The sequence below is a fragment of the Pseudorca crassidens genome, chromosome 16, assembly GCF_039906515.1.
Source record: "Pseudorca crassidens isolate mPseCra1 chromosome 16, mPseCra1.hap1, whole genome shotgun sequence".
In the NCBI taxonomy this organism is placed as follows: Eukaryota; Metazoa; Chordata; class Mammalia; order Artiodactyla; family Delphinidae; genus Pseudorca; species Pseudorca crassidens.
In genome coordinates, this window is record NC_090311.1 from 15,287,212 (window position 1) to 16,344,234 (window position 1,057,023).

The window sequence follows — 1,057,023 nt, forward strand, 5'->3', positions numbered from 1 at the left end:
GGCAACATACCAGAAAAAGAATTCATAGTGATAGTATAGATGATCCAAATTCTCAGAAACAGAATGGAGAAAATACAAGAAACATTTAACAAGGATCTAGAAGAACTAAATAGCAAATAGTGATGAACAACACAATAACTGAAATTAAAAATACTCTAGAAGGAATCAATAGCAGAATAACTGAGGCAGAAGAACGGATGAGTGAGCTGGAAGATAAAATGGAGGAAATAGCTGCCAGGGAGCAGAATAAGGAAAAAAGAATGAAAAGAACTGAGGACAGACTCAGAGACCTCGGGGACAACACTAAACACACCAACATTCGAATTATAGGGGTCCCAGAGGAAGAAGAGAAAAAGAAAGGGTCTGAGAAAATATTTGAAGAGATTACAGTCGAAAACTTCCCTAACATGGGAAAGGAAATAGTCAATCAAGTCCAGGAAGCGCAGAGAGTCCCATACAGGATAAACCCAAAGACAAACATGCTGAGACACATATTAATCAAACTATCAAAAATTAAATACAAAGAAAAAATATTAAAAGCAGCAAGAGAAAAGCAACAAATAACATACAAGGGAATCCCCATAAGGTTAACAGCTAATCTTTCAGCAGAAACTCTGAAAGCCAGAAGGGGGTGGCAGGACATATTTAAAGTGATGAAAGGGAAAAACCTACAACCAAGATTACTCTACCCAGCAAGGATCTCATTCAGATTTGATGGAGAAGTCAAAAGCTTTTCAGACAAGCAAAAGCTAAGAGAATTCAGCACCACCAAACCAGCTTTACAACAAATGCTACGGAAACTTCTCTAGGCAGGAAACACAGGATAAGGGAAAGACCTACAAAAACAAAAAGAAAACAATTAAGAAAATGGTAACAGGAACATACATATCGATAATTACCTTAAATGTAAATGGATCAAATGCTCCAACCAAAAGACACAGACTGGCTGAATGGATACAAAAACAACACCTGTATATATGCTATCCACAAGAGACCCACTTCAGACCTAGGGACACATACAGACTGAAAGTGAGGGGATGGAAAAAGATATTCCATGCAAATGGAAACCAAAAGAGAGCTGAAGTAGCAATTCTCCTATCAGACAAAATAGACTTTAAAATAAAGGCTATTACAAGAGACAAAGAAGGACACTACATAATGATCAAGGGATCAATCCAAGAAAAAGATATAACAATGGTAAATATTTATGCACCCAACATAGGAGCACCTTAATACATAAGGCAAATGCTAACAGCCATAAAAGGGGAAATCGGAAGGAACACAATTATAGTAGGGGAATTTAACACCCCACTTTCACCAATGGACAGACCATCCAAAATGAAATAAATAAGGAAACACAAGCTTTAAATGACAAATTAAACAAAATGGACTTAATTGATATTTATAGGACATTCCATCCAAAAACAACAGAATACACTTTCTTCTCAAGTGCTCATGGAACATTCTCCAGGATAGACCATATCTTGGGTCACAGATGAAGCCTTGGTAAATTTAATAAAATTGAAATTGTACCAAGTATCTTTTCCGACCACAACACTATGAGACTAGATATCAATTACAGGAAAAAACTGTAAAAAATACAAACACATGGAGGCTACACAATACGCTACAAAATAACCAAGAGATCACTGAAGAAATCAAAGAGGAAATCAAAAAATACTTAGAAACAAATGACAAAGAAAACACGACAACCCAAAACCTATGGGATGCAGCAAAAGCAGTTCTAAAAGGGAACTTTATAGCAATACAATCCTACTTCCAGAAACAAGAAAAACCTCAAATAAACAACTTAACCTTACACCTAAAGCAATTAGAGAAAGAAGAACCAAAAACACTCCAAAGTTAGCAGAAGGAAAGAAATCATAAAGATCAGATCATAAATAAATGAAAAAGAAATGAAGGAAATAATAGCAAAGATCAATAAAACTAAAAGCTGGTTCTTTGAGAAGATAAACAAAATTCATAAACCATTAGTCAGACTCATCAAGAAAAAAAGGGAGAAGGCTCAAATCAACAGAATTAGAAATGAAAAAGGAGAAATAACAACTGACACTGCAGAAATACAAAGGATCATGAGAGACTACTACAAGCAACTATATGCCAATAAAATGGACAATCTGGAAGAAATGGACAAATTCTTAGAAAAGCACAACCTTCCGAGACTGAACCAGGAAGAAATAGAAAATATAAACAGACCAATCACAAGCACTGAAATTGAAACTGTGATTAAAAATCTTCCAACAAACAAAAGTACAGGACCAGATGGCTTCACAGGCAAATTCTACCAAACATTTAGAGAAGAACTAACACCTATACTTCTCAAACTATTCCAAACTATAGCAGAAGGAGGAACACTCCCAAACTCATTCTACAAGGACACCATCACCCTGATACCAAAACCAGACAAAGATGTCACAACAAAGAAAACTACAGGCCAATATCACTGATCAACATAGATGCAAAAATACTCAACAAAGTACTAGCAAACAGAATCCAACAGCACACTAAAAGGATCATACAACATGATCAAGTGGGGTTTATCCCAGGAATGGAAGGATTCTTCAATATACGCAAATCAATCAATGTAATACACCATATTAACAAAATGAAGGATAAAAACCATATGATAATCTCAATAGATGCAGAAAAATCTTTCGACAAAATTCAACACCCATTTATGATAAAAACTCCCCAGAAAGTAGGCAGAGAGGAAATATGCTTCCTCTTAGAGGAAAACGTAGGCAGAACACTCTATGACATAAATCACAGCAAGATCCTTTTTGACCCACCTCCTAGAGAAATGGAAATAAAAACAAAAATAAACAAATGGGACCTAATGAAACTTAAAAGCTTTTGCACAGCAAAGGAAACCATAAACAAGACGAAAAGACAACACTCAGAATGGGAGAACATATTTGCAAACGAAGCAACTGAGAAAGGATTAATCTCCAAAATATACAAGCAGTTCATGCAGCTCAATATCAAAAAAAACAAACAACCCAATCCAAAAATGGGCAGAAGACCTAAACAGACATTTCTTCAAAGAAGAAATACAGATTGCCAACAAACTGATGAAAGGATGCTCAACATCACTAATCATTAGAGAAATGCAAACCAAAATTATAATCAGGTATCACCTCACAATGGCCATCATCAAAAAATTTACAAACAATAAATGCTGCAGAGGGTGTGGAGAGGCACTGTTGGTGAGAATGTAAATTGATACAGCCACTATGGAGAACAGTACAGAGGTTCCTTAAAAAACTAAAAATAGAACTACCATATGACCCAGCAATCCCATGACTGGGCATATACACTGAGAAAACCATAATTCAAAAAGAATCATGTACCACAATGTTCACTGCAGCACTATTTACAGTAGACAGGACATGGTAGCAACCTAAGTGTCCATCAACAGATGAATGGATAAAGAAGATGTTACACCTATATACAGTGGAATATTATTCAGCCATAGAAAGAAACGAAATTGAGTTATTTGTAATGAGGTGGATGGACCTAAGTCTGTCATACAGAGTGAAGTAAGTCAGAAAGAGAAGAACAAATACCATATGCCAACACATATATATGTAATCTAAAAAAAAATGGTTCTGATGAACCTAGGGGCAGGACAGGAATAAAGACACAGACATAGAGAATGGCCTTGAGGACACAGGGAGGGGCAAGGGTGACAGCTGAAGGGTACAGGACTTCTTTACAAGGTGATGAAAATATTCTAAAATTGACTACGCAACACTGCAATTTTGACAAGCATGCAAGAGATAATTGCACAACTCTGAAGATACTAAAAAGCATTCAGTTGTACATTTTAAACACATGAATTGTATCGTATGCCAATTATATCTCAATAAAGCTGTTACAAGAAAATGAAATAAATCAAAAAACTGAAAGAAAACAAAGAAACATATATCCACATACATATGTACACAGAGAGATTTTTATTTAATTTCTTAAACATGTATATGCATAGAACAAAACAGTGGTAGTTTATTCTTTACATTGCTCCCGTGTTTTCCAAATTTTCTTAAACAAGCACAGAAAATATATAAATTCTGATTTGAAGAGTGTAGTCACAGTCCACAAAATACATGAATTTTTGTTGATTCAAAATAAAAACCAATTAAATAGCCTGATTTTAATCATGCTAAATTCATGAACCCCACAAATACATAAAAATAACTGATTAAAAGCAATCCCTATCAAAATCCCAATGACATTTTGCATAAGTAGAAAAATCCATCCTAAACTATTATGGAATCTTAAGGGACCCTGAATAAATAAAACAAACTTGAAAAACAAGACTGAAGTTGGAGGTCTCACATTTCTACATTTCAAAACTTACTACAAAACTACACTAATCAAAACAGTGTGGTACTGGAATAAACACAGATCTAGATCAAAGGACTAGAGAGCTCAGAAATAAATCTTTGCATATATGATCAAATGCTTTCAACAAGAGTGCCAAGACCATTTAATGCGGGAAAAGTCTTTTCAACAAATAGTGCAGGGAAAACTGAATATCCATATGTAAGAGAAAATAATTGGACCCTTACTTTATATCCTAAACAAAAATTAACTCAAAACAGATTAAAGACCTAAGAACTAAAACTTCACAATTCTTAAAAGAAAACATAGGGAAAAGGCTTCATAATATTGGATTTGGCAATGATTTATTGGATATGACACCAAAAGCACTGACAACAAAAGAAAAAACAGATAAATTGGACTGTGTCAAAATTAAAAACCTGCCCATCAAAGGACACTATCAATAGAGTGAAAAAGCCCACAGGATGAGAGAAAATATTTGCAAATAATATATCCAATTAGGGGATAAAATCCAGAATATATAAAGAACTCCTACAACTCAACACCAAAAAAAAGTTAAAAATGGGCAAAAGACTTGAATATATGTTTATCCAGAGAAAGCATACAAATAGCCAATAAGCACTTGAAAAGATGTTACATACCACAAATCATTAAGGAAATACAAATCAAAATCACAATGAGATACTGCTTTACATCCATCAGGATGGCTACTATAGGAAGGAGGGAAGGAAGGAAGGAAGGTAGGAAGGAAGGAAGGAAGGAAGGAAGGAAGGAAGGAAGGAAGGAAGGAAAGAAGAAAGGAAGGAAGAGGAAAATAAGAAGTGTTGACAAGGATATGGAGGAATTGAAACCTTTGTGCACTGCTGGCAGGAATGTAAAATTGTTACAGCTGCTGTGGAAAACAATATAGCAGTTCCTCAAAAATTTAAAAATAGAATTACCATACAATCCAGCAATTCCACTTCTGGCTATCTATCCAAAAGAATTGAAATCAGGGACTTGAAAAGACAGTTGTATACCCATGTTCATAATAGCATTATTCATAATAGCCAAAAAGGTGGAAGCAACCCAAGTATCTATCGATGGATGAATGGATAAACAAAATGCAGTGCAATATATACATACAACAGAACATTATTCAGACGTAAAAAGGAAGGAAATTCTGACACATGCTACAAGATGGATGAATCTTGAGGACACCAAGCCAAGTGAAATAAGCCAGTCATTAAAGGACAAACACTGTATGATTTCACTTATATGAGGTACCTAGAATAGTCAAATTCACAGAGACAGAAAGCAGAATGGTAGTTTGCAAGGTCTGGGGAAAGGGGGAAATGAGGAGCTACTGTATGGGTATAGAGTTTCAGTTTTGTAAGATGAAAAGAAGTCTGAAAATAACAGTAATGGCTGTACAACAACTTGAATATACTTAATGCCACTGAATGAATTCTACTCTTAAAAATGGTTAATATGGTAAATTTTTGTTATGTATATCATGGACAAAAACTCAACCTTCATTTCTTCTCATGTTCAATGGAGGACTGTATTAAAATCTTTTTATTTTTACTAAAATAGTATAAAAGTCTTTGACATCTCAAGTTATTGTGATTCATATGATCTACTGTTCTTACTAAATGTTTGAAATAAATCTGAGATTTAGTATTTCTTCCTATAAAGTCTAAAAAAAGAAAAAAAAAGATTAAAATTTAAAGCAGGATTCATACCTGATATAAAGCAAGAGAATGCCCATATCTCTGGAGAGGTCCCCTTGATACAGTTCCTACATTCCATATACTGCTTTCTAAATTGTAACTAAAAACAAGAAAAAAAAAGTAACTTCATAAGCTAAGATTCATTTTCAGTTTTGTAATTTGCATATGCTTTCTTGTATTTAAATATTCATTAATTCAAAAACAATTAGAATAAACTCATAATTTCATATACCATATTAGAAATTTCTAATAGAGACTCATTCAAGATATACCTAGTCTAAATTAGGATTCAATCATCCGAATGTATAATATACAATAACTTGACTAGGCTATTTATTACCGGAGTTAATTTTTTCTGAACCAGCCGATTAACCTAAACAATAGTGAGCTCTTCTACACTTTTAAAGTCACCTGGGCCTCCTTGAAGCTCCTACCTTAAGGCTTTTGTCTGGCTTTCTTCTCTGCCAATGTCTGACCCCTTCAAGTCTTTGCTCAGCTCTCACCTTTCCCATGAAGCCTACACCACTACATTTGTGAGTGCAACTCCCTCCTCTTTGGCATTCCTGATTTGCTTACCCCTGCTACCTATCTTGCTATCTATCTATATCTGTATATGAATATATGTACATATAATTTATTTATAATATACATATTTATCATGCTAATTACATTTTTTTCTAATTGCCTGTCCTTCCTCACTAACTTCACAAAGATGGGATATTCATTATGTGCACTGACAGATCCCAAGTACTAAGCACAAAGTAAGTGTTCAAAACAATTTGCTATGCCCATGAATACATATTAATTCTAATGTCGATGTATAAATGTTCCGTAAAATACTCTCTAATTTAATAGACACTAATACAAAACTTTTATATTATTTACTGAATAATTTGTCTTAAGCATAACATCTACACCTCAATTAAATTCTACTACAGAAGATAAATCAACTTATAACTGACACCATCACTTCTAAAAGCTTTTAAACATCCTTACCTACAGCTAAACCACATTCAGAAAAATGAAAAAATATTCTCTTACCTGTGAAAACAGCAACAAAGTTGCTGATTACTTCTAAGCTGATACCTCTAGTTTACTATAAAACTAAATAAACACTGTAACTAGAAGAACCAGATTTCAGACAAAAAAAAAAAAATTAAACTATCTGGTTCAAATAGACAATATATGTTTAGGAGAATATCAAGTAAAATTCATCACTTAATTTAAAATATGCTATTTAACTTGTACAGAACACAAACTTTTAGGATCTCCATGTTTCCTTGACAACTATACTCTGTCTTCACAACTCTACTTTGCAAATACCACAGTTTAATCCAAAGTTCTACTTTATTTTCACAACCTTTTCATTTTCATGAATCATAGTTAATTTCCTTTTCTTTTCCACATTTAACTCTCGGTTCCTCAGGTTCTTTGCATATCTTAACAATTCATTTTAATCCTACCAACTCTCTTTCAATTCTTTCTACTATATTTTATCCTTCATTTATTGTGTTACAGAATTCTACTAATTGTTCACTTAAATATTTACCTAAAATTCTTCCCCCCTCTCTCCGGAATTTATTTTATTTTATTTCATACTTTAATTCCAGTCTTATTCAGTCATAGTTTTAAAGCAATCTCCTAACACAGAATTTTTTTGATCCCCAAAATTAATAGGACGAGTATTTTCAGAAATTAGAGTTTACAGATAAAATACAGAATGCCCAGTTAAACCTGAATTTCAGATAAACAACAATTTTTTAGTATAAGTATGATCCATGCAATATTTGGGACAAAACCAAAAAATAAAATAAAATTATGAGGCCTATGCATACTAAAAAAGTATTCACTGTTGATCTAAAATTCAAATTTAACTGTGTGTCCTGTATATTTATCTACTAAATATGGCAACCCTTTTGGGTACACACCATTATGGTACACTGTCCAGGGTCAGTTCCAACTGGTTGATGCCCAAGTTGCATCAGTTATTACATATTATAAATATCACCCCTGAAAACAACATTGCTAATCAAATTATTCTTATTTCCTCTTTTATTCTATTATTGAATAGTATTGAATAGTTCATAAAATAAAATTATCAGCTGAAAAAATCAGATAAAGCTAGCATCCATGCAGTTCTCCTTGTCATCTAATCACGCAAAGGACAATCTCTATTGAGTCAACAGTAAATGCATAACCTATCTTATAATACTGGCACTGTTCTCCCAACAAAAGCTTGTAAAGTAAATGCAAAGTAAAAGTTTAGGTAAATTAAAATTTGCAGAAAAACTGAAAGTACTTTTATATAAGCAATTATACTTCATTCTGAAAAAATAAAAGGTAGCAGTATTCATAATGCCCAATATAGGCTTGGCCCGGCCTGGGCTTATTTAAAATTAATATTTTCTTATTCAGAATTTATTAAAAGCACTCTAGAAAGTTAATGAAATATCTATATAGAACAAACCTATATGCCCAATGACAAATAACTTATTGATACACTGAGTTTATATATTCTCAAATCAGTCCTATGCGGCAAACAGATATATTACAAAAATAATCATTCATAAATTTGTATATCAATAACATAGGACATTTAGGATAGTCTTATTACTGAAAAATATCCAGCCTAAAAATTAGACTGTGAAAATCTGAAAAACAAAAAGAAAACTTACTTCAGGACCATTTGAAAAGAACTGTAGTTAAAAGTATATCCACCAATCACCCACATAAATTTCCCATGTAAAACAGCTTTATGGGAAGCCCGACCTACAGAAGGACTGAAGGGTTTAACATTTGGCAGAATCCAGTAAGACTCAGTGGAAGGAACATTCAAAGAACAATCAGGACCTATTTAAAAAAATCAAACAACACAATGCATTAAACAAAGACCTTAGATTGTAGAAACAGAATACATGGATTAAGAGAATTTAAGAATCCAATGCTCATCTTATTAATAATATAATGTACATAAATGGTCTGAAATATAACTTACAGGAAAAACTCTAAAAGCAAATGTAATGCTTACAGAGGAAAAAAATCATACACTCAAATCAGACTTGGATACGTTCAAATAAATAATACAATCTGAAAGAATTACTTAAATGATATAAATTTCAGATTTATTTCAGTATGCTAATAGGATATTAGAACAGTAAACAATGTACTCAAAATCCCAGTTCTGTCTCTTACTAAAAGTGTGACCTTGGGAAAGTCTGCTTACCTTTGCCATCATCACGCCTTCATCTATAGAACAGAAATAACAATCTATCTCCTAAGGATTATTATAAATATTTAATTTTTTTAAAGACAGTGGAAATTAAAGCATTCATAAATTGTAAACTATTAAAGAAATATAAAAATAAAATTACATTTTTTCTTAGCATCATTCTTATTAAGAACAACCAAAATTTGCATCAGTAGAGAGGCTTATTATCCTCAAACAGAAAAAATTATTATGCATAATCAAATAAAAACTATTAATGAGTGCAGGATAACATAAATACTCTAAGTTAAAAACACTGCCTTTTCCTATCCATGTTCATGATGTTACTCATGAGTCTTGGTTCCTCACCTGTAAAATGTAGCAGGCTAGGCTAGATCAGTGTTTCTCAAACTTAAGTTATGGAAGGAATGCTCCTAAAGGAAATGTATTTTCATCAAATTTAAGGGCTCACAGATTATTTTAATTCTAATGAAACTAATATGCTTAAACAAAAACTAGAAATAAATTCCTTATGTTTAAAGTTCTTCTATAAATATAAAACCAACATAAACTTATAAATTATGTATATAAACAAACTTATAAAATCATTAAAATTAATTTTTGCTTAAAATGATGAATGGTGTTGTTCTGCTCAAAGTAAATCATTGGTCCTAAGTGGAAAATGATATCAATTCCATAGCACCTTTTTTATGCAACTTTAAGATACTTATATTATTTTGACAACATAATTCTCCCAGCACTTTTCTTTCATTTATCTTTTACAAACCTTTTTTATCCATATAATATGCCATAACATCTGTTGACCTTCACTTATCACAAAAGTATCAGTACTCTTCAATATTCTTTTTAGCCTGCAATAAGGATACTACTTGGTCCTAACTAAACAGTCAACACAAATGCTGGCACTGCAATCTAGTGGCATTTTTATACAATTATGAGATCAATCACTTGATGTTAAATTTTCTTATATCAAAAAGTTTTAGATTATCACTGAATCACAAAATTTTAAAGCTTCCAAACAGACCCTAATTTCAGAAATATTAGCCTTTACAGTTTTTATTTTCTCATTTGTTCACTCACCCATGCATTCATTCATTCATCTTCCAAGTCCTTTTCAACGCTTACATTCTATGAGTCTGTATTTTTCAGGTACAAATTAGATAGCACCCTAGATTATCTCTTTGATAACAACACAATCTTTTAAATCAAATATAGAAAACTTTATAATTTCTGAGTGAAAAGACTGTGAACTATTCCTTGGTAACCAAAGAAATTAAAGGAACACACTGATTTTTTTAAAAATAAGTTAAACTACAATTCTAAACCACTTAGAACGCATTTAACTCAGGTTGGCAAACAACAGCCCATGAGCAAAATCCAACCCACTACCTGCTTTTGTAATAAAGTTTCTTAAGAACACAGTATGCTCATCCATTTAAGTATTATCTATGGCTACTTCTGCAGTACTCAGCAGAGTTGAGTAGTTGCAACAGATATCATGCAATTCCCAAAGCCGAAAATAGTTACTATGTGGCCTTCTACAGAAAAGTTTACCAACCTCTAACTTAACTGAAGAGAAGTAAGATCATATGGACAATTACACATGAGCGGTATACCTAATTGGTCTAAATGCTATATCTTGTTTTCTTAAAAAGAAAAATGTAGATTTATTTTAAATCAGGAATAATAAAGCAAAAAGAGTAAAATGTTAATAATAGGTTAATCTGGGTAAAGGACATTTGTATATTCTTTGTACTTTTTTTTTCAATTTTAGGTATTTTAGGTATCTATTCTTTTTTAAATTTATTTATTTTATTTACGTATTATTTTTGGCTGCATTGGGCCTTCATTGCTGCACACAGGTTTTCTCTAGTTGCTGTGAGCAGGGGCTGCTCTTTGTTGCAGTCCGCGGGCTTCTCATTGTTGCGGAGCACGGGCTCTAGGTACGCAGGCGTCAATAGTTGTGGCATGCAGGCTCAGTAGCTGTGGCTCGCAGGCTCTAGAGCGCAGGGCTCTACATGTAATCACAAGTGTCCTTGTAAGAGAGATTTGACTACAGAAGGAGAAATCAATATTACCACTGAAGCAGGATGCTGTGCTCCATGCTTTGGAGATGGAGTACGGGAAAAGAGCTAATGAATGTAGGGACTGAAACTCTATTCCTGGAAAAGTCAAGGATGCAGATTCTTTCTTAGAGCCTCGGAAGGAGTGTGACCCTGCAAACACCTTGATTTGGGCTCAGTGAAACATATTTCAGACTTCTAACTTCCAGAATGGTAAGAGAATAATGAATGTGTGTTAAGACACCAAGTTTGTGGTAATTTGTTACAGCAATTATAGGAAACTAATGCTAATAACTAAATTTATAACTTCAGATAAATACGGTTATTTACTACAAGAAATTGGATTTTAGGGCTTCCCTGGTGGTGCAGTGGTTGGGAGTCCACCTGCCAATGCAGGGGACACGGGTTCGTGCCCCGGTCCGGGAGGATCCCACATGCTGCGGAGCGGCTGGGCCCGTGAGCCATGGCCGCTGAGCCTGCGCGTCCGGAGCCTGTGCTCCGCAATGGGAGAGGCCACAGCAGTGAGAGGCCCGCGTACAACACAAAAAAAAAAAAAGAAATTGGATTTTAGAGATTTTTAAATTTTTACTCTATAATCTAAAATATCTACTTTTCTATGCAAACCAGCAGTCAAATTCTTCCTCTTTGTTACTACCTTATTTTATGTAACTTCTAGCAGTTATTAGAAGGAATGGTCTATAGCCAAACTCTACAGATTGTCTTTATTTTACTCTAAATTAATAAGTTTATAAATAGAAAGATTTATGAATATGACTTAAAAGTGTAAGGAAAATTAGATGTCTTAATTTGTAGTTTTCTGCACTCGTAACTAAAATGATTAAAAATGTAAATTTATAAACTGAATATTAATTTAAAACACAAATAACTATAGAGAACACTTTATACACACAAAGGCTTCACCACCCATTAAGTATCATTTAAAGCCATCCAAGACTCCCTTTTTATAAAAACACATCCATGAAAAGTCTACCACTTCATTATCTGTCCTGTTATGGAACATCTCTGCATAATTCTCCCTGCATAACTTTTATCAATCAATATGGGAATCTCCTCAAGGTAAGCAGATCACAGCTGTCTTGAAAAAGATGTAATAAACTAATTCATATTACAGTGGGTTTTCATAAAGATTTAATATGCTACCTTTTCCATGGGTTAATCCAAAGAGCATAAATGAATTTCTAATGATGTAATTTTCGGCATTAGTGACAGGCTACTGTGAGACAAATTTTTGACACTGTTCTACAATCCAAAGTGGAATTATACTCATCCCTCTTAAATTTATACCTCCTTCCTCACAATCTCTCTTGAATTTCAGACTCAAAGTGAAACTACCTACATGACATTTCCACTTGGATGTCTCATAATCATCTCAAACTTAACATGTCCAAAACTAAAATCTTGATTTCTTTCCCTCCCAAATCTGCTCCTTCACCAGTGTTTACCATCTCAGTCAACGGCACTTCCATTTACCCAGTTGCTCAGGGCAAAGATCTTGGAGCTATTCTTGAGTTCTCTTTTTCTCCCACACCCATATCCAACAAATCCTGGACTGACATTCATTACGTATGCAGGAATACAGCCTTTCCAACTGTTAAAACATGGAAATGCTTCACTGATTGTTAAGTAGATGCTGCTGCGGGTACCAGGCCTTCCCCTTCCCAGTTCCCCTGGCCCCTCTGAGATAATCCAGACTCTCCGCAAAAGACAACTAAAGGGGTAATGCCTGGCACAGCATGGCTCATCCAGGAGCCTGCCCCAGTGCTAAAGTCAGATCAGTTTTGATTGGTTGGTGTCTAAGTGTCTGTACCTTACCAATTATAAACATTTTTAAATTCGATCACCTCTACCAGGCTCTAAACACTGATCCTTCCCTTTCCAACTACCATCCTAGTACAAGTCACCATCCAATCTCACCTGGACTACGCAATAGTCTCCAAACTGGTCTCCTTATTTCCATTCTCGCTGCCTTCCTATCACATTCAACTCTCCACAATGCAACCAGAATGATTAAAAATATAAATTTCCCTACTCAAAATCTTTCAATGATTTCCCATCACACTAAAAATAAAAATCCTTAACACGGCCCACAACTCTTACATGACTGGCCTCAGTATTCACTTACTGCATGAATGAATGAATGAATGAATGAAAATAACCTTAGAGCCATAAAAGATCAAGAGCAAGAGCTATGAAGTCAAACCTCGCTTTCCAACTTATTAGCTATGAAACCTTGGACGAATTAACTTCTCTAAACTTCAGTTTAATCATGGAGATTATACGCAGAAGAACATAGGATTCTGTGAAAATAAGATTGAATGAGATTGTACTTAATATTAAATACTATAATGAAACCTTCATAATAGTAACATTATTACTATTATGAAGTCCATCCTCATTTTAATATGCAAGGAAACTAAGTATAATCAAGTCTACAGGCAAAATATGTTAATGAAGCCTAGCATTATTAGGTACAGTAAATATACATGCCAAAAGAAAACAGTAAAATTACAACTAAAAATTTCTATAATCAGAGATAAATACAATTGAGAAATAATTGCAAAGGACAAAACCTAGAATAAAGAAAGTACTACAAAGTTTTGAAAGTTTCTCCAAAGCAATTCCAGAACTACTGAATTATATTCTTTCTTCCTTCCCAAAGTAGTCTATTTTGCACTGGAAAAGTTTTTCTAAGGGACTCTATCTCTGTTTTGATACTGGAAATCAGTACAAAAATTTTATTTGCTTTATACAAATTAGTTTTATAAAATAACTTTTCTTCCATAAAGAAGGATAAAAATGTGAAGTCTTCAAGTGAGTTTAACAACAATTCCCTGAATAGTACCTCTAGTGTAGTATATCAGCTAGATTGCTTTGGTTGTAAGCTACAGAAACTACTTTTGGCTAGGTTAAGGAAAAATCGGTATTTGTTGAAAAAAACATGGGGAAATTCAAAGAATTTTTAAAAAGAGGCTGAAAACCAAGCTTAAAATAGACAGGTATCTGGATTTATCGTCCCATCAAGACTACTCTCAATGAGTGAAAGGCAATTTCCCACAAAGAAACTGGACTGCTAATAGGAAAGGAAAAGTATTCTGAGAAGGAACATTTGAAGAGAGGTACATGTAACATACTGTAATCACCCCAGAAATAGTCTTATGATCGTATTGAATCTGAAGTTCTCCATAATAAAAGGCAAAATGAGATAACATCATTGCAAGAGTCCTATCTTCTAACATCATCAGAAAATTTTGATTTTGTTTTAGTTTCCAAAGTATTCTAAACATTTTCTAGGCCCATAAAACCAATCTCCAAAGGACAGTTATCAACTTTAGTGTATTTTAAATGTCCACAGCTGTTCTGACAATATCCTAATTTTACAGAACAATGAATTTGTGAATGGTAATCACTACACCAGATCTGTTCCAAGAATACTTGGTTCTCACAGTTTAGGTCAATGATGTGATTACAGTATGGAAAGGAACTGCCCTTCTGTTAGCAAAGATCAGTGTTTTCCAATTACTATTTTTGAGTGGTGAAAGGCTTGCAAACAAAGCTTTATAGACTGGTTCTGATTAGTTGAAAATGACAAATACAGAGATAGCTGGGATTGAAAGCAGGATTTGTTTATCCCACCTATCTAAGTCAGAGGCAATAAAGTATGTGGTTGTAAATATTTCAACATTAGGTAACCTTCCACAAGGAAGGAACCTATGTCTAGCACAGAATTTTCTGTGAATTTTATTGTAACCCACAGTCCTTTGTTCTATTCTCTCTCTCTACACTCCCTTCCCTCATGATCTCATCTGATCTCATGGCTTTAAGTATCATCAACCATTTCCAATTTAACATTTTTAAGCCAATCAGCCCCAAACAGTACAGACCTCTCTCCACTAAACTCCAACTGCCTTTTCAACATCTCCTCTTAGATGTCTAAAAGACATCTCAAACGTAACATACCAAATTCAAACTGATCTTCCTCCTAAAATCTTCCTCATGTCAACTGATGACAACTCTATCTTACTCTAAGGTCAAAAAAATCTTCAAGTCATCCTTGACTTTTTTCTTTCTCCCATCCCCCATATCCAATGCATCAACAAATCCTATTAACCCTGTTTTAAAATCACATTCAGTATTAAGCAATTCTTACCTTCCTTGCTGCCTGCCCACACTACTATCATTTCTCATCTAGATTATAATTACAGTAGTAGTCTCTTAACTGGTACTCTGCTTTCATAGTCTATTCTCAATATAGAAGTCAACAGGAACCTTTTAAAACTAAGTCAGATTATATCAATCGTCTGCTCAAAATTCTACAATGGCTCCCCATTTAACTTAGGGTAAAAGTCAAAATCCTTCCAATAGCCTACAACACTAAAGCTTAGCTCATCTAGCTCCATTCCTCACAAACCTCCATCACTCCAGCACCTTACCTCCATATCCTCGATCATCTCCTTGCTCTGCAACTTCTCTGAGCTCACATCCGACAACCTGCCCCTCAGTCATTCAATTTCAGGCACACTGGCCTTTTGCTGGCCCTCACACACACCAGGCATGTTCCTGCCTTAGGGCCTTTGCCAATGGCTATTCCCTCTGCCTGAAATGCCCTTCTCCTAAATATCTATAGAGCTAACTCCCTCACTTGCTTCAAGTCTTTACTCAAATGTCACCTTCTCAATAAGGCCTAACCTGATCATTTTATTTAAAATTGTTAACTCCCATCCCTAGATCTACCTATCCCTCCTTCTCAGCTCCACCTTATTTTTCCATTACACTTATCCCTTTCTAAAATATTATATGTATAATATATATGTTATGTTGATTATCTATGGTCTGTCTCTCTTAGCTTGAATGTAAGATCCACAAGGATCTTTACTTTCTTTTTTCTGTGATGTATTCAAAGGTCCTAGAATAGTACCTAGCACTTGGAAGAAGCTCTAAAATTTTTGTTACATAAAATGAACAAAAATAAATGAATTAGTAAATGAAGCGTGTTATATATACACCCTCAATACTATTTTTAAACAACTTTTCAAGTAGCTGAGGAATAAAAACTTATTTTATTGGCTCTTGCAAAAAGTTGGATTTGCTGTTTTTGCTGGTTGGGGAAAATGAACAAAAAGAGAAGAATTTAATCTAGCACATTATCTGTTGCTTGTCTCTCCACAAAGTTAAATAGAGAGATCACGTTCATTATTATTAAATTTCTAAAGGGAAACGTAAGCTATGTTGTGAATTTCTTTAAAGCAACCTATAGTCTCGTGTACTTATACACACTACCCTAAAGTAACTAATTCTGTCCTAATATGTTACGTGACTAACCCAGAAAAAACATAATGTATGATAAAATATTCATGGATCTGAGCTAAAAGATTTTATATTTTTCTAAAACAAACAAAATCATCAAGTTTTTACAACTTAAATAATGCCATGGAATCTAAGTGTGTGCTCTGGTAGTCAATACTGCCACCCAATGGCAAATGCTAAAATCTAAAACCAAAGGACTGAAAGAAAATAACTGACCAGATGCTCAAATTCAAATGTTTCCCTCAATATTTAAAATTATGCTTTATATATCAAGTAAATTGCATAAGTTATTGGAGTACTAGTCTTCTAAAACATCTATACTTGAATGTCCACATATCACTAAACCAGCAACTAATACATTTCTAATTCATTTATTCAACAACAACAACAAAATTTGAGCGCCTACTACACAACAGGCACTACAGAAGATGCTGTAGGCACAAAGGTGATCAAAACATAGTCATTCTTAACTTCATGGAGTTTGTATTCCAGTAGGAAAGATAATAAAGAATCACACAAACATAAATGTGATAAAAGCTATAAATTTAAAAGATAGGGTCCTATGAAAGTACGTGGGGGGATGTGACCCAGTCTTAGAATGTTAAGGGGTGAGGGTGTTGTAGCGGGAAGTGCAGAAATAAGAAAGGCCTTGAAATATTTAGGGACAACGAACATTCAAGGAACTGAGATAAATCCAAAGTGTAACTTTCAATAAAGAATCGGAAACACTATAAAAAACTATCAAATTACCTGATTTACATATTAAGATACTGTATTTTAATCAATCATCTAAAGGCTGAAAACAACCAACTTCAATCCTTACATGAGAACAGTGTCTGAACCGCACTGAAAATGAACACTGAAGATCTATAAAGAATATCCTGAAGACATGTAAAAGGACTGAACGATAGGATTGAACAGGGCATTCTGGAATAGGAAAGGACCAGGGACAAATTTTAAATGGCTAAGCAATGCTCTTGTATATAAAACCTGTTTTTCATCTCTATAAAACAGGTGGAAAATGTTTTGTTGCAATAGATTAAGGAAAGAATTGTACCCTGAAGACTGCTTGTTTATCTTTTCAACCTGTCTACTCCTACCATCTATTCCACATTGCAAAGCTTTTCTGAGTAGGCATGAGAGAACTATTCAGCCCATTCCTTGTCAATTATGGCAACAATCTACACTTTAAAATACTTTATTTGGATTTTTTAATTTATTTAGAAGATTCCAATCATGTGAACCCCCTTCCTAGTTTGGGAAAATCTCTCACTGTGTGAATTTTGTTCAGAAACAGAATCCTTTCCCACTACACAATTCAGAAAAGTTAAATTCTCTATTTCTATATCTCAAGGCAGCAATTGAGAAAAGTTAAATTCTCTATTTCTATATCTCAAGGCAGCCAAGCAAGTCATGGATAAGACCTAAGTTTAGCCAAGTAGATTTTACTAAGCAGGCCTTCAAATCTTCAAAAGTGATACAAAGATGTGGGGAGAATTTAGAATTTTTTCTACCCAAGCCTGTAGCATACAGTATCCACAGTAAAGACACCAGTGGTGGTACCCCAGGGTCCAGTGGCAGTAACAGGAATATCCTAATCAAACTTCCCTGTGGCTTCATCTTTGCTGGGAACCAATCCACCTAGCCTTCTGTTACACCTACCCCTTTCTAACCAAGGTTTTTCCAGCCTTCCCATCTCCTTTGTGAGCTACCCAATATCCTTTTGTACAGGTTTAGAGAACAAAAAATTAGTTGCTTAAAAAAACTAAAAGTTAATTCCTCTCTCATAAAACATTCTAGAGGCAAATGGGCAAGTGCTACTGCTTACTACAGTTACTGCCATTTACCAGCCATTGGAAAAGATCTCAATGATGTAAAATTCCCACACAGCACTTCCACTCACATCCTACTTCCCTAAACTTAGCACAATAACCATACTAGACGCAAGGAAGGCAGAAAAATGTGGTATGTAGCTGAAGACCATGTGCTGAGCTAAAAACTCAGTCAATTCTATCACCAAAAAGGGAAGAATGAATGCTGGTAGACAGTGGTCCCTGACATACTTTCCAATAACTGCCTTTTCTGCTCAGATAAGCCAGAACTGTTTCTGTTGCTTACAATCAAATCAAAGACTTATAGTGGTTCCGATTTTTTAAAGTTATGTAAGAGAGAAACCTGGAGCCACTCTGATTAGGCAGTTGACGGGAGTCGGGGGGTGGGAACACACCGTATCTAAGAGTCTGCTTTGAAAATTAATGTTCTACTGTATTATTTACATATGAACATAAATCCAATTTATTATATCTTGATTTTCATGCCTTTTAAAAATTCCTCAGGACTTCCCTGGTGGCCCAGTAGTTGAGAATCCGTGCTTCCACTGGAGGGGGCACAGGTTCAATCCCTGATAGGGGAACTAGGATCCCGCATGCCACATGGTGTGGCCAAAAAAAAAAAAGAAATCCTCATCTATCCCAATGTTTGGAAGCCATCTTAAAAGAAAAAATGCTCTTCAAAGTTGTCTTTTTCCCTCTTGTGACTTATTAAGACTTAAATTTTATTAAGTGAAAGATGTCACAGAAGCAGATGAATCCACACAGGTCTCTAGCCTTTAAGTAATCTATTTGATATGTATATATCATTGTCTTTGAAAACTATACATTATAACAAAATTAAACATTATACAATCAACTTGTATGCTTTTCAAAATGTTGCACTAACATTTTCTATATTCTTTACTATTTCAGCTTTTGGTTGTTACAAGTGCTTTCCACAGAAAAAGGGGGACAGTTGACTTTAATGGTGCCATCTAGTCTTAGAACATACTCCTATTGCCTAAAACAGTAAAAAGGTGAAAGCAGATGGTTAAGGAAGAAAGACTTAGATGAGCAAGTTAAGGGGGGAAAAAGTATAGTAATGGCTAAGCAAAACTCTTAGGAGATGCTACATAGAAAAACTAAACTTGGAAAACAAGGAGATGTGAAGCCTAGGTGGGACAAGCACTAGAGAAATGTGAGGAAGGGGACTCAAGACTTAACAAAAATCTAGGCTTTTCCTCTGTATTCTCTTAATAAAATCTCAGTTTCTAGAAAACAACATTTATTTTCTTTTTATATACTAGCACAGAACCAAACAGAGTAAGTAAAATTAACCAACATAAATGGATAAAATATAATGAAGGTAGCAACAATCTGTTATTCTTAACCCAAAGAATCCAGTTCCAAATAACACATTAAAAACTGCCAGACTCTGAATCTCATAAAGATTGCCTCCTCAGCTCTCATTTCAAATATCTCCAGCTCTCTGATCATTCCTCAGATGCCCTAGATATAAATGTCTCTCCGTTTCCCCTCAATGGTTTCTCCCATTCCATATATCTAAAATTAAAACCTAGTGATATAGTCAACAATCCCACCTACTTTAAGATATGCTTCCTTAGATATAGAATCAGGAGTCAGTTTGGAGGCTCAAAGAAATCAACCTGCACATCATCTGTCTTGAAAGACGCACAATATCCATTTCACCAAACACTACCCATAAAACATTCATATCAATTTAGAGGTGAATTATTTAATTACAAAGAATTAATAGTGGTATAAAAGTGTATCTGATTTCTGTGTATTTTATAATAAATCACTTTAACATTATTCTCATTTTTTTAAAATATATGTGTACATGCATATGTGTATATGTTAATACATATATATATATATAAAGTTATTCATATTATCACTTTGCTTCAAAATAAACAAACCCAGCATTTGCTTCCCCATTTTTATTTGCTTATAGACATTTAAGAGCCAGGAATTTTTATGATTTCAGGCACTCCTGACAAGAATAATAAAATGTGAAATGCTGATAAACAAAAGCCAGAAAAACAAAAGCTAATATTTTCAACCAGATACATATTACAAAACCTCCAGAAAATAAAGCATTTTAAAGAAGAACTACTAAAAGGAAGTAAAGAACAAAAAAGGACAGAGCTGTTCATAGAGAATATTATACAAACATATCCCTCTTTTGCTTTCAAGACTGTTAAAATGAGATGAGGACTAATAGCAGATGAAGACCAGTCAGAAAAACACCAAGCATACAAGCTATACTTCTATTTCTCAGGCCTTAATTTAAATATATTCTTGGTGTACTATTCTCTCCATAGAAAAGGACGTTATTTTAGTTTCAAGACTGAAACGGAAAAAAAAGATAACTCAAGGCACTTTTTAAGGGAAGAAAGGTCATGATTTATTAAAATAGCCACTCAACAAAATATATGCCTTATATGTATAATTAAAAACACTGAGAAATTTGTATCTGTCATAATCATAGTAGGAAATCAAATTCAATTCAATAAGAAATCACTGGTATTTCATATGGTTGGAGCAACTAATTTTTTAATGAAATAACATGGGTTTAAAATGGGCATAATTTACAGAAAGCCTAAAATAATTCCTCTAAATAAGTACTCAGCACACTCAGTAACATTTTTTCTAACTTGTCTCAAGAATGTTGAATGTGAAACCATTCTCTTTGGTTTTTACTTTTAGACAGCTCTGGTAGGAACTATTGCTACTACTGTTACACTGTGTCATAATAACACATGATCATGTAACTTTGGATTATGTATTTCTTGAGTCAAAGTTCCCCCATCAACAGGATTAATACATTGGCACAAAGTAAGCTCTCAATATATAAATATAATCTGCACAAAGCAAGTTCTGGGTGGGTAAGTATATAGATAACTAGGACCTATCTCTTCATTAAATTCCACAATGACAAGATTTATGATTTTATACCCAAATACTTAAGTAAGCTAAAACTCTTCAATGCAGTCTAAAATTAATCTTTAATAATAGATATTTATAAAAATTGTTTAGAAATTCTTCCCCAATTCTTCTCATTGCTTTTGCAATAAGCAGCTGTAAAACTTCTAAACTTTTAAAAATACTCTATGTTCTTTTAAAACATAGCCACAAGAGGTCAGTCTTTCCCAAGAAACAAGTTTAATATAGTCCAGTACCTTCCCAGATGAGCATCTATTTTTGCAATATACTATTTATATTACCCATTACAAATCAAATTTGAATGTACCATGTGTTAATCTCAGCCACGTCACCAAATCTTTGAGAACTCAACAAAAAGTTAAAGAAGATCAGAATGATCACACGTCTACAATTTAAAGAGTTTCATATATAACTTCACTTGATTCCCAAAATAGCACATAGACAAAATCTTTACTAATTTTATTTGTGAAGAAGCAAGCTATTAAGAAGTTGACTGTTACTGAAATTCTAAAAGTAAAACAAATACATGAGATTTGGGTGTGTAAACTACAGCAAAACAAATGAGTGTAGAATTTGTATTAATATATTAGATACATAAATCAATGTTTCAAAAGCCACTTACCTTGCCAACTATCATTGCAGACGCACAGCTTTTCACCTGTTAGGTCGCAGTAACCATGATCTGGACTGCCGCAATTGGCTTTACAGTAAGGAATGTCACAAGCTTCACCCTTCCAGTATTTATCACACTCACAATATACTCTACTTGGAACAGAGACACTAGTTGTACACTTCCCATGACCAGAGCAATTGTTAGGACAAGAATTGATTCTGTAAAATATAATTCATACATACTCAAATTCAAGACAACTGAAAAAGAACTTCGGCTGATATTCTGTTAACTTTATAGTTTTTATGTTGTGTCTACGTGCTTCATTTAACGCAATTTTACAATGCGACTTCAATTCTTTACTCTGTACCTTTTAAACCCTAAAGCAATTCGGTTACACATATTTGCAATTGGCCTCAGTTCATTCACTGAGTTTACTCTGTTACCAAGACTACATACTCAACACCTGCAGGATCTATACAGTTCCAAGCACACTGTTTTGTAAAGACTTAAGTACTCAGCTGCTTTGAATATATATTTCACAGAAAAAAATTAAATTCATGAATACCTGAAACAATATGAGAAGCCATGATTTAAACTGGTTATATAATACTTAAACAGCATGCTATCACTTATACACTGTTATGGAAGTAAAAGGATATTTACCAAGTTTTATTATAAAGCTGATTATATTCTACTATATATTTATTCTCCCTTGTGTAAATTCTTGATATAAATAAATCCTATAATAAATTGCTGATTCAAGGATATTTAGAATATTTTATTCCTCGCGAAAAATTCTCTGGTATCATTCTCTACGTTTTTGAAGAAAACAAACAAAAAAAATGTATCAAGTTCCTCTGTGGCCATTCCTAATGAAAGCAACTGAAAGCATCTCTGGCTAATTCACTTCACCCTTGGACTTCCAGATACAAAAATGTATACAGAGTCTACACAATAGATGCTCAATAAATACTACTTTCTAATTTTAGAGGAGACAGTGGTATATAGCCACTTACCTTATCTCCTAAGCCTCAATTTCCTCATGTGTAAAATGGGAAAAATACCCATTTGACAGACTGATGAGAAGAGAATTAAAGAATATAATATATATAAAGCATCCAGTACAGTCTTTAGAATACAGAAGGACTATGAAAACTCAGCTCTCATTCACTCTCCAAATTAGGTATAAAATACCTGGGAGCACAGCAGGGCAGATGAGGGCTCCCTGCAATCCTACACATCCGTTATTACCAGGAAAGTGACACTGTTTGTATAATATGTTTACTTAATCATTTTCCAAAAATTTTTAATTTTGTAATTAATTTTTAACCAAACTTAACTTGTTACCATAGTGTCCTAAGACTTAGAAACTATCCTATACAAGCTTGGACAGTATTTTGGGATATTATTAAAATTTTATGTCACTTAGAAAGAGATGCTATATATTTTGGAATTTAACACACTAGCCTGTTCCTGGTATATAAGACATTTATAAAAACAAACAATAAACTCTTTTAAGTCAAATTATAAGAATCGTTACAATATGAATTTTTTTGAAAAAATACTTACGAGTAAAAAATGTTGAAGCCAGTTAGATTATATGCAGCATCACTAAAAAAATGTAACAGTGCATAGCCAGACGTTGTAACAACTTCAGGCACAGTTTCATTTCCCCTTATTTCAGGGACTATCAAACCACTGTAAGAGAGCAAAATTGAACACTCTGTATATTAATGTACATATGACAGTTAATCACAAAATTTACTCAAAATATTCTTGTCAGAATCACTAAGTATCTATATTAGAATGGGCAACTAGAAAAATAAATCTAAAATGAGTTCCTAGCCATTTCTCACCAATTAGCTCTGCTACTGCTGCCAACAGACTAACATCTACTCTCATGCCACCATACTCCTTTTTCTCTTCTCACCATTTGGACTGCTATGTCCCATTTCTCCCTTTTGTCCTGCCATCCATCCTGCCCTAATACTATAGGGTGATCATTAACTTAAGTCATATGTAAACCTTCATTTAAAGCCACCTTGGAGAAGAATTAATATGGTTAAAATGTCCATACTACCCAAAGCAATCTACAGATTCAATGCAATCCTTATCAGAACACCCATGACATTTTTCAAAGAACTAAAACAAATAATCCTAAAATTTGTATGGAACCACAAAAGACCCTGCATAGCCAAAGCAATCTTGAGAAAAAAGAACAAAGCTGGAGGTATCACCCTCCCTGACTTCAGACGATACTACAAAGCTACAGTAATCAAAACAGTAAAGAGTACTAGCACAAAAACAGACACACAGATCAATGGAACAGAATAGAGAACTGAGAAATAAACCCATGCACTTATGGTCAATTAATCTATGACAAAGAAGGCAAGAATATACAATGGAGAACAACTAGACTCTTCAACAAATAGTGCTGAGAAAACTGGACAGCTCCATGTAAAACAATGAGATTAGAACATGCCTTCACACCATATACAAAAATAAACTCAAAATGGATTAAAGACCTAAATGTAAGACCAGAAACCATACAACTCCTGGAAGAAAACATAGGCAGAACACTCTGACATAAGTTGTAGCATTATTTTTTTGGATCTTGTCTCCTCAAGCAAGGGAGACAAAAGCAAAACTAAACAAATGGAACCTAATCAAACTTAAAAGCTTTGCCACAGCAAAGGAAACAATCAACAAAATGGAAAGACAACATTGCTGTATGGGAGGAGATATTTGCAAATGATATGTCTGATAAGGGGTTAATGTCCAAAATATATACAGAGCTCATACAACTCAACATCAAAAAAAAAAAAAAAAAAAAAAAACCTTGTTTAAAAAATGGGCAGAAGACATGGAGAGACATTTTTCCCAAGAAGACATACAGATGGCCAACAGGCACGTGAAAAGATGCTCAACGTCACTAATTATTAGGGAAATGCAAATCAAAACCACAATTAGACATCAACCCCCACCTGTCAGAATGGCAATCATCAAAAAGACAACATAATGAATGTTGGGGAGGATGTGAAGAAAAGGGAACCCTAGTGCATTCTTGATGGGAATATAAATTGGTGCAGCCACTATGGAAAACAGTACAGAGGTTTCTCAAAAAATTAAAAACAGAACTACCATATGATCTAGCAATTCTACTCCTGGGTATATATCCAAAGAAAATGAAAACACTAACTCAAAAAGATATATGCACCCCAGTGTTCTTAGCAGCATTATTTACAAAGCCAAGATATGGAAGCAACCTAAGTGTCCACCAAGAAATGAATGGATAAAGAAGATATGCTACACACACACACACATACACACACACACAGAAATGGAATATTAGCCATAAAAAGAATGAAATTTTGCCATGTGCAGCAACATGGATGGACCTGGGGGGTATTATGCTTAGTGAATTAAGTCAGACAGAGAAGGACATATATGTTTTCACTTACATGTGGAATCTAAAAAATAAAACAAACAAATGAATATAACAAGACAGAAACTGAGTCATAGATACAGGGAACAAATTAGTGGTTACCAGTGGGGAGAGGGGTGGCGGAGGGAACAAGATAGGGGAAGAGGATCAAGAGGTACAAAATACTAGATATAAATAAGATACAAGGATGTAATTACAGCACAGAGAATATAGCCAATATTTCATAATAACTTTAAATGGAGTATAATCTATATAAAAATATCAAATCACTATGTTGTATACCTGAAACTACTATAATATTGTAAATCAACTATACTCCAATTAAATAAATAAAATAAAATAAAACCACCTTGGTACTCTAACAAGTGACCTTATAGCCTTACTTTTCCCCACAAGTTGCAAATTCTCATGAAGCTAGATAGAACGTTCCACATCAGCTAAGTGACTACAATGCTACTCTAGTTAAAGTTGTACATTTCCAATACACTAATCTAAATATTTTAGGACATGTTAAAATACACACTTTTTATATTTCTTTAGAAGTTTGCATACTTATTCAAATTACATTAATATATAATTATTCCAAAAGACAATATTACTCATACACACACAAAAGAAAGTGAAGTTTATGGGGAGAAATATAAATGTGTAAAAGCAGTAGTTCTAAATTAATAACTGGAACTTCTCCCTTTTTAACCCTACTTGTTCATGGGGGAAAACTATATATCTTCATTTATTTATACATACTATCCTCTCTAAATCTATGAAAGCATAAAATCTGAGAAAGAAAAGAAGCTGCTAACAACAAATTACATTACTCAAAACAGTCAATGCCTTTAGACACTGTTAAACTTATGTTTAGGCACCACCAGGAACTGAATTCCCTCATTCAAATCATATTTGACAGAACAAAATGAAATATTACAGTCAAACAATTTATTTTGTAAACACATTTTGAAAAGCAAACAAATTAAAAAGTAATCAATGCTTGATGTTGTAATAATTATTATAACATCGACTAGCTTATGTTTGTGAAAGAAAAGATTTTAAAAGGAGGCTGTCAACACAATTAAAATTCTGTAAGACCAGTTTTAGTTACACATATATATTTTTCATTGCAGTGAGATTATATCAAATGATTACTAAAAATAATATTCCCAGATGTTTATAACAGATATGATTAATCCCTCTGAAACAGATGAAAAGAGCAGATTTGTTTGCTTGGTTGTTTGTTTATAAGTGTTTTGAAAGCAGTAAATGAAAGAGGACTCACACTTCTCACATAACATACCAATTTGGACCAACCAACCCTCCCACTGAAATCAACCAGAAAAAATGACAGTTAAAAAAAATCAGCCTGAAGGTACTGGGAGAACTAAGAAAAGGGTAAGCCCATGAATTAGAGCCATTTCTCCTTATGGGCATTCACTGATTTCAAAGTTGGAGATGAGGTCTGAAAGGCTAAGAAACTGGGCTGTTTTACATAGCTAGGAAACCAAAAAGTGGAACACAGGGCCCTCACTTTGACCTGAGACCCCAAAAACTAGGTGTAAAAGTGAACTAGTAGAAGACAGGCCCTTCAGGGGACTGAATTTCAGTTTGGGTGTGAATTACCTCAACACCTGAATTAGAATTCAGTTGGTTGTGGATTTCTGGTGTCCCCAGGCACTCTTTGGGAATATAATAACTTTCTAGGCCTCAAATTATCACTACCTATGACTTTACAAACACGGTGTCCAGCACATGATCGTCTAGCACACAATAAAAAATAGCAGGTCTCCATTCCAATCCATTCTCCATATTCTAAAAAGTCTTTCCTACAGAATAAAGTCCAATTTCTTTAGTGCGGTAACAAGAAAGCAACACTACAGTGATTACAGCATTATAAAATCAGGCTCATATTCTGACTCTATCACCAACCAGTTAAGCAACTTTGGGCCACTCACAGAATCTCTCTGTGCCTTAATCCTCCATTTACAAAATGGCAATAATAATACCTACCTAAAAGGTTATTGTGGGGATTAAATGACTTGATATATATAAAGAACTCTTGCACACTGCCCCTCACATAGTAAGTATTCAGTAGATGTTACTGATTACCATTTATTGGGTAATCTGGCACCTACCTATCCCTTCACATTTCCTATGATCAAGTTACTCATAACTACTTACTACTGATGCAAAATATAATGTTCTTTAGTGTGTACACGCCTTGGTACGTATGTTTTTCTCTACCTAGAATGTCCTATCTGACCCCCACAATTTGTCTATCATTCTTCTACTCATGATGAAACTCACCATGACGAATTCATTACTTCTGAAATCATATAGCACTCTTTTCATAACCTGATTATAACACTTACTGTGCTGTATAAAAAATCAGTTTACATACCACCACCAGTGCCCAACTACTGTGTGGTGATGTAGCCCCCAAATCCTTGGAATTTCCCAAGTGATAGGAATGTCTCTGTTATTCATAGTGGGCTCAGAGTTTATGCTAATGAGGTGACTCAGATGGGAGCTGGCCCCACCAGAAAAACCAACCATGTGATTGGCTGGGGCTTTAAGCCATAAGAAATCAATCTGACTTCCAGAGTCAGAATGGGGCTAAAGATTGCGTTCAGCCTTATGGCCAATGATTAGATCAATAATGCCTACAAAAGGAAACCCCAAAAAATACTCTGTACACCTGTAAATCAGGTGAGCATCCTAAGTGGCAATACACACTGATATGTTGGGGGGGTAACATATGTCCTGAGTACCCAGCTTTGAGATGCTCCCAGATCTCACCCTATGTGTCTCTTCATTTGACTGGTCCTGATTTTTATCCTTTATAATAAAACTATAATCATAAGTATAGTGCTTTCCTGAGTTCTGTGAGTTATTCTAGCAAATTATTGAACCTGAGGGGGCCACAGGCACCTCTAAATTTGTAGCCAGCTGGTCAGAAGTGCAGGTAGCCTGGAGACCCCTGAACTTGCAGCTGTTATCTGAAGTGAGGTCAGTTTTGTGAAGGACTGTGCACTTCACCTATAAAGTTGGGCGCAACTTCAGGTAGCTGGTGTCTGCAATAGCCTGTATCTTACTCCTTACTGCATCCTCCAGGCTTATGACAGTCTCTTGAATTGAGGAGGTTATCAAATGTTTGTTGAATAATAAATTCTTATACAGCTGGAATAATTCAAACATTTAGATTCTGAATTCTTAGTAAAATGAAGTACAAACAGTATAGGCTTTTAAGTCCGGAGATTGTCAAGTCCTAATCCTGGCTCTACCATCTATTAGAAGTAAAACTTTCTCTGAGTCTCAATTTTCTCAACAATAAATGGGGGATTATAGTACTTCTTCCACAATATCCTAACAAGGACTGATGACATTTAAACTGCCTAGTACAGTGTTTACAATCAAGTGTGTATTCAATAAATATGAGTTTTCCATCTCTCTCAGGATAGTTAACAGGAACACTTGCTGATGAAAAGTCACTGGTTCCACCTTCACAGTCATATACTAAATCCCATCCTGCTAATTATCTTACAAAAGCTTCCTTTAGTATCAAGAAATGGCTGGTAAGAGTGTTCGTGAATCACTGTTAATTAATGCAGTCATCACAACTACTAGAAAAACAAATGAAAAGGCACACATCTAAATGATGGTCAGTCAATAATGTCATAAAAATAGAGGAATGGTAACGGTTATATCTAAATTGCTAAAAATAAATGTTTGAACCTAGTATCTTATCTAATTGTTGCAATAAATTATCTTACAATGTAATTATTCACAAGGCTCTGCTCCATTTTCTATCTATTGGTGTTAGATGAAAGGTTACTCCAGAATACCCTTTCTATAATTTTCAAACAACTCAAAAATTAAGTTCTACAAGTATCTTGAGCAATAGCAATATCACAGAATAAGCATCTAAGTTCTCAAGGAGTCATTTTCAAACAGTCATTTGGAAATACAGCCCTTACGTGTTTGCCCAAAAAAATAATAGTTTACATTCCTGTTAAAACAGAATATTTACAACATAAATAGTAAAAAGAAAAATAAAATTTAAAATGTTGAAGGGAACAATAAGCTTTTATCCATATTTAAATTTTTAACAATGACAGGACATATAAGAGATACTGTGTAAGTAACAAAAGTAAGGAATAATGTAATGAATAACTCTGGTCAACAATCATGGCAGTTAAATTGTACACTAAATCTACACTATATGCTCAAAAAATTTTCAATCTAATATATTCTCTCCTGTTCATAAAACATTTCATAATAATTTGTACATACATAATAAAGAGTTTTAAATTGATACTGAAAATGCTGTGATTTTAAAATTTTTAAATTAAATCTTACTACCTGACTACTAACAATAAAATATTTGGAAACAACCAAAATTCCCAAACTGTGAGAACTGATAGAAACACCTTCTTTATTAAACCACTAAATAAAGCATAACTTAACCTTTTTTACAGAATTTAAAATTTTATAATTTCTCTAAAATAAAAAGATAACTATAAAATATATATCTGTTAATTCCTTTGTCAGCTAGAACTCACAATAATCTATCCAAATACAGATAGTTCTGAAAACAGATTCAATTCACTTTAAAAGAATGAAATATGTACAGCAAGAATAAGGGGTATTTATTAATAAATCTACATTTCTGAAACAGTAACTACTTATCTCTGCTATATCAATGTTTACATTATTATATATACCCCTAAGTTGACAGTCACAGTATCATCATAGTCTTATACCATCTTTGAAGTTTAGCCATCAATGCCTATGCTAAATTTATTTTTGCAGTAAAGATGAGTATATATTTAAAATTAATAAATTATACAGTTACTTTTCTACAACTGACTATAAATTCATCAATTAAACATAACTACTCACCTAAGTACAGCTATTAAAGGTGCATATATTGAATCTCCATCATAAACATACATATGATCCCAGCTACATTCTGTAGCAAAATGATTGAATCTTAATCTTAACACTGCATTTGGACTGAAAAAAAATTAAAATATTTTAAAATTAATATGTAATATGTAAAGCACGGTCTAAAGAAATCTTAGAGTATTTTATTAAAAACCTATTTACAGATAATTTAGCTATAAATCCACACATCAGTATAAAAGATTGATAACCAGTTATATCTAATTTGTAAAAATGATATACAACTCCAAAATCTATTAACCAGCCATATGTATGTATCATCCTTTTCTAAAAATTTAGTCAAGAGGAAATGTTCTGTCTTATAAAAATTTAGTCAACAGGAAATGTTCTATGTCTTGACTAAGGTGGAGGTACATAAATTGTATACATTACTGAAACCTTACTGAACTGTACACTTAATATGGGTGTATTTCATTGTATGCAAATTGTACTTGAATAAAGTTGATTTTTAAATTCAACACTCAAGACTGTTCTTATTTCTATGAACTCTTAACTAGAGGTACTAATAAGGTCTTCAAATTTTAATCAAAAGGTCTCAATACGATATACTCTTATTTGTTAACAAATGAATGAGACCACAGGTACACAGGGAATTAATAACCTTGAAGTTTTAAAAAACCTTTAAAGTAACAAAAATAAAAACCCAGTTTTCCAAATAAACTCTTTAAAATCATAAAATAGTTCAAAAACAACTCATATCATTTATGATCCAGTCATAATATGTTTAAATAGATAAATTCAGTCTCAAGCCCTAATTACTGAAAATGCCTCTAAAAGGACAATTAACTCTCTCTTTTACAAAATGTTCTTTTTTTAACACCCTTAGAACTAAAATGCTGAATAGTATGAACCAATGGCATAATTCAGCATGGAATATTTTTATCCTTTCTATGCAGTCTTCAAATTCCATAATAAGCGATTTAAAAGAAACCAAAAATGCATACTTGACTTAATGCCATAGTAACATAACTTAAAAATAAATATATGTAAAAATCAAACTATTATCACAAGTAAAAGGGTATTGTAATTTACATTAAACATTATATCTAAAATTTATCAATCCCATTTTAAAACATCATGAATAATGTTTTCCAATAATAAGCAACAGAATAAACTATATAACTATGAAGTTGTTATATTTTAATGCTTTAACACTGATATAATCACCTTCTTTATCATTTCAGAATAAATAATTTAATGCAAATTGTATACTTACTAGCCTTCAATTAGCCATGTACATTTAGTTTTATACTTATAGTTAATTGGACCATCTGTTAAATATCCAGAAGGTTCTGTTAACCTAGAAAACAAAATCATGAAAATGATTACCTTAAAGTAACTTTAAGACACACAGTAGCACAAAAAATTTAAAAAGACACTAAACCAAACTTCCAAACAGGAGAATTTATTTACAACTTAAGAAAATTTTCAGATTGCCATATATCATCTCTCTAAATCTCAAAGGAAACTTATTTTGAATTTCTTTAGATTTTTATGTATTATGATTGTTTCATTTTGCAAAGTGGAAAAACACATTGAAAGACAACATTATACAGATGGGTTCTATGCTGATGCAAAATAGATTGTTAAACTTACTCTGCCCAAAAATTAGATAGATGCAAAAGAAAGAAGATCAAATGCACTCTGAAAGATGCAGATCTATGGACTAGAGAAATAGTATATGTACCTAGCACTTCTGGAGGTTACATTGTTAGCTATGTTTGCTTTTCATGCAGCAAGACTGCTAAAGTAGCTGTCACCAGACTTTATTGAATTCAGCTACCTGATTTTAGAATCATTTTCTTTCATCAACTTTATATCTAGTCCAAGAACTCAGTCAATTTTAAAAATAGGGTAAATCAAGGGTTTTGTAATTATCCTCTATTTTAAACACAGAAAAGAAAAAGATATTTAGAAAAGCTTCAAATTTTCAGAATTTTAAAATATTTAAACAATAACCCAATTCTACTTCATTTTGTTCTCCTTAGCTCCAGCCCAATTATATTTTATCAACAAAATACAATATTTTAAATAAGTAAGATATCTTCCCAGTTAGCCTTTATGTATTTATGTAGACATACACACACACACATACTGGCTTATCAGTCTTTATATATTCCCATATACATACACACACATATATTTATACATACATACATACATACATACATGTCTACACAGACATCAGGGTAATTATCTAGTTTTAGACAAAAATTAAATTTTCCTTATAGCGTAGAGTCTCAAAAACATTCAAGGAAAAGAGTTTCACTTGCCTAAATCAGGGATAACCGAAAGGTCAATTAATGTAAATGTTATTTGAAAGTCTTTCGTAATCCCTGCAAATTAGTTTGGGTTTAAAAAAGGGCTAATTCATGCTTGGAAAAGTGTTTAAACATTCCAATGTTCTCAAAGTAATATAATAATAAATTGAGCATTTTACAGTATCAGGTATCACTGTAAGCTCATAATGTGTTACCTCACTTAAAAATCTCAAAAGCCCCACAAGATAGTAATTATTAATTCCATATTACAGATGAGAAAACTGAAGCACATTTTAAATTACAAGTTAAATAGCTTGTCCTGATTTTTCACTTCCAATAATAGCTCCAGATGAGCTAATTCAGACAAACCTCCACTGAAGATAACTTAAAAAGCTAAAGAACAATGTTTAAATCTTATAAGTAACAAAATGGTAAGACCTACTAAGCCAAGATCCAGAAGTTGCAAATTCTTTAAAGAGGAACCAGGCATCCAGAGCTACTTCTGTTATGGAGAATTTTATCTATTTATTAGAGACTGCCAAAAAGCTGAGAGTACTTTTGATAGCCTCAAGGAAGAAGGGGGACAAAAGCTGGATGCAACAACCTACAAAAGGTAGGGGCTCAAATAAACAACACGGCACTCTGAACTGGGACACAAAAATTTTCTATAAGGGTAAAGGTGTACCAGAAACCAGCCATTACGTGGACTGCAACCCAGCTACAAGTCATCAGGATGACAGAAAACCCCAAGACCTACCACTGGCTTAAGGTGATACTAGAACTATCATGCCAAGGCTCCTAACTGGAAGATACAAAAATATTCTCTGAAGAAAGATAACATTATCCTAGTCCTCAAATTATTTCTACCAATAATTTTCCAAATAAGATGTCTACTATGATCAAAGATAGTAAGACACATAAAGATAGATGACAACAAAACAAGAACCAACAGAATATCTTCAGGAAGAGACCTGAAGATATTCCAATTGTGGAGATTATCAGATGTGCCCTATAAAACAAATATGACGTACTAAGTTCAAAAAGACAAAAGACATGATTTAAAATTTCGGCAGTTAACTGAAAACTGTAAAAAGTAACAGTATATTTGAAAAAAATAATGGAAATTCTAATACTGAAAACTACATTAATCAAAATTAAGAATTCAGTGGACGGGTTTAACAACACATTAAACACAGCTAAAAGAGGATGAGAGATCTAGAAGACAGGTCCATAAAAAATATCCAAACTACAGCAGGATGATTGAGGGTTCAACCCATTGGGTGTGGGTCACTCCACCAAGTAAAACTCCAAGGAGCCAAGATTCTAGTTGAGGGCAGGGGAAATACGGTATGGGGAGTGGAAGAACAGAACCATACGCATCAATTATGGTCTTTTAACAAATTAAATAGGTAAGTATCCTAACAACTTTACATAGTTTCTATTTGATACACACACACACACACACACACACACACACACACATATCCTCTCTCCTTCACATTTTTATTTTATTTACAAGCTGTAACTTTACAATTTAGACTTTAGATAATGGAATATTTAGTGCGACTATGACTGAATATGAAGAGCAATTAACATAACCAGTGATAGACACAATGACTCTCGAAACCTGCGTTTCCTCCTTTTGGACAGAGGATGAGAACTTCACTTGGAAAAAGTGTATCTTCTTAGGTAGAAATACAGCTTTGTTGGTTGCTGGGGAGTTCCCGTGTGTTTAGAAAGATGCATACAGAAGACGCTGAATAATTAAAGGGCAGACTGTGCCAGTTATCCATTGCCTCCCACCTCAAAATTCAGACTTTTTGCCTACTTTATGAAAATGGATCTGGGCCCTTTAAATATTTTTTTTTTCCAGATGGCAGGATGCTAAGCCTGCAGGCTTTGTCAATAGAGCAAGCTGGAGAGACTGCAGGAGGAAACAGATTTGCTGCCAAGTTCCAATGTACTCACTCAACAAGCTCCTGCAGCACTAGGTACTAGGCTCCTACGTACCTGATGGCCACCAGCACCCAGCCACCAACAGTTTCCCCCAGCACTTCCCCTCAGGCAGTTCTGCAGCAGAGGCCTCCAGTGAGACACCACTCTGTGAACAGCTTTCCCCAGCATCCCATAAGTAACCATGGCAAGTTCCAAAGGGCAGATGTTAAGCAAGTGGCAGGTACAGCTTTACAGTGACTTTTCTGCCATTCAGTAAGCCACAGCCTGCTCTCCCAACAAGGTCTGGATCTCAGGCCAGGTCACAGGGACTCTCACTTAAGTGTTCTATCTCAGCCATAACAGTAGTAGTGGCTGCTCCTTGTATCTACTACTTCTATATTTTGCAGAGTTCTCTTTACTTCTTACTAGCCAATTTCTCATTGTTCCAATCTGTGCTACAGTCAATAATCCTTTACATTAAACTTTTCCTATTAAAATTACTGTGTGATTCTCTTTCCTAATTGGACCCAAACCAACCAATAATAATAAAGGATATGCAAAATAAAATCACAATAGCGTACCACTATGGACCCAACAGAATGGCTAAAATTAAAGAGATTAATAATACCAAATATTGGCAAGGATGTGGAGATAATTCTCATAGGATAAATCAGTACAACTTTAGAAAGTAATCTCATATTATCTTGCATAGCTGAAAATAGACAGTTGCCAACAGTGTCAGCATTACACCATATCCTCTCAGACCCTCTGACCATTTCCATACACTCCAGCCTGACTTTCTCGGGCCAGCACCTGCATCTATGTTCAAGGGCTCCCTCTATCTACTAGAACCCACTCTTCCTATGCATGTGGTGGGCTGAAAGTGCCTGTGAATCAACATCCTCCCAGGGCAGCCCTTAGCCAATGAATGATTTGGAAAAACTCCAAACTTGCTTATCTCTTTGCTGCAATAATAATGAAGTGCACTTCCTTGTGGGATTTGGCTCCAGTCACCCAGTGTGGTACCTGACTTGATAACATACCTCCCTTATTGGCTCCTTCTCTTCTATCACTTCTGTCAGTGTCCCTGAATCTCCCAAATATACTACATGTGCTCAATTCTTGTCTCAGGATCTGCTTCAAGGTGGTGGAGGGGAGTGTGACCAATCTAACAGTACCAGGAACTTCAAGATGGGCTCTGGGGCTGGATCACTCACTGGCCAGATGGCAACAAGAGTCACACTGAGGGTGGTAGAGAGAGTGGCAATAACCTGTGGCATGCTATAGCTCACAATGACAAAGGCTTTCACTTTTGCTGAATTGAGAGAGGATACCAGAGGAAGGTGATGCACTGACTAATGCAAGAGACTTATGTGATATCTCTAATATTTGAGAAATAAAATAGCAAGGGTAGTTACAAGGACTGTGGAATTAGTTGACTGATGTTAAAAGCCATTGATATGCTAAAGGCAGAAAACTGCAGCAGAGTGCCTGTACTAAGACACCGACCCATAAGCAGCTTGCCCCAAGATCCTATAAGACTCAATTCACCAACCACCAATTTTAGATACAGTGTAAATGCCAGGGGACTCTGTAACATTTAAAGAGACTATTTCTGAGGCCAGAGGGTTGACCAAACTGGAAAACCAGCCCAGGACCAGATTATGAAAGGAGCAGAATTACAGAAAAAGTTTAGTTCACAGCCCTGGCAAGACTTCAGTGCTAAAGATAGTGCCCCGATACCTAGGAGGGTGCCACCTGGTAGATGTACTTGAGAACCTTGAACCTCTAGATTTATTTAACCCTTTGGGCCTGCAAAAGTCTTTTAGAAACCAGGGCTGACAGTGAGAAAAATAAATTCTCACCCTCTTTAAATGACTACAGGCATATCTTCTTTTCTTGTACTCCACTTTATTGTGCTTCACAGATATTGCATTTTTTACAAATTGAAGGTTTGTGGCAACCCTTCATGGAGCAAGTCTATCAGTGCCATTTTTCTAATAGCATTTGCTCAATTTGTATCTCTTTGTTACATTTTGATAATTCCCACAGTAGTTCAAACCCTCCACCAGCAAAAAGATTGAGACTTGCTGAAGGCTCGGATGATAGCATTTTTTAGCAACAGAGTATTTTTTAATTAAGGTACATACATTGTTTTTTTAGACATAATGCTATTGCACACTTAATAGACTACAATATAATGTAAACATAACTCTTATGTGCAACTACATTATTGGGAAAACCAAAAAATTCATGTGATGCTTTACTGCAATATTGGCTTTACTGTGGTGGTCTGGAACTGAAACAGCAATATCTCTGCGGTCTGCCTGTACCTGTTCTTAAGCCACAACAAGAAGTAACACCAGAATTGAATTAAATCAATGTAATCAATCAATGACAACTGGCTACAGGAACCATGTATTCAAAAGCCATGTAATTAGTGGCAGCCCCATATACAGTGACCATTCAAAAATAAATAAACTTAAAATCCCCAAAAGTCTGACAACTAAGCAATAGACTAATAAGTCTCAAGGACAATTAGAAAATATTTTTAATTGTTAATACTAAAACCACACCATATCAAAATTTATGAGATGAAGCTCAATCATTGTTTAGAGAGAAATATATAGCTCTAAATGTATATATTAAAAAGTTGAAAATCAATTATTTTGATATGGGAATTTGAGAAGCCACATGCATGCCCAGGGAGACTTTTCTTGGACTACAAGCTCAGAAAAGACCTGAGAAGACTCTACACTTCCACCTCTAGCTAATTTTCAGACTCAGAGCAAGAAGGAAGTGAAGGGTAAGGCAGAGTCATAAACAATGTGGCTAAGCTCTGAAGCAGTGTCCCAACAAAGTCAATGTGCACAGAATGGGAGAATTCTTTATTTTTTCTTGACTCCAAGCATTTGAGGAAATCTATGTCAAAACACTAGCTTACCATAAACTATAGGAACAGAGACTTTAGAAACCACACAAAACAAAGAATACAGTCATTACAAAAAATAGTTTAGAAAAGTCATTAAACAAATACACAACTACAATAAACCCTGAAGAGGGGGAAGAACTTGATTTCTAGAGTTATCACATTATAATAATCAAATGCCCAGTCTCCAACAAAAAAATTACAAAGCATACAAAGAAACAAGAAAGTATAGCCCATTCAAAGGAGAAATGAACAGATACTGTCTTTCAGGAAACAGAAATTGAGCTTGTTGGACAAACACTTTAAATCAACTGTTTTAAATATACTCAAAAATTCTAAAGGAAATCATGGACAACAGCTACAGGAAACCAGGAAAATGATGTCTCAACAAATAGAAAATATCAATTAAGATTTAGAAATGTTATGATCACAACCTCATATAAAGTCTGTATAAAGTTCCTCTTGATCTAAACAAGGCTTAGATCCATCAGTAGGGTCCACTAAACAATCCTTCTCCCTAGTTTCTAACTGACAGTTGTAACAAACCCTTAAAGTCAAAATATTGCTATAATTTAAATTACAAAAACCCCAAATCAGGGCTGAATCAAATGATACAAATTATCAGACATAAATTAAGCCTGTATGATAACAGTTTAGAGCCTCAGAGACTTAATTTTAAAGAAAATTCTAATTTGTTCCATGACCTTACACCACCACTTCTATTTCAATTTCTTCTCTAATGGAAGAAGAGAAGTGTAACATATTCAAAAAGTACCTTAATATATAGTCAAGAAATATATAGCTCTTTTAATAAGAAAATAAAGCCGGAAATTTAAGAACAGGAGGCTTTGCAACTATCACCTACAATATAATCTATCTTCCTAATTAGGAATATACCTCCCAAACTGCGTATGAGGAAATCTAACACTACTGGGGATTTCTTTCCCCAAAACCCCTCTATTTCTCTACCACCCCACCTACTCGAACTGACCCAGTCCTGTGCTATGTTGGGAAATTCCTTACCCTTAGTTTAAAATACATTTCCCCTCCTCTAAAGAAACATATACTCTAGGAGCTACAACTATAATCTGTATCTCCCACCTATAAGAGGTGATGTGAAAGAACTGTTATGTTTCCCCACCTAGGCTACACAACAGGAGTACATGAAAGCCACCCACTCTGTCCCATCCGCTTCACCTTCAGAGGCACAATTACACAGACTTAAAAGAAAACTCTACTCACCACAGCCCCTGAAATCCTTCTGTACCTTCATCACCCATTCCTAGCAAAAGCCCCTACCAAGAGCCTACCTTTGCCTCTACTTACTGCAAAGAGGTTTCCTCTTTGCCACTTTCACTCTACTAGAAACATGGAGGGGCTGACACCAACCAAGATAAAAGGATGGAAAATCCTTTCTCACCATTAAGAGATAGGAGTAAGGGGGGAAAACTCCTACCACTTCCACAATAAGGAAGGAGCAATTCCCCTTTGTAGTTTCCTGATCTCTTCTTCAGCTTGAAGAATGTTCACCTCCATGCCACTTGAGCAAAGAACTCCCATTACACACTTTGGACATCTTCACAACCTGGTACTGTTCTAAAATTCAGAAGTCTTACACTCCAAGATTACACTCTGACCACAAACACCTAGTTTCCAATCTATTTCTTTACTTCTTACTCTTAACATCATCTGTACATTCCAGCTGGGTAGAGATTTTCAAAAATTAGGTAGCATATAATTCAGCTACATAAAAGGTAAAACAGGCTTCTTCTATTTCTAATGCCGTTTCTACAATGCATTCTAAGTTTCAAGTAATTAACTTATTTTTAATTTGTAGCAATCATGTTCTTGGATTGAGAACCATATTGACATGGTTAATCTAGATCAGGGCTCCATAAACTACTGGCCTATTGCCGATTTGTGTAAATGAAGTTTTATTGGAACACAGCTACACCCATTTGTTTACATATATCTAAGATTGTTAACATGCTACAAGAACAGAGTTGAGTATTGGCAACAGAGACCATCTGGTGTACAAAGCCTAAAATATCTACTATCTGGCCCTTTACAGAAAAAGTTTTGCCAATCCCTGTCTAGATGCCTGCACATGCCCATATGCCTTGCCAATGTCTCATCTTGCTGAAACTGCCCAGTCTAGAGCCCTTAATCAAATAAGCATGCTGAGCTGTTTATAACACAGGAATGGCCACTACTAAATGCAGGAAAACGAGCACAAACATGAAACAGAACTAAAATTAAATCAATTAAAGTTTTATTCTCTATCCTAGCCATGAATACAAAATTTGATTAAGACATTTTAAACATAAGAAAAATGCAATAGTTTTAACATTATAAAGTATTACAGGAAACAATAAATCCTGTTTATCAAAGTATCTGGTTTTACTGCCAGCATAACCACTCTACAAAGAAGAATCAGATCCACTCAGGGCTAGTCTTTACACAGAGTTGCCTTTGGAAGCCAACCTCACATGCAAGTCTTTTGTTAAATAGTGTTTTTATTTAAAATATTATTTAATATTTATTGATTTCTTTTTAAACAATATGAAGAGAACCTCTAGATTATATTATGGGTATTTTTTTCCTCTCTGCACTACGATACATTATTGTATTACACCGTGCTGAGCTTGCATTTCTTGTTTTCTTTATAGTGCATTCTGCATCCCTCACTCCCAAGTCTGCATTGTCTGTCCACCTGATCCCTAATAAAAGTTTAGGTGACCTTGACTGCTAGAGCAGAAGTCTCCAAACCTTAATCATCATGCTCTCTTATCAGTAAGAATTTTTATTATGTAACTCAAGTAAATGTATATTTACATGTTAATAAACATATACTACTTTAAATATTGTGCACTCTAAAGTATAAATTTTAAAAATCAAAATTAAAAATAATAGTAGTATAAGCCCTAATGCTTTCTTCCCACACTCCAGTAAGTCACCTTGGGTATCATCCCACTTTTTTTTTTTTTTTTTTTTTTTTGCGGTGCGCGGGCCTCTCACTGTTGTGGCCTCTCCCGTTGCGGAGCACAGGCTCCGGATGCGCATGCCCAGTGGCCATGGCTCACGGGCCCAGCCGCTCCACGGCATGTGGGATCTCCCCAGACCGGGGCACGAACCCGTGTCCCCTGCATCGGCAGGCGGACTCTCAACCACTGTGCCACCAGGGAAGCCCTGTCCCACTTTGAATGATCACTAATTTGTACAAATCATATCCTGGCCACAAAGGTACTGACTTTATTAGTTAATATTTTCCCCCATGTAAGTACACTAACGAAGCTGGCTATACCAGTTGGACTGGCCATCAGCACACTAACTAAAATGTCTACAGACTGGCCACAGTGACAGCAAACAGTATGTGCTTAGTTAGCTATCAAGTCTAATATCAAAGGAAGGAGCTAATTATACCTCACCCTCCAGGATTTGTGGTGGAAAATCACTGTGATAACCTCCCTTTTGCCATACAACATAAAATCATGAGAGGAACACCAGGGGGCAAAGGTCATGAGGGCCATCATAAAATAAATGGCAAGCAATATTCTTGGCATGGGAGATAAAACTGTGAATCATGGAAGGTCTCTAGAAAGCAGATTAGTAGTGACCTGGGGGACAGGGAGAGAATGGAGAGTGAATGCTCTTGAATACAAGGTTTACTTTATGGAATGATAAAATGTTCTAAAATTATGTTTACAGTTGCACAACTCTCTAAGTGCATCTTAAAAACCATTAAATTGTGTACTTGAAACTAGTGAGATTTATGTTATGTAAATTACATCTCAATAAAGCTATTAAAATAAAAAACAAGAAAAACTAAGTAAAAAAAGTCTCTGCCCTCCTGGACCTTACATTCCAGAACAATGTTGTCCAACAGAACTTCCTGCAATGATAGAAATGTTCTATACATGTCCCGTACGGTAGCCTCTAAGCACACGTGGCTACTGAGCACTTGAAATGTGGTCAGTGCAAAAAAATGAACGGAACTTTTAAAATTTAATTTTAATAAATTTTAACAGCCACATGTGGATAGTGACTGACACATTGGACAACTTAGTGCTAGAAAGAGGGAAGACAATATACGAACAGCAAATAAATGTAGAGCATATAAAGTAATGATACATGTCAAATAGAGGGCATGATGGAGCACTCCCCATCATACAGATAGATATCTATAGAAATATGTCAGGTGTGTGTGTGCACATATATACACATACATATATGTATACATATAAATACATAGAGATATTCATTGTATCTATATGTACCTACATGTAATATAGATATTCAGATTATTTGAATACTATAATATTTCAATTAATAGGAAATTTTTTTATCCTTGTTGTATAATCTTCCTAAGCTTTTTTGAAAAAATAAATTAAAAAACTACTTTTGAAATCATTCCATGTGTTGAAAAAATGTTTTTTAATTCTACATACACAGTGACCATTATTTGGGTTCCTTTTCTACAGTACAGTGATGCTCACCATTTTGAGATCCGAGATCACTTTTGAGAATCTTGTAAAAGCTACTACCTCCTGCCTAGAAAAATTCGTATAAATAATATTTTATATACATATCTGAGGATTCACCAACCACTCACAGCCTATCCAGGAACGTGACATTAAAAGTTCCTGTTATAATATACATTTAAATAATCAACAAGCTTGGAGATAAATAAAATATTGCTATATCACAGAAAATTATTTAATGAGCTTAGACTTTTCTTATGGCATCTCTGTGTACTGTAAAACGCACTCATTCATACTAACTTCACAAAGGACACGTAAGAACTCTGTAGAACAATACTCTCTTTTCACTGAAGAATAAATAAGACATGACTGAGAAACTAGAAGAAACAGGCAAAACTTTAGAAGAGCTACAAGAATCTCAGCCTGGTCACCTAACGGGTATGTTACTCAAACTCCCTAAGCCTCAAGTTTCCTTGTGTGCAAAACAGTTATAACAATAATGCTTATTTCACAAGATTGTTTTAAAACCGTAATGCCATAAAACTTATCAAGTGTTCAGTAAAGCAGCAAACTAAATCCATGCAACATTCATGGCACATTGGCAGAAATAGATCTCAATCCCATGTCAGTTTGGTATCAAAACTCATGATCCTAAGTACCCCTATGCTATCTGGAAATCCAGAAGATTATGAATTTATAACTGAGGAGAAACTTCTTATTGAAGAGTAGAAGATGGCTTGCTATAGAAAATGAGCCAGAAAGACATGTTTGGCAACTCAGCTATCACTTAGTAGCTATCAGACTTTGCATAAATAATTGCTTCAGGTCTTTCACTCTCTATTCCCACTGTAAAATGAGAATAACAACATCTACCTCACAGGATTTTCATCAGCAATAAAAAAGGCAATACAGGTAAAAGCTTTTTCCACCACATAATATCATTTCTCCTCTAAACTCATAATTTAACGTGTGAAATGTTAGTTTTAATGCTATTAATATTAGTCTTACATGAAATAGTTAGAATAATAAATTCTACTTTCTGGAAAAAATTCATTATTAGCATAATTATATTGTCATAAAATACAAATGAAGCCTGGCATAATACTTAATACATCAAAACGTGAAAAATGATCTTAAATCTTCTATTTTTTTATGAGACAGAGAATCAACTTGAAAATTCCTAATTTATACAGTGCTTTTATTTTTTAAACGCTTATTTTACTTACCAAAAAAAAAAAAAAAAAAGAATCTCTCCCTCCCCACTGGAGGAGACAAATGACAATAGAGTCAGCTCCCCTTATCCTCCTAACAAGAGAAGGGAAACAAATTACAAAGATGAGGAAGGTGAAAAAGGGGATTCTTTAAATCTGTGTATGAAGTCCTGGGCATGCCCTCGGGTGCAATATGTGAAACTGAGCAGAATCAACACAGCAAAACTAAATTGTAACTAAGTGGGCAGTCTAATCTCAGCACAGAAGAGAGCCAGCACACTCCTAGGATATGGCCAAGAGAAATTAAAGCGTATGTCCATGCCAAAACCTGTACACAAAAAATTCATAGCAGCATTATTCACAGTAGCCAAAAGGTAGAAGAAACAACCCAAATGTCCATCAGCTGATAAAGAGAAAAACAAATGTGGAATACCAATACAATGAAACTTGACAACATGCTAAGTAAGTGAAAGAAATCAGTGACAAAGAACATATAATTATATGATTCCATTTCTATGAAATGTCCATAATAAACAAGCTCATAGAGAAAGTAGATTAGCAGCGCCTAGACTGGTGAAATTGGTGGGTAGGGAAAATGGAAAGTGACTGCAAATGGGTGTGGGTTTGCCTTATGGGGTGATGAAAAAGTTCTAAAACTAGAGAGTGGTGACGGTTGCACCACTCTCTGAATATACTAAAGACCACTGAATCATACACTTTAAAATGGTATTATGACATGTATGAATATTATGGTATATAAATTATAACTCAATAAAGCTGTACTTTTAAAAAGTGAGCTAGGTCATACATGCCAAAACGAGCTAACTGCCTCCTAGAACAGAATATTTAAATAGGAACAAGAGTCTCATACATAATACTCAAAATATCCAGGATACAATCCAAAATTACTTGCCATACAAAATCTCAACGCATTTGAGAAGAGATAATCAGCAGGTACCAGCACTGACATGACAAGGATCCTGGAATTATCTGTGAAGAATCTTAGAGCAGCTCTCAGAAAAATGGCCCAATAAGCAGCTTCAGACACTTTTGGAACAAATACAAAAATATAAGTTTCAGCAAAGAAACAGAAGATGTAAAGAAGAACAAAATGGAAAAATATAACAAATGAAACGTTTTATAAAACTCACAAGAGGGGTCCAAGAGCAGAACAGAGAAGATAAAGAATCAGTGAATATAGAGATACGTAAATAAAAATCATCCAGTCTGAAGAGAGAGAAAACAGATTGAAGGAAATGAACAGAGCTTTAGTGACTTAAAAGTTAGTAACAAAAGATCTAACATTTGTCTCATTGGAGTCACAGAAGGAGAGGAAAAAGTGTGGAGCTGAAAACAATATCTGAAGAAATGATAACAGAAATTTTTGCAAATTTTGAAAAAGATGTAAACTTACAGAACAAGAAGCTGAGCAAAAAATAAGCAAGGTAAACAAAGAATTCCACACCCACACATATCATAACCAAATTTCTGAAAACCTAAGAGAAAAAAAAAAGAAAGAAAGAAAGAGGAGGATGACACACTACCTAGAGGAGAACAACAATTTGAATGACAACAGATCCCTCATCAGAAACCTTGGCACCACTCACTACCTTAAATACTCCAGTTCTTAGGCAAAGGAAGATATGATCAAATTTGTGTTCTTTCAAGCAAACTCTGGCAGCAATAAAGGACAGATGAGCAAGAGAAAAAAACAGAAACAGAAAGATCAATTAAAGGGCTACTGCACAAAAAAAAAAAAGGGGGGGGGGGGGCTACTGCAACAACCCAAGAAAGAAAACTTCAGGACTTGACAAAAACGATGGCCGGAGAGATGGCAAGGGTGGCAAACCTTGAGAGAACGGCAGCAGCACGTGCATATGCCGATCAAATCCTAAGAGAAATTCTGTCTCTTCAAAAGCAAGAATAACTGGGGAAAAGTGCCCCTTCAAGCCAAAGAGTGTGGGGGGAATCCTAAGGAAGAGGGAGCTGAAGATGCAGATACCCTAATTCTGTGTATGAACCCACATAAGACTCAAGCTCAATCTGAGCTGCTCACGTGTGGGACAGACCAAAAAGCAGCTTATCACAGGCTCTGAGAAGTGAATTAAAATTTAAAACACCACAAAGTCTCAGACTAATCCCTGAGTGGCATGTGTGCATTTAGATCCAAAGCTCTGAAAATGGAACGAAGATTAGAACCACTGCCCTCCGAAAGCAAGATAGAGAATTTGCTACTTGTACCTAACCGGTTAGTTGCCTACTAAATAAAAATAAATAAGTAAATAAATAAATCAGCATTCTCCAGGGAATAACAGGACCAAGAACCTACATAACATTCAGAACATCCAGAATAAATCCAAAATCACTCAACATACAAAGAACCAGGAATATGTAACAGATTCTCAATGGAAAAGATAATCAATAGATGTCACTCCTGAGAAAATCCAGAAATTGGAATCATCAGACAAAGACGTTAGGTATTAAAACTGTACTCCATGGTATAAAGGTAAAGACACTTAAATGAAATGGGAGAAGTTTTCAACAGGGAAATAGAAATCATAAAAAAGAACACGACAGAAATGTGGGGACTGAAAACTATATCTTAACTTTGAAAATGACTGGATGGGTTCGAAAGCATAGTGGAGATTGCAGAGGCAACCGTCAGTGAAGTTGATGACAGTTCAATCTAAAGAAAGAAAAAAAAGAGTTAAAAAAAAAAGAGAGAGAACAGAGCCTCAAGAATTTTGTTTAAGCCTAACATTAGTATCACCGAAGTCCCAGAAAGAGAAGGGAAAAAGACCGGTGCAGAAAAAATATATTTGAAGAAATAACGGTTTTTAGAAAAATCCTGTATTTGTGAAAGACATAAATATAAATTCAAGATGCTCAGCAAACCCTAACCACGGTAAATTCAAAGAAAGCTACACACAGATACATCAGAATCTGAACTGCTAAAAACAAAAGTTGCATAAAAAGCTTGGAAGTAGCTAGAAAAAAAAATGAAATGATACATACGGGGGAAAATCATTAGAATGACTGCGGATTTCAGAAACTATGCAGGCCAGAAGAGAGTCAAGCAACATCTTTAAAACACTGAAAGAAAGGAACTGTCAACCCAGAATTCTGTACCTGGGAAAATATCTTTCAGTAAAAAAGGCAAAATATTCTCAAAACAAGGAAAACTAAGAAAGTCCATCAGCAGCAGTTGTGCTCAAAAAGAAATCCAAAAGAAAGTGATTCAGACAAAAGGGAAATGACACTAAGAGTTAATTTATAACTTGAGAAATAAACAAAGAGCAAAAGGAAGAGCAGATATCTGAGAAAATATAAAGGACTATTTTCCTCCTCTTAGGTTCTTTAAAGTATGTATGATTGTTGAAAGCAAAATTTATAACTTTATCAGATGAGATTTGCCATACATGTAGATGTGATTATATGACAATTATAGCAAAGGTCAGCAGGTGAAGATAAATGGACCTATATGGTTCCAAAATTTCTTAATTTTCCTGAAGTAATATATTACTAACTCTAAATAGACTATAAAAAGTTAGCTATTCATAGTGTAATCACTAGCACACTAGCATAACCCCTAAAAAATAATACAAAGACATATACCAAAAGGGCCAACAGAAAATTAAAATGGAATGCTAAAAAAATATCCAAATACATTAAATGTAAATAGTCTCAACAAACCAATATAAAGACAGATTATTAGACTGGATTTTATATATATATATATATACACATACACATACATATACACACACACACACATCATTCTTTCCAAGTCAAAAAAGATACATCATGCAAACAATAAGCAGAAGAAAGCTAGTGTGGCTATTAATGTCAAAGTAGATTTCAAAGTAAAAAGAATTACCAAAGAAAAAGAGATGGGAAACTATATTATGATGAATGGGTCTGTTCACCAAAAGACATAACAATTCTAACTGTATATGCATCTCAAAAAAAGCTTCAAAATACAAGAAGCAAAACTGACAGAAATGAAAGGAAACAAACAGATAAATTCATAAATACAGTGGGAGACTTCAACACTCCTCTTTCAGTAATCAACAGAACAAGCAGATAGAATATCATTAGGGATACAGAAGATCTAAACAACATAAACAACCAACTGACCTTCTTGACATTTCTGTAACACTCCATTCAACAGCAGAATATATATTCTTTGAACTGCACATGTAACATTCACCACGATAGACCATATTCTGTCCAAAAAACAAGTCTTAACAAATTTATAAAAACTAGAATCATAAAAGGTATGTTCTTTGAACATAATGCAATTTAACTAGAAATAAATAAAAGAAAAAGCTCTGGTAAATTCCCAAATATTTGGAAATTAAACAAAACAGTTCTACATAAGCCAAAGAGAATGTCTCAAGATAAATCATAATTTAGTTCAATTACACTGAATGAAAATCAAAGTACTACACCCCATAATATGTGAGATTCAGCTAATGCAGTGCTTAGAAGAACATGTATAGCATTCAAATGCTTTTATTAAAAGGAAGAAACAACTCAAATTAATGATCTAAGCTTTTCATCTTAAGAAACTAGAATAAATAAAAGTAAGTTAAAACCAAAGGAAGCAGGGATTCCCTGGCGATCCAGTGGTTAAGACTCGGGGCTTTCACTTCCACGGACCTGGGTTCAATCCCTGCTCAGGAACTAAGATCCGGCAAGCTGCGTGGCATGGCAAAAATAAAACAAAATAAAATAAAATAAAGAAGCAGCAATCAATGAAACTGAAAAAACAAGAAAAGAAAAAATAGCAGGAATCAATGAAACGAAACACATATTCTTTGAAAAGATTGATAACATTAATGTCTAGCCAGACTAAGCAAGAAAAAAGAAAACATAAACTACCGATATCAGAAATGGAAGAAGAAATATCACTAAAGACCCCACAGACTTTAAAAGGATGATAAGGAAATATTATGAACAACTTTATGCCCATAAATTTGAAAACTCAGATGAAATGGACCCATTCTCTGTAAGATACAATCTGCCAAAACTCACGCAAGAAATAGATAAAATGAATATCCCTGCATCTATTTAAAAAATTGAGTTCACAGCTGCAAGCCTTCCACAAAGAAATTCCAGGCCCAAATGGCATCAAACATTTACCAAACATTTAAGAAAAACATTTACCAAACATTTAAGAAAAACATTTACCAAACATTTAAGAAAAAAGTAATACCAAGTCTACATAAATCCTTCCAGAAAACATAAGAAGAGGGAGCATTTCCTAACCCATTTTATAAGGTTAGCATTACACCATAAGGAAACCAAAGACATTTCAAGAGAAGAAAATTACAGAACAATATCTCTCAAAAGCAAAAATCCTCAACGAAATATTAGCAAATTAAATCCAGCAATATATAAAAAGTATAATATATTGGGACCAAGTGGAGTTTACCCCAGGAATGTAAGGCTGATTAAACATTTGAAAATCAATCAATTTAATTCACCAATATTAACAAACAAAAAGAAGAAAAACCAAACGACTGTCTCAATAGATATAGAAGAAACGTGACAAAATTCAACATCCATACACGACTGTAAATGGAAACATTCTCAGCTTTTTTTCCTCCTGTGTAGGAAAAAATCCAGTTCTTCTCTACTGTGTGCTTCTTCCCCATAAGTCTCCTTTACTATTCACACAACCTTCGCTTCCGGTCACCAAATGTATGGAGGTTTTTCCCCACCACCAAGGAATTCACAGGCAACAAGCAGAGTGTCCAAGAATTCAACTCAGTTCTGACACTATATAACAGGAAACAGCATCAGATCGCACAGGTTAAGGTTTCAGTCCCACAAGACTGCCCCCCCACTGAACCCTGCCCCACTTCAGAAACCAGTTGCAAGCCCAGATACCACCTATGCTTCTGACCAACTGGCCATAGACTAGGGGATCCAAGGACCCCTTCCTTGGGTTTAATTAATTTGCTAGAGAGGCTCACAGAACTCAGACAAACATTTTATTTACTAGATCACTAGTTTATTATAAAAGGATATAATTCAGGAACAGCCAGATAGAAGAGCTACATAGGGTAATACATGGGCGAAGGGGTTCAGTGTTTCCCTGCCCTGTTAAGGTGCGTCACTCTCCCAGCACCTTCGTGTGTTCACTAGAAGCTCTCTGAACCCCAAACTTTGGGGATTTTATGGAGGCTTTATCATGTAGGCATGATTCAGCATATCTCTACTTTCAGCCATTCTCCCTTCTCAACAGAACGGGGCCCAGGGCTGAAGATTCCAAGCTTCAAACCATGACTTGGCCTTTCTGGTAACTAGCCCTCATCCAGAAGCCATCCAGGAGCTACTACTATCACCAGGGAAATTACAAGGGTTTCAGCAGCCCTGTGTTAGGAACAAAGGTAAAAGATGAACATTAGAACAAGAGATGCTTCTAGTGCTCTTATCACTTAGGAAATTATAACGGTTTTAGGAACTCTGTGCCAGGAACCAGGGGCAGAGACCAATATACATTTTTCCGTTATCTCAACTCTCAAAATTAGGAATAGTAGGGAACTTCTTGAACCTAATAAAGGGCATTTATTTTTAAAAAGCCTGACATGCAACTAACATGATACTTCATGTTTAAAGACTGAATGTTTTCCACCTAAGATTGGAAACAAGGCAAGGATATCCACTCTTGTACTCATATTCAACATCAGGTTGAAGTCCTAGCGAGTACAACAGAACAAGAAGAAAAATAAGGGCATATAATGGGAAAGGAAGAAGTAAAACAGATGCTATGATCGTCTGTATAGAAAGCCCCAAAGAATCTACAAAAAAAAAAGCTACTGAAACTGAGTTTAGCAACATTGCAGGATACAAGGTCAATATACAAAAATCAATTGCATTTCTGCATAATGAAAAAGAACAATTAGAAACTGAAATTAAAGGAAACTATCAATTACAATAGCATCAAAGAATACAAACTATTTAGGTATAAATCTAACAAAATGTATGCAGTATCTGTATCTGAAAAAAGAAATCAATGAAAACCTAAATAAATGAAGAAATATATCATGTTGATGGACAAGAAAGTTCAATATTGTCTAGAAGTCAATTCTTCCCAAAATGATCTCTTGAATCAACACAATCTCAATCAAAATCCCAGCTTTTTTTTTTAAGAAATTGACAAACTGATTCTAAAATTTATGTGGAAAAGCAAATGAACTAGAAAAACCAAATGAATTTTCAAAAACAGAAGCAGAGTTGGAGGAATCTCACTATCTAATTTTAAGTCTTACTATAAAGGGACTTTCCTGGTGGTACAGTGATTAAGAACCTGCCTGCCAATGCAGGGGACACGGGTTCAAGCCTTGGTCCGGGAAGATCCCACATGCCACGAAGCAACTAACCCCCTGTGCCACAACTACTGAGCCTGCACTCTAGAGCCCGTGAGCCACAACTACTGAGCTCATGTGCTGCAACTACTGAAGCCTGCACACCTAGAGTCCATGCCCCACAACAAGAGAAGCCACCACAATGAGAGGCCCGCACACCACAATGAAGAGGCAACCACTCGACACAACTAGAGAAAGCCCTCATGCAGTAACAAAGACCCAACATGGCCAAAAATAAATTTAAAAAGGAAAAAGACTTACTATAAAGATCCAGTAGTCAAAAGAAATGCATTTCCCAAAGTAAAGATACATGAATCAATAGAACAGAACAGAATCAAGAAATAGATACAGAGAGAGAGACATCCACCTCATTTTCAACAAAGGGGCAAAAACATCAATGAAAAAAGGATAGTCTTTTCAGGAACTAGTCATTCCATAATGAAAAAAGGATCAATTTACCAATAGGATATAATAGAAAATTTCATGCACCTAATAACAGAGCTTCAAAATACATGAAGCAAAAATAGATGTGACTGCAGAGAAATAATAGTTACAAAATTATAATTGAAAATTTCAATACCCCCTCTCAATAACTGACAGAAACAGAAAATCAGAAAGGTTTTATAAATCTTACACATAACATCATACTTAATGGTTAAAGATTGAATATTTTTCCTTTAAATCAAAAAACAAGACACAGCCAACCACTCTTATCACCTGTATACATCACTGTAATGGAGGTTCTAGCCAGTGAAATAAGGCAAGAAAAAGAAATGAAAGCCATCCAGATTGCACAGAAAAGGCTTATAGTATTTTTACTTGCAGACAACATAATCATCTATGTAGAAAATCATAAGGAATCTACAAAAACTACTACTACTACAACTAATAAATGAGGTTAGCAAAATTGAAGGATACAAGACCAAATACAAAAATCAGTTGTATTTTCATATTTTACACACACACACACACACACACACACACACGTATATATAATTTACAATAACAGCAAAATATATTAAATACTTAGGGGAAAATCTGACAGAAGAGTTGTAAGACCTGTTCACTGAAAACTTTTAAATATTTTTGAGAGATTAAAGAAGACTTAAATAAATGGAGAGATATACCATGTTCACAGGTAAGAAAACTCAATATCGATAAGGTGTCAACTGTCCCCCAGACTGATGTATAGATTCAATACAGTCCCAAATAAAATCCCAGCAGGTTTTTTTGTAGAAACTGACAAGCTGATTCTGAAATTCATGTGGAAATGCCAAGGACATAGAGTAGCCAAAATAACTGAAAAAGAACAAAATTGAAGGACTTAAACTCCCTGAATTCAAGACTTATAAAGCTATAATAATCTTGACATACAAATAGATCAGGGAACAGAGTCCAGAAACAGACACACAAATATACGAATAACTGGTTTCAACAAAGATGCCAAACCACTTTAGTAGAGAAAGGATAGTTTTTTTCAACAAATGGTCCTAGAATAATTGGATATCTATACACACAAAAAAAAAAATTGAGATCCATACCTCTCACTAGATGTGGAATTAACTCAAAATGGACTATAAACCTAATTGTAAAATCTAAAACTACAAAACTTCTAGGAAAAAAAAATAATCAAAGAAAATCTTTGGTTTAGGCAAAGGCTTCTTAGATATTGTGCCTAAAGCACAATCCATAAAAGGAAAAAAATGATAAACTGGAATTGAAATTTAAAACTTCTGTTCTTTTTTTTTTTTTAAACTTCTGTTCTTTGAAATCACCGTTAAGAGAATGAAAAGACAAGCCCCAACATGGGAGAAAATATTTGCCAATGATATATCTGATAAGGAGCTAGTATCCAGAATATATAAAGAACTCATAAAAATCAATAATAAGAAAAAACAATTTTAAAAATGTGCAAAAGATATGAACAGATACCTCACCAAAGAAGATCTACAGATGGCAAGTAAGCACATAAGATGCTCTCATTAGTCATTAGGGAAATGCAAAATAAAATCACAATGAGATACCACTACACACCTATTAGAACCGCTAAAATTTAAGACTGACCATACCAAGGGTTGATGAGGGTGTAAATTAACTGGAACATTCATACCCTGCTGGTGGGAATGTAAAAGATACAACTACTTTGAAAAAGAGTTTTGTCATTTTGTTAGAAATCTATACTGAAGGAAAGTGGCTCAGTTAGTTGCCTGGGGACAGGGAGAGGCAGCGGAAAGGAGAGGGAGGGAATACAAAGGGGCACATGAAACTTTTGAGTGTGATTGATACTTTTATGATCTTGATTGTGGTGATAGTTTAAGAGGTGCATATATATGTCCAAACTTTTTAAATTGTACAGTTTATTGCATGTCAATTATACCCCAATAAAGCTCTTAAAAATAATTTTTAAGAAAAAATTACAATTGTAATAATTCATTATGAAAGTGCTAAAAAGTAAAAATAGTGCTATAAGAGTACATAACGAGGGGTCACATAGTCTGAGGAGTCAGAAAAGCTTCCTTTAGACACTAGTATAAGTATAAAATTCAAAGGATGCTTAGTAATAAGTCAAGCAAAGACCACATAGGAAAGACGGTTCAGAGAGATGTATGCATATGTGTAAAATGCCCTGAGTCCAAAAGGAATGTGACACTTTCAAGGAACTTTAAAAGACCCAGGCAGGAAAACAGGAAGGGTGAGTCTGATCTGCTAAAGGAACCAAATTATGTAGACACATGGTCTTGAAAACCATGCTAGTACAAGCAATTTATCAATTTAGGATCCTAGAAACACTCAATTTAAATTATTTTAAAATCTATTGTGTGATTTTATGGTTTAATAATGTAAAAAGAACCCATGGATATAAATTACATATTATAATCTTAGTTTGAAATAAAGAAGACCTGGGGACAGGGAATATTCAATTTAACTTTATAGTTACTGATAGCTTCCCTATTATTATTAAAAAGGATTCCAAATATGTGCATGTGTGTATATGTGTGTGTGTGTGTGTGCGCGTGTGTGTGTGTGTGTGTGTATACACACATATGTTGGGGTTGTTTTATTTTTAATAATAACTTAGGGAATGGGGGCTTCCCTGGTGGCGCAGTGGTTGAGAGTTCGCCTGCCAATGCAGGGGACACGGGTTCGTGCCCCGGTCCGGGAAGATCCCACATGCCGCGGAGCAGCTGGGCCCGTGAGCCATGGCCGCTGAGCCTGCGCGTCTGGAGCCTGTGCTCCGCAACGGGAGAGGCCACAACAGTAAGAGGCCCGCGTACTGCAAAAAATAATAACTTAGGGAAAATATTGACACATTTAACCCTGCCACTTTCTGTTTACAATAGCAACCTCACTCCTGATATTATATCTTCATTTTGCTGTCAAAATAGAAATAGACTACTTCCATTATAAATCTGTGAAATTCATTATCCATACTTGACTGACTTAAGAGATTTTAAAAATATCTATATACATTAAACACACAATAAGATTTAATAGATGATTTTAGAGAAACAGTCAATAAATCTGTTTTAATAATAAATATACATTTATAAAATATTCACAATATAATGAGTTATTTTCCAATCTCAGAACGTTAATATCAGCTACTTTGTTTACCTAAGAGAAATTAGAAGTCTTAGGTTTCTAAGTCACATAAGCAAGAAAATGTCTGAGTTTGAACTCAAATTATTAATTTATATAAACATAAATCTCAACTACTCTACAAAAATAATTCTAAAGAACTGGCTTCTAATAGAGAATGTTATTCATTCAAATAGGTTATAGTAAAACATTTTCTACTCCAATGTGATACTAAGCTACCCACGTAAATGTAATTCAAATTTGCATATATCATATCCTTGATTATTATATTTCAAATTGGCACTGTCCTCTCTGATTCTCAGTCCTAAGTCTTTTAGTCCAGCTTTAGCTGATGATCGGTGTTCGTTCTGTTTTACCTATGAGAGGAATGGCTTGTAATTCTGAGAGTTTTATTCTCTTCAAATGGAAACAGAAGACTGAAATCAATCCTAAGAGAACTGAAGTACCACTCTTGATACCATATTTGCTTCTGCATTTCTCCCTCCAACCATCAATCTTCTGTTCTAAAGAAGCATTTGAAGGATACTCATTCCCTAGTGAAATCCCTACAGTAGGAAAAAGCTATGTTACCATGGAACCAGCCAATTAATTTTGACACCTGCTTACCAAGATTGATCATTTTTGATGTCTGTTTGTTAGGTGGCTATCCTTCAGTTAAGTAAAAGATTTTCAAGATAATTAATGAAGTGAAAATTTCCAGTTAAAGTCTTTCCCACTGTGCTATTACTTCAAATGCTGGATAAAACAAGCCACCATCCTCAAATAAACCTTTCTTAGCTTAGCATGTACTTTACCAGGAAGAAATCTTTTCTTCTAAATTGATTCTTCCGTTTAACATTAAATACCACTTTTTTCTTGACGCTAAGAGAATACATAACAAAACACAGAGTTGTACCAGTTATATTTACTCTAACTAATAGCTTGTATTCCACAGAGAAATGAAAAAGTACTTACTAATAGGGTACAATGAATCATAGGAAACAGCTTCCAAGGAAATGAATATTCAATGATTAGTCCAGGGTTTATTGTTATTTAACTATATCTATATAAAAAAAAAAACTAGTCCTCTTTTACTCACTAATGTATCTTTCACAAACACCAACCATCTCTCTATATTATTTAAGCTGATTTTAACTTGATCTGTGATCTTTCCTACTAACTGAGACAACCTCTGCTAGTGAGGTTACAGGCTGCTGATCTGGCTGATTAGCAATTCCACTACTATAAAATGTAGACAGAAGCTTCTCAGGACTGCAGCAATTTCTGTCCTCTTTAGAGAAATGGAGCAATTCCACCCACCCAAAGGCCAATGTCCCTAACTTACACATGAATCAGGCAATCTTCCTATTTATGTACCAAAGGATATAAAAAATGGATGTGGCTTTTTTCATTGTTGACTATCAGTTCATATGTTCAAAATCCTCTCTTGCTAGGTAAAGAGGCTGGCTGTTATGATCAAAGCAAAAGTTTAAAAACATTTAATTTATAAAGACTGCTAACACAAGCACAGTTCGATAAGATATCTTTGCAGACCTTGAAACACTTTTTTAAACTTTTAATTAGTACCTCCACCAAATTTTTTTTAAATATAAAACTACAGTACTATGGCTACTTTGTGAAATTATGAAGCTAGGAAACATTTTAACTTATTGCTACAGATGAATTTCATAAAACTTCATTCTGAGATTTCACTTCCAAAAATCTCCTGTCAATTAATTTAAACAGTAAGATCTACTTAAATTAAAAAGTCCCATTTTTAAAAATACATTTTTACAATGAGTTTTCAGGGGCACTGTCTTAACTGGCAAGTTTTTTTTCAAAAAGAGGAAAATATGCTGTTTAAAACTCCCAGGAAATTTTCCTATAATACATTATTAGCAGGTGAACCATATTCCTATCTTTGCCTTAGAGCCCAAGAGACAGTTCAGTTAGATTTTGCTATCACCCTGACAACAAGTAATCTACATAGTGCAATTTCAGAGCTACTAACCCAGCCAGCAAACTTCATGTGAAGTACCTAGAAAACCAAGAAGCTGAGGTACTTAGTGACTGTTATGTGCAAGTTGTCAGATGGACACCCTACTGGCCTCAACTATCTTATCTGCTGCTCCCCCCACATTCACCCATTTCTTTTCATATCAGACAGCAACGCAACAAACATCAACCAATGGAGGAAAGTATCTTTACTGTTGTAAAGCAAGCTGCTTAGGGCCTTGAGCTTCAAAAAAACGAAAGTGCTGCTCCCACACAACAGCTGATAGTCAAAGAACCAGTTAGAAAAATCTTTTATCTCCACCACATTAAAAAGTCCAGGTATTTCATCCTCTTATCTAACCCAAAGTCACTCTTGTATTTCTCAATTCAAGACTGTCCTCGCAAATTCAACATAGTATATTGGCTTAAAGTAAATGTTCTAGAGTTAGACTGGCTGATTTGGACTGCCTCGATTTCCCTCTGTAAAACCGGTATAGTAATTCTAGTAACTCAGAGTTGGTGTGAGAAACAAACGAGGTAACCCACGTAATGGGCTCAGAACAGTGTTTGGCACATAGTAAGGCCATCATAAACTCTACTTATGATCACTATTACTAAATACACTAACATGTTAGCAGTGCTTACCTCTAGAGAGGGGAGTAGGATGGGGAAAAGGGAGGTACTGGTAGACCAGAACTTTTAACCTTTAAACTTCCGTATTGTTTGAATGCTTCACAATGCGCAAGTATTTCACGAGTTACGTGCATAATTTTTGATTAAAAAATAGTGTCCTAACAAAATGGTGTTTGGCACCGTAACTGAATGTGAAAATTTTGACGATCAGGGGACCAGAGTCGCTGCGGACAGGTGGACCATCGGGAAAGGCTTCGCATCCACGGCGGTCGGTGCGAGACGCAGGGCCCGAAGTCCCCGAGGCGCGAGGGCTGGAGGGGGACAGCGCGGGCCCCGCTCCCGCAGCGCTGCGGGTCGCTCCCAGTCGGGGGACCCGGGGCCGAGAGAAGGGGGGAGGCCGCGACGGATGCGGGGCAGGGCTGAGGTTCGGGGTCCGGCGAAGGCACTTACTTGAACCTGCCCTGGCAGTGCTGGCACTGGTCCCCCACCCAGCCCGGGTCGCAGAGGCAGGTGGAGTTGACACAGCGGCCCGAGAAGCAGGAGCCGGTCCTCTCGCAGAGCTTGGACTGGGACACCTGCGCGTAGAGCGCCAGGTAGAGGAAGCCATAGCACAGCAGCCAGCTGTTCCCGTCCAGCAGCCAGAAGGAGGCGCCGCCGCCACCGCCGCCCGCCGGCCGAGCTTTCCACGGCCCCGGGGCCGCCGGCTGCGGGTGACCAGTGCGGGCCCGGCCCCCCGGTTCCATCTTTCCCAGCGCCCCTGCCCGGCCGGGATGCGCTCTCGGGCGCCTACAGGGATGCTTCGGAGGGGAAATCTAGCCGGAGAGGAGAACACCGCGCCGCTGCCGCCGCCGCTTCTCCTCCTCACCGGCGCCTGCTCCAGTCCCGCTCCCTGGTCAGGAGGGACAGATCCCAGACGCTGTCGCCTCCGCTCGGCTCCCTCCAGTCGCACTCGGGCATCGCCTCTCCGTCTCCTGACCTTGTCCGCGGCAGGCCGAGCCCACCGCCACGGCGCCCCGGGCCGGGCCGGAGGCGGGGAGCAGGAGATGCAGGCTGCGCGGGGCGCTCCGGAGGGGACCTGCGGGAGGGGGAGGGGGACCCAGCGCGCAGCCCCGCCTCGCCCACGGCTCGCGCCAACCTCCTCAGCTCCCAGCCCGGCGCGCCCGGGAGGGCGGGGGCCACGGGAGCCCCGAGGTGGGCGCGCCCAACGCGGGAGGGGGGACTAGGGAAGCGGGGTTCAGCCTCGCCCGCCCCGGCCGGCCGCCGGCGGCCCCCCAGAAGCCATTTTCTCTCCGGTAACGTTAGCCAGATGCCGGTGCTGCCTTTAGAGCCCGCGGGGTGCTGCGCCGCCTCCCCCACTCGCGCGTGTCTCCGCTCCTCCCCACACAGGCCCTGCGCGTGGTCTCGCCCCGCCCCTACCGGGACCAGGGACTCCTACGCGCGTCCGCACAACCCGGCCCGCCGGCTGAGGGGAGAGCGGCCCGCCAGGTGTGGCACGCGGGCCCGCCGTACCCTTCCCCTCGGCGTGCCTGGGAAGTCGGCCCCGCTCGCAGCGGGCCTCCTGAGCCCCCCCAGACGAAAGATCAGATCGGGACCGGCTTCGCAGCTTCAGCAGAAAATAAGCCCTTCCCGTCCGCTGTCTACAGCTGCAAAAGTGCAGCACTTTTCCCCCAGCGCTCCCCGCTTCCTCCGTCCCATCCTCCAGCCTATTTCTTTTTTTCTGAAAAGAGAAAAACTCCAACAACACACAAAGAGCTGAGCATGTGCAGCAGGCAAAAGTCTTAAAGGCACCGCACTCGGACCACTTTGTGGGGTCCGCAAGAACGGAGAGGGGCGGGGGCTAGGGCCTGCGGGGGTCGCGGAGCCGGTTCCGCAGAGGGGCCGCTCCCAGGGGGAGCCATTTCTTGCGCGGAAACAGTGACTCCCCGCCCCCAACAAAGAGCTGCGAGGTTCTGAGCCCCGGGCGCGCCGCCCCTCTCCGACGCTGCCTCGGTACCCCAGGTATCTCCTTTTCTGCTTGTCAGTGTTTCCTCCTCCATCTGGGACAATATTCTGCCTTGAAAAATAATGCAACATCGGGGCTTTTTTCAGAAGAGCAGAAATGATGCCCAGAAAAGAGCCGTTTTTCCTTCCTCGGTAGCAAGCTTTCCTCTTTTAGATGACTTTCCAAGATTTGATGGCATATGCTGAAATTTTTGCTTTGTACTTTTGTGCCTTCACTAAACAGGCTGTTTGAACCCTTGAGAAAGGAAGCCGAACACAAATTGCAGCCTCGTACACTCGAGTCACAGCAATATTTTTGGATCCCCACCAAAGAAGAGCAGGCAGTATGAAAAAGAATTTGAAATCTACCAAAAGCATTTCTGACAGCAAAAGGAGAAAAAGTTTTTGTTGTAACCACACAGTCATAATATTATTATTAAGATTCAATTCATGTATATTTGGGGCATAATGTACCCATGTCATCTCTTTTAATCTGTTATCCCCACTTTGCAGATGAAATCCTCCATTAACCCCATTTTGCAGATGAAGACAGAAAGACTCAAAAAGGTTGAAAGATTTGTCAGACAGGTTAGAAGAAAGCAATGAACCGAGCGTTAAACACAAGTCTGTGCTTTTTCCACTACTTACTAGGCTGTTTCTATTGGCTTTGTTCTAGTTTGGGGAAAAAAATTAAGTGTTGGCTTGGTTTGCAAACACCTCGGCGATGACTTAAGGAGGAAAAAAAGGTCCAGAAAGACGTGGCTCCTTCGGAAGTAAAAAAGAAAAAGGAAAATCATGATTTTCATTTATGGAACAAACAAATCACAATTCCCCCAAAATATCAGTACCAGAAATGTCAGTCTCAAACCTAAAAAGGACAGCTCCTTCTTTTCACATCTTTTCGATATCAGTATGCCCCTTAGAGACTGCTTGGGATGGGGGAGAAGGAGAGGAGAACATTTTGGAACGATAATTAAAAGGAGGAAATTGTTCTGGATCACACCTTTTAATTTCCATGACTAAAATCCGGAACTCTTTCTAGTATTAACCATGCATGAACAAGCCCTGTTGCCTTCTCCATTCTTCTCACGCCAACCAAAGTTTAAAGTCAGCCACATCTTTCTCACATCTAATGTAGAGTTGCTTTCAGACATGTGGAAGGTGGCCAAACTCTTAAAACCATCACTGAGTGTGAAGGTAACTCGATACACAGGAGCCACTTTCACAAGAGAGATCACTGCTCAGCCACATTACTGACGGTAGGCTATATTTAAGCAAAGCGTTTGCCCATTAAAAATATATATCTTTTAATCTTCTAACCACTATAATCAGCTCAGTACTTTAGGTTACACTGAAGAACATGCAGCCCCACAGCCCTCCTCTCAACGTTGCCTTTAGAATCAAGCTGAATATATTAAATTTATATAAAATTATTCTCATAAGGATCTCACAGGATTTGCACTTGCCCTATATCCTGTTTTTCAGTCAGCATTTACTGAGTAACTATTATGAATTTAAGCAGGAGAAAACAAAGATGAATAAAACATGATTTCTACCCCTGGATAAGCTTATCTTTTATTAGGCTTACTAGATTGGGAGTTCCTTGTACAGCTGAGTGGCACATATTTTACAGATGTAGACCCAGAAAACTTAAATGACTTACAATGGTTGCACAAAATAGTGATAAAGCTTGCCCAGACTCTTGACTGATGTTTCAGTATTTTCTTTGATCAAGAAATTGTAAAACTCCAACATGATGTTATCTTTTTTCCAAAGAAGGAGAGTCAGCATCCTAGCTGTGTACACGACACTACAATAATTCATAGTATTGGTAATAGCAGTCATAAATCCAGCAGAAAGGTGAAAATTTACTCCAAAGAGGTGGTAGGGAAAAAGTCAGTTTTACTGAAGTAGGATGAAACTGTTAAGATTGGAATTATCTATTAAAATTGCTCCAAGGGGAAAGATAAGTATATTTTCTCAACAATTAGCCTTATATCAGGACCTTGAGATATTTGGGTGAGTGTGTTTCATTTCCATTCATACCATCTAACAATGGTACTATAAAAGGCAAAAATCTAAGACTTCACGTTGCCAAATTGAAGGAAATGCAATTTTTTTTTTTTTTTAAGAACTAGAAAAATGATAGATCCACTGCTCTGTTGATCGCCATTCACAAAGTCAAAGATCCTATTTGGGCTAATGAACCAAAGGAGCCCCTTCTCAGTTGCTCGACTGAAGAATGATCTTTACTCTGGTTTTTATTCATCATTTGCCTCACAGGAGGCTCCTCAAAGCAGCTAAGGTAATGAGAGCTGTAGATAGCCTGGCCCCAAGAGCCAGAAATGCATTCATTCAAAGGGACCCTTAGTGCAATTGGGGCAGTATTTTTAAGACACTGATAGAGCATTAATGGTCTGTGAGATTAGACAGTAAAAAAAAAAAAAAAAAAAAAAAATCACCTTTAGGTACTCATTAAAACATTATTGATCATATTGAAAATGTTGATATGACTTTGACCTGAAACCCCCCTCCCCGTACCACCAAAATCTAACACTCTGCTTTCGCTTGGATTCATTCTTTTATTCCATCAGTTTCTCTTGCTGTCACACTTGCAAAGACACACGTACAGTCTGATCCTGCCAATTTTTCAACTTAACACATTTCAAGCATATTGTCATAAGTAAATCCAAGGGAATAAATCCAAAGATTCTAAATTTACTATGCTGGGCTAATACATTTTTTTTTAACTGGGAAATAAAATTTAAAAACTAAACTTTTTATCCTAAATATTCAGACTTGCTACCAAAAAAAGTTGATTGCAGCAGTCAATTGCAAAAATTTGTCTTTTGTGAAACCTAATTCAATAAAATTATGGGCTAGGACTTCCTATTAAGCATAGTGGACTAAGTATGTGTATTTACCTCTGCTCTGAACTCTACCAACATGGCAGAAAATGTTGTTTAATTTTTAAAGGTATAGACTCACAATGACAAAGAAAATGAGAACATAACCAACTAGCAGATGAACGATATCAATGTATTTGGAAGAGTCGATTCATTGGAAGGAGGAAAGTGAATGGGGAACTGGTACATGCCTGCAAAGATGAATTATAATAAGGAACAAGCCTGTTTCTCCTGAAGAGCCCAGGAAAGCCTCAGGATTCAGAAGCAAGAGTTACCATGGAAGGTAAAAATGGGGCTTTAGGATGAAAACTGGGGGGAATGGATGAGGGCAATATAAGGACCCACAGTACCCTTCCTCACCCTAAGCAGCTAAAACTAACCCAGACCCAACTCTGACAGGAGGTTAAATCTCTTGAGAAATTGAATCAGAGAGTTTCTAGACTTGGGGCACCAGGGATTATAGAAGGAGGGAGTGAGGTACACAGCTGAAAATGGAGAGATTAAGTGAAAATCTATATATTGAATGGTATCATTTTGCTGCCTCCTTTGCCTACCTGTTCCCAGAACACTATAGCCAACTGAATAACCCCAGGCAGAAACCTGATACCTATCTGCAAAAATTGAATAGTCCAAGAGAAAAGATAATGTCTTTCAGGGTCTCCCAACCAAATGGCAAACCTACAACGACTGAAGCCAAATGGATCACCCTACAATGAAGCCTCTAGTCAATAAGCCCCACTCAATAATGTTTTTCATGACTCCCTCTTAAATATAGACAGCAAAAGTTCATTAGACATAAAATACAGAAACCAAAACAGAGAAAAGGAAATTAGAGAAAACATAGTCAAAGTAATAAGGGAAGGTTTTGCAACCATGAAACAAGTACTGGATACTCTTTAAAAATATAAAAGGACACTCAGGAAACAGAAAAATAAAAAATAGGACAGCCAAAATTAAAATGCAATAGAAAGTTTGGAAGGTGAAGTGTAGGAAATCATCTAGAAATTAGAATACAAGACAAAGAAGGTGTCTCCACTTATAGAGAAGGGAAAAACTAAGAAAATTAGAAGCTTTGTTAAGATTATGTATGATTATAAATTATTTATCATATGAGTACATTTATTAATGTGATAGTACATTAATGCACAACTCCTATGTAGGAGCAGAAAAAAATTGTCTAGATTAATTTATTCAACATAAGAATATTTCCCAGAACTAGACTGAGCCTCCAGTTGCCTAAAACACTGAGTTTAACAAGACTCACATATTGGGGGGCAGGAGGAGAGGGAAGAAGGAGACAGGCAAATGCAATGGTATCCTCAAGTATGAGGATAAAGACATTTTCAGACACACAAACCTTCATAAATTTTGTCTACTAAGGGACCCTTCTTTAGGAAACTCCTGGAGAATGAAACAAAGGGACAAGAGGCTGAACATAAGAGAACTGTGAAGGGATATCCTAGAATGATGGACAGCTGTGCCCCAGCAGCCAGTCCAACCTGGAAACAGAGGCTGGGGAGGGAGGTATCTAGGAAAGTAATGCATATGAGTGCTTGAAACTGTTGGAGCTTTGGGGGAAAATATTAACAATATGTGACAGATCTTGGAGTATTTGGGTAGAAAACAGAATAAGCCCACAGAGACCTGAGTAAATGAACAAAATGAAGTGATTGTTGGCTAGAAGGAAGGAAGGAAGGAAGGAAGGAAGGAAGGGAGGCAGGGAGGGAGGGAAGGGAAGGTATTTGGGTAGAAAACGGAATAAGCCCACAGAGACCTAAGTAAATGAAGAAAATGAAGTGATTGTTGCCTAGAAGAAAGGAAGGAAGGGAGGGAGGAAGAGAAAGAAAGGAAGGAAACCTATACAAGACTGTTCAGCAGGAAACGATAATTACATAGTCGTGATAAATGCTCACTATTTATTTAACCAAAAATATATAAAATGTCTCTATTAAAAAGATGGGAGGGGATAAAGAAGGATAGTGCTAAATCTTAATTCCTTAATAAGAAGTAATTGCAAGTCCAAAACTGATAAATCCAGAAATAGCAGTATAAGTATACTACACTGAAGAAAAGTTGAAAGCTGCTTTCCCTTAGGGGATAGGGAAGAGGAGAAGGAGATGCAGCATTTTATTATAAAGCTTTCAGTACTCTTTGATTAAAAATTAGGGCTTCCCTGGTGGCACAGTGGTTGGGAGTCCGCCTGCCGATGTAGGGGACACGGGTTCGTGCCTCGGTCCGGGAAGATCCCACATGCCGCGGGGCGGCTGGGCCCGTGAGCCATGGCCGCTGAGCCTGCGCGTCCGGAGCCTGTGCTCCGCAACGGGAGAGGCCACAGCAGTGAGAGGCCCGCGTACCGCAAAAAAAAAAAAAAAAAAAAATTAAAAATTACTTCTAAAATATACAGAAATAATAAATAAATAAACAAAAATATGCGCCCCTAAGAAAATAAAAAAGATGGCATGGAGCCTAAGACTCATAGACACTTGAGTTTGATTTCTAATTCTTCCACCTGTATATTGGTTACCCTTTCATGATCCATTAACTTCTGTGATTCAGTTTTCTCACCTATAAGATGGGTATAATCAAACTACCTGTCAATGCCCATTTCAGAGCTGAGATGAGGGACCAAACAGAATAGTATATGAAAGAGCCTACTAAATGGTAAAGTACTATACAAATTAATACTGTATATTAATATAGTATATACTATATTTTGTATTATAATATATTAAGATATATTAATAATACTGACATTTAATGTTCAAAAATTACTCTTAGGAACAGAATTAATCCTAATCCCATGTGATGGAAAGGATTATTGAAAGAGATTTGGGCAATACAAAAACACAAAGAATGAGACAGAGCTGTAAGAAAACTGTGTTAAAGATGAATCTAGTCCAAGATCTTCATTTTGCAGATGAGATGCTGGGGCCCAGAAAAGTGAAGTTTTATGCAAACTCACACAGTGGCAGAGCTAAGTCTGAAACCCTAGTTCTCCTGAAATGCAGTCCAGTTTTCTTTATCCTATACCTTAACAATTCAGGCTAATAGGAGAAATTTTCAGGTTGGTCATCCATACCTAGCTCCAGAAAGGCCTTCCAAGGCTCAATAAAGTTAAGTGACTTGCCCAACATCCATAATAAGTTAGCGACAGCAGAGGCAAAACTAAACCAAAGGACAGACCGTCAAAGATTGAACCCTGTATCAAACACTTGGAACAGAGTGAAAAGTTGCCAGCAGAGCTAAAGGCAGACATTGAAAGCCCAGCTCAGAGTCTGCAACATACAGATTATCAATTAATATCAATTAACTGGCTAACTAAAGTTCCTGCCTAAGTATGGAGAGAAAAGGCAGAGAGGAAATAGACATACTTTAAAAAAAAAAAAAAAAGACAAATAGAATAAGCCAAGTCAGCAACAAAATTTCTCTTGAAAATGAAGGTATAAGAATTTGACTTAATGGGGACTTGCTTGGTGGTGCAGTGGTTAAGAATCTGCCTGCCAATGCAGGGGACACTGGTTCGATCCCTGGTTGGGGAAATGACACAGAGCAACTAAGTCCATGAGCCACAGCTACTTAGCCTACGTGCCGCAACTACTGAAGCCCAAGCGCCTAGAGCCCATGCTCTGCAACAAGAGAAGGCACCACAATGAGAAGCCTGCACACCACAACGAAGAGTAGCCCTGCTCGCCGCAAGTAGAGAAAGCCCACGCACAGCAACGAAGACCCAACGCAGCCAAAAATAAAAAAAATAATAAATGTATTAAAAAAATAAAAAAGAATTTGACTTACTGAATGGGAGAAGGAGAAACAGAGAAGGAAACAAAGGAGGAAAGGGTATGGCCCAGTGATTGACAAAAAATGTCAAGAAAGGGTGACTAAATTTAGAAATCTCCAAAGTATTCCAAGACAACTAATAGGCCTCCCTATCTTCTCCCTGTTGGGACAGTGCTGAAAGGAATTAGGCATGGGGGAGATAAAAATGTCAAGGACCTTTTCTCTATTCCATCCCCAGGATGTCATTTGCTAGTACCTTCCTTCTTGCAAAAGGAGAACAAAACCCTTTTTTAAAAAAAATTCAGTTCTATCAATAGAAATGTACAAAATTTCAATTTGAATCAGGTAACAAAAAAGAAAATATTGTACTCTTTTGTTTCCAGAAGTCATCATTTTTCCCCGATAGATAATTCTAATTTCTCCAGATGACTCATTAGTTATCACTGCATTATGCTGTATCACCTTACTTCCAAATAAACCAACTTTAAGAAAGGTCATACACTGAAAAAATAGTGTCATTGAACACAAAGGTACTTGTAATTTTGAGCAACAGAAAGAACTGCTTTAGTTGTGAGAAAACCCAATAACTGCTACACACTCTTAAGACACTGCCCATATGCAGATAAAATAGGTAGAATTTCTATAAACCTCAGTTGAGTTGAGGTTTGCTTCATGTTCCCTCTGTTTTAAGAAAAAGTGAGTCACAGTAAGAAAAACAGGAAGTACTTAAAAAACAAAAACTCCCAAGCGAAATAAACAATTCATATGAACAATAACATACTGGCTTTTAGAAAGCTGCTTGGGGTCCTGACCTAGGAAAATATGTTTATGTTTAGTGGAAAAGAACATGAAAGAGAATTATGGACTCTCTGATCAGAAGAGACTAAGCCATCAGGGTGCAGCAAGGTTTCCTTGAACAGAGCTCAGACACAGAGAAGAACCACAAAACAGCACACATATAAAAAAAGAAAAATATCTGACAAATGATAGCCAGGCCCCACAAATCCTGATAACACGACATTCTACTTATTAAAAACATCAGTCTTGGACGACTCCAGGCACAGTAATTTTGAAAATGTACACAAGTAAATTAAAACCAGCCTTATGATTCTTCTTATTGTAAGTCCCTCACCCGTATTCCTCTGCAAAGCTGATGTGAAATTTAAAATTAAATTTAAAAAAGGTCAACATGAACATTGCTGATTTTAAGCAAAAACCCCAAGTTTTCTATTTTTAAATTAGAATGTAGTCGGAAAGTCTTTCTGCACATGAAGAGGACGTATATTTTTCTAAGATAATTGCTTCTACAGTAAACAGAGAAAATGTTATATCCACAACTAGGAAGCATGTGCAAGAGTTGTATTTATTAAATTATCTAAACCACTTGGTAACAGACATTTTCTAACATGCTTTATGGCCATGCTCTTCATCACTGGACACAGTCCTTTAGTTTATGGAGGTAGCACAAGATAGTGCCAAGAGGACTAGACAAACAGCCACTAGACCCAAACTCTACAACCAAACAGTATGTGCCTCACTCGCTCTCAGTTCTTGCATTTGTAAAACAGCAAAAAATATTAGCCCTCCCTTAATGTTATAGGGAGAATCAAAATTACAAATGAGATAAAATGTCAAAGTTTTTGAAAAACTGTGAAGCCCTTTTTGTGCCTCCTTTTATTCTTTCTGGGAGAACACTGCACTGGGCCCCACTGGGGCCATGTGACACTAAAGAGCCATGAAGCAAGGTCAGTAATTCCTCAGCATCTTGATCCCCCGTTGCAGCAGCCCAGTGCATTGCCTTATGCCGAGGTGAGATAAGGAGCCACACGTGTGGGTGACTGCAGTGACCACTGGAAAGGCCCAGAGAACAAAACACACTATCCCCACACTATAGCTAAAACTTGGAACTCAAGTTCAATGCTTTTGTCTTTTAGCTTAAGGTTTTTGGGGCACTTGCTCTATTGCAAACGCCTTCGAAGGGCTAATGTGCTTAGTTTGTACCAGTCAATAACATGTGAGTATGAATGACTTTGTACCTATTCCTGAGAATAGTTTTCATAAGGAATATAAGAAAAGTATAAAAATGTATCACCTCCCCATCTACCCCTCCCCGCTACCCAGAACACACAGCACACACGTATGTAATGTGAACATTCTTTGACTACTACCTGGCCTGTTCGAAAGTAAATGAATCTGAGATGCCAGTAACATCCTTCAGTGATTTAGTATAATATGGTGTCAATGGAAGGAATATTTCTATGTCTTAAAAGAAGTCCAGGGAATTCGCTGGTGGTCCAGTGGTTAGGGCTCCACACTTCCATTGCAGGGGGCACGAGTTCGATCCCTGGTCGGGGAACTAAGATCTCACAAGCTGTGTGGCGGAGCCAATAATAATAAAATAATAATAATAATAATTAAAGAAGTCCAACAAGAGAACAGACACAAAAGAATTAAATAGTAATGGTGGGATTTTAGACAGTGGCACCTGGTGAAAAATTTGACATGTACCTCATGGTGAATAGCTACCTACTTTAGGTGGAGATTGGACTAGCAGTAGGATTTTGGCATCTCTGACTACACAATGAATGAGTTTAAAGAAAGAATCAGAATAAGAGGTTAGGTATTTACTTGGAAACACCCTCCGCAAGCTCGATTCTGGTAGGAATCATCAGCAAAAATCCTGACTATTTTTAACAGCTAGGAGGATGATTAAGGAAATGTCAATCTCTAAGATTACCCCAAGTCTCCTCTGCATAAATAATAACATCATTGCCGAAAGATTCTTGGCCCAACTGATCTTCTTTTAAACATGCAGACTAGTCAAAACGAAATACTTATTAGAGAAAGACTGGAAAGGATGAAACTGGAAATGATCACTCAAAATAAGAAAAAAATCAACCTCATTAATAAGAAAAAAATATGGGCATTCTGAGCTAGCCAGACACCAAAAATATGTAGGAATAAACAGCAAAGCAGCAATACTGTGCAATAACTCAAGGGAAACCACTGAAAAAGCCAGTGCCAGCACCCCAGCACATGCTCAGAAGGCTTGTAGATGCCCGACAGTCCCAGTGGGTGGACAATATTACATCAGGTGGAATATTTCCTCTGGCTTATGATCAGTGTATATGCCCTAAAGCCTCAGGACTTGCTAGTACTCATGATTTTTATTCTAACATTAACACTAACATTGTGGCTGCAAACACTATCCTCATTCACATGAATGCTTGATCTTTCTAAATCATCCCAAACTACCTGCAGCAATTATCCCATGATTTAATTCCTAAAGTTAATTGTTAAATTAAAAATAGACTCTTTTATTAGCTTAAAATTTTTCTGCTTTTTCATTTTATCAAGTGTCCTTTTAGTTCTTAATTATTAGAAAATATAAATAAAAGTGTTCAATTATCCTTCTCTTTAACATTTATCATTTTATAGCTCTTATCAGATTTCTACCATATTTCCCGTAACTAAAAAGTCCTAGCCATTCATCTCCGGGTTCTGTCTTGCTATATGTGCTGTAATTATTTTAGCTGACCTTGTCTAATTTATTTCTTATCTATCTCAGTCATTTTTGAGATAAAGAAGAGAAACTGAAACAGACCATTCAAAATTAGGATGTGCATTTTGTAAAATGAACATAAATTTAGTACAATATTTCCTATAACCCTTTTTAACTAGAATAGCTTCTTATTACTTATCTGACTACCACTACTCTTTTTTTTTTTTTTTTTTGGCATTGAGTCTTCGTTGCTGCGCACAGGCTTTCTAGCAGGGGCTACTCTTCGTAGTGGTGTGCGTGCTTCTCATTGTGGTGGCTTCTCTTGTTGTGGAGCACGGGCTCTAGGCACCCGGGCTTCAGTAGTTGCAGCACGCAGGCTCAGTAGGTGTGGCTCGCGGGCTCCGGAGCGCAGACTCAGTAGCTGTGCCGTATGGGCTTAGTTGCTCCCCAGCACGTGGGATTTTCTCAGACCAGGGCTCGAACCCGTGTCCCCTGCATTGGTAGGCGGATTCTTAACCACTGCACCACCAGGGAAGTCCTTACCACTACCCTTTAAAATGTATTCTTTGAACTATTCTTGATGATGTCTGCATGCTTTTCCAACAGGGTTAGAACAAATTCAATACCCATGAGGATATTATTTAAATTATTCCTTTCTGAGATGTATTAGAATCAAAGAATCTCAAGTTAATTTCCATCTTTGGTGTGATCATTTACTTAGTTAAGTAAAATATCTAGGTACTTCTAGATTTCCATGATTGTGGGTTTTGAGTAATCCACTATTCCTTTCCCATCTGCACTAGATAATTATGATTAGAGATAAGCCCTCAACTTCTTTTGAGGAAAACTGTCCTTCCCATATCCTCTACTGCTAAAGCCTACTTAGGCAGCCATGTTTTGTACACATGATTCTGCTCTCCTTAAATACTGATAATTAGCACAGATGCATGCGCCGGCCTGGGGGCAGCCAATCTTTAGGCTCACCAGCAGTTTTACAAGGTAACCTGATACAAAAGCACTAATCAAACAGAAATGAACTGGATCAATCAAATTCTCACATTTGAGAATTTGAATTAGGAAATATAGAAAGAATTAAGTAATTGAGAGCAGCAACTCAGGTTGAAAATTTGTGCAGAAAAAGGCAGAGAGACCATTGGGTAGAGGAGGGGCAAAAAGGGTGTAACTCAAGACATGAGAAGGTAGAAATTATGAGAAAGAAGAAATTATAGATAAGTAGCAACTCTGACATAGAGAAATGATAAAGTAGACGATAAGGAGATGTTTCTCTATTAGTAATTAGACAAAGAATCAGACACATGGAGAGTTGTTGAATCGTATTGCTAGCTAAGCAGTAGAATGATGAGCCATGAATTCCTGCTGCTGAGAATTCTAGAGCTGCCTTGGATTCAAAATGGCCACTGAGTTCCCATTTCCATGGCTCCCATTCATGGATTTTCACGAGATTCTACCTTGTATACATATTTATCCAGTAACTCCATTACTTGAGCTGGCTTGAGTGAGTTTCTTATCCTAGAAATCCCAAGAGCCTAACTATGAGTATCACTCCAATCCAAATCTTAGCTCAAGTCACCTTCCATTACAAGCACTTTTCCCAGTTTATGTCACCTGTCCTTGCCTTGTGCTCCCACTCTGAACTCCCATGATGTCTTCTACATACCTCTACGATAACATCTACATCATTTCATGTTATATAGTCTCCTTTATAGACAGTGAGCCTACCGGAGGAAGAGACTGCCTTGTTCCAGTGCTGGAAAATAGTTGGTACTTGATTAATAGCTGTAAAACTAAGTGAATAAGTGAATGACTCTATAACTATACTTTAATTTATTCTCTCCTCCAGATTATTAATAAATATATTAAACTTAGAAGTGAGCATTGGAAACATAAACAATCCAATTAAAAAGTGGGCAAAAACTTGAATAGATAGTTCATAAATGAGAGTATCCAAATGGCCAATAAATATATGAAAAAATGCCTAACATCAATAGTGATCAGGGAAATGCAAATTAAAACCACAATAAGATACCACAACACAATGATCAAAATAGCTAAAATTAAAAAGACCAATGACATCAAACATTTCCAAGGATGTGGAGCAACCAGAATTTCATACATTGCTGATGAGAGTGTAAGGTGATACAACAGTAGTTTAAATACCTACCTACTTACGTGCATACATACATATACACACACATACATTTATTAATCATGATATACTCATGTCATGGAACATTATAAAGCAAAGAAAAAAAAGAACTACAGATATATGAAACACCATGGCTGACTCTCACAGATACGATATTGAGTAAAAGAAGCCAGGTGCAGCCAACTACATAAGGTATTATTCCTTTTAAATAAAGTTAAAGAATGGGCAAAACTGATGCGTGTGTATACAGACATCAAAATCATTGTAACCTCGGGGGGGGATTACCAAGTGCTGGAAATATTCTATAACTTGGTCTGAGTGGGGGTTACACAGAAGCATAGAAATGTACAAATTCATTGAGCTATATATATTTAATATTTGAGCACTAAACTGTATGTATGTTATAACTCAATAAAAGGAGAAAAGTGAGCCCTGGGAAGCTGAAAATACACTCTTTCCTAGAAATGTACTCTTTGCTGGTATGTTTTGTAGATTTACTACATATATTAGCATTTAAACCTCATGGAGTATGTTTTGCTCAACAGCAGCACGAATCCTTATAGCCAATAGCATGGTGTATCGGGAAAGATTGGGGATTAGAAGACCTGTGTTCCCCTAGGTACATAAACGGACCAAGTTAATGAATCTGAACTTCAATTTTCTCCACTCTTACTTCCCTGCTCTAATGGGAGAAGATAACAAACAAGTAAGATAAACAGGGTGCTAACAAGAAAAAGAAGTCAGGAAAGGGCAACGGAGAGGGCAGGAGCAGGAGAGAATCGTGGTTTTAAATAGAGTCGTCAGGGAAGTGCCCCCCGATAAAGTGACATTTGAGCAGGGGTGACAGTTAGAAGAAGAGGGTCCCAGATGAAAATACAGCAAATGACAACACTCTGAGAAAGGACTGTGTGTGGTATGTTTGAGGAGAAGGCCAGAGTCCCTGGAGCAGAATGAACTGAGAGACTGCACAGCAGGAGATGAGATCAGAAGGGTGGAGGGTGTGGGCAGATGACATAGGGTCTTATAGACCAAATGTAGGGACTTTGACTTTCATGAGAAGCCACTGGGAGGTTTTTAATAAACCTGTAACATGACCTGGTTTAGGATTTTAAAGTTTTTTAGGCAGCCATTCAACCCACTTCATTAAGATTATACTGTAGGGGCACAAGGATGGAAGAAGGGAGGTAAATTAAGGAGACTATTACAGTAATCCAGGTAAGAGATAACGGGCCAAAATAGTGACAGCAGAGGTGGAGAAAAGTGGCCAAATTCTGGATATTTGTTTTTGTTTTTGTTTTTTTGCGGTACGCAGGCCTCTCACTGTTGTGGCCTCTCCCACTGCGGAGCACAGGCTCCGGACGCGCAGGCTCAGCGGCCATGGCTCACGGGCCCAGCCGCTCCGCGGCATGTGGGATCTTCCCGGACCGGGGCGTGTCCCGTGCATCGGCAGGCGGACTCTCAACCACTGCGCCACCAGGGAAGCCCTGAATATGTTTTGAAGTTAGAGGCTTCACAGTATGCTAAAGGATGGAATGCCGGGCTCGAGAAAGAGAGGAGTCAAGAGTAACCCCAAGGTTTCTGAGCAACCCTGGAAGGATGGAATTTCCATTTACTGAGATGAGGAAAACTGTGGGAAAGGCAGGTTTGGGAGGAAAGATTAGAACTTCACTTCTGGACATGACAAGTTTGAGATGCCTATTAGATATCCAAGTGAAGATTATTGAACAGGCAGCTGGATACTAGAGGTTGGAATTTAGGAGAATGATCAGGAATGAAGATATACATTTGAGAACTATAAGTATAGCGATATAGTATATATCCATTATTAAATACATATACAGCATAGTATATAGTATAGTATTTACATTTAAAGTTTTTTAAAAGATGACACTGAATGAGATCACCCAAGAGTGAAAATAAATGGAGAAGTGGTCCAAAGATTATAGAAAATAATACGTGTAGAATATGAACACAGTAAGTGTAGACTCCTGGGGATTCGACACACTTCCCGACTCCCTTTTAAAAAATCAGGAATTGTAATCTGATTGGTCAGATTCCAGGACACTGATGGATTGTTTATACTAGTGTTCAGGATCACTGTGTGTATAAAAAAACTGCATATGTGGATGTGGCAGTTTTTTGTTTTGTTTTATTTTTTCCTGCTTCATGTGATCAGGTAGCTAGAGCAACAGGAAGATGGCCTCGTTCCTCCCCACAAGAAGAAGTCATCATCTCCCTCTCCTCTCTGACCAAGTGTGCTTGGATTCTCTCGTTTTTTATCTCAGTGGAGTGGCTGTAATATTTAGATTTGGGCTTAGAAGGAAAGAGAGATTTCCTTCTCTACCTCTCATGCCACCCCCTTAGATCTTGTCTCTAAGCCCTGTAATCCAGTCCATTTTACCAGCAAGTGCTGCACTGATATGTGGGGCACAAACCCCGATAATAACAAAGTGGCGCTTTGATCTTCTACTGTCCGTTAGTCCTTGTACATATATCTATCGCACCTCAGGAACTTCAAGGCAGAGGGGTGGCTGTAGGTTAAGGTAGGATTTTAGCATTCCCGGATCCCAGGCCATAATGTCATCAAACTAGTATTAACCCCTATCTATCAGTAGGCACTTAATATGTATTCATTCTTTTCCTTTAACATTCCAATAATTCCTATTACATAGACACTGACCTAGAAATAAAAGGGAAAGCTTGTTAGTAAATAGAAGACTTACTATTCCTTTAGTCCTTCATTCTTAGAGCAGCCCCATTTCCAATTTGCCTCCAGGATAAGACACCAGAGACAAGAGGGAAGGAGTGGAGTGATGGGCACAAGTGAAAAAATTATAGGAAAAATAGGGAGGTGAATAGATACAGGTCAGCCAGCTCGTCTGATAAGTACTTCTCGTTACTAATACATACCAATGTGGCAAAATCTAGAAAAAGAGGTGCAAGAATCAGGGAGGAGGGTGTAAGGAAGGCTCTGAGGCACTCTTCTAGGAAAAGTCTCCCATCAAGGGCCATGATGGTGTGAGCACTGGCGGGGAGCAGAGGGAGGGCTGGCCCCCGCTGCCCCTGCTGGCCACTTCCAGGCTGCAACTCCCAGGACAGGTATCTTGCCACCTTCTAAGGTTGTCTCACCAAACACTGAACTGTCTTAATTCTGTGCGAGCAGAATACATAGAGTCCTCACCATGGTGCCCAGCACTGGTGCAGAGCTATCTGGGCCATTTTCAGACCTGGTTCAATTTTCCATCGTTCTGTAAAGTCACTGAGTCTATGTTTTCATCCTCAATGGGCTACCAGAAAGCAAAACAGTTTAATATGATTTATAAACATGTCCTGTACGTGGAGCCACTCCAATGACCCTTCATTCATGGAATATACTCATCATTTACGTAGCCCCCGTGCCTCGATCCATCTCCTAGGCCTGAATTTCCCTGCCATGGACTCAGCCCTGCCCCCGAATGCTAGACAGAAAGTGGTGGAGTAGCTTCATCCTCGTCCTAGGAAGGTTACACAAGTTAATCTAGAAAGCAGTGTCCCAGCAGTGATCTTTGGGTTCTGGCATTTAGGTGGGCTTAAGTGCCACCTATCTTGTCCTGCTGAGATAAGACCTAACCAGACTAAACCAGCTCATCCTAAGTTGTGGTCACCTGATAGATGGGATAACTGCAATGTCCAGTTGGCTCACAGAACATTTGTATTTCACATTCAGTGCCAAGGTCATGTATAGCTGAGCTTGCTGAGACCCTACCTACCTCTCAACCTGAAATCCCACAAATTCCAACATCTTGGGAATGTTCCACCAATGTAACTACCTAGGATCTGTGGCAAAGATGTTTCTGTCAAAGAAAATTGACCTGTTTGCTCTTGAGCCTAGATTTAAATGTCTATCCCAGGCAGCTTTCTGAATGCTCCCTCCATCTGTGCCTCTGTGTACTAACTCTAACTCTTCACGATGACAGGTTTTAGTCCTCCAAAGTGCTCCTACTCTCATCTTTACTATTGATGACAATAATAATAAATAATAATAATTTAAGACTGTGTTTGTCTATTTTTTCCTGTTTTAAAAGACAAATAAAAATCTGCTATATGCCGAGAATAAGAAATAATGAAGGGGCTTCCCTGGTGATGCAGTGGTTAAGAATCTGCCTGCCAATGCAGGGCACACGGGTTCGAGCCCTGGTCCGCAAAGATCCCACATGCTGTGGAGCAACTGAGCCCGTGTGCCACAACTACTGAACCTGCGCTCTAGAGCCCGCGAGCCACAACTACTGAAGCCTGCACACCTAGAGCCCATGCTCCACAACAAGAGAAGCCAGTGCAATGAGAAGCCCGCACACTGCAATGAAGAGTAGCCCCGACTCGCCGCAACTAGAGAAAGCCCACGTGCAGCAGCAAAGACCCAACTCAGCCAAAAATAAATAAGCAAATTTGTAAAAGAAAAAAAATCTTAAAAAAAAAAAAAGCAACACACACACAAAGAAATAATGAAGATATGATTGGGCAATCCCACTCCTGGGCTTATGTCTGCGGAAAATGATAATTCAAAAAGATACGTGCACCCCAATGTTCATTGCAGCACTATTAACAATAGCCAAGACATAGAAAGAGCCTAAATGTTCATCGACAGAAGAGCATTTAGAAGAAGATGTGGTATATATATATACAATGGAACACTACTCAGCCATAAAAAGAATGAAATTATGCCATTTGCAGCAACATTGATAGACCTAGAGATTATCCTACTTGATAGACCTAGAGATTATCCTACTAAGTGAAGTAAGTCAAAAAGAGAAAGGCAAATGTCATTGATAGCACTCATGTGTGGAATCTAAAATATGACACAAATGAACTTATCTATGAAACAGAAACAGACTCACAGACATAGAAAACAGTCTTGTGGTTGCCAAGGGTGGGGGGGGGTTGGGAAAGGATGGATTAGGAGTTTGGGATTAGCAGATGCAAACTGGCATATGTAGAATGGATAAACAACAAGGTCCTACTGTATAGCACAGGGAACTATATTCAGTATCCTGTGATAAACCATAATGGAAAAGAATATGAAAAAAATGTATATGTATGTATAACTGAATCACTTTGCTGTACAGTAGAAATTAACATGACATTTAAATCAACTATCCTTCAATAAAATAAATTTAAAGAAAAAAGGAATAATGAAGAAAAATTTTTCTTCTTTATGAAAAAAATGTGAATGTTTTCAATGTTGGCCAAAATGTCAATATATTAATCTTAGACTTAGGGGGCTGGATGGGGATGGTTACTTGCCTTTTCTCTAAAAAAAGAAAAAAGTGATTTACTTGTGAAATATGGATTTTAACTCATATTCATTAATTTTTAAAAAATAAAAATTTAGCACGTAAACTCCTATATGACCAACAGTTAGCTTGCAGTTAGAAAGAACATTTCAATCATTTAAACTTAGAATTTTGCATGGATGAGAATTCCATGTTCTTTTAAATAAATAAATTCTATTTATTTATTTAAATAAATTCTATTTAGATTTCTATCATCTGATGCCATAGTTAATAATATTTTTTACAAAAATTCCCAGAATAAGTAGCATTCTTTAAATGCAAATAAAGATCATGTATTTAAAGAGCATTAATAAACACAGTGTACTTACCAGATAGTCTTTAAGTTTGCGATTTGCTGTCAGCTCTTTGCTTGTTGATCAAACCTGTGGTGAAGGGCATTAGACATAATTTAGAAAGAATGTTTAAGAGTGCCCAGCTGATTGATGGTCCATTTTGGCTTCAGTATCTAAGATCTTTGTTTCTTTGTCAACACAGAGAATATTTTCCAGCCATGGTAGGAGCTGTGTCAGGACTTGTCTAAAAGTAACATGTTAGATCAAATTCAACCAAGAATAAGAATCTTTTGGTTTGCTAAAAAATAAAGGTAACCAAACATAAATAAATAAATAGAAATAAAGGTAACCAGAACTGTTCCGATAAATTTTATAAAAATCTCTAGATGTAAACTTGACTTCAGACTACATTTGATTTGTTTTGCTTGTTTTACTGCAGAAACAAATTTCCCCTGGCAATCAGAGTTGATACTTTCTTAAATTATTTTTTTCTTAATTTTTCCTATGAAGGGAAGACTATTTAAATTGACATTTATCACAAGACAGAATAAGAATCATTTCAGTTCTAAAATTTTGGAAGAAACATTTCCCATCTGTTTCAATAACCCAACCGGCTAATTACATTGCCAAGAATAATTTGTCACAAACAGAAAGACCATTCTTTGGAGGAAAATGCTTACTGCTTTATCTTATATTACATACTGATTGATGAGCAATTTATAGAAAACGCATGATGCTAACTTATGCCATGAATTTATTTCATGAATTAGACTCCAAAAAGAATCTCAGAATGCTGGTTAATAATTTACATTGCTTTAAAAACAGGGGATGGAGTCTCTTGGTTAGATCAAATTATATCAGAGAAGTTGCATATATATTAGCCAATTCTGCTTTTAAAGTGTAGCCCACTGGAGTGTGAATGGATCGGCCTAACAAGGAGGAGATAAAATGCCAGCAGTGTGTCTGCAGTATGATCACCACTCTCTGTGATCTCAGTAGTGGAGGATGGGCACTAATGCTAGACTGGGTTTGGATCCCAGCTTGAGCGCTCACTTGCTTGGCAAGTTATCTAAATTTTTGGTGCTTTGGATTCCTCACCTGTAAAATGAGTGTATTAATAATAATAGTAACTATCTCATAGAGTCGTTGAAAATTAAATTGGCTAACACAGTTTAACGTCAATGAATATTAGTTATTCATATTAGTAACAGTATTACTATTATTACTGTTATTGTTAATATTATGTTTATATTCCCCTGGGTGTTAACAGTTCTCTGGTCTTCCGAATCTCCAAGAAAAGCAAACTCTCCCTGGGAAGGGCCACCCCTTGAGCTTTAATTATCAGTGTGGTTCTCAACTCTGGCTGAACATTAGAATCACCTAGAAAGTAGTGGGAGGTGGGGGAGGGAGGGAGGGGAAGCAATGCCCAGGATCCACAGGAGGAGATTCTAAATTAAAAGGTCTTGGGTAGGGCCCAGACACCCCGTTTTTAAAAAAATTTCCCCAGGAGTTTGCTAATGCACAGTCAGAGTTGAGAACCACTGACAGCTGGATCTTAGCAAGGACAGCTGGACGTGAGCCGGGGGAAAACCTTAGGAACAAGCACACTAGCACCAGAAAGGCAGATAGAAACAAAGCGCTGAAGTCCAGGAGAGTAAGTGAAATTGCCGGGAGGACCTCTCTTTTTGCGGAGGAAGAGCCATGCTGATGTGCCTGCATCTCAGGGCTCATTCTAGCATAATTAGTTCTTGATGTGGCCCTAAGATTAGGCTTGACAACCAAGTCTCCTGGTGACCTCTGCCTTTTCCTCTGGTTCCAACCAGGCGTCTTACTGTTACCTTTTGGCGCCCCCATTTAAAGAGCACCAGAACCCTTCTTTGGGTGTTCAATTTGTAAATTCCAACAAGGAGCCTCATTTCTTTAGTGATAAGTGAAATTTCAGACAGATGGAGTATAGTTACCATGATGAATGGTTTCAGCTCAAGGGACTCTTAACCACTAAATAGATGTGCTTGTTCTTTTGAAGGAACGAGAGACTCCAAACCTTGAAGGATGAACTAGGTTATTGTTCTTATTTTGTAATAGCTTCAACAGCTCACTTTACTCTTAACTAAAAAGAGAGGCAGGAGGAGAGGATGATAAGCATTAATATCCACATTCAAAGAGTCAGAGAAATGGGCCACGTGGAAGAAGCAAAGTCTTACATTTCTGAAGTTTTAAAAATCTGAAATTCTGAGTGATCCTATCCTTTCATTTCTGTCTTCACTCCACACATTCATTATAGGAAAATTTCAAAAAGTAGCGCAAAGCACAAAAAGGATGTTAAAAAGTGACTCATAATCCCAATACTTTTTTCTTTCCTTTATTTTTAGAATATAAAGTCAAGAGTGAAAGTCTGCCCTTCTCCATTTCTCCAAAGGTAAACACTTCCCCAAATGTTTTATATTGATGTGTTTCATAGAGACATCTTAGCATTCTTATGTTTCAGTCATGTGATAAGGGAATTATCTCACTTAATCCCCACAATAACCCTCAAAGGTAGTTACTATTACTATCTCCTTCCCCCAACCTCCATTTTAGGGGTGAGGAAACAGAGCTTTAGAGAAGTTACCTTTACACGTATTCATCTCTCATTTATTCATTCACTCAACAAATATTTACTGTGTCCCTACTATGTGCCAAGTACTATGCCTAGACATAAAGTGTATAAGAGTGAATCAGCTAGACATGCCCATCATCCAACTCCTACCTCCTCTACCGCTCTCATCCAAGCCTAAACCACCATCATCTCTCACCTAGATTGTTGTAATAGCTCCTAACTTGTCTTCCCACCTCCACGCTTGTTCCCCGGCCGTCTACTCTAAACAAAAGGAAACCTCAGGTTCAGAACTGTAAATGTTTATGTTTCACGTCTGATGTAAAAAGTACAGCATTAGGCCTCAATAGTTGACTTTGCAATGAAGTTTAAAACATTGTTTAATGATATGGGGCAGGAACAGGAAATTAAATTTAATGCCCAAGAACTGAGTGAAGTGTTACAATGATAGTACAGATTGTTCTGAGAACTTTCTATTTAAATGACATGACACTGTGCAAGGGATACAGATTGAATCATAGTTTACTTCCAATATTTTGAGATGAGCCAAGGCTAATGAGCATATAAATCAGGTTTAGGTCCTTCAGCTCTGAAGTCTTTTAGCTCTGATACCTTTCTTTTACTGTTTTCTTTTTTATAGAGGATTTTCAGTTGCTGATTGTAATAAAAAATACATTTAAGAAATATACTGTAAGTAGGCAGCACAAGAGAAATTGGATATTCTGCTCTTCTGCCAAATTTTTATTTGTTCTAGAAACCAGATGAACATATGTAAAAAGAAACTGTTCAAATAAGAAGCACAATCCATACCATACTATCAAAGCACAGTAGTTCTTCTCATTTTTCTCTGTATCTGTCTAATCTCTGTCTATAGGCTCACTCTTAAAAAATACATAATTTCTGTTTAAAGAAGAACTGGGTCACACACAGAGTTGAGCTAAGTTGCTGCCACATTCTTTCTAGAAACCCCTCTAAATAGAAACTACTTGATATGCTGAAATCACAGCATTGTAGGGCCGGAAGGGACCTTAGAGATTATCTGGTTCAACTTTTGCATCTCAGCAGTAGCTGCATTGTCAGACGGTCAGCCTTAGTAGTTAGTTATAACAGTTGCTGCCATTCATTTGTCAGGAATATGTGCTAGATACTCCCTATGTATTACTTCTAATTTTCCTGGCAATTCTGCAAAGAAGTGAGTACAAATGACCTGGGTTTAAGTCCTATAACATGGGGACAACAATAGCACCAACTTCCTAGGTTTATAGAAAGGATTAATTGAAGTGACATGTGTAAGTCACTCAGCATCATGCCTAGCTATTTTTATTATCATTAACCATTTTTCAGTTGAAGAAACTAAGGCTCAGAAAGGTTAAAAAACTTGGTCACAGGGCTTCTCTGGTAGTGCAGTGGTTAAGAATCCACCTGCCTATGCAGGGGACAAGGGTTCCAGCCCTGGTCCGGGAAGATCCTACATACCACGGAGCAACTAAGCTTGCGTGCCAAACTACTGAGCCTGTGCTCTAGAGCCCACGAGCCACAACTACTGAGCCCATGCACTACAACTACTGAAGCGCATGCACCTAGAGCCCGTGCTCTGCAACGAGAGAAGCCACCGCAATGAGACGCGCACGCATCGCAACCAAGAGTAGCCCCCGCTCACCGCAACTAGAGAAAGCCCGCGCGCAGCAACGACGACCCAATGCAGCCAAAAATAAATAAATAAAATAAATTTTTTTTTAAAAAGGGTAGGGGGTGGGGCTTCCCTGGTGGCGCAGTGGTTGAGAGTCCGCCTGCCGATGCGGGGACACGGGTTCGTGCCCCGGTCCGGGAGGATCCCACATGCCGCAGAGCGGCTGGGCCCATGAGCCATGGCCGCTGAGCCTGCGTGTCCGGAGCCTGTGCTCCGCAACGGGAGAGGCCACAACAGTGAGAGGCCCGCATACCGCAAAAAAAAAAAAACACCTTGGTCACATAATTTGTGTGCTTCAGTTTCTCATACAGTCACCTGAGTTAGTGTCTAGGGCAAAGTCTCACAAGTATATCCAGTGGACCACAAGCTTTCAAATCACCTAGGGTACATGATAAAAATTGAGTGTCCTTGGCCCTTCCCAAACAGACACTCAATCAGACACTCTGGAAGTCAAGAACGGGAACATCCATTTTAGAAGCTTTGTAGGTGCTTCTGTGCACTAAAATTAAGAACCACTGGTGCTCAGCTTTCCAAACTCACCAGCCAAGGGCTCTAGTCCAAGTTTCCCCCTCTGTGAAATGGGAATAACATTACTGCCCGTCAAACTAGTTGGGAAGATTAAACTAGCATATTCTTTAGGAAAGTGCTTTGTAAACTGTACAAATGTGATGGTTTCTCTTCACCTCACTCAGGCCCTTGCCAAATAGGAAAGGACAATGTCCAACATCTCCAAATTAACAGTGCCATTGCAGACACAGCTCATGTTGGGCCCAATCAGATAGCCAATGAAATTGTACTTCATTTGTTTTTCTCTCATTATTTAACCTTGCCTCTAAACCTATAAACACTGTTCTAAAGGCTGTATGTCATTCCCTTCTATCCCCCACTGCCATGGTCTTCCCAGACAAAATTGGACATTGCTACAATTGCTGTTAAATACCGTTCCTCACTATGTTCTTTCCTTGCCTGTTTCATGTGTCTGTTGGCAATGAGAAAGTCTACAGTTTGCTTTGTACTCCATGTTTTATATACTGAGCTATTAAAGTGTGTCTGACATTTTCTTTTCCAGGTATATGATTATGAGTTAAATCAACACATACTCAAACCAGCCCACTTGACTGATCTCCCTCTTAAGAGAGTCACTTTTAGGGAAGGGAATATGAGCAGTATGCAAAGAAAAGAGAAAACCCAGAAGTCACAAGAGTGAGGAATGACCTGTGAGCTGTGGGAAGGACAGGACTAACCTAGAAGTAGGATGTGCCCCAATAAGAAACAGCATGAAAAAAAACAAAAAAAAGAAACAGCATGAGTTGTCTTCTTCCTACTCTCCCACGGAGGAAGCCTCTCCATGGAAACTCCTCACAAAGAGAATGGAAACATTTTAGCTGGAAGAATGTGGATTTTCATCTGCCTCAAAGAAAATGTTTAGGCCACCTCCGCTCTGGATATCTGCTTTCCTAGAACCAAGTACTATAAACTCCGGGGAGATCTGTTGTTTTCTGTTTGACTAGTTCCTACTTTGCTCTGTTCTTGTAAGTCTTGTGGAACTACCAATGCTGGTTGAATTCCCCGACTCAAAGGGGAATTGGACACGTATACCAGGCCGAGTCAGTCAATAAATATTCTTCCCTGGGGTTCTTTTCAAAATTTGAAGCCGGAAGGAAAGAAGCCTCGCATTTTTGGTCACAAAGCTGGAAAGATACATTGTTGCTTGTCATCACCATCGTGGATAAAAGTCTGTTTGCAGAAAGAGAGAGTAAAGCCTTGCAGAATTCAAGAGAACTGGGAGTGAGAGGAGGCACCTGCTTCCTGGTCTCTGCAGTTACTCTTCTGAGAAGTTCTCTACGGCTTAAACTAGTCTGAATTAGCTGTCACTTGGAACCAAAGAGTTCTCACTAGACACTGCTGTGTCCTGCCCAGGTCTCTCCTGTCTCCTCACACTGCACCTAGATACACAGCGTTCCTCATTTCCAGACTCCAAAGCTGCAGTAAGTCATCTCTACCTGTTTCTCATCTTGACGAACCATCCTTTGGGGACACAGCATGAAAAGGCTAGTAAACTAATCCTCTTGAGGCAGCTCATGACGAATCCTGGCTTAATGTGCTACTTTTCCCAGGTTATGGCGCATCTTAATACTACAGTTGCTAATGATAATAATAACTGCAACAACAACCATAGCTACTATCTATTGAGTGGCAGGTACCGTGCGAAGCACATATATGTATTAACTCATTTAATACTTACAACAACCCTAATATTATCTCTCTTAGGAGATGTGAGGGGGTGGCAGGGGAGAGAGAGGAGCCTCTTAACCCAAAGGAATAATCCCCAGCAGTGTTATTTCAGGGACTGTAGCTAGGGTTATCTGCCTACCCATCCTTAAACCTATGTCAGCACCCATATTCTACAGGTTCCATGGATAACTGGTCAGGGGCAGGGCTGGGCAGGCAACCCCATCTTTTTCTTTTGATTTGGAGACTTGATGGCTAAGAGAGGCCAAAGTTCTGCATTTGTCAGCAGAAAGGAAGGCCATGTACTGTCTGTTTAAAGCAGGCAGGGCGCAGGCTGGAAGCCAAGGAACCCTGGCCAAAGAGACCAGGGCAAGAGAGTATTTATTATCAACTATCACCCACACAGTGAACACATGATAGAATAACTCCCCAGAGGAAAGGGATCAATGAACATTGGGAATGTGGTTCAGAAAGATGAGCTGAAGTTTTCTAGCCAAGCCCCCTGCAAGATTGAATCTTGCCAAGTTTAGGAACAGGACAAGCTCTACCCCAAAGTTTCTTCTCCCCTAGTTGCTTTATCTTTCCTTTCTTTAATAGATTTTTAGTGAGCCTCTACCACATACTAAGACAAGATTCCTGCCTCTGCGGAAGTTATAATTCACAGAAAAACCAGGCAAGAAAGCTAGCAATAACAACAGAGTATGAAGTGTGTGGTGATAGAGTATAAAGAACATTAGGTTTAAGAGCCAAATAGATTTAGCTCAGAATCATTACTCTGCCTCCTACTGATATGATCTTGGGCAAGTTATTTAACTGTATGTGCCTGCATTTCTTCATTTGTAAAAGAAGGATAATAATCATGTCTATTGGATAGGGTTGTTGGAATGATTAAATGAGATATACAATCCATGTGCGACACTTGGAGTGGTATCTGGAAAATACTTAGTATTCAATAAATTTTTCTGCTACTTCTCTACAAGTGTTTGTCCTGAAGAGGCAAGCTGGTAAAGCAGCCCTTTGTTGTTTCTGATTTAATTCAACAAGCATTATTAAGAGCCTACCAAGGGAACGGTATCCTGGTAGATAATTTAGGAAAAAATCAAACAATTTAAGGCTCAGTCCCTACCATCAAACAATTTGCAGACAAACAAAGGAACAGGATAGAGGCATAGGAAACTGTGCGTATTTAAGTGCTAAGAAGTGTGATTCTAATAATACATGTCCTTGGGGAAATAGAGTGATCAGAAAATGTTTCATGGAAGAGGTGGGCGTGGAACTGGGCTTTGAAAGAGGATAAGATGTGGTCAGCAGAAGGAAGGTATCCAAGGTGGAGAAATGGTTTGAGTAAGTACTATTCTGGGGATGAGGTAGAACAACCTGACTAGCGTTTGCTTCCTATTGGGGATGAGTAGATCAGAAGGTTGGAAAGGTCCCATAGGTCCTGTGTACCAGGCTGGGGAGTGAAACTTGATCCTGAATTCAATGGGTAGCCATGAATGTTTGTATATTGGAGAAAGGCACAATTTGAGTGCAGGCTTAGGAATATGAATTGTTCCATGCAAGCAGGGTAGATTGCTGGGGATCAGCTTCAAGGGGGTGGGGTAAGGGAGACTAAACTGGTAGCTATCATTGTCCATACCTGGGGCAGTGGAACCTGAATAGGACTGTGGCAGTGAGGAGGAAAAGGAAGCTGACTATAACATATATTTTAAAACTGTTTTTTTAAAAATTGTGAAAAAGGGCTTCCCCGGTGGCGCAGTGGTTGAGAGTCCGCCTGCCGATGCAGGGGACACGGGTTCGTGCCCCGGTCTGGGAAGATCCCACATGCCGCGGAGCGGCTGGGCCCGCGAGCCATGGCCGCTGAGCCTGCGCGTCGGAGCCTGTGCTCCGCAACGGGAGAGGCCACAACAGTGAGAGGCCTGTGTACCACAAAAAAAAAAAAAAAAAAAAATTGTGAAAAAAATACACATAACATAAATTTACCTTCCTAATCATTTTTAAGCATACAGTTCAGTAGTCTTAAGTATATTCCCATTGTTGTGCAACCCATCTCCAGAACTTTTTCATCTTGCAGAACAGAAACTATACCCATCAACTCCCCATTTTCCCCTCCCCACAGCCTCTAGTAACCGCCATTCTACTTTCTGTATAACAGACATTTTTATATCATTTAGAACTCTTGATTTCAAGAGCAAAAGAACTTTAACATGCAAAGGGGATGGGAAAGGATGTATTATAGATTTATGCAAGTGCACCATAATGCTCCCAGACAGGAATGCATCTGGGCCTCTGAAGTGGCTAGCGTGTAACCAGAAAGGTATCAGGCTTCTTTGAATTCATGTCTGCTTCTCTTTGCCACTTCATTCTCTCTATGCAGGCTGGCTTCCTCTGCCTCTCTCTCCACTTCTTAGAATACTGCATCCCTCCATCTCTGAGTTCATATATTTCAGTTCTACCCACATGTAGAGACTAAATGGCTGTTTCTGAATCTCAATTCAAAATCCAAGAGAGAGAGAGAGAGAATTTGATTGGTTCAGTTTGTGGCAACTGTCCATCACTTTTCCAATCAGCTACTGCCTCCAAAAGAGTCATATAGTACAAACATGGCTGGTAAGGCTGATTTCAAGAGAAGACAGTGGTCTTTGGAAACTGGCAGACATTCTAAATAAAAGGAAGCTAAGACACACTTCAGAAAAAGGATTAAGATGGCTTGGTAACAGATTGTTGAAATCCTGTGGCATGGGAGTGGCTGAGAAGATCCGGGAGGAGTAAAGGATATAGCTGCTCTCTTAAGGAGTTCACAACCTAATTGGGAAGACAAGTTATACAAGGAGCCCTCAACTCAGAGTTGACTGCAAAGAACTCCCCCATTTTCTAAAGTAGCCATCGTTGCTGCACCTTCCCGAAGTGCTGCTGTGTTCCCATAAATTTAGCAAGATATCACAGGACTGGGAAAGAAGACTATTAATAACGCTTATATTCCTTTGTGAGAAACGGAAGCGAGAACCCCTTCACCTCTAGGATCATTGCAAAGGAGAGCTGACAGATCTCGGGCTGTAGCCTAAGGGGTGAGAATTATTGTCCTGATTTATGAAACCACCTCCAAGTTCAGGGTAGTTTCAGTGGCCTTTTTTGTAGCCAAGCTCCTGGGGAGATTTCTGCAAAGGCACAGTTTGTTTCTACTGCTGAGGTTAAAGAGACAAAAGAGAGAAGGCGGAGTTGAGAGAGAACCCAAAATTAAAAACAAAATTCAAATTAAATCAGTCTTTGATACATCCTGAGAACCTCCCACAAATGATTCCAGACTTTGTTATCAACAGATCGGTGACTCTAGCTGCACTTAAAATGCAATAAACAGAATTAAATACAGGATTCCAAAGGATAAAATGATATAATCACAAAGCTACTGGAGGTTTCCTTTCTTCAAAATACTTAAGCTCTAGCTTCTTTAAATTTAATTTCACCTAAAAATTTCAAGAGACCAGTTGACTTCTTTGAGATTACATAGTCTGTTTCAGATGAAAGCTGAGTAGCTCAGTGAATTATATTTCAACTCATTTCTCTAGACATCAGTTACCAGAAACCTTTTTAGTGAAAGCTTTGAGGACTGTCTGTCCATTACGCTGCTAAGGAGCCTGAGTCAGCAAGTTCATTCAGATTTTAAAATTTAACTGGCCCTCACCCAATCTTTAATCAAAAGCTAATGTACTTTTCCAACCTAAGTCCTTTGCATTCACTGTCTATGGAGGATATTGGATAAAACATTCTTAGGAAACAGCTGGTTCAGTATGTAAACTGTCATCACCATTGTTTTGCAGCAATATTGTGTGTGCACGTGTGTATTTTTTTTTTTAAAGAAAGGACCTATAGAAGGTCCTCCATGTCATCCAGCATTAATGCACTTTTGTAAGGTCAGCTTTGCCACAAATGCTTTTTCCAGTACAGAAAATGGAGCAGGATAGGGACATTTTCTTCTTGTCTGTCTTCCAGAACTTGTGGACAGAATAAACAAGTAAATGGGTTTGAGTAATGGATGGGATGATAGAGCTTCTGCAGAAATCTAAGTTTCTTCCCTAGATCTTTGCAGTAAGGCTGAGTATATCCTGGAAGGCAAGTTGAACTTTTGTTTACAAATATTGAACTATAAGGCTGTACACATGAAACTCATATAATGAAAAGAAAAAAATAAGTTGAACACTTAATTCCCTGTGTTTAAATTGATCACAAACGAGAGAAAAATTAGCAGTGTCAGGGCCTGGGACAACATTTAATGAATTAGAAAAAGTAACTACTAGATAGAACTCTGGCAGAATGACTTCCCCAAGGATGGGAGAGGTGTTCTCACAGAGAGATTTGTTTATTCTCTTTCATTCACTGAAAGACTAAAATATAATCCAGAGCGCTTTTAAAAGCAGGCCAGGGCACTTATCTCAGTATTCATGCTAGGTGAGACTTTATGGCAAAGCCACCATTCTAGGTAAATACAAAAGGCCAGAGAGGTTATCACTTACCACTTGATTCAAGATAGTTCTCATCATAAAGAAAAAAATATTTTAATAGATTCTCAATGATCTCATTTAAAAAATACTGTCTTTCATGCAGTTTCTTTTGTCTTATTTTTACATCAGGCAAAGTCAGTCTGTTCTTTTAATTGCATGGATTTTCCTTTTTTGTTCCTGAGCTAATGATGCCTTTGTTACAAGTGAGCAGAGAAATGGACAAATCAGTCTACCTCAGCAATCCAATGAATTCTTTACATATGTAGAGAAAAGATCTTGGTATCATAGTACTCAATATCCTTTGTATGTAAGCCAAGAGCCATAACACATGTAAAACATTTACACTTAAGAAGTAGCTCTCATTAATACATATGTATTAGCAAAGCCAAGCATCGCATGAGAGAGATTTATGTATGAATGACTTACAGGAAAATTGTACAAATTATCAGTGGATTCAGAATAATTATGCAATAAAATGAGGGGGCCTGTAAAAAGCAAGGTTTATCTGAAGAGCTCAGCTTTCTCATTTCACTCCCATAATCTATCACAGGCTTTGGAGCTCCCGCAGTGGATGCTTTCTGGTAGTCAGGAGTACTTACTACTCCAGGTGATGATTTTGAGGATTCAGGCACTGCCTTTCCATGGAGAGTCAGCAGAAAACACAGCTGACTTCTGAAGGAAGGCAGGCTGGCCACACAAGAGATTGGCTCCACCTCTGAAGCTGCATTGCATGAGAACAACTCTATGAATATGACAGACTTAAGTGGTGTTAATTTCAGTGCTGTGCCCTAAGCACACCTTTTGGAGAATATGCTAAGTGCCCAAAATACTGCTCTCTAGAACATTCCACATTTAGCCCTCACTACAGTTCAGGGGCAGCCTGGTTGATGTTGCTTTTAGTGGGGTAATGCTTTAGTTCCAAAGTGTGGATAACTTTCACAGCATGTCAAAAACAATCAAAAAAAAAAAAAAAATCAGATTCTGGAATGTCTACTGTGAACTAGGTTTTTCACTAATCAGGAATGCTTGACCTAAGCTAGGGTGACGGGTACTGGGAGCATGGCCCAGTTGGAGCAGGGGGAGACTGTAGCCCAGTGGCTATAGTTTATTTGGTTTAGGGTAATCTGAAGACTTTGTCCTCCAGGATGAAAACAAAAGCAAAGTTAGGCAGTTCATGCAAACAAGTCATCAGTCCCAGGGGTCAGGAAATGAGGGAACTCACCGGTGTGAATCAACAGGGAAGGGACAGAACCATATGAGGAGCCCAGCTCGAGAACAACTTTGTAGAAGCTTTTTACAGGGAACCTACAGCCTCAGGCAAGGCAGTGGATGAGCTGTTCAAGGCCAGCACCAGGCTCATGACACAAGCACAGCACACGCCAGTAAAGCCCTTGCGTTCTTTTCCCTGCGTGCTACTTTGTTGGAAGTATTTGCAAAATTTAAGAAGACATCAAAAGAAACCATTTTTTAAAATGGTTTGGAGGCCCTTGTCCTTGTGTGCTTACCGCCACCCTACCATACACCCCCTCCTCTAATAGGACTCCACTCTCACCACTTCCACCTCTGGGGCAGGTGGGCAACCTACCCTGGATTAATCCTAGTATCCCATTCCCTTGTCCCTGAGGCCTTATCCACTCTGACCTCTCTGTGACAAGCTTATATGAACCGACATATTTTCCTTTTTGACTCAGGTTGGTTTGAACTGAGTATATGTCACATGCAATCAAAGAGTTCTGAATAATCCATGACAGTCTAGTTTTCACTTTTTCTGTTTCTCTCATACAAAGAAAGATGGGCTTATCATAAACACACACCAGACAACTCAGTATTTATACTGTTAGGATAAAATAAAATAATGATTTTCTCTATATCTGGCCCCTTTACTCTAGGGACTTAATCCCCACAGAGAGTCCAGAGTGAGTCCACAGGATGAGCAGAAGAGGAGATGATCAAAAATAGATCCCACGGGCTTCCCCGGTGGCGCAGTGGTTGAGAGTCCGCCTGCCGATGCAGGGGACACGGGTTCGTGCCCCAGTCTGGGAAGATCCCACATGCTGCGGAGCGGCTAGGCCCATGAGCCATGGCCGCTGAGCCTGTGCATCTGGAGCCTGTGCTCCGCAACGGGAGAGGCCACAACAGTGAGAAGCCCGCGTACCACAAAAAAAAAAAAAAAAGATCCCACAAACTCTGCTATTTGCCATGGGGCCTCAGAAGACCGAGGGCCTGATGCCAGGGCAGGATTATATTTGCCTTCCTTGGTTACCATTTAGCTGCTGTGGGGATGGAACCATAGCTGCAGGTAAAGCTAAGTGCTTTCTCCGGTACTCCGTGGAGATGTTTGATATGAGTGGGGAGTTGCTGAAGATAAAAGAGAAAGTGGAACAATCAATCAATAAATGTCTGTTGTATACTTCCTTTGTGAGAGGCACTGCCAGGTGCTGTATGACATCTACAGATGGATGGAACGTGGTCCAGCACCCTTGAGAAGACCCCATTCTATCTGAGGAGAAAAGACATGCACACAAACATACACAAACAGAGATTTGACAAGAAAAGCTGCATCAGTTCAGCAGTGACATAGCTCGCTGCAAACTGGTGTTCGGTTGCAAGGAGACTCTGGCTAACTTAGGCCAAAATAGGAATATAGTGAAGGGGCAGCTCATAGAACCAGCAAAAAGGTTGAACAACAGACTTCTGGATGGACAGGAACTAGGGTGGCCCTAGAAGACCTCCTTAGTGGTCATCATGATGGTGTAGTTGGAGAGAAGGGACTGACTGGCAGAGAGGCAGTAAGAAAGAAAAGGGAGCAAAGAGAAAGACATTTAGAAGCTCTCCTGTCCGCTAAACCTGGTAGAATACGCACTCTTGGAGACTGGAAAGAGACAGTTGATCAGATATAACTGATTCAGGGAGCTAAGAAACTGGGGACAGATCTGTGTATACTAAGGGCAAAAATATCTTAGGAGAATCTCAGCCATAAGTAAGAATTCTCCACACCCAGATTAAAGACCAGCTAGGGATTTTAACCACTTAAGAACCAAGACTAATATTCTAAAACTGACTGCATGGGAAGTGCTTCTGCACTGAGAAATCTGATCCAGCAATTAGTATGCAGAAGGGAACACTTGGCCTTGTGGCTTTACTGAGTACTATTGACAGGACCAGGCAACCATGACAGCTAATCACAAAGTTCCCATCAGCTCTTGTCTCCCAGTGTCCTTCCACGGGGCTTCTGCTGCCCAGATGCGGCTGGCGCACACTTGGACCTGAAGGGGACCCCACAGAGAAAGAAAGCAGCCCAAACGCTGTGAAAGGGTTACATCAGAGAGCGAACAATGCAAGCATTCTGACAATGGTCTGTATTTCATAGGAGAGGAAACACATTTCATTTTTTAAACGAACAATTTGAAGGCCACATGGTGGGGAGTTAAGGAGTGGGTGTGGAATTACAAAGTTGACAAAATCATATGCAGCAGCCACAGATGTCTCCCTTCAGCTCAGCCACATGGGAGGCAGAAAGAGTTGAGGAAAGACACCCTCTGATCCTCGTTTTCCTGTTACTAATAAGGATGGTGATTCTTCACTGTTAAGAGGGAAACTGTCTTCTCCCAAACCTCATATTTCCACGTCCCCATAAAGATTCCCAGGTGGGTAAAACTTGGGAGGAATTCTTGCTCTCTCTGTCTCTGCACCACCTCACGGGCTTTGTCCAGAATGAATGATGTGATTGTTTACTCGGGAAGGAGGACCTGACCAGCTGTGGCTCAGTGCCATTCACGCTCTGCTTTTTGGAGTAGGCTGTCCTCGGCCAATTTTCTCCTCCATTGCCGTGCAGTAAGGGGTTGCCCTGTGGGAGAGACACAAAGTGTCCAGATCTGCCAGTGGCAGGTCAGTAATCTGTCTCCTTGTTCAGTCATGAAGTATTAGGAAGCCCGTCATGGCCCCACACTTAAACCCCACCCCAGTCCAGTTGATAGCTCATTCTCATCTCTTGGACTTGTGTATGTATCTCAACTGCTTCAAAACTCAAGGCAGAAAAAGAGGAGTGGGTATCCCAAGGCCCCAGTATTCTTTATGACCTCTCACAGAGGTCAGAGATATTTCTCCATGGTGTTCACTACTCTAAGTAATCATGCTAATACTTTACATTTGTAGAGCACTTTCCCACATTATCTCTATGTGTTTCACAAAGTCCTATGAGGTAGGTAGAGTAGGTATTATTGTTTTAGTTTTATAGATTAGAAAACTAAGATTCAAAGAAGTGGAGTGAATTCCCCAAGGCTATCCAATTACTATGTGGTGGAGTCAGGAGTCCAAACTGGCTTTCTGACCCCAGGTTCTATAGGAAGAGATGGTTGAGATGCAGTTTTATAGTAGGGTTAAAAGCCCCATGGATTTGGGTTCTGGCCCCAGTACAAGCTGTGGGAAAGTTAATCAAGTTCTCTAAGTCTTCCTTTCCTTACCTATAAGTTAGGGATAATAACAGGGTCATTTTGAGAAGTTCATGGAATGATGCAAAGCCATTTGCAAAGTGTACATCAAATATTCAGTAAGTGTCAGTTTTTTATTACAGATTTAAGTTTGCTGAACAAGCAATCTGTTTATTATCCTACGTTTGGTATAGATCAACCTATAAATGCCTGTTTGGCCAAAACGGTGTAATATCTCATAAACAACACAATTAAATGGTTTAAAAGTTAAACTGAAAGCACTCTATGTTCCTACATCAAGTACTTTCAACATAGTATCTATTATAAGGTCCTCTGAACAGAGAAGAAAATTTTTGTAATATTTTTCGATAGTACTTTCTGTAACATGTATTATAAAATGTAAATTGTTATAATCCTCTTAAGAAACCTTTGAGTAATTTATATTAAGAATCAGAAAAATATTCATATCTTTTGACTGAGTAATTCCACCTCTGGGAAATTATTTAAAATGTATAAAAAGCCATTATACATACATATGAGCATACACGCAAAGATGTTGATCACAGAAGTATTCAAAATAGTAAAAATAACTAAAGATGCCTAGCAAGTTTACCATTTGGAATTCCTTGGTTGCACAGAACAGAAAACAACTCTAACAATCTTCAGCAAAAAAATATATTGGAAAGTTCAGGTAGTTCCTCAAATCAATGGCATCAGGAAGGATGGGAACCAGGGTAACTCCAGGAATCTCAGTATGATGGACAGTATTTCTTAGGGATACTGCTGTTAGAATGACCCAACTTCAGTCACCTGCTGCTCACTAACCAAACTTTGAGTGGGGTAATGCCTTACTCAAGACTATCTGCAGATCATATCTAACTGGCCTGGCCTGGCTTGCGTCATCTGCTTACCTGCTTATAAAATGTAAATTGCTATAATCCTCTTAAGAGGATTATAGGGAAAATGAGGAGTTGAAAACATTGTGATCAACAATCTTATTCAGATCACATGCAACGGGGGAGAGGCATTTCCCGAAAGAAAAGAGAGATGCTGAGAAGAAAGAACAACAGATGTTCACTACTGTGGCAGAATGACCCAATAAATTATTATGTATCATTTGGAGAGTAATTTCTTACCTTAAAAATGACATTATATAGATGATATTAAATGTTTATAATGTAACTTTAAAGAAAAAGACAGGATATTCAGATATGTGTGTGGGTGTACTATTGTAACTATGAAGGAAGAAAGATACTGGAAAAAGACTAGAAGGAAATTCACTAAAGATCCTTGTGAATGGCTGTGTTTCTGTCTGACTTAGGCCCACCCAAAAGGGATGCCTGCCTCATGGACTAAAGCCAGAGGGAGGTCTAGGGCTTAGCATTGGTTCTGAAGGAGTGGTCCCTACTTACCAGAAGAGGCTAGAGGCAGAGGGCTAGACCAACCAGAGGGAAGGAGGAGCATTAACCATCAATAAGCCAATCAGGTCCTAGGACTTGAACTGAAAAAAAGCCAAAAGTCAACTGTTGAGAACGTGTTGGAGAAGAGGAAATGGGAGGGTCAGTGGCTTTGGTCTGATCAGGACTGAGTTGCCCAGACATCCGTCTTGTGGGACATGGGCTGCACACTAAGTAGGGGCTATGGCCTGAGGAAAAGGCATAGCTTTGAAGGAGATAGTTGGGGAGAGAGAAAGTGGGCTATCTTTTGCTCCCTCCTTCTTTCAAACTTTTTGTGATGTTTTAAAATTTTTATGTAAATAAAGAGCATGAAAAAAAGACACATTATAGTTTTAACTTGTTTATTCATTCTATTTATTTTCTTCTTAAGGGCAGACATCTATTAGCACAGTAAAGGAAGCTTTAAATTTAGAATGTCAGAAGTCTATTAAACTCAACTGCTGCTAATACCCCTGAAATGTAAAACTTTACTTGTTTGACTGACGTTACATAGCTTTATCTGGATCTCAAAATGCAATCTTTCTATTCTTCTATAACTTAATGATCCAAGAGGAAATTTTGCTTATGCTTAAATGTAATGACTTCACGATTGTTTCTCTTGTAGATTCAGTCATCTGTTTGTTTTTATAACTCCCCAAAGATTCAGGAATGAAAACATTGCCTAGAGCTTTCTTTAAAATATCTATAATTTTTCCCTTAATAATATGAGGACAAGGAAACTGTGAATAACAAATTACCTTTCCCAAAGAGAAGGGCCTTTTTGCAAAACAAAGTAAAAAATGAGTTTCTGGAAAGGAAAAAAACAATCGGTGAAGAAAAATATATTCATGATTAGGTACAGGTTTTTCAGTACATTGAAAAATAAGTTTTATATATGTATATGTATATATATATGGCTTTCTAACTGCTGATATGCACACTTTGAAATACACATTGTTTTAGAACAGGAGGAAAAATACCTGTATTTTACAGAAAGAGTGCCAGCCTTATTGTACAGAGCTATTTAATGATTCCATGAGGAAAGATGGGCCATAAGTCAAATGAGCTTCTAAAGTCATACCATGAAACTTCTTTTGATCTAGAACTGTATCCTCAGGACTTCACTGATGGTACAATGATTAAGAATCCGCCTGCCAATGCAGTGCACACTGGTTCGAGCCCTGGTCCGCGAAGATCCCACATGATGTGGAGCAACTAAGCCTGTGTGCCGCAACTACTGAGCCTGCCCTCTAGAGCCACCAAGCCACAACTACCGAGCCTGCATGCCATAACTACTGAAGCCTGTGCACCTACAGCCCATGCTCTGCAACAAGAGATGCCACCGCAATGAGAAGCCCGTGCACCACAACAAAGAGTAGCCCTTGCTCCCGACAACTAGAGAAAGCCCGCATGCAGCAACGAAGACCCAACGCAACCAAAAATAAATAAATAAAATAAATTTATAGAAAAAAAAGAACTGTATCCTCTATTCTTTGACATGTCCTTCAACCACAGAAGATTTTTTTCTTTTGAAAAAATCCTACAGAATATAAAGAGAATATCGAGAAACACAGGTGATTAGAGAGAGGAAAGAAGCTCGAATATGCACAGAATCCTTTGCAGGGTTTGAGAATATCTTTTTTTTTTAACATCTTTATTGGAGTATAATTGCTTTACAATGGTGTGTTAGTTTCTGCTTTATAACAAAGTGAATCAGTTATACATATCCATATGTTCCCATATCTCTTCCCTCTTGCATCTCCCTCCGTCCCACGCTCCCTTTCCCAACCCTCTAGGTGGTCACAAAGCACCAAGCTGATATCCCTGTGCCATGCAGCTGCTTCCCACTAGCTATCTATTTTATGTTTGGTAGTGTATATATGTCCATGACACTCTCTCACTTTGTCACAGCTTACTCTTACCCTTCCCCATATCCTCAAGTCCATTCTCTAGTAGGTCTGTGTCTTTATTCCTGTCTTACCCCTAGTTTCTTCATGACCTTTTTTTTTTTTCTTAGATTCCATATATGTGTGTTAGCATACGGTATTTGTCTTTCTCTTTCTGACTTACTTCACTCTGTATGACAGACTCTAGGTCCACCCACCTCACTACAAATAACTCAATTTAGTTTCTTTTTATGGCTGAGTAATATTCCATTGTATATATGTACCACACCTTCTTTATCCATTCATCTGTTGATGGACACTTAGGTTGCTTCCATCTCCTGGCTATTGTAAATAGAGCTGCAATGAACATTTTGGTACATGACTATTTTTGAATTATGGTTTTCTCAGGGTATATGCCCACTAGTGGGATTGCTGGGTCATATGGTAGTTCTATTTGTAGTTTTTTAAGGACCCTCCACACTCTTCTCCCTAGTGGCTGTATCAATTTACATTCCCACCAGCAGTGCAAGAGTGTTCTCTTTTCTCCACACCCTCTCCAGCATTTATTGTTTGTAGATTTTTTGATGATGGCCATTCTGACCGGTGTGAGATGATATCTCATTGTAGTTTTGATTTGCATTTCTCTAATGATTAATGAGGTTGAGCATTCTTTCATGTGTTTGTTGGCAATTTGTATATCTTCTTTGGAGAAATGTCTATTTTGGTCTTCTGCCCATTTTTGGATTGGGTTGTTTTTCTTTTTGATATTGAGCTGCATGAGCTGCTTGTAAATTTTGGAGATTAATCCTTTGTCAGTTGCTTCATTTGCAAATATTTTCTCTCATTCTGAGGGTTGCATTTTCATCTTGTTTATGGTTTCCTTTGCTGTGCAAAAGCTTTGAAGTTTCATTAGGTCCCATTTGTTTATTTTTGTTTTTATTTCCATTTCTCTAGGAGGTGGGTCAAAAAAGATCTTGCTGTGATTTATGTCGCAGCGTGTTCTGCCTATGTTTTCCTCTAAGAGTAGTGTCTGGCCTTACATTTAGTCTTTAATCCATTTTGAGTTTATTTTTGTATATGGTGTTAGGGAGTGTTGTAATTTCATTCTTTTACATGTAGCTGTCCAGTCTTCCCAGCACCACTTACTGAAGAGGCTGTCTCTTCTCCACTGTATATTCTTGCCTCCTTTATCAAAGGTAAGGTGACCATATGTGTGTGGGTTTCTCTCTGGGCTTTCTATCCTGTTCCATTGATCTATCGTTCTGTTTTTGTTCCAGTACCATATCGTCTTGATTACTGTAGCTTTGTAGTATAGTCTGAAGTCAGGGAGCCTGATTCCTCCAGCTCCGTTTTTCTTCCTCAAGATTGCTTTGGCTATTCAGGGTCTTTTGTGTTTCCATACAAATTGTGAAAGTTTTTGTTCTAGTTCTGTGAAAAATGCCAGTGGTAGTTTGATAGGGATTGCATTGAATCTGTAGATTGCTTTGGGTAGTAGAGTCATTTTCACAATGTTGATTCTTCCAATCCAAGAACATGGTATACCTCTCTATCTATTTGTATCATCTTTAATTTCTATCATCAGTGTCTTATAATTTTCTGCATACAGGTCTTTTGTCTCCTTAGGTAGGTTTATTCCTAGATATTTTATTCTTTTTGTTGCAGTGGTAAATGGGAGTGTTTTCTAAATTTCACTTTCAGATTTTTCATCATTAGTGTATAGGAATGCAAGAGATTTCTGTGCATTAATTTTGTATCCTGCTACTTTACCAAATTCACTGATTAGCTCTAGCAGTTTTCTTGTAGCATCTTTGGGATTCTCTACGTATAGTATCATGTCAGCTGGAAACAGTGACAGCTTTACTTCTTCTTTTCCGATTTGGATTCCTTTTATTTCTTTTTCTTCTCTGATTGCCGTGGCTAAAACTTCCAAAACTATGTTGAATAATAGTGGTGAGAGTGGACAACCTTGTCTTGTTCCTGATCTTAGAGGAAATGGTTTCAGTTTTTCACCATTGAGAATGATGTTGGCTGTGGGTTTGTCATATATGGCCTTTATTATGTTGAGGAAAGTTCCCTCTATGCCCACTTTCTGGAGGGTTTTTATCATAAATGGGTGTTTTGCTGAAAACTTTCTCTGCATCTATTGAGACGATCATATGGTTTTTCTCCTTCAATTTGTTAATATGGTGTATCACGTTGATTGATTTGCATATATTGAAGAATCCTTCCATTCCTGGGATAAACCCCACTTGATCATGGTGTATGATCCTTTTAATGTGCTGTTGGATTCTGTTTGCTAGTATTTTGTTGAGTATTTTTGCATCTATGTTCATCAGTGATATTGGTCTGTAGTTTTCTTTCTTTGTGACATCCTTGTCTGGTTTTGGTATCAGGGCGATGGTGGCCTCATAGAATGAGTTTGGGAGTGTTCCTCCTTCTGCTATATTTTGGAAGAGTTTGAGAAGGATAGGTGTTAGCTCTTCTCTAAATGTTTGATAGAATTCGCCTGTGAAGCCATCTGGTCCTGGGCTTTTGTTTGTTGGAAGATGTTTAATCACAGTTTCAATTTCAGTGCTTATGATTGGTCTGTTCATATTTTCTATTTCTTCCTGGTTCAGTCTTGGAAGGTTGTGCATTTCTAAGAATTTGTCCATTTCTTCCAGGTTGTCCATTTTATTGGCATAGAGTTGCTTGTAGTAATCTCTCATGATCCTTTGTATTTCTGCAGTGCCAGGTTGAGAACATCTTGAGAAGAATCACACACTTTAATCTTCAGTGCTGTCTTCTTTTCATGATGAAAGCTTAAAACCTTAAAATCCAAACTAAAGTTTCCAAGGAAAATTAATTTGTTAAATTAGAAGGGAACCCACCCCCACAGCTTGTCATTTGAAATAATGAATGTCATAATTCAGTGCTTACATGGTATGTCTTAGACTTAAACATGCAAATATAGCTGTTGGGTTTTGAATTGGACGTTTATGCTAGTTGAGCTTTCTTCTCTAAAAAGGAATAGGAAAGATAGAAAATGTTTATTTCTATGGTTCACAAGTCTGCATGTGTAACCATTACATTCATGGAGTTTACAGAGGCTCTCACTGCCCTTTTTATCTGCTCTAGGACCTCATTCTTCCCCTGCCCCTTCATGAACACTCAGTCAGGACCCCGACTTTTCTGGATGCTCTTTTATCACTACAAGCTTCAAAACATGGTCTTGGTTTAATAATTAAAATATCCAATCCCACCATAGTCAAGCTATAAAATGCTTTTAAATTAAATGATAACATTAAGTTTTTCAGTTTAAAAGTAACATTTCTTTCCCTCCCCCAGCCCAAACCTGTGGCAAGGGAGAATCCTGCAGTTGAAGAAGGAGGAAAGCTTCTGGTCTTTTTTTCCCACCCAGGGTTTCTCCTCCTCCTCTCCCCTTCTTGCTAACCCTACCAATTAGAGAAAACAAAGGAGAAAGAGATAAGGGAACAGCAAAGTTCTTACTTGTCAGGTATCCTGGTGGTGATTTAGTATCTGAGTTTTTCAAGGCTTGGCCTGAGTTTACAGCTGACTGGTTGACTGGCTCTGTGTGTGTGTGTGTGTGTGTGTGTGTGTGTGTGTGTGTGTGTGGTGAGGGGTTGTAATTGTCAGAGGTATCCCCACTCCCCATTACCGGGGGTCTTTCCCATGTCACTCTCTCCACAGGGTGAATGAATTCAGGTCCTCATTGGGGGCTTACTCTTCCTTCAACACTGAAGGTACCTCAAGCTTCTCTCTGCTGCTGTGTGCTGGTTCCTCCAGGGGCATCTCTTGGACAAGACCCAAGGCAACATTTCAGACGCCCCGTGGGGGCGATCTTGACTCTACCATCAAAGCAACTGGCAAATCGGTCTCCCCGGCTTTTGCTGAGAGTCAGAAACCAGAGCACTTTGTTCCCTAAGCCACAGTTTCCCCAGAGTAGGTTCTTGAAGAGGCCCTGTCGAGGGCCCTGTCCAACCGGACTGGAAGGGAAGGACCAGCCTCCTCTATCCTAGCTCCATGAGGGGAGAGGGGGTGGGACTCATTCACAGCAAACCAACACTTCTCTCCAAAAATGTTCACTTCCTGATTTCCAACTTCCACCCTTGCATCCTCTTATCAAGGGTGAAATACTTAGGAGCTGTAAAACTGATTTTCTGCCATCTCTCCCCACCCCCAACACACTTAAAAAAAAAAAAATTCTGTATGGTGATCTGGCGTTCATTTTGGAATCTGGTATTTTTATTGTGGTCAGTCTTAGACGAAACTTCCATTTTGATATCTGATATTGATGTTCACAAGAATGTTCTAGTTCAGTCCTAAGACTTCAGAGGCTGCAGATGTATGTCAGGGATTGGATGCTCCAGATTTTTCTAAAAGTTACAGATCCTCCGTGTAACCCAAAGGTAATATAAATGTGAGTGATTATAGATTCAATCGTGCAAAAGCAATATATCAGAAAGGCGATGCCTACAAGCTACGTCTGCTTCTGCTATTGTCCTAGTAAGCAAGCCCAGGATCAAAGAAAATATGTCGAGAGCATGTTAGCTGCAGAAATTATTTACTTTTATCAAACAGCCATTGTTTTCATGCCTGTTCATATTCTTAACACTATATTTGCTGTCTCCCCAGAGACAGCCTAGTCAATTACATGGTCTTCCTCTCTCACTTACATCAAGGCCAAGAGTAAACTGTTCCAAGCACAATGCAACAGACTGTTTCTTTTGAAGCAAACAAAACAGGGCCATGGTTTTCAATCTTTTTTTTTTTTCTTCTGAAAAGTGACAGGATAAGAATTAGGCTAAAGAGAGAAGCATAAAGAAACATTTTCTTCCAGTAGGCTGAACAGGCTATATTAACAATATACTTCCTGATGGGTAAGCAGTGAATTCTTTAGTTTACTAAAAATACCTCAATCAATTTTTCTTTAATGACTTTCATCACCACTACCTACATAGTGCTGAAGGACACTTTGGTCCTCTTATCTTTCCTCCTGTTCTTTATTGTTCAGAACAAGTACACACACTGTGGTCACGTGATATTCCTTATTAGCTGTAACTGAAGCTTAACGGATATAATTAACGGATTATTCCAACCCTCTTTTTAGTTCCTCGGTTCCTTTTATTCTTAAAGAGGTGAATTCTAATAGTGGTATTATCAGATTCTACATACAGTAGAGACATATTAGAAGAATAAAATGCCCCTTAGGACTTACCATGTGGCTTATTGTAGTTAACAGAATAAATGTCCATCCAGAGGGATATTGTTAGCTTTTTAGCACTTCACTCTTGACTATTTCTTGGAGACTAGAAATCTGTGTTCCAGTATTCTCCCCTGTCCCTTACTAGCTGTGTGAGGTTGGCAAGTCACTTACCCTCTCAGTTACATCATCTGCAAAATAACCCCAGCAAGAAAATGCCTAGCCTAGATAATTTCTTAAGTCAAATATGCTTCTCCAAACTTCAACCCCTTCAATGCTACACTGTATTCCTAGCATTTACTTAGGGCTTAAAAAAAAAATCAGAATGTATGGTACAATTATGGGTAATGTTTATTTTATTCCTTTATTTATCTACTATTTTTAAGGTTGCCACAATGAACAGGAATTATTTTTATAATAAGACAAAAAGTTATCTAAAATTAAAATAAAAATTAACAAAAATATATTTTGGTATCTTACACATCCCCAAGCCTCACCCAGCTACATTTTAAAATTTAAAACAACTTGATGTATAGAGATCACTATGATACATTTGAGGAATCTAACCACGGGAGTTTAAATGTAGCATTGTAGGGCTTCCCTGGTGGCGCAGTGGTTGAGAGTCCGCCTGCCGATGCAGGGGACACGGGTTCGTGCCTCGGTCCGGGAAGATCCCACATGCCGCAGAGCGGCTGGGCCCTTGAGCCATGGCCGCTGAGCCTGCGCGTCCGGAGCCTGTGCTCCGCAACGGGAGAGGCCACAACAGTGAGAGGCCAGCGTACCGCAAAAACAAAAATTAAAAAAAAAATAAATAAATAAATGTAGCATTGTATCAGATTTTAATAACAATTGTAGAACATCTATACATGGAAAAAGTATATGAGCAAAAAAAAAGAAAAAAAGCTTAAGGACAAATCACATGTGATCCTAGTTCCCAGTGCACCAGACTATGATCTATGATCAAGAAATCTGGGCTCAACTCAGTTTGGTTTAACCAATATTTATTGAGGCCAAAGCATTGGAAAATGAAAATGAATGAGAAGAGTACGGTATAGTAGAGGGGACAGATATTTAAACAACTCCAAAACTACTCAGACTGGCAACTGTGCTAAACCGAGGCAGAAATGAGACCCTGTCAAGTATGAGCTAATTCTGACTGGGAAGATCAAAGGCCTTGCATGTTTATGTTAAGGGGTTTGCATTGTAGGGTGATCTGTGCTTTGTGTCCTTAGACCACTTATTTAGCCTCTCTGGCCATCCATTTTCCCAGCTGAAAACTAAAGAAATTGGGTTGTTAAAATGTCTAATCGTATCAGTTGTTTTTTAAGGGTCCATGATTTTATGTTATGACAATGACAAGATCCTTTATCTAGTGCTTCTTTTAACTTCTTTTTCTAGTCCCCCTAATCACTCATGACTGTTGTAATTCTCTATAACTAAATCCAGTTTGCAGTTATACCTCTGCCTCTATTCCCGTTTCTTTGTGACTATTAAACTACGGAAGCACCCAATTTGCAGATGGAAAACTCAATGTTTTGCGTGTACACAATAAAGCAAATTTGGTTCAGAGCTTCCCTTTCTTCATTATTTTTCTTTAAGGCTTATTGATTAAATGCTAGGTAGGGCAGGAGGCAAATACAAAAACCTTTTAAATTAGCTGTTTTTATAATTAACTGGTTTTGGCTGTCATTCTAATTTAAAGGCATGCAGAGAGATCATACTTCCTTTTTAGTCATAGTGATTTTTCCAGTTTCTGTAAATCTTACAAATTAACCTTGAAGCCACATGCTTTTCTGACATTCTTTGAATTCTTTAAATAGATCTGGGGAGTTGGATTCACGGCTGGCTTTTATTAGCACCACACTCTCAGCAAATAATAGCCACTTGGCTTTCTTTTTTAAAGAGCATTATTATTGGATCCATTCAAAGTGAAATGCATGTAGCCTACGTTTAACGATCCACTCAAGACAAATACAAGAACAAGTTAAACATATAAGAAGTCATCCTCCTGTTATTTATTAAAATACATATAAAAGTAATGTTTTAATTTATTCATCCATTTAATTAAAAAAATACTTATCGAGCTCCTGCTATGTGAAAGGCAAAAACATCATTAAGCGAAATGACCCATCCTTTCATGGGAATTTATTCTTTTCTTGTGATATTAAAATAATTCAAACCTTTAAAAATTCTTCAGAAACTGCTGGGGCAAGAGATTGTTGGATGGATCCTAATGCTGAAACAATTGACTAGAATGTAATAAAAGGGAAAAGGAAGCTAGAATAGGGTTTCTTAACTTAGGAACTATTGACATTTTGGGCTGGATAATTGTTTGTTGTGTGAGACTGTCCTGTGCATGTAGGATGTTTAACAGCATCCCTGGTGTCTACCCACCAGATGCCAGTAGCAACCCCCAGTGACAACCAAAAATGTCTCCAAACATTGCCAACTGTTCCCTGGAGACAAATTCACCCCTAGTTAACAACCACTGAGCTAGAATGACTCTCCCTCTGATAAAATGCCAGTCTCTACTCACAAGTTTATTCTTTTCATTCTTAGAGATGATAGCAAAAGCTATGCACTTCAACTTGTGTACACTGAGATTTCATGTAAAGCAAATTCCACTCCTGTGTTTCTACCTCCATCACCAGGGGTAACAATCGTAATGGGTGGACCCTTCTTGGAAATGACTGAAAAGGTGACTACTGACCTGGAGTCAGGGTTAGAACTTCATTTTCCTAAATTGGGGTAAATTTTTACGACTATATGTATACTTGTAATAGGGAAAATCCTTTGTATTCCATTACAAGTTAATCGCTAACAGTGTGTTGGCAAATTTTAACAGACAGCACTCCAGAAGAAAAAAAAAAAAAAAAAGCACCAGTCTCCATGGTGCAAATATTCACATTTCCACCAGGGTCAATGTCAAGCTACTAGCCCAATGGCAGTTTATGTGGAGTTAGGGAGCGAGCATCTCATTGTAAAGTATTGTCACCATATGTATACAATAAATATAAATAATCTTGAGGCATAGATAGTAAAATAATTACGAAGGGAAGAATATGGAGTAACTATTGCCTTGGTTTTAATTTGTTTTATTTAATAGTATAATAAGTTTATTCATATGTTAATTTAAAATAGTAACTGTTTTTAACAGCCAGTTTACAAAATTCCTGAAAATTGAACAATTGGCTCTCGTGGGCTGCTACAAGCTGGCTCCGGCACACCACTGGAGGACTAACTTCTATGGACTAGTTTGGGTGAGCAGATCCCCTTCCCCAGATGGCCCCTCTGTTCCAAATGTGCATATTTTTTAGAGTTTCTATGTGGACATAGAACAGGGTCAATCTTACTACCCACTTGAGCTTAAAAATCATCAACCTGGTCTCATTAATCCCTTCTTTTTATAGTGTACAAAGATCTGTCATGCATATAATTTCAACTGATTTTTATAACCATTTCATGCATGGAGAGTAACAGTTATTTCCCTCACTTACAGATGAAGAAACTAAACTGAGAACAGCTAAATTACTTGCTCACAGTTAACCAGCTAGGATACGGCAGAGCAGAGAAACAAGGAAACTACCATTTATTGAATGTCAACTGTAGACTAAACATTAACATCTTGGCTAACCCTTAAAACAATCCTATGAAATAAATATACTTGGGCCTATTTTAAATACGAGGAAACTGAACTCAGTGTGATTATGTAATTTTTTCAAGATCATGTCCCTGGTGTGTCTAAGTGAGGATCAACTACACAGCGCTTCTTAAACTCTAATGCTCCTCAGAAGCACAGGAGAGCCTGTGAAAATACAGATTTCAGGGCTCACACCTAGAGATGCTGATTCACTGGGTTTAGGGTCAGACCCAAGAATTTGTATTTCTAACAAGCTCCCTGGGGAGACTCTGATGCTTGTCTGAGCACCACTCTTTGAATAGCCCTAAGTGTACCATGCAGCCTATTAATTCCTGGGGACCCAGGTGTCCTGACTTCTAGTTCTGTACTCTGTCCACTGCAGTAACGTCCACTGTATATTGCAATAGTTTATTCTAACCTCTAAATTGACCAGACAAAAGGTGATATTGTGTATATATTTGTAAATATTTATTACATATAATAAATTAATGTTCTCATTAATATAGACATATATTTAATCAATCTAACATGTGGTAGTTCTGAGCATTTGTATGAACTGATATTATATAGAAAATTTAATTGTCATGAAAACCATTAGATAAAAACATTTTAAAAACCTCTCATTGGGGTTTATTATTAAGGTTCTGAACATTCCTGGAAATAAAACATTTTAAGTCAAATTTTGTTGTCAATAGTCCATGTAGAATACAGATTGCCAACAAACACATGAAAGGATGCTCAACATCACTAATTATTAGAGAAATGCAAGTCAAAACCACAATGAGGTATCACTTCATACCAGTCGGCATGGCCATCATCAAAAAATCTACAAACAATAAATGCTGGAGAGGGTGTGGAGAAAAGGGAACCCCCTTGCACTGTTGGTGGGAATGTAAGTTGATACAGCCACTATGGAGAACAGTATGGAGGTTCCTCAGAAAACTAAAAATAGAACTACCATATGACCCAGAAATCCCACTACTGGCCATATACCCTGAGAAAACCATAATTCAAAAAGAGACATGTACCACAATGTTTATTGTAGCACTATTTACAATAGCCAGGACATGGAAGCAACCTAAATGTCCATCGACACATGAATGGATAAAGAAGGTGTGGTATATATATACAATGGAATATTACTCAGCCATAAAAAGAAACGAAATTGAGTTATTTGTAGTGAAGTGGATGGACCTAGAGTCTGTCATACAGAGTGAAGTAAGTCACAAAGAGAAAAACAAATACCATATGCTAACATATATATACGGAATCTAAAAAAAAAAAAAAATGGTTCTGATGAACCAAGGGGCAGGACAGGAATAAAGACACAGACATAGAGAATGGACTTGAGGACACGGGGAGGAGGAAGGGTAAGCTGGGACGAAATGAGAGAGTGGCATGGACATATATACACTACCAAACATAAAATAGATAGCTAGTGGGAAGCAGCCGCATAGCACAAGGAGATCAGCTCGGTGCTTTGTGACCATCTAGAGGGGTGAGATCAGGAGGGTGGGAGGGAGACGCAAGAGGGAGGGGATAGGGGGATATATGTATACATATAGCCGATTCACTTTGTTATACAGCAGAAACTAACACAACATTGTAAAGCAATTATACTCCAATAAAGATGTTAAAGAAATAGTCCATGTAGAAAAAAATTACGTATGTGTTGCAGAACACTTGTAATCATATAAGGCAAAATCAGCTCCCCAAATTTGCATTTTCAAATTTCATTTTTGCTTCAGGGAAAACTGACTTCTTACTCAGCTGATATTTATACTTGGAAGATCTGCATTGAAGCAACACTTAAGGATAACATTAATTACAATATTTATAAGACATCTTTCCATGAGGCCCTGCAATAACTACATACAGTCATGTAATCTTTTTCTCAGTGTGGGCTCAAGATAGGTAGAGAATTTTCAATGCCATCTTAGAGATGACAAGTCTGCAGTTCTGCACACACCTCAGATGTCTTGCTGAAGGTCATTCACAGACTTAGCAGTAAAGGGCAAACCAGAACCCAGACCTTCGAAATCCTAACTCAGGAGAGCCCACTCACATAACCATTCTTTAACAGATGACAAGCCTCTGCACAGGAGGGTCGGGAGACTGTGAACACAAAGGTGAGACTCAAGCCAGCCAGCGTGGTTACTTGGTAATGGCTTAGGGAAGGACAGGAGAGGCGGAGAGTCAAGCTACTGGCTAAAGTTAAACCACTGGTTTGAATTACCCATTTCTCTTTATTTCCCATTATCATGGAAAAAAATATGAGTTGATATTTGTTCTTTATGGCTTATCAAATCTGACCTGGGAGAACCTAGTATAGCTTCTGAAAACTGATGCTTTATTAAAAGAGCTTAAGTCGAATGTATCGGATTCGCACACGAACAATTAGGAGGCAATTCATTCTCAAATAATAATGGCTCCATGAGTGCTTAATTAAAATTATAACTTAATTATCTTCAATTGCAATATATGATTGGGGGAAACCTATTTAAAGTGTTTGCCTAGCCTCCGCTCTTCTTCCCTTGGCCATCCTTTGAAAATACTATGTATTCCTGGTGAGGAATTCATAGTGAGGAATTCATAGGAATTCCTGGTGAGGAATTCATTCCTGGTGAGGAATTCCTCATTTTTCCCTACTTGAGGGTGATGCAGCAACTCACTGTATCTCCCAGAATGTTCACTTCACGGATGACTGAAAATAATGACGTGCATTGTACTGCGGGTGCTTTACCACTTCCAAGTGATGAGCGGCTTTATGAGTTGAGGAACTTGGATTCTTTTTATGAGCGACATCCAGGGAGTTCCAGAGCCCAGGCATTACACTGCTGGCAAGGCTCCCCATTTGTTAGGACGTTGGGCCAGTCCCTGGAGGCCCAGAAAGAGCCTGGAAGCACATCCATAGGTACAGCGCTGAGTGTGAATTTCGGAGGAGGCTGAGTTGTCAGGATTCAATCTCTCTCAGTTCAGCCCCTCCTTTCACCCCACTGACACTGAACTAGTTCAGGCTTCCACCGGGTCTAACACCTAGCTCATTCCCTGGCCCATCATAAGTGCTCAGATGTTAACTGTTGTTGCTATTGCTTTCCAGTCTTTTAAGACCACATCTTATCGTTTCCTCTGCTCCAACCTGTATGTCCTCTGGTTTCCACCCTGCTTAAAAGCCTTCAATGTCTCTCTAACACTTTGAGTGTTTCTCAAAGTGCATCAGCATCAGTTTGGGCTGCTTTTTATACAATTGCAGACTTGCATATTTCATCTAAAAATTACTGTATCAGACACTTTGGGAGTCGAGCCTGGGAATGTGAATGTATAACAAGCTCAACAGGTGTTTCTTATACACTATATTAATAATATATTATATATTATATATATTATATATATTATATATATATTATATATATAATATAATATATATATTATATATATTATAATAATATTAATATTAATAATTAATAATTTGAGACTCACCGACCTGTAGGATAGTGTCCACAAACCTTTGTGTGCCTTTTTCTCCTTAAAACTTGGCCTATTTTCCCAGTCTTACTTCCCGCCACACAAAATCACTGCTACAACTGAAAAATTGTGAAAGACTTTGGAATGAGAGAAAAAATACTGGGTGTCCTGTCTAGCATACCCTTCTGTGTTATCTCAGCCTTTCACCGGTTTCAAGCTATTCTACAGCTCTGTCAGGTGTAGAAAATTGATAACGATGCAAACTATCCCTGTCCGTAGAAATGCAACAGAGTCACGTCTGGTGGAAAATAATTGATTACCGCTCTATGGATAAACCTACTGCGCATCCATTTGCAAGTTCACTTCAGCTCTCCTCATTGCCTATATATGCATAGTCCTTTGAATTCTCCTTTGAACTGGGTGTAACATCTTACTGGTTCCCTTGTTAATAAATGAATAAATAAAATCTTTGGCATGTGTTCATTTTATATTTGTATGAGGTCATGATTTGACCTTTAAAAAGTATGCTTTAACCCCCTGAACATGCTCTAGTATCTTCAGTGTCTCCGTTGTGGGATGGTTTCCTCTGCCTCCTTGCCTCCTCCACCCCCTCTCCCCGCTGCCCACCAGTTTCTGTGGTGAAGTCCCTCTCACTCTTCAAGGCCCCACAGAAGTCAAGCATCAGCTTCTCCATCAAACTTTAAGCCCAACCCATCCATCCATCCATCCATCCATCCATCCATCCATCCATCCATCCATCCCCAACTGCCCAACTTAGTTCTCTTCAGCCTCTTGCTCACACCTTGTTAGAGCATTTCTCACCCCAGATTCCAGATGATATTGTAGGAACTGCTCAAAAACTGAGAGTACAAATATGGCCTCTTCTCTCCTAACCTCTCTGCACTTCAGTCTCCTCATCTATGAAATGGGGATCATGACAGCACTGACTTTATAGGTTTGGTGTAAGGATTAAATGAGTTAATCCATGCCTGTTACAGATGATCCTTGAACAACGTCGAGGTTAGGGGCACAGACCCTCTTCACAGTCAAAAATTTGCCCGTAATTTATGGTCCATTGGTCCAGTTCTTCTGTATCCGCGTTTCCTGCACATCCATGATTCCCAATTCACATCGGAATTCACATCGGTTGGATTCAACCAACCTTGGATCGTGTAGTAATGTAGTATTTGCTATTGAAAACAATCCGCCTGTAAGTAGACCTGTGCGGTTCAAACCCATGTTGTTCAAGGGTCAACTGTATATAGTAAGTTTTGAATAAATGTTAGCTATCACCATTTTTCATTATATTTTTCTAATTAATTGCTTGAGATCCCCATATCTTAGGTAGCAGTAACTACTAGCTGTCCACAAAATCTGTCTTCTGTGGACCACATTTCCAAACTTCCCTCCCAGCTAAGGATGATCAGAACAGTGTATGTGCATTTCAAGTCTGGCCCATAGAAATTCCCACATTTGCTCCTCCAAGCCATCTTCTCTTTCATCTGGGCTGCAGTAGGGGCGTCAATGACCAGAGTAACCTTGAAACCAAATGTCAAAAATGGCAGGTTTGCTGTCAGCCTGGGTTCCTGAATGACATCCTGAAGCAGCACACACCCTTTCTCTCCCACCACCAACATCCCAGAGAATGCAATATATTCCTCATAGGCTTCCTTCTCCCAAGAGTTGTTGGGATTTGCTGAGCACAGAGATGGGTCAGTCTTCTTCCAACACCAAAAGAAAATGGAGGTTCTTTGGGACACCACTTCTATAAGATGTCACAGTCCCTTTACTAGTCTTTTTACTAGTCTGATCATGCCCTTTCTAGCCTAGACGAAAGCACAAATGCAATGGTTCTCTGCAGGACAGCCCTCTCTGCCAGGGCTCACCTTAGCCAGCAATGTGCGCGCTCGTCCTGAAAGTTACAGCTGCTTGTGATTAGCTCTTACAGTTCAGAGTCAGGGGCTTATGGGCTCCAAGTGTGGACCTCATGTCAGTGTCTGCCACTTCACAGAACCAGATGTAGTGGGCCCCCTTTACCTGGACGACTGTTACCTGGCCACACTTCACCCAAAGAGTGAGGCAGCTTTTTGAGTACAAAGATCTCTTTACACTTTTCTTGAAGGCTGCTTATCCAACATTTATATAACGAGGAGCAGCCACTTACCTGGCTTTTCCTTGAGTCAGGCAATCTGCACTCTGGGATAATGGAGAAGCTGGAACTTTTAGCCCAGCCTTCAACGAGCACCACGTTTGATCATTTGATCACTGACTGTCTTGACTAGCACCCTGATACATGATTACTTTCTAAGTCTCCATTCTACAATGAATACCTCAGAGATAGAAGCAATAGGTGGGGTTTGGAGAAGAGAATACATATTCCTACTTTTGTAGGGGTCCGAAGAGGGTAGCTATTCTAGAACCTCCTGATTGCTTTTTGCTCCATGCCCACTCCCTTCTGATAGCTGTGAGGACTAGATGTGATTATACAGTAAAGCACTTAGCACAGCGGTTGGCACACAATGAACACCCAGGAGATGTAACCTTCTATTATAATTCTGGGAGGATAGCCATGTCCTTCAGTCTTTCCCTTCACCATTGTCAGAGCAAGAATGCTGACCAATACACAAGGTACGTTCCGTGTGTCTATGCAGAAATAAATACCTCGGCCTTAAGAATTTCCTCTAATAGCTGCAATAGGTCCTTGTGAATTTTGCCAAGTTCTTTCACAGCAGTTACCAAAGTGATAAAGTTACTAGAGGGGTAGATCCTTTATTTCATGGTCAGCACCGCCAGCCCGACCTACACACACATTTCATCACCCATCTTCTCTTCAAGTGGCCCTGCCCACGAGTGACCCTCACCCAAATTCCCTCCGCTTCAGAAGCCATGAGTGTGGGGTGAGGGGAGAGAAGACTGCAGCTTTGCCAACTCTTGGCAGCAATCCTTCTATTTTATATCATATAGAGGACCTGCTACCAGGTCTTTTAGCTGTGCAAAGATAAAGGCGTAAAGCATTGTTTCCTCGATTAAGAGCAAAGTTAGTGAGCACAGTTTTCATCCGAATAAGGTTTCTTTCCAAGAGGTAGAGAAGCAACTCTATTACTGTTGGCAATGAATAAGTGTGTGTGTGACAGAGAGACAGAGACAGGCAGGTGGGAGGGGAGGGGAGGGAGGGGATAAGTGCGTTCCCTGCCCTGCATATAGAAAATGTAAGCGTCTTTTCACAATGCAGTTCCACATTGAAATACCGTGTCATGAGAAGTTAGACTTTCTGTGTTTTTCTCCTCTGTGGGCATTTCACTTCCTCAGTCTGCTGGGCAGTTACTTGAAGAGCATTTTCCAAAAAGGATGATGCAGCACAGTAAATGGCCCAGGGGACTGCTCTGTTCAAACCTAAATCAAAAGTCTCTAACACTGTCTGATGGCTACTTGGCAGTCCTGGCGAAAGCAGTTCACAGAAACAGCTACGCACCCCTTGGTCTCCTGACAGCTCCGGCCCACTGACCAAGTCAGGACTGAGCTGGCCACTGTGCAATGGGCAGCAAAGGTGACCAGGCAAGTCCCGATCCACACGGCCACCCCTGCAGAGCCACAGCTTCCGAGACCACACAGTCTGAACAGGACCCATGGCCTGACGCGCCTAGGCTGTAGTGTGTGCCACAGAGTTGGATATTCCGGAATATCAGACTGCCCGGTCATCACATATATCAGGCCCCCAAAATGTGTACTCTGCATCATTTAGATGCATCAATAGGTAAGAATAGGTGAACAAATACTCTTGCTCTCTTCATACCGTAATACAATTAAAATAAATGTATCAACTCAGGATGGACCAAAAGTTATATACAATTATTTGCAGGAACGTGTCAGATAAATATTAACTGACTTTAAATTACTGGCTTAACAAAGACATACGGTGAACAAGGAAGACACGGAGAGTCAGTAAACAAATAACCAAGCAATATACTTTAAAAGTTAAAATAAATATAAGTTATGGTGGGTGCTAGAAGGAGATTTACAGGGTAAAAAGAGGGAGAGTGCCTGGAAGGGGGTCACTTGAGGCAGGGCGAGAAGACATCTGAGCTGAGTCCTGCAGGATGAGAGGAAGGCAGCTTTGGGAGGAGGTGGGACAGCAGTGGAGGCAGGGAACTGCTTGGTCTGTTAAGGACCAGAGAAGAGGCCCCAGTGTGGCTGGCACGCAGTGACCAGGGGGAGGGAGGTAAGACATGAAGGTAACACAAACTAAGACTGGGAGGGAGAGGGAGAGGAGCAGGGCATGCAAGCCTTCCAGACCACGGCAAGAATGGATGCCACGGGACGTCCCTGGTGGCGCAGTGGTTAAGAATCCTCCTGCCAGTGCAGGGGACACAGGTTCGAGCCCTGGTCCGGGAAGATTCCAAATGCCGTGGAGCAACTAAGCCCATGCACCACAACTACTGAGCCTGCGTTCTAGAGCCCGCGAGCCACAACTACTGAAGCCGCACGCCTAGAGCCCATGCTCCGCAACAAGACAACACCGCAATGAAAAGCCCGCGCACCGCAACGAAGACCTGATGCAGCCAAAATTTTAAAAAAGGAATGGATGCCAGATAAGTGCCTTGTGAAGAACTTTCCAGGTGAGTGCTTTGTGAAGAACTTCCCAACACTTCTAGCTGTCTAAATGGAGTGGGCTGCTTTAGCAGGAAAAGTTCCCATCAACCAAAGCTCAACTCTGCTGTTCTCAAAAGTATGATGCTAGCTTTTGTGGGTCTGGAGTTTGGTTTCACAGTTATCCATATCACATATCATCTTATTAGGTTCAATCCCCCACTCCAGCCTGAGGAGCTCTTTTCAGATAACTATGCCCCCAGTGTTCTCATTTAAAAACCATGGATAGAAATTGAGTAGGATCAGACTGAGGACGTGGTCATCCCCAGCTGGCTGCTAAACCTGCCTGCCAGCAGTGGCTAGAAGCCATTCTTAGGAATTTAATGTAGGGGATACCCCTTAGATGGGGAGTAGATGACCTTTACTATCTCTGTTATTCCTGAGAGCTTATGGGATCTGTGTGAATACATTACAAAGCATAGCACACTTTCTCGTGTTACTGGGTATTTAGGGGAACTTGGCTTCATGAAAATTTAGGATGTAGATCTGGGGAAAGCAAATTTCGTTTTTTGATAGTATGTAAGTACAATTCTTATTATAACTGATCAATGCTTCTTTTAATGCCAACAAAATGCTTCCAAAGGTGTCAAGCACGCACCGTATCTTTTCAGCAATTGCTTCATCATTTGGACCCTGGGAGATATTATGAAATACATGAGGCCCTCAATCCACTCGTCATCCTCATCATCTAAGGGGAAAGGTGTGTGACAACCTTCCTGCACTGAGTCCCTTTTTAACCTAGGTGCAGTTTTTATTTTTGCCACTATTAGAGTGTTCCTACTTAAGGAAGCTAGGCTTAGAAATCTAGCGTTTTGGTGAACTACTTACCTTAAGCATTGAAGCACAAAGGCAGAACCAATTCTTTTTGGAAAATGCAGAGCATCCAACAACTGACCAATATTTCTCCACTGTGACTGCAGTCCACCTCCATCTCCACTACTGTGAATCCCCTGGAGCTGAAAACGTTCAGCTTTGGTAACTTGTTCCTCTAAGCGCAGCGTTCAGAATTTCTTATTTTCAGAATTAGTGAAATGGGATTCATCTCATAATAAAAATGTTAGTGTTAAAAAAAAAAAATCATCTCCTGAGAATACAGAAGAGTTGGAGAAGGAAACTGCTAAGTGTGCCCAACACAAGATCCACATCTGACCATGACAGTGAGACACAGCTCTGCCTAGGAGGAGACTGCTAGTACTTCTCAAGATTCTCACTGCCTGTCACAGAAGAGGCCCAACTAAAAGAGCAGAAATTACAGAAGAAGACCTTTGACAAAAGGCCTTAGACCCTCCTTGTCTCCTGTTATAGATATGCCAGGTAAGAAATGGGATGCTTCCATGTAATTCTGTTTCTCAAAGCCTAGTGCTCAGAATCACGTGGGTGGGGGTCGGGAGATGCTTGTTTAGAGCGAAGATTCCTGGGCTCTAGTCCAACCTAGTGGATGAGAATCTCTCAGGATGGAACCCAGGAATTTGCTTTATTTGAGGTGTTATCCATGTGACTGTTAGATTTACTAAAGTTTGAGAACCACTGGTATTGTTTTCTGGATGGACTTTTTGGTCTATTTTCAGTCAAGTAATAAAAATAATGGCAATCAGTGCTTACTCTGTGCTAGTCATCATTCTAAATACTTCTATTTATATATTTACTAATTCGACCCTTATAACAACTTTATGACACAAGTATTTTATAAGCCCCATTTTATAGAAGAGTGGACAAAAGCACAGAGAGGTTAAGGAACCTGTCCAACATCACACAGCCAGGATTCAAATTCAGGCACAGTCTGGTTTCAGAGTCCACACTCTTAATCCTAGATGAGACTACTTCATACCTTGGCTTTCTATAATGTGACCACAGCCTTCACGTCCCATTCATTTAGCAAACACCTCTTCTTTCAAGGCTAGCTTAGCATTCCTGCTTCCATGAACCCTTTCCTTACCCCCATGAAGTACAATGCCTCCTTTCACTGTGTGTGAGAGGAGAGACAGGGGCACAGGCAAGTGGCAAAGCTGTAGTCTTGCCTCTTGGCTGTCCCCCCCGACCCCGACACCGTTGTTAGGGAACCATTGACCGAAACTCCCTGCCTTGGCCAGGCACGATAATAGCCACTTGCATGAGTTGTCTCACAACAGAAGGTCCTGATGAGGAGTACAGTGCTGCCACAGAAAACTAACTGGGAGAATTCGAGAGCGGCCAAAAGGAGGGGAGAGATGCCAGCCCATAATATGTCCTGCCAACCTGCCAGAAACCCTCACACTGGAATCCATGTTGGCTGAAAGCTTCGCGTGCTGCCAGGAAGGGCCTTGACTTGGACCAGATATTGGCACAAGCAAGATGGTTGTCTAGAGACAACCGAGAAACTAACCCCATTACCATAAAACCCTAGACTGTGAGCCACGTGGCAGAGCAGTCCTCCTGGGTTCCCTTACCCTGCTGCTCTCCGCCCGGGTGCCCCTTCATAATAAAGTCTTTTCCTTTGTCAGTATCTGTGTCTCCTCAGACAATTCATTTCCAAGTGTTAGAAAAGAGCCCACTTTAGGGCCCTGGAAGGTGTCCCCCTTCCAGTAACACTGTGACATCTACTACTTGTTAGCATTGGCATTAAAACCACAGTTCTTAGGTTAATAAAAGTAACCATACCCAATAAGATTCACTGGCATTGAGTTTACTCGTTAATCAGACCATGAAAATCCATGCCAGATTTCCAGATGTGAGGTGAAAGTCCCCCTCATTTACTAATCAGAGCAGCATTTACTAAAAGGCTGACACAGGCTAACATACCAGTGACCTCCTAAGGCAGGACCAAGGCTTACATCATGTTTTCAAATGCCCAGGACAGTGCAAGACTTCTATAGGTGTCTGTTAAATGAATGAATGAATTCAGTATGACCACGTATCACTTTCTGTTATCTCATCAGTAGAAATATCAGTGCCCAGGGAACATTTCCTGTCCTTATCAAACCTTACCCTCTCCAACCCAGTGACCCTGCTTTACTATGGAGGACCCTTACCTTTCTGTAGCAATTGGAAATGAGCTTATTTGACAGGAGAATGCCCCATATTTATGTAGTACATTTACACAAAAATAGATTGCAAATCCTTTTGGATTGTCTGGTCCGTCCTACAGTAGTGCTGGGAATTGGGCTTTATTATCATCTTCACTGTGTGTGCAGAATCAGAAGAACTAAAGGAAGGTTAATGACTAGCCCAAGATCACCACATGTGAGAAGCTCAGCCAACCTCAGAAGTAGGTTTCCTAACTCACAGGCTGGCCCTGTTCCGTCCTGGGGTCCTTCAGGCTCTTTGACTCCTAACGCCATTTGTTTCAGTGCACATCTGCGAGCTCTGGTCACTTAGGCGCCTCCTGGGATCTGATACTCTTTCACTACCCACCAAGTACATTTTCAGTGTGACGATTACTCCATCAGCCTTTCCAAGCAGGAGGATTTGAAAGGAGGGCTGCTATTTTCCATGAGTACAATTATTTATGTGCACAAATAATAGTGCCCATAATTGGCTAATGGAGAGTGCAATCGGCCACATGTGGGCATAATTAGCCACTTGCCCCTCAATTGGAGGGTGTAATTATCAAAGCAGGCAATTTTATATCTGCAGATAATTGTACATGCAGAACAGAATGACGGGTAGGAAATCCGGTCCTTCATTACTTTTCATGTCGTTTTTTCCAGAAAAGCGTTTTAAGGTAAAGGTCACTTTCTGTTTTCGATTGCCTGCTTGGATCAACCATCAGATCTAGTTGTGGGGAGAAGGAAGGCAGCAAGACGTAGCAGAGAATGAGCCAGGACCCGTGCACCAAGCTGAAGTCTGAATCGCCCTCGCCAGAAAAACCCCAGCAGCCAATTACCCTGGACGTTACACCGAGGCCCACCTAGTGGTCAGCCATCTGTCTATGCAGACAATGGAGCTCAATTTTTATCCTTCTCCACTACTGTGTATCATTTTTGATTTAGCAGTTTTAATGTTTTCCTCACTTTGTGGTTTTATAATCTCAGAAACGCCAGTTGGCTTGGTACGGTAAGTGATTTTGTTCACTGCTGGAAGTGGGTCATTCAAAACGCTTTAACAGTACCTTTAGCTAGTCATTCATCTGGGGATGTACATAGAATAATAAATTGAGAACACGTCTCTCCTTGATTTTTCCGAGACCTTAGGTGGTAGAGATTTTACAGTCTCTGCTGTGCCCCCTGCATTCTGGCTTAAACAGCTCTGCAAAACTTTTCCCACCCTCCCACTCAATCACACAAAAATACACTTGCTCACAGCAGATCCTAAAAATACATGTCACATGCGAGCACAAGGGAAATTATTTCTTAACATGAATCGACTCTTTAGGAATATGCAAGCTGAGGAATTTTTTAAAAAGAAATTCCAAATCTCCTATTACACCATCCTTCCTCTCCATCAGAGTATTATCTTTAAGGGTGGGGAAGGGCAGTATGCTCAGTGGTTGTGGGACAGACTTTTGGGCGTTAGAAAGACCTGTGTTCCAGGCTTGGTTCTGCCACTTGCCAAAAATGTGTGACCTTGGACTCAATTTCCTCATCTATGAAATGGGTTGTTCTAAAGATTAAATGGAATGCAGGGAAACTTAACACAATGCTAGGCACATTCTAAAGGCTCTGATAAGTAGCATCTATCATTAATATGAAGAGCCTCATCTTTTAACCTATAGCATACCTTATCTGTACCAGTCTCAAGATACTCCATAATACCGGTGTACTGGCCTCATTTCCCTAGTAAATGGACAGGGCTATTGTCATCTGCATCTTTATAATCCACACGGTGTCAGGCCCATAGAAGAGGCTCAATAATGGGTGATGAATGACAGCCCACAACATCACATGAGATCTGACTCCAATGTCTGCTGGCCTCGAGCACAATGTCACACTTCCTTCTGTGGCTTCTGGACCTGGATCAAAAATGCCACCCTCCACCCCACCTATGCTCATCCTCATAGATTTCGGGTGCTTCCTAACCTCTGTTTCCAGCTCTTCAGCTTCATGACCCCTGCAGTCACTCCTACAGCCACCCTCAGTACAGCCGCTCTTTAGTGGCTTATCACCCCTCAGACCTGAGGCACCTCAAGATCTCGAGTTTTCTTTGACCTTGTTGATTTCACATTCCTTACTTTCCTCCTTGGCTGGGGACCAGTCGTGCACATCTCTTCCCAACTCTGCTTTCAGTAACTTCACGTTGATAGCTTGAAACCAGTCATAGCGGGAATATTTACATGGCAAAAATAAGCAAATGCTACAAGTTAGGACTTCCCTCCACCCCTAGGAGAGCCAGGTGCTAACCATCTTCCAGTATAACACTGTGTGCGTTTACATATGTTTACGTTATTATCCAGAATCCCTTCACACCTAACTATTCTCCATCATCCCCTATTGATTTCATTTACCTTCCTACTTTGTACCCAAAGTCAGCTCTCACAATAATATATGTAACACTACCCTTCAATCCCATGCCCTTTGATGCTCTGCTGATTCTACTTTTCTAGTCTCTGTTTATGGGCATCTGGACCGTTCTCTTCCTCTGATTCCTTTCATTCCTCCTGTTACCCATCTCTCACTGACTCCTAATGTGCTCCCCACAGTGGATTCTTAACCATCACCACCTAATGCCTGTATAATAGGCAATATTTTAAATACAATAGACAACTGTCTGTATGTACTTATTTGTTCTTACAGTCCCATTATCTCTTAGAGAGAGAGAGAGAGAGAGAGGAGAAAGGTCACACGCAGGTCTTTTAATGGCTGGCCCATAATGGCTGGCCCATCGGTCCCTTTAGAATTTTTTAAACTCAGTTTTAATACTAATGTAACCCTTCAGGCAGTGAGTTTCATGTGACATTTGATGTTTTTTTCACTCATATCAAAATGGGATTCGTTACCGTGCATCCCTGCACAACTCTCTCAAGGCGTCTCAGCCTCGAAGTGTTTACCAAAACTGATAGAGCTCTTCCCTGAAAGAAGCAAATCATCAATATTACCCTTTATAAAATTAAAAACCTACAGCACGGTGCTTACCACAAGAGTAATGGATCTCAACGTTGTTTATACCGCATCCGCAGTTGACACCCAGTGTTCCTCTCTGGAATGTTCACTGCACCTGGGCCTGGGGCCCCAAGGGGGCTGCAGGGAGAAGAAAGGCTACAGGAAGGCAGGAAGGAGGAAGGAAAAAGAACCATTACAAGGGCTTTGCTCACGGCTCTCTGTGACCGTCCTGCACGTGGCTAAGTGAGAGGCTGCAAACTGAGCGGGGTACATTTGGCCTGTACAGTCCTTTTGGAAATCTGAGAGATTTTACACAAAAATCGAGATTTCTGGCTTTTCCTGAGAAAGCTTCAGTACTGGCCATACTCAGCCTGCATTTCTACATGGGAACACAATTGGCTGGAAAATGAGGAGCAGCTGCCCCTTTAAAACAAGTGTGAGCTCTCCAGCTGGCAGCAGCCCTCGCTCCCACCCACTCGGCCATAATTGTTTTACATCCAGCCAAAATCATTCACTTATGTTGTCAGCTAGGCCTCTGCAGGCGTGTGAGTTTGTGACTTCTAGCCTAAAGGAAGCCCTGGAACTTATGCACATGTAAAAAATTTCCCAAAGTGTTGGTTTACAGGATATGGTGGAATATCAGAATTTCATTCATCTCGGATGAATCTTCATGCACCTCCATAGCGCCTTATAGACAAAGTAGGTGTTCAGGTAACTACAATGAAGTGCCCAGTGAATTAGATGGATGGAACATCTGAGCGAGACAGACCCCAGGTGGCCTTGCTGAAGCTCAGGCACATGAGTGCTACTAGGACAGGAGCCTCAGAATGTCACTCACAACATTTTAGGCTTAGCTCTCTCAGCTGTGGAAGTGAAGTCCCCTCCAGATGTGTGTATAGGATGTGCAGGCCCTTTGGAGAACACCAGTTAGAACCAGCATGTTAGGGATACTCCTTTCATTGGACAAATTTATTACTGAGTCAAGATTTCAGTGCTTAATAAAAGAACCAGAGCACTAATTAGTCATTTAATCCACAGTTTACCATTGTGGGCCTGCTTCCTCATTAGAGAAGCAAAGATTTGATGGTGGAGTGAACATTCGACATGGTTCCATTTCTGGCTTCCTCCAGAAGAGGGGTTGGTGAACTAGAGTTAATCCCAGCGCTTTCACAGTAAATGTCTTTATAATTAAGCTTGTTACTGACTTTAAAATAGTTTTTTTTTTTAATTTCTAAATTCCAATTAAAATAATCAACTTTGTCTTTCTGATGTATAAGAAAGTGGGAGGTTATAAGAATTCTATTTTCTAACCCTCTTGACTTGTTCTTTATAAATCTTGGCTTGGGTTGGTTAAGGCTCTGTGATTGCTTGTCTTCCTGATCTGTTACCTCCAGTCTCGACAGTTTGCAGCAAAAATCCTGCACAGAGATTAACGAAGACCTGTGTCACACCGCCTTCAAAGCATCTGCCTGCTCTCAAAAGTCATGCACTAGCTCTCATACTAATTAGAGCAGAACAAAATGGGTGCCTTTCCTTTTCGGTAGAAAATTAAAAACCAAGAAACTGTTCCCCCCTGTTTTGATGTAACCTGACACCACTGTGCATGTGAAGCATCTCTGCTACTGAAATGAAGGATAAAGAAAACACCAAGGTGCTAATTGAATTCATATCTCTTCCTCTCCCAGAAGCCAGAAAAACAGAACTAACAAAGCAGTTTCAGTTCTCAGAATCTAAATAACCCTGCTCAAGTGGACCCCTGCTCAAATTAAAAATCCTTTGAAAACATCTGAAACTGTTGCCAATCAGATTTGACGCTTAATATTGCTGTGTCCAAACTGTTTCAATGGAGGAAATTCCCCAAAAGGAAGCAAGAATATTATTTTATTAAATAATGTGTTTATCACATAACCAATGATATAAAATCTGTGAGAGCTTAAGAGCTGCCAGAAGCACTCATATCAAGTCAGAATAAATGAACAAAGATGAATTTCTTAAATGAAAACACATTTAGATCAGAGCAGAGCTTTTGAATCATTAAGAATATTTACGAGTTTTAGTTTTTAATTTTTTTTTTTTTTTTGGCGGTATGCGGGCCTCTCACTGTTGTGGCCTCTCCCGTTGCGGAGCACAGGCTCCGGACGCGCAGGCTCAGCGGCCATGGCTCACGGGCCCAGCCGCTCCGCGGCATGTGGGATCTTCCCGGACCGGGGCACGAACCCGTGTCCCCTGCATCGGCAGGCGGACTCTCAACCACTGTGCCACCAGGGAAGCCCTTAAATTTTTATTTAATAATTTGTAGTACAAAACTATAACGCAAATAAATCTTCAGTAGCAGCTACTACTTGTTAAGTACCTATTTCATATTAGACACTATTCTTGACACTTCATAAGTTTATTCCTTAATGCAAGCCATTATTATTCTGTCTTATATGTGGAGAAACAGAGGCTGAGAGAGGCAAAGTCATTTGAGGTCATCCAATAAGTGACATTACTGGGATTTGCATCCAGGTCTAACTAAGCCTAACACCTATGCTTTACATTATAAAAGCATTTAAGATTATGAATTTGACAATAAGCACAGCTTTGACCACACCCCATAAGTTTAAAACTTCACTGTTCTCGTTATTTTCTAAATTGTTTATGACAGTTTTTGTTTCTTCCTTTTCAGACACATCTCTTGATGTCGTAAAATGTTTTTAAACGTATGGCTAGAAGTTGTTATACTATAAAATTATTAGCTTTTTGTTGTTGTTCATCAAATCTGTCTTAACTATTTCCTTCTACTTCTGAATACTGCCTATCAAAAATCTACTGTCGGGACTTCCCTAGTGGTCCAGTGGGTAAGACTCCACACTCCCAACGCAGGGGGCTCGGGTTCGATCCCTGGTCAGGGAACTAGAACCCGCATGCATGCTGCAACTAAGACCCAGCACAACCAAAATAAATAAATTAATTTAAATAAATTAAAAAAAAAAACTACTCTCCCTAATTAGACATTCTACCATTTTTGTCTCATTCTGGTCAGGAGAATTAATGGATGGGAATGAATAATTAAGAGATGATGGAAGGATGTGAGGTTTAAAAAGACTAAGCAGTAAGACAACAGTGGTGTTTGTATAGGTAAAGAAATGTGCAAAATAAAATAAAAGGTCTTAGAGGAAGTAGCGTGGCAAGATTTTGAGTTCCCAGGTTTCTAGTAGCTCTTAACAGCTATTTATAAAAATACCAATGCATTTAATTTATTTATTCGTGTGTTTAACTATGAAAACCAATAAATATCATACTTCTCCAATAAAATACTCAACAAGTCCCATATCAAACCCTCGAGTGAGCATCTGATTAAAAAAAGTTAATAATGTTTACCTCCATGGGCATATATATTTTTTTGCACTTGCCTGCTCACTTTTCTGTCTCTTTACTTCCCCTGTTCTGTTAGCAACTTTGGGACAGTTACTGTGTTTACTTATCCTAGCATCCCCTGTGCCTAGCACAATGCCTAATACAGAATAGACACATGGCAAATTCTCATTGAATGAATAGAGGTATTGCCTGGAAATCCCTACTGAACACTGACTGGATTGGACCCTAAGAATTAGTACTGGTCCAGGCCTAGCACAAGTTTTCCAAGCCCTTTTGAATACCAAGTGTTACGCTGCCAGGTCCCCCACCTGGAGATGGGTCAATTTCCCTAGCTTTGGTTTGACCTACTTCCAGCTTCCTCCTCTTCTCCATCAATGTCTTAGCAAGCCCGTGTACAAGAATACACACACTACGATACTAACTGTGCAACTGATCTGAAGACATCCTAGATGAGGGGATGCTCAAGCACTGAGGAGAGTGCAAAGTGAGAAGCATGAAGTAAAAACTGGAAATGTAGACAGGGGACACTCAATTAAAAAGAAAACTTGAACTCAAAATGGATTAAAGACCTAAATGTAAGGCCAGACACTATAAAACTCTTAGAGGAAAACATAGGCAGAACACTCTATGACATAAATCACAGCAAGATCCTTTTTGACCTACCTCCTAGAGAAATGGAAGTAAAAACAAAAATAAACAAATGGGACCTAATGAAACTTCAAAGCTTTTGCAAAGGAAACCATAAACAAGACGAAAAGACAACCCTCAGAATGGGAGAAAGTATTTGCAAACGAAGCAGCTGACAAAGGATTAATCTCCAAAATTTACAAGCAGCTCATGCAGATCAATATCAAAAAAACAAACAACCCAATCCAAAAATGGGCAGAAGACCTAAACAGACATTTCTCCAAAGAAGATATACAGATTGCCAACAAACACATGAAAGGATGCCCAACATCACTAATCATTAGAGAAATGCAAATCAAAACTACAATGAGGTATCATCTCACACCAGTCAGAACGGCCATCATCAAAAAATCTACAAACGATAAATGCTGGAGAGGGTGTGGAGAAAAGGGAACCTTCTTGCACTGTTGGGGTGAATGTAAATTGATACAGCCACTATGGAGAACAGTATGGAGGTTCCTTAAAAAATAGAAGTACCATACAACCCAGCAATCCACTACTGGGCATATACACTGAGAAAACCATAATTCAAAAAGAGTCATGTACCACAATGTTCATGGCAGCTCTATTTGCAATAGCCAGGACATGGACACAACCTAAGTGTCCATCGACAGATAATGGATAAAGAAGGTGTGGTGCATATATGCAATGGAATATTACTCAGCCATGAAAAGAAACGAAATTGAGTTATTTGTAGTGAGGTGGATGGACCTAGAGTCTGTCATACAGAGTGAAGTAAGTCAGAAGGAGAAAAACAAATACTGTACACTAACACATATATATGGAATCTAAAAAAAAAAAAAGGTTCTGAAGAACCTAGGGGCAGGATAGGAATAAAGATGCAGATGGAGAGAATGGACTTGAGGACATGGGAAGGGGGAAGGGTAAGCTGGGATGAAGTGAGAGAGTGGCATGGACATATATACACTACCAAAAGTAAAACTGATAGCCAGTGGGAAGCAGCCGCATAGCACAGGGAGATCAGCTGGGTGCTTTGTGACCACCTAGAGGGTTGGGAAAGGGAGGGTAGGAGGGAGACGCAAGAGGGAGGGGATATGGGGAGATATATATATATATATATATATATGCATATAGCTGATTCACTTTGTTATACAGCAGAAACTAACACACCATTGTAAAGCAATTATACTCAATAAAGATGTTAAAAAAATAAAAAAAGAAAGAAAACTTGAAAAATTCTTTTAAATTTGCCAATGAGATTGGAGGTCATCGGCAAATCTTTGCCATATAATTTAGGAGATGAGAAAATGGAGACAGACTTGCTAAAAACCTTTAGTGCCAAGGAAAAGAGAAATAGGATGGTTAGATAGTGGGAAAATCGGGACGGAGGAAGATTTTGTTTGTTTTTGGCTTTTGTTTTAACTGCTTGGAAACAGTGCAATAGACAAAATCTGGAGCAAAGGGAAGATAGAACTCCTCACCCTCAGAACTCACACTGAAAGGAGGTCATAATAATTTAGAAAGTGATCTGAAGTCAGCCATGACATAACCTTCAAAGATTACAGGAAATCAGGAGGAGAAGAAAAGGCCTTAGAGAATGTGACTGTACAGCTAAATGTCATTTTGACAGCTTTTTTCTTGGAGGTACATTTAAGATTATTTGAGTTGTCATTTCTCTAAGAAGACTTAACTTTAATTATAAAAATATTGAATATTTTTCAAGACAAAAATGGTAAAGAATTTGCTTTGAAGTCTTTAGCCTTCAAACACTATTATGTGAAATCCTTGTTGGAGAAACAGTGAGGAATATGGAAATAAGTGCAATTCGGCCTCATAAATGAGGAACTGTGAATGTTAATGGTGCAGTTTTACCACAAACCTTTTAAAGGGCCAATGGAGAGCCTTTATTATCTCAAATATCACAGATCTGAGGGCTCCCTAAGGGAAATAGTGATAGATATTGGTAAAATGCCTATAAAGACAGCAAGGCAAAACATAAGCCAAAAGTTTGAGTTGGCTATTTAAAAAGCCTCCTAACCTTTCATTTAATTGCCTTTTTGCAGCAAACCAGACACAAGAGTTGAACGCAAAATGTGCTGGTTACCCCGAACACGCTCCAAAATATCTGCTATAAGGGGATTTAAAGTGCAATTGCTTTGCTCTCAGCTTGAGAGCACCCAACTGGGGACAAACTGAATTTCAGTGGTGGACTGCGGCCGTGTGTCTCCTGCAGGGGTGGGGGTAGAGGGTGGAGGGGAGTCCAAAGAGATGCCATTATGTGATGGGCAGCCTGGAACAGTTGAAAGAGCAAGACATCATTTAAATGCCAGCTCTTCCCTTTTGTAGCTGAGTGAACCTGTAGAAGTTACTGAACCTGCCTGACCTTCATTTCCCTCATCTGTAAAATGGTTGCATTAACATCTAATTTAGACACCTACTGTTAGGATTGGTAGACATAATTCATTCATTCGATAAGCACTTATTGAGTACTGTGTGCCAGGCTCTGTTCTTGGCTCTGGGGCTAGAGCTGTGAACAAAACAGGCTGGCATTTTAGTGTAGGAAGACAGGCAACATAGAAGACAAGTCAATTAAATAGCTGTTAGGTGAGAAAAAGAAAGTAAAAGAGGTGTGGCTGGTTGAATTGTTCACAGGTGGCGTCAACAATATCTCCCATCCTACAGGCTCTAATTACAATGTGACTTTGACCCCTCTCCAATTAAGAGATGGGTTCTTTGTTTCCTCCCCTTGAAACTGGATGGGGTTTTGTGCCTTTTCAACCAATAGAATATGTGGCAGTGATGCCATGTGAATTCCAAGGCTACAGGCTAGATCATGAGACAATGTAGCTCCCACCTTACTTGCTGGAATGCTCACCTACAAAGCCTCCACCCCCATATAAACAGCTCACTGCCCTGAGGTCACCATGTTGCAAGGTCGTTCAAACTAGCCTAAGTGGAGAGACTGAATGGAGGGACCCTGAGTCTGTATGAAGAGACAGAGACAGACATATGCAGATGGCCCCAGCTACTTGAACCCTGCTTTGTTCCAGTTCTAGCCACCATTTGACTACAACTATATAAGAGATCCAAAAACCAGAACCTCCCAGCTGAGCCCTTCCAGAATTCCTAACCCTCAGAAACCATGAGAATAAAATGTGTGTTGACATTTTAACCTACTAAATTTTGGGGAGACTTGTTACATGGCAAAAGATAACTGGAGTGGTGGAGAAAGGAATAGAGTACATTTTCACTTAGGGGTGAGAGAGAAGACTTCACTGAGACATTTGATCCATGAATTGGGAGTTAGGGAATGAACTAAGATATCTGAGGGGAAGTATCCCAGGCAAAGAAAGCACGTGGTGTCTTCAAGGAACACAAAGGAGACCCAAATGTGACTGGAACAAGTAAGGGAGGGAACTAGAAAGAGCAGGTGAGGTCAAAGACCAGATAGACCAGGATCTTGCAGGCCATGGTAAAGACCAGTTTTTACTCTGAGTTGAGAAGCTACTGGATGGTTTTGAGCAGAGCAATGACAGGATGTGATTTATATTTTAATAGAAGCACTACAGGTGCTCTGCTAAAACTGGTACCTTGATTATTACTTTCATTACAGCATCTCTATAGAAAGCTAAGGTCAGTCCGGTTAGTTTAAGTAATTTATCCTGTCACTAAGCTACTAATAGCAGAGACGGGATGCAAACCCATGTTATCCTTTCAAGTCCTAAGGAATAAGTTTTACAGACACTTAACACCCTATCATAATTTTAGGGCTGGTCATTGCCATCACCTCAGTTCTTCTTGTGCTGACCCCTTTTGTAGAGGATGTAAAGCACAGTAGTCACAAGCTTGGACTCTGGAGTCAAATAGAGTTCAAATCCTGGCTTTATCCCTTACGAGCTCTGTAATATTGGGTGAGTTATTTAACCTCTCTGTGCCTCAATTTCCTCATCTGAAAAATGAGGATAACTGTACCTGCCTCAGAGGGATCTGGCAAGGGGTAATAGACAAGCATCTCAGGCACTTAGCCCAGTAACTGGCTAATAACTGACATAAAACGGTGTCACACTGATCATAAGCACAGGCATCCAGTGACTCCTCGAATTCTGCCTTCTTCTAACTCTGCTTTCAAAAAAGTACCATCCTACCTTCAACCCCCTCTCCCCGCCCCCTCCAGCTACATTCTCCTTCCTTTGGGGCTCAACAGCACCTTTCCTCGTGCTCTCCTAGTTAGAGCTTCTAATCTTATACTCTATGTCCTGAGATTTTCCCTCTCTATGTTTCTAACTCCTCTCTATGACCACTTTGTCAGTAACTCCTTAGGAGACCTCAGGGGACCTAGCTTCCCACCACCCCTTCCAGGCTGTCCTCCCACCTCTGTTTTGCAATAATGGCTGCTCTTAGGTAGCCCTCATTGTTTGCACACTCCACCCATTCTCCATTCTCTTCTACGTCTGGAACACTTTCTCAGCTTCCTGGATGATTCTAGAACACGGCTCATGGTCTTTATCTCTGCTGTTATTCTGGAAGACTTTCCAACATCCCTGCTAATCGTGTTCCCCACACGCTGGGCTCACAGCTCGTCAAACTCTTATTTTTCAGCACCTTTGTCTTGGCCTCCTCTCAGTCACATCACAGGCATGACTGGGGCATTGCTCTCGTGATTTCTCACAGTTGCTTCACCTCTGTGATTTTGTTAGTCCGCTTGGGCTGCTATAACAGGATACCATAGGCTTATAAACAACAGAAATTTATTTCTCACAGTTCTGGAAGCTCAGAAGTCTAAGATCAAAGCACCTGCAGATTTGGTGTCTGATGAGAGCCCATCCCCTGGTTCATAGACGACTAAGACCTCACAGTCCTCATGTGGCAGAAGGGGTGAAGGAACACTCTGGGGTCTCTCTTACAAAGGCCCAGATCCACTCATGATGGCTGTGCCCTCATGACCTAATCATCTCCCAAAGGCCCAGCCTCCAAATGCCATCACCCTGAGGATTAGGTTTACTGGGGGGATGCACTCAGTCTATAGCACTGAGCTATGGGGTGGAGGAAAGAGCACCGGGCTAAGAACCCAAAAGTGCTGCTAATGGACTGGGTGACTGGAGCAAGTCATTCTCTTTTTCTGAGTCTTAGTTTTCTTCACTGGGGAGACAGGAGCTCGGACATTAATCTGGGAGCTTTAGTCCTAGCTTATCTGTGTGACCTTGAGCAAACCATCTAAGCTTTCTGGGCTTTATTTAACTGTAAATTGAGGTGGCTGGAGGAGAACGGCCTTTGATGGTTCCTATAAGCATGAAAACTTTATGTTCTCTAAGACTGAAATTCTATTATTTATTTATTTATTTATTTTTGTGTGGTACGCGGGCCTCTCACTGTTGTGGCCTCTCCCATTGCGGAGCACAGGCTCCGGACGCGCAGGTCCAGCGGCCATGGCTCACGGGTTCAGCCGCTCCGCGGCATGTGGGATCTTCCTGGACCGGGGCACGAACCCGTGTCCCCTGCATCAGCAGGCAGACTCTCAACCGCTGCGCCACCAGGGAAGCCCTGAAATTCTATTTTTGATGATCCCCTCTCTTCCTTCCTGGTCTTCCACTTCCTCACTTGGTCTGGAGCCATTTCTGTTCTCACTGTGGTCCAGTCTTCACCTTGGCCTTTGTACCCTCCCAATCCCCTCACTGGCCCACCTGCAGTTTCCCAGGTATCCGTCCCCTCTGCGTCTCTGCTTTTGCTCTGGCTATGACCTCAGTGTAGAAAACCCTCACTCACTCCTCCTCCAACACAGCTCTGAGTCCTCCTTTACAACCTGGCTCAGGGTCACCTCCCTGGAAGCCTCTATGGACACCCTTGTCCCACACCTTCTATCCATCTCCGTAGCTCCCACTGTTCATCTCTAGCAGAGCCCTTATGCCATGAGATCATCTATTCAACTTTGAGACCTAGAATGGTACCAGTCATTTTCATATCCCCAGCTCCTATAACAGGGCATAGCACATGATAGTTGGTGAACTGCTACTCGGTGAGTGAAGAGATCCCAGCACAACAAGGGTGTATGTGCCTTTGGACATGGGCTGTGGGATGTGCCTACTAAAGAAAGACCAAAATTAGAATCTCTATCCCCTCATTTTAAAAGGCATATACTTTCAGTGGGACATCTCTTTAGAGCACATAATCAGGACATCATGCCCTGTATCCCCAGTGTTGAATTCACCTTCCCTCCCAGGTCAGCCACTTTTGTGTTCCCTATTTTTTTTTTTTTTTTTTTTGCAGTACGTGGGCCTGTCACTGTTGTGGCCTCTCCCACCGCAGAGCACAGGCTCTGGACGCGCAGGCTCAGCGGCCATGGCTCACAGGCCCAGCCGCTCCGCGGCACGTGGGATCTTCCCGGACCGGGGCAAGAACCCGCGTCCCCTGCATCGGCAGGCGGCCTCTCAACCACTGCGCCACCAGGGAAGCCCTGTGTTCCCTATCTTTAAAGAAGCTCTGTCTCCGAAAGGCTCAAACCTTGGAACCATCTTTGACTTCTGCCAATGCCCTTATCTCATTGTGTACTTACTCTTTCCTGAACTTTCTTACTGGTTTTCTAATGCGCCCCCTTGATTCTCCTCTATCATACTTGAATATACCCTACAGATTAATCTTCCAAAACTTCAATCCCAATCATGTCATTCTTCTCTTTAAAAAAGTCTTCACTTCCTGCTAAATAAGATCTAAACTCCTCTGGCTCTCATTCAAGCCTTTTATGATCTCATGCTAACCTCACTTTCCTAGATCAATGATCCATCAATGGAAGCAAAAAATACTGTCTTCAAAGTTGAGGGTCTTCAGCTGGGTTTTGGAAAAGATGGACGGAATTTAGCATGGTCTGGTGTTCAGAGCTATGAAGATGTGAAGATTCTTAATCACAGTTCTGTCACTTACCATTTGAGTGACCTGGACAGCCACTTCACTTCTCTGAATCTTAATTTTCTTAATTAAAACAAGAGTTCTGACAATTTCCCTAGATTCTATTGGGGCAGAAAAGCAGAGGAAAGCTTCCACTTGGTATGGGAGTCCTTGCATTCATGTAGCTAATTTCTTTGACCAACCAAGTCTAATATGATACATAGCAGGGTAAAATTTACTTTGATTTTTTTCTCCCAAGAGAAATTCACTGGACAGGCAGTAACAGAAAGTCTCCTTGGAGAGGACCTTCTTTGTCTTAATACTGAGTTTCCTGGGTGGTTCTGAGGCTTATGAAAGTGCAGGCAAGCAGGGACCTATTATCCTAGGTGACGCTTACATAACATGGTATTTTGTTTCTTGGTATAAGAGTTGCTTTCAGCTGTGAAGAACTTTGGGAAGGGGAGGTGTATGTATTTGCAAAATAGCACAGGGGCTGTTATGGGTTGAATTGTGTCTCCCCAAAAGATATGCTGAAGTCCTAACTCCAGTACCTCAGAATGTGACCTTATTTGGAAATAGGGTCATTGCAGATGGAATTAGTTAAAATGAAGTCAAACGGGGGTAAGGCGGGGCCCTTAATCCAAAATAACTGTTGTTCTTATAAGAAGTTTAGGAGAGACACAGAGACACAGGAGGGGAGAACACAAGAAATTCCAAGGATTGCCAGCAAACTGCCAGGCGCCAGGAAGGATCCTCCTCTACGTGTCTCAGACGGAGCATGGCCCTGCCGACACCTTGACTTTAGACTTCTAGCCTCCAGAACCGTGAGAGAATAAATGTCAGTTGTTTTAAGCCACCTAGTGGTACTTTGTTATGGCAGCCCTAGGACACTAATACGGGGGCATTCTGGAAGTAAAGGCACTCTACTCCTGTGCCCCAAGAGTCTAAATAATCCCTGTGGCTGTTAAAAGTAAAAATATCCCCGAAATAAAATACCTTGAAGAAAGGGTGTCAAGAATGGTGATCCAGGGGCTTCCTTGGTGGCGCAGTGGTTGGGAGTCCACCTGCCGATGCAGGGGACGTGGGTTCGTGCCCCGGTCCGGGAGGATCCCACATGCCGTGGAGCGGCTGGGCCCGTGAGCCATGGCTGCTGAGCCTGCGCGTCCGGAGCCTGTGCTCCGCAACGGGAGAGGCCGCAACAGCGAGAGGCCCGCGTACTGCAAAAAAAAAAAAAAAAAAAAAAAAAAATAGAATGGTGATCTAGCTCTTCCACAGCTCTGGAGGTAGGCTGGTTCTAGTACAGCATGTGGTCCAGGCTGGAGACACCCCCAGATTCAGCCACTTCAGCATGGTGGGAGTTCTCTGGTGGAAAAGGGCTGACCATCTGCAGAGGAACTGAAAAGGACTATTACCAGGACTAATAACCAGCTGGTAGGCTCTACTGCTCTACCAGCTGTGTATAGTTGATTACTCAGTACCTGCTGTAACTTACAAGTTAAACATGGAACACGATTGCAGCCTGAACAGGAAGCTGGCCTGGCCAGTGTACCATTACCAAGTGGACAAGGGTCTAAAGATCTACATAGGACCAGTTTTCCAAAGTGATACTTTGCAGATGACAATAGCTACAGTTCTTTTTTTCTCTGATATTAAGAAAGAAGACTGACCGCTTACAGACCAAGTAAGTTCCTGGACTGAGAAAAGGAAATTTTCAAGAAGATATTGGGCTTCCTGCTGATGAAGGAAAGTGGGAATTCAAGTAATTAGTCAGAAAAATAAAAGAAATTTTATTCTTTATCCCAAGTTGAAAATGTAGGTCATAACAGCAAACAGTGAACAACAAAGCTATCCACATGCTTGGCTGTGAAGGATAAAGTGTTCCAGGAATAATAGATGAAAAAGTCTATTATTGGAAGGTTCAAAAGAGATTTTCTGAAACCTGTAGTCCAGTTTGTTGAACCAAATCTCTGAATGGACTTCAAATAAAATCTCTTTGCTACACAAGTGAAGCTATTACTCAAACTCAACCAAGAGCAAAAGAGCTACATTGCAGCAATGAAAATTGGTCAGCTGTTTCCATGCAGAACTGAATTCAGAAAAATTTTCATTTTCTCAGCAATAGCTTGTCATCAGCTATAAGTTCTGCTTGGAAAAAGCCAAGTGATGCTCACCGTCCAACATTACATGGATATAACATGGATGCAATAGCCACTCCCCCATGGGCAAAATAAATAAGCCCGCAAAAAGTGATGAAAGACATCATTTGCATCCCCTGAGTACTCAAGGTCAGCATGGCGGCGCTTAGCTATTTATGCCACCTGCTTCAGCAGGGTCTTGGTGGGACCTGCTGAGAGTACAGTGCTGCGGACTTTCTGTGTTAAAGTGGGAACCGTGTGTGTACATAATGATATACAGTCAGTGTCTCAAAGAACACTGACTGGTGATGTTACTGAATGTATAAAGGAGGCTTTAAAGGGGCTGTTGTAATCCTAAGGATGGTGAGAAAAAACATGATTTTCCTATGCACAAGAAAAGATCAGAACTCTGGGGAGAGAGACGAAAGGTGAAGAGTCACAAGCTGGGAATCCAAATTCTATAACCCGCACCTGGAGGTTTATGCTTCATTTCTATGCCATGTGTCCTTGTTTAAGTCACTGATAATTTGAGCTTCCCTATCTATCTAATGAACATAGCAGCCCTTCTTATCTGCAGGGATACTGAAAACTTTAATAATTTAATGTCTCCTATGTGAATTCATCAAAACTAAGGTGAAAAAAAAGTGAACTAAATACAAAGTGAAGAAAGATTATTGCTTACCCAATTTACCTTCATGGATGATTCTCAATAAGAAAATGTGGTTTTTCTACATATTATTCTTACTTGCCCCTCGATTTCATGGTTCCTCATTTTCTTTTCTCTTGCTCTCCTTTACACGAATACACACAAAAGACTGACTGTACAAATTTTTTTTTTTCTTTTTGACAGGATCTTTCATGGCAAGACCATAGGGAAACAGATTTGTTCATTCAACAAATGTCTATCCCTTGCTTTTGACAGATGAGGTACTATGTTAGCTACTATGGAAGATAGAAAGTTATTTAGAACATCACTTTTGCCTTCAAGCAGCCTAAAACGCTTTGAGATCATCTAAGGGCATATAAGGAATGAACTTACAAATAACAAAATCAAGTATTGTAATAAGTGCCAAAAAGATTTGTGAAACCAAGTTCATAGACTTTCAGAAAAAGGAACACTCTTCTTGGAATTTGAGCTAGCATTTAAAAGTTAGGGTATGGGGCTTCCCTGGTGGCGCAGTGGTAGAGAGTCCGCCTGCTGATGCAGGGGACACGGGTTCGTGCCCCGGTCCGGAAAGATCCCACATGCCGCGGAGCGGCTGGGCCCGTGAGCCATGGCCGCTGAGCCTGCGCATCCGGAGCCTGTGCTCCGCAACGGGAGAGGCCACAACAGTGAGAGGCCCGCGTACCACAAAAAAAATTAATTAATTAAAAAAATAAAAAATAAAATAAAAGTTAGGGTATGGAATTCAACACGGTTAGATGAGCACAGGACATTCCAGGAAAAGGTGATGGTGGAGCGAAGGCTTGAAGGGGTGGTGGATTACTTGATTTCCATAGGTGACAACCAGTAGTCTCATTTGGTTAAAAAGTGGATTGTCTGTCTGGAAAGTCATTTAGAGTTTGATTGAAGACGGCATTAAGTATTAGGCTAAGGCTAAAACAGTAGTGTTGAAAACATTTTTTTAGCTTTTAAAGACAATTATTAAATGGGAGCAGACAGAGCTGCTGTAGCTGAAGTGCTTCCTCCCATTAATCTCACATAGTTTGGTACCTCTAAGGAGCTCCACGGAACCCTTAGGACTCTGCAGAGTGCTTCTGTATTTTGCAGTAGGCAAAGGGCAGCCGTTGCATGTTTCTAAGCATGGAGATGACATAATCAGAATAGAATATTCTGAATATACACCTGGCAGTACTTTTGAATTGATTGGCAGGGGACCAACTAGAGACAGGAAAATAAAACAAAAATGTTTGGTGTATAGTAAGCACTCAATAAATATTTGCTGAATGAATGAATGAATTATAATAGCAGAAAAGGAAGTATAGAAAGATTTTATCCAGGAAAAATTGATAGCAGTTGCTGATTAATTATGGGAGACAAGAGGGAAGTTGTGAAAAAATTCAAGGTTTCAAGTCTGGGCTCCTGGGAGAAGTGTGGTATCACCAAGAGGAAACAGGAAAAGCTGAAGCAGAACTGATTTGGTGGGGAAGACTATCTGTTAGATATTCAGCAGGTTAAATACATTAGAGAGATATTCAATTGGAAATGTCTACGGACTTTTGTAAATGGGAAACTGGGGCTTTAGAGAAAGACGGGAGTTATTGACATAGATATAACAATGTCATAAACACGTGTGTGGACAGGATGGCCTGGGGAAGGCAAAGAGGTGAGGCCAATCCTGGGAAATGACATCGAGGACACGAGAGGGGAAGGGAAGCTGAAAAGATAACGGCATGGTTGGAAAGGGAAAAGAAAACCTCATCACTTCATGTTCTGAAAACCAAATGAGAGACGCTCTAAAGGAGGAAATAAACAACACAGTCAGATGCTCTAAGAGCATAAGAAGGAAGAGAAGCAAGAAAAGGTGACTAGATTTGGAGCTTATGAGTCACCCTCAGGGAGAAGTTTCAAGCAGTGAAGGAGGCCTGACTATCCTGGATTAAGAAATTAAAAGATGGAAACGAAACAGAAATAATGATACATAGGCCAGACTTTCAAGAATTCCAGCAATGAATGGAACAAGGGAATCACACAGTAACTGGATACTAAGAAACTTTTACTTTGCTTTTTAAAGCTTGGGGAATCCTGAGTGTGTTTATAAGCAAATTGGCAAAAGGGAAAGAGTTGATGGAGGGGAAGCTGATGGCGAAAATATAATTACAGTCATGTTAAATTTTCTGAGTGATTAAAACCATACTTTTCAGAGTTGGAGATATAGTGAAAATAGAATGGATGAAATGTGAACATAAGTCTTGTAATTGGACAATTATTGCATATAAGCCTGCATTTTAAGAAATCCCAGGAAAGATACTTTACCTGGAAAAATGCTCTTGCATACCCAACCAGTCATCTGGCAGGACACTAAGCAGCAGATTTTTCGGTTGGCACAGAAAACAGAGATGTTCACCACCTTGAAACACTGTTACGAGCCATCATAACATTAGGCTGTTTGTACAGCGCTTGAAAATATGGAGCTGTGATGCTTCAAAGGAACGGAGCTAACATCCTCATTTTCTGCCTAAGGCAGATGAAAACTCAGTCCTAGCCAAGAGGAGCCTACGGGGCCATGAAAATCAAACGTCACGTGGATTCCTGGAAGAAAATAAGGACATTAGGTAAAAAGTAAGGAAATCTGAATGAAGGATGGACCTGAGTTAATAATAATGTATTAGTATTGGTTCATCCATCGTAACAAATGTACCATACTAACGTAAAATGGTAATAATCATGGACTCTGGGTGTGGGGTATACGGGAACTCTGTACTGTTTTCTCAATTTTTCTGTAACCCAAAGCTGTTCTAAAAAATAAAGTCTACAAGGAAAAATAAAAACAAAAGCTCAGTCCAAACCTCAGGGCCTAGAAACCACACCTGAACTCTGGCCATTTTTATTCTGTAAGACATTAGAGCACAAATACGTGGGCCACCTGGAAAGTATCAGTGAGGCTGGTATATACACAAACACACACAGCAGGGTGTGTTCATCAAGACACTATTTCTCTGCCTTGAGATTTTTTTTTTTTTATTAAAGTGAGATCTGATCACACTTTCTGTTTTGGCTACTGGAAAACACAGAGGCAGATGTGGGGCCCACTTCTGCCAACGTTGATATTCACTTCGTGCAGCGACTGAGAACATGGATCAGAGTCAATTTCAGGTTCAAATTCTACCTCCACCACGTGTCAGCTATGAACCTGGGCCAGTTGCTCAGTCTCTTTGGGTGTGTTCCTCATCTGTAAAATGGGGATGATAACGTCTGCCTCAGAGGGCTGCTGTGTGGATGAAATGAGTTAATGTATGTCAAGTGATTAGAACAGTTACATCATAAGAGCTCAGCTATCAATTTGTGGTACTTCTGCGTGTTAGTCTTACCTTTTGCTTTCATTCAAAAGCAAGTTCATTTCCCAGCCCTCATGGTGCCTGTGCCCTAATGTCCTCATTTATTACTCTTCATTCCTTTTTTCCGTCCTTTTGGGTATATTTCATTATGCCATTTTGAGTCTTTAACCACATTAATTTTCCCTCAGGTAACTGAGGGTTGATTGTGGAACTACTGATATTTTGCTTACTAGAAAATTTTTAAAATAATTTTAAAAATTGTAAAATACACATAACATAAAATATACTATCTTGATGGGTTTTAAGTGTCCAGTTCAATGGTATTAAGTACATTCATATGTTGTGCAATCATTACCACCATCCATCTTCAGAACTTTTTTCATCTTGTAAAACTGAAACTCTGTACCCATTAAACAATAATTTCCCCTTTTCCCCTCCCTGCAGCCCCGGGTGACCACCATGCACTTTCTGTCTCTTATGATTTCAACTACTCCAAGTCCCTCAAGTAAGTGGAATCATATGGTACTTGTATTTTGTGACTGGCTTATTTCACTTAGCATAATGTCCTCAAGGCTCATCCATGTGGTAGCATATATCAGAATTTCCTTACTTTTTATTTTCTGAAAAATGTTCCCTTGTACGTATAACCACATTTTCCTTATCTGTTCATCTGTCGACACTTGGATTGCTTCCACGTTTTAGCTATGATTGTGAATCATGCTGTTATGAACATGGGTATACAGATATCTCTTCAAGACTCTGTTTTCAATTCTTTTGAGTATATACCTAGATGTGGCATTGCTGGATCATATAGTAGCTCTAGTTTCAATTTTTTGAGGAATCACCACACTTTTCCACAGCAGCTGTACCATTTTACATTTTACATTCCCATCCAGCAGTGCACAAGGGATGCAATTTCTCCATATCCTGGCCAACACTTGCTGTTTTCTGTTTTGTTTTGTTTTGTTTTAATTGTGTCTATCCTAATGGGCATGAGATGGCATTCCATTGTAGTTCTGATTTGCATTTCCCTTATGATTAGTGATGCTGAGCATCTTTTTCATGCACTTATTGGTCATTTGTGTGTCTTCTTTGGAGAAATGTCTATTCAAGTCCTTTGCCCATTTTTGAATTGGGTTATTTGTTTTTGTTGTTGTTGAGTTTTAGGAGTTCTTTATATATTCTGGATATTAGTTCCCTATCAAGTGTATGATTTTCAAATATTCTTTCCCATTCTGTGGGATGACTTTTTATTCTGTTGAAAGTGTATTGTTGCACAAAATTTAAAAATTTTATGAAGTCCTACTTGCCTTCTTATTTCTTCTGTTGCCTGTGCCTTTGGTATCATATCCAAGAAATCATTATCAAATTCCTATGAGTAATTTCTGAAACACAAAAATACAAATTTTATATGCATCTCTGTTGTTAGGATGTAGTTCTGCGCCCTGACATTTAGGACTGAATTTTGATATTATATAATTTCTAAATGTATGTGTTTGTGTGTATGTCTTTTCTTCAAGCAGCTAAAATCAGCCTGTTGAGGAAAACAGTTAACAAAAACAAAATATATTATTTTGCTAGGCTAAGCCAAGATCATGTTGATATGTTAAAAATTCCCAATATAAACTGCATCTGTTGGTTCAATAAACAAATTTAACCATAAAAGTGTCCAAGCAGGGATACTCTACTAATTTTGCTTCGTGTTAATAGATGTCAGAATTACCTCAACTTTAACTCTGACCCTCTATGCAAAGAACTACCAATCTCCTGGTCCTTCAGGTATAACGTTTAGCTCTCACCGGGCCTAAAAAAAAACTGGTCCAGTTATTTTTTAAATATTAGAGGTTCCTACATTGAATGGGAAGATTGAGTTCATCATTGGAAAAGGCAACTTCCATATTAATGCTCATTCAGCGAGTCAGTGCAGAATGTTAAAAATAAAATGCTTTTTAGGGAGAGGGAAGGGAGGAAAGGCAAGATAGGGGTAGGGGATTAAGAGATACAATCTACTATGTATAAAATAAATAAGCTACAAGGATATATTGTACAGCACAGAAAATATAGCTAATATTTTATAATAACTATAAATGGAGTATAAGCTTTAAAAATTGTGAATTACTATGTTGTATACCTGAAACCTATATAATATTGTAAATCAACTATACCTCAATAAATTTTTTAAAAAGTAAACAAACTTTTTAAATAAAATGCTTTGATAAACTGGGTCTGTTTTACAGTTCTGCATCTTTATTTGATCAGTGGCATGGCTGGTTCCAGCAGATATTCTAAAAAATATATTTTCAATGTATTTAGCACACACAGATGTCTTTTATCCATCTCCAATTCATTTAGGGTAGGGAATAAGCTTACTTCTCTCCCAGTGACAAGCCAATTACCTCAATATCAATTATTACGTGATCAATTTTCTTCCACTGGTTCACCATGTTACCTTTATTTTATATTAAATTACTTGATGCATTTGAGTCTATTCCTGGACTTGATTTCTGCCTCACTGATCTGTTGATTTATTCCTGCACCAGTTCAGATTTAGTAACTGTTGCTTCACAGTACTTTTTGATATTTTGTATTTTATGTTACAGAAATTCAATTTAACACTTCCTAGGATTGGGATCCTTTGCTGTGCAACACTGGGGAGGATTTCAATGGTGGAGTTGGGTCAGGAGTACATTTTAAACCTTACAGCACCAAGCTTTTCTTTCACAGAGTTGCTTTTTTCCTCTTTTGTCTGAGACACTTGTGATTTTGGAGACTGAGAAGTAAGAAATCCTGAGTGTTCTCCTGCCTCGTTCTCTCATTCTCTCTTTATAGTCTCCTTTTTTTCCGTTTTATGGAGATCGAATCGACATTTAACATTGTATTCATTTAAGGTGTACAACATAATGATTCGATATTTGTATATTTTGCAAGATAATTACAACAGTAAGTTAACACCCATCACCTCACACAGTTACAAATGTTTCTTCTTGTGATGAGAACTTTTAAGATTTACTCACTTAGTGACATTCAAATATACAGTACAGTATTGTTAACTACAGTCACCATGCTGCATATTACATCCCCAGAACTTATCTTCTAACTAGAATTTTGTACCTTTTGATTACCTTCACCCATCTCTTCTGCCTTTCACACCTGCTTCTGGCAACCACTAATCCTTTCTCTGTTTGTATATTTCGGTTTTTTAAGGTTCCACATATAAGTGAGGTCATACAGTATTTGTCTTTCTCTGTCTTATTTCACTTAGCCTAATGTTCTCAGAGTCCATCCATGTTGTTGCAAAAGGCAGGATTTTCTTCTTTCTATGGCTGAATAATACTTCATTGTATACATACCACATCTTCTTTGTCCATTCACCCATCCATGGACACTTGGGTTGTTTCCATGGCTTGAATATTATAAATAATGTTGCAGTAAACATGGGGGTGCAGATATCTCTTTGAGATAGAGATTTAATTTCCTTTGGGTACACACACCAAAGTGGGATTGCTGGATCATATGGCAGTTCTATTTTTAATTTTTTGAGGAACCTCCCTACTGTTTTCCATAGAGGCTGTACCAATTTACATTTTACAATTTACATAGTGTACAAACTTACATGTAAATACAGTTTATGTATCTTAATTACATTAAAGCTGAGTCTTAAACACTTCATAGTTTAGAGCAGATGAGTAACCATTCCAGGTAGACATAGCATGTGCTAGGGTTTTACATTTCTTTGAATCTCTTCTTAATTCTACCTGCAGCTCTCTTTACTCAGAAAGGATCAGATATGATATCTATAAATTTTGCTCTATAGAAATATACATGAGTATAAACAATATCTACTTTCTCTGATGTTATTTTTCTAACAAATAGGTCATTCAGGTTATTATTTTGGTCCTCTCTTCCCTCTTTTCTTTTTTCCTTCCTGTCAGTTTTTAATTGAGTCAACTATCTTCTCATTCCTGTTAGTATACTGCCTAATTTATATTTTCATTTTTCCTATCAATTTTTATTTCTTTAACTAATTCTTCATTCAGTAAAAGGCAAGTGGCTTCCATGTCTTTCCATTTCTAACAGAGAAGAGGGAGAGGCAGACATCATAGGATAATCAGAATAGGCTCTGAAGGCATAGAGCTCAGAGTAAGGAAGAAGGGACTTCCCTGGTGATGCAGTGGTTAAGAATCCGCCTGCCAATGCAGGGGACACGGGTTCAAGCCCTGGTCCAGGAAGATGCCACATGCTGCGAAGCAACAAAGCCCGCAAGCCACAACTACTGAGCCTATACGCCACAACTACTGAAGCCTGCGCACCTAGAGCCTGTGCTCCGCAGCAAGAGAAGCCACCACAATGAGAAGCCCCGCGCCGCAACAAAGACCTAACACAAAGACCCAAATTTTTTTTCAATTTTTGAATTTTATTTATTTTTTATACAGCAGGTTCTTATTAATTATCCATTTTATACATATTAGTGTATACATGTCAATCCCAATCTCCCAATTCATCCCACCACCACCCCGCCCCACCACTTTGGGCTGCCTGCCAGGTTGGTGTCAAATTTTTCCAGGCTGGGAATTCCCTGGCAGTCCAATGGTTAGGACACGGTGATTTCACTGCCACGGCCCAGGTTCACTCCCTGGTCGGGGAACTAAGGTCCCGAAAGCCCTGGGGTGTGGCAAAAAAAAAACCCAAGTAATTAAAATTTTCTGGGCTGTCAGAGAGCCTATCCACCACAGGAAGAAGAGGAAACTTGCATCCACTCTTATTCCTGCTGGGAAAGGCCCTTAGGTCTTGCCCTGCAAGGAAGGCATGACTTTCTGGCACATTGTGTTCTCTAAATTCTGATTCTAAGGAAGAGAAGGAGAAAAGGAGACCCAGCAATGGAAATGTCCATGGGCTTCTGCAGTCAGAAAGTGAGTGGCCCATAGGTCCTTCCAGTGAACTAGTTTCTGAGTAGGATATGGTGACAGCCCTTTCCTAGGGCCTGGTTCCATGTTAGTGTTACTACTCTGCAGAGAAGAGGACCCAGCAGACTTGTGGGTCCCTGAAGGTGGTCACACTCCAATGCCAATGAGTGGATGTGAAAAAGCAGCTCTGGGAAGTCAGAAGAGCTCACCTAGAGTTTCCCCATCACCTGGCAGCTCCGAGGCTGCTCCCTATGGGAGGCTCTCCCTGACCCCTGGGCTGCACAGGGCAGCTCTGAGTTCCTTCCTGGTGTGTATCAAGCTTCATCAGGCATGACTCTTCCATCCCTCCTCTGTACTTCATGGGCACAGACTATGTCTGTTTCACCTGGGGACCTTTCAGAGCCTAGATTCAGTGAGCCTATCATCTATGGCTCAAGCCCAGAGAGGTTCCTTTCCTTCCAATTTTTCCTATGTCCATGCTGGGTTCACATTATCTTATTGCATCATACTTTGGCATTACTCTCAGAAGAGGGAAGTAGTCAGTGCGCTCTGGGAAATATTGCAAAGAATCCTAACAGTTAAGTTTGTTACTGGCATTCAGTCAAAAGATAAGACATACTGGAAAAAAGAATCTGTTAGAAGCTCTTTATTAGATTAGCCAGTTGGATTTACAGGGTAATAAGAGAACAGAAGCTTGATGACCAGAAGTGAAAACTAGTCGATACAAATTAGACATATCCTTTAAATCCTTAGAGAAATAAACAATTTGAAAGAAATGTAATATCAGCATTATTTTTTACAGAAATATGAAAGGAACCAGAGAATTTTCCAAAGATACTCGATCATTGAAAGTTTTACTTAAATGCATTACTTCCAAAATGAATAAGATAGAAATGAAGGCTTGAGAAACAAAATACAAGATCTGAGAGAACATAATTAAATACTTCTCTGAAGAATTTCAACACTGAAGTAAGCTCTCTTTTGTCACACATGGTTAAAAATCTCCCTATACTGGGTTTTGAAGCATTTTCGTGGAGTTTGATTTGGGAGTTACACTGGATATAGTGCAATTGTTGACAAAAAGTTTTTAAGGGGTATATGTTATTCTACCAGATTCAGGTGGGAATCAAGACATAAAGGACAACCCTTTAACTATATCCATACAAGAGTTCATATTCTGCATAAAGAGTCTATTAATTTTTCCATACTTATGATCTGCAGTCACAGTTTCCAGCCTCTTGCATGAGATTGTTAGGCAACACTCAAGTGACACATCCCACCATCTCTCCATTCCACCGGAGAAAAGGAGGCAACTGAGATCACAGGCAATTGTCTCTTTACCCAACTGGTTGTGCCACTGAAGATGTAGATCCTGCTATGAAGCTCAAAATTTCTGTAATTTCCTATTGGAACCACTAGGCTTGAGCCTGGGCTGAGCACACTATGTTCAAGGGGCACTAAGGCCACCTTAGCTTCTATAAAATTATTCTTTCGAGAGAATTTACATGGATCCCAATGCTTGCTGCAGCTCCTTTGTCTTTGGGTATTAGGTGATTCCCAAGAATCATTTGCTGAACTTATGAGTCGAAATCAGCAGTGTTTAGAGTCCAAGAGAAGAAATGAAGCAGGAAGGGGCTGCTAGAGCAGCCCCTGAGTTATGCTGAGCAAACAGTACCTGGCTCCTGGCACACTGGTTTCACTCTGTTGAATCCCCTATCATGATTCTGATTTGTTTCACTCGGTTTGGGAATCCGGCCAAAATTACAGTACCCTGCTCCTGGGTTGTCGGTAAGATCAAGTGAGATCACGCACCTAAAGCACTTTAATATAGAACCTAGCATATACTAAGCACCCAATGAAGAGATAAGAATTGTGGAATAGTCTGCGGCACTTAGAATCAATAGACTTGATACGCACATAGCAACAAGGATAAATCTTAAAAACCTAGTTGAGTGAAAAGAGAAAGATACGTAACACAGTAAGCAGCATTATGTAGGTTGATAGTACACAATTTGTAAGAATGCACACAAATAAACAAATACACAGTAAACACATTAGAGCAAATCACCTACGGGGTAAGGGGGCGTGGTCAGTGAGAGAACAGGAATGGGGAATAAATACATGAAAGAAGAGCAGGCATTGTAAGGCATGGCAATAAAAGTGTGCCGTGAACTGAGCAGTATAGCTGACTCCACTCCCTGCCTCTGAGGTTAAAAATAAAAAGATAGGGGCTTCTCTGGTGGCGCAGTGGTTAAGAATCCACCTGCCAATGCAGGGGACACAGGTTCGAGCCCTGGTCCAGGAGGATCCCACATGCCGCGGAGCAACTAAGCCCGCGAGCCACAACTACTGAAGCCCACGTGCCTAGAGCCCATGCTCCGCAACTAGAGAAGCCACCGCAATGAGAAGCCCGCTCACCAAAATGAAGAGTAGCCCTCGCTCGCTGCAGTTAGAGAAAGCCCGCACGCAGCAACGAAGACCCAATGTAGCCAAAAATAAATAAATTTATTTAAAAAAATAAAAAGTAATAGTTATTATTAATACTCCCAGACCTTCCACATCCTTTCAACTGTAAAATGTCGGAATATCCTTCAGAGAGCACCCTTCTTGCACCTGCTCAAGCAGGAAAGCATCTTCCTCCAGCTTTCTGGGTGATTTAACACATAAGGGAATAAGTATCTGAAAAGGCACGGCACTCCCATGTAGCCATTCTGGACTTCAGAGCTAAACTGCAAAGTTGGTTCTACACATGTGATTTCATCTATGAAATGAGGGAAAGGTAGGAAACTGACACAGAAAAAAAAATGATTTCTTATAGTGTTGCTATCCCTTACAGTGGAGGGTCAGCTGCCTCTTTTCGTCCATTAGTTCAAGGCAAGATTGACTGAACGTGGCTGTTACCATATCCCTTCAGAAGCACAGCCTGTGAATAATGCTTCAGTAAATATGGGAGTGCACATTCACATGAGCCAAAACATGGAAACAACTCAAATGCCCATCAACAGATGAATGGAAAAACAACCACATGGTACATATACATAACAGAATATTATTTAGTCATGAGAAGGGAGGATATCCTGCCATTTGTGACAACATGGATGGACTTTGAGTATATTATGCTAAGCAAGATAAGTCAGACAAAGACAAGTACTGTATGTCACTTATACATGGAATCTAAAAAAGTCAACCTGTAAAAAGTAGAGAGTAAAAATGCTGGTGACCAGGGAGATGGGGTGTGGATAAGATTTATGGTGTTTAAGGGTACAAATGTGTAACAAGTAGTAAATAAGCCATAGAGATCTAATGCACAGTATAATGAATACAGACAATAATATTGTACTATAATTATGTAATGTGATAAATATCGCTAAAACATATTACAATATTACAATGCATAAATGTATCAAAGTAACATACTGTATACCTTAATCTTACACAACGTTACATGTTGAATTAATTCAATAAAACAATTTTTTTAATAAAAGAAAAGACAGCCTATGGAATGGGAGAAAATAATTGCAAACCATATATTTGACAAGGGGTTAACAATGCAAATATGTAAAGAACTTCTACCAAAAAAAAAAAAAAAGCACAGCCTGATCCAGCAGCTGCAGGAGGTGGGCCGTCCGCATCTGCATGTCCAGTGACATAGTGAGTAATCTTGGTATCTTGATGTTGCAAATGCTCGCACTTAGCTTGATCAGTGCTGGCACAGCAGAAAAGAACGGATGGAAAAATGTTTGGATTTTAAAGGTAACAGAGAGAAGTTGGAAAACAACTACTGGCTGGCCAAGACTGAGAGCTTTGCTGGAGGCTGGTACGGGATTGTATTTTTCCGCTGACAGCTGAAAATGAGCCCAGCTCCAGTGGAGCTTTTTTTCTTCCTTTCTCAAGGTTACCCGCAATTCTAATGATCAGTTCTCTCAGGAAAGCAAGAAAATGGATTGGAGGGTTTCAGCTTGTTGTTCTATTATCCATTATAGGTCTGCAAATATGTTTTCGCACACGTTGTCTGCTTGTAAACAAAATATCCATTTCCTTACACTACTGCATATGCACCAGTGTTATTACCAAGGTGAACAGATCTCAGCAGCCCCCGAAGGAACCCTGCCCTGCGCATCCAGCGGCGCTGCCATTCTCTTCTTAGATGAGAGGTCTCATCCCCTGGGCTTCACTACGAAACCCTGTCCCGGTCTCCTCTCTTGGCTTCTGACTGACCCTCTCTCAAACGGCTCATCCTGTTCAACTTTCTCCTCCCACCTGCCAAGCCAGGGCTGCTCCTGTGCGTGTGTATGTGTGTGTGTTGTCAGCCCCCGTATAGACACATATCAGAATCTGGGAGTAAGGGTTGAGTTCAAAAACAAAGTGGCGTTTTGTCCATTGCTTTGATTTCCTTCACAGCATTTAATGTGACTTGCATTATAAATAACATTATAGGAGGATATGAAATTCTTGCGCTCATCAAAGGCGATGTGAGTTCTTCAGAGTCTAAGAAACCTGGGTCTATCAGTAGATATTTTCAAGGGTCTAATCCTCAGCTAGTGATCAGCTCACTGTCCCTGTGATTACTGGGTGTCTCTCTCTTCCACACACTTAATTTCACTCTCCTCACTGATCTCATTCACAACTACAGCTTTAATTTTTACTTCTGTGTAAACAACTCCTAATTCTCTAGTCCAGAGGTGCTCCTTCCCCTCCCCGCCTCTCCCCGCCTCTCCCCTCTCCTCCCCTTCTCCCCCTAGCCCCCACACAATCTTCTGTGAGTATCAGCCTAGTAATTAAGAGCATGGGCTCTGGGGTCACGGTGCCTGGGTTCAAATCTTCGCTCTGCACTAATCAGCTGGTGTAACCTTAGGCAAACTACTTAATTTCTCTGTGCCTCAGTGTTGTCATCTGTAAGATGGGGATATGGTACTTATCTTAGAGGGCTGCTGGGAGACCTCAGTGGGAATAATACAGAGCGGGGCATGCAGTAACTGCTCAGTAAGTATTGGTTGTTTTTCTGGTCATTTGGCCCAGAATAATGCAATTACAAATAATTTCAAATGGTCTCTGAACCTACTCTTTTCAAGATGACCAACAAACTCAAGTTCTCCAGGTTCGGTGATCACTGGCTCCGACCTGACCAGTTCTCTCATTAGCACTGGCCAGTACCCCCTTCATTCTCCCCAGGCTTCCTCCTACCACATCGGCCTGATTTGGGATGACTAAGGACTCAGAAGTCATTCAGCTTCTCCATCTACACTCTGCCTAGAAGGATGGCCTGATCCTAGCCCACGAACATCCATCACACATTGAAGAATCTCAGCTCTTCAGCCTCCATCTCTCCTTTGAGACCAACCCAACCGCAACTCCTGAATATAAAACTTCTCAAGCCAGCACAGGCACTTCTCAATATCCTCTGGATTTCCACACCTGCTTCTCCCCCAGTCTCACCTCCTTCAGGTGCTCAGAGAACAAGACCTGTGCGGGGAGACAAAGGAATCCACTGCAGAGTCCTGTCAAGAGCTGTGTGTGGCTTGGATTGGAGCTGTGCTCTGGGGAAGGTGAGTAGTGGGCATATACCAGATTGCCTTGGCAAGGGATGGGGTGAGGAGAGAGGCAGTCTTGGGGGCAGGTGCCAACACACAGTGTATGTGAGATGGGCAAGGTTAAGAGAGAAAGACAGAGTGAACCTCACATCAAAGACTCTTAGCGGCAAACCATGGGGGATGTTCTGGGCACCCGAAAGAATGTGTGTTGTGCTGCCTACCACTGCATAGGTGTGGGAGAAAGAAGACTCTTTTCATGAGAGAGTTTTTAGGGAAGCTAAGTGACAATTAAAGGAAATGGAATGTTGCAGAAAAGGGTAGATAAACCCAACACAGATCCTCATAACCGGATGTAACTGCCCAGTTCCCTGAATTCTCCTGGTACTATACAGATATGGCGATATACAGCTTTAAAATTTTTTTAAGTGATATTTCAAACATGCAGAAAATTATAGACTTGTGCTATAAATATCCTTATACCCACCACCCCGCTGTAACGTATGTATCTTTTTAATGGCAACTGCCTCTGTAGTATTGTATTGCTATGCATTCACTTTATTTTCTTGTATTATAGAAAATGCCTTGAGGGCAGAGACTCACCCTCCTCTTTGTATCTCAGAGGCATCTAACACACAGAGTAGGTCCCCTAATATTTGCTAAGTTAAACTGCATTCTTGAAAGACCTTGAAGAGATCTTCAGGAGAAAAGAAATTGTGGCAGGCAACATATACTATTCTTACAGATTTGAGAATCCGCAGCTATTTTTAAGGTATATTAATTCAGAAGGAAGACTGTAAGTGAAAATAGGGCAGTAGCTGCATCTCATGACATGTGACAAAGAAAACGTATTTCATTTGCTGACATCCTTGGCTAATATTTCTGATTCTGGAATCAAAGCCACAGGCAACCCAAATCACAACTTTCCCCTGTAGGCTATCAATTTCTGTGCCCTCCTACAAGTGCTAAATATATTTGATTTACTAAGAAAGATGTTTAGCCAATAACAATTAACCATTAGCTATAGCAGGTTTTTCATTAGGCAGCGTTCAAGCCTTTGTCAAGTCCCAGTTGCTCTGTCTTCTGCCCTAACACGCCTTTTACCTACTAGAAATCCAGGAAAGTGTTATACTGCCTGATATATTAGAATGCCTACCACATCACTCCTTGACACAGCTACATCAATGACGTACGAGAATTCCCAGAACTTGCTATATACCATGGTAAATGAGACTTTAAATAGTAGTTGCAAGTAGTTAGGGTGACAACGGCATCTGCTTGTCCTGGATAACCCCAGTTTAGACCTGCTGTGGATCAATAATGTCTCAATTATTTTAGGACTCCCATTTCACTCTCACAAGCATCGGGGTTGAGATACTAAATTATATGGTCACCCTATCAATCCCCTTACCTAAACTTTTTATATCACATGACTGCCTTATGTGAATGAGACTTCCATTTTTTTATTTGTGTAGTGTCCTGACAAATGAATTAAGTAAGACTCTTTGCTATGTTTTAGGAAGCCACACTAGACATCACAAACAAGTCTCTATTTTTGGCAAGCTTTCTGAACAGAACACAAACTGAAATAAATCCATTCACCCAGATGTTACCATCACAAATTGTGCTGACACGGCACAACTGCCTTTCCACAGGGAAAGAGTAAACCATCAAAAAACAATAGGAACTAAAATTTAAATTACACAATAAAAATGTTCAACATTTAAAGTCTAGAACTGTGTTTACTGAATTTAAGTCAAAACGAGCTTAAATTTCAAGACAACAAAAATCGAGGATGGCTTTTTATTATAGATAGGATCTCTCCCTCTCTCTTTTATTTCTTCTGCATCAACTTCAGGAAAGGAAAAAGAGGACTTCCCTGACGGCGCAGCGGTTAAGAACCCGCCTGCCAATGTAGGGGACTCGGGTTCGAGTCCTGCACCGGCAAGATCCCACATGCCGCGGAGCGATGAAGCCCGTGCACCACAACTACTGAGCCTGCGCTCTAGAGCCCGCGAGCCACAACTACTGAAGTCCGCGCTCCTAGAGCTGGTGCTCCACAAGAGAAGGCACCGCAATGAGAAGCCCGCCCACAGCAACGAAGAGTAGCCCCCACTCGCTGCAACTAGAGAAAACCCGCATGCAGCAACGGAGACCCGACGCAGCCAAAAATAAATAAATAAATAAATAAAATTTTTTTAAAAGAAAGAAAAATAAAACAACACTTGAATAACAGTAGTTATAACTATATTTTCAGCCTAGAAATTTCAGCCCAATTTTCAGCAGCAATGTTCCGTCAGAATCAAACATTTCCTATATGGTTTAAAAACACAATGAAAATCTGGCACTTTGGGAGCTTATGTGAATACAGCTTTAACTTCTTATTTTCAGAGAAAAATGAGATTTAACTTAAAAACAAAAAAACTAAGGCAATGTCCCAAAGGTCCTTATAAAAAAAAAAAAAAGAAACTCAACCTGCTGTTCACATTCAATAATTCAAATCAATGATCCTTTTAAGCCCTTAGCAATGCATGAACCAATGGGGGAAAGCAATCTAACACTTCGTGCATTTAGGGGATTGCATTAGAAAAACTTTTAGGCTGCTTCTGCTTTTATAAATGCAAATATATGCAGAGCAGACAGATTGGGATCTGTACAGTTTAGCAATGATCGAAACTTGTAATTTTTGAAAATGGGACAGATGTCCAGACTAGTTATATTAAGATGCTTCTTATTGAAGAAGAAACCAAACAAACAATCCAATTCCACCTCCTCCTTAAGAAGGAAACAAATAGGAGCTTCGCTGGTGGCGCAGTGGTTAAGAATCCGCCTGCCAGTGCAGGGGACACAGGTTCGAGCCTTGACCCGGGAAGATCCCACATGCCACGGAGCAACTAAGCCCATGCGCCACAACTACTGAGCCTGCGCTCTAGAGCCCGCGGGCCACAACTACTGAGCCCATGTGCTGTAACTACTGAAGCCCGTGCACCTAGAGCCTGTGCTCTGCCACAAGAGAAGCCACCGCAATGAGAAGCCCACACACCGACCGCAACCAAGAGTAGCCCCCGCTCGCCACAACTAGAGAAAGCCCGCCTGCAGCAACAAAGACCCGACGCATCAAAAATAAATAAATATTTTAAAAAAGGAAACAAATAAACTATGTTACCACAAATTAGAATAAGCTATATATCATCTTGTTTCTTTCATAGAATCTGAAAGTTGAAAGACAGCTTAGTGTAGAGGAATAAATATTTCTAGACTGTATCATTCACTGCATTACTCATATTCCTGTCCCAACTACACCGGAAATGGGGGGAAACGCTTCCGCCTTCAAGGACCACTGATAGGCTAAAGGTTAATTGAGAGATCAGCTAGATCTCTGGTCAATAAATAAGGGCTGAATGAATGTCCTTTATTCAGGACATTTTTATTTATAAAAATGTATTTTTAAATATTTATTTTATTAAATATAAAAAATAAAATATACTTTATATTTATTTTAAAATATAAAAAATAAAATGTATTTTATTTATAAAATAAATATTTATTTTATACTTTATTCATGCCCTTCAAATTGTTGAGTGTCCACTGTCTTCCTATACTTGGCATATTCTGGCTCCTAAGGCTTATCTGATGACACGGAGTGCCTAGAATGCGCCAGGCACTGGGGAAATTAGATGAAAACATAGTAATTGCCCTCAAAGAGCCCTCAGTCTGGTGGGGAAGACAAGTAAAGATATGATTAAAATGGGGTGCTAAGTATGGTAATGAACGTGTATACGAGGTACCATGGCAACTGAGATGAGGACGGATTGATTCTGACTGAGCCCTGATGAAAGATTTCATTACTATACACTTGGAGTCTTGAAAAATCGCTGGGTATAGGTGCTAAGAGTTTAAACAGAGGCATGACATGATCGATCAGCTGTGTTGCAGAACAGCCACGCTGGAGGCAAAGTGGAGGATAATGGCAGAGGGAAGAGGCTAGCGGTGAGGAAGTCTAAATACGGTGACTGCAATAGCCCAGGTGAGAGATGATAAGGGCCTGAGCTAATCGAGTGATGTTGGGGCTGGAGGAAGGACGTCTGGACACGAGAGAGACTCAGACAAACCTGTCCACCATTCAGCCTCTGCGACATTTCCAGACAGCTCCAGTGGCTCCCGGATCCATTCTTACACTGAGCTGGAATCCGCCTCATGTTTGCTGGCCTAGTGGTGCACTCTGGAGAAATTCAGACACGACAGGTCCTCAAATGCTGGGTCTGTATTCATGCTGGATTGCCATTAGTGAAATTCAGACAAAATATTTATACTCCTCTAACAAACAAAAGAGCAAAGTTGGGATACACATTTCAAATGTTCCCTAAATCTCTTGCCCTAAACATTCACCTGCAAGGTAAGGTGAGATCTGCCCTGAGAGGCTAAAGGAGGGACGATGGTTTTGTAAGAAGTTTTTAAAAGCTTCAGCTTCATAGATGTTTGCTGGGTTTTGAAATCATTCACTTCGTGAGTTACCCAGCTTCTTGCTTCACAAACTCTACAAACAAGGGGGCAATGTTTCTTCATTCAAGAGAATAGGATATGGCCATTCTGAAGGCACCTGGTTCTCTGCTCAATGGTCAGTACTTTCCATGAACAAGGGACAGGAGAGCAGGAGAGGTCAGTTAATGGTTCAACAACCCTGCTCTCTGCTCTTTCACTAGAAATTCAACCTCCTGAAGCTACCACTAGAGGCCTACAATTCTAAGAATTTCCTTGGATATCCCTCTACAGTTTTAGAAAGAGTCCTTCAGCCCAGCCCCATCTATCTCTCAGATTAAGGCAGTGAGCAGAGGCCCGGGTCAACCAGAAGTCTGTGTGTGGGGCCGTAAGGCTTTTCTATTCAGGAAGGCCAGCGAGTAATAAGACACTACTGAGTTTTGTTCAGGAAAATTTAGATTTTTTATTATGAAAGTTTTCAAATAGACATAAAAGAGTAAAACGAACTCACATATGTCCTCCCTTCAGATTCAACATTATCAACATTCTATCACTCTTGCTTCATCTGTCCCTTTCTTTCATCCTTTTTCTTTCTCCCTCCCTCTCTTCCTTCTTTGCCTTTCCTTTTTTCTTTCTTTCTTTCCTCCCTTCCTCCCTCCTTTCTTTTGTGTCGTAGTACTTTTAAGCAAATCTTTTACATCATGTTGTTCTACCTCTAGATTTCAGAGTAACACTAAAAAATGACATTTTCTTATATAAACACGGTATCACTATCACACCTGACCATGTTAATAAGAAGTCTCTAACGTCGTCTAATACCTAGCTCACAGGAAAGTTTTAGAAGTCAGAAGGCTTGCAATCTCTATTGCTTCTCTAGGGAAAGACTATGCCACAGAGCGCTTTCCTAGATTATCAGGAAATTTCTCCTTGCGTTCAGCTTAAATTCACATCCTATTACTGCACATTACAGCCCCTGTATCACGCTAAATAATTAATCTACCTGTTCAATGTCTACACATTTCAGATATTTGTACATAGTTAGCTTCTCCTTCCATAGTCTGTACCTAACTGAACTATACATATTTAATTCTTTTAATCTTCCCTTACTCATCAGTGCCCTCAGCTCCTAATCATTTTGGTGCTTTGCTTTGAACCTTGTCCAGCTGGTTTCCATAAGCCCAGCGATGAGGCGGCCAGAACCAGATGCAGTGTTCCCAGGGTAGTCGCACCCAAATTCAGCTGCTCCCCATTTCTCCTCTGAATGCTCAATCCCAAACCACAAGAGCCTTGCTTTCTGTCACATTATAACAGAAACAAATGTCTTGTTATCTGCTTTTATTCCCAGTTATTTTTTGGCATTACGGCATGTGTTTCATTCTTCCCACAAAATATCTGTGCTTCAGATCACTTTTCTCCAGATGTAATATGACAGCATTTGGGAATCAAAAGAGTACAGGCACCCAGCTCTGCCACTCTGGCGATGTGACCCTGCAAGTCCCCTAGCACTCAGAGCCACTTCGAGTCCTTCACCTAAATAACAGATAAAGACTAATTCTTCCTACTTCACTGGATTGTTGGAGGGTCAAATGAGGGGATGTAAATGAAAAAGGTTCACTAACTTTAATGGCACGTATGTTTATATGTGTGTGTGTATATATCTACATTAGTACACTAAATATACAAAAGGTGAACATCTACGTTCTCTGAAGATTTTTCTACTTGCACCAATAGCCTACTGTACCATTTAATAATCTTTGCTGTCAGGAAATTCTTTATTTCAGCTCAGTTCTTCCCACCAAAGCAATATCTTAGAAAGCCTCTTAGACATATATACCTGGAATCCATAAGCCGTGAGAATTTCAGATTTATCCTTCACTTAAATGTAAATCAGGTATATGGCATTTGCTTCTGTTTACTATTTACTGAGGTCTAAGAAGTATGCTAACCACTTTACCTGAATGTCCTAATTTAGACTTCCTAATTTCATGAAGTAGTCGCTATTAATATCCCCAATTTACAAATGAGGAAACTGGGGCTCAAGAAAGTTAATTAACTTTCTTAAGGTTACTAGCTGAGTAAGCAGTAGAACTTGGAAAACCTAACAACTCCAGAGCCCATGCTTTCAACCACGGTCATGATTTATATAATATTTCAAATAATAATCAGGAACCCCTAATTACAGATTAAATTCAACAAACCTACTATAAGCCAGACGCTTAGAGGAGAAGTGAAACGGCGTAGTTCTCTCCAGGAGGCTCACCGTTTGGCCACGGGACACGTGGCTATTAAAAAGGAATAAGCAAGTGGTCATCGTTATCATAGGCAGCTGTACCAACTATCCGATGCATAAGAAAATGCTTACGCCTATGCAAAAACTCAGATTTGTTTCTTTTAAGAAAAACTATTTGATGACTATTGCTAATCATTTTTCCTCCAATTCCCTGGCTGTCAATTATCTAATAAATCACTGAATAGCATCTATTTTCCTTTAAACTGTCCATTCAAAGATCTATTATCTGAGAATACTCTAGTTCAGAGTTTTTTCATTACCTCAGTCCTGGATTACTGTACTAGATTCAGTTCCAGCTGGACTTTTCTGCCTCCTGTTCCCACCTCTTTAGCTCTTGCCATGCACCACTGCCAGATTAACCTCCTTAAAACAAAGCTTCCATATGAACTAGTCCCTCCTCTGAAGCTTTACTCAATTCTGCCTTTCAAGGCTCCGAACGATGTGATGCCAATCTGCTTTTCCAACCACATATCAGCATAAATCCTCCTCTCCACCCAGACCATTCTCCTCCTTCCTGACTGAATATGCCTTGTACACTGCCATCTTCACTGGAACTATTCTCCCCTCTGTCTGACTTTTCTCTTCTTTGAATAGTATCTATTGTTCAAGGCTCAAATCAGGTCTTCCTTCTCAATGTAGCTGTACTGAACATCCATGTTCTCCTTCCTCTGTTCTCAGTAGGAGCTCAACAAATGTTTGCAGAAATTATTGCTCCATTAAACATCAACAGCATTTTTTGGCAATATCACTCACTGATACTTATGCATTGTCTTATGGCGCTACTTACATTCTTATATGTACATTTCTTGAGTTCCTATTTGAAGTAAAGTGAAAGCTTCTTAAAGGCCTCAACCATGTCTTCAAGACTTCTTTTGTATGCCATACATTGTTTCCCCATGCAAAGGCACTGGTGAATATTTGACTATTGACATATTTAAATAATATGGAATAAAATCACCTAGTCAACACCTTTAGATAATATAGTCAATTCTACAAGCCAAAAGAATAGTCATGACTTAAGATATCTGGCCTCTAAGTCCTATCCTTACTAATGCCTTAATCTGGAGTTGGGAAAAGTTATTTTTCTATGTCCTAATTTTCTCACCTATAATAGAAGAATTAAAAGTCAAATAATTTCAAAGCACCCTGAATAGATGAATGCTAACTTATTAAATGCTTTGCCATTTGTCAAGGGCTTGACAGATTATTTTCTGAGGATATAAAATTAACTACAATGTAATGGTGTTGCAAGTCATTAACTTTATCTGTCTTAATCGCTCTTTGGATATGGAGAGTTTCATTTCTAGCAAAAACAAAAGATAAAATAACCTCAAAATCCTCACGACTATAAATCCTGGGGAAATTACATGTAAGCAATTTTGAAGGTTCTTCTTTCACTTAGACATAAAAAGCTTTAAGAGAATGTCAATCACACCCTAACAGCAAGAAAAAACTGCGTAACTTCTTGAGCCCACCAGGGAGCTACGGTTGGGAGGTAAAACGAGTTCAAATGGGTGACACACTCCTCAGAGGAGAGATGGGAAACGAACTGTCTCACTTTGGGCATAATACAGAAGGAAGAGCCAGTCATCATAAAAGCAGGTGAGACAACAGCTGAAATTTGAAATGAATTCTTAAAGGCCAAGGGTGACAGTTTAGAAACTTTGGGAGCCCCACACATAAAAGAAGTCACTTCCTAGTTCTTTTCCAAGGGTTTCCAGTAGTTGCTCGTAAGAAAGATTGGGGCAGGACAGGAGACCTGAGAAAGACCCTGTAGGTGGCACCAAGTCATGAAACCCACCTGCTACATGAACCTTTCTCTTATATGAAGCAAAAGCTACAAGTGCTGGGGGAGAGGAGAGATCCAAGCAAAGATGCACTGCCTCTGGTGAAAGGGTGGAAGAAAAAACTGCCCATTACTGGAGGAAGGGGAGAAAGTAAGTTCAGCTCAGGATCCTGCACTGATACAAAGCAGTGATCTGCTACCACTGGGGAAGGGGCAGAATTGCTCAGAGACTCCACCCCTGAAGTCCAGGGCTGCAGGGCCTAAGACTGAGGCTGGAGTGAGAGAACTGAAGAAACATCCCCTTGAACCTCACTATTGTAACAAGCAATAGCAGTTTACCACCGGGAGAGGTGAAAAAGCATGGGTCAGATTCCTTCCATTCCATAGGTATGATGGACTTGCTGAAATCTGAGCATGGAGAGGAACACTGCGAAAAATCCTTCCACAATCCAGACTCCCACTGAACACAAAGTAGCAGCAGACCACTCCTACAGTGATTGGAAGTCTGGTACACTGACAGTAAATATAACAACAATAAACCCAAACCTTTTTCAACTACTGACTAGACTGCCCCAATCCCCACACTAATGGCCCGACAGAAGATGTGTGCCCATCTCTGAATTTATTTATTTCAATGTATATTTATACACAATATTTGGCATTCAATCAAGAAATATGAAACATACACGTAAGTAATAAAAAAGACTGTATGTAACAAAGCAATCAACAGAAATAGGCATGACCCAGGTGTCAGAAATATCAAAGACTTTAAAATAACTTTGATTAATATAACGGACCTATATAGTGGAAAAGGTAGACAACATGCATGAAGAAATAGGGAATTTCAGTAGAGAGATGGAAACCGGAAAAAAACACTGAATTAAAAACGTGATATCAGAGATGAAGAATTTTTTTAGCAAGTGTATCAGCACACTAGATATGGCTGAGAAAAGAATCAGTGAACTTGAAGACAGGTCAACAGAAATTGTCCAAACTGAAATACAAGTTTTTAAAAAAAGAGCAGAGCATCCAAGAGATATGCACCAATATCAAAAGGCTGAACATAATAATTTGAGTCTCAGGAGAAAAGCGAGAGCAAGGAGTAGAATAAATATTTGAAAAGATAACGGCTGAGAATTTCTCAAAATTGATGAAAATAAACTGAAAATGCAAGAAATTGAGAAGCCCTCACAAGGATAAATACAAAGGAAAACACACCTAGACACATCAGAGTCAAACAGCCAAAAACCACAGATAAAAACCTTGAACCAAAGATAAAACCTTGAAGGTAGCTAGAGAAACTAAACAAGCCAGAAGATAATTAACAACATTAAAGTGCTGAATGGAAAGAAAAAAAAAAAGTTAACAATCCAGATTTATATATCCAGCAAAAATATCTTTCAAAAGGCAAAGGTAAAAAAAAAAACACTTTTCAGACAAACAAAAGCTGAGAAAATTCATTGCTCTCAGACTTGTGTTACAAGAAATGTTAAAGGAAATTACTCAGAAAGGAGTATGATACCAGATAGAAATTTGGATCTACATTAAAAAATGAAGAACAGCAGAATGTACATAAATATAAAAGTTTTAGAAATCTTTTTAGGAGATAACTGACAGTCAGGGGCCAGCAAGCTACAACATGAAGGTAAATACAGTTTTATTGGAACATAACCACATCCACTCATTTATGTGTATTGTCAAGGGCTACTTTCACAAAACAATGAAAATGTTTGCTGACCCCTGGTCTAAAGCAATAAAGTAAAAATAAAGATCATCAACAACAGAAAAAACCCAATATATTATAGAGTTTATAATATATGTAAAAGTAAAAAGTATGAAAACAGCACAAACAATAGAAGATATGGAAATATACTCTTGTAAGATTTCTACAATATACATGAGGTGGTACAGTATTATTTGAAGGTAATCTGTGATAAGTTAAAGACATGTATCATAAATTCTACAGAAAACAGTAAGAAAAAATTTTAAAGAGGTAACATTAACAAGCCAATAGTGAGAAATAATGAGTAAGATGTAATAGAATGCTAAAAGTACTCAAAATTGAAAAGCTAATCAAGTGCCCATCATTCAGTAAAATGGACAAATGTAGGTATATTCACACAATGGAATACTAAACAATAATGAGAATGAATGACCTATGAACGTGTGCAACAACATGGAAGAACCTCACTAACATAATTTTGGACAAATATAGGTATATTCACACAATGGAATACTAAACAATAATGAGAATGAATGGCCTATGAACGTGTGCAACAACATGGAAGAACCTCACTAACATAATTTTGAGCAAAAGAAGCCGAACGTGAAAGAGTATATACTGTATGCTTTATTTATATAAAGCACAAAAGCAGACAAAATTAACAATCTATAATGTTAGATATGGTTACCCTTGGCAGTGGGGTGGGGCTGGGAGCTAGTGACTGGAGGGGAACCTCTAGAGGGCCTCTAGTGGACTAGTAATGATCTGTTGTTGTTTTTTTTATTTGGTTGTTGGTTGCACATGTTTGCTTTGTAAAAATTCAGATGATACATTTATGATATGTGCAAGTTTCTGTATAGATATTAAATATCAGTAAAAATTATATACACACACATATAAAACTTTTACTGATACTTATATATATATATGATATATATTTAAACTAAAGCCCTGATGAAAGACAACACACACAAAAAGAAGGATTTTGAAAAAAAAAAGTTGATGTTCTATAAACTTTAAGAAACCACAGTAGGGCTTCCCTGGTGGCGCAGAGATTGGGAATCCGCCTGCCGATGCAGGGGACGCGGGTTCGTGCCCCGGTCCGGGAGGATCCCACGTGCCGCGGAGCCGCTGGGCCTGTGAGCCATGGCCGCTGGGCCTGCGTGTCTGGAGACTGTGCTCTGCGCGGGAGAGGCCACAACAGTGAGAGGCCCGCGTGCCGCAAAAAAAACAAAAAAAAAAACCACAGTAATCGCTGAAACAAATACATGCATAAACAGTAAATTAAAATAGCAGAAGAATGAATTCATATCTGGGAAAAAGGTTCAAGGAAATTCCCCAAGAAGAAGCACTGAGATAAAGCACTGGAAAATATGAAAGAGTAATTAGACACAATAAAATGAGAAGACATAAATCTAACAGAAGTACTAGATGGAAAAGATGTGATATTCAAAGAGATAAGGGATGAGACTTTTCCAAAACTGATGAACGTGAAAATTCAGCCTTAAAAAGAACAAGCTCTGAACAGAATAAATACAAATCACCTACACTCACCAGCCTATTTTAGTTCTGCAAAAGTTCTTAGAGATAGACTAGTCTGTCTCCTTTGTTTTAAATATAAGAAAGCTGAGGTCTAAAAAGATTAAGTGATTTGCCTGGATCCAAAAACTGACTGTCAGCGGAGACGGAAATCATCTTAATATGTTATATTGTAAGAGTTACGAATAAGAGGAGCAAAATATAGTTTCTGACTTCAACTTTCCTACTGGTATGATTATGTAACACAGCAAGATGAACATGAACAGCAATATGAACAGCAATATTCCTGTTCAAAGAGAGAATTTTAACTCAAGTTGAAACTATGAAGGCACTACTGATTCAAGTGCCATGTAATAAGTGTTTAACAAGTGACATTTAATAAATGATTAGGCCAGGCTACAGCTGCCCACACATACCTTAAAGAAACAGTTTCAAGACAAGTCTTCTATTTCAATTTAATTACAAGGCCATTACAATCATTTCAAGCCATAAAGCTTATATTTATCATATTCCTCTATTTAAATGTTTCAATATTTTAGAGTGCTTTTTGAATTATAATTTTTCTATTATATACATCATGATATGAGGTAAATTACTTTCTTCTTTTGAAATAGAACTAATTAAACCTCTAAATGTTCATTGTAAGTCTGATACAAATTTCTAACTGATCAGAGAGGCATAAAATGTACCGAAGACCTTTTAACGTACTGAAGCATTCTTTTCTTATGTAGTACAATGAATCATTTCTGATGATGGATCAGTAGCTTGTATTAATTCAAGTATTTAAGAAGAAAAGACCTAGTCAGTATAGAAAAATGTGAGTTTAACCCTTATTCAAATTTTATAATTTTGAATTATCAAAGAAAAAAATTATATTATTTTAATGCTCATGGATCTTAAAACTGTAAATAAAATAATTCTATGACCACTTTTGATGACTTTTAAGACAACATTTTCCAGAAATATAAAAAACTAAGTGTCAAAATGAAGTCATTTGTATGTTCCAGGTTGAAACATTTCCAGAAATTTCTAACACGTTTTCTTAAAAGTAAAACAACTTTATTATTACATAAAGAATTAGGCCTAGAAATATATAAGGCACAGATATTTCTTTAATATTTTGATTAAAATGAAAAAAACAAAGCAGTTGGTATTCAAATACTAGACTCAAAAGAAAACTAATTTGTTTATGGATGAGTCTTAAACTTTTTAGAGAATCTTGATCAGTTACAGCTGCTTATGAAAGTTAAGAATAATATCTTTAGTTTTCAATAAATATTAACTATTCATACTCATAAATCTGGTGACTCTAAAAGGGGAAGAATTCTTAATATTAGCAAATGTGGTTAGTAAAAATGGAAAATGAAACTAAAATAAGAAAGAACAGGCCATGAAAATGCTTCTACAAGTATTTACTGCACAAATAACTCACACAAATGTATAAAGAAACCATTAAGACATTTATTTACATAAGTGAACAAAGTATGTGAAAAAGTCACACAAAGGCAAATCAGAGCAACTCTGAACCCGTATAAGTTACTAAATGAGCAACGACATATAAATCCCCCACCCAAAGCTGTCGACTTTTAGTGAACTGACATACTCAAATGATGACACTGTAAAATGTTACAACTCTTTGGGAAAGCAATAAGGCAAACTCATTAAGGAAAATTAAATTGTTCATATTATTCCATCTAATAATCCCACTCCCAGGAACTTACCCTAATAAAATTGAAAATAACCTAAGTATTCAGCAATAGAGAAATGGTTTAAACAAACTGAAGTAATATGATTAAGATAATCATTATCAAAACTAAATACAAATAGTAAAAGAATATGAAATTTAAAAAATAGTCAATAAAAAGTATAGGTGTCTTCAGACTGTAATTATGTGAACAAAAGAAGGGAAAAGAATAATACGAACAAAAAAAAAAAAAAGAATAATACGAAATTCAAGTTCTGAAGTCACTGTATCAGGATGGTGAGGATTTGGTAATTTTTCCATTTGGCAACATTTTCTTCAATGTTTTCGATAAAAGAAAAAGATTGGTTACCATTTTAAAAAGTCACTTGTCTTTTCAAAAAATTTATACTCTTCTCCATTAGTAAATTATACATTTTAAATTTTAAGTTGAGAAATAGAGCAGAGAGGCCCTAGTTGTTTTATATTCCTCTATTTGGACCTTAGCTGGCAGTGTATGAAGACATACTGTAACCTGTACCACTCCAACAGAAAGAGGCAGCCACTGCCACCTTTGGTTACACAAACTGCAGGGCACTAGATATGAATATGTAAAACTGTAAAAGCTTCAATTTACAACTTTGTGTGTTTGGTGTTTTATTTAAGGCATTATGATAATTAAATCTTCCTTATAATTTTCTGTGTCATACTAAGAATGTTTTAATATTTCCATTTCCACTTGAAAAATGTTGCCAATACGCTGAAAGTGTTCTATTGAAGCATATAACTCTTTATATTGAGTTTATATTAGGTTAACCACAAATAAGATCACGTTTGTTTACATATTTAAAATTTATAAGTTAGAGGTTGCAAAGCAACCGCCTTTAAAAGAAAGACAATCCATAAAAATGTAAAAACTCTTATATGATGAAAAATTTAACAAGTCTTCCTTTTGAAACTATTTATTTGGATAAACGCAGGGGGATTTGAAAATTTCTACAGATGCTGCATTATATATTGCTTTCCTATAACAAAAATATGACGTACTCATTACATATGAAATTTACTATTTCAGAATGTGACTGTTTTCAAAACTATGGCAGAGAGGGACAGGGAACTTTCAGTAGGCTACCTGAATGAAAACGTTTGAGAATAACTGTTTTTAAACATTTAGAGCAGAAGGGATTAACTGGAAATGCAGGGCAGCAATCTCAGCATCTATAAACATCACTTGAAAGAGCAAATTGAAAGCAAAGTATCATGGGAATTAATACCCTATAAAGATGTATGAACAAGTACTAAAGAATAAAGAAAAGAAGTTTTTCATTGAAGGCATTCTTTAGCTTAATTTTTTTTAATTAGGTTATTTAGTAAACTGGTACAGGGTGGTCGACTGTACTGATTAAATTACCAGGAAACTATCTCATAGCTGCCAAAACATAAGCCATAGGAGATGTTCTGTGCTAATGGGAGAGTAGAGGTGAATTTAATTAAACATTTAGTCTTCTATTTACATTCCATTAGTGGTAGCAGCAATAATTTGGTTCTTCTACAAATATTTATGATAGAAGTTTATTAGCTTCCAAGATCTAAACAAACACAGCTATTACCAAGATAAGTGCAGCCTTATCAAAGAAATGTTCTTAATAATCATAAACTCTCCAAAACATGAGTTAAATAATGGCTTTTTCAAACATAGTTAAGGAATTTCAATAACCAGAGTCACGAGGAAGCCAAAATAAAGTCAAAGAAACTAATATACATTCACTTTGTCACACCAAAGAAACATTTAGCTCATATTTTTTTTCCCTCTGATTAGAAAATGTGGTCAACTTTTTCACAGGAAAAGACTTTGATGAGAGATCAAAATCAGAAAGTTGATTTTCCTGAATCCAATCTAACAACATAATAACATCCTAGAAGAACATTCTATAGTACAGCAAGAACTGAACAACTGCAGGGCTATTTATAACGTACAGCAGATAAATTGTGCACCGTAGAAACCATAAATGATGGACATTTTTCCTCATGCAAAAAAAAAAAAAGAATCGTTTGTCTTGGCACACACACAGCTTGTCATTCTGCACACAGGATGCAAATGTCAACCAGGAAATGAAGACAACCCCAAGCCAAACTTAAAATGTCTTAATCACATCATCTTCTCCCTTTATCTCATTTAGAGTTATGTACTCACAGCTCAAAACTGGCTCATTAGACTCCTCAGGTTTTGATTTTTTAAGTGCCGTCTCTGCTGGGAGAAGGGATGAGCACTGCTCAAGAGACTGTGCAATGTCGTCAATTGTCCATTTGTCTTCGGGAAGGGCGTGCTCCTCCAGTGTAAAGGGTCCCTGTTTGGTGCGGGTCAGCTCTAGCACATTGGCACAGGAAGACAGTTCTATGGCAACAAAAGGTGAAAGGAAAACAAAAGATAAATGATTCAGCATTTCATTCAAATACTGAAGCAACATAAATGATCCAGTAATTCAGTATTTCATCGGCTATAATTTTGCAAATGACAGAACTCGATTCAGACCTCTCAAAACCACCTGAAACGTAAAACTGTAATTATCCATTATAATAGCCAAGAGCCTTGAGATTAAGAAATGATTAAGGAGCAAAATAACATTTAATAACTGACCTAATAAACTGCTTTAAAGTCTACAAGGAAGTTGCACACTCTTCTTATTTAACCCATGAAACAACCCCATGAGGTTACTATTCGTCTCACTTTGCGGATGAGGTAATGTGACCTGTCCAGTGTCACGACTGCCAGAAAATGGCAGGGCCAGAACTGCAACTTCCTGGCTGTTTCTAAGACTATGGCTTCCAGTTTTCAAAAAAAATTTGACTTGTAGCGATAAAAATAACTTTTAGCAGGCTTAATCTTTTCTTCTTATCCTTACTTTGAGTTAAAATATTTTATACTTGAAAAAAATGTTGGTCCTGAGATTCATTATTCACATCTTCATTTTCTATTCCTCTTTTTCTCCTCTCTCCCATTACAAGCATTTCACTGCAGCTGCTTACGCTGATAACTGTCTTCCATAAACCTATAACACTTCGAAGGTGGAAGGGCAGCAAGAATCCAGTTCCTAAGGCCAGTACTCAGAGACATGGAAAACGGAAAATTCCTTCTTCCCATCAAAAAGGAATATTATTCTCTAAATGATAATTCAAAATTCATCTTTATGCTTACCTTTGCCAATGTCACTGACCAAGCTTCTGATATAAAAACCTCCTCCACATTCAACATCTGGAATGTTAACAGTGACATGGTAAATTGCTAACCGCCTATGAAATCCACTTTACATAGAAATGATGCCCCTAAACAAATGTAAAAATGCACTATGCAAACAATCGAGTGATAAAACATTTATGCGCTAAAATATAAATTATTCATCCAGTAGCATATGTGTTTGTGAGACTGCAAAGTCAGAGTGTGGAGAAAGCAAACAGCAGAAACTCTTGAACACATTTTAAATTACATGGCAAGTCATACCACTTTAATACTTCAGCCTTGTTCATTTAATAGATTTTAAATAGTTAGAAATCTCAGCTTTGCTATTATGAGCTGCAGATTTAAAAAACTATTTTCAGATTTGTACATCTTTTTCATTTAATAGGCTTTAAATGCTTAGACATCTCAGCCTTGCTATCATGAGCTGCAGATTTTTAAAATATTTTCAGATTTGTACGCTCAAAAAAACACAACAAACAAAAAAACCCTTTTCAGTGACAGGAATTATGTTTGGGGTGATATACTACATGGAGAACTCCGCATATTTAAATGTTCTCTTGGAAATATTCCTGAAAAAATCATGAAATAACTTAAAATTACACAATGTACCAGAACTGAATGCATAACTAAACATCTTCTTAACGCAGTATAATACAAGTTTATTGGTTAAGAGCAGGGCTCTGGATTATTTTTATTCATCCAGAAGACATCCTGAAAAGAACCGTATTTTCACACAAACGGACTACTTTCTGTTTCTAGCTTAGCATACAAATAAAGCTATTTGAGGGAATTTCTACATCCTTGCACTATATTTGACTTTGGTGAAAAGAGTCAAATTTGGACTACTACAAATTCCAGTGAACAAATGCAACTGGAAAAATTTGAGGTTTTTTTTAGTTTCATAGATAATATCTATTGTGCCAACACAGAGGCCGCATTTTCATGGAATGGAGTGAAACATTTTTTAGTATGTTTGTTTCATTGTTCGCCTAATATTTTAGAATCAGGAAACTTAAGGAGTGACTTTTTAAGAAAATTGTACAAAACCCACAATCTACAGGAACTTAATACACACTAAATAATAATGTCAATGGGAAAAAAAGCAATGAAGTTCAGGAAAAAAGGTTTTGGGAAATTATGTCTACAAGGAATCCCATTCAGTATGCACCATGAAATTGGGAGCAGGGTCCATCTCAGGGAGCCTGAGGATTAATAACAGCTACAGCTTGTGATTCTCCACAGCTCTTATACGTTCAGGGCTTTAGCTAGGAGATCATAAAATTTCCAAACAATAGAAAAAAACTTTTTCGGTTTTAAATTTATTTCAAATATGGATTATAGATAAATTCAAATCGATAACTTGAGTTAAAATTTACCACACGTCTAGGAATACACTTCTGCCTTACCCATTACTCCTATATTTTCATGATCTTTAGCAGTGATTTATTGGTGACAAAGAAGGGGGGGTGTCACTCCACTCTTAGAATTTCTTGTCCAAAAACTGAAAATGCATCGTTTTAAAAGGACAAATTAATGTCAATAAAAAACTGAGTGTAAACTATCAGGTACTAGCCAAAATGGGGAACAAGTATCCATAAGATAATAAAATACAAAATTTTGAAAACAGGTACTCCTTACCTATTCTTCCCCATAGAGATCCAAAGTATGTTACTTCCAACTTTATAGTAAGATAATATAATATATGAAAAACTCACACTATTTAGGACATTTCTGAACCTCCATATAGCTATAGGTATTCTCATTATTTGTGCTGTCAAAAAGGTATTAACAAATTCTAACCTTCTTTAAACTCAAATTTTAAAAAATCTCCAATATCCTAGGGATCCATTAACATTACACAAAAGTAGCCAAATATAAAATAAAGGCACATGTAAATACAAATGTTCTCAAATTTCTCCATCTTACCTAATGTGAAAAATGGTGGCTGGAATTTTTGAAGGGAAAGACTGTACACGGTAACTGGCCTGGCAGGTTTTGCTTCTACTACTTCACCTCTCTTCATCAAAGTTGAAAGTCTCTGTCCATCTTTCTTTAATGCAGAATAGCTTGCAAGGTACAAGAGGGAGACAGGAAGAGAAGGAGGGAGGAAGAATAGAGAGAGATTGAGAAAGAAAGAGAGAATAATTCCAGATTACAGCATGGAAAGACAGGATGATTAGCAGCTCTTTAAACTGAAAATCCTTCTAAGAATGAACTAATTTTTTCTTCTAATCTACTTCACAATGGTGTCACATATAGAGTTCCTAAATATCTTTGAGGCTAATACAGCTCATTCTGGCACTCAGTGAGCAATGTTGTCAATATTTCTCTTTAACCATCTTCCTGGAGATGGTCTATTCATGTCTTCACTAGTCCTCATTCTGGGTTAAGGGTCTCCAGTCGCAATGATCTCAGCTATATTTCCTTGAAACAATATATTTCCATTATAATAATATTCATTTTCAAATATGTTACCAGAATGTTTACAAAGAGCAAATAAACAAATAACAGATCTTATCTTTGTGTGATTAAATTTTACTAGACCACAAAATCCTTGGAACAATCACAGAGAAGAAAATTCTAAAACGATTCTTATAAATGTTTACTCTATCTTAACAATAATGATCCAAAATAATGTTTATTCAGATCCTGCTACAATTTTTAAGTCTTCACATTTGAGCCAAAATTATGAAGAAACATTTCTCCATAGGTATTTCAGTGTTCTTGAAAAAACTTAAGATGTTTTTAAAACACAAAATATATTCTAAATTCTAAAAGAACTGTTAGTAACATATCCTGACACATCCTATAAGCCATTAAAAAAAAAAGAAGCAATTTGCTTGAAATGGTAACATACACAAAAATATGGCGAAATGGTAAATCAATATCATTATACTTTTAATAAGTTATAATTCTCATCTGTTTCATTTATTGCCGAGAATTGTGAAGTATAAGATTCTGGGTCCAAAAGGAATGGGCCCAACACCTGACAGGAAGTGCCAACTGGACTCTGAATCACAGCTCTGATGCCTGTACCAGACTGGACTGGTCCCTTCACAGCAATTCTGGGAAAAGTGACATCTCTGCTCTCCAGAACTGCCCTGATGTCTACAGATGGAATCAGAAGAACCAATAAATCCTGGAAGAGCACAGATGTCAGGCTGTGGCAATATCCAGAGACAGAGGAGACTACATCCCACTACCTCTTAGAGAGTGTCAGAAGCTCTGCATCCTGTCTGAATCAGGTTCACCTTACTTGATCAAACCTGCCTCACCATATAGTAAAAGGAAGCCCCTCCTCTTTTCTTTTTTCATTAAAGTGATGTTAGCCACTGGAAAATAAAATTAAACATTTATTCAAATTCATTAATTGAACTTACAGAGGAGGTACTTGCATTATATTCCCAGTAAATTTCTGTAGAATGCCTTCAATATCTTCCTGTGTTATTTTATCTGCCAAAAATGAACCAAAAAAGTGACACTAAAACAACCACAGAAGTACATGTGCTATTTTTACAGCACTGACAACTCTGAAAATTAAAAAAAAGTTTCCAACAAAGCATTTATTACAATGTACGTTTTGCAGGTCAAATTCTACCTTGTTGAGATGGATAAAATACATGCTAATGAGATAAAAGGGGGAAAGTCTTATATCGTCCAATATTAAGACTAAATTTAATTTCCTTTGCTTCATTTTTTTCTCCATTAAAAATGATCCAATCATCTTATATGCATTTACTACATACTTACTATGGCCTTCAGAAGACCTGAGAAAAATGTTGCATAAAGCTATCAGAATGGTCCTGCAGTGATCAGAAAGTAAGCAGAAAAATACCTGTAAAGTTCATTTCTAAGGTTTTCCAGGCATCAAATATTATAAATAACTGAATAAATTATTGAAGATTATCAAGTACTAACAACATTTAAAATTTTACCTGATAGATTTCAAAACTGTTGTATGGTATGGTATACATTTTCCACACTCACATTAACTTTGTCCCTAAGTAAAGTTGTATTTATGTCTCCTTCACTGCTCTTGGAATTGCAGTCAGGAGTCTGATTTTTGCCTCCAAAATAAGCCAGTGCAAAAAGAGAATATACATAGCAAAGATGTTATCTGTCTTAGTCAGATAAAGCTTTTCAGCTTGTATCTGATACTCTTTCAAACAAAATGATGCAATATTAAAGCACTGTTCTATAATTTTAACAACTGAAAACTATAACACACTGAAATTCAATATTTGGGATTTTCACATATAGATAGATGACTATCCGTATTTCATATTCACTAATAAACTAAGTTACAGAAATATTCTATAACTTGTTTAGGTCATAGCAATGGAAAGAAATTACAGTCTTCTTTTTCACTTTGTAGGAAATTTATTTAAACTTTTTTATTCTGGTGTATACATGTCAAAGGATTTGATTTTATTTGAACAATATTAAACAAAAACTAACTAATGTGCTTTGAATTACTGTTCGAACACCAGAATAAAAATTAAAAGACAGCATGGAACATGTCCAGATTTCAACATCAATGCAGCAAGAGAGTCTTAACTTCAGTGTGACCTTGATCCTTACAAGCTAAACATGAACAAAAGACCAGAATCTACTAGACTCAGAGGAGAGCTACGGAACTCAAAAGAATTTCTCTAACACCTAGCTCCAAAAAGGCAGATCTGAAAAGCCTATTCTGTTCAAACTGCTTTTCAAACAGATGTATCTCATGATATGAATGGATTTTTCCATGAAAATTTTTTACTCTACTGAAACATTAAAACATAATTACTGGTGGCACCTTAGTTATGCAAAACTTCCAAATCTGGACAGCCAACATTACCACCATGCTGGCAACTGATGAAAGAAATGCCACTGTTGATAAAATTGCTATAGTTCACAATCTAGTCTGCCACACATTTTAAAAATAAGACCAAACAGCTTTCTACTTCCGCCAAATTGGTCTCTTTACTGACATTCCTGCCAACGTGTGCTCCTTTGTCCTGCTTCAGTGGCTCTCTTTTACTGATATTCCCTCCCTCAAGGTGACAAGATGTACTCTTTCTCATTCTACTTCTGCCATGCATCCTAGGCATTTATGGTTTTGCTGTTCATTCTGAAATTAATCATTCACAATTTTTAACTGTTACCTACTATATATATGTAGGTATTACCTCACCAATGGAATTCTTATCTCCTTAAAGGCAAAGATAGCTTTTCCTCTTATATAATGCACACAATTAAGATGGTACTAAAGACATTCTTGCTGAATTTAATTTGCTGATGAATAACAGAATCTCAAGGTTAAAAGAGCATTTAAAAGTCACCAAGGAATCATTCATTTGATGTTCAAATCACCAGACAGAAAGCCTGTGCAGCAAGTTATTTTACAATAAAGGCAAATATAATATTTTAGATATTTTTAATATGTAGTGAAGCATGCTGGCTATATCTGAAACATGATACTAGTCTGATCCAAATAATAATAATTGTCCCTGTAAGAATAAAGACTCTACCTCCAAAGGATTTAAAAAGAAATCAAGAATAAAATCTCTAAAGCAAGTATATCCAATAACTGGCCAAAAGAAGGACCTTTGGTAGAAGATGATAGGTACGACAGAAGTACCATAGAACTTGAGTAATTATTCTTTATTTAGCAAATTAATAAATCTTCAATGTGATAGTATTCATTTGAAATTAATTTTTTTAAAAGTCACTCCCATAAAATTAATATATACAAGACCATGTTACATGTTATTATTTGCTTAAAATTTATTGGCTCTTCCAGTGAACTTCCAACATGAAAGCTGGTACTTAACTGAACTATGGAGTTAAAAGCAGGATGACGGATTTAAAAACGATATTCAGGGACTCCCCTGGCAGTCCAGTGGTTGAGACTTTGCCTCCCGATGCAGGGGGTGTGGGTTCGATCCCTGGTCGGGGAACTGAGATCCCACATGCCTCATGACCAAAAAACCAGAACATAAACAACAAAAGCGATACTGTAAACAAATTCAGTAAAGACTTAAAAAAAAAAATTCACCCAGGATAGAGTTAAATGGTTACTGGACAAGCCTTGTCACCAAAAGCAGCTGTTAAACTGGAAAAAATACAGCAAACAATTGTTTTCAAACATTAGACAACACATAGCAAGGACTATCATCCCTGAGAGAAGAGGAAAAAAACAAGGTAAGGCCCACAATCACTTGCTTTTGCTTGGGGGTGCTTTCTGAACTGTACTGCAGGGAGGGGAATAACAAACAAAGCTCTGAGCAAAGATCAGAATTTGGGGAAGCGGCAGCAGCTGGAATTTGAGAGCATTACACAGAGAAAGTGATGTCTATAGGGGTCCACTTGAAACTGGCTAAATTCCAAGCTGTGCATATATATAGTGAGTCTTAACGAAGTTAAAAAAAGAGCTACTACCAAACCTCTTACAAGGCTGGAAGATGTCCAAATTCCAACCCCTCAGAATGAAGAAACTTTGCTGAATACCCCAGCACTCGATAGACACCCAAGAAAAGCCATGCCTTTGGAGTAGGGCTAATGCAGACCTGAAAAAAAGTCTACTTTAGACCCATCCTAACAAGGAATCTATACAAAAGCGACTAGAATTAATAAGTGAGTTTAGCAAGGCTGAAAGGCATAAGATTAATACACAAAAGTTATCTCCATCTATGTATATCTAGCAATGAACTATCAGAAATTGATATTTTAAAAATCCAATTTATAATAGCGTTAAAAAAACGAAGTACTTAGAGATTTCATATACAAAAGAAGTGAAAGATCTGTACATTGAAATCTATAAAAATATGGCTTTATTTTTGCAACTTTTCTCTAAGTTTGATATTATTTCAAAATAAAAAGAAAAATAATAAAAAATAAATAAGTAAATAAAAAGAAAAAGAAAAATCTTAAAGGAATACAATGAACAACTTTATACCAATAACTTGGAAATTTGAGATGCAATGGACAAATTCCTAGGGGAAAAATTATCTAGAATGACACAAGAAATAAAAAATATTAAGTTTGATAGCTAGTAAAGGAATCTAATCCATGACTAAAAGCCTTCCTAATAAAGAAAACTCCAGAATCAGATGTCTACCAGTAAATTCTACCAAACAGTAGAAAAAGAAATAATGCCAATCTCACATAAATTCTTCCAGAGAATAAAAAAAAGAGAGAGAGAATACTCCCCATCCCATTTTATGAGGTTGGTATAACCTTGATATCAAAACCAGTCAAGGACATTAAGAGAAAGGAAAAATACAGGGTAATCTCACTCATAGACAAAAATGCAAAAATTCTAAACTAAATATTAGCAAACTAAATCCAACAATTTATGTAAAGGATAGCATATTATGATCAGGTTGGGATTATTCTGGAAATGTAAAGTTAGTTTAATATTTGACTAAGGAGGAAAATCAACAGATACAAAAGAATTTTGATAAAATTCAATGGCTGCTCATGATTAAAAAAACAAACAAATGGCAAATTAGGAATAGAAAACAACTTCCTTAGTTTGATAAGAAAGCTATAAAAAAACCTATAAAAGAAAATCTATAAAAGTAAGGTAGCAGGGCCTCCCTGGGGCGCAGTGGTTAAGAATCCACCTGCCAATGCAGGGGACACGGGTTCAAGCCCTGGACTGGGAAGATACCACATGCTGCAGAGCAACTAAGCCCACGTGCCACAACTATTGAGCCTGCACTCTAGAGCCCGTGAGCCACAGCTACTGAGCCCGTGTCCCACAACTACTGAAGCCCAAGCACCTAGAGCCCGTGATCCACAATAAGAGAAGCCACTGCAATGAGGAGCCCGCACACCGCAACAAGAGCAGCCCCCGCTCACCGAACTAGAGGAAGCCTGCATGCAGCAACGAAGACCCAACGCAGCCAAAAATAAATAAATAAATAGAAAAGGTAGGAAAACTTGCTCTTTCAGATAACAAGACTCATTCTAAAACTATAGCAATTAAGATAGTTTGGTATTAGCACAAAGATTGATTTTTAATAAATGGTGAAAAACACTGTTTAGAAATAACAGAAGGTGTCAGGATAGAGAATAAAAGAAAGGGTCCTATTAATATGGTTTGAACGTTGCGTCTACTGAGCTACACACTCATTTTCTATGGCTAAAAATATTATTTGTCTAGATAGGATAAAATGACCTAAGATCATTCACTTGCCATTTACTGCATACTGCCTTACTTTAACCAGATGTCAGTTGTTCTCAACAGGTTAATTAAGAACCGTACTTTTGATTGTTATAATGATTGGGTAGGGTGGCGACATCAGCAGCACTTAATAGGCAAGGACCAGGGATGCTGGATTTCCTGCAATGTGCAGTGGTACAGCACAGTGAAGAACTGTCCTATGCCCTTCATGACTTCTGGAGGTCTGCCAGATGTTCATGTGGGTGAAAGTCTGTTTATAATTACCTTAGGCTAGAACATAACTCCATTTCCCATTTAAACGCAGAATTTTTTGTACAGTCTTACATATACTGAACTTTCCAGTACTGAGTCATCAATACCACATTCCTGTCAGTCCGCATTTGACTTGTGGCATTCACAGTGATTTATGTATAAGTATCTGTTATATATAATATATATATGACTACTTCATGAAGACTTTCCATGTAGTAATATCTGTGTATTTACATAATGATATGTCTATTTTACTATAAATTACCTTTATTTCTTCTTTATAGTCCACTTACTGTATTAACATTGATTTTTTTTTTAACGTGTAGGTAGTGGAGAATACCTCTGACTTTTATTTCAGGATAATAAAGAAGCCATTAGAAAATATAAGTTATAGGTCTTAGTATTAGTTCACAGAGGGTTGAGAACATAGGTCCTAGTTCTCTATATGACACAAGTTCCTTAAGGAAACAGGGTAGGTCTTGTATTTATCTTCCCCCTGGTACCCTGCTGTACAGCTTAAACAGATGACAAACATTTACTGATTTACAGAAATCATACAGAAAAATCATGTCAATCAGCAAAATTCTCTGAGCTCTCATTTTCTGGGCCTACAAATACTATTCAATAAACTATAGGGAGCTCTTCCTTTCAGGGCCTAAAGAAAGTTGCTTTTCAAGATTATAATGAGACGATTTTAACAAACTAATATGCTTTCTTTAAGGTAAGTAAATAAGGTTATAAATGATACAATACAAAGTAGAGTTTGTAAAAATTCCAAAATGCTTAAGGGCAGGAAGGAAGAGTATGTTTAAGTAGTTTCATCACCCTGGTCCTCTTTTAATACCACCTACTCAACAAACTGCACCATCATGTAACCAGTTTTACAACCCAGAAAACTAGGTCGTGGTTAACAACCTCCTCTCTGTCATTACCTCATCCAACCAAGTCTCACCAATTTCACTTCCTCACCATTCTTCTAATTATATGTGTACTGACATATACTGTAGGATACTCTGGAAATCGCTGACATTCTCCTAGGCCGCCTGAATCTTAAAAGCACTCTGGCTGAAGATTGCAGTTGGGTTTCCATTAAGTGAGCATCTGCTATTATTCCATAATAATAATAATTTCAAGGCTAATTCAACATCTTTTTTAAAAGATTCGAAATAAATCAGTGATTTTTCTTTTCATTTTGGTGCTTGATTGATCATGCAAGATACTAAGCCACATATAAATGTTAACAGGACAAGTGAAGCTATTATGAACAAGAAGGTTGGTCTCACTACTAGGGTAATATGTAATATATATTAAGACCACTCAACACAAAAACATAGGGAAGCAGATGCTAGACTGCCTATAGGTACATTAAAAAAAGATAACATTAAGCCCAGGCAGAAAAGAAACCCAGGAAGCTTACAAATAATTCACAATTGATGACACAATAATGTGGGTGAACTGACTGTACAAAAACCACAACTGCTGCATTATAAATAGCATAAGCACTATGAGAATTGCTAGGAAACCATTTATCTATCCTTTCTTAAAGTAGCGCAGGAAGGAATGGTAGAAAAATTAAGGTGGGCCCCAATGAGTTCTGCTTTACTGCTAGAGAAACAGCTTTCCTTTTGTCTTATCTTTTTACATACTCCAAAAGCATAGAAATATGATCAATTTAAAAGTACTAAACCTAGTACATTTATCTCAACAGCTAAGAGATAATTATAAAAAACAAAACCAAAACAACAACAATGGCAAGATGCAGGTAAAATCTAGCAAGAGAGTTTCTCTGCTTTGTTTCACATTCATTAGGAAAAATGTCCTAAATCCCAGCTATAAATGGTTTTTGGCAAGGGAGTTAGTTGGAAGAATTCTGCACATTAAAGAAAAACTGATTATAGGAAAAGAGGTAATTATTATAAATCTTTATTAACAGACATACCAAATAAGCAAATATGTTTTTCCAACCTTCTTAACCCAAAGAAATGTACTGACAATTAAAATCACTGGGAATATGAGATTTATTTTAAATTCTGAATTCAGAGAAACTTTCTCTAAATATTAAAAACAAGGACTACCTAAGATGAACTTCATACCGTAAGGTTTTTCTTCTGTTACTTTCCCTGTAGAATCTAGCGTGTCAGTAGCTTTCCCCAGTTCACCAGTGGCAATATACCTCTAGAGGAAGAGAAACAAGGGAGAAAAATAGGCCATAAGGTAAAGAAGAACTGTTATGCATGTCTTAAAGTTTATACAGAACCTTACTAATACTACCTGATACAAAATAAAGGCAAAAATCAATAGACTGCAATTGCTTTGTTAGTTTTTTTATAAATTTATTTATTTATCTATTTATTTTTGGCTGCATTGGGTCTCCGTACGTGCTTTTTTCTCTAGTTGCAGTGAGTGGGCTTCTCATTGTGGTGGATTCTTTTGTTGGGAGCACGGGCTCTAGGCGGGCGGGCTTCAGTAGTTGTGGCACACGGGCTCAGTAGCTGTGGCTCGCGGGCTCTAGAGCGCAAGATCAGCCGTTGTGGTGCACAGGCTTAGTTGCTCCGCGACATGTGGGATCTTCCCGGACCAGGGCTCGAACCCGTGTCTCCTGCGTTGGCAGGCGGGTTTTTAACCACTGCGCCACCAGGGAAGCCCCGCTTTGTTAGTTTCTGATATGTGGGAAGTATTGTACAGATTGAGGAACATTCACAAACTTCCCACACCAGCCAACATGACAAGGAAAAGCCTGATTTTATTGATAATCATGGCTTATAAATATACTGTTACTGTAAAAAAAATTTTTTTAAACCAGTTTTCTACTGGGCAGTTTTGATTTTGAAGGAAAATTTTCAAATACACCTATGAGTAGAGAGAATGGTACAATAATCCCCTACCTAGTCATCTCAAGATTCAATGATTTTACCATACTTAAAAGTAAAATTAATTTTTAATTAATCAATTTATTACTTCTTACATGAAATACCAAGAGTAATCTTAGTAACTTGTTTATGCATTTAAACAAAAGCTAAATATGTAGAAAATAAGACAAAACTAGTATAGCATAAGTAATGTACATATGTGTTTCTTAATAAAGAGAAATTGCTACTTCTTAAGCTCTCTGAAAGGATAAAAGTCACTTCTCAGAACTGCTCATTATTCACAAATGAAGAAGTAGATCACTGAGTTAACTGAGGATTGTTCTGCTTCCCATCTCAGGCCACACTTATACTACATATTCTTTGTATTCCTCTCTTTTGATCAAATTCAAATTTTATTTGGAGGTTCACATGAAGTAGTGAGAAAAATGCAAGGAATATAATTCCCACTGAAAAGAATATGTAGTTACGCTGAGTAATTTAAGCTGGAGAACTTTGCAGAATTATGTTTATTAATGATAAGCTTATTACGCTACCACACCGAAAACATGTGGTTTTGAATATCTTCATTAAAAAGCAATAGCTCTATACAGTTCATAAATGTAAGTCCTTCAAAATTTTCAATATAGTACTTATGAAATGTATGAATATTAATAGAGTGTAAAGAAAAGGTACAAATTAGACTACCTCTGGAGAAAGTAGATTAGAGATGCTCTAATCTCCGAGAGTTGCTAAGTTTCAGAGGAACATTATTCAAGTCACACTTCAGAATTGACATTGACTGGTTAACCTAAAAATGCTACTGTATACCTGGGGGAGATTACTGCCCTCTGAAATATCCCAGGGGAAAAGTTTGTATATCCCAATGATAACACTTGTTCAAGGGTTGGAGGGGGATACAAAGCAGCGTTCTGACGAAATGTTGGCTTTGCCTACAGGTACTATTATGGTTTATCTCTGCATATATATATATATATATATATATATATATATATATATATATACCTTATATACCTGTAAATTGCTAGGTAAGAGTCTTTATATGGCATCAATGATTTCCTAATAGAACATCAACCCTTCCATCGCTCACTGGTTTCAAAAGCACATATAAGTAACCAACTTTTAATCAGCAATATAGAAAGCTAATAAAGATAATACTCCAAAACCTCATCAAAGTCTGTTACTTCAAAGTACATCTGCCATCCAGATTCTGCTGAATGACTGGTTCAAAGAAAGTATAATTTAGGGAAGAGAGTAAAGGGACTATGCATCTATTGCCTTCTTCTAGGTAATCTATATTCCATAATTAGATCAAGTTAGGTCAAAGGGATGTATTAGCCTAACCCCCTTAGAATCCTTTTACCAAAGTTATATTTCATGCAGATCCACTTCTTCACCTGTTGTAAACTATTTTGAGATCCACTATCTGTCACTCAATATTCCTTACTGTAAGAAATTTCTTTCTGACTATAATGCCCAGGGTAAAGTCTCTTCATTAAAAAACTGGCATGCTTTCTCTTTCTAATGAATGTCATATTTTTGCCTAGGCCACCAAAAATCACAGACAGAAATAAAAGCAACGAAATTAACTGTATTCAAGATTTCCAACAGAAATCGCTTGAATAAAATTAATGTCTATGGAACATGTAGCCAGAGGGACCCAAGAGGCCTGAAACTCAGGAGAGAGAGATTTGGGGATAGTGAAACACTTGAGAATAGTAATAACAGTATCTATTGAGCAACTTTTGTTTAACAGGCACTGTACAGAAAACCTACATGCTTTATGCACACATTACACTCATAATCCCAAAAGAGAATGCAGTGAGAAAAAAATGGCTCAAGAGAAAGTTGATCATTGGCAGAGCAAGGCTTACCATATGACAAAGAGAAAGCTAATGACGAAGACAAGGAAGGGCTCTTTTCTTAAATCTTACTCCAATCTGATTGGGAAGGAATGCATGAAAGGAGTGGGGTGGTCTAAATAATCTGTGGTCTTCACAAAATGGAGGCAAATTAATCTCATGGCCTAAAGATTTTAGGTAAAGGTCAGCACTCCACCCATTAATTGGTAGTGTTGTATGAACTGGTATTTATTACATTGAATAGGATTCTGAGGATATTTCTTGGTTCAGCAGAAAAGAGTGTTAGGTCACATTCAATCAACAATGTCTCTCCTTAGGACTGGATGGTGAGGCAACGGTGTATTACGATATGGCTATAACATGAACAGCGAGTATCTGCCATCCTAGAACTAAGTATTTCTACTCTTGAGGTAACCCCACTCTACACATACTAAAAGGCTAATTTTTCTAGTAGCACTGTGATGCAAATAAAAATTCATCTGTAGGGCTTCCCTGGTGGCGCAGTGGTTGAGAGTCCGCCTGCCGATGCAGCGGACACAGGTTCGTGCCCCGGTCCGGGAAGATCCCACATGCCGCGGAGCGGCTGGGCCCGTGAGCCATGGCCGCTGAGCCTGCGTGTCCGGAGCCTGTGCTCCGCAACGGGAGAGGCCACAACAGTGAGAGGCCCACGTACCGCAAAAAAAAAAAAAAAAATTCATCTGTAAAAGTGGAAAAAGTAAATATGAGGTCAAACAGCAGGCCTGTGCCCCATTAGAAGGCTGCAGACAATTTTTTAAATGAAAGAAAGATATCAAGACTACACTGTACATAGGGTTAAAGTTGTTTGATAAAATTTTTGGTTCTTATACATGAATGGATATATAGAGTCATGTGTAAAATGAAATTCTTATTATGGGTCTTCCTCAAAAAATTTTTGTAAGTCACTGCATAAGATCTCCAAGATTACAGCCAGTGCTAAAAACAAAATCTATTTTTAAAAATTCATTAACAGGGCTTCCCTAGTGGCACAGTGGTTGGGAATCCACCAGCCAATGCAGGGGGCACGGGTTCGATCCCTGGTCCGGGAAGATCCCACATGCAGAGCAACTCAGCCCATGTGCCAAAACTACTGAGCCTGCACTCTAGAGTTCGTAAGCCACAACTACTGAGCCCATGTGCTGTAACTACTGAAGCCCGCGCACCTAGAGCCCGTGCTCCGCAACAAGAGAAGCCACCGCAGTGAGAAGCCCGCACACTGGAACGAAGAGTAGCGCCCGCTCGCCGCAACGAGAGAAAGCCCAAGCGCAGCAACGAAGACCCAACACAGCCAAAAATAAATAAAATAAATAAATTTTTAAAAAATTCATTAACAGCTTTTAACTACTTCTGATAAAAGTGTAATGTCCAACATACTTAAAGGTAAAATTTAAAAGATTTAATTTTTCAACAAGTACATAATCTAAAATTAAAAGTATAAGAAACACAAATAGCTAACAAGATGATAACGCTTATTTTTTACTTACTTTGTGGTACGCGGGCCTCTCACTGTTGGGGCCTCTCCCGTTGCGGAGCACAGGCTCCGGACGCGCAGGCCCAGCGGCCATGGCTCACGGGCCCAGCCGCTCTGCGGCATGTGGGATTTTCCCGGGGCGGGGCACGAACCCGTGTCCCCTGCATCAGCAGGCGAACTCTCTACCACTGCGCCACCAGGGAAGCCCAATAACGCTTATTTTTGAAACATGAAACACCCAAGAACTAGGTCTCTATAATAAGATGCACCTGGGATTTTCTATTTACTTTACAGTCTTCTGAGGATCGGTGATTTCACTGTATGACATTCAGCTTTCCTAGCTGAATACCAAAATGGTTTGTGATAAATAAACTTAAGCCAGAGCCAATGATGTATTTATATTTCCAGTCATCATATTTCTGGAAATATGCCTGGAATTTACATGTAAAACCTTTCAACGACATATAGTGTGTTACATGTACTTGTGGTTTTGGAGGGGAGGGCTGGATAATGAATATTCCAGTGAACTTCACGTATTTTATCTTGGGAGGAAAAAGAAAACAAACACATTCCTTAATGTAAATATATCTTTTTGCTATTATTATAAAAGTGACTTTTCATTGTAAAGATTTTGGAGAACACCAAATAATGTGGAAAAAGAAAATAAAATCATCCATAATTCTGTATCAAGGTAACCACTGTTTATATTTTAGAATTAAGGAACATATATCAAGCAACTGGCAAATCCTGTAACAGAAACAGATTCTAAACTCCATGGGTCAGTACAATGTTCAAATTTACTGTAAAACTGTCAAACTCCTCCACTCTAACACAATTTTTATACTCTGTGATTTTTCAACACCAATATTTTGAAGACTGCAGAGCAAGCTGCATGGAAATTTTTCCATTTATCTAAGGTATTAAGATCCTTCCCAACTGAAAGACACAGGTTTTTAATGCCAGTTAATAACTAAAATGGGATGTCAAAGGCAACAGGCTCTCCAGGGCTTTTTATTTTAAGAAAAGCTTACTTAGACCCCTGGCACTCAGAGTATGGCCCAAGGGCCGGTATCCACCATGAGATAAGTTCAGAAAATGAAGGTGCTTAGAAACTTCTTTAGCAATTTGACATTGCCATAACAGTTTAACTGTATTTTATAAAAGTCATCAATCAGTCTGCAATGAAATGGGAAGTTTTTTAAATGGTCTTTGACCACTTTTTTTTTTTTTTAAAGAAACAATTTAGACAAAACCACTTTATCCAAACTATTTATATCCTGCTTGGAGCAAGGGTTTTAAAACAAATAAAAAGTTTAGTCCAGGAAATTGCTGAAATTCTTCCCTAACTAGTGGCATATTAATCTTCCTTCCACAGGCATTTTCACTGGCCCCTGGCCCCAACTATCATAACCAGCACCTATTTGCTAATTAGAATACAGATACTATTATCTCTTTTAATGCTAGAAGAGACCCTTGAGAGAATCAAAACCATTTTTCCTAAGGAAAAACTGAGAGGCCCGGAGAGGTCAAACACTGACATCTAGACTTGTCTTAGGGCTCCCCTGCTACTTCGATGAGGGTTCTCACTCAACAGGTTTAGAGCCTCTCCTGCCTCTTCCTAACTCCTCCTCCCTCTCCTAGCAAATACCTCGAAAGATGCTTTCGGATTTAGTCAAGGAATGATGTAACATCATCTTAAAGAGGCCCAATTCTTTTATTTAGTAAACATTTCATAACCATTGAAAAAAGCATATCTTTTGTTGGAAACTGCATGGTTTACAAAATAGTATTGCTTCTACAAAAATTCCAAGGTTTAAAAAAATCTTCTGGTCGGGCTTCCCTGGTGGCACAGTGGTTGAGAGTCCGCCTGCCGATGCAGCGGACACGGGTTCGTGCCCCGGTCCGGGAGGATCCCACGTGCCGCGGAGTGGCTGGGCCCGTGAGCCATGGCCGCTGAGCCTGCGCATCCGGAGCCTGTGCTCCACAACGGGAGAGGCCACGGCAGTGAGAGGCCTGCGCACCACAAAAAAAAAAAAAAAAATCTTCTGGTAGAATTTATGATCTGTAAGTTCCCTTTCACTTAAGAAATACGATTATACAAAACAAAAAAACCCAAAAGAACCTAAATACATATATGTTTAAATTATGGGCATCACAAAAGTTTTGCTTCTATGAGTCAAATTTGTTTTTAAATCACTAATTTATAGTCTCAATACTTTGAATCTCAGATATCATGATTATAGACATTGTGTTTAATACTCAGTGTTGACATTCATGCAATTTATACAGCTTATTTTTGAATTGATAAAATCCAACACATAGGTCATTAAGAAAACATTGAAGAAAAACAGAACCATTCCAGTATTCTTACCTTGGACCCTGACAACATACTGGTCAACAGTTTTGTTCCCCTTCCAATTCCAACCACTACAAATCAAAGAAAGAAATATCATGACACTCTATTGTAAACCTAGGTTTTAAAAATGTTTTATGACATACATTGGTCATAATTTCTTGGCATATGTAATGTAAAGTTGGAAAACCATTTATTTAGCATAATGTGAGGGCTCCTATTACTCCAATCGGTTGAACTTGTCCTGCAAGTAAGAAATTCTGAAGCGCAGGTGGGAGACTTTTTTTCCTTTTCCGAAGTGTGAAACATACTAGAAACCTCAATCCAGACAATTAGATAACAAAAAGTTCTGGAAAAACCTCAAAGGACTCACTGGAATTTTATATGGGCATCAGTGAAAATACATGGTACAATTAATCTTGGTATGATAAAATATTTGACAGAGTTCATTATTAAACAAAGCAAAAGCCATCATCATAACTAATGAACCATTTAAAGATGACTAGTGCCCAGTAGCATACAATCAAGAAAATAAAAACACAAATCAACCCAACACAAAAAAGAATACAGGGTAAAATGAGAGCCTGGAGAGTGTATGTTCGTGTAGGCCATACACAAAGTACAATAGCTCACGTCTCCTCAATTTCAAACATTATCCTTATGACAACACATTTCACCAGCCGAGGATGAGAGGACATAATCATTTCTTCACCTAATAGCACGCAAATTTTTGTAAGAATTGAAGTATTTCTCATTAATGGATACAATTTTGTAAAAGAACACAATATAACCACCACAATTCAGAATTATAAGCAACAAGGAGAAACGATTGGCAAGCTAAAAGGATTATCATGAATATTTATAGCAGATTCACTGAGTTTACTATGAATCAAATTCTACTCTAGATGTTTTCCATTCATTAGTTCATTTAATCCTTATAACAACCCTGAAAGATAATACAATTATCCCTATTTGATAGGTGAGGAAACTGAGGCATAGAGAGACTAAGAACTTTGCCCAGCATCTCACAACTAGTAAATGGTGGAGTTAAAGTTCAAACCAGACTAACAGCAGACCCCCTTCCTCTCATCCTCCCTGCCACCTTACTCATCTAGGCATTCTTCCCACTGCCGCCACCCTAAAGCAGCCTATATACTGTAAACCTAGCTATTCTACATCTTATCCCTTCCGCTCCCAATTCATACCATTTCTGAAAACCTATACTGCACAAAGCCCCCAAACAATCCTCAATAGGGTCCCAATGCCTACAGTACCAACTCCTTAGTAAAGTATTCAAAGTCCATCCTTTGCAACACAGCTCACATCCCAACTCCTTCATCAAGTCCATCCCAAACCCCCACCCCTCTCGGCTTCTCTGACAGGCATATTGGTTCAAGGACCAACATATGCCTGTTGGTCCTTCAGGATCCTCTGTTGAGCATAGCACCCTTCAAATAACAGCAGCTGCTGCTGAGGCAAAAACTTTGTACAATAATAAAAGATTCAATTCAATTTTATTCCATTCAAGAATCCCCAATCAATATTTTGCAAGGAGCTACCATGCACTCAATGCCAAGAAGAACACTTTTAATGGAACAGCACATTTCCTGACTTTGAAAGAGCTTATAATCTCATGGGGAAAATACAATACAGATAAGGGAAACTGCAAGTGCTCAAAAACCTGTTGCCTGAATTAATGAGTGAATAACTCTAAATAACAATACAACGGTACATGATTGTGTCAAAATGAACACAGAGAGAATAACTGCTGTAGGAGGTCAAAGGAGGGAGCACTCTAAATGGCTACAGAGGCCAGAGAATGCTTCATTCAAACATTTAGTGTGAGTTAGGGATTAAAGGATGTACAGGATATGAAGATGCAGACAAGAGAGAAGCATGTTCTAAAGAAGGAACAAACTGACAAATTCTCAGATACAAGGATGAGCACAGTGGGTTTCTCAACCAGAGTGCAGGGCGTCTTAAGAGCAGGCTGATGTGTTTGATTCTATCATGGTATAAATGCTGGACTGATGATGATTTCTCTGCTAGTTCAGTGATCCAGAATGAAACAACAAGGCATCTTAGAGTTACCCAGCTTAACGCTCTCATTTTATACCCAAGAAGACCAAGGTCCATTGAAGTTAGGTGATTAGTGAAAGCAGAATTTTAGGAAGACTAATACAGAAGTGGTATATAGAAAAATTAACTGGAGTTGAGACCTAGCCAACCAGCAGCTTTTCATTCAAGGGACAGTTTATGGGACAGAATTTTTATTCAGCTTTTTCCCATTCAACCATTCAAAATTTTGTTGTATAGGTACAGAAATAAATAAGACCTTGTTTTAGCCCTCAGTGAGTTAACAAAAACAAAGAATACCGTGAAGTTTTACATTGGCAATATAAAAAAGCAAGTGGGCAGGATTCACATGTAGGAGACAGCATTTTAACCAAATCAGGAAAGGTTAGTAGGATTTCTACAACTAAAGAAGACAGAGATGAGCAGTTTATCTGAGAGGAAAAGCATAAGCAAATACGCAACAGTTTGAAAAAGTGTAAAGAATTAGAAGAATGAATGAAAACCAGGATTTTCCAAGTACTGTCTCGCAATTACTACTCTATGATCTCCCAAGTTTTCTGTGCTCAGATGTTTCTCTATAAAAAAATAAAGCCACTGTCTCCAAACCTATACAAATGTCTTAATACTCTATTCTCAAATCATTGAACTTATTTATGATGAGAGTCACTTTAGGGCCGGCAAGTCTATTACACATGTAATTCCAAAGCATTTTGCAGTTGGAAGTTTCTACTGCCATTTATCTAACTCTCCAAGACCCTTGCAATCACTTGAAAAGACCAGTATCTTTCCACTTCCAGGAATCTATCTTAATAATCCAAAACAAAGAGGAAGTTTTATTCATAAAGATGATCCTTACAAAATCAGTCCTACTAACAAAACTGGTAATAATCTCCAATGACCTCAAATAAGGAAATGGTTAAATCAATATGACATCACATGATATTGCCATTAAAAATAATGTTTATTTCCCTCTTAGAACTGCTTTTGCCACATCCCATAAATTTTAATATGTTGTATTTGCATTTCATTTGTCTCAAGATATTTTTTGACTTCCCTTTTGATTTCTTCCTTGACCCACTGATTATTCAGAAGTGTGTTATTTAATATCATTTTCCTCCTGTAATTGATTTCTAGTTTCATATCATTGTGGTTGGAGAAGATACTTGATATGATTTCAACACTTTAAACATACACAATTATATTGGTCAATTATTCCTCAATAAAGTCTAAAAAAAGAAAAAATCATGTTTACAAATATTTTTAATTAACATGAAAAAAATGCTATGTTACGATGTTAAGTAAAAAAAGGATACAATGTACATACATACAGTAAAACAGCTCAACTTAAAAATTCTGCATAGACAAAAAGCTAGGAAGAAATATAACAAAAATGTTAACAGTGATTATTGCTGCAAGGTAGAAAATGTATAAGTTTTATTTTCAACTTTTTTTGTATTTTCTAAATTTTTTCACTGTAATTTTCTAACCTCTAAAGTTAAAAAATAACTTCTAAAATGGTGTATAGGGCTTCCCTAGTGGCGCAGTGGTTGAGAGTCCGCCTGCCAATGCAGGGGACACGGGTTCATGCCCCAGTCCGGGAAGATCCCACATGCTGCGGAGTGGCTGGGCCCGTGAGCCATGGCCGCTGAGCCTGCGCATCCGGAGCCTGTGCTCCGCAACGGGAGAGGCCACAACAGTGAGAGGCCCGCGTACCACAAAAACACAAAAAACAAATAAAATGGTGTATAAAAACTCAATTTCCATTTTAAGCAATTTATAATAGATGGGTATATTAGTTTCCTATTGCTGCTGTAATAAATTACCAACCTAGTGGTTTAAAACAAAACAAACTTATTATCCTACAGTTCTAGGGGTCAGGAGTCTGAGGTGGGTTTTACTATGGTAAAAATCAAGGTGTCAGCACAACTGCATTCTTTTCTGGAGGCCCTAGGGGAGAATCTTTCTCTGGAGCCTTCTTAGAGGAGTTTTCTTGCCTTTTCCAGCTTCTAGAAGTTGTTCATCTTCCTTGGTTCATGGCCCCCTTCCTCATCAAGGCCAGCAATCTCATCACTACAAACTCTGCTTCCACTGCCACATCTTTTTTGACACTTTTCTGCCTCCTCTTCCACTTTTAAAGACCCTTCTGATTACGCTGGATCCACCAGGATATTTCAGGATATCTCTTAAAGTCAACTAATGAACATTAATTCCACATGCAACTTTAATGCCCCCTCGTCACATAACCTAACATACTCATAGGTTCTGGAGATTAGGACACGGACATCTTCAGGGGGCCATTATTCTGCCTATCACAGCAGCACATTTTATCCTCTTTCTTCTTGGATTTATGGTGCTGTGCCTTAGAAAACAGAAGGTTATAATAAATAGGCTTCAACTCTAGAAGAGCTGAACTGATAAGAATCCTGAAGCCACTTCTAGAACCAATGGCAAAGAGTGCTGTGATTGATTGGTAATTTCTGCTATGGACATGGAGAGCAGGGAAAAAAGGCAGGACTGCCAGGTATTTGCCATCCCAGGTTAGGACAGAGACTTTAAAACTGAGCAGGTCCAGGTTCAGCTCCTGACCTTGCCACTAACCATGGGACGGACCTCACATACAATAAGTGCTCAATAATGATTATTATTAGTTATGGTAAGAAACAGTAATTAAGGTATCAGAATTTGCCTATTCAAGTTCTCTAATTCAGGAAAATGAATTTCCATGTGTTTTTTTTCTATTTTAACCTCAGGTAAAGATGTTTTTGTCAACATGCATCAAATAAAATCTGTAATTTCAGAAAATGCAAAATCATAAACTGCTTCTAATTTTCTTGAAAAATACAATTTTATTCACCAATTTTATCCTTTTCTTCTAAGTAAGCATTCATTTCCTTTGGCTAGCTTAGATCAGGTTTGTTTTTATTTGTATCTAATTTTAGCTCTAATAAAATGGACTGGATCATGTAGCACAGTATTTTTTAAAGCATGAGTCACAATCCATTAGGGCAGCATGAAATCAATTTACTGGATTATGATCAACATTTTTAAAAAATGGAATACAATAAAATATAAAACACCAGGGCATGTAAAAAGGTAAGGATTGTTCCAAAAAAGTTTTTTTCTAGTATGTGGGGAAGGGGGAGATAGGGAGAATCCCAACATATGTATTTCTGTGACTGTGGATACAGTTACAAAAAATTTCTAAGAACATACCCTGTCCTGTGGATACACACTTTAGCAGTCTATAAAGATAAGACTTCAGAACCTCTACTAGATGCAAAAAAAAAAAAAAAGGATGGAAGAAAAAAGGATAAATCACTCCTCTCCCCTCAATCAATTCTATCAACTTTCCTCCACATGCAATAAGACATTCAACTAATGTCCCCAAGACAGAGTGACTGCCTCTGAAGAACTATAAGGTTCGCCTTCTCAAGAGAGCTAATGTCAGAGTTAGATTCGATACAGGCAGAACAAAGAGCCATATACCTTGTCAGGAGTCCCCAAGACCACCCCACCCTGGAAGATTCATCCATGGCTAAGATTTACCTACCGTGACACCCTAAGGTTACACAGCTGTATCCTAAGGGTAAAGACACTGGAGAAAATCCATGCTCAGGTTCCTTATTCTCTCTCCCTCTATAAGGGGGGACACTTGAGCACGTTCCTTCCTCCAACAATCCAACAAGGAATAACATGTGTACAATGTTCCTGCTCAAGGGAGCCCATTAGAAACTCAGCACCCAAAGTTTTTATTGGAGGGGACGAGAGGAATGGTCACCCAGACACCCTCTGCCTGCATGGTGGGACAAAATCCCAGATTCCAAGATAGAAAGCAGGCGTTTAGCATAAACCACACTGTTCACACAAACAGTCAAGGGACAGTAAACCCATCCTTATTGGATGGGGAAGGATGGGAACACAACCAAATCCAAGTCCCCAGATGCAAGCAGGCCTTTCTAAAGACAGTGATTTCAGGCCTGTTGTGTTAACTCTTTTCTGCACAGATACAAACCCTTTCTCAAAGTCCATCCAGACATAAAAGTGGCTATTTCTAACAGCCTTCGATACCTCGTGCCAAATGATACAAGGGCTTCTTGAGAAGATGGCACTATAAATCCATCCTAAGGTTGGATATTTTGAAATATTCCAAAGTAGACTGAAAATGGCATGGCCTTAGTTAATTTTATCTGTCCTTAATCAATATTTCTTTCTGATGTAAGTGGCAGTTACATCAAACTTCCATTCGTATCTCTTACCCAGGACTCCTCGGGCTGCACTGTCTAGAGTCCCTCCATGCCCAATTTTCAAAGTCTGCTTTTTCCTCTTGGTCCATTCTGGAGAAGGCATTCCAGCTTCTGTAAGAGTAATTGGGATGAAAAAAAGGTAAGTACTGAGACAAACGAAGCAGAATCTCCATAAATACGGGATGAGGCAGTGTGGATGGAGTACTCAAGACAAATAAAAAGTACTGTACAAACCTAATATGTTAAGATTAGGACGATATTACTAACAAAGAACAGACTTTAAAATGTACAGACGCTCCCTAAATTACAAAGAAATAGTATTCCCAAATTAGTTGTCTAGAAACTAGAATTCATTTTCCAAGGGAAAAAAAATTTTTTTTTAAAGTGGGTCAATATCCACACGAACCCACAGAGATCTAGTAAATTCCCGGTAGCAGTGGGCTGGGAGACAGAGAATGATGAGAAGAAGTTGGTTTTTACATAGGCAGCTAGTTTTCAAAGTCCTCAATTTCATTTCTAAAATCTCTTTTGTTCCCTGGTGCTCTTTGCTGGTCTCTCCAGCTACCTAAATGTTGGGAGTACATCTCATACAGGGTTACTTCTGAGAACACTAAGTACCCAAACTATCTGTAGGTCTGTCCTCCTCTCCTAATCAAAACTCTCAATTCCTTAAAGAAGCTAATCTCAACAAAAGGTTATGTGGGAAGAGGGTAACAGTTTAAGTTGCCAGTTATACTCCAAAGCATTTAGATATTAAAAAAGAAAGAAAAAAAAAAGCCAACCTGGCCTATCTCATATTCCTATTGTAAAAAATAAAATGAAATAATGCGATCTGAATGTGCTTTGGAAACTCAAAGCACTATAACAATATGCTGTTATCATCATCATCCTCATCATCATGGCATATAACATTGTAATGAGAGAATATTGGCTACTAGGCTTCAAATGGGAAAGGAGAGAACAGCAGGAAGAACTCTATTGATCTGTACCCCTCCAAACCCATCAAACCTTCCTTATTACCACTGACACAGAGAAGATGGAAAATAGAGTAAAAGAAAATGAAAAGAGAAGACAGAGACAGGAAAGGAGGGAAGGCAGAGTAACAGTGAAGAAGCCAGGTTAAATGGCCCAAAGGATAAGTTGGGTTGTAATTACCGTCTTACTGAGTCAGAACTCAGTCTGGAACACAGTCCTATTGTCACTCTGTGATTACAACATCACCCTCCTTGGAAGGACATGACCATATGCTTTAACATAAATCTGTGAGGCGAGGCCTAGGCTTCAAACCCTTCACTTTCACTTGCAACCCATTATGGATCTCGTCCTGTATTCATAGAAATATTTTGGGGAACTCTTTGTATTTTTAACTTGATGGTCCTTGGAGTGTGGAGACCCTAAAATTTACTGTCTTCCCTTTGTGTCCAAATTTACTTCTTTCAAGTCTGAAGACACACCGTCTCTACTATATTGGAATTTGGTTCACCCCATTGGTACCATTCATGGATGAATATTTATTAAGACCTTTTCTAGCTATAAAATTCTGATATGTTTTAGTCCTTGAAGGATTCAAAAAGACGAAAGAGCAGAGATTTTAGTACGACATGAATCAATGTAAGGAAAGGCAAGGAATGTTAGTAGAGAGCATGACAACTGACTGTGGCCTAAATCAGCGGTTGTCACACCTGGCTGGCATTAGAATGTCTTGCCCTGGAATCTGTAACTTTAAGAGAACCTTCCCAGACAATTCTGCCAGCCAGTTAGAATGGCATTTGGGAAGCCCTGGTCTGGCTAACATAAATATAGAATAGGCCAATCACAAGCAATATAGAAATGGAGAGTAATGAGAATGTCTACTTCTGAGTGAGTGGCTTCCAGAAGATGGTCCAGCAATAGCCTTGAAACAATCAATTTTAACTAAGTTTCAAGAGAAATTTCAGTTCTTGATAGGCAGATTAACCAGAAGGCCAGGATATGGCTTTAATCCTATCAGAAACTTGTCTGAAAGAAAGAATGATAATCATTATCTTGAGGATCAAAAAAGCCTTAGCTTAGCTAACAAATCAGGCCAAATGAAAGCAATTCTATGAAGGAAACAACTCCATGATGACACCACAAAGCTTGTCCTTGATGTAATTCCTTCCTTCAGCATCCCGTATATGACCCATCCTTACAGGTAACAAAGTATAATGAAAGTATAACAAAAGAATAAGCAGATATAACATAGGTATTAAACATCTTCAGGAATGTACCTTTACCAATAAACATTTGAATCTGTATTGTGTCAGTTTTAATTAACAAATTCCTACCAGAATATTTGCTTTTGCAGTAAAAAGGGCGGGGGAGGTGGTAACATTTGCCAGGGGACACTAAACAAATAAGAAACTTCCTGTACTGATTTCATGGAAAAATAAGCCAGGGCCAAACTCTGGAGGGCCTTGAAAACCCAGTTAAATAGTTTTATCACCAAAGTTTGCAGAAATTACTGCTATGAGCTTAGCAAGACACAGTGTCTTTCACCCTCACCTCTCCATAGGTTAGTACAGGTCTGGCTTATTGCAAGATCCAAAAAAATCCAAGGTTCCTTGATTCCATTGTCTGAAATGATCTACTGGACTGATGAACTGAGAGATCCTTCAGGCTTTTCTAATATTCTCCCAGTGTATATGAGGAAACAAACAAACAAATATATTTAGCACTATATTTAGTGCTCGTCAAAATGTGGTCCATTAACTACTTACACCAGAATCACCCGGAGCAACAGTTTAAAAATGCAGTTTCCTAAAAATACCCCCATATCCTCAGAATCACAGTCTCTGAGGAGGGCAAGGATTAGGAATCTGCATTTGTACAAGGGACTCTTGCCCACTCTATGAAAACCACTGTGTTGAGTCTTGGTTAACATCCGCATTTCCAACATATTTTTAGGAATGCAACTTTGGGGTGTAGAAAGCCAGTGATTCCGTTGGGTAGAGTTTATCTACGTGAGCCAAACAAAAGGCTTCTGAGGGATCAGATTGTAGAAAACTCGTCTGCAGGCCCAAGAGCAGAGGTTTATTATGTGGATGTGTGGGTTTTGCTTTTCGTTTTTTTTTCCCTTGAGAACGACAACTGCCAACTAGGCTACAGGAGTTCACGTGAGGACAAGTCCAAGCCGGAGATGCCCCAGATTTCTGTCCAGAGCTTACACTGTGGCCGTTCTCCCTTTCCCTTCCTCTTATCTCTTGAGCCACGAGAGCGCGAAAAGCCCAGTGTGCTCTGTGCGGCTTCCGCTCTCACGGCGACCGCCTCGCCTCGGCCTGGTCCCCACCCGGCTGCAGTACCTGCCAGCAGCTTCTCCTTCAGCCGATTCAGCAGCTCGGCTGAAGTGGGCCCTTTGGGCTTGTGCACGGCGAACACGCCGCTCAGAGACAGCAGCTTAGTAGCCAACGCGGGCTTGGAGACCCTGGCTTCGGATCCGGTCCTGGCCGCAACCGCCGCGGCTGCAGCCATCGCTGAGGATGTGGCGGCCGTGGCTGCAGCCATTCCTGCACTTTCGGGGACTGGGGTTGTATCTGGTTTCAAGGATGACGACGATACCACCGCCGCCTCAGCAGCTGCCATAGTTTTGCAGCCCAGACCTGTTTTGTTTCGTGGAGTCGCACGCTAATGACGCAAAAGGAGTGCACCCAACAACCCCCAATCTTTCCCCTTGCTTCGAAGCTGCCCGGGCGGGGTGGGATCGCAAGGGCTTGTGGGGATTGTAGTCCATGGCTTTCACGTGCTGGCCGAAAGTCGCTGAGTCTTCCGAGGGCTCTGACGGAGTAGTTTTTCCCGTATAATACTGCCTGCTTCTTAGGTGGGGTTAGTTCGGTGCCGCAGGTGTAATTTGGGGTTGCCGAACCCAAACACCAAGTCTGTGTATATTTTCGGCGAGAAATCTCTTCACATCTCTCCCCCCGCCCCCTTCAAGAATTAAGCAGAAGTCAGCAACCAAGAATAGAAAACTTAAGATGCTGACTTCCGCTGCAGCTTGTGAAGAACCACGGCTCCCGTGGTTCACTGCTTTATTCAATTTATTGTGCTCTTGGATTCATCGTTCAGAATTAAAATACACCTGAATGTAATCTCAGAGCAAAGAACATGTTTACCTTGTTCACTGCTGTATTCCAGTGCCTCACACATAGCAGGCACTTAAATATTTGGGAACAGATAAATGGATACGAGTTCTTCAAATTCCTGAAAGAAACCTCTAGGCCAAGCCAGTGCTAAATCACGTAGGCTTATTTTGATGCCCTTCATGCACTCCTTTCCACCCCCCAAACCACACAACTCACATGTAATTCTTAAGGATTCTAAGATATTTAATACTAAGTCTTCTGTGGATTGCATCCTTTAGTAACACATTGCTTAGGCATTATTGCAGTTCATAAAATTAAACTTTACTTTAGATTTGAGACCTCTCTGGAAGTTATTTGTTTTGTTCCCAACAAAATTCAGGAACACTGTTCTGATCCTGGCACAAGGCAAAGTGGAGAAAAATTCTTCATCTTACTTCTGCATCAGATATATTAAATGGTATTACAAGTGTTGTGAGACAGATAAAGTTTGTCTTCATTGTTCCTACAAATTTCCTTACAGCCACCCTTTCTCCTCATCATCCTTTTTCACGTTTATATCTATTATCCTAATGATGCCTCTTAGCTACTCACAATCACCAATTATGGTATCCCATTTGAACTTGCCCCATGCATTCAAGAAAAACGAAAAAACCTTTTAAATACAATAATTATTTCTTCCTATATTTCCACCCTTCTCTGCCTCAGTCAGATCACCGGACTCTTATGAAATCTATGGTGTGCACAACAACGTAAATGTACTTAATGCAACATAACTGTACACTTTAAAATGGTTAAAATTTTATGTGATGTATAATATACCACAAAAAGAAAGAAAACAAAAAACAAAAAACCCAGCATCTGTGGAGGAGTGAGAAAGGGAGGGAGAGTTTTTGTAGGGTGGAAAGCTGAAATTCCTAGAAGCAGTTTACTTACTCTTGTGGTCTATTATAAAAACCTAAGCTAACTGAAAACATTATGCACAGGATGCCTTGGAGGCCAGAAGAGAAGAGAATTGTTTTGAGAATCAGGAGAGAGAAACTGAAAGATTGACAGGTCCCATGATTAGTGAATACCTGAGCCTGCTTCAGGATTTTCCCTTCTCCAGGAAGGTGGCTCGGCTTCAGAGGGGATGGCTACACCCTAGGGAGCAAAGCGTCCATTAGCCTCGGTAAGATTTCTGTGCTCTCCTCTTGGCAGAGAAAGTTTAAAGCAGGCTTGAACAGTGATGACTTGGAAATTAGAGAGCCTTTTCCCAGTTGTCCAGACATCAGTAAGCTTCCCTAATTCTGCTGTGACTCCGATGGGGGAGTGGAGGGAGGGCATAGCTAGGGGTGAAAAAATAACGCTTTCATTTGAATTTTCCACAAGCCCATTGCAGAATCAGAGCTCATCTGATTAATAGAAAACAAAGAAATAAGTATTTCTTGTACATTTTATTTCCTGGATGCTAGGGAACAGCAAAATTAATTCAACTCTGCTATCAAATCTATATTATTGGCATCAGAAGCATCAAGTTCTAATTTTCTGAGGTAACCAACATCTCCCACATTGGGCAAGCCTTGCATTTATAAGTTATCTTAATATATGTGTGAGTTAGGATTCTTTGGTTGGGAGTGACCAAAACTGATCCATATCAGCTTAGAATTTATCAGAAGGATTCTTTTTAAAAAGGGTTTATCAGAAGTGTACTGGAATATTATGCAGAACCTGGGAAGTTCTCTCTTTTTCTCCCTCTCTCCCCACATCCTCCTTTCATGCTACTCTCTTGTGTTTTTTTCATTTTTCTCTTTTGCTTCTAACAGGCTTTTTTTCTACTTACTCCTTACTCCACATTCTTGGTTTAGACCATTCTGTTTTGATCCAATTCCAAAAATATCCTGGATGAAGCCACTCCTGGCCACCTAATGAACATAGCACTTCACTAATTTCATTCCTCAACCACAGCACTTTCCTTGATTATTTTCCTGCTTGATTTTTCTCCATAGCGTGTTTCATGTGACATACCAAATATTTACTTATTTTGCTTAATGTCTTATTTCCTCCATCAGAATGTAAGCTCTGTGAGGAACTTTTGTATGCTTTAGTCGCTGCTATATCTCCAGGACCTGGAATGGTGTCAGGTATAGCACTCAATAAATAGTAGTTGAATAAAGGAATGAATAAACATGGCAGCTCCAGCAGAAACCACGTAGATAGAGGGGAATAGCGCCAGTTCCCAGAAAAGTAGAGTGCTGGACACGTAAAATATGTATATTCCCAGTGTAGCTTATCTCATGTGGCCTCAAATGTTTTTATCTCCATTTTATTTGTATGGAACTGAAGCAAAGAAAAAATAAGACTACCTACTGCTATGTAAAACTTCAGCTTTCTAGACTAGCTTCCATGCTGTCCTCAACTACCCATGTGCCTCCAAAGATTGTTAATTAATGGGAATCAAAAATTGATAAGACTTTCAGGTTTTATTCCAAATCTGTCACTGGCTCCCCCATGGTTGTATCACTGGGGCACTTCTCTGGTCCTTGCTATAGGTATGTGTGCCTGGGAGAGCTTACTCTTTACAAAGGCTTCTCCAACTTTTGCTCATCTGTGCAACTTTCTATAGATGACAGAATCATAGAAAATAGTGCTTGATGCGGACTTCTCTGGTGGCACAGTAGTTAAGAATCCACGTGCCAATGCAGGGGACACAGGTTCGAGCCCTGGTCCGGGAAGATCCCACATGCCACGGAGCAACTAAGCCCGTGCACCACAACTACTGAGCGTGCACTCTAGAGCCTGCAAGCCACAACTACTGAAGTCCAGGCACCTAGAGCTTGTGCTCCACAACAGGAGAAGCCACCGAAATGAGAAGCCTGTGCACCACAACCAAGAGTAGTCCCCTACTCACCACAACTAGAGAAAGCCTGCGTGCAGCAACAAAGACCCATTGCAGCCAAAAATAAATTAATTAATTAAAACAAAATAACAAGGCAATCTGATAAACTATCCCTATGAAGGTATGATGTTGAATCAAATAAAACTACTACTTGTGTAGGTCAAAATGTTTGAATATCAGCAATTTCAATCTAATATTAACACCTGATAATAATTTTACGTGTCATTTCTCTAGGGGTATTTCCATTTTAGTGGAGGAATCCAAGAGACAAGAGACAACATTTCAGATCAGGAAAGGCAGATACTTGTGAACATGGAAACATTCAGATGCTTGCCGAATTACACCATACCCAACCTACACTTTCTTGACAGTTTGTTCCATTAAGCTGTACCAATATCTCTTTATGGCATTGTCAACTCGTACCCATTCAAATAAATTAATGTTCCCATCTCAGCTGACTCATTTGGCAGTAAAAGCTAGTTCACATGCCAATGCATTAGCTGGCTCACATGACCTCTCTATGAAAAAAAGCACATTTTCACAGTAATAAGCAGAAAGGAGCAGTATGCCCTCCCTTGCCCAATGTAGTAGCTCAGGTTAAACAAATGTGAAAAGTTTTAAGGGGCAAAGAGATGGAAAAGAGGAGATACAATGAAGAAAGACCTGGAACAATACAGACGTTTTACAATGTATAAAATAAGAGTGCTTGACATTTTGTGTTTTTAGGTCTATAAAGAGATGATTGTAATTACTCCTGAGCTCTCAGAATGTTTATTCAAAGAGCACAATTGATTCCCTACAATGTACACAATGTTGTCGAGATACATTAAGGACATTTAATAAACTCTGAAATTAAATCAATATATACAAGTATAAATATTAAATTTGTATTAAAGGGCATGAATAATATAAATATTGATAGTTTAATACAAACTACATAGACGTGATTATATATATTAGGTAAATTACAAATACAAAAGAACAGATTACTCTGTGATTGGTCAAATGTTGCCTTTAATGCTGCCAAAGCGACACAGTAGATCTGATTGCTTTCATTTTATTTAGCATTCATTTGTACAACAAATATTTATCATGCACATGCTCTGTGATAGGCACGTGAAATAACTTTCATATTGACCACTGCTGCAAATAAAGTCATTTATAAACAGCCTGGAGAAAGTGTTATCAGTATCTGTTTTTAAGTAGGCTCTGAGGATTTGGAATATTTAAAACCGTTCTATATTCACATTCCAAAGATAATGTACAAATTGTCTTCATTGATTAATCTATGCTATCATAAGCGGGGGAAATGTCATTCTGTGACTTCAGTTTTCTTTAAACGTTTAATAATGTTCTCCACTTGAGGAAGGGTTTAAGGCTGGACTCAGAGACAGAGGTGATGGATGTTTCCCATTACCAGGTTGAAAGAAAAGCTTCTTACTTAGCGTGGACTATGCCTAGAGGCTAGCAGAAGAAGAAAGCTTTGCCCGGTCATCAGTTATCTCAAAACTCCTGAAGATTTCAACCTATTCTATTACTACTTAATTGAATTTAGAAAATTATGATCTTCCTTTTGAATATTTTACAGGTTTTTAAATGTACGATTGATTTTTTTCTTTTTTTTTTTGGGCTGGAGAATGTTTGGGTGTGTTCATTCTAATCTGTGATTTGCTATCTATTCCACAATTTGAAAAACATCTGAATGTTTTGGCTACGTTAGAAAATAAAAGTATGCTCTCATATTTTGGAGCCAAGGCACATCTGCATAAGTTCTTGATTATGTAGATATACCTTGGCTCCAAAAATGTCTGATTCTTGCGGTTAGCCTTAAGTAGGAAAAGCTATTTTGGAAAAAGCAAAGCTTGAGTATGAAATTCCAAAATTACTTTTTACTACTTCACATTGGATAACATATAGTATATTATACATTTATTATTGTGAAATAAAATTCATATTTTATGACAAGACAAGAAAAATTTAAACATGAAAAAATGTTCTCTTCCTTTTGACCTCTTTTCCCACTATTGTACATTGTGTATCTGCGTTATGTATTGACCAACCTTCTAATCAGCAAAAATGCTTGGTCCACCATAAAGAGAAATATATTCCTAGCATCAACAAGGCAACTCCTTAAAAGAGAACATTCCTTCTTGATCTTGTAAGGGGCCATGATGACCCATGACCCACTACTCACTAGACTGTGTAAACAGTCAATAATACATCATTTAACGTACAGCCCTCTGTCTCAAAAACTTATATAACTGTGCCTTGGCCCCTAACCGGTGGAAATGTTCTCAGAACTGTCTGAGAGACTGTTCCCGGGTTATAGTCCTCAATTTGGCTCAAATAAAATATTCCGGGCTTCCCTGGTGGCGCAGTGGTTGAGAGTACGCCTTCCGATGCAGGGGACACGGGTTTGTGCCCTGGTCCGGGAAGATCCCACATGCCGCGGAGCGGCTGGGCCCGTGAGCCATGGCCGCTGAGCCTGCGCGTCCGGAGCCTGTGCTCCGCAACGCTCCGCAACGAGAGAGGCCACAGCAGTGAGAGGCCCGCGTACCGCAAAAAAAAAAAAAAATCCGTTTCATGAACTTATTTTCAAAACAGAAACAGGCTCACAGACATAGAAAACAAACTTGGGGTTACCAAAGGGAAAAGGTCGGGGGGAGGGATAAATTAGGAATTTGGGAGTAACATATATACACTATCGCACATAAAATAGACAACCTACAAAGACCTACTGCGAAACACAGGGAAGTATACTTAATATTTTGTAATAACCTATATGGGAAAGAATCTGAAAAAGTATATATATATTCATATATATATATATATGGATCACTTAGCTGTACACCTGAAACTAACACAACATTGTAAATCAACTATACTTCAATAAAAATAAATAAAAGACAGTAAATCCTAAGAGCTCTTATCACAAGGAGAAAATTTTTTTCTTTATTCTTCTCTTCTTTTTTTATTGTGTCTATATGAGAAGATATATGCCAGCTGAAACTATTGTGGTAATCATTTCACAGTATATATAAATCAAACCATCATGCTGTATGCCTTGACCTTATACAGTGATGGAAGTCGACTATTTTTCAATAAAACTGGAAAAATTTGCACTTCTAAAAAGTTTTTTTCCATTTCTTTCTAAGATCGACTGATTAATTTTTCATTGACAATACCCTACAGACTTTATGGTAGGGATCACAAAAATAAGCTCTGACATGCATCTAAATCCATAATGAACATAATTTTTTTTTCTTTTCTCTGTTTTCTATTCTACTCTCCCACTTTGAGTAAGCACTAATTCACCATGAATACTCTGGTCATTTTCCCCAGAAATAAAATTAATGTCTACTTCACAGAGTTTCTGAAAGTGTCACTGGCAAAGCCCACTGGGGTGGAGAATAAGATGGAATCTAGGTTATAAGATAAGGTCTAACCTCTTCTTTTGTGCTTAGTCTAGTTTCACTTGCCTACCGGGGGCACGTGCAGAGGCCTTGCACCTAACACGTGGAATCAGCCTTCTCAACGCAGAACCGCTGCACCTGGCACGTGACTTGGTGGGCCGTGTGCAGAAGCGGTGCACCCGACACCTCAATTCACCATGACAACAGCATGCGGTGTGCAGAGATGCTGCCCCTGGCGTGCAACCTGGAGCCCTAAGCAACATACCTGCTCCTACCAACAAGAGCCCTGTCCCTTACTCCACAGGTGAGATCCCCAAAAAGCAGCCCCACCCAAGGCCTGTCCAGGAGAGGGTGTGCTCTGGAACTAGGGCTTGCATCTCTCCATTTTTTGATCAAAGAATAAAACTTTCCTTTGCTTCTGGTACTACTTGGTCTTGTTCTGAGCTGAACGACACCGGGTAGCAGGACTGTTCCTGGAGGCTGACTCTGGAGGGTCAGTAACAAAAGGGAAGAAAACAATTTTCTCTCAGTTTAGTTAAGATCATACTCAAACTCAATGCTGCTGGGCCTTGATCTGTTTCTTAAACTATAGGATGGGAACTTCAAGTTTATAAATGGCTTGTGAATTAACCCTGACATCTCAGGTAATGGTCGAACTGACTTATTTTAGCCTATCTTGCTAAAGGTTATATCTCCCCTGTAGGGGAGGAAAAAGTTTTTCTTCACTCTCTTAGGTTCCCTGGATGACCCTGGAAATTAAACTGACAAAGACAGATTAACAGGTGAAAAGCGTACAAATTTTATTAAATTTTTACATGTATGTGGGAGGCTTCACAAGAGAGTGAAGACCTGAAGAAGTGACCAGAGCAGGAAGATTTTATACATTTTAGACAAAGAAGCAATGAATTTATGAAGAATTGACAAGGCAAAGGGATTTGGGCTTGGGGTGGCAAATGGTGAAGAGGTAACTAGTAAGGATTAGTTTAACCAGGTTTGTTTTGTACAGATTTCTAGGCCCCAAATTCTAGGATCTAGCGATAAGAAAGTCTTCCTTCCTCCTGATACAGGGAGGGTACCTTTCACCTGGGAGATTTTATCTCCTGCTTTCAGGGAAGAAAAACAAGGCAGGAAGGTCAGAGTGACCTTCCTGCTTCTGCTGTTTTCTCCAATTCCTTCAGCTTAAGATATTCAATATGCCAAGGGGGCATATTTTGGAGTAGCATGTCCTGAATCCCATTACACCCAACAAATTTATCTTTGATAATAAATAACTCTTCCAGGGGAACATCTCTCTCTATCTTTCTCTTTCTCTCTAATATATATAGTTTTTAGAATAATATTGAGATCCTGCTCTCTATCTTACAAAATAAATATTCCATATTATATCAGAAAGCTGGGGCACTTACGGTATTCATAAAGCTGCCAGTCTGTGTAATTCATCAAATAGATGAGCAACCACATATATGAAATTTTAATTTTGATTCATTTTAGCGTTTAGAACAAGCCAGCTTGTTTTATTAAACATATGTATCTAATATTTATGTATTTCATGTGCCTAAATTCTATTTTCTTATTACTATGAAGGAATACATTTTTTTAAAGACTTTTTTATTTTACTTATTTATTTGGTTGTGCTGCATCTTAGTTGCGGCAGGCAGGCTCCTTAGTTGCGGCTCGCAGTCTCCTTTGCTGTGGCATGCAAACTCTTAGTTGCGGCATGCATGTGGGATCTAGTCCCCTCACCAGGGATCGAACCTGGGTCCCCTGCTTTGGTAGTGCAGAGTCTTAACCACTGGACCACCAGGGAAGTCCCTATGAAGGCATATTTCATTCACACTCCAACATATAACAGATAGGGATGCCAGGCAAGAATTTTTAGACATGGTGTCATTTTATTGAGAGATACTTTCTTTCCTGATAAATGGCTTTGAAAGCAGCTGTGAGCCTCCCCCTTCCCTCATCTCCCCCACCTCACAGAGTTTGTCGGTGCACCTTTATAACCTGCCTGAAGAGAATTATAATCTGCAGTGTGACTTTGCCAGCCATTAATCTTTCTCCCGTTTTAGGGTCTGAAAGGAGAGATCCCTAGAGCATGTTTTCCCCTGGCCTCCCAGACATCCTGTTAGCTTCTGCAGTCACAGATAAAAGAGCAGTCTTGTGCTCTCACAGCAAATCTCTGGGGGCAGAGAAAGCCACAGAGCTCTATTCTTTAGATTTTTCCATGAAGGATTCATGCTTGCCACCAACCAGCAAAAAACCAACCCTATCAACTTCAGTTAAGGTGTCACTATAAGCAGAAGATGTTTTCATGGCCAGGACACAGCTCTGAAAATAAGGAAATGACACATGCAGTTGAAATCTTAAATATATTTTCATTCAGGGTGTGGGGAAAGATATCTTTTAAAAGCTTTCATAAAATAACATTTTCTGCCACCAGCAGCATTTTATCACCAGTTGCAATAACCAGTTCCTTAAATGCATGTCTTCCCTTGGAAGTCATGAATAAGCCAATTCTGATTCCTGGGTACATAAATTGTCCAGGATGTTTCTTCCAAGTACCAAATTATATGTCTATCTTCTGCCCACAGAAGAGCCCTGAGCTTATCTTACAGCCTTGTATTATTCACTGAAATGCTCCAGCGAGGTAGGGTAAAGAGCACCACTCTCAATCAACACAGTCTGTAAATCGCACCATTTAAAAGCATCTTCGACATCTGTCACTAAGTCCTGTGATCAAAATTACTGGAAGGTTCACTGATATATCCACACTTAATTCTTTTTTCACCAAGCACTATGAATTAAAACTCAGGAGAAACTTTACCTCATGGGTCACTGGTCACTAATTGTTCCATTTAACATTCATCAAGCACCTCCTGAAACTCCCTTTGTTCCAGGCACCAAGCCAGAGAAGCTCGGAGCAGATGTGCTCCCTCGAGTGGCCCAGTGCTCCCATATCCCCCAGAAACAGATCCAGTAATCAGTTAGCAGTCTATCGGTGCAGGAAGGAGAAAAAATCTATTTCTGGGTGTCCTAGTGGCGTTTCCAGAAAAATCATATTGATAGCCAGCTAACATGACTTAAATTTTACATATTCAGAATGACCTACAGCAGTGCTTCTCAAACTATTTGTGGACTAGTTTTTTTAAATGCCCAATTCATGTGGACTGATATTTTTGTAAAATATAATAAAAAGGAACTACTAGAAAAATTAAATTTTAAAAATCCCCCAATATAATGCCATGTGGTTTATTATTTTTTATTATAATTATTATATGTTATTGTGTATTATTATATTATTTAATTACTCTGTCAAATTGCTATAAAAGTTCCTAAATGCTTAGTTTCAATTTCTGTATTTAGCTCATCACAGACTGATAATATTTACATCACCTGCTTGCACTGGTCTGTGAATCAGGCTTGAAGTATCAGTGACCTAAATCATAGCCTTTGTGCTTTAAATATCCTTACGAGTTTTAAGTGTGAGACTTTATGAATTATAATCAAATGAGACGTAAGCATTTTCAGAGAAACCTCAGAAGAGTAGAAATCGCTCTTCAGTGCAGTGGTAAATATCTTCCAATGTGGAGCTTATCTTTTGTTTTCTAGGAACAGATTATTATTATGGAATAAAGATTGGTTTTGGATCCAAATGGGTCTGGGTTTGAATCCCAAATCTATCATTTACTAGCTGTGTGACCTTTGGAAAACTAATTAACTGTTCTAAGCTTCTTTTCTATCTGTCAAATGGGGTGGGCAAATGACTTCCTCTCGAGATTGTTGTAAAGATTAAATAAAACAATGGATAGAATGCATCTGGAAGGAAGCAAATGTGCAATAAACGAAGCTAACATTATTATAAATGGTTGCTCACTAAACTGGGAGCTCCTTTGAAGCAGGTTGGAGGAAAAAGCACAGCTCCTAGCTCCGTAGCCAGCAATAAATGCTTCTGGGTGTGAATAGAAAGGGAAAGGAAAGGAAAGTGAGCTCAAGGGAAAGAAGGAAAAGGGAAGAAACAAGAAAGCAAAGGAGGACGGGAATGCTAGTAGCGGTAAATCAAAGATTTTCTTCCTTTAATGCGTTTCAGAAAGTGCTTCCTTATAATTTGCAGAAATTGGAATGGATGAGACGTAAATTCCTTGGTTAGCTGCCAATGAGGGTTCAAAGTAGGGTCACTATTTTTAATCCGGCATTGGACACGCACTTGGGCTAATCCACATGCAGCCCTGGAACAATCCATCAGTCAGTGGTATTTATTGAGCAAGGTACCCAGCATTCTGCTAGGCATACAGAGCATGAGGTTGGATGACCTTGGGACACACCTATTTAATTGGGGGTGGGGGGACAATTACATAACTCGATATCATATTGAAAATTAGAAATTGCCCATAGCTCCAAAAAGACATATGTAGCAGTTTTTTATGAACAAATAAAGTGTCTCAGTGGTTTTTAATGTAAGTGAAATTGGGTATCATTATTCAGAAGGTTGATCTAGTGGAGCAGAGTGTGCTTCACAGACAGAAGTGGCAGTGTAGGCTGAGGTTATTTATAACCTGCCACCATTTCAGCGCTGCTGATGGAAGCTGCAGAGTACTATTTCGTTTTGCAGATGACGTCAATTATTTGGGTGTGTGTTCTTGGAACGTGGTCTTTTCTAAAAGGTTGTAACTGGCCTCAGCTGTGACAGGAATGATATTGGTCTTTGGTCTTTCGCGATTACAGTAATAAAACCTGCAACTGGGTATTAGTGTTCAATGATTCATTTTAAGACTACAGCCTTTTCTTCGCTCTTCTTTTGTAGGGAAGAGTTGCCTTTGGAGAAACTACATTTTGTTCCTCCAAAGAAAGAGTCACCGTTTTCAGTATTTCACTAGAAGTCTATAACACAATGTACATTTTCTTGTACATACAAGACAAGCTTTTCTGTGATTCAGTACTTAACTTGGTACTTCTGGTAAGAGAAAGATTTTAGTTTTTACTGAGGCTAAACTAAAATATTCACTTATCAGTAATACTGCAATGCTCTATGCTGTGAGAATATTTAGTATGGTAATTACTTCTGATAGAATTGATAATGGCTGCTTTGTTCTGAAATAATGCTCTTTTATTTCTAGGGATGAGTAAAGGAAAATATGTAGGCCTTCCAGGGCACTAAGGAATCAGTCTCCATTCCTACAAGGAATTCTAAGTTTCATCATATTGAGTTTACAAAGTTCGTTAGTTTCCTTTAAATTTATTTTTTTAAAAATAATTCTTCAATTGGATAAATCCTTCCAAACTAAATCCAAAATTATAAGCTCTAGAAGCTGATAAACAGCAAGGTCTTTAATAAAGGCCTTTTTCCCTTAAATGCATTAAACATTTGTGAGCATCAGGGTCTATGTATATAATTAGTAATGTACAATGTAATATCTCATCTTGAATTTCTGCATAGCTCAGCCTATTATGAAAAGATAGCAGGCAGATCCTGACATTGGAAGAATCAGACTGCTCAGGGAAAAATGAATGAAATATATTTTACAGTCCTTTGATTTCTTCCTAACTCAGGGGGGGCATTCATTCCTGGTTTAAATTTATAAGATTTATGATCATTCTACTTGCAATAAAGATATGCTCATTTTTCAAATAGTAATACTTTAAGAGTTGAGGAAGAAATTACTGTAACACAATGGAATATAGAGCTTTAAGAGCTCTATATTTATTTAGAGCTTTATAGAGCTTCAATATAAACAACTGGTTAGGGCTTCCCTGGTGGCGCAGTGGTTGAGAGTCCGCCTGCCGATGCAGAGGATACGGGTTCGTGCCCCGGTCTGGGAAGATCCCACATGCCGCGGAGCGGCTGGGCCCGTGAGCCATGGCCGCTGAGCATGTGTGTCCGGAGCCTGTGCTCCGCAACGGGAGAGGCCACAACAGTGAGAGGCCCGCGTACCACAAAAAAAAAAAAAAAACAACTGGTTATTTAGGGCCGATGACGGATCTTCTTTTGTTCTGGCAAGATATGAGAGAAAAATTATTTCTATAGTTTTCATCCTTTGTCAGTGATAAATAAAGATGAAGATTAGGACCCATCCTGGCATGCATACACACCAGTCATTTACGAAAAGAGTCATTTACAAAAACCATGGAGCAGAATGTGGCTCTGTATTGAAACTGTGGTGAACCCCAGCTAGGTCCCTTAAATAGCCTGAGGAAGCAGTGTCCTGTGTTAAACATCATCTCCCAATTTTTAGTGATATCTGGAGATACCCAGATCACACCCTCCCTCTCAATGTGTCTCCAGTGACCCTCTCCTGATCTTTGGTACTGATTTAAGCTTTCAAAACTGAGACACAGTAGAGATGATTTCGTATTGTTCATCAGAAGATCCAAACTGTTTCTCTCTTCCTCTTTATTGCATCCTACCTCTCTAAGCCTGGCTGTTTCATTGTTGCAATAAGCTGAAATACTATAGAGCGTATATTTTCATACATTTTGTTCCTTTATAATCGCTGCATGCAGGGTCCTGGGAGAATGGTGAGGTTGCAGGCTTTTGCGCTCTCCCCAATGCTGACTGCCTCACATCCACTCAGTTTTAGGCGCCACTATCCTTTTATGCCCCCTCATTCCCTATCAAACTTTTCTTTGGATTCTCATTTATACTAAGGTTCAAATAACAGATAACAACCTAAAGCAATGGTTCTCAACCCAGAGTGCCCATCAGAATCACATGGGAAGTAAAGTTTCACGTGGTTTGGTTCTACTCGAGGCTTAGTGAGTCAGAATCACTAGGAATGGGAACCAGGAATTTTTATTTTGTAAAAGCTCTAAGCATTCCTGATTAAGAAATACTGGCCTCCCATTGGACCTTCCCTTTAATAAGTTCAAAACCTGCAGCTAAAGTCACTATGATCAACTGAAGAATTTTAAGCAGCTGTGGAAGTGAACTGCAGAAAGCCAAGAATTCCCAGGACACAATGAGTGGAGGGCTTTGCCTCCAAATTCCTTGCCTGTAACAACTACATCTTTTTTTTAAGAATAAAATTTTTTAATAAAGTTTTTTTTCTGACTAAAACCTGCATATTCTTTACAGGAAACATGAAAAATATATAAAGGAGAAAAAGCTATATGCATAAGATATAAACTGTTAATATTTTAGCTTATTTCCTTCTATTCCTTAGGCAATTATTTTTATTTTTCTATTTTTGCTTTTTATGAAATTGGCATTATCTTTTTCATATTGTTTCCTGCCAGGAAACAGTCATTTTGTTTGATGAATGTAGGATCTATATCTGATATTCCCTCTCTCTCTCACACACACACACACACACACACACACACACGCACGGTGCCTAATGTATACTGCCTCTAATACCTTATGTTCTCAATAAGTATGTGCAGAATGAATGAATTCAGAGACCCAATCTTGGACTCCTTTCTTGGCATTCACAGGAAGATAGTAACAAATTATAATGATTTCTATTCCTTGCTTTCTCAATCAGCTTCAAAAGATAATTTTTAGGATGATTGTGTAAAAAATGCAAAATAGAATTATTAAATACAATTTGAGTAGCTCCTTGCTCTTTCAGAATAACTCAATGACAATATTTAAATTTGAAAAGAATCTGTCTCCTAAGAAATAAGGCTTCTGCTCCTAACTTAATTTCTTCCAAAAAGTATCACTTTTAATGCCATTCAGCAGCTGCAACAGTCAGAATAAGGTTCGGTTGCATGCATCAGTAATGCCAAATAATAGTGGTTTAAACAAGAGAAAGCCAAGGGATAGATAGTCCAGTGCTGGCATGGTGGTTCCATGGTCAATCAGAGACTGAAGCTCCTTCTTTCTTTCTGCTCTACCATCTTTGTGAGTGGCTTCCATCCTTAAAGTCTACTCACAGTCAAATATGGCCTTCGGAGTACCACGATTTACATCTATATTCCAGGCAAGTAATGAGAAGAAAGAGGGAAGGGGAAAGAGAGCATTTTAGCCAAATTAGAGCCCTTTAGGGAGCAAGCCCAAAAGACACACCCATCAATTTTTGTTGACTCTCAGTTAAGCCCTCAAGAGAAGCTGGAAAATGTATGCAGTTGTTACTAAGAATATAATCAGGGGTCTCTTAACAAGAAAAAAAATGGACAACAGATCCCGTACAAGGCAGCTAGCAGTCTCTCTTCCACAGCATAGTCTCTTATGTCATTTAACAGTTATGCTTGTGGCTACAAATAACAAAATATCTAACAATAAGTGGCTTAAACAGTAAATTTTATCCTACAGACTAAGTCAGGGTGGTTGAGAAGCTCAAGGATGTTGTCAAGACCCAGGTACCTTCCATCTTTCTGCTATGCCATTCATAATATATCAACAGTATCTTTCTTTTTCTTCAAAAGATGGCTGCATCATGCCTTCACATTACAACATCCAAACATTGGAAGGGTAAATTCTCGTTTGTGTCCCTTCAGGGTAGAAACCGCCCAACTGACTCATGGGATGTCATGTGTCCATGCTTAAACCAATCATTAGCAAGGGTAATGGAATTACAACAATTGGTTTAAAGTGATGAATCAGCGATTCCCTCCTGGGGCTGAGTGTGTGGGAAGGTAATTACCTGAACAAGATCAGGGCTCCCCTACCAAGGAAGAAAGGAGGTAGGCAGTGGGGAAATCGGCTATTGGATAGATAAAGGTTTATGTCTGTCACACTTCATCTGTTTTACAAAACACAGTGATTTACAACTGCTCTCCTGAGTTGTGAACACTTAGGAAATGCCATGATACCTTGCTCATTACTTAAATAGCATTTTCTTTCTAAAGGGCAAAAGACAAGCCTGAGATCAGACAGTGAATCATCAAGCATTAACACACAGATTTCTATTTCTACAGCTGTAGAAATATTAAAGGATAGTTACCTTTTTTTTTTTTTTTTTGGCTACATTGGTTCTTCGTTGCTGCGTGCGGGCTCTCTCTAGTTGCGGTGAGCGGGGGCTACTCTTCGTTGCGGTGCGCAGGCTTCTCATTGCAGTGACTTCTCTTGTTGCGGAGCACGGCCTCTAGGTGCGTGGGCTTCAGTAGTTGTGGCACGTGGGCTCAGAAGTTGTGGCTCACAGGCTCTAGGGCACAGGCTCAGTAGTTGGGGCACACGGGCTTAGTTGCTCCGTGGCATGCGGGATCTTCCTGGATCAGGGCTCAAACCCATTTCCCCTGCATTGGCAGGTGGATTCTTAACCGCTGAGCCACCAGGGAAGCCCAAGAATAGTTACCTTTTGATGAATAGTATCAGTACTCTTTAAGTGTTAGACTTTTCGCATTACAATTGGCGTACATTACAAAGGACCAAAAATCCCAATTATTCTAAAATTCAAATAATCGTAAAATAATTTGCATTTCTCCCACATAGATGAAAATACATTTTTATTGGTTGTTCCATTTAAACTGCTAAGGACATTAATGGGTCAATGTAAAATTATCCTTTATTTTTCCCCCAATCATAAAATCTGTGTGCCCTATTGTATGCATCCTCCCTCTCTTGCCCCAAATAAAGCAATTAAGCCTTCTGTGTTGAAGATTTGAATTTCCTTAGCTTCAAGAAGAAATATTTGACCTGGATTCTCAAAATCTAAGCTGAATTCTCAAAACCTAAGCTTATAGGGGTTTCAGACAGATTATCCCGGATTGGGGAAAGAGGGGTTTCTGGGGGTTCAGGGAGAGACACGTGAACCTACATGGGAGCGTTAAATTCCGTCAGACTGAGTAGGGTGGTAGGACATTTGGCAAGTTCTACAAGGTATGACATCCAGTCCTACCCAGCACTCTGAGGGTGACTGGTCATCTGATGGATGCCCCTACGGAGACTGAACTTCTAGCACTGTGGTCTAGAGGACAACCTATGGCCAATGGATTTCTGTGACAGCATTCTTGGATTCCATCCAAAACACTGGTGCTTGGTAACAGAGAATGTAGTTAAAGAAGCATCAGGAAAGATGGCAATTATCATAAAATCAGGGCCCTGATTGTGTTCCCAGAGTCAAATAAGTTCTTGGACTCTTATGACCCAATGGAGAGAGGGAGAGAGTCTGAGTGTCACAGTATGACCATGTCTACCCAATATGCATTCTTTCTCACTAGCAAAACTGCTAAGTTGTTGGAGGCAACTGTACTTGCCTTAAAAAAATACATTACCTAGTCTTTCTCCCTCGTATGTGGCTGATGAAAATAAAAAGAAGTTGAGAAGCACTTCTGAAGAAGGTCCTTTGCTCTTTGGAGTTTTCTTTCCTCCTTCTGGGAATGAAGAAAACATGTCTGGAAATCCAACAGCTATCTTTTGACCCAGAAGGTTACTAAAGGTTGCAGCGCAGAAATACAGGAAGCAGCTTGGTTCCTGGCAACTTCCTGGAGCATCCATGCCATCTCAGGCTGCCTCCATCAGAATTCTACATGACAACCCTTACCTACTTTAACACTGTAGTCGGGTCTCTTATTGGCAGAAGCATTGACCTCCTAATCAATTTATGTAACTGTCACAACAACCTTGGAATTATTATTATGACTGATCCCAGTTTTTACATGATGAGGGACTGACAAATCATGGAGTCAGAATTCAAACACGGTTTTGTGTGGCTCTAAAGCGCATACTTTCAATTTTCATGCTATTTGGTAATTCAAGCTGGGATAGACAAGGTTGGGAAGGAGTGGGGTTTGGGGAGGGACAGTAAGAACCAGGTGACCAGAAGCCAGGGGGAGGAACTCTTGGATGGGTATGTAATAGTATCATGCTGATGAGTACTGCTCTGTTTGCTTTTTAGCCCTGATCGTTGCACTTGAAGTATTTCTGAGCTTGAAACCTGAAGCCCAAATAAAAAATATGCCGAGCCATTAGTCCACTAATTGAATTAATGTAGAGGCCAATACTGATAAGTCAGATCCCGAAGAAGAAATTTTGATCTGAATTAACTAGTTTAATTGTCTGCGAAATCCAAATTGACCAAATAATTGCAAGTTAATCCTTTCATTTAATGCTGTATAGGTCCTCCCACTCTGATTGGGAATGTGGTATTTGTCTTCTTAGAGTTCTCAGCCTCTAACAGGTATGACTCCCTTGACCAGCCTGGAATACGAATGCCAGGGGACATTTGGCAATCTCTGGGGACATTTTTGGTTATCACATCGGGTGTTGTTATTGGCATCTAGTGGATAGAAGCCAGGATGCTGCTGAACATCCTGCAATGCACAGGACAGCTCTCCACAGCAAAGAATTATCCAGACCAAATGTCAATTGTGTTGCTGTTGAGGAACCATGCTCTAGTCAAACAGTACTTAGTGAAGGGAGAATTGGGCACTTTAAACAGTTGATGACAGTCCAATCAGTTATTTCAGGCTCCAAAGTAATAGTTAAACCTGGCCTCTTGATTCATCAAATTTAGCAGGTAATTGATCACGCTCTATTTCCCTTTTTCCGTTGTAGATTCAGCCGGAAAGCATAGCGGATAGGTTTCTAAAATCCTTCATCCTTTCTGTTTCAGGTCTCTGTGTTTACTGGAAGGTCATTAAGTTGCTTTGCTTTTGAAGTCCATTTATTACTTCTAAACCTAGTGCAGTCTATTTAGTCTTTCTTAATGCTGTCTAGTGAAACATTAATGAGAAGCTCAGCATAGTCATAGAATTTGTCTGATTACCTCATTAATTTTTAATGAGCTTTTTGCTGCTTACACTTCAGGGTAACATAACAGATATTGGGTAATGTAATTCTTTCCGGGTGGAGTGCCCCTAAATTTGGCTCTAAATTATTAATCATGTAGGCTGGGGACATTAAAGAGTCTTTTGCCAATTAATTTACATAAACATTTGGCTACATGATTTCTATAATATATTCTCTTCCCAGAAATTTCTTTTGATCAGTTATTGTGGCTGAAAACATACAATTTTCTCTGGAGTGAAATCCTCAGAATTCAAAATCTGAGAAATTGAGCTTCATTGTAAGATTCAAACTTGAGCCTACCATTAAGAAACATTGTAATCACATCAGTTTCTTAGAAAGGAAAGGGAATTGTTATTTTAAATATCAATCTGTGGCTTCTAGAATCCAGGTAGTAATTTCAACTCAATCTGTTTCTGTACCTAGAGCATCTAAGTTTATTATACATTGTTTTAAAATTCTTGTCTTATGGATTTGGGGCACAAAGTTTTATTAATATTCTACTAGTTTTGCAGCTATGAGCAATGTAAGTCCCATGGTAGCAATGATTATAAGATTACTTGGCCAGTAAAAGTTTATTCTACAATTGCAAACATCTCAGTACGAAAAATGTTAAATTAGTTGTTCTAGTCAGTCAATCTAAAATTTCTGTATCCCAGCCCTTTTCTAAGAATGGTAGCAATTATTTCTTTCCAATAGAGCAAGAATAATAATGAAAGTCAGACCATAAAAGTTATGAAGACTCCTATATAATCCTCACTCTACCAGTTCTAACTACCCCATGCCAAAAAAACAACAGCAAACTATTCTGTCAATTCGTGGGAGCTATAAATCAATTCAGGCTGTGTTGATGTATTCAGTCTAGAATCATTACAAAACATTGAAAAAGAAACATTCCACTGAATTAATCAACCCCAGGTCATCAGCACAGGAGTACAATGTGGGTGACCAATACTTCCCAGCCTCTACTAATCCAGCCATCATTTCTCTCAGCCACAACTAACTGGTTTGACTGCAAGCTGGAGTAATAAATTTGCAGCAAGTGCTTTGCAGTGCCACTTCACAGCATGGCTTTCGTGGAAACACAGCCAATAAGGCTGTCGAACAGGTCATTTTGGTCATGTAGATGAAACTGTTAGGATTCAAGGGGGCTAATTAGTCACATCCTTTTGCTGAATTAGTTCAGCAGTAGACCCAGAAGCCAAATGAAGATCATGATATGAAATTTATTGCTAGTAAAGCTGGACTAGAATAAGCTGCTGGAACCTATGACAAAACCAGACTCCCTGGTCTTCCTTCCTGAGATGCAAACCGATGCTCTCTGCAGGGTAGGGCTTGCCCTTACACTTGTCATCTGAAGTGAAGAACATGTGTGTCCAGCAGACAGGCTCATTGAGAAAAGATGGATGCCAACAGCTCAGTACTCTTCTAGAAATCCCACCGTGGGAAGGAGCCAGCAAAAGAAGGAAGGCAGGACTTCCCTGGTGGCGCAGTGGTTGAGAGTCCGCCTGCCGATGCAGGGGACACGGGTTCGTGCCCCGGTCCGGGAGGATCCCACATGCCGCGGAGCGGCTGGGCCTGTGAGCCATGGCCGCTGAGCCTGCGCGTCTGGAGCCTGTGCTCCGCAACGGGAGAGGCCACAACAGTGAGAGGCCCGCGTACCACAAAAAAAAAAAAAAAAAGAAGGAAGGCAGAAGCTTCTATCTAATAACTCCAAGAACCTGGAAGTTCCCACTTTGTCAGTCAAGACTGGGAAGCTGGGAGAAGGAGAACACGAGCCCTCGTACCCAAAAGTCTGATTGCTTTTCAAAACAAGGGACTTAATATTTCAGTTTTCAGTCTTTAGGTATAAAAATAGAAACCGTCCTTATGCTTAAAACAGACCTTACTTTTAAGATCCTTTCAAATACACTATTGATTTGATGGCTCAGACAGGATTGCATGAAATATTTAACTTCATCAACCAGTGCTTTTTTTTGTGGCGATCACCAGATTATACTAACTTGACTTATTGAGTAAATCTCCAGTGTCTCTTGCCTTTGATGACAAGGTCAAGATTAGACACTTAAAAAATAGTGTGGTAAAGGAAGCTTGGAAATCATTTTGGACAGTGGTTCTCAACTCTGGCTGCACATTAGAATCACCTGATGAGCTGTAAATACTACATATGTGACTGGTGGTCCCCATTTCCAGAGGTTTTGATCTAATGGTCTAAGGTGTGGCTCAGACATCGGTATTTGAAGAGGCACCAGCAAGGCCTCCAAATGTGTAAAAGGGTCTTTCCTTCGGGCAGATGCAGCCTCAAGCCAGGGGTCAGGGCTCAGCTCAGGTTGTGCTGTGCTCCCGGGGCCTTTGCAGGGCCTTTCTGGCTCAGTACAGAACTGTATGCGTGTTCACAGTGGCCCTGCTCCACAGACATAGAAATTAAGCCCTGAGGTGTCAAGTCTGGAAATAGAAGGGGAACTGGATTGAGTAGAGCTATGAAAGTACTCAATTAGAAGCAGCAGCCCCAGGAGCTAGTCTGAGGTCTGTCACTTAGAAGCTGTGTGATCTCAGAGACTTGGGCTCTCTGAGTCTCCATGTCCTCCTTTGTTAAGAAGCATAATGGGAGCATGTTGAGTCTCTGTTTCAGCTCTGGGGAGCTCTAGACCTGGTTTTGTTCAATTTAATCCAAGTACGTGTGTAGAGTACGTGTTAGATTAAGAACTTGTTTTCTAATTCCAGAAGAGGTGCTAAAAGTAGACTTTCCCCCTTAATAAGTGTCTTTTTACTCAGAGACACAGATTCGCAGAGCAAGGATAAAGCAAAGCTAGCTTCATTGCTAAGTCTCATCCTCCTAAGACCCAGGGGGGAAGAAAGAAGTGGATCCCTGGCTAAAGAGGGGGTTTAAGGGGTACAGAATCTTCCCACTCTTGGTGGACTTGGGGCATGCCCAAGGTGAAGGGCTCTTGGGGCTGTTCTACTCATCCAGGGTCCACAGGGAAACTGGCCCGTTCTTTGCTCAAGAACAGAACTTCACTCCTTTGTCAGACCTCAGTAAACAGAGAATTGGTAATTAGACTGATGCTTAAGCAGTGGTTCTCAAATTTTAGCAGGTATCAGAATGACTTGGAGGGAATGTGTGAAAGGGGGCCTGACAATTTACTCTTTCTGCTGGTCTGGGGACCACTCTGAGAATGCACCTCGTGGGGAACCACGAGGCTCTCCCTCTTATAAACCAGTTGTAATGACTTTGTGCCTCTGTATCGTTTGAAAACTTCTGAACTCACTTGTATTTTTTGTGAGAGACATGTCCACTCTTTAGGTTTCATCAGGATTAATGAACAATATTGTTGTTAACCAACAGCAAATTTGTTATATTCTATTAAGCTATAAATATTAAAAAAACCCCACAAAACTTGACCTTTTATTTGACAAATTAATATCATAAATAAAGATCACATTGAGATTTGCTTCTATATATCTTCTTTGATAGTTTTAAAAGTTCCATATGGTGACTATTAGTAAATATGCCCTTTTCTACACTGTAGCCAAGAGACTATTTAACTTTTTGCTATAATAAATAATGCCTCAATGAATATATTTAGGTATAATATTTTTTTCCAGAATTTTGGACTGCAAATATAGTTATTGTCACATTGAGTGAAATTACATTTCATGCACTTTATTAGCCTGGGTTCTCCAGAGGAACAGAACCAATAGGATGTAAAGGAGATTTATTAAGAGGAATTGGCTCATGCAGTTACAGAGGCTGAAAAGTCCCAAGATCTGCCGTCTGCAAGCTGGGCCCAGGAAAGCCAGCGGAGTAATTCAATCTGAGTCTGAAGGCTTGAGAACCAGGGGAGCTGATGATGTAAATTCCAGTCTGAGGGTAGGAGATTCTAGCTCAAGCAATGAGGCAGAAAAAAGGGACAAATTCTTCTTTCCTTCAACGTTTATTCTATTCAGGTCTTCAACAGATTGGACGGATGATACCCAGCCACACAAGGGAGGGTCATCTGCTTGACTCAGTCTACTGATTCAAATGCCAATCTCATCCAGAAACACCCTCATAAACACACCCAGAAATAATATTTAACCAGATATCTGGGCATTCTCTGATCCAGTCAAATTGACATATAAAATTAATTATCACATGCACATGGTAAAAAAATCCTCTTCCCAGCAGATGGTTCTAACCATCCCCTTCCCACCTCACTTTCACCCTCCAGTCTGTGAGCACCTACTATAGCTCTGTGCTAGGCAATGGGAATACAGTGGTGGACAAAAAAAATCATAATCCCTAATTTTAGGGAGTTTACATTTTTTGAGAGAGACAAAGAAGAGAGAGAAGGAGAGAGAGAGAGAGAAAGTAATTACAAGTTATAACACCTACTATGAAGGAACAGAGGGGATGCTGAGACAGATAAAGATCAATAGACATGGGTGATCACCAAGGAAAGCCTCTCCAAGGAGACATTTAAGCTAAAACTGAGGATAGGGGGTAGCTAGCCATGCTGCTGTGGTAGAACATTCCAGCTAAAGGAAATTGCCTGTGCAAAGGCCCTGGGGTGGAAAAGAGTTTCAGGAAGAGAAACTGAAGAAAGAACAGTACAGCTAGAACCAAGGGAACAGTGGCTAGAAAGGCAGGATTCAATAGTAAAATGCTTTGTAATCCATTGTAAAAAGGTGGAATTTTATTCTCAATTAAATGGATAGTTTTAAGCAGGGGAGTTATATAACCAGATTTTTGTTTTAAGCAGATCGCTTTTGCTGCTGAGTGCAGAAGGAATTAGAGGAGGAAGACTAGAAAAGGGGAGAAGGTCATCATGGTGTCCAGGCAAATGATGTTACAAAATTAGACTACAGTGGGGTTATGGAGATGGTGATTAAAGGACAGATGATAAGTAAAGGGAACACATTTGGAGGTAAACTTTCTGGGATTTCCTGATAAATGGGGATGAGAGAGGGAAGGAAAGGGAAGAATCAAGGATCAAGAATCAAGAATCAAGACTCCTAGATTTCTGAGCAATGGAGGGAATAGTTATATAATTTACAGGCCTGAGTAAGATCTGTGAAGTAAAGGAAAGATTGCCTATGAGGCAAATGAAGTGGTGATTCCTGAGTGGTTTTCCAGGATCCCCCTCTAAGGAAGCTGGTCAAGGGGGAGACTGTGAGACTGATACCCGATTTTCTGTTTCTATTTCCATGATCTCTTTCGTTTGGAATTCTTCTCCCCACACCAGGCTACAGGGTGCAATCTTCTTTCCAGTTACCTAACTCTCAAGACCACAGCCCCTCCTTCTACTTTTCTTGCTACTTCTGTAGCCCTTAAGGATTTTACTGATAATCATATAGGGAAAATAGACAGATATTAAGGACTTCTAAAGTTTCCATTCCTGGTTCCCTTCTTGTATTCAGTCATGGTAAATGGAAGCCCAGATGAATTCCATGCTTTGAGATTATACTTCTAAGAGGGGACTTCACCCACTTCTCTATCTCAAACCCTCTTGTTCTCAAACTTCCTCTTGGACCCAGCTCTAGGTCTCATAGACTCTTTCCTCCTTGAACACGTTACTTCTGGCACCTCGGGCTTGTGAGACCGTTAGGTGTCCTCCCCTCTTCAACAGGTGTATTATTTCCTAGGGCTGCCATAACAAGTGACCACAAACTGGGTGGCTTTACATACAAAGAAACTTTTTCTCTCACAGTTCTGAAGTCTAGACATCTGAAATCAAGGGCCGTGTTTCCTCCAAAGTCTCCGGGGCAGAATCCTTCCTTGCTTCTTCAGCTTCCGATAGCCCCAGGTGTTTTTTGGCTTATGTTAGCATCACTCCAATCTTGCCTCCAGTCATGTTGGATTAAAGGCCAGCCCTATTCCTCATTTTAACTTAATTCCATCTGCAATGACCCTCTTTCAAATAAGATCACATTTTGAGGTACTGGGGGGCTAGGGCTTCAACATATTTTTTTTGGGGACACAATTCAACCTGTAACAGTGTGCAATCTGGATTTCTTTTAACTCCAGACCATGTGACCATGTGGACATGTCCCGTTGGGGCATCCCTTCCATATTAGCCTGGTAGCGTCAGAAACCTCATGGGGTTCCCTAGGTGATGCACCTGGATAGCTCACCCTGCATTGTCATATAATCAGGGTCCCTGCTTATAATTTTTAATATGAAAAATAATCATTAGACATGCTGAATGTTTGTGTAAGCCTGATCAATGCTTTTTCTCCATGTAGGCAAGCCACGTGGGGAAACAATTTATCAGACACTGTTTGGGAAGGATGGAATAAGCTGGAGGTGTAGGAGTAGGAGGCAGGAGTTTTGCAATTTGGACATCTGGTGGCATCCACACAGGACCACCGTAAGAAGACAACCGGAAGGGCCCCCATCTGCGACCAGTGCTTAGATGGGCACTCATAGCCTTGTCTCTGACAAGTGATTTCTACCTCCTTGGCTGGCCAATTCCTCCCCTGTCCTCATTATTTAGATGTGTATTACTGGTTTCAATCTGATTAATGTCCATTCTTACTGCCTTGGGAACCATTTGGTCCCATTAAGGTACTTAGTAATCTCTGCTCCCATCCATTAGGAATTCATTTTTAGTTTAACTCTGAGACGGCAACTTCATATCCAAGGTTTTGAGGAACACAGTGACAGCCACACTGAAGAGATTTTGTTTTTCTTCAGTTTCTCTGCTTTTCTCAAAAAGAACAGAGCTTGACATTTTTGGACCAGATAATTTTTTGTTGTATAGATTTATTGTGTGCCTTATAGTATATTTAGCAACATCCCTGGCCAATGGGAGAGTGGGGGCAGAATCACCCCCAGTTAGGAATCACTGGTACTTTGTATCTATCTATTTATCTATCTATCTATCAATCATATATCCATATCATATTTATACCTATATCATATATCTACATCATATGTCATAAAAACATAGATACCAAAAAACACACATACACATATACATGTATATGTGTAAGATTATATACATATATATCTAAGATGTTATATATGCAAATTACGATTATATATAGACAGATATAGATAGGACCATAGACAAACAGATGATAGCTAGCTAGCTAGGAGCTCCTGACATCCAGGTGGCCTGGTATTACGAGATGTCTTCTTGTTGCTAAGAGGTGGCCTGGTACTCATTGCGAAGCCTTGGTTTCTCCTGCTGAACATTAGCAATTTAAGAAAAAAACAAAAAAAATATCAGAGAGCATATTCTGATGGAAGGAGGGAGAGAAGGAAGATAGAGGTCCCAGCAAGGGGGCTCCCTTTTTAAGGCAATACACTGCAAACTCTCAGGAATGGGGGGTTGGGGGGAAATAAACGGACGACTCTGAGGAAATGAGAGTGAAAGCCAACCTCAACTTTGCAATTTTCCCCCAGAGCCAGTTCTGACAGTATCCTCCTATGTCTTTACAGAAGGCAGCCAGTGAAAACGAAGATGACAAGTGTTTTTTTCCTTGTAAAGCCGGGCTCAATTTGAAACAGAATATTAACAGCAAAAGGTTCAATATCTCATTACCAATCCCCGTGAGCACAGAGTCCCCAGAAAAGGTAAATATTTGAATAGAGAATGACAATATATATGATAATTTGTAGTCAGCATTCCACATGCATTTTCATTGTGTCTTGTATTTTGAACTCGTGCTTCTGAGTAAGATTTGCAATAATTACATACATATAAATTTTGAATTCTGAACTCAGGATTTGAGGATCATTAAGTCTACACAAGCCTTCAAAAAAAGAGCAGCCTCCTTATTGATTTACCTAGGACAGGCGAGACAATGTCTAGATTCTTTCCCTTTTTCTTTCAGTTCACTGAGTAAAAAAGATTGAGGCTTATATCTGTTTCCTCAAAATTTTGCTTGAAGGTGAACTTGAGGTCACCTTAATAGCTGTCAAAACTCTTCTTATTATCAAGCTTGGAAAACTTTCCCCAATTTTCTCTTTGAAAGTCTGTCTTTGGGGGAACTTTAACCTCCTCTGACTTCTAATTAGCTTTTTCTCAATAACAAGAGTTCAGTGGGAAGTGAAAAATCACAGAGGTTACCTGGGGCCACAGGTTACAAAAGTAATACAACTCTTTCATCTCTTCCTCTGAAGCAATTTCAGGAATTAATACTGTTGTTTTTAAAGCATGCTTTGGAACCAAGCCTCCCAAAGAAGGTATTGATATATACAAGCAGATACAATTCCCACATGGGCCATTGGTTGACTTATACTGATCTATGCACCTACACTGTCACAGAATCATCTTCAATGGCAGCTCTTACTAGATGAGTCATTCTTACATGGACTCTTCATAGACAGTTTGAGATCCTTCCAAATCCCTGCAGTCAGTACATTCTGGAGTCAAGCACTTTCCCATTAGGTGGGGAAATGTTCCTCAAGTGGAAAGGGAAGCTTCCATTTATTTGGATGTGGGGTAAGGATAACTGGCAGAAGATTCATTGTCTCAAAAGTCTTCATTCCAAAAGAAGTTCTTTGCTCTATTTTCACATTGCTAAAAGACCCAGTCAAGTGATTTCTTTTTTTAAATAAAAAAGAGGTGTGTTCTCAAAGATAAATTTATTTATCCTCTGATTTATTCAACAAACATTTACATTGTGCCTACTCTGTGTGTCAGGAGAAGATGCTTGGTTTAAAGTATAACTTTAATTCTCATAGAGCTTACATTCTAGAGAGGAAGATCGATAATAAGCATGCAAAGACAAGAGAAGGAGACAGTCATGAGAAGAGTCTTCCAGGCAGAGGGACTATTGAGAGCAAAGGTCACAAAGCCAGAAAGAGCAGAAGTAGAATTTTAGAACAAAAAGCAGCCAACATGACTAATTGAAGTTAGATGAGAACAGAAAAGTAGGCAGGAGCTTTACTATGAGAGACCTGGTACATCAAGGTCAAGAGTTTGGGTTTTTGTAACACAATGAGGAGCCATCTGGGATTTCAATTATGTGTCATGTGGTCCAACTGAAAGGTGACCTGTTCAATAAATTTACCCATTAACAAAAATCTTGTTTTTATAATCATTTATAATCATTATGATTACTTAGAATTGAATGCAACAGTTTTAACAGCATTTGAATATTCCTGTGATGTTTTAGTTGACTGATTCTCTTTTGTCTCCATAACAGCACTTTAAGGAACAATCAGGTAGCCAACCACTCCGGACTGTAGAGTGGTTCAGTCTTCTATGTATATATTTTATATCAAAATTCAACTGTAACTGACACCTTAACATTTCAGTTAGGAATTTTTATGTTTACATTGATTTCTAATTCTTTAAATGTCATTTTAAAAGTATGATTTTCTGTTTTTCTAATATTTTATTTTTATTTTTAATTTTTTTGGCCTGCCTTGCGGCTTGTGGGATCCTAGTTCCCCGACCTCGGACCTCAACAGTGAAAGCTTAGAGTCCTAACCACTGGACCTCCAGGGAATTACCTGTGTTTTTCTAATATTTTAGCACTTTTAAGACACTTTATTTTTCCAAGTAACAAATCAATGTTTGTTACTTTTAGCTATTTGTAGCTTGAATTTATTATGTGATGTGATTGTCCTTGTCACTTTCTGGTTCATTTCTTGACTTAAACTTTTAAGGATTTTTAAAACTTTAAAAAAAATTCTTTGGGAGGGAGACGCAAGAGGGAAGAGATATGGGAACATATGTATATGTATAACTGATTCACTTTGTTATAAAGCAGAAACTAACACACCATTGTAAACCAATTATACTCCAATAAAGATGTAAAAAAAAAATTATTCCTTTACAATTTCATGTTTATTGTCAAGGTAACCTAAGTTTGAAGTATTAATCCTATAGTACATTATGCTAACCCCTCCCAGGCATTCTTTCCACTCAGTGTAATAATTTCCCTTTTTCACGTTAAGTCTTTCTGCAAACTGCTACAGTCTATGTATAGAATTTCTCCTGGTTAGAAATAAATTTTTTAGCGTTTAATACATGACAGGATTGTATAATGTACTTCTCGTCTGTTTGGGATACTCTTTAATGTTTGAAAAGTCAGAAATAATATTAAAATAATTTTTTAAAGTTTTTTTAATAAATCAGTACATTCAATAAATTTGGAGACTTGTTCATTTGGTAAATTGTCACTGGATGAATTGAATTTCTGTAAACTGGCATTAGGCAAATTGATTTTCAGATAATTCACCCAGAAGTGATTCAATTTCCATTAGAGAATAAAGAACACTGACATAACTGTGGAAAATGTATGTTGAATTCAAGCCTCTACCTTTTGAGAGAAACACAACCTGCTTAGAGAAATGAATTGGTACTTTTTAAATATTACAAACATCAAAGTTGCAGAAAATATTTTAACCCACTCTCAGCCAGGCATCTCTTTACATACGATTTTTATGAAACTTATAAAATGTCATATTTTCTGCTAGACTTTCAGGACAGACTGTTCCAATGCTCACCTTTCATAAATAATTCTTCTCTAGGATGAAAACTCAACTGCTAAGAAGAATAGACAGCTTCAGTAAAACAGAGACATGCATTTATTAGTGCTTCTCATTAAATGTCTTCCTGGATTTTCTTCTCCAACAAAGTTCCTGGTATACTGCTGGATGACTACCCAAAATGCTTTACAATCGTGGGATTTTATGATTTAAAAGCAATTTAGAAATCAATCCCTTCTGCCATTTTCTCTAAGAGACACTCATTTGTTCTGTATTGTTTTGAAGTATGGTCAAATGAAAGAAGATTTTCCCCTGGCCTTCAGCGTCCTCCAAGTCAGAGTTTATACCTTCCTCTCACTTGAGTTCCATTTCATGAGAATGGCAAATATTTCTGGTATGCTTTGCTTTTTTCTTTCTTTTATTTTTCTCCCTTTCTGAAGTGGTGCTAAGAAGTTGCTTCTGAGTTTTTGTCTACCTTCTACTCTGCATCTTGCTCAAACCTTTTTTTTCTTTTCTTTTCCTCATCTTTATTTTTCTCATTTAAAAATTAAAATGAGTATATTTTAAGAAAACTAAGAGCAGTATCATTTCTGCAGAGGAAGCAAGAGTTCTTGAAACCCCACTGCTCTTCACCCAAAGGTAAAGCAGATGACAAACATCTGAATTAGAGATACTTTTGCTTAGAAGACAAACATTTCCTTTAAATGGGTGACTTCAAAATTCTCATTATTGTTATTACAAGATTATTTGGGCAACACAGGTTGGGTTTTTTGTTTTTTTGTTTTAATGAATGAATACACTGGTTCAACTGTAGGCTAAATAATGGCCTCCCTAAAGATGCCTATGTCCTAAACCCTGGAATCTGTGAACTTGCTACCTTACGTGGGAAAGGGATTTTGCAGGTGTGACTAAACTAAGGAGTTTGAGATGGGGAGATTATTTTGGATTATCTGGGTGGGAACAATGTAATTACAAAGGTCCTTGTAAGAGGAAAGTCAGTGTCTAAAAAGATGATAGATGATGAAAGCAGAGGTTGGAGTGATGACATTTCTGGAAGGTGGCCATGAGTCAACGAATACCCATAGTTTTTAGTAATTGGAAAAGGCAAGGGAGCAGATTCTCCCCTAGAACCTCCAGAAGGAATGCTGCCCTGCTGACCATTGGTGAGATGACCCAAACTTTCATTCCCCAAGGTTCTGAGTCCTCCGTCATCCTGCTTTTCGTGTTTTTGCTTCTACAGTTTTCTATTAACCTTTACTATTGGCAGGAAAGTACTAAGAGGAACTCTGGAGAATCCTCTGTGTTCCAGACATAGTCTTTCCTACCTCTAATGTGTAGCAGGAACTTAATTTCTCCTGGGTGATTGGGATCAGTCATTCTAGCCATTAGCTTAACATCTTTATCTGCTTATTGACCCAGTGGCATAAGAAGCCCAAAATGGCCAGATGGCAGTCTCATCTTCCAGTAAGCTGCAGGATCACAAATCACGGCCGTGAAGGGTGGATGTGAAGCTGAGAGATAATAATAAATTGATAACTGGCATAATTATCTCTGTTTTTCCAACGAGAAAACTATGGTTCAGAGAGGTTGATTGGTGTGCCTCATGTCACCTGTTAACAAGAGGCAGTGTCCCAGATCCTCGGACCTCAGATCTGAATGTTCCTTTCTGCTCTTTTAAACGTGGTGGTTCAGGTAGACTGGATCAAGTCCCAGACCTGGGTCTGAACTCTAGCATTTACTCACTGAGAGACCTTGGGCAAATCACTTAACTATTCTAAGCCTCAGTTTTCTCAGCTGTAAAGCTGGGATAATAATAGTCCCCAAATCACAGGATTAGAACGAGAATTGAATGAGTTAACAGTCTGTGAAAGCACTATGTATACTCAGCTGACTTCATGAAGGTATCATTATTAAGGATTGTACAGACTCTCCATTTACTGCTTACCCACTGAAAAGTTTGATTCATTCCTTAGCACCTCATAGTTTATGAAGAATGGTCTCTATTAAGGGGAGTTGCTGCTATCTGGGCAGCAAATGGAGTAAATTCTAAAATCAGCAGGAAACACAGAGCAAGTGAGCATAGTCTGGTGGAAGAAATTGATAGAGCTCTTTGTACCAGTAATCTCTGAATCTCCATTATTTTTGCCAAATATTTCTTTCAAGTCATTTTGGGAAATGGCTCACTGCCTTTTTCTATTTTATTAAATCTAAGAACCTCATTAAGTCCAACTATCAGCGATGCACTGTCAGCAGGCAGAAAATGGGGAAAATCCTCATTCAGTGTTTGATCATGAAAACCTTTCTAACAAACCCAAGACAAACACATTCCCCTCCTACTGCCTATTCATACAAGATTAACTATTGTGCCGGTTCACAATATTCAATCATCATTTCTTACCCATTTAAGAGCTGCTTGCATGAATTAGGAAGTGGAGACCCAGCAGGCTCCAGTGCTTCTTTCCATATTTTCAGCACGAGAAATACAGCTTAATTAAATGTAATTAGAACATGACACAACTTTTATTAAGAAAAGGAGAAGTTAAAGCTTCTCTCCCTCCAAAATAAAGAAAAAGATAGTAGGAGATGTAAAATGTATTTTCTGCTCTCTAATACCCAGTCCTGGCTGCGTCTATGTTTTAATTGTCCTGCATTTCATAGATCATTATTCACAGTCCTGCCACAAACACCAATACTTTGCTTCTCGCCTTTACTTCCTATATTGATGGTCCCCACTAATCATAAGAACGTGAATGTGTTTGAAGGGAAAAGCATAACTTCAGAAGCTCAGTGCAATTTATGAAAATGTCCTTTTCCACCTGGTTTTCAGGGAATTGTTACATCAGTAAAGTGGGACCACTCTCTTATACCTGTCTGAGAACCTAATTTAGTGTCTGGTTCATAGAAGCACACAATAAATATGTGTTGAATGTAGGCCTTTGGATTTCTATCATGGCCTACTTCATCAATGAAAGGATCTTATGAGACTCACAGGAGGTCTCAGATAGCGTTTAAAATTAACTGGTTTAGGGCTTCCCTGGTGGCGCAGTGGTTGGGGGTCCGCCTGCCGATACAGGGGACAGGGGTTCGTGCCCCGGTCTGGGAAGATCCCACATGCTGCGGAGCGGCTGGGCCCGTGAGCCATGGCCGTTGGATCTGTGCGTCCCGAGCCTGTGCTCTGCGGCAGGAGAGGCCACAACAGTGAGAGGCCCACGTATGGAAAAAAAAAAAAAAAAAAATTAACCGGTTTAGTTCTATAATGCTAAATTAAGGTTTTGTTTAGAAACAGTCTTCCCCCGTCATTATTGAAGTGGTAACTGGTCATTGTAGGTTTTTTTGAAAATAAAATAACAAAATAAAGAAGATAAAAATCACCCATCGTCTCAAAATCCAGATGGAACTACTTTCAACATTTTCTTTCCAGCTTCTCTGTCTCTCTTAGCCCCCTTTCCTCCCTCTATCTCTCTGTCTCTCTGATTAGGATTATATAATACACAGTTCAGTATTCAGCTTTCTCACATTATGTATTTTGAACATCTTACTTGCCATTATATAGTCTTTGAAAATAAAAATTTTAATAAATGCATGTTATTTCATAATAGGTTTGTACACATGTGTTTATGTGTGCTCCCTCAGTGTGTACACAGATACACACACAAATACTGCTCACAGCGAAGCTGAATGTATTGGTGATTGTAGTAAGGGAGCAGTATGCTGGTCAACCAATCTCACCAAGAGAACAGACTGATCACTGCACGCACAGTTTGGGAGAGTGTGGAGTTCAGGGATTGGCAGACTTTCAAGGGCAAAAGTAGGTTGACAGCAACTCTAGAAATGCGGTTATTCTAGTGAGACTTCTGTTGATTGGTTGGCATTGAGAAGCATATTTATTGGACTAACGTCATTCCTGATTGGCTGACTTTGGGATGTAAGACTGTCACTTATTGGTTGGTTTGCCAAAGTATGTTCACCGAAGCAAGTTGCACTGATGGGTAGAAAGGGTTTAAAACCAGGTTATAGTGGTACTTGTTACCATGATTACAGAACAATCAGCATTTTCCTAGGAATATGAGAAATTTTTGTCATCTCAATACCATAATTTATTTAATCATTCTCTTACTGTGGGATAATTGGATTATTTATAATTTTTCTACTATTATAAATAATGCTGCAGTGACTGTCCTAAGCAGTCTTTGAGCATATATCTGGTTATTTTCTTAAAAAAGATTCCTGAATGGATTGTTGATTCAACAGAGGATTCAAAAAAATTTTATAATAGTAATACAGGTTCATTATAGAACATTTAGGAAATATAGATGCATAAAAGGAAGAAAATTAAAATCATCTATAAGCCACCCTCTCCCCACCATATAATCACTGTTTAATCTTTATCTTTCTCATCCATTTTCTGTGTTTGTTTAGATCTACACAAATAAACACAAATAAGAAATATCGATAGTACTTGTTTTCAGCTTGCTTTCTTCACCTAATGAATTGTTATGGATATCTTTCCCTGTCATCATATAGTGTCATTTAAGGGCTGAATAATAATGTGTGTATCTATATCCATATATAATACAATTTATTTAGCTTTTTTCTATTGTTGGATCTTCAAGTCTCCTTTCCTCCTTCTTTTTGTTCATGCCTGCCTGCCTGCCCGCCTAGCTTCCTGCTTTCTTTTTCCTTTTATTATTTTATTATAATTATTATTTTATTATTTTAAATGCTATTATAAGCAATAGAATACTTTATATAAAATATATCCACCCTTGTGGTATTTCAGCCGTCTTATGATTTGCTTTAAATTTTGTTTTTAGCGTTTTAAAAATCTCTTCATTATGGACAATTTCAAATTTATCATATTCTGTATTCAACACTAGACAGAATAGTATAAGGAACTTCTATGAACTCACTACTCAGTTTCAATGATTGTCACGGTCCATTTTATGTTTTCTGTACTCCCCATTCTCCCTCTCAAACTCTTGATTATTTTAAAGTGAATCCCAGACATCAAATGATTTCATCTGTAAATATTTCTGTATGTGTATTTATTTTAAAGCATAACAAAACCACTACCACATCAAAAAGTACTACAGTGTTTCCTTAATATTTTTAAATATCCAGTCAGTATTCATATTTTACGTGCATAACACTATATATATATATAGATAGATATAGATATGAATGTATGTATGTACATAAAACACCACAAAGCATTGGATTGTCAAGTTAGACTCACACAATCAAAGGTCTTACCCAGTATTCAAACTCCACAAATAACTACAAGAATAATTACAAGAGACTCAGACAAAGGTACAGCAGGGGAAGCTTCCTTAGGTCCTTCACTCCTAGAATAGACACGTTCTCTGGCCTAGAGAGAACAAAGTCTCAAAGCTAAGCATAAAGATTTGCACCCCAGGGAGTGTTTAGAATATGAAACATCCGTTTTCAGTTTACATGACATTGTCCAGGAAGCCATACCCCATAAATCCATGGATTCTAGGTTTATTTACTATAAGCAATACTTAAACCAGGGACAGTTAAGAACATTCCATAGATAAAGGCCACCTTCCCCATATGTGGTCTACTTCCAGCCAATGACTGAGTACAGCAGGAATACCAAGGCAGGCCTGTTCCTAAGAGTCATGGGACTCCTCTGATGGGCAACTTTGGACACTACATTGGGCGTGTCAAACTTTCTTAGAACTGCACTGCAGTCTTAGGCTCTTTCACCCAACCTCCTTCCTTTCGGTTCTCCTTCCACCAGCGTGAGACCTGCGTCATGGCCTGATGTCTCTTCCAGCTTCCCTTGGCTCTCTCCTCATTTTCCTTCATAGACATTCCCCCTAATAAATACTTGCATATCTAATCCCATTTTGGCATATGCTTCTTGGAGGACCTGTACTAACACAAGTGCTAATGGAAGTGATCTGAGAAAACAGTCACCCAAGAGACAAAGAAAATGTCATCCTCACTGGTAAGTGGGGCATGGACAGTCTATTGCACAGGTGGCAGCTCAGTTACTAAAGATTTCACTTGGAAAAATGTCCTGGTAAAAGAAATGAATTTTGAGGGTGATTGATGAAAGGGACAGAAATGTTTGACTGAAAAAACAAGAATTCATTGGTTTAGGGGCATTTTCTCAGGAGGTAGGATTTAACACCTCTATTGGGAAACAACTCTGTTTTCCTTTCCTTTCATACTATTACATGCTCACAACACTTTTGACACCAGGTATGTAGGTTTTCCACACAAAGCAATTCTGTGACACCCGCTGGGTGTCCTACGATTCAATTCAGTTATGACACTATCTAGCTGGAGTTAACATCAGATGTCACAAGTTAAGGGCTCAGTCCCTCAGAATTGCTTCTCTTCTGATACCAATCACCAAGTCTCAGAATGTCACATATACTTCTGACCAGTGGAGCAAAAACTGAGGTTCCCTGGATCCCCTCCTTGGGTTTGGTAATTTTCTAGAATGGCTCACAGAACTCAGGGCAACACTTACTTACATTTATTGGCTTATTATGTAATAAAGGACGATAAGGATATAGATGAACAGACAGATGAAGAGATGCATAGGGTTAGGTCCGGAAGGATCCCGAGCGTAGGAGCTTCTGTCCCTGTGGAGTTGGGGTATATGCCAACTTTCAGGAACATAGAAGTGTTCACCAACCTGGAAGATCTTTGAACCCAGTGCTTTTGGGATTTTATGGAAGCTTCCTCATGTAGGCATGATCAATCATTAACTCAATCTCCAGACTTTCTGCCCTCCCTGGAAGATTGGGGTAGGGCTGAGAGTTCTAAGCTTCTAATCATGGCTTGAGCTTTCTGATGACCAGGACCCACCTGAAGCCATCCAGGAGCCCACCAAGCATCACCTCATTAGAACAGAAGATGCTCCTATCACCCAGGAAATTCCAAGAGATTTAAGAGCTCTATATTCAGAACCAGAGTCAAACACCAAATATTAGAACAAAAGGTGCTCCTAATGCTCTTATCACTTAGGAAATTACAAGGGTTTGAGAAGCTCTCTGCCAGGGAATGGGGGCAGAGACTAAGTTTATATATATTTTCAATTATTTCACAATACCTAGCAAAAACCTTAGGGAGTAGAACAAAATCACTGCCAGAGTGGCTCTCGGAAGCCTGGCAAAAGCAACAGCCAACTCTCAGGAGAGTAGAAATGCCTGAGGGGCCCTGACAGATGCTGGAGGAAGGACTGTTGAGGGGCAGAGGCTAAGGGGGGTAGGCATGCTGGAATGGATTTTTAATATAAGGCTGGAAGACCCGTCAGAGCTTTCTGATCCTCGGAGAGCCCAGTGACATGCCATTTACTGAGGCCTTTAGGCATGTGCTGGTGAGAGGATGCCAGCATTGCTAGCAAGTTCCGGGATGGTCCTTCTCTGATGGTCGAAAGATGGTCTCAAAGTGGGGCTCGTTAATATCCACAGGGATGATGGGGCCTCAAAGAAGCCAGGCCATAATTACTGTAATGACTAGCACTATAGAAGGGGCAGCAAAGGGGGCTTGACCCACAAGGAGATATGGAGATAACAGATAGAGAATGGCATCTCTTGGTACAAAATAGACAGGAAGCCAGCAAGGGTGGTGCTTAACATCTGTAACCACAAAAGGGGCAGGAATAGAGACACAGTATAAGAAAGTGTGTGGCTCTCATCAGTATTGAGTGTTATTTTTTATGCATTTTATTTTTTTAAACTTTTTATTTTATGTTGGAGTATAGTTGATTAACAATGTTGTATTACTTTCTGGTGTACAACAAAGTGATTCAGTTATACATATACATGTATCTATTCTTTTTCAAATTCTTTTCCCAATTAGGTTGTTGCAGAATATTGAGCAGAGTTCCCTGTGTTATACAGTAGGTCCTTGTTCGCTATCCATTTTACTTTTTTTTTTAACTTTTTTGAAATTGAAACATAAGTTTTGTATCTCTATCCAGGGGATATGAAGACAGATTTTTGGTCATCACATCAGCTATCCATTTTAAATATAGCAGTGAGTACATGTCAATCCCAAACTCCCTAAATATCCCTCCCCCCGCTTCCCCCTGGTGACCATAAGTTTGTTCTCTAAGTCTATGAGTCTGTTTTTGTTTTGTACATAATTTTTAAAATAGTATTTTAAATAATTAAATAATAGTATTATTTATTTATTATAAATAATAGTATTATTTAAAATAGTATTTTAAATAATTAAATAATTCAGGTGTATTTTACTAAGAAGTATGCAAGCAGAGGCAGAGAGCAAGCTTTCTTTTAGAGCATGTGAGCACTAGCTGCTCTGTTTTCCTTTGAGCTTTCCCTTGACGATTCTCCATCACCAAATTATTTGTCCTAAATGAACCTTGCTGGCCTCATCTATTCTCCCCCCACCACAGCTGCACATTAGCAATGGTATGTGTGGCCTCATCAATTTCAAAACCTGACAGAGCAATCTAAACTCTACTGCCAGATCACTCCCATGCTCTCCTTGAAACCAGACTCAGCACTTTGTCTCACTCAGCTCCCTCAAAGCCCATTTCCAGCACTTATAGTAAGTCACATAGATTTTGCCAAATGCTTCATAAGGAAATGGAAAGGAAGTTACATGACAAACTACACAGCAAAGCTATGTCAGAATCCCCACCTTCTGGAATCTGCTTTCTTGGGCTCCCTCTTCACTACTCTCCACCTTGAACAGCATGTGGTAGCACCTGCGGTTCTTAGAAGTTTCTATGCTCTAGATTTCTTATCTTGTCACTTGCTATTTTTTCTTTCTAGAATATTCTCCCTATATCCCCTTTCCCAATCTGGATAATTCCTACTCGTCCTTTGGAAGTCATCTTAGATTTCACTTCCTTTGTGGAGCCTCCCCTGTCCCTGCAAGTCTAGGTGAGGCACCCTTCCTGATGCTACTCTCACAACCTACTCTGCTTACACCTTATATCAGTCAGGCTCCCTGCAGGAAACGAACATACACTCAAGAGTCAAGAGAACCCACAAGGGATGATGAAGCATCTGGGGACCACTCCGGCTCCTAAACCTAAAGAAGCAAAGGGAGGGAATGGTGTTTACGACACCCTTGCAAGAGCTGGGCAACAGAAGAGGGGTCACCTGACAGAAATTATAGCCATAGAAGAATCATCACCTCTGCTAGAACTGAGACTAGGCAAGGCTGGGGGGCTGGCGAATAATACACTGACTTCTCTCTCCTTCCTCCCTCACTCCAATGTCTGCCCAGAGGCATTACCTAACCAGAAGTCAAAGGGCAAGAAAGCCCGGGTCAGTCTCCTGGACATAGGTTTGACAGAGTCGTGTAGAGAATAGATGGAAAATGGACAACAGCTACTATAGTCCTATTGTAGTCCTTTAACACATAGTGTATATTTGCTGATTTGTTTATTTCAAATCCTTGCAGGCAGGTGCTACATTCTCAGGGCCTAGCACTATGGCTCGTATATGTAAATGCTCAATAAATAAATATTTAGCAAATTCAGCACACATATTAGGTCATGCAATACACATGATTAATTCTCCTATTAACCCCATTGCTTAACGTAGGAAGAGAGGAATGGAACTACCATTTCTGAAATAATTAATTAACGAGAGGGAGGGCCCAGGCTTCGAAGCCCCACTACCGAGGTCTAGGTCTGGTTCCATCACTTCCTAACTGGGTGACTTTCGGCAAGTGGTTTGACTTTCTGTGCCTCAGTTTCCCATTATAAAACAGAGGTAATAGCAGACCTACTTCATAGGGTTTTGGTGAGGATTAAACAATTTTATACATGTGAAATGCTTAGAATAATATCAGATGCATAGTAAGCATCGTAAAATTGTAAGGTGCTTATTATTAATGAAATTTTAACGTAAAAATGTAAAATATTGCAATTATTGGTCTTGTTACTTATGGCTACAGTTGTGGTCCATCTTGCAAAGGAGCTGCTTTTCTAGTATTGTGGTACCCCTGGGTCTTTTGGACAATATTCATACAATAGAGTAATTGTGGCAAATGTGCACATACATAAAAGTTTCTACTTAATCTGTTAAATATACGTCAAAAGGACAGTGCGGTGGGAAAATGTACAGAAAATGCCTCCGTGGCTTCCATCTGTGGTGCAAAGCTGGCAGCTATAGGAAATGCACGGAATTATGGCCTTCGGGTCAGACAGATTTATGAGGACTCAAGTCCCATCTTCCCCACTTACTAACTGTATAATCTTAAGACAATTCTTTACTTTTCTCATCCTTGGAGTCCTCACGTGTAAAAACAGAGAAAATAGCATCTACTTTGCAGGATTATTCGAAAATTGAATGAGATAATACACGTGATAGCACCTAATGCTGTATCTGGCACACTGCAGACATTCAATAAATGTTTCTTTTCTTTCTGAGAAAACTTTAAAGGACACTTTACTGATAAAAACAAAATAAAAAATAAAAGTAATTAGTCAGTAAGTGTTTACTGAGCATTTACTATCACAAACTCTAAAGTGTTCTGCTGATGTTCAAGAACCAGGACCACCCCGTAATAGTCGGGTTACCATCCGTGAGTTACTTAACCTCTTTGTGTTTCAGTCTCCTCATCTGTAAAGTGGGAAGAATAATAATAACCATCCCTCTGAGTCGTTTTGAAAATTAAATAACTGATAATGTGTGAAGTGCTTAGAAGAATGCCTCTCATCCGTAAGCACTTAATAAGCGTTGGCTATTCCTTCCGTTATCGTTGTTGTTATTATTGGATCATTAGAAGAGATACTAAGAAGCTTTACACAATGCCACTGCCGTCAAGAAGACTGTGGTCTTCAACCCGAGAAGCCTCTTTCATGGAACCATGTCCCTGCCGTCCTTTTATGTTGCTAGGAAGCCTTCCTTCAACAACAAATAATGAAGGGTAAACTATGAGGATAGACGAAACTCTGAGATGTCTAATGCAGCATGATAGCAAAACCTGGTGCTTCCTCTATACCCTCTTTGCCACAGGTTATACTCTGGCCCCAGCTGAGAGAGAGACTGGTCTTGTAGTACCCACAGCTACAGAAGAGAAAAATGAGGGAGGATTATTCCTGAAGGGGCTTCTGAAGCTACGTCAATACAATCAGTAAAGCCAACAAAACTTGACTAATTAAGTGGCATAAACAGCATGGGAAATATGAACAAAGCAAATGGTGATTACATCTGAGACAAGCTTGCAGCACAGCTGCTTAATTCTACCTTAGCTTGGTTGGCACAAAAATTTTTAGTGTCAACGAGCTGGCACACCAAACACCAACATTATGAATTAATATTGACTAAGTGTCCAAAGTCTGTTGGGTACTGCAGAGCAAGAACAACGGCTAGCATTAAGATAAAAAGAGCACAGAGAAAAAAAGTAACTATCTTTTCATGTTTATTTCCCCCAGGAAGGTAAGCAGTACTGGGAAGCCACTGGACTCATTTAGGGATATTCTTATAGGGAAATGGAAACAATAATCAAAATGATGATAATTGCAGCTATACTTACTGAGCTCTTGCTACGCATCAGGTGCTGTCCTAGTACTTTACACATACTGGGTCATTTAATGCAGGTGGTTAATCCTCATTCCCTAATGAATGGAGAGAGAATAGGTCTACCATCTGTTAAGTGCTTCGTTAAGTGTCTGGCACCGTGCTATATTCTTTTATACACATTCTCATTAAATCCTTAAATGGTCATTTTTTTCAGCTGAAGAAAAACAAGTTCAGAGAGTTTATGTTATCTGCTAACGTCTCAGCACTGATAAGTTGCAGATTAGTGGTTCAATTCAGTTTTTCCTGACCCCAAAATGTCATGCTTTTTTTTTTTTTTACCACAATAACTGTATTCTTATAATATTATAGAACAAGTTTCAAAGTTCAAACAGTAGATGTCTTTCGTTAACATTAACTTTTTGTCCAGGAAACATCTCCTTTCTCCTGGGAGGGGATCATTCTACTTGCATGGGAGGTACCATCTTTATTCAGATCCTACTCATTTGGCTCTCCTCATTGTATCATGAACCTTCTCATAAATCGGCTTTTTTTGTAAGCTAATTCAAGTTGAGTGCCTGACACTTGCAACCCAATGTATCCAATTCAATCCCCACTGCAATTTTAATGACATAGCAGGGCATTAATTCATTTTTGGTAGATTACATAGTGAGATGGATGTATTACTCTGTACATGTTGTAACTGAAATCAAATGGATCTTTCCGTGTGAAGGATGGCAACCAGACTCTTTACTATCAGTCACACCTTTTCTGAGGGAAGCATGATTTGGTCTGTAGTATAAGAAAATCTATTGTGCACTGCAAAGTAAAGGAGCTGTTGCAGTGGAGGATTCCTGGACTGAATGTCAATATCATGACATAGTATGAGTGTGTTTCATGTTCGGTAATTGCAATCATTGCTGCTTTTGTTGCGATCATCCATTTACAATGCTTGGTGTCAGTTTATTTATCTCTTGTAAAAATAAAATACAGTGTGTGTGTGTGTGTGTGTGTGTGTGTGAAAAAAATAAAAATAAAGTTTACCCAAAATAACAAAAAATAAACATAAAAAAAAGAAAATCTATTGTGTACTATGTTAAGCTGGGATGGAATATTGCATTTATGTTCGTCCAGTACAAACCAACTGGATTCTTAATTGTTTTTACTCTCAAATAAAGGCAGAATCAAAAGTTGTTTCTTCTAACAGCCAATAATTAGGGTTGTAGGGGTATGTGTTGGGGTGAGGGTGTTCTAAAAAGCATGATATCTTTGAATTCAAGAAATTTACGATGTAGATAAGAAGATACACAGATATGAAAAAAATGAGAATTAAAACAATCAGTAGAGCCCCACCATATCTTATCAGTTAGTTGGATGTGTTCCTAAAGTCCCTTGGAAAACTGACTTGTGAAACCTGGAATATTTCCCCATAGGAAGAATGTGATATAAGGTCCTGCAATTCCAGGGGTCATCTATAAATACTATTTAACCCTGTACTATCACAAAATGACCCCAAATCCTTAGCCTCCAAGGCCTTTCCCAGTCTGGCTCCTGCTCTCCTTCCCAGTCTCTCAACTCTCCTCCTTACTTTGTCCACTGGCCTTCTTTAAGTGCCTCCCATGCTCCACTCTGTCGCAAGCCTTTCACACTACCTCGTCCTCCTGGACTGCTCTTTCATCTTACCCCCACCTCACACCTTCACTACCCCTTTATCCTTCAGGACCCGGCTTAAGTACAACTTCGGAGGTGTCTCCTGACCCGCAGACCAAATCTTCCTTCTACACCCTGACGCTACCACAGCTCCTCCTGGGAGATCCTTTGTAGTCCTTACTGTATTCGTAGGAGTTTATTTAATGTCCGTCTGCTCTCTCTGAGCCTGTGTCCTCATCTGCATGATGGGGTATGCACCATGTGGGGTCATTAGGAGGATGGAGCTAATGCCAGCAAAGCCCATGGCACAGACTAGGTTCTTCAACCACTAGAGCTCCTCCTGTCGTGTAAAAGAAACCGAAATGCCAGGGGCCAGGTTCTGCTTCATCCTTCACTTAGAGGTGCCTGCCTGAGGTTCCTGCTGGAGGTTTGCAGGCTCCTGGAAGGTGATGAGCAGTTGCCGCCTGGCTGAGGCTGCTCAGAAAAAGCCCATGAGCGTCTGTTCTGTTCCCTGGTGATCAGACACGTACACGTGGCCGCACACAGTGCTGATTCGGGTCAGCAAGCCCGAGCCCACTGCTCATGTCAGGCCAAACAGGAAGAACCGTACGCGGCCTCATTAAAGGAAAGACATGACAAATAAGCAAATTACATGTGCAGACACACACACACGCACATGCCTGTGCTCAAAAATATGATTTAATGACTAGGTCTCGACTGTCTTTGAAATAGATTGGCCACCTGGGCTAAGTAAAGCTACAAATAAACCAGGTCAGGTTTGGTTTTTCCAGGAGGGAGGGAGAGAAAGAGACACTGTGTGCGTGTGTGTGTGTGTGTGTGTGGTGTGTGTGTGTGTGTGTGGTGTGTGTGTGTGGTGTGTGTGGTGTGTGTGTGTGTGCGTGTGTGTGTGTGTGGTGCGTGCGTGTGGTGTGTGTGTGTGTGTGGTGTGTGTGGTGTGTGGTGTGTGTGTGTGTGTGGTGTGTGTGGTGTGTGTGGTGTGTGTGTGTGTGGTGTGTGTGTGTGTGTGGTGTGTGTGTGTGTGTGTGTGTGTGTGTGTGTGTGTGTGTGTGTGTGAGATACCCTAGAATGGGTACTGGGCTAGACATCCTTGAAATGTGCAGATCTTCCTCATTCTTCTGAGGCTTTGCAGACAAGGAACTGTCAGGCTGAATTAGTGGCTCTGTAAACCCAGCCTCTGTGGCTAAACAGCTGGGACAAAATTCTCTGAAGTCTCTTCCATCCTTTAGTCTTCTCTAAAATATTTATGGCCGGGAGGCAACATGGTAAAGCCCCGAGGCCTGGAAATCTACCACGAGGGCCCAGAACGAAGCCAGCTGGATAATGTTGGGCAAACCCCTTAACTTCTCTGAATCTGCTCTCTTTACCTGCAAAAAGTTAAGCTTCAAAATCCCTGTCTACCCCACAGGTTACCGTGAGGAGGCATGACATAAGCAGGGTCTCAGCCCCTAGTAAAATGATAAACAAGCCACAGGGATTCTTCTCCAAATATTGTTCCAGTTTCACTGCCTTACCTTGGAAGGCTTTTGGGAAGCTCTCCAGAGGTTGTGACCTAGGAATCAACTCGTATTTATTTGCTGGGAAGCTTCTGTAAATCAAAGTTAGAAAGAGGGACTCAGATAAGGAAGTACTTCCTCTCACTGAGAAAATGAGTTTCAGACCCAGGAAGGGGAACTGGGAGGCTGAGGAGAGATTTCAGGCGTGTTTACCTCACTAACACCCATGCTGGTTCAGGCACAGTGATTGTCTGAAGTCCCGGAGCCATCCTCCTCCAGGTCAGCAATGTCCAGCGGGTCAGCAGTTTGCAATTGTTTCCAGGCAAACAGTTATACTTGGAAGTTATTTTTATACTTGAAAGTTTTATACTTGAATATTTCCCCTGGTCTCTGGAAGAATGGAATTTCCATATAATAACTGAACTGGCCTTGTGCAGAAGCAAAGTCCCTGTTGCAGCTACTGCAAAGAAAGGAAGATGGATAAAAAGGTGTATGAGCAGAGGGAGCTTTTGTCTGCAGAGGAAGCAGGGCCTTTTAGAGGGATTCCTGAATGCCTGTCTGATGCCCTCCATATAGAATCACCAGAGCACTTCCTTAAAATACAGATACCCGGGCCTCACCCAGAACACATTAATCCCAGAGAAGGGGTCCTGGATTCTGTGTTTTAAACAAGCCCTTTAGGTGCTTCAGTTGCCCAGCTGGGCCCGAGAAACAGTGGGCAGAAGCTTTCCCCCCTGTTCAGTGCACGGACGGCCCTGGCGACTGCTTGCTGTGATCCAGGGCTGACCCTGCAGGGGTCCCGGGAAGACTGACTCTTTGACCTCCTTCAAGCCAATGTTCGTTCTTTCTTTCTTAATAAATTTATTTATTTTTGGCTGCGTTTTTAAATTTTATTTTGGTCTTTGTTGCTGCACACAGGCTTTCTCTAGTTGTGGTGAGCAGGGGCTGCTCTTTGTTGCAGTGCCTGGGCTTCTCATTGCAGTGGCTTCACTTGTTGCAGAGCACGGGCTCTAGGCGCGCGGGCTTCAGTCGTTGTGCCACATGGGCTCTAGAGCGCAGACTCAGTAGTTGTGGCGCACAGTCTTAGTTGCTCCGCGGCATGTGGGATCTTCCCGGACCAGGGCTCGAACCCGTGTCCCCTGCATTGGCAGGTGGATTCTTAACCACTGCACCACCAGGGGAGTCCGCCAGTGTTCTTTAAATGTGTACTCGACACCTATTTAGAGGAGAGACACCTGGTGTTAAGTGGGGACGAATCTTCTGCTGTCTGCAGCGAATCTGCTCTTGCCCCAAACTTGCCAACTTCGCACGGTAACCACATGCCGTATGATTCCACTTACACGAAACGTCCAGAATAGACAAATCCATCGAGCCAGGAAGCAGATTTGTGGCTGTCTAGGGCTGGGAGTTGGGGTGGGGGAATTGGGGTGATGGCTAAGGCAAGGAGGGTTTCTTTGGGGGATCAGCAAAAATGTTCTAAAATTGACTGGGGAGGTGGAAGCACAGCTCTGTGAACATACTGAAAACTGCTGAACTGTACGCTTTAAATGAGTAAATTGTACGGTATGTGAATTACATCTTAAGAAAACTGTTTAAAAACAAACAAAAGTTTACTAGGAAAAACCAAAACCCTGCAGTGAACCATGCCCACTTCTCCTTATCCGGTAGTTGAGTAACCATCTGTTGATATTTGGGGGAGAGGAAAGGCCCCTTCCCAAAGATTCAGTAAATCATATGTGGGGCTCCAATACCTGTATTTTAAACGAGTGCCTCTGGTGACTCTGATACAGTGAGAATACACACAGGTATTTGGGAACTGCTATAAAAGGCGCTATTGCAGAGACAATTTTTCCTGTATCACTGCCTTTCTTGAAAAAAAGTGCCCCAGTATGTGTATATGTGTGTGTGTGTGTGTGTGTGTGTGTGTGTTAGCATTCCATATGGGTTTATTCACATGTGCTTTAGTCTGGCTCTGGTATAACTCTGCATTTTATATATGAGATCAGTTCCTTTCTCTAATCCAATTTTGGGGCTTGCCTAAGCCAAGTCCCAAGGGAAGGAGGTAAAATGCGGATTAAAGGGCTTGCTGGAGGGTTTTTTGAGACATTTTAAAACAATATCCAACTTTATAAGAGTCCTTCAGTAGTCTGATCCTACATTAAGATCACATCACTACATAATTATGGGCTACTCGAGACTGCCTGGCATTGTGGAAATAGGGCTGTGGCTGCCCTGCTCTACCTTTAATACCTGTTACTTTATCCCTTTCAGCCTGTAGATTTGTACTATTGGTACCTTGCTCACAGAATGATTCTGAAGAGTAAATGACATAATAAACGTATACAAGATGGTACAAAATATCTGCTCAGTAAAAAGTAACAAATATTACTGTTATGTTACTTCTCATTTCATGCTTCCTGTGTTTCCTCATTTGGATTCTAAGCTTATTTGAGGACAGTCCTTTGGTTCCCACATAACTCCTATCGTAGCATCTCATATGCAAGAGCCAAGAGAGGGTTAAGGAAGGACAGGTTGTGGAAAACATCCATGGGCTACCAGCCCAGGCTCCGCTCTCCTAGGGTTATCCTGACCCCGCCACCCACAAGGTTATAGCCGTGAGCTCCCAGCAGCTTCTGTAACAGTGTGAACTCACCCCCATTCCTTCTATGCCATAACTGATTGCATTAGGTAAGGACTCCCAACCCAAGCTTGGCCAATGAGTCTCTTTCCTGGGAATTTGTAATTGGGTCCACGAGATTCCAGCAGGTGTCTCCAGGTCTCTTTGAAACAGACTATGTAAACCTACAACAATATGTAGCAGCTATTTTCTACTAGAAGCATAATTCCAAGGCCTACAGTGGGGTGTGGGCATAAAACAGATGCTCTCCCGTTCCACCGTCACTGTGCGATTTGAAGTATATTCATAAGGTTTATTCTAGGAGGCAGCTATTCATAAGGCTTCTAAAGCATGTTTTAAAGCACGGGAAATGTACATATTATAAAGGTAAGGTAAGGCAAAAAGGATGAAACAAAATTATGTAGACCTCACAGATTAAAAACTATACATATATTCATAAAACACTGGAAATATATAAAAATATCAATAGCAATAGAGAGGTTGTAGATGATTTTATTTTTTAATACTTTCTGACTTTTTAAGAAAAGCCTATATACAGGGGTAAGAAAAGCCAGTGTAAGTTTTCTTCCCCCTTCTCTTTAAAAAATTAAACTCCTCTGGCCTCAGTTTTGTCAGAATCCTAGATATTTTGATCTCAGAGGAAGTCATTTGCACCTGGGTGTTAGCTCTGGAAAGGTGTTATTGAAAATGGACTTCCATAGGCAGGATGCAGAAGTTCTCAACCACTGATCCCTTCCAGAGGATCCCTTCTGTGAGAGGTAAGCAGTTCTACCTCTAAAAGCAAATATCAACAGTGATTTCCTAGTTTGTAGGAGAAAACATGATAGAATTTTCCAAAAATAAAATTCTCTCCCGTAAATTTTCCTTCGATGCCTGCCACTGATGTTCCAACTAGAATCTTACAAAGTGAACATTAGAATCATTGGGGAGCTTTAAAAATATGCAAATACCACTGCTCCATCTTCCAGAAACTTTGACTTAATTGGTCTTTTCTGGGGTCCAGACAGCGATAGTTTTTAAATCTCTTTAAGTGATTCTAATCTTCAGGCAGAATTGAGAACCACTGACCTAGTCTATCTGGTTGAATGAAAAATTCTACATTCATTTATTTCGTTGTCTGAAGCTATATATATACATATTTGTTAGGATTTCAGAAAGAGCTTCACAATTTCCAGACGCCCTATTGATTGAGGGAATTGGAAATTCAGGCTGGAACTCCCCCCCCCCGCCCCGCCGCCCACCACCCCGCACTGCCATGCCAGGTGGCCAGAGAGACTGTTTGGAGACATCGCCCTCCTGTGGCGACACTTGGTAACTGTTTAGCCAGGCCTGGGTTCACTCTTCCCCTTGTTTCTCTAGAAACGGTCCCAAATGGGGCTCTGAACCTTGCCTGACCGAGCCTCCCATGGAGTCTGCCTCCATTTCAGCCACCGACCGGCTGGGCGTGGGCCTGCCTTTGAAAGTTCCCTTGAATTAGTAATAGGTTTTCCCTTTCCTGACATGTCAGCAACAGACTTGGAGTCATAAACCTGGGACAAAGTTTCCAGACTGGTTCTTAATTGTCAGGAGTAACAGTTGGTGATAAGAGCTGCAGAGTTGCTTATTGACACCGGGAACGCTAAACTGAGCCAGAATTGTTCCTGTCAGTTTACTGGGGGGAAAAAAATATCACATCAACAGTCATACGGTCTGGGAAAGAGGAAAAGTGTAAATATTTAGCAAAACAAACTCTTTAGAAGGTTCAAAACAAACTGTCCCTTGTGTGGGGGGCAAAAGTCCAAGGTAGTGGGGTACACTGGCAGGTTGGGGGGACAGTTGAGGAGAGGAAGTGTCACCAGGGTGAACAGGGACAACGGGCCGTAGTGCCCACCTAGATCCTGGAGCGGGCCTGGGGGGAAAGATTAATCTCAGTGAAGAAAACTTTATCGCACATCCAAACCACCTGGGAAGCTTGTTCAGCAAGCTTCTGTGAAGGCCTTTTCCACCAGTTTGATTCAATCGGTCTAGGAATCTGAAGGCATTGAGAAGCAGTGCAGGGACCCACCATTTGTCTGGTGCCTACTTGGTCCCAGGCACAGCATTACCGCATTATTCCCTTATCGAGTCCTTACAACATCTCTTAGATCTCTTCCCATTTTACAGATGAGGAAACTGAGGCTCAGGGAGGTGGCAATAGGTGCCTGAAGCCTCACAGCTGGGCAGTGATGGGGCCTGGATGGCAATGGCAGGTAGCGGGGAGTTGGTGGCAGGGAGCTGCTCACAGGAACAAGACACGAGAACAAGTCAAATCCTTCATTACTAGGCCTGGTGCCAAATGTCAGAGCAGGACCAGAGATATGACAGACCACAGGTGTGGTTCCAGAGCTGGGATGGTGTCAAACCTATGCTCGGTAGTGAAGGAAATCTTGGGGTGAGGTAGGGATGTAAGGAGGGAGGACCAAAAGGTAGAGAGAGGAAGAGGAGGCCGGGCCCAGAAACCAGTCAGACCAGAGGCTGCAGAAAGCACAGGGGGAGGTGGTGTGATGGAGGCCAAGCACTGGTCCGCTGGAGGAGGGGGCTGGGGACTCCTCTGCACCCCTGCCCTCCTGCAGTCCTTTCTCCTTGAGCTTCTTTCTTCCTCTGGATCTTTTCATGTTTCTTTCGTACTTCTACTTTCTTCTTACTTCTCCTTTCTTCCTGTTTCTTGTCTTCCCCGTTAGAGGAAGGTTTTTAGCTTCCCTCAGAGATCCAAGGCGTGTCCTCCCAGCATGTCACATACTCCTCACAGGATGTCAAAGAGAACAATCAATTGCTTAAGTAAAGGAAAACATCAAAATCCGATCTCTTTGCAATCAAAATCCCCACCCGTCTTCTTCCCACAGCGCGTACATCCTCAGCTGGCCCAAAGCCCTCCTCGGTGGCGCCTTCCCACAGAGCTGAGATCATCCAGGGCTGAGAAGAGCTGCCTGCAGTTCCCTGTGGCAACAGCACTTAGCAGCATCTCATGTTTAATGCAAGTGAGCTTCTGAGACAGGAAGGCTTTCAAGATACAGCTTGAGATACCTAAATGCTGCCCTTTACAGAGCAAACAGAAGTATACACAACCAGTGTGGGTTTTCCTAGTTTAGAATAATTGTGTTCTCATCTGTACAGATTTAAGCAAACCAGTTCTGTCAGAAAAAAGGAAAATCAATATGCCCAAGGGCCTCTGTGGGCCAGAGAGGTCTAGGTCCCCTCCACTCTTTGAGTCTCCCAAGTACTTTTAAAATGAAGAAATGCCCAAGTTGGGTTTTAAAAATTACAGTGGATTGTAAATGCTTCATTAGCAAGTTAATATTTTTAACGCAAAAGATATAATGCAATGTAATTGTTCTAGTTACAAGCTAATTACTGGATTTGTAGAAAGTAATAATTCATAGTGCACCTTAGGTAACAGGACATGGGGTAAAGCTGTATGTTGAAAAACTTCTTTCAATCCTGTCAGTGTATCATTCCTTTGGAAATAACATAAAAAGTCTAAAATGGAAAACTTTTGCGTGGCCATGTTCAAGCTAACAATATTGGTGACTGTGGAGGTTTCCCTTCTGTTAACACGGACACTCTTGTCTTTGAGTAAGTCCTACCGCTCTTCCTACTGTGTCACCCATTCGGAATCGTTCTGTTACTATATTAGCGTCCTCTAGCCTGTCTTAAGAATGCTCAAATTGGAAGGGCTTTATAAATACCATATATTTAGTCCAACAGCCTTTCTTAGCCTATTTGAATCCAAAGCAGCACGCCAACTCAATGCATTGCTGCAGAACTCTTTTTTTTTAATGGCCCTGGTGCTCCTTGATGAAACTGCTGATTCTAGGATTAGGGTAGGAAATACAGGAGATGAGCCTGGAGCATCTTGCAGTGCCAGAAAGTAAGGAAATGATCAAAAACCAACCAAAAGAAACCCCCTACATTGATTGGACTGTCAACAGGACATAGGAACCAACTGAAAGAGCTCCCAATGGCCAAAGCTGGAGCAATCTGAGCAGTAAAATCAAGGAAGCAGTATAGGCTTATAACCCAAAGTAGAAAACAAATATCCATGAGTCTATATTGATACCAATGATCGAATAAATAAAGGGGGAGGGGGACATACATTTTCCTTGGAGAATTGCAAATAATGTATGTAGACACTCCACCCTCAACAAGATAGCATGCAACTCCCAGTTCTTAAGTGTGGGCTATGCATTGCAACTTGGTTCCAAAGAGGGCAGTGTGGAAGGAGGTGGGGAGTAACTTCATTGTGGGAATGCAGTCAAGGGAAGATAAAATATAATATTAAACCAGGCCAAATGTATGCACTTGGGTGCGTTTATCTGAGTCTAGATTTAATGTGTCAGCTCACCCAGCTGGACGTGGCTCTAGCAGTCTTCGTGGTTGATTTAATGATGTGTGTACTCATTGGTGCCTACATCCGATGAGGTGAGATGCTAGAACTTCCTAGTGTGATGTAGAAAACTCATCCAAAGACTTAGGGAGACAGGAACGTAGATTTACGTAGGCCATGAATACCCAACCGTATCTCCGGGTGGAATCCATTTGGCAATGTCCTCACCAAGGTATGAAGAAATATATCAGTATCCTTGGAAAGTTCTGTGGGGCTATGCTCCCTAGGCTGAGGTTCATGGGGGAAGATGCCGCCATTGAGATAGGTCCTGTCAGGACAATAGAAACCATATCGTAGAGATTTCAGCAGAGGGAATTTAATACGGGAATTAGTTGGAGGGCTGAGTGAGGAAGAGGATCATTCTCTGTGGTCATCTGGAAGTAATAACCCAGGATGGGCCCTGGGAAGCTGGGGCTCAGGCCTCTGACAGGGGGTGCCGCATGCTGCAGTTGCTGCCTCTGGAAGGACTGATGCTGTTTCTGGGAGAGCTTAAGTAATATAGAGGCCAAAACCAACTGCTGAGAACCCATTGCTGAGCTGGTATGTCAGGAACAGCAAGTAAACTCAGAGAAGTTCCTTTTCTCCTCTGGTTTCCCCTTCTCCTCTGGAACCCCTTATTGCCAAAAGCTAGAAAGCTAGCTAGTAAAGAAGAAATCTAACGTGTGGAATCCCAGCCCTACATCATAAAGAACAGAGAAGAGTGGATTTGGAACAGAAGGACAAGAACTTCATAACCTGCAAGAGACTCCCCTCATCCCCTCTACTTTAAAAAGCAAACCTCTCAAAGACACACACCTTCTTGGACTGCCCTCCCCTTGCCATAGCCAGACAGGGTTTTGGTAAATATTGGTTGAGCATCACGGACGATATGACTATAATCCTGCAACACAGCACAATCCATTCAGGATCTCAGATCTCAATACTTATGGACACAGCACTCAATGACAGTGTTTTATGTATTTAGCGAGAAAGGTTTTTTCCACTCTATTCAGGATCATTTTGGAAAGTCACATCAGGAGAGCAGAGCCCTGCCTTTTTGATAAGTGGCACAGCCTCTTGATGTCAGTGGTCTTTATGCACAGAGATGCTGAAAGTAGTTTAACTACTCCTGTAAAATACCTTTTTCTTCTTTTTTTTTTTTTTTTAAATCATTGTAAGGGACAGGGATCAGCTCAGCTTCCATGGTGATGTGGGGATTTCTGAAGAGTTTGCATATTAAAAAAAAATGTAATGCAGGGTCTGAGAAACTTGTAAGGTCTTTCTACATATAATCCTAGAACCAGCAGAAAAGCTCAGCATCTACATCTACCCAACATCTTTCTTATCCAAAAAAGGCTGAGAGTGAGGATTTCTGTTTTAAGGCATTATGGCATCAGTTGAGTGATTGATCACACAGATCAATGGAGGAAGGGCCAAAATACAATAGTCTTGGATCAGAAAGTATAGCAAAGGCAGGCTGCATCATGAGGACAAAGAACTTTTCATAATGGCCTTAAAATGGTGTTGATATTGAAATGCTCAGCCCAGAATTATCTACGTCAAATTAATTACACTTCTCTAGTCTTTTTCTTTCTATTGAAATAAAAATGATAATAAATGAGCAAAACACTACTTGGCAAGATATATATCAGCTTTTTCTTTGAAAGACTCAGAACTCAATGAATATCAATTATATTATAAGCTATGCATATAAAGATTCCAACCATTAAGAACTGTGCAGAAGACGGCGGAAGAGTAAGATGTGGAGATCACCTTCCTCCCCACAGATATATCAGAAATACATCTGCATGTGGAACAACTCCTACAGAACACCCACTGAACGCTGGCAGAAGACCTTAGACCTGCCAAAAGGCAAGAAACTTCCCATGTACCTGGTCATGTGGATGAAAGGCTCTTGGTGCTACAGCCAGGAGTCAGTGCTGTGCCTCTGAGGTGGGAGAGCCAACTTCAGGACACTGGTCCACAAGAGACGTCCCAGCTCCATGTAATATCAAATGGCGAAAATCTCCCAGAGATCTCCATCTCAACACCAACACCCAGCTTCACTCAACAACCAGCAAGCTACAGTGCTGGACATCCTACGCCAAACAACTAGCAAGACAGGAACACAACCTCACCCATTAGCAGAGAGGCTGCCTAAAATCATAACAAGGCCACAGACACCCCAAAACACACCACCAGATGTGGACCTGCCCACCAGAAAGACAAGATCCAGCCTCATCCACTAGAACACAGGCACTAGTCCCCTCCACCAGGAAGCCTACACAACCCACTGAACCAACCTTAGCCACTGGGGACAGACACCAAAAACAACGGGAACTACGAACCTGCAGCCTGCAAAAAGGAGACCCCAAACACAGTAAGATAAGCAAAATGAGAAGACAGAAAAACACACAGCAGATGGAGCAAGATAAAAACCCACCAGACCTAACAAATGAAGAGGAAATAGGCAGTCTACCTGAAAAAGAATTCAGAATAATGATAGTAAAGATGATCCAAAATCTTGAAATAGAATAGAGAAAATTCAAGAAACATTTAACAAGGACCTAGAAGAACTAAAGAGGAAACAAGCAATGATGAACAACACAATAAATGAAATTAAAAATACTCTAGATGGGATCAATAGCAGAATAACTGGGGCAGAAGAATGGATAAGTGACCTGGAAGATAAAATAGTGGAAATAACTACTGCAGAGCAGAATAAAGAAAAAAGAATGAAAAGAACTGAGGACAGTCTCAGAGACCTCTGGGACAACATTAAACTCACCAACATTCGAATTATAGGGGTCCCAGAAGAAGAAGAGAAAAAGAAAGGGACTGAGAAAATATTTGAAGAGATTATAGTTGAAAACTTCCCTAATATGGAAAAGGAAATAGTCAATCAAGTCCAGGAAGCACAGAGAGTCCCATACAGGATAAATCCAAGGAGAAACACGCCAAGACACATATTAATCAAACTGTCAAAAATTAAATACAAAGAAAACATATTAAAAGCAGCAAGGGAAAAACAACAAATAACACACAAGGGAATCCCCATAAGGCTAACAGCTGATCTTTCAGCAGAAATTCTGCAAGGCAGAAGGGACCGGTGGACATATTTAAAGTGATGAAGGAGGAAAACCTATATCCAAGATTATTCTACCCGGCAAGGATCTCATTCAGATTTGACAGAGAAATTAAAACCTTTACAGATAAGAAAAAGCTGAGAGAGTTCAGAACCACCAAACCAGCTTTGCAACAAATGCTAAAGGAACTTCTCTAGGCAAGAAACACAAGACAAGGAAAAGACCTACAATAACAAACCCAAAACAATTAAGAAAATGGGAATGGGAACATACATATCAATAATTACCTAAATGTAAATGGATTAAATGCTCCCACCAAAAGACACAGACTGGCTGAATGGATATATGCTATCTCCAAGAGACCCACTTCCGACCTAGGGACACAAACAGACTGAAAGTGAGGGGATGGAAAAAGATATTCCATGCAAATGGAAACCAAAAGAAAGCTGGAGCAGCAATTCTCGTATCATACAAAATAGATTTTAAAATAAAGACTATTACAAGAGACAAAGAAGGACACTACATAATGATCAAGGGATCGATCCAAGAAGAAGATATAACAATTGTAAATATTTATGCACCCAACGTAGCAGCATCTCAATACATAAGGCAAATACTAACAGCCATAAAAGGGGAAATCGACAGTAACACATTCATAGTAGGGGACTTTAACACCCCACTTCCACTGATGGACAGATCGTCCAAAATGAAAATAAATAAGGAAACACAAGCTTTAAATGATACATTAAACAAGATGGACTTAATTGATATTTATAGGACATTCCACCCAAAAACAACAGAATACACATTTTTCTCAAGTGCTCATGGAACATTCTCCAGGACAGATCACATCTTGGGTCACAAATCAAGCCTTGGTATATTTAAGAAAATTGAAATCGTATCAAGTATCTTTTCCGACCACAACGCTCTGAGACTAGATATCAATCACAGGAAACAAACTAAAAAATACAAAGATATGGAGGGTAAACAGTATGCTACTAAATAACCAAGAAGTCACTGGAGAAATCAAAGAGAACATCAAAAATACCTAGAAACAAATGACAATGAAAATACGATGACACAAAACCTACAGGATGCAGCAAGAGCAGTTCTAAGAGGGAAGTTTATAGCAATACAATCCTACCTTAAGAAACAGGAAACATCTCGAACAAACAACCTAACCTTGCACCTAAAGCAATTAGAGAAAGAAGAACAAAAAACCCTCCAATGTTAGCAGAAGGAAAGAAATCATAAAGATCAGATCAGAAATAAATGAAAAAGAAATGAAGGAAATGATAGCAAAGATCAATAAAACTAAAGGCTGGTTCTTTGAGAAGATAAACAAAATTGATAAACCATTAGCCAGACTCATCAAGAAAAAAAGGGAGAAGACTCAAATCAATAGAATTAGAAATGAAAAAGGATAAGTAACAAGTGACACTGCAGAAATACAAAAGATCATGAGAGATTACTACAAGCAACTCTATGCCAATAAAATGGACAACCTGGAAGAAATGGACATATTCTTAGAAAAGCACAACCTGCCAAGACTGAATCAGGAAGAAACAGAAAATATGAACAGACCAATCACAAGCACTGAAATTGAAACTGTGATTAAAAATCTTCCAACAAACAAAAGCCCAGGACCAGATGGCTTCACAGGCGAATTCTATCAAACATTTAGAGAACAGCTAACACCTATCCTTCTCAAACTCTTCCAAAATACAGCAGAGGGAGGAACGCTCCCAAACTCATTCTACGAGGCCATCATCACCCTGATACCAAAACCAGACAAGGATGTCACAAAGAAAGAAAACTACAGACCAGTATCACTGACGAACATAGATGCAAAAATCCTCAACAAAATACTAGCAAACAGAATCCAACAGCACATTAAAAGGATCATACACCATGATCAAGTGGGGTTTATCCCAGGAACACAAGGATTCTTCAATATACGCAAATCAATCAACGTGATACACCATATTAACAAATTGAAGGAGAAAAACCATATGAACATCTCAATAGATGCAGAGAAAGCTTTCGACAAAATTCAACACCCATTTATGCTAAAAACTTGAGAGAAAGTAGGCATAGAGGGAACTTACCTCACCATAATAAAGGCCATATATAACAAACCCACAGCCAACATCGTCCTCAATGGTGAAAAACTGAAACCATTTACACTAAAATCAGGAACAAGACAAGGTTGCCCACTCTCACCACTCTTATTCAACATAGTTTTGGAAGTTTTAGCCACAACAATCAGAGAAGAAAAGGAAATAAAAGGAATCCAAATTGGAAAAGAAGAAGTAAAGCTGTCACTGTTTGCAGATGACATGATAGTATACATAGAGAATCCTAAAGATGCTAGCAGAAAACTACTAGAGCTAATCAATGAATTTGGTAAAGTAGCAGGTACAAAATTAATGCACAGAAATCTCTGGCATTCCTATACACTAATGATGAAAAATCTGAAAGTGAAATTAAGAAAACACTCCCATTTACCACTGCAACAAAAATAATAAAATATCTAGGAATAAACTTACCTAAGGAGACAAAAGACCTGTATGCAGAAAATTATAAGACACTGATGAAAGAAATTAAAGATGATACAAATAGATGGAGAGGTATACCATGTTCTTGGATTGAAAGAATCAACATCGTGAAAATGACTCTACCACCCAAAGCAATCTACAGATTCAATGCAATCCCTATCAAACTACCACTGGCATTTTTCACAGAACTAGAACCAAAAATTTCACAATTTGTATGGAAACACAAAAGACCCCAAATAGCCAAAGCAATCTTGAGAAAGAAAAACGGAGCTGGAGGAATCAGGCTCTCTGACTTCAGAGTATACTACAAAGCTACAGTAATCAAGACAGTATGGTACTGGCACAAAAACAGAAAGATAGATCAATGGAACAGGATAGAAAGCCCAGAGATAAACCCATGCACATATGGTCACCTTATCTTTAATAAAGGAGGCAGGAATGTAGAGTGGAGAAAGGACAGCCTCTTCAATAAGTGGTGCTGGGAAAACAGGACAGGTACATGTAAAAGTATGAGATTAGAACACTCCCTAACACCATACACAGAAATAAGCTCAAAATGGATTAAAGACCTAAGTGTAAGGCCAGAAACTATCATTAGAGGAAAACATAGGCAGAACACTCTATGACATACATCACAGCCATATCCTTTTTTGACCCACTTCTTAAAGAAATGGAAATAAAAACAAAAATAAACAAATGGGACCTAATGAAACTTAAATGCTTTTGCACAGCAAAGGAAACCATAAACAAGACGAAAAGACAACCCTCAGAATGGGAGAAAATATTTGCAAATGAAGCAACTGACAAAGGATTAATGTCCAAAATTTACAAGCAGTTCACGCAGCTCAATAACAAAAGAACAAACAACCCAATCCAAAAATGGGCAGAAGACCTAAACAGACATTTCTCCAAAGAAGATATACAGATTGCCAACAAACACATGAAAGAATGCTCAACATCATTAATCGTTAGAGAAATGCAAATCAAAACTACAAGGAGATATCATCTCACACTGGTCAGAATGGCCATCGTCAAAAAATCTAGAAACGGGCTTCCCTGGTGGCGCAGTGGTTGAGAGTCCACCTGCCGATGCAGGGGACACAGGTTCGTGCCCTGGTCCGGAAAGATGCCACGTGCTGTGAAGCAGCTGGGCCCGTAAGCCATGGCCGCTGGGCCTGCGCGTCCGGAGCCTGTGCTCCGCAATGGGAGAGGCCACAACAGTGAAAGGCCTGCGTACCGCAAAAAGAAAAAAAAAAAAATCTAGAAACAATAAATGCTGGAGAGGGTGTGGAGAAAAGGGAACACTCTTGCACTGCTGGTGGGAATGTGAATTGGTACAGCCACTATGGAGAACAGTATGGAGGTTCCTTAAAAAACTACAAATAGAACTACCATATGACCCAGCAATCCCACTAGTGGGTATACACCCTGAGAAAACCATTATTCAAAAATAGTCATGTACCAGAATTTCACTGCAGCTCTATTTACAATAGCCAGGACATGGAAGCAACCTAAGTGTCCATCATCGGATGAATGGATAAAGAAGATGTGGCACATATATACAATGGAATATTACTCAGCCATAAAAAGAAACGAAATTGAGTTATTTGTAGTGAGGTGGATGGATCTAGAGTCTGTCATACAGAGTGAAGTAAGTCACAAAGAGAAAGACAAATACCGTATGCTAACACATATATATGGAATCTAAGAAAAAAAAAATGTCATGAAGAACCTAGGGTAAGATGGGAATAAAGACGCAGACCTACTAGAGAATGGACTTGAGGACACGGGGAGCGGGAAGGGTAAGCTGTGACAAAGTGAGAGAGTGGCATGGACATATATATATACACTACTAAATGTAAAATAGCTAGCTAGCGGGAAGCAGCCGCATAGCACAGGGAGATCAGCTCCGTTGTTTGTGACCGCCTAGAGGGGTGGGATAGGGAGGGTGGGAGGGAGGGAGACGCAAGAGGGAAGAGATATGGGAACATATGTATATGTATAACTGATTCACTTTGTTATAAAGCAGAAACTAACACACCATTGTAAAGCAATTATACTCCAATAAAGATGTAAAAAAAAGAAAAAAGAAAAACTGTGCAAATTTTATTTCAGTGTCAAATTCCAAAGAAAAACACCTAGAAATTGCTATGCACATTTGCACTTACAGCTTTTCTTTTTATGATGTGGTTTTGAACCCAGACTCCAATGAGTCATGTGCTCTTGCCGACAGTATTTTCAGGGAAAGGCTTTCCTGAAGCTGCATCACACTGACTCATTTTAAGGAAAATGCACGTCTTCGTAAAACAGAACCTATTGTCAAGGAGTCCAGGGTATACAGACTATTGGGATAATATTTATATCCTAAAAGTAGTTGTTACCTTCCCGACTTCCATTTCTGTTGGAGCCCAAAAGCAATTCGACTTAAGAAAAAGATGTTCTATTCCTAATCATTTCTAAAACGGAACTGAAATAATGATCGCAGGACACCCAAATAATTGAAGCGGCCAACAAAGATTACAGAACCATAAAATGCTCTGTGACTTGCTACACTGTTGATAATAGCAACAGGATAAAGAGATTTAAGAAGGAAAGCATATTTTAAACATGGAAGAATAATGTTTAAGGAATGGCCAATTTGTTTCCCTCTAGAAATCTTGTACATGGTTCTCTTGGGAAGTCTGATCAATTAAAGCCCTACGTGCTATTCTATTTATGAGTGGAATGAGGAATACATTTCTCGTGTTATTACATAAATGAATCTCATCTTCAGGGCTTTGAAATATAACTTTACCCAGACTATAGCGAATTTGGGTGCCATCTCATCTTTCCGCATAACAGTGAAATTGATTTTATGATTCCTTACTCATAAATTACAGGACTGAGGCAGTAACAGACTTGGAGATGCTTTTGCTTTGTCTCCTCGAGTCTCAGAGGCTGCGCATGCCACTTGCTCTTTTTTTCTTCTTTTTTTTTTTTTCTGAGCCACAGATAGCTCCTCAAGCTTGCAATTCTGGATATAGTTCTCAACCGAAAAATGTGTTTTGAGAAAGACTGATCTGTTAGACCCAGAATGTGTTCTTGGCTTATTCAGATCTTCCAACCTGGATATCTCCCCTGAAAACTTTAGCACATCATTGGTATTAAATATTTTGTTAAGAATTAATGGAATGATCACCATGCAAATGAATGTATATAACATGGGTACCATTATGAAACTAAGCTACAAAACTCAAAGGATGTCTTTTCTCCTCACCTTTGCAATGAGAGCAAAGTAACCCATGGTAGTATTTGAATTCCTGATGCTCCTACTGGGTCCTACATTCGTGTCAGGATTTGGCTACTTAGTCAAGAGAATCAATACCTTAAGGCCCTTTATAAGAGGATCTCTGTTAATTCCTTCATATACTGATTAGTCTAACTAGAGGGAAGAGTAAGGTCATATAAAATTATAAGGCACGCTGCATTTCCTTTAATTCCTCAGACTCACTCCTGGGAGATCAGGTAATTCCTTGAGTTACCTCAAGAAGGCTGAGGTTAGGAAAGGAAACAGAAGTCAGGTTTCCTCATCTTGTCCTGGCAGGTGTGACCCCCAGCCTGTCCACCTGCCTTCTAGCCTGACCCCTGCCTTCAATTTCAGGAACGGATGGAGTTATGAGAAACAGTGGAAGTTTACACATTCCATCTTCACACACATCCAGCATGTGGCTTCCAAATTCACCTTTTCTGTCTCCATCAGCCCATTTCGTTCTCTCTTAATTGGATGCGCAGCGACCTGTGCCCCAATCCGGCAGAGAATAAAGAATGCGGTCAAAGGAGCATTGAGTTCAAGCCGGGAGCAAGGTTGGTTCTGCAGATTCACTAAACCAAATCTTACCCTCATGTTCCGATCATTTTTTTAAGCCTTCTTAAATCTTTTGGTTTTAATATTTCAATTGACTTTTTGCCTTCTCTCTATATAATAGTTCTAGAAAGAGATCATTTAAATCAGAACAGCTAATTACTTCTCAGCAATTGAGAAAATGTGGGCCCAAAGGCACAATTATTTAGGCTGGTGCTTTATACCAATCTCAGAATGAAGAAGTTGAAAGGCAACGGTTAATCATGGTAAATATAACAGAACAATTGTCTATTTATCGCTGAGTTGACTTTATCATTACGACTTCTCAGAGTATCTGGCCTATCTGCACTCACAAGTAAGGATATAATTCAGTCAAGACTTGAGTCTTAGATTTTCTCTTTTGATGACCTGCAACGCGACTTCTCTCCCTGTGCTCTCACAATGCTTCGGCGCTGTCTCTCTAACAGTATTCCGGTGTGCAGCGTTCCTTATTTTTGTCAGCACACTGAACCGAGACTGTGACTTGGTGAGGGCAGAAAAGCTTCTTCTTATTTGTTTTCCTAGCATCTTAAAACTTGCTTCATAAGAAGTCCCCAATATTTGTCGAGGAAACCAAATTATTGTTTTGGTTTGGTTTTAGATGACATGTTAGTATCCTATTTCTGATACATTTTTAGAAATGCTATTATAACACAAATGAAACCCCGAATGCGCCCAACAGTCAAACCGTAAGAGTATGTCAGACAGGCTTAGATGCAATCTTTCTAATGTGGGTGGTAGGGTGTAGATCAAGTAAATTTAAAAACCGGTCTCCTATGAGGCGAGGCCCATAGGCAATAACTTTCCTAACTGGCTTTAGACCAACTAAAACCTATTTCTTCCATGGAAACTTCAGCATCAAACAGTCACAGAGTGTTTTTGTCTTTTTTTTGATAAAGAGGTACAGCTTTTACCTGAAAGACTTTAACAAAATTTCAACCTTAACAACTTTATTCTTTAAATTCCCTTGAGATAACTAGTTTTCTAGATGGAAGAGTGCAGAATTCTGAACCAGGTTATTGGACTGGGGATCTGATTATGCATTCCTAAAATGCAGTTTTCTTTCGAAGGAGCTCAAGATAAGGAGGTAATTTTAACTCTTCAATGCCTAAACCTTACCTCCCTTGCATCCTTAAACCTGTTACCTTCTTTATTTCCTTCTAAAACTATTTTGAGGAACACTGGCTGAAAAGAATCATGGGTAGGAGGGATTAGTAACTAGATTTTTCTCTTTCTCGTTGTGCCATGCAGTACATGTTTCTTTCAGTTTCCAACTAAGGGACTTTGGCAAATATTCAAGTGAATGGAATAAGCCTAGAGTCAAATTGTTTTAAATGTCAGTTAAAGAGAGAAGTTTTTATGTGTTATAAATCTATTAAGAAATAATGCTTAGGGCTTCCCTGGTTGTGCAGTGGTTGGGAATACGCCTGACGATACAGGGGACATGGGTTCGAGCCCTGGTCCGGGAATATCCCACATGCCGCGGAGCAATAAAGCCCGTGCACCACAACTACTGAGCCTGCGCTCTAGAGCCCGTGAACCACAACTCCTGAAGCCCGCGTGCCTGGAGCCCGTGCTCCGCAACAAGAGAAGCCACCACAATGAGAAGCCTACGCACCACAACAAAGAGTAGCCCCCGCTCGCTGCAACTAGAGAAAGCCCGCACACAGCAGCAAAGACCCAAATGCAGCCAAAAATAAATAAATAAATTACATAAACTTATATAAAAAAAAGAAATAATGCTTACAGTGAATTATATTTCTATGACTTATATAACCATTCCTTCCTTTAGGGAAATGGTTATTATGGTAGGGTGGAAAATATCAATACATGTAAGGCTCACCCAGAGGGATTTTTCAAGCTATACATTCCCCCTCCACAAATATTCTGATATATTCCTTTTTGTTCTCTCTCTGGAATCAATGCTATAATGAACCACTGACTGCTGTGTGTCATATCCTTTTGTATGTTATGAATTATTATTTTAGATTTATCAGGGAATGAAATGTTTCCAATTACAATTCTACAAAAATACAAGACAACATTTTGTTTAAATTACGTTATTTATTTTTAGATCATCCCTCTTAGTCCTGCATGCATTGTTAGCACAAAAAGTTGAACTTGATCACAACCTCCTTTGAAGAGATATTAGGTACATAATCACCATCTGAAGAGTTTCTTCACAGATGGCCCAAGATTTCCAGGCCTTGGTAACACTGTCAGTAACCTATACAATGTACAATAGAAAAATTTACCAAATATCCTTTGTTTAATGTAAACAAGGCAGGAGGCAAAACAGAGTATTATAGTAACACTATTTTACAGGGCCCAGAAATATGATTATCTATCATGTTTCAACACAACAAGTGTCACAATGACATGCATATTTTCATTAACTGTACAACCCAAAATATAATTATCATATAAACTGTGATTTCAGCACTTCACTGTAACTTCTGTCAATACCTATAAACTCCATAATTAAATGGTAATTGTATATTAATGCAATAATTTATGGAAATATGTTACCATGAATTATGAAGTAATTCCATAACTTGTGCCCCGTAAAATTAAGTGTAATAATCTTTACACTAGCAACAGTGTAAGCAAGCTAAGGATTTTGGTCCTTACAGATATATACACATATATATACACACATGTACACACACAATAATGTACAATTAAACCAAAAAGCTATGAATCCACTCATAGCTTATATATTGCACAGACAGATACATTATGAGAACCTTACATAGTCAATGTGAGTACTACAATGATAATTGGCTGGCTAAGGACACATTTTGAGTTCTATCACGTAAAGAATGTGGCTCATTACTAAAAAAAATAAACCCAAAGACTATACTGTTAGAAAGTTAAAAAAAAGAATGTGCATGCCCATTTACACCAATGTGAAGCAAGGCTAAAATTCAGTTTGGAATTTGTCATGGCAATCGATTGCTAGGGTGGTACTGCCCACTCAACACAGTGCACATCAGTCACTGTTTTGCAAATACTGAGGAACAGAAATAGCTTCTGAAAGACAGTACACAAATGGCTAGTCATGGAGGACAATGTTTCACCAACAAATCCAACTCACTGTGAGAACTTGTGCTGGCTCTAGGTCTGAACTAAATACGAAGAAGAAAGGAAGGAAAGACAGTAGCAAACTTAGAAGAGAAACAAATTATATCTTAAGCTTTAGCTGATTACAAATCAAAGTCATTACAATAACTTAGGAAAATAATTATCTTTTAAGAAGCAGCATACAAACACACAAATATGAATTAAAGCTTCTCTGAGCTTGGTTTCATGGATTAGCCAAAAGGTCCTACGGTGAAAGCAAGAATAAAATCGTATTTGGTTCGAGAGGTAACATCATTGCCATTACACCTATCGAATGCTGCAAAAACATTAAGAAATATCTAATCTCTTAATGGTCTATTTTAAGTACACCTACATCAAAGTAGACGACAACTACATCTAAAAATGAAGATGTTGCAGCATTCCTTCATCAATAAATACAGCAAACAGAATAATGCTTTCCTATCGTTAAAAATCATTTAAAGAAAATCATGCACAAAGTAACTATCTCCCACCTGTTTTTTCATTGTTTCGCTCAATAAATTTCCTAGAGTGAGCTAACAGAGATTTGCATTAAATTAGAAATTTAGTTTTTTTGTTGCTGTTTTAACAGTGGTAAGCATTCTAGAGCCAAGAATATTCATAATTTTCAACATTTTGTTGTTAATAAATAGCAACAACTAACTATAAAATAAATCAGAAAACGAATACAACAAAATTAGCAGTAGGTGTAAAACATGCTTCCATACACACGCTACACGATGTATAGATACAAACATGCTACACAAAACAACTTCTTAGAACGGGCAGCTCCTTTCAGGCTGCAAGGTTTGCCTAGTCTGCTCCCCCGAATATCAGTAAATGAAAAGGTAAAGAGGAAAGTGCTGCTGCTTAACATTCCAACTGAAAAAATAAAACAAAAACCCAAGGAAGCTTAAGAGCAATATTTGAGTGATAAGTATCACTTAAAGAAGAGAAAGTGGATTAGCAAACGCCATTTTGTAAATCAAGTACCAGCATGCGGTGCACAGTGCAGCTCTGCCAGCTACCCACATCACACGTTCCTACACACGCACCCATCCACACATAGACCAATTTACCCAAGTCCTTTCATAGGTAAACAGTCAGACTTGCTGGTTTGTTGTAAAATCTCTTCAGAATGATTTAAAACAAAAGACTGAACAAAATGGAAAACAAAATGTAAACATTCAGGAGGCCACTGGCATTTTGATTGCTGCCACCTACACGCTACCATGCATTTCAAAAGAAAATCAAATGATAAAGCAATTTTCAGAGAGGGAGGGAGGGAGAGAAAAAAAGGGTCTCAACCCAATACATGTTAATTAGCTTAAAAAATACTATTTTAGTAAACACTACCAACAGTGGGCACATATCCAACATTGTTGCAAAAATGACAAAGTTTAAATAAACTGGGACCCATACATGAAAATCAATCACTAACGAGGCTATGTGCACAAGAGAGTAAAAGAAGGTTTCTTTAAAAAATATATATATTATATTAATCAAGAATTTCATTATCATATTAAATTGTTTTTCTTAGAAAAGCTGAAGGAAGTTAATGGTGCCCTACACATTTTTATCTTCTATTATTAATTCATTTGATGGTTCCTAAATTGTATTTTTTTCTCACTTACAGTTTTTTTCAATATTTTGTTTGATAAGAATTGACCTTAAAAAGTTATAAAATTAGGTGTTTTTTTTTTTTCTGCTACTTATTAATCCAAAAGAATATAAGCATTTGAGTCCCAGAGAATGTCAAAATGCCTTGCTACCTAAAAGGATGTTAAATTAACAGAAATATCATCAAAGTCATGACATCAGAAATTTTGCAGCTTTTCACACAGGCATTAGAAATGCTTATTTCCTGAAGTTCCTTTGATTGTATCCTGGACTCAAGGATGTGCAACTTTATATCTAGAACCATTACGATAAAGTCAACATCACACAACATTGCACTGAGTGTCCACTCAGTGGGCTCTGAATGGTTCTGTCCAGTTTACAGCAATGCTTCATTTAAAAAGGCTTTTTATCCTCTTGTGGCTGGGTGGAACTGAGGCTTTTTTGATGAAATGCATACAACAGTTCTGTTCCCTTGGTTACTTGCAAGATGCCGTTTATGGTGTGGAGGCAGCATGGTATTTCACAAAGGCGATGGCCGCCAGCTCCTTACAGAACTCTTCCAGCACAATCACACCCTCCAGCAACGTGATGTGCTCGATACTGGGAAGGGAAAGCAGGCAATCAATCAATCGATGCAGGGTATTAGCAGATCATCAAGTTTTGGCAAAAGTTTTAGATAAACAACATGTAAAACGCTGACTTACATAGGGCCTTCAGGTTCCAGACCAAGTAATCGCTTTCTGACTAATAGAAGCTTGGGAGTAAAATCTTGAATACGCTGGATTCGAACCATGAGGTCTCCAACAACCTGTGTCACAGGGACAAAAGGAGCTCAGTCCCTAAACACCTCCATGGGAATTTTCAGGATAAAAAAATACTCCATTTCCTATTACTAAATGAAGACTGTCACTTTTCACTATTCACATAACAATCTTTGACAAAGGACTCATAGCTATACCTTAAAATACAGAAGTTATATATACCACTTAAAAGAATGAATCTTTATTCTCCACATTCTGTAGTAAGATAATTATTTCTAAACAGTAAATATGTAACATTTTTTATTATGTGACACTAATTACACACAATGATATTAAGATGTTAATTGGTCGGATTTATCAATCCTAGAGAACATAACAAAACTGGTAACTCACCCTGACGATTACAGAGAAGAGAGATCTACAGCCAGAAGCAAGGTTCACGTAAGGGTCCAAAAGGTACTCGTGTATGTGTGGATGAGGGAAGAGAGAAAGTCTAGATAACACTGATGTTACTTGTAAATTGACATCATATGGCTACGGAGAGGGAAAAACCAAAAAGATATTTGACATTATGTATAATGTATATACCTGAGCACTTAATTTACCATTTCCATTTGTCTTCTTAAGAAAAAGGAAAATCTACCATCTCATTCCTCCTGCTACATGCTCTTCTACAATGAAAATATCTATAACTACATTAGCTCTAGCTCGCACCACCTTAGTCAAAGTGCATATATCACAATCCTAAAACTTAAAATAAAAGGTATGCACATAAACATACAGAATAAAATAAATGCATAACAAAGTCAGAATGTCTCCGTTTTATGCAGGTGGTTTTATGTAGTAAAATAGTTCAAGAGGTCATCAAAACTCACCAAAGAGTCATATGTAATATTAATTACAAACAATAGAAGACATTACATGTAAGACCAAAGATAGAAGGGAAGGTATTAAAATCTTTTATAGTGGTCTAGTTTTAGAAATGATAATCCTCGTCTCTTAAATTATTCAACTACTGCCAATTACCAAAAGCATGTATACAACAAAGTCATATACGTCACAGAACCCTGTCAACAGAATGAAAGTACTTGGGGGTGGAAATAACTACCATATGCCTCAAAAGTGAACGAGAAGATTCAAAATCATGATTACAGACAGGGATCACCTCCTTTACTGTGCAAGAGCATTAACTCTTCCAAAACAATGTCTGTGTACATCTGTGTATACTTTTTTGTATGTATCACAATTTTACTTGAATTCTGTTTTTTTAATATTTAATCTGTTTATTCTTCGTAGGAAGCAGCTTGGAGGTGCTTTACGGAGTATGTGTCAAAATCCAAGCAAAAGGCATAATGTACAAAAAGAGTTGCTATTATTGTGCCTAGAACTTTCAACAGAAATCTCTCATCCCTTCCAGTTTTCTTCTTCTAAGCAGTCAAAGGCAACTGAGTGGCTGAAACAAAACCGACTTCAGTGAGAAGGTTGGAAAGAACCTAGGTGACTGGATGAGTGAGAAACAGATGCTGCAGCAGGAGCAAGGGAAAAGTGATTCAGGACCAAGTTGATACTGACAACAGAATCTGAATGTTTTACCCTCATTCACTGAGCAGCTTTTAAGCCCTTGATCATAATGAATACCAATCCAGAAGTGAATATTTGACATTTAAAGGACAGCAAATGCTTGAGCACGTGCCAGAAGATATCAAAGATACTGTTATTTGAACAAAAACTCCAGTCCTGTGCTAAGGTCCAATTTTAGTCTTTTTTGCTTACTGCTAGATACATGAACACAGATTTTCTGAAAGAAGAAAAACTACCCCTAAGTCACTCTTATTCACAATCTAGCCTTAAGCAAGATAAATGAAAGGAGATACGATTCACATTAAACGTTGTCTGAAGGGCATCTTTTCCTACTTGATAATATTTGCAAGAGAATAGCCTTCTCCAAGACTCAGTTCAAAACAATGAATTCACATTAAATTGTATTTTAGGCACAAAGGAAAACATTTAAAAAAATCTTTAAGAAGAATGCAATTGGTAAAATGTGGACAAAATCATTTAAAATACAACGTAAGTACAGTATTGTATGTGACTTCATTTCAGATGGTTCAGAGTTTTAGGTCACTGAATTCTGCCATTTACAGGTACTTAAATAAATTGAGAAAATTTGGCTTCAAACAACTACATATTGCCACTTAAACTCTGTATTTTCTCTATATGGTGTTTGTTAGTTTGGTTTTAAGCTTTTTTTGAACAAGAATCTATATCTTTGGTTGTTTAAGAAACTTAAGGCTGACTCAGATTATATTTTAAAAAATTTGTTTTAGAGCCTTTATTGAACTTGTTACAATACTGCTTCTGTTTTATGTTTTGTTTTTTTTGGCCCGGAGGCATGTGGGATCTTAGCTCCCCAACCAGGGATCAAACCAGCACCACCTGCGCTGCAAGGCAAAGTCTTAACCACTGGACAACCAGGGAAGTCCCAGATTATATTTTAATGTTGTGAAAATGAAGATAAATTTCAGCTAGATAGAAACTGTTCCACCATACTCTGAACTGGTCTTTACTTCACTAGTCTCTTTCTCCTACTTTAAAGTAGTAACTTTAAAACAAGCTGGCCTTTTAGAGGGTTGTAAACAGCAACTGTTTGTATCTATTATTTTGAATCCCTCCCATTTGTACTTCATACAGTATTCACCTGAAATAAAAGTTAACCAGATTTTTCTGACACGTTAAAGTGCACTTGGCCCATTTTTGATTGAGCTCACCCTAAATACAAGATCTGAATTTTGGAACAATAAACTTTGACTTAAAAGCATACTGAGGGCTTTCCTGGTGGTCCAGTGATTAAGAATCCGCCTGCCAATGCAGGCGACATGGGTGCGAGCCCTGGTCCGGGAAGATCCCACATGCCGTGGAGCAACTAAGCCCGTGTGCCACAACTACTGAAGCCCACGTGCATAGAGCCCGTGCTCCACTACAAGAGAAGCCACCGCAATGAGAAGCCTGAGCACCACAACGAAGACAACAGCAACTAGAGAGAAGTCCACGTGCAGCAACGAAGACCCAACGCAGCCAAAAATAAATAAAATTTAAAAAAAAGAAAAAGCATACTGATGTCGGACTTCCCTGGTGGCGCAGTCGTTAAGAACCCGCCTGCCAACGCAGGGGACACGGGTTCGAGCCCTGGTCCAGGAAGATCCCACATGCCACGGAGCAACTAAGCCCGTGCACCACAACTACTGAGGCTGTGCTCTAGAGCCCATGCGCCACAACTACTAAGCCTGTGTGCCTAGAGCCCATGCTCCGCAAAAAGAGGAGCCCCCGCTTGCCACAACTAGAGAAAGCCCACGCGCAGCAATGAAGACCCAATGCAGCCAAAAAAAAAAAAAGCATACGGATGTCACCTGCAAACTCAGTCGCAACCCTTTTATTAAAGGCCAAGTACGTAGATGGTCAAAATAATAAGAAATAAGTCAAATTTTTAAAAATCTCAACAACTTGATAGTCTCGGAATTTCTTATAACACCTGCATTTAACAAGATTTTATATTTTTTAAAGTATTTTAAGTTGCTTTTTTTCAGATAATTCTTACAAGCAAATCAAGTAATATCAACTTCACTTTAACAATAAGAAAATGTGACAAACAGCTAAGTTTAGTTGCCCAAATTCAGATTTTTCACCGTCAGAACAGGGACAAGAACTTGGGCTTCCCTATATTCTCCCTGGTATTCCTTACATTCTGCTATGGACTTTCGTTTTTACTGTCTTTTTAAAATCACTAAGGTTAAAAACAATACTAAACACACTATATTTTTCAAAAATTAACATTGTGACAACACAATAGTATCATGAATACCTGATGTCATAACTTCTCAATTATACATGCAGAAATTAGCTACTTTATTAATTATCCATAGTAATGTTTAATCCCAGCCTGGTTACCCTGATCCTATTAGGGGTATATATGTACTAAGAAAATACAAGCAAACATCACCTTCAGCAAAAACATTTAGAAAAGAAAGAAAATGAAATTAAACCAAGCACGCTAGGCACACCAGGACTCATGATTATCTTTGAGATCTGATTATAATGTCCTTATCCAAAAAGGCTTAGAAAATCAAGGGTTTTAAAGACAGAAGGTTTGAGGCTAGGCTCCACAGCTCACTAAGTCACATGAACTGAAACTAAGGATTCCTCATTTATACAATAATACAAGGAACTGTCTTGCCTATCATTCAGGATTCTAGGAAGAATAAGTGAGACACTGTGTATGAATCGCTTCTGCCCTGTGAAGAGCTATCTGGTGAACGAAAAAGAACTGTAAGCATTTCGGGATATTCTGTCTCCGACAGAATCCTTTTGTGTCAGCACTCTACAGGCTGAAGGGAAAAATGCTCAAGTGTGATGAGGATTCAGAGAGGATCTTTCCACTCAATTCAGAAACTACTTTTTAGGACTTCCCTGGTGGCGCAGTGGTGGAGAGTCCGCCTGCCGATGCAGGGGACACAGGTCCGTGCCCCGGTCCGGGAGGATCCCACATGCCGCGGAGCGGCTGGGCCCGTGGGCCGTGGCCGCTGGGCCTGCGCGTCCAGAGCCTGTGCTCCGCGGCGGGAGAGGCCGCAGCAGTGACAAGCCCGCGTACCGCAAGAAAAAAAAAGAAACTACTTTTTAAAATTTAGATTCCTTGTTAGTGCTTTCGGTCAAAATTTCTAAAGATTACTGACTTAATACTGATTGTTAATGTCTCTTCTGTGTTAATCAGATCCAAACTATGCCAAGAGAACCAGCACAAAAACACAACATACTGATGAGCCCCATTACCTGGGAGGTTTACACAGCCGTGATGTATTACAGCATAATACATTCAGTACCTGGATTTAAATACTTTGGTTGTTAAGTATTAAAAACCAACCAACAAATCAGCAAACAATGAAACACTAGAAATTCAGCACATGTTGTTAGGAGGTTAAAAGAAAAAAAGGACTTTACTCTGTGTCTTTATTGATTACTATCAGAAACAGTGCTGACTGAAGTCCAACCCAGTGAAACACTTCTTATCATTTCTTTATTTGGCTTTCTGGTTATTGAAGGCAGCCTGCTTGTGGAGTAAATTTCGTTTATAACTCCCTACAGTCACATAAATATTTAACTAAAATGCTAAAATGAACAAGTACTTTAATATACAGTTTTAAATTAATTCTAAATTGGCTAACTCAGTTTCCATGTTGAGGCAAGTTTAATGCCAGATTGTTTTATTTCAAGTGTCCATCCCAGTGCATAAAACATTTCAAAACTCTATCGTCACTTTGTATGTCAAGGAGAGACGGAGAGAGGGATTCTAGTGATATAATCCCAAATTCAGTTCTCCTGACAATCAATGGAGACAGAGCAACATACCGGCCAATGGTGATTTTTATTTACCTTGGAATAAGTAAATTAACCTTTTTTAAATTGCATCTCCCCATTTGAAAATGAGTATATTCACAAGTTCTTTGTCTGAAGAAGCAGGTTCCTCTGATACTGTTCCATAATTTTAGTGAGACCAGAGCTCTCAAGATTCGATTTGAAATGACATTTAAGGTCTTCTGAATTAAACCTAACAAGTTTCACTCTACCTGTATCTGTACTAACTGTACTAACTAAAAGGCTTTCTAAGAAAGCACTCTAGGCACTGCCGAAAGGCGTTAAGGTTATTAAGACAATGACCTACAATGAGAAGTAAACATACAACTCTGTAACAGCTGTCAGGCCAAATAAAAGTTTTAACATAATGAATGCATCAGAAACCCACCAGCTGTTGGCAATCTAGCTTTATGAAAAAGTCATCTAGTGGAAAAAGAAAACAAACTACTTGACTGAAGATGTAAACTAAGATGTGAGTAGAATTCATGGTGAATGGTAACAAAATAATATGGAAATTAATATTTTAAAACTTATTACTAGGCTTCCCTAGTGGCACAGTGGTTGAGAATCTGCCTGCCAATGCAGGGGACACGGGTTCAAGCCCTGGTCTGGGAAGATCCCACATGCCGCGGAGCAACTAGGCCTGTGAGCCACAACTACTGAGCCTGCGCGTCTGGAGCCTGTGCTCCGCAACAAGAGAGGCCGCGACAGTGAGAGGCCCGTGCACCGCGATGAAGAGTGGCCCCCGCTTGCCGCAACTAGAGAAAGCCCTCGCACAGAAACGAAGACCAAACACAGCCAAAAATAAATAAATTTTAAAACAAACAAAAAAAAACTTATTACCTGATCAAGAATTCTTCCCATTCTGTCAAATAAAACTTTCAAAAAATGACCTTCAAAGAAAGCTGCTTCTAAATTGCACTTTTCCAATGCTTTTGGAGACCCAGGCCACTCCCATCTTAAGCAGATAGCACAGTAGTCCCGGAACTAGGGAGAAATATTTGGATCATTAAAAAAGAACTGAACAAAAACAAATGGAGATTAAATAGAAATAATTTTCCCAAACAGGCATAGAAATCCGCTTGAATGCTAAGTGTCTGCTAGTGTGAGGTGCCGTGGAAGAGGGGAAAAGGATGACTCGGATAACACACTGACTGGAGAGAGGCACAAGGTCAGGTCACAACCACCAGTCCCAGCACCTTGATGCGAAAGCAGGCAGATTTTAACTTTACCAAAGTACCCCCTTCACTGCTGAGCTTATGCTCTTTCCTTTAGAGGAGTTCAAACTTTTACTTATTCTTGTCACAGATTTAGCGAGTATTTAAAAAGCAAAGCAAGTCTTAGCCACATTTTCAAATCTATTCTAAAATATATATCATATATAAAATAGGTGAACAGATACACAGCACCTGAGACGGCAAACTTGACTTTGCTACGATGTGTTTAACCCAGGCACGTTGCCATGACTGCCAGGAGGAAACAGGGCTGCTCTAAGTGTGATCCGAAAACTGTCCCCTACCACTGCTCTTGAGACGAGTACAAAAACTAAGAGCAAGTTTAGAAACTTCTCTTGCAATTTCACTGAGTAAATTTTACATCTGTTCAATCTATAAAATAATCAGGGCTTGTATTTTTTCTTTTCATTTTTTTATATTTTACAAAAGCATTGGTCAGTGACAGATTGGAAATAAGTGGAAACTGGTCCTCACTACACAGTTTATCAGCAGGATACACAATATGGATTTTTATAAGCACAAGAATATCTCTTATAATAAAAAGAAAAATTTAAAGTCTTCCCTGACATGTAATTTACTTGAATTTAAACAAAAGAAATTTAGAGCATAGTTTTCTTCCATATTTTCTCCCTTTTCAGATTTTCCTTATTCAATAAAGCAAAATTACCTTATCATCTCTAGTTTACAAATTAACTGAGATTAAAACATATTCAATAAAGCAAAATTACCTTATCACCTCTAGTTTACAAATTAACTGAGATTAAAACATATTCTTACACAAAGCACTAACTTCAACTTTTAAAAGAAAAACATATTAAAAATGATTAAAAAACAAACTTCTTCAATATTTTGTGAGTTTTAAACTATTTGTCTTTCAATAGAAAATTTTCTTTATAAAACCACACCCCAATATTTAATAAAGCATTTTTATATTAACACTTCCGAAATTCTGAGCTAGAAAGTAATAGTGTAAATTTTTTCTATTCTTTTTGTGTCTTGTCAAATATTTCTGAAACAATCATAACTGTAATCAGAATATGCAAATGAAACATTACAGAAAGAATCAAAGCAGTTTAAAAATCCAATCAGTACTACTGAGGTTGGTACTACTTTTATTGCCTCTATTTTATTGTTACATGAATGTATTTGCATTACTCTAGTTATTCACATAGTAATGTGGACTTGAATTCAGGCTTAAAGCATCATGAATTAACGATAAGCGCATGCAAGTTAATTATCAATAAGAGCACACTTCAACCCAAAGGATTTAAATGAAAATTAAATGTATATTTTTCTGACTTGAGACATTTCAAAATTTGGAATTTGGTAAAAATGTAAAATGCTACAGAGGGGAAAGATGACTGAGAGAAGGCCATTTAATTTAATAACTAAGAGGAGACCTTTGAGAAAGTACTTTCAGTGAGGTGGAAAGCTGGGATGCAGGGGATGAAGAGCCAGCACTTGTGAATTACTGATGAGTATGAACAGTGAAGAGGAAAGGGTATAGCCTGTGGGCTGGGGGCCATGGTGGGCGATGGGTAGAATTATTTAAAAATCATGTTTTAGATTAGCAGGGGGAAGGATGTGGGGGACATATAATTTCAAGGGCAGGAAGAAAGGGAAGAAAAGGAGTGGGGTGGTGGGGAAGGGACCATAAAGAAATCTTGAGATAGAGACACACAGTTAATGAAATGCGAAGTCAGGTCACTGGCAAAAAGTTCAAGTGGTGAGAGTGGAGTTCAGGTCTTGCAGAGAAAGGGAAACCTTTGGAGAAACGACTGTGGGCAATGTGACAATGTGTGTGCATTCCTATTAGACTGCATGTCAAAAACTAGTTACTTCTCTTACCTGCCTATGAGCATCTCGGAGGTAGGTGTCATATCCAGTGCCCTCAACATGGTAGGATGATTTTGCTTCATCCGGTACCAGACAGAGGAAACTTAAATGAAAAAATGCCATAATCAATAATACGAATACTCTCACAATTCAACATCTCTATATGTGTTAAAATACCTAGGAATATCTTCAGTTTAGCCAAGTATTAATGCAAATGGAAACTTGAAAAGTAAAATTGTATATTCGTAAGTACTTAATCTTGAATCAGCACTACAATGCACTGATTAAATACTCTGTCATTATTTTAAAGGTTTTATCTAAAAATTACTCATTCCACTAAAAGTAGAATCAAGCACAAGAAGACTCGACTCCTTTTACATTACAGGACAATGATCGATTGCCGTGAAATTTGTTAGTCTCAGGAACCTGGCTTTTAAGTAACTGAACCTTCGATTTTCATGCACCCTGAACCGTGCATCTTACACCACATGCAGTCTTCTCTAAAGTCACCTCCCAGCACCAGGCATATCAGCGACAGGATTGCAAAGGAAGGAAAGGAAGAAAATTGCCGGGAAAGGGCACTTAAAAAGAAACAACAACATAAAAACGCTAAAAAAGAAAAAAAAAAAAAGGAATAGCCCTCGGCTTAACACATGTGAGTACACGGCTGATAAGTTCAATCTACCAAACTGGAAATTCTCAGTGCTGTTCCAACTGGGAATTACTTAAAATATTTTACATTAAAAGTAAGTAGAGGACCTTGAAGATTTATTTAACCACTACTACCCAGGAGCTTTTCTCTTTTGTATGGATCGTTGCCCCTAGGCCGTCACTAGCTACATAAGCATTTCAAAAAGCTGACATTAAAGATTTTAAAGAAGGGAAGACTGAATTCATAACATATCTCTATAATGATCAAGGAGCAGAGCTATTACATTGTTATAAAAATAAGTAAAAGAGATGTAAGTCAAACTAATATAGCAACTCACCTATTTACAATTTTATGGACTTCAGTTTTCCCATCATTTTTGGGGTGGTCTGGAGAAGCAGGAGGTGAAGAACTAAGCCACTCTTGGTTTGACAAAGTGTTATCTGGTGAAATGTCAGTAAACAAAGGATCTTCTTCCAGATCTCTAAGTTTAATTTAACGATGTATAAAAAAAAATTTTATTATAGTTTCTAAACCAAAAGATTCTCTGCTATGTTCTTAGAAAACATTACATGATTTTGCTAATACAAGAATTAAGGAATGAATGTATTTACATTTCTTCGAGAAATTAACATTTTATACTAACATCAAACTCAAGGCTATATGATTTTGTTAGGTTTAATGACTATATACTGCCACTTGTAATTTAAAGGGACAATAAAATCAGGACATCTAAATTTTATTTTTAAAAAACTTTTAAACTGTTAGAGGTATTTTTTTTAAGAATAAGGAAGGGAAATAAGAGGGGAGAAAATTATGATTCTATATGAAATGCTAAACTCACAGAGTTGGATGAAACTTACACTGCTCCTGCTATTAACCCATTCTCCACTACATCTTTATCTTCTGGGCACACAGGTTTATATTCTGTATAGTTTCTTTCTTCAAGATTTCTTAGGACCAAGTTGTAAAGAATGTGCTCATTGGGTTTTTGCAAAAGATGTTCAAACATTCTTAATGTCATTATGCTTATCTGAAACCCAAAATGATAAAGGGTAACTGAAAAATAGTTTAAACAAACTATTCTTCTTCACGCTTGCGATTTTCAAAATAAAAAGCCACATAAAAAAAAGAGGCTATATTCAAAACATCACAAGTACATCAAAGTCAGTATGTCAAAGAATCTAAGTCCAATTCTAAATCCTTACATAGCTTACCTCATCAGATATGTGATCACAATGTTCAATTAACCTATGTCTTAAAGGATGTCTGCTGATTTCTGCCAGAGTTTCTGGTTCCCTCTGTTCTCCAAGGATGAAAAACACCATTTCTCGAAGCAAAATGTCAGAGGTTACTTGCCGAACAATGCGATGAAGCAGAGCAGTTGATGTCAGAATACCCATCTCAGAACTGGCAAAACAAACAAGTAATTAGTGGGCAAAAATAACATGAACACAGTGATTTTTTTTTTAAGTAAAGAGGCCACTCACGTTTGCATTAATTGAGGTTCCATAACACCAATAAAAAATCTTTCATGAACAGCTTTGGCAAGAGCAACAGCAGCAGTCTAGAACATAGTATAAGTATCATTATCTTTTTTTAAAATGGGAAAGAGATTAATTTATAACATCAGTTAAGCCAGTTTGCACTCTCCATCTGAATTAATGTGAAAAAAAAAAACCTGCCTACTGACCATCTTGTTGATGGCATATAAACCTAGATTAGACATTAGCTATTGGGTCCTTTACATGTTATCTAAATTTCCAAGAACAAAGACAAACAGGATAAAAATATTATCCCAGTCACTTATTGTATTAACATCTCCCCAAAGAGGAGAAATGGAGGGAGGCCAAAGTTACCTTGTGAAGGGTTATGCTATAATACTTAAAGAAACATATGGGCAGAACTTGAACTTCGATTTATTTCAGAGCTGTAATACACACACACACACACACACACACACACACACGCACGCACGCACACACAGACGTATATATACACTTTTTGGGGGTTTATTTCATTTTATTTATTTAACTGTGCTATCCTAAGACAATTAAGATAATACTTAGGGATATAAACTACTAACTGTGCTATCCTAAGACAATTAAGACGTATTCAAAAATATAAATTGAGGATTCAAATTTTACTTAGTTGATATTTACAGTTTTAAGTTATCAGTAAAAAACAACAAATATTCAAACCTTTTGTGCTTCCTTTATGAGTTGATCACAATAATCAAACCAGGAGAGAAATGAAATTAAGGCTCGTTTTCCTGGAAATGCGGAAGCATCTTCTTTATGACTATATGAGTCCAAGCTACAGGACACAGAAGAAATTTGAAGTCCAAAGTTATCCGAAAGCATTAATCCAGTTCAGTACAAAAGGGGAGATGAAGGCGTGTGAATGAACACACAGTATATGATACATTTACACAGGCGACGCTGGATGTCAATCAGAAGAGGGTTTTATAAATAAAAGCCACAGATAAGAGAAAACCTTTTAAATGAAAGTTGTGAATAATTTTCACTCATTAAGTGGAGAGAGACTGAAGCAGAATGGAGCTGCAGCAGAAAAACCATTGAGATAGGTCCTCATATTTCCACCATAAATTTGACCAAGTAACAGAAATGAAAAGTTGGAGGTTCTCAGCCACTAGGATGGAAGGAAAGAAACATAAAGAAGGGACTGCAAGAAGAAATAAATGGTTTGCTTCTCTTCCTGCCTTAAAGTACCACCCAGTAGTACAGTTAACACGTGAGTCTGGCAGATGTTAACAGAATACAGGGTGGAAAAAAACAAGTAAGAACAAAAGCACGGTTAAAAATGCACAGAGAAACAATAATAGGTTATTATGTCAAAATGTTAGACTGCTTACAGGTGGTGGGATTATGGGTAATTTTATTTATGCTGCTTTACAGTTTTTAATAACTTATAAATGTTCCTCAATAACCATATTTTCATATGAGAATCAAGGGGGGAGCCCTAAAAGCTGGGGGGAAGGGGTGAAACAAAGAGGTAGGAGGCAAGGTTCCACACAGGCAGGCCATGAACTATGAGACTGCCCCAGGGGCAGTGGAGCTGATTTATAAAAGAGAAGATTCCTTCTCTCAGGGTTTTTTGTTTTTTAAAAAATATAGTCAGATGGGCTTCCCTGGTGGCGCAGTGGTTGAGAGTCTGCCTGCCGATGCAGGGGACACGGGTTCGTGCCCCGGTCCGGGAGGATCCCACTTGCCGCGGAGCGGCTGGGCCCGTTAGCCATGGCCGCTGAGCCTGCGCGTCTGGAGCCTGTGCTCCACAATGGGAAAGGCCACAGCAGTGAGAGGCCCGCGTACCCCAAAAAAAAAAAAAAAAAAAAAAAAAAAAAATATATATATATATATATACATATATATATATAGTCAGATAAAGTTACTGATCTTAACACAGTTAAGGTCGTAATTGATCACTATTAACAGACAGAGGGAAAATAGCTTAACTATGTAACAGATGGACTGTTCCCATGCCAATTCATTCCTGATAACAAATTTTAAAACAAGCCTCAAAACACAATCTTGTTTAATGTTCACTAACAATGCTGTATTTTTCAAAACTAAAGATTTCTATCATTGCAAAATGGAAATGGATTTAAAAGCGTAGGTTTAAGAAGTCACTTTTATGGGAAAACAGAAATAGCAGCTCTTACCCCCAGTTAATTGCTTCCACTGTTTCAATATCTAAGGGGTCCACTGCCTGAGGTAGGGCCTTGTACAGGGAGGCCAGCCTGTCTGTGAGCAGTTCGCACAAGCAGGTGCTCTGCGTGAGGCACTTGACGGCCGCTGGCTCTGGCAAACTCACTAACAGCATCAAGCCCTCGCAGGCTTTCACAGCTATTCGGCCATCCTGAGGGGAAAGACACATACCTCTTCAATGCTTGAATTAGACATACATCAGTTTGTTTGGAAAAATTCAACTTAAACGGATTTAAAGTTTTACACCAAAATGAAAATAGATTTTTTTCTCTATGCAAATAACTGAGATTATGTTAGAGGGAAAGAAGGTAAAGCAGATGACTCACAGGACTTCTAGTAAGATTTAACAAAGAATTCACTAAGTTGTAATCCTGGTTAGGACGAACAACCGTGGCCTCTGGCAGTGCAGCGATGCTGAGGCTGTCCAAGCCTGTGGACAGATCATCCATCTGAGCGTGAGGCTCGTCTTCTAACTCCGTGTGCTCCATTCCAGAAGCACCAGACGGTTCCTCTGGCCGACAGGACTGTCCTGTATCTGTTGACAAGGAATCTTGACCTTTTAATGCATCTTCTGAAGTTGCGTTTGGTGCTCCTTTAGAAGCCAGTGATTTAAACTTGTTCTGAAAAGGAATACATGTTTTGTAAGATTCACGTCAAAAGCCTCATGGAACAGAAATCATATTTTAATGAGTTTTTCTATAATTAACATTCAATACCTAGCCACTGTAGCAATGGATACGTGTTGTGACAAATGAATATACCCAGACTTAAACAAACTGTGTTTTAGATATCTTAAAATTACACAGGTGTTTCAGACGAGACAATGGACTTGAGGACGTGGGGAGGGGGAAGGGGAGGCCGGGACGAAGTGAGAGAGAGGCATGGACATATACACATTACCAAACGTAAAATAGATAGCTAGTGGGAAGCAGCCTCATAGCACAGGGAGATCAGCTCGGTGCTTTGTGACCACCTAGAGGGGTGGGATAGGGAGGGTGGGACGGAGGGAGACGCAAGAGGGAGGGGCTACAGGGATATATGTATATGTATAGCTGATTCACTTTGTTGTACAGCAGAAACTAACACACCAGTGTAAAGCAATTATACCCCAATAAAGATGTTAAAAAAAAAATTACATAGGCGTTTCTGATACTCTTCAGAACACGATCTACAAACTGTTTTACACCGACGATAAACAACTGTTTTACACCGACTATAAACAATGAACAATATTAGCGATAACTATTTGACTACTACTGAAAACAACTGATGTTAGTGAGGAAAAAAAAGATTCAAGAAGTTTCAATTGCAGTTAACTGTTTTCTAATCACTGGGCTACTAAAAATACATTGCCCCAATGTTGACTCTTCTAAAACCAGTTTTCTAAGATGATTTTTCTGTTTTTTCCTTATACTTCTGCTCTGTAAATATAAATCAACACTCTGACGGCATTCTTACTCGTGTTTTTGAGGATAAAACTAAGATTTGCTTGAAATATTGTGACCCTTCCCCCCACCACATACACCCAAACACAAAAAGAATCTAAACTGAAGCAAATCTTTAGTTTCCAGGTAAAAGTATCTTGCTTTGCATTTAAACGTAAGAGCAAAAGTCAAATCACCCACACAAGTTAGAATGCATCATAAACCCGCTTCTCTGCAGGGCCTATCAGTGTTGCACCCATCACAGAAGTGCATTAAATGCTGAATGAACTCAAAGTTCTACTTCCAAAGTTATATGACAGTTACTATAAATCACTTTTACTACTATTAAAAGTAGAGTTTAGACCAATCTTGAGAAATTGAGCTCAGAGCACATATATTAAAAGGAAACAATGCTGAGGAACTCCATGAATATCCCAAACAACTTCCGTATTTCCTATAAAGTCAATTGCATATCATAGTCTTTATGAATGTAAAATATTTTATTCCGTCTAAAATGTTAATACTATTGTTGGGAGTGGCATCTGGGATGAGAATGGCAAGAGGAAGAATAACCCTAGAACAGCACTCACTCCCTAGTGTTCCTCAAAGTGTGACTCAGGACTGTCGGCCTTGTGGTCTTCTGTGGGGCTTGATAAAAATGCAGATTCCTGGGTCTCATCTAGACCTGCAGAATGCGAATATCTGGAGGTGGAACCTCCAAGGAATCTGCATTTTTGAAGAAGCTCTGCAAGCAAGTACAAACTCTTCATCCTGCCATTCAAAGCCTCTGACGATTCCAACCTATCTGTCTAGGCCCTTTTCTTACCACATGGCCTAATTAAACTATGTGAACACACCACAAACTTTCATATCCTCACTCCTTTACTTATGCTCACCCCTTCCTATCTAAACAACTGTCAAGGCTCATTTCAAAGACAACCTCTTCCATGCCGCCTTTCCTAATGACCAGGGCCGATGTAATCTCTTCATCCTATGAACATTTAGGGAGCATTAGGGGGTATCTTTCTTATGATACTCACCTTACTCTACCTTAGATTACAGTATCTGAACATTAGTCTTACCCTCATCACCAGACTACAAACTCCTTTAGGGCAAAAATGTTTCTAACTTATCTACTATCTGCACTTAATTCACAGCAAATGTATCTATTAGCTGATATAAATGAACAGAGAGATTAGATTTCAGGGGATACATGCTCAAGAACTGCAAAGTACTTCTATTACCATCTGTTACTTACCAGTAATAAAGCTGCATTTCTCTAAAGATTCATTCATTCAATAAGAGTTAATTAAAGTTACTATGCATTGTGCTAGATACCAGAGCAGCTGTGGGGACCTAAAGATTAATGAGATAGAGTCCCTGTCCTCAAGGAGCTTACTGACAAGGAAGAAAAAATAAAATGCATATAAATAACTCTAATGCGAGGGAGATTGTAATAACTGACATTAAAAGCGTATAAGTAGTCCGATCAGTTCAGAAAATGGAGATACCTACCACCTCATGCTTTGGAGAAGTATGTGCTATAAACACGCTGCATTACAGCAGTCATGACACTATCAGAAAGGTGTTCTTGGTATTGAGGTCTAAATGTAAATGTTCCTCTGAAAACAGGCAGGCATACATATGCTTGCAAATTTTCTCTGCTTCTGATCTATGGCTGTGTACTTCTGAAACAAGTTTCAGAGATTCTGAGAAAAACTCCTTAAAGCTTAAGCTTGGAAAAAAATCTACTGCATCTAAAGTAACTCAGGTATCAGGACTTCCTTGGTAGCTCAGTGGTTAAGAATCCGCCTGCCAGTGCGGGGGACACGGGTTGGAGCCCTGGTCCGGGAGGATCCCACATGCCGCAGGAGCAACTAAGCCTGTGCAGCACCGCAACCATTGAGCCTGCACTCTAGAGCCCGCGTGCCATAACTACTGACACCCACATGCCTAGAGCCTGTGCTCTGCAACAAGAGAAGCCACCGCGATGAGAAGCCTGCGTACCACAACGAAGAGTAGCCCCCGCTTGCCACAACTAGAGAAAGACCGCATGCAGTGATGAAGACCCAATGCAGCCAAAATATAATAAATGAAAATTTAAAAAAAAAATAAAGTAACTTAGGTATCTAAGAAAACTTTAGTAAAAAACTTTGAGAAGAAAAATCTCACACTTAGCCAAATCAAGATATTTGATACATTTATATCATAAGGCTATTCCAGCCATGTTGAAGCAAACTTTCAAAATATGATGCATACCATGAAAATCAGGCATTCAGAGTCCTTAACACTAACCTAGAAATTTAAATTTATGCAATTTTGCAGCTTCATTGCTTACCTACCTCCAATAAGAATGCAGAATAAGATCCTGAATTACTTATTAAATAAAGTGAATTAAAAATGAGCCCATCTATTAAACGGCTAAAAGTTTTAAAAACAAAACAAAAAAACTTGACAACACCCACTCTGACAAGAACACGGAACAACAGAACTCTCATACAGTGTCCATGGGATGCAAAATGAAAAACCCACTTGGGACGAGTTTTGCAAATATACACTTACTACACGATACGGAAATCCTACTCTGAGGTATTTACTCAAGTGAAATGAAAATCTAAATCATACAAAAATCTGTGAATGTTTACAGTGGCCTCAACCATAATTGCCCCAAACTGGAAACAACCCATAAGTCCTTCAACTGGTGAATGGATAAACAACTGTGGTACATCCATACAGTGGAATACTACTCAGCAGTGTAAAGCACCAAACTCATGGATGCCTCTCAAATGCATTATATGAAGTAAAAAAAAGCCAGACTCAAAAGGCTGATTATATTTTTATGACTTTCTGGAACAGAGAAAACTTGGGACAGAAAACAGATCAATGACTGCTTGGGGCAGAGGTGGAAACAGGATGACCAGGAAAGGACATATGGTAAGATGATGGAGATACTGCATATCTTGATTGTGTTGGTGGTTACACGACTGTGTTTGTCAAACTCATAGAATGGTGGATCAGAAAGACTGAATTGTACTCTAACTTATACCTCAATCTGAAAAAACAAAAAAAAGAAGAAAAAACTTTTTTTTTTAACTAAAAAAACACATTTTTTCTAATATATTCCTAAATGACTTCACTGCTGAAAAAAATTAAATGAAAGCAGGAAATACATAAAAGTTATTTTCTAATTTAAAACTGGAAATAAAATCTAAATGTCAATTGATTTACATAAACTATGATTCGGTGACTACAGCTATGAAAAGATAGTACAAGATAGTAGAGCAATTCCAACTGCTACACAAGGGTGGGGAGGTAACTCATGACGCTTCGCATCATGTCCAAATCTGCACACACCATCCTTACCCCAGGTCAAGTTACCCACACTCTGCACTTGAGCAAGCCTGGCTGAAAATATGATAGCTTATAAATTCCCGTGACTTCTCTCTCCCTGATTTGCCCTTCAAGCTGTACTAAGCCTTGGCTTTGTATTTGTCCCGCCCCTAAACCACCCCATACATCTGGCTCAATCACATTCTTTGAGAATTGTTTTTCTCAGGAGATTTCAGGTTAAAATAAGGCAGTGCTCTTAAATGAAAATTCTGGGAAGTAAAACAAGCTATCTGATTCCCAAAGAAGTAATTTCTTCTAATATTATTCACAGAATTCAATTCTCATAATAATTTTAATACACACATACTTTGAAGGTTGATAAGAAGGATACCATACCTCCAGAAAAAAATTAACCAAGTAGGGATCTTGTTTCAGCTTTGCACACACGATGCAGAGAAACTGAATTTCTTCATTTTCTGTTGGCGTTGCAAGAACTTCACCACACAGTCGAATTAATTTCTGTCAAAAAATTTAAAACAAATGTTTAAACTTAGGTTACTTTTTATAAACATGTAAACAGCCACTCATTCACCTTCAGGATATTTAAAATTTTCAAATAATGCAAATAGCTTGCATTTTTCAGAAAGAACACTATTTACAATCACCTCTATCAAAATACATTTGCTAGTCGTAGGTCTTTCAAATATGTTACTCTAAAAATTAAGGGGTTATATAATAAACTCTCCTTGAGATGTCATGGAAATAGGTAAATGGTAAAATTAATGTATAAAATTTTAAAAGAGAAATATAAAGACATGAAGTGCATTTAATACATCGTCATGCATAAAGAAAGCTCGAGTATTTGCTAATTTGCATGTTATTTTAGAAAAACCATATAAAATTATTTCTATACGAAAAGAAGCAAACTAAAAAGTTTTGTGTAAAGGCAACAAAATACCTGCACTGGCCTATGCACGTTAATATGTGGAAGTAGTGGCTGCCGGATTTTCCCCAGAAGTTTGGTATAGAACACCAAAACCTGCTGTTTCATCCCCGGAGGACACTAGGGGTAGGAGAAAAGAAAAGCAAACAAGAAAAAAACAGACAACGCAAACATACTTACTCAAAAGCTTAAAAAATAGGAGAGGCAATGTACGTGAAAATATTCCACCTTCAAAAATCAATGCAATTAGCCAGTTAATGACTTTATCAGAATAAAATTCTCCATCATATTATTACTGACTGGTATTGTATAAATAAAACCACATCTGGGACTATAATATAGCGTATGAGACCACAGGCTGATGTAATTACAAATAGCCTGGTGATAATGTGCCATGGAGACTGGAGTTTGGTTCAGGCAATGCCAACCTGTTTGTAGTCTAAACGCTAGGGTAACAGGAAACTCCCCAGCCAAAGCAAAGGCAGAATCTTACCGCTTATGCTAATGACAGGTAATCAATAACCTTCCATCATACACGTGTAGCAGTAATTAAGCCTTCTAACACATATGATGTAAATAAAGGAATCCTATGTATAAACTGCTGTGATTTATTCTAACAATGCTGTTCTAAATTAGTTGCAAAATTATTTACATTATGATTATTATAGGCAATGAATATTTAATAAATAAGTTTTGATAACATGCCAATTGTTTTAAATATTTGCTGAAAAGTAGGTAAACATGATTACTCATGTTGTAGATTAAGAGAATATGAGTTAACAAGGTTATACATTCTATAGTTAACCTGCTTATTCTGCCTCAGATTTAAAATATAGTCACAAAAGAAGTATTTCTAAAACATCATCATAGACACATTATCTGGAAATAGCATAAGCTATAATCTTAAGCACAATAATATCTTAAGATAGCAAATACCTTCAATTACTCAGGTGAAACACAATACTTACAATCACCAACATCAAACTAAATTTCCTAGTAGTATAATTACTAATATTTGCTCAAAAGTCAATTAATATTTGTTCAATATAATGTTGCATAACCCCTCTCTCCACAGAACAGGAAAAAGAAGGCAGCAGGGGAATGAATCGGAAGATGTTAGGGAGCAAACACGTTGCCTAGAAAATATAAATAGAATGAATTTAACCTAGAAATAAAATGGAGTATTACAGATTTAGTTAAAAGGAAACTGTCTTCAATACTACTTCATAATTCTATTTGGTGTTTAAACATGTCTATTAGTTTGGGGTTTTTCTAGTTTGATTTTCACATCATGTATTACAATAATTCACAGAACAGAACCACAGATTTTTAGAGCTGGGGGAGGCCCCTTGGTGATCACCTCCTAGTTTTTAAAGAGGAGGAAGATTATCCAAAGAGACTTACTTGAAACTGGCTCCACTCGTCAGTAGAGTTAATGTCAGAATAATCAGTGACATTTTCTTTCAGGATTATGAAAAATACTTCCTATTTTTGTAACCCAATTTGCACTGGGTTCCTACTCATTTCCTTTGATTCTGAGCGTCTGCACTTGAGTTTATTTTCACAAATGTTTACACTGTAATTCTAAGCAGCCTAAGTACCAGTTGTTGTCGAGAGCATTTGGGAGCTTCGCTATATCTATGCAAAGTCATGTTCACAGAGGCCATACAATTTTCTTTTTTTTCCACATACTGACTTGAATCCTGCCATACTTAACACACAACTCTACAATTAAATTTAGTGCTTGGCAGCTTCCTTATCTCTAAGACATGAACACATATATTACATGCCCAAGAACGCCACGTGGATTAGGAACTTACATCAGCTTTCCCTAAGGTATATAATGTTTCCAAGATCTTGTGATGAAGTAAATATTCCATACATGGCCCCGTCTCTCCAAATTCCCGTTCACTTTCTTCTTGTATCAAGATAACCAACATCTGTTCCAGATGAGATGGAATATTTGTATCTGTCACCGGGGCTTTATCATCTAAACAATAAAAACATTCATCAAATTTTCAAACATTTTTATCTGCACATTTGCACGTAAAATACTCTTTATATTTCCCTGTTCCCATTCAAACAGAAAAATCGGAACTACACATACTTAAGTGAGGCTTATATCTTACTCAAAAACAATCTATATTCTGAAAGATGGTCTATAAGCTAATATTCATGCAAAGTAATTCAGAAAAGGAGCCATTTATATGCGGAATGGGAACACGATCAGAAAAAATATAAGTAACATCAGAATTTTGTACCCACTTATAATTAAAGAAATTTTTTTTTCAATTAGCCAGTTCAGAAGATCTAAACTTTAGGTCTCTTTATATAGAAACAGGTTGGCCGTGAATGTTAAGCTGAATAACGTAGGATATGAGGAGAGGAAACGTTCTGTTTTTGATCAATGCTACACTGCTTTGTAACAATGCACTTACTGTCCCCAATTCATCTCCAGATTTGAAAACATGAGGACCCCAAAGAAAATCCCTCTATTAAAAATTTCTGACATCTCCTCTCATTAGCAGATACCTACTCCCAAAGTAAAAGCTGCTTCTCAGGAGAATTCTTATAAAATATTGATTTTTCAAAATAAAAATTCATGAATACTTTTTATATATCGAAAACACATGGTTTTATTAACCTATCTTTATTACATAAGGGTTAAATTACTCAATAAAATGTGAAGTTTTATAGAATGTCTAAAAACAAAATATATTAGGGAGTGACAAGTTCTTTTTTACGTCTCTATTTACGTCTCTATTCTCCTTCACTTAGTACTGCTACAGTTTATACTACACAATCCTGGTATACTATGTATCTGATGATTTAAAGCTTTGTCTGTGCATATGCACATGTATGTATTATATATACACACACAGACCAAACGATAATACTAAAGCCTTATGGAGAAAACAATGGAAAGAGAAGAGTCACTCTTGTTCCCCAGGACATATAAGTACCAAATTTGATATAGTACGGGACAGTTGTTAAGAGCATGAGACCTGGAGTTGGACAACTTGAATTCAAATCTTGGTTCTGTCACTTTTAGCTGGATGACCTGGGCAAACTGTTTAAGCCTCAGCACCAACATCTATAAAATGGAGTTAATCAACACCAGTAAGTGCTGTCGTATGATTTCAACGAAATACTCTGTGTAAAGCCCAGTGCCTTAGAACATAGTAAGAATTCAAGAAATGTTAACTTATGATGTCTTAACTTCATATTCTTCTAAAATGAGTAGCCTAGGATTAATAAAAAATAGTGTGTGATTTTATTTGAAATCTGCTTTTCAAAAATGTTTTTTCACCTGTTTTACTGCAGACTTTATATAAACATTCCAGGAAAGAATGAATATTTAAGCATGGTCTGATTACATTTATTTATGGAGAAAAATAATCAAAAAGACTGTTTTTTTTTTGAGAAATAAATAAACTGTAAATTCAATTTGACAGGATTAAAATCCTAGCTCTCAAGAAGATCTAGTTTCTGCCGTCCACTCTCATCCCAAACCATGTTTAGATCCCTGTGCCTTTGCATAAGCTATTCCTTCTATCTGAAATGCCTTTGCCCTCCTTATCTACCTCAAAACCTACTGCTCATCCTTTAAAGCCCAGGTCAGACACTGCCTCCTATTTCTCCCTTCTTCCTTCTCCCTCTGTGCCTGATGCACCTTTTTGTCCATACTTTATTGTAGTGTACACACTTGTTTTTGCTACGAGACTGCAAAAAAAATCATTTAAAGCAAGAACTCACAGGCTTTCCTGTAAAGCATATCCTTAAGACCGTGGAGGGGTGAGAAATTCACAAGGGCTAAGAATAGTCATTTGAAAAGGCAGCTCCTCTCAAAAAACTTTTCTGTAGATCTGCTGTCTAAACATCCAAATTAAGGTAGAAATTATATTTTACACTTAAAGGTGTATATATAGATATAGATAGTCTGATTTTCACTTACTATACAAATATGAAGAATTCCTTTCTTTTAAAGAAGAATTATCTATGACCCCATCAGCTTACCAGATCAACTATTTTTTTTTCATGTTTCCTTTCAGTTAAAAAACATGTGTCCAACCTGCACATCCACTAGCATTTACCTATACATTCCTCAAAGGAGCCCATAGTGCTATGTAGCAAGGCTACTGTTTCCTTACTTCAGAGGTTGCCAAACTTCAGCTCATGGGACAAACCCAGGCTTGCCATCTGTTTTAATAAAGTTGTACTGGAACAAAAGAATGCCATTCTTTTATTTATTGTTGATAGCTGCTTTGGCACGATAACAGCAGAATTGAATAGTTGCGACAGAGACTGCATGGACTACAAAGCCTAAAATATTTACTATCTGACACGTCACAGAAAAATTTTGCCAACCTTTGACTTAATTTATTCACATTTCCCCATATTCACTCCTCAGTCTACTCACTAAGAAAAACTGAAGCAACTGGAAAATAACTTCCAAAGACTCCCTATACCATGTCTACCCCTTTCCTGAATTTACACCCGTATGTTCTTCTTTCTGCCTTAATGCTATGGATGAACTGTCCACAAGTCGATGAAGGCTAAGCCTCCACTAATGCACTAGGATCCCACACCCCACTTGCCAACTTAAGGATATGGCTCAGAGATGATCTCATATGACTCTCGTACCCACCTGTCCTTCTCCACTACATCGTTCTAGTATGTTCCATCTTTACAAAAACTTTAAAACCCCCTCAATGCCACATCTCCCCCGTGGCTGCTGCTCCATTTCTCGGCCCCCCTTTCCACTAACACTCCTCAAGACAGCAGTCTTCACACACTGTCTCTATATGCCCTCTGTCCATTTTCTCTGAAACTTCTTCCAATCAGGTCTCCTCTCTCTTCCTTGCTATTAAAAGAGCTCTTATCAAGACCACTAATGAGCTCCTCATGGCTGAATCCAATGACCGGTTCCCAGCCTTCATCAGTGTGACATCATTTGACACTTGGTTCCTTCTCTCCTCCTCCAGCTTCTAGGACACCATTCTCTCTTGGCTGTCTGCTACCGAACTGGCAAAAGCAAAATCTCCTTTGCTATCATTCTCATTTTCCCAATCTCTAAACATTGAGTTGCAGGGCCTTAGTTCCTGAACACTTTCCCTCTTCCATCTATCCTTAGCTAACCCTAGATAATCTCACCCAGTCTCAAGGCTTTAAATCCTACTTACATGCCGATGAGTCTCAATTCCCTATGTCTAGTTTAGGCCTCTACCCTAAATTCCAGATTCCTATTTCCTACTGTCTACTTGACATATCCAATTGCATATATAATGGGCGTCTCAGACTAAACATGTCCACAGTGCCTCACAAACCTGCTCCTCCAGCAGTCTCCCCATTCTCAGTGAGTGGCCCTCCTAGTTTTCCAACTGCCTAAGCCCCAACATTTGGAGTTATCCATGACTCTTACTCTCATACCCAATATTCAATGCACCAACAAAGCTTTCTTCAAAGTATACCCAGAGGACAGTCGCTTCTTACACCTCCACCCTAGTCTGAGCCACCGCCATCTCTCAGACCACTGCAATAGTCCCGTAACTGTTCTGCCAGCTTCACCTCTGCATACTTCCCATCTAATTTTCTCACAGAAGCCAAAGTGATAGATTATGTTACACCTCCGCTCAAAACCCTCTGACGGCTTCCCGTCTTAGAGTAAAAGCCAAAGCCCTTAAGATGGCTTACAAGGCCTTGTGTGAATCTGCACCCTCACCTGTCTTTTGTCACCTCCTCCCATTTCCCTCCTCGTCCACTTGCTCTAGCCACACTTCCTTGTGGTTCCTAGTACAAGCCAAGTGCTGCACGCTCCAGCTTCAGGGTTTGTGCGCTGGGCGCTCTCCTGGAACTTCTGCCCCAGGTGCCCCCAGGCTTGCTTCCTCCTCCTTCAGACTTCAGCTCAGCAGTCACCTGGGGCAACAAGGCTTTCTCTAATCTTAAAGAGCCATCTGCCCCTGACCCCCACCTCTATCCCTTTTAGCCTGCTTCATCGTCTCCTTAGCACTTACCATCTGACACACTATGTATACTTGTCTATTTATTGTCCGCTTCCTCCCAATCAATACATAAGCTCTGCTAGGACAGATTTTTGTCTGTTTGATTGTTATATTTCCCAGTGCCTAGAACAATGCTTACACGTAGTAGGTGTTCAACAGATACACTTTTGAATGAATCTATGAGAGTAATTAAAAGTAAAATAAACTGTTTGTAAGTTTAATATAAAATAATTTTGAAAACTAGTTTGAAATGTATTTTAGCATTTCACAAATTTTCTTTTTAATTAATATTAGCATTGTTTCTTACCCGAAGTCTCTATGTAGTAATGGGTAATTGCCTTCCAGTGATAAACAAAATCTTCTTGTAAAGGAAGAGAAGGTGCAAGCTACACAAACAAACAAAAAAGACCACAGCAATTAAGAAAATGGCATTAAAAGTTTCCCATTAAGTATAACTCTGTATTTGTCTACTAATGATGCAAAAGCAGCATAAGAATAAGGGGTGAGCTTTAATTTGATTCTTTATGTCAATATCAAAGAGAAACAAAATGAGTCAAATCCAAGAAAGTAAAAATGATTTATTAAGAAATAGGACAAACACATTTATCAGCATTATTATTATATTATAGTATTGGGTATTTTTTCTACTCCCCGACACTAGTTACTATATATATGGCTTCAAAAGTAACAGCGTTACATGACAACACAATATTCTATTACTAAAGTATCTGTAAAATGGAATTATCGATAACCAGGGATCTTTGTACCTAGGACTTTGAAATGCAAGCCAGTAAAAAGGTTGCTATGTAATTAGTTACACATCACCAAAGTCAACCCTGTAATCAGATTAAAACTGTTCTGTATTTTCAATGACATACAGAAGTGAATCTTTTCTTTTTAAGCCTAGATTAGGCAGTGCATATTTTTAGCAAAATAACTACATGAACAAGACACTACCAATTTAAATTCCACAAAGTCAAAAATGTTTTACATTTTAATTTTGAAATTTACTTCAGAAGTTTTAAGACCAAAATTATATCCCTTCAGCCATCTCATAGCAAATTTACAAGTATTTCAAATGGGTGATAAATGGATAGAAAAAGATTGATGTACCTTCTAAAACATTTTCTTGTCCTTAAAAAGAGTGAAAGAAAGAGAGAGAGAACTCTCTCTCAGTCCTAGTATCATCAATAAATTCTGGTCAGAAAGTGCAGAGTTGACCCAGTTTTCTTAAGAACAAATAGGTTTCAGGCTTCCCTGGTGGCGCAGTGGTTAAGAATCTGCCTGCCAAAGCAGGGGACACGGGTTTGAGCCCTGGTCAGGGAAGATCCCACATGCCGCAGAGCAATTAAGCCCGTGCGCCACAACTACTGAGCCTGCACTCTAGAGCCTGCGAGCCACAACTACTGAAGCCCATGCGTCTAGAGCCTATGCTCCGCAACAAGAGAAGCCACCACAACGAGAAGCCTGCGCAATGCAACGAAGATTAGCCCCTGCTTGCCACAATAAGAGAAAGCCCACGTGCAGCAAAGAAGACCCAACACAGCCAAAAATAAAATAAATAAAATAAATAAATTTATTTAAAAAAAAAAGAACAAATAGGTTTCTATTTCGGGAACCTAAACCATGGCAGCGTAATCGTCCATTTTCATATATTCATCTAAACAGATGACCTAAGAGGCCATGTCAATCCTATACTCTACTTGTTCCATTTTGATTTCTTGGAGTCTCCTGCAGGGACCTCAAAGTTCGAAACCCTGTCAAAACAATTTCCAAACTCTTGACCAAATTATAAACATTGGTCATGACGTCTTAAGTGTTTCAATCCAGAAGATGAACTGTACTTAGGAAGAAAATGGACCTGAAAAATTTTCAGCAACCATCAACATCGTAATGCTAGCTTTTTCATATGTGCATATTCATACCACTCTGAAGAGTACTGAATTAAGAAAATATAAATATTCATCTCATTTCCAAATAGAATGCTATGAAAAATTTTAAAAGACTTTAAGATCTTTAACAAAGGAGTTAAAACCTTTGGGATTATACACTTCAAGAACATGGGGAAAGAAATAACTTGTAGGAGATTGAGAAAACAATTAAAAAGAAAAATAGGAAAGAAAGAATTAACTTGGGAAAATAATCTTCCTGAAATTTTTAGATTAAAAAGTCTGTTTTAATCAGCTACTTATTTTTAGAATCTTCCTCAAAACACATAAAATTTCTCTTGTTTTTTGGGCCTGGTTTTTTACACACCAACTTTATGTAGTGTTGACAATTATTATTAATTAATTATGTATTAACAATTGGGACAAACCCAAATGAAATTTGGTGTTTCAAAAAATGTACCTACTTTCTTATGTGTAAATATTATGACTTGTTAAATTTTTCCAAGGGAATTTCCAGGGCATATATGGAATTAAAGCATCCTTGTTCCACATTATTTCACCCACGGGATTTAACTCTATTTACAAGGAAAGTTACTAAATCAGAGGTCTTAAATGATTTGTGTCGGGGCCTTTGCTGTTACAGTCAAATTCAAAGCAGGATGGTGTTGCTTACTTGTGAATCTCTTGCAGAAATTTGCTTTAAATAAGAAACCTATTTACGGAGACAGTGAAACAGTTCTAAGTTGCTAATAATTTAGTAACAATCTTGTTCAAACATGAATAAATTTTCTTATTTAAGTAAAACTTCCTAGTAAACTTGCCTCTTTCATTTCAAATTATAACATGCAAAATATATGCTTTATCATTACATAAAAACATTTACGCTCTGGGTTAAAAAAAAAAAGATGTGTGAATCAGCATGAGGGGATTCTAATTTGAGTTAACTTCTTACAATACAGAGATTAAATTTTTGAAAATTCATGAGATCGATCACTATCTCAACCAAAAACTGACCTGAATATCTAACTTGGATATTACTTTCTCTGAGAAGTCTTGCCAGACTTCCTGCCGAGGTTATAGTCCTTTCCAAACACTTTGTGGCACCCACTCCCTGACTGACTGCTCACTCTCTCCCAGCCCTTATCCCATGTTTGTAATTGTCGAGTTACCCATCTTCTCCACTAGATTGTAAACTCAATGAGTTTACAAAGATTATATCATCTTGCTCATCACTGAATCCCCAGTTTCCAAGTCAATGATGGCAAATAGTAAGCATTCAGTACCATTTATTGAGTGAACAAACAGCAGTTGCTACCATTTAATGAGTAGTTATGTGCCAGGCACAGTGCTACAAAGTTTACACTTACCATGTGCTCTTAAATTCTCACAATAAACTCTAACACCCTGAGTCATTAACTGACCTGCCCAAAGAAACACTACTTGTAATTAGAAACCTGGACTCTCTTTCTCCAAAATGCCTACCACACAAAAGGACCTACCTACATTGATAACTCAGATGAGAACTAGTGTTCTCAAAGCCACATCTGCAGTCTCACATGTATCACGAACATTCCATGCCCAGATCTTTTAAAATGCTTCTTCTCTGTAGCACTTTCCAGACGCCCATCCTATCTTCTCTTCCTCTCCAAAGTCCAGCTCAAGTCTCACTTCCTCCAGGGAGCCTTCTGCAACTACTCCAACCCTAAGTGCTTACTCCCCTCCTCCTATAGAACTCACTGGCTGAACAATCATCCAGATAATAATAATAATAATGATTCACATTTATTAAGCACTTACTATGTGCCAGGAACTGCATTAAGCACTTCATATATACAATCTCATTCTAATTTTCACAACAATTCTATCAGATAGATACAATTATTTCCATTTTACAGTGAGAAATTGAAATGTAGAAAGACTAAGTAACTTGTCTAGTGAAAAAGCAAGGGACACAGGCAAGCCTGGAACCCTGCTCTGACTGGCTCTAGGGGCTAGGCCACACTCTTGTGCACTGCTTGTACTTTAACCAGTGTTTTGTTTTGTCTCCCAATGTATTCTCACTGTGAACTCACACTGTGCCATGCTTTCTTGGTGGGCTCATAAAATATTTACTGAATGACTAAAGGACTAAAGTTAAAGATCACTTGTTGGAAAAGAATACACTTAAGAAAACACTACATATGTTCCATCTGATGTTTTGTTTTTTTGCTTTTTTTTTTTTGCGGTACGCGGGCCTCTCACTGTTGTGGCCTCTCCCATTGCGGAGCACAGGCTCTGGACGCGCAGGCTCAGCGGCCACGGCTCACGGGCCCAGCCGCTCCGCGGCATGTGGGATCTTCCCAGACTGGGGCATGAACCCGTGTCCCCTGCATCGGCAGGCGGACTCTCAACCACTGTGCCACCAGGGAAGCCCTCATCTTATGTTTTAATTCCTAGTGCAGAGTAGATTTTTAAGGAATTGCTGGTCCCAACAATCATCATTAACTCAAACTATAATTTAAAAAGAAAAATATTGCATTCAAATTCTGAAAGATGACTTCCATTGAATTAATTAGTTAAGGTAGATGAAACTTTCTTTCCTGACACTGCCCTTTATCCTCTTGGAATAAATCTGCCCTCAAGGATGGAACTGACTGGAATTTAAAAGGTATTAGTCCCTGGCAGATAACCTCACATAGACAAAGGCCCTTAACAAATGTTGAATTGTATGGAAGGTGTTTTATTTATCCTTTGGAGAAGTTGTACTAAAATAATCCACCTCAGAACTACATGGGAGGCCTGATTTCAGACGTGTGACATGTGGCAACTGGCTAAAAGAACAGATTCATTTCATAACTCTTACTGGCCAATCATTTGTATGCTGAGGGAAAACTGTCATTTCTGAAACAGGAGGCAAGAGTTACATTACAGTTTTTGTTTTTGATCAAGGTGTGAATTTCTCTCCTAAATTCAAAATGCAGTCTATCAGCTTAATAACACATCTTCAAATACTGATCTTTGAAAACATCTTAGTTGTATTTCATCCTTGTTAAGTAGTTAACAGGAAATGTGAAGAAACCATTAATTAAACAATAAGGAAAACTCTACACTTAAACCCCATTTAAATGAATATGTACCTGGTTGACCCTAAAAAACCATTTGAAGGCTGATCCAATTGAATCAAGAAACCTAGGGAGGGACTTCCCTGGTGACACAGTGGGTAAGAATCCACCTGCCAATGCAGGGGACACGGGTTCGATCCCTGGTCCAGGATGATCCCACATGCTGCAGAGCAACTAAGCCCGTGTGCCACAATTACTGAGCCTGCGCGCTCTAGAGCCCACGAGCCACAACTACTGAAGCCCCTGTGCCTAGAGCCCGTGCTCCACAGCAAGAGAAGCCACGGCAATGAGAAGCCCGCGCACCACAACAAAGAGTAGCTCCTGCTCCTGCAACTAGAGAAAGCCCGCACGCAGCATCGAAGACCCGAGGCAACCAAAAATAAATTAATTAATTTTAAAAAAAGAAAGAAAGAAACCTAGGAAGTAATAATACCAAAACGGTTGAGAAAACATTAGAGATTCACATAATGACACAATTGAAAAAAGGTCATGTCAGCATCTGCATATAGGATTATCTCCCATCTCTGTAGAATCCTGATAATTATGATAATTGCAATACTGTATCAGAAAATGCTAATTGGGCATACGAACTAAAAGGAGTACAGAGAAAAGCCAATGAAATAAACTGAGGAATGGTAAGATTAGTACACAGAAAAAAATGTCAAGCAAATAAAGAAGGAGAACTGAATAAATGTAAACCAATCTTGGGCTAGGAAAAAAAAATATTCTTCAGATACCACAAAGGTGGCTTATTCAGCATTACATATGAGTTCATTCCCAAGAGAATGTTAAAAGGCGGAAAAAAAAGTATGCCAAAATTTTTTCATAAGATTTAACCTCTTATCAAGGTAAACTGGGAAGTATCACAGCTGAAAACATTAATGCTAAGCAAATAAAAACATTACTTTTCTAAATGCAGTGCATTAACTCCTAAGACCAGGTGAATATAATCCATTCTTAACTTTTGCTCACTAACCTCAGCAAAGTAGAGAACCTGGATATTACAGAGTCAGACAATTTACATGGATAATCTGGTAGATGCTAACACACAGTTATAAAAAGATAACGCAGACAGAGAACACAGGCCTCTGGACAAAAATGAGTCTTTACCGGGAGAGCATGAAAGCCATCTTTCTTTCTCTCACTACTTATTTCTGTAAATATCAGCCTGAATTAGTAAAGAATATAAATAATGTAATAAACTTTTATTTCCAATTATCTCAGTATTTAGCTGTAGTGAGTGTTAAAAATTAAATGATTCTTGGTACTTTAAGTTAAGGAATAATATAAAATGTAAATATCGCTGTTTTTTATAAATTTCAGTTAAATTCTTACAATAAGGTGCCGTAGATTGATTGTGTAGAAGCCAAGAAAGGAAAATTAAAAGTTGCCTTAAAGTCTAAAACTGTCATCTCCCTCATGAGTAATACTGCTCTTCATCTATGAAAAACCCTGTCTTGCTTGATTTGATACACTCATTTTCTCAAGAACTTGTAGTAGAGCTAAAATGACTCTTAAACATTTCCCACACAGCACTTAAAATAAAAATTGTATCGAAGTTTTGTTTCCATTACTGAGTTTTAAAAATCCATTTTATTTCTATCTGGCCATAAAAACTGTTCTATTGTAATTGGGTTTTGTTTTGTTTTTTCCTTAAAGTTGTGTAGATTTGAATGTGCTGTATCACTCAAACTGAACATAGAAAGAGAATGACATTTTTCAAACTAGCAAAGTAACACTAGCAAAACTGCACTTGTTATGAACTTCACAGGGTGCATTTTTCAATTTGGGCAATTCTGCCAGCGTAAAGCAAAACAACCAGAGTAAAGCAACTCGACCCCTTTCACTGAAACAGCAGGAAGACATTCTCCTGTTAGTTACTTCTCTTTTATTAGTGTTAGGATATTTGAGTAATGTCTCCCTATACTTGTGTCTAAAATCCTCAAAGGAGGGTACAATTGCAGGAAAAACGACGAGCGTCCAGGAAAGGAAGAGGTGAAAGGAAACAGATGGTCCCGGTGCTGTGTGAGGGCTTGGAAGCTGTCTAAAGCGCCCTCGACGAGACCCTCCAAACGCCTATTTCACATCAATCAGTAAGGTCCAGCTGAGTTTGGCCGCAAGGCCTGTGAAAGCAAGAGCTGGCCAGACTACGAAACTGGGTCGGGTGGGCTGCTTCCTCGCCAGAGCCGCGCCCCCGGCAAGAGCACTCCTTCCTGCCTCCCCACCCCCCAAAACAAAACAAACCCAAGCAGTGTTAGGCCGTTTCTTTTGTCTTGGTCAACGCTGACCACTTGAGGTTAACGGCCAGGGAGTCCGGGGGAGAGCCCTGTGGCCCTGTCAGGTGCTCCCCGACTCCCCTGTCCCCACCGGAGGAATCGGGCGACCCCCGACCCGGGCCGGGGGGCTGGTCCTGCCGGGGACCCCCGCCCACACTCGTGAGCGAAGGAAAGGGCTCCACGCCGGCCCGGAGCAGGAAGGAGGGCAGAGGGTCCGCTCGGAGCCAGGCCCGAGGCCCCGGCGCCGCACGACCCCGCGGCGCCCGCCCCGGGCCTCGCCCCTCCGCGGGGCCGGGGACGCCGAGGGCCGGGCCGAGGCCGCCGGGCTCTCCTGGGGCCGGCGGGGGAGCGTAGGCCGGCCGCCATCCCCGGCCTGTCGTGCGCCCGCAGCCCGAGGCCTTACCGCCTCCACGGCGTGCTGCAGGATGGAGGTGAACTTGGAGAACATCCTGTCCCGGGACTGCAGCAGCCTCTCCCGGGACGACCTGGAGAGCTCCTCGATCCGCCGCCGCCGCCCCTGCTGCGGCTGCCGGGGCCGCTCCAGAGTGAAGGCCGGTGCGGGGCGGGGAGGACGAGCAGAGGGCCGAGGCGGGCCCGGCCCGGCCGCTTCGGGTGTGCGCGGGCGGCGAGGCGGCTCCGGCGGGCGCTGCGACGTGGCGGGCGGTGAGAAGGGCGTTCCAGGTGGACTCCGGGCCCGCGACACTCCGGCGGCGGCTGCGGCGGCGGCTGCGGCGGCGGCTCCCGCTCGGACACGGTGGCAGATCGGCTCGGGTTCCTTCCGCCCGCTCTGCCCGCCGCGGCCTCCAGGGGGCGCCGCCGCGGCCCGGGGGTGGGGCGCCCAGCCAGGCCAGGCCGGCCCTGCGCCACGGGGGCCACACGCCGCGGGGGCGGGAGAGGCACAGAGAGGCCGCGGCCTGCCTGGGGCGGGAGTCGGGCCTGGGCGCAGCCGCCTCCCTCTTACGGCGACGCGGTCATTCTTACGTCTTAAAAATTCGGCCGTTCTCGTTCACTTTGTTTCTCCGATGGAAGTTAACATGCCGATTTTGTATGAAACCGTAGACATGTATGTATATAAAATTCAGAGGTTCTTCTTTTAAGGGCAGATTTGCAAGACCGGTAAGAAAAAGCACAGTATTCCCAAGGCAAACAGGAACCGTGGGTTTAAATGCTAAGAATTAGAACAAATCCACTAATGCAGATGAAATGGCTTTGCTAACTGTAAATCTTTATTATTATTTTTATTGTTGTTGTCGTTGTTATTATTTTATTTAGTTATTTATTTATTCAACATTAAAACAGGAAGCCCCAGATGGACAAGTGGTAAGATGATTCAGTTATTAATTTGTAACATGTTTGATAGTTAGAAAATGCATTCAGTATAGCATTTTCTATTCAGCTTATCAGTTGATACTGGGAAACATCAGTGAGGGAAAAGAATCAGAAGGGTTTCTAGGAAATGCACAGGACAGATAAGTGGAGCTACAATGTAAGCGCTCGGATGGAGGCTTCTTAAAATACGGTGCAACAGTATATTTGTCAAGCCTTGAAGAAACAAGATTCGGGCTGGTAAAGTTTAGGTTGGGTTGATACAAATTATGAAAATGTTCATATCCTGGAGAACTTTGTTTTTGCTTGTATTGGCATTTTATCAAAAGAACCACTAAATTCTTGATAAGATGAGGGTGAAGTAAGTGTTACATAACTGGTGATGAAAATATGTATTTGTAACTGAATTAGTTGAACAGAGGAAAAAGGCAGAAAAAGTAGCATCAGTGCAGAGTGGTATTTAGGGCCAGTCTCTGGAGCTGGGTAGCCTAGATTTAAATCCCAGTTCTGCCACTCACTGTGGCAAGTTGTTTAACCTCTTTGTGCTTTTAGTTTCCTCATCTGTAAAATGGGAGTAGCACCTACCTCATGAAGTTGTATGTAAATTCCTTAATATACGTAAAATACTTTAACATGCCCAGTCCATAGTAAGCGATGCATGGACAATTATTATTATTGTTGTTATTAGTAATAGTAGTATTTAACAAAATAATAGGGCCAGAAATCAAGATTTAAGGAGGAGACTTTAACTAGTCTTGTGTTCTTTTCTCTCCTGTTTTTGCTACCTCTGTCCTTGGATAGCAGGTAAATTTGACCTTAATTCCCTGTATAGTAGCCCCCAGAATGCTGGAGGCAAATTCTGTCGTTTGCTAAAGATCGAAATGTGCTCCTTATCAAAGTGTAGGTAGTTGTGTCTGCTTCAACCAAGAGTACATACTGTTTATTATCATTATTATTATTCAGCAGTTTAAGATGGTTAGTCATATTATTAACTAATTATTTTCCTGACCTAATTGACATACATTTACATGGTGTTTTGTATTTTCATAATACCTTACAACCACTAATTGTATGAGGAGGTTTGTTTAAAGCAGGCTTACTTAGAGTTGTTTGTATTTGACAATGCCTGTCTTTTGTATACTTAATATAAGCACAATAAGATATATGTTTTGCTCTAGATTAATATCAATATTTAGGATGACGATTCATCTATTCGATATATAGGTTCCAAGACATGCAAGTTGGAGTAGAATTATAATAGAGCGGATACTCTTACGTATTCTCATCCTAGAATGACACTAACATTATCACCAGCCTTATGCATGGGCAGAGTTGAACCTACCTCAACAAAGTAGCTTATGACTTAAGAAAGCATAACAAAGGCTTTCCTGGGTCTCCAAAACACTTAGATATAGGTGCCTGAAATTCCTCAATTAGAACTTTATTTCTTCAATCCTTTGGCTTAAGGCGAATAAGAAATTTAGTCCCTGCTTAACTTAAAATACTTTGGGGAGAGATAACACATTAAACTCTTATCATTCATTACACCTGAGGGTGAATGAATTTGTTAAGTTCTTTTCTGAATAAAGTTTAATCAGCAAGGACACAGAAAAATCTATAAAACTGAAACTCGGTCGGGAGGGAGTTGAAGAAGAAATAGAGTTAGAGGAAACCCACTTTCAAGATGTGGCAGACTTCTGGAGATTTTCTATATATATTCCCTCTCTATATAGAATTCAGCAACATTCCCTTTCCAAATGTCACTAAAAATTACAGTAAAGAGATTTTTCAAAGTACACACCAAGAAAGTACAAATAAATTAAGAGAGAGCAATAAAATTTTGAGAATTGGAAAGTAACTGTAAAGGAGGTAACTGATATGACTGACATAAGAAAGCTGAATCCCAAGGTAACAATTAAGGAAACCAAGAACAAAAGTGATATGTCAATACATTCACAGAACCTCTCAATGGCTCAGGAATTGGTAGCATTAAGTACCTCTGGAAGTAGAGGTAAAAGTGGGACTGAAAATAGCAGGATGGATTGAAAGTTTGTTTAGAACTGGATTAGATGCATCCCCCCCACTCTACAAGATTGGCTGACTTCCCCTTTCCCACCCTGGAATAACATTAGAGACTTTTTCCCAGAAAGAGAGAGGTTCCATACTGAGAGAAGAAAAAAAGAAGGAGAAGAAGAAGATAAAGTGAAAATAAACCTTGTGAATGTTGAAGACACACGTCCCCAACTCTCATCCTGCACTTGGCTCAAAATGTAATCATCAGGCTGATCCTTCCAGGTAGAAGGATCCTCTCTGGAGAATCCGTTTAGCCCAAGAGAAAAGACCCAGAGGTCCTGCAGAGGGAACCCAGACAAGTCTTCAGTGCAGCCCCCAGTTGACAAGCTCTGTCCACATGCTCAGAGCTTCAGTTTCTTCATGCACCTCTTTTAAATAGGATCACACAGCGCCGGGGTCATCAACAACTTGAGGAAAGCTTACAACATTAAAGATAGAACCCAAAGGAAAAACAGGACAAAAAAGAAACTGGGAAGAAACAGAGTGGCTTACATTGAACAGATAGGGAAAGATGGGAAGAAAACTTAAAAAAAACAACTATTTTAATATCCTCAGAGAGATAGAAAAAGATGTTGCATCTGTAAAATAAGAATGGTATGGTATTTTTATTGTTTTTGTTTTTGTTTTTGCGGTACGCGGGCCTTTCACTGTTGTGGCCTCTCCCGTTGCGGAGCACAGGCTCCGGACTTGCAGGCTCAGTGGCCATGGCTCACGGGCCCAGCCGCTCCGCTGCATGTGGGATCTTCCCAGACCGGGGCACGAACCCGTGTCCCCTGCATTGGCAGGCGGACTCTCAACCACTGCTCCACCAGGGAAGCCCTGGTATGGTATTTTTAAAAAGCAGCATTTTGGAAACAAAAAAGAAACTCTTAGAAATCAAGAATATGATAACAGACATTTTTTTAAAAAATAAGCGTGGAAAATAAGCTTGAAAAAATTTAGCAAGCTTAGACTAGAGCAAAAAAGAATGGAAAATGGCAGGGAAATTTTTTTTTAATTAGAAGGCCAGTCCAATGGATCCAACATCTGAATAATTGGAGAGAATAGAGGGAGGAAATAATTGAATATATTAATTAATAATTCGATATAATTTTATAGATCTGAAAGACATGAGTTTCCAAATTGAGAGGGTTCATTAAACACCAGAACAATGAATGAAAATAGACTCACTCTAGAGGGCATTATTGTGAAATTTCAGAACAGTGGGTTCAAAGAAAGCTCTTACAATGCGGGAAATGAGCTCACTTCTAATGAGGGAAAAAAGGAAAACAAGTTTATGCAAAGAAACAAAAATTACAATGGCAGCATACTTTTCAACAACAAAATGGGATGTCAGAAGGCTTTGGGGCAATGCCTTCAAAATTCTGAGGTAAAAATAATTTCAATCTAGAATTCTATACTAAGAAACTATCAATCAAGTATAAGGATAAAATGAGTCATTTCAGATGTGCAAGGTGTTGAAAATTTTTCCTAACTTGCAGTCTTTCTCAGGAAGCTGTCAGAAGATGTGCTCCATCAAAACTCAGGAAGTAAACCAAAGGAAAAAAGATAAAGGAATCAGCTAACAGAATCCACCATAAGAAGGAGGTAAAGGAAATTCCTAGGATGATAGTAAAGCAGAATCCCAGGAAGACAGCTATGGGATAGCAAACAACCAGTCCAAATTGGAGCAAGTCAGAAGAGAGTCCCTACAGAAACAGACTTGCTGATATAAAAGACTGATATAAAAGACAAACTAGTGGTTACCAAAGGGGAGAGGGAAGGGGGAAGGGGCAAAGTAGGAGTGTGGGATTAAGAAGTACAAACTACTATGTCTAAGATAAATAAGCAACAAAGGTATATTGTATGGCATAGGAAATTATAGCCATTATCTTGTAATAACTTTTATTGGAGTATGATCTGAAAATACTGAATCACTATGATGTACATGAAAAACTAATAAAATATTGTAAATCAACTATACTTCAATTTAAAAACAAAAGAAGAGATTTCCTCAAGAAGATGGAACTGGTGGATGGCCTATCTTTGTTTGAGCAGATTTATCAGATAGGAGCAGAGTGATATTGAATTAGTGATAAATACAAAGAAAACTAAGAAAAGGAAAAAAAAAAAAGCTAGATCATTGTTAACACCAGGAAAAATATTGTGTAGAAATGTGTAATCATAGTATACACATGGCTCAACTGTAAATAGTGCTTACATAACCATAGTAATGTAAATACTGATCTAATTTAAAATTATGGTATTGCTGCTGTACTTAGGGAAGATGAAAGGATGGATGTGTGATGGGTGGGGGTGGGGTGTGTGTGTGAGTGTGAAAGAAAGCTAAATCTTTTCATCTGTAGTCAGGAAACATTAGGTATTGTTTAAAGCCAAAATATCAAGAAGTAACACTATAAGCATATTATTTAAGGAAAGGAAGTATTTAACAAAAGAGCCCACCCAAAGCATTGAAAGAGGTTGCCTCTGTGAAGCAGGAAGTTGGGAGTTTTGGAGGAAGGACAGGGGATTTCATAACAAACCTTGTAAAAACCTCTTGACAAACTGTATGCTAGTATAACTGATATGACCAAAGTTTGTTTGGCAAAGGGAGAAACTAAAGGCAAGAAACCATTTTTGGTGCAGACAAGAGATTGTAAGGGTTCATAACTGGAAAATAGGAAGGAGATGGTAGACTTGAAAGATGAGGTAAGATCAACCATATTGTGCAAGTGATTAAATACAAAAAGTGAAGAAGAAAAAGTAGTCAAAGATATTGCTAGAGTTTCTAGCTTGGATGAAGTTAGGTGAAGATGCCATTAATTGAAATGGGGACTACGGCAATGTAGAAAGATAGGTTTCTTTTAACATGTTAGGTTTGATTGCTTGTATGACATCTGTGTGAGGATGTTGATTATGGGATGATAAATTTGGATTAGAAAGTTAAGAGAGAGATCTGGGTTGGAAATAAAGATCTGAGAGTCATCTCTTAGAGATGAGATGCTAGAATAAATGAGGTAGTTCAGTGAGATGGTATAGTGATCAAAAAAAGACAGAATGTATGTAAACTTCAGGAGTCACTGAATTTAAGGATTGGGAGATGGAAGAGGAATTCACTGAAAAAAACAGTTAAAGGGATAGGAAAATACATTATGAAGTTCAGGAAGAAGTGAGTTTCGAAATTAGGAGGCTGGTTCAAGATAAAAGTAACATAGGCTTCATCTCCTGAACTCAACCCTACAGCTGCCACAGAAACACAGAAACAAGAGAGAAGCTGATAGATCCCAGAACCTTATATAAAAACTGTGAAAACTCCTTAGCAAGTATAGCAGATACCTCTAGTGTCCAGTGTCACGTTCCTTTGGTCCACTTCTGATTGCAGCTGCAGCTGATTGCAGTTCTGTGCAAGCTCAGACTCACCTCATGGTGACAGCATCTCACCTCAGTCTCATTCAACCCTCTTCAGAACTTCTGCCACTGAAATCTCTGTGTAGGAGAGGCTGCTCCTTGCAAACGTGTGATGGAGTTAGAACCCGTGGGGACAACTCTTAGCCAATGGGGGATGGAAACTGGTGGATAAAGACTCCAGTGTCCTGTCTGATTCTGGGAAGCAATTCTAGGAAGTATTCTGCGCACTTCTCAGGATGTCCTGGTGGGATCAAGTACCCACTGACCAGAGTGGTGACCTCAGTAGCCCTCTTATGCTTTTCCTTCTTCATTCTTATCCTCCCCACTTCCTCACTTCCTGTGATCTGAAGTAAATTACAGTCAAGTCTTTGTCTCAGGGTCTACTTTTGAGGAAACCCACTGTGTGAGTGAGTTAGAGTGGAAGAAGCCTGAGGGGAAGACCAAGTGCCACAAATTGGGTCCAGACTAAGGGAAATATACCTTTACCCCATAGGCTAGGGAATTACAACAAAGGAAGCAATTCCTAGAGGTGATCAGTGCCTATTAGGTCCAGCTGCATATGACCAAAAAAAAAAAATTTTTTTTCAAATAATAGTTCCTTAAAAACAGTTCTCTCAAGTAAAAGTTTGCCTGGAACGCTGTCAGGACTCTTAACTTTCCACCCTCCATCCAGTGCTGCCATACTCAAGATCAATTCATGGTCTCATAGTGATACTGGAGCTCCAGTTACCCTTTTGAGGGCAGTAGCAGGAAGAAGCAAGGAGAAAAGTGATTACCTCCTCCCTTTTAACAAATTCTTTCTGAAAGTTCCACACTTCTTACATTTCATTGGCCAGAACTTACATAACCACACCTAGTTTTGGGGAAAGAAAGTTGGGAAATGTAGTGTTTAATTCAGAGTAAACAGCAGAAAAATAAAAGGTGTAACTTTCAAATTCAGTACAAAAAGTTTGCTCAATCCAATGAAACGTGGGAAAGAAAAAATACATAAAAAAGAAGCATGAAAAATAGAAAACTTAAAATAGGTCTATTAATTATAATAAATGTAAATGGGCTAAACCCACCAATTGAAAGCCAGAAAGTCATACACTGGATTTTTGAAAATATCTATAATTGACTCTTGAACAACATGGGTTTGAACTTCAAGGATCCACTTATACGCAGATTTTTTTCAATAAGTATGCACTACGGTACTACGTGATCCACAGTTGGTTGACTTCACAGATACAGAAACGCAGATACAGAGGGATGACTGTAAAGTTATACACAGATGTTCCACTGCGCAGAGGATTAGCGCCCCTAAACTGCCACATTGTCAAAGGGTCAACGGTAGTACCATACTTTCTAGGAGAGGCACATTTAAAACAAAAGGGAAGAGAAAGGCTGAAATAAGGAACAGAAAAGACATACCAGGGAAATATGAATCAAAGAAAAAAAAAGAGTAGCAATTGTATCAGACAAAAGAATTGAAAAATGTCACAAGAGCTAAAACATATAACAATATTGGTAAAATAATAATAGACCAATAATATAAATATACCTGATATTGACAAAAAATATGGTATAGACACAAAATATATAAAGCAATAACTCACAGCACTACAGAAAGAGATAAACTATTGTACTTAGAGGTTTTAATTCACCTCTCACATACGCAGATAGATCAAGCTCTGAAAATAAGCAAAGATATAGGGTATTTGAATAACATGATTAATAAGCTCAAGCTAAAAGTTATATAGAAATGTATACCCATGAAAGAAATCATACTTTCAAGCATACCTGGAACATCCACAAAATTTGATTACATACCCAGCCACAAAAGAAGCATAAGGAAATTCCAAAGACTCAATATTCATTCTTTAACCAAATATTTATTGAGCAACACACACACATGCATGCACACATACACAGAGGTTATATCCTAATGGGAAAAACTAATAACAAACAAATATATAATAAAATTTCAAGTAGTGGTAAAAGCTTTGAAGAGAATAAACTAGAATAAGGGGAGAGAAGATGATTTGGTGAAGTCTTATTTTAAATAAAGTGGAAGTCTTTTCTGTGGAGGTGTCATATGAACAAAGCATGGGAACTAGCTATGCAAATAAAAGAGTGGTTCTGGCAGAGAAAACATCGTGTGCAAATGTCTTCTGATATGAGAAAGAGTTTGGCGTCTCTGAGGAAGGCCGGTGTGGCTGGAATAGGTAGGTGTTTGAGGAGAAAAAAAGAAAAAGTTGAATATGCAATTAGGGAGGTGGCCAGGAGTCAGATCACAGAAAGCAGTAATTCTCAGTGCTGTCAAATTCAAAGGGCCCCTTTTCGTAACGGAAAAATGTTAATGAAAGTATTACACATACAGAAAAGTCCTATGTGTACACCTTAATGAATTTTCACATAGTGAACCACCTGGGCAATCCGTACGCAGATCAAGAAAGTGAGCATTACCACTACTTCCGAAGGCTCTGAATGCCCATCCAGTCATTAACCCTTGCCATGAGCCACCACTGTTATGACTTCTAACACCGTGGACTAGTTTTGCCTCATTCGGAACTGTATATAAAGTGGAATCATGTAACATGTATTCTGTCACTGTCGGGTGCAGTGTTGTAAAAGCCAAACTTGTTAATAGTGTGTTTCTGATCTTCTATATCCGTAGTGATTATTTGTTTGCTTTGTTCTGTCAGCTTTTGAGAGATGTAAGTCTCCCACTATGACTGTGGCTTCTTCTACTTTTAGTTATGCCAATTTTGCTTTATATATTTTGAAGCTGTGTTATATGTATATTCAAATTTTGACTTTCAGTCACTTCCTGATGGATTGACCTCTTTGTCCTGATGTAAGTACCTTTTATGATAATAATGCTTCTTGCCTTAAAGTCTGCTATGATTGATTATAAGTATAACTGGTTAATGTTTGCATACTGAGTATATAGTTCCATTTTTTACTTGCAGACTTTCTGTGTGCTTAAAAAATAAGATCTGTCTGTTGACAACATAGGTTTTTCTTTCATCTACTGAGACAGTCCTTTACTTGGAATTTTATTCTGTTTAATATAGTTGCTGATAATTTGGGTTTATGTCTACCATTCTCACTATTTATTTTCTATTTTACCAGTTTTTTGTTTCCTTTTCATTCATATCTTACCTTCCTTGAATTAATCAAGATTTTTTATTTCCATTAATATTAATATTTTAATATTGTTACATTTATATAACAATTTAACAAAATTTGTTAATTAGACATTATATTTCTTTTAATGTTGATAGATTAGAAATTATAACATATATCCTTGACATATTCTATTTTAAAACAAATTATTACTTTCATAACTTCCATAATAATGCTGGAACCTTAAAATACTTTATTTCTATTTATTAACTTTTACCCTTTAGGGTTGTTTTATTCCATAAAACATTACTATTATTATTTGAACAGTATATATCCACTTGTATTTACTATATATTTTCTTGTTCTGTTCTTTATTTCTCCTTTCAATTCCCTCTGGTTTCCCTCTAGGGTTACTTTCTTTCTGCCCTGAAGAACTCTCATGATTGGTTTTCGTTTTTGTTTTTTTTCTTTTAGTTTTGCAGTGGGGCGTTGCCTAAAAATATCTTTATTTCATCTTTATCTGTTTATTCACTTATTTCACTCTCAATGTTGAAGGATATTCTTTTTTTTTTTAATTATTTATTTTTGGCTGCATTGGGTCTTCGTTGCTGCGTACAGGCTTTCTCTAGTTGCAGCAAGCGGGGGCTACTCTTTGTTGCGGTGCACGGGCTTCTCATTGCAGTGGCTTCTGTTGTTGCGGAGCACGGGCTCTAGGCACGTGGGCTTCAGTAGTTGTGGCACATGGACTCAGTAGTTGTGGCTCGCGGGCTCTAGAGCACAGGCTCAGTAGTTGTGACGCACAGGCTTAGGTGTTCCACGGCACGTGGGATCTTCCTGGACCAGGGCTCAAACCCACGTCCCCTGCATTGGCAGGCGGATTCCTAACCACTGCTCCACCAGGGAAGCCCAGTATATTCTTACTGTTGGTTGGAACTTATTTTTCTTTCAGCACCCTAAATGTATCATTCCATTTTTCTGGCCTCCATTACTTTTTTAAAGAAGTCATCTATCAGTCTTATCATGTTTTTGAGGGTAATGTATCATGATTTTCCCAATTTATATAGATAGAAACCTAGAGAATAGGTGTGGGAATAAATCTTAAGGATGGAAGGAATATAAAGTTCGATCAGGCCAATGATGGCTCAGTAATCAGAGAGTCTAGATTCAGCATGTTAGCCAACGAACATGGAAATAGATCTGATAGTTTTCTTGTTTGGTTGACCCAAATTCTGGACCCAAAAGTGGCTTCCATTAAATGAAGTAGAAGTGCCAGAACTTCTTTCGTATGTTGTAGAGAAAGGTGTTTAGGAAATTGTAAAGTTTAAGGAAACTGGAATATTAGTGGATTTATCATGTAAGACCTGCTCATCCACCCTCCCACCACGTCCCCCTAGAGGGTTCTCAGGATATGCTTTTCATCAAAGTAGTGAGAAATAGATTCATGAGGGGATCCCCAGAATCCTTGAAGAGTTCTGTGCTGGCTCTTCTTTAGGTAAGTAATTGAAGTTGGGAACTACTACCATTGAACTGGGACCCCTAAATTAAATGGGGATGATAGGATCGTGGGATAGCAGGGGCCAAGTGGCAGCACTTAATTACCAAAGTCAAGGTAGACATACTGACTGTAATGGACAACAGAGTCAAAGCGATAATTAGACCTCTAACCTGCAGAGGTCTTTGGCATTGGCTAATTGATCATGGTATCCCTAGAATTGAAATAGATGGGCATCCTTATTAAAGTCTTACTTCATCTCTTACTCTAGTTCTAATGAACAGAAGTCTGGCTTGTATCACCAAAACAGAGAGCCTCAAGTACTCTGTCATTTCCCAGGATTGAGTCATGTCACAAACCTGGAGTTCCTTGAATGGAGAGAAAGCCAGGTCCCCTTGAGAAAGGACCATGCCATACTGCCAAATATTTACAGTGTTCATCTTCTTTCTAGCCATCTCCCAAGGACATGTAATCATTTACCAATGTGACTGTGTATTGAGGAAAGAGAAAGAGTCAGATTATTTTAGGAATTACTAAATACTAGCTCTGACACTAATTTTTAGAGACCTCAAATGTTGCTGTAGTCCAACAGTGAGGGTAGGGCCTTAGGAAATTAAAGTCGGGTGGTCAATGGAGTTTTGTCACAGGTTCTTATATAGTGGTCCCAGTGGGTATCTGAATCTACCTTGCGGTTATTTGCCCAGTTCTGTAATACATAAGTGGAATAGACATATTCAGCAACTGGCAGAATCTCCACATTGATTCCCTGACTCATGGAGTGAGTACTGTTATGTCAGGAAAGGCTAAGTGGGAGCCACTAGAATTGCCTCTGTTTATGAAAATAGTAAGACAATATCATATTTATGGATGGATTGCAGAGATAAGTACCACCATCAAGGATTGAAAAGATGCAGGGATGGTGATTCCTACCACATCTCTATTCAACTTGCCTATGTAGCCTTGCAGAAGACAGATGTGTCTTGCATAACCACACTGGTTTATTGTAAACTTAATCAGGTGGTGACTCCTACTGCAGCTGTTGTTCCAGATGTGCTTTCATTGCTGGAGCAAATCAACACATCCTCTTGCAACTGGCTTGCAGCTATTTTGAGATTTTTTTTCCCCTCTATACCTGTTAGTAAAGACCAGGGATCAGCAAACTTTTTTGTCAGTGACCGGATGGAAAATATTTTAGGATTTATGGGCCGTAGGTCCCTGTCACAACTACTCAACTCTGACATTGTAGTGCAAAAGCATCGGTAGACAATATATAAATTAACGGGCGTGGTTGTGATCCAGTAAAACTTTATGTAAAACAGCTGGGAGGCCAGATTGGCCTTCAGGCCATGGTTTGCTGACCTTTTGCATCATTAAATATCATCACATGGAGTCTTCTTTCAGCAGGCAGGGCCAACAATACACCTCAATGTCCTAGCTCAGAGACATATCAACTCTCCACCCCTATTCCATAATCCAGTGTTCAGAGACTGATCACCCTTCCTTCCACATGACATCATGCTAGTCTGATACATTGATGACATTATGCTGATTGCTGAGCAGGAAGTAATAACTCTTCCTGCTACACATGTGCCAGAAGGTACAAAATAAATCCCACAAAAGTTTAGAGGCTTGTTGCCATTTTGGTGACACTTCTAGGGAGTTCAGTGGTCTGGGGCATGTCAAGATATGTCTCCCGTGTGAAGGATAATTTGCTCCATCTGGCCCCCACTACCACTAAGAGAGAGGTACAATACCTAGTAAGCCTCTTTGGAATTTGGAGGCAATATATACCCCATTCTTGCATGCTGCTCTGACCCATATAAGAAGTGACCCCCAAAGCTTCCAGTTTTGAGTGGGACCCAAAACAGGACTGGGCTGCAGCATAAGCTGCTCTGTCACTTGGCCATATGACCCAGCAGATCCAATGGTGCCTGAAATGTCAGCGGCAGATAGGGACGCTGTATGGAGCATTTGGCAGGCTGCTATATGTGAATCACAGTACAGACGCTCAGGATATTGAAGCAAAGCCATGTCAAACTCTATGTATAACTATGCTTTAAAAAACAAACAAACAAAAAATCTCCCCATATAATTCTGGTCCCCCAAATAAATGAAACCTTAAGTGGTTTTTTTTTTCCTGGAAATTTCTCACTCCCTAACAAAAACAACCAACTTCATCCTTGAGTTTTGTAGTGCTGATGCCTGAAAAAAATGTCATGGTCTTTGTGGATATGATAATAATATGAGAAAATTGCTATTTTCCATCATGTACAAATGAAATATAAACTCAGTAACATTGGTAACTTTGTGGGATTAAAAAAACGTATTGTATTTTTTTGGTAATGTTATTTCTAAAAATCTCCTTTGCAAGCTATTTTTCTTTTCTGAGTGCTTTTGTCTTTGAGTTTTCTTTTGACAGGATGTTGTATTCAAACTGGTGGTGTAACTGAGTCTTCAGGAAAACACTGTTCTCTCAGGAGTATGCTGAGATCTGAGTCTAGAGTCATTAGGGGTGGTCAGGGTGGGTCTCGAGAAGGATATGCAAGGCAACTTCCCTAGGTGATCTTACACAGGATCTTTAATCTAGTCTCCTTGGACACAGGAGGACAGGCTGTCTGTGTTGGCAGGAGAGGCTCACAGAGACTTGGAGTTAAGTTCTCATCTTTGTTCAATTCCACCAGAGGTCCCTATTCCAAGTCTCAGGTCCACTTCCTCTCAATGCCATAACTTTAATGTAAGAGACATGGCCAAGTCTATGAATTCAACTCAAGTTGTTTTTTTTTTTTGTTTTTGCAACCCAAGCAGCTAAATTTGGGGTATGATTTTCAGTGAGTTTGACCCTGCAGCTATAAGAAATTGCAAACTATCTTAGGGTCACCATAGACTCTCTCTAGTTCTTTGTGACTTGAAATGTCTCAAAGTTTAAAATCACATTTTAAAACCTTGATCTTGTTGTTTTCTTTCTGTAAGCTCTCCAGTGCAGTCAGAAGCAGCCAATGACCCCCTAGTTCTCATACTTTTCAGTATTATCATAGCAACCCAGTGCATCAACCACTTGGTCCTCCAGGCTACTTGTTTCAGTACACACTTCTTCACAGTCAACTACAGATGATATTTTAGTTAATCATGATGACCTGCATGACCACAGACAACTAGATTCCTATTTTCTATTAGCAAAAGATCTCGGCACTGCTTTCAAAGTTAAGGACATAACCAGACAATCCCAAATCCCATCTTTGAGGGTCTGTTTCCCAGAACCACTCTGGCACTGAGTACTGTACCTGTTAGGGTACCGTCAGGAAGACAGAGACCACACCAGTCATTTCAGCAGAGAGAATTTAATGTAAGAAATGTGTTACATGGGGCAAACATTGAGGCCCAGAGATAATGACCTGCCACTGGAACAAAGGGAAGAGGTTGGTATTTTCAGGGCTTCCCTGGTGGCGCAGTGGTTAAGAATCCACCTGCCAATGCAGGGGACACGGGTTCAAGCCCTGGTCTGGGAAGATCCCACATGCCGTGCAGCAACCAAGCCCGTGCGCCACACTACTGAGCCTGCAACTACTGAAGCCTGCACGCCTAGAGCCTGTGCTGCACAACAAGAGAAGCCTGCGCACCGCAACGAAGACCCAACACAGCCATAAATAACTAACTAAAAAAAAAAAGTTGGTATTTTCAAAAACCAGAGGCTTGGAAGAGGAGCCCCACAGAGCTAGGACTTAGACCCCTGAGAAGGAGGTGCTGCCCTGCTGGTACCAGTACCTCATAGGGAGCACCATAAAGATAATTTTGGAAGCGTCAAAAGAAGCTAAAGACTGGAAGTAACTGCTGGTGCCAGAGGGAAATGCTGCTGTGTAGGTAACAATGACAGGAACTGCACGCAACCGGAAGAGGCAGTTCTGCTGCTTTTCTTCCACCTCATACTCTCCCTCCAGCACCTCCTGCTGGCAGAACTGAACAGTTATCCAGCAAAAGAGAAACTAGTTTGTAGACCTAGACCCAGACCACAAAGCAGAGTTCAGGAGGGTGGATTTGGACCTGATTTAATAGGATTATGTGTGTTTTAACACATAAATGCAGAGACTCAGTTCCAGAGAGGACATGATAAAATAGATGTTTACATCCATATGAGGGATCAGCACGAAGGTGACAGCTCTAAATCTATTCAGGCATGTCACACTAGTGATGCAAATAATAAATGGTGTTGCCAAGAATAATGTGATTCTTCAACATGGTGAGCAACTTTTGGTAACGTTCCAAAAAAAATAATGTACCACTCTCCCTTGATTTACAAATTAGTGCATTCCTGGAAATTTTATTTTATACTAAATATTCAACTAACGGTAAATAGGTTTTTCATCTACATGAATATCCAGCCAGAAATTCAAAAGTCCTTCTTTTATGGGAATAGCCCGTATATTGCAGGATGTCTAGAACTGTTCCTTGAATTTCATAGTCCTCCACTAATTTCCAAAACACCTGCTAGCATATGCTAGTACTGTCTCCATTAAGACTGACTACCATGGGATCTTACCATAGGGCTAGGGCTTAGGGATTCAGGATTTTATTCTGAGTCAACCTGGAAGCCATTTGAGGGTTTTTGTTTTTCTTTTTAAGATGTTGGGGGTAGGAGTTTATTAATTAATTAATTTATTTTTGCTGTGTTGGGTCTTCGTTTCTGTGCGACGGCTTTCTCCAGTTGTGGCAAGCAGGGGCCACTCTTCATCGCGGTGCGTGGGCCTCTCACTATCGCGGCCTCTCTTGTTGCGGAGCACAGGCTTCAGACGCGCAGGCTCAGTAGTTGCGGCTCACGGGCCCAGTTGCTCCGCGGCATGTGGGATCTTCCCGGACCAGGGCTCAAACCCGCGTCCCCTGCATTAGCAGGCAGGTTCTTAACCACTGCGCCACCAGGGAAGCCCCTAAAATGGTTAATTTTATATTATGTGAATTTCACCTCAATTTAAAAAACCCAGTTGTAAAGCCAGGGCAATAAAATAGCACAGTGATAATGGAGGGAGAGACTAATAAACCAATGTAACAATGCAGACTGCTCTTGGAAACCTCTATTGCTATAAAAGAATGTATGCTAGATCTGTCCATCACAACATATTTATATTAAAAAAAACACCAAATGGTTTAAAGTCATAAACATGAAAGGTAAATCTGTAGTTTCAATAATCAAAGAAAATGTAGGAGAATATAGAGTAGGAAGATTTTCTTATTAAGACCACAAAAAGAAAACTATAAAGGGAAAGATTGAGAGATGTTATCATATCAAAATTAACTATTTCTGTTCAGCAATAGATATCATGTACAAGCTAACAACAACAGTCAAAAGACTTCAGAGTCTAAAACTGGTATATAAGTTTCCTATTGCTGCTGTAACAAGTACCACAAATTTAGTGGCTTAAAACAACAAAAATGGATTATCCTATAGTACTGAAGGTCAGAGGTCTGGAATGAGTTTCACTGTGCTAAAATCCAAAAAAGCCCTATATTTAAATATGAATAACATTATTAATAATAGTATCAGCACTATTAATTTCATTTATAAATACTATACATACTATGATATTTGTTAATGATATATGTTATTTATACTGTATGGTATGTGAGAGTATATTAATGTATAAAAGAGAAAATAGTCACATTTAATTTCTGCAGCTTAAACAATAGTAATTACACAATTACCTACTTTATGACCACAGTTAATATTGAAATAGAAGATAATCATTTCTTTTATTCACAAATAAAGATGGAATTTTTTTTTTGGCTGCTCCACACAGCACGCAGGATCTTAGTTCCCCAACCAGGGATCAAACCCCTGCCCCCTGCATGGAAGCGTGGAGTCTTAACCGTGGGACCGCCAGGGAAGTCCCAAAGATAGCTTTTATTTATTTATTTATTTTCTGGTACGCGGGCCTCTCACTGTTGTGGCCTCTCCCTCTGCGGAGCACAGGCTCCGGACGCGCGGGCTCAGCGGCCATGGCTCATGGGCCCAGCCACTCCGCGGCGTGTGGGATCTTCCCGGGCCGGGGCACGAACCCGTGTCCCCTGCATCAGCAGGCGGACTCTCAACCACTGTGCCACCAGGGAGGCCCAAAGATAGCATTTTTTATAATGGGTTTAACTATGTGAGAAATTTAACCTTGAATATATACAGAGGGAAATGTGTTGTATCTAACTTCATAATGGCAGATGACAGAATATTTAGGTATTAGAGGCCAATCTAATTACCCTGTTCCACCCAACATCCCTCCCCCGAGAAAGTCATACATTCAACATGTAATCAATATAAAATTAATCAATTAGATAAATTATTTTCATTTTTAAAAATACTAAGTCTTTGAGGCCTAGATTTATCAGTTGGGACTATATATGTCAAGTGCTCATAGCCACACGTGGCCAATGGCTACCAGGTTCGGCAGCACAGTTTTAGACAAAGGAAGAAGCTAACAAAATAAAGTAAGAAAGCGACTACTTCAGGGAAGACAGGAAGGTGGGAGTGAGATTGCACCTGGTTAAAAAATATCAGGGTTGCTGAGAAGTTGAGAGGGAATGAAATTTGAAGCACAGGTGGAGGGACTGACTTCAGATCAGAGGCAAAACTCCTCTTTCATTGTAACAAGAGGAAAGGAGGAGAGGATGGGTCCAGACACAAAGAGTCCCCAGCTAATAGATTCTATTTCCTTTGGGAACTAAAAAAGCAAATGAGAATGACGGGAGAGGTGGAGGGTGGCAGTGGTGGTGGATTTGAAGTTTTGAGGAAAGTGGAGAATATTTGAAGTAGCCTCTGCGGGGCCTGGGGAGAGAGAGAGCTGGCCAAGGAAACACTGATGGTGGAACTGTTGAACCACTTCGGAAGCCAGTGTGAATGTGATGACCATGTATCTGAAATAGCCTCTGTGGGGACTGGGGAGAGAGAGAGCTGGCCAAGGGGACACTGACGGTGGAACTGTTGAACCACTTCGGAAGCCAGTGTGAATGTGATGACCATGTATCTGGTCTATACTGTTGTGTGATTTTCTCCAGCAGCCTTCCTTAACCTGGTCGTAGGTGGTAGAAAAGGTGTAAGATTGTCAGTTGAAATCAGTCAAAACTAAGGCGCTTCCAGGCAGATGTGAGTGAGAGCCTATGAGACAAAGGAGGTGAGGAATCTATGCAGAGAGGGGTTCAAGTGATGGACTTTAAAATCTAATCTGAAGTGGAAATGAAGACAAGAGAGATCTGATACAGAAAAAGTAGATGTGACAGTTTCCTGGAAGTTCCAATCAGGTCTGGGGACCCATCTCAGGACTCGCTGATTAGCGAACTGGAAAAATAGAAAGTTACAGTGAGACAATGAGATGATTGAATTTATTGTTTACAAAGTTGAACACTTTTGGTGTTGACAGATCCAGGGTGTTGGTGTGGAGTGGGGTCTGACTTGGGGTGGACGGGAAGGACACTGGAGATGAGGAGGTTAAGGAACTGAAGGCCACGGTGACAGATGGGTCACCCGTGAGGATATGGATATCTTGTGATGATGGCAGGACTTGGAGTGAGAAGGACAACCGTAAGCCGGGTACCAAGTCACAGTGATGGGGGATGGGGCAGTGACCAGGATGTCTATAAATGACGGCAACGTGGAGGGATGGAGCTTGGTATAGCCATATGGCTTAAGGCTAAAAGGAGTAGGCATTTCTACATGAGAGTGAAAAGCAAAGTCTGGAGGTGACATTTGGGAGGCACTGAGGAACGAGGAGGTCATCAACTTTAAGGCTCATCTAGTTAAAAGATCTCATTCCGTAGATAAAGAAACTGAGGCCAGAGTGTGTGGTAGTCAGCCTCCAAGATGTTCCCCAGTGAGCCCCACCTTTTGGTATTCATACCCTTCTGTTGTCCTCTCCCACAGAGCACCAGGGTTAGTGCTCATGAACAGTACAACACAGCAGAAGGGATGGTTTGTTGCTTCTGAGGTTAGGTTAGAAAGGATATTGCAGCCCCTGTCTAGCTACTCTCTCCCTCTTGCATCACGCACTTTGGGGGAAGCCAGTTGCCCTATCATGAGCAACCCTATGGAGACACCCACATGGTGTGGACCAACACCTCTTGCCGGTAGCCACGTGAGCAAGCTTAGAAGCAAATCCTCTAGCCCCTGTCAAGCCTTAGATGACTGCAGCTCTAGCTGACATCTGATTGCGACCTCATGAAAAATCCCTGAGCCAGAACCAGTTAAGTCACTCCTGAATCCCTAACCTACAGAAACTGGGAGATAATACATGTTGGTTGTTTTAAGCCACTAAGTTTGGGATACTTGGTCAAGCAGCAAGAGATAAATAATACTGAGAATTTGGGTAACTTACCCAAAAGCACAAGGCTAGGTAGTGGCCAATTCAAAATGAGAACACAGGGCTTCTCACTCTCAATTCATTGTTCTTTACGGTCATGCTGTATTCTGGTGTATCTTGTGCTTTTTTTGTACTGAAACACATGCACTCGGGAGGTGTTAATACCTATCTAAAAATGTTTAATGGATCATAGTTCTGCTTCTTCTTAGGCAAAATAAAATAAAAACTCATGGAATACAGAATAAGATTCAGTAAGGCAAATTTTTCTTTGTCATCAACATAGAGTATAACACATAAGCATTTCCAAAGCACGCTTATATGTTTTTGCCATAATTCATGGAAAGATTTGAAAGGACTAATGAAAGTTTGTGCAAAAGCTTGGTGGTAAAACCAGAAATATAATTTCTCCTTGGCTTCTTTTAACCACTTGACAGGAATGACATAGAGTAACTGGTATTAGTTATATCATTTAAATACTTCAGTAATTCTGCCCTTCCTGTGCAGTGAATCAGTGACAGGGTCTAGTGTCTGCATTTTTCTTTGTTGTCTCTAAATGTAATATTCATAAAAGGGCATGTTGCCAGAAAGTCACTTTGTGGCATCTACTTCCATGCCATAGAGTCTGCCATTTGTATGCACAGGATTGTTATGTCAGAGAGATTTTGTGTGACCATTTGACTTACAGTTTGGGACTCAGTTTTCAAAAATATGATTCTATAATTACTTTATGTTTTCCTTCCTTAAGAATATAGCTAGGAAAGAAGGCAGCAGAGTAGAAAATTAGATTTGGGTTTCACTAGAACATGGATTTAAAGCAAATTAATCTCAAGTGTGTTCAAGGCTCCAATTTCATTAAATCTCACAAAAATTCAGATGTATTTCCAATTACTCCTCATTACAGTCAGCAAGTTAATTTGCTGTCATATATTCTCAGCATTATGGAGATTCTTGAATGTTTTCCTGTGTTTTTTTCTACTGTGCTTGAAAAAAATAGATTTGCCAACTATTTCCTACAATCACTTATTCTCTTGGGAGTCACAGAAAGACAATTTTTACTCCCTTGACATTTTAGCACTTTCCCGGTTACAATTCAGGTAATTAAGTGTGGTTTGAGCTTGCTTGAGCAAAAATACTATTTCATATTTTATAGTAAATAGGTTAGTGATTAATGTGTAGTTTGAATTTTGTAAAAATTTAGCATTGTTTTTATAATTCGCAAAAATAAGGAAACAGAAATATGTGTCCTTAATCACTGATGGTACTAATTTTTCTAGTTGTATTCTTGTTCTTCAGAAAACTCAGATGTTCCTAATCAAACTTATGTTTGTAAATTCCTTTGATTTTTAAGATCTTATACACGGTTTTTAGTAAGAACTCATTCATTCAACAAAATTTATTGAGTACCTATTATGTGCCAGGTACTTTTATTTGTGTTGAGGATATGGGAGTGACTGAAACATACGAAGTGTCTGGTTTTGTAGTGGGGGAAGAGCTAATAAGCAAATAAACAAAATAGATATATGTCAAATGGTGATTAAATGCTATGAAAAAAAAACAAAGCAAGATAAGAGGATAGAAAGTGATAGACCTAGATGAGGACAGGGGTCAAGATATGTATTTGTCAGGGACAAAAGCATTCCAGAGGGGAACACAGGTGCAAAGGCAGGCAAACCATACCTAATGGGTCAAGAAATGGCCCGGAGACATGTTTGGCCGTAGCAGAGTGAGCAAAGAGGAGATGAGATCCGTGGGGAAGCAAGGGCCAGAGCTTGTGAAGTCCACAGGCCAAAGTGAAGAGTTTGATTTTAATGTAATCACTTCTGGCTGCTGTGTCAAGAGACTGTAGTATGAATTTTCATTGTAATTGTGGAAACAGGAAGACCAGTTAGTGTAGGTCCCCTGAGAAGCCTGAGAAGTTGGGATTACATGTGTAGGAGATTTATTAAGGGAACACCTGTGAAGGGAAATGGAAGGGGGTGTCAGAACAGGCTTTGAGGACCTTCAGAATGCAATGCAGTTCTGACCCAGGTCAAGGAGGCAGGAAGGTTAGATGGAAGAGTCTGAAACTGCAGTGCAGGTCTATGAAAGTTTGGCAAGGCCAATAAGGAGCCCTCGAGTCAAAGTCACCCATCGTAGAAGTCCCTCATCTCCCAGGATTGGGCCTGCCCCTGTGTTCCTGCCATGCTGTCAGTAGCTAGAAGCAGTCCTTAGGAAACACGGCCTCAGGGTGAACACTGATGGATTTCAGAGTGCAGCAGCTGGGGCCATCAGTCAGACAGGGAGCTTTCAGATGGCCATCACGGAGACTTTTGCCATAATCTAGGTATGAGAGATCTGGTGGCTTGGGTTCAGGAAGTAGATGGATTTTGGCTGTATATTCATCTGGACATATTTGAAGGTTAGGTTGACCTCTTTTGCCAGTAGCTTTGATATGGAGTGTGAAGGAGGGAGAAGAGACAAAGACGCCTCCAAGGTTTTTTGTTCTGAGTATCAGGAGAAGGGGGTTGCCATTTACTGAGATGGGGAAGACTGAGGGGGTCTTGAAGGAGGGGAATCAGGAGTTCATTTTGGCCATGTAGTCTGAGATGTTGAATTGACCCCCAAGTGGAGATGTTGAAAAGGCAGCTGAATAGATGAATCTAGATTTCCAAGGAGTGTTCCAAACCGGAAATGTAACTTTGAAAATCACCAGTGTATGGATAGCAGTTAAAAGCATGAGACCAGATTGGTTTACCTAAGTAATATATATAGATGGAGAGAAGAAGAGGTTCAAGGCCTAACAGGGAGAAGAGGACAATCCCAGAAAAAGACAGAAGAAGGAGCAGCTGTAGCAGGTAGGAGGAGACGCAGAGAAGGGTGGTGTCCAGGGAGCCAAGTGAGAAAATGTTCTGGAAGGATAAAATTTCAGTTTTCTACTTCTTTAATCTTGATATCTATTAAATGAAAGTTCTATGAAGTATTAATATCTTGCTAAGTGGACCTACTAAATAATAAAGAAAATAAAGCTTATAAGCATTTTGGCTTTGTGGCCAATTCGAAACCTGTCTCTGCCTTTCCTGTGTGTCCTTGGGCAAGATTCTCAGTCTTCTGATTTCTCACTTCTACACTGGGGATTATAGGGTTGTTGAGAGGATTGAGTGAGGTAATAGTTGTAAATGATTATTGGGACAGCGCCTGACACACGATAAGTATTCAATAAATGTTATATATCATTACATAAGAAATATTGCCATTAACAATAGCTTTTACTCTCTCTCTCAAGTTTTCTGATGGTAGCAGCTAGGATTTTAGGGTTTAATGTCGATCCTTTCAGATTTCATTTCTCTGACTGGGATCCTTATGTACTTGTTTTCTCCTCATATTTCGTTTCTTATTTCTTTTCTATATTTTGAAATAAAACTGTTTTTAAAATCTTCACAACTCCTTGTATTTAAAGTTTTAAACCAGTTGCCAACAGAGGCTTCTTTAAGTATTGGCTGGACAGAGAAAGTCAAAATAAGGAGAAATAGTTTCATAGAACAGTAGTTTTAAGCCCTTTAGGGTTATTGATCCCTCTGAGAATAAGGTGAACGCTCTCCTCTGAAAAATGCATACTCAGATACACACACACACACACACACACAATTTTGATTATAATTTGAGCGAGTCTGTGGATTCCTAAAGCCAACCCATGAACTCTTTAGGCAGCCATGAAGCCAGGTCTTGAATTGGCTGCAAAGTCCATATTCCTATAAGCTTGATTTCCTTCTCGATTGTTTAGGGTCCACTAAGTAGGATGTCAAAACATCATGAATTTTAAGTCACTCATATACTTCTATTTTTAACAAAAAGGACCTTCCCTCAGAGAAATTTAAATTCTAAGTCAATTCAGTTGGTGAAAAAGCCAAAAAACAAAAATCATATATACAGGGCATGTGACCTGTGCAGTCAGAGCCCTGTTCTTAAGAGTTTCCCATGCTTGAGTTAATGCTGTGCTGCTACCACCCTGAAATTCTTAATAATTTTTTGAATAAGAAGTTCCACGTTTTCGTAATGCATGCTGCCCTGCAAATTATATAGCCAGATACACACACACACACACACGCACACGCACACACACACACACGCACACACAAACATACAATTTAAGTTCACTAGAATTTTTCTTTCATTACATTTAAATAAGAACACAAAATTTGCTGGAAATAAAGTGTTTTCCAATGTGCCTTTCCACAGGAATGTTCTCACTCATCTTTTCTCCTTGAGGTAATGTATTATTTAATTATAATCTGCGATTATAATTTTTACCTTCACTTAAGTCCAGAGGTAAGATGTAACTACATAATAAAATTATCATAAACAATATTAAAAGACACGCAAACCAGGAACTTCTGTATCCTAGGCCAACCGAGCTGTCTAAGCAAAGGGAAGATTCTGATATTGACGGGAAGCTGGTGCTAAGGCAGGGAGGATCAAGACAGGAGTAGAGACGTGATTGTTCTTATGATGCCATGTTAAGGCGCTCCTACGTTCTCCTGAAGCCAGTGAGACACTGTTGAAAGGTTTTAAGCAGCACAGTACAGTCAACATTATTATCTCCATTTTTAAGGGTTGCCAGATTTAGCAGGTATAACTGCAGGATGCCCGATTAAATTTGCATTTCAGATAAATAATTAATCATTTTTTAGCATAGGTATGTCATATGCAATATTTTGGACATACTTATACTACAAAAGTATTGAAATCAGATTTAGGTGAGCATCCTGTATTTTGTCTGGCAACCCTAGCATTTTTCTTAATACAATGTCTGATACATGGTAGGTGATACATTTTAGTGCCACCCTGCTTTTTTTTTTACCACCTGTAGGTGGCAGTGTGATCAAGTAATTTTATGGGAGCTGCTTGGCAAATCCAAGTTTAATAATTTATTATTTAACTGTCTACTAAAAAGGCTTTTAAAAAAGATAGATAAATGAAGTTCTCAAAAATATAGTTTTTAAGGTACTCAAAAATAAATATAATTCAGTCCTCATCTTTCCCACACTCATCATCAAAGGGGTTGAAACCCATATGTGGTCCAGTTCTAGTGGACTATGGTGCCTTCATACTTCTAGGGCTATTTTGAGAATTTTGTAGCTTTTCATGATATTGTAAATAGAATTTTTTCCCTATATTTTCTAACAGACTACTTCTGATGTGTAAGATTGATTTTTGTATGTTTATTTTTGTTTTAGACCATACTCTGTAGTTCAAGTAGTGTTAATATGAATGTTCTTGAGTTTTCTAATATACAGTTAAACTATCTGCAAATAATGTACTTTTCTCTCTCTTTCAAAACAGCGATTAATCTCTCTTTTATACTTAAACTAAATATAATTCTATTAAATGTAGGCAGAAGAAAAATATATTAATTGTATTGTGCTCTTAAAAAATCTATTTCCATGAGCACGAGGTTTTGTATTCACACAAAACTATTATCATCATAATAGTTTAATACCGCAATCCAAAGATACAGCCATAATCTTAAAATTGTATTTACACATAAATGATATAATATAGAATTATGTAAAAATGGAACCTCAATTATCTATTGTATCTACACCCATACCTCTACCCTCCACCCATTCTACTAAGAATGCTTATTCTTATCACAGATATCTGTCTTCTTACAAAGCCAAAGGAAAACATCCTCATGAACTCCAATAAAGTCCCTAATTTATTTAAATTTCAATACAACAGCCAATGATTTCTTTACAGAAAAGTTACACCACTGTTTCCTAAAACTACTTATTATCTTTTGAGCTGTGACAGTGTACTTAGCACCACACAGAACAGGACATGGTCCCTTCCTGTATCTAATGTTGCGAAACCACCTAAGAGTTAGAGTCTATGAAATCATGAGTTTTGAAGATAGCACCTTTAGGTGTTTTAGTTCACAGGTATCTAAATGTGTGTTGACTTATAAGCTGTCAAATAGAATGGAAGTTTAAATATTTATCTCAAAATAAACTTTACACTAGGTGGCACTGTTTGGTAATATGCTATTTATGTTGAACTAGACTAGTTAATGATTTTCATATACTTTGCTGTATCCCAGTAGGTACTTGGGAAATATAAAATCTATTATATATTTATAAGTATTTTTATGATTATGAAAGTAATTTATTCTCTTTTTAAAATTCTTCTAATGAAAAAATGGAAAAATCCAGAAAAATATAAAAAGTATAAAAAGAAAAATCATCTATAATTTTGTGTTTAGATGGCTTATAAAATTTTTTTTCTCTGTGGTCCAGGAAGCTCTGAATAAAGCATAAGCATTTGGGTCAAACTAACCTGGGTTCAAATCCTATCCATGCCATTTATACTTATTTAATGTATCTTAGGGCAAAAATCTTAATTTCATTGTTTTATTATTTTTTTTTTAATCTTGACTCCTCTTCTGCCTGCAGCTACAATCTATTTCTTCAGGAGAGTTGTATATCGTCTTTCCTTTCTTACATTTATTGCACTACTCTATCCACTTCAATTTGGCTTCTGCTCCCATAGTCCAAAAATGACCCTGATTAAGGTCACTAATGACCTGCATGTTGTCAGATTCAATGCACATTTTCCTGTCTTCATCTCACGCTCTCTCTCAGCAGCACTGTTGTCCTGGAGCCTGATGGTAACGGTGCCCAGCAGCTAATTATGTGCATCTTTTTCCACCTCCAAGTTCAGTGAAGACATGCTGGTAGCTTGAAATTAGCCATGGTGAGAATATTTACATCATGGAAATCAGCAAATGCTACAAATCAGAGCTCTCCAACCCCGCCAGTAGCCATTTTTCAAACATTTATCAGCACAGTGCTGGATATAGGTGATCATTTTTCCCTTTAGAGAACTCCCTTTTTTGTTTGTTTGTTTGTTTACGCAGTCCCACTCTCTCCTGGTTTTCCTCCCATCTTAGTTCCTCTGTCTTCTCCTTTGCTGGCTCTTCCTCTATTCCACCACTACATGTTAGCACTCGTTAGTCCTGAGTCCTCTCTTCCTTTCATATAGTAGCTTCAAAAAATAATCTCACTAATTTCCAGGTATTTCAATGCTACCATATGCTGATCGATTTCAGATTTGTGTCTGCAGCCCGGACCTCCCCTCTAGGATCCAAAATCAAAACACTTATTTAAACTTGTACTGGATGTCTCACAGGTATCTCAAACTCATGGGCAAAACAAAGTTCCAGATTTAAGTCCACAAACCTTTCCTTTTCTTACCTTCTCTAGCCCAACATTCTCCATTTCAGTAAATGGAACCGTCATCTACTTGATTACTGAAGCCAAAAGCTTCAGCATCATCCATGGTTCTCCCCTGTCCTCCATCCCCATGTCTAATCTAGCAGCAAATCCTGTCAATTATATTCCAAAATATCTTTTGACTCTTATTCTCCACTTCTACTGTCATCACATTTTGTGCTGACATGGTCTCTCAACTCAATTACTATGGTAGCCCCCAAACTGATCTCTGAAGGTCAATACATCCTCCCCTCCAATCCATCTCCATGTAGCCACAAGAAGTGCTACAGTGTAAATCAGATCACAGCATTTCCATGCTTACAATCCTTAAACGATCTTTCACTATATTTAGCTTAAAAATCAAATATCAGGGTTTTGATCTGGTCCCTGCTAATCTGTCCAACTTGAAGTGTGGTCATTCAAGTTCGTTTATGTTCTGCTCAAGCCCACAGTGGTTGGCTTTCTAGTCCTGAACATGCTAAGATTTCCCCCCCCCATATAGAGCTTTTGTACAGGCACCCCCTCTCTGAAATGACCTTTTCCTTCTCTTTTTGTGGTTAGCTTCTTCTGTTCCTTAATTATCAAATCAATTTAAATCTACCTTTTCATTGTTCTTTGTCTCAGTCCCCTGTTTATCTCCTGGTTGCATGAATGAATTAATCTATAAATAAGGATTTACTTTATAGGAACAAATAATGAAAAAAGTATGAAAAAGTTCTCAGTATAAGGCCTGGTACAGAGTATGTGTTAAATAAATGGCAATTTTGGGGGGAGTAAGGAGCAACTATTTAAAAATTTAATTCAATTTAATTTTTAACCTTGCAGAGTTCCAGAATAAAGACTTGTGTCCTGAAGGTGGCAGTACAAAAACTCAGGATATTCTCATTTCCTAGTTTCACAGATGGGTAGTTTTACTTCAGCAGAACATCTCTAGTATTTATGATTTGAATTACTAAGTATGTACTAGTAAGACGAAGAGCTAGAATTGCTCATAGGAATTGAAATATTTCTGGTAATCCAAATAAAATAAGAGAGAAAAGCACCAATAAAACTATCAGGCCATAGTTTTGTTTTTCCCTGATCAAATACATACGGAAAGAGTGTCTTTGGACTTTGGCAATTTAATAAGTTAGACTGTGATGCTAAAAATGTTCTAGCTATATGATTATAGATTTGTCACTGAGTTTGATATCAGAGAGTTCTGCAACTTTGATCTTATATTAAAAATGCAGCTTGTTTATCATTAGAACTTCCAATGAAACACAAAGGGTGGAGCTGCATTTATTATTTAAAAAAAAGAAAAAGTCAGGGGCTCAGAGAGTAACATCAACTTGCTGTACTAAGGGTACATCAAGTAAGATAAAATTGAAAAGAACATTATAAATAACACATAAATAACATTTAAATAATATAAATAACTGATACGAAATAACACTAGTACTCGCATCAAATTTTAAAACCACTTAAGGAAAGACATTTATTCAAATGCTGGTTGGTTGTGTCTCATGAGAAGTGGTTCTGTTGCCACTAGCAACCACTAGCCGCCACCACTGTGACTCTCCTGGAGTGAGGGGGGGTGTATGTCCAAGGGACCCTCCAGGCAATTGCGTACGACTTCTACCTAAATCTTTAGTCCTCATCCTCTCTCATCCCTGACCCTCATCTTCCTGAAAGGATTAAAGCAGAATTTTCGTGGACTCTTCACTATACAGTGTCCTAACCCTGAATCTTACTCTATCCAGTGTGACCTTTCAGGGATAAAGGGACACTCCCAGCCCTGGTATTACCAGCTGGGTCACAAAATACAGAAAAGAGAGGCTCCAGAGGGAAAGAAAGCTTTGACCCACTTCATTTTTTTCCCCACAGTAAGTGTCACTTCCTTCTGACCTGCCACCTCCTTTGTTGGGCATCCCATTGTGTGTTCTTAAGGACACTGTTTGTTCTACTAATTATACCAAAACTCTCCTTTCTGAAGATGAAGTGGTGAAGAGAGAAGATCTTGGCTTTCCTTCATGTGTTCAAATGTGAGAGTGCTTATACACAAAGTTGATTTCCTGGAAACACAGCAGCCTCAACCTTTTTAATCTGTGAATGACAAAGGAAAAAAGTTACAGCCCTAGCTTGTGAGTCACTGTTAAAAAAAAAAAAATCGACACAACTTTCATCCCCAGCAATTTTATTTCTAAGGGTCTTTCCTAGACATACATTTGCAAATAATCATAGAGACATGTTCAAGGATTCTCAGTGTAGCATCATTTGTAACAGTGAAACGAAAGACAATATAAATGACCAGCAAAGGAAAAATGGTTAACTAAACTATAATGCACTGATTCAATGCAATATACCCATACTATGCACCATCCAAAGAATAAAATGGATCTATATATACTGCTGGAAAGATCCTTAAGATAAATTGTTAAATGAAAATAGTAATCTGTAGAAAAATGTTTCTCTGTATGTACACACATATACATGATAGTATATATGTAAGTAAACAAAGAAAAAAGGTTCAGAAGGCTACCCATAAAACAAATAGAAGTGATTACTTCTGGGGAAGAAAGTTGGACTTGGGTGGAAGTTGGCTTAAAGTAGGCTTTTGCTTTGTTTCCGAATTTTTTACAATGTGTATCAATGTACTATTACTTACACAGTTAAACATTTAAGAGAAAGGGACGAGGAAAGCAAGAAGACGTACAGTATAGTATAGTGGTTAATTTCATGGTCCCTGGAACAAGACGACCTATATCCAGGCTGTAGCTTGTCACTTATTTTACCTCTCTGTGCTTCAGCTTCCTCCCCTGTAAAATGGGGGTAACAATAGTACCCACCTCAGAAGGTGGCTGTAAAGATGAATGAAGATGATACATGTAAAGTGCGTGGCACCTACAATGTGTTATGTAAGAGTTAGCTAGTATTATTGATTAAGGGAAGAATAAATCATTTGTGTTTCCACTTTAGTCAGAAAAATTATTACTTTTCTTCATATTTTGGCACTAGTGGGACCTCAGGAAATGTACCTTTAAAATATCAATATAAAAAAGCCCTGGAGATGAGGCTTGGAATGGTCTTGCTATTATCTAGTCATCCTGGGACAAAATGCAGGATGGGAAGTTGGAGTGTACAGTCCAACCAACATTAATATCAAACACTGATCTGGGTGTTGGAGACAAAAAGACCAATGAGGCAAATTTTCTGCTCTTAAGGAACTCATTTTGTGTAATGGGAGGTGTGGTGGAGGGAAGAATCAAACCAGTTTACAGATCATTTCAGCACAGCGTGGTGCTCTATCACAGTGTGATAGGAGCGATAAATGTAGGTAGAGAGAAAAGGAATAGGTGGGGACAAGGAAAGCTTCCGGTAAGAGGTGAAAACTCTGGAAAGATGGGGATGAGTTAGCTAATGACAAGAACGAAGGAATGGGCATTCCAGGCAGAGGAAACATCATGATTTATGTGAGGGAACTACTAGTAGTTTGGTACTGCTGAAATGTAGTATGTATATTTTTTATGTGTGTGTGTGTGTGTGTGTGTGTGTGTGTGTGTGTTTGGCAGCAAGTAGAGAGGAAGGGGAAGAATGGTGGGAGGAAGTAAAGAGTAACCTTACTTTGGAAAGATAGCGACAACCAAAGATGACCTTAGTCATGTAGTATCAGTGTTGTAATAAGAGCAGAAATCCAGACTGTAGTGGAAAGATTACTGAAGATAGCCTGCCTTGACAGGTCAAGGGATTCTATGTAATAGGTCTCAACTTTGAGAAATAACCTTTTGAAAAAATATTACTGGACAATTTCTGTTTCTGCTTCTATGTAGAATGTAATAGGTCATTGCTGCAACACCTACGGAAAAAAAGGATAAGTTACAAAATTCCTAGTTTAAAAGATATCAGAGAATTGACAGGGAAGAGCCCTTCCTAGGTAAGTTGACAATCTCTGGCCATTTCCTTCCCTGGGGATATTTGCCAGTTCTGGGTGAGGACTAAGAATCAGGCTTGGCCTAGGAAGAGGGACCTGACCCCTCTAGGGAAACTAGGTACAAGTAGAGCTTTTGGTGGTTGTGTGGGGCTGGCTTGACAGATTGTAAGCTCGTATAGAACCAATCACAAAGGACCATTTGCTGATTCCTGGGAGATGCAGGACACTAGGAGACTCAGCTAGAAGCTTTTAAAAGGCATTGTGAAATATCTCAGTTTCATAATACTTAGGAGACAAAGTCCCACTATAAGGAGAGGTCCTGACACAAATATATAGCCAGTTACTTCCTCAAGACATTTGCTAACTATTGAAACTGCATGGGGTCAGAGGCAAAGAGCTAAACTCAAAACCTCTAAAGGGAGCTTCCCTGGTGGTGCAGCTTCCCTGGTGGAGCATCTGCCTGCCGATGCAGGGGACATGGGTTCATGTCCCGGTCTGGGAAAATCCCACATGCCGTGGAGCGTCTGGGCCCGTGAGCCATGGCTGCTGAGCCTGTGCGTCCGAAGCCTGTGCTCCCCAACGGCAGAGGCCACAACAGTGAGAGGCCTGCGTACCATAAAAAAAAATAAAAATAAAAAATTTAACATCTCCACACTGCTCAACCAAACCCTGCCACTAGCCCTAATGTATTAGAGACCCTTCAAATTTCACATTACGACCTGGATCTGGACTCAATTACTCATTCCTCTGTTTTTGACTTTTTCTCTCCTTTTTCAGTACAATTTTTCTGTTTCCCCAAGTTACTGCCAACTTCTATGGAGTTTTCCAGTATGCTGCATGACCAGCCTCTAACCCTCTGCTTCAAATTAAGTTTCATTATGTTAGGGCCTCCATATAATGATAATAAAGCATTTACTATTTACTACAGGATAGCATAGAAACCATTCAGAACATAATTCCCAAGAAGTTGATTGATATTAAATGCCCCAAGTGATGTCAATGCTCCACCTCCAAATGGCCATTTTAAATGTGAAATCTTAGATGTGGGCACAATTAGGAGGCTGAGAAAAACTGAATAGAGGTTTCAGAATGGTGGACAATTAGATTGGTGCCTTTATACATTAGCTCAGAAGCTCCCTAGATGAAAAATATGACCCTAGTGGTGATATAGAGGGGTATGAACCACAAAATACACACATTATTAACCAAGTAAATAATTACCATTCATTAATGGTCTAATTAAAACATTCTTTTATATACATTATTGCATTTGTAGTCCACAGTAACCTTGCTAGGTGGATATTTCTTTTATTATGTGCATTTGAACCCAGCAAATAATAACAAATTTTATTGATTATTTACCATATGCCAGATTATGGTAATATATTTAACATTCATTTTCTCATTGAATCCATAAAAGATCTCTAAGAGGAAGCAACTCTTTGTTAGATGAGGAAACTTCAGGCTTATAGGGGCTGTGCCTAAGGATGCAGGAGTAGCAAGTGAGAGAGCCAGGTTTTAAAGACCGAAGCTTTTAATCATGAAGTTTGGAAGTTAAATGACTTGCCTAAGTTCTCCCAGCCAGGAAATTGGAGACCGGAATTGAGCTCAGGATACATGACGATTTATTGTTCATTTTCTAAAATTTTATTCACACACTATACAAATCTACCCATTTAAAATACACAGTTCGATGGCTTTTAAAAAATGTTATATTGGAGTATAGTTGATTAACAATGTTGTGTTAGTTTCAGGTGTACAGCAAAGTGATTCAGTTATACATATACTTGTATCTATTCTTTTTCAAATTCTTTTCCCATTTAGGTTATTACAGAATATTGAGCAGAGTTCCCTGTGCTATACAGTAAGTCCTTGTTGGTTATCTATTTTAAATCTAGCAGTGTGTACATGTCAACCCCACACTCCCGAACTATCCCTCTCTGCACCCTTCCCCCTGGTACCCATAAGTTCATTCTCTAAGTCTGTGAGTCTTCTGTTTTGTAACTGATGGCTTTTAGTCTATTCACAGAGTTGTCTGTCTTGCTCAGGCTGCCATAACAAAACACCATAGACTGAGTGGCTTAAACAACAGAAATTAATTTTCTCATAATTCTGGAGATTTGATGTCCAAGATCAAGGTGTCAGCATGGTCAGTTTCTGCTGAGGGCTCTCTTCTTGGCTGATGGATGGCAGTCTTCTTGCTGTGCTGTCATGTCGTAGTGGGGGAGAAGACAACAAGCTCTCTGGTGTCTCTTCTTATAAGGGACATCATGAAGGTCCCGCCTTCATGACCTCATCTAAATTAAATTATCTCCCGAAGATCCCATCTCCAAAGACCATCACATTGTGGGGTAGGAATTTAGCATTAATTTGGCGGGATACAGTTAAGTGCATAGCAACTCACTTCAGGTCAAAGGCCCAATAGTGACTAATAAAGGTCCTCTGTCCCAATCCAATTCTCTAGAGAGAGAACTGGATTGTCCCAGCTTGGGTCAGGTCCTCACTGCAGTCTCGTCAGCTGTGGCCATAGCAGAGACTGCTATGTCTTTGAGTTGTAGCGTGGTTTAAGGAATTCTCTTGCTTTAAAAAATAACTTACCAGACAAGTATGTATCCCTAAATGATGTATTTTCCAGTTTGGCTAGTGTTAAATATATTATGCTTCTATAATTCAATCATGTTGGATATAGCTGTGGTGCATCCATTATTGCAAATGTGTATTATTTCAATATGTGACTACACTATACTTTGTTTTACTTATCTTCAAATTTGCTGCTTCTTCCTTCAGATGTATCTAGTCTACTGACGTGCTCATTGAAGGAATTCTCATATCTGGCCTTTCCATTTGACTTTTCTTATCATTTCCATCTTTTTGCTGAAATTCCCCACCATTCTGTATGTGTTGTCTTTCTTTTCCACCAGATCCAGATACATAGTTATTTTCAAGTCCTTGCTTTTAGTTCCCAAACCTGGGTCATATCTGAGTCTAGTTCTGTTGATTCTATTCGGTATCACTTTCTCTCCTCCCAAAGAAAGTTCTTTAACATTCTTGTAGTACAGGTCTGCTGGTGATGCATTTTCTCATCTTTCACTTGTTTAAAAAAGTTTTTGATGTTATTGAAGAATGCTTTGTCTGATATAGATTTCTAGTTTGACAGCTTTTTTTCCTTTGGCTCCTTAAAGAGTATTTCCAGTGTCTTCTGGTTTGCTTAGTTTCTGTCAAGAAGTCTGCTCTCCTTATCTTTGTTGCTTTGTATTTAGTTTGTCTTTTTACTCCAGGAGCTTTTATGATTTTCTCTTTATCACTGGTTTTCAGCAATTTGCTTATAATACACCTGGGTGTATTTTGTTTTGTATGTGGGTAGATGTTTACCCTGCCCGAGAACCATGGAGTTCTTTGAAATGTGAAATTATTGTTTTCCTCAAATTTGGAATATTTTCTGCTCCTCTCCTTTCTAAGATTCAAATATTCATATGTTAGACTATTATTGTTCCACTGGTCACTGAAACTCTGTTTATGATTTTTTCAATGTTTTTTCCTCTGGGTATCACTTTGAATAGCTTTCATTGATTACTTCATGTTCACTGATCTTTTCTTCTGAAGAGTCTTATTTGCTATTCATTCCACTTGGTGAAATTTTTGCTTAAGATGTTGTATTTTCCTCTCTAGAACTTCAATTTGGTTTATTTGTTCTTTAAACTTTCATTTTCTTCCTCACTATCTTCATGTCTTCCTTTAAATACTTGAATGTAGTTAATTGATAGTTCCATCATCTCTATCATTCTAAGTCTGTTTTAATGATTGGTTTTTCTCTGAGTTATGGGCTATATTCTCCTGCTTTGTGGCATGTTTAGTAATTTTTGACTGGATGCTGACCATTGTAACCATTACTTTGTTGAGTGCTGAATTTGTTGTCTTCCTTTAAGATTGTTGTTTTCTATTCTACAGGCAGTTAAGTTATTTATAGACCAGTTTGATCTCTTCAAGGCCTGTTTTAAGTTTTGCTGGGGTAGATGGCATGTACCTTTACTTCAGCAGTATTTTAGCCTCCCTACTAAGGTGTGACTCTGATGAAGTTTCCACTGAGTGCCTTAGATTATCACCAATGAATCTCTGCTGTGCCTGGCCAGAACTCAGATGTCTCCTAGCCTTGTGTGAGCCCTACAAATTGTTCCTCTTTCAACAATTTGTTCATTTTGCCTACCGTTTGTAGCTTCATCTTACATGTGTACAGCCTAGTACACAGTAAAGTTTCAAGGGGATTCTTGTGTAGATTCTTGGAGCTCTTTTTCTACATAGTTTGTTCTTCTAGGTATTCTGTCCCACAGCTTCCAGCCACTTCAGTCTCCCAGGACTGTGATCTGGTTTCCTAAAAGCAATGAGACCACTGAGCTCTGTTTGAGTTTCTCCTCCTTCCGCCTGTGGTCTGCAAATCTACTTTAGTCAGAAGCTAGAGCATTCACAGGACTCGTCTTATTTGCTTGCCTTTTTTTAAAGGATCACTGTCCTGAGTTGTCTGTTGTCCATGCCCTTAAAAATAGTTGTTTCATGTATTTTATTCAGTTTTTCACCTATTTGTTGTGGGAAAGCAAGCCTAATTCATTTTACTTCATCATGTCCAGAAGTGAATTTTAGTCTGTAACATTTTTTAAACATCTGCTCCGTATGTAAATAAGTGTCTCTTTCTATTTTTAATATTATTCACTTTTGCCTTCTCTTTTTTTCCTTAATCAATTTCATTAAAGGTGATCCATTTTATTAATCTTCTCAAAGAAATAATTTTTATCCTAGTCTATCATTTCAAATGTATCAATGTTTAGTCAGATTTATCTACATGTAAACAAAATTTTTTCCCTCATTCTTCCATCTCACACCTTTTTTTTTTTTTTGCGGTACGTGGGCCTCTCACTGTTGTGGCCTCTCCCGTTGCGGAGCGCAAGCTCAGGACGCGCAGGCTCAGCGGCCATGGCTCACGGGCCCAGCCGCTCCGCGGCATGTGGGACCTTCCCGGACTGGGGCACGAACCAGTGTCCCCTGCATCGGCAGGCCGACTCTCAACCACTGCGCCACCAGGGAAGCCTCATCTCACACCTTTTAACAGAGGTCATTTTTTGCTATATAAATATATTTATATATTATATATAAATAATGTAGAAATGCCTTTAGTGGAAAACAATATTTGTTTATCTTAAAATATCTTTATTTTGCTCTCATTGTTGAAAGATTTTTTGCTGTTTACATAGTTTAATGGGCTACTTATAGTCTAGTCACAATTCCATTGTCTTCTGGCTTTCACCATTCCATTTAAGAAGTCTATGGTTAGTCTGTTGTTTCTTTGTAGACTGTGTCTTTTCCCTTTGTTTTTAGTGTTGTTTGGTTTCAGTACAATGTGTCTAGGTCTGGATTTCTGTTTATTCATCCTGTTTGATATAAGTTATATTTCCTTTATCTGTGGATTTGTTTTTTTGTAAAGTTCTCAGCTGTTATTTCTTTAAATGCTGTCTCTCCTCCATGTTTTCTATTCTCTCTTAGGACTCCTATTATTTATGCATTACACCATATCATTCTGCCCTCTATATATCTTAACCTCTTTTTTAATATTTCCATCTCCTAATATTTCACAGCTGTATTCTTAGCAATTTTTTAAACATCTACTTTCCATTTCACTAATTATTTGGTTCCAAATAATTTTCTGTATCACCTATTCATTGAATTAAAAATTTTTTTAACACTTGATATTTAAAATTTTGATTTTTTAAAATTTACTTGGTCATTTTTGGTAGTTTCTTGTTGGTTCATTTTTTTGTGATGTGTACCTTTTATTACTTTATTGTATTATTTATATATTTCATCTCTTATTTTATATTTGTTATCTGGGAATTACGAGATCTGAAGTACTTACTATCCGAATCTGCTATTTATTATTTCTGATAACTCGCATTCAGAGTGGCATGTTTTCTTCTGTATTTAGTAATCTTTGATTGTGACCTCATTTTTGGTGGCTCATCTGTCAAATTTTATCAGAATAGAATTTTTGTTTGCTTCTCTTGGGAGCCAGGGATACTACTGACCTGGAATCATTTCAGCCCCCTTTAGTGACCTGGCTTCATGACAAGTCTCAAGTTTAGCTTCTCCACCTTGTACATTGTCTAACTTTCTCGTACTTGAACATAAATGTCATGAGGACAAGGAACTAATCTAACTGGTTTGCCATGTCTTCTTCATTGCCTCTTACATGGTAGGTATTACAAACGTATTTGCTGAAAAATCATTGAGTAGTCAGATTGCCCTTTTTTTAAAAAAAACAACTTGAAGTTATACAGAAAGCCAAACTGAAGTGGTGGTGAATCAACAGTTGAAAAGCTGTGTGAATATGAATCCATATTCAATCACTTTAAAAGTCAATGAAGAATAGAAAACACTAATAATGTATGCTAACTTCATTAGAAGTTGAAAGAGTATTTTTGGTAAGAGTCAAGTAGTAACATCTTTTTTCAAACACAGACTGGAATGTTTCTTCCCATTGGTCTATATAAAACTGCTATTTATAGTTTCAACCAACAGCCTATACTTTATTACCTGACTTTAAAAAGTGGCATTTAACGTTTCTCTTAAAATTCCTTGCATCTTACAGTTTGCTTTCACGATGATTTCAAAAGTATTCTCAGTTATCTTAGATGAGAAATTTGTTAGGATGTTCAAGCTACTAACAGGAACTTGGTTGCTGTGTGGTTGGAAGAATTAGTTTCAGATTTGTAAGATTATAGGAACAGATTCTGGAATGATGCGTTTGACTCTAACAGGCATTTCAATCATAACTGCAAAATATAAGCAAATCATATATATTTTAAAATCTGAACTGATACTTAACCCGAAGAAGGCCAAAGTTAAATTCATAAGGAAACCTTTCTTTAGCCAAAGATAATCTTTGATGATAGCTTACCATTTTCCAACCTGCCGGTCAATCAGGTACTGAGTACCAGCATGTGCCTAACAGTTTTGTGTAAGATGTCTTATTTCAGACTTACAGTTATATATAGGAGTGTATTTTAGAAGCAGCTGTGTAGTCTGTTATAAACATGTTAAGGACAAGAGTAAGCTCTGTTCATTATTAGGCTTTTGCGCTGTACCTATAATTTTGGTGTGAAGTTATAAGGACCAGAACTATTGTGACAGTTAGAGAAAAGGGCTGGATATTAATTACAAGAATAAAAGTGAAAGTTACACAATTTTGGGGCCTCCCTATCTTACTAGTCTGGGGTCTGATATAATATATGCCCTGTGATATACTTCCAGAACAAATTCAATTCAACAAGACGATCCAAGTCTCTCATTTCTAGGAACTTACAGTCAGCTGGAGAGACAGGAAACACGTACAACAAAACCATTGAATGGCAACACAAAGCAGTGTATTAAGTAAAAATAGGTGGTTCTGAAAGTACAAGTTGAAAGAATGAGGAGATCAATGTGGGTTGAGGTAGCTGGAGGACTTTACGTGAGGAGACAGTGTATAAATTAATTTGGGTGAGATGGGGGGCATTTGGGAGGCACACTACAGGGAAACTATTCTGGCTACAACAGAGCGCTTGCTTAGAGGAGTAGCTAGAGAGGTAAGAGAGCATAGGTTGTGGAAAGCCTCAAAATCTTCATAGTCCTTAAGCTCCACATAGACACAGATAATGTCCATGTTGTTTACCATTGTAACTCTGGTACCTACCATAGAGACTGGCATATAGTATATATTCAATAAAATTCTGTTGAAGGATTAACTGCATGGATGAAGACACTGAAATGTTGAGGCTTTATCTGAAGATTTGTGGGGATTCACTGGAAGTTTTGGAGTATGAAGATGTCATACTATAAACAGTGTTTTAAGAAAACTATTCTCAAGGCAAGAGGCAAAATAAACTGGAGCGGGTGGAGGTTGGATGTAGGGAGAGCAGTGGCTTTCGTGTCATCATCCTTTGGGTGAGAAGGGTTAACAGTAGACTGAGGATAGTGGGAAAGAAGAGTTGTTTTGTTTTTTTTTTTTTTTTTTTGCGGTACGCGGGCCTCTCACTGTTGTGGCCTCTCCCGTTGCGGAGCACAGGCTCCGGACGCGCAGGCTCAGCGGCCATGGCTCACGGGCCCAGCCGCTCCGCAGCACGATGGGATCTTCCCGGACCGGGGCACGAATCTGCGTCCCCCGCATCAGCTGGCGGACTCTCAACCACTGCGCCACCAGGGAAGCCCAGAAGAGTTGTTTTGAAATGGAAGCAACCAGATTGTGATTTATTGTCAAGTTTGCCTCCTAGAAGATAGCAAAAGGGATGTTGTCAAGATGGATAAATAATGAGTTAATTTTTGTAGTTGGTAGTTGAATATGAGAAATTCTACTCTCATTACTTACCTTTTTCCTAGTATTTCTCTCCCCACATGGTTAGATTGGGCTTTTTTTTCAATGATGCTCAGTTATCCACCGGTTATTTTTTTCTAGAGATAGTTTGTTCACCTATTCTTTGAAGATTTCTGAATTATCAGACCTATTATACAATTCCCATTATATCAGGATAGATTTGGGAAGTGCCTACATAAATAATAACTAGAATATCTGTTGTGAGAGTGGATATAGGAATAGACACGGAGAAGGGAGTGAGTGTGAATTCCTGAAACTTGCAATTCTTTCATCAGTCTTAGAGGTTTAATAAGCTGCTGTGCCCGTTCTCCTCAAACCTTAGAATCTCACCTCTTCAGTTTAGAACTTCTGGATCTGGTGGTGGTGTAAGGTTGCTTACTAGCCTCAAGCTCTAGATGATAAAACCTCCAGGCAGTAGGAGATTGTTCTTGTATTTTGTTCTTTTTTACTCTGATAAATAGAAAAGGTGGATTTGCTTAGAACGTTTGCCCTACTCTCCAGCCCTGCCCAGCCCTGATACTCCAGAGTTGATACAATAAACCAGATGTGTTTACAGACCTTCCTTGAGTGTCAGTTGACTCAAGACCCTGAGCTGGGTCAGCCCTGTTCTGCATGACCTTAAGGGTGCCAGGAAGAAAAGTCCGCCCATCCCACTCAGCCGACTTCGAAGGGGCTCACTGGTCGCTAATTTTGTTTTGACCAGCGGGCGGGCGCCCAAGGTCTTCCTCCCACTGAAGTCCAAGCCCCTCCGGCGACCGTGGTCTTCCCCTCCTGTCCAGGGCATCACTTAGGGGAGGGAACAGAACAGCTCTTTCCTCCTTTCTTTCTCTGAGACCAAAGCGGGAGGCTGGAAGGCCACTCATAGCGGCAGCACTTTTCTTATTACTACTGTTATTTTCAGTAAGGACTCGGGTCGGGGGAGGGGAGACGCAGCCCTCACCGCACGCCGCACCACGCTCGCTCGGGGACAAAAGCTCGGGCTGGCGCCGCAGCCGAGCTGACGGCGCGTCCCCGCCGCTGCTGGACCCTGTGGGCCGGGCGGCCGGGCGGCCGGGCGGGCGGGGGAGGCGGGGAGGCGGGCCCCGCCCAGCTCGGGCCGCGGGCTGTCAGCGCTGCTGCGCCCGGCCGGTCCCCGCCCGCCGGCCGTGCTGCGCCCAGCGGCGCTCAGGTGTCTTGAGGGAGGCGTCCCCGCGCGGCCAGCCGCCTCCCCACGCGGGCAGGCTCGGGTGCGCCTTGTGCGTTTCGGCGAGATTTTCCTCCCCACGCCCTGCCGGGTGACTCCGCCGCCCTCACTGCTTCGACTCCTGCTGCCTGAACCATGTCCGCGAGGGGTGAGTGGGGACCAAGTGGGCGCCGTCCCCGGACCACGCGCCGGGCCCGGCGGGAAAGGCGCGGACCAGGGCGGGCCGGGCAGGTGCCGGAGGCCGGGGGCCGGGGGCCGCGAGAACCTTGCCGGCCCCAACCCGGCCTGAAACTTTGGCATCGGATCCTTGGGCTCTGGGCGACCGAGAGGGGAGCGGGGGGAGTGTGCGGGGTGTGTATGTGTGTGTGTGTGTGTTTGTGTGTGTGTGTGTGTGTGTGTAAGGAAGCCCTCGCCCTTGACCTTGATCCCCCGGATGTGGGCGAAGCCAGAGGGCCAAGGTCGGTGTCCGGCTCACCTGTGCCAGCCGCACGTCTGGGCTGGGAGGGCGTGGGGGATGGGCTCGCCGCTGCCAGTCCTGCTGGGCAGTGGCCTGAAGGGCTGGCCGGGAGGGAGGAAGAGGTTTTTTTTTCCTCCATTCTTGTTACCATTTTGCAGCTTGGTTACGGAAGGAATCCAGGGCTTGATGCAGTAACATTTAAAGCTGCAGTGCTTACATCTCATTTAAAAAAGTAAATTCCCTACCTGTACTCCTCTTTGCATTAATCGCCCCTCACCCCCAGCGGTTTTCTTCCTGGAGTGAAACGATTAAACTGCAGGTGAAACTGGACTAAAGAAAGAAAAAAAAAATCGGAATTGCTTTTCAGCCAAGAGTGAAGGGAATGTATTTCTTGCCATCTGGAGCCAGTGGTGATGCTGGGAGAGTGGGTTAGTCATAGCTCAGTGGCTGCTACTATGAGTGAAATATTAAAGCGATCAAGTCACTGTGCAGCTTGCCAGCAATGAAAACGAAGTGACTTGGTGGCTTTACCATAAGCTTTTAAGGAAAATAGTGATTATTTTTAGAAAGTATATTTGCCAAGCAGTAAGTACCACCCCTTTGATACCCCGAAGCTGTAAGAGGAGTTGCAGCGTAATTTTTTTTTTTTTTTAACTCTGAAGGGTTAACCCTGCTTTTTAAGGGGAGTTTAGGAATTTAACAATGTGTTGGATAATTTAGTGATGCTTTTCAACGTTCATTCTGGGGCATGTAAATTCTATCCAGAATGTTTAAACTCCCTTTTAAGGAAACTGGTCTTTGTTGTTTTGGCAATATGGTTGGTTGGTTCCGTACCTGGAAATGGGGTGGTACAGGCAGGGTGGAATGACAGAATTTACGTTTGTAGATATCGGGCTACAGAGGTGATATGCGACCCTGAGATACTACCTGCCCAATGATGCCTAAAAATTTGTGTGTATTAGAGAAAGAAAAAAGAGGGTGTGACTACAGGGGGCTGGGTGTGTGTACGGAAGCTTCTGAGCGACTCCAGCTGTATAATCTCTGAACTGTGTTCTAAGACGGAGGCTTTTGGTCCCGACTCCTGTCCTAAGTATTAAAAGGAACATGGGGCGACTAGTTCTCATAGGTTGTAAAGCTCTCTGTGGTCAGAGTCCACCTCTGATGCAGCTTTATGCCACCCAAACCCCTTAGTACACAAAACATTGCCCACCGTAGGAGCCAACTAACTACTGGGAGCTTTGGTAGGTCCTAGAAAGCATCAAGTTCATTAGGTAACCCCCCAGTTTCACCTTGTCTCTGGCCCGTTCTACTACAAGGTCTCTGTGGTTTATCCGAGGATATGAAATGAAGATGCCCCAGTGATTCAGAGGCTAGAGCCCTGGCTTGGGACCTGGTTCTTGAGTATTTCTTCTCGAACCTGGTTTCAAGCAGGATGATTTCGAGTCGGACACAGATCTTTCACTTAGCGTTCTTGTTTCCCCTTCAAACTCCATGTTGATAATCTTGCATTTAACAGTTTGAAGTCTGACTAATATTGCAAGGGGAGTAAAAACATGATAAATATCAGTTACTGCATACTTACTACATGTCAGGCGCTTTACATGTATTGCATCAGTTGGTCCTCACAATAACTGACTCAAGTAGATGCTGTTATTACCTCTCCATTTCACAGATGAAGGAACTGAGGTTTTGAGAGATTGTGTAACTTAACGTGAGCTCAAACATTTGGTAGGTGGCAAATCCTGATTTCTACCCAGGACTGTCTGACTTCTGATCACATCCACTTTGTTTTAGTGCTTCTCTATTACTTGTGCTTTGAGTATTATAGTAAACATCACAATCATTGATTTGCTGAGAGAGAAAAATGCCCTATACTTGAGATTGAAAGGAAATGGCCTTGGTAAGTAATTTGGAATTCCCAGTACATTTAGGAACTTCTTCATGGACATTTGGTAAAAGACCAAGTGAGGGAAACAAGGCCCTTGATCCTTGATGTTATTAATTTGATATCCCTACTCTGTTTCTTCCTCTTTCACTTTTGAGGACCAGAACTTCCTAGATATTACCAATGACTGAAGATTTTTCTTATGTTTCTATGAAGTACTTTTATCTTTATGAATTTGTAAACAACAATTCTAAATGATTAGTAGAATGCCTAGTACAGTAGCTACTGAATTAAGCTCGTGTGGAAAGATGTCTGTTTGCCATTTATTTTTTATAAAAGATGTTTTCAGAACTGAGCTTCACAATGCTTTTCTAATTTAGTGTCTGCTCTCATCTCTACTCCTGAAAGTAGAGATAAACTTTTATGGTCAGAAGGTTAATGTGTCTACCTAAATACCTGACTTATCATTAGGAAGGTCTTTAGATACTTGGAAAGATAAATCTCATTAATTTAAAACATGAACTCTTCTTATTTCTAATATCTAGACTTGTAAGTTATGGTAGGGGTAGACGTATTTTTTAAAAATTGAAAATGCTGAAACATTGAACCCCATAGAAAAGTAATTTTATTAAAATATTTTAGAGAAAAAAAAATATATATATATATTTTTTGCCGTATGCGGGCCTCTCACTGTTGTGGCCTCTCCCGTTGCGGAGCACAGGCTCCGGACGCGCAGGCTCAGCGGCCATGGCTCACGGGCCTAGCCCTCCGCGGCATGTGGGATCCTCCTGGACCGGGGCACGAACCCGCGTCCCCTGCATCAGCACGTGGACTCCCAACCACTGCGCCACCAGGGAAGCCCGAGAAAAATATTTTTGAATTCATCTTCTCTTTAAGATATAAAGAGAGTACTAAAATTTAATTCATTATTCAAACTAACAATAAAAGATATTCTTAAATTTCATGATAGTCCAGCTAAGACATTCCTCATCTTGTGGTCTTTTAGAATACTATCATCAAAGACTTTTAACTTGGTGTTGTATTTTTACTGCTAGAGACCAAAATGGAGCTATCATGTCTTGATTTTGAATTGACAAAGTGAGGGAAATTATAACACTTAGAATAGAGTTTCCAAACCTGGGAAGAATCATCTAGGTAGCCTTTTTAAAATGTAGATTCTCAGGTCTCATTCCAGGTCTAATGGCTCATAACCTCTAAAGGTAGTGCCCAAACATCCACATACTATGTGAAAAGCTCCCCAGGTAATTCTAAAAATCATTAGATTAGAGCAGGATTAAAGAATCATCTGGAGCATTTATTAAATATGCTGATACCGGGCTCTGCTTCAGATCTACTGAATCGGAATATTCATGGAAAGCCCTGGGAATCTGAATTTGTAGCAAATTTCAGTTGATTCTTATGTACAGCCAGACTTTGGAGTTATTGAATTAGAGCTTGTTTCTTTTAACTCAGGGGTTCTGTATCGTCCAGAAAGTTTTGGGAAAAAGCTGTTTTTGAGTTATAAAAATAATGTGCTAAATTTTATTATCAATATATTCATATAATCAAAATATATTAATGTATAAATGGATATATTAAATATTGAAGTTATAGAGTATTATATTAAAAATTCAAACAGAAGTGTATTAAGTTAAAAATGAAAATGTTCTATTTTTACACCCTTCCTACCAAATCCTCGAAATTAAGCATGGCAAGCAGTGCGTCCTGTGTATCCTTCCTGGCAGTTTCTATCTGGTTAGCTTTTGGTTCAGTTCAATAAATATTAAATACCTATTCAGTATAAGATGCGTGGCAGCAACTGGCGCTGTATGCAGAAGAGATCGCTTATGAGCTTATTAGGTTTTCAGAGCTCGAGTCTTGAGAAAATAGGTCCAGGTATGTGAGGATAGAGTCCACAGCACTGGCAGAGAAATAACTCAGTACGTATGCTCTAGAAATGTTAGATCAGTCTTGCTATCTTTGTTTTCAGAACTTCCATAAAACTAGGAGCAACCTGAATGCTTATCCATTGGAGTATGAGTGGCTAAATCATGGTTCATCCATACTATAGACTGTTATGCAACTATTAGAAAGAATGACTTAGGTCCCTATGTGTTGGTCTGGAGTGATGGCCATGATACATTATTAAGGGGAAAGAGCAAGTGTTATGATAAAATATATATGTGCGATCCTAGTTCTACAAATTGAGAAAAATCTCTAAGTGTGCATATGGGTGTGCCATGAGCATAGAGAAAGTCATAGAACAGTACACACCAAGCATTCAACAGTGGTTAAAAAAAGTCAAGGGTAAAAAAAGGTCGAGGATAAAAAAAGTTAAAGTCAAGGGTAGGGAGGGGAGAGAGTTGGCTTTTCTTTGAACACATCTTTGTGTTGTCTGATAGCAAGTAGATATAGCTTTAAAAGATTGAGAGAAAAATTGAATAAATAAGAAAAATGTCCACTTCATCCCCAGTATTCATTTCACTTATTCAAGTCAGGACTGTAGATTTTCATTCATTTATTCAACAAACATTTACTGAACACCTGTTACATGCCAGCAGTCAGTGACTAGGACACAGCATATACCCTCAAGGAACTCATAGTTCTGTGCGGGAGACAAATACATAAAACTATTTATAAAAGGATATGCTGAGTGCAGAGAGAAGGAGAGAGATAATGTGGGCTAGAGAAAGAGTTATGATGATACAAAGGAGTGGCACCGAATATAGCCGTCGGGGTTGAGGACCAGGAGATCAGGTGAGGTTTCCTGAAGAAAGCAGGGATGTTTTCTTGGAGAATGAGTTGGATTTAGCCAAGTGAAAAAGGATGGGGTAGAGGGAAAGGCTTTCCAGGGAGACTTGGGCATGAAAGAAACAGTTGTGTGTATGTCAACCTGGAAAGCATGTAGGTTCAGGAGGGTGTGTTTGCCAGGGAGAGGGGAGCCAGATCTCCGCTGAGTGAGAAGGTGCGGCGGGCACTTTGTGGAACGGCTGGGGATGTAGGGATTTTCATTTACAAGGAAGGGTGGTTCCAGGGAGCACAGTGGAAGGTCATCAGTGGTGGGTGGGAGTTGTGCAGCAGGAGGGAAGCAGCACAGGGCAGGGAGGATGAGGGGGAGAGGAAATGAGCGAGGCTGGGCCCTCTCAGTCCTTTCCGTGACTGAGACTGCAGGAATGAGGGACACGGTTGGGCATGGTCGGCCTCAAATATCTTAACTTTGGCATGAGGAGTTCTGGTGGCAGGCCGAGCTGAGTCCCAGGCAGTACTGGCTAAAGGCAGCGAGGAGGTGAGGGCTGCCATCAGATTTGTAGAGCAGCAGCTAAGACCTGTGCTGGACAGTGGTTCTTCCATAGGGCTGAGGTGCAGAGGGACTCTAGGAATCAGAGCCACACTCACTTGTGCTGACGTCTTCTGCTTCCATGCTTACAGTAGGGCTCAACAAATACACACCTGCTAAATGATAAGTGGAGGCTTCCACTCTGTTTCTTCTCTCTCTTACTTCCTCCTGTAACTCCATGTCTGTTATACCTCTAGTTGCATCACTCTACCTTTATCAACTTCTTTCATGGTGATGTTGCAAAGATTAATGCGCTAAGACTTTACGTGGGCCTCTCCCGTTGCAAAGCACAGGCTCCAGACGCGCAGGCTCAGCGGCCATGGCTCACGGGCCCAGCTGCTCCGCGGCATGTGGGATTTTCCCAGACTCGGGCACGAACCCACGTCGCCTGCATTGGCAGGCGGACTCTCAACCACTGCACCACCAGGGAAGCCCGTTCTAAGACTTCTTATTTGGTGTTATGGGGGGCTGTTTTTCTGGCCTGTATTTTCTGGCCTCTGGCTAGAGTTTTTCTTCTCTTTGAGTTACAGAACTCTCAAGCAATTTACCGAACTGAACAAAAAGGACAATGTATTTGAAAGCCAACTCTAGCCATTATAAGTTTTAGTATTAAAAGAAAAATAAAGCAGCAAAACACCACACTTCCTAGAAGTCCTTTTTTGCACTTAAAATATATGGGTTCCAATTAAATAGATTTTTTTTTTTTACATGAGAGAAGTAGCTTTTGACATCAGTTTCTCACAGGTGGGAGAATCATGTTTCAGAAAAGAGTTTCAGAAGGTTGAATTGTTCATGAATTGTATCTCTGAACAGCATTTTATATATATGTGTATATATATATATATATTTTTTTAAATTTGAGACCTCATGTAGAGAAGGTTGAGTTAATCATACTTCTCAGGTTATGGCTTACTGTCATCAACAGTTCATCAGACCCCTCCCTTGTCCAGTTTATTTATTGATATATTTTTATCCCTATCCCTCAATCCCATTCCTTTTCCCAATGGCAACGATTCTAATACATTTGATATGTGTGTCCTAGAATTTACAGTAAAACCAATTCTTAGAACAGTTCTTATATTTAAAGCTGTAAGTACCAAGTTATTTTACTTTATGTGTGTGTCTGTGTGTCTTTGTGTTTGAAAGATTAACCAAATTCTTATTTGGATACCTGATTTTGTGAACAGATATGTATTTCTGATCTTATTTGGAAGTTTACATCACTTAATGCAACAGCAAGCCTTTTTCTGTTAGAGACTAGATATACAATATGAAAAAAGGTTATTCTCAATCCCAAAGGAATACAAACTAAGGGGTGTGTGTGTGTGTGTGTGTGTGTGTGTAAAGTTATGTACACGTACACAGCTGACAAGAATAGATCATTAAGATTATCAAATAAGAATCATCAAACTGCTATGGGAGGTTCAACTAATTTGTGACTGGAGATAACATGAAGCCTTCACTTCACAGAGGACATGGAAATTGAGTTGAATCTTGAAGGATGAGTAGGGATTTGGCAGGCAGAATACTGAAAGATGTGCTTCCTTTCAGAAGGAACAGGAATCGCATAGGTAAAAACACAGAGGAGGGAAAGTGCAGGACATATGGGGAGGAAGGAGTCTGTGACATGTGAGGGGGTTACAGGATTGGTGGTGGGGAGGAGAGGAAGAATAAGGAAGACAAGGGAATGATGCATTGAACTAGTAAGCCTTTCCATCAAAGGCTTTTCCTAAACAGAGAAGTGCAGATGTAAAGAAGGGAAGTGAGAGGTCTGTCCTTGGTACATTCAGATAACTCATTCCTGGTTGTTCAGCTGCCCACAATGGTATTGATGGTATTTTATTGCCAATTTATGCTGCAGTGAGTTACATTTTATCCTGACCACAATTCCCATTTAGGTAAAAACTTTGCCCAAAGCCCGCTCTCGTGTTTTCTTTTTTATTGCAGATTAGGAGTCTTATCTTTAGTTTTGTACCTGACCTCAGAATATTCCAGGACAAAGAATGCTGGCATACAGGAGGGCTGAATGCAGAATAGCCAAGCAACATGTTTGACTCTAGCCAGGGGAAGGAGCAAGGCCATTCCCCCAGAAGTGTGCATTCTTAACCAATCCTACTTTTACACGCACATTAACAGTTCCCTCAGTTCTAGAGAGGAACAAAACAGCACTAATTCATAGAGCCCTTTAAAATGAAAGATGACATTTTGTAAAATTTATGGAACAATCTCTTTGAGATGGTAAATTAGTCTTCATAATCTTTTAGGGGCGAAATGTTTCTTTTTTTTTATGAGCCTGTGGTTTCAGGTTCTCTAACTCAATCCATATTAGTGTTCATTGACATAGATAGTACTGATCACTTGATACAATTTAACATTTTGTTGCTCCATTCCCAAGGTGCTACTTATTAAGTCCTGAACTTGTGGTGCCATTATCTGCTTAATCACTGGTTTCTAATTACATGGTAGTGAAATGAAAAGGAATGTAAGTGGTCAGCATTTCACCCTGGTTAAAGCAGCAGACTCTGAATACCATCCATCCATCCACCCATTCCATACATATCTACGTAGCCTTCCTAGAGTTCCTAATAAACGTCATCAAAGAGCCGGCTGTCTGTCTATATGTATTACATTTTATAATGTCACTAGGAGTTGACAGCTCATGTTGCCTTTCACTATCCTATTATGGTAGGGTTGTTCTCTCTCTAAATGTGCTGTGCGTGCCAAAAAGAACCGATTTTGTTCATTTGCCCTGAGGACTTCTCGAGAAGTATTTTGAAGCTTTGTGGTCCTCTCCTGCAGCCCATCTTGTCCACCCATTTTGGTGACAGTGTAGCAAGGCTAAAAATGAACCTACGACTCCACTCCATGGATAGAGCAATCCATGTGTTTCTTTGGGTTCTCCTGGGGCACTTCCATTTTTAGGTCTTGTTTTCTCCCCCACAAGTTAGGGTATACTCTTTGCTACCTTAGTAAATACCTCACGATCTAGAGCACAAACAACTTCATTCTGTCACAGACAACAGCCTGAGGAGAAAAACCAATTCACTTGCAAACTGGAGAGGAAATTGTTATGAGAGTGAAGTGTGAGGGAGAGGGAGAAGGAGAGAGAGGGAGGGAGAATACGAGAACAATAGGGGATTGAGGTAGATTAAACAAGACTATTACAAATTGAAAATAGAGATATCAGATTTGAGTCTAACTTAGATATTTGCTAGTATAAATTGAATTATCACATTTTTCTTTACTGAAAATGGAATAGAAGCTAGTGGAGTTGAAATTTATGTTAGATATACACAGGATTCCAGAACGAAGAAAATGCATACTTTTTCTCTCCCTTCCCCTAAGAACAGAAATGCCAACTATTTATCTGAAAATTTCTTGACAGCAAGCAAGAAGACAGTGTGGTGGACAGGGGTTAACTCTTTTGCTCTTTCGACCTTCCTCACTGATATTCAATCAGCTAATATTTATCGAACCTCTTTTCTAGAGCAGCCAGATTTATTCCAAATCTATATATTAATTAATAAAGTCATTTAACAAATATTTATTGAGCACTCTGGAGTGAGGATTGTCATGATTTTTGGGTGCAGAAATATTAAAAGGTGTTAGAATTTGTGATTGAATGAGGCTGGAGCAAATAGGGCTGATCAACATTTATTGTTGGCATTTAATCTAACTTACATGTATTGTATAAGTTAACATCCAAATGGGATACTTCTATCTAGGACAAATGCTAAACCTGATGGGATGCTGGAACATAGGTGTAGAGTGGGGCTATCCCAGGGAAATTGGGATTGTGGGCTTCCTACCTAGTAGAGTTTCTAGCCAGCCTGTGTTTTGGTGTCAGTGTATTCCTTGGTCTCAAAGGATAGAATTTTTGTGAATATCTGAATATTTGCCTGTAATGTTAGCTACATTGTATATTATCTACATCAAAATTTAACTTAAATCCTAAACTGGCCATCTCCTCCCCATCAATCCAGCACATTTCTGGGCTATTTTCTCTCATGGGAAGTTGGTCTGCTCAGGTGTAATTACCATTAGAGACCAACAATAACATTTGATTATGAAGTCAAACCCAAATGAATTTTTAGCATTTTTTTTGGAGTAATTCACACAATAATTTTCTTCTGTCGGGGTCGTTACCTAGAGAAAAACTGTTGTGGGAAGGAAATGTGCCTTTGGTCTTCCATAGTCATTTAAAATGAGTGGCTCTGTTTCTTCTAGTTAGTGAAATTTCAAAGCAGCTTTAAAATGTGTGGTTCAGTCTACCTGTGTCTGTTCTTGGACTCACTATCTATTTGATGTCTCTCTGCCAATGTATTTAAGGTTTATTTCCCCAGTACATTGTATTATTTTATTGGAAAATTTATCTAATATGTATTTACCAGTATAAGAAAATTGTCCGTGTTTTGTTTTATAATTACTGGGTGGGCAAGTTCTTATTGAGTAGATGTACCCATAAAATCCTTTGTATTATTCAGCCCTACATTAGGATAAAAATGAAAGCAGAAATTGTGGGTCAAGCACCCCCAAATTACTTGCTGCTTCATTAGAGGTCATGTGATTTTGGTCCTTTGTGAGAGAATTTCTTTTTTAGGCTTGTGTGAGAAAGAGCTCTACATGCGTAATTATTGTTATTCACATTTTAATAAATTAAAGTTCTTTATTCTGTACTGTGTGTTCTCTCTCCAGCTCTTTAACTTTATTACATATGTGAATAATATTTGATGGTGTATATGTAATCATGTTAGAGTCAATTTATAAATAGTTTGTCCTAAAGAAAATATCCTATAATATGTTTTGCTTAAAACTGTGTCTGAGGTCTTTCCCCGTGCTTTTCTTTCTCAACTTACTGAGAATTCATTTAAAAAACACATCCAGGGCTTCCCTGGTGGCACAGTGGTTGAGAGTCCGCCTGCCGATGCAGGGGACATGGGTCCGTGCCCCGGTCCGGGAGGATCCCACATGCCGCGGAGCGGCTGGGCCCGTGAGCCATGGCCGCTGAGCGTGCGCGTCCGGAGCCTGTGCTCCGCAATGGGAGAGGCCACAGCAGTGAGAGGCCCGCGTAAGGCAAAAAAAAAAAAAAAAAAACACATCCACAAGAGGGTAGCCACCAGAGAACTGAATGGTAACAATGAAGGGAAATGAGGACAACGAAGTAAACAGCTATTTCTGGCTTATACTCCAAATAAGAATGAACAGAAGGATAGGAGTCCCAGAGTCTGGGGGAAGGAGAGAGGGGAGGGGAAGCCATCATTTTTAAATGTTAAAAAAACTGTAGAAAAGAAGTTGAGGTTGGCAGTCTCTAATGGCTTCTAGGGAGATTTTTTTGTTGCTCCTGTTCTTTGTAAAACAAGAGAATCTTTATTTTGATTCATTTAAGCATTCGGGTGAGCAATAAACATGAACACCAGCGATAGTGTAGTTTTCTCACCAGTTCCTTAGCTCCTTTTTATTTTAGAAGGATCTGTTCAGTGGTTAGACACTTTATATAAACTGTAGAATTAGAGTTGTAAACAATGTGTTCATTTATCCGGTCATTCAATAAGTATTAGTTGAACACCTACTAAGGGCTCAAATTATTCGAGGTGTTGAAATGAGACAGCCATTTACCAAATAAACATATAATGTGACAAGGGGTGATAAAGTGCTAGGAAGAAATATAAAGAAGAGCAAAGAGAAGAGAGAGAGTTGGGGAGATGAGAGGGCAGGGCAGGTGCTAATTTATACCTACGGGATGATAATGGAAGGCCTCTTCGATAAAGTGACGGGTGAGCAGAGACCCGAAGGAAGTGAGAGGTCATGCAGATTCTGGCAGAAGGGTTTTCTAGGCAGTGAGATGAGCAGTGCAAAGGGGTTGAGGTCTATCCTGCGTGTGTGTCCTGGGACCAGCAGGAGGCCAGTGTGGCTGGATCAGAGAGTGTAGGGGAGAGGGAGGGAGGTGAAGTCAGAGAGGTAGTTGGGGAAGGGGTGGCTATGTCAAATTGGTCCTTACAGGCCACTGTGAGAACCCAAGTTTTCCTCTGAGTGAGACTGAGTGAGATAGGAGGCCCTTGATAGTTCTGAGCAGAGTTGTGACATGATTTGATATAGTTTAAAAGGATCACTTGGTCAACAATATAGAGAATAGATTGTAGTGAATAAGGGTAGATGCATGAAGACCATTTAGGAGGTTACTGCAATGGTCAAAACAGAAGATGGTGGCTTGGACCAGATGGTAGGAAAGCAGCTGGTGAAAAGTCAATGGATTCTGGAAATATTTCTAAGGAAGTGCTTATAGGACTTGTGGATGGGTGGGAAACATGGAGCAAAAGAAGGGGGAGAACTGTGGATACCTCCATTTTCTCAGCAGCTGGAAGGGTAGCATGTCGTTTCCTAGAATGGGGAAGCATGTTGAACAAGCAGGTTTGGGGAGTAGGGGAATCAAGCATTTTGGACATTTAAATTTGAGATGTCTCTTAGGTATTCTATTATGAGAATCTTTATTATGCCCATTTTACAGATAGAGAAAATGAGGCACAGAGAAGTGAAGACACTTGCCTGATATCACCTAGATAATAAGTGGTTGATACAGGATTTAAATTCAGGTCTTGTTCGTGCCAGAGTATATGTTATCCATCACAATGCTGCCTCTTTACATGAGGCTGAAATACATGCCAGAAAAATAATGCATCTAGTTTTCACTTCTTAATTATGATTTCTCATTATATGAGATAATTTTCTGCATTTTAAAACATGGCTTGTGTTTAAGGGGAAAATAAAACCCTGTCAGTCACATTATTCCAAATTCTACTATTTATCAGTGTTATCACTGTTAGCATTGCAAAAACGCTACCGAAATATGAAGAGGCATAGTATGGCATTCATTCATGCATTCCATTGGATTGTTGAGTGCTCGCTATAAACCAGGCTTGGGGGGTGCTAACTGGCTCCTCTACTAGCAGAGCTGCCAGACTAATGAGGTGAGAAGCGTGTGTACAGAAGGTGCAGCACAGTGTGACCAGTGGTGATGGTGGGACGTAAAACGTGCTGCAGGAGCACAGAGGAAGGACCCGCACCATCTTGACTGGACATGGGGCCAAAGAAGACTTGACGAAGCAAGTGATACCAGAATGGGACCTTAACAAATGAGTGCCAAATGAGAGAAGTGGTGGAAAAGCGTTGCAAACACAGCATGCTTTTAGAATTTTAAAAATGCTAATTAAGCATATGAAACAGTAAGACATTTGAAGTGAAATGTAACATACAGGAGCAAAATCAGGAAAATTTTAAAATTACCCTGAGGAGAAACATGAAAAATTTAAGTCATTGAAGAGACCTACTAGGCTCTTGGATAACAAGACACTATATTGTAAAAATGTTCATTTCCCCTAAATCTCTCTACAAAAGAAATGAAATCTCGATTAAAATGCCAACAGAATCTTTTTTTAGAGGCATGGCAAAATGATACTATTATTTGTTTTGCAAAATGAAATTTATGAAATTCTGAGAAAGAGGTGTAGTTAAGTGAGGGTTAGCTGTATCAGGTATTAAAATGTAATATGAAACTGCAATAATTAAAACAGTTAAGTATTGGAGAGAAATGAGAGTAGTGGGAAAAGATTACAGAGTACAGCAAACAAGTGTGTATGGAATTTAATTATAGAAAAGTGGCCTTTTTGTGTGTGTGTGTGTGATATGCGGACCTCTCACTGTTGTGGCCTCTCCCGCTGCGGAGCACAGCCTCCGGATGCGCAGGCCCAGCGGCCATGGCTCACGGGCCCAGCTGCTCCGCGGCGTGTGGGATCTTCCCGGACCGTGGCACGAACCCGTGTCCCCTGCATCGGCAGGCGGACTCCCAACCACTGCGCCACCAGGGAAGCCCGAAAAGTGGCTTTTTAAGGTCAGTGTGAGAAGAGAGATTCAATAAATGGTACGGGTACAGCCGGCTACTTAGAACAAAGAAATCTGGACCCCTTATTTCTTACACACAGGCACACAATTCCTAGTGTAGTAAGTCATTAACTGTAAAATAAATGAACCAATAGTGGTCCTAGAAGAAAACACAGGTAAATTTATAACCTGAGGATGTTAGAAGATTCCTGACCTTTCATACAGGCTACAAAGCTCAGAAGTCATAAAAGAAAATGTAGATACACTTAACTACGTAAAAATATGGAAAGAATTCTGTATGGTTAAAAATACCCCACCCTGCCTTCTGGCTTGCATCACAAGACCCCAGCAGAGCTGACTCGACCTGGCCACCTGCACCAGGAAGGTCCAGCCAGCAGGTAGCCGGAGAAGAGGCAAAGATGGACTGGGTTAGCGGGGGCACTACCGGGGCCTTTTAGAGAGCATGGCAAATGCTTTGACAGTGTTAGTGTTAGGGTTCCCCTGAGAACCTCACTGAAGTTTCACTCTCTGTACAAAGCAGGCCAGACAAATTCTGAGGACAGCCTTCACCCCTCATTTCACAAACACAGAGGGAGGATTTTCACTACCAAATGCAAGGGGTACAGCATAGTCCCTGCCTCGGAGAGGCCTCGTTGGACCTAGGTTTGATATCTGAAATTGGAAGGCCACCATCACTCCCATTCTTCCCTGTCTTCCAGAACATTCACATTCCTTAGGATAGTGTGGTCAGAGGCTTTATCCCTTTTCTTGACAGTTGTAGGAATGGCACTAAGTGGTCGTCTACTTTAAGGTTAATATTAGGCTACCCAGTGACACTGGCACACATTTACCATGGAAAAACAGGTGACATGGTTGGGATGCTCTATTCCTGCTGAAAAAGGGGACAAAGGAACACTTGAAGGTGGGCTAGAAGGGGCAGTCTAATGAACTCATTGATCTCAGCCTTTTCTCCTCCCAGAGCCAAGCTGCCTAAAGTGATAAAGGATATTTGCTTGCTGGTGCTCAGATCATTTGACTTAAGTGAGCCTCCTATTAATGGTTCTTGGAGATTAGCCTGCCTGATTCTCTGAATCCCTTTGATTAAATCTGGGCTTGCTTTGGAGGCATCCTTTTGCCCTGATTTGTCTGCTAATAAATACATTTTGAACTTGGTGGTGAACTCTGCTCTTCCTCTAACGGTTACACTTCCTCTACCCAGACTTTTTCATTTTAGTGTCTAGTCAGTGACACTAAACTGTGCAGAGTTGTGTAAGTGGCTCTATCCTCTCCTAGACTGTGGATTCTGAGAAGCCGGAGACCGAGTGTTATAAGTGCATCCCCAGATCCTAGCCCACCCCAGAGCCTGAAGCTGAGTACCGTTCAATGAACAGTTATTGAGAGATTGGGAGAAGAAAGGTTGCTGTGCATGAAATCCACAGTCTGGTGGGATGCACAAACATACGAAGGGGGGTAGAAGGAGAAGCTGCTGTCCTAGAGTTTCTCAGTCCTTTTGGTTGAACTCAAGTTGGATGTGACTTGAAAGTTCATTTCCTCATATGCCTTTGCTCTTAAACCTGATCAAGGACACAGTTTTTCCTACTTGGGCAAGGAGTGTTTGACATGCAGATTCTAACCCCATCCATTGTGTTCTTCAGTAGGCTGGGTTCTGGAAGGATTGAAGCTAGACACTCTGACGTGGTTGCTCTGATGCGTGATTTCACCCCTCTTGCCCCTGCGTTTTGTTTTCCTACAAGGTGATGTGTACCCCAGGGACCCTGACCCTCTCCTCCCTTTATCCTCCTCACACCCACACTCCTCATTCCCACCTGTCACGGGGTTCTGGAATGTGTCAAGGATACTGGGGTGCATATTGGGTATGTTGTTGTGTTGCCCACTGCATTTGCAGCTACAAATTAATCCCCTTCAAAGTGTCCTTCAGCAATTTCCAAGAGTTCCCTAAGGTATTGTCTCACGTGTCTTATGTCTGGACATCCAGCTTGGCTGCAACCCTGCTGCCTTGGTGTAGACAACATCCTTGAGCACTGCTCTTTTGCTGGGGCTTCTGGTCACCTCTCCCACCCCCACCCAGTCTGGCCATAGTCTCCCTGAGCTGGTTTGAGCTAAGCATGGCCAGAGGCTCTTCCCCAGAGCACAACTGAGACCAAGGTGTAACTTAGAAAATTAAATGAAAACTCAAAAGGTAAAAGCTTCTTTTTTAATTCTAAGAGCTATAATATAACTGTCCAGAGAAACTCTTTTGATGTAAAAGAGGGATATACACATATACTTAGATTTAAAAGAATAATTTAAATAACATGGGACGTGAAAGGTCCTCATCCTCTGAAGTAACCACTATTACCAGTTTCTTGAGATTCTTTTCTAGAGAAAAGTTATGTGTGTACTAGGACACTAAAATCAATCTATTACCTATAAAATGAAGATCTACCTACCTGCTTACTTAAAAACACACTTGGCCTTTTTCACGTAATATATCTTGATGTTGTTCCCTCTTAGTACCTGCAGATATAGCTCATTTTTAAAAATGACTTCATAGTGTTCAAGCAGATGGTTTCACCACACCTGACTTAATAATCCTTTTTGATAGATACTTTGCTTGATGGCTTTTATAGACAATGCTGCATTGAACATCGTTGTGCATGTATCTTGTTGAGATTTTTAGAGCATAGCAATAGGTATTAGCTGTAACTTTTTGTTTTTTTGTTGTTTTTTTTTTTTGCGGTACGCGGGCCTCTCACTGTTGTGGCCTCTCCCGTTGCGGAGCACAGGCTCCGGACGCGCAGGCTCAGCGGCCATGGCTCACGGGCCCAGCTGCTCCGCGGCATGTGGGATCTTCCCGGACCGGGGCACGAACCCGTGTCCCCTGCATCGGCAGGCGGACTCTCAACCACTGCGCCACCAGGGAAGACCTAGCTGTAACTTTTAATGAGGCTTTACTGATGGTTCAGAGAAAATGGCAAGGGAGCATGGTCCCCTCTGTGGTTGACTTGCTTTAGGCTCTCTCCTGTGGTGTCTCCTGCCCCCATTCAGTCTCTGCCCAGCTAGGAACAGCTTATTTCTCAGCACTAAAAAATGTTACAGACGTCTCCTTTATATATACCAAGGGACAGACCACTTCTAGCCCAGAGGGAAAAAAAAAGAATATTTATTTTCCCTTACTTCATCTAAAGCCAACCTCATTACAGGACTGTTACAGGACCTGTATACCAACCTGTTACAGGACTAATTTTCTCCAGAATGATCCACTGCTTTTAGGACAAGTTACTCTCAAAATAGTCTGGTGTTGATATATTTCCCAAAGGCTGGATTATTTATCCTTATTCATGGTCACTCATTACCCTCAGTTAAAAAATAAAACCTGAAAATTAATTATGTTTAAGATTGAGTCCAAATCTCCCCACTTACAAATAATCAAATTGGCCATTCCTCCACAGAAGGTCATACATTCTAGTGGGAAGAGCTGGATGAGGAGTTGGGAGGCTGGAGTTCTACCTATAACTCTGCTCCTCCAGCTGTGTGATTGTGGGTACACCATACAACAGACTCTCACCTTGGAGCCCCAGTCCCTATTCCCAAGATGACCTCAGAAGACTCTTCCACCTCCAAGTTTTGAAACTAAAAATGAATTTCCAGATCCGATGACTCAATTTTACTTTGATTAAATTCCTGTAATGCTTCACTCCTGGCTGGAGTTTCAGCAGACAGGAGCTACTTGGGCAGAGGGGTTTGGGAAGGGGCCATCTCAAGTCATGGAATTAAAATTTTAAGCTGCTTTTGCCTTTGCAAGATGTGACTCCTGATTTACTAGGAGAGCTGATAAAATTTCCAAGAAGCCTGTGATGGGTTTGATGTTCTGAAGCCAATGAAAAAGAAGATTTTGCTAGTGAAAGCAGAGCCTCCTTTTTGAGTCTGGTTGTTGTATACCATTTTTAATGATGCGTGTAACATATTCTGGTCAAGGAGCCCAAACCTAAAACTAACAGAGGGCCTGCTTTGTTCTTAGAAAGGGTCATATGATGTTTATTAGGTTGGTTGCATGAATTTATTTGGAAGCTTTGACTGATAAGGCTTAATATAAAAATATCGTACCTAACTTATAAAAGAATTTAAAATGCCAACTTTTGTATGGAATAGAAAGAACTAGAAAAATGCCATATCTTCTTTGTTCTTTCCATGCCTCTTCCTGTTGTTTCTGGTACCAAACAAACAATACCAAATATTTATTGGTAAAGAGGAAGTGCAAATTTAAGAAATGAGTATTATTACCTATTAGAGTATGTATTCAGAGCAGCTCCTGTTTCCCTCATATGGTTCTTTGACGTTGCAGTGAAGTATCGGTGACTGAACTCTTTTCATTCTCTTCCTTCTGATGAATCTGGTAGTTAAGGCAGCTTCTCCATCAATCACTTCAGTCTTTAGAATCATGATGGTAAGATTATGCAACATCTTTCTCAATTAAGAAAAGAAGCAGAAGTCAGGAGGAAAGGCACTTATTAGCTGTTTTTAAACAGAATGATTTCTACTTTTGTATTATTCATTGCACAAGAAAGTATTCCACATGAAATTGATGCTGGGAGGCTAAATACAATCAATATGACTTTAAGGTCAGTTAGGAAAAGTTTTTCTGAAAAATTATTTTTACTACCTTATTGTCTAAGTCATAAAAAAGGATGACATTGAGTGGAAATATATTTCATTAATAGAATGCTAAAAGAAAGATATTTTACAGGAAATTGTTGTCATATGTAATATACGTTTAAAATGCAGCAGAATGCTTTTGGAGGTTATGAATATTGACGCTGTAAAGCTTTGGCGGAAGGGATGTACTCTACCTGGCTTCAGCTTGGTTGAGAATATTATCAACAACATTTTTATTTTCCCACCTTTTTCAAATCTATTTCCTAGACTTCATTTGAGTTTTGTATTCTGCTTAAAGTAGCCTCTAGGTATATGTGCACTTCCTATGGAGGGTGTTTAAATTTGCTTCTCTAAAGAAGTTTTGGTCTGTGTTGGAGAGGGTGTGGAGAAAAGGGAACCCTTGTGCACTGTTGGTGGGAATGTAAACTGGTGCAGCCGCTATGGAAAACAGTACAGAGGTTCCTCAAAAAACTAAAAATAGCACTACCATATGATCCAGCAATCCCACTATATCCATTTCCAATATATGCAGAAAAAAATGAAAACACTAATTTGGAAAGATACATGCACCCCGATGTTCATAGCAGCACTATTTACAATAACCAAGATGTGGAGCGACTCAAGTGTCCATCAACAGATGAATGGATAAAGAAGACGTGGTGTATATATTATATAAAATGGATTATTACTCAGCCATGAAAACAGAATGAAATTCTGCCATTTGCAACAACATGGATGGAGCTACAAAATATTATGCTTACTGAAATAAGTCAGAGAAAGACAAATACTGTATGATATCATTTATATGTGGAATCTAAAAAATAATACAAATGAATGTATAAAGCAAAACAGAAACAGACTCACAGATATAGAAAACAAACTAGTGATTACCAGAGGGGTGAGGGAAGGGGGGAAGGGCACAATAGGGGTACGGCTTTAAGAGATACAAATGACTATGTATAAAATAGATAAGCAACAAGTATATGTTGGATAGCACAGGGGACTATAGTCATTATCTTGTAATAACATTTAGTGGGGTATAATCCGTAAAAATACTGAATCACTATGCCATACACCTGAAACTAATATGTTCTAAATCAATTATACTTCAATTTAAAAAATAAAGAAGTTTTGGAAATGATTTAATAAGGTTGACTACGTCACCACACTGACAAAAACCCTAATGTAGACAATTTGATGAGCTTGATTTTCCCTGAGGAGCAATAATCATGGACACTGTTACCATCTGAATAGGAGGAACAATATTGTAGTCAAGTCTGTCTGCCTAGCGCTTGGTACAGTCATTCTACAGATACTTATTAAGCACCTGCTGTCTTAGGAGCAGTAGATGCGGCAGTACACAAAACAGATTAAAAAAAAGTCCTTGCCAGTGGGAGCTTACTAGAGAGCTTACACTCTGTTATTTTATTTATGTAAAAATTATATTTATAAAATATAAGTAAAATATATAGCATATCAGATGGTGATGAATGCTCTGGAGAAGATGAAGCAGGGGCAGGGAATGGAGAGGGAGGGTTGAGCTTGATCAGGGAAGGCTTCTCTGAGATGACATTTAAACAGAAGGAGGAGAAAGCAAGCTATGTGACCGTCTGGAGTAAGAGAATTCTAGGTGGAGGGACCAGCGATTGTAACCCTGAGTCAGGAACATGTTTGGAGTGTTTCAGACACAGTGAGGCTAGTAGGAGGGGGAGGTCAGAGAGCAGCTTGGGGGACGGGTCATGTGCTGTCTTGTGAACCAACATAAGGACTTTGAGTGAGATGGGAACCACTGGAGGGTTTTGAGCAGACAAACAAACAGTTAAATGTTGACCTGACCTGAACATACCTTTAAAGAAAACATGAAACCCTGATCTGTGGCTTTGGCTTGTTTATTTATACAGTATTTGGTCATCTTTGGGTTTTGTGCTGTGTGTGTGTGCGTGTGTGTGCGTGCATGTGTATGCACAGCGCCAGGACTAGGGTGAAGGGAGTAAGACTCTACCCCGAGCGTGATGCCTCCTAACTTTTACACCCTAAGCACCTCACTCCCCTCACCCTAGTCCTGACCTGTGTGTGCGTTTATTGTTTTAATTTGTGAATAACTATATGAATAAAACTTACCTCTGGCTACTGTTACCACTGTAGCAAGCAAACAAAGCGTGTATCCTGCACCACAGATCGCTGACATTGTTGGAACCAGAAAGAAGCACATGTAGTCAATGGGTAATGGGCAGTCGTTGCCTAACATTTGGCTTAGAGTACTTGACGTAGTCTAGAAGAGTAACTAGTAGAGGAAGGCAAACTGCTTCCTTCTGTGGTTTCAGAAAGGAAATGCTGTAATACCAGATAACCTCCTGGTAAAGGGTGTGACCAAGCTTAGAAGTCAAGATGTCCAATGATAAATCATTATACTTTCAGTACACCCATGACACGTAATTTCAATTAAACTGTTAGGCATCGTAAGGGAGCACACTGTTTGAGCTAGAGACAAGTCCCGTGGGATGGAGATTATGTGCAGGTGTGACTGATATTAAAACTCTCAGCTGCCATCCTTGCCTGGTCTTTCATGTTATGCACCAGGTTATTTTAGTTTAGTTTAGTTTAATTTTAGTTTAGTTTTTGGAAAGCAGACAAAATGGAGGGAAGAGATGAATTTATTGGACACACATGCACATTGAACAGAATGAGAGACAGGCACACACAGCAGGTACGACTTCTGAAGGCCTGGGGCTGTATTAAAACACACAGATAACATTTTCATTGTCGTTTTGCGTCTGTCTCTGCATACCTGACAGTAGAAACGTAATTTCAGAATTGAACTGTGATCCCTTTTGTATAGATTGCATATTGTAAGCTGGCCAACCAGAGACAGTATCTAATTTCATGTCTGTTTACTACTATGTATGCTTTTTAAGAACTGAAAAATAATAAAGATTAATGATAGCTAAAAATATGGTCAGCCCAATTTCCCAAACTTAGTTCATGGTTTCCATTAAAATGAGAATTACTGGGACTTCCCTGGTGGCACAGTGGTTAAGAATCTGCCTGCCAATGCAGGGGACACGGGTTCGAGCCCTGGTCCAGGAAGATCCCACATGCCATGGAGCACCTAAGCCTGTGCACCACAATTACTGAGCCAGCGCTCTAGAGCCCATGAGCCACAACTACTGAGCCCACGTGCTTAGAGCCCGTGCTCTGCAACAAGAGAAGCCATTGCAAAGAGAAGCCTGTGCACAACAATGAAGAGCAGCACCTGCTGGCCACAACTAGAGAAAGCCTGTGCACAGCAAGGAAGACCCAACGCAGCCAAAAATAAATAAATAAATTAAAAAAAAATGAGAATTACTTAAGCACAGGACTTCATGTGGTTTGTAATTTTTTCCCCATCGTTTTGGCAGTTCAGCCATTCAAGTGTGATCATGTTGTGGTTTTCAATGTCTAATACAGCCTTTTAAGTAATTAATTTCAGGTAAGCCTCTTCTTAAATTTCAAGAATATATTAAAGCAATAGGGGGTGGGGGAGGGAAGGATTGGGAGTTTGGGATTAGCAGATGCAAACTATTGTATATAGGATGGATAAACAGCAAGGTCCTACTGTATAGCACAGGCAACTATATTCAATATCCTGTGATAAACCATAATGGAAAAGAATATGAAAAAAGAATACATATGTATGTGTGTATGTATGTATGTATAAGTGAGTCACCTTGCTGTATACCTGAAATTAAACACAACATTGTAAATCAACTATACTAAAACACAATTTTTCAAAAAAGAAAGCAATTAGAACCGTAAACTAGGTCAATTTGTACTTATAGACAACTGTTGTCAATCTCACTCACATCCCCTTTCAACTTCATTCTGTGCATCACTACTAAATTAATTTTCTACAGCTTGACTGTGATTGTGTGGCTCCCTTCTCGAAAAGCTGCCGTGACCCCACACACACACACACTGTCTCTTGAATTACCTTCAGATTCCTCTGCCACTTCATTCAAGGCTCCTTTGTGACAAGTACCAGGATGTTTTAATTTTTTTGGAGAGAAGAGATGAATTCGTTGGACATGCGTACACATTGAGCAGAGTGAAAAGACGGGCACACACAGCAGAAATGACTTCCAAATTAATTAACTTTTTGTAGCCTGACTGCATGATTGCAATGACTTCCCTCTGCCAAAAGCTTTCGTAATTCCCCCGCTCCCCATCCCACCCACCACTGTTGCCTCTTGAATTGCCTTTAGCTTACTTTAATTTGGCATTCAAGGCTCCTCATGACCTGGATGACTCACTTCACTTTGCTGGTCTTTGAAACCTTTGCTTAGGTCAAGCTAGACTTTTCATCTTTTTCAACACAACTATACTTTTTATTTATTTATTTATTTTGCGGTACGCGGGCCTGTCACTGTTGTGGCCTCTCCTGTTGCGGAGCACAGGCTCCGGACGCACAGGCTCAGTGGCCATGGCTCACAGGCCCAGCCGCTCCACGGCATGTGGGATCCTCCCGGACCGGGGCACAAACCCGTGTCCCCCGCATCGGCAGGCGGACTCTCAACCACTGCGCCACCAGGGAAGCCCCACAACTATACTTTTGACTCTGTTTCCACCTGGAATACCTTCTTCTTCACCAGGTTCTGATAAAATTGGGTCAGTTTTTTAAAGACCCATCTTATATGCTATGAAGACTTTTCTGTGTGAGAGAGAGAGCTCTTCTGCTTTTTTGGAGTCTCTTGAGTAACAATCCCTTTGCATTGTGGAGACTGACGTGCTTGTTTTCATTGCATTTCTCGTACTTAGAAAGGAAACATTTTTAAAGCTGCCATTTATTGAGTCCTTACTTTGTGCCAGGCAGTGAGAGGCATATAGCATTGTAACTGAGAGATGAGTCTAGAAGCAGACTGCCTGGGTTCAAAGCCCAGCACTGCCACTTACTGTCGTGTAACCCTGGACAAGGGCCCTCACCTCTCTGTGCCTATTTCCTCATAATTGGCAAGTTTCTTATAGGGTTGTTAAGAGAATTTCATGCGTTCATACAGAAAACAAGATTTCAGACAGTGCTTGGCACATGGTAAACACTCAATAGTAGCAATTACTGTTTGCAAACATCATAATATTTCATCCTAACAAAAACTCTATGAGGTTTATATTAAGCCCTATTTGAAAGACGAGGAGAATGAAACTCAGGGAAATTAACCAACTTGCCCAAGATCGTGCGACTGATAATGGGAGAGCCAAGGTTTGGACCTTGGTCTGTTTGATTTCACTATGTGTCTTGCTCATTTAAAAAAAATTTTAGCATGGTGCCACGTACCCAGTAGGGGCTTCATACATATTTCTTGAATTGAAATGCTGAGTATAAAAAAAAGCATGCATTTATGAGTTCAGATTTTGCGTCTGCTTTTTACTGGCTATGTGAATTTCAGAACATACTTAAATCTTCCTAGCTTCAGGTTCTCCTTCTTTGTAAGAGGAGGATAGTAATAACCATGCCAGAGAGCTAGGGGAGTAAATAAATGTATAGATTGAGTGAGATCACCTATGCCAACTGCCTAACGTAGGGAACGTGCTTGATGAGTATGAGTTTCTTCTCTCATTTCCCTTATTATTTAAAAATTATTATCATTGTATTAGTCAGTGTTAGTCAAGTTAAAATACTGTGAGAGATGTGATTCTGATCAGAGTAGTCACATCAACCCTTCAAAAAACAAAATGCTGGTCATTGTTATTCCAGTAATGCCACGAGGGTGGCAGCCTCCTGTTAGCGGGCTTGATTTAGAAGTTTGAAAATATCCCTTCTTCGTTTCTCCTTGCTGTGTTGCCTGAAGTTATACTGATCCCAGACTGGGTTGAGTTAACCAATATCCTCTTTCAAAATGCAATGTGATGGGAGATCTTATAAATGAGTTAGCTTAATCTGATTGTTTTTCTCTTGACTTAGTTTAAATCAGCCAGCGTTTAGGTGAAAGGAGCTTTGGTTTGGAGGAGGAAACATGAGGGAAAAGTAGTTTTTAAGCTATAAGGATAGGCTTAAACAGAAGCTAAGTAGCATAAGGGACCATGGGTAACCAGTGACCTATAAGAGAGGTGAGAGATTATTTACACTCGAACAACCCCCAGATTGGATAATTAACCCTTAAGGAACATTTGACTGCAACACCGGGCTTCTTCCCTGACCTGATCTCATGGGACAAATCCATCTAACAGAAAACATTCCTTCCTATAATAGGATCATAAAGTATTTGCGATTAAAATATGCTGCTTTCTAAAAACTCCTAACAACGTGAAGCCAATGATAAATTGATGCCGTGGTCTGGACTTCCGTTTTATTTTCAGGAAACCAATAGATAGCAGTGGAAGCGTTTGGATAATTTCTTCTTCCTTCTCCTGGAATCCACCTATTTTGTAACAATTCTATTGTACTATACCCGTCTTCAAATTTCATAAAATATCTTCTGATTTAAAATGTCAAGTGCTAACCTTTTGTGAACCACTGGAGTCAGTGTTTCCCTCTTTCTGATGTGCCTGTAGGTTGAACAGTAGGAAGGCCAGTGCCTGGCTCTCTTTGAGCATTCGATATAGTGGAACTGGTCATGTTGAACTGCCAGGATTGGGAGGCCGAAATGCAGTTTGTTGAAATAATAAGCCCTGCAGTGACAGTTTTTACAAATGCTCATAATTTAACATTCTGTTTTCTTTGGGCATGAAAAAAAAAAATAAACCAGCTTGTACAAGTGCACGCCTATTTCCTTGAGTGGTCTGGTGCTACTGTAACTCCCTAGTTATCAAACAAGGGGGTAGATAGGAGGAGCTTCAGCACTTCAGGGAGTTTTTGGATTATAATCATCATCCCTTGTCTAATAACCTTGATGTATTCTTAGGAACTAGGGACTTCTAATCTAGTCTAACGCCCTATTCATTCAAAAAAATTGGTGATAAACACAGATTTACAGGAGGAAAATATATCAAAGTACAAAAGAAAAACATCCTTTTAAGGGTGGGATGTCACTGATTCAAGCTGGCCTGTGGTCACATTTACTCTTAAAGGTCAGGTGGGTTGAGGAGGAAAACATTAGTTAGGAATAAAGCTAGAGAGTGAAATTTATTACTCTCGGTTTAGATGTAGTGATGCTGAGCGTGGAGTACACATGTTCTATTTTCTCCACAATTTAGTACAATTTGGATGTTACACAAAAGAGCATGATTGTTTATCACCCGTTTTCTCTGAAAACGATTCTAAAACTGGAGTCATAGTTCTGTACAGATATTTCAGAAAAATGCTGGGTTGTCAAGTAAGGTTCCCTCTAAATATAAAATTAAATGAAATTTCCATGTTGCATTCTGACATCGGCAAGCCTAGGTTGGTATTTTAGTGCCAGAGCTGTGTAAATGCAAATGCACACCAGGTTCCCCCAGGGCCGACCAGCCAGTGGGTACAGATGGGGCATATCCCTGTAAATAGCCACATTTTGCTGGCTCAGTGCCCTTCACCTAAAAAACTGGAAGAACTCAGCGTTTTCCTCCCTGAAAGTTTCTCCCCACTTTTCCGGCATGGCCCGGGAGGGATCTCATATGTGCTACGAAAGAGCTTACCACATTCTAGTGAAGCTCCTTATTACTGGCCACTGCGCACAATTTACTTTTTAACCACCATTCATAGATTGCTACTGCCAGGCCCTGTATCCAGTGCTTTATGTGCATTTCCTCATTTATGAATGAATGAATTCTCCCAGCCACCTGATGGGTCATGCATGAACACTTCAGTTTTATGGATGAAGAAACAGAGGCACAGAGATTAAAGACTCACAGGGATCTCCAGTGGCATTTCTCAGAATCACTCATTAATTGATTCAACAAATATATATATATATATATACATATTTGCAAACCAACCAAGGCACAGTTCAAGTACTGGGCTGCAGCGGTGAACAGTGCAGTTAGGGCCCCCTGTTCTCAGATTTATAATCTGTCGGGGAGGTGGAGACAGACAATAAACAAAACAAGAAACAAAAAAAGATAATTTCAAATGTCCATAAGTGCTGTCATGGTGTTAGTAAACCAGGGTTATGTGAAAGAGAATGACTGGTATGTGGGTGGGCATCTTGGAGGGTGTCGGGGAAGCCGTTTAGAGAAGGAACCTTTGAGCTGAGATCAGAGTGAGAAGAAAGAGGCAGCCACCTGAAGAGCTTGAGCACGAGTGTCAGAGGCACAGGAAACAGCAAATGTAAAAGTCGCGAAGTAGAAAGGAGCTTGGTGTGTTTCAGGAACAGAAGGAAGGTCTGTGTAGATGGCATATAGTCATCAGCGGGAACAAAATCAGAGAGAAAGCTGGAGGGGAGGCAGAGCTCTAGCCAGGTAGGGTCTTGTGTACCATAGAGTTTGATTTTATTCCGACAGTCATGAACACCCACTGGAGGATTCTAAGCAGGGTCGTGATGGGATCAGATTCACATGTTAAAGCCTCGCGTTTGCTGTTTTGTGGATTGTCAGTTACAGGTTGGCAGGAGAGAAATCAGAAAGAGCAGCTGGGATGCCCTTTCAGGGATGTAGGGAAGAAAGGATGGTGGCTTGAAGGAGGGTGGGGCAGTGGAGGGGGCACAAGCAAGCAGATTCGTGGACTATTTTAGAGGAGGGATTGGCAGGAATTCCTGATAGAGTGGAGTGAGACAGTGAGGGAGGGAGAGCACCTGGGGGAGTGTGAGGGCTGTGGTTCTGTTTAGAGAGATAGGGGGATGGAGGGAACAGGTGTTGGGAGTGGGAATAACGTCATGGGTTCTGTTAGCATGTATTAATTTGAGATGCCTCTGAGACATTCGAGAGGGGCGGTCAGGCAGTCAGCTGGACATCTGAGTCTGTTCTAGGGGACAGGTCAAGACGAGAGCTTTCAATTGGGAATTTGTCAGTGTAAAGCTTAGGGATATCACCTAGGAAGAGATGTAGGTGGCGAAGCAATGCTACTCAAAGGTGGTCCACCTTTGAGCGTGGTTCCCACCCACGCCATGTTACTGGTCCCAGTGAGATAAAAACAGAATTCAGAGTAAGTTTTAGAAACGTTTATAGCAATTATAACAAATGCCTGATCAGTTCCTTGTATTCTGTATGCCTTTGGTCTCATTGTTTCGGTAATACGTTTTTATTGCACTTTACAATAATACTGTTTTGCAGGGTTTGGAAATTAAAACAAAAACACCTAACTCTTTTCCCTAGACAGTTGAGGAACACTGCTCTGAAGTTTAGAGGTTAAGCAGGAAGGAAGAGATAGAAACAGAGCCTGAGAATAAATGGCTGGTGAGGTAGAAGGAAAACTTTGATTTTCCTTTGGTTGGAACCTCGTCTGACTCCAAGGCACAGGTGCTTCACTGTGATTTTTTATTGCATTCTTTCCTAGGGAGTGACCATAACAAGGCCCATGATATAACACCAACAGAGCTGTGATCCCACCATGAAGCTTCTGCTTCTGTGCCCAAGTGATGTTTCTTGGTCTCCTAAGAGGTCAACCTAGGTTGCCAGGAGGGGCTGCATCCCCATCGGTTTTTATAGAAATGAGAAGTGTTTTTCCCTCAACTTCTTGTCTCACTTTGTCACTTGGGTCCCCAGAGAAATCCTATTTATATGTTAGGGTTTTTAAAAATATTTTATGAAGTCCCTACAGAAAGCTGCCTTTTCCTTTTAACATCAGCTCCTCTTTTTATAGATGTTAGACCTTGCCCGTGGGCAGAGCTAAAAAACAGGGCCATTCTGTCTCCCGTTTCCCAGGATCCGTCCTCTCTCTTGCACATCAGCCCACGCAAATAAGGGTCCATGATGGGGGAACAGGAGGCAGAAGCAGCTGCAGCCTCGATCTGCCAGCCCTGATCTTAAACACAAACTTTAGGGTTTCTGTTTTTTAAGTGTATTATAGACGAACGGTTACTTCCCTTGAATAGTTTTGAAAAGTAGTAATTTGATTTTTAGAGGTTTAAAATTTCCTCATGCTTTGGAAAAGGAAAAATGTCAAGAGAAGACAAAGAACTAAACATTTATTATCTTACTGCTTGGACTGATTTAAAACTGAGTTTAAAAATTATTATTTCACAGCAAGATCCAAGATGGTTATATCTAATTTATGCAAGAAATCTGTCAGTGTATCTGAGTTTGGCAATTTGAACTTCAAAAAGTACAAGTGGTTCTACTATTGACCTTTAGTGTTTCTGAGTTCTAAAATATATGACACCTTTAATAGCTAATTGAGTCACTACTCTGAGCATGTTTAGACACAGACACTCAGGACACGTGGTATAACCCTACTGCTCTCTAGTTTTCATTGCCCCTGAATCAACACCAATGGAGTAGAAATTTTTAATTCTAGAAGCTATTCTAAAGCTTCATTTATAGGCAAAATTACCTTGAAGTTGCTTTTCATAGTTGCTTTAATTATGCTTTAACCACATTAGCGCTACTACTTGGATCCTTACATATAATAATGATAATAATAGTAATGATAGCAATAATAATAAATTAAAAGTACATTACTTAGTAGTAGTAATGCTAATAATTGCAAAAACTAAAATCTATTGAGGTACTATGTGCCAAGCAATATTCTAAGATTTTTACACAGATTAATGAATTTATAATCTTTGAGGTGTTGAATATGTCTCAGTTTGTTCGAGCTGCTATAACAAAATACTACAGTCTGAGTGGCTTATAAACATCCAAAATTTATTGCTCATGGTTCTGGAGGCTGGGAAGTCCAAGATCAAGATTGCCACCACAGTCACGTTTTGGGAAGGCCCCTCTTCCTTATTCATAGCTGACACTTTCTCGCTGTGTCTTTACGTGGTGGAAGGGAGCTCGGTGCCGTCTCTTTTTTTTTTTTGCAATTTAAATTTTATTTTTTCTCTCTTTTTTTTACATCTTTATTGGAGTATAATTGCTTTACAATGGTATGTTAGTTTCTGCTTTATAACAAAGTGAGTCAGCTATACATATACATATATCCCCATATCTCCTCCCTCTTGCATCTCCCTCTCACCCTCCCTGTCCCACCCCTCTAGGTGGTCACAAAACACCGAGCTGATCTCCCTGTGCTATGTGGCTGCTTCCTACTAGCCATCTATTTTACATTTGGTAGTGGATGTATGTCCATTGTGCAGTCCCTTTTACACTGATTCTGTTCATGAAGCCTCCACCTTCATGATCTAATCACCTCTCCAAAACCCCACGTAAGAATACCATCACCTTTGAAGGCTAGGATTTTAACGTATGAATTGGCGGGGGGGAAACAAAAATTCAGACCATAGCAAGGTAAATAATATTATGACCCCATTCAACAGGTGAGGAAACTGAGGCACAGTGAAGTTAAGTTACTGGTTCAAAGTCATTGACTCAGGAAGAGATTTTTTTTCATATTTAACTTGCTGGTCTGGATGTTTTACTTGCAGATGCAGGTGACAGGTAGAATGTAGATAATGGTATTTTGTTTTGTTTTGCTTACTTACAGATGGCTGGAAATAAACTCAAATAATGCAGTGATGGAACACAAAGATAAATTGTATCTCTCCATACTTTTTTGTGGAACCAAAGTGTGCTTCCGACAGTTGTTAGTCATTAGAGATAATTATTTTGCAATTAACTGATATTATAATACTTAAACACAGCAATAAAAATTTTCAAGGGCTTTCAAAGAACACTTAGTAGAGCCTTTTAAAAATAATGCCAAATATAAAAGTTAAGTACTTTTTAATTTGTCTTAGAGCATTCATATTTCATAAGACGGGAATCAGCTTGAGATAGGCTAGCTTTCTACCAAAGTTAGCTAAATCTATGAGAATTAAGGGAGAAGCAATCTGCTTTGCCCTACTAGTAACCCTAAACATTCTTGTTAAATATAGGAAGTCCACAAGTTATGAATAGGTTGTGTTTCATGTGTTTGACAAAAAGGTAATTTTTCTGTACTTATGTTTTGTTATAGTTTGCCATAAATAACTTTCTATGTCTATAAAAACTTCTCTGGGGTTCTTTTCATGGCATCATAATATTTCAGTGAATGAATTTGACAACATATTGACATATGGTTTCCTGAAAGACTGTATTATTATTATTATTTTTGGCCACGCCTCGCATCATGTGGGATCTTAGTTCCCTGACCAGGGATCGAACCTGCACCCCCTGCACTGAAAGCACGGAGTCTTAACCACTGGACCACTGGGGCAGTCCCTAGGCTGTATCATTTTAAACTTCCGCTAGCAGCTGTAATAGTGTCCTCACAGTTTCTGAATTTTAACTGAAAATAATCTCTGTCAGTTATTTGTGGGGAACAAAGAGAATCTATTTGAACTTACATGCCTTTGATTAGGAACAATTCTGACCTTTTCCCATATACTTCATCTTGTGAATTGCCTGCTCTTTTTTTATGGTGGGAGGTTGAGGAGTAGAGACAGGAGGATGTCCCTCCATTTCTCTTCCTAAAGATATTAACCATTTCCCTGATATATGTTGTACATATACCTTCCCAGTTATTGGCAGGTGTTTTGATTTTAAACCTAGTGCACTTCCATTATTTTAAAGGGTTCATATTAAGGACAAGTCTGTCAAAGCTGTTACCTAGTAGAATTCTTTAAGGTGACTTGAAAGTAGTGAACCACTGTTGTTAAGTGGTTTCCAAAGTGCTAAGACCACATCTTCCCTGATTTGCAGTCTATATATTACCTCAGAAAAGCAGACTTTTTTTCTTATTTCAAAGATCCATTTCCATATCAGCTCTGTCCAAGTAACTACTTCCAATCGCTATAGTATTAATTTTCCTGTAAATTTAGATTTGTGGCTGCATCCACTCCTTTCCATACCTGCAATTTTCCATTTTCATACTCCCTCATAGGAGAATGTGTAGGGTTGGGATTTAGTCATGCCCAGATTTCCTCCTCGGCAGAATAAGAAAGACTTCAAAGGCAAGTGGTGCAAGTCCCCTAGGATTACTTCTTTCTATACAGTCCCAAGCAAAGAGGCAACAAATTTCCCTAAGAGAATGTAGGCAAGGGGTAAAGCTTCTGCTAAAAATCTGTAACTGTCCATTTGTGTTAATATTCCTGTTTTTCTTTCTTTTTTTTTTTTTTTTTTTTTGTGGTACGCGGGCCTCTCACTGTTGTGGCCTCTCCCGGTGCGGAGCACAGGCTCCAGACGCGCCGGCCCAGCGGCCATGGCTCACGGGCCCAGCCGCTCCGCGGCATGTGGGATCGTCCGGGACCGGGGCACGAACCCGTGTCCCCTGCATCGGCAGGCGGACTCTCAACCACTGCGCCACCAGGGAAGCCCCCTGTTTTTCTTATACGCAGTACATGTATGTACTACATGTATGAAAAGCTCAAAACGTCTATTTTTAAAAGTTCTTACTAATAACTGACAGAATGGGTATTATTAACATTTTGAGGCACCCACAATAACATTTGTTAGACTTAGTGAAGAACCATATAAATGTGTATTCAACTATCTACTACATTGTAGGAGACTCCATTGATTGTCTAGAAACATTGTTAAATCATTTTGGTGACAATTCTTTCTCTGTGTCCTATAATTGTGTATTGTATATTCAGATTGAGATTTTAAAAAATTGGTGCGATGGGTATGTTGTTATTTTAGAAATGGCTATCCTTATCCTAGCTGGAAATAGGGAGTTCATCCACTGGACTCAACGCCAGTGCGTTTTTGGCTTCTTATTATTTGATAAGTTGCCAATAGAATTATGCCCTAACAAGATAAGATCTCGGTTGAGCTTCCTTTAAGCCTGTTAGGCTGTATTCAGTTGATTTTCTAGTGTCGAAGCAAGGACCTAACAGAGCCCGAATGCCAGCTGAGTTGGCATTTGACCATCTGAAGTGGGAAACTGCCAATCCAGTGGATTCGTGTTTTTGATGGCAAAACTGTCTTTACTGTGCCTATTTGTTATGCAGATTATTTCCCCCTTGACTCTGTGATTTAAAGAATCAAGAAGGTATGGTGAAAGCAATGCATGTATAATGTAAAAAGAAAAAAAATCAATCAGTACTGAATGGTATTACATTGTATATATGTATATATAATATAAATACATATATAAAATATATATGTAAAAACTACATTTCTCTCTATTCATCCATTCATGTTAGACTCCTCACTATAAAAGATAAAGATTTAGTATCCCTACTGTATCTCTGCCGTTCTTCATCCTACCTAGTGTTTTATTATTTTTATGATAACATAAATTAAAAAATAATAATTAATTATTTTTGGCTGTGTTGGGTCTTCGTTGCTGCGCACAGGCTTTCTCTAGTTGCGGTGAGCAGGGGCTACTCTTTGTTGCAGTGCGCAGGCTTCTCATTGTGGTGGCCTCTCTGGTTGAGGAGCACAGGCTCTAGGTGTGCAGGCTTCAGTAGTTGTGGCATGCAGGCTCAGTAGTTGTGGCTCGTGGGCTCTAGAGCGCAGGCTCAGTAGTTGTTGCGCATGGGCTTAGTTGCTCCGCGGCATGTGGGATCTTCCCGGACGAGGGCTCAAACCCATGTCCCCTGCATTGGCAGGCGGATTCTTAACCACTGTGCCACCAGGGAAGTCCCATATAACATACATTTTTTTAATTTTAAAAATTATATTTTTATCCCAATTTCTTGTTCTGTCAACTCTGGACTCTATAGACTCTCTAGGATGTAAGTTGAGGAACTAGGGTTCCTAATTACTCTCAACCTCTCCTTCACTACAAGCCCTGAGCTCCATCAGCTCTACCACTATTTTTATGTTATCAAAAATTGACACATTTTGATGTTATTGTAAACTTGCCCTGCTTTGTGTATAGGCTTATTCTAAACACTGGAAACCAGAGAAAGGGTTGCAATGCCATGGCACCACACTTGTGCTTCTTTAAGGAGAACGTTCAAAGCATTAAGGTCAAATGGATTCTTTTTTCTTACATTCCTCAATTACTCAAAATCACATCACCTTTAAATTGGTTTCTATTCAGATAATGACTTTGTTGTAGCTTCTCTGCCTATTCTGAAGGTTTTAGGTGCCTTTCTCTTTTGTAATTAGAGAAGAGATATTGTTTTCCCCATGTTACTAAGATCTTTTAGCATCTTAATCATACTTTCATTTGAAGAGAATTGTTTCCCTTGTTTATCTTAAACAGTTTATTCTTGCTCATCCAGACCACCACAAGTGTACCATCCTCCCCTCTGTCACCCAGAAATGCCCATTTTCCTGGCTGTGCTTCAGTTTCTGTCCCTTCTAGATCCAACTAGGAGTTTATTCATGAAGTTGTCATTTGCTTCTTTTCAGTTTTGAGGTAAAACACAGCTAGTAAAGGATAAACGGACTAACGAAGACCTATATCTATTCATGTAAAGTCACCGAAAGCTGTTGGCTATTAACTCTGCCATTTTCCTTTTTAAGCCAAGAGAGTAAAAGGATTTTGTAATAATTCTCTCTTTAATTTAATGACTGGAGGGGATAAAGTGCTGCATTAGCTTGTGCCCACATTTGTATGTTTTTCCAAGGATATCTTATTTGGCTTTGAACAAATGACTGTTTCTCTAGCTGTTTCAAATTTCTCTCATCTCCAGTTTGGAAAGCATAATGCTTACATATTTTTTCTTATTGGGATATAATTCATATACCATAAAATTCACCTTTTAAAGAGTACAATTTAGTTGTTTTTAGTAAAATCAAAAGATTATGCAACCTCATTTTTTTAGTAAACTATTTTAATATTCACAAAGTGGATAAAATGATAGAGTGAACACCCACATATCCGTTACCCAGAATGTATAGCTGTAATGGCACCTTTAAAAATTTTTATTTTTTATTTTTAAATTGAAGTATAGTTGATTTACAATGTTGTGTTAGTTTCAGGTGTACAGCAAAGTGATTCAGTTATACATATATCTACTCATTTTTATTATTTTTTTAAAAATTTATTTCTTTGGCTGTGTTGGGTCTTTGTTGCTGCACAGCGGGCTTTCTCTAGTTGCAGTGAGCGAGGGCTACCCTTCGTTGTGGTGTGTGGACTTCTCTTTGTGGTGGCAGAGCACAGGCTCTAGGGGCACGGGCTTAAGTAGTTGCAGCACGTGGGCTCAGAAGTTTTGGCTCGTGGGCTTTAGAGCGCAGGCTCAGTAGTTGTGGCTCATGGGCTCAGTTGCTCCGCAGCATGGGGGATCCTCCCGCACCAGGGGTCAAACCCGTGTCCCCTGCATTGATAGGCGGACTCCCAACTACTGCACCACCAGGGAAGTCCTCCACTCTTTTTTAGATTCTTTTCCCATATAAGTCATTACAGAGTATTGAGTAGAGTTCCCTGTGCTATATCATAGGTCCTTGTTAGTTATCTATTTTATATATAGTAGTGTGTATCTGTTAATCCCATACTCCTAATTTATCCCTCTCCCCCTCCTTTCCCCTTTGGTGACCATAAATTTGTTCTCTATGTCTGTGAGTCTATTTTTTTTTTTGTAAGTAAGTTCATTTGTATCATTTTCTCAGATTCCACATATAAGTGATATCATATGATATTTGTCTTCCTTTGTCTGACTTACTTCACTTAATATGATAATCTCCAGGTCCATCCATGTTGCTGCAAATGGTATTATTTTATTCTATTTTTATGGCTGAGTAATATTCCATTGTATACACACCACATCTTCTTTATCCAATGGCACCCTTTTTACTAGAATGCTTCTGAGGCTGAACTAACGTTGAGGAAACATTAGATTTTGAGAAGTGCATGAACTTTAAAAATGCAACGTATTTTATTGCACGGATATGCAAGTGCAAAATCATTCAATATTGGCCACTATCTCTGAAGACCATAATCGTTCAGACCTATCTGAGTGTCCTCTGTGTTGTGTCACAATAGGTTTAGAGGTTTCTTTACTGGGTAGCTTTGAACTTTATTTTAGTGTTTTAGTACATCATATTGAAGTGTGAGATAAAAATTCTTAAAACAAATTTTTTTTAGTGATATTTGTACCTGTTGATAATACAAGGTTCGAATCTTCCTTCAATTAGGATAAGGATGCAGCAGGATATGAACAGGCCCATTTACGGGGCAGGATTTGGGGTTGGGGGATAACACGATTCAGGTTTGGAGGGATTTGGAATTATAATTGTCGTTGTGTTGAAACCAGGAAGTCAGGAAGCACTAAGGATGATGCAAGTGTCAGGGAGCACTAAGGATGATGCAAGTTTCAAAGACCAAAGTAGAATAGAGCCTAGAGTTCAACAGGTCAGAAGATTTGAAAAAGTGCTTTCCCAAATTGAGCAGGGACTGTTTATTTTATGCACCGTTTTATTTCTTGCTAATGCTAATAGCTGCCACGGTCTCACAGATGAATCTGGGACATGCTAATGCACCTTCTTTTTTTGGTGTTACTAGAATTTTTACCAACATGTAGTTTGAAGCTATTTCAGATAGATATATTTTAAGCATCACTGCATTAAGTTGGCTTTTCAAAAGCCCAAAGTGGTAAAGTAATATTTCTATCTACATGTTGGTCACTAGATTTAAGAGCATTTTACGTTTTTATCGGCTACCCTGCCGTGTGTACTGCTCAGTGCTGTTCCTGGTTTCATGTTTAGATAGCTGTCACTGGATGTACTATTTATATTTTTCCCAGCACAAATATCTCCTTTATTATTTTAAAAAATGGTTAAGGAATATGTGTAATTGTCAGTTTTTTATGGAAGCATAATTGACTTATTGTATTAGTTACAGATGTACAACATAGTGATTCAATATTTCTATACATTACAAAACAATGACCACAGTAAGTCTAGTTACCATCTGTCACCATCCAAAGTTATTACAATATGTAATTGTCAGTTTTATTACTTTTTAAGCAGGGACTGAAATGTACCTTAGGGTTGTTGTTTTTTAATATACAATCCAGTCAGCCAACACACTCATCGAATTCTTTGTCTCTGTTTGGCTTGGCTTGATAATCAAACCCCAAATGGCAATGAGGATTAAATCACTATGGCCCGTTTATTGCATTCTTATTTACGAGGTCGTTGCTTAATACAAGTGGTATCTGAGTTTTATCTCATATCCCAGGGCCAGGCTCTTCTTCACATACGACAGATGGTATAATAGTGGACTTCAAAACCAGTGCCTTCTGGTTCCTGGGGGGCACTTTAGGATTATGGAAATGGTTCTAGAAAAACATCGCCACCTGTCAAAATCTCTTTTGCAGAAACTCTGGCTCTCTTTGTAGGTACATTATCTAAAAACATTCCTTTGTCAACAAGCTTAGACGTCACACTGCTCCACAAATGGTACCACAGGGAGATCTACTGGCATTCCATTGGTAAAGGATGTGTGGTTAGATATTTTGAGAGTAATACAGAGATTTGTGATTATTCATCCATCTTCCTACACCTAGTCTCCTTAGGGACAGAGGCACACATACTGTGTTGTAATATTTGACTACTGGACTCCTGTTCCCACTTTGCAAATACAACTTTGACTTGACCACAGCACCAGTTTTACTAAAACATCTTCCGTTCTAAGACCAATTATTTACATTTACTAATATAATAAAAATATAAATGAAAAAACATAAATGGAATTTCAATTGGCTCCCAAATCCCTGGAACATACTGAAAGTGGAAATTTTTTTGTTTATCTGTGTTCAAAAGAAATTAAGGAGAGTGCTTTATTGGCTCTACCGATAACAAAATAAATAATCTTAGATCCCTGGATTAATTCAAGAGCAAATAAATCATTGCTCTTTAGACAAGACCCTTCAGCATTACTCTAGGTAGGAGCCTGCTTTCCTCTCTTCATGCCATTCCCTCTACCTGAAACCTTATAGGAAGTAACTGGAGGACTTGAGTGAGCCTCCTAGATTTTGAACTTCTTGAGGGCAGGGACTCAAGGATCTATCTTATCTTTGTAAACCTCTGCAGTACCTACAACTGCATTGTATACATGGTAGGGAAAAAAAATTCCAAAGTTGTACTTGCTAACTTGCTTCATTTTAGGCAGTCTTGTGAACTGATTGAAATCCCGTCTGGAACCTGTATAGGTAGCATGTCCTCACTTAAAAACTATTCCAGGCAAGAACTTTCTTAACCTCTTGAGTATATTTCATAATTATTAGATATTTACTGTTTTTACTTGATGGAAAACATACTAAAGAGACCTTACCCTCAGGAAACTTACCCACTAGTAGTAAAGAGTAGACTTAACCCTTTTGAAAACTCAACAATCCATGTAAAATAATCTATTGAGAATTTTTTTTTTTTTGTGGTACGCGGGCCTCTCTCACTGTTGTGGCCTCTCCCGTTGCGGAGCACAGGCTCCGGACGCGCAGGCTCAGCGGCCATGGCTCACAGCATCGGCAGGCGGACTCTCAACCACTGCGCCACCAGGGAAGCCCTCTATTGAGAATTTGATGCCATGATAAGTCAAGTCATGGACCGGAAAGCACATCACCCTATTGTGTGGCTAGTGGTCTGGGAAGACTTCCTCCCATGGGGAGGTGAGCTGAATCTCAATGGATTGGTTGGATTTGGAAAACTGAGGTGTGAGGAGAGCCTTTCAGAGAAGGAGGATGAGGGGAGCAGGGTGTGATAGTTGGGGAGACTAGACGGAACTTTGGGGAGAAACTGAAGACCACTTTGATTAGAATGGCGACTTTGGGAGAGTGAGTCATTATAGATAAGGCTGGAAAGTGAGCATATTATGGAGAACCATGAATGTAAGGTTATGCTGTTTGGACTTTGCTGTGTAAACAGAAAACCATTTGGAAGGTTTTTGAGCAAGGGAATGACACAGTCTCAGTGGTATATTTGGGAGATTTGGTGGGGAGCCAGGTAGAGGATGAATTAAATTAGCTGGCAGGAGGTTGGGCAAAGATCAGAGGCAGGAAGATAGGGCTTCTGAATCCACCTATGAAGTCTCGAGGTCCTGAAACAGGGAGTTAGTGATGAAAATACAAAGGAAGAATGAGATGCGAAACACTTTTTACTTGAATATGACAGCAACAGGGTGTCTTTTTCTGATACAGGTGGTATTGGGCAGAAATAACTGGTTGTTACTTACTGGGAACAAACGAGTCCTTTATCTAATTATAAGGAGACTGAATTTGGATGTTGTAAATCAGTTTTCCCATGCATCACCTGTGTTCTTTGGGTACCGAAGAAAATGGGGTGTGACATCACTAAGTTTTTCTCAGCAGGGTTCAATTCACCACATAAATAAATAACGTCAGCCCAGCATGCTACAGGAAGGCTGACTTTTAAATTGTTTAGTATGGCTGATTAAATTAATTCCAGAGACTAAACTTCAGATCTTCAATGAGCATGTTTTCGCTTGGGGTACACAGCATTACAGTGGCTGAATTACATGTGATCAAGCTACATGAGAAGTGAGTTGCAATATTCTTTTCCTAAAGGGCAGTTTTTTTGGACCAGGTTAGTGTTGCTAGACAATTCAGTCAAAGAATTCAGAATAGTTACAATTTTCCCTGTAGCCCTTATTTAGGGCTCTCTTTCCTCTATTCCCCATCCCAGTCCCATCACCTATCTAATTCACACACTACCTGGCACCCCACCAAATCTTCCTAAAACACCACTGAGATTGTGTCACTCCCTTGCTCAAAAACCTTCTCAATGGTTTTGTTTATGTAGCAAAGTCCAAACTCTATAACCTTACACTCGTGGTCCTCCACGCTATGATCCTAATCCACTTTTAGTATTCATAATATGCAATCAATGATTCTAGTATATTCTTAATTATTATATTTATACTAAATGAACACAATAATATGGACTAGAGAATCTGAACATTAAACTAGGTTATATAACCTGAATTTCAGTTGGAGCCCAAGTAAATGTAAACATTTCACTTTCGTATTTTGAGTTTTAAATTTTTAGATTTTGTTTACATATTTGTCATAGGATTTCCGTATATGAAAGGAACCAACATAGTTGTCCTTATCAGTGACTATGACTTTTTAAAAAATTAATTCATTAATATCTAGCTCTTTTTCTAGAGGTAATTTATGGCAGTTTATAGTGATATATAAAATATGCCAAGGCAGCATCATTTAAAGTAGGTGAGCTAGAAGAAAACATAGGTGTACCTCTTCATGACCTTTGGATTAGGCAATGATTTCCTAGGTATGACACCAACAGCATAAGCAACCAAGGACAAAGAGATACAATGGACTTCACCAAAATTAAAATTTTCTGTGTTTCCAAGGCCTTTATCAAGAAAGTGACAATACCACCAATAAAATGGGAGAAAATATACACAAATCATATATCTGATAAGGGTCTATTAGTCAGAATAAAGAACTCTTACAACTGAAACAAAACTACACAACCTAATTTAAAAATGTACAAAGGGTTTGAATAGACCTTGCTCCAAAGAAGGTATATAAATGGCCAATAAGTGCATGAAAAGATGCTCAGTATCATTAGTCATTAGGGAAATGCAAATCAAAATAACAAGACACCACTTCGCACCCACTAGGATGGTTATAATAAAAAAGATAGCACGTGTTGGTGAGGATGTGGAAAAATTGGAACTCTAATACATTGCTAGTGAGAATGTAGAATGGTACAGTCCTTTGGAGGACAGTTTGTCAGTTTATCAAAAAGTTAAGTACGGAATTACCATATGACCTAGCAATTTCACTCTGAGCTATATAACCGAGAGGATTGAAAACGTATGTCCATGCAAAAACCTGTACATGAATGTTTATAGCAACATTATTCATAATAGTCAAAAATTGCAAACAACTCAAATATACATCAACTGGTGAACTGATAAATGAAACGTAGTATATCTATACAATGGGATATTCGTCAGCAATAAGTAGAGTGAAGTACTGAATGGGATATTCGTCAGCAATAAGTAGAGTGAAGTACTGAATGGGATATTCGTCAGCAATAAGTAGAGTGAAGTACTGAATGGGATATTCGTCAGCAATAAAAAGAATGAAGGACTGATGTATGCTACAACATGGCTGAACCATGAAAACATGCTGAGCGAAAGAAACCAGGCACAAAGGGCCACATTTTGTATGATTCCATAAGTATGAAATGTCCAGAATAGGTAAATTCACAGAGACAGAAAGTAGATTAGGGGTTGCCAGGGAGGTGGTGGCAGGGAGGAAATGGGGAGTGACTGCTAGTTTCTTTTTGGGTGATGAACATGTTTTGGAATTAGTGATGATGGTTGTAGAAATTTTTGAATGTACTAAAACCCAATGAATTGTATAGGTTAAAAGGGTGAATTATGGTATGTATATTTCAAAAGCAAAGTGGATGAGAAAACTGAAACAAGCATGTAACGTGGATCTAGTATTAACCTATAACGGTCCATATACTTGCTGTTGGTTGGTCATGAACCTAACTCCAGTTAACTTATGGTTCAGTTACATAAGTCATCATGTCATTAGTCCAGGGGCTCAGGATTTTATCATGGTGACTGATCATAGCCTACTCAGCCGTTTCACTCTAGGTGGAATTTTGTCCTGTAGCAGAGGAAACAGCACTCTAGCTATTTGTATTCCACATTTTCCTTTAAGGAATACATTCTTTGTGTACATGTTATTTGGGAAAAGAAACATAACCCAGCCATATGAACAGTAAAGCAGTTTTTGAATGAAGAATGAAAAGCCACTGAATTAGGCTGATTTATTTGTATGAATGTTTACTGATATAATAATACCTCTGTTCTCAAAGTGTTCATATTCTAGTGAAGTGGCTGAAAGAATGAGGAAATTGTTATTTTTTAATTGGCTTACAGTTTTACCCAATAACTGTACTGACCAAGCCAAATAACTTGGCTTTTTACTAGCAGAACAGTAGACCATAAGGCAAAATGATCAGAAAGGAGTTTTGCATAGAAAATTTCTGTTTCATCAAAATGTTGACTTTTCTCTATTTCTCATAACACTGTAGTACAGTATCATTTTCTCAGGACTGGGTTTAAGAAACTCCCTGGATGTATGTACAGACTCCTTTCCTTAGCCATGCCACACAGTTTCCTGTGCTCTATGTCCTGAGAGGAATTGTGGACAGTCACAGTCAGACGACTTAACAACTCATTCACAGTTTCTGTTTCAATTTGAGACTCAGACTGTGAAAACTGCTTCAAGGTTTGGTCTTTGGGGTATTTTTATACCATAGATAATTAGCTTTGGGCACGTTGGACCAGCAGCTCTTAATCTTTTTAAAAAGGTGCTCATTTCCCTGGGACTTTGATATCATCCCAAAGTTTGATGGTGATCAGCTTTGGAACCAGGTTGGTGGCACCATGTGGAATGGACCGTGCCTGCATGTTTTGGTGCTCAGGGTATACCCATACATTGGAACCTCTGGAGGCAGACAGTGAGTACCCTGGGAAGAACACTGGCTTTGGAGTCATCCTGGGTTCGTACTTAACCCTGATAGCTGCAAGAACTTGGTCAAGTACTTTCCCTAAGCCTCAGTTTTCTCATTGGCAAAATAAGGTCCTAAGAGCATGGGAGTGAAGTGATGATTAAAGAGGCTAAAACATCAAAGGTGCTGAGCACAGTGCCTGGTACATGGTTACACAGAGTAAACAACTGTTGCAGCACCTAGAACCAGTGCTTGCGTGGGCTCAGTAAATAATTGTTGAATGAATGAATGGACTCCTAACTGCAGGTTGCAAAAACATTACTTTATGAACACTTTAAAAAGTGAAAAGAGGGTTTCCCTGGTGGCGCAGTGGTTGAGAGTCCGCCTGCCGACGCAGGAGACGCGGGTTCGTGCCCCGGTCCGGGAGGATCCCATATGCCGCAGAGCGGCTGGGTCCGTGAGCCACGGCCGCTGAGCCTGCGCGTCCGGAGCCTGTGCTCCGCAACGGGAGAGGCCACAGCAGTGAGAGGGCCACGTACCGCAAAAAAAAAAAAAAAGTGAAAAGAATAGAGAAAAACACAATATGGACACTGATGTATAGACTTCTACAATTTTGCTATACTTGCTTCAGATTTTTAAAGAAATAAAATGTCATAAATACAACTGACTTCCCCTGTGCGCCCCTCCCAAATCTCTTTCATCTCCTCTCCCCAGAGGCAATTGCTATCATGAATTGTTGTAATTACTGCTTCGAGAGTATTCCCACATATATATGTAAACGAACAACATACAGCACAGCTTTGCTTATTTTCACTCTTTATATGAAAGCATTATGTACTACTCTCTAGCTTTTTTTTTTTTTTTGGCTCACCATTATGTCTTTGAGATTAATTCATGTTGATACATGTTGCTATAGTTCATTCATTTTTTCCCCTGCCTTATAAGGCAAGTATTTTATGACTAAATCATAATTTATCTATCCATGGTATTGGTGGATATTTAGGTTCCCCTCAATCCCCCCAATTTCTTGCTGTTATAACAATTATGCAATAAACATTTTTTTTAACAATCTCATTGGAGTATAATTGCTTTTCAATGTTGTGTTAGATTCTGCTGTATAACAAAGTGAATCAGCTATACTTATACATATGTCCCCATATCCCCTTCCTCTTGCGTCTCCCTCCCACTCTCCTTATCCCACCCCTCTAGAGTGGTCACAGAGCACCGAACTGATCTCCCTGTGCTATGCAGCTGCTTCCCACTAGCTATCTATTTTACATTTGGTAGTGTATGTATGTCCACGTCACTCTCTCACTTTGTCCCAGCTTACCTTTCCCCCTCCCTGTGTCCTCAAGTCCATTCTCTACGTCTGCGTCTTTATTCCTGTCCTGCCCCTAGGTTTTTCAGAAACGTTTTTTGTTTCTTTTTAGATTCCGTATATATGTGTTACCATACGGTATTTGTTTTTCTCTTTCTGACTTACTTCACTCTGTATGACACACTCTGGGTCCACCCACCTCACTCTGGGCCCATCCACCTCCACTACAAATAACTCAATTTCATTTCTTTTTTATGGCTGAGTAATATTCCATTGTACGTATGTGCCACATCTTCTTTATCCATTCATCTGTCAGTGGACACTTAGGTTGCTTCCACGTCTGGCTATTGTAAATAGAGCTGCAATGAACACTGTGGTACATGACTCTTTTTGAATTATGGTTTTCTCAGGGTATATGCCCAGTAGTGGGATTGCTGGGTCATATGGTAGTTATATTTGTAGTTTTTTAAGGAACCTCCTTACTGTTCTCCATAGTGGCTGTATCAATTTACATTCCCACCAACAGTGCAAGAGGGTTCTCTTTTCACCACACCCTCTCCAGCATTTATGGTTTCTAGATTTTTTAATGATGACCATTCTGACCGGTGTGAGGTGATACCTCATTGTGGTTTTGATTTGCATTTCTCTAATGATTGGTGATGTTGAGCATCCTTTCATGTGTTTGTTGGGAATCTGTATATCTTCTTTGGAGAAATGTCTATTTAGGTCTTCTGCCCATTTTTGGATTGGGTTGTTTGTTTTTTTGATATTGAGCTGCATGAGCTGCTTGTAAATTTGGGAGATTAATCCTTTGGCACTTGCTTCATTCGAAAATATTTTCTCCCATTCTGAGGGTTGTCTTTTCATCTTGTTAATGTTTTCCTTTGCTGTGCAAAAGATTTTTTTTTTTCTTTTTCGGTATGCGGGCCTCTCACTGCTGTGGCCTCTCCCATTGCAGAGCACAGGCTCCGGATGCGCAGGCTCAGCGGCCATGGCTCATGGGCTCAGCTGCTCCACGGGATGTGGGATCTTCCCAGACCGGGGCACAAACCTGTATCCCCTGCATCGGCAGGCGGACTCTCAACCACTGCGCCACCAGGGAAGCCCTGTAGAAAAGCTTTTAAGTTTCATTAGGTCCCGTTTGTTTATTTTTGTTTTTATTTCCATTCCTCTAGGAGGTGGGTCAAAAAGGATCTTGCTGTGATTTATGTCATAGAGTGTTCTGCGTATGTTTTCCTCTAAGAGTTTTATAGTGCCTGGCCTTACGTTTAGGTCTTTAATCCATTTTGAGTTTATTTTGTGTATGGTGTTAGGGAGGGTCCTGGTGTTTTCATTGTTATTTGTTTCTAGGTATTTTTTGATTTCCTCTTTGATTTCTTCAGTGATCTCTTGGTTATTTAGTAGTGTATTGTTTAGCCTCCATGTTTTGTATTTTTTACAGATTTTTTCCTGTAACTGATATCTAGTCTCATAACGTTGTGGTCAGAAAAGATACTTGATACGATTTCAATTTTCTTAAATTTACCAAGGCTTGTTTTGTGAACCAAGATATGATCTATTCGTGGAGAATGTTCCATGAGCACTTGAGAAGAATGTATATTTTGTTGTTTTTGGATGGAATGTCCTATAAATATCAATCAAGTCCATCTTGTTTAATGTATCATTTAAAGCTTGTGTTTCCTTATTTATTTTCATTTTGGATGATCTGTCCATTGGTGAAAGTGGGGTGTTAAAGTCCCCTACTATGACTGTGTTACTGTCGATTTCCCCTTTTATGGCTGTTAGCATTTGCCTTATATATTGAGGTACTCCTATGTTGGATACATAAATATTTACCATTGTTATATCTTCTTTTTGGATTGATCCCTTGATCATTATATAGTGTCCTTCTTTTTCTCTTGTAATAGTCTTTATTTTAAAGGCTATTTGGTTTGATATGAGAATTGCTACAGCAGCTTTCTTTTGATTTCTATTTGCATGGAATATCTTTTTCTATCCCCTCACTTTCAGTCTGTATGTGTCCCTAGGTCTGAAGTGGGTCTCTTGGAGACAGCATATATATGGGTCTTGTTTTTGTATCCGTTCAGCCAGTCTGTGTCTCTTGGTTGGAGCATTTAATCCATTTACATTTAAGGTAGTTATCAGTATGTATGTTCCTATTACCCTTTTCTTGATTCTTTTCGGTTTGTTATTGTAGGTCTTCTCTTGTGTTTCCAGCCTAGAGAAGTTCCTTTAGCATTTGTTGTAAAGCTGGTTTGGTGGTGCTGAATTCTCTTAGCTTTTTCTTGTCTGTAAAGGTTTTAATTTCTCTGTCGACTCTGAATGAGATCCTTGCTGGGTAGAGTAATCTTGGTTGTAGGTTTTTCCCTTTCATCACTTTAAATATGTCCTGCCACTTCCTTCTGCCTTGCAGAGTTTCTGCTGAAAGATTAGCTGTTAACCTTATGGGGATTCCCTTGTATGTTATATGTTGTGTTTCCCGTGCTGCTTTTAATATTTTTTCTTTGTATTTAATTTTTGATAGTTTGATTAATATGTGTCTTGGTGTGTTTCTCCTTGAATTTATCCTATATGGGACACTCTGTGCTTCCTAGACTTGATTGACTATTTCCTTTCCCATATTAGGGAAGTTTTCAACGATAATCTCTTCAAATATTTTCTCAGTCCCTTTCTTTTTCTCTTCTTCTTCTGGGACCCATATACTTTGAATGTTGGTGCGTTTAATGTTGCCCCAGAGGTCTCTGAGACTGTCATCAATTCTTTTCATTCTTTTTTCTTTATTCTTCTCTGTGGTAGTTATTTCCACTATTTTATCTTCCAGGTCACTTATCCGTTCTTCTGCCTCAGTTATTCTGCTGTTGATTCCTTCTAGAGAATTTTAAATTTTATTAATTGTGTTGTTCATCATTGTTTCTTTGCTCTTTAGTTCTTCTAGATCCCTGTTAATCGTTTCTTTTATTTTCTCAGTTCTATTTCCAAGATTTTGGATCATCTTTACTATCATTACTCTGAAATCTTTTTCAGGTAGACTGCCTATTTCCTCTTCATTTGTTTGGTCTGGTGTTTTTACCTTGCTTCTTCATCTGCTGTGTTTTTCTCTGTCTTCTCATTTTGCTTAGTTTACTGTGTTTGGGGTCTCCTTTACACAGGCTGCAGGTGAGTAGTTCCCGTTGTTTTTGGTGTCTGTCCCCAGTGGCTAAGGTTGGTTCAGTGGGTTGTGTAGGCTTCCTGGTGGAGGGGACTGGTGCCTGTGTTTTGGTGGATGAGGCTGGATCTTGGCTGTCTGGTGGGCAGGTCCACGTCCGGTGGTGTGTTTTGGGGTTTCTGTGACCCCATTATGATTTTAGGCAGCCTCTCTGCTAATGGGTGGGGTTGTGTTCCTTTCTTGCTAGTTGTTTGGCATAGGGTGTCCAGCACTGTAGCTTGCTGGTCATTGAGTGGAGCTGGTTCTTAGCGTTGACATGGACATCTCTGGGAGAGCGTTTGCCCATTTTTTATTACATGGAGCTGGGAGGTCTCTGGTGGACCAGTGTCCTGAACTCAACTCTCCCACCTCAGAGGCACAGGCCTGACACCCGGCCGGAGCACCGAGACCCTGTCAGCCACACGGCTCAGAAGAAAAGGGAGAAAAAAAGAAAGAAAATAAATAGAATAAAATAATTAAAATAAAAAACAAAAAAATATTAAAAAGTAATAAAAAAAAGAGAAAAAAAGGACAGACAGAACACTGGGACAAATGGTAAAAGCAAAGCTATACAGACAAAATCACACAAAGGATACCCATACACACTCACAAAAAGAGAAAAAGGAAAAATATATGTATATTTATTTATACAAAAAAAAGAGAGCAACCAAATCAATAAACAAATCTACCAATGATAATAAACTCTAAATACTAAACTAAGATAAACATAAAACCAGAAACAAACTAGATTCAGAAAGCAAACCACAAGTCTACAGTTTCTCCCAAAGTCCACCGCCTCAATTTTGGGATGATTCGTTGTCTATTCAGGTATTCCACAGATGCCAGGTACATGATGTTGCCTGTGGATTTAATCCGCTGCTCCTGAGGCTGCTGGGAGAGATTTCCCTTTCTCGTCTTTGTTGGCCCAGCTCCCAGGGGCTCAGCTTTGGATTTGGCCCTGCCTCTGCGTGTAGGTCGCCTGAGGGCGTATGTTCTTCGCTCAGACAGGATGGGGTTAAAGGAGCCGCTGATTCGGGGGCTCTGGCTCACTCAGGCCGGAGGGAGGGAGGGGCACGGAGCGCAGGGCGAGCCTGCGGCGGCAGAGACCGGCGTGACGTTGCACCAGCCTGAGGCGCGCCGTGCGTTCTCCCGGGGGAGTTGTCCTGGATCCCGAGGCCCTGGCAGTGGCGGGCTGCACAGGCTCCTGGGAAAGGAGGTGTGGATAGTGACCTGTGCTCGCACACAGGCTTCTTGGTGGCGGCAGCAGCAGCCTTAGCGTCTCCTGCCCGTCTCTGGGGTCCGCGCTTTTAGCCGCGTCTCGCGCCCCTCTTGGAGCTCGTTTGGAGCTCGTTTAGGCGGTGCTCTGAATCCCCTCTCCTCGCGCACCCTGAACAATGGTCTCTTTCCTCTTAGGCAGCTCCAGACTTTTCCCCAGACTCCCTCCCGGCTAGCCAAGGCGCATTAACCCCTTCAGGCTGTGTTCACGCCGCCAACCCCAGTCCTCTCCCTGCGCTCCGACCGAAGCCGGAGCCTCAGCTCGCAGCCCCGCCCGCCCTGGTGGGTGAGCTGACAGGCCTCTCGGGCTGGTGAGTGCCGGTCAGCACCGATCCTCTGTGCGGGAATCTCTCCGCTTTGCCCTCCGCATCCCTGTTGCTGCGCTCTCCTCCGTGGCTCCGGAGCTTCCCCCCGCCCACCGCCACCTGCAGTCTCCACCAGTGAAGGGGCTTCCTTGTGTGTGGGAACTTTTCCTCCTTCCCAGCTCCCTCCCCAAGGTGCAGGTCCCGTCCCTATCCTTTTTTCTCTGTTTTTCCTTTTGCCTGTACAGGTACATGGGGAGTTTCTTGCCTTTTGGGAAGTCTGAGGTCTTCTGCCAGCGTTCAGTAGGTGTCCTGTAGGAGTTGTTCCACATGTAGATGTATTTCTCATGTATTTGTGGGAGGAAGGTGATCTCCACGTCTTTCTCCTCCGCCATCTTGAAGGTCTCCACAGTAAACATTCTTACCTGTCCTTCTGATGCAGGGTACAAAAACAGAAGTGGAACTATTTGGGCTTTGGGCATGTGCATCTTCCATTTACTAGATATTAAAATTTTGCTCTCCAAGGTGCTTGTATGTGTTTCTATTACCAGCAGAAGAGCATTCCCATTTCTCCACAAATTTGCCAACACTTGCATTGTCAGGTTTGAGTATGAAGTGATAACTCACTTCCGTTTTAATTTGTATTTTCGTGATTACTGACAAATCTGAACAGCACCTTTTCATACATTTATGTAAGATCATTTGTTTTTCCTCAATTGTGAGTCGCCTGTTAGTATCTTTACCTTTTTCCAGTGGATTACTATGTCTTTTTTTTTTAACATCTTTATTGGAGTAATAATTGCTTTACAGTGTTTTGTTAGTTTCTGGTGTATAACAAAGTGAATCAGCTATATTATTATTATTGATTTATAGATGTTTATAAATTCTGGGTACAAATTCTTTGTCACATTTTTACAAATCTCCCAGTTTCCCACAATTAGTTCACACTCTTTGTCCTATCCCATTTTCTCACAACTTTCCACTCTTTATTAAAGCTAGCAAAAACACCAAACTCATAGATACAGAGAACACGTAGGTGGGTGCCAGAGGTTGGGGTTGGGGGGTAGCAGGTATGTAAAATGGGTGAAGGGGATCAAAAGGTGCAAACTTCCAGTTATAAAAAAATAAGTCCTGGGGATGTGATGTACAGCATGGCGACTGTAGTTAACAATACTTCCTGTGTGTTTGAAAGTTGCTGAGAGTATATCATATATGTTCTTATCACAAGAAAAATTTGTGACTGTTTGTGGGTGATGGATATTAACTAGACTTATTGTGCTGATCATTTCATAGTACATATGAATATTGATTCATTATGTTGTACACCTGAAACCTATAATGTTATATGTCAATTATATCTCAATTTAAAAAAACTAGCATAAAAAACACCCAGGTTTAAACAACAGGGTCCTACTGTACAGCACAGGGAACTGTATGCAATATCCTCTGATAAATTATAATGGAAAAGAATATGAAAAAGAATGTATATATTTTTATAACTGAATCACTTTGCTGTACAGCAGAAATCAACACAACATTGTACATGAGCTGTACTTCAATAAAATAAATGGAAACAAACAAACAAACCATGCTCAGGTTTAACCATTTCTTTAGGTCTTCATTTTCTTATGATGGCTTCTGTGTCACGTAAACTTATGTTAAATAAATTTGTATGCTTTTCCTCTTGTTAATCTGTCTTTTGTTACAGAGACCTAATCAAGAGCCTGAGATGAGTAAAGATATTTTTCCTCCCCTATGTATTCTAAAATTCTGTATTCTACTTTTTTGATCTTGTATCAAAACACAGAGAAACTTCTAAATTGTCACCTGGAATTTTATCTTGTTCCTAAGGTGAAACTATTCTTTCCTAGTGAAAGCTTTTAAAATATTTGTTAGCTCATTGTCTCAGGTGGTGCCATACATTTATCTTACTATGCTAGCCGATTCACTGCAGAAAAATGGCAAGGAGATGAAATGGGCCTATTGATTTGTCTACGTCCTGAGGCGTGACAGCCTCGGAAAGGGAGGTAAATGTCTTTGATGATGACATTTTGAGATTCTGTAGAATTTGGGGGGTTACTTTATTGCTGTTATTTATATGAATTCACATTTAACATTGTTTCTGCAAGCTAGACAGTGTTGCTATAAGTCACAAAACCTTTTTGCCCACTGGCAAAATGAAGCGGTTTTGTGAAAACTGCAGAAAATAGCTTTCCCACATACTCACAACAGCTGTTTCGTTTTATTTTGTAACAGCAACAAATCTCTAAACCTATTCCCTAACACTTTTTACAAATCACACACTCATATTCTTTGGAGCTATAAAACATAGCAGTTAAATATAGAAATGCACAAAAAGAAAATGAATTCAAGTCTTACAATCCAGATAGTGCCTTTGGACATTTAAAGACAGAAAAGTGATACACGTACAAGGCTTACATCTGCACAGTACATGCCGAGACTTCTTCTTTTCCAGACACTCAGTGCATTTCCCCCAAGAGAGTTTCTTTGTATTCTTCCAGAAGAAATGCACTTCATTTCTAATAAGGGATCATACTCTACACACCATTTTGTCCGTTAGTTTTTTACACCTGATAATCTACGTCGAGGCTGTGTCACACGTGAGCATACAGGTATGTGGAGTGCCCATTAATGTCAGTATCCCATTTACTGTATGGATGGTCTGCACTTTTTTAAAAAAAAACAGTGCCATCGTCTCTATTAATGAGTATTTAGATGTTTCTAGGCTTTTTGTTTGTTTCTGCTTTGGTTTTGCTTTTTCCATGCCATGCTGCGGGAGACATCCTCATCCATGTAATTTTGGCCCATTCGTTCTGGTATATCTGTAGGGTAACTTGCTAGTGGGGGAATTTGTTAGTTCACCAATTATGTGCTTTTTAAGTTCTTCAGTTTTCATCCTGGAGATTTAAAAAAATACATTCTCAAATGCTAATTTTGGAGTAAAGGCCTGATGCTAGTTGAGGAAGCCTTCTTTTTTAAAAAATAGCATTGAGTTATTTTGTGTGGCTGGGGGTGGAGGGAGAAAAGAGAAACATCATTTTACTCATGGTGCATCTAAATATATGAAAATGTGGGGCATGTTTTTAACAGAATATGCTTCACTTTGCACTAAGGGAACACATAGGCTCGTTTACTGGCAGGCGTTGGGTATCTGGTGGCTGATACCTGGTGGAGGTCTGGAGCTTGCTGAGACCCACTCACCTATCTCCCTGTGAGGTGACTGCCCTTGCTGCTGCCTTGAGTCACTCCTTAGAGTTGGACAGTCCAGGAGAGGGCCTGGCCCTAGAAGGTCTTTGTAAAATGTGCCTGCTGTGCTCAGGGGAGGAAGGCAGGACTTCTTAGAGGCCCCCACCCCAGCCCTGTTCTACTAATAGGGTGGGAATGCTCTTCACTTTGGAAGGCCTTGAAAAGGCCAGTACAAAATAGATGCCTTTCAGTGTAGCCTCTAGAAAAGGATGGGAAAGAGAAGGGATAGGCAAGAGAGAAGGTCAGGCCTGGTGCTAGGGAGTGTCTATTGCCAAGACAACTTTGCCTGTTTGGTCTTTAGGCAAAAGCAGGAGGAGACGATACATAGAAAATCCTAAAGATGCCACCAGAAAACTAGTAGAGCTAATCAATGAATTTGGTAAAGTAGCAGGATACAAAATTAATTCACAGAAATCTCTTGCATTCCTATACACTAACAACGAAAAATCAGGAAGAGAAATTAAGGAAACACTCCCATTTACCACTGCAACTAAAAGAATAAAGTACCTAGGAATAAACCTACCTAAGGAAATGAAAGACCTATATGCAGAAAACTATAAGACACTGATGAAAGAAATAAAAGACGATACAAACAGATGGAGAGATATACCATGTTCTTGGATTGGAAGAATCAACATTGTGAAAATGACTACACTACCCAAAGCAATCTATAGATTCAGTGCAATCCCCATCAAATTACCAATGGCATTTTTCACAGAACTAGAACAAAAAATTTTACAATTTTTATGGAAACACAAAAGACCCCGAATAGGCAAAGCAATCTTGAGAAAAAAAAACAGAGCTGGAGGAATCAGGCTCCTGGACTTCAGACTATACTACAAAGCTACAGTAATTAAGACAGCATGGTACTGGCACAAAAACAGAAATATAGATCAATGGAACAGGATAGAAAGCCCAGAGATAAACCCACACACATATGGTCACCTTACCTTTGACAAAGGAGGCAAGAATATACAATGGAGAAAAGACAGCCTCTTTAATAAGTGGTGCTGGGAAAACTGTACAACTACATGTAAAAGAATGAAATTAGAACACTCCCTAACACCATACACAAAAATAAACTCAAAATGGATTAAAGACCTAAATGTAAGACCAGACACTATAAAACTCTTAGAGGAAAACGTAGGAAAAACACTCTTTGACATAAACCACAGCAAGATCTTTTTTGACCCACCTCCTAGAGTAATGGAAGTAAAAACAAAAATAAACAAATGGGACCTAATGAAACTTAAAAGCTTTTGCATAGCAAAGGAAAACATAAGACGAAAAGACAACCCTTAGAATGGGAGAAAATATTTTCAAATGAAGCAACTGACAAAGGATTCATCTCCAAAATATACAAGCAGCCCATGCAGCACAGTATTACAAAAGCAAACAACCCAATCCAAAAATGGGCAGAAGACCTAAATAGACATTTCTCCAAAGAAGATATACTGATTGCCAACAAACACATGAAAGGATGCTCAACATCACTAATCATTAGAGAAATATAACTCAAAACTACAATGAGGTATTACCTCATGCTGGTCAGAATCGCCATCACCAAAAAATCTAGAAACCATAAATGCTGGAGAGGGTGTGGAGAAAAGGAAACCCTCTTGCACTGTTGGTGGGAATGTAAATTGATACAGCCACTATGGAGAACAGTATGGAGGTTCCTTAAAAAAACGAAAAATAGAACTACCATATGACCCAGCAGTTCCACTACTGGGCATATACCCTGAGAAAACCATAATTCAAAAAGAGTCATGTACCACAATGTTCACTGCAGCACTATTTACAATAGCCAGGACATGGAAGCAACCTAAATGTCCATCAATAGATGAATGGATAAAGAAGATGTGACACATACATACAATGGAGCATTATTACTCAGCCATAAAAAGGAATGAAATTGAGTTATTTGTAATAAGGTGGATGGACCTCACATTTTCATATATTTAGATGCACCGTGAGTAAAATGATGTTTCTCTTTTCTCCCTCCACCCCCAGCCACACAAAATAACTCAATGCTATTTCTTAAAAAAGAAGGCTTCCTCAACTAACATCAGGCCTTTACTCCAAAATTAGCATTTGAGAATGTATTTTTTTAAATCTCCAGGATGAAAACTGAAGAACTTAAAAAGCACATAATTGGTGAACTAACAAATTCCCCCACTAGCAAGTTACCCTACAGATATACCAGAACGAATGGGCCAAAATTACATGGATGAGGATGTCTCCCGCAGCATGGCATGGAAAAAGCAAAACCAAAGCAGAAACAAACAAAAAGCCTAGAAACATCTAGGCTTTTTGTTTGGAATGAAATTGAGTTATTTGTAATGAGGTGGATGGAACTAGAGTCTGTCATACAGAGGAAAGAAAGTCAGAAAGAGAAAAACAAATATGTATGCTAACCCACATATATGGAATCAAAAAACGGTACTGATGAACCTAGTGGCAGGGCAGGAATAACGACGCAGCCATAGAGAATGGACTTGAGGACACGGGGCGGGGGAAGGGGAAGCAGGGACGAAGTGAGAGAGTAGCACTGACATATATACACTACCTAATGTAAAATGGATGTGACGACCTATAGGGGTGGGATAGGGAGGGTGAGAGGGAGGCTCAAGAGGGAGGAGATACGGGGATATATGTATACATATAGCTGATTCACTTTGTTGTACAGCAGAAACTAACACAACATTGTAAAGCAATTATACTCCAATAAAGACATAAAAAAAAAAGCAGGAGGAGAGCTGAGTTTCTCCACTTTTAAGAATTCCTGGCTCAAAGACTTAAATATAAGACATGATACCATGAAACTTCTAGAAGACAACATAGACAAAACTCTCTAACATAAATTGTAGCAATGTTTTCTTAGGTCAGTCTCCCAAGGCAAGAGAAATAAAAGCAAACAAAACAAAGCAGAAACAAACAAACAAACAAAACCAAATGGGACCAAATCAAACCTATAAGCTTTTGCACAGCAAAGGAAACCATCAACAAAATGAAAAGACAACCTACAGAATGGGAGAAAATATTTGCAAATGGTGCAACTGACAAGGGCTTAATTCCCAAAATATATAAACAGCTTATACAACTCAATATCAAAAAACCAAACAACCCAATCAAAAAATAGGCAGAAGACCTAAATAGACATTTCTTCAGAGAAGACATACAGATGGCCAAGAGGCACATGAAAAGATGCTCAACATTGCTAATTAATAGAGAAATGCAAATCAAACCTACAATGAAGTATCACTTCACACCGGTCAGAATGACCATCATCAAAAAATCTATAAACAATAAATGCTGGACAGGGTGTGGAGAAAAGGGAACCTTCCTACACTGTTGGTGGGAATGTAAATTGGTGCAGCCACTATGAAGAACAGTATGGAAGTTCCTTAAAAAATTAAAGATAGAGTTACCATATGATCCAGCAATTCCTGGTCATATATCTACAAAAGACAAAAACTCTAATTCAAAAAGATACATTCACCCCAGTGTTCATAGCAGCACTATTTACAACCTAAGTGTCCATCGACAGATGAACGGATAAAGATGTGGTGTGTGTATACACACACACACACACACACACACACACACACACACAATGGAGTATTACTCAACCATAAAGAAGAATGAAATAATGCCATTTGCAGCAACATGGATGGACCTAGTGAGTATCATACTAAGTAAAGTTTAAGTCAGACAGAGAAAGACAAATATGATATCACTTATATGTGGAATCTAAAAAAAATGATAAAAATAAACTTATTTACAAAACAGAAATAGACTCATGGACATAGAAAACAAACTTGTGGTTACCAAAGGGGAAAGGGGCTGGAGGGATAAATTAAGAGCTTGGGATTAACAGACACACACACACACACACACACACACACACAGACACACGCACGCACGACACAAAAGAATCCCTTCCTTCCGTAAAGATGGTAATGACAGTGGTGATAGCTCCTATTTGCGGTGCTTTACCTGCAGGTTTGTACTTTCACGTACATTCTCCTTGGATCTTCACAGTGATTCTATTTTACAGATGAAGAAACTGAAGCCCAAAGAAATCAAGTAACTTAGACTCAAGGACACACAACCAATAAGTGGCAGAACTGGGAGCCACGAGGAGTCCCTTGTTAAGGGCTCTTTCGGTTGCACGCTAATAAGGAACATGCAACTTAAATATCATGAATAGCCTTCCAGATGTGAAATGAGGGGTCTTCCTTTTAAAAAGCGATTGAAAGTTTGGAGTTGAGGTAATAGCAATTGTTAAAAGATGCTTTTCAGAAAAAGGTAAAACCATGGCTCTCCTACAGATACCAAAATGAGCACATGTCAGAGGTTTTGTTTTACTCATTCATCAACAAAGGAACCATGCAGATGTTGTAACAAGTTCGAAAGAGAATGGAAAACCAGATACATTTCTAGATCAGGAATACCGAAACAAATATGTAAACGGAGTCAGACTGATTTTTGCACAGAGCAAGAGAGAAGGCAGTTGAACCTCTACCAGGCATGACCATGATGGCATGTCTTTCAGTTTAACCTGTAAACAGAGGTGCAAACAACTCAAAGACAATGGGCAGGGCTAGAATCAGATAACCCTTAAGTGTGTATTGTATATAGACAATGCATAGTTTTCCACTAAAACACAAATTCATCTCTGCACAATTTATGTAGGCGTGTCAAACAGGCTGAAAGGACAGAGAGGCTGCCCCCACGATAGCTTGGTGGTAAGGAGGAGGGTGGGCAAGAGTCCTGCCGGTGTTTCTCAAGGTTTTGAAAAGGTCAAGATGCACGCTGACCTTTCCCTGCAGTCCTTTCGTGCTGGCCTGGCTCGGCCCTCCAGGGTAATCCTAGACAGCTTGCCCTCCAGGTAGCAGCCTGTGCTCTCATTTATTCCTGTTTCAGCCGTTAAAATTTACCTGCCCCGTGTTCCATTTCCCGAGACCCCCGCGTTCGGCCAGGTTACAGCTTGCTGTCTTAGGTAACCTGAGTATTTCTGTAGGGGCCCGTCCTCATCATTGTGTGTCCCTCCTGGCTTCCATAGCCGGCCCCTGCCCACTGCAGCTCTGGTCCTCTCCTGAGCCTGCCTCCCCCTGTCCTTTGCATCTGTCACTTTCTCTTCCTCACCAAAATCTGGTCAGACACTTAGAAAGGCTTGAATAAGCAAATCTCATTAGGGTAAGTTTTCATTTATCACCACTGCTCTGGGGCTGAGCCCTGTGTTAGGTGCTGGAGGCATAGTAGCTCAGGTAGGAGTTCGTGCTCTACTGGTGAGACAGCCGTGTAGATAATCATTACAACACAATGTGCTCAGTGCTTTGGCCAAGGTATGTGCACCTCAAGCTGTGATTACAGAAGAGGGAGGGATTAGCTCAGCTTGAGCTGGGTCTGGAAGCATGAGTGGGCTTTTGCTGGGAGAAAAGGACCTACCCAGAAGCTGAGGCCCCCTCCACTGCCTCTCCTGGTCAGCCAGAGACAGGCCGTTCTCTGCTCCCTTGGCTCCGCACCTGTTTAGACAAGGACAAAGCATCTTCTGCTCAGAGAGGCCTCTTCGGGCACCAGTGGGATCCCTGTAAGCAAAATCATTTGGGGTAAAGGAGATGCCAGGGAAGCAAAATTCCCTCTTACCTTGAAGTGTGTGTATGTGTGTGGAGAAATATGAGTTGTAAATGATGACTGCTTTTAATTTCTTAATTGAGGCTATTGGATTGATTTAGAAGTTTAGATCTCTGGAATTTTATTAGAAAAAGACTGTGACTGGACCTTGAGATCTGATTATAAGGCTTAAAAATGATCTTCTAAGGGCACTTAGTTATCCTCCAGGCCCACCTGCCCATTCACCGAGGACGTCCTCCAGACTGATCTGTCTGTATAAAGCCGGGAGCCCTCACTTGGGCATCTCCTTAGGAGTAAGTGCTCAGTGGGGCCCTGCTGGCTGGGAGGAGTCCACAAGACATCCTCCGCAGAGTGTAAAAGAGCTTATTCCTGAGGTCCAGGAGATTCATTGTGCCGCCTCTACTCCTGAGAGGCGAAGGTTACCTGTGAGGGAGTTACTGCTAACTAAGGAAGCTGTCCCAGAAGGGATCAGGCCAGGAACGTGATTGGAGAAGAACACAGTTAATCCCCATTGCCACCAAATCAGACTTTGAAAAGCTACTTGATCTATTAATAAAGAGTATGGCAACCCTCCTTATCTTAGCTGAACGCAATTTCCAGTCACTTCCCAGGGCAGCCTCTCACAGAGTAACTGACATTCAGTGTGAGCCAGGTTTATCGGGTGGGCTGACCCTGGCTCAGGGCCTCGAGGAGCAGAGCAGGGACTGGGGTCTCAGACCCTCTGTGTTTGGTTTTTAGCCACTGCTGGGAAGGGTTTTTATTTAGACACACTATTGATTATCCTTGTTGGATAATTATCCACGGCTGAAGTTGTGAAGATTGAAGGTGAATGCTAGGCAAATGCCCGACAGGGGGTGGGAAGGACCACGTTTCATGGTTCATGTCGTGTGGAAAATAGATTTGGTTCCTTGTTTTCTTTAAGATTGAAGTTTTCATGCTTGCTGTTTTTATTTGAATTTTCCCTAGTCTTGCTACATCCATAAGGACCCTGGGAGAAAGGGGTTAACGAAGAGGTTTCAGGTTGGGTGAGTACTGTGATTCAAAGGCTTCTAGAAACCATTCTTTCCTTAAGATGTCTCTCTGTACTCATTCACTGAACAGAATGCCCTTTGAGGCTCCCAGAAGCCCTGTGAAAACACATTACTGAAGAAAGGACCCTTCATAGACCCTTCTTCACAGCTAAGTTTATAGGAATAATTATTGAGAATTATTCTGAAGGAATGGAAGAAAAGGCAGGTATGTTTGGTTAAAGAGTGGAGATTTGGGGAGTTCCCTGGTGGCCTAGTGGTTAGGATTCCGGGCTTTCACTGCTGTGGCCTGGGTTCAGTCCCTGGTCTGGGAACAGAGAATCCAACAAGCCGTGCAGCATGGCCAAAAAAAAAAAAATGGAGATTCTGAAAATGTTTAACCATTGGAAGATGAGTTAGTTGTTCAGACCACCAGAAGGCTAAAGCAGGGAGCCCAGGCTTCAGCCAGAGCAGCCAACCCAGCGCTGCTGGGATCATCCCCCAGAAGATAAGCATGACAGACACAGATGTCACCTTTCTGTTTCCTGTGACCTGTCCTACAACATACAAAATCTGACACAAGAATGGGCATCCTTATTACTGCAGTACCTAGAATTATATTGTGAGCCTGACACCAGCCATGAGAGGGCCACTGATCTCTCACGATACTCCAAGCAGTGGTGAGGTTAGTGGCCTTGAGAGGTCACTTCACCCAGTGCTCTGAAGATGGGTGGTGAAGTAGAAGGACAGGACTGGGCTTCAAGCTCAAGCCTCGTGTGGCCCTTTCCGCACCTCAGTGACCTTGGGCAAGGTCCTGAGGTTCAGATGAGAGTAGAGATTCTACTTCTTAGGGTTGTTTAGGGGTCACCTGAGCTCTTTTATGTGAACTGCCCTTACAGTATCTTGGGCATCGTAGGTAGTCAAAAAATGTTTATTGGACTTTTATGGAGAAAGCCTATGTAGTTAATTTTCAGACTCTGTGAAACTATGGCCAACATAAATCCTGTCAGGGAGATCAGTGGCCTTTGGGGGAGGTGTGGAATCTCTTGGCTTCTCACTATGTTTCCTACTTTTCATTATATTCCACACCTGTCTTGCCAAGTTTGCCCCGTGATGGTTGGTCATTATTATATAATAACATACACAAGTGAACAAAAGTTCAAGCAGGATGCAAAGCTGTTCAGTGAAATGAGCTTCTTGTGACCCCATTTACACTCCTCAGAGGTAGCCAATGTTGTTTCTCTTGTTTCCTTCCAGAAATTTTTCCTGCATGTACACTCCTAAGTGTCTTGTTCTTTACACAAATGAGAGCAGCCCAGACACACTCTTCTGTACCTTGTTTTTGTTTTTTTTTTCAGTAACTTTACATCACATCAATATTGACTAATACAATACAAAAGCTAGATTATTTGGAAGATCATGGGCAACCCGGGTGGAGAACTCGTGCTTCCAGACAAAGAATGGATCTGGTTAAGAATCTAGGACTTGAGCACCTTTAAAGCTGCAAAAGGGATTTAATTATATTCCTTTGGCTTCTTGTCTGATTCCCCCTGGAGGACCTTCTGGGTTAATTATGGGTCCCAGGGACACTGGCAGACACAGCTGCTGCATTGCTGTTCCACAGAGGTAATTAATCATCCAGCCTGAGCCAGGAGAGAATGCCCCATTCTCTGTCCTCATTACCAATAGCTTCTGGAGAAGGAAAATTTTCTTACAAAACGGAACCACATGTGATTCTTTTTAGAATTAGAGTGTTTCCATACTGGGTTTTCTGTCGTAAAATAAAGGGGAAAAATTGTGTTTGTATGTACTGGGGGTGGGGTGTAAATCACTTGACTCTGGGGTCATCTATTGATAATTTGGAAGTCTTATTCAAAGGGACACTATGTGCCTACTTATTTCCCCTCTTTCCATCTTCCTACCCTTTTTTTTTTTTTTTGCGGTACGCGGGCCTCTCACTGCTGTGGCCTCTCCCGTTGCGGAGCACAGGCTCCGGACGCGCAGGCCCAGCGGCCATGGCCCAGGGGCCCAACCGCTCCGCGGCACGTGGGATCCTCCCGGACCGGGGCACGAACCCGCGTCCCCTGCATCGGCAGGCAGACTCCCAACCACTGCGCCACCAGGGAAGCCCTCTTGCCTTTTTTAATACCATAAAATCCTAGTTTGAAGTCAATTCATTATGCTGTATGCCTTAAACGTATACAGTGCTATATATCAATTATATCTCCATAAAACTGGAAGGAAAAATTCCTAGTTTGAAGCCTATTTGTGGCATCTGTTTCAGTGGTACTCAGTTGGAGGCAGTTTTGTCCCCCAGGGAATGTTTGACGATGTCTGAAGACATTTTTGGTTGTCACACCTGGGGGGCTGGTGCTCCTGGCATCCGGCAGGCAGAGGCCAGGGATGCTGCTTAACACCCTCTAAGGCACAGACATCCCCACGACAAAGAATTATCGGGCCCCAAATGTCAAAGATGCTGCGGTTGAGGAATCCTAGCCGATTCATCTAGAGTTCAGTGCTCTCCCTACATGGTATCAATGTTGTTGTTTTTGTATATTTCTTAGGACCTCAGCCATCCCTTCCAGCTGTTAGATTCTCAGAGTCTCTTCAGATCAGTAGATAAAGGTATCCACACGGAGCAGTTCACTTGCTCCTAACAAATGCTAATGGTACGAATTACCCCACTGCTGAGGCATTTACAGATGAGGCCTCTCGCTTGCAATGGTATCCTCAGCCCCAGTGAATAGTAGGAGCTCAGCAGACATTGGTTGAATGAGTGAGATAATGGGGTGCTTTGGCATCCGCTGGTGGGCTTGCAGCAGTGATGTGAGCAGACATCTGGCACCAGCATACACTTTGCTGCATGGTGACTGTGACAGCTGTGACAGCTCTGTGTCCGTGTGGAAGCTTCCATTAACAGAGCTTACCATTTCCCCTGTATTTTCCTGCTGCTCCTGTGGATGAGCAGTTCCAAGCAGTGCAAGCAATTACGGAAGAAATTTATACATATCTGGCATCCGCAAAAGCAGCTAGTGTGTAATGAACTCAGTGTTGGAGACCTGCATAGAAACCACTCAGGGATTTTTTGGTGATGGCCATTGGGGAAGGGTAAGCTGGGACGAAGTGAGAGAGTAACATTGACATATATACCAAATATTTTGGTATATATGTCAATTACATTTTTGACCAAACGTAAAATAGCTAGCTAGTGGGAAGCAGCTGCATAGCACAGGGAGATCAGCTGGGTGCTTTGTGACCACCTAGAGGGGTGGGATAGGGAGGGTGGGAGGGATACGCAAGAGGGAGGAGATATGGGGATATACATATGCATATAGCTGATTCACTTTGGTATCCAGCAGAAACTAACACACCATTGTAAAGCATTTATACTCCAATAAAGATGTTACAAAAAAAAAAAAAAAACCACTCAGGGAGGGGATCATTGGTTCTCGGAGTTTTAAAGGACTTAATTTTACCTTGGATTCCCAAATCATTGATATCGTTTAGACAGGAGGATTTCTAGCATGGAAAGTTTACATGATCTTAATAGCATATATGTTAAAGATGAAGTACATCAGTTGGAAGACAAGTGATTATCCTTAAGAAAGTGTCCCTTATAAGTTCAGGAGGTGGTGGTCCCTGCATAAGAAAATCAGAAAAACATATTTACAATGACTTTGTTTCTTTTTTCTTTGGGGGGCTGTGGAGAAATGTTTTCATTTTCTTCTCTCTTTCTCTCTACCTATTTTAGACGCCCTATCTGTGACAAACCATTAGAACTTGCATATATGTACTTACCCTCCTTAGTTACCGCAGCTAAAGAGTGCCCGCTGGAGCTGGAGAAACGGTTCTAACACTGGCCGTAGAGGATCTAGGGTCACCTTTTCCTTACATGGAGGGACATGGCAAATGATGATGAAAAGTTCTCTGTTTTCTCCACTTTTTGTTGGATAGCTACTCTCCTGGCCAAGAGGACTCCATAACACAGTCTGAGACAGAAAATAGTGACTCTAGGGGTGGATGGAACATGCATTTCTAATAGCACCAGAGAGGTTTTCTGCTTTATCCTCACACTATCCTTTTGTAGAAACACTTGACTGTTTTGGTTGATAAATGGGGGGAAGTAGGAACTTCCATGATGACGGCTCCATATCATGATGGGAGTCGAATGTGATCGCTCCAACGTGGGTACCTAACTCTTAAGACTAATTTCAGGGGCAATCTGTAACATGCTCTTTGTATTTATGTTTCTTTCCACATTGTATTTCTGTTCACGTTTTCCTTGTTAATGCAAATGAAAGAATTCAGAAGTATATTTGGTTGAAAATTAAAAATTAGGGTTCAGAAGAAATGTATGGACTTCAATTTTAAGCTTAAATAGCCCCCAAACTCAAAGGTTTCACTATGTTACAGTAGATTTCTTATAGAAAGGAAAGGTCACTGTGAAAGCTGAGGTCAGGAAGGACGCCTCCGCACTTTGTCCTCCTTGGAGAACTGACGTGTGTGTGAGCACCAGGCAGTTTTACCCACTGGGCTGAGCGAGAGCAAGTCAGCCTCAGTGTCAGCCTGGGTCACTTCTCAGGCAGGAGGCATTGTTAGGAAACACGTGTCTTTTAAGGAATGTAATTTGGTTTTTGTTTTGTTTTACTAAATGTGTTCTTACTAGGAAAAGAGCAGAAGATTCCCAAATTCCCAGGCTTGTCCTTTTCTTGCAGCTGCTTTTACTTGGAAAGAATTGAAGGAAGAGGGTTGAATACTAATCCTAGGTGTGTTTGTGAAAATTAATGGTGTTTGGCTAGCGAATTAGGAGGAAAGGGCAATGTTCCCTAAGTAGAGCAACTAAGATGACTGGAATTTTCTTTCTTGGCTCTCTCTTCCAACTCCCTTGGCCCTCAGCCTTTCTGGGAAATCTTTGTGCCTTTTTTTCCTGCATCAAATAAGAAAGTCCATGCTTCTGTGAAAGCTAGTAATTTTATTAAGAACAATATTATATTAAACATAAGTAACTTCAAAGTGTTGAAATTTTAGATGTGGATCAGCTTTGGGTTTTGTGTTTTTCTTTCCTTTCCTTTCCTTTTCTTTACTTCTCTTCTCTTCTCTTTTCTTCTCCTTCTTTCTTTAAGAATATGCAAAAGTCCACATTGGAATCACTTCTGCCTTCATGGCATAAAAGGGGAACAGAGAGGGTGGGAAGGAAGGAGGAAGAGAGAAAGAAATCTGAAGTGTTTTTTTTTTTGAAATCAGAAGGATAACAATCCTTCTGTATATATTACAAGGACATAATGTGGGGTTAATTTATTTATTCCTTATTACAGTGAATGGATAATTGTCTTCTTAAGGTTTTTCCTTAGTTTTCTGGATCTGTAAATAGTTTACATAAAAATAATCTGCTACTGACTTCTGTGCAGGCCACAGCAAAACAAAACAAACCAAACCCTCTGAGTGTGTGTGATCCCAAGATACGTGGAGGGAGTGTTTTACATTCTTCTGTGGAGCTGCGTGCTCAGTTACAGTTGGAGGACAGCTCAGCATCAGCAGTTCCAGCTCTGACTTGGGGAGGTTTTGGTAACATTAGTCACAAGGACGTCAACCCTCCAGGGTTTCCAAATCCTTTTCAAGTGCAGCTTTCAGCTTGAGGTGCCAGAATCACTGGCTTCTTTCAGTGCTGGTGGTTGACAGCCCAGTTTTGAAAGGCCGCCTTTGGCTGGGGACCCAGTAAGTGCTATAGTAGAAAAAGCCCTAGGCTTCATGTCCAAAGACCTTCAGGTTGGGCTCAGTTTGATGAGCTGTCTGATCTGCAGCAAGTCACTTAGCCTCAGTGAACTTTAGTTTTTCTCATCTGTGAAATGAGATGTGAAGTCCGAGGTCCCAAATGGATGGTTTTATGATCTAGATGAAGTTAATTAGAAAACCAGCTCCAGCCCTGTGATTAATAAACAGGAAGAGAAGGCACTCAATCCTAGGCTAAACAGCATCAGAGGGCCACTTCAGAGGGAAAGAATGTTCCATAAAGTAAAATGTTTGTGAGGGCTGATTACGACGTATTTATCGAGGTTCCTCTCTAGGCATTTCCGGGAGATGATTTCCAAGTCCAAGTTGGTATGTAGACCCTGTGAATGCAGCACCTTCCCAGTACAGAATGCAGTTAACACAGTAGGTACAAGTCAGTTTCCTTTTTTTTTTTTTTCTTTGCGGTATGGGGTCCTCTCACTGTTGTGGCCTCTCCCGTTGCAGAGCACAGGCTCCGGACGCGCAGGCTCGGCGGCCATGGCTCACTGGCCCAGCCGCTCCGCGGCATGTGAGATCTTCCCGGACCGGGTCACGAACCCGTGTCCCCTGCATCGGCAGGCGGACTCTCAACCACTGCACCACCAGGGAAGCCCCAGTTTCCCATTTTTGTCTCGTTTGAGCCCCTTTTAAGCTGTCACTCTATCCATTGTGTGTATTTTGTAAGCAGGGAGACACATTTTCTCTGCAAGAGTGATATTTATCACTTACTCTCTTTGCATTTAGAGAAAGATGGGTGTGAATTCCTCACTTCTTTTATTATTCTTTTATTGAAAGGAGTGAAGTTTTCCTAAAAGCTGCCCCTTGAAGGGAAACAATCCTGTTGAATGAAGCTGGCTGGTTGAAACTGAAAGTTCTTTAGTGTTACCAAAAAGAGACTAACACAAATGAAAAGTCTATACTTTCTCTAAGTAAATGCCAGTGGTAGGAAATGTGAGGTTAGAAGCCTTTCTTACCCTTCATTGGTTAAGAAAAACATTGAGGGATGGCTTCTTGACAAGGCCTGTTTTTCTTTTTTTTTTTTGCGGTACGCGGGCCTCTCACTGTTGTGGCCTCTCCCGTTGCGGAGCACAGGCTCCGGATGCGCGGGCTCAGCGGCCATGGCTCACGGGCCCAGCCACTCCGCGGCATGTGGGATATTCCCAGACCGCGGCACGAACCCGTATACCCTGCATCGGCAGGCGGACGCTCAACCACTGCGCCACCAGGGAAGCCCCGACAAGGCCTGTTTTTTATTTTCCCTTTCTCTTCATCTTGCACTTTGTTTTCCTTTCCCTTGGATGTGTAGTTTATTGCCAGATCTTATTACTGTGTACTTAAAAAACACTCTCCTTTGGGGACATAGCTCCCTTGTTCCTTCCTAACAGAATAACAGTTGTGTAACACCCCCCCCCCCCCAAAATGCAGGGATTTTAGTGGGATCTTGGGCATTCCATCTGAAGGGGATTATCCTGTATTCGTCACGGAAACCTGCCCTTCTGCCATCCTTGGCAAGTAACACACGTGCCCCAGAAAGAGGCCAGCACAGTAGGAATTGGCTTCCACCTTCCCAGGCATTTTCTTATACCAGTGTCTCCTCTTCCTTATTAAAACCTGAGTCAGGTATCAAAATGCTCTGTCAGCTACATCATGGAAATAGCAGGGTGAGAAGATGTGTATTTCATTAGCAGATGGAACTGTAGGGAAAGGAGGCGGTCCATTGCCCTACGGTTTGATGTGTAATAAATAAGAAGTACTCACATAAAATCAATGACAGTTTTGTTGAGCAGATTCAACTTTGCCCTAAAAAGCCCCAAATAGTCCTGTGTCATAGACTAACCTGTACCAGGTTGTTCCACATATCACTAAAATTTTTCACTAGTGGCATCAGAGTGTGAACTGTCATCTCCTTAGCTTTTATCCACGTAGCATGTGTGTCTCAACCATATGATGACAGCAAAGTGGAAAACCCAAACTAAGAAAGCCAGCGTGACGCTGGGGAGCCTGGCAAATAGAAGGTAGCCTTGATTAAGGGTGGTCAGTCTGACTGAGTGTAGCTCCTAATAGGCTGCAGCCGTTTTGCTTTTGAATTTCCTATATTATGCATTTATGGTTTGAAAACCATTGTATGCCTCTACACTGTAATTTTTAGGTCTTGTGAAGGAACCACTATAACTTTTAACTATGGCATCAGTACACTTTGTAATGAAAAGATTTTCCCTCTCATTCTCAAGGATACACTGAAGATCTTCCCGATGTTCCTTGGACTCCACTCTCTCTGCCCTTTGCTCTGCTCTGTGCTCCAGGCTCACCTCTACAGCTGCATCAGTGGCTCCCTTGACTTCTGCTGGAGTTGGGTCCAGCCTGTGGGGGGCTCTGGCAGGAGATCTGAGAGTGGGAGGAGAATGTAGTTGGGGTGTTTGTTCCCCTGACTCCTTCCCTGCCAGGTCACCATTGGCTGTCTGTCCTTCTGTTAAAGGCCATAGCTCCTGTCAGGTAGCCCTCTCCATTTGGCTACCCCACTTTGGATTCTAGCATCTACTCTACCCCTCACCTCTGCAGGCCTAGGAGTAGTAACAGCTCTCCACTGTAGCTAGGCTCATGTAGGGGAGGTTCCTTGTCGGTTTACCTAAACCCTTCCCATACCTTTGCAAATATCCGCTTTGTTCAAGTCTTTTCAAATGATGCAGTTTGAATGTTCTATCTGTTTCCTGCCAAGACCCTGACTGATACAGAAGTTAAGCATGAGGGCTGGCCATTCCTGGTCCCAAGAGTGGTATGTGTGACTGTGAGACTTGTGTCAGTCATAAGCTTTACACGTGGCTTCTTCAGTGGTCTCAACATTGTCACCATGTAAATTGAACATCAAAAGATAGGGAATATACCCAGTTCCTATAAAAAGCCATTGTATAGCAACAGAAGAGCTCATGGTAAGTTGAAGTGGGATGACTGCAAACAAGACAATCAGCAGAAGAAAATTTTACAAAACCCTGGTGAAACCAATTGCTAATGAGATGCTGGACAGCAATATTCATTTGCCTTCCTTGTGACAACCAGAGTAACTTCTGTTACTGTTGCTCTTGTGACAGTAAAACTTCACTTGTGACAAGTGAATATATAGTGCCTTGTGACAGAGATACCTTACAGGGACTACAGACCCCAAATAGAACAGGAATACTTTGAATATTATCATAATCATTGACTAGTCTTTTTCAGACCTACTTACACACAAGTATGAGCTTATAGGTCAACTTTAAGTAGGGTGTATCAGAATGTCTTTAGAATTTTAAAGAATGAGTAAAAGACAAGCAAATGTTTCAGAGGCTCACCTTTTCTAGTGAAATAGTGGAATTCAGACACTTAGTATGCAAATATGGACCCATGCATTTCTTTCTGGAAAGCCAAATCTGTCAAGATTACATGTTAATACAATTCTGATAGTTGCCAAAGCCCTACTGAGTCACTTCATCTCTGGATCTGTTGGGCAGTTGAACCTGTGAGAGGAGTGGATGGGAAGTCCAGTGGGTATCCTTGACCTGGGTCAACATGGCAGTTCTTGCCCAAGTAAATGTGTGCGTGTGTGTGTGTGCGTGTGCACACGTGCATCCGTGTGTACGTGTGTATGCACATGGTGGGGATGGTGGTATGTGTAGTTATTTTTTGCTAAGGTTTTATGGAGCCTTACATGCAATATGAAGATTGTATTATTTGAGGAGCCCCCTTTAGGCAAAATAATGAAAAATTACGAATACAAAAATTAGGTATAGGGGGCTTCCCTGGTGGCGCAGTGGTTGAGAGTCTGCCTGCCGATGCAGGAGACACGGGTTCGTGCCCCGGTCCGGGAGGATCCCACGTGCCGCGGAGCGGCTGGGCCCTTGAGCCATGGACGCTGGGCCTGCACGTCCGGAGCCAAAAAATTAGGTATAAAGATGAATGTTTATTTAGGAAGAGGAAAAAATCATAAGAAATGTCAAATTTCTTTCTTAAACACGACAGTTATCAAATATCATGCCATACAGAGCAACAGGCAGTTAAGTAATAAACATATTGACATATCTTTGTAATACTTCTCCCTCTACATTTTTAAAATTATTTATTTATTTATTTATTTTTGTCTGCATCAGGCCTTCATTGTTGGGTCTTTGATGCTGGACTTGGGCTTTCTCTAGTTGCGGCGAGCGGGAGCTACTCTTTGTTGCAGTGCACGGACTTCTCATTGCAGTGGCTTCTCTTGTTTCGGAGCTCGGGCTCTAGGTGCGTGGACTTCAGTACTTGTGGCACATGGGCTCAGTAGTTGTGGCTTGTGGGCTTAGTTGCTCCATGGCATGTGGGATCTTCCCAGACCAGGGCTCGAACCTGTGTCCCCTGCATTGGCAGGCGGATTCTTAACCACTGTGCCACCAGGGAAGCCCCTCCCTCTACATTTTAGATGGCATACTCTTTGATTGCCTCTTCACATGACAACAATTTTGTAATATTTTCTATATAGAGAAAAGAAAAATACTTTAATCTTTCTTTTAGCATAGTTTATTAAAATTTATTTTTTGTATTGCTAGCTGGAACACATAAAACAAGCAATTTCGCACAGTTACACTCACTGCTATAGTTTTGGGTCTATAAATACCAGAATTTTGATAGTTTTGATTTCTCATAGTGCCTACGTAAAAATGTGTGGTGAATTTATAATTATACCTGTTTCATTACCAAGTATATTTATGGTAGGAGAGAACTTCGGTTTCGACTAGATGTTGATGAGGACTGAATCCTCTGCTTCTGATTTTACATGTCTGATGGTTGGAAGATTTTTTCCATAGACCTCTGTACATTTCAAACCTTGTTTCTCTTCTAGGGCCCACACAGTTCTTGTGCTGGATGCCATGGGACACATTCTTATCACATGACCTCTGTTCTCACATCTTCATGTCATGACACTGAGTCAGCATCGTACGTGGTAGGAGTGTCCCTGGAAGTCATTTTTACACTGCAGTGATAGCTAACAATAATGTAACAATACACAGAGGTGGCAATGAACCCCATAAATATATTCCACAAAACCCCAAACTAAATGTATTCCTGACTCAACTTCTTCTTAGCCAGATTCTTAAAATATACTCTGTGCCACTTCAACACTGACCTTCTCTGGAGGGAAGTCAAAGGAAAAGAGAGAGTCTTAAGATTCTGATTGAAATATCTTTGTGTGTGTGTGTGTGTGTGTGTGTGTGTTTATGCGTGCACGCGTGTGTGCAAATTTTACAGACACATGACCATGTGAATAATATTAGGGCTCTTCCCAGGACTTTGAAAGCGTCCCTGCAAGTGAGAGTCCGTGCAGCTCAAGCATCTTTAACTTCATGGTAAATCCACTTCTGTTAATTATATTGGAAAGCTTGTCTGCTGCCTCACTCAAGCATTAAGACACTGACCCTGGATTTTATTATTAACTGGAGTTGACTTTCAGGATAAGTAGGTTTTACTACTTCATTTCCTTCCTTCTTCCCTCCCTTCCTTCCTCCCTTCCTTCCTTCCTTCCTTCCTTCCTCCCTCCTTCTCTCCCTCCCTCCCTCCCTCCCTTTTTCCCTCCTTTCCTCAAATGTAGGGGGAGAATAAGTACTTCTTTTTTAAATTACTTAACTCATTCACTTTTCTTTCATTCTTTTTTTGCATTCTCTCCAAGTTTTCCTCTACCCTCTCTGGACCTCCTCCTTCACCAGAAGTACACTATTTATTTTCATGTGTGTCACTGCTGCCTCCAGTTACCAGTCCTATGTGGTTTTGGGGTCCCATGAAAGGAGGGTCTCTTAGCATCGCCTCATGCTTGGCAAGGAGACGTTTGTGGCAGAGGGTACCTGGAGAGAGGACTTGACAGGTAGGAGGAAGCACTTTCAGGGAAACACTGACTGTCTATTAGACCAAGAGGTTTCCTGATGGCTTCAGGGGGCATAGCTGCTTCATGGTCACATGACAGCGCTGGACCGGTGCCTACTGAGGTTGTTTTGTTTCAGAATGTGCCAGTAGCTGGATCACTTTATCTAGAGAGAGCTCAGCATGCATTTCACACTTGCCATCCTTCTCATGGCGGTTCCTTTTTAAAAGTGCCCTTTTCCTTATGGCTAAGAAGGTTTTAGTAAGGTTTCCCATCACCAAGACTGTTGGGTTGTACATATTTTGTATTCATCACCACGTGTGAACAAATAAAAGACCTGCCACCAAAACAGACTTTGAAAAACAGTGATTAGCAAAATAGCTTTAGTAAAGCCGTGAGAACTCTGCAGGATATCGTGGCCTCTGACTGCATCATCCAGGTGGTGGTCACTAACCACACGTGGCTATTGAGCTCTTGTTGAAGGGATACTGTATCAGGTTAAATATATCTTGATATATTGTCTTAAATAAAATAATTGTTATAATTCATTTCACCTGTTTTCTTTTACTTTTTTTATGCAGTTACTGGAAAAATTTAAATGATGGTGTTGGTCTCTAATAGGCCATTCTGTGTGTCTGAGAGTCTATTACTGGTGTCTTACTGGCTTACTGGAAGTCTGGGGAGGGGCCGCTTTGGTTTCCCACAGGATTGGGCAGGGTTTTTAATTTTTTTAAGTTGAACAAAACTCTGAAACATAATGAATCAGAGTAGCAGGCCATTCTCTTTATAGTAAGTGGAATAATAGGGTAATGAACTCCTCTGGGGACATAACAGGTTAAGCAACAGAACAAGTTCTCTGCTTTTAGCAAAATATTTCCCCCAAAGGTTATCTCTCATAACCCTACCTCTCCCCATCATAATTGGGCAACTGCCTTGGACGTCTTTAGCCTCAGGCTTCGTCACGCTGGCGTGTAGAAAGAGAATTAGTTTGCTCTCCTCCTTGAGACTGCAAGCCACACTTGGTGTACTCCTCCAGGGAAAAGTAGCTGCTTGGGTCTTAACTGCCTGTTGTTTATGCCTCCAGCATGTGGGAACGTGCATTGACCTGTCGACTTTGGTGTCATCATTACCAGTGAACATTTGTGAGAATAACTCATAGTGAGGGTTATTTATTGATAAGGGTATCCCACAAAACTCTGACAATCAGTTGGTACTGATGCTGTTAATATAGTTTATGTAACTCGGATGACAGAATGAACCTGGGAAAGAAAAAAGATAGTCTTTCCGAGAAAAGGGGCTTGTGCCTAAATCGATTCAATTCCCAAAGGTTTCCTAATCCTTTGAACTTTGCTTTGCTGAATTTACTTGTATGTAGTTTTCCATCCCCTTATCTAATTATATATTGTTATTTTATACATAGTAAATGCTTGATTCCGATTGATTGATTTTCTGATTCCGAGTGTGACATCAAGAAAGAGTGTAGTCTTGTACTTGAGATTCAGGTTTGAAGGTTTGAGTTTGACTTGGTGGTTTTTAAATGGATCCAATTCTTTTTTTTTTAACGTCTTTTTTGGAGTATAATTGCTTTACAATGTTGTGTTAGTTTCTGCTGTATAACAAAGTGAATCAGCTATATGTGTACATATATCCTCATATCCCCTCCCTCTTGCGTCTCCCTCTCACCCTTCCTATCCTACCCCTCCAGGCGGTCACAAAGCACCAAGATGATCTCCCTGTGCTATGCAGCTGCTTCCCACTAGCTATCTATTTTACATTTGGTAGTGTATATATGTCAATACTACTCTCTCACTTTATCCCACCTTACCCTTCCCCCTCCCCGTGTCCTCAAGTCCCTTCTCTACGTCTGTGTCTTTATTCCTGTCCTGCCCCTAGGTTCGTTAGAACCTTTTTTTTTTTTTTTAGATTCCATATATATGTGTTAGCATACAGTATTTGTTTTTCTCTTTCTGACTTACTTCACTCTGTATGACAGACTCTAGGTCCATCCACCTCACTACAAGTAACTCAATGTCATTTCTTTTTATGACTAATATTCCACTGTATATATGTGCCACATCTTCTTTATTCAATGGATCCAATTATTTATGGTAAGAATGATGACTGCCTTGTACGAGAGGTTTCAGGGTAAACCGGACCTGTTGGCTATTTGTCTTGGAAAATAACCCAATGAAATGTATTATCAAATAATTTGATCCACACCCCCATCCCACTACCTGCAGCCCTGCCCTTGCACTGCAATCTTCTGCACACAAAACAAAATATTTCATAAAATTTCAAACTTTTTATCATGATTTCTGGTGAGGCTACCTGCATAAATTACAATATCTTAAGTAACCATCTTTGGAAGATACAGTGGCTTCATTTCTGCTTTACCATGGCACTAAGTTTTAGAGACATTACTTTTGCTTTTGTGCCTATCTTGGTGACCAGACTTTCTCACCAAGGGTCTGAGTAAACTTTTGTGAGCTGAATGACTTCTTATGTTTTCTGTCAGTCTCCTGTGTTTGCTTATCCCAAACCATCTACAGTTCTCTTTTCCTTCATCCTTATTCATTAGGTTCAACCTCTGCAAAAAAAAAAAAAAAAAGTTTTTCAGACTATTTCCTCCAGTTTCAACTATTCAAGGTCTTTGCCTTACCCTCCTAATTCGTACCCTGCCCAGTGGTGACCCATCTGCTCAGGGACCACGGGCATTGACATCTGACTTCGGTATACAGGATGATGTCCAGCGGGTACACTTGTTGGCTTTGTATCCTAATCTCAAGTCACTTTATTTGTCAATAAGTCACATCCTTTTTTTTTTTTTTTTTTTTTTTTGCGGTACGCGGGGCTCTCACTGTTGTGGCCTCTCCCACTGCGGAGCACAGGCTCCAGACGCGCAGGCTCAGCGGCCATGGCTCACGGGCCCACCCGCTCCACGGCATGTGGGATCTTCCCGGACTGGGGCACGAACCCATGTCCCCTACATCGGCAGGCGGACTCTCAACCACCGCGCCACCAGGGAAGCCCCATTTTATTTTATAATTTGTGTGATAACTGCTTTAAAACATGGCTCAGGCTAGTTGGTTCTAGTCAAGTCAGAATTCTGCCTGCTATCTTGTTTTAGCATTTAAAAAATCCCTGTGTTCTTGCCTAGAAGTTTTAAGCATACACACACCCTGTATCTGCGATGGTGTAAGTACATGTCTGCCTGGAGGTCATGGCATGAACCAGATATTTCTCAGCTGATTTTGAGCTAATTCTGCACGTGTTTAGTTTAAGAACTAGACCTGACACTAATTAAAAAAAAGGAGATATCAAACTTTTATTTCTTATTACCTCATTTGTTTGGGTACTCATATTGTTTAAAGTACTTCAGTGAGCATGGAAATTTTGGGCACAATTATCCAGTCCTTTGAAAAAGTCTTAAAACTGGTATACATGAAAGGAATTATAAGGCAGCTCTTCCACTTCAGCTGATGAACTATTCATGAGTTTGTCTTTGAGAACCAGAATTCTCTGAAATTGGGCTTGACTCCTTATTAGGGTCAATGATCCACTAAATCGTTATACTTGGAAACAATCTGTGGATTCTCTTTGTGGAAAGAGCCTAAAACAAAGTGTACTTTCACATTCCCAGGCATGCCAGAAAAAAAGACATTGGACCCCACTCAGGAAGGGAGAGACTGATTTGCCCTGCCCATTAAGTTACTCTTTTTTCTTCTCAGAATGACCAAAGGCAGGCTTTGCCTGTGAATCACTTTATTGAAAATGGTATGAAAAATAAATAAGCTATAAGCAATTTAAGGGAAGCTTGAAACTGGGCATTAGAACATCTCTGCTAATATGTAATGCACATTCTAAATTCCAGTTTAGTAGCTGGCCAAAGCAGATTTACAGATAATCCCCATTTATGAAAATATTCTCCTGGGAAGTACTATAAGGTACATTTTTATAGTTTATGTGGTAACAATTTAAGCTCTTGTTACTCCAAGATACCTCAGAGATGTAATGTTATGAGAGAGTGTGTGTGGCAGGGAGAGACAGAGGGAAAGAGAGAGAGAGAGAGGAGAGAGAGACAGAGACAGAGAAAGAGAGAGTTGTTCAAATCACTGAGTAGCTAGAAAAGCCAAACCACAGTGCCACTTAAAGTGTTTTTATTCTTATTCATATATTGTTCAATGTATAGTCATGAAAGACCTTTGGTTAAAGATAAGAAACATTAAAAAGATTGATGATAAAATACAAGTGAATCATTTTTATCATTAACATTTTTAAAAATTCTGCAAACTCTTATTCTCAAGTTGATCTTCACCGTATTCATAAGTTTCACTCTTCTAAGTAAAATTCTTCTTTAAGTCATGGGAAGAACTATGGTATTTCAAAAGCCAGTGTTTTAGAAGGATAATATATTAATGATTATCTGCAATTTGTTTTTTGATTATTAGCAGTAAAGATTTTCCTCACTTATAATATGGTATTTAGAGAGAAAAGGTTGGAAATAGCAGGCTGAAATCTTTTTTTAGCTTACCGTTAAGAAAAGCAATAAAAGTAATAAAAATCAGTCAGTTGAATGTTTAAGCTTAAATATTAGAATTCTAAGCATCTATATGATCATGTTGCAATAATACAAAGTTAAAATTCAGTGTACATTTTTTCCTTGGCATGTGTTTGAAGATTACTATAATAAAAAATAAGCAAACTAGTATAATGAACCTCACATATCCATCACCCAGTTTCAGTTAACAACACCCTGCCATCCTTGTTAGATGTAAACTTCCACTCCCTCTATTACTTATTAATTTATTTTTTAAAGATGTAATTGGCATACATTGATGTACAGATCTTAGCTCTAAGATTTTTAAAAATGGATATATCCACATAACTTCTATCACAATATTGAACATTTCCACATCCCCAGATATTCCCTTGTGTCCCTTGTCAGTGCATTCTCTTAGTCCACAGTTCTAAATAGATTTGCCTGTTCTAGAACTTCATATAAAGGATTCATACTCTTTTTGCATAAGCGTCTTTTGCTCAGCATAAGGTCTGTGTGATTCATCCACGTCCTTGTATATAGAAGTAGTCATTCCTTTTTATTGCTGAGTGGTATTCCATTGTACAGCTATACCACAATTTGTTTTTTCATACTATTGATGAACATTTGACTTGTTTATAATTTTTTGCTAATATGAATAAATCTGCTATGAAAATACTCGAAAAAGTCTTTTTGTGGATTTGTGTTTTCATTTCCTTTGAATAAACATCTAGATGTGGAATTGCTAGGCCAAGGGGAGGTGTACGCTTAACTTTATAAGAAAATAGCAAATCTTTTTTAAGTCATTGTACCTTGTTATATTCTCACTAGCCACGTATGAGAGGTTTAGCTGTTTTACATCCTCATCAACATTTAGTATTGTCATTTGGTAGACGGGCATCTAAGTGTGATTTTAGTTTGCATTTCCCTGATAACTAATTATTTAAGTATTTTTTCATGTGCTTAGTGGGTATTTGCATATCTTTCTTTGTGAAGTGCGTGTTCAAGTCTTTGTTTCCCCACTATTAAATTGTGTTGTTTATCTTCTTATTGAGCTGTAGGACTTCTCAAAAATATATTCTGAATACAAGTTCTTTGTCTACTTTATGTTTTACAAGTTTTTTATCCCAGCCTGAGATTTGCCTATTTATTTTCTTAATAGTCTCTTTTAATGAATAGAAGTTTTAATTTCAATGAAGTTTAACGTATCAGTTATTATGGTTTGTGTTTTTTGTATCCTATCTATTCAAGAAATCTGTGCCTAATCCCAGGGAACAAAGGTATTTTATGTATTCTTCTAAAAGCTTTATAGGTTTGGACTTTAGGTTTACATCTGTCATCCCTCTCAAAATAATTTTCATATGTACTGCGAGGGAGGGGTTGAGGTTCATTTTTTTCCCACGTGGATATCCAGTTGTTCCGGTTGTTGAAAAGACTCCTTTCCTGGTTGAATTGCATTGGGACCTTTGTAGAAAATCTACTGATCATGAAAGTGTGGCTCTCTTTCTGGAATTTCTAATCCATTTATTGATCAACTTGTCTTTCACTATGCCAGTACCACACTGTCTTGATTACTGTAGCTTTATAGAAAGTCTTTTTAGTCATATAAGTCTTCCATCTTTGTTCTTTTTCAAGATTGTTTTGGTATTCCTAGGCTCTTATGTTCCCACGTCTATTGGAACATCAGTTTACCAATTTCTATACACCTGCTGAGAATATTATTGGGGTTGCATTGAATCCATAAATTAATTTCAGGGAAATGAACATCTTAATATTGTATCTTAAAATCCATAGACAGGTTATATATCTCCATTTATTTAGGTTTTCTTTAATTTATCTCAGCAATTATTTGCAGTGTTTTGTGTAGAGCAGCCTTTTTCAATGAGATTTCACTAGAGAATTAGCCCTAATGCCCTAATGCATTCTTCATATATAATGAATTAACTTACTGTGTATCCATCTAGAGATGCATTAGGGTATTACTTACATGTGGAATCTAAAAAAAGTGAAATTCATAGAAACAGTGAGTAGAATAGTAGTTGCCAGGGGTGGGGGAAATAGGGAGAGGTTGGTAAAAAGGTATAAGTTCCCAGTTACAAGATGGATAGGTTCTGAGTATCTAATGTATAACATGGTGAATATAGTTGGCAATACTGTATTGTGTAAGTGAAATTTGCTAAGAGAGTAAATCTTAAGCTCACTCCCTCTCTCTTTCTCTCTGTCTCCCTCTCTCTGTCTCTGTCTCTGTCTGTCTCTCTCTCTCACACACACAAACACACACACTCACACAAAGGTAACTATGTGAGGTGATGGATGTATTAATTAACTTCAGGGTGGGAATCCTTTCACAATGTGCATGTATATCAAATCATCACGTTGTACACTTTAAACATCTTACAATTTTATTTGTCAATTATACCTCAGGAAAGGTGAAAAAGAAAATAAATATATTAGCTTGGTAGAATCTTTGGTAGAATTAATATAACTGGGCAACGCCTTGCAATTCTGCAGTACAATATCACAAGCAGTGTATTGACATTGATTCAACCAAGACATAAAGCAGCTGCGTCACCACAGGGATACCTTGTGTTGCCCTTTTATAGCAGATATGACTGTTTTAAAAGTTTATTTTTTACTTCTGGTAGGTACTACTATAAATTCTAAATAATATGTTTGTACTTGCATTTCTTTCAACAATTGCTCTTAAACTAGGAACTTTAATACTCACTTCCAGAGTTTTGTTAGTTTTAAATCTACTGTCGGTAGTCTTTATAACTCGAAATAATATACTGCTATATTTTATCTGATTTTAGGTAATACCTCCTGACTCCCTATAATGTGAAAGGAGGAAATTACCACTCCTTCACCTCACTTTTCTTCTCCTACCCACGTTTTTTGCCTTCTTACTGTTCTCCTCTATACCCTACTTTTACATTGTCAAGGTTTACAATATTGTACATCTTCTAACTTTCAGGCTTTCTTGTTTATTATAGGTTGATTTTGAGATCTGAAAACCAATAGAATGTATTTATAACATTAAAGTTATATAAACGTTCTTAACTGCAAAGCAGGTATGTGATTGGACCTGTAGAGAAAAGGAATTATTTTGAGCATTGATGCTGTTTTGCTCTAAGAGAATGTTCAAGCATTATCAAAGCATCATCATCAAAGGGCCCTTTTCCAAAATCCTTACTTTTTTTTGCTTAAAATTATGTTACTTTATGTTAGTTTTTAGTTTGCATCATAGTTGCACCATGATTTTCTCATACAGAGTTTTAGTTTACACAAAGCTTTTAATCCCAATTCTTTTTTTTTTTTTTTTTTTTGCTAAGCAAAATGAATATATTAATGGCATCACTAAGATCTTCTGTCCTCTTAATCATGCTAACTTGCTGAATGAACTCTTTTCTTGAAGATGCGTTCTTGGAACCCTCTGACCATGTTCTAACCATATTTCTAGATCTGTTGCATAGCTGTCACTGTGGGACAAACACCACTACTGTTTTATTCTTAAACTAATTCTACATTTTCTTGGAATCTATAGTTTTATGTTTGAGGATTAATTTTTCCTTCTGTTTGAGTCAAACTTTTTTCAGTAAGGATGCATGGGAGGTCAATGGAATCCTTGCAAGTCTGAAAATGTCTTATTTTGCCCACATGCTTGATTGACCTGGTATAGATATCCAGATTCAATGGTATGTTTTCCCTAAAACTTGAAAGGCTTTGTTCTACTGTTTTCTGAAATTCAGAATGTCTGCCAAGTCTGAGGGCAGCTTGAGTCCTTTTCCTTTCTTGGTAACCTGATTGGGTCTCTGATAGCTTTAAAGATCTTCTCTGTATCTTCAGAGGTCTGAAATTCCACCAGGATATGTCTTGCTGGTTGTTTTTGTTTGTTTGTTTGTTTTCTTCATCCTATTCAGCACCTGGTTTGCCCTTTAATGAAGGCATAAGAAGACCTGTTTCTTTCATTGGGTCTGGGGAGTTTTCTCTTATTATTTTCTCCCCTCTTCTCTGTATTCTCTTTCTGAGATTCCTACCAAATGGGTGCTGGGTGTCCTCCATCTCTCTTAATTCTTCTTTCATATTTTCCATCTCTTTTTTATTTTGTTCTATGTTCTTGGCAATCTCCTTGACATTTTCTTCTAGCTTACCAATTGAATTTCTTTTTATTTTCACAATCATTTTTAATTTCCCCAAACCCTCTTTTTCTCTGCTTGCTCCTTTAATCTTTTAACATTTTTATTTCATGGATACAGTGTGTTCTCAAACACCTTAGAGGATGTGAATTGAATTTGAATTTTTATTTAGGTCCTCTTCTGTTGTATGAATTATTTGTATTCTCTAGAATCATGTGGTTATATTTTCATCTTGATCCCATTTTGTGTTGTTTGTTTTCCTCAAATGTCTAGTGATTCTTAACTTGTTTCTTCACATGTATTAATAAATTAATAGGGAAATTAATAAGGAAATTTCTAGTGGGGGAATTAATTTTTCCTTCTGTTTCCTTGCTGGTGTAATTTTCCTCTATAGCTGCAGTGTTCTGCATTGTCTCTGTACAAGAGATCTCTAAAATATAATCAATACATTTAGTAATATATTGATCTAAAATAAGCTTTACTTTAAAGTCCGTATCATACACCAAATGAAAATGGCAAAATAATCTTTTAAAACCCCAAGGAAGATTATGGAATTTTATATCAATATGGAAAGGTTTGGAGATCGAAGTTTAAAAATTAATGATGTAAAGAATTAGCTGAATTACTAAAACTGAAAATTAGGGCAGTCTAAATTAATGAACTTTATTAGACTAAATGATGTATGGGTTTTCATTTTAATAGCAAATTCTCACTCTCACTTTAGTCTTGTTCTGTTCCTATGGTATCATGGTTTAGATACCCAGGAACCTAATGTCTAGTTCATCGTTAGAAGCCGTTTGCACACATCCTGTGTGAAGCCGGCACCTCCTGACATGTTCGCTCCGTGCTGGTTTTCCTCGCTCCTACTTGCTGACATTTGCTGGTGCTGCCTGGGGAGCTGCGAGGGCTGGCCCGGGGCTGGCTGTCCTCCTGCACAGGACAGCTGTCTGCGAAGCCCAGCGCCAGCTCCCAGGACTGAGCCCCTCACCACTCAGGAGCATGTGCCTCAGGGCACGAGAGGCCTTCCAGGCTGCCGGATGCCAGTTCTTTCCAGTTTGTACTTTTTAGAAGTAGTTGTTCGTGTCTCTGACTCAGACTGTTCTAGAAGTGCCGTTTACATTTTGTTAAAAACCCTCTGTAGGGTGACCTCCCCTGCACTCGTGATGCATAGGGGCAGGGAAGAAGCTCGGCCCGGTAAACAGAAAAGAAAAGTTCTGATCTGGAAATCCCTCCTCTTCCTTCTCCCCCCAGAGTGCTCTGAGTCATGGGTCTGAGAGACTCAGATTATTGCAAATTCTTGTTCTTACCGAACCCACGCTGCATGAGAAGGCCTCAGCATAGCCCTAGGACTTAGTGACAATGGAGGAAAAGATCCATTCAGCATCCGCTGTGAGTTGAGTTGTGTCCTCCCCAAATTCCTCTGTTGAAGCCCTACCTCAAGTGTATTTGGAGATAGGACCTTGAAAGATGTCATTAAATTAAAATGAGGTCATTAAGGTGGGCCCTCATCTAATACGACTGGTATCCTTATAAGAAGAGGACATTTGGACACAGAGGAAGAGAGAAAGAGACATGAGACATATGCACACACAGAAGGCTGACCCTGTGAGGTCACAGCAAGAAAGTGGCCCTCTGCAAGCCAAGGTGAGAGGCCTCAGAAGCCAAACCTGCCAACACCTTGACCTTGGACTTCCAGCCTCTGGAACTGTGAGAAAATAAATTTCTGTTGTTGAAGCCACCCCAGTCTGTGGTATTTTGCAGTGACAGCCCGCACAAACTGATTCAGAATTCTTAGTCAACAAATCCTGTTTCTTTCCCTGCTGCCCTCAAGGACAGAGGAAGAAGGCATTCACTGGGGCCTGGGTAAGTAGTCTGATCACTTGATTCTAAACCTGTGTCTTTGATTGACGACATTGGTGCTATCAAGGAATGATTTTGACAAGCCTTGCTGAGTTCTAAACTCTTTGGATATCAAACTTGGATGGAGAGCTAGTGAGGGAAATCAGAAAGGCTGTAATTAGGAGAATTTCGCAGGTGTGCAAGCATAACGTTGTGTAGGATGTTAGCTGAGATATACTGATAAGGGCCAGTTGCCACAGGCGATGGCGATAAAAATCTGGAAGTTCTGGTTTGCCAAAGAGGCTGACACCCCAATAAGACCCTGACTTCAGAGATTAAAATTGGAAGTCCCTTGGTTTAGTTGTCCAAAGCTTCATGAATGGAAACCTTTCTTTTCATTTGATTTATTTTCCCCCCATCTCTTCAATGCCATTATATTATCATTGGTGTTTCTAGCAGCAGGATTATTCAATCTGAAAAACTTGAATCCTGGGCTTCCCTGGTGGCGCAGTGGTTGAGAGTCCGCCTGCCGATGCAGGGGTCGCGGGTTCGTGCCCCGGTCCGGGAAGATCCCACATGCCGCGGAGCGGCTGGGCCCGTGAGCCATGGCCGCTGAGCCTGCGCGTCCGGAGCCTGTGCTCCGCGACGGGAGAGGCCACAACAGTGAGAGGCCCGCGTGCCGCAAAAAAAAAAAAAAAACCTCGAATCCTGATGGACTTAGACCTGACTTCAGTCTCAGGTTGTGGACTCTACATCATGCATTCACCCACTCTGTGTCTCAGTTTTCTTTACCTAAAAAGAGATAATTCCTGCTCCCTACTTCACAAAGATATGATTTTGATGTCGTAGGCATCAATTTTGAGAAAGAGAGTGGACTTCAGAAAGGCCTTTTTTCCCATTCAACTTGGATGTGAGAAAGTGATGTAGCCTCTTTGAGCCTCAGTTCCCTCATCTATAAAATGGGCACAGTATTACCTCCTTGAAAGGGTATTGTGCGTATTCATTGAGAACATATGGAAAGCACCTTGCATTAATCCTTGCATATTTTAAGAGCTCAATAAATGTTAGTCATTGATGATGACTGTGATGATGACATTACTAACAAGAGGTGATTTCACTGCTCTTGATGCCCTCCTAACATATTGTTCTGTCTCATGCAAGGAACATCTGCTTTAAGACTCAGGTTGGTTGAAACCATCTAATATGAGGGGTGTAGGATTTAGGAGAATGTGTGGAGGTATAACTACAGAGCGAGGTCTTATTCCTTTAACCTACAAGCGCTAAAACCTCAGTATATGCCATAAAGCAGCCTCTCTCTAACTTTAATATGCACATGAATTCCCTGGAGATATTGTTAAAAGGCAGGTTCTGATCCGGTAGGTGGGAGTGGGGTTGGGTGCTGAGATTCTGCATTTTTAACGAGTTCCCAGGCGATGGCAAAGCTGCTGCTCCAGGTTAGCTGTGAGCAGCAAGGTGGTGGAGCTGTGGCCACAGCTTGTCTGTCAATTCCACTTTTACCCATCGATTATTATTTTCTATTGCTTTACATTCAAATTCATAACAATTTCATTTTCATTTTTCATCTTAAATTGGCAGGGCTCTTCTTTCCCATCCTTAGCCTCTCTAACACTTTATTTTATTTTTTTAACAAAATAAGGATAACAACAATGACAATGACTAATATTTATATAGAGATTACTATGTACCAGGAGCTGTTTACTTAAATTGTTATGATACCCCGTAAGGTAGGTACTTTAATCATCCCCATCTTATAGATGAGAAAACTGAGGCCCATATAGGTAAGAGAACTTGCTTAGATACTCATCTAGTGCATGGCAACTAAGATTATTTTAGGAGTCTGTTTAAAGGAGCCTGTTGTAAATCAGAGACCCTAGGGATAGCTGGAGTAGTCCAGTTTAATTTATCAGTTTTTGTTGCTCACAGTTTGGTTTCATCACGTTTTACAAAACGTGGAGCCCACCTTCCTGGAGCCAGCGACAGTGGTATTTATCCAGAATGCACTCCCAGACTAATTGCAGAGGCTAGGTATCCTGATGAGTACTAGAGTGACCCTGGGACTAGACCCCATGCAGTGAGCTCAGCTGTGGTTTGCTAAGTAACAAGACTTTAAGAATGAACAAATGTAAAATAGATAGCTAGTGGGAAGTAGCCGCATAGCACAGGGAGATTAGCTCGGTGCTTTGTGACCACCTAGAGGGGTGGGATAGAGAGAGTTGGAGGGACGGAGACGCGAGAGGGAAGAGATGTGGGAACATATGTATATATATAACTGATTCACTTTGTTATAAAGCAGAAACTAACACGCCATTGTAAAGCAATTATACTCCAATAAAGATGTAAAAAAAAAAAAGAATGAAGATCACAGCAAGCAGGACAGATCCTGCTTCCATCCTAATTTGAATGTAAATTCAACTTTATCAAGCAAATATTATTTTCTATTGGTTTACATTCAACCTCAGAAAGTTTTTATTTTTCATCTTAAATTGGCAGGGCTCTTGCTACTTTCCTGTCCCTGGCCTCTCAATCTAGTACTTTAAAAATGTTGAGAATAAGAATAAGAATAAAAATAAGAATAGGAATGAGACCACTGCTGTACCTGCAAGCCTGCCCTGTAGGGTTGTGGGCAGTTCCAGGAAGAACTGTAATAGACAGACCTGAGCACTGCAACTTGGGGAAAGTGCTTACACTGGAGCACATTGCTCAGAGCCCATGGTTGGCCATAACCCTGCCTTGGCCACTCACTTATTCTGGGACCTGGGACCAGACACTGACTCTCATGGTCTTCATTTTCCTCCTTCCTAAAGTGAAAGGATTGGACAGGATGGGAATTTTTCAAAGTGTGTGTTTGTTTTTAGCTATGGAACCCTGTTTTCAAATAAAGGCTCATCCGGAAGCCCAGAAAATAAGATAGATGAGCTGAAATTTCTCTGGTGGAAGTTGGGGTGGAGCCAGAGTCAGCCCTTCTCATCCCTCTCCAGTCCACGAGAAGCCTCATTATTCTGTGTATGAGCTTGAAAACAACTGGACTAGTTGATCCAAAGGCTCCCTCTAGCTTCTGTACAGTCTGTCTGTGCCTGTGTGAGAGGGACAGAGATTGGAGTATCAGAAGGCTACTGCTGGGGAGAAGTATTTGACCGCTAAAGGCAATTTTATCCTTGACCCCAGTAGTTGGTTATTAGGAACCCTAAAAAGGTTTAGCAAGGCATCCTCAGTGTTGACTTGTTTTGAAAGATTTAAATGCATGTTGGGTTTTTTTTCTTCCTCTATCATTAAACATACCTTAAACTAGACTTATCCTCTTGAATTTGGGACAGAGTAGAAAGATTTTTGTTTTGTTTTGTTTTTTTGATTTTTGACTAGGTTTATAAAGGTGTGATGTATATAGTTACAGGCTAGCCCAACTCCCTTTGCTAAAGTAAACAAATGATCTTGGAAGAGATGAAAGTTAAACCATTAAGATTTTCAGAAGTCAGTAGGAAAGTCTTTGGAATAATTAGTTTGCATGAGACCACAAATAAAGGATTGCTTTCATTAAAGACTAGATATGAATGTTTTGCTGTCCGTAAATTGTTAACTAGGCAGGGTAATACAGAATGTTAAATTAAATTTAAAGTTTCCCAAATTACACTGGGTTGAATCAGAGTCAGTGGTTTGAAGTAGCATTCTCATTCTCGTTAAAATGTGGCATATTTTCTCTTCCCACTAACTTTGAATAAAGCTTCCAAAGAGAATACAGCTTCCAAACTGGTTGCTAGTGGTACACACTGAGTGAAAGATATAGGTGAGACAGAATGATGTAGTAACATTTCCAGGGGAAGTATTTTCTAGATGTTTATTCTATTTTCCTACCCCCTAACAACAAAAAAATTCCATATAAAATGTAGCCGCTGTGTATAGCGCAGTCAATAAATATCCTCCTTCCTTCTCTAGGGGTGAAGCTACGTGTGGAATATTTTGCAGTTGCTATGATCATACGTCACTTGTGAGCAAAATGGTAATTAATGTGGAAATTATAAAAATCCAGACTATAGTCAATCATGATTTAACTTAATGTTTGATCCTCATACAATGAGAGAAAGGTAGAATCTTCTCATTCTGCAGTAATTTTTTTTTGTTTTAAGACTTCATCGTCGCAAATTTTCAAAGGCACAGAAAGATTGGAATCCCCCAGTTCCTAAAGTTTATTTGTGTCATATGAGCATGAAAGAGAAATGGCCTGGTTTTTTTTGCAGGGAGTATAGAAAACATTTTAATCCCCACTAGCCTAGCCCAGCAGGTTGGGTAGGAGAGAAGGGTCAGGGCAGATGAAATAGGTGAAAGTGGGAGAGGAGGGAAATAGCAAATCCATGACTGTCCACTTCTTAGCTGTGGATGGGCGATGTAGAAGCCGTCTGATGGCAACCACTAAGTACGTTCTGCTTCGAATTAGTCCCTCTTTATTAGAAAATGTTCACACAAATAACAGCCTTGATGTTGGTTGATTGCACGCAGAGCAATGTGAAGAAGGCTCGAGGATGTTGTGGTTGAGCCATTTGATCACATCTCACTCTAGCACAGTGATGAACATGTACAGACCTGAGTTCAAGTTCCTGCTCCCCTGACCACAAGCTCTGACTTTAAGAAAAAGTACTTTCTCTCTAGGCTTAGTCTTCTCATCTGTTAAATAAGGATTAATAATACCCTTCTTCCAAGTACTTACCTTCTAAGATTGTTATGAGGAAAAATTGAGAGATGCAGGTGAGAAATGCTTATCTTAGTTCCTGGGACAGAATAACTGCTTGAAAAATATTAGCCCCATTTTGGGGTGCTGGCGGCAAGTATTAGGGGGCAGCATCAAGTAGTGATTAGGGTAAGCATAAATTCAGGTGATGGATTCCAATGTACTAGCTATACTGTTTCCATGCAGCTAATTGTTTGATGTGGGGAGTCTAGTTTCTTGAGATTTCATCTCAAGTCCTTTTTGACAAATAGTGGCCAAAAAAAGAAGAAAGGAAAAGAAAGGGAGGGAAGGAAGGAAGGAAAGAAGGAAGGAAAGAAGGAAGGAAGGAAAAAAGAAGAGAAAGTAAAAGAAAAAGAGTTGATAGAAATTTTGGGTGGCACTGTTATCTCTAACCTTTTCTGATACAGATAGAGCAGGTATTATTGGACCATTTAACAGATTTAGAAGTCAGTTTGGTGACTGACCTAGGATCACTGGTGAGTTAGCAATAGGACCAGGTCAAGAAGTTGGATCTAGTAAGTGTCAGATGGCAACTCCAATCAGTGGGCATGAGGTTTGGGGAACAGTCTGCCATGACGGTGGTCCCCTCACTGCAGCCTTTGCAGAGACAGGTACTACCCATCAACTAGGTCTCTTTGTGAAGGAGATTAATTCAGGAGAATCTCATGAAAACAGTATGTGACTCAGAAAAATGATTCTTTTGACGTCAACAGAAAGAACTCCTTCCTTCTCCCATGGAGTCTTTAGTATTTAGACCTTTTGCAAAAAGCATTAGCAGCCTTCGATATACTCTTACTTTTTGTACTGCTAAATTCATATTTTGGATCACCCCACCATTATCTCAGGCATGGAGATAGCTTTGGCATCTTCTCTGATGTAATGATTTGCCTTGAGCTGTTTATTCTGGAGAGAGTTTTAGCATCCTGGGCATGGGTCTCTGACTCAGACCGCTTGTGTCCAAGTCCCCAAGTCCCAGCTGTATCTCTTGTTAGTGGAGTGGCCTTGGGCAATTTCTTCAACTTTCTCTCTGTTCAGTTGCCTCATCTTTCTGATGGAGATGATAATGGTACCTGCCTCAGAGGGTTATAAGAAATCAATGAGAGAATCTGTTCAAAACCTGGAGAGAGTGAGCCCTCAGTAAATGTGAGCTATGAATAATAATAATGCTATTCTATTTGCAGTTTATGAATCTGAGATACACAATGACCATACGTAATAGGCGTTGATATTATCTTAGTAAAGTCCATAAAATTTCCTCTCCAGTCACAAAAATAATGACGTGGGATCCACGTGGAAATCATTAGCAGAAACTGGGTCTAGCAGCACAGAGATCGTTGTGTGCCAAAAAGACCATATCGAGATGAAGACACATCAGAGTGCTTTGTGTTTAAGTGGGTGGTGAACTACTAGTTCTTTCAGTTCCTGAAACTGATCTTTCCCATGGAGTCACATAGCTGAGCTTGGATTGAGGCCAATCACCTGGGCTTATAATTGGACATCATCAGAACACAAGTTCAAGGGAAATGACAAATCAGTACTTAACTTTTTTTTTTCCTGTGCCTTTCTAGTTAGGGTCTAGAGGGGTCTTCTTTCTTACTGAATACGACCTTTTAAGAAATTTAGTTTCCATCTTTCCCAATAGAATCATTCTTCTTATGGGATTAAATTTGCTTCAAGTTTCTGTCTCTTCTGCTTAGTTTAAAAGATGAGACCAGGGCCCTGTGCGTGTTTTGTTATTGATACACGCTATTTTTCACTCTTAGCTCTGTCATAAATTATATTATGGTAGGCTTCATCTCCTAAGCCCAGTCTTTTAATACAATCTGCTGTAAGATGTGCTGTTTGCCTAGGAACACGCAGCATCTACGTTTCCAGGTTAGCCTCACTGGGGACCAGACCGGACTTGCAAACAGACCCAGGCGCTGAGGCCTATTGTAGCCATCTGAATAGCAGGATGGAATGTTGCTGGTCAGAAGTCTCCTCCTTATACATGGTGTGTGGCCTTGGCAAGTTCCTGAGTTCCTCTGGCTCTAAGATTTCTCTTTGACACTATGAAGTAAATTATCTCTAAATTCCCTTCTTGCCCTCTGCTTCCTTAGAGAAGTATTTCCAAATTCTGTTTTGGGGTCAGTTAATATTTGTGCTGGGGTTGGGCGTTCTCTGGTCCAATAAATTTAGGAAATGCCTCTTACCTTATTTTTGTCTTAAAGAGTTACAAGGCACACATGTCTCTGAGAAGTCCATGATTAATAAACCTGTTTAACAATGTTGAATGAAGCATTTCTCAAGTATAGGTGAATATGCAATTTAAGGCATGTTTTATTTATTAATTTTACTGACTGACAGTCGCTCTCCTGGGAAGACTTCTGAGGAGCATCATTTGGGAAAGATTTCTGCTCCAGCTTCCTCAGGTGACTGAGTTATGTAAGGTAAAGAACACATAGCAGTACCTCTGATTTTAGAATGACATCGTAGGGAGTACCATTGCCATTTAATTGGAAAACGGTTATATAAACAGTTTTTAAGCAACTGGCTTTTGGATTCTAATAAATTGCCCACGTATCTCTGGCTCAACTAACGGAAGTAAGATTTGGAGGAACATGGTCAGGAAGGAACTACTTTATTGGCTAACACTTCAAAAAGTCGAAGTTTCCATGTTGGATCGTGCCCCTACTCGCTCGCCGTGCTGTCCTGCCTCATAACAGGCAAGGAACCCATCCATGCAGGCTGCTTTGAAACTAGAATCCTGTTTTGGTCCCAGAAAAGAGCTACAGCACTACATGTGGTTTCTTCTCCCCCACTTTCATTTAAAATCAGTTAGGGATCATATTCTGTGATTTCAAGGGAGTGGGAAAAACTAGCTTCCATCACAATCAGAATGAGGACTAATGAGAAAAAAAAATGCAATGATAAAAGACTTCTGTTCCATCCTTAAGGTAAGAATGCTGAGACACTAATAAAAAAACATTAGGGCTGAACTATGAAATCACTGTCATGAGAATGCTAGGCATTGGGCGTAATCAGAAGATTTCAATAAATGCGACTGGCCTTTTAGCAGCAGCTAACATATGACAGCTCCGCAAATGCCAAGCATTTTATCAACGAGTGGTCCAGTTGTGATCCTTTGTCTGGCGCCTGGTGCTTCGGCCAAGTCAGGAGGACGTTATCGGAGGCACAGAGTTCCAGATGGTGGCCTGGACTCAAGGAAGGGAGGGTGGGGCGACCCAGGAGTATGACCCAGAGCCATTTCAAAACAAATCAAAAAAGCCACCTGGACGGAGAAGAGAGTAAGCTGAGAATGTTCAACGACATAAGCTTAATGTTTAAACAATGTGATCATGTAGTCTTTCCTTTCAATGGGTAGATTATGGGCCTTATATTGAATTAACTATCTCAGAATTGGGTGCTGGGGCTTAAGTCTTTATTGCAGGAATTAGATGAACTGCCCTCACGCTGAAAACAATTATGCCAGTTTCCTTCTACCTCTTAGCCTCTAAATGTGTCTGACGCTGGAGATATTTGTCCTAAGTGTCTTCTCCCATTAAAACTGCCTTCATAATGTTTCCAATTTGCAAAAGCCCTGGTGTCCAAAAATAACTGGGGGAAAAGTTGGACTGTGGGTGGTAGGTAATCCAACCCAGCATCAGGGCATTACTGACTAAAGGAAAAAATGCCTCTTCCTGAGCCTTACCGGAGGAGGCCATTGTTTTCAGACAGCCTGTACCTAATACAAAAGGGCTCCAAGTCCATGACTGGCCTCAGACCAGCGTTTTGTCAGGAAACAACATCCAAAGCCATGATGAACAGCCAGGCTGATAGTGAAAGGAGTCTCCCCAAGTTGGAGTATTTTTGTTAAATCCTCGCACACACGAAAAAAGTGCTAAAAGCCCATCTGGCGAGATGATCACTCATTAAGTGAAGAGAGGATGCAGCAGCCTTAGGGAAATCGATCCTTTTCTTTCTTTGTCTCACGTGTTTGAGTTATTGTGCAGTCACAGTGATCAAAATCTGGATTCTGAATTGCGCAGATTGGAGGAAAACCGGCGGAACGTTCTGGGCGTGTTTTAATAGTATCTTCCCAGAAAGGGCAGTTTTCTGCAGCTGTGGTGTCAGTGAACTGATGTGTTGTTCAGAGTAGTCTTTAGAATTGGTGGGAGACAGAGCACAGAGGGCCGGGAGATGAGGACTCTGTGCTTGAGGAAGGAGCTAGAATCCTGCCGGAAACTGCTCATTCTTCCAGAGCTGGCTGTGACACACCCTCTGGGTGGCACGCCCCTCCCTCGGGTCCAACTCAGCCCACAGATTCGTGGGAGGAAAGCCAGGGCCTTCCTGAGGAGTGGATGCAGTCCTTCTGTGTGTCAGCCACCTCAGGAAGAAAAGCTGAAACCTTAGAGCTTTGTGCGTGTTAATGACCTGGGAACCCGTTGAGCCCATGGACCCTCATCACATCCTCGAAGACAACCAAGGTTTGACTGTCCATTTTTGTAAACTCGACATACGTGCTGTCTGGGGTAGACTGTGTGTTTAAAGATGAGGAGAGATGCAGTGACTTTTCTACTGGTTAAAATAGTTGTACGCTTATTATCTTAACCCTCTATGTGCATAACATGTTTGTATAAAATGCATATGTTATATATTAACATATTTATAGATGTCATTAATATAATGGGATTTAAAAATGGACAACCTGTCTAAATTTAGATAGGTTGGTCTGTTGGAGCACTTTAGAAGGAGTCCTCAGTGACTGTAGGTGAACATCTGTGACCCCATTTCTGCTCACATGCTCTTTTCCTTTCACCCGCCCTCTCCATGCCAGTACCTCTGTGTTAACATAGCTTCGAGATGAATTCTTTCATCCCCTTACGTTACAATGTAGTTTTTCTCTCCTTGGATCAGGCGCTCTGGGTGTTTTGAGTTAGGGATGCCGTCCCTAGGGTGCTCCCCCTACAGTTGTGCTTCGTCAGACAGTTCATACCCAGGTGAGGCTGGCTTCAAGAGGGAGCCCACCCTGCTCAGCACTTCAGGCACCGACAGCCGATGCCACAGCCTCAGAGGCATCCCAAGGTGATTTTGCCGGCTGCTCCATTGAAACCAGCAGACCTTGTCGATTCACGCTGATTCTTTTGATCCTAGACTGCTTAGGGTAAGTGATTGGAACATTTTGGCTTCTGGAGAGTAGACTCTCCAGTAGTCTCATGTAAGGCAGATACGCTTTGTACCTCCCACCATCACTTTTGAACGCCCTGCTCTTCTCGGTTTACCAGGACCTCCGGTGAGCTCTGGTTTGCCTTCCTGTAGGACTGGGGAGCCTTGGCGTGCTACACTTCACATGTACACACTGTTGAGAGGTACAAAGGAACTGAATGTTGGCATACTCTGTAACTGATGAATAATTCATGGAGGCTTTCTGTGCCATAAAATTTTCTTCTATAAATGAACATTACTCTGAAAGACAATGCTGACTGAAAACTCTGGAAATGTGGTGTCATATTCTTTATTGATCTGCCTTCAACATTTGCTGGGAAGGCAAAAGTTGACAAACATCAGAATAATTAAATTTAAAGCTGACAGGTGGGCAGTAAGCCAAAACTTCAGCTGCAACTTTTTCTTACCAGGTTCTTTCTAAAGTGTAACCACCTGATGTTTACAAAAGGCCTCTGGATTCTTTGACACTCTCTGGGCTTTCTTTGAAGATAGAATCTGAATGTTAATGATAACACTGTACATATTAATTAGTATCAACACACTACTGATATTTATAGTTGGAAACTATGATTCTATGGCTTTTCCTAACTGAAAGGGGTCTTAGAGATAAAACTAGAATATCTCAAGATGTCTAAGTGTCACTATTTGAATAACTTTGAAGTCCTCTGATTCCTTGCACTGTAAAAAGAGTAAAATTTTTTTTTTTTTTTTTTTTGGCCGCGTTGGATCTTCATTGCTGCGCGCGGGCTTTCTCTAGTTGCGACGAGTGGGGGCTACTCTTCGGTGCGGTGCACAGGCTTCTCATTGTGATGGCTTCTTTTGTTGCGGAGCACGGGCTCTAGGCGTGGGCTTCAGCAGTTGTGGCACGTGGGCTCAGTAGTTGTGGCTCGCGGGCTCTAGAGTGCAGGCTCAGTAGTTGTGGCGCACGGGCTTAGTTGCTCCGTGGCATGTGGGATCTTCCCGGACCAGGGATCAAACCTGTGTCCCCTGCATTGACAGGCAGATTCTTAACCACTGTGCCACCAGGGAAGTCCCAAAAAGAGTAAGTTTTCATTTCAATTTCTAGGAAAGATAGGGCAGGTTTTGGAAAATCTTACATGAAAGGGAGATTATAAATTAACAGAGTAAGTCATATCTGATTATATTTTTAGTGGTCACTGGAAAGAAAAATTCTTTCAAAAGAATTTCATTTCTTTTCTCCGTTTTTTTCCTACTCCCCTCCTTTCCACTCCATGGCGGATTTTTAATGTATTTGGAATCTTTCCACTTGCTGCCAGCTGGAATCCACAGAAAGTATATCCCTAGAACACTAAACAGTTGACTTGAATCTCAGTCATAATTAAATTGGAAGTTGGCAAATTATTCTGAGACTTAAAAAGAGGCACACCTTATGTCTGTAACATAAGGAGTTTCACTACTCTGCATTGTTTTAAAAGTACTCTCTCCATAGGGAATATTGACCATATTTTTTAATGACCTTTTTTTTTTTTAAATAGAAGGATGTTTTGAAAGGATGTCTAATAAACATGTTTGACCATGCTTGAATTTGGTGTCTTAACTGGTAGTTGGGTCCCAGATACTTTAAAACAACCAGGTTTTCGCCTGCCCACCCACCCGTCTTTAATGAGTGCATCACCCTGTCTTCTTCTCCTGGCAGAGCTTGAAAGCATTAACTACTTAGAGGACGGGTGATGTAAGACTTTGATGCAGCAATTTATTATCTTCTTCTCTAAAGGATCTGCTTAGAGCTAGTGTTTGCATACAATTAACATTAGTTATTTAGGCATATGAGCTACCCAACCTTCTATTTTATACTAAAACCTGACTGCTGACACGTACTTCTCCATCACTAACATACTTTAAAGGTTGGGGTCATAGACAGGATATTAATTCAGAATATCGAGATTTAACAAGACATCTCTAAATGCCATTCATTTCCAAAAAGGGGCAAAAATGCCATGTGCTCATTGGCACCCCGTCTAGGTTCCACGTGAGAGAATGGAGTGTTGGGCAGGTTTTTCTGCTTTAAGAGGCAGTCACAGCTGCCATGGAAAATGCGCTCCGTCAAGGCCGGTGGCCAGTGGGTCAATTAGAACACGACCCTGCTAGAGACATGTGTGAACGGTGGGAGCCCACCCAGAAGCAGGTTTGCGCAAAGCAGTCAAGCATCGAAGGGGCCTTGGGAGCTCCTGTCTGAGTCCTGCCTCCCCCACAGACGCTGTTCGCAGGCTCCCCAGGCTTGTGACCTACCACGTGCCTCGAAGATCCTAGTGCAATAGAAACTCCCTGAGCCTGGTATTACTCATCTTTATAACGCTTTGCATGGAAACCATACCTCATGTGACGCGTGAATGAAGTGGTAGAGACTTAGAAGGTGAAGTGGGGTACACAGTGCTCTTGGGGAAAGGTCTGCGTGTTAGCGGAGTGGTATTATTTTATGGCAAGTCCATCTCTATGGTCTATTTTTAAATGATTTAAGTGGTCCGTTCTGTTTATTTTTCACATACAGTGTGTTGCTGGCTATGTGAACACTCAAATGCACATGCAGATTCGTGGATTTAAGTAGCCACTTCACTTTTGAGGCTCCTGCCATGTCTTTCCTTACTTTTTTAACTTTAGAGGCACTCTCACGGTAATAGTCTGTCTCTAATTGGTAGCTTCATCGGGGAGGATCTGCGGATGTGTCATAGAGCCCTCCCCCGACTTGGCGTTAGAGCGGCTCATTAACGTTCTGTTTGTTCTCGTTAATTTACTAAGCATCTTTCAGCAGGTGGCAGGTACTGTGCTATGTATTGTTCAGAATAAATCTCTGTCACTTAGAGTCTATAGTCTTGGAAGGACTGCTGGCATGTGTGTGCCAAAGATGTGCCGGGCAGCTAACCAACATGAGAAATTAGTAAGCACCTGAGCTGGGTGAAGAATGCCAGTATTGGAATATAAGATGTAAGAACATGTAGTCACCTAAGGAATGTAAATTGGTGCAGCCAGTATGAAAAACAGTATGGAGGTTCCTTAAAAGCTAAAAATACAGCTACCATATGATCCAGCAATCCCATTCCTGGGATATCCGGAAAAGATGAAAACTCTAATTTGAAAAGATACATGCACCCCTATGTTCATAGCACCACTATTTACAATAGCCAAGACATGGAAGCAACCTAAGTGTCCAACAGATGAATGGATAAAGAAGATGTGGTATATATACACAATGGAATATTACTCAGCCATAAAAAAGAATGAAATTTTGCCATTTGTGGCAACATGGATTGCCCTAAAGATCATACTAAGTGAAGTCAGAAAGAGGAAGACAAATACCATATGATATCAGTTATATGTGGAATCTAAAGACTAATACAGATGAATTTGTATACAAAACAGAAACAGACTCACAGACATTGAAAACAAACTTATGGTTACCAAAGGAGAAAGGGTAGGGAGGGATAAATTAGGAGTATGGGATTAACAGATACACAGTACTATATATAAAATAGATAAATGACAAGGATTTACTGTATAGCACAGGGAACTATATTCAATATTTTAACCTATAATCGAAAAGAATCTGAAAAATATATATATTTATAACTGAATCACTTTGCTGTACACCTGAAATGAACACATCATTATAAATCAACTATACTTCAATTTTAAAAAAGATGTGGTCACCTGAAGAGGTTAGGATGCTAGCTAGGGAAGCCCTGAGGGCTCCTTGGGATATAAATGACCCCACTGATTTCAGTGGGGCACAATCTGACCACAGGTCACTTCTCACCGTGGCTGCAGCATGGGATCAGGGTGCCTCTGGTCCTCAGGAACCATTTCTTCCACTGCTTATTGCCGGGACCACAAGGATTTGGGATTTATTTTCCTCTTGCTAAAATGCCTATTCTTTGGTGAATTTCAGAGTTATTTTTTTCTAATGGAAGTATATGATTTTGGACTTGTAGAAGGAAAAGGATGTTCCTCTGGACACAACGTTAAGTTCTTGAGCTCTAGAGACAAGAGATTTGGTTCACATCATGGCTTTGGTACCTACTAGCCAGGTAACCTTGGGCAAGTGTCTGAATTTCTCTAAGCCTCAGTTTCTGCTTCTATAAAATGGAGCTAATAGTAGGGCTACCTGCTTTATAAGACTGTGAGGATTAAATGAGGATGTCTATAAAACCCATGGCATGGTGCCTCACGTGTAATAATGAATGGGTTCTAGCATTGGCAATTATAGTTCCACCTGAGAAATTCAGCTGCTTCCAAATTATTTATATTGTTAAATAGTGACTTGGAATCCATAGGCTTTGATTCTAGTTTGGTTATTTTATTTTTATGTGTGTGTTTATTTATTTTAAATTATACAAATCATACAAGAGTAAGCTCTCACTGTAAAACTTTCAAATACTATATGAAAGGCAAAAGCTTCTCTTGACCACCATCCAAACCTAGGTGGTAACTACTATTATCAGTGTTATTTATTCATTTTATTTTCATCAAAGTAATGCATGTTCCTAGTTTTAGAAGCCAAATAGTGTCTTCTTCCATGAACAGGAGACAAGGGAGTAAGACCCAAGGATTCTGGAGTTTTTCTGGCCTGACTTTCTAAGATCATCAAAACTATGGCATTTCTGTTACACAATGTGGCCTTTCTAGGTGGGACTTTTTACTTTTTTATTTTTCATCTTTGGCTGGTATCAGTGAGGGTCAGTCTCCTGGCAGAGAGAAGAAAGGGAGGGGAAATGGAGGTTTGATGCTTTTCCATAAAGACGTCATCCCATCCTCCTGTTCATCCTTCATCCCTGCCTTCAGTGGTACTTTGTGCCTCCAATAACGGGCCTTCCCTGGCTTGCCCCCGCGGTTGTTTCCCCTCCAGGTTAAGTTTCAGCTTCTCCCTTTCTGCTTATGTCATCCATTCACTTTCCAGCTTCCAAAATCGTGTCGACATGTCTACCGCTGTTGTTCCTTTCATGATCTTTTTGGGGTTTTGTGAAGACACAGAGATAAACAGTGTTCACAGCACCATGTTTAACCAGAAGCTCAAAGTTTCTGTAGATTTTCCCACTTAATTACAGTCTTATACTCGCATTTTATTTAATCTCCTCCAACAGAATTATAAGTTCATTAATATTAAAACTGTGATTTTTATATCTTTCAGAAATCTCATATCTTTCAGTAATGAGCACATGGTGGATGTGCACTAAATTCTTTTTTAAAATTGAGCTAACATTGATTCATAACATTGTATAAGTTTCACATATACACTATTATAATTCGACTTTCAAATACACTACAGCATGGTATATATACCACATCTTCTTTATCCATTCATCTACTGACGGGCACTTAAGTTGTTTTCTTATCTTGGCTATTAAAAATAATGCTGTGATGAACATAGGGGTGCCTATAGCATTTTGAATTAGTGTTTTCATATTTTTTGGACAAACACCCAGAAGTGGAACAGTTGGGTCCTATGATAGTTCTATTTTAAATTTTTTGAGGGATCTCCATACTGTTCTCCATAGTGGCTACACTAATTTACACTCCCACCAACAGTGCAGGAGGGTTCCCTTTTCTCCACACCCTCTCCAGCACTTGTTATTTTTTGTCTTTTGATAATAGCCATTCTAATGAATGTGAGTTGATATTTGTATTTGATTTCTCTGATGATTAGCAATGTTGAACATCTTTTCATTTGCCTGTTGGCCATTTGTATGTCTTCTTTGGAAAAATGCCTTTCAGATCCTCTGGTTTTTGGGGGGTTTTTTTGCGGTACGCGGACCTCTCACTGTTGTGGCCTCTCCCGTTGCGGAGCACAGGCTCCAGACACGCAGGCTCAGTGGCCATGGCTCACGGGCCTAGCCGCTCCGTGGCAAGTGGGATCTTCCCGGACCGGGGCACAAACCCGTGTCCCCTGCATCGGCAGGCGGACTCTCAACCACTGCGCCACCAGGGAAGCCCCAGATCCTCTGTTTATTTTTTAATCGGGTTGTTTGTTTTTTTGTTGTTGTTGAGTTCTTGAGTTCTTTAGTCACTAAATTCTTATTGATTGGTTGATTGCTTTTCATATTTGGGTGAAAAAGGACATCATATATATTACCTTTAAGAGTTTGGTCCCATAAAAACCATGTCACTAAAAAATATTACACCGGGACTTCCCTGGCGGTCCATTGTTTAAGACTCCGCGAGTCCACTGCAGGGGCATGGGTTCTATCCCTGGTCGGGGAACTAAGATCCCAAAAGCCATGTGGTGTGGCCAAAAAAAAATTGCACCTTTTTCATTTTTGCCTTTAAGATTCCAAAGGAATATAAGTATTAGCAGTAATTATTATCAGACAAGGTACTCTTATATCAATTAGTTATTCCTGCTCCATAAGCCATTCCAAAATTTGGAAGCTTAAAGCAACGATCATCTACCATTTTTCATGAGTCTGCAGGGTTGGCCGGGGGTCAGCTGCTTTCTGCTGCATCAGTGGGCAGTTTGGCAGGCTCACCACATGTTTGGAGGTAACTCTGCTCCACGCATCTCTCATCCTCCTCTTGGGACCAGCAGGTTATCCCAGCCATGTCCCCATCACAGTGAAGCAGAAGGGCAAAGAGCAAACAGAGATATGCACGACCTCTTTGAGGCCTAGCTCAGAACCGCACAGTTACTTTCTTCCTCCTTATTCTACAGGCCAGAGCAAGTTACATGGTCAAAGTGGTGGGCATTGTAAAGTTACGTGGCAAAGGGCTTGGGTACAAGGAGGGAAGATGAAGTAGGGCCACGAAGGCAACCTATCTTGCCTTCTGTGCAGTAACAGGAGCCCTGGCATGAACGGACACTTATTGAGACTCACTTAAGTAAAAGTCTTATGTCCAGCTAACCTTGCCAGACTTTCATTTTTTTATTTAAAAAACAAGGGGACTTCCCTGGTGGCGCAGTGGTTAAGAATCCGCCTGCCAATGCAGGGGACACGGGTTCGAGCCCTGGTCCGGGAAGATCCCACATGCTGCGGAGCAAATAAGCCTGTGCACCACAACTACTGAGCCTGCACTCTAGAGCCTGCGAGTCACAACTACTGAGCCCACGTGCCACAACTACTGAAGCCCGCACGCCTAGAGCCCGGGCTCTGCAACAGGAGAAGCCACCGCAATGAGAAAACCCGTACACCACAACAAAGAGAAGACCCCACTCGCCGCAACTAGAGAAAGCCTGCATGCAGCAACGAAGACCCAGTGCAACCAAAAATAAATAAATAAAAATAAAATAAAATAAAATTTAAAAAATAAAATAAAATAGAGAGACAATTCTAACCCTCAAGGACTTTACTAATCATACTTGAGGAAATGATGTACAGATGAAACTAGTGAATAAGATGATTATAGAGCAAAAAGCTAAGAAATAGAAGATTTGAACACTTTGCATGTGACTAGCCTAAAGCAAACTTTTGCTGTAAAGGACAAAATAGTAAATATTTTAACCTTTGTGAGCTGAGTGGTCTCTGTTGCAATTATTCAGCTATGGTTTCAGCACAGAAGTAGCCATGGATAATACACAAATGGATGGCCATGACTGTGTTCTGATAAATCTTTATTTGTAAAACAGGACAGCAAGCATTAGTTTATAGACCACTGGCCTAGAATATTGAAAGAAATAAGACAGGGTCAGTTATGGAAGACTTGCTGAAAAAGGAGCAATGGTTTCCAAGGCAATAAAGATTAATTTAGCTCAACAAGATATGTTTTAGATATGAAGTCAGAAAAAACTTATGGTCATTCAATAGGTAAATTTTCCAACAGGCTAGTGTGGTTCAGTCAGAATAAAAACTCATTTCTCTTCAGGAGTATTACTTGCTGCAAATGATTTCTGCTTCTGATTGCCTGTTTGAAAACATGTTTAAGAATGTTAATATTTTTGCTTAGTTGGAGGATGAGGAAGGAAAGATTTGAAAATAAAAGAAAAGAAATACCTAATTAAAGAGATTTGATTTTATGCCACTTTAAAATTTGTGTTTGACTGATGTGACCTAGATTTGTATAAAGGAACCAGAGGGATTAATAGGAATGATTTATTTTTAACTATTAAGAAACAATATGCAGAATTTAAGTGGGTATTTTTCCACCTAAATTGTATTTCACTTAGATTTTCCTTAGTAATCTTCATGCTCCCCCTATATTTGAAGAAAAAAAAGCCCAGAATACTGTTAGAAAGTAAAGTTTTTGGTTCAAAATCTTTAATACCTGTTTACTCATTTGTAGTCAGCTTGTCGTCAATAGCCTGTATCTTGACAGATTTCTGCTGATTAAATCCAGATAAAGAAGAGTTTGGACCGTAGCTCTAGGAAAGGCGGGAAGGAGGGATGCCCCCTTGGATAAGATTCTTAATTTTATATACACTACCAAATGTAAACTAGATAGCTAGTGGGAAGCAGCCGCATAGCACAGGGAGATCAGCTTCGTTCTTTGTGACCACCTAGAGGGGTAGGATAGGGAGGGTAGGAGGGAGACACGAGAGGGAGGAGATTTGGGGATATATGTATATGTATAGATGATTCACTTTGTTATACAGCAAAACTAACACACCATTGTAAAGCAATTATACTCCAATAAAATTGTTAAAAAAAAAGAAGACAATAGTTTAGAGGCTGTAGAAGATGAAAATGGAGAAAGTTTAGGTCAGTGTGCTTTAATTTAGTATTGAAAATCCTCATATTTTAAAAAAGCAAACCCATTCTAATATTCTTATAATTATCACACTGTTCACTTTGTCATTTTTATTTATTACTACTTCATATCTGTGTAGTAAAATAGTTGATCTAAAAAAAAAAGAGTTTTCTAAAGCTTCATGTTTTTCTCAGATATCTTAGTTTTTCCCTCCTGGTGGAAATGTCAAAATGTACACAGAAGAAGGGGTCTGAAAGGTATTACTTTATTTCACTCATTTGATTTATTATTTATTGAGCTCCTGCTTTGTGCCAATCGCTGCCTTAGGACCTGGGGATGCAACAATGAGGAAGATCAGCTCTGATTCTTCCCTTGGGGTGCTCAGGGGCCAGCAATGGCCATGGACGGGTGACCACAGTGCATCAATGTATCGGGGGATCCCAGAGGGAGGGAACCAGTCTCAAAAGTAAGGAGGATTTTTCCCAAGGTAAATGAACTCCCTCCTGATTTTACATACATATGATTAAAATAAAACTGCTAAAGTACAGTGCGTGTCACATGACAAGCACTAAAAATTCTTTTAGCCATCTTAATTATTGTTATTCTTAATGTTACTGTGGAGGCAACACGCTGTTAAAATCTTCAAAATCAGACATTTATATGAATGCTCTGAGAGTTTCACAAAGAGACTAAAAATAAATTTTCTTCTTCATAACGAGATAGAATATCTGTAAGTTTATTGGAAGGCTGGATCTTAGGAAGTTTCCCAGCAGATCCTTTACCTAATCCTTTTTCTCATAGCTTGTCTGTGGCTCTCTCTCTCTCTGTGAACACACAGTAAGAAAGGAAATTATTGAGAGAAAAGAGAATGTCTCAAGAAAACATAATGTGTGTAACAAATTAAAAGAAAATGTAAGGTAATAATCAGTAACAGTGAGAGTGGATTTATACGATTATTTTACCTGGGAAAAATGGTATTTTTCCAAGAAACTCAGGGGATTTCAAATGATGTTCTTAAAACCTACCAGGAATTTCTTTTAATTTTATTGCTAACCTCAGGTATGATGACTAGGAATGGCAAATTCTAAGTTCTTTCACGGTGCAGTTTTATTTTAATAAATACATTAAAATAATAACTTTCTCCATTTTCATCTTCTACAGCTTCTAAACTATTGTCTTCTTTTTTTTTTAACATCTTTATTGGAGTATAATTGCTTTACAATGGTGTGTTAGTTTCTGTTTTATAACAATGTGAATCAGCTATACATATATCCCTATATACGTATGAAATATATATGAAAACTAACACACCATTGTAAAGCAATTATACTCCAACAAAGATGTTAAAAAATTAATTTGAGATGGAACATAAAAGCTAAAACCAATTTCTGGGATAAAACAGACGAGAAAATGTTCATAAGCGTGCATTAAACAAAGATTTCTTTAAAAAAACACCAAAAGCAAGCACTAGCCAAAAAAGAAAAAGTCGCTAAATTAAAATTTTATTAAAATTAGGAATGGTTCATCAAAGGATATCATTAAGAAAATGAATGGGCAAGCTACCATCTAGGAGAAGGTAGTTGCATTGTGTTTGCAAAAGGACTCATATCCAAGGTATATAAAGAACTCCTACAAATGAATAAGGAAAAGGCAGAGAATCCATATTTCACAAAAACATCTACTTCACAAAAGAAGATGTCCAAAATGGCCGATAAACATATGAAAAAAGTCTCACCATCATTAGTCATCACCCCAGTGAGACACCATTATTCATCTGGCAGAATGGCTAAAATTAAAAGGGCTGATAATACTAAACGTTAGCAAGAATGTGGAACAACTAAAATTATCCTGCATTGCTGGTGGGAATATAAACTGAACCAGTCATTTTGGAAAAATGTTTGAGAGTACCTTCAAAAATTAACATACATCCACTCTATCCTAGGTACATAATCAAGAGAAATCAGCATGTATGTCCACTAATGGACATCTATAATAATGTTCATAGCAGTTTTATTTATAATAGCCCCCCACCCAAAAGCCAAATGTCCCAAAACAGGAGAATGGATAAATTAGTTGTGTAGTTGAGGTGTATTTTTCCAACGGAATATTACCCAACAATAAAACGAAACTACTGATACACACAACATCATGGATGAATTGAACAAGCATTATGCTGAGTAAAAGGAGCCAAACATGGATAAGTACATGCTATACATACATCTTGAAGTTCAGATTCAAGCAAAGCTAATCTATTATAAGTCAGAATAGTGGTTTCCTAGAGGGAGAGGAGATGTAGCATTGACCGGGTACTAAGAAACCTTCTGGGATGTCAGGAACGTTTTAGATCTTGATCTGAGAGGTGGTTACATGTTGTACACATGAAAAAACTCACTGAGCTGTGTACTTGAGATCTGTGAACTACTGCATGTAAGATATAGTTCCATTAAAATTTTAACATTAAAGTCATAACGATAGATTCGAATGACACGGGGAAAAGTTTCAGTGAGCCAAAGTTATAAATTGCATATGTAATGTGATGTGAAATAAAGATTTTCATAGAAAATCACTGAAAGAAAATATACTGAAGAATTAACAGTGATTTCTGGATGGTAGGACTGTGTTGTTTCCATTTGTTAATAGTTTTCAGCATCTCCTAACTTTTCTCTAATGAAGTATATTACTTCTATAACAGAAAAGCTGAAATGGGAACAACTGTAACTAAGAAGGTATTTGACGTAACTTGATCCTCAATTGTAAATCCATTTTGATACTTTGGGGGTGGGAAGTAGCAGTTTAGGACAGGCAGATTCATAGAGCTGTAGGGTTAGCGAAAGCTTCATGGGGAAAACCTCAGGGGAACTGAGACAGCATGTAGGGAAGATGTGGTTAGAAGCAGGAGCGGGGCTGGACAGCTAACCTTGTGTGATGTTGTCTTTGACCTGTGATCCTCAATCTATGTTCGTTGACTGTGTTTCTATCCACTTCATGGATTCTGTGGTCCTTCAAATGTATAATTGCTTTTTCACTTAACATGTTGATCTTTTAAGCCATTTGTAATTCTTATCCCTAAAAAACTCTTTTCCTATCCTTTTACCTCTTCAGGCATTACCGTTTGCTCTGTTCTCTATTTTGCAGCATCCTTCCCCTACCACCCTGCTTCTCCATATGCCAATGTGAGTTTAAAAATGAATAGTCTCAAGGCATTCTCTCCTCCTGAGAAATAAATAAATAAAACAATACCAGAAACACACACACACACAGAGCTCCAAATGATCCATCTGTTGAAGACATCCACCATCCACTTCATCCTGGTTCAGGCTATTTTTGTTTGCTTTGTCTTGAGAGCTCCTATATTGAAAGCCTTTAAAGAGTACTTAGGTTTTCATCAGAAAATGAAAAGCAAATCACTTTGTTTTTCCATTTTATACCTATTACAGAACTGTGCACAAAGAAATGCTCAATAAATGCTGATTGAATTTCCCTTCTACGGATCACGGTCTATGCCACATTCAGATTTTTCTGTGCACATTTTTACTGATGCGTGCACATTTATAATTATGAAGCGGATTGTGGAAGGGGTCATATTCTTTAGAATCCAGTATTTTTCTGAATCTGTTCTCTGCAAACCTGTATCCTCTTAGGTAAGTTTAATTACTACATTTAAAGGATGAATTGAATTGAAGGATGAATTGAAGTCTTTTGAAAGTGTTTTTTTTTTTTAACTGCTTTTCTTCTTTTTTTGGCAGGGTAAGCAATAGCGTTATGCTGTTACTGGAAATTTTAGTCAATAAGATGTATGCTTCCTTAATTAGAATGCTAGGAAGTACTGCTGAGTTGAATCATTTAGTTAGTGCAATGAGCTGAGAGGTTTGAGCATTTGTGTGCAGAGGGTCAATTTCAGTAAATTGAGTATATATGGGCAATTTTAATATATTTTCCCAGATAACTTACATCTAGTATTCGTTTTAAGGTCCAATGTTCATAAATATTTGTGAAGTATCTCCCCAGAAACAGACACAGAAATGAGAGAGACCACCTTTGCTTTCAAGGAGTTCCTGGTCCAGTGAGTTCTTTTCTCCTTCATCCATTCCCACGGCCCCAACCCTCACTTTGGTGGGTGCTGCCAAAGTTACACCTCCAGCTGTGACTTCTCCCCTGGGAGCTAGAGCAGCATGCCCCATTTCCTGCTGGTTACCACGCCATGGATGTTCTGATGACATCTTAAACTCATATTACATCTGCAATGATCACCTTCTCCACCCTAACTCATTCTCTTTCCTACGTCTCTTTTCTCAATGGCTCTACTTTTTTCCAGTCACTCAAGCTCTAACCTTTGGGAGTTCTAACAAAACCCCTTACATTACAAATTTATTTCCCCTTTGCTAAGCATCCACCTCCTTTTATTCTGGCCACTTGTCTACTGGAGTCACCTCCTATAACCACTGCCCATCCTCAGAGCGGCTGGGTGTATGAGTCCATGCAAGAAAGCGGTGGCTCAGCAGGATACCCTAGATTTGTGGGAAGATCTTAGAACGATCTTGTGTTCCTTATCTACTAATAACCCTGTCTCACTCCACTTGCCCCTTGGTTGTCAAACTTACCCACCTCTCTTCCCATCTCAACCTAGGCTGGGTGCTTTCCCTTCCCTTCTTCCTCCGAAATGATCACGCATAATTGGTTGCTTCCCCATTTCCACTTCTCTTTCTGACTCAGTATTTGCAGACAGGCAACTCTTCCATTGGATTATCTCCCTCAGGCACTTGCGCCTTCCAATATGACACAGCCTGAAGTTCTCCCAACCCCCAATACTGCCTGCCTAGGCAGCTCCCAAATCGTGGCCTGCCCCAACCAATGACATGGTGTCAAAAGTGGTATGCTTTGAGACTCCAAAAGTAGGTTTTGCGTGTGTTCCCATTCCCAAAGTTCATGATATGGTGTTTACCATGGGATAAGAACATACAGTTTATGATTTATAGCATATTGGAGAGAAGCTATGATTTTTGCATTGGGGGAAACGTGAGAGGCAAAACGTAATGGAGAAACATGGATGGATCTCGAAAACATGCTGAACAAAAGAAGCTGGGGGCGAAAGGGTACATACTAGATAGTTCTATTTATGTGAAGTTCTAGAATGAGAAAAATGGTGGGAGAAATCAGAATAGTGGTTGCCTCTGATGTGGAGGTGGAGAGCGACTGGGAAAGATCACAAGGGAACTTTCTGAGGTGACGGATGTGTTCTATACCTTGAGAGCGGTGTGGGTTACGTGGGCGAATGAATTTGTCTAAACTCATTGAAGTGTACGCCTAAGATCTATGCTTTTCACCGTAGGTAAAAATTGTATAAAAGAAACAAAAAATTAAGGGGAAACATACAGAGTAGAATTCATAATAGTATCCTCGTGATTAGAGATAAAGGATTATATAATGTAGGTATAAAGAAAATAATGTAATGGAGAAAGGACATGCTTTTGCATTCGTGGCAAGGAAAAAAGGTGATAAAATTTGCTCTGGAAGTAAGTGCTGCTGGTATCATACACTCAGCTGTTTGGGAATAATGGCCACTTTTGTGGTGGTTCATAGCAGATATGTCATAATTAAAATCCAATTCTGCAAGTAAGAAAATATCTTGTATGTGAAACCTTGCAATGCTTCTAAAATTCTTCCACCCCTTTGCCTTCCTCCAGTACCTGAAATAAACCACAACTGTTTGGTTCAAGCATGGTGAGTAGGAGAGTTTACATGATAGGTTTGCAATAACAGATACATAGATCTTACTTAGGCTGGTAACCCACAGGCCATGATAGGCCTGTGAACATGTGTTGCTTTCTTTCTCTTTTTTGCGGGGGAGGGGAGGATGTGGATCGTGTTTTTTGTTTGTTTGTTTTGTTTTGTTTTGAATTACTTGCAAATGTTTGAATCTTGGGATATTTCACATGAAAATCTGAACACCTGGTAACCCTTGGCTGGCGTTCCAAAACAGCAATAACTGGCTGGATCTGAATAGTGGCTCCTTCTTTAGGTGGGGAACGTACTTTACACCCATCTTACTACAAGTATCACAGGTATCTTAGGACCAAACTACTGCCTCAATTGTTTTCATTTCTATTTTCAGTCCCGTAAGTATTTGAATATGCAGCCTTTGAATTAACATTTATAGAGCGCCTCATATGTTCTAGGAATTATTAGGGGCTTTAGCAGGTACATACGGTAGATACTATTACTATATCCATTTTACAGACAAGGCAACCAAGGTTTAAATAAGTGAAGAGCTTCCCTGAGGTTGCCCAGCAGTAAGTAGCAAAGCCAGAATCTGAAGGACGTTTTCTTACTCCAGAGCCCATGCATTTACCCACCACATTGTTGTTCTCCTTTGTTTATTTTTAGCTTTGGTTTCATCCATTATTTAGTACTAACCTCTGGTTGAGTTCTTGTTGGTTTCCTTATGATTTATTTTGATAGAATAACCCCTGGTCTCCAAACTCTCTTGATTTTGCATCCTTAGCAGTAAAAAAAACCATGCCTATTTATGTTTATTATTTACTAATAAATAATACTCTTGTATATTAATATTATATACATTCTAAAGCATACATATATTCTAAAATGTTAAAGAATAAGATAGTATGTATATATTTATATACATAATATCTCATATATATATATATATAAAATTTTCTTTCTACACTGCAATTAATTATCTTTTACGTATTGCATACCCTATTTTGACAACCAGTACATGAAACAATGCCTGGACGATGATTCTGCCTGAAAGCATCTTTCATGTCAGAGACTCCCAATTTTGTATCCAATAAATTGTCCCTTCCAGATAAAGGGTGCAGTGGAAAGTCACCAGCTCAGCCCAGATTATGGAAAGAACAAAATTCTCCTTCGTTAGAAAAATAGTTGTTCATCTGTAACCACATTGACAACACTGTGCTCTAACCTTTTACAGCCCTGAACTTCAAAATGGCTAAGAGCATCTTTTATTGATATTAAGGTCTCATATTTGCCTTTGGGTAGTGTAGGTTCTCTTCAAACCTCTAATTCTGACTGTGAGTTTAGTTTCAAGGGATGGAGTATCCTCCCGGTCTCAGTTTCTCAGTTGGAGCTGCAGGGGATCCGTGTAGAGGTTGTACCCTCTCACCTCACAGGGCTGCCATGATTAACAAAACTGGACAAAAACAAGTGCTGAGAGAGGCTGTTAATAATGAATCACTGTGAAAGGCATCTGTGGGCACGTGCCAAGAGTTTTCCCGGAGTTCTGACACTGTAAAGAATGGCTGTGAGGGCTTCCCTGGTGGCGCAGTGGTTGAGAGTCCGCCTGCCGATACAGGGGACACGGGTTCGTGCCCTGGTCCGGGAGGATCCCACATGTCGCGGAGCGGCTGGGCCCGTGAGCCATGGCCGCTGGAGCCTGTGCTCCGCAACGGGAGAGGCCACGGCAGTGAGAGGCCCATGTACCGCAAAAAAAAAAGAATGGTTGTGAGCAGCATTTGGGGGGCGTGTCTTGTGCGTGTGTTATTCTCTGACTAGAGTTGTTTATATGTGGATGGATAGGTTCTGCGTTCTAAGACCTGAGCTTTCCCTGATCTTCCTTCCCGTCATCTTGTGTGATCTGAATAAAGCTTTCTTCTGGAGCATTCTGTTTGGATTGTTCTTTTCTGTCTTACCCTAGTCCCCTTCTTTTCTTAATAAGTTTTTTCTTCAAGATCCAGATCCAACACCCTATTCTCCAGAATCCCACCAGCCCCAGGCTGACCCATCCTTTCTCTCCCAGGCACTTTCATAACCTCAGAGCATGGCACTGAGAGCATGGCAAGGGAACACACTTGACACACACGCCCCATGGACTCCCTCGAGGGAAAGCCTTCTTTTGTGTGCTATTGTTGGAAATGTAACAGAAATGCATAAAACTGTCCACGTAAAATCTGAAACATAAACCACGTCTCTTTCTGAAACACATTTTTTAAGACAAAATTAAAAGGTACCACTAACTATATTTCAAATATCTAAACCAAACCCCTCTCCCATCTTCTATTGCACTAACTATACACTGGGGTGGATTCACCAAGTTGCACTATAGTTAGGCATGTACATGCCCATGTCTCCGGCTAATTTCCGTGCTCGCTGAAGGCCCTTGTCTTATTCCTCATTAAAGCAGATAACGCCTGGACTGTCCTATTGTGACACTCAGTATATCTTTGTGGAATGAAGAGAGCTCCCTTCAGCAAAGGATGCAGAAAAGCCTGACGCTGATTTCCATCAGCAGATCTCCTGTTATATTCCTTGTCTCCCTTACATATGTCTTGTGACCACAGACTCCAGGGAGTTCCTCTTTGAAGTCAAAGTTTAAGTGCAGAGGTGAGTGATCTGCAGAAAAGATGCGGTGAGCAAAAGGCCCTGGTTATGGCATAGTCAGGAAGTAGGCTGTTCGGGGTGGAATAGATTATTTGACATTTTCTAATAAATTGACAGTGAACATGAGATTTGCCAGAGTGAGTCGGAGCTATTCTGTGTCGAGATAGATAAATTATGAATACCTCAAACCATGCCACTGGAAACGCTCCCCTCTGCAGTCTCCCTCCTGGGAGGGCCCTGGAGGGGAGGCCGGAGCAGGCAGGCACCACGCACCTGCTCCGGGTCCAGCGCCTCCATCAGTGGTGGTGCAGAAAAGTGCTGACGCCGGGCTTTCTCTTTCCTATGCTCAGCTTTTTATCCCACCAGCAAGAACAACCTGTCTCCTAATGACCAACCACTGGGACAGCTTTCTGTGGCCACAGCTGGCCTGGGCCACTCAGGCATGTGCGTGTCACCGAGTGCCTTCCAGTCCAGTGGCACTTAGGTGAGCTCTGACCAGCAGGAGGATAACCACATCCTGAAGCTGCATATGTGGGAACAGGAGTTCTCAGACCCTTAAAGCAGTTTTTAATGACCAAAGCGTGTCTTGTCTTTGCCTTTTTTTTGTTGTTGTTGTTGTTTTTTGTTTTTTTTCTTTAGCGGTACGCGGGCCTCTCACTGTTGTGGCCTCTCCTGTTGCGGAGCAGAGGCTCCGGACGCGCAGGCTCAGCAGCCATGGCTCAGGGGCCCAGCCGCTCCACGGCATGTGGGATCTTCCCAGACTGGGGCACGAACCCGTGTCTTCTGCATCGGCAGGCAGACTCTCAACCACTGCACCACCAGGGAAGCCCCTGATATCTGCCTTTTATCCAAGTACTGTGTCCTCGTATTTTACAGTGACTTATCAAGAGTTGTCAAATTCTGTTTACAAGGCCCTGAGCAGCTAGTGTGTGTAGAGTCCTACGTGAAGGAGACAGGATGACAGAGGCAAGACTCCTGACCTCTAGAAACTTAGCACCAGTGGGGAAAATAAGGCCGTCTACAGGTAACCGTGTTACAAGGCAGGGTATAATAAATCCCACGGCAGAGCTGCTTTTGAAGACAAGACAGGAAGAAATTAATTCTAGCTGGAGGGATTCTGGAAGTCTTGATGGAGAAGGTAGCAGCTGAGCTGCATTTTTAAGCACAGATGGAATTTCAGAAAGATCAGGTGGGAGAAGGTTGAGGTATTTCAGGAAAAGAGAAAGAAGCACAGAAAGAATTAAGGGTTGGGGAACATGGGGTGTGTTCAGGGCAGGAGAAGTTTCGGCAACGGAAGGAGACCCCAGCCTTGTGGGTTGTGATCTGTGGTAAGTGACGTTAGTGCTCTGACTCCGTGGAACAGATTCGTGAGGCAGCCTTGTCTAACGCACGGGGTTCGAGCTCCAGGGATGCCTGTGACCATCCCCGAGCTGATCCCTGTCTGCGGCTGCTTCCTTGAAGGCATTCCAAGCCTGCCTTTCATTGCTATTTGGAAATCTTGCCTGCGGAGAGTTATCGTTAGAGGGTAATCTGAGACACTTGCTGTCTGTTAAACTAATTACGCTTCAGTCCTCCGAGTGCCTTGGTGCCCTCAATCCTAAATGCTTAGCAGATTTAATGTAGCGTCTGAATTATTAATGGAGATGATATGGAAGAGGGGGCTTGGCTGCTGGTCCCGTTTTGAGCAGGTCTTGGACGGGTGGCATTACGGGAAGAGAGGCAGCTGCTTGCAGAGTGATGGACGAAGCAGGCCTTCCAGAGGAGCCCTACCCAGACAGGAGCCTGTGCCAGTATGCTCAGAAAATCACAGCCTGCCTTGGAGGGATGGGTAAGACCCCTTAAACATTGGGCTTCGTGGAGGAGATGCCCAGGTTAATGTTGCAGGCGAACAGAAGGACTAAACTTAAGACTTGCTGGTGGCAGGGAGCAGGTGTAGCTGCTGGAGTGGGAGAACCTCCAGCGAACTGAGGTGTAATCGTCTGGAAGTCCGGTCGATGGTGCCCCTTCCTCTGAACCCTCCCACTTAAAAAACTGCTGTTTCTCTGCTTACTCTGCCCTGCTCAGCAGCAAAGATCATCCTGATTATTGTGAACTACTGCAGGTGTTTTCAATGGCCTTGCTAAGCTCTTCTGTTTGCTCACTTCTGATTAAAACAAAATCCAAAACTGAAAAACAAGTAGTGCTATTTGTCACTGATAAAGCCACAGGCTGTAAATTCAAACTATTTCCTTATAAAACTAAATCCCATAAAAATTGGCATCTTAAAGGTGGTAATATTCTCTCAAAAAATTTTTTCTTAGCAAAAAGCAGGTAAATCTTAGCAGGTGATTTAAAGGGGGAGGAGGGACATTTGTCTGAAAAAAAAAAGACCTAAATAGTTACATGGGGGCTTCCCTGGTGGCGCAGTGGTTGAGAGTCCGCCTGCCGATGCAGGGGACACGGGTTCGTGCCCCGGTCCGGGAGGATCCTATATGCCGCGGAGCGGCTGGGCCCATGAGCCATGGCCGCTGAGCCTGCACGTCCAGAGCCTGTGCTCCGCAACGGGAGAGGCCACAACAGTGAGAGGCCCGCATACCGCAAAAAAAAAAAAAGTTACATGGGATAAATTAAAGTCAGAATTCACTTGCGGAGAATTGCTGCAGGGACTGACCTGTGACTGGCACACTAAGAGCAGTACTTAAGGCATCTGTCCCCTGAGCACTGTGCAACCCCCAAATCCTTGGTTCTGAGGTTGGGGTTCATCTCATTATTGAGCTCCTACAGTATGCACAGGCAGAGTGCTCAGGGCCTCTCAGTGCTGGTTGAAGCTCTTGGTTCATTTTTCCACTGACAGTTTCTTTTCATCTTTTATCATAGAAGAAAAGCTTGTTCAGGTGCCGTGGAACTGTTGCTAGCAGCATTAGGAAAGTCCTATTAGATAAGATATGCAGGCCACACAAACAAATCACACATTCGTAATTAGCATTAGCTTTGTAGTGTAATGCATTGTGATACCTTGTTTTATAACCACGTGAACTGTCACAGAAACCACTTTACTGCTTTGTAAATGCTGTGACTGTAATTTTACATGAGCTGCGGCAAGAGGCTGATGTTGGTGCAGCAGTGGAAGAAATGGGTGCACTGGTGCTTCTTTAAGGATCTCCTCCATACGGTGCTTTCATGGCTGAAGAGGTTGCTGTCAGGCAGATACCACTGAAAGTTTATTTTTAAGACTGGAGGTGTGGCCTCTGCTGGGTGTTTACAATGAGCTATGTGGAAGAGGTTAAGCTAAGAACTCTGGGCGCTCTGGAAAGTGGAATGTAGCTCAAGGGTGCCCAATGTCACTGCTGACTCTAGCTCCCAAGCAGCCAGCATCTGAATTCTTAACTCTCTCCACCACCTGAGAAAGAACTCAGTACCTCAGTACCTCTCACTTATATGCAATGAGATTGTCTTTAAAAGAAAACCAACCTCTCATCAGCCTTCTTTATGGTTCATATTTACTTTCCATCCTGACCTAAAATTCATAAAATAGATAGAACTTCTTATATATAATCCTTTTATTGAAGAATTTAATTTTTTTTCCTTTTACAGTCTATCAGTATATAACTGCTTTTTAACTACATATATGGATCTATAAACTTGTCCAGAAATTTAGGTGTGGCCTGAATATGTTCTGCTGAAACAACAGCTGAGTCAGTGCTGTAGAATTCGTTTTAGTGGGCAATGCTTGACAAGTTTAGGGACCGAGAAGGCAGGATAACTTTGTCATGGAATAGTTATACTTTTGCTTGGTCAGGAAGATGCTGGATTTGAAAAAAAGTCATCTTATCTGTCCAAAGTCTATGTTTGTGTATCGTTAGTATATACTAGAGCCTATGTTTAAAGCGGCTGCGTCCAGCTTCTCTACATAGAAACATATATATGTTTCACAAACAGGCCATGTGGACACACACATAAGCAGATAGACCTTTTCACTTTCTCAGTTTGCAAAGGACAGGTCTATAGGAAACTAACCACAGGAAGAAGGAATTCACGGTTTAGGGAGGAGGTTCCCATATTACAATGTTTATTAGAAAAACACTTTAGAAGAACCAGTAGGTCTACAATGGGCCTCTGGCATCTGTGTTTTAAACAGACTGGTCCAGGAACCATACCTTGGGAAACACTTGATAAAATATCTCACATTGTACATCCTAAGGCTCTTCAAAATAGACAAGCAAGAAATAGAACACATACAGCTTGTTTCACTCGCTTTGAAAACTGTTTTCAGAGGAAGTCCTTGGAAGGATCTTTTCTGGAGGCAATGCTGGTATAGGGCTTAATTTCCAAACTTTGATGACAAAAATTTCACCGTGTGACTGTGGTGTGCAGAAGCTTCCATACTTGCACCCTCTGCAGCTCCAGCCCAATCTGGATGGCCTTTGGGGCAGAGTCGATCTCCATTCCCACTGTGCTTCCCATTGGCCTAGAATCATTCTAGCAAATTTGAATTCTCTGGTTCTTGAACTCTGTTACTAAATCCTGCATTAAAGATTAGGAGCTAATAATAAAAGAAGCAAAGATTTGCTTTCTCTGCTTCATCTCTCTATAGCTTTTGTGGAAGGACCTGTCGACTGTGGTAGAAACAGTCATGGTTTAGGAGTCAGGAGACCTGGCTTCACCCTGGGCTTGCTGTGTTGTCCTGGGAAAGTCACTTAGCATCTCTAAGGCTTACTTCCTCATCTTAAAATTAAAGGGCTGGAGTAGATCAATGCTTCCTGGATGTTGGTCCTGGTATGGGGAACTTTGAAAAATATAAGTTCCTGGGACTCACCTCCAAAGAATCCCATTCAGTGGTCTGGGCTAGTGCCCCAGATTTTGTATTTCTCAAAAACTCTACACAAGATTCTTCTGCACAGTGATATTTGGGAACCACTGGACTAGACTATCTCTGAAGACGTTTCTAGCTCTATAATTCAATTCTGTTTAAAGTGTGTAAGGGCTTTATTGAAAAGAAAAGGCTATTAGAATATAATAGCCCAATGACAGGAGAAGAAGCATGGTTTTATTCACTCTGACTTGTGACTATTGTGTGTTTATAGACGGTCACATATTGTGCTTAACCTTACTGAGTGGATATCAGAGGGTAAATACTCATTACCAGGGTTGTCCTTTGTACATCAGCAGCCCTAACTGTGTGACGGTCCTGCTAGCTTATAACTTTATTAATACACGCAGCTACCTTCATGATAATTGTCTCCAATGTGTGATTCTTCTAGGGATTCTGCAATAACAGAAAACACATGAAACAACATTAAGAATATTATTAGCTTTCGGATTAATGGAATGAGGCAGAAAGATTTTCATGACACTAGGGGGAGGGGTTTTCCCTCTAGAAAATGAAAAGGATTATTTACTGTGGCCTGGAGCTAGATATGTCGCTAGTTGAAGCTGAAGAACTTTAATTGAGCTCTCCCTTCCATGAGATCTGAAATACTAGAGAACTTGGAATTATTATCCTGAGTTGTTTCTGTTATGCATTTTTAGATTCTATTCGATAGATATGGCTATTCACAGTACTCTTACCAGATGATATTGAATATCCTAGGAATAGCCGCGGGTGAATTCTTTCAGCTGTTGCAGCTCTGTCCTTCCTCTTGCTCTGGATATTAATCTGATTTTTAAATATGCATTCATGTCTCTGACTGACATAGTCTTGAGTTCCTGGTAGCGGTTGTTTTTATACCTGATCATCTGTGTATATGGAGCCCTACCTAAGCTCTTGAGGGTAATCACTTAAATACATCTTCCTTAATCTTCTTTTCTGGGCAGTGAGACAAAAACAATAAGGAGTCAGGAGAGTTGCGGAGAAGCACAGCTTCTTGGCAGCCTGGTATCTATTTCTAACTTCTTTGTAATCAGTGCCAAGATGCCTTGCTTCCTTGGTTTAAAGTCTCTGGGGAAATTGTTCAACTCGGTGAAAAGCAAAGTCACCTCATCTGAAAAAACCAGCACCAGGGGCTCATACAGAAGGATACTGGTTGTCGAGGATGTGTATGCCCCTGGGAGCCCCTACCCTGCTCACAGGCGGGCCACCATCACTCATTTGTTGTGTCTACATCCTGAGGTCTATTGCATGTTTGAGCACTTGTTGAACAACCTTGATCTTCTTGGTAAGTAAAAGAGCCCACTCTGGACACGGCTTTGTGTTTCGTGATTGGCATAAGTAATAAAGTGTTATCTAGAACCATTCTTCCATTATGTATTCTTCAAAGGAAACACTATCCTTGATATATAATTAATGGGGTGAGGGTGGGAGCAATGGAGAATGTAACATAAGTACAGCTATGGAGCTATATTCTGACGGTAATTTTGTCCATGATTTTATGATCTCAGTAACAAATACGTCTCTTTCCATACTTAGTACTAATAATGGTCTGTAATAGGAAGTATGATGGAAAAGAAAGATCTCTGTCGATAGATGTTTTTCTTTCATATGATATAAGGTGAATGGAAAAGAAATATTCAAGGCAGCAGACTGCCACTAGTAAAACGAGACCTAAGTGAAGTTGAGGTCTAAATTGTCACTGCCTCAGGTGTGCTGATCTTGTGAAATATTTTAAAAGAAATGAAAAAGAAAGGATTTATAATATTTAGAGAACTTGTTGAGGCTTCTTTTCAGTGAAATTTATTAGAATGTGGTCACTCATCCATCTGCCTGGGAAAGAAGTTGAGAAAGCCCAGATGAGGACAAGAGTCATTGCACTTAAGAGTTCTCAGACTTGGAAATTACAGGGATTTCTTTATTAATGAAGATGACATCCACCCAGCTGCTTACTCCTTTGTCAAAACCAGTGCTAGGATTTGTACAGGAGGCAGAGGGCTATTAGACATGGTCCCTATAAACATGTGAAGATGAACCGAAAGAGCCAGAAAACAGAATATATACCTGATAATTCTTTGCTAGAGAGGACGGCAGGGTTGAATTAAAGCCAGGTAAGGTAAGGGAGTTAACCTATACTGGGGTGTTTTGTTTTCAATTAAGTTTTAAATAGCTTTGTTGAGATATAATTCATATATCATACAATTCACACATTCAAAGTGTACAGCTCAATAGTTTTTAGTATATTTGCTGTTATGTGCAACCATCATCACAGTGAATTTTGGAAATATTTTATTGTCTCAAAAAGAAGCCCTGCGCCCTTTTACCGTTACCCTGCCCTCACCCCAACCTCTCCATACCCACCCTCCAGCTGTAAGAAGCCCCTAATCTACTTTCTGTCTTCATAGAGTTCCCTATTTTGGACATTTCATATGAGTGGAATCATACTATCTGGTCTTTTGTGTCTGGCTTCTTTACTTAGCATATTTTCTAGGTTCATTCATATTATGATATGAACGTATCAGTACGCCATTCCTTGTTATGGTTAAATAATATTCCATTGTATGGATATATATATATATATATATATATACCACATTTTGTTGTATATATATACCACATTTATATATATATATATATACCACATTTTGTTTATCCATTCATCAGTTAATGGACATTTGGGTTGTTTCCACCTTTGGCTATTATGAATAATGCTGCTGTGAACATTCATGTACAAGTTTTTGTGTGGCCATATGTTTTCATTTCTCTTGGGTATATACCTAAGAGTGACATTGCTGGGTCATACGGTAGTTGTATGTTTAACCTTCTGAGGAATTCCCAGACTCTTATCCAAAGTGGCTGCACCATTTTACATTCCCACCAGCAGCACGTGAAGATTCCAATTTCACCACATCCTTGGCAACACTTGTTATTATCTGACGTTTTGCTTCTAGCTTTCCTAGTAGGTATAAGGTAGTATATCATTATGGTTATACTGAGCTTTGACTGGGACAGAGGGAGGCTGGCTAGCAGGTCAGTGTCAAGGCAGGACAGGATACTGATCCGACAGGTGCTGACGGTTCCTGATGTTCACACTTCCTTGGTTCTCTTACTCCTCAACAGTCTCCACTTCACTACTCCAGCCTCATCCTTTTCAGGGGAGTAAGGAGTGGGGATAGAGAAACCGTGACCGCTGCCCCCAGGCCTCCTATAAGCCACCCTAGAAAAACTTGGTTCAGAGCCAGCTGACCATGCCTATTATAGTTTAGGGCGCCTCTCTCAACCGTCGGATTCACATGCTGGCAGATACCTAACATCCCTTTATTGAGGAAAAAAAGTTAATTCATCAATTAGGGATAAAAACCAAACAGGTAGCTTTCTGCTGGAGCCAACAGTTAATTATGAATGAGTTCAGTGCTTCTACATATACGGTTTTACTCAGCCATAAAAAGAAACGAAATTGAGTTATGTGTCGTGAGGTGGATGGACCTAGAGTCTGTCATACAGAGTGAAGTAAGTCAGAAAGAGAAAGACAAATACTGTATGCTAACACATATATATGAATCTAAAAAAAAAAAAGGTTCTGATGAACCTAGGGGCAGAACAGGAGTAAAGACGCAGACGTAGAGAATGGACTTGAGGACACGGGGAGGGGGAAGGGTAAGCTGAGAGTAGCATTGACATATATACACTACCAAACGTAAGGTAGATAGCTAGTGGGAAGAAGCTGCATAGCACAGGGAGATCAGCTCGGTGCTTTGTGACCACCTAGAGGGGTGGGATAGGGAGGGTGGGAGGGAGATGCAAGAGGGAGGGGATATATGTATACATATAGCTGATTCACTTTGTTATACAGCAGAAACTAATACAACATTGTAAAGCAATTATATTCCAATAAAGATGTTAAATAAAAATAAATAAAATAAATAAAAGTGATTCAAGGTACATGTTTTTGGAATGAGCTGTTGATGCTCAGGAAAGAGGTAAGGTCTGCCAGTAGAGAAGGCAGGAAGTCAAGGGGAGACCAGGTAAACTGTGGTTGATGGAGCGTGTGCTGGACAATGGCTTGTCAGTAGTTTCAATCACAAGAGACTAAGAGAATAAACAGTACCAAAGAGAGCCTGGGTAAAGGAAAGCGTAACCATCACTGGGGTATCAGTATCTTAGTGGAGGCAGATAAGGAAACCTGGGGGATTAGTTCAGTGTGTGGCTTTGGGGTTGGACATTTCAGAATTTGAGTCCCAGCTCTTCTACTTACTAAATGTGTTATTTTGGGAAATTAGTGTCTCCAAGTGAGAGTTTCCCAATCTGTAAGGTATGCTGAAGAACGCACACCTTACGTGATTGCTATGAGCAGGTCTGCCCCTAGGGCATATGGTTTCCTGGGCAAATATTTTTTGTGGGGCCCCTGTTTACATAAACAATTTGAGTCACCCCAAATCAGTGTGTCAACAGTCCAATCCTGCTCAATCATGGTAAAGAAATACCATGCCAGCCTCAGGGAGTGATTATTCACCAAACTCCCCTCCAGGAATTGAGCTAGTTTCAGGGCCTTGGTTGGCTAGAGCTCCTCCAGGCATCTGGTCAACCCCCTGCACAGCAAGGGAGAGACATAGAGGATCATTAGAGAGTGCTCCAAACAGGAGGCCGGACTGCCCTGCCCAGATAGCACTGCTGGCCCCAGCTGGTCTCAGGCAACAGGAAGGGACTTAGACGTCTATTTTTGAGGAAGGTTTGGTTTAGGGGTGGGGTCCCTGTTTGCCTGAGTCTAAGGACAGCATTGATTATAAGGATTAAATGAGAACATGCACGTCAGAGGTGTTTGATATGGTGGCACACACAAGCATCTGCTAAATTTAAAAAATAATGATTTTGTCTTCCACTGCTGTGAAGCAATAGAGGTCCAGTTTTTGTGCTGCTGGGGCCCAGGAGTATAAACACAGCACAGGAAGTGGGGTTCCCAGGAAGCTACTAAGTGTGCTTGAAGTATCCCGTTTAGGACAGGTGCGTGAAGGAAGCTCACCCTCCTGCAGTCGTGTGTGTTCCTGCGCTAGCAAAGCCTCCCAGTGCTCAGGAGCAGCTCCTGGCAGGATGCTCAGGGATATTTGGCAAAGGCCTCCTGCAGCTGCCAGAAAGACCTCAAGATGTTGCAGCTTCCTGTTTTTGTCTGGTGCTCGCTCCTGCTTTGAGCTGTGCAGAGCTCCACGCTTGTCAAAGTGCCCCTATGTGTCTTTCTCTTTTGTCATGCTCAAAACAACCCCCAGAAGTCACTAGAGAAGGAACTGTTTTCCCCATTTAAGAACAGGAAAGGATGGGCTTCCCTGGTGGCGCAGTGGTTGAGAGTCCGCCTGCCGATGCAGGGGACACGGGTTCGTGCCCCGGTCCGGGAAGATCCCACATGCCGTGGAGTGGCTGGGCCCGTGAGCCATGGCCGCTGAGCCTGTGCGTCCGGAGCCTGTGCTCCGCAACGGGAGAGGCCACAACAGTGAGAGGCCCGCGTGCCACAATAAAAAAATTTTAAAAATTTAAAAAAAGAACAGGAAAGGAATTGGCAAGAAGCTGGGACGTGTAGACACAGCAAAGATATATCAGTGAACGTAAAAAATAGCTTCTACATGTGGATCTGATTGTATCTCTGATTGTGGATGCAATACCACTCTAGACCCACTGCCATTCATTGAGGGACTGCTATGTCTCCAACATTGTGCCAAGTGCTTTATAATTTTTCCGCATTTAATATTCCTAATAACTCAACAAAGCCAGCACTACTTTAATCTTTGTTTTACAGATGAGGCGTCTGAGGCATATGCAGTTAAGAAACCTGCCAGAAGTTATATAGGTAGAAAGTGGAAGAGCTGGATTTGGACCCAGGTTGGCCTGACACCCAAGTTCATGGTCTTAACCGTGATGTGGTAAGGCCTTAGCCCTAGGAGCTTAAGGACAGGTCATCCATGAGATCTGCTGAGCACTGGCAAACTTAAAATTTGTAACTAGTAGTTCTAAAGAAGTACTTTAACAACTCAAATTTGAAGATTCTCTTATAAAATAAATTGGTTTTGCCAGGAAACTTAGCAAATATTTCTTTTTCCTAGTTCATAATTACAAGCTATCTGCATGGGGTTTTCTCCTCACCTTACTGTTGGAACTTAGAGTAAGTTTGTGAACCTGTGTTGTTCTCTGACCTTCTGAGCTTTTGGGTCTAGTACAAATGAAAGAGGCATATTTAGGGCAATTACCTTCTCAACTAACAAGCAAGAAGAGACTGGTGCTGCTATCAGAAGCCCTAAGGTCATCTGAAAGGGTTCAATGATTATGTTGTCAGCTGAGTCCAAATCCCAAAGCAAAATGTTCTGGACTGGAGACCAGGGACCAAAGTAGAGTTGGCAGTCCCCTCTCTGGTGATTAATACATTGTTGCTTCTTCAAGTGGTAGCAACCTGTTTTGTTATATTGTTCATGGCATGTGACACTGTGGTTCTCTAACTTTCTGTGTCCCTTTTCATCTCATTTGCTGTTACTAATCCCAACCCCATAGATCAGACATTTCTGTCAAAGGGCTAGGGGGAGGTCTTGGACATTGTGGCCCAAAGGCTAGAAGGGACTTTTTCTTGTCCACAGTTTGAAGAGCACACCTTCCAAGACTCTGTGGGGCTTTTCTATCGCATCTTCCTGGTAGTGTTGAGATGCTGTGTTGGAAAAATGTTTTAAATACTTTGCAAATCTCAGACTCAATGGTGAAGACCCCTACCCACCCCACCTTAAATTTGAGAGGGGTGTTTGACTTCTAGCCATGAAAAAATGTTTCCCAGAAGATGTGACAAGAAGGAATATCTGGTTCCTCCCCTCAGCCCTGCTGTCCTCGCCGATGGCTACACAAGTGGCTGTCTGGACACAAAGTGGTGACAGGAATCTGGTGTTGGCAAGGAGATGTGCTCAGTCGTGGCCTCAGTTCCTCCACCACACCAGGCCACCAGGGCCACGTCCAGTTTGTTGATGGGATGTGGTTCCCTCAAAACAGTAGTCTTACTTTGACTTTTATTCTGTTGAGGTGGGAAATGATCGGCAGTAAACGACCTCTGACCCTGCCTTTCTATCACATTTTCAATCATTAACCCCCCTCTGCCCCAACACTCACACCAGAGGTCTTTGTCACAGATGTTTGAAGGGCCCTTTCACCTTCTCTCTCCGTGCTGTTCTGCTTCTTGCCATAGCCTTCCCGGTTGCTCTCACTCTCAGGCAGGATTTGCTTTAAGCTTTTCCTCCTCTGGGCAGGCTTGTCTTACCTCTTCCCTCATCCTCCTGTTGCTCTACAGCATCCCATGCATCTCTGTTAGAAGTACCTGTTTGTAAGCGTCTCTCGCTTAGCACACTGCAAGGTCCTCTCTGAGGGTGTGGAGGGAGCCACATTTCTATTTTCACTGTATTATAGTACCTAGTATGGAAAGAGGCTGTAAGTGTATGAGTAGATGAATGAACAGATGTTTGTAGAAATCAAATCGCTATGTTAGAATACAGTGGGTGTAAAATTATCCCCCTGCTTTCAAGTAGCTGAGGCCGGAAGAAGCAGTTTGGTGCAGTGGCCACAAGTTCTGGGCTGTGGGGTCAGGCAGCACTACTCATTTTAGATGTTGTGACTTGGACACCATACTTAATATCTTTTTTTTTTAATTTATTTATTTATTCATTTATTTAATTTTTTGGCTGCATTGGGTCTTCACTGCTGCACGCAGGTTTTCTCTAGTTGCTGAGAGCGGGGGCTAATCTTTGTTGTGGTGCACAGGCCTCTCATTGTGGTGGCTTCTCTTGTTGCAGAGCACAGGCTCTAGGCGTGCGGGCTTCAGTAGTTGCAGCACGTGGGCTCAGTAGTTGCAGCTCTCAGGCTCTAGAGCACAGGCTCAGTAGTTGTGGCTCACAGGCTTAGCTGCTCCACAGCATATGGGATCTTCCCGGACCAGGGCTCGAACCCCTGTCCCCTGTATTGGCAGGCGGACTCTCAACCACTGCGCCACCAGGGAAGTCCCCATACTTAATATCTTTGAGCCTCAGTTTTATCACTTATCAAATGTGGATAATACTACCTACACTGCAGTAATAATATGAGGACTAAAATAAAATATAAATATAAAAGAAGAAAATAAACTAACCTTAGTAGCTTTTCAATAACTATTTCCCCCTTTCTTCTTCTCTCCACCCCAAATGTGGGAGGAGTGAAATAAATTCTTAGGTAATACATACAATTAGTTTTCCAAGCAAGGAAAGATAACTTGGACCTGGGATGGCCAGGGAAATAGAAAGTAGGATTTGAGCTGGAAAATAGAGGAGACATACCCAGAATAGGAGTAGAAAGAAAATATCTCAGTGAAATGAGATTAGAAAGAAAAAAATAGAAGACATTTTTCACTTAGTTCCACTGCCTCTCTCTTCTTGGTCCAGCCTTATTGCTTTGATGTGTTTCTTTGTTTTTATTTATTTTTTTTTTAGGCCTAGGAATGTGGACAAGTAACTTATTTTCACAGGAAATGTTCCCATCTAATTTACTTCCTTAAGTAACTGAATATGCTGAAATGCTCCATTAGTTTTAATTATATGTATTAATACTTAAAAACGAATCTTATTTAAAGTCAGAAGGTAAGGCAATCTGTTTACATTTATTGTTTGGTGTTGGTATTTTTCCCTGGCTTTAAAAATATTTTTATTCTTACTAAGAGTGGACTACCTTCACAGAAACCCCTGATTTAGCATCATGTGATCCTAATGAATCTGGGGTATGACCCAGTGCTTATCATCATAGATGCCTGTTAACTTAGTAAATCAGCCATGAGTCTGGACTGGCTCTGGGACGCAAGATGAAGGCTGCCGACAGGAAAGCAGCATAGTCTATTTGTGACGCTATTTGTGATGTAGCCAGGAGAGCGGATGATTCCTTTCTCAACCTCCAGAAGACACCACACTCAGAATGCAAAATCAGAATTCACGGGACCTTCAAATCTAAATAGGCCAGAACTCTAGAAGAACTATAGTATGCCTTGGAATTCTAGATGTTTCTTAAGGATGGAAATAAAACTTTGATATCAACACCTTTCTCCAGGGAGTGGGAGACTGAGGCCCAGAGAAGTGAAGTGACTTTCCCCAGATCTGTTGGATAAATTAGAGGTGAAATTAGATGAAGAACTGGTCTCCTTTCTCCCTGCTTAACATCGTAGAAGAGAAGACCAAAGGACTACCAAAAATTGTTTTAATTTAGTTTGAGATTCAGCTCAGGTGAAACTTTCCTTTGAATCTTCTCCAGATGTCCCCTGTTTGGGGAATACCACACAAATGCCCATTTATGGATAAGTATTTCCACCTTTATGCACTTTTATGCTTGGTTATATCTGTTTGTCTGCATGTCTCTCTTTGCCAGGTAGTAAGGTTCTTATTTGCAGCAAAGTGGTTTTAGCGGGCTTTGTTTCTCCAGTGTATAATAAATGCTGTGCTTGGTAAATAAACATATTTCACACATTTAAAAAATTAAGATTATAATTCACATGCCATAAAAATATGCCATTTTAACATGTACAATTTTGTGGGTTTTAGTGTATTCACAAAGTTGTGCAAACATCACCACTATCTAATTCCAGAGCATTTTTATCACCGCTAAAAGCGACCCTGTATCTGTTAGCAGTCACTCCCTGTTACCACCGCTCCCCAGCCCCTGGGAACTCCTGATCTATTGATACTTTCTGTCTCTATGAATGTACCTGTTCTGGACATTTCATATAATTGGAATTACACAACACATGACCTTTAGTGTCTGGCTTCTTTCACTTAGCATAATGTTTTCATGGTTCATCGATGTTGCAGCATGTTATCAGTATTTCGTTCCTTTATATGGCTATTTGGATATGCCACATTTTGTTTATCTATTCATCAGCTGATGGACATTTGGGTTGTTTCTGTTCTAGGGTATTATGAATAATGCTGGTAGGAACACCTGTATACAAATTTTTGTGTGGACAGAAGACATATGTTTTCAATTCTCTTGGGAATATACCTAAGAGTGGGATTGCTGGGTCATATGTTAACCCTATGTTTAACTTTTTGAGGAACTGTCAAACTGTTTTCCCCAGGGACTACACAATTTTGCATTAAAATTGCCCTTAATACAATTTTAAATTAAGTCAAAACTATTCCCCTAATATGAAATAACCGGTTTTCATTAAAGTGAAAAATCCCATGTGTACATTCATGCCTGTTTATACCCTGTATCTTAATCTTCAAAACCTCGTATATCCCTACAACTTAAAGGTTTGCAAACATATTGCACAAAGGAAGGTAGGCTCTTTACTTGGTGACTTTAGTCAGCTGGTTTTGTTGTTCTGCTACAGGTGCCTGAGGACAGCCCCCAAGCTTTGTTCGGTTGCTGTTTAAAGATTTTTCCTCATCCAAGTTCTGTAGCCATAGATAGCAACTGAAATGAATCAGAGGATGTCAGAGATGTTCTGACTCACAGTGCCCAGGAAAATCCAGCTCACAGAGGTTTGCATGTGGGCCAGTGGAGAGGGAGCATTCTCATGACATAAAATAGGTCCCCAGTGGATAAAGGTGGGCTTGGGAAGAAAAGTCACATAGTTGGAGCCACTGCCAGCACCCAGCTTTCTCTCTTTATGTCTGTCACGCCCCGGATCATGTTGTAATGTCATTTTTGACATCACTAGAATATTCTAGGGTGTTTAACATTTGCTCTTTGTGTGGGACAATTCCCAGTTCTGTTTCCTATCACTCTTTTCCCTGAAGGGCTATCATGTGGTTCTAATATGTAGCTGGATACGTTCATCTGTTATCTTTTCCTCAGGCCAGACTTGTCCTTGAAGTGACACTCAAACTCTGTAACCAGTTGGTAGCCAGCCCTGTTGCAGGAGTACTGGCTGCTTAATAATTAACTGCTCCATCACTGAAGTCATCAATTGCTACAATATTATCATTGATGGAAATACTATGTGATGTTACTTTGTTTAGTAATACTTCAACTGAACTTGATCTTGCATAGATCATGGTCCAGTTGGTCTATTTTAAGATTTTGAAGAGGACACGAGAAGCTGCTTTCAACACGTTTCTTGGTTAGCTCTTTTATCTGGATACCAGGAGTGGTCTAGTTCATTTCCTGTCTGTAGCAACTGGTGAAAAGATGCTGAGCCCAACCAACTTTCTGTAACTCTTCCTGTATTGGGGGAGGACCATATTCTACTTGAAGCTTTCCTCTATCTCTTTTGCTAAACGGCAAGCATTCCTTTCTTCAAACCTTTATAGCATTTTCTTAGTACTTCTGATTCCAATCCCTTTCTACTTCCCCTTGAAGTTATTTAAGTACTTGTGCTACTTGCCCTACTAGAATGTAAGCTCACTGAGGGCTTAATCTAGGCATCTTCGATCTATATATCAGTCAGCTTTATGAAGTTTTATGTATTATAGATGTTCAGTAAATGCATAATTAATGAATCAGTGGTAATTTCTTTTCATTCTTTCCTGAATTTTGCCCACTTTGCTTTCAATTGTGTGATGCTATGGCTTAAAGCTGTTTTTATGGCTTTGTTGCTTTTTTCGGTGTGTAAATTTAATGGCCAATGAAGCATATTGATAAATGCCCAGCACTCTTAGTATATTTTATTCAGGAAGGGAAAAATATAGTGTATAATTCAGATCCAAAACCAAGAAGAATTTAAGTTCTAAATATTTCCCTTCCTGTCCTCCCTCCAATCTCCCCAAACCTCAACAAATCCAATACATATGCAGAGTGTTTTCTGTCTTGCTGGGGAATGGTGAGAAGGGAAGAAAGGAATAAAACTACCTTTTATACCTCTTTCAAAAATACAGCCATACGGCATATAGTACTAGCACAATCTTTGGTGCAATTGTAGCAATGTGAAACTGTTTAAATTTTTAAAATGAAAGCCCATGTATATATGTAAATGGAATATTATTATAAAAGGATTCATTTCTACAGAGCTTGATCAATGTCATAAATCACATCCTTCCCCCCAAAACACAACTACAGTCTTAAAAGGCTTTTGGGGGCATATTGGTTTATGAGGCAGTTGTTTGTGCTGACCCCTGTGACCAGAGTTAAACCAAGTAGCCTTATTGACATATTTTAAAGGAAGAAGCACTTAGCAGCTTTCAGGGGCGTTAACTCACTCATTTGATGTTTCTAGGAACCAGGTTTGACTTTTAGAGGTGAATGCCAAGGAGATACGAGCATTCAAAAGACGGAGGAATGTATATGTGTGAGAACATAGAGAGGTCTCATAGGAACCCAGGAAATGCTGAGCAGTCAGGCTTCAGGAAGCATAGAATTCCAGGCTGTTCCAGGACCATCTGTTCAGTTTTGGGGAATGTCCTATTCTCTTCCCTCCCAACTGGCTTCCTCTGACACGTTACCCCTTGGAATTGTGGTATCCACATGTCTCTATGAAGCCTGCCCCTGGCCTGGCCTTACTTGATCTTTTAATACATGTACCAGCCCCTGACTAGGACTTTTCTATATGACTCTTAGTTCAGAGTCCCAGAAGTGAAAACCTAATTGACCCAGCTCCTCTTTCTCAAGGCAGGATATACATCGTAAGTGCTTGGCCAGCTGAGATATGGGTCCCCCGTCCCCATCCAGTGTCTACTTAGGATCCAGTCAGCCACAGCCAGAGCGTGAAGTCATGTTGTTCAGTGCCCGCTCAGAAGAGGGATTGAATGGGGGCAGAAGAGGAATGATTAGCATCCCCCAAGGCATGTCATTACCTCTGGGCAGTGACTCTGTGTTGATAATGAAAGTCTTGTCATGAGAAATTCCATGGCATTTTCATAAATATGCAGGCTCAATAACTGGAAAGAAAACTAAAACTCTATGTGGGTATCCTTGGAACCAGTGTGTCATCTCTTTTTCATTCCTCAACCTCTCTGGAGGAAAGATACTGTGGAAATCCTAGATAGAAATAAATGAGAAACAATTTTGGATCTTGAACCAAGAATCTGGAAAAAAAAGAAAAAAATGAATCAGTAAAACGGTAAAGGTGTATTAACTCCCTTTTAGAACCGTGAAGATACGTTTGCCTTGTGATACCCTTTGCCTTACCAAGTCCAAGTGATGGGAGATGAAGTAGACAAATAGGGGTTAGGTTTTGCATAATCTCTAAGCAAAGATGAAGCAATCAGGTGATTCTGTGAGATGCCTAGATCAAGAATCTTGGACTGTCTGGTGCAAGTCATCTCTTCCTGCTGTGAAGACAAGGACAGTATCTCTCTCATACGTCTCTCCTACCCACCTCCTGGTATTTGTTAGTTATAATATTGTTTTCATGTTGTTCTTGGCTTTCTTTGCTCACAAGAGCATTCCCATTCTCTTTCATAACCATAATCCAGTAATTGGGGTATCAGTTTCATATTTAATAGAATTCACTGCTCACTGCTAGTCCTTTTACTACAATATTTGCATTCCTGAGTTTATTTTGACTCATCTCACTCATGTCTTCATTGACTAGATGTTGATGTGAAGCTATTTTCCAAAGAAGTGTTCGTGGTGTTGTATTTCCTGACCACCTCTGTGGTTGTGGTTGGTTTGTCCATTGCCTTTATGTCTGAACAACATTTGGGCTGAGTGAAAGGCTCTTGCGACGCACACTTTCTTTCCCTCGAGATTTTCAGGTATTGCTCCGCTGTCTTCTGTGCATTAGCATTGCCCCTGAGAAGTCTGAGATTAGCCTGAGTTTTTCTCTTTTGATGAGTGATGGGCTTTTTCTGTCTGGATATATGGAGAATGATATCCTTTGAAGTTCAAAAGCTTAGGTTAAGACCTGGAGTGAGCATTCTGTATCAAACTTTGTTAAAATAGTATCTCTACACTCTTTAAATCTGCAAGTTCAGATCTATCTCTATTTCAGGGAAATTCTTGTGTATTAGATCTCTGAATATATCTTCTGCTTCTTAAATTCTCTACTTCTGGGATGTAAGTTTTTTCATTTTCCTTTATTTTGCACATCTATTGATTGTCTCTCATTGTTTTAGGGTCTTTCTTCTGCATTCATTGAGATCATCTCAAACTTTTTTCTGTCCTAGGAATTAGATATTTATCAGTGTCTGCTCTCTTCTTTGATGTCTCATTCATTCCTGTTGATCCTGTCTTGGTCCTCAGTTTCCACTTCTTATTTGTGTAATCTTTTTCTTCATCTCCTTCTGTTGTGTCATCATCACACAACATGAGCTCTTTTTAAATTTCATGCACTAATTCAACATTTTGTGCCCGTTCCCCTTCACTCTTGTCTCACGCAGAAGCCAGAAGGATCCTGTGGAAATGACAATCAGATCACGCAACTGTCTCTGCTCAGAGCCTCCAATGGCTTCCCACCTCACTCACTGTAAAGCCAAGGTCCTCACATGACTGATAGGGAGGGGCCTAACTCTTCCTCTTCTCTAACCTCACTCCGGCTCTCACTCCTTGAACACACCAGGTCACCTCCCTCCTTCAGACCTTCGCTCTTATTGTTCACTTGTCTGGGATGCTCTTTCCTCAAATATCCGTATGGCTACTCCCCCACCTCCTTCAGGTTTGCGCAAATGACACTTTCTCAAATAGGCCTTCCTTGGCCACTCACTTCAAACCACATCTCCTTCCCCCCAACTCTCTTTCTCCAGCCTTGATTTTTCTCCAGCCTTGATTTTTCTCCGTAATACTTATCACTTCTATCATCTATATCATATGATATATATATATGTATATTTTATTATATCAACCACACACACACACAACTAGAATGTAAGCTCCATCACAGCAAGGATTTTTGTCTGTTGCCCTTACAGCCATATCCCAGCACCTAGAACAGTTCCTGACACTTAGTAAGCACTCAATAAGTATTTCCTGAATGAATGAGTGGGCTGAGGTTAACTGTCTTCCTGGGGAGGTTTCCTAACCTTGAAGTCCAGTGTTTCTTGCAGCACCTAGAACAGTTCCTGACACTTAGTAAGCACTCAGTAAGTATTTCCTGAATGAGTGAGTGGGCTGAGGTTAACTGTGTCTTCCTGGGGAGGTTTCCTAACCTTGGAGTCCAGTGTTTCTTGGGTGGTTGGCATCACACTGCCTTTTTCATATGGCAGCAAAGGTCATGTGTCAAGGTATCAGGAGGGGGTCTAAATTCTTCAAGGCATTGTAAGTAAGATTCCCCACATTTGATAAGAAAAGGCTCCCTGTAGCCCAGAATGGTTTTGAAAACTTGAGCTTTACAGTTTTCCATTATCCTCTTTTTGTTGTAAATTGATGAAGCAGTGAGAAACTAAGAAATAACAATCGTTATTACCTTCCTTGAGCTCCTTCTGGATGCCAGGCCCTTTCATTTCATAGAGAGCCTCTTTCAGCCTCACCCAGTACCAGGTACATAATATGCAGGGTCCAGTGCAAAAGGAAAATGTGAGACCCCTGGTTCAAAGTGCAGGAGTAAAGTGCCTTTAAAGGTACTACAATATAAAGCTTTTTTTCTTTATTCCACAGACTCTTTCTCACCTTGTCATAATGTTTTTATTTGCTATTTAATGTTGTCCTAAATAAAGTAAAATTTTAAATTGTTGACATGAAGTTTGACCTTTCATGTTTACACTGTGCACCGCTCATTTTAAACTCAAATATAAGAGCACTGAACTCGTTTGTGAAATTGCGCAATTTATATTTCATAGATCGTAGATGCATATGTATTTCATTCTTTCCAGAAGCGTGGGAATTCTGAACCCAAATAGCTCAACTGTTTTTATTTCACTTCTTGGATGCGTGTGCGTTCTTGCGACACTCTCTACCTTTGGCTTACTGATGGGTAAGGAAGGACGGAAGGGAAAGGGGGCAGTAGGTTGCCCTATCTTTCCTTTTGCTTCTATGTCATCATTTTCAGTGTAAGTGGTTGGCTCAATAGGGAAGTTACATGAGTCAGAAAGGATATGATAGGGTCCCTTGGTCGTTTGTGTTTCCTTGAACCCCTTGCCTTCTTTTTTGCATTGTGGTTTGGATGGAAAGTGACCTCTCAGTGCTGCTGTTTGTTCAGTCGTAGATGTGACACACTTCCCTTGCACTCCCTGAATTCCCACGCATCACGAGTCCACTGGAATTGGGAGCTCAGGGGGCATCGCAAATACCACCTGTGAAGGGGGCAGCAGGAATGCAGACACACATCCTGTACCTCTCTCGTCTGCGCACACGCATGCTCCATTGTCCCATCCAACCTCACTTATAAAACACAAGCTCAAAGTAAAATTCTTACAAATCTCAATATAACAAGAGCAGAGCATTAAATCAAATGGAGGGCCCATCTGAGCACAGGTTCCTACACAGCTTCCCAGGTCGCTCGCCCAGGAAGCCAGCCCTGTCCTCACCACAACCTCACAAGTGGAGCATGTTACTACCGTCCACAGATGAGACTGCTGAAACCCAGAGAGAAAATAACATGCCCGAGGCCCCTGAGCCTGTGGCAGAGCTGGAACTCAAATCCTGGCTGTTTGATCAGGTTGCTTGTGTGGCCAGTTAGCATGACAAAATAACCACAGGTAGGAGGTAAGACCCCAGGGGTTTTGGCCATTTCCAAGTAATTGTGTAACCTTGGACAAGTCTGCCTTAGGACTTTTGTTTTCATCTCAATGTGAAGCTAATGCCTATTTTTTTTTCATACAAGTTATAGTTTTTCACAAACCAGAGGGTCGGTTGCATGGTCCCTTCTCTCTCTGTCCTGAGAGCTGGAGGAGCTCACAGAGATGTGTGTTGGGTGACAGTGCTGTTTTTCCTGTGACAGCACATGCACTAGTGGCCATGCACTTTGCATGCTTTATTCGGCCTGTCCCTCAGACGATGGCTGAAATGTCCCAGGAGAATGTGAGAGAGGTTATTTTCTGGGAGTGTGCCAGGGCCTAATCAGCGTGAAGGGGGCAAATGGAGGCTTTGTCAACTTTGCAAAAATTCTGTGACCACCCCCCATAAAATGTTTTTAGTTTTCTCTCTATGTAGACCACAGGAATGCTATTCCTTGAGGATGATTAGACAGGGTAGATGATTGAATTGCAACTTCAAAGACTCGAGAATGTGGATCTGGGCAAACCATCTTCCCCTGTCCAGCCAAGGATGAGCCCAACAGGCCAAGGGGATGCGATTCACCTGGCAGGTCCTATCATAAGACGTTCAAGAGCCAATGAAGGATAAGGTATCAGGAGAGAAGATCATTTTCTACAGACAAGGCAAAATGGAACATCATTTCCATCGTGTCAAGTCTTCTGGAAACGCCAAGGAAGTTGATGTACATTGAGTGCATCTTGACTCAAAAAATGTCTCTCTGTGTGTGTGTGTGTGTGTGTGTGTGTGTGTGTGTGTGTGTGTGTGTGTAGTTAGGAACAGGGGAATGGAGACTCTTTCATGACCTCTGTGGAATGAAGACCCAGCAAAGCAAAAGACCCAACAAAGCAAGAGACCCAACAAAGCAAAGGGAGGGCCCATGGCTTTGGATTCTGACAAGCCTCTTCCCTCAAGTGTAAAGATAATAACATTATCTTATCCAGTTGTTAGGAGGATTAAATGAGGTGATAAATGAATGTAAAGAGAGTAGAATGGTAGCTGACACATAATAAGCCCTCTGTAAATGGCAACAAAAGTGGTACTTAGGATTAGTTATTAAGGAGACTTTGTAAGATGCTACCTGGTTAAGTTCCTTTCAACTCATTTCTCCCACGGTGAATTATTGGTTTGCATCTTGGCAAATACTTTCAAGCAACCACTAAATTGATTTATATATAAGAGACTGAATTTACTTTTAATTTACTTGAGTAAGATTTTTAAATCAGCCTTTTTGATATAAAAATGAATACTTAGCATTTTGACTTACTATGGTAAGCCAGTGACATTTATTCCTTAGAATTCATCAAATGTCACATTCCTACTTTGTGCCTATCACTATGTGAATACAGATATTCACGTGTGATCCCTTCCCTCAGAGAGCCCACAATCTTTTGCAAAAATAGACATATAAGTCCTTCATTGCAGTGTAGTAAAATTCAGAGCACTGGTGACATTAAGTACCAGAAAGAAGGGGGTGTTGCTAGGAAAGGCATCACAGCTCCAGATGATAGGAAATGACCGTTTTTCTTTCCCAATAGCTGTATTTCTACCTAGAAAATATTAGGGGAAAAGATAAAGCCAAGAGTAAATTGTTAGGGGGAAAAAAAGCCTTTTTTCCCAAGTAATTCAAAGGTATTTCTGTACTTCTTGTGTGAACTTCTCGTGTGCCTGAAATTAGGCTAAAATTCATGAAACTCTCTGTACTATCAAAAGATCCTTTGAATTCCAGTAATAGATTCCAGTACACTTTCAGGAAAAAGGCTTGTTTTGTGCTCCCTCTGCAGTTTATATCTTTAGTGGATTATTTATAGAGAGCTTTAAATATACCTTAGTAATTTTTCCTAAGCTGCAACCTGTTGTTTAGGTCCAAACTCAGAACTGGCTTCTGAGAAGGACCATAGGGAAGTTTTGGATACAAATGTAAAATAATTCTACTTGAAGAACTCATGGAAAAGAAGTTTGCTGGGCATTGATTCTGTGAGATTCACATGGAAAAAATCCTAAGAATTCCCGTTGAAAACATGAGAGTGGGATCAAGAGAGATCAGACATTTAGGAGTTTGTGTCAGACTGTAGGAAACTTTGGAATCATCACTACTAATAAATTTTCATGAAGATTGCAGTGAATGTCAGGATGATTGTTATTTCAGCCAACTGAGAAGATGGAGGTTGTTTTTTAGATGTGGCAGCATGGGCTATAGCTATGTTTGTAAATTTCATGTTCATTTACTTCCTGTGATGCAGGCCCATGTGCTAGGCCAGTCAGTGGTCCTTCAACACTTAAGGAGCTGGTGCAGCTCAAGCCCCATCCCTGAAAATCTGAATCATCAGACTTTGGATGGGACCAGGTGTATGCATTTAAAGCATCCCTCGTATTTTTTTTATCCCTGGAGGTCTGCAGGCTGCACTCTTGGGAGTCTAGCAAAGCATGAAAACCTCCTTCCCTTCATGGAGCTCACAGCCTCATTGTGGACATGAAGCCATTACTACAGGAGGATAAGCCAATCCCAAATGCTTTGTGCTACTTAAAGTGCTATGTGTGGGATGTGCCTGGCTGTCATTTTATTCTATTTCTCAGGGAAATATTTAAGTACACTAATAAACATAGACACTTTCTGGGCATGTCTGCTAAACACGGGACATGCACACACCAACACAATCCAATTTGGAGGAAGGAGGCAGTATGGTTGGAAACACATCGTGGCAGACTTTGAAATGCACCCAAAGTATTTTGAACTTAATTGGTAAAGAAATAGGTAGCTCAGGTTTGAGACTCTCATCACATCACTTCTAATGTCCATCGTCCTTAGTGTGGCATTCAGAGCCCTCCATGATCTGCCACCCTGGCCTTAGTTTGAACCTCTCCCCATTCCTCTTGAACAGTGAGCTTGATACCTCGTCCCAAGGGGAGGCCATGGAATGATCTTTCCCCCTTTCTTCATTTGTCACCCCTCTCTTACTTCTTTACTCCTCCTAGAAGCCTCTCCTGACTCCCCAGATTGGGCTCAGTACTGCTCTGCACCCTGTGCACCCACTTCTGTCTTTTTTTTTTTTTGGCTGCATCGGGTCTTCATTGCTGTGCGCGGGCTTTCTCTAGTTGCGGCGAGCTGGGGCTACTCTTTGTTGCAGTGTGCGGGCTTCTCATTGTGGTGGCTTCTCTCGTTGTGGAGCATGGGCTCTAGGCGCCCGGGCTTCAGTAGTTGCAGCACGTGGGCTCAGTAGTTGTGGCTCGTGGGCTCTAGAGCGCAGGCTCAGTAGTTGTGGCGCATGGGTTTAGTTGCTCCATGGCATGTGGGATCTTCCCGGACCAGGGATCGAACCTGTGTCCCCTGCATTGGCAGGTGGATTCTTAACCACTGCACCACCAGGGAAGTCCCCCCACTTCTGTCTTACCACCTTCCTAACTGGGTTGAGAGTTTTTGTGTGTGAGCATCTCCTCCACTAGATGGTAAGCAACTCCAGAGCAGTGATTTCTCTCTTCCTGTTTTGGTATTGCCAGCCCAGTACTTGACGTACCGTAGATGCCCCATAAATATCTGCAGTGAGGTTGGTAGATGTAAACATTAAATGGAAAGCAAATAACAAACTCATTCTCAAGTTTTCCTTCAGCTGGATTCTGCTAGAGAGGATTTTGAGCACTCTTCTGCCAATGAGTCCAAAGGAGTTGAAGGATGGGTGGCCATGGAGGGGTCCTGAAATTCCTGCCCTGTGGATGCACAGGCCATAGACAATCTGCGGCTCTGTAGGAGAGAGCAGTGAGGACGTGGACTCCATCAGGTTGCTTGTTTTCTGGTTTTCACATTTCCCTCTTAATTGGCATGGCTTCTTTGGAAGTGATGTACTCTTGATTTTTTGCCAAGAGTGGCTGTGTGCTCACAAAGCTTTTCTCTGCAACAAAATGGTTTCTGTCCTTTGGTCACTTGTGGACAACCCTGGCTTCATTTTGTGAGTGAATGACAAGGCAGCAGTGAGTCAGTTTGGGGGAATAAAACAACAAATGAACCCACGGGTTGGTGTCTGTATTATGAAGTCTTATCTCATCTGAGTGGAATGAGATTGAGATAAGTTCTTTGGAAATCTTCTCTAGAAATAACAATAAAAAGTCCTGCTGTCTTATGAACTGTACATTTTTTATTTTTTCCTTCATTTATGTTGCTGCACTTCTCGTAGCTTTAACTAACTGTAAAGTAGAAAATATCTATGCTTTACTTCTGTTCTCAAAGCTCTTAATTATTTGGCCCTGAGGCTGGAGACAAAAACAATTTGGTCTTACTCTGCCACATTCCAAAAATAACTTTAGTAATACCCTCTTTGGTTATCTTAAAAGTGTAGGGTGGATGCTTTTATCCTAAAGTAGCAGTGTCTGACTGTTGGGGGGGCTTTAGCTGTATGACTGTTGTTTAGCAACTAAATGCTGGTGACTCATTCCCTCTGACTGTGGTACAGGAAAATTCTTTCCATGGAAAACACAGGAGGGGGGCAATCTCTCTGAACCACTATGTAGTATTTTCCTTTGGAAAAGGCTTCTCTGGAAATGAATAGGCACCAGCTGTTACTCTGCTGGCGTAGTCTCCAAAGCGGCCAGTGAGCCTTCCTCAACCAGGGTTTCTGCGCAGTTTACCCACAAAGGTATACAGGTAGGTTCAGAGCTGTAATAAATCAGTTTGGTTAATAAACTGAAATCTCAGGATTAAAAATGGTCACCCTGAATAAAAGACATTGAACTAATTGCATTTACAGTATCCAGAATATTTATGTATGATTTGGTTTGGACTAGAAACACAATGGTGTTTTAGTGTCACATTCCATGGGATGTGGGGCGGGAAGGGAGAGAGAGAGGGTGAGAGAGGGAGTGCCTCCGTGAGGGGCTAATCTATTGATGCAGCAAAAATATAATAAAATAAATTCACCTGCTAGGCTCACAGCACCAAACTAATTCCAGTTCTCCGAGTTTAATTTTGCTTGTCCGCATCTCCTTGCAGGCTCTGAGGGTGTTAGGGATGGGAGAAGTAGACCGTGCAGTGCTAGCCGTGAACTTTCGGGGATAGAAAGGGCTTGTCCCTCCTGCTCTTGAGCCCTGCCCATCCCTCTCGACCTGAGGTCGTGCTGCTCTCATGCTTGGCTCTTATTTATGAATGGAGGTTAGAGAAGCCGCTTAAAGGCTCTATAGAGCTCACACTCCAGCTGGCTGCTGACTTAGGAAAAACATGACCCTATGGGGCTGCAGTGGGGTCAGGGAGGACCGTGGGAGAAGTTTGTGTCATAGAAATGACGACCCATGGGTTGGAGGGGCCTTATTAGCCCTTTCTTACAGGCAGAGATGCCCAGGCTATTAATAGTAAAGCCCTGAATCACAGATGTAGGAATGTCACAGCTGCTTGAGCTCTGCCACTGTTACCCGGCAGAAAACCAGCCCCACCCAACGTCATTTCAGCTATAAACAACCTCGGAGGCAAAGATGAGGCACGTTGATTGACTTCATTCCTTTCTGTCACCCCAGCTCTCTTAGACCCAACACGGTACAATATTTGCAGTAAAACAGTCGAATCCTGGCTGTGCGTTCGGGTTTTGCAGGGCGGCTTGTCCATCTGCTGCTCTCTCCGAGCCACGGCATCTGCCTTTGTGTCTATTGCTCATCACATCTCTCCCACGTGGTGGGGAGAGCAAGCAAACAATCTGGATTTCGGAGACAGGTGCTCGAATGGGGTGGGCGTCGGCTTAGTGACCCCAGCCTCCACCACCACCCCCGGAAGTCACCTACTCCCGTGAGACCAGCGTGTGCTCCTGCGGGTCAGAAATCGAAAGCCTTGTCACTTGTCAGGTTTCACTGCCACTGCCGGAGCAGACTTAGGCTGGTGAGCGGTGCAGGGGTGACTGCCCTGCACTTTGTGGCTGGGAGGGTTCCTCCCTCACATAGACACAGCCCAAGAGGGGCTTGTCTAGAAAACTCTAAAGAAGGGGGAAGTCAGAATCCTACCTGGATAACTCAGATTTTTACTTTGATCCTGGATGAGGAATGGAATCCTGAAAGAGCCTCTTCCCAGACTCCCTCTCATTGTCCGGTTGGTCCCCCGCTCCTCCCATTTCAGGAAAGGGGTCGGGGAGCAGCAGGGCAAATCACAAATCAAATGTCATTATTCATTTTTCATTATAACTCAGCCTCCAGGACCTTAAAAGTTGAAGAAAATGAGCTTGAAGGCACCCTAGCATTATTTTTCTACCAAGCCTAATTTTATTTATTTATTTATTTTGGGGGGTAGGAATTGAACACATATTTACTTGCATAGATTTAAATCGCAGTTTCTACAATAAAAATAGAAAGGTTACCCTTTCACTTTTTTTTTTTAACATCTTTACTGGAGTATAATTGCTTTACAATGGTGTGTTAGTTTCTGCTGTATAACAAAGTGAATCAGCTATACATATACATATATCCCCATATCTCCTCCCTCTTGCATCTCCTTCCTACTGTCCCTATCCCACCCCTCTAGGTGGTCACAAAGCACCGAGCTGATCTCCCTGTGCTATGCAGCTGCTTCCCACTAGCTATCTGTTTTACATTTGGTAGTGTATATATGTCCATGCCTCTCTCTCACTTGATCCCAGCTTACCCTTCCCCCTCCCCGTGTCCTCAAGTCCCTTCTCTACGTCTGCGTCTTTATTCCTGTCCTGCCCCTAGGTTCTTCAGAACCTTTTTTTTTTTAGATTCCATATATATGTGTTAGCATACGGTATTTGTTTTTCCCTTTCTGACTTACTTCACTCTGTATGACAGACTCTAGGTCCATCCACCTCACTACAAATAACTCAATTTCTTTTCTTTTTATGGCTGAGTAATATTCCATTGTATGTATGTGCCACATCTTCTTTATCCATTCATCCGATGATGTACACTTAGGTTGTTTCCATCTCCGGACTATTGTAAATAGAGCTGCAATGAACATTTTGGTACATGACTCTTTGAATTATGGTTTTCTCAGGGTATATGCCCAGTAGTGGGATTACTGGGTCATATGGTAGTTCTATTTTTAGTTTTTTAAGGACCCTCCATACTGTTCTCCATAGTGGCTGTATCAATTTACATTCCCACCAACAGTGCAAGAGGGTTCCCTTTTTTCCACACCCTCTCCAGCATTTATTGTTTGTAGATTTTTTGATGATGGCCATTCTGACCGGTGTGAGGTGATACCTCATTGTGGTTTTGATTTGCATTTCTCTAATGATTAGTGATGTTGAGCATTCTTTCATGTGTTTGTTGGCAGTCTGTATATCTTCTTTGGAGAAATGTCTGTTTAGGTCTTCTGCCCATTTTGGGATTGGGTTGTTTGTTTTTTTGATATTGAGCTGCGTGAGCTGCCAAGGCTAATTTTATCTATTCAGTTGGTCTGAAAGAAGCTGAATTGACAGCAGCAGTAATAGGAGACTAATAAGCTAACAATTGACTAGTTTTCCTTATTGGAACAGTCCCTGGCTTGCCCCTCGGCCCCCCTCTTCTGGCAATCATTTATCAGACCCCAGGAGGGGGCCAGGGCTCCAGCGCATTTTGGTGCCCGTTTTCCCGGCACGAGGAATGCTACGTGGTGTCAGTGACCAGAGATTAGGACACTGGAATTTTGCATTTGTTACAGCAGCAGCTGTAGTGAGTGGCTGAGGCCGAAGGGCAGCGTCCCCCCCCAGGCCCCCCCCGCAGCAGGGCGCGGCCACCACTCGGCTGCGATCAGCTGGGGCGGGCACCGGAGCTCGGCCTTCCAGACGGGGGGCGGGATTTTAGAAAGAAGCCCCGGACTTGGCAAGTGGATGCCCCGGCTCTTCCTCGCTGCCTCTGCCGCAGCCGAGCTGCCTGCCTAGGGGCGCTCCCACTCCTAGACTTTGTTCCTGTTTCCTTCGGCGGTGCTCTCCAAAGGCCCTGGTTGCCATGGTGAAGGAGAAAGGTAATTATAAATATCGATCACTGTGCATGGTTGCAGAAGTTGGACAGGTGCTTCAGGGCTCGGCCACCTAATGGGGGATGATCAATGGAAAGCCGGGCAGACATGTTCCTGGTTTAAGAATCTGTATTGTGATGTCTGGGTTTCCACAGAAGGGAGACTTACTTCATCAAGAACCTGTCATTTAGCCACGGCGTCGTCAGAAGCACATCCTATTTCTGGAGTGTTTGCACAGCCGAGCTCCCGGGCGTGCGTCTCTTTTGCCTGACATTGCATTTTGAATTTTTGGTTGTGTTTGAGCCTTGCCTTCCTGCCCTCATCCTAGCCTCCATTCTTCCTCACTTACCCCCACCCAAATCAATAAATTAATGAAGATGTGTAATGAAAGGACCCTTCTACCACGTCTGTGCTGTTTGGGCATCTGCCCAAGCCTAGCTGGACTGGCTGGAAGTTCGAAGCGGGCTGTCTTAAAGGTTCCAGGTGTGCCACTCTAATAACCTGTCATTTCAGCAGCATCCCTAATCACTCCTCCAAACACCTTAAAGGATGCTTAACATGTCAAAGGTGACAGATTATGTCTTAAGAAGAAAGTAAAAAGGGAGAGGGCAATCAGGCTCTGCACAGGTGTGCAGTATTTATGCACTGGGTGTGGTCCTGAAATGGAAGTTAAATCTTTCAGAATTGACTTGTAGTTTAAATTATTTGTTTATCTGGGAAATATAAAAGAGCACAACAGTGTTTGATTTTAATTATCCATGTCATATATAAATATGTCTTACGTTAAGAAAAGTGAAATGTCACAGGAGACTAGAGAATGAAACATGAAATCTCCTTGCCCCTACCCTGTACACCTCAACTCCCCTTTCTCTCTTGAGGCAAAATTGTTAATAGTTACTGTGCCTCCTTTTAGACCTAGATAGGAATAAGATAGATAGATGAGAGATAGATAGATAGATAGGTAGATAGTATTTTAAAAGAATCATTCTTTGATCATTTTCTGTGACTTGATTTTTTCCCTTAATATGTCTTCGGGACCTTTACAACATGATTTGATAGTGTGAGTAACCACCGTTTAATTTTGCTTTTTTGGTAAGCTTGGATTTATTCTACCACATTTTCTGACTGTGGACGTACTTTTCTCCATAAACACAGATGTCTGCTCTTCGGGGGCTGTCTTGAACATTTCAGTGATTTATCTTTATGTACTTTCTCGTAAAGCCCCTACAGGGAATAAATATTAGGTGAATGTGCTGAACTCAAATTGATCCCTATTGCTGGAAACTCAGTTCAGGTTTATTATGCTAATGGATGGATGGAGAAATAGGATCATGACAGCTAACTGTATTAAGACCACACCTTAGGACAAAGAGAAACAGCTTCTGCTCCATCCATTCTGCTCCTGTGTATCTTTCATAAATCACGTTGTTTTGCTTTGGTTTTTCATGGACTAAGGGGTAATTGAGTGAAATGATTTGGTGTGACTATAGGTGCCTCTAATAATGTTTCCTCTCTTTTTGGGGTGATACCAGGAACCCTCAGAGTAACAGATAAATATGTTGACATTTAATCAAGGTCAGGTCCCTTCATTTTTACCTCTCCCACAGAGGAGAGAAACAACCTGGCTCTAATCTCTATTGCTAATGGATTTGAGTTTGTTTCCCCAACAGGAGTAATTTATGAGTGATGGGAAAGGGGATTGTAAAAGCCACTTCCCGATTCCATCCCCCAGGGGTCCGTGGAAGCTCCAGACTTGCTGTATGTGGTGAATGTATTGTAGATCAGTGGTCTCCGAATAGCAGCTCTTTTTAAGTCATTGCAGACTTCCCAAAGCTCGGATTGCCTGGGTTCACATTTGCTTTACAAGTCAGTAGCCACTTTCTGACTGGAACACTTTGGACAGGGCACCGAGAGGTCACATACTAGTATTATCTTAGCCCTTAGCCACTGATTAAAGGCTGTTCCTTTTTTATTTTGAGGTCTGTGTCCGTCTCCACTTCTGTCTCCCAGCTTCCTGATTGCATTGACCTCAGCCAACAGCAGGGGAAGGCAGGGTTTTTGGTGGGTACACAAGCTTTCTTCCGTGGGAAGAAAGGAATTTCATTATAGCTTTTAAAGCGAGAAGGGCACAGGAAAGCATGCAGTCCAGACATTCATCCTAGAGTGAGAAAATGGGGCTTCAGAAAGGGTAGGTAAATTGCTCAAAATCACACAGCGGGTAATTGGACCAAGCGCTCATCCTCTGTGTTCCATCAAAGCAGAACATGGCTCAGTGTCTGCATTTACTACAGCGTGTGGACACCCATTGGCTCCGTCACTAGACAGCGAGCGTCTCAGCAGCAGCCCTGTGTCTCTCTCTTTAATCTTCCAGTTCATAGCTTGGTGCCTGCCCATCGTAGATTCTTACAGTTGAAACAGGTTGGCCTGTTGTCAGAGCTGGATCCAGAACCTGTGTCTTCCTGATTCTGAGACCTTTCTAGTACTCTCCATTTTCTCTTGCTGCCAGAGAGGCCTAGCTTCTTCCTTTCTCCTGGAGCGGACACGAATCAGCCTTGAGCGAGCTTGGATCACGGCAGCGTCCATCCTGAGGAACGTGGGAAGCCCTCTGAAGGAGTGACGTAGATTGCCTGTTGCTCACCACTTAGAGATGGTTTAGCTCCCACCGGTTTGCACCACCATTCTCTCTCCTAGGTAAAGTTTCCAAGTATCTCTCGGCCTGGGGTTGACACTGACTGGAAAGAAAGCATGCTAGCAGATCACACCTCTACAGGTGTGGACTGACATTTACCAGCACGCTTTGACCCTCCTTCTCTTCTCTTCTCCTAACCAGGCGCCCACCCATTTCCAGTTGCAGAGACTTATTGATCTGGGAATCTTGATGAAGTGGTTATTTCTCTGACGCGTTCAACGGCGTCTTACCCTTGCTGTGTCCTATAACAAAGAAGCAGGAGAGATTTTGTGGGTTTATCAGTCAGTATCTGTCTTCCTGAATACACTTTCATCAGCCTCAACTCCAGAGCCCACTCTACTCATTTAAAAACTGTCATTGCCTAGCTTACGTGTGTTCTAGTACAAGTTTTAAAAATGAACACAAAAGGGATTTATTATTCCTTTTTGTTAGAGAAAACAAGAATAAGCAAATACTAGAGATTACGTTGTGTAAACACTCATTTATTTAAACAATAAGGGGGGGCCTTATGGGGTTTGGAAATCATGTAAGAGGATAAAAGTTTAGCAGCAAGGGAGTCACATCAAGGACAGAGCTCTACATTTGAGCAAATCATTTTTTGTTTATTTTGTTTCTCAGAAGTTTTCTGTCACCGTTAGATGACCCAACTTGCTTTTATTTATTTTTTAAATAAATTTATTTATTTATTTTGGCTGCATTGGGTCTTCATTGCTGCACGTGGGCTTTCTCTAGTTGCGGCGAGCAGGGGCTACTTTCTCTTCGTTGCGGTGTGCGGGCTTCTCATTGTGGTGTCTTCTCTTGTTGTGGAGCACGGGCTCTAGGCGCACGGGCTTCAGTAGTTGTGGCAAGTGGGCTCAGTAGTTGTGGCGCACGGGCTTAGTTGCTCCATGGCATGTGGGATCTTCCCGGACCAGGGATCGAACCCGTGTCCCCTGTGTTGGCAGGCAGATTCTTAACCACTGCGCCACCAGGGAAGTCCCCCAACTTGCTTTTAAGGTCGAGCAGGACCCAGTGAAACTCACTGTAGTTCACCCTCAGTGGAGAGACGTTCACCCTCCACCTGACATTCAGGTATATGAGACGCACACACACAAACACACACACACATGGAGCAGTCTTGTTTCTTAGCAACTTCTGAGAACAGTGTACTGAGTCTCAGATGTGTCCTACAGACTGGCACCAACGTAATCCTCTTGGGACGCTGATGTCATCATATTTCCAGCTCAGAAACCTAAATGAGTGACAAGGTAAAGTTCAAGGCTTCCTGCTAATCATTGAGGGTTCTCCTCAAGTCCTGAAATTACCTCCTCCCCACCGCTATCTAAGACAATCTTGTTTTTTTTGTGTGTGCTTTTATTTCTTTCTTTATTTATTTACGTCTTTATTGGAGTATAAGTGCTTTACAATGGTGTGTTAGTTTCTGCTTTATAACAAAGTGAATCAGCTATACATAAACATATGTTCCCATATCTCTTCCCTCTTGCGTCTCCCTCCCACCCTCCCTATCCCATCCCTCTAGGTGGTCACAGAGCACCGAGCTGATCTCCCTGTGCTATGCGGCTGCTTCCCACTAGCTATCTATTTTACATTTTTTAGTGTATATATGTCCATGCCACTCTCTCACTTCGTCCCAGCCTCCCCTACCCTCCCTGTGTCCTCAAGTCGGTTCTCAACGTCTGCATCTTTATTCCTGCCCTGCCACTAGGTTCTGTTTTTGTTTTTAATGTTACTATTAAATCTGCCAGTTATTGAAAATATACTAACTGGCAGGCTTTGTGTTGAAAGCCTTACGTACATTGTCTCTAATCTTTGAAACCATCAAGGTCAGTGGTACTCCTCCCCTTGAATAGATGAGGAAGAGGGGGTTCACAGGAGTTTAGAAACTTGCCAGAGGTCACTTAGCGAGAAAGTAGAAGAGCTGATTTTCTACCCAGGCCTATCTGCCTCCAGAATCTGTGCTAATTGTACTTATGGTACCTCCCCCCACACTTTTCCTATTTGAATAATCATGGCGGTATCTTCCTTCTCCATCCTGGGTCATTCTGCCCCTCCTGTCCTGGTAAGAAATATATATAGTCTCCTTTTCTGTATCCGCCCAAGACCTAACTCAAGTTCTGCTTCCTAACAGTGCTTTACAAAGGCCCACCCCTTCTGTATGTTCTTCTAGAGTTACTCTGAACACTGAAGTAAACACCAGAGAAATTATACAACAATTTAATCATCACCTGTATGACTTAAGGAAGAGTGTCTGTCTCTCCCTAAGGAGTTGTTGACTTCATATATTGTCTTAACAAACAACATTTAGAGTTGCCACGTGTTGTTGCCTCTAATGGTATCTGTTCTTCCCCCCCATCGCACTCCTTCCAAAACCCACTCTTTCCAAAACCCACACCCACACAGACACTACCCACTCAGGCGCGTGCACGCTGCCTAATGTAATCAAAATCCATTTCTGTTCCATCCTTGGGGAAGTCTGAGAACAGATCGTTCTCTGCAGTATAATAATTCATTATCCATCCAAGTTGCCTTCCAGGCCCCCTGTTGGTGTAAAATAGCTTCTCCTAGATTCAGTTTTCCAACCCTGCTTGCCAGGTTGAGGCTTCCTACCCCACCCCTACCTGTGCCTGGAATTGTCTAGGCTCTTCATTTTTCCTTAACTCGAAAAGCCCCAAGTTTTTCAAGGGACACCAATGACAGGGATATTTCCTAAGTAAGGTCTAAAGGGAAGCTATTGATTTAGGGAGACACCACGATGCTATAAGCTTCAGAACACATTGTCTTGATCTGTGACTTATGCACACAGCTCAGTTGTGAACTTTGAATCTTTGGAGGGAGAGGAGATCCAGTTTTGTCATCATATTCCACTCGAAAGGAAAAAAAAAACTAGTGTGAATTTCTCTTACTGTTTTGTAAACGAAATAGTACTACTCTCACTAGGAAGTACGGCTCTGCTCTGGTTTTCTTCACAACTGAAGGGCTGTCTGGGTGATGGGATTTCTAACGCTAAGGGAAAGAACTTCACATTAAAAAACAAAAAAAATCACAACAGATCCCTGCCCTCTGCCACCTACTCACTGACGTCTAAAAATGTTTATCCAGAGAGAAAAAAAAAAAGACTTTGTTTGCACAATTCGACTTAAGGCTGAATGTGGAAAGAAATCTGAGAGAAGGAACACATTGACTTAAATGTACCCTCTCTTGAGAACGTCTCAGCTGGTTGGGCCACTGAGATGGGTGGTCTTCTTTATCCATTCATCTGTCGATGGACATTTAGGAGAAACCCTTTTTTAAAGAACAAGAACTTGACTTTCCAAAGTCCTGCAGAAAAGACATCCTCAGTGAGACTCACCCTACCAAGAGCAAAATCTTGTGCACCGATTCTCTGTGAGGAGGGGGCTTCTCTGCGTCATCATCATATTCACAGCTCCTGGGAGGCAGGCAGGAGGGCCCTCATAGTGTTTGCATCTCGTATGCCAAAGCCGAAATGCTGAGTATTTTCCTGGGCCAGCATTAGAGTCAGAGGACCTTTCAGAAGGTTCAGTGATGGGTGAGCGGTGCAGGATTTCTTCCCATTGTGGTTGAGCCTGATCTGGGCACACCACAGTAGAATCCAGCCCAGCTTCCTATTCCATTGTGTGTTGGTGTGATGGTGACTCATACGGAGAGGTATGTTTATCCCAAACTGGCAGGAGCTGTGTATTCAAGGGCAAATTTCGTTAACAGTGGGGAGGGTGAATATTTGTATGCATGACCTCTTTTCTCTGAAACGTTGTATTTGTGTTCACACTGACATGATTAATGCTATTATGGTCCAGTGTGCCCTGAGGGGCCCCAGGGTTGAGTTTCTGTGTCCCACTGCAATCCAATAGGCTGACTTCTTTGAATACTTGGACTTAACTGTGAAGATGCTGGTTTTCTTAAGACTTCCAGGGAAATTACTATCTAGGGCAGTGGTTCTCAACTGTTAGCAGGCATCAGAACCACCTGGAAGGCTTGTAAGAACAGGGGTTTCTAGGTCCTCTTCCCAGAGTTCTGATTCAGTAAGTCTGAGGAAGGGCCTGGGGTTTTGCATTTCTAGCAATTCCCAGGTGATGTTGACGCCTGTGGTCCGGGGATCATACTCTGAGACTGTCTAGGTAATCCATGGTTTCTGTGGGTAAAATGATCAGCCTTCCAGGCAGAGAAGTCAGAACTTTTATATAAGTAGCCTCTCCATTCTCTTTTGCTAATTTATCTTGCTTACAACGCAGACAGCAAAGAGAAGGCCGAGAGCATTGTTCTCACTCTGACTCTCCTGCGTCGCAGAATAAAGCTATAGTTCATTAAAAAAAAATATCTTCTGGGAGATCTGAGTGGCCAGGAGACTGCTGTCAGTATATGACACTGGATGGGCAGAGAGTGGGCATGGGAGGAAGTTACAAGGTGCCTTTCCCTGGGAGTGAGTTGGCGTTCAGCTTGACTTGGGGAAGGCAGGGAGTCATGGCACAGGAGTGCCATTCTGTAACCATCATTCCTAATCTAGAAGGGTTAGGTGAACATTTTTACTGGGGTTCATACACCTTTTTGGAATCCTTTGTAAAAGATAGTTTCAAAGGAGCCAGGATAGTCTCTGAGGAGCTAAAACATAGTATTAAAACCTGGAGCTTTTCACCCACCTCCACTATATCGGTCTGTATTCTAGATGTCTGGATTCTGTCTTGTCATTCAACAACATTGATTGTTCAGCAGTCTGTATTCACAATGCTATTTGAAACATTGTGCAGGTAGAAACAAGAAAAATTAAGACAAATAGAGAATGGTAGAGAAAGGTAGCACGGTTATTTCACTGTGGAGTATCTGATGGGAAATGAGAGAGAGGGCTGAGTACCCCTCAGAAAAATGGCAGGAGCTGCGGGTTCCCGGGTCCGTGGAGGGTCCCCTAAGTGACACGTGGAGCTAGATGAGTGTCTGCTGGATTGCTGTGTGCCACTCGTGGGAGCCCTGTCTGGACAGCCGTCGAGGACCACCCATCTCAGTGGGAATGGTAGCTGCTGGACTGGTTTCAGTGGTGCTGTACCTGCTCAACTGGAAGACACTGCCAGTCCTGCCATGTGTGAAGAGCCCAGCCTGAAGCAATGAACCATAGCAACGGGCTTCTTGAGCGCATCACAAATTTATTGAGGTCTACTCTCCACAAGGCATATCGGGGGTAACCTGATACACTGAAAAGGTCCTATCTTCAGTAGGTTAATGAATTAGCCAGTGTGGGGAGGGGTGCTGATTGAAAAGAGAGGCAACATAAGGTGATCAGAAGGGGTATAAATGGTATTCTCTTGGGGTTCAAAGGAAGGAAGAGTTAGTGTTTCAAATGAATCACAAAAGGCTTTACAGAAAAGGAAGCATTTAAGATTGACCTTGAAGGGTTCTGTTAATTTCTTCCTGTTAGGGATGGTGTTTAATTCAATTCGCACTCAGTATACAGTGTCTGCTCCATAGTAAGTGCTCAGTGAATGTTGAACGAACTAACAAGTGGATGAAGGATGCGTATGGGTGCCGGAGGTGGTTATCCTTGTTTAAATGTTTATTCAGAACCTAATAAGAGATGAGCAGTCTAGGTATAGAAACAAATAAAATGTAGTTCTTGACCTGAAAGCACTCACATTCTAGCGAGGAACATAAACACAGAAATGATTATGATATAACGTGAAATGTATGCAGCAGAGAACTCAAAGTAATACGGGGCTGCAGTGCAGGGAGTGACTAACTCTCCTGGGAGGTCATGGCAAGCAAGCCTTTGAAGGTTGAACAGGAGTGCAACAAGTGGATAAAGGGGAAATGGGAGAAAGGGTTCCAGCTGGCAAAACAGAAGCAATGCAGGAAACGCAGCCAGCTGAGTTTGGCAGGAACTACTATTGGTCACGTGACTGCAGTGAACGTGAGGAAGGGTAAATGGAGGGCTTTGCAGGTCAGGTTGAGTTGAGGATGGTTAGAACCAAAGGCTGTACATACAGATGCCTCCAAGAATCAGGCAGGTGACCCAAATGAATGGAGATTAGGACAAACTGGACAGCAGGGACCCCCCTACAGCAAAAAGCCACTCTGTTGCTCTATCCTGGTTCCCACGAAACTAGGAATGGAGGCATGTAGGCCACATGGCCAGGCCTTCCAATTTCCAAGAGTGACTAGAAATAGGGGTTTTTATGTAAAATCTCCAGATGCTTAAATGTTGGCAAATGATTCAACTTTCTCTTCAAAAAAACTCTGTGTAGGCCAAACAAAACATGTCTGTGGGCAGGACTCGGCCAAAGGGCCTTCCAGTTGTGGTCTGGGGCTTAACACAGCGCTCACCAAACCTACCCACAGTAAGAAATCCATTTTGACACATCAAGACTCAAGACTTGTGCACTTATGCATATAAATAGCTACAGAAGAAGTCACATGAAGCAATCCTTAACCTTTACTCTCCGCTCTCTTCTAGCCTCTCCTATTTTTTTTAACTAAGCTGGTCATGATCTCTTGAACCGATAGCCTGTTTCATGGGTCAAGACCTGAAGTTTGAAAACCACTGGTTTAGAACATCTATACTAACTAAAGTTTTATTGGATGGAAACAGAGCAAGGTACTTTCTTGGACAACCATGTTTCTATCCTGGACACTTACAATAGTGCTTAATATGTACATTTTGGTCATTTTGGTTAAGTTGGATTTATTCACTTGCAACTGGAAAAGTTTTGACAGAATAATTTTGGAATCTTTTCGTGATCATTTTATCCTAAACAGAAGTTGGCCAGAATTTGGTGTCCTCTTTTGGGGTGCTTGTCATCTTTTGGGTCAATTAAGGACTGACCCAGCTGTTCAATTCAGAGTAAAGTGCTACGTGGTTGAATTTCAGCAGAAAGTCCAAAGGAAACCCCCATTCAGGCCTCATTAGCATCTAAGCCTGATATTTCTGGAACGACTTTTTCATTTAGAAGAATTTCCCCGTATGCTTCCACATCACCTCTCTGCTCGCCTGGTCCCCTTGTTTTTGCATCACAACCAGGGAGAGTAGAACAATTTCAGGGCTTGGGCAGTCTGTCAGGTACCACGTCACCCATCATCAGTGCAACAGCTCTTCACCTCCATTGGTTGGGCACCATGTGCTATATAGCATTCAGTTTTGACATATCAGAGTATTTCAAGAAATATTGTAACGTAGGGGCTTTGGAGAGAGTTCACCCCTCCCTTGGAATGTCTGAGAGGTGAGTTGTCATAGCAAGCCTCCCGTGCAGCAGGAAAAGCATAACCTTTCTTTGGGTCCTGGGTGTGTCTGCCATCACTCCTATCTTGAGTTGGAGGCACTCCTGCAAGATGCAACAGGACTCAAAAAGAGCTTGGACTAGGAAACAAGAGCACCAGAGTGGCTTCTTGCCATTGGCAGGTGCGGCAGTGATGGAGAGACCCCCCTAGGGAAAGGCCGTGCTTAACATGAGAGCCCAGGGACCACGGTGAGGTGGCACTGATATGGTGGCTTTGCTTAATAGGTAGGCAGAGAAGCCAGGTGCTAAACGTGAATCAAACAAACAAGGCCAGACAGAGAGTGGCAACCTACAAGGACAGAGAGTGTCCCATACGATACTACCGGGGGTGGGGAACCAGTGCAGTGCAAGACCATGAGGAACAGTATTTGAAGATGAGGTGGGAAGCCTCCCTTTCTTTACAGGATCTGTGTGTCACCTCCCTCCAGGGCCCCATTCTCATCCTCGTGCGGGGGAGCGGCCCCCTCTGGAGTTGTGCAGCCACAGCCCGCACATCTTCTTTCCCCAGAGGCAGTGCTGCCAGGGAGTGAATGCTGGGGTTGCTATCAGATGAATCATGTCTCCAGAGGACGTAGAGCCAAGCTCTTCACCTGTGTGAGATTTGATTTTTTCTTCAGTGAAAATAGCACTGAAAACACCCACTTTTCTCTCCGGGTGTGGAGGTTTGGTAAGTTATCTGATAAGTTTGAGCGCTGGAAAGAATTACTGGTTAGATCTACAACAAAAACCGTTAAAAAAAAATAAACATGATGGATTGTTCATCGGAAACCAGGCTAGTGGGAGAAAAGGAAATGATGACATCTAGGAGAAAAAAAGAAAGTTGTACAAGAAAGGGGCTGTATTCACAGATTGCGCTGCAGGTTCTAGTCGAACGATAATTACATTCTCAAAGTGTAAGCGCTGACCACCGTTAATTGAAAATGTGGTTTAGCCATATTAGTAAGAACAAGATGTTAATAAGTAGTGACTGAGTTGGTATGAGAATGTAGCAATAAGAGTAGCAGTAAGAATTTCTTAAGACTAAGAAACAGAGCGATGAAGACCAGGAAAAACACCAAAAGTCGAACGCATCTACTTATGGTGAGCACAGAGCAGTGAGGGTGGGGAGGCAGGCAGTTGCCATCGTGCCTTATAAGTATGCGTGGTTTTGGTTTTTTTTTTTTTTTTTTGGCGGTATGTGGGCCTCTCACGGTTGTGGCCTCTCCCTTTGCAGAGCACAGGCTCCGGACGCGCAGGCTCAGCGGCCATGGCTCACGGGCCCAGCCGCTCCGCGGCATGTGGGATCTTCCCGGACCGGGGCACGAACCCGCGTCCCCTGCATCGGCAGGTGGACTCTCAACCACTGCGCCACCAGGGAAGCCCAGTGTATGTGGTTTTTATGCATATAAGCCTTTTTAGTTTCTTAAACTTTGATAAAAATTAAAACATACGGGAGAAAACCCATACTACCCTCTTCATATCTTTATTGTCAGGATTCATTTCAATGACAGAACTTGTATAAAAAGCTCAGAAACGTTGCCCAAACGTCCGTTGATCTCTAAAGTTTATTTAAATAGCAGGGTAGGTGCCCAGCCCGGAGCCAGAGGGAATGACCCAAGATCCCTTGCAGAGAAAATAAAATGAAAATATAGGCGGTGAGAATAATTAAATTTGTAGCTGGATGGAGAGGCAGTCAAACTGCCTTCAGCTGGGATTTTCAGGAGAGACAGGTCCAGAGCCTGAACGTGTGAAACGCTTCCCTGTATGTGTTCATCTCTTTCTCATTTGTCCCTCGTGGTGCAATTGTTCCATTTACCTTGGTAACTTTGTATGATTATCCCCGAAGCCTTCGGGATGTTATAGGTTTGCCTGGAAACGAGTAGCATTTATGAGCGGGAGCTCTGCAGCCAGACTGCCTGGGTTAAAATCCCAGCTCCACTGTTACTAATTGTGTGACCTCAGGCAAGTCACTTAACCCCGCCTGTGCCTCGGTTTCCTCATCAGAAAATAAGGATATCAGTTGTACCAACTTCATAGGGTTGTTGTGAGGGTTGAATCGATACTATAAGGCATTTAAAATAACCTAGCAAGAGCTCAGTAATTGTTTGCTTTTGCAGCTATTGTTATCACTGTACCTCTGGACTGAGTAAAATTGGTGGGACAACGTTTTCATTGGGATGGAGTTCAATAATCAGATTAGTTTCAGCACCTGGGCAGGTAAACAGAGCTAGACAGGTGAGTTAAGGAGCCACCCATTTCTGCTGGCCAGTGTCTTCCCAGTTCACCGTAAGCAGAGCAAGACCTTGGAAACTTTTGTCGTGCCACCCTGCTCCGGGACCACGCGAGTGGCTTCCTGTGGCCAGTAGTTCCTACTGTCCTGTGATAGAACGTCATCAAGGAGCTCTACTGGCTGGGTTCTTGAAGCCCACGTCCCCTGGGCAAGCAAGCTGATGATAGTAGTTCATCTTTCTGCTGTGGAATGAAATGAGATGGCTGATAATGATTTGGTGCAGGAACCTGTGGACCTTATAAGAACAGTTGTTTTAAAATGTTTGAGGCCGGAAGCCAGGTGTGCCCAGGATTCTTGCCGAGGAAACTGTCCACCCACGGTGCAGCAGCCCCTGCTGGCTTCCTCCCCATCATCATGTGATGTCCTGCTCTGGGAACACTGCGTTTCCATTTTCCAAGGCTCTGGTGCCGCCTCTGCTCCTGGCCCTAGGTCAGTTCGACTGGAAGTGGTACTCCTTTGTTCAGTTCTCATTCAGAGAGAAGCTTAGCCAGAGTTGATTTGAAACTGGTCCACCAGTAAGCTCATCCCTTCAGCTTTTGGTTTTTTGTCTGAGTCAGAAATTTAAGCAAGTCTTAGTCATTATGTCATTAGTTGAGTTTATTGACATCATCAAAATTACCTAACTGATACATCCGATTGGTGACGCCAAGGCATTTAACCAACTTTCGATTTCACCCAAAGGCTGTTACTATGGAAGAGAGACAGAAAATCAGGCTAGTGTTAAGTGAATGAACACGCTGAACATACATCTACAGAGCATAGACCTGGTGTCAGAAACCGTGCTAGACCCTGGGAATACAGTGGCAGTAACCTTGTAGTAAGAAGACAGAAAAGAAGGAAACAGAATGTTTAGACTGTGGTAAGTATAAAGCAAGTAAACAGAGATGGGGGCAGCAGGGAAGCAGGGAAACTGAGTTGACTTGGGTGGTCCCGAGGGAGCTCTCAGAGGGTTGATGTGAGAGGTGCTTCAGGATGAGACCAGAAGAGGAGGAGCCAGCCTTGCAAATACCAGAGGGACCAGCCTTCTGGAAGGGAAGGGGCATGTGGAGATTTTTTTTTTTTTAAAGGAGATGTCGGGGGTAGGAGTTTATTAATTAATTTATTTATTTTTGCTGTGTTGGGTCTTCGTTTCTGTGCGAGGGCTTTCTCTAGCTGTGGCGAGCGGGGGCCGCTCTTCATCGCGGTGCGTGGGCCTCTCACTATCGCAGCCTCTCTTGTGGCGGAGCACAGGCTCCAGATGCACAGGCTCAGTAGTTGTGGCTCACAGGCCTAGTTGCTCCGAGGCATGTGGGATCCTCCCAGACCAGGGCCCAAACCCGTGTCCCCTGCATTAGCAGGCAGATTCTCAACCACTGCGCCACCAGGGAAGCCCGCATGTGGAGATCTTGAAGCGTCAGGAACAGGAGCTTGGGAGCGATGTGGAGAGGACATGAGAACAGACCAGGGAGGTGGGCAAGCTCCGTGGGCTACCATAGGGTGCCTTGGATAATGCGGCAGAAGCTACTTAGAGGCCTTAGCTGGTGGTATGATCTGCTCAAATAATGCCCTTAAAAGATCATTCTGGTTGCTCTGTAGCAAAGGGATTGAACATGAGTCAAAAGCCCACGCTATTTGAAGACAGACCCTGTGCATTCTTCCCAACTGTCTCCTAAACCCCTCCTAGCACCCTACTTGTTGAGGAACCAATTACTCAGAGGAGACTAATGGACACTAGTCAAACCTGCTACTTAAAATCAATAGAGACAGAAAATAGATTAGTGGTTGCCCAGGGCTGAGCAGGGGAGGGATGGGGGCGTGACTGCTCATGGGTATGGGGTCTCTTCTGGGGGTGATAAAAACGTAAAAAATACCAGAATTACTACTTGTGGTGATGGTCACACAATTCTGTGAATATACCTAAAAACATTGAATTGTACACTTTAAATGGGTAAAATTTAGGATGTGTGAACTATATGCTGATAAAACAAGATCTGCCCTTTAGAGTCTTACGGGTTAGACTGAAATGATGACACCGAAAACTGTGAGATTCATTGGGTGCACTGAACATTCACTGGGTGTTACCCAGCAGAAGAGTAGGTGTCCATTGCTAAAAGCCACAGAAGACAGCAGAGCTGGAAATTCAACGTATTTGTGTTTCAGGCGGAGCACATGGTCATTTATTTATGATCAAGGACCTTAAACTACAGTTCACCGTATCCCCACACTCAAACAGCATGGGAACCATCATGGCTTCCATTTGATGGACACTCATTATCTGTCAGGAAAAGTGCTGAGCACCTTACATACATTTATCCTTGTAAGTGTCAGAATAGGTTTCGTACCCATTTTTCAGAAGAGGAAATTGAGGCCTGGGAAGAAAAGTAACTTGTTCCATGATCACAGAGCTAAGAGGAGTGGAGCCCGGATTCGCACCAGGCCTGGCTGACCAGAATCAGGACTGTGACCACGTCACCGCTGGAGGGGACCCCTCGCTGAAAGCCATCATGTCATAGTGCGTGGCTCCCAATTTGCCTGCACTGTGAGCTGAAAACCAGTCCTAACTCAGCTCCTAAGAAATAGGCCAATTATACTCTGATTATATCACTCATCTCAAGACCTCCACCTGGGAGAGAGAAGGAACCTTTAGAGTCTGTTCCTTAGCTTGTCCTTCAAGGATGCGCAGGTCAAACTTTGTTCACTGTCTTCTATTCCATGTTGCCCTTTGCGCACTGCGTGCTTCCGCCAAACCAGGTGTCCTGACGGTCCCCAGATATACCCCGTCCCACCCCTCCATCATCTAAGATGCCTTCCTCTTCCTTCCTACTCATTTAAATCCTGCCCTCCTACCCTGCCTTAAAGACCCAGCTGGAAGGATGCTTCCTTCTTGAAAATTTTTTTGGTTTCTCTCTCCTCAGTTTACACTTTTACTTCAGCACACGATTTACTCTCTACCTTTTATTCCCATTCATATTCCTTCTCTTTCTTTCTCTCTCCGTCTCTCTTTATCTCCTTATCTGTCTGTTTATCCTTTCCTCCACCTCCTTCCATCTAACCTACGCCATAAAAGTGTAAACTCTTTGAGGGCAGGATCTGGGACTTACACAAATGTCACGGGAGAAACTCTGCCGCTTTCGCCTTCCGTTGCTCTTGCCCACGAAGCCTCTGGGTCAGAGGGCTGCCCGACTAACCATAGCTCTCCCACCTTCAGACCCTGGCTCACGCTGTCCCTGCTCCCTGAACTATCCTCCCCTTGTCACCATTTACATTCTGCCCATACCACGGTCTCAAATCCCAGTCCTTCCTCCCTGGAACTTTCTCCAGCTGTTCATCCCAACCTACTGCATGCTTCTCCCTGCAGAAGTCCTAACATATCGTCTGTGCCTCTCCTACAGTCTTAAACCTCCCAGGACAGCTCCCAAGTGGTTTTCTCTCAGCACTGACCAGCTCCCCAGGGAGACACTCCTGTGTGCTGTGCACAGAACTGGGTAGGGCACGGGAGGTCTGTCTCCAGAGTTCCCCATAGGGCCTGGAACAACACAGGACACACAGCAGCTCTTAATGTGGTCAGTATTTGTTGACTCTTGTTGCTAAGAAGTTATTTCTCAAGCGTTGGAAGGTTGCATTTAGGAGTTTTAATGGAGACATTTATGTAATGTCTCTGTCCTCTTCCCCCACCGGTCGCGTGTTGAACTTCAAACGTATTTTTTCTTTTCCAGTGATAGACTTCACTAAGTCTGAACTTCGCTAAACTTTAGGAAATAATCTCTTTTCCCCCACTCCAGCAGATGAATCCCTGAAGTTAAATGAGAGAATGATCGAACCACCCAGGGTCAGGCTCTCTGTCGCCCGGATGATGAGGAAAATACCTGGCAAGGTGACAAGTATAGATGATGTGTGCTTGCCTTTTCTTGCAAAGGTAACACGGGGCAGAGTTATGTCATACAGAAAGCTTGAACAAGCCAGACTGAAGTTCTGAAAGGAGACTAAATACCTAAAGTGTAGTTCCAGCGTTTGTAAGATCATGTCTGATTCTGCACGTTGGATACTGTGAACTCAAGTCCTTTGCTTTCATCTTCCCCATAGGCCTGCGGACGCTGGAGAGACCCAGGGGAAGGTGACTGTGCGTGTTTATTCAGAGTGCGAGTGGGAGGGCCACTTCAGAAAGGGTTCAAAGTCTTGTTTTTGAAATTTACTACCACCTGAATTAAAATCCTCATGTTGCTTTTTACCAGCAGGTGACCTCGGGCACGGTGGTGTGCTAGTAAACGTGTCACAACCGTCTCTGGGAGCGGGCACAAGGCAAAGCCCTGATTTGTAAAGTTTGCCGATTTCCGTGGTGTAAATACCCGCCCCGTGGCTGATTTCAGGCTACTAAGGTGAAGTCACTGAGCGCACAGTTGGGCAGAGCTGTGCAAGGCCAGCTCTCTGCAGCAGGCAAGAGCCCTACCAGCTCACCACTCTTGGAGGGAAGGTCCTTAACATTGCTAATGCTCAGTGAGGTCAATCTGAGGTTGATAGGATCGAGGGAGATATTATATTTGAACACCTTTTGTAAATTGTGAAGTACCATACGCATATTAACAATTTTCATTCGTTTGTCTTAAGTGCTATTTTTAACTAGTTAGTAATTCCCAGTGTGTCCTGGGCAGTAAGTAGAAGCAGAAAAAAAAAAAAAAAAAAGGCGAAGACAGCTGGGAAGCTTCCTGTGCTGATATCAGACTTCAGTGTGTACCTCACAGGGACACTACAGTTAACATCTTGGTTTTCTGTTTTTTTTAAACCCCTCTCATGTGTCTGGGTTTGGAATTAGCGGGGGAGAAGGCAGTGGTGGTGCTACCAGGCCTAAGTGAAACCCCATCCCAGGACCCTAGGCCTAAATGCTGTTAGACTGCGACCCTGTCCCTCGGTGGTCTGCCAGCAGGGTCCAGGCTGTGGCCACAGCCCAAGTGTTTGACTTGATCCAATTCTAAGTAGAATTGCTGGGGCAGGGACAATTTGAGATCCCTGGGTGACTTTCAAAGGCTGTGTCACATTTCAGAAGGTATTGTTGTTAAACTTTAGAAATTCCTGCTCATCAGGGTTAGTGACGGTCTTTCCCAACATTCAGATGACTCGGGCATCTGTGTGCCAGGCCGGTGCTGTGGGCGCTGGCCCACGAGGAGATGACCTCGTGTTGTCCCCACTTCAACCTGTGAGGCATTCTTAGCCCTTCTTTTTTTAAATAAATTTATTTATTTATTTATTATTTATTTTTGGCTGTGTTTGGTCTTCGTTGCTGCGCACGGGCTTTTCTCCAGTTGCGGTGCGTGGGTTTCTCATTGTGGTGGCTTCTCTCGTTGTGGAGCACAGGCTTTAGGCACGCGGGCTTCAGTAGTTGCGGCACACGGGCCCAGTAGTTGTGGCTCACGGGCTTAGTTGCTCCGCGGCATGTGGGATCTTCCTGGACCAGGGCTCGAACCCGTGTCCCCTGCATCGGCAGGCAGATTCTTAACCACCGCGCCGCCAGGGAAGCCCCTCTTAGCCCTTCTGTATGGTCTCGGGGAAGCGGAGGCTCGTGTCAGGAGAGGCAGGGCTAGGAGTCAGGTCTCCTGCAGGGTCCTTTTGAGTTACTGTTCGGGGGGAGCGGTGTGGCTTTCTACCGGTGACTGTGCTCCAAAGTTAAATTACTAAGTGCTGTCAGAGAAGGGCTAGGGGAGGCCAAAGAAGGGAGTGGCCTCAGTGAGTCATCTCAACGAAACGGTGTGTCAAGGGAGACACCCTTTTAGAAGCAGGAGGAGAAGACACCGAACTGATGGTAAATCCCTTTCTAAGATTAACCTTCCGACCCAGAAGGCAGGTGTAGCACACACAGCAGGGCAAAAGCGTCATGATTTACACGGAGGAAATTTCCTGGCTGAATTATTATAATCCTAGTACCTCTTTGCCTTGGGGGAATCAGATTAACTGGATTAAAGCCTGGGCTGTTGCTATAATCAGGATCCCAGCTGACCCATTGGTGACGGTGTCTTTTATGTTTGGAGGAATAGCAGAGACAAACTGCGTTGCCTCAGAAAAGGCAAATCAGATATTGGGATCTGTTACAAGCGGAAAGCCACCAGTGGCAGGATGCTAGAACACAGCCGTCCTACTGCTCGCCGGGAGTGTTTGTGCCAAGGCGGCCGTGTGCTTTGTGCTAAGCAGTAATCCTGACCACCAGACTAACATGGTATAAGGAAATTAGGTCATGGAAGCCAATTTAAGAGAAGGGTCATTTTGGACAACTACTGACATGGTAACAGTGGGTAGCTTCCCGTAACTACCACTTGCCACAGCAGGAAATGGACTTCTGGGTAAACTGCAAATTAAGCCCTCTGTGCATTTATTTAAACTCCTGAGTTGCTCGATTCCTAGGCTCAGTACTAGTACCATTTGAGCATAAAGAAAGGGAGGAGGTGGAGAGAAGCGGTGGAAGGGCGGGAGAACACATCTCTGTGATGTGTGTTTACAATTAAATGGGAGCTAATGGGGTAGAAGCATAGAAAGCTTTCTCAGTAGTGAAGCAGTTCCTCTGAAATGTAGGCTCCCAGGATAATAGGATTCCTATCTTTAGACAGAAACCAAACTTACCAGCAGAAAATCATTTTGTGATTGCAAATCCAGACCAGTCCTAACCAGACAGTTTTCCAACCCAGGCCCCTCTGCTCAGGGTGGAGGCTGAATGCATCCCCTTGCTCTATTACCCTTCCCCTGTAAGTGTTCTTTCCCCATAAATTGCCGCAGCCTGGAATAACTTCTTTTATATTTGAAGTGTTATTTCCCATCTGCTTGTTTACTAGCAGGTGTTACCTTTGGGATTACGATGCAGCTGGGTGTTTACTGCTTCTGAGGTGTGTAATCAGAATTTAGTACATTGTACTAGCTTGGTTTCGTTCTATGCTGTATAATACTTTCCTGTGGAAATCCCCTACCCAGTGCTTCTGAGTGTGGGCTTTGTAGTCAGACAACTTCCTAGTTGTGTAATCTTTTTTTTTTTAACTTTTTATTTTATATTGGAGTATAGTTGATTAGCAATGTTGTGATAGTTTCGGATGTACAGCAAAGTGATTCAGTGATATATATACATGTATCTGTTCTTTTTCAAATTCTTTTCCCATTTGTTACATAATATTGAGCAGAGTTCCCTGTGTTATATAGTAGGTCCTTGTTGGTTATCCATTTTATACAATTTTTTTTTTTTTGCGGTACGCGGGCCTCTCACTGCTGTGGCCTCTCCCATTGCGGAGCACAGGCTCCGGACGCACAGGCTCAGTGGCCATGGTCCACAGGCCCAGCCGCTCCGCGGCACGTGAGATCTTCCCGGACCGGGGCACGAACCCGTGTCCCCTGCATCGGCAGGCGGACTCTCAACCACTGCGCCACCAGGGAAGCCCTTATCCATTTTAAATACAGCAGTGTGTACCTGTCAATCCCAAACTCTCTAACTATCCCTTCCCCCCACCCATCCCACCTGATAGCCATAAGTTCATTCTCTAAGTCTGTGAGTCTGTTTCTGTTTCATAAATAAGTCTTGAACAAGGTATTTGACTCCTAGCCTTGGTGTCTTCCTCTGCACAACAGGAATAATAAAACAGCACCCCCGAAAGGCAGTTGTGATGATTATCTGTGATTGCGAGTGTAAATTAGTTAACACAGGGCCTAGAACATAGTAAGTATTCAATAAATTGTACTTGTTACAATAATAGAATGGTGTTACAGAGTTACATATTGAGATGTCATAAGTTCAAGAATCTGTAGCTTCATATGGGAGATGCTCCAATAGTGGTATTGGATGGTAACTGTATTTTCCCTGATCCAATAATTGAACTGAGAAGTACAGAGAGAACAACTCAGATTATTTGAAATCAGAAGTATCCCAGAAACCTGGAGGAATTGACCATTGAGCTTGCAATTTTGTAGGGTCAGGATTGATGCACTGTGAAACAGAAGCAAAATAAACACAAAACAAGAGAAAATTAAGTGCTGGGTGACAGTGCAGGTATTTAGTGCTTTAGGACTTGGAGGAGAATGAAATAATTTATTACTATAAGCTACAGTGAGAGCTTCAGAGAAGCTTCAGATGACTGACCAGGAAGTGGTCAGGAGGCCTCACTTGTATATTTATATGAATGGACCGCAGAGGATTTTAGTGTCTATCTTTGGGGTTGGCCTCCCAGAGTTCAAAACCACTCAGCACAGTGAGAAGTACTCAGCAATGTAGTTTCTTCTTAAATATCTAAATAGCTGTTGTGGGTCATGTTATTGAAGATCTCTGAAATGAGACCAAGAACTTTAGACTTGATGGATTGGGACTGAGAGAGATAATGGAAGTTATTTGGTTTTATTTTAATAGACTTTATTTTTTAGAGCAGTCTTAGATTTAAAGAAAATTCAGCAAGATAGTACAGAGAGTTTCCGTATACTAGTTTTCCATATGAGTAGCATCTTACATTAATATAATTCTTTTGTTACAGTTAATGACAAAACTGACACACTGTTAACTTAAGACTATACTTTGTTTGTATTTTCTTGGTTTTATATGATGTCTTTTTTCTGTTCTGGGATCCCATCCAGGATACCACACTACATTTAGTCATCAAGGCTCCTCTTGGCTGTGACGATATGACTTTCCTCCTTGTTTTTGATGATCTTGACGATTTTGACGAGTACTGGTCTGGTACTTTGGGGATTTTCTCATGATTAGATTCGGATTGTGAGGTTTGGGGAGGAAGGAAGGTCACAGGGGCAAAGTACTAGTTTTCATCACATCATATCAAAGGTACATGCTATCAACACGACTTGTTGATGTTGACCTTGACCACCTGGGTGAGGTAGTGCTTGTCAGAGTTGTCCACTGTAAAGTTTCTCTCCCACTCCCCCTTCCATACTGTCCCCTCTGGAAGGAGGTCACCAAGCACAGCCCAAACTTAAGGAGTGGGGAGTGATGCCCCACTCCTTTGAGTTGCCTACTCTTCGCAGGTCACATTGAAGAAGAAGGAGCCAGGGAGCAGGGAACTCTCAGCAATCTGAGAAAAAGGGGTTGAAGACTGGATTCATGTGGTGAGAGAAGAGATGACTAAGGGATGTGAGATTGGACAGAATTTCGTGGGAGATGAAAGAGAGGGTGGGATCAGGATGGCTGCACGTCTCCAAGCGTCAGTGATCAGGGGATCGTTTGGGTGTAAAGAGCACTGCATTGGTTTATTGGCAACTCTTTGTTTCATGGCTGTGTCACCTTGGGTGAGTCACTCTGTTCCTCCGAGTCTCAGTTTGCCCATTTGTAAAACGTTCTTGACAGTTTCTGCTCTTCCTACCTTGTTGGGCTCTCATGAGAGTAATGAGATATCTCTCATGAGATAATGCAGATGGAAGGGCTTTGAAAGCCATTAAGCCTGTGTGGTTTCAAAGGCTGGCGAAGGGAGTGACGGTACTAATGACAGGGACGCGTACTTGGGAGGGGGGTTTATTACCTGAGAGATTCTGAATAACTCAGATAACCCGGGGCAAGGTATAACTCATCCTGAGGAGGCTGTCATGGGCTGTGATAGTCACCTGCTAAGGAGATTTTTATTTCAAATATGTTTTCTCAGATATTCTGATTCTGCTGGTCTAGTTGCATGGTCTGTCCCTCAGAAGGAAAGAACTTGGGTAAGACGAGGCTGGTTCTGGAATATTAGGAGGGGCTCCACCTAATCTTTTCAGCTTTCCTCTTACAGCCTTTAATGTCCTCTGCTTGGGGGCACTGAAGGTAACAGGTTTCCTTAATGATCTCAACCCACCCCCACCCCCACACACACACAGTCTCATCACCTGCGATCTCTAATACGCATTTCCAAAGTAACACATCCAAAATGGAACTTTGGTTCTGTTCTGTGCTGGAGTCCCAGGGATGAGGCTAACCTGCTTTACTTGACTGTGAAACTCCTCAGTTAGCCTTGCAATAGCCTGTTTTAACTGAGTCTCCAGAATCCCTCCAAACTGGATATTGTGCAGTGGACGAATCCCTTTACCTTTTCAGGCAAATACATTCTTGGCTCTTCATATACATTTCCTCGCCATTCAGGAGATACGCAACCATGCTTTTGGTTTCTCATCGTATTATTCTTATCTTAGCGACAAACTGATGAGCCATGGAAGATTTTAACCATGTCTGCCCAAATTCCGGGGTAAATCACTGACGACTTGGTACAGCAGAAGAAACTTGGGAAGCCCGAGTGCTGAGTGTACCTCTGTCCATAATTTGCTGCTGACTTTGGGCACAAGGAGCGTAAGCTCTCTGCCCCTCATTTTCCCTGTCAGTAGAATACGGAGGGACCACCCAGGCTCTGAAGGATGGAGCAATGAAGTAAAAATTAGCAGCAGAGCTAGTTGGCAAATAAGAGGAGTACAGAGTTAATGTCATCTTTTATGTTGCAAGGGGCTAAGCACATTTCAAAAATGTAGGCTTGAGCCAAAGGATATACATGTGGTATTAACCAAACTGCCAAAGGAAGTTATGTAAAGGAAACCTCTTTATTGATCTTTAAAAAGCGGAGAGATTCTTTTGTCTCTACTGATTTGAGTTGGGATGAAATAAATACTGAGTCTCTTTTGGTCTTTGGATTCTGTCCTCCAACAAGCAGAGCCCATTTCTTCACAAGTAGGTGGTTCTGATAAGCGTCTGCCTGGGCTGATGTATGATGGAAAGGCAAGTAAACGTGGTGTAGTCTCTGCTCATCTCTGGGTGAAAATAAAGGTCATCTCTGGGCATGGAGGATTGCGCAGTGTAATACATATTTCCAAAGGGAAATGCCTGCAAAATGCAGATGCTGAGCCCAGTTCTGACGTCTGTGACTGGTGCCAGCATGGGCATTGGCACCTGCGTTGAGGGCAAAGGGAAGAGCCAAGAAGTGAAAGGATATCTTCCTTCCCTCATCGTTACTCAGCATAGCTGGCTTGCCTAGCTATAAAAAATGCAAGTGTCCAGAGAAACCGCAGTGCAATTTCTCATCCAAAAATGCCTTCTCCCTCACAGTCAAGAGATCCACTGTGTTCTAATATTGTTTCTGAGGTGGATGGTCTCGTGGGTTACTTCTCTTCACTCTAACTCTTCTCTGTAACTTGCTTAACAGTATTGTCTGAATTCTAAGGGGACAGTAGTTCTTAAACTGTAGTATGCATAAGAATCACCTGAGGAGCTTACGAAAATAACAGGTCCCCAACTCGCACCCCTGGTTCAGTGGGCTGAGGAATCTGCGTATTCAGTACATGGCACAGGGAGTTCTGATATAGGGGATCAGCAGAGCCACCTTGAGGATTACCACCTGGGTGCCATGCTTAGCTAGCAATATATTACTGTACACAGTGCATAAGCCTTTATAAACCAAGTCCTAGTTGCTGCTTCTAGAGCAGTACTTGAGCCTGGCTAAATAAATTATTGCCTGACTTAACAACAATCATCGCTGGACTTATAATAATTTCTGATTTCTAAATTTCTGATTTAGACAAGAGGATCATGAGCTTGGGAGTCAGAAAGCCCTGGGTGTAGATCTTTGAGCCTCCACTTACCGTTACCTGAGAAGGCTGCTCAGCTTCTCTGAGGCTTGATTTGCTCACCTGTCAAGGGGGAACAGTATTCCCCAAGTCACTGAGGGAGGGGTGGTGAGGATGAAATAAAATGACTTATATGTGAGCACCTAGCACCATGCCTGGCACTTAGCAGACAGATGCTCCGTAAATGTTATTTTCCTCCATTCTTATAGGAAGCAGGAGGTTGAAACAAACAAACGAAAAACCTTACATAAAGCAGATATTGTTAAGGGAGACTTTTTTTTTAATGCCCAGGTGAATAGATTTTTGGCCTTGTTACACATCATTTTAAAAGTCAGTGGTTGTTTAGAGATCTTGGAAGGAAGCCCCTTCTTAATTCCTTTAGATAGTACTGACTTCTGTTGTGAATACGGGTTTCCAAGAGAGATCCCAGCAGGCAGATAAGGAAATGCAGGGGTATCACGATGTTCATACCTTTGCCGAACACTTTGGGGTCCAGTGCAGGAATTTCAGGTCAGGAGTTTAACCCGAAACTACACCTGCTCCTGGTCTAAATCTCACAAGGAGAACCTTGTTTCTGAGAATTTAACTAGTAATGGATTAATTGGACTGTCTTATTCAAACTCTTTCCAGGCGAAATGAGAACATTACAGTGGTCTGAGGGAAACAATGCACTATTATACTCGTGGTATACAGAGAGCTCCTTGCTGTGAGGTGCTTTCTAAATTCAATTTCAGCAATACCTGCCCACACCCCCCTCCCCCGGTCCAACCTGGTTTTACCGTTTGAAAAAAGAAATCATCTTTGTTCTTTGTGTTGGTTGATTAATTTTAGGTTCACTGTTCTTATCCCATATCACGCTCATGTAGGTACTTATGTAATACATTTCTGTATATCACACGGTTCCTCCTTCTGAGGACCCAAATCAGAAAAGGAATTTAATAGCACCGAACGCCTCGCTGCATTCTCTGGCTGGACAAACGGCAGGTTCAGTGAAGATCCTTGGGTAGCGTCAAGCAGGTGTCCCCTTGCTGCCTCTACTCTCCTGGTTCTTCGTAAGAGGAGCCTGTAATCCTATTCCTGGGGCACGGCCGTCACAATAACTTCTGTTCTCTGAAGGCCACACTCTGGAAACTGGGAGAATAATCCCTGTAAGCCCCATCATATGATTTTAGAGCCTGGAAAGATCTTCGAAATCCGCTGATCCAATTCCCTTTGTTTTACAGGAGAGGAAACTGAGGTTCAGAGAAATCCACGTAGTTACTAATTTATTTATTTTTTATTATTATTTTTTTTTTGCGGTACGCTGGCCTCACTGTTGCGGCCTCTCCTGTTGTGGAGCACAGGCTCCGGACGCGCAGGCTCAGCGGCCATGGCTCACGGGCCCAGCCGCTCCGCGGCATGTGGGATCTTCCCAGACCGGGGCACGAACCTGTGTCCCCTGCATCGGCAGGCGGACTCTCAACCACTCAGGAACTGTGCACACAACAGGAGGCTCGTAATAGACATCCAACGGGTTGAGTTGCCAAATGAGGATCAGGCATGACTCTTTGGAGACGAGGAACTAGCCAGTGCCTGCTAACTAAGAAGGAAATAAATGCTAACTGAGCCCCTTTGGTGCACGAGTGTTCTGCTGTGTTCAGAGGAGCTGGGGAAAGAAGGAGAAGTAAAAACGGGGAGAAACACAAAAATACGAACTTTAATAAACGGTCCTCGTTGTCAAGGATTACAGTCTGCAGTGAACTCCTGGCTGGAAGGCACTTTCTAAATCAAGATAGGGACGTACCGTACACTAGTGAACCAAATAAGATCATATACTTAATGACCCAATTACCTAGTCCTGGAGAAGTCTGGGAGGAAGAGACAAGACTTCTGGCTGCCAGAGGAGCAAGCCCAGTGTTTTCCCCACCGGACTGTTAAAGCCACAGCTCTCTTATTGATCTGTGTGTCCCCGTAATTATGACATGGGGGCAGAGGCTCCACCAGTGCTTATTGAATCAATATGTGGCTCACTTGATACTGAAATTCTGGGTATATTTATGCGTGCCCACAATGACTGCTTTTGTAGCAATGCTTTCTACTCACGTGGATCTTTTTTTGTTTTTCTTTCAGTGGCCCACCCTCAGGACCCTCACCACCCGTCAGAGAAACCTGTCATTCACTGCCATAAATGTGGGGAGCCGTGCAAGGGTGAAGTGCTTCGGGTCCAGACCAAACATTTCCACATCAGATGTTTCACCTGCAAAGGTATGGACCCTCCAGCTTCCTGGCTGTGTGCCATGTCCTTGCCTTGGAGGCTGCCCCATCCCCTTAACTCCACACCAGTTCACCAGATGGTAAATGAATGTGCTCCCAGACCCTGGAATTGCTCACCTTCTCTAATTTGGGAATGGATTAAACTTAAGGGGGAGACTGAGCTCCCCCCACCCCCAAGACCAGCAGTACACTGCCTTTGGGTGTTCACTGAGGTGCCTGATCCTAGGAGAGGAGCCTAATTGTGGAAGAGCAATGAAAATGGAGTTTTGTGTTTTGTTTTCTTTTGTTTTTCTTTTTGGCTGTGCCACGCGGCATATGGGGTCGTAGTTCCCCAACCAGGGATCAAACCCGTGACCCCTGCTATGGAAGCATGGAGTCTTAACCACTGGACTGCCAGAGAAGTCCCAAGTTTATATTTCTTTCTAAAAATATTAAAAAAAAATTTTTTATTTTGTTGAAGTATAGTTGATTTACAATGTTGTGTTAGTTTCTAGTGTACAGCAAAGTGATTCAGTTATACATATATGTACGTATTCTTTTTCATATTCTTTTCCATTCTGGTTTGTCACAGGCTATTGAATGTGGTTCCCTGTGCTATACTGTAGGACCTTGCTGTTTATCTGTACTTTATATTTCTTTTTCCCTGAGATGAGGGACTCCTACTTCAAAGTAACCATGTCCCAAAGCCATTTTTTAAAGGAGGACTGGAAAACTTTAAGATTGGGGTGCTAGGACACTGGCTTCTGTGCGTGCTTGTGTGTGTGTGTGTGTGTGTGTGTGTGTGTGTGTGTGTGTTGAGAAGTGAGAATTAAGCAAGAACGCTTGGAAGGCCTTCAAGCAGGAAAACACTTCCCACTTAAGAAGTGACCCATCTGTGGTTGATTTCTGTTAACAAGCCCCCCTTCTGGGGATGCAGCTCTTGGCATCTACGTATGAAATGTGCTGTCCTGTTATCCTGGAGCCAGGGCGTGGCCAAGTGGCCAAGGAAGAAGCGAGTAGTTTCTGTGTGTTTCTGTGAGAAATATGTTACTTGAGCTAAGGGCGTGTCTGGATAGCTCAGGCTGGGGTTCAGTGATGTTGGAAGAGGCGGAAGAGGGGCAAGGCTATGAGCCTGCTCTGCAGCTTTCCTCTGGGCTCTGCACGTGGTACCCACTCTCATTCCTGGAAACCGTGTTTCATTTTGAGCCCCTTAGGCTACAAAGGGTCAGCATTGCCATCTTAACCAGCTGTCCCCGGGGTCTCTCAAGTAAGCTCCAGGCTGCCTAGAGACCCTCAAATACATGATCAAAGGCGGCGGGCAAAAGCTTTTCTGGAGTCCACAGCTGTTTCTTTTACTGAGTGTAACCTTTTCAGGAAAAAGAGCACTGGCGTATAGCTCGGGTAAAAAGGTGGAGGGGAAGGAAGGGCGTGAGTTTGGCTCCCATTGAGCGTGACAGAGATGACAAAGGCTATAATGCGCATCATATAGAGAGAGAGTCTTTGATCCTCCTGGAAATCCCTATGAGCAAGTATGATAAATCCCCAGTTTTCAAATGACCCAAGTTGGTTATCAGGAAGCATCAGGTCACACCCAGGGTACTGACTGTGTCCGCACTCTGTGTGCCTTAAGTCCTGCCATTGCCACTAAAGCAGCTCTATGGTCTCAGGCAAGTGACCTCTCTGTGGCTTTGTGTCCTTATCTGTAAAAGAAAGAGACTAGATCACGTGATATTTAAATCACCCCAGGTCTGAGGTTTGCCAATTCTATATACACATAACCATATCTCTACATAATACAGAACCCAGAGGTACTGAATTAGAGCCTTTTAGGTAGCATGTCAGAAAAAAATATAACTTCTGCTTACATCCAGATTGGCTAACTTGGGGTCAGGCATTATATTTTGTTTTATTTTGTGCTCATAGATTTCCTGAGACATGGCTTAAGGAGTAGGTTTGATATGAAATAAACAGAAAAAAGTAAACAAGGGCAGCCCTGTATGTAGTTTATATTTCTAGTTGAAAGTACAAAGTGTTAGTCTCCGGGTGGTCACTGTTCAACACATCAAGATATTAGAAGACACATTCGTTTATCCCCCGGGAGGTAGAAGTTTCCATGCTTTTCTTCTAGTTTAAATCGAAGGACTGAATGTAAGTTATTTATGTTGGAAAGTTGTACCATATATACTTTGTTTCATGCTATCAATATGTTCCTGAAAAGTTGAATTTTTTTATAAATTACATCATATTTTGAGAACACGTCATTCATAGGAATTATTTTTAGTTTAAACAAAATTTTACTAAAAAAATTGTCATCGGTTCTTGTAAATTTGTATTTTCCCATACTTTATCTGTCAAGTCTGCTGTCTTATGTCTCCAACTTACTGGGATCATCCCTTTTTTTACTATCCAAAGAAAGTGTTTAAGCTCCCCATGTCTTATACTCTAGCAAGTTTATGGCTTTTCCCCAAGATTCTAGAGTAGCGTTGTCTAGTAGAAACATGATGCAAGCCACATACATGATTCTGAATTTTCTAATAGCTATATTAAAAAGGTATAACGGGATAGGTGCAGTTAACTTTCATAATATATTTTTTATTTGTCCTTACAGACCCCAAATAGTATCATTTCAACAAGTAATTAAAATAAAAATTATTGAGATATTTGACATTCTTTTTTTTTCATACTAGCTTACAGTGCATCTCAATTTGGACTAGTCAGTCACATTTCAACCATTCGATAGCCACAGGTAGTTAGTAGCTATAGTATTGGACAACACAGTTCTAGAGATTCCTCGAGGTTTACATTCTTGTGGTCCCCTTTTGCTCTAAATTCTTGCCACTCCCAACTTCTTGGTCTCCCCTTTATGAGTGCTGTGCCTTTCGCATGGCTTCACCCCATACTGGACACCATTTCTCTTCCTCCTTTTCCCAAAGCAGCTGTTTTCAGCAGAGTTTACTGAATGTCTGGGATAATGGAGGGAGTTATAGCACAGAATATACAACTGCCTAGTATTCTCAGGCTTTCTCTTTCCTTCCATCCTTCCTTCTTCCCTCCCTCCCTCCCTCCCTCCCTCCGTTCTTTCTTTCTTTCCTTCCTTCCTTCTTTCTATTAACTGGAAAAGTCTATTAATAGACTTTAATTTTTAGAGCAATTTTACATTTACAGAAAAATTGAGCAGACAGTACAGATGAGGGCCATTTCTCATACTTATTCAGAACCTCATCTGCTACCATCTTGGTAAGGCTTCCTCTCTCTACAAAGGCCCTTCTCCCCTCCATCCCAGGGACCCCAACTTCCTTCTCCCTCATTGTCAGATCAGGAGTCTAAATTACCTTAGGGTCTCTACGTTTTATAAGCTCATTAGGAGGGTTTCCCAGAGGAAACAAAAATCCCCTTGAAGAATGCTGTCTTCGTCCTAACCTAAGTGGCCCAGACTGCAGCTAAGTCTTAAAACAACCGTTTTGTTTTCTTTCTGTTACATATAAAGCAGAGGTGTCATTTTTACACAAATAACAAGTGTTGGCGAGGATGTGGAGAAAAGGGAACCCTCATGCACTGTTGGTGGGAATGTAAATTGGTGTAGCCACTATGGAGAACAGTATGGAGGTTCCTCAGAAAATAAAATATAGAACTACCATATGATTAAACTATTCCATTTCTGGGTATTTATCCAAAAAAAATGAAGACACTAATTCAAAATGATATATGCACCCCTATGTTCATTGCAGTGTTATTTACAATAACCAAGATATGGAAGCAACCTAAGTGCCCATCAATAGATGACTGGATAAAGAAGATGTGATATACAATGGATATTACCCAGTCACAGAAAAAGAATAAAATCTTGCCACCTGCAAAAGAATAGATGAATGGATCCAGAGGGTATTATACTAAGTGAAATAAGTCAGACAGCAACAAATACTGTATGATTTCACTTATATGTGTAATCTAAAAAACAGAACAAATGAATAACCATAACAAAGCAGAAACAAGAGTCATAGATATAGAGAACAAACAGGTGGATGCCAGAGGGGAGGAGGAAGGTGTGGGAGAGAAATAGGTGAGGGAGATTAAGAGGCGCAAACTTCCAGCTGCAAAATAAATGAACCACTGGTGTGAAATGTACAGCATGGGGACTACAGTCAATATTTATGTGATACCTTTGTGTGGTGGCAGATTGTAACCAGACTTGTCGTGGTGATCGTTTTGAAATGTATAGAAATGTTAAATCACTGTGTTGTGTACCAGGAACCAACATAGTGTTGCAGGTCAATTATACTTCAAAAACAAACTCACAGAGAAACAGATCAGAACTGCGGTCCCCAGAGGCGGAGGTGGGAATTGGATGAAGGTGGTCAAAAGGTACAAACTCCCAGTTATATGATAAATAAGTACCAGAGATGTAATGTACGAAGTGATAAATATAATCAACACTGTTGTATGTTACATGTGAAAGTTAAGAGAGTAAAGCTTAAGTTTTCTTCACAAGGAAAAAGAAATCTTTTTTTCTATTTCTTTAATTCTGCATCTGTATGAGATGATGGATGTTCACTAAACTTACTGAGGTCATAATTTCATGGTGTATGTGAGTCAAATCGTTATGCTGTGCATCTTCAACTTATACAGAGCTGTATGTCAGTTATGTCTCAATAAAACTGGAAGGAAAAACAAAATAGAGATGTCATGTTCCGATTGTGAGCTAATGTCCCAGGATGGAGGATTTTGGGTGGAGGGCATTTGCTAAAACAAGCCTGGGCTTTTGGTTAAGACCTGGCTGAGTGCGGGAGGAGGAACATTCAGGTTCTGACCACGAGGTGAGTCAGGATCTCTGGGTGATTCTCTCTCCTCCCTCCTACCAGCTCTCCTTCATACATATACCATGGTGCCAAAGCCTCGTAGTTCTTGAGTGGGACCTGAGGGGGCTTTCCGCAATTAGAAAGAAAACCCTAAGATGCAAATACCCGTGGAAATAAAAAGCAGAGATGAACTCTTACTAAGAATGGATTTTGAAGGAGGAGGGACAAAGAGCACACTGAACGTCTTACATGAGAGCTAGACAAGTACGAAGGTGGGACAGGGTTGCAGTGGAGGAATTAGACTTCATAACACAAACTTAAACCCATAAGCAGTCCACGACTTCATAGGTTTAGCTGGAACAGGGTCAGGGTTGGTGAGCACGAATTTTGTTGGTGAACCTATATCACTTCCTGAAACGTCTGATATCTTGGGATCTGATGGTCCAAGAGTTATGTATCCAATTAGTACATGTTAATGGAACACATACTCCATGCAAGATATTATGCTAAATGCTGAGAAAAGAAAGAGCACAGCCTGTTTGTGTGCTGACACACATACGTGTTTGTGTGTCAGAGAACTCATGGGGTATTTGAAGAGGTATCTACATAAGCAACATGTATTATATTGAGTAATAAGTGCTGTGATGGAGAGAAATATAGCATGTGGACTGGGGGCAGGGAGATAGATGCAGAAGGGGGATAGAATGGTAGTCAGGTGGAAATAATGCAAGGTGGCACCAGGTGTGATAGGGACTCAGGGACAGATTTAAAAGACATTTAAAGTTAAGGTTGCTAGGATTTTATGACTGATGGAATATGAGGAATGAAGAAGGATCCAGGTTTCCAGTTGGACTGCCTGGGTGGACAGATGGTTGCCACCAACTAAGGATATACAGCAGCACTGGATAGGCTAGTGCGGGGAGAGAGTTCAGTTTGGGATACATTGTGGCTGAGCCCACATGGTCCATACAGAGTCTCATAGGCTTAGCACTCGAGAGGTACTGGTCTGTGTTGGGAAGAAGGATTCGAAAGTGTTTGGCATCCAGGTAATGGCTGAAGCTCTGTAATTGTGTGTGGAATTCCCCTGGGAAAGGGCAAAAGGCAGGAACTGAATAATAACGATGCCAGCGTCTCAAGGAAGTAGAACCTAATTTCCATTTGTAACCTTGGAAAATGTGCCCATCTGGTAATGAGATGGGGAAAGTGATTTAATTAATGGATGGATTCTATAATTAAAAGAAAAGGAGATCCCCAAAGCTTCTGTTATTCTCTATAATAACCCAATGGAAATAAAATATGGCTGCAGGCTTCTGGATGGAGCTATTCTATATCTTAAGTAGTCAGTGGCTTTGTTTTTCATGCTTGCCCATTAGCAGCAGCCATCCCACTAACTTAAAAGAGGTGTTTTTTTTTTAATGCTATCCAATCATTCTGATACTGTTCCAGTGATATGATCTTTTTTTTTTTTTTTTTTTCCCTGTACGCGGGCCTCTCACTGCTATGGCCTCTCCCCTTGCGGAGCACAGGCTCCGAACGCGCAGGCTCAGCGGCCATGGCTCACGGGCCCAGCCACTCCGCGGCATGTGCGATCTTCCCGGACCAGGGCGCGAACCCGTGTCCCCTGCATCGGTAGGCGGACTCTCAACCACTGAACCACCAGGGAAGCCCCAATGATCTTTTTTTTTTTTTTTTTTTTTTTTTTTTTGCGGTACACGGGCCTCTCATGTTGTGGCCTCTCCCGTTGCGGGGCACAGGCTCCGGACGCGCAGGCTCAGCAGCCATGGCTCACGGGCCCAGCCGCTCCGCGGCATGTGGGATCTTCCGGGGCCGGGGCGCGAACCCATGTCCCCTGCATCGGCAGGCGGACTCTCAACCACTGTGCCACCAGGGAAGCCCCAATGATCATTTTTTAATGTAGCACCTTGTCTGCATCATGATTGTAATACATGCTCTATAAGAGAATAAGAAACCTGTTTAAATAGTATAAATTTAATATTTAATAATTACATATTTAATATTTGATTAAATTTAAGTTAATTATACACACAGTTCATCATATACATTGTTGATACATTATATTGTTCATTATAATTATTGTTGTCTATCTTGAGCATTTTTTTTCAGGATAATGCCCTAGATCCAGTTTTCTTCCAGAAAGTTCTAGAGCATTTAGAAACGATCAGGGACCAGAGGATTGAGAAGGGCTATCTAGCTAAATGTTCTGTTTTCAGTGAGCCTTTCCTGGACTATACTGTATAAGATTTCAGCTGCTCCCTATACCATATCTCTTTCTAATGTATCTTTTTTCCTTAATATTTATCATTATTTAGTATATTTTATTCATGTATCTTTACCTCCTACTAAAGAGTAAGCTCCCCTCGAGGGCAGAGATTTTTGTCTGTTTTTTTTTTTTTTTTTTTGCGGTACGCGGGCCTCTCACTGCCGTGGCCTCTCCATTTGCGGAGCGCAGGCTCCCGATGCGCAGGCTCAGCGGCCACGGCTCACGGGCCCAGCCGCTCCGCGGCACGTGGGATCCTCCCGGACAGGGGCACGAACCCGTGTCCCCTGAATCGGCAGGCGGACCCCCAACCACTGTGCCACCAGGGAAGCCCTTTTGCCTGTTTTGTTTACTACTGTGTACCTGGTACCTAAAACAATGCCCGATGTATTAGGTGCCCAATAAGGGGAAAGCTGACTGAATGACCAGTAACCGTGTATTTCTTTGTCACTTGAATATTTGTAAGTGTTTCTAATGGCATAGCTAGTCAACAAGATTTATTGAGTGCTTACTATGATATATGCCCTCAAATGCTTACTAGACAGCAACATTATCTTTTGAAAAGAACGAGTGTAAGTAAAGCTATCTGTCATCGATTACAGAGCTACACGTTTGCCTGGCAGATGGAACAGATAAGAGAACTTGTGCTGAAGGCTACTGTCAGGCAGCGCTTGGGTGAGATGTTGCTGCTGTTTAGTTCTTTATGCTGGTTTAGACCCTTAGCTTTCATTTAACCCACTGGATGTAACCCACTGCATGTGGGTTATTTTCTGACTCAAGTGGACATTGATATAGCTCTAGTAAAATGGAAGCAATTTCTTATATTCCCTAAGTGCTGAGCTCGGGCTTTTAATACCTATTTAGAGAATCTGACTCTTTTGGAAATTGATTAAATGGAAGAATTAATCCGGATGCAAGAAAAATAAGTCTGATGCAAATGTGCTCCCTTCGCACAGCAAATCAGAAACCACTTTCATGCCATCTTTTGTTGATAAAAGAATAATCCTGTGTAGCTTATCTTTTGAATTTTGCACCATATTAAAGTGTTACCTAGTCAAATAAATATAATTTAGGTTATAAGGTTTTGAATTCCAAAGTGAAATAGGATAAAGGCTCAGAACTTCTCCAGAATACGCTGCTCAACAATTTTGACTCTTGCTGGGAGTTAATTATCCATGGGTCTCTTGTGAGCATAGGCGCCGGTAGCTTGTTGTTCTGAATTATCTTTCCAAGGATGTTTGTATAGTGAACATTCTTGGAAGATAGAGATAGTGCTTCCCTCTGGAATAGGGGATGGATTTGTTTGCTGTCTAGTATAATAAAGATAATGTCTGCCTCTAGAAGATTTGCTTGCAGCTTATTATGAAAGATTGGGGCTTCCTAAGCTCGGGGTTCCTCAGTGACACAAACCCCCTGCACGAGCAGCATCCTGGTGACCTGCTTCTCTTGCCTCTGAGGGATTTGGGGGGTCATGGGGAATGGGTAACAAATATGAAGCTCATGTTACTCGCCCTGAGTCATAAAGTCTTTCGCTTCTTTTTTTTTGCGGTACACGGGCCTCTCACTGTTGAGGCCTCTCCCGTTGTGGAGCACAGGCTCCAGACGCGTAGGCTCAGCGGCCATGGCTCACAGGCCCAGCCGCTCCACGGCATGTGGGATCCTCCCGGACCGGGGCGCGAACCCGTGTCCCCTGCATCGGCAGGCGGACTCTCAACCACTGCGCCACCAGGGAAGTCCTATCTTCTTTAAAAAAAAAAAAAAAAAAAAAAAAAAGTCTTTTGCTTCTGACCCAGGAGTGTCATGTCTTCTGCCAGCATCCGTGAAATCAGGGCAGGCTAACTTGTTAGCTTGCAGGTAAAAATCTCAGATTCTTTATAGTTCCTGAGAGCTCTGTTTTGTGTCCATGGAAGCTTACTTTTTGAGAAAGGGAACGCTGAAGTTCACCCAGCTTGATCAAAGAAGAACACATTTTCTAAGAAGATGATTTGTACAACAAAGGTTATGGGAGTGTTTATATCATAGAGGAGGGAGGAAAATGGAAATGTTCCTCAAGCATTTTTAAAGCAAGCACTGAACTCATCCTGTTGCTGTTTCTTTTCACGTCCTGACCCTGAACCCTTGGAGTACCCCGTGGTCAGACCTCATCTCTATGTCCACTTTCTAGTGAGCTCATCTAGTCTCATGGTTTACAAGTACCATCTGTACCCTGACAAATACCAACTCGATTACTCTACCCTGCAATCCAGCCTGGTATCTTCAAAGGCCTTCTCAGCATCTCCGGTAGGCCTCTCAAACCTAATTCCTGGTTACTGGCACCATCCCTACCCCCTAACCTTCTTCTCCAGTCTTTTAATTTCAGCAGTTGTCAAGACCTTCCTCCCAGTTGCTCAGGCTAGAAACGTTGGAGTCATTTTCACTCCTCTTTTTCTTTCACATGAAGCAAGTATTCCACCAAAAATCCCTTTGGCCCTATCTTCATAGTATATACAAAAATCTGACTGTTCACACTATCCCAAAGATAATGATCCTACTCCAAGCTGCCATCATGTTTTGCCTGGATTAATAATGGTATTGGGTCTCCCTGCATCTGCCGTTGCCCCCCTTCCCCAGATTACTCGTAATGCAGTAGCCAAGGGGATCCTTAAAAATAAAGCCAGATGCTGTCACCTTTCCAAAGCATTCCCGCATCTTTCAGAATGAAAGCCAAAGACCTTAATTTGACCTTCAGGGCCCCTCCTCACTGTTAGTCGTCATGTCCCAGCACTTTCTGGCTCCCTCTGCCAAGCTACACTGACCTGTTTGATTGCTCTTAAACAAACCAAGCTTTGAAGAGCCTCAGGACCTTTGCACTTACAGTTCCTTTTGCTTGACAAACTGTTTATCCAGATATGTGCCTGGCGCCCTCCGTCACTTCCTTTGGGTCCCTTCTCAAATGACATTTATCAATGAGATCATCTTTGACACCAACTGATATGGATACACGTGTATATGTGTATCTGCGTGTGTTTACATATATATGTATTTATATACGATTTAAGTTATGTGTGGTTTGTTGGTTGCCTGTCTCCCCCTGCTAGAATGTAGGCACCAACGGGTTTGTACAGCAGTCCTTAGGAAAAAACCTAGCTTACATTAGGCACTCAATAATAATGGCTGAATGAATGAAAGAAATGTTTATCATTGATTGATACTAATTATAGATTATTATTTCCAAATTATTAAATCCAGGTCACCCAGGCTTGATTTCAATCAATGTCTTCTTAAGTGCGGGAAGGAGAAAATTATTTTTGTAGTTCCCAGATACAACATTTCTCACACAGGGAAAAAATATTCTCTCTTCAATATTTTTTTCAACCCTTCTAATTTCATGAAGCAGAAGATCTTTATAACAAAGAGAGAATAGCTGTCAGGCACAGGGCCTTAATCAGGCAATGATATCAAAGCTCAAACTGAATCACATTATTTAATTATTTATTTCTACAGATACTTTATATAGAGGGCAAGTGGCCCTGGAAGTTTTGATTTACAGTAATGGTATACATTTGCCTTTTAAAATAATTGTACTTCATAAAAATGAGATTTATTTGTCTCTATCCTGCCTAAGGAGAGTGCAGGCCTGACTGAGAGCAGAGACCGAGGCCAGGGCCAGCTGAAGGCTTGGGTGGGACTCAGAATACCAAAGCAGGCTCTTCAGCTGCCTTTTTCAGAATGCACTTCCATGATTACAGACCATGTAATGAACAACAAAGCCGTGTGGCTGACAGGGTCTTGGTACTCCAGCCGGGTGTCAGGCCTGAGCCTCTGAGGTGGGAGAGCTGAGTTCAGGACATTGGTCCACCAGAGACCTCCCAGCCCCACATAATATCAACTGGTGAGAGCTCTCCCAGAGACCTCTGTCTCAATGCTAAGACGCAACTCCATTCAACAAGAGCAAGCTCCGCTGCTGAACACCCCATGCCAGGCAACTACCAAGACAAGAACACAACCGTACCAATTAGCAGAGAGGCTACCTAAAATCATAACAAGTTCACAGACACCCCAAAACACACCACTGGACGCAGTCCTGCCCACCAGAAAGACAAGATCCAGCCTCATCCACCAGAACACAGCCACCAGTCCCCTCCACCAGGAAGCCTACACAACCCACTGAACCAACCTTACCCACTGGAGGCAGACACCAAAAACAGCAGGAACTACGAACCTGCAGCCTGCAAAAAAGAGACCCCAAACACAGTAAGTTAAGCAATATGAGAAGACAGAGAAATACGCAGCAGATGAAGGAGCAAGGTAAAAACCCACCAGATCAAACAAATGAAGAGGAAATAGGCAGTCTACCTGAAAAAGAATTCAGAGTAATGATAGTAAAGATGATCCAAAATCTTGGAAACAGAATGGAGAAAATACAAGAAACGTTTAACAAGGACCTAGAGGAACTAGAGAGCAAACACACTGTGATGAACAGCACAATAAATGAAATTTAAAATTCTCTAGAAGGAATCAATAGCAGAATAACTGAGGCAGAAGAATGGATAAGTGACCTGGAAGATAAAATAGTGGAAATAACTCCCACAGAGCAGAATAAAGAAAAAAGAATGAAAAGAATTGAGGACAGTCTCAGAGATCTCTGAGACAACATTAAACACACCAGCATTCGAATTATAGGGGTCTCAGAAGAAGAGAAAAAGAAAGGGACTGAGAAAATATTTGAAGAGATTTTAGTTGAAAACTTCCCTAATATGGGAAAGGAAATAGTCAATCAGGTCCAGGAAGTGCAGAAAGTCCCATACAGGATAAATCCAAGGAGAAACATGCCAAGACGCATATTAATCAAATTATCAAAAATTAAATACAAAGGAAAAATATTAAAAGCAGCAAGGGAAAAGCAACAAATAACATACAAGGGAATCCCCATAAGGTTAACAGCTGATCTTTCAGCAGAAACTCTGCAAACCAGAAGGCTGTGGCAGGACATATTTAAAGTGATGAAAGGGAAAAACCTACAACCAAGATTACTCTATCCAGCAAGGATCTCATTCAGATTTGACAGAGAAATTAAAACCTTAACAGACAAGCAAAAGCTAAGGGAATTCAGCACCACCAGACCAGCTTTACAACAAATGCTAAAGCAACTTCTCTAGGCAGGAAACACAAGACAAGGAATAGACCTACAATAACAAACCCAAAACAATTAAGAGAATGGTAATAGGAACATACATATCGGTAATTACCGTAAATGTAAATGGATTAAATGCTTCAACCAAAAGACATAGACTGGCTGAACGGATACAAAAATGAGACCTGTATATATGCTGTCTACAAGAGACCTACTTCAGACCTAGGGACACAAACAGACTAAAAGTGAGGGGATGGAAAAAGATATTCCATGCAAATGGAAATCAAAAGAAAGCTGGAGTAGCAATTCTCATATCAGACAAAATAAACTTTAAAATAAAGACTATTACAGGAGACAAAGAAGGACACTACATAATGATCAAGGGATCAATCCAAGAAGAAGATATAACAATGGTAAATAGTTATGCACCCAACATGGGAGCACCTCTCTACATAAGGCAAATGCCAACAACCATAAAAGGAGAAGTCGAAAGTAACACAATCATAGTAGGGGACTTTAACACCCCACTTTCACCAATGGACAGATCATCCAAAATGAAAATAAATAAGGAAACACAAGCTTTAAATGATACATTAAACAAGATGGACTTAATTGATATTTATAGGACATTCCATCCAAAAACAACAGAATACACTTTCTTCTCAAGTGCTCATAGAACATGCTCCAGGATAGATCATATCTTGGTTCACAAATCAAGCCTTGGTAAATTTAAGAAAATTGAAGTCATATCAGGTATCTTTTCTGACCACAATGCTATGAGACTAGATATCAATTACAGGAAACAGATTGTAAAAAATACAAACACATGGAGGCTAAACAATATACTACTAAATAACCAAGAGATCACTGAAGAAATCAAAGAGGAAATCAAAAGATACCTGGAAACAAATGAAAATGAAAACACCATGACCTAAAACCTATCGGATGCAGCAAAAGCATTTCTAAGAGGGAAGTTTATAGCAATACAATCCTACCTCAAGAAACAAGAAACATCTCAAATAAACAACCTAACCTTACACCTAAAGCAAGTAGAGAAAGAAAAACAAAAAACCCCCAAAGTTAGCAGAAGGAAAGAAATCATAAAGATCAGATCAGAAATAAATGAAAAAGAAATGAAGGAAATGATAGCAAAGATCAATAAAACTAAAAGATGGTTCTTTGAGAAGGTAAACAAAAGTGATAAACCAGTAGCCAGACTCATCAAGAAAAAAAGGGAAAAGATTCAAATCAATAGAATTAGAAATGAAGAAGGAGAAGTAACAACTGACAGTGCAGAAATACAAAGGATCATGAGAGATTACTACAAGAAACTCTATGCCAATAAAATGGACAACTTGGAAGAAACAGACAAATACTTAGAAAAGCACAACCTTCCAACACTGAACCAGGAAGAAATAGAAAATGTTAACAGACCAATCACAAGCACTGAAATTGAAACTGTGATTAAAAACCTTCTAACAAACAAAAGCCCAGGACCAGATGGCTTCACAGGCGAATTCTATCAAACAATTAGAGAAGAGCTAACACCTGTCCTTCTCAAACTCTTCCAAAATATAGCAGAGGGAGGAACACTCCCAAACTCATTCTACAAGGCCACCATCACCCTGATACCAAAACCAGACAAAGGTGTCACAAAAAAAAGAAAACTACAGGCCAATATCACTGATGAATATAGATGCAAAAATCCTCAACAAAATACTAGCAAACAGAATCCAACAGCACATTAAAAGGATCATATACCATGATCAAGTGGGATTTATCCCAGGAATGCAAGGATTCTTCAATATACAGAAATCAATCAATGTGATACACCATATTAACAAATGGAAGGAGAAAAACCTTATGATCATCTCAATAGTTGCAGAAAAACTTTCAAAACAATTCAACACCAATTTATGATAAAAACCCTCCAGAAAGTAGGCATAGAGGGAACTTACCTCAACATAATAAAGGCCATATATGAAAAACCCACAACCAACATCGTTCTCAATGGTGAAAAACTGAAACCATTTCCACTAAGATCAGGAACAAGACAGGGTTGCCCACTCTCACCACCACTATTCAACATAGTTTTGGAAGTTTTGGCCACAACAATCAGAGAAGGAAAAGAAATAAAAGGAATCCAAATCGGAAAAGAAGTAAAACTGTCACTGTTTGCAGATGACATGATACTACATAGAGAATCCTGAAGATGCTACCAGAAACTACTAGGACTAATCAATGAATTTGGTAAAGTGGCAGGATACAAAATTAATACACAGAATTCTCTTGCATTCCTATATACTAATGATGAAAAATCTGAAAGAGAAATTAAGGAAAAACTCCCATTTACCATTGCAACAAAAAGAATAAAATATGTAGGAATAAAACTACCTAAGGAGACAAAAGACCTAGAAAACTATAAGACACTGATGAAAGAAATTAAAGATGATATAAACAGATGGAGAGATATACCATGTCCTTGGATTGGAAGAATCAACATTGTGAAAATGACTATGCTACTCAAAGCAATCTACAGATTCAATGCAATCCCTATCAAACTACCAATGGCATTTTTCACAGAACTAGAACACAAAATTTCACAATTTGTATGGAAACACAAAAGACCCCGAATAACCAAAGCAATCTTGAGAAAGAAAAATGGAGCTGGAGGAACCAGGCTACCTGACTTCCGACTATACTACAAAGCTACAGTAATCAAGACAATATGGTACTGGCACAAAAACAGAAATATAGATCAATGGAACAGGATAGAAAGCCCAGAGATAAATCCACACACATATGGTCACCTTATCTTTGACAAAGGAGGCAAGAATATACAATGGAGAAAATACAGCCTCTTCAATAAGTGGTGCTGGGAAAACTGGACAGCTACATGGAAAAGAATGAAATTAGAACACTTTCTAACACCATACACAAAATTAAACTCAAAATGGATTAAAGACCTAAATGTAAGGTCAGACACTTTAAAACTCTTAGAGGAAAACATAGGCAGAACATTCTATGACATAAATCACAGCAAGATCCTTTTTGACCCACCTCCTAGAGTAATGGAAGTAAAAACAAAAATAAACAAATGGGACCTAATGAAACTTAAAAGCTTTTGCACAGCAAAGGAAACCATAAACGATGAAATAACAACCCTCAGAATGGGGGAAAATATTTTCAAATGAAGCAACTGACAAAGGATTCATCTCCAAAATATATAAGCAGCCCATGCAGCTCAATATGAAAAAAACAAACAATCCAATCCAAAAATGGGCAGAAGACCTAAATAGACATTTCTCCAAAGAAGATATACTGATTGCCAACAAACACATGAAAGGATGCTCAACATCACTAATCATTAGAGAAATGCAAATCAAAACTACAACAAGGGGGCTTCCCTGGTGGCGCAGTGGTTGAGAGTCCGCCTGCCAATGCAGGGGACACGGGTTCGTGCCCCGGTCTGCAAAGATCCCACATGCCGCGGAGCGGCTGGGCCCGTGAGCCATGGCCGCTGAGCCTGCGCGTCCGGAGCCTGTGCTCCGCAACGGGAGAGGCCACAACAATGAGGGGCCCGCGTACCGCAAAAAAAAAAAAAAAACTACACCAAGGTATCATCTCACACTGGTCAGAATGACCATCATCAAAAATTCTAGAAACAGTAAATGCTGGAGAGGGTGTGGAGAAAAGGGAATCCTCCTGCACTGTTGGTGGGAATGTAAATTGATACAACCACTATGGAGAACAGTACGGAGATTCCTTAAAAAACTAAAAATAGAAGTACCATATGGTGCAGCAACCCCACTATGAGCATATACCCTGAGAAAACCATAATTCAAAAAGAGTCATGTACCACAATGTTCATTGCAGCTCTATTTACAATAGCCAGGACATGGAAGCAACCTAAGTGTCCATCGACAGATGAATGGATAAAGGAGATGTGGCACATATATACAATGGAATGTTACTCAGCCATAAAAGGCAACGAAATTGAGTTATTTGTAGTGAGTTGGATGGACCTAGAGTCTGTTATATAGAGTGAAGTAAGTCAGAAAGAGAAAAACAAATACCGTATTCTAACACATATATATATGGAATCTAAAAAAATGGTTCTGAAAAACCTAGGAGCCGGACAGGAATAAAAATACAGACATAGAGAATGGACTTGAGGACACGGGATGGGGAAGGGTAAGCTGGGACGAAGTTAGAGAGTGGCATGGACTTATGTAAAACAGATAGCTAGTAGGAAGCAGCTGCAAAGCACAGGGAGATCAGCTCGGTGCTTTGTGACCACCTAGAGGGCTGGGATAGGGAGGTTGGGAGGGAGACACAGGTGGGAGGGGATATGGGGATATATGTATACATTTAGCTGATTCACTTTGTTCTAAAGCAGAAAATAACACACCATTGTAAAGCAATTATACTCCAATAAAGATGTTAAAAAAAAGACTATAATATCAACTCATTACATCTAATGAATAAAAATGTCTGCTTTACCTAAAAAAAAGTGAGCTGATTTTTTAAAAGGCATTTAGGAAACAAAAACTATGTCAAAAAATAGTGAAGGTGGTACGTGAGTGAAATTGGGAAAGTATGGGAAGCAGTGATTCTGATAGTAGACTTGGATTTGCATCTGAAATGATGAGGCTGTTTTTAGTGTGGTCTTGGGACTCAAATGTTTTACCATATTATAATCATGACATCTACTGAAAAGAAGAAAAACTGCACTTATGTAAATGTAGTCCAACTTTTAAACTGCTATGGTGAGGTTTGCCTGCCGCTAATGAGATTGAATTAGTGAATTTTGATTGCAATTTGAAAAGTATCCTGTAAGAATTGACTCTACCATGGTCATTTCTTTCTTTCTTTCTTTCTTTCTTTCTTTCTTTATTTATTTTTAAAAATAAATTTATTATTTTATTTATTTTTGGCTGTGTTGGGTCTTCGTCGCTGCGCGCAGGCTTTCTCTAGTTGCGGCAAGTTGGGACTAGTCTTCGCTGTGGTGCACGGGCCTCTCATTGCAGTGGCCTCTCTTGTTGCGGAGCATGGACTCTAGGCACACAGGCCTCAGTAGTTGTGGCACGTGGGCTCAGTAGTTGTGGCTCACGGGCTCTGGAACACAGACTCAGTAGTTGTGGTGCATGGGCTTAATTGCTCCACGGCATGTGCGATCCTCCTGGACCAGGGCTCAAACCCGTGTCCCCTGCATTGGCAGGCGGATTCTCAAGCACTGTGCCACCAGGAAAGTCCCTCATTTCTTTTTCTTTGATTTAATCTGAGAAGGGATTTGATAGCCTCTAGAGTGGTATTATCTACTGAGTGACAGCTACAGGGCAAAAGTAGGATTTCTTTTGGAATTCTTCCTTGGTTGATAAGATCAACCAATTCCCAAATGAGGTAAGCACCCTAAAACCCTCTTATCCACATTAAACCCAAGAGGAGAGACTTGAGTCACCTTTCTCCATGATTGAAAGGCATTTGTGAGGTAACTTCAAGGGTCCTTCTGTGACTCAAACAAATTCCCCTTAGCCTTTTGCTCTAGGTCCCCCCAGGGTCCCATCATCTGCCTCCAGTGGGCTGTGCAGTGCCACTGAGTCAGTCCTACTTTCCCGCCAGGAAAGAGTGTTTACAGCATACCTAAGAGCCAGTGATCACCTTTCTGCTGTGTCTCAAAACTTCTAAAACTCTGAGCTTCTCTTTATTCATTGAACATTTCATGAGAAGTGGGAGAACCTCAATAGATGTGATGTATCAGGATATATGTATATGGTGTGAGAGCTACCTGGAGAAGCTTAAACTTATAAAACCATTTAGTGCAGAGATGATAAAGTGTGATCCAAGAAGCACCTACCCCAGAGTAATCCTGATGCTGGTTAACGATTCAGATTCCTGGTCTCACCCCAGTCTCCCTGATCAGCATCTCGGTGGTCAGGGTCTAGCATTTCCAACCAGTTCACCAAATTTGAGGACCACTGCTTTGTTGGACATGGGCTTTGAATTGGTAGTGGGATATTGGCATGAGGGAGAGTATATAAGTAGCCTGTTCAGAAACATCCAGATAAGGATTCCCTGGTCATGGCCCTTCATGGCGTATGAAATTCACAGGAATTGGGCTTTTCTTTAGAACAGCATCATTAAACATAGAATTCAGGAAATGTTCAGCTAAAAAGTAGATATGAAAATTTATGCTCTAGGGACTTCCCTGGCAGTCTAGTGGTAAAGAATCCGCCTTCCAATGCAGGGGACGAGGGTTCGGTCCTTGGTGGGGAAACTAAGATCCCCCATACCTCAATGAAGATCCAACACAGCCAAATAAATAAATAAAATAAAATAAATATTTTTTAAAATTTATGCTCTAAACATACCGACTAGTAATATGGAGATGGAAAAAGTCACAGCATCAAGATATGTCCTGTGAAATTCTGAATGGGGCAAAAGAAACAAGGGTATAGAACTCCTTGATATATAATTTATCTGCACCCATAAGTTCAAAGCTGAAGACTGCAGTCAAATGACTATCAATGATGAAAACCATGGCTAACCTATAGGGTATACAATAAATTCCGAGGATAAACAGTAACATTTGTTTATTCAACAAATATGTATTTTTTAATTTATTTATTTTATTTTTGGCTGTGTTGGGTCTTCGTTGCTGCGTGCAGGCTTTCTCTAGTTGTGGTGAGCGGAGGCTACTCTTTGTTGCAGTGCGCAGGCTTCTCATTGCAGTGGCTTCTCTTGTTGCAGAGCATAGGCTCTAGGCACGCAGGTTTCAGTAGTTGTGGCACATGGGTTCAGTAGTTGCGGCTCATGGGCTCTAGAGTGCAGGCTCGGTTGTTGTGGCACACAGGCTTAGTTGCTCCGCAGCATGTGGGATCTTGCCAGACCAGGGCTCGAACCCATGTCCCCAGCATTGGCAGGTGGATTCTTAACCACTGCACCACCAGGGAAGTCCCTCAACAAATTTTTTTTTTTCAAGTGCTGAGGCACTCAAGAATAAGTCATACACAATCAGGTTATACATATAAGTTAGACATGACCTCTGCCTTCATAGTGGTATTCCATAGACTGAATGTTTGTGTTCCTCCCAAACTCATATGTTGAAATCCAGTCCCCAATGGTGTTAGGAAGTATGGCCTCTGGGAGGTGATTAGGTCATGAGGATGAGCCCTCATGAATGGGATTAGTGCCCTTATGAAAGAGACCCCAAAGAGCTCCCTCATCCCTTCTGCCACATGAGGACCTAATGAGAAGACTGCTCTCTGAACCAAGAAGTGGGCTCTCACCAGACACTGAATCAGCTGTCAACTTGATCTTGGACTTCACAGTCTCCAGAACTGTGAAAAATAAATTTCAATTGTTTATTAACCACCCAGTCTGTGGTATTTCGTTAGAGCAGCCTGAATGGACTAAGACAAGGTATTAATCAGATATTGAAATAATCATAAAGCTATGACTTAATAACTGTCATTGGTGCAATAAAGGGAAAATGAAAAGATCTGCCTGGGCAAAAATGTGAGCTTGTAACAGGAGGATCTCAGTGTGTTTGTGGTGGGGGGATGGGCAGGTGGTCAGGAAAGGCTTTCCTACCCCACTCCCACCTCTTCTGGAAGAGAAATTTGAGCTGCCGTGTGAAGGATGAAACTACAGTAGCCACTTAATTTTTCCTTGTAATAAAAGTCCACTAAATGGACTTCATTATTCCAAAGAGCAGATTTGCATTCTTTTCTTACTAGAAGTCACTTAATTTGTGGCATAAATCAATCTGGGAATATTTACACTTGATGGCCTTCAAATGTTTACCATGTAAAATGTTTATAGAGCATCTATCATCTGTCCATTCACCATCCTAGGCTATGGAGGTCTGAAACGTATTTATAACATGATGCCTACCCCTAAAGAGCATGTGATCTGGTGGCAAGTGGTGTGCTTACTAGAGGAACCATGGCTGGTAGCAGGACAGGTACAGGTGAGTGGTCCAGAGCACAGGTGCAATGAGTCCCAAGACTGCAGAGACCACCTAGAGCTGAATGGTCCAGGGATGTTGCCAAGAAGGGGACAAGATATGATAAAACACGGATGCTCCAGAAAACATAATAACCTTCCCAGGACTGGAAAGGGGGAGCATGCTAGTTGTGGTCAGGGGTAGGGACTGCTTTGTTCAAGGTGGTGGAGACAGGGGTGTATCTGGAGTTGACGCTGGCCTTCATTTGGGGAAGCAAGCTTCCTGCCGGAAATGAATGGAGCCATAACCCTCCTACTGTCATTTGAAAGATGGCATTTTAAACATTAATTAGAGTCACTTTATTCCATTTCAAAAATGGAACTAGTGTTGTATGTTATTTATAGCCACATAGTTTTAAAAAGACTTCTGAACATTGGACGTCTGTGGAAATTTTTAAAAATCAGATCACATGAGCTCATCTCTCAAGATAGCGTTGGCAGAAGTCTGCATACAGAATATGTCTTAATAGAGACTGTTGCCACTTCGCAATGAGAGTCTTAACTGTGTGTTAGAGGGTGTGGGAAATGCTACCTTTTGATGTTCATAGCCCATGAACATCAAAATTATTTTTAAAGTGTTTATCTAAAACTATTAGAAAATCTGGGTAACAACTTCTACTTATGTCAATGAATTGCAATATAATTTTCAAGAATTAGTCTTTAAAGACAGGGTTCTGTGAAAGGGCTTGGGAAAAGCATCCCATCTCCAATAGCACTTTCCATTTTTGCCATATTCAGGTTTATAAGATGTTTACCAGACAAGGATCATTCCATGTAGAATATGTGTATTTATAAGTGCAAGGATTTCATGGAGTAAAGTGGATGAAAACCGAGGGGTGTGTGGGTTGAATACACAGATGAAGAGTTTTCTGTGTTTAGTTTTTTTTTAAGTAAAATTATATTATCTAATTTATATGCTATAAGAACTAACTCTTCATGTTTATATCTCATTTCCAAAATGGTACTTTAGGTGCTGATAAAATGATAAATTTGATGCTTTTTTCATTGTAATGTAATCTCTGTGATTTGATCTAGCTGTATGGGTCAAGAAAGTAACATTATCACATTGTCCATACCGAAAAGTGTAAGTGCTCTTCTATCCTGAATGGAAAGCCCATTTATTCTGTCATAAATATTTTCTAACCATAGATATAGTATAGCCTCTTTCAAGAGCCTGTTCTCATTTGTAATCACCTCTATGGTTATAGCTATAAGCTTATCTAACCTAGATCTCTTGGTACATGTAAAGCAAATGTTTCCCCAGTTTGTCCTTTAGATGGAAAAGAGCTGATTATTGATTTCCTTAAAATAACCCACCATACACTTAAAGACCATAATTACCCTGACCTCTTTTCTTTGGTCTAATCCCAATTCCATTTACCTTTTTTTTTTCCTTAGCTGTTCTCTCCCAGCCCTTTAATTACTCCTGTTGCTACTCTGTGATCCCATTCTCGTTTCTTTTCATGCACCTTAAATTATGGAGCACATAACCAGTCACAGTCTTATTCTCTGTAATCAGGACCTTCTTGGTATTGTGAGCACAAAGCAGAGCTGTAGTGTGACCCTACACATAGCACATGTGAATTGAAATGGTCTCTTGAGTTGTTGAGTTACAGTCAATTTCAGTTGTGAAGGAAGTTCAGAGTCAAAAGACTCAAGAATTTGAGAGAGGGTGGAATTACTACCTTGGCGCCACTATTTTGATGCCAATTTGGTACTTGCAGAAGCAAAGACAGGATTACTGGCTCTTTCTTTATGCTGTGCCAGGGCAACTTGGTTCTGCCCACACTGTCCTGGTTTAAAGCAATATGAAATAGGAGGAAAGGGACAATAAGTTTCCATCCCTCTAAGTATCATGGAAGATATAAAACAGCATAAGAAGTGGTATTTGCCTTCAGTAAGCTTGCAACTGAGATAAGGAGAAAATCTCAATGGCAGTATAAGGTACAAGAGAACATATATTAAGAGTCAAATGTTAATAATTGTTCTGAGCCCAGAGAAAGCAGAGCCAGAGGGGACTGGAAGAAGCCATCAGCTTCATCACAAGGTCAAACCTGAGTGGGGCCTGGGAGGCTGGCTGGGCTTGGTATGGGTGTTGGCAGGAGGTGGAGGAGGTGTCTATCCGGCAGGGGGATGGGAGGGTCAGTTTGACTGGAATAAAGCCCTGATGATCAAGAAGAGTCAGATGAATGTTTGGTAGATGCCAGGGCCTTAGATGCAAGGTCAGCATGTTTGCAGAGTGAAGCAGGAGGTCTTTTACCATAATACTTGGGAGAAGGTGTGCAGGGTAGATTGGGCGGGAGAAACCAGAGAAAAAGAGCCCATTAAGAGGGTTAACAGACCCCATGCTAACTGCTTTTTTGTGGTTGCTGGTAAAAATGGCTATGCATCTGTGCCTTTATCTGTCTTCTGCAGGGTCAGCTTATAGATACACATATGATTCTCATGGAGGCTCTGTCCTTAGTGTCTGGGAGTTCATAAAAGGCAAAGATACATGACTGAGCTCTTTCTGGGGACTGAAAAAGGGAAAGGGAGAGGAGAGAATATAGATCTTAAAATTTACCTGTGGGCCCAAAATTCCAGTGGGTGGCCTAGTCTGAGGTGGGCTTACCTGGGATAAGCAAGGTCCTATTAAGTCTGGCCAGCCTTTCATTTCTTCCTTGTGCACATTTGCAGCATTTATGCATGATCTTTCCTAATTATTAAGTAATCTATGCTATCAGAGAAGACTTTAATACTTGTTTTGGGTTATGGGCCAAAACCAAAACAAAACAGTACACTGAGTGAGAGATATTCTGGGTGATATCTTTGTTATTTGAGCTGGTTATAATTAATGTGGATTAACATAATTAATCCACAACAAGCATTAAAAACAAACTTACTTTGTAGTTGAAGATTTTATTAATAAAAGAGGTTCCTAAATGTTTCCTTTTCAGCCAAGTCTCTGCAGTTATTATTGTAAATTCAAACTTGGAATTAATACGGCCCCTCAAATGCCTGGCTTTGGGGTCTCATTTTGCCATCTGGTTGGACTTCTAACTACCTTCTTTCCCAGAAATGATCATTGATTTCGATGCGCATTTAGAAGTTAAGGTGAAAACTATTTAAATATGTTTTTGAGGCTTAGTGTTTGCTTCCAGGGTGATGCATTAGCTAATGGTTATTTTTAGTGGAAGCTGCCCCCTCTTATTATTGTTTATGAGTCTCTGTTCAGCTATTTTGAACTCTGGGCGACAGCATGTAGTACTTTGGAGCTACAGTGTATGGTAATTTCAAACACACTGCTCTGGATTTCAGAGCAGATTCTGATTCAGTGAGACCCCACCCTGTAATAGAATTGGGAGTGGTTTGGGAAGATGCTATGTCAAAGTCTACCTTTGTATTTTCTGTGAAAAAAGGGTTTGAGGAAATGAATAGAATAACATCTTGGATGAATAAAGTTCTTTTTTTTTTTTTTTTTTGCATTACGTGGGCCTCTCACTGTTGTGGCCTCTCCCGTTGCGGAGCACAGGCTCAGCGGCCATGGCTCACGGGCCCAGCCGCTCCACGGCATGTGGGATCTTCCCGGACCGGGGCACGAACCCGCGTCCCCTGCATCGGCAGGCGGACTCTCAACCACTGCGCCACCAGGGAAGCCCTAAAGTTCTTTTAAAATTTAGTTGGAGTAGAGGATGGATGAAGAGGATGGGAAGTATGTGATATTCACAGGGCAGATCCACCCATGAAGTGTTTGAGAGTTGCGTACCCTGCGTCCATCCCAGCCCTGCTTCTGCACATGACAGCCTAAGAGGAGGCGGGGCTAGTGCTGGCCCAGGCCAGGTAGAACAGGGTTTCACCTGTAAAGCAGAACTTCTATAGCACATAGCCCTTTTAGGGTGTGGAAAAAAGGGAACCCTCATATGCTGTTGACGGGAATGTAAATTGGTGTGGCCACTATGGAAAACAGTATGGAGGTTCCTCAGAAAACTAAAAACAGATCTACCATATGATCCAGCAATCCCACTCCTGGATATTTATCTGAAGGAAACAAAAACACTAATTAGAAAAGATACCTGCACCCATAACTGAATCACTTTGCTGTACAGCAACAATTAACACAACACTGTAAATCAACTATACTTCAATTTAAAAAAAGAAAGGACACATGCACCCCTATGCTCATTGCAGCATTATTTACAGTAGCCAAAGTACAGGCGCAACCGAAATGCCCATCAATGGGTGAATGGATAAAAAAGATGTGATGTACATACACAATGGAATGTTACTCAGCCATAAAGAGAATGAAATCTTGCCATTTGCGACAACATGGATGGGACTGGAGGACATTATGCTAAGTGAAATAAGTCAGACAGAGAAAGACAAATACTGTATGATTTCACTTTTGTGTGGAATCTAAAAACAAAACAAATGAACAAATAGCAAATAACAAAACAGAAACAGAGTCATAGATACAGAGAACAAACAGGTGGATGCTTGGGGGAGGGTTGAAGGGGGAGAAGATAAATAGGTGATGGAGATTAAGAGGTGCAAACTTCCAGCTGCAAAATAAATGAGTCACCAGTATGAAATGTACAGTGTGGGGAATATAGTCAATAATTATGTAATATCTTCCTGTGGTGACAGATTGTAACTGGACTTATTGTGGTGGTCATTTTGAAATGTATAGAAATATCAAATCACTAAGTTGAGTTACAAGAACTAGCATAGTGGGCTTCCCTGGTGGTGCAGTGGTTAAGAATCCACCTGCCGATGCAGGGGACACGGGTTTGATCCCTGGTCTGGGAAGATCCCACATTCTGGAGCAACTAAGCCCGTGGGCCACAGCTATTGAGCCTGCGCTCTAGAGTGTGCAAGCCACAACTGCTGAGCCCATGTGCCACAACTACTGAAGCCTGCGTGCCTAGAGCCCGTGCTCTGCAAGAAGAGAAGCCACGGCAATGAGAAGCCTGCGTGCAGCAGCGAAGACCCAGTGCAGCCAAAAATAAAATAAATAAAATAAATTTATTTTAGAAAATAAATGACTAGAATAATGTTGTAGGTCAATTTTACTTCTAAAACAAACACACATATTCATAGAGAAAGAGATCAGATTTGTGGTTACCAGAGGTGGGGGTGGGGTGAGGGGGAGTTGGATGAAGGCAATAAAAAGGTACAAACTCCCAGTTATAAGATAAATAAGTGCTAGTGATGTAATGTACAACCTGATAAATATAGTTAACACTGCTGTGTGTTGTATGTGAAAGTTATTAAAAGAGTGAATCCTAAGAGTTCTCATCACAAGAAAAAAAAATTCTATTTCTTTCATTTTGTATCTATATGAGGTAATGGATGTTTACTAAACTTATTGTGATAATAATTTCATGATGTATGTAAATCAGATCACTATGCCGTACACCTTAAATTTGTACAGCGCCGTATGTCAATTATATCTCAATAAAACTGGAAGAAAAAATAAAAGTAATGTAAAAAATAAGAAAGAAAGAAGGAAAGAAAATAAGAAGGAAAGAAAGGAAGAAAGGAAAAGAAAGAAAGAAAGAAGGAAAGCAAGCACATGGCCCTTATCGCCAGAAATGAGCGGGTGTAACCCAGATCCTGCCATGAAAAGCCTTCATTTCCCTGGGGCAAGTTCAGAAGGGCTCTTCATGACCTGTGATGGGCTGACCAGCTGGCAGAGTGCCAGACCACAAAACCAGCACCTGCCCTAGAAAAGAGAAGAAAGAACCCACCTAAGGCTCCAGGCCCCCAATTAGAATTCTTATGTTGCTCAAAACTAAACTGATCATGTTTGCTTGACATCCCTCCCTCTCTCACTAGGATGAAATGATTAAAACACCAGTGAGACCAGCAGAGATGTTCAATCTCTTGATCTAGATGAAGAAAATTGTCTCTTGCATTTTACCTCCAAGCAACCTTTGGGCAGAGTTTTAAATATTACCTATTCTCCTAAGTTTCTGGCAGTATGAACTAGTTGACAGATGGAATGTCTCTGAAATGAATTTGTTGCAACATAAAAAGTAACTGCTGTTTTTAGAAAGTTGAAGAAATAGTTGCTACTACAACCCTGTTCATGCCGCTAGAATACTATGCTGTTTTCACCCTTATTTGACACCTCCATACTTTGTTCCCCTCCTGTTCTGTGGTATTTTTACAACACAAGCAGCTCCTGTTAACTTTTTTTAAAAGATGTAAGATTTTTAAATGTGCTGTTACTATTTTCACAACTTTTATATAAAATTGCTTCAATGTACATATTCCTTCTTAACTAGTTAATGGAATTCCTTGGTTTGCAGAGAATTAATTCAAGGGTGTAACATCTACAAGACATATGACTGTTTGTGGCCATGCTTTAGTGATAGCAAAGCAGGCAAGATTCAGGGGGGCCTTGAGTGGGACATGTTTTAAATAATTGATCATGAGAACAAAGCAATTGATTAATCTCTTTCACTGGCAGCTCTATTTTTTTTAACGTCTTTATTGGAGTATAATTGCTTTACAGTGGTGTGTTCGTTTCTGCTTTCTAACGAAGTGAATCAGCTATACATATACATATATCCCCATATCTCCTCCCTCTTGCGTCTCCCTCCCACCCTCCCTATCCCACCCCTCTAGGTGGTCACAAAGCACTGAGCTGATCTCCCTGTGCTATGCGGCTGCTTCCCACCAGCTATCTATTTTACATTTGTTAGTTTATATATGTCCATGCCACTCTCTCACTTTGTCCCAGCTTACCCTTCCCCCTCCCCATGTCCTCAAGTAGCAGCTCTATTTTTTTATGAAAGGAATCTATGCTTTTCCCTGGGCATATGTTAACTTTCAACCAAAGCAAAGACAAATGGAGCATCCAGAGTTAAAAACCTAAATAGAGCCTCTACTGAATTTCGACCTTAAATTGGGATTGTGTGATCATTTGGATGGGAAAGTTTTACTTTGCGCCACCAGTGAAAAGGATTCTCAGAAAAGCTGTTAATATAAAATAGACCAAAAGTTTTTTTTAATTTTTAAAATGTTCACCTTTAGATATTTTTGGTTAAAAAGAGTAACTCCTTTGTCAAAGTGTAGTTTTCAAAAAGTTAAATACATGAGTCTCATACAAATATGGAATGAACATGTACCAGAGACTTAGTCAATTCATTAATGAAGGAACTAGCAGAATGTAAAGCTAGTTCAAAGGAGAACCAAAGGAATGGGTTTAAAGGCATTCAAGAAAAGATGTTGGGATAAGATGCCAGGGTTAGATATAAAACTGGTTAGCAGTCTAACAGGAGAGTAAATCTGGACAGAAATCATCTGCACAGCTACCGAACAAGAATCTACAAGTTATGGTTAACTTTCAAAGTCCAGGCTTTTAATTAGTAGTAAAGAGCTTGTCAAACACAGATCCAGTGCCCTGGGTCATGAAATAATTCTGTGTGAGCTGTTAATACTCCGGCATGACACTGGAGGAACACGCTTCTCTCCTTCACCTTGTTTACAAGGTTTGGATAATTTTCCTTAACATCTTATTATTAAAGTGAGCTTCTACCTGTATAGGCACCAAGAACAGTCAGATTCTTAGAGACAGCAAGTAGAGTGGCGGTTGCCAGGGGCTGGGGGGAGGGAGGGAGAATGAGGAGTTATTGTTTTATGGGTCCAGAGTTTCAGTTTTGCAAGATGAAAGATGTCCTGTGGATGCATGGGAGTGGTGACTGCACAACTGTGTGAATGTGCTGAATGTCACTGAACTATACACTTAAAAATGGTTAAGATGGTCCATTTTATGTTATGTGTGTATGAGCAAAATTAAATAATTTTAAAAAGTGAGCTGACACATAGTTATGTGAAGAAAAATTTAACAATTCTTCATCCTACTGAGCTAACCCATTTAATAACCCTATGTTTGTCTTAACTCACTTTTCCTCGTTCATAAAAACATAAGTAGACTTTTTAAAAAAGGGATTATTAAAATTCTTTGTGAAATTTTCTCTTTTAATAATATGTCCCGGACGGGCCTCTAGGTTACAGATATTGATCTAACCCATTCTTTTTAATACAAACTCCATAGACTGGATATAGCGTAACTTATCCAACTATTGCTCTGCTGATGGAAATTTGAGTTGTTCCCAGGTTTGGGTTTTTTTTTTTTTTGCCAGTACACAAACTGTTATAATAAGGCTGTTTTAATACAAGAAAGTGATGCTGAAGGCCAGGACCTGAGTAAAGATGGCAAGAAGGCAGAGGAGGGAAATGGATCAAAGAAATGTTTTCTTGGGAAAATGTATTGGATTTAGTGGACAGTTGAAAATTTTGGTGTAAGAGTGGGAGAATGCATAGCGCTGCCATTTTATTAAAAGTGGGAATAGCAGAATGTTTCAGAAGAGATGGCAGAGAAGCTGAGAAGGTAGAGTTTGTTTTGACAATGCTGTGTTTGAGTTAGGTGTGCCGTCTCTGCCCAGCTTGGGGAAGGTATCACAGATAAAGACATAGATTTGAGAATCCTTCACATAAAGTCATAGTTGAAGCTCTGAGAGTGGATGAGACCTGTTCCCAGGGAGGCCTTGTATTCTAGAGGAAGGAGGTGACATCCATGGGAGTTACTTGCATTTAGGGGTCTGGCCAAGGAGACTGAGAAGTTGTGGTCAGAGGAGGAACAGGCAAGTAAAGCCTGGAGAGGGAAGAGTCTGAGATTACATCCCAACTAGTCCAGTCTTAGGAAATGTAATAATGTTAAGTACTCTTAGGTCTGAGCAGTACAGACGTTCCTTCTCACTGCTTGCTGTGTGTGCCCTTCATGACCCCTGCCTCTGTGAGTCCGTTTTCAAACACTGGTTTCCTTGTGTATAAACCACCGGAAACAGTGGTGCAGTTTGGTAAGCCAATTTGGGCCACTGCTTTGAATTTAAGGACTAAGCCAAGGCTTCCCTTGTGGCGCAGTGGTTGGGAGTCCGCCTGCCGATGCAGGGGACACGGGTTCATGCCCCAGTCCGGGAGGATCCCACATGCCGCCGAGCGGCTGGGCCCGTGAGCCATGGCCGCTGAGCCTGCGCGTCCGGAGCCTGTGCTCCACAACGGGAAAGGCCACAACAGTGAGAGGCGTACCGCCAAAAAAAAAAAAAAGGACTAAGCCAAATGAAATAATCAAACTGCGAAGAGGCACAGTTTGCTTTTAGTTTGGCATCTCTCAACAGTAATTAAAAAGTCATTTTTTAAGGCTATATTAGGTTCATATAAACTAAGACTTTATTATTAAAGGACAGGATGTGTCGACTTCACAAAACCCTGTGAACTAGAGAGGCTGCAGAGGTTCCCTAAGGAAGCGGTGAACACAGGGATTTCTAAAATATTTAGAATTAGCTTTGGAGCTGTCTCAACAATCTGTATTACCATAATTACCCTATTGCTACCAGATCTTTTTATAAAGGATCTGTGAATTTTTACATTCTGTCTACCTTAGGTGATTGGAAGAGAGACTGAAGGGAATTACTAGCAGTCCAAATGCCTTATTTTGTTACCTTTCATGGTTTTGAGAAATACCCAGGCTTGGAAGAGCAACTGAGTCATTGGAACTGCTTGATGCCGCTGAGGAGTGAAACCAGTGGGAATTTGCCAAGTTTGAGGCTGGATTCAATTTATAATAATTCAAAAATTGGTTCCCGGTGTTATATCAGATACCATGGTTGGAGGTCCCTAAAGACAAATCAAAAGAAGTGAAGCTGAGGACTCTTACCCATGAAGTGCTTTGTCATCTTGTGGGAAAATAAAAAAGAATACATAGGAAAATATTGAAGAAAGAACTCTAAGGTGTCCTGTGGCCTCAGGATTGTGTTTATTGTTGTTGAAGGAATTTGCAGGTAGAGTAGGCTTAGTGCATACTTGAGTTCTCTCGACCCACAGGACCATTTGGTAAGGAAAAGGCAGGTGTGGGAGCAGTGGGGGACTGGCAGGTTAGGGAGGCGGCAGGTGATGAACAAGCTGGTTTCCAGGTAATGTGATCACAGTAGGGTTATATGGTGGTCATTTTCAGGCATGACGGACTCAGGCCATCATCTTGGGTTACTTGATTATAAATTGCAAAGAAGGAGGTCATAGCTGTGGAGTGTTGATCTAAACAAAGACAGATGAACCCACAGTGGAAAGCTTGTTGTAGGTTCTGCGTCACCTTGAGTATCTTTAGTAGTTTGCCGTTAGTAGAGACTGCTAACTGAGGGTGGGGCGGTAAGATTCCGTCAGAATCTTACTGTGCTCAACACTAGTTCCTCTAGATGTGTTCATGTGTCATGGGAACTTACCATGTGTTCTAGTAGGTCCTTAGGAAAGCAATTTAGTGACTGAACTCACCTCTCCCTACCCCAGCTGAGTGCCCATACCAACTGCTTGCAGGAATAATCAGGACAAATCCTGGATTCTTTGCCCGAGGCCCTGAAGTGTCATCCAAACTTGGGGATAGAGAGGTTAAGAATGGAGATTTCCAGCTTTGGTGTTGCTTCCCAGTCACTTGGCAGTGGAAAATCTTTACTCGCAGAGGCTGCCTTTGGCTTTATTTTTGGACCAGTTGCTGAGTCCTGCTCTGGTCTTGCCTGAACATGCACACCTGGAATCCCAGGACCTGCTTTTTTTTGCACCATCTCCGTAATTCACAGCTGCACAGTTTTGAAAGAGACGCCAAAATCCAGACACAGCAAAGCAGCCTCTTTTGCGTGTGCTGAGGTCCTGAATGACAGTTTTATCTTGGACATGTTCCCTTTTCTTTCCTCTTCTGCTTGTTCATTTTTATCTCTCTCTGTAATATATAAATAATGGACTTATCCTATTTACTGCACAAAGAGAAAATTAACCGTCTGAATTGTTTAGAACTATGGGAAAGTATTTCCAGAGTGTGAAAAAATAGACACTGGACATTTCAGCTTTTGCTGTAGTGGGAATTTATTACTCAGCTCAGTAACAGTTTTTGGTCCAAACCAAGCAGTTGTGTGGGCAAGCCGTGCTTTCCTGAATAGCACTGCAAGAGACAGTTTTGTTCATATTTGAGACCGCGTGAACCAAAGGTATCTTTCCATCAAAGACTGATTATCTCTGAATCTTAGACATATCACAGAAGCTGTGGAGCCCTAGCCAATGGATTTTACTTGCATGAGACATTGCATAGCTCCCAAAGGGGAGGGAAGCAAAAGGGGAGGGAGGCAAGAGAGAATCAGAGCCCAACAATAAATAGCTCTTTGTACCAGTCCCCCCTCCCAAACCCCATACTGCTGAGATCATAGAGTAAGTTAGCAGCACGCAGTAGAAGGCACTGCTGCCCAGCAGCTTGGCACATGATGACCAGATGTGAACTTGTCTGTCCACAGTGTGTGGCTGTGACCTGGCCCAAGGGGGCTTCTTCATAAAGAACGGAGAGTATCTCTGCACCCTGGACTACCAGAGGATGTATGGCACACGCTGCCATGGCTGCGGGGAGTTTGTGGAAGGAGAGGTGGTGACCGCCCTGGGCAAGACCTACCATCCCAACTGCTTTGCTTGTACGATCTGCAAGTAAGTGTGGCTTTCCCCAACAGAGAAGCGCTGGGTTCTGCTGTCAAAGCTTGGAACGTGCGCTTTGGTCTTGAGTTGTACTTAGTCTCTTTTTTTTTTTTTTTTTTTTTTTTAGTATTTATTTATTTTGGCTGTGCCTGGTCTTAGCTGTGGCATATAGGATCTTTTAGTTGCCACATGTGGGATCTAGTTCCCCGAACAGGGATTGAACCCGGGCCCCCTGCATTGGGAGTGTTGAGTCTTAACTACTGGACCACCAGGGAAGTCCCTTGAGTTGTACTTAGTCTTAAAATATCTTTTCTTTAAAAAAAAATTTTTTTATTGAAGTACAGTTTGATTTACAGTGTTGTGTTAGTTCCAGGTGTACAGCAAGGTGATTCAGTTATACAAATATACACATATATCTTTTTCATATTCTTTTCCATTATAGATTATTACACGATATTGAATATAGTTCCCTGTGCTATACAGTAGGACCTTGTTGTTTATCTATTTTATATATAGTAGTTTATATCTGTTAATTCCTAATTTATCCCTCCCCCTTGGTAACCATAAATTTTTTTTCTATGTCTGTGAGTCTGTTTCTGTTTTGTAAATAAATTCATTTGTATCATTTTTTTTAGATTCCACATAAAAGTGATATCATACATTTGTCTTAAAATATTTTTTTCTGATGCACCTTTAGATGTTTTTATTTTCCTAGTGTGTTATCAGGCTTAGTCAAAAAGTAATTTACTTAGGAAACTTTATATGTGATATCCTCCACTAAATAATGTGACTGATTTTAAGTGCCTTGAAACCAAATCTGAAAGCAGCTCTAGATCTTGAGACACTTTGAGCAATGGAAACATGGGAGGAAATGGCATAAATACTTGGAAAGATGAAGCTTATTTGGAAGTATCAGTGTGTGGGAGTGGGTGTGTAAAATAGTTGCATTTGCTCTATAACCAGGGAGAGCAAACTGCCCCATGGGCCAAATTAGACCCAATACCTGTTTTGTAAATAAAGTTTTATTGGAACACAGCCACGCCCGTTTGTTTATGTATTGTCTATGGCTGGTTCCAAGTGACAGTGGCAGAGTTGAGCAGTTGTGACAGAAACCTTATGATCTGCACAGTCTAAAAATATATTTACAATTTGATCTTTCAGGGGAAAAGTTGCCAACCCCTCCTCTCTATCATCCACCAAGGTTAGATCTTTACTGCACAAAGCAGCTTGATTAAAATGATCAGTCAGAGAGAAGAAGGAAACTGTGTGAAGTGTGAGTGGAAAATGTGGTTCATTGTTGTTGTGTTTTGAGTGCTACACATTACAGAATTTACAATGGGTTCGATTCCTATAATGAGGAGACTCACCAATAAAGGATCAGCTACTTAATGGACCCATACTAATCAGGCAATCCCATGCCTTTGGAATGGTGTTGATTCTGTGTGCTCCATTTTGCTATGCCTTTGTAAAAACTACAGTTCAGTTTGTTTTGTTTTTCAGCATTTCATGTTTCTAGGCCAGAGAGATGTAAACTCTAGAAGGGTAAATATGATTTTGTATAATTAATTAACAAGATAATACACATGGATAGATTGTAATAAGATTTAGATGAAATATTCATAATCAAATTATTTTAATAACTTTATATAACTATTAGCCCATTTTAAAATTATATATATTTTTAAATCATAATTTAAAAATTCTGGGTTAATGAGCTGAATTTTTTTCTGTATTTAATCAAAAGCAAAGCTTCCTCTTGACCTCTCCTTTTTCAGGCTGTGGCTCACAGCCTGGTTAAGAGCCTGGACTGGCATTCGGGAGACCTGAGTCCTGGTCCTGCTTCCTGGGCTGATTTGAGACCTATGTGAGCTAACTTTTCCACAGCAGTTGTCTCATCTGTAAGGTGAGAGGCTGTGAACTGCATACAAGTGATTCCCCAAACCTGGATGGTCACTGGAATCCCCTAGGGAGGGTTTCTTTAAAATATCCGTTTCTAGCCTTTCTCCTTCCTAACTCTCATGATAATTTAGTGGTTTCTGAAGGGCCACCAAGGAGGAGGAGACTCAGTCAGGTTGGAGGGCGCTGGCCCAGGTAAACTCCAAGAGGCTTCCTGATCTTGGCCCTGAGAGATCATTGCTTCAAGTTGGTAACGGACAAACATTTATCAGCTGTAGTCCTGTCCCTGCATGTTTGAGCCAGCAGAGAGCTGCCCACTGTTGCTGCTGCTGAATGATGTCAGTTTCCTCTGAGGAGGCCACCTTTACAGTTTACAAATTGCGTTCATGTAGAAATTAATTTAACCCTCTGAGCAATTCTGCGGAGTCAGTCAGGAATTCGTATCCCTACTTATGAGTGACTTTGAGACTCAGAGTGTAAGGGATTTTCCCAGTCCCTCACATCGCAAGGCCAAGATTTGAACTCAGGTGTTCTGACTGTAAATCCAGTTCTCCTATTACAAACATTTGGGCAAATGTCAGGAGGAAGTGAACCCATATGGGCAGAGGACGTAGGGAAATGAAGGGGGGTCATTCATGAAATAACAAAATTCAAAATTCAGAAGACCTGGTCGCATTGTTGAGAACTGGACTCTGGTTTGTCCCATGGTGGATCTGTGTGGGGTTCAAGTTTAAAAATAGAAGCTTAAAAAAAAAAAAAATAGAAGCTTAGATCAGATGCAGGGCCTGGACTAGGGTGAAGCCAGGGAGGCTCCTGGGCGCACAGTTTAAAGGGGTGCTTACTCCTGGGTCATGCAGCACTTCTGACAGCGGGGGCCTCCTTAGATGCTTTGCCTCGGTTGCCTCGCTTCCCTCACCCTGGTCCTGGCCCTGATCAGAGGCAAAGAACCTGAGCTTATTGTGTCTGCGGACTCTTCACCCCCTGAGGGCCTCCTTACAGAGCAGTTTGGAGGCTTGCTTGGTTTTACTTAATAAGTGTGAAGCATAGGCCTGTTGGTATCCACCAGAGTGTGACTTTGATTATTAAAGACAGAGCAAGTTCTGAGTTGGTGGATACCACCTGCACCTGCCTGTGGCTTGGTCTCCCTAGCTGGTCAATCCACACAAGTTGCTTAACCTCTCTGGGCCTTAGCTGAGCAACGGAAAGTAACACGGCACCAGGAGAGAAGAGGAGAGGAGAGACCACCTCAACTCAGCGCTTCTAAAATTTGGCGGTGTGAGAGTTTAAAACTCTCCTTGATGACTGGCAGCAAGCACGTTTGTGGAGTTAAGTCCAAATTTACTATCTGTGCGTGCATTATGGTTAATCAACAACTGTTAGGCGGCCGAAGGGCAACTTAAGGCAGCTGTGAGCGTAAAACATGTCCAGAAGCTTGAATTTGTTCTTAAGAAATTGCTTCTGACTCAGATGTGTGGGGATGTTTGGCTTATGAGTTTCAAATTTCCTGATTGACAGAATCACACATTTGAAAACTCATGATGAAGATCATTGGCAAATTGGTCAGTTGCAAGAAAGTAGGCGTGGAAACTGTCATATGGCTATTAATTAATGACTTTTTTTAAAGCTATCTGCCTGCTGAAGTGGGAGCAGAAGAAACTGATAACGTACCTGAAGAAGGCAATATTTTTGCAACGTGTGCTGTTATTGATGAATATCTAATGTGAAAGGAAAATATCTTTCTGAAAAGAAGCTAATACTAATTTTTAAACAGATATTTATTGCATCTTCGTATTTCTCCAAGTTTATAAGGGACTGGGCCCCTAGCACTGTGAGATATTTAGTTCGCCCATTCAGACGTCCAGGACCAAGTCTAATTCAGCATAATTATCACGTTGGTCCAGGGAACTTAAAGAGTTAATGCTTGACCTGCAACCAGTTCTCTTGGGGAAGGGCCTTAAGCTTGAATAGGAATCCATGGCATTTAAAATATTTCTTCCTGGAGGTGTTTCCATTTGGAAAAGGAAAATTGTACTGTGTGTGCCCTGCTAGGTGACTTGTTGGAACATCCCTCCGCTAATGAGTGGAGGTAAATGGTATCATTTTACTATCCTGTTGCCCGCAGAAGCTGCGCATTCTCCTTTCCTCTCAAAATGAGGCACGTTTGTGTGTTTGTTTGGACTGGATCCAGCTGGCTGGCTGGCTTCAGGCTGCATTTCAAATGGTTTGGCTCCTCTTCGAAGCAGTGAATTGGCACCGGAGGCCAGCCAAGCAGGGGTGAGGAAGAGGAATGAAATTGCTGCAGTAACCTTGAGGGCAATGTCTTTCTGTCTCCAGGCGCCCGTTTCCACCCGGTGACCGAGTCACGTTCAATGGGAGAGACTGCCTTTGCCAACTGTGTGCACAGCCGATGTCTTCCAGCCCTAAAGAAGCCTCCTGCTCTGGCAGTAAGTGCCCCAGCCACCTGTTGACATGAATTCCTTCATTCCTCAAAGGTAGCTTAGGCAGGTACCTTCCTTTTTGAGAAACTCCGGTAGCCGGAGCCAAGAGTAGGCCTATATCTAAGGCGTTTTCAATTGTAAAACGTGATGCGTGGAGAAACCTTCACTAAAACCCATGCAGTGAGAAGCATCTCCCTTATTTCAAAAGGACAGAAGTAGAATTGGACATCACACTGTGTATTTTGATAGTAAATGAAGGAAAAAGAATTATAAACTATTACATCAGAAACGCCCCTCTCTGGTCATGGAGGTTAAGCTGTGAGAGCGTTTGGTGGTGATGTGATTGATGTCTCTGTGTATTAGAAAAGCTATCCCCGCAGTGCCTTCGGCAAATGTGGTGGTTATTATTTACTCTTAAATAATTCTTTATCACCCTTAAGTATTCTTTATTCACCTGGAGGATTTCTGACATTTTTTCACTAAACAGATAATTTGCTGAGCACGTACAATGTGTGTGTCACTCACACTAGAGATACAGGCGTGGACAGAACATACTCAGAATCCTCAGGAAGCTTCTTTTTTAGTAGGAGCAGGTAGACAATGAATGCATGTACAAAAATATCTAATACGTGAAGAAAATTAAAGTAGGAAGAAAAAGCAGGTCAATGGGTCTGTGTTTGTATGGGGCAATCAGGGAGACCACTCTTAAAAAGTGTCACCCAAGACGAGATCGGAAGGAAGTATGGGACAAGCTATCCATACATCATGGGATTGGTAATTCTTGATGACAAGGCTTGTCTGACCTGTATAAATCCAAAGAAAACCAACTTCCTTCCAAATAAAAATAGTGGCAAATTGCAGTATTTCTTGTAGTAAATAACATTGGGTAGGTCAGTTCACTCTGAAGTGAGAGGGATTCTGAACTCAGGACAGCAAGCAAGGAAGCTCTCCTTCCCTCTGTTTCCTGGGGCTTTAGGACATGGACTAGATAGAGGTTTGCCTCGGTTTCTGTGTATTGTGCCCATCCTCAGAGAACAAATGCCTTTAAACCCTGCCAGCCTCAGCACATAAGAATGAGATAAGCCCCTTCTGCTCCGGAGGAATTTCTTGTAATTTTTAACAGCACTTCCAAATCCTCCTGTTAAAGTAGAAGAGTTATACCTGTTAAAAATAAGAATGTTATGACCAAACGTATTTACATAGAAATTGGATTTTGACCATTGGGAGAAAAGAAGAAAATAAATGTGTTAGTGCATCTTATTCAACACACATGATCAGATCCTTAGCATGTGGATTTATATGCCCTACTAATAAATAACAGCAGCCTGGGTAGGATAAGGGCTACAAAACAGGACACTATCCAAGACCCCTAATATGGTTTCAAGTCCCTCCCTGTGCTTACCTACTCTGCCCCCTGCAGGTCATTGGGAAGGTGACCTAGGTTGAGAATAGGTACCCCTTGCTTGAGAGGGCTTGCTTTGAAAGTATGTTACCAAAAAACTTTGCAGGAATTCTTCAGTCTAGTTAAGAAAAAGAGGATGTTATGAGTCCCAGGATAGGATGACAATCTATAACAGAAGATCATGTCCATAGGCCTATTATAGGACTGGCTGCATCCTCAAATTCAGTGGAGTCCTTTAGTCCAACTATCTTTCTTGATAGGTGAGGATATTGCAGCCCATGAGGATATTCAAGGTCACACAAGCTATCCACTAATAAGGTAGGGTTAGAGGCAGGGCTTCTGACTGCGAGTTTGGGGCTGTATTTTTGTTTCATCTAATGCTCCTCATTGGTTGGTTTAAGAAACAGAAGGAGGATATTTTTAAAGGCTTCCAGTCCTCTTCCTCCATGTAATTTGGAAGCATATTTCCTAATCATAGCTCCACCAAAATGGTTATTCCAATTTTTATTAAACATTGTTTTGCTTTATCTATATTTTCTTTTTCTATATGACATAGTTGTTATGCACATAAAAAAGAAATTAAAATTCTAAGTATAAAAATGTATCAGACTCAAATTCATTACATTTCTAATGCTAGATTTAACAGTTATTGCGTGTGTGCAAATTGTTGGACCAAATCGTATTTTCTCCTTTGCTCCCAATGGATGAAATCCCTTTTCTCTGTGCAATTGCTTTGGTCAGAACATTTTTATTTTCAACAAGTACTTGTCTGTTTAGATAAGTACTCAAATAGCATTTCTGGGGCGCGTGGGTGTGGGTGTCTGTCAAAAAGAGAGCTCTTATATATGGATACACACATGCAAAGTACCCAAAGGAGGCAGGCACACAAGTACAAGAGCAAGTGAATTTTCAGCAAGTTTCTGAAATTCGTTGGCGCATAATTAGAAAACACTTGGTTATTCTTTGTAATTCTTTAAGAAATGCCCTATATTTTAAAACTATACTGATGTTACTTTGATTCTTATTTTTTAAAAAATAATGTAACTTGGCAAAGCTTCCTAAAGAAAGGCAAATCATGAAACTTTTCTTTGCTAATGTTCACAGTGTTGGTGACATAGATCAGAGAGCCAAGGTCCTCTCTTTCCTTTGAAATGTTCTTTCACAAATGAGTTTGCTCTTCTGAACCGAAATTTTATTTCACGTTCTGTGGCTGGTTTTCCATAATCACTGAATAGGAGGTGAAGACAGTGTGAGAGGGAGAGAAGAAGTGAAGAGTGGCCAATGGAAGCAAGTCAATGATGTGATGAGAATTAACACAAAATAGGCTCTGTTAGAGCTTACTCAGTAGAGGTGCAATTTCAGCTACTCAGGGGCCACCATGTCTGTGTTGCTCTAATTTAGGGAGACGTCCCAGTGGAGTGCCTGTGATGTCTTGGGTACTCTGCTTGGCGCTTTCTTCCACATTACAGTAACTCTTCTCACCTTTATTTTATTTTCTTCTTAAAACATTTGCACAGTACTCACTGTGATCAGGCACTGTGTAGCTGGTGTACAAATTTTAACTCATTTAATCCTCAAAACCACCCTATAGGTTGGTACTAAAACTATCCCCTTTTCACAGATGAAGAAACAAAGGGCCATAGATGTTAAATTATTTGCCCAAGGTTACACAGTGGTAGAGTCGGGATACAAACCCAGGCTCCAGATGCCATGTTACTGTCCCGGATATTTATTGCATAATGTAGGTATCACTCTCTGATTTCCAAAGATGCGGGGTGCTGAGCCTTGGAGCGGTGACCTGACTTGTCTGCGGATTTACTCGAGTGTCTGCCTGCAAGGGCTGTGTGCTTTCTATGCGCCACAGTTGCCTCCCTGGTGTAGCAAGGTTTGGTGAATAGAAACCGTCAGGAAGTTATTCATAGAAACAAACTACTTCAATTAAAGATTATTGCCCTTGAATTAGTAAAAACTGTTGCTGCACCCAGTCTAATGCAATTTGAATTCAATAAGCAACAAACATTATATAGCATGGAGATAATAGTAAACATTGCCTCACAGGGTTACAATGAACATCAATTAAACTGCTTTTATAATTGATAAAAAAAAATCAATTGCCCATGTCTAGCTGATTCATTCTTTAGAAATAAAAATGTATGTCCAGAAAACATGATGCTCTCCCAGAAGTTTACTGACACTCCTTTAAGGCCTAACTTCACTCCATTCCATGTATCTGCCAGTAATTGAGGGACTGGTTCTTGTGGCGTAAGGAGCCACGTGAGGGGGAGTCTGTGTGTGACAACCTAGAGGGCAGGGAATCGGCTTTGGATGTTGCTTCCTGCACGGCTCTGGTCTATTTCAGGCATCTGAACAGAAGTGGGTTGCTGTCTACGATCACCCTTTCCATTTCAAAGGGTGTCTGACTAGTGTCTGATTGTGTGTGGGTTTGGCAGATTGATGCGATGAACACCCCCCACACACATATACATCCAAACCCATCTTCCTCTCCTTTACCCCCTCTGTACAGCATTGCCATTGTTCCAACTGCAATTGGAACTCCTAACGTATTGGGGCAAATGCTCTGCTTGGACTGAATTTAAATCATTTCAGATAAACAGTCCTGTGCATGTTTTCAAAGGGGAGGAAGAATTTTTCAATTATTTTACTTTTCTATTTGGTGCAATAGCTTTTAATAGTTGCAAGATGTTTTTTTTTTTTTTTATCTATGTTCTCTCTCAAAAAAACATTTGCAGGTTGAGTGGGATTGTCTGCTGAGGCCCCTACAATAGGTGGAGTGGTGACGATCTGATGCTGGCATCTGACTGCCTGGGGCAGGCTCTGGCTCTAGCCATCTCCTGACCTCTCCATCCTCCAGGTCCTCTTCCGTAAAATGGGATGGCAATAGGTACCTACCTCGTAGGATTAAATAAGTAAATAGATAAAAGTACTGACTACTTATAAAACAAAAACTTACTGTTCACGCATTGACTTCTGAATTTTTGGGTAGGACAATCTTTGCTTTTTGTGACTGTGCGTTTTTCACTCTGCCGTTCACGGTGGCTGTCTTTTCTGTTCATTTGATATTTCCACCAATATGTAAAACCATTGAAGGCAGGAACACATGCACACATACAACCCATGGACTGTTGGGTTTTGACTCATGGTGACGGGTTTTGCGGAAGGGCTCCAAAACAGATCAGCCCCACCTTCTTGAGACACTTTCTTCCAGTAGGATAGGATGGCAGAGGAGGCTTGGCAGGCTTCTGCTAAAGAGTGTGGGTTCTGGACAGGTTGATGGCTGGTTTTTATCCCAGTTCTACCACATACAGGCTGTGTGGCCTTGAGAACTCAATCTCTGCCAGCGTTTCTTTGCCTATAAAATAGGAAACAATAATAGTTCCTTTCTTGGGCTTCCCTCGTGGTGCAATGGTTGGGAATCCGCCTGCCAGTGCAGGGGACATGGGTTCGAGCCCTGGTCCGGGAGTATCCCACATGCCGCAGAGCGGCTGGGCCCGTGTGCCATGACTACTGAGCCCGTGTGCCACAACTACTGAAGCCCATGCTCCGCGACAAGAGAAGCCACCACAATGAGGAGCCCACACACAGCAATGGGGACCCAAGGCAGCCAAAAATAAATAAATGAAATTGAAACAAATAATAATAGTTCCTTTCTCATTGGGTTGTTCTGGGGTCATATAAGTAAAGTACTTAAAAGATTCATGATACCTAATAAGCTCATCCAAATGTTAACCATTGTTCTTTAAGGAAGTTACAAGACTAGAACTTGAGCTTAGAGATAACTCAGAATCAGAAAGGAACAGAAGAGAGCGTAGCATGCTGGTTTCAAATGTGGGCTCTACCTTTCAGAGGGCTTGGGTTTCACTCCTGGTCCTGCTTCTTCCTAGCCATGAAGTCATGGACAACCTATTGGATGTCTCAGAACCTTCATGCTCTCATCTGAAAATCGGAAGATAGCTACTCCCAAGGGTTGTTACGGGAATTAAATAAGATACTACTACGTGGGAGGACAGTCTAAATGTGGGGAGGGTACTTGTAAAAACAGCACAGGGGGAACCCAGACAGAGCAAAGGCTTTGTTCTTCCACGTCCTGAGAAGAAAATCTGGAAAGTTAGAGCAAGGGCGCCAGGTCTCTGGAGGCTTTGAGGGGTTTGGCAATGTGGAGCTTGGCTTAACCTGGAGGACAACCAGATGAAAACAATGTTCTAGAAAGATTAAGGTGGTAATGGCAATGGTGGTGTGCAAAATCAGTGATTTGACATCAGTGATCAGAGCTGGGGATACCATTGGTTGTGGGTACAGGTAATGGCCGTGAGAAAAGGTGAGGAAGATGAATGAAAGGACTAAGTCAAAGAAAGATATGGATGTCATTCATTCATTCAATGAGCATTTCTTTGAGCACCTACTGTGTTCCTGGCACCAGCCAAATTCTTTACTGCACAGTTATCATCATGTATTACGGTGATACATCTGTCACAATTAAAAAACCAACATTGGTACATAACCTGTTGCATTTTAATTGTTTAAATGTGTGCCCACCTCCACCACCAAGTTCATGAACTCATTAAAGATAAGGACCCTGCTGTCTTTCTCTCTTACACAAGGTCTAGCACATAAAGCCCTAGATAAACACTCCAGGAATTGAATCAAAGCCATCTTTATCTCTAAACAGAGCTAATAACAATCTTCTCTTTTTAAATGGGTTTAAGTGTTCATTGTAAAACAATACAAATTTTACAGAAAAGTACAAAGAAGGAGATGAAAATCGCCCGAAATCCCATCACAATGAGATTACCTCTGTTAACATGTTGGTGGATATGCTTCTGGATTTTGCTCTAAGTGCTATAGACACATGTACAACTTCGCATAAATTCTTCCCATAGCATTTTGGTCATGTGTCTTCTCATCAAACATCATTTGTTCTTTTGAGTGTCACACAAAAGATTGAAAGCTTTGAATTTGCTTAGGCTCCCTGGCTACAGGGCCAGCTCACAGGTGTCCCGGCCAAAGCTGTGCTTTGCACTTCTATTGTGACAGTTATTACCACATAGCTCCCCTAGCTCTTTGCATCTTTTTCTCTCCAACCAGACTATGAGCTACCTAATGACAAGCTCTTTTATTTATTTTTTCCCTAAGAATAGCACTGTGCACACAGCAAGTACATGAATGTTCATTTAGTGGGTAAATTGATGCCATCCCAGGAGAGCCTTTCAGGTAATAAATCTCAGCTCCCAGGTCTGGAATGTTGAGTTCTGAATACTACTTGAATGACGATGGTGACAATGGCTTTTGTGGTTTTGTATAATTACATAGTACAGCTTGGGTGCATGAGGGCAAGGTGTACCGGCATGTTTAAATGTTCATTTTCTCATCTTATTTACAAGTCTTTCCTCTTATTTAATAAAAGGGGAAGGAGCTATTGCTTTAGAGAATTCGGCTGATGACAGCATCACAAGGTTTTTTTGATTTGGGGTTTTTTTTTTCAGTAGAAGTGTCAGGGAATGTATTTCCCAACTTTGAGTGTGAGGTTAGAGAGGCCTCACCTGTCTGGGCACTTAGGGTGCCAGCCCCTGGCCTGGAAGGACAGGGTCTAACCTGACATGGCAGTTCCAGTATTGCTCTACTGGGTATGGATTAGACTGTTGAGAGACTTTGGAATTGACATAGTAGCCAAAGATTCATTGCGGGAGGACAAGGTATGTTGCAAAAAGGAATTTAGATTTTTCAGACTGAAACCTGTTACAATTATGAGTCAGACATAAAGATCCCAGAGTGACATATCTTTTCACTTAACCAGAACCTGGATTATCTCGGTTGCAAGAAAGGAAGAAAAGTTCCCGCCTTATAGGGAATGGGTCCAACTAAGGGGCAAAAAGGGAAAATGGGTACAAAAAGATATTTCAGTGGTTGGCAAGTTAATGGTATTTTGTTCTTTGCTGTTTTCATTTCACTAGGTACGTCTTTTATGTAATAAGACCCGCACCTTCTGACAACTTATCAGTAAAACTAGAATTTTAATGATTGGAAGCGTGGTTATTCCCCAGTTTAATTTTTCAGCAGCAGTAAAGACTTAGCTGTTCAAAGGACTGCTGTGTATGTCTATAGTTGTATATTCCTATAGACTGTCCTCAGAGGGATACTGAGAAATTACTCTTAGTGCTTATCTCCAGAAGAAAGGAAGCAGTAGCAGGGAGATAGGGAAGGAAAGGAATTATTTTTACTACATGAAAAAAAAAGTTTAACTATGTGTATGTATTACCTATTTAAAACCAAAGCACATCAAAAATAAAAATAATGTTAAATTTAAAAAAAGGGACTTCCCTGGTGGTGCAGTGGTTAAGAATCCACCTGCCAATGCAGGGGACATGGGCTCGAGTCCTGGTCCGGGAGGATCCCACATGCTGTGGAGCAGCTAAGCCCGTACGCCACAACTACTGAGCCTGCGCTCTACAGCCTGTGAGCCACAGCTACTGAGCCCGTGTGCCACAACTACTGAAGCCCACACGCCTAGAGCCCGTGCTCTGCAACAAGAGAAGCCACCACAATGAGATGCCCACGTAGCGCAACGAAGAGTAGCCCCTGCTCGCTGCAACTAGAGAAAGCCCATGCGTAGCAACGAAGACCCAGTGCAGCCAAAAATAAATAATATAAATAAAAATAAATTTATAAAAAATATAAGTAAATAAATAAAAGGCCCATTCCAGACTGAAGTCTCACTGCAGTTTGCCCTTGCTGTGACCTTCAGTTGTGTATGTATTAAGTGACTGGTCACATGAGGAAAGTACTGAAACTGACATTCTACCCTTTCTTTTCTTCTTTCTATCTTTGGAATAGAGTCAATGAGCTGATATTGGCTAATGAGTACTGGATCTGAGAAACTGACGTAAAACTCAAGTATGATTTCCTCTTTGGTAAGAGCCCAGTTTGCTGGGTGACCATAGCCAGTTAAAGATTTATCATGAAATTCCTCACCAGGTTAAAGTTTACAACTTAATTAAGGAAATCAGTATAAGGGCAAACCTTCTTGGTACAGATTTTTCTGACTGAAATTCACATAACATAAAATTAACCATTTTAAAGTGAATGTTTAAGTACAGTCACAACATTGTCCAACCACCACTTCTATTTCCAAAACATTTTCATCACCCCCAAAGAAAACTCTGTACCCATTAAACAGTTACTCCCAGTTCACCCCTTCTCCCTGCCCCTAGGAACTACCAATCTGCTTTCTGTTTCTGTGTATTCACCTATTTTGGACATTGCACATAAATGACATCATACAAGTGTGGCCTTTTGTTTCTGGCTTCTTCCACTTAGCATAATGTTTTCAAGCTCATCCATGTCATAGCATGTGTCAGAATTCCTTCCATTCAACTCCTGCTTAATAGATTCATAACCAATTAATGGAGAGGAAAGGCAAGCAATCTGGCTCCTTTTAATAAAATTTCCTGTTCAGATCCTGATCATGAATATGAGTAAAAACATACCCAATGCTAATTAAAAGAGGGGGCTTCTTGACCTTGAGAATTCGTAATACTCCTATCGGAATTCTGTGAGCACTGGCTCAGGGGTTAGAATTGGAAGTTTCAGATGTGTAAATGGTCTGTATTTATAAAAATTATGACCAAAGCTATAAGTATATATGATACACACTTTAAAAGAAGGACAGATGGGATTGACTGCCAAATATTAGATAATAGAGGGCTCAGAAGATGACTGTTCCTGGTCCTGCCTACAGCTTTCCTGATGAGGCTGATAATCTGCTGCTGCTATGGCCCATGAAAACTTGTTTGTTGTGCAGTATTGTTTTCCCAAGACAACAAGAACCTTCACCTAAAATAGCAGGTCAGAGGCTGCTCTGGCTTGTGATGTTTCCATCATGGCCGTCAAGATAGCAAAGGGAGCAGCTAACCTAGGCAAGGACATGGTGATTGTGCAAAGTCTGGTTCAAGATTACATATTCAGGCAGCCCATAACCTTTTAAAATAATTCTGCATCATTTTTAGTGAATTTAGATATAAATTATTGAGAGCCATAAGATGGCAAATACACTGCACCTATTTGAATATAAATAAATATAAATGTTCCAATTCCCCTCAGCCCCAGCTAGTATTTGTCTCGTGACCCCATGTATTGCTTTCTGGCAAATGGCAGCGTAGAATTTCAGAAGTTAAAAAGTACTTAAAAAACTAATTCTTGAAAAGTGCTTAGCCTAACACATTTGCATTTTGCCCTCTATCTGTCTTTTCTTTTGGTGACCTCATACCCATGGAATTTGCCATGACATGCTAGAAAAGAAAATTGCAGACTCATGTCAGTAACTCGACACGGATTGTGGCCAGTCAGTAGTTGTCAACTCAGATGTCTGGTTGGAACTTGACAACACTGAGCAGCACAGCTGAAGATCAGACATTCAACGGTGTACACTTGCTAGATGGACGCTCTTATCGCTACTAAATGATGTGGCCTTTTTAGTCAAGGAAGGGTTTTCAAATACCCAAACCCCAAACCCCTTATACCTTAATGATGTTAAAACTGTAAGCCAAGTCTTATTAAAAAAAAAAAAATAGGGCTTCCCTGGTGGTGCAGTGGTTGAGAGTCTGCCTGCCGATGCAGGGGACACGGGTTTGTGCCCCGGTCCGGGAAGATCCCACGTGCCGCGGAGTGGCTGGGCCCGTGAGCCATGGCCGCTGAGCCTGCGCGTCCAGAGCCTGTGCTCCACAACGGGAGAGGCCATAGCAGTGAGAGGCCCGCAAAAAAAAAAAAAGAAAAAAATAGCATAGGGAATGTCTGGATTTTTTTAAATTGATGGGTTACAGATTCAAGGGCCTACAAAAAAGGGCCAGGCTGGTAACATAGGTGCATATGCTCAGTTCAAGCGTGAAAACAGGTGGCAGTGGACATTTAGACCCTAGGGAGGGATGCGAACCTTAGCAAACTGAAAACATCTGTCCTGTCTAGGGTGGGCAGCCACTACGTGCCTCCCACAGTTATTCACACAGAGGAATCCACGTGCCAGAGGCTGATCAGATGTGTTGAAAGCTTGTGTCAAAGGCGGCTTGTTGACCTCACAGAATCTGACCCATGTTCAGGTCACACTTCTCTCGTCTCCACTTTCTCTCCTTTGGGTAGAACAGCTGTTCTCCGGTATTCTGCATTCACCATTTTATTACACAAGGTCAGGGAAATCCACATCCTGTGGGAGACGTTGAATGACAAGATATGATGTCATTAAATTCAGGATTCAAGTTAGCCAAACCCTGGAGCTTAAATTGGGGGGTTTTGTTTGTTTGTTGTCCTTAAAGCTCCTTGTATTGACACCTGGCCAGGGATAAAGTGCCTCTAGTTAACTGTCTATTAAAAGGATGCCACTTGAATATTTTATAAGGTCTCCAAAATCTTATTCTACTTTCTATTAATAACAACCTATGTCTGTTTTCAGTATTTGTTGCTTTGTTTGCCTGGTGTGTCTTCTTTCTGCTGAAATAGATGTGTCTGGGACAGATCTTGTAGGCTTTTTTAAAATTTTTTCTTTCCTTCTGCCACATCTCCTAGGCTAGAATGAGGAAAACTCAAAGTTGATGACTAATGATGTGCAGTTTTTGACATGGAGTGGTGTCTCAGACACATTGTTCCTTTCTAAGAATGTGTACATTCAACATGCAAAAGGTATATATAACATGCATCCATAATAGATTTAAATTAACAACAACAAAACACCCGGCTCGCTACTGTTCGTTCCCAGAAGGCGGTGAGGTGTCTTATGGAGAAAATATGTGTGCGGCAAAAGCTTCCTTCAGGTATGAGTTATAGTGCTGTTGGTTATGAGTTCAGTGTGAAAGACTCAACAGTATATAGTAAGTGAAGTGTCTTGAAACAGAAACAAACAAACAAAAACCCTGTATCTGAAATGATTTCGTGTCTATTTTTCATCCACATGTATAGCCATGAACTTACGTGCTAATCTCGGTTGATGACAACTAGAGTTTCTTTTTTTATTCTCTCTTTTTTTTTTTTTTTTTTGCGGTACGCGGGCCTCTCACTGTTGTGGCCTCTCCCGTTGTGGAACACAGGCTCCAGACGCGCAGGCTCAGCGGCCATGGCTCACGGGCCCAGCCGCTCCGCGGCACATGGGATCTTCCTGGACCGGGGCATGAACCCGCGTCCCATGCATCGGCAGGCGGACCCCCAACCACTGCACCAACAGGGAAGCCCTAGGGAGAATTTTTAATAGGACCCATTTTGAGTTCCTTGACAAAAGTGTGCAATTTCTGGCTAACCTGTTTCAACAAACCCCCTCCATCCTCCCCAGCCTCAGGTCTGCTCCTCATAAGCTCTTACTAATGCCTGGCAGGCAGCTTTCTCAGGTGGGTTCATTCAAGATGCTTGGGCGTGGGTACCAGCCACAGGACACAAGTGCATCCCCGGTGAGCCAGATGGTGGCCATGCACACCTCTCCTACTTCTGCCTTCTCCTTAGCCTGCCATCAAGAGGAGGGGCTCCAGCCGGCTTCCTGCCTTCCAAATCTTCCAGACTTAGCAGGCTCCAGACTTTTTGTTCATGAACGCTACCAAGCTCCAGGACAGTCCAGTCAATTTGTCCCAAGAACTCTTAACATCAAGCTTCTCATGGATCCACAGGAGCACCAGGGCCTGAGCGTCCCCACTCAGTAAACATGTAGGTGGGGAGTGGGGGGCTGGTCCCCCCGCTCTCCCAGGGTCCTCTAATCCCTCTCACAGCAGAGGGGAGGGAACACCCCATTCCTGCTGTGTGGACAGCTCCCTGCCCACTCTCCTCTATGCCTCTGTGAATTTCTGATTTCAGAGGTAGGGAGGCAGTAAGCGTTGAGAGTCATCAGGTAGATTCTACTATCTTTTGGTAAATCCGGCAAGGATATTCCTAGCAACCTTCTCTGGAAGACGGAAAATTTATCATCATTGTTTTCAGCTCTAAGATGATACATAACCCAAAATTTCAGGACACTAGGAAAAGTCCCATTCCATATTCTAGAAGCTTTGGTCGCAGATGGGTGGCTACTGTGAATGGCAGCTTCCACCTCCACTGATGGTTCTAGGCATGACAGAAGCCTGAGAAGGCAGGGGTGATTGGGAATTCAGTTACCACGAAGTTCCCTCTTCTGTAGCTCCGTTCCGCAGCCTTCTGTTCCAGAAAATCATCTTCACAGAGTAAGACATCTTTTTGGCTCTTACCCTTACCAAATGGGAAATCTAGGAAGGCAGAAATCGTTCTTAAAAGGAACATAGGGGGCTTCCCTGGTGGCGCAGTGGTTGGGAGTCTGCCTGCCAATGCAGGGGACGCGGGTTCGTGCCCCAGTCCGGGAAGATCCCACATGTCGCGGAGCGGCTGGGCCCGTGAGCCATGGCCGCTGAGCCTGCGCGTCCGGAGCCTGTGCTCCGCAACGGGAGAGGCCACAACAGCTAGAGGCCCGCGTACCGCAAAAAAAAAAAAAAAAAAGAACATAGGTATCCAGGCTCCAGGCTGACAGGACCTTAAAGGCAGCCCAAGTGATGACATCTTTCTTAGCATCATGAGAACACAGGTTTCCTTTCAGAGAGCCATTTGTCACCTTCTTCAACTTAAGTACTTTAGAAGCCCAGGTGTCCATGGCCCTATGCCAAAAAAGAAAACAAAAAGAGAGAGGTTAAAGGAGACAGACAGGATCCCTATTCTCAAGAATATTCATTAACTTTGAACAAAATGATATAAACATGGAACCAGGTGTGTACATGGATATTAGTTTAACTTGGACATAAGTAGCCAAATTCCTGCTTTTCCCTTGGCTCCTGGTGCCAAGAATGAAAGGCTTGGGGGCAGAGTGTTTAAGGCTGTTGTAGTTTGCGTTTGTTTTCACATTTGGTCGTTGTGTATCCCCGAAAGAAGACCAGCGAGTTGCTAGAGGGTTTGATTTCCTTGGTGCTGCTCCATATTCACCTATTTCTGACTTTGGCAGTAATTCCAGTGCCAATCACCAGCTTTCTATATTTACCAGCAGCTGCTTCAGTGATGTGGAAACAATTTTCTCAACAGCTGAAAAACATGAAGATAGAGACGAGGACATTTTGTTCTTTATAAAAGAGCTTAGTTGGAATGAGCATAGGAGACACAAACCATCAGCACAAACCTTTTTATCTCAGCATCTTTTCTACTTTCCCCAGCATGACATCAGGCTTAAGGAGAGTATAACGTTTTGTCCAGAGAGAAACGAATGGGTAACCTCTGTGGAATACACTGGAATACTTTGAATCAGCTGGGCCAGTATCCTACTTTCCAGGAGGCCATCTTTGCAGATTTGCTTGATTTATGTCTTAAGGTTTGGGATGAAGGCGCCTCATCCCCAGCCTCTACTTCCAGCCCAGTTTCACCAGCTGGCTGGCTCTAGGTGGTCACACTCAGTGAATGCTTCTTCATGAAACATAACCAAGATCAGCTGTAGAATGTGTGCCGTCCGTGGAACAGTACAGGGCATGGAGGATCTGAGAGGTTCAGGACACCCCCTGTGAGGTCAGAGGCTTCCAGACTGCAAGGCACTTTGACTCCATGACTGTGAGGGATAATAAAGATTGTGAAAAACAACTACTGAAGAGTATATGCCATGTCTATAAAACGCTCACACGATGCCTGGTTCACCAAAGCCCTCAGTGCCGAATGATCAGAGAGGTCATTATTGCACTCAAATTGTCTCAGCTGCTGTCAGAGCTCTGCGGTATCTGGGCATGAATGTGCTTATAAAAACAGCAAGACAGAATCAAGAAACCTGGTTTCTAGTCCCATCGGCCCCTACCAAGGAAAGGGGAGCGCCCTTTCCTTGGCGCTCCCCATGTGGAGCACCCAACAGATACCAAGCATTCTAAGTGTTATACGAAGCACTTCACGACACAGAGTTTCTCTTCTTCCTCGCAGCAACCTGAGAAGTGGGTCAGCATTTCCCAGATGAAGAAATGAGGGGTCAGAGAGAATAACTTTTCCGAGTTAGTGCCCAAGTCTTCCTAATCCTAAAGCCAGCCCTCTCGCTGTCCCCACACCTTTGATCTCCCTCAACCCCAGTGCAGGGGAGATACCAAACAGCTCCACTGACCTTCTTGAGCCTGACTGTCTTCAGTTGTAGAACTGAAAACCCATCTCTAAGGTTTATTTTCTGCTTTAAAAATTCTATCAACCAGCATCTTCCGTATTATTTTAAATCCTTATTGCCACCTAGTGGGCATAATCTAATCAGAAGAATGAAGAAAATATTCAGTTCGCTTGGATTAAAACCTGCCAATTCATCTTAAATCCATACTGTGCTCCTGACCTTTAAAAATTGTATTTATGAGCAAATATCATGGCCTTCCATTTTTATCTTTATAGTAAACTACCAGATGAGTGGTCCCCTTTGAAAGACTTTTGGTGAATTGCTGGGAATCGTATAAACCCCAGCTCTTAAAAAACTATGTAACGCTTTGTGACCGTATAATACACTCTCAGCTTATAATGGGCTATACTTAAAGAAATTCTCATCTGCAATATTCATAACTTGTATTGCAGATATACTTTTAACTTTATAAATATTTTGCTCAGCAATTTTTTACATTCTCCTGATAAAAAAATATCAGCTTATGGGGCTTCCCTGGTGGCGCAGTGGTTGAGAGTCCGCCTGCCGATGCAGGGGACACGGGTTCGTGCCCCGGTCCGGGAAGATCCCACGTGCCGCGGAGCGGCTGGGCCCATGAGCCATGACCGCTGAGCCTGCGCTCCGCAACGGGAGAGGCCACAACAGTGAGAGGCCCGCGTACCGCAAAAAAAAAAAAAAAAAAAAAAGAGTTTCTGTTATGCATAGTGTTTTACAGCTTCCTTTTTTTTTTTAACTCCATCTACTTTGGACATCTCTCCATGTCAGCACACAAATCTACCTCCTTCGTTTCAACGGTATGTACTATTCCATATTGACCATACCGTAATCAATGTAACCAGTTTCTCATTAATGTCCACATAGGCTATTTTCAGTTTTATTGTTACAAAAATGCGGTAGAGGATGAATATATATTCTTCAGGGGATAGACATACACTCACAGGCACATTCTTTTGCAAGTTTATTTGTAGAATAAAATCTTAGACATGAAATTGCTGCATATAAAGGTTATGTAAATACCCACTGACCAGAGGTCACCAGAAGCACACCTGTAGTCAATAAAAAAAAAGTCAAGTGTACTTAACGAACCACAGCAAGGGAGAAAAGGAGAAAAATTGTGAGTTATGTCTGGATGACATTTAGAGGAACTTTTTATAGGATTTGGGCTTGTGCTGGGTACTGTTAGGGAAGTTTTTCTAGAAGAGAGAATTCAAGTTAGGCTAGAAATGTCATTCTTAGTACAGGAGCAGCAGTCACAGATGTGGTCACAAAAGGGGCGTGTGTAATCACTTTGTGTACCGAGAGGCCTTGTCTGCACATTTCTTTATTCCGTGAGTGTTTTTTATGATCAGTTGGGGACATCATGAGCAATGTGCCAACAGTGCTTTCTTTCACTTTCTCAGGTACGTTGATTTTACAGAAATTGCTTTACAGAAAGGTTGTACCAATTTACAGGCAGACCTCGGAGATACTGCCTATGCGGCGGGATCAGTTCTAGACCACCACAATAAAGCAAATACAGCAATAAAATGAGTCACATGAATTTTTTTTGGTTCCCCAGTGCATATGGAAGTTATATTTACATCATTCTGTAGTCTGTTAAGTGTGCAAAACATGATGTGTAAAAAAGCAATGTACATACCTGAATTAGAAAGTACCTTATTCCTGAAAAATGCTAACCATCATCTGAGCCTTCAGCGAGACTTAGCAGGAATATCAAAGATCATTGATCACAGATCACCATAACAAACACAATAATAATGAAAAAATTTGGGAAATTGGGAGAATTACGAAAATGACACAGAGACACAAGTGAGCAAATGTTTTTGAAAAGATGGCGCCAGTAGACTTGATTGAGGTAAGGTTGCCACAAACCTTCAATTCGCATTATATTTGAAGCACAATAAAGTGAAACACGATAAAATGGGGTACGCCTGTACATTCTTCTGGGTTCTCTTAAATATTCCATTTCCCTAACGACTATGTTTTTAATAATCAGAATAAGGGCAATTGTAACAATAGCAAATGTTTACAGAGCTCTAAGTCCTTTATTTCATTGATTCCTCATCAGAGAACTTGAGACAGGCACTAATAGCATCCTGGCTTTCATATGAGGAAACCAAGACTTAGAAAAGGCGAGAACCAACCTGGGTCACGTGACTAGCCAACATGAGCTGGGGTTCAGAACCAGGTCGTCTCATTGCAGGGTCCACACTCGCTACCATGGAGAAACACTTTCTCCTCTATCTGCTTCACAGGAGCCTGTCAGGGAGAATTGAAGGCTAAGGAATTAAAAGCCATTGAATTGATGATCACAAATGTTTGAGAGTCTGGTTTAGGCTGATAAGGAAGTAGAGTCCTGTTTACAAAAATGAGACTTAACGGGCAGCCTTCCAAGAGTCCCATACCTAGTGTTAGAGAGGCATCCAGCATGGTATGCTCAGCTACTCACATGTGCCCTCAATTAATAAAGGCCGATGAGAGCTTTCTTAAAATCACAGCCAAGACACTATAATTAAATATTCTCTGGGCCAGCTGGAGCTCAGAGGGTAGTTACATCACCCCCAAGGAAATAAACTGATGAAGGACATCCATGCCCTTGGACCCACGGAGGTTTATGACGTTCCCATCCTGTGTGAGGATGGGGCCTGCGAGTCCGCCGGGGCAGGTTTCGTGCAGGGAGAGAACGCGGAATGAAATTGTGCTTGAGTAAATATTTATTGAGTGTGTGATGGGTACACACTGGGGTTCAGAGCAGGCCTGCGTGCTTGGATTTAGCAAAACAAACGTGGAGTAACCACTGGTGGCTGCTTTTTTTCCAGATTGTGCTGGCTGTGGACGAGATATCAAGAACGGGCAGGCGCTCCTGGCCCTGGAAAAGCAGTGGCACTTGGGTTGCTTTAAATGCAAGTCCTGCGGCAAAGTCCTCACCGGGGAGTACATCAGCAAGTAAGACTGGGGCCTGGGGCGTGGATCATTTCAGCGGGGATGGGGCCGTGTTGGGCCCCTCTGTAGGCCCTGCTCTCCGGGACTCCACCCCATCCCATCAGACATAATGAAAGACATTCACATCCCAAAATCAATATGAACTTTTTGCCATAAAACTTTTGAAGAGAATTTTATTCTTCTGTTGTTGCCTACTATAAGTTTAATGAAATATTCATCATTGCCTAATGTAACAATTAATGAAGCTGACATAAGGATAGGCTGTATGTTGTAACCAATTAAGCATTTAGTAATTTCGCTAATTTTTTTTCCTATTTGGAACTAGTAAACCTTTACCCTCCTTCCAGGTCTCAGACATATTTGTAGACACCCCCCCCCCAAAAAAAACACTCAGGGTCTAGGCACAGAGCCCATTAGGACCACCAGGGAATAGGTTCATTAGAGTCAGATGCTGGTATAGATAATAGAGCAGGTGAAGTTTTTGTTTTTGTTTAATGTAACCTGCAAAAACTAGTTACAGTGGTTACCTTTCAAATTAAGGAGGAGGGACTTCCTTGGTGGTCCAGTGGTTAAGACTCCACACTTCTACTGCAGTGGGCGCGGGGTTTGATCCCTGGTCAGGGAATTAAGATTCCACATGCCGTGCAACCAGGCCAAAAAAAAAAAAAAATTAAGGAGGGAAGAATGAGCATGGAGCGGGGGGAGGGTCCACTGGCAGTGAGGGAAAATTTTCCCCCATCCACTTTAAAAAATGGTCTCCAACCAGCACCTATTCAGAACAATTTTAATGAATTTAACTCCTGAATATAGTGAAACAAACAAAAGAAGTAGCTTAGGCCCCACCCCCTAGAAATCCAATTCTGCAGGTCTGGGGTGAAGCAAACACCAGTATTAGAAAGGGAGAAACTGCACAGGTGATTCTGATGCACAGCCCAAGTAAGAAGAGAGAAATGCTCGGCCTTTGACACTGACGGCTGTGCGGCGCTAGGTAACTGGGCTGTCTGAAGTGGCACGTTTTAACTCTTCCACGTGATGGCACATAGAACATGGTATTCTTCACTGTGTCCCGAGGGAAATGAAGGAGGTTGCAGGAGGCTGAGTGAGAGGCCCTGGACCCCTAGGGCCCCTGAGGGCTAAGGGGATGGCGTCTCCATGCTGTTGGGACGCATATGAGTCAGTGAGCTGGTGGGGGTTGAGGAAGAGGGACCCTGGGACCACAGCTGAAGCCCATCTGGCCTGGTGCTGCGAGAGAGAGCGACTCCAGGTTTTCGCTAGTTAGGTCTGAGGCAGTCCAGGAATCAGCAGCCGTAACCATTTGGCTGTTACTTCCACGCAGCTTGGAGAACCTCAGCGTTCTCTCTGGATCGTTTGGTTTTGTGGGCTTTGACCCTGTCTGACCAGGTCTCCAGACATGTGAGTGCTGGGTGGGAGAGAAACAGCTTCTGCTACCGTTCTGTGCAGGAGGGCGGAGAGAAATGGGGTCTGGGTGTCTTTCCTGCCCTCGGCCTTCTCGGGAGCTGACGCTCTCTGTCCTGCAGGGATGGCGCTCCGTATTGCGAAAAGGACTACCAGGGTCTCTTCGGGGTGAAATGTGAAGCCTGCCACCAGTTTATCACTGGCAAGGTCCTGGAGGTAAGTGACAGATGGGCTTCCCTCGAAGCTACTGTCATCTTCCGCGAGGCCCTGGAAAATACACGAGGGCCTCTTTTTCCATTTTTTTCCATCTTTTTCTCACATGTGGAGGAAAGAGTAGTTGTAGATGACGAGTCGCTTAGAGAACTACTGTGTGGTACTGTCTTCTCAGGCAGTGCCTACTGAGTGCTCGTGTGGAAATTGGAACGATGGGGAATTTGAGGGAGCAAAAGAATGAAAAAGAGTCTGTTAGGAATTATGTAGTAGGAAAGGTTATATTAAACTGTTCTTTTGTTTAGAAGTTAGAAAAGAGGAAATGAAGAGCGTGCTAGAGCCGTGTGTGTGGGTGGTACACCTGTGCGTATGTGTGCCCGCATGTCCGTGTGTGCGTGTACACGTGTGCGCTCTTGTGTGTATACGTGGGAGTGTACAGACTCACGGAGCAGAGGCTCCAAATTGAAGCTAAGAGAAGAAAGAGTCATTAGAGGTGAGGGCGTAGACTTCCCCACCCTTAGAAAACCACATCCTGTGTGACCCAGAACGCCCTGTGGTCCAGGCTGAGCCGAAGCCTGTCAAGTTCAGGTGTGACTGCCTCGCACCAGGGAGCTTGGTTCCTGCTTTCTCAGCAGCGGCCCCACCAGCTTCTGCCTCTGGGCTGAGCCGAGCTCCTCCTGGGCCGGGGCCACCTGTGGACATGAGGTCAGAGGTCAGAGAGTCACTGCCTGGCTTCTCATAGGCCTGTGGGGTGCTAACACACTCCCATGGAAAAAGCAGGGATTGCCTCACACCCATCCCGCGCCTCAGGGCGGAGAATGTGCACTGAGCACTGAGTCAGGATGCCTGGTGGAGTCCTTGGAAGGCAGCTGAACAACTTGTCACATGGCTTCAGCAGACACCAGGGCACTGAAGCCACTTCACCTCATTCAAACTTCCCAACAGGCTATGTTTCAGGGACCCAGGACTGAATCGGAGGTTCCCCCAAGGTGTCACTGGGCAGCTTCTGTGGGATTTCACCAAGTTCAGGGTAGCCTTCCTAATCCCACAGCAAGCTCTGCAATGCCTTCCTGTCCGTGAAGTGCAGAGGGGGGCTGACGTTGGCTCTGTGCTGAGATCTAGTCCAGCTAATTGGATTTGGGAGATAAGGAAGTGCGTGTTGTCTGTGCAGTTGCCTCTGACTCAGGGGAAGGGTGTTTCAGGAAGAAGGAACAGTGGTTGCCTCTGACTCAGGGGAAGGGTGTTTCAGGAAGAAGGAACAGCAATGGCAGAGGCTCAGAGGCAAGCACAAGCACAGCATACCGAAGAAACAAAGTCATTTGGGCAGGAGCACAGCTGAGAGAGATGATGCTGGAGGAATGGGAGGGGCCCGAGCATGAGGACCTCGAAAGTCACATTCAGGAGTTTGGCTTTATCCTAAGAGTGGTGCGAAGCGTTGAAGTGATTGTGGCTAGAGTGTCATGTGGCTGGATCAGACTGTTGTGTGAAGAATAGGTGGGTGTCCTCAAATGCATGCGTGTGCCCCCATGTTCACGGCAGCTCTGCTCCCACCAGGCAGAAGGGAAAACAGCCCACGAGTCCATGAATGGATGGATAAACACAATGTAGTATATATAGACAATGGGATATCATTCAGCCTTTAAAAGGAAGGAGTTCTGACACAGGCTACAACGTGCATGAACCTTGAAAACATTATGCCAAGTGGTAGAAGCCGGTCATGAACGACCACACACACTGTATGCTTCCATTTAGATGAAATATCCAGAGGAGATCGATCCATAGGGAGAGGAAGCAGATTGGTGGTTGCCCGGAGTTGGGGGTAGGGACGGGGGACAGGGAGTGTCTGCTTATTGGTACCCCCTTGGGGCGATGAAAATGTTTTGGAACTAGATAGAGATGGTGGTTGCACAACCTTGTGAACGTCCTAAACGTCACGGAATTGTTCCCTTTAAAATGGTTAATTTTATGTTATGTGAATTTCACCTCAATTTTAAAAAGAAACGGTGGAGGGCTTCCCTGGTGGCGCAGTGGTTGGGAGTCTGCCTGCCGATGCAGGGGACACCGTTTCGTGGCCCGGTCCGGGAAGATCCCACATGCCGCGGAGCGGCTGTGCCCGTGAGCCATGGCCGCTGAGCCTGTGCGTCGGGAGCCTGTGCTCCGCAACGGGAGAGGCCACAGCAGTGAGAGGCCTGCGTACTGCAAAAAAAAAAAAAAAAAGAAATGGTGGAGACAGGGAGGCCAGTTTGGAGAGCTTTGGACACCAAACAGTGGTGGCACTAGCTGGAGTGACACCTGAGAAGTAGATGCCCACCACCACACACACACAGCTGGGGGGCAAGGAGGAGTTTTCATGGCCTTTCCAATAAGGCTTTTATTGGCAGCCCAAGGATACTTCAAGGCTGGGTTTGGGGCCCAGGGTGATGCACATCCCTAGGAAAGCTATTGGAGAAGATGCGTGTGATCCATCCAGGGGGTGGCTTAAAGTCCAGCCGTCTCATCCCAAGACACAAAGTACAGTAGTCCTCGCCTGTCCTCTGAATGTGCCCCTCGTCCCTCCACAGAGCGAGGAGCCCTGAGTGGGGCCTTACAGCATTTCCTTGGCTTCCCAAGTTTGATCTGCTGCACAGGTCTGAAATAAACCCATAGAGTTGGGAACAATTAGGAAATTTCATCTTAAAACAAGATGGAATGTAGACTTACTGTGACGAACCATGTGTAAAAATACCGAATCACTATATTGTACTAAAACTAATAGAATATTGTATGTCGATTCTAATTCAATAATAAATAACTAAAACACCAGAACTTATTTCCAAGATGTTTAGCTATAGCAAGAGAGGCGGGAAGACAGTGAACGCAGCCCCCAGCTTGAGCACCACATTTGTAGACAGCGTGGATGGAAGCAGCTGTCTCCTCAGGCCACATGTGGGACTGTGATCCCCCAAAAGAGTTGGGGAGGCAGAAGGGCTGGTGAGGGTGTTGATTATCTTCAGATTTAGTTCAACAGCTGTAGGAAGGAATCTCTACAGTAGAACTAGACGCAAGAGCATGCTGTTTTGAGGACACATCTGCTTACTCTGGTTTCTCCCTGGAGACCCGAGTATTCCAGCGTTTGCAGGGGCTGCAAGGGCCCCTCACCCCATTGACTTCAGGCCTCCATGAGGGCCATGGATGAGGACGAAGCCTGGGACGCTTTCCACACAGACCCGCCGAGGTGGGGCTTCTGGGAGCAGGTTGCAGTGGGGTTCCGGGCAGATTCAAGACCCACCCAGTGGGTGTGCCCTCCCCCTCAGATGGGTGTGTGATCTAGAAAAATGTCCTGTACGGTGAGCAGCTGACATGTGACAGCTCGTGAGTCAACCTGGCTGGGTTCCCAGCACAAAACTCTGCCCTCCTCCCTCTGCCTTTTATTCTCTGACCCACTGTAGGTAAAGCATGATGATTCTGGATTTGTTGTAAATACTGTAATCCTTGCTTTTGGGGGTTTGGTTTCTTTTTTTTCTGTTTTTAAAATTATGGTAAAATCCACATAACATAAAATGTACCATCTTAACCATTTTTAAGTGTATAGTTCAGAGTATTACATAGATTCCTAACGTTGTGCAACCGTCACCACCATCCATCTCCATAACGCTTTATGACTTTGAAATCTGTTCTTATTAAACAGTGACTCCCCGTTCCCCTCTCCCCACAGTCCTTGGCGGTGGCCACTCTACTTTCTGTCTCTATGAATTTGACTACTCTGAGTATCTCATATAGGTGGAATCATACAGTATTTGTGTTTTCCACCGATGGGCTTATTTCACTTAGTATAATGTCCTCGAGGTTCATCCGTGTTGCAGCATGTGACAGTATTTCCTTCCTTTTTCAGGCTGAATAATATTCCATTGTATGGATGTACCACAGTTTGCCTATCCATTCTGTGATCTTTGATTTTTTGTGGTTATGTTTCTGATTGATTTTATCCATAGAGATTATAAATGTATTATTAGTTCCCTGTGTCTTCTGTAACAGTGGTGGCTTAAAACCGCAGAAACTTATTGTCTCACAGTTCTGGAGGCCAGAAGTCCCAAACTGAGGTGCTGGCAGGGGCTGTGCTCCCTCCAAAGGCTAGGGGAGGATCCTTCCCTGCCTCTTCCAGCTCCTAGTGGCTGTGGCTACATAACCCTCATCCCTGTCTCCATCTCCACAGAGCCTTCCCCTCTGTGTCCTCTCCTCTCTGTGTCAAACCTCCCTCTGCCTTTCTTTTAGAAGGTCACTTGTCATTGGATTTGAGGTCCCCCTGGATCATTCAGGATGATTCCCTCCTCTCAAGATCCTTAGCTTAATTACATCTGTAAAGACCCTTTTTCCAAACATTCACAGGTTCCAGAGATTTGATGTGGATATATCTTTGGGGGGGCCACCAGTCCAGTAAACCTGGGAAATTATGCAAGTGTCATCCTGGTGAAGGCCGGAGCTCTGGTGTGGTTTTAATTGAACTCTTGCTGAGCATCGGAGGTGTCCTAAGGCCACTTCTCTGGGTGTGGTTTTACCTGAGATACCACCAGACACTGGAGGGAGCTTTGAGAAGGAGAAGGGTCCCAGACAATGGTCAAGAAGCTCCAGGCTCAGCTACGTCACTGATTCCTGAGTAATTTTGAACAGATCATTTAGCCTCTTTGAGACTATCTTCATTTCACAGGTAAAAAGGAGTGGCATGTAACCTCTGAAACTCTACCCTGTTCTAAACTTCTCTCTCCGTTATTCCTTAATATCATAAACTCTACCCATTACATTGGCTTGAGGGAGTGGGGAGGAGAGCTTCATGTGTTTTAGTGAAAAGGGCTCCAGGGGATGGGAAATCGGGGATTTACTCTTGGATCTGGAACTCACAGCTTGTGACCTTGGGCAACTCACTCAATTTCTTTGAGCCTCAGTTTTTTCTTTAAATACAAGCATTAAAAATATATATGTAAATCCAAGACTTGGACCACTTGACTCCTAAAGTTACTTTGGTTCTAAGGATCTGAGTTCTGTAATTCTCATGTCTTAGACCTAAGGGGTCGGAGCCAGCAGTTCTTTTTTTTCTGGAGAGATTTTCTGGAAACTGGCCTATAACACTCAGCATATGGCCTACACTCGGATTGTAGTTTTATTTGTCATTAGCTTGCTTTCAGTTTTTTTGGGTTTTTTTTGCGGTACGCGGGCCTCTCACTGCTGTGGCCTCTCCCGTTGCGGAGCACAGGCTCCGGACGCGCAGGCCCAGCAGCCATGGCTCACGGGCCCAGCCGCTCCACGGCATGTGGGATCTTCCCAGACCAGGGCACGAACCCGTGTCCCCTGCATTGGCAGGCAGACTCTCAACCACTGCGCCGTCAGGGAAGCCCCAGTTTTGTTTTTGAGAGATCTTGCTATAAGTGGCACATATTTTAGAGCTTATGCTAATTAACCTAGAAATTCAGGAGCATTCTGAAGATGTTTACAACCTCCCTCCTAACTAAGAAGTCCAGAAGCAGATTCGTGTGAGATACTGGAGTTTGCCAGTAGCCTTCTATCTCCATCTCCACCTCTAAACTCTTCTCGGAAGCAGCCTTCCTGCTCCTGGTACTTACTTCCCTTCCCTCCCCCTACCCTGCTCCCTTCTGCTTTAGCAGCTTAGTGGTAACAGGACATGACGTGAGACTTCAGACTTAGGTCACAGATGTCAGTACATGCTGGGGACATCCCTTTGGTATGAATTTCCTTCCGTCTTTGGTGGATGGTCCCAGGAGATCTCTGACTCCAACAAACTTCCTTTCCTGGGTTCAGGTTGTTACCTTCCAACTTTCCCAAGAAAGAGAGCAACAATAAAATAGCTGCAAAATGAATGCAGTACAGAAAAAAAAAAAAAAGCCAATGTCAAACTAGACACAGAAGTCTGGAGGGTAAAGGAGAGGGGCCCGCCCCACGTCGGCCCCCTTCCCTGTCCTGGTCTGTCCCATCTGCAGACCGAGGCTGGACTTGACTTCTCTTAGTCTGTTCTCTTGCACAACTCCCTTTCCCCAGGGAGCTCAGTGTTCACAGAGCACTCCCGGATTCCTTCAAGACCAGGGCTCTCTACCAAACGTAAAATAGAGAGCTAGTGGGAAGCAGCCGCATAGCACAGGGAGATCAGCTCGGTGGTTTGTGACCACCTAGAGGGGTGGGATAGGGAGGGTGGGAGGGAGGGAGACGCAAGAGGGAAGAGATGTGGGAACATATGTATATGTGTAACTGATTCACTTTGTTATAAAGCAGAAACTAACACACCATTTGTAAAGTAATTATACTCCAATAAAGATGTAAAAAAAATAATAACATGAGTATAAAAGTTGAAGAAACAAGCAAACAAAAAAGACCAGGGCTCTTAGGGTTGGCTGGCTCTGCAGACAGTGCCGCCCTCAGCAGGCACCTGGCCGGCTGTGTGCCCAGCCTCCTGTGTGCTCTGGCCCCAGAGACAAAGGCCCGTGGTGTGTCTGCATTCCTCCCAGCGGAGGGCGGGGCTGCTAGTCTTTCCCTGGCCTTCCTCAGGTCGCCACACCCAGGAAATCAATCCTCCTGTCTTTCCAGAAGGGCTGGTAGCCCACGTCTTTCTGTGGTGGGGTGTTTACTGTGCCACTTGTGCTCTCCTGGGAAGAATGTATGACAGGGTCTGTTATAATTTGAATGCCTCGCGATGTAAGAGAGAGACCCTCAAATGTGGCCCAGGGCCAATCCTCCAGCCTCCTTAGTGCCATTCCATTCATTACCTATGGCAACACTGTCCTGTCTTTATCTATTAACTTGGAAGCCTTGGATGAAAAGACAGGACTTAGACTGGCTTTAGACCCCTCCTGCTCTACCCCTGCAGTGTAGGAAATGGAATCACAACATGAGTCAGCAAATCCTTTCCCTTGATTCTCCGAGGGATTAAAACCGATGGCTTTGTTTTGTTTTACCTTGTTTTGTTTTTACTTTTTGATTACAACTCCTTTTCCATAAAGCCCAAGGACAAATGTTTATGATGTTCCTGTGAAACTAATTCATGTTATAAATTAGAGGCCCTTGTCCCCTTCCTTCCTTTTGCTGTAGGTATTTTAAGCGTGTTCTGCTGTAACAGCCACAAGCAATGAGTAGATCTTGTTCTGGGCTAAACTGTTACCTAGTGAGAGGGAACATAGGCTGTCCCAGGGCACTTGCATGGCAGATAATCTTTCTGTCACCATTGAAGATGTAATTTGCAAAGACAGACTGAATGGTGAAGTCCCCCCTTTCTTGTTCTGTGTATGTCATATAAATGCAAGCAAGACTAATAAGCTGTGTTCGTGCAGAAAAATAATTTCATTCTTCTCATTCTCACTGCACTCCCAGGAATTCATGCCTCCTTCCACTTAATTGTGGACCCAAATATATTTGAGGATGAGGGAAAGGAGAAGAATCAAGTAATATTTGAAGTCTTGGTTGAGATGGTCTCTGCCCCAGTGGACAGTGAACCACCACAATAGCCTGCTTTTGTATGATATATTTAACATTTACAAAGGATCTCATAAATATTTGATCCTCACAACAGGCCTGTAAAGTGATGAAAGCAGTTACTACTGACCTCCACCTACAGATGAGCACCAGAGACCTGGGGGCTGATTGGGAACAGAACCCAATTAGAAGCCAGGTCTCTCAGTCCTCAGAAGATAGGAACACACACGTACACACATGCTGCTTCGTGATCTATCTGGCAATAATCATTGCAGAAAACAAGTAATTGATTTGCCTCCCAAAATAACTTACAGAAGGACCAAAATTTACCATTCCTGGTGAAATGGGGAAAGTACCTCCTTAGTGGCCCTGTTATATCTATTTTCAGGACAGTAAACATTTGCTGCTTGTTTGGGTTCCTCTTTACCCATGTAAAATGTCTCCGAAGGTCAGGGACCCTGCTCCTAGAGTCTGTTGTATTTCCACACCGTCATGCCTCATTCTCCCTTGTCTCCTTTACTCAGCTGGAGGCTCTACAGGGGCACCTGGCATGGCCCGTGGAGAATACTGTGGATGGATGGTGCCGTCTCGAGTGAGGGAGCATGCTTTCTTCACCGAGCTCTGGTCTAGGACTCCCCAAAGCTCAGTGGAGAGTCAAGAAGAGCCTGGGAGGCAGTTCCAATATAGGGACACCGGTCACCTTTCCTCATTTAAAATACAGCTTAACGATAAACTGCAAAAATGGCCTCATCTTAAATATGAGTTAAGCAAGATGTGCGCTATCCATACAATGGAATATTATTCAGGAGTAAAAAGGAGTAAGTCCCTGATACCTGCTACAGCATGGATGAACCTTGAATATATTATGCTAAGTGAAAGAAGCTAGTCACAAAAGACCACCTATTATATGATTCCTACAATAGGCAAATCTGTAGAGATAGAAAGTCTATTGGTGGTTTCCAGTGTCTGTGGGGGTGAGGGAAATGACTGTTAATGGGTATGGAGTTTCTTTTGGGGGTGATGAAATGTTCTTGAATTAGATAGTGGTGATGGTTGCACAAGTCTGTGAATATACTAAAAACTACTGAATGGTACCCTTTTTTTAGAAGGGTGAATTTTATGGCATGTGGATTATATCTCAGTGGTGTTGGTTGCAACGTCTTATTTGCAAAGAATAACTTAGTGCTAATATTTGTCCCCTCCATCATGAATAGATCAGGAACTGGCCCAGTAGAGCATAAGAAGCACATTGACATGACAAATGATTGGAGGAAAATCTATCTGATTCACCCAAAATTATCCACTTTGTCCTACATTAATGGTAAGAGGAAGTGTGTTGCCAGGGTAGCAGAAGACTGTTCACAGGCAGCAAAGATTCGATATTTATTTTTAAAAAGCACCCATTTCTGCCAGCACAGACGGAAGGGCTTTCTTCTCTGGAAATGACATTCTGAAAAGACTTTGTATTTTAAGTTAAAAAAGATGTTTTGTTTTTCAGTGTTATTCTACTTCAGAGAGCTTAGCTTCTTGCTGGTGCAATGTGGCAGTGGGGTGACAGCTGAACCAAGTGGGGTAATGTGACTCTTCCAGAGAAATTAGCAAGAAGTACTGAGCATGTGCTTATGACCCAGCACTGGGGGCCACAGAAGAAGGTGTGAGACTTAGGACTTCTTCTCAGGTAGATGAGGCGTGCATTTCTAAAAGTAACAGGGTGTCTGAGTCCAAAATTACACCCCCTGTAGTGTCCCAGGGACGCCCAGAGCTCATGAGTACCCGAAGTTGTTGCAGCATCTTCAGTCCGAGGGTGATTCTCAGTGATGGTATTGAACTTTGGGAGTAGCTAGGACCCAACAGCTGAGAGGCAGCCTGCGAAGACACGTGACCAACAAGTACAGAGAAGGGATGGGTCTCTGGTCTGGCCACTGTTCTGAGCACAGAAGTGATGACCCCTCAGAGTTGTCCTTTCTCCTCTCCTGGACCCAACACTATGTGAGCCTCAGAAGGCTCATGTGTCTGCATTCTCATGGACCTAAAGCGTCCATCCTTTCCCTTCCTCCTGTTCCCCACGTGCTCCCATCCCTGGCTCTGTTCATGTCTCCTTCACCACTATAACCCGAAAAGGGACGATTATACCCCTTATTCTAAGGGATCGATTCCAAGGTGCCTCACCTGCCCTGCAGAGGTGACCTTCACTGAAGTTCAAGGTAATTGTCATGACCATTTCTTGGTGGAGCAGTAAAAGAGTTCAATCTTTGACTGTATCTCAGTACACAAAAGATAACTGGGGCTGCACAGTTGTGTGAGGGCCAAGTGAGATGCACACACAATAAATGCCCTGGGGTTGAAAAGATTCTTGTCAATTCTTAGAAGTCAGCTTTGGATCTTGAGAAATGGGTAGGTACAGGCAGGTGAGAGTGAGAAATTTGTCTCCATTTGCCCTTGTGACTGACGTCTTAGGTCACTTTTTTCCAACTTTGTCTGTTTCTTTGGTTTTCATTTGACTGTTTGGTTTAATTGCGTGCTTATAATGTGCTGTTTTCCACTTTAAATCATTTTTGTAAGTAGGTTGTAAACTTTAAAAATTAAGAAAAATATATTTTCCATTGCTGACTAGCATAATTTTAATTTAATTATGAGGTTAATTGGCTCTTGTGGGTTCACCTGGATCCATTTCTCCATCTGAAAGGTCATGCATATTAGAAAACGCCCGCCACCCTCTTGGATCTGCCCATCTGGTGGATGGTGAGAGAGGCAAAGGCTCTCTACACCCAGATCCAGCCTTTCTCCTTAAATCTGGGCTGTACCTCCAGTGGGCATTAGGGCAGCCCTTTGGTCTCAAGAAATCTTCTCTAGCTTCTGGGTTCCTGACAGCTGAGACAAAAGGTGGTGTCCGAGCTACCTCGGCTGTAGTTTGGCCTTATGTTTTTGTCCACTTAGCCCCTTGTAGCAAGTGTTCAACTTGGCGGTAGACGTTGAAACGTGGCACCATCCGCAGGTCACCAGGACAACTTCTATTCTGGGCACAACTTTCTCTAGGTGAGGATGTGAAATTTTCCACGAGGCCCAGGAGATGATGACTGCTCCAGGGGAGATGGGCGCATTTGGTCCCCTTGGCCTCAGGCAGCGATGCTGCCCTGCTACCTATCCTACTAGGAACAGGCTTCCTCCTCTTTCGTTTTCCACCTGAACGTGCTTGCTTCCTGCACCTCATGGCTTCCCACCTTGTGAGGGATGTAATGCCAATTCCAGCAGATGGACCTGCCTAGAGTTTGCCAGGAGGAGTGACGGTCAGGGCTGGTACTCGTCCAGCCCAGAGAAAATGAACTGCTTCAGTAATCCCTTTCCCTAAAGGACACTTTGGAGTGGCCTTGCAAATGATAACTGTTTATAAACCATCTATTTTCATGGCCCTGCAGCAAACCTCAAAGCTGCAGGCAGGCATCTTGGAAACATAGACAGAATCAGGAATTTTGGAGCTTGAAGTGGCCTTAGGTAAGGTGGGAGAGGCAAGAGTGGTTACTAGAAAGAACTGACACAGCCAGACACACCAGGATTTGATTATAGTACCTACACTTAGAGCTGAGCAATGGGTAGCAAGTTGCTTAAACTCTAAGCCTCAGCAGCCTCATTTGTAAAATATGGATAATCTTTACCTTTTAAAGGCTTAAATCGGATTATAAATGAGTCATCTGGGACAGTGCCTGACATACGATGCTTCAAGAATGTTTTTTCCATTTTCTTCCTTTATAAATGAAGAAAAAGATTTTGTAAAAGCCCAGTACATTGAATGAGCTCATAACTTCCTATCTGAATGAAGGAGGCAGGCTCACCCCCACCGACTTACTCTCTGATGTAGTTAAATATGTGATTATTTCAGATGCACAAGTTAATAGTCATCAACACGTACAAAGCACGTTGATGCTTTCTTTTGAAATTTTCTTAAATCGCTTAACTTTAGACATCCACATGCGCCTAAATTCGATCTATCATTGTTCCAGCAAGTATTTTCTCTTACAATACTTTTTACAAGGCATCTAGCAGCTGCTAAATAAAGATTTGTTGACGAATGATTGTTTTTCCCATTATGAATTTTTGTCATGGCCTTCACATACTCTTTGGGCATAAATTCCTCACCACCCTACTTACTAATTACTGGTTCCTTTCCCTCACGTGGGAAATAAATGCCCACGTGTCTTTTTCCTGTCTGTTATCACATCCACCTGAGTGTGGTCTGTTAAGTATAAACTCCTGGAGGATTTGTGCTTTCTGTTTCATTGTTCTGTATAATGCCCAGCACATTTGCCCAGATGGGGCGTTTCTCAGTATCTAGGATGATGATGAAGAGGCCTCTTAGCTTCTACGGACTGTGAGAGCTCCAATATCAGCTCCTTGATATAGACTGAGACCCTTTGGAACAGATGTTAACCACCTGCCCCTTTGATTAGTAACATCTTTATTTACATACCTTACAGTTCACCCTGGTTAACTGTGTGATTTAAGAATCCTTAGTAAATTTACAGAGTTGTGCAACCATCATCCCAATCCAATTTTAGAACATTTCCATCACCTCAAACAGATCCCTAAGCCCATCCTTTGATTCTTTATTCTTCACTTTCTTTCCCATAATCACATGCACATGAATGTAGAGAAGGCAGGTCAACAGGAAAGGCATCTCGTTATTGCTCAGTAAGGGCTGCCCAACTAGAATGGTTTCTTGAAACTCTTGACTCTGTCTGGTGGTGATTTGGGGCTCTTTTCATTTGGAAATATGCTTGGCCAATTTAAAGATGAACCATCCTCTTTCTCTCCATCCTAGAAGATATAGAGGTAATACAGAAATAAAATCTGAAAGAGGAGCTGATAACTCCAAATATGGGAGAGTAGAAGAGGATGATTAAGTCTGGGGGGCAGTGATCCCAGATCTTATGCTCCTGTGCCTGGGAGCATGGTTGAATTTCCCTTTTTCCTTTGTAAGGAGGGACACTTTCACTCCTCTGCAAACAGTGGACTGCCTACTAATGTCCCAAACAAGAGGCAAAGTTCTAGGATCCCCTGGATATCTCATTTAAAGTATAGATTACCAGACCTCACCCAGAGATTCTAGGGGTCCAGGCTGGGGCCAGGAATCTGCATGTTAACATGCCACCCTGCTCTGGGTGATTCTGGTAGGGCCAGGGGGCTACAGATCACACTTAGAGAAACTGTCCCTAAAAGGGTGTGGTGAAAGCACATTCATGGGGGCTTTCGACTCCTTGGAAGGATAATGCACTAGAAGTTTCGCTAACCCCCTGTAGTTCTTATAATGTGTAATCCAGTGGCTTCCTCTTCACTTTAGAAGCACTGTTCTATTGCTAAAATCCTAACATGTCTTCAGCAGTGTTTGGGATTGCTTCCAAACCAACCTAGAGAGATTACACACACACACACACAAAGGTCTTTTTATGTATTAGCTGATCTTTACGAGCAAATAATCTCCATGAAAAATTTCCCTAAATCACTTTAGTCTTGTTAAAAATGACAGGAGTCAACAGAATCTTGCCCTAGTTCTAAGGGAGGGCTACAGAAAAGGGGCTGTGCTAGCACCGCGGTAGAAGGTTTCCGGCTCCGTCTGTTCATAAACACGCAGAGCCTGTGGCTTTGCCTTCTGTGGTGGCTTCATCTGGCATTTCTGCAGGACAGTTTAGTGGACAGTGAGGTAAGGCGTGTAAAGTGCCTGGAATGTAGGTAACTAGTAATTTTTTTACTGCAGTAAAAGGACACAATACAAAATGTACCAACAGTGTGAAACACGGAAGCTTCATAAGTGAAGTTTGGGGGGGATCCCATTTATCTCAATACAAACATTCTGAAATGTGAAAATTCTGAACAACGAGTGGAAACCAAAATCAAGTTGCACTGTGTTTTATTACACCTACAGAAAGGATGCCATAAAGTGTGTCTCCAATGCAGTGACTTAGGAGAGGAGGCTATTTGATCTCTATGCTCAGTCGTGTACCTTTCCATCATCCCAAATCGAAGAAAGAAATTAAAAAGCACAAGACACTGGTTTCAACGCAAGCCTCTGCCCCCGGGGACAATCGCTGTCAGATTAATGGTTCAGACAAGCGTGGGTGAATGTGAAGAAATGGTACTTTCCCCACCTGCAGTTAAAAAAAAAAAAAGAAAACATACCCCCCTCCTTTTTCAGAAACATGGACTGGCCCGTTAGTGGTTGCTGGTGTGTTTAACTAGTAAATGCAGTGGGGAGAGGGAGGGTGGGAACGCCTGCCCCAGTCTGTTCTTTTTTCCGGTGTGTGTCTCTGGAGAGACGTGCATTTCGTTAGCCTTGCTTCAGAGAGGAGCCCGCTCGCGTGCCCCAGGCGGGCGGGGAGCCCCGGTCTGTCGGGCTGAGGTCTGGCGTTTCCAAGCGTCTTTGCCGTGTTGTGAGTTTGAAGTCCAGAGTTCCCTGCTCAGCAAAACCAGGCACCGAAGCAGAAGAAAAGGAGCCCTGGATTAAGGTAAAGCGATGTTGCTGGAGGTGTCCTTGGCTTTGCAGAGCAGACGTGAAATTCCCCGCTTCCTTGGCGACATTGGAGACCCCCAGGGTCCTCCAGATGTGGTATGCTGGATCCTGGCGACAGAAGCCACTTGCTTTGGCCTGAAGGACATTTAAACTTTTTGCTTTTCTTATGATACAAATGAACTACGGAGGTTTTTTTCCATGCATCTAGTAGCAAAGAGCAGGAAAGGCAAGTTATTTGACTGAGAGTAATAGTTTATTGACCTTTTAAAGAGTGTGTTTTTTCAGACTGCTACCCCCAAGATTGAAAGGAGAGTGTGGTTTCCAGATTGTTTTGTTTTGTTTTGTGTGTGGTTGTAAAGCTCTGCGGAATTTATGTTTGAGATGAAAGAACTTAATCGTATTTGGGGGGTCTGGTGGTAAAAGGGGCGAGGGGAATTGACTCAATTGATCTGTTACTATAGATGTGAGGATTTTTCCTTTAAGAAGTTTCCCATGAATGAATATGGGGAAGCAAAACATTTGTGTATTATTCATATTGTCTTACAGCTACAGGTTGAAAGAGCCTGACTGTGCCCTCTCTTTACCATCTTTGGGCAGGAAATTAAGAAATCTAGAGATTCTTGCCTTTCTAATGCAAACAGGTTTTCTGAAAACCTAGTTATTAATCAAACCATGCTCCAAAGTTTATTTTTGAGAAAAAATTTTAAAGCATGCTGTGCTAGCACTGAAGAAGGAATGAGACAAGAAAAAGCATCTCAACCATGAAAGAAATAGATTTATGATTTGGGAAAGGTTAAAAAAAAAAAAAGTGAGTCTAGCCTAAAAGTCAGCAGGTGTGGGGTTGCCATAGCAGCTCCATCTATCCCTTCACCGGGACTGGGGATTTAAAAGAAAATTGAGCCTGTTTTCTCTGAGACAGGCTCAGGAGGTATGTTAAGAGGATGTGAAGTTATTTAGATTATCCAAACAGGTTCTGACAAGTAAGTGAAAATAACTAATTAAAATATTGTTGCCATTCTATAATGGATCAAAAGGCTTGTTGAGTCATGATGTACTTACAGAAAAGGTGAATTTGCCACAGCTCCTTGATATAAATTACTTTTTTTTTTTTTGCGGTACGTGGGCCTCTCACTGTTGTGGCCTCTCCCGTTGCGCAGCATAGGCTCCGGACGCGCAGGCTCAGCGGCCATGGCTCACGGGCCCAGCCGCTCCGCGGCACATGGGATCTTCCCGGACCGGGGCACGAACCCGCGTCCCCTGCATCGGCAGGCGGACTCTCAACCACTGCGCCACCAGGGAAGCCCCGTATAAATTACTTTTGAGAAGGGTTTTTAAGACTAAATGTGAGGCCTGGCTCAGCCTCTTTGAAATAAGCTTTCAATGCACGTTTCGACCTCATGTTTTCAAGTGGGTTCCTTCTGCATTTTCATGTGTCAGTGAGTTTAACCCCTGCACCTGTGGCTTATCCAACTGGGTCAGGGGCTATCATATCATGACAACAGAGGTCTGCAGGTTTTTCCCTCCAACTAAATAATAGCTAATTTAAAAGGACGGGAAAGTCCAAAATGCTCAGGACTTAACACCCCAAGTGTGTAGAGGGATGATCATGGTTTTGCCTCCTGTAGACCAGGTTTCTCAGCCTCAGCACGACTGGCATTTTGGATGGGGTGATTCTTTGCTGTGGGGAACTGTCCTGTGTTTAGCAGCATCCCTGGTACCCACCCACTAGATGACAGTAGCAATTCCCTCCCCAACTCAACAACTAAAAACATCTCCAGCCATTGCCAAATGTTCCCTGCAGGGCAAAATCAGTCCCCAGTTCAGAACCACTCCTATTAAGTAACCACTTTTGAGACCTACTGGGAGGGCTGGGTCGGGGAGGCAAGACCCCAAGGGAGAGTGTTTATCAAAAGAGCAGGAACGGGACAAATATTTTGCCCTGAGCATTTTGGTCTTTGCTTTGTTTTCTTTTTGTTTGAAATCACATCCTGGGCTGGGTCGTGGAGCAGGGGTTAAGCACTCTTCTCCATATACATTCTTCTGCCCCTGGCCTCTCCCCTCCTGGTCCTTTGTGGGCCTTATTTGTTGCAGTGCCTAATCAAACTTCTCTGAAAGGAATCCTATCTTAAGTGCATCCCAGAAATGCACTATTTTTTTTTTAAAAAAGCATCTCGTATTATAGCACGTTTTATAAGGTGTAAAAAATAGGTGTGCCTTGTGTGTAAATCTGGGCACACCTATTTGGTTTTTCTTCTGGAACCTGTAGCTAAGTGCTTCCATTTCTTTTTTCCTTTCCCCCTCTGTACCAGTAAGTCTCAGACTTTCTGATTGAGAGTTGGGTCTCATTTTGTCAATGAAATAAAATAGTCACAGCCTTTTTCCAATTCACAGATAACAAAAAAGTCAATGGCTGGAACTTTTTCCGTTTAAAAGTTTTCTTACACCTTTAGCATATGCTGTTGTGTGTTTGCTCTCAGAGGTTAACAGATTACAAAATGAAATCGTAACAAATTCTGGAACAAAACATTGGAAATAGCCAATTTTGCTTAGTTCTACTTAACTTTTCTTGGTGGACCTATGTTCTAATTATAGCTTTAAATTTTATAAGTATACATTCATAATCTTATTAAACAACGATCTGATATACAAACTATATGTATTACATGTTCTTGGCATTTCTCCAAGAACATGATATGTGCTGAACACCATGGTATGTTGCAAGGAGTGGCCACAGGCTGCTCTGGGGAGGAAACCCTCCTCAGACCCAGCTCAGGTAGGGGTGGTGCCTGACATTGGCTGAGCATATCAGGAAACACCTCTAATTGTTGGAGTCATTCTTGGTGATGGGTTGGAATGGCCCGTGGTGTTTTCTGTGATTCATTACAAAGCACATCTTCCGTTTACCTCTACTTGGAGGTACCTATGTATCCGACACCTTGTGCTCTCTTAGAAGCATTTCCTCATTTGAAAACCCACTCCCTCGTTTACTAGATCTAAGATCTATGAATGCAGAAAACATAAGTATTTTAGGTCCATTTTATCACCAGGATGTAGCACAGTGACTACGGATGCTGGCTGCTCAGTAGTTGATGAATAAACAAGTGGATGTCAGTGATTCCCATACAAAGACCACCCGGGAGCTTGGTCTGCAAGAAGTTCGCATGTCTACCACCTGTGTCCTGTCCACATAGTCTATTCTGTGTATTTTTTTCAAAAGGACAAATCCATTCCCCATCCAAGCAGCCTTTAATGTTTGAAAGACTACCAGGGAAATCTTTTAAGGATATAGGAATAGTGGTTCTGTGGGTTGTAAAATGTAGAGGGGAGAGCTTTATAAATTTTTCTTCCTGAGGTCCAGATATTAAACTTATGCTCTTATATTTAAAGCCCCACGTGCTAAAGCTGCCTTGTGGCTTCAGTGAGAAGAACATGCCAAGCCTAGGACTTGACCTAAAGGCAATGTATTCCCATCCTCTTTGTTTTTAAGAAAATTATCCAGTCCAATGAACTTGTAGATCACAAATGAAAAAATATGCCTTATATATTCTTATGTATTAGGGTATGAAGTCTTCGAGAATTGGGAGTGTCTACTGGGAAGTCAGAACAGTGCTGCTTAAAAGAGCCTACATTTCGGGCTTCCCTGGTGGCGCAGTGGTTGAGAGTCCACCCGCCGATGCAGGGGACACGGGTTCGTGCCCCGGTCCAGGAAGATACCACATGCCGCGGAATGGCTGGGGCCGTGAGCCATGGCCGCTGAGCCTGCGCGTCCGGAGCCTGTGCTCCGCAACGGGAGAGGCCACAACAGTGAGAGGCCCGCGTACCACAAAAAAAAAAGAGCCCACATTTCTTGAATCAGATATCAGGACATGGGGTGTCCAGATGAGGCAGATGACTTGAAATGGGGACTTCCCTGGAATATGCAGGATGTAAAGATGTAGTAGTGGTATGTAAAGGAGCCCAAGATGGCCTTAATGCTGTGATTCAAAGACTGTCCCTTGCTCCGTTTTCTAAAGCAGAGTCCCTGGTATGAGTCTATATGGGCAAGAATGAGTCTAACTGGTGCCTTAAGCTGCCCAGGCTTAAACTGTGACCTTGCAGGGAGGGGGCCCTAATAAAAGAGGAAACAAACCCCACTGCTTTTCCTGTTCACCAAGCCTGGAATGTCTTTGGCAAATACGTGTCTGTGTCCTCCTCAGCATTGCTGGTTCACATTGAGGGCGTTTTTTTGCTCATAAACATTAGATGAAGCAGGAATGCTTGCTTACACTTAAGGCGGCTTTTATCTTACCCTCCTGCTAAATAATAATAGTGTTCGTTTGTCTTGGGGCTCTGCAGCTGGCTCCTTGCATCCGCGCTTATATCCGTATACCTTGTCCAAATAAACATACTTGAAAAGATAGAGAAATGTGTTTTGAACAGTTCAGAACATCCTCTAACAGGGTTTTAGCCCAGCTTTCTGCTTTGTTTTGGCAGCTTGTTTAGGATGCAAAGTGTATCTTGTTCTGGCAACAGATTAAAGAAGGTGTTGGTTCTTACATAACAAAGTTTAGGGCCTAAGGACTGGGGTGGGGGGTGCTGGCGAGTGCAGATTTCCAGTCTTCCTTTGTGGGGTTTTTTTTGTGGTACGCGGGCCTCTCACCGCTGTGGCCTCTCCCGTTGCGGAGCACAGGCTCTGGACGCACAGGTTCAGCAGCCATGGCTCACGGGCCCAGCTGCTCCACGGCATGTGGGATCTTCCTGGACCGGGACACGAACCCTTGTCCCCTGCATCGGCAGGCGGACTCCCAACCACTGCGCCACCAGAGAAGCCCTCCTTTGTGGTTTTTAAAGAGTCTTAAAGCATAAGGAAAAAATGATGTACCTTTTTTTTTTAATATATATACATTTATTTATTTTATTTTTGGCTGCGTTGGGTCTTCATTGCTGCGCGTGGGCTTCCTCTAGTTGCAGTGAACGGGGGCTACTCTTCGTTACAGTGCGCGGGCTTCTCATTGCGGTGGCTTCTCTTGTTGCAAAGCACGGGCTCTAGACACGCAGGCTTCAGTAGTTGTGGCGCACGGGCTTAGTTGCTCCGCGGCATGTGGGATCTTCCCAGACCCGTACCAGGGCTCGAACCCATGTCCCCTGCATTGGCAGGCGGATTCTTAACCACTGCGCCACCAGGGAAACCCCTGTGGGTTTTTTTGTTTTGACTTTTAACCTCAGAACTGTAAAAACCTATTGAAAAACCTTACCTTGGCTTAGCCAGCCCTCTGCAGTTAAGCTCCTGCCCTGCCCCCCCAAGGCACCTACATCTCTCCCCTCGATTCACTCCAGCCTACTGGCCCTCTTTCTGTCTCTCAAGCACTCTCTCGCCATCTTGGGGTCTTTGTACTCGCTGTTCCCTCTGCCTGGAACATTCTTCCCCCAGGTCATCTTCTGTCCCCTGGCCCTGTTTTATTCTCTTCTTGGCACTTTTTTTCCACAATATGAAATTCTTCCTTGTTTGTATACACATCATTGTCTGTCACCTGTTGCTAGAATGTAAACTTCATGACAGGTGCTGCCATGTTCCCAGCACCTAAAACAGGATCTGCAAATGAATGTATTTACAAAACAGAAACAGACTCACAGACGTAGAAAACAAACTTATAGTTACCAAAAGGGAAAGGGTGGGGGAGGGATACATTAGGAGCTTGGGATTAACAGACACACACTACTTTATATAAAACAGGTAAACAACAAGGTCCTACTATATAGCACAGCGAACTACATTCAATATCCTGTAGTAACCTATAATCCTATAATGGAAAAGAATCTGAAAAAGAATAGGTATATGTAACTGAATCACTTTGCTGTACACCAGAAACTAACACAACATTGTAAATCCACTGTACTTCAATACAATAAAATAAAATAGTGTCTGATGGAAGGTAGGTAGGTGATCAATAAATGGATGGTGGATGGGTAGATGGAGGAATGAATGGGGAGGGAGGGAAGGAGGCGGGGGTGCTATCTGCCTAGTAACCTCCTGCTCCCCTTTAAATCTAACCAAGCGCTCCCCTTCTGTGGTGCCCCCCTCCACAGTGGTCTTGGGTGGTTTTCTCCCCCATGCCCACCTCACTGGGCACATCACACCAACAGTGCCACCTGTTGTAGTCCCTTGTTTTGGAGTCAGCCACACCTCTGCAGGGTAAGCATCGGGACAAGAATATCTAATAAAGGGTGATTATGGCTGTAGTTATTATTAGTTCTTACTGCACTTTATAACCCTATCTCATTAATGTCCTTTCACCCATGTGCATTACTCTGTATTACTTTCACCTTTGTTTTGCAAATAAGGAAACTGAGGCTCAGAGCAGCTGCCCAGATGATTACTGGCAGGGCCTGGATTTGAATCCATGATGTCTGTCTCCAAAGCCCATATTCCACAGCATTTGTCTCCTCTTCATCAGGTTGATGAGAATTGGTCCGCCATCAGCTTTTGCCAAATGAATGAAACCTAAGAACTCACCTCACCTCCTCCCTCTCTTCCTTATTATTTGAGCTTATAAGCATTATTTATAATATAAACATTATTTATAATATTATTTGCAATATTATATAAATAGTGTAAAGATGAGCTTATTAGCTCATCTCTAACTAGCTGGTGTATCTTAAGTCACTTTTTTTAAACTGTCAGGGCTTAATTGATTATTTAAACTCTCATTTTTCTCATGTAAGCAAATCCATTAGTTAAAAAGTTCAGCTATTGTTGAGTCATGCATAAGAACTTTAACCGAGCTGGTTCCTGGGCAGCCCTAGGGACCACTTTCCCTGTTTTCAGCTCCCAGCGTTACATTGATTTCCCTTAGAACATAAAGCTTCTCACTAAGAAAAGAACCTAGCAGCCATAGATGGACATTTCAAGTGAAAAAAAAAAAAAAAAACCTAGGAAAAAGCCTAAAAATGTAAACTGTGTCAGTGTTTCTTCCCATATTTTTAACACAACCAGGTGCTTCCAATTGCCTGCCCCTCCACTTGGTTGCGTTAAAAATATGGAAGAAGGGCTGACACCAGTCTTTATGAGTTTGGTTGGCCCCAGGATGTTCCATTGCTGAGGTAGAAAGCCAAGATCAGAAGCCTCTGGTGACACGTGCATGTAATTCTCTAATTCCGTTCTAAGGTGATAAAAGCTGCTGAACTTTCATAGCGTTGTGGTGGAAGGAGTTAACTGCGCTCATGCCCCAGGTGTCCGCATCTGGTGTGCCCAGTAATGTGAGTCTTCGAGCAGGAACGAGGCAGACTGTGCTGGTGTGTTGCGAGCAGGTCCCTCATCGTCTGGCAGCTTGAATTTTCCAGCACACGACAAGTCCCGATGACGACTCTAACAGGGCAGAGTCCTGACAAGGCTGGTCCGTCAAAGCTTTCCTTGGCGCAGAACCAAGTTTCACCCAGGTTTGGGGCCAACCCAGCTGGTTCCCATTTTCCTTGGTGGGAGGATAAGCAGGAAGATGGAGTTCATGTGTGATAAAATCAAAAGGCCCTCCAGCACTGGGGGTGGGACCACCAAGAGGCGCTCTGTCGTGGGTAGCATGTGTGTGGAATCTGTCACGAACCCCAATGTGTGACCCAGCTTCTCTGTCCATCACAGCCACTACTGGCCCTTTAACCATCCCTGAGCAAAATTGGAGGGACTGTGACTTTTTAACACAAAACTCTCAAGCTCCTTAATGGTCTTGGGTGTGCTCATTAATAACTGTGTCTCGTGGTTGGAATTTAACTGGTTTTGCAATGAGAGTATTGGAAAGGAATTTCTGACTGAGTTCATGCATTACTTCCAGCCCAGAGCCATTTGGTAACTGGGGCCTTGCCTAATCTGAGCTCACACTGACACGGGCTGCAACTCAGTTGGCTGGTTCCCAGACCTGGCCTGGCACCAACCTGAAAGATCTCTTCTCTACCTGCTTTTCTGTGTTAAAGGTAATTCCGGCTCAAGACCCCTAGAAATACCATGGCAGGAACGTTACATAGACTTAATCTGGTCTGACCTTCTTAAAGTTAAGGATATTGAGACCCAGAAAACACAAGAAGGTACAACCTATTGGTGAGAGCGAAAAGCAAGCCTCAGAGCAGTTCTGTGTTTCACCACCCCCAGCACTCCCCAGGCCACCCCATTCAACTACTTCTCTGCTTATTGTACAAAAAAAAAAAAAAGTACTCCAAAAGGCCTTCGGAATATTAGAGCTATTGCGTGAAAGCAGGGTGCTAGGGAGTTGAGTGAATTTCTCTGCTGGTCATTCCGTGGATATTTGAGAATTTTTGCTCAAAGCTTTATTTTATATTCTCTTTGTTTTGAGACACCTTCCCTTTCCAGGCCAGGCCAGAAGAAGGCCTTCCCTTCTTATCCTGAAAACATGTGAGTTTCCACCTGCTTCCAGGAAGATCGTTGATGACTGCCTGAGATGCCCTGCCCTGTCCAAGTAGAGAACTTCTAAAAGTTTTCTTTACAAAGTAATGTGTGCTCATTTTAAATGAATAAACAAAGGAGCACATGGTGTAGAATCATACAAGGCAGAGGGCAGATGGTAACTCTGTCTGTACAGACTCTTTCTGCAAGGGGCCAGATAGTAAATATTTTCAGCTTCATGGACCATTACTCTCTCTGTCTTAGCCACTCAGTTCTTCTGTTGAAGGGCCAGAGTAGCCATGGACACCACGCAAACGAATGGACATGGCTGCATTCCAATAAAGCTTTATTTACAAAAGCAGGGCTACAGTTTGCCAGCTGTAGACATCCCAGTAGACATCCCCCTCTCCCTCCCCACCCCCGCTCCCCAGTGGTGGGTGTTGTTCCGAGTCCCTGGCAGCCACGGAAGTGTTTACATATCTGGAGTTTAGGCACATGGCTTCTGTCATCCCGAATGTAGTTCTGTATCTTGCTTTTCTCCTGTTTCCAATGCACAGATAAACGTGGGAGGGTATATGTCCTTGTTTTAGACAAATAGGACCACGTTGTGCCTGTTGTTTTACAGTTTCCTTTTCTTCGCTTGGCAGTGACTCAGGGCCAGTGCTTATGGATTTAGGACTTGATTCCTAAAGGCCACACAGTGGCCTCATTCTTTACCTTGCTCCAAGAAACCATAACAAATACAAGAGAATAACTATAGATGTAAATAAAATTACTGGCCGACAGTCAAAGATGATGTCTCGTTGGCTTCACATCATCCCGTGTGTCTGAGCGGCCCTCCACGTGAGCTGCTCTGGAGGGGGGATCGCTTCAGCCTCCTTGCTCCCAGCCCAGCACCGTGTACAAAGGGGCAAGTTAATACATGACTTTGCGTGACGATGAAGGTTTCCAAGCAAATTTTAGGATTAACATCATGATTGATTATGAAGAGACTTCTGTGAAATCCTGAAGATGCCAAGTTTTGTGTAGTGCTGTGGAATATGGTTTGTGGTGAATGAGGTTAGACCCGCCCTGTGCCTGCCCTTCAGTGTCTGTGCTTTTGGAGGTGTCCTGTGTTCATTTCCTAGGGCTGCTGTAACAAAGGACCACAAACTTGGTGACTTAGAACCACAGAAATCTATTCACTCACAGTCCTGGGCGCCAGACAACTGAAATCGAGGTGGTGTCAGTAGGGCTGTGGGCTCCTTCTGGAGGCTCTGACGGAGAACCCGTCCCATGTTCTCTCCTGGCTTCTGACGACGGCTGGCAATCCTGACGTTCCTTGGCTTGTGGAGATATCACTCCAATCTTTGCCAGTCTCCCCGCGGCCTTCCTCTTTGTGTCTCTCGATCTGCTTCCCCTTCTCTTTTCTCGTAAGGACTTGTCATTGGATTTAGGGCCCACCCTAATCCAGGATGACCTCATCTCAAGATCCTTACCTTAATTCCATCTGCAAAACCCCTATACCTAGCAAGGTTACATTCTGAGGTTCCAGGTGAACATACCTTGAAGGAGCCACAATTCAACCCACTCCATGTCCTCTGTCTAAACATCAGTGTTCTTCCTGTTCAAGTTTTTCTCCCTGCCTCATTCTTGTCATAATCAGCAGCCCTGCTTTTTGAGGAGAACCCTGGCAGCCCCAGGAATGGCATCTGCTGAGAGTTATTTGCAAGTCTAAGATCAGTCACAGAAATCACCGGCCAGAACTGCAAGACTTCGAGGAATTTTCTTGCCAAGTTCAGCAAAATAAGAGGCTAATGAGAAAAGTATTTGCATATCTGACACCTTAATTGAAAAGGAAGCAGGGCTTCCCTGGTGGCACAGTGGTTAAGAATCCGCCTGCTAATGCAGGGGACACGGGTACAAGCCCTGGTCCAGGAAGATCCCACATGCCGCGGAGCGGCAAAGCCTGTGCCACAACTACTGAGCCTGTGCTCTAGAGCCCGCGAGCCACAACTAATGAGCCCGCGTGACACAACTGCTGAAGCCCGTGCGCCTAGAGCCGGTGCTCCGCAACAAGAGAAGCCACCGCAATGAGAAGCCCGAGCACCGCAACGAAGAGTAGCCCCCGCTCGCCGCAACTAGAGAAAAGCCCACACGCAGTAACGAAGACCCAATGCAGCCAAAAATAAATAAAATAAATAAATAAATTTATTTTAAAAAAACAAAAGAAAGCAGAAGGAAAGCTTTCCTTTGTAATCCGCAGGGGTTTTTAGTTCAGTTGGAGCCAGCTGAATGGTGGCCTTGCTCTGAAATTAACCAGCACTGGTAGTTGAGTTTCGAGGTTTGACTCCAGCGTGAGGCCTGGATTACCAACACCATCTATTTGTATAATTTTTCAGAAGAAAGTTGTATTCATGCAAAACTAAAGGATTGTGGCTGGGTACGTCACTTGTTTTTATGTTGTGGCCTCTCCCGTTGCGGAGCACAGGCTCCGGACGCGCAGGCTCAGCGGCCATGGCTCCCGGGCCCAGCCGCTCCGCAGCACGTGGGATCTTCCCAGACCGGGGCAAGAACCCGTGTCCCCTGCATCGGCAGGCGGACTCTCAACCACTGCGCCACCAGGGAAGCCCCGTCACTTGTTTTTAACAGTTTGAGAAAACAGCTGTTATTTGTGTTGCACAAGGCATTTGGATGCAAAAAGGTTTTAGTTTCTAAAATTGAGAAGTGAGGCCAGCCCACTTTCCACTGGGAGACAGCACCTTTGGTCAAAAGTGGCAGAAACTCACCTCAATCCAGCTGTCTTAGTGTCCTAGGGCTGCCGTAACAAAGTACTACAAAGCGGGTGGCTTTAAAGCAGCAGAAATTTATTCTCTCACAGTTCTGGAGGCTAGAAGTCTACAGCCAAGGTGTTGGCATGGCCAGGCTCTCTCCGAGGCCTCTGTGAGGGCAGGAGGGGGCATTCCTTTTGCCTGGTCCAGATTCTGGTAGCCCCAGGCATTCCTTGGCTTGTGGCAGCGTAACTCTAATCTCTGCCTCCTGTGACCTGGCATTCTAAGGAAGCCTGTCACCCTTTCCTCCTCGTATGAGGACACCAGCCATCCTGGATTAAGAGCCAACCTAACTCTGGTCTGACCTCATCTTAACTAATGACATCTGCAACAACCCGGTTTCCAAAGAGGAGCACATTCTGAGGTGTTGGGAATTGGAATTGCAACAAATGTATCTTCTTAGGGGGCACAAGTCAACCCCTAACACCGAGTAAAGCACAACAGGACCAGGCCGCCACAGAGGGCCGGAGGGGCTGAAGCCTGGGCCTCGGGTGCTGTGTGTGTGCTCTGGGCGTCGGCTTGTCTCTGCAGGTGTGTTCGTGTTCACAAACCTACTCTCTCTGCTTGGAAAGGACGGAGCTACAGGGGCTCCGAGCAGCTCAACCTCAGTGGAAAAGGCTGTTCTCTCCCCTGCTCACCTCAGGAAGTCCTGGGGAAGGTGCCATTGCCATGGTGTGGTCACCTTTCCAGCCTGGATCATCCTCTGTGGCCCGTGGTGGGTCGTGGAGACGATGGCAGTTCCTGTGACTGGAGTTGTGGGGAGGATGAGGCTCTCCCCAAAGCAGGGTGGCCTTAACTCGCTCACTGGGGGATCATGAGTGTGGGGTAGCCTCAGCCACACGTTACTTCTAAATGACCCTGGTCTTGACTTGCTATTAATGTGATCTCGGGCGTGGATTTGTTCTTTTACACCCACTGCGCATTCACCTGGACTAACCCGCGTTCAGGCGCTGGGAGATGTCCCCAGATGTGTTTTAGATTTTTTGTTTCTCTGAAAGGTGCATTTGCATTCAGGCAAAAAGCCCGTGGAGACTCTTAATTGAATCTTTAATCCCTAAGGGTGCCATGGTGGTAGCTATCAAGGACGGGTGCTTTGTGCCTCTTAGTTTTCAAACTAATGCTTTTAAATTTTTAAACAGGATCGCAATAGTGTAGACACAGTTTTAAACTCTGCTAAGTGGCCTGTGGGAAGCCCGTTTCCTGTACTTTGAATGCCTTTTTGTGTTTTTATGCACTCACTGCTGGAAAGGTACGGTTCTAGTTCAACTATAAAAATTAATTCAGGGGAATGATTGCATAAATTAACAAAACAGCTCATAATTCAAAATGCCCATTTCGGGCTTCCCTGGTAGCGCAGTGGTTGCGAGTCCGCCTGCCGATGCAGGGGACACGGGTTCGTGCCCCGGTCCGGAAAGATCCCACATTCCGCGGAGCGGCTGGGCCCGTGAGCCATGGCCGCTGAGCCTGCGCGTCTGGAGCCTGTGCTCCGCAACGGGAGAGGCCACAACAGTGAGAGGCCCGTGTACCGCAAAAAAAAAAAAAAAAGCCATGTTTCATGTCTTAATTTCATGTCTTAATTATGTTTATTTCTATCTAATATTGAAAAATAACTTCTTATTCTCTGAGTCTACTGCAAGCAGCATAGAGCAAGCCACCTGAGGTAACTAATCTGCAGATAGTCCAAGAAGAGATACCCATACAGCCTAGAGGCCAGACACAGTGATTCCCTGGGTACCATCATTTGAGGGATAGCATCGTTTGAAAACTTTTCAGGCTTGTGATGACATTTTCAAGAATCTCTCTGTCTTGGAAATTTGAAACGTGACCCAAACTTAGCAGATATCAGTAGCCAACTAGATTCTGCCAGGGCACTAATCCTTGCCATCTCTTTGGTAAAGGATATATTTCTTGGTAGCATTGAATCCATCACCTTTCTCAGAAAAATCAATCGCTTATGTCTACATACTCTGGACTAGACAGGAATGCTAAGAACCATTTAGCTGTTCTTTTGTTCCTGGTTAATGAGGGACGCCCTTTGCTCTCTCCAGCCACCAGAATTAGTGAGGGACATTAAATTCACGTCGACTCTAAGCCCACTAGTGCTGCAGGCTGAGTTGGACTTTTATTGGTGGTCGTTTACTCTAGGTTAGGAAGAGGTGAACGGAAGCAAGTCTACCCGGCAAAATTGCTGTGATGTGGTATGAGCTAGCTCGGGATAAATTGAGTGTGAAATCATTACTGTCGGATGTTGCCTGCCAGTGGCTTTGTGTGTGTGTGTATGATAATGATTTTTGCTTGATTTAAGGGGTGGTAGAATACTGGCCGTTACTGAAATAAAGCTAATTTCTTCCTGTTCTGAGCCGTTATGTCGCATGGTTGGGATGTTTGAAACACAGTTTTCTAAGATCACTGCTTTTCTGCAATGAAGAGCTAGTATCCTTCTTTCTTCTCTTTCTATCCCCTCTGTGATTTTTGTTCTCTCAATTTATCCCATCTATCAGTTAAATGTATAAGGGGTAAGAAATGAGCTTTTAGCTGACCGTTATATATGGAAATTATATAGAAAAGCAACTCGGGGTAAAGAGATGTCTGGTTTTCTGGGTTTGCTTTTGTGTGTCGGGGAAAGAGAGGGTAGATGGAGGGGTCCAGGTGGATATGTTCTTGGCTGTGATGTGAGTGATAGGGAAAAAAGTCTTGAGTTTTGGTGCATATAGTAATGAAAGGGAGATTCTGCTTACCTTTCTAATCTCTATTTACAGGGCCATTTTCTGTGACGTCTTCTCTGACCCCTTGAATCATCATCACCCACTGTCCCCTCCTCTTGATCCCAGGGCAGAGTCTTTCGTTCAGTGAATGCTTATTGAGCACTTACTGTTTGCACAAACTGGGGATGCAGAAATGAACAAGGCTTCTGCCTAAAGGCTCTGACCTCATGCACACAGGCCTCTGGTCCCTAGAAAACACAGCTGGACATTACTATATACCAGGCGCTCCCATATGTGCATTACATTGGGTTGGAACACATTTCCTTTCTCCAGATCACTAAATCTGGCCTGCTTTATGCACAGGTGAAAACAGCAGTTTGTTCAGCCTCCTGCCTTTAATAGACTCATTATTTTTGGAATCAGTATCCCTCTCAGCGAGGTTTACGAATCTAAGTCATCTTGTGCTCATCACGGCTGGCCTGCAGCGAGGAAGCGGGAGCAGCTGTCCTGTCCTAATTGGACAGAAGGCAGTTGACTTGTCTTGAATGGGGAGTGCCTGGACCAACCTTTCCAGGAAGATGCTAAGAGAGCATCTGTGCACCTGAGATAGTTTGTTGATAAGGAAGTGATGCCACCGTTTTCACGCTGGAGAGAGTGGCAGAGGGACAGCTGTTTGGTCCCATAAGAAAGGGAGGCCTTTAAACTTGATGATATTGGAGAATATAGACAGTTGGTTTTTCTCTTGAGAGTTGGGAGTGTTTTTTGCAGGTGACCTGTTTGTTTCATACTGAAAGAATTAGAATCACTCTTTCCCAGGAAATGTATTAGGAGCAAATTACAGGAAGTAAGACTATTCTAGAAAGAGGTGAGAGGGGATAAAAAAGAATTTTTAAAAGGAAAACAGCTTAGAATAGAATAAAATCCTAATGTAAATTTACCAATATAGTTTGATTTCAAAAATTCATTCTGTCCTTGCTCTACAGCGTGGTAATTCTTCTCAGTGCTATACTTACCTAACATATTTTGGGTCTACTAGTTTGAGGTATAATTCATTCTTTAAAGAAGCATTTAGCATTTAATGCTTGTACTTGCTAGCTGATTGCATAATTATTGTTATAATATACAATTATAAAGGACACGGTCCCTGCCTTAATGGAACTTAAAAGTTAGTGGCAGTCCTAAAACACAGAAATATCTAGAAGCTCAAGGCACTATATGAATGGAATAAATGAATGCTGTTTATTTAAGAGTGCAGATGAGGCGGGGTCCTATCCAGGTGAAATTGATAAGAAAAGTCCCTAGGGAAGGCAGCTTTTGACCCAATGCTTGCAGCATTGGTATTTTATTATATAAAGTAGACTATTTTTGCAAAATATACCTACTATGTGCTCAACACCTACAAGACTCTGGAAATATGAAAATGAATAAGACAGTGTCCTTTCTTCTGAGAAGTGAAAAGTCTAGTGGGAAAACCGGTGAAGTAACCAGCAGTTATAATTTATTGCATTAGATAAATGGGTGTCTACTTCCATCAATGTTTAAAAAGTATATATTCAAGACCAGAAATAAATGCAAGTCGAAGGGAATGCCCGAATCTGGGGAGTTGGAGAAGGCTCACTCTAGAAGTTCTCAGCCTGGGCTGCACCTGGGAATCACTAGGGGAGCTCGTTAAAGCTGCTGGTGCCCAAGCCCTTCCCCAGAGCTACTCCACCTCTCTCGAGGGGAACCTATAATTCTTTAAAGCTGGACAGGTAGATTGAGACCAGATTGTGGAGGCTGTTGAATGCCGGGGTAGGAAGTTCAACTTTTGTCAGTAGGTAATGGGATGACATTAAAGACGTTTTATCCAGAGAGGGTTGTGAACCATGTGGTGTTCAATAAAAACTAACCTGCCGTTTAAATGTCCTTAGCTCAGTAAAGGGCCTCTGGTCCAGTTGCTGAGTGGTGAGGAGGGAGGACGACCAACATTTCTTTGCAGAGTGGCTGCTTTTCCGGGCAGCTGGGCTTTTCCTGTCGGTGTGCCTGCCTGCCTGCCTGTCTGTCAGAGGAGCCGGCTGGCTTTGACTGAGTTCAGTAGACTTTGCTAAGGAGCATTTGGATGCCTTGACCTCAGAACTTGGGCCAGTCTGCTGCCCTGGGGCAAAGTGCAGGCTTGACATCGGCTCAGGTCACAGGGTCTAACACTTCAAAGGTTCCAGAACTGTGTGACTGCACAGAATCACGGGTCCATGTCTGTGACTCAGGCTGTCACCTGAGTCCCAGCATCTAGCCACGACAAGGTCACTGGCTCCCCTCTGACAGGACCCTCTGTCACCTGACATATCGGGTGGGAGGGGGCCGCAGGTGCGGCTGGCAGGGTACCTGCCCTCCTGGGCAGAACTCTCTGCTTATCCTGGCTCCAGCCCCAGGCCTGCCCTTCCAGAGGAATCCAGAGGGTTGGTCGCAGAGCAAGCCCCCACCCAGGCTGTAAAGACTGGAATGTGAATCATGTATCTCTTTCTTTGCAGGGTACCGAAATGCTTTGGTCGTCATCCAAAGACATGAGCTTTGCTTTTAAATGGGTTCTGATTTGGGTATTGCCAAACATGGGGTCCTGAATTCTTTCATACATCTCCCTCTCCGTCTTAGAATTTACTTTGCACTGTTTCTTCTTGCTCCTGACCATTAGCACTGACAGTGATGGCCAGAGCACCCCTCCCCGCTGCTCCTAGTGAAACGGTAGAGTCTGGGCTCTGCAGATTCTGGGCTGGAAGGCTTGGTTGTTTGTTAAGGGGGTAGAGTCCAGCCACAGTGGGAGAGGAAATCATACAAGGTTGTTTTTGAAAGCAAGTTGTGTTTTTCTGACTGTTCTGGTATTGGTTCCCACCCTGAAGACTCCTCTAACCCTGGGGAAGAAAAAATATTTTTAGTCTGATACTGGGCTGTAGGCAGCCCAGAGCTGAACCATCTGTAAAAGAGTTGATAACTCCGAGCCATGGTTTTAGTGGACATAACTTGTAAGGATCACCCAAGACTCCAAAGCAAGGCAAGGGCTATGCCCAAGGCTCTGGGTCTTACCCAACTCTCATGAAGTCCTTTAAGAGTTACGTTAGAATAGAGATATCAAGGAAGGAAAAAGAATGGGTGGGATAGAGAAATGTTTGCAATTCCTGGAGATGACAAAAATCATAGAAGTGGAATTTACTTTAGAGATAGCAGCTTGATGAAGAAAAGCAGATGACAACCTAGAATCTCCCTGAATTGGGATGACATGTTTCCTGTACACTATATAACAAGCTTAAATATTTTTAATTTAAAAAAGCCCTGCTTTCTGTATGTTTCCTACAAGTGACAAAGTCATTACTAAGACGATAAATACAGGGGACCTGCATGCTCTTTCCCATCCCCTCTCCCAGGCACACACTTGGGCCATTTGGCCGCCTGGACATGTGTATTGATCATTGATCCCCTTGGAGCTTCTGGCAGGGACGAGCCGCTTTGGATTGCTGTTATTGTGCATTCCTGACTCCAACGTGCTCTTGAGTTGGAAAGGAGACCAGGAATGAGATCACGAGTAATAAGAAACCTTAAGTGTTTGCCCTTGAACAAGAGACAAAAATTATCCAGTTGGGATTAGATTTCAAGAATGTTGAACTTGAAGGCAAATATTTATCTCCTGGTGTTGAGAAAGGAAAAGATGTAAAACCTTTGACCTTGACTGTAGGGTGGTGTCTGCATTTGAAAAATGGGTTGCATTAAACCGGAAGCATGACGAGTTTCTCATTGTTCCCTCCCTGGAATTATGCAAATAGTGTTTAGCACATGCAGAGCAGCAGCTGACCTGGCGTTCTACTCAGTGTTCACCGTAATATCCCACTGGATTCTGAGAGTCTGTCCCTCTTGGGTCTAACTTCCTAAAGAGACCGCTTAAAAATCTCTTTCGGAGTGTAAGTATTTGGAAAGAGAATGGCCTAGAATCAGCTGGTATTTTGCAACCTAGTTCATCCTCTCCCTGTGTCATAGTACTCAAGGTAGATTTACATGCAATTAACATTTATTTTACCTACATAGCAATCTTGCAAACTAGGCAGAAGCAATACTTCTCTACCCTTTTAACATTATAGAACATACAAGTCTTCTCAGACAGTACATAGCTTTGGGGGAAATAAGCAGTTGGGTCCCAATACATCCAAACAGGCTGAAAGTTCAGTACAGTATTCAACCTAACAGATTTCTCAAACATCCACCTTTTACATTCCTGACGTTGCACATACCGAGACTGGGGCAGCCTAATAACATGTCTAAAATGGGCCAAATGACACTCTCCTAATGAGACCCCAGGAACCAGGACCATTTTCTAGTCCACAATATCAAACTATCAGCCCAAGTGAGTTATTGTGTGCAAGGGGTAGTCTTCAGAGATCCCTTGGATCTTACCTGGGTAGTTAGCTGCTGTACTCCCTCGTGAGAATTCATGGAAGAAGGAAAAAAAAAATGCTTATTATTTTTAAGCTGTCCAAGTTACCAAAGTAATTTCCAGTCTTTCTGACTCTTAACATGTAGCAGGATGTAGGGGGAAGGGAGAATGGACTTAGTCAAAAACCCTAGACTGAACGCTAGCTCTGTAACTTAGAAGGCTTTTCTTAGTCCATAAATAGGCATAAGAGTAATAGGGTACCCCCGAAGCATTGGGTGGATTAAACGGGAAGGTGCTTCACAAACATTCAACTACAAAACAAATGCAAAAGATATTATTAACAATAAAAATAATGGATAAGAAATGTTTAAGCTCAACCATGAGAGGAAAAGTGAAATCTTTTGGTAGCCACTGAAGTCCTCAACCTTCCAATTCCAATTCTTTTTTGATCCTTGCCAGTGGGCCTTAGCCCTAAGTGGAAGAAGCCACTTTTGAAGCTTCATGACAAAGCCTTGTGCAGAGTGATCCAGGGCGTGCCAGCCATTGCCTGCTGATTTTGGAATTAAATATGAGGGCTATTTGCATTTCATCCACGTCTCTCCATCAGTTCATCCACGTCTCTCGAACAGAAAGACGAGGATAAAAGGAGAATTGGAAATTGCTCAGTGACACTCTGGAGATACTGGAATAATGGATACCTGATGGGATTAAAGTACAGAGAGGCCATTTTATTAAAAAAAAAAAAAAATCATTCACTTCACAGAGGTTAGAAAACACTTTGGGAATCTATTTGCTAAAGTGCTCTTAATTTGATTCTTCTTATTTAATTCCTTCTAATTCCTCTCGGATTAAAATTGTAATAAAAGGCAAAAACCACTTTGGATAACTGTTTGGCAGCACTCAATCTGAACATAAACGTATGCAGTGGCCTTGACATACATTGTCTGCTTTTATGTACATGTACCACTGAAATGTGTGTATAATTCACCAAAAGACATGGGCAGGAAGTTTCACAGCAACACAGTTCAGAACAGCCAACATTTAAAAACTACCAAGGGCTTCCCTGGTGGCGCAGTGGTTGAGAGTCTGCTTGCCGATGCAGGGGACGCGGGTTCGTGCCCCGGTCCGGGAAGATCCCACATGCCGCGGAGCGGCTGGGTCCGTGAGCCATGTGCCGCTGAGCCTGCGCGTCCCGCAAAAAAAAAAACAAAAAAAACCTACCAAAATGTCCATCAAGAGTGGAATGGATAAATAAGATGTAGTATAATTACACAAAGGAATACTATGGAATCATGAGACATGGTGAAGTACCAGTACACACAGAATCATGAATAATTCTCACGGTGTTGAGTAAGAGAGGCCAGACTTAGCTGCTTCCTGTTATGTAAACTTCAAAGACAGGTAAAAGTTAGAAGTCAGCATAGTGATTAGCAGTCAGTGACTGGAAGAGGACATGAAGGGGCTTCTGGGTACAGATAATGTTCTCTTACTCGGTTTGGGCGCTAGTTACAAGTTGTGTTGCATTTATGACAATTCATTGAACTAGAAATTTATGATTTGTGCATTTTTTCCAGTGTAGGTTCTACTTCAGTAAAGAAGTTTACTTAAAAGAAAAAAAAAAATAAGGTGTACCTCTTTCCTACTCCAAAGAAAGGAAAAAAAAAAAAAAGTGCATTCAGGACTTCCTGCCTACCTGGTAAGGGAGAACATTGTGATATAATATGTAAAATGCATGGCATTTTTGGTAACAAAGAAAAGAAAGAAAGCCACATTGTAGAACAGACTGTAACAACAATTACCTTGGTCAGGGAATACCAAGTCTAGCTAACACCCAAGGAAATTCAACCCCAAATCCTTGGGTCCCTGGTTACCCTCTAAACTATGTTGTATCCCTTAATAACTTTTCGGAAGAGACTAATGAGATGATGTTATCCATGCTACTTAATCAGTTCCTGGTTTCAAGGAAGTACGTTTAATATCTGTGAGACATGACATGACTTAACTGGATTTGAAAATGACAGGCAGGCTGGAGCTGCCAGGGCTGCTTTACAAGGATTTAGGATCACATTGTCCCAAACCACGAAGACCACCTACGTCAAGAAATAACATTTGGGAGAGTTGTTTTTAAAGGACTTGGTGTTATTTCTAGTGGTTTTGGTTTTTTGTTTTGTTTTTATAACATTTATCACACCGTTTGAATAGTTGGGGGTGGGAGGGATCGTGAAAGTAAAATTTTTGTTAAGGTCTTTAAAAATCATCTAGTCTTCCTTGAGCCTTAGGAAACTGTAAAATATGAAGACCTTAATTTGGTACAATAAACCTTTATTTGTATTCTTTAAGAAAAAAAGGAAGTTGAAAGATGATACTGTAAAGTCATAGGAAATACGCCGTTTTAGGGCAGATCCCAGCAAGGGTCTCCCCTCGTGAATGGAGCTGCTGAGGGTAGGGAGGCTGGAGGACCTGGTGCTTCTGAGTACAGTCTGGAGTTGGACAGACTGGGGTTTAGACCACAGTTCCATTCCTTGCTAACTGAGTAACCTTGGGTGATTTCTTGATGTCCCTAAGCTTTAATTTCCGCATCTGTTAAATGGACATAATAACCCCATCACAGGGTTGTAGGGAGAGTCAGATAGAATATGGTTTCTGAGGTGCTTAGCGTTAGTATCTGGAAACAGGTAAATAGCGAAATGACAGCTGGGGCTCTGAAGTTCATCCTTTAGTTCTCTTTTGGCCATAATTGTGCAGGAAATGGTTGCTCAGCATCTAGAGATTTGGGGATAAGGGCTTCTGCTGGCCATTAATTTACCCGACATTTCTAGAGAACTTGCTCTATGGAAAGCAAGAGAGATCCAAGAGCTATGATGACACATGTGTGGCCCGCGTCTTTAAAAGGATGTATAGTCTAACGTGAATGAGAGGGAGCAAGCTCACCTGCACTTACTGGTCCCAGATACTTACTTTGGTATGAACTGAACTTGCCTTTGGTTACTTAATTTTCATAACAATCCTATGTGGCAGGGTTTCTTATGCCAGTTTTTACAATTGAAGAAATAAGTCCAGAAAAGTGCCCAAGGCCACACCATTTGCAAGGTCAGAATGCAGACCCTGCGTTCTCTTGATTCCAAAGCCCATCTCTTTCTACTCCATGTTGGACAGTGGGATGGGGCAGACAGCCCAGCCATAATGTAACTGAAAGTGGGGTCCGGCTGCTCGCCTCTCAAAAGCCAATAAAGAGGCCAGGTTGGTGGAAAGGAAAGTTTGTTTTATTTTCGATGCTGGCAACCGGGGAGGGTGGATGCCTGTCCAAAGGCCAACTCTCTGTCAAGCTCTGACAGTCATCTTGAAATTGGTCATCGGTGGTCAACCAGCATCATCTTGATTGTTTCAGGTACAGTTAATCTTCAGTTTCAGGTTCCATTCGTTTCCGTTTCTTGGAGGCCAATTCTCGGAATTGTGGCAGCTTATGCCATGGCTACAGCCTGGTCATCATGTAGTTCACTTCTTCCACCTGGCGGGGGTTTCAGTATCTATAAGACAGCTCGCAGGATACGGCTCAGAATATTGTCTATGGCCCTTAAGGAGGACCTAAAGATCCTTGACTATGTTTAATGACTAAACTATTATTATTTGGTCTCCTTTGACTGTTTTCCTTTGTTTCTGCATTTTCTCACTTCTCTGATTAAACTTATTCTTTGGCTAAAGTTTTTCCACAGACGAAAGGCGGGCTGAGGACATGGGGGGGGCAAGGACCATATCGTCCTTCTCCATTTCAGTAACGTTCGAGGCAAAGTTAAATGTGTGGGACAGCCCAAGCCCAGAGCTGTGGGAGCACCAGAGAGGAGAGGTTAGTTTCAAATGCAGATATCCGTGCATTTCAGATTTATGTTTTGCCTTCAGTGTAGTTATTTGCTCTGCCTTAAAATTTGGCAAACTATTCAAAATACATGTTAACAAAACTTCTCAATCATTTTGGCCATCTTTTTATATTATACAGGATATTTCTATTTATTTTTCTAGTTGCCTAAGATTTCTGAAACAAGAGAAGTATTGTATCCATGATGTGGTGATATCAGTATAAGAGAATCGAACTTGTGTCCGAAGACCTGGGATGTTTCCTAGTTCTGACACTTAGCTGTGTGACCTTGGTTTTGGTGCAGCAAGTCATTTGGCCTCTGAGCCTCGGTTTGATCACCATAAAACATGAAGGATGATGTCACCTGCTTCAAAAGTTCAGAGAAAACTCCAATTAAATATTGTGCATGAAAGCACACAGCCAAAGAACCAGCCTGAGAGATTCCCAGTAGCGACACTAAGGTTAATGGCGTAGCCTAGGTTTTCGTTTCAACGTCTCATGTGGTCCCCAGCAAGTTACTTAATCTCTCTGCAGCTCCATTTTTCTTGTTGTACAAGAGAATAGTGATTCCTCTGAAGAAAGAGAAATACTGATTAGATTAGCAAATTAGGCAATTGTTTTCTAATCCCTTTGAAAATGTTCGAGTCTTTAGACAACTGCTAACAGTACAATATTGCACACATATATCTAGCTTTCTTTATATGCAGGTATATTTTGTTCTGCAAAAAAAAAAAAAAGTCTATATTTTTCAATAGCTTTCCAAAGGAATCTGGACCCCCCCCAAAAGGAATGAATGCATGCACGCCCTGATGTGTCCTTGTGAACAGTGCACAGGAAAGTTCCTCTTGTCTTCCGGTCAGGTCTTTCCCCCACTCCCTACTGCTTTCTTTCTTTCTTTTTTTTAATTGTCCTGTCTCTTTATTAAAGAATAGTTTATGTACCATAAAATACAGTTTATTTTTATTACATTTAAACAGCTGTGTAGCCATCACCACAATGCAGTTTTACAACTTTTCCATCACCTCATTTTGACTTTGCAGTCAACCCTGCGCCCAATCTTATTCCCATCCCCATTTCCAGCAGCCACCAATCTACTTTGTATCTCTTTCCGGTTGCCTTTTCTAGAAATTTCATAGCAGTGGAATCAACATGTAGCCTTTCGTGTCTGGCTTCTTAACAGCATGTTGTTGAGGGTCGTCTGTGTTGGATGTATCAGCAGTTCCTTTCATTTAAAAGCAGTAACTTTGCAGTATTGCACGATTTGAACGCTTCACATTTTGTGTATCTATTCACTAGTTGAGAGTCATTTGGATTATTTCCAGTTTGGGGCTATTTTTGGAGAACACTGCTGTGAACTTTTGCATATAAGTCTTTGCATGGACAGAAGTTACCATTTCTTTGAGTTCGAAACCTAGGAGTGGAAGTGCTGGGTTGCATGGTATACTTATGTTCAACTTTTTGAGATACTGCTCAAGAGGTTTCCAAAGTAGCTGTACCACTCTCCTATTGCCATATAAACTTTAGGATTGGCTTGTCAATGTACAAATAATCTGACTGGGATTTTTGGTAAAGATTACACTGGCGCTACTGATCAATTTAAAGAGACCAGTTAGGTCTTTCAGGAATGCACACATCTACAGATAATGTTTATCTAGCACTGTTAAACTGCAAAGACTGCTTGAAAGTTTTTGCCCTTCACTCCTTGGAAGGAGATGGGATAGCAGTAACCATCTGCCAAAAGCCAGTATGCAGGTACACCAGGATGTTGCAGCCTTTTTTATTCCTTTATATTTTGAGCTGGTCAGAGGGAACCAGAGCGCTGGAATGCCATTGCGTATTTCTCTCTGTACCGTTTTGTGCATCTTCTCTGGGGAAGACCAGCCGCCGCCCCTCCCCCTGATGTTTGGAGCAAGGGCCGCAGTTGGGGCTCTATGGTCGGTGAGGTGGCAAGGCTGCAGCATGCTCTTCTCTGTGCAGACTGGCTGTGCACAGACTTGTGGGGAGCCCTGTGGACTTTGTGTAACCTGCCTGGGCAGACTGATTTATTCACCTTTGCCCAGGATCCAAACTTTGGGCCACGACACACCCTCACGATCCTGCCTAAACAGGATGCTGCATCAGGAAAAAAAAAAGCGTCCGGAACAGGGGAGTGGCAGCTTCAGGATCAAGTTGATCCAGTTGCACTGGAAACCTCTCCCACTCCAAGGGAAAAAAACAACAAACGCAGAAAAGCCTGAGTCAGCCCTCGCATCGCATTTCTACAGGAGCAAAGTGGGAACTAGTGTGATTCTGCCTCTCCCTCCCCACCCAAGCACCTGCCACGGAAGCAACATCCTTGTTACTCCCTTTGGCTTCCTCATCTACTGTCAGGTTTCCCCAGTTCACAATGATCTGCATGGACTTAGGTCAGTGCTTACAAAATAAAACAAAAGCAGCTTATTTCTGGGCCCCACCCCAGGGCCATTGAACCCATTTTTAAAAGGCTCTTGGGTGTTACTTATGTGCAGAAAAGTTAGAAAACCCCTGACCTAGACCAACACACTAACCTCCAAGTGTTTGCATGTCCTTAGTCTGAAAGCACCATCAACCAGACCCATGTTTGCGAGAGTCTCAGGGACAGAAATGCAATTTGTTTACTCCTTTGGGTATTCTGAGCACCGTCTCTGAATCAGGTTAGATTTTTAAAATGAGACTGCAGGGGCTTCCCTGGTGGCGCAGTGGTTGAGAGTCCGCCTGCCGATGCAGGGGACACGGGTTCGTGCCCCACTCTGGGAAGATCCCACGTGCCGCGGAGCGGCTGGGCCCGTGAGCCATGGCCGCTGAGCCTGCGAGTCCGGAGCCTGTGCTCCACAACGGGAGAGGCCACAACAGTGAGAAGCCTGCGTACCAGGGGAAAAAAAAAAAAAGGGACTGCAAACCTAGACCTTGATAGTTTAACTTCCCCTGTGAGAATGATTTCATTCAACGACCTTTCAGTGCTACACCCTCAGTTTTTCTCAAGGGTCTGTGTAAGAAACAACTAGTTGGACGTTTCTAGCCATCATCGAAATTAGTGTGGAAGTTGTTTTACTGCTCCAGAACTGAGGTCCCCCTACGAGAATTCCTTTGGTGCTTTTTCGAGGCAGTTTACGCAAGAGGAGGCCTGGAGTCAGGCGACCTGGACTCACAGCCCAGCTCTGCTTTTTGGAAGCACTGGGAGCTTTGGAGAAATTGTTCACTGTGAGCTTTCATTTTTTGCTTGCAGAACAAGATTGTACAATAGCACCTACCCCACAGGGCTGTCTGAGGGCCGTCACTCAGAGCCCTTGGTCCCATGCCTGGAACAGAGCAAGACCCTACCGAACCTCAGCCTGCGGTGACTGTTACTAATTTAGAATCAGGAAACCTTGCCTCTCTAGTGGCAATTGTATGTGACCATTTTTTTCCCACTGTGAGACTTTCGTGGCCCATTTTCCCTTTTGTCCTCATCTGCTGAGAAGCTCGGATCCCAACAAACATGTTTGCCTGAGTGTGGAGCCTTTTGATTTTTTTTTTTCCTCTAAGGTTTTTGTTCCATTGTTTTCAGGTCACAGCCCTCTCTGATAAGCATCTGGAAGTCCTTTTTGGAAGGAGGCGTGGCATAAGCTATAAATTGCTGAAGGCTGACCTCAACGGCCATGTTTCATATCTCCTGGGCAGTATCAGGAGTAAAGCACTCCAAGAGAAAAGGGGTAAAGAGAAACTGAAAAGGGCAGTTAGCCATTCCGGAGCTAAGCAGATTATCTGTCCAAGGACGGGGTCTATAATTACAGTTCTGTTTTCTACTCCCAGTGGCCTGTTACGCTGGCACAGGGCTTAGGGCGTCAGAACTCCTCCTGGCTGTCAGACACTATGGAGTCTTTGGTTAAATTCCATTCCCTGCCATCAAGAATGTTCTTTCTCTACCTAGATTACTTTTCTGTTAACACTGCCTTGTGAGCTTGTAGAGGGACAGGATTTCACACAGAATCATAGAATTTTACAGCAGGATGGGACTTTTTACAGAGGAGGGTCCTGGGCCTTGGTGAGGGTAAGTAGTGACATAATTGAGGTCCCATGAGTAAGAAATAAAGAAATAATACCCCAGTCTTCTGATTCTGAATCTTGTAACCCTTTCCCTGCACCCCGTGTCCACAAGGAGTTCAGGGCTCCTTTCTCTTGCTTTATAGCAGGTGGTATTTCCCCAGATGGTATTCTCGCCTGTATGATAAAGTTTATACTTCAAGTTAGAGATTAACTAAATAGGAATAATAACCACACAAGTGTGACTTAATCAGCACCATTAAAGGCAGGTGCTTTTTAGCACTTTGAATGTGTATGCAGGTGCTTTTATAAAACTCAACTAAATAAACAAATCGTTTATGGTCCATAGAGTTTAATGCCAGCCAGAATGTGGACTTTTTAACGTGTGCATTTTGAATATGTGAAAATAAGGTTGTAATTTTTTAAACAGCAGGGTACAAAGATGGACGGAAAATGGTGATGACAGGGCTGTAGTGAGCCCCAGAGGTTCATCTGGTCTCTCGGGTTGAGGCAGAGCTGGTGTTCCAGGGTGTGGGCCTGGGGACAGGTACCCGGTAATCACTGCTCATGAAGTCACCTGTCACAACAGAGCCCACAGTGCTTCAAAAGTTTGCACTCGGGGACTTCCTTGGTGGCGCAGTAGATAAGAATCTGCCTGCCAATGCAGGGTACAAGGGTTCGATCCCTGGTCTGGGAAGATCCCACATGCCGCAGAGCAACTAAGCCCATGCACCACAACTACTGAGCCTGCGCTCTAGAGCCCGCGAGCCACAACTACTGAAGTTAGTTGGCCTCGCGCCTAGAGCCCATGCTCTGCAACAAAGAGAAGCCACCACAATGAGAAGCCCGCGCACCGCAACAGAGTAGCCAGCCCCCCGCTCACCGTACTAGAGAAAGCGCGCGCGCAGCAACAAAGACGCAAAGCAGCCAAAAATAAATAAAATTAAATCTTAAAAAAAAAAAAAATAAGTTTGCAATCAACAGCCTCCTCTCCACAGTGGATTGTGTGTTCCTCATCTGTTTGTAGATGGACGCTGTTTAGTCTCATTTTGCTCATGATCTGAAATACTTTTCCTTCTTCTAAAAATGACTCTAATTTAAATGCTTTGGATTCAGCTGCATCCAATTTTTTTGGTTAGTTTGCATATAACCCCGTCTGTGTTCGGCTCTGATACCTTTCCTGGCCCTGTGCACAGGGCTTGTCTGTGAACCATCATGGGTTCCTGTGTTAAGAAGAAGTGAAACAGAGATGGGGTGGCTCACACATGCAAAGGAGGGGCTCCCCTATCCTGAGCACATGACCCTGTGCCCCCCGCCCCCCAGGCCTGCACTGCTGCACAAACAGAAAGACTTTTAAACGGCTGTGCCACTGCCCTTCGGTTCTGGCTCACTGTATCTCTTGACACGTTCAGCATCATGGGATGAAGCAAGTGCACGGGTCAAGACCGATGCCCCTGGCGTTATGCTGGCGGAGTTTCTCAGCAGTGGTTTTGCTCGTGATTTACAGAGCAGAGCCCTGCCACAGGAGCGCTTGACAAATCTTCCGTCCATCTTGTATGACAGCTCATGTAACACAGTTACTCTCCTTTGCCTGTCCTTGGGAAAGGGCGGCAGCATCCAGAGAGCCTTTTGTCAGCATCCCAAACCGCGCTAACAAGCCTTTCTGTGGATGGCCCTGGAACCATCTCTGTGCAAAGGATTATTAGGTTGTTATTCCTATTATTATTGTATGCAGTACATCACAACATTTTCAAAATGTCATTTGATCGTTCACCCTAGCATCACTGTGAGGTAGATACAGCAGCGGGGTACTGTATGGTTATTAGTTATGGTACTAGTTAGGAACATGTGCTCCAGAGCCAGACTACCTGGGTTTGCAGCCTGGCCCTACCACTTTCTAGCTGTGTGACCAGGAACAAGTTTACTAAATCTCCCCAAGCCTCAGCTTCCTCATCTATAAAGTAGGGAATAATAACCTTAGGAGGTTATTGGTAAACAAATGGCTGAATGTTCATGAAGTACGTAGAACAGTGACTGACACAGAATAATCATAAAAATGTTCACTTTTATTGTTAATGTCACCATCAACTTCATCATCTCTACTTTGCAATAGAGTTTCCAAGAGTTTGTGATTTGCCCAAGATCACGTTGGGTGTTATGACTCCAAGAGACAGTGGACTTTCTTCCTCTTAGTCTTTTATTTCCTTATTACACAGTAACATAAAAATGAATTCTTGTAAAAGATCAAAGCAATACAGAAACATGTAAAGGAAATTGTTAGGTTCCCACCCTGCTCCTTCCTCTTTCCCCACAAGGAACCATAGAAAACTAACTGGTGTGCATTCTCCCTATCTTCTCTCCGTGCAGGGCACACACATAAAATCAATATACATATATATATGTGTGTGTCCTCTCCGGCGTAAATAATAGTAACAGTGCCTGACTTATAGGGCTGGATGTTGGGGGGCAGAGGGTGAGGGCAAGCAATATACTAGCCCTCTCATCAGCTCCATGAGTTACGCGCTATTATTCTACCCATTTTACAGCTGTGGAAGTGAAGGTTAGGGAGATTGTCACCTTTATGGGACCACATGGTGCTGAAACTGGATTTGAATCCAGTCACACTTACCCCAGTATCTCCAGACTTTTGACCACTACTATATGTGGCCATATCACAGGCATTATTTTTTCACTTGATTTTTTTCTCTTAATAGTGTTTGTTTGAACTCTTCCCATATAAATACATATACGTTTACTTCTTTCTTTTAATGGCTACGTGAGTCGATATTTTATTTCACTACTTTCTTATTTAGGTTGCTTCTGTTTCCTTGTTCTTTGCTGTTATAAGTAATTCAGAACTGAATATCCTTAATACATACACTTTTGGGCACATGTGTGAGAATTTCTGTAGAATGGCTTTTACAGGTGGAATCGTTCATCAGGGAGTAGTATGTACGTATACATTAAATTTCAATAAGTATTGCTTTCCAAAAAGAATTTTGCTCACCAACAGTGTGAGAATGCCTGTTTCCTCACATTAGCCTTCTTCTTATCTTTGCCAATTTGTTGAATTAAAACACCCTTTTTCTAAATTGTGTTTCCCTGATTCCCGGTGGGGTTGAGCTAATTATTTGGGGGGTTATCGACCTTTCCTCTGGAAATTGCCTTTTGCCCATATTGCCATTTATTTTTCATTGTAGATGCTATTTATAAGTTCTGGATAATAATCTTTTCTCTGAAATGCATGACAGATATTTTATCCCTGTCTGTAACTTTGTTTTATGTCTAGAGATTGTGTATGCATGTGTGTATGTGCAGGCACACGTCCACAGTCAATATTTATCTTTATGTTTCTAGGCTTTGCCTTGCTTAGGAAAGCCTTCCCAAGTTTGTTAAAACAGTGTCCTACATATTCTTCGAATATTTCTATGATTTTGTTTCAACTTTTAACTTTGTACCTCTCTAGAATTTGTTTTTGTGTAGGTTGTGAATTAGGACTCTAGATTTAACTTTCTCTAAGTGAAAAACTCATTGTTCTCACCGTTAATTGAATAATCCATTTCTTTCAACTCATTTGAAACACCACCTTTATCATAATTCTCTTGTATGTATGGCTGTGCACCTGGTTCCTCTCTTCTGTCCCACTGATTTATTTTCTATCCCTGCACCAATATTAGAACACTTTAATTATTTTAGCCTTAGAATAACTTTTTATTCGGGAAGGGAAAAACCCCCTTCACTGCCACTCTCTTTTCCAAAGCAGTTTTTATATTTTTGTGCATTTTTTCTTCCATGTGAACTTTTAAAATCAGCTTGTCCAGTTCTATAAAAGAAACTCCTGTGTGTATTTTGACTGAGAATATGTTGCATTAATAGGTTCATTTTGGATAATTTGGCATCTTTACTATATTTAGTTTTCCCATCCGCAAGTACCATATGTCTCTATTTCTTTCATGCCCATCAGTTAAGATCCTTATGTAGATCTTTCATCGAAGGGTTTATTTGTTGCTATTACAAATAGGGACCTGTTTTCCCATCACCTGGACTTAATTTGTATTACTAGTGAACAGGAAAACTATTGGCTTTTATATATTAATTTTTTATCTAGCTACTTGACTGAACTCTTTTATTAGTGACCTTTATACTGATTTCTTTTCTTGATCTATCACATAGGCTAGGACTAAAGAAAAACGCTGGTGAAAGTGTACACCTCTGCCTTGTTCTTATCTTTAGAACGCTTCTAATACTGCACCACTAAATATGGTAGATACACTTTATCAGCTTGAAGAAATTTCTTTCTATTTCTAGCTTACTGAGGGCGTGTGCTTTTCACCGCAGACTACACCAGATTCCCGTCAAGGGGCCTTAATTCTGTCCCCTACATTTTCCTTGAGAATTCAGAGATTGTCCAAATGCCTGGGACCTCCCAGCACTGATATCCCAGCTGACCCAACACAGTTTAGAACTGAGTAATATTTTCTCTTCCTCCTTTCACTCACATTGGACCCTGGATGGCCGAAGAGAAAGGGCTACTTTGTGTGAACATTTCCTATACTCCCCTCACATGCCCCCCCATTCCACCTCCCACCCCCCGCCGAAAAATTAAATAAATAATGCTGTGTGGATAAGAGCAAAATTCCACTTCTGGAATTTTCTGGCAGGCACCACTGAAAACGTTTCATTCCTGGCTTCTACTTGTAAATAACTTCCATTTTTTTTCCCACTGGGTTATCTTGAGTAGCTGACCACCATCTCACACTCCAGTAGCTAGTTGGTTTCATAGTTTCTACAGGAGGGTGTGAGAAAGGAATCACTACCTGACCTCTGATTTCCTGTTGAGATTTCACGCAGGCACAGGGTGAAGTCACTTCTAACTCTGGGCTCTCAGCGGTACCTTGTGCACAGTTAATGCAGAAGAAATGTTTTTATGGTCGATTGATGAAATGATTTAATTGCAGAGTACATATGATAAGTTTTGGGTGGCGAGACTTTTTGCTAAGATGTGGACGAAAGGATTTTGCTATGTTGGACATATGCATTTGGAGCATGACTCTAAAGGGACTTGGCACCTGTCTACAGATTTGTCCCTGTGTCCAGTGACACTTTGCTTTGGGGAAGTCAACACCCACTGTGGTGGCATCTGTGATATTTAAGAATGTGAAATGCCCAGGAATAATGCAGAGCCATCTCAGTAAAATGCCTTCTTCAGAAAACAATTAAAATGAGACTTTGGCAAAAGATTGTTATAAGCAGCAGAGAAGAGAGTTGGGGCTCCTTCCAAGATAAAAAGCAGCATATGATGTCTTTTACTATGGTTTTTCTCATCTTGATGTAAGCTGGGTAGATTATATTATTTTCAGACTGTTTAGCTAGGAAAGCAAGAACCTGCTAAATAGTATCCTTTCTTTTTATTGCTCTAGTACAAACCAACACTGGCCTCCAACATCAGTTTGGATGTTAATGTTTTTGAGGTGGGCTTGTTTGGGAGATGGCGTGGACTCATCTCAGGCACATGCTGTATAACTGGCAACCGTCCAGGAGAGCCCAAGCTGAGAGACAACTGGATGCCAGAAACCCCAAGAGGCAAGGCAGCCTCACATAGCAGGCACAAGTAGCTGGTCTTTGAACCCCTCCCAGATCCAGTGGGATCAGCTCCAGCTTCTAGGGCTGTTGGTATAGGAAGTTTGGTCAATTGGACAGTTATTTTTCCTGCCTTAGCTTCTTCTCTTTTCCTCCAAATTCCCACATCCAGAAAAGAGGCTGTAATAGACTAAAGTAATAGACTAAAATATAGACTAAATATAGACTAAAATATTTCCTACCTCTCCTCTTGCAGGCAGGTGACAAACATTACCACCCTAGCTGTGCACGATGCAGCAGATGCAACCAGATGTTCACAGAAGGAGAGGAAATGTATCTTCAAGGTAAGGTGGACTCAAGAATCCAGTAAGTTCTCCCCACCTGGGGAAAGAAAACCTCGCTATGTTTGTTTTCAGAGAAGGAGGCATTTTTTTAGCTGCAGGGCTACGTGGATCCAGAATGAATGTAGCCAAATGTTACCTCATCTGTTAGTATTAAGCAGCCAAGCAATTGACATCCTGGCAGTGAGCCCCTGAGACTGTTAACAGAGGAGTGCGTTGCTTCTGGGTGAATGAATTGGACTTGATGTTTGCTGCTACGGAGGTTAGGCCAGAGTGAGAATCAGTGCCCCCGCCTCCCACCCAGTCCCCAGGGATATGCTTGGGAAACAAAAGATCAAAAGAGGGAAAGCATTTCTAGAAATGTTACACATTGGATGGCTACTTTGTCTTTTCTCACTTCACTGTCCTGGGGAAAGGATTTTGGGGGGCCTCCCAGGCTGCTCTTATCCAGGCTTTCAGGAAGAAGAAAATCCCATATTTGGTGAATTGCATCACAGATGTACTTCATCCCATTAAGATGACATAGCTGTCATAGTGTAAGAGAGAGGGACAGAGAGTGAGAGAACACACCCAAAGTCCCTGACAGAGAAATTGAGAAGTTTCTGGTGTCAAGGAAGGGCTCATTACCAGAGGGCCATTCAATTATTTTTTTTTAATGAAAATAATTTTGAGAAAATTTCTCAGTGTACAGCTGTGATTAGCTTTTGTCTCCTCTAAAATTCTGAAGCTGCTCAGAGAGCTTTAGGGGAGGATTCTCCTCCAGTCAAACAGCACCATCTGTGCAAGCGTTTTACTAATTTTAGCGGGAAAAAGAGTCATTAAATAGACGAGGGCTTATCAGTAAAATTAGCAAGAACCACGAGAGCTGTTGCTTATTCAGTTTTGCTAATTACTGGGTCTCATCGGCCTTTACATGTCATTTCTTCCTCTCTCTCTGCATGTAACAGTATGTGTAGTTTTTTTTGGTTTTTTGTGTTTTTTTTTTTACAAATGTGTAGTTTTAATGAATGGTTTGCTTTGGTCTCAATTTTTGTTTTTATGCAACTAAGAAAAGTCTTTGGAAACGATCCTTGAGTATTAGAGCAAAACTTTGGCTACTCTCCCCTTAAAAATGCTGGCTATATGAGAAACTGACAACCCAGACATCCTTTCAGCTTGGCTACTCTCCCCTTAAAAATGCTGGCTATATGAGAAACTGACAACCCAGACATCCTTTCAGCTTTAGAAGGATCTCTCTGAAAACTTTTGATTAAAGATCTCACTGGGGCTTCCCTGGTGGCGCAGTGGTTGAGAGTCCGCCTGCCGATGCAGGGGACGCGGGTTCGTGCCCCGGTTCGGGAAGATCCCACGTGCCGCGGAGCGGCTGGGCCCGTGAGCCATGGCCGCTGAGCCTGCGCGTCCGGAGCCTGTGCTCCGCAACGGGAGAGGCCACAGCAGTGAGAGGCCCGCGTACCGCAAAAAAAAAAAAAAAGATCTCACTGAATTTTAAAGGGCCCAATAAGAGCAAGTGAGAAGCACCAAATCCGTGGTCTCACGTGTGCTTTATATGACGCATTTCCCCTGAGGACAGGCTGTGAATCCATGAGAGCAATAGGCAGGTGTCAGTTTACATTTTCAGCATAGAGCAGATTTATTCTTCAGTTGGTCTCCAGGCTCTGTTTTAGATCTGAGTGTGTCAATTACAGCACCCACAATCAAAGTCCCAAGAGTACCTGTCACCCCTGTGTCTGCTGAGAACCAAGACTCAGGGTTGTGTCTGGGTGCAGCTCTGCACGTTCACATGGTCCTGGAAGCTCAATAGAGAGGGTGATTTCAGGCTGTGCAGGAGTGCAGTACATTCATACTACAAATAAACAACTCAGTTTGGACTACATTCAGAATTTGGGGATTGTTGTGAATCTCTCCTGGAGCTGGGCTTCTGTGTTCTTTGCCTGCCCTCTTGGCACGTCCTTGAAGAATGAGCAGTTGCATCCTCCCCATCCTCCCCAGCATCAGATGTTCTCTCTGGCTCCCATTCCCTGTGTGTCTGACCTCTGGAGAACCATGTGACACCGTGTGCACACCCGGGATTCAGGGCCAGGACGCCCGCTCAGTAGAACCTCCACAGCGCACGCAGCTCCTGGACCCGGCCCTGACCCCCGGCCCTTGGCTCTCCATGTTAAGACGATTTCTTGTGCTTTGTAGCCAGCCTCAGAGTAAACGCTAGTGCTGAATGGACTGTGTGTCTGCCTGGTTTGGGTTTGTTTAATTTTTTTTTTTTTTTTTTTGGCCCTGGGTTAAGCAAGATAGAAATTACTGCTAAATAGGGATTAAAGTATAATTCTGATATAAAATTAATTTAATAGTATTAATTTAATTTAATAGTATTTTAGTCATTAATTTAATAGTATTAATTAATTTAATAGTATTTTAGTTCAGTGGTGTGAAATAATTCGAGAGTTATTCTAATTTGATACTTTTCAAGTACACACACAGATCGCTGCTTGAAGGGAGAAAGATTTCAACAATGAAATGTAGACAGTCTAATATTCATACTGAGATTCTTATTAAGTTTATATCATTTACTTACTGCTTTCCACTTAGTAACTTTTTCAAATTTTTTTACCTTTTTATTTTATGTTGGAGTGTAGTTGATTAACAATGTGTTAGTTTCAGGTATAGAACAAAGTGATTCAGTTATACATATATATGTATCTATTCTTTTTCAAATTCTTTTCCCAATTAGGTTGTTACAGAGTATTGCACAGAGTTCCCTGTGCAATACAGTAGGTCCTTGTTGGCTGTCCACTTTAAATCTAGCAGTGTTGGACACGTCAACCCCAAACTCCCAAACAATCCCTCCCCCACCTCCCTTCCCCCTCGTGACCGTAAGTTCGTTCTCTAAGTTTATGAGTCTTCAACTTAGTAACTTTATTCGCTTAGGTCTTTTTAAGTCCCTCTTCAAGTTCTTCTGCCCATTCCCACATTTGAACATACCCTTATATGAACATATAAGACTTACATATAGGCCTTAGCCATAAATTACATAGATTGTCTATCTAGGCGTAAAATAATCATATAGGCAGACATTTGATTCTTATAAGAAAAGAGCTTTTGATTGGATATAAGTGTTTTGCTTAGTTCTTTGGTACTGGTACCATCTAAGAAAGTGCTTTACACTCCTGTAAAGTGAGGCATTAACCCAGGAACAGAAGATGACACTGAATTAGTGCCTTCATTAGTTTAAAAGTGAAGACCTTTTGCAGTTAATTAAAAGGTTAAAAGTTAAAGGAAACCTTGTGGATTTGTAATGTAACTTTCAATCTTTCTGCTAGTTAGATTGGTCTCCTGTGTCTGTTGGATCAACAAAAAATTCAGTGAGTTTTGCTTCTGGTTATAGGCGATCTGGTTTGACTTTATTGCCCTCATCTAAGTTGCTTGGTTGTTTTGATGTTATATAAGCATGGCTTATGGCTTATATTTCTGAAATTAAATGCAGCTGTTGCTAAGCACACAGACATTACTTTTAAAGGATAATGATACAGTTTAAAAACAAAAACAAAAACAAAAACCACCACCCAGTCAAGAACAGTCTCTTTCATCAAGACACTCTTGTGCCCAATTAGTGGTCTCTGTGGTCTAGGATTATGACTGTTATAGAACAAGTTCAGACCAGATGTGGAAAACTCCCCTGGAGTTTAAACTGTCATGATTCACTTGGGCACAGGGCCACTCTCAGAAGTTCTGTCTAACGGGACTCTGGCTGCTTTCCATTTCCTTTATTCTTAGCCATGCATTGTCTTTCCAGGTTCTACCGTTTGGCATCCCGACTGTAAGCAATCCACCAAGACCGAGGAAAAACTGCGGGTAAGGAAGGCACTAGTGCCACGATGCCAGGTGTACGTGCTGGGCACTGTGTTTATAGTCACTAATTTTGGGGACTGGAGTTTGGGTGAAAGTACTTTGTTATAACTTTTTTTTTTTTCCTCTATAGCAGACTAAGTGGAAAGGCCATTTGGCCAAAAAAGCAGGTTCCCTCCTACCTTAAATCAATGGTGGATTTTGTTCCAAATGCTTGTGTTGGACAAAATAAGCCTTGCCTCATAAGTCAGGTTCTTAGGAAAGCATTCAAGGGAAAAGTCAGACCTGACAGATGTGAACAAATGTTTCATCAAGTTCTAGGTCCAACATCTGGTGACCTCATCACCGGGCTTTTTTTGTACTTTGTCCATAATATCACTCCAGCCCAAACTCTGAGGCCATTGCTCAGCTCTTTCTACGTTTGATTGGCCTCTCAAATCCAAATTCACTGAGTGGCCTCCATCTCCAGAAGCTGATGACTTGTCAGATAAAACCTTTGGGGAAAATCATGATGAGCCCAGACGTGTCAATGTAAACAGGTATTCTTGATTGTTTTTGTAACTTAAACTTTAGGTAGCATCAGAATGTTTTTGTAACTCCCTAGAACATGGACCGCTCGGGCAAGAGGATAGATTCTCTTTATCTCTCACTTCTTTTATCGTTCTTTCCTTTTTTTTTTTTTTTAATCTCTCACTTCTAAAGCCTTCCCCTGGTCTTACTCAATTCTCAGATCACCTCCAGGTGACAATATTTCATCTGTTTAAAAAGCAAAGAGCTGTACACAGTTGCAAGGCCATGATCATAATCTGTATCTTACTCAGATGCCCCCCAGTTTTTCACTTGGGCTGTGAAGTATTTTTCAGAGCAATAATCAGACTGGACCCCAGTCTACACTCCCTCAGTTTAGCTACCTTACTGGTACCCTTGGAAAAACTGGAGGTTGACTAGGTCACCTGGTGCCTCAGGGAAAAGAATGGTCTGAATTTGTTTTGAAAGCCAGACTCTAGAAGACTCTAGGATGTGGTATCATTTCTTCTTGACCTGCCATTAGCAGACGTAAAGAACAACGTATGTAACCCCAGCAGCTGCATAGCTGCTGCATCCGTGTGGCCCCATCACTAATGTGTCACTTGTGAAGGGGTGACTTGGCTTCAGAGAAATGATTTTCAGTGAGACCCATTTTTTTTGGGCCTGCCACCCTGGGAATGACAGCTCTTGTTTTCATTTTCCAGTATCTTTCCTTTATTCTCAGCAAAGCCCAGGTCTGCCCAGCAGCTTTATTTCCTTTGCTTTTTTTTCTGCTTCAGCTGGCATCTGTAAGATCAGATGGAGATATTTTTCCATTTGCTTTGAAAGCAGGTTGTCATTATAAAATACTAGAACATTGAAGAAGAGGTTAAAGAACATTAAAGACAGTAAGAGGCGACTTACTGTCACTTTTATCATAAGAATTTAAAATTCACAGCATAGCTTGTGGATGCTGCCCCAAAACCTCCCAAGTAGCTAGTGGTCGACACTGTCTTTACAGTGTTGCTTCAGTTTCTTGAATAATCATTTTCACTTCATCCCTGATGAAGTGTTTTGGGAGATGGAGAGAGGAATACTAACGTGGCCAGACTGAATGGAATGTGTCTTTCCTCTATAAGGATTGCTTGAATTTGCAGATTGTGTTACTAAAATGATTTTTTTTTTTTAAATCAACACTTTTTTTTTTTTTGTGTTACGCGGGCCTCTCACCGTTGTGGCCTCTCCTGTTGCGGAGCACAGGCTCTGGACGTGCAGGCTCAGCGGCCATGGCTCACGGGCCCAGCCGCTCTGTGGCATGTGGGATCTTCCCGGACCGGGGCACGAACCCACGTCCCCTGCATCGGCAGGCGGACTCTCAACCACTGCGCCACCAGGGAAGCCCTAAAAATCAACACTCTTGATCGCATCTTGATGGAACTCTATGGATAAGATTATGAAAACAGCTAGTGAGATACTTCCACTCATTCTGGCCAAGAGGACCTGTTGATTTTTTTTCCTTTAGTGAAACTTTCTAGAGAATTCCAAAGCTCTTCTCCTAAAGCCAACATTTACCACTTGGGAGGTCAGCCCAGCCCTCAGCTCACTCACCCAGAAAGAAGGAGGATGATGCACCTCCGAGGAAAGAGGTTCTGATGTGGCCCACGTGGGGTACTGGATGACGCTGGTGGGATTTAAAAGAGGCTAGATTTTTGAAGAAGGAATAAATCTTGTGCTCTCTTAAGGGTGTGTCTCCAGATGACAGTCTTGAGCCAGGATTTCCAGGCCTTTTACTGGGTGTCACATCAGTGCAGTTACTATAGCAAAATGAAAATGTTTTTAAGAATCTTTTGGCAACCCCACTGAGTAATCCACGTTCTTGGTACTTAAAGAATTTGTGGGGCTTTTGTAATAACAGATTCTTAAGAACATCTCTCAGTGGCTTCATTGGCTTCTCACTCTTCATATATCAGAATATTTAAGCCAGAATAAATGGAAAGGAACGATGGTGGGTTGGAACATAGGTAAACATACTGTAACTTGAAGACCAGTTAGGGAATTCCCTGGAGATCCAGTTGTTAGGACTCCGCGCTTTCACTGCCAAGCGTGTAGGTTCAATCCCTAGTCGGAGAACTGGATCCTGCAAGCGGCACGGCGCAGCCAAAAAAAAAGAAAGAAAGAAAAAAAAAAAGACCAGTTACTATGCTTTCAAACATGGACCCCAAACACACACACACACACACACACACACACACAACTAAAGTGATGTCACTTGTCACTTATCAGATTAGTTTTCCTGAAGGTTTTTTTCTGGTTTTGATAGTGTTTCTGAATCGAGGCTGTTTCATTGTTCATTCTTCCCTTTTTCATGTTTCATGGCAGCCACGAAACATCCGTCGTTCTCCATCTGATTTCTTTTATCCCAAAAGTCTGATTCGACGCACAGGATGGTCCCCGTCTCTGCAGGTTGGCTCTGTGTCTGGGCTGAGGCTGGGAGCCACTGTCCTGGGCCCCAGGCTTCTGTCGCTTTTCCTCCCCTTGCTGCTTTCCCCACATAACTTCCGGGCTCCTGCAGAGGCAGATGCTTTTCTCACCCCACGGAGTGCATCTCACATTCTGATTCGGGCTGTTTTCTTCTCTGGACAATGTTTTCATTTAGAGCCGTGACTAAAGCATTGTCTTCAGTACAGCGAGCACATTGGAAGCTACCCTTTTGGTCCTATGCTCACACATTTGTTTGTTGATCAAATATTTGCTAAGTACCCGGGTATAGTAAGGAAGAAAAGACAGGTAAATAATTATAGAATGATAGAGAAATGTATCACAGGATGTGGATCATAAAGATCAAGGAAGTTCAGATGAGGGAAGGGGGTCAAGGGGCACTTCCTAGGAGAAGTGGTCTTTGAGTTGAGTTATGGAGGCTGAATGGGATTTGAACATGTAGAGATGATGAGAAAGGGGTGGGCCTGGTGAAGAGAACGGCAGGAGCGGGGAGCTGGGGAAATGCAGTGCTTCGGGAGGGAGAGGTTTGGCTCCAGGAAGGAGTAGCGAAGTGGGAAAGGAAACAAATAAAACCAGGCACCAGCTCTGCAAGAGGCTGGGGGATTGACTTACACTTTCAGTGGCTCTCCCTAAGAATCCCCATGAAGTAGCTATCCTGATTCCCATCTTACAGATGGAGAGACGGAGGCCCATCATAGTTAACGAACTTGCCCAGAGTTATCCCAGCGGTAAGTGGAAGAGCTGGGATTGGAACCCAGGTCTCTCTGAGCCTATAACTCATCTTCTTTCCACTGTCCTACAAGAGGAGAGTAAGAGAGAAACCTGGGAAGGCAAAAAGAGGACAACATGAAATACTGGCGAAGTTTGATAGTGTAGAAGGAGGAGATGGTGTTTCAAGGCAGCACCACCTGCCCAGAGCATCCTACAGGAACAGGGAAGGTACTCAGCTTGCTCTCCAGATGAGCAGCAAAGCAGGGGAGGATGTTCCCTGCACACACCTGACCTTCTTTCGGGGTCTCTTAGAATCAGTTGAAACCTTGGCCTGGTAAATTACGAGTGACTTTCCACAATCCTATCTTTGTCCAGAGGAAACCCATTTGACAACTCAGGGTTGCAACACAGCTCCTTAGTCCAGGCTTGTGCCTGCGCCTGTTTTCTCTGCCTGCCAGAACTGTCCTACAGCCCAGGAGAGTTTGGGTTTGGATCTACTTTTATTAAAACTTCACCTTCTTTCTTTAAATGATTTGAAAAGTAGTTAGAAGTACAGAGTTTCAGAGTAGAAAGGAACGTTTTAGATATCAACCTGCTAAGTTTCTTCATCTATAGAATGAAGTCAGCCCAAGGCTACGCAGGTCATAAACAGCAAAGGCTCCAGGCCTCGAGTGCATGGTGTTGGCCCGTGATGCTGGGTTACATCCAACATGTATATGTCATATGATCTTCATCTATCTTAAAGCTTTAGCTCCAGTGGCAGGGTTTCACGTACAGCAGACTTATAGTGTCATGAATCCAGAGGAAGAACCAAAGATGGTCCCCACTGAAGTGAGGGCTCAGAATTAGTACCTACTTGGCAGGAAGTTGCTTTTTCAACAGCTTTTGGGGTTTTCCCTGAAAGTATACTTTATAACTCAAATAGTGTTTTATGTTGGTAGCCTAAGGCTATCGCCAAGTGATTCATTTTCATAACTTGAAGAAAAATACCATCAACTGTGATCATTTTTGGTCTTCTCCAGACCGTTAAGTCTAAGAGACATGGAGCATCTTGAGAAGTGGTGGGGGGAGAGAGAGAGAGAGGCTGGGGCGGGGGGGTCTGTCTTGAAAAAGCCTTCTCTCTTCCTATCCTGTTGTTCAAAAGGGACATCTGATTCCCATTATTCAGCCTTAAATATCAGTGCGGTCAACTGTAGCCCCATCACAGAAAGGTGCCAACAGCTTGGGACCCGGCAGAGAGAACAGGCTATTTGACAAGGTCTTGCTTCACCCGTTGGCCCCTGAGGAACAGCTCACGAGAACGTTCGAGAAGCCTGAAAACGCCAAAGCAATTCTCAAGCCACCCAGCTATTTTGATCTTTTAAATATTGTGGCCTACACAGCCGCTCGTTTCACCAGATAATGTCAAGCAGCTTTAGTTGTTAGGTGAACTGTACACCTTGCAGGGACAGTCAACATTCCACGCCCCTGAAATAAGCCTGGTTTTATTGTGGAGGAAAGTCATTTTATTATTTATATTCTGAAATCTCCCCTTCTTTCCTCTTGCTGAATTATAGGTACAGAGAACGGTGAAAATAGAATCCCCTAAGAAAAACATATTCTGGTTTTGCTTACGTGGAAGAGTTTTATAGGAATAGCAGATTTTGTCTGTAGGTAAAAGTTGGTACTGACCATTTATAATTCCTGTTGTAATGCACTATAAACAAAGCACACGAGATTCCCAGGACCAAGTCTGTAATATTCTGGAATGGATCACTTGCTTACATTCTAAAAAGGGGCTTCTGTGTTGTGCCTTTGGAGGCTGAAGTATGAATGGCTGCCTTCCAAAAGGGGCATGAGTGTTTTTCTTCTGAAACTAACATTCACTATATTATAACGTATGCACTTGCAAACCCATAATATACCCAACAAATACCATGTGTATATTTCTACAAAGGAACTAATTAGAGGCTTTAAGTATGTCTAGAACAAGGAAATAATGCTGTTATTGTTTTATTAATGTTGCTACCATACATACCACTTTGTTCCCAGCTTTCACTCTGTTTGAAAGTTTTATTCTTTTTGGTCTGTCTTTACAATGCATCAGAATGTATGGGTGTTAAGATTTATCCTGCAAAGACAGTGGGGACTCTTGGCCATAGTAAAGGCTGATGGCCGTTGTGCACCTGGCTCTAGAGAAGGAGATGTGTGCCCGTGAGTGCCTCCTGCTTCCTCACAAACAAATTTCTTTTTCCAAAAGGAGTTCCTGGGAATCCCCTGGTGGTCCAGTGGTTAGGACTCTGTGCTTTTACTGCCTAGGGTGTGGGTTCTGTCCCTGGTCGGGGAACTAAGATCCCACAAGCCATGCAGCACAGCCAAAAATAAAACAACAAACAAACAAAAACAGAAAAAGAACCAAAAGGAGTTCCTTTTTTGACTTAGCAGTGAACATTCAGTATATGCAGATTTTTAAAAATATTCCTTCTTCTGCAGCTGTTATCACCACCTTGTCTGGTGAACTTCAGCAAAAACCCAAGGCAGGTACTGTCAGCCTTAGCAGCACTTTGTATAAGGTGTTAGTCACCTTATATCGGTAGTTGTCCCGTAGGTGTTTGTATGATCTCTCCGATCTGGGTGCCAGTTGCCTGTAGCTCTCTCCCTTCTTAGAGCATGGCTTTGGATGAATGCAGATTAGATGAACGTAGTTGTTGCACCCCTGCTTCTGCTGAATGGGGGGAGGGCAGGGGCAGCAGAGGGCTCTCCAGCTCTCCCCTTCTAAGAAGGGACCAAGTGTGCATGGTGGCCCGTGATTGGAAATAATCGGAAAATGTCACTTCTCTGGTTAATCTCCCGGCAAAGCTCTGGTAAGTGTTTTTTAATGGTGAACATTTGAAGAAGGTTGAGAGCTGGGGTGGAAGCATAAAATGGTCTCTTCGATGTAATTTTCATTCTGTGACTGTGCCTCCTGCAGGGTAGAACAGGTGGACAAAGTGAAGGCGTAAGGGAAAATATCAAGTGAAAGGTAGTTAGAGGGTTTTTTTAAAAAGTTTCATACAGAAAACAAAAAGACTTGCATTTTCAAGCACCTGCTATTAGTGATCAAATGCCATTTGTTTTCTCTTTACTGTTGAAATGAACTACTAGTCAGGTGAGACCTCTCTTTGTTGATTTATTTTTTTCCTTTGAGGAAAATAAAAAGCCTTTTTGAAATCAAAAGTAAGTATGTGAAGGTGTGCTGGAGAAATCAATGTAGATTTAGACCTCTTCCTCATGAGCGATTGAGTGAGGACAGCCACATACAACTACAAGGTTCTTTCTGAAGGATCCTTGCCTCTTGTTACCAAAATAAGGATTAAATGATTTGCCTGATCTTGTTGGCAAAATACACTGAAAGATCACAGCCAGTCTATAATCCTTCCTATATCTACCTTGCTTTTTCCACCCTTCCCTCTACCTTTTTATTTTCCTCCAAAGATGGCATCAAAAGAAAGAACTGAACTTTTCCAACTGTGCTTTCAAGTTCTTTTTTTCTGTTAAGGCATGAAGGAAAAAGTGATTAAAGGAGAGTAAGTAAATAGCATCTGCTTTAACAGCTTAACCACAGATCCTTGTTGCTTTTTCTCTGTAGAACAGAAGTGGGCATACCTTTGGGGATACAAATTTGAAATTATCTTCATTTATAATATTGGCAAGAGGGTATCCATCATAGCTCTCCTAGGGAATTCCAGAAACAAAGGCTGTTGGCCCATTTGGGTTCTTGATTTAATTTGATGAATCACTGTTGTTAACTTGGATACCTGAATAGGTTAAAATAGTAATTTAGGTTAAATAATTGCACATAAGGATCATGTGGAAATATGGATCTTCTGTAACTTTGTTACAGTTCAAAGAGGTGACGCTAGAATTAAGTTAATGATAAAGAAGAAACTGTCAGTGGGATTTGAAAGAGGGAAAACATGTCAGTTGTTGCTTTCGAGGTTAAGATGAGTTTTAATTTGACTGTGTGGATATGAGCAGCTGTGTTGGAAGACAGCTCTGTGCCTTTTGAAGATGAAGGCCATCAGAGACCTTCAGCAAGTTATGTATTAATTAGAGGGAAAATACAGCTAGAAGAAGAAAAGGGTGCATTATTGATAAACAAGACGTTCATTTAAAATTCAGCATGTTTCTCTTCTTTCTTATTCTAAAATACATCTCAAATTACACTGGCATTTAGGTCTTAACATTTGGATTTCTTTTGTCATATGAGGTAATATTAAGATTTGGCTTTTTTTAATTAACACTTTAAAACACATAAAAAAATAAAATGCAACATGCTTACAAGTCTAGATGTTTAGACTTGAAAGGTAAAATTCTAAATATTTAAGATTCAAACTCCAAAATTAATAGTCCAGCTTTTAAAAGTAATTTTACGATCTTCATAAGGGAGAGCTCTAACCTCTGCTGGTTGAACAAATACACTTTGGGAGCCATTAGGGAGTGTGGCAAAAAGCAGGCATCCCTGTGTACCATTTAAGCTTGGAGCACAGTTCAAGAGGCAGCGAACCAGGAACTATACTGGCAGGTCAGACAGGCCTGTGCAACTCGTTGCCATCTGTCATGGAAGGGCATTAGTAACTACAGCCAAGACGTAAGCAGGAAGTCATCTTGGAAGGATATAGATTCACTCCATGGAGTTCTCAAGAAGGGGAAGGACATTTGTCAGCTCCAGGTGGGGCTGCTGCCCCCCCCCATGTGCTGAGATAGTTAACATACGTGAGTTCCAGGGTATGGGAAGGCCTCCACAGGTGGTAGGAAAGTCTGGTCTGTGGAGCTCACATCTGAAAGGACTGTCCTATGATGAGGAGCAAAACAGAGGCAGTGCTGCCTTTCACTATTTGAGATGAACTGGCTGAGAACTCCAGTCTAATGTCAAGTGTCTGGAAAATGCTGGGTCTTTGCCATGTGCTGGGCAAGGTGCTTGAAGCTTTATATGTCTTGTCTCATTTATCCCTAGGAACTAGGGGTTGTAAGTACCCTCTCCTCCATTCTATAAGTAGAGAAGTTGAAGCTCAAGGAAGTTCAAAGAAAAAAAAAAATGAGAGAAAGGAAAGAGACACTCATGTAATGTCACACAACTAGGAGAGCCAGTGTGTGAGCCAAGGTATTTGACTCCAAAACCAGCCTTTTAACCCCACTAGATTATACTCTACAGAAGTGTGTTTTATCCCATTATTTCATTTTAAACAGGAAAATAAAGACCATTGTAAGAAAATAGGCAAGCAAGAATAACCCACAAACAAGATGCCTACGGAAGTAAAGTTTACAGTAAGGTTAGGAGGTCAGGAGGAAGCAAAAGCAAACGGTGGCAAATGCAGTGAAAGAAAGCAGATTCTGAACCTCCGAGAGATACTGTAAGCGTTTCTCCAATACTCTAAGTAGCCTGAAGATGCACGGGGCAGAGTGCATCTAACGAGAGCCAGAGCAGTAGTGGATTCGGTGAACATCAGCTTGACTTCGCAAACTGACTATGAAACTCTAAAATCTTTATTTTGGAATCAGAGAATCCAGGACAGTTGTGCGCAAATTGGAGGTGACTGTGATCTGAACACCTCTGAAGAATCAGATGGGACTTGACAAGAATTCAGATTGTCGGATAACTTAAAACCTTTAGCCCTACAATATTAACAGGGTAAAATGCTTCAGAGAAAGCCTGTGCCGCTCACAGAATACTCTATCCAGTGAAGAAGGAAAGGAGAGAGACTGAGCTGGGACAGGTTGCTTCAGCCAAGAGACCTTTTCCTTCCACGAAGTTCTCCATCCCTGGAAGGGAGCACCCAGGGCCCCTTTCTGACCTGTGCTCACGTTCGTCCCCAACTACGTTCCTATCAGCTCGCACAGTACGCCAGAGAACAAAACACTTCAGAGCCGTCCCCAGGTGCATCATTACAGGAAAGACAGAAAGGATCCCTGGCCCACATTTGACAAAAATTAGGATGAGTAACATGGGAGAGGCCCCAAAGCTCTGTATGCACTTTAGCTATTCACGCAGTGTCCTCACTGCTTTTAATGAAAACAGACCTTGTTGTTGTCATAGCAACACCAGCAACCGAAGATGTTGGACTGTCCTAGGGTGCACCCTCTCCCACCCCACCCTAACACCGAGCTATTGCAGGCTTCTTAGAAGCTTGTAAGTGGCAGCAAAAACATTTTCAGTTAGCAGGCACTCTTTTCTGCCAGTTCATCTCAATATTTTTCTTTTACTTTCACCTCCTTCGTCCCAAAGCCATGTTGATGAGAAATAAACGGCCACACACGCCTTACGACATGGGCAGAAAATTTAGCGCAGGGATTAAGAGCTTGGGCTCTGCCTCTAAAGTGTCTGGTTTCAAATCCTGACACTTGCCTACCTGTGTGTGACTTTTCACTCATCTATAAAATAATGATGTCAGCGGTACCTACTTCCTGGGGTTACTGAGAAGATTAAGTGAGCGCCTGCCTGGGGAGCGCTTAGCACAGGGCCTGCTACATAGGAAGTGGGCAATACATGTTTACTGCTATTAATATTCTTATGTTGTTACATAAGAGGTTTCATTTTTATATTGAGTTTGGCAAATGTTAGATCCTGGCCACTTGAAGCTGAAGGACGACCTGTAGTTAATGATTATCCCGCAGAGATGGTTATCAGCTCAGCTTTCTGAAGGGCTGGCGTCTCTTTTTAAAGGAGGGCTGCACTTTGGTGGTGTCACTTCTATATTTTGATTGGGAAATGGGTCCGGGAGTTGGGCTTTTTGAGTCGTGTTATTATGTGAATCCTTTCTTTTTCATTATACTCAGATCTGAGGATTTTCTCATATTGAGATATGCCTGTGATGGGAAAATTGTCACTTGAGGAGGAAAGTGCTTGTATGAGGCAGGTCTGGGGGGTGGGGCAGGGATGGAAGTGTCGAGCCTGGCACACCTCCACTGTACCCCGTGTGCTTTCTCCTACCCCCTCCACCCTCCTGTCTCAGAGATACCAGGGACACTGGCGAGAGCCACGGACCCCAGCCCCCTCGTGAATTCTTACTGTCAGGGCAAGTCTAATCACTGCCTGCCTCTGGTTGGCCAGGCGGGTTTGCTTTCCTTGTTTCAGATGTGAGTTCCATAGTGATGCAACATCCTTGCTTTTAGGAGGGTTTTTCTGACTCAGTTAGACTCATATTTAAGGTACCAAATATCAGTAGAAACAGTACCAAAGAGGGAAAGTCCTATTCCTAACGTAGCTCTATAAATTGTCTTCTCCAAGAAATAGCTGTGCGGAGGGGAGCAAATCTTCCAAGACCAGGCCTTTGGGTTTCTTTGCACAGCTTTCCAGAACATACCAAGCAGAGGAGGGGGGCAGTTAATCTCAACTCATGCCTTTTCTCCCTGCTCCCATCTCACTCTCAGGGTTCTCCAGCCTCTATTACAAAGTCTACTTTCTTATACCTTCCCCAGCAGCCGACCACTAACCTTACCTCAGTGACCTTCCATATGGTAAGGCTCAAAACGTGCAACTGACATGAGTCAAGTATCCACAAACTGAGGATTTGTTTACAAATAATAAATTCTAGCTCATTCCCGCAACAAATATTTATGCCTTCTCTGTACCTGTGTAAAACATCGGGCACATACAGTGGAGAGAAAATAAACCCTCTGAGAGCAGAGGTCATAACTAAAGGTAGTGAGGGAGATTAACGTGATGATGAAACCAACAAATACAGAATTATACATTTTATTCATGAAGAAAAAAAACAAGAATGATACTGTGAGAGAAAATAACAAGGTCACCAACTCTGGAGTGAAAGATCAGGGAAGGCTTCTTTGAGGAGGTGATATTTAAGCCAGGACTGAAGGAGGAAAAAAAATCAACCAAGTAAAATTGGGGATCAGAGCATTTGGGGCAGAGGAAGCAGCAAGGATAAGGACCCTGAGACAGTGACATGTACCATGTTCTATGAGTGACAGTGGGTAGTGAGTGATGGGAAGGAAGGCAGGGACAAAATCCCGAGGCCCTGGGAGCTGTGATTTCATTCTCTGTGGACCCTGAAGCCAAAAGCAGGATAGTGACAATCCCAGTTGTATTCTTCAAAGATCTCTCTGGCCACTGGGTGCCAAGTGGATTTGAAGAGGGAGAGAATGAAGGCAGGAAACCCAGAGGAGAGGCCATTGCAGGAGTCCAGACCAGCAGAGGTGGTGACTGGGGCCGGGATTGTGGCCATGGAGACGGAATGTGCTTGACCATGTCCCCTTGTACGGGACAAGGAGAAAAAGAAAAGCCCCGAAATGCATTTTCAAGGCTGATTGTACAACTAGTTCTCATTTGCCTTTCTTTCTATGTTCTATTTTCCCATATTCAGAAAAGTTACACCTCTTTCTCATTTTAACCAGCTTAAGTCTTTAGGAAAGTGTAGGGACTTAGGCCAGTCTTGATTCTGAAGCCATGGTCTGAAATCTTACAAGTCACTCTTTATTTTACAGCCTACCAGGACTTCTTCCGAGAGCATTTATTCTAGACCAGGCTCCAGTATCCCTGGGTCCCCAGGTCATACTATCTATGTAAGTATCTACTTCTGGAAGAGACACTTCCGGACCAGGGGTGGTAGCAGCTGGTAAGCATGGACTGGATAATCCAAAAGTGAATAATTCAAAATGATTTTTATGTCTGTTATGAGATCCAGTTTTCATTCTTGTAGATCAGCCACCTCAATCCCATTTTCCTCCACGTGATCAAGTGTTCATGTGAATGTGACCATCGGTACAGAGTGAACGAGTAGATGACCATTGGTACAGAGTGAACGATTAGTTGATCTGTAAAGTGCAGTGATACGATGCAGGACTTAAAAAATTGTTGTACCTAACTTGCATATAGATATTTGGGGATTGATTATACATTTTACAATGCTGATACTGAGTGTCTTTAAATTCTGCCACAGAGGTCTTTAAATATTTAGTTTATTAAATATTCAGTTCTTGTTTTAGCCATCTGGGAGGATTTTTTTGGCCATCTGTTTGAGCTTTTCCTTCTCTGTAATAAATTTAGGAAATTATCCTGAAGGTTTACAGGCTTCTCTACTTGATGAATTCTACATAGACTTCTTCCTAAGCTTTTGGTGACTTTTTTGAAAATGTGATTAATATTGGTATAAATTGGTATAAATCAAAGTATAGTTGATTTACAGTGTTGTGTTCATTTCTACTGTACAGTAAAGTAATTCAGTTATACATATATATACATTCTTTTTCATATTCTTTGCCATTATGGTTTATCACAGGATATCGAATATAGTTTCCTGTGCTGTACAGTAGGACCTTGTTGTTTATTCATTCTATGTATAACAGTTTGCATCTGCTAATCCCAAACTCCCAATTCTTCCCGCCCCCAACTGCCCTCCTCCTAGGCAACCACAGGTGTGTTCTCTATGTCTGCGAGTATTAAACAGGCAACTTTATAAAGAGTATGGCCGTGTTAAGCAAAGTGTTTTGGGTTTTGTTTATTTTTAAGGTTTTCACTTTTTAAACAAGACATGAGATGCGCTAACCATAGTTCCCCGAAGATGAGACGGCAAAGTGATTTTTTCTTTCTGTTTAACTTTGGCAGGCAAAAGTGGACAATGAAATCCTGGATTACAAGGATTTAGCAGCCATTCCCAAGGTCAAGGCAATTTATGACATTGAACGTCCAGATCTTATTACCTATGAGCCTTTCTACTCTTCGGGCTATGATGACAAACAGGAGAGGCAGAGCCTGGGAGAGGTAATACATTCCCAGAAGTTGTGAGTGGTACAACTTATTTCTCTTTGGCACATGTATAAAAACTACTGACTGGAATCAGAATAAATGAGAGGGTCCTTTTGGTTGCCCACTGTTTGCAGGCTTCTGTACCAGGTGATCTGAGGTAGTCAAAAACCTATCACACCTTCCCTGCCCTTGGAGAGGTATGGAGAGGTAGGGAAGCAGACCAGCCACAGCAAACGGCAGTGCAGGATGAGTACGCATCAGTACCAGGTTGTAGGATAGCAGAGCCGGCATGCTGGGAAGGAAGCCGAAGTTGTCAGGGGAGACTCTGTGAGCTGGGCAGAGGGAGTAAGGGAGGGATAGTGCTCGGTGCAGGGGGGGGGGGATGGGGTGGGGAATGGGGTCTTGGTTTGGGGCAAAGCTGAAGTACATTCATGGGGATCATGAGAGAGATCACAGCCCCTAAATTTTGACAGCTGCAGTTTTTAGCATCATAAGATACAATATGCAAGAAAAGACAAAGTAGAGAGAATTGGGCCATGGTATAGGACCGTGGTATGAGCTAGGCTTCTGGAATCAAGTTACCTGGGCTTAACCCAGGAAGTCCACATGCTGGTTGTGTGACTTTGACCATGAGACAACCATTCTGATCCTAGTTTTTTTGTCTGTAAAACAGATAATGACAGAATCTGCCTCATGGGGCGTTAGTGAGGATAAAACAAGCTGTCTATTAAAGATTAATTATCTATATATCTAGATAATTTATCATCTATTAAAGCTAATCTACATTAACTAATTATTAAAGCAATTAGCAGAGAGCCAGACTCGTGGTGAATGTTCAGAAAATGGCAGCTACCACTGTTGTCTTTACCTGTCTTCTTGGGGCTTATTAATACTCTCCCAACATTAATGGTCCACAGGCTGGAGCTCAGCCTCAGCCCCTAGTGACCCTCCCCTCTCTTTCCCCTAGGTCTCATGGGCTCTGGTCTGTTTCCCCTGGCCTATTCAACTCACTCTAAATTTTTCCCCTTTTGTTTTTTAAATTGGAATCATCTACAGAATGATTTGAGTCCACTCAGAGAGGTGTTTCCCAAGTAGTGGACCAAAATCAGTCATTCAACCAAGGCTAAAACCAATAATTGTAACATCACAGTGCTTTAAGATCTTAGATGAAGAAAGTTCGTGAAAACGTGGCAATTCTGTTTATTCTCAATAATGTATGTATAATATTTATTGTTTTATAATCATGTCTGTATTTTTAATTACACACACACACACACACACACACACACACACAATATTCTGGAGCATAGCTCTGCATTGAAATGGTCCTTTGGGCAGGAAGTGGTGTCTGTTTTCATGTAGTGCCACCTAGTGGTCATGCCCCTGTAACTGCATCTGCGGCCCCTCTCAAGAGCAGGCTGATTGGTCTGGGGGGTTCAATTGCATTTGGGTGGCAGAGCTTCAGAGAGGATAAGGGGCAAAGGAAGGTTCCTGAGCAGAGTGCATAGGGGCTGGTCCTTGAGCAAGTGTATGAGAATTTCCTAGGGTTCGAGTCACACAAGCAAGGGGAGGTGAGTTGCTTTTTGGTGTTCTGGGCCCAAAAGTTTGAGCTTTGAAGTGAAAGTTTCTGGGTTTGGAACCAGACTGATTTTTCCTCTCCCTATGACTTTGGAAAAATTACATATTTCAGTCTCCTTATCTGTAAATTCAAGATAATGGTAATACCTACCTTAGAGGTTTTTTGTAAGGATTAAATGAAATATTTAGATTACAACAATACCTGGCACGTAATAAGTACTCAGCAAGAATGCTGGCTGCCATCATAATCAGCACTGTTACCATCATAGCCTAGAATGAGGCCTGTGGGTTTCTCTGAGCGTAAAGTGTGGATGCAAGGAGGCCCTCTGGTCAGCCGTATTCGCGAGCTCTTCCCCAATGCATGGATCTTGCAACTTAGACAAGTTTGCAAGCTATTTAGTTATTTATTCCTTTAATTATTAACACTTCTTCCAGAGAATCCATCTACTGCCATTTTAGAAACCTGGAGGAGTAAGCTTGAAGTTCTGTGTAGCCATCTGTGCCTCCAGAAAGCCGATCAAACCAGACCATGGGGCTCAAGGAAGTCTGGAGTGCAAGAGAGCCAGCAGCTTCTTGTAAATTTGGAACAAAAGGGCAAATTCCGAAACAGAAATCCACCACTGGCCTGTTCTTCAGAATGCTTTGTTTGCATTTCATTTCTATTTGAAAGCTTTCTGCATTTTAATCATAAACATTTCGGTCATTCATTTAGGAAATATTTGTTGAGCACCTAATATGTGCCAAGAGCTGCTCCAGTCGCTGGGAATACTTGGTTGTAAATGAATGGAGTCCTTGCCCTCATGGAGCTTGCAGTGTAATGTGGGAGACATAATAAACAGACAGATACATAACATAATTTTAGAGGGTGATGGAGCTGTGAGGGAAAATGAAGCTGAGTAAGGAGAAAGCATGCCGGGGCCGGGTTGCTACTCTAAGCAGGAGGCTCACGGAAGTTACTGTGTGGTAGTGCATTTGAGTAGAGACCTCACTGAGGATGGGGAGTGAGCCCTGCAGGTGTCTGAGAGGAAAGCACTGCTGGCAGCGGGTGCAGCAAGTGCAAAGTCCCTGAGGTGAGAGAGGGGTTGGTCTGCTGACTGCCCTGAGGAAGCCTGTGTGCCTGGAAAGATGAAAGCCAGAAGGTGAATGGTGTTGAGGTTGGCAAGGCCACTGGGGAGGATGCCACGGACCTGGTCATCATAACATATCAGGTGATTACTGTGGTTATAATTTAGTCCACAACTGTGTTTACCAAACTGTGTGTTTCAGTAGACACTGTAACTCATAGTAGTAAACAGCATAGTTTGAGCATATAGGGGAAGTAGTTCCAATTTCTCTAAGTTAATCACCTAAAGCATCACAACATATTTCCAAAACCCCTGCGTCTTAAGCAGAGACATGTGCCCTAGTCTCGTGGGAGCTTTGTCCTTGTGTACCTGTCTGAGCCCCGCTCTCAACTTGCTGAATCAGAAGACGGGGAATGGGCAGAGGTGCTGGCATGTGCAGCTTGAATAATGTGTCCAGGGGATTCTGATAAGCAACTCTAATTAAAACTGAAAATGAGCTAACAATAAACGTTGTGACTTTAATTCTCTTTTATTCTTCTAGTCTCCAAGGACTTTGTCTCCTACTCCATCAGCAGAAGTAAGTACCATTTTTGGAAGTTGTAATGGGTGGAGTTGGGGAGTTACTTGGACCATATTCCTAGACTCACATTTTTGCAAAAGGACAGAAAACCCGTGTACAAGATTATGATGAATGTAGGATTCCTTACATGTAAGATATGACTGTAAGACCCAGAAGTAAATTTCTTTCTAAATGGAGACTAGGGAATACAACCAGCCTTACCGTGCACCTCTGAGTGGTAGGAAAGAGAGTGGAGAATGGGGACCACTTGTCCCAATGTTGGTCTCTCTCCTCTCATCTGTAATTGATCGATCTGAATCCTAACCTACTGATTATCTGAAATGGCCAGCAGTGGTCATGGTGTTTCTATCAGCAGAGCCATCTTCATGGGAGGCCACTTCTCTTAGTCTAAAATCAAGAGTCTTGACCCCCCTCTCAGGGTAGACGGACCTTATAGTGGCTTTTATCAAGTCCACCAGGCTGGCTGTTCCCTCGGGAATAACCTCCTGCGTATCTGGATCACGTAGAGCTGTCAGTGATGGTTCCATAGTGAGCCACGGGTCCCCTATCAACCCAAACATGCTCTTCCCCTCTGCAGCACCCAGCACCAAAGACAGAGCCCCCAAATTAGTGACGCTCCCAAAACCCATTTTATTAAACGTTCTTCGGGAAGCTGATGATACTGTTCTATACTATACACACTATACCCCGATCCCAGGAGTGTCTTGGTTTTGCTGTCACCCACAGTGACAGAGGTGCTTGGTGACCAGAGGTCTTAGAGACACTTTCTGTTGTCCCAGCATAATTTTGCCCTTGGAGGGTGGCCTAAGCTCAGACCACCTCAAATCTGAGCATGGTCCAGGTCTAACCCAGCACTTTCATTTAAGCTATTACAGGTAGTAATAATCAAGGGATTGTTTGTTCAGTGTGCTTCTTATTATTTTGTATTTCCTTATGTATCCAGTGAGCAAACTCCTCAGGGGTTAGGTCTACCCCCTTCTAAAAATAATAATAATAATTAATAAATAAAATCAGTTGTCTTGTCTTAAAGCTAAGTAACTGTCTGGATAGTCTATATAAAACTGGCCTGATCTTAGGTAATCACTATAATCTCTGTAGTATTGTGGTTTATGACCGAGTGCTATGAATAACTAATTTCTATGAATATTCTGATCGTTTTCAACTGAAGTTATGAAGAATTAATTTCTATTATTGATGACTTGTCAATAATAGAAATAGTAATAATAGGTTGAGGCACATTATTGGGGGAATTTTGTTTTGTTGCTGTTTTAATTTATTGTTACAGCCACAACTAGGATAAAATCAAAGTTTTTTTGCCTCTTGCTCTCAAATTGCGCACGTCCATAGTTTTTGAGGTTTTAATTTAGTCCTTTTTCATGCATTCTTTCAAACTTTTATTTTTCTTGTGCTAGTAGAAACTTCATAGGGCCACAAATTCCTAAAATGTAAAACGTTCCTTGTACTCTTCTAATTCTTTTAAAGTTTTATGTTATGTTTGTGTGTGTATGATTTTTTTTATACTTTATACCTACAATATTCTTTTCTAGACTTGGACATGGTGACAGACTGGTGGTGCTATTGTATTCCATTAAATTGATATGCCATAACCTAATTATTTCCCGGTTTTGTTGAGCACATAATACAAAGTTTTGTCTTTATAAATGGTGGCATTATAAATGTCTGAGGAAATTTTTCCACTTAAAGATCGTTGAAAAAATTTTTTTTTTCTTTTTGGAATTTGCTTCCTAAAGTAGAAGTAGAATTACTGGAGTTGAGGCCACCACAGGCTTGTTCTCCAGGAAAATCGATGTAAAACATCACCAGATCAACAGCATGGATGGTGTGGGTTGGTGGTTGGATCCAGGGATGAGATGAGAGTCAGGAGGCTGGTTCTGAAGCAGGCTCCACCTGCACACGGGTCTCTTACCTGCGTGGAACCTTCTGAAACATTCTGCATTTGTGAAGAAGGGAGGTGATACCGTGTGTCTACCTTCTTTATGATGCGGATCTGATGATACAACCTATGTGAACAGACTTCGTAAAACTGAAAAGCACGATATAAGCGTGGTCATTGGCATTATTCCCTCTTTTCCCAGAGCTCTATCAACACTGGAGTTTATCCTTTTTACATCTTAAATCTTGGTAAAGGCAAGCACTACAGGTTTTGAACAAAAAGCACTAACCATGGAATGCTTGTTTGCATACCTACTTAAGGAATATGGCCCTAAAGTGTATACATGAACAGGTAGACGGGATAGTTCCTGGGTGACTTTGGTGCAACTTGATTTCACTTGAACCTGACAACAGCCTGCATGTATGCCTTGTGCTCCCACTTTCTCGCACTTGCTTCCAGGGGTACCAGGATGGGCGGGACCGGATGATCCACCGGTCCACCAGCCAGGGCTCCATCAACTCCCCTGTGTACAGCCGTCACAGCTACACTCCAACCACGTCTCGCTCTCCCCAGCATTTTCACAGACCTGGTAAGGGCACCTGTTCCCGGGATTCACTCTCTATAGAGTCATCCGTGTTTCTATGTGATTGTTTTCCCCACCGCTGATAGCGTATTTAAAAATCTGGCTGCCAAATCTATCTGCCCCTCTCCCAGAAAAACTTGCAAACTCCTATTCCATTGTAGTTTGTGTTATTTCTTTTCTCAAAACAAGAGTCATTTTATGGTTGTATTCATTATGACTTACTAAATAATTACATTTTGACAGTGAACACCTAGAAGCAAAGGAGGTTTTTTGGGTTTTTCAGACTTGAAGAAAATCTCAGCACTTTGAGACTTAAAATGGAGATCTCCAAAAGAAAATACGGTGATGTGCCTTTTAGGCTTATCTAAAATCTAAATCCAGTCATTTACTCGTGAGTTTATTATGTTTCCCCCATCCGGGCACATGGTATTACTAAGCATGCTTGGTTAAGAACCTGCTAGGAAGAAGTCTCATATACAACCTCGGGGTTGTATTTGGTAACTTTTAAGATGCCTTCCAACCTAAGATTTTGAATCAGACTTGGAAAATATAAAAACACTAGAGGGGTGCTATGATGGGGAATATTAAGAGTAGTGGACCTCATTTACCTTTATCTCGGCAGAACGTAGTCCCTTTTACTGTTAGTGGGTATCTCCTATGTAGAGTAGAAAAAGCATGGAGATCCCAGCACAGACCGAGGATTCCTGAGAAACAGATTCACCAAGGAAGATTTTGTCCTTCTAAACAAACTTGGTGTTGATATATGTCTATGAAGACTTCATTTTAAGCCTCTTGCTTCTGTGCAGGCTGATGAGAATAAGCCCATTCATATGCTAACGTGTTTTATAAAATATAAACCAAAGGACATGAACAGAATGTAAAAAGGCTGCAATCTTCTCTTTAAAGCCATAGATTTAATGCTTATAGAGGATTAAATTTTTACTTTTTGATCCTTCAATAAAGTATAGTTTTCTCTAGACTCAAATATTTACTCAGTATCTGTTGAGTTACGTTAAAGGAAAATTTTTCAGGAAAGAAATTCCTTTTATTTTTCATGTACGATGATATTCATTTTACTTCTGGGTTTGGATTTATGCCATTTTCTGTCTGGGTGATGAGAAATCCTTTATGCCACCACCCCTACGTATGGGTATACCCTGATACTGCAGCCGTACCCTTATCAGAATGATGCGAAGTTCACTGGGAAATTGTTGTTCGAGAGAATCCCTGGATAGCAAGGGAGTGGTCAGCCAGGGACATGGTTTCCCTAAAAGGTCATGTCCTCATTGGGCAGTAGAAAGTTTTCCTCTGTTCTAGTCATGGTTCTGATGCCAAGAGCCTGTAGAACATTCCGCATTCTAGCACTTCTCCTCCCCCTTCACAATACGTTATGGACATGCGTGATGTCAGTTGTTAGGGCTCATAATTATTTTTCGAGATGGGGCTCTGCTAGCATAGTCATGGTCAGCACAGAGCACCTCAGAGTATCCACTCCACACGTTCTAGATACCAGAGGATGACGCACGTCCTTAGGTCTGGGCTTAGGTTAACGGTCCATAACTGAGTTTCCAGCTCCCCTGGTGTTACCACTACCCAATTCTCAAGATCACAGGTAGCTCTTTGCTACCCAGGGGATACAGACAGGTTTCCCTTCTACATAGGAAAAGTAAAATTAAACTTGCAGTAGGAGACGTTTGCAGCTTAAAAAACAAAGAATCTGACCCTTATGTATAAGTATTTCTTTGCAAGGTTCTTGAAATGATTGTCGGTTTTGTACATGTGTTTCAGAGGGTTCTGTTTTGTTAGGTGCCTTTTAGAAACAGCTATGGTGGAGTCTAAGTGATGTGCCCAGTCCTGGCTCAGTGGTAGCTGGTGTCATCCTGACAGAACCTTCTGGTGGCCGTTCCCTCCCACTAAAACCATTTATCCTCGGAGAGTGAACTCTGTACTGACCTGAACCTGTTTGCAGACTCTCCCCACTTTGTGTAACCCTTCGTAGGTGCCTTCTTAACCCCTTTTCCTTCCTCCTTTTTCAGACTCTTGATTAACATTCTTGATTTTTTTTTCTCCCTTGGAATGATGGCGTTGTCCCTGCTCGTGTGTTAATTTGTGCTCTTCTTTTCTGTTTGCACCGTGTCCTGCCCCTGATCCTTGCTGCACAGAGCTGCTGTCTCCTGGTGTGCAGAGGTCCTTCCTGCACACCGGCAGCCTCAGCTCCGGCCACAGCGACTCCCGCCCCAACTCCCCTTTCCGACACCACTTCCTTCCCCATATCAAAGGTAAGGAGGCAGGCTTCTCCAGGCGGCACCCTGCATAGCCGAGATTTATTAGCACCCGGGGAAGGCTAATAAGGTGCATCTCCAAGAGTCAGCTCCGAGCTTTGGGCTTCTCAGCATGCCTGCGTGTGTCATGGCTACACCCAGCCGTGTCTTAGAACTGGCATAGCATCTCTCGGTAGGAGAAATATGTCATTTCTAAAGGGCTCTAGATGAAGAAACAGGAAACATGTTTGAGACCCTGAGATTTGTTAGCTACTGCTTAAGAAAAATATATATTATTATTTTGTTTTTCTCTGGTCAAAAGCAAAATATAATATATATCTGGGGAATCTTCCTGGTTTTCATATGTGTTATGGCTCAGCAAAAACAGTATTCAGCAACAAGGGTTCCAAAGTTGTCTTAATGGTGATAAGCCCCTTAACCATGTAACAATATTAAAATGTTTGGACGGTATGAAAGATCTATGGCAGCGTAACTTAAATTTATCTCCTTGAGACAACCCTTAGAGTAATCTTCCTTCGACCTGTCCTGATGTCTGCATGATGGAGAACAGGGACTTTGCCTTCTGTTTTCTGTTCCTGCCCATTTCTGCCCTTCCCTCTGTGCCGTTCCCATTGTTCTCATTGTCTGTTATGTTTCCGTGGCCATTCTCAATCGAGCCAAGAGCCCCAAATTTAAAATAAGTAGGAGCTCCCAGAGGATGCTTTTTCCGTAGTCTTGATTTGAACCAAATTAACCAAAGAAGATACCTTAAGGAGGGAGTAGCAGGCAAGCACAGATGTTGTCATGGGTCTTAAGACAGACCGAAGGGATTCTAACCCCGAGTTCCAAGAGCTCACGTCACTAACACTTTCTCAAGCAGCCTAAATGTTGTGCTCTTTGACTGAATTTCCTTTGCAGTCATTTTACAAGCATGCGATTTTAGCATTTTCTGTGCTGTAAAAATAACATTGCTGACAAGCTTATTTGAAGACACATACCGTTTGCCACTAGCAAAGAAATTTTTCAGCAGGTGCAGCACTTTCTAAAATTCTTGACAGGTTATTTAAAATTATTACTGCTAATTAGTATTTGGGGGAGGAAAGACCTTTATTATTTAGATGTCAAGATGATACTTTAGAGAATGTCTATAAAACCATAAGAAATTATTGAAAAAAACTTCAGAGATGTATTTTAAAGAGACTTTAATATAGAAGCCCTTGGCCAAATTAAGATTTTTGTTTCTTTGTTTCTAATATACAAGGGAAAATACATTTTTTTAATTCATTAAAATGTAAACTGCCTTATTTGGTTATTATATATTTCATCTTTCAGAAAGCTACTTTGTGTAGGATGAAAAATGTCATGTACCCTATAAAGTTATACAGAGTTTATACAAATAACACATCACAAAATATCAAGACTCAATACCTCGTGCTTGTGCACAGCCTTATGGCGAGATGGGCACCCATGTGGACACTGGAGTCCCGGCTTTGAATATAATCTCTGTCACATGCTAGCTATGGGACCTTGGATTGTAGACTTAACCTTCTGAGTGCCACTTGCCTCATCTATGAAACCTCTCCTAGGGTATTGGGGTGTGTGAGGTTGTCAAGTGAAAAAAAAAAAATCACAACGTGAGAGTGTGAATTAAATTTTATTTGGGGCAAAATGAGGGCTATAGCCCGGGAGACAGCACTGCAGATAGCTCTGAGAAACTGCTCCAGAGAGGCAGGGGGAAGGTCAGTATATAGGTGATTCTGGTGAAGGGAGAGTCCATGCAATCAGGCACATATTTTTTGCAGAAGGATTCTGCTAGTCTCGAGGAGCAGATGTCACCATGAAGGATTTTAGTGCTTTTCTAGATACGAGGAGATGCAAGAATTGGGCTCATAAAATCTTCTCCTGAAAGTATCTAACTCTCTGAAGACCTGTCCTGTCAGTTCTTCCCAGAGCACAGAGTGCCTCGTTCCTGATCTCCACCCTGAACTCCTTTCAGGGGGTGTTGAAGGTCAGCAGCTGCTGCGGCTCATGATCTCATCCTTATAGAGGTACATGGCAAGCGCCTATTAGTAGTTGGCAAGGTGAAATGCCCTGGTGTGTAGTGAGCACTCAACTCTGGTCCCTCTGTGACTTCCCCCTTGGCATGGTGTTCTTAGAGCACTTCCGGTTGCATCAGTCCATCACTCTTCACAGCGGCCCTATGAAGTAAAGTAGCAGGGGGCAGGCATGGGGGTGGATGAAGAGCTGAGGCCCTGGTTAAGTGACCCGGCCAAGGACTCACAGCTAGGAAGTGGCAGCACCAGGACTAGATAGACCCCAAGCCTTCCCATCCCTCATTCCTATGAGGGGGGTGTGTTTCGGCCTAAATGCTATACACGAAGTATAATTTTTAAAGCAAACTTTTATTTTCCATCTCTTTTTAACTAGAAAATTGCATTCTTATGGAGGCCAAGACAAACAGCTACTTTCAGGCATTTAAACTACAAAATTAACTTTTCAATAGAAATAATAAGTGGTTAGGAAAATTACAGTACTTCAGTGTGCCTAAATAATGCTTTATTAAAAGTATAGATACACAATCTTTTCTTTTTTCAGTCTGAATTCGAAGTACACAGTCAAATAGTATAGGTTTAAATTATAGAAAGCAATAGTTTGTTACTTCGAGCTTACGCTTAAAAAATACCTAATGGTCTCTCTCCCATTTTCTTTTTACTGGATATATGCCTACAGTTTGTTCAGATGAAATAGTTTATATACTTCAGATACAGAATATAATGTGCATAACAGTATATGCTTAGTTTTAAAATCAGCTTTTTGCTAAACTACAAAATCAATCATGCAGAATTTGTATATTAAAGATATTGCTTTAAAAGCCTAGTTTAGTTGAATAGCTAAATACGGATTCTGCAAAGAATTACGTCTTAGTTATTTTGAAAGACATGTATCCGTTTACATGAAACTCCTCTCCAGTCCAGGGGGAACGTATGATCATTAGAGAAACACATCTAAGATATCTTTAAAGAGCAAAGTCTCCCAGGGTTTTCCATGGCTCTTCATTTGAACATTCACTCTTTAACTTGGAGCTTGTTTTGCAATCTCAGGGAAATTATTTTTAAAACAAACGTAAGCCAAGGAGCTTGAGGACCCCAGGGTGGGATGTCCATCTCAGGAAGGTGTAGCTGAAAGCAGGGGTCCCCTTGCCCCTCTGGCAGCCAGAAGCCCACCTCCCACCTCCCAAGTCCAATTCTTGGCCCTTATTTCAGATGCATGTGGCCCAGGCCCTCAGGGTCCACAGAGCTGAGGACACCTGCATGGGTGTAGAGCTGAGATGCACATCACCAGCTTTCTCTCTATCTCGTTGGCTTCCCCATCCATTTTCTGTAATGCCCATCTCGTTTTCCATTGTGTTTTTTATTTCTGTTCTCTGACCTTCCTTGCAGCTTCATTCTATATCAGTATATCATTGTTGGGCCATTTGGACAAGTGCATGCCTATTTGGAAAAACTATTTTCACCTTGTTTTGGGTTTTGTGCCATGTTTGCACAGTTTCTCTTCCTTTCCCTTTGAAATACTGTTAGATATTTCCTTCTGTGTCCATGAATCAGATTTGCAAACAGGAGGGCTACATATATTAAGTCTCTTTGAAAGAAATCTTCCTTGTTTTGCCATAGATATGAGTTGCTATGATGCAAATATGTATTTGACACTTGCTGAAGGAAACCATAACGTTTATTGAAGCTTTAGACAAGGACCAGTAATCTTGAAACTCTGTCATGACATTCTAGTTGCTGCCAACTTTAAGGTCCCCTCGGAATTTATATTTTGGAACATAAGCACTTAGAGTCCAGAAGCTAAGTGTTGCCAGCCGTTTCCCACAGCAGACACTAGCATTGCCATTTAGATTGACTTGTCTTAGAATTTGTCACTGAGGCTCTCATGGTGGCGAAAAGAAGAATAAAAGTTGGACAGAGCGTTTGAATTTAAGTACAGTGGGAATCCTTCCAGTGAATGATCTCCCAAGGACTGAAAAATTGGCCTATTGGGCTGACTTGGAAGGAGCTGAAAATGAAGACCAAGAAATGTATATCTATATATACAGTAGCTTCTCACCCCAGGAGCTGAGATCACTAACAACTTAGATGAACCAATGCAAGGACTTATTTAAAGGAACAAAATGGCTACGAGTGTGATATATACACTATTATATGATATATACACTATTATGTTATTTTTAAACAATGTCAACACCAGGCTGATAGATGATGATGATGACGATGGTACCTTCCGTATATGATATTTCATCTGATGGCTTATACATCACTTTGCCTGAGTAATGAACTAAGCACGAAAATAACCTTTTAGGGCCTTCCTCAGTCATTTCCATCCAGGATAGAGTGAAACGTTTTATCACTTAAAGAAAGGGTGTTTAACTTAGAAAAGGCCTCATCTTGAGAATTTTTTTGTTAATGCCAAAATTTTTGATGCCTTTCGCATTTCAAGGACTAAGAATTTGGTACCTAGCAACATTATGTACCCTGAGACCTTTTCCCCAACGAGCCGTTGTGATGTGTGGAAATCATACTATGCAGGATCACTTAGATGGGTGTGTTGCTGAGTAGCTGTTTACCTAGTGTTTTCAAATGTCTCGTGGGAGATTTTAAATGATTATAGAGTTAAATCTACTTACAAAGACTTGAACATACTAGCGTTTTTTCTAGCCACTAGAAAGGTCAGTGGTTGCCGAAGATATGCTGCTAAGTAAAAAACTCTGCCCAACTGGAGACAGCATTCAGCCAGAATTCACCCTTTGGGAAGTCAGACAGTCATTCCATAGCCTTTGAGAGCCGTCGACCATGGAAGTGATGGGTTTCTACTGCCACTGGGCAGCAGAGCATCTTAATGATAGAATACTTGGGCAAATGCTAATTCTAATGACCTTAAACCTTGATGTCCCATATATGCAGCTATTTTTGTGTGTGCGTGACCCTGGCTAGTAACTATCAGAACAAATTTAATGGAGTTTCATCTGATTGGATATTATAAACAAAACCTGTGAGAACATTTCTCTCCCCCGAAAATCTGATGTTCTACAAGTACAGGAAGGTTAGAGGTGCAGGATTAAGGGCAGGGAGCAGTATGGTTTCAAAGCAGTAGCACCAGTGTTCAAGATAGGCAAGGTCTTCAGAAAAAAACCTCAAATAAAGCAAGAAAGTTGAGTCTCTCTAGAACTTCCTTTGAGAATAGCCCACAAGAATTATTCTGTTTTTTAATTATGGATTACTCTTGTGAATAATTTCTAATGTTTGTAGGAGTAAAGAATTCTTCTGAAGTGAAACAATTAAATTGGGGTTATTAAGGATCAACTCTAGGGAAAGCTATTTTAAAAAAAAAAGAAAAAAGGTACTATTGTGATCCCATTGCTGTGTCCTAGCATCCGGCTGCCTATAATTAAGAGAAAGATGATGGTTGATCCTGCAGTGGTGCTCACTAAATTAGGTCATTCATTGCTGTAGAATTAATTAGTTGGCCTACTTCAGTCTTTCATTCACAGACATTTATTAAGCCCTTAGTCGTGGCCAGGCACTGTGTTGAACACACAGAGGTAAATGAGATCTAGTTCTGATTCAGCCTTAGGGTTAAAGCAGGATTTTCTTCTAAACGTAAACTGTATTCTTCCTCCCCCTGCTTGCCTCTACCTGCGTTTTTTATATTAATTTTTTCAGACATGAGCTGGTTATTTCTCTTTAGGAGAGTGATAGGAAATGACGTCACTTTCTCTTTAAATGAGCTCTTTAATAGATCAGTGGCTGTAGGTGAAGCTTCATAATTTTTAGGAGCTAATATCTCACTCTAGTAAAGTCAGCATTATGATATATTGGGAGCCAGATGCTAAACTGACTCTTGAAACAAAAAAAGAAAAAAGGACAAAAGTTTTAGAACATGATAACCAAAAACCTGGACTCGAAATCTGAGACAGGAACAAATTCAGATCTCATATTCAGAATATCTTACTGCCCATTTGGTACAGATCTGTGCTCTGGTTATCTAAAACTATACATATCAAAAAATTAAAACCCTATTGAACGTGTTATTTTGAGACTCCAGCAATTGACATCTTTCATGCATTACTGGCCAGATTTAGAACAGTTTGATTTACTTGAAGAAATTGGCCCTTGTACACCTAAAACTAATATAATGTTATATGTCAGTTATATCTCAATTAAAAAAAAAATTTACGACAGTAAAAAAAAAATTGACTCCTCTATTTTCTGAAGATCTGTGATTTATTTAAAATTGTTAGCCTTAACTGATAGATATATTGGACTTAATCAAAATTTAAAACTTCTGTGCTTCAAAGGACACTATCAAGAAAGTAAAAGACAACCACAAAGTGGGAGAAAATATTTGCAAATCATATGTCTGATAAGAAACTTGTTATCCAGAATATGTAAAGAACCCTTACAACTCAATCATAAAAGTAATTACCTTACTAATTCATTAACTTTTGATAGTCCTATATCTTCTGGTGTATTCTTGCACGGATGTTCGCTCAGTCGTGGGGAAGGAGGACAGTAGGGTAAGAGCTGATCTCTTTCCGATTTTGCACAAGTCTCAATTCACCCTGCAGTTCTTATCCGAGGGAATGATGGTGGCTATGGGGGGGGTCCTCAAGGCTTTTGCAGCCAAGCCCAGCAGCGCGTTGCAGGCTCTTCCCCACTCCCACCTCCAAGAACGCCGTGCTGCCCAGCCACAGAGGCCCGTCCTGTTGCTCCCACACACCGTGGCCCTTCCTTCCCCGTGATGTTCCAGCTCCCTAGAATCTGGACCTTCTCACCCCTGCAGCCACCCATCCACCTGGTGAGCTTACTCTTCAATGACCAACTCAATTCTAGCATCTTTCTGTAGCCTTTATGAAAAATCAATGGTACCTTCATATGAGTGCCATAGAATTTTTCGCATACCCCCGAGTAAGCACTTATGTGGTATTACGTGTACTTGTCACTTATAAGTCTGTCTCCTTAGGTAGACCCTGATGAGGCCCCTTGCAGCCAGGCACCACATCTCATTCACCTACTTAGCTTCAATCGAAGCTCACTGCCCAGCCATAGTAGATGCTCAGTAAATGTCTCACTGATGGAATTTTTAGACTGGGTAGAGCCTCTTTTAAGAGAAAGGTAGAGAGAAGTATAAGTGGTCCCAAAGTACCTGGAAGAAAGGGGTCTGACTACTGTGTGTATTTCAAAGTGAAGCAACAGAAACATAGGCTGCAATGAAGGCACTTTGTGTTGCTCAGAGGAAGGACCACACAGGTTCCCAGACTCAGCCTCCCATTCAGAGAAATAGATTCTGATTGCCAGCCTCTGCCATTGTGCCTGGAAGTGATTGTTTTTGGGTTTGCATATCCCACCCCTTTACATGCTTGGGTTGTAAACCATCTGACGACTGACCCTGAATCATTAGCAAGTGACTTTCCATTCTTCTTAATGTACTTTCCATCTAATCAGTTTGCTGCCAGCTCACAGCCTTCAACCGCATGCCATTGGAATGATGCATCTTACCGCTCACTGCTTTTAACCTAGTTCCACTTGAACTCAAATCTCTCTTTTGGAAAATTCAACCTTATACCAGTCACCTTTGTGAGCCAAGTTGATGAACTGAGTTTGTTTCTTTGGTTTCTCCTTTTTGATGTACCTCCTTCCGGTTTGTTCATTTTGAATTTTTATTATGCTAGCTTTGTTTTCTTTCTTGCTCTCCCTTCTCTCATTTTGTTTTCTCCATTCTTCTCATTGGAGGCAATGAGCCATCCAGCGGCCGGAACTCCCCTCTCCCTTATCGGCCAGACAGCCGCCCTCTCACTCCAACTTACGCTCAGGCCCCTAAACATTTCCATGTTCCAGGTAGGAGCTGACATGGTCTGTGTCTTGGTGTCCTGTCACCGTGCAGAATGTAGCCTTGTCGCCTCTGTCTCGTCTCCATTTCTCATGCTCTTTTAACTGAGATGCTCACAGCCGACAAACCCTAAATTGCAGGACCTGACCTAGAGGGCCTTTCAAAAGCTTTGTATGGGAGATGCCAGGATTGTATTGAAGGTTTACATTTTCTCTAAAATTTTTGAAGGGGGATGGGAGGCAGAGGGTGAAGGAATAAGGGTTGAGTTGCTTCGTTTTGTCTTGTTTTGACAAAAATTTTAATTTTACCCTTATGTTAGTACCTTCTGAGATACCACTCTGTGGTTTAGTGTCATTGTCTAACACAATGGCAATCTAGTTACCTTCTCAGCCTAAAGACTGAACCACAGTGTTCTTGAGAGTACTTTTATTTTATCTGTTTGTCTCCAGTGTGGAGATTCTTTCTATGGACTTTTCAGGGAGCTGAAAAATTGGGTCATTTGGAGGGTCTTTCTGCAGTGTGTAATTAACTAACCACCTCCATAGCCCACAGAGACATCTTGCAATTTAGGCTTGGTGCTATAAGCTTTGCTGTCATGGTACAAATAGTAATTTGCCATCAGGAACTGGAAAAATCAGAACCCATCAGTATCTTAATATTTAGGGTCAGCTCACAATCTTTGTGAAGGCAAGATTGGCCGTCAGAAGTCATGATATTATTTTTCCGTCAGAAGTACATTGTTTTGCTTCTTTTAGCTACTGAAAGTGGTTTAATAAATTACCCATTATGTTAATGTTAGCATACATATTTGGAATCTGTAGTAGTTTTTCTCTTTTGCATTCCAAACTTACCTAGAAGTTTGAACAGAGGAAAGTTCAATGGGCTTCATACCACTGAGATAGCACTGCCTTTAAAAAATACATATAAATGAAGTTTCATCGAACCTTGAAAATCAGTGTTGTATGTTTGCAACTTTTTTCATAAAGAATGCCCAACCAGGATCCAGTGCCCAAGATTCTGGGGAAACCTTTTGAAACCTACTGAGTATTTGCAGTCAAAGTTTAATGGTTGCATAATCAAATGGGGTTCTATATAAATATATGAATAGTATTTGGCATCTCCTTACTCTTCCTTTCTTTTGTAAAATTTGGCCTATACAAACTAGGATTTTGTCAAACATCCTGTCAATACATCAGACTAGCCTCGCACCTAAAAATTGTTTCTATGTTTTACAAAAATATACTCTTAATTTTCACTACATCGCTTTCCACTGTTCCACTCATTAGTTGAAAAGTAAATTGAGCCACTGGTCTCTACTGGCAGCTCAATTTCGAGACAGTAGCAATTTGGGGATCTTCCCCAAACTGGTTACGTCTTCCTCACCATCACAGTATCTGCACTGCTTGCATTTCTTCCTGTTTTAACCCCACTTTTAGTGAAGTGTATATTTGAAATAAATGGCTCATGAGTGAATGACATCTCTCTATATCCTAAGATGTATTACAAAGGATTCCATGTCACATGTCTATAGTAATTCACTCATTCCTGTAATTTCTTCTTCCAGTAACCTCAATCTTTGTAATACAAAAGTTAACCTTCTGGGTTATTTTTGTTGGAGAATCTTCAGTTTGGTTTGCCTCTTGGTTGATCTGTTTTTCCCATCGGTGGATGCCTCCCCGTAATCACACACCTTTGCTTTTCATTTCCACAGATCAAGGGATCAACATTTACCGAAAACCACCCATCTACAAACAGCATGGTAAAACCCGCTTTCCTCCGCGTAGCTTTTAAGTAGCAACGTCAGCTGAACTCTTCACTGTCCTCTGAAAGGCTTACCTGCTGCTGCTTTTGAGAATCAAACTGGGGCGTCCAGTGTATTATGCCTTTGTGGTCTCCTATGATGCAAATATTGTGAAGTCGGTTTTCCTAGATAGAGAACACTTAGCTTGATTAGGAAACTCCTAGCTTATTTCTGAGCCCATCAAACCATGTATCATTACACTCATAGAGAAGGAAAGGTACGGTCACACAGTAATTCACAAACTCCCTAACAAGACTGTTTTGGGGGGGCCATCAAATAATTTAACCAACCTCTCTGATAATTTTGATGAGCTTGCAATTAGTTTAACTAATTAAAACTAGTGAAGGCTAGCTACCTAAAAATTAATTTGACCAAGGGAATTCCCTGGCGTTCCAGTGGTTAGGACTCTCTGCTTCCATTGCAGGGAGCACAGGTGCGATCTCTGGTCAGGGAACTAAGATACCGCAAGCTGTGTGGCCAAGAAAACATTAACTTGACCAAGCTTCCATCAGCCTGACTGTCCAGTTCCCCAGTTTCTGATGGAGCATGCAGATGTCTGCACCCTGTAGTAGAGGGGATGGGACTCATGCTGAGACAGAGGCCCTAGCCTTGATCCCAGCTCTTCACCTAAACGGTTCTGTGATATCAGAAACGTAACCTCTGTCCCTCAGTTTTCTCATCTGCAAAAACCAGTACATTAGGCCAGCTTGTCTCTGAAATTCCTGCAAGCTAAGAACCACTGATGTGGATTTATAATTGTGTTTTCCTTTTCTGGGAATATAGAATTTTTAAACCCAGGAAATCATATTACTCTTTGTAAATCACATTTCCCTCCAACATTATTAGGTCTCTATAGATTCAGCTGCTGTAAATCTTTGTGAATTGGTAGAAAGCCAAGCCTGGTCTCCAGGTGATTTCAGAAAATTATACACAAATTGTGCCTGGAAATTTGAAGGCTGCCTTTAGAATCCAGTTGACATTAATGAGTCCTAAAGGCTTAGGATGACATGAAAAGCAAATAGAGTTGAAAATGCAAAAAGGAAAAAAATTTCAGGCCAACATTCTAGGGGAAAAAGAATGTATGTATTGCAATGGTTCTAGAACTATGATTTTTTTTATCTGTGTTTTTTTTTTTGAGTTTACACCATGTGCTTGCTTTTTTAAGTTTCTTAACCTTGTTTTTGTTTGCTTTTTTTATGGTTTAATGTCTTCTCACCCACTCATTAACATGTGAATGTTTACTGACTTCACCAATTCTAATGCGTAAGTACTGTTTGAAGTCTGGCTTTAAAAATATATATATTTTTTAATTTAAGAATAAGATTCCCAGTTTGATTTATCAGTTTATAGAGACTTTTTTTAAAATACTAAAATCTCTAAGACCCTGACTCTCCAAATAAAAATAATCAAATACTTAAGATTTAAAAAGATAGGATAATGTTAGGTTATTTATTTGGAAGGGATTAGTTTGCTTCTTTTTGTGAAATTGACTTTACTCTTTACTTTCTTTCAGTCTCTTGTAATTAAGAGTAGCACAACCAGAGCGGTACATCCCAAAGGACATTCTGCAAAAGAGCAATTCTCTGTGATAGAAATAGATGTCATACCAAAAACTGGTGTCTATGCCCTGTGCATTTGGAAAATGCTAGACTTAAATAAAGTACACTTCTTAGTCTTTAATATGCTAACACATATAGTCCTTCTTTAAGAAGAGGATATAGTGTGCAGTGTTTTCCAAGCTGATTTTATCTTTTATACTCATGAGGTTAGAAATTCAGGAAAAATACTGTTCCATGCCTGGCTGAGAATTTATCCCTTATTATTATGTAGGGCGACCTCAGTCAAGTTACTTAAGCAAATTGAGACCCAGAAAGTTACTTAAAAAATGTGGAATTGGAGATGAAAATTCAAAACGTTACTTCCAGATTTAAAAATCTGTGAGCCCAGGGAGGGGGGCAAATTTTATTTATAGCATTATAAATATATTGTGGAATGTTTAGTAACATCCCAGGTCAGCTTGCAGAATTAGCCAGAATCAGGGACTGACCATTTAACCTGGTTTGTTTTGCTCCACTTCTGTGATTCCATCTGGGGCTCTAAGCCAATGACTCCACCTATCAGCACAGCCATTAAGAACTCTGCGAACTAATGCTGCTCCTATTCTGGCTTTTGTGGTTTTAAAGCTGGATGACTCATTTGTATATGCAGCCCCTTGAACAAAACAGCGAGTGGGTATGGCAAACCCAAGTCTCAAGGCTAAATTCCTGCAAGCTGACAGTGGATTCTCCTGCTGCCACTTCACCTAGGAATCAAGGACACATATACAATAGGCAAGGATTGAAATGAACAGGACCAATATTTTTGTGGCTGAGAAGCCACAAAAATTCAAAGCCAACCAACTCTCCTACGATTAACACCTACAGTCAAGTGACAATGTCATGCTTTTCACTAACCTCTTTAATTTCAAATTAACTAGATTCAAATTTCTAATTGCTCTAGAATTGTCCAGTGGAACTTTCCGGGATGATGGAAATGTTCTATAACTATACTGTCCAATACAGTAGCCGCTAATCACGTGTAGGTATGGATCACATAAAATGTGGCTAGTGCCACTGAGGAACTGAATTTTAGTTTTATTAATCGTTTGTTTTATTTAATTGTGTTCATTTAAACGTGAATAGCCACGTGTGGCTCGAGCTAGTATTGGACAGCACAGCTCTGGAACAAGATTTTTCAGATGTAGAACAGATGTAGAATGAAGCTTTGCTTCCGGCAGAACGTAAGGAGGATGAGTCGAGTTGTCACTAGGAACTGTTAGTGACGGGGTGATGGATAACGGTGATAAACAGCTCTCTGGAGTTCACACTTTTTGCCAGAGCACGAGAAAACTATGTAAGAGGATTGTATACTGCCATGACCTTACAGACCGCTAGCTAAGCTGCCCCTGATTCCCATCCAGATGCAGCTGCCTTGGCAGCCCAGAGCAAGTCTTCAGAAGACATCATCAAGTTTTCCAAGTTCCCAGCAGCCCAGGCTCCAGACCCCAGCGAGATACCAAAGATTGAGACGGACCACTGGCCTGGTCCCCCCTCACTTGCCGCCATAGGTATGCAACGGTAGCAGCTAAGCCACATGGACAGATTGCTAGGAGATCTCAAGATGCAGTGCTTAAAAGTATGCAAGGACATGTGTCCTAGTGTAAAGACTTTTTAAGAAAGTATGACCAAGAGTTAGAACAGTGAAAAGAACTAAGGTAGTGTTAACGTGTGTGCAGAATGCTTCAAAAACCCAACCACCAGAGCCTTGTGCTAACCAAGCCCAGTGAGGTGCAGAACTGGTCTAAAACGGGTGTTTTGCGTGGACTCTCAGTTATTATTGTAAAGTCAGTAACTTTTTTTTTTTTTTTTTTTTTTTTTTGTGGTACGCGGGCCTCTCACCGTTGCAGCCTCTCCCGTTGCGGAGCACAGGCTCCGGACGCGCAGGCCCAGCGGCCATGGCTCACGGGCCCAGCCGCTCCGCGGCATGTGGGATCCTCCCAGACCAGGGCACGAACCCATGTCCCCCGCATCGGCAGGCGGACTCCCAACCACTGCACCACCAGGGAAGCCCCAGTAACTCTTTTGAACATAGTTGAATCAAAGCCTCCTACCAAGAACTTCGTTCTATATAGTTAGAGCATAGTGGGTGGATTTACTGAGTGTCCACAGAAGTGTGACTTCTTTGAATTAAGTTTGTTTTAGATGATTTCTGGGTTGTAATTACGATTCTCTTAACAACCAATCTTAACGCTGAAGCTCTTTCATTTTTCTTGCCTGATCACGTTCTGCATTACTAAGAAGGGCTGTTACAGAGTAGCAGGTGTTCTGGAATATTACTCATGTAAAGCTACATGATTTCACATCTGTCATTTCCATGACTTCTGTGCTAAAATGTCACATTGGAGCTGTTTCATTCTTTGCTTTGAACCACACATTTATGCTTTAGAACTGTCTGTGTGTTTACTGCTTTGTCATTAGTGAAATCACTTGGCCCTAAAAAATGGTATTAGCAAACTCAGAAGGTAGCACTGAAAATTTAGTGAGTCAGCTTTACAAAGATATGACTATCTTATCACATTTCTGTTGACAACCTAAAAGGCCTTCAATTTTCCAAAATTCCCAAATTTTCTTCATCCTGCTATTTTTTGCCAAGTTATTTTTGGAATAACTTTTACAGGCAATAGAAGTGGATTTTAAAGCAATTGATATCTATAGAAATAGTTGAAGGAAAAATCTATTATACCTCCTGGGTTCCTTATTCACAAGTATTCTATACGTTATGTTGACTTAAGATGTATCTAGTTCTTGAAAACTTATGTCTATTCATTTTTGTTCGTGTAGATTAAAGAGAGAAAATTCACGTTGATATTCATGATTTTAGAAACTAAGACTCAGTCGTCAGCTTTTTTTTTCTGCTGGTCCACATCCTTCAGGCAGTTCTTGGGGCCGCTGAGGTTCCTAGTTCAGTCGTGTTGCATAGCAGGGACATTAAACAGCTAAACTTTGGGGGAGAATTAACATTTTGTTGTTACCAACTGTCATCACTAAATAGTTCGGGGTTCCAAAATGAAGAAAGCTTCTGGTCCATTAATCCAACTGATCAAACCCTGAAGGTATTAGTTAGAGTTTATTTTGATTAGATTAGCAGGCTTTCCTATCTCTTCCCACAGCTAAATTAGTCCAAGCCACTTAGGAAAAGCGATAATTATCTTAATTTTCCAGACATCCAGACAGATTCCTCCTTTCCCCTCCATCTCCCCTTTTCCAGGAAGCTTAAAAATTGTACGTGATCTGCTCTATTATACTGAAATAAGTAACTTTTTAGCTGCATTAACCCTTTTTATTGGCCCATTAGTATAAAACCCTTTTGTGACCATTTTCTGAAAGATTAAGAGCAAGGAAACATTAGAGACCCATCTCTTCAAAGAAAAATAAAGCATGCTTCTTTTTTCTTTTTTTTAAAAAATATTTATTTATTTGGTTGCACTGGGTCTTAGTTGCAGCAGGTGGGCTCTTTAGTTGTGGCTTGAGAGCTTCTTAATTGTGGCTTGCTGCCTCCTTAGTTGTGACGCACGGGCTCCTTAGTTGTGGCATGCAAACTCTTAGTTGTGGCATGTATGTGGGATCTAGTTCCCTGACCAGGGATCGAACCTGGACCCCCTGCATTGGGAGCGTGGAGTCTTAACCACTGAAGCATGCTTCTTAATGAATTTATTGGAGGTAGAAGACAGGGTGATGGTATGGTGACAAACCTAAATATTCAGAAAAAGAAAACAAGATTTTTAAATTCATCACAAGAGACTGTTTTACCTATTTGATGGTATCTAGATGAATCTGGCTTCCTCTCTATTTGAACAATGACCTCAGGGACATGAAAATAATAACCGTAGATGCCCCTCCCACCTACTATGGAAGCTCTGGCAAGTGGCCAGTGGGATGACTTAGACCCAATCGTAATGGCAAACCGAGTTCTAATTGAGCAGATCAGATTGTTGGGAGGCATGCCTTACTGAATCACATTTTTGGACTGGCTTGTCGAATGGGGCCCCGTTGTCTCAAGAAACCAGCTGAACTGGTGGCAGGCTCTTTTTTCCCATGTGTTGTTCACGAATGTTGAAGACCACTGCTGACTCTGCCCGCCTGACACGTTGAGCACAGGTGGACTAGTCCCTTGAGCTCCCCTTGCTGTGGGGCTAACGTGAGAGGTTGTCTTTGCTGTGGACTTAGGAGCTGACATGAGACGCAGATCTAGTGGCAGAGAGGAAGACGACGAGGAACTGCTGAGACGCCGGCAGCTACAAGAGGAGCAATTAATGAAGGTTTGTCCTTAAACTACTTTGCTGCAGCCTTCACTTCGGTTCTGTCTTCTGTCGATCCATGTTACTGAATGATTGCTATGGGCGAGCCACCAAGATTAGCAGGGGGCACTCCCAGCCCTCAGGGGCTTACGGTCCAGTAGGAGAGACAAGATGGGCATCTAGTGACTGTAATAAGGCAGATACTTAGCGGGTTCTGGAAGAGGTGACCTGGAGGTCAGAGAGACACGGAATGTTTGGGCCTTTTCGAGGAGAGCGAGACTCTGTGTGGGGTGTGTGGGTGTGCGGTGCATGTGTTGAAAGGATGCTGAAAGGCCAGGTAAAGCCAGAGTGCACTCCGAGGTGGTACAACACCTTCCTTCCCTCACGCAGGCTCTGCTGAAGGGATTCCCTTGGGAAAGAGCCTTTCTCCAAGTCTTTCCTCAGGACTCATAGGACCTTGTGTGTGTATATCTGGGCCAAGAGAGAGGGGATAAAATGGACTGTCACTAAGACATCCTCATTGTACACTCCGTCTCTAGCTAGGCCCACAGCATCCCAGAAGGCCTGGGGTTGAGGGAGCCTAGACATGATCAACTCCTACCAATAAGGGTCATTTTCCAAAGATACTTCATCATATGGGGAATGCACATGATACTAGTTATATAAGGATACAAAGTTACATTTATTATGTGTTCCCAGTTTTGTATATTATGTGCGTAGAAAACTACTGGATAGATGCAGATGAGAATGTAAATGGTGGTGTCTCTGAGTGGTGGATTATGGGTTCTTCTTTCCTTCTGGGTTTTCTAGAATCTGTACAATGAGCATGCATTATTTTTTCCCCTGTTTTTAAACAAATCAGTGTAATTTATCTTTAAAGGCTACTGTCCCCAGTCTTCCCTTCCCACATCAAAAATCTGTACATACTCACACATTGCCCTCCTGAGTCTACCTGCTGGTGCTTTGGGGGGAGGGCAAAGGAGGGAGAACACTCTTCTGATGTGGAGCCTGGTTTAGGGCAACAGAGCCTTGACATTGAAGGGACTATGGTGGGTTCAAGGTCCAAGACCTGGCTGACCTTTTGGGGAGCCACCAGGCTCTGGGACAATATGCCTCAGCCCTCTCCAGAGTCAGGAACTTCTTGCAGGATCTCCTAAAAAGAAACTGCAGTTCCCTAAAAGTAATTGCGGGCTTCACTTTCGTTTTTCTTTTCTCTGTGAATAGCTCAACTCGGGCCTGGGCCAGTTGATACTGAAAGAAGAGATGGAGAAGGAGAGGGAGAGCCGGGAGAGGTCCTCCCTGGCCACCGGGCGCTATGATTCTTCCATCAACTCAGGTGAGCAGCAGACCCACCGCCTTCCCTGAGCCAGGAGCTGGCCACCTGCCTGCAAGGAGCCTATTTTGACGGTTCCAGGAGAGGCAGGGTGGTTTCTGGTGGAATCTACAGAGTGTTCTATAGGAAAGGAAATGTAAGAATCCTATGTCATGTCAACTTAGCTTAAGAGCCTGCCATGGCTCTTCCTTAAATGTATGTTTCCTTCCTGTTGGAAATAGGGGGAGCCCTTGGAGGATCTCAGGAACCAAGAGGGGTCAGTTCCCTTGTGCCGGGTCTACCTTCTAGAACATACATCTCAGAGGGAAGCGGCAAAAAGAAAATCCTCACAGAGAACAGAATGCTTTTTAGAACTTTGTTCTTTTTTTTGATTTGGTTGCCCTGTGGGCCATTAGTTCCCTAACCAGGGACTGAACGCGTGCCCCCTGCGGTGGAAGCACAGAGTCTTAACCACTGGACCGCCAGGGAAGTCCAAGAACAGAACGCTTTTTAACTGTAGAGAGCATGAACAGTTTTTTCAAAGTATTATGACTTTAGTATATTCAATATAAGAGCTGAGGGCTAACAGTGCTGTTGTTGATACTTTTGAAAGAGATTACTTATATACTGGGCTGAAATAGTCTTTCGGTATATTTTCCCCTGCTTATACTTGTCATAAGCCTGTTCTCTTTTAACCCACAAGATATGTTCTCACATGTTGTGAACTAGTGCCTAATTTTCTCTCCTGAGGATTCCTTTAAACATGTGTTTAGTGCTTCCTCTGCAAACACTTCTGCTAAACATTATTTCATTTAATCTTCACGACATACCAATGAAGTAGATGGTATTATGAGTATTATCATCTTCCCCATTTTGTAGATCAGGAGACAAGTAAAGGGAAGTTTAAGTAACTTACCCGATGTCACATTGCTGATAACTACCAAAACTAAGGTTTAGGAGTCCAAGTATTATAACCCCAGAGCCTACACCCTTAACCGGAATGCCCTGCTACTTCTCATAGATGTGTCACTGGCATTAATCTTGGATTAGGTAGTTTAGTAATCTTTAGAGTTCCTTCCAATTCTGCAACTCTGTTGTATAAAAATAAACAGCACTGTATCTACATGGGTCAAGAAATGAAGACTTAACAAGATGGAATACGATGCCCGAAGATGCAGAGGTGTTAAGTTGCAGAGCCAAAACCCAAGCCCAGGTCTACTCCCTCCAAAGCCCAGCAGTTTATGAGGTGTCCACACTGTTGATCAATGGGATACCCTATCCCAAGCCTCCCAGGAGTCCACCTGTGGTTGACCAGTAGATCTTGGTAACGTAAGTGTCGGCCTCCAGATCAGTTATTGCTGCCGTACCAACTGGGGCTTGGGCCTGTGTATCCCAATAGCCCTGGGTTTAGATCATTGCTTAGATCTTTACAAGCTGAGCAGCCGTGGGCAAGATACTTACATTTCTATTAGCCCCTATTTCTTCTCCTGTAAAATGGAAATACTACCATCATTATTAGGATTGTGTTGAGGATTCAGAGATGCCAAGCACTTCTTCCTTCCCCATCCCTCCTCGAAAATTTCACTGCCCACCCATTCCCTGCATCACCCAAACATGGTGGCATTTTATGAACATTTGAGCCCAATATTTGGATTGTTTTTTTCTAAATCCTCTATTCTGTAGGGTAGAAGATACACTGCCGACTTCATGAAAGAATTGGACTTCGGGTTCCTAACAATTACTTTTTTTATCTTTCTCTTATTCAGCTTCACATGCTCTATCATCGAAAACCTCATCTCTCCCAGGCTATGGGAAAAACGGGCTTCACCGGGTGAGATTTCTCAGTTACTCGTTTCTGAGTCTCTTCCCTCTTGAGTCCTGGTGGAAGTGCTGATGTATTGTCTGAATACATCTGACAATATGATCTCAGTGTTGGATATAATGAAAATTGTAATCACCCTGCTCTCCTGGTAAATCACTTTGAGTTACAGGCAAAATAAGATATTTCTATTGAGAGAAAGAGGAATTGACTTTAGATAAAAGAATAGCCTGTATAAGCTTATGGGAAGACTAGATTAATTGTGTGCCCAATATTTCTACAGTCAAGCAAAAAGTAATTACCGGAGCCATTATCTCTGCTGTAAAAAGATACAGGAAAGTTTGTTACAACCTCCCTCCCCACAAAGCATAGAACAAGTGTAACTGTGTAGCTGTGATGTGGAAAAATGTGTTTTTATTTATCAGCAAGAGATACTTGCTTGCCAAGGACCTGCTGAGCAGTAGCATAGGATATACCACAAAACACAGGTATTTCATAGAAGAAGAACTACGTAGGAAAAATAATAGGGGTCCAGGAATTCGGCTTGGGAGGAATTCTCAGGATTTTGTAAATCCCATCTTCCTTTTCGCCTGACTCCAGAATGAGTACCGTGGAGCAGATTTGCTAATGGTGTGTTTTTCTTCATTTCAGCCTGTTTCTACAGACTTTGCCCAGTACAGCAGCTATGGGGATGTCAGCGGGGGAGTGCGAGGTGAGGCCCCTGCGGCCGGGTGTTGGCTGACCAAGGGGAAGAGGGGCTGTGCTGTCACAGGCATGTTAGCTGGGCTCAGGCTGTGTCACATCCTACGGTCAGATCACATCTGTCCTCTGAGCCATCAGGGCATGTATTAAAATCCCAGAGGGTCTCTCCTGATGTGAGACCACAAGAAGCGAGTTTGTAGGAGGGAATTCATTGCTCCTACTATGTACCGAGCACTAATTAGATCCCTGGAAGTACCGTGAAGCAAGACAGGGGCCTACCTTCAAAATGCATGTGGCTACAGATGAACTGGGGTGCAAGGCAGAAACAGAGACACAGATGTAGAGAACAAATGTATGGACACCAAGGGGGGAAAGCGGGGGGCAGGGCTGGGATGAACTGGGAGATTGGGATTGACATATATACACTAATATGTATAAAATAGATAACTAATAAAAAATGCATGTGACAGAGACAGAGAGAGAGAAACTCTGTGAGATAAATGCTACGATCGGAGATGCAGAGAGAAGGGAGAAACACCTTCAGGGTGTCAGCTTCCACAAGAAAGGGTGTTTAAACTGATAACTAAAACCAGAGCGGGCATCCTCCAGCTTCAGGGAGCAGCCAGGCAGTGTGCGCAGAGACCCGGAGCCAGGAGAGCATGGCTTGTTGGGGGATGTTTGGAGAATTGCAATAGGTTATAATCTCTGTTGATGTTTCCCTGTTTTAATATGGGCTTGCCCTTCTGAGATTTTCTTTTTCTTTCCTTTCCAGACTACCAGGTATGGAACACTGTCTTTCCCAAGTTGGCCACACCAGCAAAACAGCCTTTTCACAATCCAGACATGTTCTGCTGCTCCAGGGAAGGGTTTCTGTTGAGAAGACCCTGACTTTAGTTGATCCGTCTAATCTTTAGTCCACAGATGTGAGGAGCCATGAGCAGCACGCATGCCTGGTGCCCGGGTCAAGCTGGTCCTGCAGGCCTGCATGAGCCACACCAGGTGTCCGAGGACCCTCTTGCTCTGCCTTTGGAGAGTCCTCTCTGGGGTGGAAGTGGACCTGCATCAAGGGTCCACACACATACAGTTGCTTTTTCTTTTAGTTATAACCACTCACTCCTTGAGGCCCTCCCCTCCTCTGTGTGGTCACAGATGAAAAGAAACCCCTGTCTTGGCCAATAGGAAAGAGCTGGTGTGGTACCATTCCTTTTTTCCTAGAACCTAAACCTTGTAAAATGATAATGGAGAATGAGAAAAGGGGAAAAATGCAAAGAAAGCTAAGATTAGAATTAAAAAAAACAAACAAACATAGACCTGGCAATTCTTTGACGTACCATATACTTTAACACGTGCAGCCTACATTCAGGGATTAGTCAATAGTTATTAAGCCAAAATCTTTCATCAGCTGGAGTATAAAAGCAGCATTCCCACTATCCCTGGTTTTATTTAACAAGGAGCTCATTTTGAAAAATCCATGGTAATTAAAGTGACACATCTCTAAAATGGCCGTGAAGATTTGAGACCCAAACAGGGAGGTCTAGGAGCCCACAGAGCTCTCCCTCAGCTCCCCATGCTGCCATGGGCCACTCCTGAAACCTGCATTTCTGCTGCAGACCCTCCCAGATGGCCACATGCCTGGAATGAGGATGGACCGGGGTGTCTCCATGCCTAACATGTTGGAACCAAAGGCAAGTGTGGCTCTTTTTCTCTTTCCTCTCACATGGGATGAAACTGACACATAACCCTGAAAAGATTTGATTTTGTATCTTTTTCACCATCTTCAGGGTTGAGACCCACTTGGCTGTAGCCCAGTGCATTAGGCAGGGTGTGTCATAAAGCATCTTTCCACTCTGTGGGTTTTGTCACACCGAGTCAGCAGGTTTAAGCCCTCGCTGGGTCTGGTGCTGTGTGTTCCCAGTGAAGTACCAGCACTTCTCTCCTGTGACCTCGGTGTGTACTTGGCCCCTGCCATGAGCATGGCAAAGCCTGCTCCACGTGGAGCAGCTGCAGCGCCCTCCGGATAGGGTGACCAACACATCCTAGCTTACCCAAGACCTTCCTGGTTTTAGCACCGGAAGTCTTGCATCCTGGGATCCTCCTTAGTCCCAAGCAAACTGGGATGATTGGTTGCCCCAGCTCCAGAACATCCTGTGACTCCAAGGGTATCCAAGAGCTGTGCTCCTTGGTGACTATAACTGGGGCTTATTTCAATACGTCATCTACCAAAACACTGCTTCTGGGACTGGATTCATGAGCTGGACATGGAACGAGATTTTTTAACCCTACAAATGTGTACTGCCTTGTAAAACATAAACCTCTAATTTCAATTCTCTTCCAATTTTTACCTTCATCCCCAATACATAGTAAGTTGTATTCTTTTACTCAGCAGCGCCCTCCAGAGGCACAGTGCCACATGAGACACTTGTGGGTATTGGGAATGTATAGGAACCTGCCCCTGTCTGCTGGAGACTTGAGTGAGGAACACCCATCACTCTAATACTCTAACCATAGTGTCTTAGAAGCTCTATCTTGGGAGTCTTAGATTTTAGGTAGCTTCTGCTTGTTGATAAAATGGACAGCGGTGGGAATATTTCCCTGGCAGTCCAGTGGTTAGGGCTCCGCACTTCCACTGCAGGGGGCACGGGTTTGATCCCTAGTTGATCTAAGATGCCACATGGCCAAAAAAAATAAAAATAAAAACATGGACAGCAATATTCTAGGTGTTTTTCTTTGCTTCTCAGATATTTCCATATGAAATGCTGATGGTGACCAACAGAGGGCGCAGCAAAATCCTAAGAGACGTGGACAGAACCAGGCTAGAGGTAAAAAAAAACAACAAACAAACAAAAAAACTTGTCCCAACTGCATATTCCTGTGCATTTTCCACAACTTCCCCCTAAGAAATGTTCCAGTTAAGGCAAAAAGATGAAAAGGATCAACCTAGGTTAAACTAAGCTAACTTGGAGGAAAACCCAAATTTGTATTTAAGAGATGAGCATAAAAATGTATGGTAAAGTTCAGAAGAACAACCCAGGAGATGCAGTATGATTTTAGTCATTTTCTCTGGAGATTTGGCGTTGCCCTAATTTATGGCTGGGGATGTGGAATGGAGTCTCCATCACTCTTCAGATACCCCCAAATCCTTATCTTTCTCTGAGCCTGGGTTGAGTTTGTGGAGATTGGGGAGGGAGTGTTCACTAAAGAGGTGTGTACTGGGCAAGTTTCTCCCTTGGCTGTTTCCACATTCCTTGTCGAAGGGTTCGCTGGGTACACATACCCAAGGCCTCCTTAGATGTGGAAGACTGATCTTTGTACTTTTCCATCTGAATGGTTTTAATTAAGGAAAACTCTGGCTGCTAATCTCATAAAGAATCATTAATTTTCTCTGACAAAAAGCAGTACATCTGTATGTGAGGTCAGGCTGGCACAGAGAATAAAGGCTCCACTATCCTAAGAGAACCTTACTAGGCGGACAAGAGATTGAAGTTCTTGGTCTCCTCAGAAGACCAAACATCCCACTGCTGAGCCAGGAAAAAGCCCCAGGGATGCCAAAGGACCACTCTGGAAGCCTCTCTCTGGCTTCCTTATTGCTCTGGTCCATTTTCCCTGCATCTCCTCAGCGTCCCAAGGACCTGAAGTGGAGTCACCTCCAGGATAATGACTCATCTTACCGTGCCCCATCGCCATTCAATGTTATCAACAATCATCATTAATACTCCACCAGCTCTTTTCTTTGGTAGGAAGGGTGCCTCACCTGGCCTGGCCAGGTAAGGAACCACTGGGTCCAGTGCCTGCTAAGAAGCCTCAGAGATAAACTCCTCTTCCATCATTCTGCCTTTTGCTCTTCAAAACAATTACTTATAAACTGGAGAGCAACTCTCAAGGTCATCCATGTGGCCATCAGGACTGACCACTGTTCTCTTCTCCCATCACAGCGCCACTTAGCCCCAGAAGTGTTTCGGGAAATCTTTGGAATGTCCATCCAGGATTTTGACAAGTTACCTCTTTGGAGACGCAACGACATGAAGAAAAAAGCAAAACTCTTCTGAGTACCACACATAGACAGCAATTAGAAAAAGGACTGACCATGGCGGTGACACATAGGATGTCGTAGTGAGCCCCAAACTTGATTGGAGACTTTGCAAACTACTGTCCCTCAGCAACAAAAGGGAAAATCTGATTAAAACACCCATGAGCCAAATGATGGGCCAGCCCGTGGCAACATTCGCCCAGAAGCAGTGGGGTAGAAATGTCTGTGTTCCCACCCTCGACAGTAGTGTTCACGTGTGACCTTTTTCCATCACCTTATGTGCACAGCAGGAGCTACTTTTGTTTTCTTTCAACTGTTATTCAATAATAGTGTGACTGTATGGGTAAGAGCCAGCAAGTGCCCTTAGGATGCCGCATGGACAAAAGCAGTTGTAATAATTCCAAAGTACGAGTATATTTATTATGTAGCGCCGCGGCTGAGAAGGAAGAGCCCGAGGGATAGATCCACGTGGCAGCAGCCTTTGCCCTCCCTTTCCTCACTGGCCTCCTGCAGCCCTGCCTGGGCTTCAGCAGGAGGGAAAGCAGAATCGGGGCCCCCGGCAGCTCTGTTTCAATAGCCACCAAAGTCATTTTTAACATGGCTCCTTGTCCCCTACTGTTTGCTAGGACCTGATTGGCAAATTACTTAGCCTATTATTATTTTTTTTGCGGTACGCGGGCCTCTCACCGTTGTGGCCTCTCCCGTTGCGGAGCACAGGCTCCGGACGTGCAGGCTCAGCGGCCATGGCTCACGGGCCCAGCCGTTCCGCAGCATGTGGGATCTTCCCGGACCCGGGCACGAACCCGTGTCCCCTGCATCGGCAGGCGGACTCTCAACCACTGCGTCACCAGGGAAGCCCACTTAGCCTATTATTAAAAAGAAAAAAGAATTAAGAGAAAGAGAGGAAAAAGGAGTGAATGAAAATTCTCCTTAAACCCTTTTCTACTTCAGAAAGCGTGCTCCTCTGCACCAAGGACAGGAGATGTCTCAGCCCCGCAGCCCTCCGCTCTTACAAAGAAAGGAAAGGGGGATTGTCTCCAGATTGGCCCAGTTGTATGCTGTTAGGTGAGTTTTGTCCAAAGGCCACAGCAGTCTTGATCAAAAACAAAAGTTCTGTCTCCTCTCAATGCAAGTTCTCCCACCCAGCAACCTCTGCTCTCTATCTGGCATTCTCTAAATCACATCAAGCCCTGGCTGATTTTGGTTTTTTTAAGGTCTTTTCAGTAGTAGGCTAAGGAAAGGCATGTTTTTCTCTTTGAAATCTCTGCAACTCCAAGGTAGATTGCCTCAGAATGATTTAATTTGGTCTTTTGAGCTTTCTTTCTTGCCTAGGTCTGTGGACTTCCTGGTTTGCATGTGTGCGTTTATGTGTTTTCACTCACCCAGGGCAGTTTGGTGTGTCTGCATGTGCTTTTAAATTTCATTCCTGCTCGAATGTTTGTCCCACTGTGCTGCAGCTCCTCAGGGACATTTGCACAGGTGCACATGACTCAAAGGTCAAGAGTGAGGCTAACTGCATCCCTGCCACCAGGTCCCCTGTGGAAGGGTGTTGGTGGTTAGAAGCCAGCATATTCCATGTAACTCAAGTCAGCATCAGACCGAAGACCGCAGACCTAGGATCAGACTGTGTGTAGACAGCAGAACATCTCACCGGAGTCCTCAAACTCAGTAACACAACATTCACATTGGAGCCGAAGATTACCCCAAAACTTGCATTTAAGACCCCACCATGGTTCCTGAAAGCCTCTGGCTGAGACTCAGACAGGACGTGACTCACATGTAGGAGGTTGTCACATCTATTCTCATGCTTTGGGGCTCTGTTTAAGAATTTAAACTCTATGTTAAAGCCAAAGAAGAAAACATCTGAACTCACCTGCATATGCCACTAATAATAAAAGCTCAGAAATTCTTCCTGCTGGCACCGAGTATTAGAATGAGTTAGTAGCTGACACCAGTGGTAAAAAGCAAGTAGAATATTCTTTCTGATCTTGTACTGCAGACCTAACTTGTGACACGCTCTAGCAACCGGGTGCTGTAGTGAATACTGCAATTGCTTTATAGTATTCTGTGTTTCCCAAGGGAATCTAAACCTGCCTGACCTTTGCTAGACATTGAATGTTTGAGGACTCTTCTCACAAATACGTGTGTGTGTGTGTGTGTGTGTGTGTGTGTGTGTGTGTGTGTGTGTGTTGGACCTACTAACATATTTAGCAAATGGCTCTGATGAGGTAGATGTGAGGAGACCAGCTCCTCCTTGGACTGAAGGCAGACTGCAGCCCACAGTTTTGCCCCTTCATCTATCCGTTGCCTCTTGCTTCATTCAGTACATCCGCTGTCCCACCTTCTGTGACCTCTCCTGCATGGGTAGCCTGGGCACAACGCCTGTGTGTCCTAATCCTTGCTTCGCTCTGGCAAAGTGTGAGGGGTGAGGACCGTGGTGTAGTCCCAGTGTTCCCCTGCCACGACCAATAACAAGGATGGCCAAACGTAGCCGAGGTTTCGGCTGGAGGAGAGGTTTTTTTTTCATTGGCTAATGAGTTATAATCCACGTACTTGCAGATTAAATGTCAGTGTAAGAAAAATGGCGATGATAGTTAAAGAACTGAGCCCTAAATTTGCCGCCACTAATGAAACTCTACTTTTCTTGTAACTTTTGAATTCAGTTTTGCATCCATCTTGGCGGGGTCGGGGGTGGGAAATAGCTTCTTTCCATATCAAGTGTATGAGCTAATTTAAACTACACCGTGCAAAAATGCCTTGCCAGAACATGCCAGTAGCCTCCTGGCTGCAAGCAGAGCAGTGCTGTGCTCTAGGGAAGGGGGCACTGGGAACGCAGAGTGGGCTTCCCAACCCCACTCCCCAGCGGAAGGCTCCAGCCACGGGCGCGGGTCACAGGGCAACCAGATTCTTCCAACTGCCAAACTGAATCAGTGGGGCTACAGCGCCCTATGTGTTTCATTGAACTGGACTCAGCATGCGTGTCCCGAAAATGTCCAGGTCACTGCACAGGAAATCAGTGTTCTCTGCTTGAACCCTGCCCCGCATAAAAAAATTCCAGTGGTTAACACAGTCAAATTAAGGAGGATTGCTTACTCTAGGACAGGAAGTATACACATGGTAAGCTTCCTTAGTGCATACATAAAGGGCTACATTTTTGATCAGTGGGCTTACTAGTGATTCTTGAAGCATAGGCTGATTGCATGAAGAGGCCTCTATGATGACCTGAAAGTCAGTGCTTCCTTTAAAGTTGCTTCCAAAACAGCCAGGATACCATTTAGTCTTCTGGTGTGATTTATGTTGAGATATAAAGAGCGTTGGGAAACCTGTCCAGCTCGCTAGGTATCTACATTTTGGTTTGGGTTCATTATGAAATGTTCTTACTGTGACTCCTTCAATAACAAAAGATAAACTGCCTGGTCCCTGAAACCTTGAACAGAAAAGCTAGAGACAATGGGGAATAAGGTGCAAAGGAAAAAAAAAGTAGTTTCTATCTGTCATGTCCTCTAGTCTCCCCAGTTCTCCCCAACTTCCCATTCTGTTGTTGCCAAGCTGAGTTTCCTCTTCCGAGGTGAGGCTGGAACAATGCTCTTTTCAACTCCTATCCCCTCCATCTGGTGATGTCAGTCAACTCCACTTGGAAAAGTCTTGCTAGAAATGTTCCTAAAACTTTCCTCTAATTTCTTTACACTTTAAAGCAAACACCTTTTTCTAAAGAATTGCTTCTTAGATGATTATACAGTATATATATCTATGCTTTTGCAAGTTTAAAAATTCAAATGAACCACTTTTGACTAGGTAGGTCTTTCTAAAAAAACTCTCTAAAGCAAACTTATGAATGTTAGCGTTCTCTTGCATGTTGAAGGGGCAGGGGACCCTCCAGGCTGTGGGCTCCCAGAGCCCTCTTTCTGACTGTCAGGAAAGATGGTGGAAGGAAGATGAACTCTGTGCCATCAGCCCTTCTGCATCCTCTGCAGCAGGCTCAGTTTTTACAAATCACCTCATCTGTATTTCCGGTCACTGTTTAATCTACTTCCGAGGCCAGCCTTGATTTTATCTGGCTTGTAAAATCATTTTCCTTTTTATAAAACAAGTGTTTGTCAGGATGCCCTAAAACTCACTCATTAGTACTCCCTTTTGAAGAACGTTCTATCCAGAAAAAGAGATCATTTCAGGCTTGAGGTTCGTAATGACACCTTATAGTGGCGATGTGTGTTAAGGGAACTACCCAATTATGTTGTAATGAAAGAAGGAGAAACTTTGACTTCGGCGTTTTAAAAAATCACTGTCTTTCTATTTGCTGTCTAGGGAGTAGTGGGGAGATGGTGACTGACACGCTTTGCATATGGATCTGTGTATTTCTCATTTGGGGCAAGTTTCATTTCTGGCAAACTCAAAAGGAAAGGGGGAGGTGGTCAGTTTAAGCTGAAAAACTTTCTAAACAATATATGTGTACACAGCAAAATTAAACCCAATCTTTTCTGATGCTTAGTGTAATTGAGTGGCGATTGTTATCATTAAATAAAATTCTTCCCAAAAGAGTATCTCCCAAGAGTGACGATGCCATGAGTCGCTTTCTGAGCCCGTTTGCCAAAGGTAGAGGAAAAGACTGCATCCACTAACATTCAGAAAGGCAATGAGCCACTTAGTGACTGTATATGTGTATGTTTCTTTACCCTACGGAAGAGAAGACGAATGTCTACAGGATTGGTGTTCTTTTGGGGTGTTATGTACAGACCTGTCCCGTGATAAACGTGTGGTTTCTATGAGTTGCTGACAGTCCTGCATCGAAGCTTTTGCAGTTCTTTCCTTTTTAAGTTGGGTTTAATGGAATTTTTTTTCAAGTGTTGGAAGGCATACTGTTCTTCCTGCCTCCCCTCCCCTTCCAGAAACAAGAAAGCAAATATTTGGAAGAAATGCTGCTTAAAAGATGTATCATGTCCCCGTGAAAGTGAGTGGATATCGGTCGGCATCCTGAATGCCACGTGCCAGTGTGCAGAGGTGGGATGGCCCTGGGCCTGCGTTACTGTGCTTGGGACACCCAACGCGCTCCACACTCTTGTTGAAATCAACACCTGCCGCCCCTCTGCCGCTGTCCTGCCTCACTGTTGTCCTCACAACTCAGTGAATAAAGTGTGTGCTTTATGCGTAACTGCCTCCACACCGGGTTTCCTTTCTGGTTTCCCCTGCTCCCTTTCAAGGTCTGTCCCATTTGAAAAAGTGCCAGCCCAACTTCTAAAGACAAAAACAAAATCAAAGTCCTGGGAATGCACTTTTATCACGTAGGAAGGCAGGTTAGAGGGGAAAATGCATCAGGTAGCAGCGGTATATTCCAGAACTGTTTGCCCAGTGACCCAGACCATATTGACCAAGTGAACTAAAGAAACAATTTAATAGAGCTGTTGCACTGTGCTGATCTAGCTGGTATTCAGTTTTGTGTGTGACACAGAGCAGCAACAGTCTCATCACTTAGGCAAGGCTGGGGATTTGAGGTTTGAGGACAGGAGCTTTGGAACCGCTGCCGTGAGTTGGGCCATTTTACTAAGAAACTAGAATGCAGTGGGAGGAAAACATCTTTCAAAACATCTTTGACCTCCACTGTCTGGCTTACTTCACTTAGTATGATAATCTCTAGGTCCATCCATGTTGCTGCAAATGGCATTATTTCATTCTTTTTTATGGCTGAGTAATATTCCATTGTATAAATGTACCACATCTTCTTTATCCATTCATCTGTCGATGGACATTTAGGTTGCTTCCATGTCTTGGCTGTTGTGAATAGCACTGCTATGAACATTGGGGTGCATGTATCTTTTTGAGTTATAGTTTTCTCTGGATATATGCCCAGTAGTGGTATTGCAGGATCATATGGTAGTCCTATTTTTAGTTTCTCAAGGAACTTCCATACTGTTCTCCATAGTGGCTGCACCAATTTACATTCCCACCAACGGTCTACTACTATTTTGGATAGTTTAATCATTCAAGAATTTAAGTTTTTGTTCTGGGCTTTTTCCCCCTCTAGTCTTTATTATGAATTCTCCAGCATTAAAACAAGCCCACAGCTTTTATATGCTTCAATAACAACACTCTCTTGTCCAATAATTATCTATGATTGAGATCCCCTGAAGATGTGATTTTTTTTTTTTTTTTTGGCCACACCACATGGCTTATGGAATCTTAGTTCCTTGACTAGGGATCAAAGCCAGGCCCCCTGCAGTGGAAGCTTGGAGTCCTAACCGCTGTACCACCACAGAATTCCCAAGATGTGCTAATTAATAGTAATAATAACAGTGTTACATAGCAGTTGAGTGTGGGCTATAGCATCAAACTCCCTGGGATTTTTTTGTTTTGTTTTTATAAATTTATTTATTTATTTATTTTTGGCTGTGTTGGGTCTTCGTTGCTGTGCACGGGCTTTCTCTAGTTGCGGTGAGTGGGGGCTACTCTTCGTTGCAGTGCGCGGGCTTCTCATTGCCGTGGCTTCTCTTGTCGCGGAGCACGGGCTCTAGGCACACAGGCTTCAGTAGTTGTGGCACGTGGACTCAGTAGTTGTGGCTCGCGGGCTCTAGAGCTCAGGCTCAGTAGTTGTGGCACACGAGCTTAGTTGTTCCGCGGCATGTGGGATCTTCCCGGGCCAGGGCTCGAACCTGTGTCCCCTGCATTGGCAGGCGGATTCTTAACCACTGCGCCACCAGGGAAGCCCAAACTCCCTGGGTTTGAGTTCAAGCTCCACCAATAATTAGCTGTGTGACTAGTGACAGTTTGCCTAACTTCTCTAAGCCTCAATTTCCATTTTTATAAAATAGGAATAGTAATAAAAATATCTACCTCAAAGAGTTATTGTGAGAATCAGGTAGAATAGGACGCGGCATGATACAAAATGGGCGCTCGCACATTAGCTTTTATTAATAAAGTGGCTGCCGTGTAGTGAGGACTTAACTGTTTGCCCAGTTCTGAGGTGAGCATATTACACGCTTTATTTCATGGAGTTCCTTACATCACTTCTACTGCAGAACTGAGGAAACAGACCCAGAGAAACCAAGTGCCTTATACAAGATCTGCCTATTGAGTGGTGGGCCTGGGATTCAGACCCCATCTCCCCAGTTCCAAGCTCAAAATGTAAGCAAGTGTCATGCAGAGAAGGGCTCAGCTGTCCCCACGGGTACTGCAGGAGCCAGGGTGCCAGGCCGCCTACAATGGAAGCGTCCAAATGTGCCAGCCTGGGGGCTCAGCTTTTCCCAAGGAGTTTTAGAGCCGTTGGACCTCGGTGTTTTCTGGGTGGGGAGGATTTCCCCAGCCTGCTCGAGGGATGTTTAGAAACACCAGCTGCAGAAGAGTTGAGACTCATTCCCATGAAAGATGGCTTTGGTTTCAGAAAGATCTTTCCAATGTATGACTCACTTCAAAGCAGCCCAAGGCCGCAGAGGCTGACCTGCCAGTCCTTACAGTATTGGGGGACATTTCTGAGGCTCAAGAAAGCTACCAGTCCTGCTTAGCCCCCCCCCGCCCATTTCTGGAAGGGGGCTCCCTCCTCCACCCCGCAGAGTCAAACAGCCTTGCCTGGGTGTGTCACCAGCCCCGCCCTGCTGGACATGGCCCATTGTTGGCCGGAAAGCCCTGGGAAGGGTGGGGACTTGGTGTTAGCAGCTTTTGAGAAAGTTCAGGGTGGTCAAAGGACTAGTGCTCAAGGCTTCAGGGATCTCAGCCCCAATTTTGAGGACCTGCCTTCACACCCTAAATTCCCTTCTCCCCCCACACCAGCCAGGACTCTGACAAAGAAATGCCCCTTCCACCCTACGGCACTCAGGGAAGTGCTGCGGTAAGTCAGGGCTCTGGAGGAGGGTGTAATATGACCACATTTATTTTAGTTTCCAGTCTCAACTGGATAAAAATGCTCTCCAGAGCCTGTCATTGTGCTCAGCACAATAGCAGGCCCTGGAGAGGTTTCTCTGTATTTGTGCTGTCCCCCTGCTGCTGCCTCTTAACTCGGCCCTTCCCATCAGATAAAAAGAAAAATTGGTTTGGGAAAACCTCCCTCCAAAGCAGAGGCTGTTTCTGCTTTGTCCTGAGTATGTTTTACTTGTGGGCCCTCCCAGAGCATCCTGGGATGTTCCCGAAGGCCTAGAGGCAGGGTAGAGCCACCTGGCTTCCAGAACCAGAGCTTGGGAATCAGACTTGAGGGTACATGAGTCCAGATAGTCTAAGAGGAAGATGGATGACGCTGGTCTGATGGCAGTGGCTGACATTCCTTGAGAGCCTCTGGAGTGCCAGGCTCAGGGCTAAGTGTTAGTTTGTGTAGATTATTTCATTTCATCGGTGAAAGGTAAACCCAGGACTGGGAGAGGCCCACTAAAAAGTGGATGGGATTCTAGCCCCTTCCCATCACGTCCAACAGCCATATCCCTCCTGAGGCTGTCACAGCTCTCTGGGGTCTCCTCATTTGCACGTGATTTCTAAGATTTGCCAAAAGGACCATCTTTGCAAAGACTAATCCCAGCCTTTCTCTGCAAGGTGGAGCCTGGCCATGAATAACAACATTTTGCTCGAAACTGCACAGAAAGTATAAGTTCTTTCATTCCTGCTATTGTCCCAAAGCATATGCTTCTTAATGGAAAGTTAGAAAATGTTGTGGGCAGTTACATTCCCATCAGATAGGAGTAAGAGTCAACTGGATTACCCTGTCTTTCTTTTTCTTCCTTCCTTTCTTCCTTCCTTTCTCCCTCTCTCTCTCTCTTTCTTTCTTTCCCCTTTTTTAAATATATAGAACAAATTCTTCCTCCTGCACGTAAAAACAAGGTATTTCAGACAACTCGGGGTAAATTGCTGGTATTTATTAATCGTTATTTGAATCAGATGGCTTCCACTGGATGTGGTACTTTCACAAGCATCGCCTCTGAACCTTCCCCCTACCCCCCACCACAGGCAACCTGGGGAAGTGTCATTGCCCTCAGTACACAGATCAGAGCTTGGCTGACCTGTCAAACTCACATGCGGAGATGGGGAAGCGTCAGGATGTGGCCCCAGCTCTAACTGAAAAGCTTATGCTTCATCCACAAGGAGATTCTGATTATGTAGGTCTGGGGAGGGAGCCAGGAAGCTGTGTCCTAAAACAAAATGTCAAAGCTTCCAGATAATTCTGATGATCAACCAAGTTTAGGAACCCCTGGCCCACGCTGCATGGCCTCAGGTCAAGAGTGGAGCTGGTCTGTGACTCACCCAGCATCTACTGCCAGACCTTGCGAGACTGCATCACCCTAACACATGCGACCAGGAGTCAGACCAAGGCCTTGGAAGTCTGCCCTTGCAAATAGGCCTGCAGCCTCCAGAGGCCTCCCTAAGAAATCACTGGCACCGTCCTTCACACAACAGGGTGTCTAGCTCTCTGAATCAGAATCTGCTCAGATGTCACCTCATTCTCAAGGAGATGAAGGAGATTGTCTCCATTTACAGAAAGAAGCATGAGATGAGAGAGGACGGGTCAGGTGCCTAGTTGCTTAAAGGAAAAACAATCCACTGGCATCTCCACCTCCCTTTCTCCTCTCACAACCTTAAGAAACGTCTGAAGGTTGAAAACATGGCCTAGAAATCCTGTTATTCTACCAGACAACTTATTTTTTTCCCCCAATGTGCTCACTGTTTTTTCAGTCTGTTGTTTGCTGGAAGGGTGGGTATAAAGAACTCTAGTCCTAAGTTTTCTGTTGAGACAGTTACTCCAGGGAAATTTGGGAACTGTCTTCAGGGCCTGGCTGGGGAGAGAGTAAGACCGAGGAAGCCAGGAGTTATGTCTGCAAACTCTTCTTTTACATAAACGTGGTTGTTTTTATTTTTGAACCCTTGTATATGAAAGCATCTGCAGTGAGTTGAAATAATGTCCCTCAAAAGATATGTCCACCCAGAACCTCAGAATATGCCCTTATTTGGAATTAGGGTCTTTGCAGATGTAATTCAGGCAAGGATCTGGAGATAAGACCATCCTAGATTCAGGTGGGCCCTAAATCTCACCACACATGTCCTTATATGATACTCAAAAGGAGAGACACAGAGATAGACACAAAAATGAAGGCCATATGAAGGCAAAGGCAAAGATCAGAGTTGTGTTACCATAAGCCACGGAGCCACCGGGATCTGGAAGAGGCAAGGAAGGGTCCTCTTCCAGCACCTTCAGCAGGAGCATGGCCCTGCCTGCACCTTGATTTTAGACTTCTGGACTCCACAACGATGAGAGAATGAATTTCTGTTGTCTTAAGCCATCCAGTTTCTGGTTATTTGTTATGGCAGCCCTAAGAAATGAATACTGCATTTTTATCAGTGAAAAAAGGTCTCGTGACTCCTCAGCAAGGTGGAACAGGCAGGGGTCTAAGCCAGATGCCCTAGGGCCCCAGGGCACTTTGATGCCACTGACCAGGTATGGAGAGACAAGGCCTACTTCTCCAACACCAGCGAGGCAGATAAGGGTCTGATTTTTCTCTTCCTAGAAAGAAGATCAACGTTTGCCTGGCTATCAGTTGACTCGCCTAGCAGGCCTCAATGGCCCAACGTAGTTAGAATGTTTTCAACTGGCAAGCCCGAAGCAGGCAGAGTCCACCTTGGGGATGGAGCCCCTCTGGGCAGAACTGGGCTGGCCAGTCAGGTGGCAGCATGTCTCCTCCTCCCTCCGGGGACTTTGCTCTTTAAGATGAGCCGAGCCCTGGGCTAGGCTAGAAGCAGAGCACACATTGATGTAAATGTCCATCTGCCAGTGTGCAGGGGCAAAGGGACCTGTGAGTTCACCTCTCCCCTGGGGTCATCAGGGGCCCCCTGTGCCTCATGAACTCCTTTAGTCCAGAGCCGCTACCCAGCAGCACGACCTGGACAAGGTACTCCTGCCTCAGTTTCTGCCTCTCCATAATGAGGAGGAAGATGCTGCTTATTCCAGGAGTTGCTGAGAGGATTACGTGAGTTAATGCATGAGGTACACTCAGAACAGGCCCATACTAACACCCAATAAAGGTTAGCAAAATATTATTATTGTTAGTATTATTAGTATTTAGTACTAGGTGTTATTACCATGACAGGGAAAGAGCCCATACATTAGTGATTTAAAACCTGAATGAAAATGTCTATATCCCAGGAGTTTATTAAGAATGCAAATTCCCAGGCCTCACCACCAGATAGATTTAATGGGGGACCGAGTAACTTCTCTGTGTGTGTGTGTGTGTGTAAGAGAGAGAGAGAAGAAAGGAAGGAGGGAGAGAAGGAAGGAAGGAAGGGAGGGAGGGAGGGAGGGAGGGGAGATTATTAACAAACCTGTCAAGTGATTCTAGGACTGGTGGTTCACAAATTATAATTTTTTAAAAACATTGCCCAAATTAGGTTGTTCCCTAGAACTATGAAGTTTATTTTAATTATTAATCCCTAGGAGGGAACTAGGTTTGCTTTAAAACTAAAATTGAAATCTTGACATCTCATTTCCATTTTCTGTAATTGGTTACTTTTAAACAATACAAAATGCCAAAGTCATAAAATTTATTTTAATGAGTCTTTTCCTGCCTCTAGAACGTGCTTAAGTTCAAATCACTAAGCTTTAAACTCACGATTTCTCAACCTACGTAATTTAAAAAGAACAACAACAACAACACAGTATTTAAATAGATTTTTTTTTTCTAGCCTGGGACGAAACATTCTGTCAAAGCATCAAATTTCTTTAAGATCTTTCCAGAGATGAGAATGGATTTGTCCTTCCTAAGTTACTGTGTCCCCTTTGCCGGAACACATGAGCAGAGGCACAGGGGGAATCTAACTGCCACCCCAGCACACCTGACAAAAGGTGAGGCCTTTGGTGGGTGATGAGGGCAGAGCCCTCATGGGATTAGTGTCCTTATATTGGGTTGGCGAGAAAGTGCGTTCGGATCTTCCGTAACATCTTATGGAAAAACCCGAACGAGCTTTTTGGCCAGCCCAATAAAAGCGGCCCCAGCAGGATCCCTCAGCCCCTTACACCTTGTGAGGCTAGAAGGAGAAGTCTGCAACCTGGGTGAGGCCCTCATCCCACCGTGCTGGCACCTCAGTCAGATCACCAGCCTCCAGAACTGTCCGAAATAAATTTCTGTTGATTGTAAGCCACCCGGTTCATGATATTTTTGTTATAACAGCCTGAGACAGTCAGAAAGTCACCTTCCAGACACACTGGGTTTTTCCTTCAGTCTTTGAGTCTGCAGACCTTGAATGGGGAAAGTCCCCTTCCCTTCTCTCTGTCCAGGTAGCCACAAAGTGGGTGTTCCCTGAAAACTCTTCCTTGTTGGGGGGAAAAGTGCAACTAGAGGGAAAAATAGAGGGAAAACGAGAGACAAGTAGCCCTGCAAGTAAAAAGACCCTTGTCTTTTTACATCTGGCCTCACTTGAACTCAAGGTAGAACGTCTGCCACGTGGGGGGACTGACACATTATTTCTCTATCATACTTTCTACCTGAATGTGTTTCAGGTATTGAAAACATCCCATCAGAGCACTTTGCTTGGTTGTACAACTCTGTATTCCTGCTTACTGGGTGATGTCATAAGCACTGCTATAAGAAGGCCACATAGGATGAAGTACCCTTCTGGAGGTCTGGGCCACCAGGAGGCATTCCAGCATCTGGCGCACAGTAGGTGCACAGCGTACAGTCAGTGCTGATTAAATGACTAGAAATGATTTTTCCTAGTTGTGCTAATTCTCCTTCATTCTCAGTGGGATAGGCAGGCTAAAGCCCTTCGAATATCTCATGTTTAAAATGTCAGTAACATGTATTCAGTACCTAAAGTGAAAGACATGATACTTGGTGTTATGGAAAACATGAATAAAATAAGGGTGAGCTCACTAGGGTGAGCCAGGTGAGGTGCCGAGGGCTCACAATTTAAGGAGAGCTCATTCTCAGGGTCGTGCAAATATTGACATTGAGAAAACACAATCCCTGCCCTCAAGGAGCTTAAAGGCTGGAGAGCAATGTGGGCAAGCATATCGTAGGTTAGATTTGGAACCTAAAGCAGATGAAAAAGTTCATGAGATAAAACAGAAATCAAATGGACCAAGGGCCTAAATGTAAAAACCCTAAACCTACAAATTTTCTAGAAGAAAACATAGGGGAAAATTTTCATGACCTTGAGCTAGGCAAAGACTTCTTATATATGATACCAAAAGCATGATTCGTAAAATTTAAAAAGTGATAAATTGGTCTTCATCAAAATTAAGAACTTCTGCTCTTTGAAAGATATAAAGAGAATGAAAAAACAAGCCTCAGATGGGAAAAATATTTGCAAATCACATATCTCATAAAGTACTGGAATCTAGACTATGTGAAGAATTCTTACTATCAAGTGCTGGTGAGGATGCAGGGCAACTGGGCTCTTGGACACCACTGGCGGGGATGCAGAATGATGGACACCACTGGCGGGGATGCAGAATGACACAACTGCTTTGGAAAACAGTTGGACAGTTTCTTAAAAGTTAAACATACATTGATCTTATGATATCACAGTCCGGCTCCTAGGTCTTTATCCAAGTAAAACCAAAACCTTGGCTCACACAAAACCTGTACATGCGTGTTTATACTGCCATGGTTCACATTGCCTAAAGCTAGAAACATCCCAAATGTTCTTTAACTGAGGAATGGATAAACAAACTGTAGTTCTTCCATACAACAGAATAGTACTGAGCAATAAAAAGGAACAAGCTCTTACGATGACATAGGGGAAGCACAAATGCATGAGCTAAGTGGAAGAAAAGCCAGAATCAAAAAGCTACAGATATATGATTAGATTTACATGAGATTCCGGAAAAGGCAAAACTATAGGGATAGAAAACCACAAATCAGAGGTTTCATGGGAATAGGGGAGGCAGAGGGTTGACTACAAAGGAACACATGGAAATTCTGGGAGGTGATGAAATATTCTGTGTCTTAATTGTGGTGATCATGTGACTGTATACATTTATCAAAACCCATGGAACTGCACACCAAAAAGGCTGAATTTTCTGTAAGTAAATTATACCTTAATTAAAAATTTGTAAAAAATTATAATAATAAAAGCAGTTCAAGTCAACACATTTTTATTGCCAATACTAGTGTACTGGGATCTGTGAGATGTTATAAAAGAAATGTGATATATATCCAATCTTGAGAAGCTTACAGTCTTGCTATAAAGTAGGCACTATGCTAAGCACTTGAGATAAAACAGGGAGCAAACAGACATTAATCAAGGAACCCTACAAGTATAAACAGAGGGGTATGAGTGTGTAAAAAACTAATGGCCTGAGACTTCCCTGGTGGTCCAGTGGTTAAGAATCCCACTCCCAATGCAGGGGCTGTGGGTTCGATCCTTGGTCGGAAAACTAAGATCCCACATGCCATGGGGCCACTGAGCCCGCAAACCACAACTACTGAGCTCGTCCGCCTCAACTAGAGCCCGTGTGCCACACACTACAGAGCCCACGCGCCCTGAAGCCTGCACACTGCAACTAGAGAGAAGCCCGGGCGCCGCAGCAAAGAGCCTGCATGCCACAGCTAAGACCCGACGCAGCCAAAAAAAAAAAAGGAGTTAATGGCCTGATTGATTCTAGAACATCTGCAAAGCATGCTCTGAGGAATGCTTGTATTTGAATTGCAACTGGACTGGATGTGGGCTGCAGTGGGGTGGAGGATGGAGGAGCTGAGGGTGCATACAGGATGACTGCTAAGCTTCTGTATTGTGCAACAGGAGAGGTGGTGGAACCTTCCGTGTACTTTGGAAGGGGAGCAGGTTTGGGGCGGAGAGGAGAGCATGAGCTCAACATACGAACAAGGGTTGAACCACGAGAGCAACACCTGATTGGGGGCATAACTATGCAGTGCACCCAACAGAAATGAAAATGTGCGTGCATGCAAAACCTTGTACATGAATATTTATAGCAGCATTATTCATAATAGACCAATGTCCAACAACTGATGAATGAATAAATAAAATGTGATGTAGCCATACAATGGAATATTGTTTGGCAATACAAAGGAATAAATACTGATACCTGCTACAACATGGATGAAAGTTGAAAATATTATGCTAAGTGAGAGAAGCCAGGCCCCAAAGACTATGGAACGGAATGGTCTTTGGAAATATTAAATAATTCCATTTATATGCCATTTCCAGAGTAGGCAAATCTGTAGAGTCAGAAGATAGATTAGTGGTTGCCTAAGGCTGGGGCAGTGGGGAGAATGGGATGACTACTAATGGGTGTAAGGTTTCCTCTTAGGGTGATAAAGATGTTCTAAAATTAATTGTGGTGATGGGTGCACGACTCTGTTAACATAGTAAAAACCATTAAATTGTACACTTTAAATGGGTGATTTGCATGGTATGTCAACTATATCTCAATAAAAATGTTCTTTTAAAGGAAGAAGATAATCTGGATTAAGATGTCTTTAGATGTTCTATTTAGAATATTGAAATCTAGAAATCACTCCGATACCTCCATGGGAGAATGATTATAAAAATAATGACACATCAATAAGTTGGAATTCAACACAACAATTAAAAATACATGCAATGACAAAGAAGGGCAATTAATTTGAAAAGAGGTAAACAGAGGTTTATTTTTATTGTAAAAAGCAAAAGCTATGTAGTGGAGAAAGATGCAGTCGATTTTGGAGAAGAGTGAGAACCAGCCAAGTGTCAGCTGGAGATGCAGAAGGATGGGAGATTGGAGATGGTGGAAATCAAGAGCGAGGGCAGTGTGCTTCCATAGCTCTGTCATGAGAAGCTCAGAAGTGGCTGTGTTGGCTTTTAACCCAGCGGGAAGTGGGCAAGAAGCTTGAGCAGGTGGGATGTACATTTATGGCTTAGATTGAGGGCATTGAGTTTGGTTCTATGCACACGAAGGAAAGCGTTTGTTGAAAAACAACGTTCTAAGCTCTTAGTTCTTTCCTTTGCCTTACTCCTCCACCACCCCCCCGAGACCTGAGCACTTGCTAAATGTACCCACTACCCATTTTTGAGGATTCACTCAATAGCCGACGTTATGCTAAGTTTTTTGTGTGCTTCATCCTGTAGCATCCTTACAACATGTTCATGAAGTAGGTATTATTATTATCCCCATTTTACAGATAAAGAACCGTGCCCAGTGTCACACTGATCGTAAACGATGGAGGTGGGATAACTAGGACACGCCGGCCCTTCAGTCTGAAGGACTGAGTCTCAAGACGTGACCCAGCTCAGGAAAATCTTTCTCCCAGCCTCCCAAGCTTTTCCAATTTTACAACCCCCCCGGAGGTGGCCCATCTGTTGGGCAGACCACAGATTCTAAGACACTCACCACTTCGATGTTCCCAGGTGTTGTCTGAATTAAGTGACAATATTTGTGTGAGGTAGGATGTGAATCCTACCAAGAGCCCTCAGGTCAATGGGGCAGATCTAAGAGCAAATCCGCAAGTCAAACCCACTGGCAGCTTCATTCTCTGAACCGTCCAAGTCAGTTCATCTTTATGTGTTAACAGTTTACTCCTTTGCTGAGGAAACTGCTCCTCAAATGCATTAAAAAAAAAAAAAAGATTGTTGTTCCTTGCCATCTGGGAACTGCCTGTTTGCCTGTTCTTGGCTCCAAACCCCACACCCCAGGCCCTTCTGCTTGGGGGCCTTCCGTAAACATTACTTGAATTACACTAAAAATTCTAATCGAGTGACAGAATGAGATCCCCAGACACTGTCCAATTGTAGTGGCCTGGTTTCAAATGCTCTGCCCTGGTGGAGACTCCTCTATAAACGATTCCCATTTACATTCTCTCAGTTGTTTCTGCCAGAAGAAATGGTGGCTACCTGAGGCTGTTTCCAAAAGGAAGTTGGGAAGCCGCTTTACTGCTTCCTCCTCTCTCTCTCCCCTCTCTCCTCCTCTCCTGTCTTTGCCTTTCCCTCCCCCTGAAGTATTTTGATCCTGGAAGAAAATCAAGTACAACTGTGTGATCCAGCAGGGGCACTGAAGCGAGCTCATTGTGACTCAGTGTTCGAAATCCTCAGAGACCGGTCGTGACCCCAGGTGCAGGATAAACTCGCCTTGAAGATTTTGTTCCAGAATTTACCAACGTGAAATTTTCTAGACACTTTATTGTGGGCCCCAAGAGATGTCAGACTAACAGGCAGCCATCAGCAGAGAAAGGGGAACCTCATTTCCTCAGTTTGGCTAACTGTGGGAAAGGGCAGCTTCTTGGATACTTGGCCCCTCAATTTGTAGTCCTGGACCAGCGGCATCGACATCGCCTGGGAGCTTGTCAGAAATGCAAACTCTCCGGTCCCACTCCAGACCTTCCAAAGCAGAAGCTGAGTGTTAAGGTCCCCAGGTGATTCCTATACCTGTTAATGTCTAAGAAGCACTGACTTAGTAGATAAGGCTTTTCTGCCAGTGCTGATGGAGTCTCTGGCGGCCCCTTTAGGCTCTGAATCCCTTGAGGACTTCAGGCAATTTATCATCTAATAAAACGCCAGGTGGCCATGCTTAGTGTCAGATACAGAGAGGTGGAGGGCAGAGACCTGAGTGGGTGGGTGGGTGGTTGATTGAAATCCTAGCACCAATTCTAATCCTTGGCACCGAATAGGACCCTTCTGTATGTAGAGTGATGGCTGAAACAATCCATAGCTGTTTTCTCTGCCACAGGAGGCCTGAGTGATTCTTATCACGTGGAAGAGGACGCCCTCACGTTCAGCCACTTAATCTGAAAGATGCGTCTAACACCTGTTGTGACCTAACGTCTCAGACATGGAACTAAGTTCTTTATGTGTATTATCTCATGTAGTTCTCACAGCCAACCTATGAGATGAGTATAATTTTTATTCCTATTTGACTAAGGGATAAACTGGGGTACCGAAAGGTTGAATAAGTTGCCCAAGGTCACTGGCTAGAAAGAGGTAGAGGGGAGATTCTAATCTTGACTCCAGAGCCTATATTCCGGTGTTTCTCACCTTTCTTTCATTGTCGCCTCCATCCCGGAACATTTGTAGACATTTTCTCCTTGTGATATTGTGATTTATGACAAGAAATTTATATCTCTGACACAGAGCTCCTAAAACCCTTGGAATTTCCTAAGTGATAAGAGTGATAAAGGTGTCTCGATACTCATAACAACCCCCTCTCACCACACCTGAGTTTCCGTTAATGAGGTGACTTTTGGAAAGTTCCTAAGGATGGGGGCTGGTTGCCAGGGGAACCAACCATGTGACTGAAGGTTTGGAACTTTCAGTCCCAACCCCCTGACTTCCGGGGAGGGGAGAAGGGCTTGAGGTTGAATCACTCACCAGTGGCCAATGATTTAATCAATGATACCCATGTAATGAAAACTCCATAAAAACCCAAAAGAAAAGGGTTCAGAGCACTTCTGTCTTCATGAATCCCTGGAGATGCGGAGATAGTGGTGAGCTGGGAGAGGCATAGAAGTTCTGTGCCCTTCCCCCATCCCTTGCCCTATGCATCTCTTCCACCTGGCCGTTCTTGAGTTATATCCTTTTATTATAAACTGGTAATCTAGTAAGTAAAATGTATTCCTGAGTTCTGCGAGCCACTCTAGCAGATAAATCAAACCTGAGGAGAAAGTTGTGGGAGCTACCAATACATAGGCAGTTGATCAGAAGTACATGTGATCACCTGAACTTGGGATTGGCATCTGAAGCTGTGGGGATTGGGGCCAGGGGAGGGCTTGGCGCGCAGTCTTGTAGGACCAAGCCCTTAACCTGTGGGATTTAATGCTATCTCCAGGTAGATGGTGTCAGAATGGAGTTGAATTGTAGAATACCCAGCTGATGTCAGAGCATTGCTTGGGGGTGTGGGGAGACCCACACACACATTGTAATAGGCGGCTGAGATATTACTCCCCCGTGAAATTTTCATCCCACAGATAGACTGTATATCTGTTTATATACTATGTGTGTGTGTGTTTAGTTATACACTGTAAGATTTTTTTCACCCTACCCCAAGAACAGACTTTTGTCCGCTCAGGGATACAATCACTCTCGTGGAGAGTACTTCACTCTTTCAGGAGGATTTGCGGACAATTCTACATGCTAGGCTGTACCCATAGTGAGGAGCCTGGTGTATGGGGCTCTAGAAAGGCCATCTTTGAGCGGAACAGGACCAGGGGCCTTGGCCGATGTGGCAACATTTCCCATCCTGGAGGAACCAGTTCAGACCTGCTTTCACCCTCAGCACAGTGGCTGCAGCAGGAAGAGCCCTGCCTGCGAATCAGGAGACACAGAGTCCAGCCCCAGTCCTGCTTCTGTGGCTCTGGGTCAGTTATTCTCTCACCACATCCATTACCAACCTTGAAAATGGGTACTTTTAAGGAAATTGGTACTTTTAAAGAAAAACCAAGTCTAAGGGTAGGCAGAATGGTGAGCTGGAAGCAGCACACAGGACCTGCTGGGGAAGGCTCTTGGATCAGGGTCACAGAGATGCGCCCGTGCCCTCCGGACGGCCTTCCGCCCCACTCCTGCCTGCCCTGGGACTTGGCAGAAGCTGCATCAGTGCGGGCCCACTTTGCCTTAAAAACTAATGGAATCTTGTTTCCGCAAGATTGAGCCAACCTCTAGGTGATGACTTCCCATGGCTATACCTTACCCCAATCGGTGACTTTGGGGGAAAAGGCTTAAAATTCCACTCCATTCATCCAACCATTGGAAAGGGATCCACAAAGAGTACACCAAGGAGTGGGAAGAAGAGTCACCTGGCATGTCAACCGGGAGAGAGTGGATTCTGAAACCCAGCAACGAGAGTCTGAAGAAGTTCAGCCTTGCTAGATGGAGAAGGATTAACAGGCTGAGCTGTTCTGGCCTGGTATGGGGCCCAGGCAGCCCCAAGAGGCCTTGGGGAGCTAAGCCTGTTGGCAGCGCAGTGCTGGGGAAGCACCGACTGCAGAGAGGTGGTTGCCTCTGCGTGAGCGGCTGTGGGCTTGTGGCCGGGTCTGTGGGCCCACAACCAATCTCTAAATCCCAGGCACCCAAGACTTGCCAGTCCTGACTGGTGGGCTATCTAGGGGCCTATACTGAGTTCCTGCTCACAGGATCCTACAAGCTATTTGGAGAGACCCAGACCTAAAAAGACAGTCATTTTTTTCTGTTATTAAATGAGAAATGGATCTGGGGGGGAGGGGGGAAGTGTTACAGGAGTTCAAGAATCTTTTTAATCCTTCAGTCCTTTCGAAACATTCTGGGAAGACTGGATGAAGGAGAAAGGCCTCTGGGCTGGGTCTGGAAGGACAGCTGGGACTCTGCAGGGGAAGGGAGTTCAGGAAAGGAAGCAGGAAGTACTCTGCTTCCAGGCACAAATGAATGATTCCTCTGCAAGGTGGCCTTATCTGGGGACTCTGAAGAACCTGCGGGGCTGCCAGTTCTGGTCCAGCTGCATTTCTCTCTGAGCCTCATCTGAGAAAGGATGATCTTAGCAACCACGGGAAGAGTCAGCAAAAACAATCAAGCAAGTGAATCCAAGATCAAGACCCTGACAACTGCCCAGGCACCAGACTTCAGGCAAGTGTCAGGGCTACTGTATGATCCAGGATGACACAGGATTAGGACTACCCAGGCAGAAAGGGCAGCCAAGCCCTGAGCAGAAGCAGCTGGAAGAAGAGCTCTTGCTGGATACCATGTCTGGGCTCTGGTGCCACCTGCCAGCTGCTGGCCCCCTTGGGTTGGTCCTGGCACCTCTCTGGGTTCCTGCATCCCGAGCGTCAGGTCACACGGTTGGATTCGCTATTGATTCCAAGTTTCCAGACAGCTGTGAAATGTTCTGCATCGATGGACTGGGAATCAAGGCAGGAAATGGGAGGCAAAGGGCCTAGAGATGGGCTGGGGCAAGTGTTAGGAGCGACAACACGGAGAGAGGAAAAGACAGAGCGAGGATGCCTGTGTCCACCGAGTTTCAGAGCCTCCGATTTGGTGGGAAGATGACCGGAGAACGTGTCCTTTCACTCCCACAGTCCCAATTTACTGGAGAGAAGACCCAGCTGAGCATTTGAGAATCTTACCTGTTAGCTAGGAGTGGATGTGTGACTTCAGGAGGAAAGGGAGAAAGGTGATGAAGGAGAGTCAATCAATCCTGGATCTCTCTGGAGAGTGGGGGGCAGCACATCAGAATGGGGATGGTGTGGGAGTCGTTTATGAAAACCTCCAGTGTGCTTTTCCAGAGCTGAGAGGAAGTGTGCGGCCCAGCTGGCACCGCAGAGCTGTGAGAACAGAATGTGACCTTTGTACCCGGAGTCAGGAAGCCCAGCAGCCCTGCCCATCCATGGTCCTAGGGACCAAGGAGAGCTCAGGACGCTCAGACCACAGAAGGGAGGCCCAGAGGAGCCCTGGGCCCTGGGCCATGAGCCCTTGACCCCCAGCATGACCTGGACAAGCAGACCTGCTCCTGGAATCACAGGCCTTTCTGGTATGAAATAAGGGGTCCCGTGTCCAACTACTTCCAAAGGGACATTCTTGGATTCTTTGATCTTCAATTACGTAGATCTTCGGAGAGTCACCTTTCGTCTACTCTACCTGATAGGAATATTTTAAGGAAAGTTATAAACATAAATAGCCCCTTTATAGAAATCAAATCATTATAGGAATATTGACCAGAATAGACTAGGAGTGTTTTTTCTAAGCTGAAGATTTCCTAGAGGTGCAGCTAAAAGCTCACATTCTCCCCAGTCTGTAGGCCTGTATCCCTCTGCTGTGCCAGCCCTGCTATGGAGGTAAGGGCACCAGGAGACCAGGCAGTGGCACTGGTACTTCCTGCTTTTCCCTATCAAGCTACGCACTGTGGGCTCTGGCACAGAGTCCAACCAGAGGGGCACCCAGGAATCCCCCTCCTCCGACCGCCCCCCTCTCCTCGCCTCTATCTACTCGCTCTCAGCCTAGATTTGCTTGCTTTCTTTAGGCCAAATATTTATTGGGTTTTTTTTGTTTTTAAATTCTGGAGTATTTCAAACATGCTGGCTGAGAGGCTCGATCACCTGAATATTGAATGAACACTTCCTGCGTCAAGATTCCAGGCCTTGGTTTCCTCAAATGTAAAACTCCGAGAGGGTTGAACTCCAGCCAGCGGTCCTCACTGTATAATATAAAATACACTCGTGTATCAACGACTGAGATTCAAGAAATGTTAACTTCATGCCATGTTGACTTCAGAGACTTAAAATAATAAAGAAACCCCCTAGGATGGGAGTAATTTTAAAAAATGGAAAATAAGTGTTGGTGAGGAGGTGAAGAAATTGCAGCACGTGTGCATCGCTGGTGGAGCCACTGGGGGAAATATTTTGGGGGTTCCTCAAAAAGTTAAACACAGAAGTACCGTACAATGCAGCATTTCTACTCCTCGGTAGTTGGGTCAGAGATGCTGTTCAAATGGGACTGGCTTGGGTCCTGCCCAGTGGTGACCTTGGGCAAGTTACTTAGGTTCTCCATGTGTGAAATAAGGGGAAATAGTATGTGCTGCCTGGATGGTTGTGAGAATCAAACAGGATAAATCTTGTAAAACTGGGCTCCCCTCTTCATTGCCCCAGCTGGCAACAGCCTCAACCCCTTTGCAGTTGAAGAAAGCTGTCTGGTGCCGAGAATTGGTTTAGGAATTAAGGGAGAAGCAGCCCTTCAGTCATCTGTGTCGCCGACACTTCCACCTGCACACCCAGAGGGCCAGATGCACCTCCACCCCACACCCACCCACCACCTACACTCCAGGCTGGGGGTACTCAGTTTGGTTTTAGGACTGCCTGCAACAGAACAGCCCATTTGGGATCCTATGGTATGGGGTGGGGTCGGTCATAGCCCTCAGAAGGCTGAGAAGGAAACCAGCTTGTCTGATCCCGGAGGCCAGAAACTCAATGAATTATAATTTGAATGTGAGTGGCTCCTTTGTGGAAGTTGCAAAGTGACTGAAGACACAGGGTTAAACCACACCCAGGACTTGGAGAGAGGGGGACACAGTACTGAGCTTTCCAGAGGCCTGATTCCTACTGATGGTTTGAAGTAGTGTTTCGGTTTCATTCTTGCAAAGGGCAGTGAAGTCCCATTTTAAATTCACTCTGCATACATTTCCGATTGATTTCTGTTTGTCTAGAGGCTCTGGGATTTGCCAAGTTTCCGTGATAAACTAGAGAGGATTTAGGAAGAGGTAATTAACGGGCTGGAGCCAGGGGGTGGGTGGTGGGGGGGTGGGGGGGGAGGGAGTAGGCATGATAGGGATATCGAGCCTCCCCCTCCCCAGCCTGCAGAGAGGGGTTGCCGTTACAGGAAGTGCTTACAGAGACAGCTACCAGAGGACTGGCTGGGGTAAAGCCCTGTCCAGTTAGAGCCCCAGGAAAGCCGGAACTCAGGGGTGTGACACAGCACAGGGTTTGGAATCAGGAAACCTGAGTTTTGAGTTCTGAAAGAGAGATTACCTAACTTGGTGACTTTGGTGAGGCCCTAACTCCTCTCATTCACAGGATGGAGGTAGTTTAACCCCACCTTTTATACTTAGTGACCTCAGTCAGAGCCAACCCTGCTCTTATTCCTCTGGGAGGGCCAGCTGGAACAAAGGCCCTGCTGAGTGGGGCTGGACCATGTAACCTCTCCCCGCTGGCCCCAGCTGACAGCTGGAGCTGAAATCTGCCCAAGAGTGACCAGCCACCAGACTTGAGGCTGGTTTCAAAACAACGAGCTGCACGATCAGATTCTTCTTGAGAACTTGAAAGGAAACCCGGGACCCAGCGATGGACATTGTACATGGGAGGGTGGGCACCAGGCCTGGCCATTTGCAAGATGGGGAAAGGGAAGGACGAGGGAGAACACAAAAAAGCAAGAGCACCCTCCGTCCCGACCCGGTTCCCTGTCCCAGCTTCCCAAGGCCCCCTGAACACTATTTCCTGTCCCCTGGTCCCCTGAGATGCTTGCATTCTTGCTGCAACCTTCACTTTTCCTATTTTTTGAACCCCCGTGAGCCGGGCCCACCTGGAAGAGTGGCTGCGAGAATTGAAATAATGTATGGGGGTGAGTTTGAAGGCTCAGATCCAGGACTCTAAGCCCCCTGGAGATGCTGGGGGCCCTTCACATTCTGCCCGCAACACCCCAACCTGCTAACACGTCTCTGCGTCTGACTCAGGGATGCTCAGCTCCTTTCCTGCTTGTCGTCCCACCCCACACTCCTACCAGCAGTCCCTCGGCCACCTGACTCACACGCTCTGGAGTGCCTGGTAGCGCCTGGCACCTGACAGGGGCTCAGGTAATAAATATCTGAGGACTGACTGACTGGGGACACTCACCACCTGGTCATCGAAGTTGCTGGAAACCGCAGCGTCCGCCTTGGCCCTTCCATCTCCCTCACGCCCTGTGCTCAGGCACAGAGCCTTGGTGTGGCCTCTTTGCCATTGTCCCCACTGTCCTTTCTGCCTGGAAGGCTGCAGTCACTTTGCCTCTCCTGTCATCACCCTAGCTCTAACTCATCTTTTAAGACTCAGCTCAGCCATCCCCTCTTCTAGAAGGCTTAGGAGGCTTTTCCAGGCCGGATCAGGGCCCTCCACTGGGCTTCCAGAATCCCTTGTGCTTGGGTCTAATCAGAGCCCCTACCTGGCTGGGCCATCATTGTTCACTTGTCTGCGTGCTCCCCAAGACAGTGACAGACAGCCTGGTACTTCCTATGAGCTCCAGGAAAGTTTTGTGAATAAACATCTGGAAGCAGACCACGTGCGCTTAATGCCTGCTGTGTTCTCTTTTAGCTGTGTGACTTTGGGCAAGTTGTTTAACCTCTGTAAGCCTCAGTTTCTTCAACTACATGACAAATAATTCACAGGGTCATTGGGAAAATTAAAGGCTGCGCACGTACAGCCCTCAGCCTCATGCCTGGTTTGAGAGGATGGCTCCGTGGATGTTAGCTGCTAACAGAGCTGAGAAAGACATTTCTAAGACCGCTGGGACAGAAGGTTTCCAAACATCAGAGCTAACTGCTGTTCCGAGGAAGAATTAGGATGTCTTTTAGAAAACAGCAACAACAAATCATCCTTAAGTGTTCCTTCAAGGAAGTTGGGGAAGACATGTTGAAAAACCAGGCGTTCAGCAAAAAACTGTGATTGAGATTTTAAAGTGAAAATGGAAGTTTAAAGGAAAACATGGATCTTCTTTGGGGGCAGGTGGGGAGGACATGGGCATGTTGAGAGGGCGTGAGAGAGTGGAGGGATCGATGGCAAAAAAAAAAAACCCCAAAACAACAAAAAAATGTAAAGGACATTAGTGTGGACCTTGGTGGCAGCGGTGGTGCAGGGTGCAGTTAGAGCGATGATTGAGCTCCCTATGGAAGAGATGGTACCCCTCCAGGGCGGTTGGCGCTGCGCCAGCCCAGAAACCCGGCGCCCCCCGATTCATCTAGGCGGCTCTAGAAATCCTAGTCTTTCTCAGAAGAGCCTGGCACAAGGCGCCCAGGGAACCTGGGCTGGGGTAAAAGACAGCAAGTAGATGCGTGTGCCTTCGGCTGCCCAGAGAGACTGCGAGAGAGTGGGAGCGATTCCCGACGAACTGGGGGCGGGCTCGGTTGACCCCAGCGCTCTCCCCACGTCTCCCCTCGAGAAACGCCAAAGGCGAAAGGGCGCGGGCCCGGGGATCGAGCGGGGGGCGCTCTAGGCACCTATCTGTCTTCCTACTGAGCCCTCAGTCTCCCGCTCTCGGCAGTGGGTTCGCAGCCCGGCGGCTGGAAGAACGGCTCTCGTAGGCCCGCCCCTCCCCGGGGCCTCCCCCAGGGTTTGGGCACGTCTCGGTCTCCCTCCCGCCATCCCGGGGCCGGGACGTGAAGCAGCTGCCACGCAGCCGCGGGAGTGGGGCCCGGGGCGCGCACGGACTTGAGCGCTGAAAGTCCGCCCAGGCCGGCCGCGGAGTTCCTCTGCGGGGCCGGCGCGCCGGGAGGGGACCGGGTCCGAGGGCCCCGGGCGCGCCAGGCGCGCTAGGAGGTCCCGCCGAGAGCGTGACCTCACGGGGAGGGGCCAGCGCGGCAGCCCTGGGCGCGGAGCCGAGCGCAGAGAGCGCAGCGCCGGAGCCGAGCCGCGAGGAGCGCACGCCGCGGCCCAGATGGAGCGGTTCAAAGGTGAGGACGCGGGTCCCGGGCCGGCGCGCCCCCAACACCTACTCGCCCCGCGCCACGCCGGAAAGCAAGGCCGGGCATAGCGAGAGGCGTCACCAGGTGCGCCTCGCGTCCCGCCGGGGCTCAGGTGAGCCAGGCCGGCTGCCCCCGCCCAGCCCGGATCTGGGCCGAAGACCCGGGCCACGGCGGCGCCGCGGGCTGGTAGAGCGGACTCCTAGGTGGCGGCTGCGGCCCGGGAGCTTTGATCCTCCCAGGCGCGGAGGGCCGGGGTCGGCGTGGCGAGGCTTCTCACCTGTTGGAGGACCCGGGGTGCGCTTGGAGACCCACCCTCTAAGCCCCGGTCGCCCCGGAAAGATGGAGCGAGGCCGAGGAGTTCCCGAGTGAGGTCGGAACAGTGCGGGGCTGCTTGGGTGGCAAAGGGGCAGGTAGTTGGGGTTTCTCGAGCGGGCGCCAGCCGGAGTGGAGGGCTTCTTGCAAACCCGGAGAAAGCCTGCGAGGGGATGCGCTTGGGCGTAAGTTGGGGGTGGGCGCGCAGCTTTCTTCCGGGCATGGTCGGGCCATCCCAATCGTTAAGCTGCCCCGGTAAACTGTCTCTCTCCGAGCCCTTCTCCGCTGCTTTACCCCCAAGCAAGAGCGAGGTGCAGGGATTGGGGGCAGAGCGGGGTGCCCGGCAGGTGGAGCGCGTCTCAGCCCAAGGGCTTAGCTCGTAATCAGCTGGGCAAGTTTTGGGGTTGGCCTGGGCCGGGGATCTCGGCCAAACCCTGGTGTGCTGGCTGTGCCCGACTCGCTCCCGTGCTTAGAGCGCCGGGGCTGGAGTCTAGAAGCCTCGGATTGCACATCGTTTGGAAAAGGAGGTTAAAGAGCTGCCCCTTAAGCATGACGCTGCGGGGACCCCCCTGGACCCCTCCGCCAACTCCTTTCCTTTGGGAAAGCTTCTTGCACTTTCTCGTCCTGGACTCGTCTCTGCCAAACCTGCAAAAGGAAATACTGTTTCTATATTTATTTCCCCCTGGGAGAGAGTAATAAAGGAGGCCGCTCAGATTCCCAAGGAATCTCACTCCAGTGGTTTCTCATTTCTGAACTGACAAACTTTTAGGGCTCAGCTTTGGTCCCCTAAACCAGTTGTATCTTTTGATTTTTCTCTTTCCTTATTTGGATCACCTGGTTACAGGTGAGGGTGAAAGAACTAAATCTTGGGCAGGGCTTCACATGTAAAGGAAGGGTCTTTGCCAGGAGCACAGAAGCCAGCTGGGGAGACCGAGTTAAATTAGTTGACAACCTTCCTTTTTCGTTTTCTGTGAACCCTCCCTGGAGCCTCTCTCACATTTCTAAGCGGGTGGTTTTTTGTCTCAGATTCTGCTGAGATCACATCAGTTTTGTGCCTGAATGCGTGCTTCGGTAGTCTCAGAACACTTGAGGAAGCCACAGGCCCTCTCCTTCTAAAATTGCAATTTGCTGCTCCCCACCCGGCTGGGGCCCCTCCGCCCTTTGGGAGGGACCCTCCCAGGGAATTCGAGACTTGAGTCGCCTCCCTGAGGGCCACTTCCAGCTCAGAGTCTGCCCTTTCTGAATTGTGTTAGCTGCTGGTTGAAGGTCCTGGTTGTAAGCTACTTGATCAAATCAGTATATTAATCCTTCTGAGTTAGGGCAAATGATAACATTTTGTGTCGTCTTTCCAAATGCCCAGTTATCATCAGAAGGTTTTTGTATTAATAGCTTTTGACTTGGCCCTTAACCTGAGAAAGTCTTCTTACTTATCTTTTCCTCTTGGGGGTTTAACATCCTCCCACCCTCCAAGATCTCTAAGAGGTTTTCGCCAACTGAAGGAAATTTAGTTTCCCGTTCAGAGTGTTTATGTTTCTGGTAACACATGTATCTGCCTCCTCATTTTGCAGTAAATCAAACACAGCGAGTGATAAGCGAATACATCTGAGAATTAGCTGGATTGCAGGGGCTAACCCAGCCCATCTTTTAGTGTTTTGACTATGGAGAAAAATCTCCAGGTTTCACTGGTGAAGCTACTAATATGTTTACTGGACCTTTAAGCCAAGGAATTTGGGGATCCCCCACTTCACCAGGGATCTAGAATTCCCCATTCACTGGAGAAGCTGAGTTGCGCTTTGAACAGTCATTGACTTGAAAAGTTGACCTGTGCAAAACTAAGCATGTTGGACCCAGTCTTCCATTAACCAGTGCAACTCTAACTAGTATCTGTAGTCTCTCGCTTGTCAGAGAGTGAGGGTTGTTTTTTTTTTTTTTGGTAAGATTGAATAATTATGGAATGACTAGGTATGGTGGTTTTAACAACAAAATTAAATGGAAGAGCAAGGTATACTTGGGCTCTCAGAACATAGGTAAAAATTGTAAAGAATTGTTTGTGATGCTTTTAAAATTTGTTATTTAAATGTCTCCTTCTATGTTTCTAAGTTCCCAGTTTTGAGCTCTCTCTCCTCACAAATAGGTTGAATGCCTCATCACCATCTCCAGATTCTCAAAATGTTTTCTCTCATTTGTAAATCACACAAATCAGTCCACGTTAGGAGAAACTGTTTTCCACGTTCCCCAGCCTACATGTCACATATTGTGCATCTCCAAAACCAGCCTATCATTTTTAGGCTCTGGGCTGACTTTCCATTGTTCTGTAAGAGGTAAAGAGACGTCTGGAGGTAAAGACTGGAATATCACCCTGTGTGTAATGCAGAAACATTTCCAGGCTTTCTCCTCATCCCTTCTAAGCCATTCTGGAGACAGCCATGATTCTCTTAAGCAAAAACAAGGTGGTGGTGGAGGCAGTAGGTGAGGGTGTCTTCCCCAGAGAGGTGGAGCTTTTATAAGAGTTGTCCTAGAAAGTGATGGTAGAATTGCTGTGTCTTGTGCGTGAATCTCTTCGGTGTTGTCTTAGCTGTGCTAAGCCCTGCGGGCTGCGTTGAGACCGTTCCCATCCTTGGGTGTTTACATATTTATGAATCCCGTAAGGGCATCCTTGTATCACTGTGCATAAGCCCACTGGCTGAATTCACACCATGGAGTCAAGGATTCTGGTTCCTACTGCTCTTCCAGCTGGTGAGTGTGTCCAGGGCCAAATGTGACTGACCTACTGTCTGTGGTATTGCACTTGGAAGTCCATGCCAAAGCTTCCTGAAATTGTGTCACACTTGGATACAAACATGCAAGGTTGAGATAGTCACTTTAATTTGGATCACAGTAATTGGTTGAAAGTGTATCATTCTTTTCCTGTATTCTTTGGTTTCTGAATCATATCACCTGATTTTCGGGAGAGGGCACTTGGTTCTAGGGTACTGGAAGGTAGAGATGAGCTGTGAAGAGTCAAGCCAGTAAAAATACTTGAAAGCTTATGTGGGAATCATGAGATCTGTGGTCAGGGAAGGTCCAAAAAAGGAAAACTAATTAAAAGAGATAAACAGATTGATAATATTCATTTCACCTTCAGAAGAATCATCTGAATATGTTGTTTTTCCATGTCTAGGAGCTCAGGTTTTCCCAGTTGAAGTTCTACTTAAAGCAGAGTGTCTTAACTTTAGACACATGTGGGAAACATCCAGGGAGCTTTAAAAAATATGGATGCATAGACCCCACCCAAGACATTCTGATTTAATTGGTCTAAGGGTTCGGCTTAAGCGTGTTTTTTAGGTGATTCTAGTGTGTAGCCAACAATGAGAACCATTGAAAAAAGATAATTATATAACACTTTCCTCACCTGGAAAACTAAGAGCGAGTGTGGAGACGGATACCCCCCTCCATACGCACGTGATGTGGTTTAACCGAATCTTGTGATACCTACAGAAATCTAATGTAATTCACCTGAAGCTGTTATGGACTTTGAAAGGCTGTGGGGAAGCTACTGAAAAACAGTCTCCAAAGTGATGCTTCAGAACCCTAAGCTCAGCGTTTGCTCATGGTTGTACTTGACCCCAAGCCCTCCTGACTTTGAAGCTCTTTGTGTGGGAGCCCTTGATGCCTTGGCAATGAAATGGTCTGAAACAAATACTGAGAGGTCACCTTTGGTGCTGAGAGGCCAGGAGGGGTGGGGGAATTCTGCTCCCGGCCCTTCCCCTCTTCTGAAGGGGCGGGAGCTCTGGGAACTGGGCTGGTTCCAAGGACCATTAAAGGGCCGGGAGGGGCCAAGGAGCTTCAAAGCTGAGGAAGCTGTGCCAGTTTTCTTCCAAATCCCTTTAATGATGGGAAGTGTTTCTCTAAAGACTTCTGTCATCCAGAGAAGGGAGACTTTCCCCAGGCCAAGGGAGGATGGCACGTCTGCCCAGAGCCCAGGCTGAAATGGAAGGGAGAAGAGTCAGGGTGCGAGGAAGAGGCAGCAGCTTGGGAACCGGGAGTCCCGAGGGATCTGCTTGGTCAGGCGAGATGCTGAGCTGTCCAGGCCTCAGTTTCCCCTTCTAGAAACCACCCCCTGGTGTTTAGCCATCACGTTTTCCGAGCACTCTTCAATGCTACTTGCTCTGTGGTTACTGAGGAATCTCTGGAGGGAGGATATGTCTTGAGGAGGGGAGGAAAATGAGGGAGGGAATGTGGGCAGCCCAACAAACTCCAGTTTAGGATTGTGATTCTTATAAATAAAACCAATTTCCTGTTGAGAGTGGAGAAAGGCAGCTTTGGTGGGAAAGAGAATGCCATCGGACATGTGAGGAATTTGTTTCTCAAGGACCTTTGTGTGAACGTGTCTCCAAAGCCTGGAGCCACTCTCTGAAATGCAGGATTATTCGCTTCCATTTGAGAGACGGATCCACTGAGGCCGAAAGAGATTAAGCAACAACTCAGCAAGTCACAACCTAGATAAGAGATCCCTGAGAAGTGAGTTTCTAAAGGGTAGATTCCTGTTCTAATAACAACAAGGGCTTATTTAGAAAGAAGTTCTAGGAGCAATTTTCAGGCTCATTCCTTATCAGTGTCCTTTTAGCCAGGAAGGGATTAGCCACTCAGTGAAACTCTCCTCCGTCTTCAGGACCTGGCCCACATGCCTCCTCTTCCATGAAGCCTCCCCTGAGTTGCTCTGTGTTCCCTCACTATTTTAGGTGTAGCACATCGTTAAGTGCTCAAAAACTGTTGAATTAAAGTCACATTGTCTTATCATTATATGCCTCTGTGTCTGTCTCCCCTGAAGCCCCTTCAAGACAGGGGTATCTCTCTCCCCCAAGGATCCCTCCCCCTCAGCCCCTAGTGCACTGCCAGGCACATAGTAAGTGCCTGAGACAAGATGGGGGAATGAAGGAAGGAAGGAATTGCAGGCAACAGGAGTGCCTCCTCTCTCAGGTTCCGGCCCTCAGGGGCAGCCCTGGGTCACAAAGGGAAATGAGGCATGATCTCAAAGCCAGATTCCGGAAGTGGAGATGCAAGCCAGCAGTGGCCACCCTTGGCTTTCCCGACTTGAGCCTTGTTTCTGTCTGTTCCAGCACAGGGGTGTTGCTGTCTGGTGGTACAGAGAAGGATGCTGCAGGTTTCTGCTTGTGAGTATGAGCCTGCCTGTGCCCTCCGCAGAAGCTCACCTGGCCTCCAGGGCTCCCGAGGGCACAGACTTGGCTCTGCCCATGCTCTGGACCGATGGCTGAGGGATCTCGTGGAGCTGGGCGCCAGCCTGGGCACTCCGGGGCTCAGGGTTCTAATCTGACCTTTGCCACTAACTCGCTGTGCGACCTTGGGCAAGTCAATTAATCTCTCTGGGCCTTGTCTCCTCACCTGTACGAGTGAGGATAATGATTACTAACTGCTGCTTGATGGAATAATTGTTAAGAGCTTCTGTGCTGTACTTGTAAGGGGCAATGTTGTATTAATTCAGGGAGCAAATACCCTGAAACCTCGGTGATGTCGTCCTGGCCCCACCAGTTCCTGCCTTCTTGGGGGTTGGGTGGTTCCTCACCGTTAATTTGGGCACCAGCTGTGCCCATCACATGCTTTGCGAAGCTGTTGGGAGCTCTGAGCTGGGGATGTTCAGCCTGTTCCCAGGCAGCCTAGCTTCTCAGAGCATCTACGTAATCCCCTTGAGGTCAGCTGGAAAGGAGCTGGGCAAGGAACTTCTTTGCTGTCTCAGTAAGTTTATATAGGAGAGACCCTTAAATTCTAACTAGAACTTCAAGCTCTTTACTAATTTTCTGTCACTTGGCTCTCACCTTCTCCCTAGTTGGTCTTAAAACAAACTAACGAAAAACTCCATTGAGAGGGAGTAGGGAGAACGTGTAGAAAATGTCAGAGCCTGCGTTACCCTGGACGTCGTGCTGCACTGGTGCAAAACCAGATGAGCCCAGCGTATTGTATTTTCACGTCCCGTCTCTCCGTGGGCCTTAAATTTCAGGGAGGAGCAGGGAGGGGCACCGACAGCAACAGAAGCCCTGCTCTGTTGTTTCCTAAACAGACCCCTGAGTTCTCCTCTCACTTCCTTGAACCCCTCCCAGGGATATCAAAGACAGCAGCAGGCCTGTTGAGTGTGGTGAGCTGTGCCCCAGCAAATTGGCCTTCTGCTCCTCATTAAATGGAGGAAGGATGGTTAGCTGTTAGCTCTGAGAGAGCAGCCTGCTTCTCCCGGAAGGAATCTGAGCGGGGCCATGTGCATTCCTGCCGGTGGAGGTGTCTTTCCCAAGGAGGGTGACTAACTGCCCCAGTTCGCCTGGGACTTTCCTGGTTTTGCCACTGAAAGTGCCCAGTCTCAGGAAATCCCTTAGTCCCGGGCAGACCCGAGATGGTGGGTCGCCTTGTTCCCAGGCCTCTCAGCTTTATTAAAAGCTAAATCAAACATGTGGTTGCTCCGTAGCAAAGACGAACTAGAGCCAGTTATTTTGTCTCTTTGACAAGAAAGCAGAAGCCCAAAGCTTAAAAACTAGCCGTTTGCAACTAACCACGAAGGATATCCACCAGTATCCTAGAGGAGAGAAGCCAGTCTTGAAAAGTCTGCAGTCACACTGCATGATTCCACTTATGTGACTTTCTGGAAAAGGCAAAACTGTCGGAAAGGGAAACAGGTCAGTAGCTACCAGGGCTGGGACAAGGGATTCACCACAAAGGAGCAGGAGGGAAATTTCTAGAATGATACAAATCTTCATTTTTTTTGCATCTTTATAGTGGTGGTGGTTACACAGTTCTAGAGCTGTACAGTCAACAGGGAAGCGTTTTTGGTTTTTTCTTTCTTTGTGTAAATTATACCTCCAGAAAGCTGACTTTAAAACAAACACTAGCCATTTGTGACACTGTGGTATAAGATGAAGCATCGATCAAGCATGTGGTTGGCCATCACAGGTTGTAAATAGCATCTGAGGTCTTGGTGTGGTCATGCCTGCAGCCACCTGGAGGTGCAGCAGAAGACAGTGAAGAATTTTGGTGCAAAACAAAATGACTATGGGACGGTATGCTAAACGCAAGAGACGTATCTGTGAGGCACAGACAGGGTGATGGTGGAAGCTCTCCCTCTATTTAGAGAAAAGGAAAAGCAGGTCTCCTAAAACCCAGGCAGCAGATGTGCCCAGGAGGGTCATGGAATATTGAAGCATTAGCTCTGGGTTCCCACCCTGGGAACTCTTCTGCTACACACACATGGATCTAATGTATTGACTTTGGCAGGCTTTATGCTGCAAGGTTTGTTTTTTGTTTTGTTTTGTTTTGTTTTTTTCACCAGTGAAGTTATTGAATTGGAATTGAGTCTGCACCATAATTATTTCCTGGCTGACCTCTTGATTTTGGCAATCCTGCATGTCTGTGCTAGCTAGGATTGATTTTGAGAGGGGGGAGAATGCATGATTTAGCAAAATAATGCACCTATTCCCATGTGAGGTAAGGGATCAGCCCTTTTGTTTCCAGGCAGAGAAAAGCCTTGTGATGTGCGAGCAGCAGCCCTTGCTCACCAGTCCAGGAGACGGGATGCAGAATCCCCCGTGAATGAGGACGTATCGTTCTGGTGGTCCTAATGGAATCTGAAGAGCTTAGTGGTTCCCATTTCCCAGAAACTCAAACCCTAAGTCAAACTGGCTTGTTCTTCAGGTGAACTGTGTTTGGCTCTATGACCCGGGTAGCCGACTGTGTGTCTTCTCGTCTTCATTAAGTACAGTGGGTTGGAAGGCTGCAGAACTTTCATCCCTGAGGACCCTATGGGCCCAGATAACTTTCAGTCATGAACTACACAGGAGAATTTCACACATGCAACGCTTCTTAATCATAAATGTGTCCAGGACACTAGCAACCCACAGAGGCAGGTCCGTTCTACCTGTTCTTGGGGTATTCAGGAAGAATTGCTGAATAATAGCAGAATAATAATAGAATAATTGCAGTCCTTAGTCCCAATTTTCTCAACTGTGTTGGGGGACAGTGGTGGAGGGTGGGGTAGAGGCAGGGAATATTTTTTGTGCATATTTGCAGTGAATCTTCCCTGATGCAGGGTCAGGCCTGGCTTGTGGAGGGTCCACCTTGGAAGGGCCAGGTTTGGGGCAGCCCAAGGACCCACTTCTAGGTTGAGTACAAACAGTACTAGTTTGAATTCTAGTTTGAGGGCTGCAGGGGAGAAGCTGGGAGTGCATGGGTGGGGAAATTCCAGATACTTCCTTCCCCAGACTGCAAACGATTACCACCATCTCCCCAGGCTACCCTGGCCTACTGGCATTTTGGGGGGGTTCTGAGGGCTGTCAGCCTTCCTCTTAGACCAACAAGTGGGAATCCTGCCATTTCCTTCCATCCTCCACCCCCCTTTTTCTTCTTTCCCAGTTTTTACACAAGAGGATTTATTCATGTTAACTATATTCAAGTCCCCAGAAGGGGGGAGAAGAAAGATTGTGTTGAATGAGCTTATTGTTTGGAGATTTCACTGACTTATTTAATACCCACAATCCTAGAACATATTGAGCTGATTTACTAAAATTCAAATACGGGCCTTTGGGAAGGAACTCCGAGGGTGCTGGGTGTCCCTGATATCAGGGCTGGGACTTACTGGGTGGCAGGCCTGCTGGGGGCATCTTATCTTCATCTTCATGCTCTTGGGTCTCCTTGGGGGAAAAATACTCTCATTTACAATGTCAGACTTCTTATGAGCCTGAGACGGCCACCAACCTTCTGCCCTTTGCATCATCAGGCCTTTTGTGGTATCCCCTTCTAGCACTTTCTTTGAAGAAGTGAAGATGGACACCACCACTAGGTACTTCCATGAACAGAGGCCCCTTGTGGCTTCTGCTTGGCACAAGTGGAAGGAAGTAAAGGGTGGTGATGTGGCAGAGCTTGGACAGAGGACAGACAACCTCACACCTGTTGCTCGAGTGCCTGATGCAGTGCGGCTGGTCTGTGACAGTCATGGCAGAGTTGGATGCATGTCTTCTAGCCTGATGTGGAGATGGGATCTCTGTGGATGGTATTTCTGGAGTTGTGGCTGAGGATCATGGTGTGTTTGACGGTCCGGTGCCATCGTCTAGTGTGTGGTGACAGTTCCAGGTGTCTGAAGCCCTTGAGGCTCTCCTGAGAGAGCCACTGCCGGCTACCTGAGCTGGGGTGAGACTCAGTAATGTCCCAGGTGCCCTGAAACTTAGACTGTGGCAAAGCAGGTCAGGTTGATGACAAAACCAGCTCCGGCAAGTGTGAGTGTGTGTTAGGTGCTGCAAGACCCCTCCTGGGCGCACACAGGCTCACACCTGCTTCTGTACATTCAACGTCCTCTCTCTCTATTTTTCTCCCTCCCCCACCCTTGCTCTCTTCTTTCATTCCTTTATTCTCTTCTTCTTGACTTTCTCCCTTTTTTTTTTTTCTTTCTGTCAGTTCTGTTCAGGTCTCCTGTATTTTTAGAAAAAGGATCTTCCCCAGGAACCTAAGGTCAGAAAGACCCAGAAAGAGAGAGCCTCCCCTTGCCTCCAGGTCTCTGCTCTTATTTCTAGCAGCCAAGGCTAGAACTCCAGGCTTCCCCAGGAGGAGCTGATGACCTCAGAGGCAGGGTGGGAAATGGGGCATGCTCCCAGCCCAACGAGGAGCATCTCATTCCTTCCTGGAAGAGGAGGCCTGGGTGAAGTCTGTTCGGTGCAGCCCCTGCTGCTTCATCAGGCCCTAGAAAGTGTCACTCCATACTGCCTGCTGCAAAGACGGTCACCTTCCCCAACCCTCATGGTCCATGCTAACCATGAAAGCTTGCCAGCCGTCCCACCTGACCCAGGGCGGGTTAGTGTGACTAGTCACAGAGGCTGGGATGCCCAGGAGAGTTCTTGCCCTCTCTGCTGGTCCTTAAACAGCCCTGTGACCTGCTCACCTCCAAGGGGTGGAAGAAGTAGTCCCAGCCCTGGGTGGGGCTCCTTCCACTGCCATCCCAAGCTCCCTGGAAATCAGCATCAGAGGACGGCCTGGCATCTGCACAGGGGGAGCATGAGAACATCGCCACAGTTTGGATAAACATTCCAAACATGAAGGCTCAACATTGACTAAAATAATTTTTTCCCATTGACCTCCTGGCTTCCCCGTGGGCAAGTGTCCATCTCCCGCCCATCTGATGCTGGTTTGGTGCGTGTAATTGTAAACAGTTCAGGCTGGGGGCAAATCTCCGAGAGTTATGGGGTCCAGGTGTCGCTCCTGGCTCGCCACGCACTGGTTCCCTTGAGAGTGGGAAAGGTCATTTTGTTCTCCAAGGGAGAATTTAGTCTGTTGCTTTTGAGATCAAATCCTTTGGAAGCATGACTGTCTCCCGTGCCCCTACCCCCCAGGTCTCCACTCACGACTGAAAGAGACTGGGGGAGGGGGCTCTAATTCATGAGTGAGTGGGGTTTTTGCTTCTCTGACCCCGAGGTAAGGGCCCCGAGTGCTCTCAAGTCTTCAGGGAGGCATCAACATGATGCTGTTGACTGAGGAGCAGACAGAGAAGCCTGCATTCTCTATGTGAGAATGTGGAGCCCACTCACCAGGGCAAGTGTCAGGTCAGTTTCAGCATCGTTTCTCAAGTACAGCTGGACGCCTGACGCGGGCATGGCAGCCGGCAGGTGGGAGCCTCTTGTCCTAAGCAGGAGGCCTCTGAAGTGTGTAGGCAGCTTTGTTACCTCCCTGGCCCTAGCAATAGACTTGGAAGTCATCTCAGAGCGAAAGTGCTTGCAGGGATTGTGTTTGAAAATGCCTTTGGACAGTTGGGGGACATGGGGGGCACCGATGTCGGGGGTCTGGCTTCCCTCCTCTTTGCATCCTTGCAGCCCTTAACATACCTAGCGGGTGGGGCCCCAGTGAAGGGAAAGGAAGCTGATAAACTCATTCACTTCACATTAGGCGTGATTGGGACTGTGTGTGTGTGTGTGTGTGTGTGTGTGTGTGTGTGTGTGTGTGTGTGTCTTGGAGAAGCGCTGTCAGCCACAATCAGCCCCATTTTCTTGAAATTTCCTAAAGCTATTTACCTAATGCCCTTAAAGGATAAGATTGGTGTCCTACAACAAGATTTATTTTTCTGCCCTGGGGAGATTGAGGCAGCTTGGGAGAGAGAAAGTGAGAACTCAGAGGACGTGTTCTGCTGGGATGGACTGACGCCCAGATCCCACACTTACCCATCAAGGCTCACTCAGCCTTGACATCTTGACCTCGACCCCCACCCCCCCAGCCCAAGCCTTCAACCCCTCACTGCATCCTGCACAGCCCTGCTCTGTACCTCCATCCTCGGCTGCCATGTGTCTGTGCATATGCATTTCTTCTCTGGCTGGAAAAAATAAGGCCAGTCACATAGATTGGAGCAAAATATTCTCTACAAATGGCTGTTTTTTTCTTTTCTTTCTCTTCTTTCTTAAAACATTACCATTACTGAGTGTGAAAATGGTTTAGATTCAGGAGGAAACAGCTGGCTGGCAGAGATCCTGGTGGGGTCTTGGGTAAGAGTCCGCTGTCACTAATGACTTTATTAGGTACATTTCCGGCACAAGCACACTTGGCAGTTGGGGAATTCTGTCGCTGAGAACTTTCACCGAAGGCAAGAGCAGTAGGCGGAGCAGCTTCCAGCTGAGGCCAGGAAGGAAAGTCTTCGTTCAGGACAGTCCAGACCTGTCCAATGGGTGTCTCTTACCACCTTGGTAGTTTAACTCGGATGCTCATGAACCTTTTCTTTCTAGAATATTCTGTGGGTTTCTCTTAAACTTCAATAGTTTGCTACGTACCTAAGGTGAGCCCAGATTTCTTAGGGTCCCTGAACCAGGCCCTCTACCTTGAGTGCAGGCAGTGGCTAAAGCAACTCTCCAGTGGCTGTGCGGAGAGCAGGGACATGTGCTCTCCCGTGTCTGGCACTGGAAAAAATCTGAGCTCCTTCTGCAGTGGCCCATGCCTATTTGTCCAGCCCCTATGGCTATTTATCACTTTGTTCTGTGCCCCAGCCGTAGTGGATTCCTTGTGATTCCCCAAATTGGACTTTTGCAAATGCTGTTCCTTTGGCCTGGAATGTTCTCCACTCAGGGCTGCCTGCCAGGCTTATCTGTCAATGCTCACTCACCCTTAACCTTGACCCCCCTGAAGACTTTAACCCCTCACTGCACCTTGCATGACCCTGCATGGCCACGGTCATGTTACAGTTGATGGAAAGTCTATGTTCCCAGGAAGGTGAGAGTTCAAGGGTCAAAAGCCATTATTCCTCTTTGTGCTGTTTTCTGAGTTTGATTGCGTCAAAGTTAAGGGCTTCTGTTCATTAATGAGATTTCGGACAAAGGTAATAGGCAGCTGGCCGAAAGGAGAGAGAGATTTACACTGTCTAAAAGCTTCAGGGGATTAACATTTAGAATATTCAAGGACCTCTGGCAAATCAGCCAGAAAAAGGCAGAAATCTCAATAGAAAAGAAGGTGAGTAAAGGGTGTGAATGGGAGTTTACAGGTGAAGGAGCCTCCAGAATGGTGAGCACCTGAAGAAACGCTTGCTTGGGCTCTTTTAGTTTTCAGAGCCAAACCAGCCAGAGCAACCGCCCAGCAGGCTGGCGGAAGTGAGGGGCTGCAGGAGGCCAGGTGTTCTCAGAACACTCAGAACTTTCTGCATGGGTCCACTCCGGACAGGTTTGAAGATGATCTTTGCAGCGTTATTTTCGGTGGTGGAGAGCGGGAGGTGGTCTTGGTGTCTAGGTGAACTATGACAGCAGGTGCACATTCTAGAAAATTTTGCAGCAGTGGAAGCAATGGATTAAATGTCTGTCCAGAAACATAGATGGCTCTTTAAGACGTAGTGCTGACTGAAAGGTAGGAAGCAGAAGGGCCCTTGAGACAATTGTATTTCAGGCCGTTAAAAATTCATAAGGCAGTACACATTGAGCAGGAACCCATAACAGAAAAAAAGTACGTAAAGGAGAGAACGTCATCTCTGTTGGTAGTGGGGGATGGGATATGGGCATGAAAGGGAATTTTTTTTTTTAAATTAATTTAATTTTTGACTTCATTGGGTCCTTGTTGCTGTGCGTGGGTTTTCTCTAGTTGCTGAGAGCGGGGGCTACTCTTTGTTGCGGAGCACAGGCTCTAGGCGTGCGGGTTTCAGTAGTTGCGGCACGTGGGCTCAGTAGTTGTGGCTCGCGTGCTCTAGAGCACAGGCTCAGTAGTTGTGGCGCACAGGCTTAGTTGCTCCGCGGCATGTGGGATCTTCCCGGACCAGGGCTCGAACCCGTGTCCCCTGCATTGGCAGGCAGATTCTTAACCACTGCGCCACCAGGGAATCCCAGGAAAGTGGATTTGTAAGAGTTTGTTTATAGTCTGCTGCTGATGCCAGAAGCCTACAAATCTGACTTGAAATAGAACTGGTCATAGTGATGGCAACACCAGCAGTACATGCAGTGCGCGATGGAGAGGTGGGAGTCGGGTGGGCACTCATCTCCCTGCAGCCCCCGCCAGGGGGAAGAGTTAATGGGGAGGCCATTTTCTTTCTGTTAAGTGCTGGGCTGTCCAAGACCCTTTGCCAGTGAGGTTGTGATAATAGACCACCCTTACAATTCACACCAAAGTTAATGTGTTTTTCAGAGCTGTAGTGATGATTAGCAGCCTGCCGTGGTCAGGAGGGGAGGGGATGCTTGTAACCCACCCTTGGATGAGCCTGGGATGATAGAGCTGGCTTTTAAGAGTTGTGTTATTTTTCAGTCACCTTCAGCTACTCTGAGCACCAGGTGTCATCTTTGGGTTCAGATTGCTAATAAGTACGTACAGGTCACGGCCAAGGGCTGTGTCCAAAGGTTTATCAGATTGAGTCGAAGGCATTGGAATTGGATTTTTCCGGTACCTGATTGATTGGACACGAAGTTGCTAGACTCTGTACAGCAGTTCATTTTTGCTTCTCTCCACCCAGGAGATGGGAATATTCACTCAAAATCGGTGCATCCAAACGAGAGCAACTGCTTCTCCACAAACAGACCTGGGGTCTATTTAACCTGAACTGAATTGGCCCCTGAAATTTTTTGTTCCACCTCTATTCCTACTTGCAATATACTTGTTTTCCTTTGTCTTTTTTTTTTTTGGCGATACGCGGGCCTCTCACTGTTGTGGCCTCTCCCGTTGCGGAGCACAGTCTCCGGACTCACAGGCTCAGCGGCCATGGCTCAGGGGCCCAGCCGCTCTGCGGCATGTGGGATCTTCCCAGACTGGGGCACAAACCTGCATCCCCTGCATCAGCAGGCGGACTCTCAACCACTGCGCCACTAGGGAAGCCCGTCCTTTGTCTTTTTTAAGTCTTTTTGAGATTCAAAGGTGTGTGTGGTAGAGCCATTTGGGCCGGGAAGACCACTGCCTGCTTCTGCTCTGCCCAATGTGTGCTCTGCGAGGCTGCCTGGGGTCTCGTGAGCGTGGGCAGAAGAGCTGACTCTTTCAGGTGTGGCTCAGCTGGGGGTGCGGAGCAGCAAATCCAGCTATGTGTAAAAGCCAGGAAGTAAAGCTTAAGGTTTTCAGAAAATGGAAAAACCCCTGATTTTGGCTCTGCTGCTTTGATTGTTCTCCCACCGTTCTTTCTCATGCACTGATGTCTTTTTCTTCTAGCTGTCCTTCATCTGACCTGTCCATTTACTGACCAAGTTCAGTTTCTGCCCTGCATTCCCCATTCCTAGCTCCACTGGAATGTGTATGCTTCAGTGTTGGAACAATGTAGATCTTCATTTCTGTTCTCCTAAGTGCAAGTGTCAGCCCCAGGGTCCTTTCCAGTTAGAAGGGTTTGTGGTTTTTTACTGAACTTGCTGATGTGTGTAAATAGCCCTTTGTAATGGCGAATTTCCAGGTGTTCACACCATAGGCGTTTTTTGAGCTTCCTCGTGTGCCAGGTGTCGTCTGGGTGCTGAGATAAAGCTGGGCACGGTATTAATGGGTCTAATAAAGGATACTTTCAGATAGTAGTAAGTAACATGAAAAACAGTATATTTTTACCTCTTTATTGGAGTATAATTTCTTTACAATGGTTTGTTAGTTTCTGCTTTATAACAAAGTGAATCAGTTATACATATGTTCCCATATCTCTTCCCTCTTGCGTCTCCCTCCCTCCCACCCTCCCTATCCCACCCCTCCAGGCGGTCACAAAGCACCGAGCTGATCTCCCTGTGCTATGCGGCTGCTTCCCACTAGCTATCTACCTTACGTTTGGTAGTGTATATATGTCCATGCCTCTCTCTCGCTTTGTCACAGCTTACCCTTCCCCCTTCCCATATCCTCAAGTCCATTCTCTAGTAGGTCTGTGTCTTTATTCCTGTCTTACCCCTAGGTTCTTCATGACATTTTTTTTCCCTTAAGTTCCATATATATGTGTTAGCTTACGGTATTTGTCTTTCTCTTTCTGACTTACTTCACTCTGTAAGATAGACTCTAGGTCCATCCACCTCATTACAAATAGCTCAATTTCGTTTCTTTTTATGGCTGAGTAATATTCCCTTATATATATGTGCCACATCTTCTTTATCCATTCATCCGATGATGGACACTTAGGTTAAACAGTATGTTTTGAGAGTAATTGGCAGGGGGAAGGAACAGTCGCACTATCAGCCAGGGTGGTCACAGAGAGTCTCTCTGAGATGACGTTTGGGTTGAGATCTAAGTGAAGAGGAGGGGCCTGCTGCATGGAGAACCAGGGTTGGGAGTTCCAGGCAGAGAAAGCAGCAGGTGCAAAGGTCCTGAGATCATCAAGAGCTTGAATGGTATGGATTTAGGGGCTGGGAGCTGGGAGCAGAGTCAGCAATGGGGACGGTGGTGAGAGATGAGGTGGGAGAGCCAAAAGCTTGGGTTGTATTCTTTTTTTTTTTTTTAAGACTTTCAAAATATAGCATGTTTATTACAGTCAAAGCCAAAATTGGGTCGTATTCTGAGAGCACTTTACAAGCAGTGGAATTGAGCTTCCCAGTCACCCACTGCCTCTTACAAATGGGTAGGTTACCACCAGTCTTTTATTCCACAGCAAAATTCTAAGCACATCCTGGAAGAATATTCTCCTTCATACTTCTCTGAAGAGGTTGAGGTGCTACAGGCCTGTTACAGTTTTCCGCACTTTACTGAAGGGGGTTCTGAGGGTGAGACTGGGCATGGAGAAAGCCCGCAGGTGCACAGCTCATTGGTGGCAGGTGTAGGACAGTTGCCTGAGATTCCCGAATGATGGTACTGCATCCTTCCCACCAGGCAAAGCCAGGGAAGGAAAGTAGCTCTTTGACCTCTGAACCATCTAACATCTCTGAATTACTTCTCCCTGTTAAGAGGCATTGAATGCTTTATTTCCCCACTGTGCAGGTTGCAGGGAATACAATAATGGTCGAAAATGTCAGGGTTTATGCCCACCTGGTTCACATCCAGCTTGGATACTTGCAACGTTGAGCAGTTACTTGCCCTCTCTGAGCCTCAGTGTCTTCATCTGAAAGGGGCTGATTACCCTCTTCCCTACAGGTTTGTAAGAACTGAGTGAAATCTCGTACTTCTCCACAGGTTCAGCACATGGTCAGAGCCCCAAGAGGCTAGTTACGGGCCGTAGGTTGTGGTGAAACAAGGTACTGCGCTGTATTTGCCATGGATCTGCCATGTTTCTTTCTTTTTTTAAAAAATAAATTTATTTATTGTATTATTTATTTATTATTTTTGGCTGTGTTGGGTCTTTGTTGCTGCGCACGGGGGCTTTCTCTAGTTGCGGTGAATGGGGGCGACTCTTCTTTGTGGTGCACCAGCTTCTCATTGCGTTGGTTTCTCTTGTGCAGCACATGCTCTACGTGCATGGGCTTCAGTAGTTGTGGCACACAGGCTCAGTAGTTGTGGCTCATGGATTCAGTAGTTGTGGCTCACGGGCTGTAGAGCGCAGGCTCAGTCATTGTGGCACACGGGCTTAGTTGCTCCACGGCATGTGGTATCTTCCCGGACCAGGGCTCGAACCCGTGTCCCCTGCATTGGCAGGCAGATTCTCAACCACTGCGCCACCAGGGAAGCCCCTGCCATGCTTATTTCTGATGCCTAAAACCTTTGCTTTCAGTAGTGTGGCCATTAAGGCTGTGTGAGGGAGGGGCAAGCTGACTGTTTCCTGCTTCTGAACCCGTTAGGATGAGAACACTGTGCCTCATTAGTCCTCTGTCACCCCAGCCTCAGTTTTCTCCATCTATAATAATCATCGCTCTACTCCTGTCCCAGGCTTGTTGGGAAGATGAATGAAAACCATGCATGAAAGTGTCCTGAAACTGAAAAGCACCGAACATGTATGGAAGGTGGTTATTTCAGTGCTGGGCTGGGATTTGCATAGCAGGCAAACGGCAGTCGTGGTGCTTCCTTAGGCATTGCTACTGTTCCTGACTAGTTCTCAGCTCTCCCCAGAAGGCGGGCTTTCTGGGTCCTTGTGGGAACGTGTTTGAGATTGGCTGCTGAGACGGGCAATTAGATGCAGGATCACAGTCAGCAGTGAGGTCTCAGTAAGAGATTCGGGCAGGCTGGTGAAGTTCATTTCAGTCCCACAGGCAGTGGACGCTTCCGTGCCAAGTGCCCATCTACAAGATGAGGAGAGTGATAAGCCCCCTGTAGTCACGGGACCGGTGCCCACATGGCCTGGTTACCAGTTGCAGCCCCACGAGAACATCTGCTCAGAGCCACGTTGCTGCGGGTATATTTTGCTTGCTTATCCCAGGTTGCTGCTCCCCGGCCTGGCAGTGGGGTCCCGCTGGGCCCAGGGAGGCCCTGGCCTCCTGGCAGCTGCTCCCTGGGACACATGCACTGGACCTCTCGTGACTTCCAGCACTGCCTCTCTCTGGGGGGGGGGGTTGCCCCCCACCCATCAACCCTGACTTTCTTCATCTTCCCTGCTCTGCAGATGCTGCCGCCTTCTCCATATTAAGTGGAGCATCAGGAGTGATTATAGCGATTATGAAAAAATAATACCAATATCTTCTACTGCTTATTTCAGTGTATGTTCCATTTTTGACTTTCGTGAGTATCCCAGTGAGATGTGTCAGAAATCGTAAGATAGCTGTTTTCTCCACGGGGTAACTGAGGGCCTGAGCCTTTAAACTTAACTCACACAGCTACCGACTAGGAAGCTGTTTCTACCAGAAGGCGAGTTTTCAGACTCTCGGCTGAGTGTAAGTCAGTCTCGCTGCCCACATCTGGTATTGGCTCTGTTCACAGGCTCAGCAGAGGCCTCTCTCCCCTGGCATTTTGCTCTCACCCTCTCATTTAATCCCTACATCCTCCTGGGGGGGAGTGGTGGTGAGCCCCTCGCATCCCTCCTCTCCCCCTCCACCAGGTACCTGTAGCCTCCCTGGGGGAGCTGCATACCTGAGAGGATTCTGATAGGAAAAGCATCTTAGAATCTTTCAGTGACATTCTTGTCATTGCTTTGCTGTGGGAGAAGTCCCCTGGAATGCAGAGGCTTGTTCCCCTGAGTTAGGCTGAGCTGAGAATGTTAATAAAAGGCTTCCCAGAGCTTTTCCATTGGACACTTTCATCTTATTCTAGGCCTGCTGAATCGGGGGCTGGGCATGGGGGCAGGGAGGCGGGGATCCAGCAGTAAACATTACTATCCTTATTCTGTGGATGGAGGAAATTGAAGCCAGCCGTTGAGGCCAGAGGCAGCCCAAGCAAAAGCTCACAGCCGGTCTGGAAGGATCCAGACCCAGCTCCGTCGGACCCTACAGCACATTCCGCTGCTTGGTGTAGCCTGGTCGAGCTCAACATGATCTCCATCCTCAAATGACTTCAAACCTGATCGGCAGCCACGTTTGAATCTAACGTTAAACGGGGTGTTGCGTCTCCCAGCTGCAGTCCGCCATCTTGGTGTACCCCTTTGGGATGAGGATTCCCCAGCATTGCTCACAGCTGAGGCTTGGCTGTCTCTGAGGAGAGCCCTGGCTGAGGAAGCAGCCTTTCCTAAGAGCAGGCTTCTCTGTGCCTGGCTTCCGGGTGTCCTGTCTGCCTGTTGCATCCTCAGCTGGCCTGGCCAGACCTGCGCTTCTGCTGTTCTTTATGACAGGGAACGTCATCCCATCCCTCCTCCCTTCCCACTTACACCCACCTCATCACCACCCCTGCCTCTGGAAGCTTCCATTGACCACATCTGGCTCCAGATGCTCAGGCTCCACGTGGGATCCAGTCAGCACTTCCCTGGGCTGGCGTGGGTGGGTCTCTGTTCCTCGTATCCCTGCCTTGTCCCCTTGGCTAGTTTTATAGCCCCTAAAACGGACAGCAGAATGTTTGGCACATAAGCGGGCATTTGCTTTGTTCCTGGTGATTCCCAGGAGTTTCAGTCCAGTTTCCCATCTGCCTCTCTCAGCCAGCCTTCAGGAGTCCCTGCTGAGTGTGTGGACCCAGCACTGCTGTGGGCACGTGGAGGGTCGGGAGAGGCAAGGCCTGATTCCTGGCCAGAAGGCACGGCTCGCGTGACCCAGCCACTCCTCCCCGTGGGCCTGGAGGCAGGTGTGTGTGCAGTGTATGCACGCTCTGTGCGGGAGGCCTTGTTTGCTCATGTGCTCCCATGATGCCTTGCATGCTGTATGATTAGTGGGGTGGCCGTGGATTCTGACAGGTAAGGGGGAAGGTGAGCATTGCCCCCATTTCTTATAATTTGGAAGAAGAAAAGGTAAGTGAGGATATTCTCATTTGGAAAAATAAATCTCGCTGCAGGCAACATTCAGCCACACACCCTTTGAGCCCAACAGCTGTCTCTCATTTGTTGGCAAATGTTCCCGGTGATGAATGTCCTCCATCCACGCTCACAGCCGTCCCTAAATGGAGGCTTTGGACAAGTGTGGGGGGAACAATGGCCCTTCTCAGAGAGCCCTCAGCAGACGCTCCCAGTGAAGTTGGTTCATCACTTGGAGCTGGGTCAAGACCACGGACAAGATGCCATTGATTCAGCAAGGAGGGCTCCGAACAGCCGCGAAAATGGAGAGGATGGAGGCAGCAAGAAACAGAAAAGGATGGGATTGATGGCCGCTGAGAAAGGTCCCAAATAATCAGAGTGAATGATTCCACCTCTCAAACGCTGCCTTCTAGGAGGTGACTTATGGGATGATGGCCCTCCCCCTTGATACATTTGCAAAGCCCACTGCAGTTCTTAAAGGATCATAGGGTTTTGGAGGGTCTAGTCCTTCTAGGGCAGAGCATGTTTCTCTAGAGGGACCGAGGCTAAGAGAGATGAAGGGCTAGAGCCCTTGAACTTGACCCTGGTTCCTCCCCTGAATCTGTCTGCTTCTTTCCTCCTGTAACCAGATCAGAAGGGATGATGGAGAAAGAGAAGATGAGGTGGAGAGGTAGGAAGAGCCAGTGAGAACTTCTGGCCTTGGGCTGAGAGTAGGTATCTCAGTGCTTCTAGCCTCAGGCTGGGCGTCCACAAGACCCCCTTCCACCAAGTTCTGTGCTTGTTTCTCCACTGACTTTCCAGGACAAAAGTTCAGCTTTCCAAGCTTAAGATAAAAGGGCCCGACTGGGCAAACTCAGTTTTTCATTTTTTTTCCAGTGGAGTTACTTTAAATAATTTAAAATAGTGTAAACAACAGCTACACATTTCAAACTGTTATTTCATCTTTAAGAAGTTCAATGTAGTAATTTTATGGGTTTTTTTATGGCAAAAGTCATACCTGCTTATTATTAAATACGCACATGTAGCAGAAATTTATAATGTGAAAATCCCTAGAATTCCACCCTCAGTGATAATATCTGTCAAGGATATATTTGAGCACATATTTTTCTTCCTCTCTACAATAATGCTAACTGTCCCTTCCTTCCTTCATTTCTTTCCTTTCCTCCCACCCTCCCTCCTTTTCCCCTCCCCTCATCTCTGTCCTTTTTTCTCTCCTTCTTTCCAACCCCCATGGCATAGTTTTAAAAAGCAAAAGGGTACAGTAAAAAGTAAACCTCCCTTGTACCCCTGTTCACTCACATTGCCTTGCTGGAAGCAAGCACTACCCCAGTTTTATAGATCCTTCAAAAAAAAAAAAAAAAAGATGCATATTAAGCAGCCATGTAGGTATAATGTCCCCATTTCCCCCGAATGGAGCATACCCACTGTTCACCTTCTTATTTGAGTTAAGGATGTTTCTTGGAGTTCATTCCTGATAGATCTTCTGATTTCTTTGTAATGCTGCTGTGTATTTCCTTCATGTGGAAATCACATGATTTCTATCATTGTTGAGCATTTAAGTTTTTCCCAATCCTTTGCCATAACAAACAATGCCACCATGAATTTCCTTGCATGCAGGTCATTTCACACACATGAAGGATCTCATCTCAGGATAGAAACTCATGAGCAGAATTGCTGGGTTGAAGGACATATGCATTTACCATTTTATTAGATAAATGCTCTCCTGGGAAGTTGTGTCCTTTTTACTCTCATCAGTAAAGTGTCAGAGTATCTGTTTTCCTACACCCTCATCAATATATTATACTTTTTCATCTTTGCCTATCAGAGTGGCCAAAGGCATCTCTATATGGTTTCTCTCTTTTATTATAAGGAAAGTTGAACATCTTTTCATATGTTTAAAAGCCATTTGTGTGTGTGTGTACTCATTTTCTTCTTGGGTTGTTGGTCTTTTAAAATTAATTTTGTAGGCACTTTTTATATCATAAGGAAATTAACCCTTTGGATATGAGCTGCAAAATTGTACCCCTACCCCTGGCTGCCCAGTTTCTTGTCTTTTGACTTGTTTTTATGTTTATTTTTCTAAACTAGAATTTTTTCTGTATGTGTGTGGTCAAATTTATCTCCTTTTATAGCTCTGGGTTTTGCTGGTACTTAGAAAGTCTTTCCATAAAATTCTACTTAAAAAATCTTTTTCTTTTTTTTCTTAACAGCCTTATCAAGATCATTTGCATACCATACAATTTACCATTTAAAGTGTACAATTGAGTGGGTTTTTTTTTATATTCACAGACATATGAAACCATCATCACAGTCAATCTTAGAACATTTCATCACCTCAAAAAAAAAAAGACCCCTTACCCTTTGGCTGTCACCCCCTTATCCTCCATTCTCTCCTTCCCCCCATCCCTAAGCAACTACTAATCTACTTTCCTAGTCTGGACTCTCATATGAATAGAATCACATAATATGCAGACTCTTGTGATTGGCTTCTTTAACTTGGCATAATATTTTCAAGGTTCAATCCAAGTTGTAGCACGTTATCAGTACTTCATTCCTTTTTATGACCAAATAATATTCCATTGCATGTCTGTGTATAGATACAACACACCTGGTTTATCCATTCATCCATTGATGAACATTTGTGTTGTTCCCACTTTTTGGCTCTTGTGAATAATGTTGCTATAAGTATTTGTATATAAGTTTTTATGATACATTTTTGTTTATCTTGAGTATATACCTAGGAGTAGAATTTCTGGGTTATGTGGTAACTTTATGTTTAATCATTTGAGAAACTGCCAGACTGTTTTTCAAAGTGACTATAACATTGTACGTTCTCACCAGCCATGCATTCTTCTAGAACTTTTGTGATCTTATTTTTCATGTTTTAAGCTTTTGAACAATCTGAAATTCTTCACAAGGTATGACATAGGGGTCTAAATGTATATTTTTCCAGATGGCTACCCTGTTGTACCAACAGTGTTTTTCAGTAATCTTTCTTTCTCAATGTCTTTATCATAAACTAAATCACTGTATATACTAGGGCCTATTCTGTACACTCTAGTCTTTTCCGTTGATTTGTTTGTCCATTCACATGTCATTGCCACACTGCTTTAATTTTTGTAGCTTTGTAACATGTTCCTTCACTCTTAATTTTTAAAACACCTACTCATCACAAGCATTTATTAAACCCTTATCTATATATAGTGCAGATTCAGAGATTGACATATCCAATATTGTTCCTGCCACCTAGAAGCTCGTAGTATATAAGAGTTCTCATTGCCATGCCTCTAACAAATGTGTTACGTGAATTATCTTATTTCACCTTAGAATTCTATAAGGGTAGCTAGAGCTTTGCATTCCCATTGTAGATATGAGACAGGTAACCTTGAGACAGAAAGAAGACAAGACACCTACAGTATTGTCTTCAAAGAGTTCTGGGTCAGGTGCTCTTGGGTGCCTTGTCAATGGAGAGACTGTCCAGGGCAGTGTGGTCTTCACTCAGGGTCTTCCCTGGAGCCAGTGTCTGCTCCCTCATCATGGAATGATCAGGGTGAGTGAGCCTTTTGAGGAGAGCCCCACACTTTGGAATGGAAGCCTCTTGGATGTAAACCCTGTCATCCCCCAGAACTAAATTGAGACTCCAGGCAGTAGGGAAATGAGGTTGGACTTCATTCCCTTCCCAGATTGTGTGACTCAAGATCCCTGCCAGGGATGGAGTTTTTGTTTTGTTCCCCCTCCCTGCCCCCCACCCTTGCAAAAGGGTAGCAAAAGTATTTGCCACATAAAACATACAAGCCCCATAAAGTCCCAATCAATGAAATCATCTCTTCCCAGGCAGACTCGCTCTCCTGACCTTGGCTGATTTCCACTCTCCGGGGGGTATTAAGGCAAGGGAACTGATTGACTCAAGGAAAAGACCTACTTAATTTTCACTTCCTCAGCCTTCATCAGACACTCGGGGTTCGGGGGTTATGGGATTAAGAGAGTATCTCATGACCGCCCTGGAAGCATTCACTTGTAGGAATGTGGGGTAAACCCATGCAGAACAAGAAATCTCAAAAGGATTTTGCCTGGAAGTGGCAGTAAAAATGCAATCCAAGTTGCCTCAATATTTCAGAACTTCCACTGAAGGAAAAAATGTCTGTCTGTATCTTCATCTGTCTTCCTATCACCCCCTAAAGACGTTTGTTTTATGGGAAAATTTTCCCAAAGTTTTAACTATTCCACTGGGTGGTAGATGACTTGTCCTTTGTTTTTTATTGTGGAAAAATAGGATATTTAGGCTAGGCCAGTGTGACCTGGTTTTGAAGATCCTGGTTTTGCTGACTTAGTGTCAGACATCACCATTGCAGAGGAGCTGGTACAGGGGGCGTATGTATCGCTGGCATAGCTGGTGTAGCCCCTTCTCCATCTGGTGCATGTCTTGGGCCAGGCCAAGCCAGGGGCAGGTGCTTCCTCAAGGTTGGTGGGTCTGGGGCTCACTGGCCCAGACCCTCTTAGTGATGACCAGTGATGTATTCTCTGTCTTCCATGGTGGCCAGAACATCCCTGTAGACCTGGAGGCCAAGCTTCTTCCTCCATGAGTTTTCTTTGAGAACTTCTTGGACTGTGGGGTCTTGGGAAGCTGGGAAGTGGGGGTCATTACTTCTCTTCCAGGCCCTTAACTTTGGTCTTTTGGGGCTAATTTAATTTCAGGTACCATTTGAGAAGCGGGGATCTCTGACAATCTGGAAGATGGTACATTTTCAGGAAAAGCAAAATAACACTGCTTTATGGAGAAAGACTCTGCCTTTCTCATGTAGAAATTGTAGTTCATCATATTAGACGATATTTACATTCTGAATCTCCTGGCGTCTAGGGATAATGAAGACAATGACAGTACTTTTACTATTTCTTCATAGAAAGCTTCTCAGGTTGTCCTGGTAAGCTCCGATTTTAGTGTGTGTTCCACTTTTGTTTTAGCCTTTTCTGTGTTCCATCCAGGTGTCTACAATGTTATTGACTGGTGGGGATTAACAAAGTAAAGGTTTAAGCTTCAGTAGTAATGAGATGGTTTTGTACCCAATTGACTGAAAATTCCAGTCAATTTCCTGTGTCAATATACAGCTAGTGCTTATTTTAGAAACATGTTTAGCATTCAAACAAGAAAAAATCGCTTGTCTTGTGAATTCCATGAGTAATGTAAAGAAGAATGCTCCTTCATGTTCTTTGCCAGCAGGCGATCCCTGAGCAGGTGGTGAGACACCTGGTGATTTGTATGCTCATTCTGAAGGTCCTTTCCCTTGACTTGGGCTCTGATTCTGCTGTGACAGAACCTCCTTGCCTGAGATGCTTCCTGGCAAATAGGGACAAAGCACATGGGAGGTGTGGCACCAGCGAAGACCCAGAAGAACCATGGTTCAGTTTCCTGGGAAGCAACTTCTGAGAAATGTGGCAGAACACACATCTGAGCCCTTACAGACTTTAACAGACATGGGGAGGATTCTCAGTGTCCCTTTGAAATGGAGCCACCTGTGTGATGCTCTCTCCTTAAGCCTCTCAGGCCAATAGGTACTCCTTTCTCTGGGCTCCCCTCACCCTTGGCTTACCACTTTCTTGCTGGATTGAAGCGAAGGCATTTGAGGGTAGAAATGCATCTTACTCATTTTTGTGTCTAGAAGAGTGTAAGGGCTCAAAAAATAATTATTGAATTATTATATCATCACACGGGGGAAAACCAGTAACCATTCTCTTCCATTAGCTGCTATTTTGCCAAGAACTTGGTTCTGTAGACAGCATTGACCATGGATGTAAAAGTTGTACTCCCTTGATTATTACACTTGTCGTATGGTCCAGTGTCTATGGTACAGCAAACGGTCCACGAATGTTCGTGTCCTGCACATTCGCCACCCACGCACTATACCTTGATGGGCAGAGTGATGGCTTCCTTTCAAGAAGCACAACTGTCCTTGGCTGGACTTCATCCAGAGTCATCGAGTTTGCAAATCATACTTTGTGCCACATTTGATCCTTACTTTGAGACTGGCTTCTCTAAAGAGTCGTAGAAAAGGAATATCTCCGCTGGGCTTTTCAGATAATCTGGTAAAATATTCCGTGTACTGAGCTTGTGTGATAACTCTTCGTGTGCTAGTCAAGATGAAGTTCGCGGCATCTCACGTTTGGTTGTTCAGAGGTGCTCTTTCGCTTAGGAAGCCAGGGTTAGGAGGGAGGGGGGTGAGTGTGAATTAGTAAACTGTGGGCCAAAGGAGACATTTTCTATGTGTATTATGACCTTGACTTGTATAACGTCCCTAGAGATGCTTGAAAGCACCCAGCAGAGCACCCTTCTCCTTCCCGGCCTTCGGGAAGGCAGGTGAAGGCTGTGCTGGGCTTCTTCCGCCATTCCTTTCCCGGTCCTGCTGGCTCACGTCTCTGTGGGTGGTGACTTCTAGGGAGGCGTGAAAGCTCCAATGGTTTCTCAGGCTCTGGCTGATTCTGCCTGGGTGGTCTTTTATTCTTCCCATGTTTCTCTATTCTTACGTCTTCAGTATTTCTATCCCTTGGATAGGGTAGAAGTCGTTGCGTGTGTGTTTTAACTGAGTGTTGACAGTGCTGGTTAGAACACATTCATCAACTCCATTATCAGGGTCTGAATTTGCAGTGTTGTTTCAGCCCCTGTGATTGTTTCATTTTTTTTCTTTCTTTTTCTTTTTTTTGGCCGCGCCGTGCAGCGTGTGGGATCTTAGCTCCCAGACCAGGGGTGGAAACTGTGCCCCCTTCAGTGGAAGTGTGGAGTCCTAACCACTGGACGACCAGGGAAGTCCCCACTGTGATTGTTTCAGAATGCTCTTCCTTGCAGTTTTTGAGATAGGTAATTGCTGTAATCCTCTTGCAAGAGGAGCAGTGATTGTACAGGTTCTTCAGTTCCGAGTAAGGGAAACTGAATACCCACCCCCACGTTAGGAGAAGTTGCATTTATAGGCTCCAGTAAAGACTGCTTACATGCTAGTCACATGCTACCATAGCAGCAGCGTTGGTGTCAGAGTTTAGTTCTATTATTTAACTGTTATTTATTCCTTCTCTTCTCCTCTTAGTTGAAAGTCCTTAAATGTAGATAACATTTCAGGCTTCTTTGTATTGAACTCACCCCCCGTACCCCACCTCCACCAGACCCAAGTACGAGGCCTGGTTCATAGCTGATGCTCCGTATATTTTGGTTTATGTCACACGTCAGAGTGCTTATAAATAAACACGATCCTTCCTCTGGAATTTCTCACAATCTCTCGAACAAACTTTAGTGTGTGCGGTTCCTTTAAGAGACTGACTTTTGTGGGGGAGGGATGGGAAGGAACAGTATCACTGACCACGTACTCTGTTGTTGTCCCAAATCCAATTTAAAATTGTTAATATTTGTTCCCGATTAGACTCTCATGGAACGGAAATAAGAGATCAGAAAATTGAAGTCATCTTTTTTGTACTGGCCAGTGGCCTTCAAGCTAAGAAAGGTTTTTACAGATGAACATTTGCAATCAATCTGGTGAAAGGGAACACTAACTTGGAACCCCCAATAAGCGAACTATCCCCCCATAGAAAGATTTTCCTTTGCGTTGGACCCGTATTATAAAACATTGTACTCAATTGTGATATTTTGAATTTTGTCAATAGAAAATTGGTAGAAATTTGTGATTTCTCTTGTTATAGTAGTACCTACATGATATCCTTGATTTTTACCTAGTGGCCTGCTCTAGAATGAGGGAACCAGGGCAAATAGTAAATATTTCAGGATTTGTGGCCATGTGGTCTCTGTGGCAGTGACTGAACTCTGCCGTTGTAATGTGTAAGCAGCCCTAGACTGTAAACAAATGGGCGTGGCTGAGTTCCAACAAAACCTTATTTACGGACCCTGAAACTTGAATTTCATGTCATTTTCATGTGTTACAGGATATTCTTCTTTGGATTTTCTTTCAACCATTGAAAAACATAAAAACCTATCCTAGCATGAGGGCTGTACAGAAAGAGGTGGCGGGTTCCATCTGGCCCGTGGGCCGTCCTTTGCTTACCCCTGTTCTAGAGGATGAGGCAGTAACCCCCCTAATGCCTTAGTGACTAGGTTAGCTCACTGGTGAACCTGAAATAATACTAGACTAGGTAATGTCTGGTCTAGGGACAGACTCCCTTCTCACCACTGCCACGAGGGAAGCTCTCCCACAGGCCACTCCTCGTCTGCGAGGGATCGAACATCCCGCACCCACCGTCCCACAGACCTAGTTCTCTAAAATCTGTCTAGGAAAGAGTTTCTTCAGGATGCAACATCAGCCCTGGGCCCCTTCCAGCTCCTAGTTGGAAGGTTTTTCCAAGGATGGAGAAGCTGAAACAGCTGCATGATTTTTTTTTTCTTCTAGAATCATCCAGCAGGGGGGTGAGTTCAGGACTCTGGCAGCTCCTGTGTAAATGCTGAGCAGCTAAAGACAAATCTGGAGCAAACCCTGCTGCTCCGCAACCAGCGAGAACGGCCTCCCAGAACCAGGGCTTGCAGCATCTGCCTTTATTCTGAGGCCAAGGTTGGGGAAGGGGAGCCTCGTGGAGAGTCTTCCGAGACCCATAGGGCTTTCCGTCCCTCAGCTGGGCGTCTGTGAAGACCCTCCTGGCCAGCTGCACATCTGCAGCTCCTTACATGAGCCCTCATCCTCGTTGGCAGGCCTGTGGCCCCGGGCATGATGGTCCTGTGTCAGAGGGTTAGCCAGCTGTACTGTTTGTCTCACGGAGAGAGTTTCCAGGAACACTTTTTCCCTTTCTGCTTGAATGACCAAGTTTCAGAAAAATCCAGTGATACCGTGCAGGCGTTTCAAATCTGTAACTTGAGCTGGGATGTTTAGGGTAACGTTGCCTAGGAGATTTAAGGGGTGGGCATGTCAAGGTCTGTGAAATACCCAAATAACTGACAAAGTGTCCTCCCCAGCCTGGAATGCTGAAGCCACAGCCTGAGGAGTGAGAGGGGATTGGGCGTGTAGAGCTTGTGAGACAGTTTTAATCGGTGGGATTGTGGTGTTTTTCTCTTTGACGCCACACGGAAGCCCAGCGAGGGGCTTTGCATCTTCTCCAAACACTAGGCAGGGGTGGTCCTGGGGTCCCAGTCAGTGTTCTGTCCACTGTGAACCCAGGTCTTGCTGATTTTACCAGCAGAGAAGGGGCAAGATTACCTTGCTGCCTGGCCTTGGGAGAAGGGCGGGGCGGGGGTGGTGCATTGGCAGGCAATCATGGTGACAGAGGCCTGGGGACTTGCAAGACAGAGACCAGGGAGTGGAGACAGGGCTCTGGGGGCCTGGCCTTTATCTTCCCAGTCCCTGTTCTCTCTGCTGGCCGCCGCGTGAATGTCCTAGTGTCGTCATTTCGGGGCAACGTATGGGGCAGGGGGATTTTGGAGTGCTAGGACTGAAAATTTAAAAAAGAGGGGAAGAAAGGGTTAATGAGATTTTCCTCACTACTCTGCGTTTCCTGTAGTGCAGGTTTGCAAAATAATAGCTGTGTATTTTATAAACAAAAAAATATATTTTTAAACATGTTGCATCCATTCAATGGAGTACCATGTAGCTATTAAAAAGAACAAGACACATCCATGTGTTACCCAGAGTGGCTCTCCAAGGGGGCATCGACAGGTGAAAATAGCAAGGTTCAGAATGCCATAGGTAGTATAAGTTTGCTAGTATGAAAGAGCTTTACCTGTATTTTTCTATGTATTTTTTTTTACATAGACTAGTATGCAGTAGAAAGCCCTGGTAAGATACATATAGTCCATTGATAGTAGTTGCCAGGGAGGGGGCAGGTGCTGGGGGTTCTGAGATGAAAGGGAAACTTCTCATCGTCTACATTTGTGCTGCTGTTTGATATGAATAAGTAAATAAGTAAATAAACAAATAAGTATATTTTTACCATGTGCATACATTCCATTTTTCCAGTAAAAGTTTAATAAAAAATAGAAGAAAGTACACAAAAGAAGTCATTGAGAAGGTATTTCGCATCATGGAAGCTTCCGGAGCTGGTCACCCTCAGCCTGTTCTGGACCTTGAGATATGGAGAAAAAAGCACAAGAAAATACTGGGTTATTTCACTCGTGGCAACCCCTGCCCCTCCCACCCCACCCAGCCCTATGCTGCTTCCCTTATCTGAGCCATAAATTCGGGGCCAAACAATGGCAAGTCAGCCCAGGGCTGGACTTGGTGTTTACAGAGGAAAGATCTGGGAACCCATTGGAATTCATTGGAATGAATAATGGCGCTCTGGGCTTCTGGGCTGGGAGGGAGGGCCCCCAAGGTGGCTCTAGAGCCCGTCCAGGTGACTGCCCAGGGAGGGACCAAGGGAAAAGACCGGTGGTCATTCTCGGGGTTAAGCTCTCCAGCCATCCTGAGATTCTCCACAAAACTACTATTAACAGCATGCCTTTTCAAGCCCAAGGAGAAACTTCAATTTGGAACAAATTACTCAGGAATTTTGCTGTTTCATCCAAGTTAAGGGAAAGAAACCTTTGTTGCTGCTGTCTCTACAGGATGTGACTTGCTGGGGAGAAGTTAATGTAGTGGTTCTCGTGGGGAGAGGCATTCCAATTAATCTTTTTTCCCGTGATAAAATACAATAGAACTCATCCATATTGCCCATTTAATTCACTAGGTTTATGAGCTATAAAAGGGGCCTTTTTTTCCCCCGCAAAAAGATAATCTTCCCTCTGCTCTTGGACTGCTTAAAAAAAAAAAAAAAAAAAAAGGAGTAAACAAAGGGAATTTTCCATGGCCCAAATTCTGACCTTGGTAAATCATCCTTTTTTGGACTGATGAGGGGTCTTGCCCTGCCGGTCTACTTTCTTCAGAGTCCGCATTTACAACTACCCACACCAGAAGCCTTGAATTTTATGATCCGCCTGTTCTCAGCTGAGCTCCTTCTTTCCAAGATGGTAGCCGAACCCCTGGCTTCTCTTCCCCACTTTCCTTCCTCGGTACAAACCCACCTGGCTTTGTCCATGGAGAACCGAGCATGTCACAGGCAGACTGAGAAGAGTTTTCAGCGTTATTTTAGCTGCTTTGCCCAGTTGCAGGTGGGGAAAGATGAGAGAGAAGGAGTGAGCCCCCGCTTGGTTCCCACCAGCCAATGTCCTCTCCTTGGGACCCTGTGGGAGGCCCCGCAGACACCAGCCTGTCCGAGTGAGTAACTCACCGCATTCCTGCAGCCCCCAAATATATCTCACGGTCATGGGAAATGAAAAGATTAGTTCAGTGTTGCCTGACTGCTGCCTGGGTCCTGTTGGCTGGGGAAGGCTCTTTGGAGGAAGCAGGATTTGCATTGGGCTTTAACAGATGGAAAGGATTTATAGAGAAGCAGGGTGCGGGGGGAGGGGAATTCAGATAAAGGGAAATAACGGGAGTAAAAGTTCAGAAGTGGGCAGAGCGCCACACTGTGGGTGCTTTTGGCAAACACCGTGACTTCCAGTGTAAGATATAGAAGGGGGCCATGGGTCCCCTCCCACACAATTTCACTCCCTGCTGCTGTGTTAAAACGAAACCAAGTCTCAGACCAAATTCGGCTGCACCCCAAGTATCTGTGAGCCAGCCGATACAAGAACAGCCTTACTAGAGAATGGACCTCAGGATATCGGGAGGGGGAAGGGTAAGCTGGGACGAAGTGAGAGAGTGGCGTGGACATATGCACTACCAAACGTAAAACAGATAGCTAGTGGGAAGCAGCCGCATGGCACAGGGAGATCAGCTTGGTGCTTTGTGACCACCTAGAGGGGTGGGATAGGGAGGGTGGGAGGGAGGGAGACGCAAGAGGGAGGGGATATGGGGATATATGTATATGTATAGCTGATTCACTTTGTTACAAAGCAGAAACTAACACACCATTGTAAAGCAATTATACTCCAATAAAGATGTTAAAAAAAAAAAAGAACAGCTTTAGTCTGTTCTATGGGCCTAATGAAGACCCAGCCTTCTGTTCTGCCCAACAGGCACCTCACTTAAGGCAGGTTCGATGAAATGCTCGTGGAAGGACTTAGCTGCCCTAGTGGATCATTCAGCAGCGCGTGAGCGTCGCGCCGCATTTTGTCCCGGGCCTGATGCGTGCGAGGGTGGAGGCTCCGGAAGAGGGTTTCTAGCTCCTCCGTTTATGGGAACACCACTCAAGTCAGCAATGAAACAGTTTCAGCATCCTTCAGAATAACTAAAGCCTTGTAGTACTGCCCCTGGGGTGTGGATTTGTGATCAGAGTCTTTCAACTAACCAAAGCCCCTGGGGTGTGTAATCTGTTTAGGGTACTTTAAGTATGAGCTCCCCGCCCTGGGGTGTGGATTTAGATTAACTTACTTGCACACATATATTGCACTATTCAAAGAAGAGTGTGAAAGGGGATTATAGGCAATACTACACGACCCTTGGGGACCTGAGAATAGCTATATTTGGAGTTTGGATGAAACTTGAGAGACCAACCCCTCTGATTTTCTATTAGTGATGAGGAAACTGTGGGCCAGGGAGGTTGGTCAGCTCGCCTGGGGTCACCCTGCCTGGTGGTGGCAAAAGAGGACAGGGTATCTCAAGTCCTCCCATTCCTACCCACTGAATCCTGCATCTGGGCAGGAGGTGCCAAAATAACTAAAGAATAGGCGTGTTCATTTTGTTGGGTATGGTCACTGGGTTTTTTTTGAAATTTTTATTTTATATTGGAGTATAGTTGAATAACGGTGTTGTGTTAGTTTCAGGTGTACAGCAAAGTGATTCAGTTATACATATACATGTATCTACTCTTTTTCAAATTCTTTTCCCATTTAGGTTATTACAGAGTATTGAGCAGAGTTCCCTGTGCTATACAGTAGGTCCTTGTTGGTTATCTATTTTATATCTAGCAGTGTGGACATGTCAATCTATTCCTCCCCCCCACCTTTCCCCTCCCCCCCCCACTAACTTATGGTTCCCCACTGGTAACCATAAGTTAGTTCTCTAAGTCAGTGACTCTGTTTTGTAAATAAGTTCATCTGTATCATTTTTTTAGATTCTGCATATAAGCGATATATGATAGCTGTCCTTCTCTGACTGACTTCACTTAGCATGATAATCTCCAGGTCCATCCATGTTGCTGCAAATGGCGTTATTTCATTCTTCTCAATGGCTGAGTAATATTCCATTGTATATATGTACCACATCTTCTTTCTTCATTCATCTGTATGATCATCTGTTTTGAATGTAAAAAGGTTTTACCTGATAGAGACACACTGAGGTATTTATGCATATTGCAGAACTTAAACGTATTCTATTTTGAATAGATTTGTTTTTTTGTTTTTGGGGGGTTTTTTGCGGTACGCGGGCCTCTCACTGTGGTGGCCTCTCCCGTTGGGGAGCACAGGCTCCGGACACGCAGGCTCAGCGGCCATGGCTCACGGGCCCAGCCGCTCCACGGCATGTGGCCTCTTCCCGGACCGGGTCACGAACCCGCGTCCCCTGCATCGGCAGGCGGACTCCCAACCACTGCGCCACCAGGGAAGCCCCAATAGATTTGTTTTTAATACTTCAGCAAAAATAGGTGGAGCAGGAGATGAAATAAGAATGGAGATATGTTTAGAACTGTTAGAAAATGATGACCTCAGTAATGGGTTCATGGGGGGTCCAAATAAAATTTCATAAATTTTATTAAATATTTTCATTAGAAGTTGTTAAAAATCAGCAGTGAGTTTTCACACCCAACCAAATAGTGGCATCCTTTTCTGAGCCATCAACCCCTTGAGGTAGGTGTCCGTAGCCTCTCATCTCCTCCACCGCTAGGGCAACGTGGCACCAACTCACTCTCAGCCATTTATGGAATCCCACTCTTGTGACTCCTGCTTCTTGTCTCTGCTCCCTGTGTGCAGCGGAGTCTGTTAATGTGTTCATGTAGTTAATTACTCCAAGAGCCATGCTCCAGCCTGGCCTGCAAGGGTGGGAAGAAGAAGTAAGCTTTCTGTTGGGAGTGTGTGTGCATTCCCGTGTGTGTGTGCATTTGCAGTGGCTGCTGCCACAAAGGACACAGAAAAGGGTGGAGAGCAATCTTTCTCCCAGCCCCTCTGCCCGCCTCACCTCCTTGCCAGGGAGCCCCTGGGAAGGCTGTGGAATGACCTGAAATCAACTTGCAAGTGCAAGCAGAGCCTTCATTCCTCTCCCCCTGGCAATTAACAGTGATTTACTGGAGGTTACATTCTAGTGTGGCCTCTGGCCTCCTGTTATCAGCAGCTTCAGGGACTGGGGCTCATTATTGGTCAGTTCCTGGCTGCTCTGCAAACAACCCTTTTCACGTTTAGCTCCTGCCCACAATCACATCCTGTCCCTTTAGTACTGGAGAGTATTGGGCTACCCCGCGCTGAAGCAGGGGAGGGGTGTGAGATAGAGGCAGCCGCCCTAGACAGGTGGACCGAATCACCAAGTCATTTTCCCCTGACATTTTGGAGATGTGATGCACCCTGAAATTCACTCTCTGTAACACATTCTCGGAGAACATGAGGTTGGCCTGATACGAGTCTACGTCCCAGAATGTCTGCAACAGCTGATGATGTTTTGCCCTCTGGCACAGACAGAGTGTTTCCAGAAGGCTATTTGTCTTCTTGCCTTTTGTCAAGAAGCCTCCCGTTACACAGAAGAGATGGGAAGTCACCCAAAGCTCTATTTTCCCTTTGGCCCAGCCAGAAAGTGACGTGTGGGCTGTCACCTCCCACACATCTGGAGCCTTGTTCACGGGCGTGGTGTGGCCTGGCCATCTTAGCCAACCGGCTTGACCTCGCTGCTAAGTATTAATAATATGAAAAAACACTGGAGGAGCCTTGATCTGTCAAAGGTCAATAATCCCTCTTGCAATGTAGCATCAGGAAAAAGACGAAGGACTGGTATGTTCCCTTGGATCAGGTAAGAATAATTGCCTCCCCTCCTTTACCTGACTTGACTACCCTGAAAGGCGAAGCTTATATTTCATATTCTTTACAACTTTAGCCTAGGTTTGGGGTACATTTTCTTTCCCCTCCTTTTGGTTTTGGTTTTCTGTTTCCATTTTCAGAAACCGTTTAGGAAGCGTACCGGGCGCAAATAAGTGACCTGTTCGGAGGCATTGATCCTCACTCCCCGTCCATCCATCATCTCTTTGTCCTTTGGTTTTGAGGACCCTACTCAGCCCTCCCCTCTGGAAGGCTGTGTCCTTCCTCCTGACAGGATCCCGACCAGGCCTGTCTTTTCACAGCCCAGGCCTGCCTCCGTTGCATCTTTCACGAGTGTCTGAGAATCTTTCCTTTTTGCTAAGAGGCAGCATCTTGTTACTTGGAACTGAGGCCCACAGCTCTTCTCTGTAATTAATGGATCTGCTCACTAAACAGTCCTGCTCGGGATACCTCTGTCGTCAATCTCAACCTCAAAGATAGTTACAAATGTGTGATGGGCATCTCAAGGATGCTCAAAGAAAGGCTGCCCCTTAAACTGGTTGTACAACTGGATTTGGACAGACTTGGCTGGAAAGGCCTTTGTGAGGGTCATGAGCTCTGTGGGAGGTGCGGTGGGGGGTGGGGACTGGTTCCTTGGAAGCTATTGTAGATGGTTTTCTGCATCTGATTGAAGATTACTTTTCTCAGACTGAGCCCTAGATATTTGTTTCTAAGCTCTCTATGATGATTTGAATTTTATATTTTCATTTTGGTAATAATTTATAAAATTATTTTAAGCCTCTTCTGGATCATCTGGATGGCTACCTATGACTCAGAGTTTATAGCCTCAGTTACATGTACTATCAGGTTGGTGCCCAGGGACGACCAAAAATACTCATACTAACTGGATTCCCTGGAGGGTCCACAAGGTTATGCTTGGGAGGTTCCTGGATCGTTCGTTAGCTTGAGAATGCAAGGGAACAATACACACGCCTCGACACTTCTGCACATTTTGTGTGTTTAACACTGCCTTGTTATGTTACTGTGAGTCAAACAGGGCCCGGAGAAGTTAGCTTTCTTTGCCAAAATGATCCCAGTGATTTAATAAGTACGTATACAGAGAAAGGGGGAGAGAATTCTTTCCTATTGAAAGCCCTCAGCGTTGAAGTTGTGATTTCAAGCCGTTGGCCTTGTAAAACATGTCTTGTTAGGAGTTTCTGGATAGTGTGTAATGATCGTCAGACAACCTCTGATGCCCAGCCTCTGTCTGAGCTGGGAACTTGAGTTTGTGGCTGGGCTGGAACAGAGATGGGCCTCCAATTGCTGGTTTCCACACACCACAGCCAGCTAGCTCTTCTATGATTCTGTTTTCATCATTACTCCTCTGCTCCAAGCCATTTATGATATCCCATTACCAACTGGATGCTTCACCTGGGGAACACACCTCCACCTGGTTGGCAAGGCTGACCCCATGGGAGCCTCATCTCTCCGTTCGCCTGCCTGAATGAAGCATGGGCTGTGGTCACTGTTCCCTCGCAGCAGCCCCCAAAGCTCTTACCACTCTCACCACTTCCTTGAATGCCGCCTTTGCCCCATCTCCCTTTATCCAAACCCCCCACAGCCCAGCCCAGGCACCATTTTGCCCTCTCTGATCACCCCCGTCCCTTGTCACTCCCCTTTCCTCCCCCATAGGATGGAAATCATGGAGGCTTGACACGTTCTTACTCGAGTTGTGGTGGGGTGGTGGGTCTGCCCCCGTTCGGGGTTACGAGCTGTTGGATGGATGGCAGGATTCAACTTACCGCTGATGTGGCTTTGTCTCCTTCTAAAAATGCCCTTCATAATACCTGTGTCCATTTGTTCATTCACTCATGTACTCCTTCATTTGCTCACTCGTTCATTTAACAAGTTTGTATTGAGTAGCTGCTATGTGCCAGCCACCAAAGTTGGCCCTGCGAGTAAGCAGTGATCAAGACAGACACGGAGGACTATTCCTCATGAAGCTTATAGGCTGAGGGGAAATTGGGGAGGAGAGGCAGGCCTTAAACAAGCCTTGGCAGCTCAGGCGTGTTATCATAGAAGGAGTCTGGAAGCACTGGAACATGTTGCAGAGGAGTGTCAGTTATTGGTTGCATATGACTTACCACCCCTGGCGAACCAATGATTTAATCCACTTGTACCCCAGGGCTCTCATTCTTAATCCTGTCTGCTCGTGTGAATCAGATGGGGAGCCTCCAGGTGCTTGGACCCAACAAGAGAGTCTGACTTATTTGGTCTGGGGTGTGGATATTAAAACAAAACTCATGGTCCAAGGCGGGCAGGAGGACCCAAAAGGGCCCCCCATCCTGCCCCCATGTAGCTGAGAAGCAAGGGCCTTGCTTAGTGCTGGGGCCACAGGTGAGCGGGCTCAGAGAAGAAGATCTGTTTGTCTGGGTTTCCATGTGGCCTCTTGTGGAGCCCCCAGAAAGCTATGTTCAAGTTCCAACCCCCAGAATATGGCCTTATTTGGAAATAGGGTCTTTGCAGGTGTAATCCAGTTAAGATCCAGTGGCCCTACTGGATTAGGATGGGCCCTTATCCAACAAGGATAAAATGTCCTTATAAGAAGAGGGCAATTTGGATTCAGAGACACACAGGGAGAATGTCATGTGATGACAGAGGCAGAGATTGGACCGATGCAGCTGCAGGACAAGGAATACGAGGGATTGCCAGCAACCACCAGAAGCTAGAATGAGACAAAGAAGTGTTCTTCCCCGCATACATCAGAGGAGCCTGGTCCTGTCAACACCTGATTTTGGGCTTCTAGCCTCCAGGGCTGGGAGAGAGTACATTCCTGTTGATTTAAGTCATCATTCCGTGTATTTTGTTGTGGCAGCCCTAGGACACTAATCCAGACCCTAAGGGTTGTGCCCATGGGAAGGGTGAGGCCATGCAGCAGGAGCCCAGAGGCAAACCCTCAGCAGCTGTCACAGCTGTGACTTTGCTGAGTTCTTAACAAGGTAGCAGCCTGCAGAGGGGAATGTCAGCAAGGGAAAAGGGGACTCCAAAAAGTGTAAGTGACAGCTTGGCTCTCCCTTAAGTAGTTCCGCAGCAACAGCTGCTGAGCATTATGGCCTCGAGTCAGGGGCTCGATCAGTGTTCTGTGTGGGGAAAGAGCATGCGCTTTGGGGCCTTGGCTCTAATCCCGTTCTGCGTCGCATTAGCTGTGTGGCTTTGAGCCAGGCGGTTTCTCTCTCGGAGACCTTAGTTTCCCCGTCTATAAAATGGGTATAATGATATATGTCATATAGGGTTGTCATGAGGATTAGATAAAATGTGAGTCAAGGCCTTGGTAAGGCAGCCGTCAGGTGAAAGCGATGTTGTTTCAGCGCCATGAGCAGAGCAGGCTGAGCGGTGGAGGAAACAAGCCTCCTGGATCGATCAGGGAAGGCCTCCCCAGTGACCTCCCCGATGTGGGGGTGAGCACTGGATGGTAGGGCAAAGATCTGCGCTTGGATCTTGGCTCTGCCATTGGTGACCTCTGTGACCTTGAGAAAGTTACTTCACTCAGGGTCCTCAACTTTAAGATTGGTTAACAAAGTCTGGAATAAGACTGTGGAAGATGAAATGACGCAAGTGTCATTTGTCAGCGTTGGTCGGGGGCTCACATGAAAGGACAGGAAGGCCCAGGACTCAGAAGCAGAGCAGGGGCTCAGCCTGGTTCTTGCGATGGGGACCGCTGGGAGCCCAGGGCGCTGAGTCTAGAATGGGTAGCTGGCCTGACTCTGGGCCTTGAGGCACGTGTGGTGTACACACTGCAGGCTGTACTTGGGATGGGAAGCCAGTGGGCTCAAGAGAACCTTCCAGGAGCCACAACTTGGAATCTGAGTCTGGCGTATGTTCCAGGGGTTGCCCCACCCCGACTTCTGTTTTCCCAGTTCACTGCTTCTGTGTCCAGCACCTACTCTTGCAAGACAGCTCCCGGGGCATGAGCAAGTTGGACCTCACCGGCACCGAGTGGGGAGCAGAGCCCGCATCCCGGGCTCGTTCTTCTCCCCTGGGCCCTGTGCAGCTGTCCTGCCCGCACCTGTCAGGGTCCGGCCTAGAAGCCCTGGGCCCACCACCCGCTCAGCTTTTTGTGAAAGTTGTTTACTATCATTTATGGCCAAAATGGAGGGCCCTATTTCACCAGAATGGATGTTTTCAAATTCAGATGTTTTTACCTGCCTGATTTTAAACCTAATCAGATTCTTCTAATTCAGTGGAAAATCAGAGCTTTCCAACCAGGCTAAATCGTTTGTAAGTCTAATCTTCACTGGGCTCTTTGTTTTCTTCCTAAGCTGTGTACGAATATTCTGTTCCAGTCCCATGGGTTGAAGGCGAGTGTGTTAGTTACCTAGGACCGCAGGAACAAATTCCCACAGACTAGGTGGTTTAAAACGCCAGAATCTTATTCTCTCTTTATTCTGGAGGCCAGAAATCGAAAATCAAGGTGTCAGCAGGGCCACGCTCCCTCTGATGACCCTAGGGGAGGGTCCTTTCTTGCTTCTTCCCACTTTGGGTGGGGCCTGGCATTCCTTGGCTGTGGGTATCCCTCCAGTCTGTCTCCACATGGCCTTCTTCCCTGTGTTTCTGCATCTTAAAGCTCCCTCTCTTTTCTTCAGTGACATCAGTCATTGGATTTAGAGCCCACCCTAAATCCAGAAAAATCTCATTTTGAGATCCTTAATTTAATTACATCAGCAAAGGCCCAATTCCAAATAAGGTCACATTCACAGGTACCAGGGGTTAGGACTTGGACATATCTTTCTGGGGACCTCTATTCAACCCACTACAGGGGGTAATAATAACATTTATTAAATGATGCTTTGTGTCTGGTGGTTTTCACATGTTATTTCATTTAATCCCCACACCAACCCTACAAGATAGGTACCATTTCTTCCCACTTCTGTAGGTGGGAAAACGAAGGTTCCAAGAAGTTGTCAAACTTGTTGAAGTTCAAACAGCTTGTTAGTACAGCCACTGAATTTCAACCCAGCTCCTTCCACTATATGGGGGCCATCCTTCATCATAAAAGGGAGAGAATTTAACAGCTACCATCATAAAATACCCATAGAAAAAACATATAGGTTTTTCTGCCACTCATTCATGCATGAAGAATCACAGAAGAATATTGGGACATTAAGAATACCAGGAGAGGGCTTCCCTGGTGGCTCAGTGGTTGAGACTCCGCCTGCCGATGCAGGGGACACGGGTTCGTGCCCCGGTCCGGGAGGATCCCACATGCCGCGGAGCGGCTGGGCCCGTGAGCCATGGCAGCTGAGCCTGCGCTCCGCAACGGGAGAGGCCACAACAGTGAGAGGCCCGCGTACCGCAAAAAAAAAAAAAAAAAAAAAACGAGGAATTTTTTACAATGGAATATTAGTCATAAAAAAGAATGAAATTTTGCTGTTTGCAGTAACATGGATGGATTTGGAGGGCATTATGCTAAGTGAAATAAGTCAGATTGAGAAGGACATACTGTATGATATCACTTATGTGGAATCTAAAAAAAAAGACAAATAGTGAATAAAACAAAAAAGAAGCAGACTTACAGTTATAGAGAACAAGCTAGTGGTTATCAGTGGAGACTGGGAGAGGCAGGGGCAATACAGGGTTGGGGGAAAAAAAAATTTATTGATGTTCATCCAAAAGGTGCTGAAAAGCTAACATAACTATAAGGAAAGAATTTATATGCAAATTTTTTTTTTTTTTTTTTTTTTTGCGGTACGTGGGCCTCTCACTGTTGCGGCCTCTCCGGTTGAGGAGCACAGGCTCCGGACGCGCAGGCTCAGCGGCCATGGCTCACGGGCCCAGCCGCTCTGAGGCACGTGGGATCTTCCCAGACCGGGGCACGAACCCGTGTCCCCTGCATCGGCAGGCGGACTCTCAACCACTGCGCCACCAGGGAAGCCCTAAGAAAAGAATTTATACCGAAGCATATTGATGTATACTCCAGGAGGGCCATACCCATTTTATTTAGTGGTTGAATCTAAGGGTCTAACACGTATTAGGCACTCTATAAATATTTGGTGAGTAAATGAATGCCTGAAGAAATGAAGCTGTGAGAAGCATAAGGACACGGTCACCTTGGGACAACACCCCCCTATGGGATGTGACCCCTTAGTTGCCAAAAGAAAGTCAAGATGGTTCCATCACTTTGCACACTCTTTGCACCAGAGTTGTCCTAGCCTGTCTGCTCAGATGTCACATGTCAGATAGGAGTGCTTTTCTTAAGTCTGTATTAAAAGTCAGGTGCCAGGAGTTTGGGAATAATCTCAATTGTCTCACTGATATTTCTGAACTGGGATCGGTTGAGACATCACAGGAATGCTGCAGACCATTTTCTGCCTGGGTTCATTTCCTGACACTTGGTCCCATGATTTCACAGGGATAGCACATATGCAAATGGAGAAAATTATTGTACTGCTGCAGAAATTTTGCTTGGAAAACAAAATGCATGTTCAGAGTTCTGAGAATTTCTGAGCCTCAGCACCCAAGAAACTGTCCAGATCTGTGGGGTTTGAACCATGCTTGATGGAATAAATTTGGGATAGAAAAGTACCTAGGAGATTTGAGATTTCAGGACGATAGTGGTGAATGTTTTAATTCCCAACCATGTGAAATTTTCCTTGCTGTTTTCGAAATGTCTTTCAACTTGAATGGGACATCTCCTTGGTTTGCAAAAGCTCTGTGTATTAGGGTTCTTCAGAGAAACAAAACCAATAGGATCTCTCTCTCCATCTATCCATCCATCCATTGGAAGAGCTTTATTATCAGGAATTGGTTCCTGTGATTATAGACGCTCGTGGCCCAGTCAAATTGACCCCTAAAATTAACTTCACACTTTATCTCTGTGGCATTTGTTCATTCTTAGCTTTAGTAAGGTGGCAGTGTCATAGATATGACCCTTTTTAATGTCCTTGGCAAAGGTGTATTCAGTAGAAACAAAAGAGTGTAGGGGCCAAGGCAGGAATCAAAACAGTGGCTCATAAGATAGAATGTTTTCTTAGTCTTCTAAGTTTCCACTGGCTTCCTTTGCTTCTTGTCCTGACTGTATCAGTACCTTTTTTTTTTAAATGAATGAAAGAAAAGATGGATAAGATATGTTATTACAGTTCAGGGAGAGGTGTCTGGCTTTCTTTGACCACGTCTACAATAAGCCAACAGGTCACTTGTTTGAAACCTGTTTCTAATAGCCAGAGGAAGGCTTTGATTAAAACCACATTTGCCAACCAAACCCTTTCCCTTTTTATTACAAGATATAACCTGCCCCCCCCCCCCACATGAACCCACTCTGGTTGAATAGACTTGCTATGCAGGGGGCAAGGAAAGTCAATTAATTTCCAGAGGACTTCGATGAATAACTACCTCCAGTAGGATAGGTCCATGGACCTTCATTCAGCCCCCTTCCCACCACTTTTCATTTCCCAGTTGCTGTGTTGACAAGTGCAAGGCATGTTCACATGCATGGCTCACAATATACATTTGAGTGGTGGATTTTTTTTTTATTGGCTAACTTGATTACAAGGCATTTAGTCTTTTTAAAACCAAAAGTCATTTTAAACCCAGTAATAAAGTTGATACTTTTTTTTTTTTTTTTTGTGGTACGCGAGCCTCCCAATGCCGTGGCCTCTCCCGTTGCGGAGCACAGGCTCCGGACGTGCAGGCTCAGTGGCCATGGCTCACGGGCCCAGCCGCTCCGCGGCATGTGGGATCTTCCCGGACCGGGGCACGAACCCGCGTCCCCTGCATCGGCAGGCGGATTTCCAACCACTGCGCCACCAGGGAAGCCCAAGTTGATACTTTTTGTAATTTGGCTACTGATGCTTAACAGATATTGCATTAGCAAAATACTTACCATGCAAGGTTTACTGGTAAACTTGTTGGGTGTTTGAATAACTAAATGTCACACACCAGAAACTTTAATATTAGTTGTCTCAGCTCCTGTTGTGAGTCAAATGTATTTCCTGAGTTTTTACTGTTCTCTTTTACTGTTACTGTTCTCATAGGATGTGATTTGGTCATGGGCAACTTGTATGAATAAGGAGGGTTGAAATGGACGAGCAGAGATCTTCTGTATTTATATATAAATCTAGGCAATAATATTCTCTTAGGTATGCCAGTTCTTCTAGGTGCTATTTTCAAATGGCTGTGGATTTTCTTCTTCTTCTTCTTTTTTTTTTTGTAAGTTGTACTGTCTGGACATGAAAGAAGAAATTGCAAGGGAGGCCAGCCAAGGTTATGGTGGGAGAGGCCAGAGTGATTTGAAAATTCAGATCTGAATGTACTAGCTGTGTGACTTTGGGCAGGTTACTTAACCTCTCTGAGTCTGTTTCTTCATCTAAGGGATAATTCTGTCTACCGTATAGGTTTATTATTAAGAGCTCAGTGTGATAGACTTTGTCAGTCTTCTGGCTGACTTTATTCTTAAGAAAAGCAGTTTTCCTCTTTTGGTTTATATTCTTTCTCTTTTACTGGCTTATTATGAATAGCATTTTGTATTATTTATTTAACTGTAATTCTATCTTCATTGTTCAAGTTTCAGTAGAAAACTGCCCATCATATAATCTCTTAATCCTGGTTTCTGAATTTAGAGTTCATTGCATTTTTGCTTTACTTTACACCAAAGTACCTTCAGAACAATGGTAAGGCAAAAGAAGGCACCTTTATTCCCAGGTTTTAAAAATTAAGCCTTATTTCTAAGTAAGCAACTCCTGAACCACGTTTGGGATTCAGAGTTAGGATTGTTCTGGAGATGTTGGATGGGGTCCCAACAACCAGTTCTGAATGGAAAGGACAGGGATTTTCAGAGCCATGGGCTGGAAGAGGGTGGGGGGGTTCTTCACCCAGGCCCAGCACCATTTAGTCATCAAATGTGTGAACTCCCTTTCAGGTCTGTGCGCCTAACTCGTGCCTAACAGGTACCTACCCAGGTACTTACGAGGTGCAGGGATGCCTACAGTGAACTCCGATGCTTGCACTGTAGAGATCTGGTTTGAGATTTGAGACAGACACAATTTTAGCATTTAGGAGACTTGAAAACACTTAGAAAGTAACTTGTCCAGAGAAACTTAACACGGTGCAAATAGCCCTCACTATGAGTGAATGGAAAATCACTGTGGTGGGAAGGGGAAGAGCTGACTGAGGGATGACTAATTCTAAGATGTCACTGGATACAAGAAGTATCCTCAATTCAGTAGTGCCGTGCTTGAGGGAGGGAGTAAAGGAAACACTACTACATTACATGCAAACAGAGTGGCAGCATGCATTCTTGTTTTATGATTTCAAGGAATATATGCAAATTGAAATAGAAATTTGCCCATTTGTCTCCCCTATTGTATTGCTTAGCATGGCCCTGGCAGAGAGTAGACGCTTACTACATTGTAAAAGGACCACTGATGTGTAGCCGGCACTCGGGAAATACTTGCTGAACAGTTAGCGTGGGTAGACAGGGCCAGGGCGGGGGTGAGATGGGGCAGGGCGCACTGCTGGGCCGAAGTGCTGACCGTGCCCTAGGGGGCTCTTAAAGCCTGGTTTGAGGGTCAAGGGGATAGTAGTTCAGATAGAGTGTGGGTGTTGCGTTAGAGAACTTGGCTGTGGCAGAGAAAAAGTGGCTAAAGACAGTTCCAGGGAGTCTGAGGCTGGGGGCCACTGTGTTGGAGATGTTGGCACACAGAGATAAGGAGCAGAGAGGTCCCTATGAGATCGGCCAGGGAGGGAAAGGGAGATTTGAAGAGAGAGCCAAATGCAAACTTAAAATGTTCTGCCAAACGGAAATGCTCTGGAAGAGTCAGAAATTGTACATCAGCAGTTTCTTTTGACAAATTTTGTCAAAACAAAAACAATGATCCAACTCAAAGCTCTGTGATACCTTTACGTTGTTTATATAACAGGGCTTCAAGGGTTTAATTTAGAATATTTCTGTGATGAATGTCTGGCCCTTGTTCATGTAAACAAAGAACAGCCTGGACCGAGGAACCAAATCTTTTCCATCCGGGTCACAGCAGCTGTTTTTCTGTGGAGAGAACTTCTCTCTTCTTGCCCCTCTCACTTTGGTGAATCGCAACCAATACATTTAGAATCTTCTGGGGCCTTCTCTGCCACTCCCATGCAACTCTCATTAAAGAATGACCCTTGTGCTTTCCTTTACTCTCTAGGATACAAAACTACTTGAATTTATGTTTAGAAAGCCTAGGGCAGATGTAGGAAATTTAGCTTTCTACAAACTGACCGTATGACCTTGGCAAAGTCCCTTTCTCTCTCTGAACCTTGTTTTGTTTCTATCCGAGGGATAACTTTTTTCTTGCTTTCAAAATGCTCCGAGTCTATGATAGACATTTTATTTTATTTATTTATTTTTTTGCGGTACGCGGGCCTCTCACTGTTGTGGCCTCTCCCGTTGGGGAGCACAGGCTCCGGACGCACAGGCTCAGCGGCCATGGCTCACGGGCCCAGCCGCTCTGCGACATGTGGGATCTTCCCTGACCGGGGCACGAACCCGTGTCCCCTGCATCAGCAGGCGGACTCTCAACCACTGTGCCACCAGGGAAGCCCCATGAGGTCTTTTTTAAAAATTGGAAAATTAAAAGTCAATTTCAAGGCAGAAGAAGGAAAAAGGTCCTGAGAATCCCTACATAGGTCCACAGTTTTCTCGCTTCAATTCCCAAATCCCCAAACTTGGAAAGCCAGGAGTTTTTTGGTAAGGTTGGAACAAATTAATGTGAAGGCATCTGAAATGATGTGAGGGGATATATAATCTATCAAGCCCACTTAGCTTGAATGTTTGTGTATTTTGCTAAAGAAATGTTCATTAGTTTTATTCCTGGGTGTTTCCCCAGACCTTATGCACCATGTTCCTTTTCTAGAATTTAAAACGTACAGACTTTCAAAACAACTCTTCCTTTGTGGGTTTCAGATAAGAGATCATGGGCCTACAGTAGTGTTTTTGAGACCTTTTGATTGTGACCATGGTAAGGAATGTATTTTACGTTGTATGCCAGGACATACATCTAAAAACAAAAGTTTTATGAAAGATTACACTCCTTTACTAGATGCTATGCATCCTGATATTTCCTACTACATTTTTTTTTTGGTTTTTTTTTTTTGCGGTACGCGGGGCTCTCACTCTCGTGGCCTCTCCCGTTGCGAGCACAGGCTCCGGACGCGCAGGCTTAGCGGCCATGGCTCACGGGCCCAGCCGCTCCGCGGCACGTGCGATCTTCCCAGACCGGGGCATGAACCTTTGTCCCCTGCATCGGAAGGCGGACTCTCAACCACTGCACCACCAGGGAAGTCCTCCCACTACATTTTTTTTCGAGCTGCTGGTAACTCACTGAGTTGACAGCATAGCCCACTGAAGAGTCATGTCCAGTTTGAAAAGCACTGCTGTGGGCCCTGTCCTGGGGACCGTGGAGAGCAGCACAAGGGCATGGACACCGGTCAGAAAAGAGAGGAGCTGGGTTCCTGGCTGGGAAGCAACCCCCCGCCACCTATCCCTAGGCCTGATGCTTCTTGTGGTTTAAACAGACCATCACAGCCATGCCCTCAGTGTTTGTGGGCCATCGTCAGCTGTTTTTCTGGTGGTTTGGGCACCATATTTGTCATCCAAGAAAATTACCTGGCTTTGTGCTTGGATCTTTCAAAGGGAGCGGGAAATTAAGATTACTCTTGGGCCATTTTATAGCTTTGGGAAATTGAGGTATGCCTCGTAAAGGGGGTGGTTTACATGAAGCCACCATTTGTTCAAACTTCACTTACACGTGAATAAGGACTTTCTGGTCATTGGTGACTAAAACCCAGCTTATGTGAAAAAGGTTCATGTAGTTGGCAAGTTCAGAGGTAGCTTCAGGCACGGCTGGACCTAGGAACTCTAGCAATGTGGGTAGGGCTCTGTCTCTTTCTCTAGTTCTCAGCTTTCCTCCCCTCTGAGCACTGGCTTCATCTTCAGACTGGGAAGGTGGCGTGGAGGATGGAGAGTCGACTGCAGCTCCAAGTATATATCCTCGTGGTTTATAATCTGAAGACAGGAAAGGCCTCTTTCTCCCAAAGCCAGTAGAGCAAATCCTAGGGGAGATTCTGGTCTTGCTTGAACCCATCGCTGGGGCCTAAAGAATGGCCGGTCCTCAGCTACATCCCCACCTCCCATGGCTCAGGTGGGGCCCGCCAGATCTGAACTGTATGGAACATGTCCTCCCATTCCCAAAAGAAGGGGAAAAGAATGCTAAGTATACCAAAATAATTAATTTCCATTCATTATCGATTCCTAATTCCTGCAGCGCTGCTAAAGGGACCGATTCCAAGTTGATGAGGTTCACATAACGGGAGCATATGCAGCTCTCTGCCTGATTATCAGTTCTCGTCCCTTAGAGATGTTCTATCAGCAGAGGCAGGGCTGGTCTAGCTAAAGAGCTGTCTGTTCAGAACTGCTGGCTTGATTAAAGTTGCTGCTTTGTGTAGACTTTTGCTTCTCCAGTCCTCCTAGTATTAAGGAGCATTTTAGGCAGACCCTTTCTTGTGCTCTCCCACAACTGAACAACCCCAGCCCCTCCCATTTCTGTTCCATCCTATGGGTCTGGGGAGTCAGGTTTGGAGGTTTGGGGATGGCATGCTCTCTCCCAGCTCTTTTGCTCCCTGAGCCAAGAGTTGCAGCTGCCACCATTGTTTCTCCCATCAGCCTGCCTTGGAGGGCTTGGCTGTCTTGAAATCTGTCAACTCTGCCTGGAATAAGTGAAGGTCTTCTTTCAGGTCCTTCCGTATCCCCAATGCCATGCCCTGCTCTGCTTCTCCCCTCTGGGCCTTTGGAATTTCCCTTTCAGTTTTCCTTCTGCTGGTATTCCTAAGGCTGGCAGGAGTTTATCTTCGCTGCCCTTTGCCCATATATCTCTGCCCTCATCCCAGGCCTTGGTGACATTTTATCTCAGGCTTCTCAAGGTGCTTTTTTTCCTGGATCTTTCCCCACACTTTGCTTTCATTAGAATGTTTTTTAATTCTACTCTCTAGAGTAATAAGCAAATCCTTACCACTGTAAAGTAGACTCAAATTAATGGAGTAAATTCTAGGCATGCGGCCAGAAGGCCCTGTTGATTCTGAGCTCTGGTGTTTACATTGTGGCCCTCCTTTGGCCTCAGGTCTCCCCTCTGTGAAATGGGGATGATAATGTCTACCCCACAAGATGAATTGAAATTGTGTATGCAGACTGCCCGGCCCAGATTCCAGGCTCAAAAAATGTGCTGTGGTAGCTGACTCTCCATTTGCAAGCAAGGGAGAACCCAGCTCAATCTGGCTTAATCAAAAAATGGGACGTCCTGGGCTTCCCTGGTGGCGCAGTGGTTGAGAGTCTGCCTGCCGATGCAGGGGACACGGGTTCGTGCCCCGGTCCGGGAAGATCCCACATGCCGCGGAGCGGCTGGGCCCGTGAGCCATGGCTGCTGAGCCTGCGCGTCCGGAGCCTGTGCTCCACAACGGGAGAGGCCACAACAGTGAGAGGCCCGCGTACCGCAAAAAAAAAAAAAAAAAAGGGAAGTCCTGGCCGCACAAAACTGAGCGGTATAGGAGAAGGCTCGTTTGAGTCGGGGTTTGAAAGGTCAGAGTCTCCAGGCTCTGTTTTCTTTCCTTGGGAGGCTGTGCTCGGAGATGGCCAAGGTGGCCCCGGGCTGACATTCCAGCAGCTCGGAGACCAAGAGGTAGTTCTAGGAAGAGTCCCGCGGCTGCCGCTCATTGGCTTGGCTCTCATCATGAGGCCATCCCTAAGCCAATCACTGTGGCTAAGGGAATGAAACACTCTGGCTAACTCCAGGGTCATGTAGCTGCCATGGAGTCGGGGGTGGGGCTTCTAGTCCCGCCCAAGCTGCAAATACAGCTGGGTAAAAGGGTTTCCCAAAGAGAAATTGGGTACAAACAAGAAGGGCAAGTAGATGCTGGGGAAGGGGGAAAAACAGCAGATAGGATCCACTGCACACGCTCATGGGTTGTCCCTTCTGAGGCAACGTTTTTAATGGGGTTGTGCTCTTTGCCCATAGGAATGTTGCCTGGGTTGCTGTCAAGGCAGGTAGGGAGGGTGGTGCTGCAGGGTCAGGGGTTAGATGGGCAGAGGGTGGAAAAGAAGCACAGGACCTGGTAGCCACTTCTCAATTCACAGCCTGCCATTGACTCTTGTTCTGCACATGCGTATCTGGTATGGAGACCTGGGCTGGGGAGCTACAGGAAGCTTGGAAAACCTGCACTTATTTATTTTCAACATTATGTGTTTCTAGGAAGGTGGTTCCTCAGAGGGGCTTAACCGGAATTCCACCCCAGTTACCTCTGCTGCCGTTCTGCCAGGACACAGTGTAGTAGTCCTGCAAAAACCAGACAGGGATATCTCCAATCACTTTTTTGAAACTGTTCTACTAAAATTGCAATGTATATGTGTGTGGGAGTGTGTGTTTATGGAGGGTCTTCCGTATCCATCTTATAGGAGAGATCTAGCTTTTATTTAGCAGCTAACATTTACCTTAGTATATGCACTTTATGGGATTATTTTGTGATCTTTACACCAGTCTTATGAAGTTGGTACTGTTATTAACCCCATTTTACAAACGAGGAAACTGAAGCACAGAGAAGTGAATTCAGCTCTCTAAGGCCACACGGCCTGTATGTGGTAAAGCCAAGGGTGAGCCACGATTTGGAACTAAGATTTAAGCAAAGGAAATTTGTTTTTTAAAAAATTTATTTATGTATTTATTTAGGCTGTATTGAGTCTTCGTTGTTGTGTGCGGGCTTTCTCTAGTTGCAGCGAGCAGGAGCTACTCTTCATTGCAGTATGCGGGCTTCTCAATCCGGTGGCTTCTCTTGTTGTGGAGCACAGGCTCTAGGCGCGCGGGCTTCAGTAGTTGCAGCGCGTGGGCTCAGTAGTTGTGGCTCGTGGGCTCTAGAGCTCAGGCTCAGTAGTTGTGGCGCACGGGCTTAGTTGCTCCGCGGCATGTGGGATCTTTCTCGACCAGGGATTGAACCCGTGTCCCCTGCATTGGCAGGCGGATTCTCAACCACTGTGCCACCAGGGAAGTCCCTAAGCAATGGGAATTTATGAATCTGGTACAGGTGGGAAGGGCATGAACGACACTGCTTTCTCTGGACCAGGAACCCAGGGCAAAAGGTACACAACCACCACCCCCAACGTACCCAGGACATTCCAGCAGTTCAGAGGGAGTGTGAGGGCAGGGGCGAGAAATTCCAGGTTCCAGCAGCCACCAGGGTCCAGGCCAGACAAGGAGGCTGGGGGGCTAGGAGGCCTTTGTCCTCTAGCCCAGCTTCCTTGGAGCCCCAAGGAAGGGCTCTTGCCTGTGTGGGCCAGGAGGGCATTGAATCAGGCTGGGGGTAGCCTCCTGCCGCTGACTCCGAGGTCAAGGGGGTCGTGGTTTCAGATTGCCAGGGCTGATTTTGACCTCTTTCGCGTTGGAGGCCTGAACAGGATGAAGAGGCCCCACTGGCACATCAGCCCAATGGTGGGTCATTACTTTTGCCAACTGCTGGAAAGAAACAGGAAATCTGAACAGTACAGTGATTATTTTTTCTTTCCATACATTTTTAGTTTGTGTCCTTTTTGTCTAATACAAATAGCAAGTGAATAAGGACAAACCTAAATTTGCAGCCAAAACCGAAAGCATACCAGCCCCTCAGCAGTGTCTTCTCTTCATGGAATAACTCACTGCTCTTTTGTGTTGAGGAAAAGGGGAGGGTGTAAAGCAGGAATGAAAATTTCCCAGAACCCCTCCACCGAGAGATAACCACTGTTATTTTCCAGCCTTCTTTTTTTTTTTTCTGTTAGACACAGTACTTCCCAAACTTCCAAAGTGAACTTGAGTGACCCCTGACAGCCTCTTGTTCAGAGACTGAAATGGTTCGTGCCAGCTGCTGTGGGACTTGCCATGCGGGGAGCCACCCAGCTGAACCTCTGCGCCTCCCACCCGCATAACTGAGTCTGAATGAAGCCACTCTTCTGGCAGATTGCATTTAAGGAATGTCCTAACTGAGCCCGGGGACAAAGGCCCCCTGGGCCCCAAAGCCTCTTTGTCTGGCCTGGACCCTGGTGGCTGCTAGAACCTGGGGTGCCTCGCTCCGGCCCTCCTGCGCCCCTTGAACTGCTGGAGTGCCCTGGGGGTCGAGCTCCTTTGGCCCTAGGTTCCTGGTCTCCAGGGGAACGGCCACCTCCATGCCCCTCCCACCTGCACCCTTGAGTAAGTTCTCCCACTAGAGTGCTGCCCAGGTGTGAGATATGTCTGCTGCTGGGGGCTGTCTCTGGATGGTCCTTCCAGAGCTGTTAGCTGTGGGGACCTGAACTGTGGTCTGTCGCCCCTGGCCTGTCTTGTAATCCTTTTATTACAAGACAATTCAGGAGGAGCCTTCCTTAGGGGGTGTGTGTGTGTGTGTGTGTGTGTGTGTGTGTGTGTGTGTGTGGAAGCCTTATGCTCAGTAGATGTTTTCCAAGCACTGACTTTAGAGCAAAGCACTGTTTAAGCACAGTGGGGGAAACTAAACCGGAAGATGTGGTCCCTATCTACACAGAGCCTTCAACTTCACTAGGGACCAAGGACTTGCGTTCATGGGACAAATAGAAAATAAAGATGGGAGAATCACCAAGTAATAGTCCCTGTGCTGTTGGACTGGATGGACAGGTGGTGCTTCTGGGCAGGCTGAGGCAGAGAGGAAGTGGCCCTTGGCAGGCGCCTGGCCTCTCTTCCTCGCTGTGCTTGGTTTGATGTCTTTGGTGGTTACTATGTGAAATTTCTGAGGGGCCCTATCTGAGCGGCTCTGGTTCCAGTTGGCTTCATAGCTGGGGTTGGAATTCTGCTCTTGGGGAGGTTTGTTCCATCTGAGAGGTCACCAGTGAGCAACTCGAGTTGTTTTTCCAGTAGTGCAAGCCACAGCAAAGCATCTGTCCCATCTCTTCAAGCCCGCACAGATGATCTGGGAATGCAGAGGGCGGCCTCTTCTTGGGGATGTGTTTTAAGTGATGAGACTCCAAGATAGGTGAGAAAAAGCAGATCTTGCAAAAATGATGACAAACTGACCTTGAAGGTCAGACTCAGCAGGGAGAAGCGCAGTCACAGCGCTGGTAAATGGAGCACAGCCCTCTCCCCCTCGCCATTTCTTGGAGATGGAAATAAAGAAAAACTCCTGGAGTATTTATCCTGGAGAAAGTTATTTACGTTTCTGGCTCAGTCTCCTGAGGTCCAGGCAGGCGGGATCAATGACAGCCCACCGGAGGAGTAGCCTGCAAACCTTTTGGGTGCGGATTACCAGTGATAAGAGTTCCCACTTGTTTAAGCAGGACAGGGAACCGAGTTCAGTGATGTGTAAACACAGAGACATCTTGGTTCTTGCCTTCCACACCCTCACTGTCCAGAAGGGAAAAGATGTTAGGAGGAAAAAAAAGGTATTTTCAAATGTATCTGACTTGATATGACAAGCATGAACCTAGAAAGTTCTCCATGTGAAATCAGAACTGCGTTATATAGCAGCACTATGGAAATTTGTTTTTTAAGGACTCATAAGTAATTTTATAAAGTAAAGACTTTTCATGAAGCAATCATCACACCTTTATCTCTGTGGTTCATCACCTTGGCTGCATAGTAGAATCACCTGGGAAGCTTTGAAAACTCCTGAGGACCAGACCACACCCAGAGCAATTACAGCAGGAGCTCTGGGGGTGGACCCAGGCATCAGGAATTTTTTTTAAGTCCCCAGTTGATTCCAATATGCAGCCTTTGCCGAGAAGCACCGCTTTATCTTTTGTATGCATGGCCCTGAGTGGTCTTCCATTCGGTGTCCTGAAAGCAGGAGTGCCCTTGAAAGTCAGCAGGAGGGTGCCTTCAGAAGCATGAGAAACTGGGGTGAGGACACAGGAACCTGCTGTGTCTGTGCAGAAGCACCCAGCAGAGATCTCTTAATATATGGAGACATATGGGCTTCCTCCAGCCGTAGGATGGAATACTACACAGCAATCAAAAGGAACAAACTTCTCATACATGTAACAACAATGGATGAATCTCAGATGCCTTATGTTCGGTAAAAGGAGCCAGACTCCAGAGGTTCTGCAGGGTGCCGGGGCCTGGGAGTGGAGAAGGGGTCACCTGCAGAAGGGCACAAAGGAACTTTTTGGGTGATGGAATTGTTCTGTATCTTGATTGTGGTGGTAGTTGCCACAGCTGAGTGTGTTGGTCAGAACACTAGATTTTTATACAGTAAAAACAGAGGATGTTGCTGTATGTAAGTTATAGCCCAATTAAAAATTATTTTTGTTTAAAAAAACCCACTTCCTCATTAATGATGAAGGGACAAACAGAATGTGGTATATCCATACAAGGGAACATTATTCAGCCGTAAGAAGGAACGAAATACCATCCATGCTACAGCATGGATGAACCTTGAAATCATGATGCATCGTGAAAGACGCCAGGCTCAAAAGGCTACATATTATATGATTCCATTTACATGAAATATTCAGAATTGGCAAACCTACAGAGTCAGAAAGCAGATTTGTGGTTGCCACAAATCTGGGGGAGGAAAGAATGGAGAGCGACAACCTAGTGAGTTTATGTTTCAGGTGATGAAAAAGTTCTGGAACTAGGTAGTGGTGGTGATGGTTGCATGGCATTGTAACACTGAGTTGTAAGCTTTAAAGTGGCTAAAGTGGTAAATTAATGTAAAGTTATGTGTGTATTACCGCCATAAAAAAGAAAGGAAGAAACCCACTTCCTATCAACCTGCCTGGCACATACCCGTCGGTACATCGGGTACTTGGTAAAGGCTGACTTGGCATTTGGCACTTTTAGAGAAAGGGGGATTGGGCCTCCTAAAAGTGGGGGGAGGTCTCCTTTTAGGTGGAGTAAAGGGGCATGTTTTCCAAAAGCTCACTGAGAACTTGACGGTTCTCTGTGACCAGGATGAGTCTACTGGCATTTTCTGCTCCTCATTGCAACCCACCTGATGCTGTTGCTTGTCACAGAAACTTTCACCAGCTTCATAACTTTGGTTGGTGCCCAGCAGTCGGGTTCACGCAAATAATATGCCCTGTGGCTCAATGTTCGGAACCCCGTCGGGGCAGGGAGGGGGATGCATGTCTTTATACTTAAAAGAACAGGTCTGCTCAGTTTCACGTTTGGAAGGAAAATCACCCTCAATCATGGGTCTTCAGCAAACGCAGCTGAATAAATAAAACTGTGTGTGTAAAACAGCAGGGGAATCACGAGAAGCAGCTTTTTTGGCATGTTGGGAAGACGTTTATGGTTGGGAACCTAGTGACCAAAAAGCAGGACTGCCTCAGGATGAGAAAAACTGGGGGAGGAGGTCATCTGGAGGCAGAGCTTCGCCGGGGCCGAGGGCGATGAATCGAGCCGTTGACCCGTCCGGCTCTGCGTGGGCCTTGCACGTCCTGAACAAGAATCGTATTGATGATTTGTCAGCCCGTGAGCAGACAGCTCTGAACTTTAACAGAGCCAGGATGGAAAGCCTGCACAAGGGCCTACAGTTTCCACGATGAACAGCACACTTATTTTTCCCTCCCTCCGCTGGAGGTTGAGGAAGAGACCAAAATGAGCAATGTGGGGGTGATGGGGGAAGGGAATAGGGACGAGTGCGTTCCAGAGCCTCGGTGAAATGGCCGCATTCCTCCCAGGGATGGCCCGTCCCTCCGAGCTCTAAGGGCTTTAAAATGTCACCAGGGTTGGCGCAAGTTGGGGCCATGCTTTTATTATTCCCAAGAGCCTGAGCTCTCGGTTTCCCCTGCTTTTCCAAAGTTCGCTTCGCGCCCCTTGGCTTTGATGAAAGGCCTACGTGAATACCTGCTTGCGCTAACTGAAATCCATCCAGAGAGGAGTTTCGTTTTTCCAGAAAAAGACAGTAGCTGCTTCCCTTTATGCCTTTTCGGCATAAAGTTTTCACAGGAACGCTCTCCTTTGGGCTAGCGGGGGAACCTGTGGCTGGACCCCAGGGGGTATGATGGCAGGAGCGTCACTGACCTCTGATGTGCTTAGCGCCTTGTCAGAGGCCCAAACCTACGAAGGCTGACCCTTGTCCAGAAAGGGCTCAGGCCTAGCCCAGAATACAGACCTGGCACAGACTGAGACAACTGAGAACAACTGACTTGGACAGTGAGGAATCTAGGGAAGAGCTGGCAGGAGAGCTGAGTGTCCTCGGTCGTGGGTGCGGCTCTGTGGGGTCGGGGCCTGGACGGAGCTTCAAGGATGATGTGGATCCAGAGACGAAGGGAAGTGACCTCTGGGTTTCGTGACTCCCTCTGCTTCCCGGTCCTGCGTTTCTTCAACCCTGGTGCATACCCTTCACCTGACTCAGCTGTTTTAGGGGAAAAGGAGGGTATCTGCTTCCTCAGCACTCCCCCTCTTCCCATCTTTCCCATCGGCCTAGCCCATCAGTTCCCCAGCAGCAGGGACCACAGAGGCCCAGTTAACTGCAGTGTCCTCAGGCCTGTGTGTCTAATGGTATTCTGCAGCTCTCAGCCACCCGTGGGCATCTTCTCTTACAGTCTCCACATCTAATGGCCCATGGCTGCTACCTGTCACATGTCTCAAGTCCAACCCCTCCATCCCATCCCCTGCTACCTTGGGAAGCAGAGGCCATGATCCAGGTCAACCTCTCTGACTTCCCCAGCGCGGTCAGCAGACAGCAAGTACTTGGACTTGTTCACAGTTGGACTTGAACCCCAGTGCCGCTGTTAACGGCAGATGTGACAGAGTTAGGTTGTAATCCAGGCTCAAGAGCCCATTCCCCCCACTGTGCACTTGCAGAGTGCCTGGGAGACTTGGAGGTGGTGGGGTGCAGCACCCTGCATGGCCCCAGCCGCTGTGATTGGGTGACACCCTCATCTTCCTCAGCTGAGCTAATGCAGTCATCTCACTGGCCTCCCTGCCTCCCCGTCCTGTCCCCTGGTCCCCTTCCACCGTCCTCCCCACAGCTGGCAGAGCTAGCCTGCTTGAAGAGCAGCATAGCATGGCCTCCTCCACTGCACTGCCCAGAAGCCCTGCAGGATGAGGCACGAACTCCCTAGCAAAGTGAATAAAGCCCTTATGATCTGCCCACAGGATCTAAGTCTGCAGTTCTGGCCGCAGAGCCCACTTTCTCTCCTTCAAGGCCCACCCACCCTGCCCCCATGCTCTGGGTGCCCTGATACACAGAGCTACTCGTGGTTTCTCAGACACCCCATGTGCTTTCAGCATCTGAGTCTTCTTCTGAGCATCATTCCCTTTTCCTGAAATGCCTCTGCCTCTTCCTGGTGAGCTCCTATTCATCCGCAATGGCCAGCTTATAAATTCCTCTCCCTGATAACCCCAAAGTTTGTCTCTTTCCTCGGTACATTCCTGATCCTTGGAAATGTCCCTGGATCACTTCTATCCTGTGTATTCACTGGTGCCCTATTTCCAGGCATGGGGCTCCTGGAAGTGCAAGGGACCCCATCAGGGTCACCTTTGTCTCCCCAGAGCCAGGCACTGATGCTTTTCATCCTTTGGCTTGGTATGTATCTGCTCACATAAAAATAAACAAGGCTGTTTTCCAGGAATCAGGCAGCTTTTGGGAATAGCTGAGGATGTGGAAACAAGAGACACTTAAAGTTCTCGTGTTTTTTCTTTGTTTGTTAGCAGGAGTAGCAGCAGTAATAGCTCAGTGGAGTTCAGAAGGTCAGGAAAAATGCAGCTTGAGATCCTAGTTGTTTTGCAAGGCCCTTTCACTTTCCTTATCCACTGTAGCTGAGTTCAAGCCTCAGAGTCATTTATCCTTTGTTTTTCCCCAGTTTGACTTTTTTTTTTTTCTAGTGTCTTGTTTTAATTCACTTGTTTCTTTTTTTTAAAATTTTATTTATTTATTTTTGGCTGCGTTGGGTCTTCGTTGCTGTGTGCAGGCTTTTCTCTAGTTGTGGCGTGCGGGGGCTACTCTTCGTTGCGGTGCACGGGCTTCTTATTGCGGTGGCTTCTCATGTTGCGGAGCACAGGCTCTAGGCGCATGGGCTTCAGTAGTTGTGGCACACGGGCTCAGTAGTTGTGGCTCGCAGGCTCTAGAGCACAGGCTCAGTAGTTGTGGCACACAGGCTTAGTTGCTCTGTGGCATGTGGGATCTTCCCGGACCAGGGCTCAAACCCGTGTCCCCTGCATTGGCAGGCGGATTCTTAACCACTGCGCCACCAGGGAAGTCCCCCAGTTTGACTTCTTTAAGCTCATTTCTTTCAGCCTGTTGAGTTTCTGCAGCCAACTGGAAACTCATGAATAACTGTTCAAAATCAAACAAAACCAAACAAAAAACAACCTAAGGCCTTGCTCTACGAGGGCCTCTTCCCAGAAACCTTCCAGCCTTAAACCTATCGTCTGATATCAGCTGCGAGACTCTTGACTCTTTGGTGGTGCGCCCTGGTCTGTTAATCACTTCACCTGTGCTCGTCTTGTCCCGCCAACAAGCCTGCAAAAGGCAGGAGCCACGCCATCCAGGTCTCCTTTCCAGTTTCCCGGTAAGTTGAGGCTGAGGGCCCAGCTGAGTGCTGGGCACACGGAGAGGTCTCGCCGGATGCTGATTCGGTGGGCTCTGGGAGCTTTTGCTGGTGCTCTTTCAAATTTCATTGCGTTAAGAGTTTAATCAATTTTAAGTAAACAGGGCAGAAGCCACTGGCCTCTTGGAGATTCCCTGGGGTGTTCTTCTCAATACCCAAGGACGGGGCAGGAGACTCTGCTGTTGATCCATGGCTCTTTCCCAAGCAGAACTACCTGATGTGGCTTCTTTCTTGCCTCTCCTTGGCTATCCCTTAACCATCTGCTCATCTCTTCTCGGGCAGAGATGAGGGCGTCTTCCATCCTACCTCTAGGCACACGGGCCAACACGTACCACATGCAGCATTTGGGCCGCTGGCTATGTGAAGGTGTCTTTTACCTTCACTTGGCTTTTGACAAGCCGGAGGGGAAGTGACGCATAGACTTCTGTGGGACCCGCTTGATTCTTCATCCTTTACCAGGACACTGAAAGGGAGAGAGGCGGTTTCTCTGCTGTTTCTCCCTGCAGGGAGAGAGCGCTCTGACCTACGACAGGCGGCACCCACTCATCTGAGCCAGCTGGCTGTTTGACCTGACAGTCACATGCGCTGGTACTGTTATCACTGCTCTCTTCCGAAATAAGCATCCTCATCCCCCGTTCCCTTCCTCCAGCTCTCTCCCGGTCGGTAGCAATATTCATTCCAGGGAGTTTGGTTTTTCAGAATTGGAGTCAGAGGCTGCTACCCCACTGAGAGCCAAGGGGGTGTTTGAACAGAAATAGGGCACTGGGCTCTCCCTTAGAACCAGGGGAGTATAAGGGCTTCTATAATGAGGGGGTTAGGGGATAGTCAGGGGCTCTGGTTCAGTTCTGGGGCGCCAGGCCTTTGGGGGATGCTGGAAGAAGGCCCTACATGGAGGCATCAGGTGGGGTGTTGCCAAGAGCTCAGCCTTGGAGTCAGGCAGCAAACCCAGCTCTCTGTCATGGGCCATGTGGGCCGTTATGGGTCTTCTCTGGGCCACCAGGTCCACATCTGCAAAATAGGCATAATGTTGCTTACTTCCTAGAGTTCTTGTGAGCTAGTAGGTACCTAATAACTTTATTCATTCATTTATTCATTATTTCCATAAACATTCATTCAACGCCTGTAACAGCGTGAGGTGCCAAAGATGCAAGACAGGTGTGGTTCTGACTCACTGAGCTAACAGACTAGACCAGGATGAGAAAGACAAAAATACACGTTAAAAATGGGCAAATAAATAAAACTGTTATTTCATTCATTGTTGATATTGTTCATTTTAAAATCTTATTTAAAAAATACTGTGTATTCAAAAAATATTGTATATTCATATTGCTAGTAAGTTGTGATTAGGGCTATGAAAGCAGAAGATAGATGCTGAGTTAGAAAATGATAAGAAATATCTAGTATGGAGAAGGTGGTCAGGGAGGGCTGCTCGGAGGAGGTGACCTTCCTTTCCTTCCTCTCCCTTACATGGTAGGGTAGGGAATGTTACAGTGCAAGGTTTTGGTTTTTCTCTGAAGAGGAGCTTAGAGACGAATGCTACTGGTGGAGAATAAGAAATAACTAATGATGTCACAGGATGGGAGGAGACGATGATGACAAAGCTCTTTGTGTGGTTAGCATAGCATTTCACAAGCATCGCTGTGAAGAGCTTCACAGATTTTGTCTTTTACACCCACCTTGTGAGATGGGCAGGGCCCACACAGTCTTCTCCACTTTACAGATGAGGGAATGAGCTTGGAGAGATTGTGTAACCGCTCAGAGTTCCAGCAGCAGGCGGTGGAGGGCGGTCTGGGCGTCTTGGCTGCTGTCGGAAGGAGGGCCCTCAGTTGTGGCCCCTGGCATTACATTTAGACCCATGCTTCTCAGCGTTGGCTGCATATTGGAATCACCTGAGGAGGTTTAAGACCTAATAACTCCTGGGTCTCACTCCCAGAGATCCTGATATCATCAGTCTGGGTGCGGCTTAGACATTAGGAGTTTTAAAATCTCTCCAGGTGATTCCAATGCAGCCAGGGTTGGAAAGCATTGTTTAGACCCTCAAGGAGCTGCTGCCATTAATGAGCACGTTCTGGAGAGCCAGCTGGGCAGGGAGCGCCAAGGTGAGGACCCCAGCAGGGAATGCAGCATCCTGTTCTTAATAGAGATTTCGGTCATTAACAATAATAACAACAACAGTAATGGGGAAGGCCCTGCACCTAGACTGTTGCCCGCTGCACTGATGTTTCTGCAATGTACTTCCAGCTAGAAATTGGCCAGTGCTTCTATAACAGTGGCCCTTGAGAGAGGCGTATTTGACAACTAGATCCGAGGCACCACAGCCCTTAACCAGCTTGGGAGTGACGCTGGCCTAGTGGCAATTGAAGCGGCTCTGAAGTCACTGAAGAATCTCAGGGAAAGGCTTCGTTTGTCCAAGTGTGGCTTTGGATAGGTTGTCCATATTCCTGCGGGCACAGAGTAATCACTGTTTCATCTCCCTGAAGTGACTCTGTGTTTCCCCATCCTTGGGGAAAGGATTAACAACTGGGTCAACCACAGCATTTCTTTTGACGGTTGGGGGTCTGATCTGTGTTCAAGTTCCCCAGACCCTGAGCTGTTTTGATTGACCTTTATTAGGAAGAAAATCCTGTTTCCAGATTCTCACAGCCTGATAGACTTGACTGGACCACCTTGGCCACTGTCACTCCAGCAAATGGTAGCCCCGCAGCTTTGGCCGAGGTTGTCCATCTCGAAGCCAAGGGCCTGTTTGCCTCTCCCCAGCGATGCTGGCACTGGGAATTGCACCTATTGGCTGGGCCCCCCATGTGCTGCCTGGCCTCACCCTGGACCCCACCCCTCAAGACCGGAGGGTCCGTCGTGGGATGCTGTGGGATCGGAGGTGTGTCTGAGCTGGGCCTTTGGAGAGAAGACAGCTGCTATAAGGGATTCTTCTGTTTTCTGTCTCTAGCCCTGGAGCAGCTGCTGACAGAGCTGGATGACTTCCTCAGGATTCTTGACCAAGAGAACCTGAGCAGCACAGCTGTGGTGAAGAAGAGTGGCCTGGCCGAGCTCCTCCGGCTTTACACCAAAAGCAGCAGTGAGTGTGGCCGGGGCCTTAGTAAAGAGGTCCCCGTGGAAGCAGGACGATGGTTGTACGTGTGTTAGAGCTGCCATAATGACACCCCACAGACTGGGTTGAACAACAGAAACGCACTTTGTCACAGTTCTGGAGGCTAAAAATCAGGATTGGTTCCTTCTGAGGCCTCTCTCCTTGGCATGTCGATGGTCCCCTTCTCCCTGGGTCTTTACACCATCTTTCCTCTGTGTGAATGGCGGTGTCCAAATTTCCTCTTCCTATAAGGACACCATTCATACTGGATCAGGGCCCGCCCCAGTGGCCTCATTTAATGTTAATTATGTCTTTAAAGACACTTTCTCCAAATACAGTCACATTCTGAGGTATTCAGGGTTAGGACTTAATTCATGCATTTTGAGGGGGACATAGTTCAGCCCGTAACAATAGTGCAAGAGTGATGGGACGTGTACGGCAGCCCCAGGAGTTTCTGAACACTCAACACAGTAGCCCACGAAGAGCACTTTTCCTTATGGTTGAAAGTAGAGAAGGGATAATAAACTGGTATAATCATAGCTAATGCTTAATTGAGCACTTCCCGCCCGCACATGTATTGCTCGGGCTTCATCTTCAAGACACCCCTGTGGGGTTGCTGCTGTTATTACAGATGAGGAGACTCAGGCCTGGAGAGTGTAAATAACTTGCCCAGTGTCATACAGCCCAAGGGAAAACAGGAAAACATTGTTTTAAGACTTTGTAAATCACAGAACTGTGAGTTCATTGGTTTTCTATCTTCTTAATTGAGCTAGATTTTGTATCCAGTCAAGTACACAGATCTTCAGGAGTTGGTTCAGTGAGTTTGTTTATTTTTTTCGTTTTTTTTTTTTTTTTTTTTTTTTTTTGCGGTACGCGGGCCTCTCACTGTTGTGGCCTCTCCCATTGCGGAGCACAGGCTCCGGACGCGCAGGCCCAGTGGCCATGGCTCATGGGCCCAGCTGCTCCGTGGCATGTGGGATCTTCCCGGACTGGGGCACGAACCCGCGTCCCCTGCATCGGCAGGCGGACTCTCAACCACTTGCGCCACCAGGGAAGCCCAGTTCAGTGAGGTTTGACAGCTGTATGCACCTGTGCACCCACCACCCAAAATAAGACGTAGAACATCTCTATCATCCCAGAAAATTCACTCTTGCCCCTTCCCAGGGCAAGAATTCCTCCCTAGCCCCACCCCAAGGCAACCATTTTTCAGATTTCTACCACCATTGATTAGCGGTGCCCATTCTGGAGCTTCCTATGAATGGAATTGGGTGGTTTGTGCCTTGGGTCTGGCCTCCGTCACTCCATGCTGTGGACTGAATGGTGTTCCCTTCTGCGAATATACTGCAATCTGCTCGTCCATTCACTGCTGATGGACATTTGGGTTGTTTGCACATTTGCGCTAATATGAATAATAAGGCTGCTTTGAACAGCCTTGTACAAGTCTTCTTGTGGACATACGGTTTCATTTCTAGCACAGGTGTTTTTTTTTTAAAGAAACACCTTCTTGTGAAGTCATAACAGTTTAGTCGAGTTTATTTTTATATCGGATGTTTGAGAATTGAAAGTGATATTTTGGGGACAGTAAGGGACAGTAAGAGGACATCTAATCCATCTGTCTCACAGTAGGAATAGCCCAGATCCTTGCCAGGGAGGGAAGTGCACCTTCTTTGGCCATCACAGTCAGGGACTCCTCCCTGACATCCAGCCTGCGTCCACTGGGCTACATTTCAAAGTCCCTTTTCCTTTTTTTTTTTGTTCCCTGTGGAATTAGTTCCTATTGTCTGAAGATCAGAGAAGTCATGAAGCTGGAGCATGTTGCTATATGCCCGGCAGCCTTCTCTTCCGTCGGCATAATCTGGCTCCCCTAGCCTTTCATCAGAGGGGTTTTCCGGCAGCCCCTTCATTGCCTTTGAGCTCTACAGGCTCCTCCTAGCTTTGTAGTGAGCATCTGCTGACCTGCCTTGAGTGCTGGTCAGTAGCACATCAAAGGTGGGATGAGCAGATGGGAAATCCCCATTACAAAGCAGGTAAGTTACAGAGGGATGAATCACTCCACAGAAGGACTCATCGGTGGAATTCTTTACAGAGCACACTCCCAGGCCATTTAGATGTGCTCCAACCTGCGAATGTTTAATGATAAAGAACACCTTTGTTGGGAATTGAGAAACACCCCTGTGATGGCGTCTGACCTCTGCTTCTTGGTTCTCACCACTCCATCAGGGCTCCCGGTGTGGGGTCCCCTTTGTGGTCTAGTGTGGCTTCCTGTAGGGTGACCTCTGTTTCACCTTTGATGTGTGTATGTTCTGCTCTCATAAAGTCAGGCCTTCCCCACCCTTGCTCTCTGCAGTTTGTAGGGTTGCAGGAGCTGCTGAGAACAGGTCGGGGGCCCCCCAGTGTGAATTGCCCCCAGAGCACACCCAGACCACCGATAAAATGCGCATAGCCGTACCAAGGCCTTCGGCTGTCACTTCTGTTCTCCAGGTCAGTGCCCACGGATGAATAGCCACTGTTTTCGAACTTCCCCTCTGGTCCTCTTTGCACCCTCTCGGATGGCAGAGTGGTTATAACAGCAGCTCACACTTTCTGTGCTCTTACCATTTCCCAGCCCCGTGCTTAATGAATGAAATGACTTGGATTATGTCATCTAACCCCGTCCGAAGGCAGTGAGGGAGTTGCTGTCCCCATCTTACCAACAAGGGAACTGAGGTTTGGAAAGTTACTTTAGGCACATGGCCATGCGTGGCAGAGCCCAGGCTTGGGCCTGGGCCAGCAGACCTAACCATTACGCTCCCCTCCTCTCTCCACGGTCCAGATGAGTCTGTACCAGGTTAATTATGCTGCACGGGATAGAATCCAAAGCCCCTTAAATTGAACGCGTTGGTCGTTTTCTCTCAGCTTCCCATGCCTGCCTCACTGTGTATCTTCCAGAAAATTAACTCAGCCTGACGGGACTTACAGGTGGAGGCAGGATGATCATTTCAAGATAGGCTGTGGTCTCCACTGGCTGAGCTGTTGTTTACTTCAACACATTTGGGGCAGAGCGTGTGTGTGTGTGTGTGTGTGTGTGTGCGTGCGTGTGTGTGTGTGTGTGTGTGTGTGCGTGTGCGTGCACTTTTCAAATGGAATTTTCCATTTTCCGATCTTCAGTGTATTACTGAATTTTCCACTCTCTTTGCCTTTTGTCTAGGTGGTAAGGTCAAGACATGGATTGAGGTCTGTCTATTGGGGGCCCGATATTTTTTCCTGTCTTAACCTTGTGGGCCCCCCAGTACCCTGCTCAGAGACTCTGGGAACATTTCAGGGCTGCCCCTGTGATGGGAAATGCTTCAAACGTTCAGTCTATGCAGCTGTAGTAAGAGGGTCCGGGCCCCTCCTCCCTACCCCTTCCCACCACCCTCTTCAGAGAAGGGTCGTTCCCCCAGGATCCACACACTTGCTCAAAGCACCATGAGCTCTCCTTTCCACTGTACCTGTAGCTGCTGTCATTTCCCACATACCTGTGCGACTACCCAATCTGGGTCTGCCCCCTCTCCCTCTCCCTCCCCCGATCTGGTGAGTTCACAACGGCAGAGACAATGTCTGTTTTGTTCTCTGCTGTATCCCCAGCACCTAGTACAGTGCTGGTGCTCAGTGCACTTCTGAAAATGAATGAGACAATGATGGAAATTCTCCAACCCGAGGCTGCTGCCTCCCAGACCTGGGACAGCTCATCAGGCTTCTCTTTCCAGGGCCAAGTTCACAGGATTGCAGATGGTCCTGGGAGCCTCTTACCTACCAACTGGACGGTGTTGAGAATCAACACCTAGTCAAGCATGGCCTGCAGAGTGTCCAAGGAGGGAGACGCAGCCTGGTGACACGGCCAGTGCCAGCTTTCTCTGCAATTTACAGATCACCGTCTTGGGGGGGAAGCACCTGCTCAGAGTCTAACAGTTAAAACAATAACAACAATATCTTGCCTTTTCTTTTGTACGGGAGTGTGGGCTTAGTTAACAGTATGAAAAAAGAAAAGAATGTGAAATGAACATTAAACACTATTTACATTCCTTCACTTCCTTTTTTGATCTTTATCGGTGTCATCGGGATATTTTCATGTAGCTGTGGTTTGCCTCTGTACTCTGCTTTGCGTTATTTTTACATTTAGAATTGCTGCCTGTGCACATTTCCCTATGTTGACAGTTCTCATACTTTTTCTTTCTTTCTTTCTTTCTTTTTTTTGCTTTTCTGAAACATGATCCTTTAACTGTGATTTTTGGATATCTTTGTAAACAGCAGACATAGAGCTACTTTGTGATTTTTCACAGGTGGGTAGTGTCCATCCATGGATGAACAATAATATTCAACCAGCCCCCTATTCGTGGGCATTTAAGTTTTGTTCTTAAAAAAAAAAAACCTCATATAATATTGCAGTAAACACCCTCAAATAAAATTTTGTTTACATGCTGGAGTTTATCTTCAAGATAGATTTCTGGCAGCGGAAATGTTGGGTTACAGAATATGAACACTTAAAATTAAATTATCCTCCAAGATCACTTCCAAAATGGTTGTGCCGGTAATCCATTTACTCTTAAAGGTGACCTGCTGTTACCTATGTTGATGTGCCATGGTTTCTTTCACCATTTTCCTATTATTGAGCCTTTGAATTATTTCCCATGTTTTAGGCTTTTTTTTTTTTGCGGTATGCGGGCCTCTCACTATTGTGGCCTCTCCCGTCGCGGAGCACAGGCTCCGGACGCGCAGGCTCAGCGGCCATGGCTCACGGGCCCAGTCGCTCCGCAGCATGTGGGATCCTCCTGGACCGGGGCACGAACCCGTGTCCCCTGCATCGGCAGGCGGACTTTCAACCACTGCGCCACCAGGGAAGCCCTAGGCTGTGATTCTTAATCTTTGTTAGTTACAAGTTTACCTACTTTTTCAAATTTCCTAACGTTTGAGTTTTGTACGTTTGAAAATTTCAGTTAGGTAGAACTAGGCAATATTTCATCACAATTATTTTCCATACTATGCAGGCAAGAGAACTAAGGCACACAGGTTAGCTGTTTTGCTCAGAATTACTGTTAATGGCAGAGCTTGGCCGAGGCCCCCCGCCCCCCATCCCCTACCCTGTCTCCTGCTTCTCCCTGCAGAGTGCTTTAATCCTGTGCCGTGCTCTGGAGGAGGTACAGACCCAGCCCCTCAGTGGAAGTATGCAAGTTGTGGATAACTACGTTTAGACCTTGTAGTTCCCTCTGATAAGCTGCTGCGGCCCTTGGTATAGGGGTGACGTTGCTGACTGGTTCTGGTAGGGCTGGGCACCAGGGTGGCAATCCCACGGGCTGATGGAGGAAGATCCATCCAGCCGTATCCTCCTCCTGTTCCTCTGGGTTCTCAGGGCTCTGTTGACGCAGGCCTGCTGGCTGGAGTCTAGGCGGTCTGTGGTGTGGAACTGGCTGGCGCTGAACTGCCTCCTTCGCCAGGGGTTTGAATTGGGCTCTTTGGCTCTGTAGCATCATCTCCAGCCACTGGAATTTATCAGCCGCAAGTTTCTAGGAAATGCAAATTAAGAGGCACAAAGAAATGCAGGAGGATTTCTAGGAGGAGAAACACTCAGATCAGTCTCCTCTGCAGGCTTCTGAAGAAAGGGTCAAAGCCCTTCTCTGCCTAGACATGCACGGGGAAGGTGACAGCCTGTACAGAAATGTTTTTAAAGGAGGGGAAGGGCTGTGCACTGCAGGTAGAGCAGGTAGCTGCTGGTCCTGCAGGTCCAAATCCCAGCACACTCCCCACTCCAAACCCAGAGCTCAGGCCCCCACAGTGGCACCCCACCTAGAGGCCTGGGAGCTAAACTTCCAGGTCCTGAATATGACCTATCTTATATAGACCTCACTCTGATTAGCCCATGAGTGTAATTCAGACTAGGGTGAGAATGACTGATAGGAAATATTTTACAATTTAAACAAAATGCTAGGAAACCCAGAGAAATCTCTGCTTGGTGGAATATGAGGCAGATCTTTAAGGTATGGGTGCTTTTCCACTTAAGCCTTTTATTCCCAAAGCTATCCTTCTGTATCCTCCCCTTCCCTTCCCTCCCCTCCCCTCCCCCCAGGCTAGAAAACTAACAGTCAGCAATGTGGTATTTCTTTTTTTGGAAATCTGTCAGCTCTTTCTACAGTGGACTCTTTCAATCAACTCAAAATGTTGTATGCTTTTACTGGAATCCAGGCTGATGACAATGTCTCTGAGGGGTGGAGGGGACATCCTTTCTCTCTAGAGGCCCTTTCCCTTCATGAAATCACATGAAGCCTGTGTCTTCCATCCTCCTTCTGCAGGTTCTGACGAGGAGTACATTTATATGAACAAAGTGACGGTCCACAAGCAACAGGATGCCGAGTCCCAAGACAAAGGTACGGGTCTGCCGCTGATGGAGTGGCCAGCTCCCAGGAAGGGGGCCAGTATAAGCCTTGGTCCCGTCCCACCCCTCCTTCCTCCCAGCCAGGACCACAGACAGGCCTGGTGGGGTTATTTTTGGAAGTCGCATTTTGGGTGATGCTATTTGGGGTTGATGTATTTTGGGATGTCTCATCAGGCCACCTCCTTGCCTCTTAAAGGTCTCGTGTCCCCTTCGTGGATAAGGATTCAGTCCCTAAAATCTCTCAGCGTTTCCCAGCATCGTCCCAGGAATAGGAAGTTATAATTCAGATGCTCTAAGAAAGCAGCTGTATAGGTGCTGATCCCACAGCCCCAGCTTTATGACTTTTGACAGAAGTCTGGATTTTATGAGTGTGTGTGTGTTGGGGGGGGGTGATGGCGAGGAGTCGGTGATGTCAGCAGCTGCCTTAATATTCGATCGAAGGTTTTGTTCAAAGGTGATCACTTGGCAGAACATCTTACCTTCCACTGGAAGGACAGGTGGTGTCTTCCATGGCTTCTTAATCTTCTCTGTTCTGCTCTCTGCTTTTGTCTGAAAACCCTCAGGAGTGGGTCCAGCAGGACCCCAGGGAGACCCAGAGGTTTGCAGAGCTGCCTAGCTGCAGAGGAGAGGGGATTAGAAGCCCCCGTCTCGCAGCTCTCAAGCCTGTGACTCAAAGGCAGAGGCTTAGCAAGAGGTGGGAACACAGCATCCCCAAACATTCGGTCCTGTTAAAGACTTGGCTTCAGGACATCAGCCAGCAAAGCCCCAGGGTCAGATCTGCCTGAACCTGTCTGTCCCCAGCTGGCTTGGCCACCTGCTGAAATGGTCAGGCTCAAAAGAGCCTTTGGGGCCTTTTCCTTAAAAGTGCACAGAGGGTTGGTGGCCAAGGTCCCCAGTGTGGCTTTCACCTCCTGCCCCACCACCAAGCGTGGGCTCCGCAGAAGTCCCCTGCACTAAAGCAGCCCCCGGGCCCTAGGTTGTTTGCCTTCCGGGGAAACCATGGGGTGGACAGAGGTAATCACAGGGTCGGTGCTGAGAGCAGCTCAATATAGTGACCACGGGCAGCTCCTCCACTCACTGAAGCTCTGTGGCCAGGGCGTTTTGGACATGGGGCCGGTGGAGGAGAGGGTGCGGAACCTACCAGAAACCTCAAACCAGTTCCTCCTGAGGAAACTGCCCATGGCCGATCTACCCTATTCTTGGAGGAAAAACAACACTGGCTCCAGGGACCGCCTGCCTGGGTAATTAACACCTGCCCAAATAGAACTGGGGGCTCATGTGACCAGACATTCCTGGCTACTGAGACTCCACTGCAAGCCTGGGTGCCCCTCATCAAAGCCCTCTTCTGCTTGCTTCCCACAGCGCCCGAGGAGCAGAGCCCACTGACTAACGGCGAGCCCAGCCAGCACTCCTCGGCCCCTCAGAAGAGTCTTCCAGACCTTCCGCCACCCAAGATTGTAAGTGTGGGTCCGGGACCCCTCATTTCCCTGACTTGGGTCCCGTGAAGGTCCAATGCTTCTCGCAGGTGTCAGTCCGCCAAGCGTCTGGCATTTTCGGAGCACCTGTTGTCTGTGGGGTCCGGGGCACCGGGAGGGACGGAGACAAGTAAGCGTGCTAGCAGGTGACATCATTTGCTCAGCGCAAAGAGGAACGGCAGTGCGAGATGAGGGTCCCTGTGTGTCCGAGGCTAGGCCAGGCTCTTCACCAGCACCCCGTGAGCGGGGCCTTGTACAGACATGGGCACCAGCTCAGGCCACAGTGACCTTTCAGAAATGTAAACCACATCACACCACTTCCTGCTTGAAACCCACCAAGAGCTCTCACTGGACTTGGGACAGAACATCCACATTCCTTCACGTGGCCCCAGGGCCTACACGGTCTGGCCCAGCTGCGTCTCCAGCCTCGTTGCATCTGCTCTCCACCAGCCTCCTTTCTGTTCCTGGGTTGTCCCCTGTGGTCAGTCCTGCCTCAGGGACTCTGCAGTCCCCGGGCCCTGGCCCCTCAAAGGCTGCCCCCTCCTCCTGTCTCAGACATTCTTAGACAGACTTTCCCTGACTTACCCATGTGAGGCATCCCACCTCGGTGCCTGCCCCCATTACTGCCTGCCACGCCGCCCAGTTACCCCTCCATGTTTATTATTTGCCTCCCAGAGTAGGTGTAAGCTCCCTGGATCAGGGACTTGTCTCGTTTACTGCTTCGTGTCCTGTGTCTGCACACAGTAGGCCACACGCATGTTCGTGGATGGATGGATTTATGGACTCCTACAGACCTGGGTTCAGAGTCCAGCTCTGCCAGGTACTAGCTCCTTGACCTTGAGCAGGTTAGTTAAGGTCTCTGGCCCTCTGTTTCCTGGTGTTTAAATGAAAGGAACGTAAACATCTCTCACCTAAGCGCCTCTTATTCAGGGGGCGTGGTATTCAGTGAGGTGAGTGGTAGTATTTACATTTTATGGGTGAAGAACCGAGAATCAGTGGGTTTATAATATCCCAGTGTCACACAGCCTTGAAGTGGCAGAACTTGAACCCAAGTTCTTTCCACGCTAGGATCTGGCTGGGAAGGATTTCTGGGACCGTGGGACTGCACGGTCACTGAGCTCCCACCAAGCCATCCATCACCGGATCCGTAGGCTCAGGTCACCACTGAGGGGGTCCCGTCCCCAGACTGGCCCCTTCATTCATGCCTTCCTGGGGGCAGTACGGTTCTGCCCGCTGCTCTCACAGCTGGTAGGGCAGGCCTGGAATGTCTGGGCAGCATCCCACTGCAGGAGCCCCTGGAGCTGGGTGACAGCTTGGCAGGGACCCTTCATCTCAGGCTGACAGACTTGATGGACTGAGCATCAGGCCCTGGGTACCCCAATATGCTGATGCCACGAGTGACTGTCATGTTCTGAGCCGCTGCCCACTCGGTGCACACAAACATGGTCCTCCCACCACCTGCCAAAAAACAGAGGCTCAGGGAGTTAAAACAACTGGCCAAGATCCCACCACTGGGAGGTAGCAGGCCCAGGATTTGTATGCAGTTTCTTGGTTTCTGGGCCACTCTGCGGCCTCCCGGACTTCAGCTCGGCTTCTTAGCCAAGTAAAGGTACAAGTCGTGTCCCTTTCCGCTGCAGGCTCCCCTCACTTTTGGCGCCGGGACTTGGGGAGGGGGCATGGCCTCTCAGCTCCCATCCAGTTGTTGCTGGTTTTAAGCAGACGGGAGGTGTTGTGGTTTTCGGGTTACGCCCCAAGCACCCCTTGCCGGATGGGGGGAAGGAGAGGTGGATGCTCTGAGCCAGGGCTGCAACTTTCCTAGCCTGAGTTCATGTGTGATTCTGACCGGGGTGCCTTTGGCCTCTGTGCAGTGGGGTGCCACTGCCCACCCCACGTGGGGCAGCTAGCTGCTTAGGGGTCCACACCAGATGGGAGGGGCGTTCACCTGGTGGAGCCTCTTAGCGGTGACTCGCTCTGGAAGCCCGTGTTTGACGAACGTGGTGGTGGACTGGGAACCCAGGGTCTGGGGCCGGGTCGTGGTCACAGAGTCCGGCAGCCCCGGGACTCTGGCTGGCTTTTAGTGCTCCCTTGCTAGCCTTCTGTGACCCCGGCACAGAAGGGGGTGTGAGACGCAGGGCCTCCGATCAAGGCCAGGACTGTGGTCGTCCCCTGGAGCGGACTCCCGGCATCAGCTGTGTCTGTGGGCCATCGGGGCCAGGAGAGGCTCGAGAGGAACCTATTGCTGCACTGGAAAGACACCACCACCCGAGATGTGTGGCCTTTCAGATGCGTGGTGACGGTTCCCGTGGACGTACTCCAGGCCATGGGGCAACTTCCAGCAGAGCGAGCGGCCTTGGCGGTCTCCGCTCCTTGTGGAATTGCTCTGCTGAGAAGGACCTTTCCTAGGTCCCTCCTAGTTCTGTCCCAGTCGCCCACCTCCACCCCAGGGCCTTCTGGATGTGGAGTGAGGAAGGCGGGGTGCAGAACCCGGGGTCCTCCCTGCCTGCCCACACACGCCTGCTCCCCTCCAGCCTTCTCTCTGGTCAAGTCTGGCTGAAGACTTAGTCCAAGGCCCCCAGAGGAGCGGTGTCAGGGCGGAGCGGGGAACAGCTGTGTCTTCTGGCTCTCACAGGGAGGAGGAGAACCAGAACAGCAAGCAGTTGGGGAGGGAGGGAGCGTGGCAGCCTGGGCCTGGTTGGCCCTGTGACCTCTCTTCCTCGGCCAGAGAAAGCCGTGTCCCTTCCCACCCTGACCCAGGAGCTTCAGGGCGCCACGGTGGCTTGTCCTCTTGCATGCCCGGCCCCGGGCTCTCTGGTGGCTGTAGCGCAAGCTGGGCGTCTGCCTGGGGTCCTCAGTGCCCAGGGCTGGGCCGGGAGCGTGGCCTCTGTCCCAGGCTCAGCCCGTCCAACACTGGAGGGGGCAGCCAGGGGTCTGGAGCGATCTTGTGGGTGTGGCCAGTGACTCAGCAGCCGTGGTACTTCCAGGCCACGGTCTGCACAGCCAGGTGCGGCGGTTGCTTTCCGAGAGACAGACGTCTGCTGGCACCGTTGTGCTCCTGGCCTGGGCAGCCACCTCCGCCCGCCTCCCCTCTGAGGCCTGACCATGCATCGGGGCTGGACTTCTGCAGGCTGCTCTGCGGGGGCAGGGAAGGCCGTCACCGTGGTTGGTCTGGGGAGCTCGGGCTGGATCCGCTAGCCCCCACCCCGGAAGCTTCCACAGTGCATTCTGGGGCAGGTTGCTCAGAACTGCAGGGTTGCCCCAGGTCACCTGGGCCACCCCGCATCTTCAGCTCTGTGTCTCATCTAAATCAGCACTGGCCAGGTACAGCCCCCTGACCGAATCCTGCACCACCTGCTTTTGTAAATAACATTTTGCTGGAATTCAGCCACGCTTATTCATTTGTGTATATTTATGGGTGCTTTTGCACTACAGTAGCAGGGTAGAAGAGCTGAGGTCGGAGCCGCTGAATGGCCTGCAAATCCCTAAGTATTGACTGTTTGGCTCTCTACAGGTGAAGTTTGCCCATCTCTGGCAAGTCACGCTGAGCAGGGTGGCTTTCTTCCCTGTCCCTTCCTGTGAACCCTCAGTTATTTCAGGTTCCGAAGTCACACATCTTCTGCTTCTTCGTTGAATGTGCACCATCTTCATCATCATGATGATAAAGTAACTTTCCTTCATTCTTAATTCCGGGAGTTTAGGATCTCTTGCTCCTCTAATAACAGGCCATCGCGCCTGTGTAATTATGTGACTCTCTTCTGAATTGTTGGAATCGTTTTGTCCTTTAACGTGACCCAGGCCCATATCTTTTGCCCTGGCCGCCTTGAGGACAGGGGCTGTCCTGTTCTTTAAGGCAGTTGAGCTTGCTATAAGCCAGGTCATGCCCAAATACTTCCTCTGTATCCTCCCAGAGTACACCTGTTCTTCCCCCACCAAACATGCCTACAGGCACCTTTTCTCCCTTTGATTGATATTTTTATATCTTATTTTGAAGGTTAGTGAACACTAATATTTATTATTTAATAGTGCTGAGCACAGTTTAATCCTTACAGTGACCCCATGTGACAGGTACTTCTACTCTCCCCATTTTATAGCAAAGGAACTGAGGCCCAGAGAGGTCAAGTCAGTTGTCCAGAGTCACACAGCTCGATGTGCCAGTGTCAGGATTCGAACCCAGCCCCGAAGGTCAGATTCCTGCCCCACTGCCCTATCTGCCTCTCTGTATAGATCCATTTACAGATGATTTCACAGTGAGAGGCTTGGGAGACTCTCAAGAAACACCCCCTGGTGCTCAACTCCTAGATGGGAGGGCAGGCCCCCTGTGGGGATAATGACCCAGCAGGAGTTCCCACAGGAGGGTTCAATCCCCTTCTGTCCTGTTCTAATCATGGGAATCCAGACCAGAGCCAGACCTTGGGTGCTCAGAGCTTCCCTCCAGATGGGATCCCCACGCCCTCACCAAGACAAGGGTTCCCACACCCCGTATGGGGAGTGGGGCTTCTTGGAGGCTGCAGCTGGAGGCCCAGCCCACGCAGGAAGCCTGAGCCCCAGGACCCAAAAGCAGAGACCTTGTCGGGGCCCAGGTAAGGAGACATTTTCCCCTCAGACCCCAGGAAGCAGGCTCTCAGAGGCAGCACTTCCTCTGGCTGACCGAGGGGCCAGGAGTGGCCGAGAGGAGCAGAAACGTCTCTCCAGGCCAGGGGCAGCAGAGGCGAAGGGTCATCCACTAGCAGCTACCAGATGTGTCCACCATGTGCGAGGCCCTCGCCCCGGCGAGGAGCCCGGCCGGAGGTACTGCTCGCAGCCGTCGCCCTTCCGCAGCCGGCCCGGAGCGCAGCTGGGCTGCTTAGGAAATGAGCAGATTATTCTGTTCCTTCCTGCGTGCTGTGTGTCGCACCTGCTGGGGCTGCAGGCTGCTCAGAGCCTGCCTCTGGGACTTGGGTCAACTCTCTCGGTGTCGGGCCAGATGGAGTTCGAAGGACGTGGTATGGGAGCCAGGTGGTGGCCTGGCCTCTGCTGACCCTCCTCATGTGGACCTGTCTCAGCTTGCCGGACAGCAATCCAGTAACCTGGCTCCTGTAGGGCGCCTGGGTCGTGGAGGCCCCCAGACAACGATGACAACAGCCTCCTCGTACTGGATACGCACCAGGCCCTGTGGAAGCACCATCACGTTTTGTCTCCTTGAATCCTCGACAACTCCAGTACTATTCCTGTTTTATGAAGAGGGAAAGTGAGACCCAGAGAGGCTGTCACATACCCATGGTTAAAGCTATGGACTCCTAAAGGCTGGATTCGAACCTAGTTACATTCACTCTAGAGATCACAGAAATAGATCTAGTCGCCAAGCCACAGAAGACTTGGCTCTGGGGAGCCTGGTTTTGTGCAGCAGCTGCAGGAGCATTACTCTGCCCCCGGGGGAAGCTGGGAACCGACGCCCTTGTGGTCCCTGCTGAGTACTGTCCCACGGGGGACGTGAGCCCACGCTGCCTGTTCTCCCACCATCGCCTGGGCCAGGCCTAGGGAAGCTCTCTCTGTCATAGGTCCCCCAAAGAAGCTCATTTTCCATGGCAAAGGTTTCTAGATTTCCCCACCTCCTGCCCCTGTTCCTGGTGGGGCAAGGAATCCCCAGCAGCCCAGGGGTCCGTCCGAGGTCAGGGCCCCGTCTCTCCTACGATCTCCCTGCACCCCCTTTACCTTAAGAGCCGTCCTCTGTCTTCACTTGGCACCCCCCGAAGGTCCAGGCCTGCCCCTCGTGTGGAACACGCAGCACAAGGACTTCTCAAAACCAGGACTGGGAATGCACTTCAGCTTTTGCCATTTCTGTTCTCATCACGAATATTCCCTTGACCCTCTTCAGGGACTTGTGTGGATGGACACTTACACGTTCATGACCTATATATAGTAATATTCATGCCACCATCTATCTCTCTTTTTCCTCTGCTATTGCTTATGAGATTACCTTCGTAGTCTAGTGCCCATCTTACAGATGGAATAATGGAAGAGAGAACGATGTTCATGCTCTGTTCTTCTCCACAGTTGCATATGTTTTTGTTTTTTGCGGTACGCGGGCCTCTCACTGTTGTGGCCTCTCGCGTTGCGGAGCACAGGCTCCGGACGTGCAGGCTCAGCGGCCATGGCTCACGGGCCCAGCCGCTCCGCGGCATGTGGGATCTTCCCAGACCGGGGCATGAACCCGTGTCCCCTGCATCGGCAGGCAGACTCTCAACCACTGCGCCACCAGGGAAGCCCTGCATATGTTTTTTATTCTACTCAAATTATGCTCATTCACCCTCATGCCATGTAAGAAATGCTGGGTGGTCCTGTCCTCTGAGCATCCTTCCTTGGTCCTAAATGTTCATCACACCCTCCACGCTCCCATGGAGCTCTGACCTTGTCTATTAAAGCACTTGATAAGGAGCTGTGAGCACCTAGTTAAGACTTTCTCAGGACTGACTCCTGACCGTCTGGATGTGTCCCTCAGCTAGTCCGTGGGAGCCATCCAGTATCTGCTGAGCAAATGATTGAACTTGTTATGGGAGAAGTTTGGGAGTTAGAAGCCAGGTCCTCTTCCTCTGTGTACCCCGATCAGCCCTTGTCTTTGTAGAAAGTGTATTCTATGCAGAAGCCATCATAGCTACCATGACAGCCTGACTCCATCTGGCCTTTCAAGTGTGTTATGTCATGATGTGTACAATGGTATTGTGTGTGTGGTGGGCATCGGAGCCTCATTCTGCAGGAGGCGGGGGGAATGCTGAGGCTTGGTGAGGTTAAGCAACGCACCCACAGCCCTCCAGCTGGATGCAAACCAAACACTGTGGATGGGGTGGCTGATGGGAGTCACGATAATCCCCGTTCTCCCTCTCGACTTGCTTGACGTCCAAGCTGGGCATTTTTTTCTTCTGGTTCCCTCTCCTTCCACCCAAAGGGTTAATTCCAAGTTGTTCCCAGTGTATCGTATCTGAAAATGTTTGTTTTATTTGTTCATACCACAGATTCCAGAACGGAAACAGCTCTCCACCCCAAAGATCGAGTCTCCAGAGGGTTACTATGAAGAGGCCGAACCATATGACACATCCCTCAATGGTACATCCTGGGGACGGGGCTTGGAGGGGGTCCAGTCACTTCCTGCACGGAGGCCAGTGCCAACTCCCCTGGTGGTGACCGGCACACTTACCCTGGCTAGAAACACAGGGCAGCCTGGGTGGCTCTTACTAGAGAGCGTGGCCCGAATTGAGAACTGGCCACAGAGCATTTGGCCTCTGGTCTGCTGGGGAGCTGAGACCTACAGCAGACCCAACCCACCCACAAGGAGGGGCTTGGGGTGGTCCACAAGGAGCTGGTTTACTGTGTCTGATGCCTTCTGTGGTCCTGCCTGGATGTTGCTGGATTCAGCACAGAAATGTGACAAAGAAGAGGTGTGTTGGCCGAGACGCACAAGGCCCCGTAAGCAATGGAAATGTGGTCAGGCTGAGCCAGAGCCCAGTTTCCAGGTTCTTTCGCTGGACTAATAGTCACTGGGCTCCCACCATGTACCCAGCATGCTTCTAGGAATCAGGAGCTCAGCAGCACGCAGGATTCAGTGGGGTTCAGTGGTCACGGCACTTAGATTCTGAGAGGGAAGAAGACAGACAGCAAATAAACATAGGATGTGTCAGGTGGTGATAACTTGTCAGGATGGAAAGCTGCAGGGGCTGGGTTGGGGCAGGAGAGGGATTTTATTTTAGATTAGGGAGGGCCTCTCTGATAGCATGACCTTGAGCAGATTCCCAAATGAAGTGGGAACTGGGTGGAGCTGATACCTGCAGGAAGAACTTTCTAAACAGCACAGTATGTGCAAAGGCCCTGAGGCAGGAGAGCCCTTGGCATGTTTGGAGGCCATTGTGGCAGGAGCAGGTGGGGTTGGGGGAGGGAGATGGGAGATGGGGACACAGAAGCAGCTGTAGGCCTTGGTAACGACTTCGGCTTTTCTCTGAATAGACTTTTCTCCAGCCTTTGGAGGGGAGGGTTGTTTGTGGCTGACCTAACTTAGGTAGATGGGCTTTGCTATGGGGGCAGGGCTCACGCTGTGAGACCCTTTGCTATGGGGGCAGGGCTCATCTGTCTGTGAGGCCCTTTGCTATGGGGGCAGGGCTCATCTGTCCTCGGCCAGTGGTTCTCAGCCTGATGAGGTTGGATCAGAAATAGAAATGCTCTCGTTGTGGGGATTCTATAACACAGAAAGGCCTTGAAGGTTCTGGAAGAAAGATGGTTGTGACCCCATTCTCCCAGGTAGCTGGACTCTGGTCCCCTCACTCTGCCTTTCTCACCTCCTTCTCTTTCCTTCCTTTGTAAGTGAAAGGTCTTTGAAAGCATAAAGCAACTTGCAGATGTCAGCAGTAAGGATCCCTCGTGGTGGGAATGAACTTGGCCGACGGGGGGACCTTGTTGGTGTCACAAAGAACTGGCCCTGGGATGAGATGGGACCAGTCACCTGGAGCCACATGGGATTCTTGTCCTCTTTCTTCACACTTTACCTACTGTCTGCGGTCCCGGGAACTGTGTGGGAGGTGAGGGCTTCTTTGGCCCAAAGGAATTTTATCCTAAGAGTCTGGTTTTGTGGACAGACATCACTTAGCTTGCGAGGTGTTGCCAAGTCAGCGGCCGGACTGTGATTTCAGACTGGAGCTGAGAGCGCGGTGGGGCTGTCTGGGTGCGTCTGGAAGGTGGGAGCAGTGACTCACCCCGGGGAGCACCTCCATGTGTCTGAAGCCCATCTCTCTCGGGTGTGGCCTGTGCCAGCCGGGGCCTGCCTCCCAGACGCTCCCGGGGGCCTGTTGGTGGGGCAGACACTTCATCTCGACACAAACAAGCAGTCAGAAGGATCCCGGTGTTTGTCTCTCGACTGGGAGTTCATATTGGTTTTATCCAGAACTGGGGGTGGGGGGGGGGTGGGGGGGAGGGGTCATCACAAGGTCAGGAAGGAGGGTGGGGAGAAGCCCAGTTGCCTTTGTCCCCTGCCAGCCCGAGGACGGAGGATGACTTGTGGGGAGCTGGTCATACTTACCACGAAGAGGGGGCCTCCCCTGCATCATAAGCTGGCCTGCCCTTGGTTCCTGCCTGCTGTCCCCCACACCTGTTTGACCAGTGGGACGCACAGGTCACAACAGCAGAAATGACCATTGGACTTCCGCCCCTTGCTCTACTTCTTTGTCCAACAGCGATTTTGCTGACTTCCTGAAAAAGACCAGTTGCTTGGCCTCTTGGCCTGCTTTATCAGCAGTCCACTCACTGCTTCCCTGGGTCAGGTCCTCTCTCTGAACAAGTTTAGTAAGTGCCCTGCCGGCCTGTGCAGGAGCTATTAGGTAGAGCTCCTGCATTGCTGGTGTCTCCTGCTAGAGACGGTAGACATCAGTAACGGCAGCTGCTGTAACAAACAAGCCCTCTTGCAGCTTAGAGTAACCCAATGCAGATCTGATTCTCACTCACGGAATAGTTCAGCTGGGCGTTACTGGTCAGCAGGCTGCGTCCAGCGTGAGCTCGGTCACCTTCTGAGGCCACAGAATCCACCACAAAGAAAGGGTGGAGAACCTCTATGTGCTCCTTAAAGGCACCAGGCAGAGTGACACCCAGTGCTTCTATCCACATTCCATTGGCAGCAGGAAGTCACATCTCTGGATGGGAAGGGGCTGGGAAATGATGTCCTTGGCCAGGCTGGGGTACACCTGACAAGCCCACATCTCCAATGGGAATGCACTAACTTCTGGTGGGAGGGCAGCCGCGTCGCCACATCTCTTTGTGTCTCTACATCTGGGTCTGCCGCTCTCTTCATCTTCTCTCTCTTCCTCTTGCCTTTGTCTGTCCTTCTGGATCCCACACAGATCATTCTGGCAGATTTCCCCCCAGTGGAGTCCCCAGGTGGGTACAGGTACCTGAAGGAGTCGTTTACGCCACAATCACCTTGGGTACTGCTTGTCCCAGAGCGGGAATGCCGGTGATCCCATCTGCTGCCTGGCCCTCTCTGAGGCGGGGTGCATGCCCCGAGGGTGGCTGCCGCCCTCTTCCCGTCCTCTTGCATGGGTTCTGCACGCGCACGCCGTGTGCTGTCCCTCTGCAGACCCCTGCCTGTAGCCTCCAAACAGATGGCTAGAGGATGCAGAGCGTGGTATGGCTGTCCTGCTCTCTGTTCCCGAGGACATGCCACAGGACACAGTGGGTGCAGTCTCCACCTGGGGACAGCAAAAAGGGGTTTGGAATTATCTGAGCATCCTGCCTTTCACTCCTGTTCATCCTGCAACCTCTAGAAGCCAAGTACCTGTTTAAGAATACCCTACATTTATGGTTGGGCCGTGATCACTCTTTTTTTTTTTTTTTTTTTTTTGCGGTACGCGGGCCTCTCACTGCTGTGGCCTCTCCCGTTGCGGAGCACAGGCTCCGGACGCGCAGGCTCAGCGGCCATGGCTCACGGGCGCAGCCGCTCTGCGGCATGTGGGATCTTCCCGGACCGGGGCACGAACCCTGTCCCCTGCATCGGCAGGCAGACTCTCAACCACTGCGCCACCAGGGAAGCCCCGTGATCACTCTTAGAGATAAATAAAATGGTCAATACATTTGCCCTAGATTTCCTCCAAGCTGTTCCCCATCGCCCTTGGAGGCAGAGGGGCGGATGTTAGAATTCTCCATGGAACATGTGGGGCAACCCCAGAAGCACAGAACAGCCGGGGGCAGGGAGGAGGGGGGCGGGATTCGGCCAGCTTCTTCACACTAATCTCTGTAGCCTCGCTTATTAATCTTTATCACTGAAAGAGCTATCCCAGTGACTACATCATTCTTATTTCATTTATTGTGCAGTGCTGACAAGGGGTACATTTTTTACAGAATCACCCTGATCCTACCACCAGATCAAACCAACTATTTTGAGTTCTCTCTGAGCCTTTCAGTACTGTTCTCTTTGTATAGATAATTTTAATTGTGCTTTCTCACTTACCATCTTATCTTAAGGAGATTCTCAAGTTGCAGACTAGTCTTCAGAGCTTTCACTGATTACGGGTGCACGGTACGCTGGATGAAATCAGACTTTCCTGAGTCTCCTTCTGCTGACTGTTCAATAGCACTTGAAGAAATATCTTAATGCATGTAACCTTCCCCACTTCCTTCCTTTTTTAAAAACTAGTTTCTTAGGATCAACTCCCAGGACTGGGATTATTGGGTCGAAGGGTGTGAATGTTCTTATGGCGCTCGAAACAGCAGGCTGACAGGTTGTTTCCTGAGAGGCTGACGTTCATTTATATTGCCACCAGCCATACGAGAGAGTTCAGGGTCCCCTACTGGGTAGCACCACTATTTTCAGTCTTTGTTTATTTAATAGGTATAAAATTGTGAACTATGCAACTTTTTTATTAAGCCAGGAAGGGGAGTAGTATCACACTGCTTTTCAAGAAGACTGATATTAAAATAGTCAAGGTATTATTTTTAAAAATATTAAAGCAAAATAAAACACATTTTCATTGGCATTGTAGCCAGAGTAACTGTGGCCGTGGCCTCATTCTAATTCAAATGCGGTTCTGTTTTCTTAGTATTGCAGGAACCTAGCTATGCAGGTAGTTTAAGAGGCTTCTGGAGAAGAGAAGATGGGGGACCCATAGGCTGTCTCTTTTCTGATGGGTAATGTGGAGAAGAAAGAGAGGTTCCATTCACTCTGACTCAAGGGGACAGAACGTGTCTGTAGAAGTCACAGGGAAGTAGATGTGACTTTCTAACTGTTAGAGCTGCCCAGTAATAGAAGGAATTGTCCAGCAGTCGGGCGGTATGAGCTCCCCGTCCACGGGGGGATTCAAGCAGAGGCTGGGGCAGGGTTACGACAGACAGGATTCCGGTGCTGAGCCAGGGGTTGGACCTGGATCCTGAGGTTCTCCTTTCTCCGTGTCCTGCATTTCGGGGTTTGATTGACTGATTTTTTTCTGCACCTAGTTTTTGTTGGCCTTGAATAGCGCAGTGAGGCCTGGGGAACAGAGAAATTCTTGCAGGGTGGTGGAGGCGGAAACCGAGGCATGCAGAGCGGGCACAGGATCGGGTGCAATTTGGTGCGTTTTGGGATTCTTTTAAACAGAATAAAAACGTGAGGGTGGCTCATTGCTAGAAAGGAAGGGTAGCAGGTGGGGATGGGCAGAAGATGCTAAGCTCGTGACGGGAGGTGCTCTGTGGGGAGGGAAAGAGAACGGAGCCTGTGGAAGATAAGCCGATTTTCCAGCAGGGCTGCGATTGTGAGGAGAGCCTTCAGGAGTGCGAGGGTGGCCGCCTTCCCCGGAGGGCCAGCTCCTGCTGCTCCCAGGACAGAACCAGGGACAGGGCAGGCCCAGTGGGCCGCTGCTGGAGGCTCGCCCAGCTCTGGGCTCAGACGGCGACCCTCTCCTCCTGGGCCCTCAGAAGCGATCTCATCCTTCAGCGGAGGAAATGGAGGCCCCCAGCAGGGGCACTGGACCTCTCAAGAGCAGGCGTGTGAGGGCCGCGTCTGGTCAGAGGTTTCCACAGGGTCTGAGGCGACAGGATTTGAGGAGGAAGAGGGAGACTCCTGGTTTTATGTCACCTGCGTCTGCGGCCGGAGGCAGCATCCAAGGCGCTTTGCTCAGGGGTTTGGGGGCCGGAAAGTCCGCCTGGGTGTGTGGTTGGTGACTGTGGGCTGGTCCAAGGGCACGGAGGGGGCGGGGTGGCCTGGGGACCACTGGCTGCCCCTGCCTGCTCCCCTCCCTCCCGAAGGAGCAAAGCCTGTTTCGGAACATCCCCTGCCCGCTGGAACTGTGACGGAGGGCTCTTCCTTGCAGAGGACGGAGAGGCCGTGAGCAGTTCCTACGAGTCCTACGACGAGGACGAAAGCAGCAAGGGCAAGTCGGCCCCCTACCAGTGGCCCTCGCCCGAGGCCAGCATCGAGCTGATGCGCGACGCCCGCATCTGTGCTTTCCTGTGGCGCAAGAAGTGGCTGGGCCAGTGGGCCAAGCAGCTCTGCGTGATCAAGGACACCAGGCTCCTGGTGAGTGTCCTCTCCCCGGAGTGGAGGTGCGGGTGGTCCCTGATGCCAGGTGCTTAGAGCCTGTCGCGTCAGGGGGTTTCTGCTTCTCCCCAACAGAGCTTCGTGTGCGAGGATGAACGTGCTTTCCCTTAAGTAGGAAGGACTAGTACTTTCAGCAGGCTTTCAAAGGGGTCTGTGACGACTGCCCCCTCCCCTCCCCACCGATCCCATCCCACAGATATTTTTTCCGGGGATCTTTTTGTCCCCTGGTCTGTGGGCTACTTCTTCTTTACAGTCCTTTTGGGGCGGAGCCTGCTGCCCAGGCAGGTGACTGATTATAAGAGGAGACCCATAAGGGAATCAGAAGATAGTACTCTGACCACAGCCCCGTTTCTTGTTACTTTAAATTAAAATTTGGTTTTATGTCCCAGTGTGAAGTTCCATGGAGTCATTATAAACACCCTTCTTCACTGGTTACAACCCGCCCTGCTGCGCGCAGGTGTTTTCCAGGTAATCCTGTTAAGCAGCCCCGTAAAGCACCTGCACCTTACAAGTGAGAAACAGAGGGGTAACGCATTTTCTCTGGTAGGGAGGAGAGTCGCTTCCTTTCTCTGCTAACACATCGTCTCCTAACGAATCGGATGATAAACTTGGCCTTCATCCCCTCTGGACCCCTTACTGGGGAAGCCGAGGAAGGAACAGAAGCAGAGAGACAGAGAACTGGGAAAAGTGCCTTCCACCCTGGAGAGGTGGGAGTTGCCTGCAGAGGACACATTTTAGGAGCCGGCGTGGTCTGCAGTGCGATTAGAGCAGCTTGGATGAGCAGGGCTGGGGAAGAAGAGGCTTGAGGGAGACAGAGACAGCTGCCTGGTCACTGACGCCGAGAACACGCGTTGCCAGTGTTGGAGGTGACAGCTCCGCACTTGCACAGGGGTGTCCGGCCGTTGGGTTTGTCGTGCAGAGCCCACCCCTCAGCGGGTCCTGCCCTGCCCAGGGGCCCCTCCTCTGCAGAACCTGGCCAAGCAGCGTCTCGCCTCTCCCGTCTTCCAGTGTTACAAGTCCTCCAAGGACCACAGTCCTCAGCTGGACGTGAACTTGCTGGGCAGCAGTGTGGTGCACAAGGAGAAGCAAGTGCGGAAGAAGGAGCACAAGCTGAAGATCACCCCCGTGAGCGCCGACGTGATCGTGCTGGGCCTGCAGAGCAAGGACCAGGCTGAGCAGTGGCTCAGGGTGAGGGAGGCGCCAGGTGCGGGGGAGGTGGGCCTGCTCCGCTCTGGGGCTCCCCAGCCTTTTCAAAGGGATGGCTGTGGTCGGGGGTGAAGTGTCTATGATCCTTCAAGTTCGCAGGGCTTCCTGTGTCGTCGGTGGTAGCGAGCCGCCTTAGGGAAATGGGTCGCAGGGCTAGGTCTCTGCCACCTGGACTTGGGCTCTAGCTGAAATCCACTTGCCTTCTGGTCTCCAGTGCGGCATCGCCAGCCAGTTCAAAGGCTCCTTCCCGGGGGAGCTGGGGTGGACTCTGACAGGCATGTCTGGAAGCCTGGCCTGGACCAAGGCAGCGTCCAGGCCTGAGTCCCAGGCGGCACGCAGACCCTCCACAGCGAGCCCCACGGCCCCCAGGAGCCAGCGAGCCATCTGGCAAATGTGGGTGTTCACCCCCGCCGTGAACAGCCACCCCTGCCCAGGATGGGGTGAGAGCAGCTGAGATCTGGCTGCCCTCACCCTGTTTGGGCTTTGCTGCCAACCCTGCTGCCTGCCTCCCCGCCCCGCTTCCCTGGCACGCCACCAAACACCTGGGGGCCTGCGGGAGACAGGCCTCGGGAACACGCCCCCTCCCTGGCTGGGTCCCGAGGCCACACGTGGCTAGGGGGGCTCTGGCTTTGGTCTGGCCGTGGCTGCAGGCCTGAAGGGTCTTCCTCTTCCTTCAGGTCATCCAGGAGGTGAGTGGCCTGCCTTCTGAAGGAGCTTGTGAGGGAAGCCAGTACACCCCAGATGCCCAGCGCCCGAGTTGTCCAAAAGTAAGCCTCTACCCTGCCTGAAAGAGCGTTCAATTCCATTTTTGTCTCCATAAAATTCAAGGTGTTAAGATGGGGAGCTTTGCTCTCGCACGTCAGCCCAGTTGATAAGAAACGTGCAGTGCTTGGCTAAGGGCAATAGCTTCAGCTTGGCAGGGAAACTGATGAGAATGACAGAAGCCTACAGTATTTTCTTGCTTGGGGGAAGGTTTATTGGGACAAAAGTCACTTTGCCTCCGTTCTTGGGCAGGGAGATTTTTCGAGGCTCTTCCTTCCCACTTAGGCAGCTGTCTGGGTGTTGGACCCCAACCAAAGGGCCCTACTGCTGATTTGCATGGAGCTGTGGGAGCCCTGCTTTAGGGTCAAAGTTGAGAAAGTTGGGCTGGGTGCTGGCCGAGGGGAGGGCTGTCACTGCGGGGTCACATTCCATGTCCCCAGGTGGGTGCCTGGAACCCTGCTGTGCACAGAGGGTCCCTGTGGCTCATCTTGGGGTCCCCACCCCCGGGAGGGAGGAAGGCAGAGGGTGGACAGAGGCCCTCAGCAGGGAGGAGGCTCTCTGCTCCTTTGGAAGGCACGGGCCACCCCCATGGAGGAAAACCCACAGCCTTCTAGGGTGACGGAAGAGGGGCTGATGTTTTCATTCTTATTCATTCCTTGGTCATTGACAAGAAAACCGAAGTCAGAGTAAACCTGGAGATTCCTTCACATTGGGGTGAGAAACAAGGCCTCTCCCTAAAGACCCAGCACACAAGATTCCCGGGCCAGGTACTGCAGTCCTTGGTCCTCAGCGAAGGCCTTGTTGGTTGGGAGTCGCTGGGCTTGTTTTCCAGGGGTTCAGGAGTCAGTGGTTCTAGAAGAAGCCTGATGGGAATCTTCTGAGTGTCTACTCTAGGGACTGTCTCTAGTCCCCCAACAGCCCTGAGAATGCAGACAGGGGTGTTATCCCTATTTTATACACATGCAGGGTGGGGCTCAGAGAGGCCCTGCCGCACTAGAGAATGCTCCAGGTGGGATTCGAATCGTGGTCTGACCCTGTGAGGACAAGCCAGCCCTTCTGCAAAGCCTGCCGCGTTGGTAGTGCAGTCAACTCTCAAAAGATGTCCTGGTATGGGTGGGTCCCAGCTTCAGTTGCGATGCTCTCGTGCACCCTGGGGCTGGCTACCTGCCCTGCCCACTGGCTACGGAGCCGCCGTCACACCAAGTGGAGTAGTCATCTTGAGAACTCACGATCAAGGATATGCGGTGGCCTGAAGAAGGAAACAATGCTCTGGGATGGGGTGGGGAACCTCACAAGGGAAGGCAAAGGCAGGTCCTTTAGGGAGCCCCAGGGAAGCCTGGCCATGCCCCACCAGTGACTTGGACTCCAAGGTGACCCCTAGCCTACACCCAAGAGTCATCTATTATTTTCCCTTAAATTGTGGTCTCCCAGGTAACCATTCCCAGACAAGATCACCCACTTGTCTCTCTCTCTTCCACAGCCAGATGTAACTGAGAAGTACCTGTCAGCCTCGGACTATGGAAGCTCCATAGATGGCCACCCTGAGGTCCCAGAGACCAAAGACGGTACAAACGCTCTGGCTCTCAGCCTAGGGTTGGGAGGGGTGGTATCCCGGGCTTTGAGGCTCGGCTGTCTGGCTCAACCCTACCGAATTTTAACAGCTCATTCCAGCATGCCTCCAGTTTCTAAACTGCTTAGAAGTATACAGCTGATAGATCGCGGAAAAAAGGAGAGAGGACCAAACTGAAGTTACGTTCCATGAATTGCTGGGGGTAGAATATTCTTTCATCTCGTTTGCTAACCCTAGTTCAGATCTCTCTGAACCCATTCAGTCTGTAAGGATTCTCCAGTGCTGACGTGTTCTGTAGGAGAGGTTGGTGTGCCTCTAGAGACACCTGACTGCCCTGTGGATCCGAGTCTGGGGCACAGACCTGTGCGCGCACAGGGAGGGGCAGACAGGACAGGGACAGGTCTGCTAATTTTTCCGTCATCCATGAGCGCACATCGGTAGGCTGTGTGCAAGGCTGAAGGTTTTTCCTCTCATCTTGACAGTCAAGAAGAAATGTTCTGCTGGCCTCAAACTGAGCAACCTAATGAACCTGGGCAGGAAGAAATCTACCTCGCTGGAGCCTCCGGAAAGGTCCCTCGAGACATCCAGTAAGCTTCAGTAGCCGCCTCCTGGGCCAGAGGGCGGGCTCCCCCGCCGGGCCGCAGCCCGTCTCCAGCAAGGCGGCTCAGACGGCCAGGGCGGGGACTTGGGGTTTGCTCTAGCACCTCTTGAGCGGGTGAGCCCACAGTCCACAGTTTCTGCTGATCTTCGCTGCAGGCAGCCCTTTATAAAGCCTCACCAGACCCTCTTGCTGCAGCGTGCGGAAGTGAAGGGTAGTTGATGGCCGTCCTCCTCACAGTCTTTAAAGTTGTATGTTCATTCGATCAATGTGTATGGAGCACGGTAGGCACGGTGTTAGGGAAAGGGGCCCAAGCAGGCGGAGGACACAGTCCTGAGAGCTTACAGCTCAACAGAGATGATGGCCTTATACCCATAACCGCACACTGTGCCGTCTTACTAGCTACAAGGACTCGGGGACAGAAAGAACCGTTCTTACTCTGTAGACAGAGATGGATGGCTTCCTGGACCTGAGCTGCCAAGGCCGGGCGGGAGCTAAACGGGCTGGGATGGCCCCCGCGGGCAGGAGCAAAGACTCTGAGGGGGCACTGGTAAGACCCGTTAAGGGGATGACAAAAGCCCATGTCGCCGGTACAGAGGGAATGTGTGGGTGCTGGGAGGCCCTCCAGGTCATCTCTGCTGCCCTTACTCGGCCTTGAGGAAACTGATGACAGGAAAGAGAGACAGAGAGAGCGAGACCTTTCCCAGAAAACATCCTGGCTTCCAACTCAAAGCTCATTGCTATACTTACGCCCCGGAGCCTGAAGGCCACTACTCTCCTTCTTTGGGCCTTTTCCTCCTCCTCATGGAACCCGTGTACCAGCCCTGGGCTCTCTTCCTGAGTCCCAGTTCAGCTCTGTGTTTTGCGGCTGGCAGGGTGGGCTGGAGCGACAGGAAGGCAGCAGACAGGGCCCTGCCTTTGGAGTCTCCTGGTTCTCTGGCCAGGTTGCCGGGTGATGGCCCATCTCTGCCAGGCCCTGTGGCCTCAGAGGGCACGGTGTTGGGCCTGGGAGCCTGGTCCCAGTGAGTCACTTTGCGCGATGTGGCTGGGTTCTTGCTGGCCGTTACTCAGCAGGGAAGCACGCTGCTGTCCCCTGTGGCTGGGGAAGGGCCAGAGAGAACATAGCTACTCTCCTTCCCAGGACTCGGTGCCTGAGCTCCCTGCCTCTCTCTGGTCCAGAGAATCGGGATGGGCGAGTGGGGCGCCTGCCTGAATGAGCCAGAGTTCCTAGGTCCTGGGCTCACATTCTTCCACTTTGCTACTGTGATGTGATGGTCTCGTGGCCCTGAGAAATTCACGATTCCCACTGAGTGTCCAGCACTGGACTGGGTGCGAAGGTGGCTGTGTACTTTGACCCTGTTGCATGGGCCTAGTTCTTCCCGGCTAAGGTTCAGAGCAGCTGCCGGTCCCTTAGGATGGAGAAGGCATCCGCTTTGTAAGCCAGTGCCCCTGGGAAGGTGAGCAGCACAGAGACATGTCGACCCACGGTGTGTGGGGCAGGCAGAGGGGCCCGAGACTGGATGTTTACTGATCTTTCCAGCCCCAGGGACAAGGCTGTGCTTGGCACACGGTGTCAGCTCCGTAAATATTCACCTAGGTTGGGAGGAAGCTGAACCCAACACATGCAACCATTTAAAAACAAGAAAGGCCTATGTGATGGACGCACCCCCGCACTGGCAGCCCCTGTGTGCCGGTGGAGAAAGAAGGGCTGCCTGGTGGAGAGGCCAAGGGGCACAGAACCAGGCGCTGGAGACGAACGTGGCAAGTTCCTGCCCTTCACAAGCTCTGTGTCCCGTTGGGAGGCTGACATGGAAGTGGAGAATGTCGCTGTTCCAGGACTCAAGTGTTCTGAAGGCCGACCGTGCAGGGAGGGCAGGACCCAGGAGGGCCAGCCACCTCTGGGAGGACGTGGAGCTGGCCGAGGGGGAGGGGCCTTTGCAGGCTGAGACCTAGCGACTGGGGACGGCAAGGTGTCAGGGGAGCTGAGGGAACTAAGGCTGTGGAGGTGAGGGGGTCGCATATGCGGCCAGGACACCCAGGCTGGGGCGAGCTTCCTGCAGGTGGCCTGGGCTGGCAAGGGCGGGGGAAGGGAGACAAGGAGGCCGGAGTGGGGGTGCCTGCCTCGGTGCTGCACACACACACACAGACACACACGCACATGCACAAACATGCACGCAGACGCACACAGGCATGCAGACACACGCGCACGCACACCCACACACGCACACACACATATGCATGCACGCACACACGCACACACACACACGCTCTCTGCCTGGTCCAGGCCAAGGCACGACTCACTTCCCTCCGGACAGGCCTTTCTCAAAACCCAGTAGCACGGTGCTGCCCACCTTCAAAGGATCTAGCAGCTAACACGAAGGAGAATTCACAGCCTCTACGAGGCAAGAAAGTCTCTCGGGCAAAGCATGGCAAGCCTTGGAGCTGAGATCTGGAGAAGCCTCTCCACGGGTCCGGGAGCAAGGGCAGCCCTCAGCCACGCACCCGCCCTGAAGCCGCCTCCCACCCCACAGGTTACCTGAACGTGCTGGTGAACAGCCAGTGGAAGTCGCGCTGGTGCTCCGTCAGGGACAGTCACCTGTACTTCTACCAGGACCGGAACCGCAGCAAGGCGGCCCAGCAGCCCCTCAGCCTGGTGGGCTGTGAGGTGGTGCCGGACCCGAGCCCCGACCACCTCTACTCCTTCCGCATCCTCCACGACGGCGAGGAGCTGGCCAAGCTCGAGGTACCGCTGGCCCTCTGGCTGGGTGGGAGTGGGGAGGCACGGCCAGGGCAGAGGTCGTGGTCACGGCTGTTTGCCGCAGGTCCTGAGGACCGCAGTCCTACAATGGGAGAGTCAACTTAGCCACCCTTTATTTTTACTTCCTTTGCCTGAGATTGTTTGCATTTTTAAAAAATTTCCATTCCCTTTCTGACCTCAGGGTGGTTGTGTTATAGGAACGGGACAATGAGCTATTTCCTGCACTTAGGGCAGGAGGAGTATTTATAACTCTCTGAGTTGCTGGAAAAACTTTCTGGGGACTCAAAGCGGGTTTGTGATTTCGTTTGTGTATCACCAGATGGGGGCCAGTACATAAAAATGCTGACTGTTAGGGCTTATCTGGAGGGGGGGGAATAATAAGGTTTGTGACACAATTACATTATTCCCACTCCCCGTCCTCTGTTCGATGTTACATTTACAAAAATAAGAGGTGACCTAATGCCTCGCAATGAGCCGGGCAGGCCTGAGCCAGAGGGCTTTACAGGCACTTAAGCACACACCCCAGTTCACCCCTGTTCATCTAGTCCTGTATCCAGGGGTCTTCATCCAGATTTTGCTCCAATACTGCCCTCTGGTGGCTAAAAGATCCACATCCCAACTGCTTCCCAGGGACAAGCTTGTATTCATTCCTGCATCCATCCATCCTGTTGACAGATACCTATTCAGCACAGTGATAGGGTGAACAAGACAGACTCCCTGCCGTGGAACTTACATGCTAGTACAAGAGTGAGATATTATTCAGTGGTTGTCCAACTGATTACTCAGTAATCACTCGGCAGTGGGGCAGGCGCTATGAATAGGTAGGAAAGTTTGCGTGCTGGGCGGATGGGGGCTGGTGTAGGGAAAGCCTGTGGGACAAGGTGGGGAGGGACGGGGGGGCTGATCCTAAGAGCAGTGGGAGACCCTAAAGGGTTTCAAGGGAGGGTGGCGTGTTCAGGTTTGGATTCCAAGATTCTTCCTCCAGCTGCTGGGTGGGGGACGGAGGAGAGGGGGACAGGAAGGGATAAAATGAGACCCGTTAGGAAGCTGTTACCATCGCCCAGCGCAGGGATGGTGGTAGCAGGAACTAGAAGCAGCCCGTGAAAAGCTGTATTGAGAAATCCACTTGAAAATGAGTGGGGAAAGGAAACCAGCTAAACGTCAAGCTGCACTTTTAGCTGCCCCTCTGATCGCGAGAAAAGAGCAATAAGGTGGCAGAGCGGTGTTGTGTAATGCCAGCATGGTGACTGTTTTTCCTCACGAAAGTAAATCTGTAGTATTTATAGAATTCCCAGTTCTTTATAAAGCCCAGAAACCCTGTTGGCATTTTAATAGAAATACTCAATGTGATAACGTATTTGATTAGAATGCATTGTCCCCTGGAGAAAATCAGGCACCAACTTCACTGGAATTTAGCTCAAGATTTGTCAGAGCCAGCTGACCTGGTGTAACGTGTATAAGACATCCTGACTCTTAAAACCATAAACAAAAATAAATTTGAATTTTGTTATTTCTTAGGGATCCAGGTAGTCTTGTATAAATGGACTAGGGTTGTAATCTGAAATGTGATCATTCATAAAATAGAGGTGTCGACCTAAAATACATACATTTGAACAGTCCTCTCCCGGTCCATTAGCCTTCTAGAAATACATGTTTATAAACATCACGTGATACTTGGGACAGATGTCCACAGCATCATTGAGGTGGCACCAGGGTGTCAGCAGTAGCAGGAAATATCATTTGGGGGTCCCTGGGGGATGGGATATGCTAGTGAAAATGAAGAGCATGACCCCAGGGCTCCCAGAGGCCTTGCCCGGGGTGGGCATCAGGGCAGGGGTGGGGCACCAGGCAGCACACTCCAGCCCTGCTCATGTCCCTCTCGGCCTCCTCCCAGGCCAAGTCTTCCGAGGAAATGGGCCACTGGCTAGGCCTCCTGCTTTCTGAGTCGGGCTCCAAGACAGACCCAGAAGAATTCACTTACGACTACGTGGATGCCGACAGGGTTTCCTGTATCGTAAGCGCCGCCAAAACCTCTCTGCTGTGAGTATTAAGGGGCCTCCTGCTTTGCACCCTCCCACTCCCAGCTATGCTTCTAGACCGAGGCCCAGGCTGGCCGCTGGTGGTCAGTCGAGCAGGGTGGCAGCTGGGAACTCAGGGTGGGTCCTGTTCTACCCAGCAGCAGGCAGGCCAGGGCCAGGGAGCAGCCCTGCAGGAGGCCCAGCAAAGAGCTGAGCCAGACCTCTGGCCCGGGGGCAGCCACAGCATCCCTGGCTCTCATGAGACGCTATCCAGCTCCTGAAGGCAGAGTTGGCGCCTTTCCTGGCCTTCTGCTTTCCTTTCTGTGGAGACAGCACTTTCCCATGGCTCCATCGCTGGGTCCCAGCACACCCTGGAATAAGCAGGGCAGGGGTAGTACTTCTGCTTCCTAGATGAGCAAACTGGGACTCGGGGAGAAGTGGTCCTCGGTTGGGGGGTAGAAGTAGCATGGGTAGAAGCCGGCTGAGCCAAAATGGGGAAGGCATCTGGCCTGTGCTGGCCGAGTGTATTGTGAAGATGAAGCGAGAAAGGGTTTTGCTGTTGTTGGAAGGAGATCCTGAAAAGGAGAAATCAGGGCGAGAAGATGGCAAAAGGATTCCAAGAGGAGGGGTACGGGGCGAGGGAAGTTCGTTTTTCGGGAAGAGAAATTTGGAACCAGGAGTTCTAGTAAGAAGGCCCTGGGGAGAGAGGGAGGGGATACCCCTAAATAAATGAATTTGTTTTAAAATGAGGTCAGAGCTAGTCCCCAGGCCTCCTGCACTGCCCACAGATTTCTCAGCACCTCTCATTGTTATGACTCCTTTGAGACTGGTGGCTTTTAGCACCCTGTCCTGAATCCTCTTTTGCCGTGTCTTCCAGACTGATGCAGAGAAAGTTCTCAGAGCCGAACACTTACATTGACGGCCTGCCCAGCCAGCATCACCAGGAGCTACTGTATGATGACGTGGAGGTGTCAGAGCTGACGGCTGTGGTAAGGGCGCCGGCTGGGCTGCAGCCTGGGGCTGCCCATCCTCTTCCTGCCAAGCCTCAACGCCAGAGATCGTTAGATGGTCCCTGAGAGGAATGGACTCCAGGTCACCCTCAGGGCCATCAGTGCAGAAACCGAGGCGCAAGAGGTCATATTTTGTATAGTGGGGCGCTGCCGTCTGCCTGGCTTGGGGACTTGTCTAGATAAAACAGCTGGTTAACCACCCTGGTCAGTGCCAGGGGTGCGGGGTGTGGCGGTGGGAATGGGGAGCAGCAACACCATTAGCCTTTTTTAAAAACTGAAGTAGAGCTGATTTGCAATATTATATTAGTCTCAGGTTTACAGCACAGTGTGTCAGTATTTTTATAGATTATATGCCACTAAAAGTTATTACAGGGGCTTCCCTGGTGGCGCAGTGGTTGAGAGTCCGCCTGCCGATGCAGGGGACACAGGTTCGTGCCCCGGTCCGGGAAGATCCCACATGCCGTGGAGCGGCTGGGCCCGTGAGCCATGGCGGCTGAGCCTGTGCGTCCGGAGCCTGTGCTACGCAATGGGAGAGGCCCAAACGGTGAGAGGCCTGCGTACCGCAAAAAAAAAAAAAAGTTATTACAAAATAATGGCTGTAATTCCCTGTGCTGTACAATCTATCCTTGTTGCTTATCACCATAGCAGTTTGTATCTCTTTTATACATAGCAGTTTGTATCTCTTAATCCCATACCCCTATCTTGCCCTTCCCGCCTACCCTCTCCCCACTGGTAACCACTAGTTTGTTCTCCATATCTGTGAATGTTTGTTTTGCTATATTCACTTGTTTGTATTATTTTTTAGATTCCACATACGAGTGGTATCATACAGTATTTGTATTTCTCTGACTTATTTCACTAAGCGTAATATTCTCTAGGTTCATCCATATTGCGGCAAATGGCAGAATTCCATCCTTTTTATGGTTAATATTCCATGTCTCTGTGTGTGTGTGTGTGTGTGTGTACACACACACACGTATATAATACATACATACATCTTCTTTTTCCATTCATCTGTTGGACACTAGGGTTGCTTCCATATCTTGGCTACTGTAAATAGTGCTGCTATGAACACTGAGGTGTGTATAGCTTTCCAAATAAGTGCTTTTGCTTTTTCTGGATATATACCAAGGAGTGGAATTGCTGGATCAGATGGTAGTTCTATTTTACTGTTTTGAGGAACCTCTGTACTGTTTTCCATAGTGGCCGCACCAGTTTCCATTCCCACCAACAGTGCACAAGGCTTCCCTTTTCTCTACATCCTCGCCAACATGTTATTTATAGGCTTTTGAAGATAGCCATTCTGACAGGTGTGAGGTGGTATCCTGTGGTGGTTTTGATTCGCATTTCTCTAATAATTAGTGATATTGAGCATCTTTTCCTGCGCCTATGAGCCATCTGTATGTCTTCTTCGGAAAAATGTCTGTTCAGGACTTCTGCCTGTTTTTTGATTTTTTTTTTATATTGAGTTGTATGAGCTATTTATATATTTTGGATATTAACCCCTTGTCGGTCATATCATATGCAAATATTTTCTCCCATTCCATAGGCTGTCTTTTCATTTCATCAGTGGTTTCCTTTGCTGTGCAAGAGCTTTTAAGTTTAATTAGATCTCAGTTGTTTATTTTTCCTTTTATTTCTTTTGCCTTAGGAGACAGATCCAAAAAAATGTTGCTATGCTTCATGTCAAAGAGTGTTCTGCCCACGTTCTCTTCTAGGAGTTTTATGGTTTCAGGTATCACACTGAGGTCTTTAATCCATTTGGAGATTATTTTTGTATGTGGTATGAGGAAATGTTCTATCTCATTCTTTTAGCTGTCCAGACACCATTAGCCTTTGAGGCTCACAGCTGAGGGGGAATAATCCCCCTGACAGCAGGTTTGCTTCACTGGGCGTGGGCCTCTGTGCTAAGGGCTTCTGTGGGTTATCTCATTTAATCCCAGCCACCCGATAGGGAGGTACTATGAGTCTCTTCTCTCCAGATGAGGAAGTGAGGTCGGGAAGATGAAGTACTGTCTCCTGGGTCCCCCAGCTGTTGAATGGCAGACCCAGGCCTTCTAACTCCAGCTCAGCAGGAGGCTCCCTGGGAAGGAGGCCCTGCGAACTCCGGCACAAGGAAGGGGACAGGAGACCTGCGGCAGGGCCCCCTCCAGAGCCCAGGGAGCTGAGGCTGTGGAGAAAGCCCCCTGTCTCTTCCCTGTGCAGGGGGAGGCCCCTGAGGAAGCTGCTCCTGCGACAGATGCCCCGAGTGAGCCTGACCCCGACCGCGTATACCTGGACCTCACGCCCGTCAAGTCCTTCCTGCACGGCACCAGCGGTGCACAGGCCCGGGCCCCCTCGCCCACGCTTCCCCAGCCGGACCCTCCGGCCGAGGCCCTCCCTGCAGACCTGAACCCCACCCCCGATGAGCCCCTCATGGTGTCTCCAGAGAACCCCGAGTTGCAGGTACAGGGGGCCCCCCAGCAGGTGAGCTGGCCTCACCTTCTGGGGTGTCTCGGCCAGCTGGGTCCTGTTTGCTTTCTCCCAAAGCAGATGCAGCAGGAGAGTCAGGAACCTGAGGAGCCTTCCCTGGGAATCACGGCAGTCAAAATCCAGACTGAACAGCAGAAGATCTCCTTCCCACCGAGCTGCCCTGACACTGTGCCCATCACCCCAGCCGGGGCCAGCCCACCTGTGAAAGACAGGTTGAAGGCAACCAATGCAGGTGCCTGTGCTAGATTAAGAGTTGAAGGTTTTGGAAAGGGCTTGGAGAAGTTAGCCCAATTCCCTCCCTTTCAGATGAGGAAACAGAGGCTCAGAGAGGTGAAGGACTTGCCCAACGTCACACAGCAAAGAAAGGGTGGGCCCCATTTCCTTTTCTGTCCGTGCTAGGCTGGCCTGGCATCCAGCTCTAATCTACTGCCAAAGCCCTGGGTTCCGTCTGAGCCTGCAGAGTGGGGTGGGACAGCCCTCAGGGGCCAGCCTGGCTGACCCGGGGGTTCCCCTCTCTGGGTCTGTAGAGATCAAACTTGGCAAGAACAGGACAGAAGCCGAGGTGAAGCGGTACACAGAGGAGAAGGAGAGGCTTGAGAAGAAGAAGGAAGAAATCCGGGGGCACCTGGCTCAGCTCCGGAGGGAGAAACGGGAGTTGAAGGAGACCCTGTTGAAGTGTACAGGTAAGGGCCCCCCCTCAGCAGAGAGGGCCCGTGGAGGGGCCTGGGCTTTCCGGGGGAAGAATCCGCATCTGCACCTGGGCTGCAGCCCCGTCAGCCTTTGGCACAGGTGGGTGCTCCCTGCAAAGTCCTCCTCCAGCCCGTCTGAAGGGCCACTGTCCTGTACCAGGACGTAGCTGGAAAGGAGGAAATGCTCTAAAAATTGTGTTTAGACCGGAAGTATTTGATTCTCACTTAAAACAAATGAATATTTTTTGGCCCATCTTCTAAAGCAGTGCCAAGGTCTTTTCCTGCCATCTGGGCTGGCTGACGGGAGCCCTGGGTCCTGGTTTCCACAGTAACCACATCTCTAATGCCTCATCTGGTCATTTTTTTACAAGCACCTTGAGTTTGTGTTCATTTTAAAGAAATCTGAATCCTTGTAGATTATTTTCCAAGTCATCTTCATATGATTCTTCAGCCGTTTCCTAGCACCTTGTTTCTCCCAAGACCTTTCAGCAGCATTTGACTTCGTTTTCAGAGTAGTAACTCTGGGCTCATTTAATATTTAAACTGCACACTCACACTAACAGGTTCGGGCTCTCTGGGAAGCTTATAACATGATTGGTGGTGGAAGGTCATGGGGGGGCACAAAGTGACCCACTGTTTTTTTTGTTTTTGTTTTTTTTTAATATTACATCTTTATCGAGAGAGAATTCACAGACCATACGATAACCCATTTACAGGTGGTTTTCAGTATATCCACAGAGCTGTGCAGCCGTCACCACAGTCAATTTCAGAACACTTTCATCACTCCTCATTAGCAGGCGCCCTTGCTTAGGATTCTATATTGAACACGTCCATCCTTTCCTCTAGCGCAGTGAGCTCCTAGGGTTGACTCTTCATAAGTCGTCATTTCTTGGTGCTGTAGGACCAACCTGAGAACTCCAGGGTGAAGAGGGAAGCATAAAACAGGGCTGAGAAGGTGCCAGGGCTGAGGACCACTGCTCCACTAGGCCCAGGGAAGCAGCACACGTGCCAGAAGGATGGAGGGAACCGTGTGGGGCAGGTTGCAATGGCCCAGCCATCCTCCAAGGGTCATTAATAAAGCTCCTCTGTCCCTTTGGGGTCGCTGTCACAATAGCAGGTATCGAAACAACTGAGAGTCTCTCTACCAGAAGGGACTTAGGACTCAGGTTCAGGCCCTCTCGTGAAGGCAGAGCTCTTCTTCTGGGGCCTCCCCAGCCTTTGTGGAGTGCGGACACAGGACCTGGGCTGGGAGGCCGCCCATCACCCAGAGGCCCATCCCAGCCCTGAGTGTTGGAGCCAGACCTGTGGTCCGGGGCCACTTGGGGTCCTGTTCTGGCAGAGCGTGTGCGAATCCTGCCCTCCCCCTGGTGGGGCTTCTGGCTGAAGGGCTGTTTGTTCCCTGCAGCCGACTGGCTTCTCTCTGCAGACAAGGGGGCGGCAGCCAGCCTGGAGGAGAAGCTGAAGGAGATCGATGAGGAGTGCAGGGTGGAGGAGCGCAGGCGCGTGGACCTGGAGCTCAGCATTGTGGAGGTGAAGGACAGCCTGAAGAAGGCCGAGGCCGGGCCCGTGACGCTGGGCACAACTGTAGACACCACCCACCTGGAGAACGTGAGCCCCCGAGTGAGTCTGGGAGCCGCGTTCCTCTGAGCTGCTTGCAGGGCCTCCTGGACTGGGCTTGGGGACTGGGTCACCCTCCCCGCCCTGAACTCAGCCCTCCCTCTCTCCTGTGACCACAGCCCAAAGCTGCCACCTCGACTCCTGCCCCAGACTGTACCCCAGTCAACTCCGCAACTGCGCTCAAGAACAGGCCTCTGTCGGTCATGGTCACAGGCAAAGGCACCGTCCTCCAGAAAGCCAAGGTAAGCGGTCGTTCCCGGCCTCCTTCTGGGCCACGGGTGGCAGAAGAACTGTCACTATGGTGGGGCCCTTCTGAGGCGGGTGGCACTTTCCAGCTTCGAGTGGGGGCTCTGCTCTCAGCAGCAAGAGGCAGGGGCTGGGGCTTTGCTGTGTCTTTGGCATTGACCAACCAGAAAGGTGCTTGTGCTTGGTTCAGTGTCCTTACGAGTCAGCCTGAGGGCGCGTGAATCCCTGCACTGCCCGCCACGTGATAGCAGTAGAGTCTGGGGGAGAGCTGCAGTTCAGAGACAGACTGGCGCTGGACAGTTTTCCAATTAAAAAAAACCTCAGTGACTCTGAAGGACTTCTGCCATGAAAACCAAAGCAGCAGATTCAGACAGGTGTCGGATTTGCCTAAAGCCATCCGGCCGGCTGGTGACAAAGGCTCAGTAAAAGGCGTAAACAGGGAGCAGGTGCCCATTGCTGGGTTTTTGCCTGAGGGCTAGACAAAAAGTGTTATGAATCCTTGACTCATTTATACAGTCAAGAGCATGCCTAGAGCTGCCTGTGTTCTTGGCAAACTCTGCTCCTTATTTTTATCCTGCTTATTACCTGCAGGAGATATTTTGAGGCACCTGCACCAATGACTAAGTATTAAATCCATGCAAGCACACGAGCCACTGCCACGGCAGACATCACTCACCTCCCTCTCTGCTGCTCCAGGGCCTCAGAAATCTCTGAACACGTGCTCCAAGCAGTGGGGGACACGCAGGGGTTGAACCTTACTTAATTGGCGTCTCTATTCCTAGCTTCTTCTAGGAATATGTAGGTTGGCTACGGAGGATAACTAACTTTCTTCTTTTGGGGGGACGCTGGTGTTTGAATGGTACCCTAGGAATGGGAGAAGAAAGGAGCAAGTTAGGAAACAAACTTCATCTAGAGACTCTCCTGTCAATATGGACCTTGTTGACAATCCTGCTTCATTACAGTCTTCGTTAAAGCAGCAACTCTGTAAAAGGGTGAGTCTGTTTACAAGAAAAAGGAAGGACTGGGGTTCTATGAATGGAAAACTTCAGCTAAGAGGAGGCTCTGTCCCTTTGCAGAGCCAAAGGAAGTAATACGACAACAACAACAAAAAAGACTTGTTTGGAGACCTAAGTCTATTGGTTATAAACATTACATTGCTGTATTTAGGGGTATTCTGTGTTTCTTCCTTGAAGTTTTCAGCAATTGCTTTATCAAGCTTTTTAAGTGAAAAGATTCTGATGTGGAGACTTTGGTGGAAGAGAAATTAAGGTAGCAGGGCCCTGTCCCACTGGTCACATGGCTTTGGTGATTGAGAAGGTCTAAACCCCTATCTGATTCTTAGCAGCATCAGGGGTTAAACCGTCCTTGCCTTCAACTGTGTAAAGCCATCTATGGTTTTTTGAGAAATGGTAACGGGGAAAACATTTGGGACCAAGCTGAGGCACTGTTGCCAGTAAATTAAGGACTTTTTCAGGCTAAAGCAGGCCAGAACCAATTGCTTTTAAATAAAATTTTAAGTGATGCTGTATTACATAGAAAAAAAAGTTTCAAATCCTGTAATTTAGAACAGTGAAAAGTGACTGTTGAGATTTAACTGACATTTTACATTACCATAGAAACAAGATTACCCTGTGTTTGCAGATTCAGTCCTGCGGTGAGGCGATTTCTAAGAGAAGAGTTACTTAGTATAATGTTCTCTTAGTCCCTGTTTTCTTAAGTTGTGCTCGATGTCCAGGCCCTTATCCAAGAAAAAGAGGGGCGAGTTTTGTTTCTGGTGGTCTCTTTCTTCTCTTAAAATTGGCAGTGCTGTTCTTTGTGTTGCCCGTTCTTCTCTTCTGATGGCACTGGTTAACACAGGTTGGAACACATTGGTTAACACAGGTTGGAACATTTCACCTGTCATCTCTCAGCCTCATTTCTGGGGGTTCTGAATCAGAGTTCTTTAACACTGGTTCCTGAGAACTAAAGGTCTTTTGAGTCTTATTGTCTTTCTAATCCCAGGGCATTTATTTCCTTTGTCATAAACACTTGGTGTCCCAAGTGGTGAGTTAGTTTTGGTTTTTTTTTTTAATAAAATGTTTGTTAATTGTATTTTGGATTTTCTTGTATTTCATGGAAAGACATGGGGCAAGGCCTGGCAGACTTCTACTTAAAGGGGGGAAACATCATGGTTATTTATGCACTGAACTTCACACTATGTGCAGTAAAAACTGGTAGAACTACAAGGTGGGCTCTTAGCAGGAGACTTTAAGCCTCCTTAACTCAAGTAGCATAGGTAAGGCTGAAAGAAGATTTTAATAGTAAAATTAACACAAGGGAAACATCTTTAGAGGCTGACCATATATAAGTGGTTGAAAATCAGTACTCCTAGAAATTAAACACACTCCTAAATAATTCCTGGGGGAAAAAAAGGTACCAGTACTTGGAAAGTTGCCTTAGTAGTAATAATTAAGAAAGTTTATAGCATAAACATGCTGGTTTTAAAAATGACAAAACCAGGGCTTCCCTGGTGGCGCAGTGGTTGAGAATCTACCTGCCAATGCAGGGGACACGGGTTCGAGCCCTGGTCTGGGAGGATCCCACATGCCACGGAGCAACTGGGCCCGTGAGCCACAATTACTGAGCCTGCGCGTCTGGAGCCTGTGCTCCGCAACAAGAGAGGCCACGATAGTGAGAGGCCCGCGCACCGCGATGAAGAGTGGTCCCCGCTTGCCGCAAATGGTGAAAGCCCTCGCACAGAAACGGAGACCCAACACAGCCAAAATAAATAAATAACTTTTTTAAAAATGACAAAACCAAACTTCTGGCTCATTGAAAAGGCGAATACAATAAAAAGACAGCCTAGGGCAGTATTAAATGGCAGAACTGAAAAGGAGGCCTTAAGTACAGATACTGACGAGACTTTTTAAATTATAAGAAAACACTATGAATATAGCAGCTTGAAAGTCTGAGGACTATATAGTTTTTAGAAAGTTAGAATTTTGTATCAGAGCTATGCTAACACATATTGCAAAAGAAAATCTCATTTTTGAACACAGATGAACAAAAGCTTTAAAGTATTGGCAAAAGAAATTCAACAGTGCTTAAAGAATCAGGTATTGCGACCAGACAGCATTCACCCAAGAAATCAAAGGTGATTCAACAACTGAAAATATACTAATGGGTAATTTATCATATTAACCGATTAAATGTGAAAAAACATCTTCTGAAAGGAAGCAGAAGAGCAAACCACAAATCTCAACACTCCTAATAAACACTCTTTGTAAGCTAGGAATAGAAGTAAACATTCCTTATCAAGTAATCCACAGAACATCATGATGAAAAAGTCCCTTCAAGTCAAGAACCAGATGCATGCTGTTACCACTACTTCTTAAAACATGATTCTGAAGGTTCTAGACAATGCAAGATGACAAGAAAAAGCAGTATAAGATTTCAAAAGGAAGAGACAAACCTGTTATTACTTGTAAATGCTGTCTTTCTAAAAAAGCAAGAGAATCAAATAATCAACTATTAGAACTAGAGCATTTAGCAAGTTGGCTGGAATAAGGATCATTTGGAGAAAATAAAAGATTTATGATCTATCTGCAGTGTTTAAGCTTTTCCAAGGAGAACATATTTATATATTACATGTGTAATTAAAAGCCAATTTATTTTAAAAGAAAGAAAAAGGGTTGGCTGGGAAAAGATCACTTAAGGCTATCTTGTTAGGAATTCCCTCTGCCGCTACTGGGACCCCAAAAGGGTTGAACTCTTCACACCTTCACTAGAAAAGGTAAAGTTTCAAGGGCTGGGACCTAAAAATAGCAACAGTAAAGGCTTTGATATGTAAGCCCAGGGACCACAGTTTTGTGGGGGGTTTTTTAAGTCCAATTCAAATGGGACATCAAAATGTCAGCCCTGAACCAGACAAAAAGCCTACACTATGAAACGATTAAACTGCTGTTAATATAAAGACAAGGGGTTCATGTAAATTCAGACATCACCTATCGGCACCTGCCAGGTGGGCATGTGACCCTGCTCTGATGTCACCTTCTGCCAAGGCAAAAGCAATAATAGGAATGAAAATATCCCTTGAACGCAAATGACTGTCATGCACAGTGCTCGGCACACAGGACTTTTTAACGTCTAACAGAACCATGGTGGTGACCTTTCAAGTACTTTTATTGCACCAGAAATCCTAAAATTCTTAAAGCTAAGCAATACTTAAACCAAGGTAGCCTTGAATGTTTGCCTATAAAACATCACATTAAAGTATTTACTTTAAATATAAAAACTGTGATAAAGTATTTGGATTTAAATCTGAGATCTACAAAGGCTTCTACCAAAAACCCAACTCCCAACACGACCACCCAGGGGGAGAACTGATTCCTAAATACTGTGGGGTAAGGAAATAACCAGTTCACCAAAAAAATATTCCAACTAAGCCTCTTTGCCATTTAGGTACAAAAACTCCTGTTAAATAAATAACCAACGTTACTTCTTGAAATATTCCTTTCAAAACCAGGTCTAAAAAAAAAAACCTAAAACCAAGCAGAATAAGATCTACGCCTAAAAAAACAAAACTCCTCCAAGTTTCTTTGTTCTATATTGATTGAGTTTAAGAATTCTACTCCTTTTTGCCCCCAAAGGGCAGAGTAAGACAAGCACTCAAGAAACACCCCGCAATTAACCCTCCTAAGTAAAGGCTGAGAAGCCCCTCGAAGGGAATGCTGCCCAGTGCCCAGGCCCAGCTCACGTGGCCCCTGGAGACCAGGGCCGTTTGCACACTCAGCCCCTCCCCCAAGGCCAAACAGCTGGTTAATCAGTCACCTTCCAGTCTGGGGCCTTTCCAACTCCCACACGCGGATCCAGTCACCAAAACTAGTCACAAATGCCACTCAAGCCCCTTTTCAAACTAAGAATGAATCCCTCTGGGACATCTTAAGAGAAAGATGTGTTTCAAGGTCCACCCTTTGTCTATCTTGAAGTGTCATCACGTCGGGGGTCCGAGTGACACTCTCATCACTGCCTTCTGTTGGGCATGACTGTCCCAACAACGTTCTACTTAGCATCTGTTGTGGGAAAAGTGAGCTTCAAACAGGCCATTGAAAGTCTCCAGTTTCCTCTGTTCCTCCTCAGGGGAAAGGTGGCAGATGACACCAGCTCAGCAGCGTTCAACTAGGTCAGCAAAGTAAGTACTTACACCTGAAGAATTTTCAACATCATCGTTAGGGGCGATATCAGCTGCTACTGTGTCCCTAGGCAGCACCGTCTGCAGCTGGGCCCTCTCTTCTCCCTGGGTCAGGAGAGTGGGCAGGAGGGTTCTGGACAGGGCTGAAGGCAGACACGCAAAAGACCCCACGGGACAGGATGCTCCACTGAGGGCAGGCCCCCTTTCAGCACCCAGGGGACCCAAGCCTTCTTGGTAGCAGCTGGGAGGGGGGCAGCTGCTGCCCTCCTGCAGGCTTTCGGCTGGGGCCACGTGCCTTGGGGGCATCTCCTCTCAAGGTCCCTGGGAAAGAAGTGAACTTTGAGGACACGAGGAGTGTCTGAGTCCTCTTCTCAACCAACTAGCTGCCTCACGGGCCCCATCATGCCTTGCTCTTACTCCGTAAGCCAAGGAAGGGGTGCCCCTCACATCACGCCTGGTATCAGGAAGCCCACCTCTACCAGTGCCTGAAAACCCAGGGCTCCAATGGGAATCATCCTCTGGCTGCCGCTGCTGTTCTAACTTTAAATTCATGAACGGCGGCCACAGGTGGGCCAGAGTGCTGCCCAACGATCATTCTCTACGTCCTCACTCTGGGCCCCTTCTCTCCTAGACAGTTACTAGTTCTCTTCCCTCCTCAACCTCCATGTCTCCCCATCCTCTCTCTCAGCTGAGCAAACAGAAACGCTCGGGGGCTTCCCTGGTGGTGCAGTGGTTGAGAATCTGCCTGCTAATGCAGGGGACACGGGGTCGAGCCCTGGTCTGGGAAGATCCCACATGCCGCGGAGCAACTAGGCCCGTGAGCCACAACTACTGAGCCTGCGCGTCTGGAGCCTGTGCTCCGCAACAAGAGAGGCCGCAACATAAGAGGCCCGCGCACCGCGATGAAGAGTGGTCCCCGCTTGCCACAACTAGAGAAAGCCCTTGCACAGAAACGAAAACCCAAGACAGCCAAAAATAAAAATAAATTAAAAAAAGAAGGCTCAACATTTAAAAAAAAAAGAAACGCTCGGAACTCCCACCGACTTCTACCCACCCACCTGTACCTGTGCCACATCCTCTGCCTGCCTTTCACTTGCTCCTCCCTCCCAGTCATCAATTTTCATCAATCAGAGTGTGTGCTCAGCACCATCTAATACACTTCGTGCTGTATTTATTTGCTGTCTCCCTCACTAGAATGGAAGCTCCACGAGGGCAGAGATTCTCTGTCCTGCTTCCTGCTCTGTTCCCCGCACCTAGAATAGCACCTGGGATGTAGGAGGCACCCACTGAATGTTTCCTGCATGAACGAACAAATGATTGATTCCTTCCACTGATGCCCTAGAGCCTCCTTTGGCTGTGGCCCTGGGGCTCAGGACTCTCAGAACAGCACCCCAGCTCCCAAGTGCACGCAGGCGCCCCACTCACGGCTCTCGCAGTGTGCGCCCTCCCGGCCATCGCAGCACCCGCAGCGGTAGCTCCCGTTGTGCAGGACGCAGGTGCCCTCGCTCATGCACGGGCTGGGTGTGCAGAGGTTAACTGGCCGCTTGGCTTCTGCAAGGGAGCACGTGCCAGCAGACCCAGCCTGGGCTGGCCCCGAAGACCCCGCTGTAAGGAAGCCCGGTACAGAGGCGAGGCCACCAGAGCAGAGTCTTACACATCTTAGTGGCTCCGTGGGCCTTTGAGCTACAGGTTAGTTGGGCCCCATACTGCATGGCCAGTCAAAGACCCGACTTCCACCCAGCTTTCCTACACGTGTACAGAGACTCCCTCTCTAGGGCGGGCCGTGCACACAGCAGTGCTTATTGTTATTATCGTGGCCACATGCTTTTTAAAAAGTGGAAAGGATGTCACTGGCAAAGGAAGGCTTGGAGTCAGGCTGTCCTGGCTGTGTCTGCTCCTACCAAGGTCAGTGCCAACCCGGGGTCCTATGGGTATCCTAATTACGTCTTCTTTTTAAGTGGGGTGCATACGTTCTCAAGTTTGGGAAGAGGTGCCTGTGTTAAATTAGCTGCACCTTAAATGTCAGGTGAGTGACATTCGTGTGAGTGTGGCACTTAGCATAAAGCCTGGCATGTGGAAAGCGCCCGGCAGTTGGGAGGACTTGCTGTCCCTGTAATGATGTACGTGAAGGCTCGGGCTGAGGTCCTCCCTTGGAGGCGGCCCTGAGGGTGTGGATCGCCCCCTACTCACCTCTGCATATCCACTTGATGAGCGTGTCCTGGTGGTGCCTCAGGTCTGCGTAGGCTGCCACGTGGATCAGGGAGTCCCAGGGACGTGGGAGCCTCCGCAGTGCCTCCCTCAGGATAGGCCCCATGCCCATCACCAAGACAGAGACGCCGTCGTCCCTCAGCTCCTGGGCAGGGACAGCCACGTCCTCTGCCCCCTCCCACCCGTGACCACCACCGCAGCCTTGGGGACACCAGGCCGGGTGCCCCTCTGGACCGTCATCACCTTGTCATAGATGTGCAGCAAGGCCGTGCCTGCCGAGCCCACCCCACCCAGGTAGGGGGCCTGGCTCCTGGCCCGCAGCGCTGCAGCGCTGGTGAGGTGGGGGTCCCTCCCAAAGGCTGTCTGGACCTGGCCGCCATACACCACCAGGCCAATCTGTGTCACGTCAGGGTTCACGTCAAACCGGAGGGCACAGCTTCTCACGAAGCTCTGCATCTGGGCAAAGTCCTCGGGCCCCACAGAGGTCGAGGCATCCAACGTGAAGACCAGGTCCAGCGACTGGGCCTGGCAGCCTGCAGAACAAGCAGAGTGGACCTCAGCAGGCAGCAAAGTGAGGACTGCTCCGGGGTGAGCGGAGCCCAGGTCAGCCAGTCTGCTGTCTGTGCACTGCAGTATCCGTCCTCCACCCTCTCCTAGAATGGTAGCAGGACACGTGAATGCTCAGCTAGACCACATTCCTAGCCTCCCTGGCAGCCGGGTGTGGCCACGTGACAAGTTCTATATAGTGGGTTGTGATTGCAAGTAATTGTGCGATTTCCAAGTTATGTCCTCAAAAGGAAGCTGCTTGCCTTCCACTTCCCCTCTGCCCTCTTCCTGCTGTCTGAGAAACAGTGACCCTGGAGTTAGAGGTGGAACCACAAGAGAGCCGAGCCACCCTGCTGGCCCTGGCCGCTCACCTCTGAACTGTTATGTGAGAGGAATAAACGTCCACTGTGCGTAAGCCATTGAGCTCCGGGGCCTCACCTGTGCCATTACCGAGTGCCCTCCACGTTCCGTGCACTGTATACAAGGCACTAATTACACCATGTGGACAAAACTGCCAGTGCCTGTCCTTGATCGGCTGACAAACATGAAACCAACAAAGAATTACAAACTATGAGCAGCCATGGAGGAAAGGAGCAGGGTGCTATGAGAGGGACCAGCGGGGGCGGCACGGGTGGGTAAGGATGGGGTTGGGGCTCCTCTGAGGAGCGACATTTCAGCTGAAGACTGAAGATTCAGAACTCCTTGTTAACAACAATAAATAACAATAATAAACAGCGATACCTACAATTCTGAGCGTACACTCTGAGCTTACTGTGTACTAGTGTGCACGGTGCTTGCCTTACTTAATCCTCACAAAAGCCCCTCTGGAGGTACTAGGTACTACTATTAGTCCAATTTTACTGACCAGTAAACTGGGAAGTTACTCATCACAAGGCTAGCATACAGAAGAGTCGGGCCGTGCCTGCGGCCCCCAGTACAGGCCCTGGTTAAGTCGCTACCAAAGGGAGGAAGGGCCTGCCACTGGCCAGCCGGCCCGCAGCTGGCGCCGGTGCAGGACTGGTCCTTACCTGGGCGCTGCTGGCTGCACAGCTTTCCCCGCAGCTTCGGGATGTGGCGGCACAGGTCCTCCGGGCCGGCGTCGATCATGACGTGCGCTGGGCTACCAGTGACCTCCTCCAGGTCTGCCCGCACGGCCTCGCTGCCCACGCCCAGCAGGAGCAGCTCCCAGGCCCTGGCGAAAGTCGCCGGGCCGGCCACCTGGTCCTGAGAGCGCGCCTCGGTCATCAGGACCACGGCCCTACGGGGCCGGTCCAGTCCCGTTCCGGCGGCGCTCCCGAAGCCGCGCTCCGCCGCCTGCTGCGGGGCGTGGCCTGTCAGGATGGCGCCGCCAGCGAAGGGCAGGTCGTCGAGGCTCCTGACCAGGTCCGCACGTCCCGGTACTCGCCTACGGGCACGGCCACACCCATGCATGCCCGGGAGCCCTCGCTCAGCGCCCCCGGCACGAACCGCTTCACGGAGGCCTTGGTCCACAGGAAGCCCTCCGGGGTGGCAGCCGCCGAGCCGGCCAGCGGGAAGACGACGTCGGCTCTGCACTCCAGGCTCAGCTTCGGGGCTGCCAGGATCACAGCGGCCGTCGCGCTGTGGAGCACGCAGACCACTGTCCCACCCGGGACCCTCCGGCGCCACGTGGGGCCGGAGCCGCCTCCCTCCCAGGAGGGAGATGAGACACTGACACAGAGGCTTCAGGGCCTAGTGACCAGTGCAGGTCACAGGGTTAGCCACGGCCGGACACAGCACTCCCTGGCTCCCACCAAGTGTCTCCATCTCACCACTCTTTCAAAAGAAATTTTTCTATAACTTTTTCCCATCATGGTTAGTGCTTCTTGTGTCCTGTTGGAGAAATCTTTGTCTACCCCAAGATCATGAAGATATGCTCCTATGTTTTCTTCCAGAAGTTTCACAACTTTGCCTTTTACATTTAAATCTATGATCCATCTGGACTTGATTTTTTGTGTAGCTTGTGAGGTAGGGAGTCAACATATATATTTTTTTCCCATCTAAGTCTCCAATTGACCCAGCACTACAGTTTTTAAAAAGTGACTATTTAACAAGTCCCGTCCTACGTGTCAAGCATTGTGCTAAGAATCTTATTTCAAACTCCCATAACCGTAGGGGGTAAAGCCAGTTATTATAATCTTCATTTCACAGTTTTAAATCCAAAAGGGGTTGAAGCTTCTCACTCCTCTTCTTGGAAGAGGGGAGAAGAGACTCAGCCCAGAACCAGGACCCAGTTCGGCCAGCTCCAGCCCGCAGCTGGGCTCCACAATGCTCACAGATCAAGCAGCAGCCATTCTAAAGCTAAGAAGCCAGGAGCCGTGTCCTAGCCAGAGCTCCACCACCTGAGTTACTTCTTCATGGAACCCTCAGTGTATCATCTGAGACATCAGATCAGTGGTGTACTTGAAAAGCAGGTGGCCCTAACTCCAGGGCCAGTTCCTACCTAGTAGCTAAAAGGGTGGCAGGTGAGAAGCAGGAACCCCGGCTCCACTGCTCCCCAACAGAGTCTGGGAAGTCCTGTGCACACGTACCGCAGTCAGCCTCCCCTCCAAAGGCTGGCGGGCAGAGGCAGTGGTACGTGTCCGGTCCTTCTGGAACACACGTGCCTCCATTCTGGCAGGGCTGCGAGTCACGGGGGCCTCTCAGAGAGATGCCTGTTAACAGCCTGGCACATCAGCCCAGAGGTGCGAAGGGGTTTGGCTACCCAGCCCCACCAGGGCCCAGCCCCTTCCTTTCCCCAGATGCACTAGGAAATTAGTCTCAACACCTGTAGCAAAGAGGAAAAGGAAAGTAAATGAGGTACGTAAGGTGGGGTTAGGGTGTAGGTGATACCAGACACTCAATGGCGGGCTCAGTAAGGCCCCGTGCGAATTACAGGCTCACTTGGGGATCTGCCAATGGGATCTGGCTCCTGGCTCTGTTCCCTGACTGGGAACACGTGTTATGGACTGAATTCCGCCCCCCCCCGACCTCCAAATTTATATGTAGGAGTCCAAACCCCCAATACCTTAAAAATGTTAATCTACTACTTGGTGGTGACATGATTGTAATTAAAGTATACACTTCTGGAAGGTAGGAATTATCGAGGGTAACTCTGGGCTCCTAGGCCAGCAGTTCTGTCAGTTGGAGTTTCATGCAAACAACTGAGGGCTCATTAACAACACCAACAGTGGCCTTTAACTGAGCAGCTATTATGGGGCCAGGTATTGTGCTAAGCGTTACACATGTATGATCTCACTTCACTGATACAACTGGATGAAACAGGTACTGTGAACCGCCACGTCACACACGAGGAAGCTGAAACTTGACGAACAGAAGTCACGTGCTGAAGGTCAGCTACTTGGAAAGTGGCAGAGCTGGGACTCAAACACAGGTCACTCTGGTTCCAAAACCGTAAGTCCTTGAGCTTTAATTTCTGAGCAGAAACAACCCCACTTTCAGTTCCTCCCATGTGTCAGAGACCAGCCAAGTTGGAACTTTAAAATAAGATGCCCGAAGGATCACCTAACCCCAGGCAGGAAGCACCATCCTGCCTGCACACAAAGCCTCTGGCTCTGCTTCCGAGGGACGGACTCCTGACCTCATCAGGAGTAGCGTATCTACGCAAGCACTGATGCCAAGACACTTCAGTGTGATTTCTGTGCTCCTGGGTCAGTGAGACGCACTAGACCCCGGAGTGAGGAGCAGCGAGGGCCCGTTGGGAAGCCAGGCTGCATGATCTTAATGGTATTGAAAAGTCCTCCTGTTTGCTTGCGACTGTGTCGCTGATGAAGTGCTTTGGTGGACATCACCTACTGAGTCTTCCCTAGGATCCCTTGTATGGTACCCCCTATCATCCAGAGCAGGGAAATGGGGAGCCCAGACATGGGGCAAACATTACCCCCATTTTACAGAGGAGGAAAGTGAGGCTCAGGTATCTTGCCCTGAGTCTGGTGCTAGATGTGAGGCTATCTGCACAGCTGGGGCTCAGTGCACGCCCTGCTCTGCCTCTTGTCAACGCAAGGGGCCCTGGTTAAGGAAGTAATTCCAAAGCCTTCACTCCCTTTCTCAGTGAAAATATACCACTGACCAAGGGAGGCACGAGTATGGCATGAGCATGTTCCTCTGCCTCTGAAAATGCCTGTCCCTGTGCCCTGGAGCTCAGTCCAACCCCACGTGCTACCCCAGGAGTGTAAATGCCACTTTGGGAGCCAGCCTAGTCCCAGGGCCAGAAAGAAGAGGAGAATCCAAGACGCAGACTGTACCTGGGCGGGTGGTCCTGTAGCAGGTGGCAGGGTGGGTTAAGAACACTCTCTTCCAGCTACAACCCAGGGAAACAAATGGTAGAGATCAAAGTTTTAACAGGAGAGGGTGTTTAAAACACTAAAAGCTGAAACAAGATGCCAATGCAGAAGCAAGTCAAGACAGACTTGGTTCTTTTTTTTTTCCTGATTCTACCCAACTTTTGTCTGCACATAGAGTAGGAGATGTTTCAAACTACTCAGACAATTAAAAAAGATAATGGAAGCTGGCTATCATGTCAGAAATTAGAGGTATCTGTGTTCAATACTCTGAACTACGGCAACAGCTGTCTACTACGAGTTACTTTCTGGGGCCAGCACAAGGAGTGGGGGGTGGGAAATACTGGGATTAGGGGACTGCATTCTGGCTATGTGACCCCAGGCAAGTTACTTTCCTTCTCTGGTCTTCCGTTCCCTCTTCTATATAGCAACTCTGTAGTTTTCAACTGTGTTCCTCAGAGCCTCAGTGGAGAGGGAAGGGGACTGTCCAGGGCTCCCCCACGGCCCCACCCCAAATGTGCTTTTTCTGGTCTGCATAACAAGTGTCCACAGGAGGCTCCGTAGCTCAGGAGGATTCGCAAACCACTGGCTGGTCTCAACGACCTCTGAGGTCGGTGTGAGTGACAACACAAGGGCCACCATTCCTGTGCTGGCTTCCATGCCCCAGCCATCCCCCATCGTTACTTCAAGGCCTCAGCTACTTGGAGAGACAGCAGTCTCCTCTCCCAGATGGAGAAATGGGTTCAGGGCTGAATTAAGTTGCCCAAAGTCACACGGTTACCAGAACACAGCAGAGCTGGGATCCGAACTCCATCTCCCACTCCAAAGCCCATGCATCCTGCCCTCTGGGCCTCGCCCCCTGGCTCTCCTGAGTCTGCGGGGCGATGGGCCGACCACAGAGGAGTGGGTCCTCGTCCCTCGGGCAGAAAGCCCTCCTCTTGGCTGGCAGCAGCTCCACGGATGGCCTCATCTAAGGAGATTCTCCTGGGGCCTTCGCGACAAAGCTCTCTAAAACTTGCCAAAGAGCACTTCTCCCGGGGAGATCCCACCCAGGGCTGCTCACCTGGCGGGCAGGCTAACTGGGCTCACCTCTAGGGCGGGGGATTTCCTGAGGCAAAACATCCACTTGGGATAAAAGCCAAGTCAACTACGGACTCAAGGGGTTGCTGAAATCAAAACTGTGCCAAGCTGCCAGCTCATTAACTCTTCTCCCCCTCCATGTCTACTCCTCATCAAACCACAGGTCCTAGCCCAGAAGGCTCCACGGGCCCTGCCCTCCCTACCCAGGCCTACAGGAGCCAGCGTTGTTGAGCAGACACTATCCACAGGGCTTCGCCTGGGCCTGTGCTCAGCTAGTCCCCCACCTCCCTCAGGTCTGGTCCCTGCCCACTCTAATTAAAGCTGCACCCCTACCCTCTACTTACCCCACCCTGTCCCACCCCGCATCCTTTCCCCTATTGCACTTACCACCACCTAATAGTTCATTTAGGTATTCACTTTGTTCACTGCTGCCTCTTGCTCATGAGAGCAGATTTGTTTCCGAGACGCTCATGCTGATTCCCCAGGACCTGGGGCAGTGCTGGGAACTTAGGAGAGCCTCGGTGAGTATTTCTTGAATGAGGGGATTGATGAAAAGCCTACTATATGCATTATTCTAGAAGCCTGCAATGTCAGTGCATTCTATGAATTACCTCGCTGCGTGCCCCTGGCAATCCTCCGGGGGCAGGTCCTGTTATCACCCCCTTGCTGAATGTGGAAACAGACAGCGGGAGGTTCCCAGCTCACTAGTGGTGATGCCCCCAGAGTCTGAGCACATAGCCATGAAGTGTACTCTACCCACCAGCCTCTCCCAGGGCTCCCGGCTCTGGACGCCTCTGCCCACTGCTACCCGGTTCCCACATCTTTCGAGACTGCTCAAGCAACCCCTCCTCCATGACGTGTGGTGAGGACAGGCCCCATCCCAGCGCTTGGGAGGCTCTCTCTGGACCACGAGCTTCTTGGGGCCGCGACTGTGCCTGCCTCCTCGCTGGACCCTGCCTGGCTCACAGTGAGTCCTTAAACATGTTCACCAGGGAATGAAGAACTACCTCCTTTCACTCGGAAGTGCAGGTTCGGAAGAGAGCCTTTAGTGGCCTCTGACATGGCACGAGGCCCCACTTCCTCTGATCCACATGGGGGGCACCACCCTTCCCTGCCGAGATGGCGTTCGGACTCTGCATCGACCCAACACGGCCCTCACGGCTTCTCAGCTGCTCCATCTCACTGCTGTGCGTGCTCTGATCTCATCGCTGAGGCCAGGCCAAGGGGCCAAGGTGCAGCTGGTTCAAACGCTACCCTGGCCCTCCAGAAAGGACTAGAGGGCGAGGTCATGAGCTCCTGACCAGGTGCCATACTGAAGGTGGTCCGGATAAAGGGGACGATCTGGGGGTCTGCGGGGCAGTGGCTGAGAGCCGGGCGGCGGGTGCCCTTGAATGCCTGAGCTCCGGCCCTGAAGAATCCAGCATTCTTCACGGCCTCCACATCCGGAATCCATCGAAGCACCGTAAGCCTCTGGCCTTGCTCAGCCCCCAGACACGTGGAAACTGGTGATCGGAGGGACCAGATTAGCAGACCACTATCCCAAGTCCAGACCACCGCCCTGTCAGACCAGCTTTTGGCTGAGTTACCAGCCTTCAGAATGGCTGTGACCCAGGCCCGGGGCTCCTGGGCGGTGTGTCTAAAAGACTCTGACACTGAGTAGCTGTGCCCCTGCCTGGGTCCCCGGAGCTCTGTCCCTGCCTCCCTCCCAGGTCTCCTCCGATCCCTGTCACACACTCCACAGCCAAGGCCCCGGAGAGCCGTTCTCCCTGCAGCCCATGAGCACTTGGCCGTCCCCGCCCAGGCCCTGCCCGCAGGCTCTGACCCCACACCTTGTGGACAAACCTGGAAAAGGGACAGAGAGCAGCCAGCACGGCCTTGGTCCCCCGAGATCCCCTCCGGCACGGGGCCTGGCCGGCAAGCTGCCTGACCATCTCTAGCGTCTTGCGCTCACAGGGGTGAGGCTGGACCTTGCAGTCTGTGTCCACCGTGCATACCCGAGGCAGGGAAGACAGGGTTACGCCTCCTTCCTCCGCCCGTGGGCCCACCACCCTCAGCCCTGGCTCTTTCCCGGCAGAGTACACGGGGGAGGGGCAGCTGGTCTCCGAGCATCTCCTCTGCACAAGCCCCGCCCCACACCGCTCTTCCATCCTGTGCACACGTGTAGCTTTTTTTTTTTTTTTTTTACAACGTACTTCACTCTAGCTCCTGGATGGAGCCTGACAAAGATGACTGGGAATACAGGGATCTCACCCCCAGATGAGGCCTCCCTGTGCTGACAGCAGGGGAGGGGACCCCACCAGATCTGAGCCTCTCTACCCCGTGCGACAAGTTCGGAATTCCCAGCCTAGAACCCCACAGGGCCTGACACAGGGCGGTAGAACAGAGCAGAGGGCCCCAGGGCCGAGGCTGCTGGGCTCCATTCCTCTTCCCTCCCTCTCAGGGGGACCTCCGGCCTTGGGGAACCCTCCTCACCCCCATCCCGCTTCCATACAGGCGAGGCCACTCCTTTCCACACGGAAAGGCCTTACTCACCCGGAGAGGCAATGGTGCACGTGGCAGAGCCGCCGAGGGTGCTGGAGAGGCCGTGGGCGGCGTCCTCCACCTGCTCGGCCATCAGCACGTGCTGCTCCCTTGGCTCGCTGGCCAGCGTGCGCAGCTCCTCCCACCTGTGCCCCGAGCCCCCGGCCGAGAAGTTACAATGGCTCATCGCCCCACACTCACCCACCTCCTATCCACCCGTCTCCTAGACGCTGGGCTCCCTGTGGACAGCCCCGCCACCCACTACTGCAGGAGCCACAGAGCTGCAACCTCATCCACCTAGGATGCAGGTAAGGTCTAGAAGTGAAGCACAGAAGGACCTCGAGGATGCTCAGCCACGGGTCATAACGTGCACACGCTCCAGTCCCCGAACTTCCTCAGAGGAGAGCCTCACACTCAAACCGTCGGCTCTTATTTGAGACAGGGTCCTAACAGATTTAGTCGTCTGGTTTTGCAACCTATAGCTGATGAGAAAAATTTAACCAGAGGGCTTCCCTGGGGGCACCGTGGTTAAGAATCTGCCTGCCAATGCAGGGGACATGGGTTTGAGCCCTGGTCCGGGAAGATCCCACATGCCGCGGAGCAACTAAGCCCATGCGCCACACTACTGAGCCCGAGTACCACAACTACTGAAGCCTGCACGCCTAGAGCCCGTGCAACGAGAAGCCACCCAATGGGAGGCTCGCGCACCGCAACAAAGAGTAGCCCCTGCTCATCGCAACTAGAGAAAGCCCATGTGCAGCAATGAAGACCCAACGCAGCCAAAAATAAAAAAAAAAATTTAACTAGAAAGGAAATGAAGGAAAGTGGTTCTAGGTGACAGCAAGAGAAGAACAAACAGGGACAGCTAGTAACAGAAAAGAAAAAAAAATCCTGAAGAATTATAAATAGTGGCAATAAGAACTCAAAGGCCAGCAACATGAGGCCGTGTAGAGGCAGGAGCTGGCATAGCTCCACAATCAGAGGGCACTGCTAGTGTCCAGAACAGAAATGCTGTGGGGGATGATGACCGTAGGGCATGAAGAAAGGGTTAAATGATGTTGAGAAACCTGTTTTTAAGAAGACAAGGCAGTCAGTGACACATTTAGAATCCTGCCTATCAAAAATTCATCAAAACAGACCACAGCTTGGCAATACAGCAAAACCTTCATGTATCTCTAAACCTCCTAATGTAAAGCTCCCCATCCTCCTCTGAAGCCACAGAGACCAGACACTTTGCCCAGCACCTGGGACAGCGCCTGGCACACAGAGGGGCTCCTCAGTTCCGGACTCACATTAGCATTGAGCGGGCAGCTCTGTCGGGCCGCACCCTTAGCTCTCCCGGCCCCCAAACAGACCTTCTTAAAAGCTCCCTGGGTAATTCAGATGCTCAGCCAGAGTTGAGAACCATCAGAGAAGGGGCTCAATGTACACTAAAAGGGGGAAAGAGTTTGAACGGGCAACAGTCTTTAATCTCACACTGCAGTGGTTCTCAGACTTTGGCGGCATCAGAATCACTGAGGGGCCAGAAAAACCACAGATCGAGGCTCCTTTTGCCCCAGAGTTTTGGACTCAATGCAGTGGGGCCTGAGTGTCTGCATTTCTAGCAAGCTCCCAGGTGATGCTGTTACTGCTGGTCCAAGGAACACACTTGGAGAACCACTGGTCAACAGGGAGCTGGCCTCTTACTAGGAGTGGGGAGGGGTCAGGTAGCCCTGGAAATCCAACAGGCTTTCTCAGAGGCTTCCTGTGTCTGCAGCTCAGGTCTTCATATCTGAGCCGTGCCCCCTCTTCTGAGCAATGGCTTCTTGATTTCCCTACACTAGGGATGCTCAAAACACGGTCTGTGGGCCAGTGAGGAGCCCGAGTGTCCCCCCTGATTCAGGATCCGACAAGTATAGACACCAAGCGTTTAGAAACTAACCGTACAGCAACCTGACAGTCATTTCATGTCTGTTGGGTCAAATAATAAATATCTGAGTTTCTATTTTGTTTTTATTTCATCTTTCCAGCAACTCATTTTTATTGTATTTTTTTTTTAAAAAAGTATCCGTTCATGATGGATTAGAAAAAAAAACAAACTGGACCTTCACCACAGATAGTTTGAGAAGCGCTACTCCAGCCAGCAGCTGGAGAAGAAAGCCCCAGAACGGGCCAGTATTTCCACCCATGGGAGATTCTATCCTCAGTGACAAACCTTTGGGCAAATACTACATGCAAGGCACTCTATTTGGCCCTATGTGGGGATGAGGGTGGGCAGGGAGCCATGAAGTAACGCCCACTCTCCTCTCTCAAGGGGTTTATACTCCTTATATCTGAGGACACAGAAAGAGCCAGCCATAAGGCAGCTTGTGTCTAATACCAACTTACTGGCAATGACAACAAGTGGTGGTGGTAGCTGTCATCATCGTCACCAGGACACTGCACAATCGGGGCAGCCCCATGGTACCTACAACCTCAGTCCCCTTCTATCTTCTTCCTCTTTCTGCACTTGCTGGTCCACGCAGCACTCAGCTCCTGGTGATCTTATTTAGGCTTTAAATACCATCGTCAGTTTCAATCTCGATGCCTGTCCTTTCTCCTCTGCTCCAGACTCTCGTATCCAACTCTTTACTCAGCTTCTCTACTTAGATGGCTGATACGCATCTCAAACTTGACTTGTCTGAAACAGAATTCAATTTCCTTTGTTCCTTTCCCACTCTTTCTCTTTTCAGTAAATAGCACCACCATTCACACGGGAGTTCAGGCCAAAATCTTTGATTCTTCTCTCACACACCCACATCCAATACACCGGTCACTCCATTGCTCTGCCTTCCAAAAGCATCCTAAATCCAGCCACTCCTCAGCGGGGTCACAGCTGCTTCCCTACTGCAAACCATCATAATCTTGCATGTGAGCTGCTCCAAAGGCCTCCTAACTAGACTCCCCACTGCCCCTATTATTGCTTCTCCCTCTGCCTCACCCACCAGTCTATTCTCTCTACCTTGCAGTCAGTGTGATTTTCTAAAAATGTAAGCCAATTCATGTAATTTTCCTGCTCAAACCCCCCACCCCAAAGACTTCCCAGACTACTCATTACAAACTTTAGTCTCTACAATAACCCACAAAAGCTCTAGACCTAACTCCTGCCCACCTCTTCTACCTTATTTCTTATAATTCACCCCTTGCTTGCTGGGCTCCAGCCACTCCTGGCTGTCTCACTGTTTCTATCACACACCGAGCTAGCTACTGCCTCAGGGCCTTTGCACTTTCCATCTGCCTGCCTTGCCTGCTCTTTTCCCTGTTATTTGGAAGGCTTGTTCCTCACTCAAGTTTCTGCTCAAAAATGAACTCTTCAAAGGAGCCTTGCCAGACCCCCCTATCTAAAACAGCTGTCCTCTCTATTCCCATCACTCTGTAACCTCTTCCCTACTTTATTTTTCTCCTTTGAATTTTATTTCCACCTGAAACTGTTACTTATTTATTCACTCACTTCTTTTTTTTTTTTTTTTTAAATCTAGCTCCTTTCCTAGAACAGAAGCTCCATCAGGGCAGGGACTTTGTATTGCTGTCTGTGCATCCTGAGAACCTACAACAGTGTCTGGCACGAGGAAGACAACATACATTTATTGACTGAGAGAATAAATAATGTACAGTTGGTCCTCTGTATCTGTGGGTTCCACATCCATGGATATGGGTGGCCAACTAAGGGACTTAAGCATCCATGGGTTTTGGTATCCACAGGGGTCCTAGAACCAACCCCAAGGAACAACTATACTAAAATTAATAAAGAGATTTCTATGTATAGGCACAGTGCCCAGACCAAGAGTCATTTCACTTGATACCCACAAATGACAACAGCCCCACTGAGGTCACCTCCATTTTCAGGGTTGAGAGCATTGAGGAACTGTGCCCCCCTCTCCTCTAGGAAGGCCTATTCCTGCATCTGGCTGCTGACCCACCCTGTGCAGTTGGATGAGTCCATGAACTTCCATTTCTGCCCAGATAAATTAGAGTCAAGTTTCTGACACTTGAAATCAAGTATTCAGACTAAATTAAAGACGATGCAAACTCTCAGACTTCCAAAGACTTGGCGGTTCCCTTGTGCCAGCAACAATACAGCAAAGTGACAAAAAAACGGATCCAGGAAGGATCAGGATGGTTTTCCCAGCTCCTCTCTCTTCCCATGGCTGCGACGTCCCCAGGCTGACCCAGAGGGCTGACCCCGCGTGACCAAATCTCTTACTGGGAAGCAGACCCCCACAGCAAACACAGGTGACGCCCCTTTGCTTCAGCTGCTTGGCTGGCAGGGCCACATGCCCTTGGGACCTCCCGTCAGTGACAATGATGGGGACCTGGGGCACAGAGGCAGTTCTGCCCCCAGGGAATCCTTTATGCAGAAGGTATTTCAGAGCAAGGCCCATCTCTGTACGTCCTCCTCTGAGCTGACCCAGAAGGAAAAAAACAAAGAAGAAAGAGTCAGCGGTCCAGAGATGAAGTTGGAATGAGAGCCTGAAATGATGGCCACCTTCTTCCAGCAGAGACTCAAAGGGACAATTCCAGCATGAGATACGCACTCTCTCACCAACTAAACCACAAGAATGATGAAGAGAAATGAACTTTTCCCCTGGACTTAACACTCCCCCTATACATCTCTGTTGTGTTATGTAACAATGACATTCTTTGTGTATGTGTTTGCTGTCTCTCGCCATGGTGTCTCCGGGGCACAATTCTCCTCGTTTGTCTAACACCCACCTCCCATCTCCCCAGCCCCATACCATTCCCTTCTTGTTACAGCTCAACATCTCCTTGGGGTGGGAAAGCAGATAAATGAGCTTCATAAGAATTTATGGGCGTGAAGGACAGGGCTTTGCGGCAAGGGTCTGATGAGGCCTCTCATCAGAGGCTTTGATGCAAGGGTCCGTGATCAGGCCTCTCTGTCCCACTTCCAAGTTCAGGGTTGGGCGCTGGAAGGCTGAACCGTTTGACTGCTTTCAGATCAGGGCAGGTTACGGTGGTCCCATCTCATCAGGATGCTAAGATTCTCTAATCCTCACAGCCTAGTTACAGGGACTGTCGACTGAGCCTGGAATCCCAGCACAGAATCCCTAGTAAAGCTCGCCATAGGAGGCTCGTGCAAACGTCCTCAGAGGGTGGACTGCCAGCTCCGTCAACTGGGAAGAAAATAATATGACTCACTACAATAGATTTTGGGCAAAACCTTTCAGTGGATGGTAATAGATGAGGAATCCCCTGCTCAGAGACCAGTAATACTAACTTAATATTTACTGTGCACTTACCACATGCCAGGCACCACTGTGCTGAGTGAGTGAGTGAGAGTGTGTGAGTGAGTGAGAGTGTGTGTGTGTGTGTGTGTGTGTGTGTGTGTGTGTGTGTGTGTAAAGGTGCTTGGCTCATATAATTCTCACCACAGCTCTGAGACAGGGGAGTTCAGAGAAGAGAAGGGCCTTAGCTAAGGTGACACAGCTCATGGGTGGTGGAGGTAGGACTTGAACCCTCCACTTCCAGAGCCCAAGTTCTTAACCATCAGGCTACACAGCCTACCTCTCCCCAGCCAGTGGAGGTCAGAACTGCAGTTGAAACCCAGTCCAGCTAATTCCAAAGCCAATGGTCATTCCTCTGCAGACTTGCGCCTAACGGGCATGGAAAATGGGCGCCCATTCATTTATGTACTATCTAAGCAGAGACCACGCGGCCGGCAGAGCTTTAAAATATTTACTCTATGGCTCTCTGCTGAAAAGGTTTGCTGACCCCTACTCTATACTGTTCTAAATGGTTTCAAAACACTTTTCGCCAAAAGCCAGGAGCTCCCTGTGCCTTCCCCCGGCAGGGTTCCCCACAAGCCTCTGGCTGTGGCCCTGCGTCCTTAGCTTCTCAGCCAGACTTCGCTTTCTCTCCTCAAAACACCCCCGCACCCCTCGCCCATCTAATCATCACTTCTTTCCATATGGATTCAAAGCTTCAAGACCAGGAAAAAAAGCACTTGTTCTCCGCAACGCTGTTCTTGTTTCTCATACAGGTCTACCCTCGGCCCCTCCAGAGTTAACCTTTGTTTTCCCTTTTCAATCCAGATTTTCTGAGTGGGTCTGGCCCCGCTCTTCGTAGCTACCAGCCTGTGGCTAGAGAGAAATTAAATTTCAAGGCCATGAGGGCCCAGACTACAACTCCACGGACCTCTGGGGTGTCCGCTTCCACATCGCTTAGCGCACAAATGCCCGTGCCGGCCACCCTCTCCACCTCTGCATCTGACCTGCTGGCTTCTGACCGACCGAGCGCAGGTGAGATTCCTAACAGCATCTGAACCCCGGGAAATGAGAAGAAACCCTGCTACCTCCACTTTTCTTATTCCACGGGGTGTTTCTCACAGAGACTGTTCTGAGCTCATCGTCTGGCTCCAGACAGGAAGGTCTGAGGCCAGAATCTAAGGTTTTTCTAATTTCTCTCCAATGGGACTAAACGAGGTAGAAAGTGAAGGTTCACAGATGGACTGCTGTTTATGATAGAAACGCGTGGACGATTAAGAACAAGGGCGCAGATACTAGTCCCGTGAGATACTGGCCAGCTAAACTTGGCAACGTTACTTGGTCTGACACTCCTGTTAAACCTGCTAAAGTAGAAAAAGTAACAGTATTGTTTGAAGATTAAATGCTGTATCCAGTGCCTGCTAGTACCTAGTAAGCACTCCATCGTGGTCATTATAATGAACTACCTAGAAACCTCTTCTAAGAAGTTTACCTTTTGAGCTAGTCTCAAATTCTAGTCAGCATGAAAGTCCCTTAGGAGATTTACTAATGTGGATTTTCAGATTCCATCCTCCCAGAGTCCAAATTGGTGGGTGTGTGACCAGGCCTGAGAATCTATCAATACATTTTAGACCCGCTCCCCTTTCCCACCCCCAGTGATTCTGATGCAGGTAGTTCATGGAACAGACTTCGAAAAATAATTCATAAGAACACTCACTGTAGGTACAGGGATGTTGATTACAGGAGTTTTTGTTGTTGGTGGTTTCCGCAATGGACAAAAATCCTGGAATCAAGCTAAATGTGTCCTTTTAGGGGTCTGATTTACTATATTGTAAGAGCTCAATTCATTGATTACATAACCATTAAAAAGGATGAACATGAAAAATAATGCAGCTTTATGCAAAAATACAAATAATATTAAGTAAAAAAAAAATAGAGCAAAGTGCTTTGTAATTTTAACTATTCTAAAAACTATGTTTAAATGTTAATGCAGCTTGAAAGAGGCCAGAGCTGGCTATAAAAGGCTTTGTGCTAAAGAAAGGGGTCATTGCTATTTCTGCAGAGCTACTCAAACACGGTACAACTTTGATAAAGCTACAGATGGGGTCCAAAAGAAAAAAAAAATTCAATCACAGAAAACTCAGAGTCATGTTACGTGAAATTAATCAGATGATGGAACAGACGTGCACAGCCCTCTGGCCAGACTTCTAGACATTCGGAAGCCAACTGCTGGCCGTGTTTTAGGTTATCATGGGGTACAACACTGTAAGGTTTGATTGTAGTATTTTTTAAACTTATTACAAAGTAGCAATAAGGTGACTGTCACAGTATCTTCTTAGTCATTTCAAAACATGCTTTTAGGGGACTGCATTGATCTGGAAAGGCAAGTGTTCTGGGTTTTGGGGACAGCTGTGCTCGTCTGTCGAGAATTTAAAACTCCACTGAAGAAAAAGGGTAAAGAGCCCTGGGCAGGTCATCGCTCCCATTCGGCCAACATTCCTCTGTTATTAGTAAGAGTGTCTTAACGTTCAATGTCCTCAATGACCCTGCAACCGTGGCCCAAAAACCAGGAACTGCCTCCTTTTCTTGTTTGTCGTCTTACAGCCAACCTGGGATACACAAATGCTAACCATTCTCATCCCCAAAAGAAGAGCTGACCTTGTTCAGACACGTAAAGAGGCATCTTTCTCCACCCCCCGTGTCCTCATCTGGTGCATCCTCAATGCATCTCCGCACGTCATGGGTTATGAATAACAGCCCTTAGTTACGATTTTCAGCACAGCTGACAAGGGGCTCAACTAATTACTTAGGGGGCAGGGGTGGAGGGGGAGGTCGGAGAGAGGTGGGAAAGGACAGCTCCATGGGGCCTCCTGGACGCGCAGTGCGACCCTGTGGTCCCGGCCAAGTCACCTGCTCCTCCCCAACCTCAGTATCCTCTTCCATAAAATAAGGGGTTGGAAGAGGTACGGGGTGATCTCTATAGAGTACCTTTTGGTACCAAGTCACTTAAATTGGCTTAGTTTTTCACAAGAGAGCAGGGCTGAGTCATTTGAGTCAAAGTCCCCCAAACGTTTTTGACTTTCAGTCCTAAATTTAAAACATTAGGTTACTTTTTCTTCTGCAAATGTTTTTGTGTATATAATGGGTACAAAAGTTTTTATAACAATAAAATATCAATAATGATATAATTCACATACCACAGAATTCACCATTTTAAAGTACAAATGTGGTTTTTAGTATAATTCAGAGTTGTACAACCATCACCACTACCTAAATCCAAGCTATTTTCATCACCCCAAAAAGAAGCTTTCTACCTGTTAGCAGTCATATCCCGCCACCCCACATCCCCTGGAAATGACTAATCTACTTTCTGTCTCCACAGATTTGCCCATTTTAGACTATTTCATATAAATGAAATCATACAATACGTGACCTTTTATGTCTGGCTTGTTTCACTTAGCATTTTAGTTAAGCATCTTGCCTCTTGGCCATTTTGATGTCCTCTTTGGAAAAATGTCTATTTAGTTCTTCTGCCCATTTTTTAACCAGATTGTTGGGTTTTTTGTTATTGCTTGTATGAGTTCTTTATATATTTTGGATAATAACACCTTACCTGATATATGGTTTGCAAAATTTTTCTCCAATTCTGTAGGCTGCCTTTTCATTTTGTTGTTTCTTTTGCTGTGCATAAGCTTTTGAGTTTTATGTAGTTCTATCTGTTCATTTTTGCTTCTAGGAATAAATTACATTTTGTGTACCCATTCATCCATTGGATTTTGGCTATCATAAATAACACTGCTGTGAACATCACTGTACATGTTTTTGTGCAGGCAGGCATATGTCTTTGTTTCTCTTGGAGTGGAATTCCTAGGACATGTGGTAACTCTATGTTTAACATTTTGAGGAACTGCTGTACTGTTTTCCAAAGTTGCTGCACCACTTTACAATCCTACCAGCAGCGTATGAGGGCTCCAATTTCTCCACATCTCTGCCAACACTTGTTATTGTCTGTCTTTCATTTGATTCCTCCTAGTGGGTGTGAAGTGGTATCTCATTATGGTTTTGATTTGCATTTCCTTAATGACTAATGATGTTGAGCATCTTTTCATGTGCTTATTGGCCATTTATATATCTTCTCTGGAGAATAGTCTATTTACAAGGTTTCTTATTGAGATGATGAAAATATTCTAAAATTAGATGATGGTAATAGTTGGATAACCCTGAAAATATACTAAAAACCACTGAACTGTACACATTAAAGGTGTCAACTTTACAGTATTTTAATTATATCTCAATAAAGCTGTTTTAAATAAATTAGTGTGTATAACACTCCTAGGCCAGGGGGCAGTGGGAAGAGACCTTTTAAAAGTGCCAATTCTAAGTATCACTGCCCAGAGTGATTTAGCAGGTCTGGAGACAGCCCAGGCACCTGCACTTTAACATACTCCCTAAGCAATTCTGACTCAGACCATCTGACCAAAGACCTCACTTTGACAAGTACTGCTCAGTGTGTCTGGGCCCAAGATACAGAAGTGGGGATGCCACTGTTCTCTACGGGAACCATTCGTGGAGGGCCCAAGTGTAGAAGGCTCCAAGGGAACATGGAAAGGTCAACGTACACTAATATCACTTTTAAAAAACATATTAACGTGCTTTTTCCTTTGAACTTTCTTGTATTTGACTTGCTGCTCATTCTGCACCCAAGGTCAGAGGAAAGGGCTGGGATAAACAACCTAAGATGAAGTCACTGGGGATGGGGGCAGTAACAAGATGGCTGGGTAGAAGGATGTGAGCTCACCCCCCTCACGAAAACACCGAAATTACAACTAACTGCTGCACAACCATTGACAAAAAACTGCTGGAACTTACCAAAAAAGATATCCTACATCCAAAGACAAAGAAGCAGCCACAACAAGATGGTAGGAGGGGCACAACTGTGATAAAATCAAATCCCATACCCACTGGGTGGGCAACCCACAAACTGGAAAATAATTATATCTCAGAGGTTCTCCTATAGGAGTGAAAGTTCTGAGCCCCACGTCAGGCTCCCCAGCCTGCAGGTCTGGCATCAGGAGGAGGAGCTCCCAGAGCACCTGGCTTTGAAGGCCAGCAGGGTTTGATCACAGGAGCTCCACAGGACTGGGGTAACAGAAACTCCACTCTTGGAGGACACACACAAGGTCTAGTGCACACCAGGACCCAGGAGAAAAAGCAGTGACCTCATAAGAGCCTGGGCCAGACCTACCTGCTGGTATCGGAGGTGGGGGTAATTACCTTAAACATAAACAGATTAAATGCTCCAAACAAAAGACACAGACTGGCTGAAATGGATACAAAAACAAGACCTATGTATATGCTGTCTACAACAGACCCACTTAAGATCTAGGGATACATACAGGCTGAAAGTGAGTAAATGGAAAAAGGTATTCCATGCAAATGGAAATCAAAAGACAGCTAGATTAGCAATATTCAGATCAGACAAAACAGACTTTAAAATAAAGACTGTTACAAGAGATAAAGAAGGATACTACATAATGATCAAGGGATCAATCCAAGAAGAAGATATAACAATTGTAAATATATATGCACCCAACACAGGAGCACCTCAATATATAAGGCAAATACTAACAGCCATAAAAGGAGAAATCAACAGTAACACAATAATGGGGGGGGGGGGCTTTAACACACCACTTTCATCAATGGACAGATCATCCAGACAGAAAATCAATAAGGAGACATGGGCCTTAGATGACACATTAGATCAGAGGGACTTAACTGATATTTATAGAGCATCCTGTCCAAAAGCAGCAGAACACAGATTCGTTTCAAGTGCACATGGAACATTCTCCAGGACTGATCACATGCTAGGCTACAAAGTAAACCTCGGTAAATTTAAGAAAACTGAAATCATATCAAGCATCTTTTCTGACCACAACGCGATGAGAACAGAAATAAACAACAAGAAAAAAACTGTAAAAAACACAAACATGTGGAGGTTAAACAATATGCTACTAAACAACCAATGAATCACTGAAGAGATCAAAGAGGAAATCCAAAAATACCTAGAGACAAATGAAAATGAAAGTATGATGATCCAAAACCTATCGGATGCAGAAAAAGCAGTTCTAAGAGGGAAGTTTATAGCAATACAATCTTACCTCAGGAAACAAGACAAATCCCCAATAAATAACCTAACCTTACACCTAAAGCAATTAGAGAAAGAAGAACAAACAAAACCCAGAGTCATTAGAAGGAAAGAAATCATCATAAAGATTACAGCAGAAATAAATGAAATTGAGACAAAGAAAGTGATAGAAAAGATCAATGAAACTAAATGCTGGTTCTTTGAAAAGATAAGCAAAATTGATAAACCTTTAGCCAGACTCATCAAGAAAAAAAGGGAGCAGGCTCAAATCAATAAAATTAGATATGAAGAAGTTACAACTGACACCAAAGAAATACAAAGGATCGTAAGAGACTACTACAAGCAACTATATGCCAATAAAATGGACAACCTAGAAGAAATGGACAAATTTTAGAAAGATACAATCTCCTAAGACTAAACCATGAAGAAATAAAAAATATGAACAGACCAATCACAAGTACTGAAATTGAAACGGTGATTTAAAAACTCCCAACAAACCAAAGTCCAGGACCAAATGGCTTCACAGGTGAATTCTATCAAACATTTAGAGAAGAGTTAACACCTATCCTTCTGAAACTCTTTCAAAAAATTGCAGAGGAAGGAACACTCCCAAATTCATTCTATGAGGCCACCATCACCTTTATACCAAAACCAGACAAAGATACCATAAAAAAAGAAAATTACAGGCCAATATCACTGATGAACACAGACACAGAAATCCTCAACAAAATACTAGCAAACTGAATCCAACAATACACTAAAAGGATCATATACCATGATGCAAGGATCGTGGTATATCTCAGGGATGCAAGGTATATCCCAGGGATGCAAGGATTTTTTGATATCCGCAAATCAATCACTGTGATATACCACATTAACAAACTGAAGAATAAAAACTGTACGATCATCTCAAAAGATGCAGAAAAAGCTTTTGACAAAATTCAATACCCATTTATGATGAAAACTCTCCAGAAAGTGGGCACAGAGGGAACTTAACTCAACATAATAAAGACCATATATGACAAAACTACAGCCAACATCATACTCAATGGTGAAAACCTGAAAGCATTTCCTCCAAGATCAGGAACAAGACAAGGATGTCCACTCTCGCCACTTTTATTCAACATAGTTTTGGAAGTCCTAGCCATGGCAATCAGAGAAGAAGAAGAAATAAAATGAATTCAAATTGGAAAAGAAGTAAAACTGTCACTGTTTGCAGATGACACGATACTATACATAGAAAATCCTAAAAGAAAACTACTAGAGCTCATCAATGAATTCAGTAAAGTTGCAGGATACAAAATTAATACACAGAAATCTGTTGTACTTCTATACACTAACAACAAAAGATCAGAAAGAGAAATTAAAGAAACAATCCCATTTATTATTGCATCAAAAAGAATAAAATACCTAGGTAAACCTACCTAAGGAGGCAAAAGACCTGTACTCCAAAAACAATGTGATGCTGATGAAAGAAATTGAAGCTGAAACAAACAGATGGAAATATATACCATGTTCTTGGATTAGAAGAATCGATATTGTCAAAATGACTATACTATCACAAGCATGCTACAGATTCAATGCAATCCCTATCAAATTACCAATGGCATTTTTCACAGAACTAGAACAAAAAAATTTTAATTTGTATGGACCCCGAATAGGCAAAGCAATCTTAAGAAACAAAAATGACACTGGAGGAATCAGGCTCCCTGACTTCAGACTATACTACAAAGCTACAGTAATTAAAACAGTGTGATACTGGCACAAAAACAGAGATATCGATCAATGGAACAGGAAAGTCCAGAAATAAACCTATGGTCAATTAATCTATGACAAAGGAGGCAAGACTATACAATGAAGAAAATACAGTCTCTTCAATAAATGGTGCTGGGAAAACTGGATAGCTACATGTAAAACAATGAAATTAGAACATTCTCTAACACCATACACAAAAATAAATTCAAAATTGATTACAGACCTAAATGTAAGACTGGATACTATAAAACTCTTAGAGGAAAACAAAGGCAGAACACCCTTTGACATGAATCGAAGCAAAACCTTTTTTGAGCCATCTCCTAGAGTAATGGAAATAAAAACAAAAATAAACAAATGGGACCTAATTAAACTCAAAAGCTTTTGTGCAGCAAAGGAAACCATAAACAAAGCGAAAATACAGCCCACAGAATGAGAGAAAATATTTGCAAATGATGCAAACAACAAGGGATTAAACTTCAAAATTTACAAAAAGCTCATGCAGCTCAATATCAAAAAAACAGACAACCCAATCAAAAAATGGGCAGAAAACCTAAATAGACATTTCTCCAAAGAAGACATACAGATGGCCAACAGGCATAAGAAAAGATGTTCAACATTGCCAATTATTAGAGAAATGCAAATCGAAACTACAATGAGATATCACCTCACACCAGTCAGAATTACCATCATCAAAAAGTCTACAAACAATAAGTGTTGGAGAGAGTGTGGAGAAAAGGGAACCCTCCAACACTGTTGGTGGGAATGTAAATTGGTACAGCCACTAAGGAAAACAGTAAGGAGGTTCCTTAAAAAAACTAAAAATAGAGCTACCATATGATCCAGCAATCCCACTCCCGGGCATATTTCAGGAGAAAACCATGGTTCGAAAGGATACATGCTCCCCAATGTTCATTGCAGTGCTGTTTACAATAGCCAAGACATGGAAACAACCTAAATGTCCACTGACAGAGGAATGAATAAAGATGATGTGATATGCACAATGGAATGTTACTCTGCCATAAAAGAATGAAATAATGCCATCTGTAGCAACATGGATGGACTTAGAGATTATCATACTAAGTAAGTAAGTCAGACTGCGGACGTGCCCCACGGTGTGCAAAATTAGATTTCCTGCTGGAGGGGCTGTAAGTCGACTGGGCTCGGGAGAGTGCAAAGACCTGAGGCTACTCTCCAGGAGAAGGACTCCAGGAACCCCACAGTGGTTTCCTGGGAAGCATTGAGACACCCCGCAGCTGTCAGGAGGAACAGCACGCCCAAGGATGCAACTACACTGGCCACCGGCTGTTCCTTTTGAATACGCCAAGCATGCTCCTCGGAGCCATCACCTGGACCATCCTTCTCCAGCAAGGACAGGAACCTCTCCTTGACTTTCATCACACTGCTGGTCACCTGGCACCTTATCAGCGATGCCTTCCCCGACCACGCTACAAAACAGGAGCAGCCTGCATCCCTGCACTCCTAACCCCTAGCACACTGATGTTTTCTCAAATATATTTTTCTTCTCTCTTTTTTTATACTTATCACTAACAGAATTATTTTATATTTACTCACTGGCATGTTATCTACCTCCCCACCCCCTCTTCCCCGCCAGCAATAGAATTTAAGCTTCAATGCAAGGATCTTGTTTTCTCTAGTCAGTGAACTCCTAGGTAGTAAGTAAGTCAGACAAAAGTAAGTCAGACAAAAACAAATATATGATATCACTTATTTGGAAGTGGAAATGATGATACAAATGAACTTACGCATAAAACAGAAACAGACTCAGACATGGAAAACAAACTTATGGTTACTAAAGGGGAAAGGTGGGGATAGGGATAAATTGGGATTGACATATACACACTACTCTATTTAAAATAGATAACCAGACATCTACACGTGGAACAACTCCTACAGAACACCTACTGAACGCTGGCAGAGGACCTCAGACCTCCCAAAAGGCAAGAAACCCCCCACGTACCTGGGTAGGGCAAAAGAAAAAAGAATAAACAGAGACAAAAGAATAGGGACGGGACCTGCGCCAGTGAGAGGGAGCTGTGAGGGAGGAAAGGTTTCCACACACTAGGAAGCCCCTTCGCGGGTGGAGACTGTGGGTGGCGGAGGGGGAAGCTTCGGAGCTGCGGAAGAGAGCGCAGCCACAGGGGTGCGGAGGGCAAAGCAGAGATTCCTGCACAGAGGATCTGTGCTGACCGGCACTCACCAGCCCGGGAGGCTTGTCTGCTCACCCGCCGGGGCGGACGGGGCTGCGAGCTGAGGCTCGGGCTTCGGTCGGAGCGCCGGGAGAGGACTGGGGTTGGCGGCGTGAACACAGCCTGAAGGAGTTAGTGCGCCACGGCTGGCCGGGAGGGAGTCCGGGGAAAAGTCTGCACCTGCCGAAGAGGCAAGAGACATTTTCTTCCCTCTTTGTTTCCTGGTGCACGAGGAGAGGGGATTAAGAGCGCTGCTTAAAGGAGCTCCAGAGATGGGCGCAAGCCGCGGCTAAAAGTGCGGACCCCAGAGACGGGCATGAGACGCTAAGGCTGCTGCTGCCGCCACCACCAAGAAGCCTGTGTGCGAGCACAGGTCACTATCCACACCCCCCTTCCGGGGAGCCTGTGCAGCCCGCCACTGCCAGGGTCCCGGGATCCAGGGACAACTCCCCCGGGAGAACGCACGGCGTACCTCAGTCTGCTGCAACGTCACGCCCACCTCTGCCGCCGCAGGCTCGCCCCGCACTCCGTGCCCTCCCCCACCCCGCGGCCTGAGTGAGCCAGAGCCGCGGAATCAGCGGCTCCTTTAACCCCGTCCTGTCTGAGCAAAGAACAGACGCCCTCCGGCGACCTACACGCACAGGCGGGGCCAAATCCAAAGCTGAGCCCCTGGGAGCTGTGAGAACAAAGAAGAGAAAGGGAAATCTCTCCCAGCAGCCGCAGAAGCAGCGGATTAAAGCTCCACAATCAACTTGATGTACCCTGCATCTGTGGAATACATGAATAGACAACGAATCATCCCAAATTGAGGAGGTGGACTTTGAGAGCAAGATTTATGATTTTCTCCCCTTTTCCTCTTTTTGTGAGTGTGTATGCTTCTGTGTGAGATTTTTGTCTGTACACCTTTGCTTCCACCATTTGTCCTAGGGTTCTATCCGTCCGTTTTGGGGTTTTTTTGCTTTTTTAAAACATTTTTTTTCTTTTTTTTCTCTTAATAATTATTTTTTTATTTTAACAACTTTATTATATTTTATCTTACTTTATTTTATTTTACTTTATCTCCTTTCTTTTTTCCTTCCTTCCCTCCCTCCCTCCTTTCTTTCTTTCTCTCTCTCTCTCTCTCCCTCTCTCTTTCTTTCTTTCTTTCTTCTACTAATTCATTCTTTCTACTTTTTCTCCCTTTTATTCTGAGCCGTGTGGATGAAAGGCTCTTGGTGCTCCAGCCAGGAGTCAGGGCTCTGCCTCTGAGGTGGGAGAGCCAACTTCAGGACACTGGTCCACAAGAGACCTCCCAGCTCCACATAATATCAAACGGAGAAAATCTCCCAGAGATCTCCATCTCAACGCCAGCACCCAGCTTCACTCAACGACCAGCAAGCTACAGTGCTGGACATCCTATGCCAAACAACTAGCAAGAAACACAACCCCACCCATTAGCACAGAGGCTGCCTAAAATCATAATAAATCCACAGACACCCCAAAACACACCACCAGATGTGGACCTGCCCACCAGAAAGACAAGATCCAGCCTCATCCACCAGAACACAGGCACTAGTCCCCTCCACCAGGAAGCCTACACAACCCACTGAACCAATCTTAGCCACTGGGGACACCAAAAACAACAGGAACTACGAACCTGCAGCCTGCAAAAGGAGACCCCAAACACAGTAAGATAAGCAAAATGAGAAGACAGAAAAACACACAGCAGATGAAGGAGCAAGATAAAAACCCACCAGACCTAACAAATGAAAAGGAAATAGGCAGTCTACCTGAAAAAGAATTCAAAAGAATGATAGTAAAGATGATCTAAAATCTTGGAAATAGAATAGACAGAATGCAAGAAACATTTAACAAGGACATAGAAGAACAAAAGATGAAACAAGCAACGATGAACAACACAATAGATGAAATTAAAAATGGGGTCAATAGCAGAATAACTGAGGCAGAAGAACGGATAAGTGACCTGGAAGATATAATAGTGGAAATAACTACTGCAGAGCAGAATAAAGAAAAAAGAATGAAAAGAACTGAGGACAGTCTCAGAGACCTCTGGGACAACATCAAACCTACCAACATTCGAATTATAGGGGTTCCAGAAGAAGAAGAGAAAAAGAAAGGGACTGAGAAAATATTTGAAGAGATTATAGTTGAAAACTTCCATAATATGGGAAAGGAAATAGTTAATCAAGTCCAGGAAGCACAGAGAGTCCCATACAGGATAAATCCAAGGAGAAATACACCAAGACACATATTAATGAAACTGTCAAAAATTAAACACAAAGAAAACATATTAAAAGCAGCAAGGGAAAAACAACAAATAACACACAAGGGAATCCCCATAAGGTTAACAGCTGATCTCTCAGCAGAAACTCTGCAAGCCAGAAGGGACTGGCAGGACATATTTAAAGTGATGAAGGAGAAAAACGTGCAACCAAGATTACTCTACCCAGCAAGGATCTCGTTCAGATTTGATGGAAAAATTAAAACCTTTACAGACAAGCAAAAACTGAGAGAGTTCAGCACCACCAAACCAGCTTCACAACTGCTAAAGGAACTTCTCTAGGCAAGAAACACAAGAGAAGGAAAAGACCTACAATAACGAACCCAAAACAATTGAAACAATGGGAATAGGAACATACATATCGATAATTACCTTAAATGTAAATAGACTAAATGCTCCCACCAAAAGACACAGATTAGCTGAATGGATACAAGAACAAGACCCATATATTTGCTGTCTACAAGAGACCCACTTCAGACCTAGAGACACATACAGACTGAAAGTAAGGGGATGGAAAAAGATATTTCATGCAAATGGAAACCAAAAGAAAGCTGGAGTAGCAATTCTCATATCAGACAAAATAGACTTTAAAATAAAGACTTTTAGAAGAGACAAAGAAGGACACTACATAATGATCAAGGGATCGATCCAAGAAGAAGATATAACAATTGTAAATATTTATGCACCCAACATAGGAGCACCTCAATACATAAGGCAAATACTAACAGCCATAAAAGGGGAAATCGACAGTAACACATTCATAGTAGGGGACCTTAACACCCCACTTTCACCCAAGGACAGATCATCCAAAATGAAAATAAATAAGGAAACACAAGCTTTAAATGATACATTAAACAAGATGGACTTAATTGATATTTATAGGACATTCCATACAAGAACAACAGAATACACATTTTTCTCAAGTGCTCATGGAACATTCTCCAGGATAGATCATATCTTGGGTCACAAATCAAGCCTTGGTAAATTTAAGAAAACTGAAATTGTATCAAGTATCTTTTCCGACCACAATGCTGTGAGACTAGATATCAATTACAGGAAAAGATCTGTAAAAAATACAAACACATGGAGGCTAAACGATATACTACTAAATAACCAAGAGATCACTGAAGAAATCAAAGAGGACATAAAAAAATACCTAGAAACAAATGACAATGGAGACACGACGACCCAAAATCTATGGGATGCAGCAAAAGCAGTTCTAAGAGGGAAGTTTATAGCAATACAATCCTACCTTAAGAAAAAGGAAACATCTCGAATAACAACCTAACCTTGCACCTAAAGCAATGAGAGAAAGAAGAACAAAAAAACCCCGAAGTTAGCAGAAGGAAAGAAATCATAAAAATCAGATCAGAAATAAATGAAAAAGAAATGAAGGAAATGATAGCAAAGATCAATAAAACTAAAAGCTGGTTCTTTGAGAAGATAAACAAAATTGATCAACCATTAGCCAGACTCATCAAGAAAAAAAGGGAGAAGATTCAAATCAATAGGATTAGAAATGAAAAAGGAAAAGTAACAACTGACACTGCAGAAATACAAAAGATCATGAGCGATTACTACAAGCAACTCTATGCCAATAAAATGGACAATCTGGAAGAAATGGACAAATTCCTAGAAATGCACAACCTGCCAAGATTGAATCAGGAAGAAATAGAAAATATGAACAGACCAATCACAAGCACTGAAATTGAAACTGTGATTAAACATCTTCCAACAAACAGAAGCCCAGGACCAGATGGCTTCACAGGCGAATTCTATCAAACATTTAGAGAAGAGCTAACACCTATCCTCCTCAAACTCTTCCAAAATATAGCAGAGGGGGGTCTGAGGAAGATGGCGGAAGAGTAAGACGCGGAGATCACCTTCCTCCCCACAGATACACCAGAAATACATCTACACGTGGAACAACTCCTACAGAACACCTACTGAAGGCTGGCAGAAGACCTCAGACCTCCCAAAAGGCAAGAAACTCCCCACGTACCTGGGTAGGGCAAAAGGAAAAAAGAATAAACAGAGACAAAAGAATAGGGACGGCATCTGCACCAGTGGGAGGGAGCCGTGAAGGAGGAAAAGTTTCCACACACTAGGAAGCCCCTTCGCCGGCGGAGACTGCGGGAGGCGGAGGGGGGAGCTTCGGGGCCGCGGAGGAGAGCACAGCAACAGGGGTGCGGAGGGCAAAGCGGGGAGATGCCCGCACAGAGGATCGGTGCCGACCGGCACTCACCAGCCCGAGAGGCTTGTCTGCTCCCCCGCCGGGGCGGGCGGGGCTGCGAGCTGAGGCTCTGAGGCTCGGGTTTCGGTTTCGGACGGAGCGCAGGGAGAGGACTGGGGTTGGCGGCTTGAACATAGCCTGAAGGGGTTAGTGCACCACAGCTAGCCGGGAGGGAGTCCGGGGAAAAGTCTGCACCTGCCGAAGAGGCAAGAGACTTTTTCTTCCCTCTTTGTTTCCTGGTGAGTGAGGAGAGGGGTTTAAGAACGCTGCTTAAAGGAACTCCAGAGACGGGCGCGAGCCGCGGCTGAAAGCGCGGACCCCAGAGACGGGCGCGAGCCGCGGCTGAGGGCGCGGACCCCAGAGGCGGGCGGCAGACGTTGGGGCTGCTGCTGCCGCCACCAAGGGGCCTGTGTGCGAGCGCAGGTCGCTCTCCACGCCCCTCTTCCACGGAGCCTGTGCAGCCCGCCACTGCCGGGTTCCCGGGATCCGGGGACGACTTCCCCGGGAGGGCGCACGGCGGGCCTCGGGCTGGTGCAGGGTCACGCCGGCCTTTGCCGCCGCAGGCCCGCCCCGCATTCCGTGCCCCTCCCTCCCCGCCGGCCTGAGTGCGCCAGAACCCCCGAATCAGCGGCTCCTTTAACCCCGTCCTGTCTGAGCAAAAAACAGACGCCCTCCAGCGACCTACACGCAGAGGCGGGGCCAAATCCAAAGCTGAGCCCCTGGGAGCTGTGAGAACAAAGAAGAGAAAGGGAGATCTCTCCCAGCAGCCTCAGAAGCAGCGGATTAAAGCTCCACAATCAACTTGATGTACCCTGCATCTGTGGAACACCTGAATAGACAACGAATCATCCCAAATAGAGGAGGTGGACTTTGGGAGCAAGATCTATGATTTTTTTCCCTATTCCTCTTTTTGTGAAGGTGTATGTGTATGCTTCTGTGTGAGATCTTGTCTGTATAGTCTTGCTTCCACCATTTGTCCTAGGGTTCTATCCGTCCATGGTTTTTTCTTAAAATTTTTTTCTTAATAATCAATTTTAATTTTAAGAACGTTATTATACTTTACCTTCGTCCTTTCTTTCTTTCTTTCTTTCCTTCCTTCCTTCCTTCCCTCCTTTAGACAACGAATCATCCCAAATTGAGGAGGTGGTCTCTGACAGCAAGATTTATGATTTTTCCCCCTTTACCTCTTTTAGTGAGGGTGTATGTGTACGCTTCTGTGTAAGACTTTGTCTGTATAGCTTTGCTTCCAACATTTGTCCTAAGGTTCTATCCGTCCCTTTTTTTTTTTTCTAATTAAGAATTTTTTAATTCAATAACTTTATTATACTTTATTTTATTTTTACTGTATCTTCTTTCTTTCTGTTTTTCCTTCTTTCCCTCCTTCCTTCCTTCCTCCCTCCCTCCTTTCGTTCCTTCTTGCCTTCTTTCCTTCTTTCCTTCTTTGCTTCTTTCTTTCTTTCTTCCTTCCTTCCCTCCTTTCCTTCTTTCTTTCCTCATACTTCTACTAATTCCCTCTACTTTTTCTCCCTTTTATTCTGAGCCGTGTGGATGAAAGGCTCTTGGTGCTCCAGCCAGGAGTCAGGGCTCTGCCTCTGAGGTAGGAGAGCCAACTTCAGGACACTGGTCCACAAGAGACCTCCCAGCTCCACATAATATCAAACGGAGAAAATCTCCCAGAGACCTCCATCTTAACACCAGCACCCAGCTTCACTCAACGACCAGCAAGCCACAGTGCTGGACAACCTGTGCCAAACAACTAGCAAAACAGGAACACAACCCCACCCATTAGCAGAGAGGCTGCCTAAAATCATAATAAGGCCACAGACACCCCAAAACACACCACCAGACGTGAACCTGCCCACTAGAGAGACAGGATCCAGCCTCATCCACCACAACACAGGCACTAGTCCCCTCCACCAGGAAGCCTACACAACCCACTGAACCAACCTTAGCCACTGGAGACAGACATCAAAAACAGGAGGAACTACGAACCTGCAGCCTGCAAAAAGGAAACCCCAAACACAGTAAGATAAGCAAAATGAGAAAACAGAAAAACAGCAGATAAAGGAGCAAGATAAAAATGCACCAGACCTAACAAATGAAGAGGAAATAGGCAGTCTACCTGAAAAAGAATTCAGAATAATGATAGTAAGGTTGATCCGAAATCTTGGAGATAGAATGGACAATAGAATGGACAAACTGCAAGAATCAGTTAACAAGGACCTAGAAGAACTAAAGATGGAACAAGCAACGATGAACAACACAATAAATGAAATTAAAAATACTCTAGATGGGATCAATAGCAGAATAACTGAGGCAGAAGAACGGATAAGTGACCTGGAAGATAAAATAGTGGAAATAACTACTGCAGAGCAGAATAAAGAAAAAAGAATGAAAAGAACTGAGGACAGTCTCAGAGACCTCTGGGACAACATTAAACGCACCAACATTCGAATTATAGGGGTTCCAGAAGAAGAAGAGAAAAAGAAAGGGACTGAGAAAATATTTGAAGAGATTATAGTTGAAAACTTCCCTAATATGGGAAAGGAAATAGTTAATCAAGTCCAGGAAGCACAGAGAGTCCCATACAGGATAAATACAAGGAGAAATACGCCAAGACACATATTAATCAAACTGTCAAAAATTAAATACAAAGAAAGCATATTAAAAGCAGCAAGGGAAAAACAACAAATAACACATAAGGGAATCCCCATAAGGTTAACAGCTGATCTCTCAGCAGAAACCCTACAAGCCAGAAGGGAGTGGCAGGACATACTGAAAGTGATGAAGGAGAAAAACCTGCAGCCAAGACTACTCTACCCAGCAAGGATCTCATTCAGATTTGATGGAGAAATTAAAACCTTTACAGACAAGCAAAAGCTGAGAGAGTTCAGCACCACCAAACCAGCTTTACAACAAATGCTAAAGGATCTTCTCTAGGCAAGAAACACAAGAGAAGGAAAAGACCTATAATAACGAACCCAAAACAATATAGAAAATGGGAATAGGAACATACATATCGATAATTACCTTAAATGTAAATGGACTAAATGCTTCCACCAAAACACACAGATTAGCTGAATGGATACAAAAACAAGACCCTTATATATGCTGTCTACAAGAGACCCACTTCAGACCTAGAGACACATACAGACTAAAAGTAAGGGGATGGAAAAAGATATTCCATGCAAATGGAAACCAAAAGAAAGCTGGAGTAGCAATTCTCATATCAGACAAAATAGACTTTAAAATAAGGACTATTAAAAGAGACAAAGAAGGACACTACATAATGATCAAGGGATCGATCCAAGAAGAAGATATAACAATTGTAAATATTTATGCACCCAACATAGGAGCACCTCAATACATAAGGCAAATACTAACAGCCATAAAAGGGGAAATCGACAGTAACACATTCATAGTAGGGGACTTAAATACCCCACTTTCACCCAAGGACAGATCATCCAAAATGAAAATAAATAAGGAAACACAAGCTTTAAATGATACATTAAACAAGATGGACTTAATTGATATTTATAGGACACTCCATCCAAAAACAACAGAATACACATTTTTCTCAAGTGCTCATGGAACATTCTCCAGGATAGATCATATCTTGGGTCACAAATCAAGCCTTGGCAAATTTAAGAAAATTGAAATTGTATCAAGTATCTTTTCTGACCACAACGCCATGAGACTAGATATCAATTACAGGAAAAGATCTGTGAAAAATACAAACACATGGAGGCTAAACAATACACTACTTAATAATGAAGTGATCACTGAAGAAATCAAAGAGGAAATCAAAAAATACCTAGAAACAAATGACAATGGAGACACAACGACCCAAAACCTGTGGGATGCAGCAAAAGCAGTTCTAAGGGGGAAGTTTATAGCAATACAAGCCCACCTTAAGAAGCAGGAAACATCTAGAATAAACAACCTAACCTTGCACCTCAAGCAATTAGAGAAAGAAGAACAAAAAAACCCCGAAGCTAGCAGAAGGAAAGAAATCATAAAAATCAGATCAGAAATAAATGAAAAAGAAATGAAGGAAACAATAGCAAAGATCAATAAAACTAAAAGCTGGTTCTTTGAGAAGGTAAACAAAAGTGATAAACCACTAGCCAGACTCATCAAGAAAAAAAGGGAGAAGACTCAAATCAATAGAATTAGAAATGAAAAAGGAGAGGTAACAACTGACACTGCAGAAATAAAAGAGATCATGAGAGATTACTACAAGCAACTCTATGCCAATAAAATGGACAATCTGGAAGAAATGGACAAATTCTTAGAAATGCACAACCTGCCAAGACTGAATCAGGAAGAAATAGAAAATATGAACAGACCAATCACAAGCACTGAAATTGAAACTGTGATTAAACATCTTCCAACAAACAGAAGCCCAGGACCAGATGGCTTCACAGGCGAATTCTATCAAACATTTAGAGAAGAGCTAACACCTATCCTTCTCAAACTCTTCCAAAATATAGCAGAGGGAGGAACACTCCCAAACTCCTTCTACGAGGCCACCATCACCTTGATACCAAAACCAGGCAAGGATGTCACAAAGAAAGAAAACTACAGACCAATATCACTGATGAACATAGATGCAAAAATCCTCAACAAAGTACTAGCAAACAGAATCCAACAGCACATTAAAAGGATCATACACCATGATCAAGTGGGGTTTATTCCAGGAATGCAAGGATTCTTCAATATACGCAAATCTATCAATGTGATAAACCATATTAACAAATTGAAGGAGAAAAACCATATGATCATCTCAATAGATGCAGAGAAAGCTTTTGACAAAGTTCAACACCCATTTATGATAAAAACCCTGCAGAAAGTAGGCATAGAGGGAACTTTCCTCAACATAATAAAGGCCATATACGACAAGCCCACAGCAAACATCATCCTCAATGGTGAAAAACTGAAAGCATTTCCACTAAGATCAGGAAAAAGACAAGGGTGCCCACTCTCACCACTCTTATTCAACATAGTTTTGGAAGTTTTAGCCACAGCAATCAGAGAAGAGAAGGAAATAAAAGGAATCCAAATCGGAAAAGAAGAAGTAAAGCTGTCACTGTTTGCAGATGACATGATCCTATACATAGAGAATCCTAAAGATGCTACCAGAAAACTACTAGAGCTAATCAATGAATTTGGTAAAGTAGCAGGATACAAAATTAATGCACAGAAATCTCTGGCATTCCTATATACTAATGATGAATAATCTGAAAGTGAAATCAAGAAAACACTCCCATTTACCATTGCAACAAAAAGAATAAAATATCTAGGAATAAACCTACCTAAGGAGACAAAAGACCTGTATGCAGAAAACTATAAGACACTGATGAAAGAAATTAAAGATGATACAAATAGATGGAGACATATACCATGTTCTTCGATTGGAAGAATCAACATTGTGAAAATGACTCTACTACCCAAAGCAATCTATAGATTCAATGCAATCCCTATCAAACTACCACTGGCATTTTTCACAGAACTAGAACAAAAACTTTCGCAATTTGTATGGAAACACAAAAGACCCCGAATAGCCAAAGCAATCTTGAGAACAAAAAAAGGAACTGGAGGAATCAGGCTCCCTGACTTCAGACTATACTACAAAGCTACAGTTATCAAGACGGTATGGTACTGGCACAAAAACAGAAAGATAGATCAATGGAACAGGATAGAAAGCCCAGAGATAAACCCATGCACATATGGACACCTTATCTTTGATAAAGGTGGCAGGAATGTACAGTGGAGAAAGGACAGCCTCTTCAATAAGTGGTGCTGGGAAAACTGGACAGGTACATGTAAAAGAATGAAATTAGAACACTCCCTAACACCATACACAAAAATAAGCTCAAAATGGATTAAAGACCTAAATATAAGGCCAGAAACTATCAAACTCTTAGAGGAAAACATAGGCAGAACACTCTATGACATAAATCACAGCAAGATTCTTTCTGACCCACCCCCCTAGAGTAATGGAAATAAAAACAAAAATAAACAAATGGGACCTAATGAAACTTCAAAGCTTTTGCACAGCAAAGGAAACCATAAACAAGACCAAAAGACAACCCTCAGAATGGGAGAAAATATTTGCAAATGAAGCAACCGACAAAGGATTAATCTCCAAAATTTACAAGCAGCTCATGCAGCTCAATAACAAAAAAACAAACAACCCAATCCAAAAATGGGCAGAAGACCTAAATAGACATTTCTCCAAAGAAGATATACAGACTGCCAACAAACACATGAAAGAATGCTCAACATCATTAATCATTAGAGAAATGCAAATCAAAACTACAATGAGATATCATCTCACACCAGTCAGAATGGCCATCATCAAAAAATCTAGAAACAATAAATGCTGGAGAGGGTGTGGAGAAAAGGGAACCCTCTTGCACTGCTGGTGGGAATGTGAATTGGTTCAGCCACTATGGAGAACAGTATGGAGGTTCCTTAAAAAACTACAAATAGAACTACCATATGACCCAGCAATCCCACTACTGGGCATATACCCTGAGAAAACTGAAATTCAAAAAGAGTCATGTACCAAAATGTTCATCGCAGCTCTATTTACAATAGCCCGGAGATGGAAACAACCTAAGTGCCCATCATCGGATGAATGGATAAAGAAGATGTGGCACATATATACAATGGAATATTACTCAGCCATAAAAAGAAACGAAATTGAGCTATTTGTAATGAGGTGGATAGACCTAGAGTCTGTCATACAGAGTGAAGTAAGTCAGAAAGAAAAAGACAAATACCGTATGCTAACACATATATATGGAATTTAAGAAAAAAAAAAAATGTCATGAAGAACCTAGGGGTAAGGCAGGAATAAAGACGCAGACCTACTAGAGAACGGACTTGAGGTTATGGGGAGGGGGAAGGGTGAGCTGTGATGGGGCGAGAGAGAGTCATGGACATATACACACTAACAAACGTAGTAAGGTAGATAGCTAGTGGGAAGCAGCCGCATGGCACAGGGATATTGGCTCGGTGCTTTGTGACAGCCTGGAGGGGTGGGATAGGGAGGGTGGGAGGGAGGGAGACGCAAGAGGGAAGAGATATGGGAACATATGTATATGTATAACTGATTCACTTTGTTATAAAGCAGAAACTAACACACCATTGTAAAGTAATTATACCCCAATAAAGATGTTAAAAAAATATATATATATAGCAGAGGGAGGAACACTCCCAAACTCATTCTACGAGGCCACCATCACCCTGATACCAAAACCAGACAAGGATGTCACAAAGAAAGAAAACTACAGGCCAATATCACTGATGAACATAGATGCAAAAATCCTCAACAAAGTAGTAGCAAACAGAATCCAACAGCACATTAAAAGGTGCATAAAAGGTGTATGCACCATGATCACGTGGGGTTTATTCCAGGAATGCAAGGATTCTTCAATATATGCAAATCAATCAACGTGATACACCATATTAACAAATTGAAGGAGAAAAACCATATGATCATCTCAATAGATGCAGAGAAAGCTTTTGACAAAATTCAACACCCATTTATGATAAAAACCCTGCAGAAAGTAGGCATAGAGGGAACTTTCCTCAACATAATAAAGGCCATATATGAAAAACCCACAACCAACATCGTCCTCAATGGTGAAAAACTGATACCATTTCCACTAAGATCAGGAACAAGGCAAGGTTGCCCACTCTCACCATAGTTTTGGAAGTTTTATTCAACATAGTTTTGGAAGTTTTAGCCACAGCAATTCAACATAGTTTATTCAACATAGTTTTGGAAGTTTTAGCCACAGCAATCAGAGAAGAAAAGGAAATAAAAGGAATCCAAATCAGAAAAGAAGTAAAGCTGTCACTGTTTGCAGATGACATGATAGTATACATAGAAAATCCTAAAGATGTTACCAGAAAACTACTAGAGCTAATCAATGAATTTAGTAAAGTAGCAGGATACAAAATTAATGCACAGAAATCTCTGGCATTCCTATACACTAATGACGAAAAATCTGAAAGTGAAATCAAGAAAACACTCCCATTTACCATTGCAACAAAAAGAATAAAATATCTAGGAATAAACCTACCTAAGGAGACAAAAGACCTGTATGCAGAAAATTATAAGACACTGATGAAAGAAATTAAAGATGATACAAATAGATGGAGAGATATACCATGTTCTTGGATTGGAAGAATCAACATTGTGAAAATGACTCTACCACCCAAAGCAATCTACAGATTCAATGCAATCCCTATCAAAATACCACTGGCATTTTTCACAGAACTAGAACAAAAACTTTCACAATTTGTATGGAAAGACAAAAGACCCCGAATAGCCAAAGCAATCTTGAGAACAAAAAACGGAGGTGGAGGATTCAGGCTCCCTGACTTCAGACTATACTACAGTAATCAAGACAGTATGGTACTGGCACAAAAACAGAAAGATAGATCAATGGAACAGGATAGAAAGCCCAGAGATAAACCCACACACATATGGTCACCTTATCTTTGATAAAGGAGGCAGGTATGTACAGTGGAGAAAGGACAGCCTCTTCAATAAGTGGTGCTCGGAAAACTGGACAGGTACATGTAAAAGTATGAGATTAGATCACTCCCTAACACCACACACAAAAATAAGCTCAAAATGGATTAAAGACCTAAATGTAAGGCCAGAAACTATCAAACTCTTAGAGGAAAACATAGGCAGAACACTCTATGACATAAATCACAGCAAGATCCTTTTTGACCCGCCTCCTAGAGAAATGGAAATAAAAACAAAAATAAACAAATGGGACCTAATGAAACTTCAAAGCTTTTGCACAGCAAAGGAAACCATAAAAAAGACCAAAAGACAACCCTCAGAATGGGAGAAAATATTTGCAAATGAAGCAACTGACAAAGGATTAATCTCCAAAATTTATAAGCAGCTCAATAACAAAAAATCAAACAACCCAATCCAAAAATGGGCAGAAGACCTAAATAGACATTTCTCCAAAGAAGATATACACACTGCCAACAAACACATGAAAGAATGCTCAACATCATTAATCTAAATTAGAGAAATGCAAATCAAAACTACAATGAGATATCATCTCACACCAGTCAGAATGGCCATCATCAAAAAATCTAGAAACAATAAATGCTGGAGAGGATGTGGAGAAAAGGGAACCCTCCTGCACTGTTGGTGGGAATGTAATTGATACAGCCACTGTGGAGAACAGTATGGAGGTTCCTTAAAAAACTACAAATAGAACTACCATATGACCCAGCAATCCCACTACTGGGCATATACCCTGAGAAAACCATAATTCAAAAAGAGTCATATACCAAAATGTTCATTGCAGCTCTATTTACAATAGCTCGGATATGGAAACAACCTAAGTGTCAATCATCAGATGAATGGATAAAGAAGATGTGGCACATATATACAATGGAATATTACTCAGCCATAAAAAGAAACGAAATTGAGCTCTTTGTAATGAGGTGGATAGACCTAGAGTCTGTCATACAGAGTGAAGTAAGTCAGAAAGAGAAAGACAAATACTGTATGCTAACACATATATATGGAATTTAAGGGAAAAAAATGTCATGAAGAACCTAGGGGTAAGACAGGAATAAACACACAGACCTACTAGAGAATGGACTTGAGCATATGGGAAGGGGGAAGGGTAAGCTGTGACAGTGAGAGAGAGGCATGGACATATATACACTACCAAACGTAAGGTAGATAGCTAGTGGGAAGCAGCTGCATAGCACAGAGAGATCAGCTCGGTGCTTTGTGACCGCCTGGAGGGGTGGGATAGGGAGGGTCGGAGGGAGGGAGATGCAAGAGGGAAGAGATAATGGGAACATATATATATGTATACCTGATTCACTTTGTTAAAAAAATAAAATAAAATAACCAACAAGGACCTACTGTATAGCAATGGGAACTGTGCTCAGTATTCTGTAATAACCTAAATGAGAAAAGAATCTAAGAAAGAATAGATATATGTATAACTGAATCACTTTTCTGTACACCTGAAACTAACACAACATTGTAAATCAACTATGGTCCAATATAAAATAAAAATTTTAAGCAAAGTCACTGGGGGTCTCTGGGACCTGTAGGACACCCAGAGTTCCTGCTGTGTCCAGTGTGGGGATTCTGGCTTATTGAGAGCACTGGGGACCTACAGAGGCCCGAGGCCTATTAAAGGACCTCAGAGCCTTTGCAAGCGGAGGTGACGGCTGTACATGGCTGGGACCATGGACTTGAGTGGAACTTCAGATCCGCTAGGGCAAGAGGCAGCAGGGGGCAAAGAAGATCCAGAGATCAGAGTGGCAGGTGACAAATAAAGGCATTCCTCTGTGAGGGCTTATGAAGAACACTGTGTGTATGTACATGTATATACATGCATGTGTATAACACACATTTATATCCATGTAGCTGTATATGTGTATGTATATAAGACACATATATAAAATATTTATACATAGGGCTTCCCTGGTGGCGCAGTGGTTGAGAGTCTGCCTGCCGCTGCAGGGGACACAGGTTCGTGCCCCGGTCCGGGAAGATCCCACATGCCGCGGAGCGGCTGGGCCCGTGAGCCATGGCCGCTGAGCCTGCGCGTCCGGAGCCTGTGCTCCGCAACGGGAGAGGCCACAACAGTGAGAGGCTCGTGTATCACAAAAAAAAAAAAAATTATACATAAAATATATGTATACACATATATGTATGTGCATATACACACATCAGCTGACTTGTGAGTAAAATTATGACTCATTACATATATATATATATTTATAGGATGTATATGTGTATGAGCACACAAACAGAAATGCATCATTTTTAAAGTGCTCTCAGTAACAGAGGACCACTTACTCTTTTTAGATCACAGAAATGAGGCTCCAAGAAGCATGGTGAATTCTCCTGGCTGTGTGGTCACCAGGGACAGAACTGGGAGAAGGACCCAGGGTTCTTCCTACCACCTCATGCTCTTAACCTGTCTCCACCTTCACTAGCCCTTTCTCCCAGCTGACAGCCACACACAGTAACAGCAAATCTTTTTTTTTTTTAACTTGCATTTAAGTTTCCACCTGGGACATTATCATGTAATAAGGGGCAGCTTTGAGAAGGGAATTCTTTTCACCCGCTGCACTCGGCTGGGCTTTTGGAAGGCGGACCACAGCCTCTCTCTCTGTGAGGTCAAGAGCAGGCCCAACCCTTCAAGGGACGATTCCGAGAGCAGCTAGCTTCATCCTAACCACGGCAGCATCTGATCATCTGATCGTACTTACTTGAAAACCATCCTCTTGATTCTTGCCTTCACTTCCTGTTGGGTTGAAAACGCATCCATGGGGAATTCCAGACGAGGGGAGGAACTGAACTGGATGGCTCCCACCTTGACCTGCAGTGGGAGACAGAGGGCCCTGGGGCCCGAGAGCAGGGTCAAGACACAAACATCCCTAAGAGGAAAGAAGGGACGAGAAAGGTTAACGGCCCTGCCTCCGGCCCACTCACAAATACCAGTGCTGGTATTTCTCTCATGTCCTTAAAAGAAGGTTCCAGGGGCTTCCCTGGTGGCGCAGTGGTTGAGAGTCCGCCTGCCGATGCAGGGGACGCGGGTTCGTGCCCCGGTCTGGGAAGATCCCACATGCCGCGGAGCGGCTGGGTCTGTGAGCCATGGCCACTGAGCCTGCGCGTCCGGAGCCTGTGCTCTGCAACGGAAGAGGCCACAAAAGTGAGAGGCCCGCGTACCACAAAAAAAAAAAAAAAAAGGTTCCAAAGACTGAGAGGACAATCTGGAAGGAGACGGTCACATCTGCCCATGCTCCACAATGACCACCACCAATTTGACCCCCATTCCGACAGCTCTCTTGGCGGAGCTGTGAGCTTTAGGGTCTCTGCTCACACTTACTGCCTCCCAGGAAGAAGCACTGTTTTAAGCCTTCTCAACTCTTTATTACATTTAACCCACAGAGGTGCTATTCCTACCCACATTACTGCTGGAGAAACTAAAACAAAGAGGATACAGGACTGGCCCAGGGCTAGTAAGATAGGAGCGCAGCCTTTGGACTTGGTGCCTGTGATCTTCACTAAGCCTGTTATGCCGATCACCTTCTCAGCCAGCACACGACTTCAGCTAAACCCCCAACCAGGGGTGTCACAGAAGCTATCCGCAGCCTCCACACACCCATCCTTGGTTGGGGGGCCCGCCCTTCCAGGCCTCCTCCTGCCAAGCTAGGGAAAGGCCAGATCTCCAGGCCACAGTCAGACTGGGGGGCAAGCAGCTCCCTAATCGGAGACGAGCGCTATTGGAGCTGAAGTAGCGGAGGTTGTGAGAGCCACTGGCGAGTCCTGATTTCGCATCCTCATTCAGAAGGCCATGGGAGAAAATCCAATGCCTTACAAAACTGGAGAAGGGAAACTGAGTAAAGTCATTCCCTGGATCCTTAAGATTAGTGTGTGTCAAGCAGAGAAGGGTTTAGACATTTAAGCTTCCTCTTGAGGGCCTAACCCCTGCACCTAGTCATTGGCTCTCTAAACTCCCGGAGAAACTACATTCTCAGTTACTATTCTCACAATTAACCCCGATTCTGGCCAAGATTGTAAATGGGCCAAGTGATTCATATTTAAACAACGACGCTGATTTTTTTCCTGCTCTGTGAGTTCCTTCACTGCTGATCGCTTAACAGGCCTGGCGCTTGGGAGCCGATCAAAGCACTTGGCCACAGCAGGCCAGCTGCATCTGCTTCCAGGGAGCACAGCCCATTGGACCTTCCTCCCACAGGAAGTTCTGAGGAGGAGCTGTTGGGAATCTTAAATAGGAAGAAATTTAAGTCTTGGGTGGGCATGTGAGGGAGAGGGATACCGGAAAGCAGAGTAGTAGAGAACCTCAGGAAGGAGTTTCTGAAAAGCGACCCGTTTAAAATCTCCCTTGAATTTAGCATGTGATAAAGGGAGCATCTCAAACCACTGGGAAAAGATGGTACAGTCAGTAAGTGATACTGGGACAACTGGATAGCCATCTGCAAAAGAATAAAGGATAAATTGCAAATGGATTCAAGATTTAAATGTCAAAAATGTAACCATAAAAGTTCTAGAAAACTTGGGAGAATTCCTTCGTAACTTCAAAGTAGAAAAGACTTGCAATCCAGCAGTCGTAAAGGAAAACTGATAAATCTGACTACGTGAAGAAAACTTCTACAGGGCAAAACATACCATAACACAACCAAAAAATGAAGACAAAATGAAGTTATCTGCAACTCACGTCAGAGACAAAGGGTTAGTTTCCCCAATATATAGAGAGTGTCTAGGAATTGATATGTGTAAAGACCAACAATCCAACAGGAAAATGGGCCAAGGCTATGAACAGGGATCACAGAACAGGAAATACAGAACGGCTCTTTAATAAGAAAAGATGCTTGATCGTGTTGCACTGAGAGGTAGCAAAAAGCCAGATACAATGTTTGCAGGGGGAAACCAGTATTCTCAAACACTGCTATAAGAACATAAATGTTACGGCAGCCACAGAGAGAAATTTGTCAATATTTATTGAAAATTACTAATGCATGGGGCTATCGGGAATTTATCCTACAGCTATATACTTTTACATGTGTGAAATGACATATTTACAAGCTCACAATATATTTGTAATAGTGGATGTTCATCAATAAGGGTTGGTTAACTAAACCTTGGTAAATCCTTACAATGGAACATTAATCAGCTATAAAAAATGATATAGTGTATATGCCTATATTAAGACCTATATTACCTATCTACCTAGATATGGAAAGACTTCCAAGATAATGTGAAGAGAAAAAGGCAAGGGATAAAACTGTGTGTATAGCATGCTACCCTTTGTGTTAAAAGGGCAAAAATTAGAATATATATTCATATTGCTTATATTTGCATGAAGCGATTCTGTAAGGATGCTCAAGACAGCAGGGGGACGGGGCTGGGCAAATAGAAAATGTGTGACCGGGAGGGATATTTTTCATTGAACGTCTTTTTTTTGGAACCATGTGAATGAATGAATTAGTTTAAAAACTCCCTTGAGACCAACAGCTGGGTGTATTTATTTAAATTAAACAGGAAGGAGCCAACTTCAAAACAAAACAAGATGGAAACAGCTGGAGTCAGTAGTCAAGGCATTTAATTTAATTGGTGGTTTGGGAGCAAAATAGTTACCTTTTATCTTCGGTTTACTGTACGCTCAGAAGCAAGCCCGCCCAGATTTCTCACCACACTGTAATCACTCTGCTGCAATCATTATATTAGAGCCAGGAAGTGAACTTCTCAGCTTAAGGGTTGAGAGGAAGACTTTTTAAACACCTTAAATCCACCTCAAAACAGAGCCTCCATAAAAAGCTTTAATTTATAGCTACTTAAAAATTTCTTCCTGGAAAGTAAAATTAGGTGCAAATCAAATCTCTTGTACATGGAGATAAGACGATGACACCAAAATGCAGCAGCAAACACACAAAACCTGAAGCCACAAGTCAGACTGAAGCATCTGAAATCACCCTAATGCAAAAACCCTTCGCCAGCAATTCCATCGAGTCTGAGCAGCTTGGAGGTGGAGGTTCTCGTTTGCTCGTGAAATAGACACCCAACTCCTTTGCTCAACAGGTCTTGCTGTGAGAAAGTTTTCTCAGGACAAGCCAAATACAGTTCCCTCAACACCCAGACTATGTCCTCTTAATAAAAGAGAGCCGCTAGGCACCCTCTTTCCCATGAAAATGATAATCAGGTTCCCTCACATGGAAAAGTCCAGGCCTCTCAATGTTCTGTCTCCTTGCTGTGGGCACTGTCTGCTTTGCCAATATCTAACCTAAAAAATGCCACATTCTAGACGTGGTTTGGCAACATTGAGATTAAATTCCCTGAAATCTGGGGACCTGTGTGTTGAGACAGTTGCTCCCAACAGCATCACCCATCAAGTTTTTCTGTCATAGTTTTCTTACCCTCTCTTTGAGGATGCTGAATTCCATCAGCACCCACCACTTCCGCATACACAGATACACATACACACACCACCATGTTGCCTGCTGTCCACGTGCTACGCGGTTGCGACAGCAGAATGTGAAGTCCTGGGCTGAGAGTCAAGAGCACCAGTTCTTCCAAGCTTAGCTCTCTTCTAAGATTGCTGTGTGACCCTAGGCAGTCACTTAGCCTCTCTGAGCCTGTTTCTTCAGTTGTAAAACATTCTCTAATAATCCATACAACTCTTCCCTTCCAACCTGCCATCCGCTGGGGTCTCCAGGCCACCCATTTCAGGACATATTATATCCATGCCAAGGTCAACAGTGTTTGATCTTTATGGCTCTTCCTCCATGAAAAAATTAGTGAAACTTCATAGAGAATCACTTCCTTTCAAAATCAGGGCCCTGTGTGTAGGAGGGTAGAGATTCAGCTGCCCTTGGCCCTGACCCTCTGAGGGTCTGTGATGGGTTGACTTCACGGTTGGAACTTCCAGGCTGTTCATGCCTCGATGGAATGATGTCAGCTATAACCATGCAAGACAGCCTGAGGTCCAGGGTAATGTGCTCACTCTCCACAAATGACATGTCATTCTGGAGAAAATCTGGCCCTCATTAAAAGCCATTATTTTGCTCCTAAATCCTAGAAGTTTTTCTAGGATTAACCCAGGAATGCCATCTTGGAAAACCACTTTCTTCCCCGACCTGTATGTGACTAGCCCCTAATTCAAGTAATTATAGCTTTCCAGACCAAAATGCCCTCCTTAAATTTACTTGATTTTTGAGTCAGTTCACGTGGTTCAAAATCCATAAACTATAAAGACATCTATACCGATGGGCCTCCCTCTGGACTTGTGCTCCATCTGCTCAGTTCCCACCCTCTCCCTCAATGGGAAACCGCTGCTCTTAGCCTCTTACAAATCCCTCCAGAGTTTCTTCATGCACATACAGACGAATACAAACATAGACTCTTTTCATCTCCATTTTTCATAAAAGGTAACACATTATACATACCATTTGCACCTTTTTTTTTTTTTTTTTTTTGCGGTACCCAGACCTCTCACTGTTGTGGCCTCCCCCGTTGGGGAGCACAGGCTCCGGACCTGTAGGCTCAGCGGCCATGGCTCACGGGCCCAGCTGCTCTGCGGCATGTGGGATCATCCCGGACCGGGGCACGAACCCATGTCCCCTGCATCGGCAGGCAGACTCCCAACCACTGCGCCACCAGGGAAACCCTGCACCTTATTTTTACACTCAATTTGTTTTGGTGTCTTTCCACATCAGCGATTTTCCTCATTTACTTTCTAAAGCTGCCCTGTGTTTCATTATATGAAGACACCATAATAGATTTACCTGTCCCCTGTGAGCAGGCCTTTGGGTTGCCTGAAATCTTTCACAATTACAAACAACACTGCAATGAATAACTTCATATGTGCATTATTTTGCACCTGTGGGAGTATCTGTAGAATAAAATACTGAGTCAAAGGGTCCCAGCCTTTGTAATTTTGATCACTGTTATTACAGATTCCTCTATAGAGAGGTTGCACATTCCCACCAGCAGTGCATGAGAACACCGCTTTCCTACAGACTTGCCAATGGAGCATGACACCAAACTTTGGATTTTTGCTAATCTAGTTAAGTGAAAAATGGTATATCGGTCAGAGATTTGCTGTTACATTGAGTGAGGTTGGGCATCTTTTCCTATGTCAAAGGGCCATCTACGTTTCATTTTCTGGGAACTATCTGTGCTCACTGCCTGTTTTTCTGTTGAGTTGTTCCAAAATGCCCCTTTAGCAACAAGAGCCACAGCTAGCGCACTGCTGACATTTAACACTTGCTATTTGAAACAAGGAAGAACAAGAAATGAAGATACTGGCTGGATTGATTAGGCAGGAGCTGTTCCTTTCAAGCGAACAGAGAGGGCAGGAGCTGTGTTTCATATTACGACTCTAGTCTTCAGAGGCAGTTATAGTTTTTGTCTGCCAGCATGCTTTCTTTTTCCCACTGTTCTGCAAACACCACCTCTCTTTCTAGTGGGAAATCCAAGTGTTCATCCCCACTGCAAGAATGAAGATAAGCACATGACTCAGGTTTGGCCAGACAAGCTCTTCCCTTTGACTTCTGTGATTGGTCAAGGGATTGTCATGTGACCTATACCTGTCCAATCAGAGCCCTCCTTGGGACTGCTGCCAGCTCTACAGGGTAAGAAGTCTACTTTCTTTTTCCTGGGGTGACTACCTTGAGGGACAATGTAGGGCAACTTTGCTATGTAAGGAAAACCTGCCTGGGAAGGAAGCCAACAGAGGGAAGCAAAATGGAGAGGAGGAGAAGAGAGGGATCGAGTCCCCGGATCCCACTGTGCCTAGAACCAGGATTCACCTCCTTAGTCTTCCTGGTTCCACAAGCCAGTAAGTGACCTCTTCTGCTTAAGACAGAATTTCTGTCACTTGCAGCCAAAGACGCCCTCATACAAAGACAACGAGACTTGCACTCACCCTCCTGGGGTTGATGTCCAGAGCATCACAGACCGTGATGGCAAAGTGCTTGGACCTTTCAAAGCTCCCTTTCCCAATGCTGTGAGAGCCATCGATCAGAAACAGGACGTCCGCCACAGCCGAGCACCACATCCCTAGGGGAGAGGGGGACAGAATGGGTGACAATCAGCTTCCCTACAGTCTGGTCCCCAAAAGATCTTACTCCCAAAGCAGAGTGGAGGGGGAAGCAACCTTGTGGTGGGTCAAGCTCCTCTAAGCCCAATGGGGGAAATAACACTGGAGAAATTCTGGGCCAGAGGCAGCCCTCCTCTGCAGCAGGGAGCACCCACCTACCATGAGCACAACTCATGAAAGTCTGTATAATAATGGAAGAGTCTAATTCAACAACACTAACTGAGCCGTATGAGAGGAGGGGCTACTGGGCCAGTGAGGGATACCCAAGAGCCTTGGTTCCCGCCCTCAGGGGTCACAATCTTGTCTGGGACACAGCCAGGCACCCTGGTTCATATGACTGCATTACCCAAGAGTCTACGTAATGATAACCAGCACTGACTGCATCTTTCCTATATGCCGGGTGCTGCTTTACACACTTTATATGTACTAATTTATTTAATTCTCATAACCACCTTGAGATATACTATTTCTTTATTTTTCAACAGGTATATTGAGATAATATTCACATACCATACCAGTCACCCATTTAAAGTATACACTTCAATGGTTTTTAGTATATTCACAGATGTATTTATCACCATCACAATCAATTTTAGAACATTTTCCATCTCCTCAAAAGGAAACCCTGTACTCTTTAGCTATCAGCTCTCTAGCCCCCTACCCCCACCCCTAAACAGATTTACAATCTGCATTCCCATTGGAGAGATAAGGAGAGCAGGGCACAGGGAAATTCAGGAATTTCCTAAGGCCAAAGTACCAGAAAGTGGTGGAGCCGGGAATCAAACTGTCCACAGGTGTGGCTGCAGAGTCCACACCCTATCACCTCACCAGGAAGATGCAAGAGAGCAGAAGTCAGAGAAGCACCAGTGAGAAGGCGCCACCTGGTAGCAGCGTGCAAGGGGGATTTCACCAGAGAGGGAGGGAAGGGACTGCAGGGTCCCTAGGAGTGGGCGGGTGTGGCTTGAGCATGTGGAGGGGATGACGAGCAGGGAGGAAGAGAAGGAATATGGCAGCAGACGAGGCCGGTTGCGTAGATGGTGGTCACACAACAGAAGACCTTGAAGCACGCGCCAAGAAATTCGGCAACAGGGATCTTCCTAGGGTTTTTAACCAGGAGAGGAACTTGGTCAGGCCCCTGTTTGGGGAAAATAACTCTGGCCACAGCATGAAAGAAGACAGGAGTGGGGCAGAAACTGTCCGGAGTAACATGGCTTCTCTTGAGTCCATCACACAGAGGCTGAAGTAGGTGTTTGGAGGGTTAAGGAAAACGTGGGCTTACTTTTGCTGGCGACTGAAATCTTCCCAATGGTCTGCTTGCTCACGTGGACTTCCTGAAGAGGGAGGGATGGGGGCACTAGGAGAGAAAACACCAGAAGCAGTCATTACAAGGCAGAGAGGGGAGGAGTCTTAGTCTCCACGTTATATGACCAGAACAAACGGGTCACAAGAGAGAAAACAGGAATGTGAAACAGTTTAATGATATTGTATCTTAAAAATTACCAGATGGATAACATAAATAATTCCCTCCGCCCCCACCAAATGCCCCACTTCTATCAGGTATCTTTGCATTTAAATTTGGGTATTTTGAAGAGAAAAATTTAAAAGATATATGGGGGGATACAGAGAGCCTGTGATTCTGATGAGTTTCGTCCCTGGGTAGGCATGATAACTGAGTGCCCCTCTGGGGTGTAGCATCTTGCCATAAACATTAACCTTGGATATGAACCGACAATTCATAGAACAAAGAGAATTCATAGAAAAGCACAAGGAAAATTTTCAAACAGGTGACAAAACACTTTAACTCAAACAGTGGGATACCCTTTTAAATGTGAAACTTAGATGATCAAGTTTTAAATTTAAATGTAACTGGGGAAAGATTAAATCAGGAAAAGCTTTTCCAGTGGTGACACTGTAAATTGGTACAACCCTTTTGGAAAACAATTTAGCCAAATGAATTAAGAGTCATCAAAGCGCTTAGGCTCCATAGTATCGCACCTGGGAATTGATCCAACGGAAAAACAACTTTAGAGAAGGGAAAATGTGCACCAAGACACTCCCTTCAATGTGACTTGTTTCAGAGGAATGATGGCGATAACAAATCTCCAAAGAGATAGAACTCTCAGTAAACACTGATACATTCATTCAGTGCAATTAATATGAACAAGCGCTAAAAAGTTTTGGGGTAGAAAGTTTGTGGATACATTTTTTTTCTTCTATGTGATACCCAGTAAAATTGTAATAATGGCATATGAGCAGCCAACAACAATTTTCAAAATAAACTTTGAGGGCAGGTAACATGCCAGGTGCTGAACAGCAAGCCAACCCCGATGAAAGTTCTGAAGATGGGCTTCCCTGGTGGCTCAGTGCTTGAGAGTCCGCCTGCCGATGCAGGGGACGGGGTTCGTGCTCCGGTCCGGGAAGATCCCACATGCCGCGGAGCGGCTAGGCCCGTGAGCCATGGCCGCTGAGCCTGCGCGTCCGGAGCCTGTGCTCCGCAACGGGAGAGGCCACAACAGTGAGAGGCCCGCGTACCACAAAAAAAAAAAAAAAAAAAAGTTCTGAAGACAGTGAGGTGCCACTTGGAGGGATTATTTGAAAAGCCAACTGTGCATGGTCGCTGTCAGAAGAAGCAGACATGTAGATGCTTATAAACGTCCATGTCCGCTGGATAAGCACAGTGGGCACAAAGTGAGGGTGGGCAAAGCCCAGGAGCTGGACAGGCCAGGAATGGGGCAGATGAAGGAATGTGAGATGGGGTGGGGGGGACTGCCGAGGAAAGAGGTGAAGGAGAGCGAGCCAGGCGGGGGTGGGTGTGGGGTAGCAATCACACAACACAGGGACGCTGGGCTCAGGGGGATTTGCCCCTGCCAGGAAGGTGACCAGGAGGAGGACACCAAAAACTGATGTCAGGTTCTGGGGGGCATGCTTCTCGTTGGCAGCACCCCCTGGAGTTCATTAGGCCAGGGGTCCCCAACCCCCGGGCCATGGACCAGTACTGGTCCATGACCGGTTAGGAACCGGACTGCACAGCGGGAGGTGAGCGGCAGGCAGGCAAGTGAGCGAAGCTTCATCTGTATTCAGAGCCGCTCCCCATTGCTCGCATCACCGCCTGAGCTCCGCCTCCTGTCAGCATTATGGTGGGTTGTATAATTATTTCATTATATATTACAATGTAATAATAATAGAAATAAAGTGCATAATAAATGTAATGCTCTTGAATCACCCCGAAACCATCCCCCTCCATGTGGGTCCGTGGAAAAACTGTCTTCCACAAAACCAGTCTCTGGTGCCAAAAAGGTTGGGGACCACTGCATTAAGCAACTACCCCCTTGGCTGGTCCCAGCTCCACCTTCTGTGGCTCCTCTACATTCACTAGTCCCTGAAAAACAAGCTAAACCAGCGTCTACTTCTCCCCCGACCGTATCTGAGTTCCTGCTCACCTGATATGCCCTCCCCCTAATCTCTACTCGAGTAGAAGATGGTTCTAGGCCAAAATGCTGAACCAGCCATTAGCTCCACAGTCAAAAGCTGTCAGACAAGTAAGTAGATGTCATGAAGTCCAAGAAAGTCCGCCACTGCCATTTTGCCACCAGAGGGAGAAACAAGACATAAACTACAACACAGACGGTAGACTGAATTAAAGAAAAAAAAAATCCTCCACTTCCATAAAACACACGGCAGATGCTGGGACAGAAGCAGAGGCAACACTTACCCCCAAACTCCAAAAACAAAAGATCACAAAAGTCACTCAGTAATTCAGCAAATTGGTCCTCCAGAAAATGGAGGCTTTCTGCGTCAGTGTACTCGACATCATCAAGATCTTGTCAACCTGGTGGGGGGGGGTCCTGCTGCAGCCCATCCCGTGATGCGGTGCAGCTCCCATGAGCCCTGCACCCCCGGAAGTTCTCTGAGGGCAGGAACACTTCCACCTGTCCTTCACAGAGCCCAGCCCAGCTCTCTGCACACAGTTTGGCCAAATGAATTAAGAACTATAAAAATGCTCACATCCTTTGACCCTGTGTCAAAGCCAGTAGGCACTAAGCTTTCCTGAATGAGCCCATGAATTACTGGCAAAGGGTCCGGGAGCTAAGGAATCCATCTTACCAGCAAATTCTCCAGCAGGAGACAGACCAGCCATCGCCCCGGATAGGAGGGAGGAGGCGCTCCGTGACCAGAGGCCGCTCACTACAGATGTGACTCAGCTAATGTAACTCTGCACCATGTGCCCAGCTGTCCTGGTGGGTGCCAGGCTTCAGGTGAGGCGTCCTTCAGGGGAGCAAGTACCAGGGTGATGTCCCCACTGCGCCCCTGTGAAACTACCTCAGGACTCTGCAGAAGTCCCCCTTGGAACAGGGAGCTGATGAACGTGTGACTGTTGCTTCCTCTCCCAACCAAGTCAGCCCACACCTCTGAGGACCACCTACCTGGGGAGGGCGGGGGCAATGGGTGGTGCTAAGAAGCTGGACGGGGAGGGGGTGGAGTGGGTGGGGGGTTTTCATCTCAGCCCTGCTACTGATAGCTGTGCAGCCCCAGGCAAATCACAGAACCTCTCTGGGCCTCCCCTGCCTCATCTGTACCACCTAGGGGTGGTCAGATCAAGTGCCCTGTAAACTGGACAGGCTACAGACGGTGAAGTTCCACGATGAGCTAGAACAGAAACTTTACTGTGCCTGGGCCCCCAGGGACCGCATTCGGTCCCTGTCCCCAAACACATCTCATCTCTCCCCAATTCCTTGGCCATGAAGCTACTGTGTCACATTCAGCACCTACATGGCTTCAGGAGAGGGGATAGGCAGGCTGGGCAAGCACACCCTTCTTCCAGCCTCCCTTATCTCCCTGAGGCTCCGGAGAACAGGCAGGTGGTGACAGCAGCCAACGAGCAGAGAGTATACCCCTACTCACAGAAACACAGAGCAGGGAAGAACTGGAAGAGAGCCTCAGAGACCGCAAGAGGACCCTGGGCTAGCCTCAGCCAGCCACCCAGCCCACTGGTTCTTACTCGTTGGGCGACAATCCACAAAACACACTATTCCTTTCTACCATCTCATATTTCAGAGGGGCTAGAACTTGGGAGGGCCAAAGTGGGAAGTAAACAGAAAACTGATTTGCTCCATTATTCACAGACTCTGGCAAGGTGACCTGTGTCCAGAGTTAAGAGACCCGGGGCCCTGCTCAGCCTCGGCCCCGACCAGCCATGTGACCCTGGGGAAAGCCCCTCCCTCTTAGCAGCTCCACTTCTTCACAAGGAGTTAGATTCTGATAGACTGAAGATTTGATTTCAAAGTCTTCATTTTCTGAAACCGAGCAAGGTCTCCCAGCCCGCACTTTCTAAATTACTTAAAAACAGTAACATGGCAGAGGAAGCAACAAAAGTATTTTTGTAAAGTTTTTTTGTTGCCTAATGCTTATAGTATGGGTAAAATTCAGTTCCATGGAGCCTGATTACTTATCGATTTTTGAGGGAGATATTAAGGATGGGAAGTGAGAGCTTTTCTTGAGAAACCATAGACCGTAACTTTGCTTCCATAAGGGCACATATCTGAGGTTTACTTCTAATTTTAGCTGTGAGGCCTGGAAATGCAATATTATCATTTCAATCACAAAGATATGATGCACAATTCAGACAGACTTATATCTTGCTAAGTATACATGTAGCGTAAGAACTGAAAGGGATCATATAGATGAAATTTAGACTTTTTCCCCCCAACATAATTCAGCAGGGAAAAAAATCTAAAAATATCTTAACAATAGGTTCTATATTTTGTCCTTTGGGATGCAATACATTCAAGATCTCACCCTACAGTTTTTCTGCATTAAACATAAATCACAGCAAGATCTTTTTTGATCCACCTCCTAAAGTAATGAAAATAAAAACAAAAATAAACAAATGGGATCTAATTAAACTTAAAAGCTTTTGCACAGCAAAGGAAACCATAAAGAAAACAAAAAGACAACCCTCAGGATGGGAGAAAATATTTGCCAACAAAGCAACTGACAAGGGATTAATCTCCAAAATGTACAAACAGCCCATGTAGCTCAATCTCAAAAAAACAAACAACCCAATAAAAAAAGGGCAGAAGATCTAAATAGACATTTCTCCAAAGAAGACACACAGATGGCCAAGAGGCACAAGACGCTCAACACCACTAATTATTAGAGAAATTCCAATCAAAACTACCATGAGGTATCACCTCACATGGGTCAGAATGGCCATCATCAAAAAATCTACAAACAATAAATGCTGGAGAGGGTGTGGAGAAAAGGGAACCCTCTTGACTGTTGATGGGAATGTAAATTGATACAGCCACTGTGGAGAACAGTATGGAGGTTCCTTAAAAAACTACAAATAGAACTACCATATGACCCAGCAATCCCACTCCTGGGAATATACCCGGAGAAAACCATGGTTCAAAAGTATACATGCACCCCAACGTTCACTGCAGCACTATTTACAATAGCCAGGACATGGAAGCAACCTAAATGTCCATCAACAGAGGAATGGATAAAGAAGATGTGGCACATATATACAATGGAATATTACTCAGCCATAAAAAAAGAACAAAGTAATGCTATTTGCAGCAACATGGATGGATCTAGAGGCTGTCATACTGAGTGAAATCAGACACAGGAAGACAAATATATGATATCACTTATACGTGCAATCTAAAAAAAAGGGTACGAATGAACTTATTTACAAAACAGAAGTAGAGCCACAAATATAGAAAACAAACTTATGGTCACCAGGGGAGAAGTGGGGAAGGAGGGATCAATTGGGAGATTGGGACTGACATGTACACACTACTATATATAAAATAGATAACTAATAAGAACCTGGTGTATAGCACAAGGAACTCTACTCAATACTATGTAATGGCCTATATGGGAAAAGAATCTAAAAAAAAGTGGATGTATGTATAACTAATTTACTTTGCTGTACACCTGAAACTAACACAACACTGTAAATCCACCATACTAGGAGGAGCCAGGCAATGCACATGTTTCTTTCCACTAAACAAATAACACAGATGCTCAATCAGGAGCTAATTCCAAAGAGAAAATCCTAAGCAGAGATGTGGAAAGGGAAACACTGCAGGATTCCAGGAGAATCCCAGGCTATAGAGACGAGGGCAGAGAGAGAAGCGGTCAGTCTCTGCGGGGGCACAGAAGCGTGCAACATGCAGCAGGGAAACTCACTTCAACCTGACACTCCAAAAATCCCTTTAACATCCTCAATAAGGGCCACTCTCCTGCATCTAAGAACGTGGAGAGCAAGGCGGAAGCCCCAAGTCTTCATTTATGGATCCTGGCCCTTCGGATTCCCCACCTCCACTAGGGACGCCAGTTCTCCAAAACACCTGGCGGGAGTCTCCTGGTCATCTTCAGTGACTCAGCCGTGTGGCTTTTGTCTCACTCGTTTTGTCTCACTTGTCTGCTGCACCCCATCCACCTCTGCCTGGGCACTGAAAACACACCTGCCAGCTGCAGGAACACAACAGAACTCCACTCTGAATTCAGAGGATCTGCCGACCAGTCTGAGAGCCTTGAAAATCAAAGTCACCCAGGAAATGTATATTCTTGTGAACTGCAGAAGAGTTAAAAATGACCCGACTCATGTTCATGAAGGTGCTACTGCCAGACCTCACTGGAATTGCAGGAAATATGAATAACCAGTGGTGGTCGGTGCGCTTTCCTGGCCCGTGCTTACCCCCTGAGCCTGCATTCCTACCCGCAGGTGGCGCGCTCTGGTGTCAAAAGTAAAGAGGAGACTCAGTGAATGAATGTACACACGCCAGCGATGATTGGAAGGCGTCACTGATGCTTAGAAGGGAAGGGGTCCTGGGTGATCACACAGCTCAAGTCTCTGGCTCCTAATCCAATAGGCTTTCCTCTAACCATGCTACTCCTGGAGCCGAAGTCAGCTCAGAGTCCTAGAGCCACAGCCCTGAACTCCATCCACACTGAGCTGGCACACCGTAAGTCAGGCACCGGACAGGCAGGAGCCATGCCCACCCCACGGTGGTAGAGTCTGCATCCTGGATCCAGGGGCCCTACTTCTCATCTGATGCTGTGCGACCCTGAGAGGGGCCTACAGTTCCTCACCTGCAAAATGAAGAGGTTGGACCAGATGCTACCAAGGTGTCTTCTGGTTTAAAAAAAAAAAATCCCCTTTTGATCTCCCCTCCATCGTGGACCTACAATGTTCGGACCTTACTCCCCTGTCTATTCAGCTTGCTGGATTTCAAAACATTTCTGAAGCAAACCAAATCGAATATCCTAACCAGCTGAGGGTCTCTGTGCTTCAAATAACTCAGAGGCTTCACATCCTCACCTAATCTAAGTGAAAATTGGACACGCAATACTGCAAGCGGGAGGAAGGCAGGAGCTTCCCAGACACAATCAAAGGGAGAAAGGTAGACCGAGAGGATACCGGCTGGTGGAGGGGCTGTCATGCCTCCTGCCCCGCTCATGCCAGCAAGACAGACTTTCCTTTTCCCCAAGGACATGTTTTCTTTCCTCTTACTTCAGACAACAGCCACAGGACAGGTCCCCACCTGGGGTCTGGAAGCCAGGCAGGGGTGAGGCCTGGAGACAAGGGCCAGTGCAGAGCAAAGGGAAAGGGCTTCTCCACGCCGTCTAGTCCCGAGGTTCAGGATGATTTTCTGGGATCACAGCTTCTGACCTTGGGCACGCGCGGGACTCTGAGGCTCAGGCCTGTTAATTTTTTTTACAAAACTAGGATTCTAGCAGCCTCCGCAGGCTGCCGTGAGGACAAGGTAAAAGAGAGTGCAGAAGGTTCCCGACGCAGAGCAAGGCGTTCAGTGAACACGGGCCCCTCCCTCTGCTAGGTGACAGACCTAAGCAGATCCATCGTGCTCTATCACGCGCCTCTGCTTGCCCAGATGCATGTTTTGCCAGAGCCTCCTAAGGTTCTGCTCATTAAAACAGAATTTGTGTTGGCAATCTGGAGATCAATGTAGGAAGTCAGACGCCTCCTCGTAAGTGCTTGGCTGAGATGGCGCTGACTCTGGGACCTCAGCAGCACCTCCCTCCCCTGTCCTCCCACACCCACTGCAATCCCCACTGCCACACAGCCCACACCGAGCCTGCCTGCTGGTATATCTGTCCTGCCTGCCAGATGGCAAACGGCTCAGGGACTAGGGATTGTGTCTCAGTCTCTGCTGGAGCCCCAGCAAGCTTCACGTGCCTGCCACATAGTAGGCGAGACACGTGCTTAGCGGAACTCAGCACGGCAGGTCGGCTGGAAGGATACTTCCGGATGAATCTTTGTATTCTTTTTTATACCAAGATAAATGAAACTGTTATTTCAATGCTGGTGCAGGGTTAATAGCACTCTTTACTATCTATGCCCACCCAATCATCTCAAAAATTCAGTTCATTCCCCCCAACTCACATAGCAAAACTTTCTTGCAATACTAATTCAACATTCTAAACGCAATCCTACATCTGAAAATTTTTTAAAGGATGAATTCCACAGTAAAAACCAACAGCTGCTCCCACCTAGTGAGCGCTTAACTCACTAAAGCGCCCAGTACCAGGCTCCATACTTCTGTATCTTCTCTCTCCTAATTCTCCCAGCCAGCTCGTGACAGCGTGTTACTCCCATTTTACAGATGAGAAAACTGAGACATGGAGAAGTGAAGTGTTTCGCCCCAGGTTAGACAGCTAGTAAGTGCATCGGACTCCTTTCTGGCCTCCCGGTGATCTGTTCCTTCTGTCACCTTCCTGGTTCTGGGGGACCAGGATAGAGGAACAGAAGCATAATTTAAAATCTGCCACCCTGAATCCCACCCATTGGCAGTCTTCCATGAGCTAATACCTGCCAGCAACTCCCATACTCGAGCACAAAACTTGAGAAGATTTCCAGAACTCTATGCATTCTTGTACAAAGCAGTTGGGAGTGGTCTGCAACCCAGGGGCAGAAACAAATCCTTCGTTCCCAGGTACGCGTTGTCAAGCCTCTTCCATTACGAATCACCTGCCTCATCACATTTGTTCCTTTCTGTTCCATCACTCATGCTAATCCCACACATTATTCCTAGCTTCTGGGGTTCTCATGCTTGGACTTAGACACCCCCCCCACCCTGTCTTCTTATCTGATTCTTATTTTCCAATCCTGATTCCATGCAGCACCCGGGACAGCGGGTGAGTGAGGGGTGCTGCTGGACGCTGCAAAACATCACACTCTGTGCTGCCCCAGGAATACGTTTCCCATGAGACAGGAAGAAAGGAAGGCCAAACAAGGCTACTTTTGAAAAAGAAGGGCCAGACTGAGCAATAGTTAAAGGCAGTTTTGCAGGACAATGCCCACCTTCTCCTCTATGACTGGAAATGAAATGAGGGCAGGGTGAAAAAGGAGAGCACTCCACCTCCTTACAAAATGCAATTCCAACCCCGAATATTAGATTAGCCCTTGGCAGCCTCCTCTCCATCAGTAGGATGGAAATCTGAACGCTTTACCATAACAGTCCACACCTGAACAGAAAGGCTTTAAAATCAGAGGCAAAAGTCTCCAGCCTGGAAGCCCGTGGTCTTCCCCTGTAACAAACATCTTCCTTGTTCATTTGGCAAAATACTTGGCTCAGACCCAGAAAGTCAAGGGAAGTGGATGACACATTTCTAGTCTGGTAAGGCAAGAAGAGCATTTTAAAAGTTGCTCTGGACACGCCATGCTCCCTCTAACAAAATCACAATTTTCAGAACCCAACAGTCTGGCAACCAGAAGTCATCCCCAAGGGTCAAACAATGTGCCCTCTGGATCTCTGGATAATTGGGGAGAATAGGCAGATTGGGCATAAATCACAGGTTTCCCACATTCACTGTACCTGCTAAGGGACATTTTTAGCCAAAAGAGATTCTGATATTTGTTTTGGTAGTATTTGAAAATCCTTTATTGAAACTGTACAGGACCCAAATTCACTGCCATGGGACTCTGGAAAGACACACACAGGACTGGAAGTCCAGGGATGAAATTCCACACTAGTTCTGCTTCTAACCAGACGGGTGACTCTGCAAACAACTCCTCACACACCCCCACCCCTGTCCACCTCAGTTCATTCATCTGTTTCATAAACTGACAGTGTTGTAAAGATCCAGTGGAACAGTGTGTGAAAGTCCCCCTAAGGGTAAAAGACTTTCTAAACATATGATGTTAAAAGATTATCACTGCATTTAGTATATTAACTTCATTTAACTGCTCATACCCTATAGGGTAGACATGATCATTTCCACTTTTATACTTATGGAAATGGTCTTGGAGAAGTTGGGGTCCAAGGTCAAAGAGCTGGTAAATCACAAGTTTGGTGTCAGGCCCAGGTCTTCTGATGCTGGCAGCCCGGACATGCCAAGAAGCGCACCGTACACAGTTGGCGTGCAAAGAGCACCAGTCTGACATGAGGAGACCTGAGCGCTGACCTCTTAGGTAAATTCCTTCACTTTAGTCACTCAGTTTTCTTCTTTCAAAAATGGGGGTGACATTACCCGTCCTATTTACCTGGAAAGGTTGTTGCCAGCATCACATGAGACTACAGTGCAAAAGTCCTCTGGCAAGGGCAAAGGTGACTAATGGAGATCAGGGAAATCCAGTTAAGAGAAGGGACCCAGGATCAGGAAAGGAAGTGAGGGATGGAGGGTCATAATCACATTCAGGGAAACCCAGCAGGTAGTTTTCTGGGTGGAAGAGGAAGAGTAAGCAGGCTGGAGCTGTTTAGAAGATAAAAGGATGAACTAAGAGAAGGGCCTTCAAGTGTATTCAGCTGTCCCAGGTTGCTGGCTTGGGGAGACGCTGAAGCAGGGGTGTTGCACGGGATAGACCCTCCCTTGTGCAGGGTTCCCAAGAGACCTCCAATAGCTTTGTAGATGATGGGAGGGATGTGTCTTTTTTTTTTAATATCCTTGTGGGATAAAATTAAAAATGAGCAATTCTGTTACAGTCCTTTCAATTAAAAGTTTTCTTTCTTTTTTTTTTTTTTTTTACTGATCTGTGAAGTACCAAAGTGTGAAGACCAGTCTTCCAAAACACCTTATAGTGGTGCTGACCCTTCCATTGATATAATTATAGGAAATTTAAATTATTCAGTAAGAACTAGTAAGCATCTGCCCTGTGCCCAGCACCCTCCCAGGTGGTGGGAATGCAGTGAATATGCTCTATAAGATGCGCACCTGGTGGGCACATTCTTAACAAAAGGCTTTTACATTTTCACCAGTAGTTTATCCTCAATGTCATCACTTGCCAATTAGTGACTGTGATGCTCAAGAAGCTCATTAAAAACCCAAGAGTCAGGGTTCCTGGGAAGCTCTCCCATTCTCCCTTGGGCAGTCTTCCACCCTTTCTGGGTCTCAGTCTCCTCATCTGTAAAAACACGGGCATCTGACTATAATTCATTCCAAGAACTCGAGCCTAGCGAGGGGGCGGGGAAAGAGCTACACTAAGCTCTGGACCATAGACCAAAAACCAGATTTAAAGAAAAAAATGTCAGACTTCCCTGGTGGCACAGGGGTTGCAGGGGACACGGGTTCGAGCCCTGGTCTGGGAAGATCCCACATGCCTTGGAGCAACTAAGCCCGTGCGCCACAACTACTGAAACCTGTGCACCTAGAGCCCGTGAACCACAACTACTGAAGCCCATGCGCCTAGAGCCCACGCTCTGCAACAAGAGAAGCCACCGCAGTGAGAAGCCTGTGCACCGCAACAAAGACCTAAAGCGGCCAATAAATAAATAATAAAATTTAAAAAAAAATTGTTAAAAAAGAATAAAGAAAAACGCCATTGATGGTTTTCAAAGACGCAGGTATGATGAGCGAAGGAATCTCCATGACCCTCCGGGATTTGCCTGGGGACCCTGGCTGGGAAATTCTTATACCTCAAGAGGTGGCTCTGAGCTGGATTTCTACAAAGCAGAGGAAGGGCTACATGTCCCAATGCAAGGGACTATCTAGTCGAGCTTTGTGCCCCATCAGCCACAGGAAGAGAAGGGCTGCAGGCTACCGAAAGCCAGCAGCATTTACAAATGAACTTCCACGGCCTTTGCCAAGTACAGCCAAACCTCTCTTGGTTTTCTGTTTCCCTCTCTTTTCTGACTCTTCTCTCAATAACTGCACATTTCTTAATATAATGTCACACTGGAAGCAGAACAGACCTTCAATTTTTAGACCTCAATTTATAAAACACTCAGAGGTTCTCGGGGTTTTGTTTTTAAATTAATGGACCACATAATTTGAAAACTGTACAGGTTCTAATTATTCAGTTCCAAGACACCAAACACACTGCATAGCGTCACCATGGAAAGGTCCCTCTCAGCGGGAAAGCCACTGATTCCACAATGAAAGGGCAGCAAGGTGCCCTCCTCCCTTCTCTTCCGCCTGGGTGTCCATCCTGTTTTTAAACCCATGCCCCCTGGCGAGTTTCTAAGGTGCAATTCTGAGACCCTCCCCTTTCCCATCCCAGAAGGTGGCCAAGAGCCGGACCTGAATTGGAGAAGTGCAGGAAGCAAGGCTGGTCCAGCTGGCCAGAGTGGGGTTGGGCCGGGGAGGGGGTCCCAGCAGGTGAAATCACCATGGATGATAAATCCCTTGGACTTCCCACAGGCCAAGGGCGAGTCTCTCAGGGCAGCGGGCCCCTCTCAGGCTCTGCTTGCAGAGACCTCGCTGGGGCCACTGGGCTGCTTGATAAAACCAAGCGGGCACCTGCATCTGTTCTGTAAAATGGAGCGCGGGGGAGGCTTGGGCTTGTCCCCAAAGCCTTTATTCGAAAGGCGAGCCAGGTCAGGGGGCTCCACGACCGCGCCAAGCCTGTCGGGTGTATTATAAGGTTCCCTCCTCCACCCACATTCACCGAGCCCCCATCCCCTTACCTGCGGTCCGCGCCCCTCCGCTCGGTGCTCCGCTGCCGGGGACTCATGAGAGGGGCCGTTCCCGGGCCCGCCGCGCGCTGCCTCCCAAGAACCCCGCCGGCTCGCCCGGGGCCGACAGCGGGGAGCCCGGAGGAGGCGCGCGCCAGGTGCGCTTTGCCCGGAACGCCGACTTCCCGGAGAGACGACCGGGCGCCACGACCGCACTCAGGTGGAGCGCAGACATTGCCGAACAAAACCCGCCGTCCCGACGCCGCGTTCGCGCGGGGCCAGTGGTCTCGGCACGCCGGGCTTGTTCGCCCGGGGGCCGGGCTTCTCCTCTCCTGAGAGCGCGAGGAAGGAAGCGGCGCCTCTCCGACGCAGCTAACCACGCCCCGGAACGCAGGCTCCTGCGGCGTGGAGACCACTCGGGCTGGGCTCTCGGCGAATCACGCTCGGGCCAGGGGCCGCTGCAGGCCCGGGGAGGGGCGCCCGGGTGGGAGTCATGTGGGACACCTGTGTTCCTCACGGAACAGAGGCGGCGAGCGCGGCGAGGAGCGCGCGCGGCGGGACACGCTCGGGCCAGGGGCCGCTGCAGGCCCGGGGAGGGGCGCCCGGGTGGGAGCCACGTGGGACACCTGTGCTCCTCACGGAGGAGAGGCGCGGAGTGCGGTGCCGGCTGAGCCCGCTCTCCCAAGGGCGGTGCATTGCGCTTATGGGAACACGGTCCGCAGCGCCTCTCGCGTTTTTAAACAACGCGTTGGCCAAGGCTGGCAAATAAACAAAGGTACTTACTTCTGCTCTGGTCTCCCAGCCTCCGAGCGGTGCAGCAGGGTGTCATCTCCCTTCGACTCTGCAGGATTTATTGCTTCGACCCTCACGAAAATGTTGACTTTGGCATCGTTTCTATTTGTAATGGCAATTGCCCTTTGTTTACCTGTCTGTCCTGTTCTTGCAGTTGGGCGGTAGTAAGCGGGCCTTTTGGCCAGTATCCTCGTTTAAGTCTAGTAGGTGCCTTGATTTTTTAAAAAAATCAAACACCACAAAGCGAAAATAGCTCAGTGCCTGGCACAATGCCTTGTGCGTAGTCAGCACTCAAAAAAAAAGCTATTATTGCATAATCTGTAGTTTTCATACATCAAAAAAAGTGTCATTGCATAACGTGTGCTCATTACCAAAAAAAATGGATAAGCAAAGCACACCTACCCCACCACCCAGAGACAGGCACTGTTAACATTATGGTGTTCCTTCTTCCAGCATCATTCTACTCATATTAAATTTTATTGTTAGCTCATTCCATGCATAGTGTATCATAACCAACTTTTTTATGTCCCTTTTTGAACATCTTTCTGTGGCTTTTCTTCACTTCCACTGCATTTTATTTTTCAAGTCAGTCACAAAATAGTCCAATTTCGAGGAAAGGGGAAAAGATTCTGAGGGGGGGAGTAACAAGATTCTGTAAGATATGGTACCAGAACTTCTGCAGTGACTATTTTTGGAAACACACTATGCCACAATTCTAGCAGTTTTTGGTAGATTCCTTACTATTGTCTAGATAAACATTCATGTTATCTGCAAGTGGAGATATTTTTTCATTAAAAAAATCTATTAAAAAATTTTTTTAACATCTTTATTGGAGTATAATTGCTTTACAATGGTGTGTTAGTTTCTGCTTCTTTCTGTGGCTTTTAGCCACTTTTAATGTTCTAGTGTACTTAACCAGTCCACTCTTTTAATTTTAATCATTAGATATTTGTGCTTTTGCCCAGTTACTCCCTTGGAGTGAACTGCAAGATGGTAAAGTTCTAGGCTATAGGCTATATATACAATTTAAGGCTTTTGATGTGTATTATTATCAAGTTGCCCTCCAGGAAGATTGACCTGTTTCCTTTCTTCCAAGCCCCTCCCCCATTTTTCTTATAAATGACAATCTGATAGACTAATAACAATTCTGTTTTTACATCTTTCCTTTTCAAAAAATTCTAAAAACGTCACATTTCCCTCTGTGGTTCTCAGTTGGTTTCCAATCCTCCCAATATTGACAACTTCCAGTGAAAGTGGCCCATGGTAATGTCGATTGTTGCAAACTTCACTGAAGAGGGGAAAAAAAGAGGCCTCATTTTTTCACCTCGTTTCATTCCTCCCAATAATATTTACTGAGCACCCAAATGTAAAAACAGTCAACCAGAGCAGCATAAGTAATACCTGAGCACCTGTGCAGGGGAACTTGTCTGCGGGTCTAAATGCTCAGTGGGGGAGGCATGGTCTCTGCCCCTAGATGGGCACTGTCCCATAGAAAGGCAGTGCACGCCACACAGGTGATTTCAAATGGTCTAGTAGCCATATTAAAGTGAAAAAGAGCAGGTGAACTTAATTTACTAACCCAGTCGATCCCAAATACTATCTCAACATGTAATCAGAGTGAGATATTTTAAGCTAAGTCTTTGAAATTCAGTTGTATTTACACTTACAGCACATCTGCTTTTGGACTAGCTGTATTTTAAGTGTTCAATAGCCGCAAGTGTCGAGTTGCCCATGCCGCTCTAGATAGAGCAGGGGTTTGAGAAGAGCAGACCAAGTCCTGGTCAAAGTGGGAACTTCACAGGTGGCAACCCTCTCCCCAACCTGTTCTGATTGGTTGTTGACAGTGAACCAGCACACCTTTGCCTAAGCAGGTTTACCTGAGAGAAGCTACATTTCAATTCTGGATGCTCCTGACAGTTTTACTTCTGTAGTTGGGGGCATTTCACATTTTCATTCCATGATTAAGAAGTAAAAAGGCTGAAACTATAAATACTGGTGGAGATATTGAAATGGAGTAGGACCCTATATGGTCCTTGCCCCCCCCACCCCCATGTCCTCAGCCTGCCTTCTGTCTGTGAAAAAACCTTAGCCAAAGAATAAGTTTAATCAGAGAAGTGAGAAAATGCATAAACAGGAAGACAGTCCAACAAAATAATAATAGTTTAGTCATTACGCAAATCAAGGACCTCTGGATCCTTTTTCAAGGGCTATACATAATACTCTGAGCCACATCCTGCGAGCTGTCTTATACTGAAACCCCCGCCAGGTGGAAGAAGTGAACTAATGATGACAAGGCTGTAGTCACGACATAAGCTGCCACAATTCCGAGGGCTGGCCTCAAAGAAATGGGAACCAACCAACCCTGGAACTAAAGATTAACTGTACTTAAAAACAATCAAGATGAAGCTGATCAGACCACCGCATAACCAAATTCAAGATGACAGAGCTGACTGTGCTGTTTCTGCATGTAGCCCCCTCCCTCCGCCTATAAAAGCTCTTGCCCTCTGTCAGCTCTGGAGGGTTGGCCTTTGGACAGGCGTCCGCCCTCCCCCCAGGTTGCCAGCCTCCAAAATAAAGCAAACTTTCCTTTCCACCAACCTTGCTTCTTTATTGGCTTTAGAGTGGCAAGTAGATGGACCCCTTCTTTTGGTAACAGCATCAGTTGCTCCAAACTCCCTCACATCAAAAGTTAATCACCTGTGCCTTTCTTCCATGTATGCGTGGGCGGGGAAAGCAGGTGGCCCAGGCTATGCCGTGTGCTGAGTGGCTGACTAGCAGCGGTAGAGGATTTTAATACAGGGAGAAGCTGGGCAACTACTTTTGTCATCCATGGCAACCCCTCCCTTGTGAGATTTGTGGAAATTTTAAAAATAGGCACTATGAAGGACCTTCCTCCCAAAGGGCTTGTGAGCCCCTTGCTTCCAAGGACTTGCCATATTCATCTTTGTGGCCCCAATGCCCTGTAACTCTACGTAGTAAGTGCCCTTTTAAAATGAGTTAATTCATGAATTGCCCTATACAGCATGTCTCAGTTGTAAACACACAAGGTATAAAGACAACTTTGAATTCCACGAAGAGATAAAGGGGGACCTTGGCTCCCAGCAATGTGCAGAGGCAGACACCCAGCGTAGTGGAATGACCACCGCTTTGGAGATGAGGTGGTTTGGGGTTCCCCACCCAGCTCTCTTCCCTACTGGCTTTCTGACAAGAGATAAGATGCTTAATATCTGACTGTTCAGTTTGCTGGACTATAAAAGTGGATGGGTACAGTGGTTCCCAAACCTATGGAAGCCTAATTCAAATTCTTTGCATCCACTCCCCCACATGATGAAGCAAGGTGAAGCACATATTAAAAAACCCAGAGAAGGATTCATAATAGAGCCACAAAAGTTGTAGATTTCCCAGAACCCTCCGTTGAAAAATGAAAGAACAGGAAACAACGCATGTTTAACGGCGAAGAAACCACCCCAGAGGAAACAAAGGGCCTGGCTCTCAAGTACTCCACAGGCAACAAATTAAGCCAGAGCAAAAACTGTGGCGCTAACAGCAGCAAGAGAGAATAAAGGCGTGGCAGGGGGACATAAGGAACAGAAATACCGCCATCTTGAAGCTAATGACCCTTAGGTTTGGGGCAGGCACCAATCGTTCTAAGGGTTAAAGCATCTCAACTCCTTAAAACAGTGAGAAAAATTATGTACAAGGTTTTACTGGATTTGCTTTTAGGAAACGTGATGCTTTCTGGCTACATGAGTAAGCGTGGAATGTCGGCAAAGGCAAAGGCTTGGGTAACATTCAGTCATTCAATCAACATCCAAAACCACATATGCACTCGACTTCAAACTGTCAATAGTTCCAAATTTTGTGTCTTTAGTTTTCACATATACGTGCATGCCTTAATGTAAGTATTCACTGAGTGCATTTTGAGAGGAATCTGGGCGCACCCTTGTAGGCAGCAGACTAGGCTCTGCCTGATGTACGATCAACCTCACAGTCAGTCTCATTTCCTGGAAGGCTCACGTAACAGCAGGTGGGCACCTGATCTTCAAAAGGTTATCACAAGTCTTTAAATACGGCATCACCTCAGGGTCTCAAGGAAAGCATAGGAAAATGGCTGAGGCTGGGGAGCTAAAGCCTTAAGTGAAACCAATGTTAGGTTATCTGAAAGCTACTGCCAAGATTTGAGAACCTTCCTAGGGAAGTTAGACCACAGTGCCTGAACGGTAACTTGAACAATGTTCAGGCATAGAGGAAGTGTTAGCAGTTCCCTGGGTGAGCCTTCCACAACTCCTGCCCCATACAAATAGGCAGAAGTCTTAGCGTATCTGAACCTCTCTTTAATTTCAGCAAACAAAACCATCCTACGACTCCTAACTGCACGTTTGGAACCACAGGTTGCCCTCTAATTCATCTGGAAAAACAGAGCAAACAAAAAGCACCCTTGCGATTCTTCTGTTTAACAAGTAAAGCACTCCTTGGGTGCAAGTCTGGCTACAGAAACACCCACAGCGGTGAGGAGCCCAGGTGTCACTCTTTGGCTAATCCCAGAAGAGCTCGATTGGCCCAATCCAGGCAGCAGTCATGTTGGTGATGAGCCCACTAGTTACTCTACTGGTTTACTGCTCTGGTCTGGCAGACTCAGAGTGGTGGGCATCACAATGACTTTATTCCTCACCTAGAATTCGGCAGTTTAAGGCCCTGCTGAGAAGGATCCTCAGGTTTTCTGGAGCAAGAGAGCTCGAGTTCAGATTATCACTCACCCTTGTTCACAATTTTGAAACTTTTTCATTTCTAGCGGCCCTAGCAAACAACATTCTACCAAAAGAAAAAGGCACATCAAATATGTCCTCTTCCCACACTGCCCCCCACCACCCCTGTTCATTGCTTAACCCATGGTTAAGAATCCCTTGCACGATGGATCTGATTTGTCTCAATATTTGCATGCCCTATGCCAAGGAATATAACTGTTTGATTATATGGTCTCAGGTGTTAAGTACTTATCTATGACTGAACTAAGTATTTTGAGGGAACCCCAAGACTGGGATTGGCAGGTGTTGACGGACCACACGTGGCCCTACTGAACAAAAAATACGTCACTTACCTCAGTGTCAGGAACACAGCTGGAGCTCAGTAAATATGTGAATTAATGTGAAAGATCAAAAATAAGATCTGGTGGTCCAGTACGAGAATATGAGAATATGCTGCATTAATCCAGAAGACATTTAACCCATCTCTCTACTTGTGAGACTAGCACTATAGATTACGTTAGTTTCTCTTTGGGAACAAGGCAAATAGCTCAACCACCAACTATTATTAAACTCCATTTAATTTAAACGGTTTCTATTCAAACTTCCAGTATGTACCATACGATAAAACCTTGGAATCCGATGAACTTAGATTTTTTTTAATGTGTTCCATGACTTGCTTCCCTAATTTTCCTTAATAAAAAGGACAATTCTGCGATTCCAGTTTTCATTTGCATTTTCATTGTGATTGGAATTGAACAGAGTATGAACAAACTAAACGTCCAGTGCTCCTAGTATGTGCCAACAAGAAAAGGAAATTAGCAAAATGCTGCTGGCAATAAGGACACAAGGGAAATCTGGCTGTGAAGGAAAAGGATTTTACTGGGCAGCTTAAATTTTTATCTAATAGAAGCACATCAATGTTTGAACAACTTTTAACATGAGGAAAAACTCCACTTAATCTAAGCTGACACACATTACCAGTAAAAGCAAAAAAAAAAAAAAAAGTCGAGTTTCTTCTTTGAGTTGGTGACAACATCTTCTTAGGCTGTCACAGTCTGATACTTAAATCATGGAAAAATTCCCAAATAGAAACTTACAGGCTGGCAGGAAAGTCAGCTGGCCCATAATTCTGTATATGTGAGTTTACAGTTTAAGATGACTGTATGTGCTTCCAGAAAAATATATACTCTAACTTAGCTTTTTAACTTAAATTGTTAACTATATTTGTGCTTCAGAAAATGTAAATTCTATCTACATTAACAATCTAAGTGGCTACAGATTGGAAAGGTACCTGTGGATGTCAGGAACAGAGAGAAGAATCTGTGCCTTCCGCCCACCCAGTGGGTGAGAGCCCAAGGGCAGACTGTGCCCAAGGGCAGAGGGAACGCCATCCGAATCAACATGGAGAGAAAGAAGCTGATGACCTCAGAGAGAACAAGATAAGAAGGGCAGAGACCCAAGCAACAACAAACCAAAGAACATTTATTACGTGGAAGAGGCAGACTGCGACAGGGAGAGCAGGGCATATTTTACTATGAAATATATCAAACATACAGAAAAATCCAAAAAATAAAACTCATGTGTCTATCAACTAAATTGATCCAATACTAACCCAGAGCCATATTTTCTTCAGTACCTTTAAGTAATAAAAAGTTACATGTACACTAGACAGCCCCTATGTATCCCTTCCCATATTCCCACGCACTTGGTATGAATCTTTTATGCAAGACTTATTTGGGGGGGAAGAACATCAAGGGAAAAAAATAAAACTACCCCGCCTAGACAGAAGAGTGGTAAGCAAACAAAAATTAAGGCATAAAATGTCATTAAAGAAAAAGTTTCCAAGAAACAAAAACACAAGATGCTGTACTTTCTCTCCTCAGTCAAGCCCTCACTGTTTCCTTTCTCGTAAGTGTTGATCTCTGAGAGTGTTTCTGCAAGAGAAAAATCAGCTATCATTGCGCCTTATATAGAAACTCAATTACCATGGTTCTTAATTTCTATCTTAAGTAAAAGTAAACCAAATATTCATTTTTAACTGAAATTACTTTAAGTCAAATCTGCCAATTAAAAAAAATTCACCACCACAGTAACAGTGCTTTATGTCCAATACAGCTGTCTGTACTCCCCTTCACAGATATAAAATATAGCTGTTTGCTCTCCCTCCAAATATAAAAAATATTTTATTAACTTGTATGCTGAAATACTTACCACTTTTGAGTAACAGATTACAGGGAGTTTTATGTTCTCATCACCACATCACTCCTAGTTCAGCAATTTTACAATAAAATTACGAACAAATTTCTCCAGAGATGATGAAACACTGAAACTTTAAGCACATTTTATCCTTCTCTAAGAAGAGTAATTTAAACAATTATCCAGGGCCTCCCTGGTGGCGCAGTGGTTGACAGTCCACCTGCCGATGCAGGGGACAGGGGTTCGTGCCCCGGTCCAGAAAGATCCCATATGCCGCGGAGCGGGTGGGCCCGTGAGCCATGGCCGCTGAGCCTGCGCGTCAGGAGCCTGCGCGTCAGGAGCCTGTGCTCCACAATGGGAGAGGCCACAACAGTGAGAGGCCCGCGTACCAGAAAAAACAAAACAAAACCAACTATATTTTCACCACAATGAAGGAAGTATGCTTAAGGAACCATGTATGTAATTTTTTCTAGTAATATAACCCCTTAGTTTCTTGCCATCCAGAACTGATCTAATCTAAAATGATATTGTAGCACAGCTACAGGTAAGCAGCAAATGGTGGTACGGAGAACTCAGCTTGCATCATAAGACCTACTTTCCAGTCTGTGTGTGTGGTTTTTTGGGCAGCCACTTAACCTCCTTGAGCCTTCACCTCCTCATCTATAAAATGAGGCCTACCTTCTTTTAATCTTCTGAGCACTGTGAAGATTAAATACGTGACTATTACGCCATTGTAAAGCAATTATACTCCAATAAAGATGTAAAAAAAATATGTGACTATTAGATAATGCACTACTCAAATATAAGGTATTCAAAGGTAGACAACCTATATTTATTTCTGCAGTAGGGGTAAAGCCAGTTCAACCACTATGCTTTAAATCAAGTGTTTTGGTTTTTTTTAAGTAATATCTTCAATCTATTTAGAAACAATAGAAAATACAGGTTTCATCTGAAGTTGTGTACCCAAACACACTCAATATTCTTACGGGAAAAAAAAAAAGCTTATTGCACAGATATAAAGATTAAAGCACATACAGTTTATCAACTTGATTAGAAATATGATGATTTGGTATCATTAAATTTTAAACTCAAGTATGGTACACATAACAGCAGTCAGTATTAAAACTTAATATATTAGAAAGGACTGAAAGTTGTAACTGCAAGTCAGCATTTATTAAAAATAACCCAAAACTTGTGAAGTAAAATAAATCATCTCAAAATAAATCATGAGAATCAAAACTCTTGATCTTGCATGAATGATATTTAGCTTAGAACTTAGCCATACTTTCTTAGAAACAGAAACAAAACAACTGTCCATTATCATGTAGAGAATAGGTCTGACCCCAGTAGGTACCTCCTTGAGAGCTGCTATACCCACTGAGCCCCAGAGGGCAGGAGGACCTCGGGAGCTACTTGCAAATGGTCAGATATGAACTGCAGGTTAGTCAGCAAGAGTGCACATACTGAGTAAGTCAAAGATCCTTTGCTTTTAGCTAGAATTCTATCAATTCAAAGTGGTGAGAAGGACAACTTCATTTTGATGAGAAGTTCTAACTGGCTACTGATCACAAAACAATTTCCGAGGGCCACCTTAGAACAAAGGATCCCAGGCAATATAGAAAAGCAGGGGAACCACTATTCAAAATCCACCAATGTAGTCTTGAACCACTAGAGTCACCGCAGCCAAAAAAGGAAGAGTATGTTTTGTTTTGAAATGAAATATACTATCAGTACAGCCCATTTTCTGTTCCTGGCCTCTTAGAACCTCTTCACAAAAAGTGCTAAATGTTTTTATAGAAGTACTACAAGGGAGAGTTAATTTCACTCTAGACACAAAGAAGTTCAGGCTAAGCTTGACCTCATGACAATTTTTACAAGTCCCTGCAAATATCATCAAGAGCTGTCTCTACGTCAAACACAGTAAAGGACGCTGCAATCCGGACAGCCTTGGACTCAGTCCCACTAGCAGTGTCAAAGGGAGCTTACCAAACAAAACCTACAAAGACAGCAGAAACACTACAGCCAGACCTCAGATCATTACACCGCAGAATAAAGTACAGCCTCAAAATGGGTGTCAACCCCATTAGCTCTGTCATGACAACATGACTGGAGATGTCCTGCTGGGGGTTACACAAGTGCAAAAACATCAAATTTAACTTACTTAACTTTTTAACAATTTTTTCATTTCAGTAAATTTGTTTTGATTGGTTGGACTGTTTAAGAGGAAGAGAAGAATCTGTTCATGTTTTTCAACCTGAGGGTGAGAAGAAATGGTGTTATTTCATTCCTAAAAATGGTGGGAGTATAATTTCACTTAAGGAAATTTTACCCACTTGTTTCTGTAGCTCTGTGCAGCAGCAATTCATCCTGTTCACCTTTTCTAAAAGCAAATGCAAAAAGCCATTAGACAACTAGCACTATAAATAACAGAAATAATATAACAAAACAAAACCTGCAGTCTGAACATATACAGATCTGCCCCTCAGGGCAGATCCTTTCCAACTACAAAGGACTTGATCAATTAATTTTTCATTTGGGCTTTATGTTATCTACTCCTGTCCTGGGTTTTACCAAATGAGTGCCCTTACCTCCGAGGTTTCAGGTCTTTTGCCTGTCATACACGGGATATCTCTTTTCAGTTGACGGCAGGCCTGCCAAAGCATCATCTTATGCAATAACTAGTAAGATCCATTCTCAAATATGTGAGTTCTTCTCACTTTGATCAGGATCAAAAGGAAGTTGGAAGCTACTCTGAATGCTTGACATTTCTAAAGCTCTCAGCATCAATTCTATCAACAGTGTTGCTGAGCCTGATCTAAGGAAAATCTGGACTGGGAGGCCTGCTTCCTTCCAGGTGGCTCCTCTGAGGTGGCAACATGAGTCAGCACCCTGCCGCTGGATTTGTAAAGGATGACGACAGAGGGAACGTGGCCACGGAGAATAAGGAAGGATCAGGTCAACTAAATTGATCACATCTGTTCTTGGCTACACTTACACCTGCTATTAATTAAACTTGAAAAGAATACCTTTATTTAAAGCACTTTGCTTTTCAGATGTGATGTTTTTCGCCAGACCATACATCACCAGCTTATCAGCTATATTGATAGTACCATTCTCAGAACACTTCTCAACTGACACTGTGTGGACATTCTTGATAAATCCTTTTACAGAAAGCATTACATTCTGATTCAACATTAAATTTTTCAGTAGCTCTATTATTAATTGAGAACAGCTTCCATTCAATTCCATTGGTCCTGGAAAAAAATTGAGTATTAGAGTTAATCGTCAAGTTCCTGAAAAATGATATTTAGATAAATTATCTAAGGATAATAAGCAAAAGGCTCACTGATTTTAGCTAGGTTTAGGTATGCTTTGATGTACTACTGCTGTTGCATTCAAAAAAATCAAACTTAATAAATATTCCTCAATCCCTACTATGTCAAGCACTAATTTAGGTCTAGAAGCCACAAAACAGACAAATGTCTGCCTTTGTGGACTTACATTCTAATGGTAGAAGCAAACAATAATAAAGATAATTTTCCAACTCTCTGAGTCAAAACCAAAGCAGACTGTGAGGAAATCAGTGTGTTATTATCTGCTGGGACCTCTGGGTAAAGAAACCAGGAGTAAGAATAAAACGCTACTTTAGCATTTTAGTTCCGTTTATTCAAATTCCAACTGAAGGGCTGAATAAATACGCAGATATGGTATGAATAGGAAGGTAGCCCCAAACGGTGCCATTTGAATGTCTCTAGCCTCTGTGACGAAGCAGAAAGACCCCCGCACAAGACGTCAGATGACTGACCCCAGTTCACCCTGGCCCTGCCACTTAACTAGCTTTGCAACCTGAGGCAAACCAGAATCTCTGAGCCTTGACTCTCTGAAACTAATCTGTAAAACAAAGATGGAACAAATGAACATAATTTTTGTGAGAATGAAATAATAATAAAAGGTATGAGATTTTTTGGTAAACTCTGCTTGATATTTAGAAATCTGGGCTGTTGCTTAAAATACGCTTTTTTTTAAATTTTTAATTTTATTTTTGGCTGCGTTGGGTCTTCATTGCTGCATGCGGGCTTTCTCTAGTTGCGGTGAGCGGGGGCTACTCTTCGTTGCGGTGTGCGGGCTTCTCATTGCGGTGGCTTCTCTTGCTGTGGAGCAGGGGCTCTAGGCGTTGAGGGCTTCAGTAGTTGTGGCACGTGGGTTCAGTAGCTGTGGCTCGCGGGCTCTAGAGCACAGGCTCCGTAGTTGTGGCGCACGGGCTTAGCTGCTCCGCGGCACGTGGGATCTTCCCGGACCAGGGCTCGAACCCGTGTCCCCTGCATTGGCAGGCGGATTCTTAACCACCACGCCACCAGGGAAGTCCTAAAATACTCATTTGTTTCAGACTCCGTGCTATAAAAGGAAGAAAAACATCCCACAGACACCCAAATTGGAAAGTGACTTAATTGTGTACCTTCAAGGGAACATTTAATAATTTGGAAAGGAAGCTCCAGGTGGCTGGCAGAGATTGGCTGCACTCTGCAAAGAGGCAGAGTTTCAATGTTTCCATAGTCTGCATAGAGCACTTTCACATCAGCAGCTGATGTCCCCAGAACAACGGCACGGTACCAGAAATCATCAACTGAAAATACAGAGGAATCTCAGGTGAGAAGTTACATTCAATGATGCCCTCCTCCTTTAAGATGGTTATTCACAGTTACATTTACCTCACTTAGAAATTCACACCAAGATTTCTGACTTCACGCCAAGGAGTTTAGATTAAATAGGAGCATCACATATACTCCTTGCAGATTCTACTCAAAAGACAGTTACAGAACTAAATAGAAAAAGGCCTAAAACCACAAGGATAGAGAACAAGAGGGAAGACAGTGTAATAGTGGAAGGTGGAAAGCAAATATGTGAGTGGAAATGATTTAGCAGAGCTCAACTAAAGCTGGGTGTAAAGAAGCCAAGAAACATCTCAGTTTGCATCTCAAATCCCCAAGCAATCAAGGCTCAATAATTGATGCTACTCATTCAAAAGTTGGAGCAAAGGTGGAGATGAAATGGGGATTGGATAACAGAAGCAGAGTTGCTTCCCCAAGGCACGTGAATAAACTTTAGTTTATAAACACATTTACACATAATATCTATTTTTAAAGTTGCTAAAGAGAATGCTCAGTTTTATGTTTACGTGTTTTAATAACGCTTAGAAAATTCCCCCTTTTCAGGTAACTGCTCCTACCCATGGGCAGAAGACGAGTGTCCTCCCCAGAGAGGACGAACCAGAAAGACTACGAACTGGGGAACGTGAGGCAGAGCAGAAGAGGGAGTTTACAAGAACCCTGCCAGGCAAGCTATGCACTCCAGGGAGGAGACGACCGTCTCAAGCAAAAGCACTTCAAGACACAGGCATCAGGAGTTCCCAGTGAAACGGCAGAGCCAGGTCACCCTACAGGAAAGTCCACTAAGCAGACAAGCTCTGCCTGTGCACAAAGGAACCTCCAATTAGCTTCTCAGTGCTTCACCTTACATAAATGAACAGCGAAAGATGATCAGATAGTAGAAGAAAGTCTCTGACATGAAAGAGAAGACTGAAACAAACAGGAACTCAAGGAAACAGAGACCCAAAGACGGAGAAGACCATGAAAATTAAAAAATGATATTAACATCCTCGGAGAAATGACCTTCCATCCTTGAAGCAAGTACAAGACAGTTATTAAAAACCACACACTTGAGAAACAAAAAAAGCTACTGAAACCAAAAATGTGATATTAAAAATGAAATACGGAAGGCTGGAAGAGAAAACTGAGGAAATCTCTTGGGAAAAAAAAAAAAGAAAAAAAAACAGCAAACGAAATTCAGCAGTAGAGTTTAAGTCCAACATGAGAATACTTGGAGTTCATAAAGGAGCAGAAAATAAAAGAAAGGAATAAAAAAATTCAGGAAAAATTTTCAAAACTGAAGCTCATGAATTTCTAAAGGGCCCACTCACTGGGTGCTCAGTACAAAGGTGAAAAGAAAACCAGTGCTGAGTCACATCATAAAATTCAGGGGCTTCCCTGGTGGTGCAGTGGTTGAGAGTCCGCCTGACGACGCAGGGGACATGGGTTCGTGTCCCGGTCTGGGAGGATCCCACATGCCGCAGAGAGGCTGGGCCCGTGAGCCATGGCCGCTGAGCCTGCGCGTCCGGAGCCTGTGCCCCGCAGCAGGAAAGGCCACAACAGTGAGAGCCCACGTACCGCAAAAAAAAAAAAAAATTCAAAACTTGAGATGAAAAGATTACCAAAAGTTCCAGAAAGGAGGAAAAAAATACGTACAAAGTTTGGAGAACCTGAATGACATCTACCTCTCCACCAGCAACATCCACGATGCCTTCAAAATTTTAAGAGAAAGATGATTTCCAACCTAGAATTTTATCTACAGGTAAGCTATCAAGTAACTATTAGGGTAGAATAAAGACTTTTTCAAACATGAAAGATAACAAAATTTATCTTACATGTACCTTTTCTCAGCTTCTAGAGGATGAGATAGATATACCAAAATATTAAATCAAAAGTAAAGGATCCAGAAAACAAGTTGAGATGAGGGAGGGAGAAATCTAGCCAACAAGGTGGGGTGGGAGAGAAATCCAAGAAACATAGGGGGTTCGTGCTGAAACAATCTCCAGTATGATGGTGAAAGGAAAATTTCAGGATGACAGCTCAGGTCTGGAGGACAAGCAGTCTGGATAGGAGTGTGTCAGAAGGCTGGAGCTGCCTACAATATGATAAAAGTTGATAAAGTACAGGCAGTATTCATGGAGAGAATTTATACCAATGCAGAGAACTGGAGATCATTAGTGAAAGTATATAGGACACTAGTAACAAAAAAGGCTGCAAAAGAAAAATGTAATTATAGTAACTACGTGGGTAGGCTGTGAATACTGTTTATGCAAAACTAATAACGTAATACAGAATACTTATCTAAACAAAAATTATGACACATTTCTACTGGGAAGAAAGAGAGGGAAATTGTAGATCTAGTTGTCATACAAAAGAAGAGGGAAACGAAATACATTTTTAAACTGTAAATCTAAATTTTAAAGTGAACACTGTTTGGGGAATAGAAAAGAATCTTACCTGTGTATCTGGCACAGCACGCATCTCCAAGTTTTGGTCTATAGGCCGATCGACTTTTCTGAGCACTGCAGTATTCTAACAATTCGGCTGTCAATACACACAGTTTTTCCTGATCTAAAATATATATAGAAAATGTTTTGTGAAGAAATTTTCAATGCTACTATTTATAATAAAGTATTTATATAAAAAGGAAAGTCAAATCTAACCACTCAAAAAAGAACCCATATATATTAAAATATACATTTATATTTTTAAAATAGATAAAGCCAAAAAAAGATAAAACCACTACTGGTTACCTTGTGGGGAAGGGATGCAAGACTGGGAGGGGGCAAGAAGGAAGCCACTGGGGGGCTAATTTCTTGATCAGGGTGGCTATTCTAGTGTGTTCATTCTACAAAAACTTGTTCTATTAAGCTGCAGTTTTACGACTGTTCAGTATACTTTTCAGTAAGTGTGTTATAGTTAATTAAATGATGCAAAGTACTTCCAATTCATCATACCATATGTTATTGTCAGGATGCAATAATCCTAAGACGCTGCTTTCCACTATACAGTTTAAAGTTGATTATTCCTAATACTGGAGGATAAATTTAAGAGCAGTTATTGTTATCACCACAATTCTTGGTTTGACCATTTGAAAAAACTTTTTTTTTCATTTTTTTCAGCTTTCAAATACCTGCAAATTATTTTGAATAGCAAACTTGCACTAACTCAGCCTCTGATACTGCAAGAATAAAGTTAAATACGCTGGGGCTTCCCTGGTGGCACAGCGGTTAAGAATCCGCCTGCTAATGCAGGGGACATGGGTTCGAGCCCTGGTCCAGGAAGATCCCACATGCCACAGAGCAACAAAGCCCATGCACCACAACTAGAGCCTGCGCTCTAGAGCCCGCGAGCCACAACTACTGAAGCCCGCGGGCCTAGAGCCCATGCTTCGCAACAAGAGAAGCCACCGCAATGAGAAGCCCGCGCACCTGAACGAAAAGTAGCCCTCGCTCACCGCAACTAGAGAAAGCCCGCACGCAGCAACGAAGACCCAATGCAGCCAAAAATAAGTAAATAAAATAATTTTTAAAAAAAAACTAAAATACACTGAAGAGATGCCTTAATTGTAATCTTTCACGAAATAAAAAAGGAAAGTCAATATTTACATGCTACTTTTCTTCATGATTAGGGCCAGTGTAAAAGATTTCTCCAAGTTTCTAAGATACAGTAACACTGTGATTATAGACTGATTAGGAACTACTTTTCCAACGTATCTAAACTGTTTTGGTTCAAATTCTCGTAATGCTTGTAGAAGGTTAGCTTAGTAATAAGTACAATTCAATACAGACAGTACCTATTTTTAAACAAGAAATTATACAGTAATTAAGGATGCTGCTTTGTTATAAAAAGCTGTAGATGATCAAGACCAGGTGGAGTAGGTGCTGAATGCACGGCATGTTCACATTCATGTTTTTATAATTAAATTTTCCTGAAGTGTTATTCTGATCAATTAAAACATGAGTGAAACAGAAATCATCACCTTCTTCTCCCCATCACTTCCTAAGGAATTCAGGTAAGTTCATTCTACAGTTTAAAAGACCAGCATAAATGTGTCTCAAACTCTGTTTGGTTTCTTACCTGGCATTTCATTTGGTAGAGCATAAAACAAGTTTGGGTTTACGATTTCTAATACGCTTGCCTGTACAGTTTTATTAACTGGCAATTCTATTGTCCTCCACTGCTCAGCTGAAGAGGTGGCTGAAAACATACGAAATACAGGTCTCTCATGAAAAAGATAACATTTAGTATTCTACTGAATACCAACATTCCCAAATTCCCAAAACGAAAATCTGTGTTTACATAAAACAATCTGTTTAATTTGAGGGATTTTGGTGTGCATTACAAAAAAGTTCAATCTATAATAAGAATCCTTAAACTATTATGCTCCTATAGTATATTTCAGTAGTATATTTCCATTTCTGTAGTATATTTAATTCTTAAAATTTACTCAAACTTTAAAGGATACATAGCTGTATGATACACGTCTGCCTGACAAGTAATTACATTAAAAATGAGTACAGGGCTTCCCTGGTGGCGCAGTGGTTGAGAGTCCGCCTGCCGATGCGGGGGACACGGGTCCGTGCCCCGGTCCGGGAAGATTCCACATGCCGCAGAGCGGCTAGGCCCGTGAGCCATGGCCGCTGAGCCTGCGTGTCCGGAGCCTGTGCTCCGCAACGGGAGAGGCCACAACAGTCAGAGGCCCGCGTACCGCAAAAAAAAAAAAAAAAAAAAAAGGAGTACAGTGTTTAATAAAAAAGCCATGTTTCAATAAATATTAAACTAACTTTACTTATTACTAATCTATTTCCACAAAGCATATTTCTACAGGAAAATCATGTCACTTGGAATAGAAAAATTTTCACAGCCTATAAAAGCAAAGGATAACATAAATTTAAATAGCAGTTTAAAAATGTTACCTTGAAGCCATGGGGCATCAATTTGAAGACCATGTTTATTAACAGGACTGTTTTTCACTAAGTCTTTACATGGTGAACTAGCTTTTAAAACCAGATGTTCTTCAATCAGAACATCAGTAATTATCCTGGGATAAGAAGTGGAAAGATCGGTGAGTTCAACTCCCACTCCATTTTCAGTGATTTCAACCACTCGGGCTTGGAGTTTTATCCCTGTGACACACGTCTGAAATCTTGCTATGGCTTCTCTGGTCCAGTGTTTGTTTCTAGGCTGTATATCTAACAAATAAAACAGCATTAAGAAGAATTCTGCCCTTAATATGTTTTCTTTGTATTTAATTTTTGATAGTTTGATTAATATGTGCCTTGGCATGTTTCTCCTTGGATTTATCCTGTATGGGACTCTCTGTGCTTCCTGGACTTGATTAACTATTTCCTTTCCCACATTAGGGAAGCTTTCAACCATAATTCAAAAAGAGTCATGTACCAAAATGTTCATTGCAGCTCTATTTACAATAGCCAGGACATGGAAGCAACCTAAGTATCCATCAACAGATGAATGGATAATGAAGATGTGGCACATATATACAATTGAATACTATTCAGCCATAAAAAGAAACGAAATTAAGTTATTTGTAGTGAGGTGGATGGACCTAGAGTCTGTCATACAGAGTGAAGTAAGTCAGAAAGAGAAAAACAAATACCATATGCTAACACATATATATGGAATCTAAGAAAAAAAAAAAAAAGGTCATGAAGAACCTAAGGGTAAGATGGGAATAAAGACACAGACCTACTAGAAAATGGACTTGAGGATACGGGGAGGGGGAAGGGTAAGCTGTGACAAAGCGAGAGAGTGGCATGGACATATATACACTACCAAACATAAAATAGCTAGCTAGTGGGAAGCAGCCACATAGCACAGGGAGATCAGCTCGGTGGTTTGTGACCACCTAGAGGGGTGGGATAGGGAGGGTGGGAGGGAGGGAGACGCAAGAGGGAAGAGATATGGGAACATATGTATATGTATAACTGATTCACTTTGTTATAAAGCAGAAACTAACACACCATTGTAAAGCAATTATACTCCAATAAAGATGTGGAGTATAAAAAATAATAAAAATAAATAAAGATGTGGAGTATAAAAGTAAAAAAAGTAAGAATTCTGTGCCCCAAAGCTGCACTTTTTGCCTCAATAATACCCAGGACTGGACCCTTCCCAAGTTTACCATTCAGGTCAGTGATTTTGAATATCTTTTCTCAATAATCAATTATATATCTACATCCTCAGTGCCTGAGTTGCAGATAATGCATCTACAAATATACTACTGTTTTAGGAGGCTCAGGATCCGTCTTTACTTTCCTCACTAACTTATCTTCACCTGGCATTTTTCCCAATAGGCAAAAATAGAATTATTATTTCTTTTAGAAGCCACTATGGTTACATACACAATGATGAGTTATCAACTATTCTAGTAAAAGATGTTAAACCTACACTTGCACCTTTGTGAAGAGTCTTCCAATGATAATTTCAAAGTATCATATTTAATTATTTAACCAAAAATTATCTTTCTGGGATAACTTTGGCTTATACCCTTATTTTCATAACAGTGGTTCTCAAATGTGAGTGTGCATATGTATTATGTACAGGGCTTGTGAAAACAGATTTTGGGGCCCCACCCTAGAGTTTCCAATTTAATAGTAGGTCTTGGATGGGGACTAAGAATCTACATTTTTAACAAGTTCTCACGTTGATACTACTGGCTGTGGGGTGGAGGGGTCATATTTTAAGAAACACTGACATAAAACATGGTGATTAAAAACAATAATCCAGAACATAGTGTAAAATAAGTAGAAATTAAACAGGCAAAAGGAAAAATAAAAAGCATCTAATGCTTCTAGACATGACCACTATTAACATTTTGGTATCCAACGTTTCATAATCTTTATGTGCATATGGAAATACACACATGCACATATATACTCATAATGCTTTTATAAAGAAATTTTTATAATAATAAAAATAGTTGTAATGTTAGCCACTATTCAGTGCTTTATGCCTTGTATCTCTTTTATCCTTAATGCCTTTTTGAGGAAGGTACCGTTATTTTCCAGATGAGGAAAAGGAAGCATAGAGTTTAAACAGTTTACCTAAGGTTTCACAGCTAGTAGGCAGCAGAGCTGCTTCTAATCTGTCCTCTTAATCACAATGCCATCCTGCCATCTCTTTCATAACTTGCTTCCTTCACTTAAATCATGAACTAGTCTTCACATCAACACATACTTAACATTTTAATGACTGTGTAATAAGAACGAACACTTAATAGAACTCTGAGTGCCAGACAGACCCTGATCTAAACATTAATTTAATAATCTTCATAACAAACCTATGAAATAGGTACTACCACTACCCATTATGTGGATCCTCATTTAACCAAGCCTCTACTATTGGCTATTTAGGTTGTTTTGCTATTATTAACAGCAGTGTAATGAATTTCCATGTAGGTGAACTTTGTGAAATAACATGATTATTTCTTTAGGATGAATTATTAGAAGTAAACTTGCTAAGACAAAAGGTAAGAATATTTGAGGCTCTTAAGGAATCCTGCAAAATGTCTCCAAAAGAAAGCATCAGTTTTCACTCCTATCATAAGTATAGAAAAGCAGCTGCTTCCTTACTTTGACATCAACACTGAACATTTTGGCCAGTATCTTTAAATATACGTTTGTAAATTTTATAATATGAAACAGAAAATAACTTACACAAAATATTAAAATTATAAATATATTAATACTGAGAAATTTATGTACTCTAAGTATTAGAAGACAGTTGAGAAAATTTCTTACTCTGCACCATACCTACTAGCCAGCACTGTATCCCCTGAAATGGAAGTTTTAAAAATTTGGATGGGATCATTTGGAGTTCATCTGCAGTAACTTCTTCAATGTTTCCATAATCCACAAACTGTACTTTAACATTTCCATTTGATAAGATTTCCTTGACTAAAGCACGATACCAATTACCATCACCTAGATTTAACACAGAATTTGTAACATGGAATATTTCCCTTCTATTAAGGTTTGAAATTTTTATCTTGAAAAAGACCATTCTTTGTCTAAAGTAGCTAATATATTTCTCTTCCCAGACAACACCTTTAGTTTTTAATTCAGAAATCCCTAGAAGGAGGATTCTCAAAATTCATTCTTAGAATATCATCGAAGTTTTTATAGCATCACACTTTTACATCTACTATAAAGATTTCATTCATAACCTAACCAATATGCAGAATATTAAGTGAAGTAAAGACTTAATAAACTTGATATTTGTCAAACTGGAAGACTTATAATAGTCTCACCACTAATGAGATTGTTTCACTTGTTACTTGGTAAATAATAGAAAAAATAAACAGAAAAACATGCAATGAAATTAAGGTGTTTCATCAAACATATTTTCAAAATAAACATGCACAGGGTGACCAGAAGAAACAATGAATCTGCAGTGAACAGGTTTCCCACTCTCTAGCTTTTAATATTATCAGAAATTCTGGAAAGAAAAGCATTTGACAAAGTTAGGTAAGAATGTATCATTTGGAGGCTCCTTGTTACAAAGAGAGAAGAACAAAAAAACCCACAGTATTTTAAGCATTCACTTAATTTTGATTATGAAAAATATCTGCTTAAACATCAGGAAGAAAATACACTAAAAATGAGGTTTGAAAGTCAAGAAATAAAAGATTCTAATATAGTCAATATTGTGCCAACTGCAACTTACCTACAAAAAAAGCACAACAAGGTTGCCCTACTTCTGCCTTAAAATTTTTAGGCAACTTCTGCTGGCAATATTCTGCTACCAATTTGTTCAAGTCACTGAGTTTCTTTAGAGCTGAAAACACAATACACATAGTGTTTAATATTTTAAAAACATGCAGAGTAACAGATTTTCATTTAAAGTTGGAAAGTGTTTTGATCATAAAAACCCAGGCATATCCCCAAGCAACTATAAAGTACACCAAATACCTCTCCCTTCTCCTTATTAAGAAATTGGGCAAATAAGTCATTATTTAGTTAATACTCTCAGTAAACCCCATGCCAACAATTTACTGGGCACAGAGCCATGATGATGGCATTGTTGTCAGTATGCTAGAGCATGAGCTTTGCATGTGGACCAGGAAACAGTGCACAAGCCTGCACAAAAAGGAAGTTACATATAAGCTGTCCTGAAGGAGTATATGTAATTACTAAATGGTTGGCACAGATAGTGTCTGCTAAGGACTTTCAGAGAGGTGAGCTCTGTGCACTAAAGGCTTCATAGAGAAATCTTAAGTATGACTTGTTTGCTAGAAAAGGAGAGGGTAATTCCAGAAAAAGAAACGGCTCTGAGGCAAAGTACCAAATTAAGCAGCCAAAAAAACACTTGCTGGGAGCAGTCTGGCAGAGAAGAGGAATGGAAAGGTGAATCACTGAAGAAGAACACCAGAGATGTGCTTGGAAATATACAGACCGTGGAGAGCTTTAAAATGCCAAGTAAAGGGATCTGAACACTATAGAAGTAAAAGAAAAATATCTTTTAAATATGTGGCAAAGACCCATCCACAGAAATGGAAATTAAGTTGTATCGAGTTAGAATTGTCACCGTTCAGGTTAGTCAAAATAAGAAAGTTTAAGGACACACTGCAGGAAATGGTGTGGGAGAGGGCACTTTCATACACTGATGGTGGAAATCAGCCTGGATGGCCTCTTGAGGGCACTCTCTCAAGAGCACAAGAGCACATATCTTTTGACTTAATAACTATTGTACAATTTTAGGAATTTGTCTCAAGGATATAGTCTCAGAATAAAATCACAGATTACAAGAATTGTTTTTAGTGATAAATGCTTGTACACAGGAATCCTTTAGCTGTAGCTGCACCTAGGTTAACTAAATTAGGGTAAACCCACCCAGAGGAATACCATGTAACCATGAAAAGGAATGAGGACGTACAGTGATGTGGTACCCTGGAACAGAAAAAGGCCATTACCAGAAATGGAAAAGACATCTAGCGAAACCCAGATAAAGTCTGGAGGTTAGTTCATAGACATTTACCAATGTGGGTCTCTTAAGTTGTAACAAATGTTAACATCTTACGTAATTGTGGTACTATAGAGAAAACTAGGGGTATACAGGAACTCTCTGTACTACCTTGGCAACTTTTCTGTAAATCTAAAATTATTCCAAAGTTAAAAGTATATTTTAAAAAGAACGGAGGAAACACTATGTGAACTGATATCCAAGACAGAGTGGGAGAAAAAGGCAAAGTGCAAATATTATTTATTTTACCATTTATGCCTACATAAAAAGGAATATATATGTTCATACAAGCATATGTATAGAGCCACTTTGGAAAAATATTGAGAACATTGAGAAAAGGAACTGGAAGGATATTTAGAAATCTGAGAAGAGGAACTGGGAAACTTAACTTTTCACTATATTCTCTTTTGTAACTTTAAAATTTGTACCATATGCTTGTACAATCACTTATGAAAATAAGTGGCAAATATTTTAAAATAGTAGCCTATCTACCAGATGATTCTGTATGAAGGGATGACAAACCTCACAAGTTGGGAGCCAGTCAGGAACTTAGTTATCTAGGGTAACATCCTTATTTGACAGAGAGAAAACCCAAAACTTAGAAAGGTTAAAATCAATGATGCTCACCAGAATGGCTCAAGGGAAAAAGACGGAAAATACAAAGTGTTTGTGAGGATGTGGAACAACTAGAATTCTCCAACCAACAACTGCCATGATCACTTTGGAAACTTTTTAGCATTCATCGATCAGAGCTGAAAACACACATACCCTTTAAGATTTGGCCAGTAATTTCATTCCTAGGTACATGTTCAATGGAAATGCATGTGCGCTAAATCTGTATGAGAATATTCTTACCAACATTTTATAGCTCAGAACTAGAAATAACCCAAATGTCCAAGAGTAGAAAGGAACAGTAAACTGCAGTACATTCATACAACGGATCACTATGCAGCAACAAAAAACGAGCTACAGTCACACGTGAAAATGATGGTCCAAACTCACAAATGTGAAAAAAAAAAAGCAACAAGGCACAGAATAGTACATATTGTATGATTCCATTTATATAAAGTTCATAAATGGAAAAAACTAATCTATGCTATTATTAGAAGGCACGATCATATTTACTTCTGAAAGAAAGAAGTGGCAGTGATTGTCAGCAGACATGAAGGAAACTTCCGGGTTTCTGGTAACCAGAGGTTGGTTATACAAGGTTTTGACTTAGTGAGAATTTGTTATGCTGCACTCGTATTTGTGCACTTATCTGTATGTATGTCATACGTCAATGAGATCAACAATTAAAATTTTTCAAAAATGAATTTAGGAGACATTCTGTGAACTCTAAGCTGGTTTAAACAGAGACTACTGAAAACAGAAAATAATGTCTTACAATGGAATAAAAGGCAACGAAGTAAAACCAAATCTTTCTTGAAAGTACAAATACCCACTTGGCCTTTACTGGAAAGAGAACAGTTTCACCACCCAATAACAAACTTATCTTGATCTATTATCTATGCCAGTGTACTGTAAAAAGAAATAAGTAAGAGTCAACTTACCATCCTCTTTAAGCACATGGCAGTAAAATTCTCCAGGACTATACATCACACAGACCACAACATCTACTGTCTGATCAACAGCAAGTTCAACCCACGTCCACTCCAACTGACTGATTTCTGCTTCTACACCCGAGGGAACTGTGAAAATAAACGGACGATTTGCAAAACAAATGGCCAGAGCGGGGAGCTGGAAGCAGGGCTGCTAAAGATAAAGAGTCTGCTTTTGAAGAACTGAATGTCCAATAACTTTCTTAGTGACTTTGCAGGAAAGTTAATTAGTATGAGAATTAACCATTACTACCTCACTGAATTCCAAATTCACATTTCTGATGGACCTTCAGCTGCCAGTGACCCAAACACACTCTTTAGATGAATGCTTGATTTAAAAGGACAAAAGGTACTCAACATCAATTCTTGTTTAAAGTATGAGAACCCATACATTCACAAAGCCACCTGAATTCCAGCACGGACATTATCTGGTGGACAATTTACTTACCACTGGCTTCTTTCATGACACTGGGCTTAACTGTCACTACCCCCTTGTCCCCCACGGCAAAGCCTGCATCGATGAGCACTCTGGTGATACTGATGTGGGGCATCACAGACCTATCCGTAAGTTCCACCAGGGAACTGTTTTCCAACTTGTCCACCACTTTCACTGTGATCATTTTATTCTGTACAATTTTTCTCATCAGATAAATAGCTTCTGGAGTCCAAATTCCTAATGATGGCTTTACTCCTAACAAAGAATTTTTAAAAGAATGTTAAAATATTTCTTATTGCAAGCCTTTACAAATTTAGCTCCTAATTTCCACAAACTTAAGGACTCTATGACAAACACTGGAACCAGAAAGTCCCATCTGAGAAGGATTTTCTAAACATGAAAATGAAGGCAAAATTATAAAGAAAACGTCTGTAAAACGCTTCTATATTTCTATGTAAACAAACCATCATAAATCCATTGATACGAAATGTCCAGAGGCAAATCTAGAAGACCGAAAGTAGATTAATGGTTGCCTAGGAAGCTAGGATTAACTATATATAAATGGGCACAAGAGATCTCAGTGGGGTGATGGAAATATTCCAAAAGTGGATTATGGTGATGGCTGTACAACTCGGTAAATTACTAAAAATCACTGAATTGTATACCTAAAACACTGTTTTTTTTTTTTTTTTTTTTTTGGCTGTGCGGCTTGCAGGATCTTAGTTCCCCGACCAGGGATCAAACCCACGTCCTTGGCAGTGAAAAAGCGGAGTCTTAACCACTGGACTGCCAGAGAATTCCCTAAAACAGTGACTTTTATGGTATATAAATTATATGTCAATAAGGTTGTTAACAAAATCACAAACAAAAGTATAAAACAATCCAGGAAGAAACACCGGTCACTAATACTGACGTCTGAAACATCTGTAGCATTTACTGAAAGGGCACTTACAAATCAACAACCCCAAAGTTATACCAAGTCATTTCATAAAATTAAGAGCCAAGTAACTTAGGAAAAAACATCCAGTCTCACTGGTAATGAAGCAAATTAAAATGATTTAGTTTTTAGCTTATCAAAATTGGCCAAGATGAAACAATCCAGAAATATCTATTGGGCAGGACAAAAGTACCTTCAGTTTTTAAAATAAAAGACATTTTTCATTTTCACTTAAGACCTTTATTGAACAACATATTCACCCTTTTGTTCCACACCTTCCGTCATTTTTCAGACAACTTCATAATTCCATCTTCCCAAAACTTTTTATCTTTTTGAGCAAAGAACTGTTCCAGGTACCTTTTACAGTCTTCCAGGGAACTGACATTTTTTCCATTAAGAGAATTTTGTAAAGACCGAAATAAATGGAAATCTGAAGGTGCAATGTCTGGTGAATACAGTGGATGAATCAGAACTTCCCAGGTAAGCTGTGACAGTTTTTAACTGGTCATCAAAGAAACATGTGGTCTTGCGTTATCCTGATGGAAGATTATGCGTTTTCCGTTGAGTAATTCTGGATGCTGTTCGTTGAGTGCTGCTTTCAGTTGGTCTAACTGGCAGCAGTACTTGTTGGAATTAATCCTTTGGTTTTCCAGAAGGAGCTCCTGATACAGGACTCCCTTCCAATCCCACCACGTACACAACATCACCTTCTTTGGATGAAGACTGGCCTTTGGTGTGGTTAGTGGTGGTTCATTTCGCTTGCCCCATGATCTCTTCCGTTCCACATTATTGTACAGTAACCACTTTTCATCACCTGTCACAATTTGTTTTAAAAACGGAACGTTTTCATTACGTTTCAGTAAAGAATCGAATGCGGAAATATGGTCAAGAAGGTTTTTTTCGCTTAACTTATGTGGAACCCAAACATCAAAGCGATTCACATAACCAAGCTGGTGCAAATGATTTTCAGCACTCAATTTGGGTATTTTGAGTATGTCAGCTCTCTCCCGCGTGGTATAACGTTGATTGTCCTCAATTATTGTTTTTTGATTTGACCGCTATCAACTTCAACTGGTCTACCCGACCGTGGAGCATCGTCCAGAGAGAAAGCTCCAGCACGAAACTTCACTAACCACTTTTGACACATTTAATCAGTCACAGCACCTTCTCCACAAATCTTTTTGTGCATTTCAGTTGCATTTTTACCTTTCTTGAAAGAATAAAGCATAATATGCCAAAAAAGTTGTTTTTCTTCCACCTTCAATATTAAAATGGCTACACAAAAATTCACCAATTTTGATAAGTCTTTTTTTAAATGCACGCTGATATGACAGCTGTCACATACAATCTAACAAAATTGTTTCGAGTGAAGTTAAAGAAAACTAAGTGCTACTAGAGCCATCTTACGGAAAAAACGAAACGAACCTTTTGGCCCACCCAATATTTGGTACACCAATGTGTCAAGGAACTGACTCCCTACTACGTTTCTGGTAGGTGTGTAAACCAGTTCTACCTTTTCTAGGGAACAATCATAATGTGTATCACAAACATGAAAAGCATACCCACTGACACCTCCATTCCACCTAAGGCGGTATTTTTGCAAATGTAAGTGCGTTTTGCAACCTATCCCAAGGAAATGATCTGTTTTTAAAAATTAGTTTTTTAAAAAAGATCATTAATTTTTAATTGAAGTACATTTGATTTACAATACTGTATTAGTTTCAGGTGTACAATGCAGTGATTCAGTATTTTTGTAGATTACAGATTATGCTCCACTTAAAGTTATTATAAAATATTGGTTATATTCCCTGTGCTGTACTATACATCCCTATAGCTTACTTATTTTATACACAGTAGTTTGTACCTCTTCCTAAGGATATGATCTTGGATAGGCTAAAAAATGTAGTTAAAAGAACACTGCTAGTAGCAGAAACTTGGAAATATCCTTCTGATAACTGGATACTAGTTAAATTCTGGTGCATGTGAATGAAAAGTTGTAGAAGCTAATCTTTTACACTGGAAAGAAGCTCCTGCTCCAAGCGGGACATGTTACATATACAGTGATTTCTAAGCATATGATCGTTAATGTTCTTGCTTTCAAAAGCAGTTTCCCCCTAATTCATGCAATTGACAGGCTTCTGTGATATGTATTGATAATGCAGGATCTATAAATAACAAAAAAGAATACTCAACTTCATAAACACAGGTACATTCAACTTCATTTTATTACCGATAGCAAAATAGTCATCTGTATTTCCTAAATGTTCCATTAAGGATTGTTTTTGTACTGAGGTAAGTTATAGCTAAACACATTCCCTGATCTACTCACTAGTTTAATTTCAATTCTAATGCTCTTAACTTTAGGTTTCAATATTTTAAGAATACAGGAACTATAAAAATTACATACCTGCCAGCACACACTTAATAGCTTGCATTGGCAATTCCAACAACTTCGGAGTTATGGGGCAAAGTCTTGTCAAACTAAGGATTTCAAAGTTTCCATAGTCTACATATCCGACCAGTACAGATTCCTCAGAAGCATAAGCCAAAACAGAGGCACGGTACCACTGGTCATCCTCTAAAAATAGGAGAGACTCAATCTGAAATGATTTTCCAATGTAGATATACACAAAAATTTTTCCTCCTCAATTTAGATGGTCATTTATAGATTCTATTTTCATGTAACATCAAGCTTTACTGAACTATGCATGCTTATTCACCATTCCTACTTTTCCTTATCAGAAGCTTTCAACTCCTGAAATGTCACCTTTATTCATCCCTTTCTAGGTAACTCATGTTGTATGCTTGTCATTATTTATTTATTAAGTGCTTAATCCCTCTGGTGGACAGTTAACTCATTAGGACAAGGGAACATGTCCTGGTCATGTGAGTGAATCCATTAGGTCTTGATCAATTTTAGAATACCTGGCAGTATGAGTCAACCAGACTCCACTAACCAAGCCATAGATTTACCGGAGGCCTACCTGTCTCTCCCCTCCTGTGAGGCCACTGGTCCTCCCTTCAGCAGAGAACTGAACCCGGTCATCACAGGGTCATCATCTGTGCAGCTACAGAGGCCGGGCCACAACAGCTATGTGCCTCCAGACACTCTTGCTGTTCCAAAGAAAACTGGCCAAGACATGACCCTGGGAGGTTCCACATTCCCACACTGATATAAACAAATGTCTGTATCAGTCTCCAGAACTAAAGGGCTGATAAAATAAAAACCTCCATCACCCCCACCCCCGCAGCATTTACAGGTCCTCCTCCTCCCTTACACACTTGGATTCAGTTTAATTGGATATACTTAAAAACATAATTGGTGCACTACTCAAACTTCAAATGCAGCCATCAACGCAAAACGAAGATTGGTTCATTTCTTGGTACTTAATTGTAAGTAAAAAATTCAATAATACTCTTTTCCTTACCAGAGAACTGAGCACAGCAGATATCACCAATGGTTGGATAAAAATCAGAGCGTGGAGACACTTGACTGCAGTACGTGGTAAGTGACGCCTGAAGTTCAGCGAGCTTATCTGTGGATACAGATCACATCTTAAACTAAAGAAATACAAGTTTACACATTATCTGCATATCTGCATGCTGAGTCTCTTGATGTATGTTATATTGATAACACAAATCAAGATTTACTTACGCCCACTTTGTAGTCGTTGACAAAAGAAGTCTTCTGGAGTCTGAATGTGGGCGACCACACCGCAAAACTCATCACCTACGTTCAAAGTCAACACTTTGGGGATTAGGCCACTTCTGTCTATAACAATTTTGTTTGCAGCTGTGATTTTCCTGACATCTTCAAGATCACCTTATCAAAAAGCAGAAATATAAGCCTTTTTGGTTTCATTAATCCAATTTTCCAGTTTCTCAGGCCTAACTGTGCTCTTTCACACTTCTAGGCCTTAATACATACATGCTGGTCTTTTTTCCCAGAACATATTCCCAAATCTCCCAGCAACTTGAATATTTCCTGCTCAGTATGATGTCACTGTGAAAGGCTTTCCTCCAAATCTGGGTCAGGTGCCCTTCCCAGGGCCCCCACTGCACTCTGCGATCCTGCCACCGTTTTATAATCTCTTCTCTATGTGGGCGTATAACTGCCCACAGAATACCCTCCCTGAAGGCACCTCTACAGTGCCTTAGTGAAGCAGATACTGCTGGGAGGATTTTGTTCCTTCCACTGGACCCCTTTGCAGCATTTATTATTGCTGATGACTCCTTCCCAGAACATTTACTCTTCTGTTATTCTGGCAACATTTTCCCTGTTCTCTTTCCACCTCTCCCAACACAGCTTCTCCCTTGGTACTGTAAGCTCAGGTTCACTTCTCTCACTTTACAGTCTCCCTAGGACACCACCATCATTTACAATTTCAACCGTGATAACTTTTAGACCAGTAAGTATTGAGTTTTCTCCTCCAGATGGCCAAAAAAACTCCTGAGAACTGTTCAGCAGAGCTGTCTCACCCAAGATTGATGTTTCAGGGATTTCATATAGGCAGTACTCTAGGAATACAGACAAGAGACAATAACTTCTTCAATAACTAAAATCACTACACTGTTCAATATTAATCTGTATACTCACTTGAATCCGCACTTGGCTTCTTAGAATTTTGTCCCTTGTGTTTCAAGCCATATCCCATTTCTATGAGCACATGGTCTAAGAATTTTCCTAAAAGTAATTAAGAGAACATATTTCCATTGAGATATTATACTAAGTATTAGAGGAAAAGAATAAATACAAAAGAAATGAATCACATGATTTAAAGATTATAGCTATTCGCACACCAGCATATTTTTTACTAGTTCAGTTTCTATGTGCAAAATATAGTTTATTAATTTTCAGCTTTAAAAATTGAGTCAAAGGGCTTCCCCGGTGGTGCAGTGGTTAAGAATCTGCCTGCCAATGCAGGGGACACGGGTTCGTGCCCTGGTCCAGAAAGATCCCACATGCCGCGGAGCAACTAAGCCTGTGCACCACAACTACTCAGCATGTACTCTAGAGCCCACAAGCCACAACTACTGAGCCCGTGTGCCACAACTACTGAAGCCCGCGCACCTAGAGCCTGTGCTCTGCAACGAGAAGACACCGCAATGAGAAGCCCATGCACCGCCACGAAGAGTAGCCCCCACTCGCTGCAACTAGAGGAAGCCCACCTGCAGCAACAAAGACCCAATGCAGCCAAAAATAAATAAATTTATTAGAAAAAATTGAGTCAAAATCCCCATCATCACTTAACAAAAAATTTAATAAAAATATTTCACTTAAAAATTATGAATAACATGGAAGATTTAGTTACCACCTCACTGGCATGCTTAGAATGACCACCATTTATAAGAAAAAATAAATTTAAGACATAAGACTACTTCATCTCAGACATAAAGTATGGCTGAATCAAGTGTCAACCAGCAGCCATATAAACTTCAAGTTCCCTCAAACAGTATCCAAAAGCTCAAGTCACAACATGGAACATACATAGCAAAGAAACAAAACACAGAGATTTTATACTCAATTTCACAACAGGATTAACTGAATTTTCTACCAAGTAATCAACCAATGATGGGTCTCAAGCAATAGAAGAGTAATAATACCTTGGAAACCAAGAGGCAATTATAAGCACACTGTCAGAAGTCACTTTTTAAATATGTACAAAGCCATAAAGGAAGAACAGGATTCCAAACTGCTTCCATTTCCACAACTTAAATACTATGTGCTTATGGGCTTAATGCTAACCAAATGCAGTTCTGTGAAGGTTGTTCAAAGAAAAAGCACTGATGGTAAGGATGGACAAATTCACAGAAAAATTCCTGAATTTTCCCAGTAAATGAGTAGAAATCAGGGATATTATAATGGCTGTATTAAAAAGATACTAGAGTTTTCCCATAATAAGTCTAGATCTAGCCTTTTAATGTACCAAATTCTATAAACTTGTGCCTTGTCTTTGATAAACTGCCAACTGCAAGAGCAGAGCCAAGGCCATATTTCCTGTCACAATCTGAATGACTCCAGAGTGGGGCTTACTTGGTCTCACTTCATGTTTCTATTTCTTCTCTGAGTAACAGGTGGGCACTAAATAACATATTAAGTGCTCCATTTAAAAAGAAATATTCAGGGCTTCCCTGGTGGCGCAGTGGCTGAGAATCTGCCTGCCAATGCAGGGGACACGGGTTCGAGCCCTGGTCTGGGAGGATCCCACATGCCGCGGAGCAACGGGGCCCGCGAGCCACAATTACTGAGCCTGTGGGTCTGGAGCCTGTGCTCTGCAACAAGAGAGGCCGCAACAGTGAGAGGCCCGCACACGGCGATGAAGAGTGGCCCCCACTCGCCACAACTAGAGAAAGCCTGCGCACAGAAACGAAGACCAACACAGTCATAAATAAATAAATAAAATTTAAAAAAAAAAAAAAAGAAAGATTCAGATCTTACCTGAACTTGTCAGCATAACATCCACAGCAAAGGAAATCACTTCTTTTAAGATGTCCACAATCTTTAGAGAGCAGTACTGCTGCATTAACAGTGATTTAATAGTTTTGATACAATCATTGCTCCAATTCCCCTCTGCTGGGATAACATTGGCTACAAAGCATTTTATGGCCTGAAAGATTTTACACAAGTTACTAAAAATTAGTATTTGAAAGTGACTTTTTTCTAATTAATTATGCAAAGATTTTTTTTAAAGACAAGGTATTTCATGCTGAATATTCATCAAAAATCTTCAAGTACTAATCCGATAAACAATTTTATGAATAATTATTTGTCTCTCTTGATATTCTATCCACAATGCTTTTCCTTTTGGGACTTTAAGCTTGAGAAATCAACCAAAGGACGGTTATTATCCTTCAATTACACATAAATTTAAGTTGCTTCCAAATAATGTAATAAATATAAAAATGATTGTTTTTAAACAGCAGATTGATAAGATGTCCCTAAAAATGCTAAGTTTCCTACCTGAGGCAGTACTTAACTAAGGAATGCCTAATAAAATGGAGCCAAGAAAGTCCATGATTGTTTCTCTACATAGTAAAAGATACACCAATAGGTCCTTTCTCATAATAACCATGGCAACAAACACGCAAATATTATGTCCATCAAAACATTAAAAACAGCTCCTTTGGGATGCTATTAGGAATTCAAAAAGTAAAAGAGACTTACACAAGGAGGAAACAAGTCAATTTTTCTGTTTAGTTGGTGAATTCTGTTTACTGGAATTATTTCTTCATTTCCATAATCAATATATAAGACTTGTGCCTTCTTCTGCAGTACATCAACATCTTGTATTATTACTCTGTTCCAGGTCTGAAAGTGAAATATAACGGTATTCTGCTTCTAAACAGCATTTCACAATCTTAGGTTTAAAAATTCTCAATCTACAGAACATGCAAAGGAAAAGTTACTGTTCTGTTCTGAGATACTCTATGAACAAGTTACCTTAATTTCCTAAGAATCTGGCTCAGAAATCCTCAAATTTGTCCATTTTAGATGCTTTAATATACACAACAATTCCCAGGCTATTCTAGCCCAGCAGACTCTGTGACACACTAATGCCTCAGCTACACAAATAAACACAAGCTCTAGGACTAGCAATCACTCTGTACCCAGCAACTGAGGAGCCTACATGCAGAGCTGGAGTGGCCTCAGGCAGGGAGGAAGTAAGCAAACAGATGTGGACTCCTGACTGAGGAAGAGAAACAGCAGTGTGACCAGAGTCTCACCTCAAGCCATCTAATGCATCATTAAAAGCTCTGGTGTCAAGCTGATAGGACCAAAGTAAACTAAAATGTCTTGTTAAATATTTCATTAGGGGTTACCTGATCGACAGTGTACTTGGCAACACAAACTTCCCCCTTTACAGGAATATAATCTTCTTCATGTGCCTTATTTGCATATGTTTCCTTTAAGCTCGCAGACAGTTGGTTCATGTATTCTAAAACTTCTGAAGAATGTAACTGCACATAAAAGTCACCTGGGTGTTTGAATTCAGTAACTATACCCTTTCAAAGACAAAAAAAGTTGCAATAACTCACTGAGAACAAAGCAAATGTTAATTTTGTAAAGCTTTATAACAAGATACAAAAAGTACTGTAGACAAGTTTTTGCAATCTTTATCAATTTCAGTTGTATTCTGGAGCTGTCTTATAAACTCAAACACAGGAAACAAGGAAATAAAAATCTACAGTTCTTTGGATCTCTGTCTATGGAAATTAAACAACAAATACCTTTATTTCCATGCTTTTCCTGAGTTGTAGTCTTCTCAAATCAGAAAACATTATTTTATCAGCACAAATGGCTATTTCTTTAGTAACTCCAACAGGACAGTCACTCTGGTTTGAAAAAACACATTAAGTGAGTTACTTACAAGCACATGTTTAAATGATACCATGGCCGGACTTCCCTGGTTGCACAGTGGTTAAGAATCCACCTGCCAATGCAGGGGACACAGGTTTGATCCCTGGTCTGGGAAGATCCCACCTGCTGCAGAGCAACTAAGCCCGTGGGCCACAACTACTGAGACTGCGCTCTAGAGCCTGTGAGCCACAACTACTGAGCCTGTGCATCTACAGCCCATGCTCTGCAACAAGAGAAGCCACTGCAATGAGAAGCCCGTGCACCGCAACCAAGAGTAGCCCACAATCGCCGCAACTAGAGAAAGCCCACGTGTAGCAACGAAAAGCCAATGCAGTCAAAAATAAATAAATAAAAAATAAATAATTAAAAATAACATAAAATAAAATAAATGATACCATGGCCACTATTTGCTAGAACCTAGGTCAAAACAGCCTGACTCCCAGGTTTGAATGAGGGTGTAGAGAAATAACATACGTCTTCTAGAGTCACTAAAACGTACCGTCCATAGGCAGTGTGCATAGCACTGGGATCACCCGAGAATCAGGCCATGATGGTGATGGCAATGTTGAGTTTATTTTTTTAAAAAGGGGGCGGGGAGGGTCGTGTTTTAAGTTTTCACTTGTTAACATTTTTATAGGAATGGATTTTTTTTTTTTTAAAGTAGAAGCTAGGACCAGCTAGAGAAAGCTAAAATTTACCTATAAAATATGAGTTGGACATCACTGATACTTTCCAGATTGCAAATGATTTACCCTATACAGTTAGCTACATGGAAGAAAGGTATTAACAGGAAAAAGTGCTCCTTAGATAACAGGGCCCTATTAGAATCCAGTACACAAAGCTAGAGAGCATGTGCACGCAGGGACTACAAAGAGACAACTTTCTCAGTAGTCCACCTACAGCGAGACACGGCCATCTCAAGTCCTTTTTGGAAAAAGCTGGGCATGAACAGTTCTCATAGACCCCCAACGCTCACCAAATCTATCACTAGGGTGTACAGATTTATTCAACAGGAATAAATAAACACTGGTGAAATGGAGAAATAAGTCATAAATATTTTATTTAGCTTAGGTCCTCTTACTTCAAAATAAAGGGAGTCATTAAAAATTCACTCTAAAGGCAAAGAGAAAGTAAGTATATCATACCTCTTTTTTCACTTCCATGTTCTTTGTTTCAAAAGGTGATTTATTATCTTCAAGTTTGTGGAAACTGAAATAAAGCAACCAATTATAATACTTACAGCACAGAACCAATTAAAAGTAAGGGCCACAATAATGTTAAATTCTCAACAAAATCCAGAAAGAACAAAACAGCTTCTTCCAGAAAGAATCACAGTAGTAACAAAGTAAAACAACCCCATGGTGGCTATGCAAGGGTCTGCCCTGTGCACAGGTGTGCTTCTTCCAAAAGCCACCTAATGAAAGGGAGATAGCCACAATCTCCAAGCCTCAGTTTCCCTATCTGCAAAATGGAGAAAATACCTACATTACTTAAAACAGAGTTTTGGGGATCAAAAATTGTAGAGCTGTTCACTTCAGATTTGTATACTTTATGTTATACTTAAATAAAAAAGTAAAAAGCAGCAACTTTTACATAGTTATGGCCTGCTTACCTGATTTGATCCTTATACTACCAAAAAAAAAAAAAAAACCCCGTATTTTAAAATATTCTCTAATGAATGTAAAAAAAAAAAAATCACACTTACTTCTGCTGAACAGGTTTGCACACGATGCTGTGGGCTGCCCAGTCCCTTCTCTGGCATGCGACAGAGCAGTAGTACGTCTGCTTGCACTGTGAGCACCTCAGCGGCCCTACAGAACACAGCCCATGACACCACCAATGTTTTATTGCAAATATTTGTTGGCAGGAACGAGACCGTTTCAAAGACGTCATTCTATTAATCATATCAAGGAGAATATGTGAAGAGGATTATGCTGTTTATGATTAGGTGTTAAAACTGAATTTATAGGGCTTCCCTGGTGGCGCAGTGGTTGAGAGTCCGCCTGCCAATGCAGAGGACACGGGTTCGTGCCCTGGTCCGGGAGGATCCCACATGCCACGGAGCGGCTGGGCCCATGAGCCATGGCCGCTGAGCCTGCACATCCGGAGCCTGTGCTCCGCAACGGGAGAGGCCACAACAGGGAGAGGCCTGCGTACCGCAAAAATAAACAAACAAACAAACAAACTGAATTTATAAAGCTCCGTTGAACTGCAGAGAAAGGGGGCCAAGATGAAAAAGAGAAGGAGGACACGAGACAGGCTGGGACCTGCGACCCTTTGCCACAGTGCTTGCACCTGGACACACCTCTCCTCGAGCCACAAAATACAAAGAAACCATATGGGACTAAAGATAACTGCGTGCATGTGCAGTTGGGGCAAATTCTGGACAAAACATACCAAGAGACCAGAAAAACCCAACTGCCACTTTTGACGAGCCAGGAGCAAAACCAGGAGGTCGGGAGGAAAAGCAGGGTACTGCGCATGCCCCCTGCGCACCATATCATCTTAGGTGGGCAAACCGCCTAAAGTCACCCCACCGGCCTGACCCCTGGACACACTCCTACCCTCACCCCATATAAGCAACAAGCTCACCCCCTACTCAGGGAGTGAGCAAGCAAGAGAACCTGCTGTTTGTTCTCACTCCCCCTACTGCCCCAATAAAGCCTTGCCTGAATTTCTTGCCTGTCCTCTGATCAATTTCTATTGATTGGGGAAGGCCAAGAACCCTGGCTGTTATCAGACAGACTGGAAACACAACTGACTTTCCTAAAGCAGAACCCAGAACACACGATATAAAAGGAACAATCAAAGGGAACAGAAAATCCGCGGTGGTGAAAACAGACATGTGCAAACACAGTCTGATGAGGTTCACCTCGTGCCATTTAAAAATAACAAGACAAAAACCAACAAGGAGAATCACACCTAGAAAAACCCAGTAAGTTTTTGAAATGAAGTTTAAAAAAAAACCTATCAGTTTCCAGGCAGAGGAAAACAAGTTATCTGAAAAACAAAACAAAAAACACATAAAGAAACAACGAAATCAGGCTGGCCTCAAATGCCTCCACTCTAAAAGAAATTGGAAAAAAGAAGCGAAATATCCAAATAGCCAGTGAGCACAGGAAAACTGCTCAAGATCATTGATCATGAGGGACATGCAAATTAAAACCACAGGGAGGGGCTTCCCTGATGGTGCAGTGGTTGAGAGTCCGCCTGCTGATGCAGGGAACGCGGGTTCGTGCCCCGGTCTGGGAAGATCCCACATGCCGTGGAGCGGCTGGGCCCATGAGCCATGGCCGCTGAGCCTGCGCGTCCAGAGCCTGTGCTCCGCAACGGGAGAGGCCACAACAGTGAGAGGCCCGCGTACCGCAAAAAACAAAACAAAACAAAACAAAAAAACCACAGGGAGATACCACTACACATCCATGAGAAAGGCTAAAATTAAAAGGACTGAAACACCAAATGTTGACAAAGATGTGGAGCAACCAGAACTCACTCCCAGTGGGAATACAAAATGGGACAACTACTTTGGAAAACGGTTTGGCTTTTTCTTATAAAGTTAAGCATACACTTACCTTTTGACTCAGCAATCCTACCCCTAGGTTTGTACCCAAAAGAAACGAGAACATACGTCCACACAAAGACTTATGCAAAAACGTGTAGAGAGCTCTATTCATAATAGCCAAAAGCTGGACACAAGCGAAATGTTCAACAGAACAGATATACACACTGTGATATCATGTGATGAAATGCTACTCAGCAACGAACAAAAAAATTAATGTACACGCAAAAACATGGATTAAACTCAGAAATATTTTCTGAACAAGAAAAGCTTCCCACAGAGTCTATACTGTATGATTCCATTTACAAGAAATTCTGTAACTGGTAAAATTAATTTATGGTGAAACAACAACAGTGGTTGCCTCTGGGGGGTATAGTGACTGGGAAGGGACATGAGGGAACTTTCTGAGAAGATGGAAGTATTCTTCATCTTGATTGGGCTATGAGTTTGTGCCTTTCAGTGCAAGTATGTTTTATCTCAAAAAAAGTATAAAAAATAATCAAATAAAGAAGCATGGGGCTTCCCTGGTGGCTCAGTGGTTGAGAGTCCGCCTGCTGATGCAGGGGACACGGGCTCGTGCCCTGGTCCAGGAAGATCCCACATGCTGCGGAGCAGCTAGGCCCGTGAGCCATGGCTGCTGAGCCTGCGCATCCGGAGCCTGTGCTCCGCAACGGGAGAGGCCACAACAGTGAGAGGCCCGCGTACTGCAAAAAAAAAAAAAAAAAAAAAAGGCATGGATGAACAAGAATGGTAGGATGATGGCAGCTGTTGAAGCTGGGAAATGGGTATATGATTTATATATACTCTTCTGTTTATATGTAATGTTTTACATAATAAAAATATTTTTCAAATGTGTAAAGGAATAATCCAACAGGCATCTGAGAGCAATATGCTTACCAAACAGACCGCAGCAATGGCAAGTTGTCGACCGAAGAGGAGGTCCTAATGAGCTGAAGAGTGCTGGATCATTTACGGACAAGGAACTCTCAACCAACTTGTGTACTTTTTTTGATTTTGCAGGAGACACATTATTGCTAGTCTTCTATTAAGAAAAGAGCAATAGCAGTATTAAAACTTGGTAATAATGTTTTGTTTGTTAAATATTAGACTTGGGATTTCCTCTGCCGAGAAGACAAGATAGATGTACTTTCCCTTACTCCTACCATTATGTACAACTAAAAACCTTGGACTTATATATAAAATAAACACACGGTGACACTGAAGGAAGGCAGCAGACAGGCTAGGAACTTGGCACCCAGAGAAGGACATGGCAGTGAGTCCCCAGAGTTTTTATTCTGCCTCATATATCTCAGATGCGGTGCTGGAGAAGTCAGAAACACCCAAAGGCACAGATGATAAAAGCCCCAACAAAAAGCCTGCTCGCTTGCTCTCTCTAGCCAAAAGACCAGGAAAGGGATGGCCCAGACAGACAGAAAAACTTTATCAGTAACTGCTCTACTCCAGACAGTTGCCGCAGAAAAAACTGTGGCCCCATCCCACCAGCAAAGGGAGACTGGGGAGCCTAGACCTCCACCTTCACCAGGCTACAGTGAGGTGCCCCTCTCTCCCACTTGGGTGGTATCAGAGAAGGCCAACAGAGTAGGGAGCCAGCACTTCATCCTCGTGGGGTCTCCCTGTGGAGACTGCATGGGGAGCATGGACTTCTGCCTGGCAGTAAAGAGTGCCCCCCATGCCCCCCAACTGCCAGCACCATTGGGGTGGTGTTAAGAGGAAACCTAGTGGACAGTCAGGATTTGCCACCACCATTCAACAGTAATGAGTGGAGTGTCTCCAAACCCTTCCACCTCCAATCCTCCCTCCACCTCGTGTTAAGTAGAGAGGATACGGGGGGGGGGAGCAGTAAGGATGCTGGGAAGCTGAACTCCCACCCTTGTCCAGCCAAGAACATCCTGGGCCATAGAACAAACTTCAACCAATTTAAAAGAATTTAAATCATACAGACGGTGTTATTCAACCACAATGGACTTACACTAGAAATCAGTAACAGAATGAGAACAGATAATCTCCAAACATTTGGAAACTAGACAATACACTTCTAAATAATGCATGAGTCAAAGAGGATGTCTCAGGGAAATGTTTTAAAAATACACTGAACTAAAAGAAAATAAAAATACAACATATCAAATTTGTGGGACACAAAGTATCACCAAGACAGAAATTTATAGCTCTAAAGTCACATACTAGAAAAGAGGTAAAGTCTCAAATTAATAATGTAAGTTCTCATCTCAAGAACCTAAACAATAAGAACAAAACATGCCCAAAGCAAGCAGAGGAAGGAAACGATAAAGATAAAAGCAGAAATCAATGTAATTAAAAATAAAAACTTGGAGGAAAAAAATCAGTGAAACAAGACCTGGTCCTTTGAAAAGATGAACAAAATTGATAAATCTCTAGCAAGACTAACAGTGAAGAAATCAGAGGCAGAAATTACCGATATCAGGAATGAAATAAGGGATATATTACTACAGACCATGAAGATATAAAAATGACAATGGAATACTTCGAACAACTCTATGTAGACTTCACAATGTAAGCAAAATGGACCAATTCCTGAAAAATCACAAATTATCACAATATGAAATAGATAATTTGAATAGCCTTATAAATATTAAGGAAACTGAATCATAATTTTAAAACTCCCCCAAAAATAAATCCCCAAGCCCATATGGTTTTTTACCACCGGAGAATACTACCAAATGTTTAAAGAAGAATTAACACCAACTCTATACAATCTCTATTCCAGAAAACTAATATTACCTTGATACCCAAACTATACAAAGACAATAAAAAAGAGAAAATCACAGACCAACCTCTCTCATGAAAATGGATGTAAAAAATCCTCATCGAAACAATATCAGATATAATTCAGCAACATATAAAAAATAATTATACACCATGACCAACTGGGGCTTATTCCAGGGATGCAAGACTGGTTAAATTAAAAAAATATATATCAATGCAATCCACCAAACTAACAGGCTAAAGGAGGAAAAAAAATCACAACAATATCAATGGATGAAGAAAAAGCATCTTAAAAATTTCAATACCTATTCATGATATAAACTCTCAGAAAAGTAGGAATAGAGAAAACTTCATCAACTTGATAAAGATCGTCTGCAAAAATTCTATAGCTAACATTATACTCAACAGTGAAAAGACTCAGTGCTTTCCCCCTAGGTTTGGAAACAAATATGTCCACTGTCACCACTCTTAACATAATGCTAGAAGTTCTAGTCAGTGCAATAAAGCAAGAAAGGGAAATTAAAACCATATATTTTAAAAAGGAAGAAATAAAACTGTCCTTTATTGGCAGATGATATAATTGTCTATGTAGAAAATTGCAAGCAGTCTACAAAAAAATTCCTAGAATAAGTGACTCCTGGAAGGTCACAGGATACAAGATAAACATGTGAAATCAACCATATTTTTATATATTAGCAATGAACGTGAGGACACATGAAATAAAATATATAACAGCATTTACAATCACTCAAAAAACAATACTTAGGTGTAAATCTAACAAAACGTGCACCGCTGGTAAGCTGCAAACCACAAAGTGAAAGAAATAAAAGAATATCTAGATAAATTGGGAGACAGATTGTGTTAATTGGAAGATTCACCACAGCAAAGATGTCAACAATTTTCAAATTGATATACAGGCTTAATACAATTCCTATCAAAATTCCAGCAAGATTTTTTGTAGATACAAACAAGATTGTTCTAAAATGTATACTGGAAAGAAACTAGATTAAATGATTTTGAAAAAAGAAACGGAAAGTGGGAGGAATCACTGTACCCAACTTCAAGACTGACCATCATAGCTCCAGTACTGTGTGGTATTGGTGGAGGGAAAGACCCATACATCAGTGGAAAAGAAAAGAGAATCCAGAATAGACCCACACAAATTAGCCCAGCTAATTTCCGACAAAAGTGCAAAAGCAATTCGGTGGAGGAAAGATAACATTTTCAACAAATGGTGCTGCAGCAATTGGACATCCCTAGCCAAAAAAAAATTAACCTCAACCTAAGTCTCACAACTTATAATTAACTCAAAATGGACCACAAATTTAAATATAAAACTACAAACTTTAGGGGGAAAAAAATCCCAAAACTTTCTGCATCTATAGCAGAAAAAGTTCTTAGACTTGACACCAAAAGTATAATCCATAAAAGGAAAAATTGACCAGGACCTAGCTAAAAACTTTTGCTCTGCTAAATATCTTGTTAAGAGAATAAAAAGACAAGCCGGAAACTGGGAGAAAATATTTGTAAATCACATATTTGACAAAGCACTAGAATCTGTAATATATAAAGAACTTTCAAAACTTGGCAGTAAAAAAATAAACAATCCAAATTAGAAAATGGACAAAGACATGGAGAACATTTCACCAAAAAGGATACACAGATGGCAAATAAGCACATGAAAAGATGTTTATCATTAGCCATTAGTCAAACAAAACCACAATGAGCTATCACTACACAAATGTGACAATAGGGAAACTAAAAATAGTAACACCACCAAATGCTGGTGAGGATGCTGGGTGCAGAGAATCTGGATCACTCATACATCCTCAATGGGAATGTAAAACGGTATAGCCACTCTGGAAAACACTTTGGCAGCTTCTTAAAAAACTAAATATGCAACTACTATATGACCCAAAAATGCACTCCTGGGCATTTATCCTAGAGCAAAAACAAAAATTAAAAACTCATGTTCACATAAAACCTTACACATGAATGTTTACAGCAGTTTTAGTTATAATAGCCAGAAACTGGGAACAATCCAGATGTATTTCAATGGGAGAATGTTTAAATAAGCCACAGTATACTACTCAGCATTAAAAAGCATTGAACTATTGATACATACAGCAATCTAGGTGAATCTCCAGACAATTACGCTGAATGAAAAAAATCCAATCCCAAAAGGTACATACTCTATGATTTCATTTATATAACATCCTTGAAATGACAACATTTTGGAAATATGGATTAGGTTAATGGTTGCCAGGGCTTAAGAAGGGGGTAGGGGCAGGAGGGAAGTGGATGTGACCATAAAAAGGTGCAGAAGAGATCCTTCGAGTGATGGAAATGCTCTGTATCTTGCCTGTATTATGTCAACAGCCTGACTGTAATATTACACTATAGCTCTTCAGCTTATCACCACAGGAAACAACTGGGTAAAAGCTGCAAAGAATCTCTATTATTTCTTCCAACTGTAGGTCAATCTATAATTACCCAAATAGAAAAAGTTGAATTTTATTTTTAAAACGATACTAGCCTAGAGATAAGACAGTCTGACCTTGAACAATACCCGCAAATTGAGTAATTCTTCATTAACACGATATAAAAACATGTTTAGAATTTTTTACCCAAAAACACAAAATAGAAAAAAAATAAATAACTTACACTATTTACTTCTTTGGGTGGTGAATTATTTCCAACATTTAATGGTGACACCGAGTTACCTGGGATGTAAAACATAATGCCTAATAAAGGTCAAATATTACTTTATTCCTGAAAATGTACAGCAACATAATTATGCAACATTCAGATAATAAAGCTATACCATAATAACCTTAAAGCTACATATAAATAAGTAACATTCTACTTTTCCTAATGAAAAAAAAGGATTTGTTTGAAATTTCCTTGACTACTATATACCTCACTGTGAACTTTTCTCCATTCACGAAGGCAACAAGTTACCAAGCTTTTTGAACTCCAGACTCTATACCCTTAGAAATTACTGAGGACCTCAAAGAGCTTTTGTTTACATAGCTTGTAACTATCAATATTTAGCATTATTAGAAATTAAAACTAAGTATTAGAAATTTCAAATACTAGTAGTTGAAATTAAAACTAAACATTTAAATATATTTACTTAAAAATAATAACTGCATTACATGTTGACATGGTTTTTTAAAAACTATTTTCCAAAGCAAAAAAAAAAAAATTGTGTGAAGAGTGGCACTGTTTTACATTTTTGCACATCTCTTTAATGTTTGGCTTAACCAATGATAGTTGGATTCTCATATCTGCTTTTGAATCCAATTTGTTATGATATGTTGCTTTAACTGTGAAGTAAATCTGGCCTCACACACATACATGGTTGCAAATAGGAGAAGTATTTTATGGCCTTCTCAGGTAACTGTGGATATTCTCCTTTAATTCACCCCAAAACTCAAGTGGTAGTTTAAGGGTTAGCTGCAATGTGGAATCTAAAACCGTTATCAATAAACTTTTCATACTGTTATATTAGAATCCATTGATTTATCTTGCACTTTAAATGGATTTTTACCCATGCAGGACTACAGAGCATCATGCATTGGTCTTCAGGAGAAGATTGAGAAACTCCTGAGTTATGCAGATCTTCCAAATGTTGACACATTTCATAAGACAGTACCGAAAAACCTTATGTGTTAATATCACCATGCATCTCACCAGAAAAATCTTTTAAGTATTGGGAAGCTGTCAAGCTCAGAGTGGCAGATACACATTTCCTGAAATTCTCATTTTTGCTTGAAAGCTTGCACTTTATCATTAGCAACAAAACACTGTCAGCTGTTTTCTTTGACGTGACAGGCTCACTTTGTCCATTTTTGAGAAAATGACTGCCAGATATCTAAGCCTGAATGACCACAGTGTGTCATTCTTTTCAATTAAAAATGACGTTCCAAGAAAAAAAAGTTTCCATTCAGCTCACAACTCAATCACACACATGCTTTTCATACTTCAGTAAGCAGCAAAAGTTAGGAGCAATTCCCATTTTGTTAAACAAAACACTAAAAATACCTGTACACAAGGCTCAAGACTTACTAATAAATTTGTACTGCTTTATCAAGGGCATTCTTAAGTAAAACTGACCCTTCTGGGTTGTTCTGTCTTAACTGCAAGGGCATGAAAATGAAAAACAATGACCACTAGCCCAAGCTGGTACCTCTGCTAAAGGCAAGTTAACAAGGTGCCAGAGTCTACTCACTTTTGCTTTTGCACCACCAGCATAAAGTCAGCACAGTGAAAAAGAGCAAATAATGTTTTAATATTATTAGGAAAATAGTTGTGACTCCAGAGGCCCAAGGGCCATACTCTGAGAACTACATCACCATAATATTAAAAGATCACATCTCATACACATTCACAGAGGCTAATTCCACCAGGCCCCAGTCTCCTTAAAAAGCAGATTTTTAGAATTAAGACTAAAGGAATGATTTAAAAAATCAAATGAAACAAGTTAATGTCTTAGACATACCTTTGTGAGCTATTACATGCATAAAATCTGCATAGTATTTTTAGAATACGGCCAATCTTTAGAACATCCATAAAAAGCCAGAGTGTTTGGTTTCTACATTCCCAGTATGTCTCTGGATTGGGGCAGGTGGGGAGGAGGGAGGCTTGTCTGTAGACACTTTCTCCTCAGGAATCCTTCTGTGATTAATGTAGCCAAAGGTAGCTACTTGGCATCTGGTTTTTCCTTCTAAATTAATATGTATATGCAAATCCTGTAAGTTAGCCATTTGGCTGTTCTGTTAATAGCACACTGGTGTATAGTTACACATACTTTCGATAAGTCGAAGAAACCATCAGAATCAAGTAGTATTAAGCCTACAGGTTTTACTCACCTGTTGGCAGCATCGTCCTGTCTCCTTTGGATCCAGCCACTTCCCCACTGATGCCATTAGAGTTTGAAGATTCTGAATTGTCTTCCTGACTAGCCAGATATTGTTTGGTTTGCTCACAAAGCAAAAAATTTTTCTTTTTATTTCCATTCTCTGGGCTTTTCAACCTGAAATTAGGATGGTTAGGATGTCCTCCGGTACTTCTTAAAGACTCATGCGGTGGAAGCTTGCTTTCATTTTTCTCAAAATTAAATGGCTCTGTCATTTTACAGCTAGATGCCTCCAAATTACTTCTTGACATCATATTAAGCGGCAATTTAACATTCACAGAAGTCTAAGGGAAGAAATGTATTTAAAAGGCAACTTTTAATTCCAAAAGTAGAAGCACTGCAGGGCCAGGTGATTTCTCTTTATGTAACAGCTCTTTCTCATCAATGATTCCAAAGCAGATGTAACTGTAACCATGATATCAAAGCCTGTTCTACAGGCACAAGAAAAGAACGATTCTTTAAGTACAAACTCCCAAGTTTAACAGAATTCGACAACGGGCAAATCAAGAGACATCAAAAGAGTTATCTCTGGATTCGACACCATTCCTTACTTTAAAAAGCTTCTGGAAACAACATGAATAGAAAAGGACCATCAAGTTTTAAAGGAAGTACTTCCGACCTAAAGCCTACAACTTAATGGTGAAATACAATAGAGGGTAGTGTTTAGATCAGGTCATCCCCTACCTGTCTAGCCTCTCAGAATCCCTCTATCCTCCCCTACTTGTTGCTCTGCTATGTCGTTGACTATGCTGAACCAGGTCCCCAGAATGCCCTCACTCTCTCATCCACCTGGTCAACCCTTTCCTTCCTAGTCATCCTTCACAATTTGCCTCAGCTGATTCCGGTTTGGTCTGTTTTTCCCAAGTCCTCTGTTTCATAATGTCCAGCTGGGCTTCCATAAATTGTAACTTGTATCTACTGCTTTTAAGGACTTATCTGTGTGTGCCCTTCACTGAAAATAAGGTACACATACTGTTGCAAAGCGCTTCTGAGAAACCTCTAATCAGACATTATGTGGGCTTGTTGTTTCCCTATTACTCCTTGAAAATACTAAGTGTTTGCACAGAGGAAGTAATATAAGTAGACAAACAACTCTTATTTTTAAGTAGTGACCTATCGCTTTGTCTTTAGCCTGAAGACAAAACTTCTGCCTATCTTCCCCAAACTGCTCAGAAAAAAAAAGGCAACAGATAGCTGAAACTGGTATGAGTAATAGCTAAATATTATTTGACCTTATTTTAAATAGAAGATAAAGAGCAGAAAAATCCTCCCTCGTGGTGTCCTAAAACTTCTATCTCTGCTCTAAATCAGGCCCAGCCTAATTCAATGACAGTACAGAAAAGATAATGAAATTTACAAAAAGAAAGAAAAAAGAAATACACAAGCAGACTTACAGGTGGGAAGATCCCTAATAGAAGGCCGGCAGATGGGCAGCTGTGGCGGGAGATACTGTAGCTGTCAGGGAAAGCATACCTGTAGCAGATATGTTCAGGTATACCTAAACTGAAGGATCAGATTGAGAACTACTATGAAGGATGCAGTAAGACAGAAATACTGTGAAATTACAAAAGGAAAATAACTTCCAGGGGATGCTGGGTGGCGATGTGAATATTGAGTAACGCTAGACTCTGTACAAGAAATATAAAGAACATGCATTTAAATTATTAGGACAGGCTTCCCTGGTGGCACAGTGGTTGAGAATCCGACTGCCAATGCAGGGGACACGGGTTTGATCCCTGGTCTGGAAGGATCCCACATGCCGTGGAGCAACTAAGCCCGTGTGCCACATCTACTGAGCCTGTGCTCTAGAGCCCACGTGCCCCAACTGCTGAACCCCGCACGCCTAGAGCCTGTGCTCTGCAACAAGAGAGGCCACTGCAGTGAGAGACCCATGCACCGCAATGAAGAGTGGCCCCCACGCTTCCCTGGTGGCGCAGTGGTTGAGAGTCCACCTGCCGATGCAGGGGACACGGGTTCGTGCCCCGGTCCAGGAGGATCCTACATGCTGTGGAGTGGCTGGGCCGGTGAGCCATGGCCGCTGGGCCTGCGCGTCCAGAGCCTGTGCTCATCGCAACTAGGGAAAGGCCACGTGCAGCAACGAGGACCCAACGCAGCTATAAATAAATACATACATAAAATTAAAAAAAAAAGTATTAGGGCAACTACCACAAGGACAAAAACAAAGCATAACTTTAAAATCACAATCCAACAGGGAAAAAAAAATTCAAGTATGGTAAACAGAAAATATCAAATAAGATGACAGACCCAAACCCAAGTAATCTAAATATCAATGATTCAGTCTCAAAATAGAAAAAGAGAGATGGACCCAGGGAGGAAAATATCCAGATACGTACTGTGCACAAAAGGCACACATTAAACAAAATACACGGTAAGCTTGAAAATAAAAGGACTAAAATATGTGCTATGCAAATAACCAAAATAAAGTTGGGCTGCTAATATTAATAGCATTAACAGCAGATAAAATAGAACTCAAGGTAGAAAATATTGGGATAAAGAGAGATATTTTACATTGGTAAAAGAAACCCTCCCAGGAGAGAGAGGGGCCAGAAATCTCTGACTCACAATGACATCGCCTTGAGATGTATAAAGTAAAAACTGATTAGAAGAGAAATGCAGTCACAATGAGGACACACCTGCTTTAGACACATAATAGTCAACAGATAGAAAACAAGCAGTGATATATATTTTACTAACACAATAAACCTGATCTAACAGGGACTAATACAACCAAGAACATTCATTTTTCCAACGCTGAGACATAATGGACTACGAAGTCCACTTCAACTAACTCCAAAAGAAACTAGTTCCAAACGGGCCATGTTCACTCATCACACTACACGAACCTCCATCTCAGATTTTGCTTCCCAGAGAATCAGTGTGCAACACCCACACTGGAGGATGAGGAGTTTGGGTTTTATTTATTTTTTTATTTCTGGGGATCTTAGTTCCCCGACCAGGGATCAAACCCGTGCCCCTTGCATTGGGAGCTCTGAGCCTTAACCACTGGACCACCAGGGAAGTCCCTGTTTTATTAAAGTGGTAAAATACCATAAACGAAATGATAGCAAACATGATTAAATGAACAATTAAAAACTTACAAAAAACAGCAAAGAGGTCAGAAAAATAAGTACTAACACAAAGATGAGAAATTTGATACCTTTTAAAAAGTGGGATAAATAGTAAAAACATCCAGACACTGTAGCAGACACTGTGGGTAACCGACCCAAACATCACCTTCTACTTCTGATTTGCCAGCTTGAGTTAAATACTGGCCATAATCAGAGTTCTGAGTGGAGCTTCTCAGAAAGCTCTCTCCTTTCCTGATGGACAGGGACAGATTTGGCTAGCAGGGTCTTTCACTTCTTTCTTCCTGCAACACGGACCTGAGGCCTGAAGATATATCACCCACAATGCAATGAGAAAGCAATAAGCATGAGAAAGCAGCACACCCTCAGGACAGTGGAGAGGAGAAGGCAGAGTCTGGTGTCCCTGGCAGAAGCCCTGACTCCAGCCCTGATCTGCCTAGGCACAGCCTTGCTGTGGCATCAGAAAAATACACCTTTGGATTTTCTGCTATTTGAAGCCCAATGGACACAGATACCAATAAAAAAAAAAACGAGCAAAAGGCATGAAAGGATACATAGAGGATGAAGATTCATTGATGAACATAAGGGGGAAAACATTCAACCTCATTTGTAACAAAAAAATTCAAATTGAAATAACTATATATTATTTTCTATACAGCATAGGTGCAAGTAAAACACTCATTACTGAAGGGAATATAAATTAATATGTTCTGCCTGAGAAATAAGTTGGAGATTTATATATGTACATGTGTATTATACATAATATAGTTATATAATATATATGTGCATATTATACATATATAACATATAATATATATTCTTAAAAATATCCATAGCCACTCACCTGACAAGTCTATTCTAGAAATCATCCCACTGAAATAATCTTAAATATCAAAAAATACGGCATGTATAAATATCCATTTAAAATAGAAAAAAAAGGAAAAAAGTTAACAGTGATGCTTCTACTACACAGAATATTACACTACCATTCAAAATCACAGCTTTCAAAAACATTGTAAAATGTCTATTAGAATGGCAAATGAAAAATCAGAAAAACACTGTATATTCAGTATAATAACTGCAAAATAAAAAAGAACAAAACTCCATGTAAAAAGAGATGAGTGAGATACATTAAATTTTAAATAACAGTGTTCTGGGGTAGGTAAGTTGAGGAAATCTTTTTCTTTTTCAATCTTTTTCATTTTCCAAGTTATATTTTAGGATGATTTACTTTTATATAAAAAAGCATGTTAAAGATTAAAATATCATTGCATGTTCAAACTTTTTTTTCGTAAACTGTGGTTAATTTTAAACCAAATAAAAGATCACAGTAATATTTAAACCACAAAACCAGGGTACAGACACTGTTTCAAGACACCATTGGGACCCTCAATACACAGCCTTTAACTTCTGAAATAGCTTTTCTAACTTTGTCCTTATTAATAAGGCTGACAGTCAATCCTTAACTCCTCACTACCCTGTAGAGTTACCTATAGACAATTATTTTAAGTTGCTTGAGTGCAGGAACCATGTCTTACTAAAACAACTTACAAAAAACCCTCTGATTTCCCAGAGTGCCTACCACCGCGTCTGGTACAATGCAGCATTCAAAAGATACTCGTATGGGCTTCCCTGGTGGCGCAGTAGTTGACAGTCCATCTGCCCATGCAGGGGACACGGGTTTGTGCCCCGGTCCGGGAAGATCCCACATGCTGCGGAGCTGCTGGGCCCGTGAGCCACGGCCGCTGAGCCTGCGCGTCCGGAGCCTGTGCTCCGCAACGGGAGAGGCCACAACAGTGAGAGGCCCGCTTACCACACACACACAAAAAAAAGATACTCGTATGATAAAACTATCTAAAATGCACTATTGCACTGTTTTCCTGACAACCTAGACAGGGAAAGTTAAATTCACTGTCTGAAATTTCATCTAGCAATCTAAAAATCTCAACTCTTCCAAAGTCCAAAAATTAATAAAGTTATTTGACTTTAGGAAGGATAACTCAGTCAACAGATAGAAAACAAGCAGTGATATATATTTTACTCAGGTGGAATTAGTTTGCACACTGAAAACAATAACTTCCTAAAGTTATTTGACTTTAGGAAGGATAACAATCAATTTTAGACCCAATATAAAGTGTAAGCAGCAAACAAAAAGGATTTAAGCTTAAAAGAAGCTCCACCTATGGTGGAATATTTAGGTTAGAATTTAGGTTATCTCACTTGCCTCACCCAATTTAGGAATTTTCATTACAACACCCAGGGCAAATAGACATCTAGCCCTGTCCTATAACTAGAAGCTTCTAACTTCCTTTCATTTTGGACGGCCAATTGTACTGCATGCTTCTTTATAAAATGGTTCTCTTCCCAAGTGACTCCTGCTGCTGCCCCGTGACCCCAACCGTTCAAAGATCTGAAATGGCCACCATGTCCACTTTCCTCCAGGTCCTTAATCTTCTAGACTTCTCACAATTCAGCACTTTCTCTAGTTCATCCGAAACCCTCATATAGAAAGGACTCTCCTAACAGCACAGGATTCTAGATGTGGGCCGACAAAGGGTCAACAGGAGAATCACACTATCCCTGACTCTGAAAGTTACTTCTTCCTATGCACTAGCTTTTGGAGGGAAGCCTGGACTACTGGGAGTACCCATAAAACTTGCACTCATCTAAAATCTTTTGGAATTTAATTTTTTTTAAATGTGTAATTATCATACCATGCAATTGTCTTTTTTCTTTTAATTTACAGTTCTGTGAATTTTAACACATATATAGATTTATGTAACCACCACAACTGGGATACAAAATACACTTTTAAAGCTGAATTTGAACATTAAAAAAAACTAAGAATGTGCGTTTATCCTTACTTGGCTTCATCGTGTGTCAATCACTGGGGCATATTTGAATCTGGAGAGGACAGGCCTTATACCATAGTTCTATGTTTCCCAATCTTGGGTTGCAAACTTCTGGAATATACAGATACAGAGGTGTGATAGATATTGCTTTGGGGGTCATACCTTGAGGACAGGCTTACCTCACACAGTTTTAAAATAAGCAGTTCCCCCATATACAATCCACTATTTTTTACACGCTACTAGTGACGAATAAAATATATTTATGACAATCCTCAAATCTACAGTAATTAGTTTTGTTTCCTTAACCAACACTAGAGATTAATTAGAAGGGTTCCCAAATTTCTTTAAGGAATCACTGATGTAATAAAAGAGCAGTGGAATGAAAGTAACTAACTTCTGCAGTTCTACAGGCAAAAATAAGGCCTTGGTTTTGTGTTGTCCTTTTGTTCTGTACTTCATGAATTGATCTCAGTAAGACCTGATGCTCCCCAAGGGGCAAAACCTTTCTTTTACTCCCTTGAAATCCAGCTACCCTTCCCCTAGGAAGCCCAGAGCATCCCAGGATACACTGTAAACAGTGACATAAGGCCTCTCCTGTCTTTCCAAGAGACCACAACCTAGAGGCTAGAGTAAACCCACAGTGAGTTAATTCCTTTAATACCAAAAGTGCATGCAGCAGATACTTAACTAATACTTTTTCTTCTCTGTTTGCTTTTGTCCTCCTGGTAACCCCCTGCATTCAGAGAGAATGGCTATTCAAAGGAAACAGTCAGTTTTAAAGCTATGAAACTCAATGGTTCCACAGAACACGAGCTTTAAAGTCGGTCAGACCCAAGTCTGAGCAGTCTCATCTTCCTCATTTAGCTATGCTACCTCAGGCAAATCACTTCATCTTTCTAGGATTCAGTGGCTGTTAAGTGTGGCCAGAAGTAGTAACTTCCTCACAACACCTAATCATGAGGATTCAATGTGACACTGCATGTAAACTACCCAGCACAGTGGCAGGACCTTACTAAATCCTTAAAATGCAGCCGTTATTTTTACTTTACTTCTATACCACTCCCACACACAAAGAATTTCTTCCACTCAGGTGGAATTAGTTTGCACACTGAAAACGAAACTAATTTGAGGATTAAAGTATTACTATTTCTTTATTCCTACAGACAAGGAAGGGAGACCTGAGAAGGTTTAGTAACTCGCCAAAACCACGAGGACCAGCGCCATTACACAGCTAAGATGAAAACTCACGTCACATTCCTAGGCCGTGCAATTGCACATTCAATAACCGGACGGCTCAATAAGGGAACCAGAGGCCAACAGGGCAAGCATATTTATAGCAGGGGCTGAGTGCCAAGAAAAGCGACTAGTACACAGCAGACATGCTATAAATACGTGTTAAATGAACCAGTGTTGCCTCACCTATATGTAAGCGAACGCTGCGATGTATCTTCCTTTCTACAGTAGATAAGTAGGGGGAAGAAGTCTAAAAAGTATTGTCTGCACTGTAGCTTTGAGTTAAATGAAGACATTGAATCCACGAACCAAATTGTTTTAGAGTGAAGGGGAAAGAGGTCCTCCAATGGGATGCAAGCGGATGTTCACACTTTGGAGAGTCATGCCTGGAAGTATTAACTATTTTCCAAATCTGCTGCAAGGCCCGCATTTGCCCAAAGCTCAACTCCCACGTCTCTCGCCCCTCCTCCCAATACGCCCCTCCTCCCAAAACCTCCCACCCCAGACCTGCCTTCCCAGCCAAAGCTCCTAGGGCTTCTCTCAACCTTCCTTACTCTCTCCACTTCCAGGCCCCTGATACCCGCTCAACGTACGACCTAAACGTTCAGCGCCCAACATCCGGCCCCAACGACTGAAGCTCCGTAACCCTCACGCAGTCCCTTTCGCTTCCCCATGCGCCTGGGAATCCTGACCTGGAAAGAGGCAAAAGGGCCGCTGACCCCGACCAGCCTCTGAAGCCTGGCGGTGGTGGCACCTGCCCGTGTCCCGGAGCCCCGGCCGCCGGATGCGCTCCCTGCGCTTACCTCGCTCCTGACGCCCAGGCCGCTCTCCCGCGGCAACGCGCGCCTGCGCAGTCCGCATCCACGTGCTGCCGCTGCGGCGACGTGCTGCCGCTGCGGCGACGTGCTGCCGCTGCGGCGACGTGCTGCCGCTGCGGCGACGTGCTGCCGCTGCGGCGACGTGAGCTCTCTGCGCGTTGGGAGCTGCGCCCTGGGCCTGGCGGCGCCATTTTTGTGCTCTAACGTTGGTACAAAAGCTGCAGGGTCAGAGGGAGGTCCACTGCGGAAACTTAAGATAGTCGTTTTTGCTTTTTCTAGAAAGGAGTCCCTGGAAACTCCAAGGGCAAAAATGCAGACCTTGTCTCCGCAAGGGTCACTTGAGTTATATTAATCACTTAAAGTCTTAAGAAATTTTCTCAAATCAATCCACTGCTTCTGCCTGCACGTGGAAACCAGGTACACGTGATCACAGTTTGCCCTGAGAGCACGTGATTATAGGTTGATGTTGCTCAAAGAAAAAATATTTTTAGCTATTTTTTGAACTATGACCTTTAAAAAAATTCAGAAGAAAAAGGGTACCCTTATGTAATCATCACCCAGTTCAATATTATCAATTTACGGTCAATCTTGTCTGCATCTGTACCCCACATACTCTCCATCCATTGTTTTGAGGCAAATTCCGACTTGTATATTGTTTTCTTTTTAATAGATTTTATTTTTAGAACAGTTTTAGAAATACAAATAGACTGAGAAGACAGTATGGAGAATTCCCACATAAGCCACACCCAGTTTTCCTTATTAGTAACATTATATTAGTAGGATATGTTTGTTACAATTAAGGAACCAATATTGATACATTATTACTAAAGTCCATATTTTATTTAGATTTTCGTAGTGTTTACTTATTGTCCCTCTTCTGAGCCAGGATCCCATTCAGGATAACACACTTATTTAGTTGTCATGTCTCCTTAGGCTCTTGGCTGTGGCAGTTTTTCAGACTATCCGTGTTTTGATGGCCTTCCCAGCTTCCAGGAGTAATGGTGAGGCATTTTTGTACGATGCCCCATTGATGGAATTGGTCTGATATTTTTCTCATGTTAAGAGAGTAGTTATGGGTTATTAGCAGGAAGACTACAGAGGTAAAGTGTCATTCCTATAGCATCATATGAAGGGTACATTCTATGAGCATGATTTATGACAGTTGATATTTTCCATGATCACCTGGCTAGTACTTGTCAGGTTTCCCTACTATAAAGTTACTTTTTTCCCCTCCCTTTACATACTATACACTTTGGAAGAAGTCATTATGTGCAGTCTACACCTAAAGAAAGAGGGTTATGCTTCACTTCCTTAAGGGCAGAGTACTTACAGAAATTATTTAGAATTTTTAAAATATAAATTTATTTATTTTTAGCTGCATTGGGTCTGCGTTGCTGTGTGAGGGCTATCTCTAGTTGCGGTGAGCAGGGGCTACTCTTCGTTGTGGTGTGTGGGCTTCTCATTGTGGTGGCTTCTCTTGTTGCGGAGCACAGGCTCTAGACATGCAGGCTTCAGTAGTTGTGACACATGGGCTCAGTAGTTGTGGCTAGCGGGCTCTAGAGCACAGGCTCAGTAGGTGGGCTGCATGGGCTTAGTTGTTCTGCGGCATGTGGGACGTTCCCAGAGCAGGGCTCGAACCCGTGTCCCCTGCATTGGCAGGCGGATTCTTAACCACTGTGCCACCAGGGAAGTCCCTATTTAAAATTCTTTTGCATGGGAGATTTGTCTCGCCTCTTCTATTTATTAATATATTCAATCATCTCTATCAGTAGGAACTCATAGATATTTATTTTATACTTTGGGTTATAATCCAATACTACTTTATTTCCTTGCTCAAATTCCAACTAGGGCCATTGGAAGCTCCTTCAGTCCTTCTTTTTTTATAAATTTATTTATTTTATTGATTTATTTTTGGCTGCATTGGGTCTTTGTGCTGCGCATGGGCTTTCTCTAGTTGCGGCGAGTGGGGGATACTCTTTGTTGTGGTGCGTGGGCTTCTCATTGCGGTGGCTTCTCTTGTTGCGGAGCACGGGCTCTAGGCACTCGGATTTCAGTAGTTGTGGTACGCAGGCTCAGTAGTTGTGGCTCGTGGGCTCTAGAGAGCAGGCTCAGGAGTTGTGGCCCATGGGCCCAGTTGCTCCGTGGCATGTGGGATCTTCCTAGACCAGGGATCGAACCTGTGTCCTCTGCATTGGCAGGTGGATTCTTAACCACTGCGCCACCAGGGAAGTCCCTTCAGTTCTTTTTTGTTCTCCTTTGACATACTCCCATCAATGTGGGGTTGTTTTTATTTTTTTGAGCACGTTCTTACTTTCTGGGACATTGTATCTTTACATCCATATATATTTAAGGATGTATTTTTAAAAGATTATGACTGTTAAAAAAATCACCAAAATTTATCCCACCTTTAAAAATAGTTTCCTAATGTCATCAAATTAGTATTGAAAATTTCCAGATAGTCTCAAATGATTTTTAACAGTTGGTATGGTCAAATCAGATCCTACATTTGCATTCAGTGATGTATTTTAAAAAGAGATTTCTTGCAGCTTATGTATTGAAGTAACTGCAGTTTTTCTCACAATTTTGTTGATTACATCCTCTCTAGCAAGAATACTTCACAGGTGGTGTGTTCCTCTATTGCTCCACATCAGAAGACACTTAATATCTAGTCCTTTCTCTTTGGGGGATATTAAAATTAACTTAGCAGGTTCTAATGTTGTCAGACCTATCCATGCACTGTAAAGTTTCCAGTCAGCTTTTCATCTAATGATTCTGGATTCACTGATGATCATTACCTGGATACATTATTTCACTAGGGTTTCCAAAATGGTGATAGTCTATCTTTTCCTCTGCATTTATTACCTGAAATTCTATAAAGAACTTTCTCACATCAACTACTTGACTGAGATTCAGTTTGTAACAGAAAAGGTAGGATGCTTTATTCTTTTATCAGTTTTCAGAATGTGACGATTCCTTGGCATCCTCCAAAGGTGACCAATGACATTTTAAAAAATCAACGCTCATTGATTTTTAACCTGGTAGATGTATCTCTATTGCTGTTATTTTTGAATGCTAAAATTGTCCTATCTTTGACCAGTGGGAACACCTTTGAATTGCCTCCTGAATCTTTTTGACACAACTCCTATGATCTTTGCTTTCTTCTTTGCTTTCTGATACAACCAAAATGTCCTAGGCTTTCTCGTACATTTCTTGCCCCAGATGTAGATTTAGCCCTTGAGCTTCAAGGATCCCAGGTGACTTTTAGAGGTAAATTATATTTAGAGATGGTAGGAGAATAGGGGTGTGCATTGGGTTGATCATTGTTCTAGGCCTTTCCAGTGGACAGCCTTTTTTTTAAATGGAAATGAAATGTGCCATGAGTTCATACTGATATTTCTAAATTCAAATTTAGGATTGTAGTATTTTTACTTAATTTCTTTGATTTTTATATGTGTATTTCCTTTCTCCAATACTGAAAATCTTGGTTCCCAAGGATTACATATACGCTTTATACTAATATATTTCAGAAATAACAGTATGAATGTTATTACTGACAATATGCACACTGAAAAAGCTTAAAGTTTCTTTTTTAATTTTCCCCCTTGGAATAACATCTCAGTAGGAATATTTGGTCAATTTATTGTTTAAAAGTCAAATCATTTCTTGGGACTTCCCTGGTGGCTCAGTGGTTAAGAATCCCCCTGCCAATGCAGGGGACACAGGTTCGAGCCCTGCTCCAGGAAGATCCCACATAGCCTGTGTGCTGCAACCACTGGGCCTGTGCTCTAGAGCCTGCAAGCCACAACTACTGAGCCCACGGGTCACAACTACTGAAGCCTGCACGCCTAGACTGTTCTTCACAACAAGAGAAGCCACCGTAATGAGAAGTCCACGTGTGGCAAGGAGGAGTAGCCCCCGCTCTCAGCAACTAAAGAAAGCCCGCGCACAGCAGCGAAGACCCAACCAGCCAACAACAACAAAAAAAGCCAAATAATTTCTTTACTGTCACACTTTCACTGCATAATGTGCTTTAATCAGTATCTTCATTTAAGGAGGGAGGTGCCATTTCCTGTTGAAAGGAAAGAGGAACAGAGTTACAAAATGTTGAATTTTTTAAAGTGGGTTTGTTTTTTGGTTTTGTTTTTTAGGTTTTTGTTTTTGTTTTGCCAGCAGTTAGTATCAAAGAAGTTTAACCGAAAAAGAAGTTTTTCTTTATAAACTCTTGAATTGACTTGTCAGAATCAACTATATTCACGCAGGAGTTGTATGTAAGATATCTTAAAGAACAGCACTTAACTGGACAGAGTAGGTTTGCAAACCCTCCAGACTGAAACTGCTCTCACCTTACTTCTCAGGACGCGATTAGGCAACCATATTGAATACACATCCTCCACCCACCCCGGCCCCCAGTACACTTTTTAAAGTTTTTTGCTAATTATTGAGCTGCTCCAGCATGTCAACCCCGACGCTGCGTGCGGGGATGAGGACACTTCCAGCGCTCAAGGCTCACAGTGCAGTACAGGCGACGAACGCACCAACAGTTTATTATTAAACAATGGCAGTAGGGGCCGCGTGGTGGACTCGAACGCGGTGTTCTGGAAACCCCCAGAACCTCTCCCAGAGATGAACTGTCTGACGGGCAGGTAGGCTGCTCTTGCTGACGCCGCCCACGTCAGGTGCAAGACACGCATCAAAGCTTGCAAGTCACAATTTTGAATTCTCATTTTTATAACTTTATGTCCCTGACTATGATGAGTAAGGGCCAAAGGGTTCAGAGGGAACATCTCCAAGGAGCACGCTCTACAGGAAGCAATAACCTGCTTGGGCCGAGGAGGGGCGTGAGGGATAGGACGGAACTAGAGGCGGGAGAACCGGTTCGCCGGGTCGACCGGGGATGCGGGGTGGTGGGGGGGTGCCCAGCAAGTCTAACTCTCGTGCCTGGCGCTCCCGGGGTAGGAGACAGCGCTGCGCCGGCCCCGCCCACTGCAGACAGGTTACCCAGGCACCAAGGGGCGTCGCGTCACGCCGCCCGCGCCGTGCTGATTGGCTCCTCCAGGGAGCCCCGCCCCCTCAGCTGTAGTGGGGCCGGCTTCAGCGTCGCCGCCATCTTTGTTGATGTGTCAGCTCTGCGGGGGCTTGGGGAAGTCGCGGCGGAGGGAGCTTGGTGTCGGCCCTGTTACTCATCGCTGCCCCCCGCCCCTGCACTTCCTGTTCTTCTGGACCCCGTTATGGAGAAGTTGGCCCCTACGCGGGAATTCCAATGGCCTCTTTAGGGGTGTGGCCTAAGGCTCGAAGAAGTGCGGTAAGTGCCTGAGGGATGCCAGGGGCGGGCCGGGGAGTCGCGGTGGCGGCGCGGCGGGCTGCTCACCTTCCGCTCCGTCGTGCCCACCTTCCGCGCCGTCGTGCCCACCTTCCGCCCCGTCCTGCAGGTCCCGCGGCGGCTCCCTGCCTGGCTTCTCTAGGGGGCGAGGCGAGCGCTGGGGGAAGGAGTTCGGAATCCCCTCCTCTCCCTGCCTCCCTTCCTCAGTCCCGGGCGCCGGGGCAGGAGGCGGCCGAGGGGTCGCCGGGGGCCGTGAGGGCCGCGCCTCCAGAGTGGTGCCTAGAGAGCGGCGGAACTTGGGCCGCTTGCCCGGTCTCCTAATGCGAACTGTAGCTAAGCCCTACCTGCTCGGCCATCCCTCATAGACTCAGTCGCCTATTTCTCCTTTCCTCTCCAAGTTCACTGTGTATGTGTTTTATGTTGACTGTTAGCGACTTTTTAAACTCTCTTCCAAACACTTCCATTACTGTGATTTTAAGTAATTTAGAGACGATTCTTTGGGATTGTGGATATGAGAGAAATCGTTCTTGGTGTTTATGTTGCCTTTTTTCCAAGGACATCAAGGCATTTGATAAACCTTGGTTGGTAAGGATCATGTTTCAAATTTGAGCCTCTCTCAAACTTGTAAAATGGTAAAACCCCTTCTACATGTTCCCTAGTAGCAGTCTTGGGGAACAGGTGTAATTATTGCTTGGCTGTTAACAGTTTAATAACTTGAGCTAATATTTACATTTTGATATTGTTTTGAGGAAAGAGGCCTGGATTTGGAACATTTGGATTACCTTTGACATGATAATCTTGTTACTTAGGAGCGTTGTTTAGAAGGCCATGCAGCCCCAGGCGTTTGGCAGTTTTCTCCGTGTATGCGTGTGTAACGTACCTTTGATGCCTAGCTTTGTTATTTTTTCCGAAATGATAGGTTGGGAGTTTTTCTAAGGAAATTGTGCGGCAAATTAGTGGAAGTGTTTCAAGAGGTGTGCTGGTAGTCACTCAAAAAGAAAAATCTATTAAGTGTTTAGGTATGGTAGTTGTGGGTGCAGCCTTCCCAACTACTAACTACACTGTCATATTTGCAGTGTGTGGGAAAGGTTAAGGTTCAAGAGATATTGATAGTAAAACTGAACTATCTGCTTGTGTATAAAGTCTGCTCGTCTCTGTACAGCTACTTTCCAATTCTTTACCCATCATTACACAAATAGAAAACAGTGATGATTGGCCTCTTTTTTTTTTTCTTCCTTTTTGGTCTTTTATTTTAAATTCAGTGACAGTATTGAGTGATTAACAAATTTTGCAGTATAAAGAATTAAAACTCCTTATTACATTGTAATAAGCAAGCATGTATAATTACTGAAGATTCTACCTGGAAATGCCTGGATTGTGTTTATATTGGTTTTATTCTTTTTAAGACCTTGTCTAATTCCTGATACCTGGATATAAACTCAGAGGTTTCTTTAAACAGCGGAGATTCCTTAGAGTTTCATTGGTATTTCAGAGGCTTGTTCGCTGCTAACAGGAAAGGAGTGGTGTAGCACAGTAACCACTCTTTAACCTTTTAGTTCCTTCAACCATAAACTAAAGAGTTGTTCTTTGATGCTGTACAGTAACAGCATAGCTGATAATGATTACTTATTCACTTTAAAACCATCTATTTACAGCTACATGCTGACATCCTGGAATGAAGGTAAAACAGTGAAGTATACTCACTCTTTAGGAAGAGATGATAGGTTGAAGCAGCTTTTATTTAGAGATTTAGAAAAATCATTTTTCCCTTTGAAGGGAATCATCTTTCCCTAATTTGTGCTAGTTTTTCAAATTCATTTAACAGTTTCATGTTAAAGTAAGACTGCTTAACCTGAAGTTCTGTTTCTTTTCTTTCAGTAAAATTTAGGTCTTTCTTTTATCCCTTATCTCTAGCTTTAAATAAGTAAAGCTGATTCTTGAGTTTCTCATAAACATGTCACGCTGCTTGCAGTGTTGGGAATGTTATGCTCAGTGTCGTTTCAGGGCAACCTTGGGAGCATAGATAATTTAAATTTGCAAATTAACCCTGTAATCTTATCATATTATTGCAAATGTCACCTTTGAAATTTATTTCTCAGCTACTGAGATTTTAAAAATCTATTTGGGCTAAGAAGTAAACAAAAGAAAAAGTATTGGCATGAAGGGGCAATAGACACAAAGTGGAAATCAAACCCAGCAAAGTATTGATTGGATTGTGAGTATAGTTGTCAGTCATTAAGGCACATGAACTGTTAAGTCTATTTCAGGGATGATTATGTAGTAGCTAATGAATAATTTATTTTTTTGGTAAACTACATTGTACCAAATTAACCAAGCCCAGGCCAAAGGTGGCTTCAAAATTTAAACATTAACCAGAACTTCTTAATATAATATAAGGCAGACTTAAAACTTAATTTTTTTTTTTAAGTTATTAGCCTTCCTTTTTGAAAAGGGAGCTATAGGCCAATTACCGCCCCCTCTTTTTTTTTAAGCTTTCAGATTTGGGGGGGAAATTAGCTGAAAATACTTTTCATGTCTTCTTAGACTTATTAAAGTTCATTTGGTGAGCTCTGTACAAGTAGCTTCAAACTGAGATTTCTGTATTAAAATTTTTTCTATTTTAAAACTTACTATTAGAGATACATAAAATTGCATGGATCTAAGATACCAAACTGATAATATGACATATACTTGATAATGTGATGTATGATGTGGCTACTTACTCTCTTTTTCCTGGAATCTTGATGGACTGTAATGTCTTCTGTTTTCATGTCACAGGATTTGGTACTGTTTGGGGTGGGGGTGGGGTATCCTGCTGCATCTATTGCCCTGAGTCTTTTCAACATCTTTTTTTTTTTTGGTGATATAGTGTACACACTGTAAAATTCACAATGCCCTAACCCTTGGTTGCAAAACTAAACAAATCCCTACAGGGATAATTGACCTTGGCCTCATATAATATGCTTTTTAACCTAGTGGACTAAAGACAACTTTTAAGAGCAAGTAATAATGTTTCACGTAAAGGAAACTCGGTATATTAAATTTTACCCAAAAGCTTAGTTACAATGTGACTACTTTATAAATATATCTTACTTTTGGTAAAACTAGAGTTCTTTGAAATAACCAGTTTTTAATTGCTTCTGATTTTAATTGCCGTTTTAGAAACTTGTTACAACTGGTCGGAAAGATAGGTCATTATTTTGTTTATGCTGCTTTCAGAGTGTATTCGGGGAGTGTGTAAAAGACCTTTGGATGTACTTACTTTTCCTTCAAAGGACAGTAAACCATTATATTGAAGAACAGGAGTGCCCTCACAGGCTCAACTTGCTTATCTTAATGGACATTATTTGAGAAGCTATAGCTGGTATTATTTGAGACTTTTTAAAATTTAAAATTTTTAAAGTTTAAAATTTTTAGTTTGTTGTAAGTAACACTTATGCTGAACTGAGTCACATGTTTCTGTGGGACTTAAACACTCATGCATTTGGACTTAGACACTCATGCATATCTTATACAGCTTCTGATGGAACGCTGACAGACCTTCAAATTAAAATACTGTAAACACAAGAGCAAAAGATTTAACATAGATTTTATATCTTGGTCCACTACACCAGAGTGTAAACTCCAGAAGAGATATCTGTTTTATTCACTGCTGTGTTCCCAACACATAGAACAGTGCCTGAACATAATTACATGCTCAATACATATTTGGTGAATGAATGAATTAATATCTAGTTTAGAAATGTATTTCTGGCTTGGTACTTTTGTATGAGGCTTGTATGTTTGATAATCTATTACCAAATATCTGTGGATTGGATTCATTTGTATTTGCATTTATTGAATAAGCTTAAGTTCTTTTGTTGTTGTTGTTTATACTGCTGTTTACTGAGAAACAAGAAATAATACTAAAAGCTGTTAAAGACAGTGTTTTCGTTTATAAGGCTTTTTGCTTGGAAATAATTTTGTAGAATTGCTAGTTCTTTGATTAAGAAATAAAATCCAAGGTGGATAATGGTTGGCTTTAAGGCAAGTAAATGTTTCTCGACCAGTTGCCTACAGCTGACGAGCTCCAGTAAGAGCGAAACCACTTCTCACTCCACTGAAACAATTTTGAAGTGTGAATTGGTCCTGTAGTACTGTGTCAGAAACAGAAACAACTCTCAGGGGGGAAAATAGTGCTTGAATTAAGAGGAATTTTGTGACTGCTAAATTTAAATACAGTATTTTCCCCTAATGAGTAAGAGTTACTAAAAAGTCAAATAACCTGTGTTACTTCTTACCTCAAAAAAGCAACAGATATTGTAATCTGTAATTGTAGTCGCTATATCTATATACATGAGTGTGAATTTGATTTATACAAGCACTTCTTAATTAAAACAATCTTGTAAACAAATGTCTAGTTTTACATCCTACACCTTTAATCTACTTCTAGGCTATTCAGTCCTCAGTAGCTTTAATGATAACTACCCCCACCCCTAAGAAAAAACTTGGACAGCAGCCAAATTGGCCTATATCACCATTGCCAACTGGAGGCCCACAAGAGGAGTCAGCTGACTCTTTTTTCCCCTGGTTAATCGTGGACAATCAAGCTCATCATGGCTCTCTTCCCCGCACCATTCTTGTACAGTTATTTACTCTTTAGTGATGGCTTTTTACATATATACACATAAATCTTCTTTAACTTCTCTCCTTTTTCTTTTGCCTCCAATCAGTATTCATTTGAGCATCAGAAAACTATGTTTGCAAGTTAAGTGATTCTCAGATGCCAGTTCATCTGAAGAGTTTTTTCAAAGGTCATGGGCATATTACTGAGCAACAGTATAGAAAGTGCTTGTCTTTTTTTTTTTTTTTTTTTGTGGTACGCGGGTCTCTCACTGCTGTGGACTCTCCCGTTGCGGAGCACAGGCTCCGGACGCACAGGCTCAGTGGCCATGGCTCACGGGCCCAGCCGCTCCGTGGCACGTGGGATCCTCCTGGACCGGGGCACGAACCCATGTCCCCTGCATCGGCAGGCGGACTCTCAACCACTGCGCCACCAGGGAAGCCCAGTGCTTGTCTTTTGAGGTTGAACTAAGCCTTCTTTAATTTACAGGAGGATAATATGTAAAACAGTCCAAGCTGAGGTAATTATAAAAAGTTTTTTTTTTTTTTTTTTTTTTACCTAGATGAATATCCAGCAGAATGAGACCTTTTTGTTGTTCTGTACTGTCTTACACATGACAAGTCTTCTTACAACCTGGTTCCCACCTTCTAAATGTCCTTCAACGCCCCCCCCCCAGCTCATTGTGTAAACCCAATCCCACCCTCACTGAGAACCACTGAACAGCCTTTGCAAGAATGACTGTAAAGGTAGTAGAGAATATATTTGTTAGATTTATTTATCTATTTATTATTACTATTATATTGCTTGAGATTTAAGAAGTTTGATTCAGTTCAGAGCGTGGTTCCTCTTCTTTGCAAGAGATCATTTAAAAGGCTGTTCAGAAATGTCACAAGGAAAAACAAAACAAAACAAAAAAATAAACAAAAAAAGAAACGTCACAAGGAAGGCTGCCACTATGTACCTGATGAGTATAAATGAAGTATGTTTTCATTTACATGAGAGATTATTTTTGTACTTCTCATGAGGGAAAATTTGAAGGAAAATGTGGCCTTAGAATACGTCCTTTAAATATAATTAGGCTCTGGATAGACTGAAGGGAAGAATGTTCTAGATTAGAGCAAAGCCATGGAAATGTTAATGAGCACACTGTTTGGAGGAATCTTGAATAGACTGGTCAGGGACTGGCAAAGTATAATACTATAGTGAAGTACTAGGATTTTAGGAATGTGTTGAGAGATAAGATTGGAAAAATACTACAACTGGTTTATTGAGGAATTGCAACTCTGAGGTATAAACATGAAATGCTCACATCCCCTCCACTTCCCTCTGAGGTGCAATCCTTCAATAATGTCTTGGTTTGATGTCATAACCCTTTTGCTGCCACTTTTGATAACCAGAAAAAACTTATTCCAGAAATTAAGACAGGTTTCAATCGCTTACAAAACAAAAGCAACAAAAAATGTTAATCATAAACTCTATCATCTCCCTAAAGAAGTGTTGAAGCTGTTAGTTCCCAGCTGCTTGGATTAAAGAAGAAGAGGTGTAATTTGGCTCTAAAATATGTTCCCTCTCCTTTCTCTAACTAGCCCTTTTGGAGTTGGGGGAAGAAAACCAGCCAGTGGAGGCAGAGTTCTCACTCTCTGAAACTTTAAAGAGGGAAGAGATAGCTCTGGCCTTACTCTGGTCCATCTGGTTGTATTTGATGGTGGTCTCTGGAGGTGGTATGTGTGGATTTCTGGGGGGCAGTGTTGTAGCTCCGTGGACCCTTGTGCCATTGAGGACTTGCTTCATGGGGCAGCTCCTGTTCCCCTTTGGCAGAGCCTATGTAGTATATTCTTCAACCCCTTCTCTGGATTGGGTGACACAGGAGGGAGGAATGGAGTGAGACTGAGAAACCAACAATTCAGTGTTCCGGGTAGGAAGTTATCAGGCCTGGGTTGGGTTGCAGGTTGGGGACAGTGACAGTAGAAAGGAGGGTATAATTGCAGGAGACATGAAATTAGTAAAAGAATATGAGGCTAAAGGAAAGGAAGGAGTCATGACTAAGAAAAATGATACCATTGACAGAAATAAAAAAAAGATTATCTGGGGGTACTCAATTTTAGGAGCTATTGTTATGATTTTGGATTTAACCATTTTTGAGTTGAGCCATTGGAAATGCCTGTATTCATTTGAGATTTTATTTTATGTAGAGATAGAGTGAAGACAAAGAGATAATTCATTATCTGTAACTCAAGAGCACAGGAATGAAAATAATTAAAGTGGGCATCAACTGTGAGTTTTTGGTTTAAGTTATCAAAGTGGATGAATTCTGGGAAGGAAAATAAAGTTGAGGACTGAACCCTGGGGAATATGAAAGCTGGATGAGAAGATAACGATTGTTTGCGTAATGCTTTTCTGTTCGCAAAGCATGGTGCACAGGCAAGAGCCTTAAGAGTTCTCAAATGAGAGGCTTTTTTCACTTGCTATCTATGCTGGAGAGTCACAATGCCTTCGTAGACTCATTCTCTTTTAAATAGATTCTTTATCTGCTTTCCATTACATTTGGTCAGCTCTGAATTTGACTTAAGTAGATATCACATAGCATTGACTAGTTATGATGTTTCTAAATTAAGATTTCAAATTCAGCAGCAACACGTTCACAAGTTGTATCTTGAAATTAGTTACTTTGAGGAAGGTAATGTAGGCGGCTAATGTCCCTGTTTGAGAATTATTTTACTTTGTCCTAGATTTGGAATACAGCATACTCACAAGGCTTTTTGTTACTGCATTTATTTGTATTGCCTAAACCAAACCTTTATTGCTAGTGTGGACTTTGTCTTAGTATGCAATATATGCAGCAAGATAATAATGATAATTTGTTTCATTGTTTGGAAATATGTTTTACAGGTAGGTAATTTATAGTATTAAGGCCAACGTCTGTATTAGTCGACGCCAGAGTATTTAACAAACAAGCTGGTTTTCTTTCCTTTCTTAGAATTATTCTTCCCATTTTCTGCATTCCTAGTCCTCAAATACTGCTTTTCTCATATTACTTCTTGCTTTAATTCCACAAATATTTGAAAACCTAGTATGTGCTAGAAATTCTATGGTATATCAAGTATACAAGTCTGTCATGATTTATCGTCCTTCTTAACAACCTTCACTCCTGCATATCATTCTGAGGATTCTACCTGACCATCTTCTCTTACCCTTTTTCACCATCCTCTGACCACCACCTTCACCACAGACCAACGTAAACATGTATCTTTCTTTTATTCAAATATTAGTCTTTCTGTTTTCCATTTATACCTTACATCTGGAAGTATTTTTTCCCTAGTTTCTTTCAAAACTATGATCTGCCCACATTTTTATCCAACCTCACATGACTCCAGTACATGCTTGGTTGATGTCTGACAAAAGAAGTTGACAATTCTTCTTCATCAAGATTGCTGGAATGTTTTTATTTTTCTGTCTCAGGATAATTTTTAAAGTTGACTAATTTTCAGAAAATAGCTAGATTAGTAACGCTCATAAACAGCATAAAATATATTTTAACATTGTTGAATTAGTTTTGTAAATGTTTCTTTTATGACCTAAGCAATGTATATGAGGTCCGTTTGAGTTGTACTGAACATTGTGTGTTCTTGATGAGAATGTTTGGAAATCGCCATGATACTTCCTGCAACCCTGGGTGAAAAATGAATTCCTGTCAGGGATCCTTTACACCCTGACTTCTTTCAGCTCAGCTCTAGGTGTCTGGGCTGTAGGTAGCTGTGTTTTGTTATTGTTTAGTTTTCCTTTTGCAGTAAATATTTATCATTGTTAATGTACATTGTTTTATTATCTTGATTTGTAATTTCTTGCCTAGTGTTTTCATTGCTATCTTATTTCCCCAATAGTTTCTTACAAATTCTTTAGGTAGTCTTTTTCCCTTTGTGGAGCTGAAGGAATTCTAAACAATTCTTGGGCGCTAATCTTCCTGTTATTAGTATCATTCCATACCCAACATCTTATGGGGGTGATTGGGGAATGCCAAACTGCAACTGAAGTGAAGTTGTAGGACTGGACTGAAGGAGAAAAGAGAATGAGCCTATGTAGCACCTGACTGGTTGTGGCTCACGTGGGTCAGCTGTTCTATTCTTCCCCCCACCCCCACCCAAGGAAAGAATTTTTAAAGAATTATTAGTGGTAAAATGTGCGGCCTTAGATTTTCCACATCATGGAATGTGTGCAAATATATATGGGGTCTTGGTTTAAAAAACCTTTTTAAAAAAAATTTATGTTTTGACTTTCTCAGATGTAAAACGAAGATCAGGAACAGCTTTGAAGAGATGCAAAGTGAATTGGTGCCAGTCAGCATGTCAGAAACAGAGCACATAGCCTCCATTTCCTCTGATCAAAATATTGAGAAAACATCTGAAATAAAGGAAGACTCATGCAATTCGTTTTCTGGTGATGAAAACAGCAGCTTAGAAAATGAGTCCAAACTGTTGTCATTAAAGTTTGATAAAACTTTATGTCAGCCCAGTGAACACAATAATCAAACTGAAACACAGGAAAATTATATTCCAGATCATGGTGGAGGTGAGGATTCCTGTGCTAAAACAGACATATGCCCAGAAAATTCTGAACAAATAGCTAATTTTCCTGGTGGAGATTTTACAAAGCAAGTTTTGAAAACAAATGAAGCAGAACAAACAGTAACACAAATATTGGCGGAATTAAGGTCATCTACATTTACAGAAGCAGCTAATCAAAAGACCTATTCAGAAAGTCCTTATGATACAGACTGCACCAAGAAACTTATTTCAAAAATGAAGAATGTTTCAACATCAGAGGATTTGTTGGAAGAAATAGAATCTGAGCTCTTATCTACTGAGTTTGCAAAAGAACACCGACTACCAAATGGAATGAATAAGGGAGAAAATGCATTAGTTATGTTTGAAAAGTGTGTGCAAGATAAGCATTTGCAGCAGGAGCATACCATAAAGAAGTAAGTGTTTTATTCTTTCAGGTTATTTTTTTCCACAGGGATTAAAGATTGAATTCTTTAAAGGAAGGTATCATTTTATCTACTTTTATTTCCACAATAGAGCCATGCACATGGTAGTTGAGCAGATGTTAAGTTTGCCTAGTTATTTAATATATAACTGTTTTTTCTTAGAATGTGGTATTGTATTTTCATTATTTTAGAAATAATAGGTAAACAGTGTTTTTATGAGAGTTATATATAATATACCTATGTCAAATACATTAGCATATATAGAAACATATTTATCTATGTATAATGGCACTGTTTTGAATATGATTCAAAATTTCTGTTTTACATATGTCTTAGTGTATAAGTTTAAAAGAATAAATGTTTTATTAAAGTGTTAGTTTATTAAAGATCTAGAAAGATTTATAAAGAGAAATAAATTTATATTCTTTCAAATTTTCCAGTTTTGAAAGAATGTAAAACATAATGTCAGAATTAAGATAAATTCAAGAGGAATGACAAGTTATAAAATTCAAAAAATTTTCTTAAAATTCCCACTGTAAATTCATTGGTTTAAAAAATTAAAATTAGAACAGAAGAATTGGTCTAGTGTCATTCAATAAATAAGAACATAGTTGTTTTTAGACTTCTCTTGGATTTATGGAGTTAATTTCTATTTTAACAACAGTTTAATTTCATTTTATCTTTTCCTAATAATATTATATCACTCTTTGTTTTAAATTTATATATGTGAGTGATGCATATGTTTAGGTACTCCTATAACCTTTAATAAAGGAAAATAAAACTTGCTAGCCTTCACTAAAATACAGACGGATTCTCTTTTTAAAAAAGTGATACTTTAAAAAAATTTTTGGAATGGTAAAAAAATTTTTGGAATGGGAGGGGTGTGTGTAGAGAAAGGGGAGGAGGAAATCTACACGCTAGAGGAGGATGACAGAGGAAAATATACCATAATCCAAATATTGCTTGATATGCAATTGACTTTTAATGATCTCCTTGCTTCTAGTTTACTCTTCCAGATTATCAGTAGATCAGTCTTCCCCAAGCCAGCTCACCCTTCATTGGTTTACCCAATGAATTTTAATCTCAGCATCCAGAGCCCTTCTTTTTTCTATTTTTTTATTTTTCAATTGTGATAAAATACACATAACATAAAATTTACCATCTTAAACATTTTTAAATGTGTGCAGTTTGGTAGTGTTAAGTATATTCACATTATTGTACAACCGATCTCCATAGCTTTTTCATCTTACAAATCTGAAATTCTATACCTATTGAACAACAGCTCCCTGTTTCCCCCTGCCCCAGCCCCTGGTAACCACCATTCCACTTTGTTTCTAAGAGTTTAACTGCTTTTGATACTATTTGCCGTTTTGTGACTGGCTTATTTCACTTAGCAGATGTCCTCAAGGTTCATCCATATTGTAGCCTGTGTCAGAGCTTCCTTCCTTTTTAGGGTTGAATAATATTCCATTGTATGTATACATACCACATTTTGTTATCTGTTCATCCATCAGTGGACATTTGGGTTGCTTCTACCTTTTGGCTAGTGTGAATAACGTTGCTGTTAACATGAGTGTACAAATATCTCTTGAGAATCTAATACCTTTCTTAATACTATGCAAAAACCAATGTCAGCTACTCCTGCTCATAACTTTACTGGAATGCTGCTATTATTGAAAAAACTGTGATTTTATACTTGAACCATCAGTATTTCTGCCATTCTTGCTTTTTAGGGTAACTTCCTTATTTTCCTGTTACCTGTGCTTATCTCTTAGACCTTCCCTTTGAGATCATCCTTGATGCCTCTACTTTCCTTAGATTTGGAGACTTAACCACTTTCAAGCTTCTCTTGTAAATTATAAGATGTTACAGATTTAATAATAATATCAGGAACACTTAAATGCTGTTAATTATGTGCCTGGCACTTTACATGTATTAACTCATGGAATCCTCACAACAACCCTATGTGGTATGAACTATTATTATTCCCATTTTACAGATGAGGTACTTGAAGCACAGAGAGGTTAAGTAACTTGCTTCAGGTCACATGCTAGTAAATGGCAAAGTTAAACCCAATTAGTCTGGCTTCAGTGGATTTTTTTAATGTGGTTATCTGAAATGAACAAGTTACATGTTATTAAATTTATCTAAAAACATTAGGAATACAGTAGAAAATTAATTCCTCTTTTGTTCCGTCATGTCAGAACAGTGGCCACATGGTAGACTGGGGTGAGCACAGGTCTGGTCAGAAGCCCAGAGTTGGAAGATTCCCACTACCACTTGCACGCTCTGTTTCCTTAGTTAAATCAACCTCTCCAAGACGAAGATTTTTTCATCTTTATGAGGGGACAATACTTACCTGATGGGATTGTTTTGAGGACATTAAAGCATTATAAAAATGTCAAATATTATTTTAAATCTAAGTTAATTTTTTGTTATACGTGTAATTTTTTTTTTTTTTTTTTTTTTTTTTTGCGGTGCGTGGGCCTCTCACGGTTGTGGCCTCTCCCATTGCGGAGCACAGGCTCCGGATGCGCAGGCTCAGCGGCCATGGCTCACGGACCCAGCCGCTCCGCGGCACGTGGGATCCTCCCGGACCGGGGCACGAACCTGTGTCCCCTGCATCTGCAGGCGGACTCTCAACCACTGTGCCACCAGGGAAACCCATACATGTAATATTTTAAATTTCAAATAAAATGCTTTGTGATTAAGGTTAGCTCTAAAACAACTCATTTTTTTTCTTTTGCCTTCATTTAATTTTCTGTAAAGAAAACTACCTTTCAGTTCCTTTGGCTTAAATTTTCATGAATGCATGTATTTTCAAATGGCTTTGTTTATACATCCATTCCTCTATTTTCTAACATCAATATTATTGTCCAAGGTCCCAACCAGAATTCTTAATTAAGAACAGTTATTTGTGTACAGGATATGCATTTGGCATGTAAGAATAACAATTTCAGGGCTTGCTGTTCTTCACTTCTCCCTCCCTAAATTGTTTACTTTCGAGGTATAGTCAGGATTTTTGTGTTTCAGGTTGTTTTTCGCAACAAATTGAGTGTACGCCTTAATCATGTACATAAACAAAGTTAACCCCCTGTGCCATGAAAGGCTTGAAGAAACTTGCATGCTACACATTTTTTTCTTTTCCCAAACATTTTCATGACTTTCCTCCTCACTGCATTACTGTCCTCCTCAGAGAGGTCTGTCCTGGTTACCTTATGTACAATCACAGCTCAAGTCACTCTCCCTGTCCTCTTGCCCTCCTTTAGTTTTCTTAATAGAACTTAATCACAACTTGGTATTTCATTATATATCTATTTATTGTTTAATTTCTCTGTTAGAATGTAAGCATCATGAGGGCAGGGACAGTTTGCTGATGTACCCCCAACATATAGACTAATATAGGTACATAGTAGGTACCCAGTGAGCATTTGTTGAGTAAATGAGGGATCTTCAAAGGAGAAGATGGCAAGGAATTAGACCTGGGTCCAAATCTCAGTTCAACCGCTTACTAGCTATATAACCTGGAATAAGTTCTAGGCTTCAGTTTTGGTTTGTTTTCAAATTCATAAAGCATAATAATAATTTCATAGACTTATTAATTTATAGACCTGAGTGTTAAATAATGCATTTAAAGCTAAACTTAGTAAATAGTAATTGTGCAATAAATGTCAAATAATAGCTGTTGCTAGTAATCCTAAAATATTAGCTGTTAACCCTCTTAGGTATCTTACTTTATAGTTCTGAGTACTTTTACAGGTAATTTTTAAGGTTTTATTTATATTTTTCTAGGGAACTCAAAATGAAATTTCTGCTCAAACTTTATTATTTTACATTGACTACTTTTGTAACTATAAGAATATCATTAAAATATTTTAGAAATCTAAAGCAAGATTTCTCAACCACAGCACTATTGACATATGGGGGCAGATCATTTTTTGTTGATGCTGGGGCTATCCTGTGCATTGTAGGATGTTTAGCAGCATCCCTGCCTCTGTGTACAAGAAGCCAGTAGCAAGCCTCACCACTGTCGTGGCTACCAAAAAGTTTCTCCAGACACATGCCTGGAGGGGAACAATTGCCCCTGGTTGCCACTGACTGACCTGAAGGAATTCCAGTGCTGAAGGGATGAACTACATAATTCATATGCCTGTAGACATAAACTTAAAAGTGTGTGGTTTTCTTTATCTGATTATTTTTCTCTTAATTTGAAATAATACAAATTTCTAGGAAAAAGTTAATAGCCTGACTGGCCAGAGAATGTTTTGTAAAGTATAATATATCATTACAAAATGACTACTTGGGAATTTTCATTTCTTAATCATAGGTATCTACACCCTAGTCTGCAAACAGATTATATTACACATTGTCATTTTTAATTATGTTTTACTGATACTGCCTTTTTATATTTAGGTTAATTAAAGAAAATAAGAAGCATCAGGAACTTATCTTAGACATTTGTTCAGAAAAAGACAATTTAAGAGAAGAACTAAAAAAAAGAACAGAAACAGAGAAGCAGCATATGAACACAATTAAACAGGTAAAAAGACAAAAATCTTTAAAGTCTGTTCTTCAATATATAAAATAAATACATTCCTGAATATTTGTGTGTAAATTGAAGTTCTGTAAGTTAAATCATACTTTAAATGCAGAAGATTGCTTGGTATGTGAAGCATTGTCTTTTATGAACTGGGAATCATAGTTGATCTTTTTGTTTTATATAAATTAATATTTCTATGTGATATGTGTGACTATTCTATATATAATAGAAATCTGAGCGGGAAAGACTATTTGTTTGGCAGTCAAATAGATTGTTTTGGAAGAAGCAGTATATACTTAAAAGTTTATATCTGGCATTAGAATGTTTTCAAGCTTATAGTTTAATATGTTTCCATTCTCAGTATTTTGTGAACTATACTGAAGACTGGCTCTCTTCAGACTTTATCTGGTGAGCTAGCTTCCCTAGCCTTTCCTTTTCTTTCTTTGTTTCTTTCTTTTCTTTTTTTTAAATGTACTGTGATGCTTGGATTGACAAAGTTCATCTTTGTTTTCTTTGTTTCTTTTTTTTTTTTTAATGTACTGTGATGCTTGGATTGACAAAGTTCATATTCAAGACTGGTAGCAAAGCTCAGCTGCTCTTTATCTTTCTGAGCTGCTTTTTCTTCTGTGGGAAGGATTAGAAACATTGTAGCCTTAAAAGTCTTTCTTTTTGCCTCATCTTTCACAGAAAGCTATATAATGAAAATAAAAGTAAACAGCTGGTAGTAATATAATAAAAAACCAAGTTTCACTTATCTATGCCTTGGTATACTTCATGAACCTTTACATAGTTGGAAGGTGACCATATTTGTAAAATTTTACATATTTAATCCTGATTTTTGTGTGGAAAGGGCTACTGCATGCAGACCAAACTTAGAATTTTAAAGTGTGAAGGTGCCTTAATAGTAGCCTGAATCTGTATTTTGGTAGGCAGGTCACTGCTGATGACCTGAAACTTCAGACTAAATAGATGGAGGTGAACCAGAGCTGTTCTTTTCATGAGCTTGTTAGTGGTTGTGCCTTTTTAAAAGAGAAAATTCGATTCACCATTCTTTTGCTAGCCAGTATAGCAGAGTTTTCTTTCCTAATTTTATCTGTGAATCTGCACCACTTAATATGGCAGCCACTAGCCATAGTGCTATTGAGCACTAAAAGGTGGCTAGTCCAAATTAAGAGGTGATGTAAGTGTGAAATACACACTTAATTTCAAAGACTTAGTACAAAAAAAGATAAAATGGCTCAGTTTTTCATGTTGATTACACGTTGATATGATATTTATAGGATTTAATAAAACATTTATTTCACCTGTTTCTTTTTGCTTTTTAAAATGTGGCTACTAAAAAATTGTGGCTTAGGGGCTTCCCTGGTGGTGCAGTGGTTGAGAGTCCGCCTGCCGATGCAGGGGACACGGGTTCGTGCCCTGGTCTGGCAGGATCCCACATGCCGCTGAGCGGCTGGGCCCGTGAGCCATGGCTGCTGAGCCTGCGCGTCCAGAGCCTGTGCTCCACAATGGGAGAGGCCACAACAGTGAGAGGCCCGCGTACCGCAAAAATGAAAAGAAAAAAAATTGTGGCTTATATTTCTATTGGACAGTGTTGCTCTAAATAATTTTGTCATAAGGATAATTAGTACACATGTACTATATGTAAACTAATATTTAGGGTTTTTTATAACAGCTTTATTGAGGTATAATTCACATACCATATAATTCACTTATTTCAGTATACAGTTCAGTGGTTTTTAGTTGTGCAGGGTTTGTCACAATTTTAGAAAATTTTATCATACAAAAAACTCTGAATCCATTAGTAGTCACTCCTCATTTCCCTCCAACCCCTCGCAGCTGTCTCCCCCCAGCCCTAGGGAACAACTAATCTACTTTCTGTCTCTCTGTATATTTGCCAATTCTGAACACTTCATATAAATGGAATCCTATAATATGTGTCCTTTTCCTTCGTATAAATGGAATCATATAATATCTGGCTTCTTTCACTTAGTGTAATGTTTTCAAGGTTTCAATCAAATTGTAGCTTGTATCAGTACTTAAATTAATGGCCAAGTGATATTCTGTTGTATAGGTATACAACATTTTATTTATCCTTTCATCATCTGATGGATATTTGGGTTGTTTGCACTTTCTGGCTATTATTAATAATGCTGCGATGTAGAAGTTTTTGTGTGGACATATGCTTTCATTTCTTTTGGGTGTCTACCTAGGAGTGGAATTGTTGGGTCAAATGATAACTCTATGTTTAACTTACTGAGGAGCTGGCAGACTGTTTTCCAAAGTGGCTGCACCATTTTATATTCCTACCAGCAGTGTATGAGGGTTTCATTTTCTCCACATCCTTGCCAATGCTTGTTATTATTGGACTTCTTTATTATAGCTATCCTAATGGTTGTGAAATGGTATCTCGTGATTTTGATATGCATTTCCTTAATCACCAATGAAATTACACATCTTTTCCTGTGCTTCTTGGCCATTTGTATATCTTAAATAGATACTTCTAGGGAAGTATTTTCTCTACCCATTTTTAAACTTTTTTATTGTTGAGTAGTGATAGTTCTTTTTATATTCTGGATTATAAACCTTTATCAGATATATGATTTGCAAATATTTCCTCCCATTCTGTGGATTTGTTTTCACTTTCTTGATAGTGTACTTGGACAAAAGTTTTAAATTTTGATGATGTCCAGTTTTATCTATTTTTTCTTTTAATTGCTTGTGCAGTTGGTGTCATATGTAAGACTCCATTGCCAAATCCACGATCATGAAGATTTACTCCTATGTTTTCCTCTAAGAGTTTTATAATTAGGCTTTTATATTTAGGTCTTGATTCTTTTTGAATTAATTTTTTTTATATTGTATGATATACAACTTCATTCTTTTGTATATGGCTATCCAGTTGTCCCAGAACCATTTATTAAAAAGAGTATTCTTCCTCTATTGAATGGTCTTGGCATCCCTGTTGAAAACCAATTGATACATCAACTTATTTCTAGACTCTCAGTTCTGTTTCATTGATCTATTTGTCTTTCATTATGCTAATACCACACTATCTTGATTTCTGTTGTTTTGCAGTAAGTTTTGACATTGGGAAGTGTGAGTTCTCAAATTTTGTTCTTCTTTTCCAAGATAGTCTATTCTCAGTTTCTTGTATTTCCATATGAATCTTACTATCAACTTGTCATTCTACAGTGAAGCCAACTGGGTTTGTTAGGGATTGCATTGAATCTGTAGACTTCATTTGGAGAGTATTGCCATTTTAACAATATTATGTTTTTCAATTCACAAACAAGGGATATCCGCCCATTTATTTAGATCTTTAATTTCTTTCTAAAGTGCTCTGTAGTTTTCGGAGTCATTTTTGCAATTCCTTCATTAAATTTATTCCTAGGTGGTTTATTCTTTTTGATGCTATTGTAAATGGAGTTGTTTTCTTAATTTCATTTTCAGATTGTTAATTACAAGTGTATATAAAACTTTATTTATTTATTTATTTTGCTGCATTGACTCTTCGTTGCTGCACGCAGGCTTTCTCTAGTTGTGGCAAGCGGGGGCTACTCTTCGTTGTGGTGCGTGGGCTTCTCATTGCGGTGGCTTCTCTTGTTGTGGAGCATGGGCTCTAGGTGTGCAGGCTTCAGTAGTTGTGGGTCGTGGGCTCTAGAGCACAGGCTCAGAAGTTGTGGCGCATGGCTTAGTTGTTCCGCAGCATGTGGGATCTTCCCGGACCCGGGCTTGAACCCGTGTCCCCTGCATTGGCAGGTGGATTCTTAACCACTGCGCCACCAGGGAAGTCCCAACAATTTTTTTATATTATATTCTGTAACTTGGCTGTACTTGTTTATTAGTTCTAAAATTTTTTGGCAGATTTCTTAGGATTTTCCATATATAAAATCATGTCATCTGCATGTAGAGAGTTTTACTTCTTCCTTTCTCATCTGAGTGCTTTTTATTTCATCTCCTGCCTGATTTCCCTGGCTGGACCCTCCAATACAATGTTGAGTAGAAGTGGCAAGAGTAGATATCCTTCTCTCATTTCTGAAGCATTGTCTTTCACCACTAAGTACGGTGTTAGCTGTCGGCTTTTCATAGATGCTATCAGGTTGAAGAAGTTCCTTTTTATTCCTAGTTTGTTGAGTATTTTTATCATGAAAGAGTGTTGAATTTTACCAAATGCTTTTTCTACATCTGTTGAGATGATTATGTGTTTTTTGTTCTGTCGATATGGTGTATTACATTAACTGATTTTTGGATATTAAACCAACATAGTTTTACTGTGATAAATCCCTTTTGGTCATGGAGTATAATTCTTATATATTGCAGAAGTTTTTGCTAGTATTTTGTTGAGAATTTTTCTGCCTATATTCATAAGAGCTATTGCTCTTGTAGCTTTCTTTTCTTGTGATGTCTTTGGTTTTGGTGCAGCATAGTACTGACTTCATAGATTGAGTTGGGAAGTGTTCCTTTTTTTTGGGGGGGTGACAATTTGTGAAGAATTAGTATTAATTATTTAAATGTTTGGTAGAATATACCTATGTAGTCACCTGGACCTGAATTTTTCTTTGTGGGTAGTTAAAAATTTTTTTTTTTTTTACTAATTTAATCTCTTATTACAAGCATGCCTTTTTTAAAATTGCACTTCACCATATTGCACTTCATAAGATATTGTGGTTTTTACAAATTGAAGATTTGTGGCAACCTGTGTTGTCAGATGGTGGTTAGCATTTTTTAGCAATAAAGTATTTTTTAATTATGTACAGTTTTTTTAGACATAATGCTGTTGCACACTTAAAAGACTACAATATAGTGTATACATAAATTTAATATGCACTGGGAAACCAAAAAATTTGTGTGACTTGCTTTATTGCAGTACTTGCTTTATTACAGTGGTCTGGACTAAACCCGCAGTATCTCTTGAGATATGCCTGTGTAGGTCTATACAGATTTTCTATTTCTTCTTGAGCCAGTTTTGGTAGTTTGTGTCTTTCTAAGAATTGTGCATTTAATCTAAGTTAAATTGTTCATAATATTCATTCATAATTAGTTATTTCTGTAAATTTCATTTATTTCTGTAAGGTCAGTATGTCCCTCTTTCATTTTGATTCTTGTGATCAATCTAGCTAAAGGTTTGTCAGTTTTGTTGATCATTTCAAAGAAGCATTTTTTGTTTTGTTGATTTTTCTCCATTTTCCTATTCTCTATTTCATTACTTTCCTCTCTAATCTTTATTATTTCCTTTTTCTTACCGGCTTTAGATTTAGTTTGCTCTTTTTTTTTTTTTTCCCAGTGTCTTAAGATGAAAGTTTAGTTTTGATTTGAGACCTTTCTTGTTTTTCAATAGTGATGTTTATAACTACAAATTTCCCTCTAAACACTGCTTTAGCTGCATCCCATAAATATGTTGTATCTTTATTTGTCACCTTATTTTCTACTTTCTCTTTGATTTCTCCCTTGGTTATTTAGATGTTGTTTAATTTTTACATATTTATGAATTGTCAAGTTTCTCTCTGTGTTACTGAGTTCTAATTTCATTCCATTATGGTTGTCAAAGGAAGATACTTTGTGCGATTTCAGTGTTTTAAATTTATTGAGATTTGCTTTAAGACCTAGCATAGGTTCTGTCCTGAAGAATATTTCATGTTCACTTGAAGAGTAGGTGTATTCTGCTGTTGCTGAGTGGAATGTTGTATAGATGTGTTAGATTTAGTTGTTATATAGTTGTGTTCAAGTCTCCTATTTCCTTGTTAATCTTCTTTCTAGTTCTGTTCATTACTAAAAGTGAGGTATTGAAGTCTCCAACTATTATTATTGAATTGTCCACTTCCTTCTTCATTTCTGTCAGTTATTGATTCATGTATTTTGGTGCTATATTACTAGGTGCATGTATATTTATAATTACCATACCTTTCTGCTGGATTGACCCTTTTATCATTATGAGATGAATCTAAAGTGCCTTATTTTTTTTTTTTTGGCTGTGCCGCGTGGCTTGTGGGATCTTAGTTCTCCAACCAGGGATTGAACCCACGCCCTCAGCAGTGAAAGCACAGAGTCCTAACCACTGGACTGACAGGGAATTCCCTAAAGTACCTTTGTAAACAGCATTTTGTTTTTTATTCCAGTCTAGATCTTGTTTTCTATTTCAGTCTGAAGATCTCTGCCTTTTGATATGATTATTTACTCTCATTTAATGTTACTGTTGACAGTTCGATTTTTGTCTACCATTTTAAAATTTTGTGTCTGTGTTTTCTGTATGTCTTTCTGTATGTTTCTGTTTTGTTTCCCTGTGTCTCATTTACTGCTTTATTTTGCATTAAGTAAATATGTAACATTAAAATTTTTTTCATGATATTTTCTGAATTATTTCATTGGTAATTACTCTAGAGCTTATCATCCATCTTACCAGAATCTGCTTCAGATTTATTCTGACTTAATTCTATTGATATATCAGAACATTGCTAACATTTACTTTTGATTTCTATGGCTGAAGTATATTCATTGCCATCTTTATGCTTGTTTACATTGTTTATATTTATTTGAAATATTGGGGGTCTGTTTGTTATAACTATAAAAATAATCTGGAAATAATTTTCTTTACAGTTAGAATCAAGAATAGAGGAACTTAATAAAGAAGTTCAAGCTTCCAAAGATAAAGTACTAGCTCAAGACATTGCAACTAAAAATGCAATTCAGCAATTACACAAAGAGATGGCCCATCGGATGGAACAGGTATTTTTCAAGGCATTATTATTATTAACTTTCTGATGATTCTTTGTATATTAAGTAACCTTTTAGACAGTTTTGGACATTAGTGTGTATTAGGATTAGGATTTAAAAAATGCTAAAGCAGGGGGCTTCCCTGGTGGCGCAGTGGTTGAGAGTCTGCCTGCCGATGCAGGGGACACGGGTTCATGCCCCGGTCTGGGAAGATCCCACATGCCGCGGAGCGGCTGGGCGCATGAGTCATGGCCGCTGGGCCTGCGCGTCCGGAGCCTTTGCTCTGCAACGGGAGAGGCCACAACAGTGAGAGGCCCGCGTACTGCAAAAAAAAAGAAAAAAAAAACGCTAAAGCAATACATAAATGCATGCTAACAACAAAAAACTTCAACCTTTATTCCTGTGATTCTTTACAATATGCTTACCCTGAGCATTAGGAATGTTATATATTTAAAATTTACACTATCAGTTCTTAAACCTTTTATACTAATTAAAGAGAAATGTAGAAGATAAGACATTAAGAAGTTGTTGGTTTTAGTGGACCCAAACATAGCTTCATTAGAATAACTTAGTGAGCTTTAAAAATATATATATTCTTGGGGACTTCCCTGGTGGTGCAGTGGTTAAGAATCCGCCTGCCAACGCAGGGGACACGGGTTTGATCCCTGGTCCGGGAAGATTCCCCCATGCCATGGAGCAAATAAGCCCATACACCACAACTACTGAGCCTGTGCTCTAGAGCCTCCGAGCCACAACTGCTGAAGCCTGTGTACCTAGATCCCGTGCTCTGCAACAAGAGAAACCACCACAATGAGAAGCCCAGGCACTGCAACAAAGAGTAGCCCCCGCTCTCCGCAACTAGAGAAAAGCCCGCACACAGCAACAAAGATCCAGTGCAGCCAAAAATAAATAAATTTATAAGAGAAGAAGTGTGTGTGTGTGTGTGTGTGTGTGTGTGTGTGTGTGTGTGTGTGTATGTATATATTCTTGGGGACTTCCCTGGTGGCGCAGTGGTTAAGAATCCACTTGCCAGTGCAGGGGACACAGTTTTGAGCCCTGGTCCGGGAAGATCCCACATGCCACAGAGCAACTAAGCCCATGCGCCACAACTACTGAGCCTGAGCTCTAGAGCCCATGAGCCACAACTACTGAGCCCATGTGCCACAACTACTGAAGCCCACGAAGCTAGAGCCTGTGCTCCGCAACAAGAGAAGCCACCGCAATGAGAAGCCCGCGCACCGCAACGAAGAGTAGCCCCCGTTCGTCGCGTCTAAAGTCTGCACGCAACAATAAAGACCCAATGCAGCCATAAATAAATAAATAAATTTAAATATTTATATATATTCTTTGGAATTATATTTTAAAATAGAAACAAAATGATAGTAAAATGTGCACAATAACAATTCAAACAGTAAAACATGTCTTCTTCCAAACTTTTTCTCCCACTCCGCACCCTTCCCAGAGGCAACCATTGATGCCAGTTTCCTGTATATCCTTCTCAGAATATTTGTTGCATGGACAAGCATGTATATATTTCCTTTATTCCTCCCATCCTCCCCCCTGTTTTTAAACAAATGGCAACATACTACACTCAGTATTCTGTATCTGTTTCCTCTCTAATGATGAGTGTAGGTGAGGTTAATAACGGTTTACAAGTATTCACTTATTTAATATTCAGGATAACCCTAAGAGGTGGGTATTCTTATGTAGATTTTGGAGATTGTTCCATTCAGTTGTTTCTAGATTGGCTTCATTCCTTTTCTCCCATAACTTTTCCTCTCAACTTTTTGATTTGAGAATTTTTAAGCCTGTAGAAAAGGTAAAAGAATAGTAAAATGAACATTTGTTTACCCTTCACCTAGAGTCACCAAACCTGGTGAGTTTTATTTAGAAATAGCTTCCTAGCATGAGTGTGTACATGTTGCTGCACACACATGTGTACACTCCCCAGTTTAATTTTCCAGTTTGAGGTTTCTCCATTTCTCAGAACAGATACGTAGAATGTATCTGAACCTCAAATTTACAGGAGGGTAGAGTTAGTTATAAATTCTTAGGGACTTTGTAGCATGTCTCCCTCAGCCCCACATGACCTCATATTGGTAAGTATTCAGCCCTAACGAAGCATTCTGGATTCCTGCTGCTAATTAGATTTTTTGGCCCTGAAATTTCCCATACTTTTTTTTTTTTTTTTTTTTTTTTTTTTGCGGTATGCGGGCCTCTCACTGTTGCGGCCTCTCCCGTTGCGGAGCACAGGCTCCGGACGCACAGGCTCAGCGGCCATGGCTCATGGGCACAGCTGCTCTGCGGCATGTGGGATCTTCCCGGACCGGGGCATGAACCCGTGTCCCCTGCATCGGCAGGCGGACTCTCAACCACTGCGCCACCAGGGAAGCCCTCCCATACTTTCTTGTGAACTCAACTGTGCATTAAAAAAACATTTGTTGTACTTTATCTAAAATTTTAGGTGTTTTGAATGGGGAGGATTCATCTGCCATACTTGGAGAAGCAGAACTACTTCTACAGTTTATCTTAATTTTAGTTGACTATTGAATCCTATCAATTATGTTATTCATATCTTCATCCAAGTCAATGGTAAACATCTTAAAACTAGTCAAATCCGAAGACTTTTACTGACTCCTCTTTATCTGTGCCATAATGGACTGACTTTCAATAGAAGCTTAAAGAGTAGTCAATTATCTCATTTAATACTCCCAACAATCTATGAAGTAGGTGCTGCTATTATCTGGGGTGGGATATAGAAATGTGAACTTTTAGCACCCCAGGTTATTCTTTTTTTTTTAATAAATCCATTTGTTTTATTTATTTATTTAAATTTTAATTAATTTATTTATTTTTGGCTGTGTCGTGTCTTAGTTGCGACACGTGGGCTCTTCATTGCACTGCGCAGGCTCCTCTCTAGTTGTGGTACGCAGGCTTCTCTAGTTGTGGCACGAGGGCTCCAGAGCGCATGGGCTGTGTAGTTTGCAGCACGCGGGTTCTCTAGTTGAGGTATGCGGACTCAGTAGTTGTGGCGCACGGGCTTAGTTGCTCTGTGGCATGTGGGATCTTAGTTCCCCAACCAGGGATCGAACCTGCATCACCTGCATTGGAAGGCAGATTCTTTACCACTGGATCACCAGGGAAGTCCCACCCCAGGTTATTCTTTTGCAGCTGATTCAGGGATGACTCTGGGTAACAGGACATTCTGGTGCATATCCCCTCCTGTAGTTAAGAACCTTGTAATATGTTATCTCGTGTATTATAATTATCTGTTTACTGCTTCTTATCTCTTAACTTCAGTGAAGTTTCCATGTTGCTACCAGGTATCTTTTTAAAACACAATTTAATTTAATAAAATTTAAAACACCTTTTATTAAATCCGTCTTTGGCTTCTCTTTGCCTGTAGGATAAAATCTCAAATCATTAGCATGACAAGAAGAGAAGTCCTTCTTCCTTTCAGGATCTGATCTCTACCTCCTTTTCTGTTTTATAACTACTTCCTCTCCACTGCAATCAACACACCAAATTTAATCACTACAGAATAATTTAATGTCCTCTAAATATGTCATGCTATTTTATACTTTTAGGCATTTGAGCCTAAAATAACCACATGATAACCACTCTAGCTTGAATTCCTTTCCTTGACTGATCCCTTTACTGAGTCCTTCAATGCCTAGCTCAAGTATAGCACCTAGTTCAAGTACAAATAGCATCTTTCACCCTTCATGCCAACCCTTCCCAGGGACTGTTAGTATTTTTGTATTTTCAAAGAACTTTGTACATTCATCCACTAGAAATTGTTTCATAATCTTCGTTTATGTGTTGTTCTTACTAGGTAGTGAGCTCTTCCAGGACTTACCATGGCTTATTCTTCATTATGTTCCCAAAAGCTAATCCATTATCTAAGCATTAAGTTATCATGGAACTGGACTTCTTTTAAAGTTGACATTACCATTAGTTGACTTTTTCTAAGTACAGTTATTCAGTTATCTAAAAATCTAGCTAATTCTGTCAGCCAATTCCATCACGGTTTTGTCAATCATTTGTCCACAAGCATGTCATCAAAGCCTCAGGGATCTCTGCCATCCCTATTCCAGTGTTTTCTTTAATTTCTTGAAAATTAGTAGGCTATTTCAATGGGGGAAAAATCCCAATTGGATGATTTTTAAAAATACTTATATGTATAGTATTTTGAGTGGTTACTAGATGTGCTTATCAGCTGTAGCAGAACTTCATGAAACATTTTTTGTCAGTCACTTTCATCAGAGCATAGGAGGTTTCCCCACATTATCCTAACGCTAAACCTACTTCAATTCAGTTATAGTATTAGTTGGAGTTTACCACTAGATGCCATTGAAGATCCTTAAAGTTTAAGGATCCATCTTCTGTAAAATAAGTATGTGCTTCATCATATTTGCAAACTATGAATTTACTTAAATGAAGGGCTATCTGTAGAAGTTTTCATTGTATGAAATTTCACAGTATGGAGTACCAGCTTATAGTTACAGAGAATTTTAAGTTAGTATATAGGTAGATGTCACACCTAATCCAATTAGGTATTTCTTGTTAAAATGCCAAATACTTTTCATACAGAGGAACCCAGCGATCACTAATTAGCATATTACTTACTTTTTTGTGAGGGAGCTAAGATTATAGATTTTAGAAATTGTCAGCCATAGACTCAGGATCCTGACAGAAAACAGAAACTGGTGATTTGGGGAGAATTTCATAAAAGGACTCTTTACAAAGGTATGGGTGAGATTTAGGGAGTCCAACCTGGGAAAATGCAGGATCCTGGGGCTGCTGGAGGAGCCATTATCACTCTTTGGGCTAAAGGAATAAGGAGACGGTGCAGGTAGTACAACCCAGAGAAGGTAGTTGCATAGAGAGGTCACCTGACAGGAACAGTGTATGATTCTGGAGGAGCCAGATCTCATTCTCTGCCTACCGTCCTAATCTTCTGCTTAGTGCCTCCTGTTGGCCAAACCCAACTGGAAGTATGAGGGCAAAGAAACTTGTTGATATGGTCCCTGATGGTCACTTTCCCAGAGCACAGAGTGGGCTAGGAAAGAGTGGAAAAGTGATCTGAAGGAGTAAACAGAAAATAGCAACCATATTAGCTAAAGGAAAAGGAATAGGAAAGGGAAGAAGCAAATATTAATGATATTAATTTGTTCATTGTATCATTTCTCTTTTTTAAAATTTCATGACACAGGTCCTGAAAATCTTGTGTAAAAGACCAAAAAATACATTGGTGATATTATAGGAAAATATTATTTGTTTTAATTAATTTTTATTTGAAAAATATGTTTTATTAATGCTAGATATTATTTTCAAAGGCCAACAAGAAATGTGAAGAAGCACGCCAGGAAAAAGAAGCAATGGTAATGAAGTATGTAAGAGGCGAGAAGGAATCTTTAGACCTTCGAAAGGAAAAAGAGATACTTGAAAAAAAACTTAGAGATGCAAATAAAGAATATGAGAAAAACACTAACAAAATTAAGCAACTTTCTCAGGAGAAAGGACGGCTGCACCAGCTGTACGAAACAAAGGTATAACTTTTGATATTGTATCTTATTTGAAACTTACTCTCTTTGCTTTTCCTTATTTAATCAAATAATCATAACTTAACATGGTTAAACCACTGTTAAACATAAAGTTGTTTTTCTTAGTTTACCTTCAAAGAATGCTTTAATAATTCCAATATCTTGTTACTTAGCTCCAAAAAGTTTTTCCTATGAAAAGATGAGAAACTGACATGTTGTTTATTAGACAGATCTTTTTAAAAACTTCCTTTTAAAATCTGCATGTTGAAGAAATGACTTTGTGCTTCACAGGAAGATTTTATTTTGGTAAAAGATATACATGGTGTGTCAAAATGTGAGTAGTTTTTCAGCCAGAAGTATACTTTGACCAGAATCTTAATGTAACACTTACTTACACATCATAGAATTTATATTTTACTTGTAGAAAAACATGTTCTTACACGCTGTCCAAGGAGATTTAATTACTGTGCTATTTAGAATCCTTGCTATTAACTAGCATCCTCATGGCCTAGTCTTGTGTCCAGTAGGTTATCATTTCTTGGTAATCAATGATATTTTTTATTAATTAACTTTTAGTTCAGGCATGTTGTCATTGTCTCAAGAATTCTGGCAAAACCAATTTAATTCATATTTCACCTTAATGTCAGCCAGTTGAGAAGAATCAGAAAGGTACGCTTATACTCAGAGTGTACTAGTTGGTTAAAATATAAATATTAATCATCTTATGTCTGTTAATTGGTTTTAGGCTTTTACTGTCCTCTTATGAATTGAACTTTAAGTCAGTTTATAGGCCGTAATGTGCTAGCCCTGAATTATAGTGTTATTGCATTAATTATCTTGAGATATAAAAGATACACAAATGATTGGTTGGTTGTTTAAATGAAAAATATGACCTGGTGATATTATTTTAGGAAGGTGAAACTACTAGACTCGTCAGAGAAATAGACAAATTAAAGGAAGATATCAACTCTCAAATCATTAAAGTAAAATGGGCACAAAACAAATTAAAAGCAGAAATGGATTCACACAAGGTGAGTACTGTAATACAGTGGAAAAATTATTAGAATCAGTTTTAAGAGCACATGCAGTAATAGTTATTAATGAGGCATAAAGCTTAGTGACTCCTGTAGGGTAGCTTGGGCCTGAATATTTGGTGATCATAAAAAGATACTTCCTTGCATGATTTACATATTAAATTGGATAGAATGTTGTTTTAGCATTCATTGTTTTTAACCCCCCAATGACTTTGTTCTTTAAGCATTTTTAGTGTTCTATATTTTATATTAAACATTGTCAGGTTCGGGGGAAGAGGAGAATATGTAGGTTATCAAAATTGAAAGTAAACTCTGGAAATTCTTAAAAAAATGTTAGTGATGATACAATTCTTATAATCAAGAAATATGAATTTTTATTTAAATATAAACATAACAAAGAAAGTTTCCTTATCTGTTTATTATGAATATAATTCTATTTGTATTGTGTATAATGAATATCATATTATTAAACAATATAATAAAAAGTGATAAAGGCTGGTACCTGATGCCATAATTTTAAGCAGTAACTGAACTGGTATAAGCAGTAATAAAAATCTGAAGATGATAGAATGTGAAGTAAAAAAAAAAACTTTGAAATATGATTTAAACAAAAGAGCCATGTTACTTATAACAGTTACCACATTTTCAAAAATAGGCTTAATGATATTGTTTAAATTATCATTGGCATCTCTTTAAATAATCCTAAGTTGGTAGAACTGTTAACCTTTGGATATTTGTATATTATAATATCAGAGAAAACTGTAGGGAGAAGTGTCTGTTGACAGTGGTCAAAGATAGGTTAGAGAATGGTAGGTTTCTGAGCTAATTGCTGATCAGCAAATGAGTGTTAGGAAACTATATGGGCAGAGAAAGAACTGCCAGAAGGAGTAGGGGCAACAATCCTTAGGGCTCACACAGGGCTACAAACCATTTGAAATTGTATTTGACACAGGAGTCTCTCAATTGCTATGTTTTGAATAAATGAAGTGAGTACCTACTATGTATCAGGCTCTGTTTTAGTTATTGATGATATAGAAGTGGGGGGGTAAAACAGATAAAGTTCTGTTCTCTATCTCTCTCTCCTTCTTCTTGTTGAGCTAATATTCTCATATTTTAAAAAACAATATTTGAAAAAGCCTTCAAATGTTTAAATTTTAAAAGTAACACAGTTTTAATATAAGTGAAATTATTTTTAAAAGACCTGCAACTGAAAGTATGTAAGTAGGCACTTAATTGTATGATAGGTTTATCCAAAAACAAAATGATGTATAAGAAGCCGTGTGTGAAGGATAGATGCAATTTACATTAAGAGATGACAGGAAAGGCATTCCAAGTGGAGGAACAGCAAGATAAGAGAGAAAAGGGAGATGAATATTTGGTGTTTGAGAAAACCAACCTAACTAGAACAGAAGGTTTATGTTAGGTATTCCTTCGTTAATTCAACACTTATTACATGAACAATTAATATGTGGCAACTACTGAGCTAGGTGTTATCCAGAAGCTGTATCCTCAGTGGGGGAAGCATGTAAGCTGCTGTACAATGTATCAAGTGTTACAATCTAGGGATTCCCTGGATTCTATCTATGGGAAGGCAGAATAGCAACTTCTACCCCTTTCTGAAGGGAAGCTACTAGGAGGAGATGATACCTAAACTCTCATTTGAAATCCACATAATAGCCCAAATTATGGGACTGGATGGGTACTCTGAAGGAGAACGTTGGAGCTACAGGGTAGGGCTGTACTGGGACAGTCACCACAGGAAGTCTAGCTAGTCAAGGAGACAGCGAAGGCAATGATGAAGTGGGCAAAAACAGGAGTATGTTGTCTTGTAAACAGAGGAAGGCTATTCAGAGTCTGGAGTGATCAGAACTGGAACAGGTAAATCAAGAAGAAGAAATGAGAAAAAGCAATTGGATTTGATGAGAAAGTAGTCCCTGCAGACCTTCAGAATTGTTATTTTAGGAGAGTAGTTAGGAACAGAAACCAAATTGCAGCATGAATCTGTAAAACAGTTTTGAATAGATACCTTGGCCATAAACCAAACAATTGACTTTTTATGGATCTACAAAGAACTGCTTAAACACTTTGCTCTTTTTGTCTTTTCAGGTTAGTAACTTCTAGTGATTTGATGAAAACTCTATCAAATTTAACTTTATTTAATGACTATCAATTAACTGTTCAGGCCACATTTAGTTTTTTGTCAGAAGCATAAAATGTTATTACTAAAATAGTATCTGACTCCAGTGGCAGTGCTACGACAAGAGCTTTCTCTACTGTCTGGTCATTGTTCTCACCATTCATCACATCACTATGCCAACCTTGTTACTGTCTGTAAAGGAAAAACCCAGTTTTCCTTCAGTGTAGGGAAAAATCCAGTTCTCCCAACTGTGGGTTTCTTCCCTTTGTGTCTCTTTTACTTTTACACAGAACACTTCACTTCTGTCACTTCTGGTTACCAATGTGAGAAGGCTTTTCCCCACAACAAGCAATTCTCTGTGATACCAGCTGAGTGGCCTACAACTTAACTCAGTTTTGACACTATCGATCCAGAGATAGTGTCATATCCTCCAGGTTAAAGGCTCAGTCCCACAAGACTTCCCCCACCTCCCACTTCAGGCACCAGTCCCAAGCCCAGGTTATGACCTGTTCTTCTGATCAACTGGCTATAGATTGGACGTTCTAACAACCCCCCCGCCTTGGGTTCAAAAATTTGCTACAGGGCTTCCCTGATGGCACAGTGGTTGAGAGTCCGCCTGCTGATGCAGGGGACACGGGTTTGTGCCCTGGTCCGGGATGATCCCACGTGCCGCGGAGCGGCTGGGCCCGTGAGCCATGGCCGCTGCGCCTGCGCGTCCGGAGCCTGTGCTCCGCAACGGGAGAGGCCACAGCAGTGAGAGGCCCGCGTACTGCAAAAAAAAAAAAAAAAAAAATTTGCTACAGTACCACACAGAACTCAGGGAATGAGTACAGTTATTTACCTTTACCAGTTTATTAAAGGACATTATAAAGGGTCAGATGAACAGTGAGATAAAGAGATACATAAGGTGAGGTCTGGGAAGGTCCCAAGTGCAGGAGCTTCTGTCCCTCTGGAGTTAGGGTTTGTCACCTTCCCGATATTGGATGTGTGCACCATCTGGAAGCTCCCCAAGCCTCATACTTTTGTTTTTTTGTGGAGGCTTCATCACATAGGCTTGAGATTGATCATTAACTCCATTTTTACCCTTCTGCCTTCTCAAGGGAATGGGGGACAGGGTTGAAAATTCCAAGCTTCTAACCATGACTTGGTCTTTCTGGGGACCAGCTGTCATCCAGAAGTCCAGTCAGAGTCACCTCAGTAGAACAAAAGACACTCCTATCACTTGGGAAATTATGAGGATTTCAGGAGCTCTGTGGCAGGAACAGAGGTTAAAGACCAGTATTAGAACAAGAGATGCTCCTGATGTTTTTATCACTTAAAAAATTACAAGGGTTTTAGGAGCTCTGTGCCAGGAACTGGGGACAGAGACCAATATATATTTTCTATCATCTCACATTGTCTTTTTGTCAATGCAGGAAACCAAAGATAAACTCAAAGAGACAACAACAAAATTAACTCAAGCAAAGGAAGAAGCAGATCAAATTCGGAAAAATTGTCAGGATATGATAAAAACATATCAGGTATGCTTAAATTTTTGAATAGATTAGTAACAAATTATGCCAGATATCAGTAATCTTGTTTCATAAATTTTTGTATCTACAATATTCGAAGTGTGGAATAGATTTGGTAGGGCAGCTAAATTAAATACAGGCTATTTCCTATGTTAAAGTACTTGCAGGTTAAATAGAGATCTTACTAGAGAAGTTTTTAACCAAATAAAAACACTAGAAAACGTTAGAAGAATGAAGAGTACAAGAAAATGTATAACTTAAAAAAAGAGCCCATTCTATTATGTTATATATGTTAAGTATGCTCTTCTAGTTGGTGCAAAATTGACGTATTTAAAATCTTTGAATACAGTCATCAATTTTACATACATGAGCTATGTATTTCACGATGAGGAAACTTAATTGCAAAAGCCTTCTTCACATTTCAAAGCATAAAACTTTAAAAATTGTCATACTTTTGTCATTTCTTTCCCATTAGGAATCAGAAGAAATTAAATCAAATGAACTTGATGCCAAGCTTAGAGTCACAAAAGGAGAACTTGAAAAACAAATGCAAGAAAAATCTAACCAGCTAGAAGTGAGTAGCTTTGTTCTTTGTATACCTTGGATGGTATAATATAGAGGAGAGAAAGAACAAGTACTTATTGTCAGCTACTTTAAGGCCTTCTGGAAGGAGCAGGTAATAAATTTTAGATCTGGTTTAGTATATAATGATTTGTGGTTTCTTTTAAACGTTTTTAAAGATGCATCATGCCAAAATAAAGGAACTAGAAGATCTGAAGAGGACATTTAAGGAGGGCATGGATGAGCTACGAACACTGAGAACAAAGGTAATTCAGTCTTTAGTCATGACTCCAGAGGAAGGATAACTATCTTTAATTTTGTACTCATTCTGATTTTTAAATCTCGGGGAAAGGATATTTATATAGAAATATTCCAAAATCAAATAGTAGCATGTCAATTCCCTAGCAACAAAATTGACTCTTAGAGAAATAAAAGTGTCTTCCATTTCAGTCCCTTTAAAGTGTTTGCCAAACATTCCTGTTTCACAGCACATTTGCTTTATCTATAAGTTATCCTTGGTCCTCTGTTACATGGGCTTTAGAGCTGTGTCAGAAAATAATAGAAAGGGACTGCCCTGGTGGCGCAGTGGTTAAGAATCTGCCTGCCAATGCAGGGGACACAGAGTCGAGCCCTGGGAAGGGAGATCTGGGAAGATCCCACATGCCACAGAGCAACTAAGCCCGTGCGCCACAACTGCTGAGCCTGTGCTCTACAGCCTGTGAGCCACAACTACTGAGCCTGCGTGCCTAGAGCCTGTGTTCCGCAACAAAGAGAAGCCGCCACAATGAGAAGCCTGCGCACTGCAACGAAGAGTAGCCCCGCTTGCTGCAACTAGAGAAAGCCTGCACGCAGCAATGAAGACCCAACGCAGCCAAAAATAAATAAATAAAATTAATTAATGAGAAAAGAAAAGAAGAAAGAAAATAATAGAAAACCTTTACATTTCTCCTAGGTATATTTAATAGTCTTGCATACAGTTTTTTAAAAAAAATGTTTGCTTGCTTGCTTGTTTATTTATTTATTTATTTGACTGCATTGGGTCTTAGTTGCAGCACACAGGATCTTCGTTGCATCATGTGGGGTCTTTCGTTGTGGCATGTGGGCTCTTCATTGCAGCACGCAGGCTTCTCTCTAGTTGTGGCACGCGGGCTCAGTAGTTGCAGCATGCGGGCTCTCTTAGTTGCGGGCTCTCATGTGGGCTCTAGAGCACACAGGCTAAGTAGTTGCGGTGCATGGGCTTAGTTGCCCTGCAGCATGGGGGATCTTAGTTCCCTGACCAGGGATTGAACCCACATCCCCTGCATTGGAAGGCAGATTCTTAACCACTGGACCACCAAGGAAGTCCCTTGTATACAGTTTTAATTTCTAACAACCTCTTAAATCTTTTCCAGTGTTATGGTTCTCATTTTAAGAATATTTGCCCTTTTAATATAAGTGTGAAATATGTTATCATTATATATCTTTCATTTATTTAGAAATAGGCTTTTAGGTAACCACCTTGAATTTGCGATCACTTAATAATTTTTAAAGTGTCTTTCATGTACCTTTCTATTTGTTCTTCATGCCAGTACTTTGAGGCAGATAGGGAAGGTACATCCTCTTTTCAGATGAGAAAATGGAGATTCAGCCAGAATGAAGTGGCATGTTAAAAATCCCATGACTAAATCATGAGAAATCTGAGACTGAAACCCAAGACTGTTAACTTCCTATTATATTTTCTTCATGTTAATTAATATTGCTTCAGAATTTAGCTTAGATTATTAATATATAACCACTGTCTGAAATAGCTAATAAAGAACAAGAAAATATTGTTTGTAGTTTAACTCAATTATGATTATTTGATAGGTAAAATGTCTAGAAGATGAACGATTGAGAACAGAAGATGAACTATCAAAATATAAAGAAATTATTAATCGCCAAAAAGCTGAAATTCAGAATTTATTGGACAAAGTGAAAATTGCAGGTCAGATACAGGAGCAGCATCAAAGGTATAAAATGAGCAACTTCTGTTTATGCTAATCAACAGGCTTTTTGATTCTATCTTGTTTCTGTTTTTAAATGCAATTGTTGCATTAAATAAGAGTAATTTTATATTTTACTAGATAAAAAAAACTTTAATTCCTGTCTTCATTTGAACTTATTTTGGGTTTTCTTTGTAGTTCCCATCACGGCTTCTAAAAAATCAAAGTTTATATTCCCTAAATATTGGCAGTAGTTTTTTTTTTTTTTTTTGGCAGTAACTATTTATAAGACAGAATGGATTGTAGTTTTTTATCCATTCCTTAGCTTTCAAATTCTATTACTTATACACAGTAGGTTTTCTTCTAAAAGATAGATATGTATCTATGTCTATATTTTTGCATGTATGTAGCTCAAGGTCAGGAGGTAACATTATTCCTTGGCTTCTTTTCTTTTTTTTTATAAATTTATTTTATTTATTTTTGGGGGCTGCTTTGGGTCTTTGTTGCTACACACGGGCTTTCTCTAGTTGCGGTGAGTGGGAGCTACTCTTTGTTGTGGTGTGCGTGCTTCTCATTGTGGTGGCTTCTCGTTGCAGAGCACGGGCTCTAGGCATGTGGACTTCAGTAGTTGTGGTGCGTGGACTCAGTGGCTCTAGAGCGCAGGCTCAGTAGTTGTGGCTCACGGGCTTAGTTGCTCCACAGCAGGTGGGATCTTCCTGGAGCAGGGCTGGAACCTGTGTCCCCTGCATTGGCAGGCGGATTCTTAACCACTGCACCACCAGGGAAGTCCTATTCCTTGGCTTCTTATAAAGCCATTTAGCTAAATTCTACTTACGACATTACCTGAGAGAGCCGGGATTCAGGCTGGATCCAGATACCTTCTTCTTCATACCCTACCAACACCCAGGCTGCTGAGTGTTGCTGAAGAAATCCTCAAGATCATCCAGATTGATGCTGCTATAAATTCATGGTTAGCAACCAACCTCAACTGGGAATCCTAATGCACCTCCAGTCCTACCATATGTCCTTAGTCAGAGCCTTCTCCCCATCTTCTTAGCATTATTCCAAACCTTACTGCTTTCTTCACACTTCTGATCTTCCCTCTCACCTTGCTCTTTACTCTTGTCAGGCGATTACCTCTTACTTCACAGAAAAAAAGGGAGCTGTCAGGTGACAGTTCTCTCAACCTCTTGCTATCAGTCCTATGAACTTGCCTGCATCTGCAGTCATTTCTCTTTTCCTTCTGTTATTATGGAAGAAATGTTCCTATTCTTTCTGAATCAAATTGTGGTCCCTACTCCTACTGTGGATCCCATGCTCTTCTGCCTTCTCAGGGTCTTCCTTGATTATTCCTTCTTTATTCTTTATCTCTTACCTCCCTCTTTTTACTGACTTTTCTTCTTTCTACATTTAAATATTATATCTTAAAAACATCAAAACTCCTATGATCTCCTTTCTCCATTTCTTCACAACCAAAAATGTCTTTATAGAATCATCTGTGCTTGTTCTCCATTTCTTCACATGCTTTGTTCTTCTGTTCCTCTCCATTTATTCTAATGCCCCAGCATTCCATTACAGACTGCTAATGCATCCTTAAATATAGTAGATATTTCCCAGATTAAGCCTTGCTTGAATTTTCAGTATGGACACACTAAGCCCATTACCTTTCTTGATATGCTCTGTTCTTTTGGCTTCATTTCCTTGTACTTTCCTGATGTTCCTCCCCACTTTCTGGCCAATCTTTTCTGTCTCCTTGGCAGCCTTCTCTTTATGTCATAAAGCTGTTTTTTGTTCTTATTTTATTATAACCCTGGGTGATCCCAACTCTTCCAGTAGTGTGCTGCAGGACCTTCAAGTTAATTATCATCAACCCTTTTTGCTGAGCTCCAGATACACAAGTATCAAAGACACCTCAAACTTATAATATGTCCAATACTGATTCATGTATCTTGTCCACAAATATGCTTCTCTGATGTTCCTGAGATGAATGATGAGTGTGACATCCACATGATTTTCCAACCCAGGAACCTGGGAGTTACCCTTGGCTCTTCTTTCCTTTCCCTCACACATGTAACCAGTCACAAAATATTTTTGATGCTAACTCTTTAATGTCTTTCAAATCCATTTACTGTTTACATCCCCACTGCTGCTACCATTGTCCAAGCCATTATCAGCTCTCCCGGCAAACTGCCAGGGCTTCTAAACTGTTTTGTTTTGTTTTTTTGCTTCCCTTTTAGTCTGTTTCCTACACTGTGGTTAGGATAATCTTTTTTACAAAGGAAATCTCAAACCTCTCAATGATTTCCCATTGCCTCAAGGATTGCCTAGTGAGTTCAGATGGCTTAACATGGCTTGAAAGATCATTAGTAACCTTGCTTCTCCCTCTGTGCCTTCTCCTTCTTTATTCTGTATTTCAGCAATAGTTGGTTAACAAATGTTAATTAATTGTCTCCTAGGTGCCGAGCCCTGTGTTAAGTGCTAGGATATAGTACTGTCCTTATCCTCATCAGTATTGAACATCTGTTTGTTAGTACCAACAAGAAGTCATTCTCTTGTTCCCTTCCCAGCTTTGCACATACTGTTTCCTCTACCTGGAACATATTTTGTTTTCCCACTCACTGTTACTTTCCCTTTAGCTCAGGAATTAGCAAACTATGGCCCAGAAGCCAAATCCAGCTCACTGCCTCTTTCTGTCAATAAACTTTTTTTTGGGAACACAGCCACTCTCATTCCTTTATGTATTATGTGTGGCTGCTTTCACACTACAGTGGCAGAGTTATAAACAGTTGTAACAAAGGCCATATGCTCCAGAAGCCTACATTGTTTACTGTGTGGGCCTTTTATAGGAAAAGTTTGCTAACCCTTTAAATATTAGTTTACTCATCACTTACACTAGCTTAGGTGACCCACTCTGTGCGCTCATCATCAAAAATGTTTTTTCACACTACTTGACTAAAAGCTCTTTGAAAGCAGGGGCCATGTCAGTCTTGCTTATGTATATTCCCAGCTCTTAGTTCCTAGCATATGTTAGGCATTCATAGTAATCCAAATAAATACTTGGATGAATGAATAAGAGTACCTTCATAAAGAATTTCATTTGATGAAAATTCTCAAACCATTAATGTCTTTTAATAGTTTAATTTTTTTCTTAATTGTAAACTTTGTTTTCTAGAGGTAAACAAGAAATTGAAAATTTGAAGGAAGAAGTGGAAAGTCTTAATTCTTTGATTAATGACCTACAAAAAGACATCGAAGGCAGTAGGAAAAGAGAATCTGAGCTACTACTGTTTACAGAAAAGCTCACTAGTAAGAATGCACAACTTCAATCTGAATCCAATTCTTTGCAGTCACAGTTTGATAAACTTTCCTGTAGTGAAAGTCAGTTACAAAGCCAATGTGAACACATGAAACAGACAAATATTAATTTGGTAAGTATAAGTGTACATTTAACTTTTAAAGCAACATAGCAAGTAGCACAAATTAAATTTCCCTAAAAGCATAAACTTAATGGTAGTTGATTAAACTCTTTTTTTTTTTTTTTGGCACTGACTTTCTGATAATTTCAAATGCTATGAGAAATGTCAGTTTTTCCTTTCAACTTATGTAATTTATAATAAAAATTTTTCCCTAACATCGTTAGGAAGAAATATTTCACTTTTGAAAGTAAGAAAACCAGGGTTTTTGTTATTCCTAACTGGATTTATTATATATTTCTTAAAAGAACTTTAAATTTCTATATTTTTGTAGCTTAAAAATGGTTTAATATTTCCAAGTAGTGAGAGTATCTTCAGGTTACTCATAGAAATAATTTGAGACTTTAAACCAGAAATAGAGACATGAAAAAAAAAAATACAGAGACCTGTATCACATGTTGTTTTACATGTATAGAATGGCAGATGCATTAATATATCCCCCTGCATTACTGTATAAAGAATTTGAGGAGCTCGTAAACAAAACCTGATAATGAGTGATGACAGAAGAATTTACTATGAAAGACCTTGTATTTTTAAGGTTTTAAACTGTGAACAGTAATTGAAACAGATATTAAAGTTGGTATTTTTTATCTTATTTAATATTTAGGAAAGTAGATTGTTAAAAGAAGAAGAACTGCGAAAAGAGGAAGTCCAGACTCTGCAAGCTGAACTCACTTGTAGACAAACCGAAGTTAAAACACTGAGTACCCAGGTGGAAGAATTAAAAGATGAATTAGTAACTCAAAGACGTAAACATGCCTCTAGTGTCAAGGATCTTACCAAACAACTTCAGCAAGGTATAAAATTTTTCTACACTTAGACCTTGAATGTTTTTGTTTCTTTTCATTGTTAAGGATTTATAGAAAAAGTATATTTTACATCAGTTTCTCCCACATTGATTAGAGCTGTATGTTCTTTTTAATGTATTAATGTTAATAAACCACATGGCTGACCTTCTTGTAGTTCCGTGAATAGTTTATAGCATGTTCTATGTTAAAAGACATTTATTCACAGAACCACAAAATGTAAGAATTGAGAAAGTACCTTACCAAGGCAGTAGTGTCTAGACTTTGTTGATCACATACTGCTGTCAATAAAAAAGTATTTAAGTATTTGTTCTCCAATTTGTATCTAGTTATTTGTAAATTTTAAACATGTATTACTCTAGTTTATGCACATTAGAAAAACATGAAAAATACAAATTTAAAAAGATTAGATTAAATATAAGTATAAATAGAGTTCTGATATTTTCTCCCTACCCTTGTCTGTGAGTTGTTTCGTGCAGCATCTAGGGTACCTGCCCCCACCTTGTAGACCTCTCACTTAGAGATCATTGAACCCTAACCCTTATTCTTAGGGGAAACTGAGACCCACAAAGGTTATAAATTACCTGGACACAACAATTAACATCTAGAACTGGAACCCAGATTTCTTACATTTAAAAATTCATACAAATTGGGGGTCTGTGCTATGTGATTGGATACAAAGATGAATAAGAGATGTATTCTGACATCCTATTCTCTACTATTCCCCACTGCTTTATTTGTATTAAAATAGGGTGAAATATAGTAATATGGTAAAAGAGACTTAGCATTTACTTAATATAAATATATTCAGATATTTGCCATAAGAATTTAGTTTGTTTTCATAGATGTGATTAAAGGGAAATTTGGGGGAAATTTGTGGTAGTGTGGAGCTCTTCGAAATCTTTCAGGACTCCAAAAGTTAGGTTCTGTGTACCTAAGTGATGCCTGTATCAGTTGTTACCATAATGTTGTTTCCATATATTTTGTATATGACCTGTACATTTCTAGATGTCATTTTATATGAATGACCCTACAGCCCTCCTTTCGAAAGTACATGTTCAAGAAGTTTCTCTTGTTGTTTATGCCATTTTGGCCTAAGTGATTTTAGCAATTAAAATCAGAGATAGTGGGGGCCAATGGTCATGACAGTTGTCACAAGTAATCCATTTCTTTTTCCTGCAGCACGAAGAAAGTTAGATCAGGTTGAGAATGGAAGCTATGATAAAGAAGTCAGCAGCATGGGAAGTCGTTCTAGTTCATCAGGTGAAAAACTAATGTTTTTACAGTTGTTTTTTAGTGATTGATTATAAAAAGAAATAGCATTTTTTGGGAATTCCCTGGTGGTCCAGTGGTTAGGGCTCTGTGCTTTCACTGCCGAGGGTGTGGGTTCAATCCCTGGTCAGGGAACTAAGATCCCATGAGCTGCGGCATGGTCAAAAAAAGAAAGGAAAAGAAATAGGATTTTTTGTTTAAAAAGTATCGATATGCTTTTCTTTAATTTTGAATTATAAAAAGCAGTAGTTGTACATAATTATGTTGTAAAAAATATTTCCAGTTAAATGTTTAATCATTAGGGTTTCAAGTTTGTCATGGGTTTCTATACCATCTGTCTTCCTACCTCCTTTTCCATACCTGCTTCTTTATTCTGTGCAACAGTTTACTCTTCCATTTTTAAATTCAGATTTGTATCCATCTATAGAGAGATTTGGTGTAGTATGCGCTTTCGTTTTCTTTTAATTTTATATTACTTTTAACACCTGAGAGCTAATGAAATGGTCATCATTATATATCAGCTTATATATATATATATTTATGCCTGTGTATTTTTAAATCTTTTTGCTTTTCTCATGGTAAATATACCTATAGTCTAAAGCAAAAATTGAATCTATAAAATTATGATCAGTAGCACTGTGAAAATTATAATTGGCAAAATATCAGCATATTTACCATTTTTGGAATGCCAGGAACCGTGCTAAACGTTTTAAACATATCATTTACTCACAGAACAGCCATGTGAAATAAGTGTTGTATTCCCATTTTACAGATGGGGAAACTTAAGATTCATAGTGGTTGCATGACTTTCCCAAAATCCACAGTAACGGAACTCTCAGGCTCTGGAGTCTGCACGCCACTACATACACTGCCTCCCAGGAGTCGCACATTAGGGGAAAAAACATCATCAACTGTTACAATAGTGGGAAAATTGTGTAGAGAGAACATGGGTTTGAGATTACACATTGGGTATTTAGATCCCAGCTCTACCATTTATTTGTGCATGACCTTGGATAAGATATATTACTTGTCTTAAATCTACATAATAGGGTTAGGAAAAAAATGTGTCTTTGTAGAATAAAAAGGATTAGAAATTCTTCTCAAATGATATTGGTAAAAATAATAGCTAACATGCACTTAGTGCATACTATGTATGCTGTTCATGCACTTCAGACATGTTAACTAATTTAAATGAGGATAACAGTCCTACGAGGCAAATCATATTATGATTCACATTTTGAAACGAAGTGACCTTGATACAGAGAGTTAACTTGTCCAAAGTCACACAGCTAGAAAGTGGAGAAGTAAGATTTGAACCTAGGAAGACTGGCTCCAGAGCTTAACCCACTGGCTATATTCTGTCTTCTGTCTTTATCTGTGTCTGTCTCAGTTTAATTTTGGTGTCACTTCAGACTTGTTTTTCTGACTTCTCTGGAATTTCTCATTTCTCTATTGCACTTACTCATTCTGTTCCTGAGAGACATACTAGACCCTTCTTCCCTCCTCCCTCCCTCCCTCCCTCCCTCCCTTCCTTCCTTATTTATGGCTGCCTTGGGCCTTCATTGTTGTGCACAGGCTCTCTCTAGTTGCCGTGAGTAGGGGCTACTCATTGTTGTGGTGCACGGGCTTCTCATTGTGGTGGCTTCTCTTGTTGCGGAGCACAGGCTCTAGGCACGTGGGCTTCAGTAGTTTTTTTTTTTTACATCTTTATTGGAGTATAATTGCTTTACAATCGTGTGTTAGTTTCTGCTTTATAATAAAGTGAATCAGTTATACATATGTTCCCATATCTCTTCTCTCTTGCGTATCCCTCCCTCCCACCCTCCCTATCCCACCCCTCTAGGTGGTCACAAACCACCGAGCTGATCTCCGTGTGCTATGCGGCTGCTTCCCGCTAGCTATCTATTTCACGTTTGGTAGTGTATATATGTCCATGCCACTCTCTCACTTTGTCACAGCTTACCCTTCCCCCTCCCCATATCCTCAAGTCCATTCTCTAGTAGGTCTGTGTCTTTATTCCTGTCTTACCCCTAGGTTCTTCATGACATTTTTTTTTCTTAAATTCCATATATATGTGTTAGCATAAGGTATTTGTCTTTCTCTTTCTGACTGACTTCAGTAGTTTTGGCGCACGGGCTTAGTTGCTCTGTGGCATGTGGGATCTTCCCGGACCAGGGATTGAACCCGTGTCCCCTGCATTGGCAGGCAGAGTCTTAACCACTGTGCCACCAGGGAAGCCCTAGACCCTTTTTTCTATCATCAATGTATTCAGAAACAAGAACTCAGGTCACGTATGACTTGTGTTCTGGACCCAACTCTGTTAAATTGAATATGTGAAAATGATACTAGAAGAAATAATATATGAGATTAGAGTTGACTCCAGACTAAGTACAATAAGTGGATTTTTTTTTTTGTCTTCAGGGTCCCTCAATGCTCGAAGCAGTGCAGAAGATCGATCTCCAGAAAATACTGGGTCGTCAGTAGCTGTGGATAACTTTCCAGAAGTAGACAAGGCCATGCTGATTGAGAGGATAGTAAGGCTGCAGAAGGCACATGCTCGGAAAAATGAAAAGATAGAATTTATGGAGGATCACATCAAACAATTGGTGGAAGAAATTAGGAAAAAAACAAAGTATGTATTATTATGGTACTGTAATGTGTGTTCAAAATACCATTATTCACATGGTAAAGTTATTGTGTTCAAAATTAGTCATATCAAGAGCTTTTCTTTCAAAAAATAGTTCTTAAAACTATAGTCACTCAGTTCCCAATCTTTTACTGATAACTTATTTATGTTCTAGGTTTTGGGACTACAGACATTAAAGAAAACACAGGTCTTTCCTTTAAGGTGATACAGAGTTCAGTAGACACTAATTTTTTAAGAGACTAAAATACCTTTGGACTTAAAAACAGATAGTACTCTACTTAGCTTTTTATTTTCAAGATGGTGGTTTTAAGAGATACTGGGGTTGTGGATTATCATTCCTGTTGGGCAGGACATAGTGAGTTATTATTGGGCATCTACTAAATATAGTAGAGAAATATAAATATAAGGCACTGTGCCTGTGACTTAACAGTATCTCATTGATTTCTTAAAACTACCCAGGGAGAGAATGAGTCCTCTAGTTCAGGGGTCCCCAACTCCCGGCAATGCAGGCTCCCCATTGCTCGCATTACTGCCTGAAGTAGCCCACCCCACGCCCCAGGCCGTGGAAGAATTGTCTTCCACGAAACTGGTCCCTGGTGCCAGAAAGGTTGGGGACCACTGTGTCTAATTTGATAAGTTAATTAATTGGGGCTCAGGTCAAATTACTAAATGTTCCAGAGTCACCACTCATCCTGTAAGTGACAGACCGAGAGTTGGAAATCCAAACCCAGCTCTGACTGGCTCCAGAGCCTGTGCTGGGCCAAATTCCTCTCACAGATACCATATTCATTTAAGTAATATTGTGGGTCTTTACCCATGACTTAAAAATTTTTATTTTGAAATAAGTTTAGACTTAGAGAAAAATTTGCCCATGACTTTTAAACGAAAAAGAGTAAAACACAGTTTTAAGTTTAATGACAGGAAAATAGAAAATATTAACTGAAACTGGAACAATAAATTGCTCACATATTTTGATTTAAAGTAATAAGGAAAAAATAGAAAAGCAATGTTTATGTATCTTTAATCTAAATACCATGTTAGAACAAAAATGGGATTGTTTAAGAAACCATCTGAATAAGGAAAACCCCTTTATTTTCTAATATAGTTCTGTTATTAACTAATAGATAATTACTTTATGCTAATCATCGTTAAGCTTATGATTAGTTGACTCTTGCAAATTACAGTGTTTGTAATTCTGCAAGGCCATAACTGATAGTGTCGTTTTATTTTGCAGAATAATTCAGAGTTACGTTTTACGAGAAGAATCAGGCACACTTTCTTCAGAGGCATCTGATTTTAACAAAGTCCATTTAAGTAGACGGGGTGGCATCATGGCATCTTTATACACATCCCATCCAGCTGATAGTGGATTAACATTGGAACTCTCTTTGGAGATCAACCGAAAACTACAGGCTGTTTTGGAGGATACGTTATTGAAAAATATTACTTTGAAGGTATTTGTATTTCTCATTCACTTACCAACCAATAAACATGACAAAAATGGTGCCTCTTTCATAGTTCAATCCAACACATGGATGGACTATTTCTGTAATGCAGGGTAGCCGTTTTTTCCATATATAAAATTTTGTGTTTTTCTCTTTTTGAAAAGTACAATTTTTTAAATTAGCAGGAAAGAAAGAAATAGCAAAAAAATCAGTTTAGCTGTTGGATAGACGCTAAGATGAGTCATTTACTGAGTAATTTACTTTGCAATGGGTGGCCTTTGACATATATTACAGTTAGTTATAATTGATTACTGAGACTTTAAGATTGAGGCATTTATTTTCTAATGTATTCCAGCTTTATTTTATTTTTTGCAGCTGTTATCTGACCCAGCTATTCTATCTGTGCTGTTTGGGCCTTGATGGTTAGTAATGGATTTAAAAAATAATTTTTTTAATCTGGCAATATTTTTAGGCACTAAAATTTGCTATAGCTTCAGTAAAAAGAGTTTCTGACTCTGAAGTGTACAGGATTACTTTACTGAAAACAGCCGTGTGCCTAGTTTATCTTGCATGGCATTTAAGACTGTCACTGTTTCAGTTCAGAATTTAGGCAAAAATAGTTCAAACTGAATCTTTTTACTTATTATACTTAGTAGGTCTGTTTTCTTTTCCCTCTTTTTCCAATTGTTAAAGGAAAATCTGCAAACACTTGGAACAGAAATAGAACGTCTTATTAAACACCAGCACGACCTAGAACAGAGGACGAAGAAAACCTAACACAAAGTTCTTCCTCAGTAAACAGACAAAAGCTACACAAGGAGCAGGTGCCATTGCCCAGTATTGTTGGAAACTTTTCCCTGCTTTGTGTGTCAGCCAGTAAAAAATTTGTTTTGCTTCATCTGTATAAAAAAGTACCTTTTTACAATACAAGTGCATTGCTGTGTATACTGTAAGAATGTAAGCTTTGATGAAACTTGTTTTTGTGTGGTGACAGCCTGTCATTGAATCAGAACAACTTATTTAATTTGCTGATAGTCATATGAAGTGCTGAACATTATGACAAGGGCTTTTGAAAACCCCTTCTCCATATTTCTTCCCTTTAAAATATATAATCTCAAAATTGATTTCACTTTTTAAAATTATGCATGAAAGGACAGGTGTTAATCATTCAGTAATATGCTATTTCTCCAACATGAAGAAACCTAAAGAAGTGATAAAAACTTGTTTTGACATTCTAATATAACATTTGCTTGTGTATTAGGGATGCCAATGAGTTCTTAAACCATTTGATTTTAATGGAAGCTAATAGGAAAGCTAGCTTTTGGTAACTAGCAATGATCAGGCATTGTATGCCCCTGTCAGGTTTCCTTATTTGTGCTAGGTACATTTTTTTCAGATTCGAATTGAGTTAATAGTTGAGTTTTTTAAATCTCCAGTTACATAAAATATGATTTTAAATAATCTGCTCATTTAGAGAATTCCTGTGGACTTCAGTTATATTTTAAAATGTGAAATGGATTAGTCTCATTAGAACAGAGAGATGAATAATGAATTCTTTGAAACTGAAGTACTTTAGTTTTACTGACATCAAGTATAAAGATAAATTTAAGATATTTATAAAGAACCAGTTCCCAAGAAAATCCAGCATATGGCACTGTTAACCATTTTATCTGTGCACCATTCTTTACTATTGGTATAATTATATATTATAGTGGGGTGATCTTACAGTCCCCAGATATGATATGTTTGGTATATTTATTTAAAATACAAAATAATTACATCTCCGTAACCAAAGGAATTTTAGAACCAAATTTATGTATCCTGTTGGAGTTTTACAATATTTATGATGTACACTTAAATGTTGACAGTCATAGTATCAGTATTTCTGTCATTGAATTTTTTTCTCACCTCTTGTAATTTCTCACTTATTTTAATTTTTGTGTGTGGTTTTTCACATTTCATTATATTCAGATAATTTCTATAGTAGATACCTTGGCACATACACAGATGTTGCAGCAAGCCTCATTTTCGTTTTGGATTTTCGCCAACTTCTTTCTCCCCTTAACAGAAGTAAGCTTTGCGGTGGATTAAAAGCCTTTAAAGAATTGTGTGGCAGGGCTTCCCTGGTGGCGCAGTGGTTGAGAGTACGCCTGCCGAAGCAGGGAACACGGGTTCGTCCCCCGGTCCGGGAGGATCCCACGTGCCGCGGAGCAGCTGGGCCCGTGAGCCATGGCCGCTGGGCCTGCGCGTCCGGAGCCTGTGTTCCGCAATGGGAGAGGCCACAACAGTGAGAGGCCCACGTAGCGCAAAAAAAAAACAAAAAAAACAAGAATTGTGTGGCTTTAAAAGTTGGGCTGGGCTTATGGGGCAATTTCCCTTTAATGTGTTTTAACTTTTTTTTTTAAATGAACATTGCTTAAAAAGATCAGTTACTAAGGATTAGATAATTCAATGTAGCATTTTTTCTGTCTATTGAGTTATATGTTGTCATCTAAAAACAAAATCTTTTCACTTCAGAATGGAAATACAAGTTCAGAAACATTTTATATTTAAAATAGCTATAAAACGTTTAGCCTTACCATAACGTATCTTGTTCTTTTTACCAGTAATAATTTATCAAAATAAAGAAATAAGAGGGTAAGTGCAATCACATCCGAATTATTTTCCTAGTTGTTTTTGACAATACTGTCGATACTCCCAAAGACTATTTAGAGTAGTCAACATAACTAAATTTATATAGCTTCTTATGTGATATAGATTCATACACTACAATATTTGTTTTTTTCCTCCCAAGACACAAAATATATTAATGGAGACCAAATAGTGGTCAGAACCATAGTATTCTATGTCTATACACCTTAAAAATATATATACATTTTTTTGCGTACATATATTACATATGAAAATGAAACATTCCAATATTAACATTTGTGCCAGCATTCACTCAGAGAAGTTTAATGGTTAAACAATTTTAGAAGAATGTAATTATAAACCATATTTTGACTTATTATTACTTTTCCCACCCATAAATGTATGGAACTGTGGAAAACTTGAAGAAAATGCTTTATTTTCCTTTTGCTCCTTAGTTTCTACTATATCCTTTTGTATATGGATCAGGACTGAGCAAAATGTGTACAAAAATGTGCATTTATCAGCTCCCTCTCTCTAAACTGATTCACAGACAGATTCTGATGTAAACATTTAGAGGACCTTCTACCCTTACTGTACTGAATATATGGAGAGAAGAATGGGGTGTCTAGAAAAGGAAAATGGTCCAGATAAACTTGAGATCTAGGAGAAATTTTGTTTTATGTGTTTATTATTAATTGAACACATCAAATGCTGTTTTTGTTAGCAGTATTTTGGTTTCTTTGAGCAGGAAATGATTTTTGTGTGTGTGTATATATATGTATACACTTCGCTAGGTTCACTTTTAAAGTGCATACTTGCTGTGACTCCCTTTTTCCCATACCACTTCAAACGTTAGCCTGATAAGTTTTAAGGATTGAAAATGGTGGGTTTGGGCAGAAGAATGAGTTTAAACTTTAGTGTTGTTTTTTTTTTTTAAACTTTCTATCCATAACCATTTAAAGCAGATTATCTTGAAATTAAATTTTGTCAGGCTACCAACATGTTATTTATTCATGTAATAAACATAGTTATTAGAAACCTCTTATTGCCAGGCACCATACAGGGTATCATCATTATACTGGTAGACAGACCAGACAGGGCAATTCCTGTCCTTACGGAGCTTATGGTCTAGTGAAAACAGCTGGGAGGCAGTAGGAGCGGCTCTTTAAGCCTCTGCAGCTCACAACCAGCCCCTGTTGGAAGAGGGTTAATTCACTTGTGCAAGTAGGTGACCCAGAAGTCTCACTCTGGCGTGAAGCTTTGGGAAATGAATCCTTGCTGAGGTACGCTGAGAGCAGATTGCTGTTTTCATGGTGGTTCTGCACATTCCTAACTTTTTCACAGCTTGATGTTTATTCTTTAAGAAGAAGGAAAAAAATCCAAAGACTATAAAATGGTATTTGATTTTTGCCATTTTAGTAAATTATTAATGTCTACTTGATGCTTATAAAGATGAATCTAATCACATTGTCATGCATATTTCCAAACTTTGTTTTGCAGTATACTCTAAAGACTTTTACATATAATTTTAGACCAAGATTTACCAGTAGAAGGAAAAAAGCACTAGAAACCGTTAATATTGTAAATGTTATATATGCTACCGTGGTGAAAATATTTTTATCAATCATGTTATTCCATATCATTAATTTGCCTTATGGATGCTGAGTCCAGTGGTCTATCTTCCAGTAACTTTTTTAAAACAAAACAATTCTTTTTTGACACTAAGATTGTTAATTTTTAACACCAGTTGGTGGCACTAGAAACCTGAAGATTTTCAAGGCTGAACAAGAGAAGATAATCCAAACAAAGAATTTTCAGGAAAATAAATGAAAAATATAATTGTATATTAAAGATGTATTTTTCTTCTGGAATGAAATTCTTTTTTAAAATGCATATGGCTGTCCATTTTGACTATGATGAAACTTGTTTACCTTCCAAAGTTCATATATATATATGTGTGTGCATTGTACAGATAATCTTTAGTTTGATTATACTGTTCATTTTGTAAATATGTTTCTGTATAAAATGAAGCTTTTCAAGAGAATTTTATGTATATATTGTACTTATTAAATAGGTAATGCCTATTTACCAAGTTGTATTTTACTGGCATCTTTGTTTATTTATTTACGCACACCACTTGCTAACAGACTGATTCTCCAGACTTGGCAAAACCTGATACAGATTGCTTGAATTTTCTTTTTTAAAACCAGATTAAGAATGTTTGCTTTCCATTTTTGTCTTTACTGATTACCATTAAAAGTCAGTGAACAATAGTAAGCAAACTGAATGCCACATTGTATTTTAAATTTTTGTTTAAATTATTGATAGCAAAATTCAGCCTTTTATAAAAGGCCTTTTATACATGCCTATGTGAAAATTTCTCATTGAACTTGACAAGCCAGTAATAAATTCAGATTTTCCACAAAATTATGGAACTTACTTGCCCGAATTATCCAGCTTTAACAATAAAGATCTAATACGTTCAATAAAAATATATTGAAATGGCATTAATTTCATGAAGGTAATGTGTATGGTGGATATTTCACATCACAATGTGTTGTTTTCCATTTCTCTTAACAGTTCAAGTACACAGATTATGCAACGTTCCTTAAAGAGTTTACTATTGGAAAGAATCCCCTGAAATCAGGATCCTTGGAATAAAGGTAAAAGTGATAGAATAGAGGAAGCTTTCCTGACATCCTTAATAGTCTGCGTTCAGCAACTTGTAGATTTGTTTGCAAGAGAAAGGAATATATGAAAGAAGAGGGTGAGTTATTGGAAGAGTATTGGCTTACGGTTCTTCAGTGTGACCCACAGTCGTAAAAGACCGTTCCAACAAACTTAAATCCAAGTCTGTTTTTTCTTAATAAAGTCTGCTTCAATCAATGAGTGTAGAATGAATGCACACTTCTTCAGGACCAGCAACTTGGGAGGATGCCTCTGGCTGACCAATGCTAATGCTCTTTTAATGATTCTGAGAACAGTGTGACTAGACTTGATGTCCCTGCCCCTGCAGAGATGCACCATTAATTCCTAAGTTACATTTAAGAGACTTGATTCTTATTTTTTAAAAGAAACATCCACTTAAGTAGTTTTCTATTTCTGAAGAATTTTCAGCCTTTAAATTGTCCAAAGGCCATGCTTCTTGCCAGTCAGACTTGCCAGTCTGCCCCCTAATTGTACTTCAAAAAAAAGGATAGGATGTTAGACCTGAGAGGAAAATCTCTACCATTTAACCCAGTGTAAAAAGAGTTCTATTGAAAGTTTAGGATTCACTGAAATAAGAAAACTTAGCTTGTTGAGAGTCAACTTCTAGTTACATTTACTTGGGAACTATATTAAATACTAGAATGGCTTTCCACATCATCCATTTCACTGTGTAGTTTTTGCTTTTAATGACTAATTAAAGGCCCAAGGACAGGAAATTGTGTGTATGTGTTTTCAGCATCCTTATGCTTTACTTGTCCCAAGAAATAGCAGTTAAACCTGCCACAGTAGCTATTGTTTCTTTGGCAGTTTCTTCTTTATGAAGTCTGACCAGGGAAGATACCCCCAAATGCCCACTACCTCTGATGCCCTTGATCTAGTCTGCCTGCCCACATGAAACACTTTCAGCTCTATTCCCACCGGAGCCCCCATAGATCCCATCTCCCCCCAAAAAACAGGTCCCTAGGAGTCCATGCTAAAGGAGGCTGTTGCTTTGGGCTCTGAACTGGCTTCTTCCTGGATTTTGTGTTTTGTTTTGGGGTTAATTTGGGGCAAGCCTGGAGGGATTGGAGGGAGACCCTGCTGGGACTTGCCGGCCAAAAAGTCTGTTCCTGGCTTTCCTAGTTGAAATTCAGAACCCACTTTCTTATAGAAATCATATTTTGAAACAGTGACTGACTAAGTCTTATCAAAATTTATGAGTAAAAAGGCTTTGTGTGCTTGCCTGTAACATTTATTACCTTTTTTCTTTATGTGGTTAAATGCCTTCTAAGCTCCAAGGCACCAACTTTCAAAAAAAGTTAAAGCAGAGGCTTGGAAGCATAACTTCATGGCAGAATGGTGCTCCACATGCTCAAGCCCCAGGTGCCTTCTGAGATTGGATGATCCAATATCACAGTCTCACAAAGGTGTTGTGAAGTTTAAGCAGTCTGAGTAACTTGTTTGCAAAGTGCATACTCTGAAGCACAAACGTTGCTGATGGTTTTTAAAGATCGCACTCTACCTGCAGGCATGACGTCGTTCCATTTCAGTAACAGCTTTGGGATAAAGCGGAAGAGGACCTTTCCTTTTGTCTTTGCCCACACTCACTGCCTCCCCCATCACACAACTTATCACACCCAAAACAACAACCAGAACTCTACCTGTGCAGAGCTGGTTTGGCTGTCTCTGAGTTTCCAGCCTTCATCGATTCCTTCAGCATCCTGCTTGGATGGGCTTTTATTTACCAAGTCAGTCAAGTGAGGAAGAGATTAAAGGGAAAAGAGAAAGTTCAGCGACATTCCTTGTCACGTTCAGTTCCTTGTCAAATTACTATTTCGCTGGTGGAAGTGCTCCATGTCATAGACGGGCTTGCCTGTGCTGTAGACGATATACCGCAGGAGGCGAGACCCATGTAATGTGGCTGTTTAGAGAGAATGGTCCATGGTGATTCCTGATCTCACTTTGTACCTTTTTGAAATTATAAGTCGAACTAGAGATGTACCAGCTTATCATATGTGTATGTTTTTTTTTTTTTTGAAGGAGGGGATTCCAGAGAGTTAAACACTGAAGTCCTAGTAGAAATTAACCTTGTGTGATTGTGTGTTGGGAGCATGGTGTAGGGGTGCAGGGTTAAAGGACTGTTTCAGTTTTTAAAAGAATGTATTCATATATTATGTAATTTAAAGTTGACTTCTATTAAAGCTTCCAGAAAAAGAAAAAAAGCCAGTCAATCCTAGGAAACAGAGTATACTGAAATGTTTTTCTAGATTAACCTCTGTCTTAAATGCTCATTAACAGGTAAATAGGTGTCATATTGTATTGCAGGCTGTGGAGATGAGAGGCAGAGACCTTAACAGGTTTGGGGGGATGGGTAGAGTTGGGGTAAGGACTAAGTTCAAGTAAAGGTGAGGTCTGTGGTGATGGCCTGAGGGCCATGGAGCTCATGGTCTGATACAGCTGGCTACATGATCCATCCCCCAATGAAGTTAAAAGGCACTCTGATTGGTTCTGGACACTTGTCAGTATAAGAAAAGTAGCTACATATATGAACATGGTTTGTCCTGCGAGGTGCTCTAATGTGTTTTAGGAGTTTACCCAATGCTGTATTTACTTAACAGTAGCATTTAGAACCTAGTCTCTCTGGTCAGAAATAAATCAAATACAATGTACTGTATTGCTTTTGCATTTTAAGAACGTTTGTTTTCCCTTTGAAATGATAAGGAACACAGTTAAAGGACAAACATCACGGCAGGGGCAGGGAACAAATACTAATGAACTGCTTTGAGGGAGGCTCTGACAACCGTATGAGTTAGGAAACAGGTGCACAGTAGTTCTGAGGATCTTCTTGCTAGGGATTTGTTGAGGTGGAATTTGAACACAGTTTGGGGGTGCCTTTCACTATCCTCTGCTGCCTCCCAAAAGTCAAAAGTACTAATACTTCAGTGAGTGGGTTGAAGTCATATTTAGATTCTTTTTCTTTGCACTAATATGGTTTAAACAAAAGACCAATAATCTATTAAAGAAGATGGATGTGCAAGTTTGTGTGATTTAGCAGACTCTTAGTTGGAGACTTGGTGCCCCTCTTTTCTTCCTCTTTCTGATTGTCTTTTGACTAAGCTCTTCCTCTAACTGCAATCAGAGAAGAACAGAAATAAAATCAGTCATTTTGTTCCCTTTTAAACTCAGTAGAGATTTGCCGGGGACTCACAGTTGATAGATGATATTATAATTTTCTTGACAGTCTGGGCAATGAATAGGTGTTCCTTAAGCTTCTGAATTACCTATGGGTATACCTTTTCATGCTGCCCTGTTGGTGACTGTAATGGAGCCTCCCTTTCCTGCCCCATCTCCATCTAAGGAACCGGAGAACACTGAGGGCTGTGAAATGATCTGGACATGGACTTGGACAACCCTGCCCCGCCACTGATGGTAAAACCTTAAACACGTCACTTTACCACTTTGAGCTTCAGTTTTCTCACCTGTAAAATTGGGATGATAAAACCTATTTTTCTGAGGACTAAATAGGATACTGAATGTGGAAGAACTTTGTAAACTGCAAAGCTCTGAGATGTGGACATATAAGCTAAGTCTTTAAAAATAAAGGGCTAATTCCTGTTTTTTTTTAAAAAACTATTATTCAAAATGTTGAAGGATGCATATATATGTGTATTATAAAAATTGTTGCTTTAATAGAATAACCTTTACAACAAAGTGAAAAAATACTGTTATATATACAACTATGTGTATATGTAAAGGAGAAGTTCTGATTGGATACATAGACTCAACAGTGGCTTCCCCTGAGGAGTGGTATACTTTCATATTTCACTTTAAATTCTTGTTTCCAAAACATTTTTCAATGAATATGTACTCTTTTTTGCTATAGTTGACTTTTTTTTTTGCGGTACGCGGGCCTCTCACTGTCGTGGCCTCTCCCATTGCAGAGCACAGGCTCCGGACGCGCAGGCTCAGTGGCCATGGCTCACGGGCCTAGCCGCTCCGCGGCATGCGGGATCTTCCCGGCCCGGGGCACGAACCCGTGTCCCCTGCATCGGCAGGTGGACTCTCAACCACTGCGCCACCAGGGAAGCCCACTATAGTTGACTTTTAAAATTGTATTCTAAGAATCATATCACATGCTGGTACCGTAGGAGTGCATAGTAAGAGAAAGGGAGGAGTGAGGGGTGGAGATTATACACACACGCACACACACATAGTTACTATCTGGAAAGATCCTATTGTTCAGTTTCCTTATTCTCTTGAAAAAGATTGAGTTTGGAAAGAGGTAGGAGAAGGTGATGTATTGCCAATGTTCATTTGAGCAGCATTCCCTGAGAAGGTCTATAATTCAATTCTTGCTTCAGACCTTTGTGCAACCTAGAGACACCTGCAGCCTGATGCCATTTCTGAAGATGGGATGGCGGGTTCAGCGGCTGCATGATGAAAATAAGTAACGAGAAGAATGCAAGTTACTCATTTTCGAGCCAACCCTATCCTCTTGTGCACAGCCACTGAGGTGTCAGCAGGGGGAGTGTTTAGATGGCTGGAGCTTTAAAATTAATACTTGTTTGACATTGTCACATAGACTTTGTCCTGAGGGCCTGGTTCTAACTGTGAACATACTGTGAGTGTTTCACCCTTTTGTAGGAAGGAGGAAGGAAAGGGAAAAAAAGCACTATGGGGCTTAGAATTTTACTAATACCAGCCAAAGGGAGGTGTTCACATGACTTGCCTCCTGTAGCCTCTGGAGGTCAGGAGGTCTAACCCGGGTTCCAATTCCAGCCACCCCCTAGCTAACACACAAGCACTGGTGGGCTGTTGAAGATAGGAAGGCAGACGGTTAGCTGGCACCTAACCACGTGCCACCCCTGCCACGTGGTTGTCGCTCATTTTCTTAGTTTAAGAAAGCTCCACTGTCAATATTTCCTTTAGGTTCTGCGGTGCTTTCAAAGCAATATAGATAACTCAAGCACTGCTCCTGACTCAGTGTGTGTTTTGATAGAACTCAGGCTCTGTTTGCTGCCACTAAGACTCAGTCATTATGCTAAGCAAGATACATGTGTAAAATAAATTTTCCATCCTTTTCTAGAATTTCTGCCTGCTTTTGGATTAATTCGTTTGTATGATTCAATTATATCTCCAGTACTGGCTTAGGAGTTAACCCTTTTTAAAAAAATGTCTTGGGGGCTTCCCTGGTGGCGCAGTGGTTGAGAGTCCGCCTGCCGATGCAGGGGACGCGGGTTTGTGCCCCGGTCTGGGAGGATCCCACATGCTGCGGAGCGGCTGGGCCCATGAGCCATGGCCACTGAGCCTGCGCGTCCGGAGCCTGTGCTCTGGCAATGGGAGAGGCCACAACAGTGAGAGACCCGCGTACTGTAGGAAAAAAAAAAAAGTCTTGATGGTTGCCCTGGGGTTTACAAAATATCTTAAAAATATGAAATGCTTCACTTATTGGTGAGTCATCACTGTGCAGGGGCCATGTGGATCTCTGTGATGGGTGCAAATTTACAACAGGTGCTGCTGAAGCAAGCGCCTTTTCTAGATTTTCTTCTGCCTGCTTTACAGTTGGATGATGAGAAGCAAAGACCACAGGGCTCTGTGGAACCGCAGGTCTGAGAGATGAAGGAAGGCTCGAGAGAGAGCATCTAGGCTCAAGTCCAGACTTGCAGGTCCTACAGGCTAGTAAAATTTCAAAAACAAAATTCTGAGCTTGCAGACTTTTATTTTGCTAAGTGAGAATCAAAAAGAACTGCAGTTTATCACCATAATTTCATGAAAGACAGGATGTTTTAACACTTTTCAAAAAAGGCTGAAAGATTCCACTTTTCAACTGCATGAGTTTAGTTCTGCAAAACGCTCTGTTTTCTTCCTTCAGTGGAGCCTGGTATTTGAAAAACCACTGATTCACTTCAGTCGCTCATTATAAGATGAGGGAAAAGGCTCATGGGAGGAAGTGATCTGCCTGAGGTCACACCTCATCAGGCTTTTCTTTGCTCCAGAGGCACCGATGACCCTGATAGTGCCCGAAACAGTTAATACCAATACCTTATGGTTCTACAGGTCCTTGGAACCAAAGGAGTTAAGGAAGCTCTGAAGATGGAAGTTGTGTGGGTTATTGACTTATTGCCTCTCAGGTCCAAATGCATTCCGAAATATCTGCCCCGTGATCAACAAGAGAATTCCTTTAACCATCTCTCCTTTAAAGTAAGCATGGTGTTAACCTTCCTCGGCAGAGAGCAATAGAAGCAACTTACAGGAGGAAGAAGTTTCTGGAAGTTGCTGGCAGGGGCTGGGTGTCAGCCTTGTGCATGAGAGGACATCTAGTGGAGCCTGCCCCAGGCATCCCTCTGCAACTTTGCAGCACTTTATGGTAACCGTTCCATGGCCTTCTCAACATGGAAACCAAAGCCCCTGCATGGCTACATAAAGTTACATGTGGTCCAGAGAGTTACACACAAAATAGCCCGTGCAGGTCCACACCACTGGTTGCTGACCACCTGCTCCCCAGCTGGCACTCCTACCTATTGTTTGCCAAGCAGCTCCAGACCAGCTCCATCCTGGCCAAACCTGCTAGCACCTCTGCTACCCAATGGGCTGAACCACACCTTCTCCAGCGCAGTCTGAACCCCTTCCAAGTTTGTGCATCCTTGGGTTCTCTCCCTCAGCCAAAGGTATCGTACAGAATTTCCTTATATCTTATAGTAACTCTTTATCACAGTAATTCTTTGTATTAAGCTTTTGTTTAGCATACTGTATTGTTTCTGTGTCCTGACGACCCAGACTGCTACTGAAAGTGAGAGTGAAATACGTTGTATGACCTCTGAAAAGGATCTCCTTTTTTAAGGCTGAATAATATCCCGTTGAATATATATACTACATTCTCTTTATCCATTCGTCTAGTGATGGATATTTAGGTTATTTCCATATCTTGGCTTTGTGAATAATGATGCAATGAACATGGGATGCCGATTTCATCTCCTTTGGATATATACTCAGAAATGGGATTGCTGGATTCTATGGTAGGTCTATTTTTAATTTTTTGAGGAACCTCCATACTGTTTTCCATAGTAGCTGCACCAACTTACATTCCCACCAACAGTGCACAAGTGTTCCCCTTCATCCAATCCTTGCTAATACTTATCTTTTGTCCTTTTATTTTTTTTAAAAGATTTATTTATTATTTTATTTTTGGCTGCATCGGGTCTTGTGGCACCCGGGATCTTTGTTGAGTCATGCGGGATCTTTTTGTTGTGGCGTGCGGGCTCTTCGTTGTGGTCTACGGGCGTCTCTCTAGTTGTCATGTGTGGATTTTCTCTCTCTAGTTGTGGCTTGCAGGCTCCAGAGCACGTGGGCTCTGTAGTTTGCGGCATGCAGCTCTCTATTGAGGCATGTGAGCTCAGTAGTTGTGGCGCGAGGACTTAGTTGCTCCGCAGCATGGGATCTTAGTTCCCTGACCAGGGATCGAGCCCAGTCCCTGCATTGTAAAGTGGATTATTTACCACTGGACCACCAGGGAAGTCCCTTTTGTCCTTTGAATAAAAGCCATTCTAACAAGTGTGAGTTGATAGCTCATTGTGGTTTTGATTTGCATTTCCCTGATGATCAGTGATGTTCAGCACATTTTCATGTACCCATTGGCCTTTTGCATGGCTTCTCAAAGCCCATGTTCTTTCAGCACACCTGGTTCCTAAAAATCTGGAGGAGGTACCTAACACACTACATATGCTTTAGCTAATAAACATTTCAGTTAGAAAAATAAGTCTGGAAATTGTTATAAATTACTTTAGAGGAAACTGGTGGTATTCAGAAGGCAGTGTGGCACCTCTGCAAGGACTCTGGGGTCCATTTATTCACCCATCAAACAAATATTTCCCCAGTGCCCATAAATGCCTGGCCTGATCTAGGCACAGGGATAGTACAATGAAGGAGCAGGTTTTGTCTGCCGATGCATAGAGCTTACAAACTACTTGCGAGTAGGAGTGAGGAAGAAAGAGGGCAGAAAGTAAATAAGGGAAAAAGATGATTTCCAAATACGCAAAAATTTTGAATTCAGAGCTGGGTTCAAATTCTTAACATTGTAACTTTGGGTTTTGGACCTATATCTGTTCTCTCTGAGCCTCAGTTTTTATACCTGTAAGAACACTTACAACATACATTTGTTGTGAGGATGAAAGGGGTTTATTTTATAAAGCATATAACATGGGCCTTTTAGAATAAGTAATAAGGTGTTATTACTATGAAAAAATCTTACACATTTCTTGCAAAATATCCATAGAAATCTATGCACCTCTTTTTGTTCAGACTCTATTTCTAGGATCTGATTATTCAGCCCTATAGAGAGGAAATATTAGCTAAATTAATTACTGTGTATAAATCACTTATAATAGTGCCTGGCAAATACTAAGTACCATATATATTTATTAAATGAGTAAATGAATAAATTCTACTCTGGATATAGTTCACTGAATCCTCTTCATATCATGAGATCCATCATATAATTTTCCAAACAATCTTATATTGATAATCATGCCCATCGTACTTCAATTCGTTCAGCAAAATTTACAAAGCACATGTCCAGCGCTGTTTTAGGTGCTGAGAATACCAGCAGTAAACATTTTTAGTAAAGATTAAAATATTAGCAAAAAGCAAGTAACTTCAGATTAAGGGTAACTTCAAAATAGTTTGAGAAATTATTTCAAAATATTTTGCCCTGAAGAGAGGAGCTTTTTTCTTTTAAATTTAGTTGGCAAACTAGTTGTCATCCTATGTCAAGTGGAGTGCTTCCTTGAGCTGCTTTCAGTTGCTAATGGCGGTACCAAGAAACTGTGAGCTGTAAATACTCAGTGCTTTTCTACAATTTAAGTGGCACATAGTTGGAAGTGGGGATGAGGAAAAACGAGGACAGAATATAAATAAACTAACAAACAAGATGACAACACATTGGCTCCAGCCTGTGCTGCAGGGACCTACAGAGCAGTAAGAGACTCTCCAGGGCCTGGTTAGCACATCCAAGCTCTTCTGGCAATCTCTCTGAGCATCATTTGGTCTCATAGTTTTCTCAGAACCATGAGAGCCAATGATGAGAATTCAGGTAATTCCAGGAAGCAAGCAAGTTAATTGGAGACCTGTTTTGAGAGATTATGGCGGTGAGCAATTGCTGTGTCTCAAAGACACTGCAAGGAGTGGGGGTAAGATAGGACAAGGAGCATTTCATGGCTTTTTTTTTTTTTTTTTTAGAATTTTGGGAACACAAGAGCTTTAATTGTTCTGCTTTGTCTTTGTGGGAGAGGATTTGAATATTTATTTATTTATTTGGCTGCACTGGATCTTAGTTGTGGCGGCATGTGGGATCTTCGTTGCAGCACGCGGGCTCTTTAGTTGTGACATGCGGGATCTAGTTCCCTGACCAGGGATCGAACCTGGGCCCCCTGCATTGGCAGCATGGAGTCTTAACCACTGGACCACCAGGGAAGTGGTGGTCCTTCATGGCATTTTGAGAAGACACCTATTATATCAGGCAGAGCAAACAATGGTCGATTCAATGGATGCATCACACCAGGGCACATGGACTATTCTGAGATCAGAGTTTCAGTGGTATTGATTGTGGCCTCGAGCAGGTAAATTTTAATAAAATCAATAAATCTGACAACACTAGCAAACAAATGCCTCCCTGACAAGGACTGGGAGCAACTTCACACCTAACTTTTCTGGAATGCCTCCTCTCTGCCTGTGCTAATCCACTGCTGTATTAATTAAAATGGCAGATGCCTACTATAAACCAGGTACTCTTTTGTTAACTCGTTTGATTCTTGCAAAAAAATAAATTTTAGAGATGAATAAGCTAAGTAAGTTTAAGCAGCATGCTTGAGGTCACCTGGCTAGTAAGTAGCTGAGTCAGCATCTGCACCCAGGCCAGCTGACTGTAGAGCTTTTGCTCTCAGCAAGGACACCAAATTCCTAGTCACCCGAATCCTCAGCTCTAGCATAGTCCAGCACCTAGAGAATGCACAATCACCACTTATCAAATAAGTGAATGAATTATAAATTATTCAGTGTTCTCTTAACTACTATTTACCTAAGCAGTTGCAAGACCAAATTATACAATGCCAAGGAAAAATTAACACAGGCATATAAACAGTATCACAATAGATCTCTGTACCGGGTAATTCAGATTAATTTGTGCAGCCCAAGGTACAATTTGCTCTGCAGGTCGTTGAAAAAGAATATACCATTCCTTGATTATTACAGTATACAAAAATGGCATGTATTTCTTGCTAGAGAAATGGTAGAGTCTCTAGGAAAAATTCTTGCTTTTTGCCAGTTTTTGCTCTAGCAGGATATGGGAGAAGTCATTGACTTCAACAAACACAAAGAGCTGTCCAGGCAGTGGACTGCCCTTTGGTATCCGGACACATTTTAGTTGAAAGGAAACAGAGCTTTGTCATTGCATTTTTTTTAAACTACATTTTTTTAAAAAAAATTTATTTATTTGGTTGCGCAGGGTCTTAGTTGCAGCAGGCGGGCTCTTTATTTGTGGCTCACCGGCTCCTTAGTTGTGGCATGCGAACTCTTAGTTGCAGCATGCATGTGGGATCTGGTTCCCTGACCAGAGATCGAACCTGGGCCCCCTGCTTTGGGAGCACGGAGTCTTCTCCACTGCGCCACCAGGGAAGTCCCTGTCATTGCATTTTAATGTGTAATGGAAAAAAATATTGTATTAGGACCGCTTCAAATTATATTTTAAAACATATCTTCTATTTACAAATATATTCTTATATTTTAAAAATATTTGTTTTCTGTACTGAAAAGCTCCTTTGGCAGACATTTTGCTAACAATCCAACAATATATTAAAATTTTTTTGCATTAACTACTTTGGTTGATTGATTTGCCAACAGCCAAGGTAAAAGCTCTTTGAGCTTCAACGTTTATTGGATGGGAAAGGATTACAACATGTAAAATTCCATCACATATTGTAAAATAAAGATATGGCCCAGATAGACCCAAGATTTCAAGGCCAAGTACAGTTAGTTTGCCAGTCGCTGACTTATTGACATTTCTTATTCTGATCTAATTAATCGACATGAATCAAACGTCTGTTGTAAAAGATATGGAGAAGATAGAGATAGTCAAGTAGAGAGCTATAGAATTAATCATGGGTGCAATCAATTACTGTTTGTACATCATTATTAAAAAGGAAAATTGAAAAAAAAACTTTAAGCAACCTCAAATGACATGAGTATAAGTTTTTGTGGAGTATGTTCCCTTTAATATTATTAATTTTGACCATTCTCATTACTCTATCCTCAGCAGAATGTCCTTTCTCTGAATGAAAACTAATTTTAAATGATTTAGGAGCACCCTGAGGTGACAAGAACATCTAACAGATTTAGCAACACTCGGCCTTAAAACCTCAAGTGGCTTTAAAAATTGAAAGGCACAAAACTGAATGATTTTATTCATGTCAAAGCACTAAAAAACCATGTTATGTTTGCCTGAAAATGTGTAAATTGGAGTATTTTTTATGCTGTCACATTTTGCTTAAGATTTTAAATTTCAATGTTTATTTTACTTTTTAGCTTTGTTGAAAGAATGATTTTTAGCGATTAATAAAATTAGTTTCCCAATTCATGTGACTGCATACGAGGGGCTCAGGTGCCTGACTTTGGATCTGGGCTCATTTCACTCCTTCACACCATCTATAAGTTCTTCCTTTGGAATGGTTCTGGGAAATATTCACTGAGATTTGCTAGTCTGAAATATGCTACAGATCTTTCACATGTGTAATTCACTTCCAGGCCTCTGCTTCTGTGCTAAGAAGTCCTTGACATAATTTGACATGCAATGCCAGTATGACACCCACCTCCTGGAATAAGGCTGGGTTTATTTATGCTGAGAGACCTTATATTTGTGCGTAGTGATGAGCTTGGACTATTAATCAAGCAATTTGATCAGCTTGAAAAATTCGATAAGTTTCATACCATCAAAAAGTCCAGTAGTGGGGATATGATATGAACTTGAAGGAAGCTGTGGCAAAATAGCTAAAGAGTATACGTTCTGGAATCTGACCACCTGGGTCTGATCACTTGATGAAACCTTTTTGTGCTTCAGTTTCTTCGTAGGTACAATGATGATGAGAGTAGGTACCTTGCTCGTAGCATTGTCTTGAGATTCAAATGAAATAACAAGCCTATACCATCTACTCTTTCATGCAGTTTGAGCACTGAATAAAAACAAGCTGTTGTCATGGTAGAGAGTTCAGAACACCAGCACTGAACATGGCTCTTCCAGGCAAGGAAGAACAGTGCAAGGTCATAGATACCAGGCAAAAGACTGCAGTCATGCAAATTGGCATGATGTCATTAAAGGCTGGCCTCATCCTTAGAAAAGAATCCCCAAAGCAGTACATACAGTAGAGGCCAGCCAGGGAGTTACAGTGGAACTCCTTGTGTCTAGTGATAAAGAGAGCAAGGACTGTGTGTGTGTGAGTGTGTGTAGTTTTTGTGCTGTTGATCACATTGTTATGAAGGAAAAAGCTGTTACCTGCTACAAGTTCTTAGGCAAAGTGTCCCTGTAAAGTGGGCATCGCCCCACACACCATGATAGACCCGAAGTCAGTTTTCATTGATCTCTCTGGTGAACCTCAGGAAGGATATTTTGAAAAGCGTTTGTGTAAAACATGAAGTTAATTCTTAAAAGTTTTGTAGATAATCCTCCCTGACATAGGTACTCCTAGAAGGTTCTGTGGGACTTACGTGTAGGCTCTAACTGCCACTAGGTGGCAGAGGAACGTTATGAAACCAGCCAATCATCACACACTAGGAAGCATGCATCTCCCTTTCTTTCTCATCACCTGGCGGGAGCCCAGTCTGCAGGATCCTGAGAGATCTTTCCTGTAACTTGGGCTTTTAGTCCCCGTCTTTGCGTATACTCAGCCCCCAGACAAGTCTGTGACCCTGGATGGCTAGTACTAGCATAACCTAGTGTGTGATTCTACTGTTGCCCAAATCCCTAAACAGAAAATATCAAAAGCTTTCCAACCTTTGAAGAATTTTCAAGTCTCCTAGAGCTGGACATTTGGAAGAAAGGCAACATTCCTGCAGCACTTTGCAGATGTTTGTTAGAGAGAATGAGCCCAATGCGCTGCAGAGCCGTCTCGTTTCCGGCTGGCAGATCCACTTCTCAAACTGCCCACTCCCAGGAGGGGCCAACAACACTACTGTTATCTAAATCTTTAACTTCTTAATCTAGTTTCTAACACTCCAAAATTTGGGAGGCTAATTTGGATTAAACTTGAGCAACTTAATCAATGGGTCTTACTTTTCTTTCTTTCCCTTTCTTTCTTTCTCTCTTTCTCTCTTTCTTTCTCTCTCCCTTTCTTTCTTTCTTTCTTCCTTCCTTCCTTCCTTCCTTCCTTCCTTCCTTCCTTCCTTCCTTCCTTCCTTTCTTTCTTTCTTTCTTTCTTTCTTCTAGAAAGCACTATTTTTATTTCTGAGCTCTGTCTCAGCTATCTCCTATCTGGAGAGAGTTTAGGATGGGATTGATCAAGCAGCATTGCAAGCAGAGAGGAAATGCCCTCCTGGAAAAAAGAGCTGCTTTAATGTCGTATCACCACCACATGAAGAAGAAATCCAGCAGGCTCTGCTTTATGACTCTGAATTTTATTACATTCGCTATAGATTGCTAAAAATAACAAAACTTTCTCCTGTCGTTTATAACCATCCAATTAATTGTTCCAATTTCTGGAGAAAAACTAAAGGTAGCTAATGGAGGCCCTTGGTTTAAGAATCAAGTCCTCCTCTTCTATTTCCACATGACAGATGTGACTGAGGAATGGAACAGGGCCGGCTGAGATGACAGCAGGGCATGCAATTCATATAAAAAGGATGAGGACCTTACAGTCTGAAAAGACACCTTATCGAGGTGACAGGAAGCTGGGTTCAGAGCAGGCAACTGCGAGTGTGTCCTCTGGTGCAGTCCCCTGTCTCCTACCAGTGCCCTAAGTCACTGTCAGTTAAAGCCTCAGTGTGTCTGGGATCTGTTCAGGGCCTCCATCTCCGGCATGGGCAGTGCTCTCTTACTGATGAGCTACTAGCCTTTGGTGTCAACTGAGATGTTGCCAGACCATTTTTCTGTCCATCCAGCCCTCCCTTCTGCAAGTGACAGTGGCCATATGCTCCCTCTGGAGCTGGAGCTTTCCAGCTAAGGATCTGTTTCTCAGGTTAGGAAGAAAGTGGGAGAGAAAATCCAGCTTTCAAATTAAGGGCACATGAAATTCGGGGCTTCCAAATTAAGTCAACACAATCATTTCCTTCTTTGAAGGAACCCTAGGCCCCCGAAAGCCTGGGCTGGAGGTTCAGCCCCTCCTGCTTCCTATAGGGTTGTTGGAAACCTATGAATCAAAGGAAGCCTGCGAGCAGCTCGCCTGCCCGCGGTCGGGGGCGGGGCGGAGGTGGAGAGGAAGGCAGACGAGGAGTTTCTGAGCCGGCTAATCTCTTTGTCCGGGTGTCTAGGCAGGGCTTTGAAAGGTGCCCTGGGAGTGGGGAGCGAGCTGGGAACAGCTCCCCTTAGGAGCTTCCAGCCACTTTACTCGACCCGCGGCTGTGAGTCCCTTTTCACTTCCTAAATCATCGCTTGAGGATTTCCCACGGCTCGAACCACGGCTCTGCCCTTCTTTTCCTTCTAGAGCCTCACCTCCATCTGCGCCCCTGCCGTCCCCCGCCTCCCTGGGTGTAGAGCCCCGTCTCATCTCCTCCTTTGGCCCAGGGCCCCTCGCAGCCCACGGGGACACTTATCAGGCTTCCCTGCCGGGAACCTGGTCTCCTCTAAGTGGTTTTCTCTCTGGAAAGGAAAACCTCACTCATTTCTGTCTTTCTCATTCTAGACGGTTTAACCCTGGCTTGACATGTAGGGAATTTTTCTCAGGGAGCCGTTTCCATTTAATGTAGGATAATATTTGCTTTAGTAGCTGGGTATGTTGCTGGAGCTTTGGTATTGAAACTGAGGTGTATCTAGAAATTTGCAAACTTGCTTTAGTGGGGAGTGAAAAATATGGTTTTCCTTAATAAAATCTTTAGTAAAGGACTTGTGCTGCATTGGGAATGCATCTGTGGTGGCTGTTTAGATGGGCAATCAGCCACTGCCCCGGGGTCCTTACACCTCATTTTATGATGTTTGGGGATCAGCAGACTTAAATTTGCCTTTACTTCAAAGGCCGCTGGAAGAGAGGGAAGAGCTGCATTACTTAGAGCTTAACACGTCTAAGATTCACACACCTCCCAAGCCACCGTATCGCCCCCATGTCACAGTCTGGGTGGGATGACAACTTCCCCACTCTGCATGAAGGTCAGAGACTTTGAGATTGTTCTTTAGTGGCATGATTGGAATCTTTGCCAGTTGTGCATATATTGATAAGAATCTAATGATCATCCTGAAAACTGCAAAGATGATGATAATGAAGACACAGAGGCATATTTTTAAGGAATCCAGTTAAAGTACAGTACTTACATTAGTAGACAGGAATGCACATTCCCAAAACACTTAGGTTTTGGTCCTGGAGCTGGGCAGGGTACAAAATCACTCAGGTTGGTCTTCAGCCAGAGCATGGCTGGAGAACCCCGATTGTGACTGCTGCACACATGGCTTATGTCGCTGTCACTTTCAGCAGTTACTATTTTAACCAGGTCAGTGCCTGATCTCTGCCTGCTGGGTAAGTCAGCTGTGTCCTTCCTCCAGCCTCCCTCCCACCCCAGTGGTAACAAAGGCATCTCTAGCCGGTTCAGCAGGGGGAGGGCTCTGTGCAGAATATAGCTTGGCTCCTGGGCCACCTGTTCCAGAGCTGTCTTTGGGACTGAGGGGCCTTCTCTCTGCTTCAAGAAGGCAGACCCCAGGCGTCAGGCCCACTTGGGACTTAGTGAGCATCCCTGGGGAAGCAGAGAGGAAAAGGGGAAATGGGCTCATAATGCAAATCATTGCTCACGCCCCCAAGTTTCAGTTCTGCCTCGGAATGCAAATGAGCTCTGCCGCCACCTCCCAGACAGTAAACTGGCAGGGAAAGCCTAGACGTAGAAGTAAAGCGGTGACCCCTTCGCAGTGCCTGGTCACTTTTGACCTGAGCGGGGGAGCAGTGCACTTCAGTTTTCCCCAAAGGAGACAAGTCAGGATCCAAGGGCTGTTTTAATTGGAATTATGTCTGCCTGAAGAAGTCTAATTTTTCTCAGGATCTTTGTCATTCTCTGCGTGTTGCTCAAATAAGAAATGTGAGTATTAGACAAATAAGGGCAGATAAGAAGGGCTGTTTTAGCTTTTCTTTGGGGAAATAGGGGGTGTGGACCCTGAATTATTTTCCAGCGCTGCCCTGCCTAGGATCAAATGAACATTTTGCTCTAAGTACTAATTGAACTAAAAGTCACCTGAAATGAAAGGAACGTTGGAATTTGTGTTTGTGTGTGTATAGCCCTAGGGCAATTAAACAGTGAGGAAGCAGTAAGTAAATCAGAGATCCATTACAGGTTAACAGCCACAAAGCAGGGCGTTTTCGCCTAAGTCAATTGTTTTATTTGATAAAGAAGTTTCAAATTGGGGCATGTGGACTAAAGTTCACTCTATTTCTTACAGGGTGTTAACATCTTTGAGCCTGTGCTAGGCTCTTAGGGCCGCCATAGCAAAAGACCACAAACTGGGTGGCTTAAACGACAGACATTTATTTTCTCACATTTCTGGAGGCTAGAAGTCAGAGATCAAGGTGTTGGTAGGGCTTTTGTTTTGTTTTGTTTTGCTTTTTTCCTGAGGCCTCTCTCCTTGGCTTGCAGAGGGCTGCCTCCTTGCCGTGTTCTCCCTTGGTCATCTCTCTGTGCTCCCACAGATGATGTTCTGATGTCCTCTCTGTGTCCTAATATCCTTTTCTTATAAGGACACCAATCACATTGAATTAGGGCCACGCTAATGACCCCATTTTAGCCTAATTACCTCTTTAATGACACTATCTTCAATAGAGTCACATTCTGAGGAGCTGGGGGGGGGTAACGCTTCCACACATGAGTTTGAGGGGATGCAGTTCAGCCCATAACACAGCCCCAGTTTCCTCACTGGGAAAACTGGAATAAAACTTCCTGTCCTTTCTTATGTTTAGGCTCAAATGAGATAGGGGTGGGATAGGCAGCTGAGGACAATGTGTCTTATGGGCCAATGTGAAAGTTGCATCCTCAGTATACACCCAAGGTTTGGAGGCCAAGTTTGCCATGAAAAGATGAATTTGCAAAGGTGCTACTAATATCACGCTTTCTTAGCTATTTGAGCTTAAATGCAAATCATGTTTCCATTTATTTATTCATCACCATTGATTTCAGACCTACTCTGCTGGGCACTGGGTCAGTGTAATCCATTATCTACAGATGATGCAGAATGGCGAGTTGGCTGGATGAATTTTGTAGGAAATTTCATTATGCAGGAGAAGACTTATAATTTGTCTTCCTGTGCAGCTTCACAGGAAGCTATGGGGAGCTTCACAGAAAATATCTCTTGCCTTCAACAACTTCCCCTGACTCTTCCTTCGTCAGTCACAGGAGGCTACTCAGGATCTGGAGATTCAGAAGAGCTTGGAGGTCACCCTGGGTTGGGGGCTGGAACCACACAGGTTAAATTCAGGGTGGAAAAATTCAGATTCTGTCACTCTTAGAGACTGAATATCTGATATAGTGAGGCAAAGCTGGGTTCTATGAAAAACAAGGGTCAGTTACACACACACACACACACACACACACACACACACACCGAGGAGTGTACAGAGGCCAGAAGAGTTTGCACTTGTCCTTGAGTAAAGTACGTAGCACTGGTATTTTTAACTGTTAGGGAGTCCCAAGCTGTGCTGAAGTGTGCCCCAAGTTCACAGAGGGTAAAACGACTTCATCATGCACTCTCGATCTCTCTCTTAAATTTTGAAACTTCAAAGCTGAATGAGGAGCATAAAATCCAAGCTCTGATGTCAGCTATGGGAACTCCTTCTCTGTTGGGTTCTAGTCATGTGACAGGGTGTGGGCAAGACGGGAAATTTAGCCACACTGTCCTTGGGAATCCAAGGGCAAAGTGGTGACACCTTGATTTCTTTCTGGTGCCCAGTCCTGAGTCTGAAGTCTCGCTGTCCAGGAGGAGTCCCAAGAAGAGATAAGAAGTCCACAGCCCCGAAATAGATTCTGTGATAAACGGAGGCAGAAAAGAGCCTGCAGTAAATACTAAGGAGGAAGGAACTAAAGAGTTTTGGAAAGTCCACTTGCTACATGACAAAAGCAACCTGGAAAAAATGGGAAGAGGGACCTCAGGAATTTAACTTTTTACCTTGGGCCAACAGACCATTTTGTAGTTCTGAAACTCCTTTGGACTTCAGTATTGCTTTATTTCCAAAACGGGACTGGAAATGGGAATGACAAAGCCAAAAATATCAAACAGCCTTGGATCCTTGGTAAAAAAACACTAGCAGCAACACATGGCAGAGCTCACCTCCCCCATGCTTCACATTTCATTGTAGGAGGAAAACCACAAGCTGAACCCTGCAAAGGCTATTGTAATTAACTCACAAGTCCTCCTGTGCTTCCTAGTGGTTTGAGTCTCTGAGGTGCTGAAGTAATGTGAGATGGGGTTACTTAATATGTGTTACGGGAGGAGGAAACAAAAACGCATTTTTAGTCTTGTTTGCTGAAAGAGTCCATTATGTCCATTTAATTTACTGTTTCCAGGTTCAAGGGAATCATCTCCACGTGACATTTATCTACATTAATTTGGGATAAGAGGAGTTAACGTGTGTCAATCAAGGTTTTAATGGCAAATAACAGAGACCAAGTCTGGCCCCTTGAAGCAGAAAAAACATTTAAGTGTATTAGATGCTGTCCTAGAACCCAGGAGGGTGGAGAATAAAGCTTGGAGGCTGTATAATCAGCCACAATCCCTGACCTCAATTCTGAGGCTGTCCTGAGTGACACTCCACTGCCTTTGCTTCGGGCAAGAGACCACAGCTTGTCCTGGACCACGTCTCACACTGAACAAACTTCTGTCCTCTATAAACTGGCTGTAGTGGCCACCATCCCAGCACACCCCCGAATCCTAAGCAAGGTCCTCCGGGTCCTTGCTCTCCAATGATCTATATGAGGCTCTCCCCCTGCCTCTTTTGGGAAACCCAACCTGAGCCGATGGAAGGGGGCTCATGCTCTGGAATTATGCCTCCCCCTTGCGGTACCCCCGTTGCTTTTGCTCAGGTTGGAGTTGTTCTGTCTGGAGTGACACTTGGGGCTTCAGCTTGATGGTCAGTGATGTTTGAAGAGGTGGTCCAGACCCCTTGGTAACTGAGCCCTCTAGGCTGGGTCCCCTTGTTCTGCTATGGGCATGGGAGGCACTCCTGATTCTTTGAGTACTTGGTCTGTTAGAGCAGGCTCATGCATGTCTGAAGGAGGGACAAGTATGAAGCCTCAAGGGGCAGTGTAATCTAGACTCATATCAGGAAAGAAAATTCTCCCATACACTGCAAGGCTCTTTTTCTGCAGGGACAGCCGGATTTATTTTTTATGCAGAGTGGTCACCTTGGAGGCCCACCAGATAGTAAAGGACCCCCATACTACCCTCTAGTGGCTACTCCTGTTGACAACTCTCCACAAATGGTCCTGGCACTCTTCCATCCTTTCGTTTTTCTCCGTCTCCCTCTGGGGGGTGGAAGGTGGTACAGGGCCTGGTGCTACTTCTTCCCATGACTGGGTCATGTGTCACCCTCTACAGGTTGGTGGTACGAGGCCATATGTTGAACTTTTTTTTTTTTTTTTTTTTTTTTGCGGTACGCGGGCCTCTCACTGTTGTGGCCTCTCCCGTTGCGGAGCACAGGCTCCGGACGCGCAGGCTCAGCGGCCATGGCTCACGGGCCCAGCCGCTCCGCGGCATGTGGGATCTTCCCGGACTGGGGCACGAACCCGCGTCCCCTGCATCGGCAGGCGGACTCTAAACCACTGCGCCACCAGGGAAGCCCCATGTGTTGAACATTTAATGTGGTGAAATAACCAGCTTGAGAATTAACTATGCCTATTTTTTTCTCAGCTGTAAGCTCATCAGGAAAGAATGAGAGGTATTTTTTCCTTCTTCTTCCAAAAGAGGAGCCAGGTTCCGTGTCCTGGATGTCTGGACTTCTCCTGTCTCAGGCGAGCTTTAGATGCCTGTGTTTTCAACAGTCTAGGTTCCTGCAGGAGATAGGACTTAACCCACTGCAAGGACGAGGGCTCTGTGGGTTGAAGGGGAGGGTGCAAGGGGTGGAGCCCCAAGGCTGGCCAGATGCAAGGAGTGAGGTTCTGAATGAAGACCCACCTTAGCTTGCAGGCAATACCTTGTGAAAGGGGACACCTTGGACAAGGGCTGGTTACCTGCAGGCCAGTGAAGGATCAGGTGCTGATCCCTGAGGCTCTGACAGCCAAGGCAAGTGTCCCCAGGTACCCAGCCTGGCAGGTGAAGAGTAGAGCACTCACCATTAACTGCCTGCCAGCACCTGGACCAGGCTGGCCTGGGCTCACGGAGCTAGTGAGGCTGGCATCCGATGGATCCACAGCACCGAACAGGTGGCCGTGGGCTGCACCCATAAGGGGATGTAAGGTGAACCCGCTGAGCACTGACCCCACGCTTAGAGGGGCCCTACTGTGGCCCTACTAAGTTCCCAGGGTTCCTTATAGCCCAAGACTGGAGGTGGGAGCCCCAAAGAATAAAATGGGTACTGGACTTCTCCCTGACCCTTAAGAAACCTTATTTTGGAAGAATTTAAATTTACAGAAATGTTACAGAGATAGTACAGTGAGTTCATGTCTACTGCTCACTCAATTTGCCCCAAACTGAGGCAAATTGAGTGAGGGGTAGACATTGGGAACAAGTTACTTTTCCATGGTATGTTGTCAAAAGTCAGAACCATCACTGGTACTCTACATTAACTAAACCCCAACTTTATTTTGATGTAACTAGCTTTTCCACTAATGTCCTCTTTCTGTTCTAGGGTCTAATCCAGGGTACCGTGTTGTATTTAATCACCACGTCTCCTCAGTCTCCTCTGATCTGTGACAGTTTCTCAGTCTTCTCCTGTTTTTCATGACCTTGACAGTCTTAAGAAGGGCTGGCCAGCTATCCTGCAGAATGTCTCCCAGATTGGGTTTGTCAGATATTTTTCTCATATTAGACTGGAGCTATGGGACCTGGGGACTTGCCCTTCTCATCACATCACGTCACATCAGAGGGTACGTGCATGACACCCACATGACATCACTGATCAGGTCAGCCCTTGTCACTCGGTGAAGGAGGTATCTGCGAGGTTTCGCTGCTGTTAAGTCACTATTCCCTATTCCTATTCTTTATAAGCCATCCGGCCCTGTTTTATTTGCAATAGAAAAATAAAGAAATGAGATGCTCCGTGCAACTGAGTGTTGTGGAACAAGTCTTGCCTGGTATATGTATATTTGAACAAGGGTTTTCTTGAAGCCCTCTGCCTCAACCAAAAGTAGCAACTCTAATGGTAGGAATTTCAGGCTCTGTGACAGTTGGGTGTGGGCGTGTGGGCTTGGGCGATAAATGTAAGCAGCGTTCTCAATCCTACCACTCAGGCAGTACCCTGCTCCTCTGCCTATATATAGGGCCAGAGCATGGAGTATTCTGTTCATAAAATCTTAGTACAGATTTGAAAACTTAACATGCCTACATACATATCAGGGACTATCCTTCCACTTATTTTCTAACACAGGGTGTGAGTGCAGATTTAGAAGGGGTGATGATTGTTGACCCAGGACAAATGAAGCATCTTTGGTTGAGGATGTAATTAGAGAGGAACATGGCTCCCCTTCTATTTCTGGCCCAAAGTGTTCCCAATGAGACAGTCATTCCATTTCAAAAGCAAGACCTTCCCTACATCTTTGAAATTGGAAGCTACGTAAGGATGAAAACAGGTATACAACCGTCACCTGTGTTCCCGTTCATCAAGTAGAAAGGTGCTGCTTTCAAAGTCTTGGGGCCACTTTCAGCTCCAGGTATCACTTTCAGCACCTCTTATTTTCCCAACTGTTCCAATGAACCTGAGAGCTATGGATTTTCAGGTTTAATGGCTTTAGACAGAAAGTACTTCTGTGGTTGGAATCAGCAGGAAGACTCTATGAATCATTCAGAATATCCGAAACGACAGTCAAGGTAGTTATTGGAACATTGCAGAAGTTGTTTATTGGGCTTCTGACTCGTAGAGAAGCAAGGAATTTAGCAACAGATTTAGAGCAATAAAGCATGGTAATGTTTATTCACACTTTGTGCTGCCAGCATTAAAATTCAGCTCCAGAAGTCTCTGACTTAGGTCCTGAGCCGAAATCATCTCATAATATCCCTCGGACGTGGGTTGTGTGACAGCAGTTCTGCAGAAGGTTGGAGTGAGGCATAGATTTCAGAGAAGTCTTTTGAAGAGACTGGAGATCAGGAAGGGGCCTGGAGGGGGTTCTGAGATCAGGAAGACCCAGCTGAGCATCCTGAGGCCTCCTCAAGATCGAGGCTGAAGATCACCTCACACATTCACCTCTACCCGGGTCTTATTTCGAGCTTTCCTTTTATTTAACACCTTTTGCCGGAAGCTGGACTGCTGAGCAGAGGAAGAGAGCAAGATTCTGCCTCTGCTGCTAAGCGGCTCACAGTTTAGTGGGGGTGGAGACAGGGGGAGTGTGACATGAGACAGACAGATGAACAACTGGGCAGTTAAACCAGTGGCCAGAGTTACCCAGGTGACGAGGTGGGGTGGGGGATGGGGAAGGGGTTCTCGGCAAAGACAGCAAGGCTGCGAGAGCTGCACGTAACTAACCCAGCCAACCTCCATGGAAACAACATGTTGCTGCTCTTTAAAAAAATGACATGGTGGGCTTCCCTGGTGGTGCAGTGGTTAAGAATCCGCCTGCCAACGCAGGGGACACGGTTCGAGCCCTGGTCTGGGAAGATCCCACATGCTGCGGAGCAACTAAGCCCATGCGCCACAACTACTGAGCCTGCGCTCTAGAGCCTGTGAGCCACAATTACTGAGCCCGTGTGCTACAACTACTGAAGCCCGCGTGCCTAGAGCCCGTGCTCCGCAACGAGAGAAACCACCACAATGAGAAGCCCACGCACCGCAACCAAGAGTAACCCCCACTCGCTGAAACTAGAGAAAGCCTGCGTGCAGCAACGAAGACCCAACACAGCCAAAAATAAATAAATAAATAAATTTATTAAAAACAAATCACATGGTGATTAAACTTCGTTTGGAAAAATAAACATACCAGCAGAGTTAAGAAAGTTTTGGGAAAGCATGAGGAGAGGAGGAGCCTTAAATATTAAAGGAGATCTGAAAGCTGCTTTGAAACACTATGCTCTAGGCATAAGAATTGATAAGTGGCTAGACAGGCAGAAGAGTCAACCTAAGAGAGACCCCAAACATTTTAATACTTAGTAGTTCATAAAGGAACCAACGGAGAAAGATTTGGATTATTCAAAAAATGATGGAAAATTTAGTTATTTGTAAAAGATGAAAATTACAGCCTCACCCGATAGATTAAAATACATTACAGTGGATTAGCATAAAAGTAAAACATGAAGCCTTTTAAAATCAGAAGAAAATATCAAAATTGAGCACTTTCTAAGGGCCACATCAATACAATTAATTATTATGAAAAAGAATGAGATTTTCCAACAAAATAAAAGAAGTTCTTAAGTGTCTAAAGAAACAATAAGCACCCAAAAATGCAAATGACAAACTGGCAAAAGTATTTTAACACTGTGATAAAGAGTTAATATCCTTATTTTACAAGCAAACCTTACAAAATATTAAGAAAAAAACTGCACCAGGAAAATAGACAAAAAGGATATGAACAGAAGTGCAGACACCCAATGAACATGAAAGAATGTTGAATCTTAGAGATAAAGAAAGAATGCACAATAAAATTAAAAGATAGCATATTTTCACCTATCAAAATAGCAAAGATTTTAAAATAAAGGACTTAGGCAATAGGTACCATGAGCCTCGAGAATATGTTTATTACCTTTGACCCTAAATTCCGCCTTTAGGAATCTGTCTGAAAACTTGAATTTTGAAAATAACAGCCCCGTTTTTTAACTTAATTATTTTATTTTTTAAATTTATATATTTTAGTCATATTAATAATGTAAATTCACATGTATATTTTATTTGTTTTATTAAGTCCTATTTGTCAAGATAGAAAGCTATAATATATTTTAGTTAATAGGTTAACAGTTTGATTTATAACTTTAAGTAGCTGGACATTACTAATTAGCTATGTTATTTATGAAATAGCTTTTCAATATTATCACATTAAATATTATATTTGCTATGCAAAGGAAGCACAAGGTGATCCCTTTGGAAAATTTTTAACTCATCAAGTATTGTAGAAATAACCCCATTTTTAAAAAAGCAAACTCTCCTTCCATAAATTTATGCTAACTGTGGCCAAAACCCACAAAATTATATCTGATTAGTCTCCTCTTTTACGTCATTTTACAATATTGTAAAGAGAAAGGGTTTTCAGTCAGCTTGTTGAGTTGCTAGTACTGTGACAACAGGTAAGTTATTTAACCTCTGTGAACCTCAGTTTCTTAAACTTAAAAAATTTTTTTAAGTTTTAATTTCTTAATTTTAATTGAAAAATTTTTAATTTTATATTGGAGTATAGTTGATTAACAATGTTGTGTTAATTTCAGGTGTATAGCAGAGTGATAAGTTATACATATACATGTATCTATTCTTTTTCAAACTCTTCTCCCATTTAGGTTATTACAGAGTATGGAGTAGAGTTTCCTGTGCTATGCAGTAGAACCTCAGTTTCTTAATCTTTGAAATGGGATTTTGCTGTTAGATTAATTCCCTAAAGTATCAGAGGGCAAATAATAATTGCTCAATAAATGGTAGTGTCATGGTTTCCATGTTTCCATGAGATCATTCTCTTCCAACTCCTCAACATGTGTTTGCTGATTTGATTTGAATTAACAGGCAAACCACCATTCCGTGTTTAGGAATCTGGTAGAGAATAGGAATCTGGTAGAGAGAAGGAAAGCATTTTAGAAACTTCTAAGGATCTTGGTGTTTGCAGATGAAAAGCCGGTGGGCACCATACAGAATAAACTAGTCCAAGCGCTCAGATGGAAGAAGGAAGCAGGGGCTCATGGGAAATGGTGAAGTGTCGATCAGCCTAGACAAAAAATTAAAAAAAAAAAAAAAAAAAGCAAGCAGTTGGCCACACCAGTTTTCAGGACATATCTATCCTGAAGGAACTCACCAAAAATATTGCTCCACTTGAGCTTGAAAAAAACTGTCCTGAGGTTTTAGGCTGTACCTGTCATAGATACATGCCTTCCTGTGAGAGACACTCATCATTTGTATCAAGATAAACTTGCCCACTGGTGCTTCTGCGTGATGCAGGAGACTTAAAACTGGTGTGGAGACTCTGTTAACAGGACAGCTTCTGGGTGAGATGACCTCTAGCTGGCTTCCAGATTCCCACTAAAGAAAGTGGAACAGCCTGTCTTAGAGCTGGAAACTAAGGGTGACTGACTGACACGTGACAGGAACAGGGAGGGATTTCTGTCATCTACAGCTTAGACCCGACCTGATTCAAGGAAGGTGTGATCTAATCTGGGACTGACTCTGTAATGCAGACATCAGGCAAACTCCCTGCCCCCAGAGACCACAGCTCGTAAAACTTCAAAGCCCGACCCACCATATCTGTGAATTCCTGGGGCTTATATTCTCACGATCCCTTCTGCCTCTGGCCTCTCTGTTCCTCATGCAGCCCCTGCTTGGCCCTCTATCAGCCTGGCCAGGAACTCAAACCCTTCAACACTTTCCACAAAGAATTCACTCAGCCCAGGCACTTCATGAGTTTAGTTGTCTTAACTCAGTTGTTCTCCACTGGGGGCAATTTTGGTAGTGTCCAGAGACATCTCTGGCTGTCACCTCTGGAGGATGTGTGCTAGTGGCATCTACTGGGTAGAGGCCAGGGATGCTACAGGGCATAGGAACGCCCCCATGACAAAGAATTATCAAGCCTCCAATGTCAATAATGGTGACATTGAGAAACTCTACCTTAACTGAAGGTGTGCAGGTCATGGGGCTGGTGGCCTCGCGCAGTGCATGGGTTTCTGCCATCTCTGTGACTTCCTTTTCTCCTTTTCCTCTCTCTCCCTCTCTTTCTCTCTCTCTCTCTGTTGCTTCTCAGGAGCAAAACAAATTCCTCTCCCTGTCTCATGGTCTGCAATTCAGCAATCATCTTTAGTAGTAAAAATATGCCTTTGGAGTCTCATCCCCTCTACCAAGTAGCTGGTCAAGTTATTTCTTCCAAATACCACACTCTCCTTAAGAGGAATTCAGTAAATACGATTCTACTATCTTATTAAATACACATGTAAAGGGACTACCTACCTGGGAAGTGGAAGAGGCTTAGACCCTCACCAATATCCACCAAATTTGAGGGTGAGGGCTGGAGAGTGTGTGTGGGACAGTGGGGGCAGGGAAGGGAGGGAGAGAAACACCAAGCTTCAGCCAGCCCTTTAGAATCTTTGGGGAGCAGTCAAGTCCAGCTCCAGCTCTTGGAATGGACAGCGGTCTCAGGCAGAGTCAGGGAACGCGGTGCTGCTGGCTCAGAGCACAGCTGCATCAGACAGAGCGTGTATGTCGCTGTGAACGTGAGCAGGGGTCTCTGGCTTGTAGGTGAAACCCACTGCCCAAGGACCTATGGAGCTGCCTTTCTTCCTTCTTCTCTCCCAGCCCCCTCCATGCTCTCTGACGAAGCTGCTGGACCTTCGACCTAGCAAGGTGAAACTAGAGTCAATCTCTTTACTTGCGTAAAAAATTCAAACAGGTGGCCTAATCATTTGGAATGATTGCACCTCAGCTCCCAACCCTCCTCTCTCTGTGGAAGGCTCAACTCAGACAGAATGCATGAAACACAGTGGGACCCCACACTTCTAAAGAAGGGAACCCATCCCAGGAATCAAGCAAATATGCAAAATAAACTATGAAATCAACTCAGTGCAAAAAAAAAAAAAAAACTAATTTGCGTTCTCAGTAAGATCCAAGAGGACATGGCTGCTGGGAAAACATTCAAAGCAAATTCGAGGAGGAGATATCTGAGAGCAGAAGAGGCAGCCTGGAGATGAAAACTGTGATTTTGCCGTATTACAAACCCCAGTGGAGGCACTGGGTACCATAGAAATGTAAACCAGGACAGGAGAAGATAAGGTTAGGAAAGTCCCCCAGAACCCAGAGGAAAAATAAAAAAGAGATTATGGGGCAAGTTTAAAAGCAATAAATGTTATTTCAAAAAATGATTGGGGAATAGAAGAAGGTGGAATGGAAGCAAAAGGGGGGGGGGAATGATACTCTGAAAAGAGGGGACCAGAGAGAATGATCTTAGAAAGAGTGAATACAGATCTTACGAGGAAATATGACGTATCCCGAGAACAGGCAGAGGTAAGCCTTATAAAAGCAAGATTCAGTGAAGAGTGAGGCTTGTCTGGGCCCTGCCCACTCTGGCCACCAGCATCTTGACAGCAATATTTAGACAGTGTGTGCACAGCCCACGCATTCTCCTCTAACCTACAAGATTTCTCTAATCGGGAGCTTTAGGTAGACAATAATAAAGATCTGATAAGAATAACTAGAAACCACTGTTATTAAATGAGAATTGCAGTTTACTGCAATTAACTGAAGAATAATTTATATTGTGCATAAGCATTTCATGGACATATGTAACCTGCTCTTCTGATGTAGATGATTAGTGTATTAATTCCCTGGGCGTGGGGGTTTGGTAAAAACCCTGGGAAGGGGTGGCTGAGAAAACAGTGCTTATATCTCTCTGGTCTGGGTTCCTCTTCTGCCTGTGTCCAGGCACTGCTGAGCCTCTTCTGCAGGTCCCGTGCTGGCCTGAGAACCAGGGTTGTCATTACTAGTCTCGTTTCGCCGATGCTTTTGTTCACAGTTTTCTTCTGTGTTTTAAGTGTAGTCTTCTCACCAAGGCTGGGGCTGAGTCTGCCTGCCTGTTCTCTCTGCCTCTCGCCTGTGTGTGATCTCGGTGCTCTGTCGCTTGTCTGCCTGCTATAAGGTGCAATGTTTAGCTCTTTAGAGTGTGTGTACGCTATGCCAGTGCAAGGGGTTATCTGCTTTATTTGATGGGTAAAATCAATTGGTCGTTGGAATGTGAGATGAAGACGTACCCACAGAGAGCTGGACTCTGTGACACACCAGCATCCAAGGCTTGTCACCAGACCCTGGAGAATAAGCTCCAGGGTAGTGGAGGTGACCCCTAGCTCAACAGCTCTGAAGTTAACAAAGGTGAACTTAACAGCCAATCGGGAGAAATTGACCGGGAGATTGCATATCCTCTGCGGAGGCTGGGAAACCCACTCAATTCCTGCCCCCTTTGGCAGACCCAGAAAATTCCTGTGGCTTTGAAGTCCTGAGTGGGAAATGGGAGTCAGATAGTGCTGGAATGCCTTCAGAAGAACAATCGAGAAGAATAGATCATGGAGATAGGGTTGAAGGACTCCCACTTTTCATTTTTATTCTTATGTACTATTTAGTTTATTTTACCAGGTACATATTTTGTTTTACTACATATTTAAGCTAGTTAAAACAAAACAAAATAAAACAAAGAGGAATGGCTGGCCAGGATGGAAGTGGTGGCAGGCTCAAAGCCTAGGAGGCGAGGTCTCTAAGTCATGTAGATTCCTGAGTGCACCAAAGCCTGACGTGAACGGTACGTTAACCAGGAAGTAGGAGATAGCCTGGAGCCTTGAGAAGCCCAAGAAGCCTTGACTGGGGTTTTGATGTCAACGCGCACAGCCCATGTCCTTACAAGACCAAGTGTGGTAGATTATCATGGCAGTTGTCCTTAGTGAATTCCACCTCCACACCCTTGGGAGACTCCTCCCACAGTGACTCTGGCTTTGGCCAAATGACTTGCTTTGGCCAATGGGATATCTGCAAACATGGTATGGGATGCTTAAAAAGTTTGTATGGAGGTTTGCCTTATCAGAACGTTGCCTGCCTGTTAGAGACACGTGACCCAGTTGACAGCCAACACCAACCACCAGACATGTGTGTGAGGCCATATTAGACCACCCAGCCCCAGGTAAGTTGCCAGATAGATGACTTCAACTGCACGAGGGCCTCTAGGCAAGACCAGCCCAAACTGCTGACCCACAGAATAAATAGAACGGTTGTTGTTTTAAGCCTCTAAGTTGTGGGTGGTTTGTTATGCATTAATATTTAACTGATATACCTGTCAAATGTCTCCTTACGTTTGCACCTAGTACCTTGCTCTACACATACGATATGATCAATAAATGAATCCTCCTACAGCTTTTATTTAAGGGGTTACAGAATGAGAGAATGAAAAATAGTATAGAATAGTGAGGGTTGGGCCTTGCATCTCCTGGTGACTCCAGTTCATCTCTAGATTAGAGATCCTGTCTTATATCACCAGGTTTAGGTAAAAATAGATGATATTGATGAGTTCTGTTTTTCCTCTAATTGTATTAGGAGGTTAGAAATGTGTTTTCAACAATCGAAGGAGAGAAGTTTACCTGTTCCCTACCTGCATTCTCCCCTCCAATAAGATAGTCTGAGGGCTTTGGGGAGAAGCCTGGGTAAAGGGTCCATGGCACAGGATCCCCCAGGCTACTGGGCTGAGTCCTTCCTTGGGAACACAGCAGGCAGTGCTGGTATGAGGCACTCAGCAGAGCACATGCCTAGATGCCACCAACGAACTCGCAGTGCTTTCCTCCCTTCCCAAGGAGAGGAAAGGAGGAAAATCATGCTTACTGCATGGCACTGCAACTGAATTTCACGAGGAGAAACATGGCTTTGTAATTTCAAAGTGGAGTCTTTGGTACTCCCAAACAAGTAGTTTGTCTTTTGGCCCCGTGTTTGCATGGCCAATTATTTAAATAATTTGTTAATGATTACATTCATAATGATTGATAAGTATAAATGAAAAGTGAAACAAGCAGACTCTATGTTAACTAGAGCCCTTTTTATCAGAATGATTTATTTAATGAATCATATCTTTCTTATCTCTTCTCTATGGAGAGGCCAACCTGGCTGCAATTCAGCTTTCTCAAATATGGTTGCCCTATTTGCACCCAAAGAAATGCAATGCATGCACAGATCTGTCTTAACCTCTGAGGAAGGTTAACCTTTTCTTCTTTCCTGCCTTGCCCACAGCGGAAGAAGCAGCAGTCACGTGAGGAAGTTTACTGTGCAGGTGCTACTTCTAAAAATCTTTCAATAGCCACTACGACATCAGGGACAAACCCCAGGACAGTTTTTGCCCAAGTTACCATTGAATGGCATCCCAGATGGAGTACTTTCCTTTGGGGCATCCTGGGGCTGCCATCTGGGTTTATGTCCTTGGTTAGCTTGAGACTTTGGGGGCACATCAGACTTTGCTGTGATTGGACATCAAAGACTTGAGCTTACAGCACCTTTGGATGTTCAGCTGAAAACCTCCTTAATAATGGGTATCTCTGATTGTTACACACAATTTCCAACCTTTTACTTATTCAGTAATGAATCAATCAGAAAACAACTGCCCATTTTGAATGATCCAGTTTGCTAGGTGTAGTAAGCTACCAAAGAAAAGTAAAGTTTCTGGTCAAGCACATGAGTGTTCTACATATTAGAAAAATAAAGTCGAATCAAGAAAGGTAAGAGGAAAAAACCCAAACTGAATGCAAATAGAAACACATGAGCCCCAATGTATTGCAAAGGAATAACACAACCATGCTGAATAGGCGTGGGAGAGGGGAGAACAAATCCGGGTGATTTTGAACATAGTGATTGTGGACCCTCAGTCCGGGAGGAACAAAACCTGCCAATAGATCTTGAACTCTTTTCAGAAGGTTTGTTTTGTGAAGTGACATGGGTGTGGCAACAAGTGTCATAGAATTGAGCAAATGAGTAAATGTGCCAATATTGGGGGATCTGGAGTCCTTACTGTGGAGGAAGGGGTGTGCAAATATCAAATGGAGGAAAGCAAGGAAGCACCCTATGAGACTGGTCTGGAATCAGGTGCCAGTGAAACTCATGATTTCTACTCTTCACTTCTGAGCTTGTTTTGAGTCCTTGATCTCTTGCCTCTGTATCTCGGTCGATCCCATTCCCATCACAGAGAACTGCCTTCCTATCACTGCAATGTATTCAAACCAGCCTCTTCTCCACCATGTCTTCTATCTTCTCTCTCCCTGGATGGGAGCGATTTCTTCTTCTCTGAACTTCCATGGTTCCATAACTGAAATTCCATAACTGAAATTCATGAAAAAGCACATTCATGTCTGTCTACCTTAGAATAAATTATTTGTGGGTGTATAATCTTACCTACTATAAGCACTTTTTGATGAAGGACCAATGTCTGATTCTTTTTTGCTTCTCACAGGTGCCAAGGAATTCAATAATGACTTAATGACAGAAGAAAGGAATTATTTTAAGGAGAATAAACGCAACGTTCTGCAAAAATCTGCAAATCTAATTGCACTTGGACTAGAGAGGGAAGATGTGCCCTGATGATAAATCTTGTTTTTAACAAGCTCATCGTGGGTCCACAGTGTGATACAGCATTCAGAAAGCTAGTGAGGTTGCAGGACACAATGGCAAATGTGTCGTTTTAGAAGGGAGGTGCTTGGGCCATTAGCAGACTATTTTCTGATGTTGGATTTTGTGGTGTTGTGTTCAGATATTTTCTAATCATAATTTAAGAGCACTGTGAACAGCGCTGTCAAAGCCATGTCACAGGCAGAATAGGATGAGTAAATTGTTTGGACTGGAAGTGAGACTCCTGGGGAAGGGAGGTGGCTAAGGAAAGGGAAGATGCATGAAAATTGTCTTTAAATATCTAAAAAGAAGCTATATGGCAGAGGGATTCCATTTATTTTGGGTCATCCCGGGGAACAGCTATAAGGTCAATTTTGGTGGAGATTGGTGGGAGATTTTTGTCTTGGCAAAAGGAAGGACTTTCTGACAAATAGGGTTATCTAGGAATGGGGTTAACTAGGGTTAACTAGGTTAACTAGGAATGGGCAGGTTGGGTCAGGTATTAATTTTCCCCCTCTAGGCAGTGGTTTGGGAGAGCTAGACAGCAATGGGGTACAGGTTGGGGTCAAACTGGATGACTTGTAGATACCTTCCACCTCTAATTTCCTATGACTCTATGATGCTAATGAAGAAGAAACCCAAGAAACACTGAATGAACAAGACAGTATGTGACTGAATGCTCAAACACGATGTATAGCCAATGAGTAGGAGAGGAACCAGGAAAGGAGCAGTAGGGTCCTCGGGCTGGGTGTCATGGAGAAATTTGGTGGAATGGGTACAGGGAAGGAGGGATGGGACCTTCTGGCTGAAGGTCTGGCAGAAACAAAGGGGAAGGGCTGTGCACAGTGGTGAGGTGGAGCTGGGGACTCAGGGCCAAGAAATGATGTTCTATTAGAATGTGGGGTCGAACTGTGCTTTGAAAGTTTATCAGAGGAATTAAGGCAAAAAAAAAAAAAAAAAAAGAAAAGAAAAAATACAACCATGCCTTGGATTTGGAGCTCTAGCTTCTTATTTCTGTCCATTACTAGCTGAGCAACCATGAGTCAGTCACCTTTTCTGGACCCTCACTTCACCACTTTGCAAATAAGGTGTCCAGATGAAATGGCTGAGATTCCTTCTGCTCTACAAGGTAGTGACTCTGAGCTACATTATTGGCTGCCATTGTAGATTCATGACTAAAGGAGGGAAATGAGAGGAGTATTTTGGAAGATTAATGTAATATGCAGGGAAGATTGAAGGCGGAAGAGACTGAGGTGGAAAGAACAGCTGAGAGGCAATTCCAGTCACTGTTTCTCAAAATAATATCATTCAACTTTAATATTGTTTACTCGGTTTTATGTCAAAGTGCCAGGAAGCACGAAGTTTGGTTCCTCTATACGACCTGACAACTTGGTTTCTGGGTCAAATTAATTTCCTGTCCTCCTGAGTAATTTAAAAAAAAAATGCAATGCTGGTGCGATGATTCTAAACACTGCATCAGGGACCTGAAAATTCTGCGAGTATCTCTTTTTCCTATTCTTTCAAGAGCACGGTTTCAACAATGGCTCACTTAGCAGAATGTTTCTCTGTTACCACATCCTGCAAAATATTCAGTACCATCCACAAAAGTATTGAGGCAGACAGAGGAATTTTAGCACGTCATTTTTTCTCAGCAGTTCGGCAGAGATGGCCTAATCCAGACCTGGCTGGCCATCAAGCTAAGAATACTGAATTCTTCTCCCTGTCCTTTTTCCAGCAGGCACTTTGGGGATGAAGTTTCATCCTGAGTTAGTGAAGAGTTATGGTCATGACACTTCGCTCTGGTTCTTAAAATAAAATGCTTTCCACAGGGAGCTGAATGCCCGGGGCATTCGGAGACGGAGACTCCTCTCAGGGTCGCTGGCTTGCAGTTGGACAGACTGAGAGGGAAGGAAAGCCACGGCCACCTTACAGTGACTGTGGCTGGCAGGGGGCGTGGGTGGGAAAGAAGGGGAGGAGAAGAGTCTTTGATTGCCGTGACTGGACGCTTCAGTGAGCTAGAAACACTAATGAGAGAACCATTAGGTTGTAGGTCAGTGGCTGGAATGTCTTCAGAGCGGGGCCTGACCATGATGTTACGTGATGGGTGCTGCCCAGGGACTCACCAGGGAGGTGTGGGAAGCCCAAGGTGACCTAATGAGCTGAAGAGGAGAGCCTGGGAAGGCCGCTGGGAGCACCCTCTGTCAACCACTCTGGATGGGGAGCAGCCATTCCAGTCTCACATCTGTCTTTCTTCCTTTTCCGTCTTGGTTTCTTCCCCCATCCAATGCTTGAACGGAAAACAGATTTGGGAGAAGGAGGATTTGGGAAACAGTCAAGTCCAGGTGGGGTTTGAGGTCTTTCTGATGGTTTCAATTTCTTACTTGCATCAAGCCCCAGACTTGGTGGGTGAAATCAGAGTGAATTGTGGGTTCATGCACTCTTATCATTTTAGGCACAAAGTATCCTTTTTTTTTTTCTGTACGCGGGCCTCTCACCGCCGCGGCCTCTCCCGCCGCGGAGCACAGGCTCCGGATGCGCAGGCTGAGCGGCCATGGCTCACGGGCCCAGCTGCTCCGCGGCATGTGGGATCTTCCCGGACCGGGGCACGAGCCTGTGTCCCCTGCATCGGCAGGCGGACTCTCAACCACTGCCCCACCAGGGAAGCCCCAGTATCCTCTTTTTAATTGTTCTCTTATTGACAAAGTGTGGTCCATGGACCAGTGCTGATCTGTGGGTGTTTTCGTTTTTTGTTTGTTATTTTACTACTCTACAATGAGATAACCACAGAACTTAGGATAAAGCTTCTAGAAATGTATACAACAATTAGGCATTGCTATGACACCTACACACACTTTTATTGTGTTCTACCAATGCATTGGCCACCAATGGATTGGAAACTTTAGGAAAGATCCCTCTACCGCAGATAATGTGAGGAGCACTGCTCGATGCTCTATGACTTCATCAATAAAATGTTTCCTTAGGGGGCTTCCCTGGTGGCGCAGTGGTTGAGAGTCCGCCTGCCGATGCAGGGGGACACGGGTTCGTGCCCCAGTCCGGGAAGATCCCACATGCCGCGGAGCGGCTGGGCCCGTGAGCCATGGCCGCTGAGCCTGCGCGTCCGGAGCCTGTGCTCCGCAACGGGAGAGGCCACAACGGTGAGACGCCTGCGTACCGCAAAAAAAAAAAAAAGTTTCCTTAGGGCCTATTACATGCAGGTGTCAGTTCTAGGGGCACAAACCCCCGAGAAGTTCACAGTCCTGGCTTTGTATGGCTGGCTCATGATTTGAGGGTGATGGTCTAGTCCTTCCCTGTGTCATTCTGGAAGGAAATGTGCCATATCTTGATCTTCTTTGATGTCTACCTAAGTCTCTGGCACAGTGCTGAGAACAGAGTAGACACACACATGTGCTTGTTGAATGAAGTTATTGCTCTGCATTCATGGGAAGAAAAATGAGATAAAAATTTCAGAGCAGTATTTGGCTACAGCAGGTAGGTGATCGCTTGCCTTTCTTCCTCCCTCTTTTTTTATTTTCTTTTATTAAAAAAATTTTTTTTGGCTGCTCTGCACACCTTGCGTGGCTTGCACGATCTTCGTCCCCTGACCAGGGATCAAACCCAGGGCCCAGGCAGTGAGAGCGCTCAGTCCTAACCACTGGACCGCCAGGGAATTCTCACCTCCCTGTTCTTCCTACACACCCATTCTGAGATAAACTTCAGGGCACACAAACAAACATGGACTGGAAGTGGCTCTACTGCTGACCTGAAATAAAAACCCAAATCTAAAAATGACTGGAATCTATAACGAGTCATCAAAGGAAGTTAAACTCTTGCTAGGCAAATCATATGGTCTTGTTTACCTGTTAATTATTTTAAAAAATTTTGGGGGGTGACTGGAGGCAAGGGTTCCTAAATAGATATGTACACCTTTGGTGCCAAGAAATGGTACATGGATGATTTCATTGTGCTGCTGAATGTCAGGAGCACCCAGCAGTCTCGATAGGGATCAAAGCACAGGAGAGCCTTAAAGAGGCCTTGGCAGTCAGCTGCCGCTCTGATTCTCTTATTTCATAGAAGAGGAACTGAGATGCTGAGAGAGTAAGTGGCTTGCCTTTTGGCAATAAATTGTTACAATTTTCAAGGATTTATGATGCAAACGTAACTTACTCTGAGCTAAAGTTTGATAATACAGAGTCTCACCATTAAAAGGAACTCAGACGCAAAGGAAAACCTCAATGATTTGACATTTATTTAGGTCAGAAGAAGGCCAAATACGTAAGTTAGCAAGAGTGTGCGTCTAAACTTGAGAGAGAACTTATCATGGGAAGTATCAAGCTGAGAGCATGAAGCTATGAACCCTAGGGCAGACTGAAAAAAAAGGGTTTAAGATCTACTGGAAATTGTTTCCTAAGTCCATTTTTATTAGTGTAAATGTAATATAGCATGAAGAGCTCCCCTAATCTTCAGGGTGGCCCGTGTTTGAATCTTTCTGACAACACTCTAGTGCAGAGTTTCTCAGCCTTGGCACCGTTGACATTTGGGGATGGATGACTCTTCGTTGTGGGTACTGTCTTGTGCATTGAAGGATGTCTAGCAGCATCCCTGGCCTCTACCCAGTAAATGCTACTAGCACTCCCCCGTTGGGACAACTGAAAACGTCTCCAGACGTTGCCAAATGTCCCCTGGGTGACAAAATTGCCCCCAGTTGAGAACCACTGCCTAGTGGTGTGGTTACTTATAGTTGTGGTAGAATTAAAACCTTTCCAGCTTAGCATCATTAGTCATTAGGGAAATGCAAACTAAAGCTACAGTGAGGTATCACCCCACACCTATAAGAATGGCTATGTTTAACAAAAAAGACAATACCAAGTCCTGGCAGGGGTGCAGGAAAACTGGAAGTCTTATACACTGCCAGTGGGAATGCAAAATAGTGCAACCACTCTGGAAAACAGTTTGGCCATTCCTTATAAAACTAAATATGCTAAAAACTAATAAAACTAAAAACCTAGAGAAGACCTGAAGAGAAACATTGAGAAGTAAATGCTGAGCTGTTGTTATCACTTATTGTGTAACTTTACTGGCAAGAGCAAAAGAGCTCTTTAGCCATTCCCCCCCCAAACAATGTTAAATTATATACAAATATATGTGAAAAGGTCAAGGGAACATAAGTTTGTGAACCTGTACTTTTCAGATTTTTTTACCTACACACTCAATGTTCCTATGAGGCTTTGCTTAATGACAAGAAAAAAACCTAAACATACACTTATTATGTGAGCCAGAGGTCCCACTCTGAAGTATTTATGCAAGTAAAGTGAAAACTTACATTCACACAAAAACCTGTATGTAAATGTTGATAGCAGCTTTATTTGTAATTGTCAAAAAAATAGAAACAACTTGAATGTCCTTCAACTTCTGTATGGATAAGCACTTTGGAACATCTATACAGTGGAATACTACACAGCAACAAAAAATAACAAACTACTGGTATATACAACAACGTGGGTGAATCACAAATACATTATGTTAAATGAAAGAAGCTACAGAATGTGTGATTCCATTTATAGACATCCTGGGAAAGGCAAAACTGTAGGGACAGAAAATAGATCATGGTCACCAGAAGCTGGAGGTGAGGGAGAGGGTCGCCTACAAAGGGCCCAGGGAAATTTTTTTGGGTGATGGAACTCTTTGATATCTTGATTGTCATTGTGGTTACCTGGCTGCATGTGTTTGTCAAAACTCGCAGGACTATCTGCTAAAAATTACATGGAGGACTATCAACTTCCTCCATGTAATTCATACATTCTACTCTATGTATTAATTTTAAAGCATGAAAAAGTGTGCCAGGGTTAAGAGAATTAAGTAAGCTAAAACAAATACAGTTCTCAATCTTTTCTAAGCTGAAAACTCATACTGTTCTTAGTAAACTAAGTAGAACACAAACAGCAAAATGTTGCTTCCATAGCAAAGGCCCAGACATTGTGCTGTCACATTCCCCAGGTACACCAAATGGCCTGGACAGTACGTGGCACACACAGGAAAGAGCCTACAGGTAAAACAAACCTACCGTACCAAGCTCTGGCCCATTAACTGGCCTCAGGCAGGTCTGGCTCCTTTCTGGTTTTGTTTTATGTCTTTGTTCACACATTTCTCCTTGGAAGAAAAGAATGCCCTTCTCTCTCATAATCTCAATACTGTATTTCCCAAGTCCCACCTCTTTACTGAGATCATTTTTTAAAATATCATAGGCTGTATCTTCTCTCCCTTTCCTGAACTCCTGCAGTATTTATTGCCTGCATGGTTGAGCAGACACTTCCCATATCATTTTCCTTAAACCTATTTATTTTTCCGTTCTGTGCAAATATATGCATGTCCTGTGTTCACATGTTGTTAGAGGGGGTCCTGAGCAAGTGTCTAGTAAGTGTTTCACGATGACGATGATGATGATGATGATGGTATCAAAGCAATGGACGGCCTGGTTCTTTTCTGGTTTAAGGATATACTTCTGCTTACATTGGGGTTTTTTAAAAGGCCAGATTTGGCTGCGAGAAGCAGTGGAAAGTGGATCTAGAGGGACAGAAGGAGAATATCCAGCATTCCTCTTAATTACCTCAGTGTGAGAAAGTTATGCACATGAGAAATCAAGTATCTTAATTGGTAAATGTACTCATCTTGAGATAAGAGTGTATGTTTCCAGCCCCGCTAAGCTAAATTTAGGGCTGGGGTTACAGTTCCCCAGACAGAATATTTTCTCCTGTACCCACACTGAGCTGCCAGGAATAATGATTTTAGGTGTAAGACTAAAAAGTTCTCCCAGCAAGCTGTCTTCAAGGTCAAGGGGACCATCTGGAGCTGAAATGAGAGATGAACTGACAGGCAGGGAAGGGCTGAGTGAGGCAGAGCTCACTGTGGGGATAATTGGCGTCTGGCCCCCCATGTTTGAAACTCTTCCCCTCATCCTTACTGTTCTCCATTTATTTTCTTAAAGATTAAAATGCAAAGAAAATATCAGTAAAACAAACTGCAACAAGAGAAGCTATAATGAAAGATAATGTACTAAAAAATAATTTCAATACAGTAAAAAATGAAAGTCCACAAAGGTCAAGACTTCTGTCGTACTGGAAAGTCTAGAAGATACAAACCAGTGACCTAGGTTGTTGAAGCAAAAAATCCAAAAAAGGGCTTCCCTGGTGGCGCAGTGGTGGAGAATCCGCCTGCCGATGCAGGGAACACGGGTCCGTGCCCCGGTCCGGGAAGATCCCACATGCCGCGGAGCGGCTGGGCCCGTGAGCCATGGCCGCTGAGCCTGCGCGTCCGGAGCCTGTGCTCCGCAACGGGAGAGGCCGCAACAGTGAGAGGCCCGCGTACCGATTAAAAAAAAAAAAAAAATATCCAAAAGGATTCTTCTTGGGTGAAACTTATAGAGCACCAGGTAAAAGGTCCAGTCAAGGCCTAGCAGAGGGCTTGGTCCAAAGGGTCTCTGCTACCCTGGTTCTTTGGTGTCAGCCACAGGTGGGCATCTGAGGCTGGATCACCCACAAGGTTGTGTTCAGGTGTGTATGGTCAGGCCACTCAAGATGGCTGTTCTCTTGCTCTCTATCCACCCCCTGCTCCACCAGTCCCTGCTTCACTCACATGACTATCCAATGCTCTTAATTATAGGGCTTAATTAGTCCCGGTAACTGATGAGCCCACCTGACGTCAGTTCCCCTATAAATGGGAGCCTCCTCCTCCCCCCACCCCCTCACTGCGGTAAAGGCTGCTGCCGTGTCCTGCCCGTTGTCTGCTGCGCATGGTGGGGTGTCGCTCCAGGACGCTCTGTGTAAGATCCCCTGTCCGATAAATGATTGATCTCTGTCGCTTTCTGTGGGTTCTTTCTTTGGTCTCATGGCTGGGCAACTACAAGTCTTGTAGGCCTGTGCTCTATAGCCCAGCAAGGTGTTTTCCCCAGAAAGCCAAAGATCAGTAAAACTCAGCTGAAGCTGTGATCAGGCCTCTCCCTCTCTCTCTAAGAGGCTCTACCCCAAGCCAGGGTAGATTAAGCCCACGTGAAACCTCTCATACATAGGACGTAACCCTTTGGGTTTCCAACAGGCAGAGTGTTGTCTTTGCTGACTTCCACTGAAACCCCCATGGCCTTGGTCAGAAGTTTGCGGGCAAAATAAAAAGTGGATCATAGAAGGAATTGCAGAATGTTACCTAGAAGGATGAGTTTAAATGCCTACAAATATTTATTCTATTTCAGTTCCCTCTGGTATAATTCCGCAGAGGTCAAGTTTATCAAAACTCAGGAGTCTTCTTCCCTCCAAAGTGGATGACACGCTGAAGATGTTTTCTTGAAGCAAGAAGGGGTAAGTCTGTCCTCTGAGTTCCAACTCTCACGAAATTTAAAAATGATAAAGTGACACACTGGAATTCAAGCTCGCAGATCCCACATTTACTAGTTACTAACAGATAATAATGCTGGAAGGATTGTGGCTTCAAAGAACATGTTTTGGAAATTATGTAAGTATTTATACAATGGATTATGAAAACCTTTTAAAAACAAACTTGGGTATTTACATCACAGACCTTCAGACTCCAAAAAAGTTGTTAAGCTCTGTGTGTCAACTGCCATTCGCTAGCATGAAGTCTTTTAAAAACTATTGCCTTGCAATGAAGTAATGAGAGAAAACCGCAAGAAAAATAAGGTTCATGAGCCCTCCCTCCAGACCACTACTCTGCATAATTTAAGGGGTAGAGAAAGAATATCTATCAGTGTAGGGAAATTACAAACTGTGACAAGAAATAAGGATAGAAAATGGAAGCTGGCCCTAACATAAGTAAACTGAAACTTCATAAAAAGGGAAGAACGTATTTACTTTTTCCCACTTTAATAAACTTTGTGGGACAAGAGATGAAATGATTTAATTCTGGGAGGAAAAACATGCACTTTTCATCTTCAAAGCACTTTCATTTGAATAAAATAGCTCCATGAAATTTAAAAAGTTATCTAGTTTGATTAGCACTCATTGTAATTTTTAAAAATGTGCTTTTTAATTTGATAGATCAGAGACCATCATGATACACTTGGAGGTTCAATTAAGTGCTTTTAATGTCTTTTGTCCATAATAATCATCACTTTAATCTTTCATTATCTAATAGGAACACTTGCCTATGGGAATCATTCTTTTTTCTTTTCTTTTTTCAAAAAAAATAGTTCTCTAAACTAGTGGTCACTGGGACTCTGTAAGATGTAGAATGCTGGATCTCAAAACGGCTGGAAAATAGCACGTTGTAGATTAATACTAATAATATAATGCCTATAACATTTAAAAAGTAACAAGACAATAGTCTATGAAGTATCTATGCATGGTTTAGGCACAAAATCTCGGGAAAAGATGCTTATTAGATTCATGATAGAAGTTGCCTCTGGGGAGGGAGAGGGAGGAATGGTGCTGGGCTGGAAAGCAAGGGGCTTCAACTTTATTTTATTTATTTATTTATTTAAAAGCTCTTGAAACACGGCCCAGTGTTAATATTAATACATTCCAGTAGCTAGTGCCACATAGATATCTGTTGTCGATTATCTTTACTTTTCCATTTTTCTTTATCCTCCTGTTAATAAAACGTTAAATTTTAAGGAAATGGAAAAAGCCCAGTTGAGTTCAGTTGAACTCTATTATGAATTTGCCAACCATAAATGAAGCAACTGTTTTTGGGAGGGAAGCAAACATAAACTCCAATGATGGAAAAGTCAAATCTGACCCTTTGTATAAGGTCCTTCTCTTTCATTCTTGGATGAGAATGAGTCTGACTCCCAAAAAGAACCCTCCAGGGTTGCTGTCAGTAACAGCACTTTCTGTTGGTTGCACCTCCATGGACCCAGTTTTCCCTTTCGTTGCTCTTGTACCCCTTTCCCCTTCCTGGAATCCCCTATCCATGTGTTTGTTGGCATAATCAACATAACAGTTCGTAGTAAAAAAATTTTTTTATTGCACTACCATATAAGGTTTGGGAATATAGGCTAAACACATCAAGGTAATTAAAAATAAGATTCTACCCCATTTAGTCAACTTATCTTTATTCAGTTGAACTTGCTAATCAGGCCTTTATTCAAACATCAGCTTTCTTTCTCCTGCTCCTGTCTATAGCTGAAGCCAGGACTCTCTTAATTCTCTTGGCCACTGGGCAGGTGAGAGCTTCCTGTCTGGCAAGACCCTATACCAAACGGTTATCCCCACGATCCACTTGATTTAGCTGCCCTTGTTTTCTGAGCATGTGTCTCTAGGACACTCTCAGCTACTGCCATTGGCTTTTCATCCTGTTACCTCTGCCAGTTCATGTATTTATTCTGTTCTGGTCGGTTTTCTAGGCCTTCAGTTTGCAAACTACTCATCCTGTTTCATGGGGGACTGGTAGAAGGATTTTTCAAACCTGCATATATTTAGGGGAGATTTATAATAAAACGACAAACATGCTGGAATTTTCAGAAGTATAGACATTCCTATAGAGAAAAGAAAAATAGAAATACAGAGGAATGCCTTAGCCATAGGGGTGAGCCAAAAAATCTATTTCTAGTTCAACCTATTAGCAATCCATGTTAAACCCATTCCTTAGAATCTATCCACACCACCCAGGGAAATAATCACCAGTGAGATGATGTTCATATTCAACTGCCCTTATGGGACAGGGACGTGCAAAACATCTGACTCAGGGACTTCAGCTCAGCTGCTCTGGAAAACAGACTTTAGAGGTGAACAATTCCAACATGAGGTTGGTGTTTAGACTGGATGACTGTTAAGGTCCTTTCAACTCTGGGATCCCACGATTCTATGAACATAAATTGTTTTCTAGAAAGAAATTAACACATCAAGTTATATTTGCACCCATTTATACAGAGTCACCAGACTTGACAGAAGTTCCAGTTCGTTTACGGACTTATTAAAAAAAAAAAAAAAACAGGTCTTGCAGCAACAGGGGTTGGACTGCTTCATGGAAAAACTTATCTGCAGCACTACAAACTGAAAAAGGAATTTAGAAGGCCTCTGTGTACGGTCCTCTCCCAGCTGTGCTTGTCTTCTCTTCTTCAAAGTCTGATGTTGGCTGTAAAGTTTATCAAGTATTTTCTCTAGCAGAGCTTTGAGAATCCTTTCTGTGGCATCAGGGTTCCCAGCAGATGAATTTCAGGGGATGGAAGGGGAGGGGGTCATCGTTATTTGGATTCCAAAAGTAAAATCGTAAGAAAAGTATTGTCCTAGAAAATACATTTTCAAAAGGACATCTAAGGGGCAAGTAGGTAATGAGAAAATCATTTTGATTTGCAACAAAAAGCCCTGTTGTGGCTATAGTGACTGCGTTTCTTATTGAATAATTCAAGGATATTAAAATGAGGTTCAAATAAGAGGAAAACCTAAATGACAGGAAGAAAATGCTGACTGATGTCTTTAGCCTGACGTCATAGCTTCCCATAGAAAATGACGGACTTTTGTCTGATTTTTAACCAAGAAAATGGTAGCTCGCTTTATATTGTAGATGTGTATCTGAAATGTGATTATACAATAGACTTTGATCAATTGAATCACCTTCTGCACGCTTTAACACTTGATGACTCATCACATTTTCCTCTAATTATTCTTTTGAGTGCAATCAGAAGGTGAGTTCTTTGGAAATGTTTTTGTATGTTAGTATTCAGCCCAGGCAGATAGATAGGCTTCAATAAACATTTAACAATGTGCATTTCCGAGATGCTTTGTATTAATTTCTAAGTGATTGTCAATTAGCCAGGACTTTATTGCCCTCCATAACCTGCCCTGCCCCCGCAGTGGCTGGTAATGACGTGTAATGCAATGTACTAGGGACAGCTATTTAAAGGTCTTCTGCTCAATTGAGTTCAATAGTCTACTCCATCCTAGGACTCTGTGGATGTGGAAGTTTGAATTTTCATAAATCAGGGGAAATGGTGGAAAAATACTGTGGGGGGTAAGACCATGAACGTGAGTTCGGTAGGGTACGCTTGGAAAGAAAAGCACATATTCCATCGTGCATGAGAACAGAAAAAAGTCATGGCCTGAAAAAGGAAATTGGGTGAAACAAAAGAAGATACTAATATTAAAAAAACGTGATCTTTAATCAACAAATGCAGATGTGTCCTTGGACCTTGCACCTTTGGACGTCTTGAGTATCTGCGATTACCCAGGACATCGTGGTACCGTGTGGAGTTAGGGAGAATGAGGCCACGGAATAAACCCCAACCTGGGCTCCCCAACTCAAGCTGGGGTTTGGAGAGTCACTCTCTTGCCTGAAACCCAAGCTGCCACCCACCAGACAAATCATGGCTTGAATCAGAGAGCCCAGTGGGAGGGGGCTGGGGAGGCGGAGTGCCCATTTCAGTATCCATAAAAGGGCATTTTGGTGTCCTAGGTAGAACAGTCATGTGAGGATGAGAGGGAGGGCTCTGGAGGAAAGCGCTTGGGTCCCCAGAGCTCTGACAGCCACTTCCCAGCTCTGGAATCTTAAGCAGGTCATTCGCCCCACCAAGCCTCAGTTTCTTCATCAGTAAAATGTGCTGGTACAGGACTTGTCTCACAGTGTTCTCTCAGATCGAGCGATGTGATCCGTAAGAGCGTGTAGTGTAGTGCTTTAGTGTTTCTTATTCTACACAGTAAAATAAGAAACACTAAAAAAAAATTAGCTATCATTTCAAAGCATTTTCCCAAGTTATGCGTTGTTCCTGAGCTATTACCCTATTTTTCCAATTCCTACTCTAAGACAGACCCCTCTCCCCCAATGCATAGCTATAGTTATTAATATGAACGGGATGTCCACAGGGATGTAGTTTCTTGTGCGCCAGTAGAACTGCTTCTGTTAAGGGCCATAACCCTCCATTTCCTTATGATTTGCCTCTGACTGTGGCCCTCTCTTCCCCAACTGAGGTGTAGTAATGAATTCACATAACTAACATCTCTTGCTGTCACTGGCTTTTCCTACTGTTTATGATTTTCTGTTGTCTAATGACTACATGTCTGGGACTCCTATTTTTAACAAACATTTAAAACCTGACAGATGACAGCTCTTGGGTTATAATTGTTCAATAAAAATAAGATTCTCGGGCTTCCCTGGTGGCGCAGTGGTTGAGAGTCCGCCTGCCGATGCAGGGGACATGGGTTCGTGCCCCGGTCCGGGAAGATCCCACATGCCTCGGAGCAGCTGGGACCGTGAGTCATGGCCGCTGGGGCTGTGCGTCCGGAGCCTGTGCTCCGCAACGGGAGAGGCCACAACAGTGAGAGGCCCGCGTACCACAAAAAAATAAAAATAAAAAAAAAAGATTCTCAACAGGTAGCTGTTAAAACAGAAGGGAGACTGACTTCTTAGGGAAGGTCACCTGATAACAGCGATTATTTTGACACAGCTGGAAAAACCGTATAAGAGGGAGGAACAGAAAATGCCCGGTCAACACCAGTGCCCTCAATCAAGGGAACTAAGAGCCATAAATTCTGCAACCGACTGATGCAGCGGTGGCAATGCCAGGACTCTGCTTCAATCTGCCTTCACCCTGTTCTGAAGCTCGGTGACCTTCTTGGAAGTGGGTGAATTGACCCGGCTATTTCTGGCAACAGTTCCGGTTCTCAGGCTCTTTATTCTAACAGTGCCACTTCTAAAGTAAGAAATATGTTGTCTGCCTGATACCAAGTCCTCAGGGCCAAACACATTCTTTCAATGATGGAGGGGAAAGTCTTGCATACATTGGACAGCAAACTAAAATATAAAGAAGCAAATATAACTTTTTCCTAGCTATTCTTTGGCAACTCACCTGGCTTGAAGCTGATGCACCATCTTTTCCCAGAATGAGGAAGGACACACACACACACACACACACACACACACACAAATGCAAAACACACATTTGCATGCATATGTATATATAAAAATTCTAGAACCTATATTTTTCTTACCTATTATTATATAATGTTGGAATTGGCTATAAAAAAGAAATGTTTATCTGTGAAGATATAAGAAATAAGTCTAAGGAAAACTGTAGACATTATTTGTCCCTTACCTACCATTATTTTCTTACTTGTTTTGTTGTATTTTTGTTAGTAATATTGGAAAGTTTTCACTTTGAACTTCTTTCCAGTGGTGTGCCAACCATTCCTACATCTCTGCATCATGCCATACCCTGAAACCCAAATCTCTTTTCTCAGCTGCTTGGTAGACTTCTCACCCTGCGTGTCCACGTCAAACTCAAGAACCTCCAACCACACATCTGACTCTGTTTCCTTGAACTTCCCCCACCCCAACCCCAACAAGACATGCTACTGGTCTTGCCTTCCTTTCTGTGATTTATGGCCTTCTCGCATCGTCTTGACTCACTTAACGCATCTCCCCTTTTCCAGTTCTACTCACCTGTCCACCCTCCCTGTTCTTGTCAAGTACGTGCAATGGAACTCAAATCTGACTCGAGAATTCATTTACTTAAAACCTTCCATGACTCTCTTCGCCCTTCAGAATGAACTCCAAAATTCCTGGTAAGATCTATAGACTCCTTCCTGGTCTAGCCTTTTCCTGTTTATCGGGAGTCGTTTCCCACTGCAGTAGCCTTGGCAGGCGTACGCTCCAGCCATGCAAATGTTCTTGCTGTCTTCGGAATCCAGCCTATTCTTTCTTGCCTCCCTGCCTTTGGAAAGTTCTCTCCTCTGCTTGGAATGCCCTTTTCATCTTGGCAAAAACTACAAAATCAACCAAGTTCCAGCTCACTTGATACTTTGTAGGAGATGCTCTTCCTAATTATCCAAGCCTGTTTTAGAATCTGTTCCCTTTTTGGGGGTCTCATGGTAAACCTTGCATCATTCAATTAGGGACTTGCATTGGCTGCTTCCTCCATCAGGCTGTGAGCTCCTTGGGGGCCAGGATTGGTAACTGTGTGTTTCCATTACCCAAGATGGTACCTGGCTTCTAGTTGGAGTGCAAAAAATATTTCTGGACAGAAAAATATTAATTAACCCATAAAATTTGATCTCTTGAAAAACCCATTAGAAAGTTACTGGGTTTGCCTTCTAGGAGAGCGTGAACTTTTAGGAAAACACCCTTGGTTAAAAGTAGGTAGTTAACAGCTCATTGGAGCTAGGAAAAGATCTTAGCTGTTACCCTGTTCAACCAGCAGCCTTTTTCAAATTCAACATTGTGGTAAAGACGTATAAAATTATTCCCCCAAACTTACTGGGAGCAGAGGGTATTAGAACCCATGCAGGTCCCTATACCTAGTTTGGGGGTCTTTTTTTCTGATGCTTCCATTGGAAGTGTCCAGAATAGGAATTATTTGCAGTACTCTCCTGTCATAGATTTAACCTGCCATATAGATGTGGGTAATTCTACAGGTCAGACAAACTGCTAGTTTATATAAATAAATACTGAAACAAAAACTGTTGTACTTGAGCCCTAGGCAGTAAATCAGGTTGAAGGGGAGTAGCTAAAACTGTCAACGGCTCTGCCCATGAAGGATGTTGGAAGTCATAGGATAGGAGAAAAAGCAAGTAGTCAGACAGAGAAGTTAGGCTTGATGAGGTTCAGATTATCAGACTTTGGGGCTGCCTATTTAAATAATGTGAACCTTTTGGGCTTAAACTCTGTGGGTCCCTCACGTCCCAGGGGATTTTATGTCCTTCCTCTGAGCAGGAAAGCTCCGGATGCCATTGGAAAGGCTGCTTTCTCAGCATCCCGAGAGCCACACCCAGGTCCTCTCTGAAGATAAGGAACAAGTGCAAAACAAAACAAAAATTCATCTTTGTCAAGCCTGAGAAAAGGAATTGAAATTAGAATTTGGGAGCATGGATTTATTAATTTAAAAGATTAGGTGAGTATGTACTGAGTGCTAAGCATGGCCATCCTTGTTTTATAGGTGAGGAAGTGAGGCTTGAGGGGCAAATAATTGGCCTAGGGTCAGATCTGGTGACAGAAAACCTAAGACCCAGGTCTGTTGGCATCACAACCATTCTGCTCTGCTGCTGCTTCATTCAGTGTGGCAGAAATACTTGGGGCTTTTTACTGTGGCTGAATTCATTTGCCTATGCCAGGAGAGGTGGAACCCAACCCAATCATGGAAAGGGTTCTAGAAAGCAAGGCAGAAGACTTGGTTCTAGTTCTGGCTGAGATTCACCATCTAGGAGCAAGTGTTTAGTGGGAATGCTGGTGAGATTTGGGGAGAAAATAAAGGATTTGTTGGGTGTAGGCAATGGTTATGTGCTTGACATATAACCATAGCACCTCTGAGGCCCCCTACATCACACGTGACAGAACTCTTAGGGCCTGGAGCTGAGACTACCCATGTCAACATGGCTTGCTTGTTTGTTCCAGGAACTCTTCCCTCAGAAACGATAAGATTGTAAACCAATAATAACTGCACAGTTTGCCTCAGGAAATTCCTGCAGATCAGTTTATCCAGAGCAACAGGTAAACAGCTGGCTATTCAAACAACAGTTAGTTAGTGAAGACTTGCTTCAAGCCCCTCGCCCTGTTGTTTCCACTGATCCTATGATGCTACGAAATCTGCCCAATCTCAGTCAGCTCCACCTTGAAAGACCTGCTGTAAGTCACTCGAGACCAGATCCTAAAACCCTATAAATATCCATTTTGACTTTCTCTTCTGAGAAATTAAGACTTTGTCAAGACGGCATTCTCCCTTACTACACCAAGTTCTGATAAATTTAGCTTTGCTGTTATCAAAAAGTGGTCTGGTGACCTTTTGCGGACTTCCAGGCCCATTTTATTGATGTGGAAACTGAGGTTCAGAGAGACTGAGTAAATGCATTCAAGTCACACAGGCAGTAATGTAGACTAGTGGTAGGCCAGAATCTGGCAGAACCAGATTCAAATCTGGTTGTCTGCTCTCCAGACCAGGTTACCCCGAAAGCCTTCACTTCTTAGCTGTAAGATGAGAGAATTGCGTTGGCTCATGAAGACTGAGATGCTCCCTTGCTTGCTTTCAACTTTGATAAAAACAAACTGAACTATTTTCAAAGCTAGAATAAATTTTCTCCTCTTCTGTCTTCTGTTGAAATATTTTCTCCAATTTTCGTCTTATATGTTTTTGTCTACAGAAATAAAAATGCAAGCCTAGTAGAAAAGGACCCTATCACATTTCTTTTTATTGTGGTAAAAAACAAATACCGTAAAATTCACCATTCTAACCATTTGAAAGCTCACAATTCAGTGGCATTTAGTACATGTAAAAAGGGGCAATCATCATTCCTCTCCAATTCCAGAACATTTTCATCACCCAAAGGGAATGGTGCACCCATTAAACATTCTCCATGACCCCCTACCCCGGCCTCTGGTGACCATTTATCCACATGCTGTCTTTATAGATTGGCCTATTCTGGACATTTCATGTAAATGGAATAATGTAACATATGGCTTTTGTGTCTGATTCGCACTTAGCATAAAGCTTTCAAGATCCCATCAGATTTTGTCTTTTGTAATATTCATGGTATATCTTTGACACTGAATGGTAGCAAAGGAACAAGCCAAACACATGAATTATTATGACTGAGAGTTTTTCTCCTACAGGGAGAGGCAAAGAAGTGGTCCTCAAGGGCAACAATGGGAAGGGAAACCGTTCACATCCCTTGGCCACTTGACCTAAGGATTGCTCTCCATCACTTTCCCTGGGACCTGGGCTGAGTCTGATGATGAGACTACATGCAGGAAGGGCAAGGAGCCCATCATCTGACTTGGCCGTGATTTTGTTGACCTGCCTGGTCTTTTCCTGGCATAGTCCTTGTATGGACATGAGGACAGTGCAGCAAGCTATTGGAAGATGCCTAGTAACAGGGTGAGATTTCAGCTGGGCTCCAGCTTGCCCTTAGGACAGTTTATGTTCAATTTCACCAGACTAACTGGAAAGAGGCTGCAGGACACTTTTTCTGTCCATGCCTAGCAGGAACCATTGCTCTCTTAATTTCTTACGCAAAGAGAAGTCAGTCTTTTTGATGTGATTGTGGAGTTCAGGTACTCCTTCTTCGGGTGTGCCAAGGGGCTGGTGTTGGTGAGTCAGTCTCTTTGAGATGCTTAGATTGAGAAGGATGCTCTCGATGAACCGTTCGGATAAGTGCATAGAAGGAAGTTTCTACTGCAGCACACGCAGAATCCTCTCCTATCAGACGCCTAAAAATGTCAAAGAAAGGCAATGGTGTGCCTAATACTGACAAATCTAAATCATGATTTGATGCCAGAGACTAATATAAGTCTTTTCTCCCGTGACAGCTCCACACTTAGAAAAGTTACTCCATCATTTCCTATTCCAGTTAATGTCAAATTGAAAATTGTTGCTTGATAAATTATTAGCAGGAAATTTTATGTTTTTTCCTTAGAGGATTTTTTTTTTTTTTTTTGCTTTTCCTATTTATTTTTTTAAAAATCCAGAATGGATCAAAAAGAACAGTCATCAGGGATACAGGTGCCAGACACAGGCCAAAGGGTAGCTAGGAAAGTATGCCTTCAGAAAGTTTGGGAGACTTGCGTTTTAGAAGCTGGACCTCACATAAATAGCTAGCTTAGTTTTCCATTGATTTAGCTTCCCCTGCCCTACCTCCCAACATGGCACAGCTGGTTTGCCTTGCAGGGCCTCAGTTGAAGAACTCCATATACACACAGGCTGGTACAGCAGTACTTAGGTAACTAGAAGGATCTCATCCCCCTATGGTCTCATTCCAGACCTGTCTTCAGTGTGTGAGATGGTTTCACCCCTTTGAAAATACAGCTACTTCAGCACAAAACAACGTTAAATCTTTAGAATGATCGATAAATCATCTTTCCCCCCATTTTACATGCAGCTGAAAAGGAATGACAGGCTAGGGACAGAACACTGTGAACTTTGTACTGTTGGGAATTATCACTTGTTAAATGATCATTAGCTAATGGTCACGAAATTTACACATTCAGGAAATTATATAGAGAGTACTGCAAAAACACAGTAGAAGACTGAAGTTTTGCCCATTTCAGCTCAGGAAATCCCTTCACTCCCAAGCATCATAATATGTTGTCCTTTCGACTCCAGAGTTTACTGCCTTCCCGCTCAGATGCCATCTTTTTGTATGCCATTTCGAAGAGCTTCAATGATGCTTGCTGAAGGGAAGATGCTGCCTGCCTTATGTTTTCTCCTGTTTCACTGTCTTTTCGAGCGAGGCGCTCCCTCATTTTGGAAATCTCTTCTTTTAGCTTGTGGCACTCATCAGCAGGCAATTGGTCCTTGAATTCTTCCATCTTGGTTTCTGTGTCATGAATGATTCCTTCAGCCATATTAACTGCTTCAACTCGTTCCTTCTTTCGCCGGTCTTCCTCAACATACTTCTCTGCATTTTTAACCATATTTTCAATATCATCTTTGCTTAACCCACCGGAAGACTGGATCACACTCTGCTGCTCGCGTCCTGTACCCTTATCTTTGGCAGAAACATGTACAATCCCATTGGCATCAATGTCAAATGTAACTTCAATCGGAGGGACTCCACGAGGGGCTGGGGGAATCCCAATCAAAGTAAACTGTCGAAGAAATCTGTTGTCTCCAGCCATCTCTCTCTCACCCTGACACACTTTAATCTCCACTTGAGTCTGTCCATCAGCAGCTGTAGAAAACACCTGGCTCTTCTTGGTTGGAATAGTGGTGTTCCTGTTAATAAGCTTGGTGAAGACACCTCCCAGAGTCTCAATACCCAGAGACAGGGGAGTGACATCCAAGAGTAGCACATCTGTGACATCACCAGCCAGCACACCTCCCTGAATGGCAGCTCCAATGGCCACAGCCTCATCAGGACTGACAGCTTTACTTGGGGCTTGACCAAAGAGATCCTGCACAGTCTGCTGAACCTTGGGCATCCTAGTCATGCCACCAACCAGAATCACTTCTCCTATGTCACTTTTGCTGGCTTCTGCATCTTGCATGGCTTTTTGGCATGGAGCTATGGTCCTTCTGATTAGATCAGTAACAATCCCCTCAGACTGAACCCCGGTCAGCTTCATATTCAAATGCTTGGGCCCAGAAGCATCCATTGTAAGGTGTGGCAAATTGATGTCAGTCTGCACAGATGAAGAGAGTTCACACTTGGCCTTCTCAGCGGCTTCCCGAACCCTTTGAAGCGCCATGTTGTCTTTGGTCAAATCAACCCCTGTCTCTCTTTTGAACTCCTTCACAATGTGACGCAGCAAGGCCTGGTCGAAGTCTTCACCACCTAAAAACGTGTCTCCATTGGTGGATTTCACCTCAAATACTCCTTTCTGAATTTCCAGCATGGAAATATCAAAAGTTCCATCACCTAAATCATATACGACAATAATTTTGTCTTCTGATTTGTCTAGACCGTAAGCAAGAACAGCTGCTGTGGGTTCATTAATTACCCAAAGCACATTTAGTCCAGATATCTGGCCAGCATCCTTAGTGGCCTGTCTCTGAGAGTCACTGAAATACGCTGGGACGGTGATCACAGCATCTTTTGCTGTGTGCCCCAAGTAATTTTCTGCAGTCTCTTTCATCTTCATCAACACAAATGCTCCAATCTGACTCGGGGAATAGAGTTTTCCATGAGCTTCAACCCAGGCATCGCCTTTGGAGGCACGGACAATTTTAAAAGGAACATTTTTAATGTCTTTTTGAACTTCTGGGTCATCATATCGCCGGCCAATGAGACGCTTGGTAGCATAGAATGTGTTGTTTGGGTTGGTGACAGCCTGTCGCTTGGCCGGCACGCCAACAAGTCGCTCACCATCCGCTGTAAAGGCTACAACTGAAGGGGTGGTTCTGGCCCCTTCAGCATTCTCTAGCACCTTTGCTTTGTTAACCTTCCATAACTGCCACACAGGAGTTGGTGGTACCCAAATCAGTACCAACAGCTGCTCCCTTGATCGCTTCTGATGCATAGTCCCGCCTTGAAACAATTCTAAAAGTTTCATGACTAAAGCCATTCCAGCCATCCTGGTGGCGGGCGGCTGGGGGGCCCCGAGAGGCTGCGGCGCCGACAAGACGGTCTACTGCGGCTCGGCTGGCGCTTATCATGACTGGTAAATAGTGGAAATACGAGGCAGCAAACACGCGCTCGGACCACCGAGAATTGCGCGGCGCGGTGATGCTAGCGCTTCTGGAAACCTCCAACTACGTGAGGTGGGGGGCGGGGTTTGATCGCTGCGGCCTGGAAGCCCGCTCTTCCGCTGAGGCGCCGCCGCGCTGCCTGATAAGAAAATACCTGAACGCTGCTTCCGGAGTCAGGGCCTATGGCTAACACGCTTTGGGGCATGATGGTAGGGAAAAGCGTGTCCTCCCGTGCCAGCTGCGGCAGGTCTGGGCTCCGTGACAGACCAGGAGGCTAAAAGAGGTATATCAAGGATTTCTTTTTCTTTCTTTCCCCCGTCTGAGTTATGTGTGATATGGGATGTAAAAATACAAAAAGAAAAGCCAAAAAATGTCATGATGTTTCCTCTTTTCAACCTTTATGGTTAAAACAAAGGGTCACAGTGAGTTCAAAAATATTTATCTTGGGCTTCCCTGGTGGCGCAGTGGTTGAGAGTCCGCCTGCCGATGCAGGGGACACGGGTTCGTGCCCCGGTCCGGGAGAATCCCACGTGCCGCGGAGCGGCTGGGCCCGTGAGCCATGGCCGCTGAGCCTGTGCGTCCAGAGCCTGTGCTCCGCAATGGGAGAGGCCACAGCAGTGAGAGGCCCGCGTACCACAAAAAAAAAAAAAAAAAAAATCTTATAAATATTGCATAGAAAATCATAAGTTGAGATAAATGTCACAGAAGCCATTGAAACATATGACCACAGTCAATTTATGAGCAACTTAAAATATAGAAGCTCTCCAGGGTAGTAAGATTGCTGTGAAATTATAAAACATTAGCTTTCTTTTCAAATATGGCAAGCATCTAGGCAGGAATTCTGAACTCGGGGTCAGTAGATCCCTTGGAAATGATTGTGACACTTATCATGCATGTGCATCTTTCTGGGGTGAAGATCATAACCTTTTTTCCCTTTTCTTTTTTTCTTTTGTAACTTTAAGGGGTTGGTGACCTAAGGATAAGAAGATTCTTTGCTCTAAGAGGTGGTTGGACTACAGTGATTTTAAAGTGATTCCAATCCTGAGATTCTTTGAAATCAGCCTTGAATTAATCAAGGATATTTTCATGGCTGATACGTTGCCACTAACAAGCAGTGGGTTGGCTGTATAACATATTGGCTCTTATTGATTGTTTGCAAATAAGTTGCCCACCAATCATTATCGAGCCTTTGGACATTCTTTTATTTTTCTTAAATATACATTTATTTATTTATTTGGCTATGCTGGGTCTTAGTTGCGCCATGCATGTGGGATCTAGTTCCCTGACTGGGGATCAAACCCAAGCCCCCAGCAATGGGAGTGCGGAGTCTTAACAGCTGGACCACCAGGGAAGTCCCCAAGCCTTCGGCCATTCTTAATGTCCGCTAACAGGATGTAGCCTATTATATCAAATCTCCCTGTAATTGTCACTGTTTAAATAACTGTGTTTATTCCTCATTGGACAAGTATCTATTGAATAATATTATTTGAAAATTAATTGATTTAACATATTTGGTAGGTTTAAATATGTTTCATTGCCTTCCCTAAAGAGTAGATGACATTCTATGAAGGAATATTTCATAATACATGTCCACAATTTCTCACTCTCAATTCCCAAATCTAGAAAGCTCTGAAGATAGAGGTTTTTTTCCATAACTCACTTGCGAGTAAATGCGACCTGAATTGAACTCATTTGGCAGTAAGATCTGACCTGAACTGGCATGAGGCTTTTTGTAGTCATTATTTATCTACTCAGTATGAACAATCATACATTTCACTGCAGAGACGTTAATGTTTGATTATGGAATGCTGACCTGGGACCCTGCTTAAGATGTTCTGTACTATGCACCGTATTATGTTCCTAGAATCCCCCAGATCCTGAATTCTAAAACATATCTTCCCCCACAGGCTCTCAGGTAAGAGTTTGTGGACTTAGACCCTATATTTTTGCCTGAGAAGCTTTTGTAATGCTGTGTGTATGTGCCTGTGCGGTCACGTTTAAAAGAAGAACAAAGCACCTTTCTCATCTCTCCAAACCGGACTGTCACACAATAAATTACTTCTGACCTTTGAGAAATGAACTTTAAAAAGCACTCATTCACAATTACGCCAGCAGGCAGAGCACGGGCTCTGCCCTGCAAGGCGCTGCCTATCAGGGCGTGAACCAAACATGAAATGCTGCACACGGATCAGAGAGCCAACCATGAAGGCCCATGGCCTTCCCGTGGCACACGCCAGCCCCCATATGGTCCTTCTGCCCCCGTGCCCCCCATGACAAGGCCCCCTCCGTCCAACTACCAGCCCCCACCAAGCATGCAGAATCACATTCCTCAGGTATCCAGCCCTGCTCCCCTGTCCCGGCCAATGGAGAACCGCACCTCTCCTAGCAAGTCTCCATTCCTGCGCTCTGGGATGAAGATGCAGAAGCCAGGTCCCCCAGTACCTGACTCACACATAGCACCTGCCCCTGTGCAGCCCCCTATGATTCGGCGGGACATCACCTTCCCACCTGGCTCTGTTGAAGCCACACAGCCTGTGTTGAAGCAGAGGAGGTGGCTCACGACGAAAGACATCGGAACCCTGGAGGCGTGGCGGGTAATGATGTCCTTCAAGTCCGGGCTGCTGGCAGAGAGCACGTGGGCATTAGACACCAGTAACATCCTGCTGTATGATAACAACAGCATCATGACTTTCAACCTCAGTCAGCTCCCAGGGTTGCTGGAGCTCCTTGTGGAATATTTCCCACGTTGCCTGATTGAGATCTTTGGCATTTTAAAGGAGTATGAGGTGGGTGACCCAGGACAGAGAACACTACTGGACCCTGGGAGATTCAGCAAAACGTCTAGTCCAGCTCCTGTGCAGGGAGAGAAGGAGGAAGACCTTCTAGGTCCTAAACTAGAGGAGGAAGAAGAGGAGGAAGTAATTGAAAATGATGAGGAGATGGCCTTTGCGGACAAGGACAAAGCCGCCTCAGAGAATAGTGAGGAGAAGCTGATTAGTGAGTTTGACAGGCTTCCAGTAAAGCTTGTGCAAAAGAACGACCCATCTACGGTGGGCTGCTCAGATAAGCTTGGGCGCGTGCAGGAGTTTGACAGTGGCTTGCTGCACTGGCGGATTTGTGGGGGGGTCACCACTGAGCATATCCAGACCCGCTTTGAGAGCAAAACAGAGCTGCTGCCTTCCCGGCCTCATGTACCCTGCCCACCAGTCACTCGGAAGTATGTCACAGCAGTAGAGGGTACCCCAGGGACAACAGAGCAGGAGGGCCCCCCGACTGATGGCCCTCCAGAAAAACGGATCCCAGCCACTATGGATGACATGTTGTCCACCTGGTCTAGCACATTGACCGAGGAGGGAGCCAAGAGTGTAGAGGCCACCAAGGAAAGCAGCATGTTTCCATTTGGCATCAGCCCAGCACAGAGCCATCGGAACATCAAGATCCTAGAGGATGAACCCCACAGTAAAGATGACACCCTACTGTGTACCCTTCTGGGCTGGCAGGATTCCCTAGCCAAACGCTGCGTCTGTGTCTCCAATACCATCCGAAGTCTGTCATTTGTGCTAGACTTCGACTTTGAGATGTCCAAGCACCCGGGGCTGCTGCTCACCCTGGGCAAGCAGATCCTTCTGCACCACAAGCACCCGGAACGGAAGCAGGCGCCACTGACTTACGAGAAGGAGGGGAAGCAGGACCAAGGGGTGAGCTGCAACAAAGTGGAGTGGTGGTGGGACTGCTTGGAGATGCTTTGGGAAAACACCTTGGTCACGCTCGCCAACAGTTCGCGGCAGCTGGACCTCTCCCCATACCCCGAGGGCATTTGCCTGCCTGTCCTGGATGGACTCCTACACTGGGCAGTCTGCCCTTCAGCTGAAACCCAGGACCCCTTCTCCACCCTGGGCCCCAACGCCATCCTCCCCCCCCAGAGACTGGTCTTGGAAACCCTCAGCAAACTCGGCATCCAGGACAGCAATGCGGACCTGATCCTGGCCACACCCCCCTTCAGCCACCCGGAGAAGTTGTACAGCACCATGGTGCGCTTCCTCAGTGACCCAGAGAACCCTGTGTGCCAGGAGATGGCTGTGGTACTCCTAGCCAACCTGGCACAGGGTGACAGCCTGGTAGCCCGTGCCACTGCAGTGCAGAAAGGCAGCATCGGCGACCTCCTGGGCTTCCTGGAGGACAGCCTTGCTGCCAGACGGTTCCAGCAGAGCCAGGCCAGCCTGCTCCACACGCAGAACCCGCCCTTTGGGCCAGCTAGTGTGGACGTGATGTGGCAGGCTGCCTGTGCGCTGCTGGCCCTGGCCAAGGTGGACGAGAAACACTCGGAGTTCACGCTGTATGAGTCACGGTTGTTGGACATCTCGGTATCACCGTCGATGAACTCACTGGTTTCACAAGTCATTTGCGATGTTCTGTTTTTGATTGGTCAGTCATGACAGCCGTGGGACGCCTCCCTCCCTGTGTGCGCGTGTGCGCGCGTGGAGAACTTAGAAACTGTTGCCCTTTACTGATGCAAAACCACCTCAGAATCCAGTTTACCCTGTGCTGTCCAGCTTCTCCCTTGGAAAAAAAGTCTCTCCTAGTTCTCTTTCCTCCTCCTCGCCCCTTCCTCCTCCCAATCTTTCTATTCCCTGTCCCCTCAGGACCCTGCCCTATTTGAAAAGACAAAGCTCTGCCTACATAGAAGACTTCTTTTATTTTAACCAAAGTTACTGTCGTTTACAGTGAGTTTGGGGGAAAAAAAATACAAATAAAAATGGCTTTCCCAGTCCTGGCATCAAGGGGATGCCACATTTCATAATGTTTTTTTTTGTTTGTTTGTTTTGTTTTTTTGCGGTACGCGGGCCTCTCACTGTTGTGGCTTCTCCCATTGTGGAGCACAGGCTCCGGACGCGCAGGCTCAGTGGCCATGGCTCACGGGCCCAGCCGCTCGGCGGCATGCGGGATCTTCCCGGACCGGGACACGAACCCGCGTGCCCTGCACCGGCAGGCGGACTCGCAACCACTGCGCCACCAGGGAAGCCCCATAATGTTTTTAATGGTTTAAAAAAACAAACCAAAAAAAACCCAAAGGACAAAAATGGTGACTGCTGAACTGTGTATGGTTTATTGTTGTACATTCCCAATCTTGCAGGAACCCAGAAGTTCGCAGTTGTGGACAAACCCTGTTCACTGGAGAGGCGTGTGCAGTAGAGTAGACCGTTTCATGTACTGTACACCTGATCCTGTGAACATACTGTAATAATAATGTCTCACATGGAAACAAGAGAAAACGCTGGGTCAGCAGCAAGCTGTAGTTTTAAAAAATGTTTTTAGTTAAATGTTGAGGGGGGAGAAAAAAGAAAAGGCTTTTCCCCAAAGTATCATGTGTGAACCTACAACAAGCTGACCTCTTTGTCTCCTCCTTGATTGTATGAATAACCCTGAGACGACCCCTTAGAACTGGTTTTAACCTTTAGCTGCAGTGCTTGCGCTGCCACGTGTGTATATATATGATGTTGTACATTGCACATACCCTTGGATCCCCACAGTTTGGTCCCCCTCCCAGCTACCCCTTTATAGTATGACGAGTTAACAAGTTGGTGACCTGCACAAAGCGAGACACAGCTATTTAATCTCTTGCCAGACATCTCTAAGTTAGTGAAACAGAATCTGATTCTCTTAGCTATGTTAACTGTTGGGGGGGTCTAGGGAGAAAACTTGGGGGTGGGGAAAGGGACTTTTTCCCTTGTAAAGTCCAGTAAGAAAAATGGCTACAAATCTTCCAGTTACAAAAGAGAGAACCCCATTGAAAATAGAATACAATAAGTGACAAATAAATCAAGTATTTTACACATAGATAACTGAACCTGGAGCCTAGAACATGCAGTTCTGACTTAACAATTTTAGAGAAATGCCTATTTTTAAAGAATAATGATGTACATTTTCATACACTGTATACTCATTGAATATATGTTGCTAAAATACATTCCAGCAATCTAGGTGCCATTTCTAGAAATAAATCCATTTCTTAGAAATTTTTGGGAAATAATCTCATTGTTTCCTGTGACACTAGCAAAGAATGCCCCATATATGTTGCAATTTGAGGCTTAGCACCTTTCTTAGGGAAACTACTATTTATGCCTGCTAGTGAAAATCTGAATTTCAAAGGAAATAGAGGGTTACATCACATCTTCTTGCAGTGCACTGCTCTAGTGAGGCCTGTTATCACTCTGTGCTTGGATTGTTGCAGAAGCCAGAGAACTTGGTTCTCTGGCTCCAGTGGAATTCAGTCAATGAAAATTTAGAGTTCATACCTTGTGCCAGGCAGTGTGTTGGAGCTTCCAGTCTTGTGGGGAACAGACAAGCAGTTTGGTAACAGGAGTAAGAGATGGACTTAGGAGTCAGGCACCTAGACTTGATCCAGACTGCTTACCTGTTGTCTTGAACAAATCACCTGAGCTCATATGCCTTACCTGCAAGGGGGCAGAACCTTCCGTCATTGGCCAGGCTGTCAGCATCATGCACTCAGAAACCTGGGTCGGCTTCTCTGGGCTGCATTTCTCTGGATCGGCTCCTGGGGCTGATATATGAGAACCAGAAAGCCAGTTTAATAATGAACTCATATTTATTATATGAGATTATATAAATATTAGTCTTGATTTATAAAATATGATTATTGAATTTACTTAACTCAATTATTTGGAAGATTAAGATGTGATATCCACCTGTCATGCCTCTGATGTCAGGTTAATCTTTCTAAAACACTGCTTTTCTCATAACACTCTTGATCGTCAATCTCCAGGCTTCCGGGAAGGTTAGAGTTCAACACTTTTGCATTAACCTTCTGATCTGTTCCCGAACTACTTGTCCAGTTTCATCTTCTAATTACTCCATCAACATGAACCGTCTGTAACTGGTTATTCATTGTCTAAAAATTCATCTCAACTACCTATATCCCTATGCTTTTGTTCATGCGGTTTTCTTCCCCCAGCAACTTCTCATGGAATGGCCTTTCACACAGGTTTATCGCCTTATCCAAGATCTACTACATCACCAAGCCTCTAGATTATGCCACCCTATCCATCCACTCCTATCCATCCATGTCCTTTGAACTCTAGAGCTGAAGTGTCAGGACAGTAGCCACCAGTCATATGGGTCTGTTGAACACTTGAAATGTGGTCTCAACTGAGATGGCTGTAAGTGTAAGATGTACATCAGATTTCAAAGATTTAGTATAAAAAAAGCATCTCCTTCATACAGTTTTACATCAATTCTATGTTGAAATGATAACACTAGCTTCACCTGTTTTTTACTTTAAAAAAACGTAGCTACTAGAACATGTAAAATTAAATATACAGCTTGCATTGTATTTCTATTAGAGCTGGTCTAGAGCCCTTACTTTTGGCCACGTGTCTGGCCTGCAGCCACACCTGCCTCATTCTTTGTCACTTTTCACTTGTGGATGTCTGATCTCCCCAGCCAGAGTGTGGGTGCCTTGGGGACAGGCCCAGTGTTTTCAGCTGGTTGTATCCCATACAGCACACTCACTCAGGACACAGTACCCTCAATCTTTCAGGAACAGGTAAACATATGAATCACAACTCAGAAACTAATCTCAGAAATCCTCCAAATAGTTAAGCTCCCCAGGTGTCTTCTGAGCATCTCTAATGTGAAAAAAAGTATTTATCTGTATAGGTATATTAACACTCAAAAGGTTTGAAGAGACTTGTAAACATTTGCCGCTTGAAGAGGGAGTTCTATGCGTTGCCTGTTTTGAGTAAAATTTATATTGTCCTGTGCTTGCAAGAATGCTTTTTGCAGTACTGTAAGGACTTACAATTTTCATGTTACCTTTGTCGCTTGGTACAGTATTTTTTCAGATCCTCGGAATTTTGTGACTCGGAGATGTTTAAAAACATTAGCAACACAGTTACAGGAAGGATGGCATGTTGATGCCACCAGGCCTCGTGCCACACTGAACACTGCACAGTGCCGTGTTTCATTCCAGTCTCCAGCCAGGAAAAATCCCTGTAACTGGGATGTAATGGGACCCCCATTTGAACAACAGAAAGAATGAAAGGATTTGAGATGAAATGAAAGTTGTTTATAAGAGGAAATGGATTTAGCACATAGAAAGCTGAGGGGGAGGGCACTGTTTTTCATATGTATCACTGGAAGGATTTTAATACAGAAAATAGTGGCTCAGTCATTAGTTTTCAGATTCCATTGAGATTAATCATGAGTCAAAACAGTAAGAGGGATTTGGGTTAGCTACAAAGGAAACATTTGCTGATAAGACTGGTAATTAAATGATGGGTCAGGTCTTTACATCTCAGATTATGTCTCTTCAGTCTTGGTGGTCTGTACTGATCTAGTTATACCGTTGCTTGAGTATAGTGGTGTTTTTGTTTTTGTCCATTTCCTTTATTTATTTTTTAAATTTAATTTAATTTTTATTTTATATTGGAGTAGAGTTGATTTACAATGCTGTGTTAGTTTCAGGTGTACAGCAAAGTGATTCAGTTATACATATATATACAAACCATTCTTTTTCAGATTCTTTTCTCATATAGGTTATTACAGAATATTGAGTAGAGTTCCCTGTGCTATACAGTAGGTCCTTGTTGATTATCTGTTTTATATAGAGTAGGGGTGTTGTTTACTAGACATATCTAGGTCCTTCCCATGCCGAAAATTCTGGAGTTTTTCTGGGTGACTCAGTTTTATAAAGATATGCCTATTTTAAGGAAAAAAACCCACACATTATTTCAGGACTGATCACTGAATCATTTAAACACAAGGAATTCTTTAAAAAGAGCATCTTACTAAACTGTTAACTTTAATGGCTTTAGAAAAAACTCACTGCAGAAAATGTCATTGGAACATCTATTAATGTTTATTCTTTAAAAGCATTTTTAACTAGGACCTCAAGATCACAGGTGAGTTTCTTTAGTTAACATAATAGATATTTTAAGTCAGTGAAGTTCCTGTAGATTTGCCTCTGTTCATTAAGTTGGGAACAAAGAAACCCAATGCCCTGCAAGCCACAAAAGAGAGGTTAGCAAAAATTCGAACTGCCATTGCTCTCAGCACTTTTCATCTCTGAATTGCTATTCCAGGAAAAGGAGAACAATCTAGAGAGTTGCTTTTAGTGTTTACAACTCAATGCAAAATCGTAGAGTTGAGTTACCTTCCAAATTGACTTACTTTTCTCAAGTGGCTGTGGGTTCAGAATCATTAAACAACCACTTTTGCTTAGCACAGAGCAAACAGGTTTTTAAATCAGATGTTTGGGAAGGAGACTATTTTATTCAGTTGTGGTTTTTGTGGAATTTTTTGGGTGTATGGAATTTTAAGTATAATAATAAGTGAAGAACTGTTTCTTGGGATGCATGGGGTATTTTTTATATATATATATATATATATATTTGCTATTCTTAGTTGTTCTTTTCACTTAAAAAAAAAACCCAGGGATTTTGTGGGTGGAGTTGCAAGGAAAGGGAAAAGAAGGTCAGGAGGAAGTATTCGAAATGATAGACCGTGCAAAGCTATAAACTCCTTCTATCAGAGCATCTCAGAGGGATTTACAAACAAAGGCTACTGATCAGGGTTTGTGGGAAGTGAACCCGAGTAGCAGGGAAACCAACTGACCTCTCCAAGCTCACTGGGCACAGCAGCAAATACAGAGGAGCCAGAGCAGCCAGTCTTTGGACTGTCTGCTTGAACACGTTTTCTGCTCTCCTAGAGTAAAAATTTACCCACAATTCCCACAAATCAGCTAGCCTAATGATTAGGAAAACTAATTTACAAATAGTTGAAGGTGTAACAGCTCATGTTATCCTTTGCAATCAGGATGCTGAAAAACGGACAAGGTCATACAGTTAAGAACTGAAAAATAAAGAAAAACAGGAAAATAAAGCCTGTTAAGAAAGCCCCACACCACAAATATTAAACTCAACATGAAGACTTTTTATAGGAAAAGTACAGAGTTTAAAATGTTTTTCTACTCATAATTATGAGCAATACTGAAATTCTCAGGAAGAAATCCAAACTTAAGACATTTAAAATGCATCATAGGTAAGTTCTCTCATAAATAGGAAGAAAACAATGTGATCTTGCTAATATTAATTAATAGCTATGAGCCAGGGGACATGGAGAGAGAAGAAAACAAGAATCTTAAGTATTGAGAGATGTTGAAAACCAGAGCTTTAGGAAACTGTTCATGAGACGTTAATGCTGCCAGGAAGACAATTTATCTAGATGTTCTAGATGGTTCTAGTTCATTCAAGAGGAAATGAAGATGTGCTCAAGAGAAGGGCTGGTGAGTATAGGGTATGTCCAAGGCAAGAACTGGCTTCAGGTACCAGGAAGGTAGAGATGTGCTCAGAGTGAAGGCAACATGTAAGTGAAGACAAAGGTTTAAAGGGTGTAGACAGTTACTTTCCATGCTTTCTTGGGTGCTGCTAAGATGACTGCCAAGATCATGCTCTCATGTTGTCAGCATAGTGTCAGCTTCTCCTTTGGGCAGCTGTTTTCCAGTCTGTCGTTAGAGCGATTGGATCTGGAAGCCTATTAACTGCTCCATCAAATGACCAAGTCTTATTGATTCAGAAACTATCTCCCACAAAAGGTAAAGAGACTATCAGGAGGTAAATTAATCCAAAAAGTATCTATTTATAGTATTAATACTTCTTTGATGACATTATATGGACTATTTAGTAGAGACTCTTTAAATGAGAGCAGAGTAAAAGTTGAAATTTTAGGAGAGGTGTATTTCTCAGAAAGTAGTTTGATAGAATTTGCTTTTTTTTTCTTTTTTTTAACATCTTTATTGGAGTATAATTGCTTTACAATGGTGTATTAGTTTCTCTTGTATAACAAAGTGAATCAGCTATACATATACATATATCGCCATATCTCCTCCCTCTTGCGTCTCCCTCCCACCTCCCTATCCCACCCCTAGAATTTGCTTTAAAATAATTGCAATGTAGCAGTGAACTCTGGGACACATTGAATCACAAATTATGAGATTCACAAGCAATATTCTAGATGGAAATTTAAATAATGTGGAGGGTGTGTGTGAAGGAGAAGAAAGAGAAATTAATTCCATTTGCTGATGTGACTGTAGTACAACTATTTTTAGGTATAATCCAAACAGTGCATATCTTCTCCATTTTGATTAGTAGCAAATTGGCAGGGAGTCAAAAGAATTAGTATTTCTCAGCACATAATGCCAGAAATGTACAAATAAAACTAAATTATCTGTGCCAATGTGTTTAATTTGAATTACGGCTAAGGTTTTAAATTTTTTTCCTTCCAAAGAACTGATGGGTCCTGCTTTGTTAAAAAATTTTTTTAAGCCTTTCACAAATGGCAGTAAAACTTAATAATTTTCCTTTTGACCCTTGCTTAGAAGCTCTTGCTAAAAACTTGAATGCTAATATCATCCTGAGACTTCGAGTGCAGAATTTCCGTCTGGCAATTTTACATATTGCCAGAGGAAGTCAGCACGCTCAACAAAATGCGAAATTAGGAAAATGTGCTTAACAAGGAAAGGTTTCACAATAGCCACTTAGAGGTTATTAATAATTCCAGTTCCAAAGAAAGCCTGGATAGAAAAAATGAGCTCTATTTACAAAGTTTTACATTGCCAAGTTCACCAAGCGATGAAGCTATCTTCTATACCAATTATAGATTCCTACACTGGAGGGAGAATTATGGATGCTGGAATATCTTGTTACACATAGAGAACTTTACAGCGTGCAACTGAAACATAATTTCAAATGTAGCAAATAAGTGACTCTTGGTCATATGTTCACTGTTTTAATTTTAAGGCTTATGCCTTTGGTACTGTTACACACAAACCCGCGGGGTAAGGTTGATTTTCTGCATACTCACTGCCCTCCTCCTGTCACTTCTACTGTGCATTATCTCACCAGATTAAACAGGATTGGCAGTTTTCTCCTCCCACTGATGTAGCTATTGGGATTGGCAGCTCAGATTCCTACATTTCTATTATAGATCAATGTCTTCTTCAAAACAACGAAAAGCAGTTTTCCTGGGTAGTAGGAATCACTGACAAGGTCTGTTTCTGAATCCCCGTAACCCTCAGTTAGAGAACTCAAGAGATCACAGAAAACTCTTTTTTTCTATTTCCTACAAATACATATAAACTGGCCCCAAGATTATAGTGGTTTCCTCTAATTCACTCAAGAGTTCAGACCTGTCTACTAAGCAGTTAAATTATATATATTTGTTATTAAAGTTTATAGGACTTTCATGATTTTGAGACCTAAGGTTTGATGGGTCTATATGTAAGTTTGGGTCTGGGAAAATTTCTTTTTATTTAAATGTAAAGACTTAGCTAGACAAAATAGGAAAGTGAAGCATTACCTGGTACTTGAGTGCTCTTCAGATGAAACTGTAGACATTAAGTCTATTAATTTTCTAGTATGATTTAAAAACGAAGAGGAACAAAACCCCTAACAAAATGCAACTTACATATTCAGGTGGGGGAAGGGAGGATAGAAATGGACTGTATTTGTTCCTAGGGGAAAGGATAGTGAGATTTCATCCTGGAATTTTTACATTCTCCAAAATTAGTTTCTTTAGGTATGTATCTGTATTTTTAAATAACTTTTGCTATCTCCCACCTCTCCACTTTTTTCTTTGCTGGACAAAGGGGTTAAACTTCACAGCAGCTTTTGTTGAAACTGCTACTGTTCATGCAACCTTCTGCTGGTCTCTAAAACATCGGCAACATTAATCTTTCTCAGAAGACTGGTCTTTCCTGGTTTTTAGAATATCGCATTGCCAAAAAAAAAAAAAAAAAGGATAATCGGTCTTGACTTTCCTTGGTAGCGAAGAGTTTGTTCATGTTCAATCTCGGTATAAGCCAAAACTTTATACTCTTCACATTGGTTTCTTTACTGTACCATCATGCAATGAAAAGCTTGTTTAAAAATACAAAGAAAGAGAAATACTTAAACTTATTTTGGAGAATGTAGAATTAATCCCAAGATAGAATTTCACTATATTTTCCTTAGGAACTAACTTTAGGAAAACTATCCTATCTATTGGGGGGTGTCATAATCTTGTTAGGAAATTTGAAAACTTCACATTTACTTTTACCTGTTACCTGTCCACCCAGAACTTCTGCTGAAATGGTCTAACTTCTGCTGAAATGGTCTACTTAATTACACAAGAGAAAAAAAAATTTACTTAAGTGCTCTTTTATAAATTTTTGCTTAACCATGAAAGCATTTTGCTTTCTAAACAGCCACTGGAGAAATCTGCACACACTGTGATTTTGATTTTCTGTTGGAAAACAAAAACCAGCCGTGGATGCCACTTACCGAATTCCAAGTAGGCAATGCCGGGTCCACGACTTAGTCTTCTTTCCTGCATTTCTGTGCAAAGTTGCAGCTGAGTTACCTGACTCAATCATTTTTTCTTAGAAGATGCACAATCCCAAATATTACTTCTTAAGGCAAGTACGGCAGATGGGATCTTGAAAACACCTACAAGTAGTCTAGAATACTCTGAATCTGGCTGTGAAAATTTAGGGCAAGCATGCAGCTCTCAGTAGGTGCACGCCTTATTTGGTCTAGAGGCATTTTGCTATGCTATTGAGTCATGAAAAGCTATTAAAAGAGCTCTATGGGAAATCCAGCCTATATTTTGAACAAAACAAACTGTCTTTTCCATTATCACTGAGCCCTTACAGACACACAGTACATAATCTTTTTTGTGCTTTATTGGTATTTATTGCACATGGATCAATTCCTCACATAGTAGTTAGTTGCACCAGAGTATAAATACTTGGCAAAACACAGAGAGGAAATAGTATCTACACACAAGTGCTAAATATTACCAGCAGATTCACGTGGGCCCTTGGACATAAAAAAATAATAAAAAAATCCTTAAGATAATTATATTTATAATATGGATACAGTTACAGTACCATGATAAAAGAGTATAAAAAGGTATTTTTCCAATAAATCATTAGCTCAGTAACATAATAGACAACAGAAGCAGAGTTTGAGTGTTATTTTAGTTTTTAAGATCTGCCCCTACCTCACCCCACCCCCGTTAAAAAATATTCAATTTCTTTTTGTGCAAGTAACATCTTCAGCGGACTTTACAGTTCCTAATACTGTGCAAAAATGCCACTTTGAATCACGCCTTTTTGTTTTGTTCTGTTTTTCGTTTTTACCCACATGTGCAGTAATCTGAACTGTTTCCTCTTCTTCTTTTCTTTTCCTGTCCTGTCTTCAACGGACAGAGTCACACGTCACAGAGGCTCAGCGCCTGGTCCTTCCAACTAATATTGATACATAAATAAGCTGTTTAATATAAACAAGTCTTTCTATCTTGCTGTGCAATGTGCACAGTGTGAGGTAGGAACCCCTCGGCCTGACCACCGAGGCTCTCGGGGACAGCCGGCTTGCCCTACAAAAGGAAAGCAAGGTGAGGCTTGTTCCAAGAATAGCTTAAAATTTCCTGAAACGCGATTTTTGCATCCATCCTTTCCCTCTGCTTTAAGAACAGGAGAAATCATTACTCAGCAATTCAAATGAAATTTCAACGGAAGGCAAAGGAAACACGTCCTCATCAACTGTCATCCTCTCCTCTTTCTCCGGTTGACCGCTCCTGTTCCCGAGAACGGGATAGAAGCCAAGTCAGAGACTTATCTCCTAACGCTTCTCCCTTCCCTTCCCGGTCATCGCAGAGAGTGTTAAAAAACCACCTGGGAGAAAAAAAAGATCTAAAGACGTATCACACGCACCCACAAAATAAGGCCGGACCACAAAGAGAAAAAAGAACCCAACAAAAATCAGCAAGCCGCTCTCCCACCCCTCCCCAAACCTTCCTTTCTGTGCAACACTGTCTGTGGCTTTTCTGTTTGCCTTGGACGATGCAGACGAGGTTTGCGGGCTTCGAATTCACCTGCTTTCGGTCTTGAGTAAACACAGATCTCCTCTTCCCCCAGGAAGCCATTCAGGGACGCCCGGGTTCTCTTCCTCCCGGGGCGCAGAGCCTGCGCCCGGGCTGGGGAGGCAGGGAGGCAGGGAGGCGGGGAGGCGCGGAGGGCGCCCGGCCCTACACCTTGGATTCCGAGGCACAGCCCGGGCGGCTCGGCTCGTCCGGGCTCGAGTCGCTGTCGGCCGCCGCCCCACCGTTGTAGTCGGCCCAGGGCTCCAGCAGGCGCGCGGGCGGCGAGGTCCCGACGTCGTCGTCGTCGTCGTCTGAGCCGGCCCCGGGCAACGGCGACGGCCGGGCCACCGCCAGGCAGCCCGAGGCGCGCGGCGGCTCCCCGGCGGCCGCGTGGCTCCCGCGGGCGGCCCGGCGCGCGCAGCAGAGCAGGCGCTGGAAGGCCTTGCGGAAGTCGGGGCTGCGGCAGTAGATGATGGGGTTGAAGGCCGAGTTGGCGTAGCCCAGCCAGTTGAAGAAGACGAAGAGGCTGTCGGGCACCAGGTCGCGGTGGAAGGCCTTCACCACGTTGGCCAGGAAGAAGGGCAGCCAGCAGAGCGTGAACACGCCCATGATGATGCCCAGCGTCTTGAGCGCCTTCTGCTCGCGAAGGGCCACGAGGCGCGAGGGGCGCCGCTTGCTGGCGCGCCCGTTGGCCACCGGGGAGGCGGCGGCGGTCGGGAGCGGGGGCGCGGGCGAGGACGCGGGCGAGGGCGAGGGCGGCCGCGTGGGGCCGCTGAGGAAGCGGCGCTCGCAGCTGTCGATCTTCTTCACCTGCTTCTGGGCCTCGCGGAACACCCGCAAGTACACGAAGGCCATGATGCACAGGGGCACGTAGAAGGAGACGACGGACGAGGCTATGGCGTAGGCCCGGTTGGTGACGAAATCGCAGCACTTGGGGTCGTTGTAGCAGCGGCGCGCCTCGTCGCCCTCAGCCCGCCACCAGTGCATGAGGATGGGCAGGAAGGACACCAGGGCCGAGATGGCCCACACGGTGCACACGAGGGCCCGCGCCCGCGCGCGGGTCAGCAGGCTCTGGTAGCGGAAGGGCGATGTGATGGCGAGATAGCGGTCCAGGGCGATGACACACAGGGTCTCGATGCTGGCCGTCACGCACAGCACGTCCACCGAGGTCCAGAGCTCGCAGAAGAAGGAGCCGTACTCCCAGCGGCCCCACACCACGATGGTGGCCCCGAACGGCACCACCAGCAGCCCCATGACCAGGTCAGCGCTGGCCAGGGACATGATGAAGAGGTTGGTGAGCGTCTGCAGCCGCGGCGTCTTGGCGATGGACACGATCACGAGCACGTTGCCCGCCACGATGAGCAGCACGATGAGCGCCATCAGCAGGCCCATGCCGGCCGTCCACTGCTGCGACAGCGGCGCGGTTCCCTCGCTGGCGGGGGTCAGCAGCGAGGCGGGCGGCAGCGCGGGCACTAGCAGCCGCGCCGCCGTGGCCGCGCCGTCGGGGAGCGGCGCGGCGGTTGACAGGTTGCAGGGCTCGGAGGCGCCCAGGGCGAGCGCCCCCGCGCCCATGCCGAGCTGCGGAGGCCGGGGGAGGGGGTGTGGCGGAGTTGGGCCGCGGTTGGGGAACCCCCCAGAGGCCCGGGCGGCGGGGCGCGCGGAGGGAGGTCGCGGCCAGGTCAGGACAGCCGAGGCGCTGGGCCGGAGGCATGGGCGCCGGGCGCCTTCCCAGCCGGAGCCGTGCGCTGTCGCCGCCGCCGCCGCCGCCGCTGCTGCTGGAGCCGCTGTCGCTGCTGGAACAGCTGCCGGGACCTCAGCATGTTTCTGAGCGCGCGGAGCCCGCAGCCCCGGCACCCAGCACCCAACCCACCCCAGTCCCACTCCCCCGAGCCAACCCCCGGGGCCTCGCGTCAGGCTCCTGCAGCCAATCCGGGCGAAGGCACGCCCCTGTCTGGTTCCCCGCAGCAACCCCCCGCAGCCCCCCCTCCTACCGGCGGTTCCGCGGCTCCGAGGAGTGAGGCAGAGGGCCAAGCGAGCGTCTCCTCGGCGCCCGCGGGTTCCTGCGCGCGCGCGCCTTCCTGAGTCCGCTGGTTCCAGCGCCCAGTTCCCGTTGGCTCCCTACGGCGCCCCGGCTCCCACCCTGTCCCCTCCCGCGGACCCCAGTCTCTCCTCTCCTGCGCCCCGTTTGCCTCCGGCGTTTGGCTCCTTCCTGCGCTCGGGCTCAACTCGCTACCCGTCTACCTCCAGTGCCCAGGATTCCTGCGGAGCAGAGCGCGCGCTTCCTTTAGCGGGGAGGGGACCTCGGTGTTCTCGAAGCACCAGAGCGCCTTGGACGGTCTGTTCACTGGGGTTGGAGGAGTCTGGCTGCAAGATTGTTTCTCGTGTTGGGCAGCCTAGGAGAGTGCGTGTAAAAGCCTTCCTCCGTCAAGAGGGGACCCAGCCAGCCTGCGTCCTGCCAGCTCAGGGGATCGGAGGCGGGTGTTAGCGGTTAGAGGAAACTTTCCAGCAAGCGCCTTGCTCGAGCAAACCGCGCATCTGTCAGCAACGCTCTCTGGGAGCTATTCTTGCACGAAGCTTCTGTTGTTCCAGGACAGCAGATGCAGAAAGGAAGGGAAGGGTTGTGCATCTGACAGCTAATGCTGAGGACCAGTTGGAAAAACACACACTCCCCAGTCCCAGCTGATGGATGTGTGAGTATGATGCAACAGTGTGTGTCGATACTATGAAGAGAGAGGCTTAAGGAAACACAAATGTTAACGTGGAGTAAGTGACACCGCCACGAAGACAGAGCACGTTTAATTACATTTCAGACTTTTCACATTCAGTTATAACACCAGGATTTTGTGTTTTATTACTCACGTGATTTTGCAGTTTGAGCTGGGTCAGTGCAAACAGAAAGGTACATTAGTTTTGGACGACATAGTGAACTGAGATTTCAGATTTCTTGGTCTGCCCAAGTTGTTTTCTCCTTTGCCCAAGTTCCCAGATTCTCAAAACTCTAGGATTAGTTTTGGAGGGATGAGAGAAGAAAATATGTAAATACTCCAGAAGATTAAAATCCGATAGCATTTAAAGTTATATCAGAGACCCCTGAGTTGGCAGCTGCATGGGTTTAAAATTAGTGAGTCAGCCCTGCAGTCGGTGTGCTTATATGTGGGGACCCACCTACAGGATGGGCACCGTGAGCACACAATGCAGCAGAAGGTGTTCAGGCCCCCTGTCTGATTCCACCACAGTAAGGTCCTCAGCTCAGCCTTGAAAATAAAAAGACCTTAATCGAATCTTTGAGAACAAGGACGGGTAAACAGCTTCTAATTACCCATGTAAGAGTGCATGAAAGTGTTATATAATGCTCACACATCTTTCTAACATTGGAATAAAAAGCATAGCATCTGCGGGGGCTTCCCTGGTGGCGCAGTGGTTGAGAGTCTGCCTGCCGATGCAGGGGACATGGGTTCGTGCCCTGGTCCGGGAAGATCCCACATGCCGCAGAGCAGCTGGGCCCGTGAGCCATGGCCGCTGAGCCTGCACGTCCGGAGCCTGTGCTCCGCAACAGGAGAGGCCACAACAGTGAGAGGCCCGCATACCGCAAAAAAAAAAAAAAAAAAAAAAAAAAGCATAGCGTCTGAAAGGAACAAACTCATATTCTTACCCTGTAGAGAAAGACTGACTTCCACAGCTACCCAAGTCAAGAGCTAAAAGCAATGTTTATTCAGTTTATAAAGTCCAGCAGTTTAAACCACTTTCTCTATATCCAAACATAAATTTGCTTTAGGCCCGAACTTGATAATCAGTGCTACAAGGTGGGTGGGTGTGGATGTGGCTGATTTATTTGTTTATTCACCCCTGCCCTAGGACTTGTCAGCCTAGTTCTGCCCTAGTTCTGCCAACTTGGGAAGCTTGAGAAGGGGGAGCAAGGAAAGGAGAGGGCTAGAAAGAGGGGGGGGGTGGGGGCCTGCACCCTGAGTTCAGTGTAGGCTCCCAGAGAGCCCTAGGTACACAAGTCACTGCAAACCTGTCTCCGCTTCCGACTTTTTTCTGTTCCCGCCCTCAAGGGACAGTCTCAAAATAGCCAAGGGGTTGGAAAGAGTTGGATTTGATGCTGCAGGATTCTGAGTGCTGGGCTGTGCAGTGAGGTGTAGGGAATGTGGGAAGGAGGCTTTCTGTTGGGCGCCATCTTTCTGTCAAGTGGTGTTACTGGGAATATTGTGTGCCAAGCTTAAGGGCCCCTGAAGGGCAAAGGGACTGCATTTCTGTGAGCGATAAGGCCTGAACTTGGTTGTACAGATTCAGTGCAGAAGCCTGGATGCCAATAGCATTACCATATGTGCAAATATGTATGCGTTTGTATACATTTTGTATACATTCATGTATTGGTATACGTATGTATAAACACACCAGAAATACCAGGGCGCGAGATTTGAATTGTTGAAAAACTCTCCTGAAACTTTTTTCCCCTGCTCATTCAAAGATAAATCAAGTTTCCCTGAATTTCTGGATAATAAATACATTAAATCACAAATATCCAAAACCAGCAGGTTATTTTGATAGGAGTTCCAACGTAGGGCTGCAGGCATAAAGGGATTCCTGGAATTCTTGGGGCCGTCCTTCAGTTGTACTGATGGAAAAGTTTGGAGTATTCAACTAGAGTTCACTTTCTTTTAAAATAAAATGTTCTCGGATTTCCTTTAATCCTTACACTTCATGACACTTTTTTAAAAAAACATTTTTGAGCTAACATTGTTTTGTCCTGAGTTAAGGATACAAGATTAAGAAGAAAACATACCCACTTACACAGGTATGAGATGTTGCAAGTTCAAAATTAGTAACTCCTCCATTTCCCCGTTCCCCACCCCCAACTCTTAAAATGAATCAGTTCTTGGGAACCCACTGACTTGACGGTCCTTTAGAAAGGAACAGAAAGCTCCAACAATACATGCTAATCAGCACATTGAAAACGAGAGGGCTTCCTCCTCAGTATTTCCTGCTCCCACCTCTACCTTTCCCGTCCCACTGCCTTTATCCCACACCTGAACATGCTGTGGGTTCCTTTTGAGCTCCTGGCCTCTAGTCCTTCCTGATCCATTTAATCTGGCATACCATAGCCAAATTCATATTTCTAAAATGCTGCATTGACCGAAATGCTTTTCTGTTCAGAAACCTCAACTCCTCAACATGGCCTTCAAAGCCCTCCACAGTCCAGTTCCAAATAGCCTTTCCAGCACTATCCCGTACTAGAACTCTCCATGTCACCCTAACTTGCAGTTGTGTAAGTTAGTTTTTGGATCTATACCCTTTTTCCTTTTTTTTTTTTTCTGTACGTGGGCCTCTCACTGTTGTGGCCTCTCCCGTTGCGGAGCACAGGCTCTGGACACGCAGGCTCAGTGGCCATGGCTCAGGGGCCTAGCCGCTCCGTGGCATGTGGGATCTTCCCGGACCAGGGCACGAACCCATGTCCCCTGCATCGGCAGGCGGACTCCCAACCACTGCGCCACCAGGGAAGCCCCCTTTTTCCTTTTTTTGCATCTGTACTCTTTCTCATTGTGATCCTTCCACCAAGAATTCCCTCCTCCATCTCTGTCTCATGGAGTTCAAATTCAAGATCTGGTTGATACATTTTTTACTTTACAGTCATCCCTACCCACTGTTTCTGGAAATGATCTCTCCTTTCCCTACCTAGAGTAGTTACTTTGCTCATTGCATTTCATGTGTCAAGGAACAATATGTTGCCTTTCGACGTCTCTTATATTGTGATATGATTTTTATAATTTTTAATTTTTCTCTTTTCTTCTCATATGGATTATAAGGCCATCGAGAGCCAGGACCATCCTATACATTTTTATATTTCCCATGTTTACTAAAATTACCTAACATTAATTAACATTAAGCTTTGATTCATAAATATTTAATATTTAATTTATTAAGATATTCTCATATTTACTAGTATGAGAAATAATCGAGTGTTTTTGGAGTTATGATCTTTCCTCATGCTTCAAGTTTAGAGTAATAATTCATGTCCCTATAGCCTAGTCAATACTTTCATATAAGCATTTCAAAATATAAGCTTTACAAATACAAGGTAGGCTCATGAGATAAATAAATTTATATCATACCTACTCAGTAATAAATAACGTGGGGCAGACTTAGGTAAGAGTTTTTCCAAAGGTACAATGAAAGTCCACATAATAAAAAATACTACCTAATCTTCATAAATATTCAGGGTGAATTACCTTTTTCCTTCCTTTATGATACTATATATCCAGGCATTTCTGCCCTGGGAGAATGGCTGATGACTTGAATCTGGCTTCAAATTCTAGATCAAATTAAAAGTCTGTGCGGCAGTGACTAATGGGCGTCCAACCCACCCATAGTTGTAAGCCATGAACTTGATGGAGACCTTTCCATTCTTCAGTTGACTTTGTTGGCAAATGAGATTAAAATAATGGTGAGTAGCCTAACTGGACAGCTGCTGGAAGTTTGGCCAGAGGAAGTCCGGGGGAAATTTCTAAGTAAAGCGCCAAGAAAAGTATCAAATCAGTAAGTTAGCATAATTTGCCTTGAGGCTGATAATAGGTGGCAGAATTCATTGATCAGAGCTCTAGTGGCTGTTTCTGAGGAAAGATATACAACTTTTCACATAAAGTAATGTAACTGCTAAAACAGTCACTCAGCGCTAAACTAAGCAAAGAACAGTTTGCACCTGTGGCTGGCTTAAGGTCATATACTGGTTTTGAAGACACAGTTTACACAGGGACAAGCAATTGCATCCACTGTGATAAGAAGAAGCACAGAAGACAGTGGTGTAATCATAGCAAAGCATGGACTATTTGGGCAATTCAGAAGCTCTCCTCTCTCCCACTTCCTCCCTCTTTGCCTTCTCCTCCTCTCCCTGGTATGTCTAAAGAGTACTTTGAACAATGCAAGAGCCAGTAATAATATTTTTCAAAATTTGGATATATTGAAAAGTGTTCAGACCTGGTAGGCGGAAGATCCAGGTTTGTGTCCTGGTGTCACTTTTGAGTTTGACCTTCAGCAGTGGCTTCATCCTTAAAATGGACTCACCGTTCGCTCCCTCGCAGGGTTACACATGGATTAAATGAGATGATGTATGTGACAGCTTCTTGAAATCTCATATAGCACCGTATGCTTGAAACGCATCAAATGCGGTCTCATCCAATCATTATGACATTTCAAACCATGAAATGTGTCAGGATTTGCTTGTACGAGAGGAGTCAGTTCACTTACATAAGCTTCACTTTATCAGGTGACTCCTTTCTTTCTCACGCTGGATATTAGTACGACTCAGAGGCTGGATAACAGTGAACGATTTTTAAATGCCTTTACCTTTGGCCAATCACATTTTAAAAAAGATTTTCCCCCATCTTTGTGCCCTTCCTTAGTAGGTACCCTACTCTTTTTTTTAAGTGTTCATTTATGTGATTCTCTGACATAAGTTCCTTTAAAGTATTTCAGTGGTGAAATATTAGCAGCAGAGAAAGGATTTTTTTTCTCAACTATTTAGTGCCATAACTAGTAACTTTAAAAAAAAATGGAAGGTAGTGCAACATAAAACTTAGCCAACTTTCATAAGTTCTGTTCTTATTCAGGTGTATGATGAATAAAACTTGAGTGTTCATCAGCTGAGATCTTACCTTAAAGTGCCGGCGGCAATGGGAGTGTTATCAGCACACATGAAAAGTACTTGGCTAAGAGTTGTCCTTCAATCTGCCCAAGTCTAGAGCTTGTAATGACAACAAGCTGCACTAATTATTGAAAACTCTAGGTTTTATTTTAACAGAGTCTTATTGTGCTCCTGATAAAACGATTATGTTGTAAAAAGCTGAGAAGTCTGTAGCAACAAGAATCCCCCAAGCCCTTATTTTAAGTTTCTAACGGGTAGAAATGATACCTTTTAAACGTTTTAGCTCCCATTTATTTTGGTCATGTAGTTGGTACTTTGCAAATTCCTGTGGAATAGAGGAACCACTTAAAAGCTTATGTGCACTCTCTAAAATAAAAGAAGACATTGTGTTTTCCATTCACCTATGGAAGATGGGTCTGGCCCATCCAACTGAATGGAATTGCCAAAGGGAACCAGTGGAAGAAGCAAGTTGTCTTGCCTCTGGGTGGCAGACCAAATCATTTACATTGCTTCTTTTCACTCACTACTCTGAGTAGACCAAACAGGCATCTTCTTTCATATGTTTTTCTACTTCTTTGTTTTGGATATATATTTTCGTAGGTAACTTACGTACTGTATAAATGCTCATCCAGACCCACTCAGTAAATACAGGCATGGCGAGTCCTTTGCCTTGGAAGGGCAGAGTCCCACACTAATGGGACACTATTGCTGCTACTTTGGTTTTGATAACCACTGTGGTTAGGCTTCTTGCATTGAAAATAAATATCAAACCTTTGACATGACATATATTTTCCACAGTGTCTCAGCTTTGCAGCTCCTTGAATAAAACCCATTAGAAATCTTTATCCTATGATAGCTTTCTGTTTCCAGAGCATTATCACTTAATTAAATGTTAAGGGGGCAGTGACCTTCTTTGCAGACCTCTTCTAAATATAAGTGACTTTTCACACTGGTGGAGAAATGGTTGGGTTTTTTCCTTCCTGTTTTCGTATGGAGACACTGAAGCATAAGGAGAGAGACGTGCTTAAGGTTTCAAGGAAAGGGAAAGGGAGTTCTTCACTTTCCTGCCTATTGAGCTAATCTTTAATTACCAGAGCCTGCATCCTTAACAGATTTGGACCCACCTCTTAACTGCTTGTCAGCATAATTCAATTGCATGATATATTTTGGGGCCTGGAGCGAGTCATGGAGTCATTTTTTTAAATAAATAGCTCTGAATGAGTGAAGAGATTCTATCATGCAATGTTTATTTGTATTTTTCAATTGGTTTAAATATAATAGATCTAGAAGAATAATCATATTTATCCACACAAATAAAAGTCTCTTTGTTAGTACATTTCAATGTGAATTTCCAGAAGTGTCACATGAATACTAACTCTGAAGACAAAAACAAAAAACCCAAAAAGCAAAGCAATTAAGTAATTTGGTTTTTTGTTTTGTTTTTAAATCTGTAACTAGAAAAAAATTTCACAAAAGACTCTTACTGAGAATCAAAGGCCCCAAAGCTGTGACAACCTTGGGGTTTTATTTAAAAGTCAAAATGAAGCTGTTTGGGAGTTTGGAACAGAAAATTAAAAAGCAAGCTCTACTTGCTTGGTCATTTCCTCACCCTAATAACTTTTCCAAACCAGGTAGCTCTGTCATGGGCATGTTGAACTTTGAGGCTCTCTGAAAAGCCTGGAAAATGCACTGAAATGGTATTGACACGGTCCTGAAAATATTGTTTTTTCTTATTCTGAAAATATCTAAAGTGATGATTTTACTCCCGCTTGTCACCATTTCCATCCCACTCCTTACCTTTCCTTGCTTCTGCTGCCAGTTACTCTGCACTTTGACATCTCCCCCATTATTAATTAATAGAGATTATTTGCATTTTCATAGCTGTCTCTTGAGGATAATAATCTTGGTTTAAAAAATTCCCACGCTTACACATTCATGTGTATAGTTTCCATAAGTTCTTATCTGAGGGTTGACTTAGACTAAAAGTAATTTATTAGCAAGTTAAAAACCCATACTTAACCTCGCAAAAAAGAATCAGTGTTTTATAGCATAACCAGGCTTGATGGGAGATTTTGAGAATATCCCTGGCTTATGCGTTTTTGTATTAGTTGCTTTTTTAGTACATAATTTCAAATTATGGCATTTTAGTAAGATGACACTCATTTTAGTGATTAGTTTTGACATTTGCCTCTCTCTGTATACCATCAGGATTAAGGATGCAGATTCTGAAGTCACACTGCCTGGGTTACAATCCAGGTTTTGCCAGTTAGTAGCTGGATGACTCAACAACAAGTTATTTGAACATCTCAGGGCTCGGCTTCATCATCTGTTAAGTGGGAATAATAATAATAATCGTACCTACCTCTGAGGCGTTTGGAGGATTCTATAAGACACACAAAGCATTTGGCATAGTGCCTGGCTCATCGTTAAGTACTTAATAAACATTATCTTTTCTTTTTTCCATTTTCCCCCCCAACTGCCACCACCACAAAAAGATCATGGCAGAAAAATCCTCATTCTGCACAAAATCACGGGTGGCAGAGGAGGCAACCTCTAGTCAGTGGAAATTGAATAATTGCATTTTCTTTTCAAGTGAGAGGATGTAGTAAAGAATCTAATTTGGTAAGTACTCTTTTGCTTTCAAAGGCAAGTTTATTCCTTTGTGCTCATTTAGTCTGATTATCATTCTGTTTGGGGAATTAGAATTTCTCAAACTAATTTTACATCCTGGAAAGGTCATTGTAGAGAGTTCCACCCTATGGTATAAACCACATTCAAAATATATGAAACAACAACAATTACCAAACAAAGCCCCACTGGGCTCTTAATAGAGAGGCTTATTTCCCAAGCTCTAATTGATCCAAGCTGCTTCTTTTTACGGTGTATATTCATAAGATCTCGAGGAGACCAGAAGGTTCTCTTGTGACTTGTTTTGTGTCAACGGAGGACACTTCAGTTGTCCTGAGTACAAGGGGTCTGACCACCCCACCTCCTGAAAACAGAGAGTAAAGAAGCAGGCGACAAAAGAAGTTTTCCCAAGTCCATGCGGTGTAAACCCTAGGAGAGTCTTTCAGACTCACTTGGAACAATTTTATTTCCAAAACAGTTTCAATATCTTGTTCGGTCTCTGTTCTTTCATAACAGATTAGGAGAAACAAGTTGGAGGGAAGGCACGAGGATGGTGCAGGGAGCGGAGGGGCGCTTCTGGGAACTTCATATTAGAGAAGAAAACAGGGAAACCGGTGATGCCATTTACTGCAGAGACCAATAGTCTTCTGTGTTCTGCACTCCGCAGTCACCGATAGTCCTGGCTCACTAAGAAAGTTTTAAATTAGGTTCAACCGTCCTCAGTTTAATGTGCGTTTTATAAACATTTTTATTGAAAAACGGTGGTATGAAAATTTGGGAACTTCTTATTTTCTAGAACGCATGGGTTATCTAGAAAGTGAATTGATGTGGGCTGTTTTTATCCTCCCGTGGTGCCAGATCAGTGAGGTGGGAATTAGTTTGCTACGAGTCCAAAATCAAGGTGTTGGCAGAGTTGGCTCCTTCTGAGGGCTATGAGCAAGGGATCTGTTCCAAGCCTCTCTCCTGGGCTTGGAGATGGCTGTCTGGCCCTCCATACCTGTCTGTCTCTGTGTCCAAATTTCTCCTTTTTATAAAGACACCATCATATTAGATTAGGATCCACCTTAATGACCTCATTTTATCTTGATTACTTCTATCACCTGTATCTCATACATGCTATATTAGTTAAGTCTTCTAGGACAGAGGGCAAGTATGTCTTCTCAAATCTCATGCTAAAGATGGCTCTGCAAATAAATAGTACCCAGACCCTGATGAGAGCAGTCAAGTTGGTTGCAGAGTCGCAGGCTGTCACAAAGTCATGAATGCCACAGGCTGACGGTGATCAGATCAGTTCCCAAGTTTGCTGAGTAAGTAGCCTGGGTCTCAGATGGAGGGGTGTGGGGAGAGGGCCGGGGCAGGGTAAGGCACATACCCTGTTAGGGATGTGCTTAAGGTAGGAAGGGGTGGAGGCACTGCTAATTTATAGCTCATTACAAACCAAGAAACTCTACTGTTTTCTTGCAAATGGAGTAGAATAATTCAAGTTCACTTTAGTAATTCAAATTCAAGGATTAAAACCAGCCAATCCACTTGGTTGTTGTGTCGACCACTCTCAGCAGGTTGTTTTGACATTGTGTAGACACACTCAGAGTTTCTCTCCAAAGCTGCAACATGCCTGTTACTTTTCCTGAGCTAGAATTAGTGTAACAGACAGCAAATAACCGGGTAGGAGAGATATAACAAACCTTTATAAGTGAAGAACAAAGCTGGCCTTTGAGGCAAGATAAATCAGGTACTCGCTCATATGGAATCCATTGAGAAACAGGATTTTTATCACCTTGAAGTAATGATTTTGATGGAGAGAATGATTCAGATCTTACAATATTGGCTAGCAGAGGTTTGACTAAGAAACAACTTCCTTAAGTATGTCGGTTTAGATTTATTATGGAATCTGAAGTTCACAAACAGCCTGATTTTGTGTGGCCCTAAGTTGTACATCTAATTGGCCTTTGTTGCTACTGATGATCAAGCTAATAATAGCTTAACCTGTGCATGGCCACGGACCAAATCAACTTGACCTTAATGCCAAAAGGACAAAACCCAAAACCCCAGCTGATTAAGATCCAAGAACTCAATCTGATAACTTGTCTTTGCCATTTGATATTAAGAATGGCTCCCAGCTGTCCCGAATGCCTCTGCTACCAGAGCCTCATGAGAACTGGGTGCCCAAGCGGGAAGTTCTGAGGATCTTGGTAACATAGTACTGCATTCCACAGGCAATGATGCCAACTCCTCCTGACAGATGTATCTGTTACGTGTGTGCTATGTAAACAGCATGGATGTGGATGTATATGAAACTGTATTTTTTTTAATGTCACATCTAAGTTTGTTTAATGGCGAGGTTAGTTCAGTAGAACAAACTTATATAAGATAGTACTTAAAGAAAAGCTCAGTCCTGTGGGTCTGAGTATTATTTAGTCATCTGTTTGTGCAACTGTATTTTTAACTTGATGTATGATGAGCAGATAGTTTTTCTGAACTCCCAAGCTGTGTTTCCTTACTTCAGTTTGGTTTATTTTCCTCTCAGTTTCCTTCAGAACACATCACAGAGACCTTTCTTTGGAAACTTCATAATGCTTCCATGAAAGTTAGCAGCATCCAGAAAGCACGAGACCAAATGATGAAAATTAAAGACTTGAAATAGAATCATAGGATATATGCACTCTTTGCAGTGCAGCGTAATAGAAACATAGATGTATGTCATATTCTCTTTCTTTTGTCCTTTTTCCTGTTTCTTTTTCTTGAAAACATTATCTGTGACCATGTAAAACTTCTGCAAACACTTCTGACTGACAGAGAATCTTGAAAATTTTGTTAATTGAAGTACCATTATTGTCATAGTATTAATAGTAATATCCAGCTGTAAAAATCCACTTGCTATGGAATATAGAATAGTAAGTCTATATGTAAGATTTGGACCCAGTCCTCAAGAAGTTTACCTTTGGAGAGTTTCTTTCTTTCTTTTCTTTCTTTTTTTAACTTCATTGAGGAATAATTGACAAATATAATTGTATATATTTAAAGTGTACAATGTGATGATTTGATAGAATGATCACCAAGGTCAAGATAATTAATTTATCCATCACCTCCAATAGTTAGCATAGCTAACTCTGTGTGTGTGGGGGGGGGTGGTAAGGATGCTAGATCTACTCTCAGCAACTTTCAAGTCTGCAGTACCGTATCGTTAACTATAATCACCATGCTGTACATTAGATCCTCAGAACTTATTATTCTCACAACTGAAAACTTGTACCCTCCCACCTATATCACCCCATTTCTGTCTCCCCCCAGTCCCTGGCAACCACTGTTCTATTCTCTGTTTCTGTTAAATCAGTTTTGTTTGTTTATTTGTTTTGATTCCACATCTAAGTGACACCATACAGTATTTGTCTTTCTCTGTCTGGCTTATTTCACTTAGCATAATGGCCTCCAGATTTATTCATGTTGCTGCAAACGACAGGTTTTCCTTTTTTTAATGGCTGAATAATGTTCCATTGTACATATATATATATATAGAGAGAGAGAGAGAGAGAGAGAGAGAGAGAGAGAGAGACATATATGTCTATATATGTATATAATTTTCTTATTCATTCATTTGGACATTTAGGTTATTTCCATCTTGCTAATGTGGATAATGCTGCAGAGAACATGGGTGTGCAGATATCTCTTTGAGATACAGATTTCAATTCCTTCAGATATGTACCCAGGAGTGGGATTGTTAGATCGTATGGTAGTTCAATTCTTAATTTTTTGAGGTACCACCATACTGTTTTCCATAGTGGCTGCACCATTTTACATTCCCATCAACAGTGCACAAGGCTTCCCTTGTCTCCACATCCTCGCAGACCCTTATTATCTCTTGTCTTTTTTATAATAGCCATCTAACGGTTGTGAGGTGATAGCTCACTGTGGGTTTGATTTGCATTTCCCTGATTAGTGATGGATGTCACATTCTCTCTCAAAACCAATGACTAAACACCAGATACTTTGTTAAGGGTATCATTTATAATATCTCATTTACTTCTTGTAATAGTCTTGTCAGGTATTACTTTTCCCTCTAAAGGAGTAAATTGAGGCTTGGAGAAGTTGAGTGACTTGCACAAAGTTTCACAACTACTTAATAGCAGAGCAGGACTTCCAACCCAGGTCTGTGTGACTCCAAAGGCAGCCCTCTTTACATCTCTAAAATAAGCCACATTTTATTTTTCTCCTATTTTGAAACAGCTTATTATTTTGAAACTAAGATCCAAATTCAATTGATATCAGAAATCTTAAGTGAATGCTACACGATGTCATATGAATTTTTTTCTGTGCTTATCTTTTGTAAAAACTTCGTTTGTAAGGATGTTTTCCATGAATGCTCACGGCTGGTCCTCCATGACTTATTGAATTCTGCCTGTTAGGACTTTCTTCTCTTCTGCTGTTACCATGTCAAGTCTGCCTTCCAACATCCCACACAAATCAACAATTACATCCTTTTAATGCCTTCAAGATCTTGTTCCAACTTTCTGTGACCAATAGGGAGAGAATGACCACTAACTGGGGGGGAGGGGGGGAGGGGGGGGCCCGTGTCACACCATCAGGAAGAGCATTGGTGAGAGTTGACCTTGGTCCCCGGGAACCTCCCTTTCCTCACTTGGGGCCCAGGCAGGAAGCCAACCTCTCACCTTTAGAGTTTTTCAGGCATGAGTCAGGTATGAATCCTGTGTCTCCCCAGTTCCATAAGGCACAGGCCAGAGTCTCTGAAAGTTTCTCTGAAATTCCCCTGCTTGGTTTGAGGGTGTTGGGAAGGAACCACAGTACCCCCTCGACTCTGCAGAAAACCCAGGAGCAACACTCAAGCCCCCACTGAAGACCCTCACCATGAGGTGTGGTCCCTGTGTGGTGGTTTGGGTCGCCCTCCCAGGGTCTGCGTGGATGGTCTAGCCCTTCTCTTTAGAAGGCATGGGTGCCTTACAATCCTTACTCTCGGCTTTGGGGTCTCAGCCCAGATGGGGGCATCAGAAAAGTCCTATTTTAATATCTGGTTCCATGTATATTTGGGAGTTTTCAGCATACAGTTGTAATTAGAATTCTGATGGAGGAAGAGATAGAAGGGAAGGGCTGCCTTAGAAGGATATGCAGAGGAGGGAGGCTGCCGAATATGGGGGGCACTACCATTTTTAAAAAGGTACCAAGGGGAAAAGTAACCCACGCACAGAAGGAAAAAGTCCCAAAACGCTGAGACGAGATCCTGGGAGGCGAGAGAAGACCTAGGAGAGAGTACTGTTGTGGAAACGAAGAGAAGAGAGTTTCAAGAAAGGGGATACTATAAAGGACCAAACTCTGTGATATTTAAAGAGCTCCTAGAAATCAAGAATAAAAGACACACAGCTCAACAGAAAAATGGGCAGAGACCTTGAACAGATAGCTCTCCAGAAAGAAAGACAAATGGCCCTTGAACATTTGGCAAAATGCTCAACCTCACTTTCAATAAGGGATTCACAAGTGAAAACTACCCCGAGATCCAATTCTCACCTTCCAGCTTGGCAAACATTTTGACAACACGCTGTGTTGGCAAGGCTGGGGAAAAGAGCACATCGATGCCGTGCTGATCACGGTGCAAAATGGCTCCACTCCGGTGTGGGCGAATCTGGCAACCTCTTCCCAAAGCGCATTCCTGGATACAGATGGCCACTATGCGCTCTGGAAACATTTTCTCTTTTGGGTTCTAGACAGCAGCTCCCATAGTTTTCCTCCTATATCACAGTTTGCTCCCTTTGAATCTTCGTTATTGGCCATCCTCCTCTGCTTGGCTTCTAAATATTGGTGTGCTCCAGGGCTCACTCGGGAATCCTCGTCTCTATCGAAACCCTCTCCTTAGATTGTCTCGTCCAATCCCATTGCCTGTTTTGTTTTTGTTTTTCTGAGTGTGCTAAAATACCACGAATATACACTTTACCATTTCAAAGTATACAATTTGGTGGCATTTAGTACATTCACGTTTTTGTGCAACCACCACCTCTCTCTAGTTCCAGAACATTTCCGTCACCCCAAAAGAAAACTCCATACCCATCAAGCAGTCACTCCCCCTTTCCCCCTCCCCCCAGCCCCTGGCAACCACAGATCTGCTTTATGTCTCTGTGTATCTGCTTATTCTGGATGTTCCAAAGAAATGGAATCGTTCACTTAGCACAATATTTTCAAGGTTCATCCATGTAGCACATATCAGTACTTCACTCCTTTTTATGGCTGAATAATATTCCACGGTGTGGTTATTCCACAGTTAGTTTATCTGTTCATCTGTTGATGGACATTTGAGTCCATCATTTTCTACCATTTGGCTATTTTAAATAGTGCTGCTATGAATATTTGTGTACAAGGTTTTGTTTGAACACCTGTTTTCAATTCTTTGGGGTCTATACCCCGAGTGGAATTGCAGGGTCATATGGTAATTTTATGTTTAACTAATCTGACCTTTTTTTTTTTTCTTAAATCAATATGCTGATAACTCCAATCTGTAGTGCTGGCCTGACTTCTCCCAGCTGTCTACTTCAGATCTCATCTGGCATCTCAAAGTTAACTTGTCCAGTACTCTCAATTCCCCCCAAACTCCTCCCTCAGTCTTCCCATCTCAGGAAATAGCACCACCATTCAGCTAGGGTTCTCGGGCCAAGGTCCTAGGACTCATCCTCAGTTCCTCTCTGTCCAGCTCTCCCCACAGCCAGTCCGTCAGCAAATGCTATCAACTCTGCACACACCAGCTTCTCACCTTCTCCACTGCTGCTACCTTGGTGGCAGCATCTCCCATCTGGACCCCTGCACAGATGCCAGTGACTTCCACTCCTCTCCCTAGAGTTCATTTTCCACTCTGTACCCAAGGTCATCTTTTAAAAATACATACATGATCACTTAGCCTTCCTGCTTCAACCCTCCCAGTGGTTTCACACTGCAATTAGAATTAAACCCAAATTCACTTCTGTGGCCTCAAGTGTACGGTGATCTGTTTGCTGCCTCCTCTCTTTCCCCCTCCCCTGCTTCCTGTGTTTTACCACACTGGCCCTTTTGTCCCTTAAACTGGTACCTGCCACAGGGCCTCTGAACTCTCTGTCCCCTGAGCTGCATGGCCAGTTCCTTCTCACTACTGAGGTGTTCACTCAAATGTCACCTCCTTAGAGAAGACCTGTCTGACTACCCCTTCCCCCAGACTCAGCCAACTTCTATCTTATTACACCCATCTCTTTTGTCATTGCTATGTCATTGACATTTTCACATCGTTATATAAAATTACCTTATTTATATTTATTGTGTTTATTTTTATGCTTGGTGAGTCTATCTACCCTGCCCCCTTCCTATTCCCTCCCCCAAACATAAGTTGCTGAGGACAGGAATTTTGTTGGTTGTAATCATGGCTGTGTCTCTGGGGTCTAGGACAGTGCCTGGCACAATACAAGGCACAGAAACATGTTTGAATGCTGTTGAAAAAGAAAGGTTCATGTCTCATCTGGCCTTAAACAAATCCTTCCCATCCCACCACCACTTCTCATCTCTCTCCTCCTCTTGTCAACATATTTCTAGAAGGAGTAGATCATACCTAACGTATTTATTTCGTTATTGTTCCCTCCCTCTGTAATTCTGAGCAATCCAGTTTTGCTGCCACTACCATTCAAAAGTGCTTCCTCAGAGATTCCCAGTAACTCCATGAAAGTTAGAACCAGTTGCCCTGTGCACTGTGCCCCTTCTGTAGCATCTGACACTATTAACTCTATTCACACTCATGAATCTTCCTTTGAAATGTTGTCCTTTGTTGGCATGAGGCCTGGATCTACCAGGGGCATGGGAATCCTGGGAATACATCCTAGAGTCTCAGGAATGTGCTGGGGGTTCCTTCCACTCACACCAGGTGAGCAGGTTGGCTCCTAGGTGGATGGTCCAGACCATCTGTAGGAATGGGTCAGTGGCACAGACTCCTAATGAAAAGTGCAAAGGCAGATGCTCAAAGCCCCTGAAGTGATCCTGAACTCATTCGGGTGGTACCTTGGCAGTATCGTGCCATGCTGCATTCCCTAGGGCAAGGGAAGCTATACCTGCTCTGTGTGGCCGTCTCTGGGCTGCAGGTTGGTCTTTTATCAATAAAGTGAGTTGGATCATTGTCCTGAGCCTATAGAATCTTTTGATCCACTCCGTTGGGTCAAAGTCACACCTGCTGCAGCTAGACTCTCTCTCTCTTTTTTTTTAAATGTTTTTAAAATTTATTTTTGGCTGCGTTGGGTCTTCATTGCTGTGCGCGGGCTTTCTCTAGGGGCGGCGAGTGGGGGCTACTCTTCATGGCGGTGCGCGGGCTTCTCATTGCGGTGGCTTCTCTTGTTGTGGAACATGGGCTCTAGGTGCACAGGCTTCCATAATTGTGGCATGTGGGCTCAGTAGCTGTGGCACACGGGCTTAGTTGCTCCGTGGGATCTTCCCAGAGAAGGGCTCGAACCCACGTCCCCTGCATTGACAGGTGGATTCTTAACCACTGCGCCAGCAGGGAAGTCCTGAAGCTACACTCTTGATGTTCTTTTTTTTTTAATTGAAGTATAGTGGATTTACAGTGTTGTGTTAATTTCCGCTGTGTCTATATATATACATTCTTTTTTCATATTCTTTTCCATTATGGTTTATCATAGAATGTTGAATATAGTCCCTGTGCTGCACAGTAGGACCTTGTTGTTATCCATTCTGTGTATAACAGCTTACACCAGCTAACCCAGCCTCCCACTCCAGCCCTCCTCCAACCCCCTCCCCCTTAGCAACCACCAGTCTGTTCCCTATGTCCATGTAGACTCTTTTTTTAAAAAAAAATTATTTATCGATTTTTGGCTGCTTTGGGTATTTGTTGCTGCACACGGGCTCAGTAGCTGTGGCTTGCGGGCTCTAGAGCGCAGGCTCAGTAGTGGCGCATGGGCTTAGTTACCCTGCAGCATGTGGGATCTTCCTGGCCCAGGGCTCGAACCCATGTCCCCTGCATTGGCAGGCGGATTCTTTTTTTTTTTTTTAAAAAGATGTTGGGGGTAGGAGTTTATTAATTAATTAATTAATTTTGGCTGTGTTTGGTCTTCGTTTCTGCGTGAGGGCTTTCTCTAGTTGCGGCAAGCGGGGGCCACTCTTCATGGCGGTACGCGGGCCTCTCACTGTCGTGGCCTCTCTTGTTGCGGAGCACAGGCTCCAGACGCACAGGCTCAGTAGTTGTGGCTCACAGGCCTAGTTGCTCCGCGGCATGTGGGATCCTCCCAGACCAGGGCTGGAACCTGTGTCCCCTGCATCGGCAGGCGGACTCTCAACCACTGCGCCACCAGGAAAGCCCTCCACATAGACTCTTGATGTTCTAAATCACAGTCCTGTCTTGTCCCACTCAATTCCCCCTGGGTATGAGGAGCGTGGGGTTTTGGGGTGCCCACCTCAGCCACGTACTAGCTGCGTGAACTTGTGCAAGTTAACTGCACAGCTTAAATCCTCCTGCTCTGCATCTGAAAATTGAGCAGAGCCACTGCCGTCCCACAGGATTGTTGTGAGGATGGAAGGAGGCCATGCCCAGAACATTCCACCATCAATCAATGGCTCCCCATTACCCTCCTAATTAGGTCTGGCATTCAGGCCTCCACCCCACGTTCCTCCCTAGTTTATCAGGCTCCCCCACAGGTCCTGCTGTTCAGCCCCCCATGTCAGGTCCTGCACCTCTGCTCAAGACTTCCACTGCTTATGCAAGGTCATTTTTTCCTTGGGGTTTTCTTTGTTTTCTGTATTTTTTTAAAAAACAAATATATTCATTAATTTTATAATCAGGAGCAAAACTTCACTATTAATATTCTTTTGAACATCCACCCTTCTTTCAAAACCCACGTCTCCATAAACTTTTTCTTGATCGCCCATCATCTGTGGTTGCTTGGGCCTTTGAATCACCACCGGATTTTTTAAACCTTTCCTAGAGTTCATAGTATTGAGCCGTTAAAGTATACAAAGTCAAGTATGTATGGGGATATTATACAAATATACAACAAATTGTTATAGAAATCAAAACCGTAAATACTCTGAGGGCAGATCCTTATTTTTTTACTCATTGGGTATTTCCACTGCAGTGACCGGTGACTATCAGATTGTCTTGTCCATGGTTTCAATAAATATTTGTTTAATGGAATTGTTAACTAATGCATGTAAGAACAAGCAGGACCTACATGCCTTGTCTCTTATGAATAGAATAAAAATAACTGATGTAATTCATCAGATTAACTGATAGGAGGTTTTGTTCTTTTGCCTAGAGAAAGGGCTGTTGAGAGAAGCTTTTCTTTTCTGAATCCAGCAGTTTCATGCCACTTGAATGCATGACTAACAGCAGCCGTTACAATGATATATCAGTTTGTATCTATCTTTTGCCTTCCCCCCGCCCCGAGGGTGTCCCATGAGGGAACGGGTGTCACCTTCATTCCCTGCCTTTGCAGGACAGTAATTGCAAAGAGATGTTTATCCCACCTCACACTCTTCACTCTGAGGGTTGCAGTCATTAACTGCTATGGGGGATTTCAGTTTTCCTGCCTCTTACCTTATTTTGTGGGAGCAGTTTCATCAGGAGGTGATGGACCCTTTTCTTACAGATTTTCAATTCCTCTGTGTGGTTAATACATGAGAGCTAAGAACTGTTGTTTTAATCTTACTGATTTGAACGGAAAGCTGAATAAGACAAATTGTCCACTGTTTGCTCGATTATCTGTTTAAATGTTCCGTTTTCTTTAGATGTGAGCCAAAAATTCTTGTTACATTTTTAGTGATAGTGATCATCATTAAACAGCCTTTCTGAGCACCTTCCTGTTGTGAAGTCTGTACAAATTAGGTTAGTTCCAATCCTAAAGGAACTTGTAATCTAGAACAGCGTAAAGCCAAGTTTTTCTCAACCAGGGAAAATTTTGCCTTCCTGGAGGATATGTGGCGATGTATAGAGATAGTTTTGGGTGTTGTAACTTTGGAGGGGGTGCTACTGGCATCTAGTGGGTTGGCCAGGGATGTTGTTAACCATCCTTTTGTGTATAAATAGCCCCGCAACAAAGAGTGATCTGGCCCAAAATTTCAATAGTGCTGAGGTTCAGAAACCCTGATATAAACATATGGACTTAAATGTACAAATAATTTAAAAATAGTGATGGATTAAGAAATGTCTATGTGCAGACTTCCCTGGTGGCGCAGTGGTTAAGAATCCGCCTGCCAATGCAGGGGACGCGGGTTCGAACCCTGGTCCGGGAAGATACCACATGCTGCGGAGCAACTAACCCTGTGCGCCACAACTACTGAGCCCACACGCCGCAACTACTGAAGCCCACGCGTCTACAGCCCGTGCTCCGCAACAAGAGAAGCCACTGCAATGAGAAGCCCGCGCACCGCAACAAAGAGTAGCGCCCCGCTCGATGCAACTAGAGAAAGCCCGCGTGCAGCAATGAAGACCCCACGCAGCCAAAAATTAAAAAAAAAAAAAAAAGAAAGAAATGTCTGCGTGCTATACAGGAGGTGTAGGCAAGAGACTGGAGGGGCAGCAGACAACTTGATGCCTACTGAAATAGCCCCAGGTGGCAGAGTTAACTACCATTCTATTGTAGAGGCTTTGGGAAAGGAATAAAGAGGGTGCAGGAGATCTTTGGGGAGCCGAGAGATCTTCGTGAGAGTGTGTGATGACTTGAAATCATTCTCGGTATTAACACTGAGGTCTACATCGGAGAAAAATGCCAGTCATTCAGGAAACAATCAGTACCAGTCAACCCTTTAAATTGGAAGATGTGGACTTTATCCTGGGATTACGAAATTAACTCACGAAAGCCAGAAACAACTTAAAGCTCAGAATCGTACTAATTCAAAGACCAAAAAACAGGAACCATTCAGCCAGCTCAGAGAAATTATTGCCTCATTTCCTTGTGTGCCGTTCAGGTCGAACATAACCTTTAATCCTCATCAAGAGTAAACTGTCTTGTCAAAGAGAATTAGGAAGTTACCTCAGAGCGAGCTTACAGGGCAGGGGAGAGAAGGAGCAATTCATCAAGGAAGAAGTTACTTGCCGTATCTTAAGATGAAAATTTCTCCCTCCTCCTCTTCAGCAGCTGCTTCATTTTACTGTACAGCAGAAACTAACAACATTGTAAAGCAACTATACTCCCATAAAAATTAATTTAAAAAATACAAAAAAAAAAAAGGAAATTGTTGACATGGCTGAAGAAGTGTGGGACTAAGGGGATGCGGTCTGTGAATGGAGGAGCAGAAGGGCACGGGAAGGGTTTGTATGTCTGTGTGTGGAGTGCTTGGGGGGCACAGGAACGCTGGGGCAGAGGTGGCTGGCTACGGTGTCTTGAACTCTTGGGCAGCCGGGTGTTCTTTTGTTCTCAGTCTTGGGCCGTCTGCCCGGGCCTTGAATGCTCCCAGAGATAGAGGGTGAACCACAAACTTGGTGCCTATTGGGCCATGAAGTGAAACGCGGAAAAGGCTGACCTTAGACTGAACCCCAAAGCCATCTCAGCACCTCCGCGTCACCACAACATGCCGGGGACAAGAGTAGACGTCGTCCTTGCAGGGTCACCACTGCTGCCTAGCCTATAACGGAATGAGGTGGGGTGGCGGTGGCACATGTCAAACAAAGGAGGCTTGCTTTTTTTTTTTTTTTTTTTTTTTTTTTTGCGGTACGCGGGCCTCTCACTGTTGCGGCCTCTCCCGTTGCGGAGCACAGGCTCCGGACGCGCAGTCTCAGCGGCCATGGCTCACGGGCCCAGCCGCTCCGCGGCATGTGGGATCTTCCCAGACCGGTGCACGAACCCGCGTCCCCTGCATCGGCAGGCGGACTCTCAACCACTGCGCCACCAGGGAAGCCCCAAAGGAGGCTGTCTGACCTTTCAGATTAACTGTAGATTTCAGCCAGCTGGCAGTCACCTCCTATTTGCTACTGTGTTTAAAAACTCCGTAAAGCAAAAACCAAGCGGAGGTGCTGTAAATGTGTCCTGAATTCTCAGTATGGGCACTCATGTATAGGCGAAGATTATCAAAGGTTGCAATGTCCTCTCCCACTGTCCCTCCAGCCTTGTAATTTGGGACAAGCCTTATCGCTCTGGAGGTAATCAGCCAGACTCATTCTACCCAATCCACTTCAGAGCACGCATGAATATGCATATTGTGGAAGTCCGTATTTGAAAGATTAAGCGGTTTTCTTTTTTTTTTTGAGGTCACACTATACTGAAGTCAAAGGAAATCTACACATCTGATCTTGTGGGGTTTTTTTAAATAACCAAACCACAATAACTCTGAACATGGTTTTTAGTACATGAGCAGTTCCACGATGTCCTGTGTAATAAGCGAAAGAAATGTGTTTTTCTTAGAACTACAGTATCTAACCCAGGTGGTGGAGTAGAAAGAACACAGGCTGATCTAGGTTTAAGTCTTATTTCACCACTAATTATATGTCTTTGAGCAGTACCTTTCGTAGTTTTTGAGGTTCAAGTATTTCACCAGCAGAATAATCAGAATAATATTCCCTATTTCCTAGGACTCTAGTGTGAAATGACTAAGCTAATATGTGTAAGAGCCCTACGTAGTGCGTGCTTAATAAATAGTATTTATTATTTGTTTTCATAATTTTTGTGTTAGAAATACAGGGTCTCTAAGAGAGACATCTTTTCATCAGTGATTAAATGACATATTATATAATATGCCACAAAACCATACCATCACCGACAGTGCATTGAACAAATACCAACACATTTTTCATTAACTTTATCATCAAAACCCTCCATGAAGCAGTCACCATGTAGAATTAAAACTTGCTTACCTGATTACAATTTCTGTAAATAGTGGGAAATCAAAGATAATGTGTGCATACGTAGACGTAAGTCAACTGTTAGAAAAATGCACAATAAAGAATATGACATCATTTGGTCTGACGGTTAAGGAGGTTTGGTCGACAGGAGTATGCAAAACTCCAGGGAGATGCCGGGACTCCAGCCAATAACTTCTGACCTACAGAGAAGAGACTCTGGGAACTGAAAGGTCGCTTATCACATTTTAACTCAAAAAATAAAATCTTACACTCTAGAGTCAGAATCTATAAATGGAATAAGATATCAGAAAGAGTAGTCTTCAGGTGATAAATAGTGCATTTGGCAAAGAGCTTGCCGCATGTGGCATCAGTGAAGCATGGAACTCTTTTTCTGTCTATTCCCACCACGCTTATCATCAAAACAGATGAATGTCTGGACTTTAATGATAATACCGTGCATTTATTTAGCAGTTGAAATACGGGGGCAGCTTGATGTATAGGACCTTGAAAGTGGGGAAATTTATTGACTGATTGGTCTGTCTGTTCATCCATCCATCCATCCATCAACCCATCTATCCATCCACCTACCCACCCACCTACCTACCCACCCGTCCGTCCATTTCTATCCCATTCACCCATCCATCCATTCAACCAACATTGATTGATTGCACACTCTTTGCCAGGCCCTGGGCTGGAGGCCAAGGCTACAAACACGGAAAGGCTCAGTTCTACTCCTCAAAAATCTTACAAAGCACCGAGAGTCAGGCACAGTCACAAAGCAGAAATGTTCAAAATTCAGTGAGTTACCCACGAGCTGGGCACAGAGCAGACTTTCAGTAAATACGGAATGAAAACAATAGAAATGAACCACAGGTTCTCTCTGCCATATTTAATTTGAGAATAAGGGATATCGAGCCTGACTTTTGGCAATTTGGGTGGAGCAACTGGACCAAGTAGGTGGCTCTTGCCTCGATTTCACCTCCACGTTCTTCCTTTCCAGAGAGAGTGACTGCTGTGGCTTGAAGCCTTTAATAGAGCCAGGTCTGCCCCATGGGGAGGGCTATTTGCTGTGCACTTCACCACTGACGATCCCAGTGGGGAGAACCCAGGAATCACAGTCACTTTTAGCCTCTGAGCGTGCTGGACTGGAGCCACCTGTGTTACTCTCCCTTTATCTAACATGTGTGTAAGGGGGAAGCCAGGAATGCATTTTTAAAAGAAATACTCAGAAAAGTTTAAAAAATGGCACAAAATGACATTCCTAGTTCAGTATCAAGTTGTGATTTATTGTTCATTTTAGTTTCTATTTTGTGTGTTTTGCCAAGGACTTAGCCATGTATACTTTGGCTTTTTTGAATTAGAATTTCCAACCATATGGAAACTCTGGTTTTAAACAAACAAACAAAAATTGAGTGCCACGCTTCTCTGTTTTAAACACGAGCAAAAACTGAAATTGATTTTCATATAATTGTGCATTATAATGACTTTCACCTACTTGGGTTTGGTTTGCAGTTTTGGCATGAACTGGTGAGAGCTAAAATAATGTTAAGTTTTAAAAAAAAACCTTCTGGTTTGGATTTGAGAGATTCTGGAGGTTTGAGATTTGAAAGCAAAACATATGCTCATCAGTCAAATTACTGAGACCATGGTGTACATGGTGTTCCATTCCAGCTGGTACAAATCATCCCATCAATTCTATGTAGCCCTTGTCACAGGGGTAGACAAAGAATCAATCAAATCAACAAGTATTTATCTGGGACTTGTTAAACACTTAGCACGGTTCCAGGGCACCATTTGCAAGAGGAGCCGGAGGATGTGGAAGAAGAATAAGACACATTCCTTCATTATGTGAACAAGTGAGGAGGACGATGTCAATTGTTTCCTCAAAGCACATCTGCCTTGATCGTGAGCTTTGAATAGCTGTATGATTTCAGGTTACGAGGTTGAAAATATTATAACTGCTTTGTACTTTCAATGTGAGTTATCTGGGGAGGAAAAAGCCCACAAATTCAGTATACTCGTCTGTTTTTTTCTCTTTACAATTGCTGCTGATTTGGGCAGTGTAGAAAGGACCCTACATCCTGTCTGCTGCAAAGCACCACAGTACAGGAAGGGCTTCAAGGGAATTCTTTCCTCCCTGGCATCCTCACTGTTGCGTGAGTGGGCATGGGACCAGCAAGGCCCTGCTTACCCGTTGGTATTGCGGTGTCTCAAAGGCCCACAGACAGCAGGCAGAAAGACACTGATTTTCTGTCCATATTCCTTGAAAAGGGGGAATTGGCCAGGTTATATAATAGTCTGACTTTAAGAAATGTCCACACCCTTTGCTAATAAAGAAAACCACAGCTGAGAAGTATAAGGGAAAATTTCTCCTGTGCCACCCAGCCAGAGAGGCATTTCAAAACACCTATGATTTTTCTAACAGCTTCATGAGGTATAATTTACATAGTATAATTCACCCATTGTAAGCGCACAATTCAACGAGTCCTAATAAATGTATACAGTTGTGCAACCAACACTAGAGCCAGTTTTAGAACACTTCCAACACCCCCTCAGGCCCATTTGTCATCAGATTCTGCTCCCACCCTCAGGCCCAGGCAATGCCTGATCTGCTTTTTGTCTAGAAATTTCGTATAAATGGAATCATACCATAAGCTATCTTTGGTGTCTGGCTTCTTTCACTTAGCATAATGTTTTTAAGGTTTGTTCGTGTTGTTTCAAGTGTCCATAGTTTATTCCTTTTTATTTCTGAGTAGTGTTACACTGTATGGAGAGACCATTTTGTTAAAGGTCTCCATCGGTTTATGAACATTTAGATATTTTTTAGGTTTTGCTGTGATATCACTCGGTCACTGATCATTTTTTTTTTTTTTCTTTTTTGCGGTACGCGGGCCTCTCACTGCCGTGGCCTCTCCTGTTGCGGAGCACAGGCTCCGGACGCGCAGGCTCAGTGGCCATGGCTCACGGGCCCAGCCGCTCCGCGGCATGTGGGATCTTCCCAGACCGGGGCACAAACCCGTGTCCCCTGCATTGGCAGGTGGACTCTCAACCACTGCGCCACCAGGGAAGCCCGGTCACTGGTCATTTTAAGTGAGACATGATACTAATGTTGAAATGGCAGTTTGGTCTAGTTCTGATTTTGAGTTATTCATGTCACAGCGCCAGTTCTGAAGTGTTCTTATATTAGATCCACACAATATCAAGTACACTGGAAAGTAGGAAGTTATCAGATGGATGTATTGTCCAACTAAGGCTCCAGTTTAAAAAAAAAAGACTTCCGTTATTCCACATGAACCAGATCCTAGCAGCTTGAAATGAGCCAGTTCTTCCCCAAAAGCAAGAGAAATTCGCCCCCAAACCCTCTTATATTTTTTCTCTTATCTGTTTTCTCACCTTTCAAGTACTTCCTCATTCTAGCCACGTTGCACTTCATTATTCAAACATGCACTTAATCATTCCTCCACAAATACTCAGTGAACATTCCCTCTGTGTTAGGGCACGGTGCTGGGTGCTAGAGGATATGAACAGGAATGAAACATGGAAAATAATAACCAGTTCTGCATAGTTACTCAAGTCAGGTTTTTGAACACTTTTGACTGAGACCCACAGTAAGAAGTACATTTAACTTATATATACATACCTGACACAAAAGTTTCATAAAATGACACTTAACTTTACCATGTGTGATGCACTATGTTATTTCCTGTTTAACTTTTAAAAAATAGTTGATGGCAACCCCTGGAACTGATTTTACCAGCGCTAATGGGTTGCATCTTGCAAATTTAAAAAGCTTCACCGAAATATTAACTCTTTAGGATGAAGAAGGACAGTGCTTGCCACATAGGAGGAAGAGGCGATGGGAGAATTGTATGGAAGCTGATGGATGGCAGGGGGGAGGGTGAATATCATCACATAGAGGGAGAGCACAAGGGGCCTTCTCAGCGACATAACACCGCTCGGAGCACTTGTCACTCTAGTTTCCACCACAAGCATCCCAGCAGTGAATCCTGGGTAATGGAGAAGCTAGGCCTCTGTGGCTTATCAGAGGCGGGTAGTGAGGAGATGACAGAGAGAGGGATTTTTCTTCCTTCCCGGCTGATAGAACTTCATAAAGCAAATGTGCCCTCACTTATTCTAAATTTATTGCCCTTGGACCTGATAACACTTCTCTCAGTGAAGCTAAAACTCATAAGAACTGAAGAGACTTGATGATCTCCCTGGATGATGGAACACTTCGGCTGTATTTCCCTTTCTTTCTGAATCAATAATTATCCTTGGCTTGTTTTTCTTTCCTCTTGGTTCAGTCCTTTAAAAATTCCTTCTCTAGCCTGTTTTCTCTCAGCTGTCTCTCTTATGAACTAACTAAAATTGGGCACTGTAACAAAACAGCTCCTTTTAATAAATGCCACCCAAATCCTTTATCTGGTGGTACTTCTGTCCTTCCCTAAGGCTGGAGGGTGACAAGCACTGTGGCATAGGTGGCTGTCAGATATGCAGCAGAGGCCTGCCTATCTAAAGAGCATTTATTGAGAGTTTATTATTGACTAAAAAAATTTTTTTAGAAAGCATTTATTGAGAGTTTATTATTAACTAAAATTTTTTAAAAAGCATTTATTGAGAGTTTATTATTGACTAATCATTTTATATACTTTGTTCCATTTAATTCTCAAAAAGAACCAATGAAATAGACACCCTGACCCTCATTTGCCAACATTGAAAATGGGGCTCAGAGGGGTTAGTTAACTTACCCAAGCCATTAAGTGGTGGAACCAAAATTCCAATTCAGGTTTTCCGACTCGAAAGCATGTGCACTTGGCCGTGCTGATCCAGCACACATTAATGGAGAATCTGTCAGGTACAGACATAATCCCTCTCCTGAGGAAGTCATGACATTGTAGTCATGACCTGGAGACAGACCGACCTGGCAGCCGTGGCAAGTTGCTTGGGGAGATCAATGTGGGGGGCTAAGCTGAGGAGTTGGAGGTTTGTTCTGTAGGAGGTTTCCGAGCAGGGGAGTCACTGGGCAGATGTGAGCTCCATCTGGCAGCAGGCGAGAGGTGATGGGCTTCTGGCCCAGGAAGGCAGCCTTGGGAGGCAGAGGAGAACATTGCGAATGTGGAAGGGAGACGAGCAGACCTGATGGCTGATTCTGTCCAGGCATCGAAGCGTCACCAGCCACCGTGGCTGACCGGAGTGACCCCCTGCCGGAGCCATCCAAGATAACCCTTCCGGAAAAGGCCCTGGGCCCTGATGCTCCTCACTTTTGCCTTTGGGAGAAACCTCTGGCTGCTGCCGGGTTTGGCTGGAGGTCTATTTCCTTGGGTATCCTGAGCTCACTAGCGTGTGTGACAAGTTTAACTGCTCTCGGCCACAACAAATGATTTCACATTTTCTCCAGTTGCATTCGAGCGATCTGGGAGCCTGTGGTTTTCCTTGCCTTGGTCCAAGTTCCACGGTGCCGGCAGTTGTGCAGCCCCATTCCTGCAATATGTTCCCCCCATCTGCCGCCGTTTCCCACAGTATTTAACTTTAAAAATCTTGAGTAAAGCCTTCCACGTTGGTGGATTCCCATTTTCAACATTTTCCTCCAGCCTCATAGTTTCCGCCACCCAAGAAAGAATCTCGTGGGGCTCAGTCTGGGACTGCCCATCACTTTGACCTTGGTCATTTCGGTCTCTCCCTGAGATCTCTTGGTCTAGGGGAAAGAGGTGAAATGGTCAAAGCACCCCACAATTAGGAAGTGTTGGGGTCTCACATTTTTTAAATTAGGAAACAGCTCTAGCAATCTGGGCCAGTCCTGCCTCTGAGAAATGGCAAAATGGGGAGAACCCTGTATTTTCTAACCACAACAGCAACTGGGGTTGGTGAGTCTGAATGGGGCTCGCTGGCTGTGGGACCCAGAGAAGCTGGCTTAACAGTCTCTGGACCAGAGGTTCCTTGACTACAGAAACGGGAACCGCATCCTAGAGTTGGGTGCCGTAGTTGAACGAGCTAACATTTGCACCTGGTAAGGCCGGGCAAGCCCTTACTTTCTTGTCCCTTATTTGCATTCATGTCTTTGCTTTCTCAGCCTCTTACCTCCTCTAGGGCAGAATAGCAAGTGGTCAAGAATGTGGCCTCTCGGGTCAGACCATCTGGGTTTGGATCCCTGCCCTGCTTACCACCAGCCATGTGTGACTTGGGGCAAGCTGACTTCAAAGTGCCTGTGCCTCAGTCTGCCTGTAGGTAAAATGGGGCTGTTGTGAACATCAAGTGAGCTGATCTTTACAACTCCTTGAATCTTGGGAGCCACTAGTTGGTCAAGGAAGCAGGCCTTTGCTCATCTTTCCTTGACTTCCAGTTGCTTATTCCTTCTCTCTGATGAAGCATCTAACACAACTTGGAATTTAATGACAGTGAGATCTGCCATGAGTCTTCGATTCTACATGTGACTTCTGAGAAAGCCACAGAGCAATAGTCTCCAGCTTAAGCTGTTCTCCTCCTGGACACATTTCCTATGGCAGTTAAGCTTTTTGATCAGGCAGGTTCCCTTAGAAGAAGAAAAGTTAGGAAACTTCGTTTTTTTCCCCCATTTAAAAAAATTGTGGTAAAATATATATAACAAATTTTGCCATTTTAACCATATTTAAGTGGACAGTTCAATGGCATTACATACATTCACGGTTTTATGCAACCATCACCAACATCCATTTCCAGAACTTTGTCATCTTGCAAAACTGAAACTCTGTCCCCATTAAGCACAACTCCTCTTCCCCTCCCCCAGCCTCTAGCAGCCACCATCCAGTCCCTGAACCTGACGACTCTAGGCACCTCATAGAAGTGGAGTCACACGGTGTCTGTCCTTTTGTGTCTTCTTTCTTTCACTAGGCTTAATGTTTTCAGGTTCATTCACTTTGTAGCATATGTCATAATTTCATTCCTTTTTAAGGCTGAATGAGTATGCCATCACATAGCTATACCACATTTTGTTTATCCATTCACGTGTCGATGGTCATTTGGGCTCTTTCCACCTTCCGGCAATTATGAATAATGCTGCTCTGAACACTGGTATACAAATATCTGCTCGAGTTCCTTAGGTAACTTCATTTTAAAGAATTATGGTAAAAACACAAACTGTATTGTCTTAACCACTTTTAAGTGTATAGTTCAGTAGCGGTAAGTATATTCAAATTGCCGTGAAACAGCTCCAGAACTTTTTCATCTTGCAAATCTGAACTTTTATACCTTACTAAACAATAACTGTCCTTTTCCCCCTTCCCTAGCCCCTAGTAATCTCTATTTTACTTTCTATTTCTATGAATTTGTCTACCTTAGACAACTCATATAAGTGGAATCATACTGTATTTGTCTTTTTGTGACTGACTTATTTCACTTATCATAATGTCCTCAAGGTTCATCCATGTTGTAGCATGTGACAGGATTTCCTTCCTTTTTAAGGCAGAATAATATTCCATCGTATGTATATACCATATTTTGTTTACCTACTCATCAGTTGGTGGACATTTGTGTTGCTTCCATACCTTGGCTATTGTGAATAGTGCTGCTATGAACATAGGTGTGCAAATATCTTTTGGGGACCTACTTTCAATTCTTTTAGGTATATACCCAGAAGTAGAATTGCTGGATCATATGGTGGTTCTATTTTTAATTTTTTGAGGAATTTCCATACTATATTCCATGGCAGTTGCATCATTTTGGAATCCCACCAATAGTGCACAAGTGTTCCAGTTTCTCAACATTCTTGCCAACAATTGTTATTTTCTTGTTTTTTGATAGTAGTCATCCTAGTGGGTGTGAGGTGATATCTCATTGTGGTTTTAATTTTCATTTCTCTGATGATTAGTGATGTTGAGCATTCTTTCATGTGTTTGTTGGCAATCTGTATATCTTCTTTGGAGAAATGTCTGTTTAGATCTTCTGCCCATTTTTGGATTGGGTTGTTTGTTTTCTTGTTATTGAGCTGCATGAGCTGCTTATAAATTTTGGAGATTAATCCTTTGTCAGTTGCTTCATTTGCAAATATTTTCTCCCATTCTGAGGGTTGTCTTTTGGTCTTGTTTATGGTTTCCTTTGCTGTGCAAAAGCTTTGAAGTTTCATTAGGTCCCATTTGTTTATTTTTGTTTTTATTTCCATTTCTCTAGGAGGTGGGTCAAAAAGGATCTTGCTGTGATTTATGTCATCCAGTATTCTGCCTATGTTTTCCTCTAAGAGTTTGATAGTGTCTGGCCTTACATTTAGGTCTTTAATCCTTTTTTTTTTTTTTGCGTTACACGGGCCTCTCACTGTTGTGGCCTCTCCCGTTGCAGAGCACAGGCTCTGGACGTGCAGGCTCAGCAGCCATGGCTCACGGGCCTAGCCGCTCCGCGGCATGTGGGATCTTCCTGAACCGGGGCATGAAACCATGTCCCCTGTATCGGCAGGCGGACTTTCAACCACTGCGCCACCAGGGAAGCCCCTTTAATCCATTTTGAGCTTATTTTTGTGTATGGTGTTAGGGAGTGTTCTAATTTCATACTTTTATATGCACCTGTCCAGTTTTCCCAGCACCACTTATTGAAGAGGCTGTCCTTTCTCCACTGTATATTCTTGCCTCCTTTATCAAAGATAAGGTGACCATATGTGCATGGGTTTATCTCTGGGCTTTCTATCCTGTTCCATTGATCTATATTTCTGTTTTTGTGCCAGTACCATACTGTCTTGATTACTGTAGCTTTGTAGTATAGTCTGAAGTCAGGGAACCTGATTCCTCCAGCTCCATTTTTCGTTCTCAAGATTGCTTTGGCTATTCGGTGTCTTTTGTGTTTCCATACAAATTGTGAAATTTTTTGTTCTAGTTCTGTGAAAAATGCCAGTGGTAGTTGGATAGGGATTGCATTGAATCTGTAGATTGCTTTGGGTTGTAGAATCATTTTCACAATGTTGATTCTTCCAATCCAAGAACATCTATTTGTATCCCCATCTATTTGTATCATCTTTAATTTCTTTCATCATTGTCTTATAATTTTCTACATACAGGTCTTCTGTCTCCTTAGGTAGGTTTATTCCTAGATATTTTATTCTTTTTGTTGCAATGGTGAATTGGAGTGTTTTCTTAATTTCACTTTCAGATTTTTCATCATTAGTGTATAGGAAGCCAGAGATTTCTGTGCGTTAATTTTGTATCCTGCCACTTTACCAAATTCATTGATTAGCTCTAGTAGTTTTATGGTAACAGCTCTAGGATTCTCTATGTATAGTATCATGTCATCTGCAAACAGTGACAGCTTTACCTCTTCTTTTCTGATTTGGATTCCTTTTATTTCTTTTTCTTCTCTGATTGATGCACAAAAGTTTTAAAGTTTTACATAGTCCCATTTGTCTATTTTTGCTAAGTAACTTCATTTTAAAGCAAAAAGAAGTGTGGTTATTTTTTCCAATGTACATGTTATATTCTAAAGAAACTTTTAGATTTTAAGACCAATGAAGCAAATCTATGATAATAGTAGTAAGTCATAACATCTGCATATCTTTTCATTTGGTTCAAGAGGAAAAATAGTCCTAATGTTAATTTTAGAACAGTCAGAAATGGGGGCCAGGAGTGCAGGCGTTAAGTGTAGTCACTATAGTCTGTCCGTGTTCTAGGCCCAGTCCTACTCCCTCCGAGCGGTGTAACCTGAATAGCTTAACCAATTTGCTAAGTCTTAATTCCTCATCTTTAAAATGGGATAATAATGGCTTCTAGGTTATTATGAGAATTAGGTGAGCTCACTTTTGTCCAGTGCTTGAGAGAGTACCCAGCACAAAGTAAGGTTGTGCTCGTAAGCCAAGACCATTGCTCTTCTAATCCCGTCCTGACCAGTGTGCCTGACTGTTCCAGAAATTTTCATTAAAAAGCATAGTGGCAAAACCAGAGATAGTAAAATTATCGATGGTTGACAATGTTTCAAGGAGGGGACAGGAGTGAATAGATGGAGTACAGGGGATTTTTAGGTCAATGAAATTAATCTGTATGATAATGGTGGATATGTGACATTTTCACGTATGTTAAAACCCATGGAATGTACAACACAAAGAGTGAACCCTAATGTAAACTAGGGACTTCCGTTAATAATATTGGTTAATCAGTTTTGGCTCATCAGTTGTAGCACATGTACCACACTGATGCCGGATGGAAATAACAGGAGATACTTTGTGTGAGGGGAGACGGGATAAGGGGATTCTTTGTACTATCTGCTCCATTTTTCTGCCAACCTATAACTGCTCTAAAAAATAATGTCTATTACATTTTTTAAAGACACGGTAATAAAAAATACAGTATGCCAGCCCATCTTACTCCCCCGCATCCTGGGGGAACGTCCTCCAAGTGTACCTGCCAATAGGTGTTTTCTTGAATTTCTCTGTCTCTGATTGCCCACCTGACCCATTTTACCCTTCACAGGGTTTCCCTCCTAAGGCACCATCTAATGGGAAAAGGGTTTTGATTGGATCTGTCATCATCTGACGAAGAAAAACAGGACTGTCCTCTCCTTTGGGAAATTTCTCCTTTTCACAGAGACTAATAAGGACAGCCTTTAAGCAGATGCCTCATCCAAAGACAGAGGGGCTGGGACGAACAGTGAGAACACTCACAACTTACCCTTGGTTTACATTTCAAACAGACGAAGTCATCTGTAAAAGGATCTTGTCCTAATTACAAGACATCATCTCTTATTAGGTGCACTACTGGTCAGCAGTGATTTGTAAATAATGACTAAAACCTCACTTTTCACCAGGGCATTCGGGTCCCACCTGGGCTGACTCCAGAGCCTGCTCTTACGTGCTGCCCTCTTTGGCTTCTGCATGTTCTAACTACTCTCAAGTAATACGATTGCCCTTTTCCCTTTTGAACCTAATGAAAAGGTGGCGAGAGGATATAGCTTGCATTTAACACCAGGGAGACCAGCTGACAGCAAAGCACATTCATATAGAAACATTCTGGATCAAGCAAGTTTGCCTTGCTGAGATCAACATTCAGCCTCTGGAACTGAAACGCAGCCACCGGCTATTAACTGTTCTCAGCATTGGACGTGCTGCCGTCACGCTGAAGGGTGCCTTTGGAACATTACAGCTGTTCTCCCTGAAAGGCCAGTACGTTAAGTCGAAGACAAATAATATCAAGTGTAGAATACTCTTGGGGGCTTAAGAAATGGGCATAATAAATAATGTGTATTGGTTGTGAACAGCTTTGAAACGTTCCTCTGGGTGCTAAGTGCAGCCATTGCTGCCACCCCCATATGCCCTTCCTTGGAGTTGCTTTCTATCCACAGCCCTCCATGAAGGCAGGGGCCAATTTGACAGTGTTTGCCACAGCTGATTGGGCCCCAGGGGCTCCTGACCTCAGAGGAGAAATGCTGAATGAGGGGACAGAGAAGCTGGAGTCTCATGGGGGCCCCTGGAGCTCTAAGGTCATGTGAAGATGAGGCTTGGGCATGTGTCCTGGGAAGCCAGACACTGAGGCTGCGGATGGGAAGCAGAGGTTAAGTGCCTCACACAGGGAGGAGCGGATAAGCAGGGAGGGGCAGAGACGGGACTACACTGTCCCCAGAGAGGGACAGGGACAGGGTAGCCATCTGATGCCTTTCCAGGTCCCGGAGGCCCACTGAACTTCCTGTACCAGGATCCCAAGAGGGGCCCCCTTTGCCTCATAGTAACCCTCTTCTTAATGGTGCTTTTTTGAGAATCCATATCTGTTCCTTGCCACCAAATGCTCTGTGTGGAAAGCACTGTGATGCTGAGTGTCTTGTCTGTCCCAGCAAACGCAGATTCCTCCAGCAATCCATTTCAAAAATGGGCAAAAGACTTGAAGAGACATTTCTCCAAAGAAGATACACAAATGACCAATGAGCACATGAAAAGATGCCCAATGTCATTGGTCATTAAGGAAATGCAAATCAAAACCACCTTATACCCATTAGGATGGCTAGAAAACAAGGAAAATAATAACAAGTGTCAATGAAGATGTAGAGAAATGGGAACCCTCTTGTGTTGCTGGTAGGAATGTAAAATGGTGCAATGCTGTGGAAAACAGTTTGGTGGTTCCTTAAAAAAGTTAAACATAGACTTACCAGTATGACCCAGCAATCCCACTGCTAGGTATACACCCAAAAGAAATGAAAGCAAAGTCTCAAGCAGACACTTGCACATGAATGTACAATTGTGTGAAAAATTGCAGCATTATTCATAATTGTCAAAAAGTGGAAACACCCTAAATGTCCATCAGCATTTTTTGTATGAATAAACAAAATGTGGTGTTCCCGTGCAATGGGATAAAATTCTGACGTATGGTACTACATGGATGAGCCTTGAAAACATTATGCCTGAAAGGAGCCAGACACCAGAGGACAAATACTGTGTGATTCCATTGATATGAGGTGCCTAGAGCAGGTGCCAGTATCTGGGAGGAGAGGGAAATGGGAAGCTATTGTTTAACGGGTGCAGAGTTTAAGTTTTGCAGGGCGAAAAATTTCTGGAAAAGGATAATTATGGTTGCACGACAATGTGAATGTACGTAATGCCACTCGATTGTATACTTAAAAATGGTGAAAACGGTAAATTTTGTGTTATGTATGTTTTTCCACAACAAAAGCAAACAGATAAATAAAAGGCAGTGGAGAGCAGACTCCTTTCCGTCCTTTGCCGTTTTGTCACGGTCCCTGCACATTTGGCAAATGCTACCCGGTTCCTCCTCATCAGAAAGTTCTTGCTGCTGCTTGTGTGCAAGACTTGGCCACCTGATAAGAGGGATATAGTTGTTGACTGAAAAACACTGTGTTGCATCCACAGTGTTTTTCAAGAGCAAGTGGAGTCTCAAGTCCTAAAATGATGAGCAAATGAGGGATGATTTTGTGTGTATTCCACGGAACTGCTCCCTCAGGAGCACAGGGGTCAAAATCTTTGATGGACTGTCTTTTGAAACGTCTTTCCAGTTATGTAGTGCCATATTTCTTCTTGCTGTGTTAGTAATTCTACCCACGCAAGACACAAAGATTCCCCCTAGGTTGTTAAAAAATAAGTTAGGAGGAGTGTTCATTACAGAACGATTTATAATAATGAAAAGTTGAAAACGATCTAAATGTCTAAGGTAGGGATATAGTTAATTCTGCTGTATCCATGTGATAGAATAGTACGCAGCCATTAAAAATCATGTTTCTAAGGCTATTGAATGATGTGAGGAAAGGCTCACAATATAATGCTAAGTGAAAAAGCAAGTACAAAACTGGATATTTATCAAGGTTCCAATTTTGTTATGACCTATGACCATATCTGTGTAGGAAACCATTTTAAGGAAAAACACTAAAACGTTAACAGTGATTATTTCAGAGCAGAATGATTATAGGTAATTTGATTATTTTCTTTATACTTTTCTGGGTTTTATTCTATAAGGCATAATTTAGTTATTTTTATATTAGGAAAGTTAAATATTATTAACTTTTTAAAAGGAAATGAGATGGGTTCGTCTTGGTGCCTAGAGGGAGTCCAGTATAGCACTCCCAGGACAGTTTTAAAGGCCCCCAGACACTTGACCCTTGGTCTTTGAGCCTTGGCCTGGGTCTGCAGCTGTCATGTGTGTTAGGAGAATTGATGAAAAGTGGTTTTTAACCCATTATTCCTCCCAGAGACCTCAGTTTGGTGAATCATTTTGTCGGTGATTGGAGGTGGAAACACAGCCACCTGCTTCTTCTGCTAGAATTTGTGTCTGAGTTTAAGCACTCACTGTCCTATTGACACTTTTCCTCTTTCTGACGCTTTCACTACCTGTCCACTCCACGGCACCCAAAGCTGCACAGCCCTGCCTTCTGCTCCAGAGTTCACAGTGGTCCCCATTCTCCAGGGCTTTAGAGTTCCTGATCACTTACTCAAAGGGATGAGTGATTCATGCTTGGAATTCCAGTTTTTGTTTATAATCTACAGAGCAGTTATTTGGGGGAACTTTGAATTCATCTTGGTTTGAGTTTTGCGGAAAGGAATAGATTACTCTTCTTCCCCAATAAAATCTGTTCCCAGCTTGCTTTTGTATGGAATACATAAACTACGAACAAAACAAAAGCTAGTGACACACTTCCTGGTGTTAGCATCACAGACTTTATTACAATTAAGGAAAGGAAAATTAAGTCAGTAATTCAATCCAAGTGGCATTTTTGTACCACTTATTATTGCCATTTTTTGATGGGGCCAGTACTTATGATTCTATGGGAATTAATACATTTGTGTTTCATAAGTATTGTAAGCCCTGTCATTGGCCTAAGCATCTTCTCTTTTGGAATATTTAAAACATTTAGTATGATTTGTGTGTCTTTTTCACTACATGGGATTGTGTAATAATAATTTTACTCAAAGTTAATAAAATCTATAACCGTGAAGTGAAATACACACTTGCAATGACTCTAAGGAACGTTGTGGTTTTGTTTTGTTTTATTTTAAAATAATAACAGCAGTATATTCTTTGACATTCTTTTAAAAAAAAAGCCACCACGTCTCGGCAAAAGCACCACACTCTTTGAAGTCTTTAGAAACAAATCCCTTTCCTTAGCCAGAATAGGAGCAACCAGGCCATTAAAATGATTATCTACTTGGAAAACAGAGACTCGAGAAGATTATAGAAGATACTCCTACACTTAAAAGGCAAAACCTCAAAATAAAAACTAATCTAGAACACTTGCCAGAAAGAGCAGCCAACGTCATCAAATTCAGTTACACCAACGCAATGCGCCCCTGAGAGTCCTGTTCGACATTGTTGAATATTAAGACTGTTTGGACACAATTATGGCTATTGTTGGTCACAACTCCGGCATGACATTGGCAACATACTGGGGCTGTCATTGTCTCAAGGTCAAGTTCAGACCATACCAGAGAGCTTAGAGCTACAGCTGAGAGCGTGACAAGAAGCAAGTACAAGATCAAGACCATTCGCTATGGTGATTGAACACCACCATAGTAAGAACATAATTTTTAATCAAAGTGACGTTTTATCTATCATTGGGGAATAAATCTAAATATTAAAAAACTTAAAAGAGGGCTTCCCTGGTGGCGCAGTGGTTGAGAGTCCGCCTGCCGATGCAGGGGACACGGGTTTGTGCCCCGGTCCGGGAAGATCCCACATGCCGCGGAGCGACTGGGCTCGTGAGCCATGGCCGCTGAGCCTGCGCGTCCGGAGCCTGTGCTCCGCAACAGGAGAGGCCACAGCAGTGAGAGGCCCGCGTACCGCAAAAAAAACCCAAAAACAAAAACAAAAAAAAGTCTAAATATATGATGGCATTTAACAAGACAGCATTGATTTATTGATTCTAATTTAACATGCTGAATCCTCCTCTTAAAATGGGATGAAGAAATGATTTAGGGAAAATAGCATATGATTATTGCTTTTAACAACTTTACCGAGATGTAATTCACGTATCATCCAATTCATCCATTTAAAATGTGCCATTCAATGACTTTTAACATATTCACAGAGCTGTGCAACCATCACCACAGTCAATTCTAGAATATTTTCATCACTCCCAAAAGAAACACTTTATCCCTTAGCCATCAGTCCCTAATTTCCCCCTACCCCATCATCTTCAGCCTTCAGCAGCCACCAATCTATTTCTATCTCTATAGATTTTCTTATTCTGTATATTTTATATAAATAGAAATAATGCAATATATGATGCTTTGTTATTGGCTTCTTGCATTTGGCATAATATTTTCAAGTTTCGTCCATGTTATAGCATGTATCAGTACTTCATTTCTTTTTATCCCAAAATATTCCATGATATGAATGTATCACATTTTATTTATCCATTTATTAGTTGATGGGCATGTGGGCCTTTTGATGGACATGTTTCCACTTTTTGACTCTTATGAATAACGCTGCTATGGACACTTACATACAAATCTGAAGGTTTGTTTTCAGTTCTCTTGGAATACACCTAGGAGTGGAATTGCTAGGTCATATGTTAACTCTATGTTTAATTCTTTGAGTAATAGTAACTTACAATCATGGCATTAGATTTTCTGAAATATTTGATCCAGCATATTTTTTTTATAACTCAAGCAGACAACCCTTAGAATCCTCATTATAGCTATAGTTCACCCTATTAAGGTAATTGATTCAGACACTCCTAGGACATGCACATCTCTCATTGCTCCCAGTGACTATAGTACTGAAATTTTCTATACTTCAGTATAGGTTTGGATTTACGTATGTGACACCTCTCTTCAAAATAACATAGTATAACATCTTGGAAATTATCTTGCTAAATGTCAATTATCCAACCTGAGGGGAGGAGAGACAAAGTTAGAGGCACTAAGATGTTGAGCTGCTTGTAAAAAAATCACAGTAAGTTTGTGGTAGCCTGAAATAAGATCTTGGTCAACTTGGTCACCATGCCAATACCTAAAAGATGCAGTACATGATTGTCTTCTAACTTAGGAGAAAGAGCTTTCTCTATGAGCCCACATCCCTCTCATTTTTCCTTCCTAGGAATATTGACAGTGTTTTCAGTTGTGTGTGTGTGTGTGTACAAATTAACTTTCAAATAGGTGTGAATTCTCTCCTTAGGTATGGCAGTGTGAATACTTTTTTTTTAACATGTTTATTGGAGTATAATTGCTTTACAATGGTGTGTTAGTTTCTGCTTTATAACAAAGTGAATCAGTCATACATATACATATGTTCCCATATCTCTTCCCTCTTGCGTCTCCCTCCCTCCCACCCTCCCTATCCCACCCCTCCAGGCAGTCACAAAGCACATAGCTGATCTCCCTGTGCTACGCGGCTGCTTCCCACTAGCTATCTATTTTACGTTTGGTGGTGTATATATGTCCATGCCTCTCTCTCACATTGTCACAGCTTACCCTTCCCCCTCCCCGTATCCTCAAGTCCATTCTCTAGTAGGTCTGTGTCTTTATTCCTGTCTTGCCCCTAGGTTCTTCATGAATACTTTTTCAAACAAGGAGTTCTGCAATTTTCAGGAATGGGTATGTGTGTCACCCAAGCACCTTTGAGGAAATTTTAAACAAATACTTTTCATTAGTTCTAGGATTATGCTCTTATTTTTATAGGCATTTTTTTCCAGAAGAGCCTTTAATTCTTCTAAAAATTTTTACCTGAAAATCTTGTATCAAGATTTACTTGCCTGTAAGTCTTGGCATTTCATTCATTCATTCATTCAAAGCCATTCATTTATTGAAAGCCAATGGAGATTTCAAGGTAGTAGGGGAGAGATCCAGAGAGAGACATCTGATGGGATTGCAGAGGTGCGCAGAGATGGGTCTGGTAGGGCTCAGTAGGTTTGATGCTATTAATACTATGGGGATTCTCTAGGTTTGATGCTATTAATACTATGGGGATTCTCTTTCAGTTAACCAAGGAGAAAGCCTCAGTGTGGTACCAGTCCACATAAAGCGCTTCTCTAACTGCTGTTAATTCCCTTTTTAATCAAGAGAGAGCAGGCTGCAGACCTGGAGCTCTCCATCTGAAATTATATCAAGCAGAAATTGAATCACACTGCTTTGCTTTCATTGTACTTAATTTTTTATGATTGTTATAGTTCTGTCAAGTGATACCGGTTTTCCATTTATGTTGGTGATATGCAACGTCCTTTGAAAATAGAATTGAGTTTTAAAAGTGAGGCAACATCAAGAAAAATCTGTGGTAAATGATATCAACAGCATAGGAAGTATGGGACGTGACCAAGGCAGTGGCATAGGAAAGACAGAACTGGGAAACATTGAATCCCTTCATGTTGCTTGACCTGATTTTCATTAGAGTGAGAGTTAGCTTCATCCACTCCTGTAAGTTCATGTCAAAGAGATGAGTCTCCAAGTCCTGGAGGTGGGCTGGGCAGCACTGTGTGATGGGAGCTATGCAGATCAATTACTAGCCCAACATCCCAGGAACCACCACGCGGCCCAATCTAATGACAAGAGTTCTTGAGTTAGCAGGGTGATTGGAAACCCCAGGGCAGAGGAGCAGATGGTGCACTGCAGAGCACTGTGCTGTCCCCCTCCCGCTGCAGAGCCCCTCCTTTCTGCCATCGGCACCCACCTCCCCTCTGTATTATCATTCTGCTTCAGGACTGTTCTCACAGCATTTAGTGTCAGCTGCCTGCACTGCTATGTAAGAAAGAACACAAGGGAAGTCGAGGACACATTATTTCCAACCAGTCTAACTTCAGCATTGGCCCTTGGCCTTTGTGAGGGCATGGGCATGAACGTTGGATGAATCAGAGATTCTGGAATTTTCCCAATCAGTGGAGCCTTAAAGGAACTTATCGTTTCCTAAACTGAGAGTGTGCCCTTCCTGGTAGAAGGAGGAAAAAAGTCCCTTTTCTTTGTTCTCTTCTGGATTTCCAGCCATATATGTAGACTTGCTTCTAACAGAATAGTATCCTGTAGGGTGACTAACTCTTCCCAGTTTGCCTGAGACTGTCCTGATATTAAAACCGAAAGTCTCATATACCAGGAATTCCCTCAGTCTCGGGAAAACTGGGGTGGTTGGTCACCCTAATCTTAGGTCTGGAGACAAGTGTACACTCGTAGGGTGGCGTTTCTCTTAGACACTAAAGAGTATTTGAATGGTTGTGTCCAGAAAATTGTGTTTTGACAAAGTCAAGTGGTATTAAGTGATTTCATCATTCAGGTTTAGACTACAGTGAAAATATTAAAACCATGGTGTTTTTGTTAATACTCGTTATGTAATGCATTAAGAGAAGGGTTTGTTGCATCAGCAGTGGCTTTAATTGGGCTGAACCAGGAAAACCTGAAAAGAACCATTCTTCAAGTCATGTTTATAAAACCTGCTGTGTTCAGAGTGACACATAAACCCTAATCAGTTTCTTACAGTTGGCATTGATCCCACCGTGTGCCTTTCTGCAAAACAGGCTGTGCTTGCCCCAAATATTTGGGATTTGCATTGTGTGTTTCCTTAGAGTAATGCTAGCTGCTATGATAAACAACCCCCAAATATATAATTACTCAACACAATAGAAGTTAATTGCTCATTCATATAAAGTCCCAAACAAATGTTCCTGATTGGCTGGTAATTCTCCTCCACCTGGTGATTCAGGGACCCAGTCTCCTTCCATTGTGTGGTATATACAACATATGGCTTCCAAGGTTGTCTTGATTATCTGCACCAGGCCAATGGAAGGGTAAAAAACATGGAATAACATGCATAGGGGGTTTGGGGGAGGGCAAGCTTGGATGTGGCACACATCGTCCACTCACATTCCATTGGCTAGACCTTGGTTGGAGGCCACACCCAACTGCAAGGATGGTCTGGGAAGTGCTGTCTAGTTAGTGCCCAGGAAGAAGAGAAAATGGGTTTGGTGAAAGCTACCAGCCTTTGTCACAGATGAGTGTCTTGCGTCTCTCTTACTATAAACCAGAGGCAGATTTAATCTTGAAGGCAAGAAACCTGGGAGTGCAGGCACAGTGCGATTGAATTCTGTTTTCTTCTTTCTAAACATACTCCGTCCTCACACATAAGCCGTCACACTTTTTTTTTTCTTCTCTAAAACCATAGCTCATTTGGGTCAAATAAAAATAGAATCTGTTTCTTAATATGCCATCTCAAACTCTTTAGGAATAGAGGTGAGGTCATAATTATAAACAAATACACTTGAAACATGGGAATAATGGTTCCGGTTGAACAGGGCTGGAAATGTCCCCTCTCCCTAGGGTAACTTTGTAAGACCCATGGAAGTCTGTACTAGTTTCCCATTGCTGCAGTAAATTACAGCATTAGGAAACTAGTAATTAATAAGTTACCACAAACTTAAAACAACACAAATTTATTATCCTAGGGTTCTGAGGGTCAGAAGTCCAGAATCAGTCTCAGTGGGTTAAAAATCAAGGTGTCAGCAGAGCTGCTTTCCTTCTGGAGGCGCTAGGGGAGAATCTATTTCCCTGATTCCACCAGCTTCTAGAGGCTGTGCACATTCCTCGGCTCACGGTTTCATATCATGCTGACCTCTGCATCCATCAACACATCTCCATTTCTCTGACTCTCCTGCCTCCCTTTTATAAGGGAAAATACAATCTTTAGAGTATCCTTCTTCTGTACAGATTAGGAAACTTTGGTACAAGCAAATTCCATGACTCGACAAGGTGATATTCCCAATAAGGGGTAGAGCCAGGATTCAAATTCATGGCTGCCTGGATCCAAAATCCATTTATGAGTTCATGAGAGCCAAGGACAGGGAAAGTTTTGCAGTGGAAACACACAATCTAGACTTTAAGGAAGCAGATTTCCCAAAGGTCAGAGGAGAGATAGGGCAGATGTCACGGTCAGAGACTTTCAAATGACTCATGTCCCAAGAGGGTTGGGACACTCTCAGAAATGTCACTCTGAATCTGCAATTGCAAGTGATCCTCTTGCAGGAGGAAAGGGAAGGGAGCTAGTAAAAGCAGAGGCTGCACAGGACATCCTTTGATGCTCTCGGACTTTAAAAGGGCAGGAACAAAAATGGGAAGGAAGAGCACTTAGCCAAGTACAAATAGAAACCAGTGGCGGAGAATTGTAGGAATAGCAGCAGGAAGCGTTACACCCCAAATGGTTTCAGGGAGAATGTTTGGGAAAACAAGGCAGGGCAACACTTGCTTCTTTGGGTCACCAGCGTAACATTTATGGGTCAGAAAAGGAAGGAACTCTTCCAAGACAATGACCTTGAAACTAAAACAACCTCTGAGACACAGAAGATGATCAATCCATATTGGTTCAATGCATGAATGAACAAGCAAATATGTTTAGGAGGGGAATGAAGTTGTGCCAGGATTGGCCACAGGAAGAAAGAACCAAGTTCTTTTACATGAAGGTTTGGTGCAGAAGATCTATAGCCAAGTGGGATGCTAAGAGCGGAGGTGATAAAGGAAAGAAAAGTAAGATGAGCAAACATCAGTCTAATGTCTACAAGGAATAATCAATGACAATTAAAATGGGTTACTTGGCAAAAGTTAGAACCACTATTCCATTGAAGAATTGGCAAAAGAAGTCTTGACTCAGAAGTATCTTTGGCTTTAAATGGTTAAAAATTAAAATATAGACATTTGTTTTAAAGGATTGTCTTGTTTTAGTACACTGTAATTTAAAAAATCTTCTAATTCTGTATTTTTTTGCTAGGGAGAAACTTTTAGTTCAATTGCTTGCTAGAGAGGTACCAAACTTTAATTTTTACTCAGACTCCCAGGTTTAAGCGTAATTTACTAACAAAACACATTGTTTTGTAACTATTTCAATATTTAGTTCTCAAAAAAACGGGGATTTTTTTCGTGAATTGGATACTATGATACAATCAAAGGTTTGTTTTTGGTTTGGTTGTGCTTTGAAAATGTGTCGATAAAAGTAATTTGACTAATGTAATCAATAAATGCTTTGTCTTTTCCTTTATAGACTTTATGAATAAATGCTAGCATTTTCCCATTAAGCCCTTGTGAGATTTGCATTCAAAACTCCTGCAGTTGAAACCATTTTAGTGTATTTTGGTATTCAGAAATCTGTTGATAAACGCCACAAAAAAGACATCAAATATATTTATTCAATCATTATTATTGTTTTTGATTCCTATCATGTGCAGTCTGGGTTCTAGGCACTGGAGATAAAGCAATGAGTAGGATGATCCCTGGTAAGCAAGTAATCAAATAAATTAAAAAAAATAAGCTCAAAGAGTAATATATGCCATAAACAAACACGGGAGGTGTTATGAAGTGACCGCAGAAACTTCTGTTTCAGATATTTAGGTAAGGTTTTTTTATAAGATGGTGACACATGAGCATAGATTAGAAGATAAGGAGCCAGCCATTGTGTACACAATAAGTATAATAAAAATATATTATCCTTATAATAAATCCTATAAAAAAACTTCCTTAGTTAGTTGGTTCATTCATTCGTTATTTAGGGACTTAGCCTCACAGCACCGTGGCAGCTGGTAACTAGATGATGTGAGGCTGTTGCTCCTGTATCCTGTGCTCCATCCTGAAGTCAGCAGCGCAGGCAGTTGGGAATGATGTGATGTGATGTGAGGGAAGGAAGGATGAGTGGTGAGCTGCAAGGGTGAGCTGGAACCTGACTGGTCTCTCAACACCTTCATGCCTCCATCCTCAGTGCCCTTCGTCACAGGGCTAAGCGTGCACCTGGCCAGGAGCTGAAGTTGCTGAACGAAGAGATCCTGTGGGAACCAAAGGAGCTATGGCTCAGCCACTGGCTGACAAAACAAAGCCAGCAGAGACGCATCCATCAACGTGAGCGAGCTGCACCTGCACCTGGTACCCGGCACCACCTTCCTAGCAAAAAGGAATAACGCTGCGGCTTCGTTTCTGCCTTCCAAACCTCATGCGCAACTGTGGGCCATGCTAACCTGGAACTATGCGTGGAATTAGGCTATTCTAAGCAACAGACGTCCAGCTTGGCTGAGTTGACACAATACAAGCCCAGCCCAGTCCATTCTAGGCACGGCAAGAAGACCGTGGGTGGCTTACTTCCTCATCTTAGCTCGGGTCCTGCCCCCTCAGTGAGGACCTACCTAACACTGCAGCCGGCTCTCGCTGGGCCAAGCTCACCCCTTCCAATTCCTCTCTAACGTCTCTTTACTTTCCGTAGCACTCATCACCTTCTTATACACTCTATTATTAATTATTACCGTGTTTACTGCTCACTGTTTGTTTCCCATCATTATATATAGAACAGAAACTCCACAAGAGCATAAATATTTTTCCATTTTGTGCCACGATGTGTCCCAAACACCCCGAACAGCCCTGTCCCCAAGCAGGCACTTAGTACCTGCTGTTGAAGGAAAGAGAGTAATTGGGAGAGTGTTGGAGTTGAGTCTGGAAAAGTCAGCAGTGGCCGGGTCAGGTAGCATGGATTTTGTTTTAAATGTGGTGAGAAGCCTTTGGGAGGTTCTCAGCGGAGGAGTCATGTGTTCTGTTTGACATTTTTAAAAGATCACTCTGACAATGTGTGTGTGTGAAAGGGTGGGTGGGACGGCTGTGGGAGAGCCTGGAAGTGGGAAGACCAGGTAGGAAATGATGGCTGTTGTCCAGCTGAGAATGGTTTGGACTATGGTGTCTGCAGAGAAGCAGAGGCAAGTCGTCAGATTCAAGATATATTTTCATGGTCAAGCTGTTGGCACTTGCTAGTAGAAGATGAGGGCGGGTCAGAATTTTATCCTGAAACACTGAGTGAAATGGTGGGCCCGTCGGCAGAGTGGAGGCTGGGAGAGACCAAGAGGTTGAGGACAGAGACCAAGATTTTCATTTATTTATTCAACAAGTATTTCCTGAGCCCCTACTATATGCTGGGTGCTGTGCTGAGTCTTAGGGATACAACACTGAACAAACTGAACTAAAATCCTTGCCCTCGGGGAGCTTACATTCTAGTGGGAGGAAAAGCAATAAACAGGAAAGTCAGTAAGATATAGAGCGTTGAGAGGTGATAGGAGGTGGGGTTGGGGAGGGCGTAGGGAGTGTGAAGGAAGTAATTCAAAATATGGTGCTCAAGGGAGGCCTGTTTAACAAGGGGCCTTTTGTAAAGACTTGAGGAGGTGAGGGAGGAAGCCATGTGGATACCTGGTGAAAGAACTTTCCAGGCAGGTGCAATAGCAAGTTCTCCTAAAGTGAGGCCTGTCTGCCATGTTTCAGAAAGAGCAGAGAGACCAGCACGACAGTGGAGAGAGCACTGAGAGAGGAGGACAGGGAAGTGATGGGCTGGGGACGTAGATCAGACCACTTTAGGGATTTGTATTTGGCATGAGATGAGTAGACACCGGAAGCAGAGGAGTGACATGAGCCAGTGTAACCTTTTGAAAGGTTTGAGACACCCATTGGACATCCTAGTGGAGATGTCAAGGAGGAAGTTGGATATGAGTCTGGAGCTCAGGGGAGAAATCACAGCTGGATTTGGGTGTTATCAGTGTGCAACAGTATCTAATGCCATGGATGCCATGGGACGAGATAAGGTCAACCAGGAAAACATTACAGAGAGGAGTAAATAAAAGGCAGTGAAAATCTGAGAAAAAGTGTCATGTGCGGAGACTCAGTCCATCTGTAGTTATTCTGGTTCTGCTTCGTTCACACTGGGGGACCACTGTTAGGAGCTGCGCTTGACGTAATAATACGCAGTGCTCTGGGCACCCACGATAATGGAAATTTACAAATTCAAAATGCAGATTATACATGTGTGCATATTGCAATCCTTTGTAAGAAAAGTCGTGATTCTAAGTGGTCTCAGGTGGGCAGAGGTAGCTACCAAGACCCAGAAGTGACCAAGATTCTCAGCTACAGGCAATGGCCAACCTTTGTTCCGGGCACCATAGGCTGCTCGTGGCAGAGGCTGGTGCTTTGCACAATAAGGCCTGTCGAGGTCACAGTCAGCTTGAAGCTTTTGCTCAAAACTTGCTCTAGCCTGTGCACAGATGCTCAGGTGTTAGCAGTCGTGTTCTGGTAAACCAGCTCTCCTACATGAGACGGGATAGGAAGAACCTGATTGGCAGTGTTCGCTGATTTCCATGGTGTAAATATTCTTACCACAGCTGATCTCAAGGTACCAATGATTTGACAACTGGCTCTCAAAATTCCTGCAACTTTCCTGAATATGTAACAGCTGGCTCTGTGGTACCAACCTTTTTCCTCTCCGTAACCCATGGCTAGGCTGTACTTCTAAAGCCGCAATTCCTGGGGCTTCTCAGATTTTTCCCCACTCCCTGTATCCATGCCTATGGTTCACACTGAAGATGGCCAAGTGTCCAGCACAATGGCATTTACCTCTGGAATTAGGAGCTCCTTTTCTGTGCCAGTCGCTTTTAGCCATGACCCCGGGGAGGCGTCAGCAAGTGTTTTCTTAATTGAACTGCTGTCCTTGTCATTTCCTACTGCAAGATACTTGTCCTCACTTGGGATGGGCCATATATCCATATATAAATGGATCTTTCTGCATTATTAAATTATTTTGAGACCTTCTGTAGGGAGGGCCCTCAACTTGATGCTGGGGATACAATAGGCACAAATCTGCCCTCCAGGGCCTTACTGAAGAATCGAGAAAAATGCAAAGAATATCTAGGAAGGTTATCATTATTATTATTAGAGTTAGCAAACGTTCCATGCAAAATGAGGGAATACAGCTGGTGGACGCTGCAGGCGGTCACAGTGGGCAAACTCAGGCAAGCGCTCACGGAGGATGTGGGGCTGGCCTCAGAGCGTCATGGAAAGCTTGGGACTAGGAATCCATTTGCTTTCCACATTTTCAGTTACCATTTTGCATCAAAGAAAACACCATTCCCCAAAGCGCTTTAATGGTCAGCCAAATGCCATGGATCTCAGGACTGTACATTGGAACAAAGACGGACAACATATATAAATATATATATATATACACACACACGCGTGCACATATATATATATATATATATATATATTTTAAATTTAATTCGCTGCACCGCTCTCCCCACCCCCAAAATTCCATCCCATTTCTAAAAGTCATGAATGGAAAGTTTAACAGCCTTGGGGACTCAGTGCTACTTAGGAGTGGGAAAGGGCCTCTTCACTAAGCCGAGTCACCACCTTCAGAGCCCAGTGACCCTTTCTCATGGGCATATTGTTTGGAGGAAGGATTCAAGCTCAGTTAGCCAGTCAGCCGGTTCCCCACGGGTCACACTTTCTGCATGTGCTCATCAGCAGATGCGGCGTGAAGCATCTCAGGTGGCTCACGCGGCTGGGAGAAGGGAGACACCGCCAGCCCGAAGGGCAACTGTGTCCAGGTCTCCAGGAGAGGAGGCATTTCGTGATCAGTGGAAGACACGAATGTCTCCCAACACCTGTTTTGTATATGTGATGGTGAAAATAGGGGAAAAGTCACAAACTAGAAGACATCCAGACAGTGGGCTGTTCTCACAGACGACATTTGTGCCGCATTCTTCCTCGCCCAAGGAGTGCATTGCGACACTCAGACTGGGGACTCTGGGAGCCAAGTTGCTGATTGGGAACCCCAGGAGGCAGCAAATACAAATTAATCTTCAGGCCCACCAGGTCCCCTGAAACATACCACTTGCTAAACTGTGAATTTCAAGCCAGGAGCAGCAATTTTTCACAGCTCGAGTCTGGAAAAGGCTATGGAACCACATGGGTCAGAAAACCAAAGTTGGTTTTTTGCTATTTTGCATGGAACACCAGAGGGACAATTCCAGAATTCCAGATGTGCAGCAGTGGAGAAAAGTCTGTGTCCACACATCTGCATAGCAGCTTCGGAAAGGCAACTGCTGGCAGCTTCTAAAAGCAGACCACTGACCTCCTTCTTTCTCTGTCTGAACCTCTGGACTTACTTGTTTGGAAAGAAAGAAAAAGAAAAAGAACTGGTGCTCAGTGTTTTGTTTGCTCAATTTTCTTGTCAACTGACTCATGATAAAAGAATGTCAATTTCAATCAATTTCGATTCCACCGGACAGAAAAATAGAGAATTTATAGGCAACTATTGGAAACAAAGGAACCATCTGTTTTTTTAAGCATAATTTTTCTCTGAAACAGCTCTCTCCAAGTACCAGGATCGTTTGTTTTTCCTCACTGCACCACTGTGAATAGTCCAGTTTCTCTAGAGAACCACAGAGCTCTACCCAGGTGGGTTTCTCTGAAAAGACCCCTCCTCCCCAGAGTGGGTGGGCTTCTGGAGCAGAAGGTCGGTGGGGTAATCAGGACATCTGTCTCTTATGTGAGGAGGGCTTTGTTATCATGGCAAGCAGCCCGGGCGACTGGTGGAGGTCATCCAACACTGGTTATTCTGATTCATTTGTCATTTTATAGTGACAGTTGTCACTTTCATCCAGGAATCTCCAGGGACATTTTACAACATTGTGACTCAAATTCAGTCATGTGCTGGTAGCTTCCATTGACTAAAGACTTACTTGCCCAAAAGCCAGAGGTGGCTCCGTAAATGGGGATAAGTTTTATGTAACCCGTGTGATGGCAACACGTTGTTTCTAAATCTTCCAGCATTTGGGGTCCGTCCTTCCTTCCTTTTAATACCATGTTCTCTGGCTCGCAGTCCCTTCCCACATTCAGGAACCATCTTGCATCCACTCCGAGGTTGCTGGAGTTTCCTGATGGAGCCTTGCGTTCTGCTCACCAGCCTGTGCCTCAGAGACTTCCCCAGTTCAGACCTGCCCTGATCAGCAGCTTGCCTTCCCGGACCTTCTCTTCTCTCTGCCTCTCTCTCTCTCTCATCCACCTGAAGGTTGAATGCAGCTCCCTTTCCACGAGACACACTATCACAAGATTGTGGCACTTGGCCGACTTTCCTGCAGGCTCGGGAGTGGGGGGATGGAGTTCCAATAGAATATTACACAATCTTGACCTACGCCCAACTTTCCTTTTCAGGCCCTTGGTCTCCTGCTCTGCTGCTGGGTCCTCTTTTGTTCCCCAGAGCTGGTCTTATCACTCACAGCTTCTCTCCCATATCTCCTGTTCCCCACCCATCCTATCCCTCCCGAGGCTTCCCTGATATCTTCACATTCTACCCACTTCATTTTGCCTCAGTACTTTCTAAACCCACCCTTTCCAGGAAGACTATACCCAGGGGGCCTCTCCTCCCGTGACCAAAAGGCCCCTCAAACCCATGAGGATGGGTTTCATCCATCCTCAAGGATGAAAGAAACAGTAGTGGACACCAGAGAGGAATCTGGGGGCTCTCCTATAAGGCCATGACCAGTAACTTGGGTATTAGCTTACTTCTCACTAAACTCCGATTGCACTGTTAAGACCATGCAGGCTCTTTGCCGCACTTTGATTTAGGTTCAAATACATATAGGTGCCCATGATGTGTCAGACATTCCAGTGAGCCCTGCATATACAGGAGCAGCCGGGCGTGTTCCCTGAACGCACACAGCTGATGAAGGAAGCCATGCGAGGGCTGCAGAGAACCCCAGAATGTGTTTAGGCCCCTCACTCTGGCAACATTCTATTTCACCTCTGGGAATTCAAGGGAGACTCCCAGGTTAGGCCTGGAGAAGAGCTGGGAGACCACCTTGCTCAGGACATCCTTGTGGACTCTGGAGCCCCGGAAGTCAAGGCAAAGTACTGGAGTCACCACGCAGTGTTCACTCCAGCTCTGGCTCAGGCTCTGGCCGGGGGCTGGTGGCCAAAGCTGGAGATATACATTCACAGGGTGATGGCTGGAGAAGGGAGGAGGGAGGATCTGGGGCCCAGAGGGAGGTCAAGGCTGGGGCCACAGCACACCTACAGAAGCAGCAGATGCCAGTTTCTGCTTTGTGACCCAATCTATGGTCACAGTGGGATCCCCCAGAGTTAGATGTGGGAGGAGCCACAGAGGCCAAGGATGATGTGACTGTGGCTCTCAGCGGTTGTGTCCTCATTACTGTGGTCAGGCAGAGAGGCTGGGAACATGTGAGATGATGATCTTCTGGTGCCAGCTCAGAGCCAAGGGCAGAGAAGCAAGTTGAGGTGGCCTCAGGAAGGAGAACCAGGCCCTTCCCTGGCTCCCATGGAATTGGCTGCAGGGGAAACCACTGGTCTTCATTCTACACTTCAAAGTTCCATATGCCTTTTGTTCATTTCTTCTAGACCTGTCTGCTGGGGTTTCATTTCTGTTTTAAAAAGGCATGAAAATAAAACCACTGGTTAGTGACAAAGAAGCCTGCTAAATCTTCAGTTCTGACCAACGTGTGGTCGGAAATAAACTTCTCAAACTTTGGCATAACATGCGTCCCCTGGGAATCTTGTTAAACTGCAAATTCTGATTCAGCGACTCCAGGATGGGACCCGAGAGTCTGCATTTCTGACAAGCTCCTGGGTGTTGCTGAAGCTGCTGGACTGTGGACCACTCTTTAGGTAAAGCTTGATATTCTAATGGTTCTACTTGTTCGTAGATGTGAACATGTCCACGGTTCTGAGTCATGATGAAAGGGACAAGGACAACGGGAGCACCCAAGACAAGGCCAAGAGGCCTGTGTCAGTGACCAAGAGAGAACCAGCATTTCTTTCCCTTCTCCTCTTCCCAGATTTCACGCTCCCATAACTGGATTTGAGCTGATCATTCGCTCCCTTGGCAGACACTCTGCTCTCCTAAAATGTTTTCATCTTTCAAGGATGGAGTCACTTTTCCAAGACACTTTCCAGTTAGAAAGAAGAGCAACTCTGACTCCCAAGATAGAATCTGAATTTTTCTTGCACCAAAGTTCCACGGCCTTGGCTTGAGGAGGTATTGCTCTTCTCACGTTGCAGGACAGTAGACATGACTTATGGAGGGCCTGCTTTTTGCCTTATTTATTCTGCAAGGAGTTTTTCCTATCCCCATTTACAGATGAGGAAACTGAGGCTTGGAGAGAAATCAGGTAACATGTCCAAGGTCATGCAGCTGACCACTTGCAGAGCTGACACCGCAGGCTGTGTTCCTTCCACTACATGTCACTGTCTTTAAATGTATTCAGAAAGCTCAGGGCTGTCCTGGATTTCAGACACCCTGAAATCCATTATTTGTGATTCTGCTACCAAATAGGGTGACCTTAAATTACTCTAGACAAGAGATGGGAAAGGATCGGTAAGTACCAGGCAAAATTTATTACATAGACCAATAGATCTGCAGTAATTAATTTTCTTGAATTTCAAGGGTAAAGAAAACAACAAAACAAGCAAAACATGTAAGCTTCAAGGAAAGTTACTACAAATGAGTATGTGTCAGTGTGCTTTTAGATTTCTCTTCCCTTACATGAAACAAAAGAAGTAACTGAAC

The 1,057,023-nt window shown here is 42.1% G+C and overlaps 9 protein-coding genes, 1 long non-coding RNA gene, 2 other non-coding genes and 2 pseudogenes across 43 annotated transcripts in view; 4 read left to right on the top strand and 10 right to left on the bottom strand.

Moving 5' to 3' along the window:
• The window catches only part of ATRNL1 (attractin like 1), a 682,506-nt gene extending 624,738 nt beyond the window's left edge, over positions 1 to 57,768 (bottom strand). For both annotated transcript variants that reach the window (XM_067709302.1, XM_067709301.1), the window contains exons 1-7: positions 57,334 to 57,768; positions 31,700 to 31,783; positions 30,421 to 30,534; positions 23,652 to 23,780; positions 22,092 to 22,300; positions 8,753 to 8,927; positions 6,090 to 6,177 (exon numbers count right to left, since the gene is read on the bottom strand). In XM_067709302.1, the coding sequence (XP_067565403.1) occupies positions 6,090 to 6,177; positions 8,753 to 8,927; positions 22,092 to 22,300; positions 23,652 to 23,780; positions 30,421 to 30,534; positions 31,700 to 31,783; positions 57,334 to 57,626 (1,092 nt within the window). In that variant the 5' untranslated portion in view covers positions 57,627 to 57,768. The remainder of the gene's footprint in view (positions 1 to 6,089; positions 6,178 to 8,752; positions 8,928 to 22,091; positions 22,301 to 23,651; positions 23,781 to 30,420; positions 30,535 to 31,699; positions 31,784 to 57,333) is intronic.
• Positions 57,769 to 136,943: 79,175 nt separating this feature from the next.
• On the bottom strand, positions 136,944 to 189,715 carry TRUB1 (TruB pseudouridine synthase family member 1). Of its 4 annotated transcripts, none has more exons than XM_067709305.1 (9): positions 189,381 to 189,715; positions 186,073 to 186,171; positions 179,759 to 179,814; positions 173,263 to 173,344; positions 166,125 to 166,197; positions 164,671 to 164,810; positions 162,703 to 162,759; positions 161,701 to 161,901; positions 136,944 to 136,961 (listed from the first exon to the last, which is right to left on the bottom strand). In XM_067709305.1, coding segments are annotated over exons 1-9 (990 nt in total). In that variant the 5' UTR covers positions 189,661 to 189,715; the 3' UTR covers positions 136,944 to 136,959. The 4 variants fall into 4 exon arrangements, with proteins under 4 accessions (XP_067565406.1, XP_067565405.1, XP_067565407.1 ...); XM_067709304.1 differs by lacking the exon at positions 136,944 to 136,961 and adding an exon at positions 140,021 to 140,238; XM_067709306.1 differs by lacking the exon at positions 136,944 to 136,961 and adding an exon at positions 150,213 to 150,230.
• A 62,058-nt stretch (positions 189,716 to 251,773) lies between these two features.
• FHIP2A (FHF complex subunit HOOK interacting protein 2A) lies at positions 251,774 to 287,781 on the bottom strand. The gene is made up of 17 exons (XM_067709324.1): positions 287,435 to 287,781; positions 280,073 to 280,151; positions 275,584 to 275,753; positions 273,779 to 273,883; positions 273,217 to 273,339; positions 268,393 to 268,686; positions 268,021 to 268,217; positions 266,540 to 266,654; positions 265,829 to 265,905; positions 265,556 to 265,748; positions 265,202 to 265,371; positions 264,679 to 264,822; positions 263,702 to 263,792; positions 261,462 to 261,605; positions 255,606 to 255,746; positions 255,156 to 255,259; positions 251,774 to 255,051 (listed from the first exon to the last, which is right to left on the bottom strand). The coding sequence occupies exons 1-17, from the start codon at positions 287,477 to 287,479 to the stop codon at positions 254,946 to 254,948; spliced, it is 2,298 nt and encodes a 765-aa protein (XP_067565425.1). The 5' UTR covers positions 287,480 to 287,781; the 3' UTR covers positions 251,774 to 254,945.
• Positions 287,782 to 327,405: 39,624 nt separating this feature from the next.
• On the top strand, positions 327,406 to 639,431 carry ABLIM1 (actin binding LIM protein 1). 11 transcript variants are annotated; one of them, XM_067709334.1, is made up of 24 exons: positions 416,053 to 416,358; positions 489,326 to 489,460; positions 520,964 to 521,147; positions 525,366 to 525,475; positions 542,838 to 542,964; positions 544,500 to 544,593; positions 590,551 to 590,638; positions 594,423 to 594,481; positions 597,362 to 597,445; positions 606,653 to 606,730; positions 607,773 to 607,928; positions 611,097 to 611,132; positions 613,489 to 613,618; positions 623,667 to 623,771; positions 625,475 to 625,522; positions 628,524 to 628,670; positions 631,330 to 631,421; positions 632,625 to 632,736; positions 634,479 to 634,543; positions 635,183 to 635,243; positions 636,006 to 636,013; positions 636,844 to 636,918; positions 637,972 to 638,052; positions 639,166 to 639,431. In XM_067709334.1, exons 1-24 carry the CDS (start codon positions 416,301 to 416,303, stop codon positions 639,277 to 639,279), a joined length of 2,247 nt encoding a protein of 748 aa, XP_067565435.1. In that variant the 5' UTR covers positions 416,053 to 416,300; the 3' UTR covers positions 639,280 to 639,431. The 11 variants fall into 11 exon arrangements, with proteins under 11 accessions (XP_067565429.1, XP_067565426.1, XP_067565427.1 ...); XM_067709328.1 differs by lacking the exons at positions 416,053 to 416,358; positions 637,972 to 638,052; positions 639,166 to 639,431 and adding exons at positions 327,406 to 327,630; positions 615,775 to 615,891 and having other exon boundaries at positions 636,006 to 636,854; XM_067709325.1 differs by lacking the exons at positions 637,972 to 638,052; positions 639,166 to 639,431 and adding an exon at positions 615,775 to 615,891 and having other exon boundaries at positions 416,044 to 416,358; positions 636,006 to 636,854.
• Positions 639,432 to 640,054: 623 nt separating this feature from the next.
• Positions 640,055 to 763,730, top strand: AFAP1L2 (actin filament associated protein 1 like 2). Of its 16 annotated transcripts, none has more exons than XM_067709312.1 (20): positions 640,055 to 640,325; positions 725,672 to 725,800; positions 732,118 to 732,192; positions 733,563 to 733,657; positions 740,662 to 740,752; positions 746,467 to 746,672; positions 747,702 to 747,881; positions 748,577 to 748,666; positions 749,333 to 749,428; positions 750,142 to 750,226; positions 750,714 to 750,818; positions 753,361 to 753,572; positions 755,482 to 755,627; positions 756,483 to 756,594; positions 758,821 to 759,060; positions 759,145 to 759,319; positions 759,615 to 759,770; positions 761,182 to 761,396; positions 761,513 to 761,635; positions 762,422 to 763,730. In XM_067709312.1, the coding sequence occupies exons 1-20, from the start codon at positions 640,178 to 640,180 to the stop codon at positions 762,461 to 762,463; spliced, it is 2,721 nt and encodes a 906-aa protein (XP_067565413.1). In that variant the 5' UTR covers positions 640,055 to 640,177; the 3' UTR covers positions 762,464 to 763,730. The 16 variants fall into 16 exon arrangements, with proteins under 16 accessions (XP_067565413.1, XP_067565416.1, XP_067565414.1 ...); XM_067709315.1 differs by having other exon boundaries at positions 761,203 to 761,396; XM_067709313.1 differs by having other exon boundaries at positions 759,148 to 759,319.
• LOC137208744 (uncharacterized) lies at positions 737,038 to 753,499 on the bottom strand. Of its 3 annotated transcripts, none has more exons than XR_010935734.1 (4): positions 753,366 to 753,499; positions 744,633 to 749,910; positions 739,364 to 743,874; positions 737,038 to 738,879 (listed from the first exon to the last, which is right to left on the bottom strand). It is a non-coding gene; the product is annotated as an uncharacterized lncRNA (long non-coding RNA). The 3 variants fall into 3 exon arrangements; XR_010935736.1 differs by having other exon boundaries at positions 737,039 to 741,278; positions 742,713 to 743,874; XR_010935735.1 differs by having other exon boundaries at positions 737,039 to 741,278; positions 741,976 to 743,874.
• Positions 763,526 to 829,743, bottom strand: VWA2 (von Willebrand factor A domain containing 2). Its single transcript, XM_067709336.1, is given in 16 exon segments — positions 763,526 to 768,360; positions 769,000 to 769,188; positions 769,191 to 769,550; positions 770,592 to 770,951; positions 770,954 to 771,136; positions 772,113 to 772,220; positions 773,826 to 773,881; positions 776,784 to 776,916; positions 777,474 to 777,607; positions 780,860 to 780,861; positions 781,684 to 781,710; positions 781,712 to 781,877; positions 808,612 to 808,721; positions 814,791 to 814,924; positions 816,244 to 816,318; positions 829,607 to 829,743. Coding segments are annotated over 16 exon segments (2,256 nt in total). The 5' UTR covers positions 829,653 to 829,743; the 3' UTR covers positions 763,526 to 768,187.
• Positions 829,744 to 836,180: 6,437 nt separating this feature from the next.
• On the bottom strand, positions 836,181 to 874,034 carry TDRD1 (tudor domain containing 1). The gene is made up of 24 exons (XM_067708865.1): positions 873,716 to 874,034; positions 871,506 to 871,564; positions 866,976 to 867,120; positions 864,225 to 864,330; positions 863,665 to 863,728; positions 862,390 to 862,494; positions 861,982 to 862,164; positions 861,326 to 861,469; positions 860,600 to 860,768; positions 858,758 to 858,844; positions 857,816 to 857,983; positions 857,589 to 857,696; positions 853,236 to 853,478; positions 852,740 to 852,877; positions 849,891 to 850,001; positions 846,122 to 846,397; positions 845,283 to 845,402; positions 845,185 to 845,187; positions 843,660 to 843,773; positions 841,013 to 841,180; positions 839,583 to 839,810; positions 838,890 to 838,936; positions 838,718 to 838,810; positions 836,181 to 836,294 (listed from the first exon to the last, which is right to left on the bottom strand). Exons 1-23 carry the CDS (start codon positions 874,014 to 874,016, stop codon positions 838,718 to 838,720), a joined length of 3,180 nt encoding a protein of 1,059 aa, XP_067564966.1. The 5' UTR covers positions 874,017 to 874,034; the 3' UTR covers positions 836,181 to 836,294.
• A 12,822-nt stretch (positions 874,035 to 886,856) lies between these two features.
• Positions 886,857 to 935,473, top strand: CCDC186 (coiled-coil domain containing 186). Its single transcript, XM_067709337.1, has 16 exons — positions 886,857 to 887,074; positions 895,975 to 896,670; positions 901,093 to 901,219; positions 907,817 to 907,945; positions 913,273 to 913,485; positions 914,391 to 914,510; positions 918,066 to 918,170; positions 918,637 to 918,735; positions 918,902 to 918,988; positions 920,568 to 920,710; positions 923,856 to 924,111; positions 924,764 to 924,953; positions 926,145 to 926,225; positions 928,656 to 928,866; positions 930,116 to 930,335; positions 931,020 to 935,473. Exons 2-16 carry the CDS (start codon positions 896,009 to 896,011, stop codon positions 931,101 to 931,103), a joined length of 2,727 nt encoding a protein of 908 aa, XP_067565438.1. The 5' UTR covers positions 886,857 to 887,074; positions 895,975 to 896,008; the 3' UTR covers positions 931,104 to 935,473.
• Positions 935,474 to 941,070: 5,597 nt separating this feature from the next.
• On the bottom strand, positions 941,071 to 941,175 carry LOC137209540 (U6 spliceosomal RNA). The gene has a single exon (XR_010936090.1). It is a non-coding gene; the product is annotated as a U6 spliceosomal RNA (small nuclear RNA).
• Positions 941,176 to 945,040: 3,865 nt separating this feature from the next.
• TRNAW-CCA (transfer RNA tryptophan (anticodon CCA)) lies at positions 945,041 to 945,113 on the bottom strand. Its single transcript has one exon. It is a non-coding gene; the product is annotated as a tRNA-Trp (tRNA).
• A 40,973-nt stretch (positions 945,114 to 986,086) lies between these two features.
• Positions 986,087 to 988,315, bottom strand: LOC137208747 (stress-70 protein, mitochondrial pseudogene; annotated as a pseudogene).
• Positions 988,316 to 990,463: 2,148 nt separating this feature from the next.
• LOC137208398 (AT-rich interactive domain-containing protein 1A pseudogene) lies at positions 990,464 to 992,740 on the top strand (annotated as a pseudogene).
• A 6,391-nt stretch (positions 992,741 to 999,131) lies between these two features.
• On the bottom strand, positions 999,132 to 1,005,077 carry ADRB1 (adrenoceptor beta 1). The gene has a single exon (XM_067709338.1). It carries the CDS (start codon positions 1,004,793 to 1,004,795, stop codon positions 1,003,389 to 1,003,391), a length of 1,407 nt encoding a protein of 468 aa, XP_067565439.1. The 5' UTR covers positions 1,004,796 to 1,005,077; the 3' UTR covers positions 999,132 to 1,003,388.
• Positions 1,005,078 to 1,057,023: the final 51,946 nt, after the last annotated feature.

Bases quoted from the DNA above. Each gene is read 5' to 3' on its own strand.
- CCDC186 (XM_067709337.1), top strand. From the start codon at position 896,009: ATGCAAAGTGAATTGGTGCCAGTCAGCATGTCAGAAACAGAGCACATA. The intron at 907,946-913,272 runs GTATTTTTCAAG...TTATTTTCAAAG, and splicing joins TGGCCCATCGGATGGAACAG to GCCAACAAGAAATGTGAAGA. The intron at 913,486-914,390 runs GTATAACTTTTG...ATATTATTTTAG, and splicing joins ACCAGCTGTACGAAACAAAG to GAAGGTGAAACTACTAGACT.
- ADRB1 (XM_067709338.1), bottom strand. From the start codon at position 1,004,795: ATGGGCGCGGGGGCGCTCGCCCTGGGCGCCTCCGAGCCCTGCAACCTG.
- ABLIM1 (XM_067709334.1), top strand. From the start codon at position 416,301: ATGACCTGGGAACCCGTTGAGCCCATGGACCCTCATCACATCCTCGAA. The intron at 521,148-525,365 runs GTAAGTGTGGCT...TTCTGTCTCCAG, and splicing joins TTTGCTTGTACGATCTGCAA to GCGCCCGTTTCCACCCGGTG. The intron at 613,619-623,666 runs GTAAGGGCACCT...TTCTCATTGGAG, and splicing joins CCAGCATTTTCACAGACCTG to GCAATGAGCCATCCAGCGGC.
- TRUB1 (XM_067709303.1), bottom strand. From the start codon at position 189,660: ATGGCAGCTGCTGAGGCGGCGGTGGTATCGTCGTCATCCTTGAAACCA. The intron at 179,815-186,072 runs GTAAGAGATACG...TTTGATTTGTAG, and splicing joins TGCAGCCCGAGGAGTCCTGG to TGGTTGGAATTGGAAGGGGA. The intron at 164,811-166,124 runs GTAAGTTCAATT...GTACCTTGCAAG, and splicing joins ATAATGCAAGTACCTCCTCT to CTATTCTGCATTAAAGAAAG.
- FHIP2A (XM_067709324.1), bottom strand. From the start codon at position 287,479: ATGTTCTCCAAGTTCACCTCCATCCTGCAGCACGCCGTGGAGGCG. The intron at 273,884-275,583 runs GTAAGTTCCTAA...TCCTACCCCTAG, and splicing joins ATACCTTAGGGAAAGCTGAT to TGTCCTCCGGGGATGAAACA. The intron at 265,372-265,555 runs GTAAGCTATGTA...TTTGGGTTTCAG, and splicing joins GTGATCACATATCTGATGAG to ATAAGCATAATGACATTAAG.
- TDRD1 (XM_067708865.1), bottom strand. From the start codon at position 874,016: ATGATGTCAAGAAGTAATTTGGAGGCATCTAGCTGTAAAATGACAGAG. The intron at 862,165-862,389 runs GTATTTGTTGTT...TGTCTTTGAAAG, and splicing joins GGAAAAGCATGGAAATAAAG to GGTATAGTTACTGAATTCAA. The intron at 850,002-852,739 runs GTAAGTTGACTC...TTGTGTTTTCAG, and splicing joins CCATGTGCTTAAAGAGGATG to CTCTAAAGAAACTCAGTGAC.
- AFAP1L2 (XM_067709307.1), top strand. From the start codon at position 640,178: ATGAAAATTCTCCTTAAACCCTTTTCTACTTCAGAAAGCGTGCTCCTC. The intron at 747,882-748,576 runs GTGAGGGAGGCG...CTCTTCCTTCAG, and splicing joins AGGCTGAGCAGTGGCTCAGG to GTCATCCAGGAGGTGAGTGG. The intron at 753,573-755,481 runs GTACCGCTGGCC...GCCTCCTCCCAG, and splicing joins AGGAGCTGGCCAAGCTCGAG to GCCAAGTCTTCCGAGGAAAT.